The sequence below is a fragment of the Coturnix japonica genome, chromosome 19 (assembly GCF_054131305.1).
Source record: "Coturnix japonica strain WE chromosome 19, WE-NBRP24, whole genome shotgun sequence".
Lineage (NCBI taxonomy): Eukaryota > Metazoa > Chordata > Aves > Galliformes > Phasianidae > Coturnix > Coturnix japonica.
In genome coordinates, this window is record NC_140681.1 from 63336 (window position 1) to 1030020 (window position 966685).

Here is a 966685-nt window from a genome sequence, read left to right on the forward strand (position 1 = left end):
TCAGTAGCTCTCAGAGTCTGGCGATAAAGTATTCAGAATACAGTATCCACCATCCCAGGGAACAGTCTCTAATGTGATATTAAAGTTAAAAGAGAAGTGAAGTATATTCCCCCAAAGCAAGGTATTAGAATAATCCTGGAATGAATCCATCTCATGCTTCTTTATAAAGCTGGCTTTATTTATTTTTTTTTAACTAAACTGCTTTCATTACAGCCCAAATGACAAATGTTCCCTGCATGGGTCTCCTATCAGCCCGTGAATTGCTCTCAGTGATGTGAGAGGTGTTTGCAGTGCCAGCTTGGCCCCATTGCTTCCTGCCATCCCAAGGGGAGCCCAGTTCCCTCCCAGCCCATCTGCTTTTCTCTGGCCAATCTTTGATCTCACTCCTGTTGCATCACAGTATGCAATGCAGGAACTGAACTGACCATGTCATAGGAAAACTCCTGGAAGACCCTATGGCAAATGATAGGAGAGGTGACGCAGAAATTCTTCTGAATGAGACACTGTCCCCTTCAGACACCATGTGCCAGGAGTGATGTTGGGGTGAATCCTTCCCTTTAAGCCCTACGGGTCCTGTTGGAAGGAGGTGATCACCACCACGATTCAGTGTTTCTCTCCTTCAGCCTGTTTTATTGCAGGACGTTAAAAGGTGTCAACTTCTAATGGTGATTTCATCTGCTCTTTGCCATAAATCTCCATTGTTTCCCAGCAATAAAGCCAGGACAATCAGAAAAAAAGTGATGCCAGTCAGAAGCCTTTAAGACAAATGCAATTGGCCACACTGGGGTCAGGAGAACCTCTGCAGGTCTTTGTGAAAAGCAAAATAGAAAGTTACTGGGGGAGGTCGGTAGATAAGGACAGCAGGGGCTACAGGAAGACTGTCACAGTCCTTTGGAGTGGGTACACCAACTGCATTGCTGTGCCCCCACTTGTCACAGTGGAGAGCCTCCAATTAATCATTCTTTCAGGTTAAATAACCCAGCCCAGTAGCTTTGTTGGGAATCACATCACCTGTGGTTATTTTTGAGTGCTGTCTTCAGAAAATACATGTTGCCTTTTAAAAAACTCTTTGGTTTCACACTGAAATAGCTGAGTGACTAACGTAGCTGCCCTTAATGCTGAGAGTTTAACCCAGCATGACCACTGCTCCATTGCTAAGAGCACCCAAGATTGCTTCCTCTGGGCTTTAATACTCTGCAGGAGGAGGCTGGTGGGTCTGCTGGTGTGTCTCAGGCTCCTAATCCATCATAAAAGTTTGTCTGCCATTTTAGATTTGCCAGAAACCAATGTGAGCTTAATGGGAAAGAAAACTGAGCATCTGGCATAGGTGCAAATCCTACATCCCACAGCTGTGGCAGGTTCTAAGCCAAGAAGAACTGGGCAAAAGATGAAAAAGATTTTCCAAGACTACCAATTTACCAAACATTAATTATCCTGGAAATCAAGAACACTTCTCCCCTCTTTGGAAGAGCAGTGGGATGTTTTGGGGATTAATTTTTCTAATAATTTAAATGTACTCCTTGTGATTCTTGTGGCATCTTAGGAAAGAAAGGGGCTGTTTGTAAGGAGATAGATGAGTCGCTCAATTGCCACTTTAGAGTCTTTGCAAATGCATCCTGCTGTGTGTCAGTGCTGGGACTGCAGGACCTGGTGAGTGTGTACTTGCCAAGGAACTGCATGGCATCCAACTTAGCTGTGAAGGGATAATGTGGAATAGCACTTGACATAAAGCACCCTCAGAAATGAGACGTTCTTGCCATCTGCACTCTTCAGTGGAGACATTAGCCTCCAAGTACATTAAGATATATGACAGCTGATCTCTGTGATGACATTTACCTTTGAGAGTTTAGGAGCAGAGGCAGAAGTCATAACTGGATACACATGCCATAAAAATTAATCATCAGATATTTTATCTGTGCAATGAAGAGAGTATATATTTTCTCTTCTATTGCTAATCTTTGGAGGGCAAAATCACTTTCCATGGTGACTATGAAATGTTCAGGCTCTGGAAAGACAAGGCCAGTTACCCTCTCTTGGTAGCCTGTTGGATGCTTGCTTCTTGCTTGTGCAAGGGTTTGATTGCAGAGGAGGACTGGCAGCTTGGTCAATGATCTGGGCACCTGTGTACTCCAGGTACATGAGTAGAGTAGTTTAGAATGAAGTGACAGACCTGCTCACCATGCAGTGCAATCCTGTTCTCCACTGGCCTATAGCAGGGGATGGAAAAGTGGCTGATATTATTCTGTTTCCAAATAAAGGGCTGGAAATGTCTGTGGAGTTACTTGTGGCAGTCTGCCATCTCTAGCAAGGCAACCTGGTGGAAGCCAAGACAAATGAGCATTGAGTGGACATGTGGTTAGGAATGGCTTTTTTCCAAGCAAATAAATCTACAAATGGCTGTAAAATCTTAGCTGATATATAGAGGATGAATAAGGGATGAATTTAACTGCTTTCCAATGCAAGGTCTCTGGCTACCAAATGAAAACTGAAGGTAATGGGCTCAAGACCAAGTGAGGGCAGCTCCTCCTCTTGCCTTAGTGTGTGGTCAACCTATAGAAGCAGATGCAGAAGGTTTACATGGGCTGCAAAATTAAACAAATTCATGGACACACATTTGGAGAATCCACGGAGGGCAGTTAAGCATAGAAGTATTAAAAAGTACTGCTAATTATATCAGTAAAAAATACAACCTCTGTCTGAAACCTGCAGATCTTGAGAGCTTAAACTATAGCACATCTCAAACATAATCACGGAGGAAACAGGTGAACAAGGTACTTAATAAATGCTTGTGGAATAAATACCAAATAAATGCAGCAATAACAGCTGAAATATTTTGTCAGTTGAGCTCAATGAATTGTTATTGATTCTTGGCTTAATTTAAGTAGCTAATTGTGAGTGTTAGCTATTAGACTGTTATATTAAGTTTTTCATTGTAATTGTACAATTAAATGATATATTTACAGAAGACTTCCACTGGTTGACTGCTCATGGGATGTTTACATACTTTTGCTTATTTTTGACGGTTATTTATCATTCAACCTTATCCTCTGACTGAAGCTGCATAATTGTTAACAGAGCTGAGGGTGGAATAAAATGTAATGTATAATTTATCTAATGAATTTGGCGACTTCTCCTGCTCTCAAGTTGTTTGTCAGCAGTTTATGAGTGTCTCATGTTCATTTGTTATTCAAAAAGAACTTCTGGAATAACTGTTAATGTACCTTCCTGCTCTGTTAATTGCTTGTGAGCAGTTTGTTCAGGAAAGTTTCAGCTGTGATGCTGACTGTGAGACTCACATGCTGAGGTGGGTAAGGGCCTCTGGAGATGGTACAGCCCAAACCCCTGCTCAAAGCACGGTTGGCAGAGCATCCTACCCACAACCATGTCCAGTTGGGTTTGGAATACCTCCAAGGCTGGAAACCCACAGGCTCTCCACTCATTGCTTTCCTGTGTTCATCTATTATGAGAGGAAAAGTGCTGTTTTCTTATGTTTTACCAAAATTTGAGTCTCTCTTGTCCCAGGGCACCACCCAGAAAAACCATTACTCCCTGCTTTGGGTATTTATACAGATAGAACAGATCCCCCACAAGGCTCCTCTAGGTAGATCATCCCAGATCTCTAAGTCTCTCTTTGTATCAAACCTTTAATCACCTCCATGCCCTTCACTGGTCCTGTACTATGTCTACATCTGCATGGTAACACCGAATGGACCCCTCACTGCCATAGTGCAGATTGCACCATCACAAAAATACTTCCATCCTCACCTAAAGCACAGAGATCAGTGGAGCCGTGTGTCCAACCAACATCTTCCAGAAGCTGATGTTTCTCTTGGGACCTGCTATGGGACCACGTTCAAGCAGGGTAGTGTCCCTAGGAGTACAAATTGGCACTCACAAAGACAAACAAAGGTTAGAAAGGTTAACCAGAGGCAAGGCAGTGGAGAACTCTCCCAGACAGTGCTTTGCTGTTCATTGGCAGGATTTCCTGCTTGTTTGTGCTCTTGTCTTTATTACCACCTATTAATCACATGAAAAATCAGCTAGAATATGTTGCTCTGCTAACATTGCTGGCTTATTTAAGGCATCACCGGGTGTTTTACAGCCCTGAGCAGGTAAATGTGGTGGGTAGCTTTCCAAGTGAATCATTTTTCATAAGAATTCAAAATATGGCAAGAGCAACAATCCCAAGCTTTTGCCATTAGTTCTGTGAGGAGGTGCTGGCTGTGTTCTGTTTCTGAATGGAGATTTATGCTTGCATCCTCTAAGTAGATCTTAATTTATTTTGCACAGTCAAAAAGCTGCATTGCTGCTCAGCTGTGGCAGGGACAAGGCAGGGCAGGATGGGGCTGCAGAGACCAGCACTGAGCTGTGGATATATATACAACACTTCTGCAGCTCTGACATGGATCTGCTGCTGTTGTGGCCTCATTGGAGCTCCTGCAAAGCTGGTGAAGTGGGGGACTCCGGAGCAAAGGGGAACCACACAGTCCTTCCCAAATTACAAGGCAGCTCATGTGGCTCATACCTTGAATGAGAGAGATGGGTTGAAGGACAGGGCTGGTGAGGACACCTGGGAATAACAGATTATATTATCATGAGGTTTCTTTTTCAATGCTTCTGCAGCTGTAGTGGTCTCTAATTAGTCTCTCTGCATATAGCCTGCTGGCTGGCTTGCTCATGGATTAAATTGACCTTTAGAAGAGAGAATTGAGATACCCAAGGGGCCAGACATCTCAAGAACTGGACAGTAGGTGAACATTAATCTGAGAGACATAAATTCTTTATGCTATAGTTTAAAACCTCCAGTCATCTGCACAATTTACATCTTTGCCTCTCTGGGCTCCAGGGTCCTGCTTGCTCCTGTCCTTGATAGAAGTTCTGGCAGAACAGTGCTGGGATGATGGAGACCTTGCAGTCAATTTCTCCATGTCTGTGGATGGTTGTGCCCCATTTTCCTTTGCTGTAATAAAAGATTGCTAACTGTTTATGCCCAATGTGCTCTCATGTTTACATTACTGTTTTGCCACATGGCTCCTGAAATAAGCTGGCTGTAAAACGAATCCTCCTACAGCAACCCTGTGCAGCTTCCTTGGGTGGCTGGTTCAGCATGCTCGTGTCTCCTGCTTCCTGCATGCACACACTATTGATTAGCACTTAATTACAAAGCTAGTGTTTGTTCTGAGCACAGGGAGGATGTTTAAGAAGGAAATCTCTTGGGAAGGAGCTTTTTAAAAGAGTTTTAAATGGGGTTGAGGACAGATATCTGAACAGATTGGTTCATAAAAGAGGATCTTGTTCATGTTAATTTGTGAGAATGGGAAGATTCTTTAAGGGTGGGGGAGGGTCTGCTCCTGCTTGGATTTAATTGAGTCTGACCCATCAGCCAATCCTTCAGCCAGTGTATTCTGGCTTTGTCTTGCTGTATGCTGGACAGTCTGTCCAGAAGAATACTGGGAGAAACAGCACTGAAAGCTTTGCTGAGATCCCAAATGATTCCATCTTGGCTTCCCTTGTGAACTTCCCTTGGGTAACCTTGTGATAAGAAGGGATCAAGTTCATGAAAGAGGACTTTCCCATCATGAATCCATGATGGCTGCAACCAGTGACTGCATTGTCTACCAGGTGTTTTTCAGTAACTCCCAGAATAACAGACTCCATCATTTTACCTGGCACTAAAATGAGACTGACAGGCCCGCAATCACTGCAGTCTTCTCTTTAAATGGGACTTCTTCAGATTCCTATTATCACTGAAAAATAATTGAGAGGGGTCTCACAATGATGTCAGTCAGAGCTTTGAGTACCCAGGTATGAATCTCATTGGTCCTCATAGACATATACGCATCCTGCTGCAGCAGCAAATTACACACAAGTTTGGGGTTGACCAGGAGTTTATTGTTAGCACAGTCACAGCCTTCAAACTCAATGGCTTTGGTGGTCCCAGAGCCCAACATTGGTGGTAAAGACAGAATCAAAGATTTTAAACAAGATTTTAAACGATGCCGCCTTTCAGTTGGTGAATGTGCTGAGCCGTTGTCCGGCACGAGAGAGAGTGAAGGACGTTTGGTTCGGGTACTGCGTGCACACAGCTGCAAAGTGGAGAGATGGGACCAGCAAAAGTGGTGATCCCAGGGGCAGGAGATGGGAACAGCTGCCTGGAAGGCACCTGGGGAAGAAGTCGTGGCAAAGTTATTGTGGGCCTTCAGAGCTGCTTTATATTGCCCATCCACGTGGCTCTGCTTGGCTTTAATGCACACTGTATATGAAAACCAGAGCTGTCAGTGCTTACCATTAGGAGCAGTTGGCTCCTCTGAACATCTCCTCTTGCCATGGTCTCCTCCACATGCTTTCATTCATGGCTTCTAGTGGTCCACAAGTGTGTCCAGCCTTCAGAAAATCAGATCATGGGCCTGATGAAGCTCAGTGTGTTCTCAGTTCTGTGTGTCTGACCTGCACATCACACAGTCTGTCCTGAGTTCCACCTGAACTGGGCTGTACCCACAGTAAGAACATTCAGCTGTAACTTTCCTATTTACCTGGTGGAAGATCCTTCATTCTTTCTTTCAATAAGTAACTTTATCCCTTATTTAAAACAAAAGTCTTTATTTGTAGTGTAACAACGTTCATCCTCTGCTTTTAGTATTAGATCCTCCTGTGCTTCTAGTAAGAGATTTCTCTCTTTTATTTGGTCACTGTGGAATTAGCCAGCACCAACCTTCTCTTGGCAAAGCTTATCTGATCAAACCTGTGCAGTTATTCTTCACTCTGACTTTATCTCACAAGATAATCCTTCCTCTGGTGTATCTCTGAGTGTGTCCTATGGTATTGGAGAATCCTTCTTCAGTTGCAGGTGTTACTGGGCATTGTACTCATGGCTGACATGCTGCTGTGGGTTCACACCAAGTGCTGATGACCCATGTAGGGGAGGGAGTCACATCTGCTGCCTTGTGAACATGGCCAGGTCCAGACATTGTGCTCAGCCCAGCACTGAGAACCAGGAGCAATGAGTGGGATGGTTCTGTCTACCCTCACTCCCCACCTTACACTCTACTTCCCTTCACAAAGCTTCTGTCTTCTGAATACTAACTTTAATCTGAGTAATGCTCAGACATTCTCAATACAGGAGGAAATGGGCTTTGGGCAGGATGTGTGCTATGACCTGGGGGGCTTGACTTGCTGCTGTACACTCCTAAACAGCAAAAAAACAAAGTTCATGTTAGTACTGCAGTGGAGAAATGCTGCATTAAAGCAGGAAATATCCAGTGTGCATTGCAAATGAAGAGGTTTTTCATTTGTGTTGTAAAGGAGGAAAAATACCGCCAAGCCCAGTTAATAACACAGGAAAGCTCTCGTGGCTATCAGGGATCTTCAGCTCTAATCCCCTCTGATAACAGTAAATTGAACCAGCTCTTCAGCTGAGGTTTTTCCATGGCTGATTCATAGCCATATAATAAGAGAAATGGGCACTGCCTCTGCTATTTACCATGTCCTCATTTAAATAAGTTTTTAAACTGCACTTTTCTTCCTCCGGAGACATCTGATTTACTGCATTTTAAATGGAAACCACTTCTGTAACAATACCTTTTCCTATCAGGATTTGTAATCGGGCTGTTTCTGTTGAACTGTTGTTATTCAAGTTATTAATTTGTCATTTTATGCAGAATATGATCACAGAAAGCAATGAGCAAAAGGGTCTGTTCACCTGCAGGCAGAGCAAGATGGATTTAATTAGAGCAAAGCAAGCTGCAGGTTTCATTTTGTGTATGTGTGTGGGTTTTTTTTTCTCTCAGCCCAGCAGTTTAAAAGCTTACACAGCAATCTGCATAAATTACTATGCACATTTTTTATTTAGATTCTTACGCTCAATGTGATTAATGATATTGACTTTGACAGGGTCAGAGGGAATGTTGTGTAAGGGAATGGGTCCTAACAGCTTGGGTGCTATTCTTCCTAGATAGAAAGCAAACACTGTCTTATAACATAGGTTTTCAGGCTATTTCCATGCTCTTGGGATGGAGGCAGGGGGCAGAGGTTGGTGTCTGGGGTGGGTTGTGCTGGGAGGGTGAAGTATTTGCATTGGGTATGATGTTGGTTTTATGGACGTCCTACCTGGAGCAGAGTGCAAGCAGTTCCTTTTGAAGGAAGCCTTATGGAGGCAGGCTTTAGTGTTACATCCCAGTGACTCAAGTTAGAGCTGTGATTCACGTTCCTTGAAAGACCCAGCATCTCTGAATGTCTTCACTCTTCTTGCTGGCTGATGCAAAGAAGTGAAGTTGTCCATGTGATGCTTTTGCATGTGGTTCAATTACAGATCCTACTGAGATCACAGTGTCTCCATCCCTAGAGGACTCATCCCTGGAGGACTCATCTGGGAGAACTCCCAGCTCTCCTGTTGTAGGGTTGGTTCTCACTCTGCTTTTGGGAGGATGTTGGGTCAGAGCCCTCTGGAGCTCCCCTGCAGATGACATTGCTGTGATTCCCTTGGATCTGCACTAAGTCAGCAGCAGCTTTGTCTGCCAAGAAGAGCCTCTGGAGGGATGGCTTTGTTCGGGTGGAAGAAGCTAAGATTACGATCCTGCTCACTCTATGAATGGAGAGCAGCACTTTGCAGTAAGAAAAACCCCATTTTTATTGACGTTGCACAGAGGCAAGCAATCTTGCATCTAGTTTTAGGAGAGCAATATAACCAGCTCTGACAGCCTGGCCTAATAATAATAAAAAGGCCTAGCTCCTCATAGTGCATCCTGATAGCAAAACCAGAGTGCGAATTTATCCCATAAAAATTCATCTACCATGGCTAAAACCCTGTAAATTGAATTCTGTATTTTGGTTGTTAAATTAAGAAGGAAAAAAAAAAGAACCGGGATATAATGATAGAAACATTGCTCAGCTTTTGCAATCGTATCTTGTTAAAACACCACTTAGAGTAATTTACAGGGTTTGATTAAGACATATATTTAAATGAACTCTCATTTCCCATCTCTCCCACCACCACCACCCTCCCCTTGCCCAGCCCATTACACAGAGGCATTTCTCCAAACAGAAATGATGAGCCCATTGCCCTGCACAATAAAATCTTGCCCTGCATTGGTTCTGACCACAACCCGTGCTGTCACCAGGCAGTGAGACTCTGCTGTGTACTCACAGCTCTGCCCACAGCTCTCCCCACCTTGCCCTGCTGCTCCCTGCATCCCACTTAGGCTTGTGCTCAAATGTGCTGTGGAGAGACTAAGATGGGATGCTTGGAAGCATAAAACCTGAAAAAAAAGGACATAAATTCTTACTAAAGTGCTTGTAGACATCAGAGAGTGAATCCCATGATTGCGCTCAGCTGAGGTCAGCTGTATTAAACTGGAACAAAAGCCCACTAAGTCCAGTGTCTGCCTTTGACAGCAAGTGGGAAGGGCCAGATATAATGATCTTTCCTTTGGTCACTGTTCCACAGCAGGGTGATGCAATATCTGAAGTCTCCTTTTACCTATTCTGGGCCTGGTAGGTTACAATAATTTCTTTCTATTGCAGATTTCCCAGCCTGCTTCAGCCCCATGACATGAAGTGCAGTTCGTAGTTATTTGAATCCAGTTGCATTTGAGACGGATCTCAATCCATCTTCTTCCAAAGACGGCTGTTAGAAGCCCTGATTATGCCAAACCTTTAATTCTGTTTGCACACTGTCTCTGCTTCCCTGTGAGGTGCATTCCTGAGGGATGTGAATTTGATAAGAAAACACATGCATTTACAATAAATCCTTCCAGGATTGATATCCTGAGAATTTGCTGTTAGTCTGCAGCAGTGATCTCAGTGGCAGCAGCAGCAGTAAATGAAATGCCCTTTTCACAGCTGCCTTGCACTGGAACCCACAAATAAGTCTGAGCAGCTCTCCTCAAGAGAACAGGGACGTGGGTAGGCTGAGCAACAATGTTTTCTGGGATAAAGCCAGCACAAAACTAACCTGAGTGGATCTCAGAGCTGTGTTGGTCCAGTGGAGGAAGTCTGCATTGTCTCACTGTGCAGCTGTGGCATCTTATATCTTTTATGGTACTAGGTCCTCACACCACCAAGGCTGAATGCATGCTGTGAATCCCGTTATCTCAGGGAAGGGAAAACCTGGGGACAGCAGAGCCTCTGCCCCAGCAAGGAGCATCATTTCGTGAGTGACTCTGTCCCCGGGCTGTGCTGAAGGCAGATGGGGGTACTGGCTGTTTCAACACCCCCTGAGCCACCATCATCTTCCAATCTGGGGAAGCTGCTGAGTCCTCGCCAGCTGGAAGCACTTTGAAGAGCTGAGCTTTATCCAGTGCTGCTTTTTTTCCCTTCCTCTTTTTGACAGCAGCAGCAGGGACCTTTGGGGCTTTCGAAGATGGATTTTAATCACTTACTCAGTTGAAGCGCTTGCCTCTTTTAACTTTGATATTTCTTGTCATTAGCCTCCTGACCTCCGGGATTAAGGTATTCATCTTCAGAAGCCGAACCAGCTTTGTTTATGCTGACGCTGGGGGTTTCTGTACTTGATTTTCCCTGTGTTGGATTCATTCCTCAGCACTGGTCATGGGGTTCCACTCTGCCAGGTACCCAGGGGATGCTCTGAGTAGCAGCATCTCCCCCAGCCCCATAATCCTCTTTCTTTACTTGCTACAAAGATATTTAACTCCACTGATATTAGAGTGGGATTAAAGAGGTGAATGTGTTCCTTCCTCCTGTCGACTTTAGAGAAATATGTTCTTTAGTATACTTAGCAGGGTTTTATGCATGATCCTTGTTGCTTTGTATTTCAGAAGAGCTGGGATTCTGCTCTCTGCAATCCAGAGCTTGCTTTTCTCACTGCAGTAACAGCTGGAAATCCAAAGGTGTTTATTCACATCCACCTCATGCTGGGTGCTTTGCAAAGTGGCAAGTGGGGCCCAAACAGCTTAAGGTGCAAACCAGAGCAGATGGAGCTGCCAGAGGTGAACCAGCTGCTGAAACCATTTCTAGAAAGCACAGGCTTGTAACACTGCAAGCCAGTCCTGCCTCAGTCAGTTACTGGTGGAGCTGAATGTGGACAGGAGCTCATGCTCCCCTCCAGCCCACTGTGGTCTCCATGGAGCCCCTTTCCTTTGCATGACTCTGGCTGGTATATGGCCATGGTAAGTCATAATTTCTGGTTCCTTTCTATGGAGGGAGACCATCTAACTTACTTTTTACACACCGGACATGTAGACCATCAGCTAGACATAAATCTGGAGCAGAACTCCTCTCTCTTTGCTGTGCTGTGGAGAGGCACAGAGATAGTGCAGGGAACGGCTCCAAAGCAGAACTGTCATTCCGGCCTGATTTTCTAAGGCCTGTGATCCTCCAAAATACAAATTTTGTGAACATTTGTTTCTCTCAGCAGGAGCTATTGTTCCTGACATATTTATCTAGCTCAGCTCTACCTTGAGATATCGCTTTTGACAGATAACCTTCTTAAATTAAACATACAAATGTGCTGTACTGAGAGGGGAGATATGAGCACTAATGCTTCTGAGGATGATGGAGAAACCTGCCCATTAGCTCCTCCTGAGCGACTAAATTTGCACCTTTATTAGGAAAAGAAACAGCAGGCCAGCATGATCATATGAATAATGGGGAAAGAGATTACAGATTTGGGACTTAAGATAAAATACAATTCAAACTGAGATGTGGGAGGGGCCGTGGAGAAGAATTCACATCTCTGCTGCATGAAGACTGATGTTAAAGATGGGCTTCAATTCATGTTACATGCTTGGATTTTTAACCCAGAACCAGCCCCAACCAGCCAGGCCCACCTGGGGAGCCTGTCCTTAGGGTGAGGGAGCAGTGTGGGATGGAGCAGGGTGGACGTGCAGCTGGGCCATCCCAAAGACAAGCACAGCAAATAGAGGCCTGGTTTCTCTTTTAGCTCTGGGAGCCTCCACTGGTCCTTGTGCAGCCATGAAAGAAGAGCACTGGGATGCTCACAGGCTGCTCTCCTTGATAGGGAGCAAACAACTCCCTGGGATGCTAATGCTGTGCTATTGAACACTGCCTCTTGGAGATGTCATTGCAATCAGTGTGATGTCCCTTGGCGTCTCTTCCCTTGCCCATGTTGTGTCCAACCTGTCCCAAATACTTTTGAGCAGGAACAGTGTTTATTATTTGTCTGCATGGTGCCTGGTAAGGCCTGACATTTGATCAGCAGCTGTGCCTTCTAACACAGGTCAGGTGATTAAATTAAACCAGTACAGTGCAATGGGATGGTTTCCCAGTCAGATGTTGGAGAGGTCCATGGGACATGAACACATGGACAATGCTCTTCAGCTCTTAAAGAAGAAAAAGAAGCAAAGGATTTGAAACACATGGCATTTGAATTCTGGTATGTACATGTAGTGTTGCTGCAAGAAGCTGTCAGATATGTGTCTATCATCTGTAAATCCTGCTGGGCTGACGTCCTTGCTCGGAGGACTGATGGACATGAAGGACCCACGGGTGTTCTGGCTGCTGCATCCCATCCCCCTGCTCCTCCCTGGGGGACACCACATTGCTGTAAGCTGCCAGCAGGGAAGATGGGCTTTCACTGGGAGGTCACAGAATGGCTGCTTAGGGCAGGGCATGAGCCTGCAGCTCCTCCCCACAAGTCCTCACCAGAGGGCACAGCAGTGGAGGTGGATTTTTCCCAAATGAGAAATGATTGCTTGTCAAAGCCTGAACCAAACCTTCCCCTCTTTCTAGTTACTGCACTGACTACAAAATATATTTAATTTACAAAATTGATTATAAAATCCGCTTACAAGTTATTCTAAAACAGAGTCAGGCCATTCAATTTCCTCTGAATTGCTGCCACTACCTCCACACTGTCCCACTCAGGGGATGGATGTTTTCAATCTCCTCTTTCTCTCCTCGCTTCCTCCAAGCTCTTACCATTTTTCTCCCCCACCTCCCATTTTTCTCCTCTCATTGACAATAAAGGCTTTGAGCGATGCCCACCTGCCTCTCCCAGGTGAAATGACCAGTTCTTTGACACACTAAAATTGCTCAGAGTCCTCAATGCTTCCTTCCCTAAATTGAGCACTTGTGAAGAATTAGGTGGCCCAGCACTCCATCATGTCCTCGCTTACACACAGGGCAGGCACACACAGTGTCTGTGCAGCAGCAGCAGCATCAGTGCTACCATAACATGCCAATGCGTGTCTGTCATTAAGCTGGAGGCTGATGATTCAGTGTCTAGGCTTTGTCTTTCCTTGGTGAATGGTGAGGAACTCTCTGGAGGAAGCATTTTTTGCTGTTTGCTCGACTGCAGTTATATATGCTCTGCTTGATTTCCCTCCCCATGTAATGTCAAGAGAGCTCTGTTGAAAAATGGATAATCTATATGGGGAATTTTTACAGCCAGGTTCCATTTTTAAAAGTCAGAGATAAAAACTAAGGGAAACGAAAAGAAAAAGAGGAAGTGAAAGAGCAGAAGAACAGAAGGAATGAGGGAAGCAACTGGAAAAAGCGGGGAGAGAAGATCGAGAGAGAAAAGGAGATGAGGAGGGAGATGGGGCCCTGACTCACAGCAACAAGCTGCAGAAATGAGGAACAGGGAAAGCAAGGGCTGATTTGGCAGTTATCTGGAGATAACTGGTGCTGTCCACCATTGCTGTTTTCCAGCTGTTTTCAACCTTTTCCTATTTCTGAGTCTTTAACTATTTTGCTTTCAGGGTGTTGGTCTCATTGGTGCTTTCCTATGCTTGGATCCATGTTCAGGATACAGCTGCTTTCCTTGCTGAGGGACAAACAGAGCTCCTGCTCAGACAATATCAAGGACCACAATGATCATCTGGTTTCAACCCCCTGCTATGTACAGAATCACCAACCAGCAGACCAGGCTGCCCAGAGCCACATGCCTTATAGCTATACCTATGCAATAGGTGTTTTTTACCAGCCTTAAATAACTCAGTTTCAGGCTCTCTGTAAAACATTACAAGCCAAATCCCAAGTGCTTCTAATTTTCTCTGCCCTTCTCTTTGCTCACTAACGATGGCTGCAATAATTGAGAGGCTGTGTTTCTGTCTGAAAGTGACTCTTCAGAAACAAACAGAAGAACAGGGGAGAAACAGCTTTGGCAGTTCCTTCCCCTGCCTGCTGTGCTTTGCATTAATTGTGGATGAGCGACGCTGGTGGCAGAATGGTAACTTGGAGCAGAGGTGATTGGAGACTTGAGGGAGGGGAAGGGGCTGAGGATCAACAGCACAGCAGCAATAATTAAAAGCTCTCTTGGGACTCTTGGGGTGCTTCCAGAGCAGTCCCTCTGCAACATGAAACAATTAGTTCTACTAAAGCTGAGTGTTGTTTCAACTAATTGGACACCTTGCCAGCGAGCTAGAAAGACCAGCAAATGAGCACTAAGCAGAGCCCCAGTGTGGCTCATGAATTGTAAAAACACTATAGCTAATAAGATGCTGGCTGGGTGGAAAGGCTCGTGTGTTCAGTATGTGAGCTCAGCTGAGGGCCCAGAGGAGAAGCAGGAACAGTGTTGGCCATCCTTCAGCAAACACAAGTGACAGCAGCTCCATGCTGTGCTGCCTATGCCAGCACTCCCAGCCTGCCCTCATCCCCTGGCTGTGCGAGATCCTCCCCTTTGGCCACTTGCTTAGAATACAGTTTTGTTCCTTTGTGTTTTGAACCGAAAAAGCCGATGAAGATTGCTGCATGTAGTCCAGCTGAGTCTGGGGAGATTTGTTTTCCTTGTTTTGCTTTTAGTGATGGGTTTTTGGTTTTACTTTGTTTTTTGAATAAAAATATGCTTGAGTCAACATGAAACATTTTTTTCCTTTTCAGAGAAAGCGGCAGCGTTTGTTTGCTTGGGTTCTATTTGGGTTTGGTCTTAGTGGCCATCTCCAAAGGAAAGATATACAGAGAAATACAAATAAAAAAGTCTAAAAGCCATCATCTGAGGCATTGTGAAAGCTTCTGCCCTGGGATAGGGCAGTTAGAGGGTCTGGGGTACAGACAGACAGACCACAGGGTGCACACTGTGCTCCACCAGCCTGCAGGCAGCTCTGCTCCACCTCTGCTCTTCACAGATGCTTTGCAGCTGGTCTGAATTAGTTCTCTCCCTATCCTGCATGTGAATCCTATCTGATGCTGGGAGCATCACCTGTGTCAGGCTGCAGATGCACTGGGAAACTCAGGGGGTACCCTCTGTTGTCCTTTGGCCAGCTATGTTGCTTGGGCATCCCAAGGGCTGAAGGCACATGGCTTATAATAAAGACTTCTTCATACTCTATAGAAAGGCTGTCTCCTAAGCAGAAATGATTTTCCAGTGGAGGCATCGCTAGCAGTGAGAAGAGCTGCCCTGTCCACAGGGTACTTTCACTCACCCCAAAGGCAAACTGCAAAAGCACCCTGGCAGATGGATGCCCTGGGCTCTGGAGGCACAGAGGAGTGAAACAAGAGTGGATGGGTGGACAGAAAGGATTTGGGGTTGAGTTTCTGGTACTAGGAATACCTTGCTCAATATGCCAAGCAACTGAGAGCCAGAAATGGCCCTAAATCTCATTATATTGCCTATAGGGGATGCAGCCATTTTTTATACGCCCTTTGAATAAATAGAGGTTTTCAGAGCAGCCTCCAGGAACCTTAATTTTTCACCCATCCTAATAACCATAAAACAGAAACAGGCAAGTAATAAAACGTCAAAACCTATGTGTTTTAAAATCTGAGAGAACTCTCAAATGTCACTGAAATATGGAATGGAGAAATGGAGATGGGAGAACCTGCAGCTGTGCCGTTGCTTTATGGACTCATGCGTGATGGCTGGCAGCCATCATCCCTCTGTTTTGGCTGGGCTTCATGGGACATGAGAACAGATTTAGAAGCTGTTCCTTCGGATATTGCTTGTGTCATAGAGTGGGAAGAAATTCCTAAATTTTCCTAAGTCAATTTTTCACCACTTATTGTGGCAATTTGAGCAACAACTGCAAGACAAATATGGATGCCAGCCCAGAGAAGCTTTCTTATATGGTACATCCTTGGGTCAAAAGCTCTCCTTAAGCTGTCTCTTTGGCCATAGATGTGTTGCACTCGATACCCTCCATCTCCCCAGTTAATGCTCCCCATGCAGGCAGCACAGAGACTCCTTGGGCAGTCAAAGCAGAAGCCTTCCCAGTATCCCCAGCCTCTCTGTCTTCCTGCAAGCTCGTCCCAGTTACTCCAAACCTAAGCTTGCTTTTAGGACCAGCTGCAAAGTTCTTCAGCACAGCTGTGCAAACAGCCCATGGCTCCATCAGCGTAGAGTCTTTGGCCACCAGCAATGGTCAAAACAAACTCCTCAGGAGCTGATGAAACTCTCAGTGTGCCACACCAAGTTGGAAGCTATGGGTGGGAGATAGTTTTGGTCGCACAGGATGGAGATGAGGTGATTTAGTAGTTTAGTTCCTGGGGTGATGAGATGAAACAAGGCTGCAATTCCTTTCCTATATCCCAGTTTATTTCAGTCTCCATGGGAGCTCATGATAGACGTGGGTGCTGTGTGAGCATTTTGCCTCCTGTCCTGTGGGCTGTGTGGATGCACTGCCAGGTTGTTAATGCCATGTGTCAGCCCATACAACATACAAGTTAACACAGAAGGTTGTGGATTTCTCTCCACCCCCTTTCTCCCATCAGAACCTTTTATAAAGATGGTTGTCACAGTGCCAACTGGAGCATAAATGGGAAAGGGTTTTCCTGTCTGGTAAAAATTCTTCAGATTTCAGAAAAGAGAAATATCCCCATGTCAAACCAGGATAAAAAGTGGAGATCTCTCTCTTCCACCCCCCCCCCCCCCCCCCACACACACACACACCTTTCTGTATTCCTTTCTTTTTGCCAAAGCACAGTTTTCTTTTGGAAACCATGTATTGTTTTCTGCACAGCAAAGTAGTTATGGGCTGTCAGACATCCCACACTCACAGACTCCAGATGAATATGGTATTTGACTTCCCTTCCTCTTTCATTGTCTGATGGTTGGTCTGAGCTTAACTGTGTTTTGAAAGAAAACCCTTTCTCAGCTCAGAAATAAAAACACCTGAAAATCAAGAGTGGAAACCTTTAAAAATGCCTGAAGTTTTCTCCCAAACGATTTTTTCCTGTGTTTTTTGAGGCTCATCAAAACTGATTTTTCCTTATGATGGTTTGTTTGGTCTGGCCCTGTGGCTCCCTGAAAAATTAATTACAGGTTACAGTGGTGCTCTCAGGGCAGTGGGTCCATGTGCAGAGCTGTGGAGCTCTGGGCTCTGGCCCAACCTCCTCTGTAGTCCTGGCCTTGCAAGAACCATCCAGGACCACGCTGCCTGAATGCCATCAAAGATATACAGGGGCAGAGTTTGTTGTAATGACTTTAGTGGCGATGCTAAGGTGAGCACAGAGCGAGGCAAAGTTATCCCTTAAAGAAATAAGACAATATAAACCTGTCAGGAGGATGTATTGTAGTGTGTGAAGCCATCTGGTTTTACTGCTCAGGGAAGTCCTGTTCTATAAATACCCAATAAATGAGTTAAAGGCTAAATAAAACACCCCATATACTACAGAGCGAATCAGGAATCCTAAATTGAGAAAACACGTTCAAAGGGATAAATCTGCTTGGTGTCAATTTCTGTTAATGCTATACACGACTGAATCTATTAGAGCAAATGGCCAGTAATAAGATTTTAGATAAAATACGAACTGATTGCGTTGGAGGTGTTTAATGGGGTTCCGCTTCTCCTGCATTTCCCACCTCTGTGCCCTTTGTGATGGAGACAGCACTCCTGGTAGACACCCCTGTTGTCACTGTGCTTTGGGATCAAGGTTTAGCACTGGAGCTGGAGCCTCCTGCTGTTATTTGCAAGTCTCCATGCATGGCCACTACCTCTGGCAGTTCCTGTTTCCAGCACCTGGTGGGGACAGGAGGGTTCTATCTGGCCCTGAGAAACCTTGGTAGGGCACGTAGAGGCAGGATGGGCTCTCCTCGGTGGCACAGTGCAAAGGGCTTAGGAGACAGCCTATGGCTAAAGTGCAGTGGTGAGGAGTGACTGACAGGAGAGAGGGACAAACCAGCCTGTGTATGGTCCTGATGCTGCAATGGATGTCTGCAGAGGGCAGGGACGGACGGGAGCAGAACTAGTGTTTTGGGAGGGCCCAGCTGGAAGAGGCATGGATTCATCTGGAAGAGCTTTTGAAGACACAGATTCCCTCCAGTCTTCTTACCTGTATGATCTGGGGTGTCTTTGCTTTAGCACAGTGTCCCCCCAGCAGGGCAGAGATCTTGGGATGCTGCAGGAGGCTGCCTAGTGAAGATATCTAGCTTCGCACCCCCAGTGCCTGCAGGGTCAGGGCATCACACAGCCATCAGAGGGCTCTCCCCAAAGCCAAAGCCATTCCCAGGATGCAGAGAACCACATATCCCATTTATAGGGAAGCCAGCCATGGTGCTGCAGCCCCACCACCACCTCTCAGCCCCTGGCCTTTCCTCTGGAACCAGCTTCACCCCCATTGCATTTTGCTGGATGTATTTAAAGTCCAACCAGCCTGTGGAGTCAAGGTTTCAGGTTCCCCTCAAATGCTATCTAGGAAGCAATGGGAGCTTAGCAGCTGTGTATATATGAATACCAGCCTTGATCAGAAGAGGTTTCATAGGTGACATTCCTGTGACACTGCTTTTCTCTGAGCCCAGACAGATGGGCCAACACACGAATAGTGCTTGCTCAGTCCAGAGCTGTTCCCATGTCACTTTTCAACTTAGCAATGCACATAAACATATTTTACATGTAAACTGGGCAATTAAGAAGGCAAATGTTTTAAAATACGAGGATTTACTGGCATAAAATTTGCCATCTATCAACACTGCATAAATAGTGTTACATAAAAAGCCATCTGGAATCGGGTTGTTTATCATATTTATTCAGTTACAACTTACTGGTTTAGAGCCTTTGCCTAGCTCATTAACTGTCAAGACAGTTTGAGGCTGCCGATGAGAGGTGAATGTATTTGATATGTCTCACAATGCATGAATGTTAACTTGGGCTTTTAGGCAGCTGCACTATTTCAGACATCTTGGACATGCTCTGCACTGGAATTGCTCTGCAAGAAGAAAGCAGGCTGTGATGCTGCTATTTGCTTTAGACCTTCTAGGTCTGGCTGGAAGCCTTGGGGTCAGGTCTAGGCATGTATCTGACCCTCCCAAATGGAGTGGAAGGGTGTGGGGCTGGTGGTGGCACCAGCCTTATCCATCAGACAAGAGTAATATCATTGCTGCTGTTTTCAGACAGCATTACAAAAGGAGCACTTGTTGCATGTGCTGGGGTTCTCCTGGGCTGTGAGTTCAGCTAGAGAAACCAGGGGCTGCAAACCACTCCTGTGCCTGCTGCAGATCACAGGCAGCAATTCAGGAGCTGCAGCATCAAGCCAACAGCCACTGGCTTTTCTTGACATTTGCTGTCTCCCTTGGTTTCAGTAATTAGATCCCCTGTTTTTAAATGTCAGATCTCATGAGGTGATGCTATTGTATTTAGTGCTGTGCCCTTCTACCGATTCCAGAACACTTTGCAGAATGACTATGAAGAATCCAGTAACAAGTGTGAAATAAGCAGTTGCAGCAGAGGAAGTCAGTGCGTTGCTTAGAAATAAGAGCTTCAGAAATGCTGTCCCGTAGAGTAAGGCTACCAGGGAGATGGCTTTCCATCCCATATTGTGGGGTGGGGGGAGGAGGAGGGGAGGTTGGCTGCTGACACCTCGGGTAGCTCTGCAAAGGGGCTGGAATGAGAAGATGCAATCATTAGGGAGGTGGTCCAGCTGCAAGGCTGCACTGTGGCACTGACCTTTGCAAAGGGGTTTCAGGCAAGAGATGAAAAGTAAGAGAAGTGTCATGAGTCCTTGTTCTCTGATTGGGCTTCCCAGGAAGAGCTTCAGGATGTGCTGTTGAGCTGTTTTGAATCACACCTCTTTATAGAAACGGAGGAACTTCTGTCAGCTGAGCAGCAACATGCTCCAGCCTGAGGACTGCTGCTAGGACCAGCATCGCTGATGCATTTTGTTGTACATTCTTTCAAGGGAGGTGAAACTGGAAGTTTGCAGGTATTTCAGAAGAGCTGCTATTGACAGATACCGTGACTGTGAAAGAACTGCTTATCTTTTCTCAATGGGGCGAATTATGCCTCACTCAATCTGATGCATTCAAATGCTCTACCGGGAGGAACAGTGATTGCTGAGATGGACAGCACTTTCCCATCACGGTGAAGAAAACCAAGGGAAGCAAACCACACTTGGGCAGCACTGACAGCTGCTCCAGCTCATGGGAAGGGAGCATCTCTAGCACGTGGCATGGAACAAGCTGTTTAGCAGCAGCCTTTGGTATCAGGCTGCACTCGTGCACGCTGATTAGCAATAACATCCTCATGCAGTTCATTCAAGCTCTACAGCAGTAAGTCCCAGGATGGATACCAGGTAGAGGGGATGTCTTTATCCATTAAGCTGCTCCTGTTGTTATTAATCATGTAACAACTCTATTGAGGAACTTTATGCCTGTCACTACATCACATCACACGCTGATGGCTGGATGTGAATACAAATTTCCGTTTCCATGGCACAGCCAAGACCCTGGAGCTCACACACTGGGCAGGCAGGACTGGGCTGACTGAACAAACAAGCACTTGCACTGCTGGGCATGAGACCAGTGGGGACCAACACCCCATGGATATCAGCCACCGCCTCCATGCAGGCAGCTCTGATGAGTGGTTTTTGCCTGGCCTGTTTCCCAGTCCCCTGAAGAATTTAGGATTTTGGCTGCATTTTCAGCTGTTCAGCTTAAAACACTACAGCAGTCTCAGGCTGGTGAGTTGTAAAACACAGGGGGTGCATCTGCCAGGTTACAGGCAGGGTTGGAGAGAGGCTGCAGGTTTTGTCTGTCTCCTTTGGTGCCTCTTAAGTATGGGAGAGCAAGCTCTAAACTTCTCATGTCAGAGCAGAAGCAAACTTCTAACAACTTAAGTGCTAGGAAGCAATTAAGTAATCCCTCTCCAGGAGAGTCATACAGGCCCTAGCAGCTATGTTGGTACCACTCATTGAACATAAGGCATGTTGGCCTAAGGACATAAAGAAATCAGCCAACGAATGCTGTCACTGAGGGCTCCCTTAAATACCCTCACTGGGAGAAAATTCACGAGTGTCCTTAACTCTGCTTCTAAATAAGTAAGCAGAAGCTCAATAAGAAGTGACTGGATGTCAGGCCAGCTAGAGAGCAGGGCTAAAATTTGTCAGTGTCCCAGTTATCTTACCTGGAATTACTCAATTACTCCTGCGTGGATGCTGAATGCCAGAGTAAAATGGATTGTGAACTGATTCAGTGCCTAGATGTCAACCACTAAGTCATCTGAGATGCTCCAAAACTAAAGGGGCACCTCACACGAGCAATTAATTACTGACAGTGTGAGCCTTCCCTTCTTGCTGGTGTTTCCAGCAGAGCAGAGCTCCCCACTCCCCCACCTCTCATCTACCCAGGCTGCTTTTGTTTCATGCTGATGTGTGTTTAGCAACATAGAAAACAGCCCCTGGCCTTTGTGCAGAGGCATAATGAAGGGCTCAGCAGGTTGCTTCTGTTATAACCATATACATCCTGTAGACTTGGGTCGGCCAGCAGAGCCTTGTCCCCCTGGGATACTGTGATGTGGAGGAGTTATATGCTTCTCTGATGTGAAACCTCCAAACCTGCTTTCTCCTGTAGCTAATAAGGGGCAAGGAGGCAAAAGCACATGTATTAATGCAGCAGGCTGACAGGCACAGCTCTGATAGAATTGGAATGGAAGAAATCATCAAGGGAGCAGAACAACAACCTAGCCAGGAGATAATAATAAAAGCCTGATAGCATTTGCAGAAGTTTATATAATGTGTTTGTCACTGGCCTCCTTCATCCCCTGGCATTGGTTATAGGGAACAAATGGCAAGCTGGTTTCTGAAGAGCGTGTTGCTATCCAAACCACGAAGGCTGGCTGCCGAGGAAGGAATGTCTTGCCTGCTTTCTTTGGCACAGCTCTCTGGCCATGATATCCATGATATGATATCATGATATGGAAAGCACTACGTACCATGAGGAAAGCAGGACCTCCTCCCATTCAGGTCAGTACCACAGTGAATTTGCTGCCCAGAGCTCACTGCAAACCTTAACCACTGCAAAGACACATAACACCTAGGAACCTTTGGATTTTCTTTCTTTAGGCACCATTATTCAGGCTTCCCACATGGGCAGGAGCTCAGGAAACCACCTGCAGCTGTGTTTCTACAGCCCTGCCAAAGCTGGAAGCACTGGAAATTGCAAAGAAACAGAGCAAGTTCTAATATTATTTTGCCTGCACAACTAAGTAAGCACACCAACACTCAGATCCTCAACATGACTATGTCTGGAGCAGCCCACAGCAATACTATCCAGGGTTTCCTAGCAGCTATGGGATGTGTTGAGAGGAACGGGGCAGCTCTGTGTTCAGGCAGGGAGAGTGTGGTTATAAATTTGTAATTTGGTACCAGAATTATTAACATACATCACATTTAAAGCCCTTTATAGGTGTGGAAGGCATATTAACAGACTAATATGAAATTAGTGCCATAGCAGTGGCCATGAATCATTCAGGGGCTGTCCTTCCCTGCAACAAGCAGCAGAGCAATAGATTTTCAGTTAGCTTAAAGTGGGAAAATGGAGCTCTAGAAAACCTCTAACCAGTCTAAGACCAGCACAAAGCAACTGGATACTACAGGTCTGGACAAGAACGCTGAACATGAGTGGCACTCCTTGTAGTGCAGGCCTCAGGCCTGGACGCAGTAATGCAGGTGGGGCCTCACAAGGGCAGAGCAGGAGAGGATACCCTTAATCATAGAATCACAATGTTGGAAAGGACCTACAAGATCATCTAGTCCAACCGTCCTCCCTTTACCATACCTACAGAAAAACCCCAACCCATATCTCCTAGCTCCCTATCCAGATGCTTCTTGAACACTGCCAGGGATGGCGACTCCACCACCTTCCTTGGCAGCCATTCCAGCGCCTGACCACTCTCTGAGAGAAAAAGTTCCTTCTTATGTCCAGTCTAAACCTCATCTGATACAACTTGTGGCCATTTCCTCGGTTGCTGTTTGTTGCCTGGGAGAAAAGGCTGAACCATTCCTCATCACAGCCTCCCTTCAGGAAGTTGTAGAGTGCAGTGAGGTCTCCCCTGAGCCTCCTCTTCTCCAGGCTAAACAATCGAAGCTCCCTGAGCCGCTCCTCATAAGACTTGTACTCCAGACCCCCCACAAGCTCCAGGGCCTCAATGTCCTTCTTGCAATGAGGGGCCCAAAACTAAACACAGTACTTGAGATGCGGCCTCACCAGAGCTGAGTACAGAGGGATGATCACCTCTCTGCACCATTTTGATTACCACCAATCACCTTGTCTTTATTTTTCCGTGTGGTGCAGTAGGGCCTTCAGTTGGATCTACCCCACGATCTTACCAAGCACAGAGGTGAGACTGACTGGCCTGTAGTTCCCTGGATCTTCTTTTTTCCCGTTCTGGAATAGGGGGGTTATATTTCCCCTTTTCTGATCAGTGGGAACTTCACCAGACTGCCATGACCTTTCAAATACGATGCACAGCAGCTTGGCAAGTTCATCCACCAGTTCCCTCAGAAGCTGCAGATGGATCCCTTGGACTTGTGCAGCTTCAGATTCTTTCGATGGTCTAGAACCTGATCTTCACTTACAGCACTTACAGATCCACCTTCTCCAAGTTTTACTGTTGCTTTCTGCAGTTTGGGCTCTGTGCCTAGAGCACTTGCCAGTGAGGCCTGAAGCAAAGAAGTCATTGAGCACCTCAGCTCTCTCTGTATTCCTCATGAGCAGGCCTCTAGTTGCCTTCCAGAGAGGGCCCACATCCTCGCTTACCTTCTTTTTAATCACTGATATACCTGTTCCCCTTTCTGTCCCCAGCTAGATTTAGTTCTGCCTGAGTTTTAGCTTTCCTAACCTGATCTTTGAGGTTCCCATACTGCTTGGAAGAGGAAGTTATCATCAGCACATTCCAGAAACCTCTTTGATTTCTGGTGCAATGCTGTGTTGTCCCTCCCACAGATATCAGGGTGGTTGAAGTCCCATATGAGGACCAAGTTTTCTGAATGTGAATCTCCTCCTATCTATTTACAGAGGACCTCATCCTCAGTGTCCTTCTTGTAGTGAGGAGCCCAAAACTGAACACAGTACTTGAGATGCGGCTTCACCAGAGCTGAGTACAGAGGGATGATCACCTCTCTGCTCCTGCTGGCCACACTGTTTCTTATACAGGCCAGGATGCCCTTGGCCTTCTTGGCCACCTGGGCACACTGTGGGCTCATGTTGAGCCGAGCATCGACCAACAGCCCCAGGTCCCTTTCCTCTTCACAGTCATCCAGCCATTCTGTCCCAAGCCTGTAACACTGCATGTACCCCCAGCAGAGAACAACTACATCCCCCAGAGGATTGCTTGCTGCTCTGTCACCCTTTCTGTTCAGAGCAAAAGATAAAAGCCATTCGTAAATCACTTGACCTCCCCTTTCCTTTTTGATCCCAGCTCTGACCTCGGCTTTAGAATAAGGACTTCAGTTTTCAGACACACTTTCTAATTTTATTTTTTTTATTGGTTTTAATTCTAATCATGATAGTAATTATGATACATTGTACTGTAGTGTGTTATCTTGCAATTTGGTATCATCTTTGGTCAATTAATTAAACAAATTAAAACGAATTAAAGAAATTAAAATTAATTAAACCAATTAGAACTAATTTGTTGCCACTGGTTTGGTTTTTGGCCCATCTCTCTACTTGTTTTCCCTTTTTTTCCCTTTTCCCTTCCCTGGGTCCTGGATCTGCAGGTCCCCCCACCCCGCTAGGCGTGGAACCGGGCCGAACCAGGCCAGAAACTGTTGACAAATGCTGCTACTCAGATAACTCAGCAGCGCTTGGCTTAGGTGCAATGTGTTGGATTTAAATGAATTCTACTTCCAGGTTGTCTTCACTTCAATCTCTATAGCTTCCCAAGCCAGGGATGGAATTGCCTGCAAGGTATTAGTTGGTATTAGATCATCAACAATTAAATACTCTACTTTTTGGGGGATCCTGGATTCATTTTCTGTGTCCTCATCGGAATCCCTCTTATATGAGCAGACAGGAGGATCCGGTGCCTTCCCCTTCCCCTTTACTTCTCTCAGCCGAGTCCCAGTCTCCTTTGGAAGACTCCCTGCTTGTTTTTTAGACATCTCTCTGAATTTGCAATGTCCAGGGAGCTGTGGTTTTGTTGCTGAGGCAGAAGCTGTCTGGATGCTTCTGGGGACTCTTGAGATAGTTGTTGGGGCAGAAGCAGTATGGATGCTTCTGGGGAGTTTGGAGTTAGTTGTTGGGGCAGAAGCAGTAGGGATGCTTCTGGGGACTCCGGACTTTGTTGTTGAAACAGAAGCAGTATGGATGCTTCTGGGGACTCCGGACTTTGTTGTTGGGGCAGAAGCAGTAGGGATGCTTCTGGGGACTCTTGAGTTAGTTGTTGGGGCAGAAGCAGTAGGGATGCTTCTGGGGACTCCGGAGTTTTTTGTTGGTGAGGCAGAAGCAGTAGGGATGCTTCTGGGGACTCCGGACTTTGTTGTTGAAACAGAAGCAGTCTGGATGCTTCTGGGGACTCCAGACTTTGTTGTTGGGGCAGAAGCAGTAGGGATGCTTCTGGGTACTCCGGACTTTGTTGTTGAAACCGAAGCAGTAGGGGTGCTTCTGGGGACTCCGGAGTTTTTTGTTGGTGAGGCAGAAGCAGTCTGGATGCTTCTGGTGACTCCAGAGTTTGTTGTTGATGCAGAAGCAGTACGGATGCTTCTGGGGACTCCGGACTTTGTTGTTAAATCAGAAGCAGTCTGGATGCTTCTGGGGACTCTGGAGTTACTGGTTGAGGCAGAAACTGAAGGGATGCTTCTAGGGAGTTTGGAGCCTTCCCTGCCCAACTCAGGTTTGGGTGACTTCTCAGGCAGCTTCATTGCACGCCCTGTGCTCCATGAGTCTCTTTGAAGGCCATGCTCCATCAAAGCCACATTCCTTCTGCGTTGTCCAGACAGATTATGGCATGAAGGAGAGGGGCCAGCTGGTTTATGAAGCTTTGTGGGTCTGATTTTCGAACCCACACTGTAATCCACAGAACCCGGCCGGAACTCGTCCCTGGCCATCTGTAGTCTGTGGATCGATTTCTTCAAATTGGAAATCTCCCGAAGAAGCTCATCCTGGAAGGGAACAGAGGGTTTATGCTTGGTCTTGTCTTAGAGAGTGCTTCCCACCCTAAGTACTGTTGCTTTACGCAGAAGAGGGAGAGCACACTGCTTCAGCCTTGCAATGAGGGCAGAAGAGAACGGCTGCCACAGTGCTCTGTTTGTAAGCAAGCGACTTTCCAGGCTGCCTTCACACCAGCACGCTGTGCTAGCTCAGCTCTGAGCTGAGCTGTCCTTTCCTTGCCTCAATGCCTAGACCACCAGCCCGTCCCTCACCTTTTCTGCTTTCCCCATCTCCCTCAGATCCATCAAGTAAAGCCCGTGCCCTCAGTGCCATGCTGCTGACACGTGCCTACCAATACTGGGCTTTGCCTACCTCTTCTCGCCTCTTTGCTTGCTTTTTCTCCAGCTTCAGCCTGGTCAGGTACTGCCTGTACTCGTTGAACTCCTTCAGAGTGCAGACAACCTACAGAAGAGACAATGACAGATGGCTGTAGTGTCAGGCCCCTGCCTGGCGGACTGGAAAGCCCTCCTGAGGAGACCCGTGTTGGTCAGCCCAACAGCCAAACTTACGTCGCCATCCTCGGTGACCAAGCCCCGTTTCTTCAGGTTCCGCAGGTTGTTTTTGCGGTTGTGGAACTCCCGCAGATGCGGGTCATGCAGGCTGTTGTACTCTGTGCACAGATTGCGACTGTACGGATCTCTCAGGTCAAACTGAGGAGAAGGCTGGTGGAGCTGGAAGAGATGTGTTGTAGAGTGTGAATGGGGAAGGAGAGAGCAGCAAAGAGACAGAGACACTTCCAAGCTGCTCACACCCACAGGCTGGCCTCTTGCCTCTTTCCCAAACAGTCATGTCTGGGTTTTCCTAAGTCCTCCAAGAGGGAGAGCAGAGGGTTGCGCCCTCCTCCAGGAACGGCCTGGTCTCCACATTTCTAGCTGTGCCAGATGAGTGCCTGGCCCCAGCATCCCAACACATGGCCAGCAGCTGCCTGCTTGCCTGGTGCCAGATAAGGTGAGGGAACTGCTGCTGATAAGCTCATCCGGTGTGAAAATCCCAGTTTTCAGACCCTCTCCTGACTGGTGGGCACTGCTATTGACCAGCCCTTGGTGGTCTCCCTGCTGTGGAGCCAGAAGCATCCCCTCATTCCCGTATGCAGTTGGGGCAAAGGGCCATAGGTCCCACAGTAGAGCCGGTGGCCACAAGGCCTCCTTGGCATGGCGGCAACCCCAGGAAACAAGAGCCCTTTTTGACGCTTCCCTCCTCCTCTCACCTTTTCCCCCAGCTTTCTCCTGGCGAAGAGGAGCTTGGTGCCGGGCTGCACAGGGATTTTAACCCCGAGTGGAAGGTCCAGCAGCCAGCTACATCCTGCTCCAACTTCCTGTCCTCCGGGTCAGAGCTAGAAAGACAAAGACATGCTTGGACACTCAGACACTCCATTCCCCTCTCCAGCCCACCTCCGCTCCCTTTGGCAGCTCCCTCCCCACTTCTGTACCCGATGCTGGGATGTGCAGAGAGGTGCGATTCCCTGCAAGCCTTCTCCAGCACCAGCATGAGGAGAAGTGTCCCTCAGCCTCTGGAGAGCATCTACAGCCCCAGAGCAGCCCTGCATACCCCAGGCTGCTGCACTCAGCCCTCTCTTGATGTAGCAGCGCTCACCTTTCCGCTCTTCCCCGCTCTGCTCAGAAATTCATCTGGATTTCGGAATCCAGCACTGCCACAGCGCTCCATGGCTCCTGGTAGGAACTCTCTGAGAGCTGCAACCTTCCGCTACCACCTCTCGCTCCAGCAGCAGCGAACTGAGGCCACCCCAGCCGGAGTTCCAGCCTGCAGCTTTATGTCACGCTCACCCACTGTTGCATCACAATGACGTGCAATGACACGCGGCAAGCCTGCAGCTGCATGGAGGCCCTTCTGGGTGCACTCGTGGTAAGCTGCTCCAGCTGGCCCTGCTTTGAGCCAAAAAGGCTTGCTGAGTCCTGAGGCCTGCTGTAGGCTTCCTTGGTTTCTATCACAGGTGATGCTGCACGTGGAACAAATACCTTCTCGGGTTGTCCCAGAGCTTGTTTTATAAGTAAATGACACTGAAACAATGTGGGAGAGCTGGCCTGTTTTTCTGTCCTAGAATCTTAGAATGGTTTGTGTTGGAAGGGACCCTTAAGATCACCCCGTTCCAACCTGCTATAGACAGGGACACCTCGCTGTAGACCAGGTTGCTCACAACGCATCCAGCCTGGCCTCGAGTGCTTCCAGGGAGAGGAGGGATGCTGAGAAGGTGGAAATAGTGAACGCCTTTTTTGCTTCTGTCTTTAGTGAAAGGGCTCTCCCTCGGGAATCCCAGGCCCTGGAGGTTAATGAGAGAGTGTGGGGAATGGGAGATTTCCCTTTAGTCAGGGAAGAGGTGGTCCGTGAGTGCCTAGGAAATATTAAGGTCCATAAATCCTTGGGACCTGATGGGGTGCATCCACAGGTGCTGAGAGAGCTTCTGGAGGTCGTTGCTGAGCCGCTCTCTGTAATCTATCAGAGGTCTTGGAGAACTGGGGAGGTGCCTGAAGTCTGGAGGACGGCCAGTGTCACTCCTGTCTTCAAAAAGGGCAAGAAGGAAGACCCGGGTAATTATAGGCCAATCAGCCTCATCTCTGTCCCAGGGAAGGTGATGGAACAGCTTGTGCTGGATGCCATCTCCAGACAACTGGGAGAAAAGGAGGTTATCAGGAGTACTCAGCATGGGTTTACCAAGGGGAGGTTGTTCTCGACCAACCCGGTGGCCTTTTATGAAGATGTCACTAGCTGGGTGGACGGGGGGAGAGCGGTAGATGTAGTCTACCTTGATTTCTGTAAGGCTTTTGATACTGTCCCCCATGACGTTGTTATAACAAAGCTGAGGAAGTATGGGATAGATGAGCGGAAGGTGAAGTGGGTCGAGAATTGGCTGACTGGCCGAGTGCAGAGGGTTGTCGTTGGTGGTGCGGAATCTGGCTGGAGGCCTGTAACTAGCGGCGTCCCTCAGGGGTCTGTGCTGGGTCCGGTCTTGTTCAACATCTTCATCAGCGACCTTGATGAGGGGATAGTGACCACCCTCAGCAAGTTTGTGATGACACAAAGTTGGGAGGACTGGCTTACACGCCTGAAGGCTGTGCTGCCATTCAGAGGGACCTGGACAGGGTGGAGAGCTGGGCAGTAAGAAACCGGATGAGGTTTAACAAAAGCAAGTGTAGAGTCTTGCACCTAGGGAGAAATAATTGCATGCACCGGTACAGGCTGGGGGAAGAGCTGCTGGACAGGAGCTCTGCTGAGTGGGACCTGGGCGTCCTGGTGGACGACAGATTGACCATGAGCCAGCAGTGTGCCCTTGTAGCCAAAAAGGCCAATGGCATCCTGGGGTGTATTAAAAAGAGCGTGGCCAGCAGGTCGAGGGAGGTGATCCTCCCGCTCTGCTCTGCCCCGGTGAGGCCTCCTCTGGAATCCTGTGTCCAGTTCTGGGCTCCCCAGTACAAAAAAGACAGGGATCTCTTGGAAAGAGTCCAGCGGAGGGCCACAAAGATGGTGAAGGGCCTGGAGCATTTCCCCTATGATGAGAGACTAAGCGAACTGGGTCTGTTTAGCCTTGAGAAAAGAAGGCTGAGTGGGGATTTGATCCAGGTTTATAAATACCTGAGGTGTGGGTGCCATAGTGGCGAGGCTGGTCTCTTTTCAGTAATGCGTGGGACAGGACTAGGGGTAATAGGATGAAACTTCAGCATAGGATGTTCCGCAGGAATGTGCTCAAGAACTTCTTTACGGTGAGGGTGACGTAGCACTGGAACAGGCTGCCCAGGGAGGTGGTGGAGTCTCCTTCTGTGGAGATATTCAAGATCCGACTGGACGCCGAGCTGTGCGACGTGGTGTAGGGAGCCTGCTTTGGCAGGAGGGTTGGACTCGATGATCTCTAGAGGTCCCTTCCAACCCCTGCAATTCTGTGATTCTGTGAGGCATCCACAGCCTCACTGGGAAACCTGTTCCAGTGTTTCACCACCCTCACAGTAAAGTTCTTCCTGGTATGTATTCTAAATCTCCCCTCTTCCAGTTTAAAACCATTTTCCTTCATCCTGTCACTACATGCATTTATAAAATGTCCCTCCCCAGCTTTCCTATGGACTCCCTTCAGATACTGGGATGTTGCTATAAGGTCCCCCTGGAGCCTTCTCTTCTCCAGGCTGAAGAGCCCCAGCTCTCTCAGCCTGTCCTTCTAGAGGAGGTGCTCCAGCCCTCTGATCATCTCCATTTCCCTCATCTGGACCTGCTCCAACAGCTCAGTGTCCTTGTGTTGGGGTCCCCAGAACTGGACACAGTACTCCATGTGGGGTCTTACAAGAGCAGCGCGGAGGGGCAGAATCACCTCCTCGACCCGCTGGTCACGCTTCTCTTGATGAAACCTGGGATATACTTGGCCTTTCAGGCTACAAGCGTACACTGCCACCTCGTGCTGAATCATCTGAGACCCCCAAATCCTTCTCCTCGGTGCTGCTCTCAAGCCATTCTCCACCCAACCTTTATCTGTGCTTGAGATTTCCCCAACTCAGGGCACTTGTCCTTGTTGAACTTCATGAAGTTGACATGGGCCACCAAGTTTGTCACGTCTGACTTGCCCATGGTGAAACCATTTTGATTACCACCAATCACCTTGTCTTTATTTTTCCGTGTGGTGCAGTAGGGCCTTCAGTTGGATCTACCCCGCGATCTTACCAAGCACAGAGGTGAGACTGACTGGCCTGTAGTTCCCTGGATCTTCTTTTTTCCCGTTCTGGAATAGGGGGGTTATGTTTCCCCTTTTCTGATCAGTGGGAACTTCACCAGACTGCCATGACCTTTCAAATACGATGCACAGCAGCTTGGCAAGTTCATCCACCAGTTCCCTCAGAAGCTGCGGATGGATCCCTTGGACTTGTGCAGCTTCAGATTCTTTCGATGGTCTAGAACCTCATCTTCACTTACAGCACTTACAGATCCACCTTCTCCAAGTTTTACTGTTGCTTTCTGCAGTTTGGGCTCTGTGCCTAGAGCACTTGCCAGTGAGGCCTGAAGCAAAGAAGTCATTGAGCACCTCAGCTCTCTCTGTATTCCTCATGAGCAGGCCTCTAGTTGCCTTCCAGAGAGGGCCCACATCCTCGCTTACCTTCTTTTTAATCACTGATATACCTGTTCCCCTTTCTGTCCCCAGCTAGATTTAGTTCTGCCTGAGTTTTAGCTTTCCTAACCTGATCTTTGAGGTTCCCATACTGCTTGGAAGAGGAAGTTATCATAAGCACATTCCAGAAACCTCTTTGATTTCTGGTGCGATGCTGTGTTGTCCCTCCCACAGATATCAGGGTGGTTGAAGTCCCATATGAGGACCAAGTTTTCTGAATGTGAATCTCCTCCTATCTATTTACAGAGGACCTCATCCTCAGTGTCCTTCTTGTAGTGAGGAGCCCAAAACTGAACACAGTACTTGAGATGCGGCTTCACCAGAGCTGAGTACAGAGGGATGATCACCTCTCTGCTCCTGCTGGCCACACTGTTTCTTATACAGGCCAGGATGCCCTTGGCCTTCTTGGCCACCTGGGCACACTGTGGGCTCATGTTGAGCCGAGCATCGACCAACAGCCCCAGGTCCCTTTCCTCTTCACAGTCATCCAGCCATTCTGTCCCAAGCCTGTAACACTGCATGTACCCCCAGCAGAGAACAACTACATCCCCCAGAGGATTGCTTGCTGCTCTGTCACCCTTTCTGTTCAGAGCAAAAGATAAAAGCCATTCGTAAATCACTTGACCTCCCCTTTCCTTTTTGATCCCAGCTCTGACCTCGGCTTTAGAATAAGGACTTCAGTTTTCAGACACACTTTCTAATTTTATTTTTTTTATTGGTTTTAATTCTAATCATGATAGTAATTATGATACATTGTACTGTAGTGTGTTATCTTGCAATTTGGTATCATCTTTGGTCAATTAATTAAACAAATTAAAACGAATTAAAGAAATTAAAATTAATTAAACCAATTAGAACTAATTTGTTGCCACTGGTTTGGTTTTTGGCCCATCTCTCTACTTGTTTTCCCTTTTTTTCCCTTTTCCCTTCCCTGGGTCCTGGATCTGCAGGTCCCCCCACCCCGCTAGGCGTGGAACCGGGCCGAACCAGGCCAGAAACTGTTGACAAATGCTGCTACTCAGATAACTCAGCAGCACTTGGCTTAGGTGCAATGTGTTGGATTTAAATGAATTCTACTTCCAGGTTGTCTTCACTTCAATCTCTATAGCTTCCCAAGCCAGGGATGGAATTGCCTGCAAGGTATTAGTTGGTATTAGATCATCAACAATTAAATACTCTACTTTTTGGGGGATCCTGGATTCATTTTCTGTGTCCTCATCGGAATCCCTCTTATATGAGCAGACAGGAGGATCCGGTGCCTTCCCCTTCCCCTTTACTTCTCTCAGCCGAGTCCCAGTCTCCTTTGGAAGACTCCCTGCTTGTTTTTTAGACATCTCTCTGAATTTGCAATGTCCAGGGAGCTGTGGTTTTGTTGCTGAGGCAGAAGCTGTCTGGATGCTTCTGGGGACTCTTGAGATAGTTGTTGGGGCAGAAGCAGTATGGATGCTTCTGGGGAGTTTGGAGTTAGTTGTTGGGGCAGAAGCAGTAGGGATGCTTCTGGGGACTCCGGACTTTGTTGTTGAAACAGAAGCAGTCTGGATGCTTCTGGGGACTCCGGACTTTGTTGTTGAAACAGAAGCAGTCTGGATGCTTCTGGGGACTCCAGACTTTGTTGTTGAAACCGAAGCAGTAGGGGTGCTTCTGGGGACTCCGGAGTTTTTTGTTGGTGAGGCAGAAGCAGTCTGGATGCTTCTGGTGACTCCAGAGTTTGTTGTTGATGCAGAAGCAGTACGGATGCTTCTGGGGACTCCGGACTTTGTTGTTAAATCAGAAGCAGTCTGGATGCTTCTGGGGACTCTGGAGTTACTGGTTGAGGCAGAAACTGAAGGGATGCTTCTAGGGAGTTTGGAGCCTTCCCTGCCCAACTCAGGTTTGGGTGACTTCTCAGGCAGCTTCATTGCACGCCCTGTGCTCCATGAGTCTCTTTGAAGGCCATGCTCCATCAAAGCCACATTCCTTCTGCGTTGTCCAGACAGATTATGGCATGAAGGAGAGGGGCCAGCTGGTTTATGAAGCTTTGTGGGTCTGATTTTCGAACCCACACTGTAATCCACAGAACCCGGCCGGAACTCGTCCCTGGCCATCTGTAGTCTGTGGATCGATTTCTTCAAATTGGAAATCTCCCGAAGAAGCTCATCCTGGAAGGGAACAGAGGGTTTATGCTTGGTCTTGTCTTAGAGAGTGCTTCCCACCCTAAGTACTGTTGCTTTACGCAGAAGAGGGAGAGCACACTGCTTCAGCCTTGCAATGAGGGCAGAAGAGAACGGCTGCCACAGTGCTCTGTTTGTAAGCAAGCGACTTTCCAGGCTGCCTTCACACCAGCACGCTGTGCTAGCTCAGCTCTGAGCTGAGCTGTCCTTTCCTTGCCTCAATGCCTAGACCACCAGCCCGTCCCTCACCTTTTCTGCTTTCCCCATCTCCCTCAGATCCATCAAGTAAAGCCCGTGCCCTCAGTGCCATGCTGCTGACACGTGCCTACCAATACTGGGCTTTGCCTACCTCTTCTCGCCTCTTTGCTTGCTTTTTCTCCAGCTTCAGCCTGGTCAGGTACTGCCTGTACTCGTTGAACTCCTTCAGAGTGCAGACAACCTACAGAAGAGACAATGACAGATGGCTGTAGTGTCAGGCCCCTGCCTGGCGGACTGGAAAGCCCTCCTGAGGAGACCCGTGTTGGTCAGCCCAACAGCCAAACTTACGTCGCCATCCTCGGTGACCAAGCCCCGTTTCTTCAGGTTCCGCAGGTTGTTTTTGCGGTTGTGGAACTCCCGCAGATGCGGGTCATGCAGGCTGTTGTACTCTGTGCACAGATTGCGACTGTACGGATCTCTCAGGTCAAACTGAGGAGAAGGCTGGTGGAGCTGGAAGAGATGTGTTGTAGAGTGTGAATGGGGAAGGAGAGAGCAGCAAAGAGACAGAGACACTTCCAAGCTGCTCACACCCACAGGCTGGCCTCTTGCCTCTTTCCCAAACAGTCATGTCTGGGTTTTCCTAAGTCCTCCAAGAGGGAGAGCAGAGGGTTGCGCCCTCCTCCAGGAACGGCCTGGTCTCCACATTTCTAGCTGTGCCAGATGAGTGCCTGGCCCCAGCATCCCAACACATGGCCAGCAGCTGCCTGCTTGCCTGGTGCCAGATAAGGTGAGGGAACTGCTGCTGATAAGCTCATCCGGTGTGAAAATCCCAGTTTTCAGACCCTCTCCTGACTGGTGGGCACTGCTATTGACCAGCCCTTGGTTGTCTCCCTGCTGTGGAGCCAGAAGCATCCCCTCATTCCCGTATGCAGTTGGGGCAAAGGGCCATAGGTCCCACAGTAGAGCCGGTGGCCACAAGGCCTCCTTGGCATGGCGGCAACCCCAGGAAACAAGAGCCCTTTTTGACGCTTCCCTCCTCCTCTCACCTTTTCCCCCAGCTTTCTCCTGGCGAAGAGGAGCTTGGTGCCGGGCTGCACAGGGATTTTAACCCCGAGTGGAAGGTCCAGCAGCCAGCTACATCCTGCTCCAACTTCCTGTCCTCCGGGTCGGAGCTAGAAAGACAAAGACATGCTTGGACACTCAGACACTCCATTCCCCTCTCCAGCCCACCTCCGCTCCCTTTGGCAGCTCCCTCCCCACTTCTGTACCCGATGCTGGGATGTGCAGAGAGGTGCGATTCCCTGCAAGCCTTCTCCAGCACCAGCATGAGGAGAAGTGTCCCTCAGCCTCTGGAGAGCATCTACAGCCCCAGAGCAGCCCTGCATACCCCAGGCTGCTGCACTCAGCCCTCTCTTGATGTAGCAGCGCTCACCTTTCCGCTCTTCCCCGCTCTGCTCAGAAATTCATCTGGATTTCGGAATCCAGCACTGCCACAGCGCTCCATGGCTCCTGGTAGGAACTCTCTGAGAGCTGCAACCTTCCGCTACCACCTCTCGCTCCAGCAGCAGCGAACTGAGGCCACCCCAGCCGGAGTTCCAGCCTGCAGCTTTATGTCACGCTCACCCACTGTTGCATCACAATGACGTGCAATGACACGCGGCAAGCCTGCAGCTGCATGGAGGCCCTTCTGGGTGCACTCGTGGTAAGCTGCTCCAGCTGGCCCTGCTTTGAGCCAAAAAGGCTTGCTGAGTCCTGAGGCCTGCTGTAGGCTTCCTTGGTTTCTATCACAGGTGATGCTGCACGTGGAACAAATACCTTCTCGGGTTGTCCCAGAGCTTGTTTTATAAGTAAATGACACTGAAACAATGTGGGAGAGCTGGCCTGTTTTTCTGTCCTAGAATCTTAGAATGGTTTGTGTTGGAAGGGACCCTTAAGATCACCCCGTTCCAACCTGCTATAGACAGGGACACCTCGCTGTAGACCAGGTTGCTCACAACGCATCCAGCCTGGCCTCGAGTGCTTCCAGGGAGAGGAGGGATGCTGAGAAGGTGGAAATAGTGAACGCCTTTTTTGCTTCTGTCTTTAGTGAAAGGGCTTTCCCTCGGGAATCCCAGGCCCTGGAGGTTAATGAGAGAGTGTGGGGAATGGGAGATTTCCCTTTAGTCAGGGAAGAGGTGGTCCGTGAGTGCCTAGGAAATATTAAGGTCCATAAATCCTTGGGACCTGATGGGGTGCATCCACAGGTGCTGAGAGAGCTTCTGGAGGTCGTTGCTGAGCCGCTCTCTGTAATCTATCAGAGGTTTTGGAGAACTGGGGAGGTGCCTGAAGTCTGGAGGACGGCCAGTGTCACTCCTGTCTTCAAAAAGGGCAAGAAGGAAGACCCGGGTAATTATAGGCCAATCAGCCTCATCTCTGTCCCAGGGAAGGTGATGGAACAGCTTGTGCTGGATGCCATCTCCAGACAACTGGGAGAAAAGGAGGTTATCAGGAGTACTCAGCATGGGTTCACCAAGGGGAGGTTGTTCTCGACCAACCCGGTGGCCTTTTATGAAGATGTCACTAGCTGGGTGGACGGGGGGAGAGCGGTAGATGTAGTCTACCTTGATTTCTGTAAGGCTTTTGATACTGTCCCCCATGACGTTGTTATAACAAAGCTGAGGAAGTATGGGATAGATGAGCGGAAGGTGAAGTGGGTCGAGAATTGGCTGACTGGCCGAGTGCAGAGGGTTGTCGTTGGTGGTGCGGAATCTGGCTGGAGGCCTGTAACTAGCGGCGTCCCCCAGGGGTCTGTGCTGGGTCCGGTCTTGTTCAACATCTTCATCAGCGACCTTGATGAGGGGATAGTGACCACCCTCAGCAAGTTTGTGATGACACAAAGTTGGGAGGACTGGCTTACACGCCTGAAGGCTGTGCTGCCATTCAGAGGGACCTGGACAGGGTGGAGAGCTGGGCAGTAAGAAACCGGATGAGGTTTAACAAAAGCAAGTGTAGAGTCTTGCACCTAGGGAGAAATAATTGCATGCACCGGTACAGGCTGGGGGAAGAGCTGCTGGACAGGAGCTCTGCTGAGTGGGACCTGGGCGTCCTGGTGGACGACAGATTGACCATGAGCCAGCAGTGTGCCCTTGTAGCCAAAAAGGCCAATGGCATCCTGGGGTGTATTAAAAAGAGCGTGGCCAGCAGGTCGAGGGAGGTGATCCTCCCGCTCTGCTCTGCCCCGGTGAGGCCTCCTCTGGAATCCTGTGTCCAGTTCTGGGCTCCCCAGTACAAAAAAGACAGGGATCTCTTGGAAAGAGTCCAGCGGAGGGCCACAAAGATGGTGAAGGGCCTGGAGCATTTCCCCTATGATGAGAGACTAAGCGAACTGGGTCTGTTTAGCCTTGAGAAAAGAAGGCTGAGTGGGGATTTGATCCAGGTTTATAAATACCTGAGGTGTGGGTGCCATAGTGGCGAGGCTGGTCTCTTTTCAGTAATGCGTGGGACAGGACTAGGGGTAATAGGATGAAACTTCAGCATAGGATGTTCCGCAGGAATGTGCTCAAGAACTTCTTTACGGTGAGGGTGACGTAGCACTGGAACAGGCTGCCCAGGGAGGTGGTGGAGTCTCCTTCTGTGGAGATATTCAAGATCCGACTGGACGCCGAGCTGTGCGACGTGGTGTAGGGAGCCTGCTTTGGCAGGAGGGTTGGACTCGATGATCTCTAGAGGTCCCTTCCAACCCCTGCAATTCTGTGATTCTGTGAGGCATCCACAGCCTCACTGGGAAACCTGTTCCAGTGTTTCACCACCCTCACAGTAAAGTTCTTCCTGGTATGTATTCTAAATCTCCCCTCTTCCAGTTTAAAACCATTTTCCTTCATCCTGTCACTACATGCATTTATAAAATGTCCCTCCCCAGCTTTCCTATGGACTCCCTTCAGATACTGGGATGTTGCTATAAGGTCCCCCTGGAGCCTTCTCTTCTCCAGGCTGAAGAGCCCCAGCTCTCTCAGCCTGTCCTTCTAGAGGAGGTGCTCCAGCCCTCTGATCATCTCCATTTCCCTCATCTGGACCTGCTCCAACAGCTCAGTGTCCTTGTGTTGGGGTCCCCAGAACTGGACACAGTACTCCATGTGGGGTCTTACAAGAGCAGCGCGGAGGGGCAGAATCACCTCCTCGACCCGCTGGTCACGCTTCTCTTGATGAAACCTGGGATATACTTGGCCTTTCAGGCTACAAGCGTACACTGCCACCTCGTGCTGAATCATCTGAGACCCCCAAATCCTTCTCCTCGGTGCTGCTCTCAAGCCATTCTCCACCCAACCTTTATCTGTGCTTGAGATTTCCCCAACTCAGGGCACTTGTCCTTGTTGAACTTCATGAAGTTGACATGGGCCACCAAGTTTGTCACGTCTGACTTGCCCATGGTGAAACCATTTTGATTACCACCAATCACCTTGTCTTTATTTTTCCGTGTGGTGCAGTAGGGCCTTCAGTTGGATCTACCCCGCGATCTTACCAAGCACAGAGGTGAGACTGACTGGCCTGTAGTTCCCTGGATCTTCTTTTTTCCCGTTCTGGAATAGGGGGGTTATGTTTCCCCTTTTCTGATCAGTGGGAACTTCACCAGACTGCCATGACCTTTCAAATACGATGCACAGCAGCTTGGCAAGTTCATCCACCAGTTCCCTCAGAAGCTGCGGATGGATCCCTTGGACTTGTGCAGCTTCAGATTCTTTCGATGGTCTAGAACCTCATCTTCACTTACAGCACTTACAGATCCACCTTCTCCAAGTTTTACTGTTGCTTTCTGCAGTTTGGGCTCTGTGCCTAGAGCACTTGCCAGTGAGGCCTGAAGCAAAGAAGTCATTGAGCACCTCAGCTCTCTCTGTATTCCTCATGAGCAGGCCTCTAGTTGCCTTCCAGAGAGGGCCCACATCCTCGCTTACCTTCTTTTTAATCACTGATATACCTGTTCCCCTTTCTGTCCCCAGCTAGATTTAGTTCTGCCTGAGTTTTAGCTTTCCTAACCTGATCTTTGAGGTTCCCATACTGCTTGGAAGAGGAAGTTATCATAAGCACATTCCAGAAACCTCTTTGATTTCTGGTGCGATGCTGTGTTGTCCCTCCCACAGATATCAGGGTGGTTGAAGTCCCATATGAGGACCAAGTTTTCTGAATGTGAATCTCCTCCTATCTATTTACAGAGGACCTCATCCTCAGTGTCCTTCTTGTAGTGAGGAGCCCAAAACTGAACACAGTACTTGAGATGCGGCTTCACCAGAGCTGAGTACAGAGGGATGATCACCTCTCTGCTCCTGCTGGCCACACTGTTTCTTATACAGGCCAGGATGCCCTTGGCCTTCTTGGCCACCTGGGCACACTGTGGGCTCATGTTGAGCCGAGCATCGACCAACAGCCCCAGGTCCCTTTCCTCTTCACAGTCATCCAGCCATTCTGTCCCAAGCCTGTAACACTGCATGTACCCCCAGCAGAGAACAACTACATCCCCCAGAGGATTGCTTGCTGCTCTGTCACCCTTTCTGTTCAGAGCAAAAGATAAAAGCCATTCGTAAATCACTTGACCTCCCCTTTCCTTTTTGATCCCAGCTCTGACCTCGGCTTTAGAATAAGGACTTCAGTTTTCAGACACACTTTCTAATTTTATTTTTTTTATTGGTTTTAATTCTAATCATGATAGTAATTATGATACATTGTACTGTAGTGTGTTATCTTGCAATTTGGTATCATCTTTGGTCAATTAATTAAACAAATTAAAACGAATTAAAGAAATTAAAATTAATTAAACCAATTAGAACTAATTTGTTGCCACTGGTTTGGTTTTTGGCCCATCTCTCTACTTGTTTTCCCTTTTTTTCCCTTTTCCCTTCCCTGGGTCCTGGATCTGCAGGTCCCCCCACCCCGCTAGGCGTGGAACCGGGCCGAACCAGGCCAGAAACTGTTGACAAATGCTGCTACTCAGATAACTCAGCAGCACTTGGCTTAGGTGCAATGTGTTGGATTTAAATGAATTCTACTTCCAGGTTGTCTTCACTTCAATCTCTATAGCTTCCCAAGCCAGGGATGGAATTGCCTGCAAGGTATTAGTTGGTATTAGATCATCAACAATTAAATACTCTACTTTTTGGGGGATCCTGGATTCATTTTCTGTGTCCTCATCGGAATCCCTCTTATATGAGCAGACAGGAGGATCCGGTGCCTTCCCCTTCCCCTTTACTTCTCTCAGCCGAGTCCCAGTCTCCTTTGGAAGACTCCCTGCTTGTTTTTTAGACATCTCTCTGAATTTGCAATGTCCAGGGAGCTGTGGTTTTGTTGCTGAGGCAGAAGCTGTCTGGATGCTTCTGGGGACTCTTGAGATAGTTGTTGGGGCAGAAGCAGTATGGATGCTTCTGGGGAGTTTGGAGTTAGTTGTTGGGGCAGAAGCAGTAGGGATGCTTCTGGGGACTCCGGACTTTGTTGTTGAAACAGAAGCAGTCTGGATGCTTCTGGGGACTCCGGACTTTGTTGTTGAAACAGAAGCAGTCTGGATGCTTCTGGGGACTCCAGACTTTGTTGTTGAAACCGAAGCAGTAGGGGTGCTTCTGGGGACTCCGGAGTTTTTTGTTGGTGAGGCAGAAGCAGTCTGGATGCTTCTGGTGACTCCAGAGTTTGTTGTTGATGCAGAAGCAGTACGGATGCTTCTGGGGACTCCGGACTTTGTTGTTAAATCAGAAGCAGTCTGGATGCTTCTGGGGACTCTGGAGTTACTGGTTGAGGCAGAAACTGAAGGGATGCTTCTAGGGAGTTTGGAGCCTTCCCTGCCCAACTCAGGTTTGGGTGACTTCTCAGGCAGCTTCATTGCACGCCCTGTGCTCCATGAGTCTCTTTGAAGGCCATGCTCCATCAAAGCCACATTCCTTCTGCGTTGTCCAGACAGATTATGGCATGAAGGAGAGGGGCCAGCTGGTTTATGAAGCTTTGTGGGTCTGATTTTCGAACCCACACTGTAATCCACAGAACCCGGCCGGAACTCGTCCCTGGCCATCTGTAGTCTGTGGATCGATTTCTTCAAATTGGAAATCTCCCGAAGAAGCTCATCCTGGAAGGGAACAGAGGGTTTATGCTTGGTCTTGTCTTAGAGAGTGCTTCCCACCCTAAGTACTGTTGCTTTACGCAGAAGAGGGAGAGCACACTGCTTCAGCCTTGCAATGAGGGCAGAAGAGAACGGCTGCCACAGTGCTCTGTTTGTAAGCAAGCGACTTTCCAGGCTGCCTTCACACCAGCACGCTGTGCTAGCTCAGCTCTGAGCTGAGCTGTCCTTTCCTTGCCTCAATGCCTAGACCACCAGCCCGTCCCTCACCTTTTCTGCTTTCCCCATCTCCCTCAGATCCATCAAGTAAAGCCCGTGCCCTCAGTGCCATGCTGCTGACACGTGCCTACCAATACTGGGCTTTGCCTACCTCTTCTCGCCTCTTTGCTTGCTTTTTCTCCAGCTTCAGCCTGGTCAGGTACTGCCTGTACTCGTTGAACTCCTTCAGAGTGCAGACAACCTACAGAAGAGACAATGACAGATGGCTGTAGTGTCAGGCCCCTGCCTGGCGGACTGGAAAGCCCTCCTGAGGAGACCCGTGTTGGTCAGCCCAACAGCCAAACTTACGTCGCCATCCTCGGTGACCAAGCCCCGTTTCTTCAGGTTCCGCAGGTTGTTTTTGCGGTTGTGGAACTCCCGCAGATGCGGGTCATGCAGGCTGTTGTACTCTGTGCACAGATTGCGACTGTACGGATCTCTCAGGTCAAACTGAGGAGAAGGCTGGTGGAGCTGGAAGAGATGTGTTGTAGAGTGTGAATGGGGAAGGAGAGAGCAGCAAAGAGACAGAGACACTTCCAAGCTGCTCACACCCACAGGCTGGCCTCTTGCCTCTTTCCCAAACAGTCATGTCTGGGTTTTCCTAAGTCCTCCAAGAGGGAGAGCAGAGGGTTGCGCCCTCCTCCAGGAACGGCCTGGTCTCCACATTTCTAGCTGTGCCAGATGAGTGCCTGGCCCCAGCATCCCAACACATGGCCAGCAGCTGCCTGCTTGCCTGGTGCCAGATAAGGTGAGGGAACTGCTGCTGATAAGCTCATCCGGTGTGAAAATCCCAGTTTTCAGACCCTCTCCTGACTGGTGGGCACTGCTATTGACCAGCCCTTGGTTGTCTCCCTGCTGTGGAGCCAGAAGCATCCCCTCATTCCCGTATGCAGTTGGGGCAAAGGGCCATAGGTCCCACAGTAGAGCCGGTGGCCACAAGGCCTCCTTGGCATGGCGGCAACCCCAGGAAACAAGAGCCCTTTTTGACGCTTCCCTCCTCCTCTCACCTTTTCCCCCAGCTTTCTCCTGGCGAAGAGGAGCTTGGTGCCGGGCTGCACAGGGATTTTAACCCCGAGTGGAAGGTCCAGCAGCCAGCTACATCCTGCTCCAACTTCCTGTCCTCCGGGTCGGAGCTAGAAAGACAAAGACATGCTTGGACACTCAGACACTCCATTCCCCTCTCCAGCCCACCTCCGCTCCCTTTGGCAGCTCCCTCCCCACTTCTGTACCCGATGCTGGGATGTGCAGAGAGGTGCGATTCCCTGCAAGCCTTCTCCAGCACCAGCATGAGGAGAAGTGTCCCTCAGCCTCTGGAGAGCATCTACAGCCCCAGAGCAGCCCTGCATACCCCAGGCTGCTGCACTCAGCCCTCTCTTGATGTAGCAGCGCTCACCTTTCCGCTCTTCCCCGCTCTGCTCAGAAATTCATCTGGATTTCGGAATCCAGCACTGCCACAGCGCTCCATGGCTCCTGGTAGGAACTCTCTGAGAGCTGCAACCTTCCGCTACCACCTCTCGCTCCAGCAGCAGCGAACTGAGGCCACCCCAGCCGGAGTTCCAGCCTGCAGCTTTATGTCACGCTCACCCACTGTTGCATCACAATGACGTGCAATGACACGCGGCAAGCCTGCAGCTGCATGGAGGCCCTTCTGGGTGCACTCGTGGTAAGCTGCTCCAGCTGGCCCTGCTTTGAGCCAAAAAGGCTTGCTGAGTCCTGAGGCCTGCTGTAGGCTTCCTTGGTTTCTATCACAGGTGATGCTGCACGTGGAACAAATACCTTCTCGGGTTGTCCCAGAGCTTGTTTTATAAGTAAATGACACTGAAACAATGTGGGAGAGCTGGCCTGTTTTTCTGTCCTAGAATCTTAGAATGGTTTGTGTTGGAAGGGACCCTTAAGATCACCCCGTTCCAACCTGCTATAGACAGGGACACCTCGCTGTAGACCAGGTTGCTCACAACGCATCCAGCCTGGCCTCGAGTGCTTCCAGGGAGAGGAGGGATGCTGAGAAGGTGGAAATAGTGAACGCCTTTTTTGCTTCTGTCTTTAGTGAAAGGGCTTTCCCTCGGGAATCCCAGGCCCTGGAGGTTAATGAGAGAGTGTGGGGAATGGGAGATTTCCCTTTAGTCAGGGAAGAGGTGGTCCGTGAGTGCCTAGGAAATATTAAGGTCCATAAATCCTTGGGACCTGATGGGGTGCATCCACAGGTGCTGAGAGAGCTTCTGGAGGTCGTTGCTGAGCCGCTCTCTGTAATCTATCAGAGGTTTTGGAGAACTGGGGAGGTGCCTGAAGTCTGGAGGACGGCCAGTGTCACTCCTGTCTTCAAAAAGGGCAAGAAGGAAGACCCGGGTAATTATAGGCCAATCAGCCTCATCTCTGTCCCAGGGAAGGTGATGGAACAGCTTGTGCTGGATGCCATCTCCAGACAACTGGGAGAAAAGGAGGTTATCAGGAGTACTCAGCATGGGTTCACCAAGGGGAGGTTGTTCTCGACCAACCCGGTGGCCTTTTATGAAGATGTCACTAGCTGGGTGGACGGGGGGAGAGCGGTAGATGTAGTCTACCTTGATTTCTGTAAGGCTTTTGATACTGTCCCCCATGACGTTGTTATAACAAAGCTGAGGAAGTATGGGATAGATGAGCGGAAGGTGAAGTGGGTCGAGAATTGGCTGACTGGCCGAGTGCAGAGGGTTGTCGTTGGTGGTGCGGAATCTGGCTGGAGGCCTGTAACTAGCGGCGTCCCCCAGGGGTCTGTGCTGGGTCCGGTCTTGTTCAACATCTTCATCAGCGACCTTGATGAGGGGATAGTGACCACCCTCAGCAAGTTTGTGATGACACAAAGTTGGGAGGACTGGCTGACACGCCTGAAGGCTGTGCTGCCATTCAGAGGGACCTGGACAGGGTGGAGAGCTGGGCAGTAAGAAACCGGATGAGGTTTAACAAAAGCAAGTGTAGAGTCTTGCACCTAGGGAGAAATAATTGCATGCACCGGTACAGGCTGGGGGAAGAGCTGCTGGACAGGAGCTCTGCTGAGTGGGACCTGGGCGTCCTGGTGGACGACAGATTGACCATGAGCCAGCAGTGTGCCCTTGTAGCCAAAAAGGCCAATGGCATCCTGGGGTGTATTAAAAAGAGCGTGGCCAGCAGGTCGAGGGAGGTGATCCTCCCGCTCTGCTCTGCCCCGGTGAGGCCTCCTCTGGAATCCTGTGTCCAGTTCTGGGCTCCCCAGTACAAAAAAGACAGGGATCTCTTGGAAAGAGTCCAGCGGAGGGCCACAAAGATGGTGAAGGGCCTGGAGCATTTCCCCTATGATGAGAGACTAAGCGAACTGGGTCTGTTTAGCCTTGAGAAAAGAAGGCTGAGTGGGGATTTGATCCAGGTTTATAAATACCTGAGGTGTGGGTGCCATAGTGGCGAGGCTGGTCTCTTTTCAGTAATGCGTGGGACAGGACTAGGGGTAATAGGATGAAACTTCAGCATAGGATGTTCCGCAGGAATGTGCTCAAGAACTTCTTTACGGTGAGGGTGACGTAGCACTGGAACAGGCTGCCCAGGGAGGTGGTGGAGTCTCCTTCTGTGGAGATATTCAAGATCCGACTGGACGCCGAGCTGTGCGACGTGGTGTAGGGAGCCTGCTTTGGCAGGAGGGTTGGACTCGATGATCTCTAGAGGTCCCTTCCAACCCCTGCAATTCTGTGATTCTGTGAGGCATCCACAGCCTCACTGGGAAACCTGTTCCAGTGTTTCACCACCCTCACAGTAAAGTTCTTCCTGGTATGTATTCTAAATCTACCCTCTTCCAGTTTAAAACCATTTTCCTTCATCCTGTCACTACATGCATTTATAAAATGTCCCTCCCCAGCTTTCCTATGGACTCCCTTCAGATACTGGGATGTTGCTATAAGGTCCCCCTGGAGCCTTCTCTTCTCCAGGCTGAAGAGCCCCAGCTCTCTCAGCCTGTCCTTCTAGAGGAGGTGCTCCAGCCCTCTGATCATCTCCATTTCCCTCATCTGGACCTGCTCCAACAGCTCAGTGTCCTTGTGTTGGGGTCCCCAGAACTGGACACAGTACTCCATGTGGGGTCTTACAAGAGCAGCGCGGAGGGGCAGAATCACCTCCTCGACCCGCTGGTCACGCTTCTCTTGATGAAACCTGGGATATACTTGGCCTTTCAGGCTACAAGCGTACACTGCCACCTCGTGCTGAATCATCTGAGACCCCCAAATCCTTCTCCTCGGTGCTGCTCTCAAGCCATTCTCCACCCAACCTTTATCTGTGCTTGAGATTTCCCCAACTCAGGGCACTTGTCCTTGTTGAACTTCATGAAGTTGACATGGGCCACCAAGTTTGTCACGTCTGACTTGCCCATGGTGAAACCATTTTGATTACCACCAATCACCTTGTCTTTATTTTTCCGTGTGGTGCAGTAGGGCCTTCAGTTGGATCTACCCCGCGATCTTACCAAGCACAGAGGTGAGACTGACTGGCCTGTAGTTCCCTGGATCTTCTTTTTTCCCGTTCTGGAATAGGGGGGTTATGTTTCCCCTTTTCTGATCAGTGGGAACTTCACCAGACTGCCATGACCTTTCAAATACGATGCACAGCAGCTTGGCAAGTTCATCCACCAGTTCCCTCAGAAGCTGCGGATGGATCCCTTGGACTTGTGCAGCTTCAGATTCTTTCGATGGTCTAGAACCTCATCTTCACTTACAGCACTTACAGATCCACCTTCTCCAAGTTTTACTGTTGCTTTCTGCAGTTTGGGCTCTGTGCCTAGAGCACTTGCCAGTGAGGCCTGAAGCAAAGAAGTCATTGAGCACCTCAGCTCTCTCTGTATTCCTCATGAGCAGGCCTCTAGTTGCCTTCCAGAGAGGGCCCACATCCTCGCTTACCTTCTTTTTAATCACTGATATACCTGTTCCCCTTTCTGTCCCCAGCTAGATTTAGTTCTGCCTGAGTTTTAGCTTTCCTAACCTGATCTTTGAGGTTCCCATACTGCTTGGAAGAGGAAGTTATCATAAGCACATTCCAGAAACCTCTTTGATTTCTGGTGCGATGCTGTGTTGTCCCTCCCACAGATATCAGGGTGGTTGAAGTCCCATATGAGGACCAAGTTTTCTGAATGTGAATCTCCTCCTATCTATTTACAGAGGACCTCATCCTCAGTGTCCTTCTTGTAGTGAGGAGCCCAAAACTGAACACAGTACTTGAGATGCGGCTTCACCAGAGCTGAGTACAGAGGGATGATCACCTCTCTGCTCCTGCTGGCCACACTGTTTCTTATACAGGCCAGGATGCCCTTGGCCTTCTTGGCCACCTGGGCACACTGTGGGCTCATGTTGAGCCGAGCATCGACCAACAGCCCCAGGTCCCTTTCCTCTTCACAGTCATCCAGCCATTCTGTCCCAAGCCTGTAACACTGCATGTACCCCCAGCAGAGAACAACTACATCCCCCAGAGGATTGCTTGCTGCTCTGTCACCCTTTCTGTTCAGAGCAAAAGATAAAAGCCATTCGTAAATCACTTGACCTCCCCTTTCCTTTTTGATCCCAGCTCTGACCTCGGCTTTAGAATAAGGACTTCAGTTTTCAGACACACTTTCTAATTTTATTTTTTTTATTGGTTTTAATTCTAATCATGATAGTAATTATGATACATTGTACTGTAGTGTGTTATCTTGCAATTTGGTATCATCTTTGGTCAATTAATTAAACAAATTAAAACGAATTAAAGAAATTAAAATTAATTAAACCAATTAGAACTAATTTGTTGCCACTGGTTTGGTTTTTGGCCCATCTCTCTACTTGTTTTCCCTTTTTTTCCCTTTTCCCTTCCCTGGGTCCTGGATCTGCAGGTCCCCCCACCCCGCTAGGCGTGGAACCGGGCCGAACCAGGCCAGAAACTGTTGACAAATGCTGCTACTCAGATAACTCAGCAGCACTTGGCTTAGGTGCAATGTGTTGGATTTAAATGAATTCTACTTCCAGGTTGTCTTCACTTCAATCTCTATAGCTTCCCAAGCCAGGGATGGAATTGCCTGCAAGGTATTAGTTGGTATTAGATCATCAACAATTAAATACTCTACTTTTTGGGGGATCCTGGATTCATTTTCTGTGTCCTCATCGGAATCCCTCTTATATGAGCAGACAGGAGGATCCGGTGCCTTCCCCTTCCCCTTTACTTCTCTCAGCCGAGTCCCAGTCTCCTTTGGAAGACTCCCTGCTTGTTTTTTAGACATCTCTCTGAATTTGCAATGTCCAGGGAGCTGTGGTTTTGTTGCTGAGGCAGAAGCTGTCTGGATGCTTCTGGGGACTCTTGAGATAGTTGTTGGGGCAGAAGCAGTATGGATGCTTCTGGGGAGTTTGGAGTTAGTTGTTGGGGCAGAAGCAGTAGGGATGCTTCTGGGGACTCCGGACTTTGTTGTTGAAACAGAAGCAGTCTGGATGCTTCTGGGGACTCCGGACTTTGTTGTTGAAACAGAAGCAGTCTGGATGCTTCTGGGGACTCCAGACTTTGTTGTTGAAACCGAAGCAGTAGGGGTGCTTCTGGGGACTCCGGAGTTTTTTGTTGGTGAGGCAGAAGCAGTCTGGATGCTTCTGGTGACTCCAGAGTTTGTTGTTGATGCAGAAGCAGTACGGATGCTTCTGGGGACTCCGGACTTTGTTGTTAAATCAGAAGCAGTCTGGATGCTTCTGGGGACTCTGGAGTTACTGGTTGAGGCAGAAACTGAAGGGATGCTTCTAGGGAGTTTGGAGCCTTCCCTGCCCAACTCAGGTTTGGGTGACTTCTCAGGCAGCTTCATTGCACGCCCTGTGCTCCATGAGTCTCTTTGAAGGCCATGCTCCATCAAAGCCACATTCCTTCTGCGTTGTCCAGACAGATTATGGCATGAAGGAGAGGGGCCAGCTGGTTTATGAAGCTTTGTGGGTCTGATTTTCGAACCCACACTGTAATCCACAGAACCCGGCCGGAACTCGTCCCTGGCCATCTGTAGTCTGTGGATCGATTTCTTCAAATTGGAAATCTCCCGAAGAAGCTCATCCTGGAAGGGAACAGAGGGTTTATGCTTGGTCTTGTCTTAGAGAGTGCTTCCCACCCTAAGTACTGTTGCTTTACGCAGAAGAGGGAGAGCACACTGCTTCAGCCTTGCAATGAGGGCAGAAGAGAACGGCTGCCACAGTGCTCTGTTTGTAAGCAAGCGACTTTCCAGGCTGCCTTCACACCAGCACGCTGTGCTAGCTCAGCTCTGAGCTGAGCTGTCCTTTCCTTGCCTCAATGCCTAGACCACCAGCCCGTCCCTCACCTTTTCTGCTTTCCCCATCTCCCTCAGATCCATCAAGTAAAGCCCGTGCCCTCAGTGCCATGCTGCTGACACGTGCCTACCAATACTGGGCTTTGCCTACCTCTTCTCGCCTCTTTGCTTGCTTTTTCTCCAGCTTCAGCCTGGTCAGGTACTGCCTGTACTCGTTGAACTCCTTCAGAGTGCAGACAACCTACAGAAGAGACAATGACAGATGGCTGTAGTGTCAGGCCCCTGCCTGGCGGACTGGAAAGCCCTCCTGAGGAGACCCGTGTTGGTCAGCCCAACAGCCAAACTTACGTCGCCATCCTCGGTGACCAAGCCCCGTTTCTTCAGGTTCCGCAGGTTGTTTTTGCGGTTGTGGAACTCCCGCAGATGCGGGTCATGCAGGCTGTTGTACTCTGTGCACAGATTGCGACTGTACGGATCTCTCAGGTCAAACTGAGGAGAAGGCTGGTGGAGCTGGAAGAGATGTGTTGTAGAGTGTGAATGGGGAAGGAGAGAGCAGCAAAGAGACAGAGACACTTCCAAGCTGCTCACACCCACAGGCTGGCCTCTTGCCTCTTTCCCAAACAGTCATGTCTGGGTTTTCCTAAGTCCTCCAAGAGGGAGAGCAGAGGGTTGCGCCCTCCTCCAGGAACGGCCTGGTCTCCACATTTCTAGCTGTGCCAGATGAGTGCCTGGCCCCAGCATCCCAACACATGGCCAGCAGCTGCCTGCTTGCCTGGTGCCAGATAAGGTGAGGGAACTGCTGCTGATAAGCTCATCCGGTGTGAAAATCCCAGTTTTCAGACCCTCTCCTGACTGGTGGGCACTGCTATTGACCAGCCCTTGGTTGTCTCCCTGCTGTGGAGCCAGAAGCATCCCCTCATTCCCGTATGCAGTTGGGGCAAAGGGCCATAGGTCCCACAGTAGAGCCGGTGGCCACAAGGCCTCCTTGGCATGGCGGCAACCCCAGGAAACAAGAGCCCTTTTTGACGCTTCCCTCCTCCTCTCACCTTTTCCCCCAGCTTTCTCCTGGCGAAGAGGAGCTTGGTGCCGGGCTGCACAGGGATTTTAACCCCGAGTGGAAGGTCCAGCAGCCAGCTACATCCTGCTCCAACTTCCTGTCCTCCGGGTCGGAGCTAGAAAGACAAAGACATGCTTGGACACTCAGACACTCCATTCCCCTCTCCAGCCCACCTCCGCTCCCTTTGGCAGCTCCCTCCCCACTTCTGTACCCGATGCTGGGATGTGCAGAGAGGTGCGATTCCCTGCAAGCCTTCTCCAGCACCAGCATGAGGAGAAGTGTCCCTCAGCCTCTGGAGAGCATCTACAGCCCCAGAGCAGCCCTGCATACCCCAGGCTGCTGCACTCAGCCCTCTCTTGATGTAGCAGCGCTCACCTTTCCGCTCTTCCCCGCTCTGCTCAGAAATTCATCTGGATTTCGGAATCCAGCACTGCCACAGCGCTCCATGGCTCCTGGTAGGAACTCTCTGAGAGCTGCAACCTTCCGCTACCACCTCTCGCTCCAGCAGCAGCGAACTGAGGCCACCCCAGCCGGAGTTCCAGCCTGCAGCTTTATGTCACGCTCACCCACTGTTGCATCACAATGACGTGCAATGACACGCGGCAAGCCTGCAGCTGCATGGAGGCCCTTCTGGGTGCACTCGTGGTAAGCTGCTCCAGCTGGCCCTGCTTTGAGCCAAAAAGGCTTGCTGAGTCCTGAGGCCTGCTGTAGGCTTCCTTGGTTTCTATCACAGGTGATGCTGCACGTGGAACAAATACCTTCTCGGGTTGTCCCAGAGCTTGTTTTATAAGTAAATGACACTGAAACAATGTGGGAGAGCTGGCCTGTTTTTCTGTCCTAGAATCTTAGAATGGTTTGTGTTGGAAGGGACCCTTAAGATCACCCCGTTCCAACCTGCTATAGACAGGGACACCTCGCTGTAGACCAGGTTGCTCACAACGCATCCAGCCTGGCCTCGAGTGCTTCCAGGGAGAGGAGGGATGCTGAGAAGGTGGAAATAGTGAACGCCTTTTTTGCTTCTGTCTTTAGTGAAAGGGCTTTCCCTCGGGAATCCCAGGCCCTGGAGGTTAATGAGAGAGTGTGGGGAATGGGAGATTTCCCTTTAGTCAGGGAAGAGGTGGTCCGTGAGTGCCTAGGAAATATTAAGGTCCATAAATCCTTGGGACCTGATGGGGTGCATCCACAGGTGCTGAGAGAGCTTCTGGAGGTCGTTGCTGAGCCGCTCTCTGTAATCTATCAGAGGTTTTGGAGAACTGGGGAGGTGCCTGAAGTCTGGAGGACGGCCAGTGTCACTCCTGTCTTCAAAAAGGGCAAGAAGGAAGACCCGGGTAATTATAGGCCAATCAGCCTCATCTCTGTCCCAGGGAAGGTGATGGAACAGCTTGTGCTGGATGCCATCTCCAGACAACTGGGAGAAAAGGAGGTTATCAGGAGTACTCAGCATGGGTTCACCAAGGGGAGGTTGTTCTCGACCAACCCGGTGGCCTTTTATGAAGATGTCACTAGCTGGGTGGACGGGGGGAGAGCGGTAGATGTAGTCTACCTTGATTTCTGTAAGGCTTTTGATACTGTCCCCCATGACGTTGTTATAACAAAGCTGAGGAAGTATGGGATAGATGAGCGGAAGGTGAAGTGGGTCGAGAATTGGCTGACTGGCCGAGTGCAGAGGGTTGTCGTTGGTGGTGCGGAATCTGGCTGGAGGCCTGTAACTAGCGGCGTCCCCCAGGGGTCTGTGCTGGGTCCGGTCTTGTTCAACATCTTCATCAGCGACCTTGATGAGGGGATAGTGACCACCCTCAGCAAGTTTGTGATGACACAAAGTTGGGAGGACTGGCTTACACGCCTGAAGGCTGTGCTGCCATTCAGAGGGACCTGGACAGGGTGGAGAGCTGGGCAGTAAGAAACCGGATGAGGTTTAACAAAAGCAAGTGTAGAGTCTTGCACCTAGGGAGAAATAATTGCATGCACCGGTACAGGCTGGGGGAAGAGCTGCTGGACAGGAGCTCTGCTGAGTGGGACCTGGGCGTCCTGGTGGACGACAGATTGACCATGAGCCAGCAGTGTGCCCTTGTAGCCAAAAAGGCCAATGGCATCCTGGGGTGTATTAAAAAGAGCGTGGCCAGCAGGTCGAGGGAGGTGATCCTCCCGCTCTGCTCTGCCCCGGTGAGGCCTCCTCTGGAATCCTGTGTCCAGTTCTGGGCTCCCCAGTACAAAAAAGACAGGGATCTCTTGGAAAGAGTCCAGCGGAGGGCCACAAAGATGGTGAAGGGCCTGGAGCATTTCCCCTATGATGAGAGACTAAGCGAACTGGGTCTGTTTAGCCTTGAGAAAAGAAGGCTGAGTGGGGATTTGATCCAGGTTTATAAATACCTGAGGTGTGGGTGCCATAGTGGCGAGGCTGGTCTCTTTTCAGTAATGCGTGGGACAGGACTAGGGGTAATAGGATGAAACTTCAGCATAGGATGTTCTGCAGGAATGTGCTCAAGAACTTCTTTACGGTGAGGGTGACGTAGCACTGGAACAGGCTGCCCAGGGAGGTGGTGGAGTCTCCTTCTGTGGAGATATTCAAGATCCGACTGGACGCCGAGCTGTGCGACGTGGTGTAGGGAGCCTGCTTTGGCAGGAGGGTTGGACTCGATGATCTCTAGAGGTCCCTTCCAACCCCTGCAATTCTGTGATTCTGTGAGGCATCCACAGCCTCACTGGGAAACCTGTTCCAGTGTTTCACCACCCTCACAGTAAAGTTCTTCCTGGTATGTATTCTAAATCTCCCCTCTTCCAGTTTAAAACCATTTTCCTTCATCCTGTCACTACATGCATTTATAAAATGTCCCTCCCCAGCTTTCCTATGGACTCCCTTCAGATACTGGGATGTTGCTATAAGGTCCCCCTGGAGCCTTCTCTTCTCCAGGCTGAAGAGCCCCAGCTCTCTCAGCCTGTCCTTCTAGAGGAGGTGCTCCAGCCCTCTGATCATCTCCATTTCCCTCATCTGGACCTGCTCCAACAGCTCAGTGTCCTTGTGTTGGGGTCCCCAGAACTGGACACAGTACTCCATGTGGGGTCTTACAAGAGCAGCGCGGAGGGGCAGAATCACCTCCTTGACCCGCTGGTCACGCTTCTCTTGATGAAACCTGGGATATACTTGGCCTTTCAGGCTACAAGCGTACACTGCCACCTCGTGCTGAATCATCTGAGACCCCCAAATCCTTCTCCTCGGTGCTGCTCTCAAGCCATTCTCCACCCAACCTTTATCTGTGCTTGAGATTTCCCCAACTCAGGGCACTTGTCCTTGTTGAACTTCATGAAGTTGACATGGGCCACCAAGTTTGTCACGTCTGACTTGCCCATGGTGAAACCATTTTGATTACCACCAATCACCTTGTCTTTATTTTTCCGTGTGGTGCAGTAGGGCCTTCAGTTGGATCTACCCCGCGATCTTACCAAGCACAGAGGTGAGACTGACTGGCCTGTAGTTCCCTGGATCTTCTTTTTTCCCGTTCTGGAATAGGGGGGTTATGTTTCCCCTTTTCTGATCAGTGGGAACTTCACCAGACTGCCATGACCTTTCAAATACGATGCACAGCAGCTTGGCAAGTTCATCCACCAGTTCCCTCAGAAGCTGCGGATGGATCCCTTGGACTTGTGCAGCTTCAGATTCTTTCGATGGTCTAGAACCTCATCTTCACTTACAGCACTTACAGATCCACCTTCTCCAAGTTTTACTGTTGCTTTCTGCAGTTTGGGCTCTGTGCCTAGAGCACTTGCCAGTGAGGCCTGAAGCAAAGAAGTCATTGAGCACCTCAGCTCTCTCTGTATTCCTCATGACCAGGCCTCTAGTTGCCTTCCAGAGAGGGCCCACATCCTCGCTTACCTTCTTTTTAATCACTGATATACCTGTTCCCCTTTCTGTCCCCAGCTAGATTTAGTTCTGCCTGAGTTTTAGCTTTCCTAACCTGATCTTTGAGGTTCCCATACTGCTTGGAAGAGGAAGTTATCATCAGCACATTCCAGAAACCTCTTTGATTTCTGGTGCGATGCTGTGTTGTCCCTCCCACAGATATCAGGGTGGTTGAAGTCCCCTATGAGGACCAAGTTTTCTGAATGTGAATCTCCTCCTGTCTATTTACAGAGGACCTCATCCTCAGTGTCCTTCTTGTAGTGAGGAGCCCAAAACTGAACACAGTACTTGAGATGCGGCTTCACCAGAGCTGAGTACAGAGGGATGATCACCTCTCTGCTCCTGCTGGCCACACTGTTTCTTATACAGGCCAGGATGCCCTTGGCCTTCTTGGCCACCTGGGCACACTGTGGGCTCATGTTGAGCCGAGCATCGACCAACAGCCCCAGGTCCCTTTCCTCTTCACAGTCATCCAGCCATTCTGTCCCAAGCCTGTAACACTGCATGTACCCCCAGCAGAGAACAACTACATCCCCCAGAGGATTGCTTGCTGCTCTGTCACCCTTTCTGTTCAGAGCAAAAGATAAAAGCCATTCGTAAATCACTTGACCTCCCCTTTCCTTTTTGATCCCAGCTCTGACCTCGGCTTTAGAATAAGGACTTCAGTTTTCAGACACACTTTCTAATTTTATTTTTTTTATTGGTTTTAATTCTAATCATGATAGTAATTATGATACATTGTACTGTAGTGTGTTATCTTGCAATTTGGTATCATCTTTGGTCAATTAATTAAACAAATTAAAACGAATTAAAGAAATTAAAATTAATTAAACCAATTAGAACTAATTTGTTGCCACTGGTTTGGTTTTTGGCCCATCTCTCTACTTGTTTTCCCTTTTTTTCCCTTTTCCCTTCCCTGGGTCCTGGATCTGCAGGTCCCCCCACCCCGCTAGGCGTGGAACCGGGCCGAACCAGGCCAGAAACTGTTGACAAATGCTGCTACTCAGATAACTCAGCAGCGCTTGGCTTAGGTGCAATGTGTTGGATTTAAATGAATTCTACTTCCAGGTTGTCTTCACTTCAATCTCTATAGCTTCCCAAGCCAGGGATGGAATTGCCTGCAAGGTATTAGTTGGTATTAGATCATCAACAATTAAATACTCTACTTTTTGGGGGATCCTGGATTCATTTTCTGTGTCCTCATCGGAATCCCTCTTATATGAGCAGACAGGAGGATCCGGTGCCTTCCCCTTCCCCTTTACTTCTCTCAGCCGAGTCCCAGTCTCCTTTGGAAGACTCCCTGCTTGTTTTTTAGACATCTCTCTGAATTTGCAATGTCCAGGGAGCTGTGGTTTTGTTGCTGAGGCAGAAGCTGTCTGGATGCTTCTGGGGACTCTTGAGATAGTTGTTGGGGCAGAAGCAGTATGGATGCTTCTGGGGAGTTTGGAGTTAGTTGTTGGGGCAGAAGCAGTAGGGATGCTTCTGGGGACTCCGGACTTTGTTGTTGAAACAGAAGCAGTATGGATGCTTCTGGGGACTCCGGACTTTGTTGTTGGGGCAGAAGCAGTAGGGATGCTTCTGGGGACTCTTGAGTTAGTTGTTGGGGCAGAAGCAGTAGGGATGCTTCTGGGGACTCCGGAGTTTTTTGTTGGTGAGGCAGAAGCAGTAGGGATGCTTCTGGGGACTCCGGACTTTGTTGTTGAAACAGAAGCAGTCTGGATGCTTCTGGGGACTCCAGACTTTGTTGTTGGGGCAGAAGCAGTAGGGATGCTTCTGGGTACTCCGGACTTTGTTGTTGAAACCGAAGCAGTAGGGGTGCTTCTGGGGACTCCGGAGTTTTTTGTTGGTGAGGCAGAAGCAGTCTGGATGCTTCTGGGGACTCCAGAGTTTGTTGTTGATGCAGAAGCAGTACGGATGCTTCTGGGGACTCCGGACTTTGTTGTTAAATCAGAAGCAGTCTGGATGCTTCTGGGGACTCTGGAGTTACTGGTTGAGGCAGAAACTGAACGGATGCTTCTAGGGAGTTTGGAGCCTTCCCTGCCCAACTCAGGTTTGGGTGACTTCTCAGGCAGCTTCATTGCACGCCCTGTGCTCCATGAGTCTCTTTGAAGGCCATGCTCCATCAAAGCCACATTCCTTCTGCGTTGTCCAGACAGATTATGGCATGAAGGAGAGGGGCCAGCTGGTTTATGAAGCTTTGTGGGTCTGATTTTCGAACCCGCATTGTAATCCACAGAACCCGGCCGGAACTCGTCCCTGGCCATCTGTAGTCTGTGGATCGATTTCTTCAAATTGGAAATCTCCCGAAGAAGCTCATCCTGGAAGGGAACAGAGGGTTTATGCTTGGTCTTGTCTTAGAGAGTGCTTCCCACCCTAAGTACTGTTGCTTTACGCAGAAGAGGGAGAGCACACTGCTTCAGCCTTGCAATGAGGGCAGAAGAGAACGGCTGCCACAGTGCTCTGTTTGTAAGCAAGCGACTTTCCAGGCTGCCTTCACACCAGCACGCTGTGCTAGCTCAGCTCTGAGCTGAGCTGTCCTTTCCTTGCCTCAATGCCTAGACCACCAGCCCGTCCCTCACCTTTTCTGCTTTCCCCATCTCCCTCAGATCCATCAAGTAAAGCCCGTGCCCTCAGTGCCATGCTGCTGACACGTGCCTACCAATACTGGGCTTTGCCTACCTCTTCTCGCCTCTTTGCTTGCTTTTTCTCCAGCTTCAGCCTGGTCAGGTACTGCCTGTACTCGTTGAACTCCTTCAGAGTGCAGACAACCTACAGAAGAGACAATGACAGATGGCTGTAGTGTCAGGCCCCTGCCTGGCAGACTGGAAAGCCCTCCTGACGAGACCCGTGTTGGTCAGCCCAACAGCCAAACTTACGTCGCCATCCTCGGTGACCAAGCCCCGTTTCTTCAGGTTCCGCAGGTTGTTTTTGCGGTTGTGGAACTCCCGCAGATGCGGGTCATGCAGGCTGTTGTACTCTGTGCACAGATTGCGACTGTACGGATCTCTCAGGTCAAACTGAGGAGAAGGCTGGTGGAGCTGGAAGAGATGTGTTGTAGAGTGTGAATGGGGAAGGAGAGAGCAGCAAAGAGACAGAGACACTTCCAAGCTGCTCACACCCACAGGCTGGCCTCTTGCCTCTTTCCCAAACAGTCATGTCTGGGTTTTCCTAAGTCCTCCAAGAGGGAGAGCAGAGGGTTGCGCCCTCCTCCAGGAACGGCCTGGTCTCCACATTTCTAGCTGTGCCAGATGAGTGCCTGGCCCCAGCATCCCAACACATGGCCAGCAGCTGCCTGCTTGCCTGGTGCCAGATAAGGTGAGGGAACTGCTGCTGATAAGCTCATCCGGTGTGAAAATCCCAGTTTTCAGACCCTCTCCTGACTGGTGGGCACTGCTATTGACCAGCCCTTGGTTGTCTCCCTGCTGTGGAGCCAGAAGCATCCCCTCATTCCCGTATGCAGTTGGGGCAAAGGGCCATAGGTCCCACAGTAGAGCCGGTGGCCACAAGGCCTCCTTGGCATGGCGGCAACCCCAGGAAACAAGAGCCCTTTTTGACGCTTCCCTCCTCCTCTCACCTTTTCCCCCAGCTTTCTCCTGGCGAAGAGGAGCTTGGTGCCGGGCTGCACAGGGATTTTAACCCCGAGTGGAAGGTCCAGCAGCCAGCTACATCCTGCTCCAACTTCCTGTCCTCCGGGTCGGAGCTAGAAAGACAAAGACATGCTTGGACACTCAGACACTCCATTCCCCTCTCCAGCCCACCTCCGCTCCCTTTGGCAGCTCCCTCCCCACTTCTGTACCCGATGCTGGGATGTGCAGAGAGGTGCGATTCCCTGCAAGCCTTCTCCAGCACCAGCATGAGGAGAAGTGTCCCTCAGCCTCTGGAGAGCATCTACAGCCCCAGAGCAGCCCTGCATACCCCAGGCTGCTGCACTCAGCCCTCTCTTGATGTAGCAGCGCTCACCTTTCCGCTCTTCCCCGCTCTGCTCAGAAATTCATCTGGATTTCGGAATCCAGCACTGCCACAGCGCTCCATGGCTCCTGGTAGGAACTCTCTGAGAGCTGCAACCTTCCGCTACCACCTCTCGCTCCAGCAGCAGCGAACTGAGGCCACCCCAGCCGGAGTTCCAGCCTGCAGCTTTATGTCACGCTCACCCACTGTTGCATCACAATGACGTGCAATGACACGCGGCAAGCCTGCAGCTGCATGGAGGCCCTTCTGGGTGCACTCGTGGTAAGCTGCTCCAGCTGGCCCTGCTTTGAGCCAAAAAGGCTTGCTGAGTCCTGAGGCCTGCTGTAGGCTTCCTTGGTTTCTATCACAGGTGATGCTGCACGTGGAACAAATACCTTCTCGGGTTGTCCCAGAGCTTGTTTTATAAGTAAATGACACTGAAACAATGTGGGAGAGCTGGCCTGTTTTTCTGTCCTAGAATCTTAGAATGGTTTGTGTTGGAAGGGACCCTTAAGATCACCCCGTTCCAACCTGCTATAGACAGGGACACCTCGCTGTAGACCAGGTTGCTCACAACGCATCCAGCCTGGCCTCGAGTGCTTCCAGGGAGAGGAGGGATGCTGAGAAGGTGGAAATAGTGAACGCCTTTTTTGCTTCTGTCTTTAGTGAAAGGGCTCTCCCTCGGGAATCCCAGGCCCTGGAGGTTAATGAGAGAGTGTGGGGAATGGGAGATTTCCCTTTAGTCAGGGAAGAGGTGGTCCGTGAGTGCCTAGGAAATATTAAGGTCCATAAATCCTTGGGACCTGATGGGGTGCATCCACAGGTGCTGAGAGAGCTTCTGGAGGTCGTTGCTGAGCCGCTCTCTGTAATCTATCAGAGGTCTTGGAGAACTGGGGAGGTGCCTGAAGTCTGGAGGACGGCCAGTGTCACTCCTGTCTTCAAAAAGGGCAAGAAGGAAGACCCGGGTAATTATAGGCCAATCAGCCTCATCTCTGTCCCAGGGAAGGTGATGGAACAGCTTGTGCTGGATGCCATCTCCAGACAACTGGGAGAAAAGGAGGTTATCAGGAGTACTCAGCATGGGTTCACCAAGGGGAGGTTGTTCTCGACCAACCCGGTGGCCTTTTATGAAGATGTCACTAGCTGGGTGGACGGGGGGAGAGCGGTAGATGTAGTCTACCTTGATTTCTGTAAGGCTTTTGATACTGTCCCCCATGACGTTGTTATAACAAAGCTGAGGAAGTATGGGATAGATGAGCGGAAGGTGAAGTGGGTCGAGAATTGGCTGACTGGCCGAGTGCAGAGGGTTGTCGTTGGTGGTGCGGAATCTGGCTGGAGGCCTGTAACTAGCGGCGTCCCTCAGGGGTCTGTGCTGGGTCCGGTCTTGTTCAACATCTTCATCAGCGACCTTGATGAGGGGATAGTGACCACCCTCAGCAAGTTTGTGATGACACAAAGTTGGGAGGACTGGCTGACACGCCTGAAGGCTGTGCTGCCATTCAGAGGGACCTGGACAGGGTGGAGAGCTGGGCAGTAAGAAACCGGATGAGGTTTAACAAAAGCAAGTGTAGAGTCTTGCACCTAGGGAGAAATAATTGCATGCACCGGTACAGGCTGGGGGAAGAGCTGCTGGACAGGAGCTCTGCTGAGTGGGACCTGGGCGTCCTGGTGGACGACAGATTGACCATGAGCCAGCAGTGTGCCCTTGTAGCCAAAAAGGCCAATGGCATCCTGGGGTGTATTAAAAAGAGCGTGGCCAGCAGGTCGAGGGAGGTGATCCTCCCGCTCTGCTCTGCCCCGGTGAGGCCTCCTCTGGAATCCTGTGTCCAGTTCTGGGCTCCCCAGTACAAAAAAGACAGGGATCTCTTGGAAAGAGTCCAGCGGAGGGCCACAAAGATGGTGAAGGGCCTGGAGCATTTCCCCTATGATGAGAGACTAAGCGAACTGGGTCTGTTTAGCCTTGAGAAAAGAAGGCTGAGTGGGGATTTGATCCAGGTTTATAAATACCTGAGGTGTGGGTGCCATAGTGGCGAGGCTGGTCTCTTTTCAGTAATGCGTGGGACAGGACTAGGGGTAATAGGATGAAACTTCAGCATAGGATGTTCCGCAGGAATGTGCTCAAGAACTTCTTTACGGTGAGGGTGACGTAGCACTGGAACAGGCTGCCCAGGGAGGTGGTGGAGTCTCCTTCTGTGGAGATATTCAAGATCCGACTGGACGCCGAGCTGTGCGACGTGGTGTAGGGAGCCTGCTTTGGCAGGAGGGTTGGACTCGATGATCTCTAGAGGTCCCTTCCAACCCCTGCAATTCTGTGATTCTGTGAGGCATCCACAGCCTCACTGGGAAACCTGTTCCAGTGTTTCACCACCCTCACAGTAAAGTTCTTCCTGGTATGTATTCTAAATCTACCCTCTTCCAGTTTAAAACCATTTTCCTTCATCCTGTCACTACATGCATTTATAAAATGTCCCTCCCCAGCTTTCCTATGGACTCCCTTCAGATACTGGGATGTTGCTATAAGGTCCCCCTGGAGCCTTCTCTTCTCCAGGCTGAAGAGCCCCAGCTCTCTCAGCCTGTCCTTCTAGAGGAGGTGCTCCAGCCCTCTGATCATCTCCATTTCCCTCATCTGGACCTGCTCCAACAGCTCAGTGTCCTTGTGTTGGGGTCCCCAGAACTGGACACAGTACTCCATGTGGGGTCTTACAAGAGCAGCGCGGAGGGGCAGAATCACCTCCTCGACCCGCTGGTCACGCTTCTCTTGATGAAACCTGGGATATACTTGGCCTTTCAGGCTACAAGCGTACACTGCCACCTCGTGCTGAATCATCTGAGACCCCCAAATCCTTCTCCTCGGTGCTGCTCTCAAGCCATTCTCCACCCAACCTTTATCTGTGCTTGAGATTTCCCCAACTCAGGGCACTTGTCCTTGTTGAACTTCATGAAGTTGACATGGGCCACCAAGTTTGTCACGTCTGACTTGCCCATGGTGAAACCATTTTGATTACCACCAATCACCTTGTCTTTATTTTTCCGTGTGGTGCAGTAGGGCCTTCAGTTGGATCTACCCCGCGATCTTACCAAGCACAGAGGTGAGACTGACTGGCCTGTAGTTCCCTGGATCTTCTTTTTTCCCGTTCTGGAATAGGGGGGTTATGTTTCCCCTTTTCTGATCAGTGGGAACTTCACCAGACTGCCATGACCTTTCAAATACGATGCACAGCAGCTTGGCAAGTTCATCCACCAGTTCCCTCAGAAGCTGCGGATGGATCCCTTGGACTTGTGCAGCTTCAGATTCTTTCGATGGTCTAGAACCTCATCTTCACTTACAGCACTTACAGATCCACCTTCTCCAAGTTTTACTGTTGCTTTCTGCAGTTTGGGCTCTGTGCCTAGAGCACTTGCCAGTGAGGCCTGAAGCAAAGAAGTCATTGAGCACCTCAGCTCTCTCTGTATTCCTCATGAGCAGGCCTCTAGTTGCCTTCCAGAGAGGGCCCACATCCTCGCTTACCTTCTTTTTAATCACTGATATACCTGTTCCCCTTTCTGTCCCCAGCTAGATTTAGTTCTGCCTGAGTTTTAGCTTTCCTAACCTGATCTTTGAGGTTCCCATACTGCTTGGAAGAGGAAGTTATCATAAGCACATTCCAGAAACCTCTTTGATTTCTGGTGCGATGCTGTGTTGTCCCTCCCACAGATATCAGGGTGGTTGAAGTCCCATATGAGGACCAAGTTTTCTGAATGTGAATCTCCTCCTATCTATTTACAGAGGACCTCATCCTCAGTGTCCTTCTTGTAGTGAGGAGCCCAAAACTGAACACAGTACTTGAGATGCGGCTTCACCAGAGCTGAGTACAGAGGGATGATCACCTCTCTGCTCCTGCTGGCCACACTGTTTCTTATACAGGCCAGGATGCCCTTGGCCTTCTTGGCCACCTGGGCACACTGTGGGCTCATGTTGAGCCGAGCATCGACCAACAGCCCCAGGTCCCTTTCCTCTTCACAGTCATCCAGCCATTCTGTCCCAAGCCTGTAACACTGCATGTACCCCCAGCAGAGAACAACTACATCCCCCAGAGGATTGCTTGCTGCTCTGTCACCCTTTCTGTTCAGAGCAAAAGATAAAAGCCATTCGTAAATCACTTGACCTCCCCTTTCCTTTTTGATCCCAGCTCTGACCTCGGCTTTAGAATAAGGACTTCAGTTTTCAGACACACTTTCTAATTTTATTTTTTTTATTGGTTTTAATTCTAATCATGATAGTAATTATGATACATTGTACTGTAGTGTGTTATCTTGCAATTTGGTATCATCTTTGGTCAATTAATTAAACAAATTAAAACGAATTAAAGAAATTAAAATTAATTAAACCAATTAGAACTAATTTGTTGCCACTGGTTTGGTTTTTGGCCCATCTCTCTACTTGTTTTCCCTTTTTTTCCCTTTTCCCTTCCCTGGGTCCTGGATCTGCAGGTCCCCCCACCCCGCTAGGCGTGGAACCGGGCCGAACCAGGCCAGAAACTGTTGACAAATGCTGCTACTCAGATAACTCAGCAGCACTTGGCTTAGGTGCAATGTGTTGGATTTAAATGAATTCTACTTCCAGGTTGTCTTCACTTCAATCTCTATAGCTTCCCAAGCCAGGGATGGAATTGCCTGCAAGGTATTAGTTGGTATTAGATCATCAACAATTAAATACTCTACTTTTTGGGGGATCCTGGATTCATTTTCTGTGTCCTCATCGGAATCCCTCTTATATGAGCAGACAGGAGGATCCGGTGCCTTCCCCTTCCCCTTTACTTCTCTCAGCCGAGTCCCAGTCTCCTTTGGAAGACTCCCTGCTTGTTTTTTAGACATCTCTCTGAATTTGCAATGTCCAGGGAGCTGTGGTTTTGTTGCTGAGGCAGAAGCTGTCTGGATGCTTCTGGGGACTCTTGAGATAGTTGTTGGGGCAGAAGCAGTATGGATGCTTCTGGGGAGTTTGGAGTTAGTTGTTGGGGCAGAAGCAGTAGGGATGCTTCTGGGGACTCCGGACTTTGTTGTTGAAACAGAAGCAGTATGGATGCTTCTGGGGACTCCGGACTTTGTTGTTGGGGCAGAAGCAGTAGGGATGCTTCTGGGGACTCTTGAGTTAGTTGTTGGGGCAGAAGCAGTAGGGATGCTTCTGGGGACTCCGGAGTTTTTTGTTGGTGAGGCAGAAGCAGTAGGGATGCTTCTGGGGACTCCGGACTTTGTTGTTGAAACAGAAGCAGTCTGGATGCTTCTGGGGACTCCAGACTTTGTTGTTGAAACCGAAGCAGTAGGGGTGCTTCTGGGGACTCCGGAGTTTTTTGTTGGTGAGGCAGAAGCAGTCTGGATGCTTCTGGTGACTCCAGAGTTTGTTGTTGATGCAGAAGCAGTACGGATGCTTCTGGGGACTCCGGACTTTGTTGTTAAATCAGAAGCAGTCTGGATGCTTCTGGGGACTCTGGAGTTACTGGTTGAGGCAGAAACTGAAGGGATGCTTCTAGGGAGTTTGGAGCCTTCCCTGCCCAACTCAGGTTTGGGTGACTTCTCAGGCAGCTTCATTGCACGCCCTGTGCTCCATGAGTCTCTTTGAAGGCCATGCTCCATCAAAGCCACATTCCTTCTGCGTTGTCCAGACAGATTATGGCATGAAGGAGAGGGGCCAGCTGGTTTATGAAGCTTTGTGGGTCTGATTTTCGAACCCACACTGTAATCCACAGAACCCGGCCGGAACTCGTCCCTGGCCATCTGTAGTCTGTGGATCGATTTCTTCAAATTGGAAATCTCCCGAAGAAGCTCATCCTGGAAGGGAACAGAGGGTTTATGCTTGGTCTTGTCTTAGAGAGTGCTTCCCACCCTAAGTACTGTTGCTTTACGCAGAAGAGGGAGAGCACACTGCTTCAGCCTTGCAATGAGGGCAGAAGAGAACGGCTGCCACAGTGCTCTGTTTGTAAGCAAGCGACTTTCCAGGCTGCCTTCACACCAGCACGCTGTGCTAGCTCAGCTCTGAGCTGAGCTGTCCTTTCCTTGCCTCAATGCCTAGACCACCAGCCCGTCCCTCACCTTTTCTGCTTTCCCCATCTCCCTCAGATCCATCAAGTAAAGCCCGTGCCCTCAGTGCCATGCTGCTGACACGTGCCTACCAATACTGGGCTTTGCCTACCTCTTCTCGCCTCTTTGCTTGCTTTTTCTCCAGCTTCAGCCTGGTCAGGTACTGCCTGTACTCGTTGAACTCCTTCAGAGTGCAGACAACCTACAGAAGAGACAATGACAGATGGCTGTAGTGTCAGGCCCCTGCCTGGCGGACTGGAAAGCCCTCCTGAGGAGACCCGTGTTGGTCAGCCCAACAGCCAAACTTACATCGCCATCCTCGGTGACCAAGCCCTGTTTCTTCAGGTTCCGCAGGTTGTTTTTGCGGTTGTGGAACTCCCGCAGATGCGGGTCATGCAGGCTGTTGTACTCTGTGCACAGATTGCGACTGTACGGATCTCTCAGGTCAAACTGAGGAGAAGGCTGGTGGAGCTGAAAGAGATGTGTTGTAGAGTGTGAATGGGGAAGGAGAGAGCAGCAAAGAGACAGAGACACTTCCAAGCTGCTCACACCCACAGGCTGGCCTCTTGCCTCTTTCCCAAACAGTCATGTCTGGGTTTTCCTAAGTCCTCCAAGAGGGAGAGCAGAGGGTTGCGCCCTCCTCCAGGAACGGCCTGGTCTCCACATTTCTAGCTGTGCCAGATGAGTGCCTGGCCCCAGCATCCCAACACATGGCCAGCAGCTGCCTGCTTGCCTGGTGCCAGATAAGGTGAGGGAACTGCTGCTGATAAGCTCATCCGGTGTGAAAATCCCAGTTTTCAGACCCTCTCCTGACTGGTGGGCACTGCTATTGACCAGCCCTTGGTTGTCTCCCTGCTGTGGAGCCAGAAGCATCCCCTCATTCCCGTATGCAGTTGGGGCAAAGGGCCATAGGTCCCACAGTAGAGCCGGTGGCCACAAGGCCTCCTTGGCATGGCGGCAACCCCAGGAAACAAGAGCCCTTTTTGACGCTTCCCTCCTCCTCTCACCTTTTCCCCCAGCTTTCTCCTGGCGAAGAGGAGCTTGGTGCCGGGCTGCACAGGGATTTTAACCCCGAGTGGAAGGTCCAGCAGCCAGCTACATCCTGCTCCAACTTCCTGTCCTCCGGGTCGGAGCTAGAAAGACAAAGACATGCTTGGACACTCAGACACTCCATTCCCCTCTCCAGCCCACCTCCGCTCCCTTTGGCAGCTCCCTCCCCACTTCTGTACCCGATGCTGGGATGTGCAGAGAGGTGCGATTCCCTGCAAGCCTTCTCCAGCACCAGCATGAGGAGAAGTGTCCCTCAGCCTCTGGAGAGCATCTACAGCCCCAGAGCAGCCCTGCATACCCCAGGCTGCTGCACTCAGCCCTCTCTTGATGTAGCAGCGCTCACCTTTCCGCTCTTCCCCGCTCTGCTCAGAAATTCATCTGGATTTCGGAATCCAGCACTGCCACAGCGCTCCATGGCTCCTGGTAGGAACTCTCTGAGAGCTGCAACCTTCCGCTACCACCTCTCGCTCCAGCAGCAGCGAACTGAGGCCACCCCAGCCGGAGTTCCAGCCTGCAGCTTTATGTCACGCTCACCCACTGTTGCATCACAATGACGTGCAATGACACGCGGCAAGCCTGCAGCTGCATGGAGGCCCTTCTGGGTGCACTCGTGGTAAGCTGCTCCAGCTGGCCCTGCTTTGAGCCAAAAAGGCTTGCTGAGTCCTGAGGCCTGCTGTAGGCTTCCTTGGTTTCTATCACAGGTGATGCTGCACGTGGAACAAATACCTTCTCGGGTTGTCCCAGAGCTTGTTTTATAAGTAAATGACACTGAAACAATGTGGGAGAGCTGGCCTGTTTTTCTGTCCTAGAATCTTAGAATGGTTTGTGTTGGAAGGGACCCTTAAGATCACCCCGTTCCAACCTGCTATAGACAGGGACACCTCGCTGTAGACCAGGTTGCTCACAACGCATCCAGCCTGGCCTCGAGTGCTTCCAGGGAGAGGAGGGATGCTGAGAAGGTGGAAATAGTGAACGCCTTTTTTGCTTCTGTCTTTAGTGAAAGGGCTCTCCCTCGGGAATCCCATGCCCTGGAGGTTAATGAGAGAGTGTGGGGAATGGGAGATTTCCCTTTAGTCAGGGAAGAGGTGGTCCGTGAGTGCCTAGGAAATATTAAGGTCCATAAATCCTTGGGACCTGATGGGGTGCATCCACAGGTGCTGAGAGAGCTTCTGGAGGTCGTTGCTGAGCCGCTCTCTGTAATCTATCAGAGGTTTTGGAGAACTGGGGAGGTGCCTGAAGTCTGGAGGACGGCCAGTGTCACTCCTGTCTTCAAAAAGGGCAAGAAGGAAGACCCGGGTAATTATAGGCCAATCAGCCTCATCTCTGTCCCAGGGAAGGTGATGGAACAGCTTGTGCTGGATGCCATCTCCAGACAACTGGGAGAAAAGGAGGTTATCAGGAGTACTCAGCATGGGTTCACCAAGGGGAGGTTGTTCTCGACCAACCCGGTGGCCTTTTATGAAGATGTCACTAGCTGGGTGGACGGGGGGAGAGCGGTAGATGTAGTCTACCTTGATTTCTGTAAGGCTTTTGATACTGTCCCCCATGACGTTGTTATAACAAAGCTGAGGAAGTATGGGATAGATGAGCGGAAGGTGAAGTGGGTCGAGAATTGGCTGACTGGCCGAGTGCAGAGGGTTGTCGTTGGTGGTGCGGAATCTGGCTGGAGGCCTGTAACTAGCGGCGTCCCCCAGGGGTCTGTGCTGGGTCCGGTCTTGTTCAACATCTTCATCAGCGACCTTGATGAGGGGATAGTGACCACCCTCAGCAAGTTTGTGATGACACAAAGTTGGGAGGACTGGCTTACACGCCTGAAGGCTGTGCTGCCATTCAGAGGGACCTGGACAGGGTGGAGAGCTGGGCAGTAAGAAACCGGATGAGGTTTAACAAAAGCAAGTGTAGAGTCTTGCACCTAGGGAGAAATAATTGCATGCACCGGTACAGGCTGGGGGAAGAGCTGCTGGACAGGAGCTCTGCTGAGTGGGACCTGGGCGTCCTGGTGGACGACAGATTGACCATGAGCCAGCAGTGTGCCCTTGTAGCCAAAAAGGCCAATGGCATCCTGGGGTGTATTAAAAAGAGCGTGGCCAGCAGGTCGAGGGAGGTGATCCTCCCGCTCTGCTCTGCCCCGGTGAGGCCTCCTCTGGAATCCTGTGTCCAGTTCTGGGCTCCCCAGTACAAAAAAGACAGGGATCTCTTGGAAAGAGTCCAGCGGAGGGCCACAAAGATGGTGAAGGGCCTGGAGCATTTCCCCTATGATGAGAGACTAAGCGAACTGGGTCTGTTTAGCCTTGAGAAAAGAAGGCTGAGTGGGGATTTGATCCAGGTTTATAAATACCTGAGGTGTGGGTGCCATAGTGGCGAGGCTGGTCTCTTTTCAGTAATGCGTGGGACAGGACTAGGGGTAATAGGATGAAACTTCAGCATAGGATGTTCCGCAGGAATGTGCTCAAGAACTTCTTTACGGTGAGGGTGACGTAGCACTGGAACAGGCTGCCCAGGGAGGTGGTGGAGTCTCCTTCTGTGGAGATATTCAAGATCCGACTGGACGCCGAGCTGTGCGACGTGGTGTAGGGAGCCTGCTTTGGCAGGAGGGTTGGACTCGATGATCTCTAGAGGTCCCTTCCAACCCCTGCAATTCTGTGATTCTGTGAGGCATCCACAGCCTCACTGGGAAACCTGTTCCAGTGTTTCACCACCCTCACAGTAAAGTTCTTCATGGTATGTATTCTAAATCTCCCCTCTTCCAGTTTAAAACCATTTTCCTTCATCCTGTCACTACATGCATTTATAAAATGTCCCTCCCCAGCTTTCCTATGGACTCCCTTCAGATACTGGGAGGTTGCTATAAGGTCCCCCTGGAGCCTTCTCTTCTCCAGGCTGAAGAGCCCCAGCTCTCTCAGCCTGTCCTTCTAGAGGAGGTGCTCCAGCCCTCTGATCATCTCCATTTCCCTCATCTGGACCTGCTCCAACAGCTCAGTGTCCTTGTGTTGGGGTCCCCAGAACTGGACACAGTACTCCATGTGGGGTCTTACAAGAGCAGCGCGGAGGGGCAGAATCACCTCCTTGACCCGCTGGTCACGCTTCTCTTGATGAAACCTGGGATATACTTGGCCTTTCAGGCTACAAGCGTACACTGCCACCTCGTGCTGAATCATCTGAGACCCCCAAATCCTTCTCCTCGGTGCTGCTCTCAAGCCATTCTCCACCCAACCTTTATCTGTGCTTGAGATTTCCCCAACTCAGGGCACTTGTCCTTGTTGAACTTCATGAAGTTGACATGGGCCACCAAGTTTGTCACGTCTGACTTGCCCATGGTGAAACCATTTTGATTACCACCAATCACCTTGTCTTTATTTTTCCGTGTGGTGCAGTAGGGCCTTCAGTTGGATCTACCCCGCGATCTTACCAAGCACAGAGGTGAGACTGACTGGCCTGTAGTTCCCTGGATCTTCTTTTTTCCCGTTCCGGAATAGGGGGGTTATGTTTCCCCTTTTCTGATCAGTGGGAACTTCACCAGACTGCCATGACCTTTCAAATACGATGCACAGCAGCTTGGCAAGTTCATCCACCAGTTCCCTCAGAAGCTGCGGATGGATCCCTTGGACTTGTGCAGCTTCAGATTCTTTCGATGGTCTAGAACCTCATCTTCACTTACAGCACTTACAGATCCACCTTCTCCAAGTTTTACTGTTGCTTTCTGCAGTTTGGGCTCTGTGCCTAGAGCACTTGCCAGTGAGGCCTGAAGCAAAGAAGTCATTGAGCACCTCAGCTCTCTCTGTATTCCTCATGAGCAGGCCTCTAGTTGCCTTCCAGAGAGGGCCCACATCCTCGCTTACCTTCTTTTTAATCACTGATATACCTGTTCCCCTTTCTGTCCCCAGCTAGATTTAGTTCTGCCTGAGTTTTAGCTTTCCTAACCTGATCTTTGAGGTTCCCATACTGCTTGGAAGAGGAAGTTATCATCAGCACATTCCAGAAACCTCTTTGATTTCTGGTGCGATGCTGTGTTGTCCCTCCCACAGATATCAGGGTGGTTGAAGTCCCCTATGAGGACCAAGTTTTCTGAATGTGAATCTCCTCCTGTCTATTTACAGAGGACCTCATCCTCAGTGTCCTTCTTGTAGTGAGGAGCCCAAAACTGAACACAGTACTTGAGATGCGGCTTCACCAGAGCTGAGTACAGAGGGATGATCACCTCTCTGCTCCTGCTGGCCACACTGTTTCTTATACAGGCCAGGATGCCCTTGGCCTTCTTGGCCACCTGGGCACACTGTGGGCTCATGTTGAGCCGAGCATCGACCAACAGCCCCAGGTCCCTTTCCTCTTCACAGTCATCCAGCCATTCTGTCCCAAGCCTGTAACACTGCATGTACCCCCAGCAGAGAACAACTACATCCCCCAGAGGATTGCTTGCTGCTCTGTCACCCTTTCTGTTCAGAGCAAAAGATAAAAGCCATTCGTAAATCACTTGACCTCCCCTTTCCTTTTTGATCCCAGCTCTGACCTCGGCTTTAGAATAAGGACTTCAGTTTTCAGACACACTTTCTAATTTTATTTTTTTTATTGGTTTTAATTCTAATCATGATAGTAATTATGATACATTGTACTGTAGTGTGTTATCTTGCAATTTGGTATCATCTTTGGTCAATTAATTAAACAAATTAAAACGAATTAAAGAAATTAAAATTAATTAAACCAATTAGAACTAATTTGTTGCCACTGGTTTGGTTTTTGGCCCATCTCTCTACTTGTTTTCCCTTTTTTTCCCTTTTCCCTTCCCTGGGTCCTGGATCTGCAGGTCCCCCCACCCCGCTAGGCGTGGAACCGGGCCGAACCAGGCCAGAAACTGTTGACAAATGCTGCTACTCAGATAACTCAGCAGCGCTTGGCTTAGGTGCAATGTGTTGGATTTAAATGAATTCTACTTCCAGGTTGTCTTCACTTCAATCTCTATAGCTTCCCAAGCCAGGGATGGAATTGCCTGCAAGGTATTAGTTGGTATTAGATCATCAACAATTAAATACTCTACTTTTTGGGGGATCCTGGATTCATTTTCTGTGTCCTCATCGGAATCCCTCTTATATGAGCAGACAGGAGGATCCGGTGCCTTCCCCTTCCCCTTTACTTCTCTCAGCCGAGTCCCAGTCTCCTTTGGAAGACTCCCTGCTTGTTTTTTAGACATCTCTCTGAATTTGCAATGTCCAGGGAGCTGTGGTTTTGTTGCTGAGGCAGAAGCTGTCTGGATGCTTCTGGGGACTCTTGAGATAGTTGTTGGGGCAGAAGCAGTATGGATGCTTCTGGGGAGTTTGGAGTTAGTTGTTGGGGCAGAAGCAGTAGGGATGCTTCTGGGGACTCCGGACTTTGTTGTTGAAACAGAAGCAGTATGGATGCTTCTGGGGACTCCGGACTTTGTTGTTGGGGCAGAAGCAGTAGGGATGCTTCTGGGGACTCTTGAGTTAGTTGTTGGGGCAGAAGCAGTAGGGATGCTTCTGGGGACTCCGGAGTTTTTTGTTGGTGAGGCAGAAGCAGTAGGGATGCTTCTGGGGACTCCGGACTTTGTTGTTGAAACAGAAGCAGTCTGGATGCTTCTGGGGACTCCAGACTTTGTTGTTGGGGCAGAAGCAGTAGGGATGCTTCTGGGTACTCCGGACTTTGTTGTTGAAACCGAAGCAGTAGGGGTGCTTCTGGGGACTCCGGAGTTTTTTGTTGGTGAGGCAGAAGCAGTCTGGATGCTTCTGGGGACTCCAGAGTTTGTTGTTGATGCAGAAGCAGTACGGATGCTTCTGGGGACTCCGGACTTTGTTGTTAAATCAGAAGCAGTCTGGATGCTTCTGGGGACTCTGGAGTTACTGGTTGAGGCAGAAACTGAACGGATGCTTCTAGGGAGTTTGGAGCCTTCCCTGCCCAACTCAGGTTTGGGTGACTTCTCAGGCAGCTTCATTGCACGCCCTGTGCTCCATGAGTCTCTTTGAAGGCCATGCTCCATCAAAGCCACATTCCTTCTGCGTTGTCCAGACAGATTATGGCATGAAGGAGAGGGGCCAGCTGGTTTATGAAGCTTTGTGGGTCTGATTTTCGAACCCGCATTGTAATCCACAGAACCCGGCCGGAACTCGTCCCTGGCCATCTGTAGTCTGTGGATCGATTTCTTCAAATTGGAAATCTCCCGAAGAAGCTCATCCTGGAAGGGAACAGAGGGTTTATGCTTGGTCTTGTCTTAGAGAGTGCTTCCCACCCTAAGTACTGTTGCTTTACGCAGAAGAGGGAGAGCACACTGCTTCAGCCTTGCAATGAGGGCAGAAGAGAACGGCTGCCACAGTGCTCTGTTTGTAAGCAAGCGACTTTCCAGGCTGCCTTCACACCAGCACGCTGTGCTAGCTCAGCTCTGAGCTGAGCTGTCCTTTCCTTGCCTCAATGCCTAGACCACCAGCCCGTCCCTCACCTTTTCTGCTTTCCCCATCTCCCTCAGATCCATCAAGTAAAGCCCGTGCCCTCAGTGCCATGCTGCTGACACGTGCCTACCAATACTGGGCTTTGCCTACCTCTTCTCGCCTCTTTGCTTGCTTTTTCTCCAGCTTCAGCCTGGTCAGGTACTGCCTGTACTCGTTGAACTCCTTCAGAGTGCAGACAACCTACAGAAGAGACAATGACAGATGGCTGTAGTGTCAGGCCCCTGCCTGGCAGACTGGAAAGCCCTCCTGACGAGACCCGTGTTGGTCAGCCCAACAGCCAAACTTACGTCGCCATCCTCGGTGACCAAGCCCCGTTTCTTCAGGTTCCGCAGGTTGTTTTTGCGGTTGTGGAACTCCCGCAGATGCGGGTCATGCAGGCTGTTGTACTCTGTGCACAGATTGCGACTGTACGGATCTCTCAGGTCAAACTGAGGAGAAGGCTGGTGGAGCTGGAAGAGATGTGTTGTAGAGTGTGAATGGGGAAGGAGAGAGCAGCAAAGAGACAGAGACACTTCCAAGCTGCTCACACCCACAGGCTGGCCTCTTGCCTCTTTCCCAAACAGTCATGTCTGGGTTTTCCTAAGTCCTCCAAGAGGGAGAGCAGAGGGTTGCGCCCTCCTCCAGGAACGGCCTGGTCTCCACATTTCTAGCTGTGCCAGATGAGTGCCTGGCCCCAGCATCCCAACACATGGCCAGCAGCTGCCTGCTTGCCTGGTGCCAGATAAGGTGAGGGAACTGCTGCTGATAAGCTCATCCGGTGTGAAAATCCCAGTTTTCAGACCCTCTCCTGACTGGTGGGCACTGCTATTGACCAGCCCTTGGTGGTCTCCCTGCTGTGGAGCCAGAAGCATCCCCTCATTCCCGTATGCAGTTGGGGCAAAGGGCCATAGGTCCCACAGTAGAGCCGGTGGCCACAAGGCCTCCTTGGCATGGCGGCAACCCCAGGAAACAAGAGCCCTTTTTGACGCTTCCCTCCTCCTCTCACCTTTTCCCCCAGCTTTCTCCTGGCGAAGAGGAGCTTGGTGCCGGGCTGCACAGGGATTTTAACCCCGAGTGGAAGGTCCAGCAGCCAGCTACATCCTGCTCCAACTTCCTGTCCTCCGGGTCGGAGCTAGAAAGACAAAGACATGCTTGGACACTCAGACACTCCATTCCCCTCTCCAGCCCACCTCCGCTCCCTTTGGCAGCTCCCTCCCCACTTCTGTACCCGATGCTGGGATGTGCAGAGAGGTGCGATTCCCTGCAAGCCTTCTCCAGCACCAGCATGAGGAGAAGTGTCCCTCAGCCTCTGGAGAGCATCTACAGCCCCAGAGCAGCCCTGCATACCCCAGGCTGCTGCACTCAGCCCTCTCTTGATGTAGCAGCGCTCACCTTTCCGCTCTTCCCCGCTCTGCTCAGAAATTCATCTGGATTTCGGAATCCAGCACTGCCACAGCGCTCCATGGCTCCTGGTAGGAACTCTCTGAGAGCTGCAACCTTCCGCTACCACCTCTCGCTCCAGCAGCAGCGAACTGAGGCCACCCCAGCCGGAGTTCCAGCCTGCAGCTTTATGTCACGCTCACCCACTGTTGCATCACAATGACGTGCAATGACACGCGGCAAGCCTGCAGCTGCATGGAGGCCCTTCTGGGTGCACTCGTGGTAAGCTGCTCCAGCTGGCCCTGCTTTGAGCCAAAAAGGCTTGCTGAGTCCTGAGGCCTGCTGTAGGCTTCCTTGGTTTCTATCACAGGTGATGCTGCACGTGGAACAAATACCTTCTCGGGTTGTCCCAGAGCTTGTTTTATAAGTAAATGACACTGAAACAATGTGGGAGAGCTGGCCTGTTTTTCTGTCCTAGAATCTTAGAATGGTTTGTGTTGGAAGGGACCCTTAAGATCACCCCGTTCCAACCTGCTATAGACAGGGACACCTCGCTGTAGACCAGGTTGCTCACAACGCATCCAGCCTGGCCTCGAGTGCTTCCAGGGAGAGGAGGGATGCTGAGAAGGTGGAAATAGTGAACGCCTTTTTTGCTTCTGTCTTTAGTGAAAGGGCTCTCCCTCGGGAATCCCAGGCCCTGGAGGTTAATGAGAGAGTGTGGGGAATGGGAGATTTCCCTTTAGTCAGGGAAGAGGTGGTCCGTGAGTGCCTAGGAAATATTAAGGTCCATAAATCCTTGGGACCTGATGGGGTGCATCCACAGGTGCTGAGAGAGCTTCTGGAGGTCGTTGCTGAGCCGCTCTCTGTAATCTATCAGAGGTCTTGGAGAACTGGGGAGGTGCCTGAAGTCTGGAGGACGGCCAGTGTCACTCCTGTCTTCAAAAAGGGCAAGAAGGAAGACCCGGGTAATTATAGGCCAATCAGCCTCATCTCTGTCCCAGGGAAGGTGATGGAACAGCTTGTGCTGGATGCCATCTCCAGACAACTGGGAGAAAAGGAGGTTATCAGGAGTACTCAGCATGGGTTCACCAAGGGGAGGTTGTTCTCGACCAACCCGGTGGCCTTTTATGAAGATGTCACTAGCTGGGTGGACGGGGGGAGAGCGGTAGATGTAGTCTACCTTGATTTCTGTAAGGCTTTTGATACTGTCCCCCATGACGTTGTTATAACAAAGCTGAGGAAGTATGGGATAGATGAGCGGAAGGTGAAGTGGGTCGAGAATTGGCTGACTGGCCGAGTGCAGAGGGTTGTCGTTGGTGGTGCGGAATCTGGCTGGAGGCCTGTAACTAGCGGCGTCCCTCAGGGGTCTGTGCTGGGTCCGGTCTTGTTCAACATCTTCATCAGCGACCTTGATGAGGGGATAGTGACCACCCTCAGCAAGTTTGTGATGACACAAAGTTGGGAGGACTGGCTGACACGCCTGAAGGCTGTGCTGCCATTCAGAGGGACCTGGACAGGGTGGAGAGCTGGGCAGTAAGAAACCGGATGAGGTTTAACAAAAGCAAGTGTAGAGTCTTGCACCTAGGGAGAAATAATTGCATGCACCGGTACAGGCTGGGGGAAGAGCTGCTGGACAGGAGCTCTGCTGAGTGGGACCTGGGCGTCCTGGTGGACGACAGATTGACCATGAGCCAGCAGTGTGCCCTTGTAGCCAAAAAGGCCAATGGCATCCTGGGGTGTATTAAAAAGAGCGTGGCCAGCAGGTCGAGGGAGGTGATCCTCCCGCTCTGCTCTGCCCCGGTGAGGCCTCCTCTGGAATCCTGTGTCCAGTTCTGGGCTCCCCAGTACAAAAAAGACAGGGATCTCTTGGAAAGAGTCCAGCGGAGGGCCACAAAGATGGTGAAGGGCCTGGAGCATTTCCCCTATGATGAGAGACTAAGCGAACTGGGTCTGTTTAGCCTTGAGAAAAGAAGGCTGAGTGGGGATTTGATCCAGGTTTATAAATACCTGAGGTGTGGGTGCCATAGTGGCGAGGCTGGTCTCTTTTCAGTAATGCGTGGGACAGGACTAGGGGTAATAGGATGAAACTTCAGCATAGGATGTTCCGCAGGAATGTGCTCAAGAACTTCTTTACGGTGAGGGTGACGTAGCACTGGAACAGGCTGCCCAGGGAGGTGGTGGAGTCTCCTTCTGTGGAGATATTCAAGATCCGACTGGACGCCGAGCTGTGCGACGTGGTGTAGGGAGCCTGCTTTGGCAGGAGGGTTGGACTCGATGATCTCTAGAGGTCCCTTCCAACCCCTGCAATTCTGTGATTCTGTGAGGCATCCACAGCCTCACTGGGAAACCTGTTCCAGTGTTTCACCACCCTCACAGTAAAGTTCTTCCTGGTATGTATTCTAAATCTACCCTCTTCCAGTTTAAAACCATTTTCCTTCATCCTGTCACTACATGCATTTATAAAATGTCCCTCCCCAGCTTTCCTATGGACTCCCTTCAGATACTGGGATGTTGCTATAAGGTCCCCCTGGAGCCTTCTCTTCTCCAGGCTGAAGAGCCCCAGCTCTCTCAGCCTGTCCTTCTAGAGGAGGTGCTCCAGCCCTCTGATCATCTCCATTTCCCTCATCTGGACCTGCTCCAACAGCTCAGTGTCCTTGTGTTGGGGTCCCCAGAACTGGACACAGTACTCCATGTGGGGTCTTACAAGAGCAGCGCGGAGGGGCAGAATCACCTCCTCGACCCGCTGGTCACGCTTCTCTTGATGAAACCTGGGATATACTTGGCCTTTCAGGCTACAAGCGTACACTGCCACCTCGTGCTGAATCATCTGAGACCCCCAAATCCTTCTCCTCGGTGCTGCTCTCAAGCCATTCTCCACCCAACCTTTATCTGTGCTTGAGATTTCCCCAACTCAGGGCACTTGTCCTTGTTGAACTTCATGAAGTTGACATGGGCCACCAAGTTTGTCACGTCTGACTTGCCCATGGTGAAACCATTTTGATTACCACCAATCACCTTGTCTTTATTTTTCCGTGTGGTGCAGTAGGGCCTTCAGTTGGATCTACCCCGCGATCTTACCAAGCACAGAGGTGAGACTGACTGGCCTGTAGTTCCCTGGATCTTCTTTTTTCCCGTTCTGGAATAGGGGGGTTATGTTTCCCCTTTTCTGATCAGTGGGAACTTCACCAGACTGCCATGACCTTTCAAATACGATGCACAGCAGCTTGGCAAGTTCATCCACCAGTTCCCTCAGAAGCTGCGGATGGATCCCTTGGACTTGTGCAGCTTCAGATTCTTTCGATGGTCTAGAACCTCATCTTCACTTACAGCACTTACAGATCCACCTTCTCCAAGTTTTACTGTTGCTTTCTGCAGTTTGGGCTCTGTGCCTAGAGCACTTGCCAGTGAGGCCTGAAGCAAAGAAGTCATTGAGCACCTCAGCTCTCTCTGTATTCCTCATGAGCAGGCCTCTAGTTGCCTTCCAGAGAGGGCCCACATCCTCGCTTACCTTCTTTTTAATCACTGATATACCTGTTCCCCTTTCTGTCCCCAGCTAGATTTAGTTCTGCCTGAGTTTTAGCTTTCCTAACCTGATCTTTGAGGTTCCCATACTGCTTGGAAGAGGAAGTTATCATAAGCACATTCCAGAAACCTCTTTGATTTCTGGTGCGATGCTGTGTTGTCCCTCCCACAGATATCAGGGTGGTTGAAGTCCCCTATGAGGACCAAGTTTTCTGAATGTGAATCTCCTCCTGTCTATTTACAGAGGACCTCATCCTCAGTGTCCTTCTTGTAGTGAGGAGCCCAAAACTGAACACAGTACTTGAGATGCGGCTTCACCAGAGCTGAGTACAGAGGGATGATCACCTCTCTGCTCCTGCTGGCCACACTGTTTCTTATACAGGCCAGGATGCCCTTGGCCTTCTTGGCCACCTGGGCACACTGTGGGCTCATGTTGAGCCGAGCATCGACCAACAGCCCCAGGTCCCTTTCCTCTTCACAGTCATCCAGCCATTCTGTCCCAAGCCTGTAACACTGCATGTACCCCCAGCAGAGAACAACTACATCCCCCAGAGGATTGCTTGCTGCTCTGTCACCCTTTCTGTTCAGAGCAAAAGATAAAAGCCATTCGTAAATCACTTGACCTCCCCTTTCCTTTTTGATCCCAGCTCTGACCTCGGCTTTAGAATAAGGACTTCAGTTTTCAGACACACTTTCTAATTTTATTTTTTTTATTGGTTTTAATTCTAATCATGATAGTAATTATGATACATTGTACTGTAGTGTGTTATCTTGCAATTTGGTATCATCTTTGGTCAATTAATTAAACAAATTAAAACGAATTAAAGAAATTAAAATTAATTAAACCAATTAGAACTAATTTGTTGCCACTGGTTTGGTTTTTGGCCCATCTCTCTACTTGTTTTCCCTTTTTTTCCCTTTTCCCTTCCCTGGGTCCTGGATCTGCAGGTCCCCCCACCCCGCTAGGCGTGGAACCGGGCCGAACCAGGCCAGAAACTGTTGACAAATGCTGCTACTCAGATAACTCAGCAGCGCTTGGCTTAGGTGCAATGTGTTGGATTTAAATGAATTCTACTTCCAGGTTGTCTTCACTTCAATCTCTATAGCTTCCCAAGCCAGGGATGGAATTGCCTGCAAGGTATTAGTTGGTATTAGATCATCAACAATTAAATACTCTACTTTTTGGGGGATCCTGGATTCATTTTCTGTGTCCTCATCGGAATCCCTCTTATATGAGCAGACAGGAGGATCCGGTGCCTTCCCCTTCCCCTTTACTTCTCTCAGCCGAGTCCCAGTCTCCTTTGGAAGACTCCCTGCTTGTTTTTTAGACATCTCTCTGAATTTGCAATGTCCAGGGAGCTGTGGTTTTGTTGCTGAGGCAGAAGCTGTCTGGATGCTTCTGGGGACTCTTGAGATAGTTGTTGGGGCAGAAGCAGTATGGATGCTTCTGGGGAGTTTGGAGTTAGTTGTTGGGGCAGAAGCAGTAGGGATGCTTCTGGGGACTCCGGACTTTGTTGTTGAAACAGAAGCAGTATGGATGCTTCTGGGGACTCCGGACTTTGTTGTTGGGGCAGAAGCAGTAGGGATGCTTCTGGGGACTCTTGAGTTAGTTGTTGGGGCAGAAGCAGTAGGGATGCTTCTGGGGACTCCGGAGTTTTTTGTTGGTGAGGCAGAAGCAGTAGGGATGCTTCTGGGGACTCCGGACTTTGTTGTTGAAACAGAAGCAGTCTGGATGCTTCTGGGGACTCCAGACTTTGTTGTTGGGGCAGAAGCAGTAGGGATGCTTCTGGGTACTCCGGACTTTGTTGTTGAAACCGAAGCAGTAGGGGTGCTTCTGGGGACTCCGGAGTTTTTTGTTGGTGAGGCAGAAGCAGTCTGGATGCTTCTGGTGACTCCAGAGTTTGTTGTTGATGCAGAAGCAGTACGGATGCTTCTGGGGACTCCGGACTTTGTTGTTAAATCAGAAGCAGTCTGGATGCTTCTGGGGACTCTGGAGTTACTGGTTGAGGCAGAAACTGAAGGGATGCTTCTAGGGAGTTTGGAGCCTTCCCTGCCCAACTCAGGTTTGGGTGACTTCTCAGGCAGCTTCATTGCACGCCCTGTGCTCCATGAGTCTCTTTGAAGGCCATGCTCCATCAAAGCCACATTCCTTCTGCGTTGTCCAGACAGATTATGGCATGAAGGAGAGGGGCCAGCTGGTTTATGAAGCTTTGTGGGTCTGATTTTCGAACCCACACTGTAATCCACAGAACCCGGCCGGAACTCGTCCCTGGCCATCTGTAGTCTGTGGATCGATTTCTTCAAATTGGAAATCTCCCGAAGAAGCTCATCCTGGAAGGGAACAGAGGGTTTATGCTTGGTCTTGTCTTAGAGAGTGCTTCCCACCCTAAGTACTGTTGCTTTACGCAGAAGAGGGAGAGCACACTGCTTCAGCCTTGCAATGAGGGCAGAAGAGAACGGCTGCCACAGTGCTCTGTTTGTAAGCAAGCGACTTTCCAGGCTGCCTTCACACCAGCACGCTGTGCTAGCTCAGCTCTGAGCTGAGCTGTCCTTTCCTTGCCTCAATGCCTAGACCACCAGCCCGTCCCTCACCTTTTCTGCTTTCCCCATCTCCCTCAGATCCATCAAGTAAAGCCCGTGCCCTCAGTGCCATGCTGCTGACACGTGCCTACCAATACTGGGCTTTGCCTACCTCTTCTCGCCTCTTTGCTTGCTTTTTCTCCAGCTTCAGCCTGGTCAGGTACTGCCTGTACTCGTTGAACTCCTTCAGAGTGCAGACAACCTACAGAAGAGACAATGACAGATGGCTGTAGTGTCAGGCCCCTGCCTGGCAGACTGGAAAGCCCTCCTGACGAGACCCGTGTTGGTCAGCCCAACAGCCAAACTTACGTCGCCATCCTCGGTGACCAAGCCCCGTTTCTTCAGGTTCCGCAGGTTGTTTTTGCGGTTGTGGAACTCCCGCAGATGCGGGTCATGCAGGCTGTTGTACTCTGTGCACAGATTGCGACTGTACGGATCTCTCAGGTCAAACTGAGGAGAAGGCTGGTGGAGCTGGAAGAGATGTGTTGTAGAGTGTGAATGGGGAAGGAGAGAGCAGCAAAGAGACAGAGACACTTCCAAGCTGCTCACACCCACAGGCTGGCCTCTTGCCTCTTTCCCAAACAGTCATGTCTGGGTTTTCCTAAGTCCTCCAAGAGGGAGAGCAGAGGGTTGCGCCCTCCTCCAGGAACGGCCTGGTCTCCACATTTCTAGCTGTGCCAGATGAGTGCCTGGCCCCAGCATCCCAACACATGGCCAGCAGCTGCCTGCTTGCCTGGTGCCAGATAAGGTGAGGGAACTGCTGCTGATAAGCTCATCCGGTGTGAAAATCCCAGTTTTCAGACCCTCTCCTGACTGGTGGGCACTGCTATTGACCAGCCCTTGGTGGTCTCCCTGCTGTGGAGCCAGAAGCATCCCCTCATTCCCGTATGCAGTTGGGGCAAAGGGCCATAGGTCCCACAGTAGAGCCGGTGGCCACAAGGCCTCCTTGGCATGGCGGCAACCCCAGGAAACAAGAGCCCTTTTTGACGCTTCCCTCCTCCTCTCACCTTTTCCCCCAGCTTTCTCCTGGCGAAGAGGAGCTTGGTGCCGGGCTGCACAGGGATTTTAACCCCGAGTGGAAGGTCCAGCAGCCAGCTACATCCTGCTCCAACTTCCTGTCCTCCGGGTCGGAGCTAGAAAGACAAAGACATGCTTGGACACTCAGACACTCCATTCCCCTCTCCAGCCCACCTCCGCTCCCTTTGGCAGCTCCCTCCCCACTTCTGTACCCGATGCTGGGATGTGCAGAGAGGTGCGATTCCCTGCAAGCCTTCTCCAGCACCAGCATGAGGAGAAGTGTCCCTCAGCCTCTGGAGAGCATCTACAGCCCCAGAGCAGCCCTGCATACCCCAGGCTGCTGCACTCAGCCCTCTCTTGATGTAGCAGCGCTCACCTTTCCGCTCTTCCCCGCTCTGCTCAGAAATTCATCTGGATTTCGGAATCCAGCACTGCCACAGCGCTCCATGGCTCCTGGTAGGAACTCTCTGAGAGCTGCAACCTTCCGCTACCACCTCTCGCTCCAGCAGCAGCGAACTGAGGCCACCCCAGCCGGAGTTCCAGCCTGCAGCTTTATGTCACGCTCACCCACTGTTGCATCACAATGACGTGCAATGACACGCGGCAAGCCTGCAGCTGCATGGAGGCCCTTCTGGGTGCACTCGTGGTAAGCTGCTCCAGCTGGCCCTGCTTTGAGCCAAAAAGGCTTGCTGAGTCCTGAGGCCTGCTGTAGGCTTCCTTGGTTTCTATCACAGGTGATGCTGCACGTGGAACAAATACCTTCTCGGGTTGTCCCAGAGCTTGTTTTATAAGTAAATGACACTGAAACAATGTGGGAGAGCTGGCCTGTTTTTCTGTCCTAGAATCTTAGAATGGTTTGTGTTGGAAGGGACCCTTAAGATCACCCCGTTCCAACCTGCTATAGACAGGGACACCTCGCTGTAGACCAGGTTGCTCACAACGCATCCAGCCTGGCCTCGAGTGCTTCCAGGGAGAGGAGGGATGCTGAGAAGGTGGAAATAGTGAACGCCTTTTTTGCTTCTGTCTTTAGTGAAAGGGCTCTCCCTCGGGAATCCCAGGCCCTGGAGGTTAATGAGAGAGTGTGGGGAATGGGAGATTTCCCTTTAGTCAGGGAAGAGGTGGTCCGTGAGTGCCTAGGAAATATTAAGGTCCATAAATCCTTGGGACCTGATGGGGTGCATCCACAGGTGCTGAGAGAGCTTCTGGAGGTCGTTGCTGAGCCGCTCTCTGTAATCTATCAGAGGTCTTGGAGAACTGGGGAGGTGCCTGAAGTCTGGAGGACGGCCAGTGTCACTCCTGTCTTCAAAAAGGGCAAGAAGGAAGACCCGGGTAATTATAGGCCAATCAGCCTCATCTCTGTCCCAGGGAAGGTGATGGAACAGCTTGTGCTGGATGCCATCTCCAGACAACTGGGAGAAAAGGAGGTTATCAGGAGTACTCAGCATGGGTTCACCAAGGGGAGGTTGTTCTCGACCAACCCGGTGGCCTTTTATGAAGATGTCACTAGCTGGGTGGACGGGGGGAGAGCGGTAGATGTAGTCTACCTTGATTTCTGTAAGGCTTTTGATACTGTCCCCCATGACGTTGTTATAACAAAGCTGAGGAAGTATGGGATAGATGAGCGGAAGGTGAAGTGGGTCGAGAATTGGCTGACTGGCCGAGTGCAGAGGGTTGTCGTTGGTGGTGCGGAATCTGGCTGGAGGCCTGTAACTAGCGGCGTCCCCCAGGGGTCTGTGCTGGGTCCGGTCTTGTTCAACATCTTCATCAGCGACCTTGATGAGGGGATAGTGACCACCCTCAGCAAGTTTGTGATGACACAAAGTTGGGAGGACTGGCTTACACGCCTGAAGGCTGTGCTGCCATTCAGAGGGACCTGGACAGGGTGGAGAGCTGGGCAGTAAGAAACCGGATGAGGTTTAACAAAAGCAAGTGTAGAGTCTTGCACCTAGGGAGAAATAATTGCATGCACCGGTACAGGCTGGGGGAAGAGCTGCTGGACAGGAGCTCTGCTGAGTGGGACCTGGGCGTCCTGGTGGACGACAGATTGACCATGAGCCAGCAGTGTGCCCTTGTAGCCAAAAAGGCCAATGGCATCCTGGGGTGTATTAAAAAGAGCGTGGCCAGCAGGTCGAGGGAGGTGATCCTCCCGCTCTGCTCTGCCCCGGTGAGGCCTCCTCTGGAATCCTGTGTCCAGTTCTGGGCTCCCCAGTACAAAAAAGACAGGGATCTCTTGGAAAGAGTCCAGCGGAGGGCCACAAAGATGGTGAAGGGCCTGGAGCATTTCCCCTATGATGAGAGACTAAGCGAACTGGGTCTGTTTAGCCTTGAGAAAAGAAGGCTGAGTGGGGATTTGATCCAGGTTTATAAATACCTGAGGTGTGGGTGCCATAGTGGCGAGGCTGGTCTCTTTTCAGTAATGCGTGGGACAGGACTAGGGGTAATAGGATGAAACTTCAGCATAGGATGTTCCGCAGGAATGTGCTCAAGAACTTCTTTACGGTGAGGGTGACGTAGCACTGGAACAGGCTGCCCAGGGAGGTGGTGGAGTCTCCTTCTGTGGAGATATTCAAGATCCGACTGGACGCCGAGCTGTGCGACGTGGTGTAGGGAGCCTGCTTTGGCAGGAGGGTTGGACTCGATGATCTCTAGAGGTCCCTTCCAACCCCTGCAATTCTGTGATTCTGTGAGGCATCCACAGCCTCACTGGGAAACCTGTTCCAGTGTTTCACCACCCTCACAGTAAAGTTCTTCATGGTATGTATTCTAAATCTCCCCTCTTCCAGTTTAAAACCATTTTCCTTCATCCTGTCACTACATGCATTTATAAAATGTCCCTCCCCAGCTTTCCTATGGACTCCCTTCAGATACTGGGATGTTGCTATAAGGTCCCCCTGGAGCCTTCTCTTCTCCAGGCTGAAGAGCCCCAGCTCTCTCAGCCTGTCCTTCTAGAGGAGGTGCTCCAGCCCTCTGATCATCTCCATTTCCCTCATCTGGACCTGCTCCAACAGCTCAGTGTCCTTGTGTTGGGGTCCCCAGAACTGGACGCAGTACTCCATGTGGGGTCTTACAAGAGCAGCGCGGAGGGGCAGAATCACCTCCTCGACCCGCTGGTCACGCTTCTCTTGATGAAACCTGGGATATACTTGGCCTTTCAGGCTACAAGCGTACACTGCCACCTCGTGCTGAATCATCTGAGACCCCCAAATCCTTCTCCTCGGTGCTGCTCTCAAGCCATTCTCCACCCAACCTTTATCTGTGCTTGAGATTTCCCCAACTCAGGGCACTTGTCCTTGTTGAACTTCATGAAGTTGACATGGGCCACCAAGTTTGTCACGTCTGACTTGCCCATGGTGAAACCATTTTGATTACCACCAATCACCTTGTCTTTATTTTTCCGTGTGGTGCAGTAGGGCCTTCAGTTGGATCTACCTCGCGATCTTACCAAGCACAGAGGTGAGACTGACTGGCCTGTAGTTCCCTGGATCTTCTTTTTTCCCGTTCTGGAATAGGGGGGTTATGTTTCCCCTTTTCTGATCAGTGGGAACTTCACCAGACTGCCATGACCTTTCAAATACGATGCACAGCAGCTTGGCAAGTTCATCCACCAGTTCCCTCAGAAGCTGCGGATGGATCCCTTGGACTTGTGCAGCTTCAGATTCTTTTGATGGTCTAGAACCTCATCTTCACTTACAGCACTTACAGATCCACCTTCTCCAAGTTTTACTGTTGCTTTCTGCAGTTTGGGCTCTGTGCCTAGAGCACTTGCCAGTGAGGCCTGAAGCAAAGAAGTCATTGAGCACCTCAGCTCTCTCTGTATTCCTCATGAGCAGGCCTCTAGTTGCCTTCCAGAGAGGGCCCACATCCTCGCTTACCTTCTTTTTAATCACTGATATACCTGTTCCCCTTTCTGTCCCCAGCTAGATTTAGTTCTGCCTGAGTTTTAGCTTTCCTAACCTGATCTTTGAGGTTCCCATACTGCTTGGAAGAGGAAGTTATCATAAGCACATTCCAGAAACCTCTTTGATTTCTGGTGCGATGCTGTGTTGTCCCTCCCACAGATATCAGGGTGGTTGAAGTCCCCTATGAGGACCAAGTTTTCTGAATGTGAATCTCCTCCTGTCTATTTACAGAGGACCTCATCCTCAGTGTCCTTCTTGTAGTGAGGAGCCCAAAACTGAACACAGTACTTGAGATGCGGCTTCACCAGAGCTGAGTACAGAGGGATGATCACCTCTCTGCTCCTGCTGGCCACACTGTTTCTTATACAGGCCAGGATGCCGTTGGCCTTCTTGGCCACCTGGGCACACTGTGGGCTCATGTTGAGCCGAGCATCGACCAACAGCCCCAGGTCCCTTTCCTCTTCACAGTCATCCAGCCATTCTGTCCCAAGCCTGTAACACTGCATGTACCCCCAGCAGAGAACAACTACATCCCCCAGAGGATTGCTTGCTGCTCTGTCACCCTTTCTGTTCAGAGCAAAAGATAAAAGCCATTCGTAAATCACTTGACCTCCCCTTTCCTTTTTGATCCCAGCTCTGACCTCGGCTTTAGAATAAGGACTTCAGTTTTCAGACACACTTTCTAATTTTATTTTTTTTATTGGTTTTAATTCTAATCATGATAGTAATTATGATACATTGTACTGTAGTGTGTTATCTTGCAATTTGGTATCATCTTTGGTCAATTAATTAAACAAATTAAAACGAATTAAAGAAATTAAAATTAATTAAACCAATTAGAACTAATTTGTTGCCACTGGTTTGGTTTTTGGCCCATCTCTCTACTTGTTTTCCCTTTTTTTCCCTTTTCCCTTCCCTGGGTCCTGGATCTGCAGGTCCCCCCACCCCGCTAGGCGTGGAACCGGGCCGAACCAGGCCAGAAACTGTTGACAAATGCTGCTACTCAGATAACTCAGCAGCGCTTGGCTTAGGTGCAATGTGTTGGATTTAAATGAATTCTACTTCCAGGTTGTCTTCACTTCAATCTCTATAGCTTCCCAAGCCAGGGATGGAATTGCCTGCAAGGTATTAGTTGGTATTAGATCATCAACAATTAAATACTCTACTTTTTGGGGGATCCTGGATTCATTTTCTGTGTCCTCATCGGAATCCCTCTTATATGAGCAGACAGGAGGATCCGGTGCCTTCCCCTTCCCCTTTACTTCTCTCAGCCGAGTCCCAGTCTCCTTTGGAAGACTCCCTGCTTGTTTTTTAGACATCTCTCTGAATTTGCAATGTCCAGGGAGCTGTGGTTTTGTTGCTGAGGCAGAAGCTGTCTGGATGCTTCTGGGGACTCTTGAGATAGTTGTTGGGGCAGAAGCAGTATGGATGCTTCTGGGGAGTTTGGAGTTAGTTGTTGGGGCAGAAGCAGTAGGGATGCTTCTGGGGACTCCGGACTTTGTTGTTGAAACAGAAGCAGTATGGATGCTTCTGGGGACTCCGGACTTTGTTGTTGGGGCAGAAGCAGTAGGGATGCTTCTGGGGACTCTTGAGTTAGTTGTTGGGGCAGAAGCAGTAGGGATGCTTCTGGGGACTCCGGAGTTTTTTGTTGGTGAGGCAGAAGCAGTAGGGATGCTTCTGGGGACTCCGGACTTTGTTGTTGAAACAGAAGCAGTCTGGATGCTTCTGGGGACTCCAGACTTTGTTGTTGGGGCAGAAGCAGTAGGGATGCTTCTGGGTACTCCGGACTTTGTTGTTGAAACCGAAGCAGTAGGGGTGCTTCTGGGGACTCCGGAGTTTTTTGTTGGTGAGGCAGAAGCAGTCTGGATGCTTCTGGTGACTCCAGAGTTTGTTGTTGATGCAGAAGCAGTACGGATGCTTCTGGGGACTCCGGACTTTGTTGTTAAATCAGAAGCAGTCTGGATGCTTCTGGGGACTCTGGAGTTACTGGTTGAGGCAGAAACTGAACGGATGCTTCTAGGGAGTTTGGAGCCTTCCCTGCCCAACTCAGGTTTGGGTGACTTCTCAGGCAGCTTCATTGCACGCCCTGTGCTCCATGAGTCTCTTTGAAGGCCATGCTCCATCAAAGCCACATTCCTTCTGCGTTGTCCAGACAGATTATGGCATGAAGGAGAGGGGCCAGCTGGTTTATGAAGCTTTGTGGGTCTGATTTTCGAACCCACACTGTAATCCACAGAACCCGGCCGGAACTCGTCCCTGGCCATCTGTAGTCTGTGGATCGATTTCTTCAAATTGGAAATCTCCCGAAGAAGCTCATCCTGGAAGGGAACAGAGGGTTTATGCTTGGTCTTGTCTTAGAGAGTGCTTCCCACCCTAAGTACTGTTGCTTTACGCAGAAGAGGGAGAGCACACTGCTTCAGCCTTGCAATGAGGGCAGAAGAGAACGGCTGCCACAGTGCTCTGTTTGTAAGCAAGCGACTTTCCAGGCTGCCTTCACACCAGCACGCTGTGCTAGCTCAGCTCTGAGCTGAGCTGTCCTTTCCTTGCCTCAATGCCTAGACCACCAGCCCGTCCCTCACCTTTTCTGCTTTCCCCATCTCCCTCAGATCCATCAAGTAAAGCCCGTGCCCTCAGTGCCATGCTGCTGACACGTGCCTACCAATACTGGGCTTTGCCTACCTCTTCTCGCCTCTTTGCTTGCTTTTTCTCCAGCTTCAGCCTGGTCAGGTACTGCCTGTACTCGTTGAACTCCTTCAGAGTGCAGACAACCTACAGAAGAGACAATGACAGATGGCTGTAGTGTCAGGCCCCTGCCTGGCAGACTGGAAAGCCCTCCTGACGAGACCCGTGTTGGTCAGCCCAACAGCCAAACTTACGTCGCCATCCTCGGTGACCAAGCCCCGTTTCTTCAGGTTCCGCAGGTTGTTTTTGCGGTTGTGGAACTCCCGCAGATGCGGGTCATGCAGGCTGTTGTACTCTGTGCACAGATTGCGACTGTACGGATCTCTCAGGTCAAACTGAGGAGAAGGCTGGTGGAGCTGGAAGAGATGTGTTGTAGAGTGTGAATGGGGAAGGAGAGAGCAGCAAAGAGACAGAGACACTTCCAAGCTGCTCACACCCACAGGCTGGCCTCTTGCCTCTTTCCCAAACAGTCATGTCTGGGTTTTCCTAAGTCCTCCAGGAGGGAGAGCAGAGGGTTGCGCCCTCCTCCAGGAACGGCCTGGTCTCCACATTTCTAGCTGTGCCAGATGAGTGCCTGGCCCCAGCATCCCAACACATGGCCAGCAGCTGCCTGCTTGCCTGGTGCCAGATAAGGTGAGGGAACTGCTGCTGATAAGCTCATCCGGTGTGAAAATCCCAGTTTTCAGACCCTCTCCTGACTGGTGGGCACTGCTATTGACCAGCCCTTGGTTGTCTCCCTGCTGTGGAGCCAGAAGCATCCCCTCATTCCCGTATGCAGTTGGGGCAAAGGGCCATAGGTCCCACAGTAGAGCCGGTGGCCACAAGGCCTCCTTGGCATGGCGGCAACCCCAGGAAACAAGAGCCCTTTTTGACGCTTCCCTCCTCCTCTCACCTTTTCCCCCAGCTTTCTCCTGGCGAAGAGGAGCTTGGTGCCGGGCTGCACAGGGATTTTAACCCCGAGTGGAAGGTCCAGCAGCCAGCTACATCCTGCTCCAACTTCCTGTCCTCCGGGTCGGAGCTAGAAAGACAAAGACATGCTTGGACACTCAGACACTCCATTCCCCTCTCCAGCCCACCTCCGCTCCCTTTGGCAGCTCCCTCCCCACTTCTGTACCCGATGCTGGGATGTGCAGAGAGGTGCGATTCCCTGCAAGCCTTCTCCAGCACCAGCATGAGGAGAAGTGTCCCTCAGCCTCTGGAGAGCATCTACAGCCCCAGAGCAGCCCTGCATACCCCAGGCTGCTGCACTCAGCCCTCTCTTGATGTAGCAGCGCTCACCTTTCCGCTCTTCCCCGCTCTGCTCAGAAATTCATCTGGATTTCGGAATCCAGCACTGCCACAGAGCTCCATGGCTCCTGGTAGGAACTCTCTGAGAGCTGCAACCTTCCGCTACCACCTCTCGCTCCAGCAGCAGCGAACTGAGGCCACCCCAGCCGGAGTTCCAGCCTGCAGCTTTATGTCACGCTCACCCACTGTTGCATCACAATGACGTGCAATGACACGCGGCAAGCCTGCAGCTGCATGGAGGCCCTTCTGGGTGCACTCGTGGTAAGCTGCTCCAGCTGGCCCTGCTTTGAGCCAAAAAGGCTTGCTGAGTCCTGAGGCCTGCTGTAGGCTTCCTTGGTTTCTATCACAGGTGATGCTGCACGTGGAACAAATACCTTCTCGGGTTGTCCCAGAGCTTGTTTTATAAGTAAATGACACTGAAACAATGTGGGAGAGCTGGCCTGTTTTTCTGTCCTAGAATCTTAGAATGGTTTGTGTTGGAAGGGACCCTTAAGATCAACCCGTGTAGACCAGGTTGCTCACAACACATCCAGCCTGGCCTCGAGTGCTTCCAGGGAGAGGAGGGATGCTGAGAAGGTGGAAATAGTGAACGCCTTTTTTGCTTCTGTCTTTAGTGAAAGGGCTCTCCCTCGGGAATCCCAGGCCCTGGAGGTTAATGAGAGAGTGTGGGGAATGGGAGATTTCCCTTTAGTCAGGGAAGAGGTGGTCCGTGAGTGCCTAGGAAATATTAAGGTCCATAAATCCTTGGGACCTGATGGGGTGCATCCACAGGTGCTGAGAGAGCTTCTGGAGGTCGTTGCTGAGCCGCTCTCTGTAATCTATCAGAGGTCTTGGAGAACTGGGGAGGTGCCTGAAGTCTGGAGGACGGCCAGTGTCACTCCTGTCTTCAAAAAGGGCAAGAAGGAAGACCCGGGTAATTATAGGCCAATCAGCCTCATCTCTGTCCCAGGGAAGGTGATGGAACAGCTTGTGCTGGATGCCATCTCCAGACAACTGGGAGAAAAGGAGGTTATCAGGAGTACTCAGCATGGGTTCACCAAGGGGAGGTTGTTCTCGACCAACCCGGTGGCCTTTTATGAAGATGTCACTAGCTGGGTGGACGGGGGGAGAGCGGTAGATGTAGTCTACCTTGATTTCTGTAAGGCTTTTGATACTGTCCCCCATGACGTTGTTATAACAAAGCTGAGGAAGTATGGGATAGATGAGCGGAAGGTGAAGTGGGTCGAGAATTGGCTGACTGGCCGAGTGCAGAGGGTTGTCGTTGGTGGTGCGGAATCTGGCTGGAGGCCTGTAACTAGCGGCGTCCCCCAGGGGTCTGTGCTGGGTCCGGTCTTGTTCAACATCTTCATCAGCGACCTTGATGAGGGGATAGTGACCACCCTCAGCAAGTTTGTGATGACACAAAGTTGGGAGGACTGGCTGACACGCCTGAAGGCTGTGCTGCCATTCAGAGGGACCTGGACAGGGTGGAGAGCTGGGCAGTAAGAAACCGGATGAGGTTTAACAAAAGCAAGTGTAGAGTCTTGCACCTAGGGAGAAATAATTGCATGCACCGGTACAGGCTGGGGGAAGAGCTGCTGGACAGGAGCTCTGCTGAGTGGGACCTGGGCGTCCTGGTGGACGACAGATTGACCATGAGCCAGCAGTGTGCCCTTGTAGCCAAAAAGGCCAATGGCATCCTGGGGTGTATTAAAAAGAGCGTGGCCAGCAGGTCGAGGGAGGTGATCCTCCCGCTCTGCTCTGCCCCGGTGAGGCCTCCTCTGGAATCCTGTGTCCAGTTCTGGGCTCCCCAGTACAAAAAAGACAGGGATCTCTTGGAAAGAGTCCAGCGGAGGGCCACAAAGATGGTGAAGGGCCTGGAGCATTTCCCCTATGATGAGAGACTAAGCGAACTGGGTCTGTTTAGCCTTGAGAAAAGAAGGCTGAGTGGGGATTTGATCCAGGTTTATAAATACCTGAGGTGTGGGTGCCATAGTGGCGAGGCTGGTCTCTTTTCAGTAATGCGTGGGACAGGACTAGGGGTAATAGGATGAAACTTCAGCATAGGATGTTCCGCAGGAATGTGCTCAAGAACTTCTTTACGGTGAGGGTGACGTAGCACTGGAACAGGCTGCCCAGGGAGGTGGTGGAGTCTCCTTCTGCGGAGATATTCAAGATCCGACTGGACGCCGAGCTGTGCGACGTGGTGTAGGGAGCCTGCTTTGGCAGGAGGGTTGGACTCGATGATCTCTAGAGGTCCCTTCCAACCCCTGCAATTCTGTGATTCTGTGAGGCATCCACAGCCTCACTGGGAAACCTGTTCCAGTGTTTCACCACCCTCACAGTAAAGTTCTTCCTGGTATGTATTCTAAATCTCCCCTCTTCCAGTTTAAAACCATTTTCCTTCATCCTGTCACTACATGCATTTATAAAATGTCCCTCCCCAGCTTTCCTATGGACTCCCTTCAGATACTGGGATGTTGCTATAAGGTCCCCCTGGAGCCTTCTCTTCTCCAGGCTGAAGAGCCCCAGCTCTCTCAGCCTGTCCTTCTAGAGGAGGTGCTCCAGCCCTCTGATCATCTCCATTTCCCTCATCTGGACCTGCTCCAACAGCTCAGTGTCCTTGTGTTGGGGTCCCCAGAACTGGACACAGTACTCCATGTGGGGTCTTACAAGAGCAGCGTGGAGGGGCGGAATCACCTCCTCGACCCGCTGGTCACGCTTCTCTTGATGAAACCTGGGATATACTTGGCCTTTCAGGCTACAAGCGTACACTGCCACCTCGTGCTGAATCATCTGAGACCCCCAAATCCTTCTCCTCGGTGCTGCTCTCAAGCCATTCTCCACCCAACCTCTATCTGTGCTTGAGATTTCCCCAACTCAGGGCACTTGTCCTTGTTGAACTTCATGAAGTTGACATGGGCCACCAAGTTTGTCACGTCTGACTTGCCCATGGTGAAACCATTTTGATTACCACCAATCACCTTGTCTTTATTTTTCCGTGTGGTGCAGTAGGGCCTTCAGTTGGATCTACCCCGCGATCTTACCAAGCACAGAGGTGAGACTGACTGGCCTGTAGTTCCCTGGATCTTCTTTTTTCCCGTTCTGGAATAGGGGGGTTATGTTTCCCCTTTTCTGATCAGTGGGAACTTCACCAGACTGCCATGACCTTTCAAATACGATGCACAGCAGCTTGGCAAGTTCATCCACCAGTTCCCTCAGAAGCTGCGGATGGATCCCTTGGACTTGTGCAGCTTCAGATTCTTTCGATGGTCTAGAACCTCATCTTCACTTACAGCACTTACAGATCCACCTTCTCCAAGTTTTACTGTTGCTTTCTGCAGTTTGGGCTCTGTGCCTAGAGCACTTGCCAGTGAGGCCTGAAGCAAAGAAGTCATTGAGCACCTCAGCTCTCTCTGTATTCCTCATGAGCAGGCCTCTAGTTGCCTTCCAGAGAGGGCCCACATCCTCGCTTACCTTCTTTTTAATCACTGATATACCTGTTCCCCTTTCTGTCCCCAGCTAGATTTAGTTCTGCCTGAGTTTTAGCTTTCCTAACCTGATCTTTGAGGTTCCCATACTGCTTGGAAGAGGAAGTTATCATAAGCACATTCCAGAAACCTCTTTGATTTCTGGTGCGATGCTGTGTTGTCCCTCCCACAGATATCAGGGTGGTTGAAGTCCCATATGAGGACCAAGTTTTCTGAATGTGAATCTCCTCCTATCTATTTACAGAGGACCTCATCCTCAGTGTCCTTCTTGTAGTGAGGAGCCCAAAACTGAACACAGTACTTGAGATGCGGCTTCACCAGAGCTGAGTACAGAGGGATGATCACCTCTCTGCTCCTGCTGGCCACACTGTTTCTTATACAGGCCAGGATGCCCTTGGCCTTCTTGGCCACCTGGGCACACTGTGGGCTCATGTTGAGCCGAGCATCGACCAACAGCCCCAGGTCCCTTTCCTCTTCACAGTCATCCAGCCATTCTGTCCCAAGCCTGTAACACTGCATGTACCCCCAGCAGAGAACAACTACATCCCCCAGAGGATTGCTTGCTGCTCTGTCACCCTTTCTGTTCAGAGCAAAAGATAAAAGCCATTCGTAAATCACTTGACCTCCCCTTTCCTTTTTGATCCCAGCTCTGACCTCGGCTTTAGAATAAGGACTTCAGTTTTCAGACACACTTTCTAATTTTATTTTTTTTATTGGTTTTAATTCTAATCGTGATAGTAATTATGATACATTGTACTGTAGTGTGTTATCTTGCAATTTGGTATCATCTTTGGTCAATTAATTAAACAAATTAAAACGAATTAAAGAAATTAAAATTAATTAAACCAATTAGAACTAATTTGTTGCCACTGGTTTGGTTTTTGGCCCATCTCTCTACTTGTTTTCCCTTTTTTTCCCTTTTCCCTTCCCTGGGTCCTGGATCTGCAGGTCCCCCCACCCCGCTAGGCGTGGAACCGGGCCGAACCAGGCCAGAAACTGTTGACAAATGCTGCTACTCAGATAACTCAGCAGCACTTGGCTTAGGTGCAATGTGTTGGATTTAAATGAATTCTACTTCCAGGTTGTCTTCACTTCAATCTCTATAGCTTCCCAAGCCAGGGATGGAATTGCCTGCAAGGTATTAGTTGGTATTAGATCATCAACAATTAAATACTCTACTTTTTGGGGGATCCTGGATTCATTTTCTGTGTCCTCATCGGAATCCCTCTTATATGAGCAGACAGGAGGATCCGGTGCCTTCCCCTTCCCCTTTACTTCTCTCAGCCGAGTCCCAGTCTCCTTTGGAAGACTCCCTGCTTGTTTTTTAGACATCTCTCTGAATTTGCAATGTCCAGGGAGCTGTGGTTTTGTTGCTGAGGCAGAAGCTGTCTGGATGCTTCTGGGGACTCTTGAGATAGTTGTTGGGGCAGAAGCAGTATGGATGCTTCTGGGGAGTTTGGAGTTAGTTGTTGGGGCAGAAGCAGTAGGGATGCTTCTGGGGACTCCGGACTTTGTTGTTGAAACAGAAGCAGTATGGATGCTTCTGGGGACTCCGGACTTTGTTGTTGGGGCAGAAGCAGTAGGGATGCTTCTGGGGACTCTTGAGTTAGTTGTTGGGGCAGAAGCAGTAGGGATGCTTCTGGGGACTCCGGAGTTTTTTGTTGGTGAGGCAGAAGCAGTAGGGATGCTTCTGGGGACTCCGGACTTTGTTGTTGAAACAGAAGCAGTCTGGATGCTTCTGGGGACTCCAGACTTTGTTGTTGGGGCAGAAGCAGTAGGGATGCTTCTGGGTACTCCGGACTTTGTTGTTGAAACCGAAGCAGTAGGGGTGCTTCTGGGGACTCCGGAGTTTTTTGTTGGTGAGGCAGAAGCAGTCTGGATGCTTCTGGTGACTCCAGAGTTTGTTGTTGATGCAGAAGCAGTACGGATGCTTCTGGGGACTCCGGACTTTGTTGTTAAATCAGAAGCAGTCTGGATGCTTCTGGGGACTCTGGAGTTACTGGTTGAGGCAGAAACTGAACGGATGCTTCTAGGGAGTTTGGAGCCTTCCCTGCCCAACTCAGGTTTGGGTGACTTCTCAGGCAGCTTCATTGCACGCCCTGTGCTCCATGAGTCTCTTTGAAGGCCATGCTCCATCAAAGCCACATTCCTTCTGCGTTGTCCAGACAGATTATGGCATGAAGGAGAGGGGCCAGCTGGTTTATGAAGCTTTGTGGGTCTGATTTTCGAACCCGCATTGTAATCCACAGAACCCGGCCGGAACTCGTCCCTGGCCATCTGTAGTCTGTGGATCGATTTCTTCAAATTGGAAATCTCCCGAAGAAGCTCATCCTGGAAGGGAACAGAGGGTTTATGCTTGGTCTTGTCTTAGAGAGTGCTTCCCACCCTAAGTACTGTTGCTTTACGCAGAAGAGGGAGAGCACACTGCTTCAGCCTTGCAATGAGGGCAGAAGAGAATGGCTGCCACAGTGCTCTGTTTGTAAGCAAGCGACTTTCCAGGCTGCCTTCACACCAGCACGCTGTGCTAGCTCAGCTCTGAGCTGAGCTGTCCTTTCCTTGCCTCAATGCCTAGACCACCAGCCCGTCCCTCACCTTTTCTGCTTTCCCCATCTCCCTCAGATCCATCAAGTAAAGCCCGTGCCCTCAGTGCCATGCTGCTGACACGTGCCTACCAATACTGGGCTTTGCCTACCTCTTCTCGCCTCTTTGCTTGCTTTTTCTCCAGCTTCAGCCTGGTCAGGTACTGCCTGTACTCGTTGAACTCCTTCAGAGTGCAGACAACCTACAGAAGAGACAATGACAGATGGCTGTAGTGTCAGGCCCCTGCCTGGCGGACTGGAAATCCCTCCTGAGGAGACCCGTGTTGGTCAGCCCAACAGCCAAACTTACGTCGCCATCCTCGGTGACCAAGCCCCGTTTCTTCAGGTTCCGCAGGTTGTTTTTGCGGTTGTGGAACTCCCGCAGATGCGGGTCATGCAGGCTGTTGTACTCTGTGCACAGATTGCGACTGTACGGATCTCTCAGGTCAAACTGAGGAGAAGGCTGGTGGAGCTGGAAGAGATGTGTTGTAGAGTGTGAATGGGGAAGGAGAGAGCAGCAAAGAGACAGAGACACTTCCAAGCTGCTCACACCCACAGGCTGGCCTCTTGCCTCTTTCCCAAACAGTCATGTCTGGGTTTTCCTAAGTCCTCCAAGAGGGAGAGCAGAGGGTTGCGCCCTCCTCCAGGAACGGCCTGGTCTCCACATTTCTAGCTGTGCCAGATGAGTGCCTGGCCCCAGCATCCCAACACATGGCCAGCAGCTGCCTGCTTGCCTGGTGCCAGATAAGGTGAGGGAACTGCTGCTGATAAGCTCATCCGGTGTGAAAATCCCAGTTTTCAGACCCTCTCCTGACTGGTGGGCACTGCTATTGACCAGCCCTTGGTGGTCTCCCTGCTGTGGAGCCAGAAGCATCCCCTCATTCCCGTATGCAGTTGGGGCAAAGGGCCATAGGTCCCACAGTAGAGCCGGTGGCCACAAGGCCTCCTTGGCATGGCGGCAACCCCAGGAAACAAGAGCCCTTTTTGACGCTTCCCTCCTCCTCTCACCTTTTCCCCCAGCTTTCTCCTGGCGAAGAGGAGCTTGGTGCCGGGCTGCACAGGGATTTTAACCCCGAGTGGAAGGTCCAGCAGCCAGCTACATCCTGCTCCAACTTCCTGTCCTCCGGGTCGGAGCTAGAAAGACAAAGACATGCTTGGACACTCAGACACTCCATTCCCCTCTCCAGCCCACCTCCGCTCCCTTTGGCAGCTCCCTCCCCACTTCTGTACCCGATGCTGGGATGTGCAGAGAGGTGTGATTCCCTGCAAGCCTTCTCCAGCACCAGCATGAGGAGAAGTGTCCCTCAGCCTCTGGAGAGCATCTACAGCCCCAGAGCAGCCCTGCATACCCCAGGCTGCTGCACTCAGCCCTCTCTTGATGTAGCAGCGCTCACCTTTCCGCTCTTCCCCGCTCTGCTCAGAAATTCATCTGGATTTCGGAATCCAGCACTGCCACAGCGCTCCATGGCTCCTGGTAGGAACTCTCTGAGAGCTGCAACCTTCCGCTACCACCTCTCGCTCCAGCAGCAGCGAACTGAGGCCACCCCAGCCGGAGTTCCAGCCTGCAGCTTTATGTCACGCTCACCCACTGTTGCATCACAATGACGTGCAATGACACGCGGCAAGCCTGCAGCTGCATGGAGGCCCTTCTGGGTGCACTCGTGGTAAGCTGCTCCAGCTGGCCCTGCTTTGAGCCAAAAAGGCTTGCTGAGTCCTGAGGCCTGCTGTAGGCTTCCTTGGTTTCTATCACAGGTGATGCTGCACGTGGAACAAATACCTTCTCGGGTTGTCCCAGAGCTTGTTTTATAAGTAAATGACACTGAAACAATGTGGGAGAGCTGGCCTGTTTTTCTGTCCTAGAATCTTAGAATGGTTTGTGTTGGAAGGGACCCTTAAGATCACCCCGTTCCAACCTGCTATAGACAGGGACACCTCGCTGTAGACCAGGTTGCTCACAACACATCCAGCCTGGCCTCGAGTGCTTCCAGGGAGAGGAGGGATGCTGAGAAGGTGGAAATAGTGAACGCCTTTTTTGCTTCTGTCTTTAGTGAAAGGGCTCTCCCTCGGGAATCCCATGCCCTGGAGGTTAATGAGAGAGTGTGGGGAATGGGAGATTTCCCTTTAGTCAGGGAAGAGGTGGTCCGTGAGTGCCTAGGAAATATTAAGGTCCATAAATCCTTGGGACCTGATGGGGTGCATCCACAGGTGCTGAGAGAGCTTCTGGAGGTCGTTGCTGAGCCGCTCTCTGTAATCTATCAGAGGTCTTGGAGAACTGGGGAGGTGCCTGAAGTCTGGAGGACGGCCAGTGTCACTCCTGTCTTCAAAAAGGGCAAGAAGGAAGACCCGGGTAATTATAGGCCAATCAGCCTCATCTCTGTCCCAGGGAAGGTGATGGAACAGCTTGTGCTGGATGCCATCTCCAGACAACTGGGAGAAAAGGAGGTTATCAGGAGTACTCAGCATGGGTTCACCAAGGGGAGGTTGTTCTCGACCAACCCGGTGGCCTTTTATGAAGATGTCACTAGCTGGGTGGACGGGGGGAGAGCGGTAGATGTAGTCTACCTTGATTTCTGTAAGGCTTTTGATACTGTCCCCCATGACGTTGTTATAACAAAGCTGAGGAAGTATGGGATAGATGAGCGGAAGGTGAAGTGGGTCGAGAATTGGCTGACTGGCCGAGTGCAGAGGGTTGTCGTTGGTGGTGCGGAATCTGGCTGGAGGCCTGTAACTAGCGGCGTCCCCCAGGGGTCTGTGCTGGGTCCGGTCTTGTTCAACATCTTCATCAGCGACCTTGATGAGGGGATAGTGACCACCCTCAGCAAGTTTGTGATGACACAAAGTTGGGAGGACTGGCTTACACGCCTGAAGGCTGTGCTGCCATTCAGAGGGACCTGGACAGGGTGGAGAGCTGGGCAGTAAGAAACCGGATGAGGTTTAACAAAAGCAAGTGTAGAGTCTTGCACCTAGGGAGAAATAATTGCATGCACCGGTACAGGCTGGGGGAAGAGCTGCTGGACAGGAGCTCTGCTGAGTGGGACCTGGGCGTCCTGGTGGACGACAGATTGACCATGAGCCAGCAGTGTGCCCTTGTAGCCAAAAAGGCCAATGGCATCCTGGGGTGTATTAAAAAGAGCGTGGCCAGCAGGTCGAGGGAGGTGATCCTCCCGCTCTGCTCTGCCCCGGTGAGGCCTCCTCTGGAATCCTGTGTCCAGTTCTGGGCTCCCCAGTACAAAAAAGACAGGGATCTCTTGGAAAGAGTCCAGCGGAGGGCCACAAAGATGGTGAAGGGCCTGGAGCATTTCCCCTATGATGAGAGACTAAGCGAACTGGGTCTGTTTAGCCTTGAGAAAAGAAGGCTGAGTGGGGATTTGATCCAGGTTTATAAATACCTGAGGTGTGGGTGCCATAGTGGCGAGGCTGGTCTCTTTTCAGTAATGCGTGGGACAGGACTAGGGGTAATAGGATGAAACTTCAGCATAGGATGTTCCGCAGGAATGTGCTCAAGAACTTCTTTACGGTGAGGGTGACGTAGCACTGGAACAGGCTGCCCAGGGAGGTGGTGGAGTCTCCTTCTGCGGAGATATTCAAGATCCGACTGGACGCCGAGCTGTGCGACGTGGTGTAGGGAGCCTGCTTTGGCAGGAGGGTTGGACTCGATGATCTCTAGAGGTCCCTTCCAACCCCTGCAATTCTGTGATTCTGTGAGGCATCCACAGCCTCACTGGGAAACCTGTTCCAGTGTTTCACCACCCTCACAGTAAAGTTCTTCATGGTATGTATTCTAAATCTCCCCTCTTCCAGTTTAAAACCATTTTCCTTCATCCTGTCACTACATGCATTTATAAAATGTCCCTCCCCAGCTTTCCTATGGACTCCCTTCAGATACTGGGATGTTGCTATAAGGTCCCCCTGGAGCCTTCTCTTCTCCAGGCTGAAGAGCCCCAGCTCTCTCAGCCTGTCCTTCTAGAGGAGGTGCTCCAGCCCTCTGATCATCTCCATTTCCCTCATCTGGACCTGCTCCAACAGCTCAGTGTCCTTGTGTTGGGGTCCCCAGAACTGGACGCAGTACTCCATGTGGGGTCTTACAAGAGCAGCGCGGAGGGGCAGAATCACCTCCTCGACTCGCTGGTCACGCTTCTCTTGATGAAACCTGGGATATATTTGGCCTTCCAGGCCACAAGCGTACACTGCCACCTCGTGCTGAATCATCTGAGACCCCCAAATCCTTCTCCTCGGTGCTGCTCTCAAGCCATTCTCCACCCAACCTTTATCTGTGCTTGAGATTTCCCCAACTCAGGGCACTTGTCCTTGTTGAACTTCATGAAGTTGACATGGGCCACCAAGTTTGTCACGTCTGACTTGCCCATGGTGAAACCATTTTGATTACCACCAATCACCTTGTCTTTATTTTTCCGTGTGGTGCAGTAGGGCCTTCAGTTGGATCTACCCCGCGATCTTACCAAGCACAGAGGTGAGACTGACTGGCCTGTAGTTCCCTGGATCTTCTTTTTTCCCGTTCTGGAATAGGGGGGTTATGTTTCCCCTTTTCTGATCAGTGGGAACTTCACCAGACTGCCATGACCTTTCAAATACGATGCACAGCAGCTTGGCAAGTTCATCCACCAGTTCCCTCAGAAGCTGCGGATGGATCCCTTGGACTTGTGCAGCTTCAGATTCTTTCGATGGTCTAGAACCTCATCTTCACTTACAGCACTTACAGATCCACCTTCTCCAAGTTTTACTGTTGCTTTCTGCAGTTTGGGCTCTGTGCCTAGAGCACTTGCCAGTGAGGCCTGAAGCAAAGAAGTCATTGAGCACCTCAGCTCTCTCTGTATTCCTCATGAGCAGGCCTCTAGTTGCCTTCCAGAGAGGGCCCACATCCTCGCTTACCTTCTTTTTAATCACTGATATACCTGTTCCCCTTTCTGTCCCCAGCTAGATTTAGTTCTGCCTGAGTTTTAGCTTTCCTAACCTGATCTTTGAGGTTCCCATACTGCTTGGAAGAGGAAGTTATCATCAGCACATTCCAGAAACCTCTTTGATTTCTGGTGCGATGCTGTGTTGTCCCTCCCACAGATATCAGGGTGGTTGAAGTCCCCTATGAGGACCAAGTTTTCTGAATGTGAATCTCCTCCTATCTATTTACAGAGGACCTCATCCTCAGTGTCCTTCTTGTAGTGAGGAGCCCAAAACTGAACACAGTACTTGAGATGCGGCTTCACCAGAGCTGAGTACAGAGGGATGATCACCTCTCTGCTCCTGCTGGCCACACTGTTTCTTATACAGGCCAGGATGCCGTTGGCCTTCTTGGCCACCTGGGCACACTGTGGGCTCATGTTGAGCCGAGCATCGACCAACAGCCCCAGGTCCCTTTCCTCTTCACAGTCATCCAGCCATTCTGTCCCAAGCCTGTAACACTGCATGTACCCCCAGCAGAGAACAACTACATCCCCCAGAGGATTGCTTGCTGCTCTGTCACCCTTTCTGTTCAGAGCAAAAGATAAAAGCCATTCGTAAATCACTTGACCTCCCCTTTCCTTTTTGATCCCAGCTCTGACCTCGGCTTTAGAATAAGGACTTCAGTTTTCAGACACACTTTCTAATTTTATTTTTTTTATTGGTTTTAATTCTAATCGTGATAGTAATTATGATACATTGTACTGTAGTGTGTTATCTTGCAATTTGGTATCATCTTTGGTCAATTAATTAAACAAATTAAAACGAATTAAAGAAATTAAAATTAATTAAACCAATTAGAACTAATTTGTTGCCACTGGTTTGGTTTTTGGCCCATCTCTCTACTTGTTTTCCCTTTTTTTCCCTTTTCCCTTCCCTGGGTCCTGGATCTGCAGGTCCCCCCACCCCGCTAGGCGTGGAACCGGGCCGAACCAGGCCAGAAACTGTTGACAAATGCTGCTACTCAGATAACTCAGCAGCGCTTGGCTTAGGTGCAATGTGTTGGATTTAAATGAATTCTACTTCCAGGTTGTCTTCACTTCAATCTCTATAGCTTCCCAAGCCAGGGATGGAATTGCCTGCAAGGTATTAGTTGGTATTAGATCATCAACAATTAAATACTCTACTTTTTGGGGGATCCTGGATTCATTTTCTGTGTCCTCATCGGAATCCCTCTTATATGAGCAGACAGGAGGATCCGGTGCCTTCCCCTTCCCCTTTACTTCTCTCAGCCGAGTCCCAGTCTCCTTTGGAAGACTCCCTGCTTGTTTTTTAGACATCTCTCTGAATTTGCAATGTCCAGGGAGCTGTGGTTTTGTTGCTGAGGCAGAAGCTGTCTGGATGCTTCTGGGGACTCTTGAGATAGTTGTTGGGGCAGAAGCAGTATGGATGCTTCTGGGGAGTTTGGAGTTAGTTGTTGGGGCAGAAGCAGTAGGGATGCTTCTGGGGACTCCGGACTTTGTTGTTGAAACAGAAGCAGTATGGATGCTTCTGGGGACTCCGGACTTTGTTGTTGGGGCAGAAGCAGTAGGGATGCTTCTGGGGACTCTTGAGTTAGTTGTTGGGGCAGAAGCAGTAGGGATGCTTCTGGGGACTCCGGAGTTTTTTGTTGGTGAGGCAGAAGCAGTAGGGATGCTTCTGGGGACTCCGGACTTTGTTGTTGAAACAGAAGCAGTCTGGATGCTTCTGGGGACTCCAGACTTTGTTGTTGGGGCAGAAGCAGTAGGGATGCTTCTGGGTACTCCGGACTTTGTTGTTGAAACCGAAGCAGTAGGGGTGCTTCTGGGGACTCCGGAGTTTTTTGTTGGTGAGGCAGAAGCAGTCTTTATGCTTCTGGGGACTCCAGAGTTTGTTGTTGATGCAGAAGCAGTACGGATGCTTCTGGGGACTCCGGACTTTGTTGTTAAATCAGAAGCAGTCTGGATGCTTCTGGGGACTCTGGAGTTACTGGTTGAGGCAGAAACTGAACGGATGCTTCTAGGGAGTTTGGAGCCTTCCCTGCCCAACTCAGGTTTGGGTGACTTCTCAGGCAGCTTCATTGCACGCCCTGTGCTCCATGAGTCTCTTTGAAGGCCATGCTCCATCAAAGCCACATTCCTTCTGCGTTGTCCAGACAGATTATGGCATGAAGGAGAGGGGCCAGCTGGTTTATGAAGCTTTGTGGGTCTGATTTTCGAACCCGCATTGTAATCCACAGAACCCGGCCGGAACTCGTCCCTGGCCATCTGTAGTCTGTGGATCGATTTCTTCAAATTGGAAATCTCCCGAAGAAGCTCATCCTGGAAGGGAACAGAGGGTTTATGCTTGGTCTTGTCTTAGGGAGTGCTTCCCACCCTAAGTACTGTTGCTTTACGCAGAAGAGGGAGAGCACACTGCTTCAGCCTTGCAATGAGGGCAGAAGAGAACGGCTGCCACAGTGCTCTGTTTGTAAGCAAGCGACTTTCCAGGCTGCCTTCACACCAGCACGCTGTGCTAGCTCAGCTCTGAGCTGAGCTGTCCTTTCCTTGCCTCAATGCCTAGACCACCAGCCCGTCCCTCACCTTTTCTGCTTTCCCCATCTCCCTCAGATCCATCAAGTAAAGCCCGTGCCCTCAGTGCCATGCTGCTGACACGTGCCTACCAATACTGGGCTTTGCCTACCTCTTCTCGCCTCTTTGCTTGCTTTTTCTCCAGCTTCAGCCTGGTCAGGTACTGCCTGTACTCGTTGAACTCCTTCAGAGTGCAGACAACCTACAGAAGAGACAATGACAGATGGCTGTAGTGTCAGGCCCCTGCCTGGCAGACTGGAAAGCCCTCCTGACGAGACCCGTGTTGGTCAGCCCAACAGCCAAACTTACGTCGCCATCCTCGGTGACCAAGCCCCGTTTCTTCAGGTTCCGCAGGTTGTTTTTGCGGTTGTGGAACTCCCGCAGATGCGGGTCATGCAGGCTGTTGTACTCTGTGCACAGATTGCGACTGTACGGATCTCTCAGGTCAAACTGAGGAGAAGGCTGGTGGAGCTGGAAGAGATGTGTTGTAGAGTGTGAATGGGGAAGGAGAGAGCAGCAAAGAGACAGAGACACTTCCAAGCTGCTCACACCCACAGGCTGGCCTCTTGCCTCTTTCCCAAACAGTCATGTCTTGGTTTTCCTAAGTCCTCCAAGAGGGAGAGCAGAGGGTTGCGCCCTCCTCCAGGAACGGCCTGGTCTCCACATTTCTAGCTGTGCCAGATGAGTGCCTGGCCCCAGCATCCCAACACATGGCCAGCAGCTGCCTGCTTGCCTGGTGCCAGATAAGGTGAGGGAACTGCTGCTGATAAGCTCATCCGGTGTGAAAATCCCAGTTTTCAGACCCTCTCCTGACTGGTGGGCACTGCTATTGACCAGCCCTTGGTGGTCTCCCTGCTGTGGAGCCAGAAGCATCCCCTCATTCCCGTATGCAGTTGGGGCAAAGGGCCATAGGTCCCACAGTAGAGCCGGTGGCCACAAGGCCTCCTTGGCATGGCGGCAACCCCAGGAAACAAGAGCCCTTTTTGACGCTTCCCTCCTCCTCTCACCTTTTCCCCCAGCTTTCTCCTGGCGAAGAGGAGCTTGGTGCCGGGCTGCACAGGGATTTTAACCCCGAGTGGAAGGTCCAGCAGCCAGCTACATCCTGCTCCAACTTCCTGTCCTCCGGGTCGGAGCTAGAAAGACAAAGACATGCTTGGACACTCAGACACTCCATTCCCCTCTCCAGCCCACCTCCGCTCCCTTTGGCAGCTCCCTCCCCACTTCTGTACCCGATGCTGGGATGTGCAGAGAGGTGCGATTCCCTGCAAGCCTTCTCCAGCACCAGCATGAGGAGAAGTGTCCCTCAGCCTCTGGAGAGCATCTACAGCCCCAGAGCAGCCCTGCATACCCCAGGCTGCTGCACTCAGCCCTCTCTTGATGTAGCAGCGCTCACCTTTCCGCTCTTCCCCGCTCTGCTCAGAAATTCATCTGGATTTCGGAATCCAGCACTGCCACAGCGCTCCATGGCTCCTGGTAGGAACTCTCTGAGAGCTGCAACCTTCCGCTACCACCTCTCGCTCCAGCAGCAGCGAACTGAGGCCACCCCAGCCGGAGTTCCAGCCTGCAGCTTTATGTCACGCTCACCCACTGTTGCATCACAATGACGTGCAATGACACGCGGCAAGCCTGCAGCTGCATGGAGGCCCTTCTGGGTGCACTCGTGGTAAGCTGCTCCAGCTGGCCCTGCTTTGAGCCAAAAAGGCTTGCTGAGTCCTGAGGCCTGCTGTAGGCTTCCTTGGTTTCTATCACAGGTGATGCTGCACGTGGAACAAATACCTTCTCGGGTTGTCCCAGAGCTTGTTTTATAAGTAAATGACACTGAAACAATGTGGGAGAGCTGGCCTGTTTTTCTGTCCTAGAATCTTAGAATGGTTTGTGTTGGAAGGGACCCTTAAGATCAACCCGTGTAGACCAGGTTGCTCACAACACATCCAGCCTGGCCTCGAGTGCTTCCAGGGAGAGGAGGGATGCTGAGAAGGTGGAAATAGTGAACGCCTTTTTTGCTTCTGTCTTTAGTGAAAGGGCTCTCCCTCGGGAATCCCAGGCCCTGGAGGTTAATGAGAGAGTGTGGGGAATGGGAGATTTCCCTTTAGTCAGGGAAGAGGTGGTCCGTGAGTGCCTAGGAAATATTAAGGTCCATAAATCCTTGGGACCTGATGGGGTGCATCCACAGGTGCTGAGAGAGCTTCTGGAGGTCGTTGCTGAGCCGCTCTCTGTAATCTATCAGAGGTCTTGGAGAACTGGGGAGGTGCCTGAAGTCTGGAGGACGGCCAGTGTCACTCCTGTCTTCAAAAAGGGCAAGAAGGAAGACCCGGGTAATTATAGGCCAATCAGCCTCATCTCTGTCCCAGGGAAGGTGATGGAACAGCTTGTGCTGGATGCCATCTCCAGACAACTGGGAGAAAAGGAGGTTATCAGGAGTACTCAGCATGGGTTCACCAAGGGGAGGTTGTTCTCGACCAACCCGGTGGCCTTTTATGAAGATGTCACTAGCTGGGTGGACGGGGGGAGAGCGGTAGATGTAGTCTACCTTGATTTCTGTAAGGCTTTTGATACTGTCCCCCATGACGTTGTTATAACAAAGCTGAGGAAGTATGGGATAGATGAGCGGAAGGTGAAGTGGGTCGAGAATTGGCTGACTGGCCGAGTGCAGAGGGTTGTCGTTGGTGGTGCGGAATCTGGCTGGAGGCCTGTAACTAGCGGCGTCCCCCAGGGGTCTGTGCTGGGTCCGGTCTTGTTCAACATCTTCATCAGCGACCTTGATGAGGGGATAGTGACCACCCTCAGCAAGTTTGTGATGACACAAAGTTGGGAGGACTGGCTTACACGCCTGAAGGCTGTGCTGCCATTCAGAGGGACCTGGACAGGGTGGAGAGCTGGGCAGTAAGAAACCGGATGAGGTTTAACAAAAGCAAGTGTAGAGTCTTGCACCTAGGGAGAAATAATTGCATGCACCGGTACAGGCTGGGGGAAGAGCTGCTGGACAGGAGCTCTGCTGAGTGGGATCTGGGCGTCCTGGTGGACGACAGATTGACCATGAGCCAGCAGTGTGCCCTTGTAGCCAAAAAGGCCAATGGCATCCTGGGGTGTATTAAAAAAAGCGTGGCCAGCAGGTCGAGGGAGGTGATCCTCCCGCTCTGCTCTGCCCCGGTGAGGCCTCCTCTGGAATCCTGTGTCCAGTTCTGGGCTCCCCAGTACAAAAAAGACAGGGATCTCTTGGAAAGAGTCCAGCGGAGGGCCACAAAGATGGTGAAGGGCCTGGAGCATTTCCCCTATGATGAGAGACTAAGCGAACTGGGTCTGTTTAGCCTTGAGAAAAGAAGGCTGAGTGGGGATTTGATCCAGGTTTATAAATACCTGAGGTGTGGGTGCCATAGTGGCGAGGCTGGTCTCTTTTCAGTAATGCGTGGGACAGGACTAGGGGTAATAGGATGAAACTTCAGCATAGGATGTTCCGCAGGAATGTGCTCAAGAACTTCTTTACGGTGAGGGTGACGTAGCACTGGAACAGGCTGCCCAGGGAGGTGGTGGAGTCTCCTTCTGCGGAGATATTCAAGATCCGACTGGACGCCGAGCTGTGCAACGTGGTGTAGGGAGCCTGCTTTGGCAGGAGGGTTGGACTCGATGATCTCTAGAGGTCCCTTCCAACCCCTGCAATTCTGTGATTCTGTGAGGCATCCACAGCCTCACTGGGAAACCTGTTCCAGTGTTTCACCACCCTCACAGTAAAGTTCTTCATGGTATGTATTCTAAATCTCCCCTCTTCCAGTTTAAAACCATTTTCCTTCATCCTGTCACTACATGCATTTATAAAATGTCCCTCCCCAGCTTTCCTATGGACTCCCTTCAGATACTGGGATGTTGCTATAAGGTCCCCCTGGAGCCTTCTCTTCTCCAGGCTGAAGAGCCCCAGCTCTCTCAGCCTGTCCTTCTAGAGGAGGTGCTCCAGCCCTCTGATCATCTCCATTTCCCTCATCTGGACCTGCTCCAACAGCTCAGTGTCCTTGTGTTGGGGTCCCCAGAACTGGACGCAGTACTCCATGTGGGGTCTTACAAGAGCAGCGCGGAGGGGCAGAATCACCTCCTCGACCCGCTGGTCACGCTTCTCTTGATGAAACCTGGGATATACTTGGCCTTTCAGGCTACAAGCGTACACTGCCACCTCGTGCTGAATCATCTGAGACCCCCAAATCCTTCTCCTCGGTGCTACTCTCAAGCCATTCTCCACCCAACCTTTATCTGTGCTTGAGATTTCCCCAACTCAGGGCACTTGTCCTTGTTGAACTTCATGAAGTTGACATGGGCCACCAAGTTTGTCACGTCTGACTTGCCCATGGTGAAACCATTTTGATTACCACCAATCACCTTGTCTTTATTTTTCTGTGTGGTGCAGTAGGGCCTTCAGTTGGATCTACCCCGCGATCTTACCAAGCACAGAGGTGAGACTGACTGGCCTGTAGTTCCCTGGATCTTCTTTTTTCCCGTTCTGGAATAGGGGGGTTATGTTTCCCCTTTTCTGATCAGTGGGAACTTCACCAGACTGCCATGACCTTTCAAATACGATGCACAGCAGCTTGGCAAGTTCATCCACCAGTTCCCTCAGAAGCTGCGGATGGATCCCTTGGACTTGTGCAGCTTCAGATTCTTTCGATGGTCTAGAACCTCATCTTCACTTACAGCACTTACAGATCCACCTTCTCCAAGTTTTACTGTTGCTTTCTGCAGTTTGGGCTCTGTGCCTAGAGCACTTGCCAGTGAGGCCTGAAGCAAAGAAGTCATTGAGCACCTCAGCTCTCTCTGTATTCCTCATGAGCAGGCCTCTAGTTGCCTTCCAGAGAGGGCCCACATCCTCGCTTACCTTCTTTTTAATCACTGATATACCTGTTCCCCTTTCTGTCCCCAGCTAGATTTAGTTCTGCCTGAGTTTTAGCTTTCCTAACCTGATCTTTGAGGTTCCCATACTGCTTGGAAGAGGAAGTTATCATAAGCACATTCCAGAAACCTCTTTGATTTCTGGTGCGATGCTGTGTTGTCCCTCCCACAGATATCAGGGTGGTTGAAGTCCCCTATGAGGACCAAGTTTTCTGAATGTGAATCTCCTCCTGTCTATTTACAGAGGACCTCATCCTCAGTGTCCTTCTTGTAGTGAGGAGCCCAAAACTGAACACAGTACTTGAGATGCGGCTTCACCAGAGCTGAGTACAGAGGGATGATCACCTCTCTGCTCCTGCTGGCCACACTGTTTCTTATACAGGCCAGGATGCCGTTGGCCTTCTTGGCCACCTGGGCACACTGTGGGCTCATGTTGAGCCGAGCATCGACCAACAGCCCCAGGTCCCTTTCCTCTTCACAGTCATCCAGCCATTCTGTCCCAAGCCTGTAACACTGCATGTACCCCCAGCAGAGAACAACTACATCCCCCAGAGGATTGCTTGCTGCTCTGTCACCCTTTCTGTTCAGAGCAAAAGATAAAAGCCATTCGTAAATCACTTGACCTCCCCTTTCCTTTTTGATCCCAGCTCTGACCTCGGCTTTAGAATAAGGACTTCAGTTTTCAGACACACTTTCTAATTTTATTTTTTTTATTGGTTTTAATTCTAATCGTGATAGTAATTATGATACATTGTACTGTAGTGTGTTATCTTGCAATTTGGTATCATCTTTGGTCAATTAATTAAACAAATTAAAACGAATTAAAGAAATTAAAATTAATTAAACCAATTAGAACTAATTTGTTGCCACTGGTTTGGTTTTTGGCCCATCTCTCTACTTGTTTTCCCTTTTTTTCCCTTTTCCCTTCCCTGGGTCCTGGATCTGCAGGTCCCCCCACCCCGCTAGGCGTGGAACCGGGCCGAACCAGGCCAGAAACTGTTGACAAATGCTGCTACTCAGATAACTCAGCAGCGCTTGGCTTAGGTGCAATGTGTTGGATTTAAATGAATTCTACTTCCAGGTTGTCTTCACTTCAATCTCTATAGCTTCCCAAGCCAGGGATGGAATTGCCTGCAAGGTATTAGTTGGTATTAGATCATCAACAATTAAATACTCTACTTTTTGGGGGATCCTGGATTCATTTTCTGTGTCCTCATCGGAATCCCTCTTATATGAGCAGACAGGAGGATCCGGTGCCTTCCCCTTCCCCTTTACTTCTCTCAGCCGAGTCCCAGTCTCCTTTGGAAGACTCCCTGCTTGTTTTTTAGACATCTCTCTGAATTTGCAATGTCCAGGGAGCTGTGGTTTTGTTGCTGAGGCAGAAGCTGTCTGGATGCTTCTGGGGACTCTTGAGATAGTTGTTGGGGCAGAAGCAGTATGGATGCTTCTGGGGAGTTTGGAGTTAGTTGTTGGGGCAGAAGCAGTAGGGATGCTTCTGGGGACTCCGGACTTTGTTGTTGAAACAGAAGCAGTATGGATGCTTCTGGGGACTCCGGACTTTGTTGTTGGGGCAGAAGCAGTAGGGATGCTTCTGGGGACTCTTGAGTTAGTTGTTGGGGCAGAAGCAGTAGGGATGCTTCTGGGGACTCCGGAGTTTTTTGTTGGTGAGGCAGAAGCAGTAGGGATGCTTCTGGGGACTCCGGACTTTGTTGTTGAAACAGAAGCAGTCTGGATGCTTCTGGGGACTCCAGACTTTGTTGTTGGGGCAGAAGCAGTAGGGATGCTTCTGGGTACTCCGGACTTTGTTGTTGAAACCGAAGCAGTAGGGGTGCTTCTGGGGACTCCGGAGTTTTTTGTTGGTGAGGCAGAAGCAGTCTGGATGCTTCTGGTGACTCCAGAGTTTGTTGTTGATGCAGAAGCAGTACGGATGCTTCTGGGGACTCCGGACTTTGTTGTTAAATCAGAAGCAGTCTGGATGCTTCTGGGGACTCTGGAGTTACTGGTTGAGGCAGAAACTGAACGGATGCTTCTAGGGAGTTTGGAGCCTTCCCTGCCCAACTCAGGTTTGGGTGACTTCTCAGGCAGCTTCATTGCACGCCCTGTGCTCCATGAGTCTCTTTGAAGGCCATGCTCCATCAAAGCCACATTCCTTCTGCGTTGTCCAGACAGATTATGGCATGAAGGAGAGGGGCCAGCTGGTTTATGAAGCTTTGTGGGTCTGATTTTCGAACCCGCATTGTAATCCACAGAACCCGGCCGGAACTCGTCCCTGGCCATCTGTAGTCTGTGGATCGATTTCTTCAAATTGGAAATCTCCCGAAGAAGCTCATCCTGGAAGGGAACAGAGGGTTTATGCTTGGTCTTGTCTTAGAGAGTGCTTCCCACCCTAAGTACTGTTGCTTTACGCAGAAGAGGGAGAGCACACTGCTTCAGCCTTGCAATGAGGGCAGAAGAGAACGGCTGCCACAGTGCTCTGTTTGTAAGCAAGCGACTTTCCAGGCTGCCTTCACACCAGCACGCTGTGCTAGCTCAGCTCTGAGCTGAGCTGTCCTTTCCTTGCCTCAATGCCTAGACCACCAGCCCGTCCCTCACCTTTTCTGCTTTCCCCATCTCCCTCAGATCCATCAAGTAAAGCCCGTGCCCTCAGTGCCATGCTGCTGACACGTGCCTACCAATACTGGGCTTTGCCTACCTCTTCTCGCCTCTTTGCTTGCTTTTTCTCCAGCTTCAGCCTGGTCAGGTACTGCCTGTACTCGTTGAACTCCTTCAGAGTGCAGACAACCTACAGAAGAGACAATGACAGATGGCTGTAGTGTCAGGCCCCTGCCTGGCAGACTGGAAAGCCCTCCTGACGAGACCCGTGTTGGTCAGCCCAACAGCCAAACTTACGTCGCCATCCTCGGTGACCAAGCCCCGTTTCTTCAGGTTCCGCAGGTTGTTTTTGCGGTTGTGGAACTCCCGCAGATGCGGGTCATGCAGGCTGTTGTACTCTGTGCACAGATTGCGACTGTACGGATCTCTCAGGTCAAACTGAGGAGAAGGCTGGTGGAGCTGGAAGAGATGTGTTGTAGAGTGTGAATGGGGAAGGAGAGAGCAGCAAAGAGACAGAGACACTTCCAAGCTGCTCACACCCACAGGCTGGCCTCTTGCCTCTTTCCCAAACAGTCATGTCTGGGTTTTCCTAAGTCCTCCAAGAGGGAGAGCAGAGGGTTGCGCCCTCCTCCAGGAACGGCCTGGTCTCCACATTTCTAGCTGTGCCAGATGAGTGCCTGGCCCCAGCATCCCAACACATGGCCAGCAGCTGCCTGCTTGCCTGGTGCCAGATAAGGTGAGGGAACTGCTGCTGATAAGCTCATCCGGTGTGAAAATCCCAGTTTTCAGACCCTCTCCTGACTGGTGGGCACTGCTATTGACCAGCCCTTGGTTGTCTCCCTGCTGTGGAGCCAGAAGCATCCCCTCATTCCCGTATGCAGTTGGGGCAAAGGGCCATAGGTCCCACAGTAGAGCCGGTGGCCACAAGGCCTCCTTGGCATGGCGGCAACCCCAGGAAACAAGAGCCCTTTTTGACGCTTCCCTCCTCCTCTCACCTTTTCCCCCAGCTTTCTCCTGGCGAAGAGGAGCTTGGTGCCGGGCTGCACAGGGATTTTAACCCCGAGTGGAAGGTCCAGCAGCCAGCTACATCCTGCTCCAACTTCCTGTCCTCCGGGTCGGAGCTAGAAAGACAAAGACATGCTTGGACACTCAGACACTCCATTCCCCTCTCCAGCCCACCTCCGCTCCCTTTGGCAGCTCCCTCCCCACTTCTGTACCCGATGCTGGGATGTGCAGAGAGGTGCGATTCCCTGCAAGCCTTCTCCAGCACCAGCATGAGGAGAAGTGTCCCTCAGCCTCTGGAGAGCATCTACAGCCCCAGAGCAGCCCTGCATACCCCAGGCTGCTGCACTCAGCCCTCTCTTGATGTAGCAGCGCTCACCTTTCCGCTCTTCCCCGCTCTGCTCAGAAATTCATCTGGATTTCGGAATCCAGCACTGCCACAGCGCTCCATGGCTCCTGGTAGGAACTCTCTGAGAGCTGCAACCTTCCGCTACCACCTCTCGCTCCAGCAGCAGCGAACTGAGGCCACCCCAGCCGGAGTTCCAGCCTGCAGCTTTATGTCACGCTCACCCACTGTTGCATCACAATGACGTGCAATGACACGCGGCAAGCCTGCAGCTGCATGGAGGCCCTTCTGGGTGCACTCGTGGTAAGCTGCTCCAGCTGGCCCTGCTTTGAGCCAAAAAGGCTTGCTGAGTCCTGAGGCCTGCTGTAGGCTTCCTTGGTTTCTATCACAGGTGATGCTGCACGTGGAACAAATACCTTCTCGGGTTGTCCCAGAGCTTGTTTTATAAGTAAATGACACTGAAACAATGTGGGAGAGCTGGCCTGTTTTTCTGTCCTAGAATCTTAGAATGGTTTGTGTTGGAAGGGACCCTTAAGATCACCCCGTTCCAACCTGCTATAGACAGGGACACCTCGCTGTAGACCAGGTTGCTCACAACGCATCCAGCCTGGCCTCGAGTGCTTCCAGGGAGAGGAGGGATGCTGAGAAGGTGGAAATAGTGAACGCCTTTTTTGCTTCTGTCTTTAGTGAAAGGGCTCTCCCTCGGGAATCCCAGGCCCTGGAGGTTAATGAGAGAGTGTGGGGAATGGGAGATTTCCCTTTAGTCAGGGAAGAGGTGGTCCGTGAGTGCCTAGGAAATATTAAGGTCCATAAATCCTTGGGACCTGATGGGGTGCATCCACAGGTGCTGAGAGAGCTTCTGGAGGTCGTTGCTGAGCCGCTCTCTGTAATCTATCAGAGGTCTTGGAGAACTGGGGAGGTGCCTGAAGTCTGGAGGACGGCCAGTGTCACTCCTGTCTTCAAAAAGGGCAAGAAGGAAGACCCGGGTAATTATAGGCCAATCAGCCTCATCTCTGTCCCAGGGAAGGTGATGGAACAGCTTGTGCTGGATGCCATCTCCAGACAACTGGGAGAAAAGGAGGTTATCAGGAGTACTCAGCATGGGTTCACCAAGGGGAGGTTGTTCTCGACCAACCCGGTGGCCTTTTATGAAGATGTCACTAGCTGGGTGGACGGGGGGAGAGCGGTAGATGTAGTCTACCTTGATTTCTGTAAGGCTTTTGATACTGTCCCCCATGACGTTGTTATAACAAAGCTGAGGAAGTATGGGATAGATGAGCGGAAGGTGAAGTGGGTCGAGAATTGGCTGACTGGCCGAGTGCAGAGGGTTGTCGTTGGTGGTGCGGAATCTGGCTGGAGGCCTGTAACTAGCGGCGTCCCCCAGGGGTCTGTGCTGGGTCCGGTCTTGTTCAACATCTTCATCAGCGACCTTGATGAGGGGATAGTGACCACCCTCAGCAAGTTTGTGATGACACAAAGTTGGGAGGACTGGCTTACACGCCTGAAGGCTGTGCTGCCATTCAGAGGGACCTGGACAGGGTGGAGAGCTGGGCAGTAAGAAACCGGATGAGGTTTAACAAAAGCAAGTGTAGAGTCTTGCACCTAGGGAGAAATAATTGCATGCACCGGTACAGGCTGGGGGAAGAGCTGCTGGACAGGAGCTCTGCTGAGTGGGACCTGGGCGTCCTGGTGGACGACAGATTGACCATGAGCCAGCAGTGTGCCCTTGTAGCCAAAAAGGCCAATGGCATCCTGGGGTGTATTAAAAAGAGCGTGGCCAGCAGGTCGAGGGAGGTGATCCTCCCGCTCTGCTCTGCCCCGGTGAGGCCTCCTCTGGAATCCTGTGTCCAGTTCTGGGCTCCCCAGTACAAAAAAGACAGGGATCTCTTGGAAAGAGTCCAGCGGAGGGCCACAAAGATGGTGAAGGGCCTGGAGCATTTCCCCTATGATGAGAGACTAAGCGAACTGGGTCTGTTTAGCCTTGAGAAAAGAAGGCTGAGTGGGGATTTGATCCAGGTTTATAAATACCTGAGGTGTGGGTGCCATAGTGGCGAGGCTGGTCTCTTTTCAGTAATGCGTGGGACAGGACTAGGGGTAATAGGATGAAACTTCAGCATAGGATGTTCCGCAGGAATGTGCTCAAGAACTTCTTTACGGTGAGGGTGACGTAGCACTGGAACAGGCTGCCCAGGGAGGTGGTGGAGTCTCCTTCTGCGGAGATATTCAAGATCCGACTGGACGCCGAGCTGTGCGACGTGGTGTAGGGAGCCTGCTTTGGCAGGAGGGTTGGACTCGATGATCTCTAGAGGTCCCTTCCAACCCCTGCAATTCTGTGATTCTGTGAGGCATCCACAGCCTCACTGGGAAACCTGTTCCAGTGTTTCACCACCCTCACAGTAAAGTTCTTCATGGTATGTATTCTAAATCTCCCCTCTTCCAGTTTAAAACCATTTTCCTTCATCCTGTCACTACATGCATTTATAAAATGTCCCTCCCCAGCTTTCCTATGGACTCCCTTCAGATACTGGGATGTTGCTATAAGGTCCCCCTGGAGCCTTCTCTTCTCCAGGCTGAAGAGCCCCAGCTCTCTCAGCCTGTCCTTCTAGAGGAGGTGCTCCAGCCCTCTGATCATCTCCATTTCCCTCATCTGGACCTGCTCCAACAGCTCAGTGTCCTTGTGTTGGGGTCCCCAGAACTGGACACAGTACTCCATGTGGGGTCTTACAAGAGCAGCGCGGAGGGGCAGAATCACCTCCTCGACCCGCTGGTCACGCTTCTCTTGATGAAACCTGGGATATACTTGGCCTTTCAGGCTACAAGCGTACACTGCCACCTCGTGCTGAATCATCTGAGACCCCCAAATCCTTCTCCTCGGTGCTGCTCTCAAGCCATTCTCCACCCAACCTTTATCTGTGCTTGAGATTTCCCCAACTCAGGGCACTTGTCCTTGTTGAACTTCATGAAGTTGACATGGGCCACCAAGTTTGTCACGTCTGACTTGCCCATGGTGAAACCATTTTGATTACCACCAATCACCTTGTCTTTATTTTTCCGTGTGGTGCAGTAGGGCCTTCAGTTGGATCTACCCCGCGATCTTACCAAGCACAGAGGTGAGACTGACTGGCCTGTAGTTCCCTGGATCTTCTTTTTTCCCGATCCGGAATAGGGGGGTTATGTTTCCCCTTTTCTGATCAGTGGGAACTTCACCAGACTGCCATGACCTTTCAAATACGATGCACAGCAGCTTGGCAAGTTCATCCACCAGTTCCCTCAGAAGCTGCGGATGGATCCCTTGGACTTGTGCAGCTTCAGATTCTTTCGATGGTCTAGAACCTGATCTTCACTTACAGCACTTACAGATCCACCTTCTCCAAGTTTTACTGTTGCTTTCTGCAGTTTGGGCTCTGTGCCTAGAGCACTTGCCAGTGAGGCCTGAAGCAAAGAAGTCATTGAGCACCTCAGCTCTCTCTGTATTCCTCATGAGCAGGCCTCTAGTTGCCTTCCAGAGAGGGCCCACATCCTCGCTTACCTTCTTTTTAATCACTGATATACCTGTTCCCCTTTCTGTCCCCAGCTAGATTTAGTTCTGCCTGAGTTTTAGCTTTCCTAACCTGATCTTTGAGGTTCCCATACTGCTTGGAAGAGGAAGTTATCATCAGCACATTCCAGAAACCTCTTTGATTTCTGGTGCGATGCTGTGTTGTCCCTCCCACAGATATCAGGGTGGTTGAAGTCCCCTATGAGGACCAAGTTTTCTGAATGTGAATCTCCTCCTGTCTATTTACAGAGGACCTCATCCTCAGTGTCCTTCTTGTAGTGAGGAGCCCAAAACTGAACACAGTACTTGAGATGCGGCTTCACCAGAGCTGAGTACAGAGGGATGATCACCTCTCTGCTCCTGCTGGCCACACTGTTTCTTATACAGGCCAGGATGCCGTTGGCCTTCTTGGCCACCTGGGCACACTGTGGGCTCATGTTGAGCCGAGCATCGACCAACAGCCCCAGGTCCCTTTCCTCTTCACAGTCATCCAGCCATTCTGTCCCAAGCCTGTAACACTGCATGTACCCCCAGCAGAGAACAACTACATCCCCCAGAGGATTGCTTGCTGCTCTGTCACCCTTTCTGTTCAGAGCAAAAGATAAAAGCCATTCGTAAATCACTTGACCTCCCCTTTCCTTTTTGATCCCAGCTCTGACCTCGGCTTTAGAATAAGGACTTCAGTTTTCAGACACACTTTCTAATTTTATTTTTTTTATTGGTTTTAATTCTAATCGTGATAGTAATTATGATACATTGTACTGTAGTGTGTTATCTTGCAATTTGGTATCATCTTTGGTCAATTAATTAAACAAATTAAAACGAATTAAAGAAATTAAAATTAATTAAACCAATTAGAACTAATTTGTTGCCACTGGTTTGGTTTTTGGCCCATCTCTCTACTTGTTTTCCCTTTTTTTCCCTTTTCCCTTCCCTGGGTCCTGGATCTGCAGGTCCCCCCACCCCGCTAGGCGTGGAACCGGGCCGAACCAGGCCAGAAACTGTTGACAAATGCTGCTACTCAGATAACTCAGCAGCGCTTGGCTTAGGTGCAATGTGTTGGATTTAAATGAATTCTACTTCCAGGTTGTCTTCACTTCAATCTCTATAGCTTCCCAAGCCAGGGATGGAATTGCCTGCAAGGTATTAGTTGGTATTAGATCATCAACAATTAAATACTCTACTTTTTGGGGGATCCTGGATTCATTTTCTGTGTCCTCATCGGAATCCCTCTTATATGAGCAGACAGGAGGATCCGGTGCCTTCCCCTTCCCCTTTACTTCTCTCAGCCGAGTCCCAGTCTCCTTTGGAAGACTCCCTGCTTGTTTTTTAGACATCTCTCTGAATTTGCAATGTCCAGGGAGCTGTGGTTTTGTTGCTGAGGCAGAAGCTGTCTGGATGCTTCTGGGGACTCTTGAGATAGTTGTTGGGGCAGAAGCAGTATGGATGCTTCTGGGGAGTTTGGAGTTAGTTGTTGGGGCAGAAGCAGTAGGGATGCTTCTGGGGACTCCGGACTTTGTTGTTGAAACAGAAGCAGTATGGATGCTTCTGGGGACTCCGGACTTTGTTGTTGGGGCAGAAGCAGTAGGGATGCTTCTGGGGACTCTTGAGTTAGTTGTTGGGGCAGAAGCAGTAGGGATGCTTCTGGGGACTCCGGAGTTTTTTGTTGGTGAGGCAGAAGCAGTAGGGATGCTTCTGGGGACTCCGGACTTTGTTGTTGAAACAGAAGCAGTCTGGATGCTTCTGGGGACTCCAGACTTTGTTGTTGGGGCAGAAGCAGTAGGGATGCTTCTGGGTACTCCGGACTTTGTTGTTGAAACCGAAGCAGTAGGGGTGCTTCTGGGGACTCCGGAGTTTTTTGTTGGTGAGGCAGAAGCAGTCTGGATGCTTCTGGTGACTCCAGAGTTTGTTGTTGATGCAGAAGCAGTACGGATGCTTCTGGGGACTCCGGACTTTGTTGTTAAATCAGAAGCAGTCTGGATGCTTCTGGGGACTCTGGAGTTACTGGTTGAGGCAGAAACTGAACGGATGCTTCTAGGGAGTTTGGAGCCTTCCCTGCCCAACTCAGGTTTGGGTGACTTCTCAGGCAGCTTCATTGCACGCCCTGTGCTCCATGAGTCTCTTTGAAGGCCATGCTCCATCAAAGCCACATTCCTTCTGCGTTGTACAGACAGATTATGGCATGAAGGAGAGGGGCCAGCTGGTTTATGAAGCTTTGTGGGTCTGATTTTCGAACCCACACTGTAATCCACAGAACCCGGCCGGAACTCGTCCCTGGCCATCTGTAGTCTGTGGATCGATTTCTTCAAATTGGAAATCTCCCGAAGAAGCTCATCCTGGAAGGGAACAGAGGGTTTATGCTTGGTCTTGTCTTAGAGAGTGCTTCCCACCCTAAGTACTGTTGCTTTACGCAGAAGAGGGAGAGCACACTGCTTCAGCCTTGCAATGAGGGCAGAAGAGAACGGCTGCCACAGTGCTCTGTTTGTAAGCAAGCGACTTTCCAGGCTGCCTTCACACCAGCACGCTGTGCTAGCTCAGCTCTGAGCTGAGCTGTCCTTTCCTTGCCTCAATGCCTAGACCACCAGCCCGTCCCTCACCTTTTCTGCTTTCCCCATCTCCCTCAGATCCATCAAGTAAAGCCCGTGCCCTCAGTGCCATGCTGCTGACACGTGCCTACCAATACTGGGCTTTGCCTACCTCTTCTCGCCTCTTTGCTTGCTTTTTCTCCAGCTTCAGCCTGGTCAGGTACTGCCTGTACTCGTTGAACTCCTTCAGAGTGCAGACAACCTACAGAAGAGACAATGACAGATGGCTGTAGTGTCAGGCCCCTGCCTGGCAGACTGGAAAGCCCTCCTGACGAGACCCGTGTTGGTCAGCCCAACAGCCAAACTTACGTCGCCATCCTCGGTGACCAAGCCCCGTTTCTTCAGGTTCCGCAGGTTGTTTTTGCGGTTGTGGAACTCCCGCAGATGCGGGTCATGCAGGCTGTTGTACTCTGTGCACAGATTGCGACTGTACGGATCTCTCAGGTCAAACTGAGGAGAAGGCTGGTGGAGCTGGAAGAGATGTGTTGTAGAGTGTGAATGGGGAAGGAGAGAGCAGCAAAGAGACAGAGACACTTCCAAGCTGCTCACACCCACAGGCTGGCCTCTTGCCTCTTTCCCAAACAGTCATGTCTGGGTTTTCCTAAGTCCTCCAAGAGGGAGAGCAGAGGGTTGCGCCCTCCTCCAGGAACGGCCTGGTCTCCACATTTCTAGCTGTGCCAGATGAGTGCCTGGCCCCAGCATCCCAACACATGGCCAGCAGCTGCCTGCTTGCCTGGTGCCAGATAAGGTGAGGGAACTGCTGCTGATAAGCTCATCCGGTGTGAAAATCCCAGTTTTCAGACCCTCTCCTGACTGGTGGGCACTGCTATTGACCAGCCCTTGGTGGTCTCCCTGCTGTGGAGCCAGAAGCATCCCCTCATTCCCGTATGCAGTTGGGGCAAAGGGCCATAGGTCCCACAGTAGAGCCGGTGGCCACAAGGCCTCCTTGGCATGGCGGCAACCCCAGGAAACAAGAGCCCTTTTTGACGCTTCCCTCCTCCTCTCACCTTTTCCCCCAGCTTTCTCCTGGCGAAGAGGAGCTTGGTGCCGGGCTGCACAGGGATTTTAACCCCGAGTGGAAGGTCCAGCAGCCAGCTACATCCTGCTCCAACTTCCTGTCCTCCGGGTCGGAGCTAGAAAGACAAAGACATGCTTGGACACTCAGACACTCCATTCCCCTCTCCAGCCCACCTCCGCTCCCTTTGGCAGCTCCCTCCCCACTTCTGTACCCGATGCTGGGATGTGCAGAGAGGTGCGATTCCCTGCAAGCCTTCTCCAGCACCAGCATGAGGAGAAGTGTCCCTCAGCCTCTGGAGAGCATCTACAGCCCCAGAGCAGCCCTGCATACCCCAGGCTGCTGCACTCAGCCCTCTCTTGATGTAGCAGCGCTCACCTTTCCGCTCTTCCCCGCTCTGCTCAGAAATTCATCTGGATTTCGGAATCCAGCACTGCCACAGCGCTCCATGGCTCCTGGTAGGAACTCTCTGAGAGCTGCAACCTTCCGCTACCACCTCTCGCTCCAGCAGCAGCGAACTGAGGCCACCCCAGCCGGAGTTCCAGCCTGCAGCTTTATGTCACGCTCACCCACTGTTGCATCACAATGACGTGCAATGACACGCGGCAAGCCTGCAGCTGCATGGAGGCCCTTCTGGGTGCACTCATGGTAAGCTGCTCCAGCTGGCCCTGCGTTGAGCCAAAAAGGCTTGCTGAGTCCTGAGGCCTGCTGTAGGCTTCCTTGGTTTCTATCACAGGTGATGCTGCACGTGGAACAAATACCTTCTCGGGTTGTCCCAGAGCTTGTTTTATAAGTAAATGACACTGAAACAATGTGGGAGAGCTGGCCTGTTTTTCTGTCCTAGAATCTTAGAATGGTTTGTGTTGGAAGGGACCCTTAAGATCACCCCGTTCCAACCTGCTATAGACAGGGACACCTCGCTGTAGACCAGGTTGCTCACAACGCATCCAGCCTGGCCTCGAGTGCTTCCAGGGAGAGGAGGGATGCTGAGAAGGTGGAAATAGTGAACGCCTTTTTTGCTTCTGTCTTTAGTGAAAGGGCTCTCCCTCGGGAATCCCAGGCCCTGGAGGTTAATGAGAGAGTGTGGGGAATGGGAGATTTCCCTTTAGTCAGGGAAGAGGTGGTCCGTGAGTGCCTAGGAAATATTAAGGTCCATAAATCCTTGGGACCTGATGGGGTGCATCCACAGGTGCTGAGAGAGCTTCTGGAGGTCGTTGCTGAGCCGCTCTCTGTAATCTATCAGAGGTCTTGGAGAACTGGGGAGGTGCCTGAAGTCTGGAGGACGGCCAGTGTCACTCCTGTCTTCAAAAAGGGCAAGAAGGAAGACCCGGGTAATTATAGGCCAATCAGCCTCATCTCTGTCCCAGGGAAGGTGATGGAACAGCTTGTGCTGGATGCCATCTCCAGACAACTGGGAGAAAAGGAGGTTATCAGGAGTACTCAGCATGGGTTCACCAAGGGGAGGTTGTTCTCGACCAACCCGGTGGCCTTTTATGAAGATGTCACTAGCTGGGTGGACGGGGGGAGAGCGGTAGATGTAGTCTACCTTGATTTCTGTAAGGCTTTTGATACTGTCCCCCATGACGTTGTTATAACAAAGCTGAGGAAGTATGGGATAGATGAGCGGAAGGTGAAGTGGGTCGAGAATTGGCTGACTGGCCGAGTGCAGAGGGTTGTCGTTGGTGGTGCGGAATCTGGCTGGAGGCCTGTAACTAGCGGCGTCCCTCAGGGGTCTGTGCTGGGTCCGGTCTTGTTCAACATCTTCATCAGCGACCTTGATGAGGGGATAGTGACCACCCTCAGCAAGTTTGTGATGACACAAAGTTGGGAGGACTGGCTTACACGCCTGAAGGCTGTGCTGCCATTCAGAGGGACCTGGACAGGGTGGAGAGCTGGGCAGTAAGAAACCGGATGAGGTTTAACAAAAGCAAGTGTAGAGTCTTGCACCTAGGGAGAAATAATTGCATGCACCGGTACAGGCTGGGGGAAGAGCTGCTGGACAGGAGCTCTGCTGAGTGGGACCTGGGCGTCCTGGTGGACGACAGATTGACCATGAGCCAGCAGTGTGCCCTTGTAGCCAAAAAGGCCAATGGCATCCTGGGGTGTATTAAAAAGAGCGTGGCCAGCAGGTCGAGGGAGGTGATCCTCCCGCTCTGCTCTGCCCCGGTGAGGCCTCCTCTGGAATCCTGTGTCCAGTTCTGGGCTCCCCAGTACAAAAAAGACAGGGATCTCTTGGAAAGAGTCCAGCGGAGGGCCACAAAGATGGTGAAGGGCCTGGAGCATTTCCCCTATGATGAGAGACTAAGCGAACTGGGTCTGTTTAGCCTTGAGAAAAGAAGGCTGAGTGGGGATTTGATCCAGGTTTATAAATACCTGAGGTGTGGGTGCCATAGTGGCGAGGCTGGTCTCTTTTCAGTAATGCGTGGGACAGGACTAGGGGTAATAGGATGAAACTTCAGCATAGGATGTTCCGCAGGAATGTGCTCAAGAACTTCTTTACAGTGAGGGTGACGTAGCACTGGAACAGGCTGCCCAGGGAGGTGGTGGAATCTCCTTCTCTGGAGATATTCAAGATCCGACTGGACGCCGAGCTGTGCGACGTGGTGTAGGGAGCCTGCTTTGGCAGGAGGGTTGGACTCGATGATCTCTAGAGGTCCCTTCCAACCCCTGCAATTCTGTGATTCTGTGAGGCATCCACAGCCTCACTGGGAAACCTGTTCCAGTGTTTCACCACCCTCACAGTAAAGTTCTTCATGGTATGTATTCTAAATCTCCCCTCTTCCAGTTTAAAACCATTTTCCTTCATCCTGTCACTACATGCATTTATAAAATGTCCCTCCCCAGCTTTCCTATGGACTCCCTTCAGATACTGGGATGTTGCTATAAGGTCCCCCTGGAGCCTTCTCTTCTCCAGGCTGAAGAGCCCCAGCTCTCTCAGCCTGTCCTTCTAGAGGAGGTGCTCCAGCCCTCTGATCATCTCCATTTCCCTCATCTGGACCTGCTCCAACAGCTCAGTGTCCTTGTGTTGGGGTCCCCAGAACTGGACACAGTACTCCATGTGGGGTCTTACAAGAGCAGCGCGGAGGGGCAGAATCACCTCCTCGACCCGCTGGTCACGCTTCTCTTGATGAAACCTGGGATATACTTGGCCTTTCAGGCTACAAGCGTACACTGCCACCTCGTGCTGAATCATCTGAGACCCCCAAATCCTTCTCCTCGGTGCTGCTCTCAAGCCATTCTCCACCCAACCTTTATCTGTGCTTGAGATTTCCCCAACTCAGGGCACTTGTCCTTGTTGAACTTCATGAAGTTGACATGGGCCACCAAGTTTGTCACGTCTGACTTGCCCATGGTGAAACCATTTTGATTACCACCAGCCACCTTGTCTTTATTTTTCCGTGTGGTGCAGTAGGGCCTTCAGTTGGATCTACCCCGCGATCTTACCAAGCACAGAGGTGAGACTGACTGGCCTGTAGTTCCCTGGATCTTCTTTTTTCCCGATCCGGAATAGGGGGGTTATGTTTCCCCTTTTCTGATCAGTGGGAACTTCACCAGACTGCCATGACCTTTCAAATACGATGCACAGCAGCTTGGCAAGTTCATCCACCAGTTCCCTCAGAAGCTGCGGATGGATCCCTTGGACTTGTGCAGCTTCAGATTCTTTCGATGGTCTAGAACCTGATCTTCACTTACAGCACTTACAGATCCACCTTCTCCAAGTTTTACTGTTGCTTTCTGCAGTTTGGGCTCTGTGCCTAGAGCACTTGCCAGTGAGGCCTGAAGCAAAGAAGTCATTGAGCACCTCAGCTCTCTCTGTATTCCTCATGAGCAGGCCTCTAGTTGCCTTCCAGAGAGGGCCCACATCCTCGCTTACCTTCTTTTTAATCACTGATATACCTGTTCCCCTTTCTGTCCCCAGCTAGATTTAGTTCTGCCTGAGTTTTAGCTTTCCTAACCTGATCTTTGAGGTTCCCATACTGCTTGGAAGAGGAAGTTATCATCAGCACATTCCAGAAACCTCTTTGATTTCTGGTGCGATGCTGTGTTGTCCCTCCCACAGATATCAGGGTGGTTGAAGTCCCCTATGAGGACCAAGTTTTCTGAATGTGAATCTCCTCCTGTCTATTTACAGAGGACCTCATCCTCAGTGTCCTTCTTGTAGTGAGGAGCCCAAAACTGAACACAGTACTTGAGATGCGGCTTCACCAGAGCTGAGTACAGAGGGATGATCACCTCTCTGCTCCTGCTGGCCACACTGTTTCTTATACAGGCCAGGATGCCCTTGGCCTTCTTGGCCACCTGGGCACACTGTGGGCTCATGTTGAGCCGAGCATCGACCAACAGCCCCAGGTCCCTTTCCTCTTCACAGTCATCCAGCCATTCTGTCCCAAGCCTGTAACACTGCATGTACCCCCAGCAGAGAACAACTACATCCCCCAGAGGATTGCTTGCTGCTCTGTCACCCTTTCTGTTCAGAGCAAAAGATAAAAGCCATTCGTAAATCACTTGACCTCCCCTTTCCTTTTTGATCCCAGCTCTGACCTCGGCTTTAGAATAAGGACTTCAGTTTTCAGACACACTTTCTAATTTTATTTTTTTTATTGGTTTTAATTCTAATCATGATAGTAATTATGATACATTGTACTGTAGTGTGTTATCTTGCAATTTGGTATCATCTTTGGTCAATTAATTAAACAAATTAAAACGAATTAAAGAAATTAAAATTAATTAAACCAATTAGAACTAATTTGTTGCCACTGGTTTGGTTTTTGGCCCATCTCTCTACTTGTTTTCCCTTTTTTTCCCTTTTCCCTTCCCTGGGTCCTGGATCTGCAGGTCCCCCCACCCCGCTAGGCGTGGAACCGGGCCGAACCAGGCCAGAAACTGTTGACAAATGCTGCTACTCAGATAACTCAGCAGCGCTTGGCTTAGGTGCAATGTGTTGGATTTAAATGAATTCTACTTCCAGGTTGTCTTCACTTCAATCTCTATAGCTTCCCAAGCCAGGGATGGAATTGCCTGCAAGGTATTAGTTGGTATTAGATCATCAACAATTAAATACTCTACTTTTTGGGGGATCCTGGATTCATTTTCTGTGTCCTCATCGGAATCCCTCTTATATGAGCAGACAGGAGGATCCGGTGCCTTCCCCTTCCCCTTTACTTCTCTCAGCCGAGTCCCAGTCTCCTTTGGAAGACTCCCTGCTTGTTTTTTAGACATCTCTCTGAATTTGCAATGTCCAGGGAGCTGTGGTTTTGTTGCTGAGGCAGAAGCTGTCTGGATGCTTCTGGGGACTCTTGAGATAGTTGTTGGGGCAGAAGCAGTATGGATGCTTCTGGGGAGTTTGGAGTTAGTTGTTGGGGCAGAAGCAGTAGGGATGCTTCTGGGGACTCCGGACTTTGTTGTTGAAACAGAAGCAGTATGGATGCTTCTGGGGACTCCGGACTTTGTTGTTGGGGCAGAAGCAGTAGGGATGCTTCTGGGGACTCTTGAGTTAGTTGTTGGGGCAGAAGCAGTAGGGATGCTTCTGGGGACTCCGGAGTTTTTTGTTGGTGAGGCAGAAGCAGTAGGGATGCTTCTGGGGACTCCGGAGTTTGTTGTTGAAACAGAAGCAGTCTGGATGCTTCTGGGGACTCCAGACTTTGTTGTTGGGGCAGAAGCAGTAGGGATGCTTCTGGGTACTCCGGACTTTGTTGTTGAAACCGAAGCAGTAGGGGTGCTTCTGGGGACTCCGGACTTTGTTGTTAAATCAGAAGCAGTCTGGATGCTTCTGGGGACTCTGGAGTTACTGGTTGAGGCAGAAACTGAACGGATGCTTCTAGGGAGTTTGGAGCCTTCCCTGCCCAACTCAGGTTTGGGTGACTTCTCAGGCAGCTTCATTGCACGCCCTGTGCTCCATGAGTCTCTTTGAAGGCCATGCTCCATCAAAGCCACATTCCTTCTGCGTTGTCCAGACAGATTATGGCATGAAGGAGAGGGGCCAGCTGGTTTATGAAGCTTTGTGGGTCTGATTTTCGAACCCGCATTGTAATCCACAGAACCCGGCCGGAACTCGTCCCTGGCCATCTGTAGTCTGTGGATCGATTTCTTCAAATTGGAAATCTCCCGAAGAAGCTCATCCTGGAAGGGAACAGAGGGTTTATGCTTGGTCTTGTCTTAGAGAGTGCTTCCCACCCTAAGTACTGTTGCTTTACGCAGAAGAGGGAGAGCACACTGCTTCAGCCTTGCAATGAGGGCAGAAGAGAATGGCTGCCACAGTGCTCTGTTTGTAAGCAAGCGACTTTCCAGGCTGCCTTCACACCAGCACGCTGTGCTAGCTCAGCTCTGAGCTGAGCTGTCCTTTCCTTGCCTCAATGCCTAGACCACCAGCCCGTCCCTCACCTTTTCTGCTTTCCCCATCTCCCTCAGATCCATCAAGTAAAGCCCGTGCCCTCAGTGCCATGCTGCTGACACGTGCCTACCAATACTGGGCTTTGCCTACCTCTTCTCGCCTCTTTGCTTGCTTTTTCTCCAGCTTCAGCCTGGTCAGGTACTGCCTGTACTCGTTGAACTCCTTCAGAGTGCAGACAACCTACAGAAGAGACAATGACAGATGGCTGTAGTGTCAGGCCCCTGCCTGGCAGACTGGAAAGCCCTCCTGACGAGACCCGTGTTGGTCAGCCCAACAGCCAAACTTACGTCGCCATCCTCGGTGACCAAGCCCCGTTTCTTCAGGTTCCGCAGGTTGTTTTTGCGGTTGTGGAACTCCCGCAGATGCGGGTCATGCAGGCTGTTGTACTCTGTGCACAGATTGCGACTGTACGGATCTCTCAGGTCAAACTGAGGAGAAGGCTGGTGGAGCTGGAAGAGATGTGTTGTAGAGTGTGAATGGGGAAGGAGAGAGCAGCAAAGAGACAGAGACACTTCCAAGCTGCTCACACCCACAGGCTGGCCTCTTGCCTCTTTCCCAAACAGTCATGTCTGGGTTTTCCTAAGTCCTCCAAGAGGGAGAGCAGAGGGTTGCGCCCTCCTCCAGGAACGGCCTGGTCTCCACATTTCTAGCTGTGCCAGATGAGTGCCTGGCCCCAGCATCCCAACACATGGCCAGCAGCTGCCTGCTTGCCTGGTGCCAGATAAGGTGAGGGAACTGCTGCTGATAAGCTCATCCGGTGTGAAAATCCCAGTTTTCAGACCCTCTCCTGACTGGTGGGCACTGCTATTGACCAGCCCTTGGTGGTCTCCCTGCTGTGGAGCCAGAAGCATCCCCTCATTCCCGTATGCAGTTGGGGCAAAGGGCCATAGGTCCCACAGTAGAGCCGGTGGCCACAAGGCCTCCTTGGCATGGCGGCAACCCCAGGAAACAAGAGCCCTTTTTGACGCTTCCCTCCTCCTCTCACCTTTTCCCCCAGCTTTCTCCTGGCGAAGAGGAGCTTGGTGCCGGGCTGCACAGGGATTTTAACCCCGAGTGGAAGGTCCAGCAGCCAGCTACATCCTGCTCCAACTTCCTGTCCTCCGGGTCGGAGCTAGAAAGACAAAGACATGCTTGGACACTCAGACACTCCATTCCCCTCTCCAGCCCACCTCCGCTCCCTTTGGCAGCTCCCTCCCCACTTCTGTACCCGATGCTGGGATGTGCAGAGAGGTGCGATTCCCTGCAAGCCTTCTCCAGCACCAGCATGAGGAGAAGTGTCCCTCAGCCTCTGGAGAGCATCTACAGCCCCAGAGCAGCCCTGCATACCCCAGGCTGCTGCACTCAGCCCTCTCTTGATGTAGCAGCGCTCACCTTTCCGCTCTTCCCCGCTCTGCTCAGAAATTCATCTGGATTTCGGAATCCAGCACTGCCACAGCGCTCCATGGCTCCTGGTAGGAACTCTCTGAGAGCTGCAACCTTCCGCTACCACCTCTCGCTCCAGCAGCAGCGAACTGAGGCCACCCCAGCCGGAGTTCCAGCCTGCAGCTTTATGTCACGCTCACCCACTGTTGCATCACAATGACGTGCAATGACACGCGGCAAGCCTGCAGCTGCATGGAGGCCCTTCTGGGTGCACTCATGGTAAGCTGCTCCAGCTGGCCCTGCTTTGAGCCAAAAAGGCTTGCTGAGTCCTGAGGCCTGCTGTAGGCTTCCTTGGTTTCTATCACAGGTGATGCTGCACGTGGAACAAATACCTTCTCGGGTTGTCCCAGAGCTTGTTTTATAAGTAAATGACACTGAAACAATGTGGGAGAGCTGGCCTGTTTTTCTGTCCTAGAATCTTAGAATGGTTTGTGTTGGAAGGGACCCTTAAGATCACCCCGTTCCAACCTGCTATAGACAGGGACACCTCGCTGTAGACCAGGTTGCTCACAACGCATCCAGCCTGGCCTCGAGTGCTTCCAGGGAGAGGAGGGATGCTGAGAAGGTGGAAATAGTGAACGCCTTTTTTGCTTCTGTCTTTAGTGAAAGGGCTCTCCCTCGGGAATCCCAGGCCCTGGAGGTTAATGAGAGAGTGTGGGGAATGGGAGATTTCCCTTTAGTCAGGGAAGAGGTGGTCCGTGAGTGCCTAGGAAATATTAAGGTCCATAAATCCTTGGGACCTGATGGGGTGCATCCACAGGTGCTGAGAGAGCTTCTGGAGGTCGTTGCTGAGCCGCTCTCTGTAATCTATCAGAGGTCTTGGAGAACTGGGGAGGTGCCTGAAGTCTGGAGGACGGCCAGTGTCACTCCTGTCTTCAAAAAGGGCAAGAAGGAAGACCCGGGTAATTATAGGCCAATCAGCCTCATCTCTGTCCCAGGGAAGGTGATGGAACAGCTTGTGCTGGATGCCATCTCCAGACAACTGGGAGAAAAGGAGGTTATCAGGAGTACTCAGCATGGGTTCACCAAGGGGAGGTTGTTCTCGACCAACCCGGTGGCCTTTTATGAAGATGTCACTAGCTGGGTGGACGGGGGGAGAGCGGTAGATGTAGTCTACCTTGATTTCTGTAAGGCTTTTGATACTGTCCCCCATGACGTTGTTATAACAAAGCTGAGGAAGTATGGGATAGATGAGCGGAAGGTGAAGTGGGTCGAGAATTGGCTGACTGGCCGAGTGCAGAGGGTTGTCGTTGGTGGTGCGGAATCTGGCTGGAGGCCTGTAACTAGCGGCGTCCCTCAGGGGTCTGTGCTGGGTCCGGTCTTGTTCAACATCTTCATCAGCGACCTTGATGAGGGGATAGTGACCACCCTCAGCAAGTTTGTGATGACACAAAGTTGGGAGGACTGGCTTACACGCCTGAAGGCTGTGCTGCCATTCAGAGGGACCTGGACAGGGTGGAGAGCTGGGCAGTAAGAAACCGGATGAGGTTTAACAAAAGCAAGTGTAGAGTCTTGCACCTAGGGAGAAATAATTGCATGCACCGGTACAGGCTGGGGGAAGAGCTGCTGGACAGGAGCTCTGCTGAGTGGGACCTGGGCGTCCTGGTGGACGACAGATTGACCATGAGCCAGCAGTGTGCCCTTGTAGCCAAAAAGGCCAATGGCATCCTGGGGTGTATTAAAAAGAGCGTGGCCAGCAGGTCGAGGGAGGTGATCCTCCCGCTCTGCTCTGCCCCGGTGAGGCCTCCTCTGGAATCCTGTGTCCAGTTCTGGGCTCCCCAGTACAAAAAAGACAGGGATCTCTTGGAAAGAGTCCAGCGGAGGGCCACAAAGATGGTGAAGGGCCTGGAGCATTTCCCCTATGATGAGAGACTAAGCGAACTGGGTCTGTTTAGCCTTGAGAAAAGAAGGCTGAGTGGGGATTTGATCCAGGTTTATAAATACCTGAGGTGTGGGTGCCATAGTGGCGAGGCTGGTCTCTTTTCAGTAATGCGTGGGACAGGACTAGGGGTAATAGGATGAAACTTCAGCATAGGATGTTCCGCAGGAATGTGCTCAAGAACTTCTTTACAGTGAGGGTGACGTAGCACTGGAACAGGCTGCCCAGGGAGGTGGTGGAATCTCCTTCTCTGGAGATATTCAAGATCCGACTGGACGCCGAGCTGTGCGACGTGGTGTAGGGAGCCTGCTTTGGCAGGAGGGTTGGACTCGATGATCTCTAGAGGTCCCTTCCAACCCCTGCAATTCTGTGATTCTGTGAGGCATCCACAGCCTCACTGGGAAACCTGTTCCAGTGTTTCACCACCCTCACAGTAAAGTTCTTCATGGTATGTATTCTAAATCTCCCCTCTTCCAGTTTAAAACCATTTTCCTTCATCCTGTCACTACATGCATTTATAAAATGTCCCTCCCCAGCTTTCCTATGGACTCCCTTCAGATACTGGGAGGTTGCTATAAGGTCCCCCTGGAGCCTTCTCTTCTCCAGGCTGAAGAGCCCCAGCTCTCTCAGCCTGTCCTTCTAGAGGAGGTGCTCCAGCCCTCTGATCATCTCCATTTCCCTCATCTGGACCTGCTCCAACAGCTCAGTGTCCTTGTGTTGGGGTCCCCAGAACTGGACACAGTACTCCATGTGGGGTCTTACAAGAGCAGCGCGGAGGGGCAGAATCACCTCCTCGACCCGCTGGTCACGCTTCTCTTGATGAAACCTGGGATATACTTGGCCTTTCAGGCTACAAGCGTACACTGCCACCTCGTGCTGAATCATCTGAGACCCCCAAATCCTTCTCCTCGGTGCTGCTCTCAAGCCATTCTCCACCCAACCTTTATCTGTGCTTGAGATTTCCCCAACTCAGGGCACTTGTCCTTGTTGAACTTCATGAAGTTGACATGGGCCACCAAGTTTGTCACGTCTGACTTGCCCATGGTGAAACCATTTTGATTACCACCAGCCACCTTGTCTTTATTTTTCCGTGTGGTGCAGTAGGGCCTTCAGTTGGATCTACCCCGCGATCTTACCAAGCACAGAGGTGAGACTGACTGGCCTGTAGTTCCCTGGATCTTCTTTTTTCCCGATCCGGAATAGGGGGGTTATGTTTCCCCTTTTCTGATCAGTGGGAACTTCACCAGACTGCCATGACCTTTCAAATACGATGCACAGCAGCTTGGCAAGTTCATCCACCAGTTCCCTCAGAAGCTGCGGATGGATCCCTTGGACTTGTGCAGCTTCAGATTCTTTCGATGGTCTAGAACCTGATCTTCACTTACAGCACTTACAGATCCACCTTCTCCAAGTTTTACTGTTGCTTTCTGCAGTTTGGGCTCTGTGCCTAGAGCACTTGCCAGTGAGGCCTGAAGCAAAGAAGTCATTGAGCACCTCAGCTCTCTCTGTATTCCTCATGAGCAGGCCTCTAGTTGCCTTCCAGAGAGGGCCCACATCCTCGCTTACCTTCTTTTTAATCACTGATATACCTGTTCCCCTTTCTGTCCCCAGCTAGATTTAGTTCTGCCTGAGTTTTAGCTTTCCTAACCTGATCTTTGAGGTTCCCATACTGCTTGGAAGAGGAAGTTATCATCAGCACATTCCAGAAACCTCTTTGATTTCTGGTGCGATGCTGTGTTGTCCCTCCCACAGATATCAGGGTGGTTGAAGTCCCCTATGAGGACCAAGTTTTCTGAATGTGAATCTCCTCCTGTCTATTTACAGAGGACCTCATCCTCAGTGTCCTTCTTGTAGTGAGGAGCCCAAAACTGAACACAGTACTTGAGATGCGGCTTCACCAGAGCTGAGTACAGAGGGATGATCACCTCTCTGCTCCTGCTGGCCACACTGTTTCTTATACAGGCCAGGATGCCGTTGGCCTTCTTGGCCACCTGGGCACACTGTGGGCTCATGTTGAGCCGAGCATCGACCAACAGCCCCAGGTCCCTTTCCTCTTCACAGTCATCCAGCCATTCTGTCCCAAGCCTGTAACACTGCATGTACCCCCAGCAGAGAACAACTACATCCCCCAGAGGATTGCTTGCTGCTCTGTCACCCTTTCTGTTCAGAGCAAAAGATAAAAGCCATTCGTAAATCACTTGACCTCCCCTTTCCTTTTTGATCCCAGCTCTGACCTCGGCTTTAGAATAAGGACTTCAGTTTTCAGACACACTTTCTAATTTTATTTTTTTTATTGGTTTTAATTCTAATCATGATAGTAATTATGATACATTGTACTGTAGTGTGTTATCTTGCAATTTGGTATCATCTTTGGTCAATTAATTAAACAAATTAAAACGAATTAAAGAAATTAAAATTAATTAAACCAATTAGAACTAATTTGTTGCCACTGGTTTGGTTTTTGGCCCATCTCTCTACTTGTTTTCCCTTTTTTTCCCTTTTCCCTTCCCTGGGTCCTGGATCTGCAGGTCCCCCCACCCCGCTAGGCGTGGAACCGGGCCGAACCAGGCCAGAAACTGTTGACAAATGCTGCTACTCAGATAACTCAGCAGCGCTTGGCTTAGGTGCAGTGTGTTGGATTTAAATGAATTCTACTTCCAGGTTGTCTTCACTTCAATCTCTATAGCTTCCCAAGCCAGGGATGGAATTGCCTGCAAGGTATTAGTTGGTATTAGATCATCAACAATTAAATACTCTACTTTTTGGGGGATCCTGGATTCATTTTCTGTGTCCTCATCGGAATCCCTCTTATATGAGCAGACAGGAGGATCCGGTGCCTTCCCCTTCCCCTTTACTTCTCTCAGCCGAGTCCCAGTCTCCTTTGGAAGACTCCCTGCTTGTTTTTTAGACATCTCTCTGAATTTGCAATGTCCAGGGAGCTGTGGTTTTGTTGCTGAGGCAGAAGCTGTCTGGATGCTTCTGGGGACTCTTGAGATAGTTGTTGGGGCAGAAGCAGTATGGATGCTTCTGGGGAGTTTGGAGTTAGTTGTTGGGGCAGAAGCAGTAGGGATGCTTCTGGGGACTCCGGACTTTGTTGTTGAAACAGAAGCAGTATGGATGCTTCTGGGGACTCCGGACTTTGTTGTTGGGGCAGAAGCAGTAGGGATGCTTCTGGGGACTCTTGAGTTAGTTGTTGGGGCAGAAGCAGTAGGGATGCTTCTGGGGACTCCGGAGTTTTTTGTTGGTGAGGCAGAAGCAGTAGGGATGCTTCTGGGGACTCCGGAGTTTGTTGTTGAAACAGAAGCAGTCTGGATGCTTCTGGGGACTCCAGACTTTGTTGTTGGGGCAGAAGCAGTAGGGATGCTTCTGGGTACTCCGGACTTTGTTGTTGAAACCGAAGCAGTAGGGGTGCTTCTGGGGACTCCGGACTTTGTTGTTAAATCAGAAGCAGTCTGGATGCTTCTGGGGACTCTGGAGTTACTGGTTGAGGCAGAAACTGAACGGATGCTTCTAGGGAGTTTGGAGCCTTCCCTGCCCAACTCAGGTTTGGGTGACTTCTCAGGCAGCTTCATTGCACGCCCTGTGCTCCATGAGTCTCTTTGAAGGCCATGCTCCATCAAAGCCACATTCCTTCTGCGTTGTCCAGACAGATTATGGCATGAAGGAGAGGGGCCAGCTGGTTTATGAAGCTTTGTGGGTCTGATTTTCGAACCCGCATTGTAATCCACAGAACCCGGCCGGAACTCGTCCCTGGCCATCTGTAGTCTGTGGATCGATTTCTTCAAATTGGAAATCTCCCGAAGAAGCTCATCCTGGAAGGGAACAGAGGGTTTATGCTTGGTCTTGTCTTAGAGAGTGCTTCCCACCCTAAGTACTGTTGCTTTACGCAGAAGAGGGAGAGCACACTGCTTCAGCCTTGCAATGAGGGCAGAAGAGAATGGCTGCCACAGTGCTCTGTTTGTAAGCAAGCGACTTTCCAGGCTGCCTTCACACCAGCACGCTGTGCTAGCTCAGCTCTGAGCTGAGCTGTCCTTTCCTTGCCTCAATGCCTAGACCACCAGCCCGTCCCTCACCTTTTCTGCTTTCCCCATCTCCCTCAGATCCATCAAGTAAAGCCCGTGCCCTCAGTGCCATGCTGCTGACACGTGCCTACCAATACTGGGCTTTGCCTACCTCTTCTCGCCTCTTTGCTTGCTTTTTCTCCAGCTTCAGCCTGGTCAGGTACTGCCTGTACTCGTTGAACTCCTTCAGAGTGCAGACAACCTACAGAAGAGACAATGACAGATGGCTGTAGTGTCAGGCCCCTGCCTGGCAGACTGGAAAGCCCTCCTGACGAGACCCGTGTTGGTCAGCCCAACAGCCAAACTTACGTCGCCATCCTCGGTGACCAAGCCCCGTTTCTTCAGGTTCCGCAGGTTGTTTTTGCGGTTGTGGAACTCCCGCAGATGCGGGTCATGCAGGCTGTTGTACTCTGTGCACAGATTGCGACTGTACGGATCTCTCAGGTCAAACTGAGGAGAAGGCTGGTGGAGCTGGAAGAGATGTGTTGTAGAGTGTGAATGGGGAAGGAGAGAGCAGCAAAGAGACAGAGACACTTCCAAGCTGCTCACACCCACAGGCTGGCCTCTTGCCTCTTTCCCAAACAGTCATGTCTGGGTTTTCCTAAGTCCTCCAAGAGGGAGAGCAGAGGGTTGCGCCCTCCTCCAGGAACGGCCTGGTCTCCACATTTCTAGCTGTGCCAGATGAGTGCCTGGCCCCAGCATCCCAACACATGGCCAGCAGCTGCCTGCTTGCCTGGTGCCAGATAAGGTGAGGGAACTGCTGCTGATAAGCTCATCCGGTGTGAAAATCCCAGTTTTCAGACCCTCTCCTGACTGGTGGGCACTGCTATTGACCAGCCCTTGGTGGTCTCCCTGCTGTGGAGCCAGAAGCATCCCCTCATTCCCGTATGCAGTTGGGGCAAAGGGCCATAGGTCCCACAGTAGAGCCGGTGGCCACAAGGCCTCCTTGGCATGGCGGCAACCCCAGGAAACAAGAGCCCTTTTTGACGCTTCCCTCCTCCTCTCACCTTTTCCCCCAGCTTTCTCCTGGCGAAGAGGAGCTTGGTGCCGGGCTGCACAGGGATTTTAACCCCGAGTGGAAGGTCCAGCAGCCAGCTACATCCTGCTCCAACTTCCTGTCCTCCGGGTCGGAGCTAGAAAGACAAAGACATGCTTGGACACTCAGACACTCCATTCCCCTCTCCAGCCCACCTCCGCTCCCTTTGGCAGCTCCCTCCCCACTTCTGTACCCGATGCTGGGATGTGCAGAGAGGTGCGATTCCCTGCAAGCCTTCTCCAGCACCAGCATGAGGAGAAGTGTCCCTCAGCCTCTGGAGAGCATCTACAGCCCCAGAGCAGCCCTGCATACCCCAGGCTGCTGCACTCAGCCCTCTCTTGATGTAGCAGCGCTCACCTTTCCGCTCTTCCCCGCTCTGCTCAGAAATTCATCTGGATTTCGGAATCCAGCACTGCCACAGCGCTCCATGGCTCCTGGTAGGAACTCTCTGAGAGCTGCAACCTTCCGCTACCACCTCTCGCTCCAGCAGCAGCGAACTGAGGCCACCCCAGCCGGAGTTCCAGCCTGCAGCTTTATGTCACGCTCACCCACTGTTGCATCACAATGACGTGCAATGACACGCGGCAAGCCTGCAGCTGCATGGAGGCCCTTCTGGGTGCACTCATGGTAAGCTGCTCCAGCTGGCCCTGCTTTGAGCCAAAAAGGCTTGCTGAGTCCTGAGGCCTGCTGTAGGCTTCCTTGGTTTCTATCACAGGTGATGCTGCACGTGGAACAAATACCTTCTCGGGTTGTCCCAGAGCTTGTTTTATAAGTAAATGACACTGAAACAATGTGGGAGAGCTGGCCTGTTTTTCTGTCCTAGAATCTTAGAATGGTTTGTGTTGGAAGGGACCCTTAAGATCACCCCGTTCCAACCTGCTATAGACAGGGACACCTCGCTGTAGACCAGGTTGCTCACAACGCATCCAGCCTGGCCTCGAGTGCTTCCAGGGAGAGGAGGGATGCTGAGAAGGTGGAAATAGTGAACGCCTTTTTTGCTTCTGTCTTTAGTGAAAGGGCTCTCCCTCGGGAATCCCATGCCCTGGAGGTTAATGAGAGAGTGTGGGGAATGGGAGATTTCCCTTTAGTCAGGGAAGAGGTGGTCCGTGAGTGCCTAGGAAATATTAAGGTCCATAAATCCTTGGGACCTGATGGGGTGCATCCACAGGTGCTGAGAGAGCTTCTGGAGGTCGTTGCTGAGCCGCTCTCTGTAATCTATCAGAGGTCTTGGAGAACTGGGGAGGTGCCTGAAGTCTGGAGGACGGCCAGTGTCACTCCTGTCTTCAAAAAGGGCAAGAAGGAAGACCCGGGTAATTATAGGCCAATCAGCCTCATCTCTGTCCCAGGGAAGGTGATGGAACAGCTTGTGCTGGATGCCATCTCCAGACAACTGGGAGAAAAGGAGGTTATCAGGAGTACTCAGCATGGGTTCACCAAGGGGAGGTTGTTCTCGACCAACCCGGTGGCCTTTTATGAAGATGTCACTAGCTGGGTGGACGGGGGGAGAGCGGTAGATGTAGTCTACCTTGATTTCTGTAAGGCTTTTGATACTGTCCCCCATGACGTTGTTATAACAAAGCTGAGGAAGTATGGGATAGATGAGCGGAAGGTGAAGTGGGTCGAGAATTGGCTGACTGGCCGAGTGCAGAGGGTTGTCGTTGGTGGTGCGGAATCTGGCTGGAGGCCTGTAACTAGCGGCGTCCCTCAGGGGTCTGTGCTGGGTCCGGTCTTGTTCAACATCTTCATCAGCGACCTTGATGAGGGGATAGTGACCACCCTCAGCAAGTTTGTGATGACACAAAGTTGGGAGGACTGGCTTACACGCCTGAAGGCTGTGCTGCCATTCAGAGGGACCTGGACAGGGTGGAGAGCTGGGCAGTAAGAAACCGGATGAGGTTTAACAAAAGCAAGTGTAGAGTCTTGCACCTAGGGAGAAATAATTGCATGCACCGGTACAGGCTGGGGGAAGAGCTGCTGGACAGGAGCTCTGCTGAGTGGGACCTGGGCGTCCTGGTGGACGACAGATTGACCATGAGCCAGCAGTGTGCCCTTGTAGCCAAAAAGGCCAATGGCATCCTGGGGTGTATTAAAAAGAGCGTGGCCAGCAGGTCGAGGGAGGTGATCCTCCCGCTCTGCTCTGCCCCGGTGAGGCCTCCTCTGGAATCCTGTGTCCAGTTCTGGGCTCCCCAGTACAAAAAAGACAGGGATCTCTTGGAAAGAGTCCAGCGGAGGGCCACAAAGATGGTGAAGGGCCTGGAGCATTTCCCCTATGATGAGAGACTAAGCGAACTGGGTCTGTTTAGCCTTGAGAAAAGAAGGCTGAGTGGGGATTTGATCCAGGTTTATAAATACCTGAGGTGTGGGTGCCATAGTGGCGAGGCTGGTCTCTTTTCAGTAATGCGTGGGACAGGACTAGGGGTAATAGGATGAAACTTCAGCATAGGATGTTCCGCAGGAATGTGCTCAAGAACTTCTTTACGGTGAGGGTGACGTAGCACTGGAACAGGCTGCCCAGGGAGGTGGTGGAGTCTCCTTCTGCGGAGATATTCAAGATCCGACTGGACGCCGAGCTGTGCGACGTGGTGTAGGGAGCCTGCTTTGGCAGGAGGGTTGGACTCGATGATCTCTAGAGGTCCCTTCCAACCCCTGCAATTCTGTGATTCTGTGAGGCATCCACAGCCTCACTGGGAAACCTGTTCCAGTGTTTCACCACCCTCACAGTAAAGTTCTTCATGGTATGTATTCTAAATCTCCCCTCTTCCAGTTTAAAACCATTTTCCTTCATCCTGTCACTACATGCATTTATAAAATGTCCCTCCCCAGCTTTCCTATGGACTCCCTTCAGATACTGGGAGGTTGCTATAAGGTCCCCCTGGAGCCTTCTCTTCTCCAGGCTGAAGAGCCCCAGCTCTCTCAGCCTGTCCTTCTAGAGGAGGTGCTCCAGCCCTCTGATCATCTCCATTTCCCTCATCTGGACCTGCTCCAACAGCTCAGTGTCCTTGTGTTGGGGTCCCCAGAACTGGACACAGTACTCCATGTGGGGTCTTACAAGAGCAGCGCGGAGGGGCAGAATCACCTCCTCGACCCGCTGGTCACGCTTCTCTTGATGAAACCTGGGATATACTTGGCCTTTCAGGCTACAAGCGTACACTGCCACCTCGTGCTGAATCATCTGAGACCCCCAAATCCTTCTCCTCGGTGCTGCTCTCAAGCCATTCTCCACCCAACCTTTATCTGTGCTTGAGATTTCCCCAACTCAGGGCACTTGTCCTTGTTGAACTTCATGAAGTTGACATGGGCCACCAAGTTTGTCACGTCTGACTTGCCCATGGTGAAACCATTTTGATTACCACCAATCACCTTGTCTTTATTTTTCCGTGTGGTGCAGTAGGGCCTTCAGTTGGATCTACCCCGCGATCTTACCAAGCACAGAGGTGAGACTGACTGGCCTGTAGTTCCCTGGATCTTCTTTTTTCCCGTTCTGGAATAGGGGGGTTATGTTTCCCCTTTTCTGATCAGTGGGAACTTCACCAGACTGCCATGACCTTTCAAATACGATGCACAGCAGCTTGGCAAGTTCATCCACCAGTTCCCTCAGAAGCTGCGGATGGATCCCTTGGACTTGTGCAGCTTCAGATTCTTTCGATGGTCTAGAACCTGATCTTCACTTACAGCACTTACAGATCCACCTTCTCCAAGTTTTACTGTTGCTTTCTGCAGTTTGGGCTCTGTGCCTAGAGCACTTGCCAGTGAGGCCTGAAGCAAAGAAGTCATTGAGCACCTCAGCTCTCTCTGTATTCCTCATGAGCAGGCCTCTAGTTGCCTTCCAGAGAGGGCCCACATCCTCGCTTACCTTCTTTTTAATCACTGATATACCTGTTCCCCTTTCTGTCCCCAGCTAGATTTAGTTCTGCCTGAGTTTTAGCTTTCCTAACCTGATCTTTGAGGTTCCCATACTGCTTGGAAGAGGAAGTTATCATCAGCACATTCCAGAAACCTCTTTGATTTCTGGTGCGATGCTGTGTTGTCCCTCCCACAGATATCAGGGTGGTTGAAGTCCCCTATGAGGACCAAGTTTTCTGGATGTGAATCTCCTCCTGTCTATTTACAGAGGACCTCATCCTCAGTGTCCTTCTTGTAGTGAGGAGCCCAAAACTGAACACAGTACTTGAGATGCGGCTTCACCAGAGCTGAGTACAGAGGGATGATCACCTCTCTGCTCCTGCTGGCCACACTGTTTCTTATACAGGCCAGGATGCCGTTGGCCTTCTTGGCCACCTGGGCACACTGTGGGCTCATGTTGAGCCGAGCATCGACCAACAGCCCCAGGTCCCTTTCCTCTTCACAGTCATCCAGCCATTCTGTCCCAAGCCTGTAACACTGCATGTACCCCCAGCAGAGAACAACTACATCCCCCAGAGGATTGCTTGCTGCTCTGTCACCCTTTCTGTTCAGAGCAAAAGATAAAAGCCATTCGTAAATCACTTGACCTCCCCTTTCCTTTTTGATCCCAGCTCTGACCTCGGCTTTAGAATAAGGACTTCAGTTTTCAGACACACTTTCTAATTTTATTTTTTTTATTGGTTTTAATTCTAATCATGATAGTAATTATGATACATTGTACTGTAGTGTGTTATCTTGCAATTTGGTATCATCTTTGGTCAATTAATTAAACAAATTAAAACGAATTAAAGAAATTAAAATTAATTAAACCAATTAGAACTAATTTGTTGCCACTGGTTTGGTTTTTGGCCCATCTCTCTACTTGTTTTCCCTTTTTTTCCCTTTTCCCTTCCCTGGGTCCTGGATCTGCAGGTCCCCCCACCCCGCTAGGCGTGGAACCGGGCCGAACCAGGCCAGAAACTGTTGACAAATGCTGCTACTCAGATAACTCAGCAGCGCTTGGCTTAGGTGCAATGTGTTGGATTTAAATGAATTCTACTTCCAGGTTGTCTTCACTTCAATCTCTATAGCTTCCCAAGCCAGGGATGGAATTGCCTGCAAGGTATTAGTTGGTATTAGATCATCAACAATTAAATACTCTACTTTTTGGGGGATCCTGGATTCATTTTCTGTGTCCTCATCGGAATCCCTCTTATATGAGCAGACAGGAGGATCCGGTGCCTTCCCCTTCCCCTTTACTTCTCTCAGCCGAGTCCCAGTCTCCTTTGGAAGACTCCCTGCTTGTTTTTTAGACATCTCTCTGAATTTGCAATGTCCAGGGAGCTGTGGTTTTGTTGCTGAGGCAGAAGCTGTCTGGATGCTTCTGGGGACTCTTGAGATAGTTGTTGGGGCAGAAGCAGTATGGATGCTTCTGGGGAGTTTGGAGTTAGTTGTTGGGGCAGAAGCAGTAGGGATGCTTCTGGGGACTCCGGACTTTGTTGTTGAAACAGAAGCAGTATGGATGCTTCTGGGGACTCCGGACTTTGATGTTGGGGCAGAAGCAGTAGGGATGCTTCTGGGGACTCTTGAGTTAGTTGTTGGGGCAGAAGCAGTAGGGATGCTTCTGGGGACTCCGGAGTTTTTTGTTGGTGAGGCAGAAGCAGTAGGGATGCTTCTGGGGACTCCGGACTTTGTTGTTGAAACAGAAGCAGTCTGGATGCTTCTGGGGACTCCAGACTTTGTTGTTGGGGCAGAAGCAGTAGGGATGCTTCTGGGTACTCCGGACTTTGTTGTTGAAACCGAAGCAGTAGGGGTGCTTCTGGGGACTCCGGACTTTGTTGTTAAATCAGAAGCAGTCTGGATGCTTCTGGGGACTCTGGAGTTACTGGTTGAGGCAGAAACTGAACGGATGCTTCTAGGGAGTTTGGAGCCTTCCCTGCCCAACTCAGGTTTGGGTGACTTCTCAGGCAGCTTCATTGCACGCCCTGTGCTCCATGAGTCTCTTTGAAGGCCATGCTCCATCAAAGCCACATTCCTTCTGCGTTGTCCAGACAGATTATGGCATGAAGGAGAGGGGCCAGCTGGTTTATGAAGCTTTGTGGGTCTGATTTTCGAACCCGCATTGTAATCCACAGAACCCGGCCGGAACTCGTCCCTGGCCATCTGTAGTCTGTGGATCGATTTCTTCAAATTGGAAATCTCCCGAAGAAGCTCATCCTGGAAGGGAACAGAGGGTTTATGCTTGGTCTTGTCTTAGAGAGTGCTTCCCACCCTAAGTACTGTTGCTTTACGCAGAAGAGGGAGAGCACACTGCTTCAGCCTTGCAATGAGGGCAGAAGAGAATGGCTGCCACAGTGCTCTGTTTGTAAGCAAGCGACTTTCCAGGCTGCCTTCACACCAGCACGCTGTGCTAGCTCAGCTCTGAGCTGAGCTGTCCTTTCCTTGCCTCAATGCCTAGACCACCAGCCCGTCCCTCACCTTTTCTGCTTTCCCCATCTCCCTCAGATCCATCAAGTAAAGCCCGTGCCCTCAGTGCCATGCTGCTGACACGTGCCTACCAATACTGGGCTTTGCCTACCTCTTCTCGCCTCTTTGCTTGCTTTTTCTCCAGCTTCAGCCTGGTCAGGTACTGCCTGTACTCGTTGAACTCCTTCAGAGTGCAGACAACCTACAGAAGAGACAATGACAGATGGCTGTAGTGTCAGGCCCCTGCCTGGCAGACTGGAAAGCCCTCCTGACGAGACCCGTGTTGGTCAGCCCAACAGCCAAACTTACGTCGCCATCCTCGGTGACCAAGCCCCGTTTCTTCAGGTTCCGCAGGTTGTTTTTGCGGTTGTGGAACTCCCGCAGATGCGGGTCATGCAGGCTGTTGTACTCTGTGCACAGATTGCGACTGTACGGATCTCTCAGGTCAAACTGAGGAGAAGGCTGGTGGAGCTGGAAGAGATGTGTTGTAGAGTGTGAATGGGGAAGGAGAGAGCAGCAAAGAGACAGAGACACTTCCAAGCTGCTCACACCCACAGGCTGGCCTCTTGCCTCTTTCCCAAACAGTCATGTCTGGGTTTTCCTAAGTCCTCCAAGAGGGAGAGCAGAGGGTTGCGCCCTCCTCCAGGAACGGCCTGGTCTCCACATTTCTAGCTGTGCCAGATGAGTGCCTGGCCCCAGCATCCCAACACATGGCCAGCAGCTGCCTGCTTGCCTGGTGCCAGATAAGGTGAGGGAACTGCTGCTGATAAGCTCATCCGGTGTGAAAATCCCAGTTTTCAGACCCTCTCCTGACTGGTGGGCACTGCTATTGACCAGCCCTTGGTGGTCTCCCTGCTGTGGAGCCAGAAGCATCCCCTCATTCCCGTATGCAGTTGGGGCAAAGGGCCATAGGTCCCACAGTAGAGCCGGTGGCCACAAGGCCTCCTTGGCATGGCGGCAACCCCAGGAAACAAGAGCCCTTTTTGACGCTTCCCTCCTCCTCTCACCTTTTCCCCCAGCTTTCTCCTGGCGAAGAGGAGCTTGGTGCCGGGCTGCACAGGGATTTTAACCCCGAGTGGAAGGTCCAGCAGCCAGCTACATCCTGCTCCAACTTCCTGTCCTCCGGGTCGGAGCTAGAAAGACAAAGACATGCTTGGACACTCAGACACTCCATTCCCCTCTCCAGCCCACCTCCGCTCCCTTTGGCAGCTCCCTCCCCACTTCTGTACCCGATGCTGGGATGTGCAGAGAGGTGCGATTCCCTGCAAGCCTTCTCCAGCACCAGCATGAGGAGAAGTGTCCCTCAGCCTCTGGAGAGCATCTACAGCCCCAGAGCAGCCCTGCATACCCCAGGCTGCTGCACTCAGCCCTCTCTTGATGTAGCAGCGCTCACCTTTCCGCTCTTCCCCGCTCTGCTCAGAAATTCATCTGGATTTCGGAATCCAGCACTGCCACAGCGCTCCATGGCTCCTGGTAGGAACTCTCTGAGAGCTGCAACCTTCCGCTACCACCTCTCGCTCCAGCAGCAGCGAACTGAGGCCACCCCAGCCGGAGTTCCAGCCTGCAGCTTTATGTCACGCTCACCCACTGTTGCATCACAATGACGTGCAATGACACGCGGCAAGCCTGCAGCTGCATGGAGGCCCTTCTGGGTGCACTCGTGGTAAGCTGCTCCAGCTGGCCCTGCTTTGAGCCAAAAAGGCTTGCTGAGTCCTGAGGCCTGCTGTAGGCTTCCTTGGTTTCTATCACAGGTGATGCTGCACGTGGAACAAATACCTTCTCGGGTTGTCCCAGAGCTTGTTTTATAAGTAAATGACACTGAAACAATGTGGGAGAGCTGGCCTGTTTTTCTGTCCTAGAATCTTAGAATGGTTTGTGTTGGAAGGGACCCTTAAGATCACCCCGTTCCAACCTGCTATAGACAGGGACACCTCGCTGTAGACCAGGTTGCTCACAACACATCCAGCCTGGCCTCGAGTGCTTCCAGGGAGAGGAGGGATGCTGAGAAGGTGGAAATAGTGAACGCCTTTTTTGCTTCTGTCTTTAGTGAAAGGGCTCTCCCTCGGGAATCCCAGGCCCTGGAGGTTAATGAGAGAGTGTGGGGAATGGGAGATTTCCCTTTAGTCAGGGAAGAGGTGGTCCGTGAGTGCCTAGGAAATATTAAGGTCCATAAATCCTTGGGACCTGATGGGGTGCATCCACAGGTGCTGAGAGAGCTTTTGGAGGTCGTTGCTGAGCCGCTCTCTGTAATCTATCAGAGGTCTTGGAGAACTGGGGAGGTGCCTGAAGTCTGGAGGACGGCCAGTGTCACTCCTGTCTTCAAAAAGGGCAAGAAGGAAGACCCGGGTAATTATAGGCCAATCAGCCTCATCTCTGTCCCAGGGAAGGTGATGGAACAGCTTGTGCTGGATGCCATCTCCAGACAACTGGGAGAAAAGGAGGTTATCAGGAGTACTCAGCATGGGTTCACCAAGGGGAGGTTGTTCTCGACCAACCCGGTGGCCTTTTATGAAGATGTCACTAGCTGGGTGGACGGGGGGAGAGCGGTAGATGTAGTCTACCTTGATTTCTGTAAGGCTTTTGATACTGTCCCCCATGACGTTGTTATAACAAAGCTGAGGAAGTATGGGATAGATGAGCGGAAGGTGAAGTGGGTCGAGAATTGGCTGACTGGCCGAGTGCAGAGGGTTGTCGTTGGTGGTGCGGAATCTGGCTGGAGGCCTGTAACTAGCGGCGTCCCCCAGGGGTCTGTGCTGGGTCCGGTCTTGTTCAACATCTTCATCAGCGACCTTGATGAGGGGATAGTGACCACCCTCAGCAAGTTTGTGATGACACAAAGTTGGGAGGACTGGCTTACACGCCTGAAGGCTGTGCTGCCATTCAGAGGGACCTGGACAGGGTGGAGAGCTGGGCAGTAAGAAACCGGATGAGGTTTAACAAAAGCAAGTGTAGAGTCTTGCACCTAGGGAGAAATAATTGCATGCACCGGTACAGGCTGGGGGAAGAGCTGCTGGACAGGAGCTCTGCTGAGTGGGACCTGGGCGTCCTGGTGGACGACAGATTGACCATGAGCCAGCAGTGTGCCCTTGTAGCCAAAAAGGCCAATGGCATCCTGGGGTGTATTAAAAAGAGCGTGGCCAGCAGGTCGAGGGAGGTGATCCTCCCGCTCTGCTCTGCCCCGGTGAGGCCTCCTCTGGAATCCTGTGTCCAGTTCTGGGCTCCCCAGTACAAAAAAGACAGGGATCTCTTGGAAAGAGTCCAGCGGAGGGCCACAAAGATGGTGAAGGGCCTGGAGCATTTCCCCTATGATGAGAGACTAAGCGAACTGGGTCTGTTTAGCCTTGAGAAAAGAAGGCTGAGTGGGGATTTGATCCAGGTTTATAAATACCTGAGGTGTGGGTGCCATAGTGGCGAGGCTGGTCTCTTTTCAGTAATGCGTGGGACAGGACTAGGGGTAATAGGATGAAACTTCAGCATAGGATGTTCCGCAGGAATGTGCTCAAGAACTTCTTTACGGTGAGGGTGACGTAGCACTGGAACAGGCTGCCCAGGGAGGTGGTGGAGTCTCCTTCTGCGGAGATATTCAAGATCCGACTGGACGCCGAGCTGTGCGACGTGGTGTAGGGAGCCTGCTTTGGCAGGAGGGTTGGACTCGATGATCTCTAGAGGTCCCTTCCAACCCCTGCAATTCTGTGATTCTGTGAGGCATCCACAGCCTCACTGGGAAACCTGTTCCAGTGTTTCACCACCCTCACAGTAAAGTTCTTCATGGTATGTATTCTAAATCTCCCCTCTTCCAGTTTAAAACCATTTTCCTTCATCCTGTCACTACATGCATTTATAAAATGTCCCTCCCCAGCTTTCCTATGGACTCCCTTCAGATACTGGGATGTTGCTATAAGGTCCCCCTGGAGCCTTCTCTTCTCCAGGCTGAAGAGCCCCAGCTCTCTCAGCCTGTCCTTCTAGAGGAGGTGCTCCAGCCCTCTGATCATCTCCATTTCCCTCATCTGGACCTGCTCCAACAGCTCAGTGTCCTTGTGTTGGGGTCCCCAGAACTGGACACAGTACTCCATGTGGGGTCTTACAAGAGCAGCGCGGAGGGGCAGAATCACCTCCTCGACCCGCTGGTCACGCTTCTCTTGATGAAACCTGGGATATACTTGGCCTTTCAGGCTACAAGCGTACACTGCCACCTCGTGCTGAATCATCTGAGACCCCCAAATCCTTCTCCTCGGTGCTGCTCTCAAGCCATTCTCCACCCAACCTTTATCTGTGCTTGAGATTTCCCCAACTCAGGGCACTTGTCCTTGTTGAACTTCATGAAGTTGACATGGGCCACCAAGTTTGTCACGTCTGACTTGCCCATGGTGAAACCATTTTGATTACCACCAGCCACCTTGTCTTTATTTTTCCGTGTGGTGCAGTAGGGCCTTCAGTTGGATCTACCCCGCGATCTTACCAAGCACAGAGGTGAGACTGACTGGCCTGTAGTTCCCTGGATCTTCTTTTTTCCCGTTCTGGAATAGGGGGGTTATGTTTCCCCTTTTCTGATCAGTGGGAACTTCACCAGACTGCCATGACCTTTCAAATACGATGCACAGCAGCTTGGCAAGTTCATCCACCAGTTCCCTCAGAAGCTGCGGATGGATCCCTTGGACTTGTGCAGCTTCAGATTCTTTCGATGGTCTAGAACCTGATCTTCACTTACAGCACTTACAGATCCACCTTCTCCAAGTTTTACTGTTGCTTTCTGCAGTTTGGGCTCTGTGCCTAGAGCACTTGCCAGTGAGGCCTGAAGCAAAGAAGTCATTGAGCACCTCAGCTCTCTCTGTATTCCTCATGAGCAGGCCTCTAGTTGCCTTCCAGAGAGGGCCCACATCCTCGCTTACCTTCTTTTTAATCACTGATATACCTGTTCCCCTTTCTGTCCCCAGCTAGATTTAGTTCTGCCTGAGTTTTAGCTTTCCTAACCTGATCTTTGAGGTTCCCATACTGCTTGGAAGAGGAAGTTATCATCAGCACATTCCAGAAACCTCTTTGATTTCTGGTGCGATGCTGTGTTGTCCCTCCCACAGATATCAGGGTGGTTGAAGTCCCCTATGAGGACCAAGTTTTCTGAATGTGAATCTCCTCCTGTCTATTTACAGAGGACCTCATCCTCAGTGTCCTTCTTGTAGTGAGGAGCCCAAAACTGAACACAGTACTTGAGATGCGGCTTCACCAGAGCTGAGTACAGAGGGATGATCACCTCTCTGCTCCTGCTGGCCACACTGTTTCTTATACAGGCCAGGATGCCGTTGGCCTTCTTGGCCACCTGGGCACACTGTGGGCTCATGTTGAGCCGAGCATCGACCAACAGCCCCAGGTCCCTTTCCTCTTCACAGTCATCCAGCCATTCTGTCCCAAGCCTGTAACACTGCATGTACCCCCAGCAGAGAACAACTACATCCCCCAGAGGATTGCTTGCTGCTCTGTCACCCTTTCTGTTCAGAGCAAAAGATAAAAGCCATTCGTAAATCACTTGACCTCCCCTTTCCTTTTTGATCCCAGCTCTGACCTCGGCTTTAGAATAAGGACTTCAGTTTTCAGACACACTTTCTAATTTTATTTTTTTTATTGGTTTTAATTCTAATCGTGATAGTAATTATGATACATTGTACTGTAGTGTGTTATCTTGCAATTTGGTATCATCTTTGGTCAATTAATTAAACAAATTAAAACGAATTAAAGAAATTAAAATTAATTAAACCAATTAGAACTAATTTGTTGCCACTGGTTTGGTTTTTGGCCCATCTCTCTACTTGTTTTCCCTTTTTTTCCCTTTTCCCTTCCCTGGGTCCTGGATCTGCAGGTCCCCCCACCCCGCTAGGCGTGGAACTGGGCCGAACCAGGCCAGAAACTGTTGACAAATGCTGCTACTCAGATAACTCAGCAGCGCTTGGCTTAGGTGCAATGTGTTGGATTTAAATGAATTCTACTTCCAGGTTGTCTTCACTTCAATCTCTATAGCTTCCCAAGCCAGGGATGGAATTGCCTGCAAGGTATTAGTTGGTATTAGATCATCAACAATTAAATACTCTACTTTTTGGGGGATCCTGGATTCATTTTCTGTGTCCTCATCGGAATCCCTCTTATATGAGCAGACAGGAGGATCCGGTGCCTTCCCCTTCCCCTTTACTTCTCTCAGCCGAGTCCCAGTCTCCTTTGGAAGACTCCCTGCTTGTTTTTTAGACATCTCTCTGAATTTGCAATGTCCAGGGAGCTGTGGTTTTGTTGCTGAGGCAGAAGCTGTCTGGATGCTTCTGGGGACTCTTGAGATAGTTGTTGGGGCAGAAGCAGTATGGATGCTTCTGGGGAGTTTGGAGTTAGTTGTTGGGGCAGAAGCAGTAGGGATGCTTCTGGGGACTCCGGACTTTGTTGTTGAAACAGAAGCAGTATGGATGCTTCTGGGGACTCCGGACTTTGTTGTTGGGGCAGAAGCAGTAGGGATGCTTCTGGGGACTCCGGACTTTGTTGTTGAAACAGAAGCAGTATGGATGCTTCTGGGGACTCCGGACTTTGTTGTTGGGGCAGAAGCAGTAGGGATGCTTCTGGGGACTCTTGAGTTAGTTGTTGGGGCAGAAGCAGTAGGGATGCTTCTGGGGACTCCGGAGTTTTTTGTTGGTGAGGCAGAAGCAGTAGGGATGCTTCTGGGGACTCCGGAGTTTGTTGTTGAAACAGAAGCAGTCTGGATGCTTCTGGGGACTCCAGACTTTGTTGTTGGGGCAGAAGCAGTAGGGATGCTTCTGGGTACTCCGGACTTTGTTGTTGAAACCGAAGCAGTAGGGGTGCTTCTGGGGACTCCGGAGTTTTTTGTTGGTGAGGCAGAAGCAGTCTGGATGCTTCTGGGGACTCCAGAGTTTGTTGTTGATGCAGAAGCAGTACGGATGCTTCTGGGGACTCCGGACTTTGTTGTTAAATCAGAAGCAGTCTGGATGCTTCTGGGGACTCTGGAGTTACTGGTTGAGGCAGAAACTGAACGGATGCTTCTAGGGAGTTTGGAGCCTTCCCTGCCCAACTCAGGTTTGGGTGACTTCTCAGGCAGCTTCATTGCACGCCCTGTGCTCCATGAGTCTCTTTGAAGGCCATGCTCCATCAAAGCCACATTCCTTCTGCGTTGTCCAGACAGATTATGGCATGAAGGAGAGGGGCCAGCTGGTTTATGAAGCTTTGTGGGTCTGATTTTCGAACCCGCATTGTAATCCACAGAACCCGGCCGGAACTCGTCCCTGGCCATCTGTAGTCTGTGGATCGATTTCTTCAAATTGGAAATCTCCCGAAGAAGCTCATCCTGGAAGGGAACAGAGGGTTTATGCTTGGTCTTGTCTTAGAGAGTGCTTCCCACCCTAAGTACTGTTGCTTTACGCAGAAGAGGGAGAGCACACTGCTTCAGCCTTGCAATGAGGGCAGAAGAGAACGGCTGCCACAGTGCTCTGTTTGTAAGCAAGCGACTTTCCAGGCTGCCTTCACACCAGCACGCTGTGCTAGCTCAGCTCTGAGCTGAGCTGTCCTTTCCTTGCCTCAATGCCTAGACCACCAGCCCGTCCCTCACCTTTTCTGCTTTCCCCATCTCCCTCAGATCCATCAAGTAAAGCCCGTGCCCTCAGTGCCATGCTGCTGACACGTGCCTACCAATACTGGGCTTTGCCTACCTCTTCTCGCCTCTTTGCTTGCTTTTTCTCCAGCTTCAGCCTGGTCAGGTACTGCCTGTACTCGTTGAACTCCTTCAGAGTGCAGACAACCTACAGAAGAGACAATGACAGATGGCTGTAGTGTCAGGCCCCTGCCTGGCAGACTGGAAAGCCCTCCTGACGAGACCCGTGTTGGTCAGCCCAACAGCCAAACTTACGTCGCCATCCTCGGTGACCAAGCCCCGTTTCTTCAGGTTCCGCAGGTTGTTTTTGCGGTTGTGGAACTCCCGCAGATGCGGGTCATGCAGGCTGTTGTACTCTGTGCACAGATTGCGACTGTACGGATCTCTCAGGTCAAACTGAGGAGAAGGCTGGTGGAGCTGGAAGAGATGTGTTGTAGAGTGTGAATGGGGAAGGAGAGAGCAGCAAAGAGACAGAGACACTTCCAAGCTGCTCACACCCACAGGCTGGCCTCTTGCCTCTTTCCCAAACAGTCATGTCTGGGTTTTCCTAAGTCCTCCAAGAGGGAGAGCAGAGGGTTGCGCCCTCCTCCAGGAACGGCCTGGTCTCCACATTTCTAGCTGTGCCAGATGAGTGCCTGGCCCCAGCATCCCAACACATGGCCAGCAGCTGCCTGCTTGCCTGGTGCCAGATAAGGTGAGGGAACTGCTGCTGATAAGCTCATCCGGTGTGAAAATCCCAGTTTTCAGACCCTCTCCTGACTGGTGGGCACTGCTATTGACCAGCCCTTGGTGGTCTCCCTGCTGTGGAGCCAGAAGCGTCCCCTCATTCCCGTATGCAGTTGGGGCAAAGGGCCATAGGTCCCACAGTAGAGCCGGTGGCCACAAGGCCTCCTTGGCATGGCGGCAACCCCAGGAAACAAGAGCCCTTTTTGACGCTTCCCTCCTCCTCTCACCTTTTCCCCCAGCTTTCTCCTGGCGAAGAGGAGCTTGGTGCCGGGCTGCACAGGGATTTTAACCCCGAGTGGAAGGTCCAGCAGCCAGCTACATCCTGCTCCAACTTCCTGTCCTCCGGGTCGGAGCTAGAAAGACAAAGACATGCTTGGACACTCAGACACTCCATTCCCCTCTCCAGCCCACCTCCGCTCCCTTTGGCAGCTCCCTCCCCACTTCTGTACCCGATGCTGGGATGTGCAGAGAGGTGCGATTCCCTGCAAGCCTTCTCCAGCACCAGCATGAGGAGAAGTGTCCCTCAGCCTCTGGAGAGCATCTACAGCCCCAGAGCAGCCCTGCATCCCCCAGGCTGCTGCACTCAGCCCTCTCTTGATGTAGCAGCGCTCACCTTTCCGCTCTTCCCCGCTCTGCTCAGAAATTCATCTGGATTTCGGAATCCAGCACTGCCACAGCGCTCCATGGCTCCTGGTAGGAACTCTCTGAGAGCTGCAACCTTCCGCTACCACCTCTCGCTCCAGCAGCAGCGAACTGAGGCCACCCCAGCCGGAGTTCCAGCCTGCAGCTTTATGTCACGCTCACCCACTGTTGCATCACAATGACGTGCAATGACACGCGGCAAGCCTGCAGCTGCATGGAGGCCCTTCTGGGTGCACTCGTGGTAAGCTGCTCCAGCTGGCCCTGCTTTGAGCCAAAAAGGCTTGCTGAGTCCTGAGGCCTGCTGTAGGCTTCCTTGGTTTCTATCACAGGTGATGCTGCACGTGGAACAAATACCTTCTCGGGTTGTCCCAGAGCTTGTTTTATAAGTAAATGACACTGAAACAATGTGGGAGAGCTGGCCTGTTTTTCTGTCCTAGAATCTTAGAATGGTTTGTGTTGGAAGGGACCCTTAAGATCACCCCGTTCCAACCTGCTATAGACAGGGACACCTCGCTGTAGACCAGGTTGCTCACAACGCATCCAGCCTGGCCTCGAGTGCTTCCAGGGAGAGGAGGGATGCTGAGAAGGTGGAAATAGTGAACGCCTTTTTGCTTCTGTCTTTAGTGAAAGGGCTCTCCCTCGGGAATCCCAGGCCCTGGAGGTTAATGAGAGAGTGTGGGGAATGGGAGATTTCCCTTTAGTCAGGGAAGAGGTGGTCCGTGAGTGCCTAGGAAATATTAAGGTCCATAAATCCTTGGGACCTGATGGGGTGCATCCACAGGTGCTGAGAGAGCTTCTGGAGGTCGTTGCTGAGCCGCTCTCTGTAATCTATCAGAGGTCTTGGAGAACTGGGGAGGTGCCTGAAGTCTGGAGGACGGCCAGTGTCACTCCTGTCTTCAAAAAGGGCAAGAAGGAAGACCCGGGTAATTATAGGCCAATCAGCCTCATCTCTGTCCCAGGGAAGGTGATGGAACAGCTTGTGCTGGATGCCATCTCCAGACAACTGGGAGAAAAGGAGGTTATCAGGAGTACTCAGCATGGGTTCACCAAGGGGAGGTTGTTCTCGACCAACCCGGTGGCCTTTTATGAAGATGTCACTAGCTGGGTGGACGGGGGGAGAGCGGTAGATGTAGTCTACCTTGATTTCTGTAAGGCTTTTGATACTGTCCCCCATGACGTTGTTATAACAAAGCTGAGGAAGTATGGGATAGATGAGCGGAAGGTGAAGTGGGTCGAGAATTGGCTGACTGGCCGAGTGCAGAGGGTTGTCGTTGGTGGTGCGGAATCTGGCTGGAGGCCTGTAACTAGCGGCGTCCCCCAGGGGTCTGTGCTGGGTCCGGTCTTGTTCAACATCTTCATCAGCGACCTTGATGAGGGGATAGTGACCACCCTCAGCAAGTTTGTGATGACACAAAGTTGGGAGGACTGGCTTACACGCCTGAAGGCTGTGCTGCCATTCAGAGGGACCTGGACAGGGTGGAGAGCTGGGCAGTAAGAAACCGGATGAGGTTTAACAAAAGCAAGTGTAGAGTCTTGCACCTAGGGAGAAATAATTGCATGCACCGGTACAGGCTGGGGGAAGAGCTGCTGGACAGGAGCTCTGCTGAGTGGGACCTGGGCGTCCTGGTGGACGACAGATTGACCATGAGCCAGCAGTGTGCCCTTGTAGCCAAAAAGGCCAATGGCATCCTGGGGTGTATTAAAAAGAGCGTGGCCAGCAGGTCGAGGGAGGTGATCCTCCCGCTCTGCTCTGCCCCGGTGAGGCCTCCTCTGGAATCCTGTGTCCAGTTCTGGGCTCCCCAGTACAAAAAAGACAGGGATCTCTTGGAAAGAGTCCAGCGGAGGGCCACAAAGATGGTGAAGGGCCTGGAGCATTTCCCCTATGATGAGAGACTAAGCGAACTGGGTCTGTTTAGCCTTGAGAAAAGAAGGCTGAGTGGGGATTTGATCCAGGTTTATAAATACCTGAGGTGTGGGTGCCATAGTGGCGAGGCTGGTCTCTTTTCAGTAATGCGTGGGACAGGACTAGGGGTAATAGGATGAAACTTCAGCATAGGATGTTCCGCAGGAATGTGCTCAAGAACTTCTTTACGGTGAGGGTGACGTAGCACTGGAACAGGCTGCCCAGGGAGGTGGTGGAGTCTCCTTCTGCGGAGATATTCAAGATCCGACTGGACGCCGAGCTGTGCGACGTGGTGTAGGGAGCCTGCTTTGGCAGGAGGGTTGGACTCGATGATCTCTAGAGGTCCCTTCCAACCCCTGCAATTCTGTGATTCTGTGAGGCATCCACAGCCTCACTGGGAAACCTGTTCCAGTGTTTCACCACCCTCACAGTAAAGTTCTTCATGGTATGTATTCTAAATCTCCCCTCTTCCAGTTTAAAACCATTTTCCTTCATCCTGTCACTACATGCATTTATAAAATGTCCCTCCCCAGCTTTCCTATGGACTCCCTTCAGATACTGGGATGTTGCTATAAGGTCCCCCTGGAGCCTTCTCTTCTCCAGGCTGAAGAGCCCCAGCTCTCTCAGCCTGTCCTTCTAGAGGAGGTGCTCCAGCCCTCTGATCATCTCCATTTCCCTCATCTGGACCTGCTCCAACAGCTCAGTGTCCTTGTGTTGGGGTCCCCAGAACTGGACACAGTACTCCATGTGGGGTCTTACAAGAGCAGCGCGGAGGGGCAGAATCACCTCCTCGACCCGCTGGTCACGCTTCTCTTGATGAAACCTGGGATATACTTGGCCTTTCAGGCTACAAGCGTACACTGCCACCTCGTGCTGAATCATCTGAGACCCCCAAATCCTTCTCCTCGGTGCTGCTCTCAAGCCATTCTCCACCCAACCTTTATCTGTGCTTGAGATTTCCCCAACTCAGGGCACTTGTCCTTGTTGAACTTCATGAAGTTGACATGGGCCACCAAGTTTGTCACGTCTGACTTGCCCATGGTGAAACCATTTTGATTACCACCAATCACCTTGTCTTTATTTTTCCGTGTGGTGCAGTAGGGCCTTCAGTTGGATCTACCCCGCGATCTTACCAAGCACAGAGGTGAGACTGACTGGCCTGTAGTTCCCTGGATCTTCTTTTTTCCCGTTCTGGAATAGGGGGGTTATGTTTCCCCTTTTCTGATCAGTGGGAACTTCACCAGACTGCCATGACCTTTCAAATACGATGCACAGCAGCTTGGCAAGTTCATCCACCAGTTCCCTCAGAAGCTGCGGATGGATCCCTTGGACTTGTGCAGCTTCAGATTCTTTCGATGGTCTAGAACCTGATCTTCACTTACAGCACTTACAGATCCACCTTCTCCAAGTTTTACTGTTGCTTTCTGCAGTTTGGGCTCTGTGCCTAGAGCACTTGCCAGTGAGGCCTGAAGCAAAGAAGTCATTGAGCACCTCAGCTCTCTCTGTATTCCTCATGAGCAGGCCTCTAGTTGCCTTCCAGAGAGGGCCCACATCCTCGCTTACCTTCTTTTTAATCACTGATATACCTGTTCCCCTTTCTGTCCCCAGCTAGATTTAGTTCTGCCTGAGTTTTAGCTTTCCTAACCTGATCTTTGAGGTTCCCATACTGCTTGGAAGAGGAAGTTATCATCAGCACATTCCAGAAACCTCTTTGATTTCTGGTGCGATGCTGTGTTGTCCCTCCCACAGATATCAGGGTGGTTGAAGTCCCCTATGAGGACCAAGTTTTCTGAATGTGAATCTCCTCCTGTCTATTTACAGAGGACCTCATCCTCAGTGTCCTTCTTGTAGTGAGGAGCCCAAAACTGAACACAGTACTTGAGATGCGGCTTCACCAGAGCTGAGTACAGAGGGATGATCACCTCTCTGCTCCTGCTGGCCACACTGTTTCTTATACAGGCCAGGATGCCGTTGGCCTTCTTGGCCACCTGGGCACACTGTGGGCTCATGTTGAGCCGAGCATCGACCAACAGCCCCAGGTCCCTTTCCTCTTCACAGTCATCCAGCCATTCTGTCCCAAGCCTGTAACACTGCATGTACCCCCAGCAGAGAACAACTACATCCCCCAGAGGATTGCTTGCTGCTCTGTCACCCTTTCTGTTCAGAGCAAAAGATAAAAGCCATTCGTAAATCACTTGACCTCCCCTTTCCTTTTTGATCCCAGCTCTGACCTCGGCTTTAGAATAAGGACTTCAGTTTTCAGACACACTTTCTAATTTTATTTTTTTTATTGGTTTTAATTCTAATCATGATAGTAATTATGATACATTGTACTGTAGTGTGTTATCTTGCAATTTGGTATCATCTTTGGTCAATTAATTAAACAAATTAAAACGAATTAAAGAAATTAAAATTAATTAAACCAATTAGAACTAATTTGTTGCCACTGGTTTGGTTTTTGGCCCATCTCTCTACTTGTTTTCCCTTTTTTTCCCTTTTCCCTTCCCTGGGTCCTGGATCTGCAGGTCCCCCCACCCCGCTAGGCGTGGAACCGGGCCGAACCAGGCCAGAAACTGTTGACAAATGCTGCTACTCAGATAACTCAGCAGCGCTTGGCTTAGGTGCAATGTGTTGGATTTAAATGAATTCTACTTCCAGGTTGTCTTCACTTCAATCTCTATAGCTTCCCAAGCCAGGGATGGAATTGCCTGCAAGGTATTAGTTGGTATTAGATCATCAACAATTAAATACTCTACTTTTTGGGGGATCCTGGATTCATTTTCTGTGTCCTCATCGGAATCCCTCTTATATGAGCAGACAGGAGGATCCGGTGCCTTCCCCTTCCCCTTTACTTCTCTCAGCCGAGTCCCAGTCTCCTTTGGAAGACTCCCTGCTTGTTTTTTAGACATCTCTCTGAATTTGCAATGTCCAGGGAGCTGTGGTTTTGTTGCTGAGGCAGAAGCTGTCTGGATGCTTCTGGGGACTCTTGAGATAGTTGTTGGGGCAGAAGCAGTATGGATGCTTCTGGGGAGTTTGGAGTTAGTTGTTGGGGCAGAAGCAGTAGGGATGCTTCTGGGGACTCCGGACTTTGTTGTTGAAACAGAAGCAGTATGGATGCTTCTGGGGACTCCGGACTTTGTTGTTGGGGCAGAAGCAGTAGGGATGCTTCTGGGGACTCTTGAGTTAGTTGTTGGGGCAGAAGCAGTAGGGATGCTTCTGGGGACTCCGGAGTTTTTTGTTGGTGAGGCAGAAGCAGTAGGGATGCTTCTGGGGACTCCGGACTTTGTTGTTGAAACAGAAGCAGTCTGGATGCTTCTGGGGACTCCAGACTTTGTTGTTGAAACCGAAGCAGTAGGGATGCTTCTGGGGACTCCGGAGTTTTTTGTTGGTGAGGCAGAAGCAGTCTGGATGCTTCTGGTGACTCCAGAGTTTGTTGTTGATGCAGAAGCAGTACGGATGCTTCTGGGGACTCCGGACTTTGTTGTTAAATCAGAAGCAGTCTGGATGCTTCTGGGGACTCTGGAGTTACTGGTTGAGGCAGAAACTGAACAGATGCTTCTAGGGAGTTTGGAGCCTTCCCTGCCCAACTCAGGTTTGGGTGACTTCTCAGGCAGCTTCATTGCACGCCCTGTGCTCCATGAGTCTCTTTGAAGGCCATGCTCCATCAAAGCCACATTCCTTCTGCGTTGTCCAGACAGATTATGGCATGAAGGAGAGGGGCCAGCTGGTTTATGAAGCTTTGTGGGTCTGATTTTCGAACCCGCATTGTAATCCACAGAACCCGGCCGGAACTCGTCCCTGGCCATCTGTAGTCTGTGGATCGATTTCTTCAAATTGGAAATCTCCCGAAGAAGCTCATCCTGGAAGGGAACAGAGGGTTTATGCTTGGTCTTGTCTTAGAGAGTGCTTCCCACCCTAAGTACTGTTGCTTTACGCAGAAGAGGGAGAGCACACTGCTTCAGCCTTGCAATGAGGGCAGAAGAGAATGGCTGCCACAGTGCTCTGTTTGTAAGCAAGCGACTTTCCAGGCTGCCTTCACACCAGCACGCTGTGCTAGCTCAGCTCTGAGCTGAGCTGTCCTTTCCTTGCCTCAATGCCTAGACCACCAGCCCGTCCCTCACCTTTTCTGCTTTCCCCATCTCCCTCAGATCCATCAAGTAAAGCCCGTGCCCTCAGTGCCATGCTGCTGACACGTGCCTACCAATACTGGGCTTTGCCTACCTCTTCTCGCCTCTTTGCTTGCTTTTTCTCCAGCTTCAGCCTGGTCAGGTACTGCCTGTACTCGTTGAACTCCTTCAGAGTGCAGACAACCTACAGAAGAGACAATGACAGATGGCTGTAGTGTCAGGCCCCTGCCTGGCAGACTGGAAAGCCCTCCTGACGAGACCCGTGTTGGTCAGCCCAACAGCCAAACTTACGTCGCCATCCTCGGTGACCAAGCCCCGTTTCTTCAGGTTCCGCAGGTTGTTTTTGCGGTTGTGGAACTCCCGCAGATGCGGGTCATGCAGGCTGTTGTACTCTGTGCACAGATTGCGACTGTACGGATCTCTCAAGTCAAACTGAGGAGAAGGCTGGTGGAGCTGGAAGAGATGTGTTGTAGAGTGTGAATGGGGAAGGAGAGAGCAGCAAAGAGACAGAGACACTTCCAAGCTGCTCACACCCACAGGCTGGCCTCTTGCCTCTTTCCCAAACAGTCATGTCTGGGTTTTCCTAAGTCCTCCAAGAGGGAGAGCAGAGGGTTGCGCCCTCCTCCAGGAACGGCCTGGTCTCCACATTTCTAGCTGTGCCAGATGAGTGCCTGGCCCCAGCATCCCAACACATGGCCAGCAGCTGCCTGCTTGCCTGGTGCCAGATAAGGTGAGGGAACTGCTGCTGATAAGCTCATCCGGTGTGAAAATCCCAGTTTTCAGACCCTCTCCTGACTGGTGGGCACTGCTATTGACCAGCCCTTGGTGGTCTCCCTGCTGTGGAGCCAGAAGCATCCCCTCATTCCCGTATGCAGTTGGGGCAAAGGGCCATAGGTCCCACAGTAGAGCCGGTGGCCACAAGGCCTCCTTGGCATGGCGGCAACCCCAGGAAACAAGAGCCCTTTTTGACGCTTCCCTCCTCCTCTCACCTTTTCCCCCAGCTTTCTCCTGGCGAAGAGGAGCTTGGTGCCGGGCTGCACAGGGATTTTAACCCCGAGTGGAAGGTCCAGCAGCCAGCTACATCCTGCTCCAACTTCCTGTCCTCCGGGTCGGAGCTAGAAAGACAAAGACATGCTTGGACACTCAGACACTCCATTCCCCTCTCCAGCCCACCTCCGCTCCCTTTGGCAGCTCCCTCCCCACTTCTGTACCCGATGCTGGGATGTGCAGAGAGGTGCGATTCCCTGCAAGCCTTCTCCAGCACCAGCATGAGGAGAAGTGTCCCTCAGCCTCTGGAGAGCATCTACAGCCCCAGAGCAGCCCTGCATACCCCAGGCTGCTGCACTCAGCCCTCTCTTGATGTAGCAGCGCTCACCTTTCCGCTCTTCCCCGCTCTGCTCAGAAATTCATCTGGATTTCGGAATCCAGCACTGCCACAGCGCTCCATGGCTCCTGGTAGGAACTCTCTGAGAGCTGCAACCTTCCGCTACCACCTCTCGCTCCAGCAGCAGCGAACTGAGGCCACCCCAGCTGGAGTTCCAGCCTGCAGCTTTATGTCACGCTCACCCACTGTTGCATCACAATGACGTGCAATGACACGCGGCAAGCCTGCAGCTGCATGGAGGCCCTTCTGGGTGCACTCATGGTAAGCTGCTCCAGCTGGCCCTGCGTTGAGCCAAAAAGGCTTGCTGAGTCCTGAGGCCTGCTGTAGGCTTCCTTGGTTTCTATCACAGGTGATGCTGCATGTGGAACAAATACCTTCTCGGGTTGTCCCAGAGCTTGTTTTATAAGTAAATGACACTGAAACAATGTGGGAGAGCTGGCCTGTTTTTCTGTCCTAGAATCTTAGAATGGTTTGTGTTGGAAGGGACCCTTAAGATCACCCCGTTCCAACCTGCTATAGACAGGGACACCTCGCTGTAGACCAGGTTGCTCACAACGCATCCAGCCTGGCCTCGAGTGCTTCCAGGGAGAGGAGGGATGCTGAGAAGGTGGAAATAGTGAACGCCTTTTTTGCTTCTGTCTTTAGTGAAAGGGCTCTCCCTCGGGAATCCCATGCCCTGGAGGTTAATGAGAGAGTGTGGGGAATGGGAGATTTCCCTTTAGTCAGGGAAGAGGTGGTCCGTGAGTGCCTAGGAAATATTAAGGTCCATAAATCCTTGGGACCTGATGGGGTGCATCCACAGGTGCTGAGAGAGCTTCTGGAGGTCGTTGCTGAGCCGCTCTCTGTAATCTATCAGAGGTCTTGGAGAACTGGGGAGGTGCCTGAAGTCTGGAGGATGGCCAGTGTCACTCCTGTCTTCAAAAAGGGCAAGAAGGAAGACCCGGGTAATTATAGGCCAATCAGCCTCATCTCTGTCCCAGGGAAGGTGATGGAACAGCTTGTGCTGGATGCCATCTCCAGACAACTGGGAGAAAAGGAGGTTATCAGGAGTACTCAGCATGGGTTCACCAAGGGGAGGTTGTTCTCGACCAACCCGGTGGCCTTTTATGAAGATGTCACTAGCTGGGTGGACGGGGGGAGAGCGGTAGATGTAGTCTACCTTGATTTCTGTAAGGCTTTTGATACTGTCCCCCATGACGTTGTTATAACAAAGCTGAGGAAGTATGGGATAGATGAGCGGAAGGTGAAGTGGGTCGAGAATTGGCTGACTGGCCGAGTGCAGAGGGTTGTCGTTGGTGGTGTGGAATCTGGCTGGAGGCCTGTAACTAGCGGCGTCCCTCAGGGGTCTGTGCTGGGTCCGGTCTTGTTCAACATCTTCATCAGCGACCTTGATGAGGGGATAGTGACCACCCTCAGCAAGTTTGTGATGACACAAAGTTGGGAGGACTGGCTTACACGCCTGAAGGCTGTGCTGCCATTCAGAGGGACCTGGACAGGGTGGAGAGCTGGGCAGTAAGAAACCGGATGAGGTTTAACAAAAGCAAGTGTAGAGTCTTGCACCTAGGGAGAAATAATTGCATGCACCGGTACAGGCTGGGGGAAGAGCTGCTGGACAGGAGCTCTGCTGAGTGGGACCTGGGCGTCCTGGTGGACGACAGATTGACCATGAGCCAGCAGTGTGCCCTTGTAGCCAAAAAGGCCAATGGCATCCTGGGGTGTATTAAAAAGAGCGTGGCCAGCAGGTCGAGGGAGGTGATCCTCCCGCTCTGCTCTGCCCCGGTGAGGCCTCCTCTGGAATCCTGTGTCCAGTTCTGGGCTCCCCAGTACAAAAAAGACAGGGATCTCTTGGAAAGAGTCCAGCGGAGGGCCACAAAGATGGTGAAGGGCCTGGAGCATTTCCCCTATGATGAGAGACTAAGCGAACTGGGTCTGTTTAGCCTTGAGAAAAGAAGGCTGAGTGGGGATTTGATCCAGGTTTATAAATACCTGAGGTGTGGGTGCCATAGTGGCGAGGCTGGTCTCTTTTCAGTAATGCGTGGGACAGGACTAGGGGTAATAGGATGAAACTTCAGCATAGGATGTTCCGCAGGAATGTGCTCAAGAACTTCTTTACGGTGAGGGTGACGTAGCACTGGAACAGGCTGCCCAGGGAGGTGGTGGAGTCTCCTTCTGTGGAGATATTCAAGATCCGACTGGACGCCGAGCTGTGCGACGTGGTGTAGGGAGCCTGCTTTGGCAGGAGGGTTGGACTCGATGATCTCTAGAGGTCCCTTCCAACCCCTGCAATTCTGTGATTCTGTGAGGCATCCACAGCCTCACTGGGAAACCTGTTCCAGTGTTTCACCACCCTCACAGTAAAGTTCTTCATGGTATGTATTCTAAATCTCCCCTCTTCCAGTTTAAAACCATTTTCCTTCATCCTGTCACTACATGCATTTATAAAATGTCCCTCCCCAGCTTTCCTATGGACTCCCTTCAGATACTGGGATGTTGCTATAAGGTCCCCCTGGAGCCTTCTCTTCTCCAGGCTGAAGAGCCCCAGCTCTCTCAGCCTGTCCTTCTAGAGGAGGTGCTCCAGCCCTCTGATCATCTCCATTTCCCTCATCTGGACCTGCTCCAACAGCTCAGTGTCCTTGTGTTGGGGTCCCCAGAACTGGACACAGTACTCCATGTGGGGTCTTACAAGAGCAGCGCGGAGGGGCAGAATCACCTCCTCGACCCGCTGGTCACGCTTCTCTTGATGAAACCTGGGATATACTTGGCCTTTCAGGCTACAAGCGTACACTGCCACCTCGTGCTGAATCATCTGAGACCCCCAAATCCTTCTCCTCGGTGCTGCTCTCAAGCCATTCTCCACCCAACCTTTATCTGTGCTTGAGATTTCCCCAACTCAGGGCACTTGTCCTTGTTGAACTTCATGAAGTTGACATGGGCCACCAAGTTTGTCACGTCTGACTTGCCCATGGTGAAACCATTTTGATTACCACCAATCACCTTGTCTTTATTTTTCCGTGTGGTGCAGTAGGGCCTTCAGTTGGATCTACCCCGCGATCTTACCAAGCACAGAGGTGAGACTGACTGGCCTGTAGTTCCCTGGATCTTCTTTTTTCCCGTTCTGGAATAGGGGGGTTATGTTTCCCCTTTTCTGATCAGTGGGAACTTCACCAGACTGCCATGACCTTTCAAATACGATGCACAGCAGCTTGGCAAGTTCATCCACCAGTTCCCTCAGAAGCTGCGGATGGATCCCTTGGACTTGTGCAGCTTCAGATTCTTTCGATGGTCTAGAACCTCATCTTCACTTACAGCACTTACAGATCCACCTTCTCCAAGTTTTACTGTTGCTTTCTGCAGTTTGGGCTCTGTGCCTAGAGCACTTGCCAGTGAGGCCTGAAGCAAAGAAGTCATTGAGCACCTCAGCTCTCTCTGTATTCCTCATGAGCAGGCCTCTAGTTGCCTTCCAGAGAGGGCCCACATCCTCGCTTACCTTCTTTTTAATCACTGATATACCTGTTCCCCTTTCTGTCCCCAGCTAGATTTAGTTCTGCCTGAGTTTTAGCTTTCCTAACCTGATCTTTGAGGTTCCCATACTGCTTGGAAGAGGAAGTTATCATCAGCACATTCCAGAAACCTCTTTGATTTCTGGTGCGATGCTGTGTTGTCCCTCCCACAGATATCAGGGTGGTTGAAGTCCCCTATGAGGACCAAGTTTTCTGAATGTGAATCTCCTCCTGTCTATTTACAGAGGACCTCATCCTCAGTGTCCTTCTTGTAGTGAGGAGCCCAAAACTGAACACAGTACTTGAGATGCGGCTTCACCAGAGCTGAGTACAGAGGGATGATCACCTCTCTGCTCCTGCTGGCCACACTGTTTCTTATACAGGCCAGGATGCCGTTGGCCTTCTTGGCCACCTGGGCACACTGTGGGCTCATGTTGAGCCGAGCATCGACCAACAGCCCCAGGTCCCTTTCCTCTTCACAGTCATCCAGCCATTCTGTCCCAAGCCTGTAACACTGCATGTACCCCCAGCAGAGAACAACTACATCCCCCAGAGGATTGCTTGCTGCTCTGTCACCCTTTCTGTTCAGAGCAAAAGATAAAAGCCATTCGTAAATCACTTGACCTCCCCTTTCCTTTTTGATCCCAGCTCTGACCTCGGCTTTAGAATAAGGACTTCAGTTTTCAGACACACTTTCTAATTTTATTTTTTTTATTGGTTTTAATTCTAATCATGATAGTAATTATGATACATTGTACTGTAGTGTGTTATCTTGCAATTTGGTATCATCTTTGGTCAATTAATTAAACAAATTAAAACGAATTAAAGAAATTAAAATTAATTAAACCAATTAGAACTAATTTGTTGCCACTGGTTTGGTTTTTGGCCCATCTCTCTACTTGTTTTCCCTTTTTTTCCCTTTTCCCTTCCCTGGGTCCTGGATCTGCAGGTCCCCCCACCCCGCTAGGCGTGGAACCGGGCCGAACCAGGCCAGAAACTGTTGACAAATGCTGCTACTCAGATAACTCAGCAGCGCTTGGCTTAGGTGCAATGTGTTGGATTTAAATGAATTCTACTTCCAGGTTGTCTTCACTTCAATCTCTATAGCTTCCCAAGCCAGGGATGGAATTGCCTGCAAGGTATTAGTTGGTATTAGATCATCAACAATTAAATACTCTACTTTTTGGGGGATCCTGGATTCATTTTCTGTGTCCTCATCGGAATCCCTCTTATATGAGCAGACAGGAGGATCCGGTGCCTTCCCCTTCCCCTTTACTTCTCTCAGCCGAGTCCCAGTCTCCTTTGGAAGACTCCCTGCTTGTTTTTTAGACATCTCTCTGAATTTGCAATGTCCAGGGAGCTGTGGTTTTGTTGCTGAGGCAGAAGCTGTCTGGATGCTTCTGGGGACTCTTGAGATAGTTGTTGGGGCAGAAGCAGTATGGATGCTTCTGGGGAGTTTGGAGTTAGTTGTTGGGGCAGAAGCAGTAGGGATGCTTCTGGGGACTCCGGACTTTGTTGTTGAAACAGAAGCAGTATGGATGCTTCTGGGGACTCCGGACTTTGTTGTTGGGGCAGAAGCAGTAGGGATGCTTCTGGGGACTCTTGAGTTAGTTGTTGGGGCAGAAGCAGTAGGGATGCTTCTGGGGACTCCGGAGTTTTTTGTTGGTGAGGCAGAAGCAGTAGGGATGCTTCTGGGGACTCCGGACTTTGTTGTTGAAACAGAAGCAGTCTGGATGCTTCTGGGGACTCCAGACTTTGTTGTTGAAACCGAAGCAGTAGGGGTGCTTCTGGGGACTCCGGAGTTTTTTGTTGGTGAGGCAGAAGCAGTCTGGATGCTTCTGGGGACTCCAGAGTTTGTTGTTGATGCAGAAGCAGTACGGATGCTTCTGGGGACTCCGGACTTTGTTGTTAAATCAGAAGCAGTCTGGATGCTTCTGGGGACTCTGGAGTTACTGGTTGAGGCAGAAACTGAACGGATGCTTCTAGGGAGTTTGGAGCCTTCCCTGCCCAACTCAGGTTTGGGTGACTTCTCAGGCAGCTTCATTGCACGCCCTGTGCTCCATGAGTCTCTTTGAAGGCCATGCTCCATCAAAGCCACATTCCTTCTGCGTTGTCCAGACAGATTATGGCATGAAGGAGAGGGGCCAGCTGGTTTATGAAGCTTTGTGGGTCTGATTTTCGAACCCGCATTGTAATCCACAGAACCCGGCCGGAACTCGTCCCTGGCCATCTGTAGTCTGTGGATCGATTTCTTCAAATTGGAAATCTCCCGAAGAAGCTCATCCTGGAAGGGAACAGAGGGTTTATGCTTGGTCTTGTCTTAGAGAGTGCTTCCCACCCTAAGTACTGTTGCTTTACGCAGAAGAGGGAGAGCACACTGCTTCAGCCTTGCAATGAGGGCAGAAGAGAACGGCTGCCACAGTGCTCTGTTTGTAAGCAAGCGACTTTCCAGGCTGCCTTCACACCAGCACGCTGTGCTAGCTCAGCTCTGAGCTGAGCTGTCCTTTCCTTGCCTCAATGCCTAGACCACCAGCCCGTCCCTCACCTTTTCTGCTTTCCCCATCTCCCTCAGATCCATCAAGTAAAGCCCGTGCCCTCAGTGCCATGCTGCTGACACGTGCCTACCAATACTGGGCTTTGCCTACCTCTTCTCGCCTCTTTGCTTGCTTTTTCTCCAGCTTCAGCCTGGTCAGGTACTGCCTGTACTCGTTGAACTCCTTCAGAGTGCAGACAACCTACAGAAGAGACAATGACAGATGGCTGTAGTGTCAGGCCCCTGCCTGGCAGACTGGAAAGCCCTCCTGACGAGACCCGTGTTGGTCAGCCCAACAGCCAAACTTACGTCGCCATCCTCGGTGACCAAGCCCCGTTTCTTCAGGTTCCGCAGGTTGTTTTTGCGGTTGTGGAACTCCCGCAGATGCGGGTCATGCAGGCTGTTGTACTCTGTGCACAGATTGCGACTGTACGGATCTCTCAGGTCAAACTGAGGAGAAGGCTGGTGGAGCTGGAAGAGATGTGTTGTAGAGTGTGAATGGGGAAGGAGAGAGCAGCAAAGAGACAGAGACACTTCCAAGCTGCTCACACCCACAGGCTGGCCTCTTGCCTCTTTCCCAAACAGTCATGTCTGGGTTTTCCTAAGTCCTCCAAGAGGGAGAGCAGAGGGTTGCGCCCTCCTCCAGGAACGGCCTGGTCTCCACATTTCTAGCTGTGCCAGATGAGTGCCTGGCCCCAGCATCCCAACACATGGCCAGCAGCTGCCTGCTTGCCTGGTGCCAGATAAGGTGAGGGAACTGCTGCTGATAAGCTCATCCGGTGTGAAAATCCCAGTTTTCAGACCCTCTCCTGACTGGTGGGCACTGCTATTGACCAGCCCTTGGTGGTCTCCCTGCTGTGGAGCCAGAAGCATCCCCTCATTCCCGTATGCAGTTGGGGCAAAGGGCCATAGGTCCCACAGTAGAGCCGGTGGCCACAAGGCCTCCTTGGCATGGCGGCAACCCCAGGAAACAAGAGCCCTTTTTGACGCTTCCCTCCTCCTCTCACCTTTTCCCCCAGCTTTCTCCTGGCGAAGAGGAGCTTGGTGCCGGGCTGCACAGGGATTTTAACCCCGAGTGGAAGGTCCAGCAGCCAGCTACATCCTGCTCCAACTTCCTGTCCTCCGGGTCGGAGCTAGAAAGACAAAGACATGCTTGGACACTCAGACACTCCATTCCCCTCTCCAGCCCACCTCCGCTCCCTTTGGCAGCTCCCTCCCCACTTCTGTACCCGATGCTGGGATGTGCAGAGAGGTGCGATTCCCTGCAAGCCTTCTCCAGCACCAGCATGAGGAGAAGTGTCCCTCAGCCTCTGGAGAGCATCTACAGCCCCAGAGCAGCCCTGCATACCCCAGGCTGCTGCACTCAGCCCTCTCTTGATGTAGCAGCGCTCACCTTTCCGCTCTTCCCCGCTCTGCTCAGAAATTCATCTGGATTTCGGAATCCAGCACTGCCACAGCGCTCCATGGCTCCTGGTAGGAACTCTCTGAGAGCTGCAACCTTCCGCTACCACCTCTCGCTCCAGCAGCAGCGAACTGAGGCCACCCCAGCCGGAGTTCCAGCCTGCAGCTTTATGTCACGCTCACCCACTGTTGCATCACAATGACGTGCAATGACACGCGGCAAGCCTGCAGCTGCATGGAGGCCCTTCTGGGTGCACTCATGGTAAGCTGCTCCAGCTGGCCCTGCTTTGAGCCAAAAAGGCTTGCTGAGTCCTGAGGCCTGCTGTAGGCTTCCTTGGTTTCTATCACAGGTGATGCTGCACGTGGAACAAATACCTTCTCGGGTTGTCCCAGAGCTTGTTTTATAAGTAAATGACACTGAAACAATGTGGGAGAGCTGGCCTGTTTTTCTGTCCTAGAATCTTAGAATGGTTTGTGTTGGAAGGGACCCTTAAGATCACCCCGTTCCAACCTGCTATAGACAGGGACACCTCGCTGTAGACCAGGTTGCTCACAACGCATCCAGCCTGGCCTCGAGTGCTTCCAGGGAGAGGAGGGATGCTGAGAAGGTGGAAATAGTGAACGCCTTTTTTGCTTCTGTCTTTAGTGAAAGGGCTCTCCCTCGGGAATCCCAGGCCCTGGAGGTTAATGAGAGAGTGTGGGGAATGGGAGATTTCCCTTTAGTCAGGGAAGAGGTGGTCCGTGAGTGCCTAGGAAATATTAAGGTCCATAAATCCTTGGGACCTGATGGGGTGCATCCACAGGTGCTGAGAGAGCTTCTGGAGGTCGTTGCTGAGCCGCTCTCTGTAATCTATCAGAGGTCTTGGAGAACTGGGGAGGTGCCTGAAGTCTGGAGGACGGCCAGTGTCACTCCTGTCTTCAAAAAGGGCAAGAAGGAAGACCCGGGTAATTATAGGCCAATCAGCCTCATCTCTGTCCCAGGGAAGGTGATGGAACAGCTTGTGCTGGATGCCATCTCCAGACAACTGGGAGAAAAGGAGGTTATCAGGAGTACTCAGCATGGGTTCACCAAGGGGAGGTTGTTCTCGACCAACCCGGTGGCCTTTTATGAAGATGTCACTAGCTGGGTGGACGGGGGGAGAGCGGTAGATGTAGTCTACCTTGATTTCTGTAAGGCTTTTGATACTGTCCCCCATGACGTTGTTATAACAAAGCTGAGGAAGTATGGGATAGATGAGCGGAAGGTGAAGTGGGTCGAGAATTGGCTGACTGGCCGAGTGCAGAGGGTTGTCGTTGGTGGTGCGGAATCTGGCTGGAGGCCTGTAACTAGCGGCGTCCCTCAGGGGTCTGTGCTGGGTCCGGTCTTGTTCAACATCTTCATCAGCGACCTTGATGAGGGGATAGTGACCACCCTCAGCAAGTTTGTGATGACACAAAGTTGGGAGGACTGGCTTACACGCCTGAAGGCTGTGCTGCCATTCAGAGGGACCTGGACAGGGTGGAGAGCTGGGCAGTAAGAAACCGGATGAGGTTTAACAAAAGCAAGTGTAGAGTCTTGCACCTAGGGAGAAATAATTGCATGCACCGGTACAGGCTGGGGGAAGAGCTGCTGGACAGGAGCTCTGCTGAGTGGGACCTGGGCGTCCTGGTGGACGACAGATTGACCATGAGCCAGCAGTGTGCCCTTGTAGCCAAAAAGGCCAATGGCATCCTGGGGTGTATTAAAAAGAGCGTGGCCAGCAGGTCGAGGGAGGTGATCCTCCCGCTCTGCTCTGCCCCGGTGAGGCCTCCTCTGGAATCCTGTGTCCAGTTCTGGGCTCCCCAGTACAAAAAAGACAGGGATCTCTTGGAAAGAGTCCAGCGGAGGGCCACAAAGATGGTGAAGGGCCTGGAGCATTTCCCCTATGATGAGAGACTAAGCGAACTGGGTCTGTTTAGCCTTGAGAAAAGAAGGCTGAGTGGGGATTTGATCCAGGTTTATAAATACCTGAGGTGTGGGTGCCATAGTGGCGAGGCTGGTCTCTTTTCAGTAATGCGTGGGACAGGACTAGGGGTAATAGGATGAAACTTCAGCATAGGATGTTCCGCAGGAATGTGCTCAAGAACTTCTTTACGGTGAGGGTGACGTAGCACTGGAACAGGCTGCCCAGGGAGGTGGTGGAGTCTCCTTCTGTGGAGATATTCAAGATCCGACTGGACGCCGAGCTGTGCGACGTGGTGTAGGGAGCCTGCTTTGGCAGGAGGGTTGGACTCGATGATCTCTAGAGGTCCCTTCCAACCCCTGCAATTCTGTGATTCTGTGAGGCATCCACAGCCTCACTGGGAAACCTGTTCCAGTGTTTCACCACCCTCACAGTAAAGTTCTTCCTGGTATGTATTCTAAATCTCCCCTCTTCCAGTTTAAAACCATTTTCCTTCATCCTGTCACTACATGCATTTATAAAATGTCCCTCCCCAGCTTTCCTATGGACTCCCTTCAGATACTGGGATGTTGCTATAAGGTCCCCCTGGAGCCTTCTCTTCTCCAGGCTGAAGAGCCCCAGCTCTCTCAGCCTGTCCTTCTAGAGGAGGTGCTCCAGCCCTCTGATCATCTCCATTTCCCTCATCTGGACCTGCTCCAACAGCTCAGTGTCCTTGTGTTGGGGTCCCCAGAACTGGACACAGTACTCCATGTGGGGTCTTACAAGAGCAGCGCGGAGGGGCAGAATCACCTCCTCGACCCGCTGGTCACGCTTCTCTTGATGAAACCTGGGATATACTTGGCCTTTCAGGCTACAAGCGTACACTGCCACCTCGTGCTGAATCATCTGAGACCCCCAAATCCTTCTCCTCGGTGCTGCTCTCAAGCCATTCTCCACCCAACCTTTATCTGTGCTTGAGATTTCCCCAACTCAGGGCACTTGTCCTTGTTGAACTTCATGAAGTTGACATGGGCCACCAAGTTTGTCACGTCTGACTTGCCCATGGTGAAACCATTTTGATTACCACCAATCACCTTGTCTTTATTTTTCCGTGTGGTGCAGTAGGGCCTTCAGTTGGATCTACCCCGCGATCTTACCAAGCACAGAGGTGAGACTGACTGGCCTGTAGTTCCCTGGATCTTCTTTTTTCCCGATCCGGAATAGGGGGGTTATGTTTCCCCTTTTCTGATCAGTGGGAACTTCACCAGACTGCCATGACCTTTCAAATACGATGCACAGCAGCTTGGCAAGTTCATCCACCAGTTCCCTCAGAAGCTGCGGATGGATCCCTTGGACTTGTGCAGCTTCAGATTCTTTCGATGGTCTAGAACCTGATCTTCACTTACAGCACTTACAGATCCACCTTCTCCAAGTTTTACTGTTGCTTTCTGCAGTTTGGGCTCTGTGCCTAGAGCACTTGCCAGTGAGGCCTGAAGCAAAGAAGTCATTGAGCACCTCAGCTCTCTCTGTATTCCTCATGAGCAGGCCTCTAGTTGCCTTCCAGAGAGGGCCCACATCCTCGCTTACCTTCTTTTTAATCACTGATATACCTGTTCCCCTTTCTGTCCCCAGCTAGATTTAGTTCTGCCTGAGTTTTAGCTTTCCTAACCTGATCTTTGAGGTTCCCATACTGCTTGGAAGAGGAAGTTATCATCAGCACATTCCAGAAACCTCTTTGATTTCTGGTGCGATGCTGTGTTGTCCCTCCCACAGATATCAGGGTGGTTGAAGTCCCCTATGAGGACCAAGTTTTCTGAATGTGAATCTCCTCCTGTCTATTTACAGAGGACCTCATCCTCAGTGTCCTTCTTGTAGTGAGGAGCCCAAAACTGAACACAGTACTTGAGATGCGGCTTCACCAGAGCTGAGTACAGAGGGATGATCACCTCTCTGCTCCTGCTGGCCACACTGTTTCTTATACAGGCCAGGATGCCGTTGGCCTTCTTGGCCACCTGGGCACACTGTGGGCTCATGTTGAGCCGAGCATCGACCAACAGCCCCAGGTCCCTTTCCTCTTCACAGTCATCCAGCCATTCTGTCCCAAGCCTGTAACACTGCATGTACCCCCAGCAGAGAACAACTACATCCCCCAGAGGATTGCTTGCTGCTCTGTCACCCTTTCTGTTCAGAGCAAAAGATAAAAGCCATTCGTAAATCACTTGACCTCCCCTTTCCTTTTTGATCCCAGCTCTGACCTCGGCTTTAGAATAAGGACTTCAGTTTTCAGACACACTTTCTAATTTTATTTTTTTTATTGGTTTTAATTCTAATCATGATAGTAATTATGATACATTGTACTGTAGTGTGTTATCTTGCAATTTGGTATCATCTTTGGTCAATTAATTAAACAAATTAAAACGAATTAAAGAAATTAAAATTAATTAAACCAATTAGAACTAATTTGTTGCCACTGGTTTGGTTTTTGGCCCATCTCTCTACTTGTTTTCCCTTTTTTTCCCTTTTCCCTTCCCTGGGTCCTGGATCTGCAGGTCCCCCCACCCCGCTAGGCGTGGAACCGGGCCGAACCAGGCCAGAAACTGTTGACAAATGCTGCTACTCAGATAACTCAGCAGCGCTTGGCTTAGGTGCAATGTGTTGGATTTAAATGAATTCTACTTCCAGGTTGTCTTCACTTCAATCTCTATAGCTTCCCAAGCCAGGGATGGAATTGCCTGCAAGGTATTAGTTGGTATTAGATCATCAACAATTAAATACTCTACTTTTTGGGGGATCCTGGATTCATTTTCTGTGTCCTCATCGGAATCCCTCTTATATGAGCAGACAGGAGGATCCGGTGCCTTCCCCTTCCCCTTTACTTCTCTCAGCCGAGTCCCAGTCTCCTTTGGAAGACTCCCTGCTTGTTTTTTAGACATCTCTCTGAATTTGCAATGTCCAGGGAGCTGTGGTTTTGTTGCTGAGGCAGAAGCTGTCTGGATGCTTCTGGGGACTCTTGAGATAGTTGTTGGGGCAGAAGCAGTATGGATGCTTCTGGGGAGTTTGGAGTTAGTTGTTGGGGCAGAAGCAGTAGGGATGCTTCTGGGGACTCCGGACTTTGTTGTTGAAACAGAAGCAGTATGGATGCTTCTGGGGACTCCGGACTTTGATGTTGGGGCAGAAGCAGTAGGGATGCTTCTGGGGACTCTTGAGTTAGTTGTTGGGGCAGAAGCAGTAGGGATGCTTCTGGGGACTCCGGAGTTTTTTGTTGGTGAGGCAGAAGCAGTAGGGATGCTTCTGGGGACTCCGGACTTTGTTGTTGAAACAGAAGCAGTCTGGATGCTTCTGGGGACTCCAGACTTTGTTGTTGGGGCAGAAGCAGTAGGGATGCTTCTGGGTACTCCGGACTTTGTTGTTGAAACCGAAGCAGTAGGGGTGCTTCTGGGGACTCCGGACTTTGTTGTTAAATCAGAAGCAGTCTGGATGCTTCTGGGGACTCTGGAGTTACTGGTTGAGGCAGAAACTGAACGGATGCTTCTAGGGAGTTTGGAGCCTTCCCTGCCCAACTCAGGTTTGGGTGACTTCTCAGGCAGCTTCATTGCACGCCCTGTGCTCCATGAGTCTCTTTGAAGGCCATGCTCCATCAAAGCCACATTCCTTCTGCGTTGTCCAGACAGATTATGGCATGAAGGAGAGGGGCCAGCTGGTTTATGAAGCTTTGTGGGTCTGATTTTCGAACCCGCATTGTAATCCACAGAACCCGGCCGGAACTCGTCCCTGGCCATCTGTAGTCTGTGGATCGATTTCTTCAAATTGGAAATCTCCCGAAGAAGCTCATCCTGGAAGGGAACAGAGGGTTTATGCTTGGTCTTGTCTTAGAGAGTGCTTCCCACCCTAAGTACTGTTGCTTTACGCAGAAGAGGGAGAGCACACTGCTTCAGCCTTGCAATGAGGGCAGAAGAGAATGGCTGCCACAGTGCTCTGTTTGTAAGCAAGCGACTTTCCAGGCTGCCTTCACACCAGCACGCTGTGCTAGCTCAGCTCTGAGCTGAGCTGTCCTTTCCTTGCCTCAATGCCTAGACCACCAGCCCGTCCCTCACCTTTTCTGCTTTCCCCATCTCCCTCAGATCCATCAAGTAAAGCCCGTGCCCTCAGTGCCATGCTGCTGACACGTGCCTACCAATACTGGGCTTTGCCTACCTCTTCTCGCCTCTTTGCTTGCTTTTTCTCCAGCTTCAGCCTGGTCAGGTACTGCCTGTACTCGTTGAACTCCTTCAGAGTGCAGACAACCTACAGAAGAGACAATGACAGATGGCTGTAGTGTCAGGCCCCTGCCTGGCAGACTGGAAAGCCCTCCTGACGAGACCCGTGTTGGTCAGCCCAACAGCCAAACTTACGTCGCCATCCTCGGTGACCAAGCCCCGTTTCTTCAGGTTCCGCAGGTTGTTTTTGCGGTTGTGGAACTCCCGCAGATGCGGGTCATGCAGGCTGTTGTACTCTGTGCACAGATTGCGACTGTACGGATCTCTCAAGTCAAACTGAGGAGAAGGCTGGTGGAGCTGGAAGAGATGTGTTGTAGAGTGTGAATGGGGAAGGAGAGAGCAGCAAAGAGACAGAGACACTTCCAAGCTGCTCACACCCACAGGCTGGCCTCTTGCCTCTTTCCCAAACAGTCATGTCTGGGTTTTCCTAAGTCCTCCAAGAGGGAGAGCAGAGGGTTGCGCCCTCCTCCAGGAACGGCCTGGTCTCCACATTTCTAGCTGTGCCAGATGAGTGCCTGGCCCCAGCATCCCAACACATGGCCAGCAGCTGCCTGCTTGCCTGGTGCCAGATAAGGTGAGGGAACTGCTGCTGATAAGCTCATCCGGTGTGAAAATCCCAGTTTTCAGACCCTCTCCTGACTGGTGGGCACTGCTATTGACCAGCCCTTGGTGGTCTCCCTGCTGTGGAGCCAGAAGCATCCCCTCATTCCCGTATGCAGTTGGGGCAAAGGGCCATAGGTCCCACAGTAGAGCCGGTGGCCACAAGGCCTCCTTGGCATGGCGGCAACCCCAGGAAACAAGAGCCCTTTTTGACGCTTCCCTCCTCCTCTCACCTTTTCCCCCAGCTTTCTCCTGGCGAAGAGGAGCTTGGTGCCGGGCTGCACAGGGATTTTAACCCCGAGTGGAAGGTCCAGCAGCCAGCTACATCCTGCTCCAACTTCCTGTCCTCCGGGTCGGAGCTAGAAAGACAAAGACATGCTTGGACACTCAGACACTCCATTCCCCTCTCCAGCCCACCTCCGCTCCCTTTGGCAGCTCCCTCCCCACTTCTGTACCCGATGCTGGGATGTGCAGAGAGGTGCGATTCCCTGCAAGCCTTCTCCAGCACCAGCATGAGGAGAAGTGTCCCTCAGCCTCTGGAGAGCATCTACAGCCCCAGAGCAGCCCTGCATACCCCAGGCTGCTGCACTCAGCCCTCTCTTGATGTAGCAGCGCTCACCTTTCCGCTCTTCCCCGCTCTGCTCAGAAATTCATCTGGATTTCGGAATCCAGCACTGCCACAGCGCTCCATGGCTCCTGGTAGGAACTCTCTGAGAGCTGCAACCTTCCGCTACCACCTCTCGCTCCAGCAGCAGCGAACTGAGGCCACCCCAGCCGGAGTTCCAGCCTGCAGCTTTATGTCACGCTCACCCACTGTTGCATCACAATGACGTGCAATGACACGCGGCAAGCCTGCAGCTGCATGGAGGCCCTTCTGGGTGCACTCATGGTAAGCTGCTCCAGCTGGCCCTGCTTTGAGCCAAAAAGGCTTGCTGAGTCCTGAGGCCTGCTGTAGGCTTCCTTGGTTTCTATCACAGGTGATGCTGCACGTGGAACAAATACCTTCTCGGGTTGTCCCAGAGCTTGTTTTATAAGTAAATGACACTGAAACAATGTGGGAGAGCTGGCCTGTTTTTCTGTCCTAGAATCTTAGAATGGTTTGTGTTGGAAGGGACCCTTAAGATCACCCCGTTCCAACCTGCTATAGACAGGGACACCTCGCTGTAGACCAGGTTGCTCACAACGCATCCAGCCTGGCCTCGAGTGCTTCCAGGGAGAGGAGGGATGCTGAGAAGGTGGAAATAGTGAACGCCTTTTTTGCTTCTGTCTTTAGTGAAAGGGCTCTCCCTCGGGAATCCCATGCCCTGGAGGTTAATGAGAGAGTGTGGGGAATGGGAGATTTCCCTTTAGTCAGGGAAGAGGTGGTCCGTGAGTGCCTAGGAAATATTAAGGTCCATAAATCCTTGGGACCTGATGGGGTGCATCCACAGGTGCTGAGAGAGCTTCTGGAGGTCGTTGCTGAGCCGCTCTCTGTAATCTATCAGAGGTCTTGGAGAACTGGGGAGGTGCCTGAAGTCTGGAGGACGGCCAGTGTCACTCCTGTCTTCAAAAAGGGCAAGAAGGAAGACCCGGGTAATTATAGGCCAATCAGCCTCATCTCTGTCCCAGGGAAGGTGATGGAACAGCTTGTGCTGGATGCCATCTCCAGACAACTGGGAGAAAAGGAGGTTATCAGGAGTACTCAGCATGGGTTCACCAAGGGGAGGTTGTTCTCGACCAACCCGGTGGCCTTTTATGAAGATGTCACTAGCTGGGTGGACGGGGGGAGAGCGGTAGATGTAGTCTACCTTGATTTCTGTAAGGCTTTTGATACTGTCCCCCATGACGTTGTTATAACAAAGCTGAGGAAGTATGGGATAGATGAGCGGAAGGTGAAGTGGGTCGAGAATTGGCTGACTGGCCGAGTGCAGAGGGTTGTCGTTGGTGGTGCGGAATCTGGCTGGAGGCCTGTAACTAGCGGCGTCCCTCAGGGGTCTGTGCTGGGTCCGGTCTTGTTCAACATCTTCATCAGCGACCTTGATGAGGGGATAGTGACCACCCTCAGCAAGTTTGTGATGACACAAAGTTGGGAGGACTGGCTTACACGCCTGAAGGCTGTGCTGCCATTCAGAGGGACCTGGACAGGGTGGAGAGCTGGGCAGTAAGAAACCGGATGAGGTTTAACAAAAGCAAGTGTAGAGTCTTGCACCTAGGGAGAAATAATTGCATGCACCGGTACAGGCTGGGGGAAGAGCTGCTGGACAGGAGCTCTGCTGAGTGGGACCTGGGCGTCCTGGTGGACGACAGATTGACCATGAGCCAGCAGTGTGCCCTTGTAGCCAAAAAGGCCAATGGCATCCTGGGGTGTATTAAAAAGAGCGTGGCCAGCAGGTCGAGGGAGGTGATCCTCCCGCTCTGCTCTGCCCCGGTGAGGCCTCCTCTGGAATCCTGTGTCCAGTTCTGGGCTCCCCAGTACAAAAAAGACAGGGATCTCTTGGAAAGAGTCCAGCGGAGGGCCACAAAGATGGTGAAGGGCCTGGAGCATTTCCCCTATGATGAGAGACTAAGCGAACTGGGTCTGTTTAGCCTTGAGAAAAGAAGGCTGAGTGGGGATTTGATCCAGGTTTATAAATACCTGAGGTGTGGGTGCCATAGTGGCGAGGCTGGTCTCTTTTCAGTAATGCGTGGGACAGGACTAGGGGTAATAGGATGAAACTTCAGCATAGGATGTTCCGCAGGAATGTGCTCAAGAACTTCTTTACGGTGAGGGTGACGTAGCACTGGAACAGGCTGCCCAGGGAGGTGGTGGAGTCTCCTTCTGCGGAGATATTCAAGATCCGACTGGACGCCGAGCTGTGCGACGTGGTGTAGGGAGCCTGCTTTGGCAGGAGGGTTGGACTCGATGATCTCTAGAGGTCCCTTCCAACCCCTGCAATTCTGTGATTCTGTGAGGCATCCACAGCCTCACTGGGAAACCTGTTCCAGTGTTTCACCACCCTCACAGTAAAGTTCTTCATGGTATGTATTCTAAATCTCCCCTCTTCCAGTTTAAAACCATTTTCCTTCATCCTGTCACTACATGCATTTATAAAATGTCCCTCCCCAGCTTTCCTATGGACTCCCTTCAGATACTGGGAGGTTGCTATAAGGTCCCCCTGGAGCCTTCTCTTCTCCAGGCTGAAGAGCCCCAGCTCTCTCAGCCTGTCCTTCTAGAGGAGGTGCTCCAGCCCTCTGATCATCTCCATTTCCCTCATCTGGACCTGCTCCAACAGCTCAGTGTCCTTGTGTTGGGGTCCCCAGAACTGGACACAGTACTCCATGTGGGGTCTTACAAGAGCAGCGCGGAGGGGCAGAATCACCTCCTCGACCCGCTGGTCACGCTTCTCTTGATGAAACCTGGGATATACTTGGCCTTTCAGGCTACAAGCGTACACTGCCACCTCGTGCTGAATCATCTGAGACCCCCAAATCCTTCTCCTCGGTGCTGCTCTCAAGCCATTCTCCACCCAACCTTTATCTGTGCTTGAGATTTCCCCAACTCAGGGCACTTGTCCTTGTTGAACTTCATGAAGTTGACATGGGCCACCAAGTTTGTCACGTCTGACTTGCCCATGGTGAAACCATTTTGATTACCACCAATCACCTTGTCTTTATTTTTCCGTGTGGTGCAGTAGGGCCTTCAGTTGGATCTACCCCGCGATCTTACCAAGCACAGAGGTGAGACTGACTGGCCTGTAGTTCCCTGGATCTTCTTTTTTCCCGTTCTGGAATAGGGGGGTTATGTTTCCCCTTTTCTGATCAGTGGGAACTTCACCAGACTGCCATGACCTTTCAAATACGATGCACAGCAGCTTGGCAAGTTCATCCACCAGTTCCCTCAGAAGCTGCGGATGGATCCCTTGGACTTGTGCAGCTTCAGATTCTTTCGATGGTCTAGAACCTCATCTTCACTTACAGAACTTACAGATCCACCTTCTCCAAGTTTTACTGTTGCTTTCTGCAGTTTGGGCTCTGTGCCTAGAGCACTTGCCAGTGAGGCCTGAAGCAAAGAAGTCATTGAGCACCTCAGCTCTCTCTGTATTCCTCATGAGCAGGCCTCTAGTTGCCTTCCAGAGAGGGCCCACATCCTCGCTTACCTTCTTTTTAATCACTGATATACCTGTTCCCCTTTCTGTCCCCAGCTAGATTTAGTTCTGCCTGAGTTTTAGCTTTCCTAACCTGATCTTTGAGGTTCCCATACTGCTTGGAAGAGGAAGTTATCATCAGCACATTCCAGAAACCTCTTTGATTTCTGGTGCGATGCTGTGTTGTCCCTCCCACAGATATCAGGGTGGTTGAAGTCCCCTATGAGGACCAAGTTTTCTGAATGTGAATCTCCTCCTGTCTATTTACAGAGGACCTCATCCTCAGTGTCCTTCTTGTAGTGAGGAGCCCAAAACTGAACACAGTACTTGAGATGCGGCTTCACCAGAGCTGAGTACAGAGGGATGATCACCTCTCTGCTCCTGCTGGCCACACTGTTTCTTATACAGGCCAGGATGCCGTTGGCCTTCTTGGCCACCTGGGCACACTGTGGGCTCATGTTGAGCCGAGCATCGACCAACAGCCCCAGGTCCCTTTCCTCTTCACAGTCATCCAGCCATTCTGTCCCAAGCCTGTAACACTGCATGTACCCCCAGCAGAGAACAACTACATCCCCCAGAGGATTGCTTGCTGCTCTGTCACCCTTTCTGTTCAGAGCAAAAGATAAAAGCCATTCGTAAATCACTTGACCTCCCCTTTCCTTTTTGATCCCAGCTCTGACCTCGGCTTTAGAATAAGGACTTCAGTTTTCAGACACACTTTCTAATTTTATTTTTTTTATTGGTTTTAATTCTAATCATGATAGTAATTATGATACATTGTACTGTAGTGTGTTATCTTGCAATTTGGTATCATCTTTGGTCAATTAATTAAACAAATTAAAACGAATTAAAGAAATTAAAATTAATTAAACCAATTAGAACTAATTTGTTGCCACTGGTTTGGTTTTTGGCCCATCTCTCTACTTGTTTTCCCTTTTTTTCCCTTTTCCCTTCCCTGGGTCCTGGATCTGCAGGTCCCCCCACCCCGCTAGGCGTGGAACCGGGCCGAACCAGGCCAGAAACTGTTGACAAATGCTGCTACTCAGATAACTCAGCAGCGCTTGGCTTAGGTGCAATGTGTTGGATTTAAATGAATTCTACTTCCAGGTTGTCTTCACTTCAATCTCTATAGCTTCCCAAGCCAGGGATGGAATTGCCTGCAAGGTATTAGTTGGTATTAGATCATCAACAATTAAATACTCTACTTTTTGGGGGATCCTGGATTCATTTTCTGTGTCCTCATCGGAATCCCTCTTATATGAGCAGACAGGAGGATCCGGTGCCTTCCCCTTCCCCTTTACTTCTCTCAGCCGAGTCCCAGTCTCCTTTGGAAGACTCCCTGCTTGTTTTTTAGACATCTCTCTGAATTTGCAATGTCCAGGGAGCTGTGGTTTTGTTGCTGAGGCAGAAGCTGTCTGGATGCTTCTGGGGACTCTTGAGATAGTTGTTGGGGCAGAAGCAGTATGGATGCTTCTGGGGAGTTTGGAGTTAGTTGTTGGGGCAGAAGCAGTAGGGATGCTTCTGGGGACTCCGGACTTTGTTGTTGAAACAGAAGCAGTATGGATGCTTCTGGGGACTCCGGACTTTGTTGTTGGGGCAGAAGCAGTAGGGATGCTTCTGGGGACTCTTGAGTTAGTTGTTGGGGCAGAAGCAGTAGGGATGCTTCTGGGGACTCCGGAGTTTTTTGTTGGTGAGGCAGAAGCAGTAGGGATGCTTCTGGGGACTCCGGACTTTGTTGTTGAAACAGAAGCAGTCTGGATGCTTCTGGGGACTCCAGACTTTGTTGTTGGGGCAGAAGCAGTAGGGATGCTTCTGGGTACTCCGGACTTTGTTGTTGAAACCGAAGCAGTAGGGGTGCTTCTGGGGACTCCGGAGTTTTTTGTTGGTGAGGCAGAAGCAGTCTGGATGCTTCTGGTGACTCCAGAGTTTGTTGTTGATGCAGAAGCAGTACGGATGCTTCTGGGGACTCCGGACTTTGTTGTTAAATCAGAAGCAGTCTGGATGCTTCTGGGGACTCTGGAGTTACTGGTTGAGGCAGAAACTGAACGGATGCTTCTAGGGAGTTTGGAGCCTTCCCTGCCCAACTCAGGTTTGGGTGACTTCTCAGGCAGCTTCATTGCACGCCCTGTGCTCCATGAGTCTCTTTGAAGGCCATGCTCCATCAAAGCCACATTCCTTCTGCGTTGTCCAGACAGATTATGGCATGAAGGAGAGGGGCCAGCTGGTTTATGAAGCTTTGTGGGTCTGATTTTCGAACCCGCACTGTAATCCACAGAACCCGGCCGGAACTCGTCCCTGGCCATCTGTAGTCTGTGGATCGATTTCTTCAAATTGGAAATCTCCCGAAGAAGCTCATCCTGGAAGGGAACAGAGGGTTTATGCTTGGTCTTGTCTTAGAGAGTGCTTCCCACCCTAAGTACTGTTGCTTTACGCAGAAGAGGGAGAGCACACTGCTTCAGCCTTGCAATGAGGGCAGAAGAGAACGGCTGCCACAGTGCTCTGTTTGTAAGCAAGCGACTTTCCAGGCTGCCTTCACACCAGCACGCTGTGCTAGCTCAGCTCTGAGCTGAGCTGTCCTTTCCTTGCCTCAATGCCTAGACCACCAGCCCGTCCCTCACCTTTTCTGCTTTCCCCATCTCCCTCAGATCCATCAAGTAAAGCCCGTGCCCTCAGTGCCATGCTGCTGACACGTGCCTACCAATACTGGGCTTTGCCTACCTCTTCTCGCCTCTTTGCTTGCTTTTTCTCCAGCTTCAGCCTGGTCAGGTACTGCCTGTACTCGTTGAACTCCTTCAGAGTGCAGACAACCTACAGAAGAGACAATGACAGATGGCTGTAGTGTCAGGCCCCTGCCTGGCAGACTGGAAAGCCCTCCTGACGAGACCCGTGTTGGTCAGCCCAACAGCCAAACTTACGTCGCCATCCTCGGTGACCAAGCCCCGTTTCTTCAGGTTCCGCAGGTTGTTTTTGCGGTTGTGGAACTCCCGCAGATGCGGGTCATGCAGGCTGTTGTACTCTGTGCACAGATTGCGACTGTACGGATCTCTCAGGTCAAACTGAGGAGAAGGCTGGTGGAGCTGGAAGAGATGTGTTGTAGAGTGTGAATGGGGAAGGAGAGAGCAGCAAAGAGACAGAGACACTTCCAAGCTGCTCACACCCACAGGCTGGCCTCTTGCCTCTTTCCCAAACAGTCATGTCTGGGTTTTCCTAAGTCCTCCAAGAGGGAGAGCAGAGGGTTGCGCCCTCCTCCAGGAACGGCCTGGTCTCCACATTTCTAGCTGTGCCAGATGAGTGCCTGGCCCCAGCATCCCAACACATGGCCAGCAGCTGCCTGCTTGCCTGGTGCCAGATAAGGTGAGGGAACTGCTGCTGATAAGCTCATCCGGTGTGAAAATCCCAGTTTTCAGACCCTCTCCTGACTGGTGGGCACTGCTATTGACCAGCCCTTGGTGGTCTCCCTGCTGTGGAGCCAGAAGCATCCCCTCATTCCCGTATGCAGTTGGGGCAAAGGGCCATAGGTCCCACAGTAGAGCCGGTGGCCACAAGGCCTCCTTGGCATGGCGGCAACCCCAGGAAACAAGAGCCCTTTTTGACGCTTCCCTCCTCCTCTCACCTTTTCCCCCAGCTTTCTCCTGGCGAAGAGGAGCTTGGTGCCGGGCTGCACAGGGATTTTAACCCCGAGTGGAAGGTCCAGCAGCCAGCTACATCCTGCTCCAACTTCCTGTCCTCCGGGTCGGAGCTAGAAAGACAAAGACATGCTTGGACACTCAGACACTCCATTCCCCTCTCCAGCCCACCTCCGCTCCCTTTGGCAGCTCCCTCCCCACTTCTGTACCCGATGCTGGGATGTGCAGAGAGGTGCGATTCCCTGCAAGCCTTCTCCAGCACCAGCATGAGGAGAAGTGTCCCTCAGCCTCTGGAGAGCATCTACAGCCCCAGAGCAGCCCTGCATACCCCAGGCTGCTGCACTCAGCCCTCTCTTGATGTAGCAGCGCTCACCTTTCCGCTCTTCCCCGCTCTGCTCAGAAATTCATCTGGATTTCGGAATCCAGCACTGCCACAGCGCTCCATGGCTCCTGGTAGGAACTCTCTGAGAGCTGCAACCTTCCGCTACCACCTCTCGCTCCAGCAGCAGCGAACTGAGGCCACCCCAGCCGGAGTTCCAGCCTGCAGCTTTATGTCACGCTCACCCACTGTTGCATCACAATGACGTGCAATGACACGCGGCAAGCCTGCAGCTGCATGGAGGCCCTTCTGGGTGCACTCATGGTAAGCTGCTCCAGCTGGCCCTGCGTTGAGCCAAAAAGGCTTGCTGAGTCCTGAGGCCTGCTGTAGGCTTCCTTGGTTTCTATCACAGGTGATGCTGCACGTGGAACAAATACCTTCTCGGGTTGTCCCAGAGCTTGTTTTATAAGTAAATGACACTGAAACAATGTGGGAGAGCTGGCCTGTTTTTCTGTCCTAGAATCTTAGAATGGTTTGTGTTGGAAGGGACCCTTAAGATCACCCCGTTCCAACCTGCTATAGACAGGGACACCTCGCTGTAGACCAGGTTGCTCACAACGCATCCAGCCTGGCCTCGAGTGCTTCCAGGGAGAAGAGGGATGCTGAGAAGGTGGAAATAGTGAACGCCTTTTTTGCTTCTGTCTTTAGTGAAAGGGCTCTCCCTCGGGAATCCCAGGCCCTGGAGGTTAATGAGAGAGTGTGGGGAATGGGAGATTTCCCTTTAGTCAGGGAAGAGGTGGTCCGTGAGTGCCTAGGAAATATTAAGGTCCATAAATCCTTGGGACCTGATGGGGTGCATCCACAGGTGCTGAGAGAGCTTCTGGAGGTCGTTGCTGAGCCGCTCTCTGTAATCTATCAGAGGTCTTGGAGAACTGGGGAGGTGCCTGAAGTCTGGAGGACGGCCAGTGTCACTCCTGTCTTCAAAAAGGGCAAGAAGGAAGACCCGGGTAATTATAGGCCAATCAGCCTCATCTCTGTCCCAGGGAAGGTGATGGAACAGCTTGTGCTGGATGCCATCTCCAGACAACTGGGAGAAAAGGAGGTTATCAGGAGTACTCAGCATGGGTTCACCAAGGGGAGGTTGTTCTCGACCAACCCGGTGGCCTTTTATGAAGATGTCACTAGCTGGGTGGACGGGGGGAGAGCGGTAGATGTAGTCTACCTTGATTTCTGTAAGGCTTTTGATACTGTCCCCCATGACGTTGTTATAACAAAGCTGAGGAAGTATGGGATAGATGAGCGGAAGGTGAAGTGGGTCGAGAATTGGCTGACTGGCCGAGTGCAGAGGGTTGTCGTTGGTGGTGCGGAATCTGGCTGGAGGCCTGTAACTAGCGGCGTCCCTCAGGGGTCTGTGCTGGGTCCGGTCTTGTTCAACATCTTCATCAGCGACCTTGATGAGGGGATAGTGACCACCCTCAGCAAGTTTGTGATGACACAAAGTTGGGAGGACTGGCTTACACGCCTGAAGGCTGTGCTGCCATTCAGAGGGACCTGGACAGGGTGGAGAGCTGGGCAGTAAGAAACCGGATGAGGTTTAACAAAAGCAAGTGTAGAGTCTTGCACCTAGGGAGAAATAATTGCATGCACCGGTACAGGCTGGGGGAAGAGCTGCTGGACAGGAGCTCTGCTGAGTGGGACCTGGGCGTCCTGGTGGACGACAGATTGACCATGAGCCAGCAGTGTGCCCTTGTAGCCAAAAAGGCCAATGGCATCCTGGGGTGTATTAAAAAGAGCGTGGCCAGCAGGTCGAGGGAGGTGATCCTCCCGCTCTGCTCTGCCCCGGTGAGGCCTCCTCTGGAATCCTGTGTCCAGTTCTGGGCTCCCCAGTACAAAAAAGACAGGGATCTCTTGGAAAGAGTCCAGCGGAGGGCCACAAAGATGGTGAAGGGCCTGGAGCATTTCCCCTATGATGAGAGACTAAGCGAACTGGGTCTGTTTAGCCTTGAGAAAAGAAGGCTGAGTGGGGATTTGATCCAGGTTTATAAATACCTGAGGTGTGGGTGCCATAGTGGCGAGGCTGGTCTCTTTTCAATAATGCGTGGGACAGGACTAGGGGTAATAGGATGAAACTTCAGCATAGGATGTTCCGCAGGAATGTGCTCAAGAACTTCTTTACGGTGAGGGTGACGTAGCACTGGAACAGGCTGCCCAGGGAGGTGGTGGAGTCTCCTTCTGCGGAGATATTCAAGATCCGACTGGACGCCGAGCTGTGCGACGTGGTGTAGGGAGCCTGCTTTGGCAGGAGGGTTGGACTCGATGATCTCTAGAGGTCCCTTCCAACCCCTGCAATTCTGTGATTCTGTGAGGCATCCACAGCCTCACTGGGAAACCTGTTCCAGTGTTTCACCACCCTCACAGTAAAGTTCTTCATGGTATGTATTCTAAATCTCCCCTCTTCCAGTTTAAAACCATTTTCCTTCATCCTGTCACTACATGCATTTATAAAATGTCCCTCCCCAGCTTTCCTATGGACTCCCTTCAGATACTGGGATGTTGCTATAAGGTCCCCCTGGAGCCTTCTCTTCTCCAGGCTGAAGAGCCCCAGCTCTCTCAGCCTGTCCTTCTAGAGGAGGTGCTCCAGCCCTCTGATCATCTCCATTTCCCTCATCTGGACCTGCTCCAACAGCTCAGTGTCCTTGTGTTGGGGTCCCCAGAACTGGACACAGTACTCCATGTGGGGTCTTACAAGAGCAGCGCGGAGGGGCAGAATCACCTCCTCGACCCGCTGGTCACGCTTCTCTTGATGAAACCTGGGATATACTTGGACTTTCAGGCTACAAGCGTACACTGCCACCTCGTGCTGAATCATCTGAGACCCCCAAATCCTTCTCCTCGGTGCTGCTCTCAAGCCATTCTCCACCCAACCTTTATCTGTGCTTGAGATTTCCCCAACTCAGGGCACTTGTCCTTGTTGAACTTCATGAAGTTGACATGGGCCACCAAGTTTGTCACGTCTGACTTGCCCATGGTGAAACCATTTTGATTACCACCAATCACCTTGTCTTTATTTTTCCGTGTGGTGCAGTAGGGCCTTCAGTTGGATCTACCCCGCGATCTTACCAAGCACAGAGGTGAGACTGACTGGCCTGTAGTTCCCTGGATCTTCTTTTTTCCCGATCCGGAATAGGGGGGTTATGTTTCCCCTTTTCTGATCAGTGGGAACTTCACCAGACTGCCATGACCTTTCAAATACGATGCACAGCAGCTTGGCAAGTTCATCCACCAGTTCCCTCAGAAGCTGCGGATGGATCCCTTGGACTTGTGCAGCTTCAGATTCTTTTGATGGTCTAGAACCTCATCTTCACTTACAGCACTTACAGATCCACCTTCTCCAAGTTTTACTGTTGCTTTCTGCAGTTTGGGCTCTGTGCCTAGAGCACTTGCCAGTGAGGCCTGAAGCAAAGAAGTCATTGAGCACCTCAGCTCTCTCTGTATTCCTCATGAGCAGGCCTCTAGTTGCCTTCCAGAGAGGGCCCACATCCTCGCTTACCTTCTTTTTAATCACTGATATACCTGTTCCCCTTTCTGTCCCCAGCTAGATTTAGTTCTGCCTGAGTTTTAGCTTTCCTAACCTGATCTTTGAGGTTCCCATACTGCTTGGAAGAGGAAGTTATCATCAGCACATTCCAGAAACCTCTTTGATTTCTGGTGCGATGCTGTGTTGTCCCTCCCACAGATATCAGGGTGGTTGAAGTCCCCTATGAGGACCAAGTTTTCTGAATGTGAATCTCCTCCTGTCTATTTACAGAGGACCTCATCCTCAGTGTCCTTCTTGTAGTGAGGAGCCCAAAACTGAACACAGTACTTGAGATGCGGCTTCACCAGAGCTGAGTACAGAGGGATGATCACCTCTCTGCTCCTGCTGGCCACACTGTTTCTTATACAGGCCAGGATGCCGTTGGCCTTCTTGGCCACCTGGGCACACTGTGGGCTCATGCTGAGCCGAGCATCGACCAACACCCCCAGGTCCCTTTCCTCTTCACAGTCATCCAGCCATTCTGTCCCAAGCCTGTAACACTGCATGTACCCCCAGCAGAGAACAACTACATCCCCCAGAGGATTGCTTGCTGCTCTGTCACCCTTTCTGTTCAGAGCAAAAGATAAAAGCCATTCGTAAATCACTTGACCTCCCCTTTCCTTTTTGATCCCAGCTCTGACCTCGGCTTTAGAATAAGGACTTCAGTTTTCAGACACACTTTCTAATTTTATTTTTTTTATTGGTTTTAATTCTAATCATGATAGTAATTATGATACATTGTACTGTAGTGTGTTATCTTGCAATTTGGTATCATCTTTGGTCAATTAATTAAACAAATTAAAACGAATTAAAGAAATTAAAATTAATTAAACCAATTAGAACTAATTTGTTGCCACTGGTTTGGTTTTTGGCCCATCTCTCTACTTGTTTTCCCTTTTTTTCCCTTTTCCCTTCCCTGGGTCCTGGATCTGCAGGTCCCCCCACCCCGCTAGGCGTGGAACCGGGCCGAACCAGGCCAGAAACTGTTGACAAATGCTGCTACTCAGATAACTCAGCAGCGCTTGGCTTAGGTGCAATGTGTTGGATTTAAATGAATTCTACTTCCAGGTTGTCTTCACTTCAATCTCTATAGCTTCCCAAGCCAGGGATGGAATTGCCTGCAAGGTATTAGTTGGTATTAGATCATCAACAATTAAATACTCTACTTTTTGGGGGATCCTGGATTCATTTTCTGTGTCCTCATCGGAATCCCTCTTATATGAGCAGACAGGAGGATCCGGTGCCTTCCCCTTCCCCTTTACTTCTCTCAGCCGAGTCCCAGTCTCCTTTGGAAGACTCCCTGCTTGTTTTTTAGACATCTCTCTGAATTTGCAATGTCCAGGGAGCTGTGGTTTTGTTGCTGAGGCAGAAGCTGTCTGGATGCTTCTGGGGACTCTTGAGATAGTTGTTGGGGCAGAAGCAGTATGGATGCTTCTGGGGAGTTTGGAGTTAGTTGTTGGGGCAGAAGCAGTAGGGATGCTTCTGGGGACTCCGGACTTTGTTGTTGAAACAGAAGTAGTAGGGATGCTTCTGGGGACTCCGGACTTTGTTGTTGGGGCAAAAGCAGTAGGGATGCTTCTGGGGACTCCGGACTTTGTTGTTGAAACCGAAGCAGTAGGGGTGCTTCTGGGGACTCCGGAGTTTTTTGTTGGTGAGGCAGAAGCAGTCTGGATGCTTCTGGTGACTCCAGAGTTTGTTGTTGATGCAGAAGCAGTACGGATGCTTCTGGGGACTCCGGACTTTGTTGTTAAAGCAGAAGCAGTCTGGATGCTTCTGGGGACTCTGGAGTTACTGGTTGAGGCAGAAACTGAACGGATGCTTCTAGGGAGTTTGGAGCCTTCCCTGCCCAACTCAGGTTTGGGTGACTTCTCAGGCAGCTTCATTGCACGCCCTGTGCTCCATGAGTCTCTTTGAAGGCCATGCTCCATCAAAGCCACATTCCTTCTGCGTTGTCCAGACAGATTATGGCATGAAGGAGAGGGGCCAGCTGGTTTATGAAGCTTTGTGGGTCTGATTTTCGAACCCGCATTGTAATCCACAGAACCCGGCCGGAACTCGTCCCTGGCCATCTGTAGTCTGTGGATCGATTTCTTCAAATTGGAAATCTCCCGAAGAAGCTCATCCTGGAAGGGAACAGAGGGTTTATGCTTGGTCTTGTCTTAGAGAGTGCTTCCCACCCTAAGTACTGTTGCTTTACGCAGAAGAGGGAGAGCACACTGCTTCAGCCTTGCAATGAGGGCAGAAGAGAACGGCTGCCACAGTGCTCTGTTTGTAAGCAAGCGACTTTCCAGGCTGCCTTCACACCAGCACGCTGTGCTAGCTCAGCTCTGAGCTGAGCTGTCCTTTCCTTGCCTCAATGCCTAGACCACCAGCCCGTCCCTCACCTTTTCTGCTTTCCCCATCTCCCTCAGATCCATCAAGTAAAGCCCGTGCCCTCAGTGCCATGCTGCTGACACGTGCCTACCAATACTGGGCTTTGCCTACCTCTTCTCGCCTCTTTGCTTGCTTTTTCTCCAGCTTCAGCCTGGTCAGGTACTGCCTGTACTCGTTGAACTCCTTCAGAGTGCAGACAACCTACAGAAGAGACAATGACAGATGGCTGTAGTGTCAGGCCCCTGCCTGGCAGACTGGAAAGCCCTCCTGACGAGACCCGTGTTGGTCAGCCCAACAGCCAAACTTACGTCGCCATCCTCGGTGACCAAGCCCCGTTTCTTCAGGTTCCGCAGGTTGTTTTTGCGGTTGTGGAACTCCCGCAGATGCGGGTCATGCAGGCTGTTGTACTCTGTGCACAGATTGCGACTGTACGGATCTCTCAGGTCAAACTGAGGAGAAGGCTGGTGGAGCTGGAAGAGATGTGTTGTAGAGTGTGAATGGGGAAGGAGAGAGCAGCAAAGAGACAGAGACACTTCCAAGCTGCTCACACCCACAGGCTGGCCTCTTGCCTCTTTCCCAAACAGTCATGTCTGGGTTTTCCTAAGTCCTCCAAGAGGGAGAGCAGAGGGTTGCGCCCTCCTCCAGGAACGGCCTGGTCTCCACATTTCTAGCTGTGCCAGATGAGTGCCTGGCCCCAGCATCCCAACACATGGCCAGCAGCTGCCTGCTTGCCTGGTGCCAGATAAGGTGAGGGAACTGCTGCTGATAAGCTCATCCGGTGTGAAAATCCCAGTTTTCAGACCCTCTCCTGACTGGTGGGCACTGCTATTGACCAGCCCTTGGTGGTTTCCCTGCTGTGGAGCCAGAAGCATCCCCTCATTCCCGTATGCAGTTGGGGCAAAGGGCCATAGGTCCCACAGTAGAGCCGGTGGCCACAAGGCCTCCTTGGCATGGCGGCAACCCCAGGAAACAAGAGCCCTTTTTGACGCTTCCCTCCTCCTCTCACCTTTTCCCCCAGCTTTCTCCTGGCGAAGAGGAGCTTGGTGCCGGGCTGCACAGGGATTTTAACCCCGAGTGGAAGGTCCAGCAGCCAGCTACATCCTGCTCCAACTTCCTGTCCTCCGGGTCGGAGCTAGAAAGACAAAGACATGCTTGGACACTCAGACACTCCATTCCCCTCTCCAGCCCACCTCCGCTCCCTTTGGCAGCTCCCTCCCCACTTCTGTACCCGATGCTGGGATGTGCAGAGAGGTGCGATTCCCTGCAAGCCTTCTCCAGCACCAGCATGAGGAGAAGTGTCCCTCAGCCTCTGGAGAGCATCTACAGCCCCAGAGCAGCCCTGCATACCCCAGGCTGCTGCACTCAGCCCTCTCTTGATGTAGCAGCGCTCACCTTTCCGCTCTTCCCCGCTCTGCTCAGAAATTCATCTGGATTTCGGAATCCAGCACTGCCACAGCGCTCCATGGCTCCTGGTAGGAACTCTCTGAGAGCTGCAACCTTCCGCTACCACCTCTCGCTCCAGCAGCAGCGAACTGAGGCCACCCCAGCCGGAGTTCCAGCCTGCAGCTTTATGTCACGCTCACCCACTGTTGCATCACAATGACGTGCAATGACACGCGGCAAGCCTGCAGCTGCATGGAGGCCCTTCTGGGTGCACTCATGGTAAGCTGCTCCAGCTGGCCCTGCGTTGAGCCAAAAAGGCTTGCTGAGTCCTGAGGCCTGCTGTAGGCTTCCTTGGTTTCTATCACAGGTGATGCTGCACGTGGAACAAATACCTTCTCGGGTTGTCCCAGAGCTTGTTTTATAAGTAAATGACACTGAAACAATGTGGGAGAGCTGGCCTGTTTTTCTGTCCTAGAATCTTAGAATGGTTTGTGTTGGAAGGGACCCTTAAGATCACCCCGTTCCAACCTGCTATAGACAGGGACACCTCGCTGTAGACCAGGTTGCTCACAACGCATCCAGCCTGGCCTCGAGTGCTTCCAGGGAGAAGAGGGATGCTGAGAAGGTGGAAATGGTGAACGCCTTTTTTGCTTCTGTCTTTAGTGAAAGGGCTCTCCCTCGGGAATCCCAGGCCCTGGAGGTTAATGAGAGAGTGTGGGGAATGGGAGATTTCCCTTTAGTCAGGGAAGAGGTGGTCCGTGAGTGCCTAGGAAACATTAAGGTCCATAAATCCTTGGGACCTGATGGGGTGCATCCACAGGTGCTGAGAGAGCTTCTGGAGGTCGTTGCTGAGCCGCTCTCTGTAATCTATCAGAGGTCTTGGAGAACTGGGGAGGTGCCTGAAGTCTGGAGGACGGCCAGTGTCACTCCTGTCTTCAAAAAGGGCAAGAAGGAAGACCTGGGTAATTATAGGCCAATCAGCCTCATCTCTGTCCCAGGGAAGGTGATGGAACAGCTTGTGCTGGATGCCATCTCCAGACAACTGGGAGAAAAGGAGGTTATCAGGAGTACTCAGCATGGGTTCACCAAGGGGAGGTTGTTTTCGACCAACCCGGTGGCCTTTTATGAAGATGTCACTAGCTGGGTGGACGGGGGGAGAGCGGTAGATGTAGTCTACCTTGATTTCTGTAAGGCTTTTGATACTGTCCCCCATGACGTTGTTATAACAAAGCTGAGGAAGTATGGGATAGATGAGCGGAAGGTGAAGTGGGTCGAGAATTGGCTGACTGGCCGAGTGCAGAGGGTTGTCGTTGGTGGTGCGGAATCTGGCTGGAGGCCTGTAACTAGCGGCGTCCCCCAGGGGTCTGTGCTGGGTCCGGTCTTGTTCAACATCTTCATCAGCGACCTTGATGAGGGGATAGTGACCACCCTCAGCAAGTTTGTGATGACACAAAGTTGGGAGGACTGGCTTACACGCCTGAAGGCTGTGCTGCCATTCAGAGGGACCTGGACAGGGTGGAGAGCTGGGCAGTAAGAAACCGGATGAGGTTTAACAAAAGCAAGTGTAGAGTCTTGCACCTAGGGAGAAATAATTGCATGCACCGGTACAGGCTGGGGGAAGAGCTGCTGGACAGGAGCTCTGCTGAGTGGGACCTGGGCGTCCTGGTGGACGACAGATTGACCATGAGCCAGCAGTGTGCCCTTGTAGCCAAAAAGGCCAATGGCATCCTGGGGTGTATTAAAAAGAGCGTGGCCAGCAGGTCGAGGGAGGTGATCCTCCCCCTCTGCTCTGCCCCGGTGAGGCCTCCTCTGGAATCCTGTGTCCAGTTCTGGGCTCCCCAGTACAAAAAAGACAGGGATCTCTTGGAAAGAGTCCAGCGGAGGGCCACAAAGATGGTGAAGGGCCTGGAGCATTTCCCCTATGATGAGAGACTAAGCGAACTGGGTCTGTTTAGCCTTGAGAAAAGAAGGCTGAGTGGGGATTTGATCCAGGTTTATAAATACCTGAGGTGTGGGTGCCATAGTGGCGAGGCTGGTCTCTTTTCAGTAATGCGTGGGACAGGACTAGGGGTAATAGGATGAAACTTCAGCATAGGATGTTCCGCAGGAATGTGCTCAAGAACTTCTTTACGGTGAGGGTGACGTAGCACTGGAACAGGCTGCCCAGGGAGGTGGTGGAATCTCCTTCTCTGGAGATATTCAAGATCCGACTGGACGCCGAGCTGTGCGACGTGGTGTAGGGAGCCTGCTTTGGCAGGAGGGTTGGACTCGATGATCTCTAGAGGTCCCTTCCAACCCCTGCAATTCTGTGATTCTGTGAGGCATCCACAGCCTCACTGGGAAACCTGTTCCAGAGTTTCACCACCCTCACAGTAAAGTTCTTCATGGTATGTATTCTAAATCTCCCCTCTTCCAGTTTAAAACCATTTTCCTTCATCCTGTCACTACATGCATTTATAAAATGTCCCTCCCCAGCTTTCCTATGGACTCCCTTCAGATACTGGGATGTTGCTATAAGGTCCCCCTGGAGCCTTCTCTTCTCCAGGCTGAAGAGCCCCAGCTCTCTCAGCCTGTCCTTCTAGAGGAGGTGCTCCAGCCCTCTGATCATCTCCATTTCCTTCATCTGGACCTGCTCCAACAGCTCAGTGTCCTTGTGTTGGGGTCCCCAGAACTGGACACAGTACTCCATGTGGGGTCTTACAAGAGCAGCGCGGAGGGGCAGAATCACCTCCTCGACCCGCTGGTCACGCTTCTCTTGATGAAACCTGGGATATACTTGGCCTTTCAGGCTACAAGCGTACACTGCCACCTCGTGCTGAATCATCTGAGACCCCCAAATCCTTCTCCTCGGTGCTGCTCTCAAGCCATTCTCCACCCAACCTTTATCTGTGCTTGAGATTTCCCCAACTCAGGGCACTTGTCCTTGTTGAACTTCATGAAGTTGACATGGGCCACCAAGTTTGTCAAGTCTGACTTGCCCATGGTGAAACCATTTTGATTACCACCAATCACCTTGTCTTTATTTTTCCGTGTGGTGCAGTAGGGCCTTCAGTTGGATCTACCCCGCGATCTTACCAAGCACAGAGGTGAGACTGACTGGCCTGTAGTTCCCTGGATCTTCTTTTTTCCCGATCCGGAATAGGGGGGTTATGTTTCCCCTTTTCTGATCAGTGGGAACTTCACCAGACTGCCATGACCTTTCAAATACGATGCACAGCAGCTTGGCAAGTTCATCCACCAGTTCCCTCAGAAGCTGCGGATGGATCCCTTGGACTTGTGCAGCTTCAGATTCTTTTGATGGTCTAGAACCTCATCTTCACTTACAGCACTTACAGATCCACCTTCTCCAAGTTTTACTGTTGCTTTCTGCAGTTTGGGCTCTGTGCCTAGAGCACTTGCCAGTGAGGCCTGAAGCAAAGAAGTCATTGAGCACCTCAGCTCTCTCTGTATTCCTCATGAGCAGGCCTCTAGTTGCCTTCCAGAGAGGGCCCACATCCTCGCTTACCTTCTTTTTAATCACTGATATACCTGTTCCCCTTTCTGTCCCCAGCTAGATTTAGTTCTGCCTGAGTTTTAGCTTTCCTAACCTGATCTTTGAGGTTCCCATACTGCTTGGAAGAGGAAGTTATCATCAGCACATTCCAGAAACCTCTTTGATTTCTGGTGCGATGCTGTGTTGTCCCTCCCACAGATATCAGGGTGGTTGAAGTCCCCTATGAGGACCAAGTTTTCTGAATGTGAATCTCCTCCTGTCTATTTACAGAGGACCTCATCCTCAGTGTCCTTCTTGTAGTGAGGAGCCCAAAACTGAACACAGTACTTGAGATGCGGCTTCACCAGAGCTGAGTACAGAGGGATGATCACCTCTCTGCTCCTGCTGGCCACACTGTTTCTTATACAGGCCAGGATGCCGTTGGCCTTCTTGGCCACCTGGGCACACTGTGGGCTCATGCTGAGCCGAGCATCGACCAACACCCCCAGGTCCCTTTCCTCTTCACAGTCATCCAGCCATTCTGTCCCAAGCCTGTAACACTGCATGTACCCCCAGCAGAGAACAACTACATCCCCCAGAGGATTGCTTGCTGCTCTGTCACCCTTTCTGTTCAGAGCAAAAGATAAAAGCCATTCGTAAATCACTTGACCTCCCCTTTCCTTTTTGATCCCAGCTCTGACCTCGGCTTTAGAATAAGGACTTCAGTTTTCAGACACACTTTCTAATTTTATTTTTTTTATTGGTTTTAATTCTAATCATGATAGTAATTATGATACATTGTACTGTAGTGTGTTATCTTGCAATTTGGTATCATCTTTGGTCAATTAATTAAACAAATTAAAACGAATTAAAGAAATTAAAATTAATTAAACCAATTAGAACTAATTTGTTGCCACTGGTTTGGTTTTTGGCCCATCTCTCTACTTGTTTTCCCTTTTTTTCCCTTTTCCCTTCCCTGGGTCCTGGATCTGCAGGTCCCCCCACCCCGCTAGGCGTGGAACCGGGCCGAACCAGGCCAGAAACTGTTGACAAATGCTGCTACTCAGATAACTCAGCAGCGCTTGGCTTAGGTGCAATGTGTTGGATTTAAATGAATTCTACTTCCAGGTTGTCTTCACTTCAATCTCTATAGCTTCCCAAGCCAGGGATGGAATTGCCTGCAAGGTATTAGTTGGTATTAGATCATCAACAATTAAATACTCTACTTTTTGGGGGATCCTGGATTCATTTTCTGTGTCCTCATCGGAATCCCTCTTATATGAGCAGACAGGAGGATCCGGTGCCTTCCCCTTCCCCTTTACTTCTCTCAGCCGAGTCCCAGTCTCCTTTGGAAGACTCCCTGCTTGTTTTTTAGACATCTCTCTGAATTTGCAATGTCCAGGGAGCTGTGGTTTTGTTGCTGAGGCAGAAGCTGTCTGGATGCTTCTGGGGACTCTTGAGATAGTTGTTGGGGCAGAAGCAGTATGGATGCTTCTGGGGAGTTTGGAGTTAGTGTTTGGGGCAGAAGCAGTAGGGATGCTTCTGGGGACTCCGGACTTTGTTGTTGAAACAGAAGTAGTAGGGATGCTTCTGGGGACTCCGGACTTTGTTGTTGGGGCAAAAGCAGTAGGGATGCTTCTGGGGACTCCGGAGTTTTTTGTTGGTGAGGCAGAAGCAGTAGGGATGCTTCTGGGGACTCCGGACTTTGTTGTTGAAACAGAAGCAGTCTGGATGCTTCTGGGGACTCTAGACTTTGTTGCTGGGGCAGAAGCAGTAGGGATGCTTCTGGGTACTCCGGACTTTGTTGTTGAAACCGAAGCAGTAGGGGTGCTTCTGGGGACTCCGGACTTTGTTGTTGGTGAGGCAGAAGCAGTCTGGATGCTTCTGTTGACTCCAGAGTTTGTTGTTGATGCAGAAGCAGTACGGATGCTTCTGGGGACTCCGGACTTTGTTGTTAAAGCAGAAGCAGTCTGGATGCTTCTGGGGACTCTGGAGTTACTGGTTGAGGCAGAAACTGAACGGATGCTTCTAGGGAGTTTGGAGCCTTCCCTGCCCAACTCAGGTTTGGGTGACTTCTCAGGCAGCTTCATTGCACGCCCTGTGCTCCATGAGTCTCTTTGAAGGCCATGCTCCATCAAAGCCACATTCCTTCTGCGTTGTCCAGACAGATTATGGCATGAAGGAGAGCAGCCAGCTGGTTTATGAAGCATTGTGGGTCTGATTTTCGATCCCTCAATGTAATCCACGGGACCGGGCTGGAACTTGTCCCTGGCCATCTGTAGTCTGTGGATCGATTTCTTCAAATTGGAAATCTCCCGAAGAAGCTCATCCTGGAAGGGAACAGAGGGTTTATGCTTGGTCTTGTCTTAGAGAGTGCTTCCCACCCTAAGTACTGTTGCTTTACGCAGAAGAGGGAGAGCACACTGCTTCAGCCTTGCAATGAGGGCAGAAGAGAACGGCTGCCACAGTGCTCTGTTTGTAAGCAAGCGTCCTCGTGCTGAATCATCTGAGATCCCCAAATCCTTCTCCTCGGTTCTGCTCTCAAGCCATTCTCCACCCAACCTTTATCTGTGCTTGAGATTTCCCCAACTCAGGGCACTTGTCGTTGTTGAACTTCATGAAGTTGACATGGGCCACCAAGTTTGTCACGTCTGACTTGCCCATGGTGAAACCTTTTTGATTACCACCAATCTCCTTGTCTTTATTTTTCCGTGTGGTGCAGTAGGGCCTTCAGTTGGATCTACCCCGCGATCTTACCAAGCACAGAGGTGAGACTGACTGGCCTGTAGTTCCCTGGATCTTCTTTTTTCCCGTTTTCCTGCTCTGTCAGCGCCTGATAATAACAGCGGCACCGCTCCGGCAGCTGGGCCCAAGCGGAGCAGAACTCCGTCCGCGTACAGCTTTGGGTGTAGACGGGCGGGCCGAGGGGCGTCATGGATCTGCAGGCGGAGCTTGGTGGGTTCTGCTTCTCCTTAGACGGACGAATCAGACACGAGCCCCGCAATGGCGTCTTTCAGTCGGTGAATGTGCTGAGGCGGTGCTGGGCACGGGAGAGAGTAAAGGAGGTTTTGTTTTGGGTACTGCGTGCACACAGGTGCAAGCTGGAATGATGGGACCAGCAAAACTGGTACAGATCAGCTGCATGAGTGATCGTACCCATAGTGCTCCCAGATCCTTGTTCAGCTGATTCTCTTCTATTCCACAGCTCAAAAGCAGTGATACAATGTGGAACAGGAAGGGAGAGCTGACCTGCTTTTCTGCCTGCCTATCTGCTGCTGTTCTGGAGGCCGATGTAGCTGAGCAGGTGCTGGTGATCCCAGGGGCATGAGATGTGAACAGCTGCTTGGAGGGCACCTGGGGAAGAAGTCAAGACAAAGTTATTGTGGGCCTTCAGAGCTGCTTTATATTGCCAATCCACGTGGCTCTGCTCGGCTTTAATGCACACCGTATATGAAAACCAGAGCTGTCAGTGCTTACCATTAGGAGCACTTGGCTCCTCTGAACATCTCCTCTTGCCAAGGTCTCCTCCACATGCTTCCATTCATGGCTTCTAGTGGTCCACAAGTGTGTCCAGCATCTACAAGCCTTCAGAAAATCAGACCATGGGCCTGATGAAGCTCACTGTTCTGTGTGTCTGACCTGCACATCACACAGGCTGTCCTGAGTTCCACCTGAACTGGGCTGTACCCACAGTGAGAACATTCAGCTGTAACTTTCCTATTTACCTGGTGGAAGATCCTTCATTCTTTGTTTCAATAAGTAACTTTATCCCTTATTTAAAACAAAAGTCTTTATTTGTAATGTAAGAACGTTCATCCTCTGCTTTTAGTATCAGATCCTTCTGTGCTTCTAGTAAGAGATTTCTCTCTTTTATTTGGACACTGTGGGATTAGCCAGCACCAACCTTCTCTTGGCAAAGCTTATCTGATCAAACCCGTGCAGTTATTCTTTACTCTGACTTTATCTCACGAGAAAATCCTTCCTCTGGTGCATCTCTGAGCACCTCCTCCAGTTTAGGAGAATCCTTCTTCAGTTGCAGGTGTAACTGGGCACTGTACCCATGGCTGGCACACTGCTGTGGGTTCACACCAAGTGCTGATGACCCACATGCCTTGTGTGTCCCTGCTTCCAGCACAGCTGTGTCATCATTGTGGTTGCAGACTTCGGACAGGAATGACTTCACACTCATCTCTGTTACAGGGCACACCATTTGCTCACAGTCAAGTTGCTTTATAACAATAATAACACCTCTCCGTCACCTTCCCAGAATCTTTTTACCACCTGAAGCTTATCTGTGAGTGTTTCATACTTTCTCCTGTGTCACTGGTACAAATATCAAATAGCACAGAGCCAGCATACCTGTCCTTGTAGGATCTCATTACAACACCCATCTGAGTGTCTTCTTCCAACTCACAGGTGATGTATGCATCTTCGTCACCTGGACATTTTTCTACCAAATTATATGCTATGCTGAACTCACAATACTGTATTTTCTTAACTGAACTTAATCTTATGATAGCAAGGAGGGTATTTGTTTCCCTGGTGTTGTCACAGTGCTTACAACAGCAGCCAAGCAGCATGCAGCCTCTCTGCAAAGCTTCTGCATAAAATTACTGGAAGCATTAGCTTGCTTTAGTTAGTGGAAAAACATGCAGTTGGAGCAATGTTTTTGGTAGTAGCTGAATTGCAGCTTTCTGCTTCAAAACCCTTAAAGGAACAGCTGTTGGATCTTCTTGTCAGCTGGGGTACCCTTCCTCTTAGGCTGGAGCTGGTTCCTTTGGTGCCGCTGCTAGGACTAGCAAATTAGGAAAGAGAGTCAGAAAAATGAATGTCATCCTTTAAGAAGCAGGCTGCTACTCATCAGATTTTCCTGCTGAGACATAGCATGGAATCAAAGATCTGACTTGGAGTCCGAACAGTGACAGACCAGAGATGCTGGCAAAATAAAGAGGCATACAGAATGATCAACGTGACCTGAAAATCACAGGAAGTTTGAGAAAAAGGAATGAAAGACTAAAAAAATAAAGGCTGATAACGCATTCATTTGTGAGTGCAACAAGGGGGTGGACTTCAAAAGAGTGTTGAGATGTAAGAACATGGGGTACCCTTTTGCTTGTTTCCCTCTCAACAAAACCCCCACTGACCTCACCTTGATGCTGCAGATACCTGGGCTAAAAGTAGTTGATGCCAGAATGCTTCAGCTTATTAGCAGAATACCCTGCAATATCACTGCATCTGTGGCAACAACTACACTGATTTCAATTATCCTTTGCAGTGGTGAGGTTTAATGCACAGATTTGTCTGTTGCTTGTAGAGCTCAGAATGGCTTCCCACAGTGAAACTTTAGCATAAATGTATTTCAATAACAGTAATGAAGAAGGAATCTTTATTTTTTTCTCAATGGGCAGACAAGACTATACCGATCAGCCTCCTGGGCTCACCTTGCAGCTGGAAGTAATGAGATTTCCTTGCCCACACTGGCATGACACCACATTTGAGTGTGTTTTGGGGGTTCTTGAAGCAGACATCAAATTGGTACTGTCAAAAACTGAAATGAATTCATGACAGAGAAACCCATTGTACTAGAAAAGGTCCCTGAGGCAAAAATCTCTTGAGGCCGGAGGAAGATGTTCTGAGGAATATCTTGCCCTATGTATATTCTTGCTCCTGTACTTTTAGTTTGCATCCACCACTGACCTCTTGGTAAGACTATATTCATGCTAGGTGGAGCTTTGATATGGTCCAGCCCTGGCCATCCAGAGGTTCCCATGTGCTACTATAGATATACAATGTGCCCCAGCTGGGAGGCATGGCTGGTGACAAAGAAAAGCTTTCCCAAGTGTTGGTGGGTGAAAGAAGCCTTGATATCAACAACCAAAGGCATAGCTTACGTTGTGCCTGCAAGGTGTGCTATGATGGCTCAGCCTCCATCCCACTACAGAATCACTCAATGGTTTGGGTTGGAAGAGACCTTCTGGATCATCTAGTTCCACACCTCCCCCCACCATAGTCATGGACACCTCCTACTAAACCAGGTTGCTCAAAGCCCCATCCAGCCTGTCCATGTGTGCGACACTCCTGCCTTCTTCTGTACAGTACCCCTTGTTTCTACTCTACCACTTCTTACAGTCCACTGTATCCATCAGCTTCAGGACAGAAAACAGCCAGTAAAGATTTGTCTGTGGCTGGGACCTTGGGACACCACTTGAGAAAGCACAGAACAGGACTCTTGGTCCATAAAACACCTGCAGTCCTGTTCACCATGAACCATCCTGCCTCTCTGCTTTCCCTGCTGGGCAGAGGCTGGGTTGTCCTCTAGGGTGTGCTGAGGACCTGAAGAAAAATGTGTAGAAAGGAAAAAGTGTAAGAACTGCACAAATCTAGCAAGCAATCTTGCTTTTTCACCTCAACTGGGTCTCTGCATCAGCTCGGAGAACTGTGATGGAGGCAGTTGGAGAAGTACTGAATTATGACTTGAAACAATCTCTTTCCACCTGCGGAAAGAAATGGGTTTTGCACTGGTGTCTGAGGGCAGAGAGGGTCAGGTGCCAACCCATCCTTAGAGCTACAGCTGTACAAACACCTGGAGGTGGGGCTGTGCTCTCTCCTGTCCTCTCCGTTTCCTGCAAAACAACACAACTGTCATCTGTGCAGCCACTGCTGCTCTTAGTGCTCCCAGCCTGCGGCATCTGTCTGGTCTCAGCTGCCAAAATACTCAGTTCTGTGCTGTTTATGCAGGTAAATATCTTGTGGCAGGAGAGGCGTGAGGTGCTGATGTGGACAGAGCACTCCCCAGTCTGATCCAGCATGTCTTTCTGTCAGCATGGTTGCTTTGGAAAGAGCCATGTTCTGCCAGGAGAGTCAGGGCATCCCCAGTGCATCAGTACTGGGCTGTGGTGGGTAAGCCATCCTCTGGGCCTGGATGAAGCCAGAACAGCCTATAATGGATTCATGTCCAGGTTGGATTTCTTTTTTTGGGGGGAGAAATCTCTGTTTTCTGCTGGGAGACAGAATCCTTTTGTTTTCTCCATCAGCAGCATCACTGAATCTTACCGAGATGCAGTTAGTGAAACTTTCCCCAGCAATGTCCTTTATAAGCATACTTGAAAATTTAGAATAAATGATATTCATGGAAGCTATATGATTAGAAAGTTGGGAGCCCATCTGTCTTCCTTTCCTTTATATCCGTCCTTGGCTGTATCTCTGGCATCCCGATTCACTTGCCCCGCAGGCACAATCCCCACTGCCACCCTAATCTGCTGCAGCTTCCCCTGATCACAGAGCGTCTGCTAAAGAGCTCAGGCTGGTTTGTTAAGCTCCATGCTCACTCCAGGATGCATTGCCAGCATCTATGTGTGCAGAAGACCATTGCAGTCTCAGCAATGGAGACACTCCTTTCCCAGTGGGGGTCTTTGCAATTGGCCCCAGTGTGCACTGCTGTGTACCCCTCTCAAAGACACATCGATTTCCTGGCTTAACTTCCTTAACTTCTGACTGAGGCTTGAGAATTATAAAGCATCCACTTTAATTTCCTCAGTGAAAACTTCATTTATTGAACAGAAAAGTTTAAGGCAAGAGAAACATCAAACAGGGCGTTCCCAGTGCTCTCTCTTCTCTGTGCTGCAGTGCTGCCTTCAGAGCAATCCTTGCTGGCATCCCAGCAAGGGATCACTCAGATACATTTCCCTCTCCAGGTGACCCCAGGCACCACTCACTGTCTCAGCATGCAATGGGATCCCTCAGAGCAGAGGTGTTTGTGTGCCAAAGCTCATTAACCCTCCTGCTTATGGCCTTCACAGAAGCTGGCTGAGAGACTGCAAACTGCTCCCTCGCTATGTGTTTTCCTGTTTGTTATTTCACCCACTGCTTTGGAGGTGAGGGTGGGCATCAAGCAGTTGGAAGCTGTTATCCAATTGGAGGAAGAATGTCATTACCTCCCATGGCAGGTGTGATGGGGGGAGTAGAGGCAATGGGAGATGCAGTGCTCTCTCTATTAATACTTCTTGGGGACTAGGACCAAGAGTCAGTCCCAGGCAGGGTGTGGATTCCTGCAGCAGAGCTTGGTCACTGTGAGCTGGGTGTCCCAGCAACGAGATAGGCCGAGAAACCAGGGAAAGTTAAAATAACAGCACCAGCAACCCTGATTTTAGTGCTCACTTTCTTCTGTCTGCTTTCTGAAGCTTTGGGGTGCCTCGGGTCATTGTTTTCAAGTTTTCCTTTCCAGTCTGGAGTCTCATTTACAAAGCAGTAGCTGGAGTTCAAAGTGATGCCTGGGAGCTAAGGGTGCTGGAGTATTATGAAATACAAAAAAAGTCAGGAATCAGAAGACTGGCGAGGAAGTCAGCAACTCGTTACAAACTTTTGCCACTGAGCCTGAGGTGTAAACATCCACATCTGATTGCTGCATCTTCGTTTTAATTTTTGATCTTACCTGATTCATTTGAAGCAAGATAGCAGGGAACATGCGATACTGAAATAGAAAGGGCAGAAACTGGGAGAAGATTGCTGTCACAGCCCTTGGTGTAGCCAGAAACTATGGACTCTTAGAATCATTAAGGTTGGAAAAGGCCATTAAGATCATAGAGCCCAGCCATCACTGTGCCCACTGACCACATCCCTCAGTGCCACATCTCCCCTTCTGTTGAACACCTCTGGTGATGATGAATGCACCACCAGCCCAGACAGGAGTTTCAAGAGGAAAGGGCTGCTCCTCTTCTTTGGGAAGTCAAGGGAACATCCTTTACATGTGAAGCCAAGAATTTTTTGTTGGTCCATTTTGTAGTTTGACCAGTGGAACCTGCTAGTAACAAATTGCTATTACTGTTAGTCCAATTGAAATTCTACTGAGGCTCACAGTCTAAATTGTCTTCTCATCATTGACCTACAAGGAAGAGCGAAAGACTGAAGTTTGGATGACGGATGCTTTTGCAACATCATCATGTTTTTGTCATCGTGGTTTTGTCATTTAATCACAAATCATCAGCCAGATCCTTATGTAAAGTCTGAAAACAAGGAGCTGAAGGATATAATCCAAAGTCTTGCACTTTTTCTCTTAAAATAATTTTTGTAAAGAAAGAGAAAAAAAGAATGGAATAAAAAAACAACCCACTATGTTATTTTATTGTCCAATTCCAGCCAAGGAGAGCAGTACCTGATTTCTCCTAAGCTCAAGCCCACCACTTGTTATAGTAGATCATTTTCAGCAAGGCGAGGATTGCATGGGGGGAAAAGAGGCTGCTTTAAACAGTACAGTTCCTCACCCAATTCTCACCCCCAGCAGGGTGTCACAGGGAGATATCTCAAAACTATCCACATAAATGAAAATAGAGATAAAACTGAGTATATACTGAAGAACACTGCAGAATCACCTCTGACAGAGCGCTTGGTTTGATTTCTTGTGATCAGCTTAGCTACTATTTGCAAGTGTTCAGGCAGGCATCAGCTATCTGTCAAAGCATTCACAAATCCCATGATGCTTATCACAAGTGGATTGGCACCTGAGGACTCGTACAGGGAACAGCTATTTTTAGTTGCCACACATTGTTCTCAAGATTATGAAGTGTCATTCACCGGCTCGAAAGCTGGGAGGATTTGGTGTGACGTCGAGCAACATCCAGGCTCCAAGGAGCAGAAATGGATTGTGAGCAGAGCTGCCACTCTGTTGGATGGGCACAGCTCCTCCTGGCTCCTTGACAATGACAAGCAATACATTCAAAGTGAAAGAGAAGAAATTTCTCTGATACTGTGATAAGCTCAGTTGACTTAACTACTCTGAATTTGGAAGGAAATGCTAGAAAAATCTAGTTGTGGATAATTTTTGCTCTGGGAGGTGACAGAATCACCATCCCTGAAGGGATTCAACAAACATGGAGACATGGCACTGAGGGACATGGTCAGTGGGGAGTATTGTTGGTAGGCAGACAATTGGACTGGATGATCTTGGAGGTTTTTCCAATCCTTAAAGATTCTCTGATCCTGAAGCTGTGAATGGATCACTGTCTTATTTCTAGCCATTTAATTTCTAGCCTTGGGTTTCCTAAGTTTCACTCTGATTAAGGATTTTATCCAAACGAGACAGTCCCAAATCTCCTGAGTGATGAATTGTTCCCAGAATCTGGGCAAAAGTTATCAGCAGCCCTTTCATAGAAGAATGAAATACTTGTGTTTTATAGTGGTATCACCTCATGGTGACCTTTCAGCTCTCTTCAAACCTCCCAACAAAGACACCTTTTCTCAGTTCTACATGATAACCTTATGCTTGTCTGATATGGGTTGACTGTAACTAGGAAAACATGTGGTCATCAAAATGTCTTTGCTTGGCTGATTTAAACAAGTCGCAGAGGGTCAGAACCTCTAATATCTGTGTTAGGCTGAGCTGGCCGTGTTGAAGAGTGAAGGATTGTTTACCTGCCTAGAAATGCAATATCTATGGGTTTGTGTGTGTGTTTGAGTTGGGTAGGTACATAAAAACAAGTGCCAGAGGGAACAAAACACTTAAACTGATTTAGAGCAGGAAAAACACAAGATGGCACAAGTAGCATTTCAAGGATGCTGTGTGAAGTTGAGAAACTAATAATTCATGCACTGCCTTAAAGCCACAACCCCTAACTGGAGAATACTGAACAGTACAATTACTCTATAAATTGCTGTGCTTGCCCAAGAAAGGTCCCCATGCGGCAGCGTATCAGGGTGTCAGTCAGCCATAGGATGCCTCCTAAACCTGTCTGCACAGACTGTGTTATTTTATGGATCTCCAGAAGCCATTTGCTATCATTTTGAAGATGCTGCCAAGGGTGGCCTCTGGACCTGAATCTTCTTTGCAGTTTGCTGCATTTCTACACTCATTATCAACAGAGAATCTCCTAAATACATGGACATAAGACTCCTGTTGAGAACCATAGTGTGCACTGGACAGTGGCTACTGCTGGTGTTTTGTTGTGAAATTGCTGCTGGGTGGGATAGGGAGATAAATGCTTTGGATGTAGAGAGGAAGCTGGGGCCACAGTAATTACTGCCTCATGATGCTAAGTCTCCTTGTACCAACAGTTGGCTGTGCTGGATCCCTACCAAAGTCAACAGAAGCTCACAAGACTTGATACTGCTCAAAATCCAAAGCTACCACACAGTCTCACAATGTGACCACAGCTGCATCAAGTTCACCTCCATGCTCAGCCCAGAGCTACATCATAGCCTCATAGAGTCAAAGAATCATAGTATGATAGAGTCATAGACTGGCTTGAATTGGAAGGGACCTTAAACCCCCTGCTGTGCAGGTCTGCCAATCACTGAATCAGGCACCAGATGAGGCTGCCTAGGGCTCCATCCAACCTTGGCCTTGGACACTTACAGGGATAGAGCACCCATGCTCCTGTGGGCAGCAGTGCCAGGGCCTCACTGTCCTCTCAGTGACAAATTTCCCTGACATCTAATCTAAATCTCCCCTCTTAAAACCACTCCCCCTTGTCACATCACTATCTACCCACACAGAAAGTTGATTTTCCTCCTGCTTATAAGCTCATCTTATAAGTTTAAGTATTAGAAGGCCACTATCAGGTTTTCCCTGAGCTTTCTCAGTGGAGATCTGATAGTGTCCTTACAGTAGATAAAGGTGACAGATGCAATTCTGCGTGGCCAGCCACTATGGAAGTGTCCTGGCAGATGTATGCCATCCTCCAATAACAAAATGCTGTGTATTTAGTTGGACACTTAACAGAAAAGACACTACAGACTTAATTACAGATCCTTCTTACTTAAGCTCTGGAGTACTCAGGGCTTCTGTTACTTGGACAGACCTCTTTGTAATGATCTTGCTTTGAAACTACGCACAACCTTTGTGGTCTTGTTTTCCCCCAGTGTTACACTGAATCTTCCCTAATTGCCTCTTTGGTGTGCCAACAGAGCAGCGCTGAAGCAGCCTTTTTCCAAAAGCCCGAGCTCAGCAATGCCTAGGTGTGTGGGGTACTAATGAGCTTGATAGCCCAATCATGGAGATGCCGAATAATAATCAGTTTCTTCAGCAAAGGCCACAGCACATTTCCAGTTTCTGGCAGCTCCCAACCTCCCACCTGGCAAATCCTCCCTGAAAGGGCAGCCCTCAGCCACCGAGCTCTGCATTGGTGAGTATCGTGGGGCCACTGCTCGCAGGGAGATGGGAAAATGTCAGCACAGATGGAGATTAAGCCATCTTCACCTAACGTCAAAACTGCCATCTGCTTCTCTCATGCACAGCTTTAATCAGATTTTCTCAACAAAAAAATGTTAAGTGAGAGGGATCCAAAGGCTCTGAGCACATCAGCTCTCATAGCTTTTCTGTGTGCGTGTGGAGGGACCCAGGAAGAAGAAAAGAGTTTGTGTCGTAATTTGTCCTTTTGGGGTGGGGTTTATTTAGCATCCCTCTTATCAGGAGCTTGCTTAGTTCCCCAGTTTGGTTTGGTTCAACCCTTGCATTCTCAGGGGACAGAACTGGATAGCAAAAGAAATCTGGTGGCAGGGTTGGATAGTTTGATCTTCACACCAGAACTGGAGTCTTCCCTTCTCATCCTATCCCATAGGATGAATATAGGCTGAAATTGAAGCCTATAGCACATGTGAAATTTTAGGAAGAAATTTGGTTCAGAGAATAACCAGAAATTCCAGGAACCCCGATTTCTGGAAAGCTATATTTGCTGCTGCTATATAAAGGATGAATTATTTTAAGCAATGCTGTGCTTTATGTAGGGACAAGATATCTGGCTGTGCATTATGTGTGCAGAGCCATAAGATAAGCAACATGGAGGAGACCATTAATGCAAGTAGTGAAAGCTTAGCCCATACAGTAAGTTTCCCATTTTGACAGTAATCTTTCAATGATTGCTCCATCTATAATTTTCTAACCAGTTTGGAAATTACCCAATGATATATTCATTGAGATGGTATTTTTCTATCTCACAAAAGTGTCATGGGAGTCAGTGTCAAAAACCCTTCTAAAATCAAGATCTATGGCACTGGCTGTTTCTTCTCTGTACACAAGGCTTTTTGCACTGTCATAAATGAAAATTAGATTGGTTTGACATATTTGTTCTTGACAAATCCATACAGACAGTTATTCATCTCTTCTCTGAGCTCACAGATACTTTATTTGATTATCACAAGACTCTGGGCTCTTCATACCTTTCCAAAACCACTGAATTCTATTGTTTCCCAAACACAGCCATAGAAATCCCAGTTCAAGTTCCTGCAGCCCTCAGACAGAGCTCTCCTCCATCACCCTTTGTCATCCTCATGTATCCTGAGTATATCATCATCAATGTTTATTGGAATTGCTCCTTGCACCTCCCCCCTAATTTCTGAAATGTGCCTTATTTCAGGTCCTTTTCTGTAGCCTTGCTCTGAATCCATCTGTGGAATGGCTTTGCTTCAGGCTCGTCTGCTCTCAGCAATGTGTGGGAGAGAAGCTGGGATGTCACAGGACTAGCATGAGATGTAGGAAGCTGCAGAACCGCTGCTGTAGAACCTCTGCTTGAAACCTGCATGTCCAGCTGTGCCCCAAAGCCGTGGCACACAGGAATGGAGAGAGCACATGAGTGGGGATGAACTGTTTCCTTGCTGAGCAATCTGCAATCCCACAATTACTTGGAGGCAGCTGCCTGGAGGCAGGTCAGGAATTCTGCAGGACTTGATTTTGGTGTGCCCTTAAGATCAATCACACTGATGGGGTTGGACAAGCCCTGATTACCAGCCTATGTGACACTGTGTAAGACTAATGAGCTCTTAAATCCTGTTCATACTTCAAATCCATGGAAAAATACATCTGATTTGCCTTGTGGGACAAACGCAGCTCTTGAGTTTCTGGGAAGGCAAAGACCATGTGAAATGCAGCTGATTTCTTATAATTCCACACACACCAGCTTTACTCAGATCTTTTTAACCTGTTTTACTCACACAGAGTCTTTGCCTGCAAGCGTACAAGCATTCCCAAGAGACCTTGCCTTTGGTCCACCACTTGCTGATTCATCCTATGACCTACCTGAACGTCCCAAAAGAGCAGCTGTGTATTTCTAGTAGAGAATACAATGGATGGTGTTTCCCAGGATCTGCTTGCTCTTTGCTTGACTTCTGTTCCTACCTTGTGTTTTCTGTAGGGGCAGCTCAATGAGGAGCTGTGATATCTCTGGGCAGGTGGTCCTAAATTTGCTAAACACTGAACCATAGGATGCTACAGGGTATTTGTGTATGGGTCTCATCGTATGTAGAGTCCTTTGTGAAGCCCAAACTTTATTAAACTGCTGTCCTGGCTCCTGTTTTGATTCCTATGCAGGTATTCTGAGACCTGTTTTACCAGGACGCAAAACAAATGTCATTAATTTGTCAGAAAGAATCACTTTTTTCTCTTCTGCAGTGGATAAGATGGATGAGATCTAAGTATCTTTTATCTGATAAACTAAGGAGCATGTCTCTCTCTATGAATTCCTTTTATCTTGAACAGAAAAAATGAATGTGCAGCATTTCTGGTATAAAAGAGCATTCCTTGGATGCCATTCAGTTCCTTTGTCCATCATTGTCTCCCGCTCAAGCAATAACCACATTAATCATGATCACTTACAGGGTTGCTTTAAGCACAGTGAGAATTCACAGGGCTCATTCTCCTCTATTACAAACTATTTCAGTGTGAGAGAAGAGCCCTAAGAAGGCATTGCTCTCACTCATCGAATTAGAGTTTCAATTAAGAGACAGAAGGTATCATTTTCATCACGAGGAAGAAAGGAAACGTTTGATTTTGCAAGGGAAAAAAAATGCCAAAAATTAATAGCAACAGTGAGGGAAAGGATATTTACAGACAGAAAAAAAGTGTTCAAATAGCAATGACCGCCGTATTCAAGAATCCCTTGAAAAGTGATTACCTGCAGTGACCTATATCTAAAGCTATGGACAGAGATAAGCAGGGACAGACTGTAGTCAGTTCAGATTCACTTCTAATAGTTTGAATTAGATGCACCAAACGAGCTGGAATTATTCATTAAATCAGCAAAATCTGCTCATCACTGGCTTTAATGCTTGATTAATTCTGACAGCCAAAGGACTTAAAGCTGCCCCTGTCTGTGGCCATGCAGCAGGCTGGTAGCATGTCTGTGTGCTGCATCTGTTGAGGAATCAGGATGGGATTTTGGTGCTGTGGGCTCTGTTGCAGGAGTGCAGGCACATGGGGGCTTTGCAGGCTTAGCTGGTAGCAAATGCCTGTGTGAATGCAAAGTAGAGCTTCAGCAATTGCTTGAAAATGGCACTTGTGCTTACAGCCCAGGCTGCTCTGTTGGTTCACCTAAAATTTTCATAGAAGAGCCAGAGAACCTTGGAAAAAGATCACCAATCTGGATTTCAGAGCTGTAAATGTAGAGGGTTCTGGCTTCCAGGTTTGGTTTGGCCATAAGTTAGACCAGCAGTCCAGCAGTCCTCGACATTATAGAGTCCATCTCCCTTTGCAGCTCAGCAGCTACAATGCTTGAGTGGGTTTTTGAGATCTCTTGAGTTAGACTCTAAAACAAAGCTGAAGGCATGACATTCTGCTGGAGCAAAGGGAAATCAGATGACGAGGGGTGGGCAGAAAGATGCTTGGTCCGTATTCAGACCTTGGTTGTTGTAGGAAAATGTGAATGGTTTAGGTTTAGGTTGGATATTAGGAGGAAGGTTTTCACCCAGAGGGTGGTGATGCACTGGAACAGGTTGCCCAAGGAGGCTGTGGATGTCCCATCCCTGCAGGATTCAAGGCCTGGATGGATGTGGCTCTGGGCAGCCTGGTCTGTTGGTTGGCAACCCTGCACATAGCAGGGGGCTGAAACTGGATGAGCACTGTGGGCCTTTTCAACCCAGGCCATTCTGTGATTGTATGATTCTATGAATGCATTTCACCATTAGCATATGGAATAGCATCTGTGGTAATACCAGGTTCAGTATGATACTTCTAGAAAGAATATCAGTCTTAGCAAATTGTGTAATGAGTGAAACTCCTGGCCATGGTGCCTGTGGTACTGGTTGTCTATACCCCTGCTAGTGAGGGAGAAGTAACAGAGGGTGACAGCAATATCCTCACATCCCGAGAAAACATTTGCATGATGTTCATAGTGATAAAATACATTGGATGAGGAAAGAGACATTCAGATGTGCTTAATGTGGTCTGTTTCTGCTCTTGGTATAATCAATGGCAGCACTGCAGTTTGTTAGGTAACAGGCGACTAGTTGGGCTGTGCTGAATGCTTTCATCCCCCCCTTCTCTTTAACTATGAAATTACTTACAGTCAGAATGGACTCTGTCATGGCAGCGTGCAGCCTGTGAGGCTCATCCCCCTGGACAACCTCCCTCCAAGTCATTAGATGAGAAAGTTAGATGGAAAGCTACGATTACAGCTTGGATATGACTTTATCAAGTAAAATCTCTAATACATACTTGACGATCAGACAGTTTCCTGCCCCTGAAAGTCAAACTTTCCTTACAAATATTTTCAGTCTGTCTCCTCGAGCTGTCAAGCATCTGAAAGCCCAGGAAAATCTCAGCTGTTCAGTGCTGTTGGAAAGCAAACTCGTTAATGCAATCTTCTCCTCTTCCAAAAATGGAAAAAAATAGAATTCAAGAGAATTGGAAACAGTATCATTCTTCAGCATCAACTGTGGATTACAGTTCAGAAAGGAGAGAGGAAGGAGGGGAGCAAAGTGTTATTTAAATTTGTGTCATGTGTCATTTTTCTCTTGGTATTAAATTCAACGGAAAACAAAGTCTGCTATAATCAGAAGCGATTGTTATGGTGGGTACATTTATAAAGCACAATGAATATAAATGGCCCACTTTTCCTTGAGCAGGGTGGAAGGAAAATACTGTTAAAAGTAGATTCTTGGAGGTTTTGGCAATATACCTTATCCTGAGGACCCGTTGAACCCAAACCAGCAGAGCTCAGGTGTGCAGGGAAGGGCCACAGATTTGCAGTCCAGAGCCAAAGATGACTTATTAGGCAATGTTTCCACTAAATGACCAAATGGCCAAACGCTCATACACAGCTCCTCCAAGAACACAGGCTCTTCTTTCTGACCTGTACTGGAGCAGTTGGTGGTATTGGCTGGAGTCCTTCTGGGCAGTGACATGGGTCTGGATCAACCCCCTGCTCCAGCTTCTCTGTGCTGAATGCCTCTTGTCAGTGAGAAGTGATGTCTGGATGAAGGAAATACAGCTCCTCAATGCCCTGTTGCCCTGCAGTATCACCAGGCACTGCTGATGGAGAGGGTGCCCCTGGTGAACCCAGGAGAGCAGCGTGCCCAGCACCTCTGTGCTCAGCACCTGCAGGCACCCTTCTGCCCTGGGTATGGCATGCTCTGCTTCTTGCATCCCTCTGGAATCCCAATCCAGCTATTCCAGCTTGTTCTTTTCACAGAAAAGAGACTCTGTAGTCCAGAATCTGTAATGAGTTCTTTGGAAGAGCACAGAAGCAAACCCAGCTCACTGAGCCAAGGGAGATGGAGGGTCTGATAGGGAGGGCTTGGGGAGACCTTGGGGAGTCCCCAGGAAGCAGGGCCTGACCACCTGTGAGATGAGGGCAGAGGGGAAGGACTCGAGCAGCCTGTCTGTGTCCCTGCAACCACAAGCTGTCACCGAAGGAGTCACCAGCACTGTGCATTGAGCTGGGCTGGGAAAACAAAAGCACGTTAATCGGGGACAATCTTCTCTCCATTTCCCAAATCACTGGCTATCATCGCGTTGACTTAATTAATTGTTAACATCTATGTAATTAAGCAGTAACATAAATGATTCCCTCTTGGTGCTGATGAAGATAATGAATAACAATCATGGCTGCTTTGTTTCACAGCGTTAATCTGTTTTGAAATATACATTGATTTTATTTTGATTAGGACTGATAAACCTAGTTTCTACTCCGCAAATAAACCTCTCTGATTTAAGCAAATTGCTGCTGGCATTTACATTATGATAATCAGCTCAGAATCCATCTGATCGGCTGCTTTTTAGCTGTGTGTCATTTGCTTACTTCTTAGTCCACTATAATTATGATGTTGCACTTCGGCATATCTAATTATGGTCTGCTTTCTTCTTTGCTCTGTGATGCACATGTCCCCATTGCTGTCATTACCACAAAGTACTCCATGTCTCAGCAAGCACCACATTGGCTCCTGCAGGTTCCGTTTCCACCAGTGCCTCTGACAGACAGAGCCTTCCCCCAGCAAAAACCAGCTTCAGGGTGCTGGCCAGGATGGGAATTAGTGAAGACTCCAACAGGCTAAGTCTGTCATACTGTTTTTAGGGCAGAGTGCATATTTGGCAGCACATTTTCATCTGAGTATTGAACTCTTCATTTGAATTATTCACAACATTCAGTTCTGGCATTTTCAAGATGACACTTTTTACCTGTTTGAAATTACTTCTTTCTTTTGAGTCAATGCTTATTTTGGCATTTTTTTTAGAGGTGAAGTTGAATTCTGTTTTCCCATTTTCCATTTCAAATGATCATAAAAGACACGTTTTGCTTTTGAACTGGAAAGCAGCTTATGTGCAGAGCAGCCCAGGAATCATAGAATCAGAATCATTAAGACTGGAAGGGCCACCAACATCATTTGGTCCAGTTGTCAGCCCATGCCTGTGACCACTCCAGACCACATCCTTCAGTGCCACATCTACCCTTATCTTGAACATCACCAGGGACGGTGGCTGCACAACCTCCCTGGGCAGCTGTGCCACTGCATCACATCTCTTTTGGATAAGAAGTGCCTCCTAATATCCAGCCTGAGCCTCTTCTGGTGCAACTTGAGTTCATAACCTCTCATCCTGTCACTGTTACCTGGGAGCAGAGGCCGGCCCCCACCTCACCACAACCTCCTTTCAGGCAGTTGTGGAGAGAGAGAAGGTCTCCCCTGAGCCTCCTTTTCTCCATGCTGAACCAACCCTGTTTCTTTAGCCTCTCTCTGTAACACCTTTGCTCCAGAATCAAATCAGTATTTGGCCCAGCAACTTTAGCCAACATTTTTCTGATGTTTCTATGCAACCTGTTTCGATCATCCCTTGTTGTGATACTTCTTCCACTACCGTAACACAGACTAGCCAACAGGAACTTTATTTCTGATATTTAAAATTAAATGAAGTTATCTGGGGTCCATGCTGGGAATGCTCTGGTCTCAGCCTCTGAAGAGGTGCTGGAGGGAATGCGTTACCTCCTGCTGCTTTGTTTTGAGAACTGCAGCATTTCTTTCCTTATAAACTTTCTCCCTCCCTTTGCTGTACTACTCCTGCTCCCCCAGACTTTGATCCAACCCTCCCCTTATCAGTCCCATAGGGATACAGGGAAGCAGATAGCCTGGAGATCTCCTGAATCCAGCCTTTGAATGTCTCACCCCTCCTGGCTGTGTTTGGGAGTGTGGCTGGAGAGGCACAGAGCCACAGCAGAGTGGTCATGGTTGGAAGTAAGTGGCTCCATTGACTCTTGTTGAGTTCAGCACCATGCTGTGAGCAAAGGCACTACCTAAACTTGATGCTGATGTCCTCAGAGCGTCTCCTGAATGCCACACTGAAATGCAGCTCCCAAAGCAGATAGGCCACAAGAACAGTCATCACTTCACAGGTATTCATGCCTTAGCTGAAGCACCTAAGTGCAGACAAGAGCATCTTCACTGATAAGTAGGAGGACTGGGGTCTGCCAAGCCATGTCAGATTTCTAGAGGCTGAGCTGTGGTCTTGGGTAAGCAAACAAATAAGCTTAATCCATAAGCATTGCTTGGATAGACAATCAAAGGGAGACTGAGTCTTGGACTTAAGGATGTGGTGTTTCAACTCCAGAATCAAGAAACCTAAAATTATCTTTGAAATGAGATCAGTTACTTAGTCCAAACTGCCAACTTGTATCTGCAGAGAACAAGAGTGAACTCATGGGCTTCTAGCAAATTCCAGTGTCTGAGGAACAAGCATCCCACCTGATCTAGAGCTGCATCATGTCTGATGCTCAGTTAGGACAAGATGGGAAACGAGATGTGCTTTTTTCTCAACATCATCATAGTGCAGCCCCACCAGCAGACCTGAAGATCTGAGTTTTAGGACCAAAACATCACCCCTATTCTCATTGTTACGCTGTAGAAACTGTGACAGCACCCAACAACACCAGTGCTGATATCGCATTTCTTTCCCCAAAGCAGCATGCAGGCAGAGGAAGAATGCTTTCTACCCCCTTAAATGTGCCCACCATATCACAAGGCAACACATGTCAGACACTGTGATCAAAGTGAGCAGCAGACAGACGGGATGGTCGCTCAAGCAGAAAGCTGAATTCTATAATTTCAATCATTGATGGCCTGGGGCACGCAGAAGCAGGCAGAATGTGTAGCAAAGGGGGCATCACAGAGAAAAAGAGGCTTTGAAAAATGCAAAGCCAAACGGCAAACATTGAAGGAAATCTGAACCTTCACTTCAGAGCGTTTAAGTCGGCGTTAAAGGGACGTTTCTAGGAAGGTTTCCATTCTGCTGCCTGTTGTGCACAATTTTTGTTTAACTCCACTTCCCACTCAGACACAATTTTTGATTTCATGCATGAGCTCAGCTGGTGGTTCTGGGAGAAGATGTGTTGTGTCTGTGAGCAGATGATACCATGAGGTACCGCCGGGCTTGTAAGGGTGCAACAAACACACCAGCCCTGCCCTGTGTCCTGAGGCTGCTGTTGTGTTCTTCAAACACCTGCAGTACTCTCACAAGAGAGGCTTGAGGGGAAGCTGTGGGCACAACCAGCACATCTCTGAGTGCAGGAAATCCCAGCATCTGCCCAAGCTGGGAGCTGATGGCAGCTGGACAGTAGCAGTGCCAGCCAGTAGCTGCTCTGGGCAGGGATGCTGAGGTCTGCCTGCAGTTACCTGCATAGCTGTGAGATGAGAGAGGAAACAAAAGGAATTTCTGTAGGAGTGCCTGTGACCTGAATTAAATGTAACTGCCTGTTGGTGCAATGAGTGCTCAGCCCCAGCAGCTGGAAGCAGTTGGCGTGCGATGCACGTTGATGACACTTTCTGTTTCACACTGACAGACAGCCCTTGTTTGTTACAGTGGTGAGTTCCTGGAACACAAACCCTCCCCAAAAACCACCTGAGAAGGAGTCAGCCTTACAGGGTGACCCCACAGGACCACACTTGAAACGCTGCTGTATCTGCCTCCCTGCTTCCCTGCATTTCATCAGCTCTGCTCATCTCCCAGATGCCTTTCTAATTGCTGTGCCAATTCATGCTCCATCTGCAGATGCAGTTGGAAAAGCCCAGGAGGTCCACATTTCAGAGAGGAGCGCTGTTGTGTACCTAATGTTCACAGAATCACAGAATCAGTCACAGAACTGCAGGGGTTGGAAGGGACCTCTAGAGAGCATCGAGTCCAACCCTGCTAAAGCAGTTCCCTACAATAGGTCTCATAGATGGGCATTCAGCTGGGTCTTGTATATCTCCATGGAAGGGGACTTCACAGCCTTTTTGGTCAGCCTGTTCCACTGCTCCACCACCCTGACCACAAAGAAATTCTTCCACATGTTAGTACAGAGCTTCCTGTGTTTGGGATTTAGGCCATTGCTCCTTGTTCTATTGCTACACACCACTGAGAAGAGCATGGTCTCATCTATTTGCCTCCCATCTCCCTTTGGATATTTATAGACAGTTATCAGATCCCCTCTCAGTCTACTTTTCCCCAGGCTGAACAGTCCCAGGGCTCTCAGCCTTTCCTCATACAGGAGATGCTCCAGACCCTTTATCAGCATTGTGGCTCTCTGCTGGATTCCCTCCAGGAGATCCCTGTCTTTTTTGAACTGGAGAGCCCAGAACTGGATACAGCATTCTAAATGTGGCCCCACCAGGGCAGAGTAGATGGGGAGCATCACACCCCTCACCCTGCTGGCCATGCTTTTTAATATGCCCCAGGATCCCACTGGCCTTCTTGGCCACTGCTGGCTCATGGGCAACCTGTTGTCCACCAGGACCCCCAGGTCCTTCTCCACAGAGCTCCTTTCTAGCAGGTCAACCCCTAATTTGTACAGAAGCATGTGGTTATTCCTCCCCAGGTACAAGACTACACTTGCTTTTGTTAAACCTCATCAGGTTCCTCCCTGCCCAGCTCTCCTGTCTGTCCAGGTCTTGTTGAATAGCAGCACAGATTTCAGGTGTGTCAGTCACTCCTCCCAGAAACAGCAAACTTGCTAAGGGTGGACTCCATCCCCTCATCCAGGTCACTGATATTCATCCTAGTTTGTGTTGTTAATGACTCTAATTACATTGAGACCATTACTGGCTTTGATCTGGCACTCTCACAGTTTGTGTCTCTCACCTTCCTGCCTTGGAGCTTGTGGCCTCTCAGTATCTGCTACAGCACAGCCAAACCCTGCTAGCTGCCTACCAGAGGCTTCCCCAGAGCAATCAGTGCAGGTAGCAGAGATGCTAACAGCAGCAGCCAGCTGCAGACTGAGCCACTCTGTGCAGACCAGTGTCCTCAGCCAGCACAGCTCAATATCTGCAGTCCTCATGTTATCCTTCTCCCCCAGCTTCCCTCAGAGCCTTTGGATGCAGGCATGTCCCCACATGGGAAGGTGACCTCAGACAGCATAAGCCAGAGTAAGAACACAGGTAGAAGAGTTTGATGCCCATAGTGACACATGTTTCCTCACACCAGACCATGAGAAGATAAATCAATTCCCCAAAAACTCATAGGTTGCATCATCATCTGAAATGCCTCTTTCTATCATGGGCTGTGTCTGCATATTCTGCATTCAGCAGCTGTTGTCTCCCAGCTTGGGGATGCTTTGGAAGCACTGTGCTGCTCTGCATGAGGCTATGTGTTTCATGCTGCCTTGGGGGCCACGTCCAAAATTCAGTACCATCTCCCTACATGTGCTGCAGGCAGGCAAGCAAGGAGGGGAGAAATCAAAGCTGCTGAAATTCCCCTTTGGTATTTGCTTCTCAGTGCTGCAAAGCAGAACAAGAACTTGGTGCTGGTTCCCTCCCAGCCCTACCCGGGGCAGAAAGACAAACACAGAGGCTTGGGCAGCAATGGCACCATGCAGCCTTAATGAATAAGGCTGAAAGACCAGCAAAGTGGCAGAGCAGTTCTGCAGAAACATTTGGTTTCAGGGGAACATGTTTTACCTGCCTGTGGCTCAGGGTGACTGGAGGTGGATGGATCCCATCAACAAAATCACTTTTCCATTGGCTGTTTCAGCATCCCCAGGAGCACCTCAGGACAAGGACATGTATTTCTGTTCCAGTCAGACAGAGCAATGTGCAGAAGGCTGCACCTTGGGGAAATCTATTGAAGCAGAAGGCACCCAGCTCCAAGCCACACCATTTCCTTGGGGCCATCCTGTCTATCCTGGCAATTTGTGATCCACAGTGTCAGTGTGCTTTGTCCTCTATCCCCTGGGCAGTTCCTCCTGGCAACCTTGGGGGTTTCCTCTCAGCTCATGAATTTCACTTTGGGTTTGTGAATGCCGTTTTGTTCAGGACCTTTTGCACAACTTGCAGCCTACATGTGGCAGCAAGAGCCTGACTTCTGTTGGAGTGTATTGTGTCTGGAGCTGCAGCAGACATCAAGCACTTCTGGGGGAATGCTCAGGGACAGGCATCAATGTATAGGAGGGTCATGCATTAAGTTTCCATCCAGGGAATGATGAAACCAGGCCTGGTCCTGCCCTATTTGCTCAGATAGGACTCAGAGGATTCATTTCTTCCCTCGTCTCCTTGTGTGGTTCAGAAGTGTGCATGCCCTGGTAATTCCTTTGCAACATTACCATATTGCTAACACAACAGGCAGCATTTGCTAAACCAGAATGTACCTGGGAGATTGTCCTGTGTGACAAAGGACACAGGGAGCAACAGCATTTTGGGATGTGGATGGCCTGACTCCTTGTTGACCAGAATCTGCACTTGTCCTCCATTCCCAGACCAGTCACTGCTCAGTCACATAGGCCACCGATATGTGAGGTTCTCAACAGAGGGAGATAAGACAGACTGCAGAGGTGCTGGCTGGTTCTGGGGAGCTGGACCCAGCTGAACAAGCAGGAAGGTTCACATCACACCTCCAGTGATAGGAGAGGTGGCCCAGGCCATCTGATATGGGATGGTGCTCAAAACTCTCTCCTACACTCAAATATCCATCATTTGGTACAGGATGGGTTGGGACCTGCAAGGGACAGAGTGGTGGTGGTGGCTCTCAGTGTCTGCAGAACTTCATGGGAAGAGTTATGTAATGTCCAGAAACCAGCAGTGCTGCCTTGCTGGGGAAACTGGTCTTTACAGGGACATGGGCTGCTTCCCCAGGAAAGCTGTAGCACCTCAAAGCCATCTGCTGATTTTCTACTGGATCCTCTTTATCCAAACACACAGTGCAGATAAATTTGCCTGTGGCATGAGGGGTTTTACACTTGACTCTACAGGGTTGAACGATGCTCCAAGCAGTGCCCTGGGGCACTGTATCACACCTGAGGCACAGAAGCCAGGCAGAGGCTGCTGATGAATTGTTGTTGCTCTGGAAAGGAGGAATTTGTGCTGCTGGTGGGCATTGCTCAGCCAGGGTTGTACCCACACATGTTGCCCATCCAACTGTTTGCACAGTGACCATGATGCAGGAGTGCAGCTGCTCAATGAGCAAATAAAGAGAAACATCATTTATGGACAGGAGCTGCTGACCTCAGCTGTGCTCATAGGAACAGCATGTGCTCCTCTGCTCTGAAGAAGGAACCACGTCCTCTCTCCCACACTGCTTCATCTCAGTAATTAGGCAATCAGAACTTGAGCTGAGGTGGATGATGTGCTTGTTGGTCTCTTTACTCACAGTTAATCATGCAAGAAGTGGAAAGGCTCATTACTGACAGGTGAAGTGGTGCATTGCTGGCCTGGCTCCTTACCAGAAGGAAGGTAACTGTGCAAGAGGAAATGAGCTCAGGAGCCCTGTTTCTGAGCACCACTGCCACCCGGATCCAGCAGAACCTCTGGTGTCCACCAGCCATCATCAACTGCTCCTTGACAGTGGATATGCAGGGACCTGACCAGCAGGGCATGAGACATCTCCTTTGTGAGCACAGCTCCAACCTTCCTCCCTCTGGCTGAGGCAGTTGTCCACCTCCTGCCATGGTGTGATGCTCTGTGTAACCCCTCTGTGTCCAGTTGCTGCATCAGGTTCCCTTCACTTGTGACCAGGGACACTATTCTAGTGACAGACTCAGGCTGTCCTCCTCCTGCCCTTCTCCCAGCTGTTGCCATTGCTGATGTTGAAGCTGTGATGCAGCTGAGAATTAGTATTTACAGACACCACCACATGGAAAGTGGTGCTGATTAGAGGTTTCTATGGACACAGCTGTTCTGGGGGGGGGGGGGGGGGGGGGGGGGGGGGGTAAGAGGCACATCTAGGCACCAAGTGTCCTGAGCTCTGTAGTTGCCCCTTGCCACTCCACTGAACTTACAGCGCTCCACATTGATTTTCTACATTAAACTCAATACCTGAGACATTACTGTAGCACAGAGGAGAAAAAAACAGAGAGGGAGGGTGTACACATTGCTGGCCTGTGGCAGAGCTCCTGCCTTTGTGACAGGTATTTAACAGTCCCCAAGATCACTGCAGATCCCAAAGAGCCAGCACCAGCCCAACCCAGACCAATGCCTGTGGCTGCTGAGATGTGGTGTGAGCACTCACTGCTAGAGATGGAAAAGCGTGCACTCTGTCAACCTTAGTTCTCCTTCTTATGCATCCCATGGTAGGTAACATCACTGTATCTGAGCTCATTCTGCCTTTCACTCCAGCATCCTGTCTGAGATTTCCCCTTTCTTCCCATCCTTCTCCTTCCTTTTTGCTCTGCTTGTTTTAATCTTGCAATCTGACCACTGGGAAATTTCATCAGCTGTGATGCAAACACTGAGGAAATCCCCGTTCCTTCTTCCTCCTCCTGCAGCACCTTCCTCTGCCTCTCCAGCAAAGGCAGAAGTCAGACCTGAAGAGGATCAGGGCCATTGCTCAGGTAATTGTGTTGACTTTGGAGGCGCAGCTCCTGGCTATGCTAGGATGGAGCGTAAAATCAGGCTTCAGTAGTGTGGTCAATGAGTATCGCTGTTTAAATTCATCAGCAGCTGTGAAGCGGTGCTTTGTGTTGTTACATAACTCGTGTTTCAGCCTTTAAAATCCTTCTGAAAACAGGACACATTTTACAGGCTTGGATTTGAGCAATGAATTGCTAATAGGTTCATTCCTTCTGCTGTTGTCCCTTCTCCCCGTGCAGGTTTATAATTATAGATGGGATTTTGACAAGTCAGTTTCCCAGTAATGGCAAAGTTAAAGTCCCAGATGTAAATCAAGGGAAGCTAAGAGGACTTTGCAATGCATATTTATTAAGGATAGTCATTTGTGAAAAAATAATTATCCTCCCAAAACAGCAAAGATACTTTTGCTGTCAGTACAGAAATGCTCACCTGCTCATGCAGAAGACATGACACAGGGAGCTGAAGAGAGCTCCGTTAATGTGGTATCAAATACTATTTTTCATGATGGTTTTCAGCCCAGCTGTGGCCAGCAGTCTCAATTAGATGTGGAGCTGAAAGCTGCTGTGTCTGGGCAAGGTGCTGGCAGCCAGCTCCTGCTCTTGGCTGGAAGGTATTTGCTCTTCCCCATCTTGTACCTGCAGACTCGAGGAGTTCAGTCCTTCAGTCCATTGACTCACTCTTTCATTTCCTTGGATTTCTCTGGGAATGTTTAGTTTTGGCATCTCCTAGAATTTCCCAGCCTCTCCACTCTCATATCCATATCCCTACGCCTCTGATTGAACATCTCTGCAGATTTGTGTCACTTTTGGAAATCCCAAGACCTTCCCCATTATTTTTTCCATGGACCATCCAGACCCATAGTTGTAGACCTGGACATCGTGCCACCTAATGACTATCACTCATCATTGCTCTTCAAACCATCTTACAGCCAAATATCCACAGTACATGAGTCTTCCTGCTCTCCAGACCATAAAGCTTTGAATGGAAGTTTCGGGGGAGGTTTAGGCAACAAAGCTGCTACCCAGGTCCCCAGACCCACAATCTGAAGGAAGAGAAGGAAGATTTTCTGACAAAAATCAGAAAAAAAAGAGATGAATCTGCGGCTTTCAGGTTGTCCCTCCACTCTGCCAACTCCTGCATAGGAGAAACCCTGGCCAAGAATGCCCCATGAGCTTCATTTCTTATGAAAATAGTGGTACAAACATTTTTCCCTCCCCAGTTCTCTCCAGGCTGCATGAAGTTCAGTCTGATTATGAGAAAGAGCAGAAATTTATACATTTAAAATGCTGAATCCTGTTTTCTTCTCATGCCATTTTTATCTGCATTTCATTCAGCTAAATGAAAATAGAAATGAACTCAGTGGCTCACCAGCCCTTTTCCAGCAGCACAGGCTGAGCATCCCAGATCTGTGCTCCCATCAAGGGGCGCTCTGCCTGCTTGCTATTTGCATTTAGGATATTTTCAGAGGAAAATTAATATCCCAGTGAAGGTTTCTTTACACTTGCTGACCCTTGTGAGGGTGTAAATCTCACTCTTTCAACACAAACCTCATAGTAACAGCCATCCCATGATGCTGGACAGTGCAGCCTCCTTTCAGGGGACTGTAAAGCTGTGGTGTTTTGCTGATCACACTGAAGGAAGAACTAAACCTGGGAGGCACTGGGAGCTGCTGGAGATTTCCATGGCAAATGCCTCCAAGCATTTTCCCTGAACCATGCTTTTACCCCATCCTTGCTCCCGGCCACGCTCGTAGGCTTCATTTGAGCCCAAGGAATCATTTATGAGAAATGAATATAAATATATAAATAAACTCGACATCCTTTGCGGCATTTTTACAAGGATAAGGACATGACAACAGCAATTATGCACAAGTCTGACAGTAAATAGTCTCTCTGCAGACACAGGAGGGATTTTTCAGCTCTAAATCCTGCTTTCAGGCTGCATGGGACGGTGGTTTGGCACCCCTGGGACACCATACTCTGTAGCATTAACTGGCTTCAGACTTCCAGCAGCTGCTGTGCAAACAGCCACCGTGCACATGAGAGCCAAATGATGGTCTTAAATTGTTTTTGAGACGGTAAGCCTAGCAAGATCCTACTGTTATAATGGGATCCACTGCAAAATTAAAGGTTATGTTCCAAGGGGCAGCAGTCATGGCACTGAAGTCATTAAAGAATCATCTGGACGATGCCCTCAGCCATAGGATCTGGTTTTTGGATGGCCCTGTGTGGAGCCTGGGATTCCTGTGGGTCCCTTCCAACTTGGGATATTCTATCTGATTGATTCTATAAAATACTTAGCTCGGTAGATGGGAAGAAGGTAGTTGCCTTTTCTAACCTCAGTTTTAATATGGAAGTCTATTTTGATTGTTTTGCTTGAAGGCAGCAGGATGGATGTTATGATGGCAACCAAAGAACATAAAGAAAGTGGGCTTCACCTTCTGAGAATCTTCTTGAAAGCATTTGAGGGCGCCTGGCTGATGGCTCTGGAGATTGGGTCCTTCAGGATAGTTTCAGCTGACACCTGAAAATGAGACCCCCTTCATCCCCCTCCTGTGTGTTCACCATATTTGCCTGGGTGGGATAAAGGTGAGAGGAGGGTCCAGCAGGAGCCCAGCATCATCCCCTGTGTGAGGGGGAGAGAAATCTCACTCCTCTTGTTTGGAGCCACCCCTTTGCAATGTGTTAAGAGAGCATCAGGCTGCACCAAGACTGGCTTTTGGTTTCTCTTGAATCATAAGACTGGTTTATGATTTTCTGCATATATTTTTTTTCTACAAGGTTTTGTAACCCCTGTGCAGGGGATAAACATGGGAATACAATGCCCCACTTACAAAGGAGTCAGATGTTCTGGTGAAATCCCATGATTAAAACAAGCGGCTTCTCAGTCTGGGTTCTGATGTCAAGATTTACCGGCAGATTTTACAAGTCAGATGTGAGATGCAGAATAAAACCTCCAGCAATGTGGTTTTCTGAACCTAAACCACAGCGTAACCACAACAGACAGGATGATTGACTAAATAATCCCTTCTTGTTCTTTTTGTCTCTCCTACAAACGATGCTTCAGCTTTGCATTTTTATCCCTCTCATTAAGGAGCTGCAACAGAAATGAAACAGCCAGCGCCTGCCCTATCCTGCTTTTAATGTGGCCTCTCCTGCCCCTCCAGTTTGGCTCTGCAATGGGAGGATGCCAGCTGTGCTGGATCATTAATTTGCAGCCTTCCAAAGCAATGGCATTAGCATGGTGCTCTGCAGCCAGTTGAGCTGGAGGGCAATTTGCAGTGCGTAATACTGGAGCTCTGGTGCTGACATACACTGCAGCAGTGCAGGGGCTGATCCTGCACATGCACAGAGCCTGGAGGGATGGGGCACAGGAGAGCATTCCAAGATGCAGAACACAGGGAACAAAAGGGATATGAAATCGTTTGTTTGTTCATTATTTCACAGGGAGGTGCAAGCAGCTTAAGGGTAAAATATAGCCAGGGCACTCCAGGTTTTAATCACAACTGTTGTTCTGAGGACTCTTCCCCTCTGGGGACATCCTGCAGCATCCGTTCTCCTGATAATTCCTCTTCTCCTCGTAATTCTGGCAAAGCTCTCTCCAAAATGGGTCACTTCTCCAAATAATGAGCATGGAGCTATTTTCAGTGACCGCTGTTATGGGACAAGGGCATTTATCTTTTCACACAGCTGGGAGTAAGATATGATCAAACCAGAGTCGAGGTGTAAGTGGTGCTTCACATGCCTGCAAGCTGTAATGGGGAATTTTGCTGGAAAATAAACAAAAAAAAACCCACCCTTCTGAGACTGGTGTTGTAGAGGTGGAAAAGCTCACATACTCTGAGAAGGAAGCACAGAGTGGGAAGAATGTCCCCAGAAGAGAACAAGGTACATTTGTGGAAGACATCTCTGTGATAAGTGCATTAAAATCAGTATTTTCGAGCCATTATCCACCCAGCTCAGTGTGGCAGCAAGGAGGAGCTCGGCATACTGTTTAGGCTCAGTCTTAGTAAAAGCTTTACACAAAGGGAATACTTCCATTTAGCCATAAATCCAGCTATTTGCCTGCTCTTATCCATGGGTACATGATGTGTGTTTGTGTATCTGCAGCTTGGACCAGCGTGGGTAATTCCTCCCAGTCCCTGACAGCACAACAAACCTCAGCCCTGGGGTCATACTGACATTCTGCAGGAACAGAACAAGTCATGCCCTCTGAGTTCCCCTACAGCAGTTACAAAATCCATGTACCCGGAGAGATACTGCAGCTTGAAGGCCATGCAGGCGACTGATTGCTTCCTATGAAGATGCACAATACTGAGCAGCACACCCAGAGAGATGTCTGCTGCTAATCATCCCTGAGATGCATAAAACCAAGCTGAAAAACTGGACGTGGGCAGCGAAGTCCTATTCCCAGCAGACAGCAGCCCACCTTGTTCCTCCTCTCTTTGCATACTCTGCAGTGTGGACTTGGACATGGACACTGCTCTATGGATCAACACCTTCTGGACATCAGGACACAGAGCCTGTTGGCCAGCCCTCCTCATAATAGCACAAATGTGGCCCTTGAGAAGCAATCACTGCCAACTGCAACACACTCTTCCTGCCAAGGTTCCCCCAGCTCTCATTAAGATCCAGGTTCAGAGATTGGCCAACGCACTTAAGTTGTCGCTAAGATAAAACGTTCAGCAAGTGCTGAATTATTTCCATAGCTTAATGGCAGTTGTTTCCCATCAAGATTATAGGTAAAATTGATCTCGTTCTGCATTAATGTGAAAGCTGTTGTGTTAAGAAATAAAACCAAGAGCTGCACTAAAAATAAAGCGGATGATGGACAGACTTACAACTGTCACAACCGCAACAGAACCACTGAGAGCTGTGGGCTCTCCATGATGCTTGGAGCAGAACTATTACTGGCGACAGCAATTTGGCTCTTCCCATGTTCCCATTTTGTAACTTTATTTTAATGAAAAGCTGAGGAAAAACTGGAATTTCTACAGAAGTGATGACATTTTCCAGGAAATACAGAGATTTGAAAGCAGACGCTTTAAGATTACATTTCAGTGCAGAATGGTGGGGATGGGAGGCCCAGTTGCCAGTGACTCAAAGTTCAGGCTTTGCTGCCATGGGGTCCAGGCCTGGGTTAAGCACTTGCTTATCATGTCGGGCATTTCTGATACTTCTCAGAGCATCACAGAGATACCCCAGGAAGCCACCTGTCTGTGTCTCACAGGTGACATGAGAGGGTGCCGGTGGCATCCACAGAAAACAGGAGGATATCAAGTGTTGTTGGAAAAACTCATCCCACTGAGTTTTTTTCCCCATCTCCTCCTCCTCCTCACAGGACAGAGCTGCAAAGTCCTCCAGGCTCTCCAGGATCTGGGAGATGTGTTTCTCCTTCCTTTAGCATAGAAAAAACATTTTGTTCTTTGTGCCCTTCTTATTTTAGAAACCTGCTTGATAAATGACTAAAGGGCCTCATTAACTGCAAAGATTTGTCAGTTTTCCCAAAGCAATCAGGGTGTTAGTTAGACCGAAGGAGCAAATGGAGAACTAAAACGGAAGCTAAGCACAGCCTTATTAATCCTGCGTTATGGATCGACATTTGTCAACTCTATTGAAGTTTGTTGTACCAAATAGCACCCAGGAGACCACTCAATTACTTTATCTCTGAGCAATTAGGATCTTGTTCTTTTAGGTCAGTCTGTTAGCACAGAGAGAAAAAAAAATATTGGACAAAAGATTAACAGTAGAAAATCCACTGCTTTTTATTTCAGGGTCTCTTAGAGGGGAAAAAAAAAAGACTTTCTTTCCAAATATTTTGCCCAAGGAAGAGACTTTGTTGAAGACAGTGCCAGCAAGGAGCTCCTAAGGACGATGAGGGATCCCTTCTCCATCTGTTCCTGACTGTTGGATGATTGCAGGAGGATTAATCCAGTCTAAAAGCCAGAAAGGCACAGCTGATGATAGAGGCTAGTACAGTGAAAGAAGTCCATTGAAGAAGTAACTGATATATCACATTAGAAAAGCACTGTTGAGGTGCTTAAAGGGTTTGTGCTAGGAAGATCTTGAGCCACATTTAGTTCTCAACAATGTGAGAATGAAGGGCATTCAACAGAAGAAAGGGGAGATTTTTCTTGCTTGTACATTTTTCTGTAGCTCCTAATTCATCTGCAGAAGGCACATAGATCAGATAGTAGATACACAAGTTTGGAAGAGTTTTTAAAAGGTTCAGAAAGGTATAGGATGGGGGAAGAACTAAGTTATAAATTTCCCATGCTCAGGGACACTTACATTTAGCTTGAAACTTGTAGCTTCTACTTCCGACCTTAAAAAAGGCATGTGAGTGGGGAAACGTGTCCTTTAAGGTATTTGTTAGTGCAATAAACTATACCGCCTCTTTCTGAATGCCTTCCTTTCACATCCTCATGACCAGAATGATATTACTGTAGCCAATGCTATTGTGCCCCACAGAGACAATTCTGCATTCATGCTCACATTCCTCAGCTGGGTCTCATCTGGTACATTTGGCCCGAGGTGATACCATGGATTTCAGCCTCCAGATGTCAACTCTTTGGACAATATATAGAGTCTATGCTGAAATCTGATTTGTCACAACCAGATTCCTATCACTGTTAAAAGAGCATTGGTAAAAGCCAGATTACAAAAAAGCTACAGAAACTGCTATCAGTCATCTTGATTGCTGGTGTAGAATGGCCTACCCTTGGATTTGCAGCTGTGGTTTGGTTGTTCTGTGGTTGCCTGTCTCTTTCTCCTGCAAAGCAGACAGTATTGGAGAATGGGATTCGAAAACACTTGTATCTGGAGCTGCTTGCTAGAACTCCTGACATGATTAAAATGTTCATCTATAAAAAAAGGTAGTGAATGGGAGGAAGGGGAAATCCAATCACCAAACCGCTACATTCAGTTCAAGGCCTCACTGATAAGTTCAAAGAGAGACAGAAGAAGAGATGTTTACAGAATCATAGAATCCTTAGAGTTAGAAGGGATCTTTTAGGGCCATCTAGTCCAGCTCCCCTGCAATGCACAGGAACACCAAAACTCAATCATGTTGCCTGGGGCCTGATCCAGCCTTGTCCTGAATATTTCCAAGGAGTGGACATCAACCATATCTCTAGGCATCCTGCTCCAGTGCCTCACCAACCTCATTCTAAAAGACTTTTTCCTTATATCCAGTCTGGTGGCAGGTAATTGCTTCCAAACCCCAGTCTTGGCCCACTTTCCCAGCTTTTAGAAGCCCTGGTAGTTTTCATGTATGGGCTCTGAAACATCTCATAAAATAACCTCTCCTGAAGTAGTATCAATCCTGACGACTATCAGGTCTCACTTTATGCAATTTCAGATAGTCGAAGAGCTTTACACGCTACATTGCTCTCAAAAATAGAATTCTCCTAAAACACAGCTTTAAGCAGCAAGTACTTCAGTGTCTAGATATATGCTAAGCACTGCTCATCTAAATTATTATATTAACTGGGAAGGGGAAGCACACACGATTTAACAGGGGAGAAAGAGCAACAAATCTAAGGAGAAAAATCGGAGCTTTACAGAGAGAAGAAAGCTGGGAATCTAATGACTATGAATGCTTTGCTGGAATTAAAGGATCTTTTATTTGAGGAATTTAAAAGGGGGGTTGGGAGACCTCTCCTTCCCCTGCACCACCAATAGCTCTGACCTAATGGAAGAGAGGTCTCAGCTGAGTCTCAACCAGAGGACAGAAATGATGCTATAAACATTTGTATGCAAAGAGTCAAGAGGGTAGTGATGCAGTGGCACAGCTGACAGGGAGATGGTGCAGTCACCATCCCTGGAGGTGTTCAGACCCAAGGTGATGTGGCACTGAGGGATGTGGTCAGTGGGCATGGTGGGGTGGGTTGGGAATAGACTGGATGTTCTTAGTGGTCTTTCTATCCATAAACACTCTGTGTTTCTATAGACACCATATTTAACCACCCGAGGGCTTCGCTTTCTCACCTGAAACAGAAGATATGCATGTGTGTGTATACGTGCAGATGTAGTGTACATGTGTCTGTATATGCATCATGTTTTAAGCATATTTTACAGAGTGTCATGAGCCAAATAATGAACAACTTTGAAGTGTTTTGAAAGCTTTTGTTGACAGCAGCTGAAGCAATGTAGAGCATTATTAGCCATTTCAGAGCTCCTTTTGCAGTGTGTGCAAGCAGCTGTTAAATAAACAGAGTGAAATACAGTAACACATTGTATTTTACATTTCTCTGGGAGAGAGAAAACTCAGCTTTATTTACTCAATGCTCTTGCTTTGAATATAAAAAGACTAGTTACAAAAATGCTTTCTTATTACTGTAAAGCATGTTGGCTGAGATCTCAGCAGCAGTGGAAGGCATATTTATCATGTAACAGCAGTAGGCATAGCTAATACATACATAAACTTCCTTAAGACCTAAAGTAAAGGACTCTGTCCCTGCTATTGCTGTGAGGACAATACAAACTGTGAAGTTCTTCAGCCTATGCATTGCCTATGTGCTTGTATTGGTTTCCTATTGTATTGATTATCTTGCAGTGATAAAATATAAATCCAGTATGCTCAGCTGTGACAGCTTTACAGCCTTATTGTGCTGATCATTACAGAAAGCATAAATTGGGTCATAATTCTGTCGAGTCATCAGAAAACCATGTGCAACTTGAAGTTATTCATTTGAAATAGTGCTTATGAGATCTTCAGGAGAGGATCGATACATATGTGTGTGTACATCAGCTCTGGTGCACACATTCACACGTATATACACACGCAGGCTCAGATGTGTACTGACTGTACAGGCAGCTTCCAGCTGCACACACACACTGCCATACACAGACTGATGGCCACATCATAGAGGTGTAGAATCATTAAGATTGGAAAAGACCTTGAGATCCTCTAGCCCAAATATCCACCTACCACTGATACTATCCACTAAACCATATCTCTGTGTGCCACATCTCCACCTTTCTTCAACACAATTCATCTTCTGTCCTTCCCTTCTAAAATCCCAGTCAAAGGTGAGGAGAGGGAAGCATGGGCTTGATGTATTGCTGCTGTGTGTCAGTGCTTTAACCTTGCATCTCCAGCCACCAGTGTTGTCTGGAAACCATGAGCAGGTGGATCCTCGTTGTGCTGGGGCTCAGGTAAAAGCCTTTTCCCTTCCCTGTCTCTCCCTGCCCTTGTGTGTGTGTCCACTTGCAGAGGAACATCGATAAACAAACCAAGGACAGGACCATAATGCTGTTTACAGTGGCAGGTAATCGCAATAATAAATATTTAATCCCTTCAATTTCTGTACCCTGCGAGAATCTGATAAAAATGTGACTCAGTGAGCTGAGGAAACAGTAAAGGACACGGGGCAAAAGCACTTTGAAGAGCGCTATATTTTGTATCCTGCACATTGGCATCTACCTCCAGAAATGTCTTCTGGGCATGCACCCCTGCAGTTGCCCTAGAACCCATGTAAGAAGTCCATGCTGGAAGGGGAAGGGTATCCTGGGTAGGATCAAGGCAGAGTAGGTGCAAGCTTCTCACTTTCGGGAGTAGCTCTGAAGTCTGCACTGTGCTCAGCTTTCTGTATAAGCTCAGCAAACATCAGCCTGTCTCCTCCATCAGGCAGGTTCTGGAGGGAGCACAGGTGTTCATGTGAAAATCTATCCCTGCTTTTCAAGCAATGATCCCTGCTCTGGTCCCATCCAGTCCAGGATGCTCCTTTGTGATTCTTACACTGAGATGCTACAAGTGAGCTTTGCCCAGCTTATTTTCTTAGTCCAGAAATCAACACAACAACACTTAGCACATATTCCAGCCCTCACTGCAGTCTCACTGACAGACATGAACACAGAAAACTCAAGACCAGCTCACAGCAGGGGCCTGCAAGAGCCGGAGGGATGGTGGCTGCTGCTGGTGTCCATGGGGAGGCGTTGGCCAACAGGCTGCTGGCACTCAGCATCCCTTCTGAAGTTTGATTACAATGAATAATTTGGTCTCTGTGAGACACAGGATGAATGTAATAGTCACCAGCTGCGCATAGGATAAATCTGGTAAAATTAAAGCTACCGAAAGATCAGATAAAAGCTTCTCAACATTTAAAGAGAATACGTAAATTTTCTTTTCCATTGTATTTTATCAATTAACCTTCAGCAAGCACAAAGGTTTTCCTAGATCCGGTGCTCCTGCTGGCATGGGGAGAAAAAGATACAAATTGTACAGATATATCTACTTTTTAAGGAGAATACTTTTAATAACCAAAATGTTTCTGCACTTTGAATAATGAGAGCGACTTTTCTCTTTCAAATGCTAAATTATTTCAAGCTGAGCTGTTGGAAACCATTAATAATTCAAGGAACTCTGCTTTGGGTAAGAACAACATCTGTTGGAAGGTGTTAAAGCACAGGAATAACCTGACTTTCAAAGTTATTTTACCGTTTTGCTATTCTCTTTGTGAGGAAAAAGGATGCACGGGTATCTTATAGGAAGAAGCTGTTAATATGCAGTTTCCTAAACAAGGAGGGCTGAATGGCTGCGGTGCCTTGGGTGCTGACTGCAGTCTGCTTTGCTGTCCTTTCCCAGAACAGCAGCTGTTTAGAGCTGTGACTTCCCACCTGCTCTGATCTGCAGACCCCTAAACGTTGCCAGGGCAAGTGCAGTCCCACACAGCTATTTTAATCAGCTCATTGAACAGAGTTTCTTTATCAATTGTTCACGGCTCATCAGCAGAACACAGTAACAAAGCTCTCCTGTTCTGGTCCGTATAGAATGAGACTGAATTAAAACAGGCACCTCTGGAGGGCAACTCATCTCTCAAGCTTAGGATCCCATGGACTGCTTTTTGGAAGTGCCAGATTCTCTTATGCCAGGGAGAAATTATGTGACTGAGTGAGACTCAAAACCTGATTCTGGCAAGGTAAAGCCAAGCACCATTTTGTCCTCCTTCCAGAAATGAGTTAAATACACCAAATTTCAAGATCTCTGCATGTTTAGAGATGAGAATTTGAGGCAGCTTATTGACAAAGCTGCTTTTGAAATGTTTGGTCCAGACATGGGTTTAGAATAATGTCTCTCTGCAAAGTTCAGGTGTGGAATTATGCTTGGTGCCTACATCAGACCAGTACCTTCCTCATCGTCCTCCCACATCCTGCTGGCAACTTTGTTAATTTAAGAGCAGTCCTGTTATTTATACTTCTGTATCATTTTTTGCATGGCTTACACAGAAGTATTTCAAGCCGGGTATCACAGTCTCCTGTAAGAATGCTGTGAGGCTGAATCTATCCTTATTCCCTCATCAAATATTCCTCCCTACAATCAGGATATTCAATTGCATTGAATTTAAGGCTGCCATTGACCTCACGCTAACCAGGCAAATAACAACAAATGGAAGCAGAAGTTCAAGTCCCTGCCACGTGTGTCAGCATACCTGCTGAAAACAAACACATGTTGAGTGAGCATAGTATGGCAGCCATTGGACGTGCTAAGCTGGTATTTTCCTGTTTTCATTTCTGTATAGTCCTCAGTTGTGATAAATGTTGGTACCATTGCAAATAGATCTGACGGGTATTGAGAACAGATCTAATATGATTTATTATAATTTATTCGTGTGCTGCTGGCTCTGCTAATTAAGGGGGCTGCTCGCTTGTTATAAGCCACTGCTTGCAATACTTGGAAAGAGAAGACTTGGCTGCTCTGTCATGGGGATAACTGGGCTTGCTTGCCATCTATTATGTGTCTGCCACAAACTCAAGAAGAAACCAAGTGAAAAGCATCAGAAAAAAAAAGAATCTTAAAAAGAAATAAAGGTTTAAAAAGCCTTAAAATTTGGAAATCCTGGTGCATGAGAGGCTGCAAAAATATGACCTTAAAAGAAACAACTGGTGGCAGACATTCCTCCACATAACGAGGTGGAGGAAGGTAAAGGTGGTTTTTCTCCCAGCATGAGCCACACTGATGTGTAATAACATGGTACAAGACAGACATATTCACCTTGCTTGGGATATAAGCACAGTTACAGCAGCTTTGGGGCCACAGTGGGATCAGGGACAGAAATCCCCTGCAGCGCCATTGAAACAACACGCTGGTATTCCCATATGGACTGAAGGATGTTCTCCCAAGCAGAACCCAGCTTGGCATTCTGCTTGAGATCTGAACCAGTGGGCAAAGGGTGGGAGAATTCTCTGCTCCTTGATTCTGCCCACCACAAACATGGAGTAGCAGAGAAGGCTTAAAGTGGTCAATGATTGGTTCTACCCATACGCTGCCACAGAACCCCACTCTGGTGCATGGAACCACTCTGCAGGCTGAGCAGACAGAGAAGATCCTGAGACCTGAATGCCATGGCAAGAGTCCCATCACTGTAAATGCTGGAGCAGTGCAGAAGTCCCATCTATCTCATACAGGGGTAGGAGAAGAGAAATACCCACTTTGGGATATAAGGAAGAAATGTTACATTATGAGCATGATGAGGCCCTGGCACTGGCTGCCCAGAGACGTTGTGGATGCCCCATCCCTGGAAATGTTCAAAGGACAGTGCTTTGAGCAAATAGGTCTAATGGGAGGTATCCCTGTCCATGGCAGAGGATGAACTGGATGAACTTTAAGGTCTCTTCCAACCCCAACTGTCCTATGATCTGAGTCACTGAGCACAGAGCCCTGATGCTGAATGGGCCAGCAGTTTTTGGTTCTTGATTGTCCACACATCAACAAATGACTTTTGGGAAATAGTTTTATATGCCAGAATCATGGAAGGATGAAAGATTTATTTTGACAAAACATGCTTGTTCAACAGAACACTTTAAAAGCAGATATTTCCTGTGTTCTCCATCTTATTTTACTGTGTTTGTCTTCTCATTTTATACTCTACCACATTATGCTTGTTATAAACCCATAAGATTTGTGTTGAATTTAAGGATCCACTTGTTTATTGTGTACTGCACCTCCTTCCTTATTTGCCTTCTCTTTCTCTATCCTTTTGTAGGGCTGCAACAACAGCTAAGCCAAGAAGAAAGTTATCCAATAAAACCAGTACTGTCTAGAGGATGAATATTGATTTTCCTGACACAGTTTGGAGCTTGTTAGCATTTTCTGTGCTACACCAGACCTCTATATCAGTTATATCAGAGCTGCCTTGGAGAATGGCATTTTAAGAGGTTCCTAGAACATGGATAGTAGGGGTATTTCCAAAGTAAAAGTCCCAATGAAAACTCAGCAGTGGTTGTTACTACTGATGGGCATTAGGTCATGCTGATAGGAGCAGCCTTGCCAGTGGGTCTGCTGCTGAGAGAAGTTTGCTGGGTCCTCTCTTATCTCCATGCTGGGACAATACAGGGTGTCCTGGTCTGAGTCACAGTCTTCACCACAACAGCAACCATGGTAGAGGCTGGAGGCTACTTCCCCCTGCCTTTGTTAGACCCACACTCTTCCACTGTGTGACAGCCAAACTGGGCTCCTGGATTGTCATCTACTGGGACAAGCATCCACAGGTGCTGGGACAAAGAATACCTGGAAGTGGCAGTAAACAGTTTCAACTTGTGGATGCTGTTATATTTTCACCTTGTCGTATTCAATGGCTTAGAAAGAGGGGAAGTACCTCCTTTCGTTACCTTGGCTTACACGTAGCAAGAAGATAGAAATTAATGCCATTAAAACACAGCCAATTGGTGCTTAAATGCATCACGACAGATTTACTCAGTGCACATTGAAAACTGCAGTCTTTTAACAGTGATAAAAAAGCATTAAGAGAGACACTGAAGCTTGCAGTGACAGAAGAGAAGCAGTTGCATGCTGTGGGAACAGAGATGGATCCCGATTGGTTTTCAGCCTGCATGGAAATGGCCCACACGCTCAATGCAATAGCAACCATCTATTCCCTGGGCTAGTTCTTATAGCTACTCCAACTGTGGAGCAATTTAAAACCCATGCATTTTTATAAGTGTCCATTTTTTTCATTAGATGAAAACAGCCCTTTGGCATTGCTTAAATTATAAATAGAACAAAACAGGGACGGCGTGTTGCCAGAATACCAATAGAACAGCTGTAAGGCACCAGCAGCACTTAATATGGTAACACATCCCGCTGTGCATTATGAGATTGGTAGAATGATCACCAGCAAAGAGAACATCCCCATAAGGGTGGTTGCATGAGAAAAGTTTCAGGCCAGCTGCTGTGGGGTGGGACAGCCTGGCAGGCTGTGCAGCACAGTGATGAGGAGCAGGGATGTCATAGGGGGAGGTGGGGGCTGGATGCATGGGCTGCACTGCACAGAGAGCAGCCAATGGTTTGTTGATGCTGAAGTCGGCTCAGCTTGGCTGCACTGATTAGATGTGGCTGTGATGCTTTTTTTTCCATGTCTGCTTGGTGCAATCAAAATAAATACATCAATGAGAAAAGCGCGTGCTGCTATAATTTGAGTCGTTTGGCTATAAGGCAATTTGATCACCTGTTCTCTGCTTCCTAACCCAGCTCTCAGCAGTTTTCCCCAGTGCTCAGAAACCTCCACAACTTTGCTGCTAAATGTTCAGCTCTCCTCTGTCATGCTTGCGTGGGCTTTAGCTTGCACTGCTGCGCACATATGGACGTGTATGCACTCATCTATGCTATGCAACCTTAATTCACCCTTTGGATGCATGCGTCACGATGCAGCATATGCCTACACAGCCACCCAGAGAATTGACTGCAGCTCATTCAGCCATTCACACGTTGTCTCAGTGCAGAACCAGCTCTCCGTGGCTGCATCAGCTGGGGGTCCCTCATGGCTCTCATAGCCCCATGCTGGGGTCAGAGCTGGGGGGCCTAGAGAGCACAGTCATACCTTTGGGTGGCTTTCGAAGCAGCCCTCTCCCTCATTTTTATAGATATGATATGTGAGAAATCATATGCTTGTGAGGGATATACATGCTCGAAGTTGAACAGCCAACTCAGCTTTCAATTATAATCAGGAGGTGGGTAGATGTCTTCCATGAAAGCGCACGTACTTTAGTAGGCAGGATATAATCGAATTTTAGCAGTCAAAAAAAAACAAAGAATGAAAGAAAAGTCAGATACTTCAAAAATGTAAGCATGTAACACTGACAAAGCAAGAGAAGTACCTTTGAATAGGGCCTCTCTTGAGATCACTTCTCTAATTTCCATCAGCTGTAAGCAGCTGTGGAACAGATTATACCTCAGAACTGTTATGCACAGATAACAGTGAATATGATCTTCATCTCTGAGTTTTCATTTCTGATAACTCACAAGAAGTTGGACTAAGAATGGCTCAATAACTTTGCAGTGTATGTGATTTAAGAACTGACCCCACAGAACCTGCCCACCTACCCACCAGGGTGACCTTGCTGCCCTTCTTGGGGTCCCCAGAAATGTTGCTCCATTTGCTCGTGGTGACATAAGAGGTCAAGCTGTCCCATCTGTTGTTGGTGTTGGCATGCTTGGCATGTTGGCATGTTCCTGGTGTTGGCATGGTGCTTTGGGTTACCCTAAACAGAGACGCTCTAGCAGGAGCTCACTGGCTTTTTGTGGCTCCTGCTCCCCTCCAGGGGCTGAGAGGGGCCTCCCTCACACAGATTCTACTTGTCCATCCCAGCCTTTCTTCCTTGTCTTTTCCCATCTACTTTTCATTTTGTCCTTCCCCACTGCCTACCTGTCCCATGGTTGTGTCTTGCTATGGGTATGCAGGTGCCAGCTCAGTAGAGTCTGACATAAATTAAGATCCATAAAAGTAACAATATCATCTGAAATGCACAATAATTATAATTATACGTTCTAATACCAAGCACAAAAAATGCAGGTCATGGCTGCACTTACAGGGGTAGCCAAATTCACAGCTGTAAGAGCTCTGCTGAAGACAGAGGTGGTTTCTGCTATGGTTCATTTGGTTCCTTGCATCTGGTTTCCCTGAGGAATTTTGGTAACCAGGCATAAAGACTGAGGGCACTGCCCACCACTCAACAGCACGTTACACTGCAGTTTAGGTGAAGGGTTCTGTTATTCAGGCTGGTCACAGCACAAACATCCCAGGATCTACTGTGAAGAACAGACAGCAATGGACAGTCGATGACTGAATTAACTATACCTGTTTTCACCTAGATCATCTGTTCTGCCAAGGTCTGGGGGGCATTCAAGGGGACCTAGATCAGCCTCTCCAGTGGAAGTCTGGACAACTTCTTTCATCTTCTCAGAAACTCATCTGTTTGGGCAGGTGAGAGCTGTGCTTGTTTGGGGAGGATGAAGGCAGTTTCTCTCAAAAGCCACTTTAAGATACCAAGGGAAACAGGGGAAAAGATACTGATTTCTAGCTGACTCTTAGGAAGAAAACTTATTTTCAATGTTTTTCAGCTCCAAGAAGAAACTTCACATGAAGCTCCCAATCTTTAATCACAGATTTTTTGCACCTACATCTTTCACTAGAGCATCAAAAATCCCCACTGACCATCACCGCCTTCTTATGCAGTAGAACTTTCATTTCTCAAATGAGAAACTGAGGCACGAAGGATTACCCATCATTGGCATCACCAAGGCTGGTCAGCAGCTGCTGTGTTATTCATTTATTTCTAGGGATGTATTGCCTTCTCTCCTGGAGCTGCCTTTACCCACCAAGAAGGTGAAGCAGAAGGTGGGATGCTCAGGACATGCTGTAGCATGCCAGTGAGTCAAATGTATCTCACACTGCCATGGATGCTAAGTATGCAATGAACATAGAGAGGGGATGCACTGAACACAGCTTTCAGTATTTAGCCATAGAATCATACAGTGCTGGAAGGGACCCTTAAGATCTCCTGGTTCCAACCCCTTGCTGTAGGCAGGGACACCTCCCTATACACCAGGTTGCTCACAGCCCCATCCAGCCTGGCCTTGAGTGCTTCAAGGGAGGGGGCATTTGTCTCAAGACAACCATTATTTTTCTTTTTAGTGCCTTTAAATATTTTATAAAAAGGAATAATGTTTGCCATGAAAGATATTCTTAGACGATATAGTGCCATTTTCACTGTTTAATCCTATTAAATATAGGATTTAGTGCTAAAACGCATCTTTGTTGACATAGGTGAAGTTGTACTGGAGACTCTGTGTTAACTGTAATAAGCCACAGCTGAGAGCAGCACTGAAGTTCAGATGCTCACTGTCAGTGTTTGAGAACTCATATGTGAGGGTTTCACTGGGGGGAAATAAGGTATAGGAAGCAGGGTTCTGGGCTAGTTTAATTTGAATTAGGTTTGCAGCGGGTAGAGAATGCATTGCTGGACCACAGTGCTTTGGCAGCGATCTGATCAAAGAAACAGAGGCATTGGCCAGTGGAAGAATTAGAGAGACTGTGGACACTGTAAAATTAAAATGGATCTCTCAAGGGTTATCTTCTAACCTTTGCAAGTCGTTTAGTATGGACAGGTGTGGGCTGAGATCAATACTGGAGTTGTGCAGGCATGGAAGAGAACTGAGGAAGATGCCAGAGGTATTGAGGTGTATCACTCTCTGGCAGCAAGCACTGAAGTGCCTTAGAATCCATTGCCATGGAATACTTGGCTGCATTTAATGGTCCCTTTCGTTTCCCATAGAGACACATATAAAGGGACGTTCCTTTCATAGGAGGATCTGACAGCCCCAGCTCTCCTTTTCTTCTCCTGATTGTCTCCCTGTAATGTGCTACACATTCTTTCTGCCACAGATCTATTAACAAGTTACTGAAGAACCTCCTGGACTGACCTTTTTTTTTTCATGCTTCTGTCACAGTCTTTATTTGAATCAAAAGGGGAACACACAGCCAGTTGTTTTTCCCTCCCAGCAGACTGAGGGATGGCAATTATCCTTCAAATGCAGTAGAAGATCGCTGAAAAAAAACACACCTGATAATGAATCCAACTTCAGGAGCACCTCAGAACTCAAACACAGCTCTTTGCATTGGATCAGGTCAGATCTGAATGTATGGAGTCTGGTCGTTCTGCTGACAGAAATTAAATGGGTAAAACAGATGCTCCAAAGTTATTCTGATATTGGAAGGTGTTAAATGCCTTGCATTTTTTTCACTGAAAATACAGATTTAACACTGAAAGAGAAATCTTTCCATAATGGTGAGCAGCCTTCTCCTGTAGGAAAATCGAGTGAAAATAGGAAAGAAATAGAAAATAGAAATTAAAACTCCATGAGTGATCTCATGGAAAGGAAAGGCAACTTTTGGTTACAAAACCCCTTGGCGTGTTGATTGTCATGCACTCAATGCTCACAAGCAGTGAGATGTATGTGTGTGAGTGGTGGGACCAGGACAACTCATGTGATGAAGATGAAGAGCTCAGCTCTGGTTCTCTGTGTCTCTACAGCTGCCCTTCATTGGTAACAACAAGTGTACACAAATTTTCTCTCATTCTGACAAATTAGAGCCCTCTGTGATCTCCTGCAGCACAAACTTCAGTGCACATAAAGGAGAAACCCACATATGTTTCCTGGCTGACTTGTCTGTGCCCCAAGGTATTAAATCTGGGTTTGGATTTTGGAGGGTGGGCAGGTGCATTGGCATGGAGGCAGAGGTCAGCTTGGCAGGTCCTGTGGGCTGCATTCGTATGGGTATTTTTGCACTGAGAAGATGAATAGCCCAATGTTGAATCCCGGGCTGCTCAGCCCATTGCTTAGCACACCATGCTGTTCCCAGTCACAGACCATCCTCAGATGGAAAGGACTTATAGAATCATAGAATGGTTTGGGTTGGAAGGGCCTTTAAGATCACCTGGTTCCAACCCCCTGCTTGTAGGCAGGGACACCTCACTATAGACCAGGTTGCTTGCAGCCCCATCCAGGCTGGCCTTGAATGCTGCAAGGGAGGGGGCACCCACAGCCTCACTGGGCAACCAGTTCCAGCGCCTCACCACCCTCATAGTAAAGCATTTATTCCTAATTTCTAGCCTAAAACTACCCACTTCCAGTTTAAAGCCATTTCCCCTCATCCTGTCACTATCTACCCTTAGGGCATATGCTTCCACCAGGTTTCTATATTAGTCTGGAGTGAGCAGATATAGAGATGGTTCAGGAGAAAAGTGAAATTTTGGCTCGTAGCCACTGCTCATGAGTGACCAAATTAATGAACATCTCTCTCTGCCTGTCTCCCTCAGCAAGACCTCGCTGGGTCCCTGGTGGTGTTGGCAGCAAACAACCCCTTGCTGCTCTGCTCTTGCTTTCCCAATGGCCCTGGCAGGTGTTAGGATGCCCATGCTCAGCACATGATGAACACCAGGCCAGTTAGGATGCTCTTTGTTTTCCATAAGAAGGAACTGGTGACACGCTGCTGTCACTGCGGAGCCCAAATATTTACATGTTCTGGAGCACACGAGTGGTTTCTGTGAGCCATTTAAATATTTACAGCACTTAGCATCCTCTGTGGCAATCTGTGTGGCCTCCCTATGTGCTTTCCCAGACCTTGCTGAAGAAAATTAATTAGTTTTCTGCATTTCACATCAATCCAATTACACTCACCTCATTCTTCACTTATGATAATTTTGCTGTGAGAAACTTTATTAAAATGATTGCCTCGTAGTATTTAAAATTTGGTTATTTACTGCCCTAAAACGTAGATGTTCACTTATGTTTCTATCACTGACACCACAAGTGAAGAATAGACTGCAATAAAAATGGGGCATGTCATTTATATTGTGTTGAGGCCTAATAGGAGTCTATGAGGACGCTTCTCCATTAGGTGCTACATGATGGCACACTGAGAGATAAGCAGTGCCCTAAAGCACTTACGGTCTACAATGGATAAATGCTGCTTTGGTAATACCATTCTGTAGAGGCATAATGGAGACAAGAGATTAATTATCCTTTTTCCTGTCCTGAGCATCCTCAAATCATGAATCAGTTCATTCTACCATTCAAATTATGATGCGTTTAAAAGCTTCAGTATGCTTTTGGTTCTCCTTTAGCATAAATCTGCAGTTACTTCTTCATTTGTCAACTATCCCCCCTAACTTTCATTTACGGTAACATTTCATGCATTTTGTGCAGTGATGGTGACTAAACAAATTCCAGAAACAAAAGCTGGGACATTCATTTGACTCTATAGGATGGGACTTCAAACAGAGTGATAAATATGAAAAGGCTCAGCAGCATAATAAATAACTTGCCTGTGATTATGAAAAGAGCTGGGAGTTTAACCTATTTCTGTGCATATATATGCCCTGTGCCTCCTGATTCAATGCCCAAATCTTTCATCACAAAGAAAATATAGCAAAGTCTTTTCTTTTTCCTCTCATTCTTCCTATCCCCTGACTATAAACATAGCTGTATCATTATGGTATAGGAGAAGACAGGAAAATCTCTCCGACTCCTCAGAGCTGTTTCCCTCTCCAAAAGGAAAGATCAGAAATCACTATCTCTGAGTCACCACAGGAGAACTGTGGTAGAGCTGAAGGAACAACACCACAGCTGAATCTGCCCCTTCAGCTTGTGACCACGATGCCTCTTTGCTTCAAATTCAACATAAAGCAGGACATTCTAATTTCCTTCTATTTTTGATTAAGGATTCTTAATGCCACATGGCATATGGGCTCATCAAAGAGGCTTTTCTGCCACTTTTTGGATAAACAAACAACAGTCACAAATGCTCTTCTGAAAGTTGGTGTATGGAAACGGCATAAAAAAGGAATTTCTTGCTTACACAGCTTCCTTTACAGCATTGTAATTACTTTCCTGTTGCTGTTAATGACTCTAAATGATACGTTTTGCTGCAGCTCATTAGTATGGAACAGCAGTGCTGTCCATGGGGAGGTCACTGCTACGCAGCCTTCCCCCATCACAGACTTGATTACAGTTTGGTACAAAACGCCTTCATCAAAAGCACTGAATGCTCCAGCACACGCAGAGCTATTAATACAGCACAGCCTGGCCACTCCTCCCTAATGAGGATTGCTTTGACCACTGTTGATTTAGGAGTGGACCATTGCAGTGAGAAGCAGCCGGCAAACCTTCCCCTTACCCAGAGGCAGAATCTGCTCATTAAAGCTGCTGCATCCTCCTCTTTCCCTTACATCTGGTAAATTAAAATAAAGTTTCTCCATGCCTGTTAATGTTTTTCAGTTCTTAAAGATCTGACACGTTTGAAGATAAAAGTCCTATTGAGATGAAAGACCCATTACGTGATAAGTGGTATCCACAAAAAGCAAAAGCAAGAAGCAAGGTTTTGGAGGTTCCTGCCAACAGCCGAGAGAGAGGGTGTGCACTGACTGCAGAACACTAATCTTCCTTATTATTTATAATATCCTTACCCAAAAAGTCTCCATCACAGGTCAAGCCTTCCCTGTGCAGGCTGCTGTGCAAACAAACCTGGGCAGCCTGTATGGGTGGGAGAAGGGGTGGCTACAGCCCGACTGATGGATCAGCCTGTAACAGCCTGCCTGTACCAGCCTGTGTGATACTTGTTTTAGCCATGGGGGTCAGGCTCTTGGCAAACTGAAGGGGAAGGGCTGCATTAAATCTTTCATTTCACTATGGCTCTGCGCAGTGATGACTACTCTATCATCCACACCGAAGGCAAGAAATATGTTTTTATTATGTTTCCCTTCTCTGTCACTAACATGACTAACGATATAAATAACTTCCATGTAAAAAGCTTCTTGCTAAATATTAAAAGTCTGAACTGTTCTAGCCCAGAAAGGAATTTATTTTGGTTATGAATTGTTGCTGTGATATTTCATGGAACTCCTGGTTTCCCTTCCCAGCTGCCATTTGTATTGGTGTCAGATACCATGGGATGCCTGGAGGAAAGGCTCACTTTGAGAGTGGGAAACCAAATGCTCTGAAAGCCCTCAGTACACTATCCAGGCCTGCAGCCCCTTCCCCAGTGCTGGCAGTTTGGCTGTCCTTACTCAGTGCCAGTTGATATGGCATGGCTGTAAGCCGGGATCAGCCTGCTGGGGAGCAGGGAAGTGGGAACAACTCTGTCTCATGGAATCATAGGCTCATTAAGATTAAAAAAGACCACTAAGATCACCTAGTCCAACCATCAACCCAACCCCACCATATCCACTAAGTGCCATATCTCTGCATTTCTGGAACACCTCCAGGGACAATGACTCCACCTCCTCACTGGGCAGCCTGTTCCAGTGCATTACCACTCTTTCTGAGAAGAAATTTTTCATCATGAGATGTACAAGATCCTTTGTAAGTTGGAAGCTTGGCACTGAGACCTGAATCACTTTCTCCTCTAATCAATGTAAGAATATTTCCCACTTAAAGTATGCAATATCTCTTTCGCAACGAATTGCCTCAGTCGAGATCAAGCCCAAATTAAACCAGGGCTGGGAAAATTATGTATCATTCTAAATCAGCTCTGGGACGGCAGACACTTCATTATTCTGTCCCCTTTCTAACCTATTTATGCTCCTCTTGGCCATGCCCGCCTTTACACAGGCTACTTGGGCTCATACCAGCAACCACTGCCTGCCCTGAACCATTAGTAATGATGTGGCATTTTTGGTAGTGGTCAAAATGCTGAGAGTAGCATTGATCTCAGCAGGGTATGAGCCCCACTGGGGAACAGTTCAGCACAACCTGTCCTTCACTACATCCCAGGTAACACCTGGTAGCACCCAGCATCCTTCCCCAGGCTGCTGTACATCTTTATGCCCATCCTGCTCTCTGCTGAGTCTCCTGCCCAAGGAGTCCCACTGCTGCCAGTGATGCATGCACTGAAATTCTCTTATTGGATTATGCTGTTTACTCTTGCACACAGGAACTGACAGCAGATGATGTAAGCAGACCCTTTAGGATAGGATTCTAGTTGGAGCCAACTTTGTTCCGGGGAGAAAGGTACCAAAAATCTTGCTTCTTTCCTTTGCATCCCTGTAGAGCATCCCTTGACAGTGTATATTACAGAGACAGAGGAGATGTAAACAGTTTCCACTGCCTTGTTGTTGAACCACTGGTGCTAATAGACATTCATTACCAGTATAAAATGATCTGATGGACCTGGAGATAAATGCCTTTCCCCAGCTTACTGTACTGGGAGGGATGTGTGTGAAATTGCATGCTCCAAGGAATGAAACAAGAGATTAAGATCCTGAAAGGAGCCTGCAGGGAGTGTCTGTGAATGGATCAGCTCTGCAGTGGGAGGACAATTAAGTGTCAGTACCCCAGAGGCCCCTGTCTTCCATCATCGCACTCCTGCCTTCCGAGGGAGAAACGAGCTTGTAGATAAACTGATATTTCTTTGAAAGGCTCAGCTTGGAAAGTGCTTAAATCCTATGGGCTGAGCACTTGGAGGTCAATGAGTTTATAGGCAACTTCTCATTCTTCATTCCCTTTTGACAGCCAAAGTATCCAGAGACAAACTTAGCTGAAGAGCAGAGCCTCTCCCCTCTATGCACGGACAAAGGTTCGGCCAGAGCCTTGCAGTTTCACATCGGGATGCTCATTGCTGAAGATGCAATGAAGTCTCCAGTGACCATAACATGAAGGCTGGTAAAATTAAAGTATATACTGTGCAAAATTATTTTTAGCCTGTTATGGCAGCCCCTGAGCAGCTGTGCCCTTTCCTTTTGTACTTGTATTAAATATAATTGCTAATTAAAAAAAATACAATTACCTTTGGAAATACCGATTTTGAGCCACGCTTTGCTGTGCTGCTTTTTCAGAGAAGGAGTCTGGGCTGAGAGACCCTCTAGAAATATTTAGCTCAATAACGCTTTTTCGGCCATTTATGACTCCATGAATAAACATTCAAGTACAATAATAAAGGTTGCATATACACCATCACAGAAAGGAACTCTCAGGCACTTGTGGTTGCCAGGGCCTGCTTATTTTGTGGGCAAATAAACGACTTCACATATGAGCCAAAGAGGGCAATTTCAAAGCAAATAACAGAAATATACAGCAGATCGTGTACACTAACCGTGGCACCAAAATTAGAGCCATAAATAAGAGACAAAAAGGAAGAACTCAGTCAGGCAGATGGATGAAACCAGGAAAAAAAAAATCTCTGCAAATTATATTTTCTTGTGCATATTGAAAGTATTAAAATTTCTGATGAGCTCTCCTCCTCCACAGATTGGCACCATGCTCCCGTTATCCCATTAAAGGGCCTAAATAGGTTTTCAATAGATATTCTATCAATTTAGAAAATATCACGTCTGTCTTTTGTGCTGACTGAAGTGTTGTGTCGTTCAATCTCTGGCAGGGTGGGCGGGCGAATTATGCTGTGCTTCTTATTTTTATTAATAAAGTGCAGCATTGCTCTTGCTCGGAGTCTGAGGGGTCTCCGCTCCCTGCCACAGCTTGTGGAGGGCAACCCCAAAGGTCTGAGTGTTAATATTCTGATAAAGTGTTTTTTAATATGCAGAAAAGCAAATGCCACAACAGTTCCTTGCTGCTGAGTGGTGTTTTGATCTGCAACAAGAAGACTACGGGGTAAATGGTTCGGCTGAGTGAGCTAACAGAGGTCATTTAGAGACTCAGCAATTAGGGCTGACTGTGGGAAATGAGAAGAGCCATGCTTGGCCCTAGTCCTGCTCAGCAAGGACCAGGCATCACTTAAGATTCTGGAAACACAACAGTTCTTCAGGGATATCATGCCACAGGACATCACTGCCCTCTCTGGGATCCATGCTGGGTGAGATATCAATGTCTTCTTTTGGTGGCACCTGACTCATGGAATCACTAAGATTGGAGAAGACCACCAAGATCATCTCATCCGACCATCAACCCGTCGCCACCATGCCCAGTAAACCATGTACTTCAGTGCTACGTACACCACCTCCTGCCCCAAGATCCCACATGCTGATTTTAGAGGGACCAAGTACATTTCAGATGCCAGAATGGTCCACTGAGTGCAACTGGGACACCCATTTGTGTGCCCAAACCCTGCTGGTAATGGTACAGCTGCTCCCAGCAGCTATCCCAGCTGTTTCAAACATGTCTTCACGGCCCTACCTGGTGGCCAGCTCCAAGTTAATGACAACTTTTATGTGTTTTGAATGTGAAATCTGAATATCATGCTTTCTGAAGGCAGAAGCCATGGGTTTGTGGCAGCACTAGCACAGGTCAGTGCTAGCACTCAGACTTATGGTGGGGGGTCCTGCTGGACATGCAAAGGACTACAGCCACACAGGTCTCCTCCAACATCATACACAAATGTTTTTGGCAATGCAGGGAGCTGTTGTTTATTACAGGTGCATGGGCTGCAAACATTTTGAAGAAGGTGCTCAGGAAAAACACCCTTTGGACATGTTTAACCATCATGCTGTGGATTTGCATAGCAAAGGGGAGGGAAGAGGTCGGGGATAAAATAACTTCTGAGCCTCTGACCATTTCTGCAGATGCTCACAAAATAAACCTCAGACAGCTCCCAGAATATAAGGGCTCATTTTCGCTTTTAGATAAACTCGAGTTCAGGGTTTTTCCACACATTGATATATCTGAAATAAAGGAAACTTGTTTCCACTCTCCCACAGCCCTACTGCATAGGAGGCATGTCTATGCATCACAATTTTCTCTTCTAGGAGATTCCTGACAGCCAAACTGTTTGCTCTGTTGTTCCGTCTTCGCCTGCCAGCACATCACAGGTGCTGGGGAATCTGATTGCCAGAGGACAGCTCCAGGAGCCCCCTGAGCCTCTGAAGCCTGCTGGTGTATCAGAGCATGGAACTGCCAAATTTCAAGAAGCATTGTCTTCATTTATCTGGTGGAAGTATATGTGTTTATTTTCATGTCAGCTTGTCCAGCCTTCTTTCCTATAGGAGGTAGCAGTAATGTTTCAGCTACTCCAGTAACGGCAGGAGGACGTCAGATGGATGACACCTGCTGACAACAGGATGGTGAGATTTACCTGTGACATTTCCAATTGGGAACAGTCATTTCTATTTGGAGAAAACAAGCATTTTGATATCCCATTGACAGTAAATACCTCTCACGCTTTGAATAGCAGCGTGCCAGGTATGTCTTCTACACCTCTTGCAGCCGGGCAGGGGGCTGGCACCGCATTGTGGAGTCTTCTCATCCTTGGGAAGGAGGCAGGGAGGAGGCAGCAGCCCCTCAGCTGGGGAGGGGAGGGTGAAGAGGAGCAGCTCCCCTGCTGCTGGGGGCCTGCACATTGGTGGGCAGCTACCTCAGCAGTTTTTGGGTGCCATCTCTCATTGTCTCTTCTGTAGGTTGTCTGCACTCTGAAAGACTTCAGCGAGTACAGGCAGTACCTGACCAGGCTGAAGCTGGACCACAAGCAAGCAAAGAGGCGAAAAGAGGTAGGCAAAGCCCAGTATTGACAGGTACGTGTCAGCGGCATGGCACCCTTCCAGGAAAATCTTGGTCAGGAGATGTCTACTTTGAAGAAATCTGCCCACAGACTGATGGATATGGACAAATCTTGCCTGTTCTCAGCCACTACTGTGGACTTGGTTGTGGAGGAAAAAGCCAGTCCACTGCAGCCTCACAAACCAGCTGACCCTCCTCCAAGCAGTACTTATCAGTCTGGTCAGTGTAGAAGGCTGAAAGTGGCTTTGGCTCAGCAAGACCTAAAGGGAGATTCAAAGAACACAGAATGTGCAATGAAGTTACCTGTCAAGTTGCCTAAACTTGAGACAGGCAGCCAAGCAAAGGTGCCAAGCATCCTGGAAATATCCATACTGAAATTGCCTCAAGAAGAAAGCCACGATTCCCTGGAGATTTTGAGTTTGGAGCTATGTCTGAACAGCACAGGGAAGATCAGCATCTTCAAGAGGTGGTTGAGACTCGGCAGACAGAAGCGTTGGAGGGGGTGAAGGCGCTTTTTGTGAAGGCTGTGCTGTCCAGGCCTGTGGAGCTCAGGGCACCTCCTCTCCAAGCCCAGAATGAAGAAGTCTCATCTAACCTCAGCCTTTCTACAACTACGATCATACGACTCACTGCTCACATCTTTTATCCCCATCACACTTTCGTTCTTCAGACTTGAGAAACAGAAACTGTACAACATTATTGGTGATCTTTAGCCTATCATCAGCAAAGAAGGACTCTGAAATACTCTGGAAGTGTCTCCTGAAAGCCGTGATTATGCACTGACCTCCAGATTTACTGCACGTAACCTAATGCATTGCATTTTCTACAAGATGGCCAGAAAAAAAATCAAAATCAATACTTATTTGCATTGAGAAAACCCTTCTCACAGCAAAAGCACACTGCAGATGCTGCTGAGCTGTGTTTAAGCCTGACCCTTGGTTTATTTGTTGCACAGATTTTATGATGCTGCAGCATCTTGACATCTTTAGCAGGTATCCTTTCTGATGTGGCAATTTCTGGAGTATGCTTTAGGGTCAAGTAAGCCTCTGTTAGCTGCCAGTATTTGATTGCTTAATTTTGCAGAGTGTATATGTTTATAGCACAACTCTTCTGTGCTGCTACTCTCCCTTTGAACTGGCTCTACTCCACTAATTCAGCCACATACAAAGAAAATGATTTTGTTTTCCCTTTTTATTCTGTTGATGAATCCTGAAGCAGTGAATTTGGAACCAGACGATCTAGGAAGCCACTTCCAACCCAAGCCATTCCGGGGTTCCATCAATCAGAAGCTCTGCAGGCGCTGTGCTCGGGTATTCTGCAGCATATTCAGATTCCCTGCAATGTCATATTGGTTTAATAGTGCTGTTAAACCACGCAGTGGGTTATACGTTCTACTTGGCAGTATAATAAAGAAGAATGCTGTATTCTTCCCCCTTAACATCCACCATATGAACGTGTTGTTCCATTATCCCATCCTGCTCACGCCTCAATCACTGTGTCATCTACTCTGCAAGACAATCTCATACACATGTCCAAATAAAGAGGAAAGTTCCTTGCAAACTACTGCAAAATAAATATACCTATATATGTATATAAAGTCATCTTTTGGGGATTAGTCTACTGTTCTATTGGTACAAATATTGTTTTAGAGAGGCATACACCATTTGGACTAGAGTTGCTTACTCTTCCAGCATTTTTAAGCTGGCTTCTGTCTCTTACCCTGTGTCATAAGAGTCTCACAGGTTGTCAGGATGAACTCTCTGCATATTGATTGTAAGATTTTGGAAAGCAAATCATCACTTGTGCTGCATTCCTTGACCCGCATCCCATGCAGCACTCCCCAGACATTCTAGGGAGGTTACAAAGACATCTCCAGGGAGGTAGAGCTCATGGCCTTGAACACTCAGTTTAGAACTAGCAAAGTAGCACGGGCTCTCTTATATCATCAGTATTCTTCTCAGACTCACCCTGATTTGTGATCAGGTTCACGAATTCGTTATCACACATCTACTGGATTAGAGAAATCCATCGTCTCCTTTCGAATTCACTGCTTCACTTTCCCATGCCTGCTGGATTAATGAAATGGATGGTATTTTATCAGATCAATTATCAGATCTAACAATCTGGGAGGAAAAAAGGGAGTGAGAAATAAAAGATGAGTCGGTGAGTAATATTGGAGAAGACACATTGAAGTGAACGATTTTCTATTTATTACAAATAGAGGGTAACAAGTTAATAAGAGAGAAAGCAGAATTTGGGTAATAACCATCACGCTGCTGTGATGAATTGTCTCATACACATTGCACGTATTTGTTAACACTGTAATGAGCTGTGCCAGAGAACTCTGAAAAATGTCGTGTGGAGTTTAAACATTAGTAGTTAGTGGTTCTTCTTCTGTCTTGCCTCCATAGCCACTAGGAATTGTCTGTTCATTTACTTGAACTTGTTCCTCCTCTTCCCCAAAGTATATCATCATAGAATCACAGAATGTCCCGGGTTGGAAGGGACCTCAAGGATCATGAATCTCCACCTCCACCACTGCATGCAGGACCACTAACCTTCATGTTTAACACCTGACCATGCTGTCCAGGGCCCCATCCAACCTGGCCTTGAACACCTCCAGGATGGGGCATCCACAGCTGTTCAAGCACCTTACCACTCTCATAGTAAAGAACTTCCCCCCTGATATCCAGCCTAAATCTTCCCTCCTTCAACTTAAAACCATTCCCCCCCATCCTGCTATTATCTATCCTTTCAAAGAGTTGAATGCCCTCCTGTTCATGGGCTCCCTTTAGGTACAGAAAGGCTGCAACAAGGTCACCCTGTAGACTTCTCTTCTTCAGAGGTAGGCTCACATTTCCAAGGACTAAAACCCAAAATACAAGCTGTGCTTCAATGACCTTGTGGGGACTACAATCTGGTGCTCAGCATTCAGTCACTGGGGACCAGGATCTGAAAGATGTCAGTCCTTTGCTGTGAAAACATGGCAAGGATGTCTGAGTATCTGATCTTTTGCAGTGAGGGGTATATAAGGCATCATTTTACTGCATAGTATTGGAGAATTGTAGAGTCTTGCACCTAGGGATTCAGGTAGGGATGTGAAGCCAACCACATCATGGCCCTGCAATCACTAGCCCGAGCCAGGCACTGTATTGAGCAGCTACTGAAAGAGGCAGCACCACTATTCAAATGTTTGTTTCGCTTTTATTTGCAACAAAGAGATGCTAAATGCATCCAAAATACATTTCAATATGAAATCAAATAGGCGGGATACTGGTAATGTCTAAAACTTGCTCAGTTCCTCTCCGCAGTCCAGGAAAGGGAAAGCACGGCCAGGCCTGAAAACCGGACCACGCAGCGTGTGTCCTTTGGTGCACCTCTGAGGACGCAATCCAGGCGATTCTGCTGTCCTTTGTGCCTTCCTGCTCAAGCCCTTATCGTTTCTTTTTGCTTTCCTTCTTGGCTTTCTTGCTCAGCTGAGCAGCACTTGCCTTGGGTTGCTTCACCGTCTCCCAGGTCTTAGACTCAAAACCCTCCGAGTCGTGCAAGAATCAATTGGGAAACAGTCAGGGAGCTTTCTAACAACTGAAAAGGAAGAGAAGCAAGAGAGGATGGGTGGGTGTCAAATAAGGGAAAAGCTCAGCAGGCAAGAATAAACCTATCCCTGAGCTCCAGCACACACGCGTGACCACTGCCTTATTAATTCTAACAACAATGTTATTCTAGCCATTAAAGTCACCCACGTTCACGTACCTGGTTGTGGACGTGTTCACGGCCTTGCTGCTGCTGTGCTCTACAACGCCAGCCACAGAAATAAAGAGTGCAGAAAGCTGATCTGTTGAAGACAGAGGAGTGAGCTGTGCTTAACCGACACTGCTTCAGTGCACGCTTACAGTAAGGCACACCTACCTTACAATGGCCACGCAGGAAGCTCCAGACACAGCTCCAGACTGTTTCCATGAAGCATTTCCCAATTGCATTTCACAGCCACTCACGCTCTGCTCCTCGACAATCTGCAACAGAAAATTCACAAGATGCAAATCCCATCCCTCGGAGATGTCACAGACCTCCTCACTCATGGAGCAGCACTCATGGTATTGGGTGAGAAAGCAGACGTGTGCTTACCGAGTGAGCGCTGTTTGCTGCCAGCTGCTGGTAGGAACCCACCTAACTCTAAGTACGAACACTAACCTACGCCTAACTCTAAAACGGGAACAAAAACCTACACCTAACAATAAAACGTGAACAATAACCTACTCCTAATTAAAAAACATGAACAATAACCTACTCCTAACACCTAAACTAACTAACTAAATCTAACAATAAAAACAACAACAATAAAAACAACAACAATAAAAACAACAATAAAAAAAGGGTTCAGATGGAACCGGGGGCCCACAAGGTCTCAAAGGAGGAGCTGATGTTAAATGAAGCCACCCGGCTAATGCCGGGGGCGGGGGCCGCGCAGACGGTACGGAGCCCGGCGCCTGGACCAGCGATGCTGCAGCTGAGGTGGTACTGCTGCAGGGCCTGGCACGGTGGTGTGGTGCCAGGCCAGCTGTGCATCGGGCGGATCCACCTCCATGGGCTCGTCCTCCGGTGGATCCACCTCCATGGGCTCATCTGGAGGTGGATCCACCTCCATGGGTTCATCTGGAGGTGGATCCACCTCCATGGGCTCCACGGAGGTGGTCACGCGCCTGGTCCAGGCGCGATGGCAATGGGCTCCCTTGCCTGTCTGCTGCCCGATGGTGCTGGCAATGGGCCCCCTCCTCCTCCTCTTCGACCCCGCGGTCCCCGGAACCATCTTCCCAGCTAAATCGTGGGTGTCCTCCAGCCTCGCTCTCTTAGGCCCGTACATGGCTGTTATCGGCCGTAGATCTAAGAGGCGAGTGCGTTGCGTTGGGCAACGGTGACCAAGGTAACGGCTGTGGCCAGGGTTCTAACATGGCGGCCGCACTGCTGGCACTGCTGGCACTGGCGTTCCACATGGCATGAGGAGGGGGCTGGAGGACAGGGCACGGCACGGGAGCCAGAAGGCACTGCCTGTGCCCAGCGGGCAGCCCTTCTCTCCGGTCAGCAAGAGGGCACAGACGAGCTGGCCCTGAGCAAAGGGCCCTCGGCCTCCTTCATCCTCCCCCTTCTTCCACAAGGGAATCTCTTGGCACTGCCATACGCAGCACGCAGCACCACGCTGATCTGATGGGGCTCCTGAGCTCAGCACCAACAACAGCAAGCTCCAAAGGGCACCTGACTACGCCTGCCTGCTGGGACACACCAGCTCTGCTCTCCCTGTTCCAATCCAGAGCCTCTCCTTGTAACACCTCCGACTCCATTTGCATCCACTCACTCTGATTACATCCCACGTCCACACACGGGGCCACGCTGCCTCACCGACCCTCAGGATCAACAGGGTGGCCCAACAGGGTTCTAACTGCTGGCACTGCTGGCACTTTCCTAACCCTTCAGGATCATTTGCTTCTGTCTTTAGTGAAAGGGCTCTCCCTCAGGAATCCCAGACCCTGGGGGTTGATGAGAGAGTCCGGGGAATTGGAGATTTCCCTTTAGTCAGGGAAGAGGGGGTCTGTGAGTGCCTAGGAAACATTAAGGTCCATAAATCCATGGGACCTGATGGGGTGCATCTGCGGGTGCAGAGAGAGCTGGTGGAGGTTGTTGCTGAGCTGCTCTCTGTAATCTATCAGAGGTCTTGGAGAACTGGGGAGGTGCCTGAAGACTGGAGGACAACCAGTGTCAGTCCTGTCTTCTAAAAGGGCAAGAAGGAAGATCCGGGTAATTATAGGCCTGTCAGCCTCGCCTCTGTCCCAGGGAAGCCTGCTTTGGCAGGGGGGTTGGACTCGATGATCTCTAGAGGTCCCTTCCAACCCCTACAATTCTGTGATTCTGTGTGATTCTGTGAAGGTGATGGAACAGCTTGTGCTGGATGCCATCTCCAGACAACTGGGAGATAAGGAGGTTATCAGGAGTACCCAGCATGGGTTCACCAAGGGGAGGTTGTGCTCAACCAACCTGGTGGCCTTTTATGAAGATGTCACTAGCTGAGTGGACGGGGGGAGAGCGGTAGATGTAGTCTACCTTGATTTCTGTAAGGCTTTTGATACTGTCCCCCATGACGTTCTTATAACAAAGCTGAGGAAGTGTGGGATAGATGAGTGGACGGTGAAGTGGGTCAAGAATTGGCTGACTGGCAGAGTGCAGAGGGTTGTCGTTGGTGGTGCGGAATCTGGCTGGAGGCCTGTAACTAGCGGCGTCCCCCAGGGGTCTGTGCTGGGTCCGGTCTTGTTCAACATCTTCATCAGTGACCTTGATGAGGGGATAGTGACCACCCTCAGCAAGTTTGTGATGACACAAAGTTGGGAGGACTGGCTTACACGCCTGAATGCTGTGCTGCCATTCAGAGGGACCTGGACAGGGTGGAGAGCTGGGCAGTAAGAAACCGGATGAGGTTTAACAAAAGCAAGTGTAGAGTCTTGCACCTAGGGAGAAATAATTGCATGCACCAGTACAGGCTGGGGGAAGAGCTGCTGGACAGGAGCTCTGCTGAGTGGGACCTGGGCGTCCTGGTGGACGACAGATTGACCATGAGCCAGCAGTGTGCCCTTGTAGCCAAAAAGGCCAATGGCATCCTGGGGTGTATTAAAAAGAGCATGGCCAGCAGGTCGAGGGAGGTGATCCTCCCCCTCTGCTCTGCCCTGGTGAGGCCTCCTCTGGAATCCTGTGTCCAGTTCTGGGCTCCCCAGTACAAAAATGACAGGAATCTCTTGGAAAGAGTCCAGTGGAGGGCCACAAAGATGGTGAAGGGCCTGGAGCATTTCCCCTATGATGAGAGACTAAGCGAACTGGGTCTGTTTAGCCTTGAGAAAAGAAGGCTGAGAGGGGATTTGATCCAGGTTTATAAATACCTGAGGTGTGGGGGCCATAGAGGCAAGGCTGGTCTCTTTTTAGTAGTGCGCGGGGACAGGACTAGGGTTAATGGGATGAAAGTACAGCATAGGAAGTTCCGCACGAATGTGCGGAAGAACTTCTTTACGGTGAGGGTGACGTAGCACTGGAACAGGCTGCCCAGGGAGGTGGTGGAGTCTCCTTCTGGGGAGATATTCAAGAGCCGACTGGACGCCGAGCTGTGCGACGTGGTGTAGGGAGCCTGCTTTGGCAGGAGGGTTGGACTCGATGATCTCTAGAGGTCCCTTCCAACCCCTGCAATTCTGTGATTCTGTGATTACAGGCCCCATCCTCCTCATCATCATTATTTCTCTGCATTTCAGATACAGAAAAAGACAGATTTGCTAGCACTCTCCTTCTAGCACTCCAGGAGCTGTTGGGACTTCATTATCTTCTAAATAATTTTTGTCTAAAATTAAAAACTAAATCTAATAAAAGCATTATCAGCAGGGTTTTATTTATGGGCAGAATCTGACCCTTCATTGACATCAGTTAATGTCTCACTGGTGTTGAAATGACATATAAGTCTTGAACCTTTGAAGCAGAATTTTGATCAAGCTGCTTTGTTAGTGTGATTCCAGCCAGAACAGAACAGTGAGCACAGACACTTGCTAACCACTAATTATAATATCTCCTGCTGGCAAGAAACTGTCCTGACACGTTATGAAACACATTCGAGTTTCATGAGACATGCTGAAACTCTGATCTATTTGCAAGTGGACATTTATATCAGAAATGTCCAGGCTGAATTTTGTTCCTTTCTATTCTCTTCTCTCTTGTGCACCCTTCTCTCACGTGGTTAAATGCATAACTGACAACTTGAAATACTTGGAATTAATGGCTCACATCTGAGAAAGCGTGAGGAGAGTGGTTTGAAAATCATAATAGTTCTAAGAAAAGAGTACAAATGGGGAATTGTATTTGCTGTCTGAGACTCAGCAGGATTAAGGTGACTAATGTGGTGCTCAGGGATATGATTGTGGTGCTCAGAGATATGATTTAGCAGAGGGTTTTTAGAGTTAGGGTACTGTGGTTAGGCTGCGGTTGGACTTGATGATCTTCAAGGTCTTTTCCAACCTGGGTAATTCTATGATTCTATGATTCTATGAAAGCACTTGTTAAGAGACAGAGGTCTTCATTACCAGTACCTTGTTGTCTAACAGCTGGCTTTCCCAAGGAATTCATGCATCCTAACAAAGGTTGTCCAAGATGAAGGAACTCCTGATCACAGAATATATACACACAAGTGAGAACGTGGCCGAGCTTCTCACTTGCAGAAGGGTCACGAACAGTATGAGTACTGCTTCCGTATCCTCACCTGACCAGTAACAGGTTTGCACCACTGCTATGGTTGATGGAAAATACAGAATGAGGCAGTGTGAGCTGCTTGTATGACCAAGATGTTTCCCATTTTATTCCCATTTCTGCTTCCCATTTGCCCTTTAGGTCAGGTGATATGCATCTTGTGGTCACCCCCAAATTTAAGCTCTTAGTATGCAGCTCACAGGGACAGGAATTTGGCCAGACCTGTAAAACTTCTGCTCCTACCATCCTGCATACAGGTCCAAGCCAAGCTGTAGGAAGTTGTGGAAGACACTGGATTTTCAGAAGAATCAGAACAGGGACTCTCAGCACTGCTAACATTGGCCTTCTGATGCCTTTTTGCTTGAGTGTATTCAGCAATTCTGATAAGTATTTTGTCACTCTCTACAATGCCTTGGAGACATGCACATGACTCCTGAGTCACTCCAACTCAATGTATACAAACCACAAAACACCAGAAGTTAATGCTCTTGGTCACTACCAAGACAAGTCAGATTAAGATCGATGATGTGTGTGTATAATTTGTACATTAATCTTCTGTTACTACCCTATGTACTTATCTTGCTGGAACTCTTAAGAAGGTGTCACAGGCCCAGCTCTTATGCAGGTAGGTTTGCCAGGCTGTCCAAAATAAATACAGAGTGTTGGGTTTCATGCAAGTGATAATTCTTATGTCTCTCCAAGACAGCAGTCACTCTGTGTCACTGAAATAACTTACGGATAGAAGGGCTGGTACCAAGTGCAGGTTTCCATACTTGCAGAGCAATACAGTACATGAGACAGGCATGTGACTAGGAAATGTGGTCCCAGTGACATCCATTCAAACAGGAACACAGCAATGCTGTGCCAACAGGCTGAACTGCAGAATACCTGACCCAGCTCAAAGGGGCAATTGCTGCCTCCCCTCCATCTGCGGCAGCAGCTCTAACATCAGCAGCATTAACTATCCACTCCCTGATCACTTCAGCCAGGCAGTTAGGAAAGAACTGTGGTGAAGCCCTTGGAAAGGGCATAAGACATGTGTTGCTTCAGGGAAGGATATCTGTTGGCAAAGAGAAAGGAAAACAACAGCAAAGCAACCCAGCAAGGATGAAGAAGAAGAGGAAAGAAACAAGACTGGCCTGCAGCAAGGAAGATTCTCTCTGAGCAGAATGGATCAGAGGGGGATTTTTTTATCCTCCTTGCACAAAGTTTTGACTTTCCATTGAAAGCAGAAAACCTCAAAAAACAAAAGAAAAGAAAACAACAACAACAAAAACCCACTTTGTTTTCAACAACTGTCAACAAAAATCACTTTAAAAAAGAAGTCTGGGGAAAAAATAAAGGAAGAAAATAGCTGAGGAATGTCTGTTTCTCTGAGATACAAAGCTACCACTAAGAGAAGCATACATTTCTTAGATAGCAGTGGAGGAATCTGTTGTAGCCTGTTTTCTGCTTTGCAGAGGAGACAGGAGCTCACTCATACCCAGCTGAGCATCACCAAACACCAGCAGAACACAGCTGGCTGCATGGGACCCATCTCCCACTGGTGTGCAGGGGCAGGAGCAGCTCAGAAAACAGGCAGAGCTTTGGAAGGGGTTGTGTAAATGAGCTGGTTAGGCTGCAGAGATGCTTTATGTGGCAGAACAAGAGAAGGGCCATTTTGGAGCAGGGATAACCTCTCTGCTGTGCAGCTGCCCTGGAGTGGAAGAGGTGAACTGAGCCAAGGAGTCTGAGTTCAGGAGAAAACTGGAAAGGGCAGAGGTAGGTCCTGAGCTGTCCTAAAGAACCAGAAGTCAAGATGCTTTATATTTATAAATATATTCCCAAACAAAAAATAACAGTGAAAACAATAATGACCTTCTCGTTAGGAACAAAAAGTTGTGTCTCCTGTGGCAGTGGATACACTTTACCAAACTCAGACAGTGAATCTGTAGCCCTGAAATAATCAGAACAAGCTGCCCCCAAATAGCCTCTGTGCTACACACAATTTGAAGTCACGGCTGAGAACAGCTTCTTGATGCACTCAGGGGCAAAACATTAAATGCACAGGTCACAGGTGGAAGCCAGCACTTCTATCATGACCTTCCTATCATCTCTAAGTGCACTGGGGCTGACGCAGATACAAGCAAGCTTTAGAGAAAGTCTCAAACAGCTGTCAGAGACAAAGGAACAAAGAGAACTGACAGACTTGCTGTGGCAGTTTCACAAGCTCAATCAAGTTTTGGCTGAATGGAATACACAGAAAACTATTGCCTGAGATTTTTCCAGGACAGTTAGACAGGGATGAAAGGTAGTGCAAAAGGTGCTGGCATGAGCTCAGCTCAAATGCAGACTAGATTAGCCCAAGCTAAAAGGAGTCCATCCTAAGCTTGTATCACACTCTTGATCACAAGGATGTCTGAGAAATCAAAGAGCTCTCATTATGGTAAGAGATTAAAGATCTTGATTAATTTAATACAGCAAAATGAAGGCTGGGGGGAGGCAGTTACTGTCAGTACATGCATGGAGAAAAAGAGAGAGGTAGAAAATAAGAATAAGTATTGTGCTGAAGTCTAACTTTGACTGCAGAAGTAGACACAAATATGAACATAAGAAGCTAATGATATATAAAAATGGCTTAATGAATTGTGATTACAAAGGAGAAGATAATTCCTTACCAGATTGGTGGGGAAGGGGTCTCTATGACTGAGAATGGCTCCACCAGTTGAGTAACAGAGAGACACCTGGGGAAGGGCAGGAAGGAGCCCATTCTGCTTAATGTAGGTGGTGGATGAATAAACTGTCCATAAAACCCTACCACCCTCATTATATGGAAACTTAGGGTGGTGCTGTTAAAGTGGAGGTGTTTGTTAGTAACCTCATGAAAAGGGTAAGAGAAAGTGTGTTTTTGTTGCTGTTGTTTTTTTTAAATGAAACCTTCCCCCCCCCCCCCCCCCCCATTTATTTTTCTTTTTACTTTTCTAGATCATCTGCTATTGTTTTGGTGAACTGTTTTACTGCTGTTATGCCTGAATTTCTGCTGCCCATTTGTAGTCTGAGAAGCAAAAACTTGGACAACTGGATCTGGTAGAGCCTGCAGGTAAAACTCCTTATTTCACATGGCTGTTTTCCACATCCAGTATCCAGGCTTTGCTAATACAGGCACTTTTCAGCAACTTTAATCCCTGCTACAGGAACAACAGCTGAAGTAGCACTTTCAGGGTTCCCTGAGGCTCAGTTGTGAACCCATCTCTTCTGCTAGAAGAACCTGGAGGTTCTGGAGGGCTGCTATCCGACCCTGGCAATGATTGCTTCCCAACCACCTCCTGCACCTCTCTGCTAGGTGGGATGGGTCCTGTCACCATCCAACAACTGAATTCCGTGGCCTTCATCAACTTGAAAAGAGATCAGTCCTCATCTAAATAGCGTGTAGGCAATAAAACCTGGAATGGCAGAAAGCTGAATAAAAGCAAGTGAATAAAAAAACAATAAATATTGGCTGTGCTGCTTCAATATAAAAAGCAACACACCTGTCTGGTGAAAATTGTGTAATGCTATAATTAGATTCTGTCATAATGCATCTGAGGAAGGAAGATGAAATGTGGACACAAAGAAACATTGTCTGGCACAGAATTTCACCTTTGAGTTTAGTTTTCCATCTTCAGTAAAATTGGCCTCATATCGGTTCCTTGTATGTGTTTTCATTTTTCTTAAGCTTTTAAGAGCTGTAAAGCAGACACTTCATCTTGTGCTCCCATCTTTGATCTTCTCAGGGTTCATTAATGGAGCAGGGCTGGTTGGATTCATTGCCTGGATATTTGCCACAGGAGCACAGATGAAGGCAATAACCAACGGCAACTTTCAATCCTCTCTGCAGGGCAGCTCTGGAGATGTACAACAGGGAACAGTTTTCTGAGTTCAGTTTTTTAGACTCTGATTTGCTTCTTTGCTATGCTGTAGATCTAAGTTTTGAGACTTAGAGAAAAACAGAGTTAGGAAGGAACACTTGGAGATCTGTGGTCCAAAAGTGAGCTGAATGAGAGCCATTTGCATCAGCTTTTTGAGTGCTTTATTCTTTGAGTATCTACAAAAGTGGACATTCAGTATTGGGCCTCTGTTCTAATGTTTCATTAACCTAATGGGTAAACACTGTCAGGGTTAAAAAGTTGTGCCAGTGATTCTGTTTCTGCTGGAGGGCAGTGAGCTATAAATGATGTATGGAATCAGATACAGGTTCTGCCTGTTGTGTTGCACTGGTACGTGATGGGGGCTGGTACAGCCTTTGATGGCCTTTATTCATCTCCCCGTTTGCTTGCTGAAATCATCAAATACATGGGCAAAAAGAGCCTTTGTCAGCATCAGGTAGGTTGTTCCTGCTTGAAATAAATAGAAATCCAAATGCTCAAAGCATCACTTTCACCAGTGTTCTCTGCATAGAGGATGGGCTACGCTACTGAACCTTCTCCCACCATAGGATATACCAAGTCTTGGGAGGCTGCAGTGTGGCTCCTGGGCAGTGCAGCTGTTGGGTGCATGGTGCATCTTGCTCTGCTTTGTAGAGCCCAAAAGGCTTTCATGCCAGCACTTGTAGTCACAGAGGCTCTTCTCTGGTTCTCTCCCCAATAGCAGAACCTGAGCAATTTTCAATTTGTTTGCTGCACCCTCTTCCAAATTGGTCTGGTGGAATAACGAAGCACAGTAATGATTCATGAGCTATTTTATGTTGGCTCCTTGCAGTGCTGAAGGGCAAGGCTATGAGCTCAAGCACTGCACTGCTTATCAGTGGAGCAGAGGGACAGTGCACCCTGTGCCGGGTCAGATGTGTCCCTTTTATGTCGCCTGAACTGGCACTCCATGCCTTGAAGAGATAGTGGTAAATGTCTCATCTAATAGGACATCTGCCATGTACTCTCCTACAACTTTCATTTAAGGTTATCTGTAATACAAGGTTATGTTCGCTGAGATCCCGGGAGCAGAAAGCCTATCTTTCACTATTACTCTGCACAGATTGCCTTGATGGCTTGGTAAGTGAATTATGTAGGAGACATTACACTGTGAAGAGCTGACCTTGTCCTTAACCTCAGCACATTCTTCAATTAATGCCCTGCAAGATAGATTAATTCTATTAATCCATATAGGCCTCAGAGCAGCTGAACTGGGATTTCTATGTTTCTCACTAAACCAAATTCTCCCTTTCCCTTCCTAATGAACTTTTTGCTTACAATCAATAGAAAAAGGCTTGGTGCTACTTGAAAGCAAAACTAAACAGCACTTGCTGGACTTACAGCATGCTTGCCGCCTGCAACCCAGCTGTGAAGGAGGAGAGATGCTGAGAAGCTGCACTGCTCTGCTTTTTGGCTCCTCAATCACCCCTCAGGCAGAAAACTTACTCTACTAGCAGAGCACAGAGCTGGGATGGAAATGGGGCTGTCTGACTGCAGGGCAGTGTCCAGCAGAGATCCCGCAGGCTGTGTCTACTCAGTACAGGTGCAGCATTCAGGCTGGAGCCTCAACCACAGGAGCCTCGGGGATGCTTCAGTGCTGCCCGAGCATTGCTACTGGTGATGTACTGAGCACTCATCCATTGAGCAACCCCGGTGTTCTGGTTTATTTGATTATACTTTATGGGGCGGACATTGCAGCTGTCAGCACTGGCAGTATCTAGGATATATAGGTGACAAGGAGTGATACCAGTTCTCATGGCATAATAATGACGATTAAGGATAGGATTCCTCCAAAGCAATCAGGGAAGTCAGTGAGAGTCAGTAAGAAGTGGGTGCCTCATTTCCTTAATGTCCTTTTGAAAATCCTAGCCTAAAACATTGATATTTCATATGGACACATTTAAGTCTGTACAGGAGAAGTCTCAAATCCTTTCTGAAAACCGATATGCATATTGTAATTGGAACAGATTAAATATGAATATCCACAGCAGCTTAACCTCTTATTCTTCTTATTTAAGAAAAATACTTCGGGTTTCAGTCATAAGCAGCTACATCCTACAGTTAATAGTGGGCCGTATCCAGACCTGTCAGCTCACACAGCTGCCCTGGGTTGAGCAGAGCAGTTCAGATCTACCCCAGCTGGGGAGCAGAGGCTATGTGTGAGCTGTAACCAGAGCACTATTATCAAGTTGCAAATATATTCAGAGAAGTGCTGGTTATCCAGTGCTTAGCATACATAATGTCTCTGTAGGCAGCCAACATTCAGACAAGAAATAGGGCACGCTTTGTGAGCAGTAAGGGTAATTAAACTGTTGGAGCAACTTACCCCGGGGAGGCAGCAGGCTCTCTGTGGTGTGAAATTCCCAGACTGGGGAACAGACCATTGGAAAGAGACAATCTAAAGCAAACAAAAAACAAGGAGTCAAGTGTAGGGATCATGATGGGGAAGCCCTGTTCTGAGTAAAGGAGGAGGTTAGACTTGATTACCCCAATGGACTGCTCCAGGCTGCACGTAGACATTGTGTTACTGCTTCTGAAAAGCGGCGGCAGCAGCTGCAGCAACCCAGCTTCTCAGGGTACATGTAGATTTCCCCTTTCCACTGTAATAGCTCGTGCTCACTGATCACATACACCTAATTTTGTCTCATTTCTGATGAAACTCCATGTCTCTGTAGGAAACCTCATGGAAAAAAACTGCATCTCACCTGATTTCACACCAGCACTATTACACCCAGCTTGATTCCTCTGCTTTCTGTTAGAGCTCATCCAAGGGCTGTGAGTGCTCACAACTGGCTTTCCTCATCCACTTCGTTAGATTCCTTTGCAGCAAAGCCTCAGCACAGATGATGTCCCTGTAAATGTATGTGCAGTCCTGACTATTTTACACTGCTCTGACAGCAGAGACATGCATCGAGCAGCTCAGCACATGATACATCGTCGATGAGGAAGAGGGAAGAGACAAAGAAGGAGATATTTGGGCTGGTTTATGAAGACTGGGTGGAAATGAATTTGTATTTGAATGCTGACAGACTTATAGCTGCTGACAACTTAAGCCTGTGCATTTTGGAGGACAGTGTTTCATCAAATGCTCATCAGCTACTCTGGAGTGGATTTATGCAGCCAGCAGTAATACAAACGCAAAATGTAAGGTAAACAGGGTGTAAAGTAAATCACCAACTCTCTACTAGAAATGAGAACTCTCTTCATGTTTTGGCTGCTATATGCAAATGGAGAGGATGGAGGCATGCATGGCAGCAGCTAGTCCTCGGTGCTGGGGCTGTGTCTGGAGCTGAGCTGAAGGGAGAGATAACACCAGGAGTCCCTGCAGAGACTTCTGCCACTGCTGTGTGTCTCAAAGCAGAGTTCCCTGAGGGACTTATACCCCTTAAGTATGGATGGAGAGCCAGCTAATGTGGAAAGGTGCTGTTCTTGCACAAAGGCTGGGTTTGGTCCCACTGGAGGTGCACTGAGTCCTGTCCCTGCCAGAGCCTTCTGCTCAGAGAAGCCCTCCAGAACAGAGAAGCTTTACAGTAGTGCTTTACAAAAACACACTGCAATGCTGAAACTCATGGTAGCAATACAGCACAGCAAGCATGAGGTCCTGCTGGGAAGTTACTTATGTGTGGCTTCAGAAAAAGCAAACTGTTCCCATCACATGCTTGTTCAGCTGAGCAGCCCTTGAGGCCGTAAAACTGCACCATCTTACAGCAGATCCCACTGATGATGCTGCTCTGGATCAGTTTTTCCCCATTTGCAGTGTTGGCTTGAGCTGCCCTGTCCCATCCAGTTCCCTGAAATCTCGTTGCCTCCAAACCCTCTGGCTCAGACCTGCCTTCTGCCACTCCCTCACTCCACATCTTCCTCCTCCTCTGGGCCACTTGCTCAGCCCTGGGTGCCATACAGGATCCCTATCCACCTGCCTGCTGTCCTTCAGGCACCCAACACTATGAGTTGAGCTATGGCCTCGTGATCAGCCTCACTTTACAGCCCCTGGGACAGAACACCACCTGTGTGTCCTCCCTGCTATCACCATCCTCCATCTTATATCAGCAGCTGGAGTCCAGGTCCCCATTTCCCTAGGCAGGAATCAGAACAGGTCTGGTCCAGGAGCTTCATTTCTACATCTCTGTCCCTTCCTGGATTTGATATGATTTGAAATATTTTGGGGAGGGAGGTGGGGATGCAAACATGTTCCCATTACGTGCGTATAATTAGCTTTTCCCTTTGTATTCATGGTTTAATAACTTCTGAATCTGTCACAATCAGTGTTGAAAGGAGCATGGCTGGATGTAAGGGAGTGATTTGAAAAGGAATGCTAAAACACGGGAACAGTCAGCATCCTTTTTGGCAGATGTAGAATGAATAATATTTAGGGACGTGTTTATAAATCAGTACACCCTTTAATTAAGCAAAACATTTTGCTAAGAAAGAATAAATTAGCAATTCATGGCACAAGGCTTGGCCAATTATCAAAGCGCTTGTACTCGATAAAGCACAATTGCCTGTGTGTCTTAAGAGCTAATTATCAGTAACTTGTTTTATTCTTATTTCAGAGCTGCTTGTGAAGAGACAAAGATCTACATGAGGGCCATGAGCTGGTGGCTTGGCTTTCCCTTGACTCTCTTTTGAGGCTGCACTAATTGCCTTGAGCAGAAGGGCACCTGTGGCTGATGTGCAGAGCCATTGTGAGGGGAAGGAGGATTGCTCCCATCCAGCACAAAGCAAAGCCAGCAATTCCCTCTTACAAACCCATTCTGTAGTGCTGCATAAGTTATTTTAACATCTTGGTTTCTTTTTCACAAAGTGGGGATGACAGCGCTGCTGGCCTGGTGGAGGTGTGCTGAGGATGGAGATGTGAGGCTGAGATGTTTGATATGGAGATGAGGCAGACAAGGACCAAGAAGAGGCTGAAGAGAATGAACAGTGATGGTGTCTGGGGTTCCCAGTGCAGCTCTGCAGTGGGCAGGTCTTGCAGCACAGGGGAGGCATCAAACAGACCTGACAGAAGAAGGAATGCCATGTGCTCCATCAGAAACCCAACAGAAAGGCAGTAGGGACCTCAGATCCCAGGATGGGGGGGGACATTGATGTATAAGCCTCAAATATTTATCTCTTGGGCACATGCCAACAGAAGAGCTTAAGCACGCCGTGCTGGCACAAGTGACAGGATTATGAGCTGTTTCAATCTGATGCAGATGGTCTTCCCATTTGCTTCCTTGTTTAAACAGCAATTTGGCAAGTTTGTCATTCATAAAGCTTTTATAGCACTCCACATGCTTCTCCCCTGTGGCCCACCAGGAGCTGCTTGGATGTTTGTCGATGTCTGGAAACACGCATTAGTCTTTAATGAGGTTGTATTCATGTTGTTTCCTTTGGTCAGAGAAGCCTTGGGAATTGCACACTATGGAATGTATTCCCACTGAAAAACCTGCAGCTACTCACCAAAGCATCACTTGATGCTCAATGCACAGCCCAGCTACTGGAATAGGGAAGAGAGGAGTGCATTGAGATGGGCTGAGAAGCTACGTGAAGTCAAAGGTGTTACCCAAAGCGGAGACACTGGAGAAGAATGGAGACAAGGTCCAAGCACCCCCATTGCAAGGCACTGGTGGAGGTGGAGCAGGCAGAGGGCATCCCCTTGTGGGTTGGGGAAAGGCTGAGGAACTGACTCAGGAGGTGATGTGGTTCTGCTTCGCACACCTCGGATAAGCTTTTCTTTTATTAACAAGGCAAACAGACTGCAGGAATACTAAAGGGTTTTGTTTGCCCACAAGTAGTATTGATGCAAAGCACAACTGAAGTATAATCAATTAATAGCTTTCATGTGGTTTCGCTGAGTATAAAACAGCAAAGCATCACGGCTTGCATTGGCACAAGCTGCTCAGATCTAAAGGCAAAGTAAATATTTAGCCAATAATTTTGATTTTGAGCAACAATATGCATCTTTATTCCTCACTGGCTGATTTGTGTTCTTAATAGCAGGAATAAGGCACTCTGGGGTATCAGTCTTTAACTCAGCATCTTCTGCAGCGGGACATCATCATCTTTGCAGAAACTCAGGAAAAGTCTTTGCCCTTCTGTACTCTGCTGCTACCACATCTGGAGCTGCTTGTGCTCATGAATTCCACCAGTCTTTTCTCTGTAATTAGGACCCCCTGCCAGATAGTACAGTTTGTGGACAAGGACACCTATTTTTCTGTCCCCTCAGAAGAAACCCACAGAGTCTGCTATAGATCAGTGTATTTATAGGCTTTGCTCCATGGCAAGCAGGCTAATTTTTCACCCTTTCCTTATCTGTATGTACTTGCAAAGACTGTGTTTCATGTTATTTGATGGAGAGATGTGAAAACAAGAGGCAGCTGGAGGTCAGATAATGGCGGGCAGGTACCCATAGACTTACCTTGCAGTCGGACCTCTGCCAATGCATTTAACACTTCTGATCCTGTTTCCTGTTGTGAGAAGACAACACAGTTCATCCAGAAGCAGGACAGGAGCTCTGAGAAGTGATCAGCTTTGAGCACAGCATGACACCCAGGCAGTGAAAGAGCATGTCCTGGTGGTGGTGGTCAGTACAGGCTCACTGCAGGGTGAGGCACACTGGTGTTTTGCATCTAGAATCCAAACTGGACCCATTTGGAAGGCACAACAGCCAAGGACAGGGTAGGCTTTGTAAGGAGATTAGAACAGTTATACTGGTGAGAGTGGCCAAAGCAAAGGTCTGTGTGGTGTATGCCTCCTAGCACAGCCACGACCATGGGGGGATGTGAGAACAAGGGTGAGACCTATTGTATTACCAACCAATTCCATTTCAGGGGCAGCTTGAGCTGCAGCCAGGGAAGCTCTCAGATCAGCTGTGTGTGGGGATAACCCAATTTTAAGCATCCCAAGAGCTGTGACAAGGTGCTGCCCACCGCTGTCCTGTATTAAATGGCAGATGTTTGAGGCACTGAGGTGTGGGTCTATCCTTTTATCAGGGATGGTTTTTGCTCTGCCTGCTCCAGCCTCTGTTCTGTGCACTGAGAGGGACTGGAAGGGTAAGAAGAGCTGGGGAAAGCAGCTTTTTCCCTTTGACATAAAAGCTACTCACAAATTCATCTCACAGCTCTGCGTGTCTGTTGCCATACAAATGCCTCTCTTTCTTGACTCTGTCTTTGTATGTCTCCTGGAAAATGTATCATCAGGAGGATATATTGTGACATTTTTGCAATACCATCCTCTGCAGCATATTGCAGAGCATCTTTCAATGGATTTCCTTCACGTGCAGCTCCTGCCATTAGTGTTGTGAGTTCTTCCCAGAGAGATGTACTTAGAGGTAATGGGTTCAAAACACATCCGAGTTATGGAGTGAGAGGTTATGCAGTACCCTTAAAGGATTTCAGTGGAGAGAGTATGAAAGCACCACAAGCCTTCGTATGTGAGGAAACAGCCCTAGAACTGAGGCTGTGCTCTTTCTTTTCTTTCCATGCTGTGTCATCACTGTAATTTGCTTTGAAAACAAATCACCTTAAAAGAAAGGACTGGACAGGATCTTTGCCTGTATTGCATGTTTAATGTTTTCTTTCAAATGGGATGAAGTAATACGGGTAGGAAATTTGCTGAGTGTTATAGGAAAGTCATGCACACATGGAAAAGAACATCAAGAAAAACTCCTTGATTGAATGTAGAAGCACCGAGTTGTTAGGGAACCCCACATCTGGATTCATCAGCTCTCCCACAGGAACTTTAACTTGACTGAAACGTTGCTTTGTGCTTGCAAACAAGACCAAATTGCAGAATGTGTGTGGGATTTCTTTGGGCTCTTTGTTTGTTTCTCATCAAGTGTTTTAAGGCACAAGGAAGAGGGGAAAAAATATATGGGACATCTACAAATAACAGAGGGATCACCAAATCTACTGTAGCTGAGAGAATGCCATGCCCTGTGTTGGGTTTCACCTAACAGAAGTAGGCATAGTAAGGCTTGTTCTATGTTTTTGTTCCAGTGCCTTGGCCTCTGTTTTCACAGGCTGAAGGATTGAACCATGCACGTATTCAGAGGCCATCCATCCATCTCTACAACAGTGCATACAAATGCTGGGTTCAGGCTTTACTAATGATTGTCAGCTAGCCAAGGAGCCCAGTGGACACTAGGAGATTCTGGAAATGCACTAAATAGCAACAAGAGCAAGTGCAGAGACATTGGGATAATGCAAAGGAAAGAGCATATGTCACTGGATGGGAGCAGAGGAACACACAGAAGACAAGAGATGAACACTTCCAGCATGTAGCCTTGCTGCATTTTCTCTGTAACCACCACTGCCACATCTGTCATTGCTCAGAAAAGCTGAGGTGGAGGGGAAAAACACAACTGTAAGAGCTGAGGATTCTACAAGTCACCAGTTATCACAGAGGAGCAAATCTGTCATAGGATGTAGGAGGGGAATAACCCCCTGTGCTCTTCAGGAGAGGTATTTACCCTGCTCTGCCTCACTCCAGCACTGTTAGACACCTAATTGTTTTCAGTGCTGTGTGTTTGCACAATGTCAGTGATAATGACAAGCATGAGATGAGGTATTTAATCTTCCTGGAATTCAGTTTCCTTTGTATTGCCATGGCAATGCAAGAAAAAAATCTGATCACTAGCTGAGACACTCCAGTAAAAATTAATATAGCTTCTGCCAAGGAGAGGTGACTGACAGCTGTGTTTGTAAGCCTGATTTGAACCTTCTGTTTTTCATGTTATATCAAAAGCCACAAGCCCAGAGAAAGTTGAGGGGTAAAAAGAGAAATCTTACAGCAACTTAAGAGAAACGCCTGAAGTTGAGAGAATATGTTTAATTCTTGCTAAATTGGCATCAGTGTCTTTAGCTGACTGCAAGGCAAGAAAGTCCAAACTCCCTTGAGGCAGCAAGTTCTAAAATAACCTCCTACTGCAGCACTTTGCTGTCAGAAGTTCTAACTCATGTCTCTGCTCATCCCTCCAACATCTCAGTGCTCACTGGTGCAGGATCTGCTATTTTATCCCTTATTTGTGACATAGGAACAATAGACCCATGTCTGAGGTCTCTCAGCCCCAATTTTAATACCCAATTGATTTAATGTTCTTTATTTCCACTCTTTCATAACCATGATAGTAATTATTCTCATAGTTCCACTTGTGCTCCTAATGAATGTTTTAAGCCTAAGCAGAGTATACAGGTATCCACATCAGCAGACAAGTGTGCAAGTGGAAGGCAGCATGAAATTGAAGTGAAATGATTCCTCCAAGTACCATAACTGACCAAGAAAGCACCTCTCAGAATGACAAAAGGTAACAAAACTCCTCTTTGCATGTCCTCCTTGGTGCTGAGGGAAGAGAACACATCAAGTATGGTCTCCTCTTCACTGTTCTCATTCACTTAGCTGACAAAGTACCACATGTTGTCCATGGGAGTCAAGGTGAATGTTCTTCATGAAGACCAGGAGTTGGTGGGGATGAGAAAAGGAGGTGTGAGAAGAATAGGGCTGATGTGCAGCACAGGCATCCAGGGAGCTCTGGTGGTCTCAGCATTTTGAGTTTGATCAGAATGCAGATCGTTGCTGCCCCAGTTAATCAAGAAGAATTGAGGTTGGCTCAACCACTGGAAACAGAACTCATCTGACAGTCAGGAAATGGTTCTCCAAAGCTTTGTAAAGGTCCAGAGTACGATAAAGCCAACGACATTCATTGATAGCAGCGAGGGTCACAATGCTCATGCCCACAGATGTTTGTCCATGATCATAAATGTCATGGATAAGGTCAGCTGTGACAGTTTGCCTACAAAAGCCTCTAAATGTTTTGAGTTGAAGTCATTTGAGTAAGTGCCAACCATGATAATGTTCACCTTGTTCTCTGTCAGACTAAATAGTTTGCCACCCCATTTCTTGGTGACATCTTTGGGCAGAGCCCAACTAATGGTTAACACAGCGGGATCTGCAATTCAGTTCAGTCATCTGGAACAAAGCCACAGCCTGTCCAGCCCATAACTTAGCAGCTATGACAGTACTTGAAAGCCAGACTGACATATCTCTAACTCAGACACACATTTGTGTCAGCTCTTGTAAAGTTTGCATGCTGGGGATCTTTCTTTATGCAGGTGATTCCTATGGGCATGTAGGCTTCTGCCTGCAGACTCCTGCCAGGGTTCAAAAAAAAGTCTCCAGTTATAACTTTCCTTTTTCCCTACCTTGCACTTTATTGCAACTGCAAATGTTTCATAAGGCCACCAGCCTAATTGAAAAGATACTATCTGAGATACTGTTCTGAAATATGTATGTATGTATACGTTTAGAGTTAACTGTACATGCAAAATAGAAATACATGCATATGTATGTGCTTGCAACCATTTTCTTCCCCCCTATTTTTGGCTGTGTGAGCATATTTCCTGGGATCAATTTAGATTCTGATCTCTGACAAATTAGTGTGCAGGACTAATATTTTTCAGAGGCATTTATTTGTGGAAATAAATGTATGTTCAACTACATGTCCAGTTCTCAAGTAGATTTTCTGCACTGCTGTGTACTGATCACGAATTGCGTGCAAAATAGGTCTCTGTCTATTTGCATTACTGGTTATCTGATTTACCAGCACAGCCATTCATGCAAGCTAGACACTTGGGTGACTTTAGATTTTGTACGTGCATGTATGTAGCTAAGTCTCTTGAAAAATTGAGGTCAAGCACTGCAGACAACTTTTGGCCTGACTTCTGTATCCACAAGCACTTTGCTGTATAAGAAATTGATTCTTGAGCATTAGAGAAGTTCTGATCAGATGAAACAGATCCACATAACACAGTCTCCCCAGAATACAGCTATTGAGAGTTTCTTAAGTGGAGAACTTCCCATTTTGTTCAGCTCCATTAAAATGGAATCTAGCAGTGCCACCACTGTAGCACGGTAACAGAGCACTGCAGTTTGATATGTATCCTGCTGTTCCACTCTGAGGTTCAGACTTGAGGTTGAGCTTGTTTGAGGATTGATCTAGTCTTCCAGCCTTCCTTTTCTAAAGAAGTGAATGGGAACTTATGCCCTCAATTCTGACTCACTGTTATCTTTTTTTTTCCCTAGATGATTCCTCACATTTACTCAGTGGGAAAACATATAGGCATCAGTAGGCAGTATGAGTGAATGGAAACATCACCCTATGCTCAAGCATGAGCTGAGCCTTTAACCCAGATCTCAGCTTAAATGGGTTTTGGGGAAGGAGAGAAAGGAATAACCATGTTTCTCATTTATCACGTATCTGTCACAAAGTTTGAGGTATTTGTGAATGTGAGACCTCAAACCATCTCACTTTGCTCAGTCCATCAAACATGTCAGCATCATCACAGCAATTTCTGAAGATATGTTATTGATTAATATAAAGGAAACACCAGTACAACATATTTAGATAGTTCATGTTTTCAAGCTTAGCTCAAATAAGCAATGTCAAGAAGAAAGACAACATTCTCTAGCATTCAGGTCTGCTTGACAGAGTGATCACAACCATCACAGTTAAACTGACTTAAGCTTTTCCACAACAAGAACCTGCTTGTCTATGGCTTTAGCTTGGAATAATGTAAATAAAGAAAGAATCCACAAATACCAAGACTAAGCCAGTGGATACAGAGACTAAGAGCTGTGGAAAGAGCCACCAGAGCCATCTATCCAGAAGTTTTTGGTAAGCACAATGTAGGCTGCTTCTCCCACCAGATTCACAGATCCTCCTCTTCACACATTCCCACTAATCTATAAAACATCTCTCTGGAAACTTATGAGTACTACTAAAAAGGTAAGTGACAGAATTTCCTAAAATTAAGTGTACCAAATATGTCATACCCCATTTGAAAAAGGGGAGAGCTCCTTCCTTTCTCTCCTTCTAGCATCACTGTATCATACAGTCCTTGCAAAACTCCAGGAATAGGCAGGTAACTCTGGTGCTCAGGATGCATTTGTCTAGTCATTAATTCAGAAGGCATATGAGGCATTAACTAGCAGGAGGGAGGAAGCCTGTGCCAGCAAGGAAGGGCCTATTGAATATATAACAGAAGTAAAGACACCGATCTCAGTCATCTCAGACCACATTTGCATGAAGATGTATGTGTCAGGAGAGACACGGCTATCCAGAAGGAAAAGCAATTAGAAATGGTAGCTTTTGACAGTAAGCAGTTCCTACCCGAGAGAGCTGAACAAGTATCCCTCCTTCATTTTTTGCTAATGCAAAGATAATGTATGAAAAATGTCACTCAGCACAACATGAGAACAGAGACCGGCAGTGTGCGGGAAGGAAGGACCAAGAGGAAGAGCTCGTTCTGTGTCTGATGAGAAAGGCTCTTCTCCCAGAAATGCCATCCCTGCTGTGAACTGCATGGACAAGTTGAGGGACAGCTGAGAGATGAGTTAAATAACAGTTATTGAATTTAGTTATCAAACTTCACATCTTGCTGAAGTAACCTTGTTTCTTCCTTCCCAGTCTAGCCCAGTCAAAGTTACTAACATTGAAGAAGCTCCTAGTCACCTTGTCCAGTGGTCTAAAGTGACCAGGATGAAATGAGCATGGAGGTCAGTATTTCCCCGAAGGCAACTCCTTGCCTTCCTCTGTCCCCAGGGACAGCTGGAGCACATGACAGCAGGCAGGACAGGAGCCTGCAGTGATATTTCCACCCTATTCAAAACCCTAGGGATAAACAGCACAGTTTTGGCTCCAAACCCTTAATTCCAGCAATCTGGCAATAAATCAAATGGCAAACCAGTGTGTCCACAGATCCCGCCAAGACACTTCAAACTGCAGTTGTAGGGTCTTTTTCTGTGACATTTTGATGTATGTCTTTGGCCCATTAGAAAAATAACTTCATTTCCAACTAGTTTATGTAGTGAGACAATTCTCCCCTTCACTGAAGATTCTGCTAGATAGACTGAAAAGTACACGATGCTTGGCTCGGGTTAGAGGTAAACAAGCTGGCATTGTGCAAAAGCCTGTTTCTCAGGGACCTGGCAAGACAGATCAACTCTGAGGGGTGACAGCAGTTGTGAGGGCAATTAATGGAGACAGCAAATGCAGCACAAAACATGAGCCATTCCCTCCATCCCATCTGCAGGCAATAATGGGCAGAAGACAGTGGTTGAGATTTACCCTGCAATTACACAGATCAGCTTTTTGGGTTTTAAGGATTTTTGCTGGTTGATTTTTGTTGTTGTTGTTGGTTTGTTTTTGTTTTTGTTTTTGGACAGCAGCTCTTCCTACTTTGACCTGGCACAGACTGACAGATCCAATATTGCCAACGGTTGTTCTGGTTCTGTGGGTCCCTCATCATCCTCACTGAAGCATAAGTCTAAGTTTGAGGAGGAACAAAATCACCTCTGAGCTGAACCAGACCTCAGGCTGTGTGGTGCTCATTTAGACAGGAACTACACTTACACCCAGCTTAGTCACCTGCCATAAATCTTTGTAGATGAAGCCAAGGTGGGATGCGCATCCAGCAAGATGTCAGCATCACTGAGTCCAGGACCCTGCCACTACGAGCAATGACATGGCAGAGAAAGAGGTAGGAGTACCACCAAGAAACTCAGAGGCAAAACTGAACTCAAAGGCAAAAACAAAGAGCAATAAATAACTAGAATGTGTCCCACTGTGGCTGTGAGCCTTCAGTGACATGCAGTTTCTCCCTTTCCTTCTTGGCCTCCCCAGCTTGGCCTTGGGATGTGCTGCTTAGCATTCTTCAAGAACAGGATGAGAAAAAGAATCATTTGGCTGAATATTGGCCTTTAGGAGAACGTGGAAGATTTTATGAAAAACTATTGGCTTTTTCAAATGTACTTTTTGATTTTGCAGTGACGCCCTTTATCAGCCTTTTTTTACTACAGAGTGAAGTGTAAACTGAGCACTGGTTTCTCTGCCAGATTTTTTCTTTGGTTAAGATACTTCTAAAATCAAAACTCTATCAAAATTATTCATCTACAGAATATTTACTTTTGAGAAGATGAGGTGTGCATTTTTTCCTGAAGGCAGATGCATGGAGAACAGTTATTCAGCTCTGAATATTTCAGAGTGCAGAGGTGCAAGACAGACTGCTCCATAACATGCCCCACCTACACACTGCCCAGACACTTATTTTCCTGCACCAGCTGCTAAGGTACCCCGTATTCTCTCTTCTCATCATCCACATTCCTTGTTCTTTCTCTGCTTATGAATATCTAATGCAGCTGGTGCAGGAGCAGCAGCTTGTTCACAGATTTCCAAGCCATGTTCATTGCTCCCCACCAGCTCACCCAAGAGTTTTTTGGTACAGGGTTTCCAGACAACACGGAGAAGCAAGAGGCACCAGCTAGTTGTACCACAAAAGGCCTTTTTGTGCTCATCTCATCAAATCTTTAACAACTAATATTTAGGAGCAATATCTGAGAAGTTGTTTGAAGAACAGTTTATATGATGGTTCTGTTAACAGCAAGAACATGCACAGGGAAGTTTATTGATTCTCTTTATTGAGCTAAGTTTGCTTCCTAGAATTCAGAGTCAGAGGTGGGCTGTGACTGCAATACTGAATTACTATGAGCTGCCCACATGTTGGAACCATCCGGAGGTGCAGCTGCCCTGAACAGACTGCCTAATCACAGCAGGCTGCAGCTCTAACCCTCTCAGGGAGAAGAGAAATGGTAGCTAGAGGAAAGGAAGATGGGAGGATTAAAGAAGGCTTCCTTGGTCCTCCCTGCCCATGGGCCTTGGGAAAGTTTCTGCTGCTTGGTGTATTTGATAGCTAGATCAGCATGAGACAAGGGATATCTGGAACATGAAGGGTGGGAGCAAGATGTTTTGGGAGTGGATAGGGGTGTGTCATAATCCAGTGCTTATTCCTTTCCTACTTCAAACCCTTCCTGTAAAATTAGATCTGATTGAAATTCTTGATGTCTAGCTTCTATCCAGCATGTATTAAATATTAATCTTACTGGTTATGCTGTGCTCCAGCAGAAATGCATTGACCATGCATTGCACTACCTTCTCCTAGAAGTAGTGCTCAGAACAGTGCTCAGAACAGTGTTCAGCATGCTCAGAGCTTCCTGAGCCAAAGCTGGGTGTTGAGCTGGACTGTGCAATGGCAGAGACAAGGATGAAAATGATGTGCACAGAAGGAAAGGGGAAGATCCAGCAGGACCTCAGAGCTGGGTGAAGAACAAGTGCCAGAGGGCATAGGAGGAGGGCAGCCAGCCCTCAAGTTGAGTCACAGATAGACTGCCTCCTCTGCTCCTGCCATCTGGGACAAGCTTGTTGTGCAGAGGATAAGCGTGTCTTCTCCCAGGTTATCACTCCTGCCTCCTGGCAGCACAGCTGCACTTTCTGAGAATTTACAAGTCTATCTGCTTAATAATTCCTTAATATGCATTCAGCATCTTGTGCTAGCACAGGTGGGGACCTGAAGAAAATCAGTAACAGCCTTTAGTTGTGCTTCCTCCCTTCAATTAACCTGTGTGTAAAACCTCACCACTACTTTATACGGGGCTGACCCCAACACCTCAGACAGCGGCAGAAGTTCTGCAAGGAGTCAATTTAATAACAACACGGCATCATATTATTTCAGTGCTGGCTTTGTGTTTCTTGCTGTGTAGTTATATTTTAATCCTCTCAAAATTCATTGCATTTGTTTTAATTTTAAATAGGATCATTTCCAGGTAAAAATTATTTCTGAGCTGCTGTACGAAAACCAAACATGGGTTTCTCCTACGCTGCATTCACAGCAGTCGTGTCTTTGTCTGCCTGTCACTAAAGAAGAGAAAGAATATGAAAAACAAAAACAAAGTTAACAATTGCTTCTTTGAAACTTTTATTTTGGTCTGTAAGATTGTTCTTGCATTGCCATGTCCTAATCAGAATTGTATCCTATTCTAAGGAGAGTTCCTTGTCCTTAATAATCTGGATGAGACACATATTTGGATTTTCCTTACTTTGAAATTTAACTCCATAATCCCGAGCCTCTAATGCATGTCTGTACAACACTTGCAGCATGTGGTCACATGCTTTAACCTCAACTACAGATTGGTGCCATCATCCTGAACTGTTCCCATGCTGTTTATACAGAAATTGATACGAATTTTTGCTCAACGTTGTCCTTGGTCTTCCTGTTCTGCTTTCATTTCTGCTCCACAGTATCACTTCACTGTTTAATGCAGTGTGTATACAGCAGACATGGCCAAATGCTTTCCAGCTCTGCACAACATCTTTCAGGGGGCAACAACTTGGGAAACCTGCCAACTTCCACCTTTCTGCTCTATGTATTGTCCCACCATCTTCCCTTTGCAGCTGCACATCCTCATGCCCTGCACAGACCCACGAGTCCACTGCCCTCCCTCCTTCTGATGCAGAGGCGATTGTAGCCCCAGTGTGTTAACAGTTATAATTAGTCATTAATCATTCCCCAGCTGACACTCTGATGCTGCCACTGGGGAGGCACAGCAGCTGAAAGATATCCTTCTCAGCTGGGACTGGGTATGACTTCAGCACAGCTTCAGCAGCTTTATTTTATTAAGAGGAACTTCTGAATTAAGACATTCAAGACACGTTTGTGGTTGCCCTGATTACTGAGCTGCTTCAGCTTCATATCTAAAAATTGCTGTGGTCTCCATAAAGGACACCCTACGTTAGTCTGATTTCTCAGGCTGCACTCTTGATATAATGGGGGAATTGTCTGGAGTGACCAGGGAAAAGTGCTTGGGACAATCTGCAAAGCAGTAGAAGACCATGCTTGATACTAACGCTATTTCATTTCTGTTCCTAAGATATCTCAGTCTGTATTGAGTCTGGATCATGCCAGGCACTGAGCCACAGTAGATGGCAATTCCTATCATGCAGGCAAATGCTATGAAGGAAAAAAACCATAGCTGACAGGCAGTGCAACATTAAACGACATCACAATTTTCTGCTATCTTAAAAATCTGAAAGTTTTCATTGGGTTTATCTCCAGATCTTAGAGCTCATCTTCATCATTGTCCTCCATCTCCTTTCTACAGCTGTAAGGCTGTGCTTGCTGTCAGAGATGTGGGTGTGAAGTATGGGCTTCTCTGGATAGAAGTGCAGCTGGATCCCTGTGAAGAAGTCTCAGGGATGTCTAAGGGAAGAAGTGCAGAGTGGTCAGTTGATGGTTTGGGTGTAAGAAATTCCCCATGAGTGCCTTCTCCAGAAATATTCCTCAAGACATTTACACTGTTGTTATTTTTGATCAGTGAATAACTGTTATGATTCCTTCAGCAAAATCAAACATGACGGTGTGATGTGGCCCTGAGAAATAATGTCACGTCTCTGGAAACTGGCAGAAGGAGCTCCATTAGGGCCGCAGGTGCACAGGAATCTTACTGCAGATGTCTGTCCATTTGTCTGAGCTGCCCCTCCATCCATCAGGCTGCACCCATGGGCACTGCCCTGCAGGTGCTCACACAGCAACATTGGCTACTGAAATCTTTGAGCTAGGGATGTGCAGAAGAAAGCACCAAGCAACAAATGCTCGTATACAGCTCACTTGTAGAAAGATTTCAAAGTAATTCCTATAATTCACTCTTGATCCCTCAGCTCTTGGGTGCTTGACTTTGCTAAGCAGTGTCAGCAAAAGCTGAGTGAGCATTTAAACACTCCCCAGGAGACAAAAAAGGCAATCAATAATTACTGTCTCTTTGCATTCCTCTCCTTCTCCCTTCCCAGAGAGACAGCCCTGTTGGTTCCCAGGCAGATGCTGACCAGGCTGAGATCTAACCTTCAGTGCATCCACTGAGCTGTTCAGTTTGCTCCTTGTGAGGTGGCACACAGCTTCCCAAATTGTACCCTGTGATGTACCTACACACCTACAGCCAGGAGTGCAGGGGGAGGGAATAGGCACAGAAGTGGGCATGGCTGTGCTGGGATGGTGGTTGGATGAAGTGATCTTAGAGGTCTTTTCCAACCTTAATGATTCTCTGATTCTAAGTGTGGGCGTGAGCACTTGATTCACAGCAACACAGACCATTTCAGGATGGTAAAGGGATGCAGGAGCATGTAGCAGACAAGAACATTGATTTTCATTTTTAAAATTCAACTTTTCTCCATTCATTTTTCCCTACAAAACTGAGAAACTGAAAACCCGTCCCCTCCTCCTTCCCCTCCCAGGTTTTGAAAACCTTTTTTTGTGGCTAAAAGGAGACGCATCTTACTGTAAATATTTATAGTATTACAAAACCAATACTTGAATATTTTGCTGAAAAGAAAATATTGAATTTTTCCCTATTCATGCTTTTTGTTGTTGTTGTTGTTGAAGGAGAAAGCCAGACAATTTCAGCCACGCAGAAAACGTTCTCATTTGGGTCAGACAGCTATTTTGAGCACAGGACTGATAACCATCTGCAGTTATCATCCACAGACAATTGGATGAATGTCCCCTTGCAGCCCAATAGGGCAGGTCACTAGCAGCGTGTCTTTCTAATTAAAAACAAAGAGTAGCATGGGGTTGTGTCACACAACCCACAGCTGGAGCAGCATGTGGAGCCGTCCCTATCACAAGGCAGCGTAGGTGGTGACTTCTGTCAAAAACCAGCCCAGGAGGCGGTATAATTAACAATCACATTTTCATCCCATAAATAACGGCTTTCAGGGATGATAGATGAAGAACCTGGAGGTGCAATACATCTTCACATTAAGCACTGCAGCTCTGTATCTCTGCCGCTCCCTTCTTGATATTGTTGGGAGGCGGTGAGCTATCAGAACTCAGCCCGACGTGTCTGGTTTGTTCTGAAGGCTGTGCCCCATCTCCAACAAACTACAGACCAAACTTCTCAGACTGCCTCCTTTCCTCAACTTTTTGCAGTCATGTGCAGCCACCTATATGCCCATGCAAATATATATGTATATATTCACGCACACACCACATACACACCATTATTTATCCCTTAGACATCGCTGTCAACCTCTTCATAATTCATTATTATTCTATCAGGATCATTCCAGCTAACAAACGTTAGAGGTACAACTGCCCCTAGGTCTCTTGGTATGATGTACATTAAAGTTTAATGCTATATTGATGTGTGCATTGTGTTCCATATGAACCAAGCTGTTCCATTAACTATGTGCAAAGGGCTATGAAGTTATAACATTTATCTCCCCGGACGCTCCAGATTACTTTTTCCTGTTGCATGCCTCCAAGGCTAAACATCTAGTCCTCAATTTACGTAGAGCTGTTAAAATTTTTAAACCTTTGTAAATGATGAACACTTTATCAATGTAACCGTGTTGTTGTCAGCCCTGGCTGGGGAGGATGAAGGAATGCTGGCGACTTTCCAGTGGTCTTTCTTTCTTTCTTTTTTTTTTTTTCCATTTAAAGCATGAGTTGGGTAGAAACAGTATCCATTATTAATAGATAAATGTTTTATTGAAGATATAAAGACCACAAAGATTTGTAACTTTAATAATCTAGATTCTTATTTTAAATTCCGTAACGTTATTATTTATTGAACAACAGGGGATATTTCTTACAGAATCACAGTTGGGCAGAAACACAACAAAACCGTTCGCTCTGTGCTATCCAGGGGAAAAATATTTCCATCAGGCTTCAGAGCATCCCAACAGGACATCTTTCTAATATATTTTAGAACAAATTTGTCACTAGCTGTTTCCAGCAAGGCCTATATGTTTTCAAAGGGAACTCTTTTCTCTTTTCACTTCACTTCTGCTGCTGCACATTCCGGAGCCTCCTCACATCACGTTCTGCAAACTATTCACATTTCTGTGTTAAGCCAATAATGTTTTTCACCCTTGCTGTGCTATAGCAGAGTGATGACTGCATTTCCTCCTCTCTGCAGAGGGATCTGTTGCTCTCAGGTGACTGAGTGAACAGAAAAGGGAAAAGGAACATAATTTTGAACTTTTTCTCCTTGGATTTCATCGCATGGGCTTTTTTCTTGATCGTTCTTACCAGACATCACTGGAGCGATGTGAATGATTGGTTTGATCAAAGCAAGGTTGGAAGTCCAGGTTGTTTAAAATATAGAAAGATGTCATCTGAATTAATCTGAGTTATGGCTATTTCCTTATTAAATTGGAGGGGGGAAAAAAATCATTTGAGTACTCTAAAATGGTGGAAGAGTTTTGCAAATAAATAAACCGAAAGAAGAAAAGCAATCAGTAGGAACAGCTCAGCACAGCTGTGGTTGACAATAAAGTCTCATAACAAAAAACCTCAAAACTTACACTATCTTCAACAGAAACTGAAGTGTTTCTCAGAAAACAAAATTTCTTTTTGCTAGAAGGAAATGTGTTTCCATCTAACTTTTCTTTACCTGAAGAGAACCAGAACAAAGTGCCATCCTGCATCAGACAGTGCTCAGCTGGTGGCACCTCAATGGGAAATTTAGGAGATCTAAAACCTTCATCATGATCCAGCCCAGAAACCTGAATAGGGGATTTCTAAATCTCACATTGAACCTCTTGGGATGGTCTGTCTCATGCTTGTATGGCAAACCTTTATTATTATTATTATTATTTTTAATTTTGAATTTCTGGGTGAAAGGTTCATGTTCAGATCAGCAGTTTTCTGATACAATATTTAATCCACCATACCGATGTACCTACATACTTACACTACTGACTCAATACAGGCTATGTTCAAAACTTAAACAATGGAGAATTTGTTGCTGGGGAAAAAAAAAAAGGCAAAGTTTTTTGCCACTTTCTACTCAAAATCTGAACTGATCCATTGGAGGGTTTTCCATTACATCTGATCCACTGAGGAAATGTCGGGTTCTGAAACCAGAGCCACTCAAGGGAGGGAGAAATTTCAATTTACTTTTCCAATCACATTTACCACAATGTAGTTCAAAGTTGTTAAGGTATCTTATTTCAATACTTCCTAAGTGAACATTTATAGTTTTGATTTTTGAAAATGATGAATTTTGAAAGGCTGTAGTTACAAAAAAGAAATGAAAACAACAACCCTAGAACTATCTTAAACCATTTACTTAACTGCTTGTTAGCCAATACCTATTACTTTACCCTCTATTTAACTATTTATTCAACAGTTCATCAAGATATGAACAGGTCAGAATGGAGCTCCAAGCTGAAGGATTGCTGATGATTTTGAGTGTAGCTCATGAATGAAGAAGGGCCATCTGATGTCTTTGAAGCTGCAGAAAGTCTCAAGGGATAAGACATCCCAAACAGCTCTGGTGAAGAATACTGTTCTGGATCTTCCAAAAATCATTAGCATTTCATGTGCTCCCTTTCACACCAACATATAAAATCAACTAAATCTATGGACCGTTAACTGTTATTTTTAGAAGCAAAATTATACCTTGATTCTGAATAGACATTGCTTACGTGGAACTTAATTTACCAGGAAATTCTCCAATATAGCGCATCAGATTGGTTTCACACATTACATTTGGCCAAATACTGCCAAAAAAAAAAAGTTTATTGGGCCGTGAATACACTTATGATTTTAGTGCATGGGCACAGCAGTTTGTACACGGCTGGGGGCATCATTCTGAACAGCCCTGCTCAGCTGGGACCTGGGTTTCATCATGCCCCATTCGTTAAGGATGAGCAGTGTGTGTGGCAGGTGGCATTTACCTCATTTATGTTCTGTGTTAAATGTGAAGCTGGGCATCCTGGGCAAGTTTCAGAGCTCATTTTGGACATGAAATTGTAGGTCATCCTTAACTTATTCTGCTGACCCGTGAGACAAATTGTGTTTCTATTAAATCAGGCCTTCAAGAAACATCTTCCCTGACTTGACAGTGACTAGTTAGTCTCACTTGCAGCAAATAATTATGGAGCGACAGGTATCTGACAGCAATTTCTCAGTGCCTGGGATGGAGTTTTCCCCCTTGTTCCTTGGCAGGTTGCAAAGTAGCAGCAGCAGCATATCAGTATGTGCTTCAGAGAGGGAATTTTTCATTTTGCTCCTGGCCTTTTGTAGGAAAACATCTCCTGATAGCAGAACTAGAAGGTGTGGAAAGCAGAGATAGGTTTTCCACAGCAGGAGAATCAAGATCTCAAACCCAAGACAGTTTGGTGGAGCTTAAAGAAAAGGCACAGAGAGCCCAAGGGGATGAAAGCTCCGGTGTGAGTGGAAGTATGCTGCTGTGTGTCCTGAGAATTGAAATTAGGGAACATGGAGGATGTGCTGTGTTTTAACATTGCAGATGGTTCCTTGGGCAGTATTCACAACTGTCTGCTCTACAGGGCATGGAAATATGACTGTAGTGGCTAGGGGTGCAACTGCATCCTATTGGTCTATTGGGTAGTAGAATATAGAGCATTTTGGTGGGATTGAAAACCCTCTGCTCAGCCCAGCACTCAGGACAGGAGAAGCAGAGCCCCAAGCCTGGCTGCTCACAGCATTCATCCCAGCACTGCTCTGAGGATGATCTGGAGAAGAAGAGATGGTTGAGTGGCATCTTAGTGTGGAAAATTCCAGCTTGAGAAATTTCTTCAGCAGTTGGGAAGAGCAGATATGGAGATACATCTAAACCATTGCATTTGCCAAAACTTACCAACTAACAACTAACCAAAACCACCCAGAAATACTTTTGGAGGTAAAAAACAAGAAGCTTGTTAGATGGGTTGTTTGCTAGGAGAAGGTTTTGGTTATTAACAAATATGGAGCCATGTTGTGATAATAACATGAAACCAACAGCAAGAAGGTAAATGCTGAAAGGAACAATGTAAATGATTGGTCTGATTAGCCAATAGTATTAGGAACCTTGATGTGTTTTCAAAATATAAGCAAAGAAATACTTGAAAAACAAATACGTACAATAGGTGAACATAAAATCTCAGTGGAAGGTGGGGACACTCTGAACTTTATTGGTTGCCTGTGAATCGAGATCACATTAAAAACGAATGAACAAAGAAAGAAACAGACTGATGTATTGATGGAAAGCCTCTGCATTGAGGCTGACACTAAAGACATGTCTATTTTGCCTCTTGATTCCTATTCAGGAACCTCTGTAGTGTTCCACAATAACTTCTAAGATGGCAATCTCAGCGAAAGTAATTAATGTTAATTGGGTCCTCTCTCATATCAGATTAACCTGGTGATGGTGGATGTCTGTCTACTACCATTGCTAACAGCAAACTTTGCAAGTGAATTTGTTCAAGGTATAAAATGTTGGCTCAAGAGGGAATGCCTTGGGCTGAGGGTCCCACACCACAGTTAGTCATTTCACTCTGAGGTTGCCAAATGTCCCTTAAACCATTAGGAATTCTGTAAAATGCTGTGATCTAAAGATAAAAAGCACTGAGATCATCTGCAAGAAGATTCTACAGTTGTGTGTAAGCCAGTATCTAAGCACAGTGGATTATCTCACAATCTAAATAAGTTTTTGCAGATAGGAGGATTAAATTTCATTTACAATGGAGAGTTATTTCAAAAAGCTGAAAAGACACTGTAAAATTTAAAAAAGTTAGAGTACTGGGATAACTCAATTACTTCATATGCTGAGACAGCAGGCAAAGAAAGCCAGAAAAGCCAGTGGGAAAGAAAGGTGTGTTCAGGGAAGACCTCCAGTTTGTTCCTGGAGAGGGAGAGCAGGGATTGCTGTAAAAGAACAGCAAGGCTGCAGTGGGTGACTGAATCCCCAGCCTGCCTGATTATATTGCTGGGATCCCTGCACAGATGGATGAATACATTGGAAATCAACAAGCCTCTGCTATTTCTCAAGGCTTCCTCTCCAAGTGAGGCCCCAGTATAAGAAAAATCATAGTTATTCATATTGTATGCATGGTTAAGATGAAGAAAAAGCAACAACAACAACAAAAACACTTACACCTAAAATAATAATAATAACAATGAATTGTAATGAAATGGCAAGGTCCCGGTGAAGGCTGATCAGATGTTGTGAAACAGAAGAAATGGTGGATCCACACCCCACTGCATCTAAGCCTGTCCCCTCTTCATCAGATCCAGTGCAAAGCCCTTAGTAGGTCTTGCCTGCTCTTGTTGCACCTCTTAAGAAACTTGCATCCCCAGGCATCAAAACCTCCTCACCTGCATGTCACTCAGCTTTTCTGTCCCTCAGGTTCTTCCTCTTAATCCTCTTTGTCTTGCTTATCCCATCTGCATTGGCTCCAAGCCATTGCAGTACAGCTCCAACTGAAGATGCTCGCCCCACGCACCATGGGAAGGTTCAGTTTAGATATTGGGAAGACCAGGATGGATGTTAGGAAACATTTCTTCTCAGAAAGAGCAGTGATGCAGTGGCACAGCTGCCCATGGAGGTGGTGGAGCCACTGTCTCTGGAGGTGTTCAAGAACTGTAGGGATGTGGCACTGAGGGACACGGTGCACATGGTTGTAATGGTTTGGGGTTGGACCAGATGATCTTAGAGGTCTTTACAAACCTTAATGATTCTATGATTTTGTGCGCCTGAACTGAAGCCAAAGGCAGATCTTCAAGAAGTGTTTTAAGACTTCCTCCCCTCTCTGGGTCACCAGAGCCACCAGCTCCACAGATACAACAGCAGACGTTCTCTCCAGGGTAACATGCTGAAGATTTCAGCTGCTGTCACAGCTAGATGCCTTCCTGACATTTCTGCAAGCTTATGATACTAGTAGCAGTAGGCAGAAATTTCCTCTTGGGTGGTGAAGAATTAACAGATGCTTTGCATCCTGGGGGGTACAGGATGAGTTAACATCTCCTCATGCTGGCACGAGCTGTAGCTCTAAATCCCTTTCGTGCTAAAATTAGTATGATGTGAATCCAGCTAATGGCACCCATGGAGAACAGAGCAGGAACTTAGCATTCAGGCTGAAATTTTAGGTAATAAATGTCCATCCTTAAGGCACCATCTTGACTGTTATCAGATTCATTTCCATTTTATCTCAAACCAGAATTGCTTAGAGCCAAATCCTCACAATACCTGGATCCACGGACCACTGGGAACTGGGGAGGAGCAGTGCTCCTGTTGGAACTGCAAATTGCACCAGAAACATGCCTTGTGGACACTACCCAGACAGAGATATCAGCACTCTGTCTGCAATAACCCCAGCAGGAGCAGGTTGACTGGTACAGCCCCTCAGGGACAAGGCAATAAGGCCACCACTGAAGAAGGATGATGAGGATTTGTCAAGCTGAGCAAGTGCCATATATGGTTTTATTGCCACTTGTTGGAGAAGTGCCTCGCTCTTGACAGTGATGGAACCCTTCTGAGCTGAAGATACTTATCCGCAAAGGTAAATCAGAACTTACTTTGCTTATTGAAAAACTGGAGCCTGGTCTGGGAGCACAAAGCACACAAGGGTTCTCAGGGCAGCTCTTGTGTTAGTTTAGAACCTGCATCAAAGGTCCATGAAGGGGAAGGACAGCACACTGGGGTAGTCCCTATGTCTGAAAGACCCCAGCAGTAGGATTGATACCTTGAGGCCAAAATGGAGCAAAGACTGGAGTACTCCAATTCATATCTCACCGGCTGCTCTCATTTCCCTTGGCCATTATTTATTGTCCACACAGAGCATTCAGGAGCCTTGATCCTGACCAAAAAGAGCTGCTCCTTCTGCACTGAGGGCTCAGGAAAGAGGAGCCGGGCTGGTCCCACCTGGCCTGGTCCGTCTCACCAAGCCATGCTGTGCCCACAGACACAGGCATCAGTGCAAAGCAGGTTCCAGAATAAGATGAGAAATCAGGTAATGGAGCTGCTGTGGGGTCTGAGAATGCTTTTGCTTGTGAGAACGGATGCTGTGTCACTTGTATGTCCTGGCGGTGTAGGTAAGGCCCAGATCAAGCCCAACCAAACTCCATCCTTCTCCTCCCTTCCTCCCATGCCCCATTTTGAGGCAAACATCGAACTTGCTGAAAGGCAGCAAGTGGCAAACACAGAAGTGCTGAATTGCAGCTTGAAAAATGACAGAGAATGATTATTGCTGTCCAGGAGAGAAGGATTAATACATCAACCCAATGCAAGACTCATATTTTGGGCAAAGTATTTTCATACAACTGAGAATCTACATCAATTTTCTCAGCCACTTGATTCATAAACAGTGCTGAAGAAATAAGAAAAATAAAAAAGCATAATAACACAATAGAGGCTCAGGGCTTATTTTATCAGTTATGATATTAATGTGCAGCAAGGTGCTGGTGGCAGGAAGAAGCTAATTCTCAGGGCATGCTAATAAAAAACACTGAGCTGAAGCAGAGGATCTGTTGCTGATTTTCTCCTTTGCAAACTGCCTCCCTCCATTAGGAAGGGTGAGAGATCCGACCCAGCACTTTGTTTAATGGGAGGAGGGGAGCAGTGCTCTGCCAGCACTTGGTGCTGAATGTGATGGATGGGGTGGCTGCTCGGCATCAGACAGGGTGCAGAGGGGCCTCAGTCACATCTATTAAAGCAATCCATTTTCCCAGGTTCATTTGGCACTCACTCTTTGTCACCACACTTGTTACCGTTTCCTCATGGTAAATGCTGGGGAACTTCAAGGTATTTGAACAGTCAGAGACGTCAAATCCCTACTAAGAAGAAAGTGTAAAACAGCAGGAGAAACATGTTGGCTTCATCCTGAGTGCACATTAAATACACTTCAGATTTGTCTAAGGAGATAGTTAATGGGAAAACGGGCTCTTTAATTGAACAGGCTGAGAGTTTCACGCAGCTGCATATAACAAACGCTCAGGAGAAAGCCATTTTTCTAGGCAGGGATCCTAGCCTGGGTGAGGCAGGAGGGAGTATTTCTTCCAGAGAATTAACAGCAAATGCAAGTGGCTGGTGAGGACAATCCAGCATGACTCTTTTCCCAGAGCAGCTCTTATTTAAAGGAACAGAAAGGGCCTCGGATCAGGCAGTCAGTCCAAAACTGGCCTAAGGCAAAAGAAGCAAGTTATTTTTGTTGTTTTACAGCTGTCTCAAAGCTCAGGGCATGCCAAATGGTGTGTTCAACTCGTCTACATCACTGAGCCTGCTGTAAAGCTGGTTTGACTCCTGCTGGGTTCCTTGCTGGCAGCATTACTCACCAGGACACTGATGCATCTCTGCAACATGTATTTGTGTCAGCACTGCATCTTCCACCAATCCCAATGCACATGGCAAGATTTGGTCCATTCGACGTCATGATCCAATCATGGAAAGCTTACCATTATGGGGCTGCACTCCAGTCCCTCAGCGTCTGGCCTTGTGCCTCCTGGGTCAGCCCTTCCCATCTGCCTATGAAGCAGCAGGTATCTGCACCTGTTGCAATAAGGTGCCAGCCACAGTAGCCCAGAAAACTACTCAGGAACTGTGTATGGATTTTATAAAACCTATTTTCCCTGACATATGATGCATGCTGCACATGTTCATTTGCAGTTGCATCAATCTTCCCATCTCTTCTTGAATCTCTCCTGCCTGTATGCAATCCTTCAAACCCACTCTCCTGCAGCACAGACACTTCACAGTTTAAAGAGCATTTGAGATCCTGGGATTAACCTGGATATTATTTTCCTTTACTTACTAGAAATGTCATACAGGCACATAAATCACAGAAGGAAATCTCTTAGCTGTCCAGGGTACACAGGTGGTGGGGGCACTCAAAGCAGTGTGCCAGCTTTCATGGTCATTGTGGTAATTAATAACCCAGTGAAATAAAATAAAGGAAGCTCATTATTGGTGTATCAAGGGAAGGAACAGAGGTACAAATGCAGAGACTGAAGGGATCCCCTCTGTTGGAAACTCCTCTTCCTTCTTATTCCTGTCACATCAGCTTGTTAAGCTCTGTGATGAAAGCAGTGGCTTTTCCCCTCCTTGCTTCCCAGCAGAGGCAGCTGAAGACCCTCCCTCATCACACATCAAGGAATATCCTCATTTGCAACCAAAATTTATACTTAACCAACTTGTTCTTGTTCTGTAACTTAAATCATCTCTCCCTCCTGAGACTTTCTCTCTCCCGTGAACAGCAGTCTCCTCTCTTCTCTGCTAGCATTTAAGGCTGATCAGTCTGCAGTAGCATCCCCTCCCTCAGCAGCCCATTTTTTCCCTGTATCTCTATTATTTTTATCCATGTCTGTAAGCCTAAAAGCCCTCAGTCTGTGCAGAAATCCAGCAATGCCATGCTCTGGCAGACTCCAAGAGAGCAGCTGGGGACAGCCAGGAGGTCAGTGGGCCTCGAGCATTGGGTAAGGATGTCTGAAAGGAAATGGTGCCACAGAGTGCCAGTCCTGACTCCATGTCATTTATTTCAAAGGTGAGACTTGCTTGAACATGAATAGACACAAATGGTACCAGCTCATTTCAGCTGCTTCTGGATAGGCATCAGGAGGCAGAATCACATCTGGATGCCAAAATGGGAGCTGGATCTTCCTGTGAGCTAAACAGGATGCTGGAAACTCTTCCTTCACTTCCCAGATCACCTCCTCACCTCCTCCCTTGAAAAACTGGGCTACAGGAAATTTGGGGAGCCCCAGGAACAAGCTTTTAAAGGCCAGAATAAAGCAACTATTATTCATAAGGCAACCGAACAAAGGATTTCTCCCTCCTTAGAAGATAGCCGTAAAGTTATTTAAAAGAGAAATTCCTATCCCCAGACAGCAACACTGGTTGTAAGATGCCAGTCTCAGTGTATGCTCCCCGGTAATTTTCACCAGCACTAGTTTCCAAAAATCAATTTAAACCCCACTGAGATCAGTTGGCATTAAGCTTAATATGATTTTGATATTTCCTTAAAGAAGAAAAGAAGTTTTACAGTTACCGGGGAAAAAACAGACCCTTCCATCCCACTGTTTACTCCCCTGCTGTCCTTGCATGCACGGAGCTGAAGTCATCCAGGAGGTGTTAATGATTTGTTTTATGCTTTCTCTTATCCTTCACCTACGTTAGTAGGAAATTTTATTTAAATGGCATTTTCTTCGGCACTGTTATCACAAATCCACTGTAAAGCCATTTGGCATGCCCTGTTTCCAGAGGCGTTTTGAGAGACGATTTATGGCTCCATAGCAGTCACTGGTATCACAGTTCTGTTCATGCTTTGCTAAACTGATGTCTGCAGCTAAAAACAAATACAACGAACCTGGATTCAGCCCACAGACATCCCCAGCTGGTCGCACTCACAGATCTGGAGATTCACAAACCAGTGAGCACTTCCAATTTGCCAAGCAGATGAATTTGAATCAGCATGCTGAACCTCACCCCATAAACTGGGTAATGGGAGCCAGTTATTGTGGTTCACGCAGTAAATGCCCCCAATTTGCTGCCACATGAAAATAGCTCAAACCTTCCATTGCATCTGTGCTGAAGAATAGAGTTATGTGAGCTCCAGTCACTGGTGACGTGAAAGTTTTTGCCCATATGTGGCTGCTTTGCAGTTTCATACCACTGACTCTAATAGTGGGTTTTGTTGGTCTTTTCAAATTACTACAATTTGTCTGTGTTATTTAATGAGAGTGTCAGTAAGCCCTCCTCCAGAGCCGACCTTCCACTTCCATCTGCCCATGTTCCCCAGACACAGCTGATGTTGAGATACAAAGCTGCTGAGGCAAACACAGATAATAGTGCTCACATTTTTTTGTCCCATTTCTTTGCAGGAGGGTCATCTTCTTGTCATGAGGGATGTAAAATTAGGAAATTATGCTCTCCCAGTATCCTTCTCCAATGCATAAAGGAACAGCCTGGGCAGCTTCTGAATGTAGCTGATAACCTTCTGATCTCTCCTCCCATTCTAGCAGCATAAAATATTTGTAGCTCCTGCCCCCAAACCACCATGTGAGAGGACAAAATAGAGTTAAGAGCTGTAATTTTCAAGAACATTGGCTCTTTCGAGCTGTTCTATACAGAGACACATCAGAATCTCCCTAGAAAGAAAGAAGGCATCAAATAAGGGTGATTATTATCTTTACGTTTGCTTCCAGCTTGCAGTAGTGCAGGACAGATGAAAGCAGCGGGTTGCATCAGCCTGGCTTCACATGTGTGGCTTGGCAGTGTATCTTAGACATAGAATCACAGAATCTTTTGAGTTGGAATGGACCCTTAAAAGTTATCTAGTCCAACTCCCATGCAGTGAACAGAGACATCACAGCTCCATTGGGTGCTCAGAGCTGGCCTTGAATGTCTCCATTGATGGGGCACCCACCACCACTCCGGGCAAATTATATCAATGCCTCACCACCCTCATTGGAGTTTCTTCCCTACATCCAGTCTAAATCTCCCCTCTTTTAGTTTGAAACCCTTTCTCCACGCCCTACTGCAGCAGATCCTGCTAGAGAGTTTGTTCCCTTCAGATAGTGGCAGGCTGCTACATGCAGAGACATGGCCAAGCTGTTTGTAATTAGAAGAAAAATTAAAGGGCCACAACATTACTTTTAAAAATGGCCTTCAGTGTTGCAGAATTTCACCTCCCTCTGATTCATGGAGCATCTCAGTCTTATTGATGTCTACCCATTAAAAATTGGCTGGATTCAGGCAGTTATGGTGCAGATGAAATAGAAAGCAAGACAGAGAAGAGAGAAATAAATCTAGGCAAATCTACCTCAGTCCTGCTCTCAGCTTTATTCATTCCAATCTGTAATGCATTTCATCGGGCAGGCTCGACATTGAGCCAGAGCTATGTGTCACAGTGCATCCTCTCTATGAAAAGATGGAAGAGAGAAATACTGGTGAATGGAGAGCAGAGGCTGAGGCATGGATGAGTGGAAGGCAGGAGAGGTTGGGCAGGTATGTGAACTGAAAATGGACAAAGGGTCAGTTTTCTCTTGCTGCCCACTCCAACTGAGTTTTGGATAAGTGCCCTGTGTTCTCACCCCTAAAGGCAGCTCTCATTGACTCCAGTCATTGAAAGCAGACATCTTAGGTGGATGCCAGGCCAAGGTGCCTGTGCTGTGGTTTGGAGCCTGGTCAGAGCCACTCTAGGACATGCAGAGGGCTGCAGCAGAGCAAGATCAGAGTTCAAGCTGCCTTTTAACAGCACTGGTAGATCTGAGAAACCAGAATTCAGACTCACCTAGTGAGAAGTTTGCAAAAAGAGACATCACGCTTGATTTTGAATGACACATTTCATTTAATGTGGAGAGAAAAAATGTCATTTTCATCTTTGAGGATGTACAGTACCAATGCTGATGAAATGGGAGAAACTTTTACAATGAAAACTATTTTCAAAGGGAAGAAAAATCTCAAGTCTTTGAAAACATGGAAATGGCATTTTCATTTTGGGAGTGTTTTCATTCCACCCTCCCACCCCCCTACACACACTAACTTCATTTTCCCACTCATGCACATCTCATAGAGACAGAAATGAAATCACAGAATATTTCAGGGTTGCCAAATCTGCATTTCTTCACAGGAGAACATTTCTAATAAAGTAGGGTCCCTTAAGGTGAGACACATCCTGAGCTCTTGAAGTGTCTCCTGGCAGAGCAGCTCTCCTGCTGTTAAGTACACTTGCTCCGAAGCATTTGCTGATATACTCCCACTCTTAAAGTCCTCCCCAGTTCTCAGATGTCATCACCTGCAGACAGATCTGACCATAGGTGATGTTTGAGGTGAAATCTTGGATCACTGCTGGTCAATCTGACCCAGCCTTCACTATTTCTCCCACCACACAGGAATCATAGCTTTTCTTTTAAAGATAAATAAATTAATTAATTAAAATAAAATGAAAAATAGGTTTCTAGGCCAGATAGGCTATAAAAAAACACCATCTTTTAGCATGGAAGTATGATGTCATCCAGCACCAAGACTACTTACATTTTTACTGCAGCCTCTCAGGAATTTTCCCAAGGTCTCTTCAGAATCATTCGGAGCATCCCAAAGAAATATGGAGAGTGATGAGAAATGGGGGAACGGTCTGAGAAGCCTGGGAAAAATAATGTGATTTTGAAACTGGACATTTGCTTTTGGAAAGCCTCTCTTGCTGGCTGTGCTGTGGCTAGTAGGTCCCTTAATCCTTTAGAAAGTAATTGGTCATTTGCTTGCAGCATTGGGCTGTTTTCTGAAGGCTCAGCACATGGGCTGCACATGGAGCAGCTTTGAACATTGGCTTGGGCTGTGGATGCCCACCATAGAATCACAGAATTACTCAGGTTGGAAATCATAATTTAGCTTCACAGTCTTGATAATTTAGAGTTACACCTCCAAAAACACCATTGTGCAACTCACCTATATTTATCTCCCCACTACCCTCTGGTACCGTCACACTGTTCTGACAGCACTACTTAGACAGAAACCAAGTTAAGTACTATATTACAAGGTTATACGTAGATATTTCTGTCCTGGGTTGAATGCTTAATCAATGTGTTTTGCAGTACTCATAGACTTGCCCTTTGCCAAATATTCATGGACGTGGACATCTGTCACCCAGAGGGGGTGACGCACTGGAACAGGTTGCCCAAGGAGGCTGTGTATGCCCCATCCCTGAAGGCATTCAAGGCCAGGCTGGATGTGGCTCTGGGCAGCTTGGCTTGGTGATTGGTGACCCTGCACACAGCAGGGAGTTGAAATGAGATGCTCTTATTTTACAGAAATATTTTGTAGCATCATTAATTTGAATGAGTTTCACATTGACAAAGTAGAAGCTTGTTTCAGAGATGTTTCACTTCAGCAGATGCTAACTCTGTTGAAGATCTCAAGCTCTGAAGTCACTACTGCTACCACAAAAATGGGGCTGAAGAATGGAGGATGCTCTATTGCACCTGAAATAAACTCCAAAATCCTCCTCCCACATGTTTTTCCACCTGTTCTTACCCCTCATTCTTATTGTTTTCTGCTGTTACTGTCTCAGCAGACCACCCTAGAATTTTTGTTTCAGGGGAAAGATAATCTTGGTTAGAAAGAACAGCTTCCATCAGGAATTCTTCATGTCTCATTCCCTAACCATTGGCATAGGAAGCTGTTTCTCCATGCTTTCGTTCCATATTATAGATAGCAAAGCCTGTTCTTTCTGGCTGCATTATTTCTAATAACTTCCAAGGGTGAGAGGAAGAACGAGACAGTCATGGTTCAAAAGCATCTTGACTTCATGTGTGTCTCTGTGCAGAGAGTTTGGTCATGTCTTAAGATTCTGTGTAGTATCCAGTGTACTATGAGCACATCCGCAGAAACAGCTCTTAGTGGTGGTTTTAAAAGCAACTTTGCAAGCAATTAACTCCACATACCACCTGCATGTCATTCCTGCACCCCCTCCAGCAGTGACCCTCCTTGAGATCACCAGTGAAACCTCCTGAAAACCCAGAGAGGGGGACTGAGCAGGTTGGCCCATGGAGATGGGGGTAGCATGGGAGGATTTAACACATTTGCTCTGGGAACCTTCTTTATAGCCTATTATATATGAGGAGACTCGGTGTAGACTGAATGCAGTGGGAAATCTGTTTTCCTCCTTGTCTCATTTGTTGTTCTCTTCCCCACTTTCCTGTTTCAATCTTGTCTTATTTCAAAACAGCAGTAGAATGAAATTAATTTCATTATAGTAATTCACATTATTATGTACTATCTTCAGAAGCAGCCTGGGATACATGAAAGCAAAACACAAAGTGTTAGAGAAAGAGTCACGGCTGCTTCTGCTGAAGGCACAAACCTGGGAACATGCAAGGACCTGGAGGTCCCAGCAGGTCCTTGAAGCCTACACTGTGACCCTTCTCTGCTCCACCTCTGATCATCAGCACTTGCCCAGAGCTTTCAAAGCCAACCCCATGAGTCTCCTGATGAAGGCAAGCATGGTGCACTCTATCCAGCCAGTCTAGTCCCTGCTCGTTGCTCTGGCCAATCCTTTCTCAGAAAATCCCACTGGTAAAGGAGAGATGTGTTTGCTCCTGGATAGCTTTTCCCAGTCTTCTCATCACTATGGTAACTAAGCAATTTGTCAACATTACTAGAAGTAGCCTCACAATGAAGAGAGGGCAGTGCCATCATCTTCAAAGACAGGGGAAAGGTGCAGCTGTCAGACACAGATCCTGCATCAGCACTGGGAGCACCACCGCACAGCAGCAAGGGCTGCCTCACCTGCCTCATTCCCACTCCCATTCTCCCTCCAACTAGCCTATTCTGTCAGAGTTATCCATCCTCTAATCCATCTGAATGTTGATGTGCCCACCCATTTAGCAATGGGAAGCTGAATAAGGTGAGGCAGAACCATTGCCCTTTCTGCAGGATCTTTGTCCTCCACACTACCTGGAAATGGCTGCAGGGAAGGACTCTGCTGGGGGAGAACATTCCAGCAGATCTGTGTGAGTAGGCCCAAGGCAATCATCCAGCCTGAATTTGAGATGATGACCCGTAACACTTCCCCATTAAGAAACAGCTGTCTGCCACTGGCTGGAACGGGTGATAATAGTTCCAATATAATGGATCATGTTGAAGAATAAATGAGGGTACAAGTCACATCAGTGACATTCTAATGAGATGATTTTCCATCCCAAAGAAGGCCAGGTCAGGGCCAGCAGGCAGGAAGATCTCCCAAATATCTTCTCTACCTTCCAAAGACCTTTTCCTTCCAAATATCTCCTTCTCCCTCCAAACCTGGACTCAGAATTGTTTTGTCTTAAAACCTATCAAGAGGGAACAAAGGGACATGGTTTAGCAGGCATGGTGTTGATAGTTTAATGGTTGGACTTGGTGATCTTAGTGGTCTTTTCTAACCTTGATGCTTCTGTGATTCTGTGGTTGGAAGGAGTCACCTGGCTTCTGCAGGGAAAGACTGAGTCTGACCAGCACTAATGGACATTCAACTTCAGGTAAGCTCTTCCTTTAAAGAAATAGTTAATTAAATAAATGTGTAAATTAAAAAAGAAGGAAAAAAAAATAAGGAAAAGTAAGAAATTGGTAATATATATATATAGAAATAAAAGCAGAAAGCAGTTAAAGAGCATGGAGCATGGAAAATGCATTATGGCATGAAGTTGTCAAATAGCTGTAGTTATTTTCATGCTTTTTAGCATCCAGACTCATCACTTCTGGATAAACAGGCTGGCTGGACCACAGCTGGCAGAATGTGTTATGGGAGAAGCCAGGCCAGAAGGCACAATTTCCCAGACTGGTTGAGGAAATGGCATGTCTCACCCCCTCATTCTTGCTGTTGTACATGCTTACTGGTGGCACCATTAAACCTATGCACACATCTTAGTGGGCTAAGTAAGCTACTGGGAGCTTGAATTTGGTGTCTTGGATGCACAGGATTCATTCACAGAATGCAAAGGCCTTGCAGAAGTCCAGGTGGATGACATCAGTTGCCTTTCCTTTGTTCACCAATTCCATCACTCCATCATAGAAGACCACCAGACTGGCCATGCATGACTTTCCCTCGGTGATGCCATTCTGGCTGTCTCGGATCACCTGCTCATCCCTCATGTGCCTTAATATGTCTTCCAGGAGGATCTATTCCATTATATTTCCAGGCACAGAGGTGCGCCTCACCTGCTTATAATTCTGGAGTCCTGCTTCCTCTCTTTCTTATACATGGGAATTATGTTTCCCAGTCACTAAGGACTTGAATTGAGAGCCACAACTTTTCAAATTTGATGGAAAGTGGCTTGACAGCCACATCAGCCAGTTCTCTTGGGACCCTGGGATGCATATTGTCTGTCTTCTTAGACTTGTGCACATTCAGTCCCATGAGACTGTCTTGGACTTGCTCCTCCAGCTCCCTCCAAGAGGTTCAGGGATGAGAGAAATATAAGAATCCTGACTGCCAGGGAAGACTGAGGCGAAGAACTACCTCAGCCTTCTCCATATCTGCTGCAGCCAGTTCTTCTTTCTCATTTAGCAGACGAGGTACGCTCTCTTTGGCCTGTCTCTTCTGAGCAATGTAACTATAGAACCCTTTCTTGCTTTTAACGTTCCTCGAGTTCAGTTCCATCTGTGCCTTGGCTTTTCTAATCCCACCTCTGCATGTTTGGATAGCATCCCTGTATCCTTCCCAGATGACACATCCTTGTTTTCACTGCCTGCACTTACTCTTCTTTTCCCTGTTTGACCAGAAGGTCCTTCCCAAGCCATGCTGGTTTCCTCCCTTCCCTGACTGCTTCCTTATTCTGGGGGATGGAGAGCTCTTGCGCTCTCAGAAAGGCATTCTTAAACGGCAGCCAGGTAGCTCCACTCCTTTGTCTCTAAAGACTTCTTCCCAAGAGATCTCATCCAACAATTCCTTCAATAGCCTGAAGTTTGCTGTCCTGAAATTCAGTGTCCTGAACCTCGTGTACAGGAGCAGCATGTGCAGCCCTAAATGTTCTTCCTCCTGGGGTAACTGCAGGGACAATTCTGACCCAAGCTGCACACAGCAGTGGTGAGAGCTGCTTGGTGGTGACCCACCCTGCAGACACTTGGAATGAGAAGTGACATCTGAAGTTCAAATACTAATAGCTAATAGCTCTGCAGAATTAGCAGTGGGCTTTGTTTCAAAGGGCACACCCTTTTCATTACATGATTGCCCAATGGAGTTTGATTCCACCAGAAGATTTAAGTAGCAATTACTTTACAAGGATGTTACGTGCAAGGCTGGAAAGCACCTAATCATTGGCTTATGATAAGAGGAGGGAACTGGAAAACAAACTGCTGCTCAGCTCACTGCCCAATCTTATATCAATGGTATTTCTGGCTATGTATGAAGATTGCAGACTAAGAAATCCAACCCTTTTGCTGCAGAAGTCTCCTTGGAATACATCATCCAACTCCAGGCTCAGATCTTTGGCTGGTAGAGCACACTCTAAAAGTCTTTCTAAATGTCTGGAAGACAATTGATCAAAATTGCTCAAATTTGGTAACTTCCCAGACATCCCATTTTGTGGAGCACAATGGCAAGACCTTCACCAGCTCCACAGACAAACTCATTCCCACAGCATCCTCTGGCTGTGTGCTAAGGGTAAAGGGTTCAACCTGAGATCCAGGGGCCACTTAGACCACGAAAGAACACAAACATCTACAAAAAACCCCCCGTCATTTATCTACTCTCTGCTCATCAATATGTTGTTTAACCGGATTGAGACACAATTCATAATCAAAGTCCCTCAAAAGTCACCTAATCTCAGTGAGTTCGATGGAGACAATGCTAAACCAATGAGCTGTGCTGGATTACTCTCAATAATAATGCACTGAAGGAAAAAACTGTGAGAGCTTTAGTTTCAGCAAGGTGACATTAGTATAATAGGAAGCTCTTCTGTTGCATTAACAAATTACAGTAATGGTGCCTGGCAGTCCTTTAAATAAAATTCACATCACAACTTTATATATCAATAAATAATAATCAGCATCTTCAAGCATTAGTGGGCACATCCCACTTTACTGAAAAGCGATATTAGCTGCCTAATGCAGCCCTAATAATATCTCAGCTTACAGCTGATCTGCATCAAGCTGTTCTTGGCCCTTGGAGATGATTTCTCTGCTTGCGTTAGCACAAGGCTTTCCTACAAGTTTTCCTACTTGTTTTCTCTCTTTTCTCCATTGGGCACATGCTGAAGGTATCCTCAGACTGGGAAGAGTGTTCTGAAAGAGCTTTTTTTAATAGTCAGTGATTCAGATACACATGGGAGAAAAAGGCATTGGCTCTTCCTGAAGTCCTCAGGGCCAAATCATAGAATTATAGCATGGCTTGAGTTGGAAGGGACCCCAAGGATCATCAAGTTCCAACCCCTCTGCCACATGCATGGCCATCAACCTCCAGATCTGATACTAGACCAAGTTGCCCAGGGCCCCATCTAACCTGGCCTCCAGGGATGGGGCATCCACAGCCACTCTGGGCAGCTGTTCCAGCTCCTCACCACCCTCTCTGTGAAGAACTTTCCCACAACATCTAATCTAAACTTTTCCTCCTTGAGCTTGAAACCATTCCTCCTTGTCCTCTTATAATCTACCAGAGTAAGAAGTTACCCAAAGTCCCAGAGGATTTACACTAGCAGAAGAACAAAGTGAAGAACTGACTTCAACACTGTGACAATTCCATTCATGGACCACAGGGCTGCCTGGTCTCCATGACTCATTCACTTGTTGGCTCTTCTGCCATTGGTGCCAGGTGTGACACTGCTTTTGATGTTTCCAGATCACACCACCAACATCCACCAAGGGGCTTTCAGACAGCACAGCAGCTCCTGGTGCAATCCATCACCAATGCCTTCTGCTCTGTGCTTGCAGATGCTGTGCTCATGCATGTCACCGATGCAAGAACAGTCACCCAACTGCAGCCCCCAGAATCCGCCCATGGGATGAGTAGAGCAGGTTTCACTGAAACAAATGACACACAATATTCCTGCTAAAGAAGAGTTATTGTCTTTTTATTGGTACCTTAAAACAGGCGGCAATGTTGTTCTTTGTTGGTTTGTTTTGGTTTTGGTTTGTTCTTTTTTTTTTTTTTTTTTTGGAAAGGCTGTAATCAGCCTTATTTAAATTGGTTTGGTCTTTTGCCTTGTGGCATCACCTCAGAATTTGTTCTGTAATATGCAGGATGATTTTCTGAGAGATGTATGGGCAGACACCTTGAATTCCTTCAGTTTTCATTAATTTGATTCCTTCCAGGCAAGAAGAGGCTGTAATAATGTGATAAAATGTGGAAATTGGTGACATTTAATATCATAAAAGAGCATAGATGGGGGTTGGTGTTTTTAAGTGTCACTAGCACATTTTTCGGAGGCAGCCCAGCCCTAGGAATCAGAGCTCTGAAATAATTTAATCCTTGCCTGATAAAAGGAATCACTAGAAATAATTCACTCCTTGTCTTATTGCATATAGGTTAATTTGGGAGCTCATTATTTATTTGGCAAGTATTTAGCATAACAAATCAATTTCCAGTGACACTGCGGATGAGGTAATTTATAATGAAAGTCAAAAGTAGATGAGAAAAGGAAGATTAAACTTAGTTATTTTATGAATGGACTGTTTGGGTCCCATTGCGTTACCCAGGAGGGATGCAAGACAGTGGTGGCCCTGGCTTGGGTGGTAGGTTTCCCTTCTCCACTGCCCTTTCTGGGAGCTGAGACAAGCAGCCCTCTGTGCCCCAGCGATGAGATGAGCATGTCCTCCACATGCACCATTTAATGCCTTTTTGTCACTGGTTGTAGAAGTCTGACTAACAGCAGTGGTCTTCTATGTAAAGTTGTTGTAAGGAAGTTTGAATGGAGAGTAAAGGATCTGCAGTAGGTGAGATAGGTGAGGAATGCATGTGCACACACACCAAATGTGTGTACTTTTGCCTTCTCACGTTTGCACCCAGTTGTTAATTAACAGCCCTAGAAGCTCTACAAACATTTAAACAGACTTTGAATAGCCATGAAAACACAACTGCAATGTAAAGCACGGCCACCTAATTAATGTAACTAAACCACCAAGCTCTGAGTATACATAGGGAATCACTGCAGCTCCTCCCAAGCCCAGACCCACCCTGTGCATTAAGATAACATAGTCTTAATGTCATGTTCTTCAAGGGTCAGATCTGTGATGGCAGCAACTCTAAGCTGCTGGTTGGGCATCACTGTGGTGATGGCCCTTTGCTTTGTACAAGAAACCACAAGGTTAACCTTAGAGTAGACAGTGTTATTCAGAACCCCATTTTTGAAGGCAAAAATGAGGAGTAAACACAAATGCAAAGTGCTCAGTTTGACTGTGCCCTTAAGAAAGATTATTCTGTGCCACTGCTGAGCCCATGCTATACTAACAGTATCAGTAAAAGCTTTTCCAGCAGCAAATGCCCCTGTGCTGGAACAGCTGACCCTGATGCTCCCTTCTATCAGCCATCTTCTTTATTCAGAGCGTCTGCTTGTCTGACTTGTCAGGACCACTTCATACAAGGTCACTAAGCATCCCCTAACAGGAAAAACTCATGCTCATCACAACCTTGGATTAGGTTCAGACAGAAGACCTGGGGAGAAAAGCATCAGATTAACTACCTCAAGTGGAATAAATTTGATCCTAAACCTCATTGTTAGTCATCTGGATCACACAATTGCCCCCAGCTCTGCAGATGAATAATCACCCAAATAGCCACATAACCTCCAGCGGGTGTATATAAAGAGAACTAGAGAGCCACTCCTGTGTCATTATCCCTTTGAATCTCTTTGGGATTAAATGAACCTCTACCAATAATACTTCAGAGAGCTCTGTCTCTGCGTTAAGCCCTGTGCTATTTTCTCACACATGTGTTTATTTGTTTAGCCCTCTAAATTCAGAACACAAACTTCTGCCTTCTCCTGCCCTCTCCTTCCCAATCCCTTGGACAAAGCCCTGTATGGGAGCAGAGCCAGGATCTCTCGCAGGGCTCCATCCTCCACCTACAACAGGCCTGCATTAAAAGCAAATGTCCAACAAAGCCTCACAGATAACTCAGGGGTTCCAGATATCCTGATAAAGCCTCAAAACAACTCTGAGGGATTTGTTCCAGTGCCAGAAGTTTCTGTTCTTTTACACATAGCACTTGGTATTCCCCAGACCTGCATTCCTTACTCTACCTCTCTCAGTGATCCCTGCTGACTTGAGTTTTCCCAGCCTGCACACATATTTGGTGTGACCCAAGTGCAACACCCTGCACCTGGCTTTGTTGAACCTCATCAGATTTGCATGGACCCGCTTATCAAGCCTGTCCAGGTCCCTCTTATCCTCCCTTCTTTCGGTTGTGTCAACAGCACCACTCAGCTCAGTGTCATCAGTGAACCTGCTGGGAGTGAACTCAATCCCAGTATCTCTGTCACTGATAAAGATATTGAAGAGTACTGGTCTCAAGTCAGACTCCTGGGGGGCACCAAGCATCACCACCCTCTACAAGAGCCCAGAAAAATGGGTTCCATTTTTGGAGCTATTCAAAATTCCACAGGACCATACCCTGAGCAATGTGATGTATTTGGACCCAGTGGGTCATAGGAATATATTTGGAGTACAGAACTTCTGAAGTAGCTTCCTAGCCAACTTATTCTGTGTTTCCCTTTAACACATCCCCACCTTGAGACTTTGTCACTGGCCCTCCAGATAATGTGCATTACAACAGCTGATGGACTTGCTGATGGAGAAAGATGATTGATACTGAGGTCAGCATCTGAGCATCCCCCATGCCCAAGCAGGAAGCCTGAAGGAAAGGCCCTGCGTGGGGACCAACTAGCAATGCAGAGCTCATGTATCAAGCAGGCAGATATCAGTGGCAGACATTAGTCACGTTGCTTCAGTGCCATGTGGTAAAAGAGCCTGTCCAGACAGACAGAAGGGAGCAAAGCAATAGAACAGAGCTAAAAAAGTAAGCTCAGCTCCACACTCATTATCCTGAAGGTATGTGGCAATTTATCAGACCAGATATGAATAATTAAGAATAACTAATCAGATGTCTCCTGGCAGATAAGTATGCACGCTCTCTGGGTCTCATTATGCCTCCCCTACATTATGGTAAGTACACTGCCATTAGCAGCATTACTCCAGACATGGTCTGACTCATCCCAAAGAGTCAGACAAGCAGGTTTTCCATGGGTTTTCATCCACCTATAGGTAATGCACCCACATCCCTGACTGGCATGGATTTAGCAGCATGAACACTTACCCCAGGGCCAACCCTCACTTCTATCTGTGCAGCTCAGTGCACCAGATAATCACCATTGGCCCCATTAAATGCACCTCTGTGAATGGCAGCGCTGGGACCACAGGGACAATGCCATGCCAGTTGAGGTTAATTAGGTGAAAGAGCAACATGCAGAGGGTTATTTTATTGCACCCTCGGTTGTTTGTGTGATTAATAGTGTAAAATGACACCTCATTAGCTGCAGAGAAGAGAGAGGATACGTACGGAAGTCTATTAATGTGAGATAACAAGGAGCAGTAGCATTTCAAAAGACAGCAGTATTTATCACAGTCCATTTGAAGCTGAAACATCTGAAATGCACAATGTTGTTTTATAAAGCTCCAAATGAGTCTTCTTGCAATTGTAAAACATATCAGGATCTTTGTACTGCTTTTAATCTGTCAGTTCACCTTCAAGAATTTAATGAACTTGTCTGGATTACAAAATGTTTTATTCACGACAAAGGCTGATGCTATCATAGAAGATGTAAATCCCGAAGTAATAGAAGCTGAAGTTGATAAAACAGCAATTAATCCACATTGAGAGTAACAAAAATTAACAAACTGATGTTCAAATATTTATAGCCGGAAAATTCTGCTGCTTGTTTCACTGATGCCGTTTTGAAGACCGACTTTGAAAGTGCAACACCTGGCTTTGCATTGGGCAGATTGCTCTCCCATACGGCGTGCATTGCAACAGAAGCAGCCCCATTGACAGCAGCGCCTGTTTCCGGAGGGCAAAGTGGGAGCACTTGTTTCTAATCTCCTCCTGCAGTTTGCTGTCCTGAAAATGGATCAATCATGAAATCATAGGATGGGTTGAAAAGGACCACAGTGCTCATCCAGTTCCAACCCCCTGCTACGTGCAGGGTTGCCAACCAACAGACCAGGCTGCCCAGAGCCACATCCAGCCTGGCCTTGAATGCCTGCAGGGATGGGGCATCCACAGCCTCCTTGGGCAACCTGTTCCAATGCGTCACCACCCTCTGGGTAAAAAACTTCCTCCTAAGATCCAACCTAAACCTCCCCCGTTTCAGTTTCAAACCATTCCCTCTCATCCTATCACTGTCTACCCTCATAAACAGCCTTTCCCCCTCCCATTTATATATTCCTTTCAAATATTGGAAGGCTGCAATGAGATCTCCCCAGAGCCTTCTCTTCTCCAAGTAAAAAATAAATGTAACCTCTTTTTTGTTATAGATGGAGATGTGGGATGGTGGGGCAGAGAAATGACATGCTGAGAGCCACAACTCTGCAGCTGGTGGGTACCATGCACACTTCTCTGCACTTGCCTGGTCTGATGTAAAGACTGGATATATATCTAATATATTCAGAGCAGCTCACTGAGCCTAGTGGTGGAGCTTTTCTCCCCTGAGCTCTGTAAACTGTATTGGAAAGAATAAACACCAAAGATAAGCTGAGGAAAGGATGTGTGCTCCTATGGAGTGAGGAGCTGGTGTACATCACATCATTAAAGGCCAGGCAGTGGCAATTAACATAGATACCAAAGAAGTAAATGCAAATAGACTGCAAATATTGGGAAAGCTGAGGAGGAGGCAGTTCGTCTCCATAAGGCAGTACCAAGGGGATCCTTCCTGCAAAAAGCAGTTGTTCCCTTACTGACCATCATATGATAATATTCTTATTCCAAAAGTGTTTGAGACACACAAGCACCAGTCAGGAAATAGCTCCATGGTTACATAAGTGGCTTGTGGAGCTTCTCAGCTGCTTCTCAATCATAGAGCAGTAACAACACAGACCACACCACTAATAAGAAGAAGAGAGAGAGGGGCAGCCCTGCTATTAACCCTACCCAATAAATCTGCCCTTCAGTAGATGCAACTTGTCTCAGCTGCTGCATTTCCCCTTCTCTCCCTCTATCTGGATTACAGACCACTCATTGCAAATCAACACTGCACTTAAAAACGAGAGGTGTGCCCCCAGCCTGCTCCACAAACTCAGCAGGAGTCAGACACCTAAATAAAGAGGAGGAAGGTGCATGCAAACCCTTGGAGGTGGCTCCTACAGGTTGATGTGGGGCTCTGAGTAGATCCCACAGCACTCTGCAAGTGGAACAGCAGCAGGGTCCCTGGGGCAGAACAAGGAAAGCCAGTCTGCAGAGCACAACAGTGATGATAATGTGGGGTAATGCAAGTCTCACAGGCACAAATCCACCTCTTCAGGCAGACAGGGAGCTGTGTATGATAGTCACCTGAAACCTGTTTGATGGCATATTATGTTTTCCTTCAGCAAGCCTTTTGGAAGTATCATTCACTTGTAGGATCCAACTGGTGAAAGGGAAAATGAAAGCAGCAGTGAGATTTCAACACGGAATTCTTCTTTGTGTATTGACAGATGTGTGATAAAACTCCATTTCCTAGGAGGCTTTGCTACTCTCCAGATCCCTCCTGCTTACTCACACAATATACCCAGGTTGGTGTCAGTATAAAAGCTTGAAGACTTTTAGCAGTTGGGAGCAGAAGAGGAGCCAGAAGGGGGCAGTAATACCAGTGGGGTCAAAAGAGTGATCCTCACTGGCTGCTCCTGGCATGGCTGCATTGCAGCACAGCTCAGCAGTGTATTGGAGTGCTCTCATAGCTTGCGTCGGTGATGCCAACAGCATCAGCTCAGTGAAGCAGCCTGGGTTGTGTCCTCCCACTCATGGAGGGCAACACGTGGGCACTGGCTGTGGCTATTGCCTGCCTGACCCCAGCAACACTCCCACCTGCACCTGGTGCTTCCATTCCTATTTAAATGCTTTTGCTACAAGGTGAAAAACACAGGGTTTGGGGGCAGGGAAAAGCACAACTTAATAATGCACGAATCATTTAGAAACAAGTGGAGAACAAGACTGTCCACTAATAGCACCCTCTGGGGACCAGCACTTACTGCACACACAGCAGCCACAGAGACTGAGCTGAGGCTACATGGAAGCATAACACAGACAGTTATTTTTGGAGCAGTGTTTCAAAATGTTTTGGGTTGTCTTTCAGTGCCTCTCTCAGAAGCATGAGCTGAGCAGCAATATTCAGCCATTCTTTTGCTTGTGAAGCTGCGCCATTTCCCAAGGTCAGCCAGGAGAGAGTGTATAGAAATCTTCATGTTCTCCCCTTAGGGACACTTTACACCAAATAAGAGAAGGAGAATGACAGCACCTTTAAGTGAGGCACTCTCAGTAAGAACACGTTGCATTAGAGAGCATGAACAGAATCAGAAAGCAGCAGATCTGTGCTTGGGGCAAGCCAGCACAGGGGGAGACACAGGTTGCCTTTCAGAGCCCTGAGATGTTTTCAGAGCCATATTTGCAAAGCATTTCTAAAAGAAACCACAGCACATTTCTCAGTTGAAACAAAGAAAGTTTGGACCAAAAGCAGTTAGTCTACTTTGGATTTTGTTTTGTTTGTTTGTTTGTTTTCCCAGGCCCTATTGGCATAGATGGTAAAGTACCATGGACTAGGGGGTGGAACTGTGTGGTCTTTAAGGCTCCTTCCAACCTGAGCCATTCCATGATTCTATCCAGGTCATCTTATTTTTCTTTCATAGTACTGAATGATTCAGATCCAAAAAGAAAACGGAATGTCAGGAGGTGTGATAAATAAGCAATTAATAGAAATAGCTATTGAAAGTTCATTTGGAAGTATGCATGTTTCCTTCTACATAATTATATACTGTACGTAGAGAATTGAAAATGAATATATATATATGAATATATACCAATATATAATGGTATATAGGAACATATAATGGTATGTATATATCTGAAACCTCAATAATTACTGCTAAATCAAAGGTTTTAGAAGGCTCACTGTATGGTCCCACAGCAATGAGGAACACAGTTATTATAATAAAGCATATTTAACACAGAGGGTATTCCCACATGGGCCTTGCAAACATGAGTGCTGGCAGCCCAGTGCCAAAACAACACTGTGAAGTCATGGCTGACAATGACAAAAATAAATAACATAGATTGATCATAGCATTAATTACACCTCTAAACTAATTCACGGGGTGAACTCAAGGATTGCTGTGCAGACAGACTTCACCTGCACAGCAAGCAGCAGAATGAGGCACCAACAGGCTACAGAAATCCATACTCCTCCTTGCCCTTGAAGGTGCCTGCAGCCTATGGATTGGAAATGCAATTATTCCTGTACATGTGCTCAACCCCCTCTATGAGAGAAGGTAGGAAATAGCTCCTTTCAGTCAAAACACAGTTAACTTCTGGCCCCATGCAGTTAGAAGTCAAAGCAAACACTTCACAGCTGGTTTCACTCGTCTTGGCATCTCACTACCTTTTAAATACTGCTGTGATATCCAGGCGGTGGAATCAAGAATAGGTAAAGTAAAACAACTGTTCTTATGGTTGTGGGCAGCAGATGGACTTCATTGCAAAATTTATACATACAAAAGACGGTGCCATTATTTCAAATTCAGTATTGAAGAGGGTGAGGCTCACTCAGACCAATGTCTTTTGGCTTCCCAATGATGGCTGCCTTCATTCCTTCAGTTACTAAGCCTGCCATGAGTAGATACTGGCAAGCAACTCTGAAACCCAAGATAAAATAATTCTTTTTTCAAGGATGTTAGGGGGAAAAAAAGACACAACCAAATAGGTAAAAATTCCATGTTAAAATTCCAATTCCAATTTATGAAGACTGAGATCCACCTCAACAAGAACCTTGAATTTCATATAGATGATTAAATAAGAGTTCATATAGAGCGTGTACTGCCCCAGTATTCTTTACATGGAATATTTCTATGAAAATAAGTAGAACTGTTATGGAATTTAAGAACAAATACCATCAGAGCAAGCTTAAGTTTGGAGTTGAACTGAACAACCATATAGTGCGGAACTAATAAACACTAAGGAAGAACAAGACACCGTAGATCTGTTTTCTTTCTGTGCACCGCATGCTTTCAGAAGACGCTGAGTCGGTACCTTGGCATTTAACCTGCATCTTGCTGTTACCTGGTAACGGCAGTGACCTTATTTCACAAGATCCAGGTGTACATGGGAACATCCGCTTCTCACAGACAGATTTAGCTTGTCCTTCAGCCATGTGCAGGTACTCCTAATGTAGAGATTTAATTTACTGTAAGCACTTGCATGGCAGGAGGAACAAGAATTAGGTAGTGCAACAAGACTACTTATGCAGTGCTAAATGAGCCCTATTGATCATGAGTGTCCTTAAAACCCATCTGACTGTTCTTCTCATCTCCTTAAACTTCTCATGCATGCCCAAGGCAGGTGGAGGTGCTGATGGAGCTCCCTTGTTGTACACCAGCTGGGAGCAGGGGTTGGATTGCTCCAACAAGACCAAAAAGTTATTTCCTGCAACAAACGACATGACTCTGATTCCTTTTGCTTTTCATTTGACACAGAACCATTGGTATCAGTGGCATTAGAAGCACTTGGAATGGCCATAAAGGAAAGATGAGAGACTGCTAGTGCCCATTTGCAATAGAAGCTTCGTTCTCTGGCTAAGACATTCTGCATGACACGTAGAAATTAAACACTATGCCACCAGACACTGTTGGTTATTGGTTGAATGTAGATGTTAGCACCACATAAGGAGTGGCACCTTTATGTTCTTGCTCTCCCTTTCAGCTGCTTTCCCACCAGGGAGGTAGGATAGCCTTCCCCAACCCACTCATTCCTATTTTCTGATGGCAGCAATTGCATCCAGTCGGCTTCATGCTCAATTTGGCATTACTTAAATGACTACAAGAGGAACATTTGGAAATACACATTTTCCTACACTGATTTGTTAATAAACCCTGCAGACCTGACTGCTGCAAGAGAAGGGCAGGTGTAAGAGGCAAGTATTTATCATAAAAATTCGACCTTCTGGATCTTCTTTGCTCATTTCCAGTGCCTTTATCTAATTGCTTTATTTCAGGTTATCAATAAACAAAGTATAGATGATTCATAAAGAAAACACAGACTTCTCCATCACTCTTATTGCAGCTTCCAGTATTAGGAGATGAAGGCCAATAAGGCCCATAAAACAGGAGAGACCAAAGGACATGGTGTAAGCGACTCCTATAGAACACATGGCATGCAGCAAAACAAGCCAAAAAGAAGCATGTGAGCTGAAAGTATGCTTTAATCTTCAATGTCACACATACTCTTCCAACAGCTAAAATAAGCAACTATTAGCAAAGCTGCCAGAATTAGCAAAGGGAACAAAGCAAGGAGTGTAGCATGGCTTGCAGGAACTGCTTGTAAGTGGAAATGCAGCTTCTGTGTGTAGAGCAGTAAAGAAACTCATCACCCCCTCATCCAGCCCTAGCAGGGTCTCATTATCCCATGGGACTTGGCTCTGTCACGGAGGTGAAGGCCTCTGCAGGAGGACAACAGTCATCAACCAACCCTCTGGAAGTCAAGGCGAGAGACGGATTTCTCTGATTTAGGGGCCTGTTTATCCTTTTCATCTGACTGTTGGACTATTTTTCCTTTGAATAGAAATACTTTTGATAGGACCTGTGTTTCTTTTTTTACTCATTCAGTGGGTACAGGAAAATTAGGAACTCCCCTGCCAGGTTTCTGAATGGGTGCAGGGGAACACAGACATTAGCATGAGTCCTCACAATCATGTTCTAAAGAAAAATTTCACAAAGATGTTCAAGGCCAGGTTGAATGGGGCTTTGGGAAGCCTGATCTGGTGCCTGATATAGTGACTGGCAACCCTGACCATGGCAGAGGTGTTGGAACTAGATGATCTTTGAGGTCCTTTCCAACCCAAGCCATTCTGTGATTCTATTATTGTATGACCATCCACAGCTCCATCCTGCCACTGGCTTCCCCACCAGGGTGGGTCTGTTTTACAGAACCTCATCACTGAGTGCTCACCTCATTATTTGGCTTCACCTGAAATACTGCTCAAGAAATAATACATAAATATCCTTCTTCTCTAGAGTTGGAAACATTGCTCCCCAAGCCCAGGGAGAGGATACTCAGAGTAAATTACATCCAATTATATTTCACGCATGGAAAGTAATCAAGGCTTCAGATAACCTTTCACTCCCATGTTGGGGTAGTTTGGGACCAAGCTGATTGTCTAGTCCCAGACAAGACTAGTTGGACATTCTGAAGGCCATGCAATGAAAGAGGGCAGTGACTGACAAGCTATTGCCCTTAGGAAAAAAAAATGTGGGAGAAACCGATTGAGGTGATAGATGACATTCCTTGGAAGAGCTTGGCCTCTTTCCTTCAACCACACAGTCCATCAAGGCTTATGTTCTTCCAGGTCTCCATTGTCTGCTGTCCAGAGGAACTGGGAGATGTCATGGGCTCCTAGCACCAGTCACCAGACTGCCTCCAAAAGTAGCACTGGTAGTTTAATATATTTATTCCTTGAGATGAACCCCTTCTGCTGCAGAAGGGCTGTGAAAGGCAGCTTCAGAGGCTGGGACACAGCCCTGCTCCCAGCACAAATAGTTATTTTCTCTCTGACAGCGGCATTTCTCTCATCTCGTAGGCAGGCACTAGTCAGATCATCCTTACTGGGCTCCCTACAGGCTTCTTCCCACCTGGACTTCTCGGGTGGAGTCCATCCAGCCAGATGAGGAAACTAAAGACAATAAAGGTAATACCAGAAGCAGGGATGGGGAGTGCTTTTGTCAGCTCCACAAAACTGCTTTGGCCATAAGGCAAAGCACTTTTAACCATAGGATTTCTTGGGGAAAAAAAAAAAAAAAAAAAAAAAAAAGTCATTTCCATTTCCATGACAACATGAAGGGAAATGAGGAAATTCTCATTTCAATGGAGAATGGTGGAAAGAAAAATAGGATTGTGTGATAAGAAAACCCCTCTTCAAACACAGATACCTCTCACAGGAAGAGTAGAGAGGGGAAAACTCAGTGATTGCTTCTCCGCTGCCTCACAATCATTCACATCACGAGCCTGAGCACCTCCTTTGCAGAAACATGATTAGACCATATATCCACAAGCATAAAGTGTAGGAATGAATGAGGGTCCTATGGCAAGTGCATGGAAGGATTCATTCCTCCTACAAAAGTGACAAATAAGGATAATTCCACCTCATTTCCAAGATGACTTTTTGGCCTGGCTGCAATAAAACTGTAACAACTGTAATAGTATAGGCACACAAATTATCTTTTGTGGAATTACAAACCTCTGAGGAATTAGGCATTTCAGTGCATATATCAACTTGGGTTTTATTTTAGGGCAGTGCATGCAATACAGAACTGACAACCACTTGCAATGCAGCACATGCAAACCAAATGAGGGCAACCACATTGAAAATGACTCACTGGATAAAGGACCTGAACCCCAGCTCAGCCTTTATCGATGGTAACTTCAATCTTTCTACCCTGGGAAAGATTTGTGATAAGGTTAAAGATACCTCAGACTGTTCTTACCTTCCTTTCACGTAAATTTACAACCCCAAGGACACCTGTTAGGACTAGTGGAGATAAGAAAGGGCAGTCATATTTCCTTATCTGGAATCCTCTGGTTTATAGCACTTCAGTTTATGGTATAGAAGTGGTTATATTCCCAGAGAAAAAGTCCCCATGAACTTCATGAGTAGCTTTCTAAACATTCAGTAGCCTCTTGAGAAGATAGTAGCAGTGATTCTTGCTTTATAAAAAACAGGCCCCTACCTGGCAGGAACACAGAGGTAGATAGAAAAGACCCAAGAGAGCATACAACTTCCCCTAGAGATGGCTTTTCCCAGTAGATAGAAACACTCAAGTTTGTTTTGATCACCAAAGCTACCAAAACCCAGAGCACCCAGCCAAGCTCCAGTGGAGGCTTCCATGTGAGATGCAGTGTCACTAATCCGTGTCACTTAAAGTTCCCTCCATCTTACAGTGATGGAGGTTGGTCTTCCTCTCATTGTAAGTTTTGATGTTAATGCTAGCTGTGTTGTGAGTACAGATAGGGCCAGGCTGCAGCTCTTGGTCATGCTGGACAGGACTGTACCTTTGTAAACCATCTTCTTGAACTAAACCAGCACCTCCCTGTTGTAATGGAAGAGGTGGTGAAATTACCCATCCTTAAAACCAATACTGAACTGAACCCATCAAGTGGCAATTGCAACTCAATCTGCAAATGACACCACTATGCAGTAGCTCAGCAAGGCTGCAAAGAGCCTTAATCATGCAGGAGCTCTGCAGCAGAGCTTTCACTGGTCCCCACTGGAAGCTATTGCTGAGATGCTGTTCTATCAGCATAGAATCTCAGGATTTCTCCCAGACCTTGGGGAGAGAAAGAGCTATTCACCCTAAACTGAGAATAAACTGCCTCTGGAGAGAAATGCTTGTGCTACTGTGAGCAACCACAAATAGCTCTATAAACACCAACTGCATGGGGAAGGCTGGGACAAAACACACACTTGGCAGCTCCCAAAATGACACTGCCAGCTGAAATCCCCTGCCAGATGAAAACTGGGACTGATTTCCTCTATGGACAGATCCACCAGGGAACACCACCTTATATTTCTGTTTATACAGGCAGTAATTGGTGTATGCCAGGCTGCTAATTCTATGGCAGACTATATTGTCTGCAGGTCCCTGTTTAACCTCAAGCTTTGCTGATAATAGGTCAGCATCTGCAAAGCCCCCATGGGAACTCTTTCTGACACCCAGGGTAACATCTTTTATCCAAACTAGAGCAAGACTGACGAGACCTAACCATACAAGACTAGATTAAATCCCCAACTCTACCTAAAATTGCTCTTACTCCAGCTGAGATTTCCTTATTTCTTCTATTGCTGCTTGATTTATTGCTGCAAAACACTGAGTTTAGCCTGCTTTACCTCTTCTGGCACCCTGCAAAAAATGTCTAAAATATGTGCTAGTTCTAAGAGAAATTGGAAGTACTTTCCAGATGAAAGGAGCCCTGTGGTAGAGGCAGTGACCAGAGCTCCCTGGGATTGAGGCACTGTGCTGAGGACTGTCCACAGTGATTTATTTATGTAGATCTCAGTGAATGGAAAACATATTTCCCATCAATACGGCATCAGATCACCCTCATCTCACTGGTTCTCTCATTGATATCACTAGTTCTTCATAAGCCTGTAAACAAAGGGCTCTGTAAGCCATGATTTTTACTGATACTGAGCACAATCACTCTGAACTCCACTGCTTTTATTGTCCTGGGGAAGCCACCTCTGCACAAAGTCTTCTGCAAAGAACACAAAGGTGAACCCCAGAGCTGCAAAGCACCATGATATCTGATTTTCATCATCTGTTTGCAGGCAAATGTTTTCTTTGGTTGCTTTAAAGCCCTTGAAGATTCAGATGCCCCCACTCATAGCTTTGCTTTTGCAGCTGGAAACAAAACTTCCATCACTGCAGCAGCCCCACTCCAGGCCCTCTTCATGCAGCTAAACCGCTCCTCTTGCAGCATGCCCGTGTTCTGGGTGAAAAGGGCTGCACCAGGGTGTGCGATGTTGGAGAGGAAGGAGGAAGGCTGAAGATAAAGGGGGAAATCTCTGCTGTTTGATCTGCCGAAAGGAAAACGCCTAAAAAGCTCTTCCTTGAAGCGCATAAGGATGAAAGGGAAAGGAGAACAATTTGCAGGGTTTGTTTGCTTGCTTTTCAAAATAAAACTGCAAAGAATAGCAAATACATACATAAATAAATAAATAAACTGGAGAATGCCTTTTGCTTCATTTTAACTGAGGACAGTGCACAGACAGCAGGGCTCATATTTACCTCTCATTTAGACTCAGAGAATGTGACCTGTGAATACATTTTTGGAAACTATGTTTCTTAGGGAATATGTTTTTTATTAGCAATTACTGCTCAATTTGTGCTGGTTCTTAAAGGACTCCCATGGCTTGTGGTAACAGATGAAGAGGGCTGATTCATGACTCACTGTGAAGATCTTGCATTATAGAAAGCCTGATCAGTCACTTCATAGGTTTGTAAGGCCATGCAAACACACTGGCGCAGCTCAAACCTGCCTGAAAATGCATGGGGAGGAAAGACAGGGGCGTAAAATCAGGTTTTTCCACAAGCATGACATCAGTGTGGACATCCAGGGTCAATGCTCAAAACACAGAGGAGCTTTCTTGCCTCCCTGCTCCTCCGTCCTCGCCTTCTCCTCTCTATGACTCAATGGGTTCAGGATAAGTTTAACCAGGAATTGCTATTTAATAGCTTGTTCACATTCAGTGGACAGCATTGCTTTATTCAGCAGCAGTTCATGTTGTACTTTTACTATCAAGGCCGTGCTGGAAGCACAAAAAAGCCCTCAAAGTGCTTTCAGCTCCTGGGTGCACTCAGGGTACTTCAGGCTGTACAGGATCCTTAAAGTTCTCCTTCCATGATAATAACACAGCCACACTGATGCACAAATAGATGCTCTGCAATGCATATTCTCCATACAAATATGTATTCTGTGTAGGGATATATATGTGAAAAATATTCTAATGGGAAAGATGTATTTTTCCATCTAAAGATAACATTCCGAATGGCAGAGCCATTTTCTTGGTCATGCTAAATGACTTACAGCCAAAATAAATCTTTAAATAAAAAGAATTCCATTTTCTTTTCCCATTATACACAGGAGAAAAAGGAAAAAGATGGAGAAAAAAAAAAAAACAACAAAACACACACACACACACACACACACAAAAAAAAAAAAAAAAAAAAAAAAAAAAAGATGATTGAATAGAAGAACTGAAGAACTAAAAGGGAACAGTAAAGGAAAGCACTCGAGCCATAGCTACTCCTACATATCCATCATCTGGAGCCCAGATTTTTCAAGCAGTTTCCTTTCCTTCTTTTCCCTTCCTTTCTTTCTCAAGCAGTAACAAATACCTGGAGTTACTTTATCAATAACTCATGTTAATAAGTTACTTTATCAATAACTCAAGCGCATTCCCTTCCTTCACACCTTACCTATAATGTGTTAAACAAACTGTTTCCAAGGGATATTCATTTGCATCAGTTTGTGCATACACGTAATATACTCTCATCCTTTACTGGATGAAAACATAAATGAAGGAAGCGCTTAGAAAAATACCAACTTGTAGAACACAAATTGCCCTACACGAGGAAAGCAGCAAAATATTAATGAACAGCAAACAAACACAATCCAATAAGGAGGATACAGCTTGTTGTAGAATTTAATCACCAAGATGTGCACCTGCTCGGTGGAAGACCAATTATTTTCTTTTTTTTTTCTATAAACTTTTATTGCACTGTAATTAAGGAGCTTTAATAGGTAAGCGCATGTTTTGTTAGATAAATACACGAAAGGCAATCATACTGCTCTCTGAAGGCTGAAAGACTGATGAAATGGGAGGTGCTGAAGGGGAATAATTCTGTGCTACTATTCCAGAGAAGTGATATGAACAACAAAGCTGCACCTGATAACCTGACCCAACTTCTATGCGACCACACAACACTTTAAGGGATGAGGCTCAGCGGGAGCAGACCTCGGCCAGCTGTGATGGTGGGGATGGACCAACACACAGAGCCCACAACTGCAGTTTGGCTGCCTGTTTATGAAGCAGTTACAATCATCCGTGCTTCTCACAAGAAACAAAGGCAGAGGTCTGGCCAAGCAGGGGGCTGTGTTTTATCAGCTCAATGGTGATTCAGTCAATTCTTGTAAATAGATGGGGAAGCTTATTCATTTGCTCACTGCAAGCACACAGAGAAGGGTGTTCATCGATAGTATTGCCACCAGCAATACAACCTGAGTAAGAGACAACAAGAAGAAACAGAATCAAACAAGAGGGAATTTCACTCTGAACTTTGCACTTGCCATTTAGCCACATGAACAAAGTGTCACTAAGTGGGAATAAGAGCAGATATATTCTATATTGCTCTACAGCCTCCAATGGCAGGAAATCTGTTGGCAGTGCTGTCACTTGGAAACAAAACTCATTGAAGACTTCAGGCAAAAACTTGCATTTCTTCTGTTTCTGTCAAAAAATATGGGTTTTGGTGCCAACCTTGACAGCTCCACTCCATTATAGCTGATGTCCAGCAAAAACAACAAAACTAGAAAATCAAAAGCAGAGCTTTCTAGTTGTATGGAAACAGCTTTTCATCTACCCTGAGCTAAAGAAAGCTGGGTGAGAGAATAAACTATACTCCACAATGGTAAAAGAGGAACTGGGGACTTCTCTGTCACTCGCTTTTCCAAGAAATATACAACTAGTCAATGGTAAGCCCCAGCAAATCAACAAGATTAAGGGTGAGAAAGGGTGTGGAGCAGTTCTGCCTCTCCAGGCATTGCACTCTGGGTCTACACCATGTCATTACACCTGTCCAGCCCAGAAAAAAAAAAAGAGGTTCTAATGTATTTGTTAGACGGGAAATTCTTTCTAATTAAGGGGTACTTTCATAGTCCACAGTGCCTCAGACTTTTCACAGAATCATACAACAGCTTAGGTTGGAAGGGACCTTGAAGATCATTTCATTCCAGCCTTCGGCCATGTTGATCCTAAGAGATGGCACATCTGATAGCTCCTTTTAAAAACAAGTCCTAGAGATTAAAACCAAGCTGGAAGCTCACAAGGCTTTCTCATTGCTGAGCTGAGACTGTGATTTTCTCCATGGATGCATTTCTCCACAGATGCACATGTAGCATGACTATTTATCCCCAGGCTCTGTCAAAGGCCAAGTCCACTGACACATTGCATGTGCATTTTCCTTGTGTACTACCCTCTTCATGTTTTCCTGTGTCTTTTTTGGTCCTATCATCTCTTTCTTTAAGCTGGAGAGACCTATTCAGTGACATTCTCGTGCAACTGAGCAAATGATTCTCAGTTCATTTTTCTTTGTGCATCACTTGGTTCACATTGAGGCTCACGTACTGAAATTGTAGACATCTTAATATGTGCATTCTACTAATGATTCATGATGAGGTCACAACATACGTGGTCTCAAAGTATGTCTCCAGAACCACTCAGTCATTAACACAGATTGCAACTCTGGTGTCCACAGAAACATCAGTTATATCATTGTGTGCATCAGTGATCAGTGAGCAAACCTCCCAGGTCAAGAGCCTCTGCCAAGAGGAATTGGTACACTTTATAAGTCCCATGAAAGCCTTTGGTATGGAATTACGTTTCTACCAGCTCTGGACTTTATGCTTGAATGCCAGCTGAGGCTGTGGTCTCAGTTACCCAGAGTCAAGGCAAAAGGAGATGAGGTAGGATAGCCAGTGCTCTCCAGCAGACAAACAAGAGCTCAGACAGATGATGCTGGAAGAAACTCCAGAAGGCTTTAGCTGGATGAATCTTGAGGTGAGCTCAACTCCAGTTTCCTTTGAGTATTTTACGTACAGGGATGGTGAGCTCCTCCTCAGGAAGCTGGGGTAGTGGGTGTGGGGAGCCAGGCACAAACTCTATTTCCTGTGCACAGACAGCATTCTCAGTCAGCCTCACGTGACAGATTACCACTCAGCAGCACTCTTGCTAATTCAAGACGATGGTCCCAGAAGCTCCTAACTCATTTTCTGATGTTTCTCCACTCTTGTACCCCACAGGCTACATCTTCAGATATGATGAAAGACGCTTTACTTAGTTTAATTTTGCCCCAAGACATGGCAAACCAAGAAAAGAAGCCAAGATGAGCTCTCCTGTTACCAATAAATGACAGAGTTAGACTGTCTTGAAGCACAGGAGTTAGATGAGCTTTTTCCTTACCAGACTAGAGTTTAATTTTCCATAAGAAAGTTGCTGAGAAGTGTCTTGGGGAATATATAGAGAATGAAGGATTTATAAAGTCACATTTTTCTGCTTCAGTTGCTGGATGTTTCCATACCAACTTATTTGCTCTCCTTTGTGCCCAGCTCTCCAGCTTCACCAGGAGCCGCAGTGCTGAGTTAGCATCCACCGCACGCAGCAGCAGAGATAAGAGTCAGTATAACACAACATTTTTTTCTTTAATGGTTAGTTACTCTGTTAACATGGCCAGCATAAAGGGAAGCCCCAGCCAATTCATGCACTGTATAATTAATCATATCAACACCACACACTAACTGTATTATTCCAAATATACTCCAGCATTTCCTGCTCTATCTTCACTGCATATTAGACCATAACCTTCTCTTTGCACACCTTCCTGCCCCATCCAACTCTCCTCATTCACTAGCAGCTATTCACAATGATGCTCAGGTCCTTTCCCAGAGGACGTATGCACACAACTCACCAAGGACCAGGACCTGTACAGCAGTACCTCTTGATCACAGTAGGCCTTGGCCTTGCCTAAAAGCACTGGGAAACCTTCACCCTGCCTCCCTGAAAAATGGCAGCTCACACCAATGCACCCAGCCCCAGTGCCAGTACAGACAGCACACCCTAATCTCTGCTTTGATGTAGCTTATTAAGGTAAAGCCCAGTGGTAGATATAATGCTGGCAGGAATGAACCATGCTCTAAACACCATTCAACTTGTGATTAATTACATTTGCTCTCCTTTGACTCTCTTCCCTTGTCTTTAAATGCCTTCCACTCTCCTCAACCTTAGGAAGAGAGTTCCAGGTGATCTGAATTGCCTGGGTGTGACCTAGTCAAAGTCCAGCCTGAAACTTCAACACACATCTCTGAGAGCCAACAAAGACCACAAGGAGTGGACTTCCCTTGCCTTTTTGCACATAATTTCTGTCTTGCTATCCCTTGTGCTTTGAATATGAATACCAAGAATGAATATACTACAGGAGGCAATCTGTTCTGGTGCTTCACAACTCCAGGGACTAAGCAGTCTCACCCAAGATGGTATAAAAGATTCAGAAACCATCAGATAGCTAATTGAAGAAGCACAGAAAATGCTCAGAGGGTCCAACTTTATTCTGAAAGGTCTCTTTCTACCTATCACTGCAGAGCCTCTGCATGTGGGGACAATCCAAAGCCTGAAGGATATCTGCTAAAAGGCTCTACTGAGCTGCAGTAGACAGTATCTCACTGGCAGTCATTCCAGAGTGCAGACTCACTTTTATGGTAGTGCCATGTTCTGTAGGCTATTTTGATGCCATTAATAATGGCTTTGTTCTTTCCGTTCGCAAGCTGACAGTTCATTTTTCCTCCTACAGGTTCTTGTCATCACACAAGAGAATATTTACAGCTGTCTGCACTCTGTGCCCATGCAGTCTTCCAGAAAATTGGCTCTTTGGATGTGCAGTCTCATTGGAAGGAGAGACAGGAAAGTGTAATTTGCATCAAGGATGAGTGCAACTTCCTTGTGGTTCCCCCAGTTTACTTCCAACTTTCCTGCCCATGAGAAACCAGAGAACTAGCATTATAACAACTCATATGTTTTATCTATAAATGATCACCTCTCTGGAGACTTATAGAAAAACAATTTGGGAGCTCTTTCGATTAGTTTGGTTGGGTTGTGTTTTCAAGCCAGTTTCAGCAAGGCAGACAACCTTCAGCTTGTCAGACACACGTGAATCAGCTTTAGCAGCTTTAAGAGAGCATCCTAATGGGAAAGTAAGTCAAGAAACATCAGTGAAGGATGACAGTCTCCCTTAGCTCCAGAAGTGGGACTTCCCAAGGATCCATAGGGAGACAGATACAGCGTCTTGTTTCAGTTTCCACTGAAATGTGGTGAAGCAGCAAGGGCATGAGGGATGTTTTGTTGACAGTGTTTCATTGACAGCAAAATAGGAAAAACAATCATGCAAAAATCGAGCTTTTCTTTTCTCAGCAGAAGTCAGTTGTGCTTCTTGAGTGTAGGGCCAACAATATGCAACTGAGAACCATGATCTCCCAGTTTTTGGTAGAGCTAACAGTACCACTGATCATGGCTATGAAAGAGTTAATTACATTACAGCTTTTCTGGATTGCTTTTAGAGTTTGGTGCTTTATTTTTTTCAGATTTCTAAAACTAGCAAGGAATTGATTGCTTCATACTAACCAAAGGTCATTTCCCACTTTGACAAAGCACTGGAGGGACATGTAATTGTGTAAATCCCTTTGCTTGGGGATCACATTCATGCTGAAGATGATTCTGTTCCACCTGGCAGAGCCACTGGCATCAGTCCCAAGCTCAGTGCAAGTCAGGGCCTCCTTTAGCTTACTTCAGCTCCATATGATCACCACTGATCCCACTGAACTTGTCCCCTTCACTAAAGACTTGTCTGTCATACTGTGACTTCTTTGCTGTACCCAGAGCTGCTTCACCACTAAGGACATGGAAGTGACTGGCTGCCCCTAGTGACTGCTACCGGACTCATTCTTCCCTTCCCTGTCCTGCAGGTCTGCCACAGGACTCTGCCATGTGCCTGCCCTGCTGTCACACCCTGCTCCTAGCTTGTAATCCCCCCTGCTATTTCTATGACCTATTCTATTCTAATGAGCTATTTCTAATGCAAGGCAGCCTTGGAAAATGCCTGTCCTGAGGGCAGCAGAGACAGGTGGTGGCACATGGTGCTTCTTGCCCACATCTGCTTCCATGGAACAAGAAAACAAAACTGACACTTTGTGCAAATAGAACATTAGTTCTGATGACAAGTTAATCATAAGGCTACAACATCAGTAGTAGGGCTTTTCACATTACATACACTACATAAATTACACGTCATCTTTACAGATTGTAAACCAGATAGATGTCCAGTGAGACATTTACCTGTGTGACTTGCAACCGAGAATTCCCCACCAGTGTACATCAGTGGGAGAGCATAGTACCAATTCAGCACGAAAGAAATATCTTCTTTGAAGTGTATTCATAAGATCAAAAAAATAAATAAAAAATGATTTCCTGAGCCAAGAGGTGAAAATTGGAAAATCTGCTTAGAAAGTCTACTTTCTCCAATGGGAAGCAAGTGGCCCCTTCCCTCCCCCCCTTTAATTAAGCCAAAATCCCAGTTTGTTGTGTCACTCCACATGTAAAATGGTAGATTTTGCATTAGATCCTTACACTTAAGTTCACAATGATTAATGGTAAACTACACTCAAGTTTTTATTTCAAGCTGATTATAAGTAGGTTGCTTTTAAAGTAATGCCTCCTATTTATTGCCATGGAAACTACAACCAATATAAAGAGCACAATAACACTGTTAGATCGAGCAAATTCTCAGCTATAGACTACTATTTTTCAACATAGTCACCTCCATTAGCTGTGCATTTTTGCCAGCAATGGACAAGGGCCTGCATGCAGTGCTTGTAAACATCTATACGAGCAGAGGTGACCCAGTCAGTGTGACCACAGCTGAAACACACCACCTTACAGTGCTCACAACCACTATTTGGTCTCTATGAGCAATAAGAAATCAGAAATGAATGTCACTGGGTGCCATTTGTTCTGCATGGAGGGATACAATCCCATTCTTTTGCTCCATAAACACTACCATGTAAGACACCATTCTGTCAGACTGCATCTCTGCTGTCATCTGCCATGCAGTAACAAAATGGAATGGAATATCACAGAACACCAACTCCCTGGGCAGCCTGTTCCAGTGCTACGTCACCCTCACAGTAAAGAAGTTCTTCCGCATCTTCATGCAGAACTTCCTATGCTGAAGTTTCATCCCATTACTCCTAGTCCTGTCCCCACACATTACTGAAAAGAGACCAGCCACGCCACGTGGAAAGGTCATGGCAGTCTGGTGAAGTTCCCACTGATCAGAAAAGGGGAAACATAACCCCCCTATTCCGGATCGGGAAAAAAGAAGATCCAGGGAACTACAGGCCAGTCAGTCTCACCTCTGTGCTTGGTAAGATCGCGGGGTAGATCCAACTGAAGGCCCTACTGCACCACACGGAAAAATAAAGACAAGGTGGCTGGTGGTAATCAAAATGGTTTCACCATGGGCAAGTCAGACGTGACAAACTTGGTGGCCCATGTCAACTTCATGAAGTTCAACAAGGACAAGTGCCCTGAGTTGGGGAAATCTCAAGCACAGATAAAGGTTGGGTGGAGAATGGCTTGAGAGCAGCACCGAGGAGAAGGATTTGGGGGTCTCAGATGATTCAGCACGAGGTGGCAGTGTACGCTTGTGGCCTGGAAGGCCAAATATATCCCAGGTTTCATCAAGAGAAGCGTGACCAGCGAGTCGAGGAGGTGATTCTGCCCCTCCGCGCTGCTCTTGTAAGACCCCACATGGAGTACTGCGTCCAGTTCTGGGGACCCCAACACAAGGACACTGTGCTGTTGGAGCAGGTCCAGATGAGGGAAATGGAGATGATCAGAGGGCTGGAGCACCTCCTCTAGAAGGACAGGCTGAGAGAGCTGGGGCTCTTCAGCCTGGAGAAGAGAAGGCTCCAGGGGGACCTTATAGCAACCTCCCAGTATCTGAAGGGAGTGCATAGGAAAGCTTGGGAGGGACTTTTTATAAATGCATGTAGTGACAGGATGAAGGGAAATGGTTTTAAACTGGAAGAGGGTAGATTTAGAATACATACCAGGAAGAACTTTACTGTGAGGTGTTATGGTTTTGCTGCCCTGGGTTTGTGCACACTGTCCCGTAGTGAGCTCTAGAGAGAACTCCGTGACAGAGGGTGGTGAAACACTGGAACAGTCTTCCCAGTGAGGCTGTGGTTGCCTCACAGAATCACAGAATTGCAGGGGTTGGAAGGGACCTCTAGAGATCATCGAGTCCAACCCTCCTGGAAAGCAGGCTCCCTACACCACGTCGCACAGCTCGGCGTCCAGTCGGCTCTTGAATATCTCCACAGAAGGAGACTCCACCACCTCCCTGGGCAGCCTGTTCCAGTGCTACGTCACCCTCACCGTAAAGAAGTTCTTCCGCATCTTCATGCAGAACTTCCTATGCTGAAGTTTCATCCCATTACCCCTAGTCCTGTCCCTACACATTACTGAAAAGAGACCAGCCACGCCACTATGGCACCCACACCTCAGGTATTTATAAACCTGGATCAAATCCCCTCTCAGCCTTCTTTTCTCAAGGCTAAACAGACCCAGTTCGCTAAATCTCTCCTCATAGGGGAAATGCTCCAGGCCCTTCACCATCTTTGTGGCCCTCCGCTGGACTCTTTCCAAGAGATCCCTGTCTTTTTTGTACTGGGGAGCCCAGAACTGGACACAGGATTCCAGAGGAGGCCTCACCGGGGCAGAGTAGAGGAGGAGAATCACCTCCCTCGACCTGCTGGCCATGCTCTTTTTAATACACCCCAGGATGCCATTGGCCTTTTTGGCTACAAGGGCACACTGCTGGCTCATGGTCAATCTGTCGTCCACCAGGACGCCCAGGTCCCACTCAGCAGAGCTCCTCTCCAGCAGCTCTTCCCCCAGCCTGTACTGGTGCATGCAATTATTTCTCCCTAGGTGCAAGACTCTACACTTGCTTTTGTTAAACCTCATCTGGTTTCTTACTGCTCAGCTCTCCAGCCTGTCCAGGTCTCTCTGAATGGCAGCACAGCCTTCAGGCGTGTCAGCCAATCCTCCCAACTTCGTGGCATCAGCAAACTTGCTGAGGGTGGTCACTATCCCCTCATCAAGGTCACTGATGAAGATGTTGAACAAGACCGGACCCAGCACAGACCCCTGGGGGACGCCGCTAGTTACAGGCCTCCAGCCAGATTCCGCACCACCAACGACAACCCTCTGCACTCGGCCAGTCAGCCAATTCTCGACCCACTTCACCTTCCGCTCATCTATCCCATACTTCCTCAGCTTTGTTATAACAACGTCATGGGGGACAGTATCAAAAGCCTTACAGAAATCAAGGTAGACTACATCTACCGCTCTCCCCCCGTCCACCCAGCTAGTGACATCTTCATAAAAGGCCACCGGGTTGGTCGAGAACAACCTCCCCTTGGTGAACCCATGCTGAGTACTCCTGATAACCTCCTTTTCTCCCAGTTGTCTGGAGATGGCATCCAGCACAAGCTGTTCCATCACCTTCCCTGGGACAGAGGTGAGGCTGACTGGCCTATAATTACCCGGGTCTTCCTTCTTGCCATTTTGAAGACAGGAGTGACACTGGCCGTCCTCCAGTCTTCAGGCACCTCCCCAGTTCTCCAAGACCTCTGATAGATTACAGAGAGCGGCTTAGCAACGACCTCCAGCAGCTCCCTCAGCACCTATGGATGCACCCCATCAGGTCCCAAGGATTTATGGACCTTAATGTTTCCTAGGCACTCACAGACCACCTCTTCCCTGACTAAAGGGAAATCTCCCATTCCCCACACTCTCTCATTAACCTCCAGGGCCTGGGATTCCGGAGGGAGAGCCCTTTCACTAAAGACAGAAGCAAAAAAGGCGTTCACTATTTCCACCTTCTCAGCACCCCTCCTCTCCCTGGAAGCACTCAAGGCCAGGCTGGATGCGTTGTGAGCAACCTGGTCTACAGCGAGGTGTCCCTGTCTATAGCAGGTTGGAACGAGGTGATCTTAAGGGTCCCTTCCAACACAAACCATTCTAAGATTCTAGGACAGAAAAACAGGCCAGCTCTCCCACATTGTTTCAGTGTCATTTACTTATAAAACAAGCTCTGGGACAACCCGAGAAGGTATTTGTTCCACGTGCAGCATCACCTGTGATAGAAACCAAGGAAGCCTACAGCAGGCCTCAGGACTCAGCAAGCCTTTTTGGCTCAAAGCAGGGCCAGCTGGAGCAGCTTACCACGAGTGCACCCAGCAGGGCCTCCATGCAGCTGCAGGCTTGCCGCATGTCATTGCATGTCATTGTGATGCAACAGTGGGTGAGCGTGACGTAAAGCTGCAGGCTGGAACTCCGGCTGGGGTGGCCTCAGTTCGCTGCTGCTGGAGCGAGAGGTGGTAGCGGAAGGTTGCAGCTCTCAGAGAGTTCCTACCAGGAGCCATGGAGCGCTGTGGCAGTGCTGGATTCCGAAATCCAGATGAATTTCTGAGCAGAGCGGGGAAGAGCGGAAAGGTGAGCGCTGCTACATCAAGAGAGGGCTGAGTGCAGTAGCCTGGGGTATGCAGGGCTGCTCTGGGGCTGTAGATGCTCTCCAGAGGCTGAGGGACACTTCTCCTCATGCTGGTGCTGGAGAAGGCTTGCAGGGAATCGCACCTCTCTGCACATCCCAGCATCGGTTACAGAAGTGGGGAGGGAGCTGCCAAAGGGAGCGGAGGTGGGCTGGAGAGGGGAATGGAGTGTCTGAGTGTCCAAGCGTGTCTTTGTCTTTCTAGCTCCGACCCGGAGGACAGGAAGTTGGAGCAGGAGGTAGCTGGCTGTTGGACCTTCCACTCGGGGTTAAAATCCCTGTGCAGCCCGGCACCAAGCTCCTTTTCGCCAGGAGAAAGCTGGGGGAAAAGGTGAGAGGAGTAAGGAAGCGTCAAAAAGGGCTCTTGTTTCCTGGGGTTGCCGCCATGCCAAGGAGGCCTTGTGTTGGGATGCCAATCCCATGTGTTGGGATGCTGGGGCCAGGCACCCATCAGGCACAGAAATGTGGAGACCGGGTCGTTCCTGGAGGAGGGTGCAACCCTCTGCTCTCCCTCTTGGAGGACTTAGGAAAACCCAGACATGACTGTTTGGGAAAGAGGCAAGAGGCCAGCCTGTGGGTGTGAGCAGCTTGGAAGTGTCTCTGTCTCTTTGCTGCTCTCTCCTTCCCCATTCACACTCTACAACACATCTCTTCCAGCTCCACCAGCCTTCTCCTCAGTTTGACCTGAGAGATCCGTACAGTCGCAATCTGTGCACAGAGTACAACAGCCTGCATGACCCGCATCTGCGGGAGTTCCACAACCGCAAAAACAACCTGCGGAACCTGAAGAAACGGGGCTTGGTCACCGAGGATGGCGACGTAAGTTTGGCTGTTGGGCTGACCAACACGGGTCTCCTCAGGAGGGCTTTCCAGTCTGCCAGGCAGGGGCCTGACACTACAGCCATCTGTCATTGTCTCTTCTGTAGGTTGTCTGCACTCTGAAGGAGTTCAACGAGTACAGGCAGTACCTGACCAGGCTGAAGCTGGAGAAAAAGCAAGCAAAGAGGCGAGAAGAGGTAGGCAAAGCCCAGTATTGGTAGGCACGTGTCAGCAGCATGGCACTGAGGGCACGGGCTTTACTTGATGGATCTGAGGGAGATGGGGAAAGCAGAAAAGGTGAGGGGCGGGCTGGTGGTCTAGGCATTGAGGCAAGGAAAGGACAGCTCAGCTCAGAGCTGAGCTAGCACAGCGTGCTGGTGTGAAGGCAGCCTGGAAAGTTGCTTGCTTACAAACAGAGCACTGTGGCAGCCGTTCTCTTCTGCCCTCATTGCAAGGCTGAAGCAGTGTGCTTGCCCTCTTCTGCGTAAAGCAGCAGTACTTAGGGTGGGAAGCACTCTCTAAGACAAGACCAAGCATAAACCCTCTGTTCCCTTCCAGGATGAGCTTCTTCGGGAGATTTCCAATTTGAAGAATTCGATCCACAGACTACAGATGGCCAGGGACAAGTTCCAGCCCGGTCCCGTGGATTACATTGCGGGTTCGAAAATCAGACCCACAATGCTTCATAAACCAGCTGGCCCCTCTCCTTCATGCTATAATCTTCTGTCTGGACAATGCAGAAGGAATGTGGCTTTGATGGAGCGTGGCCTTCAGGGAGACTCATGGAGCACAGGGCGTGCAATGAAGCTGCCTGAGAAGTCACCCAAACCTGCGTTGGGCAGGGAAGGCTCCAAACTCCCCAGAAGCATCCGTAGAGCTTCAGCCTCAACAAAAGACTCCGGAGTCCCCAGAAGCATCCGGACTGCTTCTGCCCCAACAACAAACTCCAGACTCCCCAGAATCATCCAGACTACTTCTGCGTCAACAACAAACTCCAAACTCCCCAGAAGCATTCCTACTGCTTCTGACCCAACAGCAAACTCCAGACTCCCCAGAATCACCCAGACTACTTCTGCGTCAACAACAAACTCCAAACTCCCCAGAAGCATTCCTACTGCTTCTGACCCAACAGCAAACTCCAGAGTCCCCAGAATCATCCAGACGACTTCTGCGTCAACAACAAACTCCAAACTCCCCAGAAGCATTCGTACTGCTTCTGACCCAAAAACAAACTCCAGAGTCCCTAGAAGCATCCAGGCCCCAGTGAAGGGAAAAGGAAAAAAAGGGGAAAACATGTAGAGAGATTGGCCAAAAACCAAAACAGTGGCAACAAATTAGTTTTAATTGGCTTAATTAATTTTAATTTGTTTAATTCGTTTTAATTTGTTTAATAAATTGACCAAAGATGATACCAGAATGCAGGATAACACACTACAGTACAATATATCATAATTAGTATCAGAATTAGAATTAAAACCAATAAAAAAAATTAAAAAAATAACATTACAAAGTGTGTCCGAAAACTGAAGTCCTTATTCTAAAGCCGAGGTGAGACAACCCAGGGAGTTCTCGTGCTGCTGGGATAAAAAGGAAAGGGGAGATCAAGTGATATACGGATGGCTTTTATCTTTTGCACTGAACATAAAGGGTGACAGAGCAGCAAGCAATCCTCTGGGGGATGTAGTTGTTCTCTGCTGGGGGTACATGCAGTGTTACAGGCTTGGGACAGAATGGCTGGATGACTGTGAAGAGGAAAGGGACCTGGGGCTGTTGGTCGATGCTCGGCTCAACATGAGCCCACAGTGTGCCCAGGTGGCCAAGAAGGCCAAGGGCATCCTGGCCTGTATAAGAAACAGTGTGGCCAGCAGGAGCAGAGAGGTGATCATCCCTCTGTACTCAGCTCTGGTGAGGCCGCATCTCAAGTACTGTGTTCAGTTTTGGGCTCCTCACTACAAGAAGGACATGGAGGATGAGGTCCTCACAGGGGACTTCAACCACCCTGATATCTGTGGGAGGGACAACACAGCATTGCACCAGAAATCAAAGAGGTTTCTGGAATGTGCTGATGATAATTTCCTCTTCCATGTAGTATGGGAACCTCAAAGATCGGGTTAGGAAAGCTAAAACCCAGGCAGAACTAAATCTAGCTGGGGACAGAAAGGGGAACAGGTATATCAGTGATTAAAAAGAAGGTAAGCGAGGATGTGGGCCCTCTCTGGAAGGCAACTAGAGGCCTGGTCATGAGGAATACAGAGAGAGCTGAGGTGCTCAATGACTTCTTTGCTTCAGGCCTCACTGGCAAGTGCTCTAGGCACAGAGCCCAAACTGCAGAAAGCAACAGTAAAACTTGGAGAAGGTGGATCTGTAAGTGCTGTAAGTGAAGATGAGGTTCTAGACCATCGAAAGAATCTGAAGCTGCACAAGTCCAAGGGATCCATCCGCAGGTTCTGAGGGAACTGGTGGATGAACTTGCCAAGCTGCTGTGCATCGTATTTGAAAGGTCATGGCAGTCTGGTGAAGTTCCCACTGATCAGAAAAGGGGAAACATAACCCCCCTATTCCGGATCGGGAAAAAAGAAGATCCAGGGAACTACAGGCCAGTCAGTCTCACCTCTGTGCTTGGTAAGATCGCGGGGTAGATCCAACTGAAGGCCCTACTGCACCACACGGAAAAATAAAGACAAGGTGGCTGGTGGTAATCAAAATGGTTTCACCATGGGCAAGTCAGACGTGACAAACTTGGTGGCCCATGTCGACTTCATGAAGTTCAACAAGGACAAGTGCCCTGAGTTGGGGAAATCTCAAGCACAGATAAAGGTTGGGTGGAGAATGGCTTGAGAGCAGCACCGAGGAGAAGGATTTGGGGGTCTCAGATGATTCAGCACGAGGTGGCAGTGTACGCTTGTGGCCTGGAAGGCCAAATACATCCCAGGTTTCATCAAGAGAAGCGTGACCAGCGGGTCGAGGAGGTGATTCTGCCCCTCCGCGCTGCTCTTGTAAGACCCCACATGGAGTACTGCGTCCAGTTCTGGGGACCCCAACACAAGGACACTGAGCTGTTGGAGCAGGTCCAGATGAGGGAAATGGAGATGATCAGAGGGCTGGAGCACCTCCTCTAGAAGGACAGGCTGAGAGAGCTGGGGCTCTTCAGCCTGGAGAAGAGAAGGCTCCAGGGGGACCTTATAGCAACCTCCCAGTATCTGAAGGGAGTGCATAGGAAAGCTTGGGAGAGACTTTTTATAAATGCATGTAGTGACAGGATGAAGGGAAATGGTTTTAAACTGGAAGAGGGTAGATTTAGAATACATACCAGGAAGAACTTTACTGTGAGGTGTTATGGTTTTGCAATTTGGTTGGTGTTGGTATTCCACATCAGAACACCATGCCTAATAATGGGAGTAAAGGGGACAAGTTTTTTTTTCTGTGAACTGCCTTAATGAGCATGCGGGGTGGGGCACCGGAAGGGAAGTGAGGAAGGGGACGGGGTTGCTGGACCGGCTCCCTGCGAGGAGACAACGTGGTCAGACCTTCCTGCCTTCCACAGCTCCATCGGTGAGATTTGGGACTTGGTATTCTCTTTGTTGAAACTCTCTTGTTGTTGTTTAGTGTTATTAGGTTATTAAACTGCCATTCGTTCTCAGATCACCTTTTTCCTCCCTCATTTTTTTGTTAGACCTAATCGCAATCTCCCTTCCCTTCCCCTCTCCCGAAACGCACGTGGCCGGGCCGGGCCACGCCGCACTTTGCCGTACCGTGCCGTGAGAGAAAAGGGGGGGGGCTTTTGTTCCTGCTGCCCTGGGTTTGTGCACACTGTCCCGGAGTGAGCTCTAGAGAGAACTCCGTGACAGAGGGTGGTGAAACACTGGAACAGTCTTCCCAGTGAGGCTGTGGTTGCCTCACAGAATCACAGAATTGCAGGGGTTGGAAGGGACCTCTAGAGATCATCGAGTCCAACCCTCCTGGAAAGCAGGCTCCCTACACCACGTCGCACAGCTCGGCGTCCAGTCGGCTCTTGAATATCTCCACAGAAGGAGACTCCACCACCTCCCTGGGCAGCCTGTTCCAGTGCTACGTCACCCTCACCGTAAAGAAGTTCTTCCGCATCTTCATGCAGAACTTCCTATGCTGAAGTTTCATCCCATTACCCCTAGTCCTGTCCCTACACATTACTGAAAAGAGACCAGCCACGCCACTATGGCACCCACACCTCAGGTATTTATAAACCTGGATCAAATCCCCTCTCAGCCTTCTTTTCTCAAGGCTAAACAGACCCAGTTCGCTAAATCTCTCCTCATAGGGGAAATGCTCCAGGCCCTTCACCATCTTTGTGGCCCTCCGCTGGACTCTTTCCAAGAGATCCCTGTCTTTTTTGTACTGGGGAGCCCAGAACTGGACACAGGATTCCAGAGGAGGCCTCACCGGGGCAGAGTAGAGGAGGAGAATCACCTCCCTCGACCTGCTGGCCATGCTCTTTTTAATACACCCCAGGATGCCATTGGCCTTTTTGGCTACAAGGGCACACTGCTGGCTCATGGTCAATCTGTCGTCCACCAGGACGCCCAGGTCCCACTCAGCAGAGCTCCTCTCCAGCAGCTCTTCCCCCAGCCTGTACTGTTGCATGCAATTATTTCTCCCTAGGTGCAAGACTCTACACTTGCTTTTGTTAAACCTCATCTGGTTTCTTACTGCTCAGCTCTCCAGCCTGTCCAGGTCTCTCTGAATGGCAGCACAGCCTTCAGGCATGTCAGCCAATCCTCCCAACTTCGTGGCATCAGCAAACTTGCTGAGGGTGGTCACTATCCCCTCATCAAGGTCACTGATGAAGATGTTGAACAAGACCGGACCCAGCACAGACCCCTGGGGGACGCCGCTAGTTACAGGCCTCCAGCCAGATTCCGCACCACCAACGACAACCCTCTGCACTCGGCCAGTCAGCCAATTCTCGACCCACTTCACCTTCCGCTCATCTATCCCATACTTCCTCAGCTTTGTTATAACAACGTCATGGGGGACAGTATCAAAAGCCTTACAGAAATCAAGGTAGACTACATCTACCGCTCTCCCCCCGTCCACCCAGCTAGTGACATCTTCATAAAAGGCCACCGGGTTGGTCGAGAACAACCTCCCCTTGGTGAACCCATGCTGAGTACTCCTGATAACCTCCTTTTCTCCCAGTTGTCTGGAGATGGCATCCAGCACAAGCTGTTCCATCACCTTCCCTGGGACAGAGGTGAGGCTGACTGGCCTATAATTACCCGGGTCTTCCTTCTTGCCATTTTGAAGACAGGAGTGACACTGGCCGTCCTCCAGTCTTCAGGCACCTCCCCAGTTCTCCAAGACCTCTGATAGATTACAGAGAGCGGCTTAGCAACGACCTCCAGCAGCTCCCTCAGCACCTATGGATGCACCCCATCAGGTCCCAAGGATTTATGGACCTTAATGTTTCCTAGGCACTCACAGACCACCTCTTCCCTGACTAAAGGGAAATCTCCCATTCCCCACACTCTCTCATTAACCTCCAGGGCCTGGGATTCCGGAGGGAGAGCCCTTTCACTAAAGACAGAAGCAAAAAAGGCGTTCACTATTTCCACCTTCTCAGCACCCCTCCTCTCCCTGGAAGCACTCAAGGCCAGGCTGGATGCGTTGTGAGCAACCTGGTCTACAGCGAGGTGTCCCTGTCTATAGCAGGTTGGAACGAGGTGATCTTAAGGGTCCCTTCCAACACAAACCATTCTAAGATTCTAGGACAGAAAAACAGGCCAGCTCTCCCACATTGTTTCAGTGTCATTTACTTATAAAACAAGCTCTGGGACAACCCGAGAAGGTATTTGTTCCACGTGCAGCATCACCTGTGATAGAAACCAAGGAAGCCTACAGCAGGCCTCAGGACTCAGCAAGCCTTTTTGGCTCAAAGCAGGGCCAGCTGGAGCAGCTTACCACGAGTGCACCCAGCAGGGCCTCCATGCAGCTGCAGGCTTGCCGCATGTCATTGCACGTCATTGTGATGCAACAGTGGGTGAGCGTGACGTAAAGCTGCAGGCTGGAACTCCGGCTGGGGTGGCCTCAGTTCGCTGCTGCTGGAGCGAGAGGTGGTAGCGGAAGGTTGCAGCTCTCAGAGAGTTCCTACCAGGAGCCATGGAGTGCTGTTGCAGTGCTGGATTCCGAAATCCAGATGAATTTCTGAGCAGAGCGGGGAAGAGCGGAAAGGTGAGCGCTGCTACATCAAGAGAGGGCTGAGTGCAGTAGCCTGGGGTATGCAGGGCTGCTCTGGGGCTGTAGATGCTCTCCAGAGGCTGAGGGACACTTCTCCTCATGCTGGTGCTGGAGAAGGCTTGCAGGGAATCGCACCTCTCTGCACATCCCAGCATCGGTTACAGAAGTGGGGAGGGAGCTGCCAAAGGGAGCGGAGGTGGGCTGGAGAGGGGAATGGAGTGTCTGAGTGTCCAAGCGTGTCTTTGTCTTTCTAGCTCCGACCCGGAGGACAGGAAGTTGGAGCAGGAGGTAGCTGGCTGCTGGACCTTCCACTCGGGGTTAAAATCCCTGTGCAGCCCGGCACCAAGCTCCTTTTCGCCAGGAGAAAGCTGGGGGAAAAGGTGAGAGGAGTAAGGAAGCGTCAAAAAGGGCTCTTGTTTCCTGGGGTTGCCGCCATGCCAAGGAGGCCTTGTGTTGGGATGCCAATCCCATGTGTTGGGATGCTGGGGCCAGGCACCCATCAGGCACAGAAATGTGGAGACCGGGTCGTTCCTGGAGGAGGGTGCAACCCTCTGCTCTCCCTCTTGGAGGACTTAGGAAAACCCAGACATGACTGTTTGGGAAAGAGGCAAGAGGCCAGCCTGTGGGTGTGAGCAGCTTGGAAGTGTCTCTGTCTCTTTGCTGCTCTCTCCTTCCCCATTCACACTCTACAACACATCTCTTCCAGCTCCACCAGCCTTCTCCTCAGTTTGACCTGAGAGATCCGTACAGTCGCAATCTGTGCACAGAGTACAACAGCCTGCATGACCCGCATCTGCGGGAGTTCCACAACCGCAAAAACAACCTGCGGAACCTGAAGAAACGGGGCTTGGTCACCGAGGATGGCGACGTAAGTTTGGCTGTTGGGCTGACCAACACGGGTCTCCTCAGGAGGGCTTTCCAGTCTGCCAGGCAGGGGCCTGACACTACAGCCATCTGTCATTGTCTCTTCTGTAGGTTGTCTGCACTCTGAAGGAGTTCAACGAGTACAGGCAGTACCTGACCAGGCTGAAGCTGGAGAAAAAGCAAGCAAAGAGGCGAGAAGAGGTAGGCAAAGCCCAGTATTGGTAGGCACGTGTCAGCAGCATGGCACTGAGGGCACGGGCTTTACTTGATGGATCTGAGGGAGATGGGGAAAGCAGAAAAGGTGAGGGGCGGGCTGGTGGTCTAGGCATTGAGGCATGGAAAGGACAGCTCAGCTCAGAGCTGAGCTAGCACAGCGTGCTGGTGTGAAGGCAGCCTGGAAAGTTGCTTGCTTACAAACAGAGCACTGTGGCAGCCGTTCTCTTCTGCCCTCATTGCAAGGCTGAAGCAGTGTGCTTGCCCTCTTCTGCGTAAAGCAGCAGTACTTAGGGTGGGAAGCACTCTCTAAGACAAGACCAAGCATAAACCCTCTGTTCCCTTCCAGGATGAGCTTCTTCGGGAGATTTCCAATTTGAAGAATTCGATCCACAGACTACAGATGGCCAGGGACAAGTTCCAGCCCGGTCCCGTGGATTACATTGCGGGTTCGAAAATCAGACCCACAATGCTTCATAAACCAGCTGGCCCCTCTCCTTCATGCTATAATCTTCTGTCTGGACAATGCAGAAGGAATGTGGCTTTGATGGAGCGTGGCCTTCAGGGAGACTCATGGAGCACAGGGCGTGCAATGAAGCTGCCTGAGAAGTCACCCAAACCTGCGTTGGGCAGGGAAGGCTCCAAACTCCCCAGAAGCATCCGTAGAGCTTCAGCCTCAACAAAAGACTCCGGAGTCCCCAGAAGCATCCGGACTGCTTCTGCCCCAACAACAAACTCCAGACTCCCCAGAATCATCCAGACTACTTCTGCGTCAACAACAAACTCCAAACTCCCCAGAAGCATTCCTACTGCTTCTGACCCAACAGCAAACTCCAGACTCCCCAGAATCACCCAGACTACTTCTGCGTCAACAACAAACTCCAAACTCCCCAGAAGCATTCGTACTGCTTCTGACCCAAAAACAAACTCCAGAGTCCCTAGAAGCATCCAGGCCCCAGTGAAGGGAAAAGGAAAAAAAGGGGAAAACAAGTAGAGAGATTGGCCAAAAACCAAAACAGTGGCAACAAATTAGTTTTAATTGGCTTAATTAATTTTAATTTGTTTAATTCGTTTTAATTTGTTTAATTAATTGACCAAAGATGATACCAGAATGCAAGATAACACACTACAGTACAATATATCATAATTAGTATCAGAATTAGAATTAAAACCAATAAAAAAAATTTAAAAAATAACATTACAAAGTGTGTCCGAAAACTGAAGTCCTTATTCTAAAGCCGAGGTGAGACAACCCAGGGAGTTCTCGTGCTGCTGGGATCAAAAAGGAAAGGGGAGATCAAGTGATATACGGATGGCTTTTATCTTTTGCACTGAACATAAAGGGTGACAGAGCAGCAAGCAATCCTCTGGGGGATGTAGTTGTTCTCTGCTGGGGGTACATGCAGTGTTACAGGCTTGGGACAGAATGGCTGGATGACTGTGAAGAGGAAAGGGACCTGGGGCTGTTGGTCGATGCTCGGCTCAACATGAGCCCACAGTGTGCCCAGGTGGCCAAGAAGGCCAAGGGCATCCTGGCCTGTATAAGAAACAGTGTGGCCAGCAGGAGCAGAGAGGTGATCATCCCTCTGTACTCAGCTCTGGTGAGGCCGCATCTCAAGTACTGTGTTCAGTTTTGGGCTCCTCACTACAAGGACATGGAGGATGAGGTCCTCACAGGGGACTTCAACCACCCTGATATCTGTGGGAGGGACAACACAGCATTGCACCAGAAATCAAAGAGGTTTCTGGAATGTGCTGATGATAACTTCCTCTTCCAAGTAGTATGGGAACCTCAAAGATCAGGTTAGGAAAGCTAAAACCCAGGCAGAACTAAATCTAGCTGGGGACAGAAAGGGGAACAGGTATATCAGTGATTAAAAAGAAGGTAAGCGAGGATGTGGGCCCTCTCTGGAAGGCCACTAGAGGCCTGGTCATGAGGAACACAGAGAGAGCTGAGGTGCTCAATGACTTCTTTGCTTCAGGCCTCACTGGCAAGTGCTCTAGGCCCAGAGCCCAAACTGCAGAAAGCAACAGTAAAACTTGGAGAAGGTGGATCTGTAAGTGCTGTAAGTGAAGATGAGGTTCTAGACCATCGAAAGAATCTGAAGCTGCACAAGTCCAAGGGATCCATCCGCAGGTTCTGAGGGAACTGGTGGATGAACTTGCCAAGCTGCTGTGCATCGTATTTGAAAGGTCATGGCAGTCTGGTGAAGTTCCCACTGATCAGAAAAGGGGAAACATAACCCCCCTATTCCGGATCGGGAAAAAAGAAGATCCAGGGAACTACAGGCCAGTCAGTCTCACCTCTGTGCTTGGTAAGATCGCGGGGTAGATCCAACTGAAGGCCCTACTGCACCACACGGAAAAATAAAGACAAGGTGGCTGGTGGTAATCAAAATGGTTTCACCATGGGCAAGTCAGACGTGACAAACTTGGTGGCCCATGTCAACTTCATGAAGTTCAACAAGGACAAGTGCCCTGAGTTGGGGAAATCTCAAGCACAGATAAAGGTTGGGTGGAGAATGGCTTGAGAGCAGCACCGAGGAGAAGGATTTGGGGGTCTCAGATGATTCAGCACGAGGTGGCAGTGTACGCTTGTGGCCTGGAAGGCCAAATATATCCCAGGTTTCATCAAGAGAAGCGTGACCAGCGAGTCGAGGAGGTGATTCTGCCCCTCCGCGCTGCTCTTGTAAGACCCCACATGGAGTACTGCGTCCAGTTCTGGGGACCCCAACACAAGGACACTGAGCTGTTGGAGCAGGTCCAGATGAGGGAAATGGAGATGATCAGAGGGCTGGAGCACCTCCTCTAGAAGGACAGGCTGAGAGAGCTGGGGCTCTTCAGCCTGGAGAAGAGAAGGCTCCAGGGGGACCTTATAGCAACCTCCCAGTATCTGAAGGGAGTGCATAGGAAAGCTTGGGAGGGACTTTTTATAAATGCATGTAGTGACAGGATGAAGGGAAATGGTTTTAAACTGGAAGAGGGTAGATTTAGAATACATACCAGGAAGAACTTTACTGTGAGGTGTTATGGTTTTGCAATTTGGTTGGTGTTGGTATTCCACATCAGAACACCATGCCTAATAATGGGAGTAAAGGGGACAAGTTTTTTTTTTCTGTGAACTGCCTTAATGAGCATGCGGGGTGGGGCACCGGAAGGGAAGTGAGGAAGGGGACGGGGTTGCTGGACCGGCTCCCTGCGAGGAGACAACGTGGTCAGACCTTCCTGCCTTCCACAGCTCCATCGGTGAGATTTGGGACTTGGTATTCTCTTTGTTGAAACTCTCTTGTTGTTGTTTAGTGTTATTAGGTTATTAAACTGCCATTCGTTCTCAGATCACCTTTTTCCTCCCTCATTTTTTTGTTAGACCTAATCGCAATCTCCCTTCCCTTCCCCTCTCCCGAAACGCACGTGGCCGGGCCGGGCCACGCCGCACTTTGCCGTACCGTGCCGTGAGAGAAAAGGGGGGGGGCTTTTGTTCCTGCTGCCCTGGGTTTGTGCACACTGTCCCGGAGTGAGCTCTAGAGAGAACTCCGTGACAGAGGGTGGTGAAACACTGGAACAGTCTTCCCAGTGAGGCTGTGGTTGCCTCACAGAATCACAGAATTGCAGGGGTTGGAAGGGACCTCTAGAGATCATCGAGTCCAACCCTCCTGGAAAGCAGGCTCTCTACACCACGTCGCACAGCTCGGCGTCCAGTCGGCTCTTGAATATCTCCAAAGAAGGAGACTCCACCACCTCCCTGGGCAGCCTGTTCCAGTGCTACGTCACCCTCACCGTAAAGAAGTTCTTCCGCATCTTCATGCAGAACTTCCTATGCTGAAGTTTCATCCCATTACCCCTAGTCCTGTCCCTACACATTACTGAAAAGAGACCAGCCACGCCACTATGGCACCCACACCTCAGGTATTTATAAACCTGGATCAAATCCCCTCTCAGCCTTCTTTTCTCAAGGCTAAACAGACCCAGTTCGCTAAATCTCTCCTCATAGGGGAAATGCTCCAGGCCCTTCACCATCTTTGTGGCCCTCCGCTGGACTCTTTCCAAGAGATCCCTGTCTTTTTTGTACTGGGGAGCCCAGAACTGGACACAGGATTCCAGAGGAGGCCTCACCGGGGCAGAGTAGAGGAGGAGAATCACCTCCCTCGACCTGCTGGCCATGCTCTTTTTAATACACCCCAGGATGCCATTGGCCTTTTTGGCTACAAGGGCACACTGCTGGCTCATGGTCAATCTGTCGTCCACCAGGACGCCCAGGTCCCACTCAGCAGAGCTCCTCTCCAGCAGCTCTTCCCCCAGCCTGTACTGGTGCATGCAATTATTTCTCCCTAGGTGCAAGACTCTACACTTGCTTTTGTTAAACCTCATCTGGTTTCTTACTGCTCAGCTCTCCAGCCTGTCCAGGTCTCTCTGAATGGCAGCACAGCCTTCAGGCGTGTCAGCCAATCCTCCCAACTTCGTGGCATCAGCAAACTTGCTGAGGGTGGTCACTATCCCCTCATCAAGGTCACTGATGAAGATGTTGAACAAGACCGGACCCAGCACAGACCCCTGGGGGACGCCGCTAGTTACAGGCCTCCAGCCAGATTCCGCACCACCAACGACAACCCTCTGCACTCGGCCAGTCAGCCAATTCTCGACCCACTTCACCTTCCGCTCATCTATCCCATACTTCCTCAGCTTTGTTATAACAACGTCATGGGGGACAGTATCAAAAGCCTTACAGAAATCAAGGTAGACTACATCTACCGCTCTCCCCCCGTCCACCCAGCTAGTGACATCTTCATAAAAGGCCACCGGGTTGGTCGAGAACAACCTCCCCTTGGTGAACCCATGCTGAGTACTCCTGATAACCTCCTTTTCTCCCAGTTGTCTGGAGATGGCATCCAGCACAAGCTGTTCCATCACCTTCCCTGGGACAGAGGTGAGGCTGACTGGCCTATAATTACCCGGGTCTTCCTTCTTGCCATTTTGAAGACAGGAGTGACACTGGCCGTCCTCCAGACTTCAGGCACCTCCCCAGTTCTCCAAGACCTCTGATAGATTACAGAGAGCGGCTTAGCAACGACCTCCAGCAGCTCCCTCAGCACCTATGGATGCACCCCATCAGGTCCCAAGGATTTATGGACCTTAATGTTTCCTAGGCACTCACAGACCACCTCTTCCCTGACTAAAGGGAAATCTCCCATTCCCCACACTCTCTCATTAACCTCCAGGGCCTGGGATTCCGGAGGGAGAGCCCTTTCACTAAAGACAGAAGCAAAAAAGGCGTTCACTATTTCCACCTTCTCAGCACCCCTCCTCTCCCTGGAAGCACTCAAGGCCAGGCTGGATGCGTTGTGAGCAACCTGGTCTACAGCGAGGTGTCCCTGTCTATAGCAGGTTGGAACGAGGTGATCTTAAGGGTCCCTTCCAACACAAACCATTCTAAGATTCTAGGACAGAAAAACAGGCCAGCTCTCCCACATTGTTTCAGTGTCATTTACTTATAAAACAAGCTCTGGGACAACCCGAGAAGGTATTTGTTCCACGTGCAGCATCACCTGTGATAGAAACCAAGGAAGCCTACAGCAGGCCTCAGGACTCAGCAAGCCTTTTTGGCTCAAAGCAGGGCCAGCTGGAGCAGCTTACCACGAGTGCACCCAGCAGGGCCTCCATGCAGCTGCAGGCTTGCCGCATGTCATTGCATGTCATTGTGATGCAACAGTGGGTGAGCGTGACGTAAAGCTGCAGGCTGGAACTCCGGCTGGGGTGGCCTCAGTTCGCTGCTGCTGGAGCGAGAGGTGGTAGCGGAAGGTTGCAGCTCTCAGAGAGTTCCTACCAGGAGCCATGGAGTGCTGTTGCAGTGCTGGATTCCGAAATCCAGATGAATTTCTGAGCAGAGCGGGGAAGAGCGGAAAGGTGAGCGCTGCTACATCAAGAGAGGGCTGAGTGCAGCAGCCTGGGGTATGCAGGGCTGCTCTGGGGCTGTAGATGCTCTCCAGAGGCTGAGGGACACTTCTCCTCATGCTGGTGCTGGAGAAGGCTTGCAGGGAATCGCACCTCTCTGCACATCCCAGCATCGGTTACAGAAGTGGAGAGGGAGCTGCCAAAGGGAGCGGAGGTGGGCTGGAGAGGGGAATGGAGTGTCTGAGTGTCCAAGCGTGTCTTTGTCTTTCTAGCTCCGACCCGGAGGACAGGAAGTTGGAGCAGGAGGTAGCTGGCTGTTGGACCTTCCACTCGGGGTTAAAATCCCTGTGCAGCCCGGCACCAAGCTCCTTTTCGCCAGGAGAAAGCTGGGGGAAAAGGTGAGAGGAGTAAGGAAGCGTCAAAAAGGGCTCTTGTTTCCTGGGGTTGCCGCCATGCCAAGGAGGCCTTGTGTTGGGATGCCAATCCCATGTGTTGGGATGCTGGGGCCAGGCACCCATCAGGCACAGAAATGTGGAGACCGGATCGTTCCTGGAGGAGGGTGCAACCCTCTGCTCTCCCTCTTGGAGGACTTAGGAAAACGCAGACATGACTGTTTGGGAAAGAGGCAAGAGGCCAGCCTGTGGGTGTGAGCAGCTTGGAAGTGTCTCTGTCTCTTTGCTGCTCTCTCCTTCCCCATTCACACTCTACAACACATCTCTTCCAGCTCCACCAGCCTTCTCCTCAGTTTGACCTGAGAGATCCGTACAGTCGCAATCTGTGCACAGAGTACAACAGCCTGCATGACCCGCATCTGCGGGAGTTCCACAACCGCAAAAACAACCTGCGGAACCTGAAGAAACGGGGCTTGGTCACCGAGGATGGCGACGTAAGTTTGGCTGTTGGGCTGACCAACACGGGTCTCCTCAGGAGGGCTTTCCAGTCTGCCAGGCAGGGGCCTGACACTACAGCCATCTGTCATTGTCTCTTCTGTAGGTTGTCTGCACTCTGAAGGAGTTCAACGAGTACAGGCAGTACCTGACCAGGCTGAAGCTGGAGAAAAAGCAAGCAAAGAGGCGAGAAGAGGTAGGCAAAGCCCAGTATTGGTAGGCACGTGTCAGCAGCATGGCACTGAGGGCACGGGCTTTACTTGATGGATCTGAGGGAGATGGGGAAAGCAGAAAAGGTGAGGGGCGGGCTGGTGGTCTAGGCATTGAGGCATGGAAAGGACAGCTCAGCTCAGAGCTGAGCTAGCACAGCGTGCTGGTGTGAAGGCAGCCTGGAAAGTTGCTTGCTTACAAACAGAGCACTGTGGCAGCCGTTCTCTTCTGCCCTCATTGCAAGGCTGAAGCAGTGTGCTTGCCCTCTTCTGCGTAAAGCAGCAGTACTTAGGGTGGGAAGCACTCTCTAAGACAAGACCAAGCATAAACCCTCTGTTCCCTTCCAGGATGAGCTTCTTCGGGAGATTTCCAATTTGAAGAATTCGATCCACAGACTACAGATGGCCAGGGACAAGTTCCAGCCCGGTCCCGTGGATTACATTGCGGGTTCGAAAATCAGACCCACAATGCTTCATAAACCAGCTGGCCCCTCTCCTTCATGCTATAATCTTCTGTCTGGACAATGCAGAAGGAATGTGGCTTTGATGGAGCGTGGCCTTCAGGGAGACTCATGGAGCACAGGGCGTGCAATGAAGCTGCCTGAGAAGTCACCCAAACCTGCGTTGGGCAGGGAAGGCTCCAAACTCCCCAGAAGCATCCGTAGAGCTTCAGCCTCAACAAAAGACTCCGGAGTCCCCAGAAGCATCCGGACTGCTTCTGCCCCAACAACAAACTCCAGACTCCCCAGAATCATCCAGACTACTTCTGCGTCAACAACAAACTCCAAACTCCCCAGAAGCATTCCTACTGCTTCTGACCCAACAGCAAACTCCAGAGTCCCCAGAATCATCCAGACGACTTCTGCGTCAACAACAAACTCCAAACTCCCCAGAAGCATTCCTACTGCTTCTGACCCAAAAACAAACTCCAGAGTCCCTAGAAGCATCCAGGCCCCAGTGAAGGGAAAAGGAAAAAAAGGGGAAAACAAGTAGAGAGATTGGCCAAAAACCAAAACAGTGGCAACAAATTAGTTTTAATTGGCTTAATTAATTTTAATTTGTTTAATTCGTTTTAATTTGTTTAATTAATTGACCAAAGATGATACCAGAATGCAAGATAACACACTACAGTACAATATATCATAATTAGTATCAGAATTAGAATTAAAACCAATAAAAAAAATTAAAAAAATAACATTACAAAGTGTGTCCGAAAACTGAAGTCCTTATTCTAAAGCCGAGGTGAGACAACCCAGGGAGTTCTCGTGCTGCTGGGATCAAAAAGGAAAGGGGAGATCAAGTGATATACGGATGGCTTTTATCTTTTGCACTGAACATAAAGGGTGACAGAGCAGCAAGCAATCCTCTGGGGGATGTAGTTGTTCTCTGCTGGGGGTACATGCAGTGTTACAGGCTTGGGACAGAATGGCTGGATGACTGTGAAGAGGAAAGGGACCTGGGGCTGTTGGTCGATGCTCGGCTCAACATGAGCCCACAGTGTGCCCAGGTGGCCAAGAAGGCCAAGGGCATCCTGGCCTGTATAAGAAACAGTGTGGCCAGCAGGAGCAGAGAGGTGATCATCCCTCTGTACTCAGCTCTGGTGAGGCCGCATCTCAAGTACTGTGTTCAGTTTTGGGCTCCTCACTACAAGGACATGGAGGATGAGGTCCTCACAGGGGACTTCAACCACCCTGATATCTGTGGGAGGGACAACACAGCATTGCACCAGAAATCAAAGAGGTTTCTGGAATGTGCTGATGATAACTTCCTCTTCCAAGTAGTATGGGAACCTCAAAGATCAGGTTAGGAAAGCTAAAACCCAGGCAGAACTAAATCTAGCTGGGGACAGAAAGGGGAACAGGTATATCAGTGATTAAAAAGAAGGTAAGCGAGGATGTGGGCCCTCTCTGGAAGGCCACTAGAGGCCTGGTCATGAGGAACACAGAGAGAGCTGAGGTGCTCAATGACTTCTTTGCTTCAGGCCTCACTGGCAAGTGCTCTAGGCCCAGAGCCCAAACTGCAGAAAGCAACAGTAAAACTTGGAGAAGGTGGATCTGTAAGTGCTGTAAGTGAAGATGAGGTTCTAGACCATCGAAAGAATCTGAAGCTGCACAAGTCCAAGGGATCCATCCGCAGGTTCTGAGGGAACTGGTGGATGAACTTGCCAAGCTGCTGTGCATCGTATTTGAAAGGTCATGGCAGTCTGGTGAAGTTCCCACTGATCAGAAAAGGGGAAACATAACCCCCCTATTCCGGATCGGGAAAAAAGAAGATCCAGGGAACTACAGGCCAGTCAGTCTCACCTCTGTGCTTGGTAAGATCGCGGGGTAGATCCAACTGAAGGCCCTACTGCACCACACGGAAAAATAAAGACAAGGTGGCTGGTGGTAATCAAAATGGTTTCACCATGGGCAAGTCAGACGTGACAAACTTGGTGGCCCATGTCAACTTCATGAAGTTCAACAAGGACAAGTGCCCTGAGTTGGGGAAATCTCAAGCACAGATAAAGGTTGGGTGGAGAATGGCTTGAGAGCAGCACCGAGGAGAAGGATTTGGGGGTCTCAGATGATTCAGCACGAGGTGGCAGTGTACGCTTGTGGCCTGGAAGGCCAAATATATCCCAGGTTTCATCAAGAGAAGCGTGACCAGCGAGTCGAGGAGGTGATTCTGCCCCTCCGCGCTGCTCTTGTAAGACCCCACATGGAGTACTGCGTCCAGTTCTGGGGACCCCAACACAAGGACACTGAGCTGTTGGAGCAGGTCCAGATGAGGGAAATGGAGATGATCAGAGGGCTGGAGCACCTCCTCTAGAAGGACAGGCTGAGAGAGCTGGGGCTCTTCAGCCTGGAGAAGAGAAGGCTCCAGGGGGACCTTATAGCAACCTCCCAGTATCTGAAGGGAGTGCATAGGAAAGCTTGGGAGGGACTTTTTATAAATGCATGTAGTGACAGGATGAAGGGAAATGGTTTTAAACTGGAAGAGGGTAGATTTAGAATACATACCAGGAAGAACTTTACTGTGAGGTGTTATGGTTTTGCAATTTGGTTGGTGTTGGTATTCCACATCAGAACACCATGCCTAATAATGGGAGTAAAGGGGACAAGTTTTTTTTTTCTGTGAACTGCCTTAATGAGCATGCGGGGTGGGGCACCGGAAGGGAAGTGAGGAAGGGGACGGGGTTGCTGGACCGGCTCCCTGCGAGGAGACAACGTGGTCAGACCTTCCTGCCTTCCACAGCTCCATCGGTGAGATTTGGGACTTGGTATTCTCTTTGTTGAAACTCTCTTGTTGTTGTTTAGTGTTATTAGGTTATTAAACTGCCATTCGTTCTCAGATCACCTTTTTCCTCCCTCATTTTTTTGTTAGACCTAATCGCAATCTCCCTTCCCTTCCCCTCTCCCGAAACGCACGTGGCCGGGCCGGGCCACGCCGCACTTTGCCGTACCGTGCCGTGAGAGAAAAGGGGGGGGGCTTTTGTTCCTGCTGCCCTGGGTTTGTGCACACTGTCCCGGAGTGAGCTCTAGAGAGAACTCCGTGACAGAGGGTGGTGAAACACTGGAACAGTCTTCCCAGTGAGGCTGTGGTTGCCTCACAGAATCACAGAATTGCAGGGGTTGGAAGGGACCTCTAGAGATCATCGAGTCCAACCCTCCTGGAAAGCAGGCTCTCTACACCACGTCGCACAGCTCGGCGTCCAGTCGGCTCTTGAATATCTCCAAAGAAGGAGACTCCACCACCTCCCTGGGCAGCCTGTTCCAGTGCTACGTCACCCTCACCGTAAAGAAGTTCTTCCGCATCTTCATGCAGAACTTCCTATGCTGAAGTTTCATCCCATTACCCCTAGTCCTGTCCCTACACATTACTGAAAAGAGACCAGCCACGCCACTATGGCACCCACACCTCAGGTATTTATAAACCTGGATCAAATCCCCTCTCAGCCTTCTTTTCTCAAGGCTAAACAGACCCAGTTCGCTAAATCTCTCCTCATAGGGGAAATGCTCCAGGCCCTTCACCATCTTTGTGGCCCTCCGCTGGACTCTTTCCAAGAGATCCCTGTCTTTTTTGTACTGGGGAGCCCAGAACTGGACACAGGATTCCAGAGGAGGCCTCACCGGGGCAGAGTAGAGGAGGAGAATCACCTCCCTCGACCTGCTGGCCATGCTCTTTTTAATACACCCCAGGATGCCATTGGCCTTTTTGGCTACAAGGGCACACTGCTGGCTCATGGTCAATCTGTCGTCCACCAGGACGCCCAGGTCCCACTCAGCAGAGCTCCTCTCCAGCAGCTCTTCCCCCAGCCTGTACTGGTGCATGCAATTATTTCTCCCTAGGTGCAAGACTCTACACTTGCTTTTGTTAAACCTCATCTGGTTTCTTACTGCTCAGCTCTCCAGCCTGTCCAGGTCTCTCTGAATGGCAGCACAGCCTTCAGGCGTGTCAGCCAATCCTCCCAACTTCGTGGCATCAGCAAACTTGCTGAGGGTGGTCACTATCCCCTCATCAAGGTCACTGATGAAGATGTTGAACAAGACCGGACCCAGCACAGACCCCTGGGGGACGCCGCTAGTTACAGGCCTCCAGCCAGATTCCGCACCACCAACGACAACCCTCTGCACTCGGCCAGTCAGCCAATTCTCGACCCACTTCACCTTCCGCTCATCTATCCCATACTTCCTCAGCTTTGTTATAACAACGTCATGGGGGACAGTATCAAAAGCCTTACAGAAATCAAGGTAGACTACATCTACCGCTCTCCCCCCGTCCACCCAGCTAGTGACATCTTCATAAAAGGCCACCGGGTTGGTCGAGAACAACCTCCCCTTGGTGAACCCATGCTGAGTACTCCTGATAACCTCCTTTTCTCCCAGTTGTCTGGAGATGGCATCCAGCACAAGCTGTTCCATCACCTTCCCTGGGACAGAGGTGAGGCTGACTGGCCTATAATTACCCGGGTCTTCCTTCTTGCCATTTTGAAGACAGGAGTGACACTGGCCGTCCTCCAGACTTCAGGCACCTCCCCAGTTCTCCAAGACCTCTGATAGATTACAGAGAGCGGCTTAGCAACGACCTCCAGCAGCTCCCTCAGCACCTATGGATGCACCCCATCAGGTCCCAAGGATTTATGGACCTTAATGTTTCCTAGGCACTCACAGACCACCTCTTCCCTGACTAAAGGGAAATCTCCCATTCCCCACACTCTCTCATTAACCTCCAGGGCCTGGGATTCCGGAGGGAGAGCCCTTTCACTAAAGACAGAAGCAAAAAAGGCGTTCACTATTTCCACCTTCTCAGCACCCCTCCTCTCCCTGGAAGCACTCAAGGCCAGGCTGGATGCGTTGTGAGCAACCTGGTCTACAGCGAGGTGTCCCTGTCTATAGCAGGTTGGAACGAGGTGATCTTAAGGGTCCCTTCCAACACAAACCATTCTAAGATTCTAGGACAGAAAAACAGGCCAGCTCTCCCACATTGTTTCAGTGTCATTTACTTATAAAACAAGCTCTGGGACAACCCGAGAAGGTATTTGTTCCACGTGCAGCATCACCTGTGATAGAAACCAAGGAAGCCTACAGCAGGCCTCAGGACTCAGCAAGCCTTTTTGGCTCAAAGCAGGGCCAGCTGGAGCAGCTTACCACGAGTGCACCCAGCAGGGCCTCCATGCAGCTGCAGGCTTGCCGCATGTCATTGCATGTCATTGTGATGCAACAGTGGGTGAGCGTGACGTAAAGCTGCAGGCTGGAACTCCGGCTGGGGTGGCCTCAGTTCGCTGCTGCTGGAGCGAGAGGTGGTAGCGGAAGGTTGCAGCTCTCAGAGAGTTCCTACCAGGAGCCATGGAGTGCTGTTGCAGTGCTGGATTCCGAAATCCAGATGAATTTCTGAGCAGAGCGGGGAAGAGCGGAAAGGTGAGCGCTGCTACATCAAGAGAGGGCTGAGTGCAGCAGCCTGGGATATGCAGGGCTGCTCTGGGGCTGTAGATGCTCTCCAGAGGCTGAGGGACACTTCTCCTCATGCTGGTGCTGGAGAAGGCTTGCAGGGAATCGCACCTCTCTGCACATCCCAGCATCGGTTACAGAAGTGGGGAGGGAGCTGCCAAAGGGAGCGGAGGTGGGCTGGAGAGGGGAATGGAGTGTCTGAGTGTCCAAGCGTGTCTTTGTCTTTCTAGCTCCGACCCGGAGGACAGGAAGTTGGAGCAGGAGGTAGCTGGCTGTTGGACCTTCCACTCGGGGTTAAAATCCCTGTGCAGCCCGGCACCAAGCTCCTTTTCGCCAGGAGAAAGCTGGGGGAAAAGGTGAGAGGAGTAAGGAAGCGTCAAAAAGGGCTCTTGTTTCCTGGGGTTGCCGCCATGCCAAGGAGGCCTTGTGTTGGGATGCCAATCCCATGTGTTGGGATGCTGGGGCCAGGCACCCATCAGGCACAGAAATGTGGAGACCGGATCGTTCCTGGAGGAGGGTGCAACCCTCTGCTCTCCCTCTTGGAGGACTTAGGAAAACGCAGACATGACTGTTTGGGAAAGAGGCAAGAGGCCAGCCTGTGGGTGTGAGCAGCTTGGAAGTGTCTCTGTCTCTTTGCTGCTCTCTCCTTCCCCATTCACACTCTACAACACATCTCTTCCAGCTCCACCAGCCTTCTCCTCAGTTTGACCTGAGAGATCCGTACAGTCGCAATCTGTGCACAGAGTACAACAGCCTGCATGACCCGCATCTGCGGGAGTTCCACAACCGCAAAAACAACCTGCGGAACCTGAAGAAACGGGGCTTGGTCACCGAGGATGGCGACGTAAGTTTGGCTGTTGGGCTGACCAACACGGGTCTCCTCAGGAGGGCTTTCCAGTCTGCCAGGCAGGGGCCTGACACTACAGCCATCTGTCATTGTCTCTTCTGTAGGTTGTCTGCACTCTGAAGGAGTTCAACGAGTACAGGCAGTACCTGACCAGGCTGAAGCTGGAGAAAAAGCAAGCAAAGAGGCGAGAAGAGGTAGGCAAAGCCCAGTATTGGTAGGCACGTGTCAGCAGCATGGCACTGAGGGCACGGGCTTTACTTGATGGATCTGAGGGAGATGGGGAAAGCAGAAAAGGTGAGGGGCGGGCTGGTGGTCTAGGCATTGAGGCATGGAAAGGACAGCTCAGCTCAGAGCTGAGCTAGCACAGCGTGCTGGTGTGAAGGCAGCCTGGAAAGTTGCTTGCTTACAAACAGAGCACTGTGGCAGCCGTTCTCTTCTGCCCTCATTGCAAGGCTGAAGCAGTGTGCTTGCCCTCTTCTGCGTAAAGCAGCAGTACTTAGGGTGGGAAGCACTCTCTAAGACAAGACCAAGCATAAACCCTCTGTTCCCTTCCAGGATGAGCTTCTTCGGGAGATTTCCAATTTGAAGAATTCGATCCACAGACTACAGATGGCCAGGGACAAGTTCCAGCCCGGTCCCGTGGATTACATTGCGGGTTCGAAAATCAGACCCACAATGCTTCATAAACCAGCTGGCCCCTCTCCTTCATGCTATAATCTTCTGTCTGGACAATGCAGAAGGAATGTGGCTTTGATGGAGCGTGGCCTTCAGGGAGACTCATGGAGCACAGGGCGTGCAATGAAGCTGCCTGAGAAGTCACCCAAACCTGCGTTGGGCAGGGAAGGCTCCAAACTCCCCAGAAGCATCCGTAGAGCTTCAGCCTCAACAAAAGACTCCGGAGTCCCCAGAAGCATCCGGACTGCTTCTGCCCCAACAACAAACTCCAGACTCCCCAGAATCATCCAGACTACTTCTGCGTCAACAACAAACTCCAAACTCCCCAGAAGCATTCCTACTGCTTCTGACCCAACAGCAAACTCCAGAGTCCCCAGAATCATCCAGACGACTTCTGCGTCAACAACAAACTCCAAACTCCCCAGAAGCATTCCTACTGCTTCTGACCCAAAAACAAACTCCAGAGTCCCTAGAAGCATCCAGGCCCCAGTGAAGGGAAAAGGAAAAAAAGGGGAAAACAAGTAGAGAGATTGGCCAAAAACCAAAACAGTGGCAACAAATTAGTTTTAATTGGCTTAATTAATTTTAATTTGTTTAATTCGTTTTAATTTGTTTAATTAATTGACCAAAGATGATACCAGAATGCAAGATAACACACTACAGTACAATATATCATAATTAGTATCAGAATTAGAATTAAAACCAATAAAAAAAATTTAAAAAATAACATTACAAAGTGTGTCCGAAAACTGAAGTCCTTATTCTAAAGCCGAGGTGAGACAACCCAGGGAGTTCTCGTGCTGCTGGGATCAAAAAGGAAAGGGGAGATCAAGTGATATACGGATGGCTTTTATCTTTTGCACTGAACATAAAGGGTGACAGAGCAGCAAGCAATCCTCTGGGGGATGTAGTTGTTCTCTGCTGGGGGTACATGCAGTGTTACAGGCTTGGGACAGAATGGCTGGATGACTGTGAAGAGGAAAGGGACCTGGGGCTGTTGGTCGATGCTCGGCTCAACATGAGCCCACAGTGTGCCCAGGTGGCCAAGAAGGCCAAGGGCATCCTGGCCTGTATAAGAAACAGTGTGGCCAGCAGGAGCAGAGAGGTGATCATCCCTCTGTACTCAGCTCTGGTGAGGCCGCATCTCAAGTACTGTGTTCAGTTTTGGGCTCCTCACTACAAGGACATGGAGGATGAGGTCCTCACAGGGGACTTCAACCACCCTGATATCTGTGGGAGGGACAACACAGCATTGCACCAGAAATCAAAGAGGTTTCTGGAATGTGCTGATGATAACTTCCTCTTCCAAGTAGTATGGGAACCTCAAAGATCAGGTTAGGAAAGCTAAAACCCAGGCAGAACTAAATCTAGCTGGGGACAGAAAGGGGAACAGGTATATCAGTGATTAAAAAGAAGGTAAGCGAGGATGTGGGCCCTCTCTGGAAGGCCACTAGAGGCCTGGTCATGAGGAACACAGAGAGAGCTGAGGTGCTCAATGACTTCTTTGCTTCAGGCCTCACTGGCAAGTGCTCTAGGCCCAGAGCCCAAACTGCAGAAAGCAACAGTAAAACTTGGAGAAGGTGGATCTGTAAGTGCTGTAAGTGAAGATGAGGTTCTAGACCATCGAAAGAATCTGAAGCTGCACAAGTCCAAGGGATCCATCCGCAGGTTCTGAGGGAACTGGTGGATGAACTTGCCAAGCTGCTGTGCATCGTATTTGAAAGGTCATGGCAGTCTGGTGAAGTTCCCACTGATCAGAAAAGGGGAAACATAACCCCCCTATTCCGGATCGGGAAAAAAGAAGATCCAGGGAACTACAGGCCAGTCAGTCTCACCTCTGTGCTTGGTAAGATCGCGGGGTAGATCCAACTGAAGGCCCTACTGCACCACACGGAAAAATAAAGACAAGGTGGCTGGTGGTAATCAAAATGGTTTCACCATGGGCAAGTCAGACGTGACAAACTTGGTGGCCCATGTCAACTTCATGAAGTTCAACAAGGACAAGTGCCCTGAGTTGGGGAAATCTCAAGCACAGATAAAGGTTGGGTGGAGAATGGCTTGAGAGCAGCACCGAGGAGAAGGATTTGGGGGTCTCAGATGATTCAGCACGAGGTGGCAGTGTACGCTTGTGGCCTGGAAGGCCAAATATATCCCAGGTTTCATCAAGAGAAGCGTGACCAGCGAGTCGAGGAGGTGATTCTGCCCCTCCGCGCTGCTCTTGTAAGACCCCACATGGAGTACTGCGTCCAGTTCTGGGGACCCCAACACAAGGACACTGAGCTGTTGGAGCAGGTCCAGATGAGGGAAATGGAGATGATCAGAGGGCTGGAGCACCTCCTCTAGAAGGACAGGCTGAGAGAGCTGGGGCTCTTCAGCCTGGAGAAGAGAAGGCTCCAGGGGGACCTTATAGCAACCTCCCAGTATCTGAAGGGAGTGCATAGGAAAGCTTGGGAGGGACTTTTTATAAATGCATGTAGTGACAGGATGAAGGGAAATGGTTTTAAACTGGAAGAGGGTAGATTTAGAATACATACCAGGAAGAACTTTACTGTGAGGTGTTATGGTTTTGCAATTTGGTTGGTGTTGGTATTCCACATCAGAACACCATGCCTAATAATGGGAGTAAAGGGGACAAGTTTTTTTTTCTGTGAACTGCCTTAATGAGCATGCGGGGTGGGGCACCGGAAGGGAAGTGAGGAAGGGGACGGGGTTGCTGGACCGGCTCCCTGCGAGGAGACAACGTGGTCAGACCTTCCTGCCTTCCACAGCTCCATCGGTGAGATTTGGGACTTGGTATTCTCTTTGTTGAAACTCTCTTGTTGTTGTTTAGTGTTATTAGGTTATTAAACTGCCATTCGTTCTCAGATCACCTTTTTCCTCCCTCATTTTTTTGTTAGACCTAATCGCAATCTCCCTTCCCTTCCCCTCTCCCGAAACGCACGTGGCCGGGCCGGGCCACGCCGCACTTTGCCGTACCGTGCCGTGAGAGAAAAGGGGGGGGGCTTTTGTTCCTGCTGCCCTGGGTTTGTGCACACTGTCCCGGAGTGAGCTCTAGAGAGAACTCCGTGACAGAGGGTGGTGAAACACTGGAACAGTCTTCCCAGTGAGGCTGTGGTTGCCTCACAGAATCACAGAATTGCAGGGGTTGGAAGGGACCTCTAGAGATCATCGAGTCCAACCCTCCTGGAAAGCAGGCTCCCTACACCACGTCGCACAGCTCGGCGTCCAGTCGGCTCTTGAATATCTCCACAGAAGGAGACTCCACCACCTCCCTGGGCAGCCTGTTCCAGTGCTACGTCACCCTCACCGTAAAGAAGTTCTTCCGCATCTTCATGCAGAACTTCCTATGCTGAAGTTTCATCCCATTACCCCTAGTCCTGTCCCTACACATTACTGAAAAGAGACCAGCCACGCCACTATGGCACCCACACCTCAGGTATTTATAAACCTGGATCAAATCCCCTCTCAGCCTTCTTTTCTCAAGGCTAAACAGACCCAGTTCGCTAAATCTCTCCTCATAGGGGAAATGCTCCAGGCCCTTCACCATCTTTGTGGCCCTCCGCTGGACTCTTTCCAAGAGATCCCTGTCTTTTTTGTACTGGGGAGCCCAGAACTGGACACAGGATTCCAGAGGAGGCCTCACCGGGGCAGAGTAGAGGAGGAGAATCACCTCCCTCGACCTGCTGGCCATGCTCTTTTTAATACACCCCAGGATGCCATTGGCCTTTTTGGCTACAAGGGCACACTGCTGGCTCATGGTCAATCTGTCGTCCACCAGGACGCCCAGGTCCCACTCAGCAGAGCTCCTCTCCAGCAGCTCTTCCCCCAGCCTGTACTGGTGCATGCAATTATTTCTCCCTAGGTGCAAGACTCTACACTTGCTTTTGTTAAACCTCATCTGGTTTCTTACTGCTCAGCTCTCCAGCCTGTCCAGGTCTCTCTGAATGGCAGCACAGCCTTCAGGCGTGTCAGCCAATCCTCCCAACTTCGTGGCATCAGCAAACTTGCTGAGGGTGGTCACTATCCCCTCATCAAGGTCGCTGATGAAGATGTTGAACAAGACCGGACCCAGCACAGACCCCTGGGGGACGCCGCTAGTTACAGGCCTCCAGCCAGATTCCGCACCACCAACGACAACCCTCTGCACTCGGCCAGTCAGCCAATTCTCGACCCACTTCACCTTCCGCTCATCTATCCCATACTTCCTCAGCTTTGTTATAACAACGTCATGGGGGACAGTATCAAAAGCCTTACAGAAATCAAGGTAGACTACATCTACCGCTCTCCCCCCGTCCACCCAGCTAGTGACATCTTCATAAAAGGCCACCGGGTTGGTCGAGAACAACCTCCCCTTGGTGAACCCATGCTGAGTACTCCTGATAACCTCCTTTTCTCCCAGTTGTCTGGAGATGGCATCCAGCACAAGCTGTTCCATCACCTTCCCTGGGACAGAGGTGAGGCTGACTGGCCTATAATTACCCGGGTCTTCCTTCTTGCCATTTTGAAGACAGGAGTGACACTGGCCGTCCTCCAGTCTTCAGGCACCTCCCCAGTTCTCCAAGACCTCTGATAGATTACAGAGAGCGGCTTAGCAACGACCTCCAGCAGCTCCCTCAGCACCTATGGATGCACCCCATCAGGTCCCAAGGATTTATGGACCTTAATGTTTCCTAGGCACTCACAGACCACCTCTTCCCTGACTAAAGGGAAATCTCCCATTCCCCACACTCTCTCATTAACCTCCAGGGCCTGGGATTCCGGAGGGAGAGCCCTTTCACTAAAGACAGAAGCAAAAAAGGCGTTCACTATTTCCACCTTCTCAGCACCCCTCCTCTCCCTGGAAGCACTCAAGGCCAGGCTGGATGCGTTGTGAGCAACCTGGTCTACAGCGAGGTGTCCCTGTCTATAGCAGGTTGGAACGAGGTGATCTTAAGGGTCCCTTCCAACACAAACCATTCTAAGATTCTAGGACAGAAAAACAGGCCAGCTCTCCCACATTGTTTCAGTGTCATTTACTTATAAAACAAGCTCTGGGACAACCCGAGAAGGTATTTGTTCCACGTGCAGCATCACCTGTGATAGAAACCAAGGAAGCCTACAGCAGGCCTCAGGACTCAGCAAGCCTTTTTGGCTCAAAGCAGGGCCAGCTGGAGCAGCTTACCACGAGTGCACCCAGCAGGGCCTCCATGCAGCTGCAGGCTTGCCGCGTGTCATTGCACGTCATTGTGATGCAACAGTGGGTGAGCGTGACGTAAAGCTGCAGGCTGGAACTCCGGCTGGGGTGGCCTCAGTTCGCTGCTGCTGGAGCGAGAGGTGGTAGCGGAAGGTTGCAGCTCTCAGAGAGTTCCTACCAGGAGCCATGGAGTGCTGTTGCAGTGCTGGATTCCGAAATCCAGATGAATTTCTGAGCAGAGCGGGGAAGAGCGGAAAGGTGAGCGCTGCTACATCAAGAGGGGGATGAGTGCAGTAGCCTGGGGTATGCAGGGCTGCTCTGGGGCTGTAGATGCTCTCCAGAGGCTGAGGGACACTTCTCCTCATGCTGGTGCTGGAGAAGGCTTGCAGGGAATCGCACCTCTCTGCACATCCCAGCATCGGTTACAGAAGTGGGGAGGGAGCTGCCAAAGGGAGCGGAGGTGGGCTGGAGAGGGGAATGGAGTGTCTGAGTGTCCAAGCGTGTCTTTGTCTTTCTAGCTCCGACCCGGAGGACAGGAAGTTGGAGCAGGAGGTAGCTGGCTGTTGGACCTTCCACTCGGGGTTAAAATCCCTGTGCAGCCCGGCACCAAGCTCCTTTTCGCCAGGAGAAAGCTGGGGGAAAAGGTGAGAGGAGTAAGGAAGCGTCAAAAAGGGCTCTTGTTTCCTGGGGTTGCCGCCATGCCAAGGAGGCCTTGTGTTGGGATGCCAATCCCATGTGTTGGGATGCTGGGGCCAGGCACCCATCAGGCACAGAAATGTGGAGACCGGGTCGTTCCTGGAGGAGGGTGCAACCCTCTGCTCTCCCTCTTGGAGGACTTAGGAAAACCCAGACATGACTGTTTGGGAAAGAGGCAAGAGGCCAGCCTGTGGGTGTGAGCAGCTTGGAAGTGTCTCTGTCTCTTTGCTGCTCTCTCCTTCCCCATTCACACTCTACAACACATCTCTTCCAGCTCCACCAGCCTTCTCCTCAGTTTGACCTGAGAGATCCGTACAGTCGCAATCTGTGCACAGAGTACAACAGCCTGCATGACCCGCATCTGCGGGAGTTCCACAACCGCAAAAACAACCTGCGGAACCTGAAGAAACGGGGCTTGGTCACCGAGGATGGCGACGTAAGTTTGGCTGTTGGGCTGACCAACACGGGTCTCCTCAGGAGGGCTTTCCAGTCTGCCAGGCAGGGGCCTGACACTACAGCCATCTGTCATTGTCTCTTCTGTAGGTTGTCTGCACTCTGAAGGAGTTCAACGAGTACAGGCAGTACCTGACCAGGCTGAAGCTGGAGAAAAAGCAAGCAAAGAGGCGAGAAGAGGTAGGCAAAGCCCAGTATTGGTAGGCACGTGTCAGCAGCATGGCACTGAGGGCACGGGCTTTACTTGATGGATCTGAGGGAGATGGGGAAAGCAGAAAAGGTGAGGGGCGGGCTGGTGGTCTAGGCATTGAGGCATGGAAAGGACAGCTCAGCTCAGAGCTGAGCTAGCACAGCGTGCTGGTGTGAAGGCAGCCTGGAAAGTTGCTTGCTTACAAACAGAGCACTGTGGCAGCCGTTCTCTTCTGCCCTCATTGCAAGGCTGAAGCAGTGTGCTTGCCCTCTTCTGCGTAAAGCAGCAGTACTTAGGGTGGGAAGCACTCTCTAAGACAAGACCAAGCATAAACCCTCTGTTCCCTTCCAGGATGAGCTTCTTCGGGAGATTTCCAATTTGAAGAATTCGATCCACAGACTACAGATGGCCAGGGACAAGTTCCAGCCCGGTCCCGTGGATTACATTGCGGGTTCGAAAATCAGACCCACAATGCTTCATAAACCAGCTGGCCCCTCTCCTTCATGCTATAATCTTCTGTCTGGACAATGCAGAAGGAATGTGGCTTTGATGGAGCGTGGCCTTCAGGGAGACTCATGGAGCACAGGGCGTGCAATGAAGCTGCCTGAGAAGTCACCCAAACCTGCGTTGGGCAGGGAAGGCTCCAAACTCCCCAGAAGCATCCGTAGAGCTTCAGCCTCAACAAAAGACTCCGGAGTCCCCAGAAGCATCCGGACTGCTTCTGCCCCAACAACAAACTCCAGACTCCCCAGAATCATCCAGACTACTTCTGCGTCAACAACAAACTCCAAACTCCCCAGAAGCATTCCTACTGCTTCTGACCCAACAGCAAACTCCAGAGTCCCCAGAATCATCCAGACGACTTCTGCGTCAACAACAAACTCCAAACTCCCCAGAAGCATTCGTACTGCTTCTGACCCAAAAACAAACTCCAGAGTCCCTAGAAGCATCCAGGCCCCAGTGAAGGGAAAAGGAAAAAAAGGGGAAAACAAGTAGAGAGATTGGCCAAAAACCAAAACAGTGGCAACAAATTAGTTTTAATTGGCTTAATTAATTTTAATTTGTTTAATTCGTTTTAATTTGTTTAATTAATTGACCAAAGATGATACCAGAATGCAAGATAACACACTACAGTACAATATATCATAATTAGTATCAGAATTAGAATTAAAACCAATAAAAAAAATTTAAAAAATAACATTACAAAGTGTGTCCGAAAACTGAAGTCCTTATTCTAAAGCCGAGGTGAGACAACCCAGGGAGTTCTCGTGCTGCTGGGATCAAAAAGGAAAGGGGAGATCAAGTGATATACGGATGGCTTTTATCTTTTGCACTGAACATAAAGGGTGACAGAGCAGCAAGCAATCCTCTGGGGGATGTAGTTGTTCTCTGCTGGGGGTACATGCAGTGTTACAGGCTTGGGACAGAATGGCTGGATGACTGTGAAGAGGAAAGGGACCTGGGGCTGTTGGTCGATGCTCGGCTCAACATGAGCCCACAGTGTGCCCAGGTGGCCAAGAAGGCCAAGGGCATCCTGGCCTGTATAAGAAACAGTGTGGCCAGCAGGAGCAGAGAGGTGATCATCCCTCTGTACTCAGCTCTGGTGAGGCCGCATCTCAAGTACTGTGTTCAGTTTTGGGCTCCTCACTACAAGGACATGGAGGATGAGGTCCTCACAGGGGACTTCAACCACCCTGATATCTGTGGGAGGGACAACACAGCATTGCACCAGAAATCAAAGAGGTTTCTGGAATGTGCTGATGATAACTTCCTCTTCCAAGTAGTATGGGAACCTCAAAGATCAGGTTAGGAAAGCTAAAACCCAGGCAGAACTAAATCTAGCTGGGGACAGAAAGGGGAACAGGTATATCAGTGATTAAAAAGAAGGTAAGCGAGGATGTGGGCCCTCTCTGGAAGGCCACTAGAGGCCTGGTCATGAGGAACACAGAGAGAGCTGAGGTGCTCAATGACTTCTTTGCTTCAGGCCTCACTGGCAAGTGCTCTAGGCCCAGAGCCCAAACTGCAGAAAGCAACAGTAAAACTTGGAGAAGGTGGATCTGTAAGTGCTGTAAGTGAAGATGAGGTTCTAGACCATCGAAAGAATCTGAAGCTGCACAAGTCCAAGGGATCCATCCGCAGGTTCTGAGGGAACTGGTGGATGAACTTGCCAAGCTGCTGTGCATCGTATTTGAAAGGTCATGGCAGTCTGGTGAAGTTCCCACTGATCAGAAAAGGGGAAACATAACCCCCCTATTCCGGATCGGGAAAAAAGAAGATCCAGGGAACTACAGGCCAGTCAGTCTCACCTCTGTGCTTGGTAAGATCGCGGGGTAGATCCAACTGAAGGCCCTACTGCACCACACGGAAAAATAAAGACAAGGTGGCTGGTGGTAATCAAAATGGTTTCACCATGGGCAAGTCAGACGTGACAAACTTGGTGGCCCATGTCAACTTCATGAAGTTCAACAAGGACAAGTGCCCTGAGTTGGGGAAATCTCAAGCACAGATAAAGGTTGGGTGGAGAATGGCTTGAGAGCAGCACCGAGGAGAAGGATTTGGGGGTCTCAGATGATTCAGCACGAGGTGGCAGTGTACGCTTGTGGCCTGGAAGGCCAAATATATCCCAGGTTTCATCAAGAGAAGCGTGACCAGCGAGTCGAGGAGGTGATTCTGCCCCTCCGCGCTGCTCTTGTAAGACCCCACATGGAGTACTGCGTCCAGTTCTGGGGACCCCAACACAAGGACACTGAGCTGTTGGAGCAGGTCCAGATGAGGGAAATGGAGATGATCAGAGGGCTGGAGCACCTCCTCTAGAAGGACAGGCTGAGAGAGCTGGGGCTCTTCAGCCTGGAGAAGAGAAGGCTCCAGGGGGACCTTATAGCAACCTCCCAGTATCTGAAGGGAGTGCATAGGAAAGCTTGGGAGGGACTTTTTATAAATGCATGTAGTGACAGGATGAAGGGAAATGGTTTTAAACTGGAAGAGGGTAGATTTAGAATACATACCAGGAAGAACTTTACTGTGAGGTGTTATGGTTTTGCAATTTGGTTGGTGTTGGTATTCCACATCAGAACACCATGCCTAATAATGGGAGTAAAGGGGACAAGTTTTTTTTTCTGTGAACTGCCTTAATGAGCATGCGGGGTGGGGCACCGGAAGGGAAGTGAGGAAGGGGACGGGGTTGCTGGACCGGCTCCCTGCGAGGAGACAACGTGGTCAGACCTTCCTGCCTTCCACAGCTCCATCGGTGAGATTTGGGACTTGGTATTCTCTTTGTTGAAACTCTCTTGTTGTTGTTTAGTGTTATTAGGTTATTAAACTGCCATTCGTTCTCAGATCACCTTTTTCCTCCCTCATTTTTTTGTTAGACCTAATCGCAATCTCCCTTCCCTTCCCCTCTCCCGAAACGCACGTGGCCGGGCCGGGCCACGCCGCACTTTGCCGTACCGTGCCGTGAGAGAAAAGGGGGGGGGCTTTTGTTCCTGCTGCCCTGGGTTTGTGCACACTGTCCCGGAGTGAGCTCTAGAGAGAACTCCGTGACAGAGGGTGGTGAAACACTGGAACAGTCTTCCCAGTGAGGCTGTGGTTGCCTCACAGAATCACAGAATTGCAGGGGTTGGAAGGGACCTCTAGAGATCATCGAGTCCAACCCTCCTGGAAAGCAGGCTCCCTACACCACGTCGCACAGCTCGGCGTCCAGTCGGCTCTTGAATATCTCCACAGAAGGAGACTCCACCACCTCCCTGGGCAGCCTGTTCCAGTGCTACGTCACCCTCACCGTAAAGAAGTTCTTCCGCATCTTCATGCAGAACTTCCTATGCTGAAGTTTCATCCCATTACCCCTAGTCCTGTCCCTACACATTACTGAAAAGAGACCAGCCACGCCACTATGGCACCCACACCTCAGGTATTTATAAACCTGGATCAAATCCCCTCTCAGCCTTCTTTTCTCAAGGCTAAACAGACCCAGTTCGCTAAATCTCTCCTCATAGGGGAAATGCTCCAGGCCCTTCACCATCTTTGTGGCCCTCCGCTGGACTCTTTCCAAGAGATCCCTGTCTTTTTTGTACTGGGGAGCCCAGAACTGGACACAGGATTCCAGAGGAGGCCTCACCGGGGCAGAGTAGAGGAGGAGAATCACCTCCCTCGACCTGCTGGCCATGCTCTTTTTAATACACCCCAGGATGCCATTGGCCTTTTTGGCTACAAGGGCACACTGCTGGCTCATGGTCAATCTGTCGTCCACCAGGACGCCCAGGTCCCACTCAGCAGAGCTCCTCTCCAGCAGCTCTTCCCCCAGCCTGTACTGGTGCATGCAATTATTTCTCCCTAGGTGCAAGACTCTACACTTGCTTTTGTTAAACCTCATCTGGTTTCTTACTGCTCAGCTCTCCAGCCTGTCCAGGTCTCTCTGAATGGCAGCACAGCCTTCAGGCGTGTCAGCCAATCCTCCCAACTTCGTGGCATCAGCAAACTTGCTGAGGGTGGTCACTATCCCCTCATCAAGGTCGCTGATGAAGATGTTGAACAAGACCGGACCCAGCACAGACCCCTGGGGGACGCCGCTAGTTACAGGCCTCCAGCCAGATTCCGCACCACCAACGACAACCCTCTGCACTCGGCCAGTCAGCCAATTCTCGACCCACTTCACCTTCCGCTCATCTATCCCATACTTCCTCAGCTTTGTTATAACAACGTCATGGGGGACAGTATCAAAAGCCTTACAGAAATCAAGGTAGACTACATCTACCGCTCTCCCCCCGTCCACCCAGCTAGTGACATCTTCATAAAAGGCCACCGGGTTGGTCGAGAACAACCTCCCCTTGGTGAACCCATGCTGAGTACTCCTGATAACCTCCTTTTCTCCCAGTTGTCTGGAGATGGCATCCAGCACAAGCTGTTCCATCACCTTCCCTGGGACAGAGGTGAGGCTGACTGGCCTATAATTACCCGGGTCTTCCTTCTTGCCATTTTGAAGACAGGAGTGACACTGGCCGTCCTCCAGTCTTCAGGCACCTCCCCAGTTCTCCAAGACCTCTGATAGATTACAGAGAGCGGCTTAGCAACGACCTCCAGCAGCTCCCTCAGCACCTATGGATGCACCCCATCAGGTCCCAAGGATTTATGGACCTTAATGTTTCCTAGGCACTCACAGACCACCTCTTCCCTGACTAAAGGGAAATCTCCCATTCCCCACACTCTCTCATTAACCTCCAGGGCCTGGGATTCCGGAGGGAGAGCCCTTTCACTAAAGACAGAAGCAAAAAAGGCGTTCACTATTTCCACCTTCTCAGCATCCCTCCTCTCCCTGGAAGCACTCAAGGCCAGGCTGGATGCGTTGTGAGCAACCTGGTCTACAGCGAGGTGTCCCTGTCTATAGCAGGTTGGAACGAGGTGATCTTAAGGGTCCCTTCCAACACAAACCATTCTAAGATTCTAGGACAGAAAAACAGGCCAGCTCTCCCACATTGTTTCAGTGTCATTTACTTATAAAACAAGCTCTGGGACAACCCGAGAAGGTATTTGTTCCACGTGCAGCATCACCTGTGATAGAAACCAAGGAAGCCTACAGCAGGCCTCAGGACTCAGCAAGCCTTTTTGGCTCAAAGCAGGGCCAGCTGGAGCAGCTTACCACGAGTGCACCCAGCAGGGCCTCCATGCAGCTGCAGGCTTGCCGCGTGTCATTGCACGTCATTGTGATGCAACAGTGGGTGAGCGTGACGTAAAGCTGCAGGCTGGAACTCCGGCTGGGGTGGCCTCAGTTCGCTGCTGCTGGAGCGAGAGGTGGTAGCGGAAGGTTGCAGCTCTCAGAGAGTTCCTACCAGGAGCCATGGAGTGCTGTTGCAGTGCTGGATTCCGAAATCCAGATGAATTTCTGAGCAGAGCGGGGAAGAGCGGAAAGGTGAGCGCTGCTACATCAAGAGGGGGATGAGTGCAGTAGCCTGGGGTATGCAGGGCTGCTCTGGGGCTGTAGATGCTCTCCAGAGGCTGAGGGACACTTCTCCTCATGCTGGTGCTGGAGAAGGCTTGCAGGGAATCGCACCTCTCTGCACATCCCAGCATCGGTTACAGAAGTGGGGAGGGAGCTGCCAAAGGGAGCGGAGGTGGGCTGGAGAGGGGAATGGAGTGTCTGAGTGTCCAAGCGTGTCTTTGTCTTTCTAGCTCCGACCCGGAGGACAGGAAGTTGGAGCAGGAGGTAGCTGGCTGTTGGACCTTCCACTCGGGGTTAAAATCCCTGTGCAGCCCGGCACCAAGCTCCTTTTCGCCAGGAGAAAGCTGGGGGAAAAGGTGAGAGGAGTAAGGAAGCGTCAAAAAGGGCTCTTGTTTCCTGGGGTTGCCGCCATGCCAAGGAGGCCTTGTGTTGGGATGCCAATCCCATGTGTTGGGATGCTGGGGCCAGGCACCCATCAGGCACAGAAATGTGGAGACCGGGTCGTTCCTGGAGGAGGGTGCAACCCTCTGCTCTCCCTCTTGGAGGACTTAGGAAAACCCAGACATGACTGTTTGGGAAAGAGGCAAGAGGCCAGCCTGTGGGTGTGAGCAGCTTGGAAGTGTCTCTGTCTCTTTGCTGCTCTCTCCTTCCCCATTCACACTCTACAACACATCTCTTCCAGCTCCACCAGCCTTCTCCTCAGTTTGACCTGAGAGATCCGTACAGTCGCAATCTGTGCACAGAGTACAACAGCCTGCATGACCCGCATCTGCGGGAGTTCCACAACCGCAAAAACAACCTGCGGAACCTGAAGAAACGGGGCTTGGTCACCGAGGATGGCGACGTAAGTTTGGCTGTTGGGCTGACCAACACGGGTCTCCTCAGGAGGGCTTTCCAGTCTGCCAGGCAGGGGCCTGACACTACAGCCATCTGTCATTGTCTCTTCTGTAGGTTGTCTGCACTCTGAAGGAGTTCAACGAGTACAGGCAGTACCTGACCAGGCTGAAGCTGGAGAAAAAGCAAGCAAAGAGGCGAGAAGAGGTAGGCAAAGCCCAGTATTGGTAGGCACGTGTCAGCAGCATGGCACTGAGGGCACGGGCTTTACTTGATGGATCTGAGGGAGATGGGGAAAGCAGAAAAGGTGAGGGGCGGGCTGGTGGTCTAGGCATTGAGGCATGGAAAGGACAGCTCAGCTCAGAGCTGAGCTAGCACAGCGTGCTGGTGTGAAGGCAGCCTGGAAAGTTGCTTGCTTACAAACAGAGCACTGTGGCAGCCGTTCTCTTCTGCCCTCATTGCAAGGCTGAAGCAGTGTGCTTGCCCTCTTCTGCGTAAAGCAGCAGTACTTAGGGTGGGAAGCACTCTCTAAGACAAGACCAAGCATAAACCCTCTGTTCCCTTCCAGGATGAGCTTCTTCGGGAGATTTCCAATTTGAAGAATTCGATCCACAGACTACAGATGGCCAGGGACAAGTTCCAGCCCGGTCCCGTGGATTACATTGCGGGTTCGAAAATCAGACCCACAATGCTTCATAAACCAGCTGGCCCCTCTCCTTCATGCTATAATCTTCTGTCTGGACAATGCAGAAGGAATGTGGCTTTGATGGAGCGTGGCCTTCAGGGAGACTCATGGAGCACAGGGCGTGCAATGAAGCTGCCTGAGAAGTCACCCAAACCTGCGTTGGGCAGGGAAGGCTCCAAACTCCCCAGAAGCATCCGTAGAGCTTCAGCCTCAACAAAAGACTCCGGAGTCCCCAGAAGCATCCGGACTGCTTCTGCCCCAACAACAAACTCCAGACTCCCCAGAATCATCCAGACTACTTCTGCGTCAACAACAAACTCCAAACTCCCCAGAAGCATTCCTACTGCTTCTGACCCAACAGCAAACTCCAGAGTCCCCAGAATCATCCAGACGACTTCTGCGTCAACAACAAACTCCAAACTCCCCAGAAGCATTCGTACTGCTTCTGACCCAAAAACAAACTCCAGAGTCCCTAGAAGCATCCAGGCCCCAGTGAAGGGAAAAGGAAAAAAAGGGGAAAACAAGTAGAGAGATTGGCCAAAAACCAAAACAGTGGCAACAAATTAGTTTTAATTGGCTTAATTAATTTTAATTTGTTTAATTCGTTTTAATTTGTTTAATTAATTGACCAAAGATGATACCAGAATGCAAGATAACACACTACAGTACAATATATCATAATTAGTATCAGAATTAGAATTAAAACCAATAAAAAAAATTTAAAAAATAACATTACAAAGTGTGTCCGAAAACTGAAGTCCTTATTCTAAAGCCGAGGTGAGACAACCCAGGGAGTTCTCGTGCTGCTGGGATCAAAAAGGAAAGGGGAGATCAAGTGATATACGGATGGCTTTTATCTTTTGCACTGAACATAAAGGGTGACAGAGCAGCAAGCAATCCTCTGGGGGATGTAGTTGTTCTCTGCTGGGGGTACATGCAGTGTTACAGGCTTGGGACAGAATGGCTGGATGACTGTGAAGAGGAAAGGGACCTGGGGCTGTTGGTCGATGCTCGGCTCAACATGAGCCCACAGTGTGCCCAGGTGGCCAAGAAGGCCAAGGGCATCCTGGCCTGTATAAGAAACAGTGTGGCCAGCAGGAGCAGAGAGGTGATCATCCCTCTGTACTCAGCTCTGGTGAGGCCGCATCTCAAGTACTGTGTTCAGTTTTGGGCTCCTCACTACAAGGACATGGAGGATGAGGTCCTCACAGGGGACTTCAACCACCCTGATATCTGTGGGAGGGACAACACAGCATTGCACCAGAAATCAAAGAGGTTTCTGGAATGTGCTGATGATAACTTCCTCTTCCAAGTAGTATGGGAACCTCAAAGATCAGGTTAGGAAAGCTAAAACCCAGGCAGAACTAAATCTAGCTGGGGACAGAAAGGGGAACAGGTATATCAGTGATTAAAAAGAAGGTAAGCGAGGATGTGGGCCCTCTCTGGAAGGCCACTAGAGGCCTGGTCATGAGGAACACAGAGAGAGCTGAGGTGCTCAATGACTTCTTTGCTTCAGGCCTCACTGGCAAGTGCTCTAGGCCCAGAGCCCAAACTGCAGAAAGCAACAGTAAAACTTGGAGAAGGTGGATCTGTAAGTGCTGTAAGTGAAGATGAGGTTCTAGACCATCGAAAGAATCTGAAGCTGCACAAGTCCAAGGGATCCATCCGCAGGTTCTGAGGGAACTGGTGGATGAACTTGCCAAGCTGCTGTGCATCGTATTTGAAAGGTCATGGCAGTCTGGTGAAGTTCCCACTGATCAGAAAAGGGGAAACATAACCCCCCTATTCCGGATCGGGAAAAAAGAAGATCCAGGGAACTACAGGCCAGTCAGTCTCACCTCTGTGCTTGGTAAGATCGCGGGGTAGATCCAACTGAAGGCCCTACTGCACCACACGGAAAAATAAAGACAAGGTGGCTGGTGGTAATCAAAATGGTTTCACCATGGGCAAGTCAGACGTGACAAACTTGGTGGCCCATGTCAACTTCATGAAGTTCAACAAGGACAAGTGCCCTGAGTTGGGGAAATCTCAAGCACAGATAAAGGTTGGGTGGAGAATGGCTTGAGAGCAGCACCGAGGAGAAGGATTTGGGGGTCTCAGATGATTCAGCACGAGGTGGCAGTGTACGCTTGTGGCCTGGAAGGCCAAATATATCCCAGGTTTCATCAAGAGAAGCGTGACCAGCGAGTCGAGGAGGTGATTCTGCCCCTCCGCGCTGCTCTTGTAAGACCCCACATGGAGTACTGCGTCCAGTTCTGGGGACCCCAACACAAGGACACTGTGCTGTTGGAGCAGGTCCAGATGAGGGAAATGGAGATGATCAGAGGGCTGGAGCACCTCCTCTAGAAGGACAGGCTGAGAGAGCTGGGGCTCTTCAGCCTGGAGAAGAGAAGGCTCCAGGGGGACCTTATAGCAACCTCCCAGTATCTGAAGGGAGTGCATAGGAAAGCTTGGGAGGGACTTTTTATAAATGCATGTAGTGACAGGATGAAGGGAAATGGTTTTAAACTGGAAGAGGGTAGATTTAGAATACATACCAGGAAGAACTTTACTGTGAGGTGTTATGGTTTTGCAATTTGGTTGGTGTTGGTATTCCACATCAGAACACCATGCCTAATAATGGGAGTAAAGGGGACAAGTTTTTTTTTTCTGTGAACTGCCTTAATGAGCATGCGGGGTGGGGCACCGGAAGGGAAGTGAGGAAGGGGACGGGGTTGCTGGACCGGCTCCCTGCGAGGAGACAACGTGGTCAGACCTTCCTGCCTTCCACAGCTCCATCGGTGAGATTTGGGACTTGGTATTCTCTTTGTTGAAACTCTCTTGTTGTTGTTTAGTGTTATTAGGTTATTAAACTGCCATTCGTTCTCAGATCACCTTTTTCCTCCCTCATTTTTTTGTTAGACCTAATCGCAATCTCCCTTCCCTTCCCCTCTCCCGAAACGCACGTGGCCGGGCCGGGCCACGCCGCACTTTGCCGTACCGTGCCGTGAGAGAAAAGGGGGGGGGCTTTTGTTCCTGCTGCCCTGGGTTTGTGCACACTGTCCCGGAGTGAGCTCTAGAGAGAACTCCGTGACAGAGGGTGGTGAAACACTGGAACAGTCTTCCCAGTGAGGCTGTGGTTGCCTCACAGAATCACAGAATTGCAGGGGTTGGAAGGGACCTCTAGAGATCATCGAGTCCAACCCTCCTGGAAAGCAGGCTCCCTACACCACGTCGCACAGCTCGGCGTCCAGTCGGCTCTTGAATATCTCCACAGAAGGAGACTCCACCACCTCCCTGGGCAGCCTGTTCCAGTGCTACGTCACCCTCACCGTAAAGAAGTTCTTCCGCATCTTCATGCAGAACTTCCTATGCTGAAGTTTCATCCCATTACCCCTAGTCCTGTCCCTACACATTACTGAAAAGAGACCAGCCACGCCACTATGGCACCCACACCTCAGGTATTTATAAACCTGGATCAAATCCCCTCTCAGCCTTCTTTTCTCAAGGCTAAACAGACCCAGTTCGCTAAATCTCTCCTCATAGGGGAAATGCTCCAGGCCCTTCACCATCTTTGTGGCCCTCCGCTGGACTCTTTCCAAGAGATCCCTGTCTTTTTTGTACTGGGGAGCCCAGAACTGGACACAGGATTCCAGAGGAGGCCTCACCGGGGCAGAGTAGAGGAGGAGAATCACCTCCCTCGACCTGCTGGCCATGCTCTTTTTAATACACCCCAGGATGCCATTGGCCTTTTTGGCTACAAGGGCACACTGCTGGCTCATGGTCAATCTGTCGTCCACCAGGACGCCCAGGTCCCACTCAGCAGAGCTCCTCTCCAGCAGCTCTTCCCCCAGCCTGTACTGGTGCATGCAATTATTTCTCCCTAGGTGCAAGACTCTACACTTGCTTTTGTTAAACCTCATCTGGTTTCTTACTGCTCAGCTCTCCAGCCTGTCCAGGTCTCTCTGAATGGCAGCACAGCCTTCAGGCGTGTCAGCCAATCCTCCCAACTTTGTGTCATCACAAACTTGCTGAGGGTGGTCACTATCCCCTCATCAAGGTCGCTGATGAAGATGTTGAACAAGACCGGACCCAGCACAGACCCCTGGGGGACGCCGCTAGTTACAGGCCTCCAGCCAGATTCCGCACCACCAACGACAACCCTCTGCACTCGGCCAGTCAGCCAATTCTCGACCCACTTCACCTTCCGCTCATCTATCCCATACTTCCTCAGCTTTGTTATAACAACGTCATGGGGGACAGTATCAAAAGCCTTACAGAAATCAAGGTAGACTACATCTACCGCTCTCCCCCCGTCCACCCAGCTAGTGACATCTTCATAAAAGGCCACCGGGTTGGTCGAGAACAACCTCCCCTTGGTGAACCCATGCTGAGTACTCCTGATAACCTCCTTTTCTCCCAGTTGTCTGGAGATGGCATCCAGCACAAGCTGTTCCATCACCTTCCCTGGGACAGAGGTGAGGCTGACTGGCCTATAATTACCCGGGTCTTCCTTCTTGCCATTTTGAAGACAGGAGTGACACTGGCCGTCCTCCAGTCTTCAGGCACCTCCCCAGTTCTCCAAGACCTCTGATAGATTACAGAGAGCGGCTTAGCAACGACCTCCAGCAGCTCCCTCAGCACCTATGGATGCACCCCATCAGGTCCCAAGGATTTATGGACCTTAATGTTTCCTAGGCACTCACAGACCACCTCTTCCCTGACTAAAGGGAAATCTCCCATTCCCCACACTCTCTCATTAACCTCCAGGGCCTGGGATTCCGGAGGGAGAGCCCTTTCACTAAAGACAGAAGCAAAAAAGGCGTTCACTATTTCCACCTTCTCAGCACCCCTCCTCTCCCTGGAAGCACTCAAGGCCAGGCTGGATGCGTTGTGAGCAACCTGGTCTACAGCGAGGTGTCCCTGTCTATAGCAGGTTGGAACGAGGTGATCTTAAGGGTCCCTTCCAACACAAACCATTCTAAGATTCTAGGACAGAAAAACAGGCCAGCTCTCCCACATTGTTTCAGTGTCATTTACTTATAAAACAAGCTCTGGGACAACCCGAGAAGGTATTTGTTCCACGTGCAGCATCACCTGTGATAGAAACCAAGGAAGCCTACAGCAGGCCTCAGGACTCAGCAAGCCTTTTTGGCTCAAAGCAGGGCCAGCTGGAGCAGCTTACCACGAGTGCACCCAGCAGGGCCTCCATGCAGCTGCAGGCTTGCCGCGTGTCATTGCACGTCATTGTGATGCAACAGTGGGTGAGCGTGACGTAAAGCTGCAGGCTGGAACTCCGGCTGGGGTGGCCTCAGTTCGCTGCTGCTGGAGCGAGAGGTGGTAGCGGAAGGTTGCAGCTCTCAGAGAGTTCCTACCAGGAGCCATGGAGTGCTGTTGCAGTGCTGGATTCCGAAATCCAGATGAATTTCTGAGCAGAGCGGGGAAGAGCGGAAAGGTGAGCGCTGCTACATCAAGAGAGGGCTGAGTGCAGTAGCCTGGGGTATGCAGGGCTGCTCTGGGGCTGTAGATACTCTCCAGAGGCTGAGGGACACTTCTCCTCATGCTGGTGCTGGAGAAGGCTTGCAGGGAATCGCACCTCTCTGCACATCCCAGCATCGGGTACAGAAGTGGGGAGGGAGCTGCCAAAGGGAGCGGAGGTGGGCTGGAGAGGGGAATGGAGTGTCTGAGTGTCCAAGCGTGTCTTTGTCTTTCTAGCTCCGACCCGGAGGACAGGAAGTTGGAGCAGGAGGTAGCTGGCTGTTGGACCTTCCACTCGGGGTTAAAATCCCTGTGCAGCCCGGCACCAAGCTCCTTTTCGCCAGGAGAAAGCTGGGGGAAAAGGTGAGAGGAGTAAGGAAGCGTCAAAAAGGGCTCTTGTTTCCTGGGGTTGCCGTCATGCCAAGGAGGCCTTGTGTTGGGATGCCAATCCCATGTGTTGGGATGCTGGGGCCAGGCACCCATCAGGCACAGAAATGTGGAGACCGGGTCGTTCCTGGAGGAGGGTGCAACCCTCTGCTCTCCCTCTTGGAGGACTTAGGAAAACCCAGACATGACTGTTTGGGAAAGAGGCAAGAGGCCAGCCTGTGGGTGTGAGCAGCTTGGAAGTGTCTCTGTCTCTTTGCTGCTCTCTCCTTCCCCATTCACACTCTACAACACATCTCTTCCAGCTCCACCAGCCTTCTCCTCAGTTTGACCTGAGAGATCCGTACAGTCGCAATCTGTGCACAGAGTACAACAGCCTGCATGACCCGCATCTGCGGGAGTTCCACAACCGCAAAAACAACCTGCGGAACCTGAAGAAACGGGGCTTGGTCACCGAGGATGGCGACGTAAGTTTGGCTGTTGGGCTGACCAACACGGGTCTCCTCAGGAGGGCTTTCCAGTCTGCCAGGCAGGGGCCTGACACTACAGCCATCTGTCATTGTCTCTTCTGTAGGTTGTCTGCACTCTGAAGGAGTTCAACGAGTACAGGCAGTACCTGACCAGGCTGAAGCTGGAGAAAAAGCAAGCAAAGAGGCGAGAAGAGGTAGGCAAAGCCCAGTATTGGTAGGCACGTGTCAGCAGCATGGCACTGAGGGCACGGGCTTTACTTGATGGATCTGAGGGAGATGGGGAAAGCAGAAAAGGTGAGGGGCGGGCTGGTGGTCTAGGCATTGAGGCATGGAAAGGACAGCTCAGCTCAGAGCTGAGCTAGCACAGCGTGCTGGTGTGAAGGCAGCCTGGAAAGTTGCTTGCTTACAAACAGAGCACTGTGGCAGCCGTTCTCTTCTGCCCTCATTGCAAGGCTGAAGCAGTGTGCTTGCCCTCTTCTGCGTAAAGCAGCAGTACTTAGGGTGGGAAGCACTCTCTAAGACAAGACCAAGCATAAACCCTCTGTTCCCTTCCAGGATGAGCTTCTTCGGGAGATTTCCAATTTGAAGAATTCGATCCACAGACTACAGATGGCCAGGGACAAGTTCCAGCCCGGTCCCGTGGATTACATTGCGGGTTCGAAAATCAAACCCACAATGCTTCATAAACCAGCTGGCCCCTCTCCTTCATGCTATAATCTTCTGTCTGGACAATGCAGAAGGAATGTGGCTTTGATGGAGCGTGGCCTTCAGGGAGACTCATGGAGCACAGGGCGTGCAATGAAGCTGCCTGAGAAGTCACCCAAACCTGCGTTGGGCAGGGAAGGCTCCAAACTCCCCAGAAGCATCCGTAGAGCTTCAGCCTCAACAAAAGACTCCGGAGTCCCCAGAAGCATCCGGACTGCTTCTGCCCCAACAACAAACTCCAGACTCCCCAGAATCATCCAGACTACTTCTGCGTCAACAACAAACTCCAAACTCCCCAGAAGCATTCCTACTGCTTCTGACCCAACAGCAAACTCCAGAGTCCCCAGAATCATCCAGACGACTTCTGCGTCAACAACAAACTCCAAACTCCCCAGAAGCATTCGTACTGCTTCTGACCCAAAAACAAACTCCAGAGTCCCTAGAAGCATCCAGGCCCCAGTGAAGGGAAAAGGAAAAAAAGGGGAAAACAAGTAGAGAGATTGGCCAAAAACCAAAACAGTGGCAACAAATTAGTTTTAATTGGCTTAATTAATTTTAATTTGTTTAATTCGTTTTAATTTGTTTAATTAATTGACCAAAGATGATACCAGAATGCAAGATAACACACTACAGTACAATATATCATAATTAGTATCAGAATTAGAATTAAAACCAATAAAAAAAATTAAAAAAATAACATTACAAAGTGTGTCCGAAAACTGAAGTCCTTATTCTAAAGCCGAGGTGAGACAACCCAGGGAGTTCTCGTGCTGCTGGGATCAAAAAGGAAAGGGGAGATCAAGTGATATACGGATGGCTTTTATCTTTTGCACTGAACATAAAGGGTGACAGAGCAGCAAGCAATCCTCTGGGGGATGTAGTTGTTCTCTGCTGGGGGTACATGCAGTGTTACAGGCTTGGGACAGAATGGCTGGATGACTGTGAAGAGGAAAGGGACCTGGGGCTGTTGGTCGATGCTCGGCTCAACATGAGCCCACAGTGTGCCCAGGTGGCCAAGAAGGCCAAGGGCATCCTGGCCTGTATAAGAAACAGTGTGGCCAGCAGGAGCAGAGAGGTGATCATCCCTCTGTACTCAGCTCTGGTGAGGCCGCATCTCAAGTACTGTGTTCAGTTTTGGGCTCCTCACTACAAGGACATGGAGGATGAGGTCCTCACAGGGGACTTCAACCACCCTGATATCTGTGGGAGGGACAACACAGCATTGCACCAGAAATCAAAGAGGTTTCTGGAATGTGCTGATGATAACTTCCTCTTCCAAGTAGTATGGGAACCTCAAAGATCAGGTTAGGAAAGCTAAAACCCAGGCAGAACTAAATCTAGCTGGGGACAGAAAGGGGAACAGGTATATCAGTGATTAAAAAGAAGGTAAGCGAGGATGTGGGCCCTCTCTGGAAGGCCACTAGAGGCCTGGTCATGAGGAACACAGAGAGAGCTGAGGTGCTCAATGACTTCTTTGCTTCAGGCCTCACTGGCAAGTGCTCTAGGCCCAGAGCCCAAACTGCAGAAAGCAACAGTAAAACTTGGAGAAGGTGGATCTGTAAGTGCTGTAAGTGAAGATGAGGTTCTAGACCATCGAAAGAATCTGAAGCTGCACAAGTCCAAGGGATCCATCCGCAGGTTCTGAGGGAACTGGTGGATGAACTTGCCAAGCTGCTGTGCATCGTATTTGAAAGGTCATGGCAGTCTGGTGAAGTTCCCACTGATCAGAAAAGGGGAAACATAACCCCCCTATTCCGGATCGGGAAAAAAGAAGATCCAGGGAACTACAGGCCAGTCAGTCTCACCTCTGTGCTTGGTAAGATCGCGGGGTAGATCCAACTGAAGGCCCTACTGCACCACACGGAAAAATAAAGACAAGGTGGCTGGTGGTAATCAAAATGGTTTCACCATGGGCAAGTCAGACGTGACAAACTTGGTGGCCCATGTCAACTTCATGAAGTTCAACAAGGACAAGTGCCCTGAGTTGGGGAAATCTCAAGCACAGATAAAGGTTGGGTGGAGAATGGCTTGAGAGCAGCACCGAGGAGAAGGATTTGGGGGTCTCAGATGATTCAGCACGAGGTGGCAGTGTACGCTTGTGGCCTGGAAGGCCAAGTATATCCCAGGTTTCATCAAGAGAAGCGTGACCAGCGAGTCGAGGAGGTGATTCTGCCCCTCCGCGCTGCTCTTGTAAGACCCCACATGGAGTACTGCGTCCAGTTCTGGGGACCCCAACACAAGGACACTGAGCTGTTGGAGCAGGTCCAGATGAGGGAAATGGAGATGATCAGAGGGCTGGAGCACCTCCTCTAGAAGGACAGGCTGAGAGAGCTGGGGCTCTTCAGCCTGGAGAAGAGAAGGCTCCAGGGGGACCTTATAGCAACCTCCCAGTATCTGAAGGGAGTGCATAGGAAAGCTTGGGAGGGACTTTTTATAAATGCATGTAGTGACAGGATGAAGGGAAATGGTTTTAAACTGGAAGAGGGTAGATTTAGAATACATACCAGGAAGAACTTTACTGTGAGGTGTTATGGTTTTGCAATTTGGTTGGTGTTGGTATTCCACATCAGAACACCATGCCTAATAATGGGAGTAAAGGGGACAAGTTTTTTTTTCTGTGAACTGCCTTAATGAGCATGCGGGGTGGGGCACCGGAAGGGAAGTGAGGAAGGGGACGGGGTTGCTGGACCGGCTCCCTGCGAGGAGACAACGTGGTCAGACCTTCCTGCCTTCCACAGCTCCATCGGTGAGATTTGGGACTTGGTATTCTCTTTGTTGAAACTCTCTTGTTGTTGTTTAGTGTTATTAGGTTATTAAACTGCCATTCGTTCTCAGATCACCTTTTTCCTCCCTCATTTTTTTGTTAGACCTAATCGCAATCTCCCTTCCCTTCCCCTCTCCCGAAACGCACGTGGCCGGGCCGGGCCACGCCGCACTTTGCCGTACCGTGCCGTGAGAGAAAAGGGGGGGGGCTTTTGTTCCTGCTGCCCTGGGTTTGTGCACACTGTCCCGGAGTGAGCTCTAGAGAGAACTCCGTGACAGAGGGTGGTGAAACACTGGAACAGTCTTCCCAGTGAGGCTGTGGTTGCCTCACAGAATCACAGAATTGCAGGGGTTGGAAGGGACCTCTAGAGATCATCGAGTCCAACCCTCCTGGAAAGCAGGCTCCCTACACCACGTCGCACAGCTCGGCGTCCAGTCGGCTCTTGAATATCTCCACAGAAGGAGACTCCACCACCTCCCTGGGCAGCCTGTTCCAGTGCTACGTCACCCTCACCGTAAAGAAGTTCTTCCGCATCTTCATGCAGAACTTCCTATGCTGAAGTTTCATCCCATTACCCCTAGTCCTGTCCCTACACATTACTGAAAAGAGACCAGCCACGCCACTATGGCACCCACACCTCAGGTATTTATAAACCTGGATCAAATCCCCTCTCAGCCTTCTTTTCTCAAGGCTAAACAGACCCAGTTCGCTAAATCTCTCCTCATAGGGGAAATGCTCCAGGCCCTTCACCATCTTTGTGGCCCTCCGCTGGACTCTTTCCAAGAGATCCCTGTCTTTTTTGTACTGGGGAGCCCAGAACTGGACACAGGATTCCAGAGGAGGCCTCACCGGGGCAGAGTAGAGGAGGAGAATCACCTCCCTCGACCTGCTGGCCATGCTCTTTTTAATACACCCCAGGATGCCATTGGCCTTTTTGGCTACAAGGGCACACTGCTGGCTCATGGTCAATCTGTCGTCCACCAGGACGCCCAGGTCCCACTCAGCAGAGCTCCTCTCCAGCAGCTCTTCCCCCAGCCTGTACTGGTGCATGCAATTATTTCTCCCTAGGTGCAAGACTCTACACTTGCTTTTGTTAAACCTCATCTGGTTTCTTACTGCTCAGCTCTCCAGCCTGTCCAGGTCTCTCTGAATGGCAGCACAGCCTTCAGGCGTGTCAGCCAATCCTCCCAACTTCGTGGCATCAGCAAACTTGCTGAGGGTGGTCACTATCCCCTCATCAAGGTCGCTGATGAAGATGTTGAACAAGACCGGACCCAGCACAGACCCCTGGGGGACGCCGCTAGTTACAGGCCTCCAGCCAGATTCCGCACCACCAACGACAACCCTCTGCACTCGGCCAGTCAGCCAATTCTCGACCCACTTCACCTTCCGCTCATCTATCCCATACTTCCTCAGCTTTGTTATAACAACGTCATGGGGGACAGTATCAAAAGCCTTACAGAAATCAAGGTAGACTACATCTACCGCTCTCCCCCCCGTCCACCCAGCTAGTGACATCTTCATAAAAGGCCACCGGGTTGGTCGAGAACAACCTCCCCTTGGTGAACCCATGCTGAGTACTCCTGATAACCTCCTTTTCTCCCAGTTGTCTGGAGATGGCATCCAGCACAAGCTGTTCCATCACCTTCCCTGGGACAGAGGTGAGGCTGACTGGCCTATAATTACCCGGGTCTTCCTTCTTGCCATTTTGAAGACAGGAGTGACACTGGCCGTCCTCCAGTCTTCAGGCACCTCCCCAGTTCTCCAAGACCTCTGATAGATTACAGAGAGCGGCTTAGCAACGACCTCCAGCAGCTCCCTCAGCACCTATGGATGCACCCCATCAGGTCCCAAGGATTTATGGACCTTAATGTTTCCTAGGCACTCACAGACCACCTCTTCCCTGACTAAAGGGAAATCTCCCATTCCCCACACTCTCTCATTAACCTCCAGGGCCTGGGATTCCGGAGGGAGAGCCCTTTCACTAAAGACAGAAGCAAAAAAGGCGTTCACTATTTCCACCTTCTCAGCACCCCTCCTCTCCCTGGAAGCACTCAAGGCCAGGCTGGATGCGTTGTGAGCAACCTGGTCTACAGCGAGGTGTCCCTGTCTATAGCAGGTTGGAACGAGGTGATCTTAAGGGTCCCTTCCAACACAAACCATTCTAAGATTCTAGGACAGAAAAACAGGCCAGCTCTCCCACATTGTTTCAGTGTCATTTACTTATAAAACAAGCTCTGGGACAACCCGAGAAGGTATTTGTTCCACGTGCAGCATCACCTGTGATAGAAACCAAGGAAGCCTACAGCAGGCCTCAGGACTCAGCAAGCCTTTTTGGCTCAAAGCAGGGCCAGCTGGAGCAGCTTACCACGAGTGCACCCAGCAGGGCCTCCATGCAGCTGCAGGCTTGCCGCATGTCATTGCACGTCATTGTGATGCAACAGTGGGTGAGCGTGACGTAAAGCTGCAGGCTGGAACTCCGGCTGGGGTGGCCTCAGTTCGCTGCTGCTGGAGCGAGAGGTGGTAGCGGAAGGTTGCAGCTCTCAGAGAGTTCCTACCAGGAGCCATGGAGTGCTGTTGCAGTGCTGGATTCCGAAATCCAGATGAATTTCTGAGCAGAGCGGGGAAGAGCGGAAAGGTGAGCGCTGCTACATCAAGAGAGGGCTGAGTGCAGTAGCCTGGGGTATGCAGGGCTGCTCTGGGGCTGTAGATGCTCTCCAGAGGCTGAGGGACACTTCTCCTCATGCTGGTGCTGGAGAAGGCTTGCAGGGAATCGCACCTCTCTGCACATCCCAGCATCGGTTACAGAAGTGGGGAGGGAGCTGCCAAAGGGAGCGGAGGTGGGCTGGAGAGGGGAATGGAGTGTCTGAGTGTCCAAGCGTGTCTTTGTCTTTCTAGCTCCGACCCGGAGGACAGGAAGTTGGAGCAGGAGGTAGCTGGCTGTTGGACCTTCCACTCGGGGTTAAAATCCCTGTGCAGCCCGGCACCAAGCTCCTTTTCGCCAGGAGAAAGCTGGGGGAAAAGGTGAGAGGAGTAAGGAAGCGTCAAAAAGGGCTCTTGTTTCCTGGGGTTGCCGCCATGCCAAGGAGGCCTTGTGTTGGGATGCCAATCCCATGTGTTGGGATGCTGGGGCCAGGCACCCATCAGGCACAGAAATGTGGAGACCGGGTCGTTCCTGGAGGAGGGTGCAACCCTCTGCTCTCCCTCTTGGAGGACTTAGGAAAACCCAGACATGACTGTTTGGGAAAGAGGCAAGAGGCCAGCCTGTGGGTGTGAGCAGCTTGGAAGTGTCTCTGTCTCTTTGCTGCTCTCTCCTTCCCCATTCACACTCTACAACACATCTCTTCCAGCTCCACCAGCCTTCTCCTCAGTTTGACCTGAGAGATCCGTACAGTCGCAATCTGTGCACAGAGTACAACAGCCTGCATGACCCGCATCTGCGGGAGTTCCACAACCGCAAAAACAACCTGCGGAACCTGAAGAAACGGGGCTTGGTCACCGAGGATGGCGACGTAAGTTTGGCTGTTGGGCTGACCAACACGGGTCTCCTCAGGAGGGCTTTCCAGTCTGCCAGGCAGGGGCCTGACACTACAGCCATCTGTCATTGTCTCTTCTGTAGGTTGTCTGCACTCTGAAGGAGTTCAACGAGTACAGGCAGTACCTGACCAGGCTGAAGCTGGAGAAAAAGCAAGCAAAGAGGCGAGAAGAGGTAGGCAAAGCCCAGTATTGGTAGGCACGTGTCAGCAGCATGGCACTGAGGGCACGGGCTTTACTTGATGGATCTGAGGGAGATGGGGAAAGCAGAAAAGGTGAGGGGCGGGCTGGTGGTCTAGGCATTGAGGCATGGAAAGGACAGCTCAGCTCAGAGCTGAGCTAGCACAGCGTGCTGGTGTGAAGGCAGCCTGGAAAGTTGCTTGCTTACAAACAGAGCACTGTGGCAGCCGTTCTCTTCTGCCCTCATTGCAAGGCTGAAGCAGTGTGCTTGCCCTCTTCTGCGTAAAGCAGCAGTACTTAGGGTGGGAAGCACTCTCTAAGACAAGACCAAGCATAAACCCTCTGTTCCCTTCCAGGATGAGCTTCTTCGGGAGATTTCCAATTTGAAGAATTCGATCCACAGACTACAGATGGCCAGGGACAAGTTCCAGCCCGGTCCCGTGGATTACATTGCGGGTTCGAAAATCAGACCCACAATGCTTCATAAACCAGCTGGCCCCTCTCCTTCATGCTATAATCTTCTGTCTGGACAATGCAGAAGGAATGTGGCTTTGATGGAGCGTGGCCTTCAGGGAGACTCATGGAGCACAGGGCGTGCAATGAAGCTGCCTGAGAAGTCACCCAAACCTGCGTTGGGCAGGGAAGGCTCCAAACTCCCCAGAAGCATCCGTAGAGCTTCAGCCTCAACAAAAGACTCCGGAGTCCCCAGAAGCATCCGGACTGCTTCTGCCCCAACAACAAACTCCAGAGTCCCCAGAATCATCCAGACTACTTCTGCGTCAACAACAAACTCCAAACTCCCCAGAAGCATTCCTACTGCTTCTGACCCAACAGCAAACTCCAGAGTCCCCAGAATCATCCAGACGACTTCTGCGTCAACAACAAACTCCAAACTCCCCAGAAGCATTCGTACTGCTTCTGACCCAAAAACAAACTCCAGAGTCCCTAGAAGCATCCAGGCCCCAGTGAAGGGAAAAGGAAAAAAAGGGGAAAACAAGTAGAGAGATTGGCCAAAAACCAAAACAGTGGCAACAAATTAGTTTTAATTGGCTTAATTAATTTTAATTTGTTTAATTCGTTTTAATTTGTTTAATTAATTGACCAAAGATGATACCAGAATGCAAGATAACACACTACAGTACAATATATCATAATTAGTATCAGAATTAGAATTAAAACCAATAAAAAAAATTAAAAAAATAACATTACAAAGTGTGTCCGAAAACTGAAGTCCTTATTCTAAAGCCGAGGTGAGACAACCCAGGGAGTTCTCGTGCTGCTGGGATCAAAAAGGAAAGGGGAGATCAAGTGATATACGGATGGCTTTTATCTTTTGCACTGAACATAAAGGGTGACAGAGCAGCAAGCAATCCTCTGGGGGATGTAGTTGTTCTCTGCTGGGGGTACATGCAGTGTTACAGGCTTGGGACAGAATGGCTGGATGACTGTGAAGAGGAAAGGGACCTGGGGCTGTTGGTCGATGCTCGGCTCAACATGAGCCCACAGTGTGCCCAGGTGGCCAAGAAGGCCAAGGGCATCCTGGCCTGTATAAGAAACAGTGTGGCCAGCAGGAGCAGAGAGGTGATCATCCCTCTGTACTCAGCTCTGGTGAGGCCGCATCTCAAGTACTGTGTTCAGTTTTGGGCTCCTCACTACAAGGACATGGAGGATGAGGTCCTCACAGGGGACTTCAACCACCCTGATATCTGTGGGAGGGACAACACAGCATTGCACCAGAAATCAAAGAGGTTTCTGGAATGTGCTGATGATAACTTCCTCTTCCAAGTAGTATGGGAACCTCAAAGATCAGGTTAGGAAAGCTAAAACCCAGGCAGAACTAAATCTAGCTGGGGACAGAAAGGGGAACAGGTATATCAGTGATTAAAAAGAAGGTAAGCGAGGATGTGGGCCCTCTCTGGAAGGCCACTAGAGGCCTGGTCATGAGGAACACAGAGAGAGCTGAGGTGCTCAATGACTTCTTTGCTTCAGGCCTCACTGGCAAGTGCTCTAGGCCCAGAGCCCAAACTGCAGAAAGCAACAGTAAAACTTGGAGAAGGTGGATCTGTAAGTGCTGTAAGTGAAGATGAGGTTCTAGACCATCGAAAGAATCTGAAGCTGCACAAGTCCAAGGGATCCATCCGCAGGTTCTGAGGGAACTGGTGGATGAACTTGCCAAGCTGCTGTGCATCGTATTTGAAAGGTCATGGCAGTCTGGTGAAGTTCCCACTGATCAGAAAAGGGGAAACATAACCCCCCTATTCCGGATCGGGAAAAAAGAAGATCCAGGGAACTACAGGCCAGTCAGTCTCACCTCTGTGCTTGGTAAGATCGCGGGGTAGATCCAACTGAAGGCCCTACTGCACCACACGGAAAAATAAAGACAAGGTGGCTGGTGGTAATCAAAATGGTTTCACCATGGGCAAGTCAGACGTGACAAACTTGGTGGCCCATGTCAACTTCATGAAGTTCAACAAGGACAAGTGCCCTGAGTTGGGGAAATCTCAAGCACAGATAAAGGTTGGGTGGAGAATGGCTTGAGAGCAGCACCGAGGAGAAGGATTTGGGGGTCTCAGATGATTCAGCACGAGGTGGCAGTGTACGCTTGTGGCCTGGAAGGCCAAATATATCCCAGGTTTCATCAAGAGAAGCGTGACCAGCGAGTCGAGGAGGTGATTCTGCCCCTCCGCGCTGCTCTTGTAAGACCCCACATGGAGTACTGTGTCCAGTTCTGGGGACCCCAACACAAGGACACTGAGCTGTTGGAGCAGGTCCAGATGAGGGAAATGGAGATGATCAGAGGGCTGGAGCACCTCCTCTAGAAGGACAGGCTGAGAGAGCTGGGGCTCTTCAGCCTGGAGAAGAGAAGGCTCCAGGGGGACCTTATAGCAACCTCCCAGTATCTGAAGGGAGTGCATAGGAAAGCTTGGGAGGGACTTTTTATAAATGCATGTAGTGACAGGATGAAGGGAAATGGTTTTAAACTGGAAGAGGGTAGATTTAGAATACATACCAGGAAGAACTTTACTGTGAGGTGTTATGGTTTTGCAATTTGGTTGGTGTTGGTATTCCACATCAGAACACCATGCCTAATAATGGGAGTAAAGGGGACAAGTTTTTTTTTCTGTGAACTGCCTTAATGAGCATGCGGGGTGGGGCACCGGAAGGGAAGTGAGGAAGGGGACGGGGTTGCTGGACCGGCTCCCTGCGAGGAGACAACGTGGTCAGACCTTCCTGCCTTCCACAGCTCCATCGGTGAGATTTGGGACTTGGTATTCTCTTTGTTGAAACTCTCTTGTTGTTGTTTAGTGTTATTAGGTTATTAAACTGCCATTCGTTCTCAGATCACCTTTTTCCTCCCTCATTTTTTTGTTAGACCTAATCGCAATCTCCCTTCCCTTCCCCTCTCCCGAAACGCACGTGGCCGGGCCGGGCCACGCCGCACTTTGCCGTACCGTGCCGTGAGAGAAAAGGGGGGGGGCTTTTGTTCCTGCTGCCCTGGGTTTGTGCACACTGTCCCGGAGTGAGCTCTAGAGAGAACTCCGTGACAGAGGGTGGTGAAACACTGGAACAGTCTTCCCAGTGAGGCTGTGGTTGCCTCACAGAATCACAGAATTGCAGGGGTTGGAAGGGACCTCTAGAGATCATCGAGTCCAACCCTCCTGGAAAGCAGGCTCTCTACACCACGTCGCACAGCTCGGCGTCCAGTCGGCTCTTGAATATCTCCAAAGAAGGAGACTCCACCACCTCCCTGGGCAGCCTGTTCCAGTGCTACGTCACCCTCACCGTAAAGAAGTTCTTCCGCATCTTCATGCAGAACTTCCTATGCTGAAGTTTCATCCCATTACCCCTAGTCCTGTCCCTACACATTACTGAAAAGAGACCAGCCACGCCACTATGGCACCCACACCTCAGGTATTTATAAACCTGGATCAAATCCCCTCTCAGCCTTCTTTTCTCAAGGCTAAACAGACCCAGTTCGCTAAATCTCTCCTCATAGGGGAAATGCTCCAGGCCCTTCACCATCTTTGTGGCCCTCCGCTGGACTCTTTCCAAGAGATCCCTGTCTTTTTTGTACTGGGGAGCCCAGAACTGGACACAGGATTCCAGAGGAGGCCTCACCGGGGCAGAGTAGAGGAGGAGAATCACCTCCCTCGACCTGCTGGCCATGCTCTTTTTAATACACCCCAGGATGCCATTGGCCTTTTTGGCTACAAGGGCACACTGCTGGCTCATGGTCAATCTGTCGTCCACCAGGACGCCCAGGTCCCACTCAGCAGAGCTCCTGTCCAGCAGCTCTTCCCCCAGCCTGTACTGGTGCATGCAATTATTTCTCCCTAGGTGCAAGACTCTACACTTGCTTTTGTTAAACCTCATCTGGTTTCTTACTGCTCAGCTCTCCAGCCTGTCCAGGTCTCTCTGAATGGCAGCACAGCCTTCAGGCGTGTCAGCCAATCCTCCCAACTTCGTGGCATCAGCAAACTTGCTGAGGGTGGTCACTATCCCCTCATCAAGGTCACTGATGAAGATGTTGAACAAGACCGGACCCAGCACAGACCCCTGGGGGACGCCGCTAGTTACAGGCCTCCAGCCAGATTCCGCACCACCAACGACAACCCTCTGCACTCGGCCAGTCAGCCAATTCTCGACCCACTTCACCTTCCGCTCATCTATCCCATACTTCCTCAGCTTTGTTATAACAACGTCATGGGGGACAGTATCAAAAGCCTTACAGAAATCAAGGTAGACTACATCTACCGCTCTCCCCCCGTCCACCCAGCTAGTGACGTCTTCATAAAAGGCCACCGGGTTGGTCGAGAACAACCTCCCCTTGGTGAACCCATGCTGAGTACTCCTGATAACCTCCTTTTCTCCCAGTTGTCTGGAGATGGCATCCAGCACAAGCTGTTCCATCACCTTCCCTGGGACAGAGGTGAGGCTGACTGGCCTATAATTACCCGGGTCTTCCTTCTTGCCATTTTGAAGACAGGAGTGACACTGGCCGTCCTCCAGTCTTCAGGCACCTCCCCAGTTCTCCAAGACCTCTGATAGATTACAGAGAGCGGCTCAGCAACGACCTCCAGCAGCTCCCTCAGCACCTATGGATGCACCCCATCAGGTCCCAAGGATTTATGGACCTTAATGTTTCCTAGGCACTCACGGACCACCTCTTCCCTGACTAAAGGGAAATCTCCCATTCCCCACACTCTCTCATTAACCTCCAGGGCCTGGGATTCCGGAGGGAGAGCCCTTTCACTAAAGACAGAAGCAAAAAAGGCGTTCACTATTTCCACCTTCTCAGCACCCCTCCTCTCCCTGGAAGCACTCAAGGCCAGGCTGGATGCGTTGTGAGCAACCTGGTCTACAGCGAGGTGTCCCTGTCTATAGCAGGTTGGAACGAGGTGATCTTAAGGGTCCCTTCCAACACAAACCATTCTAAGATTCTAGGACAGAAAAACAGGCCAGCTCTCCCACATTGTTTCAGTGTCATTTACTTATAAAACAAGCTCTGGGACAACCCGAGAAGGTATTTGTTCCACGTGCAGCATCACCTGTGATAGAAACCAAGGAAGCCTACAGCAGGCCTCAGGACTCAGCAAGCCTTTTTGGCTCAAAGCAGGGCCAGCTGGAGCAGCTTACCACGAGTGCACCCAGCAGGGCCTCCATGCAGCTGCAGGCTTGCCGCATGTCATTGCATGTCATTGTGATGCAACAGTGGGTGAGCGTGACGTAAAGCTGCAGGCTGGAACTCCGGCTGGGGTGGCCTCAGTTCGCTGCTGCTGGAGCGAGAGGTGGTAGCGGAAGGTTGCAGCTCTCAGAGAGTTCCTACCAGGAGCCATGGAGTGCTGTTGCAGTGCTGGATTCCGAAATCCAGATGAATTTCTGAGCAGAGCGGGGAAGAGCGGAAAGGTGAGCGCTGCTACATCAAGAGAGGGCTGAGTGCAGTAGCCTGGGGTATGCAGGGCTGCTCTGGGGCTGTAGATGCTCTCCAGAGGCTGAGGGACACTTCTCCTCATGCTGGTGCTGGAGAAGGCTTGCAGGGAATCGCACCTCTCTGCACATCCCAGCATCGGTTACAGAAGTGGGGAGGGAGCTGCCAAAGGGAGCGGAGGTGGGCTGGAGAGGGGAATGGAGTGTCTGAGTGTCCAAGCGTGTCTTTGTCTTTCTAGCTCCGACCCGGAGGACAGGAAGTTGGAGCAGGAGGTAGCCGGCTGTTGGACCTTCCACTCGGGGTTAAAATCCCTGTGCAGCCCGGCACCAAGCTCCTTTTCGCCAGGAGAAAGCTGGGGGAAAAGGTGAGAGGAGTAAGGAAGCGTCAAAAAGGGCTCTTGTTTCCTGGGGTTGCCGCCATGCCAAGGAGGCCTTGTGTTGGGATGCCAATCCCATGTGTTGGGATGCTGGGGCCAGGCACCCATCAGGCACAGAAATGTGGAGACCGGGTCGTTCCTGGAGGAGGGTGCAACCCTCTGCTCTCCCTCTTGGAGGACTTAGGAAAACCCAGACATGACTGTTTGGGAAAGAGGCAAGAGGCCAGCCTGTGGGTGTGAGCAGCTTGGAAGTGTCTCTGTCTCTTTGCTGCTCTCTCCTTCCCCATTCACACTCTACAACACATCTCTTCCAGCTCCACCAGCCTTCTCCTCAGTTTGACCTGAGAGATCCGTACAGTCGCAATCTGTGCACAGAGTACAACAGCCTGCATGACCCGCATCTGCGGGAGTTCCACAACCGCAAAAACAACCTGCGGAACCTGAAGAAACGGGGCTTGGTCACCGAGGATGGCGACGTAAGTTTGGCTGTTGGGCTGACCAACACGGGTCTCCTCAGGAGGGCTTTCCAGTCTGCCAGGCAGGGGCCTGACACTACAGCCATCTGTCATTGTCTCTTCTGTAGGTTGTCTGCACTCTGAAGGAGTTCAACGAGTACAGGCAGTACCTGACCAGGCTGAAGCTGGAGAAAAAGCAAGCAAAGAGGCGAGAAGAGGTAGGCAAAGCCCAGTATTGGTAGGCACGTGTCAGCAGCATGGCACTGAGGGCACGGGCTTTACTTGATGGATCTGAGGGAGATGGGGAAAGCAGAAAAGGTGAGGGGCGGGCTGGTGGTCTAGGCATTGAGGCATGGAAAGGACAGCTCAGCTCAGAGCTGAGCTAGCACAGCGTGCTGGTGTGAATGCAGCCTGGAAAGTTGCTTGCTTACAAACAGAGCACTGTGGCAGCCGTTCTCTTCTGCCCTCATTGCAAGGCTGAAGCAGTGTGCTTGCCCTCTTCTGCGTAAAGCAGCAGTACTTAGGGTGGGAAGCACTCTCTAAGACAAGACCAAGCATAAACCCTCTGTTCCCTTCCAGGATGAGCTTCTTCGGGAGATTTCCAATTTGAAGAATTCGATCCACAGACTACAGATGGCCAGGGACAAGTTCCAGCCCGGTCCCGTGGATTACATTGCGGGTTCGAAAATCAAACCCACAATGCTTCATAAACCAGCTGGCCCCTCTCCTTCATGCTATAATCTTCTGTCTGGACAATGCAGAAGGAATGTGGCTTTGATGGAGCGTGGCCTTCAGGGAGACTCATGGAGCACAGGGCGTGCAATGAAGCTGCCTGAGAAGTCACCCAAACCTGCGTTGGGCAGGGAAGGCTCCAAACTCCCCAGAAGCATCCGTAGAGCTTCAGCCTCAACAAAAGACTCCGGAGTCCCCAGAAGCATCCGGACTGCTTCTGCCCCAACAACAAACTCCAGACTCCCCAGAATCATCCAGACTACTTCTGCGTCAACAACAAACTCCAAACTCCCCAGAAGCATTCCTACTGCTTCTGACCCAACAGCAAACTCCAGAGTCCCCAGAATCATCCAGACGACTTCTGCGTCAACAACAAACTCCAAACTCCCCAGAAGCATTCGTACTGCTTCTGACCCAAAAACAAACTCCAGAGTCCCTAGAAGCATCCAGGCCCCAGTGAAGGGAAAAGGAAAAAAAGGGGAAAACAAGTAGAGAGATTGGCCAAAAACCAAAACAGTGGCAACAAATTAGTTTTAATTGGCTTAATTAATTTTAATTTGTTTAATTCGTTTTAATTTGTTTAATTAATTGACCAAAGATGATACCAGAATGCAAGATAACACACTACAGTACAATATATCATAATTAGTATCAGAATTAGAATTAAAACCAATAAAAAAAATTAAAAAAATAACATTACAAAGTGTGTCCGAAAACTGAAGTCCTTATTCTAAAGCCGAGGTGAGACAACCCAGGGAGTTCTCGTGCTGCTGGGATCAAAAAGGAAAGGGGAGATCAAGTGATATACGGATGGCTTTTATCTTTTGCACTGAACATAAAGGGTGACAGAGCAGCAAGCAATCCTCTGGGGGATGTAGTTGTTCTCTGCTGGGGGTACATGCAGTGTTACAGGCTTGGGACAGAATGGCTGGATGACTGTGAAGAGGAAAGGGACCTGGGGCTGTTGGTCGATGCTCGGCTCAACATGAGCCCACAGTGTGCCCAGGTGGCCAAGAAGGCCAAGGGCATCCTGGCCTGTATAAGAAACAGTGTGGCCAGCAGGAGCAGAGAGGTGATCATCCCTCTGTACTCAGCTCTGGTGAGGCCGCATCTCAAGTACTGTGTTCAGTTTTGGGCTCCTCACTACAAGGACATGGAGGATGAGGTCCTCACAGGGGACTTCAACCACCCTGATATCTGTGGGAGGGACAACACAGCATTGCACCAGAAATCAAAGAGGTTTCTGGAATGTGCTGATGATAACTTCCTCTTCCAAGTAGTATGGGAACCTCAAAGATCAGGTTAGGAAAGCTAAAACCCAGGCAGAACTAAATCTAGCTGGGGACAGAAAGGGGAACAGGTATATCAGTGATTAAAAAGAAGGTAAGCGAGGATGTGGGCCCTCTCTGGAAGGCCACTAGAGGCCTGGTCATGAGGAATACAGAGAGAGCTGAGGTGCTCAATGACTTCTTTGCTTCAGGCCTCACTGGCAAGTGCTCTAGGCCCAGAGCCCAAACTGCAGAAAGCAACAGTAAAACTTGGAGAAGGTGGATCTGTAAGTGCTGTAAGTGAAGATGAGGTTCTAGACCATCGAAAGAATCTGAAGCTGCACAAGTCCAAGGGATCCATCCGCAGGTTCTGAGGGAACTGGTGGATGAACTTGCCAAGCTGCTGTGCATCGTATTTGAAAGGTCATGGCAGTCTGGTGAAGTTCCCACTGATCAGAAAAGGGGAAACATAACCCCCCTATTCCGGATCGGGAAAAAAGAAGATCCAGGGAACTACAGGCCAGTCAGTCTCACCTCTGTGCTTGGTAAGATCGCGGGGTAGATCCAACTGAAGGCCCTACTGCACCACACGGAAAAATAAAGACAAGGTGGCTGGTGGTAATCAAAATGGTTTCACCATGGGCAAGTCAGACGTGACAAACTTGGTGGCCCATGTCAACTTCATGAAGTTCAACAAGGACAAGTGCCCTGAGTTGGGGAAATCTCAAGCACAGATAAAGGTTGGGTGGAGAATGGCTTGAGAGCAGCACCGAGGAGAAGGATTTGGGGGTCTCAGATGATTCAGCACGAGGTGGCAGTGTACGCTTGTGGCCTGGAAGGCCAAATATATCCCAGGTTTCATCAAGAGAAGCGTGACCAGCGAGTCGAGGAGGTGATTCTGCCCCTCCGCGCTGCTCTTGTAAGACCCCACATGGAGTACTGCGTCCAGTTCTGGGGACCCCAACACAAGGACACTGTGCTGTTGGAGCAGGTCCAGATGAGGGAAATGGAGATGATCAGAGGGCTGGAGCACCTCCTCTAGAAGGACAGGCTGAGAGAGCTGGGGCTCTTCAGCCTGGAGAAGAGAAGGCTCCAGGGGGACCTTATAGCAACCTCCCAGTATCTGAAGGGAGTGCATAGGAAAGCTTGGGAGGGACTTTTTATAAATGCATGTAGTGACAGGATGAAGGGAAATGGTTTTAAACTGGAAGAGGGTAGATTTAGAATACATACCAGGAAGAACTTTACTTTATCTTTTCCACATGCATATCGATGGGAAGGTTCAGCCTTTACTGCCATCCCGTCAACATCCATCATCTCTAACATTGTGAGCCAACATCATAAAATAGGAGCCCTTCCTTCCAGAGTAGCTTTCATAGTTTTACAGCCAAATTAAGTTCAACCATTTCTGGACACTCTGGTTCTGGTCATTTTCCATTATTTTGCTCACTGTAGGAACCACGTTGTATAAGCTGTCGGAAATGCAAAGCAACTGATAAAAACAACAGAAAGCCACCCATCCTTTAGAATTAATGTTTTAAACATTTATCATCAAATATGGAGAACTGGAGTAAAACAACCTCGGGGACTGGATTCTGTTTGTTACCTCTCAGTCTGATTACCTGAGGGAAATCACTGTTGAGAGAAGTGTTAGGAAAACAGGGCAAGGATATATTTTTCATATTCTTTCCCTAACACAAATAATACTTTTGAGTCACTCCCTTCTGCAGTGATTTTAATCACTTTAAAGATTATTCAAACAGCCTACGAATGTATATGGAAATGTTTGAGTCTTGAATTGCCTTAAGCGTGCCAAGTAAGAGACAAATTAGACTACAGGATGTGTGCTAAAAGGCAGACACACCACTACTGGAGATTCAGCCTCCTGTCCTCCATTCTTTCTCTTCCAGACTGCCTGATCCTGGAATGGTAGCTGCACTTTTGGTCCCTGCAGTTACTGAATTAATTGCTTTTATTGCTTTGTTTCCCTTAATTCAGTATCAATCTGCTGAGCGCAAGCAGCCCCAGTTCGTTCCAGTAAGCGAGAAAGAAGGGACAACAGAAAGAAAACAGTGAAGTAGGGAAAAACAAAACCAAAAACCAAGAGCTCACATAGACACAACAGATGTGTCAGCATCAGCTGCCTATTCCTAATCTAGAAAGCAGTTCAGCTTTTTGTTTTAACCTCTTGGGTTTTGTTTCAGAGTCCCATGGCTATTTCAGGCTCCAGCCAACCCCTCAGCAGATGCTCACAATCAGGACAGAGAATACAGCCAAGATTTGTTTGGTGGGCTGATGGAATGCAGAGGAGCTCCTACTGAATACCCAAGCACCAGCTCCTTTCCTGAGTGAATGAACTGCACCCAGGGAAACCCTCCTGCAGGAGGCATTGGTGCAAGCTGCCGCTCATCCTGCCTGCAGTGTTGCTCAGGGACCAAACTCTGCTCCGACAGCAGCAGCCCCATCAATTCCCAGCATTGTAGGAAGCTCAAGTCTTCCTGAGAGCTGGAAGTCACATCTAACAACAGTCAGGAGAGCTCCTGTACTGCAGTAATGCAGCAAACGCTGCCACATATCCAGAAAATATTTAAAATAATGCTGGCTTGGAACCTCCAACCAGTCGTTATCCATTTTACAAGCCTGGGAATGGTGTTACATACATAAACACTCATTCAAAAGTCCTCTTGTTGATCCTGACCCAGTGACATCCTCTTGATGTTCATCCTTCCTAATGTCCCAGCACGACTTGCCTCCTTATCTATATGTAATGCTACATGGGATTCTTCATTCTTCTGAATGAACAAGATATTAAACCAGCTGATTTCCAGGGTGTTCCTACCACCCCGTGTGCTACTGATCCTTCTGAGAGTCCAGAAGTATTTTTCCATTGTTCCTTAAGACAAGAAAGACAGATTTCCATTATTCCCTGTGTGCTGGACCGGCAGCCCAAATAAATAACAGGGAACCATGGCTGGGATGGCTTTTATACTGCAATGCTGTAAGCTCTCAGAAAAGGTTTTGCCTTGATATCTCTTCTGGTGCACTTGGAGGGTGTTAGATCAGAGACACAAAGTCCTTTTCAACTGAACAAGTTCTCCATCTATTAGCAGCTCAGCCAAGTATTCCAGGAGGAGGCTTGCCTGAAAGAAAGAGCTGTTTATTTCAAGCCTCACGTCTTATGCTGTCTGAAAGCAAGAAGTACAGTGAAAAGAGTGACCTGCCCTGGGAGCGTGTGTTTGGTGACAGGTTCTGAGCTCAGAGAGCTTTGACAGGCCATGACCACGAGCCGCAGCAAGCAGATCCTGTTTTGCATCCCACACGACAGCTGTGACTTTAAGATTCTCAAGTGGATGACACCTATTGCTCAGTTTAAAGTACCAAGAGCTGCAATGGCAGCGGAGGCAATCATTTCTGAGACTAAAATCTACTTGCAAAAGGTTCCTTGGCTCTGCTGAAGGATGAAGTCTTAAGGCAAGTGGCTGCAGCTGCTCTGTGGAGCAGATCCTCACTGGAAATGCCCCAGAAGACTAAAGAGTTCACAGTGTTACCTCCCTCCAGCCACAAGGATCTGATTCAAGTGCAGTGATGGGGCATCAGGAAAGTGACAGAACTCTGTGCCTGAGTGGGGATAAGACAGGAGGGGGCTTAACCCTCCACTCTTCCCTCCCTATCATTGAAAACAGAAGCATCTTACTGGCTCACTGCCTTTGGGACAAACCCAGGATGTAAAGCTCCTCTAGTTTTCTGCCTCTACCATGTGTGTCCATGGGAAAGTCACTATCCTTTTCTGCACAGCATTTGGACTAGTCAGACTCTGAGCAAGGGCTGTTTCAAACACAAAGCACCACTTATGGGATACAGCCCTTGGCTACACACAGGCAGGTCAGTCCCATGGGGAGTGTTTGGTGGTTCCTCTCTGACAGATTAAGAGATCCTTACCCCGCTGCCTCCTTTCGGAGGAGAGGAGGTTGTGAAAGTGGGCAATACTGTGAACTTGAGGACTCTGTATCTAAAAGCTTGCTGTTTTGCTACCAGTTTAACCATGGTCACTATATTAAGCTGCAGATTGTTGACTCAGCAGCCTTCCTGGGAAGTGTCCAAGACTTCTTGCATCTGAGCTCATGCTGTGGCAACATTCCTGCTCCCAACCAGGAAGATCTGGGAGTCCATAGAGAGGTAAAGTTACACAAACTGCATTAAAAAAAGACACAGCCATAATCTCCATTTCCTCAGTCCCGAGGGCAAGCACTCCATTCATGGGTAGGAGAAAAGTCTTGCTCTGCTTTGCATGCTCCTGAGACTCCTATCCCCACAGCCTTCCCTCCCACTCCCTGCTCCCCATGCACATTCCCCAGCACCACAGAATGAATAAGGCCACCGCTTACGTGAGCATCGCGTTACAAGCGTTTGCAATGGGACTAGTGGCACTGCAGCTGTTGCTGGCTTAAAATAAGCAGAGTTGCTAGGTCTGATGGTGGTGTATTGCAGAAAAGGTTCCAACGAAGCTTTGGTTCCGCCCTCAGCAGAACACTGAAGAAGGGCAGAACTTCAACACCATTTATCAGAGCTTTATAGACCTCTTAGAGCACTGTGAAAAATACTTTCCATACTCAAGGTGATGCATTTTATTATGCTCATCTGACAGCATAACCTTAGCTTAACTCCAGGTTAATGGAACTTACGGTAGCACTGAAAGATTAAAAATTACCAATAAGCAGAAAGAATCCTAAATCTACTTTTTTTTTTTTTCTTATCCTTTTCTTTTCAGAAGACAGTTAAAGTTGCACAACCTTAGATTTGACCTCAGGAACTGAGCTGCCAAAGCAAAAGCCATCTGAACTATGAGCTTCTCTGGAGGGCTCCAAATTTAACCTATGGATGCTGAGGTTGCTCTGGGGCACGGACTTGTTCCCTGCATGATAAAGAGCTCACAGTGATAAGAGCAGCTCATCTCAGTTCCATTATGGCAGTCAACAACAATCCCGCACTGAACACCGAGCAGATTTCTACCACACAGATTAAACAAAATAATGGGATCTATATCAAAAATATGCCAGAAATACTTTTCTTGAGGAATATTTTCATGGCCATTTTTAAATTAACAAAATTCACTGACACAGGAGCGTGCTGGAACTTAGAAGGAGCTTGTTTACTCATAGCCTGACTACATGGTGACCTGAAGGTTTCTGTAGCTGAACGCACAGAACCTCACAGTTATATTTCCTTTCTGTCTCTCCCACAGCTGCAAAACATGCACTTGCTCAGGTACAGTACCTGGAGCTTTGCACCAGACCTGCTGAATCTCCACAGCATAGGGAATGCAGTCCTTATCCTCTTGCTAGGTTCTGGACTGAATCTCCACAGCATAGGGGATGCAGTCCTTATCCTCTTGCTAGGTTCTGGACACATGCTGAGACTTGGAATTGTCCCCATGTCCATTCCAGCTGTTCCTGCCCACAGTCTTCAACTCTCCAAATTTGCTCCTCCCTTATCTTTTACCTCAGTCATTCCAGACTCCAGAACCCTCAACTCCCCACTGCTCTGGTCCCACACAATCCTCTTATCTCCTCAGCCACCAAAGGACCCAATGTCTACCATCCAAACTCTCCACAGCACCTCGGGTCCATCCCAGAATTCCTCCCATCTTCCCACTCTACCCAGCCACCTCCACTATTTCCAGCACCTGGATCTGAATCTGTGTGCCAACAAAACTCTAGCACCACTGCACAGCCTTGCCCAGCTGCACCCTCCTATCAGGAGAGGAATGGGCATGATCTCCTTTACATCATGCCATAAGGATGGTTTGTGCAAGCAAGGGACTTGAATTTTAATACCCTTGACTTGCAGCTGATATCCCGCAGCCCTGTGCCTGGCTTGGAATGAGCAACACCTGATGGCAAGCACCATAGGGCAAAGAGAAATCCAGCTCTGACATGAGGGTTGCTGTGCTGAGCTCTGGGGCTCTGCCATGCTCCCTACTCAATTAAAACCCCTTACAAACCAGGGGAAGCACACAACAACCCTTCATTGTATTTAAGCCCTACCAACATATTTGTTCTTGCACTACCAGTGCAGCCTACAACCACACCAACTACTACAATTCCTATTCTAACCTCCTGCAACAGATAACTATGAGCCATCCAAGCTTCTCTCTTTGGGACATTGTGCTCAGCAGTCAGTAAGCAGTGCTGGCAGGGCACAGAGTGGATGCAGCACCACCTGGCCTCCTGGCAACAGCCCTCACCCACCAGGCTGTGCTGGAAACAGGGCCAGACACCATGCCATGGAAACCAATGGTAACTGAGCCCTGCAGGTCAGTGATGCAGTTCAGGGTCTGGGGAATACAAAGAGAATCTGTTGGCATCTCACACAGGAAGCAGGTAAAGCAAAATGTTTGCATGGACCCAAGCATTCCTGTGAGTCGGGAACATCTGTGAGCAGAAAGCAAGCCACAGCCATAAAGTATAGAAGCACTGGCTCCTTTCTCCTGCTGCTTTTATTTCTAATTTTGCCCAAAATATCTTTCCAGGCAGCAGAAACCAGCGTTGCTGGTTCTTTGCTTCTCCCACATTCCACACTGTTCACGTATGGGATGCATGAAACGTGCCACCTTCTTGAGTTCCCACATCTGTGCGATGTTCATGGGTTATGTTTACCTCAAATTACAGATGGGTAACCAAAAAAATCAGTGCTCTGTTGTGCTGACAGTAAGGAATAAACTCAGAGTTTGTCTGCCATGCAGAGTTTGCTCCCTATATATGAGAAAAGTGCACTTACAAATGTTTAGAGATATAGGCCAATGAGAATATTTAAAGCACATTCAAGTTCCAGGAAAAGCTCTTTTTGACTTCCCTGGGCTTTGGATCATGCTCAGGGAAATGAAGAAAGTTGCCAAAATTCACACAGCAAGTTTGCAGAAAAGCCAGAAGCCAAAAGCTCCGTTTGCCAAACTCCAGCATTTATGCTGAAGCCGCTCTGCTGCTGGAGGTGCTGGAATGGCAACAACAATCTGCTCGAGTGTGAAATTCGAGCTACCAACCTGGCAGTGTTTTCATTTCTCTGACCTATTCCATTGCTCAGATCCAGGATTTTCCTTGGGCAGAAAACAATTACAGAGAAGATTCAGCCTAGTCTCTGGACAGCCACTAGCGTGTCCACGGTAACTCAACAGCCATGGAGCAAAAGGAAAGAAACTCTGGTTTCCAGGAATCAGGACATACACCAGGGGTACCAAATGGGGCAGTGATGAACCAACAATGAAGCATCAAGCAGGTCAGCACTGAGATTTCTGGGCTGTGAACCTAAAGATGCTTTTGCCTTTCTGGAGGTTAAAGGAGAACTTTGTCCCTCTTCTTTGCCTCCAATAGGTTTGCCAGCCTTGAGTGGTCACCCACCAACCCACCCTTAGTGGGGCAAAGCAAGCTGATGGACGTTGCCTAGAAAACATTCATTTCACAACTTGAATTACTGTGGTTAAAAGAGGAAGAATGCCTCAGGATGCGAGTCTGGCATTGCCCTGTTTGTTAAGCTTCACATTGTGGCTAAGGGGCTTTCCCTAAAGAAAAGTAGCTATTGCTGTGAACAGCAGAGTGTTTGGAATCACTTCATATATCAACAAAATGCAGTCTTCTCCGCAGGGAAATGCAGCAGCAGTTTACAAGCAGGGGCTAGGAATGAAGATAACCACATCCAGTGAAAACTGCAAAGGAAACTGCATGTATTTGCACACGCAGACACCTCATTTTGGCAGAAGTACTACAGTCAATTGCTAGAAAACTATCACAAAAGGTTTTCTGACTAAATGTCCTTTAGTTTGATCTGCTACAAGCATCTTTTGCAGAGAAAGGGAGGCTGTTTGAAGTAGGACATTTGAAAATAGACTATTGTATTCCAAAGGGTTTTATTTAAAGATCTTCTTGTCACTGTTCTAGGCTGTGAAGATCTATTTTTATGCCTTTGTTTTCTTTTGAAAGGGAACACATTATTCCAGCTGCCCTGTGACTAGCAAAGAAGATTATGAAAAGGGAAAGAATTGAGCATTTCCTTTTCTTCATAGCCAAGGAATTTGCATCTTATAATAATGGCTGTAAATTTAGGAGAGTTTGACAGAGCAGAAAGCCCTTACATTCACTGGGTATGACAGTATCTCCCACACACAAATTGTGTTGTATGGAGGACATAAGAGATCAACAGGAGCACTTGAGGAAGGGTGTGCATTTATGGAGGGTATGTTAAGACCTGGAACAAGCAAATGCAGCAGAACCACAGCCATCTCCTTCATGATCATAGGCTTTTAATCCTCACCTTATAAAGGTCTGGACCAGGTCATAGAATTCAACCAATGCTCAGAGCTCAGCTACACTGAGCTGTAAGAATGACATTTTAATTTGGACATGGTTGCCCTGTGGAAAGTCACATTTAAGAGCCAGGCTTACAACTCATTTGTGTGCTGTGCGTAACGAATAATATTTCTATAGAGTCTAATGTTGTATCCCAAAATCTAACTTTTCATATTTTCATCTCTGTGACCAATGGAAATCTAACGTATGGAAGAAATGACAAATATGACTTAGCAGCAACATCTTTCTATACAAAACAGTGGGCTGACCTCAGCTGGACCCGCCTGCTGTTCACCAAGCACTGCAGAACAGCTGGTAAAGCTTGGCAGAGAATCACAGAGCAGTAATGGGAACGATTTTTTTCCACTCCTGTGGAGAGAGAACAAAACCATGAATGTACCTTAGGAAGGAAATGACCTGCAGAAACTATGAGGCAAGAGAAGCAAACTCCTGAGAGGTCTAGCAGAGAGAAAGCGAATACTGTTCTTTGCCATTTACCCATGAGTTAAAAACTGGTAAAACAACATCATACTGTTCTGATTCATCTGATTAGTGTTTATAAATATCTGAAGAGAACTGGGTGGCAAATGGATGAGGCCAGGCTATTCTCAAGGGTGTGTAGCTATGGGACAAGGAGTAATGGCCTAAAACTGGAGCATAAAAAGTCCTGAACTAACACAAGGAAGAACTTCTTTACAGTAAGGGTGACGGAGCACTGCAGCAGGCTGCCCAGAGAGATTGTGGAGTCTCCTTCTATGGAGATATTCAAAACCCAGCTGGATGCCAACCTGAGTGACCTATTGTAGGGAACTGCTTTAGCAAGGGTTGGACTTGATGCTCCCTTGAGGTCCCTTCCAGCCCTCATGGTTTTGTGGTATCCACTTCCAGACTGAGGAGGAGACCGCCCTTTCCCACATCATAGTGACTCTGTGTGAGCCTCTGATGTAGGAAGTCCAAGGCTTTGAACATAGGAAACAAGAAGATACTTAACATGCTAATGATGTGAATATCCATCACTGAAGATACTCTTTGGAAAGAATATAAAATCCAATTTACAAGAAGTAAACAGACCTCAGCTGTTACAATGAAGGCCTCAGGTTTTCATGCAGTTGGCATAGAGTGAGGGAGCCTTATACTTTCTTCTTTGCATCAGAAGAAGGAAAATAAACTGAAAAAGGCTCAGGAATTACCACACTGGACCTGATCCATTTCTGGCAAAGAGAGGCAGATGAGACAGTAAGACATGAAACTGCCAATTAGCACTGAGATGAAAATATTACAGCACAGTGACTGCACGGCGGCTTGGTGTCAGCACTCCTTGCTCTTTAGAAGTCATTAGATTCCTTTCATGGGGACTTTGTCATGATGTCTGCATAGCAAAAGTCAGCCTCATAATGTGTCTCAGTGAAACAAATGGAATAGCCACTAATATGTGACTCAGTGTGAGTTTTTGCAGCAATAGAAGCGAGACAATAAAAAAAGGCTAATGGTTGAGAAGAAATCATTTGCTGACCATACATGCTGTTCTGGAATAACCAGAACAACACGGATTTCCATTGCATCTACAACTGGTTCTCTGAGAAAGAGAAAATGGGGATGGGTAAGTTGGTGTCATGCTTCAAGTTTCTCTAGATTAAACATTTTGATTTTTCTGAAGTGGTTCAAATAACGTTCTTGTATTTGACAGACAGTGTCTAAAAAAATAGTGCTGTATCTACTCCAGTTTGAAATGCATGCTGTCAGTGAGGCAGCTGAAGAATGGATTCTGTTTGTCTGCATCTGAAACATTCACGTTTATGGCCGTGGAGCTATAATGCCAGGTTCTGCACAGCATTGTGGTTAAAAGAGCACTCAGGGAACATTTTCAGAAGAGTTTAATGCTCATCTTAACCTTCCCCACAACAGCCTTGGAGAGTTGGCGGTGTGCATCACTGAGAGCACAACCAGACAAAAAGAAATGTTTGTAGCCACACAGCCTCTCTGCAAAGTGATCTGACAAAAGCAGCCTCCCTGCTCACCTGTTTGAATCACACCACGTTCATCTGCCTTGCTAGTCCCAGCACCATAAGGACCTTCAGGAACAGCCTCTTTTCATGTGGCTTGGTCATGCCAAAATTGAACAACAGAAGCACCGTGTAAGAAGGGAGATCCCAAATCTGTCTCCCTTTTTCCCATGGCTTTTGAAAATGAACTCTGAAATGAGACTTTCACGCTCCTTCAGGAGTACTCCCCATCAGTTTCCCAGGCTGATGAGCCAGCTCACACTGTGAGAGCCAACTCACACTGCGCACCAGGACCAACCTTACCAGGGTAACAGTGCTTAATCCTTCTGTTCTTCCCTATTCTCTTTGAACAATAGGGCAGCAAATTCAATGGGATAGAAGAAAGCCCCAAAGATGACTGTGTGCAGGCCAGAGGGAGGCTTAGAAGGCAGAACTGAACGCTGTGCACAACCACTATGCATGCACAGGTCTGAAAACTCAGTCCTTGGGAGGTCCCTTCCAAACTCAACCATCCCTGTGTCCTTTGAACTCCACCTTTGCCACAAAATCCTGGTGCTTTCCAGTTGTGCACATTCTGTAGGGCTTCAAAATCTTTCAGCTGTTGGTCTTCTCCCACTCTTCCTACTGTTTCACAGCTGGAAAGGAATCAATCGGCATGAAAGCCACGTAGTACTCTGCAGAGATGAGAATAGCATGGGGCCTTACCACAGAGAAGAGGAAACAGGGATGGTTTGAATAAAATGTGTAATTCTGAGGCACAGCAATAACAAGCCAGAGCAGAAGCTGACAGCATCAAGCTACTGCTTTTGTCTGGATGTTGTCAGTAATCACTCTTTTCCTTTATTCCTCTCATCTCTTTGCTGGGCTTGTTCCAGGCTGAGGACGTGTGTTTTTTCTTGTGCAGAGACATGGCACTTAGCAGATGCACATGGGGTGAGTCTTCAATCAACAGTGCTTGTTCCCACCTTGAGTGCTCTTGTGTAGCTCAGTTTTGTTGCGAGAGAACAGTATTCACTGTTCTGTGAACAGATCTCTAATTCAGCTTGTGAAATAGGGGAAAGCAGAGATGCTTTAGCATGCAATATAAAGACAGATTACATGAGAGAAAATGAAGTAATGGCAGTGTCCTAGAGCAGAGAAAGGAAGCTGAGGTCTTCAGGAGTCAGAAGAATCAGCTGACTTTCTCAAGGGAACCACTTTTGGACATGCTGATGTTAATGTCTAACTTAACATTACAGCAAATATTACAGAGAACTGTTAATGTTCACAGTGAGAAGTCAGCCCTCCAGATCTGCTCAGCCACTCTGTACTCCATTCAGTTTCATTAACATAGCAAACAGCTGATTTCAGTATATTACCATCTAGTTTGCTTTAAGAAAGGGGAAGCTTAAGGTTGAGCATGAAGAATACTTCCTACTCTGCTTGCATTTTATTTTCCAGCAGTTATCACTGCGTGGAGGGCTGTAAGTCATTTGGAAGAGGGCTGGCTTGCAAACCCAGGACAGATGTCAGGCATGGCAGAAGAGAGAGGTGACTGATCTGCTCTGCAGAGCCTCCACGAGCGCTGTTTATTTGCTGTGTGCACTAGAGCTACTTCTGCACTCCATCACCATGGCAGCTTATTGACATCCAGACATCCTCACAGACACCCTCATGGCATCTTCCCATGACTGCAAATGAGGGGAATGAGGTGAACGCAGATACCAGAAGACACCCTGAGCAGGGGACAGGTTGCACAGGAGGCAATGTAAAGTGGGAACATTACATGAGGGGGTACTCAGTGTTGGCTCAGTACCTACAAGACATCAACAAACAACTGCTGAAAGAAGAAAAGGTCTGGACTTGCTGTGTGTTCCCTAAAACAAAGAAACTTCAGCATTATTCTTCCATTGCCTACATTGCATTCAGATCTGAGTTCTCCAGAGACAGGTGCAAGAAGAGGTCATTAGGTGATATCTGTCCCATCACACACGTGAGCACATCAGTCACGCACAGTAAAAGAGATGATGGCTTAGGAAAGGTTCAAACATGGTGATTCTTAACCTTTCCTCTGAACATCTTGTATCAAGAAATGAAGGAGAAAGAGCAGAGCCATGAAAAAGGAATCAAAGACAACCTGCCTGCGGGCTGGCTTCTTTTGAACTGACAGCCACAGAAATTTCCATTCCTACAAGCAAAAGAACAACCACAGTCTAGAAAAGGGTTTTTTTTTCTGGTGTCATAATAGAACCCGTATCAATTGCAGAACTTGGTGGGAAAAAGCCAACCAAATCCAGCTGCCAAGTCGAATTCCCCAGTAACAAAGATCCAGATCTATCAGTAGATCCCAGCTTTATCTTATCAGCAGCCAACAAACCCCGATTTATGAGCACTAAAGGAACAGCTCACAGTGCTGCATGTGTCCCAGTCTGACACCCATCCTATGCTGCTGGATACAGCATGGACAATTCAGGAGCTTCAAGAGCTCCCACTGCATGACTGAGAACCCTGTATGGACAGCTGAGTTACGCCAGGGGATAAGAGAATTAGTAGTACATCCGTGTGTAAACTTTAAGGTAGCACTTATTGACTAAGAACCAATAGTGATTGCTTGTGTTAGTAGGAAGACTACACATTAATTGCAGTTTCTAACCAGGAGCCCATTGCTGGTTTTGCTCATACACATTTCCCAATACAAATGTTCAACTGAGGGAAAATGGTGGATGCAAGAACAGCACTGGGCCCTGGGGAATCCAGCCCTTCTCTGCAGGCAAATATTTCCAGTTTTGACTGAGTTTTTTTTAACGTTGCATACAAAATAAGAGGACTGAAGGCCTGTCCTGCAGTCTGGAGTCCCCCTGGCTCTGTTGTTGTCACTAAGCTGTATACCACATACACCATCTGTGTTTTTGTACAGGCTGCAATCCATACCAGCTGCTCAGCGCTGCTCTGTGCTTCAGCAGGTCCAAACCTCAGCATCTGCTGCACTGCTCCATGGAGGAGATCAACCACAAGACCCTACAAACATTCATAGGATATAGCACAAATTACCCACACTGCAGCTGTGCCACAATTTACTCTGAACTGGGGAAAGGCACCGCTGTGACCAGCACACATTTGTCTGCCATTCATACTGCTCAGGCAGTGGGAAAGTAGACCATCACTGCCTTGAATCTCGACCATATAGTATTTGTTCCAATGGAGGTTCGGGTTGGATGTTAGTAACATTTCAGTCTCCAGCTGTGCACCACTGGCAATGTTTGCCAGTGGCATCATCAGTTGGCAGCCTTCACTTCCACCAAAGTCTCTCTGGAAATGCAACTCTCTGCTCCAGTGCAGAAGTCAAGAGCAGATGCTATCCTGTTTGTTTCAGAAGCTGATAAACCAATGCAGATGAAGCATTAATCAAGGCAGGTCCACAGGAGGCTCTGCACCACCGAGCAGCTCTGCCTGGGAGCTTCCCACTGCCATCCTTCATGAGTGTATTACACAGAGAGCCAATGCAATGAATGTAACTCACCCACTCATCCAGTTGATGGAGAAAATATACTGGGAGCAGAAAGAACAGGTTCAGTAGAAAGAAACCTCTACAGGAAGGGCAGTGATGGGAAGCAGAGGTGGCCACAGGGAAATGGGGGAACCAGGAGGCAAAGAGAACAGCTGCAAGTGGTGGCTGCCCTGATGGCTGCATGTGGGCTGAGCACTGTCCTACAGCTCTGTAGCCCTAGCCAAGCAGCACAGTGCTCAGAGCATCTCCAGTTTCTCTATTCATTCCATTGCCTTCCATGCATGGAGGGTGGTATAGAAAGTATTAAATACAGTGTGGATATATGGCTGCTGCTGGGAGTGCTCAGCTCATGGCAGCAGTGGAGATAGATAGAAGGGAACTCCTTCCTGCTGGGATAGACCCCGTATGTGCTGCACGAGGGTATTCCTTGACACGTGGTTCCCCCATTGGAAACAGCACAGATGCAAGAGCCCTGAAATCACAGCACTCACAGCCCATAGGAGCACTGAGTCCTGCATGCAGAGACCATCTTGCACCAACATACTTGCAGGGTCACAGGCAGCAGCTTTTACAACCAAACCCTTTACAAACTCTCCCTTAATTCAGCTGAGGAGGAGACCTGCAAATCCTCACATCACCGTGTGTGGGTGGATTCTGCTCCTCACAGCTCAGAGTCCCAGCAGCAGAGCAGTGCAAAGGAGCAGTTCCCCTTCGGTCCAACCTTTTGATGAGAAAGATGCTCACCTGCAGCTGCCAGTCAGTACATCAGGCTTTCTGATCGCCGAAGTCGCCTGATTCGGAGCCGTCCCGGACCGATCAGCAGCGGCTGACCGCGTGGTCAAGGGGGATCTCGGGCGGTTCCTTCAAGCAGGGAACCCCCGGGTAGAGGAGAAGCCCGGCAGCTCTCAGGGAGCAGCCGACGCAGCCGCTGACGCAGCGTGTGGGCGTTCCCTGCCTACGGAGGGAGATTTAAACGGGCACAAGGAGCGACTAGTCGCTGCCCACCAGAAACGGTCAGGAGGAGGCGGGGCTCGTGCACCTCTTGACTTCCTGTTTCAGCTCTGGTAAGTATTCTGCTCCGACATGGGTGCTCCCCGGCGAAAGGCTGCTGCCAGAAACACTGAGGAGGCCAAGACAAGGGTCCCGATCTCACAGAAACGGGAGGCAGCAACCAAGAAGACTGCAGAGACCCAGACTGACGTCCTGCACATGCCTTATAGGAAGGCTGTTGCCAAAATGTCTGAGGAAACTCAGACTGAGCCCCCAACCCAAGATGCTGGTGTGCAGGTCTCTGGCTGTACTGAGTGCCAGAGCCTGAACCTTGCAGAGCTGGGTGAGGGAGGCAGTGATTGTGTTCACTGCGACCAGGTGAACTACTTGCTCAGCCTCGTAGTTGACCTGAAGGAGGAAGTGGAGAGGCTGAGGACTATAAAAGAGTGTGAGAGGGAGATTGACTGGTGGTGTCAGTCCCTCTCAGCCTCAAGTTCTCAGCACGCAGTCGAGGCTCCTAATGGAGCATGTCAGCCCCTGCCACCTCACAAACAGGTGGTAAAGGGTAACCAGCCAGCTGGCAACACTGCAGCCGGCCCCCTGTCCTCTCTTCCCCCCAGCAGTAATTTGAGAAGGGAGGAGAAGTGGAAACGGGTACCTGCTCGACGGAAGGGGCATCCTCCATCACAACCATCCCCGGCTCCCCAGGTGCCTCTGCGAAACCGGTTTGAGGCCCTGGAACTTGAGGGGGGGACTAGTGAGAGTGTGGAAACAGGTGCACCCATGAGGTTGCCTCAGGTGAAGCGGTCACCCCGAAGCCTCAAGACTGCTTCTACACGTAAGGACAGAAGGGTGATTGTTGTAGGTGACTCCCTTCTGCAAGGAACAGAAGGCCCTATATGCCGGCCTGACCCTACCCGCAGAGAAGTGTGCTGCCTTCCTGGGGCACGGGTCAGGGACATTTCAAAGAAAATTTCTAGATTGATTCATCCTTCAGACTACTACCCACTTTTAATAATTCAGACTGGCAGTGAGGAAGTTGGCAAGCAAAGCCTGAGGTCCATCAAGAAGGACTTCAGGGGAATGGGGCGAATACTTGAAGGAGCTGGGGTGCAGGTGATCTTTTCTTCTATGCCCGTGGTGTCAGGAAAAGATACAGGGAGGATCCAAAAAACCCATCTCTTAAACAGATGGCTTAAGAGCTGGTGCAGACACAAGAATTTCGGCTATTTTGACCATGGGGCAATCTACACTGCACCTGGAATGATGGCTGCTGATGCAAGCAGCCTGTCCCTGAGGGGTAAGAGGGTATTAGCTGAAGAATTAGTGAGACTCATTGATAGGTCTTTAAACTAGGAACGAAGGGGGAAGGGAGCAAAATAAGGGCTACTGGGGTTGAACGGTGCATTCGAGGGATTGTACCAAACTCTGTGGGCAAAGATTGCAGAGTGCAAAAGGAGGGAGTAGGGCAGGGGGATGCTGGGGATGCTGCTGTTCTAGCGGATCCTGGATCGCTTATGAAGGTGGTGAGACGGACAGCCCGGCTGAAGTGCCTTTATACTAATGCACGGAGCCTGAGTAACAAGCAGGAGGAACTGGAAACTGTGATGCACTCTGAAAATTATGACATTGTTGCTATCACAGAAATATGGTGGGATGACTCCCACAATTGGGATACTACCATCGATGGCTATAGGCTCTTTAGGAGAGATAGGCGAGGTAGGAAGGGTGGGGGAGTCGCCCTTTATGTCAGAGATTGGATAAACTGTGAGGAGCTCCCCATGAGAAACAGTCAAGAACAGGTTGAGAGCCTGTGGGTTAGGATTAGAGATGGGACTAATAAAGGTCAGCTGGTATTAGGGGTATACTACAGGCCACCTGATCAAGGGGAGGCTGCTGATGAGGCTTTCTTGCTCCAGATGCGTGAGGCGTCTGGCTCACGGGCTCTTGTCCTGGTGGGGGACTTCAACCATCCTGACATCTGTTGGGAAAACCACACAGCGAGCTGCAAGAGCTCCAGAAGGCTCTTGGAATCCATTGATGATAGCTTTCTGGTTCAGGTATTGGACAGACCGACCAGAGGTCAAGCGTTGCTGGACCTGCTGCTCACCAACGCTGAGGAGATCATCAAAGGCGTCAAGGTTGGAGGCTGCCTGGGCTCCAGCGATCATGCCCTGGTTGAGTTTGTGATCTCAAGCGATGTGGGCCTGGCAAAGAGCAGGACCAGGATGCTCAACTTTAGAAGAGCAGACTTCAAGCTACTCAATGGAATGCTGGCCAAGATCCCCTGGCACGCTGCCCTCAAAGATAAGGACGTTGAGGAGAGCTGGCTACTGTTCAAGGATGCCCTCCTGGCAGCACAAGAGGTCTCCATTCCCCTGATTAAGAAAGTGGGCAGGAGAGGTAGAAAACCGGCATGGCTCAGCAAGGACCTGCTAAGAGAACTGAGGGTGAAGAAAGGGGTGTACAAGCTCTGGAAACAAGGCTGTGTCACCCGGGAAGAATACAGGGATGCCGTCCGAACTTGCAGATGTGGGATCAGGAAAGCCAAGGCGCAGGCAGAACTGAACTTGGCGAGGGACGTGAAAAACAATAAGAAAACCTTCTACAGGTACATTGGCCAGAAGAGACAGGCCAAAATGGGCGTACCTACTCTGGTAAATTTAAAAGGAGAAATGGCTTCAACAGATGAAGAGAAAGCTGAGGTGCTGAATGAGTTCTTCACCTCGGTCTTCACTGGTGGCCAGGATTCTAGTCTTTTTCACGTCCCTAAGTCTTGCACCCCCATACCTCCATGTGGGGACCAAGGAGGTAAATCCCTCCCCACTGTAAGGGTAGAGCAAGTCCGAGAGTGCCTCCTTAGACTGAATGAGTATAAGTCTATGGGGCCAGATGGCGTGCATCCCAGGGTCCTGAAGGAGCTGGCTGAGGTGGTTGCTGAGCCGCTCTCCATCATATTTGAGAAGTCATGGCTGTCAGGTGAGGTCCCGGATGATTGGAGGAAGGGTCACATCACTCCCATTTACAAGAAGGGGAGCAGGGAGGACCCGGGTAACTACAGGCCGGTGAGTCTCACCTCTGTGCCTGGGAAGATTATGGAACAGATCCTCCTGGACAACATGCTTGATCACATAAAGAACGAGCATGTGATCCGAGACAGCCAGCATGGCTTCACCAGGGGAAGGTCATGCTTAACTAATCTTGTGGCCTTCTATGATGGAGTGACGGCGTTGGTGGATGAAGGGAAGGCGACCGATGTCATTTACCTGGACCTGAGCAAGGCCTTTGACATGGTCCCCCATCACATCCTCATCTCCAAATTGGAGGGAGGTGGATTTGATGGGTGGACAACTAGATGGATAAGCAATTGGTTGAAAGGCCGCAGACAGAGGGTGGTGGTCAATGGCTCTATGTCCAGGTGGAGGCCGGTAACGAGCGGCGTCCCTCAAGGGTCTGTCTTGGGACCGGTGCTCTTTAACATCTTTATTAATGACATCGATGAGGGAATGGAGTGCACCCTCAGCAAGTTTGCTGATGACACCAAGCTGAGTGGTGCAGTCGATACGGTGGAGGGAACGGATGCCATTCAGAGGGACCTTGACAGGCTGGAAAGCTGGGCTCGGGTGAACCTAATGAGGTTCAACACGGCAAAGTGCAAGGTTTTGCACTTGGGCCGGAAGAACCCCAGGCACCTGTACAGGTTGGGAGGAGTTGTCCTTGAGAGCAGCTCGGCAGAAAAAGACCTAGGGGTCCTGATAGATGAGAAACTTAACATGAGCCAGCAGTGCGCTCTGGCAGCCCGGAAAGCAAATGGGATCCTGGGCTCCATCAGGAGAGGGGTGGTCAGCAGGGATAGGGAGGTGATCGTCCCTCTCTACTCTGCTCTTGTGAGGCCCCATCTGGAGTACTGTGTCCAGGTGTGGAGCCCTCAGTACAAAAAAGATATGGAGATTTTGGAAAGGGTCCAGAGGAGGGCCACAAAGATGATCAGGGGGCTGGAGCACCTCCCCTATGAGGACAGGCTGAGGGAGTTGGGTTTGTTCAGCCTGGAGAAGAGAAGGTTGCGGGGTGACCTCATTGCAGCCTTTCAATACCTGAAGGGAACTTACTCCCAGGAGGGGAGTAAACTCTTCGAAAGGGCTGATAATAGCAGGACTAGGGGAAATGGTTTTAAGTTGAAGGAGGGAAGATTTAGGTTGGATGTTAGGGGAAAGTTCTTTACTAGAAGAGTGGTTAGGTCCTGGAACAGGCTGCCCAGTGAGGTTGTGGATGCCCCGTCCTTGGAGGTGTTCAAGGCCAGGTTGGACGGGGCCCTGGGCAACCTGATCTAGTAAATGTGTATGTTTGGTGGCCCTGCTAGGCAGGGGGGTTGGAACTACATGATCCTTGAGGTCCCTTCCAACCCGGGTAATTCTGTGATTCTGTGATTCTGTGTGAGAGCAGAAAGAACAGGTTCAGTAGAAAGAAGCCTCTGTGGGAGGAGCAGTGATGGGAAGCAGAGGTGGCCACAGGGAAATGGGGGAACCAAGAGGCAAGGAGAGCAGATGCAAGTGGTGGGTGTGGAGGAGCTGCCCTGATGGCTGCATGTGGGCAGAGCACTGCCCTACAGCTCTGTAGCCCTAGACAAGCAGCACAGTGCTCAGAGCATCTCCAGTTTCTCTGTTCACTCCATTGCCTTCCATGCACGGAGGGTGGTATAGAAAGTATTAAATACAGTGTGGATATATGGCTGCTGCTGGGAGTGCTCAGCTCATGGCAGCAGTGGAAATAGATAGAAGGGAACTCCTTCCTGCTGGGATAGACCCCATATGTGCTGCATGAGGGTATTCCTTGATACGTGGTTCACCCATTGGCAACAGCACAGATGCAAGAGCCCTGAAATCACAGCACTCATAGCCCATAGGAGCACTGAGTCCTGCATGCAGAGACCATCTTGCACCAACACACCTGCAGGGTCACAGCCAGGCTGCCCATCATGCTGCTTTTACAACCAAACCCATTGCTCTCCCTTAATTCAGCTGAGGAGGAGACCTGCAAATCCTCACATCACCATGTGTGGGTGGATTCTGCTCCTCACAGCTCAGAGTCCCAGCAGCAGAGCAGTGCAAAGGAGCAGTTCCCCTTCGGTCCAACCTTTTGATGAGAAAGATGCTCACCTGCAGCTGCCAGTCAGTACATCAGGCACCTCATTATGTTTTAAAACATGAAATGAAGGAATTGACTGAAATGTCAGGCAGCAGCCTCTTGTCCTGCCTTTCATGAAAGAGTAAGTTTAGAATAATCATAAGTAATAATAAAGCCCTGTCATCTCTGCAGTTCACTCCATTATGTAGGATGGAGTGTGATAAGAATGCGCAGAAGAAAAGGCCACGTTGTCTCCAGCCAGATTTACCAGTGGCCTCTGGCAACCCTTCATCTCAAGGGCAGTTACAGGGAAATGCTGCAACACCATAAAATCATAGAACCATTATGGCTGGAAAGATCTCTAAGATCATGTATTGCAGCCATCATCCCATCTCTAGAGCTCATCCCTCAGTGCCACATCTACCCTTACCTTGAACACCTCCAAAGAGAGTGACTGCACAAGGAGAGTGTCTCCCCTGAGCCTCCTCCACACTGAGCCATCCCTGCTCCCCATTAGAGCTGTGCTCCTGATCCTCTCAGCTTTCTTCCCTATACCTGTGCCATTTTCGATTGAGCCCCACAGCCCTTTCCTCCTCTGTGAACCAGCTCAGGCCGCGTTCCCGAAATGCACACGGGTAACGTCAGGGCAGGAGGAACTGCTCAGCCTGGGAGGAATTAAACTGACGTAACACCTCGAAGCAGAAAATAAGCAGCAAAACATTTACAGAACACCATGCTAATAACCAACAACTGGGGCAATAAATCAGGTTCAGTGGGTCCATATTTCAAAAGCTGTTCCAGTGTAGGTTTGGCAGAGTCCCCCCCCACCTCCCCCCCTCCCATCTTTGCTCCTATTTCAGCCGAAGGAGATGAATGGTTGGGCCAGGACTCAGGGCTGACCCTGCAGGGCTGCTCCAGAGGAATGCAGTTCTTTAGCAGCATTCGAGATGCAGTCCCTGGTTCCAACATTTCACTCAGGCTGAAGCCGTCCTTGATTAGATTTGAAAGAGGAATTAAAGGTATTGGAGGTGTTGGGAGCACATCTGAGAGACCCTGAGCACATCAAGGCCTCTGATTTTAGCACATTAGTTTAGAATTCAAAGCCCCAAATATCTTCAAATGCTTCAAATTACCAGAATGTTTAGATCAAAAATCAAAACAGACAGCGGAGAAAATTTAACTTCTTTTACACTCCTTTTCAAAGCATCGGGTCTTTCAGACTGATAAAATTTGACCATTTGAAATATTAGCTTTGTACAGTACGGCAGCAAACCGTGCCAATTAAAAGATGAAAAAGGGGCTTTTTGCCATTTCAGGCAAATATCAGAACGGTAACATTCTAAGGAGAAGATGATCTGAAACAGAATATCATCAAAATAATGGCAATGTGGTGAAGCATAACAATTTCAGCAGGACTGCTGGTGGCTGTAGAAAGCATCAGAGCTCCTCCTGACCCGCTCTGCTGTGAGATGTTGTTTTTCTCTGGGACTTTCATCTTTGGACTTAAGGTTTGGAAGGGTCAGGAACTGACTAAGTAACACAACAGCTTCTCTTTTGACCTGTATATCAATATTTTTTGACTCAAGATAAATGTTGACAAGAGCAAACTTCAAATTCACCTCTCACCTGAAGAAGACTGAAAGTAGGGCTTGGAGGCAGCGGCCACTAACAAGTTGTTTGTGTGTGTGACAGCTTTCACTCAGGTTCCCCAGTATTTCTGCCTTCAGTCTGGCTTTGGTTTAATTATTTTATCAAGAAGACAATTAAGAAAGCCAGTGGTATTGCCAGTGCTGACAGATGCCTGCACAAGGCCTGATGACTGGAAGGATTGAGACAGATATCACAATGGTGCAGGTACAAAGAAAGTAGGGGCTGAATACAGAGAGGAAAATATCAGCTTAAAAATTATTAACATTTGCAGTGCCGTGCGTGAAGTTGGAATGGTTGCCCATAGAGCCAGGTGAAAGTAAGAAAGCTTCTGGATACATCTCTTTCACTGCAGTCATCCAGCACTGGTTGGGCATTAGTGAATGGGGAAACAGTGGCCCAAGGGAACTATGGGTGCCCCATCCCTGAAGGTGCCCAAGGCAAGGTTGGATGGACACTGGAAACCCTGGTCTGGTGGGGGCAATTAGCCCACAGCAGTGGGGTTTGTGCTCAATGGGCTGTAAGGTCCTTTCCAACCCAGCCCATTCTGTGACTGTGAGATTCATTTTCTTTTCCAACTGTATACATGTCCCACAATATATATTCTTTACAGCATTTTTATGAGCTTCCTTAGCACATCATCCAGTGTAATAACAGCATGGTAATTTTGTTGGCTGCATGTCCTGGCACTTAATTATAATCCTGTCATTGTCATTTGCCAGCTTGTCTAACAGAATAACCTTGCCATGTGGATGACATCCAATTAAGAAAAAGGGGGGAGAAGGAAGGAAAAAAAATAACAAGTATGATATAAATATCAAATACAATTGCTTGATGGCTTTGTGATAAAGTCCCTAAGTTACAATTCTGCATGATGATGCCCACTTTCATCTGCAGGCTTCTCAAACATGTGCTGTATATAGATCTTCTTCAATTCAAAGACTCCGCTCTCTTTAAGAAATGCAGGTAGATCTCCAACCTGCATGGAAAGGGCTGGCAGAAGATCCAGAAGAGAAGATACAGGTGAAGAATGAGAAATGTAATACGTGGTCAGAAGGCAGTAATTCATTAATCTTTAGCCTTCTGTATTTTCTGTATGGACTTTGTTTTCTATCTGTCCATCCCTGCTTAAGCTGACTAATAGAGGCCCCACAGCTGTTGATGCTGGCACCCTGCTCCATTGCAGCCTTACTCACCAGCTCCCACCCAAGATCCAACTGAGAAAATCTGGCAAATCCAGCAACATTTCATCCACCACCTCCAGAATACTCAGTATGTTCCAAGACCCAAATCAAGCCTCCAGGCAATATCTCTTAATCAAGCATTTGACATGCAGAACTAAATTTACTTTGGCTATCTTATGGGTATCTAGCATGGTTGTCTCAAGGATGTTGGCACTTCAAAGGCAGCAAACACCAAGTAACAATGCCCTGGCTGTGCTACTTCAAGACCAGGATATCCTCTTTATCACAAATAAGGCCACTAGATGCATTTTTCCATACACTTATATCCAGGTATTAGATAATTACATGCATTATTAATTGATCGCTACCCCTTTCCTTCCAGAAAATCTCTTGATGATAAAATCACTGCAGCAAAACTGGACTCATCAGAGCTTCAAGGTAGAAGCACCAGGAGCTGGGGAAGAAAAGGTAATCACAGCTGGCTCTGCCCAAGGCAAAGCTGACATTGCCACACCTGGGAAGAGGGGTGAAGAGAAAGTGCAGCTTTAATGCATTTTACACTAAGAGAGGACAACTAGCATTTAAAATGATTTATGAGTATGCACACTGAGGTCTGCATCACTTTAACCAAGGCAATTAAAAACCTGATGTTAGCTTAATTGGTTCAAGGTTTACTACAAGCAAGGCTTAAATGTTGAGATGCTTCTCTGGGAGAAAAGCACATGGAGCTATTTGTCAAGTGTCTCAAAGGCACATGCCCATGTTAATGTCCTTTGTCTCCTGCTGAGCACGCCACTACAGCAAGTGACCTAGACAAAAGCCCTGTGGTAAGTGAGAATTCCTCCCAGGGTGATTAAGGTCTGTAACACCAAATTCATATTTTCCCATCAAGACCCTTGTGCCCAAGTTGGAATCTTTTCACCGGTAACGTGGTGCCAAATCCATCTCCTTCCTAGCTGTAATGTTAAACCCTCAGACAGACAGAAAGTCAGTGTCAAAGCCACATATCACTTTGCTTCTGTAAATACAGAGCCAGAAGATGGTTCATTAGTATTCCCAATCCTAATATACAGTGGCTTCAATAAAAGTTTTGATTTAGCCTGTCTTAGTTGGAATATTGCCTTTCTTGTTCTTCATCAATTCCTTGTGTCCTGTAAACAATTTCTCCTTCCCTACGTATAATGTAAGTACCTTAATTAAATTAATGTAAACTGAACCACACACCTGCTAGCAGGGGTGAGCACACCAAGCTGGGAGGAACAACACCTCCTGCTCTCTGATCTCATGCTCATTTGTGGATCTGAATAGGAGCCAAGTCTTCCACAAATACGTCTTTCCTGCTCTTTCACAGAAATTGCTATGTAGAAGCATAATAAGTGAAATCACTAAGCAGACATTTCTCAACTACTACAAAACAATCTTAGGCTTGAAACATTTTCTATCTGTGCAAGTAACGCACAACCTACCTGTGAGATCACCTCCCACCATGAAACATTCTTCTTCGTTGCTAGCTAGAAGCATTTTCCTGGAAATGGATGATTTCATGCTGTGCTGGGAAGAAAGAAACTCTTAGTTTTGGTCAAATAAAAACTAAGGCTATAAAAAACTTTCTTAAAGCCAAATTCCATCCGATCTCCTTAGAAATCCATCTTGTCTTGTTGGTTTGAATTCTGCTAGGAAAGACTATGGTGGCACATTCCTGAGAACGAAGTTCTTCTTACACCCAGGCACTCTGAAACACAAAATACCTCCTTATGAGACCACTTCTCCAGATGTTTATAGAAGTCCTTAATAAACTCCAGCTCTTCTAATATTGCCCATCATATACTCTCAAATAGCTTGGAAAAAGAACGTGCTTTTTGCATACCCTATTTCATATCCTCATCTATATAGTTCATCTGTTTAGAGTCTGCATATGCAAACACACATCCATTCTCCAAGTATTCCTTAAAGTGAGTTGCATGTTTGACAGGAGCCAGTACATCTTCCTCAGTTCCATGGATGGTCTCACAACTGGGAGCATTCATTAAACATCAGTGACAACAGCACACACAGTTTGTTGGCCCAATTTATGGGCACAGATAGAAGGAAGAAGAAAAAGAACTAAAGTAATGAAGCCAGAGCAGGAGCTGACCACACAGGCAGGTAGGCAACCTGTCTGCTCTCAGATGGTTCAGGTAGGTGAGAATACAACCATTAACCACTACAGGCTGAAGAAGATTGCCAATACCTTACATGTTTTCATAGTAAAAGTAAAAAAAAAAAATGCATGTCTAATCCTTATTAGAAATAATTGTTTCTGTGGCTACTGCTTAACACTGAGGTTTGGTTTGATGTGGTGAACCAACCCCAATACATCAGTGTTGAGAAAGCTCTTCTTACCTTGAACTTGTGGTGAGGGTTTATTCCACTCCTTTCCTTTTGGTGCTGGAAGTATTGCTGGTCCCCATCACCCATATGTTTTTATTCATCATCAATATGTAAGGGAGTGTTTCCCAGCTGATCCAGGCAGAAGCCTTTCATTTAGCAGCTGGAGATCAAAGTTAATTTGTTTGTATCAAAGGGCTTCTCAAAAACACAATTAAAAATATATCCTCCTAATTATAGTGGCTTTCTCAGAACTGAAAACAAGTGAGACAGGATCAGAGCAAGAATGCCCTGTAGTACACTACTATCTGATGCACGTCCAAGGTTGTGAGCCTGGCTCCTGCCAGGGCCAGCACATAGAAAAAGGAGGAGAGATGAAGGGTGTGGAGGTCGGCTCTTCCCCACAGACTGCACGAACCTTTAACCAATTTTGTTACCCCAGCTTTGTACCCTCAGATACGCTACTTCAGATACACTTTTCAGAAGGTGACATCCTTTTGTTTTGGAAAATATTGAGTTCTTTCAGTATCCCCAAGTCTGGCAGACTCAGGAGTTCTGCACTTTCTTGGGCAGAACTTGGTGATGTCTGTGCTGGAGTGCTGGCTTGTTGGGTATGTCCTAATGACACAAGTGTGACACAGGATTCCTAATCAGTGTTACCGACAAGGACTATGCCCAGTACAACCCTGAGGCATGGCATTCTGCTTAGCTGAATTACCATAGACATGAAACTATGTGTATTTTTGGTGTGCTTTTCTAAAAACAATAAGCTTAGCTTCTCATTTTTCTTCCTGCTATGCCACCTAAGAGCAACTGTAAGAGGAAACCTCTACCCTGGGGAGAAGAGAGAACTTATCAGAACTTGATTATCTATTTGTGTCACAGAATCATCAAGATCTTCCCCATAACGTACCTCCCTTTGGTAATGATCCATATGGCCAGCAGGCAATTTCCAGGCTTGAGTCCAAGCACAGAAAGCTTAACACTTTTGTATTAACCTTTAGACAGCTCTTACTATGCTGCACATCTCTTCTTGCCCTGTTTTCCACTGAGAGTCACAACTGTCTCATATCAAGAAGAAGAAAAATGCCAACAAACCTGTTTTCTGCTTCCTTTCAGGCAAAACTTGGGACTCTTCCCACTCATTTCAAAGGTGATTATAGCATCATCTTGAAATTTACAACTGGGATTTCATAGGCTTCTTTATCCTTCGTGCTTGGGAATGATCTCATGGTACTTCTTCATTTTCCTCTGGGGCAACCCATGAAATATTTTCCACTTTATCCTTAAAAACGGACTGTAAATTCTTTAATTCTTTAAGCTACTTTCCAATTTTATTCTGAACGTTTCATGTAGTAACCAAGAGAAGTGGAGCACTCAGCACAGATTTTTTTACTTAAATCCTGCCTACTCCAAAAAAATGTTTTATGTGTCCAACTTGACATCTAGTGTTTAAAGAGCTGCCTCGGCAACATATGAATCAGGGGAGGAACTATAGATTCGGAGACAGGCAGTGATAGAAAACATGTCAACACTGTCAGCAGCACATCCTTAAATCTGTGACACTTCACCAAAAGAGACTTTGTCAACTCGGATTATGCCAAAAACACACACTGAAATCCCCTTCAGAGGTGTTTAACAAAGGGTACTTAATCACCGTCCATCAGCACAGACTTTGCTTTGGGCGATGGGACTTGATGAAGGGTTAGAGTCTCTTTGGAGATATTTTTAGCCTGGTTTTCTAAGGAAATTAGTTCTACATCATCATGCTGCTTGTCTTGGCTCTTACAGCCCGATTTTCCAAAGGTTTTCAAAGTAGAAGAAAAGTGACAAAGGAGAAGATGTTTTGTAGATACATGATTATCTCATCAGTCTACTGGAAGTCATAGTCCAATACTAGCACACAAGCTTGATATCTCTTGGCATTATTTCACCAGCTGACCAGCAGTACCCCACTCAGAAGTGATGTTTTTCCCTAAGGCATGTCCATTAGTGTGGTATAACAACTAATAGGTTGCAAGAATGTTCCACCTACTGTGAGGATGTTTCTCCATACTGTAGGACATCCTACAGAGAACATCTTTTCCCACTGTACAGTGGAGACAGTTTTCCATGCAATTCCACCATACATCCGGAGAGCCCCCATCCAAGGTCAGCCACTGTTGGATGCCTGGTGGTTAAGAAGATTGACCAGCAGAAAGAGGAGGCAGGTGAACTGCAGCTCCCAAGAGGAACGCTGCTATTGGAAAGGTTTGGAGCTGGGATGGCTCCAAGTCATTCCCTCCTCCTTCTTCCAACCTCAGTTTTTCACCATATCCCAGCAGCTTGTTTTTAAGCGCTGCTGTTCCTCCTGCATGAAATATTTTATGAACATTTTCCATAATCAAGGCAGTTTTCTGTTCCTTTCAAAAGGAATCAACGTTGAAAAATTGAGGTCAGTTCACAAAGTTCAGTATCGGTATCAGAAAGGAAGAATTTTCTGCAAACATAAGTGTATGGTGACTGCAATCTGTGCTGAGCTACCGCAGGATTTACAGCACGGATTTAATTTGCAGGTTTGTCTGTTTTCCCGTAAGGCTTTTTAAACAGGTATCTAATATTTATATCTGCATATACAACACTTTGCTGGGAGTGATTATGCATTTACAATGAGACAACAATAAGACGCATCTACTTTGTTTGTTGTAGTAGCTGTTTCATTTGGAACGCTTCAGCATGCACTGCAACTTCTGTTCATAAGCACTGTTGTCCACCTAGGGGTTGGAGCAGAAGGTTTGTTCATCAGTTGCATGTTGCCAGCTGGTCTAAACAGGGACTTCTGAGAACTCTCCCTATGTGTGGCAGAGAGTAAGAAGAAGGTCAATATGTTGTTACAGGGCTTCTTCTGGAAGAAAAATAAATGGTGCTGGTTTGTTAAAGTTCTGGTCCATGCTGCGAACTTGAATCAGCACAGCTCTTCAGACACACTGGGTGTTGAGTAAAAATAAAAGGCCCCTTGCCAGGAATTCGATGCTGTGTACAGAAGCATTTGTTGGTGGCAACATTAGCGTAGTGTTCACCACTTTGGGAGAAGAGGTGGAAAATATCACCCTGCAAATAATTTTGTTGGAAATGTGCTCCCTAAGCAGAACCGCGCGCAGCCACCTGACTCACCAGGCCGCCACATGAAACTGTGACTCAAATTGTGCTTATTCCTGTGATTAAGAGAGAAACATCTGAAAAGCGACTAAATTAGAAGTAGGAAATGAATGAACTCAAGGCAGGATGCAAGTCATTCAGGTGCACTGCCTTAATTCACTTGGCTTCTCATCTCACAGCAGAGTAGCAGATAAAAAAACAACAGATAAGAATCTAATGGTGTTCTATGCAAATTATGTTTAAATTCTACATGATTTAGCAGAATACAGCAATATAATTCTTTGGGATGAAGCTGAAAGACTACAGATTGCTTTCACAGTAGGTAAGAGGATATCTTTGCATGGGTTTCCTGAGGAAGGTCTGGAGCTCCTGGAAGTTACTGCTTTGCCTGGGGGCTTTTGTTAAAGAGACACAAGATCTGGGGGCAAATTGCAACAAGACTTAAAAGTAATGCCCTGCTCCTGCTGCTGTTACAGAGAACCTGGAAGATTAGTTATGAGCATTGCAAGAGTACAGAACCCAACAGCTGTTTCTTGTAAGTAGAATTTCCATTCATTGTTGGGTTTTATTTAATCCATACAACCTTGTGTCATAGTTGGTCATTGTTTCTTTATGAATGCCCAGGTCAGTCCCCAAAAATACACATTCCCATGATCATGGGATGTTTACAAATCAAAGTGCTAGTTTTTGCTGTCAGATGTTATCTCCAGACCCTTCCTTTTTCATCAATCTGCACTAGATTTCAGCTGGCCACCAAGGATGCTGCAGTATCATCCTCATTCCCATAGCAGCTGCACCTGCTCACTTGTTGCTCTGGGACAAGTAGTCAGACAGCTTGGCATAGCCACCTCGTAGTGATCATTCCTTGAGGGACAAGAAGCTGGAGCCAACCAGGGCTATAAAAATGCAATGAAGAACACATCCTCCTCTCTTGAAGCTGAAGAGGTTGGGAACAGTGGGCTTTCATGGATCTGGAGGAAGAAGAGACCCAAGTAGTAAAAGGTGTTCTAAGAGACCACCACAAGGCAAGTCTCAGAAGCTTAGCCCTGTTAACTCTTCCCTGAAAGAAATATTCACTCTAAAACATACAGTAAAGGAGAAGATTTTCACAAGCATCCTGCAGTGAGGTACCAGAGCCCCACAGTGCAGCAGTGGGACATGAGCTTATGATGCCTTTGTGCAGTCTCCGAATTTGCCTTTATCATTTAAAAAACATGTAATGCTTTCCTAACTATTGTTTGGTTTTACTACTTTCTGAAACAATGCAGGGCTCGCCAGGAAAGGGAATAGACTCAATATTTACCCTAATCTAAGTTCCTGACGACCAATTCTTAAAACTCAGCTGTTTCGTATCTTTCACAGCTATGATGGATATTGTGACATTCTGCAGATTTCTCAGGGTTGCCAGGGACTGAATTCATCATTTGAGTAAAAAACTTCAACTCCTGACAGCTAACTCAGGCAGCTGTGACTTTTACCCAAACCTCAGCAGGAAACGTAGACAGAAAGTGAAAATGATGGTGTGGATGATTTGGGCACAGAACTTGTTGGATGCTGGAGGAAGACTGACCACCAGGTGTAAGAAGACAGAAAGAAGACCAACAGAGATGCTAAAATGGTCCTTTATTCAGCTGCTCATGCAGTGGATGGCTGTGGGATGTTCAGAAAACAGACCATCCCCAGTTGGTAACTCCAAGGGAGGTACAACAGGATTCTTCTCCTGGAGTCGTGTGATTACAAATGCCATTGCTGCCAAAACTAATTTTCCAGTGCTTGCAACTGCAAAGAAACCTTTAAAAAGCAATTCCATTTTTCCCCCCAGAATCCTGTGTATTTTGCCTTGTTGAGAGTCCATAAAGAATTAGAAGGGGGAAAAAACACTTTTTTTTTTTTTTTTTTTTTTTTTTTGTGCCAACAGCTGCATATAAATGATCTATGAATGTTTATGTGGTTGGGTTAGTCTGGAGCCAGCAGCAGCTGTCCTACCCCCAGAGCTTTGAGATCCTTCCAGACTATAAGTATTAATAAAGTGAAGCAGAGTAGAATTATCATTATTTTCCGCTTTATTCCTTTAATTTAATTTCATGCTTCACTTTTGTTTTGTTGGTGTTTTGTGCACCGGAACATTTGTAATCACTCATTATTCTGGTTGATAGAGAATGCATAATGTTTTAGGAGTGATATGACATTTACATTCAGATATGAGTTATTAGATGTCTTCTTATAAGTGGTGAAGAATGTCAGATCTTGACATCTTGTATTTTGCATATCAATTAAAATGCCTTTGTAGCTTCCTCTCAGCTGTTCACCATCGAGACTCTTACCTTGAGATAGAAGCATTCACACTGACTTCATAACATGTAGAATTACAGCATCCATTCATTAACTCACATGCTGCAAGCACAATACAGATGCAAGGTGTGATTCTGCATCTTTATTCATGTGAGTGTTGCTTTAAAGACAAGGGATCTGTTCCTGTGAGAAAGCACAACTCAGAGTTGCAAAAACGGGTCTTGAACGTATTGTAAAATAGAATTACAGCTCAATTTAACTATCACTTATAAGCTGGAGCCTGCAGAGTAAAGAAACGGGTAGCTTTCCCACTTAATAAAATATTACTGTCATTACTTACCATGAAAACGGTTATTAAAAACCTAAGATCCCCACCAGCCAGCTGCAGCCTGCTGCTCCAGCACCTCCACGTGCAGGAAGAGCCACTCACACAGCACACCTGGCTAACAGCTCCCAGAGCATCCCTCCTCGCAGGGCTGACTTCCAGCACCAACCAGAGCTGGGCACAATGCTGATAAAGGTACTACCCCACTCCTATGGGATCCACTGATGAGGCATCAGACATCCCAATGGGCATCTGCACACCAGTCACCAACATCCCACCCCAGCTTCTGTGAAGAGGCAGCATCAGTAGCATCTCTTATACCCTCCAGGAAAGCTACTTAAGAAAGGAAAGGGGATTTCTGTTTTGTCCCCATATCCTTTTAGCTCCACAAGCAGACACACTGAAAAGAAAAATCATGTGCTCCATCTGTGTGGTGTCAGTCCTTTCCTATGGGTTAAACTGCATAAAATTTGTATCAGAAACACTTGAACACACCGTGGCAGGAAGGGAAACTGCATGTGAATGCCACACACACTGCTCCTTTTATCTCTGTCTCTGAATGTTGCATGGAGGAAGAAGCAATGTTTCAAGTCTAACTGCATATTACCACTGACTCTTAGCGAGACCGATAAACCAGCTCCATCCTCGCCCAGCTACAGAGTGCCAACAGACAAGCAGCACCGAGACAGAAGTAATTTTTCCACGTCAAACAATTTTCTACAACCTGCTCAGCTGCTGCGTCTTTGATTTAAGCCTCTGCCCCCTCCAAAAGGAAGCATCAGAGCATCCTTTCCCAAGGCTATGGATGCTGCAAGCAATTCAGCGTTGCATTCATCGTGGATACAATCATGACAAACAAGGGAGAGAAAACAGTTAGTGAAAACCACTGGCAAATAAAGAACAGCTGAAGGAAGAGCTGCACAAAGGAGGAAGAAAAGAAATCCACAGCTACATGGAGTAGCGTTCTTGCTAAGCAGATTATACCCAGGTAATCTTTTTCGCTGCTATTTGGGTACAGAAAAGACATTTCTCTTCAAGTCAGCGTTGGGAGCAGCTCTCCCTAATTTCACTCCAAAAGGTGGCAGCACTCTAACCAGCTTTAATTTGTTTGTCCCTATTCCTACTTCTATTTCCTAAGACACACAGTGAAAATGAACTACAGATCACAGCTTGCAGAGTCAAGCAAGCATTTCCAAATGTTCCCATGAACTTCGACCCCATTAAATTAACCTTCCCCTTTCCATAGTTCTTTCTTGCTTTCTCTTTAAAAGCACTTTAGAAGCTTCCCCTTTTAAGCAGGTGTTACATCACGTCCACAGAAAGAAGCTTTGGAGGCCGAAGGTTCAAGGGATGCTACTAGAAAGGTGGCCCATTCAGTAGAGGAGCAGAACTAGCAATGCAGATCAGCTATTAGCACCCTTTCAAGATGAAATGAAAGGAAACAGTTTCAAATACTTAGTTATTCAGTACAATATATATATATGTATACATCCACAATCCTGAACAACAAGATCCATCAGTGGGAAAACACACAAAGCTAAAAGCAGAGAGCAGCCCAAGTCTGTGAGAGGGAGTGCTACAGATTCATCTCGAGTTGTGATTCAGCTACAAGCTCAGGAAAGACAATGCATAATACTGAAACTTTGAGGAACAAAGTTAGCAGCACACAGACACTGCAGTGCATGCACTGTAGCAGCAGCTCAGCCAGCATCAGCACAGCCAACAAACTGACTGTCCAGGAGACAAAACAGGAATGAAAGATAAATTGTAAATCATAACCTCTTGGTAGCAGACTACAGTAGGCATGTATTGATTCAAACCAGGAGAACAGCCCTGAAATCTAGCAGGTAGTTTTTTACATATATCTGTCAAGAGAGCCATTGCTTTCCCCTGCTTTGCTGTTCATTTTCTACTTGAAAGCATCAGGCAAAACAGACCAAGCTCAATTATAGAGTTCTGCATAGATATCACAGGATTAACTAACGATTCTGGCTCGCTCTTGTTCACAAATACTGTTTGCAAATGGCTCGTTAAGAGGTTAAGGTGAACACCTGAACTTGTAGGTCTGAAGGTGCTTTCTCCTCTGCCCATCCCATCAGCCCAGCAAAATATACACACCTTTATTTCTTAGCTAAACACAGGAGGCTAAAGAGATCTGTGCCAAGGACTTCCCCAGAGCTCATTCACTTGGAATATTCACTCCTTAATGTCTGTAGGTTCGATCAGTCACCCATTTACACTCTCATCTGCTATTAGAGATGCTATTAAATGGTGCAGACTCTACAAGTTCACATGATGGGCACCTGAGTGCTCCTCACACAGACTCTACCCATATGCAGTCACACGGCATTCCTTGCCATTCCCATAAATATTCATACCCTCTTTTCCTCGCAGAAGTTCTCACAAACAATATTGAATCCTGTGAATGCTGATGAGGAACAGACAGAAAGGATCAGGATTAACTTGCTGGAAAAGTTGTTATTTTGATAGGAATAAGTGTTCACACTCATCTCTTTGCTTTCCTCATTCAAGCATACACTTGCAGAAGCCATCCTTTTCATTATTAATTGGATTTAGCTTCCTCTATTTACAGAAGCTACCTTTTTGCCTAGCAGGACAAGAAGCAAGTCAACATGACACCATTAGGAATAATTACATCTCAGTTTTTGCACAGAAATAATGCACCACCCTGGCAGCTAAAGCAAAATGCATCAATCCCTGACAGCTTTAATTCTAAACCACCACAACTTCCCTCATCAGAAGTGTAACGGGCAGGATGTGATTGTAGCTGGCAAGGGATTCATGTCAGTGCTGTACCAGCAGCTGATGGCACACTGCAAATGCCTCCCCTGCTCTATGTCCCTCTGACAACATCACTCAGCTGCTGCTATTGGGTTCCTCACACACCACCAAAGGCTTTGGAGGGAGCGCACAGGGAGCACACAGAATCCTGAGCAACAAGAACATTGCAGTGCAAGAAGTTGGAAGGAAGAAATGAGAGCTGGTGAAGAAAGACTGTTAGCAGTTCTGGGCTGGCTGGCTTTATTCTACGTATCCAGGAGTGAGAGGGGCTGTTCAATCATCTCATGACTATGATTTATATTGACTCTTTTGCTCATCCCTGGAGAATTTTAAGTGGTTCACATCATTTGGGACTGCAGTTCTGACCTACCTTAGGACAGGATTCCCAAACACACTTCAGCACATGCTGAAATGATTTCCTGTCAGGGAAAGGTATCTCGAACCACAGCTAATCAGCCATGTGGCCTCCTGCTGTCCAGGCACCATGGAAATGGATGATAACCAGACAGCTGCAGGGCTGTGATGCCAGCAGCACAGGGAGGCTGCAACAACAGCCCACCTTCTCCTCAGTCATCTTTGGCAGCTCCCCCTGAACAATTTCCCACCCCAATATCTGCTCTTTCCCCCACCACTCTTACCTATTCCCCTTTCACTCTGACCATCCCCATAAATCTAACCCAGCAAGGATGGATTTTTTTTGGCATCTTCCTCCATTATCTGGAGTTAAAGGTGTTCCCAACCACCCGGAAGCTCTAAGATTGCTCTCCTAAAAATACATTTAATCTATTCCTTGTACTTTGTATCATGCAAATATAGCTCCTTTTGATAATGCCTTGGTTCTCATGCACTTGTCACATTTCAATTATTTTATCCATGCTCTAAGCACAAGTTTCCACTCAGCTCCTGCTGCATTTTAATGTGATATCTGGATGTTTCCCAGTCTGAACATCCCCACCTCCAGTGCCACCCCAGAGGTCTGGTCCCAACTTCTTCTAGGCTTTTGATGGAGAGCAGCCAGACTGCTCATTAGCCTGTTATGAAGCTGCTCATCAGTCCCACTCCCAAGCTCCCTATTACTCCAGTGGTATAGCTGCAGTAATTGGGCTGCATATTTTTCAGGCCTGGATTAGCATTGCTTCAGCCAACTGCTAATGGCCCATCCTGCGGCATATCCCACCGAGTCTCCCTCGTGCCAATGTCGTTGTGTTTCTGTCTCTGGTTTCAGGTGTATCCATTGCACAAAGGAGAGAGTTTTGGCAAAGAGCTCCGTAGTTTTCTGTAGCACTGCCTGGACTGGGAAGAGGTGGGGATGTGTTCAGGGTCAGGGCAGGGAATGGGTCTGCCTCTTTGGGGCCATGCCCACTGCCCTTTGGGGCAGAGACTTTCCCTGACCCCCACCTGACCCTCCCCTCTGTGCCTTTCTCTGGTCATTTCTCCCTCTTTACAGACTGACCACAACTTGCTCCTTGCTGGTGTGGTAAGGAAGATGGATGAGCTGCAATGGGATCCAGCACTGCAGGCCTGTGAGTTCAGGTGTGCAGTGGGGTGCCGTGAATGTGCAGGACACCTTTGTTCCAGCCAGCTTTTGTTGTGAATGAAAAACCCATCTTCCACAGCTGATTAAAAAGTTAAGTGGAAGAGCCCAGAAGCCCAACTCCGGGAATACGCAGAGTGTGCTGAAAAGAATATTCATGAGTACTTCATTTTCTTCAGACATTCAGCTCTAAGACTTACAAGTGAATGTAGCCAAGTACTGAACAGGGTGCTGAGGAGGAGAAGCAAAAGCTTTGTGCTCCCTGAGCTCAGGTGGGTTGCAGGGTCACCAATTCTGAGCCACTGGAAATTAAATTCTAAAACCTATCAAGCCAAAGAAAGATTCCTTGCAGGGTTGCTGGAAAGCTTGTTACAAGCAAAGATCAGAGCAGTGGAGTTTGCCATCTCCCCTCCAACTGCACTAACAACAGGCCAGAAAGGAAGGAAATAACTTCCAGCTCCTATTCCATCATGTTTTCTTTTATTACTTTGAATACCATCAGGGCTTCCAGCCTTGGATTCAGCATGTGAGCTGCTCAGGGCTGCTCAAGTTTGCTTTCAGCAATGGCCCAAGCAGAAGGCTCAAACCTGCCTTCAGAGATGTCCCCATGATAGCAAACAGTGCAGTAAGAAAAAAGAACAAACCAGCAACTGAGTGGGATGGACCTGAGCAAAGTTATGTCTAACACCCACTGAGCAAAATGGACTTTGGTATTTAATAGGAAATATGCTGATTGCACTTGAAGTTTTGGGAAATATGTGGGGAAACTGATTTTGCTGAGCTGACCCTGCTGAAGGCAGGTAAGTAAGGACATAATAAATGTAGCAGAGGTAATTTCCATGAATATTTGATCAAAGATACCTGTGTTTCCCAGCCCATTCTTTGCTTCTGTGCAGGGGATGTTAAAGTACGGACAGTTCAGAAGGCAGCATGCAAGGATAAGGAGATACCTATGGAGAGAAATCATGTCAAGGAACAAGTGCTGCCACTGATGGCATGGCACAAAGCCACCATAGGTCTGAATGGCCCTAGCAAACTGCTGTCGTGCTGTCCCTTCATAGCACTACTGATTCAGACCACATCAACAGCTCAGGCATTTTGAGCCTGCACATAATCTAACAAGTCCTTATGGGATGCAGCCTATTCTGCGTGGCTTCATATGGATGTTGAGAGCCCGCTGCTTTTTCTATGCCCTGTTCTCCTTGGTACTGTTCTGGACCACTGTGCTATCTCTATAAGCACATCTGTTTTGCAGCTAGGAAAAGAGACAGTTGGCTGCTATGGGCTGCCTGCTTCTCACATGCCACAGCAGCACATGTACTCACAGAAAGCAACTGCTCTGCAGCTCTAAGCCTACAGTGGTTTTGTGCTGGAGGGGATCAAACAGAGACAATACTGGGACACAGCAGTCTTAGGCCCATGTCCTGGGAGATGGCTTTGCACCCAGAATCCCCACACAGGTTAAAGACCATCAGTGAGAGAGTAAAGCAACACCTTCTAGTTTGCCTTCATAGGGAAGTGTACGTAGAGGGAAGGAAGGGACAAATCTGCGCAGGAGAGAGAGGCACGTTCCTCTGGCAGATTGCTCTTAACAAAAGGGAGGGACTGGAAGCAGGTGAAAAGCAAAGGATTGATGGTCGGAGTCCAGAGGAGACTGACAAAGCAGGTTGATAAATGTAACCCATCAGAGAATCAGGGGCATATGAATGAAGGATGTAAAAGCGTGTTGTCTAAAATTCAGCTGTTGAGAACACAACCGCAGCTCTCTGCCTCTCTCGCACTGTTTTCTCACCTGCTCTGTTTCCCAGTTTGCTCAGTGCAGAAGGGAAAGCAGCTTTCTTGCCAGATGTTTCATATATCCCCCAGAAGTCCCTTTTTAGGCTCTCTTGAAGGAATGATATGGAATTTATTGTTGCTGTTGTTGTTCTGTTTGTTTCTGTTCTTCTATGAAGGGCACTCACCAGGAAAGAGACCCTGAGTCCAAAGTAGTCTTCAGTAATGACACACAAAGAACATGTTTCAACCTAGAAAGTCAGGTGTAACTTGAAAGGAAGATTTGCTTTTGAAACTGTAGTTAATCTTGCTAGCCTTATTCTGGTTTATTATTTTTGCATCCTTATTAGATGCAGCCTCAGCCATTAGGAACCTTAGGTATTTATTGCTACCAAACAGGAGCACAAAGGTTCTTGCCTGGGACTCTGGCAGTGCTGCTGCCTGCTGAGGCTAGTGCCCACATTCAGCTCAGTGCTCAGTAGCTGGCAGTGAGTGTGGGATGGGAGTGCTATTAGTGATTAATTCATGCCTGTGCTCTGCCTTGCCATTCCTTTATGCTGCACCCTGTGTGAGCTTCAAGGTACACCTGTTCAGGAAGACTCTTTTCCAAGGAGAGATTTTAGTATCTCCCTTGTCTCAGTGCACTACTGGGTAGGGAAAGATGATGACTCCTTATTCAGGGGTGCCCTCTCTGTGCACACCTGCAGGCTGAGCATCTCAGCCCTGCTGTATGGATCAGACAGGTGAGCTTACTCAAAACCATTGATTTAATTGGAGATCAATACTCTGAAAATGGAACTATCAGTTTCTGCAAAGTGTGACATCCAGTGGCATTTAAGGTACAGCTAAGTAGAATTGCTTGTATCACATTGTGCAGAATACTAACAGGAATTGATTTCACCCTGCTAAGGCCCGTGTTCATTTATTCAATAGGAGAGAGCTTTCTTTTTGGTGGCTGTTCCTGATTTTGAATGCTTTGCCTAATCCCACGTTTGAAGCAAATGAGAGAGAATCAGCAGACCCTGTGTAAACTCCAGCCAACAGTGCAGGGACAAGAAGGATTCAGCTTCAAAGACTGTTAGCAGCCAAAGTCCAAAGCAACTTCTGCATTCGCTCACTCTCTGCCAGCTCAGTGCTCTCACTGAAGGCTGCTCCAGCCATACAGAGCAGGAGGATATCTTTATTTTATGAGTGCATCGCAGGGCAATGTACAGGGACAGAACCTGCTCTACATGAGGGTGGGTCTGGCGGGGACTGCTGACCTCTCAAGGCTTACCTGTGTGAGGTGACATAGTGGCACTTCACATTTCTGGAGGCTGCAGGAACAGCCTGACAATGAAAACCTACATTAAATCCATCTGAGAAAGAGGCTTGGACAATCCAAGGAGGTGAAAAAATGACTGCAAATGAGGGAAGCCACCACTGTATTTTAATACATACCACGTGCTTCGCAAATGAGCAACCCATTCCCAGTGACTTGGGTCAGAGGAGTAAGGCTGAGATATGAATTTTTGCTGTCCCATCTCCACACAGTCCCAGACTGGATCAGCAAGTGTTTGAGCCTGCAGATCATCTACCAAGCACTGCTTGGGGCATATCAAAGAATTTTGCAGGATGCATCTGTGTTACCACCTTAAAACCTCATCCATTACCCTCTGAGGCTAGGATAGATGCAGCCACATACTTCAGTCAGCAGCATACAACACTGCCCTCGGTATTTCCTGCACTACAGTCTGTCTGACAGCCCTTATGTAGCCCAAGAACTAACTGAGCCCAGGATGCCAATCTCCCATCTTGTTAAGCAGCTGGTGCATTCAGAGAGGCACCCAGAGCAAGTTAGATGTGCAGGAACAGAACCAGAAAGTCTAACTCTGCTCACAGAGCACTGTTTGCAAGCACTAAGCATGGCTAATCACAGGCAGGGGGAGAAGATGACTGTGTCACACAGCATCCTCTCTACCTCATTTAAGGGTGATTTGTGCATCCTTTTATTTTGTTCTGAGAATATTCATTATAGGAGGAAGAGGAGCAGGTGGTGACGATCTGGTTTGACAAATGTTGCAATCCAGATGGGACTCATTTCTTCCTTCACTAGAGTTTGTTTCCCATGTCCTATCTGTCGCATTGGGTCCCTTTGTCCTCATATGCTGTCTGGGCTCTGGGTCCCATCGTCACAGAGCAGATGTAGTCACAGCTCTGTCTCATTCTGCTGGGACTGCCCAATTCCCACATTAGGCACTTGTCCTTATCTGTGATTATGTACACATCTTCCTCCTTTATTGTCACAGGAGAAGAAAACACAGCTCATCTTTTGCATCCCCTGGGGTTGGAGCATCACTCCATTCACCCTCGCAAATCCTGGAGCTACTCCATTAGCTGGGTTAATTCCAGCCTACCCAAATCCAGAGGGGCCCCGAGTGGGCTGGGAATGTTCCTCTGCTGCCAACAGTCAGAAAGAAAGGAAGGGAAGCAGCATCTCCATCAATTCCATCCCTAACGCAATGTGTGGCAGTATTCTGCAATAATCTTGCTCAGAGTATTTCCCACAGGCTGTGGTGTGAGCTGCTGCACTGATTCAGCTGCTGTCAAGAATTTCCATTGCTCAACTCTGCAAGAGGAGAGAGACATTAATGTCAGTGCTTAAAAATTCATACTCAGATTCACTGCTTTAGCCTGCCAGGGATTTTAAGGCCAAAATGGACCATTATGGTTATCTGGCTTGATCTTCCTGATAACCCAGACAAGTAGAGCTCACACCAGGATCTCTACATCAAAGCCATTGACTGGCAGCAGGGCTGCATTGGAAAAGGAGAGGGACCTCAGCTTACAGGCTCTGTACCCATCTCTCATGATTTAACCACTGCTGCTGCCCAAGTGTGAACTTTATCTAGAATACATCTACCTTTTACCTACAGCCGAATTCCTGTTATTTACAGTGTATCTTCTACTAAATTACATCATTTCCAGCTTTAGGAAGAAAAAAAAATGAACCTGCTGTTTTAGCAGTTATGGATCATAACTGCTTGTCAAGAAAGGAAATTAAAATCTGTCATTTCACCTGACAACAGATGAGTTAGATGTTACGGGTCTCCAGAGCTGAGTGCAAGGACACTAGTACATAAAGCAGCATGGAAACCATGGGAGCAATGTTGTTGTGGTTCCCATGAAGATAGTGATTGATACAGGTGTGATCCAATGGAAGAAAAATGATTGATATGTTTATGATGTGAAGTTCAGTTTCAACTACTTGGACTCAGCCTTAAATGCATTAAGCCTTATTTCAACTTAGAGGGGGCGCAGCTCAGCTCACTGCATGTGGAGGCTCAGGGCTCTGACATTAGAGGAGGTTCAGCTCTGAGCTGACAGAGCCCATCCCAGAGAGAAATGGGTCAGGCCCTACAGCACCGCACTGTTTCTGCAACAAAGTCTGGGAACATGTGGCAGCGTTTTCCTTCTGAATGGGATGTCAGGGCAAAAAGAATTAAATCAGGTTGGATATTAGGAGGAAGCTTTTCACCCAGAGGGTGGTGACACACTGGAACAGGTTGCCCAAGGAGGCTGTGGATGCCCCATCCCTGCAGGCATTCAAGGCCAGGCTGGATGTGGCTCTGGGCAGCCTGGGCTGCTGGTTGGCAACCCTGCACATAGCAGGGGGTTGAAACCAGATGAGCATTGTGGTCCTTTTCAACTCAGGCAATTCTATGATTCTATGATTAAAAAAGAAAAATAAAAGCTACCTCCCCTGCCCCCCTCCCCCCCCCCCCAGTCCCCCCTCCATATTTAACAGTTTGGGTTCAAAAACAGCACCCAGAAAGGGTTAAATGCCCTTTTAATTCCCCATTGTTGTGCTCCCTGAGCCACTAATCAATGCGCAGTTGCCAGATGACCTTCGGAGCTTTTTGCAACAGCCGTTTAGGAATTCCTGATTCATTATCTTCTCCATGAAGCAGCTCCTGCTGCAACACCAACACACTCACAAAGGTTAGTCAACTAATGAGATTTCCTCATAAAACCTGTGAGCAGGGGGGAGGAGGGAGTTGAGTTATTTAAGTGGGTAAATGGCTGCAAACAAAAGAAGGCATTTTCTTTGGAGCAGTTCCTTAATTTAGGTATTTTTTTTCCCGAGAAAAATAATATATATGTTCAGTCTCCTTTAAGGATGGCATATCTATGACAGGGTTTCTTTTTAAATGCTATTTTGTTTAATAAATCATGCAAATTGCAGCATGTAAACTAGAGCATTACAGACAGGCTGGTAAATAATTAACAGTCTGTTTGCATGAAGGGGGAGAAAACACCCAATTCAGCACATTAGGCAGGAAGATGAGTGTTTATCCTTATGAGAGGGAAATGGCCAGGTCCTAAAATACCCATAGGGGCGATTGGTGTAAGGAGGGAAGTGGTTTGTGCTGCTCTGAGATGGGGAGTGGAAGGCAGGGTTTAGCGAGCTGCAGCAGCTCAACTTGTAGGTTCTCTGCATTGAAGTTTTGCAGTGGGTAGATGGACGTGTTAAGCCCAGCATCCCTAACAATGGATGTGGCTTTTGTTCAGGGCATATTCTACTGACTTCAGATGATCGTTTTTGCAGGGACGCTGCCTTCAGAAAGCAAATCTTTAGAGCAATCTGTGTAGGAAAAGCTCTTCAAAGCATCTGTTGATATGTCAGAATCCACTCAGGCCATCCGCAGGCTTTAATTTCAGGCAGGGTGAGTTCTGCTGTTGTTGGGTGTAGCGTTCAGCCAGCTCGTGCTAAAGCCAAAGCCAGTACAGCTTTGTGATGCTGGAGCTTGTTCTCTCCCCCTGAAGCTCGGCATCTTTGAACCTACTGTAAAAGCAGCCTCTTATCTGGGTGCTAAAAGCGACTGAGCAGGGAGTTAGAGAGACTGGAGGGGAAAAAAAAAACACCTCCTCTCCTTTGCAGGGCTTTCTGCATAAATGCCTCTAGACACACTAAAGTGAAATACGCCAGCCAAAGGTGCTACCTTTGCGGTTAAATTGCCATGGTGTGATTTATTTGCCAGAATCAGAAGGTGCTTTCAAGCCACTTTACTTACGGTAATATCTCAGTGAAAATAATAAAATTACCAAGAAGCAAAACACATTAGAAAGAACAACTTGCTGCTTCCTCAAAGTTCCTGGCTGCCCCAGCCCTCCCTGGCCAACCACCCCTGTTGGTTGTTTCTGTAATGCATGTGCAAGTTATTTGCCCTGATTGGAAGCTGGATATGTGGCAACAAAATGCTGTATTATGCCTGTAAAATGGGTTGTCCTTAGGAAAAAAATATAGCACTTGCATGGCCAGCAAAGCAGCTTTGGTCTAACAGAGCTATTGTCATGGCAAAGCTTTGCGTTTCTGTACTGCCAAATAACTCAGGGTTTAACGGCAGCATCTAAACATTGATTAGCCTGTGGCTAATTACGGAACAGCTCGGTAGGTCAGTGTTACTAGCTGTGCCTGTGGAGGACAGAAATAGGATAGGGAGGTGATCTGGGGATAGAGCAAACATCTGACAGCGCTTCCACCTGCTGCGCCCAGTGTGCAATCCCTCTCCTCTGCTTTGCACACCTCCAGCTCCCTGCGGTGGCACCTGCATGGAGATGAGGTGGCATAGCAGATGCCAGGCTGTGCATGGGCTGATAGAGGTGGAGAGATGGGGCTGGTGCAGTCTGTGTCCCCTTTGCCTCAGTCTAACACATCCTGAGCATCCTTTGCACAGTTTTGCTGTAGAGTCCCATTCTTGGGCAGTGTTGCAGTGTCAAAGCCTGTGGCCAGGCTGTGTAAATACCCTGATCTGCTGCTCTGTGCTGTTTTGTACAGTGTTGTGCTTCTTCTCTCTCCTTCCACCTGCTCTTCCAAGGGGACCACAGTCCTGCTAGTGAGATCCGTCTGTTGCTATGGAAATCTTTGTCACAAATGAAGACTTCATAGCAAGGCGGTGGTATTAAACCCAGACGTTTACATATGCCTCTGGCTCTGGGGAGGGGGGGGATTGGGTCTCTCACTAGGAGCAATGCAGCTGATTTCCCATTTCTCTCAGGTTGGTGCTGCCATGGAAAGCCAGGGCTGTGGGAGGACCGGGAAGCCTCCCCAGCTTTGCTCCTGGAGCTCCCTGCTGGCATTTGGGGCAGCAAGCAGTCCTGCAGCACTGATGCCTTTGCCTCAGAAGTGCAGTGGAGCAGCAATGTTGGCAGCTGATGGAGTGAAAATGGGGAAGAGCATAGGAAATAGATACACAGGGTGGGCAGATGCTGAGCCCAAGCTTGCTACAGGGGCATGCAACCCCCTGAATATCAGAGAGGGGAAGTAAACTTCCCCTGGGAAGGGGGATAGGGGTAATAGGAGTAATCCAAACATGCCATCTTTGTGTAGCATCCCTACGGGCACTGCTAAGTTTAGCTGCATCGCTTCCAAGAACTGCTCATCTAAATCCCAGGGCCTGGCTTTGAAAATCTCAGCACATCCCCTATACTGCAAAATCAAAGCTTCTTCCCTGCTGAACGCACCTTTGATCAGAACTGTGAGAAATATTTGCAACCATGTGAAACTTGAATGATTTGGGGTTTCATTACACACTTGAAACTCAGACCATTTTCATCAAAGGCATTGCTAAAGTTCACCAACCTTCTAACAGAACCTTTGATGCTTTATGGCGTGCATTTTGTGTGCAGCTCGCAGGTTTGCTAGACTTTCTTTAAGTGAAACTAGCTGAAAGTGCCTTTGACTGCGTTTTTGACAACCTGGAGTCATAGAATACAGCCAGCCAAATTTTGTTGCAATTACAGCTGCTGCATGCTGTAATCCCTACATGAAGAGTAGTTCTGATGGAAACAAATATGGAGGGGTTGGGGTTGTGCCTGGGGGAGGAGGTGGCAGAGAACACCAGAGAACTCCTGTGCCCTCCAGGTTGTTCAGTCCACCGTCTGGCGTTGATACAGGTGTGATCCAATGCAAGGTCTGGCATTTCCAGGTGCCCAGAAGTCTGGTACTTGTTGGTGCTGATGAGTCCCCTGTTCTAGCTCAGGCTGTGGAGCTGCACTCATCCTCTCACTGGAGCACTTAGCAAGTTCTTAGCGTCTGGTAACACGGGGCTGTGGGGTCCATCCTGTCCTTGTCCCAGCCCTGAGACCCCAGCTTCCCTACCTGGCACCATTAGAAAAACCAACTCAGAGCAGCTGGAGTCTCTGCTACAGGTTTCCATTTTAGCTTTTTCCTTTCTGCATCTAACTTTCCTATGGAGGGGCTAGAGCTTGTTTCAGGTTTCTTTTTTGTCCAAAGGCACAAACCTGAACAGAGTTGTTGCTCCTCTCTTCTGGCTTGGAAGAGAGCTGGGAGGTGTTTGCATATGGGGATGAAAACTTGCTTTAATTAATCGGAATAAGAGACTTTTAAAATCATGCATGTGACTGCAATACAGCAAACTGTGGTACTGTGCTGCTGTATTGAGTGCCCCAAATACTGCCAGAAGTGTCCATGCAGCACCACGTGCATTCTGTAATAGTCAACTTCTATGCTGTGCAGTGTGACTACAAGATTTCCTTATCTGCTACAGGTAAATTACCAATACTTTGTTGTAATTAGGTGTGTGCTTAGCTTGAATTGAAGCACTGTGCTTTGAAATGCATCATTTTGTTTTAAGCATGACCTGAAAACACATCTTCTGGGTACTGATAGTGTTGGAGGACATGGCTTGCTCCCATCTCCACCTCTTTCTCTACCCCTTCAGTCACCTCATCTCACACAAGGAAGGTCTTGTCTGTGTTGAAGCTGCAGTGAACTATAGCACAGCTCACAGCACTTATCTGTGGTTAAGAGTAGAGCTGGAAATGAAGCCTGGGGAAGCATGGAAGCAGGGTGGCTCATGAAGCAGGGACATGCAGGATGGGCTCCCCACAATGCTCTCTGCCCCATGGGGGCATAGGGCAGACCCACAGCTGTGACAGAGATATGCAGAGCCCTTCAGACACATCACGGGCCTCTTGGATCTCCTACACCAGCACAGAGACCACTGCAGCAGTGGCAGTTATTGCATTTCAGAGCGAGCTGAAAAACATGCACCTGCTTGGAGTGCTCACATCTCCAATGGTCTTAGAGTGCTCAGACCCTGTTGCTAAGACCTTCTTCCTTGGCCGTGTCTGAGCGCATTGAAGCAGGCAGCCCAATCGCCCAGGGCTGGCGGTGCTGCCTCTAATGAGGGCATCAGGGACACGACCTCCCTGTTGCTGCTGCTAATGTACAAAGCAGACGGAAGCAAACCTGATTTGCATCAGCTGAACTGAAGTGACGTGAGAGCGAGGCAAAGTCATGTGTCCTCATTAGGAAGCTCAACAGATAGGGATGAAAGTCATAAGGGACAGCAAACTCCACAGGGCTTGTTTAGTTAACATGGTTAATGCCAGCTCCTCCATCTCTGTGCATATCTTTCTCCCCCACTGCAAGAACGCTTTTCTGCTTTATGCCTTTTCCTCATTTAATACATCAGAAGGAAGTCTACACAGATTTACTCCATCTAATCCTCTTTGACTGCTTCTCCTGGGCACTGCATATGTGCTATGAGTGACCACCTCACTGCCTAATGGCCAAATAGAACAGCTAAGAGGTGAGGGCCAGATGCAGGCTATGTCTTACACCAAAGCAAAATAAAGCCTGAATTGGAGTCTGTGTTAGGTTGCATTTTTATGTGCAGAACTGAGAGTCAGATTGGGATAAACTGCTCTGCAAACTCAGGAACAGGGAAAAATGGAAGCAGCAAATGGAAAAGTAGGATGAGGGCCAGTTATTGTGAACTGAGCTGATCTGAAGCAGTGAGATGAAGGATGGCTTTGGTATTACCTATGGGTCACTCTGTGCACACTGATATGAGTGAAGAAGGGTTGTCCAAGCAAGGCTAGAGATGTGACAGCAATATGGGCTTCTCATCATGTCAAGGAACACTACAAAGATAGTGAAAGAGTACAGGATGTTGTCTAGCATCCCAAATTACAAGTTTAGTATGGATTCTGGGTTGTATCCCCTGCAGAAGCCCTTTCTGTCACTTAGTGTGGATGCTGAGCTAGTAAGACCAAAGGTAGGAAGGGACTGGCTGCCTGAACTGCAGCTCTGCTCTGGCACTACCCAAAGATACAAGTTGGCCAAGCGAGGGTTGTGGAAATGAGAGAGTTCAGCTGAGAAGCCATAGAGAAAGGGAAAAGGTCCAGTGTGCAAGAGGGAGCTACTGCTACCAGTGATGATCCCAAGACATATAGGGTACCAGAAAGAGTGCTAAAACGGGTCAGATTCATGGGGCAGTGGAAAGGGACGGTGAAGCATCCTTTGTCCTCCACTCAGACAGCAACAAATAATGACACATGTGACAGTTCAGGGCCAGGCCACTCCACACACACAGCTTAGAGCTGTACCAGCTTTTGTGTGGGTGTGTGCATAACGTGCGTCCAGATCAGCTGTGATGTGTGTATGGTTGCTAACGCGTGTGTGCAAACCATATGGCATGTGAGAGCAAGTCAGCACATGCTTTGTCAAGAGGACAGTCAGAGAAAGCAGTTCTCCCCTCCCGGTGTGAACAATTTGTGCCCTCCCTTATGCCCAGAGGAGAGAGATTCAGAAGAAGCTGAGAGCAAAGCAGCAGGTCCACTGGGAAATGAGTGCCTGTCAGACTTGGAGATTAAATGAAAGCATGACAAATCTGGATCGTTCCTGCCAAAACCAACTTTGATTACTTTATAATTCAACATGTGTTACCAGCTCCTATTATTAGAAAGCCAAACTTCCTCCACTGTGGGAAGAGGCTGAGATGGAGCTTTCTAGCCTTGTATAAGTTAATTACCGTACACATGTTAAAAGCTGCATCTGTCTTAGTCAATCTAGTTGATTATTGCAGCACTTTATTTTTAGTTATCAAGGTGAAGGATGACACTAATGTAAGTGGAGAGCTTCCTGCACATCTTGCTCGACTAAGTGCTCTCCAAAATCAGCTGCATGAGATCTGGTGGGACCTTCTACCCCTGGAGATGCTCCAAGTAAAACCTCTGACGGGCTACAGGAAAAGTTTGTGTGATGTGCTTTGACTACAGAGCTGCAATCACGCAATCACAGATGGAAAGACTGAGACCTGGCTATTAAAACTGGCCATGAAAACACTGAGGTGGTTGATTCTTTGTGAAAGTCCGGTGGCAAAAAGCTGTGATCAGTTGTCTCCATGTTATTCTGCAGGGATGAGAAGTGTGATCTTACAGGTCTGGCATAAAGATCAGTTCCTTGAATGCTTCTGTCTTAACTGGAGGTCAACTCTTGAGATACTTTGAGGAGCCAGCAGCTGGGTTTTCAAGCAAAATGCAGACAAATTAGACTAAAAGGGAGGTTTGGGAGGGGAATTAGTGTCCCTTGGGGCACTATCACCATACAACATTTGCTTTGTTCCTTTCACCCCTCTATTTAGAGTCTGCCTGGAGCCCATGCAGTGGGTGCCTCTGGGATGGCTACCTGTGGGCAGCAGAGCTGTGATGTCCAACTCCCACTGGCTGAGGGAACGTGTTCATTACAAATTAATGGTGGTGTGATGGAGAGGACTATTATTCAGAGCAGATGATCTTCAAAAGGTCACAGCTGCTGTATTTACTCCCAGGAGGTCTGTGAAACCACTGTGGTATGAGCGATGGAGAACACCACATCCCACTCACTGGCTCTGGCAGCCCACGTAGGGCTCTGCTCACTTCACCTCACCCAGCTCTGCCTGCCCCTCCAGCCTTTGGGAAGTGTTATCCTTCCTGTGCCCCATAGATCTGCCATCCCACATTGCAGGTTCCCACTGGTGCCGTAGCCACGCAGCTCACCAGCCATCCTGGGAGCTGGGCATGCAGCTGCTGTTGGCACAGCAGGGAATTAGACTTGACTTTACTGTTCCTGTAAGCCGGGAGGAGTGACTGACATGGTGAAAATGTTTCTGCTCAGCATGAGTCTTTGTAGTGCTGCAGCCCGGGGATCAAGTGTTCAAATGCACACCCCAGGGGAGCCTACTCCCATCTGAGCCAGAGCATCAGTAGTGAATCCTCACCTGCAGTGGGATGCTGGTCCGCCTCCTCTGCCCCCCACGCAGCAGAGCGGTGCCAGGTGAAAGCAGATGAAAGATCGCTCCTCATTTGGTAACAAATAACTTCCAATCCCATCCAAGGGACTTTCAAGTTAGCTGCACTCTTTGCTCCTTTCATGTCTTCTTTGTTTGGCGGGCGCTCTAATGCAGGCTCCAAATAAGCATCTGTACCCCTAAGACTCGAACAAATAGGGAAAGGATGATAATATCTGAGGATTTACAGGAAAGGTTAAAAAGGAGTCAGGCTATAGAGACTGCTGAATACTGGTTTGCTTGACTGATGTTACAAAGGCAAAAGACAGCAAAACCCTTGGAAAATGCCTCTGAGCAGTGATTGCTTTCTCAGAAATCTTTGCAATTAGGCATGAAACGATTCCTCACAAGCTTCTAAGATGCACTAAAGATGTTATGAAATAAATAAGGAAGACAGGATAGTTTGTGATCCGCTCCCTGCCCCATCTCCCTCATCCTTCGAAGTCCTTATTTGGACAGTGTAAGCAGTTGGCCACAGGAAGTTTTTCACTCAGAGGGTGGTGACGCACTGGAACAGGTTGCCCAAGGAGGCTGTGGATGCCCCATCCCTGCAGGCATTCAAGGCCAGGCTGGATGTGGCTCTGGGCAGCCTGGTCTGTTGGTTGACAGCCCTGCACACAGCAGGGGGTTGAAACCAGATGGCCATTGTGGTGGTCAGCATTTCCTTGCTTCTCTGGAGCTTTGGTGTGGCAGTGGTACAGGAGCTGCTTCCCCATGGGCTGTCCTGAGAGCTGAGCCCCCTTAGCCTGGCTCTGCTCCCAGCCAGCTCTGGTGTGTGTGGGGCAGGGGTGGCCTCTATCCCTAGGATGGTGGGAGGCTGCCTGATGGCCAGGCACATCATTTCCCTCTGCAAGCCCACATGGTCAAGCCAGAACTCTGAATAGCCTGATTTGTTGACAAAGAGAATGAGTGCTATAATTGTACAACACAGCTGTAAACCAAATTATTGAACCTACTGAAGCACCATAAAACCAATAAACTATAAATCAATATTGTCTCCAAATCCCAGGTAGAGAATCAGGCTGGGCACAGCCCTGCTTGTTACACAAAGTGGGGGGCAGCCCTCTTGGTGCTGTGGAGCCCAGACTCCACTCTGAGGTCACTCTTATGACTTTCTTTTCTTCCTCCTTTCCCAGACCAAGTATCAAGGTGCTCCTGGGCTGCTGTTAGCCTTTGCTTGGTTTATCTCATAGGAGGATGCACAGCTTCCCACCCCTTGCTACTGGCGCCTGCAGTGGAAGGCTTTGCTGAATGTGGAGATCTCCAGTACTAACAGTGAGTGTCAGCAGAACTGGCACATCACCTGCAGTTGTGCTGTTAGAGACTGATCACCATGCAGCTCCTGCTCTATCAAGGTAGATGAAAGCAAGCAGGGCCCTTGGATTCCTTTCACAGTTTAGCCCTGTTCCTTTGCTGTGGCTCTGCTTTTCTTGAAGTCTAGGGTAGGTAACTGAGCCACTTCCACAAGGTCTATCTTCTTTTATAAAGCCACCATCTCTGGTGACAAGGAGGTCTCTCCATGCCATCCATCCCTTTGTCTGGGCTGGGAAGCCTCCAAATGACAGAGGCTCAGCCCTGCACAGAGCATTCTGTTATTGCTTCTGCCTTCAGGTGCTGGTGTGAATGCCCAAGCCAAGAGATGAGACGGGGCATAGCAGCATCTACCAGCTGGGCCCTCCTGCTTCTGCCAGGCAATACCCCCAGATGTATCTGCTGCATATCTGGGGAAGAATCCCACAGTCTGTACTGCAGTAGTTCAATTCCACACCAAGAGCTGCTCTGAGCAATGACCAAGCGAATCCCTATTGAAATGGCGCAGAACATGGAGTCCTTATGTGGGGTTCTCACACTCACAAACAAACTCACCAAGGTTGCAATGTTACTAGAGGAAAACTAAAGTCTCTTTCTGAAGTTTGCTGCTAAGGAGGATTGTTTGGTACCGAAGGAGATGTGTAGGTTTCCTGCTCTGACATTTGCTTTCATATCTCATTTGAACTGTGGATATTGTCGAGCATTTCTTTTGTAAATGCATGGATTAATTGGCTGTAGGACGTGATGTGTGTCCTGAGAAAAACACTTTGTGCTTTCTGATGCTGCCTTTAATGTACAGCCTTTGGCAGGAAGTTTTCAGGAACGTTCTGGTGACTCATCCTATGGTTTGAGCCTGTGGCCCCATTTACCTGCATGGGAAATCAAATCCTCCTGCTAGTGTATGAGTGGCGTTTGGTGAACCAGTTTCTTTGAAGGGAAATCTCATCCTTATAGAAGAGATTCAGTCTTTAGGGCAGGCCTTAGTAACCCACACAAGGCACAGCCTTCTTTAAAGACAGTGGTGATTCTCCCCCATCCTGCTGAGGAAAGGGTGGAGGTGGCACTGGTGTTTGCAGGGCATCAGGGAGGATGAAGGAGCAGCAAGGACAGACCACAGCCCCCACCCCCTGCACTGCTTGGAGGGGGAGATAGATGGCAAATAGGAGGGAGGTGTTTTTAGTTTGCTTTTGGTTCTCACTGCTCGAGCCTGTTAGCAGTAGGCGACAAATTACATGAATCCCCTGTGCTGAGTCTGTTTCACCCGTGACAGTAATTGGTGAGCCATCTCCCTGTCCTTATCTCAACCCATGAGGTTTTTTTCATTGTTTTTCTCCCTGCTTTGTAGAGGAAGGGCAGTGAGAGAGCGGCGCGGAGGTGCTGAGCTGCCTGTCAGTGTGAAGCCATGTCAGCCTGCGATTCAGGCATCCCAGCATCACCAGGAAGGGACAGCTTCAGCATGAGTGGCTCTGGGAGGCTTGGCAGCAGGTTAGGTCACCATTCAAAGGGTGACACCTGTAAAAAAAATAATGACAAGCTCAAGTCAGAAACAACAGAATCTACTGGGATACCCCAAAACCTCAGCATTTGCAGATCCTTCCACGCTCTGAGCACTCAACGTGAATTAAAGGTTTCAATACAGCTCCTGGTAGAAAAAGCACTCTCATCAGCACTGGCACTAATTGGCTCCCTTGTTAGCAGCCTCAGAACTCAGGCAAGGAGCAAGGTGCCACTCTACCCAAATCTCTGCAAGGCCCAGCAGCTGTGCGATGGCTGGAGGCAGAGAGGTGTGTCCTGGCATCCTAACCCAATTGTTAGACTTCACTTTCCAGGCCTGCCAATTTAACATGAAGTTCTCTTAAAATTTTTTTGTTTGCGATGGAAATGTCACCCTGACGGATTAATTGAGCTATAAGGTATGCAAAGTAATGTGAAACAAAGAACACGGTTGCGTTAGCTGGTGTTAACGCTGCAAATAGGTACAGCTGCCTGCAGTGATGGCTGTCTTGAATGCTAAAGGACCACAGTCCTGGGTGAGCCAAATGAGGCATTTTAATGGGGAAAAAACATCATTCTCGGCTCACCTACAGGTGAAGGAAGGAGAAACATCTGGGAAGTGGTTCTGTGGCGAGCGCTGTGGTTCATCTATCAATATTAATAATAACACATAAAACTGTGACTTGCATATTATCTCCCAATGAACAGAAGACAGAGACTGAGTTCCATGTAATTTAATTTCAATTAGTGCATCGGAGCTTTTTAAAGAATGGACTATATATTCTTCTACAGTAACTCACAGACTATTAAACACAATGCAGAAAAAATTATTATGTAAATGAGAATTATCTTATTGGCTTTAGTATCTTTCTCTCTCTTCCTTCCCCAGGTAATTGGGTAGGTAGATGTTGGGGAAAAAAAACAGATGATGGGAACTGTGAATAATGAAATCTCTGCAGCTCTTTTCCCTTCCATGCAGAAGCCCACAATATATGTGTGTGTCAGTTTAATTTAATTTGCTGTTAATTAGCTTAAATAGTATCCTTACCTTCCTTTGCTTTTGCTGCGTTTCTGTCCAGGCTCTCATTAGGCAGTGTGATGAAGCAGGTGCTTGTTCCAAATACGTAAGTGGCTATTTACATTACAAAGCTATTCCTAGCACTGCTTGTAGAGGAAACTGAAGTCTTGTCCACAGATGCAGCTGACGGGAGAAGGGAAGCAGCACCTTGTTTTCACACCCTTAATCCCCAGAACATTAATTCCCAGTACTACTAAGACCAGAATTTAAAGTAGAAAGAACAGAAGCATCCAGCAAATGAGCAGGTGTGTGGCTTTCTCCACAGCAAGGTGGACAGCAGACCAAATGAGGTCCTGGAGGATGTAGACATTCAGTTCCCATCCATTTCCAATGTGTGTAAAGGATTAACACTTAGACAGGGATATGAAGATCCCCCCTTAATGAATGTCTTTCAGAAAGGAAAATACCCATTATTTAATCCAGATGAACAAAGGGAACGTAACATTTAAGGTTGATGTTATTGGTGTGGAGGGGCAAACTGTGGGCAAAATGGGAAGAGAAAAAAGTGACGGGAAAGGCAGCAAGGAGGGAAAGGGACACAGAGAAAAAATCCTGAGTAGGGCAGTGTGATTTCATATATTGATATGGAAAAGTTATAAATAGAAACAAATGCATAGTTGTGGAGCTAATGAGGCCCGTGTTTACAGGAGAGCAGCATGATTCGTTAAGAATGGGAGAAAGCAACTGCTCTGAGTGGAAGGAAATGCTGTGAAGGGACTGAGAGAACAGAGGAGGTGCTTTGGGTGCAAGTGTGCTCAAGGAAGAGAAGTGCAGCAGCTCTCAGCCTTTGTGCCATGTGCCCCTGAAAGGGCAGTGTGGAGCAGTGCAATGGTATGAGTAGCTCAGGGAGAGGAAAGATGCCTCTCAGCTCTTTTGTTCCAAGCAATGCAGAACCCACGGGAAACAAATGTGTCTTCACTCTCTTGTTTTCAGTTCAGCAGCCTTTGCAGCTTCTTGATTTTGTTGAGTATAGGGAGGAATGTCTAAAGGCCAGCAGGTATATGGTTCTGTCCCCAGCTGCCCCTGGTGTGGGGTGAGCTGCAGTGCTGTAAGATCAAAGCTTTCCTCATCTGTCTCCAGGAGGATGCAGTTCTTTGGATGCCTCTATGACTTCAGCACTGACTAAAAAGGAAGGTGGTCAAATGGTGTGAAAAAATAAGCATAAAGGCAAATGTGTAGGGTAGTAAAAAAGAACGGCTGTGCCTCTCCTCCAATTGCCTTCCAGCTGAGCTGCCTGGAGCTTGCAAAGCACATTTTCCTGTTACACTGGGAAATCTTCTCTTTCTGCTGGCAAACTCTGGTGCAGCCTGAGAAAATAACTCAGCAGTAGCAGCTCATGGGAAGAGGGCTGAAGGTGTGTCAGCTGGTGAAATGGGCTCTCCATCCTCCTATGACCTGCCGTTAAAGGTGAGATCCCATGAGGCCCCATCCCTACAGATTAATGCCACTGTGCTCACAGCTCATGGCCAACTCAGCAGCATGATGTTGGTATTCACTGTGGTTTTGTAAAGGTTAAGTTGATCAGGGTTATTCATTTATGCTGCTGAGAGCAGCTGCCTCACCAGGTTTGCCTGCAGCACCAGGAATGTGCCTGTGTTGTTCCAAACCCCCCCCCCCCATCTGCAGCAAAAACATCTTCCAACACGAGGCACTGGGAGAGATGGCATGGTGACCTGCCTTGCCTGACTGCCTTATTCTGCCTTTCCTACCATTTATGTGCCCTGTGGGGTCTTGGTCATAGCATAGGCTGCTGGGGCCTACTGCTCTCTACCTAGCTTCTGCCTGCTTTCTGGCTCTACTCTACCAGTTTATGCCATTTCCAAGCAGCCCAGAAGGCCATTGCAGCAGATGTCTCTACAGTCAATTTAGCACGGGTTTGATCCTCCCCCTGGGACCACAGCATCAAGCTTCGCAGCTCATGCTAAACTCCTGCCTTGGCTGGAGCTCTGCAGGGGAGAAAAGACCAAGATTTGATCGCAGGAACTGCATTGACAAGCTGTAGGCAGGGTTTGGAGCACTCCAGACCCATCGCTCTCAGGCTTCTGCTTCCCCTCCTAATGCAAATACGCCCAGCCATCACACAGCAGTAGAGAGACTGTCTGGTTCCCCATGCATCTTACCCTGGATTTGCTGGGACCACTGGAGGGATGACTGCAAATCCTCAAGAAGAGAGCAGCAAACCATCCTGTCCTGCAGCACTTGCTACTGGGCATCTCTTGCAATAGCTGTGTCCAACGTAGCACAAAGTAGCTGTGATGTTTGAAGAAGCAAAACCTCACGTCTGCTTAGCAAAGTGTTGTCCCAGTCCATTAAGAGGCTTGGCCTTGCTATATACTACCACCATGGAAGGCTTTGTAGGGCAGATGGAGATTGAAGTCTCCCCAGTCTCTCCTAACTGCTCAGTTGTGAGGATAACCTGTAAAGAGTCCATTTGTTCAGGCTGCCCTATGATCTGATTTCACACTCCATGTTTAGCAGAGCGGCTCTTTCCCCTTGAGCAGCGTTATGCGCTTTGCAGTTACTTCTCTAAAACGACTTAGTTATACACTTGGTACGTGTTATTTTGAATTCTCTTGAAGATCAAGGACACTACAAAGCCAGCAAGATAAAATTAGCATCTGAGATGTAGCCCTTGCCTGGTGTAAGAAATGCAGATCAGCCTCACTTGCAGTGAACGCTGGAAGGTGAATTTCATTTATGTCTTCTTTTCAGTAGACCTAGTTCTGCCATCCCTGTTTGTTTTGAGTGTCACCACAGCCCATAAGCTGTCCCGGCAGCTTCTGCAAGGCTGCTTCCAAAGAGAGGTATCAGGCAGCATCACGGGTGTGGAGTTAAGACCTCAAACTGATGAGAAATCACTTTGTTTCAATCAGTTCTTATCTACTTGTGGTGTGCTCAACGGATGCTTCCAGGAGTCAAATGGGAGCAGTCAGGCTCTGGTCCATTTCTTTGCAGGTCTCAGAAGCCAGTGCTGTGCCCAGACTGAGACTGTAAATGGCTGTTGGAGGTGTGGGTCACCCCTTCTGATGCACCCCTTCTTATCTATCTGCATTCACTTGTGAAACGCTCCGCTGTCTGTTTGCAAACAAGCTGAAAATGGGGCAGGCCTTACAGTGTGACTTTGGTCCCATCAGTGCTCAGGGGTGCAGCATTACCTTCTCAATCCAGACCAGGAGGCAGCTGCAGGTTTACATACACACAGAGTCAAACCCTTCAGGCTCTGCAGTCTTCCTGTCCAGCAGGTCAGGTGTCAGAGCATTAACCCCAGAAGCAAAGGCTGTGTTTGAAACTGGTACATCCTAATCTTTTAACCACAGAGGGTCATCCAAGGTGACAGAGGGGCAGGGAGGTGAACAGACTGGAAGAAGAGCAGCAAAGCTCCTGGCAGGTGTGGATGGGCTTTCAGAGGGGACAGTCAGGATTAAGAGACCTACTTTCAAAGCTGTTCAATGGCTGCAGATGCTTGACTGGTCATCAAGAAGTTAAGGACCCTCATATTCCCCCTGAAGGAGATACATTTTCTTTCTCTTAGCAGATATTCTGGAACAGCTTCACATTTTTCCATGGTATTTGAGATGATTTACTGAGTAAGCCCTAAGTTGAATCATCGACTAGCATAAATGGGTGTCAGTCCCTTGATCTTCATTGATTCCTACCCATTTATGCCAACAAAGGATTATTCTTTCAAGAAAGTGGCTATGTATATCCAAGCTTTAAAGGCAAAGTTGTTTTAATTGGACTCATAGGTAATGTGTTTCGTATTTCTCAAGAGAATACTCAGTAGGATGCATTCAGATCCACTTGCAGAAAGTTACTGACATACTTAAAAGTAGGTGTTTCTAGGAACATTGCTGTCATTTCTGCTAGTGTATTTACAGCAAGCCAGCAAGAAGCAATGCAAAGGCAGTCAATCTGGAACCACTGGCACTGTCATTCATGCAATAACAACCAAGCAGGTCTCAGTAATATCATATGCAACTGCTTTCTGTGTTAATGAATGTAATATTGTGCATTGAACTACAGATGGACGCGTGCCATGAATTTCATACCTGATCCAGGCTTCAGTATATGGGCTTCTTTGTTTGTCCCATTACAGAAATAAGACTGCCAGGAAATTTTCAATCTGGGCCAACTTCTGCTGGCGAGTTGGATTCAGGCTGATGTCTCCCTGCTTTGCAGAATACACCGGAACACTTTGCCCTTGTTCAGAAATCCCCAGACCTTAATGCAGAGGAGATGTTCTGTTTGTAAAACAGTCCTGCTCTGCTGCTGCTCACAGGGCACTGAAATAATAAAATGAGGACCCAAAGGAGAGAACAGCATAAGCTGCCAAAAAATGAGAGCTCGCTGTCCCAGCACGACAGGGACTGGAAATACTGATGAAGTGATGATGCTGTGAGGATTTCTGCTGCTATATCCAAGTATTTCTTTCCTAGAGAAAAGGATAAAGTCCTCACAGACTGTGGATGCCTGGGGTTCCCCGTACAGTGATAAGTACCCAGCAGATTTGCTGCCTTACAAGTAAAAGACAGCCAGGAGACAGGCAAGGCTTGGGATTTTTAGTAGTGAAATGCATAGCGAAATAAGCAGCCAGCGGTTCTCACAAGTTTGCTTGCTCTCCTTCCCTCCCTCCCCCGATATCTGTTGGATTACCAAAAATAGTTTAATCCTATTGTTTATTCTTGGTACTCGGGCTCCATCAAAGCCACGCAGTGTTGTGCTAAGCACTGAAATGCATGTGAGATAGATAGGGCCTGTCCCCAGAAGGTCAGTAAAGACGGGAGATAGGAAAGAAGGAAAAAAAAAGGCAGCTTCAGCAGCATAAGGAAACAGGGAAATGAATGTGATTAAAAAGAAAGACTGTGAAGAGAGGGATTGTATTTCACCTCTCCGGCATCTGTGTCCAACAACACCAAAACGGTTTAGTTGATCCCCAAGTAGCCATCATTTGAAGCCTCACACTTTTCTTTCTGCTCTTATTCTACATTTCATTATGTTTTCAGATGAAAGCAGCCCTCCAGTAAATTACTGAAGTGTCTTTTTCCTCTGCTGCCAACAGATTGTTTCCCTGCTCATCCTCAGCCCTCGGCACGCAGCGGCAGCAATCTGCCTTTCATTAGGAGGGCTGGGAGAGCTCTGCATCCTCACAATGGCTTCCTCCTCCAGTGCTGGGATTGATGTGATGGCAATCGCAGTGAGTTCCCTTACCTGTCCTAACACAACATGCATCCGTGTGTGGATACACCCACACATCACTTTTCGCTGCCTGCTTTCAAGCTGATGTGGAAGCTGTAGGGAGAAGACGAATGTTATTTGCCAGTAAGGTCTACTAATTACAGGACGTGATTTTTACAGAAAAGAAAGAAGTTGTTTTCACTTGCAGGTTTTGCAATCTGTTTTGAATTAGGAGGCACTCAGGATTAGAAAGTGTTTTCTCATTAGAACAAATGTCATAGATTTAAAATCCTCTTCATTTAAATTCCTCCTGACGTTCTTTGGCTCGAACAAGAGAGCTCTTAATGTCCGTTTTAATTAAAGCATTTCAGTGGGATTCCAGCTGGGCAGCAATGACAGCGGGTCTCTTAAAGGTGGAGGTAGCCCAGCTGAGAGTGGGAACTCCAGGGTTCTCTCTTTTTTTGGTTGTTAGTTAAGGAGGAAGACTGAGGGAAAGGCAAATTAAGGTCTGCTTAGAAACGTGATCCCACACTTAAGGAGGGCACAAATTCTGCATGGGCTGTGAGGCACTGCCTGCAGGTGCTGGGTTCTGCTAAGGGTTGGTGCATGCTTCCCTGAGCCACTGTGCTTTTCTCCCCTTGCTGCCCTACCTGTGTGCAAAGTGCCAGCAATTACCACATTTGCTGGCTGCAGTCTTTAGCATCCCACCTCTGCTGTCAGGTTTTTTCCTCTTTTTCACCCACTGCCCCTTAAAATTTTTCATTTCTTTTCAGGTTTCCCATCTCCCCACTCAGATCCTTTGAGAACAGCACTGGAAAACAGAGCATCACTGCAGCAATTTAACATTGGTTTCCTGTAATATGGAAATGGAAGAGGGAAGCATGCAGATAGGGAATCGAGTTGTTTGGTGCCTCAATACTCTTCTTTCCCAGCCCACATAGCACTGGTGCCCTCCTTTCCTCCTCTCCTAGGAGCGTACTGAAGAGAGAAGTCTATCCCCATCTCCTCCTCTGAGTGTGGCTGTGATCCCAGGTGGATCCAGGGCTGGAGAGGAACCAGAAAGCTGTGAGCCAGCAGGCAACATGAGTGTTGTATGGCCAACATGTTTCCATAGGCAGTGTGAGCATTGAAAGAGGGGCAAAAACTGCATGGTCAGTTTCTCACCAATGGAAATCAAACAGCTTCAGTAAAGTCAGAAACTTTGCCTCACAGCAGCACAGTGTCATGGATTGCTCTCTCATTCATTGAGTGATGAATAAATCCAGAGACAGTTAATAATGAAAGACTATTAAGATAAGATTTAGTCTTCGCTGTTCTCCTGCTTCCATGCCCTGCCATTTGTCAGCCACTCAAATCAAGCACATGAAATGTCAGCCCAGAAACACTGCTGATCCTTGTCCTGGTTGCAGATCTATTGGTGATCTATTGGTCCCCCCAATGGAGAAGGGACGTACCCATGCAGCCATGTTTGCCACATGCCACCAGCATTCTGCTCCCTCCCTCAGCACCGCCATTGAAACCCATCACCTCCACATTACAGCTCATAAACAGTTACTGCTGTCAGAGCTGGACAGTTTTCTGGACCAAAAAGCACAGTGGCCTATAACGAATTAAGCTTTCTGAAAGGAAACGTTCTCAACTCAGTTGTTTAACCTCCCAAATCTAGGCAAGGAGGTTCATTTTGAATGGCACTTCACAGTGACATTCTTTATGTGTTCCTCACTCCTCACCACATTCATTGTTTTCTGCTCTCTTCAGAGAGAATCCTGTTTCTGCTCTCACGTTCACAGCTTCCGAGTTGCTGAGTATGTTGGTGTGGAGGAGAGTGTTTAAGAGTATCTTTGGAGATGCTAAGAAAACACATGGAAATAAGTGCAGGTTTTGTTTCCAGACCATCTTCAGCTGCATGCAGTGAGCAGGGCTGACACAGATCCCTTCCCCATCAGGATGGCTGTGTGCATACAGCAAGGCCACTCTACAGACATCTGCTTTTTGCGGTGTTGTTCACTGAGTGTTTCTCTGTTAACATGGAGTTGGATGAGCCCCTGTTCCATCCCCCCATGCCCCCCTCCCTACATCTTTTTATTGCTTTTAGAGTGGCTTTGAGATGGGGTGGAAAAAGAGATCTGACAGCGCTAAGTTCCAAGGTCAGTGTTGTTCACCCGCCTCTGTCATCCCACTGAGCTCACAAATTGGTGTTAACACCTCCTGCAAAAGGAAAGAAAAGAAAAAAAGAAAGACATATAAAAAAAGAACCTTGCTCACACTTGGAAGCAAACTCATTGCTGGGGCAGACCCTGTGGAGCATGACTCCAGCAGGACTGCAAGCAGGAGGCAAAACTCAAAGCCTATGCAGTCCAGCTGTGGTCCTCAGCCCCTGCCAGCAGCCCAGCAAGCAGGAATGGGCAACACTTTCTCTTTATACAACACAGAGCACACGTCTATTTTTTGTTTCTCTTTTATTACAAATCCACTTTTTTTTGCAGCTTGCTAATCCATTCCTGTTCTTTAAATAGCAGCTCATAGCAAGGCTTCCTGGTGTGGAAAGCACAAATTACTGAGGACCCTCTGAGATGCACCTCAGCCCCCTCCATCAGCAATTTTCTGCTGCAGGATTCATAACATCTATTCTTGTTGCTGTAGATTGGCCACGGTGTGACTGTGGAGCAAATTCCTCCTGTGCTGACACTGTTGCTTGTTATTCTTTCTGTACTGGTGGAACAAAATGAAAAATTTATTAAAAACTGAAGGGGAAAAAGAGAGAGAGAGAGAAAGAAAGAAAAGCACCGTCCTTTCTCTCCCTGCACCAAAATCTAATGTAGGAGATTGAATAGGGCGATGGGGAGAGAGTGGTGAGAGGGTTAAATGTCTGAAGGGCTCATAGCCATGCAGTCAGCATCCAGGACAAGCAATCCATGTGGATAAAAAGGAGTGCTCACCTCCTTTCCAGGACATTGCTTGCTTTCTTCAGGGGGTTTGAGTAGGCAGGGAGCACTTAGCAGAGATCATGCAGCCCCCAAGCAGACCCCCAGCTTTGCAGCTCACGTTCTCCTACCCACCCATTCTCATTCCCTACACCATGGCTGCCCTTCCCACTGGGGCTGGCCATGACTGTGATGTGTGGCACAGCATCCTGGCATCCAAGCTGGGATCTCAAAGGCTGGATGGGAGGCTTTGTAAAGCAGTGACACAGCAAATGGGTGGCTGGGCTCCAAAGGGGACACAAAGGGGTGGGGTACACCAGGATCCTCTCCAGACTGAATTCTCTTGGGGCTCTAGGGATCCTCAGTCCTCCTCCCAACCCTGATGCGGGTTTGCTCTGCACGGTTGTAGTTTTTTCTTCTCATGCTGGATGTTGATTTCCATGATTACCTCTGCAATCCTTTCCCACCCCATGAGGGTGACAGACATCAGAACTCACACCTAAACACCTTTAAGAGCTAAAAAAAAAAACAACACAACAAAACATTTCGAAGGATCTCTGCTCAGGAATGTCACAGAGGAAGTATAATTCTTATAGTGATCAAGAGTCTCAGCTTCAAAAGCATCCAAACTGCAGCTCTCTGTGGGACACCTTTCCGCAGGGTTATTAATAAGGAATAATTGTTTTAAGTGCAGAAAAGTGTGTGTACTTTCCATTCCCTTCCAAAACCCCTGCATCGTTTGTCCTTAATGAATAATGAAAGATGCTTTTGTATTGCTTCCCACCCATCGTCTTTAAAGCGATCGTTAAGCAATAATAAATAAGACCTTAAAGAAAACAGGGTAGAGCCAGCTTAGAAGGAAATTGTCTGAGTGATGGGGAGCAGATCAGGGAGCAGGGCAGCTCAGTCTATCGTTTTCTGCTGTGAGGTGGGGGTCTCAGGGGAGATGGCCTCAATTTGCACCCGGCTGGGTGGGGGAACAGAACCCCAGTTCCAGGAGGGGTTGGGATGGATGAGGTGGTGGTGTCGCCAGGTCTGGAGTGTAGAACCTCATTGAGTCCGTGCTGTTGAGAAAGACCTTACAATACTTTGGCAAGAAAACATCTAATCACTGATAAATCTGTGAGCATGAGATACAACCGAGCAGAGCACAGCCGGCTGAGAGGAGGAAGGGACGGGAAGCACCGACGGAGCCGCTCCCGGACTCCTCGGGCTCACACCGGGTCTGCGGGCGGAGCCGGGCTGCGCTGTCGGGCAGCGCAAGCAGCGCGCAAGACTCCGACGCGCAGCCGTGGATCGGCCGGCAGGAGCTGAGGGAGCGGCGGGGCGGGGCGGGCTCCGCTCCTCCTCTTCTTCCTCCTCCTCCTCCTCCTCCTCCGAGGCGGGCAGTGCTGCTGCGCGTCCTGCCGGGCGTCCCGCTGGAGACGGGGGGTTTTGCTGCACGTGAGTTCGCTCTTTTTTTTTTCTTTCTTTCTTTCTCCCCCCCCCCCCCCCCCCCCCCAACCATCCCTGGGTTATTATTTTATCGAGTTGTTTTTCTTCATCCTGTGAGTTTTTTTTCCCCGATCCTCTGTTACCTGGAGGAAAAGAAAGCGCGGCGGTGTCGGCACTTGCGGGAGGACCAACTTTGCGCGCTCGGTGCGCGGGCGCAGAGTTGGTGCTGCGCGTTTCCGAGCCGGTCGGCGTGGGGAGCAGCGTCTCTATGTGCCCTTTGTGGTTCTGGGTTGTTTCTGTGCGGGTTAAACGTGGTGTTCCTCGGGCAGCCGCTCCGCCTTCTGGTGGCACTACCCAGGCTCTGAATCAGAGCGAAGTCTGCGGTGTCCGCGTGTTTTTTAAGGGGAGAAAGGAAACGGACCTGCGGGACCCCCACGCCGGCTGCGCTGTGAGTGCGGACCCCGCCGCCTCCCTCCCTGCCCGCAGTACCGCTCCCACCTGCGCTGTGCCCGCTCCTTCCTTCTGCGCTTCATTCCGGTTTGGGCTCCTTGCTATTCTTTCCTTTTATTTGTTTGTTTGTTTTGGTCTTTTTTCCCCCTCTAAAGCGAAGGGTTGGGAGGAGAGGAGGAGTTTTTCTAAGCAAAGCAGCAGCAGAGCCGCCGGACGGGGATGCTGTGGATGTGTAATGCAAAGGGCTGCCTTTATCCGGTTATCTGATGAGCAGAGCAATGAGTGAGGAGCCCATGGCAGAGCAGACCCTCGGACTGACCCACAGCGTGGCATCTCGTGGGGTTCCCTGCTCTGGATTTGGCTTGGCTGTGCTTTGTTGGATGCAGGTGGTCGGAAGGTGCCCATGGAGCTGTGCATGCACTCCCTGCTGGTGGGGCAGCGCTGCTGTGGCCTTTAGGGAACGGCTCAGCAATGGAAGGTGGGTCTCTAAGGATCCGCTTTCTTTAGGAAAGGCAGATGTGTGGCAGTGAGTGCGGTCAGGAGGTTTTATTTAGGAGTTGTAAAGAGAGGAGTGAAGCTGTTGGAGAGGAGCAGTTACGTGGAATAAGCGATGGGAATCGATCCTTGTGAAAGATCAGAACCTGCTGCGTTCCCAGCTGCCTGCATCCCAAATGCTTCAACGAAGGCAGCAGAACTCGTGGTGTTCAGTCCTGGCTGGTGGCTGCATGAGGAGCTCTCAGACCTCAAAGTAAACCAGTAAACCTGCATCTGCTTGAGGAGAACGCCTGGAAATAAAAACGTTTGACATCCTGCAGATGCTGTGGGGTTACACAGGACTACGTGCATTAATTACATGCATTGGGAAGGGGCTGTGTTTGCCTTGAAGTCAATTGTGGCTGTTCTTTTCTCATCCCCTTCCCATTGAGTTGCTGTCCTGTGTGGTTCAGGGTTTGAAAGGAGTATGAAGGCATTTCTTCCAGTATGACTGCAATGAGGAGGCCTCGTGGGGAGAGAAGCATCAAGGAGTCCAGCTTTGGGCTCAAGTTATGATTCCTGTACTTGTTCGGTCACAGCTTGAGGTCTGTGCTGGAAAGGTTAAAAACACCGTAAAGGCATCCTGGAGGAAAGTGCTCTGAGCAGAGGTAACTTCAGAATAACTGGCGCCAGGGTTTGGTGAGGCATTGATGAACCTGCAGGGGATGGGAGGACCCAGCAGATCAATAACAAGTTGGGTTTTTCTAACTGCAGAGCTCTAATTGTCTATTTGTCTAATTGTATTGCTTAAAAAGCACACGTTTAGGATGACTCTTCATACCTGTGCCTGCAGCCAAGGCTGAATGTGCGGAGTTCACACTGATGTGGGTAATCTGAATCAAGCTGAACAGCAAAGAGCCTCCTAAGAGAATCTGAAACCCAATAGGCATTTTTCAGACCTGAGTTATGTCACTTTTTTTTTTCTATAGAGGTGCCTCAGGCGATTGCATTTTAAGAAGACAAAGCTTTTGTTTTGCAGCTGGCCTAGAAAAATAGCAAGGATGAATCCAAAGCAGAGGCTTTCAGAAGTTGTCATTCGCGATTAAGTTGATTCTGCTGTTGTGCACAGGGATGCTGCTGCCTTCCTTGCGGTCGTGTGAGCTGTGCCTATTTTTGCCACCAGTCCCTGTCTACCTGTTTCTGTTTGAATCAAGTGAGTCGTGTTGGAGCTTCTCACTGACACGAGTATTTAATTAGCGAGGCAGGTGTTTGCTGGCTGCATCTCCGTTACCAGATTAATTGTGTGTACTTTACAAGGGGCAGAAGAGAGGTGACACAGCTGCCTGCAGCTTCCAGTTCTGCATCTCATATGCTGCACGTGTGAAGGCAAAGGCTTGTAACGATGAGCAAGGACTTGCTTTCCTTTGCACATCTGAGGGAATCCACAGTTTGCATGGAAACAAGAAATATGCATGCTAATAGCTGATCTGAAGCTCTTCTTGTAGCTTCTGGTGTTCCCTGCAGCTGAGAGTGATGGCAGTTAGCATCCTGTGGCTGCCAGGCTGACAGCCTACAGCAGAAACTGCATCTGTAGGGCTGCAGCCTGAGCTGGGGGTGTGGAGAACAGCACGGGGGATGCTCCAGCACAGACAACTAGAAGTATGTTCCTGCATCCTGCAGTTCTACAAGCTCCTGCTGAGGTCCCTGTTTAAGGAATAACGGTGATGACATCTTTTTGCTTCTTAAAATGAGAACAATTTCCCTCTCGGGAAAAGCTCACGATCTTATAACAGCATCAGCCCTATTAATGTGGTCCAGAGCTGTGTGGCAGAGGAGGAGGCGTCTTGCAGACTCTGCCCTCATGCTTGTGCTGCGTGCCTGGCTTCGCTCTGGATGTCCAGGGGAAGGCTATAAGGGCAGTGTGAGTCATGGCTTTGGCTCCCGTATAGCACTGACACAACCAGTGCTGCCACACTCCCTGCTGAGGTCACTGCACCTTCCCATAGGGAAAGGCCTGGGTGCTGACAATCCATCTCCAGGGGTGCAGCTTCTGCTGCTTCTATGGGAAGGCTCTGGTCCTGCTCTTGCTGCACCAAATAACATTGTCTGAAGGCAGTATTCTTAACAATATGCTGAAACTGAATGCTGGCTTGCAGTAAGATGTGTGTGAAGTGAGGCTTGGCCCTTGGCTTTACAGGGACAGGGAGGTTGCCCCACTGATTTCAGGGGCCAGAGTGTCAGGCACTGGGTTCAGTAGCATTCCTGCTCCTCCAGCAGTCTGTTTCTTAACCATCTGTATGCTCAATCAGTTGCCTTGCAAACACTTTTTTTCCCCCCTTATTATTATTTCTGGAAAGTCTGTTTTTAAAGCAGAAAGCACAGCGTTAGTTGGTTTTGCATAGAAGAAGGCTGAAATAAACAGCAGAGATGCCCATGGGCTGCGTCTGCATGAATTCAGCTATTCCATGTTGTGGCATGGTTTGGAGCAATAGGGGCTGGAAAGTGGCAGAGCATTATCAGATGCCTTTGCAAGCAGCTCATGTTCAGGCAAATGCAGCCGCGGTAGGAATGAACGTGAACTCATCTTCTGGTTGCTGCTGTGTGTTGTGGAGGAACAGGCAGGTGGGATGCGGTGGTTGAGGCAGCTGAGCACATCCCCTGCTGTGCTGAGATGGAGTGGCTGTGTCCTGCTGGGTCCCACTGTCCCTTTGGGAGGGGAAGAGGGGGGATGTCTTTGCATATGGGGATCTGTGCCTTCCTGGGGATGTACTGAAACCCAGAAATGTGGGTGGCTTCTGTGTGAAAGATGACTTTGCTCTGGAAGCTGGGAGCAGATGGATGTTGTGATTTATGAGCGGGTTCCTGAGCTCAGGACTGGAGCAGTGAAGGGCACCAGGCAGGGGACATATGGCTGCTGCACTCCTCGCCTGGCTTCTGCTGCCTTTCTCAGACAGTTTGAATCTCCTTTTTCTTCCTGCTTTTAGCAAACTCTTCTGGGAAGATGTTCAGGATGTTCCTTCAGGATGTGGGATGCAGTGGTTCTGCTGGCTGCCCTGTGAGCCCCATGTGTGGGTGAAGGTGGGGGGCAGGTGCTGCTGCTGGCTCTGCATGGGGGCTGTGCACTCCCCTGTGGCAATGTGCCCCAGGAGAACAAGCATGGCAGGGCTGCTTTTGCGTGTTTGTAATGGCTGTAAGCACAGCAGAAATCCCCTTGAGCCTCTCCAGTCGCTTATGCTTTGTTCTTTTTGCTCTGGCTACAGAATCTACTCTGAATCATGCTTACTCATTTCCACAGAGCAGTAAAACTTTGCCTTGCGCTCATGCTCCCTGTTCCAGTAGCTGCCCATGTCCTGGTGTTTCCCTGCAGGCACAGGAGCCGTTCCTACAGATCACATTGCAGGGGTGGAACCGGTTTGGGAACTTCATTGTCCATAAAACCACAGAGGAAGCTCTGGTACAGGTACTCTCACACAGCTCAGATGCCCTGCTTCCCTCCAGCAGCTACGTGGGGTACAGAGGATGGTAAAGAGAAGCTCCTGAAGGTGAACTGCTGCAGGATTCCATGTGAAACCCACACCGATGAGCAGCTTCGACAGCATATGGGGAGCGACTGCTGCCACAGATGAGCATCAGGAGTGGGCATAGCTCTTCTTTCCTGATAATGAGGAGCAGTACTTACCTGCAAATAGGCTCCCAGCTGCTTTGCTGCAGCGCACGTAGTGTTTTCAGGGAGGTACTGGTAATAAGCAAGGGTTTGGTAATGCCTCCTGTGAGCAGAACCACGCCTGGTGGCAGGAGAGGGACAGGAAGGGCTTAGATGGTTTTAATTAACATTGTTGTGAAGAAGCAATTAAATTGGGTTTCTTGCCCCGCTCGCATGCCGAGCAGGGAGGGCTCAGCCCCCCTGTGCTGTTGGCTGCCTTCTGTTTGCATTGGAAAAAAGCAATTGCTGTCAGCTCCTACCTGGCTCCCAGGACCTGTCTGCTTGTTTATTTTGTGCAGATTATGTTCAAATCACTTTGAAGATGGGCTCGAACGCTGATCATTGGGGATAGCCCTTCATCTGTGTTCTGTCAGTAAATGTTGCACAGTGTATCGTACATTACCTCCCTTCCCCAAATGAAGGGCTGGGTACTGCCAGATAATGGAGCATCTGATCTGGCTGTCCACTTCCAGAGCAATTGAAGAGCTGCTGGCTTGTCTTCTCTGAGTACTGGGCTGTGGGGGGGGGGATGTATGGGGATGTGCACAGGTGAGGCAGATTCCTCTCTGCACCTGCTGCTTTTATTATCATTTCAGTTTGCGGGTGTCACACCACCATCCAATTTTGTGCGCTTCCAGCTGATGATGTATGTCTGTTCAAGTACTGCTTTGCAAGAGGGGAAAAACACAGTGCTCGTGACCTCAGAATTGATAGATTTTAGCCTTGTGTAGTGTAAACATCTATATTTTACAGCTTGTTGTGAAGAAGCGGCGCGGGGGATTGTGGCTCAGCAAATGAAGACTAGACAAACCTGTCTGTGGCAAGGGGGATTGGAGCTAAGTTATCTCTATGGTCCCTTCCAAACGAAGCTGTTGTATGTTTGAGGAAAGGAGCCTGTTTTGGGCAGCTTGGGCTCACAATACAGTACAGTAGTATCTGAGGGTGCATGCCCAGAAGCAGTGAGAAGGAGCTGTAGCTCTGGAATTTAGGCTCTAAATAGATAAGAGGTAGGAGGGCATGTGACTGGGCCTGACCTCGGTGGTGGTGGAGCTGGGAGTAAAGCCAGCTCCCTGTGCTCCCAGCTCACCCTCCTGGAGGTTTGCTCTGCTGCTCTCTCAGCTCTCCCCCTTTCACCCTGCCTGAAACAACTTGATGTACAGGCAAAGATGGGGAGTTGTGTGTGTCCAAGCCCAGCCTTCCATCTGTCCTGCCTCTTTCCCTGCTTTTCTCCATCCTTGTAGCTTCTCCCTGTCCTGGTTCCTTTCGTCATGGAGGGGCTGGGAGCCTCGGGAATGTGTGGCATGTGACATTTAGCACAGGAGCATAGCAGTCATTTTAGCAAGGCTTAGCATTGGCTTGTAAGGAGGTGACACTCTGCTAGAAGCTTGTCTTGTGTAGGAGCACGGCTACTCTGCCCGGACAGCACAGGTTTTGTTTCATATTGCTGTATCTGCTTATTTTCCTACTTTCTTCTCAACATAAAGCGCTGACAGGAACAAACACCTGGTGCTGGCAGGGTGACCTGTGCGTGGGCATTCTTTTGGGAAAGAGGGGACAGCAGAATGAGAGCTGAGGTTATTGCAGTGCTCAAAGGGCTCTGGAAGGTTTTTAAGCTGCTCTGAGCACATGGCTGGGTTTGTGCAGCATCCCCCCAGCGGGCTGCTCATGATGCTTTCATCCTTGGTATAACAGTGCCAAAATCATTTGTAGAGAGAAAGGTGCAATAAGGGAGAGAAGTGATGAAACAGAGCTCCCATCTGAAACCCAGCTCAGCCCTCCTGTGTACGGCTGCCTTTTCTTCACATGCTTTTCCAGGCAAAGCAGGTGGTGCTTAATAATGTTTTTCGCATACAAATCCACAGCGTGCAACGTAAGGCCACTCACATCTGTGTGCTATGTAGGTCAGATGCGTGTTCATCCCTTTACAAAGACCCAGGCTGACAGCGTTCCCTTCCTGCGGTGACGGGGAGGACGGCCCACATGCTGCCTGTGTCGGAGCACTGCCAAGGGCACAGCCCCGGGGGGACCTGCATGCAGGTAAAGTGTTCTCCTCACCACGTGCTGCAAGGAGCCTTGTTGATGAAAGATTAATGTACGCTGTGTGTCAGGGGTTGATGGAGTGTCACATCAGATTAGCCTTACGGTTCCGAAATACTAAACGCTTTGTGCTGTGTGTCTAGCAGATGCCTTTTTGCTTTGCTCTGAATAAAGAGTGTGTTTGCTGGCCTCTCCAGGCTGTGCTTCTGCTGCTAGAGTTATTAAAACACAAATCACTCTCCCTCCTCCTCCTCTCCCCCCCCAGCCAATCTTGTTCTGGTATTTCATGACCTTTTCTCGCTTAGGTTCTGTTGGTGGAGGATAAAATGAGTTGAAAACAAACAACTTGTCTTGCCCAGAAGGACGTCAGGAATGCAGTGTAGCTCTGGCTCTCCCTTTTTGCTTTGATGGATGTGGTGCCAGGGACAGATGAGGTTGTCCTGTGGGAAGTGCTGTCCTGGGGTGAAAGTGGTGGGGATCACAGATAGGGGCTACTGCTCGTCTCGCACTGGAGCTGTGTCCTCTGAGCTTTGTTTGCCTCCAGCCCTGGCACATGGTTACCCAAACCAGTCCACTGGGCTTCTACATGTTCTGCAGTTCTTATGTCTTGAAGCTGTGTGAGGATGCAAAGGCTGGTTCTCTCAGAAGCAGTACAGAAAACTTGGGAACGTGACCCCGTGGGACCTTAAGTATCCGTTGAAAATTGATAAGTAGAGGATCTGTGGTTTATTTTAAAACTGAAGAGGGAACTTTGAAGCTTCCTCTCCCAGGGAGCCTTCAAGTAGCGTCTCTGCAACCTGAATTTCTTATCCCAGGTGAGGCAACCCTGTGGGCAATCATAATGGAAATGGTAGCAGATGAGGATCAGAGCAGAGGAAGATGAGTGTAGGAATGTCCTCATACAATCCAGTGTTGTGTGGAAGATATCTTTAGTATTAAAGCTGTTCTACATGTCTGTCAAGAAACACCTGGGACAAAAGAAGGGCTGTACCTGTCATATCTTCCTTCAGCAGGTGAGAGGCATCCCCAAGCACTGCCTGCTTCTGGAGTCTCAGAACTGAGTGTGGAGTTCTGCATGCTGGATGAGTAGCTGGCACTTGAGGACTTCTCAGCAAAGAGCAGGTCCTTGTGACTCAAGTAGTGCATGCAGGTAGGTGTTGAGCACTAAGGCAGCCCTGGCTGTTATTAGTGTAGGAGCATTGGTCCCTGAGGTTGGGGAGGGGTAGAAACAGACACCGGTGCAGGGAAGTGAAATCTGGAGTTGCTTGAAACAGAGGCATGAAGGAGCAATTGGAGGTGAAAAAACCATCTGCACATCCTGTGCAGGGGTTCTGGCTGCAATCTCAGTGTGTAATACATGAACCCAGCACAAGGAGCTGGCTCAGGACAGACATCTCTGCTGGAGAGACCACCTTGCTAAGTGCTCTCTGGCTGTGCTCAGCTGGAAAAAAAAAAGGGGTAAGATGTTTCCTATGGCTGCTCTTTCCCTTCATCCCGAATAAGATGAAGTGTGCGTTGTTAGGGAAGCTCCTGAGTGCAACCAGTCTCTCTTTAATTCCCCGCTGACCGACTGAAACTAAGAGGGAACTAATGAAATCCCTGTTGTTGCTACATATTTTTTTGACCTTTAAAGGGAGAATGTGCTGGTGAGTCAGGAGACCCTGTGGGAAATCTGTTCAATTTGTTTTGGGCAGAAGGTGAACCGAGATGCTGCGGTGACAGTAGCAGTTTAAAAATAAAGGCAGAGATCAGAGCTGTGCAGAAAATCTCGCCGTGCTGCTGTCTCTGGTTTATGCACAAGCACAGAAGTGGAGTCCCCAGAGCTGTCAGGTGGCTCTCAGCTATTCTGGTTACAAAGCAAATAGAGATGCTGAAATGTTTTGTAATTTTCTCCTGGCTTGATTCTAAAGACGGGGTGTAAAATTCTTGTTTTCTGAGCATGAGAAAGGAGGTGAAGAATGCTGTACATAAGGAATGAAGTGCTGGTTTAGATCAAAATGAGTGAGGCAGTCAGTGCACTTTGTTGGGTTGCAGCTTTGCCCTTCAAGGGGTCTGAGCCTGTCTGAACCTTCCAACAGCTCCATGAAGCTTATGTTATTTTCATGTAAGATTGGAGTTAGATTGGAGGTGAGGGTTTAAGGCTGAGCTCAGACAATGCTAATAGCCCCAGAGTTTAGAGGAGAACAGGTTTGTTTTGTAGCTGTATTCGTCAGGATGTGTAGTCATGGATAAGTGACCACTGCTGTACCAGGTTTGAAATGCAAGTCTGTTCTTTACAGATGCTGAGGTTGGTTTTCCTTAATGAGGACCTTTGGTTTGATGGTCTCGTGCTGAAAAAACCTAATATTTGGTGTACTGATGTTATTGAGGAAGCTGTCCCTTACTGCTGTGATGCTCACAGCTGCCTTTCAGCTCTGTTGGGAGCCAGATTCCCAATACATGCACAGTGCCCACCCCAGTGCCTCTGTTGGTGCTGGTGTGGGATGCATCTGCAGTGACTTTTGGGCTGAGGGTTGAATACTGGCTTGTTTGGAGGAACCTGGAGCTTCTCCCACCTGCTGCACTGGATGTTGTCAGGAGAGCCATGCAACCAGGGCAGTGCTTTTATGGCATCTGGAAGCAGGTGGAGCAAGAGAGCAAGCTGTCAGTAGTCCTGGGAGGGGTATCTGTGGTTTGAGGGCCCCACCAAGGCTTTTCCCATTAGCATGCACCAGTAGCAGCTCCAGTGTGGTGCTGGGTCAGTCTACCAGCCCTGTCCTGCTGCTGCTCTTTTTATTCCTACCTGAGTGTGTGATAAGAGGTGTGCTTTGATTTAACTCCAAATGCGTGGATTATTTTGACCTAAATCGTACAAGAATGCTATTAGAGCTGGAAATGCTGCGTTCCCTGCTGGCTCCAGTTTATTAAAATAACAAATTCATAAACAATAACTCTTCAAAGCAGTGTGCTAGAGAAGCTGCAGTGCTGTATAAAACATAACCCCTGCGGAAAGCAGCTTGTTCCTCCATGGTCAACTTGTAGTTCTGACCACCCCTGAAGTAATGCTCAAAGCAGGGGATCTCCTGCTCCTCCTCAGACTCTGTATGATAAGAATATGACATTAGATCTTATCCATGAGATCTTATTTGTCCCTTGGAAGAGGAATCATACCCTTACAGATGTCAGTGGTGCCTCCTGTACTGGGGGATTTGGCTGCAAATTAGCATGAGTTACTTGATTTAAAGGAATTAAAAATAGCTTTGTCAGATTGCTTGGTCTGGAGTGCTTTTATCTGTGCTGCAGTGGTGGCGAGGAGCTCCCCATAGCTCTCCACAGCTGGATTCTGTGTGTGAACCACCCTGTCTCTTCAGAAAGGCATCTGGGAGGTGAGAAAAGTGGGGTTCTGTCTCATAGGGATGTGGAAAAGAACAGCTTTGTAAGGCTGCTGTGTGTATGTGGAGGGACTTACAGGGTGTCTTTCCACACTTGACAGGCTCTGCTCCTGTCCCTGCTCAGTCTGGCTGTGTGCTAGAGTAGATTGATGGAATTCCCCATCAGGGCTGCTGAGCAAGGCCCTCCAGCAGTGGCAATGCAAGGTGGCTTTTACAACTCCAGTGCTTTGTTCTGATTCATGACATTGCTGGTGTGGGTGTAATAAATGGCTTGAGTGGCTGAGATGCTGTAGGCCTGATGTAAAGCTTTTATCACTCTTTGCGCAGGTCTTTGCTTAGCAGTGTATCAGCAGGTGAGTGTAGCTTACTGTCTGTAACACAGGTCCTGTGTCAGCATGTTGGAGCAGAAGTTGCATGGAGCAGGGTGGATAGCTGGGGAACACTCTTAACAGGGGGAAGGTATTTCTCCTTCTTGAAGATACCCAGACTTGTTGACTTTCTCTCTTGAACAGACCAATTTGCCTTCAAAGTTTGTTGAATTCATAGAATCCAGCATGAATTCTTGATCTTTGTGGTGGTTTTCCATTCTGTTCTGGAATCTCCAGGCCGTGTTTGTCCTTTGTCGCTGTTGCTTATATGCTGGAGCACATAACTGGCCAGACAAGCCTGCTGGTGTTCCAAGTGAAACCTTAGCTGTGTCCATCCTTAGTGCCTGCGTTGTGGGCAGGCCGTGCTAATCTGCACTGCTATTTTGCTTGTTCATGGTATGTGTTAGGGGCTGGACAGAGTGGGAGGCCTCTGGGCTGCCTGCTGCAGGCATTGCTTGCAGGCAAGCCAAAATGCAGCTCATTTCAGTCTACTTGCTGGGGAATGGTGATACTGGAGCCAGGTATGATATACAAAATGAGGCGTTCAGGAATGTTTTATTTGCTGTGTAACCTTTTTCATCCAAAAACGCTTTAGAGCTGATGAGGATTTAGCTTTCTGATGTTCTGGTATGAATTGGGAATTATTTTTCTGATTTCAACACAAGCTGTTTGGCAATAATGTAGCAGAGAATTAAGCTCTATGATAAACAGTGCCCCAGTAGGAGCAGCTACCTGTGGGTCTGGACCGTGCTACTGACAAGGAACTATCTGACCTCATGAAGTAGCCCAAGTCATTTCTCATTCATTGAAAAATGGCTGTCTTCTATTCTTTTTCCTCTGGGCTTATCCAAAAGTTCCCTGCTCCTTGCTGTCCACAAGTTAGAGTTTGTATTTCAGGGAGTGGGGCAGCTGAATGCTTGTGGAGTGATCTCTGTGCTCCCAGTTTGTGGGGAACCAGCTCTGTCACTTCCCTGGGTTGTGGGAGGTTGATCCCAGCTCAGTGTCAGCATATGGGAGCACAAAGAAATGCTCAGAGATCCAATCCCTGAAAGCAGAGCTGCAAGAAGGCTCTTCCACAGAACAACTCTAGAAGGATTTGTGTGCATGTGTTGCTGCAAGAGCTTGGGTTGCTGCAGTGATGCTTCATCTCTGCTCAGATGGGCTCATCCAGCATGAGATTGTGTGAGCAAAGGTGCTTCCCAGGCCCTTGTTTCACAACATGCATGAATTGCTCAATTCCTTGCTTTGAATGCATGCTGGAAGTGTGTGAATCTGTCAGATCCAAAGCTACCTTTGGCAGGTCTCACTGGTTCGGTTCTTGGGTGTGATTTTAGCTGTATGTGGCAGTTTGAGCACACCCTTGGAAGCCAGCATGGGTTGGCCCAAGGCCCACCTCCATCCCTTTCTATGAGCCTCTCCCAGAGCATCTATGGCAATGGCAGGGGGAGCTGATGGGGCTTGAAATGTCCTCTGTTTTCCAGGTGCCACCTCTTCTGCCTTGGCATCTTGGACAATTTCTATAGTAAAGAGCATCTACCCGTAGAGCCAGCAGCTTTCTGATGAGCAGAATCTCTGGGATGTGAAATTCAAGAATTAAATGGCTTGCAGAAGCTCATGTCTTCCGTCCCAGCCAGCTCTGGTGGGCAGCCACATCCCTTCTCTTCTTCCTAACATGTAATGCAGAAAATCCTGAGCTATTTTTACAATTACAGTTAATCAAGGAGGTATCTTCAATTGCTTTTTAATTCAGCATCTACCAACGTCTTTAGGTAGGGAAGGGGGACGTGCATTTCCTTGCATGTCTTTGGTCCGTGTCTAATGATTGCTTTCAAGCTGCCCATGATGTTGTGAGTTGGGTTGTTGTAGGGTTGTTTTTTTTTCCCAGTAGTTGTCAGAATGTCAGTTGTAATGAAAGACTTCAGAGGCATGCTGTACCTAAGTGATTGGAGCCTCTAGGCAAAGCAGGCTGCTGATAGCCTTTTCAGATGAGTTTGTTTCTCTTTTTTATATTGTTTTTTTTTTCTTTTTTTGCTGTTGTTTGGCTGGAATGTCTTCATCAACATCAGTTGTTGAAGGCCTTTTTAAAGGCTAATCTGCTGCCTGTCAGCTTGCCACAGAGCTAGTTGGCATTCAGCAGCCCACACTGCAGTCGCATTGGGGAAAAGGAAGTGCCTGTGCAATAACAATAATTGAAAATTAATAGTAGATTAAATTAAAACATAATTAAAAAACACTAATGCTCCCTGCGAACAAAGGCTGATTCCTATAGGAGCTTTATGAATTGAGGAGGAAAAGTCTGTGACGCTTTCCCTGGGCCCTGTCTATTCCAGCCTGCAGATCATTAAAGCAATTATAATTTCACAGAGGTTTGATCTGGAATTGATTTCTTTGTGATAATTCAATTTAGAAGCTTGCTTCCTCCAGGGTGGAAAATGACAGAAGATGGAGTGTATATAAAGCCTTAGCACTGTCCAGAGGCACATGGCAGCTGGTGCTGAGCCAGCCAGGGGTTCCCTCTGTGGGTGATCTGCTGGTGGCCCTACAGCTGGTAAATGTTGTAGTGCTTAATTAGGAGATGATCAATATCAGCTTGGGCTGTGTGGGAAAGGACCCATTAGAGAGCATAGCTGAGGACTGGGTGCTGCTTCAGCTCTATGAGGTGTGGTTGAAACTTCACGTGGAATCCCACTGTCATGGAGGGTCTTGGGATGTTGGTGTCACCAAGACAAAGGTATCCATCTCACCCTCTGCCAGACCAGGCCTGGATGCTGTGCTGACAAAAGGCTGCTGATGTGGGGCTGCTGGTCACCTTCCTGCCTCCTCTGCCAGAGGTGACCTGTTGGGAAGGGTGATTGGGTGCCCTCAGCTGTGAGAAGAGGGATTCTTGTCCATCTGTCCCCTCCCTGGCAGATTGTCCCACTCAACGATAGAGTTGTGTGCGTTGGAATAAGAGGAGGCGTTTCTATTCCTACACGCATTGGTGGCTGTGCCTCCTGCAGCACATCTCTGCTATGTCTATGCCTGGGCCCACATGTATGCATTGGTGCTCATATAGATAACAGTGCATTTATTTCATGGCTTCAACTTCTGCTTGACTCAACCTCAACCATCTTTAGACCATCTGTAAGACACAGGCATGTGTAGGATGCTCCTTCCTGGAATATGCTGTCACCTTTTCCATGGGGTTTTGCAAGGAGGAGCAGGGCTCAGGTGCAGCCTTTGCTTACATCCAGTCGTGGTGTAACCAGCCCTGCACTGCATTCAATAAAGCACTTGGCATTGCTGCCATGCAAAGATGCTCCATGTGCTGTCATGCTGCTGTGCTTAGGACTGGGCAAATAAATTCTTCCAGCCTAGTCCTATAGGTTTAGGAAGGCTCTTGGGTAGCCAGACCTGGCTGTCATGTTGGAGTGAGTGAAGGTGGATAAGGGAAGATAGAGCAAAGGATAGCAAAGTGCAGCAAGGCACAGTGAATTCAGTGCAAATAGAAAGTTGGGATCTCTTGAAAAATAATGATGTTGGCTAAGCAACTACTGTATTGTATTCCCCCCTTCCCAGTTATACTGCATTAGAGGTTTGTGGCAAGTCATTCAGTCAGCTGAAACTGGCACTAGAAGGAAGAAATATCCTCTTGTTAATTTGCTTTCTTCTCGACCCAACACGTTTGTTTTTATTTGTGTAGCTTTGTGCACAAAGCCCCTCCGTTCCCCTGGCCTCTCATGCTGTGGGTTTGGGAATCCTGGTGGAGCAGCTGGTCAGGCTGGGCTTTTGTTCCCCCCCCATATCAAATTATATTTGCTAAAGTTTTGACTGCAGTTGTTGTTCCAATAAAATGGAACCCATTCGAAAGAAGGGAAAGGCTTTAAGAGAGACTTTTAGCTTTAATTGCATTTCTTGGGCTTGGCGGTTATAATAAGGGAATGTCAGGGGAAGACAAATAAAGAAAGAAATCCACTATTTCAGCCAGAAGCAGGCAGGCAGGGTTCATGGTTGGGTTATGCAACTTTTCTTCACAGTAGTGAGCACTTATTCAATGAGCACGTTTATTTTGATCTATCTCACATCTATATTTAGTGAGGAGAGGGGAAGGCCATCCCAGCTCTGCAGAGCTGTTGTTCAGCTCTAACTGTTCCCTTTAGAAACACAGGGAGGTGAGACCCTGATGAGGTCCCCCATGGTGAACACTGTTGATGGGAGGGGATGGGGAGCTGCTCTGCGGGCTGTGCCAGTGCACTGTGTTGCACAGAGGTGAGGGAAGCCCTGGGGAGGGCCCTCAAGCATCCAGCCCTTGAGTATAGACAGGTGAAGTAGCTATGAAGATGTGCAGCAGGCTCAAGACATTCAGAGGCTGAGCTGTGTGTTTCCTCACATGGCCCCTGTAAGCTGTGGATGCCCACACCTTGCAAGTCTTCAGGATTGAGTTGGATGGATTGAGCCACCCAACTGTGGGGGGAAGATGTCCCTGTCCATGGCAGGGGGTTGGAACTGGTGGCTTTGTGCTTCCTTCCAACCCATTCTGTGGTTCTCTGGAGATGGAGCTTTTCCTTCATCTCTCCTGGATCCCTTGGAGGAGCCTATATATGTATTTCACATGGGGCTGAGGTGAACTTGCATGATAACGAGCTCCAATATATTAGAAAAATGTTGGTTAGAGCATCTGGGTCAAATTGAGCTAATTGGATCTAACCTCGCTAATTCAATACCCTGATTAATTCATTGTGCTCTGAGAAGGCTGCAACAAAAATGAGTAATGGCTTTAAACATAGCTATGAAGTAACATCCAAATATGCTGGTTTGTGAAAGTCATGTTATGTGGTAGCTATCTTATGTATGGATTTAGTGGTTGTTTATATGGGGGTTTGATCCTGACCCTGCTGCAGTATAGCTCTGAGAACGGGACCTACACAGCTGGGGAGGGAATGACCACAGTCTCATCCCAAATACACTCTCGAGATATTCCATGTATATTTTTTCAGCCCAGAAAGTTGTTACTGCAAAGGAACTTGTTTTATAGAGGGATGCAGAAGGGTTTGTGTTGTGAGAATCAGTGCTTGCAAAGTGGAAGCACCCAGCACTTGGAAAACCAGGTGCTTGGGTGCAGGGCTTTGCTTTGAGACCTGTCAGTCTCTTTTTTTTTGCCTGCCTGTGGGTGAGCAGTAAATGGAAGGTCTTGAAACACAGAGTGTGAGGAGATAAAGCTTTTGTTGTGGGAGTGATTGTATTGGATGAAAGGAAGATAGTGTGCTGTTGGAGACAAGGTCTGGCTTTGCATCCTGTGCCATTTGATATAATGAGAGGGCAGCGTGTTTAGTGAGAGGCTGTGAGGAGCTCACAGCGTGTTCAGGTCTCTGCTCATCTCAGAGCTGGGCTGGGAGAGGAGGAGGCAGTGCCTGGCTGGCTATGGGAGCTGGGCTGTCAGCTGCTGCCCTTCTCCTGCAGGTCCAGCTGCTTGGAGCTGTCTGGCTCACTGTGCAAAAGCTCTCATCACCGTTCACTGTGACCTTCTGAAGAGTTTGTTTTAGCAGGATGTTCATTCTGAACAGCCTGGTGGGTGAGTGCCCTATCTCTGCAGTTCCAGGAGCTTTGGGATGCAAGGAGAAAGGGGAGCTCATGTTTGCCGTGCCTCCAGCTGCTGGATAGTGATAGGACAAGGGGGAATGGTTTTAAACTGAGACAGGGGAGATTTAGGTTGGATATTAGGAGGAAGTTTGTTACCCAGAGGGTGGTGACGCACTGGAACAGGTTGCCCGAGGAGGCTGTGGATGCCCCATCCCTGCAGGCATTCAAGGCCAGGCTGGATGTGGCTCTGGGCAGCCTGGGCTGCTGGTTGGCAACCCTGCACACAGCAGGGGGCTGAAACTGGATGATCACTGTGATCCTTTGCAACCCAGGCCATCCTATGATTCTCTGCACTGCTCTCCTTTACATCTCTACCAGGATTTTCTGTGCCCACCTCTGGCCAAAATCTTCTGTTTCTTGGTGAATCAACACTATCTTGATGCTTTATGGTGAGCAGTTGTCTCGCTGTAAAATACTGCTGTGTCACGCTCCAGCCTGCCAGCAATAGACAGAGGTATTGAATAGACTGGGGGGGGTAGGGAGGAGCGTGGATTTACAACTAGCTGGATATTGCTGTGGTTGTTGTCACCCCCTGGGAGATGTGGCTGCCATGAGCTCAGTGCCTTCCACCTCCGACCTGTGTGCTGCTGGTTGGGGTTGGTTGGGTGCCATCCATCCAATGGTGACACATCACATCCAGAAGCCAGAAGTGCAGGGCATTGCTTCTCTAATTGAAGTAGAGAGGAACCCAGTAAAAGCAGCTGGGGAGAGATGGCTTTGCAAGTCACAGGTAGTCTGGGATGAGATGTGGGTGTGAGGCATCCACAGTCATAATGTCGCCTCCGTGTTATCTGCTGATGATCAGTGTGAGCTCTGTAGGAGCCTATCTGCTGTGTCACAGAAGATTTCCAGGCTCATGGTGTAAGAGAAATGCCTTGTTAGTGCTCGTCTGCACAACTTGCTTTCTGGCACGGTGGAAAAATGCACATTTGAGACTGCTGAGCTAATAGACTGGAGTGACAATGATACAGATAAGTCTGGCATCTCCGTAGTGTTTCTGCATCAGTGATGAGGCAGAGATAAAAAGTCACAGGGAGGTTTGAATTAAGCTGGTGCTGAAATCTGAAGGAAGTGCTCAGCTGTTGCTGTTTTAAGGAGGTATTTTGGGGAGGCGTTGGCTGAAAATAATGGGTGGACTTCAGGGGAAAGGGCAAACTTTGCACCATTCGCTCTATTGCAGAGAGAGACAACGAAAGGCATTTTTCCTATGAATTGAAAGGTATAAGGAAAAAAAACCAAAACACTATAGGTGTCAGGAAGATAATGGGGACCTCTCTGCACTTCAGAGGAGATGTGGTGCAGGCAGAGAAAACATCTCAGCCTGTGTCTGAGCTTTCCTGCTCCTGTGAGCCCTGGATTTCTGGTGCTTGTCTGTGTGATGCCAATCATTACAGCCTCTTCTAAGCTGTGTAGCAGCCTTGCACAATAGAAAAGAGTGGAATGCCTGTAATTGCTTCTCCTCCTGTCCCTGGACCCTGGGAATGAAGCCAGCCTTGATCCACAACAGTAGTTACGTGTGGAAGAGGCTGTGCCCAGTAAGCTGATGTGCTGAGAAATTAGGCTGAGTGTGATTTGTTGTGGAAACCTTTTCTGATTGGGAAAAGGCAGCGGGGTTGGTTTTTTGGCTTTTGAATGGTTGCTTTTTGTTTGTTTTGTGAGGTTTTTTTGCAAGAAGAGCAGCAGTCTGGCAGATACAGGAGAGCAATGCTGGGATGCTGTTGGTGCTGTCTTTCTAGCTCTGAACTGCCAGGGGAGATGCTGCCAGCATCTCCTATTCAGTCCAAGCATGCTTAGCAAGTGAGGACAGGGCAGCATATGTCATGCTTGCAAAGCATGCTTGCTCCCTTGAAATGTGCATAATGTGAAGGCGCAATTGTATGTAATAAGCTGAGTTTAAAGGCAGGACTTTGACACTTGCATGTTTTAGACTTCAAGGGTATTTTGTCACATCTGCCTTCTGTAGGCACTTCTGAAAAGCCAAGTGTGGTGTAACAGCAGGAGGGGGAAGCAGAGACAAGCCTCGTGTAATGCCAGCAATGAAGATAGGTGCTGAACCTTGTGTGTAGATATCTATCACAAAAAAGTAGGTGGCTCTCTCTGTGCAACGTGTTTCCTTAGTAAAGTTTGTTTTAAATCCTAGGAGAACAGGCAGTAAGCTGGATGCAGCAGGTACAGTGAGGGGCTGTGCTTTGCTAAGCTGCCGTGTCCTGGCTGGTGCAGGCACACAGGAGCTGGCTCTTGCTGTAGCAATACTTTGGTCCTGCCTTCCTCCCCAGAGCATGGAGCACTGGGGGATGAGTCTCTGCTACATCCCCCCAGAACACAGTAGTAGAGATGCTGCTTTGATATCCCTGCCTGCCATCTCCAGAACAAAGCAAGACCTCTGTTTTCTCAGCTGCATGTGTCTGCTAAGCAGCATGAATCAGAAATATTCCTCCAGCCTATTTTTGTTTTCCCTTAAGCCAATGGAAATGGGAAATCAATTTTTAACAAATCAGGCTAAATCCAGGAGTCGGAGGAGTACCTGCCTCTGAAATCAGAGACAGTGGATGATGCGTATAGAAATGGTGAAATGCTTGCTTAATCCAGGCTGCTGAGGACCCCTGTTGAATTGGGCTGCTCTGTGCTGGGGGTTTGGTCCAGGAGGTCTCTGCCCATGCCTCCCTTCTCCCTCTTTCTCACCCTCCTGCAAGGAGGACAGCAAACAAGAATTCATCCTTTTGCAGGCATATCCTGCAGTACCCAGGTGGGTGCAGGCACACTCCAACTGGAGACCCAGGCCTATGAATCTTGTGTAGTAGAGCTTTGCCCTGTGTGCAGTTCAGAAGGATGCTGTGGGCAGGGTAGGAAGGGTGGTGCTCACCAATTGGTGCCCCGGTTGGGTCATCTGTGGGACCTGATGCCATCAGCATCCTAAGGATATATTTTTTCTACAGTGTGGATACAGCCTTTGGGAAGTTTGGCTGCTTTGACAGCCTCCTTTGGGAAAACAGTTGGGGTTCCATTGGTGACCAGCCTGTATTGCTGATGTCTGAGCAGTGTGACAGCAAAAAAACCACCCTGTGCTTGAAGAGCCTGTGACTGCACACAAGTGACAACTGGAAGGTATGATCCAGAGACTGTGGGCAGCACAGAGATGTGGTGCTGGGATGCAGACTCTGCTTGTGCTGTGTCTAATTGCTTGTAGTCCCTAAAGGAGGAGGTGCATAGAGGCCTTGTTCCTGCTGAGGGGGAAATACTTGTGTGCATCCTCGCTACTGGGCTGCACGCCTACATGCCAGGAGATGCTGGGTCAGATGCTGCCTCTGTTTCTGCTCCTTCTTTTTATGACACTGGCTGCTATTCTGAGGATGAGAACCATCCATGGTTCATTCATGCTAGTGAAGGATGGGTCTTCCTGCTGTGCTAAGGAAGAGGCTTTCTGGAGCTAACGGGCTTATCTCAGATGTTCTTTATTTGTCATGTATAACTGGGAGTTAAGATTGCAGACAGAGTGGGATGCTGGGCTTTGGTAAGAGCAGGGCTGGGTGGTGGTCCTGGAGGGAGCTCCTGCTGAAGAAGCAGCATTACAAGCTCTATTCAGACTCATTTAGCTCTGCCAAGCAGAGGGTATGTGCATGGACCTCTGAATCGCCCATATGGCTGTATCCTGACCTTCCTTTTGAATTCTGGTGTGCTGCTGCAGAGAAAGGCCTTTCCTCTTCTTGCCTAACCCCAGCAGCCTTCTGTCCATCAATCACCAGGAGAAAAATTGAGAGCAAACGCAAGCTTATAACTCCTTTTCCCTGCTCACTTGCCGACTCTATCAGCAGATGCTTCCGTCTGATAGTGCAATATCTTTTTTGGCTATTTTTTCCTTTACGTTGCCCCAGAGACCCTCATTCAAGCAGTACCTCTCACTGGGCAAAGCGCTCCTGGTCTGTGTATTGATCTGGTGAGTAAATAATGATTTGGAACTAGCAAAAGTCCCTGTTACAGTGCTGTAGATTTGGTTATTTTTTTCCTCCTTGGCAGCTAAAACCCTCTGTTCTTGTGCACAATTGCAGTTCCCATCTGCAGGGGCACCAATATCTCCTTGGTGCAAACGTTCCTTCTCCTTTACTTGGTGTCTCTCATTCCAGGAGCATGACTAAGATTTTATCAAGGGATCAGATGTCCTACAGCTGCTTTTGTGTGCCTCACACACACGGTGTGCTCTGTGTGTATTTAGAGCAGAGGTGGTGAGGAAAGTTGCTGCTTTCTCTCTTGTGAGACAGGACTGCCAGGGAAGTTGGTTGGGACCATGGTCCTTGAAAGGCACAGTGCTATGAGCACATCTCACAGAGCACAGCAGTAAGGAACCATGCTTGAACCTGTCAGCTCATTGTCATGATGTTACACCTCCCTGATTTGCTGTGAGTCTTCAGTTTGGCTCTGCAGCCATGTGCCGGGCTTTGGCATCCTGCTCTCCCTAAAGACAGCACGGTGATGCACACTTGGTATCCCCGGCAAAGGATGGGAGGGATGATGTGCCCGGTCCCTTGCTGAGTAGGGCTGTCCCATCTGCATCTCCAAACTCACATTAATCTTCCTGCACTTATGTTTAAGGACACAGCAAAGCTGTCATCGTGAGGATGGCAGTGGGGTCTGTATGTGCCACCCTGTTGTGATGTTTCTAGGACCCCAGTTCCTGTCTTTGCATGGTACAGAACTGATGGGAGCTGCTATGTGCTGAGGAGCCTGAAAAGCCACGCTGCCAAAAGTGAGGGGCTTGGGGGGATTGGAGTGCTGGCAGAAGGGAAGGAAGTGCTACAGCTGTTGAACATCTAGGCTGGCATCTGCTCAGACAAAGGGAAGAGCTCAGGACCCCATTTAGATCTTTTAGAGTCCTGGTAGATATCTCTTGTGGGAGAGAAGCTGATATTGGACTGCTAAGACCCTCTCCAAAGCATTGGATGTGAGACTCAGGATGTTCCCTCTGTGCATAGAGACCTCTGCCTGTCCTGGTTGGGTTACACCTTTTTTGTGTTGGTACATTGAACCAAAGGGACCCAGCTGGAAGCTGCCAGCAAGCTGAGGGCTGCTGCAGTTTCCTCAGTGTTTTGGCTTTGTCTGAGCTGTCTGGACCCTTGGGGTCCATAAGGGCAGAGTGCTGTGGGGCTGTCCATGGCAGGGCCCCACTTTGAAGCAGCAGGGGAAAGGCTGCAGCTGAAGTTAGAGTATTCCGTAGGTTCCCTGCACTCAAAGCATCTGCTAAATCTGCTGCACAGTCATCAGGTTTTGTGAGCAATTCATGGTTTGGATTTCATGGAAGTTTCAAGTTGCTTCATAGTCTGTGCATTGTGCAGAAACCAGGGCTGGAGACAGGACTGCAGTGATTCCTGCAGTAGTAGGGCTTGTCTTGCAGGTAAAGCGTGTGTTGTGGTGAAAAAGGGGCTGGCATTTCCTTCTGGGATCTGACATTCAGATGGGCTGCTGGGGTCATATCAGATTGGTGAGCCTTTTCACCACCGGTGGCTGTTTTGAGTGTGGGCAGCAATGAAAGGAAACAACCCTCCCTGCCAAACAAGAAATTCCTGAGCATGCTGAAATAGCAAATAAAGTTTGCCTTACAGACCTGTCCTGGCAGCCCTGTGGCATTGCTGCTCCCCACCACGTGGGATGTGCTGTTCAGAGCATGCAGTTATCCCTCACCATATAACCATCTGCCCTTTGTTCATTGCCACCCTCTTTTGGGTAAATCAGTACTTAGCAATCACAGTATTGTTTCGTGTAATCACTCCGAAAGAGACACTGAATGACATCTTTTTCATAAAATGTATATGATTCTGCAACTTCCATGCCTGCGACCTGCAGTAAAAGTGATGAGCTGCAAGAAGAAGCTTCATTCCAAAGCTCTTTTGGTAAATTCAGCTGGTCTCAAACTGCCCTTTGTGCCAGGGGTGTTCTCATGTTTGTATTTCACATATTAGGACGTTGTGGTGTCTCTAAGTGATTTCATATGGTCTCTGGTGGAAGCAAGGGGCTCTCAAATAGAGCATACCAGTTTGAAAAGCACTTGCCATTTTATGATGCTCATCCTTAAATCAAGCAGGAAATGTGATATGGTGAGATGTGAGCTTCTGTGTGTTAGGAGAGGAATGCCTGGTGTGCAGGACAGCAGTGGTTGTTGGCTCTGTCCTGCAGTGCCCTGATTGCTGTGCAGGCAGTGAGGAGCAGGGCTGCCTTGGGACACAGGGGAGGAGCAGGCAGGCTCAGGTTCCAGGCTGTAAGCTGAGCACCGGAGAGACAGGCATGGAGTTCTGAGAGCTTGAATGCCTGCATAGCCTGTGTACATTCTCAGGTGTAATACACACAGAGCTGGCAGGTCCTTCTCAGGTGTGTGGATCAGATTGATGCTGGGAACACCTCATTGCTCCACTCTGATGTTTTATTTATTTCCCTCAAGCTCATTATCCTTTTTCATATAGAATCATAGACTGCTTTGTGTTGGAAGGGACCTTTAAGATCACCTCATTCCATCCCCCTGCTGTAGGCAGGGACACCTCCCGCTACACCAGCTTGCTCACAGTCCATCCAGCCTGGCCTTGAGTGCTGCAAGGGAGGGGGGGGTATCCACAGCCTCACTGGGCAACCTGTGCCAGTACCTCACCACCCTCACAGTAAGGAATTCCTTCCTGTTATCTTCCCCAGACTTGTTTTCCAAGTGCTTTGGATGATGAGCCGTCAGAGTTGTTCAACTTAAAAAGAAAACATGTTTGAAATTCAAGCGGTGCTGCTTAGTTGTGATTGGCCTGATAAGTTGGAGGGCTTCTGAGAGTCGCTCTGCGGTGTGATTGCAATGAGCAAATGAGCTCTTGTGGGCTGAAAGCTTGCAGGTGGGAAGCAGTTTGGTTCCTGCAGACAGGGCTGGGAGGAGTGGGAGCAGCAGGGGCTGTGTGCCTGGGGGAGGCTTGGGAAGAGGAAGGGGAAGAGGTTTTGCTTCCTAATTTGACTCTCATCTGGTTGTGAGAATAAACATTTTGTTTAAATCAGCTCCAGGTATGACTGCAAACATCTGTTAGGGGTCCTTCATGTGTTTGTGAAGGAGCTACTTTGAAGTGCTCCTTATTCAAACGCTCTTACCCCTTTATCTTAGCTGTGTATCCCTCTTGCTTTTATAATACTCCCTCTTTTCCCAGCCAGTGCAGTGCTGCTGCTGCCTAAGAGAGGCAGTGCAGTGGGAAACCTTGCAAGAAGGCTGCCAGGGAGCTTTGTCATCTCCACAGATTGGGGCTGCACTTTCTGTCTTGTGCAGCTTTTCTCAGGCCCTGCTGTAACTCTGCAGAGCTGGAGCTGAGCCCATGCAGAGCTCATCTTCAGGATGGAGACTCAAGGAGTCTTAAAGCTGTGATGCAGCAGGGAGAGCAGAGCTCAGCCCCTGCCATAGCCATGCTGGGGGCTGCAGAGAGCATGGAGCTGCTTGCATAGATAGATAGAGCACCTCTTAGGCTTGGAGATGTCATCCCAGGGCAACCAAAGGTCTTAGTGAGCACTTTAGTGGAAAACAGGAACCAGTAGGGTGGGTCGGTGTGGAGGTACATTGGTGCTGCTCACCATGGCACAGAGAGGGGACGTGCTGAAGCACCAGGAAGCGCTTCACATCCAAGGGAAGGAATCCATATGGGAAGACGTGGGGTTACAATGTGAGTTATGCAGCATTTCCGTCAGCACAAGGCTGGATGGTGTTAATTTGCAATGTAGAAACATTCCTTCAAGCAAGAGTGGATTTAGGGAGAAGCCTCTGTGTGCAGGATATCCAGTGAGGTACAGTGGACTGATCTGTGTTGTCCCAGTTTTCTTCTGGTGGTTTTAGTGGTGGCTGAGCTGTCCTGGAATTAATCACCTCCTCTGCTATAGAGGCAGTGGTACCCAGGGATCCCAGAGAGAATGAGGGTATCGCTCTGAGGAGACACAGTAGTTTGAGGGCAGTGCTGAGATGAGGAGTAATGAGATGTTTCTGACAGAAGGCCAGGAGGGAACTCAGTTTCTCTCACATACACATACAGAGGCTCCAAGATATCCTCATGTCTTATATCCATATAGATAAATGCAGTTGTTCCCTCTGAACGTGGACCTTTAGCAGCTTCCCCAGATGTGCAGGGGAAGATGTGAGCAGCAAACTCCAGCAGGATCAACCCTCTTAGCTGTGCAAAAAAACCTGCCCAAAGTTTGGAGTTCCACACTCCATGTGATGGCTCAGAATCAGAGCTGTCATTTGTTTCAGCTATGGGTCAGCTATAACCTGGAAGCCTGCTGCAGTGTTACAGAACCCCGTCAAGCAGTATATTTTCCACTGTGTTGAAATAATTTGGCCAATTCCTAATTACACAAATCTAATTAAAGGCTGCATGTAACGGCTATGCCTAATCATAATGATACACCCATTTCATTAAGGGGAAAAAAAAAGAAATTGCTTGTGTACAACAAACCATCCAATTTAGCCTGGAATTAATGTACACCTGCCTGGCTTGAGCTGTGCGTGATACCAAGAGGTCAGTGCTGGGTGTTGGAGATGCCTGTGCCACAGGTAGGGGATGGGAGAGGCTGTAGGGTGGGGTGGGAAGAGACCCCCCCACCCCCCAGGGCCACCAGCTCCATTGCAATACTCATAGCAGCCCCAGCAGCATTCATATAAGAGGTTACAGGGAACAAATGCACTTGTTGGCCTGAGTGGAGCTTTCTATTAATGTTTCTGCAGCAGCTTTTGATAGGAATCACTCTTGCAGAAGCAATGTGGACTCTGTGCTTTGCTGTAGTGCAGAGTGCAGTTGGTCCTTCAGCAGCACCCTTGTTTCTGATAGGTCTGCAGGAGCTTGGCTATAGGAGGGGGGATATATGGGACAGAAGGAATAATATCAGGGCAATGAGGTTAAATAGACAGATAATTGATTTTTTTTCAGCACTGGTCTCGGGTGTAAATCCATTGAGGTTAATGAAGTAACACAAATTAAATTGAGCAGTGCAGTATGAAGGCTCAGGTTGGCATAGAGCCTGCTCCAGAGCCGTCTTGCAATGCTTGATGGCTATGTCTTGGTGGCAGCTTTTCCCTCGTTTGTGATGGCTGGAAGGAGCCAAATGCACACAGCCATTTTAACTTCCAACCAGGATAACAGCACGTCATAAGTGCATCTCCCATCTTGTTGCTTGGGTCTCTGTGCTCATTGAGCTCATATTGGATCTTCGGTGGTTTTACAGGGCTGGGAAGTGTGTGATTCTTGCTTCTTCCAGTCCTGCATTGCTGTGGTGCCACAAGAAGCCCTGTGAGGCCTCACCATTAGTGATGTCTTCTGGATGAGGTGTCACATAATTATTACAGAGGTACTCATGGCATCTTGGCAAGTCTGAGCTCTGGAGCCCGGATAAAATCCTGCCCTGGATCGTGATACCCAGCCCTGCCCTGGGGAAAGCCTGGCTTCCTGCTTACAGCTGATAGATGGCTGCTGGTGATGGCTGTGTCTCAGGTGGCACAGTTGGTTGTTCCATCCACTGTGTTAAAGTGGTTTGCTAATAATTTGGTTGGGATGGGTCTGTGCACATTGGTGCCTGTGCAGTCCTCTCTGTATCCCGTGTGCCCCAGTACCCACAGCATCCTGCAGAGCACAGGGATGCAGTGTCCTGCTGGGAGGAACAGGACGGTGGTTGGCTGTGCAATGAAGGTGCCCTGATGTCATCTGTGTGCCTGGCTGTTCCCCAGGCCCAGCTCTAAGAGACATCCCAACACCTTGGGACTGACGCTGGTGTTGTACAGCTGTGGCCAGCAGTGTGGCTGCCTCAGCCATGGCTCAAACACCATCCCCATCCCATAGGGCTGCAACCTGCCAGTCGTGTCCCCTTTCTTTTGGCAGTAGACCTGCACACTTTGCCTCTGGCCCTGTAGCACCCGCAGCAGTGGGACAGGACCCATGGCACAGCAGGCTGCAGCGTGCTGCACACTGAGGTGATGACACGTCCCAGCACATCACTGTCAGCGATGGAGCCTCTGGGAAGGATTTACAGCTTGAATGCCCCAAGCTCATGACAAATCTGGGCAGGGATCATATAGGAGCTTGGAGTTTACCGGCTGCACATAGGGATAATGCAGCAGCAGCTCCTAATGAGTCCCAGCATTGTGTCAGCACAACCCTGTTTCCATCCCGTGCCATTTCACTGGGTTCCTGCCTGCTGTCCTGCTCAGTGCCACAGCTTGAAATAATCTGAGGAAAGGCTGTGAGCCTGCAGAGAGGGATGGGGAGAGGGAACCCCTGGGTCTGCCTGAGAAATTGGACTCCTCCAGCTGGCAGGAGCCTGTCAGTCATGCAAGCAGCATGTGTGAGGGTGTTTCAGTCTCTCTTGCAAGCTGGTCACTGGCTAAATAAATAAACAGGCTCTGTTTTTGTCTTCAGCCACCCTACCATCACCTTTTGCTAGCCTTGACTTTTGACTTGTCTCTGTATTTTTAGCTGCAGGACACCCTGTCCCCAAAGCTGGCGAGGACCTGAGGTAGCTCATACCTTTCTGAACACACGAATCCAGCCCTCAGCCTTCATCATGTCCTATCTGGGAGAAGGGGAGGTGTTGGTCAGCACACTCCTTTTCCCCTCTCACTGGTGTAACTAAGCTGTGGGGACCCAGGTTGTGAATGTGGCTTTGGAGCAGACCTTGTTGGTGGCTGTGCTGAATAAAGTCCCCCTGGGCTGTGACAGAGCCCATGAGATTTATGGTGCTGTGAGCTCTCGTCCCTTGAATCTAGAACTGAAGGGCCCCAAACAGTTTACCTTTCTGTCTTTTATCTTGCTTGTATACAAAGGAATAGAGAAGAAGAGCTGCTTGCTTACATTCAGCAGAACGTGATGTTTTTTTGTGTTTTACACAGAGAAGATGGGGGCCGGGGGAGGGAGTTTATTCCCTTCTAAATAAAAGCAGAAGACGATTTAGCACAATGTAAAATTAACTGTCACTTTGAATAACTGATCAAATGCTTTCCATTTTGGAAAGTGCTGAAGCGAGCGCCGTGCATTTGGTCACGATGCTCCTCTGCTATGGGTGGGCAGGAGCAGCCCTGCCTGGGCCAGGCTCACCTTTGCATGTACCCACTCCTCCTCTTGCATCCCCTTGCTCCCCAGCTTTGTGGGGCTGAAGGCTCAGCTCACTGCCCTCTTTACCCCTCCCTTTTTCTCTACCACAGGCTTCATTCCTACGCTCGCTTCAGCACGGATTTCAATTTAAGCATCCGAACAGTTCCCTTGATGTAATTAGGGCTATTTGTGTGCTTGGAGGGAAGCTGCGCGCCGAAGCACTTTGGATGGAGACGTAAAAGCTCATACATTTCAACTGAACAGTAAAATAGGTTTTATGGGGGCACCCGGGGCTGCCAGCCCTGACACTTATCCCAGGAGCTGTGTAAGATGAGCCTGGAATTGTGACGCTCCCCACTGCTGTGGGCTCAGTGTCCTGCAGGCTGTTGTTCGTGCCTTGCTGACGTGGGTCTGTGTGAGATTGGATGACCACCTTATCTCCTGGGGGAGCCACTCAAGGTCACAGCTCGTTCTGGCTGTTCTGGGACTCACGGCACTGCTGCTCCAAGTGGAATGAATGTCTGCAGTGCTGCTCCAGCCGGGCAGGTGTCCTACAGCTGGTGTGTGTCTCCTGCCTGGGGGTTGGCTCTCCATCCCTATCCAAAACCCGTGGGTGCCATCACAAGGAGAGAGCTAATGGAGAGAGCAAAGGACCATTGCGATGGTAAAGGGGTTGGAGGAGAAACTGAGAGCTGCTCAGCCCAGAGCGGAGGAGGCTCAGGGGATCCATCCCATATCCAGGTGATGGAGCACTGGCACAGGGACTGGAACTGTTTGGTTGTCCCCTCCAAAGGCTTTTGGACGTGGTCCTGTGTGTGCTGGAGGGGCTGGACCAGGTGGGCCCAGAGGTTCCTTTCAACCTCAGCCACGCTCCATCTCTGTGCTGATGCAGTTATCCCACTGCAGGCTGACCTAGGAGAAGGCACTGTGTGCCATCCCGAGGACTGACCCTGCTGTGTCAGGCTCAGCTGGCTCTCATTTAGAGAAGTACATGTGAGTTCTGGGGGCAGCAGTAAGGTTCCTTCATAAGAGACTGCTGCTAGATTTGCATGGGCACTCTTACCTGACCTGGTACTGCTCAAGGTAATAATTTCCTACCCAAGTGCCAATCTGAGCAGTAGAGATATTTCCCATTTTTTATTGGCTCTCCACTGTGCCTGAATTAACGGGAAAGTGGACTGCAACTAAGGTGAGGCTATTGAAGGCAGGGAATGACAAATTGGCTGTAGAGCATGGCAGCGACGAGTGCTGTCAGGGGGTTCACACACTGACCTTTATCTAAACAGAGCTGTGTGTAACAGATAAGAATATTTAAAAATAATTAATGTCACATCAGCGCCGAGAACAAAACGACTACATCAAACAGGCAAGAAATCCGCTGCAAATGACTCAAAAGGGAAATGTCAGGCTCTTCATATCTGCAGCCTGCCTTGTGCCGATGGTGCTGGAATGAGAAGGGAGGGCATGTGAGTAAAGAAGCTATTACAGATGATTTAGAGAGTGGATAATGTACGTATAAATGAGTGAGAGAATGGAGCAGAACAATGGCCAACCTGCCGGACTGGACCTGTAGGAAATCAAACACTGAACTGAGCTGATCACTGGGTGCAGGGATTAAACGCGTGTAAGCCAGTTATCCCCATGGCTGGGGTCTCTGCTGTCTCCATGGGCTCCTGCTGCGCTGTGATTCAGCAGCACCTCTTGCTCTGGTGGGTTTTGTCTGCTGGGGCTTTAGAGATGGGGGGAACCACTGCTGGGAATGGGATTGGAGATGGTTTGGGTGCTGCTTCCAGGCCAGGGCTATCCCTGGAGGAGTGGGAAGGGCTGAGCTCCATGTTGCTGCCTGCAGAGAGAGGGTTGGTCCCAAGCCCTTGTCCCCATGGCTGAGCCCTCCATCCCATCTGATGGCTCCTTGGGGTGGGGGCTGCTTTCCTGAGGGTCCCACCTCACTCTGCTCCCTGCAGCTGCTCCTCCTTAGTGCTGTTTATCACCAAGAAATGACAGCAGGTGATGGGGGAGAAGATCCTGGAGCTGAGCATGCACAAATCTTGTAAAAAGCTCAGCCCTAACCCTTGACATAACGGATTACAGTCATCCCCGACTTCATTCCTAAAGCCAGTGGTGAAGCAAGGGGAAAAATACCCATTTTTATTCTAACAGGGCTGTCGTACCCATTCTAACAGATTACTTGTAAGACAAGCATTAATTCATCTGCAAGACCACCTGTGGGAGGTGCCTTTAAGCCACAGATAGCAGAGGTGGGGCTGAGAAGGCCAAGGTTGAGCAGAGGGCTTTGAGGAGGGGCTGGGAACTGATCCTGGGCTCCTGCATTCCTTCTGCCCCATGAAGGGCAGTGATCCCCATGCACAGCCTGCACTCCTGCAGCCACCCCTAGCTCTGTTGTCAGCGTTTTCATGCTGGGAGGAGGCAGAAAGGTGCTCCCAGATTAACAGAGTTGTGAAAAATAGCCTTCTGGATGGCCTGCTCACCCTTTGACAGCAGGGGAGAATTTATAGGCAGAAGATGGAGACGTGATTTAAAATTAGCAGCAGCAAAGAGCCGTGTCTGTGTCCCTTGAAGTGGAGCAGGAAAACTGACCTGTCCCTGAGCCCGGCCGTGGCTGGGAGGTGGTTTAGAATTTCATGTCTCAATTACAGAAAGAGCTCAGCTTCTTGCTCTGCTTTCCTGCAGGGAAGGCACGATGCAAAGCTGGGCTCTGCTAATGCAGTCAATGAGAGCGTCTGATCTGCTCAGCTGCTGTGCAGCCCTGGCCCAGGGCTGGGTGAGCAGGTGAGCTCCATTGAGGGGATGTGAATATTGATCCACCGCAGGGAAAATGCGACATTAAAGGAGGACTGGAAGAACAAAACTGCACTGGTGTGTTGCTTAAAATGAAAACGATGGGCAGCTGCTAATTAGAGTGCAGTAGTTAACACGGTTCACTCCCATCTCCCATAGGCGGAGATACAGAAATGGCATTTGTTAGGAGGAAAATTGACTATTTATATCCAAGGTGTTACCGGTACCATCATGAAAGGCACAAAGGCTGGAGATCTCGCATTGCACTCATTGCCTTTTCAGGAGATACATGCTGTCACATGAAACCAAGCCAGCAAACAACCCAGTAACCTGGAAACACAGAGTTCTCCTTGATCCTCCTTGGTTCTGCTCTCTGCTGGATGCCCACCTGAATCCTCATTAGTGCCTCGACAAGAGTTTCATCACTTTGGTCCTTAGTCCTGTGGCATGGAGAAAGGGCTTGGACAACCAGAGGGAGAGCAGAGCCCTCTCCCATCCACCTCGACTCCTTCAGTGTCACATCTGGAGTTGTGAGCTGCACTATCACCTGCAAGCAGAAGAGGATGCATCAAGCTGAGCCCGATGCTTCATCCAGCAGGGAACGGGCAGGCAAAGTCATTACTGCAGAGGAAGAAGCAGGAGCAGCAGTTTTGCTGTTGGCACCTCTGTGTCACATGAAGGCAAGTGCCAAGTCATCATTGCAGTTCACCATCATTAGCCCTGCACCAGGAAGGTTTTACAAGGTGCTGGAATCGGCTCCTTTTCACACCACTGGGCTTTGTAAAGCTGCCATTTCTTCTTTCCTGTATCTTTTTAAGGGAAAATGAGTTTTCAAGCTGCACCATCTGAATCTCGCTGAGACATACTGGTGGTGTCAACCTTGTTTATGTGCATCCGGAGCTGGTGCCATTTCACACCTGCTCCATTGCTTGTTTGTAAATGACACGTAATGATGATAGGAGGCGTAAAGATGAAGCTTCATCCCCAATTAAATTGCATTTCTGTCTTTTCATTTCCTGCCCCTGTTGAGGAGGAAACCCCTGGGGAGCAAGATCTTTAAGTTTAATGAAGTAGGAGGTGCCTGCAGAACTAAAGGTGATCTTGTTTAGAAGAAGAAAATGAGTGCTGATCTATAGTGTTTCCAGAATATTGTGCTTCTGTACGATGCCCCAGGGAGCATTTCAGGTTATTGGAAATGCAGATGTAGGAATCTCGGGTCATCAGGTGAGAAAGCATTCAGCCCATGACAGCTGCTGTTCAGAAATGGCCGTGTCCCATGTCCCCAGTGCAGCACAGGGCCAGTCCCACTTTGTCTTCTGTGGAGTCCCCAGCTGACCCTGCTGTCAGTGCCAGCACACTGGGCCATGGTTGGCGCACGATCTCAGCCTTTCTATGGACTTCATTGCCACATAAAGCAGGGATGGGATCCAGATGAGTCTCTCCGTGCTGCTTGGGACTGCTCTGTATGCCACCTCTGCTGCTTCACTCTGCAAGTTTTCTTTGCTGCTTTATCAAAATTCAGCCTGCTCCATTGAACCCTCAGCCCTGGAGATGAGTTCTTGTGGGTTTTCTTAAGGGTCTGTGATACATCTTAGTCAGTATCTATGCGATTTCATCCTTTATTCCTTCCCCCAGCTTCCTCCGAATGCCATCCAGTCCCGGTGATTTATTACTCTTCAGTGCATTTTGCTTTTTGTTGGAGAATTTATATTTAATTTTTATGCCCGTTATCATTCAGGGAGAGAAGGGAAATGCTTTGGAAGCACAGAGTGAAAATAAAACAGCACATTTCAGTGCAGTTACTTTGTTTGAAAGATGTTTTGGTGTTTTGGCAGGATATTTACTTCCTTCCTCCTTCACTTTTCTGTCATTGCTTGGAATGATTCTAGAAAAATCAGACGGGCCAAAGCCTGCTGCTCCTCCTGCTTGAGTTCATGAGGATTCACGTAGTAATGAACTTGGTGTAAGAGCATGGAAGGTTCATCTTTAAAGTAGCTTTAGGTTTGGGAAATGAGGAGTTACAGACTAGCAGGAGGGGATTTCCTTTTCTTAGCCCCTTTGATATTGGTAGCAGTCATGAGGATCCTCTGTGTCCCCTCCTTCCATCTGGGTCCCACTTCCCATCCTCAGGAGCACAGAAATGAGTAGCGTTGCCCTTTGCCTTCCAGCAGAACATGGTGTCAATACCAGAGCTCAGGAGCCTCTGATGCTCATTGAAGCACGGCGTCCCTCTGCTCCTCGTACTTCTGTTCCTCCCTCCCAACCCCCACACACATTTCTTATCAGAAATGGAAGGTTTCAGGTGCAAGATTAATACTTTCAGCTCAACTGAGGGACATGGATGAGTTTGGGAGAAGAATGGGTTAAAGCATTGAGAACTTCATCCAGATCTCCAGTAAAAGCTCTGCTCCTCGTACCTGGTTGGGATTTGCTTCTGTAGCTCCCCATTTGCCACATCCCCTGCATCACTGGGAGATCTTGAGTTCAGGGCTCTGCTCACCCCACATCTGACCTCAGATATCTCTTGTTTGCTCCCCTTTTCTACATCTATGAACCCTGTTCTCCTGGTATCTGTGAACTCAGTGATTACTGTGAGATTACATTTCTGGAGAGGTCCAATAAACCCAAATGGTGGGTCCACTGAAACAGAGGGGAACTGAGGAAACGCCATTTGCAAGTTCACTTCCATTGGGTTCTTGGGTGACAGCAACTGTGGCTACATGGCCACCTGGCTTTAGCCTCTGTCTCTTTAGTACAGTAATGAGAGGATGGTTGAACTAGGTGATCTTGTAGGTCCTTCCCAGCCTTGTGGTTCTATGATTCTATGATACTTTTTCCATTTTAATTAAACGCTCCATTCCAGTTTGACCTTCTGCAGTATCTCCTGGGTGCATCAGGCCCAGTGCTGATGGCTGGGCAAGGGAAGGGGTTGTCCTGCTGTGCTCTGCTGCTGCATGGCCCCGAGCTGCCGAAGCCTATCTGCCTCTATCCCTATATGCCTCTATCCATCGGTTACCATTCTGCAAGCACAGCGTTAGCACAGTGGGGCAGGCACTGTGGGATTTCCTGAGCCTGAGCCAATCTGAAGTAAGCTGTCCCTGGTGCACAGCCCTATGAACACAACTGCCTCTGTCTCCTCAGCTTTGAGCTCCTAGCTAAGCAGCTCAGAGCCTTAGGTCCAAAGGGCTTGGGTCTGATCCTTGCAGACATACAGGCAGGGGCTTTTCTTTCCAGTGCAGCATACCCTCCTCTGCTAGGGATTAGAAAGTACTGGATTATCTGATTACCACAGCTGGTAGAAATCTCTGTGTCCTGATTCTTGTAGGACGAAGGTGAGACGGTTGAGGGGTGCTGCAGCTGCTTCCAGACCGGAGACGGGAAGGACTAACAAACCCAAGTGCCCACACCATTCCCGGTGAGTAGCACATCCCTTTGCACATGGTGAGTGATGTGATAGAGCCCTGAGGTGAATCCTGGCTGCTGCTGTGTGAGGACAGGCTCTATGCTGTGGGCAGTGAGGACACCTGGCATCAGGTGCTGCTTCTTTTTTAGTTGATTTGGGCTGATGGTTTTCCCTTTGCGCCTGCTGTGTGTGTTCTCATCCTGGCATTCAGGGAGGCAGATTGGGAAGGCAGTGCTGAGAGCCTGCTGTTTCCTGCCATGCTGTTGGCAGCAGGGACTGGAGTACCTTAATGACCCCTGCGTGGGCAGATGGCTGTCTGTTTGGATGTGGTGGGTTCAGCATCTTTTGATTCCTGATGCCTTGCTTATATTTATGCTAAAAGTCATGTGTGCAGTTTGTTGTGGTGGAGGAGTCTGAGTGTGGTGAGCTGGGAGAGAGCCCTGGAGGTGGCACATGGACAGCAGAGCTCCTATTCCCCTACAGACTGGGGAGGTCTGGTCCAAGGGCAGCCCCAACACAAGGCCCTGTAAGCAGGCTGAGCTGGAAGTAGCTTGTTTGTGGAGGGCTGGAAGAGGGTTTGGGGCTCAGTGTGCCCCACATCATACTGAGAAATGCTGGTCCAGGAACCACTGGTGCATTATAAACTTGCTGTGTTCTCTGAGTGATGAAGTTGGGACAGTCCTGAGCTGGGAGATGTCTTGCTGCTTTTGTGGGAGTTTTGTTTCACTGAGCACACAGGAAAAGGACTCCAGCTGAACTAAAGCTGCAGTTTGCTTCAGCAGAGAATACATGAGAATGTCAGGACTTACTGGGTGCACAATGCATGATAGGAGCATGGCACAGTAACCTGAATTCAGCAGTGGAATTTCCCCTCCATTTCCCATACAGATGAATAAAAGCAACTCCTCACTTTCCACTTCTGCTGGGCTCGCAGCCGTGCTGTAACACATTTGAAATGGGATTTGGGCTTGTTTACGATTTATCTCCAACCATTTCCTTGCTCCATATACCTCATTTTAGTATCAGTGAAAGTATTCCAGAGACCAGGATTTAACTCAGCAAATGAAACAGTGAGATGGAAGAAACACCTCTGGTTTTGAACGTGCTGCTTGGGCTGCAGCACCTCCTGCAGCTGACGAGCTCATTGCTTCCACAGCGCTCCTGAACCCTGCAACCCTGAACCCTGCAACCTGCTGGATGATTATTTGATTTTCCATTTCTCACTTCTCCCTCTGGTTTGCTGGGAGCTCACAGAATGGGAATGGGGAAGGCTGATGGAAATGCCTGTTATTTCAGCAGTGCTGAGGAGGTGACAGAAATAACCTGCTATTGAGCTGACCCTTAGAGGGTTGGAAGTGTCCTATCATGGGAGGATGGGGAGCATCCTTTAAGGGTTTGAGGACGGTTGAAGTTTTCTGCTGCTTTAGAAGCAGCTTGCATTGGAGAGGGCCATCATAGCATCTGATGGCAAATAAATCCAGACTGTAATCACTCATTCAGGTTGTTTATCAGCTCCAGCAGTTCCTGTCCTCTCAGGATTAAGATGGCGCTCACTCACCCTTTAAGCTTCGATCTGGCAGTGACCTTCTTAGCACCCTGTGGGCCGAGGAAGGAAGCGATGTAACAGGTTGCTTAATTTAGCAGAGATGCTGTGGGTCAGGAGGGACGTGCAGGTGCCGGTGCTTGGGATGCATGGATGAGGAGCAGATGGTGGTGGGGCACTGAGGTTGTGAACGAGTCTAAAACATCCTACTTGTAGGACCAGCTTACCCTCCATGCCTAAGATATTTTTTGTGACCATGGACAGATGATTTGCTCTCTGAAGCTCAAGTGTCTGCAGGAGCACAGGAACCTCCTGTTGTCTGCAGTGGTCTTAGTGTGCTTGAAAACGAAACACAAGTGATAGGAAGCACTCTCAAGCCGTTTCCAGGTGATAAGACAAAGTGTGTAAGGGAGGAAGGGCCTCAGACCTGTCCCCACTGCCTCCTGCAGTGCCCAGAGCTTGGTCTTAGCAGTGAGTGGTGGCTGGGTGGTGCATGGTGTGCATTTGTTCCATCCCCTCTGCAGGCGGAGCAGTGGGATGTGCATGCTGCCCTCTGCAGCCATGTAGTGGCTGACGAGTAATAAGCAAACTGAGCTGTGTGAAATATGGAAATAAAGAGACACTCCCCCCCCTCCCACCCCCCCCCCAATCTGGACCAACTGAAGAAGAGAGGAAGGAGAAGCAGATAAAAAGCTGCCTGGAAGCTGGATGTGGGTCTGTCACACCTGTGCTGAGTTTTTGTAGGCGCAGAGAGCTCAGGCTGCCCCCAGAAACCAAAGGGGGCTCATGAGGATAAGCAGATTTAATTGTGCTTGCTCCCAGCATGTGACAGTGGAGATAGCGTTGAGATCAGTCGAAGAGTGCAAATCTTTCTTTGGCCTTTTGAGATAAGCTTGTGATTGTTGTCTGGTGAGATGGGGCTGTGAGCCATGGGTGGGAGTGATGGCAGCTTGGGCTGAGGAGGGATGCAAATCCCCTCAAGGGCTGACATTCTCACATCTTCATCTGCAGCAGGAGAATGTGAAGATCCAGTTAGGAACGACTGCCCTCTTATCTGTGCTGTGTTGTTTGGAAGATGCTCTTAGGCAACCAGTGCTGAGCCCATCCTCTGTGAGAGGAGCTCAGGGCCCTCTTGCATGAGGAACTGGACAAGTTTTGAGCTGGAAAAGCCACGTTCTTGGCAGTGAGGCCAAGATCTGGAAGGAGAGCTCCTCTGGATGGTTTTGGTTGATGATAGGGAGTTAGTTAGTGGCTGCGAGCACCAGGAGTGCTCTCTGCAAAGCTCCTGATCAGCCCTGCTCACAGCCAGCTCTGAAGCTGTGCAGGACAGAAACATTCTCTCCTTGTGCCCACACATTTATCCTACCTATGCAGACCTGTATCCTTTTTTTCCCCTCTACTGCTGTTCTCCCTTAACCTCTGCCCTTACTCCTCAGCACCTCTATTCCTCTTCTGCACCACTTCTGTCATATCCTCTCTTCTCCACTTGTGCTCTTTTCTCCACTTCTGTCTTAAGTGTACCCTCTCATTTCCTCTTGCACTTTCTCTTCTCCTCCAATGCTGTCTTAATGGTATCCTCTCATTTCCTTTCCTGCTCCTCTTTCCTTCCCTCCACCTCCCCTCCCCTTCTTTCTTACCTGTATCCTCTCAGTTCCTCCTCTTCTGTTCTTCTCTTCTGATCCTATCTCTTGCCTGTGTCTGCTCTTCCCCTTTTCTGCTCTTGTCCTCTTCTGAGCAGGAACCCAGGCAGTTCTATTCACAGATGTGGTTTTCCTGCAGGAGCCCAGCCCTGACACACTGCATTCAGCACAAGCCATGAGCTCTGCACAGAAGCTCTGTCCTTGTTCCTGCTCATGCCACGCTTCCTTGCTCTGTAGTAGTGGGAGGTGAACAGCAAATGGAACACATCTTCACGTAGCTGACATCATCCTTTGCCCTGTACCTGCAACCTTGATGAACCAAAGAAAGTCAAGCATATGCCTGATTTTAAACCTGTTAATTCAGTCAAAGCATTCTCAAATCCATGGGTTAGAACACTTTCTTGAGTCAGTGATTACATTCTGGCACTGAGGTGGTTGTCTATGATCAACCCAAATGAGCAAGTAATTCATAATAAGCGCTGTGCCTGAGAGTTACGTTCTCTGCAAATCTTGAGCTTATCAAAATAGCATGTCAGTTTAAATTATCTCATTTGGGGGGTTGGTTTTTAATTCCTGGATTTGCTGTTTGAAATTATCTGTTTCTCAGAGCATCTCAACTCTTGAAGGTTAATTTTGACCGAGATAGCAGAGAATCACGAGTCACTTCTGCAATGGCCAAAGATAACTCCATGCTCAAAGTTCAGGTCACCTTTAAGTGGTCTGTCCAAAGTGCATCCCCCAGCTGGGAGTATGCATTCATCTCATGAGTTGGTGAGGAAGCCCATGTGCTTGGTATGGGTTATATTCAGACATCCTAAATCCTTGTAGAGAAACAAACCTATGGCCAGAAGGCCTGTGGGTGGGTTCTTTTCCTCCATATCCAAACCACCAGATAGATCCTCACCATCTTGGTTTGTTTCTCCACCTACAAGGCTTTTTGTACAAGGTCTGAGATTGGTTTCAAGCTAGATTTGATTTGGGAACTTAAGGGAATTAGCCCCAAAGTTGCTTATCTTACCATCCCCCTTCTGTAGCATTCCATCTTCGCACACATTTCCCCTGCAAGGCAGTGACCTTTCACGGGCTGTGGTGTAACATAGGGAACCAGCACTGATGGGAGGGACCTGATGCTGCCTGGAGCTGAGGCTGGACTGCTTTCCCTTACATGCTGTGACATCCAGGGGATGCTGTGTGCCACACATCTCCGTATTTATGCTGAACGTGTGGGGCAGGGTGTTTCTCTTCTCTGAATTGTTTGGGGTTTTTTGTTATTATTGGGGATGGAAGTGGCACTGAAAAACACAGGGGCAATAAAGGTGACTTCAGGACAGCATGTCTAACCTTGGAGGACCAGCATTGTCCTGACCTTTGGTGGACAAGCTGTGCAGGGACAAGTCTTCCTACTCCTTTCAAAGCAGACGGACAAACAGGGATTGCAGCAGTCCATGATTTCAGTGATTCAATGGTAATTAAACAGGTTATTGCTTTGGAAGTGTTAAGGGACCAAAGTTTCAAACCTGAGCATCCCCCAGTGCCTGTCTCAGCCCTGCACTGATATTTCCTTGTATCAAGCCTTACTACTTCATTGTGGCTCTGCTCTGGTTTATTAGAAAGGACTTGGAATTTACCCCTTGCCTTGTCTGCCTGCATTGCAGCCTCCCCAGGACATTACCTACTATTATCTGTAGGTAAAACACACCATCACTTCGCTATTTATAATCCACTTTAAACAGAAGCCAGAGACAAGCTGGTGAGGGCAGGGAGAGGTCAGGGAACCTACTTAGCTTTCTGCATTGTTATTAATTATCCATGGCTTTCTGTCCTACTTCCCCTCTGAGTGCTGTCTGTCTTGCTGCTGGGTGCCACTGAGGTGCATGGGTTCCTTTGTGCTGCATGGATCCGAGCTGTGGTGCTGGGCTCAGCCTGCTCCTCATCTCTGCTTTCTTATTGCATTACCCCTCCTGCTGTTGGAATGTAATAATAAGGCTTCGAGTGCCTTTATTATCCCATTTTCACTTATCTGGCATGTGTATCTTTTGCTTACCCTCACCTTCTCCGGCTCTGGGTCAGACTGTCCATTTCAAAGCACGCTGAATTAAAGGCAGGTGAGAAACAGGCTTGCCCAATTTTTTCTCTTCTTATGGGATTTGAGGGGCCTGAAAATATCCCCATGATTATTTCTCACCCTGTGCATAACCTTTACACTCTAAGGCTCTTCTAAAAGATGCAGCCCTGCTGCTCATGAGAAGTCCCCCAGAGGCAATTAACAGCCCTCAGATGAAATACTGATTTAAGGAGCTTTGTGGTGATGAGCAAGAAGAGGCTGGAGAGGCTTGAAGGAGCAGACTGGAGGCTGGTATAGAGACCAGGGATGGGAGCAGGAGAGAAGATTGCAGTATTTGGGGCATATCTTGGCCAAAATACTCCATCTTGCAGTGCCTCATCCTACAGCAACCCATGTGCAGTGTCCTTTCAGGCAGAGGTGTGCATGGTTGGAGGGTGGTTGGATGCAGGTAAGGGACATGCACAAAGCAAGGAGTGAGGCTCGGTGTACCAGCAGCCCATATCAGCAACGCCATCTCCCTCTGCAGGGTGCTTACTTTCTTCCTCAGTGTTTATTTCCTTCTCTTGAAATGCATCTGCCTTGTTTATCTGACCCTCACATGCGGTCACAGCCTTTACAGCCTCTGCTTTGGCTCTTATTACACTTTTCAAAACCTCTTCATTCCCGAGTTCTCTAATCTTTCCGCCAGCACCCATGTTTTATGCTTTGGTTATGCCTCTCTTCCTTTTAATTAATTTTTCACACTACCTTGCTCTCCCTATTGCCCTCTTTTATTTAATTTATTGCTCACTAGCCATCATAACCCCTGGGCAAGCCTTTAATTTATCTCTTCCCATGTCCCATCGTCCCCCCCCCCCCGTTCTTTCCCTTTATTGATTTCTCCCGTTTGATTTCACCCTGTGCTTGCCAACGTCGTCTCCTACTCTTCCCTTCCCCTGAAGATTGCTTGGCTTTATTTCTCCCCCCATTAAGTGACCTTGCTTCATTGCAATCACTGACCCAACAAGGCTGAGATTGCTGCTTGGTAGGTCCCCACCTTACTCACTCTTATTTTCCACCCCATACTCTCAGCATCTCAAAATGTTCTCAGCATTATTTTCATCCTGTTTGCTTTAAGGAAGAAATGGACCTTTTCTCATGAGCCTCTTTCAAAGTGAAGAGGTTTGGTGGCCACAACCCACGAGCATCCCTGTTGAGCAGACCAGTGCTCTTGGGGCAGGGATGGACCCAATGGGGCGGATTCCACCAGGTTTCTGCTCTGACCAAGGAGAGAGGTTTGTGCTCCCAGTGGCTCTTTATTCTTCCTGTTATCCTGGAGATGACAACGTGTGCCTGTACCTCTTCTGGGGAAGCTTTGGCTGCCCACAGCCCACTGTGCTTCTGATCTGAAGCTGCATTTAAAGGGAAATACACAACTCTTCTGTCTTCCAGATGCCCCCCACCAGGAACAGCCCAAATCACAGCAGGTGATTCTGTGGGCTCAGACAGAGAGGGAAACTTTAGCTTCACTCTGGTTACAAAGAACTGAATGCTTTTATGTATGATCTGTAAATAAATGGTCCATTAACTTACAGACCAGCTCCTGACAGTACCACATTGGGTTTGGAAAACACATTACTGCAGATAGGCAGGTCATTTTGTCATCTGCAACTGTGTGATTTGCAGTCAGAGCCCAACAGCTGGAGAGGGTCAATGGCAGGAACCATATATATGTTTTTAAGATCTAGAACAGCTGTAAGATTTGAGTATGCTGTGGCTCAAAAAATGTGATGATCTACCCAAAGCTGTACATATGTTTGCTGTTAAGAAGACTTGGAACACAAATAACTGCAGAGATAGATGAGTCTAAGGAGGTGAAATAGCTCTGGACAGCAGTGGGCCTGGACACATCAGCCCCTTGAGAGTGGTGCCCAAGCAAAGGAGGGTCCCCAGGAGGGTCTGTGCCCTAAGACACTGATCAAGCATTGTTGGTTGGATTGTTAGAATCACGGAATCACAGGATGGTTTGGGTTGGAAGGGACGCTTAAGATTACTGAGTTCCAGCCCCCTGCTATAGGCGGGGACACCTCCCTCTAGACCAGGTTGCTCACAGCCCATCCAACCTGGCCTTGAGTGCTTCCAGGGAAGCTGGAGCCAGGAGAAGGGCCTTTGCTTCTTTTTTTTCTCTCCAAGTTTGTATTGAGACAGCAACTGACAGGAAGGGATGCGTAAAGGCTTCGGCAATTTATCTTCTATTGTGAATTGTGGTTCTTTTATGAGATACCCCAGGCCCCTCGGCATGGGGATTGATTCAGTACATCTGCCTTCCCTGGGAAATGACGTTTCTGCTTGTCTCTATAGGTCCTCTGCAAATCAGGAGCTATAAATAAACAACAATATCTGTATTTGCAGGGGGTAGAAAGCTGCATTTGAGCTTTTCCTTTGCACGTCGTAAACAGAAATGGATAATTAGGGCAACACTGTAAGGCAGAGCTGTGCGGAAATCAGGAATGCACCCAAATGCTGCTTTATAGCACATAAAACCTATAATATTGGCAAAGCACTTCATATTATTTTGCAATTGGAGGAAAACGTGTTTAAGTGTGTGGAGGAGCAGCTGACCATTACAGTGAGCTCTTCCTTTCTGAGCCCACAGACAGGACCAGAGGTTCAGGACTCGATGGACAATGTGAGGTATAAGGTTTGGGGGCTGTTATGGGGGATGAGGGCAGCTGGCAGTGCTTGTAGCTCTCGTGCTGCAGTTCCCACCGTCTTCAAAAGGATTTCCCAGCCTGTGTGCTGATTTTGGTGTGAGAAGGACCTGTTCGAACACGTAACCCGCAGCTTTTCCACTGGGATTTTTCAAATCAGGATCAGACAATGTTAGTAAGCTACTTTTCAGTTACCTGCTTGACTTTTCAAGAGCATTACTCATTTTGCACTGCAGTCACAGATTCTGAATACCAGATGCTCTTGGCTATGGATAAGTCAGCGCTAAATATTTTAATCAGAGAAGGGCGGCTGATCTTCTGCCAGTCTGAGTGTCTGGCACGTGGCTTTTTATTTAGATGAGCATTATCCTGGGTGAATGCAAAGCCTGAAGGTCAGAACTATTGGGGCCTCCCACCTACTCATAACAGACCTCAGCAGTAAAATCACACAGCGTTGGTTTGGAGAAGTGCTTGCAGGCAGGTGATGGGGAATGTTGTAAGGTTGGAGAGCTGAACCTCATGGAGATGCTCCATAACAGAGTCTTCTCAGGGGGATGGATGTGACTTTAATGGGTTTTTCCAAGGGAAATGGCCGTAGAAAAATGGTTCTGAGTTTGTTGGTGGTTTTTTTTTCTTTTTTTTTTACAACAGTGACATTTCTTCCTCATAAGCGTTTTTCCACAGCACTGTCTCATTGGTAAACTGTAATCCATAGATCAGAGCCTGCATCGCAGCACTGCATGTGGCACGAAAATCCTTCACCATCTCTTATCAGCATCTCATTCAGCTGCAAGAAAAAACAAAGCCACGGGATGGGCTCTGCTGGCAGCTCAGCCTGTCCTGCTTGTCCTTCGCCTGTCCTTTCAGTGCTGCCTTTGCATGTCCAGAGAGGGGAAATGGGACACCCACCTGCTGCAGGTGGGGATCTGTGTCACCTGTACCTGCCAGCCTGCCAGCATCTCCTCGAGGGGGCAGCTGAGGTGGGGAGCAGGGAGGATGCTCCTGCTTCTGGCCCCAGCGTGTTCACTGCAGACAGACTGAAGTGCTCTAAAGCCCATCCAAAGTCCATCTGCTCTGCAAGCCTCCATGGGGATCAGTGCCACAGCAGCCCCAGGGTGACAGGGTGAAGAAGGTTTGTAAGTGTGACCCAGCATCGCCTCTGTGCTGCAGGAGCTGGCTGCTTCCTCCTGCATCACAAAGCAGCTGCTTGATGGGGCAGTGAGGCCTTCCCACTCCATCCTTCCTTTCTCCCTTCCTGTGATCTGCCTGAGCTAATTCCACTTACTTCTGTAGCACCTACTACAATAGTGCATTGGTCCCTCAGGCGGGTTTAAGGTTTTCTTTTGTTCATCTTTTGTAGCATCTGTTTCTACCAGGACAATGCCAGAGCTGCTTCATTAGTGCACTGAGCTCACCCACGGGCGGTCTGCTGGCCAAACTGGAAGAGCATCCATCCGCACTCCGCTGACTTGTACTTTCTTCTTAAGCCTCTGTATTAATATCAGACTTGTAAAATTGCAAGGTATTAAATTTTTTTTGGAGAGACGCTGCTCTTTGTGTGAGGAGACAGCTGATGGAAGTCTTAATACTGCAGGTGGTGTGCTGCCAATCCCTCTAATGCTGCACAGCATTAGCGCTCTGCTAGCAGAAATATCCTTCTAACAGGGAGCTCCGGAAAGCAGAGTGCAGTGCCTTTCTTCCTGCCCACACTGCTTTCCCAGTGTTTGGATGTGCAAAGAACCTGCCACATCACTGATACCTCCTGTGAACTTGGATATCAAGAGTGAAAAAACAGAGTAATTTGCCATCTCCAGAGGTTGGGGGGCAGGGGGATGTGTTTAATGCAGGGGAGGGGGCTCCATTGGGCTGGTTGTTCCCATTTGGTTGAGCAGGAGTGGGGTTCATTCAGTGGCAATAGCAGTCAGGGCAAAGCATGCAGTCAAAAACTACACAGTACGTTCTGTGGAGTAACTTGGTGATTCTCAATTAATGCCCTAATTACCTTTTTTTTTTTTTTTTTTTTTGCTTTCCATTATCGACTCCCAAACGGTACTAGGCTGAGTTTTCAAATGCTGCCCAATATAGGAGTGAAGGGCTCTTATTGACGTTTTGGAGTTACAAATTATGTTTGTTGTGGAAGAATAAAAAGGAAAAAAAAGATGATAAACTGTCGGTCTAATTGGTTGCATGTTGCAATTTGTGAGCAGTTAAATAAGAAAAATAGAGCTATCGAGGGGCCCCGCTACAGATCGCTTTCCTTTGAGTCAGCAGAGCTGTGAGCGGGGAGGGAAGCAGATCCATACCCTGTCAAACCTGAGCTGACAAGGAGCTCCGTCCAGGCCAGGTTGGATGGGGCTCTGGGCAGCCTGGGCTGGTATCAGATATAGAGGTTGATCACCCTGCCTGTGGTGGGGGTTTGGAGCTTGATGATCCTTGAGGTCCCTTCTAACCCAAGTCATTCTGTGATTCTATGAATGTAAAGCTAACACTGAGGAACAAAACCATGACACCATAGGAGGCAAGGGATGGGAAACAGGACGCATGGGAAGGAGAAAGCATGTCTTGGTATAAAGCTGCGGCATTCCAAGTAGCTTCACCTGACAGAGCCCTTGGGAAGACACCACTGAGTGCTTGTTAGTGCAGAAAGCTTTGTTAACACCATTAATTAGAAGTGCAGCTTGTATTCCACGTGGCAGACGACCCTCAAGTTTCTTTCAAAAGACCAGTGTTTAGATTTAAAAGGGGGTCTGCTCTTATTAATCTGAGGAGTCACAATATTTAGCATGGGGTTTCTTTGCAGAGAGAGCTGTTGGGGTGATTCTCTGCAATGGTTTTCAGCTGTGGAGGAAGAGGGAGATGTCAAAGGATAGATGTGAGAGCCTGGCAGTGAGCTGAGGTGGTGCTGGGAAGAGAGCAGGAACAAGGCAGAGGCATATTGGAGCAGAAACATGGGACACTGCTCTGACAGTGAGCCATTCCATCCGGACATTGAGCTACTGAGTCGAGACATATCAAATGTTAAGGCCCTCCAAATGTGACCAGCCCTGGCAGAGGCATCCAGGCACGTCTTGAGGAGGTGAGCATTGCAATGGAGGGGAAGTGCTGCCCCAGGACATGGCTCTTTTGCGTTCCCATTACTTACTGGTTTGCTTTGGGAGCTTTGCCTCTTTGGATTCCATTTCCTTTGGACTCCTGTGCCCCAGCAGCCATGGAGGGCTTTGCCATGGGCTTCCCCCAATGCAGTACTGAGCCACAGCTGGAAAGCCTTACCTCTCTGCCATGTGATCCAATCCAGAATGCCTGATCCAATGCTCTCCAAGGGCAGGGAGTGAGCTGCAGTGCTGGAAGCCATCTGGAGGGGCTGGATCCCATTACCACCAGCATTTCATAGTGGGGGGAGCAGCTGGCTTTTGTGCAGTCCTCTCCAAACCCTCCTGCCTCCTGATGCTGACTTTTCCCAGGAGGATTTTTGCATCATACCTATGCAAAGATTTTTGAGCCTCTTGCATCCAGTTGAGCTTTTCCAGAGGGGGGTTGTTAGCATCGAGCTACATCCTCTCTGCTCAGCACTGGGAAGCCCAGCAGCAGCCTTTCCTTGGAGACCAGTCCTGCAGCAGTAAGGAGCAGCCTCAGGGCTGAGATGGCCGTGGGTGTGTGCCCCCATCATGGTACCCCTTTGAGAAGCAGTGCACAAACAAGTGCTTGGCAGTGGCATTGCTCCAGGTTATGCCCTTATTTTCCAGCCTCAGGGGTGAGGATAAACCTCTGGGATATTCAAGGCAGCTGAGAAACCCAAGTGAGCAGGGCAACCTCTGAAGGTGGTTAAAAGTTGGTATACTGAGGAAGCTGCAACAAGGCGATGGTTGCACAGGGTTCCAGTGATGCTCTTCATGGTTAGTGAGACGGTCAGGGATGTGATGCACAAACCAGTCGGTGCTCTTACAGCCATGAGGACCAGTGGCTCTGTTGGTGAGGCTGCAGGAGCAGGTCGAGGCACACATGCCTTGGTGTCAGCTGTCAGGTGCAAGGAGTATCTCGTGCAAGCAGGTGGTGTCATTGTGATCCAGCTGCACTTACAGCTGTGCTCACTGCACTGCACTTATGCTGATGGCAAGCTGGTTCTGGAGGCATCCAGCTGAGAGGAGACACCCAGAAAACAGCTTTATTTCCTGGAAGAACAACCACACCAGCATGGCACAGCTCCTGGCAACAAGCACGATGTAGAGGTGATCCCAGGAAGCTCAGCACCCCGCTGCGTGCTGCTGGGCTCCCATGGGATGCAGAGCTTTACCCTGGGGATGGCCCAGCAGCACTTGTGGCAGTGGTGGTGGGAGGAGGAGTGGGGAAGGGCTGACAAACATCTCCCTCCTGCAACACAGGCAGCTCGCATTTTAGCAGGAGGGTTTGCATAACTGCAGCGTGCAGATCGATAGCGTGATGCACAGCAGCTGCTATCAGTAAAGTGCGTCGACGAGCCTCATTAACGCCGGCTTATGAGCACAGTTGAGTGTAATTGTTCACTGTATTTAAAAGCCAGAACGGGGAAGAATTGCCGGAATATATCCTCGGTGTGTGTGAAATGCTGGAAATAATGGAGCCAGGGGAAGGCATTGGTGGTTAGAGTGGTGTGAAGGAGGCAGGGCTGTGACTGAGGGAAGCGAATAAAACATCCTGCCTGGTGCCATGGCTGTACATCAACAGCAGGCTGCTCCAGGGGGCGGGGGTGTCCTTGCACATGGCAAGGGTTGGAACTAGATATCCTAGGGATCCCTTCCATCCCAAGCCATTCTGTGATCCTATGAGTGCTTACAGCATGCAAGGTGTTGCACCACCTGCCATGTGCTCGCTGTGCATCTCTCACAGCCATGGACAACACTGAGCCCAGAACCTGTGCTAAGATGTCAACAAAGGCTTCCCTACCTCCCTTTGGAACTTGTGGTGGCCCTTAGTTGTGTGTCTGTTACAGTTTGTGCCCTTTATCTCATATAGGGCATTTGCTGTATGGTTACACCAAAGTGTTGTGGACATGCTGTGGGTGAGGGCTGACAGCTCAACACAGCGTGTCCCCCTCCTGTTTATAAAGAGCCCCTTGAGAAGAGTGTGGGTCAATACCCAGCTCAGTTTTGACTGTATCGTTTTAAGCTGAGCTCTTCTTAAACTAATTATACGAGTTACTCACTGTAACTCATGCAGTAAGGAACTCAGAGCACACCATAACTAATACAAGACTTTTGATCAAGTTCAGCTCCAGGGCTTTAAAACCACAAGCAGAATTGGTGCCTCTGGCTCCTATACCCAAAGCTCCCACAGCTTTGCTCCTCTAGAACAAATGGGAGGTTTCTTTGTGCATCTTCCTAAGGTGAGTATTCCCTGTCTCTTTGTCACCCAGCAGCACACCCTTCCCCCATCAAATCCCATCGAAAGCTGTGGTGATGAGCACAGCCTGCTGCCCAAATCAGCTCTGCCCTCCTGAAATCAAAGCAGCTGTGAGCTTTGGGATCAGCCCCTTTGGTAATCACTCCCATCACAGCTTCAGAGCCGTTCTAGGGATGGTGCATCCTCATTTCTTTTCAGCAAACCTTTCAGCAGACCCGGAGAGGGGTTATATTTGCATAATCTTGACTTTCCCTTTTTTTTATCACCCTCTCATGATTTTTGAAAGCTGAGATATCCGAAGCTTAGCTCTGTGTTGAGAGCTTCATTAAATTTCAGAGCCCTGCTTTCGTCGGCTCCATTAATTAGACACTTGATTGAAAGTCTAAATCTGAAGGCTTGGGTATTGACTACAGCTTTGCTAACCTAAGGTGATCTGTTCAGTGTAGTTAAAGCTTGCCCGGCCAATTTCTTTTTCTTAACGTCCTTCACCCTGCTATTAAACAGGCACCACAGATTGCTGCAGAGCCCTCATGTTTCCACTGCGTCGGCTGGAGAGTCTCAAAGATTTATTGTAGCTCTCGAGCTCCATTGTTACTTGAGTTTTCTGCTGCAGTTGATGCTTAATAAAGACTGCCTGTTCATTTAGCAGGCAGCACTTAATGACCAGCAGGAATTGTGTCTTGAATGCTCTTCTAGCCTGGTGGGGGCTTTTTTCTTTAAGTAGTTTTTTGGGTAGTCGTATAACAAGCAAGGAGCCCATTGTCAAATGCCAGCATGCTTTTCTTATCTAAAATTGAGGCTCCAGCATTTCCATGCAATGGATATGGAGCTGTTCAGAGCCATGGAGGCAGGTGTGCAAGTGGGAGGCGGTGCCTGATGTGATGGACCTGCCCTGCAGATCACACACTGATGCTCCTCTGTCCAAGCAGTTACGGGATGTGCAGATAAAACCTGGCACTGTGCTGCTCCTCCACCCTGCATTGGTTCTGCATTGAGCACAGGCAGAGGGCAGCCAGAGGGAAAGCTGATGGAGGGGAGTGAGGGCAGAGATGAGGGCAGGGATGTGCCCCCATGGTGAGCTTCCATCTCAGCTGGGACTAGAGGCCAGAAGATGCTGAGTTAGAAGTGGTAAGAAGAGACTTGCCAGGCAGCGTATCCTGATAGGATGTTTGCAGGTGGGTCACTTGTCTGGATTAGAGTGTGGCCCCTAATTTCTCTGTCAGACATCATCACCCAGCTTTCCTCCCAATGACCCACTCCATAAGGATGTGCCATGTCAGGTGCAGCTGTAGCCATTAACTCTCCAATGTTCTGCATCCCTGTGCTATTCAAACCAAGCTGCAATATCCATGCATGTTATCAGACCTTGCTTACCTTCCTTTGTTCTGCTTTCTGCTTGGCTTGACTCAAGCTCAAGTTGTGAAAGGAGCAACCTTCTGATTATTGTTGTTCTAGGCTCCCCGAGAGATATTACAGGTATCAGGATATCTCCTAAAGATATCAGATATGTCTGTGTCATAATACCCTTCCTGGAACCATCTCCTGTTCCTGGTGGGAGCCAGCTGTTCCAGCATCTGCCCAAGCTTGTACATCTCCTACTCCCAGTGCCTCATACAAACCCATTTCCCTCCCCTCCCACCAGCTCACACTGTTGCAATTCAATTAGTTGGCCCAGGTGAGCCTTTCTGTGCCCATTTTCTCCTGACAAAAGTGGCAATCAAGGCAGACAGTAATTTAATTTAATTTTCTTCTGAAGCTTTAAGTGGGATAATCCTAAAGCATAATCTCGCCTCTGAGTCACAGGCAGTGGCCTTGGTCACTTGTGAGAGGTTGGTTTTATCTTCTTGGCCTACTCAGCACCTCTCAATGTTGCTCATGCATTACTCTCTCTCCTCCTGGTGGATATTTCTGATCTCTTTGCAGGCAGAGAGCTGATGAGACCCACAGCTGCCTGGCAGCAGCACTGTGCACATGAGCCCACCTAAGAAGATTGAGAAATAGATTTGTATGTGAAGGATGTTACTCCTTCTCCATGTAAATGTAGCATTTTTGTCTCCTGAAGTTAATGGGCATTTTCTGCGCTTTACTGCCCAACTCGACATTCTGAAACACATTCAAATAGGCATTGATATCAGTGTGTTGGAGAGCACAAAGCTGCACAGAACTGTGTCCAAAGCAAATCCCCCTTGGTGGTTTGCTGTTCACCTATTGGCCTTTGTAAACATCTTTTCAGGTGTTACCATTTGCACGTGGGTGGCAGTGATGTGCCATCATAAACTGTGAATGCAGTTAGCACAAGAGCTGTATTGGCTCCACTTACAGATGGAATCAGGGCCCAGGAAAGGCTGAGTAGCTGGCTAGAGTTGCACATAAGGACCTGAATGCAGATCCTCACATTCCCCTTTAATAGCATTGGGAGCCCCTCTGCTGCTGCTGGGACAGGAACATTAATGAATTGCTGATGGAATCCAGCAGAGCTGATGGCCCGTGTCTCAGTGAGAGCTGCACTGGTGCACCACTATCCACAGCACTGTGGGGCAGCAGCTCAGAGGATGCTGACCTCCCTCCTCCATCTGCCCTGGGGGTGTTTGGTCCTCATCTGTTTGGGGTATTTTCAAGTGCTAATTTGAGTATTGGAAGGCCACAATGAGGTCTCTCTGGAGTCCTCTCTTCTCCAAGCTGAACAAGCCCAGTTCCCTTTGTGGGATGGTGGGGACACATCAGCATCAGATAGGGTGGTGGGGCAGCACACTGTGGAGGTAAACAGCTCAGCTGGGCTTGGTTTGCAGCCTTGGTGACAGCCATTACTCATGGGGTCCATTGCGTCCCTGCAAGGCAGCAGGGAATGATTTCTGCCTGCCCCAGGTGTTGGTTCATAGAATGGCAGTGTCCAGCAAAACACCTTAGGCTGAAGGGGTGTCCTGTTGCATGTAATTAGTTTGCTCATCTGCATGGACTGGAGCAAATAGTTAACTGATATCGGGGATCAGCATCAGGGTGCTGAGCACCTTCCAAGCCGCTCCTGCCCCATGTTTTGGGGTAGAGTATTTTGTGTGGGTTGAGCTGAGCCATATGGCCTCGCTTTGTGCATATAAACCTACCAGTGTAGAGAACTCCTTTAATTTCCTTTCTGAAGCAAAAGGGAACAAGCCCAGAGAAGGAGAACCCATTGACACAGGGACCATCAGGATTATTCCAGGGATATCAGCTTATATTAGGTGGATTTACGGTCCTACCCCACACATTGCTTCCAGTGAAGGAACAGAGAGCAGTAAGAAGCTCTGGATGTGGCAAGATAATTAATCACAGGCTAATCTGTAGCCAGAATTAAGATGCAGCCTGATCTGAAGGCAGTGCCCTGCCAGCTGCGCTGGTGGAAGTGGAAATCAATGGCAATTTATCCGAATACTGTGCGCTGTGAATGGCAGTCATTGAGGAGTAGGTGATGTTTGGTTCTCCACTGTGGAGGTTCCACCTTTAGCAGAGAGCAGGGCAGGGCTGCTGGAAGCAGGAGATGCTGCTTAGGTGAGAAATCAGGGCTGTGGGAATTCACTCCTGCAGGAGGAGGCTGAGACCAAGCAGCGCCCAAGCCCATGTCTGCCATTTGCTGACTGGAGGGGCTTTTGTTTTAGCACCATGTTCTGCTGTGTAATTTGCAAAAGGTGAAGTGCTGGGAGGGTTTTGGAGAATGTCTGTCCCTTTTTTATGATGCGTCCTACTGAGCAAGGAGAGGAGTTAGTAGAAATGACACTGCATTGCTTTGGGTTGTTTGAGCTGAGTTGTTATATGCCGGAATGGCACCTGGCGCTGTAGAACGGTTAAAGTGATCATCCATGGTGTATAAAGTGATTGTCCACGGTCCATAAATTGATGGTCTGTGGTCTATAAGTTGATGGTCTGTTGTCTGTAAAGCGATGGTTTGTGGTCTACAGGCAGTGCAGGCGCCACCATCACAGCCTGGGTGATGCCAGCTGCCAGGTATTACCCACCTCTGCATGGCAGTCTAGTGGTGGTTGAAAAAGGGAGCAGAAAGGGGAGGATGAGAGAGAACAATCTGCAACTGCTCTGCTCTCTGTCCATTAAAAAGAGCTGGGGCCTTCCTGTGCCACAAGCATGTTACTGCAGTGTCTGGGTTGTGTTTGTCAGGTGCTGTGGCCAGCTTTGCAAGGAGAAACTGGTGATGCTGCACAAAGCTGCTGCTGAGCCACTTCTGTCCCTGCTGTGGCCGTCTCTGTAGGAGTGCAGTCAAATATTCTGCCTTCTCTGCTGCGTTTCTCTATTAAATTAACCAGTATGCTCCATATCACCCTGCACACATGACATCTCTACATTCCTCAAGCCACGGATGGATGCATGGATGGACAGACAGACAAACAGATCTGGTTGGCCCAGTTCAACAGTCTGGATGTCCCTGTATGGTTGGTGGGCAGGAGATGTCATTTTTCCCTGTGTGGCTGTGAAAGTAGCTAAATACTTTCTGCTGGGATTTGGGGCAGCTAAAAACTGTTTCACAGCTGACATCCACCAGCACCTTCAGAGTCCTGTTGAAGGCCAATGCAATGGGTGTGCACATGGACTCTTTCACTGGCTACTTCTCCCATCATCCTTACTATGAATATTTGGCTTTACACACGTTACTGGCACTAAACCATGGGTGTGCTCTTCCCTGTGCTTTGAGTTCAGTGCTTTCCTCACACTGTGTCACACCAGAAAATCAGGTTCTGTGAGCTGTGTGTCAGCACGACCTCTCTGTAGCTATTCCAGCAATGATCCCTTACCTTCCTTTATACCCAGACTTCTCTGAACGGCTCTATTTACATAATGGGACTGCACAAATCCCTGGGTAGTTTCAGAACTCAGTGGGAAGTGTTCGTTGTGCGGGATGGTTTTTTTTTCCTTCTGCAATACACCAAAATATGTATTATAAACCAGAAAGAGAAAGCTGCTCCCCTGAGCTTTCTGCCGGGGCATTCAGCATCTTATCTGAGTAAGCAAAATCGCAGCTAAGCACACACAGGCAGGGCCAGGCAGCGTGCGGAGCAGCTGGGAGCTGCAGAACAAAAGCCTCTTTGCACTCCCAATAAATTGGTCCCACGGGAATTTTGCTTTGAAATTATAATTGACCCAGGGAAGAAAACTATTTCATAGACTTTGAACTCATTAAAAAACTCCATCATTCATCCTGCGGTTTATTCTTGACACTTAATCAAAAGAAATTTAATGATCTTTCTAACGAACTTAATTTCACGTTGCTGGGAATGTATCTACTCCAAAGTGTGCAGCGCTGTGTGTAGGAGTGGAAGGTGTTTATTAGCTCTGTTGGTTGCAACCTCTGAGTAGCTCAGAAGATTCCACAGTGAGGATCAACTGTTTCAGCATCTCCTTTTGGCCGCAGACTGGTGTGTAGCTTTGCATCTGTGGAGCCTCTTTTAGGAGGTGGGAGATAAATAGCACAGTAGGGACATGTGCAGCCCTGCAGCAGCCCAGCCGTGCTGTGTGCCAATGGGCAGCAATGCAGCTTGTGGGCGTTCCAGCTCTTATTTGGGGTCATTGCTGTGCCTGCTGTTCTTTTGTCTTCCAGCAGGATCAAAGCTTTTTCACCCTTGGAGAAGGTAAAGCAATTCAGTAAAGAATAACATGGGAACAGCTGGTTGAGTTGCCAGCACTGAGGGGCCCATTCCTGGAGCAAGGTTTACTCTCAGTTTCTTTTTCCTGGCATTTAGCTTAAGACATTTCAGTGAGAGAGAAGATGTTTTCGCTTGGGAAGCCCCTCAAGGAGATAACATTTCAAGGAAGAAAAATACTCTTTCTTTCAAACGAGCCATTGAAAAACCTCCTTTGTAAGTACCTTGGGTTTGGAATGTCCTCCTGCTCCAGGGGTGTCTGTGTGCAGCTGTGACTGTTCTGAGCTGTACCATAAAGACCCATTTCCACCTCAAGTCAAACTGCATGTCTCATTGTGCGGCTCTTGACCCCAAACTGTGCTGCTGTGTTCACCCTGAGCTGGCACAGTGTTGTGGAGAAGGGTGTTGAAATACCTCAGGTGGAAGGGCTTGTGAATATTCCAGATGGCAGTGATCCATGGTGATCATTTAACTGAGTCTGGTCACCTGGCAATGTTTTCCATCAAGTGAGTGACGCCAAATAAAGTCTTCCTGGACTTTCATTAAGGTCTGATGGCACAGTGCTGATGTTAATGGTACAGTTAATTAGCTTCTGTGAGTGCAGAGCACATCTAGGATGTCCATGGAATCATAGAATCACCAAGGCTGGAAAAGACCTCTAAGATCATCCAGTCCAACCATCCACACTCCAACCGGACTCACTAAATAATGTCCCTCAACACAGTGTCTAAACCTACCTTGAACACCTCCAGGGTCAGTGACTCTACCACCCCCCTGGGCAGCCCATTCCATTGCCCACCCACTCTTTTGTAGAAGTAGTATTTCCTAACATCCAACCATGCATGGGCTCTGCTCTGCATGGGGCTCATGCAGAGCAGCCTTTAGTCCTGGTTACTGGATTTCTTGACTGAGTTGAACCAAAGTGTCAGTACAAGCTGAACTTTTACTATTGGTGAGTCTAAAAGAGTGTTCTCTGATGTCTAAAGAGGGTTGTAACTTTGTTGGAGTCTTACCCAGGAGGGTCTCTAAGACCTTCTTAGTGGTCTTCTCCACTGGGAGGAACTTGGCACTGAGGTGCAGTAACATGAGCAGCTATTTGCCAGGAGCAGGTTCAGGGTCTGCAAGCTGTCCCAGTCACATCCTTTTCTCCTGGATTTCATCCCCAACAGAAGCTTTGCCCCATGTCCACTCTTGAAAGGTCCTGTGAACCATCACACTGCACACCTGAGAGAGATGAGAAGGGAGATGGTGCAGGCAAGCCAGCCAGCCCTATGAGAGATATGGCCCCATCCCAGCCCCAGCACTTGGTCACCTCCAGCCTATGTGTGGCTTTACCCTGGCACCACCACAGCTCACCATTCCGGCCATGCTGTCTCATACCCCCATGTCTCTGCTCTGGCAGCATGCATCTCCCTGGCAACTCCATGGGCATCCCACCAAGGTGCCTCCTGCATCCTGCAGCCACTCTTGTGGAAGTCCCAGCTATGCATCTGGTTCCAGACAGAGTGGGGACCCTGCATGGCACCTTTAATTGAGGTGCACAGCAGAGGTCCTGCTTTTGTGCTCCATACTCAGACTGCCCCTGTTAATCCACAGGCTGAGCATCTATGAATGCATGTGCAGATGTGAGGCTGGAAACCAGGTCACTAAATAGAAAGTGACATTTTTTTAAGTGAAAATGCATAAGTCTCCCAATGTTTCTTTCCGCTACCCCTGCCTGTAAATCCTGCCTATGCTGGGAAGCAGCAGGGCTCCCCTCTGCTTTCTAAGCTTCTCAAAATGACAGAAATCCCTCCTTGGCAAATCCCAGCATTACAGGGGGATGGCTGGTCAGATCCGTATCGCAGCACATGGAATCAGGAGGCATCAGGGGTTTATTCTGTCTGGTGGAGGCATTCAGTGATGGTCTTAACTTGCTCTGCAGCGTCACAGAAAGAGGAGAGGATGAGTTATTGTCAGGCATACAGCACCCAGGAGTAATGCTTTGGAGAAGTCATTTGCTTTCCCTTGGAAAGGTGATGCCTGATTTTGTTTTGATTGCTTGTCTGGATATGTTCATTTTTCTGTGTTGTAAGACTGATTCAGCAAAGGAGCCATGGGAGATAGCAGAGCACAGATGAAGATCGTGTCAGACCCAGCCTGGTGTTGCTGTATTCAGCAGCTGATAACAGCCAGCCTCAGCAGGGGGAGAATACCCCAAGATAACCAAAGAGATCCCCTTCAGAAACTCCTTCACCAGATCCCACTCATCCTATAGAGACTCACCTGCATTTTCTCTAACTGGAAGCATTTCTCATGGACACCCATCTCACTAAAAACAATTATTGTCGTGTTGCTTATGCACAAACTACTCAGCTGTGTTTGCAGCATGTGATGTTTTTCCAAGAACAAACAACAGGCTGGGTCTGAAACGTTCACAGAGCTTTCCTTCCCACTTCCTAACCTCCAGAGAGCAAGTGGAAAATACTCTGTGCTTTCAAATGTTAATAACGTTTTGTGTTTTGAAAAGGAAAAGAAGAAAACCCAACTAGGCAGACAACACCCCCAAATCTGGGTGTGATGCTGTCCCTGCGTTTTGCCATCTCTACCCACTTGGTTCCCTTCATCTCCTTGAGAAGTTTATCCTTATGTCACACATCACAGTTGCTGTGGGTTGAGTAGCTCAGCTGCTTTAAACAAAGGGAAATAAAGTTTATTCCAGTCCATGCAGGGCAATGCCAATCTGCAGAGGGGATGTGGTGAGGAGAACAGGTCAGCACGGCACTGGGGACCACCTGTCCTGTAGGACAAGACCCCTCATCTCTTGTGTCATTGATTATCATGTGCCAGGAGCAACCACATCCATTTGGCTATTGAGAGCAAAGGCAGCATGAACAGTAACCAACAAGCAACACAACAAAGGTGATGCTGGACACATCCACCTGAATTCTTCTTGATGCTGGACTCTATTTAGCTGGAAGGAGAATACTTTTGCTCAGAAGGAGGTGCACATCCCTGTTCTGGTGCATGCAGCTGCAGGGTTGCTATGGGGTAGGAGGAGGGCAGAAGTGGGTTTCCAGCCAGGCTAATTGCAGTGAGTGTGGGCATCTGTCCTATAGCCCATGCTGTAGGCTGTGGTGTGAGGTGAAAAAACAGAGGAACCTGTCTCTCCACCTGCCTTCAGTCCCCTGGAGTGTTGACTTTTCTCTCTTACACATGTGAAACATGAATATCTTTCATCTTTGTAAAACCCAGGCAGGTTGCTGGTGCCGTTGTGGATGACAGTGGTTGTGCATCCTTACTTTTAATGGTACAATCTGGGCTGTTGCTATGGTTTCAACACTAACAGATCAAGCTGTAGGAGGCAAAGCAACCCCTGAGAGGAAATAAAGCAGTGCTGTTTTGGGAAGGGATTATTAAGTATTATTTTGTCGTTATTGTTGTTGTTTGTTTCATTCCTTCAGCCTCCGGGTGTTAGCAGGGCTGATGATTAGCAGGGCCTGGTGTGTGGGCTGCTTGTGCCCTGTGGCTAACCCTGAGAGAAGCCCAGCACCGATTGATGCCATCCCCTATGGCCACATCCCAGCGTCGGTCCCATCCTCTATCACCTGGTGTCAGCATACCCTCAGCTGTCACCCTACAGAAGATCAGTGTCTTCAGCCCATTTTCCAGATGGGAAGACAAAAGCACAGAGCTGCAGTGACTCGCTGGGGTCACCCCAGAGAGAAGCAGAAATCAGCTGTGTGTTTGTTCTGTCTCATGTCAGTGCTGTGTTCATCCCATCAAAGCAAGAATCTCTGCTGTGCAAGGCAAAGCTTCAGGCTGGAAGAGCTTTGTGCAATGCCACCATGACTATTTGTTGTCACTTTGGCCAGAGCTTGAGGTGACCTGGGGCAGTGCTCCTGTGTGGCAGCCCTTAACATCCTGCTGCAACCTGCACTATCCCACTGGGGAAGCAGCCTCTCACTGCTTGCTTACCTCTATGTGTGTTTATGAAAGAAAAATAGGTGCTAGGGGATTCCTCTGCTAATGAATAGACCTGTGTGTGCATGCGTGTAGTGCAACGTCTTACAAGTCCATCTCGGTGCTTTTTAGATCTGAGAATGAAAGTTAGAATGAGTAAAATATTGATTTCCCATAAAAGGGTTTTAATCAAGCGCCGTGACACCCCAAGGGGGAAAGAGCTCTGCTACAACACCAAATTGCACTTCATACAGCATCTATTTTTCAGCCACTGTATAAATGAGGCTGCCCACTAAACGTGCAGCGTTGTGGTGCATTGGGGAGCAGGGAGAACCTGCTGGGGGGATATGGGGAAAGCAAGGATGAGGTACCCAGCTGTGCCAGCTGTGTAACCAGAGGAGGTTACGAAAGGATGAGGTGATGCAGTGTCAGCAGTAGCACAAGGGCTGCAGCTTTTATTTCCAGCTGTGTGAAACCAGAGGGTCCCCAGCACAGCCCAGGATGTACACAGGGGCAGGAGGCCAAAGCAGGGCTGTGGTTGGGCTGATCCCCTGTGCAGGAGGAAGAGCACCAGGACTTCTATCCAGGCAGCAAGTGCTGATTTCTTTAATGAAGAAAGCTTCACTGACTTCAAAATGGATGGCAGGTCTCTCTTAGTATGAAAAGTAAAGGATCTGTAGCATCTGAAGAGATTTATGAAAGGTAAGGAGGATGAATTTGTTGTCTTCTGTGAGGCAGTTCTGTAAACAAACCAACCACTTGGCTGTGGGCTGATGGTTCATCTCGATGTCAAGTTCCCACATTGGCATTTAGGTGACTTCAGGGGTTATTTGGTCATAACCCAGACTGCTGGGCCTGGTCTGTGTCCTCTGTCCTGTGGGTTTTGGAAGCCTTGGGGTCTTTCTGCATCTGAACAGTGCTGGGAATGCTCTCCCGTAAGCCAAGGGTGAGACAAGCACTTCCCAGGGCATCTCAGAGCCATGACTGCTCTCATTAGCACTGGCTCTGTGTGTAAGAGAAAACAAAGCTGTGTTAAGGGCAGAAAAGACCGTGCTGAATTGAGTAATGAACCACGATACAGTGAAGTGAATGGTGAAATAAAGCGTGCTTTTGTGATACTGGTGGTGACAGCACTTGAGCTCAGCTTCCCATGCCCTTTGAAGTCAGACCTTCCCGCTGCCATAGCTCACACCAGGCTGGCACTGGGCTCCCAGCCCAATGAGGCTGTGTCTGCTCCACAAGAGGAGTACTGCAGGACCCAGAGCTTACCTCATCTCTGCACTGAATTCTAGGAACTCTTTCTTGGTTTTCCAATGCAAGTCACCGTGCTTCTGCTCCATTCATCTTACAACACTGGAAGTCTCTCTGCCAATCCAGTTCTAAAACTACACAAGTCACCAGCCATGGCCAAATCTTCTGCTAGTAAAAACTGGTACAGTGACACTGAAGTCACCACTGACCCATCAGTTTGCATCAGTGGAGAACCTGACCCAGAGTTCTTGCTGTTCAGATTGCCAATAGATTTATATTTCTATCAGAGTTGTAGTTAGGCAAATTGTGTCGAGGGGGATTTTTAATAATAGTAAATATTTCTTCTCAGAAAGGGTGGTCAGGCACTGGAATGGGCTGCACAGGGAGGTGGTGGAGTCACCGACCCTGGGGGTGTTCAAGGAATGATTGGATGCTGTGTTGAGGGATATGGGTTAGTGGGAGCTGTTGGTAATAGGTGAATGGTTGGATTGGATGGTCTTTTAGGTCTTTTCTAACCTTGGTGATTCTATGATTCTATGATCAAGAATCTAAATTAATCACAGGACTTTAGCACATAGAGGGGGCTTAGATCGAAGGTGGGATGGGTGAAAACCAGCAATATATTGAGGAGCCGAATGAAAGCTTTACCCTCAGGAACCATTTCAAGCATTTCTGGGAGCCAGTCATTCTCAATGACTTGCACTACTGTCTTTGGTTTTCATTGCATCCTTATTTACTCCCTGCCCTCCTTTTCGGCCTCCACATTTGGGAGGTCCTCATTACTTACTATGCTTCGGTTTAGCTCCAGTTGACTTGGCTTTGTAGCAAAGAGCCAGAAAGCATCAGCACTGGGCTCTGGGAATGCTGCAGTGCTGCTCTGCCTGCTTTCTTTCTGAGTACTAATTTATCCACCAGGAGGAGGTGAGGGCATGCGCTGTCGCTGTCTGTACACTGCTGTCCTGCCAGGAGCATCCTCCCAGCCCCGTATCCCCAAACAGAGTCAGGTGCTCATGGTTGGGTTCTTCCAGGAGTTATCTGAACTGCTGTTGTTTTGATTAGAGTGGTTTGTCCTTCCCTGTCACACATAATTTCTGTTACGATGGCTCATTTTTCTTGGCTGTAAGTGGAATTGCAGAAAACAGATAAGTTGTCTTGCTCTTCCTGGCTGATGAATCACGCTGCTTTCCCTTTCACGTCGCACTCTCTCTGGATTCACTGTCTCCTCTGCTCTACAATAAATACTTCCCTTCGCCCAATGCTTTGTAAATCTCTCCCGAGGCCTGGAAAGTTTTAAAAGCACTCTGTCAAATCACACCATGGTTGCTATGAGAGCCAGCAGAGATGATGCCCTTAGCGTGAGCATTTCTGCCTTTTATGTGGCTTTTGCGACTAAGTGGAAAAGGCAACAGCAGGAATAATGCAGGAGCACTGAGCTTTTGGGTGAGCATGGAGGATGTGACAGCCTGGTGTGGCCGTACTGCAGGCTGCTGGTGAGGAGGGAGATGCTCCTATGGGTATCTCTGCCCCAACACACGGTTTCTTGTAGGTTGGCCCCAGGATGGGAGGTGATGGTGCAGCCCCAGCAGCTGCACAGCTCAGCCCTTCTTATTCTATAGTGCTCCTTCAGTAGAGCAGATCCTCAGGTTGATTTTTGCAGCCTTGTTCTTGCAAGTCTTCCAGACCAAACTAGTTTTACTGGGAAAAGCCTCGTATCTGCACCAGAGGCATTTCTTTGCTGGGGCTCTCAGCACACAGCAGGGCTGAGCTCTGCTGGCAAAGAGCACTGTCCCCACTTATGTCCAGGTGGTCACGAGAGTTACCACAAGACCCTTGGAGAAGGGTCACTCAACCAGTGCCATTTGGTCCCCTTCTCACCCAGCTCTTGAGACACGACCACCCATCTTGGTATCAGATGTGATGGGGGAAAGGATGCTTCTCGTGGAGTCTCAGGGCCCTGGTACCCAGGAAAGGATCACTGCCCTCACAGCCACCAGCAAGTCCCTGGGGAAGCTAGAGGACATTGGGAAAGCCCTAAGTGACAACCCAAGACATAAATCAGTAGCGAGGCTTGGAAATCAGTATTTGTGAAGTTAGGGTAATGCGAGAACAAGACCAGGAGCAATGACAAGAGATATCCGCTCTCAGTGTTAGGATCTGATTACAGTAATTACTGATTTTTCTGCAGGAGAGAACCACAGGCCAGATTAGAAAATAAGACCTCTTTGTGCACAGCGCAGTGCAGGAGAACCAAGGGACAAGCTTACTGCAATCCTATGGCCAGAGGTGGGCACTGGGAAACTGGAGATCCCAGGACTTGTTTGCTGCACTGCTGGCACTTGGAGTCTTAACCAAACTACCTGGAAGCATTAAGTTCTCTTAACAGCCCAAATCTGTCTTAATTTCTTTCAGCTCAGTGGAGTTTTTGAAGTATAAACAGGTTAATAAGGTTGGTGCTCCAGTCCATACCCTCTATCACAGGCCTATTTCCATTATGGTTTATGACACGTCAGGGGAGGCTGAACTACATAAAATTAGTAGGCACAACCATAAAATCATGGAGACGTTTCTTTTTATGTCCCATTTTATATGACTCACCCCCCTGTGGCTTCTCTAAAACACAGTCTGGGCTATCGGGGTGCAGCCAGAAGCCATGCTGCTGCCTTTGCATTGGTGCTATCGCAGTTCCTTGAGGAGATCACACATAATAAGCACAGGATTTGCACAGGGAGAAGACTTAAGAAATGCTGAGTTTGCCATGTGAGCTGTGAACCTCTGCAACATGCCTTAACAGCAGACTTGTACTGTTAGGTAGATGGTTTGTCTTGGTGATCTTAAAGGTCTTTCCCATCCTAAATTATGGCTATAAGCTTTGGAAGGATTTTCTCCAAGCCTTTTTGCATCCCACCCATTCCCTTCTGTCAAATCTGTGTCTATGGAGAATGGAAAGGGGAAAAGAAAATAGGTTCACTTTGTCCCTTCTGCAAGTGCTCATTTCCTAGTGTGATTTTTCACGTGCTTGTGGAGTAGTTGGCAGCCTACCCCGAAATCTAATTTTTAGTCAATGAACTACTCATCTGGAAACTTGTTTCCCAGCATTACTCTAGCAGTGCTTTCTTTATTCACTGTGTTCATGAAAAGTGTATTCTCTACCCAACCTACTGACTCCATTCATGCCATTCACCTAATTTCATGTAATCACAGAATAATGTCAATTGGAAGAGACCATGAAAGGCCATCTAGTTCAACTTCCTGCAGTGAATAAGGACATCTACATCTTGATCAGGTGCTCAGAGCCCCATCCAACCTGACCTTGAATGTCTCTATGGATGGGACCTTCATCACCTCTCTGGGCAACCTGTGCCAGTGCCTTACCACCCTCTTTCTGATTCTTTTTTTCCTCATATACAGTCTAAGTCTCCCCTCTTGTGGTTTGAAGCCATTTCCCCTTGTCCTGTCACAACAGACCCTGCTCAAGAGCTTATTCCTTTCTTTCTTACAGCCCCTTTGGATATTGAAAGGCTGCTCTCAGGTCTCCCCAAGAGCCTTATCTTCTGCAGGCTGCACAGCCCCAGCTCTCACAGTCTCTCCTTGTATGGGAGTCATTCCATCCCTCAGTCCATTTCTGTAGCCCTCCTCTGGATGTGCTCCAGCTGGTCCTTGTCCCTCCTGCACTGAGGACTCCACATCTGGCTGCAGTGCTGTAGGCAGGGTCCCAGAGGGGCAGATCTCCTTTCTCACCCCGCTGCCTACACTGCTTTGAACGCAGCCCGGGATCTGGTTGGCTTTCTGGGCCACGAGAACACTGTATAAAACATACACCAGTACTTTTACACGGGATGAGCAAACCATTTCATTCGTCAAACAACTTTGCTTCATTCACTTCCCCACAGGAGAAAGTTCTCAGTCCATTCATTTTTCAAACATCACTTGCGAATTAAGACCTCAGCATTTTGTAAAGCCCTTCACTTCCCTCATAACTGGTAAGCTTCTAATCCCTTTAATCTTTCTCATCAGGAGATGTCCAGGCAACAGGGAACTGTGTAAAGGTGTGGAAGTCTCACTGGGTTCCTGTGTGATGTCCTCCTGCACTGTGCTCCTGCTAGCTCTGAGGTGACACATTACCCAGCTGCTGTGGGCAGATGAATGAAGGGCAATGCCACAAGCACGAGAGAATGATTTTGTGGGTTGAAAACAAATTAGGAAGAAAAGGAGCTCTTTCTAAAGCTGCTGGTAGTGTGCAGCTGTGTGATACTGCGCAGATCATTGTACAGTCCCAGTTCTCTGCCATCTTCTGGGATTTTTACCCATTTCCATCACAGAAAGTTGGAGGTGGATCGCCCATCTCCTTCATTGTACAGCACCAAGCATGGGAACTGAGGATGGTACTGCTGTGCATCCCATAGTAGACACCATATCATATCCAAATTGCCCATGGCACAATCTGTGCAGGCCATCATCGTGGCCAAATTTGGGGTTGGCTATAGTTGTATCATCCACACCTATTTAATGTCTGTGTTTGTCCATCTCCACTTCATTCAGTCACAGTGCATTTCCAGCTACTGGTTCATTAAAGTGGAATTTGCAGAAATGCTGGGCAATGGACAACTGAGCTCAAAAGGATAGACAAGAAACATGCTGGAAGCGTAAGCTGTCTAGTCTGGGGCTTAACAGTGTATCTGCTGTGTAGTCCTCATAGTCTCTTGTCTTGGCAGTGGTTGATTTTTGCTTTGGCCAAAATCAGTTCCAGCTTTCAGGGAATTTTGCCTGAGCCAGGATCACAGATTCAGCAATCCGACTCCCAGAAGCACTGATCAGACTGCACCAAGCAGGACTGCCTGGAGATCCCCCACATCCAGCCAGACCTGACTGTCGGTGCTCAGACAGGTTGCAGGTAATGTGTCAAGAGAGCACAGGGGAGACAGGGAAACAGAATAGTGCCCAGCTGTCTGCACAGCATGATGGGCTGTTGGAGGTGTTCTTGAACATACCCCACTGCCTTGGACTCTGTGGGCCTCCAGAGCAGTCTCCAATGGGATTTTGCCAAGCAGATCTCTGAACAAACCGAAATCTACTCTCATAGTTCCAGATTGTGCCAATTTTCTTGTTCACTTCTCTTGGGATATTCAACTTCATAGGCTCGTGGTCACTGCAGCCAAGATTTCCTTTATCCTCCCTGTCCGTGCAGGCTTCTCTGTGTTCATGTATAGCAAGTTCAGCAGAACATCTCCCATTTTTTGCCAGTTGAGTCCCTGCACAGTGTCCCTGATCCAGATCCCAGGCAAGCAATAACCTATGGTGACATTGTCACATTGGACAGTGGGGGCCTCTGTCACCACCAGGGTGTCCTCAGGGGCTGTCACCCACCCTGCTGCCACTGTGCTCCATGTGCTGCCTTCTGAACGTGTGGCTGACTTCATGCAGTTGGATATCTCTACGTGCTCAGCACTTATCTACTGCTTTGCAGCCTCAGCAGAGCCAGGAGAATCCGCAGCAAAATTGATCTCAATGCAGGACTGTAGAATGCAGAAAGAAGCCACCTCATGTAAGGTATCAGGCAGCAAAAAGTCATGCCCATAATGATATACCAAGTGTTCCTACTGCAGTTTGGCTAGTGATCTCAGCAGAGACATGATGCCTAATTGCATGAGGAAACAGTCTCTAGGTACGCACATATAGGGAAAGAACAGTTGAAGGCACCCATCTCTATTTGCCTTGCTGGCCACCTGAAGTATAAACTTAGAGCTTTTTGCTCTCACTCAGTGACAATTAAGTCCTTAACAAGACAGAAGTATCTCTTCCCTGCTGAGTTTTAACGATGCTAACAGCATCATTGGTGCTGGACTGAAATTAAGATCCATCTATAGTAGTGACTGTCAAAAAATGAATGAAAATGTGGATCTAGCTTTTAAGACAGTTTGAAGCAGAACCTAAACATTCTTTAAATGGAGAAGCTTGGCTTTAAAGCATAACTTGGCAGCAAGAGGCACGTTCCTGTTGATCTTGCAGGTCAAGGTAAGGTGGTAGCACCAACACTAGCCATAGCAAGGCAGTGAGATTCCACTCCTGCTTCTGACAGCATGTCCTGGTGATGGTGATGGGAGAACTCCCCTGGCAGCTGAGTATTGGAGGGGAACTAATGCAGCATGTGCATGAGCAGTCAAGTGTATGTAAGGAGCTGAATAAATTTATTGTCAAATTACCCCTTTGTCTGACTGCCTATAGAATGCAGGCAATGGTATTGCCCTGAATTCCCTGCTAACCTAACGTGTAAATGGTAACAGGATTTGTGGGAGAACCATCCGTCTTGCTTTAAGAACGTGAGAGAAGCTATCAAAATAAGTAGTCTCTCAGGATGATTGCCAGTAATGGCGAGCATTCGTGTTTTTTCTTTGTTGTGTGAGTTTTTCTGGCTTCAACTTCCAGTTGTTGGATAGCGTTGTGTTTTTGTCCACTTGATAAATTCTATTTGTGATCTCTCTGATGGCACTTGGAGCCCCCCGTCAAGTTACTGTGGAACTTCTTTGTTGAGCTACAAAGGTTTTGTTCCTGGGATGTCTCAGTGAAAAACAAAAACAAACAAAAACAAACCCCACGTTTTCCAGTCCTTAAGTAGTTCTCATGCCTGAGCTGACTCTCATCTGTCTGTGTTTTCCTTGTCAGACATGGATTCCTCCTAGGAATAGTTCTGCCTGCACCAACAGCAGCATTATTGATGCCCTCTCAAAGCAGCACCAGTTGCATGGCACACCAGGAGGGCTCAGTTTTCCTCTGGCATTTCCTCCTGGATGTCTCTCAGTTCAGCCAGATTTTAATCCAAGCTGATGTTAAGGTGTTCACATGTCTTAATGAAAACATATCCACAACTTGGACGTAACAAAGAAGTCTGTGTTTATCTCATTGATAGTATTATTGACTCTATACACACAACTCAGCATCTTATCGTAAAATGATCTTGCTGTAACTTTGACAAGATCAATTTTCCATACGCATTTGTTGATTGGCATTAATTATCTTACAGACATTATATATTGCAGCTATCACTGTCAGCATTTGCATCCGCCGCGTTTCTGCTCATCAAAGTGATTCACAACCATGAGCAAATCTTCATACTGAATAAACTAAACAAAACAACCCTTTATGCAGGTGTGGACTAGGGCTTAGAGAGGTTAAAAGGGAAGGAAAGAGAATTTCTGCCAGCTTTCCCAGGTAAGGGGTTTTCATGGGTGCTTCCAAGGGTGAAACTACCCAGCACCACTTTTCATGGCCAATCTCCTGCTTTCAGCTGGCCTTGCAGAGACAAAGCACACCTGGGCTTAACTTAGAAGTTAAGAAATGAAGTAACTTAAAGGGAAGTGACTGCAGTGATATTTACTTCACTGTGCTCCAGAGCCAGAGGTCAGCTGGCCATGAAAAGAGCTGCAGCAAAGCTAGGAAGATAAACAGCACTGTTTATGAATTCTTTCTTTGTGGGGGAAAAAAAAAAAAAAAAAAAAAAAAAAGAATGTTTAAAATAGCCTGATGTGATAAAAACTGGCTCGGAGCCCCATAAGCTGCAGGTTTAGAAAGGTTTCTCATATCTCTGGTCCTGTGGTGCCCACAATGAATCCCAAAGGTTTCCATGGAGCTAAAGAACATACCCAGGGTTGGGGCATCCCCTACCAGTGGGTTTCTGTGCAAAGTACAAACTGCCACATGAATGGGGCCCACCTGAGCTCACCAGCCTCTTCCAGAATCTCAGAGCTCATGGAGATCTCCCACCTTCCACCTGATGCTGATGAGAATTCTTGTCAACCCCATGGAACGAGGCGCTGGTCTTTCCTTACCCTCTACATTACTTTTACTTCATGATGATGAGAATTCATTTTGAAGTGAATGCGCTGTTCTCATTATTCCTTCCAAAGTGTTTAGGGTGCATTTGCTGTTCTCCCCTGCTGATGCACCATGGGAGTTGTTTTAGCAAAATCCAAACAGAAGGTCTTACAGTATCACCAGGTGCCAGGAGAAAAGGCTGGTTAGCAGTGGCTGCTTAATATATTAAAGCACTTGGCATTAAACGTGAATGCCAAGTGCTGCCCCTTTGCCATTGCACACTTGCCTGTCAGTTTGACCTGTGAAAATTGAAGTGTTGGGGTGAATGGAAGATTGGAAAATGCGCAAGAATGGAATTTCCTTGATTTCCTCATATCCAGTGAGATCACTGGTGGTATTTTGCAGTAGTGAGTTCCTGTGCAATAACTGTGTGGTATGAAGAGATGTTGGCGTGTTTCAGGCTCTTCTATAAATGTATAGAAATACAAAGCCTCTTTCTTGCCCTTCCCAAAGCGAGGCTTTCAAAACCATTTGGTGTATCACAAGGGTTTGCCCTTTCCATGGGCACTTAGGTGTGTGCACAGCCGGGTGCATTCTGCTGTAAAGCAATGCAGTGCCTGCCTTCTGAGAGCTGAAAATAATGCAGACAAACTCGTCCAAGCAGGGCACGGGGAGCTCAAGGTTATGAAAATGAAATCATTCTTCTTTTGCTTTCCCAATGACTGCTACTGTTAAAATGAGTAATTGTGGAGTGGCCATGTCCAGACAGATCTGTTTCTGCTCGCAGTTCTTGGTGATAGGCAAAGATGCCCTATGCAGCAAAGAAAGCAAACAGCAGCTGAAAGTCACTCTGGCTCATTTAAGCCTCCAAAGATCTGTGGGCCATTTGCTCACCATTTTGGTGTTCCTTCACCTCCTTCCCCACCAGCCACCTCCATGCAGGTGTGGAGGGAGCCATCTTGGACAGCTTGGCCTTTGCCCAGGAGCCAGGCATCCATTGCTGCCTGCTGGCACTGGGTCCAAGCTGTGGAGGCTCCCCCTTTTCTCAAAGGCAGGGAGAGGCTTTGCTGATCTGGGAAGCAAGTTTAGCGAGTGCTCCTTCCACCATGCCCAACAAATTAAAGCCAAAGAGGCAGTAAAGTGCTATGGGCCATTACCCCTCTCATGGAGGAGGTTAAGTGTGATGAGGGCCAAATTGGCATTTAATGGGACCTAATTGATTTTATAAGCTGTTGTGTTAACAGGAGACTCGATTCCATTCCCCCTCCATCACCAGGATGGATTGGTAACATCTAATGTGTGCCCTTCTTGACCCAGGATTGTTCTCATTGTGGTAGGCCCCAGCTTGGCATGTAAAGCACACACCAGTGCTGGGCCCCAGGGCAAGGGGTAGCAGGAGGACACCGTGGAACTTCTTTCTTCCTGCCATCTCTCAGGGGTCCATAGCTTAGTCCAGACTTGATCTGGGAGCCTAGCATGGGCTGGGAGCAGTCTGAGTGCCTGCCGGATGCAGGGAAGCTGTTCAGCATCCCATGGGAAGGACAAGGAGAGCAGCCCATGTTAGAGTTACCCCATAGCTCCAGCTTTTTGGCTTGCTTGGGCCATGTTGAGTAAAGAGGAATTGTCTTGGGCTGCATATAAAATACATCCCAGTGTTGCCATAGGTTTTCTTTCACTGCCAGACTTCAGGGTAATGTGTTTGTGGGTAGATGCAGGCGAAGCCCAACACTGTTATGTGGGTGGAACAGGAAAAAATGAATGTGAAAAATAGCCTCCAAGACCCCAAAATAAAGGGTGGTGGAGGAGCTCCCTGGTGTGGCTGGAGGCACCCAAGGTGAGCACGGAGCCCTGCATGGCTTCAATGGCTGCTCCAGGGCGAAACACTACTCTGCAAGTGGCAGGCAGGGCTGAGTACAGGCTGTGTGTAGCCTTTGCCACTGTGATGCAAGGAAGAAAGATGAATGTGCTGTTTTCTTTTAATTTAACTTTTGACTGGGCTGTAGAGCTGCTGGTCCTGATCTGATGCTGATGGGGTCCCAGTGGCCTGAGATCCTGCAGCCCATCAGCCCTGCTTTCTGCTTGGGAGATTGGGAGTTTCTGCCTCCCAAATGTAGGCACAGAACGTATCTGATGCTGATAAAGCCAGCAATCCCTGCACGCATGCAAAGTGTTACTTATTTATTGCTGACTCCCTCCCAGCCGGTGCTGTGCCATTGGAACTCGCCAGCTCTGACTAATAGTCCCAACAGCCGCGTGGGATATTTGAGTAGCTTTTCGTTTACAGATTCGGTGGGTCTCCGGTAATTGGAACGCGGCAACTTCTAACACATAACAGATGATGCAGCAGTGGAGGGCATTTGTCATTGCTTCACTCCCCTGCAGCAGAAAGGGCTCATAAGTCACAGCTGACAAATCTTTTAATGACTTTTAAACTTCATTTACAGGAAAGGATGACCATAATCAACAAACAATGATGGCTTACTAATCGTTCTGTATTATTTTTAAGAAGGAGCTTGGTTTTTTAATCCCTGTTAAAAGAGCTTAATGCTGCAAAGGGATGGGTGATGCTGTCCTGGAAGGTGTGAGGGGGTGAGAGCAGCATCAGCTGTGGCTTAATCCGTGTGTCCATGTACACCAAGGGAGGCAAAGACCAGTAGGTGAGGAGCAAGAGGAAAGGTAATGGCAACTGATGTAGGTCATACCGCAGCAGCCACCTCCAAGTGGGCCAGCTGCTCTCCTGTCCTCCCCACTGGCACAGGGGCAGTCTCCACTCATCCCTCCTCTGTAGGATGCTTTCCTTGGGGTGAGGGTGCTGCTGCTTCTCTTTCCCCTGCAGAGCCATGAATGCAGCATTTAGATATAAGCAGATTGCACAGCAGGTGGAGTGGGAGCCCACAACCAGTTGACTTTACAGAGATGTATGTCTTAATCACTGGTGTCATTCTGAGTATTTAGTCTGTCTGAAATAATTTTCATAGGCAAGCAGCTGGTAATTAACTCAAGAGAGGACAAGAATGTCAAGAACTTCAGCTGCTAGAAAGCAGGAGGTCAGCATGCTGAGGGCTGCACCTTGCTCTGGCTCTGTGCTTCCTGAGGCCCCATCTGATGGCCTCCTCCCCACTCTGCAAGCACTGTGAGGGGCAGGCACTGGGCATCACCCACTGGTGTTAATTCCCATGGGGAATGGGGATGATCAGCTGTTGTCCTGCACAGCAAAACATGCCTGGGTCCCGCTGGGGCTTCAAGCTGCCCCTCTGACATGGGGTTCTCCTCCTCACTGCATGGCTTTGCCAACTCTCACGGCATGTGGGGCTTTGCTGAAATCCCCAGTGGCAGGAAGCACATGGTTTTGTGGGAATGTTGATTTTCTGCTTGGTCATACGGGAAAACATGCCCCCAGCCTTCCTGGCTTGTAGGGATGCTGGCAGAGCAGGGTGGTGAGAAGCTGAGGATGGTCCCACTGGGAGCACAGCAGTGTGTTGAGGAACTGATGGCATTGCCACACTCAGCCATGCCAAAAGGCAGGCAGAGATCATAGAATCATAGAGTCCTTAGGGTTAGAAGAGACCTTTCAAGGTTATCTGGTCCAACTGCCCTGCAATGACCTAGATCAGGTTGCCCAGGGCCCGATTCAGTCTCACCTCCACAGGATGAACAAGGAGAAGTACACCCTCTTTGGCAGCTGTTCTTCAGGAGCTGTAGCCCTGTTAGATGATTAAATTATTACTGTGGAGTCTCAGATTCCCCCCCTTGGCAATGCTCTGCTCACCCACCAGCCTTTGTCAGAGGGCTCCTGCTCCTTCAGCTCTCCATCTCCTCTTTGCAAGTCTCAGGGAGACACAACAAGCAGCACAAAGATGCCAGTTCATTAAGCTGCGAAGAAAGTTCCCAGCAAGTTCACTTGCTGAAGATCTCACTTTCCTCATGAATAAATCATTTGCTGTTAAAACAACAGTTGGGCAGGTGGGGGGAGTGTTCATTAAAGAACATCAAGTCAATAGGCGGCTGATGAGAACCTGTTTGCGCTGTGTACAAGTGGGAGAGTGGGGGATGGAAACATTGTGTTTTCCCATTAGGGCAGTGAATGATAAAGAAATAAAGAATAATTCTCAAGAAATTAGTCATGGCCAGCCGTTAATGAGCATCTCGGTAACACTAATGAGCTGGCTTCAGATGCCTGAAAAGAAAGCACTTTAATTAGATTAATACATGTAGCATTGTCCAAAGCCCAGTAGGTAATCATCAGGTTTTGCACCAGTGGGATTACAGATGACATTCTATTTAATTGCTGTTTCCTTTTCATTTTCTTCTTCCCCCACCCCTTTTAAAGATTCTTCCCTCCAAAGAATTTTGTTTCTGTTCTGGAACATAACCTAAATGTTATCCCTGGAATTCTGCATCTAAAAGTGCTGCCAGGCTGGGCTTTATCTCAGTCAATTGACCTTTAAGATTTATTTTGCTGCTGTCAAAAAGAATGTGAGGCTGTTCACAGGAGATTCCCAAGACGATTAGAAGCAGAGACTCCTGAAAAGTCGACTTGTTGCATGTTCTGCAATCAAAGGATGATACAAAGTCTGTCTTTTGGGGGGAAGAAATGCCTTCATTTAAGAGTTATTTTCATGGAAGAAGTAGAGCCCAGAAAAGTTTGATGTGAATGGGACCATTCAAGTTCCAGCATGCAAAGAGTTGTGCTGTCTCACACCTTCAAACCCAAAATGTTAATACACACAGGCTTCAGAAAATGCCCCAATTCTTGCTGCTAGCACAGCACGGATTGTGGGATGACTTTTGCATGGTGGTTTAATTGGCCCTGTGAGCTGTCAGGTGCAAGGAGCTGTCAGTGCTGGCTTCAGCAGGAGACAGGCAGGCGGGCAGGGCTGGTGCAGTTGTACTTGGCTTTATCTCAGGGTTTCCAGCCATAGGTCATCCCTTTATCACACTCACTAGGATTTAAGACCTTGACAAATAGATTTTTAAGCTTTCTGTAGGCATGAATAATATGTAGGACAGATGGTTACGAGCCACAGCTATAAACTGTGCGCTGACCTGATAGACTTTGTAACTATTGTACCTTTAACAACTGATTAAATACTTATTAAAACAGCTCCTGATTATTTATTGCTCCTTTACGAGGGATTTGCCAGATGAACTGAAATCTAAATCATGACCAAGTTTTTAAAGGATTGGCAGGATTTCTCCAGTTCAAAATGACTCGTTTTAATTAAACATTCTAAAAGCAGGCTCTTTCTATAGCAGGACGGTGAGCTGGAGGAGTATTATGAAGCAGCTACTTCTGTACACGCTGTTGTGCACTCAGCATCCACCTGTCTGCAGGAGCACCGTGCAGCCGTCTGCAATGAGCCCCAGCTTTGGGGAGTTAGCACTTAAAAGCAGAGATGTTAAGGAAACCAGCTCAGTGAAGTAAGCACTGGCCATTTTAGAGAGCATCCCCAATTTCTGGTCCATTTGGGGTTAAATGGAGACATGCAGACACCCCCATGTTGCCTATTCCCAAAAGGCTCCTGCAGAAGCAATGCAACACCTGAGATGTATCTATTTACTCCCTTCTTCTAATAGCTTCCTGGTCCCCCTAACAATCATGTTTGGGAAAATCAGAGCTAGTCTCTCCAGAAAACCCAAGGACTGATTCCTTTCGTGTTTATTCTTCTTACTGAACCATACAGCAGTGGAGAGGGTATTTCTGCTCTCTGGGAGAAAGGCTGAGACCCCCCAGGTTGCTGTGGAGGAAGTGGTGGGAACTCGAAAGCTATTATAAAGATTTCAGGGTTTGTGTTGGTTATTAAAGCAGTGCTTCAGAGCTCGGCTCCAGTGCCTGGGGACTCACAGCAAATTACTGCCAGCTCCCAAGGAGGAGTGATTGGCACCAGAGGTGGCAGGGAGTTCAGTTGTAGATGCGTCTGCCTTTCTGTGCTATTGATGGGGCAGGGCAAGGCAGGCAGGGTCTTGTAATGCACTGTGTTTATTTAAGGGAACTTCTGTGGATAAAGGAGGGGCTGCTTCATTCAGAAATTGCTCTGAGCCAAGTGCCTGGCTGCAGCAGAATCAGATTTTGGCCTGAGTGAGCACATAACAGATGCACAGAGAAAAAGTGAGCCTGTGTAACTGGGACTTAGTCCAACAAGCAAGCAAGAGGCATTGGGGTCATGCAGATTCCAGCCTCAGATGACAATGGGGAACACTGTGCCACCAGATGGGGCACCCCAAAGCTCCCTGAGGTCTCTGCAGGACTGGCACTTTGGTCGTCTGTCTCTGAGTGCAGAGCCACCAAGCTGGGGAAAGTTGGGCAGAGAATGGGTCGGGATGAAAAACAGTGTTTCTCATTTTGTGAACAAGTGTGATAAGAGGAAAATAACAACCCGGCTGCGTGTGGCCGTCACACAAATAAAGAGCTTTCTGCGAAGAGAGAGTGGAGGGGCCGGGTGGTTTTTCTTTGCCTTCTTCTTCTGTGACAGTTCATCACTAAGACAGAGGCCTCTGGGGTTTAGACACCTGGCTCTCAATTAAACAGCTAATCTGTGAAGCAAGGCACTTAAAGCAGGAAGGAAAAATAGCTTATCAAGTAAACCAGCTCTGGCCTTGGGCTGCTACCGGATTGAATATCAATATCTTTAAGGCATCCCTGAACATGAGTGACAGCAGGGACCGTGACATCGTTTCCAGCCACGCTGCCCCAGGTAAGGAGGAGAAGTGGGGAATGGATGCTGCCAGGGGCAGCTTGCACAGAGCATCCAGACTGCAGCCTGCATGGATGTGTTCCTCATTGTGTTGAGCCCCAGTGTGGCACTGGGCTTTCTGGGGCTTTATAAGGTTTTTATTCTGTCCCATTCTACTGTATTTTATCTTACAGGGTTATTGTTAGCAGTTCATTGGTTTTGTGGAGCAGGAAGGAGTGTTGGTGTTATTTCACACAATTGCGTGAGCAAAGCAGCTGAAGCTGGTTTTTATGGGATGCTGTCAAAGGGGTGGGAGCTCAAGGAGATCCTGTGCTGTGCTGACTGCAAGGGAGAGATGTTTCTTGTGGGAGGTGGGGTTGAGACAGTGATGAATTTCACACAGGTGCAGAGTGCTCTGCTGGTGTGTGGCCAGGATGGGTGGTATTAGTATGTGGTGATCAGAATCTGGTGAGCAAGTGGTGATTAAAGTTGGGTTGTTATAGTAAGGGTAGGAAGAAGTGATGCAGTGTGTAAGGACAGCAGAAAAATGCTTGACACCAGCCTGTTAGGTGGAGGATGTTGCTGGTAGGGCTGAGATCTCAGCCTGGGACAAGTGCTCACATGTCCAGTGGTCGAGGCCGTGGCTCCCATTTCTGTCACAACAGGGGTAGGGGCATCAGTCAGTGGGCAGGTGGCACTTAGGACCTCTGGTCATCAGAGGTTTCCTCCCAAGTCTTATCAGTGATGTGGTTATCAGCTGGCCTTACCTGCAGTTTGTCACCCAGAGCAACCATCCCATCACTGACCAGCCATGGGCGCAGCTCCATCTGCTGCAAACAGTAAGAGTAGCACCTGCGGGTGCCATATCTAGAGCACATATCTGGTCAAGAGAGATGTGAGGTGGAAGATGGAACCTGGGGGCAGGCAGCATCCCACATGGCACCTACCCCTCACATGGTACCTTGAGGATGCTGTGGGAGATGTCCTGCTCTCCACCAGCACCCTCTGGGGAATAGTTACCATTGAGGAGGGTGAAGAAGGAGCTCAAGGAATTCAGGCTGAAGGCTTCAGGCTTACCTTGGTTACCCATCTGTAAGATGGGGAACTTGTGTCCCACCTTCATTAAGGTGTTGTCAGAGGTGGTGTCATTCCTTGTAACTTGTGCATCCTAATGATGAATGAAGGTGAAGTGGGGGACAGGGCAGGGTGGAGGGAATATTGCTGGTAATTTATTTATCCTCAAAGTGAAGATTCATCTGTTACCTGAGTGCCCTCTTCAGAAGCATCCTCATCCAGCTCTTTTATTTTTAAAGAAAACACACCAATTGGACCAGATCCCTTGGCAGCAGCAGAGCTGGGTCATGATGCACCTACTGAGAGCAGGCAGCCCTTTAAATAAGGGGGGAAAGCCCTTGATTTACCCAAATCCTCCAGCCAGACCTTTGTGTTCTGCACATAGCATGGAAACAGCTTAACCCACACCCCTCCCACACAGGCTTAAGGAGCTCAGCACACTGATGTAATTGGTGTTTACAGCTGCAAACAGCTGGTCAGGAATCGGAGCAGTGTAAATAATACTCTCCTGGGCATGCTACAATTTGGGAAGTGTTTGGGCTAACAGCAGTTTTAGGGGTTTCCCTAAGCTGAGGTATGGGGCAGCAGCATAGAATTGATCAGAGTGTGACAAGAAGTGAGTGCGGAGACACAGGGTTATGTTTTAATTTGTTCAGCTTGAAAGCTGGGAGATAGAAACATCCATTCATTGCAGCACAGCCCAGATGAGGGCAGCTTTGGAGATGCTGCTGCAGGGATATCTCCCAGAGACCTGGATTTGGACAGTGGGTCCTAAAGGCACCATAAGTTTCTGAGGGTTTCTCAAGCAGGTGCCTTCATGCCTTGAAAATTAAAAAGGCTGAGTGCTAGCAGTCATCACTTGTCCGTATAGAGCTCACTGATTGCAATTTGTGTTAAACAGCTCCTGTGTGCATGGGTCAGGCTGCAGGCCACTGCTGTGGGGCCAGGCTGTGCTCCTTGGCTGTTGCAAACCCTGGAAATAAGACAGTTCATGGTGACAAGCCCTGAGGTTCTGATGCTTTCCTCTGTGCACAGAAATACATTCAGGACCACCCCCTGCCATGTGCTGACTGCTCCCCAGCTCAGGCTACCCAGGGCCCCTCCACAGCCTTGAGAACCTGCAGGGATGGAGCACCCACAGCTCTGGGCAGCAGTGCCAGAGCCTCACCAGCCCTGGATAACAAGAAGGGGAAGGATGACTTTGTTTCTTTGAAAGTCTTGCCTCAACCCCAAAAAGCATGTCAGGAAATGGTTCTGCAGCCAGGGAGCTGCCACCTATCCCATGGGGCCAGGCTGGCTGGGCAGAAATAGAGAGCTGAAGCCCCAAAGCTGGCATGACTTCATCCATAGTAGCACTCAGGCAGATGTTGTAGTACCTGGCAGGGGCTCAGGGGCTCTGCCATAGCTGTGGAGAAGAGCAGCTCCACCATGTGTGCTGTGAAACACCTCCCACAGCTCTGCACTGACTGCTCCTGGGTAAATATCACACCGTATGCGTGCAGCACGCAGTAATGAGCCCCAAACAACCCCTCTTTAATGGAAGTTGAAAATCAAAGCAATATCTTTGGACAGCTGCAGTTTTGGTTGCATAAACAAGAGCAAGCTGACTTTAGGCAACAAGACTAGATTTAATTTAATACAGTTCCCAGCTCTGATCCTTCCTAGGGACTGCCCATGAGATGCACCAGGTAAGGACCCAGGGGGATCATGCCTTGAAGCTGTGGTAGCGGGCTGCAGTGCCTGCTTATGATTCCCAAGTGAACAGTGACATCTCCTGTTAGCTCAGAATGCAGCTCAAAGCCCAGCCCAGCAATGCTGGAGAGCAGATATCAGTTAGGAGCAGTTTCCTTCACCACTTAAATTACATTGCTTGCTTCCAGAAAAACGAAGCTGCCTTCTATCTACAGATGCAGATCTGGTTGTCCTTCTGCATGGGGAGAACCAGCCTGTGCCAGGGGAACTTGTGGGGTAGTCCCAGGAGATGGGCATGAGCAAAAGTGCTGAATGCAAACTGCTCTAAAAAGAGCAGCCCTTGAACTCTAATTAAGTGTAGATGGATAAAAACTTTATTTTAATTGCATTAAAGCTTTTATTTGGGTGTAAAATCTATTTAAATTACTATTTTGTGCCTGAGAAGCAGCCAGAATACACTCAGAGTTAGCCTGATAAATGCATTTCTGCTGAGCTTTATGCTGGCTGCAGCAGTCTTTGCCCAGCACAGAAGTGTCTCCAGATGCCTGCTGTAGTTGGGAAGCTGGTCCCCTTGCTCCAGCCTTTCTGGGACCCTTCTCCCTCTCCCCTTTTTGTAAGACTTGGGTAATCCCTTTGCACACCTTCCTGACTCCTGATTTGTTCATTCAGGTGTTCAAGATGTCATTGAAGGTGCAGACAAGCAACATAACGAACAAGAATGACCCCAAATCCATCAACTCCAGAGTCTTCATCGGCAACCTCAACACAGCTGTGGTCAAGAAGTCAGATGTGGAGACCATTTTCTCCAAGTACGGCCGTGTGGTGGGCTGCTCTGTTCACAAGGGCTATGCCTTCGTACAGTACTCCAACGAGAGGCACGCGCGTGCCGCCGTCTTGGGTGAGAATGGGCGCATGCTGGCGGGCCAGACTTTGGGTAAGTCTTTTCTGCAGGTGTTCGAACGTGTTTGGGTGCAACAAGGGCTAGCTGCCCCCTAAAGGATAGTCAGGGCATGGCTGGGCCAAGGTCAGGCTGCAGCATTAATCTGTAAGTCAGGGTCTGGTCTAGGGATGGTGAATGGGCCAAATGCAGCCCACTGATGAGCCAGCAGGGCCATAGTGATGAGACAGACATGGAAGAATGTTGGTCTATGGGGCAGGAACAGCAGGGTCCATATCCATGCACAGGTATAGCGGTGACAGAGCTGGAGACCAGCATAACAGCTGTCATACTGATCACCAGTGAGGCTAAGCATGGCCATTCAGATGTATTAGTGCCACCTTTGTTGTCACAGCACTGCCTGGACTTTGTAGAAGCAGAGGAGACTCTGGATAGAAAAAAAGTGGCATCCTGAAATGAAGGATTGGACCGAAATAACAGCAGCTCATCACCTTTATGGCTTCCCTCAGCACTACCAGAGGACTTGATCTCCCATTTTTTTTCACCATCCAGAAGCCAGGTGTCTCACCGTGTCTGATTACCTGGACATCCTCTGTGATCAGCAGAGATGAGCTCTTTGTTTGAGCCTGAGATGCCTGGTTGAGGTTGGGGTGGAGGTACCAAGGTACCAGCCTTAGCCTTGCCTTTCAAGAGAGGTGACAACTCGGGCTGTCTCAGACTAGCTTCAGCCAGCTGATGTTAAATGAGATAACTCTCCCCCCACCAGATATGTGAAAGTCTTTTGTCTGCACTGCTGTGCGATAAGAAATAACAAACAAAATCACCCCAGCTGCTCCCAGCTGCATCCATGTTTTGCAGATTGCTCTGAAGTGTCACATGCTGAGAAGCCTTTGTCACCAGCTTTAAGCTGAGAATTGGAACTGAAGACAGTGTTTTTAATGAAAAATCGTTATTTCCAAGTCTGCTACAAGTAGCGGTCATTGGACACACAGGGGAGCAATTTGCAACCCATTCCCACTCTGCTGCCAGCACAGCAGTCAGAAATAGGAAGTTGTGTGCTAGGTCATGTCTTTAAGCCACTGTGCTGTTTCCATCCATGGTTTACTCAAATGCAGAAACTTTTCTTCACTTCTCTTGCTGTCAGCACAAAGCAGAGCTGAAATGCAGTGTGCCAGGGTTGGTGCAGCCCAGATGTTGCCCACATGTTTGCAGCGTTGGTAGACATGACGAGCAAGGGGCTGGGGAGCAGAGGAACTCATGCTGGCACTGCTGTCAGACATGCAGCTAAGTGAAGGCCACACAGCCACTTTGCTGAAGAGAAATGCCTATAAAAGGTACCATGATTAGAACTGTTTACTGTCCTATTGGTGCTGGTTGCAGAGGTCTGCCATGCCAGCAAGGTGGCTGGAGCCAGTGTCATTTTCCAGCTCCATGCAGTAACTTCAGCTGATTGCACATGCAAGCACCTGATCCTGTGGAAGAGCAGCAAACCAGTGCACTTCAGGCCTACAGCTGCATTCTGGATGGCAGGAGCCCCTAAGGAATTACCATCCATGCTCTGTGGACAGCACCCGGTGAAGGGGCAAACATCCCCAACCTGCTGGGGAGTAGCAGTTTGCAATAGTGCAGGGCAACATGTCCCCAGTGCCAGCAGGAGTCATGTAGCAGGACATCCAAATCCAGAGCCACTCCTGCACGCCAGGCTCTAGCTTGAGCAAGGCAGCCGTTCATCTTTCTATCTGGTATCTTCCTTATAAGATCAGTTCTCAATCTGGATGTCTTAATAGTATTTATTCCATCTTATTTTATTCTTCTTCCTTTATCAGCAGATGTGCAAACTGTCAGACTTGCATTTTAACTTATCAGTAAGATACTGAAAGCCTCATTAAGTTGAGGTGTTTGGAAGCCATGTCTGCAGCCTGTCCCTCACTGGGCCATGGACTGCTCTGCCAGGCAGGTACTGGCTACCACTGTGCTTTCTGCAGAGGCTCCCAGAAAACCCAGTCATTGCAGGAGGCCATCACCATTTCAGTGCAGGAGCTGTGCACTTCAGGCTGCATCCACACCACTAACCTGACCTTGCTAAACAAAGCACAACCTCCTCATTTAGTGCAGGAAAAGACACCTGGTTATGGGCAGGGGATGATACATACCGTGATCTGAGCAAACTGATTCAGTGATGAGGAGTAGGGAGCCAGAATGGAAATGGTATACAAAATGTGTCCAGGCTGATGTGCATGCTGAGCTCTTTCTGTGTTCATTGTCAAGGGAGTCCTGGGGGTTCTGACTGCTCATCACCACTGCAGGTCGAAAGTACAAATCTACTACTCTGACTGCACGCCCCAGTGAAGGCTCTGTGGTGCTATTTCTAGCAGTGCATACCAGCAAATTGAGCTAATTGTTGTCATTATCCACATTATCCACCATTCGGTTTTCATTGCATCCCTGGAAGGGTGTCAGTCAGCGTGGTGCTGTCAGTAGCTCTTCATTTTGCAGGAAAAGTGAGTGGCAGCTTGCAAGATGCACCCTGACATTAAAATGAGTTCACAGCAGGAGAACTGGAGAGCTGCCAGTACAGCAACACACAGCATGGCCACAGTGGGTGGTGGGCACTTTGCTTGCAAGGAACTCATTTCTAGGGCATGCACGTGATGGCAGGCACAAGTCTTGTGCCTGGCAGGTAAAGGGAGGTACAGCTGTTATGCAAATAACAGCAATTCGTTTCCAGCTCCAGAAGCAAGATGGTAACACACACCCCAGATGGCTGCAGTTGTCCTTTTCTATCCCTGCCAGAAGAAACCTCCAGCCTCAGGCTGTTGTGATTGGACAAGATGAGAGGATTTCTGACTAAAAGAGGGAAGATTTAGATTGGATATAAGGAAAAAGATGGTGATGAGGCACTGGCCCTGGCTGCCGCTGCCCAGAGAGGTGCTGGATGGCCCATCCCTGGAGACATTCAGGGTCAGAATGGGGGCTCTGAGCAGCCTGTTCAAGATGCAGATGTCACTGTTCATTGCATGGGAGTTGGACCAGATGATCTTTTAAGGTCCCTTCCAACTCAAAAGATTCCATGATTTACAGTGTCCAGAAGCATTTAGACAGACTTATGGTCACTCTTGGCTCTGGCTTGCCAGTCTCCTGGCAGTCTCCATTTAATTGGCTCTATCACTTTGTTCCCACGTCAAAAACATGTTTGGCAGTGAGACTGGGGAGAGAAATTTCCTCCACAGATCAGAGCAGTTCATTCTCCCTGCCCTTCATCAAAGATGTGCCTGAGAGATCAATTGGGTGCATGCCCCTCCACCTCATGAACCTTTTAATGCATCCCAGTTCAAAGCAACTTGTGGCTTGTGCTTAACACTCATTTTTATTCCAGAACGAGCAAGGAATAAATTGGAACTACTGGCAGTTTTCTGTATTCTGTGCCTTATCATAACAGCACTGTGCTCCCCTGGGAAGCCTGCCCTGAATTTGTGTACACGGGTTTGAATGTGTCCAGAGGCACTGACTTTGAAAATGAGTGTTTTGTATCTGTGTAGAGCAAGAGAAAGCATTTGCTTTCCTCTGAAGGTCCAGCAGGGACCAGCAGAAGGAAGGCAGGAGTGCAGCAGGTCTATCCCAGCAGAGTGCAGCAGGGTTTTGCCTCACTGTGTGGTTGGTACAGCTCTCATGGGCACACAAGGTAATGTTGTGGCTTTGTTTGTTGCAGATATCAACATGGCTGGGGAACCTAAACCTAACAGACCTAAAGGGCTGAAGAGAGCAGCCTCCACGTTATACAGGTAGGTCACCATGAACCTCCTGGCCCAAGCTCTCTGGGTTGGTATTTCCCTCTGTCTTGTCAGGCTTTCTCCTCCCATGGCCTTTCCTGAGCCTGACTCTTGCAACACCACTCAGGGCTGGGCTTAAGGGATCAATCAGTGGCAGACACAGGGCTGGCCAAGGCCTGTGCTGTTGTGAGGCTCCACCTGGGCATGGCCTGACCCACAAACAGTGTAGGAAGTCATCAGATCAGTAATTGGAGGTGACCACGGAGATAGATGGTCAGGGGAAGTCCCAAGGGAGCCAGTGCTTCCGAGCAGTGAAGAGGACACCGAGCAGAGAGATGAGTGGGACGTGGGGTAGGTCTATGAGAGATGTAAGGTGTTACAGATGTCAGAGTGAGTCTTCAGTGCCATTCTTGCCAACTCTAGAGACTTCATCATGATTCTCATGACCACGGATGGTCTGGAGCTGTGGGAGTGTGGGAAAAGCTTAAGAGGTTTAAGAACCCAAAAACAAATAGCAAGATCCCAAAATGTGTTTTATTTATGCATTTGACTGATTGCATTCACATGAAGACTAGGGCACTAAGTCAGTATTTAGAAAGTGTGATGTTGAGAAGGCAAGAATAAGGTTAGTACCGGTGTTACAGGTGAATGTTGCAATGAAAGAGAATAATGAGAATCAAAAGAGAATCTTGAATTGCAGCTGAAAGGGACACATCTCCCTTCTGCACCTGGGCCCAGCATCCCCAAGGAGCTTGTGGTAGGCTTTCAGGGTGACTGGGGCCACACTGGGCAGATGGTGGTTGTCCAACTAAGCTTAGGTTGGCTCAGTTGTCTTCTGTCTCCCCCAGCTAAAACCAGGAGGGTAATGTTGGGAAAGGGAGCATCACCTGCATAGACCTGCTGCTCTACATGGACTATCACAAGTCCATGGGACCAGATGGGATCCACCTGAGTGTGCTGAGGGAGCTGGCAGAGGTGATTGCCAAGCTTCTTTCTGCCATCTGTTGGCAGTCCTGGTCAACTGGGGAGGTCCCAGATGACTGGAGAGTTGCTCATGTGGCACTCAGCTGTAAGAAAGGTTGTAAGGAGGATCCGGGGAACTACAGGCCCGTCAGCCTGACCACAGAGCCAGGTAAGGTTATAGAATAGAGTGAGATCTTGAGTGAGATCACATGTGTGCAGGACAACTGGGGGATCATCAGTCCCAGGCAGCATGAGTTCACAAAAGGCAGGTCCTGTTTGACCAACCTGATCTCCTTCTGTGACCAGGTGTCCTGCCTGGTGGATGAGGGAAGGGCTGTGCATGTAGTCTGCCTAGACTGCAGCAAATCCTTTTGTCACTGTCTCCCACTGTCTTTTGGAGAAGCTGGCAGTCCACGGCTTGGGTGATTACACTCTTTGCTGGGTAAAATACTGTCTGGATTGCTAGGCCCACAGAGTGCTGGTGAACAGAGTTACATCCTGCTGGTGACCAGTGGTTCCCCAGGGGTTGGTATTGGTGCCTGTGTTGTTCAGTATCTTTATTGATGATTTGGATGTGTGAATTGAGTGCACTTTCAGTAAGTTTGCAGATGGCACCAAGGTGGGGAGAAGTGTCAATCAGCCTGGGGGTATAAAGGCCCTACAGAGGGATCTGGACAGGCTGATGGATGGGTTGAGGCCAATTTGATGAAGTTCAATCCGGCCAAGTGCTGAGTCCTGCACTGTGGTCACAACAACCCCGGGCAGAGCTACAGGCATAGGGCAGAGTGACTGGAAAGCTGTGCAGAGGAAAAGGACCTGAGGGTGTTAGCTGACAGCTGGCTTAACATGAGACAGCAGTGTCCCCAGGTGACCAAGAAGGCCAACAGCATCCTGGTTTGTGTCAGAAATAGTGCAGCCAGCAAGAGCAGGAGGTGATGGTCCCCCTGTGTTATGGGGAGCAGCTGAGGGATTGTAAAGTCTGGAGAAGAGGAGGCCCCGGGGAGACCTCATCACTCCAACTCCCAGAATGGAGGTTGTGGCAAAGTGGGGGTCAGCTTCTGCTCCCAGGTAACAGCAATAGGACGAGAGGGAACAGCCTCAGGTTGCACCAGGGGAGCAAACTGCTTTTACATTGCTCCAAAGGTCTTAGTGTAGATTTAAGCCATCTTGGCTCTTAGCCACAATTTGGCCTTCTGGTTTTGCAGGGAGAAAAAGTACATCTGTGCATCATCTCCACTGCTGTATGGAAATGTAGATGACACAAATCCTTCTATGTAGTTGTACACATACAACTTGCATGGTGCCATAATGCAAATCAATTCATTCCATATATTATGTGATAGAGCATTTCTTTGTCAGCATTTACTCTTCATCTCTGCCTTGACCACTAATCCTCTGTTGAAATGATCGGTGTTTCAGCCTTCCAGGCTGCCATGTAGCTGAAGAGAGAGATATTTGCTTCCTCCCACAGATATGGATGTGCTAAAATATGGGCCAGAGACTGCTCTGAGCTTCAGCAGTATTTCATCCCAGATTGGTGACAGATTTAAACTTTGCCATCTGGACTAGCAGTGCTTACGCTGTCTCGTGGAAATCCAGGAACTCAGGTTTGCAGTGAGCTGTGGTTGTAGCATTTCCTAATCATTGTAAATTGTTCTGAATCTTAGGCTTGAAGAATCACAGCACAATAATTTATAGAAATGCTGTGTTAAACACACAAGATTACTTTTTCAGTGGTTGGGTTTTACTTTGCCTAGCCATCTCTGCATGAGAGAGGCGAGTATTAGAGAAGGCAAGACAAAGGATGTCTCATTTTGGACATAAAGGAAGCAAAAATCTTGACAGTCTTATGTGATCCATCAGCCCCAGGGTACGTTTGGTTGTTTAATTGAAATCCCTTGGGAGGTATCCTCCCATCTACCTCCAGAAGGTAGAACATAACCCCAGGTTCACACCATCATCAGTTTTTGGAGGTGGCTTTACAAAAGCCAGACAGCCAGTTGGTATAAAACCTTGCTCCCATCACTGTTCTGCCCTGATCCTTCCATATCTTCATGTCCAGAGAGGATTTCCTGGGGTATTTTGGGCTTTTGGGTTGGTGCTCCTCGCATACTGGGACCTGGCTGGTCAGTGCTGCAGGCTGTGAGGAGCAGATGGCTCTGCCCTGGGACATGCTGCAGGGCCGTGGAGCAGACAGAGCTGTACTGACCATAGACCTCTGCCCTTCCCAGTGATGTTGCTGCTAAAAGGACAGGCAGCCTTGGGACAATCTAAGTCCTTCAGGGGCCACACAGCATGATGGGCACAGACCCCCACTGACATTTCCGCAGCTTGTGGATACAGCTGGACAGTGTCCTTCAGCCCAGCTGGCATCCACATCCCTTACTGTACCCATTGCAGCCCAAAAGCTGCAGTCACACCACCTCCAACCAGCAGAGCAGTGACACCCTGTGCCCCTCGGTGCCAGATTTGCCAGCACAGGGCAGAGAAACAGAGGTCAACAACGATACCCATGGGGTCCAGCACTGGCGAGGATTTGTGCAGCCTTTCTGCATCCCCCAGTGTCTCAGAAGTGCTGGGCTCCCTTCCAGCATTTCTCTCCCATCTTCCCAGCTAGTTGCAGGAGGAAAGAACCTCACACCAGATGTGCAAGGCTTTAAAAGCTCTCTGTTTAATCATGGCCAGATTTTCCAAGTAGCTTTCCAGTAGATATTATTTCTACTGCTGCACTAATTAAGGTTGTGCAGTTGTTAATAGAAGGATGTGAGCTGAGCGCAACCTGTTGCCTGTGACAGTCAGCCCAGGTGATTAAAAGCATGGCCACTCAGCTTCATGTTTGCTATTCAGGTACATGCTCAGAAATGGCACCTCGAATGTAATGTAAATTCAGCACCTAAAAACAATTGCCCTTCAATTAGAAACGCGTGGGTTCTGCACCTGTGTGAGTTGCTACTAAACGTTATTTAATTGCTCGAGAATAGCAGTGCAGAAGGAATGCAACAGGAGTCGTGCTGCTTGACATGGCCTTACAGGCTTCTGCTGCCTCTCTCTCTGATTGTCCCTGCTTTCGTTTTAAAGGGCACAGTGTCACCAACTGATTGAAAAACAGCAAAAATTATTCATGTACATAAAGGAAGCCCTGTCAGGTCACTGAGTAATGATTCATCCACCGCAGGAAAGTTTATCCTACGTGCAGGGAAATAATCGGGTGTGCACATTTCAGATAAATCACTGAAGCTAAGACTTTCCACTGGCATTTTTCTATTCTCATGTCGGAAGAACTGCCCTTTGCTCCATGCCTGACTTCCAAGGCTGCTTGTAAGAGCATCCAACACTGCCTCCCTCCTCCCACAGCCTCCTGCAGGACCGGCCATGACCTGGATGGTGTGTTACAGCAGGGTTCAGACTTGAGAAAAAAACCCTTTTTTGAGTCTTCTGCCTTCCTGGAGGGCTGTGTTGTGGTTTCCAGGTGATGAAAGAAGCTGAGGTCAGAGTGTTTGCCATCCCTCACCGCAATGAATCGGAGTCAGACTCTTCTCACACACATTCAGCCCTCCACTCTGTCGGGGCTTTCATGGGGTCTGGTTGTCTGGACTCCCTTTGTGTTCACTGCATTTGAACAAAAAAACCCACTTCCATCAGTGCAGTTCGTTTGACATCATTTCAGATGTCTGCTTTTGGCTGTGATGAGCCATGGCCTGGAATTGCCTCTTGCTTGGATGCGTTGGGATGTGTTTGCATTCCTGCTGGCTGAAGTTAAACAAGACACATCCCATTGTTTTTTGGGGGAAGTCAGAACCAGCTCTCCAGGATAATTAAGCATCTACTTCCTTTTGGAAATTACTTAAAGAATATTTGGGGTCAGAGTAGGATGATTCCCCTCATCCTGGCTTTCCACCCACAAAAATTACTAGGTGGCCCTGGACCTCACATCCTGCACATGGGGCATGCTGCAAGCAAACCCTGCTCTGAGCCCGTGGGTCTGCTGGTGGGGAGCAGAGGTCTGGAGGAAAAGCCAGCTCAGATCCAGCACCTCACACATGATACAGGTGAGAAGAAAGCAATGAGAGTGTTTCTGAGTCATGCCAAATGCCCCCCAGGCTTCGAGTTGCTCATCAGTCTCAAGTTGCCTTATGATCTCTGATCCCTGATGATCTACCCAACAAGAGATGGTCCTGATTCTTCCCAACCAGAGTCCTTGGGCTGCATGGAAAGGTCCCCACTGTCCTCTCCTGCCCATGGATACAGGGAACATTGGTGTCCTTGCTGGAGTTGGCCAGGAGCATTTCACCTGAGCCTGTTGGGTTTGACGAATGTCACAGGATTGTAGCAATTTCATTTAAGTTGCAGCTAAAGAAAGAAAAAGAAAGGTAGCGTGGGAGTCTGACAGCATAGCAACATCCTCCTTCAATTTTCCTTTCAAATGACATCTTATTTTGATTCTATTCTGTGTTTATTGGATTCAAACAGAATTGGAGTCAAACATGCCTAGTGATCAAAATAGATTGGAGAGCCGAGGGCAGCAGTTGTTCTTGGAGATTTGCTTTATTTTCAGGTTTCATCCCTGGGCCAAATGGAAATAAAGTTACTGGTCTTGAAAAAAATACATCTCCTCTTTCCATACGAACAGGCTGGTTATATTCCAGCAAGAGCTGATGCGGTAGGAATTACCTTTGCCTTTCGGCTGCAAAAAGCATAACAGAGAATAAATACAGACCATGCAGGGTTTTGGATGGGAGGCTGCTGTGAGGCCAGCAGGTGTGGTGTCTTCAAGTCAGGTCAGAAGGGGAGGGTGGCAAACCAAAGTGCAAGGTGGGATGGTCAGTGCCAGCACAGATGCCTTGGGTTAAGGTTGAACCATGCTGTCTAGCAGACACCGTGGCCAGCCAGCCATCCTTTGTGTCACTCCTTCCTTACAATGCAGGACACCATATTTACTCCTGAGCTACATACCTGAGTGCTCACCCTACCTTCTTCCTATCATCATCTCCTGTTTCTATTAGTACTTTATGTTTTCACTATACACCTGTTGCTTTCAAGGGCTGCATTGTCTTTCTTCACAGCAGCACAGCTTTCCATGCAACCAGTAGTAATGCAGGCAGCAGCACACAGGATGTATGTAGGGAGGGTCTTCCTGGGAGAAGGGAACTTAAAACATCTTCAGTAGCAAAGATGTTAAATGAATAAATAACGCCTTTTTTGTGACTTCTTCCCTACCAATTGTATACAACATGAATTGTAGCAAGGCAGCAGCAGGGCAGGTAGGGCTGTGTCCTCATGATGTGGGCACAGTCCCAGCATACAAAGTGCAGGAGGGAGGGATGTCAGCAGTGCCCTGGGAGCAGTTAAACCAGTGCAGTACAGACACAGCCCCTCAGCCATGCATGGTGCTCTTCTGCCAGGTGTGCTGGTGCTGGAGGGCTGCCCCTGGGACTTGGTCTCTGTTTGGAACATGGGCATCCTCACAGTGCATGTGTGGACAGTTGCTCCCAGCCCCGCTCTGTAGATGTTAACCCATCTGCACTTCTTGCTTCTCCCTCAGGCAGCCCCAGCTTCACCCAACATCACCCCCTGTGCGCTGCACCGACCCCGTGAAGACCCAGGACCGTGAAGGTGGGGTGGGTGGTGGCTGTAGGAATACCTCGTCAGCAGTAATTAACCTGTGTCACCCTGCTTCTTCCTGCAGCGGCTATGACTTCGACTACGACTATTACAGAGACGACTTCTACGACAGGTGAGCTGGGGAGGCCACAGCCAAAGGAGCTTTTCTGTGAGCTGTGAGGGGCAGTCGTGGGTCCTGGCAGCAGCACCCAGTGGTCTGACCTGCCACATCCTGGGCTGTGATGCTTTAGCTCCTGCTTCCTCTATGTCCCCACAGGCTTTTTGAGTACCGGGGCCGGGTGTCTCCGGTGCCCAGGGTGGTTCCAGTGAAGCGGCCGCGGGTCACCATCCCCCTCGTCCGGCGTGTGAAGGCAACGCTCCCCGTCAAGCTCTTTGCTAGATCAGCTGCCATTGCCAACAGCTCAGCCAAGCTGAAGTGTGAGTGTGTGCGTGCAACCCCAGAACACCTGCAACCAGCAACATAGGGAGGGCTTTTCAGAAGCCCACGAGCTGCAAATGAGGCAGGAGAAGGTGTAAGCACAAGGGCTTACCCTTCGATCCCCACCAGTGCCACAATGGGAGTGATGGCACTTCCAAGTGCCACGTCCTGCCCCATGCAGGATGGTGTATGGCATGGGATATCCCTTTGGCCAGTTGAAATCAGCTGTCCTGTTTCTATCTCATCCCAGCTCCTCATGCCCTCCCTCATTAATAGGACAGTAGGAGAAGCAGAGAAAACTGGAATGTCCTTGGCTCTGTACAGAGCTGCTCAGCAACAGCTGGATGCAGTATCAACATTGTTTTTCTCCTAAAACCAAAACACAGCATCATTCCAGACACTGTGGAGAAAAACAACTCTGTCCCAACTGAAACTAAGATAGCTCCTCACTACAAGAAAGACATTGAGGTTATGGAGTGTGACCAGAGAGGAGCTGTGAGGGGTCTGTAGCACAAGTCTGGAGGTGTTCAAGAAGAGGTTTGATATGGCACTGAGGGCCATGGTCAGTGTTCCTGGTGGGGATGGACTGGGGTTGGACTAGAAGACCTTAGAGGTTGTTTCCAACCTTAATGATTCTATGATTCTGTGAGAGGCCCCAGCGCAGGAGAGCTCATTGCAGCTCTTAACAAAGGCTGTGCTCCCATTTCAGCCCATGTTGGCTGACACCTCTCTGTCCTTTCCTTCCAAGTGAAGTGCAGCGAGCTTCAAACAATCAAAACTGAGCTGACACAGATCAAATCCAACATTGACGCTCTGCTGGGCCGGCTGGAGCAGATTGCTGAGGAGCAGAAACAGTCCACAGGTCAGTGGAAACACCGATTTGTTCCTCTCAGTGTTCAGAAGAAGCAGAAAACAGCACAGAAGTACCAGATGGTGTTGAAGCATCTCTACAAAATAAGTGGTGAAAAAAACATTCTGTGCTGCCAATTATTAGGGGCTGCCAAAATCACACACCCAATCCCCTCCAACTATGGAATGGGAGATTTTTTCTCTCCTGCAGCACAGTTTGATTTTGCTCCGTTTGCCTTATTGTTTGGGTTACTTCTGCCTCCCACACTCAGAGGGATGCAGAAGGGGGGGGCAGTTCTGCTGCTTTTTAGCAGCTCCTTCAAAACTAGCAAAACTTCCCATTGCAGAAGAAACCCTCAAATCCATTATTTACACAGTCCTGGGGCCCTGTGGATTAATCTGATCAGGCTGCAGCCATCACCTCCTGATCCCGATGCCTTGGCTCTTGCTCTCACAGAGGTACGGAAGAAGGTGGATGGCAGCAAAAGTGAAGTCTCGCAGGAAGACACAGCGTCAGAGGCAGAGGTCAACACGGAGGAGCCGCTGAATGGGGATGAGGGAGAGGAGGAGGGCCTTGCACGGGATGAGTGTGAAGATGAACTGGTAAGAGAGGCTGGCTGTCGTGTCCCTCCAGCCAAGTGGATTCAGCAAGGGACCACAGTTTTACCAGAACTTATTAAACTCTCCAGGACAACAGTTTTCTCCTCCCAGAAGGAAATTGTTGTGTTTAATCCCATGACTGTTCACAGCTTGTTCTTCCTAGCTGTTCTGCGGCTTGCAAAAGCTGTGACCTCATAAATGCTGCAGAAACACTGCTGTGTTCTGAAATTCAAACTACTTTTATCTTTGATTTCAAAACATTTCATTAATGGTTTAATTAAGTTGCTTTGCTCCAAAGGAAGTGGATCTCAGATGAATGGAAACATATGTTAAAGACAGACCATGTTGTGTTGTCTGCACTTTCTTAACAGCATGCATTTGCAATGCCCTTTTGTCCAATGGACACCAAAAGGCTGAAATGCGGTTTTGAAGTCTCAGCAGGCCACTCTGTGATGCTGAGCAACCATAGCAAGGGCAGCAGTTTCCTCTGAGTGTGGGTTTCTTCTGTGCATATCAGCTTTAGTCCTGCCCTGAATAAGGACTGGTGAACCGAGGGAGCAGATTTTTGTGAGCCTTTCCCAGTACACAGCACTGGTGGCACCAGAAGTGAGGATGGAGCTCACCGTCCCTTTCTTCTGCCTCACCCCATCATCACTGGGCTGGTCATGTAGAATTTCATTCTACCTCTGGCCAAAAACCTTAGGACACTGGCTGGCTGTTTTCACTCTTCCACTTTACCCCACTGGATGAGGGATCTGAATGGGGTCTTTTAGTTGTTTCAGTTTCTGGGGCCTCATAGATGTTATCTGTGACCATGTCTAAATCTGAGATGATTAAGGGGAGATATCATAAGAGACTGCTAGAAGGAAGAAAGGCAAAAGCTGGCCTCCTTCTCTATATCAGTTAGGATAGGGAAGGCCAGGTTTATATCAAGGGAAACAGGTGGTAGAAATTAGGAGATAACTCACTGATGGTGGTGATGATAAAGGAGCACGCAGATTGTCAACAGAAAATATGGACTTCTCTGCCATTCAGGGGACAGGAACACAGATTGGATAGGTATCTGCTGGAAAGGATTTAAGAATCATAGAATGACAGATTGGCATAGGTTGAAAGAGGCTTTAAGATCATCCAGCTCCAACCCCCTGCTGTGGGCAGGGACATCTCTCACCAGATCAGGCTGCCCATCTATCCAGCCTGGTCCTGATGGAGCATCAATAGCTTCTCTGAGCATCCTGTGCCAGCACCTCACCACCCTCATCATGAACACTTTTTTCCTTGTATCTAATCTAAATCTACTCTTTTCCAGTTGAAAACCATTACCTCTTATCCTGTCACTACATAACTTTGTAAAAAGTCCCTCTCCATCTCCTTCAAGAAGAGATTATCAGGGATGGGTGAACAAGTGCACTGTTTCAGGCCCTATCACTTCTATTTTCTGTTATTTTCAGGTTTAAAAGCAGCACTGAGTTCAGAAATGTTTTACTGCCAACTTCAGACAGGCTCAGATGTGCTCAGCGTGAAGCAGGTTAATGTGTGGAACTTGTCTGCAGGGGTGTTTTCTTAAGCACCGCAAGGCAAATCACAATTGCCATCCTTTACATTTTGCTCCTGACCTTTGAGCACTGAGCAGTTCTGAAGCCTTTCCATTTCCTGGTGAGTGAGTCCTTCATCCCGTGTCTCTGGCTCACAGCCATCAGCTTACAGACTGCCACTGGGCTCAGGGGTCTGGGAGGGCACAAGACAGACCTAACAAGTTAACTAGGAACAAAAACAACCCTTGGAGCACCTTGGCCTTTTCCATCAGCTTTGTCACCAGGTCATTGGGTCCCTTTCTTCACTGAAGAAAGGGCTTAATTTTTCCTTAGCTTTCCTTTTACTGCTGGCATACCTACAGAAGCTCTTCTTGCCCTTTGCATCCCTCACCAGTTCCAACTTCTGCTGGCTTTTGGCTTTCCTAACACTGTTAGCTCAGCTGGAGCGATGGCTCTGTATTCTTCCTGAGTGGCCCAGCCTTGCTTTCACGTCTGGGTCCCATTCTTTCTGTAGGAAGAAGCTTGGTTTGGCCCTTGCTGTACATTCTTGCTGGTCTCATGCCATGTCTGCCCAACCACACAGCAGGACGGGCTGTTCCCACGCTTTGAGGCAGGTGATTTTGAAGGCAGCCCAACTCCTCTATGCTCTGTGGGCCGACAGAAAGGTCTCCTGTGAGCTTCTGCCCAACAGACCCCAAATCTGCTCCTTTAAGTCCAATTCTGCTGTTTGTCATAGTCATTTCTCTCAGGAAATTCAACTTCACTGTCTTACTGCCACTGCAGCACAGACTTCTTCCCACCTTCACACTGTTGTCTGGATCTGCCTTGTTCATGGGTCACATCAGGCTGACCCCTTGTCAATCAGCTGCATCAGGAAAGCTTTCTTGATGTTCACCAGCAATCTGTGGGGTTGCTTGCCCCCAGCCCTGTTGACTTTCCAGAAGGCAGCAGGTTGGTCGGGTCCATGAAGAGTACAAGTGCCTGCAGCCAGCAGGTTTCCTCCAGCCATCCTCAGTAGGTTTTGTATCACACGGGCTGCACCAGGTGCCAACCACCATGTCACATAAGTTGTTCTGTCTCCTGATCCTCAGCCAGGTGCTCTCATCTGACTCATCGCCTGCCTTAAGGCAAATCCCCATGCATTTGAGCCCTTCCTTTGCCCAGAGCACGTGCCACCTGACTGGGTATTCCTGAAGAGCCTGTTTCCAGGGCACTACACCTGCTTTGTAACTGCAGCTCTGCAGACAAAGAAGGAACCTTTGTTCTGCTGCCAGAACTCACAAGCCTCCAGGCTTCCCATCTTGGGAATCGCCATCCATAGCTCTTTTGGGTGCAGTCTCCAGCTGTTCCTTGTTCATGCATTGCAGCCTTCAGAGTTTGACCCCCACAGGGGCCCTGCAAACACCCACTTGAATTCCCTAATTGCACAAGGCTATTTCCTTCCTCCAGTGCCCTCTGCTAACCAGGTTGGGGCTGTGCTGTCTTGCTTTCCATCTAGATCACCTATAATCACCTGCAGACATCTCTTGGCTCCATTTCCATCTGTTCATTTTCTGTCTGGGAAATAAAAAGACTACTGCTGAGCCCCTAATTCGTTTAATGATGCCATATTGCAGAATGGCTCCAGGAGGGCAACTTTCACATGCCTTATTTTCCAATCCACTCTCATATGGGGAGCAGTTCAGCGCACACTGCACTGCCATCACAGCCTTTGGAGTGGTGAATATCCTGAGTGTTAACCTGGAGGACGAGCTGCGCCGCAGACTGGTGCAGTGTCTCTGTTCACCAGCAGTCCTTGTGTTCCCTATTTGCCATTTCAAATCAGCTTCCCCTGAGCATCTTTGTGCAGTTCCTGGGACTGCAAGGTCTGTGCTTACAGGTGTGGCCTTTCCCAGGTCCCAGATAAACTTCTCACAGTACTAAAACAAGGCAAGGCTGTGCACACACACATGGTGAAGCCTCCTTTGTACGAATGCTGTGGCTACTTAATTCTCAGGTTAGTTGGCCATGTGAAGGTCAGGAGTCTGTCCAATTGCTCACGTAGAGATCAGTGCTCACCACTTGCAGCTTACACCCTGGGCTTAAAACCTTCCCCAGGGACAGGCAGCTTTCCCACTGGAGGTCTGGCTCTGGAGCAGCACAGATCAGACACCTGATTTCACTCCACTACAGGAAGGTGGGCTTAATTTCCTCCCAGTCTTTTTGAGGTTCAGCATAAGCCAGACCTCAACACCAAGCATGGAATCACACAACGTGCTGGGGTGACTGCCCACCGTGGAATCAGCTGATCTCTGCATGTGACACAGCACGGTGGCTCAGGCAAGGCAGGATGGGCACGTGGTGATCTCCTGTTTCTGCTTCCCTTTTTCCTCCAGGAGAACAGCCATTACACAGACGTGGAGGACGCCAGACTACAGTAACCAGGTACAGCCCACACTGCTTTTCAGTCACTGATCAGCCCCTCATTTCCTTTCCTACATGACACACTGCATCTGTGAGGTTGCAGGAAAACAATGTACCCTTTTATCCCCTCTGTTCCTTGTCTCTCCTTGCAGCCCATTTAGAACAGCAGTGAATGATGGTGTGAGGAAAGCACGAGGCTAAACCCTGTCCTGGCACGTTGAGCAAGACAAGCTAAATTGAAGTGCTGCTGTCACCTCTACCTGGCATTCAAAAGGAGAAACGTGGCCCAACATCTTCCACCCATCTGTAAAGCAAAGACAAAGAAAACTCATCCCAGCAGATCCCCACGACCCCACGCTATGGATTCAGAGCTCTGCAGTGAGCACAGGCAGCAGCCAAACCCTGCGTGATCCATTATCACCCCAGGCTGGGTATGGGCCCAGTGAGTCAGAGACAGTACGGGGCTGTTGGCAGGAGAGGAAGGACAACTAAGCCCAACTCAATAAAGACTTGTGAGAGCCAGAGCATTTGGTAACTGGGGGAAAAGTACTGTCTCAGTTTGGACAATTTGTGTTCTCACACTCAAGGTCACTTTAAGGAACAGGGTGCGGGGTGAGCTCTCCTGCCAGAGCCGTCACCTCCTGCTGTAGCCGCAGGTACGTGGCTGCTTCCAGGCAGACAGGAGCTGGTGGCTGTGCATGTGCTGTGCTCTTTGCAGCTACTCGAAGAGAGGAGAAGGCAAGGAGATGCTGCCTGCAGGAAAGCAAGTGATCCCAAGCAGGAGAAACAAGGCATGTGTCATCTTCAGCTGTACGGCAGAGAAGGGGTGCAAGCGTGCATCAAGCAGGTGGATGCAACCCTTCTGGAGCAGCAGCTGCCTGGAAGGGCTGTGACCCATCTCCAGCCAGAGCAATCAGCCCCTGCCCTGCTGCTCACATCTGCTCCTCAGCCAACTCCCCTGGGTCTCTGGGGCACCAGGACAGCGCTGTGCAGCCCCTGACCACCACAGTTGTGCTCCATCATCTGATGGCTCTGCGGTGCAGCGATGCTCCTGAGTGCGGTGAGGCCAATGACAGTGACCCCCAGCACAATGTGTGTGGGTGTGCAAGTACCTCCTTCTCCTGCTTTTGACCCATGCCACGACCTGCGAATAGGAGGCTGCAGCAGCCCTTTCTCATCACAACGCCCATAAGTCTCTCAGCCTTTCTCATCTTGTTCCTTCCTCTTCCGTGTGCTTATGCAGTTTTTCTGGGTTCAGAGGCGGATGGGGCTGAGACTCACGCAGCACTTTATTCAGATCATCGTGTCCTGCTCATCTCCCCTCTGTTTCCCACTCCCCCTGCAGAACACACACACACACACACACACACACACACACAACCAGTGCTTTGAATCCAGAATGCTGTCCACACCTTCTCCTCAGCCCAACAGCCCACGTGCACCCCCCGGACTGCACAGGGTGCTCTGTAAGGGGACTCCTGCTTTCTGCTCCAGCGCTCAAAGCCACACCTCTTCTACAGCATATCTCTCTGAAGGGTGGAGGGGAAAACAGGTCGTGGGGGCATCACTTCCCCCTGCCCGGAGGACCATCCTGGAGCAAGCATGGCTCTTGAAGCACAACGTTTTATTTGCATTTCTTAGTCCTGAAGAAGTCACGAGGGAATGAAGGGATAACCGTGCTTTCCCCCACCTTGTTCCGGTTCCTGTACAATTTTATCCATTGTGTTGTACTGAGCCGTTGTAGAGCTGTTTCTTCTTAGGCTTTGAGAGATGAGCTGCGGTTTTTTTGCTATGAACTGGCTGTGATGCTGCTGTCTGGGAGAAAGGTGACCTTGTACATATGATCCTGTATAATAAAAGAAAGAAATCTAAAGAAATCTAATTTGCTTTTGTTGTCTGCTCTGCCCTGCACAGACACACACGTTTTTCTGCTGTATTTCATGTGAGCAAATCTTTTTCTCCCTGAGCTTCAGCTCTGCCAGCAGGATTGGGTTTCCTTTGCTCAGGGTGAGCTCTGAGAGCACTCCATGCCCACCCCAAACCCCGTGCACTGCTCCAGCTCGATGCAGCAGCTGGTTTTAGGCCATTAGAGTGTGGCCATGGTCTCTTGGCACACAGCTGCTCTGATTCTGGTAAATTCTTGCAGAGGATGAGGGACTTTGGGAACTCTTATGCAGGCCCCTGCATGGCAGCTATCATTGCTTATGCCCTCACAAAGTGAGTTCTGTATGGGACTGTGCAGAAGATCTACTCACAAAGAGGGAAAGACAGAGCAGTGGGGCTGGGAAAGGGAACAGTCCATTCACCCTTCAGGTCATAAGGCAGCTGAGAAGCACCCTGCAGGTTTGCTGTGGAGTATCGTTATCAAGAGTAGAGCTTCACTTCTTCCTGCACACCACTCCTGTCCCCAACCCTCCCCTCCCCTCCCACTTTTCCATGCACACACACCCACAAATGTGGGGTGGGGGCTGCATGCTTAGGTCACAGCTCAGCTCCTGAACCACCTCTGAAACACTCTGCTGTCACACGGGAACAGAATGCAGGGAAGAGTAGAACCCTATTTCTGGCTTTGCTGTGGTGGAATCGTGGTCCTTCCGTCGCATCTTGTTAGTTCTTGAATGGCTGTGAAGTTGTCCCACCCTGTGCACACCCAGCCACGTGGGAACAGCTTTCCCATGATGTCCCCATCATGATGTCCCCATGGAGTCAGTCCCTGTCACTTGATGCTGCCCTGCTGGGATGTGCCAAGACAGGGGTTGGGCATTTCCCCAAGGGGAGCATTTAATTCACTCTCTGAGGAGAAGCCACCACTGTAGAGTGACAGCTGGAATAAGTGTACATCCAGTTCCCATCTTCTGAACTGGAAGTTGTTGAAGCTTTTCCCCATCACCCACAAAGGCAAGACTGCGCTACTGAGACCTGTGGACATCACTTGCCTTCTCTCATTTGCTGCTCCATTTGCCATCATGGTGACAGCAACATTGTCTTTGCTGGAGACAAACCCAGAGGTTCCCGTCCCCTACTGTGATGCCTGCACCTCTGAAACTGTGAAACATGTAACGTTTAAGCTTTGGGCTTAAACGTGCTGGTCTGAATGGGAAAAGACAATGTGCAAGGCTTTTTGGTGCTCCACTCTTTCAGAACAGTGAATTATCTGTGGGATAATTCCATACTTTTTCACACTCTTAATAAAGTTGTGGAGACATTAAGAGATGTGGTTACGTACCTCTAATGGTTCCCAGTGGGTACCAGCCATTATCCTCCAGGAAAGTATTGCCCAACCATGGATCAGATGTCAAGAAGCAAAGCAGAACCTTGATTAACAACCTGGAAATATTCAAGGAACTGTAAAAACAAGGGGTGTGCTTAGAAAGTATCTGCTGGTCTTCAGGGTCTGCCTGGAAGAGCCCAGGGGCTAATGTAGGAAAGCAATGGCTCCTCTGAAGTCTCTTCTTGGGTTTGCTCCACATCACAGTGCTCCTTCCCTGCTACTGTCCCTCCAACTGAAGCATCCTTAGAGGCAACCCCAATGTTTTTGGGGGCTGCTGGTTCCTCCTCAGCCAATACAGCCCAACTCACCCCACTCACAGAGGATCCACACTGCTGGCAGTCAGGGAAAGCTCCAATGGCTCTTGGTTGGCGATGGTAGTGGGATGGGGACACTGGCAGCAGCCCTACAGTGCAGAGCGTCCTACTCTGAGCTCAGTGTGAGCAGCTCCTGGGGGCCAAGGGAGGCAGATTCCACCATGAGCACCAGGACTGAGTCCTGGGAGATTTCAGGACCACAAGAGTGAATTCACAGGCTGGGAGCATAAGCAATCAAGAGCTTGTTTGCACATCACCATCTAATGTAATGTTGGAATAACTGCTTTAAGAACTGATGTGAAAGATTAGATCAGGAAGGAGGCGAGCAGCAGGAGTAAGGGAGTGCAGAGCCCATCAACGTGGTTTGGGTGCTCAGAGACCCACAAGGACTGAGCCCCAGTGGGCAGCAACCCAAAGCACACAGGAGATGAGCAATGCCAACACCGCAAGAACAACACCAGAAGTGAAACGCTTCAGAGCCCCACCAGCAAAAGCAAGGACAGAAGATGTGTTCAGCTCCTCTAATTCGCTCCAGATCCTTCTGTCAAACCCTCTTGCTGCATGGGATATTCTTCTGAAAAACAGCTGCCTGCTGCAGATGGTGACACTCAGGGCTGCACTACGAACAGTTTTGAGAAATCTGGTCCTAAATGAACCCAAGCAGTGATCCACTGGGAATTTTCTCATCTGCAGAAAACCTTAATAGCTCATTTGAGGAGGGATTCCAGCAGGGCAGAACAATGCACGCCCACCCATCTGCACCAGGGACACAAGTACTGTGTGCTGCCTTTGCAACTGCTCTTCATAGCACTCACCTGGTGGCCAACCAGGTCTGGGTTACCTCTAGCAGATGTGTTCCCCCAGCATAGAAGACACTCAGGATGTCACACTGAAACTCAGTGCCCAGCAGGTACAGCACAGAGCTCCGGGTTGAGTGATACACACAGCCACCAGCCTAGTATTAAATGTGGAGGTTGGTGGCCCTGCATGCAGCAGGGGGGTTGGAGCTTCATGATCCTTGAGGTCCCTTCCACCTCGGGTCATTCTGTGATTCTGTGAAAGCATGAAAACTCTCAGATACAGAAGACATGGAGAAGAGCAACACAACTGCATCACTGTGCTCTGAGCTCCTCAGCTCTTACCCAGCCCACTCAAGCAGGGATTCCCTTCAGTGCCAAATGAAATCCAGCTCCCACATCTCCACCAGCACCATACAGTCAAGTTGCATCTCACCGAGGAAAGCACATAGAAGTGGAACTGTTTGCCTCCCAGTTACCCATGCCTGCACACGGGCCCATAGCAAACAATGCTATCACATTGCTCTGTTAAGAAATCCATTTCTGAGCTGCTTACCTACATCCAGCATCACAACAAAACCCTTTATTTTTTTCCCCTCTGAACATAGGACTGTACTTCAAACACATCAGCCTGGCAAGCAGCAATAGCCACAAAGCACACACAGTGGATTATACCCGTTTTTTGAAGGTACACTGGGAAAAAGGTAGGGGTTCTTTTGTTTGCTTTCAATAAAGCATCGGCTCCTGGACACAGCAGACTTCTGTGCCAGCAAAGTCTACATTGAGATGTTTTACACTCCATTACTCATCAACACCAACGCTTGTGAGTTTTCATGTAGAGAGACACAGAATACAGTGTCTGTACTCATCAGACCTCACATATGATGGGTCTGATTTATTTCAATATTAACATGAACTTTTTGATCCAACTCCGTATTTAACCCACTAAAACAGCCTAAGCTTCAGGCCCTACAGCATTTTTCAGACAGATGATTCATTTTCAAGGACAGTAAAATTATCTGAGTCAGCACACATGCAAAAAGCAGTGAATCAGGTTTGTAGTTATTTTAGGAGGTTGCCAGAAGAAGGCGGCAACCAGCACTTCTCCAGTTTGAGTGCCAACAGGAGAATGCCTGTTTGCTAGAGAAAAAGACAATACAACAAGAATGTTACAAGAGGCACTGATCCTGGCTTTATTCACTTAAAGATACATCCAACATTTGTTATAGCTCACTTGGAATTCATAATGCTTTTAAGAAACCAACTATAAAGATCTTGATTTTTCGCCTTACAGTGCTGTCAAGTTTTCAGATAGCAAGTAAGTGACTTCCCAGCAAAATTGTGCCGTGCATTAAGAGACGTACAAAGATTAAAACTTAGTAGAAACCCTTCAGTTTCTGATATTTCGTGTTCACAATCACCACAGTTTTCCTTAAGGAGGAAGCAACTCTGCTAAGCTGCAGGGATGCGAGGCAATAGTCCTGAGCTACTTCACCTCAAACTGACTCTGCACCATTTTATAGATGGGTTAAATGAAAACAGCTTCTATTAATTCCCCACCCCCCCCAGTACAGTACTCACAAAGGGCTCACCCACCATTTGCATCTTTGTACTTGGCGACTGTAAGAAACTTTCTGCAGCACTAGAAAAAAACAAGTTAGGGCAGCACTGTGTGCATCCCCCCAACGATACTGGCTGCCAGTGGAGAGAAGTACATGTGTTACAACCTAGAGGTGACGCTGTTTGTTTGGAACTGGCAGCACATTCCGTAAACTCAAGGTTTATCCAAGTGTGCTGCAGCCATCATATAATGATGTCACCTACTTTTTTACTTTTGCTGCACTTAACTTTTTTATTTAAAGTGATGAAGAGTGCAGGACTTAATATAAACATTTCTCTATTAAGAAACTGCAAAATTTAGTACTATGATACTATGAAAGCTTATAATAGCTTATCGATTCTGTGTTAAGACAGCGTCAATACGGTGTCTGAACTAGCTCAAGCTAAAGTCTGCCTAATAAAGCAGCATCAACTGTCCTGATGTCACTGCCTGGGACCAATATGTTGCCATTCTAAAGCGGCTATAAAAGCACAACCAGTTCTTATGTTGGGACATCACCTCTGTTGGGTGACCGATCTCTCTGCTTAATGACAGCCTACCTAAAGATCAACTGATTACATAAAACTGAAATAATCCTAAACTTCAATCTAAGTCTCGGGTACCGTTCAGTGACATGATCTGCAGAACAGAACACCAACCATTCCCAGGAACTGTTTAAAGCAGAAACTAAAGGAAAAACCCAAATCAAAGACGCTCACTGTTACAGTATCTTTAATTTATCTCGTGTTTTACAGAAGTCCAAATGGATTAAAAAGCACCTCTCCTTTCCCATCACGCTCCTTACAGTTGGTAAAATATATTCAATGAGCAAATGTATGTGAACAGCTTGAGGATCTGCAACTTGCAAGGATTTCACAGACCAATCAATCAAAAGCCAAATTTCTTGTAGTTTTTACAATCTTGTTTTAATACAATGGTAAGTAAATCCACTCCGATTGTAAACCTGTCCAGTCATATCTCCCCAGAACACTTTGCAAAATCCAGTGTTGATTAGCAAACTAGTTAGCTTTGGCACGGAGCTGTGCTCTCTTGCCTGTGACAGCCTGGAAACCAGTTTTGATGCTGGCAACGGAGCAGCGAGAGTGGCAAGTCTCACACTGCAAGAAATATAACCTGGTGTCCTTCTGTAGAATTGTGTCTGGTGACCGACACGTATGACAGGTGACATACTCCTCTGCAGGAAAGGAATTAATTTGTAGTTAAAAGATAACGTATAACCAACCAGCAGGAAACAAACAAACAGACACACTCCACCAGTTCTTCAGCCTTTAGTTTAACAGTTGTTTTCAAAGGCTGTTTAAATTGATCTACTGAATTAGAAGCAGCTTACAGTGAAAATCACAGAGATTGAGTTAACCAAAAAATTCCTCCCAGCTCCCAAGTTAACAAAGAGAGGGTTTCATCTGGTACACTGTGCACTGGCACCAGTGCTTTAAAAATGATTTCCAGTTAAAGCTTCCCTCTGGCTTCCCATAACTTTATGTGTTGAAAATACATTCCCAGAGGTCAGCAAACCTTGTAAAGGTACAGCACTGCCTAAAACAGCATTTTTTGGCTGTAAATAATCTGCAAGCCTCTCACCTAATCTGTAGGGGGAAAAGGAAGTTATACTTACTGATATATCTTCTCAAGACATTTTCTATCTGTTTTTGCTGGAATCTTCCTTTGATTACAAGCTGGTTGTTACCATCTATTGAGCCACTAGTTTAAGAGAAAAAGGAATATGAAGTAATTGATTGACAAAAGACACCAAATGTCAACAAGAAAAGTAAGTATATGAAGTCAGGAATATGACTCTACTATTCTACTTACTAAGGCCCTCTTCTAGCCACAATAAACTGAACACATTTTCAGACTACAGTTTTCAAGCTTTTGTTTCAAGTCATTCAAAACTTAAGTGAGACTTTGTTATATCCACACTGTAATTAGATGGTTTGATTCTGTATGTCTACATCACAGCATTTTAATCTACAAGACAGAAATGAATAAACAACCAGAAAGTACATTATCACAGCATGAGATCTTTGATATAAAAGGCCTTCAAAAGCACAAGCATTTTTTATGCTAAGACAGCAGAATTGTACATGTGGCATTAGACAGAGTAACTAGCTACAGGCCCTCAAAACTTCTATCAGATGAGCAGATATTCTCTCTTCCTCAGCAATTATATGCCTTATGGTAATAATGAGCTGAAGAGTCATCCTGTCCAACTGAGTGAATCAGCTCTGTGATCAGATCATTTTTTGAGAGAAGTCCTGGTTAACAAATCCAAAGTGTTATCCCAGCTGTTCCCCAGGACTGAGAGCTTGTCTTAGTACCTCTTCCATGAGCTGCTCTCCCTTCAAACACCCAGCACAGCATATGGGTGTAGGAAAGGAGAGCCTGATGTTCAAGCACACATAAACAGATCTAAAATGGCGAATCTTATGTTGGAGCAATGACAGCTACACTGCCATTGCTTCCTGCATACACAAACGTACAGCCCATAGCCTTACCTTGTACCCAATTCTGCCAACAAAAATGCCAGGAGGTGTTTTGGCTGACGATGTAATCTAAAAATAAAAGTAAGGATATCTTTAACCTCTATCCCCCAGAGAAATTTGATATCTATACAGAAATGGCAGGCTAAAATGATCTTAAATTAACAAATTTTAAAGGGCAGGGGCAGAGGGTCTGCATCAAACAGCAGAGGCAGTCAATGAACAGAGGACACAGGAAAGCTGAGCAGCCCACACACACACAAACCAAAATTAGAGAGTAATTACTGAAATTAAATTGAAAGCAAGTTTTTTATAGCTCAGATTTTCTACTTTTAACCCCTTGCTACTGTTAGTGCCCTGCAAAAAGCATTGCTAGCAACCCCTGAAATTTTACTGTGGTACATCATCCTGTGTATGTCTAGTACGCAGTGTATCATCCTGCATACTGTAGTATATCATACTGAGTATGACTGCCTGGACTGCTTCCTGGACACTTACAAAACAAATCAGATGTGCGCTTCTAGAAGTGCCCACAATGAATAGAAGTAATTAGGACAGAGAAGCAGAGGGAATACAATACTAAACTCTGTGGCATTTACCAAGAGAACAGTACTTGCAATTTATCTCAAAATTAGAAGGAATATCCATCCCTGCCCCTGTAGCTAAAGCCTAATGTATAAACACCACTAGAGTCTGTAGTTGGAGACCCAACTACAAACTTGGAACAAGTGAATAAACCCAAGAGAGCAATAGGTTTTGCTTCAGTCCCCAAGATCCATGAAGCAAGCCTATCATACTGGTAACCTAGGTAAGAAATTATATCACCTTCATAAATACTGTACCGAGAAAAACAGAGGAAATGAACAGCATGTCAAAATAACTTTCACTTTGGTCTGTCAGTATGTTGTCAAAAAGCACATATTCAACAGCTAACGGCACAGAAAATTCTACTATTCTTGACAAATGTTAAGAGTCACACTTACAATTTGCAGATGTCTGTAAAGTTGACAAAAGACGTTTTCTTGGTCCCTACTCTCACCACCTGTGGAGGCTTCATGACAAATTTCCTCTTTTCTCCAGCTACCATATCTGGGTTTTTTTCCCGCATGATGTTAAATACTCTATTGAGCAACTGCAAAACCAAACCACCATTGAGGATACACAAGATATTCATGTTGCAGTACACTGTTCCTAAAAACCTGAGATAGCATTAACAATGGGCATTAGACCAAATTCACCCATTAGCACTTCCCTGAAAGCTTATGAACACACTTCAAAAATATTCTGATAAAAGCAAAGACTGAAAGATGCTTTCACAGAGTTTACTTTACAACCTCCAGGTACCCCAGCCTGCCTGTAAAAGTCATTTTAAATATCACTAACACTGCCCCATATGAAAGTTAACTGTGACAAAAGATGTAACTTTTCTGTTCACATGCTTCTGTGTATAAGCCTTTAAGTTGGAAAGAGGGCATATGAATATAAGGCTCTGCTCTGATGTAGCATATTAACATGAAAAATATTACTTTGAAAGCCTTTTAACATTACCTCATCATATGTGTAGTCCCTTTCTGAGCCTGCCCACGCAGGTCCTGACTGAAGGCTAAAAGAAATTCCATCATCTTTTTTGCTATCTTCATCCTCAAAAGCTGTAAAGAAAAATGTATGGGAAGAAAAAATAGTTATTTAACCTTGAGTGCACACCATTTCTCAAAGGCACATCAACAGAAGATTTCCCTGAGATGCGAAATCTCTGTTCATCTCGTTAGAAGGGGTATCAGCACTTCCTGTGAACTTAGGCTCCCTCTATGGAACATTTTTCTGATCATCATGATAGTGGTAAGAGTAACAAAATGGATTCTTAGACTAAAAGATACCCAAACAAGTTATTCATCTACAAAACAGCCCTTCCAGTTTCATCAGCGCCCTAACCACATTATACTTTTACCTTCATCCTTTTCCAATACTTCATCTTCATCTGGAAACTTCACGAACTTTTTCTTCTTCTTCTTATTGCCCAGCATAATGTCAAGGTCATCTTCAGGTTCTACCACCTCTGGCACATCTCCCTCAATTTTTAATTCCTACACACAAAAAACAAAATTAAGACTGTAGTATCCAGTATTAAACATGACTTTTAATGCTGTGCAGTGAAGATTTATCTAGTACAGTGTGCTACCAGTATAAGTATTAGCATTATCTACCACAATCCTGAAACACAACTGAACAGAACAGAAACTAAGGTCTGTTAAGGAGAGCCTTGCACTAAAACACATGAAACAGGCAGATCTTTTAAATGTCAAGCTGACCTCCAATGAGGAACATGCAGCTAACACACACCAGTTTTGTACTGAAATTGTATCTAGTCTATGCTACTCCCTTTGGAATATACTGTTTCCTATCAGGCAATCAATGCCCACAAGAAACTGCTAGTTAACGCTGGCTGGTCAGAAACAAGGTACCACTGTACTTCACTAAAGGCAGCAGCCACATTAGGGTGCAGGGGAACAGAACTCCTGAAGTGCCATAGACACAAATGTAAAGCAAAGCTGTGCTACCTGCAGCCAATCTAATTTATCACGTTTCTTTCCTAGATTTGTTATTACAATCCTTTATTGGATGCAGGTATGTTTCTGCGCTTACAGAGAACACACACAGCAAGCATTTGGACTGTCTGGGTCAGAGCAGAGGGGCTTTTCCTCCTCAGAAGGCAAAATCCAAAGTAACATAACATTTATCTGCCCTTTTGCTCTCTGAGCTTCCCAGTTACACTGACATGCGATACTAAATTACAGCCTGGAATAAAACTTGAGAAGAGTAAAAATATCTTGCACAATTTCTGGAACACAGAACAGCAGCCAATCACTTCTAAAGAAAACACGAGAGTAAAAACAGACTTCATAGCAGATAAATACCCTTTATTTGAACGGTGTCTTTTACAGGGCTGTCCTGTGCATTGCCTCTGACATCATCTATCTTCTTCTCTTACCTCAAAAGGAAGCTAACCTTGGTGATAATCAACCCTTCCTGCAAGTCACAGGATTACTGGCTTACTGCAAATATCTGTTTGACTTTCTCATTCCCAGATAAGACTTCTTTGTGCACAAACATAATCAGCAGAGCTACCATACATGAAGGATACAGTGAAACTCCCTACTGTCTACACCAAGACAAAATGTCAGATTGGAAATAGCTCCTCTACAGACAATCCCCAGAAAATGAAAGCAAAGTTTCTAGCAATTAGACAAGATGGCCTGGTTGTGAAAACAAACCTTTACACCTTCTTCTGCTTCATCTATATCAAATATTTTCTTTGGCTTCTTCTTCTTTTTCTTTTGATTGAAGAAGTTCAAATCATCCAAGTCATCTGTTGCATCTAACAACAAATGATTGGCAAAGGTACAGATGTTAACAACCACAGCAACACTTCAGATGCTACAGTTTCCAATTTGCATCCAAAGTCTTCAAAACACTACAGCAAGACAAAGAGTGACCTGTCGCCCCCTACAGATATCCTTCATGTTTTAGGAGAGCTCACTCTCATCTATCCCTAGATACTACAGGAGCTGTTTTACAGTTTCTGTACCTTATAACTGCATTTTCTTATTTTCAAGTGTTGAATCTTTCTTTCTGTTATGCAAGAGAAACTAGTTACTAGTTACTTCTGTAACTATATTGGAAACACTGAAAAGCTAAAAGAAAACTGCAGGAGGAAAATACAGCTTCTTAGATTGACAGTTGGAGCCAATCTTAGCAAGGAAAAATAAAAATGGATTTAAGCTAATAGCATTCCTTTACTCAGGTCATCTTGAAATGGCATTGGCCTCAACTCAAAAGGCGAAGTCATATAAACACACATAAGCTTACTTCCAAAAAAGATTATGAGTAACACTCTTGCTGTAGCATTCACAGCTGCCCAAAAATTAGAAATCCTTTTAACCATATCTCTATTATTCACATTACAGCTTAATTGGGAAAATATTGCAACAACTGCATAAAGATATAAAACATTATCACAACTGCTTTAGGGCTTCTCTTTTCATTGTCTCACACAATGGTTCTATTTAAGTCAGGAAAGCAGAATTAACATAAGCTGTATGATTGTGGACACGATTTTAGGAGGAGAAGTAAATTAGGTCCATCAAATAAGCAAGAGATTATTGTTATTATTCACAAGGTCTTGAACTAGAGCCTCGGCATTGTTCATTATGATACCATGCTCTTGAAATGGGATTTCTAGTCTCAAAATACAGACGGACCCTTCAGAGCTTATCTACACGGATTCATTTTACCTTTCTTCCTGCTGTCTTCTTCATCTGCTTCAACATCTTTGTCTTCTGTTGGCTCTGGTTCAACTTCTTTTGTTTCTGACTGCTGAGTCTCTTCTGTTTGTGTATCTGCTCCTTCCTCATCCAACATAAACGGCTTCTTCTTCCTCTTCTTCTTCTTGCTCATAGTAGGATCGAAAATCATCTATAAAAGTCAAGAGTTCATTAGCAACATAATTATCACCTGGCATTTAGCATTTCTAAAATCTTTAAGCTTCCCTCCACGCTCCTTATGTTAACTGAACTGTCCTTCAGCTTCCATCTCAATCTGGAATTTTTCTGTACCTGCAACAATGTAATACAAGTTAACTGAGTCAAACATTGAGCTTCCGTGAGAATAACTGATCTCCTTCCCAGGCATAACTAAAAAGAGGACTTAAAAGAGGAAAGAAAAGGTTAGAATACCACAGAACAGCTTCGACTTCTGTTGCTTTTCCCCACCATAGGTAAGATTTACTCAAGTTTCCTGTTACCTACGTACCAGTTCAATTGAAAATATATTACAGCTGTGAACCTCTCAGATCAGAAACTTCTCCATTTCATCATGAACTCCAATACTGAAGTAAGGCCATGTGAATCAAGTGTCATGCCATACAGCACTACATACACACAAGATTAAAAACACCCATCACACTGAACATAGTAATTTCCAGATTCATTAAAAGGCAAAACTTACCAACAACTCTCTTGACAAGAATGCTTTGGTCCAAGGAGAGCCCTAGAAGAAGCTGGTGCTACAGCCTGACCTGTGCCAACTCAATGCTATGAAAAAGCAAAGGTCTCACCTCCGAGCTGTTGAGCCAACAAAGCAGTTTGCTTCAGCTAGTTGGACTCTGAAGAAATCACTAACTCAAGAACGATTTGGAACCTACTCATTATCTGGATACCTCAGACAATCAGCACAAGTTCTTCAGTTTTCCAACACAGGATTGATTCCTGCTACTTAAATTAAAATAACTTCTGTTTGACAGTGTAGTTATTGGTCAGTTTGTTACATGTCTGGCCACCTCTCTCACACCACAGTGCATACACAGATGTACAGACATATTTAATACCTCAAGCAGAAGAAGAACTGGAGAAAGGGTCTCTTTATCTAACAGCTGAAAAATGTTTCTTCATTTAGGATCATAAACACCCCTCTCTCAGAATAACAACCATTTCAAATGAGAAATTCTCCTGCTTCTTGTTCATTACGTCCTCAAAGGTTCTCTTTCCATAAAGCAATCTTTTCCTCATGCTTTTCATTCTCCTACATGTGATGCTCTTGTGATATTCTTCCAATTGGCTGTATAAGATATATTTCATAAAGGCTCTGAACTAAGACTGCGATGCAGTACACAACACTCATGTGAATCTAAGGTCCCTTCCAACCCACACAAAACTATGAAACTATGAATGTCCACAGAAGCCTCAGGCTTTCAGACTGCTGCAGTGTGCCTTTAGTTGTACACAGCATGCTTACACTGGCTTTCTAATAAGTCCCATCAGCTGCCTTCCCTCTCAGGCATGTGTATGAATCATGCTCCCACAGGGCGGAGCACTCAAAGAATGTGCATTAACTGCTCATACTGCTGCCTTCCCCTTGTAACCTCTCAGGCTGCTGACACAGGAAAGCTGCCTGCATGGGCAAGGGTGTACATCCTTGGGAACTAGCAAGCTAACACCATTTTCAACCAGCCAGGCAGGCAGAGCCAACTCCTGCTCCCTTCAGCATGGTCACACCAGGCTAACTGCTCTGAGGAAACTGAATACAAGAGCTGGACATCCTGAGAAGGACATCCGTGCCTGAACTATTTTTGATTGTCAAGAACTTACGTAAGAACTAAGCAGGACTCTTGGGTCACATGTGACTTACAAAAAAAAACATGATATGAAGTAACCAATGTGCTAACCAGGCTGCTCCACGTTTGGCTTTCCTGGACTAGATACATCAGGAATTTCTTCATACTTCCTCTCTATTCAGTACATTTGATTAATGAAAGCACGATGATAACATCTAAGCACAAGAAGTACTGGATAAGTTGTAGGCATACTGAAGAGACTGTAGCCACCAGGCTAAATACACCAAAGCTTTTGCTTTTACTACATAGAAATGAGAAACTGCCATCCTGTTTCAGCTCTCAGAGCCTAATGCCCATATGGATTTTTCTCTTCTGTAGGCCACAGTTCTTTCTCACACACAGTTCCATATTTCCACCCCCTATTTCAAAGGCCCACACAGTCAAAACCCCGGCTTACTGAAATCAACTGTGTAAAAGATGAGGGAAAAAAAAAAAAAAATATATATATATATATATATATATATATATATATATATATATATATAAAATTAAAGCTTCAAGTCCTATTCCCAAGACAGAAACCCACATCACCCAAAACTGCTGCAACAGTGGAACAGTGGCATTTGCTGGGGACTCTACCAGAGGTCACAATTCCATTCCATCAGTCTGAATAAACACAGCCATATCCACCAAACACAGATTAACGCTGCACTGTGCAAGTAAGTACAGGTATTCCTACATTGCACTTATTCTATGACAGAATACTAAGTTATTTACAACTAATCAGCACCTAAACGTTCCAGTTGCTCAAAACAAAGCATCCTCCGGTGTTATTTCTTTGGAGTTTCATAACGAAAACCTTTCAGTTATCATCTAGTAGGATTTTAGACACATAATAGGATGTTTAATATGATAATTCGAGGTTAACAGACTGCTCATCACTTGCAGGTTCAGAATTCTACTCCTCACAAGCAGCACATGTGCTGCCCCTGCTGTGCCACACTCCTGGGCAGCACCCAGACAAGAGCTGGTTCTATCAGGCAGTTTCTCTGCTGTAATGGTCTGAAAATGTCAAGCTGTGGTGCAGTGAAATTGCCCACACTTGGGAGAACTCTATGACACAAACCAGACAAAGATTATAACGCTTACACTACAGATCTGTCTTTTGAGATTCACATATCTTCTTCCTTGGAAGCTTTAAGAAACAAAACACAACTATCACCTTAAAAGATAACAGGCAACTTGGCTTTCAGACAGCCAGATACAGAGAAGTTATGGGTGCACTCACTCTCAAACACACTATCCAGAAGATCTACAGTGACAGCTCAGCCAGCTATTACCACTTTCATTCTGCCAGTCTGCAAGATGAAGCAAATCAGAGGTGCAGTTTAACTACACTAGATATTCCTGATCTCACCTTAGCATCAGAACAAATGCACTCAAGATGGAAAGCATCTGATGTAATGGTCCTCATTTCCGGAATCAGAGCACCATCTTCACATTAGCACGCAATTAGACATAGAAGTGTCGGATATTCATTCACAGCAGCTGAAAAACCAGTCTTAGCTGCCATTAAAGTAGCTTGTAATTACACTACTTGCTGTTTATTACGTCAGAGAAGTTGCGAGTCGCCTGTATCCAAGATTAGAGCGACCATACTTTGCTCAGAAATGAGCCACAGACATGTTTTAACCAACACCAAACGACCAAAAGCAGCTGCATCACATGGATTCTGTCAGCGAAGCCTCCCACCAGCCATGTCTTCCATCAGAATCACACAATTGTAGGGGTTGGAAGGGACCTCTAGAGATCATCGAGTCCAACCCTCCTGCCAAAGCAGGCTCCCTACATCACATCACACAGCTCAGCGTCCAGTCGGGTCTTGAATATCTCCAGAGAAGGAGACTCCACCACCTCCCTGGGCAGCCTGTTCCAGTGCTCAGGGTGCTCACAGCCTCATAGGTGGGAAGCTTTCCTTTTTCCCATGAGAGAGACTGAAACAAGGTTACCAACGGCTCCAGCTACAACACTGGAAAGACTTTCTCGGAGACAGCTGCACCCGCTTCCCTAAAAGCAAAAACCACTGCATTTGGACGTTATCACTCGCTATGTGTTATCACTCGCTACGATGCACCTCTTGAGCTGTCAGGGATGAAAGACGAGATATTAAAGCTCCCCAAAAGAGGTGAATATCGAAGCGAATTGCTGTCTCCAAAGGAGCACGAGGCGCCCTGCGGAATCGATGCCGGCCCGTCTCGTTCTCCCCCACCCAGCCCCACGTCCCCGCTGTGCGGGATACGAGTACGGCCGTGGAGCTGCGGGGCCGCATGGTGCCGGCAGACCCTGAGTACCCCACGGGAGGCCGAGCCCCGGCCCAACCCCGGGCTGGAGGCCGCGCTGTGGCCGCCGCAGGCCTCAGGCCCACTCTCCCACATGGCGGCGGCCCCGGCCGCAAAGCAGCAAAGCAGCGCAGCCCTCGGACCTTCCCTGAGAGACGGCGTTGAGCCTCACCTCGTCACCCGACATGGCTGCGGCCGGGCACGGAGCGGCGGAGCGGCTGAGGAGCGGGGGCTCACGGACACTGCCGGCCGTTGCCTGCCACCGCCGCGCTCGCCTCTTGCATCAGCGCTCCGCTCCTCCGCACTGCGCCTGCGCGCCACGCCGCGCTGCCTGCCGGGAGCTGTCGTTCTCGGCGCTGCGCATGCGCCGCCGGATGGCGCGCGAGGCTTTGCGGCCTAGTCGGGCTGTGAGGCGGCCGGTGGTCGGAGGAGCTGGTGGGGATGGGGGGCTGAGATCGGCCCTGCCGACACAGCTCGGCCCTGAGGAGGTTGGTGGGCGGTTGGTGGCACCGAAGTGGAGCAGAAGGACAGCGCTGCTTTGTCTGTAAGGAAGAAAAGCTTTCCTTCCCGCCTCTGGTGAGCATCCGGCCCGGCCTGACTGCTCGCCGCTGGGCCACACCCAGAAGAGCGGCCCTGTGTCGTTGACCCTGTTAATCACAGAATTGCAGGGGTTGGAAGGGACCTCTAGAGATCAGCGAGTCCAACCCCCCTGCCAAAGCAGGCTCCATACACCATGTCACACAGCTCGGCGTCCAGGCGGATCTTAAATATCTCCAGAGAAGGAGATTCCACCACCTCCCTGTGCAAAATGAGTGTCATTTGCATACAGTGCTGAGATGAGCCTAATAGATGCAGTAAACCCAGCTCTCACAGCTTCGCCTCTCATCATAAGTGCTTCCCCAACCCCTCCCTTTTACCCAATTCCATTTGCCCTCTAATAGCTAATAGAAGGCTCTGGTGTCAATAGAAACCATGAAGGACACAGGTTATCCCTGCAGCCAGTTCAAGTGCCTGACAAATCTCACTCTGTTAATGGGATGCCTGTTGCAGTGTCCCCCGAAGACACTGAGGGTCACTGTTCTCCATGTGACAACCCACAGTCCTTTAGGAATCATAGAATCATAGAATGACCTGGGTTGGAAGGGACCTTCCTTTCTTGTCCCAGCAGTCTTCCTGTTCAAAAGCTGCTCATCCAGCCCCTCCAGCCCTTTTTCTGAGGTCTTTTTTCTCCCCCCATTTTCATTTCCATCTGCTGCACCTCATTTACATACATATTAGACCATTTATTAGGAAGTGTTACTTCTCAGAAAGGGTGGTCGGGTACTGGAATGGGCTGCCCAGGGAGGTGGTGGAGTCACCGACCCTGGGGATGTTCAAGGAACAACTGGATGTTGTGTTGAGGGACATGGGTTAATGAGAGCAATTGGTAATAAGTGAATGGTTGGACTGGATGATCTTTTAGGTCGTTTCCAACCTTGGTGTTTCTATGTTTCTATATTTCTTACTCCCAGCCCTGGATGTAATACTTGTGTCTGTCTCCTTGGCAGTATGAAACAGAGCAGGATAATCACTCCCAATTAATACATCCCAGAATAAAGTTCACTTTTTTCTTTGTCAATAACACTTGATGAGCAATTGTAACCTGAAAGTTTCCTCTGGTTGAGCTGCCTAATGAGTAATATATGACACAGTGTTGAGTACATACAGAATACCTGATATATGAGGAATGTCAGAGGTGAAGCTGGTAGCAACTGCTAGGAGTGCTGTGCTGGAGTTATGACCTGATCTTCAGATAGGAACCAAAGAGGGAGATGCTCTCTTTGAAGCTCCTGGCTGCAGACATCAAAGACATATCTGGGAGATAACCTTACACTGATTTTTTTTGCTGCAAGACCATTCAGGAAGGAGCGTTTTCCTGTTCCACTCTCCTCTTTGCTTTCCTTGTGAAATAAATAGGCTTGAGAAAATCAAGCCTACGTCAGTTTTAGTTAGTTGTTACCAGCATCAACACTTGTCCAAGAACAGCTGGAACCAGTGGCTTTGATCTAATACTGCAGGGAAGGGGGGAAAAAAAGGTCTGTGTGGGTTTTGATGAGAAAAGCACACTCTGATTTCAAAAGCTTGTGGAAACACCTGCATAAAACAATTCTTTTTTCCCCCTTTCTTATCTTGTTGATAAGAAGCCATCATGAAACTTTAAGAAGGAGGTGCACGATGCAGCGTGTCAAACTTTAACTTCACTAATGAAAATCAGATACTTAAAGCTCAGGAATAGAGTGCACTGGAAGTGTTACACCATTACAGTCTGGATCTTAGCAGTGCTTGTATGCTTTCTGGTGGAGCAAAAGGAACAGTTTTGTTCTGGGCATGGTGAGTTGAAAACCACTTTCTGTACAGAGTGAAGTTCACTCCTGGACAGTGTTGCTATAAATCGAAGCATAATTTAAGGCTTATGTGAAAATTGAGTTTTAAAGTGGATCTGTGTTTTGGATGAGTCCATGAAAGCTTTCAGGTGAAGTAGCATGGAGGATGAAAGCATCAAGCAGGGGAAACCCACAGAACTTAATCAGAGCCTGAGGCTGAGGACAGAAGTCTGTGTCACATACCAGAGCCACGACAATAGGGACAGGTGATTTGGGTCTGGTTGTGCAGAGAGGAAACAGCCAATATATGTTGAGGGCTTGTTGTACAACACACATCTCTCCCCACTGTTTGGAGGTGGGGGGGGAGGGAATTGAAAACAACTTCCAAAGCATGGTTAAATTATTCGCAAGTGAAATGTGCCATAATTGGCTTGAATAAAAATCTACCTTAGACTCCAAAAATGACTCTGCATTGTTGCCAACTGGAGTAAAGAGCAGAATCGCTCTCCATCTATCTAAACAGTGAAGGGAATATTACACTGGACTGCAGCCATATGAGAATCACACACAGTCAGAGGTCTGAAGCTTTTGGCAGAGTTTCAAACAGTGGTTTTAGATTAGACGCGTGGTTTGGGACAGTTTTGAGCAGAGAAACAGGCAGTGGGCAAAAGAGGGTGAAAGTTATTGTCCAAAGTTTAACTCGGTGGTAATGACAGACACAGCAGAACAATAAGGTAAAGGCTGAGGTCTTAAAGGAGCCTTGTTTTCCATCCGCCCTCCCCACCCCGCCGGCTCCCGCTGCCACGCTGTGTCGCCAGGGGGCGCCAGGCTCCTGTGCAGAGCCTGTCTGGGAGCTCCTGAGCGACCCATGAGCCGGAGGGGAATAGAACCATAGAATCACAGCGTGGTTGGGTTGGGAGAGACCTCACAGCCCCCCCCAGTACCACCTCTGCCATGGGCTGGCTGCCCCCACCACATCAGGCTGCCCATGGCCCATCCAGCCTCACCATCTTCCAAACCCTCAGGCACGTGCTATAGTCCCTACTATCGCTTTGCATAAGAAAAGGCACAAATAAATCCACTCCGGAATGAAGGAATACAGAGACAGAGGTTTTGTTGGGTATTGCTGGCAAGATATGAAGAGCACACACATAGAAACCTCTGGGCTTAAAAAAGGCAGCCAGGAAATTGAACAGAGAGCCTTGACAAGCCTGAGGCATGGCTGAGAAAGAGCAAGCTAAGAAAGGCTTGGTCCTCTCATCCAAGAACCTGGGTCATGTTGGATTCCTTTTGTATTCATAGGAGCAGAGGACTCAGCACCTTTCTTCGTACATCAGCAAAATTGCATCAGCACTGCCTGTCTCCATCACCTATTTTTCTCCCTCTTAACAAAATCCACCTGGAAGGCAGCCACATTTGCAGTGGCACTATTTTGACTGAAGGCTTTCCTATATTTGGGGGTTAATTTGGAGCAAAAAAAAAAAAGCATTTAAAGTGTCATTGCTGACATTCTTGAGTAGCATCTGACTCTGGAAAAGTAGTCAGCTTATAGAATTGATCACACATAGCCCAGTGTGAACACACACTTTAAACTGTGTCTGCATAAGCAAGGAGTAAATTCTAACTTAACTGCCAGAGAATGTTCTGTTCCATGTCTACACTGAAAATGGTCTGTTCCATGTCTACACTGCACATGGATAAAAAATGTCAAGGGTATAAAAGGATGGATATAAGACATCTTTTATAAACAACCTTTTCCAGATTTGGAAGTGCCACCTTCTGTCACAGGTTTTCATCAGGCAAATAAAAGAAGAAAATGAATGTACGGGAGCATATGGTTTTGATTATTTTCTCATAATAACCCCTAAGCTGGAAGTTGACGCATACATATTAGTGATAATTGACAATATGAATCAACGGATTCTTTAAGCGTTGACAGAGCTAAAGAGCATTTTGATTCTGACATTCAGACAACAGCCTAAGAAAAAGAAGAAAGTAGTTAGATCCACTCCTAATCCATTGTATGGGTATAGATGTCCTTGTGAATGCACCTATGTCACCAAAGCAGCACCTTGTTATGCTGTTATGCATCTTGAAATGACTGATTTTTCCTAAGGAAGACAAAATTTGAGTGGGTCTTACAAACCCATTTCAAACAGTTCACCATCTCACGCACACTAAGTATGCTGTCTTGCCATTGTACCTGCAGCTGCAGTAGAAAAGCTGTTGGGATAAATGTGTCAGTAAGAGCTGGTAATGAACGTCAGCATAAGCTGTGCAAACAGATCAATAGGCTGTGATAGAAAAAACAGAAGGTAGAGGGAGAAAAAAAGCAATTTAACATCATTTGAATTAGTGCATTATTGTTCAAGATGGGGTTTTCAAACCTTGGAGTGGTCAGCAATGTTGCATTGTGCGACTCATCCACATCCCTGGCTGGGATTTCTCTGTAGTCACAGTTGGAAACTGGAGCCCTGGAATTTGTCATTTACCTCCTGGGTATGGGATAAATACTGCTACTAAAACCAGTTATGCTATTCTTAATCAGCAAGGATATAAAGCTGTGCTCTCATCCTGACATCAGACATCCTGAGTGTTCAGCTGGAGGCCTTCAGTTAACTTCCATCAGTCTGGTAGTTAGGACCTGTTTTGACTCTAAATTACAAAAAGTATTTGATTTCTTGACCTTATTTGAAATGCTCATATAACAGAAGCAAGCTGGAAGTACTATTCCCTTGCAAGATGAGAAAAACTATTCGATCATAAAGATTATTGTCTCTGGAAGACCCAGAGATGGGCTGGATGCATTCATCTTAAAGCATCCTAAAGGATGACATCAATTCCACAGTGATGATCAGAGCCATTCAGTGAGTTACAGTCAGATTTCTTTCCAGACTTTTGTGCTTTGTCAGTCACAGTCATGGATGATCAAAATAACTTTTCTGACTTCCTACGTGACTGCACTCAGCATCACAACATCTAAAGCAGACAATTAAATAGACCTTCTGCTTCCCACAAGGAACATAGCTGGTACTGGGTACAAATAATGCTGCCTTTTCTAGGCTGTTATTGCCAATAGAAAGCAAGGAAGGATTATATCAGTGCTTTTTTGATGCAGCTACACAACCCACATCAGTTCCTGAACCGAAATCACTGCTTGCATTGCTCTTGGTCCATTATAGGAGCAGAGCCAAATGGTGACACCAGGTTCTGAGGCACAGACCACACCAAGGCTGATGAAAAGCTTTCAGATTTCTCTGCAGAAGCAGCAGCAGCGCATCACTTTCCTGGTTTCATAATCAAATTTGGCCTCTTCTCTTTGCAGTAAGAAGGAAATTATCTTAGAATGAACCCACTGGGACCCTTAAACTATGAGAGAGTCCATATCCCAGCAGAGTGTGCAAACAAAGCAGCCAACAAGATGTGGCCAGGAGGCAGAAGCTCTGTCCCCTGTGAGGTAAGAGGTGCTCAGGCTGTGGGAAAGCCTATTGTCTACACTTTGTTTCTTCCAGATGACAGAGTTGAACACTGATCACCATTTCTTCAGCCTACATCCCAGCTATGGAGCTGCCTAGAGGCTGCAGGGTGCTCTGAACTGTTCTGTGCACTGCATAAAACACAGAAACCAGCCAAGCAGGCATGATTGTTCTTGGGTCTCTGGGGAGATGGCTTTTACCATCATCCTTCTCTCATTCATTCTGGCTCAGTGAGTACTAAGGATTTCTGTATTGTCTGTGTGCCTGCTGCAGAAATATGGATGATGTGGGAACCTTCATTGGGCTTAGGAAAGGTTCTGACTTTTCATTTTACCCCAGGCTATGAGAACATATTAAGGACACAGTTCCTATTCATTCAGACACTCGAATATCATTGATAGTTCAGGCCCATGCTCCTGTGTTTTCTCCTTGATACTTTGTCTGTAGAAATTTGTCTGCTTTAGAAAGGAGCCTGTCCCTAAACATGTGTGTAGGTTGTGCTTGTCCTAGTAGGACATGCTGGTGCTGTACAGGTGTTATAACAAATGCACCAAGGAGGTCAGACTTCTATGAGGAGCTCCAACAAATGGGCCGTGGTTAAGAAAGAAAAGGGGGGGGGGGGGAGGGGGGAGGAAGGATCTGAGAGGAGGGAATTGTGATGAAAAATAGCTTTGTCTAACAGCCAGATGCCAGCTATGCATTGCAACAAGATAAATGCATCTCAAGCAAGGATCAAACATGTCTTTCTTGACAAACAATATTCTTGGATTATTAACTGCAAAAAATTGCCTTAAAAGCATCAGTTTCTGGCCAATGTGCCTTTGAGATGCTAAAGAAAATTAGAAAATGTGTTGGTCCCTGAATGCTGCCTCTGTTTCTTAGAAGAGACTTGAAAAAAAGTATACAAGGATCATTTACACCCTGAGCATGCAGGGCATAGCTACAGTTACAATTTGGCATAAGAGAAACAACACTTGATTAGATCCAGACTTGGTCAAGTTGCTAAGCCTGGTGCTTTAACAATGTGCTAATCTTTGGGAAACTGACAGCAATTGGATTGCCTATTATCACCAGAGATTCGCATCTGCAAGAACTAAGAAAAACTGGGGGTTTTTTACAGGAGCCTATGCTTTTTTTGTGTATGTGAAAGTGAAAGCTTCCTAAAACACTCTCTGTAAGGACAGTCGGAGCTGTGTTTGCTCTGCTAAGCACACGTCTGATAGAACCAAACTTCAGTATCAAAAACATTTCTGAATGTGTAGTTAAACTTTCTCTAGTGGAGTATTTGGGCTACTTAAGCACATTTGCATTTGTCTTGACCTGGGAGGTAATGATCTCCAACCTGGTGCTCTATGAGGTGCTCCTACAGCTGTAATCATGTTGTGGTAGCACAATTTGTAGATGCAATTCTGCTTCTTCATGCTGGAACACAGAAGGGATAATATCCCTGTATTACACTTCTCATCTTCAATTGACCTCAGACCAGCAGGTCCTGTGCAGTCACCTTGACAACAGTCAGTTTTCCATTAGGGAAAGGCCCAAGCTGCTTCCCAGCTCTGTATGTTTGCAGGAAACCTGAACCCATATCCAGTAAGTGTAATTACTCCCTTCCCCCAGTCTCTGCCATGATATGTATGTAAGTCCAGAGCCCTGCTGACCTCCAGAAGCTAAACCCATTTCTGAATAGATGTGGCAAGTCAGCATGGCTCTGGGCTGTCCTCCTCTGCAGTGTCTGCAGATGATTTACTAGTGCTTTGTATGGATGCTAGGAAAATATTCCACAATACAGCGAATAGCCAAACAGAAGACTGGTCATCATTCACAAATGAGACTACTCAATACAAATACATGTATAATAATAATAATAAAAAAACAATTAGCAACATTCTTCTGGGCACTAGACCAGAGGAGGAGACAGCATTGCTAGTAGCCACGGGCTTCTCTGTAAAAGCCAAGGCTTTAGGCAGCCTGATGTTTCTGATCATCTAATATTTCTATCTTTGAGCTACAAATGCAGACCTAAATACAGAGTGGTTCCCAGCTCTTAGTGTGTTCAGCACAGTGCTGCACATCCAGAAAAGAAATAGGTTGTGTGGGAAGGGCAACCAGGCCCCAATCCTGAGCAATACCCATCTGAGGACATCTGATTTCTATACATTATGACCTAGGCCTTGAAAATGATAAAGCATTTTAGCTACCAAAATCTGCACTGAGTGGCAATGAGGCTTCCACTTTTTGAAATGCTCTGAAGTGAATTGGAGCAGGAGGCCAGTTTGAACCAACTCATTTATGTCATCTTCACCTCTCCTATGGAGAATGGCTGAGGGAGCAGGGCTTGTTCAGCCTAGGCTACAGGAGGACATCAGTGCAGCCTTCCAATAGCTAAAGGAAAGATAGAGACTGACTTTCTACATGGTCTGATTGCGAAAGGACAAGAAGGAAGGCTTTAAACTAAAAGAGGGGAGATTTAGGTTAAATGCAAGGAGGGAATTCTTTACCCAAAGGCAGTGAGACCCTGGCATTTCTGTCCAGAGCTGTGGGTGCCCCATCTCTGCAGGTGCCCAAGGTCATAGGTGGGCAACATGATTTCATGGTGGGCAACATGATTTCATGGTGGGCAACCAGCCCATGCTCAGGGTCTGGAGCTCAGTGATCCTAAAGTTCCCTTCCAACCCAAGATGTTCTATGGTTCCATGATATCCCTTTCCCCCATAGAACTTGCATAGAGTGCACTAAACTGTCTTGGACTGTTTCCCCTCAGCCTCATTGCATTTCAGAACATACATTACCTGTTTTGTCAGCGCTGACACTATTTTTTCCAGCCATTGTCCTGCCCTGATTGCACACTGTTCCCAAACACAGGTTGGAGAGCCCAGGGATCTCAGTGTTTCACGCTTCCCTGCTGCTCACAGACACACACACACTATTGAGTCTCCGCCACAGAGGGGTTGTGCCTCCCTTCAGGATCCTTTCCTCCATGGTTTTATAAGCTTGGTAGCAGTTGTCAGCACAGTTCAGGTGGATGAGGTTAACAGATTTTGCTGTAGCTCTGTAACTGAGCTGGGAATCCATGACTTGCTGAAAGATCTCACCAAAAAATTAACTCAAGGCTATTGGCTCTTGCAGGCAGCAGTCTTTAGCCCCAAAGTTATATAATAATGATGTCAGGAGGGCAGAAAATTCACTGTCTATTGTTATAACTCCCTTTTTCTAGAAGAAATTGACACTCTTCTGTTTCATGACCAAATTTATGACTTCTATTATTACCGCAGCAGTGAATAAACCAAACCACAGCAAAAAACTGCATCCATGTGTAGCAACATACAGGGTTGCTACACATAAGATTGATTCCTTCTTGATCATAGCTTTTTCACAGCATGATCTCCGCAAACATGTAGGAGGATAATTCCTGCCCTGAGAGATGGAGGAATAAAGCTGCAGTGTCATCCTGACATTTTTCTCTTTGGAAATGCTTTCTGTGCTTTCAGCCACGTGTGTCTTTCAGGTTTTCTCCACAGACGTGCATCCCTGAGTGCTGTTTGTAAGCTGAACTGATGGGTGCATTGCAGAGGGATTCGCCACAGCTCAAGGGAATGTTTCGCAGAAGCTGAGACCGTCGCTATGCTAATACAGCCTTTGGCCATTCCCAGGGCTCTGCATGCAGCTGCTCCAGACCCTATTCAGCCCAAGTGCTGTCTACTGCTCCTCCTGGCCTTAACAGGAACAGAGTTCAGATAATTGTGTTTTTTGCACCGTGCTGTGAAGTCAAGAAGAAGTGAATCAGGTCACATTCTGTGAACAGGCAACAACGATTTTTCCTGGAAAGTCTGGAAGATGTGTTCTGACATCACAAAATTGAAGGTTTCTTAATGAAGGCCACCTTGTTACAAGAAACCTGAACCTGAAATGAAAGTAGAGATCATGTTCTGAATCACATAGCTCCACAGAGAACTTCAGTTTGCAGGCAGCAAACAAATGATCTCTAACAGGTAAACTGATAGCACTTTTTCTTAAAAACAAAGGTCCTTCCTACACACTTGCCACCAATTTTAGTTCTGCAATGCAAAAGATTGCAATTCCTTTATGTAACCCTACAGGACAGCAAAGAGAACTCCCAGGAACTGGTAGTCATCATCAGGTAATGATGATATCAGATGAGACATCCTGTAGGGATCCTGCAGGGGTTTTTGGACTTGATCTCCAGAGCTCCCTTCCAGCCCCTACAGTTCTGTGATTCTATGAAAGACAGAAGCCTATTTCCAAAGCAACGTTTTTGCCTGGAATGGGATTACATCAGTGTGACGCTCACTTTTGTATGTTTTCCTATGACTGAGTTAATTCGAACAGGGCACTTGCAATAACAAGTTCTGCTGATGATCTGTAATCAGAATCACCAGCAAACCATGAAGATCAATAGTTATCTGCATCACGAATGGAGCATCACCCTTTTCTGCCTCAACATGTCCTCTTTTTTGTCTGTTTTATCATTATTAGATGTTGTAATGTATGGAAGTTTGGAGTGCTTTTGTGGATAACATTGTAACAAGAAATGCATTTACACTGGGAAGCCAGACACCAGTAATTTTGGGTAGGGTGTCAAGCTGACACATCTGCTAAGCTACTGTTCAGTAGACCACATGTACTAAATTGCTGTAACTCTCTGCTCTAAGTGTTTAATTTAACCAATGATAAACGCACAGTGATGTACTTTAGCAACACTCTCTGTGATGAGGGATGAAGAGAAGCAGCACTTGCCATGGGTAAAGAGCATGCACATGTCAGTCACTGAGATGGGGTGATGAACACTTTGGGATAGTTTGCTTGCCAGACTTAGCTACTTAAACCAACTCTGCAGGGAAACCAAGTCCTGAGACCAAACAAACACACACACAAAGGATGCTTACTGCTGTTAAAGTAACATCTACAACTTTCCAAACATTTTCCATCTCCAAGTTTTCTTTAAGGCTTCCCCTCAGTTGTTAGTAGGTTACATAGTTATGACATTTAGCCAACACTTTCAGTAGGTTCAGCATTTGATTCAGGGCTCTTTGAAATACCCCGAATTGTATTATTTTAAATAAGCACCTTATCAATTCATCTTATTCTGTTATTCTTGAAGGAAGTACAGTTTGAGAAATCCTATTCTTTTTGACAGTTTTCTCTCTGTATTTCGTTACTTGGGAACTGATCTCCCTCTAGCTGGCAGATTTACAGACCCTCCCCTGCTGTCTGCCTTTCAGGAAAGCAGCTGGCAACCAGCTCCAGTTCTGCTGCTGTCACCCCTCTGCCATTCAGGCACCTGTCTTCACAAGAGACATTTTCTGCCTGCGTGGAAATCCACAGTGGCCTTCCTAGTGACTGAGGGTGCTGCTGCCTTCCATTATGACTCCTTTATCTCTGGGGCAAACATCAAGTAACATTTTTTTTCTGGTTTACAGTTCTCTCTGACTTGGGGTTTGCCTTTCTTCAGGTTATTTGGAGTCAAAGAACCGGTTGCTCACCACAAGTTTGTGCACAGAGATGGAGAACATCAGAACCCAGCTCCTGACAGGCACGAACCAGTTTGGTTTATCTTCTCAGCTCAGGGCACGATCCCTTTCACTGTTTTTTAGTGCTGGTTTATCTTGCCCTTATCAACAAGCAGCATTTTTCCAATTTAAGAATTCAACTTACAGCTGACCTGCACCTACACAGACAAACAAAAAAAAGAATAGAAGAAGAGCAAGAAGGATGTGGTTTAAACTTGCCAAAGATTCAGAATTACCTTCTTCAGGTTTTCTATGAGATGAAACTCATATGGTTTCCCTGCAATGCTGTGGTAGCAACTCAAGATTTCCAGAAGCTCTGCTATGTTTTTACACTGTACTTCACTAGATTCTTCCAAAGAAGTTGCACGCTGTTAAGAATTGAAATGATCTCTTATTCCCCTGAGCAGTTAGAGTAAAGCAGACCACTGCAGAGTTGCATCTTCCATAGAACTTGTACAGGAATAATATTTAAGCTTTAGGATGTTTTGCCCAGCTTCTTTGTCATTTAGTTGGAACCTGTACATCTTGCCACATGTGCCTGTTTACTCTTTCTTCTCATTTTATGTTTCCATCATTGACACCGATTTTCTCTGCTATGGTTTTTTTCAAGAAGCACTTAAGACAGCAAAACAAACAACAGCAATACTCTTCCTAGGGCAGAACAATAGCTTTCAACACCCACTAAACAGAGACACTGTCAGGATGCCGGCTTTAACCTTCCCTCAAAGCAAACAGAAACCAAAGCTCAAACTAAGAGTCCTAATTGCTCAATCTCCCTTGCCAGGAGGCCCCTGGTCTGCAGGCCAGGAATGATGGCGAAACAAAAAGTAGCTGGTTGAGTTTTCAAGACATGCTGTGATTTACTCACTTGAATTTGAACAAGGAACAGAGATGCTGTCACATAGATTACTCACAATCGTTTACCACCAGCCCTTCACAGAGGACATCACAGTGCTCTCATGTCTGGCTACTCCGCAACAGACCCAGGAGCACTCCATGACAATCTGCAGTCTGTGCAAATTATATCTCAAAAGGAGAGCGCTAAAAGAGACCAAGAAACAGAACAAAACTTCTTTGCCTTTGGCTTTGCTTTTTACTAACTATTTCTCAGGCTGATGAGAAGACCTCTCCCAGGCATAATGTGCCCCCTGCAAGAAAAGAACATCTTATTGTTATAGATTCTCTCAAACCAGGTCTTAGCTCAGTGCTTATTAGATTATTTCAAGATTAGTTACATTCATGCATTCACAACACTCACATGTAAGTACCGTTACAGTGAAAGAGATTTACTATCGGTTACATGAGCAAGGCTCACGTCTTTGACCCTACTAATGTGTTCTTCCTTGGCTGTATAGCTTGTCATAAGCGTAACAGTGCTTCTTCAAGCTGTACTCTGTTGATGATTAGAGGTTTTAAGAGTTAGGTCATCTTTACCATGCAGAGGCACAATGGCATGATGGTCACAAGTGTTTGTCAGCAAGTAAAGCACAGGACATCTTTCAGGAAGACCAAGGCACCTGGAATTCTGTCATTTGCCTGGTGTGACAGCATTGTCCAGCTCCCATTGCTGTGTGCAGTAGACCACTAAGATACAACATGCTGAAGCAAAATTCTAATCTAATTCTACCTCTACTTTTCATCATGACATCGATTTCAGTTTAGGAACAAACCTATTAACATATACTAAACCAGTAGCTCAAAATGTGCATAAACTGGACAAAGCTCAAAATCATACTTCACCAATTGGTGTGGGTAAGCTGATGGAGACACTCTTCATTTCTTGATGTGACATTTGTGCATGGCCATTCGGAACGTGACTCATCTTTCACACTTCTGTCACTACTGCTGAAACGCACGACCCACCACCTCCCTGTGCCAACATCCAGTGTTTGATCTCCAGAAACACTCACCAAGTGTTGATGAATGTCACTGGGTGCCATTTTTTTCACATGAAGGAATTCAATCACATGCATTTGTTTCGTACGCGCTTCCATGCGGGAAGCCATTTTGTCAGACTGACCCTCTGCTTCCATTTCTCACATGGCAATAAGGTATAATGGAATACTGGTGGATAGGTTAATCTCTACTGCCATCCCACCAACACCCACCTCTGACATCATGTGCCAATATCATAAAACAGAAGACATTACTTTCGGAACAGCCTTCATACTAAAAGTCTCTGTCCTTTCAGATGAGGACACAGGTCTGCACAGCTTGGAGTACAATGGGCACTGCATGCCAAACTTATCATGTGAACACTGCAATACAAAACCAGAATTGCTTTTTTGCAGTGTTGTTAGCCCCTACTGTCCACCTCCAGGGGACTCTGAGGTGCCCAACTCCAAGATCAGCAGACAAAACATGCAGCAAAACATGCAAGAAATGCATTGGGAGTGAACAACAGGCCTTGGAAGTGAATCTGACCCAATTTAAGAGATGAGTAACACATCTGTAATCAACAAAGTGTTCTTCCAGTTGCACGTTTCAGCTTGAGCCTGCTCTATTCCTTCCCATTGTATTCAATTTCTGTAGGATTTCCTATTGAACTCATGCCAGTTTTGCACACATTGCTCCACTGAGGCTGTGTCCCTCGAGAAAAAATATTGAATTGTTCCAGATGCTTTAACTCATAAACCTCAACAACTTTAATCCCCCAGCAAACCTTCCACTTCCCCAGGTCAACGTGGTCAAGGCTGCATTCTCAATGTATCTACATTTCCTTCCTGAAATTGGCCAAGTTGACCTTCCACAATATTTCATCTTAAGTAGAACATTACAAGAAAAGATTATATTATATTACAACAGGATCAAACACCTCCTAGTATTCAGTGGTAGACCCAGCACTGTTTTAAAGGAGAAAAAGAAGGGTGACACCCTTTACCTGTGAGGTGAGAGAGGTAGAAGACAACACATCTACTCTAGACAAATAATGTGATTTTCTTTAACAAATAACAGCTCTTTCAACCTTCAAAAGGAAGACTTCCAAAGAAAGACTGAAAAAACCCTCTTGGGAACTCTATAGTGAGAGAAAGTCAGAAACAGGACTGTGAGCATTCCAGAGAAAACAGAAGTTGGGAAGGCAGATAGTCCTTCTGTCTTAAAATTATCTGATGTCACATATCACATCTGCAAGCACTCTAGCAAAGTTTTGGGTTTTTTTTCTCACTAAGAGCCCTATGCTGTTTTTCAGTTGCTTGTCTATGGGTCCTGAAAGCTAACTGCTAAGAAACAGCTCTGTCTGCCACTTTCATCACATTGGGATTTTTACACCGAGGAACTCCAAAATGTTCTGACTGTCTACCAAGGAGGAAAGAAATAAATCAACAGTGGTGTGTACTTTTCCTTTCAATATTTATATCTGCAAATAAAATAGTCAAACTGATCATGAATATTACAACAGAGGGTGTCTGCACATTTCACATTTGCACATGCCAATAGGAGCTACAAAGCTTGGGTGTCTTCTCTGAAAAACCAAAGAAAACTCTATCAGGTTTCTGGACAGTTTATAATTTATGATTTAAAGAACATTCAATTCATCCTTTAGAATTTGAAGAAACTTTTCATTTGTTTGTAATGAAAGATTTCAAAAGCAAATGGTTCTTCAGACATTGGCATCTTTTCTTCTAATTGATAGGCCTTTTAAAAGGTGTAAATAAGTCTGCATGAGGTTTCAATGACAACGTAAGAATTCTTATTTATTGATAGAATGGTCCTAAATAGGAACCATGATGTTTGACCTGAGCCAAAATGAAATGACTTCAAATTTAATTCCTTGCTTAACTAGATTCTGTTCTCCATAATTTGAATCAAGTTATTTCCTTCAATGGAATCTAAAACAAAGGTCTGCTTAGTAAGATTGCTAGGAAATAGAGCAATTTGCTTTGTATAAATATATATATGTATGACTAAAAATACTTTCTCTTTGTTCAAAGCAATGTAAATATTTAACTCAGCAAATGACACACGCACACACAAGAAAATAAAAACAACAAACTTTCCACAAACACTTAGCACTGAAATGTCTTTCACATGTTAATTACATAAACTGCCGGAGTGCATTTCTACTGGTAACCACTTCCAATAGGAAAGCATATAAAAGAGCAGGTGGAAACATAAAGAAAATATATATGAAGTCTCGTGACTGTTATTGTGAAAATTGATGTAGATAAATCTAATAAATGGCAAGGGAAGATAGAGAAATGTGAAAGGCAACAGGTTCAAAATGGATGGAAAAAGAACTTTATTATTCAATAAAATAAATATGAAATCTGTAGTCATGAAATGAAATCGTAGTTTAGAGCTTAGGAGGATCCAGAGAAAGCCTAGGGATGTACATAAGTAACCAGAATATCTGTATTTCTCAGAAAGGACTGCCCCATGAACAAAGCCCTCCCAGCGCTCCAACTTGCTGGTGGGTGCCTGAGCTGGGCAGGTCAGTAGCCCAGTGCCCGCCTGAATGTAGCCACAAATTATGACTTGCCAACTTCTATGTGTTTCTCAGTTCCTTCGGATAAAGAAAATGAATCACCTCACTACCTGTGCTATTTCCTGGGTGATTCTTGTCTCTGTCACAGAGGTACTATCATACACTCTGGGAGATGCTGTGTTTGTGCACTCCATTGGGCGCTCCACTGTCCCTTTTGGGCAGGTCTTTCAAGGGAAACGAGGTGACATTTAACAGCAAGTCCCATCAATTACTTCTAGGGGCTCCAAAGAAAATGATGTTTTTTTCTGTCCCTGGTATGGCAGGCAATGAACTGAGAACAGAATCACATATTAAATATCAATATCAACTACATGAAAGAGACAGGACACCAGGTCCACAGCACTGCAGCCATGCAGAGCCGTGCTGGTGCCAGAGCTGTGCACCACCCAAGATGTATCCTAAACACTACATGGAAGTTCTTTGCTGTTAACTGCTCACACTTACTTAAAACTCAGTATGTTTGTCCACAGTGCAACTTTAAATCTGGTACTTCAAAATAATGAAAAATAAGCATTTTTGATGGATTGAGGAAGGAACTAAAGCAGCATATTGTGTATCTGACATGGTAACTACAGAGGGTGCAGTAACCTTGCCTTTATGTTTATAAAACATTTTATAATATCCCTCCTATTTCATTTTTAGTGCAATTGGCAGAGTTAAATAAGGCTGATCCAAGAATGCATGCACTTTTATTCACCCAGTATATGAGGGATGAACATAAGAGGGGAGCAGAACATCACCATTAAGCAGCCAGCAATGACTGGTGAACAGTTCATTTTCATTTGCTGAGGTACAGCACATTGAGATGCATCTTTAGCTGTAGTGCCAAGTGTGTCTATGGCAGAAGTTCCAACAATCATATCAGGAAATATAGCTAATCCCAGACAGTGATCTTGTACAAAGCATTCACACTTCTGTCTTGTGAAAAGAAAACGATATTTGGGGATGGTGAAGAGTCTGTGACTCTGAGCTGATATATTTGTTACACTCGAACATTTATTTTGCTGTATTATATCAGCACACATTTTTGAAAGCTGAATCTGTCCCTAAAAGAAAAATAGGGAGAAAAATGGAGAGGGGGAAGCAGAAACAAAGAAAGAAATGGAGGATGGGGGAAATAAAAAAAAAAAAAAAAAAAGGAGAGAACTAAAAAGAACAAGGGAGGACCAGACACATTTTTCTGTAACAAATATAAAGCCTGGCATATTAGGGAATATAATGAATTCTTGGCAAGGAAGGAGGGGAGAGGGAAAATTTCTAGAACCACAGAAACAAAAGCAGGGAAAAGAAGTCCAGCTGCAAAGGTTTATCTTCTCCCTTAATCTCCTGCGGGTTTCCCATCTCCACACCTAATTTTTAAAGCCTGCCATCTGGTCTCTTCTCTGCCTTGGCCGCTTCATGTGTGTGAGATGTGAAAATAATATTTCTGTTTCCAATTTGCGTTACTTCCCGCCTGATTTGTGGTCCCATTAGAAATCTGAAGAAACCAACGTCTAAAGCTGGACCAGTGCTCTCTTGGCTCATTAGCATTTTATAGAAGCGCCTTGGCACTGTAGTTTAACAGCACTGGTCCTGCTTTCCATGTGCTCCATCCTGGAGAGGCTCAGGAATGAGCCAGGGTACATTCAGAACTTCTAAAGGAAAGTTCTCTTCCCCATATGTCTGTAGTAGAAACAAACTTCCTCGCCCTTCTTTAGCGTGGATGTGGAGCAGGAGCAGGCTTCATGCAAGAGCCATACTCATGGTGCAGTGTAGTGCCAAGATGCAGCCAGGGCACCATGGGTGGGCAGCAGGACAGGAGCCATGCATGCTGCTCAAGGGCTTTCTGGACTTATAGCTATGTAAGGGCTGTGTGGTTCTGTTGGTTACGGTTCTACCTGGCATGGTTTGTACAGACCCTATCAGTTTTCCCTGGGATAGTAATAAGATATGAGCTGGGTCAAGTTTTTGCCAGCTTTTCTTGCGGCTTTATCTAAGAATCTCTAAGAATCGTGTTTCAGGTATGCAATAGGAATATTAAAAGAAAAATCATTTTAAATATAGCACATGTGCCTGTAGTTTCATGCACTCAAGACTGAGAAGGGGGAGGAATTAAGAACATTGTGTGCCTACCTTTATAGTTTAGCCTGCAAGAATTCGTTAAGCTAAACTGATTTTAAGGTATTTTTAAGAGTTATGAAAAATCTAATGTAGTTGAATATCCCTGTTTTAGGTTATGACTTCAGTCTTTTCCTAGGTGACTTCTGAGATTGGCAGGAATGCTCGCTCTTTTGAGGACTTTTTGTATTCCTAAATGTGAAGGATTTCATTTCATATTCACTGCTTGTTTTCATCAGCATAATTCTGCATGGTCTTGCAGGTAACAAATTAAACAAACATCCACAAACAAACATAAACTTAGGGTGTGGTGCAACAACTTAAACACAGATACTCTCCGTTCCTCTTATTCATACTAAAAGGGTTGTGACAATAGCCTTGAATATTACCCTTCTGGGAGGGGATTGAATTATCTAACAAAGTAAAGTATATCCGCAATAATTTCTTTCCGTTTTTTTGCTACTGTTCTGGCAAAGAAACTTGGATGGAGAGTTGCAAGATAACACCCCAGTAACTCACTTTGTTTGCAACCTTCTTGCTGAGACAACAGCTCTGCACCCAAATCCACCATCTTCACATGTGCACTATTCACAGTGGCACAACTGGTGCTGCCTCAGTTGAGTGGCAGCGTTGTTTTCATTGCTGAAACACCGCTGGGGATGTTTCTGAAAAGGAGAAAAAAATTAAGGAGATAAGGATGGAAAGATCTAAGACTCATGAAGATCAGATCCACCTGGTTCAGGCAGTCCTCATGCACTGCTGCTGGTCTTAAGGTGCATGTATATCTCTGGAGGAGCCACTCTGAAGAAAGTCTTCCCATCCCAGGCATTGTATTTTAGCCTGTACCAGTTGGATTTCTTCCCAGCTCACTTTGTATCCTGTTCCATAACTACAACTAACATTTGATTTGTTATCATTTTAATATCTATTTGAGCTCAAAACACTAGATCATCTCTACATGAAACATGTTTTTAATTGACCTTCAGTATATTTCCCTGCATCCAGTTGGTGGAAAGATGCTATAGATGGGTACTGTTAAATGCTTGGGGAACTGGAAAAATGCACTACTGCTGTCCTGTGGTGGTAAGGACAACTAACACTTCTCTGCTTAGTTGTGGAGCAAGTAATGCATTCACTAAGTTTACTGTACCGAATGAACCACCTCGCCCCAAACACTGTCAGAATGCTACCAGCATTTATTTATGCTACAACAAGAGCTGCTTTTTCGGTGCATGATGCCATTCAGTACCAAAACCTATTAATAAAAATGTTGACACAAGAGTAATTGCTACATAATAAATTAAATAAGAAGTATTAGTAAACAAAATTGAGTTAGCTGGTAAGTTTTGCCATCTGTTTTCAGGGCATACCAAAACGGATCCCTGCTGGCGTGTGCACTGTACTATTCCCTGCTCTAAGAAGCCTCTGTGGGCTGGTTGCAGGCTTTCCATTGTGGCCAATGATATTTTGACTTTCTCTGAGAGATCAGGATGCTGGGTTGCTAAATCTGTGATGTGAAAGTTCTTGCTCTTACCTTTTTCTTTCAGATCTCTATACAGTGATCCAGTAGGCCACGTACTGAAGACTTACCCCATATCGTCCCCAAACCCTCATGGCTGCATACTTGAGCTCATATTTGCTGTGCTGTTGTTCTAATGCTTCCATAGTGTTTTACTGTTTTAAACCTCCTTTTGCATTATTCCCAGGGAAAGGTGTCAGGGAGTTACATTAGCAAAGACCAAGTTCCTGACAAGTATTTTTTGTTAGCTATATCCCTTCTTTCCTTGCAGGATCTTCCAGCAAATCCCATGCTGTTCCCAAGCCTACACATCCTAAAGCAAGGCAAGCACGTGTGCCTGGGGTCAGGCCATCAAATTAATGCTGTTTTAAATGCAGCCATGTTAAAATTTGAAGCCACTCTTATTTAAAATAGCACAAAGGGAAGCTTTCAGCTCCAGATACGTCTCTGTACTTTCCTTGGACTCATACTCCCTTTGTTTTTGAAGTTTGTGTAACATAGTGACCATTCACTACTTCAGGAGCTACATCTAATTGTGAGCAATGAATGAACTAGAAAAAGAGTATTATGAGGAGCAGCTGAGAGAAACACAGCTACGCCACCATCCCAGCCTCAGTAGCTGATGTGCTATTTCCAGTCTTAGCTGTCTCACTGTTCATGAAGATCCAAGGTAGATTCTCACTCAGGTTGACTTCTGACATGTGAGTTCTGAAACCACAAGATGTGACACACTAGTCATGCTGCATTTACACGAGGAAATCTCTGCATTCAGTGCTGTAGGACTTGTTTCACAGTGGGCCCTCACTTATTAAATTGTGCATTGGTCATCTTCTTCTCTGCCACATACACCTTCAGCCTGGACTCATTACCAGAACATACATTGTTAGAACTTCTTCCAGTGTCTTCTGACTTGGATCTCTCCCCTTTCTCTGTAACGTGGTGCGTAGCAACCAAAAGGCCCTGCTGCTGGCAGTTAATTAAACTAAGATTTAGGTTAAAAATGCGCTCCTACAGAAGATGGGAAGGGCCAGCCAAGGTCCTCACAATCCACTGAGACTAAATACATCAGTCAAGCAAGAACCAATAAGCTCAGCCTGAAACAGAGCAGAAGAGTGGCCTAATACAGTACCAATTACAGCCCAGGGTGGGCTGTACCTACTGAGCTGGGCAAGAAAGCAGTTTCCTGTGGTGGAGATAAATCCCAAGCAGGGACACCTAACTCCACAAGCAATTAATACAGCTGGCTCCAATAACCTCAAGATCGCAGGTCAACATCCGCTATCCTTTTGTCTCCATCTGGTATACAGCTGGAGATCACTGTGACTGCACTTGGGAGGGCCTGAGAGCCCTAGCTCTGAGTTCAAAGTCAGCCTTGCAAAAATGTCATTTGTACCTTTTATTCGAAACAGCTTCATCCTTAGAATAACAGCAGAGCCCTGCAGACAATATTAGCACTAACAGACCTGGAGCGGTAGGACTGATCATTTACATACACATATCTTGAGTTGCTCTATGCCACGCTGTCCTAGAAACAGTAACTACATCTTGTGAGTATTTCTTCTATTCTAAGCCATGGAAAAAAAAGGTGACAAAGAATATATGGGTCTACAGTACTTCAGCCTATCTACTATCAACTATGGCAATGAACTATCATAGACCCAGCGGCAGTATTTAGGCTTCCAGCTCCTATGCTTCTGTCATTCCCAAGGTTCCCAGAACAGTCTGGTTAGTGCAGCTTCTCCAGGGTGAGATTCAGAGCACCCAGTTAGGAGCCTGGTTGCTGCCATGCAGGTGCTCTGCCTGGTGCTGGGTGGAGAGGTCTGGTTAGAACAGATTTGTGGTACCTCCCATTTTTCTGGGTTTTTTTTTGCTTTAACTGTAAAATCTTAGTATCAACTTCATTAATTGCAAGGGTATTTGGACAGCCAGTGTACCACTGATCCTAGGAGGCAATATGAGATCAGAAACATCCAAACTCAACAGAAGCGTGGCACTGAGAAAAGCTTGTGCTGAAAAACAAAGTTTCGGTGTTTTCCACTGTGAAGACTGTAGGCAAACCACCTACAAGAAGATGAAAAATACATCAGTGCTTTGGAGATCACCAGAAGAAGCAAGCCACAAGGTAGCTGTGCTGTGTACAATGGAGGAACTGCAGTAATACGCTTCAGTCTCAGAATCTGGAGAAGTGACTTTATTGCTCATTCCAAAACTCTGGCACCAGTACAGAGGTTGGGGGGAAGATACGTGTGCCAAGGCCTCCGGCCATAGCTGGGCTACACAAAGGTCTCAGTGCAGCTTTTTCAATATCTGCAACCAATCAAATCTGCTTATAAGCTGCTTTTCTACCAATCTGTATTAAGAAAGCAAGAAAAAAAATCTATGCTTCACAGCCCCCAGCTATAAATATATACATACATATATATATATACATATATATATATAATTAATTCTGAGAATTCCTCTAGTCCCCCTAATCAAGCTTAACATAGTATCGGATGTGATTCCAAAGAAGACTCTCAAACACCTAATTATGTCACGGGCAGCAGGGGCCTCAGGATGCTGCTTTAACTGCTTCATCCTTTGCGCAGTCAGTGCTTCCCAGGTTGATCAGTTTTTTTCTTTGTTTGTTTTAATTTTTATTCTTTAGGTATGTTCTGCATGCTTTCTTTCTACATGCAGCCTCACATCTGGTACTACTATGTCAGATTTATTGGTTGATTTATTGGTACAGGTTTTCCAAGCAGTCCTGATTTGTGATTTCTTTCAACTTTTTGTTTTTGCAAGATAGCTTGGTGAGCTGCATGGAGCTAATGGGCATAGCTGATCCTGATTCCTGGGAGAACATCAGCACAACCAAAGAGATGTTTAGATTGTTCGCTTAGAAGAATGCCCAATTTGAGAAGAAAACACATCACTCTGCCAAGAATTCCCAGGCTGCTATGCCGGACCACACTGTTGGATCTAAACACTCCCTTACCATGTCCATTCTAGTTCCCATTTTCAGTCCTGCCAGTGCCCAGAAGGAATGCATTCACTGAATGTTCAGCAATCCCAGAAGAAAGATATTCAGGGATTGGTGAAACACTGATTCTCTCTCAGCATCATTTTCCCTCTACACACCCATGTACTGACAGACTTGCTCATCTTTTTTTATAGTTTTGATGCAAAGATATGACCCAAGTGCAGGATTGCTATTCCAGTACTCAAGCCAAAGAACCATCCTTGTCAAGATGCCAAGATAGTTTGCTGATCACAACCACTGCTTTGGTTCACATGACTGATGATTTGTTTCTGAAGCTGATCTTCTAAAGTGGATGGCTCCATTCCTATCCTGGACTAAGGAAAGTTAATCTATATCTAGCCAGTGAGAAAGAAATCCTGTAGACACAGGATATGGAACTGGATCCCTGAAGCCATTTGTCTATGGCTTTAGTAAAATAAGGTACAGATCACGATAGTCAGCCAACAGGAGCACAAAGGTCTGAAGCTCACAGATCCAATTCTGGTGCCAATATTCTTGTGGAATGATGACCCAAGAAGCAGACACATGAAAAGATAACTCACCATTCATCTGCAGCCCAAGCAGCTGTGTGTAGCTGAGTTACTGAGTAACGCGGCCAGAGCAGGCAGACCCACAAAGAAGGGCTGTCTGAGGGCCAGCCTGTAGTGATTTCTCATCTTTGCTTGTTTGTGGAGTCTTGGATCCCAAGGAGATTGTTCTGCTTAAACCTCTAAGGGTGAAAGATGTTTCCTGGTACTTAAGAGAACAGAGTAAATGCACAAGATTGAGTGACACAAGGTATTCTAACATTTTCATCCTTTCATGCTGCAAAAGATAATTTAATACAGAATAAAATCTGTGCCTTACCAAAGTGACACTTGCCATTGCTTTCAGTTTGCAGTCCAATTTCTCCTGTTTGCCTTAATGCCAAAATTGGTACCAAAACAAGCATGCTGGTGCAGGGCAGGCAGTGGACACAGTATGAGCTGTGCTGGGCCACAGGGTGCACAAACCTGGCCTGGGTCATTGATAAAGATGTGGAGAAGAACTGTTTCCAAGATGGACCTTTGAGGAATGCTGCTCATCACAGGCCCCAACTTGGCTATGGAGCTGTTGATCACAACCCTCTGGTTGCAATCATCCAACCATTATCCACCTACTAGTCCAGCCTTCAAATCCAACTCTCTCCTGTTTAGAGATAAGGATGCAGTCCAGGACCATGGCAAAGGACCTTGCACAAATCCAGGCAGACAACATCAGTTCCTTTCTTTTCTCCACTCACATTGCCACTCCATCATAGAAGGCCATTATATTGTTTAGGCACAACCTGACCTTGGTGAAGCCATGCTGGCTGTCTCAGATCACATCCCTTAATAAGTTCAGTTCCATCTGTGCCTTGTTTTTCCTGATCCCAACTCTGCATCTCTGGCCAGCACCCTTGTACTCTGCCCAGGCCACACATTCCTGCTCCCACTGCCTGTGCTTTTCCTTCTTACCCCTCACTTTGAGCAGCAGATGACCAGCAACTCATTGCTCAGCCATGCTAAATTCCTTCTTCTTCAGTTAGTTTTCCTGTAGTGGGGTGTCAGAGAACTCTTCTGCTCTCAGAAATGGCACAGTGAATGAGTGAAAGATAAAACTTGTGTACGAAATGCTGAATGTTCACAGAGCCATTTAATTGGGCAGCATTCACCATAAGCACACTTACACCTTCTTTAAAGGACTGAATTTTATTCAGTGGGGAGGTTCTGATGGTAGTGAAAAGCTTTGGCCCACAAACTATGTTTAGACAGTGTCTACTACAGGGAAAACTCTCTGTGTCTGTTATACATTTGCTAATTTCAAGTAAATAAAATTCCACGAAGTAACATTTTCCATCAACAATTTTCCTCCATCAACACAGGTTCTGGAAAGCAAACCCACAGACATTAAATAGAAATTAAAACTTAAGTTTTATTTTAATAAATGCTTTTCTATTTCTTCTGTCATTCTTCCTCAGTATTGATAATTTTAGTTCATCATTCTGCAACTCCTGGAAGTCAAAATATTAATCTTTACCACAGTCTCCTCAGTTAATAATTTAAGACTGGAACTTGGACATGTAATCTTTGGAAGTCTGAAGTCTCAGCTTTATCTCAGCGCTTGTGTTCTGGTTGGAGTTACATTCCTGCGTTAACATATCCATCTTCTTCATCTTCTTTTGCATAGCTGCAGATGTTCCATTTACGATGTAGTCTCAATAAATGTCTTGAGAAGTTATTTTACAGCAGCCTTCAAGGGCACATTTTGACTTCACTGGATCCTGCTCCAACACAGATGTTCTGCAGAGTGGAGGGCACAGCAGCTTCATCCTTGCAGTGATACACACTGTAGAGAAGCATGCATCAAGCAGAGCAGGCACATCCATCTGTGGATCTGTGTGCCATCCACTGAACAGCCAACTGCTGCACATTGCCCTGATGTATCCTCAGCTTTCACTTCTCATTCCTGCACCTGTTGCAATAATCAAATGCAACAGCATTTGCATAAAATGGCAACAGCAAATCACTTAAATCTTCATTTGCTGAATTTCTAAATGCCTCTTATGTATCCTGCAGTATAAACAAAAGAAAGTAGTACAAGAATCATAGAATATCTTGGCTTGGAAGGCACCCATCTTGTTCCAGCCAACTGCCATGGGCTGGTTGCCACCCACCAGATTAAGCTCCCCATCCAACCTGGCCTTGGACGTGGATGTGCTACAATGTCCAAACAAGCTCTGAAAATGAAAGAAGAACTAATATTTCAACATGTTCATGGTTTCTGAATTGAAAAAAATAAAAATTTAAAAAAAATAAAAATAAAATAAAAAAAAAAATTAAACACCCTGGAACAGTTTTCATGTTGTCTTTCAGTAAGGGAAACTTAAAACCTTTTGGTCAAATCATCCAAGTCTGCAGCTTCTTTTTAACTACACCACTGAAAAGCTAAAGATGAGAACCAACAATTCTGGGATTCACGTTGCACACAAAGGAATGTTTTACGTGCAGGCAAGGTTATTTTGTATAACATTTCTGATGAGTTAAGTGGAGACAGATTCTCATTGGCTTTTGCCCAGAAAACCTCAATTGCTTTTAAAATTTGCCAAACTAAGTAAAATAATAAGCTTAACAAAGAGGCTTTGTTTTTCTCCCTTACACTGATGGAGGAACATAAGGCTTCATGAGAACATCAGTCCTAACCTGTTTTGGAGTCCTGGCACATGTGACAGAAGGTATAACCGACTACCAAACTTTGCAAGCTCTTTGGGGGTCACTGAAGAAGGAGGGAGCATCAAGGAGATAGAGCGTGACTAAGTCACATTCATAGCACCAGATAGTAACATCTGTCAAGTGCAGCTTTCCCACAGCATGTCTATGCAATGGTTATTGTTTTCCTGGCCACAAAATATTGGCCTGTGGCATTTGCTGCTTCTGTTAGATGGTATTCAGAGCATTGCCTATCTTAATTTGATTAAGCATTGCAAGGATTACATTCAGACTTCGTGTAACTTGTCGAGCATACTGAAATTTAAATGATGTGGCTGAAAATACAGAAAGCAGTAATACAACCACTTTTAAAAGCTGAGCAGAAAAAATATGTTAATTCCTAATTACATGGAAAACAACTAAACAACACAGGTAGAGTGTTTTAGGACTATAATGGTAATGGCAGAGAGCTGAACTTCATCACTTTATTCTTAAGAAGTTACTTTATGGAAGAACAGAAAGGCTCCACCAGCACTTCTCATCTACTTCAGGCAGCCAAGCCAACAGCACAAAATCACAGTGAGAGATGGTTTGGATCAGGTGACTGGCTGGTGATCCTGATAACTAACTAGTTGGTACTAATCCAGCACAGGAGCAGCGTCAGAGAGCTTGGAGACCACAGCACCTTCAATTACTGCAGCTACTTTTGCTGCAAGTCTGACTGCTGCTTCTTGACTCCACTACTGAAGGATGGAAGAGGGACAGATCAGGGTAAGTGGCACATGAAGAAAGAACAGGCAGCTCCTCCAGTTACAGCCATTATAGTTCATTGCCCTGAGCTCCCCAACAGCTGCATCCAAGACTAGAACAGGGCAAACAGCTCAGCTTCCTGCCTTTGATATCCACAGAAGGGGTTAATTCTCTTAAGACAAAAATTACATACATTATAATACAGATTACCTACGAATATGCATTGCATGAACTGACATCACTCACTGACCCTAGCAAGATTAGTTGTGTAAAGGAGAGTAAAATCTTTAGCATATATAACAAAACTGGAGGAAAATATGAGAGTTGTTTTTTTTCACATAGTATCAGGCTTCAAGAAAAAAATAAGTGATTATGAATAAGATTCTTAAATAAATATCAGCACCTCATTTTGTGCGATTGTGAATATAATGGGATGCTTTCCTATGAAATAATGAAGAAAGGAGGAGGAATGAATATGGAGCAACATCATTATGACCTTTCCCTTTAGAAAGGAAAAGGTAAATCCTATAAAAAGAATGATTTCTGAAGAAAGAAATATAGGAGAAGTTATGTTGGCCAATGGACAAAATGTTGTATAGGTGAAAATAAAAGGACACCGATAGCTTGGTAGACCAAGACAAGAGTTGGGGAGGCAATCTGAGCAGAAGCATCATTGACTGTAAAATATATGTAGTATCACTGCAAAAAAAAAATAACACTGCAAAAAGTGATGTAAGGAGACTGAATATGAAGAGTTCCCAAGTAAGTAATCAATAACAAAAAGAAGCCAACGGGTTTTATAGCTCAAGCCTTAGTTAAAAGTGTGAAGAGTATCCACTGCAGTGGCCTCAAAGTATGAGTGAGAATGGACCTCAGAAGGTCCAGATGTCTTCAAAAAGAAAACAAAGGCACGAGTTTTGCTTCTGTCTATTTTAGACTTCTGGCAGAAGAAAACACTCCCCAGCACTCCCCCAACAAAATCACGCTCAGCTAACCAGGGAATGGATAAAGAATAAAACATGAATTAAAAAATAATTAAATTGGAGGAGTGGGGCCACCATGTGGAATTGATATGAAGACAGCTTTATACCCCTGCAATCTCATGGAACAAAAGAAAAGTGTTTAACCTATGCTCAAAGACTTTGTATGGATCTGAGATAAGGTTCTGGCAGCTACTTCTGAAGATATCATTGACGTATTGCCAGATACATCTCCAAGTCTTCTGCGTGGTTAGAACAAAAGAATGGTTTCTTTCTTACCAGCAATAGCAAAGCTTCTAATTTACTCTGCCTTTTCTGACGCTTTATAAAATATTTGTGGGGAAAACAAAAACAACACCTTTTTGTCGTAATTACCAAAAGATAAGAATAAAACATGTTCCTAAAAGCAAGATTCTGCAAGGCACAAGATGGAATTCATCAGTAACAACACAAAGAGCGCAACATAAAAAGAATAATCAGACCATTTATTTAATTTCAGGGCATCATTTGTTTCCTCTACTGCAAAAGTGAAATTCTGATCTCCACGTGGAGTGCTCCGAGTGCTCTGAAGCCATTAAGCCTTAGCAGCCATGGAGATGTTGACCCTAATGCAGAAGTTGAGACCTACAAGCAGAAATAAATCAGTGCATTCCAGCCATTTCCATGTTATTTTATTTACACAAAGGAAAATCGGATTGCTTGTGATTGTTCTTATATTATTTACCCGTATTTCTTTCCTTGTATTATAACTGCACAGGGTCAGGTAGGTACAAATTCACAAAGACCTTTAGTTAAGATAAGCAGAGTGGAAGGGACTACACAAACCAGGAGTGCCTCCTTTTACACAATGTAGCTAGGAAAATAGCTTTAAAATACATAAGAAATCACATGAATTGTTAATATATGCATCAAGAGTTGTGCAATCAAATGGCAAGAAGAAGAAGCTGAACAGGTCTGGCGGCACAGGGTCTTTCTGAATGTCCTTGGGAAACAGTGAGAAAAGGATCAATTTTCTTTCTACCTAAGCTGGTGTAAACAACTTGTAAAAATGACACAAGTAGCGTGAAACCATGCAGTGCCTCTGATTTATTGCCCAAGATTACATTAGTGCAAGCTTTAACTTGAAAATGGCAAGGCTATCTGATCCCTGAGCTCAAGTCAAAGAGGTGAAGCAAAAGTGTGCCGAAATTAGTTATACCCCTTTGACATGAACTCTAGTCTTGCTATATTTTTACAAATCCAGATTCTGTTTGAGGGAGACTAATAGCTTCCAAAGGACTGAACCCATATGAAGGATATCAGACAGCTGCCTGGTAGCTACAGGATTAAACGAATAATACACTCCAACAAAAAAACCTGTAAAGCTCTGAAAGAGCATGTCAGCCAGGTTAATATTGATACGAATAATGAAAGCTGTCTTTCTGCTCCAAAAAAAACCACAACAAAATAGGTTTCTTTTCTAGAGAGTATATATGTGCTTTGGTTTTCAGGGGATGGGAAATGAATCAAGTTGGCCTATGAATTTCACTGAAAATTAGAACCAGGAAAGAGATCTTAAACAGCGCTGCAAACAGTGACTACATCTGGAAAAGAAAAAAGAAGAAACATGAAGATGACCATACGCCGTTGTATTTCCTTCTCAGATGAGTTATATTTTGAAAGCAGCAATAAAAAATTCTCAGATAAGGGATTGGAGAAGTGATGGATTTGTGGCAGCGGCTGTCTTTTGGTCCTTCATTGACTGCTTTGGGGTTGAATTTTTCTTTTTAATGTTCACATGTGTGTGCCTTTTTTGGGGGAAATGGGGCCAGATTCCCCCCTGGCTGAGAGTCTACAGCTTCTTAAAGGTGAAGGCTGTTCCAGTTACGCCAGAGAGAACCTGAGTCATTGGGATGAAAGGCTGGAGCTGCTCCCTGAGCAGGTAGGGAAGGAAACAGCTGACGGTGTTCTTCAAGCTTATAACAAATCCTATCCCTTCTCTTTTCCATTCCTAACAGTCTCTTCCTCTCAAAACCCTTTAGAAACATTACAGCTTTTAGTGGAAGATGGAATCTCCCAGTTGTTCAGGAAATTTTCCTGTGTTTTTCTGTGTTTTCATCTGTAGACGCGTGAATAATTTCTGGGGAGGTTAATGGCTACCATGTGATTAGAAGAACCAATCCATGTATATCAATTGCAAAGGCAATGCTGCAAATTCAAACGGGCTATTTGAATGGCTAACTGGTCTTTTGAGTGAGCTGCTGATAGCATCTATCATTTACACGGACTAAAACATTAACTTTGCAGGCAAACAAATGTCAGCTTTATTATTTAGAGATGTCTGTAAACAAATATGATAGAATTGCCTTGAATTCTGAGTTGATGCTGAAAACACCAAAATTTTCTTTCAGTACCCGTGAATCTATTTACCTATTAGAAATCTCAAAAACCCTTAAGAAGCTGCTAAAATCTTCAGGTATGATGCTATATATCTGCAGACTTCAGTATTACGTATTTTGTTCATATGGATTTTATCTTCTTGGGTTTTTGTTGTTTTTTTCCAACCAGCATAGTCTAACTTATTTTTGATGCTTAATGTATCAAATTTGCATGTGATTATTATAGGTAACACTGATAAGGAGAGACATAAACTTCACTGGTATGCATACACTGCTACACCAAACTGACCAATGCTGCGTTTATGCTTAATAGCTTTTAATTTAAAATATATGCTTGTGTTTGTAGCATATTTCCTCTTTTTTTTTTTAGCTTATGAATCATCTGTTAAGCTGGTTTGAATCACTTTCAAAAAGTCTGAGTAGAATGTGCAGATTTTTTTTACCTCTTTAAAACACAATGTGCTGACTTTCAGACACACCTGGATTTCTAGCACTGCTTCAACTACCAGAGTAGAAACAAAGAGTAGTGGTTTCCTTCCAGTTCTCGTACTTCCTTTGTAAACTAAAGTTTCATAAGGATGCTGGAAAAATGATTTGATCAAATCGTCATTTACTGTGTTGTTTTAATTGTCAGTGCAAAGGAAGTGTTTCCAACATGCAATATATATGGATCATCTCTTGTTTATTTCATGTTTTAAGTATTAAAATGTAACTAAAGTGGCAACCGTTGATTGATATTAGATGTATCAGAGCAATTCTGAAACACAAGCAGCACCTCCTTAAAACTAATAAAGATGTTTTCCATGTTTTGCTTTCTTTTTCCTTCGTTTTCTTAGTTGGCATTAATTTATAATGCACCAAGAGATTACAGAAGGTGATGCGGTTCAATTTTAAAGTTACTTTGTGTTACAATCTGAGTTGCCCTAAAGCTGCCTCCTCTTAATGATGTGCTGCTCCTGAGAACCACAGCAATGACACAAAGCCAATTTGCAGAAAGAACTTATTCAGTGACTTTGCATTCTCAGTAAATTGCAGGTATCCACAAGGCAATGAAGACACAGATCCATAACCACAGGTTGTTTCAGTATTTCAGGTAAAATCCACTGACTGCCTTTTACAGCAGGCTTAACGCATAATGTCTGTTTTGTGATTTTACAAACGTTGTGAGGGATTCGTTTTAGCTGCTCATTTATAGAAAGCTTAAAGCTATTACAGTGACAAAATTTATTCCTAACTTACTATGCCAATTTTAACTTTATGGTTAAAAATGTTTGCTGGAAACCTCTTAAAAAAGAACAAAGGTGAAATTTACCAAACTTTTCTATTTCGTTTGACATTTTCTGAGATATTTTGAAGTCTATTTCCCATCTCACACAAAATTAATAGAATTTTTCTTATTTGATCTTGCTTTCATTCCCAAGATACACCACAAGTTTTATGTGATCAGATTAAATTTGTCTTTCAAAATGCTGCATTTCTTCCCATTTAGTAGATGACCCCAACATTCGCAGACGATTTGCATAGCACGTTTGATCAGTCTTCGTGCTGAAGAAATGCAAGCTATGAGTTTATGCCTTTTCTAGATGGGAAAGTTGAAGTCGTGTAACAACATGACTAAGGTCTAAGGCTTATGTGACCGTTGAAAATGTTTCTGGTTTGGTTTTTGAAGTGTTTCTATCTTTTTTTTTTTTTTTTTTTTTTTTTTTTTTTTTTTTTTTTTTTTTTTGTAGGGCTGAGAAAAATGTAGATGAAGTCCAAAACATTAAATGAGTTCTTGAAAGAAGTAAGCGGGTATCTGTTCAGAATAATAAGTCTTGCAAAAACAGACTTACAGGGGAAATTGTTAGCATTATTGCCTTGCCCAGACTTTCCATAAAACTGAAGAAACAGAACCCTTACTCATAGAGAAAGCTGTTTCTTCTCAAGGAACAGCAACACCAAAAACTTCAAATATTACCTGGATTCATAAACAACCAGAACAGATTTTTGTGAACTACAACATCTCAAACCTTGACGTATAATGAAGTACTGACAAAAGTAGTCTCATTACCCTTTCAAAAAAAAAAAAAAAAAAAAAAAAAAAAAAAAAAAAAGTGATATTTTAAGATATCCAAGCCAGGAAGGATATTAAATAAAAACGGTTTTTTCATAACCTGAAAATTAAACTCTTATTTGTTTTCCATAATCGTCTTTCTCAGTCATGGTTTCAATCTCCTATGTGATGTAACAGATTGTTAAAATATTTGGAAACATCTAAATCCCATTTTCGAAGCCACTTAAATCCATAACTCATTGAGCTTCTCACTGAAACACAGAAAATCCTCCCAGTAGGATTGTGTGGTGAAGAACCTTTCCAAAGTGTTTTACATGTATTGTAAATAAAACTACAGTCCATGTCTTGCAAAATCTGATATAGTTGCTTAACTTTACACATTACAGATGGGATAATTGGCTTCACTGAAGCTTTGTATGGTATTTGAACTTCTATTTTTACTATCAGTAATAGTTATAGCATATATTGCACATATATTTTGAAATTATTTAAAATAAGTAAAAACATTTTTGTAGGATGAAGTCTTGTCCACCATACAACAAAACAGTCATCCTGTAGGCAGAAGCCCAACTTGTCTCTCATACTGTCTCCTATCCCAGTCTCTGTCTCCATCCACAACCTATCAGCCATGGCAAAGGTTTGGGTTCAGGTTTGGGGTTCTGGTGTTGTTTCAGATCAGTACTAAAGAAATGAACTTAGAGTTCTGCTAGTGCGTGTCAACAAGCAAACCCTATTCACAGCAGTGTATCTAATAGTGTTGTTACTTTATCCAATAACCTATTAGTTTTTTAATTAAAAACAGGAGCAAGAATCACTTCAAGTCTGTAAAATAAGCTTGTAAAGTATGCCTGCTGCGAAAATGAAAGACAAAAAAACAAATATCTGACAGGAAATAATTCTGAGATCCAAAAATGTGCAAAGCCAGTGGAAATCCATAACCATGCTTCCATTTTGCTGCGACTATACAAACTTTCAGTCTTGCTCCTAGGAAGGAAATAAGGGGAAATATTTCGGCAATGTTTTTTACAAGCTATTCAAAATTCACAGAATATGCCATTTTATGGAGAAAAAAATAATCTCTAGCAGTCTCGACAAATAGAAAGGAAGTGCTCTGTTCTGAGTAAATTCTGTGGTCTACACAAAGAAAAACATGGAGAGATTTTAGCAAGCAATTGGGATCTAACTCCAGTTCTGCACTAAAACTGATTTAACAGTCCTAATTACAGAAAGGTGCCAAACAATAGAATATGACTTAATGCAGCTGCAGTTTATCATCAGAGCTTCTTTTACCTGAAAAGTGATATACATAGGCTGCTCCAAAAGGAATGTCTCTTATTTATTCCCGCAGAGACTACAACAGAAACAAGGAGCACAATAACATTCTCTGATAGAACAAATTCTCAGCTATGAAGCACTATTTTTCTTTTTAACATCATTACACTTCAACATCATCATCTGTGCATCTTTGCCAGTAATGAAATAGAGACTTCATGATACGCTTATAAATATCTGCACAGCTGTCCAGAACTTAGCTTATCTTCCACAACACTGTCACCACTGCTGAAATGCATCACTCTGCCTCACTGTGCTCATCTCCACTATTTGGCCTCTTGAATGTCAATGGTTACCACTTTTTTTTCTGCATGGAGGAATTCAAGCACACACCTTTGCTTCATACTCACTTCCATGGCAGGCGCCATTCTGTCAGAGTGCCCCTCTGCTGCCATCTGTCACACGGCAGCAAAATGGAACAGAATATTACTGGGAACGTTTGACTTCCACTGCCATCTCATCAGCATTCACTTCCAGCAGCATTACTTTCAGAGCAGCCCTTGGATGTTGGATCATGAGCATGCAAATATACACTCTTAACACACATAAAGTTTCACTAGGATACCTGCAACCTTGAATATTATTAATGGAGGAAATGCACACTCTCTCTTGTATACAACAGGCCAGAAACTGCAAAAAAAAAATAGGTTGATCTGAAAAGGATTTGAGCTACTTAGAACGTAGACTTTGGCTACAATCACAGCAAAACTTTTAGCAGCAAAAGAGACTGTCCATATCGAACATAGGCCAAATGTTAAGAATACATCTTTAAGACCAGTGAAAAGAGAGGCACTCTGACAACTCAAAAGAAACTGTCCCTTTTGTTATTTGTAGGAAACAAAAAATGGTCAAAGTAGCATTGACAAAATACTTCACAGCTGGATGAACCATTTTCAAGCATTTATTAAAAACAAACTTTTCAATCAAAAAAAGCCACAGTGATTGATGCCTTAAGGATGAGAGCCTGGATTTCTGTCTTCCCACTTATCTTAAGAACAGATGTCAGCTCTCTCTAATGCACAGTGGGAGTCAGATTACTACATGATGCAGAGGCATCACTTTTAGGTATTACAAACAGCTGCTAGCTGGCTCAGATAAGCAGCAGAAAACTGGTGAAAACACTGCTCTGTATTTCACACTAAGCTGTGTGCAGCAGCAGTTCAGACTGTCGTTTCTGCAAAGCAAGCCTATTGCAGCAAGCTATATGCAGGAATTAGGATTCCTGTAGAGCAAAATATAGGGGACAGTGGTGCAATTATGGAGCAAAAGATATACTGCAGTGCACTCATAAAAAAAACTGAGTTGCAATAGACTCCAAAAAGAGCCAATATAGATTTTGCAGAGAGAAATCTTGCCCAGAAATCAAAAATGTTAAGGTATGAAAAGGCAGAGATAAATATCAGCAATATATATATGATATTGTATATATGTATATATGTATATATATATATGTATATATGTGTGTATATATATATGAAACATGCTTTTTAACAGTGCCTTTATGAAGGCAACCTTGCTGTCTTGGGAAAAAAATTAGCTGCAAGACTTTACACTTCCTTTGTATCAACCCTTTAAAAAGTAGGAAATAATAGTTTCTTTTCAGTAAAGTAGAAGTCCAGATCATGGGATCCTCACAGTTGCTACAAAATGCCTAGTCCTTTTCTAGGTTACTTAAAACCATAGAACCACAGAACCATAGAACCATATAACTCTGTGAGTTGTGAGGGACATTTAAAGGTCAACTCCCATGCAATGCACAGGGACATCTACAGCAGATCAGGTTGCTCAGAGCCCTGTCCAGCCTCATCTTGGATATCTCCACAGATGGGCTCTCTGGACAAAACAAAGTGTGTTGAAACAGATATTCAGAACAACTGGAAAAAAAAAAAAAAAGAAAAATCCAGAAAATCTTGCTGAAAAGGTCAACAAAATTTCAGTAGTGGGAAGAAATAAATACAAAAGGTGAAGTCTGAGTCCAGAAAAAGTTCATGGAATCACATTAATGATTTTCTAAATCAATTCTTAGCATCAAAAAGAATGAAATTATCACATTAGGAAAGAAAAATAGACAGGAAAAGTAAATCTGGCTGCATAAAACAATGAGACAGCCATACTGCATGCAGTTGTAAACATCAAAAAAGTCCACAGAGATTTAAAAAAAAAAAAGTAAATATGAGACCTGATAAATCACTTCCCATCTAAATAAAACAATATGACACTGGTTCTCAGAAGAGATGGCTGAGGAACATGCACGTTAAAGGCCTAAGACAGCCAGCAATATAGAAAACAAATGACTGTTCAATTTTAGTTGAAGAATTCAACAATATTATCAGACAAGTGATTCAGTAAAAGTAAAAAGTAAAAAGATATGTAAAATAAATGTCATCGATGCCTTTGACAAAGGACACTGATTTCCAAAGTATACAGTAATTTACTTGAGGAAAATTTTGACCTATTACCACAGTTCTTATGAAATGACTGTCATTTAATTTTCTCATATCCAGAACAAGATTTGGAAAAATACATTATTTCTAGTCTGTCAGTAGAACAAAGAGCTGTGATAAGAACATTAGTCATACATCCCATGCAAGAGCTTTTTTTATCCAGATAACCCAATCTGCACCATGGGGATGGGTCATTACATTCATCCATTTTTGTTTGTTTGTTTTTTTTAAGATAAATACTTATTTTCATAGGAAAAGTTAATGTTAAAATCTGAATCAGTACAGACAAGTAGAACTTTTGGAAATAGCTCCCTTTAGCTGCAGTAGAAAAAAAATGTAGAAATGTACAAGCAGTTGTAAGCTCAACCTCTGGCATAGCCAGTGGAAAAAACATCAAGCAGGAGCAGCATGACATTTTCAGCTCCTGGTATGTATTTCATGTCATTAATGTCATTCATGTCATTCCTACTCACCACTGAGCAGACGACAACCTTGGTGGTCAGAGTCTTTTTAGTTTTATGTGAACCCTGCTGAAGATTACAGTGGTCAGTTCCTCACTTTTATGTAGTCCCAGCAAAATGTTTTTCAGCATTTTCTTTCCTTCTCTGTAAGTGTTTTTGATTCAATACTGTATCCTTCTCAGTGTTCTCTTTTGGGTGGACACACTAATATCTTGTGTCCAAAGCCATTGGCATATATTGTTGAAAGCAGTATAAGTTAAAACAGGGAAAGTGTTTGAGCTTTTTAACTGAGATTCTTCTATTTAGAGTTGTGGATGTACACCATTTTTTCCCATGGTAAACTGAAGTTCTCTAAAGTAATGGCTGTGCACTCAAAGCACAGCTAGGAACAAAATTAATTCTAGTCTTTCACTTGGGCCTCTTTCAGATTTACCATAGTCTGGGTCTGCTGAAGTCTGTGCCTATTCAGGAACACCTAGGCAGTGTGACACTGAGTTTCTTCATGGTTGAGGTTCAGTCTGGCTATACTGATGGCACACAGTCAAGATACAGCCTATAAGTGCTTTCAAGCTTATTTAGAAAGGTTCCAAAGTCCCAGGATGCTCCAGACAACAACATATTTTGCACTGGTCATACATCTTTTCAGAGCAGAGAGTGATGATGAAACGACATATGATTGTTATTTTTTTTAATGAGATAATTCTGTTGAATGTAATAAACACTACAAGTTCTCTCTACTCAGGCAGCACTAAGGTTGCTTGTAGGTCAAGAGAAGAAGGCTACTGCAGTAAAAGGCATCTTCACTATGTTAAACTCCACGGCTGTTAGTAGACACAGCTCTGCTCATCATCTGTAAGTCATCACAAAGATGACTAGGAACAGCCTTTTCTGGATAGACCTTGACAATAGTAATAATACTCTCTTCAGCATCTTTCACAGCTGACTTGAATTGCAGCGACTACAATGTCTTACCAAAAGTGACTTTTTCTATTCTATATATGTCCCATTTTAATTCTGAGAACAGAAGGTTTTGTATAGACAGCTATTTCCTTAATGCTACTCGTAAATAGCTAAGCAAGAGCCTACGTTGCTGCAGTGTTTGGTATGAAGCAATGTATCCAGTATTAGAGTGCTTTGGCAGCAAACAGACTTTTGCTTGCGCGGTAGTACCAACAATTCCTTCCTTAAAAAACAAACTCTAGGCTGTGGCCTGCTGACTGCAGAGGCAGGGAGAACTTTTTTCCCCTTATTTCCTCTTTCTACCTCAAAACAAGATCCAGTGGATTAGACTAAAGAATAAAGTGCTGTGTTCTCTGTGCTGACACCTTTGCTTCAGCCACTTCATTCACTTGAAATAAACCATTCAAGTCTTGAAGAAACTGATCAACACATTCCTGAATCTTTGACATGCATTCAATCCCATTATTTCGTTCCCAGAACCAGTGGAACTAAACACATTACTTGGTTTTTTGTTTGTTTGTTTGTTTGTTTGAAAAAGATAAAGATTTTGCATTCAATCAATCAACTCATTGATAGCTTCTTGCTGAGCAGCAGAACCCCTGCGGCACTGCGGGGCAGCTGTCCGATGCCGGAGTGGTGCTGAACTGCACAGCTTTCTCTTGCCAACAGAGCTCAGCTTACCCGTGCAAAAGACATGGGAGCAGCCAGCAAAGACATCTGCAGACCCAGCGGAGACCTGTTCCAACCCAGCAGACATCTTTGAAACCCCCTTCTCCTCTCACACACTGACAAACGGTTCACTGTGTGCAGTAGCAAAGTTGTCTGCAATTGATGTTTTGTTCAGGGTGCCTAAGAAACTCCTCTCCGATGAGATTTTGCAAAAGCTGAGGTTTTGGTTCAGATAATTCCAGTCTTTATAGTAATGGATATAGTAAACATTAAGGTCTAGATACAGGAGGTGTTCTGATTCAGACATGGCAAAGCAAAGCAAAAGTCTTGATGGCTGCCAGATCCTCAAGGAAAGACAGTAGGTACAAAATGCATCTACACTTTGGGAAAGGAGAGATGGAAGTGTACTCCTATATTAACTGGAATGTTATTGAGCTATTCACACAAAAAGGCATAAATGAAGGAATAAATAAAGGAAAAAAATGAATAAAAGGAATATGAAGTCATATGAACAAGAGCAGGCAGAGAAAGAAGTGCCAGAATAGCCAAGCTAGGTATCAAAGAGTCCAGAGGACAGAATGAGATATCAAGTAATAATTTATATAGCAATCTCACAAGTTATTCTATTCTGCTTCTTGATTTTTCAGTTTAAAAGGATAGATTATCAGGTTATATCCATCACCACAGTGTCAATAACCTTGCACTTTCATCTTTCAAAACACTGGTTCTTTCTAAAGGAACACAGTACATAGGCCAGGTGCTAATGTGAAGTCTGAAACATCTGTCTTATATCCTGCATAATGTTTTGTTACAGAATTAAAAGTTTACAGTTAAAATGATTCCAAGATATTTAAAAAGTAAAATTGATGCATAAATGAATCTATTTCACAACCACTGATTGAAAATGAAATTAAACTGAAAGAGGCTGAAATATCACTGAAGCTGTGGCCTCTCAACTTCACTCCCAAATAGGAGTAGGTTTTTAGGAACAGGTAAATGGGATGGAAACAGTAATGATTAAAAACAAGGCTTGATTCTGCACCTCTCCATCATTAAAAATGCCATATTTTCCCATAGCATGCTTTTTTCTTTTGTTTTCTTGGTTTTTTTTAAAGATCTGTTAGGTAGATTTGCAGCTTGTTTAGCATATTAGGGAAATAAACTCTTACTATAAGTATGTATTGGGTTTTGGTAGAGGGTGAACTGCAGAAGTGACCTCTGTGGAAAGAGTCCAGAAGCTGCCTCATGGTAGATAAAAGACAGTTCCTGAAAACTTAAAAGGGGATTTGACAATTCCAATGCCAAACCACTCTTTCAATGAAGAAATTCTTCCTGATATCCACTGTAACCTTCCCAGGCTCAATTTGAGGCCATTGCCTCATATCCTATCACTTATCATTGGAGAAAAGAGACCAAAACCTCCACTCTGCAGCCTCCTTTCAGGAAGTCATAGAGATGATGAGGTCTCCATTCAGCCTTCTCTTCTCCAGATAAATAACCTCAATTCCATCAGCCACTCCTCACTAGTCTTGCTTTCAGCCCTTTCACCAGCCTCATTGCTCTTCTCTGCACAATCTCAGGAATCTCAACATTATTCTTGTAGTGAGTGGCCCAAAACAATCACTTTTCAGATCCTTCTGTGGGAAATAGCACCAAATGCTTTTGAAGATGTCCCAGAAACTGTTGGATTTGCTTAGCTTGGTACTTGCCTGTAAGGGACAGTAACGCATGGAGCTTCCATTTATTTTAATTTGAAACTCACAAACAGAAAGACTACAAAATTACATTATTCTGGCTACTCTCTAGATATAGCAATGGGTTTTATTCTTTGTACAAACTGTAGCGTTGTTATCCTGTCATGCAGCATAGGAGCCATGCATCTTGAAAATTGAAGTGCATAATCCCACTGGATGCTATGATAAAATGAGTAAGTTACTAGGTTTCTACTTTTCTCCTCAGCCCTCTTTGTCACATTTAACTAGATTGAAATCTATGTTCTCATCCATCAAAGCATTCAGGAGGGGACTGCACTGTTAACTTTAAACACGTGAACTGCTTTGTTTTCTAGAGAAAAACCAGAACATTCAGGCAACTTTGAGATTCAGACTTTGATTAGTTGCATGTGTTTATACAGGGTTTCCTTTCACAGGACACATGGTTCAAACCTGCAACTGAATGGAAAGTGGCTGGGAATCAGTAGATCTTTTCTTTTTTTACCATCACTCTGTTTTCACAGATAAAAGTCAGTTCACCACCTTCTTTCTCCTTTTCCCCAAATGTAACAATGCTGATTTATCTTCATAAACCATTTTGCAATGTTAGGATAAATTACTGCATACACGTGAGGTTATTATTAACATAACAGTGACAGTGTAATACAACCAGTGTTCAGGTAGGTAAAAATCATGGTTAAGAAACTGAAACCCCACAAAACCAGTAGTGGGGTATTAAAAGGATTTAAAATGAGCAATAATTACATTATAGAACTGAAGAATCGCACTAGCCATGTTTCTAATGCAACTAATCAATGGTGACTTCCTTTGGCTTTGCATTTTTTCTTTTTTCCTCTGTTCTTTTCCTTCATTTCTTTTTCTTTTTGTTTCTTTTCAATGTGGACCTCAGAGTGATCCATCCAAGACCATCTTAGGAAGCTGGGCAAAGTTCTGTTTCGGAAAAGCAACTTTAGAAAGGACTGGAAGCGGTCAGGATGAATAATATTTCTCAATCACATTTTGTTTATGTAGAAATTCCGCAAGCTAATAACTAATGACATTTTGATTGTCATGGGCAACAATTTCTCTTAAAGCATGCTTCTCTCCTCCACTTTCCCTTATCTGGACAAAAAAAGAAAAAGAGAGTGGAAAGGCATGCTAATAGCATAACTTCTTCAGTTTGTCCTCTGCAATTTTAGACTCAGAGGAGTCACCAAAGCAGGCAGTCTGGTATGGGAAAAGATCTGATCCCACACTAGAATAAAATGATTGCATTACTCCTTCCTTGACAACTTAGCTTACTCCTGGAAGTGAGCACTGCAGTTCACTGCACACTTCCAATGTGCCCCAAAGGATGAGCTTCTCAGCAGGCAATGGCAGAGTAAAGGATGGTTCCTACTCAGAGATTGCTCCCTATTGCACCTCTCCCTGATCTATCATCAGGTAATGGTGGGCACAGCTGAACACAGACTTTTCAAGGAAAACTTAAAACACATATTACAGCTTCCTTCTTGCAGCAGACCTTCTGGTTTGGATGTGAGAAGCAGCCATAAGGCAAATTTATTGTCCCAGAGCTAGCTTTGCTGGTGAGGAATTCTTCAATTTAGCACATGGCAATTCAAAACTAACACAGATGTTTCATGTACTGCTCTCCAGGATGCTCCCAAGCCAGCAGGTGTATGGAAAGCTCACAAGCAGAGAGCCTTGGAAGAGGCAGGTGTGCCTGGGATAAGTCCTGCACTAGCCAGGGGAGAGTGAAAGAATTCAGGTATCCCTTCAGCCAAAAGGATCAGTGTTCAGAAATTCCTTCATACCAGCTCCATGTAGGTGCAGGACACAGAAGAGCCTCTGAAAAAACACCCACTTATTCCTGTGAGATCTTTAGGAGAGAGACAGGGAGATTCGAGAAGAAGACTTTGCGTACAATATCCACCAGTTTTGTCATGTTGTGTAACAGCACTTCAGCACTGCAACACCAATGCATGGAGAACAGCCTGGTGAGCACAGCCTATCCACATGTTTCAAATTTCCATCTAGAGCATGTAGAGCCAGAAATGACAAGTTTTTGTTTCCAAATACAAACAAGTGGATCTTATTCACGAAGATCTGAGTGCCAATGTTTCCCAAAGAAACGAGTGCCATCTCCCACCGAAGCACAGAAATATTTACTAGCATTCTAGACAGTGCAGTTTACATATCAAAGGACATTTCTGCATTCCATTTACCTGACAGAGCAAGCAGCAGTTACTCCTATAACTGCACTTAAAGAGAAATGAACAGCATGTGGTTTTATTTGAGTGGAGAGGTAGAGCCAGGGCACTAACAATGCTATTAGAGTGCTCTCTGAGGCTGGAACAAATGCTGTTTGCCCTGTTAATGGTTTAATATCTTCTGGATTTGAGTACTCTATATTTTCTTGTGGGTTGTTTCCCCACCTAAATGTTGCCTTTCTTCCACTAGTAGAAGGTCTCTCTTCTCTATATATCTTTTACCCATCCTTATATCAGTTGTTAGACCACATGGAATTCAGGTGTTGCAGTGAGTTCCTCTCCCACAAAAGTTTCCCTGGGCTGTTTCAATTGGTAAGGAGAAATGAAACAAATGAAAATAACGTGGAAAGACTGCATAAACAAAGTAAAACAATAGTGGAAGAATAAGAGAGCCCTTCCAAGAGCATAGGGAACAGACTGTAACACTTAGCAGAGCTTTTAGAAAAAAAGTGCTGACAGAAGTAAGGAAAATTTGTATGAGGCCTTTTTATTTAATTACAATTGTATTCAGGGAATGAGCAACAGCAAAACATGCTCAGATTTGGAAAAATCAGTCATTCACATGAGTAACAATCACATATGCAGCTCCACCAATAGCCTGGTCAGCTCCAGATAGTGGTGATGCTATATCCCCCTGTGGTCTTACTTCAGGGTAAACTTAAGTTTGGCAGAACTCCACAGTTAAGCTCAGGTGGAAGCTCCTGCTGGAATCTCAACAACCAGCAGCTACCATGCAGCTTGGTAGCAGTGCATGACCCCCAAGGGTTAACACAGCCAACATCCAAGAAGCCAGTATCCACAATGTGCCCATTTCAGAGACCTGTATGTTCACCAAGCTCTAGCCTAGTGCCATGTCCTGACTTCCAGAGCATTGGGTGGGCTCCTGGAATGCATTTCTGGGTGCAGTGTTACTTGGAATGGAGCTGGCGAAACTAACGCGGGTGTTTGCTTCGCTATGCTCATGCACTGAGCATATAGAAGCAGCTTCTGGCACAATTGCCTTGTCTTCACTAGATCCATACTCTTATATTTCAGTTTTAATAGGTATTATGTTTCTTAATGGTTTGTTTCAGTGAAAAATGACTTGCTAGACACAGTTAGCTGTACAGAGAACTTGGTTAGCTGTATTCTATCTGGATTGCTCATCAATTACCATGAGGAGAGAACGTGCAGGTTGAATGCCAGCAAGCACTGTTTCTTATTGAGCTTCCAAAAAAACAAAAACACACACACACACACACAAAAATAAAAAAATAAAAAATAAAGCCAAGAAGGAAAATCCTCATCTGGCCAAAAAAAATAAATAAAAGACTAGACTGACCAGTCCCACTGACCGACTCCTTACTTCTCCACTCACTGTCATCAATAGGAAGTAAAACATGTGGATCCCAATAACAGAAGCATGATTTTAAGATGGCATTTGTGATTCAGAAAGCAGAAATAAAGTTTTCCATAGTTTCCAAATAATGGCATGTCCATTTGGTAGCACTTAAATACCTAAAAGCCTAATTTTTTTTCCGGGAGAAAGTTATCCTTCTTCCACCACTGCTCTAAGATGGTTTCCAGGTGCAAACTCCAAGGCGGGCTTCAAGTCCATTCAAAGGCTTTTGGCTGTCTTGTTATTCCACAACAGCTGAGATCACTGTGGCATTTCTATCATCTGCCCACACAGCTTAACATCTTGGATGGCATCAAACAGGGTTTGATGGGAAGGGCTGGCTCTGTGGGACCCAAGCTCACAGTAAGTACATGCTTTAAAGCATATTTTTCTCAATATTACTTTGAAATGATTTGCAGACAAGCTCCAAACTGGATACATCTGTCCTGATGATTAGTTGAATGGATATTATGAAAAATAAAAAGCATTTCTGACTCCTCAGAGAAGGGAGAGCCAGGTGAAAAGCAAGAAAACAATGGAGAGATTGCTAGACTGTGAGTTCTTCCCTCTACTTACCCTGAGAATCAAAGAGTCTGGCCTCAAGTGAGACTGTATCAAGTCACACCTGTGGGGAATGTCATGCAGGCATCACAGGGTTAGGTTAGACCTCAATAACAAGAATTTAAGTACTATTTGAAGAAGAGTAAAGAAACTAAATGCAACTTTAAGGACAACACATTGCCCACATCCCTCAGTGTGTGGAGATGCAAAGAGCTGCAGTGTGCCTCAAGAAGAAATGCCACCAGCAGAAATGTCCATCTTTGCTGCTGTGTCTCAAAAGGTACATGCCAGAAGCTGCAGAAGGGAAACAGACAAATATCTTCTCTTAAAGCAGCAGCTCTGAGATGACTTGCTTACTTCTTTGATCAAGCTTTTCCTCTTTTCCCAGTGTTTATTCACTACTTACTTTCTGTTGAACAAGTAAGAACACAGTTGTGATCACACCTTTCACCCTCACTTGTTCTCTGAGCTCCTTGACTATTTTGCCTGAATTTTGAGTCAAATCAATGCAAATAAATAACATTAGCTTATCAGGAGTCAAGCTACTTGAGACTTGACAAATATTAGTACAAGAATAATACAACAGACATACATCTGAAGCAAAAAAACTTCTTCCCACCTGCTTCTGTTAGCTTCATGATATTTGCAGTATATATATTTCTATACGTATCTTTATATAGAGAGATCTATATAAAGTTATATATATATACACACACACATATAACATCTTCCTATATGCATCTTTATGTATATATATATATAAACCGTTATTCCAAAAGCAGAGCACAAAATCAAAGAAATGGCTGCTTGCTTTACAAGAGTGCACAGAGAAAAAACATGCAGCTCTCAAAACCTGCAGGGTTTTAGAAAGAGTTCACTGAAATCAATAAATTTCTGCAAAACATTTCCTTTTTCTTTTTTTGAAGGCAACATTTTCCCATCAGTTTTTTTCTGTCCTTCATTTTCAGTGGATCTGAAAATCTGTGCCTCAGATTTTTTCAGTACACAAAGCAAAACATAAGGCATTAGTATGTGATATTATAATCCCATCCTCGCTACTTTTAAAACAGCATTAGTAAAGAACAAAAGGATATCTAATTGTATTAACAGGCAAAAAGAAGTGCTGGTAAACTCACCAAAGAAAAGTGCCATAAGTCTGAGGGTGTAAAGTCTACAGATTTCCTTGTGAACCCAGAGAGCCATAAGAACCTGATCAGCTGACAGAAGCAGCTGGTAAAGATTTATAGTAAGATAAAATACATTTTTCTCTGGGGTACTCTAAAATAATGGTCCTCAAGTTGTATCATCTTGGGTAAGGCAGTAGCTGAAGCTTATTTAAGGGCCTGTGGGAAGTGAGCTGTGTGATTTTCTGGCAAGCTGTTGCATGGGTTTGTTTCAAGAGCTCTGAGACCCTTTCATGGCACAGCATCAGTCTCAATGCAGTCTTTCCTGCAGGCTTTCTTTCAGGAAACAGTGTCTTTGTGCAGTGTGTATATCAAAAAGAGAAAACTTAGGACTTCCGTTAAGATGCTCCGCTGCCCTCCAATTGCTGCAGTCTGTGAAGGCTTCAGGAGCAAGACAAATTTCAGAACTAACTACTTGCTGCTGAACCAGCCAATGTCCAGGAAAATCCGTGATTTTGTTGTGACTTTTGAGCTGCTTCTTTTTTATTCTCCTTAGAGTACCAGTCCTTGCAAACTGATGATTACGTTAAGATTATCACTATTAGGATCATCCTATTCCCCAGTTCTTATTCCCCAGACTCTCCCCATAGCAGACATCACAATTTTTCTGTGTCCTCCACCACTTGTTATCTGGTTTTCATCTCAAAACTACAGGCACTTCAGTGCCATAAGTCAGGCTATCTGGGAAGATTTTCTCATTTCCTTACATTTGCAATGTTAGCACAGAGAGAAAACAGCAAAGAAATTAGTGGTCAGAAATATGTCCAGAACAGAAGAGTCAGGGACTGATTTCCGCACAGCTGGATGCAATCTCTGCTCCAGCAGGGAGAACTCCTCCTGAACAATGAAGCCAATATCCAGCTTCCTCCTCTCCATGCTCATGAACACAAGTATATTTCAAGAAGTGGTCATTTAGAGCTAAATGTCATGCGAAGCACACATCACACAAGTGTTTTGCGTGCTTTTAACTGCAAACAATGTATACATCTTGCTCTCAGACCTAAAGGTTTCCTTTAATTTCTTAGTTAGATTACTGAATTCTCATCACCGACTTTGCCACATGTGTTCAAACAATGTAAAAGTGGTTTCTCTGAAACTACTGAAGATGCTAACAAGTGACAGATGCAATGAACCCGAAGCTCGTAACTACATCCCCCATGGCAGAATGAGCCTAACCCTGCAAGAGCACAGACAAGTGCATGCCCCCACACTTACACACTGATGCTCTGTAAGATCCCTTCTGTAGTAAACTGGGCTTCAAAATTCACTGAATTCACTATTACCAACAAGAAAACCTTAGAAAACATGTCTTCAGAGTAGTAAGTTTCTGTTTAAGTGTTGGAGAAGGAGGATGAGGTGTCTATAAGTTGATGATTGTCTGCAAAGTTAAAAAGGAAAGCAGAGGAGAGGAACTACTTTCTCAGACATGTAATAAATTCTTGAATGCTTGAAGCCTTAAAGAAATGAGGGCATTGCAACAGGTGACGAGCAAACTACTATGAGACGTGGAAGTGGCCACAGACAGAAGTCTCTGATCTGCCAACCAGCAGAACGAGTTGCAGGCTGAAATGAATAGCTGGTTTTGTTTGCAGATATTCACAGGCATGCTAATTCTTTAAGTTACACCTGTTTCCAATTCAAATACTCTCTTTTCTTTCTCTTCATAAAAAATAATGTTTTTTTTCAAACAGCACCTGAGCAGAAAAGCCTAAAAAACAAAACTTCAATATACACTAGAGGCTCAGAATCTAGAATAAGGTAATCCAGCATCTTCCAACTATTATGGTACTTTAGAAGCTTGCTTTCTGTGATGACTATAATATTTCTATAGGTGGGACCATGGATAATGATTTTAGTTAGGTAATATTCAGATAAAATCGAGGTCAGAGATGCTAAAGAAGGAAACCCAAAAGGGTTCAGTCTTGGAAGACACTGTGGAATTTTCAGAAGCAGATTTTTAACAGCAACTCAACAGCAACATTGGAAGTATATGTTGTGGCTTATGGAGAAGGAGATCCCATCATTTACATTTATGAAGCTGTAGAGAAAAAGGTAACTTGGGCTGGCAGAAGGCATTAAATAATACCTGACTTTCATAAAAGTACTGCATCCAGTGACTACAAAGGTCAAATCCTTCAGCAGGATAACTTAAAGACTTGAGTTTCAGAGACAAATATTGTCTTCATGGAGGTACTCAGCAGCACCTAAAATCTAGTAGCTCATCTCAAATAACTTCTTACTGCTTATGCAGTAATAATCATGCATAAATATTACGCAGACTTAAAAAAATCTTTTGAATAATTCTCACTTTAATTTTAAAAGAAAAAAGAAACCAATAGTCTCCAGAACGTGCTTCTAATTGCATGTACATTTTTTATTCAGTAGTGCAGTAGGAAAACAATTTGCAACTATTCATTAAAAAAACAACACAGAACTGACAGTTAAAACTGTAGGAGTACCACTTTAGTGACAGCTCCCTGTATTCCTGTTAGCCAGGAGCACTGAAATGATAAAGAGCTGGAAAAAAATAGAAATAAATAGAAGAAAGAAAAGAAGTTCCTTCACTGTAGTAGATATATATGGATATAGAGGTTGGTGGCCCTGCATGAGGCAGGGGGTTGGATCTTGGTGATCCTTGAGATCCTTTTCAACCCAAGCCATTCTATGATGATTCCACTTCTAAAGTGTTAATTTGGGCATGAATAGCAACAGCCAGGAACACCCAGAACTCACCAAGATTAAGCTTCAATAATTCTCAGTAATTATTAGAGTTTAAATAAACGTTGTGCTGATTGATGCCGTAGTAACCACTATTTGGAAATGAAGAGCTACTCTTGTGGCTGAGTGAGTTTCAGTTCTGTCTGCATTGTAAGTTTCACATTAATCCAAACAACTTCTGTGAAAATTACATCATCTTCACATTAACCTGCACTGTTGTTACCTCCAGTCTAACAGTATTTCACAGGAACTCCTCTGGAACTTGGGATGTGAGACTGAGCAATGGCATGCTCTTACATTCAATTTGTCCTCTGGAAATATTGCTCTAAATCTTGTTTAGCTGACGCTGTAGGAACTGGACATCCTTCTTTGTGACTTCATGATGGGTATAGAATCAAAACACTGTCCAAACTAAATGCCTATCAATACCGAAGAAAATGTCTAGATTCACACTGATGCACTGTGAAAGCATGCTATTTCAGCAGATCTAGGACACAGAACATGTATTTTAGAACAGAAATTTACAAGGCTTCTTGGTCAAGACAAGAAGTACAGCTTTCAACAGATTTCCACTCCATGGGGCTCAGTGAAGGCAAACCAGTGTTTGGAAAGGAGGGGTGTCAGCCCTTTTCACCTGTCAATTAGTTAGGACGGGTTGGCTCATATTCTTTGCCCTATTCTGCTGACCATGGTGGTGTCTGTGGGTGCCAGGAGTTGCACTGTGTCTATAGGTGCACTGCCCACTTTCCTCTGCTGATATTCATTGCCAAAGCAAAATGTAGATGGAGAAGATCGAAAGTGAAAAAGGAGGAAGAGGAAATGTACTAAACTTATTTCAAGCTAATGATGAAGCAAATTGCTTAAGTTACATAGTTCCAGATAACATTATTCAAGTAACAGATCCCAGATCTAACATCATTCTAGTTTCAGCACATCATTGTAGTCATTAATATCTCAAGCCACCCAACTTTTGAAAATGCAAGTTCATTAAAACTGGACCAGGATCTTGAACTCAGGAGCAGCTCCCCACTTCCTGCAAAGAATATCACTGCAGAATCAACTGCAGAGATTCCTCTGCATTCCTTCTTAAATATTCCCCTAAAAATGACCTCTTTCTATGTGTAAACTTCAAATCACGTTGAATGCAGAGTACTCATCCAATTGGAGTCACAGCGAGAAACTACAAGTTGTTGACCAAATCCTTTATTTCCTACACATACAGAAGATAAGGGAAATTTATGGCAAATATCCATTCAGACCTTGTATCATTGTGACTTACTGCAGGAGAACTCGGCGTTTTCAAATGCTTTAATCCTTCTCAGAATTATAAGTCAAATATCATGGCACATTTTTAGGACAAGATAATATACTAGTTCATGCAAGAAACATATCCAGCTTCTGAAGAGAATTTTAGAGAGGCATGCATTGGCATGCCCTGCTTTGATTGTACTCAGCAATCCTAAATAGAAATTATTAATAATTATTAAGGGGAAAATTACAGTAAGATAGAACAATGCTTTTCTCCTCTTTGCATGGGCCAAGGAATTACAATGCCATTTCACAAATGTAAAAATTTAGTTGAATGACTGCCCACATATTCCTTTGCTCTACTCCTGGCAAGCTTGTGCTTTCTGTCCAGTACCATGAGCCAAGATTTCCATGCCCTCATGCTGAGCCACATGTTGTGTCTTTAACAAAAGTCACAGAAGACAAGGCAATGCCAGATGTTCTTTATTTGCCTATAGCTATGTCTCAAAACTAGTACTAGTCAATTGTCTTCACTGGCCATCCCCAGCCACTTCTCTGAACATTAATTTGTTTTGTCTTAAGCATTTAGTGATGATGAAATGGTCTCTTGCCTAAAAATGTGCTACATTCAGGTAGCACTAGAGATCCGACTAGATGGAAAGAGACATGTTTTTCTATCTCACAATCGGGCAATCTCTGAATACCAGAAGTGTCCCAGCAAAGCAGCTGCTATGACTGTTCTGATGGAAGAAGCGTAATTTTCTTATTCTAAAGGTTCTGAAGAACCTATCACTGGTTCAGCTACCTGGCATCAAAGAACTCAGTGTAATCCTATAATACAAAAAGAAGTTTGCAGTGACATTTAATATTTTAGGTACAACACCAAAAAAAAGAAACAAATAACCTACAGTCTTTCCTAACATTCCTCTCCTATGGCCGCATTCTTAGCCACAGATGTCAGAAGATCAGGTGTTGGTTCTTTTATCCAGACCACAGGCACCTAAACTTCACGGCAGCTATGAAAAACATCTATAGACTGGAGGAATATGATGTGGAGGGCTGATGCACCTCATCCCATGTCTTAATTCTGAATTACACATTGTGAAGATCTAATCTACAGCAAAAACTTACAGGTCATGCTAGATCAATCCAGAGCTATGACATCCCAGCTTTAGAACACCAGATAACGTTCAGTGTAGACAGTTGGAATATAATCCTCAATGCATAAATGACTGCAAGTGATGTACAACGGGATGCTTTGAGAGCAGTGATCTGTGCTGCTGCTCAAAACAGCTCCCAGGAGTCTAAAAAAACAGAATATAACAGAGGGCTTCCTTCTGATGCGCCTCTTGTGCCATCAAGATGAGGTTTACTTTGACTTAACTTGCAGTTCTCTTTACTGCAAGCATTTCAGCATATGCTAGTCAGCATCAGAATGATCTGCAACTGGAACGGGGAAAGCAGATTTCCTCCTGACAAGTGAATTTGTGTAAAAACTACTGTTATCCCAGTAAAATCCATTTCATATTTCAACTTGAGAGAAAATAAAAAATAAAATAAAATGCAGAAACTCACTGTAATTTAAAATGCTTCACCCTGATAAATAGTAAGTGATCTCCATGTTGTCAAGTAACCTTAAGGCTGGAAAATTCTGCTAACTAAATCCACACTTTGGGATCAAAGCTTGAAATGCTTCAGAGAATAATGAACTTGGGCCAGGCAGGGAATCACTGAATCACCAAAGTTGGGGTAGACCTCTAAGATCTAAGTCCAACCATCCACCTCCTACCAATATTTCCAACTAAACTAAAGGGCAGGCAGGGCAGCTTTCTGCTCCCATTCCCTGGTGAAAACTTTTATATAAGTATTAGCATAAGTACCTGCTCCTTACAACCCTCTTCATTCCTAACTCTTTCTGCCATCATCAACAAGCTTTTTTGTGCTGGAGTCAAAGGGAATTGAATGTTCAGACTAAGTTGTCCTATGGCCGATGCTGAGAGGCCTTCCATTTCCAAAGCAATGTGAGGATGAACCAAAGCTTAGTACCCGTGGATCGTGGCTTTGAAGGCAGAAGCAATGTTTTCATCAGAAGGTCAACAAGAGCTGTTTGTTAGACTTGAGCTGTAGCATGGCTCATAGAGTTACCAGTGGTGTGTGGGCAAGTCCCAGACATTTCAGCTGCCAGTATTTCTTTCCAACCTGTCTGGTGAGCTTCATCTAAACGCGCTTCCCAAACGCCAAAAGAGACTTTTCTAAGAAATAGCAAACCAGTCATTAAAGCTTTCTGCTTTAAGTCAGAAGTCTTCATAAATTGCATACACTTTACTATTCCTCCTCAACAGACACTTTGAAGTGGAGTAACTACTGGAAGATGTTACAGATTTCAGGGCTTGTCTGCTTACAGGTACACATGCTAACAAAGGGGCAGCTAAAGCAATGCTGGTTGCCCCATAATCATGACACTGAATGCAGTTTCCTAATGATCTATTCAAGGAATGTACCATTTGAAATTTTAAGCCTTTTTGTTTTGTTTCTTTCCACAGGGAAAGTCTGTACTGTGTCACTTCCAGATGTTGTCCTACTGTGGTACATGTTCTGTTCTCAGCTGTCATCCACAAGCAGCTGTTTCTCTTCATCCTGTAGTCTGTAAACATTTTGCCTTTAGCAAAAGCCTGTTCAAGCAGTATCTTTGAGTTTCAAAGAGTTGATTTATTTCTTTTTCAGTTTTGTGTATTTCTATCTTTGAGGAGAAACAGAGAACCATAACTTATTTCTCCTTCAATTCATGTTTCACAGGCAAGTCGCTATTTGTTCCCCCTGCTTAGCATGGAATTTTACTACAAAACTGAGAGAGAAGTTAAGTTTTCTGTAAAATTATTACCAATAATCAACTTTAACATTGCATGCTTAAAACACCTTGAGCTTCTCTTTCTGTAAATAAGCCAATAAAGCTGTAGAGGACCTTTATTTGAATCCAAGCTCAGGTAAATTGGACAGGAGTCAGATTTTTTTCATGCAGATTACTACCTTGAGTCAAGAAACAACTTTATCAGGTAGACAGTGTATTCTCACCTCATTCTTTTCAAAAAATTTATTAAAAACAAGCCATGCTTTACTTTAGGCACAGAGTTGATTCATTCTTTTGCCCTATACCTATTACTTCTGTTGAGGATAGGACAGACAAACTGCTCAAAATGAAGAATGCTTCAATCAGTACTAATCAAGCACCCTGAAATCAGTGGGAATTCCCAGCACAAAACAATGGGGCTTTGTTTTAACCAATAGTCTACGTAGTACATAACATTTTCATTCACATTTTAATCTTTTGCATATTATTTTGTTCAGCTTTCTCAGACAAATCCACTATAGATGCTTTAGTGAGGAGCTGTGGCATTGTAAGTTTGCTGCAATTAGTAGAAGATGTTTACTGTTTACTATTATTCAGATAGTTATTGGATAACCAGGAAAACTCTGCAATCTGTCAAACTGCCATTTTTGCAAATGATGATCCTGAATGTTTAGACTTAAAACCAAACCTCTACTCCATGTAGTGATAGCTTTGCTTTTATGCAAACAAGAAAAGAAATGGTAAGCACTGAGAGCCAGCCCTGTCTCTGCAGGGATACAGAAATACCTACCTGCTGGAAGAAGGTCAGGGGAATATCTGCCAGTATTTATTACTGATGTCACTGCGCTCACTTTGGACTCATACAATCTTAGAAATGCTGAGTAATGAGAGTATTTCCCTCTAAAGGAGTTAATATTTCAAATATTTATCATACAGTGGGTATGAAATTCACTGTCTTACAGCAGGACATAGAGTCCAATAACTGATTCAGGACATTGTCATCTTTTTGCAGACTATTAAAGAAGTGTTACTAACTTCACTGAGTCATAAAAACCAATGTTGGCTGTTCTGCAGGCCATCGTGAAATTCCTTCTTTATTTGGCATCTCACAAGAATTTGCCAGAACCCAAGCTTGATTTCTTTATTTCTGTTTTCAAAGCCACACACGCATTCAAATACACAAAACCTTGAATCTCACACCCAAGTTCAGGGGTGCTTTGTCATCTATTTCCCTCCAGAGATTTCTCTCTTTCAAGCATCCTTCTGGAATCTATCTCCTGTGAGCACATCTTGGTCTTCCAAAGCTTTTTAAGAGGACGTGCTGTGCAGTCCCAAGTGTTGCATGGTCTCTAGAGGCCTAAACAAAGATTACTCAAGAGATGAGTGCAGGGGATCAACTTTCTGCTCTCACCAACTGAAATCCACCCTTACCAGTTCTGATTGTCTTTCCTAATCCCCTTCTTTACTACAATGTACTTGAATATGCCCCATTTTCCATGAAGTGGTAGGGACTACAGAAGCAGAGACAAAGCCAGAACAATTCTTGGATACATCATCTTATTTGTATGTGTCCCAGCAGCATGATTTAATTCCCACCCCAGCACAAAGGAGATGGTGAAGGCCCCATGAGACTCATTAGGAGGCAGTCAGGGCATTGCAGTTTTCTTGCTCCATCTGTATGTACAACCAAGAGCACTGCTGTATGAGCAGGAAAGCTTCTCTGCACATGCTGCATGCTGTGCTGGGCCAAGTGAGACAGGCGATTTCTCTTTGTTTTCTCTAGCACTCTTTGGTACAGGTAGGTCTTCTTGATGCCAATGTAATAAATCTCAGCTTTAAAGAGAGGAGATAGGACCAATATGAGTGCAAATTAGACTTCATAATCAGAATAACTATAACCAAGGCAGCCTGAAAAATGTATTTTGATGAGCTTCCTTGGCCAATTTACTTTTGTTAGCTCCATCTAGAGAGAGAACAGGAAGAAAGGACCCTTGTACAACACACAGAGAAACATATGGTCATTCATTTAGCTTGGAGGCTGCTTTAATTCTGTTGAGGAGGTACAACTATCTGTGCATTTGCTGAGCAAACAAACTTAAACCACAACAGCATGATCATCATTACTGATGCCTTTAAATATCCAAACCATTTCACAGCACAAAGGGCAATCTTCACTAACTACATAAACTCAGGAGGTCCGTTTTTATGGATGATGAGAGCAGGGAATGCTTTCTACCACAATATTTGTTAGGACTTTACGATGAGACTGTCTGAAAAGCTAGACAGGTAAAATATTCTGCTGGAATAGCTGGGTAGAGCTCAATGGGACATCTTAGATTGGACATTAGGAAAAAGTTCTTCTCCAAAAGAGCAATCAGGAGTTGGAATGGGATGACCAGGGAGGTTCTGGAGTCAACACTCCTGGAGGTGTTCAAGAAATGGTTAGATGTTGGACTGAGGGGCACAGTTCAGTAGGGAAATACTGGTGGTTGGCAGATAGTTGTAATGGATTACCTTGGAGACCTTTTCCTACCTTGGTGATTCTAGGACGCTGTAACATGACGGAAAGCACAAGACAGCAGAGCAACAAGATCCCAAGCCACAGCAACTGAGGATCTGCTCAGACAAAACAGCAACAGAAATAAGGGAAAGAAACTGCTTACCTTCAGAAGGTCTGTGAGGTTCTCAGGTAGGCAGAGATCTCCAACTAAAAGAAATCCCTACCTCCACTACCAACCCTCAAATAAGGTCTACAAAGGGGTGGATCCTGGCTCCACCCCTTTTGATGACTCAGGTATATTGCTTGCACCTGAGCTCCCTTGAGTTGGTCCTGTCTTCCTACAGCGTGCTCAATCACGCTGTTACTTAGCATTTCCACTATCACATATTCTAGTTGAAGGCCAATAACTAGTGGGGTACTGCAGGAGTCTCTTCTGGAGCTTTTATCAGTGACTTGGAGGAAGAAACAGAACATTTGTTGCAGATTACAATACCCTAAAGAGCACGATGCTTTGCAGAGAGATCTAGATACACTGAAAATTTGTGAAATTTGGTACAGAAAAATGCAAAGTTCTGCACCAGGGAAGGAATAGTCCTTCGCAGTGACAGACTGGGCACTGACTGCCTGGGTAATAGCATTGCTGGAAAGGACCTGGAGATGTTGGCAGACAGAAAGCTGAATATGAACAAGACAGCTTGACAGTAAAGGTGAAAGACAACCTGGGCTGTATGAACAAGGAGAACAGCCAGGAGACTGAGGGAAGAAATCATCTCCTTTCAGTACTCCCTTTCGTCCTCACATAAATCAAAACTCACTGGACTACATGCAGAATACCAAGACAGACACAGGATCCACAGTATAAGACAGATATGGATAAACTGGAACTTAGCAGAGGGCCACCAATGATGCTCAGAACATTGGAGCACCAGGGTTATAAGCGGACATGGATGGACCTGAACTTGTTGAGACAGAAGAAGACAAGGCTTCAGGTGAACCTCATCCCCACCTCAGCTCAGCACCACACCACTGTTCGTGCATTCCCATCATAGTGGGATGGGACAGGGGACAGAACTGGAAAAAAGGCAAAAATCATGGGCTGAGAAAGACAAAATCAGGGGCTGATACAAAGACAGGTTAATAGGAAAGAAAATAGTAACAATAAAGGAGTACACAAAAAAAGTGATGCACAATGCAATTACTCAACACTTGCTGACCAGTGCCCAGTCAGTCCCCAGCAGCAGCCCCTCAGCCAACTCCCCCCATTGCTATTGCACAACCTGTCACCATCTGGTGTGGGATATCCATTTGGCAAGTCTGAGTCAGCTGTGGTGGTTGTGTCCCTCCCAGCTCCTTGGGCACCCCCAGCCTTCCTGCTGGCAAGGCAGCAAGAAAAGCAGTGAAGTCCTTAACTGCGCAAGCACTGCTCAGCAACGCCTAAAACACTGTTGTGTTATCAACACTGTTTTCCTCCTAAATCCAAAACATGGCACCATACCAGCCATTATAAAGAAAGTTCTCTCGTGTGAACTCAGGTCAAGATTTCAATCTATTTGTCATCTCACAACAGAGAGATTCAAAATAATTATTATGAAAACATAATGCAAAGATATTAATACAAGAAAGAGAACTTATTCCATCTCATTGCAGAAGAACAGGGGAGGGCAGGTGCAGATGGAGATTATTAGGAAGTTTATTCACTGATTTGCAGTTTCTTGCAGGGAAGATGAAGTTTTGGACCTCCAGACACTCATACTGGAACTGTTGTTTTGTGATTTATTTTCTTTTAATTTAGTTTTTGTTCATTTAAAAGCTGGATACCTGAACCCTAACAGGGAGTGATAAGTCTTAGGTTTCTGCCAGTTTGAGGCTGGTGCTCAGGGAAGCGTGAAATCATAGCCTTTCAGCCAACTATCATGGAACTTCCTTAATATTGTAGTTTTATGAGATACAAAGCAAAACATTTCAGCAGTTTTTCCTCCAAATCAGGAACAGGAGGAAACAGAATGGCTTCTTATTAGAACATGAGTTCAGAGTAGTCAGTCCTTACCGTGTGGTGGACTTCGTGTGCTCTTTGCATGTGGATCTGTTAACCAATTACACCCATTTCATACCGTAATTCAGAGGCGCTACTTGTGTCTCCTCAATTAGGCCTTCATTAATCACTGTGAAATTGCCAACTATTATGCATCAGTTAATCACTGCTGATTTTCAAAGTGGTAAAGAATACAAAATACAAAGCAAAACAAACACATGGAAATATATATATGAAATATATAAACAATATACATACATCTGCACAGGAAAAAAAGACAGTGCTTCCTCAAAATTTATCTTTTCATACAGAAAAAGAGCAAAGTTTAATTGTTGAAATTCTGGTCTTTATTAAATTGGAAAACTTGCATAAATATCTGAAAGCAGATGATAACTGTAGTGCCAAGTACAATAAAAAAAGTGACACAACAATAAAGTCTTTATTTGAGACATATCAAATAACCCTCAAAGCTAAAATGCTTCCTGATTTTACAGAGGCTACAATTACTGTGGTAAATCGTTTAGTAATTATATCAAAAAGTATTTCTGACACAGATTAATTTCATATAAACTAACACTTAAGTGAACGCAGATTTTGACAAATCACTTAAATGTATTAACTACATTCTTCCCTAATCTTTTTCAAAAGCATCAGAAAAGGTTCATTGGAAGCAAAAAATACACTATAGAACATATGCAGAATATCTGAGCATCTTGAAACAAACCAAACACCCAAGTAAGAGGTTACCCTCTGCTTTCTGAAAGCTGAGAAAGCAGGAAAATGTACTGAACAGCACTTCCAAAGTTCATATTATAGAGACACTAAAAGCAAGAGACTAAAAATCTGCCAAACAAAAAGTTTCTGCTACTCAATTAAATAAGCTGAGGCTGTCAGTGCTTTGACACCAAAGAGCTGAAGTGTTCTGTAGAAAACTGCAAATCTCATCCCACTGTTCACTCCACTGCAGTGCAAACCCAGATTTAAGCTTCTCATCTCACAAATGAACACTTTCTGAGACAGGACTTGAACAGTGGCACCCTGCATCCCCAGCCAAAAGCCCTGGGCACCACATCACACAGCTCTGCCTCTCTGTGTTTAGGTGGTCAGGAAAGAGTGCAGTCAGAGCTAAGTGTTTCAGTAGGACAGGTTTGCTTGTGGAATGTGGAACACTGATATCATTCAGAGTAGACTGTATGATGTCCCACTGCCCTGCTAAAATAAATACTGCTTTAGGAGTCATTTGCATCTTCTGTTTTGCTGGCAAACCTGTACTCTCATTAAAAGAAGCAGAGTAGCTCCACAAAAGACTTTCAGCTGAATACTCAAATTCATTGAAATTGTTCATTTTGTGAAAAAGTCCCCAGTAAACTTCCCTGAGACAACACAACTAGATCCTCATTCATTCTCTTCAGAGCAAGACCAGAAACATACTTACTCTTCATTCTGTTATCACAACCAAAGCCTCCTGTTTCATTCACTTTTGCACACGAGTCTCATGCTGGTCATCTGCTCTGAAAGTGCTTCCTTGTGCAGATGAATCTACGCAGGGGGCCTGCAAAGCTCCTAACTGTACCACGTGTTATCTTTAGTCCCCATCCCTATTAATGAGAGAGTTTCTCCTGAACTATCCCATACCCACACAAGTCCTAACATTGCCTGTCAAGATAAATAAACCTGTGTTTCCTACAAGGGAATCCCCTTTCCATCATCCCTTTTCTTCTCTTTTTTTCCTTTTTCCCCATTTTCTCTCCTATCCATCCTTCTCAGACACATCCAAAAGAGTGAAAATGAAAAGTAGTCAGTGAGACCTTGAGGTCAGAAGTCCACTACCACTTAAAGCCATATGCATCAACACTTCCAGAGGGAAAAGGTTTTCCCATCTAAGCTACTCTCTTCTCCTTCCCTTCATTTGGCACAAGCCCCTGTGCTGCCTGGTAAGGCTGGCACTAGCAAGTGGCACAAGGAAGGGGAATAAGGCGCTAGGAGCTAGAAGCAAGATGAAGTTGTATTGTAGCAGCAATACCAGATTATGCTAAGTGCTCCTTGAAGTCTAACCTAAGAAACGAATTAGAAGGAAGAAGATAAAGAAAAATTACTAATGTGACATTCTGTCAGAAATAAAAGAATGAGTAAGGAAAGAAGGAACACTCATTCCATGTGTTTTTGGTAATCCTGTAATTAGGGTAAGTGTAATTCTGTTTCAGTGCTTCCCATAGAAATAGCAGCACCAATAGAAAATTGTTATATTCCTCCTCAAATGCACAGCATTTACAATTTAAACATGCAACTCCCGTCCCCAAAACCACAAGTCGCTAAGCCATTCCAGAGTTCACTCTACATTTCTGGAATCATCTTCTGTGCAGTAATACTCTTTTTCCTCTTACACTGCACTCATTACTAATATTTCCTGCATTATTTCATAAGGGAGTTATGACAGGACTAAACATATACTCAGTTGAATCATCTGAATGTGATTCTATTTCAAAAAAGCACCTAATTCCCAGTTTTAAGTAAGGTTGATACACAGTGTTAAAATGAGCATCTAGCCAGCCAAAACCATAATCTGGCCAGTCAGGTGGAAAAGAGCTGACCACAGCAGAAGAGTTAGTTCCTTTATTCTCAGTATGAAACGTGCACAAGGAAAACCAGCTCCATTCAAGATTTGGAAAGCACTGACAAATAAGCTGAACACACAGCTGCTACCCCTTTATGCTACATAATCATGAGAAATATTTTTTACTCTAGGCGACACAAAGCTTTAAAAAATATATATAAAAAATCAAATTACACATGAAAGCTCTTGGGGCTTGTAAGAGCCTCATTGAGTTCACCAAGGAATGAACAAACTAGTCTGATACAGAACTTGGATCAAAACAATGTGTATTTTCTGTCAATATGTTACAGCAGGATTCCATGTTATTACCAGTTATCCCCTATCAAATGTACACAGCTTAATTGTTTAAAGATGCTTTTTTTTCCTCCAACTTTCAGCAGTGCAAGCTCAGCAAGTGATCAGCTCTGCTCTCAGTCAGCTGAGCACAACCAGCAAAAACGCAAGAATCTTTGGCACAGTTGAAGACGACCAAATCTTATCTACACTTGAAATATATTAAGCTGGTTGTAACTCAAATCTGTGCACAATTCATTCAGGCATTCTGAAAATGACAGCATTTTCTATCTGCTTGGCTATTGGCTAAGTGATTTTTTGAGAAAAGAAAACAAATATCTGTAAGCGGCTGGATGTGTCCCATGAATCTTCTAAAGCTGGGACCAATTACAAAGCAAAGGTCTTATAGAATTGTTCTTACATTAAATATTTGAGAATCTTCTGTTAAGAAATAGTTGAAAAGAGGCAGTAAAGCATAACTGAACCCTTGCAGATCAACCAAGAACTGTAGATGTTCTCTTCAAAGGGATGTCATTTACTATTACAGCAAGGGCTCTCTTAACAGTGCCAGACCTCAAGCTGGGAAACAAGTTGTATATTCAGAGATTTAAGTATCCTCTGGTTTCAAGTATTTGTCTTTATCATCGCTTTCTTTATATTACTCATTTTCAAGAAACCTGAGGCACCCAAGTTTCATAAGAGACAACAAAATTAATCTTCATGTAAACTTACTGAAGAAAAACAGATTATTCTAGCAAACAGAAATTTAACTTGAAAATGATTTCAGAGAAGAAAAATGTAAGAATAGGACATTAATTTTAAACTGCATATGCTCCTCTTTTTTTGTGGGCCCCCTTTAGGTACTGGAAGGTTGCTATAACATCCACTTGGAGCCTTCTCTTCTCCAGGCTGAAGAGTCCCAGCTCTCTCAGCCTGTCCTTGTAGAGGAGGTGCTCCAGCCCTCTGATCAGCTCCGTGGTCCTCCTCTGGACCTGCTCCAACAGTTCCATGTCCTTCTTGTGTTGAGGACACCAGAACTAGACACAGTACTCCAGGTGGGGCCTCACAAGAGCAGAGCAGAGGGGCAAAATCACTTCCTCAACCTGCTGGTCACACTGCTCTTGATGCAAACCAAGATACATTTGGCTCATGTAGTGAGAGATTCACTGCTGCCTCATGTTGAATCTCTCATCAACTGACATTCCCAAATCCTTCTACTCAGAGCTGCTCTCAAGCCACTCTCCACCCAAGCTTTATCTGTGCTTGCCCCAACCTGGGTGCAGGACCTTCCACTTGTCCTTGTTGAACTTCATGAGGTTGGCATGGGCCCACCTCTCAAACCTGCCCAGGTCCCTTCCCTCTGATGTATCAACTGCATCACTAAGCTTGGTGTTGTCTTCAAACTTGCTGCCAGAAAACTCAGTCCTACTGTCCACACCACCTACAAAGATCCTGAGCTTCCATTTATGCTGCAACATGCACTCAGGACATTTCTCCCAGCTCAAAATAAAGAGATTCTATATGAGACCTTTGTAAGGACTGGGACTAAATCAATCTAATACACCGAGATGACACAGACTAGCAACAGATCCCACATCAGCCCAGCCTTAGAATTAACCAATGCAACCCACCCAACCTTAAATGCTTATGGCCCAAGTTTTATTTTTCTTCTTACCAGACAACAAACTTTCCAACACAAAGCTTTGCAGTTAGAGAGAAACCAAGATTTCCATTTTATAGAAATGGTGTTAGTCAGCAAAAATCCCTCTTGGGCTGGACAGAATTGAAATGTACGATTTGGAATGAAATGTCTCAAAATGCAAAACCAAAATGTTATATCCTAGAGAAGTTGTAAACCACTTCAATATTTTTAAGCTCCTTTGTTCTTCAAAAAGATATTTTGTAATAATTTCTGTTTCGACAAAGTAGTTCACATGAATTAAAACACATCATTTCTTGCCAGGAAAATATTTTTCAAAAGAACCACAGCAAACTCCATTATTTTCCTGGTGAAAACAAACTCTGTCTTCAGTGCTATCTGTCACTAGGAGTGATTTGTTAATTTTATTGGCTGACTTGAGCAAAGTCATTATCTCTGTAATTAGAAAAGAGAACAATGAGCTAGAAATACCACTAATCTACTAACAACCAACTGTAATTGCTTCACAATCATGAATCAAATTGAGGCTTATTTTATTCGGATTCTGTTCAGACATCACCTGATATCTGAGTAGACTGGGATATTCTCCTTTTTCTTACAGGTTGATGACCAGAGCAGTAAGAGATAATATTTACGAAAGTTTTAAATGACTTTTTTCCTAGACTTACTTCATATTTCTTGCCCAGTTGCAAGCAAGTGTGATTACTTCTGTTTCTGTCTACCACCTTCTGTTCAGAGCTGGCACTACCTCCTGCTTCAACAGAATCATGGAATGGTTTAAGATGGAAGGGATATCTGGAGGTCATCTGGTCCAACACCTTTGGTCAAGCAGAGACACCCAGCACCATGTTCATACAGCTTCTGGATATTTCCAGGAACATTCGCTATGCAGTCAACATCACAGTGAAAAAACTGTTTCCTGATATTCAGAAGGAACCTCTTGTGTTCTAGTCTGTGCCCAGTGCCTCTGGTCCCAGCACCAAGCACCACTGAAAAGAGCCTGGCTCTATCTTCTCTGCTCCCTCCCCTCAGGCATTTATAGATGTTGATACGATCTCACTGAGTCTTCTCTTCTCCAGGCTGAAGAGCTCATGCTCCCTCAACATCTCCTCACAGCAGAGGTGCTCCAGTGCCTTCAGGATCTTTGTGGCTCTGCACAGGGCTCTCTCCAGTATGTCCATGCCTCTGTTGCACTGGGGAGCCCAGCACTGGGAACAACATGCCAGGTGCTGCTTCACCTGCGCTGAGTAGAGGGGAAGAACCATCCTTTAACCTGCTAATAATACTTAGTGCATTTTTAGCATATCTCAGTTTTCTAAGATATCCAGACAACTTTGGACAACTCAGTTCTTTCTCTGTTCCACATCTGGTGAATTAGTATGACTGATCTGCCTTTTTTACCTTCTGTCATATGATCTGGGCCTGGTCTCTCTGTCAGATGAGGAATACCTTAGTTTTCTTGCTCTATTTGCATTTCTGATTATCCCAGTCTTCAAGTCAGCAAGAATTTACCTACCCAAAGGCCAAAGATTCCTTAAATACCAGGAAATAATCCCTACCCAAACCTCCATGGGCAGTTCACAGCTGCAGTGCAATCAATATAATTGTTCTAGCATGGAAACCAACACCCATGCATAAATGGATTTTTTTATAATCCCCTCTTCCTAGTAAAATTTAAAAGCACAGGCACAAAAAACCACTTTGTTCCAAGCATGGAAATGGTGGTGGGCTCTATGGGCCTTTTATGGTAAGTGAAAACCTACATCCACATGAGGATAAAGAGGCAAACCTAGACAAAGCACTGCAGCATTTAACAAAATCAAGCCCTAAAGGAAGGAGAAATTAGAAAAAAAGAAATATGTCACTTATTAAGAGAGCAACAATAAAGCATTGACTTCTTTGCAAAGAACCAAAATAGGAAAACAAAGACTGTTCTTAGTATAAGAGCAGTTTCTCAAAGACTCACCAGATTTTTGCGATGAAGCCCTCCTCTCTGAGTCAAAATCTACCAATTCAAAGCAACAAGTTACAAGGATTTGCCACCTCTCATCTAGAAATCAACTGAAAGAGTTTAATGCACCACCTGGAAGGGAAGCCCTCCCCACAGCCGAGTTTCAAACACCAGAATCTATCCCTCCTGGATCTGAGAGGATATCAAGGCCTGGTACTGTTACAGGTAGCCCATCGAGAAAGGCAATATGGTTCTCTTTCCATAGCACTTTTCAAGTACTTTCGCTCAATTTAGCCTTATGAAAGGCCAAAGGCATGAATATTCTTTCAATTTAAATAATAAGTATAATAGAACAGACACTGTTCTGAATCCTAGGAATGCAAAGTCTATAGACCATGACAAAAATCAAGAGGTTAACATGAGAGTTTCACATATGTTCCAACAAACATACTCCTTATGTAGCTTTGTGCATTGTTAGAAATATTTGAATTGCTTATTGCAAGCAAGCAGTCTGTGCAATGTTACTATGCAGATCCTTCCAGACATCTGCAAATACGTCTTTTTATCCAATACATCTGTTTCTTTCCAAGGTGTGAATCACCTGACTTGTGTTAGATGTTCCTTTTAGCAAGAAATGTTCTATTGGCTATTTTCCACCTTTTGACAGTAAAAGGATTGTGGGATAATTGATCAGCTTAGACACTGATATCAGCATTTAGCTACATTAATTTTATCCATAAGGACTACAACTTCAAATGAATCCTAAATATTTCTGCTTACTGTTTTAAAAGCTTCTTGAATGGGACAGTAGAGTCTGTGACTCTTGTAAACACCATACTCAAATCTGGGTAACTTCACTCAGACATTCAGAAGTTGACCTCTCATCTCCAGAATGAGAACATTCATACTGAGGAGTTTAAAGAATTACTTTGGCAAGGGTAAGCACAAGCCATGTTATTGAGGCAGCAGATAAAACATCCTATTCTCATCATACTTGTGTGAGGCACCCAAGAATCAGTTCCATATGAAATGTCTAGATAAAGGAGAACAAAGAAACTCAACTACTGAGCAGATCTCTCATATGTGGGGAATTTTGCCTGACCTACACATAGCCTTCCATACTTACGGCTTCCTTATTTAGACAGACATTAACAAAGTTCTACCGATCTGTTGAGAACTAACAAAAAATTAGAGAGAAAATAAACAGAAATCATCAAATTCTCCAATTTTAGGGAAGTTCTACTTTCATATAATTTGGTTGTGTACATCTGTATGTATCCAGACTGTCTTTACAGAACTAAATCTATATATTCAAAAACTGATCTCTTCTTCTTTCACGTTTTCCCACAGAAAAAGTGGTACTGCTGGGGTGAAACATGCTTCAAACAAAACAACAACAAAAATATAGCACTTGAGTCATATGCCTAGGAATTCATCACAGACTTAAGGAGGAACAGTAACTCCGTGATATAAGCTGTATTCCTAAGAAGTTGTATACATTTTAAACTAATAAGCAGATGTAGAAATATATTGATGAAGAACAAAAGCATCATGTGGATTTAATGATAAGTGCAAGTGCAGGAACTGGGATGTGAAGCCTTTCATTCCTTTCACTGACATTAACCAGGCTCTCCAGTCACTGTGTAATATGATAGAAAGAAGTATTGTTTTAAGAAATAGAATTCCTAGCAGAACTGGTGGTCAGAAAGCACAGTCCTTGAGACTCATCTCCTCCTTGACAGGAGCTGGCATAAGAGCCACCCCAACACAAAGCAACTGTCAAGGATTTTGTATTAAGTTAAAAAAGCAAACTGAATGCAGTTTGATGCTAATCAAAAGTATTAGTGTCACAGTTTTGTGATCTTTGTTATCAGTGTTCCATATCGTAACATCATATAGTGCACTGAGAGTTAAAGATTTAATGCTCCAGTTCCATGGATTGTTGATAGTTCCAGGTATACCCTTCTCAGAAGAGAAGAACTACAAATGCTGGAAGACTTCATTGTTCCATTTCCATTTTCCATTTAAAAGGAAAGATAAAACTGCTCATGAGTCACGAGACTGACCCTTCTTTAACTGCTTATCTCTGCATGTGAGCTCCCTAGTTGTATCATCTTCAGCATCAGAGTAACGCCTTCAGTTTTGGACACTTTCATTTAATTTCATTTATTAGCTTCAGTTCCAATGATATTGTATTAGATTGTGTTGTCTCGCATCCCACTGTCATATTTAGTATATTCGTTTTCTCGCTTTGCTCGTTGCTGCTGTTTTGTTTTTAGGCCCATCTCTTTACCTTTTTCCTTTATTCTCTTCCCCCTCTCCTGAGTTAGTGGGTCCCTCTGACCCAACTGTCACAGAACTGGACCAAACAGGACCTAGAAACCATTGACAAATTACCCTAATTGGAAGAGTTAAAAAAAAATCTGTATTCTTTGAGCAGGAAGAGATGATGAAAAATAATTCAGTCTATCAAACCCTATGTAGATTAGGACAGTGCAGCACAAAAAGCTGTGTGCTGTTATATAGACATGTGATAAACATCACATTTCAAAGAGATTCATCAGAGAAAACTTTACTGAGGTTTTGTCTGTTAAAACTCGCTCAGATAAAATCAGCCCCTTTGTGAAAATACTCAGAACTGCCCCAAACCATGGAAAGAACCGTGCCCATGAAAACCCATCCCTTCTCATTTGAGATTTTTGCCTATGACATTTTTAGCCAGAATACAGACACCCTGTCCTAAACAAAAAGAGAAGAATATTATCTTTAATTCTTCTGCTCAGCAAAACTGAGAAAGCTCCATTCAATGAAATCTATCATATGAATTTTATGGTTTCTATTCATTTATAGAAAGAAAAACAATATGCTCCACAGCTCAATGGTTTGATCATTCAAGCTGGCCTGTACAAAGCTCGGGTGAGACTTTTTTGTTTTTCCCAGTTTCCAACAAAGCACTGAGGGAGGATCTGCTAGCAGCCCCACAAGCATCCTAATTGCTTGGCTGTGGCTAACATTTTTTCCATACACACAAAAGAAACCAAGCATGCATTTTTCATATGTAAGATTTTTATTAAATGAATTTGATTTTATGGCCGACACTAGTTATAAATAATATTTAGAATCAGCTTGGTGTCTAGAGAAGCAAGTTGTGTTTAAAGAGCCCTTGTGGTATTGAATCTAGTTATTTTTTGGTTCAGAGGGACATCTCACAGACTAGATGAATGTGATATTTCATTAATAGAAAATCAATGCAAGGTGAATTACTACATGACTGAGGAGTTAAAAAAATAACTATTAACCCCCAGGATAAAACAAGTAGGAATGTGGTAGAGAGAGAGGAGCTGCAGTCACTGAACCTTGTTTGCTGCACTTTAATCTCTGCAAGGTGCAGAGGAGGTCCCAGAGCTGTGTAGCCTGATCTGCCCATATCATTTATATGATCACACAAGATTTTCATGCATTGCTCCTTTCCACAATGCAACCATTTCATCCTGCTGACAGTCTGGTGGAGTGAGCAGCAACAGTATTTGCCAGCTGCTTGATATCAATTAGCAGAGAAAATATTAGACATCTTTGGCCTCCAACAAGGACAGGTATGTTTCTGGGCAGAGCTCCAACTGGACAAGCAAAAGTACGGAAGTACGTCCTCTGCAAGAAACCCTGACAGCACTGGGGCAGTGCAGCCATAGGGAGGACACAGGAAGACCCATGGGCCTGTGAACAATGCCAGTCTGCTCTCATGTACAGTGCCACGACAACATACTGCATTGGATGCTGAATAAAAATTCCAGGCATATTTGTCTGTTTGACAAATACACAGACATACCCATCAAAAATCCTGGTTTAAAGGAGTGTATTTCTACCTTCACACAGATGGTGTTCTTCCACCTTGAAGGAGATGGTTTGAGTGATGAGTGTCCAACTCTAGAATCGGGCAGCTGAACTGATAGAAACACCAGCTTGTGAAAGTAGAACTTATTCTGAAAAGAAAGAAAGAAAGAAAGAAAGAAAGAAAGAAAGAAAGAAAGAAAGAAAGAAAGAAAGAAAGAAAGAAAGAAAGAAAAGAAAGAAAGAAAGAAAGAAAGAAAGAAAGAAAGAAAGAAGAAAGAAAGAAAGAAAGAAAGAAAGAAAGAAAGAAAGAAAGAAAGAAGAAAGAAAGAAAGAAAGAAAGAAGAAAGAAAGAGAGAAAGAAAGAGAGAAAGAAAGAGAGAAAGAAAGAGAGAAAGAAAGAGAGAAAGAAAGAGAGAAAGAAAGAGAGAAAGAGAGGGAGAAAGAGAGGGAGAAAGAGAGGGAGAAAGAGAGGGAGAAAGAGAGGGAGAAAGAGAGGGAGAAAGAGAGGAGAGAAAGAGAGAAAGAGAGAAAGAGAGAAAGAGAGAAAGAGAGAAAGAGAGAAAGAGAGAAAGAAAGAAAGAAAGAAAGAAAGAAAGAAAGAAAGAAAGAAAGAAAGAAAGAAAGAAAGAAAGAAAGAAAGAAAGAAAGAAAGAAAGAAAGAAAGAAAGAAAGAAAGAAAGAAAGAAAGAAAGAAAGAAAGAAAGAGAGAAAGAGAGAAAGAGAGGGAGAAAGAGAGGGAGAAAGAGAGGGAGAAAGAGAGGGAGAAAGAGAGGGAGAAAGAGAGGGAGAAAGAGAGGGAGAAAGAGAGGGAGAAAGAGAGGGAGAAAGAGAGGGAGAAAGAGAGGAAGAGAGAAAGAGAGAAAGAGAGAAAGAGAGAAAGAGAGAAAGAGAGAAAGAAAGAAAGAAAGAAAGAAAGAAAGAAAGAAAGAAAGAAAGAAAGAAAGAAAGAAAGAAAGAAAGAAAGAAAGAAAGAAAGAAAGAAAGAAAGAAAGAAAGAAAGAAAGAAAGAAAGAAAGAAAGAAAGAAAGGGAGGGAGGAAGAAGGGAAGGAAGCAAGGGAGGGAGGGAGAGAAGAAGGGAAGGAGGAAAGAGGAGAAGGAGGAAGGGAGGGAAGGAAGGAAAGGGAAGGAAAAGATTTTTCTTCTACAGCTTTGAGAACTAAATTGTATGCACATTGTCCCCAGTAGGAAGCATAGTGGGTGATGAAATAGATTGCCAAATGTGTTCAAAGACACTGAAGTCTCCTTTGCAATATCTTACTTTCACAAATGCATAATTTTTAGGAGAACTCTTGATACACGTTTTATTAGTATGTTGTTTTTTATTGTAGTGAACTCTTTCAAATTAAAAAGAAAGCCAGGCAAAGATGGTAAATACTAACAGAAGCCATGTTTGAAAGAGGAAGGCAATATAGGGCATTTGGGCCATAAAGAGCTTTCCTTTTAGTCTTTAAGTAAGAACAAATGCAAGAGCCAGATTTTGAAGAGGCTGTGATGTTAATTAGACCATCTTGGGGAGGAAAAGAAAACGACAACACCTTTTCATGTTTCAAACTTGTTCGATTGTGCTTATTTTCAAGGGGGCTTTTCAAAATTGTTGGGGGTTTCTATTATAGCTACGAAATCCTTTCAGGTCAAAAATTACAGCTGGCATAACTTTGTGTGGAGGTATGAACTTCAGTCACTTGAAGATCAGGGCCTAACTGCTAAACACTTTTATTTCTAGGCTATTAGAGAAATAAAACAATATATTTACATTTTGTAGAAAGGGACAACAGAATAATATATAGTCTGTGGAGAGAAGAAAGATGTTATCTTATGCAGCCAGAATGAAAAAGTAAAATTGAGGTTTTACTTAAAATAGTCTCAGTTACAAAAACATGTCTGTGTCTTTCTCAGCTTATTTTTCTTCTATATACAACTGAAGAGGCATGTTTGGTGGATACACAACCAACTTCCCTAGGGAAAATTCCTGGTATAATCACTGTCAGAGGAAGCTGAAATAATCAGAGGTTTCAGGCAAATGTGAGGAGCCTCCAGCTGGTTCTGGCAGGGCTATATGCTGGCCATATGTTAGGCCAGGTTCAGCCTGATGCAAACCAGATACACTGAAACAAGAGCAAAAAGCCAGGAAAACACAGAAAAGAGAGACAAATTGTATGGTTTCCCTTTAAAAGTGAAATAAGGGTTTTACATTATTACATTTCAAAACTAAAGCTCAGAGGAAGTGTAAATCTAGTATTAACTGTTCTTAGTTCTGGACGATTACAACTGAGGTTCTTCAAAAACACTTATCTAAAACTTGAGCAAATAGATTGCTTATGTGTGCAGTTCAGTCCCAGCACGGAGCAAGGAGGGACACATTTCCACAGCCTGTGCCTGGTACATTCTAACTGTGAGAAAGCACAGCCCCCTGTGTGCAATGCCCAGCACCACTGTCATGCCTCTAGCAAAAAATAAGAATCAACCCAAGAGAAAGATTATATTTTCCTATGTCTGCACAATGTCTATTTGTGCTTAGTAATTGCTTAATAAAAGTTTCCTCTTAAATTAATACCCCACATGTTAGAGAGGTGGAGCTGCAGAAAGGCAAATGCAAGAGGAGAACCTAATTTGGGCCCCATTACAGAGGCAGAAGGAACTTCATCCAAGCAGGTCTTGCAGAACAGGACTCATTTCACCAAAATGTCATGTCCCCAGCCAGTAGGAAAGAGGAAACTGTTTGGATTCTATAACTCCAAACCTCATCCTTACCTTGTCCCTTCTTTCTCATCAATACCACATCCATTTGGTAGCTGTGAAGAACAGGATCTCCTCCCAGTCCTTGACTCGTGCAGCGTAGGGTGATGAAAGGAGGAGGGAGAAAGTTGTACAGTCCCTATATAAGTGTGCCTACCTGTATTTTCTACAAGTATGGCTCCTACAAGCAGAATGCCTGGTGAATCAGTTTGCACAAATGTGGGCTCTCCCCTTGTTCCAAAGCAGAAGAGTCTGATGGTCAGGGCCAGCACTCAAGCACAGCCATGGTTCAAGATAGGTCCAGTACAGAATAGAGCACACAGTGCTTTCAGTGCAGCAATAGAGAAGGTGGCAACACCATAGCAGTACGTGACGCTGGTTGCACATTACATGTCTGTGATACCAGGTAAGCATACAATCACACTGTTCACTATGGTAGCTTTCTGCTTCACCCTGCTGCGCTACATGACCCAGTCAGACCCTCTCTTGTTATGCTTAACCCTGCTGCATCCCCGCTCCATCTTCTCTCTGTCTCCAGAACCAATGTGGTTCTTCCCTGTTTCAGCAATGGGAAGAGCAGATGGAACCGGGCTCCTCCAGTCCTCCTCTTCTTCTGCTAGCCACTAGCGGTCCTATGATTTCTGAGTGAACTGGTGGAGCAGAGCTGCAACACTTTTAGTATCAATGAGGGCCCTGGGCTGGGAAAGGAGGAAATGTTCTTCTGTTGGGGAAGAAAGAGGTTTCCAAACTACTGAAGGGTTCAAAAGAAAAGCAGACCCAGGCCAACAGCTGCACATGGGACTATCAGCCACCATCATCCTTGTCAGGAGAGTCCTGGGGCAGAAGCAGAACTTCTGGCAAGGGAACTGAGCAAAGAAACCACTGAGGGATGTTTGCCCACTCTACAATCTCCCAGAGCTCATCAACATTTCTCCCCTCTCCCACACTCAAGGAAGGAAACCCAGTGCTCAGTGGCTTGATTCTAGTGTCAGGGTGCTCTTCCCCTTCATATCTCCAAAAAAGAGCATAGCAAACCAACAGACTACCTCTCACAGTAGGGCTGTAGACATAACCTGCTATGAAAAGGATACCAAATAGAGCTTTTAGGCTTTCATTTTTCAGTAGGTGCCAGTACCAAAGGTACAATACACACAACCAAGAGGACACAGCTGGACCAACGTAACTGTACAAGAACTACACTGCAGCCTTATTGCTCCTCTAGAACTGTATGCTGGGTCTTCTACATCCTGCATACCTGACGTACAAATGTTTATTTTCTATATACAAAGGACATTGTGAATTGACAACATCAGTCCTATTTGACATTTGCATTGGAGAGGGAGGGAAAAAAATTATAACCCTTTCAGAGTACCGCCCCTGCCAGCGTGTCTTGAATATTCAATATAAGCAAGACCTCTCACATCTTTAATTCACTGATTGAAAGTAAACTTCTGATTTAAATGAAAAGGAAGCAGAGCCAGAGCATTAAAAATACAGACAGCTGAAGACCTGTAAGAAAGGTATGTGCTAAACAGTTTGGGAGGTTCATTTCTAATGTAGCTAAACAAAATTTATTCATCAGTTCGTGCTGTCCTTGCTGCCCTCAGGCGCTACTGCAATGCCAGGATGCCTCAGTGCTGCAGCTGCTCTTTCACAGTTACCTCCTTTTTATCAGCAGCTTATTTTTAAGAGAAAGAGAGGCCCTAAGCCCATAGGTACCTGTGAAGCTCCAAATAAATCAAAGGATTTAGCAGGATTAATTTCACTTGACTAGCAGTGAAATCTCCTGCAAATGAGGAAAGCCAGAACTGCTGGTCAACGTACAGCACTCCAGCTATAATCTGGCTGGAAGTGCATTCTCCTTGGCTACATGGCTGAGGTGAGTAAATGTTTTGTTATCTGAGCGGATGTTTTACGTTTATTCATTGTTTTGCCATACATTTAAACTTTCATGTTCTTTTTCTAAATTAGAATGAAATATTGTAGGAAGACGTGTAGCTCCAGCTCTCCATGCGGTACGGAGTCATTTAGCAATTCAAAAAAGGCAGACCAGAGAAATCTGTGGTTTAAACACTCTGCTTATACTTATGTATGTGTAGAAATACATCATCTACTTCGAAAGTAATAGCGTGAGGCAGTGGGAATATGAGGAGTAATGAGAGTTCGCCAGTTTTGTGAAGCAAAAAAAGTGAGTATGCTGAGATAGAATAAGTTTTAGCTAAATGAAAACAATTTCTGCAACTTTCCTTCAATTGCAAAATAGTGCTTTCTTTCCATCTGTTAAATTGTCGTTTTGCCTTCAGAAGTGGGACAGTTGTTTGGTGCTTCAGCATGCTCAGTTTTGTCTTAGATTGGCCTCAAACTCTCTATTCTTAGGCGAAAAGAAAGTTTCTTCATAGTGAGCTCAGAGTTAAAACTTCGTTGTCCGTTTCAGGACTGATTTCATTGAATGTTGGACTGTTCGCTGTTGGGATCTTTTTCTTGTTTGGTTGGTTGGGGTTTTTTTTGGTTTTTTGGTTTTTGGTTTTTTGTTTGTTTGTTTGTTTGTTTTTGTTTTGTTTTTTGTTGTTGTTGTTGTTGTTGGGTTTTTTTTCTTTTGTTTTGGTTTTTTTGGGAGCTGTTGTCCTCTTCCAGGACCAGCAACTCTTATTTATAAATGCTATACAGCGTATATGTTAAGATTTATACAAGATGTTTTCATGGTACGCATAGAATTCTGAACCCTGTAAACACACTGATGGCATTAACAAGGACCAGATGTCAGTTGCCTTTCTCATAAAGAAAACAACAAGGTAGGAGTTCTGAATACTTGAAGAATTTAATGAATATGTCTTTAAATGCATTGCTCAGTTTTGTATGCGCACAGTTTTGTGTATCTCAGGCAGAGATTTTATGCTTCACAATGAATTCCACCAAGGTCCCAATAAACTTAGTTCTGTTTGTTGGCGGACAATGGCAAGTTCAGATAATTTTTTGTGGCGCAGTTAGATCAACAATTCATTTAAAGTATCTTTAAATTGTAGGGGGAGAAACAAGAAGAGTTTGTGGTAAAGGCGGCTTTCGGGTTTTTTTTCCTTCCTTTCGTATTCCTCTGAAACCAAACGCATATCGGTTTTATTCCGAAAGCAGAGCAGAACTGCTAAGAACTGTCTGATACAGGGACTGTTACTTAGTACTCTGGGGTACTTGGAATCATTTTCTGTGTTTAGTTAGAAGATGCAGTAGGACTACTAAAATGAGTTTCAGAGGTTGCAAGACATTAACGTTACAGCCTGATTCCATGCTTAAATACGCCCTTCAGAGCACACCAAGTTGCTAAAGTGATGAATGTTGTGCCCGTAACTCAAATAAACAAGTCTATGAACATAAATTAGCCCTTTAATTAAAATACTGTTTTTCCTTACCTGGAGTTGTTCACAAATATCACTAGAGTTTCCAATTTAAAATGCAAGGAATTAATGTAGGAAGCGAAGTGCTTCCTGAACCTTGTTTGTACACGGAATGTACACAGTGCTGCACTCGATGCTTTGAAGCACAGTGATGCACTGTGTGTCAAGCAGGGAGCAGAAATACAGCAGGTACTCCAACCAGCAACGAAAAGCCCTTTTTTCCACAACTTTTACAGCTCAAAGGTTCAATCCTAAAAGCATGTAAGACCTGAAGCAGAAATAACCAGTAACGTAACCATAGAACATTACCGGCAATAATTAATGTCTATCTGCTAGCTTTATGCTTATTTCACTGTTGCCTCTTTGTTCCCCCGTGTAATCCCAAATGAGAGCACTACCTGCTCTCCTCTTGCTGCACTTTTTTGAATGCAGCATGTAGCCTCCATTCATCAGGCACGTGAGTTATATTTTAACTCAGGACACATGCTGAGAGATTTCCCACTGGTTTCAGTGAAAGCAGAAAGAAGACTAATGTGCTTATAAAACAAATTTGAAATATTTTCTTCTCAGTTAAACCCCTTTTTGATTAAATATGACACAAAAAGGGTAGGATTTACTCTTAAAAGCTAAACACCATTATCAAGTGAACACAGTGAGAGATGTATGGATTTATTTATAAGCTCATCAATCAATACCTAATGCCTAATATTCTTCCAATCTGAATGTTTTGACATTTTCAGTATTTCTGTGACCAATATACTGTCCGTATTTATTTCCTCTGAAGAATAAAGCATTTAAATTGCAAAGCAAAAACTAAATCTCAGCTTAAGCACATTGGGGAGTAAATTGGGAAAGACAGCACAAGCAAAGCAGTCAGGTGAAATATGGCTGGAAGACTTCAGGTCAAGAAGGTGAAAGACAACCTGCTTTATTAACTTCATAGAAACGAGAAGGAAGTGACTGAATCGTGGTAGTAACAACCACGGCATGAGTGGAGCAACATTGTAGACTTCTAATGCTGTTTGTTTTTATGGCATAAACACAGAAGTAAAATTCTGACCGCTGAAATTACATTCTTTGATTTCCCAGCATTGAGGATAAACTGTGAAAAATCAGACCTCTCATCCTAAGGATAAGGCATTCCTCAGGATAGATACAGTATTTCTTTGCCAAAATGTTCTGCAATTGTTCACATAATTTTACTTAAAAGCATAATTCATATTTTTTTAACTTGTAAGCATCATTTCACATATGGTTCCTGCAAAGGTTAAGGCTTCTCAAAGTGCTGTCCAAATACACCTGTCTTCTTCATTGCTTACTACAGGATGAACTCTAATTTTACATGAGTGCAACTCTGCAGAAGCTGCAGTGGCAGGGACCCCAATGGAACCATCCTCAGCTGCCTTCCTTTTTGCAAAGCTGGCTGTACCTGAAGTGTTATTTCTTGTGTTTCTATTGCATCCATTCACACAGAAACTATGAGAACAGGAAAAAAAGCAGTCCGCTTTCAGGGATCAGGACTCATTTTAAGTGAATGAGAAGTGCTCCTTCTGCAAAGGAGCTCCCCAATGGCTGGTTTTGTTGTTCCAGTTTCATCCTCTCCTGATATTTCAGCTGCATTGTTACTCCACTATTCAGAATGTTAATAATTCTAATTATTTTGTCATGCCTCGATAAGGGTTTATTTGCCTGTCCCCTTATTAAAATACTAGGTACAAAGTCTGCTATTTCTATTCAAAGATTGCATATTTTTGCTAGTTGCCAGCTATTTGCATTCCCAGATCAATGCATCTGAAAAACATGAAGGTTTCTAAGCAGAAAATGTTTGCTTAGGCATGTATTTGACTTAAGTCAATTTGAAAAGCTTCAAGTGTTACAGAGTACAGAAAGTCAGGCAAATTCTCCCATCCTTACAGTGTAGAGCTCCCTAAAGACAAATTTACTTCTCCTCTTGGAGATGGGCAGCAATTCCAAATAGCCCTATTCATGTCAATTCCGTATTTCTCCCTTCAGATTGTCCTTCCACCAAATGTGCTTAGATCACCTGCCAGTGTTACACTGTCACAGAAGCAGGCAGCCTTCTTGGTACAGTCACTGAGCCTTGGAAGCAGTAGCAACTCTGGAGAGTCAAGGAGAAAGGGAGAAGATAAGGGAGAAAAATGTGTGTCCATGTGATAGTACAGCAGGAGAGAAAGAAAATCCAATTATGGAAAGAAGGGAGAAGGAAGAAAAGGAAAGGAAAAAAAATACATATATATGTATATATTTGTCCTGAGACTTTCAAGAGTAGAAAATATAAGTCAGGCAGGGAGAGAATAAAACACTGACTGTGATCAATCAGAGCCAAAACAGAGACAAAAAGACAGAGGAAGGGGCACACAGATGCAATTCCCACTGCCCTGGTTCTTCCCAGAGCTGTGTGGTTGGCACTGTGAATGCAAACCAGCATCCCCACATCGCATCTGACAGTGTAAACTGTTCTGCAGAGTGACAGCTGAGCTTTATTTCAAAGCAACACAAACAGATCCCTGGGATTTCTTTCTCTTTAAAAGGAGAAAATTAACTACACACCATAAATGTCTACAAAGGAGATGTAAACTTGCTGCCTCAAGGCTGGAAGAGAAGCTGAGAGAAGAATTACGCAGTAATTCAGGTAACAGCAGGGTCTGAAAAACAGTTTTTCTTTAGGGAAAGTTTTGACAGTGCTCCTTTTCAATTCAAATGAATAAAAAAAATAAATGAATCAGAGCATTTTGAAGTTCTGAAATGAGAAAACAAGAACAGCATTTTCAAAAGAAAGGAAATTGTTTATACTGTAGATTTCCCCTGCAGATATCAGTATATAGTCTTAATTGAAACTATTTCTTCTGGAAACATTTGGTTGCTTTTGCCATTTTTCATTTGTCAATTGTAACAACTGAGAACGGCCTGACTGGTAAAATCCAACCAGTTCCACCACTGTGTCACTTCTTATTCATCACCCAACGGCGCTGCAGCAAGATGAGTAGGGAAGGATGAAGGAAAACATCTGTCTGCCCTTTCAAAAGCCCCAGCAATACGCTGTGCTCCTGTCAGCTTGTCTTCCTCCCGCTGTTCCAGGCTTCTCCCCAGAGCTACTCATAACCACACCACACACTTGCTCACTGCCTTCATCTCAAACATTGCTCCTCAAGCACCTCAGGCTTGTTCCAGTTCCTCGTTGAAGACACTTCTGCCTGTGATTTTGGTCACTGGGCACGTTTCTGCTTTGTGCAGGTACTGATGGAGCTGATCCCGAAGTGTCCCAGGACCAGCTAATGCTGCAGATGCTCTTTGGAAAAGCAGAGGCTGCACGATGTGCATTGCCTTTAGTGGGAACAGAATCATTTCCAAACGTTCTGCAATTTCATTTTGCTTATATTGTAACACCAAACACAATGGCTTCTGAAAACCTTTTGTTGTTTAGCTGCAAAAGCAGTTAAGCAACGTTCAGACTGGCCTTAATTTCTTACATTGATGTCACAAAAGCAATGCAAAGATACGTATACATATTTCCAATCCATTTCCTTTGCATTTGATGTCCAAAGGATTGCAAGCAGAACAGCCTATGCATATGAGATTGCCCCATGTATGCTGGTTTCCACAGTGCAAAGCATGCTGTCCCACACCAGCTTGGACAACTGGCTATCTATTGGCTGGCTGACTACTTGTCTGACTCCACCAGCTTGCAAAGCACCAAAGCTTGGCCACAAGTAGCTGGTTTCACATTTAAAAATAAAGAAAAAAAGAAAAAGAGAAAAGAAAAACTACCACCAGCAACAAATAAAAGAGAACTCAGGAAAAAATGTGATGGGAACTATTACTGCCATATTGAAACAGTAGAGATTTTAGTAAAAATCATTAATATTACATCGTAAAAGAAAGGCAGAGCTGCTTCTCTTATTCTTTATTTTGATATAAGTACTGACTTCTTAACTGCTCCTCCTCTGAAAGCATTTAGAGATTTGAGTTTGACAATATCAGGGCAAAGCATAGGAAAACACATTTCATCAGCTTCTCTTCCAAGAGAGACATCTTGGATGCAGAAGGTTTTCCTTGATTTATAAAGTCATTCGGTTTGAAGCAAAAAGATGTTAAAAGCAGCTCCCCCTTTCCCCCCTTCCCCCTCCTTTTCCCCCCTCATCCCTCTTGGGATTTAATTTAAATGCTGAAAGACTACAGCAGTACTATCAGCGTGCTGCAAACAGTGAGAGCCCTCAGAGCTGTATTTTCATAGTGACATTAAATGTTTATATACATCTTCTGTGAAAAGCTGGTCTTTATTCAGATTTTATTCTCTGGCACTAATCATCCCCATGTAAATCTAGAATTGTTGCCTTAGGACTTAACAACTGCTCTGACATCTGTCTTTGCAAAATAAGATGACCCATAGTCACTTTAAAGTGTTTAAATAGCCTCACTCACTTTAACAGATTGTCAAGATCCTTAGAAAACAAGTAGCCTGATGTGGGATATACATCAATATACATCCCGTGCTGCTGGGAACAGAGGTTCCATAGGAAATCAGCCATGACAGATAGCCAGATGAAACATAAGACTGCCGTGTTTTAAACCCAGCAAATAAAGGACAGCAATCAGATGAGAGTTCTTCCAAACTGCTGATTCGTACAAAGTTTTCCTATAGATGGGTTGTGATGAGCTGTTCCCACACTAAACCAGCATTTGCCACATCCCCATGATAGCTGCAAATGCTTACAATTTCATAAGCCTGCATTGCACCCTCGGCCCATGTTGTCTCAGTGCCGTCTTGCTCACTTAATCTATCGTATTTAAGGCTACATATAAGTGGAGGAAAAAAAAAGAAGCAAATGCCAGGCTGCCAAAAGAGATATTTTTCCTGTCTAAGAGTCGTCCTGGCTTCATTATGAGATCCAGAGGGAACACTAAAAGGCTGCCTTCATACAAGGCATGTTAATCACAAAAGGAGACAAAGGGGACGCTGTTCTCTTCCATAACAGAACCTCCGTTCCACCCATCATCTTTTTCACATAAACCCTCGTAAATTGCTAAATCAAATTGGATCCTTTGGTTTGCAAAAAAAACCACTGACACTTTGTCACTTACTCCAGTCCGAAACGTTTGGTGCCCTAGGCTGCAGCAGTGGACAAGCAGCTTCACGAGCAATTATTTCTTCAGCCAAGGAGGTATTAAAAAAACAAATAACCCACCTCGTGGCACACATGACACACACATGGCTGTAAAATAGCCAGCAAAAAGTATTAATATCCCATTACAATGTACAGTTGTAATGTAATGTATAAAATGTACCATCAGACCCTTGAAATTATAAAGGGACATGTGATACGTTTCAAATACAGTGTCCCAGTGCTGGCAAAGCCGTCTGGTTTTTGTACGAGCAGTCAGGGAGTTTTGAAACACAACAACGCAAATCACCTTTCCTTCTCTAGGTCTCTGCCTTTTGTTGCTCCAGCTATAGTTATCTCATTGCAGCGGGGTTAAGACGCCGCTGTTATCGCTCTTAGGCATCTGCTGCAGATCTGCTCCTGCACATAGACTGCATTTGCAGTGAACCCTCCAGGGAGTGGAGCTGCCAGACAAGGACCCTTGCAGGAATGGGCCCTGAGCAGGGACCGAGGAACATGATTCCTACAAGAGGTCTTTCTGTTGTTCCCATCACACAACTTTTCCTACCTGGGTGACAGAATAACCCTTAGCTCCCTCCTTTTCATTTGCTGCCATCAGCTGCAAATCTCTCAGCCAGAAGATTGCTGCAACAGGACCTTCCCTTACTTTTCAACTGGGACAAAAAGAAAAAGAAGAGACAAGGGTCAACTTGATACGATTTTTTTTTTTTTCGGAGCAACAGTTAGAAATAAAGAGTAAAAACAAAAAAGAAAGAAAGAAAGAAAGAAAGAAAGAAAGAAAATGACAGAGAAGAAAATGGAAGTAGAAAAAGCGGTTCGCCATAGTTATAGTTTTGTCAGCTAATACATAGGAAGCACTTCTGCACTGCTCTGGGAGGAGGTGATAGTTAAAAGCAGGCTGCTGAGCAGTCAAAGGGGACTGAAAACAGCTCCAATGCTTTGCTTATATTCTCTGCAGTTCAGCAGAACAAGGGAGACCAGCTGCTTTGGTTTCTGTTAGAGCCTGATAAACAGAATAACAGCTTGCTGTTTCAGTAGGACCAAAATATTTAACCTCTTCGGCTGGGCACTGACTGCCACTGCGTTGCTTGGATGGAAACAATCACATCTCACTGCTATGCGGCACCGAGGAGATTTGTCTTCCTTTGCACTCTCATCTGTCACACAAATCTGTCTCTGTGGTGTGGAAAGCGGTGATGTTTTAAGATTATCTTTATTTTGCTATTTTACCTCTTCGCTCTTTCGCGTTTCTCGGCTCCAGCCCTGTGCTCGCCTTCCAACTCTTCTTTTCAGCACTGCCTGGGATTCAGGGTGCTTTGATTCTGTTTGACGTATGTGGGGCTTGAGTTTCGGTGCAAGTTTGGCTTTTCAGCTCAGTCTAAATTTACCTGTGCTTTTATGCAACTGGTTATTTTCAATGCTGTATCATCTCTGTGCGCCGTAGTGCTGTGGTGTTCGTGTTAACAAAGTAGAGCTTGTATGTGCTTTGCTATTGCTTGAAAAAGTTGGCTAGGATTTTAACTTCTGCCCTCTGAGGTAAAGAAATTGACTGTATAAAATGTAAGTTTTTATCTTCCTGGAGCTTTTATAATTCCTGACTGATTTATGGGGTTTCGGTTTTATTCTGTGGGTTGGTCATGTTTCTCTTCACACTGTGGACCGTAATTCCTTTTCCGACTTGCTCTGGAATATGTCCTTAGAAGTCATTTGATATTAAACAAATTCAGGTGGCAAATCCACCATCAATATGCATAAAATTCATGTATAATTTTAGGTGAATTAAGCAAGCAGTATTTGCGTTACGTACTTGAACGCAGAGACAATTTCCAATTGCCATTCGCATTGTCAGCATTTTTCTCCCACTCTCTGTTCTAATTCGGAGCACTTCTGTCAATTTTTACAGCGATTTTATTTGTTCATTTCACTGCATTTATTTTCCCAAATGGATGCATTTCTCACTGCTGTCCCTGGCAGATTTTGTTTTGCCTGTGTGTGAGACAGAGATCTTCATGTTTGTGTTCTTCACTCCCCCTCTCCCCTTTTATTTCTCCCCATGCACTGCACAGCTGCCTGTTCTTTTGCCTCAGTCACATGATGGATGTGGTACCTTATCACATTCAAAAGTGACTTTGCTTCTTCACCAGCATTTGCATGTTTTCTGGACCATCTTCTTAATCTCAGAACCAATTCTGACTGAGGTAGGATGAGATCTTTGGATGCATTTGACTGTAGATTTTGATGTTAAATATATGGAGAGATTGGAACCTGTATCTTATTTGGATAATTTAATCCCTTTACCAAATTCTGGACAGTTGTTTTTATGCTTTCCCAAAAACTAGTCTTGAGGCTGATAGGTTTGCTTGGTTCAGTTGTTCTGCTGTGTTTGGTTTGGTTAGTTTTCATTTCTTTTTAACCATGTTTCTTGTTTGGCTTTCTGTGCATTGAGGTTGTACTTCCCCATACATCTGCCTTATGCACTTTGGTTTGTTTTTTTCTTCTATACTGAAACAGGCTCAGAAAGCTTTTGCAAGTGTTGCACCCCAACTGTAAGGAGGGGAAAATAATCACGCCTAGGGGAGATAGAAGAGAAAAGAATCACAATTCTTATATGTGGGGGAGCCGGGGGGGGGGGGAGCCTCCACACTTTGAAAACTGGGAAAAAAAAATGCCAACTTCAGTATAGTTTTCCTCATTAGTTATTTCCTTTGATCTTTTATGAGTGACAAAACTCAATATACTCAGACTCATGTAGAGCCACATGCCTGAATTAGTTCTCGGTACACTGCAAGGTTAAGATCTACTAAAAGCTTTGTTGAGAATTATAATTAACACCTTGTTTATTAAGCATATATCTTCATGTTGAATGCATATTGCACAGAAAAGTCATTGCATTGTTTTTTTTCCTCGTTACATCTTAAATTTGCTGTTTAAGAAGCGTGTCAATGGGAAAAGCCACAGACCTTGCATTTTCTATTTGTTTTTCAAATCATGCTTTCTTTTCAATCTTTTTTGACTTGAGGGGCTGTGGGTTAAAGTCTGATTTGATTTAAACATACATAATTCAAATTAAGTCCTAAGGAAGCTGCAGCCGGTAATGAGAAATGCCCAGCTCTGGTATATCTTTCATTCACTCCTCTTTGCACTTCTAACCACTCATTCGTCTCAGAAAAACATTCTCATCTGTAAGAAGCCATTCTATTACTAATAGCATTTAAATAACAATTTAACATGACCCTGCTCACCATTCAGCAGAACATCAAGCACGCTCTTGTCCCATCAATACAAGTATTCCGTTTTCAAATATCCGAGTGTACCCACATAAACTTGTTGCCCATTCCTGCAGAGCAAACTCCTTCATTGGGCTTTGCCATGTGTCCACCACTGATGCATTCCCTGCACAGCATCAAGCACTGCTGACAGATGGAGCTGCGCTCCAGGCAGGCTGCGGGTGCAGGAGCTGCTGATGGCAGCAGGAATGTTCTTTCTGGACAGAACCCTTCAGGCTCTTTGCAGTCAGCTGGTAACAAGACGTGCTTGAAGCTGGCAGTAATAGAGCTGCCTTTAAAAAGAATAATAATAATAAAAAGAATGGTTAAAGGTAACAAATTACACTGAAAGGAAGCATATGAAACTGAAATCGTCAGCTGTGACATTTGATAAACCATGGTGGCAGCTATGCTCTGGCTGGATGCAGCTGACACCTGTAACCAATTTGGGAAGATGAGAAAGAATGCAGACTGACACCTTTCTGAGCCTGAACCATGCTGGGTCTGCAGCGGCTTATATCCTACCCTTCCCACACTGAGGGGTGTAGAAGCAGCTCTGTACAAATGATCTGAAAGCAATACAGGCTGCATTTGAGGGAACGTAATGCATTGAAAAACAAAAAAAGGAATAACACTGCAGTTAATGGATACATAAATGTTGTTTGGGGATCCGTGCTCAGCATTTTGTCTTTTCCATGCTGAATTTCAATGCTTCTTTAGCTTGTTTTCTCAGTGTACGTTCCACAGCACTCAGGAATGGGCTGCTTCAGTGCGTTTGACCCAAAGCCTGACGCTCAAGATGAGTACGGTCAATTTTCCTGGAGCTAAAGGGGTTTTAGGGATGTCAAGACTTAAAAAAACATTTCTAAACAACACCTTTCCAAACAAGTAATAGGTCAGTATGGTAAGAAAACCAAAGTGTGGTGGTGCAACAACAGTAAACGCAGCATCTGTCTGCCCAGGATTACTCAGTGAGAAGTGCAGCCCTCACACGCCTGAGCCAAAAACATTCCTGGCACAGATTCAGACACTTCCAAAATGATAAATTAAAATGAAGTTCTAACCATTCGTTATTGCAGTAATTCAGACAATGACATAATGAGCTGCAGTTTTGCTTACAAGTTGCATTTCCTAGTTTAAAAATAAAGAAAATTCATTGTCTTGAGTCTTTGTAATGAAAAGGAAAATAAGAAGGAAAAAAAAAATGGAAAGAAAGATTTCAACCTTTGGTTGGTCATTTTAAAGTCTAATTACTAATGAACCAGAATAGGTAAGATCTTCATTTTTTAGTTCTGACTTCTTCTTGTGACTTCATCTCAATATATCTTTGCTGCTTTGCTCGAAAAGTCTCCTGTCACTCCCTCCCCCCAGCTCTACCAAGTAGGTTCAGTGATTGAGACGTTCTACAGTTTCTCTTTGATATTAAACAGATTGAGCTTCAAGAGCTCTTTTCAGATGTACTTTTCCATTCCTTTGATCATTTTTATGTTTTATCCAAACTCCTTCCACTCAATGAGTGTTCTTCACGGAGTGTCTTCCAGTAATAGTCATACCAATGTTAAATAAATATTCTCTCCTATTGAAGTCAGCCCTGTTTTCTCATTCAAGAGCTACATCAGCACTTTTGACAGCCGTGTTACACTGGGAGCCAATTTCCAGCATAACTCCCAAAACCTTTCAATTCACTGCTGCCTAGAATAGAATTTCCCCATCTGAATGTACGATATTTGTTTTCCTTAGATGTTTGGCCATGACTTTTTTCCATTCTTAAAACACATATTGTTTTCCTATGTGTAGTTTATCAATTAACACATATTTCTGCCATTTGTCTCCATACTTATTTACCACTTCTGGGCCACACATGGATTTCCCTTCTTCTATTAAAAAAAAAAAAGCTGTGCCTTGCAGCATTTCGTAGAGGCAGTCCAGATCTCTTGTTGATCTGGTGTAGATACCAAGGATTGTTCCAATGTCTTTTGCCCATATGGTACGCTACATCCGAGTTACTGGTGCCAGGTTTCTAAACACAGAGACAAAGGCAGTGCAATTTGACTTATTCTTGTTTTCTAGTTACTCATTTCTAAAAGGGAACATTGCTGTAACAAATTGATTCACCTTAAATAGCAGCAAACTTCAACGGCTCCTACAGTCATTACTTGTACAGACCACAGCCATGATAACATGAATTTGACCTGTTGTGTAAGGAATATCTAGATACCCCAGCTTCTATGCATGTACTACACAGAAGGAAAATCTCTTAGCAGTAAATCTAGTACGCACTTTGCTTTCCATTCACTGCAAATAGATATCACAGGACACCGAGCACTTCTTCCAGTTCTGTCATGTTCCCTATGGGACCTCTTTGCCCTCTGATTTGCCAGCAAATGTCTCAAAATTAATCAACAGGAAAAGCCATAGAGCTATTTTATTTCATTTTTACTATCAGATATAATTTAACCATTGCTCTGATTTACCACTTTCCCATCACCACCACAGGAACTAAAATCGCCCCAGCAATTCCTGAAGCTAATCCGCTGCCAGGAGCAGATCAAGTATCTCATAGCTCAGACCCTTGGAAATAAAATAAGTCACTTCTTAGATGCATTGGCAGTAACATAAACTGATTTGTTCCAGTATACCAACATAAGACAATACGAGAAATCTCCCATGCCCAAACATGTACATTCTCTTAAACAGCATAGTAAAAGAATAGAGGGACTTGTCAAAAACATCTCTTGATCAAGACAATAAGTAAAACTCTTAGAATATAATAAGGGAATGAGTACTTCATATAGCAGTTCCTCTAGAAAGTGAACAAAGGAGCAACCACGGTTTTAAAGCTTCTTCTTCCCTACATTCTTCAAAGACAAATAACTTTGTCCACTTCCTCTTCTCAGAAGAAATGCCCCTCCTGGCTGCACTAAACACACAGATGCAGTAAAATACACAGACAGGGACAGTACAGAACACTTAAAGACCATGTAATAAAATGACCTGAGTCCCAACACTGAGAAGAACGTTCTCAAATGGAATCCTTGGCTTTGCCCCTGACATTCAAACTCACTGAGAACCAGAATGTTCCTTTAGAGTAATTTTAGAAACATAAAATATTATTAAAAGTTGATGTTTCTAAAAATCAAGCAGAAGATTAAAATTGCTTACAAACAGGAAATAAAATTTTAGCCTATGATAGGCAGATTATATTCCAAATGGGGCTTGTATGGAGAAAAGCCCACAACACCCATTACAATGCAATGACTAAACGAGAGAATACCACTTCAATTAAAGCCAAAAATAACAATATGGAAAAGAGGAGCTATTTATTTTTCTTAATAACTATTCAATATCAGGGTAGAAATACAGAAATTAAAACACACTTAACCTTCTAGTAGTTACTGAGAAGTCATTTTAAATCATCCAGGCTAAATAATTTGCCACAGAGCATTTAGCATGCTAACTTATGAGCAGAACGTTTCTCATCCCCAAGAGGAGGATTTGGCAGCATCGAGCACTCCTTCCCCCATAGTGGTTAAGGCAGAAATCTGGAATTCCTTCTGTAGTCAGTGCATCAGTTGATTGATCCACTCTCACACCCACTCATCTCCCCATGTTCCCATGGCTTCATCCCTTTCCTGGTGGAAGCGGTGCCTCTTTGAAGGAAGGCAAAATAACCACTTTAAAGCAGGTGCTATCTCTTAAACTAGGGGAACTGGGTGGGAAACAATTTCAGTAAGTCACAGAACAGCTTAATAATCGCCCACATGAATAATAAAGCTATTATATAGGGTTGGTTTGACACAGACACTAGAAAAACTTTGGAACAGGACTTGGAGAACTTGATTTAAGAAAAACAGAGCACTGTAAGGATATCTCTTGCCATCAACAAGGTCAGTAAAGGAATACTGCCTCTTCTACTGAAAAATTACATAACGAACAGGAAGGCCACAAAGAAAGAAAATAGGAAAGCCAGTTGGGAGAAGTGTAAGTTATAAATTCAATTCCTGCTGTGCTAGGCGATATTAGGAAGTTACTTGGTCATCCAGCCATCTCTCAGGAGAAAAAAAGAATGAAAACAGAGGAATTTCCCATAGGGAAAAGAAAGGTTTCACAGGATTCTGTTCCTAGAAATTGAAATAGGACTGATTAAGATCAACATAACACTATAATCATTAACAGTTGGTTTAAGTGAGAAAGCCAGTCAGGGTGCATGGGTCTAGCAGGCTCTGAATGAGCAATAGCAGAGAGAGCAAGCGGTGACATGTATAGTAAGCTATGGCAAATGTGGTGGACAAGTCCTTCTAAATAAATCAGGCTCTGCATTTTTCATCCTAACATAGCTGATCTCTGAGCCCCAGTGAGATATGGATTCTAGCTGCCATTAAGAATGATTCTAACCCTTTACGACGATGCACTCATGGCAAAGGAGGCTGAGCTGAAAATCTTCCAAACACCCTTAAAACTGTTCAGTTTGAGAATGCAATAACAGTATTAGTAAGTGCCGTGGGTTACCTGAGCTGATCCCACGTGGGTTTCACACAGGCTCTAGCTGCTGGAGCACTGTTCCAACACCAGTCCATGCCCCAGGACCCATCCTTAAGGCACAGGAGTAGGGCTGCCCTCCATATCCTCACCTATGCTGATGCCGAACATAAGCACATTTTATTTACAGCTGTAATAAACCTGAGAATGACAAATCTTGTTCAGGATCTAGAAACAGTGCGGGCTTTTGGGGGGTCAGCTATGTTTGAAGCATTTAAGGAAGCCTGTGCTGCATTTTTCTGGCAAGGAGCTGGCAGCAACCCACCTCTGTTTTAGGTGTCAGGTGGAACATGAAGAAATTGGGTGTATAGGACAGTATCATAGAAGACATCTGCTAGATCACATGGTATCTCAAACAGTGACATTTTTGAATCACATCATTATTCTTTGGTGGTGTCCATTCTAATTTAAATGCATTTTTACTCCACATGGGTGACCAGCATTGAACTCAATATTCTAAATGAGCACCGGTGTCCTGCATACAACCTTATTAAGTGCTTTCATATTTCTGTTAGAAAAACATCTCTTAATACATCCTAGGACCGCATTTGCTTTTTCCACAGCTGCATCACATTGTCACTCTTGGTCATGCTGTGAGCAATATACCCAGTTCTTCCCCTTCTATAATTTGATATCCATAAACCTTTACATTCAGAATTTTTTTTGCAGCCAAGCCATGACCTGCGTACTGTGGCATCTCATTCAATTTCATTGCTTCGTTCCTCAGGAATATCCAGCTGGGGATGATGAGAACAAGCTAGGGCAACAGGGAAGGAGTACAAATGAAAAAGACCTATATGCGTGAAAGGCAAAAGAAATCCCTGGGTCAAAAGCAACAGTAAATGAAAGGAAGTTAAAGGTAGAACCAGCAAACAGATATAAAAGGAGTTGGTGAGCAAGGAAGGGTAGAATGAGTTTGATTACTTCAGAAAAAAAGTTAAGTTAAAATCACGCTGAAATTTAACATACAGCTTCAAAGACTACAGAAGTCTCTCCAGTGAACTTGTCTCTGTACAACATGCAGAGTTTGTTTCAGTGAGCTGATTGTGGTGATGGCAGAGAAAGACTAGAGAGCAGACAGTGCCTGTTCTGCTGGGCCTCCATACTTGGAAAGGAAAAAGAAGGGGGGGAAAAAAGCACAACAGGAGGAAAAAGTCTGGGAGGAAGAACAAAAGGAACAATAATGAACTGGGAGAAGCCCTCCGGCTCCACATGCCAGTCTGACTTTACTCAGCTTACTCAGCATTTCATAGACTTCCTTCAATTTAAAGAAGAAATGAAGCAGAAATTCAGATTCATCACATTGTTACTCTATTAGTACTTTAATCCTAGAAGTTCAAGTCATTCTTTTGGTTAAGAACAAATCAAGGATTGCACTGTTTTCTGCAGGTGAATAATGATTTATCAAAACCCATGTTATAAAAGGGGAAAATTGAGCTCCTGCTGCTACCTGACCACAGCAGGGACTGGATTGGTTTCCTGCATGGCAAGGGCAGCAGGAGGACGTGCCCACCTGACAGCAGCACTTTGGGCAGAGCAATGAAATCCCCAAGCTGCAGATGTAGATATGTAACCCCTGAGCTTCACTTGCAGTTCTGCCTCCAGGGGAACATCTGGAAAGACTAAGGGAAAATATATAGGCAGGAGAAGAAACAGAGCTGATAGCAATAAGTATTAGAGAACCCATAAAAACAGTCCTGGGATATTGCCTAAACATACTCCCAAAAGAAAACAAAAAAAACCAAAACCTTGGAACTAAGTTTGCTTTAAATCTGAAAAACAAGCTTGCTTTTCATCTACAGAGATGTTCATTTTCAGACACAGCACATGGATTGTTTTATTTTTAACCAAACCGAGGATCTATTTGGACACAAGCACCACGACTGCGTGCTTTGCATTATTTTAAACACTGCCTGAGAGTATTTCATGGCTTCCAGAACAGCTGAGGTTGGCATCTGCAATAAAAAAACGTACGTCAAATTAGTGAATAACAAATTCTGCAAAGATAATGCCTGTGCAAACAATAGGGCTGGCAGTAGCTAAAGAATTTATCTCCTGGCGATGCAGCAGTATTTGTTTTACTACATCTAATTGTAATGAAGAAAATAAGAAAACTCAGATTATTTTGAGGGTTTCTGTTTATGGTCAGTAGCAGATGGACAAGATATACAGTATTTCCCACAGGAAAAATAGCCTTGGACACCAATATTGCACTCAGGGTGAAAGGAGATGGATGTGTGTACAGGGACACCCACTGCGCTCAATTCCTTCTTTGCCACACCCAGACTATGTGTGTAGCAAGTCCATAAAAGTGATTTTGCTATAATGGTTATTGATAATTAGGCAGAAATTTTTTGTGGTATGTGGCTGGTACCCCTGGCAACTGAGGAAGCTGAAGGAGGGGTGTAGCAGTCTGGGTGACATCCAGGAGTCTGTGGCCAAGCCCAGTGTCCACATCAAGAGAAAGCAGTGAGAAACAGACACTGGAGATGCCCGCCACGAGACAGGGGACCCTACTGGCCAACCTGACTTGGCATCTGTAAAGGCTTGTTGTTTCCTGGGGTCTGGGATTTGTGACACTGCAGAGACTGCTGAGGCTCCTCTGTGCCCTCCTGCTGCCCATCCACACAGCCAGCCCCGGCAAGGCCAAGGGAGGCATTGGACCAGTCAAGAGCAACTCAAGTTCTCTGTGCTGCTGGGATGTATAAAAATTTGTGGTACTCAATGTCTTCCTCAGCTTTCACTGGTCAGGTCTGCTTTTGGCCTCCCAGCTGCCTAGAGGCAAATCCATGCATCAATGCATAACTATCCTCTTGCAGGGAAAGATGCAGTCAAAGGGCACGTAGATCAACTGGACGTAGTAAAGTCTAAGGGATAAGGTGAGGTGCATCCCAGGGCATCATGCTGCCTGGTGATGTCTTTAAAAGGCTGTGGCAACTGGGGGACATTCTTTATGCCTAGAAAATAGGAAAATATCACATTCATCCTCAAAAGATGATCCAGGGAACTACAGGTCAATCAGGCTGATCTCAGTCCCTGGGAAGGCAGTAGATAAAATATTCCTTGAATCCAAGTAATTGAGAGCAGTAAGGATAGATATATAAAGGCAAATCATGCCTGACCAGGCTGACTGCCTTCTTTACTGAAGTGACTGGAGATGTGACTGCCTGCCTGTGTGCATAAATGGAACAGTTTCCCAGTCAAAGGCATCTAGCTACTTTGGAACTGATGATGAAGAGGCCAACTTGTGCTGATAAGTGTATTAGACTCACTGGTTCAAGAACTTCCTCGCTGTTTCAGTTTCTCTGGTTTCAATAGGTGGTGGGTTAAAAACACATCAACTGTGCTAAAATTAAACTGCAAAAAAATCAGGCCAAAAAGCTTTGGAATCCCATTGTTTCAAAGATAGCAAGGAGACCAAACGTGTCAGTTTTTCTAAGGTGTTTTTTTTTCCCTAACAAATCGTCATATATTTCTTCTGTCATTCACTTCGCTTTCCTTCTAGCTTTCTAACCACAAATTAATTCCCTGAACTCTGTTTTTGTTGTTTTTTCTTTTTCCACTGGTTGCTTGATTTTATTTGTTTGTTTTGTTAAAATTAGTGTTGCTGTTTTCATTTGCTTCGGTTTTGTTGTTTATTTTGTTTACTTTGGTTTTGTTTGTTTGTCATTTTTGGTTTTGGTTTTTACTTTTGATTTTTTTTTTCTCATGGAATTTTACCTCCCATTTCTTAACCCACAGAAATCTGCTTTCCAGAAGTCCACTGTTTCAGTTTGCTATTCTTTTTCTCTTTTGTTTCTGAAAATGGGACTCAGTCAAACATCTCTATTGCTCTTAGTAGTACCTCTATGCTATGATATAATTTTTCACAGGGTCTTGAAATATTCTGCTTTTGTAACCTCCTGTTGTTAACCTTCTTGCTGCTTTTGAAATCTGCAGGTTTCTTCTCCTTAATTATTAGTTTTTTCACACAAATGCTATAGTCAGCTATCCTATTCTTTCCCTTATATTCATTGCTGTCTGGAAATTTCACATCTATCCTGTATGCACAGATGGTTGCTGTAGCTCTTGGAGACTTTATGTGTGAAATTCTAGGTTACTAATTTGTACTTTAATGAAAAAAAAAAAGTGTTCTTCTAATTATAAGCCTTTAATATTCGATCCAATTTAGATCTTCATCCCAGCATTTTCTGTCTTACCATCATCATTCTCAGTGTCAGCAGTGGCAAAGCTCCAACACTAAAGGGCTATTAAGTCTGGAAATATCATTAATCACAAAGTAGTTGTAAACTAGAGGTGATCTCCAACTCCACTGTCAGATTGTTGTTGGTGCTTAGCCTTGTCGTGTGTGAAAGTGCTGAGTGTGTTGGAAATTTGGCTGGAACAATGAGCAACCTAGAAGGGATTATATTCTCTGGAAAACAGAAGCAATGGTATTCCTTTGGAATGGTAGAAAACTTGCTTTCTCAAACATGTAAAACTTTCTTTTAATCACTCTTGGTCCACTGGCTGGGTTTTTGAAGTCTTTTTGTGTATCTTTGCATGGGTTTTGTATCTGTGTTTGTTTTATCATTAGGAATTTCAAAGTTCTCTTAAGACCCCGAAGCACAGATTTCTCTGTTGGAGTGGGAGATTAAATGACATTTATTAAGGCAGTTTCAGACTTGCAATTTCTTGACAGCTTTTTCCAACAGTTGTCATTTTGTTCCAGATATGTTAAAAATATTTGCCACAGTGTTTTTCCTTTACCATTTCTCTGTACCTTTACTTTCACTTATACCATGTCTAATTAAGCATTTCTCAGCAGCTGGACACCTAAATAGCACCAACACCAAGCTGAAAGTGATGAAGATTAAAAGGCATTTAGACATTGAACTTCCCTGTCAATGCCAGGGAATCCCTTCACCTCAGTCTGGAGCACAGGATATAAAACAACTCCTATTGGTCCTCCTCCAATTTGATCAGTGCATCACAACTACCAAGCTGTACCCAAAGCAAAGTATTAATAGATCAGAACACTGAGAAAAACACATTGCCTTACATCCCTGTTCATGGAGCAATGCTATTAAGCCTTTCTTGGTTTTATGCTGTTTTGCTCAAGTATTTGGCCTTGGCTATTGCAATTGAAAACATGAAACACAATCCCTAAAAAACTCAAGGACCAGAACACAAGAGAAGAATAGAAGTGTGCTATAATTTTCATTCTCACTCTTCTACAGTCTCACCTCAGAGCACACAAGGGCTTGAAACCACTCTAAACTAACAGGAATTCTATATAGATAAACATATTGCAGATAAACATATCGCATGCCCACATTTTCATTAAGCAGCTATTCTGAAGCTAGAGCAACTTTTCCTGTATTTCAATTGCAATACAAAGGTAGATGTGTTTTGGTTTTTTTTTCCTGCTTGGGACTTTCCAGTGAAAAAGGGAAGCTTATTGGAACAGAAAATTTATCCTTACCAGAACCTTGGAAATAGTAAGAGAGAGAGATTTTTATAGCCCGTTCTCACAGCACTAAATGAAATAGTTCAGACACACTGCGATTCAGGTTGGATCTGAGGAAAGCTTTGTGTTGGCTTTATTCCAAATTCTCCTGTGGTTTGGGGACGAGTAGCAGGTATTGCTTGTATTTAATTAACTTAGGAGTGTCGACGATGCCCTCTGAAGTCTTGAGAAAGTACAACAGTTGCATTCCCTGTAGTCAATTGCAAATAAATCTGCTCTTAGCACTGCCGAGCAGACCCAGTGGAGGCCCTGCCTGCAGCACTGGGGATTCTCATTTGTCTCAGGTGGATTCGTTCCCTTCCCTTCCAACACGTTTTCATTGCAACCCCTCTACTGAAACCTGATGGCTGAGACAGGATAGCGCTGTGTAGTAATAAAACGACCAACCAAAACATCAGGGGGAACTACGCAGTCATTTTGTTGTACTTTACATTTAGTTTTTTGTTGGTTATTTTCCCTTAAATACTTCAAAGATTTTCCATCTTAAAATCTTGCATTTTTTTCAAGAAATCCGCTAATTCCTGTGGTTTGGGTTTGGTTTGGTTGGTTGGTTTTTAGGTTTTTTTCCTTGCATTCCCTCTTTTATCTGTTCTATCCCTTTCAAAATGGAAATAGAGCAGCAGAGCAGAACATAGGTGAAGATTTTTGAGTTACCGAGTGATGAAACACAGTTTTCAGTACTTTATATTCCTTTGTTCGTCTACTTTAACATTTCATTTTTCTAAGCAACAGTTTTCAGCCAGCTATTTAGAGTGATCCCAGTTTATTTATGAGTTGGTCTGAGTCTGTCAGACGTCACAAAAAAATTTAAACTAATCCCTTCCAGTGTTTGAGGCAATCAAAGTCTCCAACTGCTCACTCTGCATGAGGATAAATCTCAGAGTAGAGTGAAATCAGTTGTGGCAGGAAACAAGCTCTTCTCAGAAGTGTTGAGTTTACAGGGTGCTACTGAGGAAATCAAATTCTTTCATGAAGACTTTTGATTCGAACTCACAAAATAAAATGGATTAGAAAAGACAAAAGCTCTTTCGCATCCTACACCATTTGCCAATTCATATTTGGGAAAAAAAATGCTAAAGAGACCTAACGGTTGGGGTAAGTATAAAATATATTCTTTACATATTCAATAGTAGAATCTGAACTACAGAGGAAATGGCATAGCAGAGATAGCACTGCGATCTCTGATGGCGTTCAATAAATTCATTTCCTTTAAGCTGTTAAATGTTTGCTTTGTTTTTGGTTTTATGTGTACTTCTGTCAGTGTACTTGACAGTGAAGGGCAGTCCACATGTTAACCATTTACTTACATAATTTGCTGAACTGTGGCTGAAGTTCAGTGATTACTTCTCTGCTTGCAAGACTAACTCCGTGTATACTAAGAAAAATATTGTATATTAAATTTATCATAGTACATTGTAATCTAATTAAATCAATAAATGACAACCCTGTCAAGGTACTGCAATACTCTATTGTTTAATTTTTAGGAACCTGCTAGGAAAATAAATTCCTTTAAAACAAAGTCGTCCTAGAAAAGCAGATGTGCACCTTGCCGAAGTTAAGGAAAATAGTTTGATTACCTTAAGGAGTCTCTAATGATACCCAGAAGGAGAATTAGGAAAATAATCAGCAAAGTTGGAAAGTAAAACTCTCTTGTAATGCCAAAAAAAAAAAAGGGGGGGCTGTGGGGGGGAAATACATACATGAGTTCTGTGATATGATGGAAAAGGTGTATCGAGGCTAACAGTACTTTCATCTCATTTTCACTTCTGACTCCACTTTCTGCTCGTTTTGTGTTTCTGTCAGCTCTGCTTGCACACATCTAGCAGACTGTGCTATTAGATGTAACACTCCAGGGATATCTGGTCGATTTTGTTATCAAAATTGATGGGGTGCTCTGAAATAATGCCTCTTAATTTATGATGCTGACCCGCAATGTCAGAAGCTGGTGTTGGTGGGATGGTAGTAGGGGTTGAACCTTCCCTCCAACAACCTGTTCCATTTTGGTACCATGCAACAGATGGCAGCAGAGAGGCAGCCTGACAAAATGGTGTCTGATGAGGCAGTGTGAACACAGCAAAGGTGTGTAATTGAATTCCTGCATGCAGACAAAATAGTATCCAGTGATATTCATCAACACTTTCTGGATATTTAAGGAAGTCAAACAGTGGTTGTGAGCACAGTGAGGTGGTGGGCAGTGCATTTCAGCAGTGGTGATGGTGACCTCTGTTGGTACAGATTTTGAAGAGCTCAGTACGCAGGTTGTTCATCACTGACAGAAATACAGAGCTAATGGTGGTATGTTGAAAAATACTGCTTTGTAGCTGAGAGTTTGCTCTATCAAATAGTGTCACTGTGCTTTTTGTATTTGTTGAAATTTCCATGAATGAATAGAAGGCATTAATTTCAGAGCGACCTACATATATCTGTAATCAAATTAAAGGCTCCTCCCATTGCCTATTAGAAAATTTTCATCAAAACATTTACAGGATACATCTATCCACAGCCACTACTTTAATCCAGCTCAGGTCTCAACTTCCATACAGATTTGAGCTCTACCAGCTGTGTATCATTAGAGATACAGACACAGCAGCACCCAGATCCCAACAGGTTAACCCCTCCTGCCCATCTCTGTACCCCTTCTTTGGGCACTAATTCTTAGTGTCCCTCTTATGGTGCCCAAAACCCCTCACAATACTCGAGGTGATGCCACACGAGCAGAGTGAAAACACTCTACTTTGAAAGCAGAAGCTCTTCGTCTTTTGTCTCCAGCAATTAAACTGTCACAACCAGAGTAATTTCTTGAACTATTTGGTTTTGCTGATTCTTTTTAGTACAGCTAGTAGCTTTTCACTGACAAACAGCTACCTATAAATCTGAAGACTGGCAGATGGTCCACAAGGAATGTTCCATAACTCTGACACAGCACAAAACTACTACACATGGAAATAATCATTAACTTTGAACTTCAACAGCATTATAAATCTCGAAGAACATGAGAGCAGAATGGTAATTGGGTTTGTATACTCTGTGTTGCTGCACAGAGTCACTCAGAGGTTGTCCAGGGCCAGTGGCTTTCATCCAAGGTAGCTGGCCAGATTCAACAGAGGTCAGATTTAAATATGCTCAAATCCTATAGACATTGCTAATCTGAAAAAAATATGAAATATATACTATATCCTTTGGCATAGAAGTGCCTTTCAGCCCTGAGGCTGTTATATTTTGTTTGAATGGAGGCTATGAATCAATATGCAAGCACAGCAGCCACATCCGGGATATAATAAAATAAGGTATTTCTTCATGTCTTGTTTGTAGACAGTGAAAAGTAATAGGAAACATAATTTGTTTTTATTGCTATTATTATTATTATTATTATAGGTTTTATGGCACAAATCTGTAAACACAACTTTCTGGGAAAAATACCACCATGTGACAAGAAGCAGCCAAAAGTGAACGCAGAAATTTCTCTCCCCTGGTTGTTCAATAAACAACACTGTTATAGTCAGTGGGGAGAACTCATGTCACAGATATTTATTTTTAATTTTGAGGGAAAAAAAAAAACAGAAGGAAAAAAAAAGATTCTCTAGAGTATTATTTTTTGAGATGTTTTTTGTCCCCCCCACTAAGACAACTGCAATCCTAAGTGTTCAGGTATCAAGGTCGAAATAGTAGGAACAAATAATTGTCAAAGATATGTTAATAACACTGCTCGACGTCACAGAATTGCTAAGACTCATTTCCACTCCTCTCTTTTGCACACAGGTTTTGACTGACCTTGGTCTTCATGACAGTGGGATTTTTTCTCCCCAGGATGGAAAGTAAGAACCTCTTCTTAAGCTTACTGCTCTGCTACAGTTTGCTTAGAGCTGCCAGATCTCACCTGATAATCGAGGAGAAGACAGAATGCAACTTGTCAAAGAACAACAAAATGAACCTCCCAGATCTCCCACCCATCTCCATCGTAGGTCAGTAAATTTGTCATTTGATGCCAAAATAACAGGACTTGAAGAGAATGTAGCTGCTGTTTGATAAGGATTATTTAGATAACTCACTATAACATTGCAATTTCACACAAAGTGCTACACAGTGCTATGCAGAATTGCAGTGGCAATGCAGCCATGGTAATCAAGTATGGCAATGTGGTAAATCACAATTTAGTGTAAAAAGAACAACAAGAGAAAATCTGCCTTTAGTTTTGCAGTTTGCATTGAGGTTCCTATCATACTGTGTGTTTTTCTATATTCAAGAGCAAGGTTATTTCATTGATATGGGCATCAATCTTCCTTTGAAAGTCCAATACAAATAGAAAAAGTGAATATAAGCAAATGGTTTTTGGATCAGCTCTGGTAGAAAGCTGTTGATTTCTCCACTAAGGTATTAATATAACCTCAGTTTACCTGTGTGCCAAGTGATCTTAAATCAAGAAGACTACAAGGGAGCTAGAAGTCATCAATGTATCCAAGGCAGGATAGGCTATGCTCCTACCATTGCTGGCAGGTGCCCATTGGTCCTGTGAAGAACTTTGTCAAACAATTCTTGACATGACATTTTCCTTCACAAATATTTTTTCTTAATGTCAACCCTGAATCTTTCAGTGTAATTTAAGTCAACTTTCAGTTACCTCTTCAGGAGCGGTTGGGTACTTGGGGATGGTTAAGCTGAACAGCGTCACTCAGAACTCTGTAAAAGTTTGGTTATTTAAAAAAAAGCTTCTGTTGTTCACCTCCCTTCTGCAGGCTCCTAGGTCTTGTTCTCAAGTCAAATCAGCTTCTTAGCTTTTATTTTCTTTGCCCATTTACTCAAGGACAATGCTTCTTTTAGGTGAGCCAGCTGTACCACACAAGTCTCTCCAATGAAATCCAAGCCTTTTTATCCCTGAGCAAACTAAGGGGGTAAATGTAAGCAAACAGTGTTCATCCTCCTGTATGCATACAAAAAGAATGAGCATTTAACATCCAAAGTGAAAGAATAAACACAAAGTTCTGCAAGTAGCTGGTCAATTAAACAGTAGTTGAAAACACAGTAAATAAAAGATGATGAATATGAAATTACTGGCCAGTTGGGAGAAGGAGGCATCTCGTCTAATACAAAAGGAAGAGGCAACTGCTGTATTCATCTACTTGAAAAAAAATATATTGCTATATTTCCCTCGTCTGCCCACTGGGCAACATTATCTTTACCAAAATCTCTAGAATAACTGTTGCATATTTGTGTTACACCAGTGTTTAAATCTCAGTTTAATCACATCACTCCATCTTTAACTGAACATTAACAAAAGAATTCTATAAGCAAAACATTCCAGGACAGTTGCAGATGTAGAAAATCACATTAGCACAGAATTGGATGTCATTGAGGTATTTTAGCTACCACCAAAATTTCAAGGGACAGCATAACAAAGCCAGCACAATCTGCCAGATGAAACTGGATCTGACCAACCAACACCAGTGGGTGCAAGCTGAGCTCTTCTTGAGTGGCCTGAAATCCCTTATGCTTGAAGTATAGTTTTTCCTCCCACTGTCACTTGATGATGGATGTGTAACCCTAACTCTGTAATGATGCTACAATAATAAACGAAACTGCCAAGCAGAGTATTCGTAATTGCGTAATTCTGCAGATTCTGGTAATTATTAAGTGTTCAAAAAGATTTGGGTAGCAAGTTCTGGAACAGACAAGGAGCCACTATTCATAAGTAGGTGTACACAAATCTTTTTATGCCAATCAATCATGGATCCTATACTCACAAATAACCACTGTATCAAAATATTGTGGTAGATTCATGAGAAGGGCAGCATTCGCACTTTAACAGGAAAGTCTTGCTGTTTTAGATCCCAAGACAAGTCTTAGTTGTGGAGTTAATATCAAGTAGGAATCCGTATTAGAGGTGACATGATAATAGCACTAATGTTCCTCAAAGGATAACGCAAGGGATTTCACAATATTAGTGCTCTGATCTTAAAAAAATAAGAAAATTTACAAACTTGCATCGTACGTGGCCTGACCCGGTTTAGATGCTATTTTTAAGTGAGGACAGATCCTAGAGATGAACTCCATCATTCTGCTGTGGCCACCTGCAGTGATGCGGTAGCAATGCAGGTTATCTATCTGCCTTCTCTTGCATAAAAATATTATCAAGCATATCTGTTAAATAATATTTGCTGTAAGACTGATTTAATGTTATGTTTTGCTTTTCTCTTTGAAGATTTAACTAAAAGATCCCAGAAAGTCAGCAGAAAAGAGGCAGAGAATAAGAAATCTTCCAAGGTAGGCAGCTGTTCAGAAAATACTGTCAAATTAGAATGGCTTATTATTGCTATATTTCACCCCTGTGCACTTATCCAAAATGTTTTTACAGTCATTCCCTGACTTAAATAACTTACATCAAGTTTGAAGCTTAATATTGTAGAAACAGATGGAAAATATAAATGATGGGGGAGAAAAAGCATGATCCTATATTAGTTACAGGTTATTGGGTTTTGGTTTTGTAGTTTCTGTTTTGTTTTATTTCACTGTCCTCTTACACAAAGCATACCTCGGGCTTGAGATGCTCTAAGTATTTGCACCACATCGGCCAAAAAAAGATACCATTCCCAATAACACCACATGGGTCAACTGTCCAAGCCCTACAGCCCAGGGGCATAAATTCACTCTGCTGATTTTTAACTGCACATTATCAAAACTCTGCAGTGCAAGGATCCAAATAATTTGGCATTTAGTTGAAAAAAATTCCTAGGAATTTTATCCCATCATTAGGTTCAGATTGGTATTTTTAAGACTCTCTTAGCAGAAAACAGCTTTTTTACTTCATTTTTTAGTTTGACGGGGCAGCTTTTTTTGAAGCCAAACCAGTCATTGGCTTCAAACTACAATCAGCAACTTTTAGAGTTCCTTCTTTTCCTTTCTAGTGTTTTGCATAGTCAGTCTTCTCTGAAACACTTCCTAAACCCCTCAGATTGCTAAAAGCCACAGGAGGTCCTGCTGTTCCCACTGCAGCTCACAGCAGGTCATTCTTGCAGTCAAACTCAGGCTTGAAATCTCCTAAAGCAATTACAGACCGCATCAGTTTTAACCTTACAAATGAAACTTCTGGTAAACTTACCAATATTAAAAGATTGCCTGGAGCACTTGTGGAAGGCTCCAGGGGCCTTGCCCAGGTGCCAGGCACATGCTAACCAGCCCCAGGTTTCCCCTCTTTCCAAATCACAGGGAAGCAGCACTCCCCATGTAGACTAGATCTGTTTGAGCTCACTCACCTGTGTCTGCAGCTAAGGATTCCCACATGCAAATCTGATGCACAAATGATCACCGAGCTCCAAAAGTAGCTCGACAAACGAGCTGGGGATCCAAGAGTAATTCATTACCTCGCTGAACCTGCAATAATGTCATCTTTGAAGATTCTTGCATCGCTTTCGTTGCTGTTGCTACATTCTTCCACACAAGGTATATTTGAAAGCTCTATTCATTCACATTTTTAGGCACCCATAATAGGGAGTGCCTATTGCCTACACTGCACATACATATGCAGTGTATACATATGCAGTGTACCATTTTTCTCAGTAGATAATCCAGCAGTTCCCATGGCCTGGTCCCATCAACTTTATATTGCTGCTTAATACAGGTCTCACTGCCAGCAACCACCAACTCATCTCAAGCCAGAAGTTCCCACATTCATTCTCATTGCATCTGTCCTTTATTCTGACCCATAATTGTTTTGCTTTTGCATGAATTTTCATGTTTTTGTTCCAGAAAAATGCTGAACTGAAGACACCCCCAAAACCAAGGCCCACACCTGCTGCTGACTGCGTGCCCAACTTCAAAACCTGCAAACCACACTTGAATTCATGCTGCAACTACTGTGCCTTGTGCAAATGCCGAATTTTTCAGACAATCTGCCAGTGTTTACTGTTAAACCCAAAGTGTTAAACCTAATGAGGAACATGTTAAGGCTGCTGTCTTTCATTAGCTTCTCAAGTGTATAGGTCAAACTGTCTAGCGCATGTAGCAATCAAAGTAGAGAGCTTTGGAGCTGATAGGTTGGATCTGTTGCTCTTCAATGGACAATGGTTTTCTTCATGGGGTTGATGCTGTCATAAACAAAATGGGTTTTTAGGAAGGCAACAGCCAGGAAGATAGACTTCGAACAGGCATTCTTAGCAGAACTAACTTGCATTTAAGGAGAATTCTGAGCTCTCTTTCTTTTGGGATTTTTAGGGTTGTAATTTGTTTTCTGTTTGTTTGCTTGCTTTTCCTTTTTTTATTGGAAGCTGGGTATTTTGTTCCTTTGTTTGAGAAGGGTTTTATTAACCAAAGATTTCAATATAGTCTAACCAGCACTGCAAAACCTGCCCACAATCTGGCACACTGAAATAGGACTTGTCAGCCTTGGGTGAGACCAGAGCTTAGGTTTGCCCTCAAGGACAGCACAGCACAGGGTTCCAGCAGATCCAGTACATAAAGCTGAAAATGCAGGTTTTGTGGTTAACTCCCCCCTCACATGTTCAACAGTTATGACTAGAATCTTTGTAGGTTACTCTAGCTGAAGGCAGTAGCAGCAAACTGTTGGCTTGAAACAAGAAATCTTCCTCTTCCTGAAGCCTTAATACTGAGTTATCCCAGATAACTCTGAGATCCCTGACTAAGCTACCAGGAGAGAGGTGGTAGGTCACAGGAGAGCAAGGAGAGAGCAGAACTAGAAGTGCCCAACACTGAAGACTGTTCATCTGCCAGACTCCAGCTCTCTTGCTTTTCACCTTCTCCATTCTGCATCTACCATGTTCCTCTCTTTCCCCAGCTCTCATACACTCTTTTTCCTCCCATGGGCCTCTCTTGATTTTAGTCTTTTCCCTTCCTCCCACCATTATGATCAGTCACCTGAGAATCCTGAATTTTCTAATGCTCTGCAGGTCTAATTTGAAGGAAATTTTTCAGCTGATTTATAAGAGAAGCTGAGGGCTACAAAATCTTCCAGGCAGGCAAAGACAATATAGATGATAAATAGTCCCTAAAGTGGCTCACGTCTTCTAACATCAATCCAGAGCCCAGAGCTTTAAATTTAGGCTGGGTGTTGACAGAAATGTCTGTTTACCTTAACAGAGAAATATGCAGTTGACAGAGATTTTAATCTAAGAAAGAGCCTAAATGATGGCAGGATGTCACAGTGTTCCTCATCCAGCTCTCATATATGATGCAAGTTTGAAATCTTTTGAACGTGTGTTACTACTTCCTTCAGTCAGATATCCTGGCTCAGGAATTCATGAGCTGTGGTACAAAGAGGATGAGAAGAAATACAATGTAGTGGCGGGTTTGGGAGCAGAATTTGGCTCCTTCTTTTCCTAGGGAAGCTGTACATTCTTGACAAGCTCTTTTGAAGTTTTCATAAGAAAGTGTCCTCAGCTGATACTAAAATGATATCCATAATCATAGTTTCTACCATAGAAACAAGTACTTGTCTAATCACAAGAGGCCACAGAAACTGTTCTTTAACAGGGTGAATGGAAGCTGTGGGGGAAATGGAAGGAAGGAGAGCCAAAATTCAAACAGCCTGAGCTGTTCTCTCAACAATAGCTCCCACTTCAGCTTGGCTGTCTGCTAAAGAATTGGGCAGCACTGAGACCCAGAGTGAGGAGTGAGAGATACAGAAGCTGACCCAGCTTGTCCAGGGCATGAAAGAAAATGACACTTCCATATGAGAGTAATGAGATTTGTTGTTAAACATATAGCACTTACTTTATAATATAGCATTTATGCATAGTGTGTTTTGACAGATTTGTTTTGACAGCCTTCCTTTTGTAACTGGAATTAATTAAAAGGAGATTCTGCTTTCTTTGCCATTCATCTATCACATCAAATAATACATGTAAGCAAGTACTCTGAAGTTGTTATTAGCCTCCTTCTCTGGCTAAAGATCACATTGCATGAGAGTAGAATACAGAAATCAATAAGTTATGTACATCTACTATTTGCTTCCTGCATTTTGTTTCAACAAGGATTTAGGCTAAGGAGTTGGTTGATTGTTTAAGAGTGCCATAAGGGAGATGTGATCAGCACAGAGGTGATACCACATACGCATAACGAACATGGAGTGTTTAATTTTGTCACATACCAAAATGTCTTCACAAAAAAAATGTACTGAAATACAAGTTCAGAAACAGACCCAGTAATGCTCTGAGACACAGAGAAATCTCATTCCTAGAGACCAATGTGAATGTTATCTTGATTACAACTGAGTAGCGTTAAGTACTAATAAACCATTATTGGCTTTTCCAAATACTGCCTCTCTTGTGGGAGTTTAAAACAGATATAGTGTTTTCCCATCTCAAGTTCCAACCTGATTTCTTACTGTCTCCTTCAAAGACCAGAAAATCCGAGTTGATCTGGGCGGTTAAAACAAATGCTAGTATTAACATCTTAACAACTACCAGCTCCAACACCTCAGTAATTAGCTGGGGAAACTCTGAAAGTGTTGGGAGACCCCAAAAAGAAAACAAACAACTTCTCATGTGAGTCTTTAGGATCTTCTCAATAAAACCTTTTCCAAGTTGTCTGTACATGAGTCAACAGTATCTGTGATACTACAGCTGAGCGTGATGAGAGCTTTAACAAATACCCTTTTATGGTATGCAGAAATAAGGCTGACTTCATGATAAAGTTAGTTAAAAGAGAATGCTGTGGGGGTTGTGATCAAAGTAAGGAGCCGAGAAGTACTTGTGTGTGCCGTGCCCAGAGCTGACTCTGTAGAAACTCTGTTTTATGGTGCAAAATTTACATGGTGTTAGTCCCATGGAACATGCTTCTCAGGGTACTGTGAGTGACTATTTGTGAGAGAGCACAGCCCTACAATCGCATTATGTGTGAGTGGGAGCATTAAATAACAGCTAAAGCCAATGCAAAACAATAGTAAATCGTAGGATTTTCCATCAAAGCCTTTCAAGCTGAATTAAACCACTCCATGTCCAGAACTGACCCCATGAACATTAAATAGACAAATACCAGATCTGTTCACATTCCACACCCTATTTAACTCAGACTCTTAGGACTGTGAGTTGTAGAATCAGGACTAAAACTTATTACAAACTCCACTAATAAACACATCAGCATTTCAGCCTTTTTCTACTACTTAACTCTGACCATCCACCCCTCTGGACAGCCTCCCCCACACAGAGATCTCCAGATCAGAATAAAAGATACACAACTGCCTGCTATGGTTACAGCACTGCAAAATCAAATTGCCACTATAATGCCGGGAGCACATCTGTTACAAAGACCATTTTCAAAACTACAATTGCACCTTTAACAGCTACTTCTTTTTAAAAAGAGACAATTGGTGATTTTCTTTTTGCATTTTATTTAGTAGTTTACAAGAAATAATTGACCCTTGCATGAGATGCAAGTTGCCCCTACCACCACTCCTGTTTCCTAACAGTATGGATGAGACAGTCCCCTGTCCTACCAGCTATGCTGAACTTTGTGCCACTGATTAGGCCAATTTTGTGCTTAATGCTCCCATCAATCCAGATTCTCCTACAAGGCCTCTTGTCCCTCCAGGGGATCAGCAGCACCTCTCAGATCAGCGTCATTCTCAGACTTGCAGAGTCTGAGAGCCCCATAGAACACCGCTGGTAACTGTACACAGCCAGATGTAGCCCCGTTTACCCCTTGAGCTCTTCTATTGAGCCAGACCATCACCCAGCATAGTGTGAACTTGTTTATCTCACAGTAATACAAGCTGTCCAGAAGGCTGCCATAAAGGACTGTATCAAAGGCCTCACCAAAATCTAAAACAGTGACATCTGCTGCCTTCCCTTCATCCACCACTGACCAGTGCCCAGCCAGTCCCGGAGCAGCAGCCACAGCCCCTGTAAATGTCCCCAGTTCTATCATTCTCAATGATGCCGTGTGGCATGGAATGTCCCTTTGGCCAGTCCAGGTCAGCTGTCCTGGTTCTGCCCCCTCCCAGCTCCTTGCACCACCCCAGCCCCCTCACTGGCAGGACAGTACAAGGAACAGAAACTTTCTTTGCTGTACAGCATCATTCAGCAAAAACAACACTGTGTTATCAACACTGTTTTTTCCTAAATCCAAATCATACAATAACTACAAGGAAAATTAAGTCTAGCCCAGCTAAAACCAGGACAGCATGTTGGTATAGAAGCTCCTGAAACTGCAGCCACTCTGGATCAGCACAGATTCTCCCATGTGCCTTGTCACTCTCTGACAGTACTGCACCATACCTTGGTGTAACCTCAGTGTTCTTAATAGTATTCCTTTCCCCTCTCAATCCTGGTTTAAAGCCCTCTCCATCTGCCAACAGTTTATGCAGGTCAAGAAGCATTTCCCCCATTGAGACAGGAGGGTCCCTGCAGACCTTTCAGCCCAAAGCCTTTTCCATGGTTATACAACACAAAGTCCTGGCACCAGTCTTGAAGCCAGGCACTGATGACCCGGGCTTGCCTGTTTCTTTCCCTGTCTCTCCTTATTAGTGGAGGACAGAGGAAAACACTGTCTGTGCTCCAGAGTCCTTTAGCTGTCTCCCCAGGGCCTTGAAATCTCTTTTGATAGACCTCAGGCTTCCTGCAACTACATCATTGGTACCCACTTGAAAGAGGAATGGATAATAGTCCGAAGGCTGTCTTATGCTCAAAAGCTTCCTGGTAACATCCCTGACCCGAGCCTTGATGAGGTCTGGCCTGCAGATGGGAGCCCTCACTCCCCAGAGGAGGGAGGGAGTCACCTATGAGAACGACACGCCTTCACTTCTTCCCAGCATTGGTTTTGATGCTGCACTTGCTACAAGGCTTCAGTCAGTCACACCGTGGAGGGAGAACCTGCACAGATGCCTCTTCCTCCCTCTTTCCACATCACCCATCTGCCAGCCCAGAGCCTTGTACCTACCCAGCAGTGGAAGCTGAGCGGGGCAGGCAGGCTCTTGCTTCCAGCCCTCAGGCTCCCCAGGCAGCTGCCATTAAGCTGGTGCAGCCCAGATGCTGGGCCTGCTGCAGCAGTGGCAGAGCGTGGCTCCCCTCAATAATCTGTCACCTTCCCAGGCTCCCAGATGCTTCTCAGTCTCCCCTCTGCTTCCTGCAGCTCAGCCATCAGTTGGAGCAGCTCATCTCCCTGGGCACACTGTGCGTGCTCTTACCCTCCATCTTGGGGTAGCCCTACAGGCTGGGTGTCCTCTTGGGGTCGGCATGAGCCTCTGTGGGTCCTCACAACCTGACATATCCCCTCACCTTCCTCAGTAACAGACGTCCGCAAAAGGAGCATCAGAGCAGCACTGGTGCCCAGCACCATTTTAGACACACAGGGGTACCACTCCAGGCTGGCAGATGTGACACGCAGCCTGGAGGAGACAGTCCCCATCTGGAGAAGCAGCACGAGGCCAGAGGGACAGACTGAGCTTCTAAAAGAGCCATTAATCAAAGTGCCCTTCCTAAATTTGTGCTGCCTGCAGATTACTTTCTGAGGTATCACAAAGGTTTTATTGGCAAGCTTCTCAGATGATACACAGATGGCCAACATATGGGCAAGTCCTACCCCTCCCAAAAGAAAAATGAGGTTTTAGCCATTTCTGCAAGATTTCTGAATAAAATGGGGAGAAAAAAAGAAAAGAAAAAACGATTGCTGCATGACATGTGCACGTGTATTTCTGCCCAGGAAATCTTGAGATGATGAAATCCTGGCCTGAAACACAGGAGCCCTGAAAAGGCTGTAATAATGTCATAAATAAACGCCACATGTGAGTTATATTAATACAGATAAAGTCAGGAAAAGATAAAAATATCATACAACGGTTTGGGTTGGGAAGGTCATTAAGCAGCTTCCAGTTCCAATCCCTTCTGTGGGCTGGGACATCTCCAACCAGACGTGCTTGTCTCCACAAGGCAATTCTGGCCCCTTCAAATCAGTGGAAACCTTCTATTGGCTTTAATTGACTTCTATGGCTTCAATTGTCTTTAACAAACTTTAATAAACACCTTGAGTCGCTCTCTTTAGCATCTGGTGGGTCTAGCCAATGACTGTTCTTTGAGTCTTCCTATTTATGTTACAGTCAGCCAAATGTCATTTGTGGCATCACATGGGCTTCACTCTGCACAGCAGGAGAACAGCAGCAATGGAACACTTAATGCAGCAATAGGCAGAAGCCAGCCCTGAGAACACACAGCATCCCTCTTCTTTGTGTTCCATAGCAAGCATGGCATTTGAGAATCATATAACTCCATTAAAGACTAATGCTATTTCACCTATCACTCATAAAAATGAATGCTTCCCATTTGGGGAGCAAAAATTTGCAGCACTAAACGAGCACACCAGATGCTTTGCTGAGGAGCGTCTTTCTCCGCTATGGAAATATTTGCCCTCTTTTCTTATGACTTTTTGCTGAAGGATTAGTGATATCTAAGAAGGGAAACGCAGGTCATTGTAGTTGGCTCTTCTTACAGCTGTGCCAAGTTGTCTGGGGCACACTGTGTGATGGAAGGAACTAGTGTCTTAGGAAACAGGGGTGACCTCTGAGGGGAAAGAAGGGGCAGGACCTACCCAACTGCACTGCATGTCAGCTGCTTTAATAAATCAGGGAAACCAGCGTTATCTGGCTGAGATAAAGAAAATCTGGTAATAAATATCTGGTTGAGATAAAGGAGAAAGATACGGATGGTTTTCTCACATTACTTCTAACTCAGTGCCGGAGGAATCAATACCACACAGCTCACCCCTTCTGGAATAGTAGCTTCTATTACTGGCAGCAATAAGGAAATTATGAACATAAAATAAATATGATAACCATTGAAGGAAACACGTTATTGCCCCTGCTGGCCAAATTGAAGACCTGTCTAAAAGTTAGGAGTACAATCCTTCACCATCAGCCCCATTCTACCAGCTGGTTCAGCCACCTCAGGAGCAGCTACCACAGGTTCAGACCCATACAGTGGGCTGGCAGGAAGAGCTGGAAGCATTAAGAGCTAAATGTGAGGAGCAGCAATTAACTACAGCAGCCATACGGGCATTTCCCACTTCTCATCCCATGGCTGCCAGAATCTTGGGGAAAAGATGTAAATCTGAGTCAACTCTTACTTTATAAATGACAGCACATGCCATACCCTATATTTATTCTTAGATCTTCCTTGCGCTCTCCACATTCCTCTGACACACTGTGCACACTTTCCCAAACCAGACCTTTAGGCACAGTTAGGAACTTCGCTTCTTTATTCCTCTTAAAATGAGCTCCCCAAGGCATGCTGCACGTGGTCAGCCTGAGTGAGCACTGAGCCCAGTGAATGCTGCAGTCAAGCTCCTCATTCCCCTTGTCAGAGAGAGCACATGCAGACATACAGTGGAAGTGCATCACCCTGCTTGCCCACCTACCGGACCTGCTTCACAAGCTGAGCTCAAAGCTTGCCTAGTTCCCCACCTCACACTCCCACCCCTGCACATGTAAAGGCCCTTCCAAGTGCAATGCAATGATCCATGTCCTACTTCTCTCGGGAGCTGGACCCAGAGAGCCTGCGGCTCACATTTCACCCCACTTCTGTAACATCTGCTGTGCAGTCACAAAAATGAGAGAGGTCGGAGTCCATCACTGTCAAATGACCCAGCAGGCCAGATGTGGAATGCCATGCTCAGGGCTTCAGCACCAGGGAGGGGACCTGTGAGCCTCAGTACCTACAGATGCTGTGCTCTCATCGGTGCTTGTATTTGTCAGTCATTGCCTCCAGCTCAAACCATCCTAAAGGAATTGTGATGGGACTGACATCTGTAGCGAGAGAATCAAAATGCTCAACAACTTCAAAGCAGACGGAGTACTGCATTCATGGCATGTAGGTTAACAAAAAAAAAACAAACAAGAAAGAACAAGAAAGCTGCCCTAAAAACTGGCAGGTGACTTAGCACAACTCAGAGACAGCAGACATGCTCTTGACAACAGGAAGCAATCCAGCAGTAAGGCTGTGCAATTTCCTTCACTACGGATCAGGCATCTTCAGAGAAAGCAGCAGGGAGTCAGGATACGAGACAATATGTTTTTCCTTAAGAAATAACAACAACAAATAAAGGGAAAGCAGCTACTACACCACAGGTCATGTTTCAAAGCCTTCCATCCATTCTGGACTGCTGCTAAAGCAGAAGTGAAATTGCACATTTTACTGCAAACAGTTTATGCAAAACTGCCCCTGCAACAAAAGAGTTCAGATCGGAGCAACGTCTGTGTTTGGCCAAAGATAATACCTGTACCACAGCAGGAGAAAATAAGGCCACATTTAGGAAGGGAAGCTGCTGAGCTCTACCTGAACAACAGCCACATGGCGCACAGTGACAGCAGAGCAAAGTATGAAATACCCCCTTGCAATAATGCTGCTGATTCACACGTTGTACTGTTGACAGGTACTGGGCATAACTTTTCTTCTCCAGGCAGCAGTAAACCATAACAGTGCTACAGGAGGTGGGAGGGAGGAAGAGAGATTCTGCAGTGGTTTTATTAGGGTCTGTGTTTGATCGTTTCTTCTTCAACCGATAAAATAGAAGATGTAGCAGAAAACATTCCAAATATTATTTTTATATTTTATCAACTCAAACCATGCTTGGAGTCAAATTCCCACATTGTTCACTTGCTCAGACTACTGTATTTTCAATAGTAAAGCAAAACTGTTAGGGATTTGTCAATGAAAGCACTACAGTAGGAAGCCACCAGTCTGTTCCCTTCCCTCTTGGCAGCAATGCTCCAGTGCATTGGAACACAGCTCTGCAAAGCAGATGTTGCAGACCTGGTCAAGATGCTGGTGCACGGACACCTCCGAGAACCACCCACGGGATCATAATCCTTGGGCTGAGTCTGTGGAGTCCCAACAGGAGCTGAACATCAGGAGTCTGCACTGGGTTTTCCATGCTCAGCTTTACACACAAACTCTCCCTTGAGACATATTCTGAAAGTCAGCAGCTGCAGCCCCTGAACCCAATAATGTGTACCAGACTTTCCCAGGGATCCAAAAACCAGGAAATGCAAGATTTCAAGTCTTTCTGTGGAAAACAAAACACACACACAAATAGATTCCTCTATATGCGAAACAATTTCTGTAGGCAATCCATAACAAGCAAACAGCAATGAGAAATGAGTCCTGACATCCAGCACGTGAGATGACAACAAAGCAACATAAACTTCTGTTTAAGTGCTCGGGGCACTGAAGATTAGGATGCACAAGGAAATTAAGACCTGGGTTTGCACATGGAGAAGACAGATGGAGAGTCCAGAGAAAGACAAAGATGGAGTGAGACCATTTCCAGGTACAGAGGGAGCAGTGAGCATAAATCACAACACAGGAAATTCTAGTTAGATGTACAGAAAACAGTTGATCTAGAGGGTTGTTGAATACAGATTGACAAGACTAAGGAGCAATTTCAAATCCCACAAAGGACTGAAACTCACCTGAGCAAACTGATCAGCAACTTGACCACACTAGTTCTACTTTAAGGTGGGCAACGGTCCACCAGACAGGTAGGAAAGGCTAAACTATTTGATGAATCCCCTCTGTATAAATGCATATTTAAAGGTTAACTCATAGTGAATATGAATTCATTTGATGTAGGTACCTTTGTGAGACCCATGCTCAATTAAAACTGATGCTCTTCCAATTATTTGCAGAATGGAAAGCAATAAAACAAGCTGCAAAACAATGAACATTTAGTTACTCATTTCCTTTTTTGGACTTACCCACAGCTCATACTCCACACCATCTGTTTTAATTGCTTACTGACCCCTGTTGCTTGAACATGAACCTCAGAGTACTTCAGCTGTTGTTATTTGGTGGTGTTTCATTTTCTTACATCCAGCCTGCTGCATAACAGTGACTGAAGAACATAGTGGAAAGAGGGGTATTTTGTAACACACAGAGATGAATCTGCATAGGCAGAGGTGAGAGGGTTTGTTTCCTTTGGGCTTTTTTGTCCCCGTGTTCCCTCCTCCCCCCACCCCATCTTGTAACACTCACAGCCCTTCAATTGTACCTAAATAACTTCAGGAACAGTATTTCCCATCTCAAGTACACAACAAGGCCAGCCACAGCACCAGCTTTTGCCAAGAAACCACAAGCAGACACACAAAGAAGTTTGATTCACTCAGTGAATACACAGGACCAAAAAGATTCACGGCAAAGCCTGAAGCAACTTACTACACAAGTCAGGCCACAGTCACATCTTTAATAAAAGCACTTTGAGTCGGTGACAGAAAAGATACAGCAGACATGAGAACTCTGAAAAACAACCTGGGGGTAAAAGCGTGCTGCTGGTGTTTTCCTAGGACCAGTCAAGATGCCTAAACCTAATCATCCCCTCAGTGGCTTCTCAGCCATTCAGCAAAACTAGAGGACTGATAAAGTAAGTCACCTTTGCCTCACACCCCACTTCTATTGTTGCTACAGAAGCAGCATAGAAGGGTCTTGGTTCTGATTAAAATCACTGGAATAAATTAATCCAGAGAGCATGCCAGCTCTCGTCTCATCTACAGGAGGCAGACCAAGCAGCCTGCAGAAATACTCCTCCCTAGTTTTCCCCTTTCACAAAATGTATTTCAGTTAGTGCACCTTCATGAAGAGAAGCCTGATAGTGCCAGCCTTGAAATAGAGCTCAGCTAATTCCAACAGAACGTGGCAGAAAGCATCTCTGCAGAAACAGTTCTGTGTTGCACTGATTAGTCTGTTAAACAGCTGGCCACATGTTTGACAAAAGCAGATATTTAATCTAGTAATCTCTTCTGTCCAGCTCTTACTGGGACATTAGGGGCCAATCAAAGGTGCATAGGATCCTTTTCACTGTGAATTTAGCTAAGTACCACTTCTAATTCCAAGAGCCACGGTGATTCTCTTATTAAAAAAAGACTAACAAGGCCCTGAAGCTCCATTGGTAAGGGCACAAGTTCTGCAGCACTGAGAGGATGATGGCAAAGGGCTTGTTCTCAGAAACCCAGCACACACTACAGCTTTGGAAGGTTGCATCCCTGCACTTTGGTCTTCGAGTACTGCCACCTGCTCAGTAACGGTAGTGGTCTGGCTTGAAGGGCCCATCCTTTGACAAGCCCAGGTATTTGGCCTGCTTCTCACTCAGTTTTGTCAGCTTCACACAGAGTTTGTCCAGATGAGCAGCAGCCACAGCTTCATCCAGCTGGAAAACAAAGCATTCAAACAAGATTATTAGTAGCTTCAGTTCAGGAAATCATGGCTGACAGTGAGAAATGAATACCTGAAAACCAGTAGTAGCTCCAAGGAGAACTGAACAGACTGACACAGCTCTTTTCCTGTCAACATGCACCAACTGCTTGAGTGCAGAAACATCTACCTTGAGCACAGAATCATCCCCAGATGGAAAAGTTCCAACTTAATTTGACTCCCTCAGAAGCGTGAGGCAGACAAATACATAATCAAGCCCATTTCAATCCCATTCACATCCATCCACAGGTAAAGAACAGATGTCAAACTATTCAAACATAAGCATGCCCAGTTTGGTAGGAGGGATAAGGCCCAGTCATGTTTCTGCTGTCAAAACACCTGGACATGGACATACCAGACTATCAGAATATTTAATAGAAATTCTAATACATGCAGAATCACAGAATCAACCGGGGTTGGAAGGGACCTCAAGGATCATGTAGTTCCAACCCCCCTGCCTAGCAGGGCCACCAAACATACACATTTACTAGATCAGGTTGCCCAGAGCCCTGTCCAACCTGGTCTTGAACACCTCCAATATGCAAATAAATTAATACATCTCCCTTCCGGGTATGCTTTTTCTCTGAGGTATGCAGAATACTCATTCCAGAGTCAAGAAAACCAGGAAAGAAAACCTAGCTGGAAAGACTGTGTCTAGAATGGGAAACAAGTATTTAAGCTTAGTAGATCATGCCAGAAGAAAAAGATTAAAAATCGATCACATATCTGGTTGAACTGTAGTGATATATTGAGATCTGACAGGTGTGTTTCTGGCACAACTGAGACTGGTTAGATCTATTTGAAAATGAGTTGTTGCTGAGTCACCAGTTTCTCACAGATCAGGTTCTCAAACTGCAGAAAGAAGCTGTTTCACAGTTGCTTCAGCTTACGGACTTCAAGATACAGAGAAAGGCAAACTGACGTTCTTACCTACTGCACACTTCAAATCAGTAAGTTGAGCATAGGGAAGGATAGATTTGACACCATAAACACGGGTGCAATAGTTTGCTTCAATTTCCAGGAAAACATATTGCAGAAATGCAAGCATGTTTGTAATAGTTCATTAACAAAAGGGTAGTCTTGCAAAGATAATGCAATGTAAAGTACTTGGCAGTTCTTAAATTTATGTTTAGATCTCAAAGCTGCTGTGTAGAACAAGAAGAGGTACTAGCCCAAAAATCAGGAAAGAAAGCTCTTCTCTATCCATCTTCTTTTGGATCTGACAAAAAAGCAGCTTTATTCATTGAAATTATCCATGGAGCCCAGTGAGTGAACCCGAACACATCGCTGCCATATGCTGCCTAACTACATAACTCCATTTGTAAGTAACAGATTCAGATGCTATTTCTCGCATTCAGATCCAAGTATGATTACTGGAAGAGTATGAAGCCACATTTCATTAGCAACATTGGGCTCACTCTTTTTCCTATCAACTATCAATGAAAATTTTTCTCTGAAGACGACTGTGTGCCAGAGAGCTGGTTGATCAGCTCCTGCATTGTACCGCTGCTACACTTTGCTTGATCATCAATGGGCAGTTCTGGAAGCTTAAGTTCTTCACTTCATAAATAAGCCCAAGCATACACTTCATACTTCCCAGATGAAAAGTATTTTCACATTTAGTCTCACACCTGGTTCTACTTCAAAGCAATGGGGCTTAACTCCAGTATACTTTTCAATGACTAACTCCAATTCTCATGCTTGTTCTGCAAAATTAAAACCAGGTTGGATTTATAAAGGAATTTGCAAATTATGACATGGCCCGGATTTCTCCAAGAACAAAGAATCCACAGATAAGATTAAAGGGAAACACAAGGGAATTTGTGTCATTAATATTTTGTGAAGCTATTAGGACCAGATTGTGATAAGCTCTTCTCAGGTGCAAATGGGACACAGATTGTCTCAACCACAGTGAAGATTTCTAGTTTCACTCCATCTCCAACCCTTCAGGAAGGAGCTTCCTGACTATCCTCAGACAGCAAAGGCTTTCCCAGCATCTTACTAAAGAGCTGCAAGTCAAGGGGAGAAAAAAAAGATAACAGGACATCCCTGTTACAAACAAGTCTTAGTTCTTCACACTGTCCTAGCCACACACACACAAAAAAAGCTCACTTCAGATTTGGTGTGACCAAAGCCAAGCACATACTGAAGGACAAAAGGTCTTTGCAATGACATTCAGTAGGAAAACGAACACAGGCACAAATAAAAAACTCTACTATAATGTTCAAAGTTGCTTTCCCTACAAGCTTAAGCTTTTCTGCTATTCTAACTCACCTTCTTTGGCAGGAAATGGACTCCAACAGAGTATTTGTCACTATTTGTCCACAGCTCGATCTGTGCCAGCACCTGGTTGGTGAAGGAGTTGCTCATAACGAAGCTAGGGTGACCCATGGCACAGCCCAAATTGACCAGTCTGCCTTCTGCTAGCAGTATAATATGACGACCATTCCTCAATTTATAGCGATCCACCTGGGTGGGGAAAAGAGCAGTGAAAGGTGAGGGCACAAACAGCATTTTAAGTCACAGAATCACAGGGGATGGAAGGGACCCCTCAAAAGATGATCAAAGCCAATGCCCATCTAAAGCATGTCCCTACAATAGGTTGCACAGGTCACCATCCAGAAAGGTCCTGAATATCTCCATAGAAGTCATGCAAAACTCAGTGGGCTCCCTTCCCACATCAGCAATTCAGCAATGGGTTTATGATGCAGACTTCCATTACAATCATGACACTCCTCACCATTCCCAGCCACATTTCAGTAAGGCCTGTAACTACTCTGGACCACAACAACATAGATCTTAGCATCTGCTTCATATTTCATCAATTATCCCGTTCTTCTGGCTCTTTCACATGCATACCATCTCAGGTGTCTGTGGCACGGAAAATGCTGCCTGCAGTAAGACGTAATTCATATACAATTACAACAGCTGGTTGGAGAGTGTGAATGTGCAGAAGAACTTCTTTACAGTGAGGGTGACGTAGCACTGGAACAGGCTGCCCACGGAGGTGGTGGAGTCTCCTTCTCTGGAGATATTTAAGACCCACCTGTGTGACATGGTGTATGGAGCCTGCTTTGGCAGGGGGGTTGGACTCGATGATCTCTAGAGGTCCCTTCCAACCCCTACAATTCTGTGATTCTGAGAGACAGGAGAAGCAGCACCTCTGTGTGCAACAGCCCAGAACATTTGCATCTAATACACAGGTAAGGGCCAGATTTTACTCAGTCTTCTGAAATTACCCCCCCAGTGAATCTTCCCACTTCAGTAATGCCTTGATTTACAGTCAAAGCATGAACATGAACAGTTTGTCTTCCAGGTACAGGCTGCTGTAGACATCTACCAACTCTTTGGCACTACCTTCTAGGAGTCCTGAAAACTCTTGTGGTTTGACAGCTGGTGAACTGTCAGTAACACCAGGCCTAAGTAAGAGCAAGACAAGTCTCAGATTTAAAACACAAAGGGATCCATCCACTTATCAAGCAAATCAGGTTACATGCACAGCTGAAAAGAAGTGATAAATTAAATGGCTGTCCTAGACTCTGGTGCACACTCTTTGCTCTCAGAGCGAAAGATTCAGTCTTCCATTCAAGCTGATTTCCAGGCTGTGCTGGGGCAAAAGGACAGACAAACAAGGTCTAAGAAGACAGGTGCTCAGTTACACAGGAGTCCCAGAGTTCATGAGACCGTCACTTCACATGTTCCTCAACTGTCTGGGCCAGACTGGAATCCTGCAATGCCTGTGCTAGCTTTGCTTCCCTTTTCTGCCAGCTGTAAGCCCTTCGCCCCCTGCCTTCACCCTCTAGAAAGGAATTATATTAAAGCCTAAAATGAAATGACAATCTGGACTATAAAGTATAAGAACGTTTGTTACTCCCTGGTATTTATTATTCATCTATTATGTCAAGCATGTGGAAGCAGACAAAGCCTTTGAAAAGACTGAAAAATGCCAGTACTCTATTTCTGGGGTTTGTATACTACAGATTACTGTCTTTAGCATGTATATAGACAGTAAACATCTCGAATAGAAGCTCCAAATAAAACTCTATTTTTCCTACCCAAGAGCAGTACAGCAAGGTAAAAGTTAGCAAGAATTCTCTTTCACTGAGTAACTGCAGTATATTTCTTATGGATGCTGATTCTCCAATACCACATGTACTATCAGAAGACTATGGGAGGAAGAAACAAAACAAAGAAGGAAGCAGACAAATCAGATTGCTAAAAAAAAAATAAAAATAAAACCTGAAAACTAAATCAACATGGCCAATAGTAAACAAAGTTTACTGCTACAATTAAGTCTCACTTAATTGTGACACTGCTACAATTAAGTTTCAAGGTTTGAATGTGGTTGTTTAAGACACTACATCCATATACTGACTCAACAAACCTCTGGACAGCTGCTGGATGGTGCATGGAATCTCAAACCTCTGGCCAGCTGCTGACACAACCAACTCAGTGCACATGTTCATGTGAAAAATGCAAGTTCATATCTTTGTATGGAAAGAAATGCAGAATAGTAATATTCTAAGTCAACACTGTGAAAACAAGCTATGGACAGACAAACCAGCTGATTTACAAGCTCAGCAAGCTGCTAGAGAATTAGAGTTCAAATTATCCAAGTGTTAAGTTCATCTCCATATTTATACAAATGCCTCCTCTCTCTCCCTATCTGCACTTACTTACTCTGGCCTTTCTAGTTGCTTTCCATTTCCCTCCAGACCATGCATGATATAAACATAAGTGACTTATTTGCTGAGCCATAGCTCATCATTCCTACCCTGACCTTTCCTTCCCTTCAAGAGCTGAGTTCATGCTACATATTACTCTAGTACCAGAACTGCAAGCAAATATTCGAAGCAACCTGCCAGCTTTTCAGGAATAAGCCTATTTTTCCCTTCTCCTTTAAAAGCACCAGATGAGTCAGAATGGCACATTAAGACATTTTCCTTTCCCAAGTATTAAAGATTTCTTCTGCCAGTTCATCACGTGTAAATAGGGACCACATGGTTCTGAAAATTACAAGGTTAGACACTGTTTCGCAATTACACTTTACCTCTAGCTGACATCTAGCAACCAGGCACTCAGCTCTGGTATTAATCCTCAAGATCAAGAGGCAGATGTCTTCATAGGAGGTTTTGATCACAGATTTTTGCTCTTGCTTTATATTCCCCTCCTTGCTACACCATATAGAAAAAGCTGACAAGTATTAGTAAAAATTCAAGTTGGTACTTGGTATCATAAAAGCATGTGGGACACCTCACTTGAACTGAAAAAACTCTAAGGGTTAGTGCAAGATATCACACCTTTAACAGATGGACCATCCTTTGCTTGAGATCCCCTTTTAGACTAGGGACAAGACACTAACCTAGCTGGGAGGACACTGTGATCAGGAAGTTGGATTTCCCAGGGCAAGGCTTATTTGCACATACTCCAGGTGTGCTGACCCCAAATGCAGGAAACTCAATTGCATAACTAGTCGGGGAGTGAGGAGGAAATTTTTGTTTTGGTGGATGAAAAGCTGAGCATGAGCCAGCAACGTGCACTTACAGCCTGGAAGGCCAGCTGCAGCCTGGGCTGCATCAACAGAGGGGCGGCAGCAGACAGGGAGGGGATTGTCCTCCCCTGCTTTGTCCTTCTGAGTGCATCCAGGCCTGGGGTGCCCAGCACAAGCAGGATGCAGAGCTGTTGCAGTGGGTCCATAAGAAGGTCATGAATATGATCAGAGGGCTGAAGCACCTCCACTATAAAGAAAGGCTGGGGTAGTTGGGCTTGTTTAGCTTGGAGAAGGGTCCAGGGAGACCTCAATGCAGCATTCCAGTACCTGAGGGAAGCCTATAAGCAGGAGGGGGAGTGACTTTTTACATGGTATGATAGTGATAGGACAAGAAGAATGGCTTTAAACTGAAAAAGAGGAGATTTGGTTAGATGTGAGGGAGAAATTTTTCACCCAGGGGCAGTTTAGTCACAGAACTGTAGAATCACAGAATGGCTTAGGTGGGAAGGGACCTTAAAGACTACCTAGATCCAATACCCTTCCCAAGGACTTGGTTGCCACCCACCAGATGCGCCAATTCTAGTTCCGGTGCAGATGAATTCCCACAGTGGTTGTGAAGAAATGAAGCTGCAGGATACTTCCTTGTTCCTAAGCCCAAAGTTATATCCTATCTCCAGCAGTAAGCAGTAGATAGATAAGAAAGAATACAACAAAAGCCAGAATTCCCTATAAATCCTCTCAGCTTCATCTATCTCTAGATCAAGCTGAGACAGAGGCGGTTAATTCAGGGATGGTTGTTTTTTTTCATTGTTGTTCTTTTAAAACATGTACAAACTTTAGATAATATTTTTAAACATACAAGTTTGTGCCACCTAGAGCACCCTGGATGACATCCTGTGTTAACAGGTACATTCTTTGGGTCACTACAGAACACAACAGAGAGATTTAGGACAGGAAGAAGGTAAGTCTTCAGCATTAAACCATATGGGCAACTTTGACCCTAACTCCAATCTTTTAAAAACAAAGCATTTGCTTTGAACCAGACACTTTTAATAGTTTTCATGCCTTGCACTACACCGCATCTCATTGTTCAGGCACCTAATATATTTGTGACAAGCCTGGATCCTGACAAGAAAAGGGACCGCTGCTTTCTCCAACACTAATATTCAATTTTCACATGGATTTTAAGAGCCACACACAATAGTCCTGAGCAGGTAGTTTGTATGTTACCACATTAACATCCATTTCGGCTTTTGTCAGCGTTTATGAACAGTCCCAATTTTAAAGCCTTTTAAAACCTGAGCTATCCAAAAGCAAGCAGCTAGCTACAGGCTCTTCTGGGACAGAGCTAGGGTGAAGTCAGCCTTACACTAAGGTCATGGGCAAGAGCGGTCATGAACACAGTGAGAACTTGAAAGCATAACTTCATACTTAGTTCACACCACATTTAGTGCCTCAACAATAAACATGACACTGAAAAGGCTCTCACAGCTGCTTAGCAAGAGTTTGATGTGGGTGGCCAATAAGGCACAGGAGGGTCACGAAAACTTCAAGGGCAGACAGATCTACTAAGACATACACCTAGGTATGGTTAAAGAAAAAAAGTAAAAAAACCTGTCTGAGAATCCCAACGTGAGCAGAAGTTACCTCTTCAAAAGGTAACCAGAAGTTCCATATCAAGTTAGAAAGAGCCTGGTTAGCCTCAGGTGGTGTTCTCCCTCAATGTCTGTGTTACAAACAAGTTTTAATTTCATGTTGTTTTTCTATTTAAAAACACAGCTAAAAAGTTGGAGTTTTTTTAGATCCCTACTTTTCTGTGTGATTACTGCCATAGTTTGAAGTAAATACATGGTGGGAATGCAAGCTGAGCAAGAATAAAACATCCTGCCTTCTCTGCCCACACACAGACTTCTGGTCTCCACAGGTTTCTAAAATGAAGCCACTGAGTCTGGAAGAGAAGCCTGAATTTGGCAAAGCTCCACAAAAGGCTTCCCCGAGGCTTTAATTTCAGAACAAAAAAACTTTGAAAACAAAGGTGTGTGAATTTTTCAAACCTTGACAGAACCCCCAGAAGACATTCCCTTGGGATTCATTTTAATATTAGCACTCTGCATTAGGCCTAAGACTGTTCTGGTGCAGGGCAGCTACACAAGCAAGCAACTTCCTTTGAGGAAATTGAGATCCACCACCAGAGAACCCACAGGCTCCGTTCCTAAGAAGTTTTATATGGTCTCTAATGGTCTGTCCTGTGTTCATCATCCAGCTTGTTTTTTAAGCTGAGTTATGGCATTACTTTCAGATGGTGGCTATTTTCATACCTCGCCCATTCCTCAAACATCAAGGTTGACCTCCTGTAAGGAGACAAATTTGATGCAATCAGCTATGAGACCATCACTAAGGAACAGGTTCCTGTTTTTCCAGAAGGAAAGAATGCACAGATGTATCCACACTAGGCATCTCTTGTTAGAGACCATGCTGTAAGTCCTGGGCACTTGTTGGAACCAGTTCTTTAATAACAGTGCAAGAATATTACATGCAGCTTGTTCCAGACTAACAGGCAACAGCAGAGCAGAATTCACATTAAGATGAACCCAGAACAAGCCTGGCTTCCATAAAAAAACAACTAATAATATGAAATCCAGACTGTAAGGAATAGCAGCATCTGAAAAGAAACGCTTCCCATTCTGGCATCAGACACTGACTTCATTCTATCAGGATGCCTTCTACATGGGCTGTCTCACCTGAGGTTTAACATTCACCACCTCTACCGCATTTTGATTCAGCCACTTTGCATCAACTTCCACATCAAAATGACCAATATTGCAAACTATGGAATCATCCTTCATCTGCTCGAAGTGCCTGAGGGAAGAAAAAAAAAAAGTGCATCAGAAGATAATGCACAAAAGAAACATTCTTTTTCCAAATCCAGGAGGTGCTTTGGTCCATAGCTCTGCTCAAGGAGAAATGAAGAGCTCCTGGATCACTGACTGCAACTGATTTTTACAGACATGATGTACTGGTTTAGTAACATTCTAGATATGTAAAACCTATTGGAAAAAGCTTCAAGCTCCTAGAAAAGGACTCTTCCCAAGGATGGAAGAGGTTATTGAAGACAAATTGTTGTCCCAGTAAAGAAAGTTAAATTAACTTTTCAGTTGGTCACTACTAAAATATCAGCAGTTATTCTATTCCTTCCTACATGGAAATAATCTCTTTCTCCATTACTTTTAAGTTCCCAGCAGTTTCACATCTCTGGAGACTAATGGCTTCATCTCCTCCCCTTAATCTGACCTCATACTACAACATACACAATCCTAATGGCAAACATAGGAATGAGCTTCTGTAGAGCAGAGGGACTATAAACTGAGATCTAAGAAATGATAATAAAAAACCTGCCTGGTAGTTTATTAAGAACAGATTAGTTTCAAGATTGTTGTGTGTATTCACAGATGGAATCACTCTCAGTCTTTACCTACCTCCCCTACCATTCACATTTATCAAACAGAATTACAGAATTAACAACTAACAACAGAATTCAGGCCCACCTGCCCTCCCATTTTCTTGAAGTCTCTCTGTCCATCTATGCTTTTTGCATTATGCATTGAATAACTGCAATGTGGCAACAATCAACAGAGCTGAAAAAGTTGAAAAAGTCCCAATTTCTCATTAAATTAATGCTATCCCTCACCACGTTGCTGACAAGTTATGACTATATAAAAATCTAACTGTAGCAGTGTGTTGTCACTGAAGCAAATCATACCTGCCCTGAATAATGTCAGTGCAGCCAGTGGTTGTAACAAAGATATTGCCTTCCTTGCAAGCCTCCTCCATTGTAGTAACTTCATAACCTGAAAATGAGAGGAAAAAAAAATTATCTCCCTACCCAATCACCAGATGTTGTTCCAAAACAGGCTGCAATACTGAGTAAAAGCATAAAGAAAAAAATATGAGTAATAGAAGGCTGTGCCAATGCTTAATAATGCTTAATCTATGAAGAACACATGTTAAGCAGATATACTTTCCTTACGCTAAATACCAAAGCAGAACAAAAATATCTGTATCCCTCGCCTACTTCCATCCAGTGTGAGGATCTACGCATCCAACACCCTGCAATTAAAGGTGTAGAGTCTGCCACAGCTCTTAGATTGGATTCAGGGCTTGTTTGCCAAAGAAAATGCATCCACAATACCTTCAGGTTCTAATCACATATGAATAGAAATGAGATAAACTGGTACTATTTAGAGCTAAATGAAGCAGATACAGAAGAGCTGGAGTACAGCTTCGAGCATGCTGCAAGCACAGCTTCACACTGTTAAGACAGAGTGGCATTAATCTACAAAAGCACCTAATGAACACAAGGTCTGCTGTTTTATTGTGGAAATGTTCAAGTAAGTCTTAACCTAGGTAGAAGGTAGAGTTGCCCAACTTGAAGATAATTAGACCAACTATAACCAGACTTACAGTATTATGAAATAGTGGGCTTTACCCACTGGAGTCTTTTTTTCTGCAACTCCAAACATATTCTCAAAGTCTACAACAATAAAAGCTGTAAGAAAAGAGTTCATTGTGTGCTGCTCAGTTAAAAATAGGGAGTGTCACCCCTACAACACAGAGGCTGAAACCCACCAAAACTTTCTAGACTATCATTGCTCTACATCAACACAGAAAGACCCCTCTCAGACACTGTAATTTCTATACCTTCAGTTCTCACCTTCCATAGCTGCCTGCAGTGCATTGATGGGATCAATTTCAGTGATGATGACTCTTGCTCCAAAGCCCCGCAGGGCCTGAGCGCAGCCTTTGCCCACATCACCATAACCTGCCACCACTGCTACTTTTCCAGCAATCATGACATCCGTAGCACGCTTGATACCATCAATGAGGGACTCTCGGCAGCCATAAAGGTTATCAAACTTGCTCTGAAGAAGAAACAGGAGCCATTTCAGAACAGAATAAAATTCACTCAAGCAAAATGAGAAACAAAATGGATTTACGTGTGCACACATAATCAGGAGGCAGACAGTCAGCTAAACATTAACTTCAGAGAGGGATGAGAAGATGAGAATTTGGCTCTATGCTTCTCATTTATCCTTTTTCAATCTATATAGTTGTGTCACATACAGGTTTCAGCATGTCCTTGTTGAGAAACATTTCATAAATGAAATAAATGGAATGTCTTTTCTCCTACCAATACCATAGGAAGTTGGCAAAGAGTCAAAATATCAAACTGAAGGAGCAAAAATCTGTCATTCGGTTGCATGTCTTCCTGGAGGTCTATAACCATAGTTCATTCAAATCTTTTATTGCACAAATCCTCAACAGTGCTTGAAAATAAGCACTTGTTTGGCACTAGAATAAAGGTAGCTCAATTCAAAACCATTTCAGAGATGTTTTTGGAAACATCTGAATTTCCAGATTTGCTAAACAGTACTAGTAGTTATTACGCAGGAGGCAAAGATTTAAGTGGGAAGGATGCAGAGGAACTTCCAAAATCAACTGGTTTCCAGCCCATTAGCTATGAAATAAAGATGCCAGACGCATCTTGTGAGCAGAAAGAAGATGATCTTCAAACAACAAGCTGCAGAGGAAGCAGACCAAACCACTGAGAAATGCCATTCCCAAAGGATAATATAGACTGAGATTAGTCTAAGAGTATTAAACAGCCAAAGAGTACTGAAACAGTTGTGCCTTACAGTGCTACTTCTCATAGGGCTCTACAAGCAGGAATCATTATCACAATGTTTCACTATGACAACTGTTTGGAACTGAACACAGTGACTCAATATATATTTAGTTACTAGCTTTAATAACACCTGGATACATTAGCTTCATGCACACATGAAAATCACTCTATAATATTCATCTGCATTCAAAATTGTCACTCACTCAACACCATTCCTTACTCTTTCCTCATTTCATCAGGACTTGTCATGGGAAGAAGGAATACAGCTAGACAAGGGATGTAAACACATTCTGCTCTATCCTTAGCAACGGTTGCTTGCAGAAAATCCTTTACCTGCCACAAGCTCATGCGGGTCATTCACTCTCTTTACCACCTGTTACCTGCCTGTGCAGCGATGACCGAGATGTCTTCATATTATTAAAATGCAAAAGAAACAGCACACATGCTTGCACATGCACATTCAGCCTTGAACATTCTAAAAATGGGATATTTGCAACAACACATCGCACCACAGACATCATGGAATCACTTCATGGATATGCTGAAGATCTGTTCAGTTCCACATCTAGAGCACCTCGGCAAGAGAAAGAATACTCGCAGGAGAATAACAACAACCCAGCACCAAACCAACATAGCATAAGTGCTTTAACTGCAGTACCTTGGTGACAGAGTCATTAACATTGATAGCTGGCACCTTCAGAGTCCCGTTGGCTTTCATCTTGTACAGGTTGTGAACTCCAGTGGTTGTCTCTTCTGAAATACCTCTAATTCCTGTGAGCAGAGTACAATGATTTATCTTTGGTTGGATTAATGCCACTGCAAACCAACACATCCAAGTGCCAGTAGTGTCTTCCAGAGGTTTAAGTTACAACCATCTTTGCAGGAAGCAGGGTTGAGATCAGAACCCTCATTTGGATCTTCAAATGGCACTCTGAAGCTTCAAAACAAGTTTTCCCCCACACGGCTATCAAATATAAATGACAAAGAACTGCCTAAAAACACAACAACCAGATGAGGGAAGAAGAGCTTAATATGACAATAACCATCACAAAGTAACCCCACTTCAAATAGCACCCAAAAGCCAAACTTGTAAACCTGTTTACCCTTTATACCATATACACAGTATGAATTCCAGATATTTCCTCCCCCTACCATCTCAGTCATACCTCACTGTGTGTACACTGTCTAATTGCTATATTGTAATCATTCAGGTGAGCAGCAGCAGCCCAGAGGAGGGCACGGCATCAACAACTCAAAGCTTATGCAGGCTTTCAGCTCCGAGGCTTGAAGTGTTCAGGTCTGGCCAAGCACAGCAGCACAGCAGAGGGCTCTGGAAGCGTCAGGAGGTTTCTGAATTCAGCTGGATTCAGTCAGAAAGCTAAAAGACTCTTCAAGCCATCTTCAAAGTTCACGGCTTCCACCCTCAGGAACAGAGCGGCACATCTGGACCACACGGCCCGGCCCGATGCGGAGCGATGGCGCCCCCTTGCGGCGGATCGCGGACACGCATCTGTTGCGTGGTGAAATCCAGCGCCTTTCCCCAAAGCATTTTTGCAGTGCAATTGCATGAGCAACTCCCGAAAGTGACTCGAGAATAGAGAAGGGCCTAAAGCATGGGAGAAAAAGTCGAAGCAATACGAAGAAGTCTAGTTGAACATTCAGACCTGCTTTCCACTCCTATTTCCTATCAATGAGCAAGTCTGCACTAATGGATCACCAACACAGCCCTCCCAGCCCTCAAGGCTTCAGCAGAGATGCCAGAGATGATCTTTGCATGAGCTCAGGTGACGTCCTCTCTGTTCGGTTCTGAAGTCTTTCCCTTCCTACCTTTATTTATGATGGTCTTAAGGGCATTTAGCTTAACACGGCAGTAGTACAAAGGCCATTCTGCCCTCTAACAGCAGCCGTGCTGAGGGGTGAGGGGAAACTTGCTGAGCATGCAGCAGTTTAACACAGCTCCTACTTCAAAGTAGACTTGAATGAACTAGCTTAAATTGTTTGCTGCACACTAGGACTGAACAAACTTCCATATAGATTAGATATGGCTGCAGCATGGAAGACAGAACCCTCTGAAATGAGGTCAGGAAACTTGCCCAGCCTTCCAATACCAAATAGCACACACTGCTGCTCACTGCCGTGCACAGCTCAGCTCCATGCACTAACATTCTGCTCACTTCTCAGCTTTCCCCATGTCTCTGGGGTAGAACAGCGTGCTGCAACATCTCCTGCACTCTTAATTCAGCCCTTCTGATTGGGCTGGATTGCTGCAAGGAAGCTTCTCAACTCCAGTCAGGGCAGATAGCACACATTTTGGTAAGGGAAATGTCAACAGGTATGACATCCCATCTAGGTCCTTTAAAAACCCAGGTGAAGGGCCACTCCTGTGAACCTGGATGGCAGACCGGAGATGGATGCCAATACAAGAGACAGCCACTGTCCTGTTGAAACATATTATACTAGTTCCTTGCACAACAGGAGTGCAAGACAAGTGAGAGAACTCTAAAGAGCAGTTAATAAGAAGGCTGCAGATGTGAAAAGTTCAGCACAAGTACCCTCAAGAATAGACACTAACAGACACAACAGACACAAACTGGGGTGTCAGCTGCATGTGCTTCACAGGGGAACAACCCTGTTAAACAGAACACAAGTATGGAAATATGCATTTTTGGGCCTGTCACAATGTTCCAGGGAAACACGATTAGCTGTGTCTTCCTTGCCACTAAAAGGTAGGAAAGCAACAAGTCATCAGCTTCACAATGAGGCAACCCAGAAGAAAGCAGAAGTGAACTCTGACAAGCAAACACCAATTTCCATTGCATTACAGTTCAGCGCTGGAGAACTAAGGACATGAGGATGATGGTCAACAAGAAAGCAAAGCTTGTCACACAGTTGCAGTTTTCTCTTTTCCTTGCTTTCCTACCCATACAAGCACACAGATGGGCAGGAGGGCCCAGCCTCATCCCTTCAGACAGCCCTGTGTCCTGACTGATTTTAACGTGTTAAGGAAGAGTAGCTCAGGAAAGCCGATCCAGCAGGTTTCTACAGCAACCCCACCTGTAAGGGCCAAGAATGAAAAGCAGAACACCCAACAGTAATCAATTTAGTTTCCCCTCCATACGCCTACCCAATTATCTCCAAATCCTAGATCAAACATGTCCTTCAGCAACAATACGCCTCTGTGGTTTGCAGCAGCACATATGACAGTGTCTGGCAGAGCAAAGAAGCTGCCACAGTTGCCCAGCACAAAGGCAGCCTCCTACTGCACATCGTGCCAAATTCCCCTTAGATAAGTCTTTTTACAAATAACATGTGCATGCTGCACCATGCTGTTTTACTAGCTTATACTAAAGGTAATAAATCAACAAAGCAAGAGTCACAACCCTGACTCTATCAGCATCTTTACTGATAAATGCAACAAGTTAATACCTAGCAACTCAGGTACTGTGAAAAACCTTTCCAAGAAAAACTACAGGTTATCAGGAGCTGATTGAAAGGTGCATTCAGAGGACAGGGAACGAAAAAGCACCAACATTAAAAGATATTAATTGCAAGCAGACATTAAGCAATTCTAAAACCCAGGCCACTTCCAGAAAGCTCTTGGCCAGACAGCAGCCTTACTCGTCACTCAGGTAATGGATACTGTGAATGAAGGCCAGGAGGGACAGTCAGTGTAGTATAAATACTACAAAGCAGAGATGGAAACAACTGTTCCTGCAGGAAAGAGATTCTGCTCTTGCACTGTAAGCAGTTTTCACAGACACATCCCATTACCTGCTTGCACATGCCTTTCCAACCTTCCCACACCCCTTTTACCAAAGCAGGGAATTCCCACAGAGAAAGTGCCAAACTGGCCCCCCAGGTAGAACTGTACCTGACAATAACTGCAAATTACCTTTCAAGAGCTGTGGGTACTTGGTATGAACAAGGTTGGTAAGATCTCCACCATCATCCAAAATCATGTTGAGGGGCTGCCCGTCCTTGAAGTACAGGGTCTGCTCAATGCACCACAAATACTCCTCGTCTGTTTCTCCTTTCCAGGCAAATACTACACAGGAACAAATACACACAATTAGTTCCTTACTGAGTAAATAGCAAAGCAGCAAAATGAAGATCTCATTGGCAGCACTCAGTAGCAGAGATGACAGAAAGATGATTATCTGTGCCTGCAAGCCAGAAGAGACATTTTCACTGGAACAAAGATCAAGATCTCAAAACGAGCAGCAGTTAAAATGTTTTGCCTTCTGTTCCAGGCCATGAACTTGATCAAAACTGAGACTTCATTACCCTTCTCTCTATTCCACATTAAGAAAGAAAAATCAAAGCAAATTAAAGCAGACTCGCATCCACAACGCCCCACTTACTCCCTTATTTCACCATGGTACCAGGAATTACAAATAGCTGCAGGATATGTTGACACAAACAAATGAAAACACAACTACAGCATTTCTAGAACAGTTGGAAAAACGCACCAGACTTTGGTATCAACAAAGTACCAGACCAGAAACTCTGCAGCAACTTTAAATTCTAGTTTCTAGCACAGTACTAAAATCCATGCTGCTGTGCTTCCTCTGCTCTTCTAAGGGCATATATCTAGATTGGCACATCTACTACCAACAGCATGCTTCAGCAACTAACATGTATCTATCAGTATCTTTGCCGTTCCAGACATTTATATCTGCTTCATGCTACACTCAAGCCCTGCTGATGCTCAGCTACTCTAATGTACTGAACACACAAGTTACGTACAGTAACACTGCACACCTGATAAACTGGCATTTCTACTGTTTAGACAGATTAAAGCCACAGAGCCAGCCCTACAGCTGCCCCTTCTGCAGAAGCATGCATCAGTGTCCCTCAGGGTCTACAACGGATTAGCATTCCTCCCACGTTTCTAGATTAATTGTGAAGTGTAATATTAACAAAAAGAGCAAGTTCCACCAAGCAAGGATAACAAGGGTGGGAGCCAAAAGGCCAGATAGATGCCACACCCACAGACTGCTCCTAGGTTGAGTTTTGAGTGTCAGAAGCAGTGAAGGATGCAATACCCCAACATCTAGATCTAGGAAGTTGCTGCTGGTTCTTTGACATTGCACGCTAGAGGCAAGCAGGTGATGCCCACAACCAGTTATAACACAGGATCTAGGGAAGGAATTGCTTTCTTCTTTTACTTTAAGATGGATCACAGCTGGGGAAAGACTTGTTGCAGCAGCTAATTATAACAGTAGCAAAGGACACCCCCAGAGGAAAGAACCAGGCTGCTGGAAAACAGATTTTGCCTCTGCTAACACCCAGGCTCCCTTCCCCAAACCCTATTAGCACCAAGCTTGCTGGAAAGCACCAAACACCTGTCTGTACACATGTACACACCTACACACCAAACTCTAATTACCCAGCCCATTTAATCATTATAGTAAACAGGCTTAAAGTTGATAACATACAACCCAGCTCTTCCATAGTCTAACATTGTCAGGCATGCTAGACTGCCTGATGCAATGCAGCTTGAATCAAACATCCTGTTTTGTAACTAACATTGGCTTTCAGAGACTACTTCTATCCTGAAGCTTATTCAGAAAAGCCTGATTTGTACAGTTTGATTTAGCTAGAACAGCCTCTATGCCCCAATTCAAAACCCAATTAGAACATGAAAAACTTACCAGGGATGCCAGCTTTTGCAATAGCAGCTGCAGCATGGTCCTGAGTGGAGAAAATGTTGCAGCTTGACCATTGTACCTGGAAAACAACTCAAGTTTTATTTGCTGAACAAAGTTCTGAGATATCAGGAAAACTATTTAGACACAAAAGGGAACAAGAGCAGAAAAGTATACTAGTGCAAATTCCTGCCTTCCTAAATAGCTCCGTAAAAGTTAATAGGGAAACTATTTGACTAGGACAGGGAGAATAATGCCACTTTGAAGGATAGCAGAGCCTCAGCTGTCCCACGTATTCAGCCATCTCTTTACTCATGAAAGCTTTTGCCAGACAGCCAGAGTATGTTCAGCTACAGACCTTCAGGGAAAGCACAGTGTGCTGGGTTCAGAACATCTGCATCACTAAAGCTCAGATTTTCTGAACAGCCACATAAGAAGTGTCCAGTAAAGGATACTGCCATGTAACAGCACACCAACTGGCACTCAGGAAAGTCAGAAATGCAGCTGAAATGCTGCATGCTATCAACAAGCATTTTCTTGAGATTATGCTCACACAGTTCCCACTCTGTTCTCCAGTCATGGAAGCTTTTCCAGCTGAGCTAAGCACTTCCCACACATTTCATGACTAGGTTCGGGCACCTAAAAAAGCAATAGCACATCACTGAGCTACATTAATAGGGACATGCACACCCACTGCAGCTCCACAGTAGTGGCTTCCAGGTCCACTCTGTGACCAGGAGCCACACACTGGAGCTCTTACTCTGCTCCTTACAAAGCTGACCAGCAGGTGGGTATCTGCATGCTGATTTGCAGCAGACCTCAAGGAGCTGACCAGAAAGGCCACAAATATTCTAGGGAGCAAGCTGGCTGGGCTGGTTAGCAGGGCTTTAAATTAGATATGACTAGGGCAGGGGCTGTACTGGGTGAGAGAGAAGAGCATGGGAATGCTGTCACCTTGGGAGGCAGCAGGGGAAAACCCCAAACTTGCCCAGGAGGTATTAGGGAGGGCTCCTCCAAGAAGCCTACGAGGCCAATAGCCAAGCTGAAGCGCCTCTATACCAATGCACACAGCATAGGAAATAAACAAGATGAGTTAGAAACCACAGTGCAATTGGGGAAGTATGACCGATTGCTATCATGGAAGCACAGTAGAAGGAATCCCACGATTTCTAGTGAACTATGTCCTCACTGCTATAGTATAGCTCGGGTTGGAAGGGATCTCAAAGATGATCTAGTTCCAAACCCTCCAGTCCATGCCCCCAGAGAGACTGGTGAATATACACAGAATACAGTTTCATTGCAGCCACTTTCCTATCTCCCAAAGCACCCAGACTGTGGTAGAACAGATGGACCAGAGATCAAACTCAAAGCAGTCTGAACGTGCAGGAATCAGGACAAGAAAGGAGTTCACAATCAAGCACCAAGGTAATATGACAGCACACATCTTCAAGGCACAGCCCTAGCTTATGCTTAGAGGAACCAAATCACTGCAGGTACCTCCCCTGACTGACCTGGATGAATCCCATCATACTGAATCTGGGCTGCACTATGACTAAAAGAGTTTAGCTATATTTAAGACAGCACACAGCTCCTGCCTAAACCAGCCACACTGGGATACAGCAAACAACATTTTTTGTTTTTAAGAAATGCTTTATCTGTTGGAGAGAGCTTCCCCTTTTCCTCTGCCTCTGGGCAAGCATAACAGTGCTCAATACTTTTAATCCTTCCCAAGCACATACTCCCAGGAACAGATCCCACACAGCACTATCTCTGGGCAGCCAGGGTACATGCAGCTAAACTTCAGGACAAAAGAATTTCAGATCACAAATCATGCTTAACATAATCCACCACTGAGCTCCCCGCTCAGCACACAAGCTATTTGGATTGTGCTGAGATGTCCTGTGCAGTGATCACTCAGCCATGATGTTTGGACTCCATTCTGCAAGCTAGGCACATGGCATGATGCACTAAAGGGCTTACAGGTATCCGAGTCTTTAAGATGGACTGGGTTAACTGGTTCACAATCACACAGTGAGCCTGAAGTCAGTAGAGTCTCCATCTGCCACTGTTGAACCACACTGCTTCTGCAGCGTTTTCTGCATGGCTGAAGGGCTAGCAGGAGCTCTCAGACAATCTCATAAGTTTTTGCTGAATCCAAAGGCACAGTGCAGTTCTTAATACAAGTTAATCCATGCTGCAGGCAGTCACTAGAGCCTCAGTATTACCAGCAAGAACACTGCATGCCCAAGCACAGTACAACACAAGGGAGCAGCTCCTAGCATCACTGCTCAGGAAGCTGCAAAAGCAGTCAACAGAGCTGCTGAAGCCAGCAACCCAGTCCAGAACTGGCACTTTTGAAGCTATTGCTTGTCCAGAGAAAGGACGCATACCACAGCCTAGGGGGTGTGCATTACAGCTGACAAGGTTCTTTGCTTAAGGGAGGAAGATATAATCCATCCACCCAGAACAGAGCCTCTTCTAAAAAAGCAGACAAATTTGCCAGGATCCCCTGTGACAGTTATATAAACTGAAGCAGTGCCCCAGGCAGGGCATTACCTAAGAGCATGCTGAAGGAGAAACTCAAGAGACACTTTACCTCAGCTCCCAGCTTTATGAGGGTCTCTATGAGAACAGCTGTCTGCACAGTCATATGGAGGCAACCGGCGATCCGTGCTCCTTTCAGTGGCTTTGAGGCACCATACATCTCCCGCATCTTCATCAGCCCTGGCATCTCATTTTCTGCAATCTCAATGGCCTTGCGACCCCAGTCAGCAAGGCTGATGTCAGCTGCAAGAGAAGGAGGACAGGTGTCAGAGTTTAAATAGCTGAGACCTTGGTATTCCTTCTCACACTTGTGGATAAGCATCAGCTGCAACAGCTGAACTGAACACCAAGCAACAGCTGGGAGGCAAAGCAGGGGAAAAATGGGCCCCATCCCTCTTACCCCCTTGCTTTTGCACTGTGGTGCACAGGCTTTTGAACAAGCTCAGACCAAACAACCCCAAAACAAAACTCCTGTATGGGCACATTAACCTGTTGCTTAGTAGTCTTGCAGCCCATTCATTAAGTTCCAAGTTCCAACCTATTTCTGCAGATACTGCCCAAGGCTCTCACAGTTCCAGTTTCCCTCTACAGCAGAAAGACTAACATGCTTGAAGGGGATGCCTGCACAGCCACAGCTTCTGCAAGTGGGAACACACATGGCACGCTCCCTGCAGGGGCTCTGGGCACTGAGCCCAGCCCTGTCCCCAGTGAGGACTCAGCTGTACTGCTCCCACAGTGTCTCCACAAAGACAGCTTCTGAAGCACCCTTAGTCACAACCTGCTTCACCTCTCCAAGAAGAATCTTCCATTAAAAAGTTCACCAAAAACTGGAGATTTCCAACAGTATACAAAGAGAATGTTACACCTGCAGCAGGTCTGACTCCAGTGCAGAAGAACTTCTTTCCAGTGAGGGTGACGTAGCACTGGAACAGGCTGCCCAGGGAGGTGGTGGAATCTCCTTCTCTGGAGATATTTAAGACCCACCTGGACGCCTACCTGTGCGACGTGGTGTAGGGAGCCTGCTTTGGCAGGGGGGTTGGACTCGATGATCTCTAGAGGTCCCTTCCAACCCCTGCAATTCTGTGATTCTGTGTGATTCTGAACAGCCAGCACCCAGACACGCTGCTCTGCAGCACCAGCCAGTGCCAATGCCCCAGCACCTGGTGAGCTCTTCCAGAAGCCTCAGGACAGAACCATTTCACTAAGAACATCCTCAGATAGCTTTCTTTCAGCTACCAAGTGAACACAGTGACTCAAAGCACCTGTTTTCATGCTGACAGGCTAATTGCATTTTACTCCACAGTGCTGCCCATTAAGCCCGCCTGCCTGGGCTGAAAAGGCCCGGACAGAGGAGCAACAATGACAAGGGGGAAGCGAGGGAGGGGATGCTCTTGAATCTCACCCTTCTTAAAGCTGTGCAGACTTCGCAGAGCGTACTTAAAGATATCGCATTGTATTTTAGGTTCACAGCCCCTTGCTCAGCGATGCTGCCTGGCTCAGTCCCGGCGGTGCTCGGGCAGAGGCTCCCGCAGCTCGGAGGTGACTCCACGCTCACATCCCAGCTCCGATCCGCAGCCCCCCTCCCAGCCGCCCACGTCCATCGGACCCCCACCGTGCGCCCACAGCCCCGCACGGCCGCCTCGGCCCGGCCTCACCACAGCTCCCCGCCGCAGCGGCCCGGCTCCGCCGCCCCACGCCCGCACAGCTCGCCACGGAGCGACGGGAGCCCCGCAGGGCCGGGCAGCACGAACTCACCCACTTTGTAAGGCAGCCTGTCCGACATGCCGGCGGCACCACGAGCGGGAAGAGAAGGCGGTAGCGGCCGCGGGCGAGCTTTAAGCGGAGGCGGAGCCACCACGTGCGTGAGGCGGGGCTGCGTTTGGAGCCCGGGAACCCAGAGGTGTCGGGACAGGCCTCACGCTGCCTTTCTGGCTTTCCCCGCGCTGTTGGTGTGTGTTTCTGGCAGCCGGGCTGGCCTTGCCTCGCCACAGTGCTGGAAGGGGGGTAGGAGCGCTCTATGAACCTGAGAGGACTGTATGGCAGCGCCAGGCCTGGAGGTAGGGCTGTATGGCAGCACCAGGCCTGGATGTAGGGCTGTATGGCAGCGCCAGGCCTGGATGTAGGGCTGTATGGCAGCGCCAGGCCTGGATGTAGGGCTGTATGGCAGCGCCAGGCCTGGATGTAGGGCTGTATGGCAGCGCCAGGCCTGGATGTAGGGCTGTATGGCAGCGCCAGGCCTGGATGTAGGGCTGTATGGCAGCGCCAGGCCTGGATGTAGGGCTGTATGGCAGCACCAGGCCTGGATGTAGGGCTGTATGGCAGCACCAGGCCTGGATGTAGGGCTGTATGGCAGCGCCAGGCCTGGAGGTAGGGCTGTGGAGCTGCGGCGGTACACACCAGGCTCCGTGCCCTCGGCCGCCCTCCCCGCATCCCCCCATGGAGCACAACGAGGTGTTGCGATCACCCTGAGCTGATCCCGTGAGTTCACCGCTGTTCGGCCGCTGGGGCCCTGCCCGGGCGAAGGGCAGCACGGCCAGGCACGAGGCCCTGTGTGGTGGAGCAGCAGGCATGTGAGCTGCCCGACCCTTGGACTCGGCCATGGCCTAATCCTGTCTGTGGCAGCTATGCCAAGTGCCTACCCCTGGGCACAGCCAATGCAGGCTGGAGGCAGTGCCCGGCCTCAGCCTTGCCCGAGGGTCAAGCATGTCTTGGCTTTGCTCTTGGTACTGTTCTGACGTGTGGGTCTTTGAGAAATCTCAGTTGTAATCTGGAACAAATTGTGCAACTGGTGTGTTATACATTGTTTATCAATGGCATATTTCATAGTGAGGACTTCCCCAGGAGTTCTAGTTGGATTATTTTGTCAAGTTTGAATTCTTCTCTACATGGATATGTGCAGTTTGCCCCAACTTGGAGTGTTCCCTGTAAATGAGATTCAGTATTTGCTGAGAAGCAGTTGTACTTTGGTCCTACAGCAAACAGCCCGCAGAGAAAGCTGCAGTCCTGCAGCCAGTACATGCACAAACAGTATTATCTGTGTTTATTAGCTGCAGTGCTGCCAGCTGTACCAGTACACCTAGCACCATGCTGAGCAGTTCTGTACATCAGCAGGTACCCAAAGGACAAATGTGTCCGCAGCTCTGGAACAGCTTCTCCTAATTTGGTTGTGCTTCTGTGGATTTACATAACTAGCAGCTTTTCATTGCAACTCAAACGGTGGCTCACATCAGCGGGACAGCAGCTCATACTCTGGCCGTTCTCACCCACCCCACCAATGGTGCATCCAAGCCCTGCACTGTTAGCAGACTGCAGCCTCTGCACATTGCTGCCTCGCCTGCTGACACACAGGGACTGCCCGACAGCCCCCAGCAAACCTGATCATCAGTTTGTCAGTTGCAGTATAAACTGCTGTAATCTGCAGCAACCCCTATGCAAAAAATGTCCTTCTGAAATTAGGCAGCAAGGCCAGAACATAAGCATCACTTCTTTGGCTCCCATCAGTTTCAGCTCAAGGCTTACTTCCCTGTGAGGAACAGGACCATCACCTGCTTACATGAGAACCAGGAGCGGGCACCAGGAGCTGATGGCGTTAAGTGTGTACAGGTGAGCTCCACCTAGCGTGAAGGTGCTGCAGTATCAGTGAACATACTCTGAATTGTTTGTAAGCGCATAGAGAGTGCTTAAAGGCAAGCTAGCAGCTCTGTTAGCCCCAACCCTCTGATTTAGGAGATAAAGACCTCATAACAGTGTATTATACCACATCAATTTAGAAGTAGCAAGAGCCTACGCCTACTGTACATGTACACCCTGGTCTCAGTGTTGCTCTCATTAGTGGTTTTGGAGCACCAGGTGGCACAGGATAGGCACTAAATTACAGGGAACAGGATGAAGTAAAACAGGGAAGAGTGCAAAAAAACACTCAAGCAGAGTACTCAAAACATTGACAGGATGTTGCTCATGCCATACATCCTGTTACTGCTTCACTTACTGTAATATTTCAGGTAAGAAAGTTCTGGGTTGTGAATTTAGCTATCTCTGCTTCACTGAGAGTTGAGAAACTCGGGGGGGGGGGAGGAAGAGAGAAAGGAAGGAAGGAAGAAAGACAGGGAAGGCAAGGAAGGCAGGGAGGAAAGAAAGAAGGAAGGGAGAGAGGGAGATTGGACTTACTGGCTTGGTTAGGAAACAGATTTCAAGACTAGGAGGAAAAACATCTGTCTAAACTTCTGTGTAATACAGGTGATACTACACACAGATACTCTGTACTAAACCAATTAGTTGCTTGTTGAGGGCAAATTATATATTATACACATTATAAGAAGCATTTTATGTAATCTGACAGGATCACTGTTAAAAAGAATGCTCATGATTTGCTCAACAGTATTTTCCCTTATTGCACTGGGAGGATCTGCACAGAGTGTGAATTAGAAGGGTACAGCAAATGAGGCTTTTTTCTTTGGGGTTGTACCTCATTTGTTACAGCAGGCAAAAAGATGGTTATCTGTGATGAGAACGGTCTGTTGGTTAACTCAGAGAAATCCTGGTTCCCATTCAGGGCAACCTGCAGGTCAGCCCACAGCACCTCACCCAGAGCAGCTGCCAGGCAGTACATCATCATCTGCAGGATGCCAGGTGTCTGCCAGAAAGTCACACAGTCCATCACTGCTGCACACCAAAATGCTGAGGGCGTCCTTCAGGGTATGCTGCACCCAAGTAGCTGCCATCCTGGGGAACACAATGAGCAGACTATGCTCTTTCGTATTCCTTGACCAGTGTTCTGCCAGGCAGCACGGGCTAAAGTTCAGGGTATATCACTGACCTTAGAAAATGTGGAACAGTGCCAAATACTGTGACAAATCAAACCCTCAAAGTGGTACCCACCGTCAGTGAAAACATCTGATGTTGTGTTCTGTACCTTGGTTCACTCTTACCCAGGAAATTCTTACTTACACAACCTCTGCAAAAAGAACTTCATTTGTGTCTGGGGAGAGCAACAATTCTGTCGCAGCAGCACTCAGGAGCACCCTGAATTAGGAGACTAATATTTTACTCTGCATGGTGGCTTGATAAGAGAGACTGAAGAATCCCTGTACTGAGTGATGCAGATGCAGGAGGTGCTGGATAACTGTGGTTTCAGTTAGCAAAAGCCATTCTGTGCAGCGAGAGTGTTTGATGACCTCGTTAGGTTCCATCATGGTAAATATCAGAAGGTGCCTAATGAAGGTTGTAACAGTGATGCCATCACTGGCATCTTCCAAGTAAAGTGCTTGTCTCTGCAGACTCTACTCTTAGCCAGAGCCCACAGAAGGGCTGTGAAGGCCCCAGCCAGCAGCAGCTTTCTTACATATGTGACTCACACTAATTTAGCTTAGTGAGGATTACATGTGGCCTTGAGCTTTTGTTCATGCCTAAAGTTGGCTTTTAGTATAGTGTCATTACAGATAGCATACCTACATACCTATAGTAGCCACAGATGTGCTACAGCTCATGCTGCAAGTGACCTCTGCCAACCTGTCTCAAGCAGAATCTCATGTAGTGCTTTATGTGTTTTAGCAAAGTCCTTCACAATGCTGTTTCACACTATTGTCCTTTGCAGCAATACAGAATAACAAAACTGGAGATATAGTTGAACTTTGACTTGTACTACAGCAAGGTTTCTATTGCTGTAACTGGCACTAGCATTCCAGTGACTATACCAATTGTCTCAGTGGTGTTAAATTCAACAAATTCCAGATTCACTGCAGCTAAATTTCTCCTCCCTGCTCCTTGGTAGAGACGTACCACACTTCACCAGGTTTTGAATGTTTGTGCTGCCACTTTGTCATCAACTGCCCAACAGAGGGCAGAGGGAGCCTTCATTTCAGCTTCGCTCTAGATGAGGACTACCAATATTTGCATAAGAGATTGGTATGACCAAGCTGGTTCCATTTGGAGGAGTAAGGTTAGTCTAAGGGTTAAAAGAAGGCTATGTTTTTGTTGCAAGAATGCTAGAAATTATTTACTTGAGAACATGCTATTGGTATGTGAAGCATGGTATATGAAGCAAAAGTGAGCTAGTAGGAAGAGAAGTTTGAACTAATTTTACCTCTTGACTCTTATTTTCAGTATGACCCTAACAAAAGAAAAAATATCATGTTTTGTTTCTCTGAGGAGCCTGATGTACAGGAGTCTGGTTCAGTCCCTGGGATCCTGACTCTGGATTGGTGGTAAGACAGTACAACGTCATCTCCTGCCTCCCAGTCATAGTGAGCATGAGCACAGCATGAACTGAGGACTAAGCACTGAGCCTCGTAGAGCAAGTTTAACCAAGTAAATTCCCCCTTAAACCAGTCTGGGAAATTATGAACACTGCATGTGGTATGTTAATGGCATGCGATGGGACTGGAACAGCAAGACTTCTGCCCTTCCTGTTCCTCACCTGAAGTCTGTAATTCAGCTGCCCAGTTACTTCATGCTTACTGAGCATACAAAAAAGCCTGGGTAAAACAAATAGAGAGAAAGAGTGAGACTATTACTAGCGGGAGATAGCTAAAATCTTTTCCTGTTTGCTTCCCTGCAGTCCAAAACCAGAGCTTTTGTTCACATTTTATTGTTTAGAAGTGTAATGCTTCAGCTCCAAGGGACAGACAGATGTAGTGAGACTCATAACATGATGTCTTACTCAAGGGAATTTATAGCTTGGGATGTTCTGTAGTATTTAGTATTTAGTGGAGAGCATTCAGGCATCCTGGTGTAAAGGACTATATAAAGTAAAGGAGATATGCAATCCTGAAAGCGATAAACATTTAAAGAATGGAAAATAGGACAATGGAAAAAAAGTTAATTGGCTTTACTTGGCTTGGGATCAAGCCCCAGGCATTTAAACTGTAGCTTCTCCTTTTGTGTTAGCTTTGATATTACACAGCTTTTTATCAGCACCTGTTCTGCTCTGAAACACAAGCTAATTTATACCAGAACAATTTGGAAAGAGGTAAACAGTCAGGGAATGATTCAGTCTTTCTGTTGTAAATAATAAGCAAGTGTACAAATGAGGGTGAGTGTCAGGGTGGGACAGGAGTAAACTGGTGGCTAAACAAGATAAAGGCTCTTTCTCTACTGTCCTTCCCATTTCGAAAACTCTTCATAAAAGGTCTGGCAGAAGGAGATATGTGTATGTATGTGTTCCTAGACATAGGGTCTTGAAAGCAAGGCCATAGCAAGGACCCAAGGGTGCCTCTGGGAACCTGTAAACCTGCTGTGCCATTTCACCACTGATCCAGCTGAAGTGCTGGCTGCTTCCAAGACCTCTGTGAGGACAAAAGCAGGGCAAAGCTTCCAATCAAAGAACACACAGTAGGTTGTGGTGATTCTGCCCCTCTGCTCTGCTCTTGTGAAACCCCACCTGGAGTACTGCATCCAATTCCAGTAAGCTCCCAACACCAGAAGGACATGGAGCTGTGGGAGCACATCCAGAGAAGGACCATGGAAATGATCAGAGAGCTGGAGTACCTGCTCTAAGAGGACAGGCTGAGAGAGCTAGGGCTCTTCAGCCTGGAGAACAGAAGGTTCCAGGGGGACCCTACAGTGGCCTTCCAGTACCTGATGGGGCCTACAGGAAAGGTGTGGAGGGCCTTCTTATAAGGGCATGTAGTGATAGGACAAGGGAAAATGGCTCTCAGCTGGAAGAGAGCAAATTTAGACCAGATATCAGGAAGAAATTCTTTACTGTGAGGATTGTGAGACACTGGCACAGGTTGCCCAGTGAGGCTGTGGGTGCCCCCTATCTCAAGGTGTTCAAGGCCAGGCTGGATGGGGCTGTGAGCAACCTGGTCTAGAGGGAGGTGTCCCTGCCTATAGCAGGGGGTTGGAGTGAGGTGACCTTAAGGGTCCTTTCCAACCCAAACTATTCTATGATTCATTCTATGATTCTGTTTCACACATCCCAGCATCAGCATTCCCTATCATTTCCCCCAAAAAAATCCCCAGCAGATTTGTTGTTTAATGTTCTTCAGTCCCAGGAAAAAATCACATTCAGCTTTCTGTGTGGGAAGACAGTAACGATCTTCCCAGTATCTTATCCTCCCTTTAAAACATCCTGTTTTGGATGACTGTGTCATTTCCTTTCCCAAGACAGCTAATCACTTCCTCCTGGTTCTCTGATTATGCACTGGAGATCAATTGAATGATAAAATAATTAAGTGTCTTTGTTTTACCCTTTAATTAGATTACTTGGAAGTAATAACAATGTCTTGCCAACCTTGAAGGTTTTGTTCAGTTAGCAGGAATTAATTGATATTTTCCTACTGATATTTTCCTAAATCCCCAACCAAAGAAATCAATACTGATTTTAAAGGTGGTTAGAAGTATGCCCGCTCTACCACCACACTATGTCTATGTTCACGAGTGAAAACAACTGATTATAAGGCAGCACGAAAAATAATCTCTTCTTAAAGATGATAATTTCAAAATAAGTTTGATCTTAAATTATAACTCATTCTCTGCAGCAATGATCCAGTTAAAACAAATTCCAGGAGACTTGTTTTTAAGAAGACTTGCTCTATAGATGTTTACAAAGTACTTTGAAATGCAGTCATAAAGAAAATGCTGTGAAAATGAAATATTCGTACACCTCTAAATCAGCAGCTGCACAAAACCTTAAGGCAGGCAGAAGTGTTAAGCCGTTATTAAAGATTTAAAGTAGCTTAGCAGCTAATCGAAATTGATGACATCTGATGACTACTCAACAGTCACTGTATGATATTTGCTTGGGGCTGTGTCTAGCCCAGAACAGGTAATTGTTCACACCATCAGAATTGCTTCCATGGTCACCATGGTCCCTTCAGTACCAGGACTGCCTTTTTGTTGTCGACACAGTGAAGTCCAAAATGAATGTGGATAAAATCTCAAGAAACTCAACAAAGATAATAGTCCAAGATCTGCCTCTGGAAGGGAGCAGCCCCAATTCAACAGGACACACTGGGGGCAAGTGCTTGGAACACAGTTTGGTGGAGGAGGTGCTGGGGTCACTTCTGCCACTGAATTAAATTCATCTGCATTTGCTACCTCAGTCTGGTGTTAAGTCATTATTCGGTGTTGGTGTAGCAGCTCATATAAAGGCTGTGATTTTTAACAGGGAAAATTATGAAAGAGTTTGAATGGGATGATTTCACAACGTTCATCTTGTCCTGGAAGCAGAAAATCGTCAGTGGTGTGTGCACCTGGAATGCATTCTTTATGGATGTTACAGGTAACACTGGTGGAACTTGACTTGAAGCATCAAAAGCTGGAAAATAGAAAAAGAGATTAGGGTTGTTGATGCTGAAAAAACATTTTTAGCCCCAGTGCAAGTTACAAATGGAGGAAAAATATTGATAACAGAGAATTTACATGGTGTATCTGAAAAGTGATACTGAATGTCATTAATCCACATCTGCCTTAGCAGATGTGATGCAAACAGGGCGCTGGGTGCTGTCCTGCTGGGGAAAGCAGCCAGAGCTGCGTGCTGGCCTGGGCTTCACCTGCAGAGATGCTGCCTTAGTTGTGCTGTGTGAGCTGCCCTGTGTCCGTCGCTGTGTGTGACCCCGCCGATCACTTCGGCCGCGCACCCGACAACCCACCCCGCCGGGCGACACCGCGGGGCGCACTGAGCATGCGCGGAGCATGGCGCGGCGCACGCTGGGAGTTGTAGTCACCTCCACCCCGTGGCGGCTCCGGCGACTCCGCGCGTGCGCAGATCGCGCCCGACTTTGGAAAGTCGCTGCCTCGGGTTGGGTCGGAGCGGCTGCCATCTTGGCCGAGGGACGGAGGAGCTGAACGGCGCCGTGCGCGGTGAGGGGAGCGGGCTCTGCGGCACGGGCAGGGCAGGAGGGGGGAGGAGGACGAGGACGAGGAGGCGGGGGGTGGCGGCGGGGATGGGAGCTCCAGGGGCAGCGCTGCGGCTCCGCCGATCTCCTCGGCTCTGGGCGGGGGGCGCGGGGACCCCGCGGTTGTAGGCCCGGCCGCCTGAGGGGCTCCGGCCCCACGGAGCTTCACCGAGCGGGCTCGGCGCGCCGCGCTGTCCCCTCCCCGCCGGGCCGAGCCGGGGGCCCGGCCGCAGCCGGCGGTATCGCTCCGTGCCTGCGGCGGCGGTCCCGGGACCTCTGGCCTGTGTGTGGGGCTGCACGGCTCCTGCACGAACCCACATCCCCCGGCCCCGCCGTTCCCCGGCAGCGCGTGTCGCCGCCCCGCTCGGCCTCCGCCATCCTGCCCGGGCTCCTGGGAGCCGGGACCGGTCACTTGGCCCTTTCGGTGCTCCGGGATCGCTCTCGGCCCAGGCGCTGCTTCTCAGCGGCAGTTCCGCAGCACGGCCCCTTCCCTTTGTATTCAGCCCCGTCCTGTCTGTCTCTCGGGGTCTCGGCCGGGGGAGGCTGCTGTGTGGAGTTCTTTGCTTTGTTCCTGTGGGATAACAGCTGTGCCATGAAGCAGCGTTTCCCAGCACGAGTGTGGTTGGAGGTGTGTGTTCCCTCTTGCTGTTGCCGCCGCTTTATTTTGGAAACACGGCCGAGTTCTGGCTGTTAACTCTCCTGCTTCCTCACAGGGGTCTGTGACCTTGTGTGGCAATAACAACCAAGCACGAGTGGAAGGTGCCGTCTGAGGGTGTGAACGCCTTTATTAGATTGGCTCTGAAATCCAGGAGTTCAGCTTGTTGCGATAGGTGTAATCTGTGATGTTAAACTGATAAACAAGCTTAGCATCTATGTATGTGGGGAGAGAAAACCGAGTGTAGCAGTTGGGCCATCTGTTGTCATTTGCGTGGCATTCTTTACCCTTGAAGCTTCGGAAGATGTTCCCAGAGAAGTTAATCTTTATAGCTCAGGTAGGATAGAAAGGATCACAAACAGTTCTCTTTGTGAAACATTCTTTTTCTCAGTGTTCCTCATTGCTCTTTGTTTTAATCTCTGCCCCTTTACCCTCATCCTTTTGGCAGAGGAAGGAGGAGAAATGTGAACTGGGATTCCTGAGAAGACAATTAGTATCGAGAGCCAGTTGGCTGGCAGTTGGTCCAGCTACTGCTTGAATTGACCCGAACAAGTTATGCATAAAGAAGAATGAAACATCGGCTGCAATCTGTCATTAGCTCAGTGGGTTTTATTGCCTTTCAGACATCTTGTTTGAAGAACAAATTTTAATTCTTTCTTCTTCTAGTGAAAGTCCAAAGCAGTTCTAATTTAATTACAGTTATATTACTCTTTGCTACAGCCATTTGAATCCGAACTTGGTCTACTGTGCGTTCTTAGTTGTGGTTTGACTGACAGCTTTAATCACTGCTCTGGATACGTTCACCTCCAAGTGATCATCAGAGCAATATGCGGCATTCTAACCTGGAGTGAGTTTTCTTGTATTAAAACAAAGAACTGATGCCGTATGTGTAAGAGGTGACGTTGCAGTGGAAAATAACTGAGACTTCTGAGTGCTAACTTTGAAAGCTTCTTACAGATTAAACAGTTATTTTGGGTCTTAAGAGAGATCGAGAGATTATTCGTATGAATTTATAAGTTAACAGACATCGCCTCGTTTTCTTCACTCTATTTTTGTTCCTGTTGTAAAGTTAAGGGTGTTTTATGTGTGTGTGTGATGAGCCATTTCCTGAAATACAGAGTTGTTTGGTTTCTTTGGTTGGACGTTTCAAAACAGCTTGTGAGAGTGAACTGCAGAGCTGAGCAGCAGGTGGGAGGGCAGGTATTAGAGCAGCGAGGTGCTTCTCTTGGAGGCTTTGTTTCTCATTGTTTCTAAGAAAACTTGCATTAGGGCTGCTTGAAAACAGTGTTAAGTGAGGCTGAAAAAATGTTTGCATCTGCAGGAGTTAGATAATTTAATGGCATTATCGGTATCAGTCAGTGACAGAGTCTACAGAAACATCTGTAAATGCGAGAGATATATAAACAAAGTAGTAAACATACTCAACCCTGTTAAAATGCTTTCTGTATTGCAGCAAAAGCAATACAGTTTGTCCTTAAAAATAAAGGAAAAGATGTCAGTGGGGTTAAAGCAGGAGGGGAGCGCAATGCTGGAGCTTCTGGGTGCGCTGTCACTGATGCTGCTCGTTGTTAAGCCTTTCTGTTTGGCAGTCCAGTTGTGTTCATTTAATGTTCTAATTTCTGTCATTCTGTGTGTAAGTGGAGGAACTCCTTTGAGCCCTCACAGCTAAGGAGCGTGAATGTGCAGGTATGTCTTGGAGCAGAGCACTTGCCTGGGTCGATTTCAGTAACTGTTCTTTGTTGTGCTGTAGGTGAGCTTTGAAGTGAGGGCTCACCTCAGAAGAGGAAGCAGACAAGCCGGGATTACAGTCTTGCTTGGGAGGATTGTTTGGCTTATTTTACTTTTTACTGCCTCCCAAATTAAGTATTTTTAATGATTTTAGGCCATCAGCTTGTTTGTGTTTTTGTGCTGTGGAATGGCTGTCACCAGAGCTAATTCTATGCCTGCCTTCTGGAGAGGGAATGGTAGTTTCTCTTCATGCCTTTTGTATGAGAAAAATAGCAATAAGGACCTGAGTGTTGTGTAAGTGATTGGCTTCCAGCTTTTACTTCATCGGGCAGAGTTGTGCAGCTGAGGGATTGATCTTTTTCTTCATCAGAATTGCAAATTACACTTTATAGAAATGAAAATAATGCGACAGACAGGGAAAGAGCATTTTAAAGTAACCAAGGCCCTGTTTCTTAGGGCCCCCTTTTAAGTTATGCCTGGAATTTCTGCTTTAACTATAGTGGGACATAGAACAAACTTCCTGATAAACATCAAGGATTTTCCCCCCTCTGAGGAAACACGATCTGAGATGTTGTTACGCTGGTTATTCAAATCTTTTGTCCTTTAAAATGAACCAAACCCAACAGTACAACCCGGCGCTATGTTAGTGTGCTATTCCCTTTTAAAAAACATTTTATGCCAGTCCTCCCATTTAGGAACTGATAACGCCTGCCTTCCGCCCACCTGCCTGAGCTATTCTAAACTGCTCCTGGAAGGTGCCTATTGTTTCAGTGCAAAACAGCAGTACTTACATGTTTGCATTTAGATCTGTGATTCTGAAGTTCGGAGCTTAGATTTAAATAGTGGTGTCACTGAGCAGAAGAGGCCTATTTGCTTCAGGTGGATCATTGAAGTATTGCTGTGTGAAACACTGTTTCTTGTTGAAAAGGGGGAATGCTAAGTGGCATCGTTTCTGGAGCTGTGCTGATCTCAGGTATTAGGCTGGGTGGGTTACGATACAGAACCTGGGACTCTTAAGAGAAGGTGGTTGAGCTCTGTAAAATCTTTGTTCTCTGTGCTTACTTTTATTTATAGATGTAGGTTTTTGTCAGGGGCTGGGTGTATTTTTTCTCTCAGCGTTAGCTAAGATACCTGGTAATCTTTGAACTTATACAAAGAGAAAGTAAAACCAGATCAGGTCTAAGAGACCTTGAATAGAGAAAAACAACTTAAAGACATAAGCTACACTCCGCATCTCATTTATTCATTATGTTATGAAATGGAAAGTGATTTGCAGTGTAATATTCATCGAGAGTATAAGCTTGTAGCAGGTAGCATGTTCATTTACTTAAATAAGACCGGCTGTTTGATTTCTGAAGTCTCACGTGGTTGTGATGGACTTTCTGACTGCAAGGTCCTTCATGCACTCTGCAGTATTACCTCTGAGAATGATGTGAAGCAGGTGCTGCTTTCTACAGCTCTGCTCCTTCTGCTACAGTGGAAGATGCTAAGGAAGGCTGAGCAGAGCTGAAGAGACAAACAGCATGTTATTAATTTTTAACATGCTTTTGGTCAGCATCCATCCCTGGTACCTGCTCCTGTTCCCTAATGCTTGCTGTCTTTTAATTATATATTAATAATCATTACTCTTGCTTGACAGTTAGAGCAATCAGGTATCCAAATGGTGATTTTTCCACTGCTGGTCTCATACCCATTTAGTTGGATTGAGATCTGTTGCTCCAAGTGTGACATTTGTACTTTTCTAATGCTGTAATTTTTGTTCTGCCAGTACCATGAGTTATTCTTCCCTTGATTTACTTGCAGCACAGCTAGATGGAGTTCTTTGTAAGGATTCCTCAATTTTCAACCTTTCTTACTTGTCAGGGCCTGAAGTAATTACCTGTTTTGTCACTGATGAAGTTCTCTTCCTGTGGTTGCCTTCACAGGTGTGCATGTAGCTGAATGTTTGCTGCTTCTGTGACTGTATCACTTTGGAGTCTGGATTAAAAATTAATAATTAAAATATTACAAAATGTTCATAAGGCAAGAACGTATTTAGTTTGGTCTTTAACCCAACTCACTAGCTTACATGAAAGTGGTGACCTGCTTCTTTTCACTGATTTCACCTGAAGTTGAACTCCTGTCCCTGGCTGTTCAGGCGCTGGCTCCTGGAGCAGTGCTGCGTATGGAGGGTAAGGAAACTTTGCAGCGTGAAGGAGTGGGGAAAAGAAAAGGAAAACTACAGATAACAAGTTAGTGTGGCACTCACTTGTTTGTTGTCTAAGGACAGCAGGGCTGTTTCTTTTCTAAATACACATGGTTGGTGAAGCATGTGTGCTGTCAGGTGTGATGTTGTCTTCAAAGACACTTCTTGTTCCAGCTATTGGAGGGGAATGGGAATGAGGAGGGAAATGCCAGAGGTTTAGGAAAAAAAACTGGGCTACCTCATTCAACATTGGAAATAAGTCTCTGTAGCTGTCCAACCTAAATTGCTGGTATGTGTTCTCAGTTTATCACACTGTTTTAATTAGAGATTAATGGTGATGTGTGACATTTCTAATTCAATCTTAAAGTGCTCATCACCTGAAGTTGTAGAAGAAATCTTACAATCAATGGGCATTGCTCCTGTGAGTAACTGGCATACTTCACTTTCTGCTTGTTAAATTGAGTTTACCAGAAAGGCATTGGAATATATATTTTTGAATGCTGCTTAAGCATTCACAATAACCTTCCAGGTTTGGATAAAGATGTAAAGGTTGCCTGTGGAAAACTGTGAAATAATAGAATACTTATCTGTGTGAAATAAGTGCAAATATTTGACTTTTGCAAGTGCAGTGTGCGCTGTATGTTACAGTGACCAATTTCCAGAGAAGTGCTGCACTTGTTAAACATTTGCCTGAACTAAATCTGGTTCATGTCAATGAATAAGCTATCACAAGACGGAGGTTTTGTCATTGTTCCTCTACCCATTGAATTGGAGTATTTATTTAACCCCAGTTCTGACATATAGATTGGACACGTGGATTGGCTCTATGGAGACCTATTGATGTTGCAGGTGGTTTACTTGAGCATTCTCCAAAGTTTAAAGGTTTGAAATAGAGTCCTGTGGGGTGTGCGTACAGCATGTTGGTACGTTTTCCTTCACCCTCCAGGAGACCCTCAGAACTACAAGGCTTCTGTGGCATTAGTGACCATTTGGGAGTTTTTATAGCAAAAGATAATGTGTGAGGAAAATCTCATCTTCCTATTTGTCTGGGATAAAACATGGCTGTCATGCTGGTGTTATTAGAGGCTGCTGTGTGACACTGTGAGGCTGAGTGTGGAAGGTACCAACAGAAGGAAGCTCACAGTGGAGGATGGACAGTGCAGGAGCTGGGAGGGCAGGGAGACTGCAGGTGCTAACAGTAGGGGTGGGATCTATTGGGACACAGATCCAACTGTCTGCAGTAGGAATTTATTTCCTTTTTGGAATTTCACTTCATGTTTTTAAATTAGCAAATTCTGTGCTTGGAATTTTATATTTTTGGTAGTTCATGCTTTGTAATTAAAAGCGGTAAGATTAGCTTTGCACACTACAAACTAAATACAAAGTGTATTAAAACCCTGCTCCCTTGATAACTGTGGGAGCTGCGTGCTCATCACTCTGATGCTGCTGTTCCACCAGTTCATGGAGAAGTTTTAGCTTTAGGAGGCATTTCTGAGCTTCTTCATGGTTATATTTACATTGTAGCCCAGTAGTGTGATGATTGATTCCCTTCAAATTGAAAGATACCGTGTTTTGTTGTTAACACTGGTCTTGTGCTATCTTTTAAATGTATAATTGTCAGTTCTTCATGCAAAAAGTCTAGGCTGTGAAGACTGAAACATTCATTCAGCTATTTTATTGATTACTGAATTGATTGCTTGAAATATTTCAGCTTCTGCAGTCTCCTGTGTAACCCAGGATTTCAGAAGACTAATCTGCTTTATCTTCATATGGTTTCAGGGCAGCCCCACAAAAAAGGCCATTTAGATGGGAGTGCTGACAGTATTGAAGTAATGGTTCAGTTCTAAGCTACCATCTGTTCTAGTTTGTTATGTTTTTCAGGGAGGTGGATGTAACAAGTGGTTACATTGTGGAGATGCGGCCTTGGGATGGTTGTGTTGGTTCTTTCTTGTCATCTGGTCTGTGGCAAAGATTCTTAGGAAGCAGGTGGCAGGTATCTGTTGTAGTTAAACAGCCAGAATGTGATGCTCCCACAACTCAAGGTTTTACTTGCATCAGTTTTTGAAAAAGAATTTCAGCTCCCTCAGTGTTTGCTTAAATCTTCCAAAATTTGGACAGAAATTTTCATCTCCTTTACATCTTCCTGATTCGTGTGCTTTGTACTTCAGATTGGAAAGCCTCAGTCTTTGTTTCAATCTGGCACTGGGTTTAGTCTGTAGAAATATCATTTCATCTTGTTGCTAATGGTAGACTTCAAGTTCTAGTTTCTTTAGTCAACTGTAACACTCCAGAGTATTGGAAGATGCAGATTTGCAATGCATGTGTGTGTGCACGATGGTAGCCAGCTAAGTGGCTGCAGTTGGACACTGTGGTTGTTGCAGCTCAGTTTCTCAATGGGTGCTGCATCGTGTCCCATCTCACTTGCTGGAGCACCTAAAGGCAGCAAGTGACAGAACTTTCTTATTCAAGAGATTTCAAATAATCAGCAAATTTCAGATTTGTCATTATGTCAGTGGTGATTCATCATTTCTTTGATGATCCTTGCCAGGTAGTAATGCAGATCTATGCAGACTGTTTTGATTCAGTGCATTGCTCAGACACCTGCAGTGATGATCTGTTCAGCAGGGAAGGTGATGGCAGGTGATGCTGTTTGCCATGGTATTTCTCCTGAAGCCTCCACTCATGGCCCTTGTTACCTTGTTTCTTGAGAGCAAATAAGCTGAGGCATATCTGGGCCTCTCTTTGCTACTATACCCCCAAAGAGGCCTTCACATGTGGTGTTCTTCATTAAAATCCACAGAATTTATAGAGAAACCCTAAAACCAGCTGTGAAGTGTGCTGTACAGGTTTGTGCGGAACATACCTACATTAATCTAAGCAGGAATCATTACAACCTGCTTTATGCTTTTAAGAAGACAGCCTGCTGTGTTTGAGTCCTTCAAGCAACAGGATGTAGTTTGTATTCTGGGTTTATAGACACGAGTATACAGCAGCTGTAAAAAAAAAACCCTACTTTTTAAAACAATCGTAAGTTGTCATACTTAGTGGTGATTACAGGTAAGAGCATAATTTATTAATGGTCGTATTTTGGTTTGTTTTAATCATTCTCCAGGAGTTAAAACCTTCACGTAGGTTTGAATAAGGATGTGTGTGAACCAGTGGTAGTGAAGTATAACACTGAGAGTGGAGTAGGGAAATACATTGGAGCAAGTGCTGAGGTGTAAACAAGAAAAGTGAACAGCTGGAGGTTACAGGATCCTCTGTAGATGCTGTCTTCAGTAAGTAACTGAGTATAGAACTGCTTCTAAAGCAGCTGGTTTAAAAGCTGCAAGGTAAGTTGTGAAACGAAATATGGTGGTCTTGGGTTTTGTTTTACTGTGAGAGCTCATTATAAAGAGATAATTTATAATATTTGGATTAATATTTGTATTTCAAATGCATTCATAAATAGCTGTAGTACAAAAAAAAAGTTTTCTTTTGATGCCAAATCACAAAATAAGCTGTCAAAATACTTGGAGCTCTGCTAGAGCAGAAATGCCCCAACACACCAACTGGTAACTGCCTTTGTATGCCTCCATCCAACGCTGCATCCAGCAGCATTTCTGAAGTCTGCTCATGCAGGTTGATCAGTGGGAAGGGATATGTGAATTTGTCAGCATAGTATGCAGCTGTATTATACTTCCCATATCATATTACCTGTATACAATGGTGGGACTTTGGGCAGCATAGTTTTGATGTTCTTGCTATCAAAAATGAAACTGCATAACCGTTTTTTCCCCTCAAAGGTTTGGATTAATTTATATGGATACCTAAGATGAACTTTTAGAAGCTGTTTGAAGATCAATGCCCTGTGAGTGTAATCTGCAACCCAAATTGGTCGCACCTGGGAATTCTTTATGCTAATTAGAGTAATTAATTTGATTGGAATTGCTGGAGAGTTTGGAACACAGGCATTGTAGATTCATGAAAGAGATGCAGAGCGAGATATGGATTAGTCCAGATTGGCTCAGGAAAGTTATCACCGTGTGAATTAAAAATGAAGGACGTTCTTAAAGGTCCAATCAGTTGGATGCTTGCCAACACAGTGAAACACCTTTTTGAGTAAACAGAGTATCAGCCGTGATACCAAATCACTTCCTGATCTCTGATGTAATGTAAGTAAGGAGGGAATACCACAGGTTCCAAGACAGTCATAGGTGAAGGTTTTATGAGGTTTCTTATCAGTTCAAAAGAAAATTAAAGTAACTCAGGAACACAGTGTGCATGTAAAGTGTACAATTGCATTCTTTCTGTGGGGACAATGGAACTTGGCTTTGATTTTTGCACGATTCTCAGTCTCACGGTATGTGATTGTTGTTAATTGAACCCAGTGAACTCTTTAGTATGTTCTTGGGCATTCTCTGGAAGGCTGACTTGAGCTGCGTTGTTTTGTTCTTTCTCATGTTGGTCAGCAAAATGGTAAACGAAAGTGGTTTCTAAAAGTGAGAGTAAGCACCTCGTGTAGCCTTGCACACTGCATTTGAATACAGGCCTTGAGAAACTAAAGTAGATCATAGAGCCATAGGATATGCCAAGTGGGAAGGAACCTACAAGAGTCACCAAGTCCAACCCATCACAGCAGCACCCCAACCCAACCCCACAGCTGAGGGAAGTTTCCCAGTGCTCCCTGAGCTCTGGAAGCTCAGGGCTGTGCCCGCTGCCCTGGCAGCCTTTGCCATGCCCACCACCCTCTGGGGCACGGCCTTTGCCCTGACCCCCACCTGGCCCTCCCCTGACACAGCTCTGTGCTGTTCCCTCAGGTCCAGTGACAGTCGAGATTACCAAATCACAATCTGCCTGTTTGTTTATGCAGGCCCTGCCATTCTATTCAGACTGGTAGAACTTAAGCTATCATCTATTACTGGTCACTGAAAGTGAACCTCAATTGAGGGGAGAGGGGAGGAAAAAAAACCAAGCAAACCATCTTGATAAATATCTCTGTAGGGGAGGAATTGGTTACCAGATAGACACCTGCAGAGGACAAACAGGAAGAAGAGGTGCGGAAGGAATTATTGAGTTTATTGTAGAGAATTTGAAGAATTGCAGAACAACTGAGGCTTTAAGAGACTTACGGAGGTCGTTTAGTCTAAACCCATCCACTTAGAGTAACGTGGAACAGAATTGATGACCGTTGTGTTCGGTTGAAGTTTCTCTGAGGATGAAGGCTTAACCACATCACAGTTAATACATAAATTACCCTCCCCGTGTTTAGTAGGAATTTCCTGTATTTTAATTTGTTCCCATTGTTGTCCTGTCACTCAGCACCACTGTCAAGAGTCTGGCTTTATCTTTGCCCTCACCACCCCCTGCAGGTGCTTATGCTCACTGACACCATTCCATTACCATGCTTAACAAATTCTGTTCTCAGGTGCCCCTCTCCTCATAGGTTCCCACCTCTATGGCCCCTGTCTAGGCTCACTCCAGTCCATCTATATGTCTCTCAATTTGGGGAGCCTGGCAGCAGGCTCACTACTGATGTGGTCTCACCAGTGCTGACTGCAGGGGATGGACTACCTCCCGGCGTTCTGTTGGCCTTTGCTGCAAGAGGGCCCTGCTATTTCGTGTTCAGTGACACCAGTGTTTTCTACATTGTTGTGTTCCAGCCAGCTGGCCCTCAGCCTTTATTTGTGCATGGGTTTATTCTTCCCTGGGTGCAGAATTTTGTGCTTCCTATTGAATTTCTGAAGCTTCTGTCTGCTCACTTCTCTGGCTCGGGTTCTCTCTAGGACCCCCTGAGTGGCAGTAATACATCTGGTGTGTTAGCCACTCTTCCTGACTTTTTACCATCAACATATTTGCTGAGAGTGTGCTTGGTCCGATTGTCCAGAAAAATAAATAAAGCTAAGTGGTGTCGGACAAGACTGACCTCCAGCTGGACTCAGTACCACAGATTGCAGCCTTTTGGGTGTCTCAGTGCTGCCAGATTTAAGCCCACCCTGCAGTCATCTAAACCTGCTCACACTGTAAGCCTGTCTGTGAGGATGTTAGGGGTGGCATTGTCAAAAACTTTTCTAAAGGCAAAGCAGTCAGCGTTCACTGCTCTCCTTACCCACAAAGCCAGTCATCATCCTGTTATAGACACCTGCTAGGCTGCTCAAACATGATTTCCCTGTTCCTTTCTTGCCCTTAATATGCTTGGAAGTGGCCCTTGTTAGCATTTCTTCCCTGACCTTCCCAGAGACTGCAATGAGGCAGACCAGCCTGTGGTGTCCTGGCTTTGCCTCCTTGCTCTTGAAGACAAGTTATGCTTGCTTTTTTTCAGTCCTCAGGAACTCTTGGGGAACGTGAGAGTCACTGTGCTTCTATGAGGGCTGCTCCAAATGTGATGCATCCTGTTTTATGATCATCATAGACTCATAGAATGGTTTGTGTTGAAAGGGACCCTTAAAATCACCTGGTTCCAACCCCCTGCTGTAGGCAGGAGCATCTCCCTCTAGACCAGGCTGCTCACAGTCACATCCAGCCTGGTCTTGAATGCTGCAATGGATGGGGCATCCACAGATTCACTGGGCAACCTGTGCCAGTGTCTCACCACAGTGACAGTAAAGAACTTGTCTAAATCTGTCCAGTTATAAACTGTTTCCCCTTGTCCTGTTGCTACATACCTTTATGAAAAGTCCCTCCCCAGCTTTTCTGTATGCTCTCTTCAGGTACTGGAAGGCCACTGTAAGGTCCCCCTGGAGCCTTCTCTTCTCCAGGCTGCAGAGCTCCAGCTCTTTCAACCTGTCCTCATAGAGGAGGTGCTCCAGCTCTGATCACCACTGTGACCCTCCTCTGGCCATGCATCATCAGCTCCGTGTTCTCCTTGTGTTGGGGCTCCATGATGATGGTGATATGGCAGTAGAGGTTGAACCTTCCCTCCAATATTCTGTTCTATTTTGTTGTGGTGCGTCAGGTGGCAGCAGAAGGGCAGTCTGATGTGTAAATGCAGCTGAAGGAAAGGTGTGTCTATGCAGAAAGAAAATGGCACCCATTGACATCTACTGATATTTGCTGTACATTTACAGAGACCAAGCAATGGATATGAGCACAGAGGTGGTGGATGGTGTGTTTCAGCACTGGCAACAGCAGTGTGAAAGACAAGCTACGTTCCTGATGACCATGGAGTAGAAATCTTGAAGAAAAGCAACAAACTGAAAATAACACCCTATTGATAGGCTGAAAGGGGAAGCACTGCATGGATTTGTATTAGTAAAAGAAACAGGGAAACTCAGAGCCTAAGGTGCAAAGGGAATGGCTGTGACCTTTATTAGACCCAGAATTATTTTGGGAAAGCAGTGTTTCAGAAGGGAACAGTTTGGAAGCTGTTCTCAATCTTTCAGTTGAGATCTAGATGAAATGAATGTACAAATGTATATTGGAAAAATTACCTTGAATGTAAAGAGCAAATATGAACACTTCTGAGGAATGTGTTCTTCAGTGACTCAATGTTTTATTTCTTGGTGAGCCTACTGTGTTTCTCTTATTATGTCTTAGTAGTGATGTGAAGGGATGTGTGAAAGGCTGAAACATTAGGAATGTAAGGCATTCATGCCACAGATAGATAAGATAGTTGTATAAAAACGCTGAGCAACCCGCTTTGCTGTTGTGGCACTGGAAACTTGGATTTCTCTTGAGATTGCACAATTACAGCTTCTGTCTCACTACTAGGTTAGTGTATGGATTTAGTAACGTTTTCTGTTAATAGTAACTTCTTTCCATTAAAGTTATTAAAACCATGAGAAGACATGTAAGAGAGAGGTGATGTGACACATCTCTATCTGGTAATCATCAGTTAATAGACTTAAAGGAAGCAAATTGCTTAAAGAAGGAAAAATAGCTTAGTTTTAACTTAGTATTTTTGCTCTGGGTGATAACATTAAGATGTAATTGCCCTAATTAATAATTAGTTAAATGCCACAGGTAAGTAGCTTATGGCCTGTAGGTTTGTGTGGCCGTATCTTCTTGCTGCTGTGTCGCGTAGATAAAGCAGTGATGAACAGAGGCCTCTGGATGAATTCTTTCCTAGCAAAAGGGAGGAGGAGACTGAGTAAAGTTCTTCAGAAAAAAACTGTTTTTATTACCTTGAAGGTAAGGTCCCAAGTAACTTCCTGTTCCCAAATAATGTTAGTGCTTGGCAGAACTGCTCTAGGCTGGGTTTTGCTTTGTAAGAGGAACTGTTGAGCCTCTGAGCCATCTGCAGCTTAAAGTGAATTGCAGGGCAGAATGAAGTTGTATAGGGCAGTTAATCAGAACTATTGCTGCTTTTGGAAACTTTGTGTTTTGTTGTTATCTGGAACTTCAAGTACTTTCTTTGTTGCTCAAAGTTGTCATTTGCTGTGAAGTTTATTTAAAGTAGCATTAAAATTCATAACTGTAGAATTACCAAACAGTTGTGTGTACTTCTAGTTTGGTTCCAGTTTTATTTAGGTAAACTGTAAGCAAAGCTGTATGTTGTAGAACAAAGTGGTTATAAAACAGAGACAGTCCTAAGCCATCCCCAGTACTTTCTGCTTCTTGTGCTGCCCAGCTCCTCTTTGGCAGTGAGAAGCTGCCACGTCCTTGGCTCTGTGCAGCTCAGCAATAACTCAGACATCAGTGTGTTATCAGCAGCAGGTCGCAAATCCAAAACATAGCACTGTAGGAGTAAAGAAAATTAACTCTGTTCCTACCAAAAGCCATACAGCTGGTTGGTTTGCTGCAGGGTTTAAGTGACTGCTTGCAGCTTTATGGGCAACTGACTGCTTTTCCCCAGGGAAAATTGTCTTCCAGAGTTGCTGCTGGAAAGTGGTGTTTATTAAGAAATAAGAAAACGCTTTACCCATTAGGGTTCTGTTGATGTCTCTCTGTAGACAGAATTCTAATTCACTTTGTGACTGTCTTCCTCTCTGGGGAAGGATGTCTGTGATGTTATAGCACTGTTTTGTTTTGAGAGCTGCATTTCCACAAAATTCCATATAGGAGATGGTTCACGGTGCATGGAAGTGGAAGAATTAAAAGGAAAAATTCCTGTAATTACTATAAGATATTAGAATTCTGATTGTTAGGACTTGATTGTCACCTTTTCATCTTATCCTTAATAACAGCCAACAAAAAGATTGTCAAGTTGAGGTGAACAAAGTGATTTGGTGGAGGCTTCCTGTGAGGGAAAGGTGCTGCTCATTCTGACAGCTTGGTTTGCTGTGTGCAGTTGGTGCCCTCCTGATCCTTCAGCTTTCAGCACAGCAGCTCTGACCCTGTCGGTTGATGGGCTCCAGCTATGAGTTGAGCTTCTATGCTGGAAGCAGAACTTCCTTTAAACCACACTGCAAAGCTTATGATGCAACAAAATGGTGTGCACTCATGGTAGACCAGCTGCTGTGGAGACAGATTTGGGGCTAAATTTTATTACTCATCTTTGCTAAGTTAAATAAAAATGTTCTGTAGTCATGCTTAGAGATTTTGTTTCTCTGTAAACTGATGTCAACAAACAATAACTTAAAAATCTTGATGTAGAGAGTAGGCTTGCTGAAAATGGCTTTGCCAATCATGAGGTGGTTAAAAGATCACAAACCCTTAAAGAAATGTTACTTTGCACACATATAACCAGCCCCCAATAACACTTGAGTACTCTAATACTTATAAGGAGCAGGTTGAGTGCCAGATTCCATGAGTGAAAAGCAGTGTGTCCTGCTGTGGGAGTAGCCGGATGGCTTCTTACTTTCCATCCAGACATTGTAATTTTGTTCTGGTTGTTCACTAGCACTGAAAAATTATCCTGAAACCTCATCGTGGAAGTGGTAAGAAGAGATTTAGTTTTGAGTCAGTGTAGTGTTGTGTTGGTGCTGTACTATTACAAAAAGTCTTATTTGAAAGAGTTTAAAAGGACAACGTGAATTACTAAAAGCCACAGTCTGTAAAATACAGGAGTTGATGTCCAGTTAATAACAGTAACTCCAGCAAAGCATAATGGGCTGTATTTTTCAGTTTTTGGTAGTTAGAAAGGTACCATTTCATCATCTCCTCAGCCTTGCTAGGAACACTTTGGTACTCTCTGCTGTGGGTTACAGGGTTTGCCAAGCTGAGCGTATCTTGTTTTTCCTATGTTATTTAGGACCCAGCTGTTTTAAGAGTTGCTTTTTCAGAGATTACAGGACCCAGTTTTAGCTTAGTGGTTTGTATATAGGAATTATTGTTTCTCCCTGGGTTGGGTTGTCCCATGACAAGAAAACAGCTGTAATAAAAATAGACCATCTCTTTGTTTTCACAAATGGTTTTAATTATCTTGTGCAGCTCTCTGCTGTGGCTTTTTTTTTGCCAGGGTTTTTGGACTCGAGCAAAAGGCACATATATGCGTTCATGCACACGTCTCTGTTATTTTTCCTTCCCACTTTGTGAATGTATATTAAAAGTTAGTTGAAGCTAACATCTTTTTGGTTCGGAAGGAAATTGATTGGCGAGTGATGAGAGTTTGCAGCAAAGCCTGTTCTGTGCCATGTGTCCTGCCTGTTTGTTGGAGTCGGTTCCAAGAATGGTTGATGGTTGGGGAGCTGCCAAGGTGCTGAGGAAGCACCTATTGCATTTCATTGCTTTATTCTCTTTCTATTTCGTATGTTCCTGTGCTGTTTCTTCACTTCTTCTTTCCAGTTCTTTTACTTGGTATTAAACTCTACTGCAGAAAAATCATGAAAATCTTCTACTGAGATGTAGGTTATACAGGTCAGACTTTGGTGCACAGAAATGCTCCTGAATCAATTCTCTGTAATTTTCATGCAGGTCTTTGTTTTGGGAAGTCTGAAGGCAGCTGGGTTTGGATTGCAGACAGTGTCATTGGGAGCATTTTTCTCTGCAGGTTGAAGCTGATGGACCAGTTCTTCTGATCTGCAGGGTTTGCATAAGAGCACCAGCTATCCCAGTATTGAGGTAAAAGCAATGCTGAGAAGGTGGCACTGGGTGTCTGCCCACAGTGCTTCCACATTGCTTTCTTCTTTCCTTGGGCTATTTCTTTGTTTTGGTAGCCAGGTTAAATACTTCCAACTTAAAAGCTTTGGGTTCAGAGGAATTTCTCAATGTTCAGTTCCCTTTAGAAAAGGAAACTCAGGTAGATATTTGGAAGAATGAGATCAGCCCCAAGGATCAGTCTTGTGTAAATAATTGCTTGAGCGTTTTTAGGAAAGCTGTTTGAGGCTGTTGGTAGTTCCTTGGTCTTTGGTACTGTAATGTCTAGTCAGTTCATGATACTGTAGAGCCATCTTTTGGTCCTCTTCAAGGATATCAGTATGATTATCTCATTATCATTCCCTGCTGTGTGAAGAGTTGTGGGAAATTACTGTAACAAGGTCCAGTGTGAGACCTTATGGATGGGAGGGTGCTGCAGAGTTTGAAAGTCTTGAAGTAGTTCTTCTCACTTGTGCTTGCTTTCTCACAGAGCTCAGTTACCCTCACACTCCTGTACTGGTAAGCACCAGGGCGTTCTGTTCTGTGTGTTAGGTGGTTGCACAGCATCTCCTGTGTGCAGTATGAGGTGGACCTACCTGCTTCTGTTAACCACTTATCGTGCCCTGGAGTCCCTTTGGCAACAATCTACTTTATAGATGGAGCTTTTCAATATTTTGGCAGTCAATATTTGTTTTAAGCTGGCCTTTTTCTTCAGAATCTGGCTTACTTAGGCCTCCATACTTATGTGAAGGTTAATGCTGGTAGTTTGTTTTCTCCTTATATGAAATATCCATCTCTTGATAGCTTCAGTGTGCTTTCCTGCTAACCCAACAGGAAAAAGAATGAGGGATGTGATGTGCTGTAACTCTGTTGCCATCTCTGTTTAAAGCAGGGGCTCTTATGCTGACACATAGGTAAGACTGCAGCACAGCTCAGTGAAGACATCTTCATCTTAACACGAGACATTCTGTTTCATTGCTGCAAGAAACGTCCTTTGTCAGTAAAAGCCTTTCTGCTGAACTTTGCTCTGCTGGGTTTTGGGGCATTTTTTTTCTGATTTATATGTGTATATTCCATTACTTCTTTGTTCATACCCATTTTAATATCTCAGTTACTATTTTCTACGAGATAAGTTCATTGGTAGCAAGATTCAGAAGGGCAGCTGCCTAGAATAGATTTAGAAAACCTCACCAAATACAACTAGACTCCTTGATTTAAAGAGGGATGTGACTTTTGACTGCACTGTGGTGCTTTGGAACAAAGCAGAAATGGTTGTATGTAAGCACATGTAACAAGTGGTTCTGGTTTGCATTGTATTAATGATTTAGGTGGGAAAAATATGAATTACTTGCCTACACTATTTACACAACATGATGAATAGCTTCTGCTTCACCATCAAGGATTTCTCATTAACCAGTCCATAGCAGGGAAAAGAAAGAAGTTGAGTAGCTCTTCTGTGTGAAGTGAGGTGCTCCAGGACCAGAGGGTGATGTTCTTTCCCACTTCTGCCCTATCCACTGGAATGAAGGCCAAGTTTGGTTTCAGCCCTGATTTTCCTGATCCCATTTCTGTGTATCCAGGCAGCATCCTTGTGCTCTGCCCAGCACACCTCCCTTCCTCCACTGCTGGGCCTGTATTCCTCGAGAACGCCACCAGGCCGTGTGCACTGCAGCCCAGACCAACTCTAATCTGAACCTCTTTGCTGAGCTCATGTGGACTAGTGAGTGCCAGGTCTGTCACACTACTCAGGTTGGTTTGTCTGATGGCTAAAGGGATCTAAGCTGTGTTCTGCTATCAAAACCCTTTTTACTTACATTCCTTATATAAATGTCCCATGATGCAAACCTCAAAATTGCTTCCTTTTCCAATCCGCACTCAGCACTGTTACAATGTCTGTTTTTTTCCTCCTAGTTGATTACTCAGCGTTTTCCTTCTGTATGTCATCTTATAGGCGTAACTTATATGTCCTTAAGACTTATTTTAAGGAGAAACCAAGAAAAGCAGGAAACAAAAACAGCCTTGTGAAACCACTTTTTGAAACTTGAAATTTTCAAATACCTACAAAGTTACAAAGCAAGGAGTTGCCAAACTTGCTGGTTTTGCTCAGCCTTACTGCGTAATTATAAGAGAGAAAGGAATCTCACTGCCACGTGACGGCCTACAGTCAAATAGAGGTTTCAGCCTTTTAGGGAAAGGGTGGAAGTGTGTATTAATTCCTTACAACAAAAAAATGTCCAGTATTGACGCAGTCACAGAATCACCAAGGTTGGCAGAGACCCACAGCATCACCCAGTCCACCCAGTCCAACCATCCACCCATCACCAATAGCTCTCACTAATCCATGTCCCTCAGCACAACATCCAAATGTTCCTTGAACACTTCCAGGGTGGGTGATTCCACCACCTCCCTGGGCAGCCCATAACACTGCCTCAGCACTCTTTCAGAGAAGCAGCATTTCCTAACATCCAGCCTGAGCCTCCCCTGACACAAACACATCACTTTGAATCGTCTCTGAAATACAGGTCTCATCTCTTACAGGTACGTAACTCATGTGTCTGTTGTTTTAAAAAATATACATATATATGTACAGAAAAACCAACACAGAACAGCTGACATAGATGCAGAATGCTTTATATATCGTTTTTGGAAATAAAACTTCTAGTAGCGAAGACTTTTCCAGACTCTTGTCTTGCTGTATACGTGGGTTTTCAGTGCCCATTGTTAACATCAGTATGTTAAATAATTGTTTTCCTTATTGCACATTTTTGTACTGGATTATGGAAATAGCAAATTCACTTGGAGTCAGTTCACCTCTGACAGGTAAAGCAGTCTTTGTCCTTAAAAGTGGTTTCTAAACAAATGGAAGTTTTTCTCAGCAGCAGCCTGTGCAGTTATTTCAGTTGTTTAATTATACCATGTGTGCCTGCATGTTTTCAAAGCTACGCCTGTATAATTGTCACAGGGTTCTGTTCTCACCTAATTGTCTTCTGTGCTTTGAAATGAATGTGAAATAAAATTACCTTTTAAAGCAAGTCCATCTTTGAATGAATCCCATCCATGAATGAAGGTCCCACAGTAACCCTCTGAAGGGCTTTCTAGCCTTTGCTGGCTTTTCTTCTGGTATTTACACCCACTGGGTTTGCAGGGTAAGAAACTTCTTATTTCTTTCCTTGCTTTGCTTCAACCATGAACTCAATGCTGCTTTTCTTTCTACGTTTTTCTCATGATTTGGTAAAAGAAAAATAAGGCCCTGCTCACCTCCCATCCATTTTCTGGATGTGTTGGTGGTGTCTGGGCTGTGTCCCTCGAGGATTTCTTCCTTCTGCACCACTCACACGAAGACAAAAAAGTTCAGTGGTAAACTTTGCTGTCGTGGATTAAAATACCACTGAGGATGATGCAGTTTGCCCTAAGAGCACACCATGCCATAGGGGAGGCTTTGGAGAAAGCACTGTGGTTAGGGTGGGAATTCAAAGAACAGCGTCCCAGAAGCATGTGAGGTCCAAACGTCTGACTGCAAAATGGGTTTGTTCTAAGCCGTGCTAGTGCTGACCTGTCTGAGCACACACGGTGAGACATGGCTTTCTGCAGCTGAACATAACTGCACTTTGTCTTGCTGGGATGCTGTGAAATGTACAAAAAATGTTCTTGCCATTTGTACGTGGTAGCAGCTGTCCATGATGTTTATTGCTATTTTTCTCCACTGTTTTTTTTTCTTAGCACGAGCTAAATGAATTGTGTGTGCTTTTTTCTTTTGCTGCTCTCTTCAAAATAGAGAGAATGCACTTTTACATTGTGCAGTGGAAGCATCAAGTAGCTTTTAACCTGATAATAACCTAATGAAATCTGGCTTGAATCATGCTAACATTAGATTTCATTTTGATAATAAAGTGCACCAGTGGAGTGCATTAGGAACAGATCGCTCTGCAGAGCAGCAGTGTGAGATGGCTGCAAAGGGACGAGGGCAAATCAGCTCCTGGCTGGAGGGGTTCCAGGTCAGGGCTGAGAGGAAACTATAGCTCTGTGTTCTCTGGGTACAGGCTCTGTTTGTCAGATCCCGGTTGTGTTGTTTTCTTCGTGTCCCCATCCATATTCCAGCCAGCTCGATCTTCTGAAAGGGAAGTGAAAACTTCTGAAGTGAGTGCTGGCCCATGCATCTAATGCTGTGCTCACTGCAAGCCTTCTCCAAACAATAACAATTCCCAATTCATTGTGCATGCGCATGCACAAAAGAAACATGATGAAAGCTGGTTTTCATCTCTTTGAATACACAGAAAATTCTGGGCTGCTTAAAATTGAAGTTTGTCAGGTGGTTTAAAATCAACAAGCTGAGACCAGTGCAGCATAAGCCATCCAATAATCTACACCTTACGTGTACACCTCGAGAAGTACACCCTGCTGTCTCTATTGTAAGAAAACAAAATGGAAATACTTTTATAATCATTCAGTATTGTAGTTTCTAGTTTGTGGTTGTAAATCTCCCTAGGCTGGTTTTTATGCTAAAAGATTGTGCGTTTTCCATGAACAACTTCCTGCTCATAGAGGAGTTTCTTGACTAATGGATTCTAGATTGTGTGCCTCACTGGTATGTAAACAATAAGATACGATTCTTCAGCTTGATTGTTTGAAGAGTAATTAGGAACTTTGTGGCAGTTGGGAGAACTAAGCTCTGTGTGACTGAGACATGCTGGCAGGCAATAGGCTCCTGAAACATGAATTGAGCTGATCAGTAAGACCTGCAGGTTGGGCTGTGTAAGTGCCAGTGCATGCATGTGGTAACTCAGATGGATTCAGGTGCGTGCAGGCCGGTCATTTCTGATGGGATTAAGCTGATAGATTTTTTTTCCCCTTTGTTCTCAATGAGAATGGTTGAATATTAATACATTAATTTTAATGAGCGTATTTTGCAGGCTTAGAAATGAAAATAAGTTTAAATGCATGCTTCTGCTCTATGTGCTTACTGCGTGGTTCCAAATGTAAATTAATCCTCACCTTCATTAATTGTGTTTGCATTATGTGCTGTGCTGTTTCTCCAGGCAGAAAACAGCAGTTCTGTAAGTTCAGGCTCCTTTGGGCTGCAGAGAACAGCTGTGCTGGGCTGGATGCTTCATTCAGCTGCTTTCTTAAAGCACGGAGCTTATGTAGCTTGGCAGAACTCATCACAGGATCAGGCTTAAGAGGTGTCCTCTGAAGTCTTGTAAATTGAGATCATTTCTAAAGTATTTCTCTTACAAACACTTTCACCCTTGCAATATTTAGGTTTGTGTGGCTCTCAGCTGCAATCCAGTAGTTAGAAGTACTGAAGGCCACTGATAATATGGTAATTTGAGCAAGTTGGGTAGTATTCTTTTTGTAGTGTGGGTACCACCTGTATCTGCAAGCTGCAGCAAGTAAGAACTTTCTGTATGGTCGCTCTTGCAGTATCTCTGTGGAAGTACCAGGTTTGTAGTAATCACAGTATTTGGACTTTTGATTTGCACTGCAGCTTCAGAAAAGGATCTTGTGTTACTCAAATGTGGCCTCCCTTCTCAAATGCTGTTTTGTATTGAATGTAGAGAAGGTTTGGACTGCTTGTGGTGATATCGGTTGGAAGCACCTTGTGTGTAGTGTTTTGTCCTTGAGGTGAAGCCATCAGCACCTTCAGCTAACACTGTTTTCCCTGTTGGCAATAGTACTGCATGCAGCAAATGCCTTGGTCCGTGCTGCTTGCAGTGCTCAGGGACACAGGTCCAGAGGCTGAGCAGAAGTGGGCAACAGATGGAGCTCGGGTGGACACATGGGTGCATGAGTGGTTTTGACCACAGCAGACAGTGAGGAGTTGGCACAGCAAGGGGATGTGGCACAGAGGGATTGCATTAATAAGTCTTGAGCAAGGATATCAGGATACTTCAAAGTAATCTCTATCTGAATATAGCAGCACGCTATTTAATTTGTCTGTAAACATCAAAGCTACATGACGTGTATTGGCCCCTATCTCCTTTTCCTCATCCTTGAAAACCAAGTAGAGGATTGAGTACATAAGTTCAAAGAATAGTAGGAATACCAGTTTGCTTTAGTGTCATTTGCAGTGGGTGCTGGGAGGGTCAGGCGAGCAGGACTGTGCTGAGAGAGAAGGCTGGGCAAGGATGTCTCATCCTCTTCCAGAGGCAATGTTTCCTCTTCAGTGTTTTGGAATTACAGCCCCGGGCCATATCCTCAGTCTGACCAAATAGAGACAAAAGACTTAGAGAAACAGGTTTCCCTAAACTTACTTTTTAATTTAGTAATTCCTTTCTACTGTGCTTGTGGGTTTTTTGATAGCTCTTTTTGGGGGGTTTTCAAACAGTAATAACTTCTTACCCCAGGACATAGGACATCAATAAAGGCAACATTTTCAGACAGAAGAGTAAACACTGGTAAGATAAAAACATTGTTCAGACACAGTTGATGGACAAACTGAGGAGACAAGATCAGAAGACCTTGTAGGTCAGGATGTGAATGCTTACAGATCGTGGTATGGTAAAGACTAAGCCCTTAATGAGCCAAGTTTGGTACTTCAGGAAAGGGAAGGGAACTAGAAGGAGAATGAGCGTGGCAGTTTTGTTGGCAGCATAATGTATCTACACTTCAAAAAATAGGTAAGAAACTGAAATCAGTTTTGAGTTTCTGGGGATTAATATGTTGACACTCTCTTTATCCAGATTCAAGATCCAGCCCATATTATGGCTGGCACTGGATCCAAGTCAGGAGTACCTGGTGGGTTGTATATGAAATCACAGCTTCAGATCACTGGTAAGTTGTTTGAAATTATGTATCTTTTCCAATAAAAACATATAAGAAAAAAAAATCATTTGTTTGTTTTTCTCCTGATAACTAAATAGTAATTGTAGTAGCATGCTTCAGCAAGCTTTTAGTAGTACAAAGCCCATGAGAAATAGCAAAATAAAACTGATGATGTAACGAAATCGTGACTTGGCAGAAATATTTAAGATTTTCTCAGAATGTGTTTTGATATTATACTTTTTTGTGTAAGGAATGAAGAAATGAGCAATTAATTTAGAGTAGTGTTAAATCAATTGTACAGAACAGTAAGAGAGAACTGGGTAGGTGTAACAACGTAATACAAAACTGCTTTCTATTTCTAACACCTGGCACAGCACCGAATCTTAACAATTTCACTATCTTTTTTACATCTCAAACTGAGTGAATTTGCATTACTGTTTATTGTATTGGACTTCTTTGTTAAATATTTTCAGTCATGATGAGAATGTTACTGCAACTGAGGACCAGTAGATTGCATAGGAATGGGTTTACATGGCCATGCTTTCCTTTTTGTAGTGCCATACCAACAGAACAACTGCTGAAACTTAGCAGGTTTCTCTGCTCTCTGACTAACAAGTTTTACTCAAATGTGAAAGCTAAAGCCTGAGAGTGGAAGGTTTGTGGATGTATGCACATGTATATTTAGAAACACTGAGGCTAAACTTTGCACTGTCAGTGTGGGGATGTATGTAGAAGTTGTACAAATGAAAAGAATTCTCTTATACAGATGGGAAAACTTCAGGCAAAACAGAAGGTTGGAACTGAATAAATTGTGTTGCCCTTAGCTGTCACTTGGAGGACACAAACACAATTTTTCTCAATGGACTCTGAAACTTGAAAAAAAAACTCTTCTCTACAGACTGATATTGGAGATGAGAATTGAAGAGGTTTCAAAGGCAACGTGTGTCCCCATAGCCAAGGGAAACCTATCTAAGGATTATGTTAGTGATGCCTGACTGAGGTTTGCTCCGTTAAAGGCATGTAAAAAGTAATGTCTCATTTTTAGAATGAAGACTGTTATGATGTTCATCTCTTAATTTCTTTGCTGTTCAACCACAGTCTGCAAAACTTTTTGCGCAGGCAGACTTTGCTTTCTCTTAGGAAGTTCAGTAAACAGCAGCCCCCATCTGTCCTAAATCAGATCTTGATGTCTTTGAGACACCTAGTGATGTTGAGACATGGATTGCTGCAGTATCCAAGTACTGGAGACATCAGGGGAAGGTCATGCTTGGAGATCAACGCCAGCTAACTGAACTAATTTCAATGAGAGCTCAGGTGGAGAGAGTGCACTTCCCTTGGGAGCAGTTCAGAGCAGTTTATACTAAGCTACTTCTCTAAATCTCTAAAGGAGTATAGACTATAAAAGGAATCTAGGTAGATTAGCCATATGGGCTTGAATTAGTCATCTTTTTTTAATCATGTAGTACAGCTTAAGTAGTGATGAAAACACAGGAGACCAGGCTGACATCTGTAGCAACAGAGAGGGGTTCGTTGGCCAATTAGAAGTGATCAGGTATTTGTTGTAAGTACTGATTTGCAAGCTTAGTGCTGTCAAAGAATCCAAGAGTCCTCCTTAGATAAGAGCTAAATAAATATTTGGGTAGACTCATGCAGACTAAATCAAGGCAACACACTCAGTATTTGACAAGACAGGAGTATTGTAGTTGATGTTGAATGTTTAAAGAATAAAAGTTTCAGGTTCCTGTTGCTGTCCAGATACTAATATAAAGAATATATTTGTTAGCATGAAAAAAGCTCTGGAGCTGCAAGTGTCATCAAAGTTTTGCTCTAGGACAGTAAGTAGTTATTAGAGCTCTGAATTGGCCTTCAGTTAGATTTTATATGTTTGCTTTGATACATGAAACTTTACAAAAGGTTCCCTCCCTTAAATGTCTTCTCATCACCAGCAGTGACACTTGCCCAGGTTTCCTTAGTGAAGAAGATAGATTGTGTTTCAAGCTTTATAAGAATCAAGTGTAATAAACTAATAAAGTGTAATAAATAAAATGATCCTGGCTGGGGACAGGGAGCAGGTTAGGATAGGCTGTAGATGGTATTCTCTGTTTTCAATACTGATGTGCTTTTGGGGATCTAAAACTGGTAATTATCAGTCATAGTGTTTGATGCTGTAGAGGAAGTACTGTTATGTATTTTAGACTTTTGTGTGAGATGTAACACTGTACAGAATAGCCTGAAATGCAAAAACATTTGTTTTCCACGTGTGTTTTCTCTCTTGAAGCATTACTGTTGGCCATCAATGATCTAATACTTGAATACTGAAGTAGCCAGCTGAAAAATATTATTTGTTGTTGAAATATTCCATTGATTATAACTTTTCTCTCTCTTAACAGTTATTTCAGCAAAACTAAAAGAAAAAAATAAGTGGTTTGGACCAAGCCCTTATGTGGAAGTCTCAGTAGATGGACAATCAAAGAAGACAGAAAAATGCAACAACACAAATAGTCCAAAGTGGAAACAGCATCTTACAGTGTATGTATGACGGTTTTCTTTTCTAGTTTGAGTTAAATTAATGCTATGCAATTGACAGTGAATTTAAGAGTGAGTTGTGTTGTTATTTTAGACAAAGCATTCTGCGTTGCACAGTATAGAGAGATTTGCATAGTTTTTGAGGGCTAATTTAGTCTGATATATGTATTTAATAAAACAATTGCATTATGTCCCGTAGAAAAGACATAGTGCTTACAAGGGTATGTATCAATGTGTAAGAACTCAGCTTTAATTGTGTAAGTATTAGGAAAGCGAAGATAATCTGATGAGGCTGACAATCCCATTCATGTTTTGCTTGTCACATGTAAGGTTAGTTTTTCATGGCTAAAAAACATAGCTCTGTGTAGCAGTGTCCTACCGTGTGTTGTAGCACTGTTAGTTGGCTGTGTCTTGTCACTTCCCACTTCAGCCACAAGTACAAAATTGCTGTTGCATTTATACCTAAAAAGTACAAAACTAGCATTACTTTCAAGAAGAAACAGAGTTGGTGTTTGCTTATTGTAGTGTTTGTGATGTGAGATGATAGGAGGTATAAAGCACTGACGTTGGAATAAACACAGAAGCAGTATATTAAGTGGAACTACTTACCCCGCAGGGATTGTTTGGCCATGAAGGTCTCTACTAATAAACAATAGATGTGAGATGACCTACTGAGAAAACAAAGAGTCATTAGCAATGCATTTCCCACAGCTGAAGTAATTAAAAATACATAAATGTTTGAATGTTCCTTACAGAAGAATATCAATATTAAAAGTCATTCCGAAGTTCTTTTTAGTGATTAAAAAAAAAAAAAGAACTTGCACACAAAAAAAGGAAAAGAAAGAAAAAACAAACATGTTTGTACAGTGGCAGCAGCTCATACTGAGATAATTTGTTTCTGTCATAAGGCTTCTGAAAACTCAGGGGGACGTGAGGGGCATGTGAATGTTTTACCTCTGGAGGTGACTTCTAAGGAACAAGTTTTGAGAGTTTATTCTTAATTGTAATGTCATCAGCTTTTTCATGATGCTCTTCCTTCTGCTTTTGTCAGAATACTTCTATGAAGGAAAAAGTCTCTCTAGGCTTTCTGGCTTTTCTTATCACTGTGAGAGCGCCTATATTCTCCAGGGTTTTCCTGCTCACATACACCATCTGATCTGTTGTCTTCCTGCAAAATGCTTAGCTGCATTTAGAAATACAGCAATTAGCATGATTTGATTAAACTTCTTTTGGAGGGGAGACGATAACTAACTGCTCTCTAAAAAAGATAATTGCGTTGGCATATGTTTCTTCTTCTGTAAGGGGCTCTCCCAGTACATAACTGCTGACAGTTTGAGAGTGGAGGGCCTCGCAGCGCAGATAGTCTCATTGTGTGCTGTCAGCTTCAGAATGTGCCTCTGCTGGTGGCTTCTCTAGGAGCCAACACTCATGGTCTCTGCCACCAGCAGACAAATGGAACTGTATGTGTGCTGGGCAGAGATTCCAGCATTATGGTTCTATGACCTTATCAGCCAAAGGAGGCTTTTCACACTGCCACAATGTGTACACTGCTTTTTTAATGATTTTTAAGTGACAGTTGATGTACGTTGCTCAGTTCACCCAAAAACAAGTGCCTTTACATTAGTGTTCAACTTCTTCTTTTCAGAATCGTCACCCCTCTAAGTAAATTAACCTTTCGAGTCTGGAGCCATCAAACGTTAAAGTCTGATGTCCTCCTGGGAAGTGCTGCCCTGGATATTCATGAGACCTTGAAATCAAACAGTATGAAACGTAAGTACAAGTTCGAGTGCAGTGGGTAACTCTCTCGTGGGCCTTAAGTGTTCCTTTTGTTGCTACAGATTGTACTTCTGTATCCTCACGATTTTTCATTATAATCCTTATTTCCTTATACACGGTGTGCCATGGTGTCATTGGGAGCCTGATATTTTTCAGTTTACTTTTATGTTCAGGAGAGAAAGCGTAACTGATAAGTGGTTCCTATTACGTAGCCTAAGAACTGATAAATTTCTGACTTTTTTCTTGTACTTTTTCAGTTGATCAGGTAGTGGTAACATTGCACCTTCTTGGTGACAGAGAGCCAGCAGAAGTGGTTGGAGATTTGTCTGTCTGTCTAGATGGAATGCAGGTAGATCCTGAGCTCCTGACCAATGGTGATGCCTCAAGTACAAGAAGTAAGTGACTTTCAGTTTAAATATACAATCTATATATTATCTGGTATACAAAGACTCTGTTTTTTGTTTTTTTACTGAATGCTTTAACACAGTGCTTTAGTAACGGTAATGAGTGGTTTATTTGACTTGGTGTTTGTAGACACCAGAACTTTTATGCACTTTTATTTGAGGTGGAGTCATAATCAGCAAAGATTATCAGCATTACTATAAAGTAAATAAGACCAGCACCTTAGGTTTCTGAACTTTGCTTGCTTTGTCTAGCAGTTACGAGCTACCATTGTGCCTTATTTAACAAAAGCCTTTAGATTCTTTCAATTTTAATAAGACTACGAACAAAAAAGAAATAAAATGGATACATTTAGTCTATTCTGGCTAGGAAACAGCTTTATACTTAATTTTTGTTAAATATCTAAATGAAATGCTTGCATAGATTTTGCTGGAGAGAGAGATCCACTCTTTTTTCTGTTTATCCTTGTTATCTGAGACTGAAGATGCCAATTCTTAACTGAAAGTCTTGAATAAGTGTAAAATGTGTAATTACATTAAAATAAAAGTAAGGCAGCTCATTTCCTTTGGTTGAGACAAAGGTGCATTTCTGAGGATGATGCAGTGTGCAGACTAGAATTAGATGGGAGGTGATTTCTCCAGGATCAAACAGGCTATCTGTGGCAGAAAGCAGCTTAGTTAGATGGTTAGTTGGCTTGTGCCAGAGAAGTGTTTTCATTTGTTGAAGGACTAAATGAAGTCAGTTTCTGATTCCATCCAAATAATCCAAATACGTGTTAAAAAGATTGTGGTCTGATGGAGTGTGATCTTGTTTTATTTTCTTTTTCTAAAGAAAGCCCAAACACTGCGAGGCTTATAGAGCAGGGCTGAGGTATTTTGGTGGTGAAAGTAACAAATTTCCCTCAGGTGCAATACTTGAAGTAAAATCACAAGTGGAAGCTATTTCCTTAAATTAACCTACTGAGAAAAATGTATTAGTAAGTAGGAAAAGTCATGCACAGAAGAATAGTCATTCTCAGACTGAGTACAGTTTTGTGCTGTCAGGTGTTAGAAAGCAGCTCAGCAGAGGGTTCCAAGATGACAGATAAGGTGTCTGAAGCAGATGAGAAAGGAGAGAAATCAGTGTAACATGTTCTGCAGTCTAAAGGCACTGACTGGTGGTTTGTTGTTGCCTGTCTGGCCTTTCAAGTTAAGTTTCTGTTTCTGGAATTGGAATAACTTCCTTGAACAGCACGTCATGGTAAGAGTTTACATCCAACTTCTTTACATCTGTAGTTAGTTCCCATCAGAGCTGATAATTGATTTCCTTGTTAATGGCATTTGTTTAATTCGGTGGAATCAAGTATTTGTGCTATCGACATGAGTGAGCATTTCAGTGCTGCATATTCAAGTACTGCAAGTGCTGGCACAAAAGGCAAATATTTGCAAGGTAGCTGAATAAGCAGTTGAAAAACGTCTGCAAATCTAAACTGAACTGTTATAATTCTTTTTGGAGAGCAGCCAAACTTGGACCTGCTCCAAAGCCTTTACACTACACTGTGTATAGAGAAAGGGAATGGTCCAGGTCAGAGAGACTAGTTCTGAAGCAAACCCATGCAGCTATTTGCTAGCCAGCCAGAGAGAGGATTTCAGAGGAATTTGTTGTCCTACCTGCTCTGCCTGCCCTCAGAGCAGGGTCAAGAATATGAAAAGGGAGCTCCACTTGAAAAATGGAGATGAGTGCTTGATACTGCTCACAGAGACAGAATTGTGTACCTTTGGCAATATTCATGCAGTTGGATAAGGTATGGTTATATTTTCATAAGGTGAAAATGTTACTGCTTTTGTACTTTGTGGCAGCAGTGCTTTAAGAAAGTGCATACACATACATAGGTGTGAAATGTGTACAGCCTTAAAATAAGGCAGTAGATCAGCAGCATATAAGTGTACAGCTTCTGAGAGAAATCTGGGCTTTAAAGACTTCTGGTTTTAATGCTTGGAAGTGATTCCAAATGTTGCTCATACTGCTGCTGTCCTTTTATTTCTGGTATTTAAGGTCCTACACAGAATGATAGCTCCAAAGCAAGAAGTGACGCTCGGTAAGACTTCTTTCCCTTCTTTTATATACTTAATGTTTACATGTCTGAGTGAGGAACTGTATGGTTTACAAACATGATGACTGAATAATTTGTTCAGATCTGAGCATATCCTTAAAGAAAAATTACACTATTGTACATTCAAATATTTAATTGTCTTTAAAAACACGTTAATTAAAACTTTGTTTAACATAACTAGCAATAGGAACTTTTTTCCAGAATTAAGCAGACCTGTACTATACAAGCTCAGTGTATGATGAGAGCATTGGCTTTGAATTCAATAACTTCATTGACTCTTTGCAGATTTTTCTTTCTTTATCTGCTTCATTTAAAATGCTGTAAAACTGCGTGGCCTGTTGTTCTTTGGCATCAGAACAGGTGCCTTGGTTCAGCTGAGTCCATCAGCACAAATAGTTGGGGTGTTTTATAACAGGGTACACAGAGAGATTTAGGTTCAATTAATCTTCACTGAGCAATTGTGTTGTGAGGTGCATATATATATCCTACTGTCTCTGTTGTGAGAACAGCACTTTGTGTTAAGAGTGCTAACATTGATGAGGCCAGTAATGTTTTGGCTGACTCAGCACCTTGCTTTGTAAATTTCTGCCTTACAGTGTACTGAAATAAGCCTGATGTTGCATTGGCTCTCATACCTCGATATACATTCCTAGTTCAAAAATTATGAGCCTCTAAACATACATTATCTCAGATTTGTAGGTCTTGTGAAAAAGCTCGAGCTCAATGCAGATTTTCACTATCACAGGCAAATTCTGCTCTGTTTTGAGAACATGTGGTTGAATCTCTCAACTGTCCCCACTGTAAGGAAACTATTTCAGGGATCATAGCAGCAGTAGATGTTATTTTTCTCAATGAAAACTTGAAAGCCGCAGCTCAGAATTAAAGGATTTGTCTCACTCCGAAGTACTGAGTATTTCTCCTTCTAATGTGTGCTGACTGCAGCTTCCATTCTCGATACAAGGATAAAAATCCCAAAATAAAATGATTTATTTGAGATTTAATTTCCCAGTGATAAAACAGATTGCATAAAAATAATCTTTAAAGAAGCCCCACTGATACATAAACACCACGTGTTTTTTACACTTCTGTTACACAGCATGGAGGTATATGAACTATATTTTGCTTTGTTAAGAAGATACCAAAAGATAACAGTTGCAGTGTTTTAAGATTGATTTGGGATTATGTCCCATACAACTTAGTGGGATAAAAGTGACCATATTTAACCTGCAGTGAGCACCAAGCCATGGTAATTAGTTTCCAGTACTACGAGTATTTTAAGTGTCTATACAATGTGCAGCACTCTGAGATGAGATATGGAATAGCTACGTTCATCTGTAAGAAAGCAGGAAACCTCACTTAGCTGAGCAGTCTCGAGTCTTCCCATAGAAGTTCTATATAGTGCTGTTTCCTTTTTTTATCTCAGAAACGTGCTTCCCTGCTTGAGTGTGGAATGCCAGGGTGTGTAAGAGTATAGTAATAGTAATAAGAGTTTGTGTGGTTTTATTACCATCTAATAGGGCTTTTGGTGTTCCTGAAGTATTTATTTTAAGGATCATGTAAGCGACTTGGAACATGTCTAGCAGCACTTACTGCTGTCTGTATAGTTACATTTCATATGCACCATTGTCTTAAAATACCTGATATAAGTACACAAAAGATAAAAGGTTATACTTTTGACTGTAAAGTTCTGACAGAAGCAGTGTGCTTCCTGGGACCAGGGGAAAGCTAGGCTATAATTCTTGCAAACTTCACATCCCTAATGATTTGTACATTATGTCGTAGTCATTTACTTTAGGGTGGTTGTAGCATGGTATGAATTGTCTTGGAAACACTTCTTAACAGAAAGGGTAGTTAAACACTGGAATAGGCTCCCCAGGGAGGTGGTTGAGTCACTGTCCCTGGATGTGTTTAAGGGTTGTTTGGATGTGGTGCTCAGAAATATGATTTAGCGGAGGGTTGTTAGAGTTAGGGTACTATGGTTAGACTGCGGTTGGACTTGATGGTCTTTAAGGTCTTTTCCAACCTGAGTGATTCTGTGATTCTATGTGTACCACACCTAGTATAGAACAAAGGTGCATTTGACATTGATATTGAGGTCAGACATACGTGATTCTACTTGATCCCTTATGCCTTGTGGTTTAACTGGTTTTACCTACTACCTATTGTGCATTTATAAGAGGTAATTTTAAAGGCATTGGTCTGAAATTAAACCTGTGTATTTGTTACTTATGGCCTCTGTATTTGACCTGCCAATCCACTAGATTAACAAAATGCTTTAGACATAAAGATGTAGATGCATTTAACTTTGCTCAGTGGAGTATGAATGTACCAGATTAATACATTGCTAGGTGTAACTGAGCAATACAGAATGAATGAAGACAGCTATTTCAAGTGAAGTGCTTGAAAAGTTGAGATGTCATTTATGAATTCGTAGCTCCTCGTCAAAATGTTAATGCTTAGGCCTAAATTCTCTATCAGTATTCAGGACTGAGCTTAGGGGGAAAATCTGTGTGTGTAGTTAATTTGTCTACAATTTTCAAACATTCTGTTTGTTCTGAACATATGCTTACTGTGTGGAGCCAATGCATACAGGCTGTTCTCCAGTCTTAATCAGCTTCCTATCTCATTAGAGACTAGTGGCATTCATGGGAGGAAATAGCTGAGCAGCAAAATGCAGAGGGCCTTAAGGCAGGTATATTGAGTTGGGGAATGGAAAAGGAGATTTCAGCAGTGGATGTGTGTACATCTGTTTCACTACCTTTACATCAACTGAGGTCTTGAACACCTCAGGGGGTAAATTCTCAGTGTTTGTACAAACATGTAGTTTTTTATAATTATCATGAATGTAAAAATCTTATCTGGCCATAGTTATTACATTCTCATTTCTGTTTTAAAACTTGTCATCCATACACTCTTATTATAGTTCTCCTTTTTGTCTCCTCCTACAAAGGACTAACTCAAATGGCCTTGAAAGCTCTGAAGATGCTGCTCCAAATGAAAACAAAACTGTTAATGGCAGTGATTCTCCACTGCTCACAAATGGAAGCTGCAAACCTTCTCGACCTCCAAGGCCTGCTAGACCGCCTCCACCCACACCCCGCAGACCCGCATCTGTAGCTGGTGCGTATTCTAGGGCCAGACATCCATTTCAAAGCTACTGATGAGCTGTACAGTCTTAAAATGAACACAAAGATTTCCAATGAGTGTTTATAACTACAATTTTTTTCATGGTAAATTCTTGGATAATTCCTATTTTAACAGTTTGCATTCAATATCATTGATTCTCTTATGAGTAATTTCTTGTTTCCACGACTGAGAAGTGATGATTGTAGTGATACTGCTAAATATATTGGAGCCGGTGCCAAAAGAACATGAGTGAGTGCTACTGTTGCATTCAGTTAATTTTAATGAGACCTATGAACATATTTGCTGAAGGACTTACAGAACTGTCTCAAGTAGATAATAGTGGGGTTTGAAAGACTGCTAATTTCTTTCTACTGTTCTGGTTAAATTCTTTGAAACAGCAGCACCTCAAACATTGATTGCACAAAAACAAATAGGTTTTTTTGTCTATCTTATAATTTCAAAACTACAAAACTTTAAGACAGTGGTAGGTGTTTTCAGGTTAACTCCTCCACATGCACACTCTGCCATCTGTTTTGGCGGTCTCATTGTGACAGTTGATAAATACTGAGGCTGGATGGAAAACTAGGCTGCAGTAATTGTTTTAAAAGGTAAAGGCAGTGTAGTTTAGTAATAAGACTGGTGTATAGTTCTTAATACTGCCTACCAAATGGCCTGCATGGGGGAAGAAATCTGAAAGCACTTAAAGAGTATATGTATTCTCCCTTTCACACCCTTCATTTTCCCACATCGTGTCAAATCTCTTCTTCAAAATGTTATGCATAATATCTCAAAAATTATTGCAATAATGGGAAGTCCGTAAATGCAAACAAATGGCTTTTTCTTTATAGTCATCTGGTGTTTACAGAATGCAGACAAGTTGCTTTGCTAAATAACATAATTTGTAATATCAAAGCTGTGCAGCTGATTGCAGTTCTTGGATTAAAGCAGTTTTAAGAGTGCAACTAAATTGCCTTTTTTTTTCCTTAGTTTTTGTGTGAAGTAGAAAATGTAGCTGTGTGTGCACTTCCAGCTACCACCTTTTGCATGCTTACTTCTGGACTTACAAATTCTGCAATAGGTTACCAATAACGAGAGAAATACCAGTTAAAAATTTGTTTTTTTTCTAATCTGCCATAGGAAGTGTAAATGGTTCTCCATCCACGTCCACAGAGAATGATGGGGCCAGTGCAGGTTCACTGGCAGGTGCAACTGCAAATACGTCTTCAGAACCGAGCCCTGAGGGGGCAACAGCAGCAACAACAGCTCCTGCAACTGCTGCACTCACCACACCTCCAGTGTCAAGACAAGTGCAGCCAGTAAATCCTCCAACTCAGGCACTAACCACAGTCAGCCAAGGTCCTCTTCCACCTGGGTATGAGTTTAATGCATTTTTCTGCTTTTTCTGTTTTCTAATTTTAAGCATACCAAAATACAAATAACATCTGTCTTTTCCTGCATAACAAAAATTCCCAAAAGCTTTTAAAATGAAGGTTTTCTAAACTGTTTGACCTAGTGGACCTTCAAGTGGGTGTATATGTGTGTGTGTGTGTCTGTGTGTGTATATACATATGTGTATATATATAAACATATATACGCACATATATACACACACATACACACATATATGTATAGTTTAGTCAAGAAAGGAATTCAGTTTGAGTAGTTTAGATGCTCTTTGTAAGCTGCTAAGTCAGTGAAACGGAGGTTTTAAATAGTGAGACAACTTGCTGTCTTCAAATTAGAGTGAAGTCAAGCAGTAAGAAACTGGTTTAAGTAAGTAGAAGGAAAGTTATTGTTGCAGGACGTAATCTGCTATATGTCTCTACGTTTTGGAATTCATACATTGCGTCTCCTGAGAGCATTGTGGGCACCATCTCATACCCATGTGGAATTTGTTACATGATTGGTTTCTTACTTCGAAGACATGATTTAGGGTTCTTAACTTTTTTCTTTAAAAGATAGAAATGTTTCCGTACTCTGAGTGAGCGAAAGCAAAAGCTTCCTAATGTGAGTGGTATAGTAGGTGAAGTATTACCTGCTTTAATTTGCCTGCAGTTAAAGCAATAGGTAGCTTGGATTACCACACTTACAGGATAACTGTGAAAGCAATTTTGAAGATGTCAGTTGTTGCTTTACCATTTTTATTTCATTAGAGATGGCAAATTACTGTGCATTTTCCTCCATGTTACATTTGATACATATACAGGAGTAGGTCAGCGTCCCAAATGCTGCACATTCAGAAAATACAACTTCAGTTTCCCTTTATGATGATCTGCTTATATGTGATGTGTGCATCATTTGCATAATTTGGAGATTTAAATTAAATGAGTATTATTCTAATAGGGGATTATTCTCCACAGATGATTCTGCTCAACACGTTACTGATCCGTTTGATACTGAATACAAAACATTGCTTGCTGAGACAGCATGTGTATGCATGAATTTTAGCCTTAGTTTATCAGAACCTAAAGGTGGTTATACAGAAATTTGTTTTAAAGTTGTTGTTCTAAACGCTTCAAGTGTTTTACTAAGATAAGCATTTTATGGGAAGAAATGTTTCTCATCTTTTAGTGTATCCTTCATACTGATGAGTGGCTGGAGTAATTCCACCTTGAGATAGATAAAAGTGTCATTTTGTTTGCAGTTGGGAGCAAAGAGTAGACCAGCATGGTCGTGTATATTATGTAGATCACGTTGAAAAAAGAACAACGTGGGATCGGCCAGAGCCTCTTCCTCCAAGGTAAGCCATGTAAAGGCATCTGATCGCCTTGGATGTGCCTGGACTGGGTGTATCTATAAATGACTATCAATTTACTACAGCTGGAGAGCACATTTGTAAACTGAAACATGAACAAGTGCAAACAATTTATTCAGTTGGTCTCCAAATAGTTCTACAGTATGGAAAAGAATTAAATGTCAGTGATAATAAAATTGAGATTTCTTGTCAAAAGAGTATGTAAGTGGATATGTGCTTTATACGGGTGAAATCAGTAGGCACGCTTGACTATAAAAGATAATCAAAACCACAGAACGGTATTTTGTGATTAGGACAACTATTAGCCTGAGCATGAATGCTCTTGGTTATTGTGAGGTTATTGTTTACAGTCCTTTGATCTGGTCTTAGGATTCCCAGCTGTTAAATTACTATACTCTTATAAAGAATCTTTAGTTTGTAGGCATTTCCAGCTGTTAGAACAGCCAGTGATGTTACACTTTGTGGAAACGGTGTTCTCATTTGTTATTCTTTTTTTTTCTTCTATACTGAAGGAAAACACAACTCTTCTATTGCAGTTCATTCACGCTGAAGTGATTCATGTATTAGAGAATTAACAAAGTAAAAGCACACAGGACAGTAAAGAGAATTGGATTTTAAAGAACAAATCAAGCTGGCATAGAGTAAAGGGAACCTAACTGTTGTATTCAATATTAATAATAATCTGAGAGGATTTCCTACTGCATTATTAAAACTTACTCAGCTCCATGGTGGTTTTATTCACATTTGGGGATTAGAACCAGATGGTCTTTAAGGTCTCTGCCAACCCTATGAAATATTGTAAATAGTGTTGATGTTTGGGGACTGAAATATTGAGGGGAGAAAAAAAATTCCCCCCTCCCCAGAAAACAAGAATTTCTGTCCAAACAGATTGAACTCATCGAAAAGAGTGTTTAGAAATCTTGTATTGTACCACTCAACCATCTGAGTTTTTCTTGTATTTTTAGGAGAATCCCACAGATTATTGTATTATAGATTGGCTGGGGTAAATGCAATATTAACAGTACAGTATTGACAGTGTTTTGTGTAGCACTTGGAAAGTAGGTTTCAACCTTTCAGTGCTTAAACTGGAAGTACAGGAATCAGGATGAATCTGACTTGGGAAGAGCATAGAGGGGGTTACACTTGTTTTTAGCTCTTTGCATTATATTAGTAGAGAGTGAAAGATGAAAAACACATCAAAATGAGCCCATGCCTTAAATCTGCTACCAAACATAATGGATGTCTGACTGTAAAAATTTCTGAACTGTTAAAATTGTCTGCTCTTGAGAACTCACACATCTAATTTTTTTTTATTTTTTTTTTCAAGCTGGGAGCGACGAGTTGACAACATGGGGAGAATTTACTATGTTGACCACTTCACAAGAACAACAACGTGGCAGAGGCCAACGTTAGAGTCTGTCCGGAATTATGAGCAGTGGCAGCTTCAGCGCAGTCAGCTTCAAGGAGCTATGCAGCAGTTTAATCAGAGGTTTATATATGGGGTAAGAAATGCAATGCTGACTGTAAAAGCTAAGAGAAGCATCTTTTCCCAGTTCTGAAGCCATTATTCTCTCTTCTGCAGATTGAAACTAGGTTTATATAATTGTCTTGAGCCTGTTTATGGGTGACTTCTCCCAGCAACAGTTCCAGACTTCTTCATTACAGTTTATTATTTATGTGTATAGCATCTTTGAGTTTGTGGTATGGTATGAAGTATTAATTGGTAACATTGGTCCATGTCCTTGCAATGGCTGCAGACAGTGTGACGGTTTTTATTTGTCAGCTAAATATATATTATGTTCTTTGGTAACATTTATGTATAATGTTGATAAAATTAGTGCTGTTTTATTTATATTGTGTCTTGCAATGGCTTAGCCTAAGACTGGGAAGGAAGGCCGGCTCAGAAGCTATGTTTCTATACTGGGTAAAATGAAATGAATGTAATGAGGGCAGTGGAATTGAAGATAAACCTTCCAGAATTGTAGATGCATCGTTTGCCTCTGAATAGTAGAAATAATGCCTGTGCCTATAATAGTAGATGCATTGCCTCTGAAGTACACGACAGATAACTGAAATGCTACTGGCTTGTCAAGAACAGAATGGGTTCTGAGGCAGTAGGGAAAAGAGTTCTGTATGCAGGAATGAAGCAGCTTGCTTTCTGCTTGTTTTGGGTACCACCATACTAATTTCCCTCTGTGTAGGCAGGGGCACTTCACAAAGGATAATTATTTTCTTGGCTCTGCAGTTCATTAAGCATGCCAAGGGCTGTAAAATTAGCTAACAGAGGAGCTTAGTACCAGGAAATAAGTGAGGCCAAAGAAAGGACCAATTTGTAATGAACCGTGTACTGTCTTTGCATGCAGTTTCTACATCTTTTTTTAGGGGAAAAAAATATGTTGGCATCTTTGGTTATATATAATTTCAACAAAAACGCAGATATACTTCAATAATTTATGATGGCAGTGTTAGAACATCTGGAAAGCAAATGGATGGTAGCTGGCCATTATTAATGCACCATTTGTTTGTGTGACTTGCAGAACCAGGACTTTTCTTCCACTCAGAACAAAGAATTTGATCCGCTTGGCCCACTGCCACCTGGATGGGGTAAGACTGATTAGAAATAGTGTTTTGTAATGCAATGTAATTAGACATTAAAGCATTAAAGATTTCTGCCAAGTTATTTTATCAGCTCTTCTAGGCTACTTTTGTTTAACTGAAAATCTAGATTATTTTTTTTTTCAAAGTTAAATCCAGCCAAGAATTCTGTTCAAATATCAAGTCCTGACAAGGATGTGCAGTTCTGAAGTACATTAGAAACTACAAAGTATTCTTTTTTTTCTCAGTAATTATCAGGTCATAATCGCTTCTCTCACACTGTCATCCTATTTTGCACCACACTCATTAGGCAAGGTTTACCCCTTCTCTCTCTTCCCTGGATGTTTATTGCTCTGAAAAGCTTTTGTAATGACAACTAATAATCATCTTGTCCATCTCCCTGGAATACATTTGTTTGGGTTTGTACTTCACAGGTTTAACAATTTACAATTAATGCAATTCTTTGTGCATGTGTGTACCAAAATGTAAAGCTGGATTCCTGCTGTGACTGTGAGGCAGATGTGAGAATTCAGGTGTCAGGATACACAGGCAGCGTTCTCAGGGTTGTAAAGCAGGTGACTGCCTCTCAGAGTTCGAGTTGGGTTTTTGTTTGTTTTTTTCAAACATAACTATTTAGATTTTTGTTCTCAGGTAGACACAACATCATGCCATAAACTTGTGCCCTCACTTGTGTTTTCTTGCACTACATACACAATATGTAAAAGCATGTTTTTTAGGCTGATGTTGCTGGGGAAGCCGTGAAGCTGAATTTCCATGTTGAAATTAATTCTGCTGCCAGTGTAGCTCCTATAGACAAGTGTTTGCTTCCAGGCTTCCCTTGTAAATTGGAGCTTATTACCTGCAATAGTCAAACTCTGGCCTTTTTATGTAATTTGTCTTCTGAGTTATGCATGTCTTGTAACTCCCTAAATAAAAAATGGTGTAAAGAAATGCAGACTGGTCCAGAAGACCAAATCCTGGCATTTATCGTAAACGTTTTTCAGTCATGCACATATATTTATCTGAGTGAAAATCTTGGAAACCACACCACTTTTATTTCCTGTCTATTTAGTACATGAGTATTTCATGTTGCTGTTGTTATGTTGCTGTTTGCACACTTTTGTACTTTCTTGATTCTTATATGTACCTCTGCAACCTCTTTTGTCTTCGTTTTCTACATGGTTTGTGCGGCATATAGCAAAAGTCAAAGCAGCTGGGATTTCCTGTGGAGAAAACAGCCCATGTTTTTACTTTCTTCCAGTTATTTTTTCCTATTGCTAAAAAAATAACATAGTAAGGGATCTTAACATGGAAAGTCATCTTATCTGTGTTTTAATCCTTCTACGTTTTTAGCTTGGAAAAATACCTGAAAAAGCTTCTTAAGAAGTGCAAGCAGTAGGCCAGTGTATGCAATGCAGGTGAATCTCTTGTGATTAACTGTTTCCTTCCCACTAATGTTTATATTGTTACTATGATGTCCAGACTCTCACTGCTATAAGCTGCACAGTTGTAGACAGCTGATCTTTTCAGGGCAATAATTGAGACACTAAGAAATTATGCATGAACACTTGAAGTGCAGCTTTTCCCTGAGGATGGGTGATGGTGCAGTTTCATATGATTATTAGCAGTTGCTATTATTTAGATAAACTCCTGGTCTTGAATAGACTAGGAAGGAGTAATGTCAATGAAAGTGAAAAGGTGTTGTGTTAAAGGAGCTACGGAGAAACCTGAACATAGGTGAGGCTGTGGCAGGCTCTGGTAGTTGGATTTATTTGTTGTATTTAATTATTTCAACAATATGGTAACCAAGGTATTGAAATTTGTTTTCTTTTTGTATATTTTAGAAAAGAGGACTGACAGCAATGGCAGAGTGTATTTTGTCAATCACAACACACGTATCACGCAGTGGGAAGATCCCAGGAGTCAGGGGTAAGAAATCAATTACTGCTTCTTGTAAATCCGAAATGAAAATGTAATAAAGAAGTGAGAATGAGGCATTGGCTGGATGATACTGCTTACAGCTCAAGCATAGGCTGTCACAGAATCATAGAATGGCCTGGGTTGAAAGGGATCTTAAAGATCATCTGGTTTCAACCCCCCTGCTGTGTGCAGGGTCACCAACTACCAGACCAGGCTGCCCAGAGCCACATCCAGCCTGGCCTTGAATGCCTGCAGGGATGGGGCATCCACAGCCTCCTTGGGCAACCTGTTCCAGTGCATCACCACCATCTGAGTGAAAAACCTCCTCACAGTATCAAACCCAAATCTGCCCTGTCCCACTTCAAAACCATCAACCCATGTCCTATACACAGTTCTCAGGCAGTTAATATTAAAGGATACCACGGAAATTGAGATTGTAATATGGATAATGTAATGTAATGGATAGTAATAATAGAGTTAGCAGGAAAATCTTGCTCAGCAGCAGTGAATTAATTCCCCAGAACAGTTCCTACCATTTTCATATACTGTAAATGTATTTGTATTGCTGCAGGGGAGAGAGAAGGATTTCTTGCATCCCATGATGCAGAAGATTCTGAGTCAAAATTTGATTATTTACCAAACAGATGATAGCAAAGAGATAGAGATGGGAAACACAAACTCCAGGAACTGCAGCACTTCCACTTTATCATTTTTAAATAAAATTAAATCTAAAAAAAAAAAAAACTAGAGGCACTACCCCACAAGTAATGGATTCTTGTATTTCTCTTTAGTTTGGGGTCCAGTTACTTTGTCTCTCAGAGGTAGGGAGTGAAAAGTGAAGGATGTTTTCATCTCACTCAAAAAATCTCGGATAAAATTTCCACCAAAAGAAACAGTTTGGCCTGTCCCTTACAGAGGAGGAAGAGAAGTGGAGGGGCTAAGAGCTGTAGCCAGAGATGACGACCTTTGCGTGTCAGGCACATCTACAGCAGCTGACTGAATGGAAAACACTGTTATTTCTAGTAACCACCCAAATTTATAGCTGGAAATGTGGCCCTACAGTGTCTTTCTGTGGGGGAAGAACTCTGTAAACACTTTGGTGGAGTGCTACTACTCAAGTGTTCCACATATTTCAAGATACATTTACACTGATATCAGAGTTGAGGTGGGAGTTGTCAAAAAAGGTCACTGTTTGTATTTTCTTTATGTTCTTTTATTTTTGTCATTCTGAAACACTTAGCTGCTGAAATTATATGTGAGGTAACTAAGGCTACTTACTAAGACAGTGTCAGTTTCAGAATAAAACTGTAATAAATGACAGATTCTATTTGCTGTTATATTTCTACACAACTGAAGGAGCTAAAAATTCATTTAAATAATCACTGTGGTCTGAGAGCTGACTTGAAAATTGGAGAGAAAAAGGCAGAATAAGTGCTGAATGGAAAGTTTCGCAGTCTGCACTTCTAGATCCACTTGAATTTTTACTGTCTCAAGTCATCGATCGGTTGCCTTGATTGTATTAAGTTGTATTAAGTTACCATGTATTTTCTTGTACTCACAGTCAATTAAATGAGAAACCCTTACCTGAGGGCTGGGAAATGCGATTTACTGTGGACGGCATTCCATATTTTGTGGATCACAATAGAAGAACCACTACATATATAGATCCCCGCACGGGCAAGTCTGCTCTGTAAGAGTTTTTTAACTACTGCCTTTTAAATGTGAAGTTCAACAGCCATCATTAAGTTTATTTTCTCTGTTTGTTTTGTGTGCAGGAAGTTTTACACGTAAACTTTTTGTTTTCTTAGTCCACTGATGACACTCCCTGAATATTGAACACTCCCTGTACTTTGAACACATCAGAATTTCCCTTGCTTACCAGTAGATTATGATATGAGCTTCATTAGTATTTCTAATGACCTGATCCTGTTCTTTCATTTACTAGTCTTTCTTTTTATAAGTACTCTTTCTTTGCATTTCAGGAGATTCAGTGGAATTAAAACCAGAACTTAAGTACAAACTTAAAGTAACCGAATGATGGCTGACATCCCATTCTTACTATTATAATTTTCTAAATACAACTAATAGGTAGATACCATTGAAAAAATACTGCATATACACTTTACAGTGTACAAAGGAGAGTTTTTTTAGTTTAAAAGCAAACAAAAAGTTATCAAATGAAATATCCATCCAGAAAGCCAACTGAACCACGTAGCCCCATAGACAATAAATGAGCAGACTTTTCCTTAAATTACAAAAACATTTTTTAAATTCTTTTTTCTCTCTTTGGTTCCAGAGACAACGGACCCCACATAGCTTATGTACGGGACTTCAAGGCAAAGGTCCATTATTTCCGGTTCTGGTGTCAGGTACAGATTTCTTTATTGGGAATATTTGGTTGCTGTTTTGTGCTCTGCTTACTTGCTGTAAATGAACCATTTATTCAGTGCTCTACAAATAAAATCAATCAAATGAAATTAATCAACCTACTTTAAATGAGTTTAAAAAGGGGAGAGTAAACACCAGGCCTGTATAAACTGATGCAACTGAGAGGGCAGCTTTAATACTGGGTAAAGAAAACCTACATTTATTTACAGTTTATTTTACGAGCTGCTCAATTTAAGAATGCAGTTTTCCTTATGCTGTTAATAAGTGAATGTGTGGAAGCATAGTATTCTAAAATGCAGTTAATGCACGATGTAGTTTCTGCACAAATGCTTCTGATAGAAAGTGCAAGACATTTGAGATAGGACGTGTCTGTCTTGTTACAGATTGGCACGACCTTACATAGTAGCAAATTACAATGTTAGTCTTGGTCCTTTAAATTCTGCAAATACCAAAGGATTTTGTAACTTGGTACCTTGGAAAAAGTCATAAAGTGTTCCCATTTGCAAAAGTCAGTGAATTATAGTTTGAAAAAGCAGAATGGAGCCTAATTTTTCACTTTGCACAGAATAACCATAAAATAGTTTTTGTATTAAATGTTGTGCTGGAAGACCTTGCTGATTTACACTGTGCGTTTGATCTGAATGTTTTCCAATGTTCTAGAAGAGTATGCTTTGAAGCTGTTCAAAGCAGGATCAGAAGGCCTGTGTACCTTACTGTAGATCTCAGTTGTGGAAGCAATTGTTCTTGGTGTAAATTAAAATGGAAGTGTCTTGATTGCTGACTGCTTTATATGGATTATTGAAATCTGCCTCTACCTCATAGAACAGTGTATATAGTAAACTACAGTGTTACAGTGTTAGAAACATGAAGTGATTGTGTATCTCACCTCTGAAAAATGTCATTTCAGCAACTGGCAATGCCACAACACATAAAGATCACAGTGAGCAGAAAAACATTATTTGAAGACTCATTTCAACAGGTATTGGACTAAAATATATTAGCAGTGGGCGTGGGAAGTTGAATTGAAGCAATCTGTTATCTGTGTGCCATTCTTAATGCCCTGACACCTTAATAGTGTTATTTTAATAGATACTAACAAAAACTAGCAGTTAGGATACAGCCATGCTTATTATATCTAAAGATCATGCAAAATGTGAAATACTGTCTCCAAGTGATTCATGTGACTGTTTCATGGACACAGTGATTTTATAAATAATATCTTCATTTATTTATTTTTTATTATTATTATTATTATTTTCCACCAAGTTCTTTAAAATCTGTTGAGTCAGCTTGCTCTGCTGTGTTGGCACACTAATCCTGTGTTACATAAGCCCAGTTTTGTACCAAAATACGTTAAGCTGAACTGTGTCTTGGTGTTACAGATCTTCAAACAAATAATGAAATGGTTGAAAGAAAACAAAACTGATTAATTGTATTTAAATAGTAGCAAAATTTAACTATGCTTAGAGACCGAAACCATGTTGAAGATTTGTTTCTGTACAGTATTTGTAATGTTTTGCAATTCTCCTTTGACTTTTTTAATGTTAATTGTGGCAATAAAATCGCTTCCATTGCTTGTTAAATAGAAGCTGAGAGCAGCTGTTTTTCAGTCTGATAGGGAGAAATGAATTTGAACGTGTAGAAAGAACGTGAGATTCCACTTGGTCAAGTAATATAAAGGGAGCCAACAGCAGACAAAACAAGTCCTGGGAGTGAAAACTGATTCCAAACTAGTTTCTAGAGTTGCACTTTGTCATTTTATAGTAATTGCAGAGGTAATAAAATTATCACGAGAGAGCTCATATAACCATGTATCAAGGGAGAGTTCATATAACCATGTAAGTGTCAACCAACCTTGGCTGATAACTACAGGCTAGTACAGACTTAACATAATTTTTATCCAATTTCTATGCCTTTCTTTGCAAACAATTTTGATTCTTTTTTGTTTTGTGAGACCCTAATTCCATCTCTTCATTGCTTGTAGCTCAGGTACCACTCAAGTACCATTCAGGGTCATATTTTAAAGATCCTGAATTTATGTGCTTTGGCCCCCTGTTATTTTTTGGCTGGTTTTTCTTTTTTCCTTTTTGTCAAGTATTTCTGTACTGTTGGCCTAAGCATGAGAATTTAATTTGCAAATTGTTATTTTTCTTTTTTTTACTTGTTAATCTGTGGAAGTACGGTTGCTACTAACCTAACCCCTCAAATGTGGTGAATATTCCATAAGCAAGTACTGTTTCGTGTATTCATTATTCCTTCAGTGCTGCTTGACACAGCAAATAAGATGTAATAGTAATATGCCCAGCCAATGCTTATAGCTGTTTTCTTCACACAAATTGATTGTTTTTCTTTTACTAAGATAATGAGCTTCAGCCCTCAGGATCTGCGGAGACGTTTGTGGGTTATTTTCCCTGGTGAAGAAGGATTAGACTACGGAGGTGTTGCAAGGTAAACAGAACTAAAATGGCAAACAGTGCTTTTTCCCACATGTTTTTGTGAAGACTTCTCTGAAGTAGAGCCTTGAACTGCAGCACTTTCAGAATATTAGTGAAGCTTATTCTTAGTCTTTCCTTAGAATATCACTGTGTGTCTTTAAAATTGTTTAAAACTATTTTCAGTTCACTTTAGGAATTGCTTTAATCTGTCTCAACAGATGCAGTTTATTGACTTAGTCATGATTGTTGATAACCACAGTACAGGTTTACAGAAAATGGGTGGAAATCTAGTTTCAAGTCAAACTTCTTACGTGAATGTACTGAGAAGAGCATAAATTAATTAGCACTGCCTAAAAATTTACAGTTTAAATCCATTATAGCATTATTAATTGCCTCTTTAAAATGAGGGGTCATTTTCCCAACTACTGACTGTTGGATAACTTTGTAACTGCTTACTAAATTGTCATTTATCTTAGTCTCAGCTCAGTTTAGCCATACTTTCTGGAAAAGAAAAAAAAGCCAGTTTCTAGGTCAGCTTTCAGCTTATCAGTTAGCTAAGCCCATTTTTAATCTTTTGAAATGTACTTTTTGTTGTTTGCAATTTCAGGGAATGGTTCTTTCTACTGTCACATGAAGTTTTGAACCCAATGTATTGCCTGTTTGAATATGCTGGAAAGGATAACTACTGCTTACAGATAAACCCAGCCTCCTACATTAATCCAGACCATCTGAAATACTTCCGTTTTATTGGAAGATTCATTGCCATGGTACGTAGAAAAACATTAAAGTTGTCTCCTGGAATTTTTCCTTTAAATATTTTGCCATCAAATGCATAATTTAAAAATGCATATTTGAACTAAAATTTTATGAGATGTTTGTATATAGCTATTATGAGTATAAATGAATTAAGTATATTAGCAGCTATAATATTCCTGGTTGCTGTAATATTTAGCTGTCAGATTTCATCGGTGCACAGTACAGAATGTTGTCATATTGAGTATTCAGTCATCCTATGCATTATTTTGTCTGTTTTCATGTTCTTCAGGCTTTGTTCCATGGAAAATTCATTGACACTGGTTTCTCTCTGCCGTTCTATAAACGTATCTTAAACAAGCCAGTAGGACTCAAGGATTTAGAATCTGTTGACCCAGAGTTTTACAACTCTCTCATCTGGGTAAAGTGAGTTTGACTTGATTTTGTTCTTGAAATGGCAATAAAATGTTTATTTTTCACTTATGCCAGAAAGGAAATGTAAATTTAATACTAAAAAAAAAAAACAACCTACCAGTGAGCAGTAGGGTACATCAATTACACAACAGTAATGGAACTTTAGCACTCATTTAAGATGTACAGATAGATACGCAAGATTTCGTTGCATTTTTAGTTCACTGGATATTCTGCACAGCATCTTGCGTTCCACTCTTACTGTTTTTTAATAAATTGAGCTAGACAGAAGTGGTAGCCCTGCATGCTGTTACTGGTAACATGAGTCAATTCCACTGACACTGGAAGTCAGCAACAGAAATCAGCACAAATGCTTTCAGTAATGCTTTAAAATAGCTGGTTTAGTTATAGAGCGATTTGGTACTTACAGTCACAGTTAGCAAGTGCAGCTTATTGTTTACTGTCACGTAATTCTTATGTCAGCCATACCTGCATTTTTTACTAAAAGGTTAATATCAAGGATTTAAAGTTAATTCTCGTATATTTTCTAGCTGTTGTTGCTTTTTTGCTCCAAGGTGAATGATTTAAGACCATTTCTACATCTAGCCTTCCATGCGTGTGTTGTCAGTCATTTGTATGCTCTACATTCATGTTGTTTCTAAGTCCTCCTTCACTCCTTTGCAGATTTCCTCTCAAGAGAGCAGTAAGTAGAAAAGATCTGGAGTTTATAGACCAGAACCATTTTGGAAATGTCATAAAGATACTACGTAGAAAACATTTTAAGCCCCGTTTAGCTTTAACACATTGTAATTTGGGACTAATTATATAATAGCATGATTCCAGGGTCATTATACACCATTTGTTCTAATAACGGTGGTGATTTTCTTTTCCTGGCAGTTAAAAGCAGGAATTGGGGTTGAGGAGTAGAAGGGATAAACAGGCAGTTAAAACTTCTTCAGCTATAATAATAAATAAGAATTCTTTTAAAATCTGCAACATTAGGCTGGTTTCTGTGTCTAAAAAGGTAAAACAGGTTTCACTCAAGAATGATAAAACATTTTTTAGAAAGCTTTGAGGACTTTGCAGAAGATGGAGATGGATGCATTTTTAAAAAGCAGAAATAGAAAAGATGAAAAGTAGCGCATCTCTGGTGATGAATCTTGGGGTGGTTGTTGTAAGCAAGGAAGAAAGGGTGAAAGAGCTTTTGAGGTATTTGCAAGATGAAATAGGAGTTCTGGATTACTTTTGAAGAAGTAGCCTGTTCTGTGCTGAGCAACGTGCTGCTGAAAGCAGTGAGTGAACATTTCATTAGGAAACTTCAGTAGTTAGTGTTCATGGAATTGAGACCTGAATGGGGAAAAAAAGATCTAAGGCTTGATTCTTGTAATTAAAGAATCTCAAGTTGGTGTGTATTCTTTTCTTTGTAAGAAGAGTGCATTATTTGTTATCCTGTGACTTACTGAGTTTGAGAAACCAACAGTGAGAGAAAGTCAAGCTACAGGGAAGAAATCTACATTGATTGGTCTTTAATCAAGGGGCAAGGATCTTGTGAATAAATTCTAGTAAGTTACATGTGTAACAGAATTTACCTTAAGAACAGCCTCAGTCCATTAATGTTCTGTGGAGAGTCTATAAGTGAAGGAGCAGTATTCACCTCTTGTAAAAATAGTCACCACTTTGCCTCTGTACAGATGAGCTGGGCACTTGTTCAGCACTATCATTTGCACATTTCAAAGCAGTGTTTTGGCTTTTTTTAATAACATCTGATAACTTGAAGTGTCTTTTGGTGCAGAAGTGTGTTATATTTGTTCTTTGTATAGTCCTTTTGGTGCATGAGTTACTGTAATGGGTCAAAAGGCAGAACAGAGCCTTCTGAATATCAGTACTAGGCTGCTTGTCAATGGCAGTGAAGAGGACTTGTAGACATTACAGATTATTTCCTCCCCCTCCTCACCTTTACTTCAAAGTGTGCAGCATTGCCAGACAGCATTCAGGTGATAGTTTGAGCTTTCCAATTACAGAAAGTTTGAGTAAGTTTCCAAGTAGGACCAGCAGTCCCTGGTGGCAAAGATAGGAGAAGCTTACATAGGAAGGAGGGAACTGGGAACTTGACAGAAGCAAGTTTTAGATCTCACTTTGTAAGTGTTAAATTCCTCCACTATGCTGGCTACATATGCTTGTATTAGTTTACACTTAGTGTTCTAAAGGGGTTTCTTATTTAATAGTTTGGCTGTTTGAGTTTTGTTTTGTTTTGTTTTGTTTTTTAACTTGTAGTTTATTGCCCTGGATAAAAAAGCAACGAGGAGACTTAGGGCAGTAGCAAGAACTGTTCTGAAAGGTACCTCTAGAGAAAATACAAACTGCTTATCAGTTACCGTATCTGTAGTGATACAGAAGTCTTCTAATCTGGAGTCCATGAAAGGCTTTGCCCCTTTTGAGTAAACACGGAAGTATGTGAGTATTTTGGAGTAGAACCTTCAGATCTCACAGCAGTGCGCACTGAGCTCTACATGCAGAGGTCAGTAGTTGAACCTGCTTACCAGCACTGCTGAAGGAAATGACTGTAAATGTGCAGTAAGAAAAATCACATGTGGCAGGGAGGATATCACTTTATTAATCACCAAAAAAGCAAATGGTGCGAGTTCCCAGGAAGCTTTGCAGTAATGTTTAATCGCTTTCTGTTCTGCCTATTAGGAGTTCATTTTTCTCATTCCCACTGTTTCAGAAAATCCATAGAATTACTTTGTTTGGAAAGACCTTGAGAGTTCTTCTGGTAAGGCCCCTCTGCTCAGGCCGGGTCAGTTAAAGCAGGTATCTTTCATTTAAAGGAAGAAGTAATTTTATTCTGCCATCCATCAGCTCTCCTGAGGTTTTGTGCAGCAGTGTGTATTTTGGAAAGAGCAAATTCAGCAGCGCCATTGCACCACAGCACTAAATACATCATGGTGATGTTTTCAGTATTGATGTTTCTGTGTTCATGATTCAGGACAAGTGTCTTAGTTTTGCGTTTTATGTTGAGGAAATGTTCATCATGTGGTTTCATGCCAGTTGTCCACAGAACACAACCACACTGTGCTGTCACTCCCCCTCCTCAAAGGAAGAGGGGGGAAAGAAAATGTGGTTGGAAAATAAATGAAAGAAATGCTCATAGGCTGAGATAAGAACAGTCTAAAGGAAAAGGAGGAAAAAGAGAAACGTCAAGTAAAGGCCATACGAGTAGAGAAAACAATTGTCCTCTGCTTATCATAGAATGGCCTGGGTTGAAAGGGACCTCAAAGTCCATTGGTTCCAGCTCCACTGTTGCTGGCAGGGGTGCCAGCCACTAGGTAGGACACCATCACATTAGCAGTGTTTGGCCACACCTTGGAAAGCAGGGCCTCGGTACATGTTGTGGCTATTCCCCTTTCCCAGCTCCTATTGCTGTGCATGTCATCATATGATATGCAATATCTCTTCAGTCAGTTTAGATCAGTGCCCTGGTGGTGTCCCTTCCCCCTCTTCCCCACACCCAGCCTGCTGGCTCAGGGGCTGCAGGGTTGATGCTGTGTCAGCACTGCTTGGCAGGAGCTAAAACATGAGTGCAAAACCAGTGCTGCTCTAGCAGCAAGTGCAGAGCACAGCACCGTGTGGCTGCCATGGGGACAGCAACCTTGTCCTTGCCTGCCCCAGTGCAGCACGTCTGTGTATGTGCATCACTGCTTTAGAGAAGCACACAGCAACATAAGAATTGCAGTGTTGCACCTGTTCTGGCTATTAAACCATATAAAGAGGATAGAGATTTGAGCAATTTTTGTTGGGTGAAGGTGGTTCTTATTTGGTAGTTTCAAATGAGAAGATTCCTCTTTATCAGGAATGTATTATTTTGTTAATTTAGGAGCTTGGGATATTTTGATATATGTTTTCAAGATAGTCCCATAAATATACTGGAGTTGAAGATAATTCATGAAGCGTTCTGAGTCTTTTTCTTATCTGTTTCTTGATAAGGCAGCAGGTAATGAAACACACAACAGTGTCATTACTTGAAAGGCTTTTGTACTCCATAAACATTCCACTTAGAGTCAGTGGGTAACTTGTCAGCCCAGTGTCGGATGAATCTAAGGATACTGCTGTACCTCTCTCACAGTTAACTTATGCACATTGGTGGGGTGAAGTCTGTAGATCTTGCTGCAAAACCACAGTTATTGTATAACATTTCTGTAACTTAATTCTTGAGCTCTGAACAGTTAAGAAAAAAAGTCCTTAAGATTCTTCATACCTGTATCTTTTACTACATACACAGTCTGGACCTGGTTATTTATGATTACATTTTCTTCCTTGCAGAGAGAATGATATTGAAGAGTGTGGCTTGGAAATGTTTTTCTCAGTTGATAAAGAAATTCTAGGTGAAATCAAAAGCCACGATTTGAAGCCAAATGGCAGCAACATTCTAGTGACAGAAGAAAACAAAGAAGAATATATTAGGTAAGATTAAAGGAAGATTTTCAAATGCTCTTCTCCCATTTCTTTTAGCTCAATCAAGACAATGCTGTCAAACCATGTAATGTGAGGCATGATTGAAATCATGGCTATGGATAATTGCTGATGTTGGTAAAATGTGGCAATTGTTCAGATTCCGTATTTGAAAGAAAAATATTGATGGCAATATTTTAACAATATTACTTTTTCCAAGAGATTCAGTTCAGTAGAAGTTCTATCTGTTTCTTTTTCCAGAGATAATTAATTTTAGCAGAACGTCGTGACAACAACTGTGAACATCAGGTGCTTTGCCGTACCATTGCACACATTTATTATTCACATTTTGGCTTCATAGACTTCTGATATTCCTCTCAGCTTTCTGTGCTGTTGCTTCCTTTTAACCAAAGGATGTTTTTGGATGCTTTTGTGGTAAACTGGATTTTCTAAAAATGCTTGTTTTGTTACCAGTTTCCATGTGAACTGCCCTTATGGTGCTGTTATGTCTTGGGGTTTGTAACAAGTGAACAGTGCAATGTGTTGTACTGTTGAAAATAGAGAATTGTGATATAGCAGCACCAGAATGTTTTAAAGCAAGGAAAGGAGCCCTGTTGCAGAACGGCGGGAGAAAAGCAAACGACCACAGCTGTCATTGACATATGATCAGCCAATCTCATTTATTGCTTGGCTGCGTGTACATTTATAATACGGATAATTAGCTCATACATAGTGCAAAAGCAGAGCTCATCATTGGTTCCCAATTACATACCATCCCCAAGTATCTTTGCAACATGTAGTTATCATCCTGATAGTTACTCCCTTGCTGAGTTCACAAAACCATGGCTAGTTTCTCACCATCACAGGGCATCCTGTTGTTCTTGCTGTCCTTGCAGGTGGTACGGCTGCTTGTTTAGATGCACTGTGTTTAAAACCCTTCTCAGCTAACCAGCTGTAAATAACACTCTCTACAGAGCCCGAGAGTGATTAAAGAAAAATGTGAGCTATGAGGTGCCTTGCCTCAAAATATCCCCTTTTTGTCTTGAAATGTCCTCAGTGAGCAGCAGTGTACAAGCTCTGTTTTAATGTGTAAACATCAGCATTATCTTGCACAGAGAATTTGCTCTGAACAAAGAAAAAGAAACAAACAAGAAAGCACTGTGCATGTGGCAGGCAATAAATGAATCAGTAGAATTTCCCTCTTCCTTACAATCTGAACTGCAAAGGCTTTTTTGTGGGCAGGTTTTGAGGAATGAGGGAGTAGAAATTGTTTTCGTCTCAAGTCATTTGGAAAGGTTTCACAGAAACGGTGACATTTGCAGAAGGAACGTATTGGCATTGGCAGTTGTGCCAAATACTCATTGGGATAGAGAGGAGGGAGTACCTGCAGAAGACCGTTCTCTTCTGGTTTTGAGGAACCCAGGGAGAGCTCAGATTGCAGCTTAAGCAATGTTCTTTTGTCGCACTCTGGGACCTGTGTTATCAGAGTTTCATCTCTCCTTTCAATTCCAGTTCTCCTGACAGGTTAGGCTTGAATTCAGCATAATATCTGCTTCTCCCTGGGTTCAGGTTCCTCAGGTCTCCTGCCTGCTTTTCACCCTTTTCTTAATGGAGAGTGGAGTTTCTACCACAGAGCACAGTTTCATGATTAACAGAAACAAATATGGAACTTTCCAAATGGACATAGTCATTTCTTGGTAAGCTAGCAGTCCTACTTATCTTCACCAATACAATTGACCTCAATTTTACTTTGTCATGGATAATGACTGAGATTTCTGGGGAGGATATTAGATGAACACAGCTCTGCATTTTTTTCTTCCTCCGAACAGCAAGGGACTCCTGTGCTCTCATTAATATCATCAGTGAGTAGATGCTGCCTTCTGCTGGAGCCTAAAATGCTTTCTGCAGTTGAGTAGTTGGAAACATAGGGTTTTAACTTAAAATTGTTTGCACAGAGTGAAAGTTGCGAATACAATTAGAATACAGTTACACAGTGCTCTATCCCCAGCACTTTCCATCATTTTTCTTAACACAGCTTACGGTTCATTTCAAAACAAACTAACAAAGATGAAGTTGGGTTAGTATAGCCCATTTTAAATGATCCTTCTGTGTCTTTTCCAGGCTGGTAGCAGAATGGAGACTTTCACGAGGTGTTGAGGAACAGACACAAGCTTTTTTTGAAGGCTTCAATGAAATTCTGCCACAGCAGTATCTGCAGTATTTTGATGCTAAGGAGCTGGAGGTAAAGGATTCTTTGACTAATGCCAGATCCATACTTAAATTTCTGTCAGTGTCTGAAGAGCAGAGTTCATTAAGGCTGGCAGTTCTGTTTTCAGGATGTGTGAGAGAAGCCTTATGTATCAGTTAGTATTTGGTTACTGTGTTGGTCTTCACTTTCTTCTTTGCAACCAACTTACAAGTTTCTAACATTTTTCTCCCCTAAAGGTGCTCCTCTGTGGAATGCAAGAAATTGATCTGAATGACTGGCAGAGGCATACCATCTACCGGCATTATACCAGAACCAGCAGACAGATACTGTGGTTCTGGCAGGTTTGTAGACTTTTTTCCTCTAAGAACACAGCAACATCTTACTGAGCAACAGTCAGAATTACTCAACAGATACGTAGCGTGTAAATAGAAATGATAACTGCTAATCCAGATGTCCTAGGGGTGATGGGGAAGTGAATGTATCAATATTAAACGTTACATCAGTGTTAATTGTTATTTTTCAGTTTGTGAAAGAAATAGATAATGAGAAGAGAATGAGACTTCTACAGTTCGTTACTGGAACGTGCAGATTACCAGTGGGAGGATTTGCTGACCTCATGGGTAACAAGCCCTCTTTAATGCATTTTATGCTCATGTTTATTCCTTTTTTTAATTATTAAGGAACAAGCTGTGTGTTTAAGGATATTTTTTAATGAATTTACAGGGAATCTTTTTTCTGAGTCTTGCATATTGGTAGAGCTGTGACAGAAAAAGGGATGGAGGGAATGTGAACACACCTTGCATCAGTGACTTGATAGATGGTTTGGACATGGTCCTGGCAGGGCAGCCTGCTCTGGGTATCTCTGCTTGATCAGAGTGGAAGGTCTAGGAAACTCCAGAGATTCCTTCCAGTACCAATCCAATGATGTGATTCAGTGGTTGAGTTTCTTTGAAAACCGCTTCATATTTATGCATTTCACTACATGGAATTCTTCAGAGGGATGTAGTGAGAGACAGATGTCTTTGTGCTCTGCAAGTAGTTATAATCTTGTTTTCTCTTCAAGCCTTTCACGCTTTGTTGTTACGTATTACCTACTGGTATACACGGGCAGTTAGACCTAAGAATTGTTTGTTTGGTTTTTGTACAGGGAGCAATGGACCCCAAAAATTTTGCATTGAGAAAGTTGGGAAGGAAAACTGGTTACCTAGAAGTCACACCTGGTAAGTACGAAGGATCAAACTCTGCTATGGTTCTGTTATTACGGATAGCAATGTACTTTGAGATTTTAGTAAGATGGTGTTATATGGAAGTGACTGAGATTGTATGAAAGCAAAACACTGGGTTATGGCAGTAAGCTCTGCTGAGTAAGAGTTAACTTCTGAAAAGCAGTTTTGTTGTGGAGCTGATTCCATTGTAAATGCCATGGATTTGCACACCACTAAAAACATAAAGTAATAAACAGTACTTTTTTCTAAAGAGTTTGGGATTGACCTTTCATTATCACCACACCCGATCTTGGCAATGAAAATAAGTAGCCACACTCATGCTCCCTCTTTGCTGGAGAAAATGTCGCTTCTGCTCAGTTTCTCAGTTATGCTGGTGCTTTGTGAAGATGTTCAGATTTTAACTTTCAGATACAGAAGAGAGATAAAGTGAGACTTGTTACTAAATACGTTGCCAGTTCTGGAAAGTTATTGTTGCTCAGGTACTTGTTGTGCTTTAAGTCTCACTTTCATAGATAAATGCACGTAAAGATACAACTGTTTTAGAGGGTACAAATCCAGTTATCCCTCTGAACAGGACAGTTTATATGCCTGTATTCTTAATGGATTTTTTGGTGGTTTAAACTGCTGTTCAGTACTTAAGGTTTCTCTTTGTTTTCAGTTTCAATCGCTTGGACCTTCCACCCTATAAGAATTATGAGCAGTTGAAGGAAAAGCTGTTATTTGCAATTGAAGAAACAGAAGGTTTTGGGCAGGAATAGCTGCGATTTGCACCTTGAAGAATGTGAACTCAACGTGATGTTCTTCTTCACTTCTTCTGCTTGTTGCACACTTCCTTGTAAAGTAGACTTGACTTGGATTATTTAACAGTAGTAGCGTGTAAGTAAATGGATGTTATCCTGAGGTTTTATCCACGTAAACTCTGGATTTCTACCGAGCACTTTCAGAAATCAAAAGAGCAATCAGATATGGTGACAAAGGAATTCTGACCCAAGTAGAGATTTAATACAGCTTTGGGCTCTGCTTTGTTTTACCTTTCATTACTTAGAATGTGTCCTTAACAACTGACAGATTTTTTACAATAGTTTTGTCTTTCCTTTTTAGTAGCATATTTTGCTACTGATGTACTGGGAAGTTCATTAGTAGCTGCAATGCTGCAGCAACGTCATAACCTCTTGACAGCAGTGTTATTAGAGCCAACTTGTAACCGTCCTCTGCCTACTGTGAGCAAATTCATCGCTTAAGCTATTCTTCTGACTCAAGTGTGGCTGGACTGTTTTTCCTTGCCTGGAGTCTGCTCACATGCTAGTGGGACTCAGACTGCTGTTAAGGGGATGTCAAACTGTGGCACAAATCCAGGGCGTAGCTTTGCTTTGTTTTCCTCACAGTCTTGCTAATTTCAGCAAAATAACCGTCTGCCCAAAGTTGCTGGAGATTTGCTTGTGCCCTCTGAGGAGTTCTGATCTTTTTCTGTGTAACACATCTAGCTTTTCAAACTATGATAACACTGTGGTTCTTCACTTGTTTTGCAAAAGACAAGACCACATTGCACTGATTCAATTGAGATTCCTGTTTGCAGACTGATGTTTCCTGTCGGAAGTGTTAATGGACGTTATACTCAGTGTTATTCTTCCACGTTGCAGTCAGTTTTCTCTGAAGACTTCTTTGGTTTCTCAGGAAGAGGTACAAAATAACTGGATTTTGAAAATGATGATACTTATCATTTTTGGTGATGAACTGATAATGCAATATTAGCTAAGACTCGGAGGACTTGAAAGTTTTTACACGGATTCCAGACTTTCGACATTTGAGAGCATCAGAAAATAATTCTATAAAGATTAGAACAGGATTTGGGGAAGGTTTCTATGTGAGGTCAGCCTAAGCTGCTTCCATAGCTAGTAACTTTTGTACTAAGTTCTTACTGGATGGATAACATCTTTTGCTTTCTTTTAGAATCTAATATTCAGTTCTCTTCTGGTTTACAGTGAGGTTTTATTGCTCCTTTAGACTGAATGCACTTTTCAGGTATGGTCAGCTCTTTCCTTCTCTGCAGGTAAGAAAGTCAACTTCTGTGAGTCGAGCTGTTAGCCATAGTCAGAAATGTGACACTTGAAGTAGCACGTAGCACAAGTTAAAGCATAACCGTAGCTCAGAGCCCTGGGACGGCAGCTGTTTGGAAGAGGCTTCTGTATGCTGGAGCTGAAACAGGGCAACGGGAAACTAAAACCGAACCTCCAGTCTTGAGAATTTCCTTCCTTCCATCTAAACTACAAGAGGGAGAGTCTGATTCCGGCCTATTAAGAACCAAGACGTTACACTTTTAACCGACTTTAAGAGTTTATCAAGTCAAAGTGATGCACGCTCATTGGAAGGAAGAATGAGAAGGCCTTGGAGTAAATGCCTCTTTTTGTCACGTGTATCCTATGGAGAGCAGTGGGACAGAGTTTCCCATGAACAGGGATTATCCTTTTACCTTCTCACTGGCGGTGAAAGCTATCCTTGCTTCAAAGATTTACTAGGAGGAAGACCTGCCAATTTCATAACATCGGATGGGTATTTTACTGTCTACAGCTCACAAGGAGAAGAAAAAAGCCTTATGAATATTCTGTTTATGTTAATTCTGACAGTGAAATCTAGTTATCTAACATATTTACAGGAGAGATTAAATTAAACAGGATAATGCAAGATTAAGCTAAGAAAACTAGTTTGTGTTCTGCATAATGATTTATGATTCACGTAGGGAACCTAGACACGTCGTGGATGTATAAATATCACCCAAAAGGCTTTCAGCCCTATATTTTTAAAACACAAAGCAGTTCTAATTGAAATAGCCTTAGCCCTAGTTCTATAGGGTACGGCTGTTGAATATTTTTATGGTTGAAATGTTTAGTTCAGGAAAAAGGTAAATGCTTGTATATATTTTTGCAGTCTCGGATTCCACTTACTCCATGTTTTCTTTCTTTAATTTAAGTGGCATGTTTGTGTCTTTCCTGCTGTATTAGGATGGGGAGAGGGGGCTGGATATCCCAAGCACCAGAACTTACTTTAATGTACCGCAAACAAAGAATCAGCTGGGAAAAGCAGTCTGTGAAATGCTGCATTTGGCCAAACAGGAAAGTAAACCTGCCAGTGTGTTCAATTGGCGACGTTCTTGAAGTCTGAAGTGAGGTTTACTTAAACGTTTTGCTTCGTAAGCCAACAAGTGTGTTGGTTTTTCTATAGCATGTTCTGTAGAAATAAAACGTTGTTCTTATGAACCATTGGTGCACTTTGCTGTTCTTTATGGGGATGTGGTGGAAACATCCTGTGGATGCTGTGGATAACCACACAGCATCTGCTACCCCAGGTAATACTGGACTTCCAGCTGAGATGAATGACTTTACTGCTCCCAGCACTGCTTGAGCAACCTGGTCTGTGTGAATTCATACTGCATAACAAATGCATACTCGTATGTAGCTGCCAATTAATCCAAATTCTCAAGCATTAAAATAACTTCTGTTTTGATTTTTGCCTTATGAAAATGACATGAAAAACTGAATGAGATGCTGAGCTACTGATGAACGAATTAACAAAGCCTTATTGCTCCAGGTAGCTCAGGTGTTCCTATATGAAGCTGCACAGTAAATGCGCCATGTCTTCATCTGATCAAGCATCAGAAGCTGATATTTTAATGCATTTCTGTTCCAGAAAAAGAAAAAAAAAAAAAAACACTGAAAACGCAAAGCCTGTTAAAATTGTCTTGTTTGCATCATTCTGACATGCTGCACTCAGTCTGTGAATTCAGCTCTCGGTTCTGTTGGTATCTCCAGCCCCTGATTCTTGTGGTGTCTTCTTCATTTTCTTCCAGCATCGCTGTTTGTGTATATATGCTCTATTGAACAAGGACATGAACTGGGATCAGCAGCACTGGATGGTAAAATACTGTACTGAAATTCATTGTCGAAATTTCCTTGTATTGTAATTTCCAATACTCAGGTAACTGTAACAATATCTCCGTAAGTCGAATACTTTTATAAAATGACTTAAAGAAATGCTTGTCCTGTTGTTATTGGCTTGGTGTTGCGAAGCATGAGTGTAGAAATGAAGGATTGAACTGCTGCTGGGGGTTGCAGGTAGTCTGGGATTCTGTCGTGTGCTATTTCTGCCTGCTGGGGATGTGAGCGGGCATTGGGCCCAAGCCCCGCTCGTGTTGGTCACAGCACAGGGGCTGCGGGAAACACTGGGAGAGCAGAGCAGGGAGAGCCGGGCTGTGTGCAGGCCGGGGCATGGCATGGAACCTCGGCAGCTGTGCAGCTGCTGAGCTTTTCCCCCAAGTCTTCAGACTCTCGGGTGATAAGGCTGTGCAGCAAAGCCAGCTGGGCACTGCTGATATATCACCGCAGGGTTAGGAAAGGGCAAAACAGAGCAGAGTCTTTCAAGAACACAAAGCGGTGAAACACAGCTGTTTATTGCCTGGGTAAGTGATCTTCTGTGGGCATCTTTGAATTATTCAAGAGACTCGTAGGGGGAGTCCCCTGGCATTCAGTCTTAGCGAGTAAAGGGGTCCAAGAGAGCTGATTGCTCTTCAGGAATGAAGTCTTAAGGGCACAGGAGCAGGCAGTCCCCCTGAGCTGCAAAATGACCTGTCAGGGAAGAAGACCAGCATGGATGAATAGGGAGCTATTCTTGAGGCTCAGGGAAAAAAAGAGAATCTACCACCTGTGGAAGGAGGGATGGGCAACTGAGAATGAATACAAGGAAGTTGTTAGGATGTGGAGAGGTGAAATCAGAAAGGCAAAAGCCCAGCTTGAATTTAACCTGGCCGCTGGGGTGAAAAGGAATAAGAAACTCTTATAAATACATTAATAGTAAGAGGAGGACAAAGGAGAATATCCACTCTTTGCTGGATGAGGCTGGGAATGTGACCATTGAGGATAAGGAAAAGGCAGAGGTTCTGAATGCCTTCTTTACGTCTGTCTATAAAGGTCAGACAAGTTATCCTCAGGGTACTCCTCTCTCTGACCTGGTAGTCTCAGCTGGGGAGTGCGTTAACCTCCCTGTGATTCTGGAAGAAACAGTCAGAGACCTACTGCTCCAACTGGACTGCCACAAGTCCACGGGGCCGGATGAGATCCACCTGAGGGTGCTGAAGGAACTGGCGGAGGTGACAGCCAAGCCGCTTTCCATCATCTATCAGCACTCCTTGTTGACTGTTGAGGTCCCAGAAGACTGGAGGCTTTCCAACGTGACTCCCATTACAAGAAAGGTTGTAAGGAGGATCCAGGGAACTACAGGCCTGTTAGCCTGACCTCGGTGCCAGGGAAGGGAATGGAGCACATTGTCTTGAGGGAGATCATGCGGCATGTGCAGAATGGCCGGGGGATCAGGCCTAGCCAACACGGGTTCATGAAGGGCAGGTCCTGTTTGACCAACCTGATTTCCTTCTATGATCTAGTGACCCGTCTGCTGGATGAGGGAAAGGCTGTTGATGTGGTCTACTTAGACTTCAGCAAAGCCTTTGACACTGTCTCCCACAGTATTGTCATGCAGTAGCTGGCAGCCCGTGGTTTGGACGTGTGCACTCTTGGCTGGGTAAGGAGCTGGCTGGAGAGCCGGGCCCAGAGAGTGGTGGTAAATGGAGTTAAATCCAGTTGGAGACCAGTCATGAGTGGTGTTCCCCAGGGGTCGGTGCTTAGGCCTGTCCTCTTCAACATCTTTATTGATGAGTTGGATGAGGGCATTGAGTGCGCCCTCAGTAAGTTCTCAGATGACACCAAATTGGCAGGGAGTGTCGATCTGCCTGAGGGTAGAGAGACCCTGCAGAGGGATCTGGACAGGCTGGAGAGCTGGGCTGAAGCCAATGGGATGAGGTTCAACAAGACCAAATGCCAGGACCTGCACTTTGGCCACAACAACCCCAGGCAGTGCTATAGACTTGGGGCTGAGTGGGAGGAGGATTGTGTGGAGGAAAAGGACCTGGGGGTACTGATTGATGCTCGGCTGAACATGAGCCGACAGTGTGCCCGGGTGGCCAAGAAGGCCAACGGCATCCTGGCTTGCATCAAAAACAGTGTTACTAGCAGGAGCAGAGAGGTGATCATCCCTCTGTTCTCAGCTCTGGTGAGGCTGCACCTCGAGTGCTGTGTTCAATTTTGGGCCCCTCACTGCAAGAAAGACATTGAGGCCCTGGAACGTGTCCAGAGAACGGTAACGAAACTGGTGAGGGGTCTGGAGCACAGGACGTATGAGGAGAGGAAGGAAAGGGGAAGGGAAAGGAAGGAAAGCAAGAGGAAAGACACAAAATGAGACGTCCCAGGAGCCCACCCCGCCATTGGGTCCCCAGGACACACAGAGCTCAAAGTCCACCCTAAACCTTGTTCCATCCCACAGAGGTGACAACTGGAGGCAGCAGGAGAAGGAAGGGATGGTTATTTGATTTCAGCACAAAGGGCTTAAGGAGAAATATCCACTGCTGGGCTCAGGGGTGAGGACGCCAGGTACAGGGAGCTCTGTGTGCTGGGCATGGACTGACTGAGCCCTTCCAGCCGCGTGGCTGTGGCAGCACTACCTTCCATCTGGGTGGGCCAGAGGGAACTGTGTTTCATTGCAGGAAGGGAAGGGGAAGGAAGGAAAGCGGGGCCGGGAGGAGCGGGCTCTGTGCTGCGAACGGGGTCGGGCCTCGGTGCGGGGGCACGGAGGGGCTGTCGGGGGAGGAGCTCGCGGCGCTGCCGGCACCCAGAGGCGATGCGTGCGGTGCCACCGAGTGCGGCGGGGGCCGGGGGGCGGCTTCGTCCCGGGGAAGGTCGTGCGAGCATCGAGCTGTCGGTGCGGCCTTGGGATGCTGCCCGCAGGGAAGCGCGGCGGGCGCTGTGCCGGGTGCCGAGCCGTGGCTCGCGCTTTGCTCGTCCTTTGAAGGCTGAACTGTAGGCAGCCGGTTTGCATCGGGTTCCTCCAAGGGTCTGTCTTGGAACCGGTGCTCTTGAACATCTTTATTAATGACATCGATGAGGGAATGGAGTGCACCCTCAGCAAGTTTGCTGACGACATGAAGCTGAGTGGTGCAGTTGATACGGTGGAAGGAAGGGATGCCATTCAGGGGGACCTCGACAGGCTGGAAAACTGGGCTTGGGTGAACCTAATGAGGTTCAACACAGCAAAGTGCAAGGTTTTGCACTTGGACTGGAAGAACCCCAGGCACCTGTATAGGCTGGGAGGAGTAGTCCTTGAGAGCAGCTCGGCAGAGAAGGACCTGGGGGTCCTGATGGACGAGAGACTCAACATGAGCCAGCAGTGCGCTCTGGCAGCTCGGAAAGCAAATGGGATCCTGGGCTCCATCAGGAGAGGGGTGGTCAGCAGGGATAGGGAGGTGATTGTCGCTCTCTACTCGGCTCTTGTGAGGCCCCATCTGTTGTACCGTGTCCAGGTGTGGAGCCCTCAGTACAAAAAAGATATGGAGATTTTGGAAAGGGTCCAGAGGAGGGACAGGAAGATGATCAGGGGGCTGGAGCACCTCCCCTATGAGGACAGGCTGAGGGAGCTGGGCTTGTTCAGCCTGGAGAAGAGAAGCCTGCGGGGTGACCTCATTGCAGCCTTTCAGTACCTGAAGGGAACCTACAGCCAGGAGGGGAGTAAACTCTTGGAAACGGCTGATAATAGCAGGACACGGGGAAATGGTTTTAAGTTAAAAGAGGGAAGATTTAGGTTGGATGTTAGGGGGAAGTTCTTCACTAGGAGAGTGGTTAGGCCCTGGAACAGGATGCCCAGGGAGGTTGTGGATGCCCCGTCCTTGGAGGTGTTCAAGGCCAGGTTGGACGGGGCCCTGGGCAACCTGATCTAGTAAAGGTGTATGTTTGGTGGCCCTGCCGGGCAGGGGGTTGGAACTACATGATCCTTGAGGTCCCTTCCAACCCGGGTCATTCTGTGATTCTGTGATCGGGTTGAAGGGGCTGGCACTGCCCTGAAGGTGAGCGAGAGAAGTTGGCAAAGGAAGGGTGAGTGGCGGGATCCGAGGAGGGCGTTTTGTGTTTGTGTGCGTGTCTGTTGTTTGCCTGATGTGTTTGTGTGCGTTGTTGTTTCAGGTGTCTGAATGAGGACTCCCTGTGGGAACTGGCAGCAAGCAAAGGAATGGATCGACGGGCCTGGGCGCCGTGTTGGACTGCGGCTGTGGAGCCAACGAAGGTGTGTCCAGTGTCCTTCCTTACATCATTGACTATGTATGAGGTGTACCTATATCTGTGTAACCATTTTACAAGTCAGGGTGCAGGTTTTTGGTGGAGCTATTCCAATTGAAACCACTGCTGCAAAATGGTGGAATAAACATACCATTTATAACCAATCTCTGGATTATAGAGTTTGCTTCTTCAAGTCAGTGTGTGTTCCAGCACTGTGTGTGGAATTGGGATGTAATCAGAGTGACTGGAATCCCAGTTCAGTCAGAGGTCTTAATTGTAGGTAAGGGTTGAATCCGCCGAGGTGCCGCACAAGGAGAGGCGCTGGGTACGACTATGGAAAGCAGAGCTTGTGTGTCCCAGGAGGCAGGCGTAGTCAGGTCCCCTTTGGAGCCTGCCGTTGTTGGTGCTCAGCTCAGGAGCCCCATCAGGAGCTGCTGCGTGCTGCGTCTGTGTCACGGACTTATCTAGATCAATATGATTGACTGATCAATCTATGATCTCCAGATGATGTTATGATGTGAAATACCAATAGAAAAAAATACAAAACCACAACAGTATGGCAGCCCAAAAAGATTCCCTTGTGGAAGAAGGGGGAGGGTGAAGGAGGGTGAAGGAGGGTGAAGGAGGGTGAAGGAGGCCGAGGGCCCTTTACTTGGGGCCGGCTCGTCTGTGCCCTCTTGCTGGCCAGAGAGAAGGGCTGCCCGCTGGGCACAGGGAGCACCTTGTAGCTCCCGTACCATGCCCTGCCCTCCAGCCCCCTCCTCATCCTATGTGGAACTCCAGTGCCAGCAGTGCGGCCGCCATTTTAGAACCCTCTCCATGTCACCATGGTCACCGTTGCCGCATGCCTCTGACAGTTGTGGCAGTTAACAGCCATGCCTGCTGCAAAGAGGGCGAGGGTTGAAGTTTCTGGTGGGAGGATGGAGCTGGGGGCCCTAGGAGTCAGAAGGAGGAGGGGGCCCGCCATGACCATCAGGCAGAGGAGGGGTAAGAGAGCCATTATCCATCATGCCTGGACCAGCCCTGTGACCACCACCCATGTGGAGCCTATGGAGGTGGATCCCCCTCCGGAGGAACCGATGGAGGTGGATCCCCCTCCAGAGGAGCCCATGGACGTGGATCCGCCCGCGGCATAGCTGGCCTGGCACCACACCACCGTGCCAGGCCCCGCGTTGGCATGGTCACAGCTTCACCATCGCTGGTCCAGGCACTCGGCTCCTTTCCTGCTGCGCGGCCCCTGCCCCCAGCATGAGCTGGGTGGCATTATTTAACATCTTCTGCTCCTCCACCTTGTTGCTCCTCTGGTTCTGTGGGCCCCCAGTTCCATCTTCCCCCTGTTAGGTTAGGTGTTTGTTATGTTCTTTGTTTTGATGGTAGTGTTAGGTTAGTGTTAGTGTTCAGTTTAGTTTTAGTGTTAGGGATAGGTTCCTGTTCGTTTTTTAGAGTTAGGCATAGGTTCCTGTTTGTTCTTTAGGGTTAGGTATAGGTTTTTGTTGTTATTTTAGAGTTAGGTATAGGTTTTTGTTGTTATTTTAGAGTTAGGTATAGGTTTCTGTTGTTATTTTAGAGTTAGGCATAGGTTAGTGTTCGTACTTGCAGTCAGGCATTGGCTGTTACACTCAAGTAAAAGTAACCGCTGCTCCTTGGGTAAGCATGCAGCTGGTTGCTCACCCCGAGCAATGAGTGCGACTGCCCTGACAGTTTGATGACATCTGCGATGAACTGAATTTCCCTCTTGGGACTTTTCCTTTGCAGAACATGGAGGAGCAGAGCGTGAGTGGCTGAGAAATGGAGCTGGGACTCAGGAGAGCAACACGTGGCTGTGTCCCAGAGCTCCCAAAGTGTGGCCATTGCAAGGTAGGCGTGCCTTACCGTAAGCGTTGCTCAAGCACAGCTCCTGGCACTGTCTGCAACAGATCCGCTCTCTGCGTGCTTTCTTTCAGTCGCTGGTGTTGTGCAGCACAGCCACGGCACGGCCCTCAGTGCGTACGCGAGGAGCGTGAAAAGGTAGGTGGTGAATTTTCATCTTGCTAACGCTAGGATTAGGAATGGTGAGCATTCCTAAAAGAGTGGCCACAAAGGTGTGATCTGCCTTGGGGAGAAGTTGATTCTCGCCTCTTCAGCTTTTCCCTTCTTTTCTGTCCACCTGTCCTTTCCAGCTCCTCCTCCCCTCAGCTGCAAGTGGGGCAGTGCTCGAGTGTGAGGACTCTTCCTTGGCATGCGGTAACAGACAATGCAGATGTGACTTTTGTGTCCTTCCTTGTTCTTGGGTTCGTAGCCCAGGGATATCTTGCGAGCAGCTCTCTAAGTCAGCCTGTGCTGGCAGCATGCGTGAGTGAAATAGTGCCTTTTTTTTCCCTCTTGCAGCAAGCTGCCTCCATGAGAGCAGTAGAGCAGCAGGCTGTCTGCACTATGGCTGCTGAACGGCATTTCTGTCCACCTGAGATCCCTGAGCCCAAGCTAATGGGGAACGTGCTGTGCCACGGACTCTTCTACGGAGCGGTTTTGCAGCTTCTCTGTGCATGCCATCATGCTGCCAGTTTCCAAATCCCCAGAGGCAGTAAGTGGTGCTCTCACGGGCTGAGAGAAAGGCACGGGCAACCGGCTGGGAGGGAACCGTCTGTAGCTGTTGCCAGCAGCCTGGAGGTGCCAGCTCGTCTTATCCTGCAGCTACTGCTTCTCCCTATGAGATGCCGGGCAGAGGGTCCACCCGCCCGTGCAGGGACCGCCTTGCAGGAAAGGGCTTTAGGCTCTGGTTTGCGTGGGATTTGGGGAACGAGACAGAGGTGGAGTTTCTTGTGTGCCCAACTGTCAGGAAGGCGGTTCCCAGTTCTGGCAGCCCAACGTGCCCAGGAGGGAGACTTGAGCTCCCAAAGCGAGCTGTCAACCAGTTGTTAGCTGAGAAGGTTCCCTGAGCGTTTCTGAATTGATTCTTGTAGGACTCGGAGAGTTTGGGGACTGAGACTTGGGAGAGAGTGAAGAAAGCCGAGGCAAGGCAAACGCTACTCAGCTGAGGAAGAAAGCCGAGAAGAAAAGCAGAAAGCAACGATGAGGGCTTGAGCAAAAAGCCACAAAGGACAGCAGAACAACCTGCAATGCTTCCCAGGAGGTGGCACCAATGGCAACGGTCAGTATGGTCCAGATTTCAGGTACTGCAGTGCTTTCCCTTTCGTGGACAATGGAGAGGAAGGAAGGAATCTGGAAGGGAAGGGCTCGTGCTGCGTTAGAAGCATAGAGGGCTTCACCCGTGCAGGACTTGATGTATGGCAAGAGCTGGAGATGCTGCATTCCTTCAGGGTCCTTCAGCTCGATCCCTGTTTCAACGTATTGATTATTAGCTGGCCTTATAGCATGTCTTTAGTCATTGTTTGTATCCTACCTACTTAATTTTGTGTTGAAATGTATTTTGGTTGCATTTTGCATCTGTTCGTTTCAAATAAAAGCAAACCAAACTTTTTAAAACTGGTGCTGCCTCTTTCAGTAGCTGCTCAAGACGTGTCTGGCTTGGGCTGGCCATTGCAGGGCGATGATGCGGTCGGCTTCAGGTCCCTGCCTGGAAACGCAGCTGCTTTTCCCCTGTTTCCCTGTTGGTGTTCCGTACCTGTGGCCTTTCAGCCCACCTGGAACTGCTAGCGACAGACTGTGAGCATCCCCTTGCTCTGTGAGGGCTGAGAGGAAAGCAAGGGAGACGAAGCAGCGTGGGAGGAAGAAGGGTGTCCCTGCGCTCAGCCCCTTGGGCTTGTCTGTCTTCCCGGCTGGCTCTTTCAGCCTTCTGATGCACCGTGTGTTGCTGTTTGCCCCGGGAAGCCCAGCTGCACGCATGGAGGAGGACAGGGCAGAGGGAGGGCTGCAGGTGAACGCGCCTCGGGCCCAGAGCTGAGCCATGAGCTGGGAGGGCCCTGCGCTGCGCTGTGCTGCTTCAGCTCCAATGGCTTCAAGCGTGCGATGGGCAGTGTGAAAGACAAACTGGTTTTCTTTTGTTGTCTCAAAGCTTGCTTTCGTGAGGCCTTTCTGATGATAAGACTCTGACAGGCAACTGCTAACTATCCAGGAGGGTGAATGGTGGGTGTTATCGTACCATCCCTGCTTAGGACTGCAAAGATAAGCAGGAACAAGACAAGCAGTCTTTTCCAGGGGTGCTGCTGGGAGGAGCAGACCCCTGCAGAAGGTGGTAAATCTTGTGTCAGGCAACAGAGACCTCCAACCCTTGCTGGCTTATCTGTGGGACAGGAATGTCAGAAAAGTTAGTTTTAAATCTTTTTACAAAGAAGCGTTTGTTAAGAAGAAGAAGAAGAACCCCCACTGAAATGGGGGATAAAAGGCCCTCGCTAAACTGGGGACTTTGGAGACAAACTCCCAAAGACAACTTTGACGGAGAATTCCCTGAGGGGAAAACCTCGTCGGAAGAACCCCCGGGACCAGCTTGCTGCGGAGCTCCCTGGCTGTCTCCCATCCCCCGCGGTGATCAGACGAGTTCCTGAGATCAATGGACCTACTGTGTACCTCGCTGGACCCACGGTGGTGACTATATCTCTTTTGCTCTCTGCAAAGACTCCTTGCTTGTATTTCCTACTTTTCCTATCGCCTACCTTCCCTTCCCCATCTCCCAAAAAATGGCTAGAACTTTAATAAACTGGTTGAACCAACATTTGAAACGTTGCTTCTTAATCTCATGCCGGGTATACACATATCAAAGAACCTTGCCTCCCTCCTACAAATTGGAGCGAGACAGGCAGCACCGCGTGTTTAGTGCCAGGGTGCTTCGAGGTCACGTTGCTGAGCCAAAGCCCAAAGAGGAGAGGTTGGATGCCAAGAGTGTCTGGTGGCCATTTTCAATTGGCACCTTGGCATCTTCCTTTTTCCACCAGCCTGCACGGTGGACTCGGTACAGCGTGCCACGAGGCACTGCCTCCTGCTGCTTGCCTGCCTGGCAGCAAGCAGCACTGCCGGAGGTGAAAGAGAGGATTGTAGGTCTGTGTGCAACAAAGGAGCTGGTTGCGGAGGAGGGAAACCGAAGTACTTGGAGCGGCCTTTGCATCTTAGGCGTGGGTTTGGATCCAGTGGGGTCCGAGTCCTGTGCAACAGCTCCTGGGTGTTGGGGCCGAGTCCGGGGCGTGGGGCTGCGCCGCCTGCAGGAGGGCTGCGGTGCTGGGGCAGCCGGTGTGGCTGGGTGCAGCACGTGGGCATGTGGGAGGGCCTGTAGCAGGGATTTGGGATGTAATCAGAGTGACTGGAATCCCAGTTCAGTCAGAGGTCTTAATTGTAGGTAAGGGTTGAATCCGCCGAGGTGCCGCACAAGGAGAGGCGCTGGGTGCGACTATGGAAAGCAGAGCTTGTGTGTCCCAGGAGGCAGGCGTAGTCAGGTCCCCTTTGGAGCCTGCCATTGTTGGTGCTCAGCTCAGGAGCCCCATCAGGAGCTGCTGCGTGCTGCGTCTGTGTCACGGACTTATCTAGATCAATATGATTGACTGATCAATCTATGATCTCCAGATGATGTTATGATGTGAAATACCAATAGAAAAAAATACAAAACCACAACAGTATGGCAGCCCAAAAAGATTCCCTTGTGGAAGAAGGGGGAGGGTGAAGGAGGGTGAAGGAGGGTGAAGGAGGGTGAAGGAGGCCGAGGGCCCTTTACTTGGGGCCGGCTCGTCTGTGCCCTCTTGCTGGCCAGAGAGAAGGGCTGCCCGCTGGGCACAGGGAGCACCTTGTAGCTCCCGTACCATGCCCTGCCCTCCAGCCCCCTCCTCATCCTATGTGGAACTCCAGTGCCAGCAGTGCGGCCGCCATTTTAGAACCCTCTCCATGTCACCATGGTCACCGTTGCCGCATGCCTCTGACAGTTGTGGCAGTTAACAGCCATGCCTGCTGCAAAGAGGGCGAGGGTTGAAGTTTCTGGTGGGAGGATGGAGCTGGGGGCCCTAGGAGTCAGAAGGAGGAGGGGGCCCGCCATGACCATCAGGCAGAGGAGGGGTAAGAGAGCCATTATCCATCATGCCTGGACCAGCCCTGTGACCACCACCCATGTGGAGCCTATGGAGGTGGATCCCCCTCCGGAGGAACCGATGGAGGTGGATCCCCCTCCGGAGGAACCGATGGAGGTGGATCCCCCTCCAGAGGAGCCCATGGACGTGGATCCGCCCGCGGCATAGCTGGCCTGGCACCACACCACCGTGCCAGGCCCCGCGTTGGCATGGTCACAGCTTCACCATCGCTGGTCCAGGCACTCGGCTCCTTTCCTGCTGCGCGGCCCCTGCCCCCAGCATTAGCTGGGTGGCATTATTTAACATCATCTTCTCCTCCACGTTGTTGCTCCTCTGGTTCTGTGGGCCCCCAGTTCCCTCTTCCCCCTGTTAGGTTAGGTGTTTGTTATGTTCTTTGTTTTGATGGTAGTGTTAGGTTAGTGTTAGTGTTCAGTTTAGTTTTAGCGTTAGGGATAGGTTCCTGTTCGTTTTTTAGAGTTAGGCATAGGTTCCTGTTTGTTCTTTAGGGTTAGGTATAGGTTTTTGTTGTTATTTTAGAGTTAGGTATAGGTTTTTGTTGTTATTTTAGAGTTAGGCATAGGTTAGTGTTCGTACTTGCAGTCAGGCATTGGCTGTTACACTCAAGTAAAAGTAACCGCTGCTCCTTGGGTAAGCATGCAGCTGGTTGCTCACCCCGAGCAATGAGTGCGACTGCCCTGACAGTTTGATGACATCTGCGATGAACTGAATTTCCCTCTTGGGACTTTTCCTTTGCAGAACATGGAGGAGCAGAGCGTGAGTGGCTGAGAAATGGAGCTGGGACTCAGGAGAGCAACATGTGGCTGTGTCCCAGAGCTCCCAAAGTGTGGCCATTGCAAGGTAGGCGTGCCTTACCGAAAGCGTTGTTCAAGCACAGCTCCTGGCACTGTCTGCAACAGATCCGCTCTCTGCGTGCTTTCTTTCAGTCGCTGGTGTTGTGCAGCACAGCCACGGCACGGCCCTCAGTGCGTACGCGAGGAGCGTGAAAAGGTAGGTGGTGAATTTTCATCTTGCTAACGCTAGGATTAGGAATGGTGAGCATTCCTAAAAGAGTGGCCACAAAGGTGTGATCTGCCTCGGGGAGAAGTTGATTCTCGCCTCTTCAGCTTTTCCCTTCTTTTCTGTCCACCTGTCCTTTCCAGCTCCTCCTCCCCTCAGCTGCAAGTGGGGCAGTGCTCGAGTGTGAGGACTCTTCCTTGGCATGCGGTAACAGACAATGCAGATGTGACTTTTGTGTCCTTCCTTGTTCTTGGGTTCGTAGCCCAGGGATATCTTGCGAGCAGCTCTCTAAGTCAGACTGTGCTGGCAGCGTGCGTGAGTGAAATAGTGCCTCTTTTTTCCCTCTTGCAGCAAGCTTGCCGAGGCAAGGCAAGCGCTACTCAGCTGAGGAAGAAAGCCGAGAAGGAAAGCAGAAAGCAACGATGAGGGCTTGAGCAAGAAGCTACAAAGGACAGCAGAACCACCTGCAACGCTTCCTCGGAGGTGGCACCAAGAGCTGCTGACTCAACAGTCCAGTTTACTGGCACAGCCGTGCTTTCCCTGTCATGGACGGTGGAGATGATGGAAGTGAACTGGACAGGAAGGACTTGTGCTGCGTTAGAAGCAATGAGGGCTTCACATAGGCAGGACTTGGTGTATGGCAAGAGCTGGAGACGCTGCGTTCCTTCAGGGTGTGTCTCTTGAGGTCCAGGCCTGGTGTAGGGTTAGGTTGAAATAGGGCTGGCTGGGACTGGAGAGGGAGGAGGTGACGTAGCCCCGGGGTTTGGCTTCTCCTTGGGTCTGACTGGAGGCTGAGTGACTGATTGCTAAGCGGCAATCCTGGGCACTGGGGTTTCATTTTGGGGTGTGGGCGGGGCAATAAATAGAAGCCAAATCTTCTTGTACGCAATAAAATTGAAGCGAACTTTCTAAACCTGGTGCTGCCTCTTTCAGTAGCTGGTCAGAACGTCCCTCGCTCGGGCTGGCAATCGCAGGGCGATGAAGCGGTCGGCTTCACGTCTCTCCCTTGACATGGTGCAGTGCAGGTTTTCCCCCGTTTCCTTGTTGGTCTTCCCAACCTGTGGCCTTTCAGCCAACCCGTAAGTGCTGGTGACAGGCTGTGAGCATCTCCTTGCTCTCTGAGGACTGACAGAAAGAAACCAGAGGAGGGGAAGCAGCCCGGCAGGAAGAAGGGTGTCCCGTGCTCAGCCCCTTGAGTTGGCCTCTCTTCCCTGAGGGCTCTTTCAGCTTCTGATGGATGCACCGTGTGTTGCTGTTTGCCCTGGGAAGCCCAGCTGCACGCTGGCAGCCGTGGCCTGTGCATCAGCCTCCCCTTGAGGCCCAAGGAGTTGTTTGTTTTTATGTATTCACTATTGGTGTGGCATTTTGTTTTGTTCTGCTTTGAGATCAAGGGGTAATTTAACACCGTTGGAAGTCATTGGGGTTCAGGAGTAGCACATGTAGAATTTTGATCATGCAGCAAGTTGTGATTTCTACTGTGTTAAAGAACTGGCACACACATATACGCCTGCAGCCGGAGCTTGATTGACTCTCGTCAATACGGCCTTCCAAAGCCCGGCCCTGGGGAGTTGTCCAAAAATTTTCCAACCTTTTGTATTACCTAAGTTTATTTTAAACAGACAAGGAGGAGTAATCTCTTAAAGGCTTTTTTAAAGGCATTGGACTAGGTTTTGATTATCACGTCTCAGGAAGCTTCTGCATTCCACCTAGTGCTAATGTGATCCATCAAGAGCAGATGACACAAGAGATTCAGGCCTTGCTGCCAGTCTTTTACGAATCAGAACTTTGTTTCATGTTGCCAGATATTGTGGTTTCCTTTTCAGGGGATTCCTTTGCTGTATAATAAGAAGGCCGAGGGCATCCTGGCCTGCATGGGAAACAGTGTTGCCAGCAGGAGCAGAGAGGTGATTGTCCCCCTGTTCTCAGCACTGATGAGGCCGCAGCTCGAGTGCTGTGTTCAGTTTTGGGCCCCTCAGTGCAAGAAAGACATGGAGGCCCTGGAACGCGTTCAGAGGAGGGCAACAAAGCTGGTGAGGGGTCTGGAGCACAGGCCGTATGAGGAGCGGCTGAGGGAGCTGGGATTGTTCAGCCTGGAGAAGAGGAGGCTCAGGGGAGACCTCATTGCTCTCTCTAACTTCCTGAAGGGAGGCTGTAGTGAGCTGGGGCTCGGCCTCTTCTCTCGTGTCATTAATGATAGGACCAGAGGGAATGGCTTCAAGCTGCGACAGGGGAGATTCAGGCTGGACACTACGAGGTATTACTGCTCAGAAAGGGTGGCCAGGCACTGGAATGGACACAGGGAGGTGGTGAAGGGAAGGGGACGAGGGCGAGGAAGGAAGGAAGGGAAGGGGAAGGTAAAGGAAGGAAAGCGAGAGGAAAGACACGAAATGAGACGTGAATTTTGGGTCCTTTTCCGGCAGCCGCCCCCCCCCAACAGGCCCCAGCCCGGCCTGAGCCACGTGACAGTGCCAGTGCCAGTGACAGGAAGTGCTTCCTGCAGGCGGCGGAGAGCACTTCCGGGCCATGGCGGCATGGCGGCCATGAGCGGGGCCAGGAGGAGCGGGCTCTGTGCTGCGAACGGGGTCGGGCCTCGGGGCGGGGGCACGGAGGGGCTGTCGGGGGAGGAGCTCGCGGCGCTGCCGGCACCCAGAGGCGGCTCCCGGGCGGCTCCACGGTCTCGCTGTGCTGCGGAGTCACCCGGCCGGCCCCAAAAGCCTGGAGGCAGAGCCTGAGCCGGCCCCGGCCCGGATCGTGTGGTGCGGCTCCGGCCGTGCTGGGCTGTGCGGCAGGAAGATGACTTGCGGAATCAAACTCTATAACCCAAAGATGGGTTCTAAAGCAGGTATGTTTATTCCAGCGTTGCGCAGCGCCGGGTGCAAGCGGGAGAGCTCCACCAAACTTGCACACCGTAAGGAGAAAAGTGTGTTACAGATATAGGTTAAGCTAATACGTAATCAATAGTCTCCTCCTCAGTTTGATTACATATTCATTACATTCCCTAGGACCCCATTCCCCGCGACCCTTGCCGTTGTTTTGGGGTGAAATTCTTCTTCTGTTTTCTTCTTGGTGTTATCTGCTGCTATCGTTCTCCCATGTCAGCATCATCTTGCCCGGGGGTATCTAATCCTTCTTCTTGTCAGAGGTCTCCGGACAATTTCTTCTTATCTTTATTGCCCTCTTCTCTGGTTTTATTTTGACTAAGTGTCTGTAATTCCCCCTATCCCTGCACTTTTAAATGTAAACTATCTGCAGTTACCCTTTGTCTCGGATTCTGTGAAGTTCCCCTTTCCCTTTCTATAGCAGAGTGTTACCTTGCCTCCATTTCAGTCTTTGGGTCCCCAGGGAGGCTCTCCCTGGGGGTGTCCCGATTCGAAGGCAGGATTCAATCCCGCCGCAGCCCGTCCATGGCAGGCAAACGCTTCTCTCCTCTGCTCTTGGGACTCAGCAGTGCCAGGGGTTTCACAGCGCGCGTGTTGCAGTGGCTGGCAGCCTCCGTGTGTTTTTCTATTGCATACAGGATCCCATGGTGGAGCCGCGTTAGAAGCAGACGTTGGTGTCTTGTGGCAGGAGCAAGGGCAGTGGAAGCGCTGCCCAGGGCAGGGCGGTGGTGACTGCCATGAGAGCGGAGGTCTGATGCCATCTGCGAGGGATGGGATTTGCATCCGGTGGCTTTTCCGTTGCAGAATGTCCAGCAGCAGAGCGTGAGTGGCCGTGAAATGAAGCTGGGCCCCAGGAGAGCCGCCTGGAGCTGCGTCACGAGCTTCGTGCGTGGCCAGCGCAAGGTAGGTGTGCCTTACTGTAAGCGTGCGCTGAAGCAGTGTTGGTTAAGCACGGCTCACTCCTCTGTCTGCAACAGATGGGCTTTCTGCGCGCTTTATTGCTGTGGCCGTAGAATTCCCTCTTTCTTACCATCTGATCTGTGAAGGCTTTTGTGTGGGAAGGTTTTGAGGAATGAGGGAGTAGAAATTGCTTTAGTCACGAGTCATCTGGAAAGGTTTCACAGAAACGGTGACATTTGCAGAAGGAACGTATTGGCATTGGCAGTTGTGCCAAATACTCACTGGGATGGAGAGGAGGGAGTACCTGCAGAAGACCGTTCTCTTCTGGTTTTGAGGAAGCCGGGCAGAGCTCAGATTGCAGCTTAAGCAATGTTCTTTTGTCACACTCTGTGTCCTGTGTTGCGTTCTCTCCTTTCGATTCCAGTTCTCCTGACAGGTTAGGCTTGAATTCAGCATAATATCTGCTTCTCCCTGGGTTCAGGTTCTTTGGGTCTCCTGCCTGCTTTTCTCCCTTTTCTTAATGGAGAGTGGAGTTTCTACCACAGAGCAAAGTTTCGTGATTGACAGAAACAAATATGGAACATATTAGATGAACACAGCTCTGCATTTTTTTCTTCCTCCGAACAGCAAGGGACTCCTGTGCTCTCATTAATATCATCAGTGAGTAGATGCTGCCTTCTGCTGGAGCCTAAAATGCTTTCTGCAGTTGAGTGGTTGGAAACATAGGGTTTTAACTTAAAATTGTTTGCGCAGGGTGAAGGTTGGGAATACAATTAGAATACAGTTACACAGTGCTCTATCCCCAGCACTTTCCATCATTTTTCTTAACACAGCTTACGGTTCATTTCAAAACAAACTAACAAAGATGAACTTGGGTTAGCGTAGCCTGTTTTAAATGATCCTTCTGTGTCTTTTCCAGGCTGGTAGCAGAATGGAGACTTTCCCGAGGCACTGAGGAACAGACACAAGCTTCTTTTGAAGGCTTCAATGAAATTCTGCCCCAGCAGTATCTGTGGTCTTTTGATGCTAAGGAGCTGGACGTAAAGGATTCTTTGACTATTGCCAGATCCAGGCTGCTACAGGTATGTCACGGTTTAAACTAAAAATCCACCTGCGTCCGTGACAGGGACTGTGGGCCCAGCAGGGGCCCTAGGCCGAAAGGAAAAAAAGTTAATTAGGAAAAGAAAACAGCAGCAACAATCTAAGGAGGCACACTTATTTACTAAATTACTATATCGAAATACAGGATAACACAGTATAATACAATATAATTGAAAATTGAGCTAACGAATCAAGCAAAATAGGAGAGAGAATGAGTCCCGAAACCGAGAGGCCTACTGTAAATCTAGGCGAAACGGTGAAGGCTCCCACACACTCCCCTGAACGCCAGAACTCGAAAGACGTCAGTCTAGCCTGCGACAGAGTTAATATAGTGTCCAGGTCCCGTGACCTCGTGTTGTTCTCTGGGAGATGTAGTCTTCTTCTGTAAGTTGCAGATTCAGTAAAACTATTCATGCTTTATATGATGTTATGATGTGGAATACTGATAGCAAAATTACAAAATTATTAAACCATGACAAGGTAATACTTGCATTTCAGTCAGTGTCTGAAGAGCAAAGTTCATTAAGGCTGGCGGTTCTGTTTTCAGGATGTGTGAGAGAAGCCTTATGTATCAGTTAGTATTTGGTTACTGTGTTGGTCTTCACTTTCTTCTTTGCAACCAATTTACACGTTTCTAACGTTAAGATTCTGCCAGCATAAATTTTTTGGCTAACAGTGTTTTTGTAGTCCTTGACAATGTGATTTGCGTGTGTCTAAAGAGTGAGCAACTAGAAAGCAAGGGAGAAAAGAACCAAATATCAGCGGATGGTCAAATTACTGAGTGGAGCAGGTTTTAGCTGCTTTTGGGTTCTCCAAGTTATACTCTACAGCAAAACATCGTATTTCTAGCACAGAATGGTACGGTTAGGTAAAGACAAAGTACGTTGTTAGTTTGAATGTCTAAATACAAATGTTTTCATGAGTGGTATTTCTCTTTTGTGGCCTCTCCACATTTTCTTTGTGAGCGGATGTTATTATTTGCTATGAAAGTTTGAGAGTTTAATATTAAAAACGAGTGTAGTGTGATTGCAGGTGCTTTTAAGTACAGTAGTATTTCAGTACAATAGTCTTGCTGTAGAAGCAAAGTAGTAGGTTGTAGTTTCAATGATTCCATGTGGGTGCCCAGCCCAACGTGGGGATTCCCTTATGAAAGGAGGGGGAGGGTGAAGGAGGCCGAGGGCCCTTTTCTCGGGGCCAGCTCTCTGTGCCCTCTTGCTGGCCGGAGAGAAGGGCTGCCCGCTGGACACAGGGAGTGCCTTGTAGCTCCCGTGCCGTGCCCTGCCCTCCAGCCCCCTCCTCATCCTATGCGGAACACCACTCCCAGCAGCACAGGTGCCATTTTGGAATCTTCCCCATGTCACAGCTGTCACCTTGGTTGCTGCGGCTCCACCCGACTCACTCACCTCTGAGAGTGCTGGGCAGGTAGCAGCCATGTCCAGCACGAAGCGAGGGCGAGAGGAATGTAGTGAGGATTTAAGTGGGGAGAAGGAGCTGGGGGCCCCAGAACCGAAGAGGAGGAGGGTGCCCGCCATAACCATCAAATGGAGGAGGGGGAAAGGAGCCCGTTTCCATCATGCCTGGACCAGCCCTGTGACCACCACCCATGTGGAGCCGATGGAGGTGGATCCCCCTCCGGAGGAACCGATGGAGGTGGATCCCCCTCCAGAGGAGCCCATGGACGTGGATCCGCCCGCGGCATAGCTGGCCTGGCACCACACCACCGTGCCAGGCCCCGCGTTGGCATGGTCACAGCTTCACCATCGCTGGTCCAGGCACTCGGCTCCTTTCCTGCTGCGTGGCCCCTGCCCCCAGCATGAGCTGGGTGGCATTATTTAACATCTTCTTCTCCTCCACCTCGTTGCTCCTCCGGTTCTGTGGGCCCCCAGTTCCTTCTTCCCCCTGTTGTAGTTAGGTGTTTGCTCTGTTCTTTGTTTTGATGGTTGTGTTAGGTTAGTGTTAGTGTTCAGTTTAGTTTTAGCGTTAGGGATAGGTTCCTGTTTGTTCTTTAGAGTTAGGCATAGGTTCCTGTTTGTTCTTTAGGGTTAGGTATAGGTTTCTGTTGTTATTTTAGAGTTAGGCGTAGGTTAGTGTTCGTACTTACAGTCAGGCATTGGCTGCTACACTCAAGTAAAAATAACCGCTGCTCCTGGGTAAGCACACAGTGTTGCCATCAGGGCTGACCGGGGCAGAATTTGTGTTAGACGCTGCTCAGTGACAACACCCAGAACAAAGTAGCAAGGATGTGAAGTGCAGGAGACTACTTGCGCTTAGCACATTCTGTCTGCTGTAACAGCATTACTCAAAGATTTCTAATCAGGCCAAGATCTTTGTGATGCAGCAGTTTGTTCATTACTGCCATCATGGGCGCACGACCCTACTGGCGAGGAATGGAAGGCCCTATATGCTGGCCCGACCCTACCCGCAGGGAGGTGTGCTCCCTCCCCTGGGCACGGGTCAGGGACATTGCTGGGAGACTTCCCAGTCTGATCTGCCCTTCTGTCTACTATCCCCTGCTGATAGTTCAGGCTGGCAGTGAAGAAGTTAGTAAAAAAAGCCTGAAGGCTATCAAAGATGATTTCAGGGGACTGGGGCGGGTAATCGAAGGAACAGGTGTGCGGGTGGTTATTGCATCTGTACTTTCAGTGGCAGGGAGGGATACTGAGTTGGACCTAAAAACCCACCTCTTAAACAAATGGTTAAAGAGTCGGTGCAGACATAGGAGTCTTGGTGTTTTTCACCATGGGGCAATTTATTTGGCTCCTGGCATGACAGCTACAGACGGAAGCGGCCTGTCTCAAAGGGGTAAGAGGGTTCTAGCTGAGGAACTGTCAGGACCCCACCAAAAACCTGCACCCTGACTTGTAAAATGGTTACACAGATATAGGTACACCTCATACATAGTCAATGATGTAAGGAAGGACACTGGACACACCTTCGTTGGCTCCACAGCCGCAGTCCAACACGGCGCCCAGGCCCGTCGATCCATTCCTTTGCTTGCTGCCAGTTCCCACAGGGAGTCCTCATTCAGACACCTGAAACAACAACGCACACAAACACATCAGGCAAACAACAGACACGCACACAAACACAAAACGCCCTCCTCGGATCCCGCCACTCACCCTTCCTTTGCCAACTTCTCTCGCTCACCTTCAGGGCAGTGCCAGCCCCTTCAACCCGATCACAGAATCACAGAATGACCCGGGTTGGAAGGGACCTCAAGGATCATGAAGCACCAACCCCCCGCCTGGCTGCGGGGCTGTGGCAGCCGGTGTGGCTGGGTGCAGCACGTGGGCATGTGGGAGGGCCTGCAGCAGGGATGTGGGGTGTAATCAGAGTGACTGGAATTCCAATTCAGTCAGAGGTCTTAATTGTAGGTAAGGGTTGAATCCGCCGAGGTGCCGCACAAGGAGAGGCGCTGGGTGCGACTATGGAAAGCAGAGCTTGTGTGTCCCAGGAGGCAGGCGTAGTCAGGTCCCCTTTGGAGCCTGCCGTTGTTGGTGCTCAGCTCAGGAGCCCCATCAGGAGCTGCTGCGTGCTGCGTCTGTGTCACGGACTTATCTAGATCAATATGATTGACTGATCAATCTATGATCTCCAGATGATGTTATGATGTGAAATACCAATAGAAAAAAATACAAAACCACAACAGTATGGCAGCCCAAAAAGATTCCCTTGTGGAAGAAGGGGGAGGGTGAAGGAGGGTGAAGGAGGGTGAAGGAGGCCGAGGGCCCTTTACTTGGGGCCGGCTCGTCTGTGCCCTCTTGCTGGCCAGAGAGAAGGGCTGCCCGCTGGGCACAGGGAGCACCTTGTAGCTCCCGTACCATGCCCTGCCCTCCAGCCCCCTCCTCATCCTATGTGGAACTCCAGTGCCAGCAGTGCGGCCGCCATTTTAGAACCCTCTCCATGTCACCATGGTCACCGTTGCCGCATGCCTCTGACAGTTGTGGCAGTTAACAGCCATGCCTGCTGCAAAGAGGGCGAGGGTTGAAGTTTCTGGTGGGAGGATGGAGCTGGGGGCCCTAGGAGTCAGAAGGAGGAGGGGGCCCGCCATGACCATCAGGCAGAGGAGGGGTAAGAGAGCCATTATCCATCATGCCTGGACCAGCCCTGTGACCACCACCCATGTGGAGCCTATGGAGGTGGATCCCCCTCCGGAGGAACCGATGGAGGTGGATCCCCCTCCAGAGGAACCGATGGAGGTGGATCCCCCTCCGGAGGAACCGATGGAGGTGGATCCCCCTCCAGAGGAGCCCATGGACGTGGATCCGCCCGCGGCATAGCTGGCCTGGCACCACACCACCGTGCCAGGCCCCGCGTTGGCATGGTCACAGCTTCACCATCGCTGGTCCAGGCACTCGGCTCCTTTCCTGCTGCGCGGCCCCTGCCCCCAGCATTAGCTGGGTGGCATTATTTAACATCTTCTGCTCCTCCACCTTGTTGCTCCTCTGGTTCTGTGGGCCCCCAGTTCCTTCTTCCCCCTGTTAGGTTAGGTGCTTGTTATGTTTTTGTTGATGGTAGTGTTAGATTAGTGTTAGTGTTAGTGTTCAGTTTAGTTTTAGCGTTAGGGATAGGTTCCTGTTCGTTTTTTAGAGTTAGGCATAGGTTCCTGTTTGTTCTTTAGGGTTAGGTATAGGTTTTTGTTGTTATTTTAGAGTTAGGTATAGGTTTTTGTTGTTATTTTAGAGTTAGGTATAGGTTTCTGTTGTTATTTTAGAGTTAGGCATAGGTTAGTGTTCGTACTTGCAGTCAGGCATTGGCTGTTACACTCAAGTAAAAGTAACCGCTGCTCCTTGGGTAAGCATGCAGCTGGTTGCTCACCCCGAGCAATGAGTGCGACTGCCCTGACAGTTTGATGACATCTGCGATGAACTGAATTTCCCTCTTGGGACTTTTCCTTTGCAGAACATGGAGGAGCAGAGCGTGAGTGGGCTGAGAAATGGAGCTGGGACTCAGGAGAGCAACACGTGGCTGTGTCCCAGAGCTCCCAAAGTGTGGCCATTGCAAGGTAGGAGTGCCTTACCGTAAGCGTTGTTCAAGCACAGCTCCTGGCACTGTCTGCAACAGATCCGCTCTCTGCGTGCTTTCTTTCAGTCGCTGGTGTTGTGCAGCACAGCCACGGCACGGCCCTCAGTGCGTACGCGAGGAGCGTGAAAAGGTAGGTGGTGAATTTTCATCTTGCTAACGCTAGGATTAGGAATGGTGAGCATTCCTAAAAGAGTGGCCACAAAGGTGTGATCTGCCTCGGGGAGAAGTTGATTCTCGCCTCTTCAGCTTTTCCCTTCTTTTCTGTCCACCTGTCCTTTCCAGCTCCTCCTCCCCTCAGCTGCAAGTGGGGCAGTGCTCGAGTGTGAGGACTCTTCCTTGGCATGCGGTAACAGACAATGCAGATGTGACTTTTGTGTCCTTCCTTGTTCTTGGGTTCGTAGCCCAGGGATATCTTGCGAGCAGCTCTCTAAGTCAGACTGTGCTGGCAGCGTGCGTGAGTGAAATAGTGCCTCTTTTTTCCCTCTTGCAGCAAGCTTGCCGAGGCAAGGCAAGCGCTACTCAGCTGAGGAAGAAAGCCGAGAAGGAAAGCAGAAAGCAACGATGAGGGCTTGAGCAAGAAGCTACAAAGGACAGCAGAACCACCTGCAACGCTTCCTCGGAGGTGGCACCAAGAGCTGCTGACTCAACAGTCCAGTTTACTGGCACAGCCGTGCTTTCCCTGTCATGGACGGTGGAGATGATGGAAGTGAACTGGACAGGAAGGACTTGTGCTGCGTTAGAAGCAATGAGGGCTTCACATAGGCAGGACTTGGTGTATGGCAAGAGCTGGAGAGGCTGCGTTCCTTCAGGGTGTGTCTCTTGAGGTCCAGGCCTGGTGTAGGGTTAGGTTGAAATAGGGCTGGCTGGGACTGGAGAGGGAGGAGGTGACGTAGCCCCGGGGTTTGGCTTCTCCTTGGGTCTGACTGGAGGCTGAGTGACTGATTGCTAAGCGGCAATCCTGGGCACTGGGGTTTCATTTTGGGGTGTGGGCGGGGCAATAAATAGAAGCCAAATCTTCTTGTACGCAATAAAATTGAAGCGAACTTTCTAAACCTGGTGCTGCCTCTTTCAGTAGCTGGTCAGAACGTCCCTCGCTCGGGCTGGCAATCGCAGGGCGATGAAGCGGTCGGCTTCACGTCTCTCCCTTGACATGGTGCAGTGCAGGTTTTCCCCCGTTTCCTTGTTGGTCTTCCCAACCTGTGGCCTTTCAGCCAACCCGTAAGTGCTGGTGACAGGCTGTGAGCATCTCCTTGCTCTCTGAGGACTGACAGAAAGAAACCAGAGGAGGGGAAGCAGCCCGGCAGGAAGAAGGGTGTCCCGTGCTCAGCCCCTTGAGTTGGCCTCTCTTCCCTGAGGGCTCTTTCAGCTTCTGATGGATGCACCGTGTGTTGCTGTTTGCCCTGGGAAGCCCAGCTGCACGCTGGCAGCCGTGGCCTGTGCATCAGCCTCCCCTTGAGGCCCAAGGAGTTGTTTGTTTTTATGTATTCACTATTGGTGTGGCATTTTGTTGTTTTGTTCTGCTTTGAGATCAAGGGGTAATTTAACACCGTTGGAAGTCATTGGGGTTCAGGAGTAGCACATGTAGAATTTTGATCATGCAGCAAGTTGTGATTTCTACTGTGTTAAAGAACTGGCACACACATATACGCCTGCAGCCGGAGCTTGATTGACTCTCGTCAATACGGCCTTCCAAAGCCCGGCCCTGGGGAGTTGTCCAAAAATTTTCCAACCTTTTGTATTACCTAAGTTTATTTTAAACAGACAAGGAGGAGTAATCTCTTAAAGGCTTTTTTAAAGGCATTGGACCAGGTTTTGATTATCACGTCTCAGGAAGCTTCTGCATTCCACCTAGTGCTAATGTGATACATCAAGAGCAGATGACACAAGAGATTCAGGCCTTGCTGCCAGTCTTTTACGAATCAGAACTTTGTTTCATGTTGCCAGATATTGTGGTTTCCTTTTCAGGGGATTCCTTTGCTGTATAATAAGAAGGCCGAGGGCATCCTGGCCTGCATGGGAAACAGTGTTGCCAGCAGGAGCAGAGAGGTGATTGTCCCCCTGTTCTCAGCACTGATGAGGCCGCAGCTCGAGTGCTGTGTTCAGTTTTGGGCCCCTCAGTGCAAGAAAGACATGGAGGCCCTGGAACGCGTTCAGAGGAGGGCAACAAAGCTGGTGAGGGGTCTGGAGCACAGGCCGTATGAGGAGCGGCTGAGGGAGCTGGGATTGTTCAGCCTGGAGAAGAGGAGGCTCAGGGGAGACCTCATTGCTCTCTCTAACTTCCTGAAGGGAGGCTGTAGTGAGCTGGGGCTCGGCCTCTTCTCTCGTGTCATTAATGATAGGACCAGAGGGAATGGCTTCAAGCTGCGACAGGGGAGATTCAGGCTGGACACTACGAGGTATTACTGCTCAGAAAGGGTGGCCAGGCACTGGAATGGACACAGGGAGGTGGTGAAGGGAAGGGGACGAGGGCGAGGAAGGAAGGAAGGGAAGGGGAAGGTAAAGGAAGGAAAGCGAGAGGAAAGACACGAAATGAGACGTGAATTTTGGGTCCTTTTCCGGCAGCCGCCCCCCCCCAACAGGCCCCAGCCCGGCCTGAGCCACGTGACAGTGCCAGTGCCAGTGACAGGAAGTGCTTCCTGCAGGCGGCGGAGAGCACTTCCGGGCCATGGCGGCATGGCGGCCATGAGCGGGGCCGGGAGGAGCGGGCTCTGTGCTGCGAACGGGGTCGGGCCTCGGGGCGGGGGCACGGAGGGGCTGTCGGGGGAGGAGCTCGCGGCGCTGCCGGCACCCAGAGGCGGCTCCCGGGCGGCTCCACGGTCTCGCTGTGCTGCGGAGTCACCCGGCCGGCCCCAAAAGCCTGGAGGCAGAGCCTGAGCCGGCCCCGGCCCGGATCGTGTGGTGCGGCTCCGGCCGTGCTGGGCTGTGCGGCAGGAAGATGACTTGCGGAATCAAACTCTATAACCCAAAGATGGGTTCTAAAGCAGGTATGTTTATTCCAGCGTTGCGCAGCGCCGGGTGCAAGCGGGAGAGCTCCACCAAACTTGCACACCGTAAGGAGAAAAGTGTGTTACAGATATAGGTTAAGCTAATACGTAATCAATAGTCTCCTCCTCAGTTTGATTACATATTCATTACATTCCCTAGGACCCCATTCCCCGCGACCCTTGCCGTTGTTTTGGGGTGAAATTCTTCTTCTGTTTTCTTCTTGGTGTTATCTGCTGCTATCGTTCTCCCATGTCAGCATCATCTTGCCCGGGGGTATCTAATCCTTCTTCTTGTCAGAGGTCTCCGGACAATTTCTTCTTATCTTTATTGCCCTCTTCTCTGGTTTTATTTTGACTAAGTGTCTGTAATTCCCCCTATCCCTGCACTTTTAAATGTAAACTATCTGCAGTTACCCTTTGTCTCGGATTCTGTGAAGTTCCCCTTTCCCTTTCTATAGCAGAGTGTTACCTTGCCTCCATTTCAGTCTTTGGGTCCCCAGGGAGGCTCTCCCTGGGGGTGTCCCGATTCGAAGGCAGGATTCAATCCCGCCGCAGCCCGTCCATGGCAGGCAAACGCTTCTCTCCTCTGCTCTTGGGACTCAGCAGTGCCAGGGGTTTCACAGCGCGCGTGTTGCAGTGGCTGGCAGCCTCCGTGTGTTTTTCTATTGCATACAGGATCCCATGGTGGAGCCGCGTTAGAAGCAGACGTTGGTGTCTTGTGGCAGGAGCAAGGGCAGTGGAAGCGCTGCCCAGGGCAGGGCGGTGGTGACTGCCATGAGAGCGGAGGTCTGATGCCATCTGCGAGGGATGGGATTTGCATCCGGTGGCTTTTCCGTTGCAGAATGTCCAGCAGCAGAGCGTGAGTGGCCGTGAAATGAAGCTGGGCCCCAGGAGAGCCGCCTGGAGCTGCGTCACGAGCTTCGTGCGTGGCCAGCGCAAGGTAGGTGTGCCTTACTGTAAGCGTGCGCTGAAGCAGTGTTGGTTAAGCACGGCTCACTCCTCTGTCTGCAACAGATGGGCTTTCTGCGCGCTTTATTGCTGTGGCCGTAGAATTCCCTCTTTCTTACCATCTGATCTGTGAAGGCTTTTGTGTGGGAAGGTTTTGAGGAATGAGGGAGTAGAAATTGCTTTAGTCACGAGTCATCTGGAAAGGTTTCACAGAAACGGTGACATTTGCAGAAGGAACGTATTGGCATTGGCAGTTGTGCCAAATACTCACTGGGATGGAGAGGAGGGAGTACCTGCAGAAGACCGTTCTCTTCTGGTTTTGAGGAAGCCGGGCAGAGCTCAGATTGCAGCTTAAGCAATGTTCTTTTGTCACACTCTGTGTCCTGTGTTGCGTTCTCTCCTTTCGATTCCAGTTCTCCTGACAGGTTAGGCTTGAATTCAGCATAATATCTGCTTCTCCCTGGGTTCAGGTTCTTTGGGTCTCCTGCCTGCTTTTCTCCCTTTTCTTAATGGAGAGTGGAGTTTCTACCACAGAGCAAAGTTTTGTGATTGACAGAAACAAATATGGAACATATTAGATGAACACAGCTCTGCATTTTTTTCTTCCTCCGAACAGCAAGGGACTCCTGTGCTCTCATTAATATCATCAGTGAGTAGATGCTGCCTTCTGCTGGAGCCTAAAATGCTTTCTGCAGTTGAGTGGTTGGAAACATAGGGTTTTAACTTAAAATTGTTTGCGCAGGGTGAAGGTTGGGAATACAATTAGAATACAGTTACACAGTGCTCTATCCCCAGCACTTTCCATCATTTTTCTTAACACAGCTTACGGTTCATTTCAAAACAAACTAACAAAGATGAACTTGGGTTAGCGTAGCCTGTTTTAAATGATCCTTCTGTGTCTTTTCCAGGCTGGTAGCAGAATGGAGACTTTCCCGAGGCACTGAGGAACAGACACAAGCTTCTTTTGAAGGCTTCAATGAAATTCTGCCCCAGCAGTATCTGTGGTCTTTTGATGCTAAGGAGCTGGACGTAAAGGATTCTTTGACTATTGCCAGATCCAGGCTGCTACAGGTATGTCACGGTTTAAACTAAAAATCCACCTGCGTCCGTGACAGGGACTGTGGGCCCAGCAGGGGCCCTAGGCCGAAAGGAAAAAAAGTTAATTAGGAAAAGAAAACAGCAGCAACAATCTAAGGAGGCACACTTATTTACTAAATTACTATATCGAAATACAGGATAACACAGTATAATACAATATAATTGAAAATTGAGCTAACGAATCAAGCAAAATAGGAGAGAGAATGAGTCCCGAAACCGAGAGGCCTACTGTAAATCTAGGCGAAACGGTGAAGGCTCCCACACACTCCCCTGAACGCCAGAACTCGAAAGACGTCAGTCTAGCCTGCGACAGAGTTAATATAGTGTCCAGGTCCTGTGACCTCGTGTTGTTCTCTGGGAGATGTAGTCTTCTTCTGTAAGTTGCAGATTCAGTAAAATTATTCATGCTTTATATGATGTTATGATGTGGAATACTGATAGCAAAATTACAACATTATTAAACCATGACAAGGTAATACTTGCATTTCAGTCAGTGTCTGAAGAGCAAAGTTCATTAAGGCTGGCGGTTCTGTTTTCAGGATGTGTGAGAGAAGCCTTATGTATCAGTTAGTATTTGGTTACTGTGTTGGTCTTCACTTTCTTCTTTGCAACCAATTTACACGTTTCTAACGTTAAGATTCTGCCAGCATAAATTTTTTGGCTAACAGTGTTTTTGTAGTCCTTGACAATGTGATTTGCGTGTGTCTAAAGAGTGAGCAACTAGAAAGCAAGGGAGAAAAGAACCAAATATCAGCGGATGGTCAAATTACTGAGTGGAGCAGGTTTTAGCTGCTTTTGGGTTCTCCAAGTTATACTCTACAGCAAAACATCGTATTTCTAGCACAGAATGGTACGGTTAGGTAAAGACAAAGTACGTTGTTAGTTTGAATGTCTAAATACAAATGTTTTCATGAGTGGTATTTCTCTTTTGTGGCCTCTCCACATTTTCTTTGTGAGCGGATGTTATTATTTGCTATGAAAGTTTGAGAGTTTAATATTAAAAACGAGTGTAGTGTGATTGCAGGTGCTTTTAAGTACAGTAGTATGTCAGTACAATAGTCTTGCTGTAGAAGCAAAGTAGTAGGTCGTAGTTTCAATGATTCCATGTGGGTGCCCAGCCCAACGTGGGGATTCCCTTATGAAAGGAGGGGGAGGGTGAAGGAGGCCGAGGGCCCTTTTCTCGGGGCCAGCTCTCTGTGCCCTCTTGCTGGCCGGAGAGAAGGGCTGCCCGCTGGACACAGGGAGTGCCTTGTAGCTCCCGTGCCGTGCCCTGCCCTCCAGCCCCCTCCTCATCCTATGCGGAACACCACTCCCAGCAGCACAGGTGCCATTTTGGAATCTTCCCCATGTCACAGCTGTCACCTTGGTTGCTGCGGCTCCACCCGACTCACTCACCTCTGAGAGTGCTGGGCAGGTAGCAGCCATGTCCAGCACGAAGCGAGGGCGAGAGGAATGTAGTGAGGATTTAAGTGGGGAGAAGGAGCTGGGGGCCCCAGAACCGAAGAGGAGGAGGGTGCCCGCCATAACCATCAAATGGAGGAGGGGGAAAGGAGCCCGTTTCCATCATGCCTGGACCAGCCCTGTGACCACCACCCATGTGGAGCCGATGGAGGTGGATCCCCCTCCGGAGGAACCGATGGAGGTGGATCCCCCTCCAGAGGAGCCCATGGACGTGGATCCGCCCGCGGCATAGCTGGCCTGGCACCACACCACCGTGCCAGGCCCCGCGTTGGCATGGTCACAGCTTCACCATCGCTGGTCCAGGCACTCGGCTCCTTTCCTGCTGCGTGGCCCCTGCCCCCAGCATGAGCTGGGTGGCATTATTTAACATCTTCTTCTCCTCCACCTCGTTGCTCCTCCGGTTCTGTGGGCCCCCAGTTCCTTCTTCCCCCTGTTGTAGTTAGGTGTTTGCTCTGTTCTTTGTTTTGATGGTTGTGTTAGGTTAGTGTTAGTGTTCAGTTTAGTTTTAGCGTTAGGGATAGGTTCCTGTTTGTTCTTTAGAGTTAGGCATAGGTTCCTGTTTGTTCTTTAGGGTTAGGTATAGGTTTCTGTTGTTATTTTAGAGTTAGGCGTAGGTTAGTGTTCGTACTTACAGTCAGGCATTGGCTGCTACACTCAAGTAAAAGTAACCGCTGCTCCTGGGTAAGCACACAGTGTTGCCATCAGGGCTCAAGCTCAGGCAGCCAGCTGACCGGGGCAGAATTTGTGTTAGACGCTGCTCAGTGACAACACCCAGAACAAAGTAGCAAGGATGTGAAGTGCAGGAGACTACTTGCGCTTAGCACATTCTGTCTGCTGTAACAGCATTACTCAAAGATTTCTAATCAGGCCAAGATCTTTGTGATGCAGCAGTTTGTTCATTACTGCCATCATGGGCGCACGACCCTACTGGCGAGGAATGGAAGGCCCTATATGCTGGCCCGACCCTACCCGCAGGGAGGTGTGCTCCCTCCCCTGGGCACGGGTCAGGGACATTGCTGGGAGACTTCCCAGTCTGATCTGCCCTTCTGTCTACTATCCCCTGCTGATAGTTCAGGCTGGCAGTGAAGAAGTTAGTAAAAAAAGCCTGAAGGCTATCAAAGATGATTTCAGGGGACTGGGGCGGGTAATCGAAGGAACAGGTGTGCGGGTGGTTATTGCATCTGTACTTTCAGTGGCAGGGAGGGATACTGAGTTGGACCTAAAAACCCACCTCTTAAACAAATGGTTAAAGAGTCGGTGCAGACATAGGAGTCTTGGTGTTTTTCACCATGGGGCAATTTATTTGGCTCCTGGCATGACAGCTACAGACGGAAGCGGCCTGTCTCAAAGGGGTAAGAGGGTTCTAGCTGAGGAACTGTCAGGACCCCACCAAAAACCTGCACCCTGACTTGTAAAATGGTTACACAGATATAGGTACACCTCATACATAGTCAATGATGTAAGGAAGGACACTGGACACACCTTCGTTGGCTCCACAGCCGCAGTCCAACACGGCGCCCAGGCCCGTCGATCCATTCCTTTGCTTGCTGCCAGTTCCCACAGGGAGTCCTCACTCAGACACCTGAAACAACAACGCACACAAACACATCAGGCAAACAACAGACACGCACACAAACACAAAACGCCCTCCTCGGATCCCGCCACTCACCCTTCCTTTGCCAACTTCTCTCGCTCACCTTCAGGGCAGTGCCAGCCCCTTCAACCCGATCACAGAATCACAGAATGACCCGGGTTGGAAGGGACCTCAAGGATCATGAAGCACCAACCCCCCGCCTGGCTGCGGGGCTGTGGCAGCCGGTGTGGCTGGGTGCAGCACGTGGGCATGTGGGAGGGCCTGCAGCAGGGATGTGGGGTGTAATCAGAGTGACTGGAATTCCAATTCAGTCAGAGGTCTTAATTGTAGGTAAGGGTTGAATCCGCCGAGGTGCCGCACAAGGAGAGGCGCTGGGTGCGACTATGGAAAGCAGAGCTTGTGTGTCCCAGGAGGCAGGCGTAGTCAGGTCCCCTTTGGAGCCTGCCATTGTTGGTGCTCAGCTCAGGAGCCCCATCAGGAGCTGCTGCGTGCTGCGTCTGTGTCACGGACTTATCTAGATCAATATGATTGACTGATCAATCTATGATCTCCAGATGATGTTATGATGTGAAATACCAATAGAAAAAAATACAAAACCACAACAGTATGGCAGCCCAAAAAGATTCCCTTGTGGAAGAAGGGGGAGGGTGAAGGAGGGTGAAGGAGGGTGAAGGAGGCCGAGGGCCCTTTACTTGGGGCCGGCTCGTCTGTGCCCTCTTGCTGGCCAGAGAGAAGGGCTGCCCGCTGGGCACAGGGAGCACCTTGTAGCTCCCGTACCATGCCCTGCCCTCCAGCCCCCTCCTCATCCTATGTGGAACTCCAGTGCCAGCAGTGCGGCCGCCATTTTAGAACCCTCTCCATGTCACCATGGTCACCGTTGCCGCATGCCTCTGACAGTTGTGGCAGTTAACAGCCATGCCTGCTGCAAAGAGGGCGAGGGTTGAAGTTTCTGGTGGGAGGATGGAGCTGGGGGCCCTAGGAGTCAGAAGGAGGAGGGGGCCCGCCATGACCATCAGGCAGAGGAGGGGTAAGAGAGCCATTATCCATCATGCCTGGACCAGCCCTGTGACCACCACCCATGTGGAGCCTATGGAGGTGGATCCCCCTCCGGAGGAACCGATGGAGGTGGATCCCCCTCCAGAGGAACCGATGGAGGTGGATCCCCCTCCGGAGGAACCAATGGAGGTGGATCCCCCTCCAGAGGAGCCCATGGACGTGGATCCGCCCGCGGCATAGCTGGCCTGGCACCACACCACCGTGCCAGGCCCCGCGTTGGCATGGTCACAGCTTCACCATCGCTGGTCCAGGCACTCGGCTCCTTTCCTGCTGCGCGGCCCCTGCCCCCAGCATTAGCTGGGTGGCATTATTTAACATCTTCTGCTCCTCCACCTTGTTGCTCCTCTGGTTCTGTGGGCCCCCAGTTCCTTCTTCCCCCTGTTAGGTTAGGTGTTTGTTATGTTTTTGTTGATGGTAGTGTTAGGTTAGTGTTAGTGTTAGTGTTCAGTTTAGTTTTAGCGTTAGGGATAGGTTCCTGTTCGTTTTTTAGAGTTAGGCATAGGTTCCTGTTTGTTCTTTAGGGTTAGGTATAGGTTTTTGTTGTTATTTTAGAGTTAGGTATAGGTTTTTGTTGTTATTTTAGAGTTAGGTATAGGTTTCTGTTGTTATTTTAGAGTTAGGCATAGGTTAGTGTTCGTACTTGCAGTCAGGCATTGGCTGTTACACTCAAGTAAAAGTAACCGCTGCTCCTTGGGTAAGCATGCAGCTGGTTGCTCACCCCGAGCAATGAGTGCGACTGCCCTGACAGTTTGATGACATCTGCGATGAACTGAATTTCCCTCTTGGGACTTTTCCTTTGCAGAACATGGAGGAGCAGAGCGTGAGTGGGCTGAGAAATGGAGCTGGGACTCAGGAGAGCAATACGTGGCTGTGTCCCAGAGCTCCCAAAGTGTGGCCATTGCAAGGTAGGCGTGCCTTACCGTAAGCGTTGTTCAAGCACAGCTCCTGGCACTGTCTGCAACAGATCCGCTCTCTGCGTGCTTTCTTTCAGTCGCTGGTGTTGTGCAGCACAGCCACGGCACGGCCCTCAGTGCGTACGCGAGGAGCGTGAAAAGGTAGGTGGTGAATTTTCATCTTGCTAACGCTAGGATTAGGAATGGTGAGCATTCCTAAAAGAGTGGCCACAAAGGTGTGATCTGCCTCGGGGAGAAGTTGATTCTCGCCTCTTCAGCTTTTCCCTTCTTTTCTGTCCACCTGTCCTTTCCAGCTCCTCCTCCCCTCAGCTGCAAGTGGGGCAGTGCTCGAGTGTGAGGACTCTTCCTTGGCATGCGGTAACAGACAATGCAGATGTGACTTTTGTGTCCTTCCTTGTTCTTGGGTTCGTAGCCCAGGGATATCTTGCGAGCAGCTCTCTAAGTCAGACTGTGCTGGCAGCGTGCGTGAGTGAAATAGTGCCTCTTTTTTCCCTCTTGCAGCAAGCTTGCCGAGGCAAGGCAAGCGCTACTCAGCTGAGGAAGAAAGCCGAGAAGGAAAGCAGAAAGCAACGATGAGGGCTTGAGCAAGAAGCTACAAAGGACAGCAGAACCACCTGCAACGCTTCCTCGGAGGTGGCACCAAGAGCTGCTGACTCAACAGTCCAGTTTACTGGCACAGCCGTGCTTTCCCTGTCATGGACGGTGGAGATGATGGAAGTGAACTGGACAGGAAGGACTTGTGCTGCGTTAGAAGCAATGAGGGCTTCACATAGGCAGGACTTGGTGTATGGCAAGAGCTGGAGACGCTGCGTTCCTTCAGGGTGTGTCTCTTGAGGTCCAGGCCTGGTGTAGGGTTAGGTTGAAATAGGGCTGGCTGGGACTGGAGAGGGAGGAGGTGACGTAGCCCCGGGGTTTGGCTTCTCCTTGGGTCTGACTGGAGGCTGAGTGACTGATTGCTAAGCGGCAATCCTGGGCACTGGGGTTTCATTTTGGGGTGTGGGCGGGGCAATAAATAGAAGCCAAATCTTCTTGTACGCAATAAAATTGAAGCGAACTTTCTAAACCTGGTGCTGCCTCTTTCAGTAGCTGGTCAGAACGTCCCTCGCTCGGGCTGGCAATCGCAGGGCGATGAAGCGGTCGGCTTCACGTCTCTCCCTTGACATGGTGCAGTGCAGGTTTTCCCCCGTTTCCTTGTTGGTCTTCCCAACCTGTGGCCTTTCAGCCAACCCGTAAGTGCTGGTGACAGGCTGTGAGCATCTCCTTGCTCTCTGAGGACTGACAGAAAGAAACCAGAGGAGGGGAAGCAGCCCGGCAGGAAGAAGGGTGTCCCGTGCTCAGCCCCTTGAGTTGGCCTCTCTTCCCTGAGGGCTCTTTCAGCTTCTGATGGATGCACCGTGTGTTGCTGTTTGCCCTGGGAAGCCCAGCTGCACGCTGGCAGCCGTGGCCTGTGCATCAGCCTCCCCTTGAGGCCCAAGGAGTTGTTTGTTTTTATGTATTCACTATTGGTGTGGCATTTTGTTGTTTTGTTCTGCTTTGAGATCAAGGGGTAATTTAACACCGTTGGAAGTCATTGGGGTTCAGGAGTAGCACATGTAGAATTTTGATCATGCAGCAAGTTGTGATTTCTACTGTGTTAAAGAACTGGCACACACATATACGCCTGCAGCCGGAGCTTGATTGACTCTCGTCAATACGGCCTTCCAAAGCCCGGCCCTGGGGAGTTGTCCAAAAATTTTCCAACCTTTTGTATTACCTAAGTTTATTTTAAACAGACAAGGAGGAGTAATCTCTTAAAGGCTTTTTTAAAGGCATTGGACCAGGTTTTGATTATCACGTCTCAGGAAGCTTCTGCATTCCACCTAGTGCTAATGTGATACATCAAGAGCAGATGACACAAGAGATTCAGGCCTTGCTGCCAGTCTTTTACGAATCAGAACTTTGTTTCATGTTGCCAGATATTGTGGTTTCCTTTTCAGGGGATTCCTTTGCTGTATAATAAGAAGGCCGAGGGCATCCTGGCCTGCATGGGAAACAGTGTTGCCAGCAGGAGCAGAGAGGTGATTGTCCCCCTGTTCTCAGCACTGATGAGGCCGCAGCTCGAGTGCTGTGTTCAGTTTTGGGCCCCTCAGTGCAAGAAAGACATGGAGGCCCTGGAACGCGTTCAGAGGAGGGCAACAAAGCTGGTGAGGGGTCTGGAGCACAGGCCGTATGAGGAGCGGCTGAGGGAGCTGGGATTGTTCAGCCTGGAGAAGAGGAGGCTCAGGGGAGACCTCATTGCTCTCTCTAACTTCCTGAAGGGAGGCTGTAGTGAGCTGGGGCTCGGCCTCTTCTCTCGTGTCATTAATGATAGGACCAGAGGGAATGGCTTCAAGCTGCGACAGGGGAGATTCAGGCTGGACACTACGAGGTATTACTGCTCAGAAAGGGTGGCCAGGCACTGGAATGGACACAGGGAGGTGGTGAAGGGAAGGGGACGAGGGCGAGGAAGGAAGGAAGGGAAGGGGAAGGTAAAGGAAGGAAAGCGAGAGGAAAGACACGAAATGAGACGTGAATTTTGGGTCCTTTTCCGGCAGCCGCCCCCCCCCAACAGGCCCCAGCCCGGCCTGAGCCACGTGACAGTGCCAGTGCCAGTGACAGGAAGTGCTTCCTGCAGGCGGCGGAGAGCACTTCCGGGCCATGGCGGCATGGCGGCCATGAGCGGGGCCGGGAGGAGCGGGCTCTGTGCTGCGAACGGGGTCGGGCCTCGGGGCGGGGGCACGGAGGGGCTGTCGGGGGAGGAGCTCGCGGCGCTGCCGGCACCCAGAGGCGGCTCCCGGGCGGCTCCACGGTCTCGCTGTGCTGCGGAGTCACCCGGCCGGCCCCAAAAGCCTGGAGGCAGAGCCTGAGCCGGCCCCGGCCCGGATCGTGTGGTGCGGCTCCGGCCGTGCTGGGCTGTGCGGCAGGAAGATGACTTGCGGAATCAAACTCTATAACCCAAAGATGGGTTCTAAAGCAGGTATGTTTATTCCAGCGTTGCGCAGCGCCGGGTGCAAGCGGGAGAGCTCCACCAAACTTGCACACCGTAAGGAGAAAAGTGTGTTACAGATATAGGTTAAGCTAATACGTAATCAATAGTCTCCTCCTCAGTTTGATTACATATTCATTACATTCCCTAGGACCCCATTCCCCGCGACCCTTGCCGTTGTTTTGGGGTGAAATTCTTCTTCTGTTTTCTTCTTGGTGTTATCTGCTGCTATCGTTCTCCCATGTCAGCATCATCTTGCCCGGGGGTATCTAATCCTTCTTCTTGTCAGAGGTCTCCGGACAATTTCTTCTTATCTTTATTGCCCTCTTCTCTGGTTTTATTTTGACTAAGTGTCTGTAATTCCCCCTATCCCTGCACTTTTAAATGTAAACTATCTGCAGTTACCCTTTGTCTCGGATTCTGTGAAGTTCCCCTTTCCCTTTCTATAGCAAAGTGTTACCTTGCCTCCATTTCAGTCTTTGGGTCCCCAGGGAGGCTCTCCCTGGGGGTGTCCCGATTCGAAGGCAGGATTCAATCCCGCCGCAGCCCGTCCATGGCAGGCAAACGCTTCTCTCCTCTGCTCTTGGGACTCAGCAGTGCCAGGGGTTTCACAGCGCGCGTGTTGCAGTGGCTGGCAGCCTCCGTGTGTTTTTCTGTTGCATACAGGATCCCATGGTGGAGCCGCGTTAGAAGCAGACGTTGGTGTCTTGTGGCAGGAGCAAGGGCAGTGGAAGCGCTGCCCAGGGCAGGGCGGTGGTGACTGCCATGAGAGCGGAGGTCTGATGCCATCTGCGAGGGATGGGATTTGCATCCGGTGGCTTTTCCGTTGCAGAATGTCCAGCAGCAGAGCGTGAGTGGCCGTGAAATGAAGCTGGGCCCCAGGAGAGCCGCCTGGAGCTGCGTCACGAGCTTCGTGCGTGGCCAGCGCAAGGTAGGTGTGCCTTACTGTAAGCGTGCGCTGAAGCAGTGTTGGTTAAGCACGGCTCACTCCTCTGTCTGCAACAGATGGGCTTTCTGCGCGCTTTATTGCTGTGGCCGTAGAATTCCCTCTTTCTTACCATCTGATCTGTGAAGGCTTTTGTGTGGGAAGGTTTTGAGGAATGAGGGAGTAGAAATTGCTTTAGTCACGAGTCATCTGGAAAGGTTTCACAGAAACGGTGACATTTGCAGAAGGAACGTATTGGCATTGGCAGTTGTGCCAAATACTCACTGGGATGGAGAGGAGGGAGTACCTGCAGAAGACCGTTCTCTTCTGGTTTTGAGGAAGCCGGGCAGAGCTCAGATTGCAGCTTAAGCAATGTTCTTTTGTCACACTCTGTGTCCTGTGTTGCGTTCTCTCCTTTCGATTCCAGTTCTCCTGACAGGTTAGGCTTGAATTCAGCATAATATCTGCTTCTCCCTGGGTTCAGGTTCTTTGGGTCTCCTGCCTGCTTTTCTCCCTTTTCTTAATGGAGAGTGGAGTTTCTACCACAGAGCAAAGTTTCGTGATTGACAGAAACAAATATGGAACATATTAGATGAACACAGCTCTGCATTTTTTTCTTCCTCCGAACAGCAAGGGACTCCTGTGCTCTCATTAATATCATCAGTGAGTAGATGCTGCCTTCTGCTGGAGCCTAAAATGCTTTCTGCAGTTGAGTGGTTGGAAACATAGGGTTTTAACTTAAAATTGTTTGCGCAGGGTGAAGGTTGGGAATACAATTAGAATACAGTTACACAGTGCTCTATCCCCAGCACTTTCCATCATTTTTCTTAACACAGCTTACGGTTCATTTCAAAACAAACTAACAAAGATGAACTTGGGTTAGCGTAGCCTGTTTTAAATGATCCTTCTGTGTCTTTTCCAGGCTGGTAGCAGAATGGAGACTTTCCCGAGGCACTGAGGAACAGACACAAGCTTCTTTTGAAGGCTTCAATGAAATTCTGCCCCAGCAGTATCTGTGGTCTTTTGATGCTAAGGAGCTGGACGTAAAGGATTCTTTGACTATTGCCAGATCCAGGCTGCTACAGGTATGTCACGGTTTAAACTAAAAATCCACCTGCGTCCGTGACAGGGACTGTGGGCCCAGCAGGGGCCCTAGGCCGAAAGGAAAAAAAGTTAATTAGGAAAAGAAAACAGCAGCAACAATCTAAGGAGGCACACTTATTTACTAAATTACTATATCGAAATACAGGATAACACAGTATAATACAATATAATTGAAAATTGAGCTAACGAATCAAGCAAAATAGGAGAGAGAATGAGTCCCGAAACCGAGAGGCCTACTGTAAATCTAGGCGAAACGGTGAAGGCTCCCACACACTCCCCTGAACGCCAGAACTCGAAAGACGTCAGTCTAGCCTGCGACAGAGTTAATATAGTGTCCAGGTCCTGTGACCTCGTGTTGTTGTCTGGGAGATGTAGTCTTCTTCTGTAAGTTGCAGATTCAGTAAAATTATTCATGCTTTATATGATGTTATGATGTGGAATACTGATAGCAAAATTACAAAATTATTAAACCATGACAAGGTAATACTTGCATTTCAGTCAGTGTCTGAAGAGCAAAGTTCATTAAGGCTGGCGGTTCTGTTTTCAGGATGTGTGAGAGAAGCCTTATGTATCAGTTAGCATTTGGTTACTGTGTTGGTCTTCACTTTCTTCTTTGCAACCAATTTACACGTTTCTAACGTTAAGATTCTGCCAGCATAAATTTTTTGGCTAACAGTGTTTTTGTAGTCCTTGACAATGTGATTTGCGTGTGTCTAAAGAGTGAGCAACTAGAAAGCAAGGGAGAAAAGAACCAAATATCAGCGGATGGTCAAATTACTGAGTGGAGCAGGTTTTAGCTGCTTTTGGGTTCTCCAAGTTATACTCTACAGCAAAACATCGTATTTCTAGCACAGAATGGTACGGTTAGGTAAAGACAAAGTACGTTGTTAGTTTGAATGTCTAAATACAAATGTTTTCATGAGTGGTATTTCTCTTTTGTGGCCTCTCCACATTTTCTTTGTGAGCGGATGTTATTATTTGCTATGAAAGTTTGAGAGTTTAATATTAAAAACGAGTGTAGTGTGATTGCAGGTGCTTTAAGTACAGTAGTATTTCAGTACAATAGTCTTGCTGTAGAAGCAAAGTAGTAGGTTGTAGTTTCAATGATTCCATGTGGGTGCCCAGCCCAAAGTGGGGATTCCCTTATGAAAGGAGGGGGAGGGTGAAGGAGGCCGAGGGCCCTTTTCTCGGGGCCAGCTCTCTGTGCCCTCTTGCTGGCCGGAGAGAAGGGCTGCCCGCTGGACACAGGGAGTGCCTTGTAGCTCCCGTGCCGTGCCCTGCCCTCCAGCCCCCTCCTCATCCTATGCGGAACACCACTCCCAGCAGCACAGGTGCCATTTTGGAATCTTCCCCATGTCACAGCTGTCACCTTGGTTGCTGCGGCTCCACCCGACTCACTCACCTCTGAGAGTGCTGGGCAGGTAGCAGCCATGTCCAGCACGAAGCGAGGGCGAGAGGAATGTAGTGAGGATTTAAGTGGGGAGAAGGAGCTGGGGGCCCCAGAACCGAAGAGGAGGAGGGTGCCCGCCATAACCATCAAATGGAGGAGGGGGAAAGGAGCCCGTTTCCATCATGCCTGGACCAGCCCTGTGACCACCACCCATGTGGAGCCGATGGAGGTGGATCCCCCTCCGGAGGAACCGATGGAGGTGGATCCCCCTCCAGAGGAGCCCATGGACGTGGATCCGCCCGCGGCATAGCTGGCCTGGCACCACACCACCGTGCCAGGCCCCGCGTTGGCATGGTCACAGCTTCACCATCGCTGGTCCAGGCACTCGGCTCCTTTCCTGCTGCGTGGCCCCTGCCCCCAGCATGAGCTGGGTGGCATTATTTAACATCTTCTTCTCCTCCACCTCGTTGCTCCTCCGGTTCTGTGGGCCCCCAGTTCCTTCTTCCCCCTGTTGTAGTTAGGTGTTTGCTCTGTTCTTTGTTTTGATGGTTGTGTTAGGTTAGTGTTAGTGTTCAGTTTAGTTTTAGCGTTAGGGATAGGTTCCTGTTTGTTCTTTAGAGTTAGGCATAGGTTCCTGTTTGTTCTTTAGGGTTAGGTATAGGTTTCTGTTGTTATTTTAGAGTTAGGCGTAGGTTAGTGTTCGTACTTACAGTCAGGCATTGGCTGCTACACTCAAGTAAAAGTAACCGCTGCTCCTGGGTAAGCACACAGTGTTGCCATCAGGGCTCAAGCTCAGGCAGCCAGCTGACCGGGGCAGAATTTGTGTTAGACGCTGCTCAGTGACAACACCCAGAACAAAGTAGCAAGGATGTGAAGTGCAGGAGACTACTTGCGCTTAGCACATTCTGTCTGCTGTAACAGCATTACTCAAAGATTTCTAATCAGGCCAAGATCTTTGTGATGCAGCAGTTTGTTCATTACTGCCATCATGGGCGCACGACCCTACTGGCGAGGAATGGAAGGCCCTATATGCTGGCCCGACCCTACCCGCAGGGAGGTGTGCTCCCTCCCCTGGGCACGGGTCAGGGACGTTGCTGGGAGACTTCCCAGTCTGATCTGCCCTTCTGTCTACTATCCCCTGCTGATAGTTCAGGCTGGCAGTGAAGAAGTTAGTAAAAAAAGCCTGAAGGCTATCAAAGATGATTTCAGGGGACTGGGGCGGGTAATCGAAGGAACAGGTGTGCGGGTGGTTATTGCATCTGTACTTTCAGTGGCAGGGAGGGATACTGAGTTGGACCTAAAAACCCACCTCTTAAACAAATGGTTAAAGAGTCGGTGCAGACATAGGAGTCTTGGTGTTTTTCACCATGGGGCAATTTATTTGGCTCCTGGCATGACAGCTACAGACGGAAGCGGCCTGTCTCAAAGGGGTAAGAGGGTTCTAGCTGAGGAACTGTCAGGACCCCACCAAAAACCTGCACCCTGACTTGTAAAATGGTTACACAGATATAGGTACACCTCATACATAGTCAATGATGTAAGGAAGGACACTGGACACACCTTCGTTGGCTCCACAGCCGCAGTCCAACACGGCGCCCAGGCCCGTCGATCCATTCCTTTGCTTGCTGCCAGTTCCCACAGGGAGTCCTCATTCAGACACCTGAAACAACAACGCACACAAACACATCAGGCAAACAACAGACACGCACACAAACACAAAACGCCCTCCTCGGATCCCGCCACTCACCCTTCCTTTGCCAACTTCTCTCGCTCACCTTCAGGGCAGTGCCAGCCCCTTCAACCCGATCACAGAATCACAGAATGACCCGGGTTGGAAGGGACCTCAAGGATCATGAAGCACCAACCCCCCGCCTGGCTGCGGGGCTGTGGCAGCCGGTGTGGCTGGGTGCAGCACGTGGGCATGTGGGAGGGCCTGCAGCAGGGATGTGGGGTGTAATCAGAGTGACTGGAATTCCAATTCAGTCAGAGGTCTTAATTGTAGGTAAGGGTTGAATCCGCCGAGGTGCCGCACAAGGAGAGGCGCTGGGTGCGACTATGGAAAGCAGAGCTTGTGTGTCCCAGGAGGCAGGCGTAGTCAGGTCCCCTTTGGAGCCTGCCGTTGTTGGTGCTCAGCTCAGGAGCCCCATCAGGAGCTGCTGCGTGCTGCGTCTGTGTCACGGACTTATCTAGATCAATATGATTGACTGATCAATCTATGATCTCCAGATGATGTTATGATGTGAAATACCAATAGAAAAAAATACAAAACCACAACAGTATGGCAGCCCAAAAAGATTCCCTTGTGGAAGAAGGGGGAGGGTGAAGGAGGGTGAAGGAGGGTGAAGGAGGGTGAAGGAGGCCGAGGGCCCTTTACTTGGGGCCGGCTCGTCTGTGCCCTCTTGCTGGCCAGAGAGAAGGGCTGCCCGCTGGGCACAGGGAGCACCTTGTAGCTCCCGTACCATGCCCTGCCCTCCAGCCCCCTCCTCATCCTATGTGGAACTCCAGTGCCAGCAGTGCGGCCGCCATTTTAGAACCCTCTCCATGTCACCATGGTCACCGTTGCCGCATGCCTCTGACAGTTGTGGCAGTTAACAGCCATGCCTGCTGCAAAGAGGGCGAGGGTTGAAGCTTCTGGTGGGAGGATGGAGCTGGGGGCCCTAGGAGTCAGAAGGAGGAGGGGGCCCGCCATGACCATCAGGCAGAGGAGGGGTAAGAGAGCCATTATCCATCATGCCTGGACCAGCCCTGTGACCACCACCCATGTGGAGCCTATGGAGGTGGATCCCCCTCCGGAGGAACCGATGGAGGTGGATCCCCCTCCGGAGGAACCGATGGAGGTGGATCCCCCTCCAGAGGAGCCCATGGATGTGGATCCGCCCGCGGCATAGCTGGCCTGGCACCACACCACCGTGCCAGGCCCCGCGTTGGCATGGTCACAGCTTCACCATCGCTGGTCCAGGCACTCGGCTCCTTTCCTGCTGCGCGGCCCCTGCCCCCAGCATTAGCTGGGTGGCATTATTTAACATCATCTTCTCCTCCATGTTGTTGCTCCTCTGGTTCTGTGGGCCCCCAGTTCCTTCTTCCCCCTGTTAGGTTAGGTGCTTGTTATGTTTTTGTTGATGGTAGTGTTAGATTAGTGTTAGTGTTAGTGTTCAGTTTAGTTTTAGCGTTAGGGATAGGTTCCTGTTCGTTTTTTAGAGTTAGGCATAGGTTCCTGTTTGTTCTTTAGGGTTAGGTATAGGTTTTTGTTGTTATTTTAGAGTTAGGTATAGGTTTTTGTTGTTATTTTAGAGTTAGGTATAGGTTTCTGTTGTTATTTTAGAGTTAGGCATAGGTTAGTGTTCGTACTTGCAGTCAGGCATTGGCTGTTACGCTCAAGTAAAAGTAACCGCTGCTCCTTGGGTAAGCATGCAGCTGGTTGCTCACCCCGAGCAATGAGTGCGACTGCCCTGACAGTTTGATGACATCTGCGATGAACTGAATTTCCCTCTTGGGACTTTTCCTTTGCAGAACATGGAGGAGCAGAGCGTGAGTGGCTGAGAAATGGAGCTGGGACTCAGGAGAGCAACACGTGGCTGTGTCCCAGAGCTCCCAAAGTGTGGCCATTGCAAGGTAGGAGTGCCTTACCGAAAGCGTTGTTCAAGCACAGCTCCTGGCACTGTCTGCAACAGATCCGCTCTCTGCGTGCTTTCTTTCAGTCGCTGGTGTTGTGCAGCACAGCCACGGCACGGCCCTCAGTGCGTACGCGAGGAGCGTGAAAAGGTAGGTGGTGAATTTTCATCTTGCTAACGCTAGGATTAGGAATGGTGAGCATTCCTAAAAGAGTGGCCACAAAGGTGTGATCTGCCTCGGGGAGAAGTTGATTCTCGCCTCTTCAGCTTTTCCCTTCTTTTCTGTCCACCTGTCCTTTCCAGCTCCTCCTCCCCTCAGCTGCAAGTGGGGCAGTGCTCGAGTGTGAGGACTCTTCCTTGGCATGCGGTAACAGACAATGCAGATGTGACTTTTGTGTCCTTCCTTGTTCTTGGGTTCGTAGCCCAGGGATATCTTGCGAGCAGCTCTCTAAGTCAGACTGTGCTGGCAGCGTGCGTGAGTGAAATAGTGCCTCTTTTTTCCCTCTTGCAGCAAGCTTGCCGAGGCAAGGCAAGCGCTACTCAGCTGAGGAAGAAAGCCGAGAAGGAAAGCAGAAAGCAACGATGAGGGCTTGAGCAAGAAGCTACAAAGGACAGCAGAACCACCTGCAACGCTTCCTCGGAGGTGGCACCAAGAGCTGCTGACTCAACAGTCCAGTTTACTGGCACAGCCGTGCTTTCCCTGTCATGGACGGTGGAGATGATGGAAGTGAACTGGACAGGAAGGACTTGTGCTGCGTTAGAAGCAATGAGGGCTTCACATAGGCAGGACTTGGTGTATGGCAAGAGCTGGAGACGCTGCGTTCCTTCAGGGTGTGTCTCTTGAGGTCCAGGCCTGGTGTAGGGTTAGGTTGAAATAGGGCTGGCTGGGACTGGAGAGGGAGGAGGTGACGTAGCCCCGGGGTTTGGCTTCTCCTTGGGTCTGACTGGAGGCTGAGTGACTGATTGCTAAGCGGCAATCCTGGGCACTGGGGTTTCATTTTGGGGTGTGGGCGGGGCAATAAATAGAAGCCAAATCTTCTTGTACGCAATAAAATTGAAGCGAACTTTCTAAACCTGGTGCTGCCTCTTTCAGTAGCTGGTCAGAACGTCCCTCGCTCGGGCTGGCAATCGCAGGGCGATGAAGCGGTCGGCTTCACGTCTCTCCCTTGACATGGTGCAGTGCAGGTTTTCCCCCGTTTCCTTGTTGGTCTTCCCAACCTGTGGCCTTTCAGCCAACCCGTAAGTGCTGGTGACAGGCTGTGAGCATCTCCTTGCTCTCTGAGGACTGACAGAAAGAAACCAGAGGAGGGGAAGCAGCCCGGCAGGAAGAAGGGTGTCCCGTGCTCAGCCCCTTGAGTTGGCCTCTCTTCCCTGAGGGCTCTTTCAGCTTCTGATGGATGCACCGTGTGTTGCTGTTTGCCCTGGGAAGCCCAGCTGCACGCTGGCAGCCGTGGCCTGTGCATCAGCCTCCCCTTGAGGCCCAAGGAGTTGTTTGTTTTTATGTATTCACTATTGGTGTGGCATTTTGTTGTTTTGTTCTGCTTTGAGATCAAGGGGTAATTTAACACCGTTGGAAGTCATTGGGGTTCAGGAGTAGCACATGTAGAATTTTGATCATGCAGCAAGTTGTGATTTCTACTGTGTTAAAGAACTGGCACACACATATACGCCTGCAGCCGGAGCTTGATTGACTCTCGTCAATACGGCCTTCCAAAGCCCGGCCCTGGGGAGTTGTCCAAAAATTTTCCAACCTTTTGTATTACCTAAGTTTATTTTAAACAGACAAGGAGGAGTAATCTCTTAAAGGCTTTTTTAAAGGCATTGGACTAGGTTTTGATTATCACGTCTCAGGAAGCTTCTGCATTCCACCTAGTGCTAATGTGATACATCAAGAGCAGATGACACAAGAGATTCAGGCCTTGCTGCCAGTCTTTTACGAATCAGAACTTTGTTTCATGTTGCCAGATATTGTGGTTTCCTTTTCAGGGGATTCCTTTGCTGTATAATAGAAGAAGGCCGAGGGCATCCTGGCCTGCATGGGAAACAGTGTTGCCAGCAGGAGCAGAGAGGTGATTGTCCCCCTGTTCTCAGCACTGATGAGGCCGCAGCTCGAGTGCTGTGTTCAGTTTTGGGCCCCTCAGTGCAAGAAAGACATGGAGGCCCTGGAACGCGTTCAGAGGAGGGCAACAAAGCTGGTGAGGGGTCTGGAGCACAGGCCGTATGAGGAGCGGCTGAGGGAGCTGGGATTGTTCAGCCTGGAGAAGAGGAGGCTCAGGGGAGACCTCATTGCTCTCTCTAACTTCCTGAAGGGAGGCTGTAGTGAGCTGGGGCTCGGCCTCTTCTCTCGTGTCATTAATGATAGGACCAGAGGGAATGGCTTCAAGCTGCGACAGGGGAGATTCAGGCTGGACACTACGAGGTATTACTGCTCAGAAAGGGTGGCCAGGCACTGGAATGGACACAGGGAGGTGGTGAAGGGAAGGGGACGAGGGCGAGGAAGGAAGGAAGGGAAGGGGAAGGTAAAGGAAGGAAAGCGAGAGGAAAGACACGAAATGAGACGTGAATTTTGGGTCCTTTTCCGGCAGCCGCCCCCCCCCAACAGGCCCCAGCCCGGCCTGAGCCACGTGACAGTGCCAGTGCCAGTGACAGGAAGTGCTTCCTGCAGGCGGCGGAGAGCACTTCCGGGCCATGGCGGCATGGCGGCCATGAGCGGGGCCAGGAGGAGCGGGCTCTGTGCTGCGAACGGGGTCGGGCCTCGGGGCGGGGGCACGGAGGGGCTGTCGGGGGAGGAGCTCGCGGCGCTGCCGGCACCCAGAGGCGGCTCCCGGGCGGCTCCACGGTCTCGCTGTGCTGCGGAGTCACCCGGCCGGCCCCAAAAGCCTGGAGGCAGAGCCTGAGCCGGCCCCGGCCCGGATCGTGTGGTGCGGCTCCGGCCGTGCTGGGCTGTGCGGCAGGAAGATGACTTGCGGAATCAAACTCTATAACCCAAAGATGGGTTCTAAAGCAGGTATGTTTATTCCAGCGTTGCGCAGCGCCGGGTGCAAGCGGGAGAGCTCCACCAAACTTGCACACCGTAAGGAGAAAAGTGTGTTACAGATATAGGTTAAGCTAATACGTAATCAATAGTCTCCTCCTCAGTTTGATTACATATTCATTACATTCCCTAGGACCCCATTCCCCGCGACCCTTGCCGTTGTTTTGGGGTGAAATTCTTCTTCTGTTTTCTTCTTGGTGTTATCTGCTGCTATCGTTCTCCCATGTCAGCATCATCTTGCCCGGGGGTATCTAATCCTTCTTCTTGTCAGAGGTCTCCGGACAATTTCTTCTTATCTTTATTGCCCTCTTCTCTGGTTTTATTTTGACTAAGTGTCTGTAATTCCCCCTATCCCTGCACTTTTAAATGTAAACTATCTGCAGTTACCCTTTGTCTCGGTTTCTGTGAAGTTCCCCTTTCCCTTTCTATAGCAGAGTGTTACCTTGCCTCCATTTCAGTCTTTGGGTCCCCAGGGAGGCTCTCCCTGGGGGTGTCCCGATTCGAAGGCAGGATTCAATCCCGCCGCAGCCCGTCCATGGCAGGCAAACGCTTCTCTCCTCTGCTCTTGGGACTCAGCAGTGCCAGGGGTTTCACAGCGCGCGTGTTGCAGTGGCTGGCAGCCTCCGTGTGTTTTTCTGTTGCATACAGGATCCCATGGTGGAGCCGCGTCAGAAGCAGACGTTGGTGTCTTGTGGCAGGAGCAAGGGCAGTGGAAGCGCTGCCCAGGGCAGGGCGGTGGTGACTGCCATGAGAGCGGAGGTCTGATGCCATCTGCGAGGGATGGGATTTGCATCCGGTGGCTTTTCCGTTGCAGAATGTCCAGCAGCAGAGCGTGAGTGGCCGTGAAATGAAGCTGGGCCCCAGGAGAGCCGCCTGGAGCTGCGTCACGAGCTTCGTGCGTGGCCAGCGCAAGGTAGGTGTGCCTTACTGTAAGCGTGCGCTGAAGCAGTGTTGGTTAAGCACGGCTCACTCCTCTGTCTGCAACAGATGGGCTTTCTGCGCGCTTTATTGCTGTGGCCGTAGAATTCCCTCTTTCTTACCATCTGATCTGTGAAGGCTTTTGTGTGGGAAGGTTTTGAGGAATGAGGGAGTAGAAATTGCTTTAGTCACGAGTCATCTGGAAAGGTTTCACAGAAACGGTGACATTTGCAGAAGGAACGTATTGGCATTGGCAGTTGTGCCAAATACTCACTGGGATGGAGAGGAGGGAGTACCTGCAGAAGACCGTTCTCTTCTGGTTTTGAGGAAGCCGGGCAGAGCTCAGATTGCAGCTTAAGCAATGTTCTTTTGTCACACTCTGTGTCCTGTGTTGCGTTCTCTCCTTTCGATTCCAGTTCTCCTGACAGGTTAGGCTTGAATTCAGCATAATATCTGCTTCTCCCTGGGTTCAGGTTCTTTGGGTCTCCTGCCTGCTTTTCTCCCTTTTCTTAATGGAGAGTGGAGTTTCTACCACAGAGCAAAGTTTTGTGATTGACAGAAACAAATATGGAACATATTAGATGAACACAGCTCTGCATTTTTTTCTTCCTCCGAACAGCAAGGGACTCCTGTGCTCTCATTAATATCATCAGTGACTAGATGCTGCCTTCTGCTGGAGCCTAAAATGCTTTCTGCAGTTGAGTGGTTGGAAACATAGGGTTTTAACTTAAAATTGTTTGCGCAGGGTGAAGCTTGGGAATACAATTAGAATACAGTTACACAGTGCTCTATCCCCAGAACTTTCCATCATTTTTCTTAACACAGCTTACGGTTCATTTCAAAACAAACTAACAAAGATGAACTTGGGTTAGCGTAGCCTGTTTTAAATGATCCTTCTGTGTCTTTTCCAGGCTGGTAGCAGAATGGAGACTTTCCCGAGGCACTGAGGAACAGACACAAGCTTCTTTTGAAGGCTTCAATGAAATTCTGCCCCAGCAGTATCTGTGGTCTTTTGATGCTAAGGAGCTGGACGTAAAGGATTCTTTGACTATTGCCAGATCCAGGCTGCTACAGGTATGTCACGGTTTAAACTAAAAATCCACCTGCGTCTGTGACAGGGACTGTGGGTCCAGCAGGGGCCCTAGGCCGAAAGGAAAAAAAGTTAATTAGGAAAAGAAAACAGCAGCAACAATCTAAGGAGGCACACTTATTTACTAAATTACTATATCGAAATACAGGATAACACAGTATAATACAATATAATTGAAAATTGAGCTAACGAATCAAGCAAAATAGGAGAGAGAATGAGTCCCGAAACCGAGAGGCCTACTGTAAATCTAGGTGAAACGGTGAAGGCTCCCACACACTCCCCTGAACGCCAGAACTCGAAAGACGTCAGTCTAGCCTGCGACAGAGTTAATATAGTGTCCAGGTCCCGTGACCTCGTGTTGTTCTCTGGGAGATGTAGTCTTCTTCTGTAAGTTGCAGATTCAGTAAAACTATTCATGCTTTATATGATGTTATGATGTGGAATACTGATAGCAAAATTACAAAATTATTAAACCATGACAAGGTAATACTTGCATTTCAGTCAGTGTCTGAAGAGCAAAGTTCATTAAGGCTGGCGGTTCTGTTTTCAGGATGTGTGAGAGAAGCCTTATGTATCAGTTAGCATTTGGTTACTGTGTTGGTCTTCACTTTCTTCTTTGCAACCAATTTACACGTTTCTAACGTTAAGATTCTGCCAGCATAAATTTTTTGGCTAACAGTGTTTTTGTAGTCCTTGACAATGTGATTTGCGTGTGTCTAAAGAGTGAGCAACTAGAAAGCAAGGGAGCAAAGAACCAAATATCAGCGGATGGTCAAATTACTGAGTGGAGCAGGTTTTAGCTGCTTTTGGGTTCTCCAAGTTATACTCTACAGCAAAACATCGTATTTCTAGCACAGAATGGTACGGTTAGGTAAAGACAAAGTACGTTGTTAGTTTGAATGTCTAAATACAAATGTTTTCATGAGTGGTATTTCTCTTTTGTGGCCTCTCCACATTTTCTTTGTGAGCGGATGTTATTATTTGCTATGAAAGTTTGAGAGTTTAATATTAAAAACGAGTGTAGTGTGATTGCAGGTGCTTTTAAGTACAGTAGTATGTCAGTACAATAGTCTTGCTGTAGAAGCAAAGTAGTAGGTCGTAGTTTCAATGATTCCATGTGGGTGCCCAGCCCAACGTGGGGATTCCCTTATGAAAGGAGGGGGAGGGTGAAGGAGGCCGAGGGCCCTTTTCTCGGGGCCAGCTCTCTGTGCCCTCTTGCTGGCCGGAGAGAAGGGCTGCCCGCTGGACACAGGGAGTGCCTTGTAGCTCCCGTGCCGTGCCCTGCCCTCCAGCCCCCTCCTCATCCTATGCGGAACACCACTCCCAGCAGCACAGGTGCCATTTTGGAATCTTCCCCATGTCACAGCTGTCACCTTGGTTGCTGCGGCTCCACCCGACTCACTCACCTCTGAGAGTGCTGGGCAGGTAGCAGCCATGTCCAGCACGAAGCGAGGGCGAGAGGAATGTAGTGAGGATTTAAGTGGGGAGAAGGAGCTGGGGGCCCCAGAACCGAAGAGGAGGAGGGTGCCCGCCATAACCATCAAATGGAGGAGGGGGAAAGGAGCCCGTTTCCATCATGCCTGGACCAGCCCTGTGACCACCACCCATGTGGAGCCGATGGAGGTGGATCCCCCTCCGGAGGAACCGATGGAGGTGGATCCCCCTCCAGAGGAGCCCATGGACGTGGATCCGCCCGCGGCATAGCTGGCCTGGCACCACACCACCGTGCCAGGCCCCGCGTTGGCATGGTCACAGCTTCACCATCGCTGGTCCAGGCACTCGGCTCCTTTCCTGCTGCGTGGCCCCTGCCCCCAGCATGAGCTGGGTGGCATTATTTAACATCTTCTTCTCCTCCACCTCGTTGCTCCTCCGGTTCTGTGGGCCCCCAGTTCCTTCTTCCCCCTGTTGTAGTTAGGTGTTTGCTCTGTTCTTTGTTTTGATGGTTGTGTTAGGTTAGTGTTAGTGTTCAGTTTAGTTTTAGCGTTAGGGATAGGTTCCTGTTTGTTCTTTAGAGTTAGGCATAGGTTCCTGTTTGTTCTTTAGGGTTAGGTATAGGTTTCTGTTGTTATTTTAGAGTTAGGCGTAGGTTAGTGTTCGTACTTACAGTCAGGCATTGGCTGCTACACTCAAGTAAAAGTAACCGCTGCTCCTGGGTAAGCACACAGTGTTGCCATCAGGGCTCAAGCTCAGGCAGCCAGCTGACCGGGGCAGAATTTGTGTTAGACGCTGCTCAGTGACAACACCCAGAACAAAGTAGCAAGGATGTGAAGTGCAGGAGACTACTTGCGCTTAGCACATTCTGTCTGCTGTAACAGCATTACTCAAAGATTTCTAATCAGGCCAAGATCTTTGTGATGCAGCAGTTTGTTCATTACTGCCATCATGGGCGCACGACCCTACTGGCGAGGAATGGAAGGCCCTATATGCTGGCCCGACCCTACCCGCAGGGAGGTGTGCTCCCTCCCCTGGGCACGGGTCAGGGACGTTGCTGGGAGACTTCCCAGTCTGATCTGCCCTTCTGTCTACTATCCCCTGCTGATAGTTCAGGCTGGCAGTGAAGAAGTTAGTAAAAAAAGCCTGAAGGCTATCAAAGATGATTTCAGGGGACTGGGGCGGGTAATCGAAGGAACAGGTGTGCGGGTGGTTATTGCATCTGTACTTTCAGTGGCAGGGAGGGATACTGAGTTGGACCTAAAAACCCACCTCTTAAACAAATGGTTAAAGAGTCGGTGCAGACATAGGAGTCTTGGTGTTTTTCACCATGGGGCAATTTATTTGGCTCCTGGCATGACAGCTACAGACGGAAGCGGCCTGTCTCAAAGGGGTAAGAGGGTTCTAGCTGAGGAACTGTCAGGACCCCACCAAAAACCTGCACCCTGACTTGTAAAATGGTTACACAGATATAGGTACACCTCATACATAGTCAATGATGTAAGGAAGGACACTGGACACACCTTCGTTGGCTCCACAGCCGCAGTCCAACACGGCGCCCAGGCCCGTCGATCCATTCCTTTGCTTGCTGCCAGTTCCCACAGGGAGTCCTCATTCAGACACCTGAAACAACAACGCACACAAACACATCAGGCAAACAACAGACACGCACACAAACACAAAACGCCCTCCTCGGATCCCGCCACTCACCCTTCCTTTGCCAACTTCTCTCGCTCACCTTCAGGGCAGTGCCAGCCCCTTCAACCCGATCACAGAATCACAGAATGACCCGGGTTGGAAGGGACCTCAAGGATCATGAAGCACCAACCCCCCGCCTGGCTGCGGGGCTGTGGCAGCCGGTGTGGCTGGGTGCAGCACGTGGGCATGTGGGAGGGCCTGCAGCAGGGATGTGGGGTGTAATCAGAGTGACTGGAATTCCAATTCAGTCAGAGGTCTTAATTGTAGGTAAGGGTTGAATCCGCCGAGGTGCCGCACAAGGAGAGGCGCTGGGTGCGACTATGGAAAGCAGAGCTTGTGTGTCCCAGGAGGCAGGCGTAGTCAGGTCCCCTTTGGAGCCTGCCGTTGTTGGTGCTCAGCTCAGGAGCCCCATCAGGAGCTGCTGCGTGCTGCGTCTGTGTCACGGACTTATCTAGATCAATATGATTGACTGATCAATCTATGATCTCCAGATGATGTTATGATGTGAAATACCAATAGAAAAAAATACAAAACCACAACAGTATGGCAGCCCAAAAAGATTCCCTTGTGGAAGAAGGGGGAGGGTGAAGGAGGGTGAAGGAGGGTGAAGGAGGGTGAAGGAGGCCGAGGGCCCTTTACTTGGGGCCGGCTCGTCTGTGCCCTCTTGCTGGCCAGAGAGAAGGGCTGCCCGCTGGGCACAGGGAGCACCTTGTAGCTCCCGTACCATGCCCTGCCCTCCAGCCCCCTCCTCATCCTATGTGGAACTCCAGTGCCAGCAGTGCGGCCGCCATTTTAGAACCCTCTCCATGTCACCATGGTCACCGTTGCCGCATGCCTCTGACAGTTGTGGCAGTTAACAGCCATGCCTGCTGCAAAGAGGGCGAGGGTTGAAGTTTCTGGTGGGAGGATGGAGCTGGGGGCCCTAGGAGTCAGAAGGAGGAGGGGGCCCGCCATGACCATCAGGCAGAGGAGGGGTAAGAGAGCCATTATCCATCATGCCTGGACCAGCCCTGTGACCACCACCCATGTGGAGCCTATGGAGGTGGATCCCCCTCCGGAGGAACCGATGGAGGTGGATCCCCCTCCGGAGGAACCGATGGAGGTGGATCCCCCTCCAGAGGAGCCCATGGATGTGGATCCGCCCGCGGCATAGCTGGCCTGGCACCACACCACCGTGCCAGGCCCCGCGTTGGCATGGTCACAGCTTCACCATCGCTGGTCCAGGCACTCGGCTCCTTTCCTGCTGCGCGGCCCCTGCCCCCAGCATTAGCTGGGTGGCATTATTTAACATCATCTTCTCCTCCATGTTGTTGCTCCTCTGGTTCTGTGGGCCCCCAGTTCCTTCTTCCCCCTGTTAGGTTAGGTGCTTGTTATGTTTTTGTTGATGGTAGTGTTAGATTAGTGTTAGTGTTAGTGTTCAGTTTAGTTTTAGCGTTAGGGATAGGTTCCTGTTCGTTTTTTAGAGTTAGGCATAGGTTCCTGTTTGTTCTTTAGGGTTAGGTATAGGTTTTTGTTGTTATTTTAGAGTTAGGTATAGGTTTTTGTTGTTATTTTAGAGTTAGGTATAGGTTTCTGTTGTTATTTTAGAGTTAGGCATAGGTTAGTGTTCGTACTTGCAGTCAGGCATTGGCTGTTACACTCAAGTAAAAGTAACCGCTGCTCCTTGGGTAAGCATGCAGCTGGTTGCTCACCCCGAGCAATGAGTGCGACTGCCCTGACAGTTTGATGACATCTGCGATGAACTGAATTTCCCTCTTGGGACTTTTCCTTTGCAGAACATGGAGGAGCAGAGCGTGAGTGGCTGAGAAATGGAGCTGGGACTCAGGAGAGCAACACGTGGCTGTGTCCCAGAGCTCCCAAAGTGTGGCCATTGCAAGGTAGGAGTGCCTTACCGTAAGCGTTGTTCAAGCACAGCTCCTGGCACTGTCTGCAACAGATCCGCTCTCTGCGTGCTTTCTTTCAGTCGCTGGTGTTGTGCAGCACAGCCACGGCACGGCCCTCAGTGCGTACGCGAGGAGCGTGAAAAGGTAGGTGGTGAATTTTCATCTTGCTAACGCTAGGATTAGGAATGGTGAGCATTCCTAAAAGAGTGGCCACAAAGGTGTGATCTGCCTCGGGGAGAAGTTGATTCTCGCCTCTTCAGCTTTTCCCTTCTTTTCTGTCCACCTGTCCTTTCCAGCTCCTCCTCCCCTCAGCTGCAAGTGGGGCAGTGCTCGAGTGTGAGGACTCTTCCTTGGCATGCGGTAACAGACAATGCAGATGTGACTTTTGTGTCCTTCCTTGTTCTTGGGTTCGTAGCCCAGGGATATCTTGCGAGCAGCTCTCTAAGTCAGACTGTGCTGGCAGCGTGCGTGAGTGAAATAGTGCCTCTTTTTTCCCTCTTGCAGCAAGCTTGCCGAGGCAAGGCAAGCGCTACTCAGCTGAGGAAGAAAGCCGAGAAGGAAAGCAGAAAGCAACGATGAGGGCTTGAGCAAGAAGCTACAAAGGACAGCAGAACCACCTGCAACGCTTCCTCGGAGGTGGCACCAAGAGCTGCTGACTCAACAGCCCAGTTTACTGGCACAGCCGTGCTTTCCCTGTCATGGACGGTGGAGATGATGGAAGTGAACTGGACAGGAAGGACTTGTGCTGCGTTAGAAGCAATGAGGGCTTCACATAGGCAGGACTTGGTGTATGGCAAGAGCTGGAGACGCTGCGTTCCTTCAGGGTGTGTCTCTTGAGGTCCAGGCCTGGTGTAGGGTTAGGTTGAAATAGGGCTGGCTGGGACTGGAGAGGGAGGAGGTGACGTAGCCCCGGGGTTTGGCTTCTCCTTGGGTCTGACTGGAGGCTGAGTGACTGATTGCTAAGCGGCAATCCTGGGCACTGGGGTTTCATTTTGGGGTGTGGGCGGGGCAATAAATAGAAGCCAAATCTTCTTGTACGCAATAAAATTGAAGCGAACTTTCTAAACCTGGTGCTGCCTCTTTCAGTAGCTGGTCAGAACGTCCCTCGCTCGGGCTGGCAATCGCAGGGCGATGAAGCGGTCGGCTTCACGTCTCTCCCTTGACATGGTGCAGTGCAGGTTTTCCCCCGTTTCCTTGTTGGTCTTCCCAACCTGTGGCCTTTCAGCCAACCCGTAAGTGCTGGTGACAGGCTGTGAGCATCTCCTTGCTCTCTGAGGACTGACAGAAAGAAACCAGAGGAGGGGAAGCAGCCCGGCAGGAAGAAGGGTGTCCCGTGCTCAGCCCCTTGAGTTGGCCTCTCTTCCCTGAGGGCTCTTTCAGCTTCTGATGGATGCACCGTGTGTTGCTGTTTGCCCTGGGAAGCCCAGCTGCACGCTGGCAGCCGTGGCCTGTGCATCAGCCTCCCCTTGAGGCCCAAGGAGTTGTTTGTTTTTATGTATTCACTATTGGTGTGGCATTTTGTTGTTTTGTTCTGCTTTGAGATCAAGGGGTAATTTAACACCGTTGGAAGTCATTGGGGTTCAGGAGTAGCACATGTAGAATTTTGATCATGCAGCAAGTTGTGATTTCTACTGTGTTAAAGAACTGGCACACACATATACGCCTGCAGCCGGAGCTTGATTGACTCTCGTCAATACGGCCTTCCAAAGCCCGGCCCTGGGGAGTTGTCCAAAAATTTTCCAACCTTTTGTATTACCTAAGTTTATTTTAAACAGACAAGGAGGAGTAATCTCTTAAAGGCTTTTTTAAAGGCATTGGACTAGGTTTTGATTATCACGTCTCAGGAAGCTTCTGCATTCCACCTAGTGCTAATGTGATACATCAAGAGCAGATGACACAAGAGATTCAGGCCTTGCTGCCAGTCTTTTACGAATCAGAACTTTGTTTCATGTTGCCAGATATTGTGGTTTCCTTTTCAGGGGATTCCTTTGCTGTATAATAGAAGAAGGCCGAGGGCATCCTGGCCTGCATGGGAAACAGTGTTGCCAGCAGGAGCAGAGAGGTGATTGTCCCCCTGTTCTCAGCACTGATGAGGCCGCAGCTCGAGTGCTGTGTTCAGTTTTGGGCCCCTCAGTGCAAGAAAGACATGGAGGCCCTGGAACGCGTTCAGAGGAGGGCAACAAAGCTGGTGAGGGGTCTGGAGCACAGGCCGTATGAGGAGCGGCTGAGGGAGCTGGGATTGTTCAGCCTGGAGAAGAGGAGGCTCAGGGGAGACCTCATTGCTCTCTCTAACTTCCTGAAGGGAGGCTGTAGTGAGCTGGGGCTCGGCCTCTTCTCTCGTGTCATTAATGATAGGACCAGAGGGAATGGCTTCAAGCTGCGACAGGGGAGATTCAGGCTGGACACTACGAGGTATTACTGCTCAGAAAGGGTGGCCAGGCACTGGAATGGACACAGGGAGGTGGTGAAGGGAAGGGGACGAGGGCGAGGAAGGAAGGAAGGGAAGGGGAAGGTAAAGGAAGGAAAGCGAGAGGAAAGACACGAAATGAGACGTGAATTTTGGGTCCTTTTCCGGCAGCCGCCCCCCCCCAACAGGCCCCAGCCCGGCCTGAGCCACGTGACAGTGCCAGTGCCAGTGACAGGAAGTGCTTCCTGCAGGCGGCGGAGAGCACTTCCGGGCCATGGCGGCATGGCGGCCATGAGCGGGGCCGGGAGGAGCGGGCTCTGTGCTGCGAACGGGGTCGGGCCTCGGGGCGGGGGCACGGAGGGGCTGTCGGGGGAGGAGCTCGCGGCGCTGCCGGCACCCAGAGGCGGCTCCCGGGCGGCTCCACGGTCTCGCTGTGCTGCGGAGTCACCCGGCCGGCCCCAAAAGCCTGGAGGCAGAGCCTGAGCCGGCCCCGGCCCGGATCGTGTGGTGCGGCTCCGGCCGTGCTGGGCTGTGCGGCAGGAAGATGACTTGCGGAATCAAACTCTATAACCCAAAGATGGGTTCTAAAGCAGGTATGTTTATTCCAGCGTTGCGCAGCGCCGGGTGCAAGCGGGAGAGCTCCACCAAACTTGCACACCGTAAGGAGAAAAGTGTGTTACAGATATAGGTTAAGCTAATACGTAATCAATAGTCTCCTCCTCAGTTTGATTACATATTCATTACATTCCCTAGGACCCCATTCCCCGCGACCCTTGCCGTTGTTTTGGGGTGAAATTCTTCTTCTGTTTTCTTCTTGGTGTTATCTGCTGCTATCGTTCTCCCATGTCAGCATCATCTTGCCCGGGGGTATCTAATCCTTCTTCTTGTCAGAGGTCTCCGGACAATTTCTTCTTATCTTTATTGCCCTCTTCTCTGGTTTTATTTTGACTAAGTGTCTGTAATTCCCCCTATCCCTGCACTTTTAAATGTAAACTATCTGCAGTTACCCTTTGTCTCGGATTCTGTGAAGTTCCCCTTTCCCTTTCTATAGCAAAGTGTTACCTTGCCTCCATTTCAGTCTTTGGGTCCCCAGGGAGGCTCTCCCTGGGGGTGTCCCGATTCGAAGGCAGGATTCAATCCCGCCGCAGCCCGTCCATGGCAGGCAAACGCTTCTCTCCTCTGCTCTTGGGACTCAGCAGTGCCAGGGGTTTCACAGCGCGCGTGTTGCAGTGGCTGGCAGCCTCCGTGTGTTTTTCTGTTGCATACAGGATCCCATGGTGGAGCCGCGTCAGAAGCAGACGTTGGTGTCTTGTGGCAGGAGCAAGGGCAGTGGAAGCGCTGCCCAGGGCAGGGCGGTGGTGACTGCCATGAGAGCGGAGGTCTGATGCCATCTGCGAGGGATGGGATTTGCATCCGGTGGCTTTTCCGTTGCAGAATGTCCAGCAGCAGAGCGTGAGTGGCCGTGAAATGAAGCTGGGCCCCAGGAGAGCCGCCTGGAGCTGCGTCACGAGCTTCGTGCGTGGCCAGCGCAAGGTAGGTGTGCCTTACTGTAAGCGTGCGCTGAAGCAGTGTTGGTTAAGCACGGCTCACTCCTCTGTCTGCAACAGATGGGCTTTCTGCGCGCTTTATTGCTGTGGCCGTAGAATTCCCTCTTTCTTACCATCTGATCTGTGAAGGCTTTTGTGTGGGAAGGTTTTGAGGAATGAGGGAGTAGAAATTGCTTTAGTCACGAGTCATCTGGAAAGGTTTCACAGAAACGGTGACATTTGCAGAAGGAACGTATTGGCATTGGCAGTTGTGCCAAATACTCACTGGGATGGAGAGGAGGGAGTACCTGCAGAAGACCGTTCTCTTCTGGTTTTGAGGAAGCCGGGCAGAGCTCAGATTGCAGCTTAAGCAATGTTCTTTTGTCACACTCTGTGTCCTGTGTTGCGTTCTCTCCTTTCGATTCCAGTTCTCCTGACAGGTTAGGCTTGAATTCAGCATAATATCTGCTTCTCCCTGGGTTCAGGTTCTTTGGGTCTCCTGCCTGCTTTTCTCCCTTTTCTTAATGGAGAGTGGAGTTTCTACCACAGAGCAAAGTTTCGTGATTGACAGAAACAAATATGGAACATATTAGATGAACACAGCTCTGCATTTTTTTCTTCCTCCGAACAGCAAGGGACTCCTGTGCTCTCATTAATATCATCAGTGAGTAGATGCTGCCTTCTCCTGGAGCCTAAAATGCTTTCTGCAGTTGAGTGGTTGGAAACATAGGGTTTTAACTTAAAATTGTTTGCGCAGGGTGAAGGTTGGGAATACAATTAGAATACAGTTACACAGTGCTCTATCCCCAGCACTTTCCATCATTTTTCTTAACACAGCTTACGGTTCATTTCAAAACAAACTAACAAAGATGAACTTGGGTTAGCGTAGCCTGTTTTAAATGATCCTTCTGTGTCTTTTCCAGGCTGGTAGCAGAATGGAGACTTTCCCGAGGCACTGAGGAACAGACACAAGCTTCTTTTGAAGGCTTCAATGAAATTCTGCCCCAGCAGTATCTGTGGTCTTTTGATGCTAAGGAGCTGGACGTAAAGGATTCTTTGACTATTGCCAGATCCAGGCTGCTACAGGTATGTCACGGTTTAAACTAAAAATCCACCTGCGTCCGTGACAGGGACTGTGGGCCCAGCAGGGGCCCTAGGCCGAAAGGAAAAAAAGTTAATTAGGAAAAGAAAACAGCAGCAACAATCTAAGGAGGCACACTTATTTACTAAATTACTATATCGAAATACAGGATAACACAGTATAATACAATATAATTGAAAATTGAGCTAACGAATCAAGCAAAATAGGAGAGAGAATGAGTCCCGAAACCGAGAGGCCTACTGTAAATCTAGGCGAAACGGTGAAGGCTCCCACACACTCCCCTGAACGCCAGAACTCGAAAGACGTCAGTCTAGCCTGCGACAGAGTTAATATAGTGTCCAGGTCCCGTGACCTCGTGTTGTTCTCTGGGAGATGTAGTCTTCTTCTGTAAGTTGCAGATTCAGTAAAACTATTCATGCTTTATATGATGTTATGATGTGGAATACTGATAGCAAAATTACAAAATTATTAAACCATGACAAGGTAATACTTGCATTTCAGTCAGTGTCTGAAGAGCAAAGTTCATTAAGGCTGGCGGTTCTGTTTTCAGGATGTGTGAGAGAAGCCTTATGTATCAGTTAGTATTTGGTTACTGTGTTGGTCTTCACTTTCTTCTTTGCAACCAATTTACACGTTTCTAACGTTAAGATTCTGCCAGCATAAATTTTTTGGCTAACAGTGTTTTTGTAGTCCTTGACAATGTGATTTGCGTGTGTCTAAAGAGTGAGCAACTAGAAAGCAAGGGAGAAAAGAACCAAATATCAGCGGATGGTCAAATTACTGAGTGGAGCAGGTTTTAGCTGCTTTTGGGTTCTCCAAGTTATACTCTACAGCAAAACATCGTATTTCTAGCACAGAATGGTACGGTTAGGTAAAGACAAAGTACGTTGTTAGTTTGAATGTCTAAATACAAATGTTTTCATGAGTGGTATTTCTCTTTTGTGGCCTCTCCACATTTTCTTTGTGAGCGGATGTTATTATTTGCTATGAAAGTTTGAGAGTTTAATATTAAAAACGAGTGTAGTGTGATTGCAGGTGTTTTAAGTACAGTAGTATTTCAGTACAATAGTCTTGCTGTAGAAGCAAAGTAGTAGGTTGTAGTTTCAATGATTCCATGTGGGTGCCCAGCCCAAAGTGGGGATTCCCTTATGAAAGGAGGGGGAGGGTGAAGGAGGCCGAGGGCCCTTTTCTCGGGGCCAGCTCTCTGTGCCCTCTTGCTGGCCGGAGAGAAGGGCTGCCCGCTGGACACAGGGAGTGCCTTGTAGCTCCCGTGCCGTGCCCTGCCCTCCAGCCCCCTCCTCATCCTATGCGGAACACCACTCCCAGCAGCACAGGTGCCATTTTGGAATCTTCCCCATGTCACAGCTGTCACCTTGGTTGCTGCGGCTCCACCCGACTCACTCACCTCTGAGAGTGCTGGGCAGGTAGCAGCCATGTCCAGCACGAAGCGAGGGCGAGAGGAATGTAGTGAGGATTTAAGTGGGGAGAAGGAGCTGGGGGCCCCAGAACCGAAGAGGAGGAGGGTGCCCGCCATAACCATCAAATGGAGGAGGGGGAAAGGAGCCCGTTTCCATCATGCCTGGACCAGCCCTGTGACCACCACCCATGTGGAGCCGATGGAGGTGGATCCCCCTCCGGAGGAACCGATGGAGGTGGATCCCCCTCCAGAGGAGCCCATGGACGTGGATCCGCCCGCGGCATAGCTGGCCTGGCACCACACCACCGTGCCAGGCCCCGCGTTGGCATGGTCACAGCTTCACCATCGCTGGTCCAGGCACTCGGCTCCTTTCCTGCTGCGTGGCCCCTGCCCCCAGCATGAGCTGGGTGGCATTATTTAACATCTTCTTCTCCTCCACCTCGTTGCTCCTCCGGTTCTGTGGGCCCCCAGTTCCTTCTTCCCCCTGTTGTAGTTAGGTGTTTGCTCTGTTCTTTGTTTTGATGGTTGTGTTAGGTTAGTGTTAGTGTTCAGTTTAGTTTTAGCGTTAGGGATAGGTTCCTGTTTGTTCTTTAGAGTTAGGCATAGGTTCCTGTTTGTTCTTTAGGGTTAGGTATAGGTTTCTGTTGTTATTTTAGAGTTAGGCGTAGGTTAGTGTTCGTACTTACAGTCAGGCATTGGCTGCTACACTCAAGTAAAAGTAACCGCTGCTCCTGGGTAAGCACACAGTGTTGCCATCAGGGCTCAAGCTCAGGCAGCCAGCTGACCGGGGCAGAATTTGTGTTAGACGCTGCTCAGTGACAACACCCAGAACAAAGTAGCAAGGATGTGAAGTGCAGGAGACTACTTGCGCTTAGCACATTCTGTCTGCTGTAACAGCATTACTCAAAGATTTCTAATCAGGCCAAGATCTTTGTGATGCAGCAGTTTGTTCATTACTGCCATCATGGGCGCACGACCCTACTGGCAAGGAATGGAAGGCCCTCTATGCTGGCCCGACCCTACCCGCAGGGAGGTGTGCTCCCTCCCCTGGGCACGGGTCAGGGACATTGCTGGGAGACTTCCCAGTCTGATCTGCCCTTCTGTCTACTATCCCCTGCTGATAGTTCAGGCTGGCAGTGAAGAAGTTAGTAAAAAAAAGCCTGAAGGCTATCAAAGATGATTTCAGGGGACTGGGGCGGGTAATCGAAGGAACAGGTGTGCGGGTGGTTATTGCATCTGTACTTTCAGTGGCAGGGAGGGATACTGAGTTGGACCTAAAAACCCACCTCTTAAACAAATGGTTAAAGAGTCGGTGCAGACATAGGAGTCTTGGTGTTTTTCACCATGGGGCAATTTATTTGGCTCCTGGCATGACAGCTACAGACGGAAGCGGCCTGTCTCAAAGGGGTAAGAGGGTTCTAGCTGAGGAACTGTCAGGACCCCACCAAAAACCTGCACCCTGACTTGTAAAATGGTTACACAGATATAGGTACACCTCATACATAGTCAATGATGTAAGGAAGGACACTGGACACACCTTCGTTGGCTCCACAGCCGCAGTCCAACACGGCGCCCAGGCCCGTCGATCCATTCCTTTGCTTGCTGCCAGTTCCCACAGGGAGTCCTCATTCAGACACCTGAAACAACAACGCACACAAACACATCAGGCAAACAACAGACACGCACACAAACACAAAACGCCCTCCTCGGATCCCGCCACTCACCCTTCCTTTGCCAACTTCTCTCGCTCACCTTCAGGGCAGTGCCAGCCCCTTCAACCCGATCACAGAATCACAGAATGACCCGGGTTGGAAGGGACCTCAAGGATCATGAAGCACCAACCCCCCGCCTGGCTGCGGGGCTGTGGCAGCCGGTGTGGCTGGGTGCAGCACGTGGGCATGTGGGAGGGCCTGCAGCAGGGATGTGGGGTGTAATCAGAGTGACTGGAATTCCAATTCAGTCAGAGGTCTTAATTGTAGGCAAGGGTTGAATCCGACGAGGTGCCGCACAAGGAGAGGCGCTGGGTGCGACTATGGAAAGCAGAGCTTGTGTGTCCCAGGAGGCAGGCGTAGTCAGGTCCCCTTTGGAGCCTGCCGTTGTTGGTGCTCAGCTCAGGAGCCCCATCAGGAGCTGCTGCGTGCTGCGTCTGTGTCACGGACTTATCTAGATCAATATGATTGACTGATCAATCTATGATCTCCAGATGATGTTATGATGTGAAATACCAATAGAAAAAAATACAAAACCACAACAGTATGGCAGCCCAAAAAGATTCCCTTGTGGAAGAAGGGGGAGGGTGAAGGAGGGTGAAGGAGGCCGAGGGCCCTTTACTTGGGGCCGGCTCGTCTGTGCCCTCTTGCTGGCCAGAGAGAAGGGCTGCCCCCTGGGCACAGGGAGCACCTTGTAGCTCCCGTACCATGCCCTGCCCTCCAGCCCCCTCCTCATCCTATGTGGAACTCCAGTGCCAGCAGTGCGGCCGCCATTTTAGAACCCTCTCCATGTCACCATGGTCACCGTTGCCGCATGCCTCTGACAGTTGTGGCAGTTAACAGCCATGCCTGCTGCAAAGAGGGCGAGGGTTGAAGTTTCTGGTGGGAGGATGGAGCTGGGGGCCCTAGGAGTCAGAAGGAGGAGGGGGCCCGCCATGACCATCAGGCAGAGGAGGGGTAAGAGAGCCATTATCCATCATGGCTGGACCAGCCCTGTGACCACCACCCATGTGGAGCCTATGGAGGTGGATCCCCCTCCGGAGGAACCGATGGAGGTGGATCCCCCTCCAGAGGAACCGATGGAGGTGGATCCCCCTCCAGAGGAGCCCATGGACGTGGATCCGCCCGCGGCATAGCTGGCCTGGCACCACACCACCGTGCCAGGCCCCGCGTTGGCATGGTCACAGCTTCACCATCGCTGGTCCAGGCACTCGGCTCCTTTCCTGCTGCGCGGCCCCTGCCCCCAGCATTAGCTGGGTGGCATTATTTAACATCATCTTCTCCTCCATGTTGTTGCTCCTCTGGTTCTGTGGGCCCCCAGTTCCTTCTTCCCCCTGTTAGGTTAGGTTCTTGTTATGTTTTTGTTGATGGTAGTGTTAGATTAGTGTTAGTGTTAGTGTTCAGTTTAGTTTTAGCGTTAGGGATAGGTTCCTGTTCGTTTTTTAGAGTTAGGCATAGGTTCCTGTTTGTTCTTTAGGGTTAGGTATAGGTTTTTGTTGTTATTTTAGAGTTAGGTATAGGTTTTTGTTGTTATTTTAGAGTTAGGTATAGGTTTCTGTTGTTATTTTAGAGTTAGGCATAGGTTAGTGTTCGTACTTGCAGTCAGGCATTGGCTGTTACGCTCAAGTAAAAGTAACCGCTGCTCCTTGGGTAAGCATGCAGCTGGTTGCTCACCCCGAGCAATGAGTGCGACTGCCCTGACAGTTTGATGACATCTGCGATGAACTGAATTTCCCTCTTGGGACTTTTCCTTTGCAGAACATGGAGGAGCAGAGCGTGAGTGGCTGAGAAATGGAGCTGGGACTCAGGAGAGCAACACGTGGCTGTGTCCCAGAGCTCCCAAAGTGTGGCCATTGCAAGGTAGGAGTGCCTTACCGTAAGCGTTGTTCAAGCACAGCTCCTGGCACTGTCTGCAACAGATCCGCTCTCTGCGTGCTTTCTTTCAGTCGCTGGTGTTGTGCAGCACAGCCACGGCACGGCCCTCAGTGCGTACGCGAGGAGCGTGAAAAGGTAGGTGGTGAATTTTCATCTTGCTAACGCTAGGATTAGGAATGGTGAGCATTCCTAAAAGAGTGGCCACAAAGGTGTGATCTGCCTCGGGGAGAAGTTGATTCTCGCCTCTTCAGCTTTTCCCTTCTTTTCTGTCCACCTGTCCTTTCCAGCTCCTCCTCCCCTCAGCTGCAAGTGGGGCAGTGCTCGAGTGTGAGGACTCTTCCTTGGCATGCGGTAACAGACAATGCAGATGTGACTTTTGTGTCCTTCCTTGTTCTTGGGTTCGTAGCCCAGGGATATCTTGCGAGCAGCTCTCTAAGTCAGACTGTGCTGGCAGCGTGCGTGAGTGAAATAGTGCCTCTTTTTTCCCTCTTGCAGCAAGCTTGCCGAGGCAAGGCAAGCGCTACTCAGCTGAGGAAGAAAGCCGAGAAGGAAAGCAGAAAGCAACGATGAGGGCTTGAGCAAGAAGCTACAAAGGACAGCAGAACCACCTGCAACGCTTCCTCGGAGGTGGCACCAAGAGCTGCTGACTCAACAGCCCAGTTTACTGGCACAGCCGTGCTTTCCCTGTCATGGACGGTGGAGATGATGGAAGTGAACTGGACAGGAAGGACTTGTGCTGCGTTAGAAGCAATGAGGGCTTCACATAGGCAGGACTTGGTGTATGGCAAGAGCTGGAGACGCTGCGTTCCTTCAGGGTGTGTCTCTTGAGGTCCAGGCCTGGTGTAGGGTTAGGTTGAAATAGGGCTGGCTGGGACTGGAGAGGGAGGAGGTGACGTAGCCCCGGGGTTTGGCTTCTCCTTGGGTCTGACTGGAGGCTGAGTGACTGATTGCTAAGCGGCAATCCTGGGCACTGGGGTTTCATTTTGGGGTGTGGGCGGGGCAATAAATAGAAGCCAAATCTTCTTGTACGCAATAAAATTGAAGCGAACTTTCTAAACCTGGTGCTGCCTCTTTCAGTAGCTGGTCAGAACGTCCCTCGCTCGGGCTGGCAATCGCAGGGCGATGAAGCGGTCGGCTTCACGTCTCTCCCTTGACATGGTGCAGTGCAGGTTTTCCCCCGTTTCCTTGTTGGTCTTCCCAACCTGTGGCCTTTCAGCCAACCCGTAAGTGCTGGTGACAGGCTGTGAGCATCTCCTTGCTCTCTGAGGACTGACAGAAAGAAACCAGAGGAGGGGAAGCAGCCCGGCAGGAAGAAGGGTGTCCCGTGCTCAGCCCCTTGAGTTGGCCTCTCTTCCCTGAGGGCTCTTTCAGCTTCTGATGGATGCACCGTGTGTTGCTGTTTGCCCTGGGAAGCCCAGCTGCATGCTGGCAGCCGTGGCCTGTGCATCAGCCTCCTTTTGAGGCCCTTGAAGTGCAAATGTGGGTAGGATGATGTGAATTGTAGCACTGGGAGTGGGGAGGAGGAGATGGCAGCAGGAGGGCTGCAGGTGAACGTGCCTCAGGCCCAGAGCTGAGCCCCAAAGAAGGAGCTGGTTGCAAAGAGGTAAAGTCACTCCCACTGTTTCTAAGCAGGAATTGCTTCTTAAGTCTTGGTCTGGATCCAGCAGGGGTTGAGTCCTGTTCTGCAGCACCTGGGGGCTGGGGCTGAGCCCGTTCCCCGGGGCTGTAGCGTAGAGGATAGCTGCAGGCACTGCCTGCTGGTGTGAGTGCATCACATGGGTTTGTGGGCGGGCATGTGAATGAAGGAAAAGGAGTCAGATTAAAATGGATGTGCCTTCATGGCACAGATCTTCTGCAGATCTGGCCTTCCTAAGCCAGATTCTGGCTTCTGACAACAGGTCCTTTTCTCTAGACTCAGACAGCACAGAGTAGGTCTCCTGTTCCTCCAGAGAACATTCTTGGCTGTCCTATCACTGAATCACAAGACAGCAATCATTGGAAAGCCCCAATTGAAGGAAGAAGCAGCAGATTAGTGGGCAGAGTTGTAGCTAGGAAAACAAGCGGCCAGGGCGAGTCAAAGCATCCTCCAACTTGAGCCAGTTGGAGGATGACAGCTGACAGTTCCTGTGTGGGCAAGGAAGACATGGGCTTCATCAGGAAAGAGCACTTGTGGGAATATAAGGACTGTACAGAGCAGCAGCTGTGGAGCAAGATAAACAGCATGGGAAGCATGGACACCTCTAGAAGAAGAAAGAATGGCTCGTGGCTCTGCTCAGATAAGTGCCCACATGAATGGCTGAAGAGTGTTTGTGGAATGTTCTGTTGACACGTAGGGCTGAGTGGGAAAGCTAGAAAGAGCAAACCTGTGAAGGTATATAAGTGATGTGAGGACTTATAATGAACGATTTGGATGGTTCATGTCTGAGACCGTGCATCAGATGCTGCAGCTCTCTCAGATTCTCCCTCGTTCACCTCTGGGATCTCTAAAACACTGGGGTACATTTGGTGGGGAACCTCTGACTATTAAGAAACTGAAACGTTACTGTGGGTATAAATCAGATGATGGGAGAAGAGTGGCCAGAAATGGGAACTTTGAATTCTAAGAAGACAATGGCTCTATTAATTTTATTTTGCTGTGTAGATAAGTGGGATGGAATTGCATGTGTTAACTTGTTCTTTATGTTGTGAAATGATGCTGCAGGGCTCTGCTCTCTTCCCCGACTTCCCCTTCCTGCAGCAGCCATTGCAGCTGACTTTGAGTTCTGCAGAGTGTGGGAGTGTCATCTCAGTGTGGGACTGTCACCTCCACCCTGCGCTGCTTAGAGGCACTTCCTCCAAAGCAAGTGGCCCTGCGCACAGTTGGGTGTCTCAGCATCCTTCCATCCCCTTTCCCGTCTGTGGGGATGGGGAGCACATGGAGGTACCACTTAGGGCTGAGTGAGGACAGGGTCAGATCTGCAGCTATTGCTGCACCTGGTGCTGTGTCTGCAGTGCAACCCTGGGCCTGAGCAAGCCCCAGAGGTGCACTGGGGTGCTCTGCGCCTCCACCTCGGCTGCTGGGAGGGGCACAACCCACGTCGGTGGGCTCAGTGCTGGAGGCCTTGGGGGTGCAGAGCCAGTGTTGGGCAGCCAGCCCAAAGGAAAGAAGCCTTGGGGCTGTTTTTGTATTGCAGTGACTTTGCTTCCGCCACGCTGGCAGCGTTTCGCTCGCACTTCCTTCCCCCACAGCTCACACTGGTGACATTTTGGTTGTTCCCAGAAGAGACAACAGGCTGCAGCTCCTGTGGCCGCCCAGCACCGGCCCAACCTCTTTCACCTCTCGCAGGTCCCACACCTCACACCTCTGCACCGAGCTGACATCTGGAGCACTGGTTGTGCTGGGCACGCTGACACTGCAGCACGGTGAGCAGGTATGTGTCACACTGCAGAACTGGGCAACGGGGAGACAAACCGAGAGCCACACATGTCCCCATTGCCAACACAGAGCTGTGAGGGGGCTGCGGGGAGCACGGGAACCGCCAGGGTGGGACGGGGTCCGTCCTGCTTCCACAGCGAGGTGGGGAATCCCCAATTCTGGTCCCACCGTCCTGCCATCGCCCTGCGCGGGGCATCGACATGCTGAGCAACTCCGGGCCTCAACAGAGCCCTTAATGCTCTGGCTGTGGCTGTCAATGAGTGCTTTCAGATGGAGGACGGGGAGGGCACACTCAGTTCGGCGCTCTGACGACAGCTGTGCACACACACACACACACACACATACATATACACACATGCACACACATATATACACACACATACACACACACACACATACAAACACACACACATATATACACACACATACACACACACACACACACACACACACACACACATACACACACACACACATATATACACACACATACACACACACACACATACACACACACACACATATATACACACACACATACAAACACACACACACACACACACACACACACACACACACACACACACATACACACACACACATATATACACACACACACACACACACACGCTGCGGTTTCCCCCTCCCGTCCGTCCCTCCCTCAGCGCGGCTCCCCCTCAGCTCCGTGTCGCGGCGGCTGCGCGGTCGGTCTCTCCGGGCTGTGGGGTGGGAGCCGCGGACCGGAGCGGGTCCGGGGAGAAGATGCGGTTCCGCTCGGCCGCGGGCCGGGTCGCGGTGGCCGCGGATGCGTCGGGCAGAGCGCGGCGCGCAGAGCGGTACGTGCTGCCGGCCCGGCCCTGCGCTGCGGTACCGCGGCGGTGCCGGCTGTGGAGCGGGAGGGGCGCGGAGCGGTTCGGACGGGAGCCCATGCCGGGCTGCCTCGGGTGTGCGGCGGGGCGGCTCGGCGGGGGGGCGGCAGGCCGGGCGGGTTCCGCACTGATGTCCGTGTGCCCGCCGTGCCGCCGTCCCGCCAGGTGCTATGAGGGATGCGCTGCCAGAAGCGCGCTGTGCTGGCGCTGTTGCTGTGCGTGCCGCTCGGCCTGTGGCTGCTGTTCCGGGCCTCCATGTCCGGCCTAGCCCTCCCGCCGTCCCTCCCCACCGTCCGCTGCTCCGCCGGCGCCAACGCGTCCGCCTGGTTCAGCGCCCGCTACGACGCGGCCGTGCGGCCTCTACTGACGGGCCCGGCCCACGAGCTGCCCCCGGACGTGGTTCAGTGGTGGCTGGTGAGTCGGAACGGGCGGCAGCTCGCGTCTCTCCCGGGCTCCTTTAATCTGCTGCCGGCAGGTTTCACGTGCCCGTCGCCCCCGTCCTTCCCCGCGACACCCAGGGGAGGAGCGGGGCTCTGCACCGCTGCGGTTGACGCTGCCCGTCCCTGCCTGTGCTCCCCCAGACCCTGCAGGGCCCCCCCAGCACCGCCCCGCTCCAGAACATCATCCAGAATCTCTTTGCCGTCCTGCCGGCCCCGAATGGGAGCGTGTGGGATCCGTCCGGCTGCAGGACGTGTGCCGTGGTGGGCAACTCGGGGCGGCTGAAGGGGTCCCGCCATGGCCCGCAGATCGATGCCCATCACTGGGTGCTGAGGTGGGTGACACCGATGGCTCACGTCCTCTCCTACCTGCTGGCCGGGGGCACCTGGTGTTCCTGCCTGGCGGCCACATGGTATATGCCTTCATTCTAGGACATGTCTTCCCACTGTCCCCTAGGATGAACAGAGCTAAGACGGCAGGTTTTGAGGTGGATGTCGGTGCGAGGACGACACATCACTTCATGTACCCAGAGAGTGCGATGAACCTCTGGCCTGGCGTCCACCTTGTCCTCGTCCCCTTCAAGCCACTGGACCTGAAGTGGGTGACCAGCGCCTTTTCCACAGGAGAGCTCACACAGTGCGTCCCCTCAGCCATCCTGGTGCTCTGGGAACAGTGACTCTTGTGTTGGAGGGCTGGGGGCATGGCCTGGGGGATGAAGGGCCCAGAGGACTTACATTCCTCTGCACTGCAGTTTGGGGAGTCTGGTGCCCACCTGCCTACACAGGGCTTGGGCATCCTGCATCCTGTACCCTCATACATACTCTCATGAGTGGGATGGAAGCTGTCCTGGCTCTGCCTCTTCCCAGGGCCGGGCCATGGGACAACACAGGGTCAGCCCAGGGAGCTGCAGGTGCTGTGGCACCAGGTGTTGGTTGTCACAGCAAACCATCTGCCCCTGAAGGAGCACTCACAGTTATCCTCTGGCTTTTGCAGCACCTACACAAGAGTGAAGCAGTTCATCAAAGCTGACAGAAACAAGGTAAGGGCTGGGCAAGCATTCAGCAAGCACTCCCTGCCTGACATCCCAGTGCTAGGGCTGTGGGAATGAGAGGCTGATGGCCACCAGTGACTTGGAGTGGCTGTCAGATGTGAGGTGGCCCTGAAAGCATCTGCAAGGCAATGTAGGAGCTGCTGCCAGCTCCTCTCAGCCAGGCCAGGACTGGGATCATTCTGTGGGAAGTCAGCAGCAAGTGGGGTGGGGGCAGAGCTGGGGACAGCAGTCCATACTGGGGGCAGGAGCTGGCTGTCCTGGTTGCAGCTTGTCATGCTTCTAACCCCATTCAGGTGCTGATCTTGAGCCCAGCCTTCCTCAAGTACATCCATGAGAACTGGACGGAGCAGCACGGCAGGTACCCCTCCACCGGCTTCACAGCGCTGCTCTTCGCCTTGCACGCCTGCCAGCAGGTGAGCACAGCCAGCAGCACCACACACTGCTCAGCCCCATGGGCACTACCTGGATCTTTCCACCACTGCACCAAACATGGGGAGGTGGTTTTCCTTGTGGCTATGGAAGGTTTCCTTTGTTGTAGTGTCTGTCACCAACTGGCATTTTGCTCCCCTTTCCCTGGTGCACTGTCTCACACTGGATGCAGCACCTAGAGTGGGTAGGCAGTCATGGCCCTCAGCTGCTGGCCATGCTCTTGCTGGGGGAACCCAGGATGTGGTCAGCCTGGCTGTGTCACCTCATTCCCAACTGCTTCCCCAATTCCTGGTGCTTTATGCTCAGAGGACTTCTCCTGCCCTGCTCCCCAGATACAGGACTGCACACGGCAGGTACTCACCTTGGGTTGGCTAACTGCTTGTGCAGTGATGGCTCTGCTGGCATGCCACAGGTCTCTGTGTTTGGCTTCGGAGCTGACAGCAAAGGGAACTGGCATCACTACTGGGAAGAAAACCGCTGGTCTGGAGCCTTTCGCAGGACAAGGGTCCACGATGCTGATGTTGAATTCAGCCTCATCCGGAGACTGGCAGATGAAGGCAGAATATTATTCTATCAATGACACACACTCAAGAAACGAGGCCAAGCTGTTCGCACAAGAACTGGCAGCTGCAGCGGCTCTTTAGCTTGCTTCTGCCCCTCGCTGGCCGGGGCAGCCTACGCTTGGTGTGTGTTGCGCTGGTCCCACTAGCTCAGCGCTGCGGATAGCAGTGAGCATGAATGGCAGTGGAGCTCTGCTGAGCCTGGGAGATGCCTGTTGCAGGTCCTGGGCTTCTCCAAAGAGGACATGGAAGGGCAGGAGTGGGGCTAACTCTGTGCTTTCAGAGCCCACAGTTCAGGTGTTACACAGCAGAGCTGCTGTAACCGGACAGTCTGCACACAGCCAGCTGCCAGTGCAGCTCTCAGGGCATGGAGCTGAGATTTCCACCCTCTGAAGGCACGTGGGAAGGTTCGCTGCTGTTCTTTGGGCAGGTGGGGAGTCTTTACAGAACTAAGGAATATATTTTTATATTGTACCAAAGGAGAGTAAGAAACAAAAAACTGAAGCACGCTACGTCAGAACACAGCAGAGATGAGTTAAGCTGAAATGAAGCGTTGAATAAACTTTGACAGCACACGCAGATCTACTGCTCACATCTGTTTTACTTTCTCAGTCCGTAAGGCACTGATGGCAGACCCTGAATCCCTCCTGACCAGGGATGGGAGCAATCGCTGCCCCACACCTCGTTTGTTTTGCTAGTGCTGGTTATTTGGGAAACACGGTGCAACATTCCAAAGCTGTAGCCAGTCCACGTGGATGCTACTAAAGCAGTTGCAAAGGCAACAGGTATTCAGATGGTTTCTGAGGAACGTGCAAAGCATGGGACTGCTCAGAGCCCTGCTCCACCATCTGTGCTGCAGAGCACAGTGAGCAAGAGAGCAGCCTGTTGTTTCCGTTCAGTCACAAACACCACTGTCCTTGAATCAGATCCAGCTTTTCCATGCCTGAATCACACTGATCATGTGGAAAAGCACCACATTGGTCACAAGCTCCCATTGTAACTGCAGGAACACGTTACCACTCCCTGAGCTATTAACTTCTTCTGATTCCTGCCTCTCTGGGCAAATCCTCATTTCTGTACCTGTTGTCTGTTTCTCTTTTATGGATCATTCAACACTTTCTATGCAGTTTTGCCAGTTTTCCAGCATGGACATTCATCAGTTACCTTATCCACACCTCCAACTGCTCCCAGGTTTTTGTACTACCTGTTTTGAAGTTGATGAAAAACAAATTTCAGCTTATAAATTGATGGTATTTATCCTAAAGTTTTAACAGCTTCCCCCATGCATCACTCAATCCCTGTGCCTTCTGCGCCCACACTGTGCTGTGAACTGTGCCCATCACTAAGGGCAGAGGCAACACCAAAGCCAATTTAGAGCCGAGACTGAGAGCACTGAGTCTGTGATCCCTCACACTGAGGTGGGAATCTATAACTTTTTATTTCTGCCTTATTTTCCAGCTCCTCTCAGTGATTTCACCAGCACTGCACTCACTGCTGCAGGTTATTATCAACCAAGAACAAAAATCATCCTTATTGCCACATGTTGCCACAATGCAGGTAGTTTTTATTATAATCGCCAATTCAGGATTGGTTCAAATAATTTAATCAATCATTCTTCCAAAAGCCTTATTGAAACACATGGGATAGGCTGCATTACAAAACACAGACAGAGGGGAAGTGAAAAACACAATGCAATTTAAAATTCATTAAAATTCCAAACTCTGTTGGTTTGTTTTTTTCCCTCATCCACACATCAGTTTGCATCTCCCCTAAGAAGATCAATCTGAAACAAATGTGGGACCACACGGTGCAGAAAGCACACCCTGAATGCCAGCTCCCTCCACACTGCCCTGGGCAGCTGGAAGGAAAGCATGCAGCATTCAGCACACTGTCACAGAGGTCTGGCATTCAGCATCTGCACATTCTGAAATGTCTGTAAGGAACAATTCAAAGAAGACAGATGGTGCTGTCAGAAAGGCTTTTGGTGACAACTTTGATCCTCCTGACAACACAGTACGTTATTCCTCAAGTATCTCCAGCAGCTCTTTCAGGGGGCAAACTGGATGAAGACGGACTAACACAAAAGGGTTTTTCAGTAGGGTCTGCACAGCCAGATGAGATGGCTAATGTCATGTCATAGCAGCACGGTTCGAGCAGTTCCATCCACAAATCAATGCCAAATAACGGATGATGAGACATTAAGAGCAGTTGGGGTCACCTGGTAATTCCAAACCTCTTCTTATGTGCACCTGTTTAGTTCTCCTTACAGTTTTTTATGTGTGTGTGTGCAGTGAGGTCACTGTTTATATTGTCTTCCCAAGCTCAATTTTCTTCTGGATGGCGCGTGCTGAGTGATAAATCAGGGAGTCGATGAATCCTGCAACTAGAAGGAAAAACGAGATCCAGCCAAATGAGCCTCAAATACAGAGCATCTCCCACAGAAAGAAAAAACAAATCCTTCTGTCAGCAGCAGGAATTCCAGCTCCCCCAGAGAGAAAGCAGCTGCTGCTGCTCAGAAGACCCACATCCCCATCTCATTAGGAGACACAAGATCCAGCTTGCAGGGGCAGAGGTGACCGTGTTTACCCAGAAAGTGATCTCTCAAGGAAGAAAAGATGAGACAAAGGTGAGCCATGTTTGCTGACAGATGAGTGAGGAAAGGCTGGAGAGGAAGCTGATTCTGAGAGCTCTGTGCCATTCTATTGCCCTGACCCAACTCACCAAGGGAATGTTTCCCTTCTGCTCATTTCACAGTAACCCCAAAAGCAAACTGACCTACCTGAGAAAACACACACTGCCCTTTATGGATATCCCTCGTAGGAGATGGCAGCTTTTGCCCCAAATCTTTTGCCCTGAAAATACTTGTGGAACCAATCTGAAGCTGTGACAAACTCGCTGTCAGACAGCTGTCCTCTAGCACCTACATTCTGACCACGGTGTATGGCAGCAGACACCACAAAGCGGCCCCAGTCACTGATAGAGGACACCTGAATTTGTCATAATAATTTTTAAAAGCCTTTTCCTGAGTTAGCCATGGAAATGAACATGATCAAATAAATGTGTTGCAGACAAATCCTGTTTAATAGACAGTAACCTCAGTATCAGGTTATCCAAGTGTTGTGATGTAGCAGATACAGGTATTCTGGAATACAGGGATATGACACAGCTGGACTCCTACAGAGCTTCTCAGCTCCTGCAAGATCTGCTGTCTTAATCTCCATGAGAATGTCTGAGTGTGTTTCAGGGCACACTGGGTTATCAGCTGTAGTACACAGCTGGACCAAGGCTGGGCTCTGTCATGTGCATAGAACTGAGTAAATGCTATTCCAGAAGCTGTCAGGGCTGCTTTTGGGCCCTGAAGAGCATTCACTGGAGCTCCTGTGTCTGGGAACACAGTTTGTGAACTCCAAGATGGCTCTGCCCATGGGGACCTCAGTTCAGGGATTTTATGGGCTTCAGTTCAGCACGAAGGAAACTACCTGCTTCCAGACCCAAGCTGGCCAGGAAAACAGCACAGATACATCTGAATGGTATGTGAAAGACTGCATTATTTGCATTATTTGAAATCAAAATGTCTCCCAGAGCATCAAAATGAAATACACCCACAGCTCTGCAGAACATCTGTACTGCCTCCTGAAGACTGAAGTCACCTTTCCCTGGTAAAGGAGGATTTATAAACAGCTACGCAGATTTAAGAAAGAAGAAGATGGCAAATAATCAGAGAGAAAAAGGATTTAAAGATGCAGTACCTGTGAATATGCCACCAACAATGGCACAAACTCCTGTGAGAAAGTGTGTGAAGGGCCTGGAATGGGGAAAACAATTTGAGAAACCATCATCAGCTCTGATACCAGTATGACAGATAAGTAACAATCAGTACAAAGTAACCCATAATTAACATTATGTTAATCATATTACATAAGTATGCATTATATAAGCATTAACAACTGACAACAGATTTAACAATTAAACCACCCCTCTTGGCTACAGGATGGAGTTCATCACTCAAACATTTTACTGAGAAACAGCACTGTAATGAGCTTAAATGAGCTCAGTGCCAACCCCAGGAGGCACATACTGAACTTAAAAACCCTAAAGAATGGGCTTTTCATCCTTAAGATTTCAGCCAGTTCTGCTCAGACACAATGCATATCAGGCTGCTGTACGAGAAAAACAGAATCCCTAAGCACATATTAATACATTAAAAGGTATAGAATAAAGCTGTGCCTCATTATGATCCCAGAAGATTGGACAGCTACAACCCCTTCTGTCTCCCTGTAATTTCAAGCCTGTGATTAAATGAAACCTGGAAGGAACAGGTTCCACACTGACTACAACGTGCAGAAAAGCTACTGAAAATGCAAAGCAAATAAGGTTTATCAGAGTGGATGTCTCCATAGGTACTGGTGAGATCTTCCAGGACAGTGAAAGTGGTAAGCTGCATTTGTATCTATTCATCACGTTGGCTTTGCTATATAAAATTAGTCTTCCTATTAAAAAAGACTTTGAGAAAATTAGACTGAACTGAATACCATCATATCAGACTTCTGCACTTCTCCATCCTGATACTGTATCAAACCATTCCAGGTAGTATGGGAGAACACCAGATCCCATCCCTGTCAGATGTTCACAGTGAAAGGAACCATATATGGGAGCGTCCCATTCTCTGTGCTGGTTGTGGAGGGGTTTGGCTGACTGTCAGGCATCTACAGTTGTGTTTTAAGCTACGTGAAATGGCAAAAATCAACGCGAGGTGAATGAAATACGTTGAAATGATTCTTACCTGTGTTTTTCTGTCAACTTCACCATCATGGGCGATAATTCATACAGCACAAACACACCAGGCAGACCCTGGTCTCCTATCAGCCCGTTGGCTATTTTCTCGTGTCGTGTAACTGAAAACTGGTTAGTCCTTACCACCTGGAGGAAACATAAGCAGCAAGCACCATTTTGTTAACAGGGAATATAGAAGGCTACTGAAAACATGAGTTCAGTGAACCACATCACTGCTGTTGTGCCCTTCTCTGTGGGCTCATGACAGTAGTCACAGTTGCAAGAGTCATAATCGGCACCAGCAGAATTAGATCTAATTTTACTACCTGATCTTGGTTAAAGCCATGCTTAAATCAATGAGTTAAAGAATGAACTGTGCATCATTCCTCAGGCTGAACTGCTTTGCTCTGTGCTGGCAGGTAGTTGCCATAAGATGCCTTTCTAAAATTCAACCCAAAGGCCGCATCACCCTCTGCCAATTTGCTGCCCACATAAGCAAACTTCAAGAAACAGCACTGACGTGCAGTCTGAGGACAAGTCCAATTCCTGCAGTGCTGGCCTGACTGAGCTCCAAAGCCTGTTGGCCTAGCTTTCTACCTCATACTGTCACTTCCAGTTTCAAGTCCATGAACACCACAACAGCTAACTTCTGAGGTCCTTTAAGAGCCAACACATAAGCTCCCACATGACACAACAAAAAATTATCTCCCCATACATAACATCAGGAGACAACATTGAATGCTGAGAGGTCAGCCATTAGCAGCTGAACTTCTGTGGAAATAGCTGGAAATGAACATTCAGCTGTGAATCATAATGGAACATGGGAAGAATATCACACAGTGTGTGGTCTGAGAAGGCTGTATACATTCAAGAGTGAGAGAAAAAAATGAAATTAAGAATACATAAACAAAGGAAAGCTTCAAGAGCTGCAGAAGAACAAAGATGGCCCATCTCTGTACAAATCAAAAATGACCACATAGCACTTTCCTGTGCTCTGTGATTCTTAGACAGGTTGTTCATACTGGTCGTATTATAGCAAATAAATTACGTTCTACCTTCTCAAATAAGCTACCTGACACAAACTACAAGTCAAGCTGGAAAAGAAACCATTCAGCTTCTTTATCAAGTTCTACATTTGAGGGTTGCAAGTACTGAATATGTAGGACAGATCATGGTGTATGTTTGGCAGCACACTCGAGCCACAATTACCTACGTATAAGCATCATGGTCTGCAGAGATTCTTCTGGAGACTAAAAAGCAATTCTCTGACAGAACTCATCCTTTGACAGCTCTACATGTGGGATTTCATCCACAGAGCTATAAGCCATGGTGGGCTGTGGGCCAGCTATAAGCTTAGAGCTCAACACATACTGTCCTTTGTACCCAAGTGATTCACAGAAACTGCACAGCTGACCTGGATCCAAGCAGAATGAGCTTCAAACATGATCTGAGTGTTCTCCCAGTACTACTTCATAGCAACTAACTTCCATACATCTCCCGGGAAAAAAAAGACAGGCCCAAGAAAGGCAGGGTATTTAAAGAAGGAATGGCCTACTTAAGGATTTATCACATAATAAACGATGCTTACAAACAGATTCAACCTGTAGGGCAGATGAGGAAATACAGCCTACACCTACTGTTGGGCTGCTCTGCCCACACTGCTTAGGACAGCTTCACTTGAATGTCTGTACTGCATCTGCTGGTGGTGGCCATGTGGCTCCTACACAGCCTCTGAGGTAACTAATACTTTGCCAATGATTTGAATTTCATAGTGCCCAAAGCAACACGAAGGTTGCATTGACACACAATATGTTATTATGACTGCTTGAGAATGAGGGTGTAGGGGCACCCACTGCTGTGGGGTTTGTGGTGTTGCAAGATTGTGTAGGATAAAGGAATCAAACTCTGGCACAGTTTCATCCAGCCACCCTATTTGGAAAGCTAATGGAGGAACTTTTAACTGGAGACAAGCACATCCAAAAAACATTTGCTCCTCAGTGCCTGGGCCTCTCCTGAGCAGACACTACAAGGATTCATGAAGAAACATGACACAAACGTGTGGCTTCTTTGAATTAGGTGGTATGGAGGCTGAGATCTGCTTAATCACTGCAAACAAGATTACAACACAGAAACTTGCTTCTGCTGGGGTCCCTAAATGAAGGAAGTTAGAGCAATGTGTCTTGCTTCCACCAGAGGACAGCAGAGTCAGAATGAAAATTAAATCTCAAGGCTTTTGCTTGTTCTTGATTGATTACTGGATTACTGCTATGCCTGAAGAAGAAGAAAAACTAAGAGATGAGTTTCAGATCTGTGAAATGCTGATTAACCCCACTGAATTACTCTCGTAGAGATCTCGTGGAGATGAGACAGCTGAATCTCAATATGTGTATGCTTGGAATAAGCAAATTCTAAAACACACAAAAATAAAACAGGAGAGGAGAAATTCATTGTTGCACAGAATACTGCTGGGTCCCATCCCATGTAGCAGTGTGCAAAAAGGGGGTGAGAATCAGCTGAAGCCACTTCACCTCTTAGAGTACAGGCAGAACGTGAAATATACTACACACAGTAACATAACCTTATTCCCTGTGTGTGCACAGTGAAACATGAAAAGACACAACAATAACATGGACTTTCTATTTCAATAACAAGCCAAAGCAATAGGGAAATAAAGGTACTTACTTCACCATCTACTTTCATATAAACCGTAGGGACCACTTTGACAAAATACTGAAACATCATGGAAGCTAGAAGCAAAGACAAATACACACTATTAATTGTGATCAACTGTGAAGAGCTGCAGAGCTCATCTGATGGGTTAGTTATGCACTGTTGTTGTTCATGGGAGCTTTTGTCAGAGAACCTTTTTGTTTTGCACAATAGCAGCTGTGGGCTTTCAATGATAACAAAGTTAATCCTTCATATCTGTTCCTTCGCTTCTCTTAAGAAAAATGGAATGTAGCAGTCACTCTGAAAACTGATTTTCTCGGAAATTCCTCAGAAAAGAACGTTACTCATTCATTCCCATACAAGTAATTCTTCCCTACAATATCATACCAATAAACAGCAATAATCATAAATTTGGACTGCAGCCTGATTCGCCTACATCTTCAGCCCTAGTAATTCCTCAGAAATCCACTTGCTGTTTAGCTGTGTCCTGCACGGAAGGCTTTAGCATACAGAGACTTTTAGCAACTGGCTGTGGGCTCCATCTCCATCAGAGTTTATTACTCCACAGAAAAATAACAGCATTATGACACCTTTTCATTTTTCCCTATTTTATTTTAAGCACCGTCCTTTGATTTGGGTACCACAACTAAAACATGGTGAAAAAAATTAAAAGAACAGATTTAGGTAGGATAACAATCCTTGAACCAAACCACCGATGTCTCTAAGCTTTATCACATAACAACACCCCAAATACCTGTAAAGGCAATGTTTGCACAATGTAGTAGATCTAAATAATGTAACCGATGTACATAGGGGCATATAAAGCAGGTTTGTGTGAATATACCACGAGGAGAGAACCATCCTTCTTTCCTAAGCCAGCAAGCAAGAGCTACCTAGCAAAGATGAGCAATATTTCAACTCAGTGGCAGCTGTTCAGCTGTTTCCATCAGGTAGATCTGGGTCTGGCAGACTCCACAACTCTCCAGCAACTCTGTTAGGCATTTTTTCTCTATCCTGCAACTTGTGGCCACCTCTTACTGCACACATTAGCCAAGCAGAACTCTCCCCACATGACAGAGGCATTTAACGATAAAGTGCTGCACCTTCTGTTGTCTATCCATTAATGCTGAAAAGAGAGACCTTTCAGAAAGATCACAGAGTCAGAACAAAACACACCGGGTGATTTGTTCCAGATGAATGGAAGTATATGTTTTAAAACAAGCGCAAGGTGGGGTGGTCCAAGTCTTATGCAGCGTTGCCAGGGCTCTTTTTTAAGACTGAGAATCTCACTCCTCTTCTAACTCTCATTAATACCAACTCTTAAAAAGATTTCTCTCAGCCGGCTCTTACCTTGCTGTGCAGTGACGTCTGTCCCATCCAGAGGGTTCACAATGCCTGGATAATCCCTTCCAAATGAGAGATGTTTGATATAGTGTGTCATATTGATCTGCAACAGAAACACTGATAACTCACACAATGCACAGCATCCAAGGGGCAAAGCAAGGGGCCCAATGTTCACATTCAGAATGTTCTTCTGAGTGTTGCTCTAGCAGGCCCTCCCTTACTCTGTTTCCTAACAGTAAACTCTACAGCACTTGCTCTTTTTTTTTAAAAAAAAAAAAAGAATTCATGGAAAATTGCAAGATGTGGAATTTCTCCATTTTCTACTCCAAATCCCCAGATCTTTGCATTCCTCCCTCCCACCCACACAGCAAGCTCTCCCATCCACTCCCTTCCCTGGCACAGGAGCAAAAAACTGCCAGCTGCCACTGGTCTGGGCACCATCTGCTTTGCTCACAGCACAACTGAACTCCAACTGATTCAGCAGAATTACAAACTGAGGTAGCCTCAGGAAGAGAGCAGCAGGCTTGCCAGGCAACATGAAGATGTCCCAGAACACACTGCAGAGCACTGCCTGAAAGCAGGTCCCAGACTGTGCCTAGATGCATACAGCCTGAAGCCAGATGGGATCAGCACACTGAGATCCCTAAGTGGAAACTGTAGGGAAATCCAGAAGGAAAACAAACTGAGAGAATTGGGAAGTTATCTTGGAAACACTTACGTTATCGAGTCCAAAGCTCTGGAGGTCATGAACTGTAACAGAAAAACAGTTTAACAGTGTAGTTCAGACTACAATTCCAAAGCGTATCTGTTTACTTTATCGTAGCTATTGCTGATTGAAACGGCAAAAAAAGAACCTGGGTTTCTCTCCTGCCTGCAGGTGGACATATGACAGATAAAACTGCTTCTAGTCCTATCGCAGACTGCCTACCCACTGCTAGAGTAGAGGAAAGTAATTGGACGCCTAGATCAGATACTTCAGTTATTGCCTGAACACGTTCTTAACATATGGAAAAAACAAATTCCTGGGGTCGAGCAAGGAGAAGTTCACTGTTACCTCAATCCTAACTTGATCTCCATTTTAGTTCTTGCTGAACTCCTCTAAGTGCTGGAAAGACAGAAGCATGACAGAATTAAACAGCTGAGGGCAGCACGTGCCTTAACATTGCATGAAAGCACCCTACAGAATTCAACAGCAAGCGAGCACCTACCAGCACCCTGCACATTAGCACTGCTACTGCTGCCCTGAGAACACGCAGGGAAAGGACAAGTCCCTGCAAGGGCAGCTTTCAGCCTCTGCCCCTCCTGCATACAGCAGGACAGCAGCACAGCCAGCACCACGCACATGGAGGACACCTGTAAAGACACGGGCCATGGCAAGCACTGCTAAAAGGAATCACCGTCTTCTTGTTGGCTAGCTAAATGTAATGCCAGGAAGAAGCCTCAGTGTCAGGATGGAAACACAACTGGATTTCAGGAATGCTCCCACCAGGCTCATCTAAAGTTGCTCCATTTTCTGAGCTAATGGAGTCAGATCACCAACTGCCACATTCTTAATGACAGAATAATAATGATAATGAAGGAATGCTGCCTTTAAATGGTTTCTGACAATGCCATCTACCATAAGACAGGCTGCAAAGCTAAAGACCTGATTGAAACTACCTCTCTTTTAAAATAAATGTTTAACAAGTACACTGTGAACTCATTTTTTTCCTGATAACATCATCTTTCAATAAAACAATACAAGTTTTGCTGGTATTTACATAAACCTTTACTAAAACAAAGATGTGAAAAGCAGAGACCATACGGTTAGAAAAGGACACACTGTGCCTGAACTACAGCCTTCCTCCTCCTACAGCTCTGATCTAAGGAGAACCCTTTGCATTTCACAGCTAAAGTTTTCAGTGCTTGGAAACCAAGGCTGCAGCCATTGCAATTAAGGCAATGGTTTTGTATTACAAAGAGCTCAGAGCAGCTGGTCTCAGAATACCGGTGGTAGGTGGATGGCTGGACAAGATGATCTTGGAGGTCTTTTCCGACCTCGGTGATTCTATCATTCTCTATATATGAGGTGTCTCTGATAAGTGTGCAGACCTACCCCTGCCATTAGCATCATTTCTGTGTCTGTTAGCATCTGGATCAAAGAACTCCTTGGGCTTAAAACCCAAAACCAAACTAAAAAATGGACAAATAAAAAATATCCAACCAAATGTTTGGAAATATATACAAAACAGTAGATAGAGAAAGAAGGAATGAGGAAGTGGTCTTGGTATAACATTTTTCTTAATGACTGCCAGCAGTACCCTGTTTTGTTGTAGTATTATGCAATTAAGCCAAGCTAAGTGGGTTAGCTGTCAGTGAGTGTTAAGTGCTGCTGCTTTTTGCACTGCCAGCAGCAGCTACTCTTCAGTCAGTAACAGAGGTCTATGGAGATCCTGCCCATACTGGACCTGCAGTTCAGCTCAACCCAATGCCAAAAGTCTTCACCTCGCACTTTCTTTTTGATGGTCAAGAACCACATCAGAGAGCACAACAGGCCAAAACAAGAATCCCTTGGGTTGAGGACACTCTTTCAGTCAGATCAGCTTCAACAAACAGCTAATCACAGGGCTGCACAACCTGCCAGCACAGGGAGCACAGGAGCACTGCTGCTCTCAGCTCTGCTGCTACAGTTAAGTGCTCATCAGCTCAGACAGCTGCATTTATTAGCACTCAAGGAGGGTGCTGAGTACCAGTGAGGATGACAAACTTACAGCTAGAGCACCAGAGACATTCAAGAGAGGCCCTTGAGAAGGACCAGTTGCTCATTAACCCATTACAACAGGTTTACGCTGTGCAAGATTCATTTAAAGTTAGGACTTCTTCAAATAAAATTTCCCCATAGTTGCTATAATGCTTTCCACAGATCAAACACTGGCTACTCACTTTATAAAACCTTTGCAATAAATGATTTAGAACTGTGAAAAAGCACTATTCATTAACTCGGGCTCCAAATCAATCTGCCACCAGGTCATACGTTTATTCATCTTTGGTCACCAAGGACTATGCTAAGCACACAGTTTAGGTTGGAGATAAATATTCAGTTAAATAGAGTTTGCTTAGCAAAAGCCTATTTAGCATTTTTAGAGAAGAAAACGAACAAGAGAATGTCAGCTAGGGCAGGAGACTTATTTCAAGTGAAATATAAGCGTGTCCTTTCCCTTCTGCAACTGTGGCTAAGTGTTTAGCTACATAAAATAAAGATGCCTGTGAGAGACATTAGGTTTGTCAAGAAGTCTATGCATTTTTATATAACCTGATTTACACCCCTGTTTTAGTCACACCGCTGTCTGCCTGAAAACATCCCCATCTCACATTTCTGACCTGCACAACCACAAAGCTCCTTGGACTCCACAGCTCAGCCCTTTGCTGGCTAAAAAGCACTCACTGCCACTGAGGTCTCTGCCTGTAAATGCATTAAAACTGCAAAAAGCTCATGACATAGGTACCCAACATGGGGCTGCAAATTGAGTTAGGTCACCAATTTTCATGCTGGGGATGGATTTTTGGGGAGAAAAAGCTCATACATAAATACGATGAGCAGGATGAGGCTGTGGTGTGAAGGGGCACTGAGGCAGGGAGCAGCACAGAATGCGTTACAGATTAGGGAAGGAGTGAGCAGAGCACAAGTCCTGAGCCCTCCACCAAATGTTACTACTGAGTGCAAACACCACATCTCATCCTGCAATAGCCAGGACTCTCTCACCCTCAGAAAAATGCAGCGCTTTTCAGACCATTGAAAAACCTTCTATGAGTATTCTGAGATGAGGAGGCTTTGTGAATGAATTTCCAAGAGCAAATCTCCAGCCTGTTGTATAAGTGAGATTAAATAAGAGAATTATCTCACATGACTTCAAAAGGCGGAATTCCCTCCGACTTGCCACCATGTGCCCCTCAATTACATCACCTGCACAGAACAACCACCAACATATTATCTCTAACAGTGACATACTAAAATCGTTTAAGACAAAGATTCTCAGCCTTTCCCATCTGGTTACCTCAGTTACCAGAGATGAATGACTTGGAATGGGTCTCCTATTAGCTTTCAGGAAACCTCAAACCCCAGCCTAGATCCACAGCTCATCCCAAAGGAGATTTGTGGGCTCAGCAAATAACAGAGATCGGGTTAGCACTGCAGCATGTCGTTTTAGAGGGAAAAAAAAAAAAGAAATAGCAACACTTACTCTCAACAGCGTGCACTGCAACATTGAGCAGAGTGGGAGAGAAAAGAGAGATATTCAGATCTTTACAACGAAAAGCAGAGATTCAGATACAACAGCATCTAAAACTTGTATGAAAGAGCACAATAGCTTTGCTGGTGCACTTGCTAGGCCAGGTAAAAAGCCTAATACAGGTACTAGTAATCATTTAAACAGCAACAGAGAAACAAAAATGCAGGAATTAGTGACTAAAAGAAAACAGAGCGGGATGTCCAAATTCCTTAATATAAGCTTTTAAGTAGCACACCAGACAGCACTGCTGCTTGTATTTAGATTTCTCAGTCTTTCAATTCCTTAAGGTAAAGGAAAGGCCATTTTGGCAGCAACCAAAGCTATTCAGGTGTCATCAAAGTTCACATTCACAACATTTTTGTTCATTCAGTTTCAAGACACCAGCAAAGGTGAATACCAGGAAAGATGGGAAACGTGTGCTTGGGCAGCACATCTTAAAGCTTACTAACTTCTGTTAAGCAACCTCCTTTTTTGTTGTTGATGCTGTTTCAAGAGACCATTCACATGTATACTCACATTACGCACAATTAACCAATAACTCACAGATTTATACCTGCATGGAGATGGGCCTCTGAATACTCCACACAATTCCCACCCGTCTCTGCCAAATGCTACACTGCTGATAGTGCTCCTCTGACAGCACAGGTTTTGCTATGGAGGAGGCATGGAAGGTATGGAGAGCCTCCAGACAGCTGCTTGACAAACCTCAGGCATTCCCAACAAGTGATGAGCTTCAGCTCTGATAGGTGGCAAATGGAATCACCACTTTTGTGGTCCCCAAACCACACACAATGTAATTTGGAAATGCTTCATCTACCTACTGATGGACCTTGAGTCCTTCAGCACCAACCCAATCGAACACTGAAAGGAGTCTACCAATGTAAAAAGGAAAATCCTTAGCAATTCTGAGGACGAAATAATAATCTCAGCCTCCAAAATTCAGTTTGGGGATAAAAACGATTAATTCTCCAGCAAACACTACTTAGGAAGAGAAATTAGGAATAGCACACAGGTGATCATCCAGAGGATTTCTAGCTCCATGATGAAATTCACTGATGGTGGTTTTGGTCTCCACTTTCTTTTCCAAAATAGTTGATGGGCAAAGAGCTCAGCTGAGGTCTGGCATCTGTAGAGTCCTGCAACAGCACAGCCCCACAACCAGGAGGGCTCTGGGACAGGAAAAGGGGAGGCTGCAATCAGCGGCAGAAAGGAGTAGCTGGCGTGCCTTGGGCAGCCAATGAGAAGATACCAAGGGACCAAAAAATGATAATTAATCTCCAGTCAAAGACTATGTGCCCATTTTGCAACTCAAAACTCAAATCATTAGAAGCTACATAAATCAAGATATTCTACAGGTCTGATCCAAGGATGCTTTCAAATAAGTTTCAATCGTCAAAAAAAAAATCTATTAAAGTGAACAAATCTACTGCAAATGAGGAAAACAAGCTGTAACCACAAACGTGCCTGCAGAGATAACTTCTGCCCTCCAGCTGACTGCGTAGGGTGTAAGGAAATCACGATGCCTGGATCACATTCATAACTGCTTTCATTCACAGAAATTGTCACAGTCTTAGAGACAGAATGCTTTGAATGTACTCATCCATGTCAGCATTTTTTTAGGCATCTGAAGGAATCAAATTATGTATTTTAAGAAAATCTGTCTGTTGTCAATACTGTATGATGGGGAATGTCTTCCCTAGGAAACTGATGATCACACCCCTGCAAAAGAATGGTCCAAACACAGTCTGAAGGATGAATGAGAAGCCCCAGATTCCTCTTGAGTAGGAATGCAGCAAGGAGGAAGGAAACAACATCAGGATCACCTCTTTGGAGGAAACTTCCACCAAGGAAGCTCCCCCATGCTGGAAGCTCACTGTGAAGCTTCATATCCAAAGCAGGAGATGGCTGCTCAGAAGCATAAAAAACATTTAATTTAATCATTTAACCGTTTTCTTTTTTTCCACCTAAGACAGAAAACATTCTTTGAGGAGAGGTGTGAGCTCCTGCAAAGAGAACAGTTGTGATATGCAGGATCATGAACAGGCACAGCCGAATGTGGATGACATCTTTACAAGGGCACAAGTGAAAAAAGAACATTCCCCAAATCTTAACTATCCTACATAAATTGGATGTGAAAATTTCAGTTCAGGATTCAAGGCCATTGAAGCCTTGAAAAGAAGACTGCAGATATCACTGATGTTTGACTTTGGTTTTCCTTTGGTACAAGCAACTCAGGACTACTAATTTCAGTGCCAAAAAGTCTGCTTGGCAGCAGCTTAGTCCTCCTCATAACTTCCTTCAGTCCTCTTCCTAACAACCTGGGATGTGTCAGTTGCTGAGGAATAAGCCAAGGCCATTAGGATGACATTAGGAGTGGAGGGGTCTTCTTTGACACTGATGATGGAGTATCACGGTGCAGCTTTCAAGCAGCCAGTTTTCAGGGCTTCCAATAATCCAGTGCCACTGCTTGGATATACCAAAAATGTGGGTATGGATGGACTAACCCAGCAAAGCCTGACATTTCTTACCAGCTAACTAAGGACAGAAACACACTGTCCCCCAGTTTAAATTTCATCACCCATCATGGCCTGGGATTATGAGAAACCAAGTAGAAAGCAAAGCTGTATTTAACAATTGTGCACAGTAACTTTCATTTAGATGGGATACATATGAACAAATATGGAATCAGCATCAAAAGAACATGAAAAAAGATTACATGCAAGCACAGAAAAGCAAACAACAGTAAGTGAAGTGAAATAATCTCACCTGGATTTAACATTCATGCGGGCAGAAATAAAGCAAAACAAAAGACAAGACAAAATAACACATTTTCTTCAAAGCAAACAAACTTTTTAAAACACAGTTTTTTGTTTTTCAGCACTTCTAGTTCCTATAGATACACGAACAGTGCATAAAGACAGGGGGAGAACTGTTCAAACAAAAAGCTACCAAACCCTGCTAAAAAGATCACCAGGAGACCATCAGAGGTCCTTCAGCATAAACACAACCAGAATATAAAGATACCCAAGACACAATTCTGGGGTCACCTTTCTAAGACTGAGAATGAATTTTTCTGAGCTTGAGATGTGAGGGTATTGATGTGAATCAGGAATCCTTGGCACAAACAAAAGTGAAATATGGTTTGAACATATTTCAGCTGATGTTCCCTTACAACAATAAGTTACACTCGTGTCTCTTAAGTGCATGAGGTTCACAGGCTGCCTCTTTCATAACTCTGATTCCTATTAGTCAATACCAACGTGCCTTAAAACATGAACACGTATCACATTGGCAGTAAGTAATTCAAAATAGCCCAAAGTGGATCTAACCAAAGAAACCTGATACGTAGTGCACTCTTTAAGAAGGTCTGCTCATGAGGCTTATCCACTTAAAAAATCTATAATAATGAATAAAAACAGAAAAAGGAGATAAATTGTTGATATTCCTCACACATTCAATTGAAGATTTCAAACTTCACCTAAGGTTCTAAAAAGTATTCCTTCTGGCAAATGATTTCTGGGCACAAAACATGAGTATATGAGCTCCCTCCCTGTAAAGAGGCTGAGGGGAAGTGGGGGTCGGCCTCTTCTCCCACGTAACTAGCAATAGGGTGAGAAGGAATGGCCTCTTGGGGGAGATTCAGGTTGGATGTTAGGAAGAATTTCTTCTCCAAAAGAGTGGCCAGGTGCTGGAATGGCTGCCCGGGGAAGTGGGGGAGTCACCGACCCTGGAGATGTTCAAGAAACGTTCAGATGTTGTACTGAGGGTTAGTGGGAAATATTGGTGGCAGGTGGACAGTTGGACTGGATGAGCATGGAGGTCTTTTCCAGCCTTGGTGACTCTATGACTCTCTCAGAACAAAAATATAAGCAAGGAGAGAAAAGTGTATGGAAAAAGAAGTCCAAATAAGACATTAATCATCTGTGGAAAAAAGAAGCTTCTTTTGGGCCACATTAAACCCAGCACAACTAAAAACAAAACCAAAAAAGAACAAAGACTGAGCTACACAATTAAAGCAATATACCTAAATAGAACTCAAGTTGTACCTCATCCTGTACTAGCTCTTTTTAGTACACGTGTGTTAGTCCCATATATCTTCTAATCTACTCTCAGAAAAAAGCAATTTCAATTCAGTTCTACTGAGGAGAGAAGATATGGTTTTGAGGGCATTAACAGTAAGCATGTGATATAAAATCAGAAGCTGAGATCAGAACCATATCTATGGTCAGATTAACAAAGTACTTCTGAATAGGACCCTTTGCTTTGCTGAGAAGATGCTTGTACAGATTCCCTGTCCAGAGATGTATTAAACTAGAGTAATTCTCATGAAAGTTGGAGAGTGACAGTGTAAGAAACTGACAGGTCAGCCTGCTGGCTTCAGCAATCGAGGAACACCATCAAACAGAAGTACGGGCTCAGGTCTAACCATCAGCTGATTAACAACACAGCCACTCCACCACGAGGCACAGAGAGCACTGTGATAGAAAAAACTTCCCATAGTACTGACTTAGTGTTCACCTTCCTATTTCCTGTTGGTTCCAAATAGTATGGAATAGAAAAGAGCAGCAAAAATACTGTCAGTCATCTCAGTTATGCATCTAATAGCGGAATTATTTTTTGTGGATTCTTCATAACAACAGTTCAGAATATTCAGGCTTCTCTTAGGCACTGATCAATACTAGTTCAGTTCTTTATTTGTTAATACAGGAAAGGAAAGAAAAAAACAATAACAATAAAAACCAACCCTCCTCCTCTGTAAACTACAAAAAAACTAATCAAGACACAATGTTAGTTATATTGAGAGCAAAGACATTCTCAGCTTCATTTACAAGAACTGAGAAAATTATCAGAGGCCATTTTTAGTATTTGATATGAGAGAACTGCCAGACAGCAGAAGGTCTGCTCTCCACACATCTGTCCTCCTACTCTTTTTCCTTGCCCTTGAAAACTGCAACATTCTGAACCTGGCCTCCAAAAGGTCTGCAGTAACTACAGAGTCCTTTCTTTCTCTTCCTGTGCTCACCCACTGTGGTCCTCAGCTTTTCACTGCAGTTGTGCAAAACTTCCATTGCACACATGATGAGAGCCGTCCTGCCCCCACCCACATATGGGTCAATACTGGCGGAAGGAATATTGCTGTTCTTACAATGCTCTAAGTGCAAGTTCTGCCAGAATCATAATTATAACAATGGATGTGGAGAAAAGCAGAAGAGCTTTTTGCACAGAAACCCTTCATCATTCAGTCTTTAGAAATGGCCTCATTTGTTTTTCTTCAAAGACAGTTACTTGAACAAAGAGTGATCTCCCCCCGGGCTTCACCTCAGAGGAACAGATCACACTATAATGAAGGGTAAGATGGGGAAAAATCAACCTAAAGTCAAAGTTCTTTGTGAAACCTTTACCAGAAATTTCAGGCTTTGAAAACATTATCAAGGGAACTGAAAACATCCTGTTAAACCACAAATATTTTTGACCAAATTCCAGTTAAAAACAAAAAGCATAAATCAACTACCACTACTACTCTGGACACTGTATTTACATATACTGGACAAAACTCTTTACAACTTAAAATAAAGTTCTGATTTGCTTTCATATTATCCTGAGGTATTCCATACATATCCTTTCCACAGACACTGATATTCAGCTCCTGGGCTTAACACTGTGGCCAAATTTGGTTTACAGCAAAGCAGGGCTGTGAAGCTTTATGGAACTCACCTCTCCCACGTCCCTCCATCCCCGTGTTCTGTTTGTTCATGACAGTTATAAACCTTTGTACCAAAACTCCATCATCCTCCCCACTGAAGCAGTGCTATTCTTTTGGATTGCAATGCAAAGATACGCCAAGACAATGGTCAGATACACTTAGAAATGAAAGGTTACAATAAACAGAAAAAGAAAATACTTTACCATGTACATGAGACTGCTGGAAGCTCTTTCCTGGTGCAAAGTGAAAATTTCCAGCTACCTGCAGGAGAGAGTCACCGTTCATTACAAGTTCTGAATCCATATATGTAAAGCAGCCATATCCGTGCTGTCTTTTTCCTCTCGGTTTTTAAGCTAGATACACTCTAAGCAAGCTCCCTTTCTAGGCAACACTACCAGTAGATGCTGTCCAAGAGCTATTTCCCCTGTTCCTCCCAGGCACAATCATGCTGAAAGCCACAATTACTTACTGGTGTGGGTAATAATCTGTTTTATGCAGATTATTTTTAGTAGGCATAAAAATCAGAAGAAAGAGGCATTAATTTTTCTGAGAGGGAACTGACTGTTGCTCCGGGAGATAAAAGAAGACAGCACAGAAAAGGAGGGGAGGAAGTAACAGAGTGAAGGTGAGGAAGATCACAAGCAAAAATAACCCAATTCAATACAATAAACTACAGTGATACAGTGACCCTCAGTACACACCTATGAAAATAACCTGGTTGCAAAAATAAAAGCACTCATCAGTTTGTTAAAACTACACCGAGGAATCTGTAAGGAATACAGATACCAAGAGACAGTCCTCACTGGCACTTCCAGCAGCTGCACACACAGCCCCCTGGAGGCTCTCAGTGTCCCAAGCCATCCACTACACTTCGGCAACTGCAAAGCAGATGAGGATGAGTAGCAATGGCACCAGAAGTTCCCATGCTGACACCCACCCCCTGACCCGAGCTACCTCCAGCATTCCCCTACAAGTCCTTCTTGCTTATCATATTTTGTGACAAATGGCCCCCTAACGGTCTGGTATCCAAGGTGGTACCAAATCACAGCACCCAGCTTTGTAAACAGAATGTTTACTCCCCACACATAAAGAATTTGGTCCACAGAAAGAATGTATAAAGATGTTGGAAAAAAAAAAAAAAAAAAAAAAAAAGGGGAAAAAAAAAAAAAAGGAAAAAAAAAAAGGAAAAAAAAACCCAAATGAAATTGAAATAGCAAATACTTGGATATGAAAGATTAGCCCAGGGCTGACTTCCAGAATGTGCTTGGGAATCTCATATCCAAGAGCTCCGGGTTTGGATGCCCTCCAAAGAAGAAGGCAGTTAAATAGTCATCATCTGGTGTATCTTGCACTTAATTTTCATATATCATTTATAAAAAACTCTTCTCTGAGCAATTTCAGCTTTGACAACCAGCTGTAATATTCTTGCTTCTGCTTTTTTTCTAAAGATAAGATTTCACTTTATTCAGCACCTCTGCTGGCAAGCTGCTGGTTACTATTACATCCAGCATCCACTGGCAATGTCCACTTTAAGACTTGAAGTTGGACTATGTAACCCAGGACAAGCCACCTCTTCTCCAAACTCCTCAGCAGAAAAACTTGCTAGATGGTAGAAAAAGTCAAGCTTACTCCAGGCCTGTGTTCTTCCTACAGCCCACACAATGAAATGGGATCACTCCCTTCCCACTGCTTTTCCTCATTCCTTTGTTGAAACCCTTTACAGCTGCAAGCGCTTTGTTGAGCCCAGGGGTTACTGAATCACAGCATGTGAACATCTAAAGCTGGAAAAGGAGAGAAACACCCAGATTCTGCCTTCTCACAGTCAGCTTCACGTTGCAGGTATACAACAAAACTCATCTCTCACCTTATTGACCTCCAGGAAGCCATACACTTGGCAGCCTTCGTTCTTCTGTTCTTGCATTTTTTGGCTAAACCCTTCCCTCTTGCATTGCTCAATGGTATCTGGGTTTTTGAAGGCCCAACCACGCCGCCTGTAGGCTTCTCTGACATCATCACAAGTATTACAACATCTGTGAAAGAAAGCACAAGTACCGTCTTAATATCTTCAACACAAAAAAGAGATGCTTCTGCTCAGGACTCAGATATTTGGTGGACACTTCTTCCCCAAAGTGATAAAGCAAACATTGTGAACTGGATCTTGAAGGTCAACCTAATGGTTCTGAAGGAGCTCAGGCTTTCTAATTTATTTTTTGAGCTTTTGATGCAAGGCCACAATCCATTTAAAAATGGTTCTTGAGTCTGAGAAGGTCTTTGCCCATTTAGAAAGCCATGCTGCCCCTTCAACACAGATCTCCTACAAAAATGCCATCAGGGTCCCACAGTTCTGAGTAGTTTTGTGTTTCCCTGAGTGAACAAAGCATCTGCCCATTTCTGCTCCTCCTTTTCTCTGTTTTTAAGCCATGATTGTCAAAATTGGACAAAACGTTAAACCTTCTTCAGTCCTTTTCCACCTCTGGAGAACATTTGGGTCACCAGAGGAAAGAAAACAAAGTAAACAAACAAACAAAAAACAAACACTCTTTTTTTTTTTTGCCAGATAGAAGAAAAGCCTCTCAAGATGGTAAAAGCATCTCCAGGGAACAGCGCAGTTAGAGAGCTGGGACAAATTGGGCATCAGATAGACAGTAAGACTGGAGGCTACTCAGAACCTATGGCCCAAACAAGGACCCGCTGTTATAGCAACCTGCAGGGAGGAAGAGCGAGGAGCACAAATGACCCACTACACCTGTTATCTCTGTGAGCAGTAAATGCTTAGTTTATGCTCACGTAAGGATGGAAAGCCTGCAGCAGGAGTGTGAAGGGAAGGCCATCACCACTTTTATACCAGGGCATCCCAGACGATGGTGAGCAGTGTCACACTGACCTTAAGCATGGATGTACACAAACCAGAACTTAACTGTCCATTCTTAAGCACTAAATACGCAGCTACACAAGGTGTAACAAGAGCACAACAGCCTTCAGTTTTCTCAGAACACAAAGGATTTCATTGCACAGAACTTCACAGACATTCTGCAAAGAAACAGGTATGCAGCTCAGAAGTATTCCCTAAAATGCTAAGAAGATACAGAAAGGTCTGTGGTTACCGAATGTCTTCTGACTCTGCCCCATAACAGCTCTCACAACGATCAGCATCCAAGGAATTTGGATCAAACACTTTCTCTTCTTCTTTCCCCAGCTCTAAAACAAAATAGGATTCCAAATGAAGATGCATGTCTAGTGACTTGTCTTGTCCTGCCTCCAAATAGAACCACATATTATATGAGTATGTTGTACTACATTTAAGACCTATATTGCTATAGCCAAATTTAAACAACTGACTATCAATCAACTTGCAATCACAGAGTTTAATGAAGATGGGTTAACAGAGAATTGGATTACATTGGAATACAGAGTAGCTTCATTCCCAGACTTAAAATTTTAATGTCACAGCCTCTGAATACAGAAAAGCTGCTGAGTTACACAACAGGGACACTACCACCAAAAGCTCAAACAACCAGAGAAATCTTCACACGCAGTGATTATTCAGCTCTTGGCTTAGTTTTAACCTCCAACATCACATCTGACATATCTCAGTGACACAAATCAATAAATCCAGTTTATGCTGACATACAGAACTACAGTAACTCACAGTAAGGGAATAAGGCCTTCACATTTTGCAAAGGAAAAGCAAAGCTAAGGATAGCTGTTAGATGGTAGCACTTCCCCAGAACTGTTTCTGGTTTGTACCAAAGCACAAGGAGGAGCCATGGTACGTAAATAACAAAGGTGAGGGGCTTATATGGCCAAGTGTTACTTGATACAACTTTATCATGTATGTATTAACACACATGAATTAAGTGAAGCCAGGTATAAGTTTAGGATGACAGGCTGAGCTGCTGGAGCTCTCCCTGGAGAAATGCTCTTTCCTCCAACCAGACTGTCCCATCTGTCAGCCCACTGTCATTGCATGACACAAGAAACTCACGTTCTGTGAGCACTGCTGCTTGATTCCCAGCAAAAGACCACCAGCAACTTAATTCCTGAAATCCATCCCTGACTCCCTGGCAGAGTTTCAGAGTTACTGGGTAAAGATTTACTTTCCAAAAGCAACGAGCACAACAGGACTTCACCTGCTCTGTCAGTTCTATTGATTTGGATGCCATAAAGGCTTGAAGGGTTTATGGTGTTTAAGCATCTCTCACTTGTCCCCCTGAACGTCAAAACAAGCACGCAGTAACAGACTCCAAGAGCACCCAATCCTACAGACAAAGCAGCACATTACCGTGTCTCTCAGCCTCTGGAGTCACACGATTGCCAGCTTTGTCCAAACGTTGTTTAAACAGATTGTGCTCTACGTCCAGCTGCTGTTCTCCTGCTACGTCCATTGCATCAATGCTCAAATCTGAAACCAGCAAGCAAGGAAAGCAGTTTATAAAACCACATTCCTGGTGGCCTGTCACAACCTGAGGAAGTATTCAACCAGTGAAAATACAGAATCTTTTAGCAGGGGGTAACAATGTGCCAAAACTGAATGGAGGTGCATGGTTGGGACTGAACAACATACAGAAAATGTGCCATGTCTGCATCCTAAACTGTTCCAAACACAGTGTTTAATGTCAAAGAATGACTGCTTTCAACCATCATGGAAACCTTAAAGGCAATTAATCAAACCCTTCCTCCTGAAAGCTCATTTGTGCAAACAGCAGCCCAGGAGTTAAGCTGAAATCCAGCTGAGCACTGCCCTCCTCTGTCCTCTCACCCTTGCCCCAACAGCAGCATATTCTTCTAAGTCCCCTTTTCACAGGGATGATTCAGGAGCCCTGGCCTTGGCCTGGCATCCAAGTGCCATTGGGTGCTTGCTGGCAGTGTATTCTGCTGTAACACCGATGGGTGCCCTGCAGGGAACAGTGGAGATTTCCAACACCTCCAGCCCTCCTGGGCATCAGGCACAGAGCACCGACACCTCGTGCTCCGAAACACTGCAACTTCAGCAGCGGTGCTGCCCAACCTGGAGTGTTTTATCAGGGCACAGAGGTGGGCTCCCATCCCATCCCATCCCATCCCATCCCAACTGAGGAGCTGGAGGAGCGCAGTGTGACTGCACCCAGCAGTGCCAGATGTGCACAGCGGGTTCGGATGGTACCACATCACTGCGGTTGGACTCACAGGCACAGGGCATGTGTGGGAAAACAACGTCGACGTTGATCTTCAGCTTATCTCCCCTCGATTTGTCAACGTACAGCTCGGGATGGACCTGCAGAACAACAAAGCGCCCGGCTGCAGCGGGAGACAAACCCGCAGCCCCTTCCCGCCCGTCTCCGCCCCGGGAGCCGCCACTCACCTCCTTGGTGAGGTAGTACTGCAGCTCCGAGAAGAACAGCAGCACCATGATGAGCCCGCTGACCACCGTCACTGCCGGGACACGAGAAGGGCCGTCAGCCCCCGCTCCGCCCGCCCCGCCCGCCGCCCCCTCCCGCCCGCTCACCCAGCGCTCCGCCGCACGTCTTCACACGAAAGTCCTCCAGCGTTTTGGGGAACGCATCGAACCGCTTCAGCCGCCACAGCGACTCCATGGCGCCGCGCGGCCCGGAACCACTGCGGCCTTCCGGGGCAGCGCCCCGCCCCGCAGCTCAACGCCCCGGGAGCGGGGCCGGGCTGCGCCGCGCTCAGCTGCGGCGTGGGGCCAGGCAGGGATGGGGAGCACACAGCGCCCCGGGCAGGGCTGATGGCCTCAGGGTTATAAGTCTGATAGTCTCACGGTGTGGGAACAAACCGACCCATGCAGGACTGAATAGTGTAGGAAGCAGTTACGAGCTGGCAATCTAAGAGTCTCAGGGTTCTGGAAACTAAAATGAACAAGCAAAACACTGAGATCTCTTTTTCACTGCTGGAACAGTGAGAATCATTGAGAAACGCCAGCAGGACACAGTGCAGGCCAGATGCTTAGATTATCTATGGCCACCCACTGCACTGTGAGCTCACAGCGTGACAGTGGCTCTCTGGTAGTACTGATGGATGTACATTTGTTTTCTGGTAGTTATCTTGTGTATATTTTCAACATTTGCCTGCCAGAATCCACCCAAGGATTTCACCTGGTACAGTTTCACAAGTATTGCCAAATAAACCATTTATTGAAGCAACAGATGTAACAGATTTGGCACTGATTAACACACTGGCATTTTCTTTCATCTCAGTCTTCTGGCCAGCATACTGTGGAACACTGCTTACTGGTTTCCAGGTTCCTTGACAGTCACCTCCGAGTGCACTGTGGAGAGCATTGCTGTCCCCAGGCCTTTTCTACAGTGGCTTTTCTACAGCTGGGTGCTCCCTGCATGCTCTGGTACCTCTGATTGTTCCTCCCCAGGGGCAGGACTGTGCACTTCCCCTTGTTAAAATCTATGAACCATTTCCCCAGCCTGTCTGGGTCCTTCTGGCTGGGATGGCTGCGCAGCCTCCTGCTGCATCAGATGCTCCTCCCAGTTTGGTGAGGGTACACTCAGTCCTGAACCCACTACTGACCGCTGGGTAATCTGTTCTTTCCATCAGGTTGTCTGTAGCAGTAACAAAGCTGAAAGCCACCATCACATCATGCACTCTTACATCTCCAGCATCTCCTCTCCACTTCATTTTTATAACAGAAGCATTTCCCTCCTTCTCACATTAAACCACATAAGCTTGTGTGAGTCATTGCTTGTAGAAATGAAAAGCTACCACTACCTTTTCCCATGCCACATATTTATCTTCCACTTGGCTGTTTTTGTTTTCACTGCAGAAATGTGGCAGTCCTTCAGCAAAATTTCTTTTAATAAACCATCAAAACATTTCAGCCACTACGGGATGCTATTAAATGCAGACAGAACCAAGTGCACCCCCAAGGAACACAGAAACACTGTGACGGTGCAGTTGCCCCAGTACAACAAAGAAATGACAAAGCATCCCTGTTGTTTGGACACTCAGAGAATATTGCTCATCACAACCATGAGTACAGAAAGAAACTGACCCAGCTAAGCATGGAACTTGGCTTTAAAGAATGTAATAGGGGAAAAATATAGATCAAGAAAGGTGCAGTGTTCTGGAAAAATAACTTTATTGAAAAAGTCTTTGTGAACAGTACAGAAGCTGACAGAAATAACCTAACTCGGAGAGCCACTGGGAGACTGGTGAGGCAATGCCATGATGGAGTGCTTCAGAGGAGGAAGAAGGATGACCTTGTCAGGCTCACGTGCCGACCCTATCCATGCCAGCCAGCACCAGATTTGTCCTCCCACTGCTGCTGGAGACCCTGCAGTGCTCCAGACTCCTCTCTTACCTCAGTGCCTGTGCTCAGCACCAATCACCTCACCACCTGCTACTGCAGCTCTGGCTGCAACCTGCTCCTGTTACCTCAGGCCATCCCTTGTGGTAGAGCTCACTGCTGAGTGCAACAGCTGGCTCTCAGGAGATCTGCAGTCCAGAGATATTAGCATCAAGGTATGGTTTAGAGATCGATCCAGCTTCTGAGTCTCTGCCTCCAGAACAGCAGCTTTGGGCTCCCTGACCACAGCCTCCAGGGAGTAAGACAGCTCTTGGTGAAGGTCCAACAGCTCCTGGCTGGTCTTTGCACAGCACTCAATATAGTCCTGCTTGTATTTCCGTTCTTGTGCCAACTGCTGCTGCAGATGAGTCACCTGAAAGAGGCAGAAGGCTGAGCTCAGAGAGACCCACAATATAGGACCATCCTTAGCTCCAAGGAACCAGGCAAGCACCCTCTAACTCCAGCCCTGGCCAACACTTTGTCCTTGCTGAATGGGAAGTAACAGGTTCCAAAGTCAACATGAACTGAACTCAGATGATCAACAGTGCAAATTCCTTTCTCTCATACTGTACACGTGTACAGCACTGACATTCATGTACAGCAAAGAAAAAGATTCCTACAGGATTCAGTAATGCAACTCTTTTTTCAAAGGAGAAATTTTGGCAACTGCCACCTTAGTTCCATGTGCTTTTTCCTCAGCACAAGGACCACTTGGTTACACCAGTGTTGTAATAAAGACTGCTTGTTCAGGAGGAGGTAACGAAGAACTGTTCTGTCCACATGCAGCTTAAAAACTTAACAGCTAACATGAAAAAAGGAACCGAAGGGAGCCACACCATTTCAGAGAGGAACAGATCTGACCTCGTATCTGAAATAACAAGGACACTGGGGTTTAAAGGCAGAAAAACCCTCCCACACCTTGTAAGTGATCCAGGGACACAAGTGGGAGAAGCAGCCACCTGCTGCTTAAAGCATCTGCTAGGAAACAGGAGACTGAGTTGCAGTTTTGCTGTTTCCCAGAGCTATGGAGTGCCTTAATTAGTAAGCTAAGATCTATTCTTTGATCAGAACACTTTAACTTTCCTGCTGAATTAGGTCCACAGTGCATGCCAATACAACAGTCTCAAGAGGAAAATGAGTTTGATTAGTTCTCTCTAGCAACAGAACTTCAGCCACTGAAGCTTCCTAGAAAGAGCTTGCTGGCTTCAGCAGCATGCTCAGCTTACTTTCCAGAACTAAGCAGTATGTACTTCAGCCACAGAAGCATTATGTACACCTGTTGCTTTTATCGCCTGTGAAGATTCATACCCTCAGGGAGGCCAAGATCTCCTAGATGACCTACAGTCAGATATACCTGACTCATAGAAATGGAAGAGAAGTCTGACAACCTATTGGTACTGCCAGTATTGCTGTGAAAAGATGCAACAGCATTTAGTAACTGAAAGGTATGTGCTTACACTGATAAAACAAGTAATGTTATAGCGCTTAGGTCTCTGACTCAGTCCAGTACTGGGACCATGATTAGCACAGAACAACAATACAGGCTGCGTGACAGCTAAAAGCTTGGCCACTGTCTTGTGCCCCTGGAACTCTGATAAGATACAAGCTCCCCTTTTAATGAATCAAGTAAAGATAGGAACAGTTGACAGGATGAGTATGGCTCAAAGGAAACATCCTCTCGGGCTGCAGGAAAGTTTCAGTTTTCTCATTTTCCTGCAATCCATCACCCACCATGCCTGACTTGGTAAGTCAGAGACAAGCCTACATTAGCAGTCTTGTTTATCCGTGGCCAACAAATGCAGAAACCTGGGTATTTCCACTGCCTGGTGTACTCAATTCCTGACAGTGGGGACCCAGCCAAACATAACTTGTGCTGTAACATCATGCAAAGTTGTGTTCAGCAGTGCAGCTACATCAGCTTTTGATGACAGCTTTTCTATTCCTCACCTGGTTCTGTAACTCAGCTAACTGACTGCAGAGAGCACGAACCTCCTCCTGTGAAGAAAATGCAAGTATTTCATTAGGCTTCAGTCTGGGCAGGGTCACAGTCTGTATTAGACTTACATTATGTCTATGTAGTTGGGGGGGTGGAGGGGTGGCAATAATGCCACTGGAATTTGCCATAGTTCCTCTGTATGGCCAAACCCTTCTTTCACCAAGTAAGCTTCTGTTCACACCTTTCTAGACGCAGCCAACTTGTCCTCATCAGATTCTGAGAGAGAAAACCTGCTTGTACTTGTCTGTGACTGACGACTACAACTTCTCTTCAGTCTCCTCCGTTCATGCTCCACCTGCATGTTGGACAGGATAAAGAATCACAGAAACCAGCCACCAAACAAGAAAAAAGAAAAGATCCCAGGACGTTATTTGTGAGGAGATTTCTGTGCAGAGACTGTTCAATTGCATCAGACAAAGCTGGAGGCAAAAAGCACTCGATTCGGAAGAGAAAGAGCATGAGGAAGTTTCTGACATGAGAGTGTCAAATGCACGTGCAAGGTGACACCAGGGAGAGAAGAGTAGGACCTGAGTGAATGTTTGTCTGTGAAAGCAGTGAGGTGTCAGTGGAGAAAGAAAATGAAACTGTGTCTCCATGTGGGAGTGGGAAGCAAACAGAGGACTCTAAAGGACTGTATATGGAAACAAGCTGAGTTCCAGAGGACCATAAGCATTGCACAGGCAGTGAAAGCCTTTTTTACCTGCTCAAGAGTTACCCTGAGCTCAGCATTGAGTTGTTTCAGCTCAGACTTTTCATGTTCCAGCTTTGCAACTGCTTGCTGCAGACACTCCAGCCGCTGCCATAGGAGCTTCTTCTCTAAGAGCCATGATAGGTTTTCACCACCTTCAATAGCCTCCTGGGTATACACAGAGATTATGTGAACAGCTATCACATAAAGGTTAGAGGGACCAAATTAACATGTCACAGAGGGTGGCCAGCCTTGGGCATGGACATCATTAAGTCCCTTCTTTCCTTCCTGACTGACAGGCCAAAACAGCAATATATGTTTTTAGGCGCTCTGCATAGGGACCACTACATAATTACATAGTTAGCAGTGAAATAACTTCTTGCTTGTTCATTAGTAGACAGAATGTGCATGGTCAGAAACAGCAGGTCTCTGAAATTACACTCTAAGCACCGTCACTGTGAGTGCTGCTCAGCCACCTTTAAAAAATTCTACAAAGTTTAGCACATTAGTTTGGTCAGCTGTGCCCTTTTGTCTCCATGCCAAATCCTAACCACACTATGTCAGCTAAACTTGCCTGGACAGCAGAACTGATTACTAATCCCTAACTTTTGGACTTGATTTAATAGCAAGCTCTGTAGTTCTTTCAGTAGTTCTGGGCTTGACAGAAAAAAATTGATGCAGGTGAATGGCCTGTGGCCTGTGCTACACAAGCAGGCAAGCCTGCTGACTGAAATCATACCCTCTTTGGCCAAGCTGGTAAATATTTATGGGAAACAACATTAGCATCCTTTACTGACATTGTAGTTGACTGATGTCCAGTCACACCACCTACCTGAAGATGAAACCGGTCCTTGTCCCTCTCTGAAACCATACTCTGCAGGATGGCTATTTCTTCCCGCAAAGTCCCATTGGTCATTTCACTCTTAGAAAGGGCAAGAGTCAGTGCCTGTGCCTTCTCTTTCCATTCAATTTCTCCGCTTTCAGTCCGCTTCAAAATAGCAATCACACGCTTCAGTTCTTCCCCATTTACTTTCCTCTCAGCTTCCAGTTGTTGGGCCAGTTCCTTCTGCCTTTTCAAGAATTGGTCTCTCTCTTGCAGAACCCTCCTCTTAACTTCCTCCTCTTCCTCCCATTTTTGGAGTTTCTGGATTTGTTTCTTGAGAGTCTCCCCTTCATCTTTCCAATGCAGAGCCGATGTTAATTGTTTCAAGAGTTCACTCTGCCTCCTCAGCTCTTTTTCTTTCCCTGTCAGAGCGCTCTCTAAATACTTGATTCTGTCTGTCTGGTATTTGATCTCCTCATCCTTCTTTGTCAGAGTCTGCTGAACATGCTGGAGATCCTCTCGAAGACCTCTTATTTCCTCATCTTCTAACTCTTTTTGCTCACCTTGAGCTTTCGTCTCCCATTTTCTCCTATGCAAGTCTTCTTCTAGGAACTTCTCTTCCTCTCCGTGATGTTTAATATCCTCTTTCTTCTCAGATAGCATAAGCTGGAGATTCTGCAAGGTCTTCAGTTCTTCCTCTTGGTGCTGGAGTTTTTGCAGAAGAGTTTCATTGTCTTCATCTCTCTTTCTCACCACTTCCTCAAGCAGACTCACTTGATTCTGGCAAGATGTTAGAGCTGCTTTCATACTTTCTTCACGAATATGAAACACATTAATCTGCTCTGACTGTTTGAGAATTTCCAAATTGTTCTTCTTCACTGTTTTGCTCATTTTGTTCAGGTCCTCCTGTAGACTTTTGACCTGTTTAGCTTCTGACTCCTTCTGCTCTTGAAGTTCCTGGACATGCTCTTTCAGAGATGCTATCTCTTGATCTCTAGCTGCTAGGGAAGATTCAGCACATTCTAGTTTTTGCATTATAACTGTAGTCTGCATCATCCTATCGTCATTTTGTTGTTGAAGCTTAGAGATAGTCTCCTCTAAAACCTCTATCTTTCTTTCTCTTTCTTGCAGAGACATTTTTGTTTCTTGAAGAATCACTGGATCAGTTTTGTGCTTTTCCTCCTTTTCTTTCAATGCCTCACACTGCTTCCTAAGGGATACAGTTTCTTGTTCTTGCTCCTTTAAAGCCTCTTTAAGATGCTGCAGAATTTCTTTCTGCTGCATAGAGTCTTTTTCTTGTTTTTGGAAGGTCTCAATCAGTTCCTTCTGAGATTCAATCATTAAATCCTTCTCTCTCAATATTGCCTTACTGTATTCTAAGTCTCTACATAAGACATCCATCTGTTCCGTTCTTTCCTCATATTCCCTTGTTTGTTGCTTTTGGATGTCTAGAAGTCTTTCCTTTTCTTTTAAGGTTTCTAACGTCTGCTCCAGTTGCTCATAAACAGTCTTCAACTTCTTTTCCATGACTTCTTCAGCTTCCTGGATTTGCTTTTGCTGTGACTCAAGCTCTTGATCTTTTCTAGATAAAGAAAGTGTCATTTTTTCTACTTTACCCTGGAGCTCTTGCAGGTACTCCTCTTGATGCTCCTTGTACTGCTGAAAGAGTCTTAACTGATTCCTTTGAGAGTCAGACTCATTCTCTCTGTCCTTAAGAACTGCTCTGAGCTGCTCAAGACCTGTGTGCAAAGATTTCACCTCTTCTCTCTCCATCTCCAGTTCTTTGATCTGCTGATTTAGAGCCATCAGCTCTAAGTTTTTCTCCTTCAAGCTTCCCTTCATATGATCAAGATCCACTTGCAGACTTCTCACCTGTGATGTACCATGTTGTTCTAGAATCATTAGCTTCCCTTCCTGGAATTTGATCACCCGGTCCCTCTCTTCCAGATCTTTGCTCATCTTGCTTACAACAGTCCTCTGCATTTCTCGTTGCTTCTCCAGTTCCCTTATCTCTTCTTGCTGGGATATAATCTCCTGGTCTCTCTCCTCCAGCTCTTTGCTCATCTTGCTCACAGCAGACCTCTGCATTTCTTGTTGCTTCTCTAGCTCATGTATCAGTTCTTGCAGAGATTTGATCTCCTGGTCTCTGTCCTCCAGGTTTTTGTTCATCTTGCTTACAACAGCCCTCTGCAGTTCTTGCTGCTTCTCCAGCTCCTCTATCAGTTCTTGCTGGGAACTTATATTCCCATCTCTCTCCTCCAGGTCTTTGTTCATCTTATTTACAACAGTCCTCTGCATTTCTCGGTGCTTCTCCAGCTCCCTTATCAGTTCTTGCTGGGATCTGATTTCCTGGTCTCTCTCCTCCAAGTTTTTGCTCATTTTGCCTAGGGCAGTCCTCTGCAGTTCTTGCTGTTTCTCTAGCTCCTCTATCTGTTCTTGCTGGGATCTTATCTTCTCATCTCTGTCTTTTAGATCCTTGCTCATTTTACTTGCAGCAGTTTTCTGCAATTCTCGCTGCTTCTCTAGCTCCCGTATCTCTTCTTGCTGGGATCTGATCTCCTGGTCTCTGTGTGCCAGGTCTTTAGTCATCTTGCCTATAGCAGCTCTCTGCAGTTCTCGTTGCTTCTCCAGCTCCCATATTTCTTCTTGCTGGGATCTGATCTCCTTATCTCTGTCTTCCAGGTCTTTGCTCATTTTGCTTACTGCAGTCCTCTGCAGTTCTTGCTTCTTCTCTAACTCCTGTATTTGTTCTTGCTGGGATTCTGTCTTCTGTTTTTTCTCTTTCATGTCCTTAATAACTTGATCTAGAGTAGTTTTATGCATTTCTTTCTGGCTTTCCAGAATTCTTATCTGTTCCTGGTATAACTTCATTTCTCCCTCTCTCTTTGACAGGATGGCATTCACTTGAGTAAGACTCTCCTGCAAAGCTTTTACATCCGCTGCCTCTTTCTGTAGCATCTGGATTTTCTCCCGTTGAGTGTCCACTTCCTTATTTTTTGTTTTCAAGACAGACAATGTGGTCTGTAGTTCTTGTTCAAGGGAGTGATTCATATCTGCTGCTGTGTTTGCTCGTGTTTCTGAGGCTGTGACTGACTCCTGAAGAAGTTTTATCTCCCACATCAGTTTTTCTTCAACTGCTTGCAGTCTGTCCCGTTCATGCTGCAACACAGGGAGAAAAAGATCCCATAATTCTATTTATGTAGGTTTGTTTTCCATACTAGATTTGAACTCTGCTTTGGTGGCAGTCAAGGGCTGCGGTCTGAACTTTTAGTAGGAGCTTCTACCTATTTGTTTTCCCTCTCACTTAAAAATAAATAAATAGACAACCCCAAAAACACCCCCCAAAACCCAACACCACCACCATCTGTATTTGAGAACTGTACTGAATTTAGCAAACTGGCCATAACTGATTTTTTTGATGGTGGATTTAGATGATATTTCCACCCCCAACCCCAGCACTGTTTCAGCTTGTGAGAACTCTGACAGACCCTTCCTGATCCTATACAGGCCCACTGTTTTGACAAGACCATTTGGCAATAAGTTCAACAGGTGTCCTCTGCTGTAAGAAAATCCTCTTGTTGTTTGCAGTCACTAGCTTCAACAGAAGGCGGCTTGTGTTCTTCTGTTGGAACAAAAGAGTGACCATACCCTACCTCCCAGGGAGCTGGAGAACCCTCCTGCACTACCCTTCAAGTCCGGATACTCCTGAATTTAAATGTGTATTTGGGCTTAAACCATGCAACATAAGTTTGAAAGTTACTTAGGCTGTCAGAAATCTTCAGAACTGCAGAAAATGAACAACCTGCATCGTTAATAAGTTTTATATGACTCCGTTATCTTTTTCTCCTTATTCAGAAGAATGCTATTGGAAAAGTCAAGATAAAACGATTGCTTATATAAGTTTTGTTCTTTTGCCCTGTACTTTGTGATACTGGCTCTCTCTTCTTTCTGGACTGACCTCTAACTCAAGGTGTTGATCCTGATAATTCAGCTACAGGGGCTAGAAGGAAAACAAGTCTAGGAAACACAGAATGAATGGCAGGAAGGTAAATGAAAGAGAATTAGTCAGCATTTGTATCTTATCAGATTTGACTAAACTTCTATAACATCACTGAAAACCAACTCTCCACCGAAAAAAAAAAATAAAATAGTTCCTTAAAATTATTAATAGATGTCAAAAAAAAAAAAAAAGAAAAAGAAAAAAAAGCTAGAAACTGCCCTTCATGGCATCTGTTAGCCATACCAGCACATCCTTTTTTTGCTCCTCAGCACTCTCAAGTTTCCTTTCCAAAGATGCCACCTCTTGATGTAGTGTCATAGCCTCCTTCTTTAGAGCAGCAGCCTCTGCTTGCAAGGCTGCTTGTAGAGAGTTGTTCTTGCCTTCTGCCATCTGTGTCTCTGCAGCAAAGGTCAAGGAGAAAAGCAAAGTAAGATCAAACTGATTTGTAACCTGTCTTTTATAGGCCTCAAACCCACATGAACTTCCAAACTGGGCATAATTAAAAACCTTCCAGCCAGAGAAAAATGGAAGCATGAAAAGTGGCAAGGTTCAGAATAATATGAAAATGCATCTGTCGTTCTGTTAAAAATGTGTTAAAAGGCTAGGGTTAATGGGACAGCAGCAGGTCACCAACAGCATTCGAATCTGATAGAACCCTCACTGATGAAACAAGGACAGGGACAGCCAGTGAAACATCTAGTGCCATAAAGAAAAAGAGTAGGCAAGGGGAACAAGAATCAGAAGTGAAGACTGTGACACAGTTAATTAACCAGAAAGACATATGAGGCTTTACAGAAGAGACAGATGCTGATGTTATGCTTGAAGATGCACTTCAAGGAATTTTTTTTCCAAAAGAATGCTTGGGTAATACATTGTGCTCTGATAGAGAAAAGTAACGTTCCCTGATAGTGGGATGACAGCACAAAGAGAATAACTGAGCTTCATATCAGCAGTGAGACTGGAAACAGAAGAGTTTACAGTCAGACAGGAAATGAAGCATACTAAGAGACAGAACTGTAGAAACAGACTCAACTAGTAGGCAGGAACTAAAATGGAAAAAGCTGACTACTTGGACAAGCAGGGTCTACTCAACCAACAAAGGCAATGTTTTAAGCAGGCTGATGGTTTTAGTCTATGGAAGACAGTACGAGGAATCAAGCTATACCTATTCTGTAGTGACACAGGACCTGAAAGGCATCACTGCTGGCACGCCCGTCACCAGCCACAGCACTGGATGCAAAGCCAGCCACTGCATTTTTTGCTATGAAAAGCTTTCATTGGCAATCCTATGGTCAAATCTCATGCTTGTTGCTTTTCCGCCCACCCTCTCATCTCCTGGCACTGCAGCACTGTTCCTCTGTGTGGTATCAGAAATCCCTTCCAGTGAGACAGGATTGACTCAGTGGGTTGGAAAGGAAAAGCTGTACCTTCCTGGCTTTGAGCCAGTTGTTTCTGTAGCTCCTGATTGCGGGCACTGAAGTGGTCCCTCTCAGTTTGCCTCTTGCTCAGCTCCAGTTCCAGGTCCTGCACTTTCTTCCCAGCATCATTCTGGAGGAGGCAAGAGCAGTATATGTTCACAGAGCCACTGCTGGCAGGAGACAAGAAGGTACAAAAGCTAAATGCAGAAATAGCCTAGGTGGGAGGGGGCAGTTAGACTGTAATGGGAAATATCATTGTCCTTTCTCCCTGTGGCAGCAAACAATCCTGACCTACACGAATTCACACCCGTTCTGGTATTGGCACTTTGCTCATCCTGTCCAGCAAAGGGACAGGACTTCTGGGTGCACTACAGAGACACGTTACCAGATCTTGCCGAGTTTGCTTCAGGTCCTGACGCAGGTCTTGCAGGGCTGCTGCCACTCTGTCCACCATGAGCTCTACAGGGAGGTCCTTGGCCTGAGAAGCAGTTTGGCCCCAGACATGATCCTGTTCTGAAGAGAGAAGCCGTTCAATTTCAAGCTTTAATCTGGGGGGGGGGGGGGGGCTCCAACAAACAAGATCTGTTTATATATTGCAGAAGGTGGCAGCATCTCCATAGCTGTGCTGTAGTTTATGTTGCAGCAAGCTATGCCATAGGCTAAGATTATTTTGCAGCACACTAATGTGAGTACTGCTCCCAGAAAAGAACACACATGCACCTCGTGACTACTGGTGCTAGTGGTTTCTCCATGTACCAACATGGACTTGCCTCTGCAGAAACCTCAGGCTTCCAAGACTTTTCAAGACTTGAGACAGTCTGTATTGGAAAGGACAAATCTATTAGGATTGCAAAGAACTGTCCCTCCCCCCTCTATATTATCCTCCATCCCCAAGCACTCTACATAATTTCCATCCCTCCAACACTTGCCTGAACTCCAAGCAGCAAAGTCTTTGTTTTTATCAGTGCTGTCACACAGCATGTGGTGAAGAACCAAGTGCAATTTGTCCAGCTGGGACTGGGCTTCACAGTGGGCATTATTAGCCTGCTGGCACTCTGTAGCCAATGCCTTTGCTCTGTTCTCTGTGCTACAAAGCCTCAGATGAAGTTCAGACATCTCAGCCTCTAGCACGTTTAAAGAGTCTTTCAAGCACTGTTCTCCTGCACGAGATTCCTCCAGATCCTGTAACAGTTGCTTCTCCCGAGCTGCCAGGTTAGCTTCCTTCTCCAGCACCACTTCCTGCAGTGTCTGTACCTGTAACACAGATGCACAGAATCTCAGGGATAGAGCTGCTACTGAGAAAGCACAGAAGGAAGAAGGGAGAAGAATGAAGAAGAAATTAGTCCAAGTAAACACCATTTTGGAAACAAAAGGCAAAAAATAAAACACCCCACAAGAACTCAGACTAAGCAAAACAGACAATGAGCTAGAAACAAGTGCCTGGATTTGACTAAGGGTCCAAAAGGAAGCTTCCCCAGCCACAACAGAATGAGTGAGCTCTCACTCTTTCCAACCTCAGAAATGAAGCAGCGTGTGTTTGAATAGGGGGCTGGCAGGGCAAGGTGGCAGATCAAGCAGCCCTGCATGGAGGGGAAGCTGTCAGGGGCGCCTAGGAGTAGAAGTAAACAGAAGTCAGTCACCATCCCTTACTGTGCATCTCCAGAACACCAGATGGACTTGGCTGAGGTGGAAGTGCCTTCCACAGACCATGATAACCACTTCTATGTCATCAGACCTACAAAAGGTAGATTCCCACCATCGGGGGACATTTGTAACATAGATACTGAGAAGTTCCTAAGGAGTCTTCTGTTGCTCTTCAGAGATGTAATGCCTTGAATCATGAGAGAACAGGGAGCAACACAAGGAAAACACAGCAAATCCAGCCTTCACCCCAGTGTGCAGCCTCTAGACAGAACACAGGAGTGTGTATGGTTGGAAGGGGAAACAAATTAGAAACTACAAACTGAAGTGGTATTCAATGTCCCTGGGTAAAAGGAAGCTTAATGGATAGGACACCTGGTTGTTGAGCTCTTCTATTTCCCTTCTGTGGTCTGAGTGGAGCTGCTGAGCTTGTTGAATAGCAGAATGTAGTTTAGACACCTCATTCTGCTGGACAAGATTGTTTTCTTCCAAGGTCTTGAGGCTCAATTCCTTCTGTTCCAGAGACAGAGATAGCCTGAAAGAGGGAACATGCAACGCATTACTCACAGTATCACACCTAATAAATTCTTTGGACTTCACCACCAAGGCTAAAACTGCTGTCTGCTGAGGTGTACCTAAACAACTAGGCTACTCGTTCAGTCCTAAGCCAGACTGGCAATCACAGCAAAGCATGCACCTACTACTCTCATTTCCATGGAGAAAAGCAAATTAGTGGCTAAGTTCAATATTTTTCAGATGGGAATAGAGACAGCCTGGGAGCACATATGCTGAAACACTTAAAGAGAGATGTTAGAAGTGATATCCACAGATATAATCTCATGTTCTGCCACTCTGTAATACCGGTGGTAATAAGTGGCAGCTTTATCCACCACTGGTTCTAGTTCTTCCCAACTTGAATTTCACAAAAGAATGTTAGTCTAAAAGCTCCAGGGAAAGGGGAGATGTGTAATTTTTAATGTGTTTATGGATAATGCATCTTTATAAATGTCTACTATCCATAGTATAACTTCTTATCCTCCTATGTGAGTGGCTCCATGCAGTGGAGCTCACAGTAATACTCTTAGATGTACAGCAAAGGGTCAAAGACCCAGAAAAATCTAGCAAAGGAAGAGACTAGCCATAGGTGTATCAATTTCCCCAGAGCCATTAGTTACTAAAAGCTGATTTCAGAGACAGGCAATAATGAAACAAGCAAGACACAGGAGAATTAAAGGCTCAAAACACTGGACCATGAAGGTTAATGCTTGTTCAGTATATGATTTAAGTGGGGAACTTTCCTTATGTTCCCCAGACCAAAAGGGCTCTCAGATCATTGGTTCAGCTAACAACTGGTAGAAGCTAAGACTAGTACCATGATGCAAACAGTGATGCCATATAGCTAAAATAAATGAAGATGGGGAAGAAGAAAAGAAGAAAATAAATTATTTCTACTAACGAGATTTGAAGAGATTTTGACAATAAAGAGGAAGTTTGTTTTCCCAGCATGTATATCCTAGTAGGAACAGCAACTGACAACAAGGTGATATGTGGGAGTATGAGACTTGCAAGCACTACTATTAATTTCAGTGAGGGAAATAAAGGCAGAAGTGCTAAGTGAAGTTTGGAGGAAAATTCTCAGATCCTCATATAAGATGTAGAATCCCACAGAGGAGAAGCAAGAGCTCACTGCCTCTTCTTTCTCCTCCCTTCAATGAAAAGGTACATTGAAGACTGGGAAGAGTTCCCCAGGTGAAGTCTTTTTTGTTGCAATCCTCGGACAGTCATTAACATCCGTAACCCTTAGGGCTAGCAGGGACCCTGCTTGAGCACCTCCAAATGCCTGCTGGGTTATTTTGAGAAATGAGGAAACATGGCAATAAAAAACAGCTTGATCCTTGTGTGCCTCTGTAGGCATACCCTGAAGGGAACTTGGCTTAGCTCAAAATCCTCATTTCAAGATGCCTGACTCCAGCCAAAAGTATCAGGATGAAATGACTGTGAATGTTTAAAGAAATGTTCCAAGTGTACTGGACTCAAGGTGGAGCTGGTGGACCTATTTAGCCCATTACACTGCAGCCCATCCCGCTTCCTTGGAATGTTTTGGGTTTCAATCTCTGAAAGTTTAACAGTATTTATATGCTGTCCTGATAGAAATTCATTATTTTAAGAGAAAGACTATTTCAGAAAAAAAAATGTAACTGAAAGATGAGAAAAAAAGAGAATGAAACAGGATATCAAAGGAATAAAATGGTTCTGCATAGATAGTTCTGAACTGCATTTTAAGGAAATGGTATCACATCCATCTGCATATGAAAAGATCTGTAAGAGGAAACTCATTAAATAGAACAGAGAGCCTTGCAGGCTTTCAATTACCTGTCTCTTTCACTCTCTAGAGCCTTCAAGGAAGCCTGAAATTCTGTATTGTGACGTTCCACTTCTTCCCATCGACTCCTTTCCCCCTCTAAGGACTGTAGGCACACCTGCAGTTCTTTGTTCTGATGTTCTACCTCTTCCCACTGGCCCCTCTTCTCTTCCAACATTTTCTGAAGATGCACAACCTCCAGTACCTTCTGCCTGGACAACTCTTGTGCCTCGTTCAGATCTTGCTGAGCTTTATGGCCAATTGCTTGATGGGACTCTTCAGAGGCTGCTAGCTGAGATGCCAGCTCTTCTACCTGCACCAAAACATAACAGAGCAGTCAAAGACTACAGCTTGTCACTGCAAACCATACATATACTATGAGGAAAGTGGAAGAACAGATTTAAATATTGTTCTATTGTAAGAGTATCAGATTCAGCTGATTTGTTTGAAACACGTAGAGAGTGGCATGATGTTCATCTCATAAAGCACCTTAAAAAAAACAAAGGCCAGATGACATCCATTCTGATGACTACTGGCAAACAAAAAAAGAACTAGCCCATCTGTTCAGGGAAGCAGCTAATGACCAGTAGGTCTTCACATCAGCTGAGACAGACACTACAGTATGATGGCAGTCAGAGGAATTACTGTATGTCTGTTCTGCATTAGAAAGACAATTAGTGAAGGCACCACCTACTTGATGACTCAAGTATCTTTTGCTGTTTCAGTCACCTGTTTTTGTAGATCATCCCTCTGCTGAAGAAGGATATTCTTTTCCTCTCTGATGTTTTCAATTTCTTCCTTGTGCATATTCTCCACCATCTTGATCTTACAGTGAGTTTCCTGCAGCTCTTCTTGCAGTTTTTCTGTGATGTTCTGTAACCAAAATGAAGAGCAATTTACTGGGACCTGCCATCAGCTCCGCATGTTTCCTCTTTCCATATAATCTCATCCATTTGCCCATTTCACTCTGCTTTTCAAACTGTCTCTACTTTTGTTGCAACCCATCTTTCCTTTTGCTTACCAGGCAGGCTCTGTGCTTTCAGTGCTCCAGGACTTGTGATCCATTTCCTTGCTAACCTGGCTTTAGCAGCCTCTCTCTGACCCTGTGCTCAGTCACCAACTGCTTGAACTTTCTACCTGCCCTACTAGAGAGACTTACCTGCTCATACTCTTGCTGCTCTTTCACTTCCTGCCTGAGTTGCTCAAGCTGATGGCAGGCTTCTGTTAGTTCTCCCTGAGTTTGGAGTAGTGTCTCTAATAAAGCTTTCTTCTCGTTCTCCTTTTCTGTCAAGATCTGCACAAAAATACAGAGGAGGAGACAGGTTGAATCTCCACAGAAAAAAATAATTTCCACATCCTTCAATGATTTGAAGGCTGACAGGCTCACACAGTCTCAGAGCAATATGATGCCCATCTCTTAGGCCACTATCTGTCCACTTGTTGGCACAGATTCCAATGTCATGTGGGTAGCACATGGGCCATTTGTGACTGAACCTTCAACAGACTTTGAATCACCTAATAGGAATAGTGATGACATTTCTCTTGTCTTCTGTTGTGACCTGTTTGTCTTTTAATACAGGTTTTTTCAGGCGCTTAGTTGTAGAGAACATACAAGGCTGCGGGAGGGTGAAGGCAGCAGCTTCTTCAGGCAAGTCATGCATCCTAAGTGGGGCTTGGTGAAAATTCCAGTTTTAAGATGTACATTGCCACCTCTGAGAGCTGGTCCTACCATTCCAGTACTGGCAGACACAAATGGGGGTACTGCCACTCCTAGGCAGTCTGCTTAAGAAGGAATCTGGGTAGAACACCGGAAGAACTCTCAGTATGACAGGTTTACTTTGGCACAGAAAATCTGGGTGCAAAACCATATACCAGCAAGTGACTTCTAAAAGAAAAAATTCAGAGGCCACCTCTGTTACAGTGCACAGAAATATTTCATTCCTACTGCCAAAGACAGTCCTGCACGCATTTCACTTCACAAATTCAAGGAACACTTGAACACTTCAGGAAAACAGGGACATACAAGGCATGTTCTCACATCCCAATATCCAGCTAGCTCCCATAGTTCTGTCCTTTCTGTACAGGTGGCTTCCTTCAGCACACCACTGTGAGACATGATCATACTATCTGCAGGCCTTTAGTAGACTTCCTCACCATCTTAAGCCCACACTCTGGTAAACTCTTGTGTTACAGGCATTGTCCTTCATAGCACAGAGGTCTTACATTTGCTAAGGCATCCTGCTCAAAGAAGGGCATCCAAGAAACATCTCTACCCAGACATCCAGTGTCAAGAAAAATGTCAATAAGTAAAGCAGAAAATTAAAAACAAATTCTGCTTTCACATTCACCTCTTGATTGGCACTTTCAACTCTAGCTCGTTCCTCTTCTTGCTGAGCTTGCATGGTAGCAACTTTCTCCTTCATGTGAAGTAGTTTCTTCTCATGCTGCCCTTCTGTTTCTGCTTTCTCCTTTTCCCAGAGCTCCAGCACCTCCTGTAGCTCTAAATGGTGTCCTTCCTGTTCGCTTGCCTGATGAGTGAAGGAAAAGATCTCAAGATGAAGTCTCAGGTAACATGAGAAACATGTAAATTTTCACCTTTCCCACACAACTCCACTTGAACAGCATGCTATAGCTGCCTTGTGCCCTATCAAGGAACATAGAAGAGCAGGTCAGCAAGAAAAAGAGAAGTAGATACCAAGTTCTCCACTCTGATGGCTGCCTGTTTCCACACACCTTAGGATTTATCTCTATCTTCTATTTTCAGGATTCAGCGTCATTGTAATCACTGAAAAGATGCAGACTGACTGTCGGGTGAGAAAAAGGCCAGTATCCCAATGTCCTAGTCACAAGACAGGCAGTGAATTGAACTACAAGCTGTTCCACACTCTTTTAAGTCCTACAGTAACACATCTGTCAACCATAAAACGATAGAAAGAAGTTACTGCAATGGAAGCTGGCAGGAATGTTGTGAGTCTGCTTCATGGCAGACAGGAGTTTGGTGAGATCCTACCACTTTACTGTGGCTTTGGGTGGAGTTTCACCCAACATTCAGCTGAATTTGTCTTAGGCCCACAGCAAATCTGTGGCTGCATTCAGCATCCCAACAAAATCATGTCGGCCCTTCACATGCCTTCCAGTACAAGCCACTGGCTCTACCACCTGGCCCAGCAGTGTGTGGCTTCTCACAGCTGGTAACTACTGCCATTTCTCACACTTGGGCAACAATTATGCAAAAGCCATCCCACAGAGCTCACTTGAAGAATTAAAACATATTGTTTCCTACCAGGTCTTGTAGGAGTTTGTTTATTTCCACTTCGTGATCAGTTTGCTGAAGTTTCAGGGCATTGCTATGCTGCTGTTCTATCTGAATGAGCCGCTGTGACATGTTTTCCCGTTCCTGCTTCATTAGAGATCTCTCTGTTTCCAGCTCATATTGAAGACACTTCACTTCCCCTGCAAACATAGCAAATGGCAAGAAAAGCAGTGCCTACAGAAACTATTCTGAATTTGCTGGCCTTACACCATTTTAATTTCAGTGTAAAAGGGCTCTCTCTGCATTTCCTTCATTCCTCAGCATTGCACTGCAAATGCACACCAGATGCAAAGTACATGAGCTCTCACCTTGTATCACTTCCTTAGCCTGAACAACTGTATGAAGTTGGATTTCAAGCTGACTCTTGGTGATCTCCAAGTGAGATAAATGCTGCTGAGCTTCAAACAGGCTGGATTCCAGGGTGTCCTTCACTGACCTACATGTTGTAAACATGGAAAGAAATGAGCTGCTCTTGCTCCTGACATCCACAGGGAATTATTCCAGTAAGAACTGGTTCAAGATCCCGACATCTGAATACGGAAAATGGGTTGTGTGGAAATTCATGGACAAAAATATTTCTGCCATTTAAAATAGCAAAGTAGGCCCCTCCAGATTTTACTTACAACCCAGCATAATGCAGGAAGTACAGCCTAATCTCAATAGCCAAATCTTAAGTTGCTATCTGTAACACACAGGTAGCTGTGTCAATAAATCAGAAGCCCATCCTCTGTGCACAGCCCCGACCAAATTGGCACTTCAGACTTGTTCTGTGGAATGGGGTGGAAGGGAGACACAGCAAAAAAAAAAGCATTTTCCTGGCTTGCTAGTGACTGTTTATGCTGTTCATAGCATAGGGATATGCAGGTAATTTTCCAGACTCCCTATATTTGAAAGGGAAACACCAGATAATAGAGTAACCTGTCAAGCTTGTAGCTGCATTTTTAAGGATTCTAACAGCTGAAGCAGCATCTGAAATGAGAGATAAGAAATAAGAGAATCCTTCAGTTCAAACTGCTACAAGTTCAATAGAAACTCATTATTTTTCACCAAGTATTGCTAACTAAGCATGCAGCAGCCCAAACTGTTCATCATTCCTTAAAATGGAAGATGTGGTAGTGCAGATACAAACTGCTACGTACACAGACTTCAACAGGCTGCTACGAGTGACACGCAGGAATTTGGAATCAGAAGCTGAAGTTACTTCTCTGCTTTAATACAGTGTTCTGAGTGCCAGTATCTTACAATACACAGCACCGTTTCATCAGTACAGGGATTCAATTAGGATGATATCATTAAAGCTAAAGGGGCACATTGTGGGTGATAAAGCAATAAACCCTAGCAAATTAACATTTGATTACTTCAATGTACAATGGAAAACTTGACTGATCATGCCCATATCCAGGAGTATAAATTGAATGTGCCACAACTGAAAGATAAATAGAAATCTTTCCTGTTTTAGAGCCTGACAAGAGTCCAAAACTGGGACAGCAAAAGGCTTGAGAACATCATCTGGTGAGACTAAGCGCTTATTCTTCTGGGCAGTGCTTTTATCTACTGCCAAGGGTTCTTTAGAATTAATTTATCTATTCATTTCTTTTACTGCTGCTGTCACTGAAGCAAAAAACAAGAAAAAGCCCAACATTTTAATAAAGTCTGTCTAAAAGTATCTACTGCCAACCTCTGTTTGTATGGCAGAACAGATACATACAATGACTGTCCTCCGTTCACCTGCACACCAATAAAACAGGAAAAACATCAGTGTTACTGCACAGCTCGAGTTCAAAATTCACCATACTGCACCCTGCACCTTTGGCTGTGCTCTTCTCTGGAAGTTGAACCAGCATTAAAAGCTGCAGACAAGCAGTACAGCCAATCTGACAAAAGAATTCAGCTGGATCGAACATGAGAAGCTGGAGAACAGAAGCAGCAGCATTCAAGAATCAGACAGTGCTGAAACAGCAATCATCAGCCCTGATAACACACTCTGGAACAGCCAAGTGTAAAAGTCAAGGTGCATGACGACCTCTAAAATATCATTTGTACAGCTTTGTAGTTCAGGAATCCTCTAAAAACCACCTAGGAGGAAGGACAAACATCTCAGCACATTTCTTTGGTGAAACACAGAATTTATCACAATCTTAGCAGTCTGAGACAGCTCAAGGACAAAGTCTTGTTACTTCCCTGCATAACATCCCCATGATAGCCGTCTCTGGAGGCCACGCGGTAACGTACAGAGAACCCAATGATGAACAAGAATTCCCAAGAACTGCCAAGGACTCAAAATAAACTTCCCTGCTGCTGATATAATGAAACCTAGGTCCTGCATCACAGTTAACAAGAGTTAGACTAGAAGCATAATGCCCTCAAGACCTTCAGCATAAGCCTCTAGCTTCACCCTAAATGATGCTGTCCTACTCAAGATGTATGGTAGTCTTGAATCCCAAATATCTGTGTTGAAATGTGCAGAACAAGAAAAAAAAACAACAAAAAAAACCCACAAGTTCCAGGCTCCACTAAATATCTGGATGGAAGCAAAGACAGCATGACACAGTTACTTCCCAATCCAGAGCCAGGGTACCAGTTATGGAGGAATCAGATCAGCTTGCTGTAGACTTCATGCAGTGATGTGCAAGGGGGCATGAACAAGAACCTAGGACTGTGTTAGCTTTAGCTGTCACAAAAAACAACACACATCATGATACATTTTCTTCCTTCCCCCTCAAGATTATTCAATTTCAGCCTAAGGAAGGTAAAGCCATCTGGAAAGCGTACAGGATGCAATAAATCTTGGTGTAATGATTACCACCTTTGTAATTACAGACATTAAATAATGTCCTGTCTAGGGCCTCCTCCCTGCCTTTACCTGGCCTCTGCCAGCTGCTCTGAAAGGCCTTGTCTGTCCCGTTCCACAGCTGCCAGTCGCACCTCAAGGGCAGCCTTCTCATGCACCAGGAATTCCTTCTCTTTGGACACCTTGGCCACTGCATCCTCTTGGCGAGAGGACTGCTGGCGCAACTGCTCCAAACCACTGCTAGCTGACTCTCGCTGGCGGTAAACCTGCAAGCAGGATAAAATATATTTCTGGTCATTTCTCTGAATATGTGCTCAGAGCCAACTAGTGTCACTTCTGAATCAGTTAGAGGAGAAAGAGTTCCTGCACTGAGGGCTGAAAGCCTAAGAGCATCTGCTGGATACAACACCAGTACTCTGGGCTGCCAAAAGGCACTGAGACTTGGAAGTGATGCGTAGGGCCACACTCGGTTGGCTGAGACCAGGCAGCTACTTGAGGACAAACACACAGACCCCAGATTATGTGTTTTCACATGAAAATCCTGCATCTTCCAGAACTGCTGCCTTGCAAACTAAACTCTCAGAATCCCTATCAGTGCCATAAATGTTAAATTTGAGCAAATACAACTTTGCTGAATGATGAGAATTAAAGTAAAAATGGTTTCTCCTTCAAAAATAAAACTAAACAACTAAGAATCCCATGAAGCATCACTTAATTCAGCACGTATAGTAGCTGGATGCCATGAGGCAGGGAAGCATTGGTGAGCATTGTAACTTAACAATTTTTGGGGCTGCTGTAGCCAAAGAGATTGTATTCAGTAATTCACTGTCATACTGTTCACTTGTCTTACGTTTAAAAAAGTTGCCTAACATACATTGCTGATAATCACACTTGGAAATTAACCATGATTTTTAAGCTACTTTCTGCATTGTACCATCTCTACTTTCTATTTGCCAAATAACTTACCTTAAAGTCTACCTAATGCAGAACAGATCATGAGAAAAATCGTATTTTTCTCAGTTATCTCCCACCAAAGTTACGTTTATGTCTTAAAATATAATTCCAGCAGGACAAGCAAGATGCCGATCCCTTCTTAGCAGTACAAGGCAGCAGACATTGACTTGCAGCTCTGTCCCACTCCCCAGGTTTGAACAAATTGAGCTCTGAAAACAGTGGACTTCACAGTGAAAACATTAGAGACACATAGCTTTTTCTTGCCTCAGAAAGAGATGAAGAGCTTCAATGTTTTCTTGTTTCACCACCAGTACCAGAGGCAGCCTCATTCAGGTGCATGTGCAACAATAATTATTATCTCTGGAGCTTATAAAAAAATTAAAAAGGGACAAATGCTGACAAGAGGATCAAAATAATCTGTAGAAACAAAGGACAGTTCAATTCCTCAGAGTCAGGGTCTCTACAAGCTGTCAACCCCTTTCCAAAAGCATGTACACGGAGCCTTCTGACCTCCAGTACTACCAAGCACCTTGTTGATTAAAGAACTGCAGAACTAAGCAATTGCAGCTTCCTTGAGCCAAGCAGACAAATGCCTACCCAAAAGAACCAGACTGTTGACCTCACCTGGTTCAGTTTCTCCTGTGTTTCCTCCTTTTCCTCTGCCAGTGTTCTCAGTTGCATCTGCAGCCCTTCCTGTTGCTCCTCTGCTTTCTTCAGCAGCTCCTCCAGGCGGGATTTCTCTGTGCAAAGCTCTTCGTTTGTTCTTTTATACAAGGACATCTTCTCCTGTTCAGAGACCTTTGCTCTCTCCATCTCATTCACTTTATCTGACAGAAGTTCATTCTCTTGTTCCAGCTACAATCACAGATGCACAAAGGAAAGAAAACACAGTTAAGGTTTGCAGAAGATTTGGATTGGACAGAAAAAGGAACATCTCCATATTCAGCCAGTCACACTGTGTGAAGGCACAGAGTCTGAAAAGAATCAAGCAGCTGGAGGTGAACATCTTGCATTGTTGAAACTCTGCTCACCTGCAACACAAGCTTGTTCAGTTCCACTTTATCCAGTGCAAGAGCTTCATTAATACTGCTCATCTTTTCTGCGGCAACACGTAGATCAGCTATTTCAGAATTCAAATTATTCTGAGCCCCTGTCAATGCTGCTATTGATTTCTCTGCCTGAAGAGACAAAACAGCAACATGAAAACAAAGACAGGAATAACCCCGACTTCAACCAGCAACTCCAGATCTCCTTTGAGTCTCTGACATACTTGATGTGCTCCCAGTAAGATCTTCCTAACAAGCATATGGGGACTGACTCCACCACAGAACCTGAGCAGATCACAGCATTACCCAAGAAGGACAATGCTATTTTCTCTGAAACAGCACCTGTTGTGATCTTGCTGCAAGAACTCCATCTCCCAAACACTTCCAGAGTGTTACTTAGGAACAAGGTGTCCATACCTTTTCCAGTGCCACTGTAAGCTCATGTTTCTCTTGCTTCAGCAGATCCTTCTGAAGGTGTGATTCCTCCAGCTTCTCCCTTGTGGCTATCAATTCACTCTGTAACAATGAATGCTTTGCTTCAAGTGCAGCTAAGTCCTTCAGACTTGAGAGAAAGGGAAAGGCAACAGGTTTTTAATGCCAAAACCATTACTGCTTGCAAAACAAACATTGCACACTATTCTTAACCTAACAGCTTCCTGCTTGTTAGCTCTCCTTTATGATGCAGTGGATAAAAGACAGCAAAATTGACCTTTGGGTAAAACATACTTCTTAAAATTGATCTCACCTTCACCAATTAAAGAGTTTGCAATCTATTTTGAGAGAGGATGCATATTCATTTCCAATCCAACAATCATAGGATCATAGAATGATTCAGGTTGGAAGGGACTCCAGGAGGATGCCAGCTAAATCTTCAGCTCAAAGCAGGATCACTATTGGGTCTAGGTTGATTAAGGCTCTATCCTGATGTACCTTTCAAATTCCAACACAACACAACATCTCTGCATAACTTGTTCTACTGCATGATTGTCACAATGGTGTGATTTTTTTCTTTAAATCCAGCCCGAATAATCTGCTTTGGTTGATGACCAGACTGGCCACGTCTGGATTAATTTTTTAAAGGAATATAAAGAAAGGACAAGGAGGCAGCTATGCTGATATCAGTACATACCCAGCCCTGCCTAAGTACTCCCTCATACCTCTGTGCTATAGACAACAAATAGACAACATTTTTCCTTTGTAGTGTGTATAGACCTAAGCTCTAGCAATGCTCACCCCCTGCCCAGAGAAAGCTTTTAACACTCACAGGAGCTCATGGTCATGATGTGCTCTCTCCATTGCCAGCTGCTGCTCCACCTTTTCCCCTTGGGCTGAATCTTCCTTCAGCTGCAGCTCAGTGTTACTCCGACGCAGACGTGAGGCTTCTTGCTCACTTAATTCCAGCTTTTGCTGTAGCTCTGCTCTGATTTTCTCTAGGTTTTCACAGTCACTGCATAGACAAGGAAGAAGAATGAGGTGATTTGCATACTCATTGATCCCATTTTCACCATTCTAGGATGGAATTGTGGAAAGCAGAGTAAGAAGACACTTGCCCCTCCCCTCATACAATAAATGCAGAGAGAAAGTAAGGTAGGCTTTGGCTTGCATTCAGTGAGAACCAGTGGCTAGGGAAGGGCACTCAAAGAACAAAATTCAGAGAAACAGTGTGATGAGAGGCACCTGTGTTCCAACACTGTTCTGAATCTCAAAGAAAAGCAGCTACAAAATGACAGTACAGCATGAAAAACAGTGACAGGAGGATGTTAACAGGGCATAGGAGAACTTGCCGATAACACCTCTGAAATCTTAGATCTGAAAGTAGAATACCTTTAGAACACACAGAAGGATGAAAGACTTACATCTTGAGTGCTTGTACCAGAGACTGGAGGTGCTGCTGGTGGCTGCTAGACATCTTGTTTTCCTCCTCCAGTTGCTCAAGCCTTTGCTGCAGCTTCTTACACTTCTCTTCCTGCTGTCTGTGCTGGTGCTGCAGGAAATTGATGGAGTCTTGCCTAGTAGAAAGCTCTTTTTTTAGGGCCTGTAAGGAATGTGGAGGGAAATAGCAGAAACAAGCAATAATGAGCAGGGAAGATGACTTCAAATGCAGTAGCTCGGAGGAGAAGCAAGCAGAGAGACAGCTCACCTGAAAGCAAAAGCTGTGATGAAGGGAAGGAGATCAGGAGAGAAAAGCAGAACACACTGCTGGTGAGACTGGTAAGGCCATACAGTAGCAAGAGCGGGATGATGACTTGAAAGAAACTGGTAAGCAAATGAAAAGGTCTGAAGCCAGCTGAGGCATTAGTGACGGTGGCCAGTGGTGAAAGCTACCAGAAATTCTCACCTGTGTTTCTCTTTGCCTCCTTGCCAGCGTTTCCTGAACCAACACAAAGGCACGCTCTGCATCAAGGCAGCTCAGAGAAGAGAGGATGTTGCCAGACTCTGGATGCTGGGAACTGTCACCATGGACAATGCTGACCGTGCTGTCACTGTCACCTAACACCACCTGAAAGCCCACATCAAACTGTTATTCTTTGCTCACACAATTTTGTTTTCCTTTCTCTATTTCTCCTCCTTCCCCCACTTCAACCTTGAGGTGTTAAAGACTCAATTCACTCATTCCTTCAGTGATTAAATGAGTTTTGTCCCAGCCACAAGCACTGCAGGGACTTCAGAGTGGGGCTACTATAAACAAGAAGAGAAGAAACCAGTGTGAAGTGGATAGAAACTGCTTGAATGCTCAGTTTCTTGAAACTCTCAGGAATGATTTGGTTCTCTTTTGACTTCTCAGAGCCACATATACAAGCACCAAATCAACACTGGAAACAGCAATGAAAAGAACCATTAACACTGACTAGAGAAGAAGGCAGCCGATGAATACTGGAAAACAGTAATGAAACAGCTAATGTTTATAATTGCTCTGAGCAGAAGCAAAAAAAGGAAAAAATGATTAAATAAGGAGAAAGAACTGACTTTGTGTGAAGCAGCATAAAAGATCTGATGATTAAACCTCCCGTACAGAGTGAAGATTTGGAGTAAGTTAAATTTACCCCTAACCAGCTGGAACAGTTAAGATTCTGTGATGATAATGGTCAGTGAAGACAGAATGAAGCAGCAAAGCTGGCAAACACATTGATTGAGTCAGTGACCTTTTATAAAAATCTGAAGAACAACATGGTTATTGCTCACAGAGGGTTTGGGAAGCCTCCAAACAACACTGGAGTAGAAATGTCAAGTAGCCAACTAAGAAAGCACAGTTCAAGAGAGACCTTAACATGACAGTGAAGGCAAAGCCACTGAATCTCCTAGGAGCTCAGGTGAAGAGTCACAGGAGAGCTAACTGTGAAGTTGTAAGAGCTTTCATGTCAGCAAAATGGCACAAAGATTCAACAGCCAGGAGAAGTACAAAACATGTGATTCTATTCCCTGTGCTTTTCTCTTTCCTTCGTCAAGTACTCCAAAGTCAAGTCTATAAGGATGTGAACTCAGAAACTTACTCACCTCAGTTATCTCTTTGATTAACTTCTGAAGGGCAAGATTCTCTTCTTTGGTATTTTTAGTTATTGAAGCTTCGTATTCTACCTCTAACCGACTTGCTTCCTGAGAACAGAATAAGGAAAGAGTGGACAAGGAAGAGCTGCTCCCCTCTTCATCAGCACTGTCATGCTGGCAAACCCCAGTGCTTCAAGTACATAACTGTTCACATTTATTCAATTTCTTCTTTGCTAAAACCAAGAGGAGAAAGAGTAGCAACTCGTTTTTACAGACAGTTAAGCTGTCAATTCCCAGACAATTTGACCACTAGAAACGAAGTTTGAGGCAAAACTGCATTGGTGCAAACCCCTTAAGACAATCAAAATGTCCCAGCTCTCCTGCCATTGCCTGCACCTGGATGGACCCCACAGGTGCCAAATATACAAGCTATCTTGGTGATGTTCCTGATTTTTCCACATAGTTCACATCCTAACTGTTCCTCCTCTTGAGAAAGCCACACCTCTCTCTCCTAAGGCTAGAGAACAAATTACTCAAACCAAGGAGACACTGGGCTTCTTCCCAGATAAAGGTAACACATACTAGCATCTCCACAGTGTCGTTAAGTGCTTTCATGGTCTTCTCTTTCTCTTCATTTTGCTTCTGAGACTGTACAAGCAAGGCTGAGAGCTCCATCACCCTGAGAAGAGAAGGTCCACATGCCATTCCAAAAGCACTGCACACCACATGTTAAAAAGATAAGCAGCTCCCAAAAGCACAGCAGAAAAGGTTCAGCCCAGAAAATACAGCAAAGACAGCCTTAATCTCTACGTGCTAACATGCTGTGCATTGCAGAAGGGCACTACTCAGCCCAAAGGGCTCTGCACTCAGTCTTCCAAGGAAACATCAGTACAGAGGTGCTATATTGCTGACAGCCTGTGCAAATTCCCATATCCTTGAGCACAGCCATGGACAGCAAAAGAGCTTTATACTACTCTGAGTGTCTCAATAAGAATCAGTATTAGCAATTACAGTACAATAAACAATCTTTCCTCCAGTCTTCCAGCTCAGAAGAGCTTCCACCAACCTTTAACAACAGACAGAAATGAGATTATACAAATATGTAACAAATGGACGTGTTCTGAACATGAACACAACCTATCTGTGAATCAGCAGTCATGAAAGATGACGTTGGAACTAAATCAAAGTTTAAGATATATTAACCTATCTTGAAGCTCTTTCTTCTCCAGGTCCCCATTGACTTGTAAGCACATCACTTCCAAAGCCTTCTGGTTTATTTCCTTTTCCACTTGCTGCTGTGCTGTGCTGTCCCCTTTCCCACAAATGAAGCTCTCGCCTTCCCTATGCTCTGGCTGGTCACTTGTCCATGCTGCTGCTTGCTGTGCAGCAAGTACAGGCCTACCCAAAGTGACAGACTCCCAGAGCTGTAAGCCAGAGTTCAACCGGAAGCAGCTTACAAGTATGGATCCAGAGAGTCTCATTTGTTCTGCCTTCAGCTCTGACAAATCCCTGGGGAAGAATAAAGAAAAAGCTAATGTTCACAGTATAATTTTTAGCAGTCAAAACACTTTTCAAGTACAAATTCAGGCAACAGATTGTACCGTTGTTAGGGACAAATCATACGCTAATCTCAGAAGGTCAGATGAATATATCTATAGAGTTGTGGAATTAGTTTATCTTCTCCTCAGAATAAATGCACGGCATAGTCAGAAGGCTTCAAGAACTTCAAATCACTCTTATAAATTGCTGTTCTTGTTGTATCTTATTAACATACTCTAATTATCATTAACATATGTATGGAATTTTACTAAGATCTATAGATTTTATAAGCAGCAGCTCACCATTAACTGACTTATTAGCATCACCAATTGGACTGCTAAGAGGTTTATGAAGGTATGCATATAATAAATGCTTCAGGAAGGTACTATGAAAATAATCATTGAAACACAGAATCACAGAGGTTGGAAGGGACCTCAAGAGATCCTTGAGTCCAACAGCCCCGCTAAAGCAGGTACCCTACAATAGGTCACACAGGTGGCAACAGGTCCAAAGCCGGCTTTATGGAATTACAGCAAGTTATCAAAGGAGAAACTGTATTATTAGCTGTAACTCAAGGAAAATAAGGTGCCAAAAGCAGGTGTGAAAAGAAGAGAATCCACATTTTGCTCTCCAGGACACTGCTCTTCATTTCTCCTCACCTGTCAGTGGCAGTCTTCATTTCCAGGAAATGACGGCGAAAAGTCAGCACCTGACGCCACAGGCTCAACAGACGGTTATGTTCACCCCTTAAGTAGCTGTCATAAAACTGAACACACAGAGACAAAAAGGAACAGCAATTCAGCCTTCCCCGTCACTGTACAATTCTTCTAGACCTGAGTGTACAGCCATCATCATTAAAACACCTCTAACAACTCCAACAGAGGCATCAAGGACTGAAGAGGCACCGCACAAACATCCTCAGTAAACCTGCTACCTGAATTCAAAGATGCTCTCACCCCTCCTGCTGCAGTGGCTATCAACAAAGTGCACTGATCAGAATTCCTTATCTTGTTCTGCAGACACCTCTAACATTCTTGGCGAAGGAAGAACAAAAACAAGCCCCTCCATTTGCTTGCCATAGGCTACTGGTAAGGGATGCCTGCCTTGATCCTCTCTTACCTACTCCGAGCCCAAAAAACACACAGACCTCTCTGCTCTTCATTGCTGACATTTAAGAAGTGTAAAAAAACAAAACAGCAATAAAAATAAAGGAGAGTCCACATGTGACTGGCCTACAGTGTACAGCAGTAGCAAGCACTTGTCTTTAAGACTCTGCAGCATCGTTGCAGCCGGTGAGCATCTTCCATCACCACCTCTGCTGACACCCCTCCTCCCCACACCTGCATTCTGATACCTACAACCATGTTCTCATTTGAGTCTGGCACTACCCTGACATTCCTATAGCCCATCCTTACCTCACGCTCACTGCGCCATTCACTCTCCTTCAATTCCAGCTCTTCTCGGGCCCTCATCCAATCTGCTGTCAGTTTTCCAACATCTTCTTTAAGGGCTAAATTCACTTCATTTGCTTTATTGAGGTGTTCCCGAAGGAGGGTATTCACTTCTGCCAGATTCTCACACCTTGGAAAGGGAGAAATAGAATTGAGCTGACCTAATGACTGCTACAGGTGGCACCCTGGTGATTTTCCATTTCCCTCAAACAATTACTTTCTTTTCAAGGAGACAGCAGTATTGCTTTCTAGGAATAACAAAGATGCCTCCACTATGGCAAACTCATTTGTTTTTTCTTGTGTTAAAGCCTTCATTTCCATCTACAGTATCAGACTCCCCTTTCCCACAAATGAAGCTCTTGCCTTCCCTATGCTCCTGGTCACTTGTCTGCTTCACTGCCATGACAAGATCCTGCTGAACTCACCACTGTCCTGATTGCCTTCATACCACTGTTATCTCTGCTTTCACATCCTTTCCCTTGCAATATTGTTCCTACTTCTGTCTCTGTTCTTGCCCAATACATTAAGACCTGCAGGAAAACCCCCACTTTGTTGATCCAGCAAACTGCACACCACAAAACTAAGGCCATACGTGTGTGTGCAAAACAGCTTTAAGTGAAGCTCTGAATTAAAAACTGAACTTATATTCAGTTACCAAAGTGCGGTGCATCTGCAGCCCACAAGAAGGCTTTTGACCATGCTCGTTGTAATGAGCGTGAAGCACTGCAGGCCAATTAATGTGGGGCCACAGCCTGGTGTCTCCCTCAGGAAATATTTCATGAACAAAACTGGAAGAATCGCTGCCCAGTGAACAAGCACAGAGCTCAGTTTTTGGACAGGAGTTGTGCTCCCTCCACCTTACATTACAACTTAGGCAACACAGCACACATATATTTTATACCACACAAAATATCTCTGGGGCTGCAGGAGAAAGAAAAGCACAGAGGAATATGACAGAAGATTCCTGTGGTGCCAAATGCTCTTCAGATAAAACAAAACTCCAAACCAAATAGGAAAACACCTGCTCTATGAAATCTTTAGGATGTTATGGTTTGATTCCCAATGTAAAGCAGAGCTTTGCTGCACAGCTCACCTACTGAACCACTGAAAAATTTAGGCTGTAGAGGGACCTTTGGAGGTCATATAACCAACCCTCACTCCAGAGGTACAAGACTGTGGACCTTTTTTCTTTCAAACCAGCCTGCCCAGCTGCTTCCCTTGAGGAGATTAGGTAGAACTTGAGAGGTTTTCTCTCACTTCCATGAAGATCCATGACACCATCCATGACTGATCTTTCCTTTTACCTTTGCTGCTCTTCCTCCAACTGGAGGAGTGCTTTCTCCAGGCCGTGGTCTTCAGTGGTTTCCCATCTGTCCGACAGGCATCCCTTAAGAAAGGAAAGGTTTAATAAAATTCTTGTGTTCCCTTCACTGCTGTTATCATCCACAGCTTTCCCCTTCATTTGTATCTTAGGAGCTCACGGCTTCTTCCAGGCATTACAGCATCACAACTACAGGGAGGAAGGGAGGTGTAGAGTACTTCCCCATGTCAGTAGCTCTCCTTAGTTTCCCACACTCACAGCTGGGTATCTTCAGCTCATAACTAAGAGTGCTCACTTAAGACTTGAAGCTTGGGAATACATAGTCTCCTACTCTTTGTTTCCTGGGTTTACTTTAGCCATGAAGTAGAAAGCCCTCTCCTGAGGCCCAGCACAAATGTTACTCCAGCAACAAAGCACCCCTTCACAAAGTTAACATCCTTCTCGATAAGATTTTCTGGACTGGCATTTCTGGGACTAAAGGATGCTCTATGAACGGCTACTGGACAAAACACTGAAAGGCATAATAGCGAAGCACTTCTTTAAATACTCACAGCAGGAAAACAAGGTTTTCACTGCTTTGAGGAGCCCTTAATCTGAGTTAACAAATGCCACATACCTGCACACTCACCCCTCCTGCTTCAAGTCGCTGCTCCAGCTCACGACACCAGCTCCGACACTGCAGCAGCTGAGATGGATACAGAGTATTAGGATGAGGGAAATGAAGCTTCTGATAGACTCAGCTCCTCCTGCATCAGCTCTTCCCTAAGCCTTTACATACAGCTCCCAGTACTTTTCACAGCACTACTGACACAAAGAGAAGTCATTATCATATATGGAAGCTTCTCTTTATCTAATACTAAAGAAAGTGAGAAAGGGTTTAATGTTCTGCATAGTTCTAACTGCTCATCTTGAGACATGCAGAATGATGAGAGAGACAGATGCCATGCCAGGCCAACTACATCTGTCAGACTAAAGGCTACTCTGTTCAAACCTCAGCAATCCATGCTAAATCCTGAAAGAGACCCAACACCAAAATGAATGACAAATCCCTCTTAAATCATGTTTCATTACGAACTTGGAAGAGAAAACTTACCAATGGCTCAGTATGCCTCAGTAACAGTAAGCTTACTGTGAACCATAGAATTATTTGAGTTGGAAGGGATCTTTAAAGGTCATCTCATCAACCCCCCCTGCAATGAACAGGGACACCTACTGCTAGGTCAGGCTGCTCAGAGACCCAGCCAGCCTGACCTTGAATATTTCCAGGGAGGGGACACCCATCACATCTCTGGACAACCTGTGCCAGCATCTCACCACTCTAAAAAAGTTCTTCCTTACATCCAGTCTGAATCTCCCCCCTTTTAGTTTGAAACCATTTCCCATATCCCATCACAACAAACCCTGCTGAAGAGTCTGTCCTCTTATCTTACAGAACGGTCTCCCCAGAGCTCCAGCTCTCAGCCTGTACTTGTAGGGAGGTGTTTGTCCCTCAGTTCATTGTTGTGGCCCCCCTCTGGATGTGAACCAACAGGTCTATGTCTGTCCTGTGCTGAGGGCTCCACCTGTGGACGCAGTGCTCCAGGTGAGGTGTCACAGTGCAGCACAGAGGTGCAGGATTCCCTCCCACACCCCACTGTTTGGACACATCCAGGATACAGTTTCTTGCAACGCAGACAATTAAGATGCAAACAGCAAAACAAAAGGGAGGGGAAAGCTCTTGTATGTTGAGAATGGCTCAGCCGGAGGGACTCAGGGCAGCCAGGTCAGTGCACAGCTGATGGCTGGGACATACAGCAGCGCTTCGGGAGTACTAAAGTAAGTGGAAAATCAGCTGGCAGAGCCTGAACGGTAACGGGCGGGATTCTGCCGGGGCCTGCAGAAGGAAACGTGTCTTTGCCATCTCTGCTATTGCCGCCTGTGCTCCAGCACCTCACACGTCAAACCACGCAGCCGGTAACTCAGCCACACTCCGGTCTCTGAGCGCCCGAGCAGCTCCTCATTTACAGAAAGGCCGCACCGCCTCCTGCGCTCCAACGGCACAACTGCTGCCGCTTCGTCCCCGAACCGAACCTTCCAAAGGGCAGAAAGTTCCGCAGCCCCCATGACCGCCGTTATTTCCCCTCGATTCACTCAGGCCCCGCGCTGCCCGCACAGCTCCCCCCTTCCGGCCGCGCCCAGACGGGACGGGCCTGGTCGGGCGGCTCCCGAGGCCTGTGCTCCGTGCTCCGAGCACCGCGTTGTGCCGCGCCTTGTCCCGCCCTCCCCTCACCTTCTCCTGTAGCTCCCGCACCGACACCGCCGGCTCCTGCCGCGCCTCCCCCGCTCCGTGCCGCCGCCAGGCCTGGCCCCGCGCCGCCTCCCTGGCCGCCATGCCCCGCTCTCGGCCCCGCCCCGCCCGCTGAGCCCCGCGGCGATAGGACGGCGGGTGTGCGGCGGGAAGCGCGCCGTGCCCGACACAGGGGCTGCCACCGGGTACAGCGCTGTGTGTGCTGAGACCGAGAGTCGTGTACGGTGGAAGCTGAATGTGAGGGAGGTGAATTCAGCTATGGCGGATTAAACATCAGATGGGCAGATCCACAGGAGCGCAGAGCTCTGACAGCGCTCACATCGCAGCACCGTGTTGGTGACAGGCGGGAGCCCCAGGGGCCAAGCTCCAGGAATAGCAGTTTGGCCAGAAGAATCTGGTTGAAATCACACAGGGGACAGGAATAACGGGTGGTGCCTCCTGAGAGCTGAAGGAGACCTGGGGCTTTGCTCAGAGCAGCTCACAGTAGCTCTGTCCCCATTGGCCCACCAGGGAAGTTCCCGCAGAGCTGCTCAGCATCTCCAGCTTCACACTCCTCCTGCTCCCATGTCCTGGTTGTGAGACTGATTCACCCCAGTTTGGTTCATTCTTTTACTTGTGACTGGCAGTATCAGTTGGTGTTCAATAAAAATGGAAAGTTACATTCATCTCAGATGTGTAAATACTGGGTGAGCATTTGACCAATTGTGCTGTTAGTCTGATTTACCATGAGACAAGGCCTATGGAGTCACACTGTCTCACCTTCTGCCCTTTCCTGTCCATCTGCCCAATCGTTTCTGTATCTGTGAATCTCAACCAAGTTTGATGGAACAGGAGAGATCTTAAAGATACAGAACTCTTACCGGTGTTGTGAAAACTGGAGTACCCCAAAAGTGACGCCTCCTAGATAGGTTTCCATGCAAACCACAACAGATACAACACGTACAGTAACACTGACAGAGCCAAACAGAGTGTTTGGGTGCCGGCTTTTCTACATGGAGGAATGTGATTCCATCCCTTTGCTCCATGTGCGACTCCATGTCAGATGCCATCCTATCAGGCTCTCCCTCTGCTGCCATCTGCCATATAACAGCAGAAAGGAACAGCGTGTGGGTGGGAAGGTTCAGTTTCTACTGCCATTCCTCCAACACCTGCCTCTGTCATCATGGGCCAACAGCATACAGTAGGAGGCATCACTTTCAGAGCATCCCTCATAGAATAAGAGCATGAACTCAGCACTTGGCTGTTTCTGTGGGCAGAACCAACACAGCACACCTGTCTGCCTGCAGGAAGGTGGATAATGTGGGTGGGAGGAAGGGACAGCATGGCTGAGGGTTATGGGGACAGCACGAAGGAACTGTTGGGGAAGGGGCCTGTTGGAAGTAACTCGTGGAAAAGCTGCTTTGTTTTGATAGGAAACATCAAACTGACTGCAGAGAAATGGCAATTAGGCCAAAATTGAGAGGGTGGGGTTTTTGTTCTCCCTCATTTGTGACATCTGTGCGGTCACTAAGCTGTTCTGCCCTTTGGTTCCTCCACTGGAATATGGTAAAGCATTCTAAGCGTGTCATATGGAAAGGGCTGCAGGTTGTTATTTATGAAAGTAATTTCATGTCAGAGTGGAAAATGCCGCAGCACGTCCAATTCAAGCTAAAATCGAGGCTGTTGTATCTATCCCCTTTATTCTTGCTTCAGGAATAAGTGACTGGGAGGGGAGGGCTGGGCTCAGCACAGCGCTGGATGAGAGAAGGGTCCCATTAATCCCCGTTCACTCCAGCCCAGTGCCTCATTTCCCCAAGGCTCATTCAGAACAACAACAGCTCATTTTTTTGTACTGCATGAAAGACACTCTCGCTCCGTGCTCCCCGGAGTACAGCTGACAGCAGCAGATACCCTTCCCACGTCAGCAGCTCCGGTTCCCTCCTCCCATCCTTCCCCTGTCTGTGGGCAGGGAGCTCTCCTACATTCGGGTTCACAAAAGCTCCGTCCCGGCTGCGCCCCGGCTCAGAGCAGCCCGAGCCGTGCTGCTGGCAGGAGCGGGGCCGCCTGCAGGGAGCAGTGCCTGCACAGCCTTCTCCTGCAGCTGGGTTACGCGGGTTTGTTCAAAGCGTAGCAATAAAAACACCAACATGCGATGACTGCGGGCACGGCGGTGCTGCGTTATACCAAATTCATCGCCTGCCTCGTTAGCTGAGTCGCTGGAGGGCAAAGCGAAGCCGCAGCTCCAGCAATAAGGAGCAGGACGGGGTTACGCACCGAGGCTTTCATGTGCGCGTTCCCGTGGGCCGCAGGACGGGTCCCGGCTGTCCGTCTCGCAGTTTGTCCCATTTAAACGTGAAGTTGATGGAAGGCGAAAGGAGAGGTTGTGCCGCCGCTCCAAAACGCGTCCTCTGGAGCCCTGAGCCCGCGGAGCTGTTTCACATGAGGCAGGGAATGAGTCATGCTCATGAAAAGGGCAAAGAAGATTTTTTTTTAAAGAAATATATCGCAGTTAAATTAGTTTAGACAGCATGACATCAGAGAGTAATTAAATCGGTTTGTTGGAATTCCGTTTCCAATTCCTGAGCTCAGGTTTGTAAAAGATTTCTGAGCACCTGCAGGTCTCTGTGTGTGAAATATTTTCACTGGAAAGGATTCAAAACGTTAAAAAAAAAAAAACCAGCCCTTTTAACACAGAGGCAGCATTACGCCATTCTTCCTTCTCGGAAAAAAAACCCCTCCGATTTAAACAGGGCTCCTTCAACTTTTCAGTCAGTTTTACAGAAGAAAACGAGGTGGTAAACTTTCTCTTTTCAAGAACGAGCCCTTTACAGCCACGAACTGAAGTCAGGGGAGAGCGCGTCTGAGAGCAGGAGCATTTCCACTATGGGACTGGATACGAGCACTGAACAACCAGATTTGCAATGTTTTAATCTCGATCGAAAACCACTTTTGCTGACTTTGGTTTTTAATTTCTTTCATGTTTTCTTCTGCCAAACTGGAGGAACCTTCCCTGATTTTTTCTTTAGCGGCATTCAGAGGAAGACCAGAGGATGAAAATCCTGCATTTTCTCACTTTACTGCTTTGGCATTTGACTTGGCTGTCTCTGGATCTAGTTCCTGGAGCACTGAGCAATTCTGAGGCAGGCCAGAGTAATCCGGGGTCTAAAACAGATTTGTTAAAAGCAGAAGGAAAGGAGAGGACTCCCTCAGCACGGGCAGGCACGCCACGGGCTGCGAACCATGGATTTAGCACCGGGACCTCGAAGGCAAGGACTAAAAGCAATGCTGCTCAGCCTGGAGCTCTGCTGGCCAAGAACGACGAATCACAGAGGGTTCTTTCAAGAGCAGCTGCCTCAGAGGCAAAGGTAGGACATCTCCCGAGCAGACCTTCTGGAGTAAGGACGGTGACTCCAAAGGTCCCAAATCTTAGCAGCAAGACGGCTTTGAAAAAACCCAGCACGAGCAGTGCTGATAGCAGCGCTTTCAAAACGAAAAAGACTAAAGAGCCTGTCACCCAAAGGGAAGCTAAGGAAGCTTTCAGACAGCCCCCTATAACGCCACATGAATACATGCTCTCTTTGTACAGGACTCTCTCAGACGCAGAAAGAAAAGGTGTTAATGGAAGTGTAAAACTGGAGGCTGGACTTGCCAATACAATAACCAGTTTTATAGACAAAGGACAAGGTAAGAGGGGAGCTCACGTGTGTGTGGACAGAGGGACATCTGAGCACGAGCATTACTAGAACATAACTGTATGTTGTTAAAGGCAGAAAGCTCTTTCTAATGAGAATGAAATTGTAGGTTTTGTCCTTATCTTGGCAGATTCCTCTAGAGGCAGAAATAGATGGTAGCATGGCAGCCAAGCAAAACATTAGAATATTTCAGGTGCATATTTCTGAAAATCCATTAGTCCTTGAGGGTTTAGTTGTTCAGAAACTTTCACGTTTTGATCTTATGCTATTTCAGTAGGAAGATCCTGGATACTGTTGCTTGATTTTATTGCTAAGTGTGTCTGAAAACACATTCTCTGCTGAGAAAGGGGCTGTTCTGCGGAAAAACACACGTTTCAGTGTTGGAGGTCACCCCAGTTTGTTCAAGGATGAGCTGGGAGGAACTACAATGTAGACCCAGGAGTCATTATAGAGTGGCGCTGGTGTACCTGTATGAGCTTGAATCTCATGCTTTCAGACACTACCAGCCTTCTAACCACAGAAGCTCACAGCTAAACATGGGCTAATGAGTGTAAATAACTTCTGGGACTCCCTAATTTGCGGTTCAGTGTTATGGTTCCAAATTTATTGGAAATTTGGCCTAGTGTCTGCTCTCACACAACACATAACCAAAGAAAGATGTTCACCTTGCCGTCCCAGTGGGAGGCTTATCTCCATGTTGCTTCTGGTGACGTTAATGAGAGCTTTGGTCATGGAATTAAGGAAGCAACACAGGCCACAGCTAATTACATAATAGTGATTGAAGACTCAGCCAGGACTGGGTTTGTTTGCTGTTTAATCAAGAATAGTTTGGCTTTCGGGATGGGATGGCACGCAGCTGAGCAGTGCTGTGTTCAGATCCTTGACTGACCACTGGAAGGCGCTGTTATTGAAACATGGATAAAATGTTGGTTTGGGCATATTCCTCATTAGTGCCGCTCGCAGGTTTAACCAGGCAAAGACAGAGTCAGGTTAAAGGGAGGTCTGTTGTTCTGCCCAGTATGGAAAAGTTGTGAACTCTGCGGAGCAGAGTTAATGAGGCAATTATCTTTGTGTTCCTGGGGGATGCTGGTTTTAAAGGACTAATGACTATTGTATTGTCTAAGGGTAATGTTGGAGCCAGCATGAGGCCTGGGCACCACTGAATACCCATTTCAGTAACGTAAGTGGTATGTAAGTGGTGAATAGGCCCTGTGAGCCCTCAGACCTTATAAATGACGGTTTTCCAATTGGCTAAGGGCTACTTTGAAGCTAGAAAATGCCCACTGGTGAAAGAACTGACATTTCTAAAGGGCAAGCTCAGGAACTCCTTTCCCAATGAGTCACTGAATTCTTCCAGGTCCCCGCTCAGAGCCCATCCCTCAGACAAAAATTGTCCTTTCTGTTTAGTGGGCTAACTGAGGTAAATCCTGGTCTTACGGGGGAACTGCAGGAACATTGTAGAGAACTGACAAAGCAGCATTGCTCTGTGCTTCATTTAAAAATGCGTGTGCTTTTTTTAGATGAGCGAGTGCCAACCATAAGGAAACAAAAATACATTTTTGACATCAGTGCATTAGAAAAAGACGGCCTGCTGGGAGCAGAGCTTCGGATACTGAGGAAAAAGCCTTCTGATGCTTGGAAGTCTCATTCTTCTGGAAAGACTTCCCAAGTGAAATTGTTTAGTTGCTCTACCAACAGACAAGCAGCGACGCTCCTGGACTCTCGTATTGTCAGCATCACAGATACACCAAAATGGGAAGTGTTTGACATCTGGAAGCTTTTTAGGAACTTTAAAAACTTGGTCAACTTGTGTTTCGAACTGGAGACTTTTGACAGGGGGAGAGCGGTTGATCTCAGGACTGTGGGATTTAACAGAACGGGAAGACAGGTCAACGAAAAGGCTCTCTTCTTGGTGTTTGGGAGGACAAAAAAAAGGGACTTGTTTTTCAATGAAATCAAAGCTAGATCCGGCCAAGATGACAAAACCGTGTATGAGTACTTGTTCAATCAGAGGCGGAAGAGAAGAGCTCCTCTAGCAACACGGCAAGGGAAGAGGCCCAGTAAGAACCTGAAGGCAAGGTGTAGCAGAAAAGCCCTCCATGTGAATTTTAAAGACATGGGCTGGGATGACTGGATAATAGCACCCTTAGAATACGAAGCATATCACTGTGAAGGTCTTTGTGAGTTCCCCCTCCGATCCCACCTGGAGCCCACCAATCATGCAGTTATCCAAACTTTAATGAACTCAATGGACCCCGAATCGACGCCTCCTACTTGCTGTGTTCCAACCAGGCTGAGTCCTATCAGCATTCTTTTCATTGACTCTGCAAACAATGTGGTCTACAAGCAGTATGAGGACATGGTGGTGGAGTCGTGTGGCTGCAGGTAGCAGAACAGTTGCTCATGTGAATATGCTATGAAAGATAATATGACGCACTGAACATAACCTCTCCTGAAACAAGGTTAACTTAATTTCTTACCTCTAGGGTATGTTTACAAGGATGTAGCACCAAATCCAGCCATTCTGTATGTTTTTCCACCATCTCTCCACTTTGGGCATATTTCAATTGCATTTGGACACTGTCACAGAGCCCAGTATAAAGCCACGTGTTGGCAACACAAGACTGGCTCTACCTAAAGTCTGCGACAGGGAAGATTTGACCTCCATGCCTCTAAATCACCTGCTTTTTACCCTAGAGGCAGTGTGTAAAAATGGTATTGGTGAGCTGCGACCTGTCTGATCCTTTGAACAACATTCTTGAGACTGAATCTATGTCTGAGTCCCATGTGCATTGTCCATTATGAGCTGTAAGGAAATAGTCCTGATGTCTAGAAGAGAGGGTTGTGTTCTGGCACGCTCCCATCTTGGTGTAAATAGTTGTACTGTAATATGGTTTCTTTCTGATTAGCTCTCAAAACTATGCATATGAAAAAAAAGGAGTAATTAAATGTAATGTGTTGATATAGTTTTAAGTTGTACATGGAGATGGGTGACGCAGGAGGCGTTCCTTTCCATGTATGCTTTCCTCCAAGCTACGTATCTTTCCTAAGTATCCACCTTTCCATTATTGTGTAGCAAGATATATTACTCTGTATAAGGTCCAAGTTGTTCTCAAATGCTCCTAGTAAAAGTGCTCAGTTATGGCATAAGATGTAATAAATTATTGACACAATGCTACATTGTGTCTCGCTGTCTAACCCTGCATAATTGTAATGCTATTAAGAATTCGTTTTAGCATTTTTGTACAATAAATATGAATGAAAGGGACTTTTCAATGCGACAGAATTCTGGAGGCATGCATAGCATGTTCATGTGTTTCACTTGCCTCTAACTGCTGACTGGAACTGTTGGAAGAAAGATCTGAAAGCACGCTGTGTTTTAATCGGGTGTGGAATGGCATTATCACTTGATGTACCTGGGGCTAGAAAGAATTATGCAGCTGATTGCAAAAGAACTGTTATCTTTTTATTCCAGGCTCCAACAGCTGTGTGTTCGCTTATCTCCTGTATCTATTCCAGGCATGGAACGTAAATTTTTTTCTGGGATTTCTTTTTTGTGATTCCACCTACATAACCATACTGACATCTCAATGTAGATGGATCAGGCAGGATGTGGGAACCATTGGAAATGACTGACATAGCTTAGCAATAGTTCAGTTACTAATGCTGAGGTCTTTGCTTCACCACAGTGTAAACCAGCAAGCCACACAATTTCCTGGGTCTGAATTCTGCTTGCACAGCATCACTGCCAGGGATGTTGTCAGGAGGTGAATATGGCCCCAACGTCCTCCTGCACTGACCCCAGACTGAGCCTGTTTGAACTCACACTGATGGAAAGTGGTCCTAAGCACCTGCTCGATGGCCACAGAGAAGTGCTGGCCAAAATGTCCTAGTGGCTGTAGCCCCACTGCAGGCACATGGGCTCCCTGGGCAGGCAGACCTGCCACGTGCCACAGCCTACAGTGGGGTGATACTAAGAAACACTGCAGAAAGCTTTCATTTGTGTGATGTCTTTGCAATAGCTCAGCACAGTGATTTCTGCCTGCACAACTGGGTATAACTTGGCCCAAGCCATGAAATAATGCAAAGTGGGGTGGGTCAGAATACTTGACAGCAGTAGGGTGACTAGACAGCAGGTTATTAACACACACTCAGCACTTGAAGCTACCCCATCACACACACCTGAGACACTCTGATGCTCCATGGGTGTGGACTGTGGCTCAGAGCTGTACCCAGGAATCCTGTCTGCCTCTGGGCTCCAGGTGGGCTCTCCACAGGTCCTGCTCCTCCCAGCTAAGGCCACTGCCAGGAACACAGCCAGGACTGCAGCAGCTGACCACAGCTCTGCTGCCAACTGCCTTTGGGCTTTCCGTGCAGCTTTCAAACCAAGGCGTTATGAATCCTAAGCTTTAGTACAAGCTTCTATCTAGATGGATGTTGCCATTGTTACACTAGGAGAGAAAGCGTTCTCCTGCCAGCCCGGAATCAAGAGAGTGTTCTGGACTCCCTTTTGCCCATTCTGCTCCAGCATTTCTTTTCTTCCTCCCAGCTGCCTTCTAGCTGGTTTGCATGCAGCACCTCAGGCTCCTTTCCCCCATGCCGACCCCTGCTGTGCCCTGCAGACGTTGGGTGACTATGAAGAAGGGCAGTCTCCTACCCAGTGCACTGCTCCCATGCATGCGCCTGTTTGCAAGCACCCAGCGGAGCCTCTGCTCTCACATGTGCCAGACACAGCCATGATGCTCCAGTCACAGCACCAGTGCATCACTCCCCTGGAGGGAACATTCAGAGAAGCGGTAATTGGAGTTTAAATCAGTATCTAAGTAAAAAAGAATGCCAGGATTCTGTGATCATCCCAAACCAAACAGAGAAAAATTAAAAAAAGCTCTGATGTATAAAGGTCTAAAAAAGTGCTGGTTCTTAAAGCTCTGAAATTCTGGTAGGTAGTTGAAGTGAAGTTTAAACAAACTTAAAGCTGGAGACACTTCAGTGCTACAGTGAGCTCGTTACCACAGCGGCATCACCGGATCCTGGGTTTGGCCTAAACAGGGCTGCTGACTTTCAGTGCGGTATAAATGCATCCCAGCCCCTCAGTGCTTTATCCCTGCACTGCCCAGGCCATTGAGGTCATCTGGTGCAAACTGTAACTAATTTTAAGATATGGAATGGTTATGACCACATAAATGTACAGTGATGAAAGCCTGCTTGTCTCAAAGCTGTTTCTTTTATTCTCATATCACCCACAACTCCAACAGCAACAAAAAGAGGCCGCCATGAGCTTACTTTTAATAGCCTTAATTCCATATATGCGTTCCATTTCTACATTTCAGATCTTGTTATCTGGAGTGAGAGTGGAAACTTGTCTTGAAGCTCTCAAGGAGTGGGATTGGTGGCCATTACAGACGTTCCTGATGGAAGAAAACCCAGAAGTAGAGCCCAGATGGACACGTTTGGGCCTCATTCCTCCATGAAAGCAGAGATTTGGGGACAGGGCACCGTGTGGGACTTGACACACAGCATAGAAACTGGGAAGAAGCAGAGGGCCTCGGGTCTTGCAGAAGTTTGGCACCGCTTTCTTTAGTGCGGTCATTATACAACGTGCAAAGATAGACACCCCACGTTATGGTCACAGCTTTCTTCCCAGGGGTGAGTCGGTGTTAGCAACTGCATGGCTGAAACGTGTGGAAACCTGAGCTGTAGAGCAACGCAGGTTAAAAGTTCAGCTTTCCACCTTTACGATGGCAGGTCTCACTCTCTCACTGAGAATGCCTCATTTGTATTTACTTTTTAGGGTCATTATCTGTCCCACGAGAGTCTTTGTGAAAGTCCAAATTTTCAAATAAACAGCACACCATAAGACAGGTATGTGTGGATAATTTTTGTTGTATTTGGCTAAAATATGGGCACTAAGCTGAATAGGTAAACATAAAAGTATGCCATTTAAAACAATGCATTCCCATTAGTGTTTGAATATGTGCCTAAACTCCATGTACACTTTTACATGGTTATGTCATTTCCCGTGTAAAATGTGCTTGTTTGTGCAGCAGCCATATGAAAGGAGCAGCAGCCCGCTATGTGGGCTATTTGAAGCTTTCTTTAAGAAACATAAAAACCCCCTGACCCTTGTATAATAAAAGGTGTTAAAAGATACTGCTTTTATAACATCTTAGCCAAGACTAATAAGAATGTACCAAGAACACAGTTTTTTTCTCCATGGTCCTGGTCAATCACGTGTCATTTTATGAATCTGCTGTTGCTGTTGGGTAGTAAAACAATACTTAAAAATAAAATCGCATGAGCTTTCATTGCTTCTCAACAAACTTAATGAAGAAGGAAATCTCAGCATTCTTTGAAGAGCAATAAATGCAGTGCGATGAATACGCTTAGCTGAGTGCTCAAAGAGCCCATCTGTTGCCATCCCATGCTTGCTGATGTCCTCATGTTACTATATATTTTCCTGCAGAATTCGTTCTGGTTTTCTGCAATGATTGTATTAGCTGAAGTATCGCAACCAGACTCTGCTTTCCCCGCTGCCCTCTCCAAGGGCACAGCTGCCCGGAGAAAGGACTCCATGCGCAGTGAGCACTTGGCTGGCTCTGATGGCGGATGGGAGATGAGCTTTGTGATGGGAATCTCTGGGAGCCCCAGAGCAGCACCTTATGCCGGGCTTTGCCATTCAGGAATCAGGGCTGCACAGCCTCTGCCCATCGTGCTGTTAAAATGAATGCAGTACTTCTGCACATTCGGGTACTGCCTGCCTGCTTTTGACAAGATGCCATTTATTGCTGATAATAGTCAGAAATAGCATTTATTGAAAAAATAACCACAGCCAAAACTTGTTTTGTGCTTGTGCACATGGCTTCGAGACATTCATCTTCCTCCAGAAATGCTGAAAGAGAAAGGCAGCTTGGGTCCTGCACAGACCCGAAGAGAAGGGCTGTGTGTCTTCACCAGAGCTCTCTTCTCTGCAAAGCTGCAGCAGTGCTCACAGACTTGAGGCAGCAGATCTCATCTCGTTGGTGATCAGACGCCAGGAGCCCAGACAAAAGGGAGAGGGGTAGCATGGGGAGAAGCACATGCAGGAGGAGGTGCTCTGAAGAAGCACAAAAGTGAACCTGGAGTGGGAAGAAGGGCTGCGGAGAGCTGGCATGATGGTTGGAGGAGCAAAGGTGGACTGAGTGCAGGGTGGGAGCACTTGTACATCCAAACAGAACAAGAGCTGGGTTGGGTGGCAGTGCTGCTGCTGGTGGGAACAGGACAGCCCACATGCCAAGCAGTGAAAAAAGCTTCTCTTCTGAGGGCTTGGTGTGAGCAGTTCTCCTTTCCTCTGTACATTGGCCAGTGGCTCTCAGTGGGCTGGAAGATGCTGAAGGCTCAGAGCAGGAGCAGGCTGCTGAAACCCAGCAGAACCACACAGCTCCTGCCAGCAGCACTGCACAGTCAGGGCAGCGGTCACTTCAGTCAGGACTGACTGCCACTGTGTGCGCTGCTGAAGAGCATCCAGAGCACTGCTGGGAAACCTGAGTCTGTGCTAGGAAGCACTTTCATTTATGAGGCATTCAGGTGGATGATGAGTTCCACTGCTGGGCTGCAGGCAGGTGGTCTGTCTTCCCTAAGCCCTATGCAGTCTAACATCAGAAAGACCAATCATGAGGCTCTGGGTGGTCACCTGAAGTGCCCTTACTTTGGTTTTCTTGGTGTTTTCCACTGCACCCTTGGCTCTAGCTGATGCTGAGCACTGAAGTGGCTCCACAGTCAGCTCAAATGGGAGAGTCTGACGCAAGACATGAAACATCCAAGTGCTGAGCTATGGGCTGCAAAGAGGATCCAGGCTCAGAGCTTCCCCTCACCGAGGTCAGGTTCCTGTGGGCCAGGGCTGGATCCCTTCCCTTCGGTGTTTGGAGCTGTTGGGAGACACAAGCAGAGGAGTGGGGACTGCAGACCCCTCACCCTGCAAGAGGGAATGGAGCAGCTGCCTGGACACGGCCGAGACAGAGGCTGTCCAGGCATTCTCATTTATGGAAATGGGACAAGTGTATTCCTTTTTTCCAGTGGAATATCGCGTGATTATTATCCGATCAATAAGTTCCAGAAGATGTCAGAGGCTGTCGGGAGTTTTTCTGAGGTATGCAAACTTTACAAACAGATTCGGAGTGCTAAGAAAAATGACCTGCTGTTCATCTCAAAATATAAGTGCAGCACAGCCACCTTTCTCTCAAAGCATTGTAGTATTTTGGTCAGAGAAAAAGCCATATGAAATAATTCACTTCTTGCAATAGTAATGAAATATTCCCCATGCCAGTAAGATAAGAAAGTGATGAGGAGCCCGTGCTGGCGCAGTCCAAGTTTTAGAACATTTCACCTCCACCATTAAGCCCACTGATTTTTAATAAATCCTGGAATTCTGGGGAAATTCCAGAGGTTTGGGAGGCTCTGGAGAAAAGGAATTCAACTCAGTACTATAAAGGGTCGCTGTGTTGACCTGGCAGTTACAGGCAAATTATGGGACTGTTGGTACTGACTGAATCTTACGATGTGACCAAAGGGTGCTGGTTTAATTCATCGGCGATGAGGACAGGACGGACAATTAAGATCATTTTGCCAGACGAGCCGCACACCCCAGGTATATAATTTTACCTGGGGACTCCACTGAAAATGCCATCTCAGCTTTCACAGCCATCAAGGCAGCAACACAACTGCAGCAAGGGCTGGGAGAGAAACAGGGAACAAATGGGAAAACAATGTGCAGGTGCTCCAGGGATTGACATGGCCCTTGAACACTGTGATATGGCAGGGCTGGAAAAAGGCAATAAGGATTGCAAGTATGAAACAGCTTCTGTGCAAGGAGTAATTAGATAGACCGGAGCTCTTCCGAGAGGTGGCTGGGGCAAGAAGGAAAGGTGATGAGGGCTAAGAATGTGGATGGGGAGCAAGTCTGCTCTCAAATGAGAACCACAGTGCCCTAAATGACACCAGTTCTGGACAGCGTTGAAACAGACGTACTGATTCCTACAGCGTGGCCCAGAGGTACAGCTCCTGACCATGCACTGCCTGGATGTTAAACATCTCCATATGTTAAAAAATACCTGACTGCACAAGTTCACGGAAGAAAGCTCCATGAAAGCTGGTGGGCACAAGGCCCCCATGACTTCCTGAGCCATGGCAGCTGGAAGCTGAGGAGCTGTGATAGGAAAACACCACTCTGCATTCCTTCTGTCCTCATTGCCTTTAGGGACCCATCACCCACTGGAGACAGGCAAGGTGCCCCCACAGTCTCACCCGGCAAAAACCATTCTCGTGTTCTCAGTGGAGCTCACAGCTTCCAGGGAACTCATACTGCAGGACCTCCTGGCTGGAGCCATTGGGCAGGACTTGCCTTGGCCACTGCCCTGCTACAGAAGCACAACTTTCTGATGTGGGATCTCTTTTCCCACCAATTTGTTTTTAAAAGGAAGTCTATTTTTAAAGTTCCTTGGAATTAAATGATACTACATAATAGCTGGGTATTACATATTTGGAAAGAGAGATCCAGGATTGATTTAAAGACCAGAAGTTTTAAAAAGCTCACCACAGTCAGCTCTGAGCTAATTCTGTGAATATTAGCACTTCATTTTTTTAATAAGCAGCTTATTTCTACCTACTGTCCAGTTTCCACTTGGACTCGGTGAATTGGCTTCTTTGTCTGCTATGCTGAAAAACTTATTCCCAATGGCATTGTTCTACCTATACAGATCACGATGAATTTTTCTCTTCTCTTTTCTATGGAGAACATAAATCAACTTGGTCATGCTTTTGCTGTGCTGCATACCTTCCTTACCAGGTTCTTGGGTTTTAGTATTTTTTTTTTCTTTAGATGTCTTTTCCATTGCTCCAAATATTACCTGCAGCATTGAGCGCCAGCTCTCATTTAACTTTGGGTTAACAGTGACAGTCTCATCAATGGCATGGAGACAATACTACTTCTGTACCTTTACTGGATTGTGACCTTCACTATAGTCTGGGGTTCAGCTTTCCCTTTCGTCAGGAGCCCAAATTCAGCCTTCCACTATGACCAACACCACTCGTCCCCTGCAGATGAAAAACTTTCCATCTCATAAGTTCTTGCTTCACAGTTGAAAATCCTTGTTTACAGACGAGTTTAAGAGCAGCTTAGTACCACAAAAAGGTTTCTGTCTGACAAGACTTATTTTATTCCTGTTAGAAGTAAAAGTTGCCTTGTTTTTTAGGACGAGGTGCTGAGACAAGGCACCAGCTCACGAGCTGTGTCAGCAGCAGCCCCAGGAGCAGACCGGTGCCTGGCAGCATATCTCCACACCTTCCCAGGCTGCCAGGGGGAGAAAGCTCTTCAGCAAGGGATTAAAGACAGCAGTCTGTGCTTCCCAAATGCTGACCAAGCCCTGAGCAGAGGACTGACAGATCCACTCCTGCAAACATGTATCTGCTAAACCCCTTTGTCATGGGACACTCTCCAGACATGTAGAGATGTGAAGATCAAGCTGCTCTCCCGTTGGCATGGATCTGAAGGTGACATGAAAGCTGCTCTGGAACGGGGATGTGATAAGTACAGGTTTTGTTAGCTGGTCAACAGTGCTCACAGGCTCCTTGTGCTCTCCCTGGAGAATGCTGACTGTCACAAGGAGATTTCAGTGCTGGGCATCTCAGGCTGTGTTTGGCACAGTGGCCAACAGTGCTGGCAATAAGGATGCTGCCCACTTCCCCAACCCAGCAGTGGCAGGAGGCACTAATATTCCTATTGCAATATGGGGAAAACACTGATGCTATGTGAGCCATCCCATTGCTTCGTCCCTCCAGGATGCTTCAGAGCAGCAGGAGCCCCAGCCACTGCAGGGGAAGGCTGCTTGCTGCCCTGCTCCCAACCTGGCCCACTCCTGTAGCTCTTGTTGGGAGCTGTGTGAAGGGGGGAGGAGGGACTTATTGCTGGATGGTGGGGGTGTTTCTTGGTGAAAACTGCTCAGTCTTTGCTAGGGGGGACTGACAGCACGCCCCTGATAGATTACCCCGGATAGCCAAGCCTTTCCCCATATTATATGGTTTTGATCACAAGCATAAATGTGCTTGGTATAAAACAGAAGGTCAGGAAGGTTTAAGACATGGTATATGAGAAAACATTTTCCAGATTTCAGCTTCCTCTAAGGTAATATGCAAGTGTAATTAAAACAGAACCTGGAAATATAGAGTACAGTACCCTATTGAAAGTGTGTTGTATGAGCTGAACTCCCTTCATTGATAGTTTTCCAAAACACACAGCTGCAATAATCTTTATCCAGGAGAAGGGAATAAATTAAGTCTGAACACCTCTGCATATAGTGCAGTACAGTGTATGGCACTGCACCCCACATAACCTCCTAGTGGTAATGGAAAGCTGAAGGAGGCGCATGTGGAAAACCTCACTGACCAGCAAACATTTTCTTCTTCAGAAAGCATACAGATGGGAAGAAAAGCTCATGAAGCAGAGGTGGCTTAAGTACTGGGATGTCTTGTTCCTGAAGCTGTCTGCTCAAGTCGTTGAGGCTCTGCAATGGCAGGGTGCCAAAGCACACTCCAAGCTTGACAGGTGGGGAGGGAAATGTCCTGGGCTTGCCCCAGCAAACAGTGACTGCTGACAGCAAGCTAAAGAGAACAAATAGGAGTTTATCATATTTAACAGTAGCAGCAGCCACCAGGATATATACGCTTGGAAAAAGTTATCAGGTCCAACTTTGACTTCCCCTGAACAGCTCAGTCATGGAGTTCAGACTTTGCTCACAAGGCTTTGCCAAGCACAGGGAGGGCAGCAGCGAGGATCCTGCTCTGTGCCACATCTGCATGTCCTCCAGCAAGGGCTGGTGCAGGACAGGGGGAGCCCCTTCTTCAGAACCTCCTGCAAGGACCACTTTGCACCCCTGGCCAAGGAATTCCAGGTCAGGGAACGGATCTCCCTCCTTTCCAAACCTTGCAAGTTCCATTGGGCGTTGGAAGGATTGTACTTACACTGAAAAATTCACTCTCTGTATCTTTAAAATACCGTTTAGCCTGGGAAGCAGCGGTGGCCAGTGTGTTTACAGTGACAATCTAAGCTGAGTATTCAGCCTTGTGGAGAGGACTAAGCATCTTTATGTTGCTAATAACATAATTAACTTCCATTACAATTCCTTTTTCAGCAGGTAATGTCATCTCAAAGGTGGACTGGGTTTCAAAACATCCAGTATACACAGTATGCAAAGGAGAAAGATTCTCTGAAAGCAAAGTTTGACAGCCCCATTATCAATCATCAGTTCAGCTCTAGAAATGCTGCTTTCAGCACAGAGCCTGAGCTCAAAACCCAGCAGAACCTGGGTTTTCCCATGCTGCGTCAAATGGCCCCTCGCTTCATTTCTGGGACTGGGAGTTCTGGGAAGAGCAGCACAGAGACATCCAAGCGAGCTCTGGAAGAAGTCAGTCCACATACACCAAGGCTCCAAGGGCCTGTTATCACTGATTTGTGCTCCAACTCCTTAAAGGGCATATTAGACAGGAAGCAGTGCCAGACCTGCACTGGCTCCGTTGGTACATACAAGGCCCTTTCAGAACCTGGAGCACTGGGAAAGTATGCTGCAAAGACAGTCAAATAGCTGAGGGGCCAGCTGGCAGTCTCGTAGTGTTGGCACTGAACCAGAGTTAATAAGATCTGCTGGACCTGAGCTGAGTTTTTGCAATTAGGTTTCTCTTTATCATGATCTCCAGGGTGCCCTGCAATATCCATCCATACAGACTGTATTCCCTCCTGTTATCTGAAGGACCCCATCCCCACTTGCTCCAGATAGCATGGAGAGATCCTGTTTCTCCATATGTTCATTAGATTTTCTTCAGCTTTCCCTCTGTGGCAGAAGGAACACACGGTTAAGATAGGAACTCTAATCTGATTAGAGAAAGAAATCTGTACTTTTGCCCCAGGCTGAGCTATGTTTGCTTTTCGGAATCAAGGAGCTCTCCCCTGGAAATGCTGGGACAATTATTGCCTTAGGTTGGCTTTGATTCTTCATAAGATCAAGAGGAGACAAACTGAAGAAGCTGTCACAAAGCTTGTGCTACTATGAAAAGGTTGATTTAGCTGTGCAATTACTTTTTAAAGGACTGAAATACATGCCTGCATAAAAAGGACCAGTGAAATAGGAAAAAAGCATGTTCTGTGAAAATGTCTGAAATAAAATCAGATGCTAACAGGAAATTAGGAGGACAGAAATGTTACAATATTTTCAAATGCCTTTGTTTAAAAGCTATATGTTATTTCTTGCCTTTGTAATAATGACAACTGTGCTAGCTTAGGATAGGTAAATGCACATGCAGTCCCAAGGCCTCAATAGCCAAAGGAGCTGTGTGCAGTATGTGGAAAGACTGTGGGGTCTTTTGGAAGTGGACAGAAATCCAAAGAAATAAAGAGAGAAAGGTTGTTACCTGCCAGAAGGTCTGACTGCAGAGTGGCTGGCATAGAAAATCATCTCTGCTAGAGAGGGGAAAATGTAACAAGTAAAAAATAGCAGAGGTGGTCATGGAGGGGCTTGATTCTTAAATCTAAAAAGTGGAGAATTCAGTAAAGATTTGGCCTGGGGAATTCCAGTTTAACAAATCAGGTAATGCCCAGCATGCTCAGTTCCCAAGTGCAGCCCCTTTGCCCTTTCAACACTGCACTGCTCACTGAAAGACACAGGCATTCTGCAAAGCAGAGGCCATGTAGGACCTGGATTGCTGTGTTGCCATATTGTATTGCATTGTGTACTTTTGACAGACCTGCTTGTCTTTCTTAAAGGCACTGTAATGACCCGTTTAAAAAATAAAATAATAACAGTTTAAAAAGTTGACTTAGTTCTTTGAGAAAATCATAGAATTACAGAATGGCTCAGGTTAGAAGGGACCTCAAGGTTCATGGAGCTCCAACCCCCCCACCACAGGCAGGACCACCAACCTCCACATCTAATACCAGCCCAGGCTGCCCAGAGCCCTATCCAGCCTGACCTTGAACACCTCCAGGGATGGAGCATCCACAGCCTCTCTGGGCAGCTGTTCCAGCACCTCACTGCTCTCTGAGTAAAGAACTTAAAATTAAATTGGTAAAGAACTTAAACTTTGTGTGCACCCACCAGTAGGGTGAAGAAAAGCCAACTTGCAAAGCTGCACTAAGAAGTCTTATCTCCAGAACAGCCAACCAAGAGCTTCTCCACGTCTCTACAGAGCTTCTGACAGCAAAGAGCCTGAAGCCCATTTACTAATGCCAAGCTGTACTCTTACCTAACACCTTTAGAACTGCACATCAAAGGGAGAAGAACAGGGCTCACACTGAGCATCTTTATGGTGAGTATAAAAAAAATGTTCACAGTGGGAGAGTGGAATGAGTTTCATATGGAAATGGGGAATCCCTCTATTGCAATTTTTAGGTGAACGTAAAAGAAACACGCATCAGAGAGATCTAAGAATATTTAGTACTGCCTTGGAAGTGGAGGATGGTTTAAGTGGTCTTTTTAGCTACATACCTATAGGATTTGCAAATGTTTGTAATTAATTACGCCAACCAAGGAATAACATAACAACCTGGAATCAAAGTTAGAGCCTAGCACACCCAAGCAAGAGCAAACATTTTAAAACTAGTAAATCACCTAAGCATCATAGCAGGCCTGAAACACTTCATCTAAAAATGACAGTTCCTCCAAATGGAAGTTTTGGGCTAGATAAATACTCAGTTTAGACAAGGTGGCATTCTGAGCTCAGAATTATTAGGTAAAATAGAGTCCCTGTGAGCAGAGTCCAGCAGCTGCCCTCTGTTAGAGGAGAGCCAGCTCCACCCAGCTCCAAGAAGAACCCACAATGGAGTCGTGCTTGGAGAGCTGCAGCCTGCGGGAAGCCCACCTGGCTCAGATTGGGAAGGATGACATCCATGGGAGGGACACACCGGGAGCAAGGGAAGGGAGTGAGGAATGAGGGAGCGGCAGGGACCGACCACAGCTTTCATCTTCCATTCCCCTGTGCAGCTCTGGGGAAGGAGGTAGGAGAGGTGGATGGGACCAGTGTGTTTCAAGTATGCTTTTAGTTCTCACTATTCATGCCTGTTACCAATAGCCAATAAACTACATCAATCTCCCCTAAGTTGAGTGTGTTTTGCCCATCTAATTCCCATTTAATGCCCATCAGTGTGAAGTTACCACATTATGCTGGAGAGGCCTTTGCCCTTCCTCCAGTCTTTCTTGCCACATTTTATATGATTAATTATCAGTTCCCTGAATCAGAAAGTCAGTTTCTGTTCTGACAAATATTTAATTAACAGATGTCTGAGACTCCCAATTGATAACAGTCAAATATTCCTCCCTTGCAACTCTTCTTACATATTCTGCAAATGGACTACGTGCACTTTGACAGCTAAGTCAGAATAGTAGAATCCACCTGATAGTGGATGTATACAGCAGCAAGTTTAATCACAGAATTATCATAGAATCACCAACGGTGGAACAGACCTCCAAGATCATTCAATCCAACCATCCACCTACCATCAATATTTCCCCACTAACCCAAGTCCCTCAGAACAACATCTGAACGTTTCTTGAAATCCCTACAGTGACTTACATGGACTAAACCAAACTGAAATTGTTAAGAACAACTGTTAGGCACAACTTGCCTCTGTGAGTTGTTTCAAAGGGCTGTTTCAGTGTAGCACCTTAGCATTGAAGAAGTTCCTATATGCTTGTAACTATAACCATGCTCCCTCCTGCTTCTGGGCTGTGAAATCACAGCACCTTGTTGGTACATTGGATTCTCATTCTGACTTCACTACTTTGACGGCAGGAGGATGCAGATTTTTTCTCCGTAAGTTTTTCTCAGCATAAGCTTCACCCTTGCTCTTTGTGTGTTGATGCTTGCTGGACTGAGGCCTTAACTAATAGGCTAGAATTACATCGTCCTTCCTTTTCTGCACAATAGTCAACTTGTCAAAATGAAGCCTTGCTAACCAACGCAACACCAGCTTTGACTTAAGTGTCATGTGCTCTAGAAAACCTTATGCTTCTCCAGAATCAGTTAATCCTAAAGTGAGCACAAAGCAGCCCTCAACACAGTGTCTTCTGCACAGCTTCAGCAAATGTTTTAGTTGTTCTCTGTATCTGGACTATAATGATCCACCAGGGTCTGAGATAGATTCCTGGGCCTGCCTGGATTCTGGTGTAACATACCAGTGCAAGACGTCATCAAGAGTGGTTCAAGCATCCTGGCCTCTCAAAATGGCCTCTTGGGGAAAGAGAGCTTTCCCCTTTGTTACTTGAAGGAAAGGAATCACTGTCACTGCCTAAGCAGAAGGACTGACAGCAGCAGCAGTTGGGATGGTTTGACAACACAGCAAAGCTGACAGAATAGCAGGCTGCTGCCAGAACAACCAGTCTGCTCTCCCCACCCTGTCCCCAGCCATTCATTCCTGGCATTCCTCTGATGCTGAGGAGGGCTGGTTAAGGTAGATAAGTTCATAGAAAATTAATCCTAGTAAAAACAACAAAAAAGGCAATTTTCAGTGGTCTTGCTTCTTCAACCAGCTCATTGGCATCTGCATTCTTTTGATGAAAGCCAGTTCCTAGTACAGCCAGAAGAACCTTTTGGTCTTTTATCTTTTTTGTTGCATTAAAGATAGGCACCATTGAGCCAGACTTGCAGGAGCAAAGAGAGGCCTCTTCCAGCTCTACCCTGACACATGTGGATCACCACTGCACGCATCTGAATGCATGCAGCATGTCGGACTGCCCAGCACATTTCCAAGCATTAGAGTAAAGGAGCAACCATTCCTGCTGTCACCAGGCTTTTGCCACCACCAGTGGCAAAGAGCAGACTGTGGGCAGATGGTGAAGGGTCAACTCTCCATTTTTTTCTTGCTTTCTGCAGCCTGCTTCTCTGCCTTTAGCACACCGCAGTCCCAAGCCCCTTATTGGTCACACTTTGAAAATAACCAGTATCATCTGTTTGGAAGATTCTGCAATTTTTCACTCTCCTTCTTAGGCCTCTGTTCTCCTCTAAACACAGTCTTCTTTACTATTCACTCACCCAGCTGCCAGCACATGTTGGACCATTGTTAATGACCTTGGATGAACAAGGACCAGCGCTCAGATGGGAACTTTGCTGCTCTGCTGGTGGGACTTTTCGATGCTCACCCAGAAGAAGCAACATGCTGAAGACTCACTATGGCAGATAAGACTCATGCAGTTGTGGAACCACCCACCAAACAGAGATGAATGGTAGGAACTTGAGGGTAACAAAAATTGCATAAAACATAAAAAGGAGCAGATTACCAGTGTTCAGAGTGAGAAATCCTCCATGAGTTGACATTGAAATTCAAATCCACCACCAACAGTTCTGTCTTCACCCTTCACCAGTCCCTTTGGATTCAGTCTGGTATGCTGTTGGGTGCATGAGACAAAAAAGTTTGGTTAGATTGCCATGAAATTGGAAAACAAAATAGCAGAAAAGAAAGATAGAGGAATCTTAGGTTAGGGCACTAATTTTCTACTACTGAAATGTGTTAAAATTCTCTGTGCATTATTAGTTGAGACTGGAAGAAACCTAGGCTGGTATCAGGAACTGGCATTCAGTGTATTTCTGACCCACAGCTCCTACCTGGGAAGTATCTGCTGCGTTGGACAGACCACTGCACAGCACTGAGACTCCTCTGCCAATGATGGGAAGCCTTTTCACTGGACAATTATACGGCAAAGGGATTCTTGATCTTCACCACTTTCAGTGACTCTAACTCACTCATGGCAAAAAGGAGGCTTCAGAAATGGGTATGTGGTTCCCTCTGTTGCCTCCCCCCCACACATACACAAAAAAGGCTGTTATGAATGGTATTCAACATTGCTATGAGTTGAACACACAGAGGACAGCAAGGCAAACAAAAAGAAGTAGAACTCAGCTCTGACCTTCCTCCCTAGAACTGGCAACAGGCACAAGAGCCAAATGAAATAGGAGTGCATCCCTGAGAGAGATCTACAGCCCACCATGTTGCTCAATATCCAGCACCGCATCAGAACAACTTGTTCAATAAACACGTTGTCAGATAGTTAGAACTATTTTGACAGCGAGCTGCAGTGAGCCAGGACGTGCCAGAAAGCACTGGCTGCGCATGTGGGGATCTGGGACATCTGCGAAAGGAAGCCCAAGCAGGTGTCTCCATTGGCCCCGTGAGAGCTGACATTTAGGGACACGTGAAAGAATTCTAAAGACTACTGTGGAGTTCCAGGGCCATTAAAACAGCTTCTACTGCCCTCTGGAGAAGCTGCCGTCCCCATAAATAGGTGGGGAAAGAGGGGAGAATATTATAGCTCCCCAAGCCCTTCAAGCCAGCGTAAGAAGTGCAGTCTCCGTCCTCCCCAGCTGCTGTCGCTCACATGTGCAGCAGCCTCCCAGCACCAGCACGTTTGTGAGGTGCCGTGGATGTGGTGCAGATGAAGCCCGGCACAAGCAGCTGCCCAGCACTGCAGCCCCGGTGGCAGCAGGGGGAGCGGGCGGGGCCCTGCGCTCAGGCAGAGAAAACTCCTGCTGCCCTGCGCCGTGCAGACGAGATAAAGCGGCCGCCATCACCATGACGGGTCGGGCTTTGTAGCAGAGCGGCCTGACGGAGCGGTGCCGGCACGGCCCGACCACCTCGACCCTTCGAACCAGCCCCGAATCCAGCCCGGCTCCACCCCGCCCAACCTGAGGCGACACCCGCGCCCCTCTCCGTGCTGCACTGCGCCTGCGCGGCCCTCGGGGCGGAAGGGGCGGGGCCGCTGCGCCGGAAACGGCGTGAGGAGGGATGGCGGCGCTGGCGCGAGCCGCGGTGAGTGGCGGCGGGTGGTGCCGCCGAGAGAACGTGCGGTGTTGGTGCGGCCCGGCCCGGCTCGGCTCGGCCCGGCTGGGTCTGTCCCCCCGGTCCCGGTGGTTCGCCCGCCGCCCTGTCCCGAGCTTAGCGGGTGCCTGAGGTGGAGGCTGCCTCGCTGAGAGCCCCGCACGCGGTGCTGTGGGGCGCTCCCCGGGAGAAGGACACGGGCCGGCTCCGATCTTCCTCCGGGCCGTGCGCTCGCACAGCAGCGGTGCCGGACCTGAATGTTCCCGGCTCGGGCCTTGCGCTTCAGTTTCCTTTCTCTGCCCGTGGGGCTGTGCCGGGCTGTGCGTTCCTATCGACTCTGTCCCTGTTGGAGGTGTTGGCAGGTGACCGTGTGGGGTTCCAGGTTTTGCCTCAGGTGGCAGTAATTGCTTTCCCTTGGGGATGGGTTCCCTCTCACTCCACTCCTTTGTTTTTTCTCATTCATTTGAGTGCTTTTTGTCTGTCGGCTTTTGAAGCCCCTGCAGCACGTTGCCAGATGTCAGCAGAGGGCCTGCAAAAGGAGTTCGGTGTCTGGAGCTGATTTGTGCCACAGCACAAACACTGGGATGGCCGATGCTGTCAGATGGAGACGAGGCTGGTGACAGAAATGCAAGGCCTGTAGGCACAGAACAGTATCCACTTGTGAAATTAATTCACCTCGTTTCTGGATCTGATGTCTCGTTTCACAATGGTGAACCCTTCCAGTCCTCCAGCTGACAACAGCTGAGAGCAAATCTGCCCGAGAGCGACTGGAATACAGTGAGCTGAGCTCCTGTTTCCTGCTTCATTGGCTGTGCTCTGTCCACGCCTGCAGCACTGTGCTGTCACATACCTCTGCGTGCCCCAGCATTTTTTTTTGGCCTCTGTGCACTAATGCCAAAGCAGCAGAACTGGGGCAGTGTAAAGTTAGTTTCCTGCTGTTTTAATGAGCTGAAGAGGCAATTGCTAGCAAAAAGGGAGGGGGAAGCCAGGTGGGAGTGGAGCAGAGGGTTGGGAAGCAGTGAGTCACTGAGGGTTCAGCTGTCTCTGGAGCTGTATTTCAGGGTGCCAGTTTCAATGAAAAGCTCCTTGCAAAAGGTGTATGTTTGTCTCCTAGCCTTCCTATCCCCATGCTCCTATCTCATCTGCTTCTGGTATTCCTATTTTTGCAGTTATTTTTGCAGAGGAAGCTGCTTGAGTTTTTTTTCCTAGTTGGAAGGAATTCTCTTTGGTCAAGATGTAGTTGTCTGCTATTTTTGTGGTCTGAAGCACCTTGCTTTATGATTAGAGAAACACAGGAGCTGTAGGAAGTGGTAAAGGTACACAGACACAGATAGGAGGCAGAGGATTTCTAGCAGCAGGCAATGTAGTTCTGCCCAAGCTTTGTGATATCGTGATTGCTGACCCATGGTGTTTCACGCTATCATCTTTTGCAGTAGGATTTAATGGTTGCCTAATCAAATAAAAGCAAATCTTCAGCCTGCAAATATTTCTTCTTTGTACTGAAAATAAGAAGGGACAGTTTTGTTTTCTTCTAATATTCATGCTTTCTCAGGCAATCCTTGAATAATGCAATCCAGAATATTTTCTGAACGTTTCCGTTAACAGTTCTGTTGTAGTAAAACAGTTCTCTACCTAAGAATAGATTCTGATATTGTTTGTCTGCTACCTATGGCTTTCTTAAGAGTTGCCAGAAAGGGTTTAGAAGGCCAAAGATATTTTCTTTCACCTGGATCTTGATCGGACAGCTGGCTGTTGGCTACCATGGAGTAACTCCATTTGATTTAGACTAGGCATGTTTTCTTTCAGACATATTGTAAATAAAGAGCAGAATTTGTGGTTTAAATGGAAGGTGGTCTGCAAATAGTGATAAATGGCTTAGGGAAGATCCCTTAAGACACTGTTTTCCCTTATTTCTGTATGTTTTTAATGATAAATGTCTCTTTTTATCCCCTTTTTATGAAGGAGACAAGTATTATATTAGCTTGAGTATAACAAATAAATGAAAGGTGCAAAGATAACCTTTTTTTCTATATTGCCTCTAATTCCTATTAAAGAATCTTTTTCTTGTTGAAATTTGCTGGGACAATATATGTGTTTTGTAGTACTAAAATGCAGTGTCAGAGTATGACAAAGATGCATAAAATCTGAGTGCTTGAGTGCATTTTAGAGATCATTCGGTCAATGGAATAAATATCTGAATTCATTCTCTAGTTATAAATGTCACGGTGTACTTTATGATTTGGACAGCCCCCTGCTTCCTTTGACTGATCTGCTTCTGCCATCACACTCAGGTTGCATGACTTTATTGGAGGGCAAGGGATTTTTTTTATAGTCGAAATTTATGTTTCTGTCAAACGCAAGTTAGGAATTTGATCTGAGGCTTTTGTTTAAATAACTAAAACCTGTGGAAACGGGAGGACAGTTAAACTCTTCATGACTATTAGAATCCTCTTTTTCATTGCTCATCTTGTTCCAGAGCTGCCAGGTTGAAGTAACTCAATGGATAGCAGCTTGCAGTGGACTATTACAGACGGCCATGGTCCAAGGCCAGTGTAGAAGGATGCTTCATGGTATTTTCCAGGTAGGGTATCACTGTTCATTAACTACGTAAAGACTGGGATTTAAATCTGTAATAGTTTTTATGAGACTTCCAGCAATGCTGTCCTTGCTTCACTGTTGATATATTGCTGAAATATCAAGGCAACTTGAAAGCTTTCTGCTGCTGAATGAGTGAGCTCCCCTACTCTCTATTACATGGTTGTCATTCTATCAATGTAGTCTTTTAGTGGGAAAGAATATGAAAGTGTTTTGAGTAGATTACGTGCAAAATTTGAAATGTAGAAGTAGTTTTTCCAAAGCAGCTGTTACAAATTTGCCACATTTACAGTTACTTGCCAGCATTTTATTGTATAGAGCATATATATACCATGGCAGCCTTAGGCTTCCTAGTATTGATAATATGTTTGCCTAGCACCATGCAACACAGAGTAATATTGTTTCAGTAATAAAAGCAATGCTTTGCTTTGCTGCTTACAGTTTTTAAGTAGCATTCGTAGTGTCAGATGTGTCTATCCATAGTAAACTAACCATAAGATCACTTAATAGTGGCTAATTGTTGGAGTTTAAAAATCCATATATGAGAATGCATTAAAAAATGCATATGGGAAAAGATGCAGACTATCGGAGCAAAATTTGGGTATGTCTGAGTGTTTTCTTCTTGCATACAATAAAACCAGAGGACGTTAAGCCTCCTCTTCTCCTGTGTGTTGCATCTGGACCAGTAGTGTTGGAGGCAGTGAAGGAAATAAGTGGTTTTCAAGTTGACTGATAAAGTTAAACTTAACTTTGAGCCACCTGTTTGGTTCTAGTAGGAGTCTGGGAATGACTACACTGAACAGAACAGCATATTTACTTTATCTGAATTTATTCATAGACAGTTGGCCACTAATCTGGATAAGCTGGGAAGATACTGTAGATGTGTGTCCCACTTCTTGTGTGGAGATGCTTCTTGCTTTTATGTGATGTTATTCCTTATTGTATAGTAGCTTTGTAGCACAAGTCATGTGCCATGTAGATGTTAAAGTGATCACTGTTACTCTGCAATTGGTTTTACTCGAGTCTTGGCCACAAGGGCAACTGAATGGACCATAAAGTTACAGATAAAAATAGTATGGTCTGTTTTCCCACCAGGCCAGCAAGAAGAATTATTCTTTACTAAAAGGTTAAAAGAATGCAATTGTGAGGAAATCAAAGCAGGTAGCTTGTCATTCTTGAGTTCTGCCAGATAGATTCATCAGCACATTTTCAGAACACTTAAAAATACGTAGTGTGGAGCATTAAGCATGGGCAGCCATTTTGTTTGTGAAAGTTAGTAATAGGTTTGTGCTTTTTGTAGCATGAAGCTCTTCAGAATTGTACCAAATTGGCTTGGAAGCAAAGTAAGGATCATTGTTGTAGAGTTAAGTATTCATTAGTCAGTGATCTGTTCAATATTTCCTTTTCTTTCTTTGTTCTGTCCTTTTTACTAGAGATGCAAGACTGGTCAGTTCCAGCAGCCTAAAGCCTGTGGCGGATTGATTGAAGGCAATGGAGCCAAAATGCATCAGAACAGATTGATTTACAGTACAAATAAGGTTAGAAGAGTTTGATGTTTTTGTTATTGGAGAGCACTTTACACTAAGAATTAGATAGGAACAGGTAACAAAATGCTTTGAGAACATGTAGCTGATTAATCTATGTCACATGGTTTAGAGCAGCATTAATAATAGGTCCAATAATTTGAGAAATGCTCAATTGCTTTCCAGAAAATGAAGTTCTATCTTAGGAAAGTCAAATCACAGCTGGATTGTTTGTGATGAATGTTCTTATTATAAGCTCAATAAGGAAAGAAGGTAAGTTTAAGGAGAGTACTTACTAGTGGCATGGATGCCAGATACTATCTTCTCACCTTCAGAGAAGGAAATGCAGAAGTTGCCCATACGTATTGGCAGTGAATGAGTCCTGATTCCTTACCTTGGAGATAATGTGTAACAGAAGTTTTGCCATCTGCTAAACTGAAAGTTGTCATGCTGTATATTAATAACGACTAATTATTGTTATACTTTTTATGTTATCTGTATTATTTTGTTAATTTGTGATGTCTGCATCTATTACATTTATTGTCTTTCATCTTAGTATAGAAGTCTTCTGGAGCATGAATCACCTCCAGAATGTAATCAAAGGGAATCAGCATCTATCAATTAGTAAATGTCCTGATCCTACTCTTGCTATTTCATTGTGAAGGCAATGGCAAAACAGAATGTTCACAAAAGAAAAGGGAGGGCAGGGAAAAGCACAGTAAGGGAATTATGGGTAAAACTTGCATAAAGATCCCATTTTACTCTCTGTCTGATTTTGTGTTTTGCTGGTATAGGTGTTAGAAATGTTTGGAATTTGAATTGCTTATTTTGACATGGGCAGTTAAAATGAACAAGGAGATGTGTGAAACTGAACTACTGGCTGCTCTTTGCACCTTAACTACAAGTTTTTTGTTTTTTTTTTTTTGTTCTTTATTAGCCACTTACTCAGTTTTTCAGCTGGTGAGGCAAACCAAACTTTTTTTTCCAGACAAAAACTGAAACAAACAAAATGGCTTGTACCACTTACATCATGAATTGAGCTAAGAATAGATTCCAGGCTGGGGCATAGCCTCGTCGCTGTGCCTGCCTGGGACACCTCGTACATTTGCAGAAATACCATTTAAAGGGCAGATGTGGGAGAGCAAAGGATGGCAAGATGATAGATCTAACAAGTAGAAGTGGTGTGAAGATCTTCAAGTTGGGAGCAGGGTCCTTGGTTTTGGTGTATTCCTCATTTAGCCTTTTCCAGTATAAAAGTAGAGAGAGGTATAAGGGAGCTTCTGGATTAAAATAGCCCTGGGGTGTCTTAAAACAGAATAGGTAAGATAGATAAGTTTTCGGACTGCAACCTTATTATTTTGAGTAGAGAAATACTTGTCTTTGAAATGTGAACTTGATGAGCTACCCCTGTTGGAAAAGTGGCTTAGAATTAAGGGGAAGCTCCAATTGTTTCTTTTTTTATATTTTCTGAGAAAATAATTTTAGTTTTGAGCTCTCAGTTTTTGTGTCTTGAGCAAGAAAAATGGGCGTATGTGCCTTTCACTGTTTCAGAGCTTGTTTAAATTTAAAGGAGATTTCAAGAATGTTTTGTTTTCTGTTTGATTTTTATATGCACTTAAGTGACTGTTCAATTGCATTTAGCTATAGTTGTAGCATTGTCAAAATGGACTGTATATCTCTGTCCATACACTGAGCAAAGAATTCACTGCTTAAATCCCTTCTGTGTTTTCTGAGCTAGTTGAGTCAGACTTCTGAATGAAGTAAGAGTCATGGCAGTTTGTAGCAGAAGGCTGTTCTCTGGTCTTTTATGCTTTTTGTGATGAGCAAACAACAGTTGAATCGAGATAGTGTTGGCTTGTAACTTCATTTCCTCTGTATAATGAAAAGTCTGTACCAAAGGAGGCTTCAGAATGCATTTGTAGCCAGGGGACACATTGTGGAATTGGTGTGCTTGGGTTCACTAGGGATTTAGTATCATTTTAATTGATGTGGAATTTGATATAGTGAGCTTGGTGTGACAGTGCAACTTTGGGACTAAAGTCTTCCATTGAGTGTATTCTTTAGTTGCCTACCTGCCTTATGAAGATATTCTATGACATAACATTAGGGTTCATTTTTAGTGCAGAGAAGAATAATGCATGGGAAGATCTTGAAAAGCCAAGTACTAAAGATGGGATTAAATCTTTATTTACATACTCATAATTCATTGGGTCCTATCACATGTGGCAGAGGTTTGAAAGTGCTTTTACAGATGTGGCTGTTCTACATGTTAGCAGTGGATTAGAGAACAGGTTTAGTGGCCAGTATTCAAAGCAAGGGCCTGTGAGGTCTTGGGCAGCGTGACACTGCCTGACTTTATTACTGATAGGTAATAAAATGGTGCTGAGCAAGTTTCTTCATATTGATCTAGGCACAGTGGAGGTAAAGACATTAACAGCCATCTGTGAGTTGTACATGTGTACTAATCATTTTATCTCAAATGCCCTCTGTATGCCATGGAGATTGATTTATGTCTTAAAGCTACAGTTTTTATCGCCTTTGCAGTTAGTTTCTTATTGTAGTATATCGGGTTGAGCTGGATATACGTCAGTGTTTTAATACTTATTTATCATTCAGGTCATTTCAAAAGTTAGTCGTGCTAAGGAAGCTGTAGAGAATGTACAAATTATGAGAAATCTGAAAAGCCGCTTGTTTGTGCAGTGGATATTTTAGGGCTTTCTTAAATTAACGACTGATAATTGATGGGCATATATGTAATACTGGTCTATAAAATTAGTGAAAGATACTGAAATGGCAGTCTGCATCTTATGAATTTGGAGCTTTCAGTGAACTCACAAGGTTTGGGGCACAAGAGAATTGATTTTACACATCAAAGCAGTGAAATCCGTGTACCACAAGTGTGCTGTGGAGGTTAAATGTTCAAAAACTGTTTGGGGTGCTGGAATTGTAGCTTCCAATAATAAATGAGTGCATTCATTTCTAGTTCAGGGGTGAATCTTTAAAGCTGCACAAGTACACCCTTGGGAGCTGCAGTGTATGTGACTGTATTTCCCTGCTCTTCCAAGTTGCTCTTCCAAGTATCTGCAACTGGGCCTTGTTGGAGTTGGGGGACTGGTCTGAGCGTTCTGGCCATGTGTGTCAGTTCTTATGTTCCTGAATTGCTTCCCTACTGAGAAAATTCTTGGTATGTTCATGTCTTAGGAGGAAGTGCATTGTGGAATTCCATCAGCTCAGAGCAATTTAACTTTCCTTGGTAAGGGAACTTCCTCAGATGAAAATGGTTCACAGCTGCATTCCTCAAGTATACATAGGAGATTCACTTGCAGTAGGTTTTGGTTTGAATGGTGAAAATTAGTTTTTTGATAACATAATGCTTGTACCAAATTCATTGGAATTAAGTATACTTGATTTATTAGAAATTAGTTTCTGGACTACAAATAGCAACTATGTTTTGTTGTTCAGTACTGCTGGGATGTTTCAGGCAGAATGCCATCAATGTTTCTTATCAGCCTACTGCTGTTTAAGATGTGTAGGTAAAACCTTTATCTTCGTGTTTGCAGGCACTGCAAGTCATTGAGGACTGAATATTTCTCTGACCTAGATTTCCTGCAAATAAAATTGAAAATAACTGTAATGGAAATAAGAATCTGGTGGAGCTTTTCAGTTAGAACAGTGAGTTCCTGTAGCTTCATTAATTTTAAGGGGAGCTGATTGGTTTATATAATATGTAATTACTCTAGAATGCAGTTTGTCTCTGAGAATGAGAGGGCATGTGAAAGGACCCAGAATTTATCTTATTTACAGTTTATTTGCTCTCTTTCTGTGATTTATGTACTCATTTTATCTGCTCGAGTGAAGGGCAGTCATTCAGAAAGAATATGGTAATCCAGCATAGGAGCACTGTTTTAGAAAGCAGATTTCTGTACATTCAGAGCTTATAGTGGAATGCTTGTATTTATAAATAGAGGAATGTCAAGTAAGAAAAAGCAGGTTGCTATTCTGCAGAAAAAAAAGTGTATGTTTTTTTGAACAAAGAAAGTAACCAGAAAATCTGAGATTCTCTTATGAAGCTTGTAGCTTGCCTAAAATGGTCTGTCAGATCTAATTGCTGAGACTGATATGATAATCTTTCTATTTTACAGCAACTGTCTGCGAAAGATTCTGTGCAGACTGAAGAGAAAGTGGGTCCTTTCACAAGGATAATAGAAGCGATGGGTTTCACAGGCCCACTGAAGTACAGCAGATGGGTAAAGTGTTTGTCATCTTCTTGGTTGTTTAATACTTCTGGCTTTCTTAAGGAGAAAAAAAAATGCATAACCAACTCTTTTTTTCTTATGTTGGGAGCAGTACTTCTATGGAACAGTTCTAATTATTACTCATATTATTACTTTGTAATGTGGGAGTCTGGTAATCCAGAGCTGGAAGCTGCCCTAGTTGGTGTGTTGTCATCATCGATGTAAGCAGGGGTATTGGATTTGGTTTGTAGGGTCTTCATTAAACTGTCCTAAATTTCTTCTGAAATCCTATCTTCCTCTTCATTGATGCACCAAGGGACATGATATCGCACTTAAAGACAGTAGAGCTACTGTCCACGTAGATCAGCATCTTGTCTCTGATAAATGACCAATAGTAGTTATCTAGAAAGAATCTGATTACAGGAAAATCATACAGTGGCACTTCTCTCATGTACTTCTCTGCCTTTCATCTGCCTTTCAACAGTTGTCTATTTCAGGATGGTGTAAGCATTTTTCTGTAGTATCCACTGATGGATTTTTGTTCTATAAATTTGTACAGTTGCACTTGAAACTCTCATAAGCTTATAGTTTCCATAGCGTCCTATATCCCAGAATTCCATAGCTGAAGTATATGCTGTGGGAAGAAGAGCAGTTGTTTTCAATTGTTTTTTTTAATGGTGATGTTTCTTTCTTTGGCGTGAATGTTCACTTTCTCCCATTCACTTGTGACATTATAGTCTAAAATATGCCATATTAGCTGAGCTTTCCACTGGACTGAAGAGGACCAAGTCTAACTTGTTTCTGTTGCTGGATGTCTGTCACGTTTTTATTTTTGTTGGCTTTCTTTAATTCTTTCAGTGCTCTGTATTTCTGTGGCAGGAGGATCTCCCACATGGATGGTAGTGAGATGTGTTACTACTGTGGTTAGTGTTGCTTTTCAGTCATAGCCTGGGGCAAAGTCACCAAAACACCCTTATCTTATGTGTTTTTTAGATGGTCTTTCCCTGAAGCTGTTGTTAACAGCGATTAAATGAGAGCAGTTCTGTAGAACAGTTTCAGTTCCATCTGCAGAGTGGAAAAAGGCAGAGATGAAATTGTGAATTTAGCTTTGAACCAGGACATGATATAAAGCTGTAACTACTTCTCCTGTAACTACAGGAGAAGGTGTCATGATCCTGTGACTGGGAAGGGCTGAGCCCATCTGTACCAAAGTCAAAAGGCTCTCAGGTGCTTTGAATACCTGCAAGGCCGAGTGGAAGTTTTCTGAGACCAGTATGAAGCAGTTGCTTATTGCATCTTGCTCTGCAGAAAGAAAATAGAAAGAAAAGATAATTGTATCTTAAGGGGGTGAGTTATTTTGTTTAAAAATCAGTTGCTTTTATCAGGTGCTGCTAAACCTCATGAGGGAGTAGTTTCTCTCCCATGTGTTTGTATACATATTGTTGTAATAAAGATTCTCATTAGCTACAAGTGTTGATTCAGAGTTCTCCTTAATTGCTTCTCTTTACTGCCTGCTTTTGGCTAGGGCACTTGGGTTTGAAGAGAGTTATTTTGTGGTTAGGGCCCAAGAGACCTGAGTTCATTTTTGGCCTTGCCAGTGCTATGAGATCTTAGGGAAGTTTCTTAATATTTCTGTTTTTTTACCACTTTCTTCTCCCTCCCCCTTTACCTCTTTTACCCACCAAAATCTCCATGATTAAATTTCACCAGTTTCTCCTGTGTTACTTGCCTAATTTAAAGGCTGGATTGCAGAAACTGCTCTTTACAATATGTTTTTAATGTCTAGTAATGCCTGCTCTGGGGCAGTGGCTTTCACAAGGGAGATCTCTAGTCCCAGGCCAGGCAGTGTTTCCTTTAAAATGGAAACCTTCACAACTCCAGTAAATGGTGTAAATTATTTTACTGCATGAATTTTAGACATGCACTCAATTGTTGAGAAAGCTTCTAATCCTTCATTTTTGACAGAGCTCTGCAAAAAAAAAAAAAAAGAAATATAATAGCCCCAGTGTTTCCACAGCAGATCAGTTGTAACCTCCCTATCCTGGTTGGAGGATATACAAATAATACTTTGGTAATTTGAAGCATCGCTCAACAGGTGTAGGGTCTTTATCTATAGCATAGTGATTATTGACACAATCCTTAATTGATATCTATTAAAAACAAACAAATCAACCCAATACTTCTTTCTGGCCTCCGGTTTTTTATTTCTTTTTTGCTTCCCTTGAGATTGATGGAAAGGAAGGGACAGCAGTTCTTCTCTTGCAGATCTTTTCTGTCATTTCTTGTTTTCTTTAGTGCTTCAGCGTACATATCTTGGTAATGTGTGGTGCCCTTGGGTGTTCCTGGTGGAATAGCAGGCCATGAACAAAATTAAGCTCTGAAGCACCTGAAATATACATCATATCATTCATCACGTGGCATTATTTCTTTGTCTTTAAAGCTTTGCTAGTCAGTTTTCATTATTGTGGGGAGGAAGAAGATGTTTCTAGTGCCTGTTTGCTATACAACTTCCTGAACATTAAATTATCCACTCTCATGTACATAAACAGTGAAAATTATTGGAGTTGGGATCTTTGGAGTCTATGTGGAGAAAGCCATTTCATTCTGTGATGCAAATATTATATTAAACTAGATAGAGAAGGGTATTCATGAAGTCATTTAGCCATGTTTTGGGGTTGTATTTTTTGCCTCAAGGCAGGATGAATGATACTCTGGTAATTCCTGAGAGATAATATGATGTTTAACATGCTCTCAAATCTTGAGGCATTGTGATTCTTAGAAGTCTTTGTAGAAGATGGCAGCATATGTGTTTAACAAAACGGGCAGTGTCCACTGGCTCTCATCATGAATACTCTGTGTGTTGTCTTTTCTTTTTCTTTAGAAAATTAAGGTAGCAGCTTTGCGCATGTACACATGCTGTGTGGAGAAAACTGACTACGAGGAATTTTTTAACAGTAAGTCATGAATTTGATGATATTAGAATTTGAAGTATTACCCTGATGAGAGAAATGCTGATGAAAGTTGCATAGAATTATAGATAAGAGAGCAGTTAGACTTTCCAGGGGCCAACAGTGCACGGCCAACAAGAAGCTGTTCTACAACATTACACAGGGCAAAGGTGCTGGGGAGTGCTCTGGAGTCTGAAGTCATTAGATTTTGTGTCCTGTAGTGATTAACAAGGGTGGGGTAGGTAAAAAACTCAGAATAACCTGGAACTGGAAGAGTGTTGCCTTTTCTGTTACCGAGAGTGAGGTAAATGAAGAATCCAGATGCCTATTCCTTTTTTTTTTCCCTGTGGTCTAATGGTCTCTGTGTCCTATCTGTCCCATGACGAGTTCTGGGAAGGTCTAGTGTAAGGCATATCTTTGTTCATCTAGTGCAAAACGTACTGAGAGGGGTTTGTTATATGATGTTGCTGCTGCAAAAATTTCCAATGGTTTTCAGAAGGTTTTCCAAAACTCTGATGTGGTTTCAGAGGTGGTAGAATTGAGAGAACTCTGTAAGCAGTTGGAGTCATCATTAGCGATCAGAAAACTGGAACCTCGTTTTTTGCTGTGCACATACCGCTGCTCAGCTGTATGCCCCCTCAGACTTCCCCTTCTTCATCATATTTGCCTTTCAGGTAGCGGTGTTGCTATTTTTAGCTGTTGTTTCACTATCTCTGCTTAACAGATTAGAGGAATTTCAAAACGTGTCTGGGAAGGAGATGCCAAGTCTCCTCTTTGTCACTGATTTTCAGGCTTACTACTGAGTAAAAATCACTTCAGTTGTATTCTTGGCATCATCTTGCTGTTTTAAAGCAAGAATTCTCAGAGCTCTTTAAGTGCATCACAAAGAGCAGGTGACCTTTCCCTCGTGTTTCTCCAGAATGTCACTGTTGCTCCTTTTTTCTTTTTTGCTCTACATCATAATTTGTAGCCAGTCCAGCTCTGATTTGACACCTGGGGAACTCCTATTGCATACACTTGAGACCTTTGTTCCATAAGGAAATAGTGTCCATCTGAGCAAAGCAAGCTGTGTGATGTGTCTTCTGCTGTTATAAAAATCCTGTGGTGTTCAAGTCTTCGGCTATGGCTCCAAAGAAACCATTGCTCTGATACAAAAACAGATGTAAAGAGTTTCTGTTACGGTTCTCTACCTAGAGCTGTTTGGGAGATTGGCTTTAAAACCTAACAGGCATGTGACATGATCTGTATTTAAAAAATAGTTCCACCTGAGAGGTGGTTTGGGTGGGATGGACAGAGACCTTTGACACTGATGTAAAAGGGCTTAGGCTGTAGTTCCATGGGTAGCTGAGTTGAAGTAGTGGCCAAAGGGAAAAGGCTCGATTCTCTATTTTTTCCTGGGCTTTTCATGAGCTCTCTGCCTGTGCTCTGGACTGGAAATTACCACATCTACTGAAGTGTGTAGGTCTCTGTAAGAAAATAGTTGAGTGTTTTGCTGGCTTACTGTTTTGTTGTGTTAGGGAACTAGTGGCATGTAGAAGGGTCTGATGGCAAGCAGCTGTGGCTTAAATTGAGCAGTGGGAAATATGTGTTTAAAAAAACGGGAACATAGAACCATGCAAGGTATACAACTTTGCATTCAGGTTATCCTTTTAAAATCAAACTGGATCAATGAAAATGGGGTTTTCCTTTTCTGACTTGTTTCTTTTTCAAGTGAAGATGGGCAACCCTTAAGCCAGGACTACAGCTCATTCCCAAAACAGCAGTCTGGGTGACTGGGCTAGGAGACACAGGAAGCAGTTACCCTTAGTTCTGTTTCTCAGTGACGTAGCAAGCAAAGGTGTACCTGAGACCATGCTGATGTGGGTGCTGCATGCCCACACAATGAATTGCACTGTTCAGGACCCGTAAGAATAGTGATGCTGCAGTATGGGACCTGGCTCAGGTTTGTCTTCACCAAAACTGACTGCACACAGACCTAGCAGAGAATTTTATTTTTTTCTTGGCTTTGCTGCCCCCAGCACTTCTGGCTGAGGTTGCATGGTGTTGAGATATCCAAGTGAACTGCACAAAGTCAGCTCTGGTCTCTAGAGAGCTTATTAGCTTTTTCTCTGTAGTTTGTGAAAGCTGTTAACCTACTGAGCTGGCCTTGAAAACAGTACACTCATGCATGTGTAAAACCATTTGCGGGCTGATTAACCCTGTGTGATCAGGACTGGTTCTTCAGTGTTTCTGGACTTGCTTTTGTGATGTGGTTATGTTGTGGCTTGAATAATAACTGCATGACCATGAGGATCTTGTATTGGTGTGCAGATTTCTGTAAGGTGGTTTTCTGACAGGTGAGAATAGACTGCCAGGATATTATGGTGCTGAGGGCTAGAGCAATGACAGGTAGTGTTTCACATCTTATAGACTGTTGTGCTTTCTAGTGCCTTTCTGATGGTACCCAGGGAACATTCTGATAGTTTCTCTCATGCAGAATGAGCCCTGTGAACTGCCTTTCTCTGTGTTACGCTTTTGGACAGTAGTGCCTAAAATACGTGAGTTGTGAATCCTCTGTAAGATGTGAAGGAGGTGTTGCAATTGAGACAGTCCAGTATTATACTGCAGTTAATTTTATTATACCTGCCGTTCTGCTGTCCCTTTGTCCATAAATGATCATAAAGCAGAATTTTGAGAACTTTGGTTAAAGGCTGATATTCAAATGTCTGCTACCCTGTACTGCTTATATGGAAAGTGGAGCTGTTTTAGGACTTCAGATACACTTTGTGTAAAAGAGAACAGAGAATTAGTAGAGGGAATAGATGGATTACCAGTACAAAACTTCCTGTGCACGAAGCTTGCAGAGTTTGAGTAGTTCTAACAAAATCAGGAAATCATAGAATCACAAGGTTGGAAAGGACCTACAAGATCATCCAGTCCAACCATCCTCCCATTATCATTGTTACCACAGGCCACTAAACTATATCTCTTAGCTCCTCATCCAGACACCTATTGAACACCACCAGGGACGGTGACTCTACCACCTCCCTGGGCAGCCATTCCAGTGCCTGACCACTCTCTGAGAGAAAAAGTTCCTTCTTATGTCTAATCTGGACAGGCTGGAGAGCTGGGTGGTAAGAAACTGGATGAGGTTAAGCAAAAGCAAGTGCAGAGTCTTGCACCTAGGGAGGAATAATTGCATGCATCAGTATAGGTTGGGGGATGACCTGCTGGAGAGGAGCTCTGCAGGGAGGGACAAAGCCTCTATGGAGGCTCCTTCCAACCCCTATGATTTTGTGATTCTGTGAATCTAAACCTCCTCTGGTACAAATGAAGTAACCATTAGTGAGGATAATGCCTCATATCTTATATTTGAAAGACCAGGAGAGCTTTTAGGATCAGATAGGTGATACTGAGAGTTGAGCTGGAATTTGTTGATGAGCCTGAGCTATAGGGTTGCCACAGTTCATCTTCAAATGTTAATACTATTAATTGCCCTATTGTCCTGCAGTTGTGGTAGCAAAGAGATGGCTCTATTTCCAGTAGTTTCTAGTGGGGCTGGTGATCAGAACAGAAGGGCTAGAGTTTACCTTCAACACTCTGGATCCTTCTGTTCTCTGCAGCCCCACAGGCATCTTGTAGATACGTGCCTGATCAACCTGTCAGTCGGTACTCTAAGAATGGGATACTGACTTTTTTTTGCAGGATGTGGGGATGTTATCTCATTTCCTCCTTCCTTAAATTGTGCTGGTTGCATTTTCCATCACAAAAAAGTTCTACATTAAAGTTTGCTGCTCTTTCCTGATGCATTTTAGGTGCAATATATGACTGGAAAAAGAGATATGTCCCTGTAAGTGTTTATGTCTCTTAAATACAGATGTGTGAACAGAGTGTGTTCTGCGGGCAGAATAGATTTATTCCCCAGCTGATTTCATGGGTGGTGTTACTGTCTCATTGTTTTTTCCTGTCTAACTATACTCTGAAGTGAATAATTTTCTGTTGAATTTTAGGATGGATGTTTCCTGCAACTCCAGATTTTTCAAGTGCCTTCTTTTTAAAAAGCTGGTAACTAAGGGCAAACTTGTTACTCTAAAGCAACCATCCTTCTTTTAAATTAGGATATAGCCACTCCTAATACAGGAGTTAAAATGTAAATGAAGAAACAGAAGTGCAACACTTGGGAAGTTGGAGGAAAAAGTTCTTCCCTGAATTCTTCTACTGAATAGGTCTTTAAAAACCTTCAGAGTTTCCAGCAGTGGAGGTGTCAGCTTTGCTTTCCAGTGAAGAACAGTTTCTGTGGTAGAAGGCTGATGCATGGTAACTTCTATTTCAGAAACCTCTGTCTGTTGAACTAAGTGTCTCACTCTGAACCTTGTCCGTGGAACCCTCGTTTAATTAAATGGTTTGATTAATGCATGCACTGTGCACTCTTGCTCTGGTTGGAGATGCCTTGGCTTGCCTTTAGGTCAAAGTATTCATTTCTAAGGACTTGAACTATTTCTGTTAGGAATGAGACAGCCAAAAGGGGAAAAGGGTGGGGGAAACCTGTGGTTAACCTCCAAATATACCTTTAGTTAGTGTCTTTATACTCCCTTAGAGGTGGTGTAGGTGATGTATAGGCATCGATGCTGAAGGTTGGCACGTTCTGTCCCCTGATGGCATCATCTCTTTGAGGAGGAGGAATAGTGATGAGTTGCTTGTTTGTTGTGGTGGTTGCCTGACTGTGGTTGACATATAAAAAGAAAGAGGCTTTAAAAATTTTGCTTTGTGATCCATGTGAGCCTCCTTGTTGCTGCTTAAGAGCCAGGAAGTATAGGAGTTAGGAAAGAATACGTTGCAGTACAGAAAGATTGACTTCCCTGAGGCAGATCCAATGGGAGAGTCTGCTTCTGAATACTCTGCGTCCCAGGTTTGAGTAGTGCAGAAGATGAGGCCAGGTGCTGGATAGGCCAAGAGGTCAGGTCCTTCTCATAAGGGTACATCTTCAAGAGACAGCTGTAGAAATGGCTTCCCACAACTAGCTTTAAATCTGAGAGGAACTGAAGGACTTACTGTGCACATAACCCATAGGTCCGTGCTTTTTTAGCATGAGGAAGAGCAGTCTGGTTTCTGTGGCATAGAGCCTAAATCTCCAGCCTCCCAACATCATGACACGAATGGTTTCATAGTGTAATGTCCACATGCGTGTAGACATCCGTGGGAAACCCAGCAGCTGTAGTAGTAGAACAGAATATGAAAAGAGAAATTATTTCCATTTTTGGTTTGTTCTTTTAATCCTACGATGTGATGGCTTGAGGCAAGGTACTCCGAGAGTGCCATGGGTTGTGCAGCCACATAGCAAGCCACAACAGCTGAGTGAGAGCAAAGCTCGCACAGTGAGCAGCATCCTGCCTCTGGCAGGAGGAATCAGCCCATGCTAAAGGAGGAGTGCAAGAACTGGACACTTCCTTGTAATTCTCTCCTGCTCTGGGATTTATCGAGGTAGAAGCCATATCTTTTTCTTTGTGATCCTTCATTGTGGTGGGTTTTTTTCCTCATAATAGTTTTACCTGAGTTCTAAATAGGTTAAGTCTATCTACAGTGTCCTGTGACTGCACGTTCTAGATCTTAGTGATATGTGACAGTAAATATTTGCTTCCAATGTGTCCTTACTGAGTAGAGCTAGAAATCAAATTATTAATATGTATTCAGATTTTGGTGTAGTGAATCTAATAGGTACAAAACCAGATTAAATTTAAATTAATATTTGTTTTTATTTATTTTTTTCTCTCTCCCATCAAGGGTGCCAAATGCCTGATACATTGAATTCATGGTTTCTAGTAGCCCAGCTTCATGTCTGGTAAGTGAAACTTGAATAGTAATATAAATAGTCTCAGGAAATAAAATTATATGTACCTTACTGTGCAAGAAAGTAGGCTCCATGATTATTGGTAACAGTGGCAACATTCAATTTACTAAATAATGAATTCTAATAGTTTTCTACTAAAGAGCAAAATGACCCATGGAGAAACTGACATCTTAAATCTCTGTATTCCTAGGTAATGGAATAACCCATGCCGTGAGCTTTCTAAAAGCCTTACTCAGCCTGTGTGGAAAAATCCTATTTAGGTGTTTTAGGAAAAGTTTAAATTTATGTAGAAGTGGTTTAAATTGTGAGAATTTGTGGTGGTTGAAGTTGCTGCTTGTCAGAAGCATTTAACAAATTATAGCACTGGCATTTATTCTTGCACCTCTGAAATGTACGTACAGGTTGGTGAATGCCAGCTTGGCTACATCTAAAAATATTTAACACCTTAAACATTAAGTTTTTTTCCTCCTTTTTCATTTGTGAAAAGAGTAGCCAAAAAAATCAGTTTTTCATCTAATATTACATACTTATAAAGGTCAGCAGGATGCACAGGGGAGTACAGTAATTCTTGTTAAGTGCCAGATCTTTCATGAAACTGAAGTCCATAGACTTACATTTAACTACCCAAAGACTCAAAAGGAAGTTTGTACTAAAATAGTTGCACTTAAGAACAGGCCCCTTATTTCCTTGCCTCCTTTTTTCTCCCCCCTTCCCTCCTTTTAATTTCCTGTCTCCTCAATATATTGAAAGATGGGGCAGCTCATTTCACTTAGGAATGAATTAATTAGTGGAACCATTGAATTGGTTAATGAAATCAGTGGGCTCAGTTAATGGGTCACCCTTGAGATTTGCAGTTTATTTCTTACTGTTCCATGTGAAAAGGGTTTCAATGACTGAATTAATTAATCATTTAGTTTGATATTTGGAAATCTGCATTAAATGTTGAAATCAAACCGCTTGTTTTAAGTACTTGAGGAGAAAGAAAGGGAGGCAACACAAATCTGCAAAAGACCCACACTTTTCATAACAATTTTGCATTGACAGGAAAATGTGCCGTGTAATAGCATGGCTTTCAAAACGCACAGTATTCTTTCACAACTGCTACGCGTGAAAGTAAATAAGGAAACTATGATAGGGAAGGTAATATTTGATAGCTGTTTATTTATGTAATATTTGATAGAAGTTTCACCTCTATGTCTGAGGAAGCCAAGAGTTGCTTCTCTTTGAGCCTGTGATGCTAAGGAGACCCTTAAGGAGAGAAACTGAAGTACTCTTATGCTTAAGCTATAGTCTGTGTTAACAAGAAGGTCCTGCACAAGCAGGAAGGAACAAAATTGCTGTTTCATTGGACAGCAATGATAATGTGAATCTGGAAGGTAGTACTAGGCTAATTTTTAATAAAAGGTTCATTTTTCTAAGGTTTTTATGCTTGGCTTCTCCTTGTTTTTTGCAGCTTGACCTAAATGATTGCTGTCATTCTCACAAATCAGAGATCTAATTTGATGCTCTAGATCACAGAGAAGCCTGCTCACTTACCTGGGCCACTGGAAGATGCTGCTTGTTTTGCTTGTGGCTATCTCAGCAGCCAAGATTCTGCAATGACATGGCAGATATATCGCTGCATTCTCTCTGATTCTCTTTATAAAATCAGTATCAACCTCAATAAAGATGGAGTAGAGCACAAAGGATTCTACTAACGCTAGCATATGTAAAGGTACCTTCCTTCTGAAGGCTTTAATGCCTGTCTCTACTCCTGGACCTTTTGTCTCAGGCTAGAAGTATTTATGATATGGCAGCCAACAACCTGACCATAGATTCTGATCACCATCTGTTAAGATATTCCTGTTCCCATTCACAAGTGTAGATCACTTTCTGGATTACTCGCTCCTTCCCTCTTCACCTACAGAGACTGACTTTTCAACTGACTTAGAATATCTTCTGAAGCAGGAAAATATAAGATTTTTTAATATATATCTAATTGAGTAAAAACATTCCTAGTCTCTTGCTGCTGTCATTGTCCATTATGTTCCAGTCAACTCTGTGCTATTACCTCTTTTAAACTTTAAGATGCTTGTCAGAGCATATTCCTTGCATTACAGATTCTGATTGTTTCACTGTTTGAATATCTGTCTCTTATTTTCTCTTCTGCAAACCAAACTTTCTGTGTAACCAGAAAGGAGGGGGAGGTTCAGGCACTCATATTTAGCTCTATTTTTATTATTTTTTTTGAAGATAATGTTCCTCCATTTCCTGCCAATGTTCTTCTAATATTATACTTTAGAAAATCAGCCTTCTAGTGTTCTTCCCTGAGTTGTATAGGCTATTTCAGTTACTTCACACCCTTGATATCAGTAGGACTTTAGGCTCAGAAGCTCATACCTTCTAGGAAGAAATCTCAAGCTTTTCATTTCCACTGCCACGTTGTTCTTTTCTTGTGACAGTCTAATTGAAGTATAGACTGTGTCCACACAGTTTCCAAACGGTGAAAGTGATGACTTTGACTGTACTAAGAAATGTGGTGCATCCTGCATTACCATTTAGGGTCAGAATAGAGCAGAGCTTCAATTCCAACACCAAGGTTTGTTCATTTTTTTTCTGTAAGGAAAAGCTGTGCTTGTGAAAGTGTTGGTCAGTTTGAGTGAGAGTAGATGAGAACAAGAACCATCAAGTTTGTGAAAAATGGTTCCTGCAGGGATAAATGTATCAGATTTGCAGAGAAAGGTCTGAGGTTACTGTACTATTTTGAGATATGCTGTTTCAGAAGAAAGAGAAAAAATTGTCTGTGGCTCATCCTAGAAGAGCAGAGATGGGGGAGTTTAAAATTACACCAAAGTGAGTAATATCTTACCTGAGAGATGTTTTAAGAACGGTTTTGTCTGGGATGTCTTAAGATTGATCCTGCCTCACCATGAGTGAATGTGCAGAGCAGCCTAAGTGTGGGCACTGGGAGATGGGGGAGGCTGCACAGCCATGCTGAGCTCTGTCAGTTTGTACCTCCACAAAATCCTGTGCTTGGCTGTAAATAATGTACTTAGTGAAATTGTGAGGCTGAAGCGAATAATGGCATGTTCGCTTGCTAAAGGAAATAGCAAGAGTTCAGAATTCTACTCCACACCATTATTCTGAGCTTCCATTCATCATAAAGGTGCGCATCCCTGCATCTAGTTGAAGTCTATTCAGGAGCTTTCTTCTCCTTTCCTGAAGTTGCTGGCGCTTCATGAATGATTCGGGTTAAACGGAACAAAACAACAGCTTTCTAATTTGGTTGTTGTTACATCTGTTGTTAAACTCGAGTCATTTCTCTGGTCTGGAATGATGTAACCCTAGAAATTATTGTCTTGGAACACCTGAGGGAAGCAGGATGCCTGTCCCAGTGCTGGGGGTAGTAGGAAGCTCTGAGTGGGCTTTAACCTTGGATGCATAATGCTTCATCAGACATTGACTGCATAGCACTGAGCTGCATCTCAACACTTAGATGGAGTAGGGCTGATTTCCGCTTCTGGTGCTTAAACCAGTGTGTTTTACTATGCTGGCAGAAACAGTTACAGCTGAGGCTCCTGTTGGAAAATGCTGCTTCTCACCTAAGATGGAAGGAGGTGTATGTGCTCACGTGCCTTTTCAGTCATCCTTATATATGATTTTCTTCCAGTGTAATCTTTCTGCCTAACTTAAATATGACAAATTATCCACCCCAACCTATAGTAGATAACTTTCTAAAGATGGTTTGGAATAGATTTGCTTTCCTGGTTTGACAAACATGAGTCAGTATTTGAGTAAACTGCAGCACAGGTTATGTAGTGAATCGATTAAATGTTTCATACTGCATTGACCCAGTTAGAAAGTTTATAGTCTTTAAAGAGTGTGTGTCTTTTTAAACCTCAGACGGCAGGTGTAGTAACAAACTACCAAACTTTAAAATAAACTGCAGAATTCCATGATCTCACTCGTGGTGCTGCAGAACAGCTCTATGACAGCACTATGCATCCAAACACAGAGCTGCTTTTTAGGCTTCGAGGGTAGCAGGCTTTCCTCTGAACACAGCTCCATTCCTGCTCATCAGTGAGCGGTTGTTAACTGCTGGTCTTTGCGCTGTGCTCTCCTCTTGGTTCACTGCTGCTGAAGGGAGACTGGGTAGGAACTTGTATTTATGCGTGTGGGGGTGATTGCCAAGTCTCTCCTGCTATTTTTTTTTTTTTCCTGAGGTTGTGAATTGAGTGAGAGTAGTATAAAAATACTTCTCTCAACCCAAAGTTAGGCTTCCAAGTCTTAGGCTGAGTGTTTTTGACTTCTTAAGAGTGAGCAAAAAATTTGGAATACAACAACTCTTACTAATTAACTGTTGTGTATGGGTCAATTATGTAAATAGACAAGAGGAACAAAGGTTTCGAAGCTGATGAAATTAAGACAGAAGTTTTAAGCTCACTGTATGTCTGGTTCTTGTCAGGGCTGATAACTAAAGAGGTGTTCCAAGTTCTGGATCATCATTTCAGCAGAAAGCTTTGCCATTTTTTCTTTTAGCAGTTGCTGATAGATTTACTTCTTGCTACCATCTTCACAGAATCTGCAGCACCTCTCCCATGGAGAAAGGTTGAGGGAACTGGGCTTGTTTAGCTTGGAGAAGAGAAGGCTCCAGGGAGACCTCATGTGGCCCTCCAGTACTTGAAGGGGGCATATAAACAGGAGGGGGAATGACAGTTTGTGAGGGTGGACAGTGATAGGACAAGGGGGAATGGTTTTAAATTGAAACAGGGGAGGTTTAGGTTGGATATTAGGAGGAAGTTTTTCACTCAGAAGCTGGTGACGCACTGGAACAGTTTGCCCAAGGAGGCTGTGGATGCCCCATCCCTGCTCTGGGCTGTCTGGTCTGGTGGTTGGCAACCCTGCCCACAGCAGGGGGTTGAAACTAGATGATCATCCTGTGATTCCATGTTTCTACGACCTTAGTTGTGTTTCGTTGCTGGGTGCTATTAGACCGACATAGAATCATCACTATCACCATATATACCTTGGGAATCCTTACAGCTCTGTTTCCCAAGCCAGAAATTGCCACTCTTTGCAATGTTCCCTTTGCTGACTGCTGTCCTTCCCCTTCTCTCCCTATTATCTTCTCCCCAGGCTATCTAACTTACTCATCCCCTTTGATCACTGATCTCCTTGCCATGCCTCAGTCCCTCTCCAGTCTTTTGACCTCATTCTGCCAGGACTGTGTTATGTTGGAGCCTCTCACCTGGTGGCTGCCATTTTCAAAAGCCTCCTTGTAGAAATCAGTTTCTGGCCCAAGGGCTTTTCTTCCTTTGGTACTGATGTGTGAGCTGAATGGACCTTGTATGGGTCTTAAATGTATGGTTCTATTTAGAAAAGTGTACAGGAGCAATGCAGCTCTTTCAGCTTGTTTTACCTCTGTGACTCATCGCTGGCAGTAAGTTTTGCTTCCTTTGCATGTTATAAAAAAAAAATAATCCAAAAAACCCACTTTCCTTTACACTTTCCTTTACTAATCAGCACATCAGATAGAATCCATCATGAAGATTGGCATCTGCCCTTTTACAGGTCAGCCCAAGAGGCAAGTTTCAGATGTTTATGATTTTCCCTGTTGAGCTGGCATTCACAGAGCACCAAATACTTCTAATGCCTGAAGGGAGGCCCAGATCTTATCTCCACTGCAGATATGATACAGATACATAAATCATTTTTACCTCTTAACTCTTGCAGTGCTTTCACTATTAGTAACATGGCTGCGTTGAAGTGACCTGCAGCAGCTCTGCTCTCTTGCTTTTTCAGAAGGTGTGAGAAAAAGGTTTTACGTGAACAGCTCCCCAAGCATTGCATGTTTCTGTGCAAAGCAGTGACTTGTTTCAGCTTCAGTGTTGGAGCATCCTGTCATCCCAGCAGCTCAGCCAACCCAGCCACGCTTTTAGCCTTGCAGTGCAGGAGCAGAGCTGACTAGTGAGGCAGATAATGTGTTCTGGTGGTGGTACTCATCTCCTAGTGCAGTGAGGAAACGGCCTGTGATTCATTTTGTGCTGCTTAGAGATGTAGTTTAAAATAAAAAGTGTGGTTGTGATGGTTTGGTTTTTAGGCTGAGCAGCAGCAGTAAAGTTCAAGTGGCTTTAATGCTTTATTTAAAAAAAATAAAATAGGGGTATACAAGCCTGGTATTCTCATTAAGATCCTGCTCACAAACCTGTGATTTCTTCTAGCATGTACTGCATGTAGGGGTTTTGCCAAGTGGTTGGATGTATATCCCTAGACCCTGGTAGGTGAAATAATTTAGGACATTGCTAATGTGAGCTTGGGTGAAGTCTGTAACGTGCTTAAGATTTCACTCCTTAGCTACTACAGTCTTTTTTAGCATTTTAGTATACCGAGCTGAATTACAGCTGGCTTGTAGCCTGGGATTAGAAAAGACATTTGTTCTTGCTCCAAAGGATGATATGTCCTTAAGGCTGTGGAATTTAAGTTGCAGTACTGCTTAACTAGATTACAGTGCTGTCAGCCAATATAGAATCCACTGTCACTCTTCCGTAGCTGGATTGGCCAAAATCCAACAGATACAGCTCTTGAGTACAGAACGAACAAGTTTATGGTAGTTGTTTTTTAAAAGAAACCCTTATTTTTATTACCTGATGACAAAAGCACATACTGTAAGAAGAATCTTAAATGAGCTGAAGCTGATTAAATCTGTTCTTCAAACTTGAAAAACTAAAAGCTCTGAATGTGGTGTTTATGTTCCTACAGGATGTGTCTGGTGCGAATGAAGCAGGAAGGTCGAGCAGGAAAATACATGTGTCGCTATATCGTTCATTGTATGTGGGAGGATGTTGAACAGCGTGGCAAGGTGATGGGGGTAAGTTTACTCTGGTGTTGATAATCTTGATCATTTTAATGACTGAGTTCTTGTAATGCATTTGTAACTTTGCGTGTTTTGGAAGAATGCTTAATAATAAATCTGTAGTTACACGTGTATTTCTTTATGAACTTAAGCTGGTACAAATGGATATCATCTTGGCCACTCATTCCTGCAGCTGTTGTACTGAGCCACTAACTTTGTTTTGATAACTCTATCATGGCCTGGATGAAGAGGCTGATTTGCCTGAAAGTAACCAAGTTTTCAAATATTTGCCATGTGATTGCATACACAGGGATGCTGCTGTAACAGGATGGGCATTTTGGGGATAGGAAACAAGCAGCTTGGGTAGGGAGAAACATGACTAGTGCCAAGCTTACAACTGCAATTTAAGTTATTCCAGAAGAGCTTTGAGTTTTCCCTGTATCCAGAACAGTGAGTAAAAGGATGATTAAGGGACAAAGTTATTAAGTTCCTGCACATGACTATGTACTTTTCATTAGTTTAATTTTCAGTCTGGATTCGTAGTGTATCTAGACTTCATCTCAAATGAGAAGTGTGAAGAAAAGCGTAGCTCCAGGGATAGTTGATTTGGAGGTTTGAGAGAAGAATGAGACTGGATCTTCTTGGCCTATACGGTGAGCAAGGTTATGGTAGGTAACTGTAAGAGTTGTTTCTGGCCTTGTAGTCTGTAAATACATTTCTCCCTCATTGTGTTGGTGACAGTCTTCAGAAAAGACCCTGCAGAGGTAGTTTTTGCAACTCCAGGATGATGGTGGTGGCAGTAGACTTGATGTAGTTGAGATGTCAGTATTTGGGATGCTTCTAGTGAGAGAATGGGGCTAGGAAAGGTCTTCTCTGATGCTACATATAGAATGTATAGAAATGTTAAATTATTTAGTAGAGGTTTGTCTGTGTACCTGTTTGTGACAAACAAGGAAGTTAACAGGTGAGTTCATGATTTGGTGTGAGATCCCACCAACAATTCGAGACGTTTCTTTTCGTTGAGACTGTGTTTTGCAAATGGTGCTAAAAAGCATAGATTGTGTTGTAACTTCAGTGATTCTATCAACCCTTTTTTCCCTATCTGTTGGAAATTAGCCTTCCTGTGTTACAGATTGCTTTTTAAGGTGGGTCTAAATTTAGGCACCTTAATATTTCCAGCTACATTAATGGGTGAGACAAAAATAAGTGGGAATCCTTCATGTCCTGGTCAGATGCCATGAGGTAGTGTGAGCGAGCCTGGGCAAATCAGATGATAGCTGGTACAGTTCATTCTTAGTAGCACAGATTTCTTCCTAAAGCTTTCAAAGTATTTTTTCATTCTAGGAGACAGACAATGATATAAATACTCATGTAACAGGTTTCAAACAACTGCTTTTGTGCAGTGCAGGTTGGGCAGAAGCAGTTCACAGAGCAGAGAAACAAAATACGTTTCTGGAACAGTTCTGGAGGCCCAATGGCAAACATCTCACCTTATTAACTGGCTATTCTAAAATCTCTGTATTTATTTAAGCAATACAGATTATCAATTAGCATTCAAATCTCATCTTTAATTGTATTTCTCACATATTTTGTTTTCAGTATTTCATTATCCTGTACTTTTGGCCTTAATTTCCTTTCTAACCTAGTCCTAGCTAAGAGAGAGAAACAAAAAAATTAAGTAGCTCAGTGGTGTGTGAAAAATATGAGGAAAAACATGGAATTAAATGGGAAATTTATATGTTTTTGTCCTTTTCCTATGCCTTCCATGTCATAGCAATGGTTGTTTTGTGTTTCTGTAGGAACTGAAGACAGTTCAGATCCTTGATGTGGGTGTAAATTTAAGGTTGTTTTTTTTTTATAAAAGCAAACAAAAAAAACCCTATACCACTGCTCTCCCACCCTCCAAAAATCCCTTTGGGGTTTTAGAAGTCCATCTGGGCAGAGAGAGAATGCTATTCTGGAGAGAAAGCTATTTCTTTGTTCCTTTTGACATTGACTTTTTCTTCTACCAACTAACCTCAAATGCCATCATTTAGTTTTCCTTGCAGGGTTTGAAGCAGCAGCAAGCAGCAAAGAGAAGCAAAGCTGTTTGCTACTCTTACAAGCGGGCTGAACTCAAAAATGAAGCTTGGTGTAAATTAGAGTTGTACAGAAGTTTAATGAAGAACTTTGAAGGGAAAAAGATAGAACTCACAGTCTGTTCTTTGTGAAGAAAAGCAAGTAACCATTTCAGCAAACTGAATTATTCCTTTGCTCTTAAAATTCCCCCAAAAATGTTTTAAATGAAAAGAAAAATGTCTATCCTTATTTTTCATTCGATCTGGAGCTTCAAATGTTAATAAATGCTTGTTATAATTGTATGGTTGCTGTATGATGCAACTGGGAAGAGTTCTTAAGTTGTCTGAATGCCATTCATTCCTTGCTTGACAAGCCAGGCATCTTTTCAGTTTGTCTTTGAGTTTAAATTTCACAATCTTTAATAATGATAATGTAGCATAATAGCAAACAGGCTTGGATTGTAATAATAAGATTCCTGTGATGTGCTTTACGTTGGTACCAAGATAGGCTTTTGGCTGTAGCCGACCTTGTCTTAACATAGCTTTTATGTGGCAATAGCTGATGCTTAAAGTATGCACACATTTAAGGGCTTGATCCCACAAACAGCTTCATCTGTGCGTATATTTAATATAGTTGAGCTGTACAGAGACCCATTGATTTTAATGAGACTCCTTGTAAGACAGGGTAAACTCCTAAGGTTACAGCTAACTAGACTAGGTACTAAGGGTGTGTAAGAAAGCATAGTGAAGTGTGCTAGTTAGTAAATTTGGAAATCAGGACTGCTCTTTTCCCCATACTGTTTGTGAAGGTACACAGCTTATATGATTGTTCAGTGTTTTTTTCATCTTTATAATTATTCCTCATCTTTCAATCATCAGTTTGTCAACTTTGAACTCTTTGGTTTCTTCATGTAGTATGTATCGTGTACTGGATGAAAATACTTTATGCGTGGATGGTCAAAGACATCAGCTGCGCCCTTGCTCCTTATCTCCGTTCCTTTTCTTTGTACTAGGGATGTTAGCCTACCATCCCACCTTGGCCCTGGCCCTACACAGATAATTCCTATTTCACCCCTGCCTGCTCACCCTTCCTAACTTTTCTCCATTGCACATGCATGTACTCTGACAGACCTCCTTCTTCACATCTCAGCTTAAGCAGTTCCAGGGACCATAGAGGATAGGCTAAGGACACTTACCCTTGGTGTTAGGATCTGCCTGTTAGTCCTGGTATATTATCCTTACTGCTTCATTTTAAATAAAGTTGAGGTAATGCTTTGCCTTCTCCCTCATGCTCTGACAAAACATTTGAGGAATACGTCTAACAGTTACTTATTCTCAAGCAGTTCAATCTTGCAGCCAGTATATACTATGCCTTCAAAAGAGGATAATTAAATATATCAAGAGAAGAATAGTAGATAAAAAGATGATGGCATTAGTGTTTCTCATTTCAGGTTTCATAATCTGAGCTTTTCTCAGACATAAGTCAAATGAAAGGAAACTGCTGAATTCTTTTAGGGCACTAAGCTGTCACCTGCACAGCTCCCAGGTGGTGAGGACATTCTGTACCTGGCTTTTTCTGTCCTGCAGCGTATCAGTGGTCAGTATTGAAGTGGGCTGCTACACTGCTGTATTGTGGTATAAGGGACAGAGCACCTGTATGAAACTTGCTGCTTGGATGCAATTAGCTGAACTTGCTGACAGACCAGGCTGCATTTCTTCAGCTCGTTTTCATATCTAGCAGCAATTCCAGCACTTGATGCAGAAAATGGATATTATATTCCTGAAGTGATACTGATGGTTTATTAACATATGCCGTCTGCTCTTAAGTACACAAGATCATTGGAGCCGAAAGCGATAGAATGCCAGGCATTTTAACTGCTAATTTACATCAGCTCCAACTCCAAATGGCGTTTGTATTATTTCAAAAAATGGTTGTTAAAATTGCTGAAATCTAAATCTCAGCTACAAAGTTTTGGGACTTGTTAGCCTGAGCTCCTTCAGCACTCCTGAATGTCGGCAAGAGTCAGAAACCAAAACTTGACACAGCTGTAAAAACACACGGAGAGCCTGTGGCCTCAGCAAATTCTACTGGTGCAGGCATATTTCAGATATAAATTTTACTCTGCTGTCCCTAGTACTAATGAAGTCAGTTTCTTTTGGTGGGTTTGCAGCCAGGTGTGTCCAGTTCTGTGGCTAACCAGTGCTCTTTACTTAATTTTTCCACTAGTGACATTTCTATCAAACTTTAAAAACAAACAGAAAAATTGGCTTGATGCAATGGCTCCAAGTGTTAATAGTAACATTAGGCTGGGTACAAGGCTTCCTTTCGATACTGCTTTGCCAGAGATCTCCACCTTGTGGCTTGCACTGAATAGATTTATACTCCTCAAATGGGCAGATGCTTCATCCATTTGTAAGGGGATTCAGGCAATACTGGAAGTTGCTATTTTGTATTCTTATCAGAGTGCTTCAGCAACCTGAATATTAACCTGAGCTGAGTATTGTTGCAGTAACTGTGTGTATGTGAAAGCAGTTATTGTGGGTCTGAGTGTATTTGAATACCTTTAGATGATGCTGCAGACCTGATCAGAAGGGCTTTTGGATGCTGGAGTTCCATGGAGCAGAATTTCAGCTGATTGTTTGACAACAGAAATGTGATTTATTTATTTTTTAAAATTTAATTTAATTTTTTTTTTTAAGGAGAAAAAAAACACAAAAAAAAGCCACTGAAAAGAACAACACGAACCTGTCTTAGATGCATCAGTCTTTATCCAACTACATGTAAGCTGTTGTTGGGCTCTTCTTGGCAGCAATATTCTTGTGTGTTCTCATAGCATTGTGCTTCTGAAATAAGACATTTTCAGTGCAAAAGAACAATTCCATTTTATAACCAGGCATGTTCTGCAGACTGCAAAAGAGATAAGAACAAGAGGGGCTGACAAGCCCGGCATGCCAAACCTGTTTTAATTTATCTTAATCCCACTTTCCTGTTTTCCCACCAGACCATTCAGGACCCCTGCCCCCTTTTTCCAGGAACACATCTAGGTGTCTTTTGAATTCATTTATTGGCTCTGCAGCACATAGCACAATGCAGCCTTTGTTATACTCATAGCCAGAGCTGTTTATATACAGTGACCCATAATTTGCTCTCAGTTACATTGGTGTACATCTGAGGTAACACCATCAGAATCAATAACATGGTTCACATCAGTGTAACAGAGCAGAATTTAGCTCTGTAAACTTGAACACGGTTTTGTCTTTTAATTGTGAAAAGACATTGGAAGATTAAAATATCATCTTGCCTTGCTCTAATAAAACAAGCAAACAGGCGTACATCCTGCATTACTGGGCTTGCCTAAACGTGATGCAGTTCATTTCAAGTTGTTATTTTTGTGGAGAATTAAAAATCTAACGCTTACCTAAGGATTCAGAAATCACAGTCAGAGTGAGACCAGTATGACTCTGGAATAGCTTTTGGAGATGAGGGCACAGCATAAAGTTGATAGCATTTCCAGATTGAATTCAAACTTTGCACTGAGTGAAGTATGCTGTTGATTCACCCACTGTGATTGAAAGTTCAGGAGGTCTTTAAAGTCTTGTGGGAAATCATGGGTCAAAGGGGGATGCACAGAACACCAAGTATGTTGTTATGGGATAACAGGAGGAGAACTGGAGCAGAAGGAAAGCATGATTTTGTTTGGTTTATCTGTACAACCAAAGAGGAAAAGTTGTAGTTTCAAATGATCCGCGTATTTTTAAATATGCAATGTTAATAGGACGTTTTAAGGAGAAGAGTGTTAGGATAATAACAGCTATATTTGCAGAGCATGAAAACCAAGCTGTGTCTATTCTGTGAAATCCACAGTAATTCTTGTGCTCTCTTTGTTGTTTTTTTGTTACCAGAGCTTTTCATCCACAGTTGATAAGGGCAAGAAGTACAGAAAAAATACATTTATTGACAGTCAAGTATAAGATGATGGTTTTACTTCTCTCTCTAAGAAAATAATCCACACAGAAAGTTGAGCATTAAACTGCTTCTCTAGGTAGAGAAACAATGTCTGTAGACAGCACTTGTGTCTGGTGTGTAAAATACACACAAATCCTTGGCACAAAAGAGCATTACCTGTGATCGTGTAGAGTGAATGTATATTCATTTCTGGTGGTTGGAGTGTTGTAGGCCATTGTAGGGCCTGTTTCTTTGGCAGTGTGAGGGCATTGAGGCAACTCATGTAGAAGATGGGATTTTTGTTGCTTCTGTTTTAGCAAAATAAAGCAGCCTACGAAGGGTCTGGTGACTAATGGAGCTGCAGCAAGGCCATGTGCGTGGAAGGGGTTTTGCCTTCATCAGTAGGACGTGAAGTTGATTGCTTTGCCTGCAATCACCTTCAGAATGTCACCAGGAAGTGATTTCAGAACACCAAATTCAAAGTCAGAATTTCATTGTGATTGTGTGAAGTCCACCAGCATATAAAGGAAACAGGGATACAAGCAGAAAAGGAATGAAACAGAAACTCTCGATCACTTCTCAAAAAGCTCCAAAGCTCACAGTAAACTTCCGTTTGTTTGTCCTTTCATAAATGCAAAAGAGAACCAGACACTGCTTCCAGAGCATGTTTAGTATAATCTGCTTATAACTTAAATACGCAGAAGGATGTTTATGTGTTGTATGTTGCCTTGCAAATACCTGAACTATGAGGAAGCCTGGCACAGGTAGTGTGCATGGTGATAAGAGCTTAGCTTTGGCAGGTCATAGAGGTTAGAAATGGGCTCTTCCACAGGTTCTGTTTTTAATGTAGTTCTAGAACCAGGTTCTGTGGGACTGATGTGCCTGACGGTCTGAACAGGCATGTTTACCACATGCCAAGGATACCTGGCATTGAAGTCGTAATATATGCTTGAGTTCTTTTCAACTGGCCTGCCTCAGTTTGCTGCAGAATTTGACTTAAAGATTTTGATTTGTTTCCCAGGTGTGTTGGATGTTATTGCTGTACAGCAGTGTCCTTGGTCTGTTTTGTGCCTCCCCCTGATGCTTGCAAGAACTACACTGGAAGCTGCCTTGTGCCTTTGCTAGAAATGCTTCTGCCATTACTCCCCACACACTACACCTGTGAGACTCGCATGTCAAAAGTGATGTTACTGTGCCATGGCTGTGGGCACAAAGTGCTGCACTGCACTCCTCAAATACCCAGAGCAGAGTGTGGCTACCAAAATCCAATGCTGGGCAACAGAACTGCTCTTTACCACAACTGTATTATTTTTCTTTTGACAGCATAGCGATGACAGTGGAAACAGGGAAGGGACCCATATCAAACCTGCAGCAGTCTCCAGGCTCAGCAGGACTGGAACAGCAGTTAGAACTGGTGCAGCAGTTACATAGTCAGTGTTGCCTGGCTTCTGTCATTGCTCTGTGCATCACTCACGGTTCTGCTTGTGCTTTGCTTACAGTCAATGCAAAGTTAAAGAATGTGGTGTTGTACCGGGTGTTTTGAATGTTATCAAATTCCTGTCCTCTTGTAGTTTGTCCCAAACTTCCACTACCGAGATGAACTGATTTCCTTAGCTAATTCTTGCGAGTCTCTCCCAGCAAAGTATTTCATGTTATTAAACAACTACATTTATAACATTAGGCTGCTGCAAGGAAAACGTGTGTGTACTTTTAAGCAAAATATCTAGATCAGTGTCTCTTCTAAATCGAAGCATCGAGAGTTCTCAATACATTTTGATAATGCTGTTGCCTGTGGTTTTCACCCTGACTAGAAAGTCACCGCTACCTTCTGCTTCCTCTCCAAAATCTGCTCTGACGGGCAGGATTGGTAGATAAGGAATTGCTGGGATGGTCACAGTTAGAGGGTTGCTGTCAATTACTATGTTCAGGTGGAGGCCTGTGATGAGCAGTGTCCCTCAGGGGTCTGTGTTGGGACTGGTACATCTTTATCAGTGATGTAGATGATGTAGATGTTAGGATCAAGTGCACCCTCTGCCAGTCACCTTGGCACTTAAGCTGAGTGGTGCGGTTAAAACAGCAGCAGGAAGGGATACTATCCAGAGGGACATTGATAAACTCAAAAGCTGGGTCCATGTGAACCTAATGAGGTTCAGCAAAGCAGAGTGCAAGGTTTTGCACCTGGGTCAGGGTAATCCCAGGTATGTACACAGACTGGGAGAAGAACTCATTGAGAGTAGTGTTGCTGAGAAGGGCTTAGGGGTCATGATAGATGAAAAAATTAACATGAGCCAGTGAGTGCTTGCAGCCCAGAAGGCCAACAGTATCCTGGGTGGTTGGCCCAGAGCAGGGATGTGATTGTCCCTCTCTTCTCTGCCCTCCTGGGGCTTCAGCTGGAGAGCTGCATCCAGGTCTGGGGCCCCAAGCAAAGGAAAGATGTGAAGCTTTTGGGGAGGGCCCAGACAAGGGCCATGAAGATTCTCAGAGGGCTGGAGCACCTCTCCTGTGAAAACAGGATGAAGGAGCTTAGGGTGTTCAGTCTGGGGAAGAGAAAACTGGGGGGAGACCCCATTGCAGCCATCCAGTATTTAAAGGGAGATATTAAACAGGAAGGAAATGATTTTTTTTTTTACATGAGTAGATAATGATAGTACAAAGAGGAATGGTTTTAAACTAAAAGAGAGACGACTTAGATTAGATGTTGAGGGGAAGATTTTCACTGAGAGAGTGGTAAAGTGCTTGAACGAGTTGGCTTGATGGGATCCTGAGCAACCTGATCCTAGTACTTGATCTAGTGGTTGGCAACCCTGCAGCAGGGAGACTGAAGCTTGGTGATCCTTGAAGTGCCTTCCTACACAAGCTATTATGTTGTTGGTTTTTTTTTTCTTTTCTTCCCCTTGTTGGCCTTGGTCATTTTTTATTACCCTGATACCTGAATTCACTTGAGCTTCTATCTTCTTCCCTTTTGTTGGGGCTTTTTGCCTGCTTTCATGTTTCTCCTGTCAGTATGTCTCATACTTATTTCCTGACTCTCATTTTGTAGAGAAATCAGTGTGTTCCTATACCTTGTCCTTTTGACTGTCTTCTCTTAATTCTCTTTGTTTCTTTGAAGGGCATCTTTTGTCACTGACACATCCTTGCTCCCTCTTCTTGCATTTTTTCATGTTCAGCTAATCATTTTAGTAGTCAGTTTAATTCAGCTAATAATCATCAGTGCCAGTTATGCCTGCCATATGGCTTCACTGATTCCATGGTCACACTGCCTCAGTTACAATGCACTCTTCCAGCAACTATTGCAGAAGTCCATAAAGAAAGCTTGGGGTCTGTCCTCCTGTCTGCTTGTTTCAAACCTACATTTGCAAGTTGAATCATTCTCACAGCTCTGTCTTTTTCAACTCCAGATTATTTTTTTTTTTTTCTTCTTTAGTTTCTTTATTTATTGACATGAACACTTGCTTTTAATGAGGGGTCCAAAACCAAATACAATATTTGAGGTGCGGTCTCATTGTGCCGTGTACAAGGAGGTGGTCGCTTCCCTAGTCCTGTTGGCCACATTATTTCTGATGCAGACCAGACTGCTGTTGGCCTTCTTAGCCACCTGAATACACTGGCTTGTGTTCAGCCGGCTGTTGATCATGACCCCCAGGTCCATTACTGCCAGGCAACTTTCCAGCCCCTCCCCCCCAAGCCTGTACAGATGCATGGGGTTGTTATGACCCAAGTGCAGGACCTGGCACTTATTCTTGTTCAATGTCATTTGACTGGGTTCAACCCATCTACTCAGTGTAAAGTACAGAAAGTACACTTTCTGCTCCTGCAGATGGTTCTATGCCACTTGAGTTGTACAGCTCCTTCAAAGTTCAGTCTTGAATTCTGCTGTAGATGCAGTGTCTTTGTGTTTGTAATGCACCTACTGCGCTGCCTTGTAGCCTGGCTAGGTAAGTGGGTTGCAAATGTTTATATTTTTCTGTTAGAATTCAGTTTATTTTATTACTTCATTTTCTGACTTCTGCAGCCCATTTTACCTGTTTATAAAACTCTCAGTACTGTGAAGCCCTTTATGACTGCTTTTGCTAACAACTCCAACAGTAAAATAAATGACAACGGTCATGGAGTGCAAATACAGTGTATTCGAGTAATTTCAATGCTGTCTTTCATGCTTCTTTACTGTCTTTTACTTTCACACAAGCAACAGTGTGTGATGCTTTTGTGCACACCTAGACAGACTTCTGTTTTCCGTTCTATATTGGGAATCTCAGTAGATTTGATTATTTCTGTTCCCTTTTGTTTTGGAGCACAAACAGCACTTGCTCAATCTCTATTGGTATTAAATAGCTAATTATTGTTACACTTCTGTAAGAGCTTGAATGTTGTTTCCATATTCAAAGGGCAGGAAACAACATGAAAGGTTAAAACAATATTACCAGAATACCAGCATGTCTGATCTTAGTGATCTCTATTTGTTGCTTGCATCGTGTTGATTTTCAGGTTGGTCAGTTGGCTTTGTGGCCACAAGGACAACGGCATATACAAAAGGATATTTGTTTTGTGTTGCGGAATAATGTAGATGGAAGCCTGGATCAGTGAAGTCTTATTGTATGTAAAATAAGCAACACTGATCTGAGTTGATTTTCAGATGGCTTGGGCATAAATATCAAATGTAGGTGTTGATAACAGAAAGCTGGCAGCCCTGTGAATGGCGGTTGTTTTCAGAATGTCACCTGAGTGATACAGGCACTGCCTGCTTTGTCTACTGGCAGCTTCTACGTGAAGTCTTAGTTCTCTGAAATTGAGAAAGTGGTGGAGATTGTGTAGCTGGTGGAATCCCTGGCTATAGCCCCAGGTGACAGTTACATGCCAGAGAGCTGGAAAATAACATGATTGAGAGCATCCTAAATTTACCCCTTTCTATTCCCTGTTTAATTCCGTAGTTGATGATGGCCCCATACATAGGTTTAATATGCACTAGTTAGGAAAAAGTGCACGAGGAAATTTTTGCCCTCTTCAAACCCTTGCCCACTCTTCTAGGATCTTCTGGAAGTTTATTTATCTACAGTAGCATCAAGCCTGAATGAAATGCAGAAGTGAGATGGAAAACTCACAGTATCTTACCATGCAGCTTTTTCATGGTTTGCTTTCCTCCTTTGCCTTCTACTCGAGGGCAGAGCTAGGGTAGAGAAATAATTTTTGTTCGCTTCTGAAAGGTTACAGTAATAAAGAAACTCTTGTTAACATCAGAGTATATGGCAGGCAGGAGTTTTCACAGTCTGGCATTGTTTATTTTACCAGCAATTTGGAACCTTCTGCACTCTTAAAATATTGGCAAGAAAATATTTAACTGTTAACTATTCCATGGCATGCGTGTGCTTGAAGCCCTGGGGAGGAGGAGTGCTTGGGGAAATCAGGTTTTTCTCAGCTTATGATTGAAACCAGAAGGTGCAGAATACTGGTAGAAGATAAAAGCAGTGCAACCTCAAATTTCAGTTTTACCCAAGTGCACAACTGATGGTAGAATGTCCAACAGGTCACATATAAACAGGGCCATGATGGAAGATAGTGGGATGTCTGATGGAGCAAATGCAACCAAGCTTAGATGCAGCAGAAGGGAATTTCAGAGACAGTGTTTGCATTTGTCTTGGCTTCTTTTAAGAGGTAAAGATTGCAGCAGGACCAGGTGTTAGCATCAAAGTTTAGGCTGGTTGATTGCTTCCTAATTGCGTGGAATCTAACAATCGCCCCTCCATTTTGAAATGAAATTAATTCCTTGATTTTTTGTGGAGAGATTTTTTGCAGAGGAGACAGAACAGCTGATTTGGGTGACTTCCTTGCTGCTACCCAGAAGAAACTTGGAAGCTCCTTGGAGAAAGCATTTCCTTATTTTTCTTTTCCCCAGGGAGAGATAATTATTTGCTACGAGCAGGATCATTCTCCCAGCATTTCTGCATAGCAGCCTGTTCCTGTAAGACTTCTAATAGCTGTGCTATGAACAGCATTTCTTTTCTAATCACACTGGCTTGAAATAAGGAATTAATAGGAAGTCAGCAAAGTGAGCTGAGGATCAGAATCTGTGATCTAATGGACTGCAGCTGTGTTGCTGCAAGTTGGGGGGGAGCAGATGCACAGAGAGATGTCAATCTCTCTGCAAACATCAGTGAAAAACATAGGGAAACAGCACGTATTAAGTGTCCATCTTCTGTTGTCAGATGAAGATCCAGTGTACTACTATCAGTGACTGGAGATAGTTGGGAAGAGGGATAATAGGCAGGACAGATGTGTAGCATCTCTCTTCTGTCTTGCCCTGTCAGTATTTGCTAATGAGTAATGTGAAAGTTGTGCAGAAACTGTCTCATGCACAGATACAGTTGAATACAGTCATAGTGCGATGGGTGTGCAGTTGGCTGATGGGCAGCACTCAAAGGGTTGTAGTAACTGAGGTTCCACCAGGCTGGTGGCTGGTCACCAGTGGGGTTCTGCAGGGCTCTGTTTTAGGGACAGTTGTCTGTGATGTTTTCGTAGATGACTTGAAGGTACACTAATAAGTTTGCTAACGGCACTAAACTGGGGGGAGCTGTTGACTCCCTCTGTAGAAGAGAGGCCTTGCATGGAGGTCTTGACAAACAGGAGGGCTGTGCAATCACCAGCTGCATGGAGTTTAATGAGCAAGTGGCAGATTCGGCACCCGGAATGGGACAGCTCTTGATAGACAGCACAGAGCTGTGTCAGAGGAGGGCAGCTGGAGGTCAGGGCAAGGCCGTGCCCCAGAGGGTGGTGGGCATGGCACAGGCTGCCAGGGCAGCGGGCACAGCCTTGAGCTGCTGGAGTTCAAGGAGTGCTGGGACACCGCTCTCAGCCCTGGGGTTGGGTTGGAGTGCTGCTGTGCTGGGCTGGGATCAGTGATCCATGTGGGTTGCTTCCAACTCAGCTTATTCTATGATTCTATTTAATTTCTATGTAATCCTCTGTGAATGTGTTGAGGTTTTTGTTTGTTTGTTTGTTTAACCCTTTTTTATTTTTGGTTGCTAACGTCCTGTGGCAGTGACTTCTACCAATTAATAAGAAAACTTTCTGTACATGAGAAATTATTTCCATTTGTTTTTCAAGTATTTTTGGACACTTCATCAGCTTCTTCTTTTTCTTTTTTTTATGAGAAAGAGAGGAATAATTCCTTGCTTATTTGCTCTGTACCACTCATGATTTTACCTCTCCCATCATCATCTTTCTCCTTCCTACCTGAGTTCAGCAAGCATCTCCTCGTGTATCACCTTGATCTTCTCTCTGTTTTCTACCTTTTTTTAACATGTCTTTTCTGAAATGAACATGGAAGAAGTTTGTGCAGCATTTTATATACAGGCACCCTATGGATTTGTGGCGGAAGAGAGTTTCTGTTCTGGTTTCTATTCCTTTCTTAACAGTTCTTGAAATTTGCTCATCTTTCTCCACTATTGAATGTTGAGCTGAAATTTGGGAGATTCATCCACAAAACCCCTTTAAGATCCATTTCCTGAATGATGGCAGTTACACAGGGGCACATTGTTCTGTTGATTTTATGACTGCTTTTTCTTAACATCTACTACTAGTACATCTATCAGCACTGAGTATTACTGCTCATAATCATCTGTGATTTTTCATTTCATTTATTACTGTATTTCCTACTAATTTTTACCAATGTAAGTTACATTTCTATCAGTTTGTGCTCCCCTGGATCACCTGAAATACATGTCAACATAGACTCTGTGCTTCGTGGCCCTTCAATTATATTAAATATTAGCAGGGAACTGAAACATATTGTAGATGCAGGTAGTTCACTGAATAAGTTGTTTGAAATAGAGACCTTCTGAAGGTTGCTATGTAAACATATCAAGGGTTAAGAAATTCCTGAGCTCCAAGTGTTTGGGAGAACGCTTAGAGGAAGTGCATGGCTTGCACTCTTGCTGTATCTCTCAGTGTATCTGGCTACTGTTGAAGGCCGGATGGTGTGTTGGGTGGACCCTTAGTCTGCTCCAGTACAGTTGCATGTGACTCTTTCTCACAGTTACTCAAGTTTGTCTCAGTAATGAGATCAGGTTTTATGGGATCTGTGTTAAGTGCTCGTGGTGAATATCTACACTAATGATTTATTTTGCTTCACTGCTGTCTTCTCCAAGTGCCTCTCTTAAACTTGACTGTAACTTCCTTTCAGTCTCTCAGTCAGAATTCTTGCTCCTGGCACATTCAGAAGCATTTTAATCAGCGCTTTTAGGATTTTAGCAAGTGATTTTTCTGAGAGGCATTACAGCAAGAAATCCTCTACACCTGCTCACCCCTACAGAGAACCAGCACAACCAGACAGAGCACAGCAATTCGACCTTTCTTCCATGATCTCAATCTTGAGAGATCGTCAGCGAGCTCTGCCAGCCATGCACTACAGAGAAAAGAAAAATTCAGAATAAGCCCCCATATATTTAATGTGATTAGGACTGTATGGTGACCTCCTCTGCATTTTTTTTTACTGTTACCATGGCAATGTTTCCAAATGAGTAGACTGCAAGATAGAAATATGCCTTCTACTAGACATCTAGGGGTGACCATTATTTTTGCTAGAATATGTAGGTAATGTAGTATAACTTGCTTTTCTATATCTGCCTGGAAAACATAAGTGCTCTGAGGTGTGTTATTGGTAACTGCAGTTATGAAGGTAGCAAAGCATAAAAAAGCTCTTTCCAATAACATGTTGTTTTAATAGATTTAACGTTTGGCAGAAACTGGTTTTGATACGATCTAAAATATATTTAGCTTTAATGTAGGTTAGCGCAGTGTTGAAATAGGTTGTCACTGAACGTTTAAAAGGCTTTAAAGACCATTTGCTGAAGTTAATTGTCTGCTGTGGTGCATTACAAAATTAATGTCTTTTAATTAGAAAATTAGAGAATTCATCAAAAAGTTAGTATTTTAAAGTGGACGGGGAGTCACAGCTGCAGCTAATTGCAAGCCAGTAAACTTGACCTTATTTGCAGACAAAGCAACAGTGGTTTATAAAAGACTCAAGAAATGAAGACTGGAAAAATAATTTCTGCCATTTCTTTGTCATTCAGCTCTGTGAGGTTGCCTGAAGGAGTTTGCCATTTTGGCCCCTTACTGGGAAGGTATTTTTAATCTGTTCTATTAATTCAGTCTTTTTGATCTTAACTGCAGTCTCAGTCATTTTCAAAATTATTGTCTTACAAGTAGTAGTTCTGCTATTGGCAGGAGTAAAAGGGCTATCTGTAGTCTTCTCCATTTTGTGCCATGTGCCTTTCTTAAAAGGGCAGCAAAATGCTTTGACTGTTTGTATAGAACTGTATGTGGCTACTTTATTTACTAGTCATGTAGATGTCTGCATGTAACTCATTCCTTCCAAATGCAGATTTGGGAAAGGTGTGGAGAGGAAAAAAAAAAAAAAGCCAGAGAAATGGCAAAAAAATATTGTGAAAGGTTTGTCCTGTGTCTTCTTCAGGAAATTCTGCTGACACTGACTGTTCCAATAATCAAAAGTGTAAATAAGAGTGATTCATGTTTATGACAGCGTGGCAAGCAGCAGTCCTTGGAGTAGACTCAGTCATAACAGCAGAAGGGTTCTCATACCTGTGTGACTTGTTTTGCACAAGAGATGGGCTATTTTCACTGCATCAGCATTAAATGCTACTTTGCTGCTGCAGCTTATGACTGCTGCGGGTGTGCTCCGGTGATGCAGCACATCAGTGCACCCAGCACAAACTTACTTCAGCTTGGTAGAAAAGATGACTTTGGTGACGCTCTTACTGTGTGTGTACGCAGGAGCAAATGCATTGTATGGTACAGAAGAAGCTTTATATTCAAGCAGGAATGGCATAATGAGAATGAGGGGGTGGAAGCTAAAGCCAGAAAATTCAAATATGAAATGAGATACACATGTTCAGCTGTGAGGGTGATATGCTTTAGCCAAGCACAACTTACTGAGCTTAGTACAGAGGGAACTCAGTGAAATGTAATGGCCTGTGATATGCAGAGGGTCAGGTTCTATGATCTAATCATTTCTTCTGGCTGAAATCTCTTCATAAAAAAATCTAGTTCAACCATAACTTATGGCCTAAAGAGAGGAATTGCTGCATGAAATTCAATGACCAGTGCTTGCACAAGGTGAGCTTAGAAGCGTCCCTTCTGGCTTTATAGTCTATGGATGGATTAATGTGTTAAAGTAGCTTAGGGGCAATACATGCTGGCAAAAAACATACTAAAAAGAAACTCCTGTTAAAATACTTACAAATAATGTAGCCTGTGGAGATGGCAGCTCTGTCAGCACTCACATGTGCTATGGCTCAATGGGAACATCTACACTGAGGGAAACAGCTGACGATCCAGTATCCCTGTTACATGGTCTGATCTTTGCTCTGTGCTGGTGCTGGGCTGATCTCATGGGCCGAATATCCCTTTGCAGGCAGAGCACATCCCAGCATGTTATTTTCCAGCTTCTGCACTCTGGTACTTCTCTGTGTAAATGATAAGTGGAGGTGAGAAGGACATTTGTTATGAAAGAACATTCTCCATTCAACAGTAGGGATTAATGCAGACTTATCCTAAAGCAGCTTTCCATTTAACTGTAGCTGCACATGAGATGTTTCCATACATGTTTAGCATATGCAATAAAGGAGTTTTCTCTTACTTTCCTAGAAATTCTGTTAGGATAAAAAAACCCCAACTGTGACATGATGTAGAAAGTTGCCAGGTATAGCAGTAAGCCTCAGCATCTGGCTGCTGAACAGAGCATGCTGGACTTGTTGGAGCTGAAGATGAGGTTTCTGTCTGCAGTATGACAATGCTGTAGTTTTGCAGGCAGTGTGGGATGATTGAGTGTTTTAATGAAAAGTTGTCACGTGTAGTAGGAAGATGTACAAAAACACACTCCGTGTTTTGAACTAAGATGGTTCTGTTTGTCAATTAAGGTGATGGATGTAAGTTTATTCTGGTGATAGCTCTACAATGGGTCGTTGCAAAGAAGGCAAAGGGCTCAGTTCTTAGAAGAGCTCCAGATGTTATTGATTTCTTTCTTGTTATTAGCAATTACTCACTTGGAATTGCCTGGCAGATCTTGTTCTTAATAATGAACTGTGGAAGAGTCAGCGGAATCATGACCAACCAGATCGTGAAACTTGCTAGTGGTAAGAATATGGACATGTTCGAGAAGAGGAAGCATTTCCAACAAACCCTCATTTGGATTTGCTCGTTTTTTCTTCCTTTAAAAAGAAGAGGGTGTTTTTTTTCCCTGCAGTGATTGTACTTAATGTAGGCTGTAGTATTCTTCAGAAACTGCAGTATTCCTTTAAATGTAATTTTATTGCCTGAGGTACTCCTCCATCCCCAAAGTCACATTTTATATTTTAAACTGTTTGTCTTTTAAGATGTATTTACTGCCGTGTTTGTTTAACTTGGTTATCTCCTTCATCAATCTATTTCTTACTAACCTAAAGCTGCTGCTCTTTGTTTTTAGTACAGAAAGCTGTGTCCCCAGGGACGTATAGTCCAGGACTTGTCTCTGTAATGGGACTATTTGTTTTCTTTGCCCCTTGCAGTTGCCTGCTGTAACATTTGTAGTATGTGTTAAGTAATCCTTGAGGTAACATTTTTATTATGTCATAAAAAGTGCGTGGCAAATATATAATAACTCATGGAATTTGTTTGTTTAAAAATGGAAGGATAATTTATTGAGTGTGTTACATGAGACCTGCTCCCCCTTATTAGAGCTGTAGAAGTGCAGCTTATTTAGAAGTACGTTCTATTGAGAAAAACCACGGTCTCTGACATGCATAGAAAGTTTGAGCATGGTTGGGTAGAAATGACATCATAGTTTATGTACTCAATAAAAATTTAATTAAGTCATTACAGAAGTTGCAGTCATCATTTAACCCTCTGATTTCTTATGTTTAGTTCTTTTTTTAAACATTCAGTAATAACCAGTCACCAAATCTTGATAGCCTATAAAATATCTGCATGAATTTTAATAGTTTATATTAATGGAAAAATATGAGTAACTGACATGAAAGGAATTTTCCTTGTGTTTGCACGATATGCATTTCTATAAAAATCAACTGATGAAAAAAGATAGTGGCTTCAGGGAAGAGGATTTGAATTGGAGATTAGCTAGCATGGTAAGAACGAAATCACACTTTGCTAGAGAAGTTTGTTGTATGAGCACCAAGCTGAGTCTCTTAGGGATGCTAAGAATGTACTGGGTTGTGGTTCATGCTTTCATGAGCTTTAAGATACTAGATGTGATTATTTCACAGCTTTTCTTTAGCCTTGCCATAAGCTGTACGTCAGAGACAGCAGCGCTCATTGCATTGGAGAACTGATTTTCTCCCCTGTATTCCAGTGTTTTGTTATTTGTAAAAGCTGCCTCCAAGATGTGAGGTGTGTAAAATAAATAAATGAAAAGATGATTTAGCATTGGAAGCATAGCTCAGCCCACGGGAGAAGCGCTGTGTATTAAATTATTCTGTTGGTTGAGGTAAAAGATACAGGCAAAAGGAGTAGGCAGTTTGCACCAGGGAGGTGCACGTGAGTTATTCCAGCCATCGCTCTGGACCTAGCAGTTGATCGCTTTTCATTCTGTCTTCAGCTTACATATAGGTCAGTTGTAAAAGCCAGTGAGTGGCGAAGACCAGACTAGCATCTATTTGAGCAATTGTTAAATTATGTCAAAGTTAGCATGGAACTTAAACTGAACCACAGAGCGTGGGGGGAAGTAGCTGTATCATTACAAACTGAAAGAAATGTAGTGTTTGTGAACAATAGTAAGTCTGAGCTTCTAGTGAGATGCTGTAAGAGCAGAAATGTGACTCCTGAATGCGTGCAACCATATTGAGAAGTAATCAAGAAGTGGTAGGGATGTTGCCTCCATTTTTAGCATTACATCACTTCTCCTGGTGATGGAATGTCCAGCTTTGGAGTCCTTGCTTTAGAAAAATTATTGGAAGATTACAGAGTTTCTAAAAGCTCCGTATGAATGAACCCAAGGTTTGGAAAACCTCCCTAATAGTTAAAGTGCAGAAGTCTTCATTGTGTTGGGCAGTGCTGCTACTTAAAGGGAACAACGTTGCCTTCACTCTTCACACAGTTGCCTTTATTCCCCTCTACTCCTGTGCCTGTACACCAGCTCTAGTGATTGAAGTTTTTGTGTTATTTGAATATAGTAACATTGACTGTCTTTCTTTTGTATACAAAATTAAGAGTATTGCAAACTGTTCTAAAACCTATGACTATGTGAACGTCATTACAACCAAATCCTAACCTATTTGGACCAAGGCACTTTTTCTTCTTTTTCTAGAGATGTTTTTTCACCAACTCCTCAGAACCCATACAAATGTGTTTCTATTTTCTTTTGCAGATTAATTCTGTTGTTCTAAAGCAAGATTTGAGAAGAATGGTAGAAAATTTCTATGCAGCTCTGTTTGGATATGATGAGGTAAGAGGGATGTTTTCAGAGAACGTGCAGGACAAAACTGGCCCGTCTGTGTCACTGAGCACAGAATGCTGCAGATGAGTAACACATTTGTGCTGTGTATCCTCAGAGAAATGTTGTGTTTTAGAAGCAGAATTCTTAGTGATCATCCTAGGCCTTGAATTACAGTGCTTTCAAGGAGAAAAGAAAGCACTTAACATACCAGTTTAAACCATGGGACATAGAAGAAGAAATTCTATTTGTTTTTCTTCACCATCCGTACTGTCAATGACATTTTCTGCCTCTGAATCCCATTGTACTCAGTTATACTTTAACAGCAAAAAGAGTATTTATAGGGAGTGACTGAGTGAGAGAGTTCTAAAGGAATTATCTGGTGAATAATTGGAGCTACTGTGTACAAGCATCTCTGGGGCTTCCAAAGGGAAAATACATTTGCATCAGCTTTTCTAGTAGTTAATATTTTTGCTCTAATGGATATTGATCTTCAGATACTCTTCTTATTCACATAATGATGTTATCTTTTTAAGACACTGATTTGCATCATTAATATCTTGTAAACTTTGTGGAGTTTTGAACAGTGTTTTGATTGCAGGTCTTAATCTAGTTTTAAGCATAGCCAGGATGTGTCTCCTGGTCTTTATTTTTCTTGCTTGCAGTCTCTGTGGAAACAAGATGTCTATTTAGATTAAAGACAAATGCTGACCTCTTCTATTTTTAACTGAATATTTTAAAGTCTTCTCTTGCCTTTGGCAAACATGTCAGCTGAAGACAGAAGTTACGAGACTATAGTGCTAACACCATATAATCTAAAAAGACAATAAAGGTAAGAGAGAATTTAGACAAAAGTGCCTCTGGATGTGGTTCTTGTGTAAGCCAAAAATAATACGAGATTTAACTGGAAAAATGTAGGTAGTACTTGATGAATAATTCATTTTTTCCTCATTTAAATGGAAAATAGACAAGGAAAGCAAAATTGCAACGACGTGATTACTTTTCTGCAGCATCATGTTTTGTATCCTTTTAGTTTTTCTTCTCCAAGCATCACAGCCTTCACACAGCTCTGTGAGGTGGTGCTGTTTTTGAGGATATTGTAAATATCTGATGGGCAGAAGTCAAGTGGATGAAGCCAGGCTTCTCTCAGTGGTGCCCAGAGATGTAGCAAGGGGCAACAGGCACAAAATGGAACGTGGGAAGTTCCATCTGAACATTGGGAAGAACTTATCTACTGTCAGAGTGATGGAGCCTTTTAACAGGCTGCCCAAATTTTCTGGAATCACCCTCTTTAGACATTCAGACCCCCTCCATGTTTTTCTGTGCAACCTACTCTGGGGAACCTGCTTTAGGAGGAAGGTGGAAATGAGAGATCTCCAGAGGCTCCTTCCAGCTCCTACAGTTCGATTGTCTCATTTCTTTGCTTTTAGAAATGCATTTGTCAGCTCCTACATTTAGGAATACCCAAACTGAGGCTTTTTCCAGATTAATTTGCCAGAATATTTATTATAAACTGTTCTGTTAAATTAGTTAATTTAAGCCCAGGGTTTTTCCATTCAGGGAAAGAGTGATGTTGATGTCTTTTTGTATGTACAGCCTACAGCAGCTGTGGGCTTGAGACTTCTCATTTTGTCAGGTGCCAGGTAGTTAGAGTAGAATCATAGGATCGTTAAGATTGGAAAAGACCTCTATCAAGTCCGACTGCCAACACACCACCACCATGCTCACTAAACCATGTCTCTCAGTGCCACATCCTCACATTTGTATAACACCTCCAGGGGCAGAGACTCTACCAGTTACCTGGGCAGCCTGTGCATTAGCACTGTTTCTGAGAATAAATGTTTCTTAATATCCGACCTGACCTTCCTCTGATGCAACTTAAAACCATGATATCTCATCCTATCACTACGCTGACTCCCACCTTATTACAGCCTCCTTTCAGAGAGTTAAAGAGAGTGATAAGGTCTCCCCTGAGCCTTCTCTCATCTAGACTGAACCATCGCAGTTCCCTCTGTGCTCCAGACCCTTCACAGCTTCATTGCCTCTCTTTGGATACGTTCCAGGCCCCCAGTGCCCTTCTTGTAATGAAGGGCCCAAGAGTGAACACAGTACCTGAGGTGTGGTCTCACCAGTGCCAAGAACAAAGGGATGAACTCTTCCATAGCACTTCTGACTATGCTGTTTCAGTTATTTTTTATTCAGACCCTCTTCATGTGCACTTTTTGACCCCTCTCTATATTTCCTTTAGGGAATCCTGTCCGATGATCACGTTCTGGCAGCAGCTCTGTGGAGGAACCTCTTTAACAGGAACTGTGAGGACCCTCGGCATCTGGAGTTACTCGTGGAGTATGTGCGCAAACAGGTACACTGCAGCTCACAGCACAGCTTCTCTCCATTCTCTTGGTTAGGGTGTTGAGTATTTATCTTTATTGCTTGGGTAATGCATAGCTCCATTGTTTTTATCTATATCACTTTTTTTAAGAACCCGCTGAATGTTTTTAAGGAGATAAAAGTAAAGACATTAACAGATTCATTGCAGTTTGAATAATGTCTGGAGAGAAACTCACAGAAGATTGAGAGCATCCCTGCTTATTCTTTTTCTGCACCCGCTTCATGAAGGGACTCAGTGTTTTGGCAGTGGGTGGTAACTCGTACAGTCATACCTGGTGCTGTGGAGACATTTTGGTAATGAAATGGTTTACACACAGTAATTAAAAATCTTCTGTTTTGGGGGGGAAAGACATAAAAGGTTTTTTCCAGGTTCATTCAGTTACTATGCAGAGGAAAATGTTTAATAGTGTTTGTCCTCTCAACCTTTAGAAATCTGGCTCAGAAACCTCCTGGGAAGTACTGGGTAGGACCTGGTAAATGTGGGTCCTGGTACGTACCAAAGACAGAAAATGGGTGAGAAGAGGGCTGGAGGAAGGAAGGGTTTAGCTGTGGGACAGGAAATTGGAGACCAGAAACTCCACAGCAGCATTCTCAGTAGTGTCTCCAATGCTGTATTTAGGACCAGATAGGGAGTTGGAGATGTATTTCAGTGTAACTCAGAAAATTGAATGGAAAATGAAGGGAATTTGTCAGAGACGCCTTTGGAATGCCAGCAGGCAGTGTGCGCTGGCTGTGTACTGCCATCTGGAAAGTGTGTAGCAACTTTATATACTGAAGCAGAGGACGGGAAAGAAGCTTTCAGCAGCCTAATAGGAAATAGTAATTACACAGATAAATGTAGCACATTGGAGAAAAGTCAGCACAGCTTCTGTGGAGGCAGGTCATTTCTCACCCATCTGTGGTTTGAAAGCATCACTATAGATAACAAGTGTCTGACTTATCCTCTTTATGGATCTTTAGGAAACATCCAAAAAAACCAAAAACCCACCTCAACAATGATTTCTATTACAAGAAAGAAAAAAATTGAGCAGTGACAGGGGAAGAGTGAAGGTACTCTCATAGGCAAGCAACCTATTGAAATATAGACAACAGAGGTCAATCAGCCCTCACTTTTTAATGAAAGTGAGAAGGTTCATTGCAGTAAGGATTGGTAACTGTGAAGAAGTGGTTGGTGCAGTTGAGTGAAGACAATAGCAAAGTGGGTACACTAAGGGAGAAAAACAGATCCAGCTTTATGTTTAAAGAGATGAGCTCTAGGCTATCAGAAGAGCGCAGAGTTCTTGAGATTATAATTTTGATATGGAAATGGCAACTTTGCTCAGTAGTGTTTGATAAAAATAAAACAAGCGCTCAGAACTACTAAGGAAGAAAAAAAACTGTTGTGTTATGGTGCCACTTTTCAAGTCTATGACACCATTGTGGATTTGAATAATCTGTAATGGCCCAAAACAGTGAGAAAGATAAAAACTGAACTGAATAAGGCTCAGCAAAGAGCAGTGGAATTGGGAGGAAGCAAATTAGCAGTGACTGGGTTCCTTGCCTCTAAAACAGCTGGGAAAGAATATGAGACAGCTCTGTGAAACCCTGAAGGTGTATAGAAGGTGAGCAAGTGTGGTAATAAAACACTGGTATGAAACTAAGCTTCACCACACCGTTCTCTCACTCCCCTTCCTCAAAAGAACATGGGAACAAGGGCAGAAAATATGATGGGAAAAAAGCTCACAGGTTGAGATAAGAACTCACCAATTACCGTCGCAGTCAAAATAGACTCAGCACAGGGAGATGAGTGTAGTTTGTGTTGCTAACTACTAACAGGCTGGGAACTAAAAGCAAACTGAAGACACCTTTGTTCCATGCTGGGGTGGTGCTAGGGAATGGGGAAGAGGAGCTGTGATCAGTCCCTAGTGCTTCCTTCCTGCTGCTACCTGTTGGTTGCTGCCTTTTCCTGCTCCATGTGGGGTCCCTCCCATAGATGTCATCCTTTCTGAACAGTCCATGTGGACTTCCCATGAACTGCAGCTCTCCAAGCACTGCTCCAGCATGACTCTATACCATGAGGCCCACCCTTCAGAAGCAGACTGCTCCAACATCTGGGTGACTGCAGCACTCATTTCTGATTTCTCACCTGTCTCTCCCAACTGCTGTTGCACTGTTGCATAGCAGTTTGTTCTTCCATCTGTTCTCCCAGACACACTTAACATCATTCCTCTGGCCAATGGTAGGTCCATTCTGGGGGTAGCTGGAGCTGGCTCAGGTCTGACATGGGGCTCTGCTCACAGACTTCATTCTTGCATCCCTCCTCGCTACCAAACCCTTGCTACTCAAACCCAATGCAGCAAGGAAAGGCTGAGCATGGATTGCCACACGTTGCTTGGGATGCTGTGTGGATTCCAATGTCACTGGTGAGGTTTATGGAAGGGAAACCTGTCTGGGGTTATTAAGTACAGAACAACCACTTCACGCTCAAAATCACTAAACTAACAGATTTTAGGAGGGGTGGGAAATAAGGAAGTAATGTGATATTTATGCATTGTATTCATCTGCTGCTGGGAAGCCTGTTGACTCTCAGTAACACAATGCTGTGTGTAGGTGGCTTTTCAGTCTGATCCTGTGACTGTTGCTGTATTCTTCCCTCTGTTGAGAAACTGCTTGTCAAATTATATTGTGTTTCTGGTAAACACTGTAAATCCTTTGTGTAAGATATCTTTTGCACAAGTTCTTGCTGATCCTGTCTTTAACACTGGCTATTAGTGGATGCACAGAGAAGAATACAATGACAGGGCTGGCATGGGTACTAATTCCCTGGTGGACTCTCTCAGCAATCTGTGTTTGGAGATGTCCTGAGCTAGAGGTGGTACATCTGAGTTTTAATGCCTCTTGATGGGCCCTTTTTCTTCTCTCATACCCATTTCCCCCTCTCAGGTCCCTGAAATGTCCTATGGCAGCAAGCTTGCATTTACAATGTGTTAACAGTACCTCGTGTGACAACAGTACTGAAGTGTTCACCAAGTGTTTTGCTTACATTACACCTTAACATTTCTTTTGATGTCAGTTATTTCTTGTAGCATTCACTCTCTGTTCAGCTCCTTCAGCCCATACGTTTTCATAAATCTCAGCTGTTCCCTGCTGGTCAGGTTCTTTCTCTATAGAGGAAAGCCTTGGCTGACACGAAACCGCTCTTATTAGAGCACTCCATGCTGATAATGATACCAGCAGTGTGTCATTGGAATTAACTGCCTGGAACTTGAAATGCTTTGCGTGGCTGTTCTTTGTGCTGTTGCCAAACTTTCAGAGGAAGCATTAGCTAAGGCATAAGCAGGCAGCATTGCGTGGTTAACTGCAGTTGATCTGCAGATACTTATCTGCTTGCCTTTCTGTGACGCTTCAGTAATCATGAATCTTTTTTGCTCTACTTCTCCAAAGTGACAAAGCATGCCAGAAAGGAACATATTTGTGTAGCTCTTGAGGACCTTGAATGGAGTGCAGGACACCTTGTGCTAACAGCCCATCTCCTGCAGGTGCAGCACCTGGACGCGCTGAGCGGGGAGGACTTGCTGCTGACGGGCGAGGTGAGCTGGAGGCCTCTCGTGGAGAGCAACGCTCGCAGCATCCTCAAGCCCCTTTCTCCTGTTTACAATGACGAAGGACTCTAAGAACATTCATCAAACCAGCCTGGAAACAGGCCTGAAACAGAACTGGGCTGAGGCTGTGGGATCAGGAAGGAGAGTCTGCTGTTGAAAAAGAATGTATTTAAATAGATGTCTTACCCGTGGTGACTTGATAGCAAATTGGACAGCCATAGTCTTCTGAATTTTCACTTGGTTTGAGAAACTGTTCTTTTTATGGCACGGAGTGGTCCTTGCACACAGATTGCAAGACCTGCCTTCCATCTTTGGGAAAACAGATATTTTAACCATGACTTAGTTATCTCCAGAAGCCATTTCTGTCCCTTGCCTCATTTGGAGAGCTGCTACCTACAGAAACAGCAGTATTCCTCTGCTGGCTGAATGGTTGTGGATACAAATCTGAGCTTTGCATTGTAGATATAAATGAATTATGAAAGCCTGGTATCATGAAGGAGTGGCCCATTATTCTTTAACAGCGTTAAGAATTACTTTATCAGGTTCTGAGGGATTTTCCATGAAAATCCTCTTTAGGAACTCTCTGCTCTGTTGCACAAGAATAGGAGGATGCAAAGAATAATGCACAGTTCCCAGTAGTCCTCTGTGGCTGTAGCCATCTTAATGAGGAAAGAGTCTGAAACATGTTTGGGCTGCCACCCAAAGCCGCCTCACAGTGCTTGGTATTTCAGAGGAGCTCTGCCTTGCTGATAGTTCCATATTCTTTTTAGTGATGGTCTAAGAATTTCTTCCTGAAAGTGACATCCCTGTTTCTGTCCATGGCTCTTAATGGGATAGGACTGGGCTTTCTCCCACCCCCAAAGCAGTGGTCCAGGGCTTTATAACAAGACCTGTCAGCCCCAGCTAAAAGTTGATATGGTTGTGCAAGCAAATTACACCAATGCAGTAATTATGGGAGCCAGAGCTCCACTAATTAAACCAGCAGAGGCTGAGGTGTACTGTGTGGGTGAGTGGTTCACCAGGCTATTTCCAGGTCAAAACAGTTTTCATTTCACTCCTGTCAAAATTGTAGTTGGTAATAAATGCCATTCTGGGTACAATCCACGTGTTTGCATTTTCTGTGCTCTGCAAGACTTTGATAAGAATCAGCCCTCTGATATTAAGGCGTATTCCTGATAATGCTATTATGCAAAAGTCAAGGATGATAATTCATAGTTGATGATGTGTTCTTTCCGTTGACTGCCTGGATGTGACTGTTCTTTCTGAAGCTGTTTTGGTGACGTCCCTCCTCTGAGCAGCACTTGGGTGCAGCACACAGGCTCCCATACACTGGCTTGGTTTTTTTCTCCCCTTTGCCTTCTCTTAAGGAACCTTTTCTGTATTAAAAAAGGCATTTTGTTGTTTTTTTTTTTTTCCAGGGCGAACTTCCTCAGTTTAACTTGTTATAAAATGAGTCATGTAAAGAAACCCTCAATGTGTGAGGTGTATCCCTTCTCTGTGAAAACATTACAGACCAAACAACTTGCTTGCAGTTTATTTAAGATGCTTTTGTTGAAAGCTGAGCTAAGCAGAGAAACCTCTTATGTGTGAAGTATTATACAGTGTGTGTGAGATAATAACACCTTGTAATTCATTACAGCTGGGTTGTATTTACATAAAAGAAGGCTGAGCTGTGTAGGAATTTGCTGATTAATTTATTTTTAATGGGAGTGAAGTATAACAAGTACCAAAATAAACTTTACTTTGTGTATCTTACTGCTCCTGAAATAGGTGGAAAAATTAATGGTAGATATTTTGGCTCAAAGCTACATACATTAATTCATATACAAAACAGCCATTTAAACTTTAACCCCTTTCCTGCTATGTAATTTAAACCTGGACTCGTGTTATCCATGCCATGGGAACAAAGGACTGGACATACATCACCACCTAATGCAGAGCACCCGGTGCTGAGTGCAGCTCAGAGCTGTGGAGCCAGCATGGCAGCAGCGTTCATGGGGCCATTAGCTGGGGGATAACACGTGCCTTTGGTAGTAGGGGTGTGGGACAGCCAAATGGCCAAAAATGAAGCTTCCCCTCAGCTTATGGGCAAGAGGCTTCAGAGTTCTTGGTGCTGGTTTGTGGTTGATGGCATCTCCTTTTGCAGTTGTTAATATGAGAATGGAAAGGCCTGTAATCTTGCTGCCAAAAGTGCCTTCAACCACTGCACTGTTACAAAGCCGAACCAGCGGTCACAGTGTGTTTTAGACCGAAACATGTGAGGCACGCTAAGAGAACAAGGTAGGTGCTGTCTGTGTATTAAGAGTGATCCCTGTTAGAGAGGAAACATGCACCGGAGGCTGCACGGGATCAGAGAAGACTGCTTCCAACCGTTAGTTAAATGGAGGCAACATTTGGATGTGAAGTGTGATTCCTGCTCTTCAGAGATGCATGGCAATAGGCTGCAAACATGCTACTGCCTGCACCTTATGGCACCTTTACAACCAGAGTTTAGGGTACTTGAGAGAGAACATGCATTGCCAGCAGCCTGGGGGCACTGGCTGTATTTTAAGTGAATAAATGGATGTACATTTTTCTGGAAGGAGCCATGTTGGGCACTGAGTCACGCAGCCTGCTCTCCTGCATCACATACACAATTTGGAGATTCTAAAGGAATTGTTCCCCCCTGCTGTGGCTTAAGGTCAAGGGAGATGAGCCTCTGCAAGCACTCACTTCAGCTAGATTGTGACTTCCTTGTTTCTGTGAGCAGAAAGCAAGGGCTGACCCTTGGTGTACTCTGCTGTTGTGCAGCAGCAGGAGTGCAGGTGTGTGTTGCGCCTGCAGATCCAAGCCTGGGAAATGTCTTGCTGCAGTTACATTCTGAGATGGGCTGGGGCCAGCTATCCAGTACCCTTGGATCCCTGATCTTTATTTTGGGTGGTTGGATGTTTTTCTGCAGTTTGTGTTATCCCCTCTATTTCTGTGTTCACACCTCTTGTTGGTGTTTGTATCTTAGCTGTCTTGAGAAAGAGGAGAAGACTGTTACAGCGATGATTGCAAGCGTCCTCAGTGATGTGTGCGTTTCCTGCCCTGTTCAAATGCAGTTTCTATCCTCACCTTCCACAAAGTGCAGTTTTTAGTCATGTTCCTGCCACGCCAAGCCCTCGGGTCAGAGCTGTGGCTCCTGACATAGCAATGGGGCTGAACCACTGCCCTGTCTCGTTTATACTGCCTTGGGCATGGCTGATGAGGTGAGCAGAAACTGGAGATGGAGTAAGAGTCGATTTTTCCACTGGAGCTTTAAATTAAGTGAATGTAGAGTAGGTGAAGAACAGCAGTAGGGAGAGAAGCATCAGTTGGAGAGGATGATGGATGATTCTACAAGTGTGGTCCCTGTGGTGTGTGCCCCTGTGTGACGCCCTTTGAGAAGCAGTGGGCACCAGACCTGTGCTGGCTTATCCTGTGACCCAAGCCCATACCTTTCTGTACTCTCCTGCCATTACAACCCCACAAAGGAGGTCTCTGTTCAGAAGCACAGACTTGGTGCAGTCTGCCTGCAGCATTCTCTGGCACAAGTTGAATCTTGAGAGCATAATAAAGATTCCGTGCATCCCCAGTGTCCTGAAATACTGCTGAGAGCATGTGGAGAGATTTACAGATCTGCTCAATAGGTGTGCAGAGCAATTCATCTCCCATCCCAAGTTCCAAAGCTGAGCTGTGTGTGATTTCTACCAAGAAGATGGGAACATTGCTGTTGGAGATGGTAAATGTGTATCATACCTAGAAATTACCAAGCATGTTTCTAACCCTTTTGTTAAGAGTTGTGCCACAGATGTGCAGGCTCCTGCCTTCTCCACCTACCTTTTTTTTTTTTTTTTTTTTTTTTTGGCCATGCTTTGTCCCATTTCTCTTATAATCTTTCATAAAACAAGCTCCCATCAGAGTTCCTTTTTGCCTGTTCCTCACCTGCTGAGCAGCACAGAGCCAAGACTCATACATAGGGCCCTGGTGATCCCAAGGCAGTTATCAGCTCCTTTAGCAGTGGGCTGATGGTACCAGGGCTGCAGTGTGCCTGTGTGAGCAATATCCCCATCTTTTGGGCACACCATGGCTGCACAGCCTGCCTCAGGCTGTTTGCCTGATGGTCTGAGGGGTCAAGAAGGCAGGAGCTTACACAGGAGGCTGAGAAGCTTGGTGAGGACATGGGAAGGACCCTGAGGCTCAGCATGGAGTAGGAGGCTCTGCTGCATGGGCAATTGTGCTGTGCTTGGGAAGCGTCCAGCTCATTCCCGCGTGCAATGAGTATCACTGCTGCTGGTGGGTCTGTGCCATGAGGGGTCACCTGTGTGTTTAACATCTCCTGACCCTTCCCACACTGCTCTGGTGAGCTCTTCTTTCCCTCTGTGTTTTTGAATGTCCTGTGCATCCTATGTGTGTTCTGCCTGAAGCTGCTGAACATGTTGAGGGAGTACTTGTTTTGCTGAAGTCATTCGACCTGCTCAGCAGCTTGCTTGGGGACAGCAGAGACGTGTGGGCCTCGTCTTTCTACTGTGAATGCAGAGCAGGAGCTCACATGAGCATAATCCCATGTTTTTCTACTGCATTTCAGTGGCTGCACCCCGGGGAGTTCAGGGGAGGTGGCAGCAGAGCTGCTTATGCCTGGGGCCGAGTGGTGTAAACAAGAAAGATCTGCAGCCGTGTTCAGGGGCACATTTCTCTCTTGTAGGAGGGCCCCGCACGGTGCTGCTGACGTTGGGTGCTGCTGGTGCCAGCGTGCTGCTGCAGCTCTTCCAGGAGGTACAAGCCTCCATCATGCTTTTGGGAAGCAAGGAGTCTTGCAGATGCAAATCTCTCATTAACAATTGCGTCACTGACAAAAGGAGCTGCTCCACATCCTGCCGGATCAGGGCATCCTGGGGGGGTTTGCTCATTGTCCACATCCTTCCCTTCATACCCCCTTCCTGCCGGTACCTAAACCTATTTCTATTTCCTCTGGAAGGAAGAGATGACTGGAAATTCTCTATCACGTGCTCAGCACAGAGCTGACAGAACTCCTGTGTTCCTGACTGCAGCCTCCACGCTGTCCCAGCCAGGTGCTTGTGTTTGCTGAGCACCCAGAACACCTGTAGTCATCTCTGTCTCTTAACTGCAGGAGGAGCGCAGACAACGCTTACAGATAAGATCCTGACTTCTAGCTGACAGATATTAGCCGTGTGCTTCCCACATCCTGTGCTGGTGATCAGACCAAGGCGTGCCAATTATAGACATTTATCTCTTTCCCAGACAGGGACTGGATATCTCTCATCTAATTTTAGATGTCTGCATGGTAAACCTCTGTCCCTGACTCCAACGGCCTGAGCTCTCCTCAATGCAGAGAGAAATAACACCTTCATGGCACATTTCTTCCGACCTGCTCCTCACGTCTGCAGGGTGAGGTGGCCCATGAGATCTCTGCCCTGCAACCTGAAGCATCCTGGGCTGACAGCTGTGGATGGAGAGGTTTGCACCATACATGCTTTCGTGTGCATGAGAAGCACCTGGAGGCAGAGCAGCTCCCTAGAAACCAGCTGGAGACAGTGGAGAGCCATGCACAGAACTGTAAGCTGAGGTTTGTCTGGCAGAAAACACACATCTGGTGGGTTTAAAAGAAATAAAATACGCTCCTTTAGCTCTTTAGGAAAGCAGAAAGAAGGATGGTGGTGGTGCATATCCTGTGTTCTCGATGGGGTGATGCTATCACTCTGGAAAGCACATCAAGAAAAATGCCCATTGAATGCCATAGCCCTTTGCTTACTTTGCTGGTTTTTTCCCCTTAACTTCCTTACCTTGTTTGTCTGTTCACCTCACCACTTTATGCTGTTCTCTGAGCGGCTCTACCACTTATTTAACACTTACAAAACTTTTGTCCACAGCAGCAAACTCCACACCTGCAGCTTGCACAGCTCAGAGCCCCTGACTGCACATTACTTTTACTTCTGCTCCTGCACTTCACACTGTAAGAGTTCATCCCGACTGCAGCAGCCCAGGGCCCAACAGCCCACCCCTACTGGTCCCCCTGCTGCTGTAGCCAATGGGGAGTGGTAGTCCATGCTGTGGTGATGCAGAACACAGTGTCCAGATGTGGCGGTTCTCACTTAGACATGGCTGTGCATCCCCACAGACTGTAGCCAGCTGATGCTCAGGGAGCAGACGTTTAGCATTTAGGTGTCTTAATTTAACCTGGATGAATTCAATCCCCATAGATTTTGTGACTTGTAGATGAAAGGTTGGCTGACCCACGCAGCCGGTTCTGCACTGGTTGGCTGTGTGGGGTGGGGGAGGTCCCAGCTGCAGCCTGGGGACTTCAGTGCATGGGTTATGTTCTGGGTACGTTCCTAACGTGGTGTTTTAAACCCTGTGTTAATGCTGCTCTGCATTGTTTTTCCAAAAATAACCTCCTGGTACACTGGAGTTAACCTGCCCCAAAATGCACGGAAGGTGGGCAGTGCTGTAACTCCCAGGGCACTGGGGTCAGACTCGGTTTGAATGGTCTCTTCCTCCAGGCAATCAAATGCTGGAAGGCCAAAGGAGCCATTGCTGTCATAGCCTGCAGTATTGAATGACACAGACTGGACTGAGGATCCTGCCACGTTCCAGATAAATACCAGGGCCTTGTGACACAAAAGAAGGCTCTGAGCAATGGAGCCGCAGCTGTCCCTGCACAGGCTGGGGGTTGGAGTAGGGGACCTTTAAGGGCCCCTTCCAATGATCCAATGATCTATGAAGGTGATGTTTTGGTTTCTGTGCTGGGCTCCATGTGGCAGAACCTGGACTGCCAGGAAATGCTGAGCAAGAGAGAAGTGATGCTTTGGGGACAGCTGAGCCCCATCACCCATTGGGGGTATTCATGGTTACAACTGCCCCCGAGAAGCGAGTTTGATTTGGAACCAATCTCAAGCAGGAACAAGTTTTACCATCTGCATTTCCACTGTGAGCACAAGGAGGGACAGAACAGGTTGGAGCCTGCTTGGCCAAGGGTGGGGACCTGTCAGGAGCGGAGGGGAGGGCAGTGCATGAATCAGGGACCGGGAGAGGGAAGGAGCGGCTGGGAGAGCCCAGCTTCACCCCATGCAGAAGGGATCGGAAGGGATCTCCAGCACCGCTGCCAGGTGAGCGCTGCCGGGGCTGAGCCGGGGAGCAGCTCCTCCCCCTGGGGTGGGAGGCCGTACCTGGTGATTAACGCGTGAAGGAGTGGAGCTGATGCTGAGTGCTGAACGAACCTGCCGGGAGGAAGGCACGAGAGGGCCGGAAATTACCTGGAGTCCTTCAGAGGAATAAGGCAGCTGGAGAGGCACTGCTTAGCTCTGGTCATGTTCAACTACCTGGCAGTAGAGGTGAGGCCCCAGTTCCACCGCAGCTATGGGAGCCAGCAAGGGGCGTCGGGGCCGCTGAAGAACCGCCTGGAGCAGCTGAAGAAGCCTTGGTGGAGGGAGCCCACCCCGCTGGTGCTGCAGCACAGCGAGACAGCCCGGCTGGCCGTCGATGCCTTCCTGGAGCAGGGGGAGCGCGGCTACATGAGTGCCATCGCCGAGGAACGGGAGCTGCCTTTTCTTTCCACCCTGGACATGGAATATATGAGCCAGCAGAGAAGCCAGAGCTTTCTGGAGCCAAATGCAAGGAGAGACAAAGAGGGTGACCCTGCTGATGGAGACAGGTCCTCCCTCTACTCCGAGCTGACCTCTGGCACCTACTTCCCGCTCATGTCTGATGTGCACCCTCCAGAGCTGGAGCTGGGCTGGCCGGGGATGCCACTCCTCACCATGTCAGGCCAGACTCAAGCCACCATCATTTTCCAAAGAAACAAAGCTAACAGCATTAAGGATCTGATCCGGTCTCTGATCAGCCGGGCTCGGACGGTACGTACAGTGCAGTGTGGGCTCAGTGGGGTCTTCTGTCCCAGCACAAGTCCCAATATCTGGTCCTACAGCTGCACGCCGCATGCTGTGAGCTGCTGCAGTCTGGATGCCTGGCGTGGTGCAACTGCTCTTCCTCTATCAGATCTGTGACTGTTCCCGCTCCTTTCCATCCCTGTAATTTCTTTCCCCCTGGGATTTCATGGCATCCAGGCTGTGTGCTTTAAGGCATTCTGTGTGTGCTCGTGGGTGTGCAGAACGCAAAACCAGAGCCCACAGCAAGCAGTAGGAAGGTGCTGGTGCTCAACTGTGCTCAGCCCACAGCTGTGCACCATCCGTTCCCCACCATGTTGCCTTGGGTCAGGGCTGCCTTGGCCTCTGGACCCCTGGTGAGGTGGGACAGGAGGACAGCACTGGGGGGTTCTGCAGGAGAATGCAGGACCAGAGCAAACCTGTGGGACAAGAAGCCCTGCCTGTGCTTTGGGGTAGGCTAGAACACATCCTCATGTCTTCAGACTCGATGTCTGTGCTGCTCTGGGATGAAGGAGCTCTGTGGTGCTGTTCCTGCTGGGTGGGATCTCCATCCCTCGGATGCCACCAGCACTGCACAGCCGCAGCATTTCCCAATTGAGCACAGTCCTGCTGGGGGTTTCCTTCTTGTTGTCACTCTGCTGTCATACAGTGTGCTAAAGCAGCCGCTCTGACCAATGTATTTCAGACACTTTCCCAGCTTTTATGAACCTTTATGGTTCTTTCAGTCTCTTTCGTGTTCATTTTTCTTTTCTGTTATTTTATTTCACAACTTCGGGGATATTGAGTTAACTTCCAGTGCAAAGCTCACTTCTAATCAGTCAGTTCCTGGGTAATTACTCTTATCACCTCGATAATTTCTTGTTTCACTATACAGCCATTCCTTAAATGCCCAGTAGAGAAAGCAGGAACTGCAGGACTGCTAAGCCTGGGCAATAGCTGTGTCCAGAATGCTGACAGCAGAAAGGAGGAAGGTGTTATCTTTACCACCACCTGCAGAATGGAGCGAGCAGGTGAAGCTGGGGCTGTGCAGCAGCTCCAATTGCTGGGCAGTGCTGTAACAGCAGCCGACAGATGAAATGCAGGCACAAAGTGGGAATCTGCAAGTTTTGCCCAAAGGAGAACCATTTGGCCGCAGTGCTTCATGCCCTGTAGGTAAATACAGGAAGTTTCATCCAGGAAGTAACCAACAAAGCACCCTTTTGGCACCTGGTTTATGGCAGCTTCCATCACCTGAGAAGTCCCGTGACGCTTTTCAGCAGTGGGGATTAAGGCACAGCCATGGTCGAATGCACCAAGTGAATGACTCCAAGGAACGTCCCCTTGTTTCTCAGATTTCGGACAACATTTTGATCCTTTAAACACCTGAAAAACACCCTGCTGCTTTCCAGCTCCCAGGAGCTTCCCTGTAGCTGCAGAGAGGCTGCACATCAGGGGCTTTTTTGTATCTAAGGGCACTTTGAGCTTTGTGTTCTCACTTGGCTCAGATGGTCATTGACCCTTTTCAGCCTGTTGTGTCCAAGCTGGAGATTTTTGTGCAGTGTTTTTGGCTGCTGTGTGAGATGTGGTGATGAGCTTCCAGCTCTCTGTTGGTTCTCTGCTGAGTTCTGCTGGCTCTGTTAGCAGCCCGCCAGCACTTCCCATGATTAACTCTGACTGACGGCAGTTCCAGCTCATTCACAACCCCAGTTACGCATCTTTAAGCAGTTACTGAGTCATTTTGCTCTTCAAACCACCCAAAAGGACGTGAGGTTTGCGTCTGTCAGTGCTAGAAGAGCCACCAGAGGTAGAAGCACCTTTTGCCTGGAGTGCCAGTAGCAGCTATGCAAGGAACTGCTCGCTGCTTTGCAATGCTCTGCAAACCCTTTCTGCATACTTTGCAACAGCAAATTCACACTGACAAGAGATCAAAATGGGCATCTGTTTCATTGGTCCTTACTGCTGCTGCGGTTTGTTTTTCTGCTTGGCTGCATTTATCAGCTTCTTTGGAGGTGTATTTTCAGATTTGAGCTTTTCCTTTTGCAGACATAAGAAGATGAAGCACAGCCACACCTCAGCCTGCATTTCACAGTGCTGTCATAATATCCTTCTGTTGGCTGAGCTGTTTGTGCTGCCCGCGCTCCGTTCACTCCTCCTGCACACCCTGGACCCTGCCTTTGTGTCTGCATTTGTGAGTGACAGCAGAAGGGTCCTCCATGGTCCCCCCAGAGAGGCAATGTATTGCTTGGAATGGCAGAACCACGGGTAATGACCCAAACCACACTGCTATTGGCAAATACCAGTCAAACCAGCTGTGCAGGTTAGAAACCAGACAGATGGCAGCCCCAGCGGGGTGCTGCTAAGTGCTGTAATTCCCAAAGTGATGACTGCAGTAATTGCTGCGTTTGAGTTTCCAGAAGTTGATGCAGAAATATCATGATTTCACCCTACAATGGCAATGTGTGAATTTTCCAGAGCCCGTGGGCAGCTGTCGTTGGGGTGTCTAAGTGAGAAGGCCCTGAGCCAGCCCTAGCCTTGCAGCTTCCACCTCTGTGCCCATGGACATGCATCACTTGGGTCTGTAAGCCCAGGGTGACTTAAAAGCTTCTAAGCCTGAGATGCAGGAGCCTGAATGAGAGGTCACCCCTTTGTCCTGTCACAAGAGACCCTGCCCAAGAGCCTGTCCCCTTCTTTCTTATAGACCCCCCTTTAGATACTAAAAGGCTGCTAATACTTTCACCTTGAGCTGCTGTTATTACTAGAGCTGCCTGCTTTGTTTACCAGGAGGGTATGTTAATGGAGCTGCAGCTGCCCTGTGGCACCCATACTCTGTACAAGCAGCCCCAAGGGCTCCTGCTCCTCCACCACGTGGGGCTGTGCTGGGACACATCCTCCCCTATGTCCCCACTGCAGTCCCCATGCATTGGCTTTGGGTGCTCACCAGCACCACCGGGTGCAAACCTGCCATGCAAGGAGGGCATGAACAGAGCCAGCATATCTTCCACTTCCTGATGCCAAGTGAAGGCCCATTTTGGAAAACATGAGTCTGGCTGTGGTGTGGGGCTCCACCCAGCTTGCACAAGCTGCTGCCCTGCTGCCCGAGGCTCCTGCTCCAGCAGCGACGCCAGAGCCCTGCCACAGAACTGCCAGGAGATGCAGATCTGCTTGGCAGCTGGTTGTGCCCCAGCCCAGAGCTCTGGGTGCCACATGGTGACAGCACAGGCAGCCATGGCAGCGCCTGCTCAGCTGCATCCCTCTCGTGGCAAGCACTGCGTGCTGGCTGTGCTGCTGGGCAAAAATCCTGAATTCTGTGAAAAATGCTGGAGAAAAGCGAGGTGATATGACCTGCTGCACCCACATGGTACCCATAGTACATGGTACCCAGCGTGGAGGAGACAAGGCCAGAGAAGCAACAGCCTCTCTTAACTGCATCGTATTGACTTTCCAAAGCATGTTTAGACTGCCTTCAGGGCTAAACCTGCTCCAGGAGCTAAGCTGGAGATGAACTGGACTATCATGAGGCGAGTGTGTCTAAGAGGGACCTGCCTGGGGCCCCACACAGTTTGAGCTATAGGTCTTTTCTGTATGCTTTTTCATTAGAGGATGAGTAGCCTGGTCTTGCAATCCTTGCTCTTGGGCTGAAATGTGGAAAAACAGGGCCAAGTCCTGCTCTTTTGTGCAGATCTCATTAGTACCCAATGGGAACAGCACAGCAGCATGTCAGTTTGAGAAGCTGAAGATACTGCTCACTACCTTCACAGTGTTCACAGGGCTGATTCTTGATGAGTGGTGGGATTTCAGCATGAGCTCCTGGTTTGCTAGAGCCTCATATGAGCAAGATGAACTATAAAAATACCTTTTGGGGTCAGGCTCTGAAGCTCGTATCTGCCAGAGAGGGTAGAGGAGACATGATTTTGGCCTGGCCAGTAGGAATGGCTTTTAGTGCTTGTGGGAAGAGTTCATCACTCCTACAGCTGCCTTGTGTCCCACATACATGCCTGGGATCACACCTGCCTCCAGGAAGGTGTTCTTTCATATCCCCCTGTGGTGGGCTGGGCCTGGGGTCTCCTGCAAGAGGACTTCTGTAAGTTCGAGGTATGTGAAAAGATGGTCTTTGGGGACAATTCAGGTAGAGCCAGAAACCTTGTCCATCCATAAGCACCCTCAGATGAAGTGCATCAGCCCTGGCGAATGTTCCAGCTCAGCAAATGCTCTGCTTCCAGTCCCTTCCATCTCCAACCTGTCTCCCTATCCCTAATGGTGATGACCAGTGTATGGATCTCAGCAGTCTCCTCCTGATCCAAATAATGGCCTCCTTGCTGTTGGTCTGCAGGCTGTATTTCTGCGAGGAAAAGTGGAACAGCTTTTCTCCTTACATCCTAGTGTATTTGTGGCTTATTTCCCTTGGTCTGTCGTCCTTGTTGCAGGCCGTGCTGTGAAGTTTCTAGTTCTGTTACAGCTCACTTTGTTAGGTGCTTGTTATGACCTACCTTCTATTTTCTCTGTTTTCCCTCTAATCTTTGGAGAACATGTTTAGGTTGTCTGCTGTCACTCCCAGCTCTATCTTTTCTCCTCAGTGTTGAGGATGAGTTGCCATGGTCTTCAATTCAATCCCTTTTCTTTGTAGATCTTATCTTCAGTGTTTTGAGATGGACTTTCTTGAAATCTGTTGTTGTTTAATTTTTATGCTATTCCTTCTTTCCACACTTGGGATTCTTAACTGCTACTTCGTGGCCACGCTTAGAAGCACACATTAAACTACCAGTCTGCTTAGAGACAGAGTCAAATTCAGAACACCTCTTCCATCGGTCCCTTCTCACCTTTTGTATGAAAATCATCATGAGTGTATTCTAAGGGCTTCATAGGCAATATCTGTGCTGCTGTGTCTTTGCAGAAAATGGCTGTGTAGTCATTGATTCTACCTTTCCACCAAAGGCTGAGCTCTGAGCAGCTGCCAGATGCCTGTAAAATGCCCCATCCACGTGATCTTTTCGGCCCAGTGATCTATAGGCAGCCCTCAGTATAACAATGCATACATTTTTTTCCACGTTACTTACGAGGCAGATTCTTTCAGCCTGCTGATGTCATTGTGAGGCCACTTTCTATCATCTTCAGAATGGCATTGCAATTGGGAGAAGTTATTCATGGCTGGAAAGAGGGCAAACACCACACCCGTCTTCAAGAGTGGTAAGGAGAGCCCAGGGAATTACAGGCACGTCAGCCTCATCTCTGTCCTTAGGAAGAAAGCGCAGAGCAAATCCTCCTGGAACATAAATCCAGGTACAGGAAGAACAAGATATGAATGTGAACGCCAGCACACATGGCACCAGTCTGGCACAATTCCCTTCCATGAGAAGATGACAGGCAGTGCGGATGAGGGAGGAGCAGCAGGCACTGAGTTCCCTGGCTTGAACAGAGATTTGATGTGGTGTCCTGTAGTTCACTTACAGCACACTGCTAAGACATGGTTTGGACTGGTGGACCATGAGATGGGTGAGAGGAAATGGGCTGCATAGTTACATTGAGATGGTTCAAAGCCGAACTAATGGTGTTCCCTGGAGATGAGTGCTGGAGCCAGTACTGCTTTGTGTCTTTGCTAATGATCTGGAGGATGGGACAGAGTACAAACTGAGCATGCTTGCAGGCTGTATGGCATCAAGAGCAGTCAGTAAGCTGGAAGGTAGGATTTCTGTTCAGAAGGATGTCAACAGGCTATAGAAACTGGCTGATGGGAACCTCATGAATTTTAGGAAAGACAAATATACAGTCCTGCCTGTAGGAAGGAATAACACAGAGCAGGACACAGCAGAGCAGCAGCCTAGGAAACAGCTTTCTGGAAGAATGTCCTAGAAGAGGTACTGATGGACAAGGAGCTAAGCAGGAGTGCAACCAGCAGGGAAGGGGAAGGGACCCTTCCCAAGCATGTTCCATGATTCTGTTTGGTGTCCACAGGATGCGATTTTGGAACAAGGACATACAAGTACTTGAGCTACATACCTTCTCCTTTACCTGTCAGCATGCTCCTCGTGAAGAAAGCTTGCTCCTCTAGGTTAATACAACAGTCATGTGCAGAGTCTCTCTTACAGCAAATGAATCACGATTTTGGTCAGTCTCAGTTCTTCCTGTTTGTTTGCTGTGTTTCTGGCACTTTTGCTTAAGGCAATACATACCTGTTGCTCCAGTGACACTGAGTTTATGAGTCCATAACCCTTTCAGCTATTTTTTTCTGTGAAGGGCGGATGGATGAGGCAGGAGACAACAGGACAGGGAATGTATTCATAGTTATTGAGTGACTTTATCTGCTGCCATGGGGTAAGGGCTATTAAACACAAAGTTCCTGAAGCAGTTTTCACTCATGTGGCCATTGATACTCTAGCTTTGGGGATTTAAATACTGAATTCTTAGTTTAAAGTACATTTTGTGTGAGATTTCAACTGTCCTTTTTTTTTTCTTTTTCTCCCATTCAGGTAATAGCAATTGTGATGGATCTGTTCACAGACATGGAAATACTGTGTGACCTGCTGGAGGCCTCAAGCAGACGGCACGTTCCTGTTTACCTGATCCTGGACGAAGAGTACTTGAAGCATTTTGTGGAGATGTGCAATAAAATGTCTCTCACTCAGGACAGTTTCCCGGTGAGTTTTCAGTCACACTCTGCATGTGATAACCGAGCCTTGGAATAGAAAAAAAATTGATTGTACTATTAGTTCTGCCCGGCCTTGGGGACCTGCCCACTGACCTCTCTCAGTCCTTGCCCTTGGAAACCGAATTGCAAGACTTAAATGGCTCTTAGTTCAGATCCCTGAGATCCCTCAGATCAGCTTTAGGTTCTGTCCAGAAATGCTGCAGTGCAGCTCTGTGGCAAAGTGTGGGGAAGGAAAGCTGTGTGCCCCTTTGGATGTCTTGATGCAGAATCCACCATTTTATCCTAGCCCTATTGACGCACTCGGTGTAAAACCAGAAGTTAAAAATGTCAGGACAGGATTTATTTCTTGGCTTGGCTTTTTGGCCCTCAAGTTCATGAAGGAATTGTGAAGAGCCTGATTCCCCACTCACTGGGGTATCCATCAGCAACCACGTGTGGTGTCCAGAGCAGGTGAGCTCTAGGAGTTAATGTTGCAGTGAAACAAGCACTCTTGTCTCAGAAACCCTCAGGCTCAGAAATGTCCCCTGGTATCACGCTGCCCCCATGTAACCTTTCTGGCTGTCACCTCCCAGTGGAGGACAATTTTGATGTCATTTGTTAGTCCTACAAGGCCAACACTACCATCTGTGCTCCTTCCTTCATGCCTTCCCTGGAAGGAGGGGCTGGTACTTTTCCAGCCATCCAGTTCATCTTTCCCTCACCTTGGGAAAGCTCAAAAATGTTGTTTTACAGCATTTTAAATACAGATAGATACAATTGCAAACATCCTCATTTTTTCCCCTCATTTTCAACATGCCTACACAAGGTTTACTTTAGAGATGCAGCTTTCTTTCCCCATGTTGGTGATGCTCTGTCCTTTCTCACTTCTCACAAGCCAGATCCATTTCATCTTGCCTCTTGCCATGGCAGCTATTAGAGAAAACTACTTCTTGCCAGAGCATGTTTGGTTTCATAAACAAATGCATCCCTAATATCACCCTAATATAACCTATCATTTATATATCCAGATAAATTCCACTTCTTCAAAATCTATTTTATTTGCTTCTTCTCCAAGAATCTAGCCATTGTTTTAAATTAAAATTAGCACTGGTTTATATCCATGGAGATGCCTATGTCTTTTTGTTAGACCTGATGTCCTGTCTTGTGCTTTAATGGCTAATTAACGCTTGCCTCCCCCGTTCAGTGACTCATCTGTGGGTTTTAATGTGAAGTGCCCCTCAGGCTGCTGCATCTCAATCAGTACATTAACACACGTGCTTGATATTCACATCTAACTGGAATGAATGTACATATTTTATTTGTGGTTCTGGGTTAAGACCGGATATGATGGTATATCTCCATCTGGAATAATTAATGACAACTCTGAGTGTAATGGGGAATTTTCTTACTTCTAAGTACTTTGTGTGAGCGTAATGGTGTTGAATCTTGCTGCTGATCATCAGCAGATCTGACAGTAGTGCATCAAGCATTGGCAGTGGTCCCAGCAGAAGATTGTTGTATGTTTTTCAAAGGGACTTGTATTGAGGCTAAAAGTAAGCTGAGTGGCAGTGGCACATGGTGGTCTGGGTGTCCTTCAAGACTGCAGGATTCTCATCTTGCTTGGGCAGCTGAAGGTCAGTATTCGCAAAGGGAAGAAGAGGATGGACAAATTGAGCCAGATGTCAGAAAATCATCCAGCCTTGGAGAGGAGAGAGGGAGTGAAGGTGAAGTGTGGAAATAAATCTATGGGATATCTCTTGTAGTTGTTTCAACTTACATGGAGGGAGAGGAAGCTCCTCTCTGTGAGAACCACTATTACAAAAACCTCAGCACTGGAAGAAAGAAAAATCCTAAATTGGATGACAACAGGATTAGGTGATCACCTCCCCAAGTGTATCTTGCTCTATTTCAGCATCTCGTGGTGGCTTTTCGTAGCGCCATAGAACAATTCAGGTTGGAAGGGCCTCAGGAAGTCATTAAGTCCAGCGTCCTGCTCAAAGCAGGGTCACCTGGGGGGTCAGCCTGAAAATCTTCAAGCCGCATCTACACCTTTGTCCTTTATCTTCAGCCTGCCAGTGGGTGTTAAAAACTGTATTCTGGCTGGACTGAAAGGTGCTACGTGGTGTGGGCCAGAATCCACCTCTGCAGAGGAGCAAAACAGCCCTGGCAGCTTGTGCCACCTGTAGTGACCGCTGCAGGCACAGGGTTCCATCTGTAGATGCTGGCACTGGGCAAGGATGAGCTGCCCACAGCAAGATGTGCCTGCCCAAATGCAGTGGGGACAGTTCATGGCAGCTCCTGGTGTGCCAAGGCCACTTCAGGTGGCCATGAACTGGCCTGGAGGGGCTGAAGGGGATGGGCTGGCAGGTGCCTGGAGGTGCAGCCTCACAGATGCTTATTTGAGTTGTTTTGTTTGGCACCATTTCCTACAGACCTGCCCAGTAACTGCTTCCAGCAGCTGTTCTCTTCTCCTGTTTGCCCCACCTGAGGTGCAAATAACTCCTATTATTGGCAAAAACCTCACCTTAAGACAAAGGCTTCTGTTGGATACCAGGAGCCTCATTTCCTTTTTTTGTGCTGGACAGGATGTTTCATGGCTGAAGTTGGATGAGGGAAGCTCTTCAGACAGGTGAGAATCAGCTTGTTTCACCTGAATGCAGACACAAAAAATGTTGATATCATTTTTAAATATACTGATGAAGGTAACTCCTAAAACACGGACGGTCTTTTCTGTAAATCTTTTATACTGAGCAATATGTTTTTTAAGAAGCCTGTCAGCATAGAAAATCAGAGCAGTGTACTCAGTTGGATGGAAAAGCAGGTATTTGGGGCCTGAAATTAGCTTTAATGTAGAGTGAATGTAGCTGAGTATTAGCAATATTCTGGAGCAAACTGGACTTAGGCTCACATACTTCAGAAATGATCTGTAGGATCACTGAATTCTCCAGTTTTCTATTTTCTTATTCCTTTTTTACACAGCAGGATTTGTACCTAAGCACAACTTGTTCACATTTGCTGGCATTTTTATTTCATAGAAGTGTTGCATTGTGATCAAATATGTGGGATGTGGGACCCAGCAAATGCTGCCGTGCTGCATTCTACTTCTGGGCACAGCAATCCTGCATGAGATTCCATTGCTGATGAACTGCGGAACATTCCAGTTTGGTTCAGTGTGTGATCCTTTACCATCTCTGCTTTCTTTGGTTTCAGAACATGCGCATAAGATGTCTGAGTGGAGACACGTACTACAGCAAAGCAGGCAAGAAATTTGTAGGCCAGGTTCTGGAGAAGTTTATCCTGATTGACTGTGATCAAGTTGTTGCTGGTACATACAGGTGAGAAAAAACAGTAGCTGCTGATGCTGCAAAATGCTGAATAATTCCTGTTTTCTTTTCCCTGTGATAAAGATGTGCAGCTGTTCCTCTTCATCTCACCCTTATAAATGTCAGTTTTCACTTTGGTGCCTCATCCCTCACGCCATAAGCTTGCCTCACTTTGCTGTTTTGTTCTCAGATAGCATTAACTGCCTGTCTGCCAACACTGACAGCTCCTGCAAACAACTGTCTCTGAGTATCACCTAATTTCTTAATGATGTAAAAAATTCCCTGCTGGGCCAGATGACGCCCCATCTTTCCTCCCACAGTACACACAGTGTTTGTATCAGGCACGTTGAGGACTGCTTCCATACTTATTCCCTTTGGGATCTGTTCTGGATCTATTATTCCTGACAGTGACCAGCTTTCATTGAACTTTTCAGCTGCTGTTGTACAGTCAGCTTTTTTTCCCAGTTACCTTTCCTGAAGTTGAATATACATGTGCTATACCCTTATTTAGATTGCTCTCTCCCACCATGGGGTTGAAATCACACTGTGAGCAGCATTACAAAGTGGCTCTTCCACTTCTGCCTCTTGAACTGAGTTTCACACATCGTTCCTGCCCACATCCTGAATGGCATCTTTTCTTATGGGCCAAACCATTTAGGTTAGTTAATTCTGGGAAGTAATTGCATATTGCTCTAGTCTCACCCTGCCTCATGCTGTTGCACACTGTACTACCCACCACAAACACTGCAACTACCCAGCACGGATTGTTTGGCCATTTCTGCTGGTGCCCAGCAATACTTCACCCTCCCTCCACCAGGTCTCCTTGAACGCTGCTCTCTCTCCTTTCTCACTCTTTTCTATCCCCTACCCAGAGCCAGTACCCATCCAGCAAGCCACCGGTGCTGGAGCTCCAAGCTGCACTTCCCTACTTCTGGCATCACCACCTGAGCATAAAGGAATCCTTCTACCAAACTCTGCCACTAAAAAAACAGAAGCACTCGATCTCATCTGGCTATGGCAGTTCTCCATTTAAACAGTATGGAGAGTAGTGCCTTTGCAGGCATTTTGGCCATGCTAAGACAAGGATCTAAGATGGGAGGGGTGCCTGGAAACATCACTCCATCTCTTTTGACTGCACCGGGGTCTCGGATAACTGAAAGCACTCATTTTAAATGGCTATTTGGGCATGTGCCTGCTGGGCTGACCTCCACAGCTGTAGGAACACTTTGTTAATTTCCCTCTTGCCCTGAGTCTGGGGATTGCTTGAAACACAGGTCAGTTCCCTGGGTCAGTTCCTCCCCTGATGGCCTGGAGCAGGGCTGTGGATCCAATCCCTGCTTGCTCTCTCTGGATCACTGAATCTGGATCTTCTCATGTTGTAGAGAAGAGCTGCTCACTTGGATACAGCCTTTTGCCTGATCCCCTGCTGTCCCACCAACCACCCCGTGTTCTGGACTGTAAGAAATTGTCTGTCTATAGAATTTGTACAGATAAGTTTCCACAGGAGAAAATCGGGTGCACTGCAGCTTGGCACTGTATCAAGTATAGCAGATAGATAGATTACTCTCCCTGCAGTTGGGAAAACAAGATTCAAAGGATGAGAGCAATTCCTGAATAAAGCCAAATGCTTCACTCAGGAGACTTGTGCGCAAGGATCAGAGGCTTCAGGACCTCTGGGGCTGGATGTTGTATGTGCTTCTTCATGGCCACTTTCCCACAGCAGACTTTTCCCACCTTGATTGTTCTGCCTTTGGCCTTCACAACACCCTCTGGCAGTGAGTTATGCAATTTAATTTATGCTTTGTGTGAAGTGATCTATTGTGTTTACATTAAGTCTACTGCTGTACAATTATCCTTGGTGCCCCCAAATTTCCATAACTCGGGAACAGTAAATCACTGTTCTCTATTTATTTCCTTGACTGCATCCATGATTTCGTCTTCCTCCATTATAATCCCTGTGTGAATCATCCCAGCTGAAGTATCCTCAGCTCTTTAGTCATTTCTCATGCAGAACTTCCAGACCTTTAATCATGATTATTGTCTTTTGAGAGACAAATTGACCGGAACTGCGTGAGGAGGTCAGGATATCCCCACTCACTATACTTCAGCATGGGTGTAAGGGGGACATCTCCCCTTGTCTCCATTGTGGCAGTTCCCAGCCTGCTGTTTCTGACCACTGCGATGACTCTCTACCATTGTGTCACTATACCATAAAACCCTTTCACTGCTTCTTATATTATCCAGTTTTCCCAGCACGATTTTGTTGGGTACAAACTGCTCTCATATAACCTTCCAAAACTTATGGTATTCCAGTGGGTACGTTAAAATTATCATTAGTGTTTGCTTCCCATTTTCAGTCAACTCCTTAGGAAGACTTTCTTCTGTATTCCATGATCTTTCTAAGAGTCCTCAATGAATGACCGCATCCAGGTCTCTGTAAATTCATCCATCCTACACCATGCAGGTCATACACATCTGTGTGCTCACTGCCTCCTTCAAAGAACGGCAGCAGGCTTTGAGGCATGGCTTCCTTCCACAAAAACATGCTGAGTCTTCAGCGTTATGATTATAGGTGTTTATGCATCTCATCATGTTACTTTCTGTTTGCTTCTACCAGTCTGTTCAGTATGGAAATAAGCCTGGCTGCTTCGTAGTTTTCCAGTAGCTCTTTGAAAGGTTCATATTGATGACTTCCATTCCTCTGTTACCATGTTCAGTTTGAAATGATAGGTTATTCTCTGGTTAATAATTGGAAAATTGCTGACTTCCATTTTTTGAAGGCTATTTATTTTAGTGTTTTCTCTTACTGTGCCTTTGGACTCTGGTGACATTTGGATCTGTTAACTTGTCTTTATTTTGATAGGTATGTTTGCTCTGAGCCTCCAATATAGCATCTTTAAACAATCTTCCTGCTGCCTCAAGCAGTTAACCTCTTTGGTTACTCATTTAAGTTTCTTATTAATAGCATTCCCCACTTTCTCTTTTCAGTTAAACATTACTGTTGTGGATCACTTTCCTCCCAAAAGTATATTTGATAGGTGTATGTCATCGTTATTTTTGCAGAGTGGCATTTCCAAAGGAGCTGTTTCTCCTTTTGTTTGTTTTCTGGTTAGTTTCTCCCCAAAGCAGTCATTTATAGAGGACAAAATGCAGTTTCTGCAGCTCTCCTACTTACGGCCCCTATTCAACATGGATATAACTGACTATATTCCTTTGCCTTGAGCAGAGCAGAGGTCCCTTAGCACATCATATGTACTGTCAGTGCTCTCTGTTGTTCACAATACAGACCCACTCCTATATTTTCCATATTTGGGAGTGGAATTTTAATCTAGCAGGGAAATATTTCATTTGATGTTGCATTATTTACATTATTTGACTTATTTTTCTTTAATGCTTTGTGTCATTGCTCCAGCCAACATATTCCCTATTCATTCTTCCTGTAAAACTTCTATACTTCAGTTACATTGTTCCTCAGTTTCTTTTCCCCAGTCCCTTTCTGAGATGATTGCTGTGTCAAAGTCATCTTTCCAGCTCAGGCATCTCACAATATCTGTTCCTTTAGATTAGAAAAGCTGTGGATGTGTGTATATCTGACCTGGCTGCTCCACACTGACCACTTCTCTAAACACAGCTTTATTTTCTCAGGTGTTACTCATTGACTCTAAATCCTTACTGGCATTTCATTGCTTTCCTCCTGTCCTTACATCAGAACATGTTTTTGCTTTTATTCCTAAGTTTGAGTAGGCAGTTTCAAACTGTTACGCACATCATAGAATCATAGGATGGCCTGGGTTGAAAAGGACCACAATGATCATCTGGTTTCAACCCCCCTGCTCCATACAGGGTCACCAACCACCAGACCAGGCTGCCCAGAGCCACATCCAGCTTTGCTTCAGATTCTTTGATTCAGATTCAGAAAATCCTCCATAGATTTTCTGTGTTACATCATGCAGCAGTCACATCTTATTCTGGTTAAGATGAAATTCAGCTTTCTTCCATACAGTTACTATGTTCCACACTTTTTCAGTTCCTTATGAACCTGCCATCCTTTTCCTAACATAATTTCCATAGCCATGTACTGAAATGTTCTTTTATTTCTCTGTTCCATTCTAAATGTGGTAGAGGGAGCATTTTATGAGGCTACCAAGAAGATCCTGTTTGCTTTCAGCTTCCTACCTTGATGCTCTTTTACTTTTCACCCAAGACACACTGTATCATCAGTGGGAACTGATTACAGGTGTTGACCATTGGCTTCTCTGTTGCGCTCCATAACTTCCATACAACTGCCTCTTCCACCCTTCATCCTACTGTCCTTCATCCCATCTTCGTTCTTTGCCATCACCCTTCCTGGGCCTTCCCACATGTATTTACTTTGAGTACTCCCCTGTTGAACCACATAAGTCTATTTCAGGACCCTTTTCAAATTCAGACCCATGCAGTTGCTCCCTATCAGATCTGATTTGCTGATGTAATGGGTGCACACTCATTCACAAAGCTGCTTGTGCAGACATGGAATAGTAGCAGAGCTGAGATCCCCCCAAGTTTCAGTACATTCTCCAATGCTGACAGTGAATCCATCCAGGTGTTTGGTCTGCCCACACCCTTTCTTGCAGGGAGGTATTATCTTTCTCTGTTCTTGACTACTCAGATATTCGGTGTCTCTTAATTCTTCATCTGTAAGAAGAGAATACTTTCTCCTCACATAGGTACTCATTTCGTACCTGAACTTCTGACCTCTCCCCAGCCATAAGATTCCCTCTTCTGATTTTTTCTTTGCTTCCCTTCTTTACCATTGTGTTTCCTGTTGATGAAGAAAAGGGAAAACAAGGCTCATTGAGCTAAGCAGACATCCAGAAAAAGCAGTCATCTAAAATTCTAAATATAATAGTATCTAGTTAGTTGGTATCATTCTGGGCACCAAAAGAGATAGTACTTCCTTTTAACCCGACAGAGTGAAGGGTACAAACAGATTTACAAGGGCAGCAGATGAAAGAGGAGCCGAAGGGCAAATGGGGCTACAGCTAAACAGGATTTTGAGCAGGAAAACTTGAGTAAACATTTGCCAGGCAAAGAGTAGAGAAAGGAGGTGGGACTGTCAGCCTGAAGGCACTTACAGGGCTGTTTGTGCTGCCCTAGAGGAGGGTTCTCAGCTGAAAATGGAAGGTGGTCAAAGTGCAGCTATACGTCCTGCCAGTGGCACGAGGAGGAAGGAGCTCTTTGTTTGCTATATCATCCTGAAAGAAACTCAGTGCTTGGGCTCAAAGCTGACATGACCAATGAAACTGAAAAATTAGGGAAGCCAAGAGAGGGTTACAAAACTCCACCTCTGGCTTCAGCACAAAGGAAGGCAAAAAGAAGTACACAGGTGTTTGGCAGAGGGAAGGTAAAGCTACAAGGGTTTGAAGCTGGAGGAGTCTCGGTGTTTCCTCAGGAGAGAAGTGCTCATGCCTTCAGGTAGCCGTGCCCCACACAGGAGGAAAGAGCTTTTAAGAGAGAGCTCCAGATCTAACCCAGTGAGCAGTCACCTTCAGAAATGAATGGCCATTAAGCAGAAAGTGAGTGCAGAGGGAATGGAAAGCACAGTGCATCAGCCAGGGAACTCCAGGCTGAAATGTAAAGCACTGAAATGCCAGCAGATACATGATGTAAAGCTTTGCAGAGCACACCAAATCAAAGAGGAGGAAGCCCTCAGGTGTGCAAATAAAAACTGAATCCAGAAGGAAGAGACGAGGCATAGTGTGGTGAGGATGAATAAGCAATAAGGGATAACCAGGACGGGATGCCCAAATTAACTGAATACATTGCACTGTAATGTTTTTTTATATATTTATATATAAAAGATGTAAAAAGAGGGATGAAAATCATTGTAAATGCATTGGAAACAAGCTTAAAGAGCTTATGATAAAAACAGGTTATTATCATCTCAGATATTAGAAAGGAAATGGAATGTGAAATTAAAAGTCTGGAAATAGTATGTATAGTAAGTGTGTGTAATGTAGTACTTGTGCTTGTGTTGAACGATGAGTGAAATGATGCACAGAGGCTGTTTGGGCGCACAGAGTGTGAGCAGAAAACCTTGGCAGACAGCGTCCAGGAAGAAAACAATACAGATGTGTAATAGGGAAAAAAGAGAGGAAAAAAACTGCTGCAAGAACGGCTGGGCACGAAGAACCGCAGGGCAACTGCACAGCACGGCTGCGAGAAGGCAGCGGCATCCCCGGCCGCCGTGCGGTCCCGCAGGGGCACACAGGGAGGTTTGACGCTGTCAGAAATGCTGCTGAGCCGGCACCTCGTGTGAAACGCGCGGAGCAGGCGCTGCCCTCCTGGTGATGCTGTATCTCCATCTCCCGGCCGAGCGCTGCGCTGCACGGCGCTGTGCGGGGCTCTGCTGCCGCTCCGCCTGACTGCAAAGCCGGGAGGCCGAGGGGGGCTGCTCTGCCCTCCAGCCGTCCCTTCCCCGGGGCGATGTGCAGCTGACTTCTCCCTGCGCAACAGTCCCTTACGGATGCAAATAACGGCACGAAGATCCTATGGCTTTTGAACCCTCGTGATCCAAAGTGGTAGTTCTGGGTGGACAGTGATGGCAGCATTGTCTTTCAATTGATTATTCCCATGGTTCACAGGATGGTGCTCCCAATCTGAGGGATGCAGTCCTGCCCCTCCAGGACATGGCTGCTCAGTCCTATTAACCCATTTGTGGTTCTGAAGAGTTCAAGTGAGCTCGGGTGTTTGTGCAAGCATCCTATAGCTGCTTCAACAGCTTCATGGCCCATGGTCATCAGCTGATAGATCTCTCAGTAGATGACTTCAAATAGAGTCTGTGTCATGCTATGGGTGACAAAGTACTGCAGGGTCAGCCCTGCACTGAGGCATCCGGGGTTCAAAACACTATAAAGTGTGGACACAGCACTCCTGTACAGAAGGGCCATAGCTGTAAGTAACACAGTTGGGAACAGCAGCATCTCTGGGAGCCAGGCAGAGCTCCTGGGACAGATGCCTTTGAGGAAGTAGATAAGGACTACATGCAATTCCCCTGTCTGGGCTCTCAGATTTCTTCAAAGAACTCATATAGCTTTGTAGGAGATGACTTTCCTTTACAAAAGCCACCTTTCTTATTATATTGTATTTACCTACGCGACCATTAATTCTATTCTTTAGTAGAGTCTCTGCTAATTTGTGTTGTGTGGTTATGAGTCTCAATGGTCTGGAACATGAAAAAAAAAATCTATCTCATTAGCAACTTCCTGATAATTAAGGCACTTTCAAGTGAGAGATTACACATCCGAGGTAGTAAGTTGTTGAGCTGCTTTGCCCTTTGGCACTCTCAAGTTAATGTTAAGTGGTCCTGTGAATGTTCTGCTGATATATATAACTTCTTCCACATAGGTTTCAATGTGAGACTCATTCTCTTGTTCTGTATATAGGTGGGTTCAGGCCTGGGACCATCCCAAGCTCCCACAGTAAACACCAATGCAGAGGTGGTCTCTTAGCTTGCCCATGGACCATGCATTATCCCCACAGAGTATTACTGAGCGTTACTTCTTATGCCTTTTGTAATTTGTGACTTACATCATTACAAACCGTAATGACTGTGTAATGCTCAGGAAGAAACCAAAAGCTGCTTTTCCTATTCTGAGTTCCCAGATAGCTGTATTGTAACATAAACATTGATGAGGTTCCAGAACACAGTGTCAGCATCTTGTCCTGAGATGGCATTTACTTGGGAACAAATGCAACCTTCCATTGCAATTGCTTTCCCATGGCTTCTGTGATTTCACCCTACTCTTGTGAGTCAAGATACACTATCTTGCTTTAGCAACTGATAGTGCAGCCTTAAGGTGGCACTTCTGCCCACATTGCTCCTGTTTCATTCAACACAATTAGTCTGTTTACTACAGTAAGAATAAAGGAAGAAACAGAGGGTTGGGATGACCAGCAGCCTGGGGAGTTTACCATACAGATGAAGCTTCCCTGTTTAATCAGGGAAAATGAGGACTGGGAGGAGAAATGTGATTACTATCAGTAGATGTGCAGTGGGGAGCAGAGAGCTCTTTAAGTTACAGCTGGCAGAAACACCAGATGGCTTTAAACAGGTAAGGCAAACATGCAGACTGATAGTGAGTGAAAATGCTTCATCAGCTGGGACAAAATGGTGGGCTTTTTTTTATGAGTATAACAAGCTCCCCCAAAGGATCCCAGCACCCTGTACTGCAAGAGCAGGCACGAGACTTGCCAAGCAATGGACTCAGGTTAATTTCTAACACCTCATCTTTCTTAATTGGATGGTGAGGAAAAGATGAAATGAGTCTGGAGAACCTCACAGCAATACTTAAGGAAAACAACATCGGTTTTCCTGTCCTGTGGTGTCCCTGTGGGGCTCTGCACACCTCCTCTGCTCTTCAGGACAGTGCTTGAGGTCTCCATTCCTCACCCTCCCTCCTCACTGAGCAGCCCCCTCAAGTCCACCATGTATCAGGTCTTATGGACATGAGAACGAAGGACATGTTAAAGCAAGGGAAGAAAAGGGGAGTCCAGGCATGTATTGATATCCCCCCAAAACACTCTCCTTGCACTCCATGAAAGAGGATGGTGCACTGTACAGGACAAATGCTGAGCTAGGAGGTCCGCAATGCAAGCTGGGCAGAAAGAGCCTTATAGAAACAACCCTATAGAAACAGAACCCTATAGAAACAAAATTCAAGAAGAGTTTGAGCAACACTCTCAGAGTTTGAATTTTGGGTAATCCTCTGTGAAGCCAGGAGGTGGACCTGATGATCCTTGTGGGTTTCTTCCAACTCAGAATGTTCTATGACTCTATGAATGCCACATGTTTCAATGACCCACAGCCTGTCCATCGTCAGACAGCTGGAGGTCTCCTTGCTGCTGCCCAATGGATACAACCCACACCTCCTGCACAGACTGACAAGGCTGCCCATGAATGTTTTGCTGGTGTTCTCCACCACCTGAATGGGAGTGGGAAAAGATGCTTGTCAGTGGGCAGGGTGCTAGGGTGTCTGTATGAACAGGAGTTACACGTGATTCTGTTTTTCTTTTCCTGCAGCTTCACGTGGCTTTGCAGCCAAGTCCACACCAGCCTGGCGACCCACTTCCGTGGCCAGATAGTCGCAGAGTTTGACAAGGAATTTCAGTACTTGTACGCAGAGTCCAAAGCTGTGACCAGCTTCTGTGTGCCAGACGCCTCATTTCAGATCACCTCAGAAGCTCCCGACTTCCTTTTGAAACCCATCCGCGTGAATGACGCAGAAACCCTGAGCGCCTCCAGCAGCCTCTCCAATGTCAGCATCAAAAGCATCAAGATGTCTCCCTTCATGAAAAACTCCAACTACAACGTTCACCAGGACAGGCAAGATCCGAGCCCTGATTCTGGTGACAAGAAGGGGAAGGATGATACGTCTCTGAAGCCCGTTTGCCCTACGCAGCAAGGGGAACCACCAGACTCAGCTCACAGTCCTCCAAATAAATCCACGCCGTATCACAAACAGAATCTCATGGCAGGGAGGACATTCTTGCAGCCAGAGCTATCTCCTGTCTTTGGTTCCTACAAACCTAATTACCAAGGAGATGACAGGGCTAACAGCAGCCACTGCTCTACACTGACACAGGAGCCAACACAGCAGTGCCTTTCAGAAGGCACCAACAGCACCAGCACGAGCGCGAAGCAGAAAGGGCCTCCTGCTGCCTCTGGGGAACCAACAGCAGAAAATGACAGCGGTTTGTATGGGATGGAAAAAAGACAGAGCTTTGGACAGGGGAAACTGGACTTGCTGTCTCCGTACAGCCAGCCAAAGCGTGAGAAAAAGCCTGTAGTTCCTTCCTATGATAAACTCACTGAGGACATGCTGTCGGATAAGAGCAGCGCGTATGGGGCTGAGAAAAGAATGACTCTCGGGCACAGCAAACTGGATCTGATCACCAAATACAACAAGTTAAAATCCAAACACATACACAGCCGCTTCGAACTCTGAGCTGGTTCTCCTGGGCTCTGCTGTGTCCTTTGGTCTTAGTTTCAAGTGGTTGCCACCAATCATTGCATCTGGGGCTTGAAATCAAAGTATGGGGTGGGAAATCGGTTTTGTTCCTATTAAAAGGTGTCTGTGTTACGCTGCAGTTTCTAATAGACTCAGATGAGATTAGCAACTACAACTCAGATTTTCAGCTACGAGATGATGGCGAGAGGGGCAATGTGACAGAACTGATGTCCAGTGCTACGTGCTTCTTACCCACATCCCCCCAAACCCACAACAGCTGCAAACTGGCACTGCAGGTTTGCAGGGTGAGCCGTGTTGTCGCTGTACCGAGCGATCCCTGTCCTCTGTCCACCTGCTGAACACGAAATGATCCAACGGGGCCATGTTAGAAATAAAGGCGCTGTTCTGCTGCAAACAGCCGTGTTGGGTTCCTGCTGCGTGGGGGGCAGCGCGAGCTCAGACAGGGCCTCGAGCCGTGCCGTGCAGTGCTGTGCTGTGCCGTGCAGTGCTGTGCTGTGCCGTGCTGTGCCGTGCCGTGCAGTGCCGTGCTGTACCGTGCTGTGCTGTACCGTGCTGTGCAGTGCTGTGCCGTGCAGTGCTGTGCTGTGCAGTGCTGTGCTGTGCTGTGCTGTACCGTGCTGTGCTGTACCGTGCTGTGCAGTGCTGTGCTGTGCTGTGCCGTGCTGTGCCGTGCTGTGCTGTGCTGTGCAGTGCCGTGCTGTGCCGTGCCGTGCTGTGCCGTGCCGTGCTGTGCCGTGCTGTGCTGTGCCGTGCTGTACCGTGCTGTGCTGTACCGTGCTGTGCAGTGCTGTGCTGTGCTGTGCTGTGCCGTGCTGTGCTGTGCAGTGCTGTGCTGTGCTGTGCTGTGCTGTGCCGTGCTGTGCCGTGCCGTGCTGTGCCGTGCAGTGCCGTGCTGTACCGTGCTGTGCTGTACCGTGCTGTGCAGTGCTGTGCCGTGCAGTGCTGTGCTGTGCAGTGCTGTGCTGTGCTGTACCGTGCTGTGCTGTACCGTGCTGTGCAGTGCTGTGCTGTGCTGTGCCGTGCTGTGCAGTGCTGTGCTGTGCTGTGCCGTGCTGTGCAGTGCTGTGCCGTGCTGTGCAGTGCTGTGCTGTGCTGTGCCGTGCTGTGCAGTGCTGTGCCGTGCTGTGCAGTGCTGTGCTGTGCTGTGCCGTGCTGTGCTGTACCGTGCTGTGCTGTGCTGTGCAGTGCCGTGCTGTGCCGTGCCGTG

At 46.6% G+C, this 966685-nt stretch overlaps 62 protein-coding genes and 5 long non-coding RNA genes across 129 annotated transcripts; 22 read left to right on the forward strand and 45 right to left on the reverse strand.

Moving 5' to 3' along the window:
- Window positions 1-24149: 24149 nt before the first annotated feature.
- Window positions 24150-28107, reverse strand: LOC146757681 (uncharacterized). Its single transcript, XM_085520597.1, has 3 exons — window positions 27483-28107; window positions 26785-26946; window positions 24150-26677 (listed from the first exon to the last, which is right to left on the reverse strand). The coding sequence occupies exon 3, from the start codon at window positions 26170-26172 to the stop codon at window positions 24967-24969; it is 1206 nt and encodes a 401-aa protein (XP_085376723.1). The 5' UTR covers window positions 26173-26677; window positions 26785-26946; window positions 27483-28107; the 3' UTR covers window positions 24150-24966.
- A 3953-nt stretch (window positions 28108-32060) lies between these two features.
- Window positions 32061-35395, reverse strand: LOC146757682 (uncharacterized). The gene is made up of 5 exons (XM_085520598.1): window positions 35157-35395; window positions 34771-34896; window positions 34073-34234; window positions 33876-33965; window positions 32061-33514 (listed from the first exon to the last, which is right to left on the reverse strand). Exons 1-5 carry the CDS (start codon window positions 35226-35228, stop codon window positions 32450-32452), a joined length of 1515 nt encoding a protein of 504 aa, XP_085376724.1. The 5' UTR covers window positions 35229-35395; the 3' UTR covers window positions 32061-32449.
- Window positions 35396-39737: 4342 nt separating this feature from the next.
- LOC146757683 (uncharacterized) lies at window positions 39738-40748 on the reverse strand. Its single transcript, XM_085520599.1, has one exon. It carries the CDS (start codon window positions 40746-40748, stop codon window positions 39738-39740), a length of 1011 nt encoding a protein of 336 aa, XP_085376725.1.
- Window positions 40749-41133: 385 nt separating this feature from the next.
- LOC146757684 (fibrous sheath-interacting protein 2-like) lies at window positions 41134-42689 on the reverse strand. Its single transcript, XM_085520564.1, has 4 exons — window positions 42636-42689; window positions 42059-42184; window positions 41361-41522; window positions 41134-41253 (listed from the first exon to the last, which is right to left on the reverse strand). Exons 1-4 carry the CDS (start codon window positions 42687-42689, stop codon window positions 41140-41142), a joined length of 456 nt encoding a protein of 151 aa, XP_085376690.1. The 3' UTR covers window positions 41134-41139.
- A 4336-nt stretch (window positions 42690-47025) lies between these two features.
- Window positions 47026-48036, reverse strand: LOC146757685 (uncharacterized). The gene has a single exon (XM_085520600.1). It carries the CDS (start codon window positions 48034-48036, stop codon window positions 47026-47028), a length of 1011 nt encoding a protein of 336 aa, XP_085376726.1.
- A 385-nt stretch (window positions 48037-48421) lies between these two features.
- LOC146757686 (fibrous sheath-interacting protein 2-like) lies at window positions 48422-49977 on the reverse strand. Its single transcript, XM_085520565.1, has 4 exons — window positions 49924-49977; window positions 49347-49472; window positions 48649-48810; window positions 48422-48541 (listed from the first exon to the last, which is right to left on the reverse strand). The coding sequence occupies exons 1-4, from the start codon at window positions 49975-49977 to the stop codon at window positions 48428-48430; spliced, it is 456 nt and encodes a 151-aa protein (XP_085376691.1). The 3' UTR covers window positions 48422-48427.
- A 4336-nt stretch (window positions 49978-54313) lies between these two features.
- LOC146757687 (uncharacterized) lies at window positions 54314-55519 on the reverse strand. Its single transcript, XM_085519423.1, has one exon. It carries the CDS (start codon window positions 55517-55519, stop codon window positions 54314-54316), a length of 1206 nt encoding a protein of 401 aa, XP_085375549.1.
- A 385-nt stretch (window positions 55520-55904) lies between these two features.
- LOC146757688 (fibrous sheath-interacting protein 2-like) lies at window positions 55905-57460 on the reverse strand. Its single transcript, XM_085520567.1, has 4 exons — window positions 57407-57460; window positions 56830-56955; window positions 56132-56293; window positions 55905-56024 (listed from the first exon to the last, which is right to left on the reverse strand). Exons 1-4 carry the CDS (start codon window positions 57458-57460, stop codon window positions 55911-55913), a joined length of 456 nt encoding a protein of 151 aa, XP_085376693.1. The 3' UTR covers window positions 55905-55910.
- Window positions 57461-61796: 4336 nt separating this feature from the next.
- LOC146757689 (uncharacterized) lies at window positions 61797-62954 on the reverse strand. Its single transcript, XM_085520601.1, has one exon. The coding sequence runs from the start codon at window positions 62952-62954 to the stop codon at window positions 61797-61799; it is 1158 nt and encodes a 385-aa protein (XP_085376727.1).
- Window positions 62955-63339: 385 nt separating this feature from the next.
- On the reverse strand, window positions 63340-64895 carry LOC146757690 (fibrous sheath-interacting protein 2-like). Its single transcript, XM_085520568.1, has 4 exons — window positions 64842-64895; window positions 64265-64390; window positions 63567-63728; window positions 63340-63459 (listed from the first exon to the last, which is right to left on the reverse strand). The coding sequence occupies exons 1-4, from the start codon at window positions 64893-64895 to the stop codon at window positions 63346-63348; spliced, it is 456 nt and encodes a 151-aa protein (XP_085376694.1). The 3' UTR covers window positions 63340-63345.
- A 4336-nt stretch (window positions 64896-69231) lies between these two features.
- Window positions 69232-70437, reverse strand: LOC146757691 (uncharacterized). Its single transcript, XM_085520602.1, has one exon. It carries the CDS (start codon window positions 70435-70437, stop codon window positions 69232-69234), a length of 1206 nt encoding a protein of 401 aa, XP_085376728.1.
- A 385-nt stretch (window positions 70438-70822) lies between these two features.
- On the reverse strand, window positions 70823-72378 carry LOC146757692 (fibrous sheath-interacting protein 2-like). The gene is made up of 4 exons (XM_085520569.1): window positions 72325-72378; window positions 71748-71873; window positions 71050-71211; window positions 70823-70942 (listed from the first exon to the last, which is right to left on the reverse strand). The coding sequence occupies exons 1-4, from the start codon at window positions 72376-72378 to the stop codon at window positions 70829-70831; spliced, it is 456 nt and encodes a 151-aa protein (XP_085376695.1). The 3' UTR covers window positions 70823-70828.
- A 4336-nt stretch (window positions 72379-76714) lies between these two features.
- LOC146757693 (uncharacterized) lies at window positions 76715-77920 on the reverse strand. The gene has a single exon (XM_085519424.1). The coding sequence runs from the start codon at window positions 77918-77920 to the stop codon at window positions 76715-76717; it is 1206 nt and encodes a 401-aa protein (XP_085375550.1).
- A 385-nt stretch (window positions 77921-78305) lies between these two features.
- Window positions 78306-79861, reverse strand: LOC146757694 (fibrous sheath-interacting protein 2-like). Its single transcript, XM_085520570.1, has 4 exons — window positions 79808-79861; window positions 79231-79356; window positions 78533-78694; window positions 78306-78425 (listed from the first exon to the last, which is right to left on the reverse strand). The coding sequence occupies exons 1-4, from the start codon at window positions 79859-79861 to the stop codon at window positions 78312-78314; spliced, it is 456 nt and encodes a 151-aa protein (XP_085376696.1). The 3' UTR covers window positions 78306-78311.
- A 4336-nt stretch (window positions 79862-84197) lies between these two features.
- On the reverse strand, window positions 84198-85403 carry LOC146757695 (uncharacterized). Its single transcript, XM_085520603.1, has one exon. The coding sequence runs from the start codon at window positions 85401-85403 to the stop codon at window positions 84198-84200; it is 1206 nt and encodes a 401-aa protein (XP_085376729.1).
- Window positions 85404-85788: 385 nt separating this feature from the next.
- On the reverse strand, window positions 85789-87344 carry LOC146757696 (fibrous sheath-interacting protein 2-like). Its single transcript, XM_085520571.1, has 4 exons — window positions 87291-87344; window positions 86714-86839; window positions 86016-86177; window positions 85789-85908 (listed from the first exon to the last, which is right to left on the reverse strand). The coding sequence occupies exons 1-4, from the start codon at window positions 87342-87344 to the stop codon at window positions 85795-85797; spliced, it is 456 nt and encodes a 151-aa protein (XP_085376697.1). The 3' UTR covers window positions 85789-85794.
- A 5311-nt stretch (window positions 87345-92655) lies between these two features.
- LOC146757697 (fibrous sheath-interacting protein 2-like) lies at window positions 92656-94796 on the reverse strand. The gene is made up of 5 exons (XM_085520572.1): window positions 94743-94796; window positions 94166-94291; window positions 93468-93629; window positions 93271-93360; window positions 92656-92730 (listed from the first exon to the last, which is right to left on the reverse strand). Exons 1-5 carry the CDS (start codon window positions 94794-94796, stop codon window positions 92656-92658), a joined length of 507 nt encoding a protein of 168 aa, XP_085376698.1.
- Window positions 94797-98780: 3984 nt separating this feature from the next.
- Window positions 98781-100388, reverse strand: LOC146757698 (uncharacterized). The gene has a single exon (XM_085520604.1). The coding sequence runs from the start codon at window positions 100336-100338 to the stop codon at window positions 99133-99135; it is 1206 nt and encodes a 401-aa protein (XP_085376730.1). The 5' UTR covers window positions 100339-100388; the 3' UTR covers window positions 98781-99132.
- A 341-nt stretch (window positions 100389-100729) lies between these two features.
- LOC146757699 (fibrous sheath-interacting protein 2-like) lies at window positions 100730-102279 on the reverse strand. Its single transcript, XM_085520573.1, has 4 exons — window positions 102226-102279; window positions 101649-101774; window positions 100951-101112; window positions 100730-100843 (listed from the first exon to the last, which is right to left on the reverse strand). Exons 1-4 carry the CDS (start codon window positions 102277-102279, stop codon window positions 100730-100732), a joined length of 456 nt encoding a protein of 151 aa, XP_085376699.1.
- A 4305-nt stretch (window positions 102280-106584) lies between these two features.
- LOC146757700 (uncharacterized) lies at window positions 106585-107790 on the reverse strand. Its single transcript, XM_085520605.1, has one exon. It carries the CDS (start codon window positions 107788-107790, stop codon window positions 106585-106587), a length of 1206 nt encoding a protein of 401 aa, XP_085376731.1.
- A 385-nt stretch (window positions 107791-108175) lies between these two features.
- LOC146757701 (fibrous sheath-interacting protein 2-like) lies at window positions 108176-109731 on the reverse strand. The gene is made up of 4 exons (XM_085520575.1): window positions 109678-109731; window positions 109101-109226; window positions 108403-108564; window positions 108176-108295 (listed from the first exon to the last, which is right to left on the reverse strand). The coding sequence occupies exons 1-4, from the start codon at window positions 109729-109731 to the stop codon at window positions 108182-108184; spliced, it is 456 nt and encodes a 151-aa protein (XP_085376701.1). The 3' UTR covers window positions 108176-108181.
- A 3984-nt stretch (window positions 109732-113715) lies between these two features.
- LOC146757702 (uncharacterized) lies at window positions 113716-116671 on the reverse strand. Its single transcript, XM_085519425.1, has 3 exons — window positions 116584-116671; window positions 115886-116047; window positions 113716-115778 (listed from the first exon to the last, which is right to left on the reverse strand). The coding sequence occupies exon 3, from the start codon at window positions 115271-115273 to the stop codon at window positions 114068-114070; it is 1206 nt and encodes a 401-aa protein (XP_085375551.1). The 5' UTR covers window positions 115274-115778; window positions 115886-116047; window positions 116584-116671; the 3' UTR covers window positions 113716-114067.
- Window positions 116672-120733: 4062 nt separating this feature from the next.
- LOC146757703 (uncharacterized) lies at window positions 120734-123066 on the reverse strand. Its single transcript, XM_085520606.1, has one exon. It carries the CDS (start codon window positions 122655-122657, stop codon window positions 121551-121553), a length of 1107 nt encoding a protein of 368 aa, XP_085376732.1. The 5' UTR covers window positions 122658-123066; the 3' UTR covers window positions 120734-121550.
- On the reverse strand, window positions 123049-124598 carry LOC146757704 (fibrous sheath-interacting protein 2-like). The gene is made up of 4 exons (XM_085520576.1): window positions 124545-124598; window positions 123968-124093; window positions 123270-123431; window positions 123049-123162 (listed from the first exon to the last, which is right to left on the reverse strand). The coding sequence occupies exons 1-4, from the start codon at window positions 124596-124598 to the stop codon at window positions 123049-123051; spliced, it is 456 nt and encodes a 151-aa protein (XP_085376702.1).
- A 4336-nt stretch (window positions 124599-128934) lies between these two features.
- Window positions 128935-130450, reverse strand: LOC146757705 (uncharacterized). Its single transcript, XM_085520577.1, has one exon. It carries the CDS (start codon window positions 130039-130041, stop codon window positions 128935-128937), a length of 1107 nt encoding a protein of 368 aa, XP_085376703.1. The 5' UTR covers window positions 130042-130450.
- On the reverse strand, window positions 130433-131982 carry LOC146757706 (fibrous sheath-interacting protein 2-like). The gene is made up of 4 exons (XM_085520579.1): window positions 131929-131982; window positions 131352-131477; window positions 130654-130815; window positions 130433-130546 (listed from the first exon to the last, which is right to left on the reverse strand). Exons 1-4 carry the CDS (start codon window positions 131980-131982, stop codon window positions 130433-130435), a joined length of 456 nt encoding a protein of 151 aa, XP_085376705.1.
- Window positions 131983-135929: 3947 nt separating this feature from the next.
- Window positions 135930-137834, reverse strand: LOC146757707 (uncharacterized). Its single transcript, XM_085520607.1, has one exon. It carries the CDS (start codon window positions 137423-137425, stop codon window positions 136319-136321), a length of 1107 nt encoding a protein of 368 aa, XP_085376733.1. The 5' UTR covers window positions 137426-137834; the 3' UTR covers window positions 135930-136318.
- On the reverse strand, window positions 137817-139366 carry LOC146757708 (fibrous sheath-interacting protein 2-like). Its single transcript, XM_085520580.1, has 4 exons — window positions 139313-139366; window positions 138736-138861; window positions 138038-138199; window positions 137817-137930 (listed from the first exon to the last, which is right to left on the reverse strand). Exons 1-4 carry the CDS (start codon window positions 139364-139366, stop codon window positions 137817-137819), a joined length of 456 nt encoding a protein of 151 aa, XP_085376706.1.
- Window positions 139367-143702: 4336 nt separating this feature from the next.
- On the reverse strand, window positions 143703-145004 carry LOC146757709 (uncharacterized). The gene has a single exon (XM_085520608.1). The coding sequence runs from the start codon at window positions 145002-145004 to the stop codon at window positions 143703-143705; it is 1302 nt and encodes a 433-aa protein (XP_085376734.1).
- A 385-nt stretch (window positions 145005-145389) lies between these two features.
- LOC146757710 (fibrous sheath-interacting protein 2-like) lies at window positions 145390-146945 on the reverse strand. Its single transcript, XM_085520581.1, has 4 exons — window positions 146892-146945; window positions 146315-146440; window positions 145617-145778; window positions 145390-145509 (listed from the first exon to the last, which is right to left on the reverse strand). Exons 1-4 carry the CDS (start codon window positions 146943-146945, stop codon window positions 145396-145398), a joined length of 456 nt encoding a protein of 151 aa, XP_085376707.1. The 3' UTR covers window positions 145390-145395.
- Window positions 146946-158715: 11770 nt separating this feature from the next.
- LOC146757711 (uncharacterized) lies at window positions 158716-159873 on the reverse strand. The gene has a single exon (XM_085519426.1). It carries the CDS (start codon window positions 159871-159873, stop codon window positions 158716-158718), a length of 1158 nt encoding a protein of 385 aa, XP_085375552.1.
- A 385-nt stretch (window positions 159874-160258) lies between these two features.
- On the reverse strand, window positions 160259-161814 carry LOC146757712 (fibrous sheath-interacting protein 2-like). Its single transcript, XM_085520583.1, has 4 exons — window positions 161761-161814; window positions 161184-161309; window positions 160486-160647; window positions 160259-160378 (listed from the first exon to the last, which is right to left on the reverse strand). Exons 1-4 carry the CDS (start codon window positions 161812-161814, stop codon window positions 160265-160267), a joined length of 456 nt encoding a protein of 151 aa, XP_085376709.1. The 3' UTR covers window positions 160259-160264.
- Window positions 161815-165761: 3947 nt separating this feature from the next.
- On the reverse strand, window positions 165762-167666 carry LOC146757713 (uncharacterized). The gene has a single exon (XM_085519428.1). It carries the CDS (start codon window positions 167255-167257, stop codon window positions 166151-166153), a length of 1107 nt encoding a protein of 368 aa, XP_085375554.1. The 5' UTR covers window positions 167258-167666; the 3' UTR covers window positions 165762-166150.
- LOC146757714 (fibrous sheath-interacting protein 2-like) lies at window positions 167649-169198 on the reverse strand. The gene is made up of 3 exons (XM_085520584.1): window positions 169145-169198; window positions 167870-168130; window positions 167649-167762 (listed from the first exon to the last, which is right to left on the reverse strand). The coding sequence occupies exons 1-3, from the start codon at window positions 169196-169198 to the stop codon at window positions 167649-167651; spliced, it is 429 nt and encodes a 142-aa protein (XP_085376710.1).
- A 4336-nt stretch (window positions 169199-173534) lies between these two features.
- On the reverse strand, window positions 173535-174740 carry LOC146757715 (uncharacterized). The gene has a single exon (XM_085520609.1). The coding sequence runs from the start codon at window positions 174738-174740 to the stop codon at window positions 173535-173537; it is 1206 nt and encodes a 401-aa protein (XP_085376735.1).
- A 385-nt stretch (window positions 174741-175125) lies between these two features.
- LOC146757716 (fibrous sheath-interacting protein 2-like) lies at window positions 175126-176681 on the reverse strand. The gene is made up of 4 exons (XM_085520585.1): window positions 176628-176681; window positions 176051-176176; window positions 175353-175514; window positions 175126-175245 (listed from the first exon to the last, which is right to left on the reverse strand). The coding sequence occupies exons 1-4, from the start codon at window positions 176679-176681 to the stop codon at window positions 175132-175134; spliced, it is 456 nt and encodes a 151-aa protein (XP_085376711.1). The 3' UTR covers window positions 175126-175131.
- Window positions 176682-179560: 2879 nt separating this feature from the next.
- Window positions 179561-183426, reverse strand: LOC146757717 (uncharacterized). Its single transcript, XM_085520611.1, has 3 exons — window positions 183339-183426; window positions 182641-182802; window positions 179561-182533 (listed from the first exon to the last, which is right to left on the reverse strand). Exon 3 carries the CDS (start codon window positions 182026-182028, stop codon window positions 181018-181020), a length of 1011 nt encoding a protein of 336 aa, XP_085376737.1. The 5' UTR covers window positions 182029-182533; window positions 182641-182802; window positions 183339-183426; the 3' UTR covers window positions 179561-181017.
- Window positions 183427-242598: 59172 nt separating this feature from the next.
- LOC146757718 (uncharacterized) lies at window positions 242599-254043 on the reverse strand. 2 transcript variants are annotated; one of them, XR_014935730.1, is made up of 4 exons: window positions 253929-254043; window positions 251298-251542; window positions 243324-243427; window positions 242599-243249 (listed from the first exon to the last, which is right to left on the reverse strand). XR_014935730.1 is itself a non-coding variant. In XM_085519430.1 (3 exons), exon 1 carries the CDS (start codon window positions 244273-244275, stop codon window positions 243856-243858), a length of 420 nt encoding a protein of 139 aa, XP_085375556.1. In that variant the 5' UTR covers window positions 244276-244812; the 3' UTR covers window positions 242599-243249; window positions 243324-243427; window positions 243540-243855. The 2 variants fall into 2 exon arrangements, 1 of the variants encoding a protein (XP_085375556.1); XM_085519430.1 differs by lacking the exons at window positions 251298-251542; window positions 253929-254043 and adding an exon at window positions 243540-244812.
- A 74605-nt stretch (window positions 254044-328648) lies between these two features.
- Window positions 328649-329788, forward strand: LOC146757719 (fibrous sheath-interacting protein 2-like). The gene is made up of 4 exons (XM_085520586.1): window positions 328649-328840; window positions 329101-329226; window positions 329553-329714; window positions 329756-329788. The coding sequence occupies exons 1-4, from the start codon at window positions 328769-328771 to the stop codon at window positions 329786-329788; spliced, it is 393 nt and encodes a 130-aa protein (XP_085376712.1). The 5' UTR covers window positions 328649-328768.
- Window positions 329789-335632: 5844 nt separating this feature from the next.
- On the forward strand, window positions 335633-336772 carry LOC146757720 (fibrous sheath-interacting protein 2-like). The gene is made up of 4 exons (XM_085520587.1): window positions 335633-335824; window positions 336085-336210; window positions 336537-336698; window positions 336740-336772. The coding sequence occupies exons 1-4, from the start codon at window positions 335753-335755 to the stop codon at window positions 336770-336772; spliced, it is 393 nt and encodes a 130-aa protein (XP_085376713.1). The 5' UTR covers window positions 335633-335752.
- Window positions 336773-356544: 19772 nt separating this feature from the next.
- On the forward strand, window positions 356545-357770 carry LOC146757721 (fibrous sheath-interacting protein 2-like). The gene is made up of 3 exons (XM_085520588.1): window positions 356545-356773; window positions 357034-357159; window positions 357486-357770. The coding sequence occupies exons 1-3, from the start codon at window positions 356702-356704 to the stop codon at window positions 357768-357770; spliced, it is 483 nt and encodes a 160-aa protein (XP_085376714.1). The 5' UTR covers window positions 356545-356701.
- A 13267-nt stretch (window positions 357771-371037) lies between these two features.
- Window positions 371038-372256, forward strand: LOC146757722 (uncharacterized). Its single transcript, XR_014935729.1, has 3 exons — window positions 371038-371126; window positions 371453-371811; window positions 372173-372256. It is a non-coding gene; the product is annotated as an uncharacterized LOC146757722 (long non-coding RNA).
- A 42189-nt stretch (window positions 372257-414445) lies between these two features.
- LOC146757723 (RNA-binding protein Raly-like) lies at window positions 414446-528745 on the forward strand. Of its 8 annotated transcripts, none has more exons than XM_085519962.1 (11): window positions 435057-441795; window positions 442806-442945; window positions 468353-468442; window positions 510480-510744; window positions 514418-514490; window positions 521128-521175; window positions 521320-521480; window positions 522230-522343; window positions 522788-522933; window positions 526841-526889; window positions 527021-528745. In XM_085519962.1, exons 4-10 carry the CDS (start codon window positions 510489-510491, stop codon window positions 526883-526885), a joined length of 843 nt encoding a protein of 280 aa, XP_085376088.1. In that variant the 5' UTR covers window positions 435057-441795; window positions 442806-442945; window positions 468353-468442; window positions 510480-510488; the 3' UTR covers window positions 526886-526889; window positions 527021-528745. The 8 variants fall into 8 exon arrangements, with proteins under 8 accessions (XP_085376089.1, XP_085376088.1, XP_085376087.1 ...); XM_085519961.1 differs by having other exon boundaries at window positions 435057-435140; XM_085519958.1 differs by having other exon boundaries at window positions 435057-435140; window positions 442809-442945; window positions 520984-521175.
- Window positions 503760-510077, forward strand: LOC146757724 (uncharacterized). Its single transcript, XM_085519431.1, is given in 5 exon segments — window positions 503760-506594; window positions 506597-506873; window positions 506875-507134; window positions 507137-507228; window positions 507231-510077. Coding segments are annotated over 5 exon segments (852 nt in total). The 5' UTR covers window positions 503760-506464; the 3' UTR covers window positions 507324-510077.
- Window positions 528476-531506, reverse strand: LOC146757725 (uncharacterized). Its single transcript, XR_014935887.1, has 2 exons — window positions 530095-531506; window positions 528476-528714 (listed from the first exon to the last, which is right to left on the reverse strand). It is a non-coding gene; the product is annotated as an uncharacterized LOC146757725 (long non-coding RNA).
- A 913-nt stretch (window positions 531507-532419) lies between these two features.
- LOC146757726 (eukaryotic translation initiation factor 2 subunit 2) lies at window positions 532420-544084 on the reverse strand. Its single transcript, XM_085519956.1, has 9 exons — window positions 543972-544084; window positions 539644-539824; window positions 538624-538727; window positions 537300-537435; window positions 536900-537000; window positions 536335-536483; window positions 535367-535423; window positions 534487-534572; window positions 532420-534045 (listed from the first exon to the last, which is right to left on the reverse strand). Exons 1-9 carry the CDS (start codon window positions 543984-543986, stop codon window positions 533870-533872), a joined length of 1005 nt encoding a protein of 334 aa, XP_085376082.1. The 5' UTR covers window positions 543987-544084; the 3' UTR covers window positions 532420-533869.
- Window positions 544085-544154: 70 nt separating this feature from the next.
- LOC146757727 (uncharacterized) lies at window positions 544155-554199 on the forward strand. Its single transcript, XR_014935888.1, has 3 exons — window positions 544155-544375; window positions 549488-549619; window positions 553144-554199. It is a non-coding gene; the product is annotated as an uncharacterized LOC146757727 (long non-coding RNA).
- An 18897-nt stretch (window positions 554200-573096) lies between these two features.
- On the forward strand, window positions 573097-645148 carry LOC146757728 (agouti-signaling protein-like). 10 transcript variants are annotated; one of them, XM_085519995.1, is made up of 4 exons: window positions 573097-573147; window positions 638647-638849; window positions 641084-641145; window positions 642628-645148. In XM_085519995.1, the coding sequence occupies exons 2-4, from the start codon at window positions 638669-638671 to the stop codon at window positions 642802-642804; spliced, it is 420 nt and encodes a 139-aa protein (XP_085376121.1). In that variant the 5' UTR covers window positions 573097-573147; window positions 638647-638668; the 3' UTR covers window positions 642805-645148. The 10 variants fall into 10 exon arrangements, with proteins under 10 accessions (XP_085376121.1, XP_085376127.1, XP_085376122.1 ...); XM_085520001.1 differs by lacking the exon at window positions 573097-573147 and adding an exon at window positions 614455-614560; XM_085519996.1 differs by lacking the exon at window positions 573097-573147 and adding an exon at window positions 614894-615228.
- Window positions 645149-651411: 6263 nt separating this feature from the next.
- LOC146757729 (uncharacterized) lies at window positions 651412-652596 on the reverse strand. Its single transcript, XR_014935886.1, has 2 exons — window positions 652459-652596; window positions 651412-651888 (listed from the first exon to the last, which is right to left on the reverse strand). It is a non-coding gene; the product is annotated as an uncharacterized LOC146757729 (long non-coding RNA).
- A 448-nt stretch (window positions 652597-653044) lies between these two features.
- On the reverse strand, window positions 653045-675243 carry LOC107322858 (adenosylhomocysteinase A). 2 transcript variants are annotated; one of them, XM_015881383.3, is made up of 10 exons: window positions 675190-675243; window positions 673487-673677; window positions 670897-670972; window positions 669135-669287; window positions 665901-666013; window positions 664271-664478; window positions 663320-663407; window positions 662301-662418; window positions 656343-656537; window positions 653045-654024 (listed from the first exon to the last, which is right to left on the reverse strand). In XM_015881383.3, exons 1-10 carry the CDS (start codon window positions 675215-675217, stop codon window positions 653893-653895), a joined length of 1302 nt encoding a protein of 433 aa, XP_015736869.1. In that variant the 5' UTR covers window positions 675218-675243; the 3' UTR covers window positions 653045-653892. The 2 variants fall into 2 exon arrangements, with proteins under 2 accessions (XP_015736869.1, XP_085376073.1); XM_085519947.1 differs by lacking the exon at window positions 675190-675243 and adding an exon at window positions 674837-675091.
- Window positions 675244-675298: 55 nt separating this feature from the next.
- LOC146757730 (uncharacterized) lies at window positions 675299-682477 on the forward strand. Of its 2 annotated transcripts, none has more exons than XM_085520008.1 (4): window positions 675299-675491; window positions 676936-677037; window positions 679537-679637; window positions 682192-682477. In XM_085520008.1, the coding sequence occupies exons 1-4, from the start codon at window positions 675471-675473 to the stop codon at window positions 682307-682309; spliced, it is 342 nt and encodes a 113-aa protein (XP_085376134.1). In that variant the 5' UTR covers window positions 675299-675470; the 3' UTR covers window positions 682310-682477. The 2 variants fall into 2 exon arrangements, with proteins under 2 accessions (XP_085376134.1, XP_085376135.1); XM_085520009.1 differs by having other exon boundaries at window positions 679582-679637.
- Window positions 682478-683152: 675 nt separating this feature from the next.
- On the forward strand, window positions 683153-740629 carry LOC107322843 (E3 ubiquitin-protein ligase Itchy). Of its 6 annotated transcripts, XM_085519943.1 has the most exons (25): window positions 683153-683238; window positions 698691-698761; window positions 705457-705547; window positions 707929-708067; window positions 709710-709834; window positions 710098-710235; window positions 712277-712319; window positions 715285-715454; window positions 716598-716832; window positions 718105-718200; window positions 719543-719717; window positions 720753-720819; window positions 722655-722739; window positions 724292-724420; window positions 725027-725099; window positions 726026-726097; window positions 727478-727566; window positions 728161-728320; window positions 728599-728732; window positions 733038-733178; window positions 735288-735408; window positions 735612-735716; window positions 735899-735995; window positions 736523-736595; window positions 737260-740629. In XM_085519943.1, the coding sequence occupies exons 3-25, from the start codon at window positions 705478-705480 to the stop codon at window positions 737357-737359; spliced, it is 2637 nt and encodes an 878-aa protein (XP_085376069.1). In that variant the 5' UTR covers window positions 683153-683238; window positions 698691-698761; window positions 705457-705477; the 3' UTR covers window positions 737360-740629. The 6 variants fall into 6 exon arrangements, 4 of the variants coding, with proteins under 4 accessions (XP_085376069.1, XP_015736833.2, XP_085376070.1 ...); XR_014935880.1 differs by lacking the exon at window positions 698691-698761 and having other exon boundaries at window positions 728599-728727; window positions 737260-739855; XM_015881347.3 differs by lacking the exon at window positions 698691-698761.
- A 4040-nt stretch (window positions 740630-744669) lies between these two features.
- On the forward strand, window positions 744670-748210 carry LOC146757731 (uncharacterized). Its single transcript, XM_085520007.1, has 4 exons — window positions 744670-744755; window positions 746504-746605; window positions 746692-746755; window positions 746908-748210. Exon 4 carries the CDS (start codon window positions 747128-747130, stop codon window positions 747644-747646), a length of 519 nt encoding a protein of 172 aa, XP_085376133.1. The 5' UTR covers window positions 744670-744755; window positions 746504-746605; window positions 746692-746755; window positions 746908-747127; the 3' UTR covers window positions 747647-748210.
- Window positions 748211-751507: 3297 nt separating this feature from the next.
- Window positions 751508-752662, forward strand: LOC146757732 (uncharacterized). The gene is made up of 3 exons (XM_085520006.1): window positions 751508-751590; window positions 751677-751740; window positions 751893-752662. The coding sequence occupies exons 1-3, from the start codon at window positions 751548-751550 to the stop codon at window positions 752173-752175; spliced, it is 390 nt and encodes a 129-aa protein (XP_085376132.1). The 5' UTR covers window positions 751508-751547; the 3' UTR covers window positions 752176-752662.
- Window positions 752663-752812: 150 nt separating this feature from the next.
- Window positions 752813-754481, forward strand: LOC146757733 (uncharacterized). Its single transcript, XM_085519991.1, has one exon. It carries the CDS (start codon window positions 753621-753623, stop codon window positions 754479-754481), a length of 861 nt encoding a protein of 286 aa, XP_085376117.1. The 5' UTR covers window positions 752813-753620.
- On the forward strand, window positions 754462-762706 carry LOC146757734 (uncharacterized). 3 transcript variants are annotated; one of them, XM_085520005.1, is made up of 7 exons: window positions 754462-754591; window positions 755433-755531; window positions 756448-756610; window positions 761532-761634; window positions 761721-761784; window positions 761937-762047; window positions 762145-762706. In XM_085520005.1, exons 4-7 carry the CDS (start codon window positions 761535-761537, stop codon window positions 762179-762181), a joined length of 312 nt encoding a protein of 103 aa, XP_085376131.1. In that variant the 5' UTR covers window positions 754462-754591; window positions 755433-755531; window positions 756448-756610; window positions 761532-761534; the 3' UTR covers window positions 762182-762706. The 3 variants fall into 3 exon arrangements, 2 of the variants coding, with proteins under 2 accessions (XP_085376131.1, XP_085376130.1); XM_085520004.1 differs by having other exon boundaries at window positions 761937-762706; XR_014935885.1 differs by lacking the exons at window positions 754462-754591; window positions 755433-755531; window positions 761937-762047 and having other exon boundaries at window positions 756470-756610; window positions 762145-762192.
- Window positions 762707-763521: 815 nt separating this feature from the next.
- LOC146757735 (uncharacterized) lies at window positions 763522-772772 on the forward strand. 5 transcript variants are annotated; one of them, XM_085519989.1, is made up of 6 exons: window positions 764299-764638; window positions 765480-765578; window positions 766495-766657; window positions 771598-771700; window positions 771787-771850; window positions 772003-772772. In XM_085519989.1, the coding sequence occupies exons 4-6, from the start codon at window positions 771601-771603 to the stop codon at window positions 772283-772285; spliced, it is 447 nt and encodes a 148-aa protein (XP_085376115.1). In that variant the 5' UTR covers window positions 764299-764638; window positions 765480-765578; window positions 766495-766657; window positions 771598-771600; the 3' UTR covers window positions 772286-772772. The 5 variants fall into 5 exon arrangements, 2 of the variants coding, with proteins under 2 accessions (XP_085376115.1, XP_085376116.1); XM_085519990.1 differs by having other exon boundaries at window positions 764307-765578; window positions 772003-772113; window positions 772211-772772; XR_014935883.1 differs by lacking the exons at window positions 771598-771700; window positions 771787-771850; window positions 772003-772772 and adding an exon at window positions 766203-766235 and having other exon boundaries at window positions 763522-764638.
- Window positions 772773-773587: 815 nt separating this feature from the next.
- LOC146757736 (uncharacterized) lies at window positions 773588-782816 on the forward strand. 4 transcript variants are annotated; one of them, XM_085519987.1, is made up of 6 exons: window positions 773588-774704; window positions 775546-775644; window positions 776561-776723; window positions 781643-781744; window positions 781831-781894; window positions 782255-782816. In XM_085519987.1, exon 1 carries the CDS (start codon window positions 773734-773736, stop codon window positions 774592-774594), a length of 861 nt encoding a protein of 286 aa, XP_085376113.1. In that variant the 5' UTR covers window positions 773588-773733; the 3' UTR covers window positions 774595-774704; window positions 775546-775644; window positions 776561-776723; window positions 781643-781744; window positions 781831-781894; window positions 782255-782816. The 4 variants fall into 4 exon arrangements, with proteins under 4 accessions (XP_085376113.1, XP_085376111.1, XP_085376112.1 ...); XM_085519985.1 differs by having other exon boundaries at window positions 773588-775644; window positions 782047-782816; XM_085519986.1 differs by having other exon boundaries at window positions 773588-775644.
- Window positions 782817-782847: 31 nt separating this feature from the next.
- On the forward strand, window positions 782848-792863 carry LOC146757737 (uncharacterized). 10 transcript variants are annotated; one of them, XM_085519974.1, is made up of 8 exons: window positions 782848-782982; window positions 783730-784750; window positions 785592-785690; window positions 786607-786769; window positions 791690-791791; window positions 791878-791941; window positions 792094-792204; window positions 792302-792863. In XM_085519974.1, the coding sequence occupies exon 2, from the start codon at window positions 783780-783782 to the stop codon at window positions 784638-784640; it is 861 nt and encodes a 286-aa protein (XP_085376100.1). In that variant the 5' UTR covers window positions 782848-782982; window positions 783730-783779; the 3' UTR covers window positions 784641-784750; window positions 785592-785690; window positions 786607-786769; window positions 791690-791791; window positions 791878-791941; window positions 792094-792204; window positions 792302-792863. The 10 variants fall into 10 exon arrangements, with proteins under 10 accessions (XP_085376100.1, XP_085376097.1, XP_085376094.1 ...); XM_085519971.1 differs by having other exon boundaries at window positions 783730-785690; XM_085519968.1 differs by having other exon boundaries at window positions 785426-785690; window positions 792094-792863.
- A 31-nt stretch (window positions 792864-792894) lies between these two features.
- LOC146757738 (uncharacterized) lies at window positions 792895-802890 on the forward strand. 8 transcript variants are annotated; one of them, XM_085519980.1, is made up of 8 exons: window positions 792895-793029; window positions 793777-794797; window positions 795473-795737; window positions 796654-796816; window positions 801717-801818; window positions 801905-801968; window positions 802121-802231; window positions 802329-802890. In XM_085519980.1, the coding sequence occupies exon 2, from the start codon at window positions 793827-793829 to the stop codon at window positions 794685-794687; it is 861 nt and encodes a 286-aa protein (XP_085376106.1). In that variant the 5' UTR covers window positions 792895-793029; window positions 793777-793826; the 3' UTR covers window positions 794688-794797; window positions 795473-795737; window positions 796654-796816; window positions 801717-801818; window positions 801905-801968; window positions 802121-802231; window positions 802329-802890. The 8 variants fall into 8 exon arrangements, with proteins under 8 accessions (XP_085376106.1, XP_085376109.1, XP_085376108.1 ...); XM_085519983.1 differs by lacking the exon at window positions 802121-802231 and adding an exon at window positions 796362-796394 and having other exon boundaries at window positions 795639-795737; XM_085519982.1 differs by having other exon boundaries at window positions 795639-795737.
- A 2169-nt stretch (window positions 802891-805059) lies between these two features.
- Window positions 805060-809176, forward strand: LOC146757739 (CMP-N-acetylneuraminate-beta-galactosamide-alpha-2,3-sialyltransferase 2-like). 4 transcript variants are annotated; one of them, XM_085519955.1, is made up of 7 exons: window positions 805060-805243; window positions 806283-806531; window positions 806699-806889; window positions 807012-807191; window positions 807549-807594; window positions 807900-808019; window positions 808448-809176. In XM_085519955.1, the coding sequence occupies exons 2-7, from the start codon at window positions 806295-806297 to the stop codon at window positions 808613-808615; spliced, it is 942 nt and encodes a 313-aa protein (XP_085376081.1). In that variant the 5' UTR covers window positions 805060-805243; window positions 806283-806294; the 3' UTR covers window positions 808616-809176. The 4 variants fall into 4 exon arrangements, with proteins under 4 accessions (XP_085376081.1, XP_085376078.1, XP_085376077.1 ...); XM_085519952.1 differs by having other exon boundaries at window positions 805079-805243; window positions 808368-809176; XM_085519951.1 differs by lacking the exon at window positions 805060-805243 and adding an exon at window positions 805965-806084 and having other exon boundaries at window positions 808368-809176.
- A 962-nt stretch (window positions 809177-810138) lies between these two features.
- LOC146757740 (endoplasmic reticulum-Golgi intermediate compartment protein 3) lies at window positions 810139-832948 on the reverse strand. Of its 3 annotated transcripts, none has more exons than XM_085519949.1 (13): window positions 832840-832948; window positions 832696-832766; window positions 832521-832608; window positions 831637-831756; window positions 830459-830552; window positions 829219-829384; window positions 827558-827615; window positions 818101-818132; window positions 817389-817485; window positions 816051-816115; window positions 813379-813515; window positions 812345-812400; window positions 810139-810978 (listed from the first exon to the last, which is right to left on the reverse strand). In XM_085519949.1, the coding sequence occupies exons 1-13, from the start codon at window positions 832925-832927 to the stop codon at window positions 810899-810901; spliced, it is 1152 nt and encodes a 383-aa protein (XP_085376075.1). In that variant the 5' UTR covers window positions 832928-832948; the 3' UTR covers window positions 810139-810898. The 3 variants fall into 3 exon arrangements, with proteins under 3 accessions (XP_085376075.1, XP_085376074.1, XP_085376076.1); XM_085519948.1 differs by having other exon boundaries at window positions 830459-830606; XM_085519950.1 differs by lacking the exons at window positions 830459-830552; window positions 831637-831756; window positions 832696-832766; window positions 832840-832948.
- Window positions 832949-834424: 1476 nt separating this feature from the next.
- Window positions 834425-865888, reverse strand: LOC146757741 (uncharacterized). Of its 6 annotated transcripts, none has more exons than XM_085519938.1 (31): window positions 865747-865888; window positions 864094-864162; window positions 863461-863543; window positions 862121-862286; window positions 861365-861471; window positions 860370-860675; window positions 859749-859845; window positions 859176-859274; window positions 858019-858180; window positions 857537-857715; window positions 856945-857127; window positions 856098-856242; window positions 855666-855812; window positions 855259-855489; window positions 853753-853946; window positions 851198-851325; window positions 850860-851029; window positions 849925-850104; window positions 848736-848870; window positions 848306-848449; window positions 847588-847889; window positions 845590-845749; window positions 844503-844827; window positions 843959-844086; window positions 843583-843703; window positions 842399-842553; window positions 838165-841314; window positions 837345-837500; window positions 836826-836939; window positions 836596-836643; window positions 834425-835021 (listed from the first exon to the last, which is right to left on the reverse strand). In XM_085519938.1, the coding sequence occupies exons 1-31, from the start codon at window positions 865846-865848 to the stop codon at window positions 834734-834736; spliced, it is 7974 nt and encodes a 2657-aa protein (XP_085376064.1). In that variant the 5' UTR covers window positions 865849-865888; the 3' UTR covers window positions 834425-834733. The 6 variants fall into 6 exon arrangements, 5 of the variants coding, with proteins under 5 accessions (XP_085376064.1, XP_085376065.1, XP_085376066.1 ...); XM_085519939.1 differs by having other exon boundaries at window positions 860624-860675; window positions 865747-865865; XR_014935879.1 differs by lacking the exon at window positions 836596-836643 and having other exon boundaries at window positions 834882-835021; window positions 836713-836939; window positions 865747-865887.
- A 2567-nt stretch (window positions 865889-868455) lies between these two features.
- LOC107322835 (growth/differentiation factor 5) lies at window positions 868456-872703 on the forward strand. Its single transcript, XM_015881340.3, has 2 exons — window positions 868456-869427; window positions 870956-872703. Exons 1-2 carry the CDS (start codon window positions 868794-868796, stop codon window positions 871822-871824), a joined length of 1503 nt encoding a protein of 500 aa, XP_015736826.2. The 5' UTR covers window positions 868456-868793; the 3' UTR covers window positions 871825-872703.
- Window positions 872704-876226: 3523 nt separating this feature from the next.
- Window positions 876227-888175, reverse strand: LOC146757742 (uncharacterized). Its single transcript, XR_014935732.1, has 3 exons — window positions 887055-888175; window positions 886730-886837; window positions 876227-877339 (listed from the first exon to the last, which is right to left on the reverse strand). It is a non-coding gene; the product is annotated as an uncharacterized LOC146757742 (long non-coding RNA).
- A 48-nt stretch (window positions 888176-888223) lies between these two features.
- LOC146757743 (ubiquinol-cytochrome-c reductase complex assembly factor 1-like) lies at window positions 888224-938740 on the forward strand. 4 transcript variants are annotated; one of them, XM_085519432.1, is made up of 10 exons: window positions 888224-888255; window positions 890741-890845; window positions 892293-892397; window positions 896525-896629; window positions 899499-899571; window positions 905326-905383; window positions 912131-912239; window positions 931603-931680; window positions 933917-934030; window positions 937578-938740. In XM_085519432.1, exons 1-10 carry the CDS (start codon window positions 888232-888234, stop codon window positions 937710-937712), a joined length of 906 nt encoding a protein of 301 aa, XP_085375558.1. In that variant the 5' UTR covers window positions 888224-888231; the 3' UTR covers window positions 937713-938740. The 4 variants fall into 4 exon arrangements, with proteins under 4 accessions (XP_085375558.1, XP_085375561.1, XP_085375560.1 ...); XM_085519435.1 differs by lacking the exon at window positions 899499-899571; XM_085519434.1 differs by lacking the exons at window positions 890741-890845; window positions 892293-892397.
- A 6095-nt stretch (window positions 938741-944835) lies between these two features.
- SACK1C (scaffolding CK1 anchoring protein C) lies at window positions 944836-965872 on the forward strand. Its single transcript, XM_015881338.3, has 4 exons — window positions 944836-945514; window positions 951988-952155; window positions 955356-955480; window positions 964530-965872. Exons 1-4 carry the CDS (start codon window positions 944969-944971, stop codon window positions 965452-965454), a joined length of 1764 nt encoding a protein of 587 aa, XP_015736824.3. The 5' UTR covers window positions 944836-944968; the 3' UTR covers window positions 965455-965872.
- Window positions 965873-966685: the final 813 nt, after the last annotated feature.

Excerpts from the sequence above, each read along its gene's own strand:
- LOC146757681 (XM_085520597.1), bottom strand. The coding sequence starts at position 26,172 with ATGGCCAGGGACGAGTTCCGGCCGGGTTCTGTGGATTACAGTGTGGGT.
- LOC146757682 (XM_085520598.1), bottom strand. The coding sequence starts at position 35,228 with ATGGAGCGCTGTGGCAGTGCTGGATTCCGAAATCCAGATGAATTTCTG. Across the intron at positions 34,897-35,156 it reads GAGCGGGGAAGAGCGGAAAG|CTCCGACCCGGAGGACAGGA; the intron begins GTGAGCGCTGCT and ends TTGTCTTTCTAG. Across the intron at positions 33,966-34,072 it reads TGGTCACCGAGGATGGCGAC|GTTGTCTGCACTCTGAAGGA; the intron begins GTAAGTTTGGCT and ends TCTCTTCTGTAG.
- LOC146757683 (XM_085520599.1), bottom strand. The coding sequence starts at position 40,748 with ATGGCCAGGGACGAGTTCCGGCCGGGTTCTGTGGATTACAGTGTGGGT.
- LOC146757684 (XM_085520564.1), bottom strand. The coding sequence starts at position 42,689 with ATGCAGCTGCAGGCTTGCCGCGTGTCATTGCACGTCATTGTGATGCAA. Across the intron at positions 42,185-42,635 it reads TCATTGTGATGCAACAGTGG|CTCCGACCCGGAGGACAGGA; the intron begins GTGAGCGTGACA and ends TTGTCTTTCTAG. Across the intron at positions 41,523-42,058 it reads GGAGAAAGCTGGGGGAAAAG|CTCCACCAGCCTTCTCCTCA; the intron begins GTGAGAGGAGGA and ends CATCTCTTCCAG.
- LOC146757685 (XM_085520600.1), bottom strand. The coding sequence starts at position 48,036 with ATGGCCAGGGACGAGTTCCGGCCGGGTTCTGTGGATTACAGTGTGGGT.
- LOC146757686 (XM_085520565.1), bottom strand. The coding sequence starts at position 49,977 with ATGCAGCTGCAGGCTTGCCGCGTGTCATTGCACGTCATTGTGATGCAA. Across the intron at positions 48,811-49,346 it reads GGAGAAAGCTGGGGGAAAAG|CTCCACCAGCCTTCTCCTCA; the intron begins GTGAGAGGAGGA and ends CATCTCTTCCAG. Across the intron at positions 48,542-48,648 it reads TGGTCACCGAGGATGGCGAC|GTTGTCTGCACTCTGAAGGA; the intron begins GTAAGTTTGGCT and ends TCTCTTCTGTAG.
- LOC146757687 (XM_085519423.1), bottom strand. The coding sequence starts at position 55,519 with ATGGCCAGGGACGAGTTCCGGCCGGGTTCTGTGGATTACAATGCGGGT.
- LOC146757688 (XM_085520567.1), bottom strand. The coding sequence starts at position 57,460 with ATGCAGCTGCAGGCTTGCCGCGTGTCATTGCACGTCATTGTGATGCAA. Across the intron at positions 56,956-57,406 it reads TCATTGTGATGCAACAGTGG|CTCCGACCCGGAGGACAGGA; the intron begins GTGAGCGTGACA and ends TTGTCTTTCTAG. Across the intron at positions 56,025-56,131 it reads TGGTCACCGAGGATGGCGAC|GTTGTCTGCACTCTGAAGGA; the intron begins GTAAGTTTGGCT and ends TCTCTTCTGTAG.
- LOC146757689 (XM_085520601.1), bottom strand. The coding sequence starts at position 62,954 with ATGGCCAGGGACGAGTTCCGGCCGGGTTCTGTGGATTACAGTGTGGGT.
- LOC146757690 (XM_085520568.1), bottom strand. The coding sequence starts at position 64,895 with ATGCAGCTGCAGGCTTGCCGCGTGTCATTGCACGTCATTGTGATGCAA. Across the intron at positions 64,391-64,841 it reads TCATTGTGATGCAACAGTGG|CTCCGACCCGGAGGACAGGA; the intron begins GTGAGCGTGACA and ends TTGTCTTTCTAG. Across the intron at positions 63,460-63,566 it reads TGGTCACCGAGGATGGCGAT|GTTGTCTGCACTCTGAAGGA; the intron begins GTAAGTTTGGCT and ends TCTCTTCTGTAG.
- LOC146757691 (XM_085520602.1), bottom strand. The coding sequence starts at position 70,437 with ATGGCCAGGGACGAGTTCCGGCCGGGTTCTGTGGATTACAATGCGGGT.
- LOC146757692 (XM_085520569.1), bottom strand. The coding sequence starts at position 72,378 with ATGCAGCTGCAGGCTTGCCGCGTGTCATTGCACGTCATTGTGATGCAA. Across the intron at positions 71,212-71,747 it reads GGAGAAAGCTGGGGGAAAAG|CTCCACCAGCCTTCTCCTCA; the intron begins GTGAGAGGAGGA and ends CATCTCTTCCAG. Across the intron at positions 70,943-71,049 it reads TGGTCACCGAGGATGGCGAC|GTTGTCTGCACTCTGAAGGA; the intron begins GTAAGTTTGGCT and ends TCTCTTCTGTAG.
- LOC146757693 (XM_085519424.1), bottom strand. The coding sequence starts at position 77,920 with ATGGCCAGGGACGAGTTCCGGCCGGGTTCTGTGGATTACAGTGTGGGT.
- LOC146757694 (XM_085520570.1), bottom strand. The coding sequence starts at position 79,861 with ATGCAGCTGCAGGCTTGCCGCGTGTCATTGCACGTCATTGTGATGCAA. Across the intron at positions 79,357-79,807 it reads TCATTGTGATGCAACAGTGG|CTCCGACCCGGAGGACAGGA; the intron begins GTGAGCGTGACA and ends TTGTCTTTCTAG. Across the intron at positions 78,426-78,532 it reads TGGTCACCGAGGATGGCGAC|GTTGTCTGCACTCTGAAGGA; the intron begins GTAAGTTTGGCT and ends TCTCTTCTGTAG.
- LOC146757695 (XM_085520603.1), bottom strand. The coding sequence starts at position 85,403 with ATGGCCAGGGACGAGTTCCGGCCGGGTTCTGTGGATTACAGTGTGGGT.
- LOC146757696 (XM_085520571.1), bottom strand. The coding sequence starts at position 87,344 with ATGCAGCTGCAGGCTTGCCGCGTGTCATTGCACGTCATTGTGATGCAA. Across the intron at positions 86,178-86,713 it reads GGAGAAAGCTGGGGGAAAAG|CTCCACCAGCCTTCTCCTCA; the intron begins GTGAGAGGAGGA and ends CATCTCTTCCAG. Across the intron at positions 85,909-86,015 it reads TGGTCACCGAGGATGGCGAC|GTTGTCTGCACTCTGAAGGA; the intron begins GTAAGTTTGGCT and ends TCTCTTCTGTAG.
- LOC146757697 (XM_085520572.1), bottom strand. The coding sequence starts at position 94,796 with ATGCAGCTGCAGGCTTGCCGCGTGTCATTGCACGTCATTGTGATGCAA. Across the intron at positions 93,361-93,467 it reads TGGTCACCGAGGATGGCGAC|GTTGTCTGCACTCTGAAGGA; the intron begins GTAAGTTTGGCT and ends TCTCTTCTGTAG. Across the intron at positions 92,731-93,270 it reads AAGCAAAGAGGCGAGAAGAG|AAGGAATGTGGCTTTGATGG; the intron begins GTAGGCAAAGCC and ends TGGACAACGCAG.
- LOC146757698 (XM_085520604.1), bottom strand. The coding sequence starts at position 100,338 with ATGGCCAGGGACGAGTTCCGGCCGGGTTCTGTGGATTACAATGCGGGT.
- LOC146757699 (XM_085520573.1), bottom strand. The coding sequence starts at position 102,279 with ATGCAGCTGCAGGCTTGCCGCGTGTCATTGCACGTCATTGTGATGCAA. Across the intron at positions 101,775-102,225 it reads TCATTGTGATGCAACAGTGG|CTCCGACCCGGAGGACAGGA; the intron begins GTGAGCGTGACA and ends TTGTCTTTCTAG. Across the intron at positions 100,844-100,950 it reads TGGTCACCGAGGATGGCGAC|GTTGTCTGCACTCTGAAGGA; the intron begins GTAAGTTTGGCT and ends TCTCTTCTGTAG.
- LOC146757700 (XM_085520605.1), bottom strand. The coding sequence starts at position 107,790 with ATGGCCAGGGACGAGTTCCGGCCGGGTTCTGTGGATTACAATGCGGGT.
- LOC146757701 (XM_085520575.1), bottom strand. The coding sequence starts at position 109,731 with ATGCAGCTGCAGGCTTGCCGCGTGTCATTGCACGTCATTGTGATGCAA. Across the intron at positions 108,565-109,100 it reads GGAGAAAGCTGGGGGAAAAG|CTCCACCAGCCTTCTCCTCA; the intron begins GTGAGAGGAGGA and ends CATCTCTTCCAG. Across the intron at positions 108,296-108,402 it reads TGGTCACCGAGGATGGCGAC|GTTGTCTGCACTCTGAAGGA; the intron begins GTAAGTTTGGCT and ends TCTCTTCTGTAG.
- LOC146757702 (XM_085519425.1), bottom strand. The coding sequence starts at position 115,273 with ATGGCCAGGGACGAGTTCCGGCCGGGTTCTGTGGATTACAGTGTGGGT.
- LOC146757703 (XM_085520606.1), bottom strand. The coding sequence starts at position 122,657 with ATGGCCAGGGACGAGTTCCGGCCGGGTTCTGTGGATTACAATGCGGGT.
- LOC146757704 (XM_085520576.1), bottom strand. The coding sequence starts at position 124,598 with ATGCAGCTGCAGGCTTGCCGCGTGTCATTGCACGTCATTGTGATGCAA. Across the intron at positions 123,432-123,967 it reads GGAGAAAGCTGGGGGAAAAG|CTCCACCAGCCTTCTCCTCA; the intron begins GTGAGAGGAGGA and ends CATCTCTTCCAG. Across the intron at positions 123,163-123,269 it reads TGGTCACCGAGGATGGCGAC|GTTGTCTGCACTCTGAAGGA; the intron begins GTAAGTTTGGCT and ends TCTCTTCTGTAG.
- LOC146757705 (XM_085520577.1), bottom strand. The coding sequence starts at position 130,041 with ATGGCCAGGGACGAGTTCCGGCCGGGTTCTGTGGATTACAATGCGGGT.
- LOC146757706 (XM_085520579.1), bottom strand. The coding sequence starts at position 131,982 with ATGCAGCTGCAGGCTTGCCGCGTGTCATTGCACGTCATTGTGATGCAA. Across the intron at positions 130,816-131,351 it reads GGAGAAAGCTGGGGGAAAAG|CTCCACCAGCCTTCTCCTCA; the intron begins GTGAGAGGAGGA and ends CATCTCTTCCAG. Across the intron at positions 130,547-130,653 it reads TGGTCACCGAGGATGGCGAC|GTTGTCTGCACTCTGAAGGA; the intron begins GTAAGTTTGGCT and ends TCTCTTCTGTAG.
- LOC146757707 (XM_085520607.1), bottom strand. The coding sequence starts at position 137,425 with ATGGCCAGGGACGAGTTCCGGCCGGGTTCTGTGGATTACAATGCGGGT.
- LOC146757708 (XM_085520580.1), bottom strand. The coding sequence starts at position 139,366 with ATGCAGCTGCAGGCTTGCCGCGTGTCATTGCACGTCATTGTGATGCAA. Across the intron at positions 138,862-139,312 it reads TCATTGTGATGCAACAGTGG|CTCCGACCCGGAGGACAGGA; the intron begins GTGAGCGTGACA and ends TTGTCTTTCTAG. Across the intron at positions 137,931-138,037 it reads TGGTCACCGAGGATGGCGAC|GTTGTCTGCACTCTGAAGGA; the intron begins GTAAGTTTGGCT and ends TCTCTTCTGTAG.
- LOC146757709 (XM_085520608.1), bottom strand. The coding sequence starts at position 145,004 with ATGGCCAGGGACGAGTTCCGGCCGGGTTCTGTGGATTACAATGCGGGT.
- LOC146757710 (XM_085520581.1), bottom strand. The coding sequence starts at position 146,945 with ATGCAGCTGCAGGCTTGCCGCGTGTCATTGCACGTCATTGTGATGCAA. Across the intron at positions 145,779-146,314 it reads GGAGAAAGCTGGGGGAAAAG|CTCCACCAGCCTTCTCCTCA; the intron begins GTGAGAGGAGGA and ends CATCTCTTCCAG. Across the intron at positions 145,510-145,616 it reads TGGTCACCGAGGATGGCGAC|GTTGTCTGCACTCTGAAGGA; the intron begins GTAAGTTTGGCT and ends TCTCTTCTGTAG.
- LOC146757711 (XM_085519426.1), bottom strand. The coding sequence starts at position 159,873 with ATGGCCAGGGACGAGTTCCGGCCGGGTTCTGTGGATTACAATGCGGGT.
- LOC146757712 (XM_085520583.1), bottom strand. The coding sequence starts at position 161,814 with ATGCAGCTGCAGGCTTGCCGCGTGTCATTGCACGTCATTGTGATGCAA. Across the intron at positions 161,310-161,760 it reads TCATTGTGATGCAACAGTGG|CTCCGACCCGGAGGACAGGA; the intron begins GTGAGCGTGACA and ends TTGTCTTTCTAG. Across the intron at positions 160,648-161,183 it reads GGAGAAAGCTGGGGGAAAAG|CTCCACCAGCCTTCTCCTCA; the intron begins GTGAGAGGAGGA and ends CATCTCTTCCAG.
- LOC146757713 (XM_085519428.1), bottom strand. The coding sequence starts at position 167,257 with ATGGCCAGGGACGAGTTCCGGCCGGGTTCTGTGGATTACAATGCGGGT.
- LOC146757714 (XM_085520584.1), bottom strand. The coding sequence starts at position 169,198 with ATGCAGCTGCAGGCTTGCCGCGTGTCATTGCACGTCATTGTGATGCAA. Across the intron at positions 168,131-169,144 it reads TCATTGTGATGCAACAGTGG|GCAAGAGGCCAGCCTGTGGG; the intron begins GTGAGCGTGACA and ends TTTGGGAAAGAG. Across the intron at positions 167,763-167,869 it reads TGGTCACCGAGGATGGCGAC|GTTGTCTGCACTCTGAAGGA; the intron begins GTAAGTTTGGCT and ends TCTCTTCTGTAG.
- LOC146757715 (XM_085520609.1), bottom strand. The coding sequence starts at position 174,740 with ATGGCCAGGGACGAGTTCCGGCCGGGTTCTGTGGATTACAGTGCGGGT.
- LOC146757716 (XM_085520585.1), bottom strand. The coding sequence starts at position 176,681 with ATGCAGCTGCAGGCTTGCCGCGTGTCATTGCACGTCATTGTGATGCAA. Across the intron at positions 175,515-176,050 it reads GGAGAAAGCTGGGGGAAAAG|CTCCACCAGCCTTCTCCTCA; the intron begins GTGAGAGGAGGA and ends CATCTCTTCCAG. Across the intron at positions 175,246-175,352 it reads TGGTCACCGAGGATGGCGAC|GTTGTCTGCACTCTGAAGGA; the intron begins GTAAGTTTGGCT and ends TCTCTTCTGTAG.
- LOC146757717 (XM_085520611.1), bottom strand. The coding sequence starts at position 182,028 with ATGGCCAGGGACGAGTTCCGGCCGGGTTCTGTGGATTACAATGCGGGT.
- LOC146757718 (XM_085519430.1), bottom strand. The coding sequence starts at position 244,275 with ATGTACGGGCCTAAGAGAGCGAGGCTGGAGGACACCCACGATTTAGCT.
- LOC146757719 (XM_085520586.1), top strand. The coding sequence starts at position 328,769 with ATGGAGTGCTGTTGCAGTGCTGGATTCCGAAATCCAGATGAATTTCTG. Across the intron at positions 328,841-329,100 it reads GAGCGGGGAAGAGCGGAAAG|CTCCGACCCGGAGGACAGGA; the intron begins GTGAGCGCTGCT and ends TTGTCTTTCTAG. Across the intron at positions 329,227-329,552 it reads GGAGAAAGCTGGGGGAAAAG|CTCCACCAGCCTTCTCCTCA; the intron begins GTGAGAGGAGTA and ends CATCTCTTCCAG.
- LOC146757720 (XM_085520587.1), top strand. The coding sequence starts at position 335,753 with ATGGAGTGCTGTTGCAGTGCTGGATTCCGAAATCCAGATGAATTTCTG. Across the intron at positions 335,825-336,084 it reads GAGCGGGGAAGAGCGGAAAG|CTCCGACCCGGAGGACAGGA; the intron begins GTGAGCGCTGCT and ends TTGTCTTTCTAG. Across the intron at positions 336,211-336,536 it reads GGAGAAAGCTGGGGGAAAAG|CTCCACCAGCCTTCTCCTCA; the intron begins GTGAGAGGAGTA and ends CATCTCTTCCAG.
- LOC146757721 (XM_085520588.1), top strand. The coding sequence starts at position 356,702 with ATGGAGTGCTGTTGCAGTGCTGGATTCCGAAATCCAGATGAATTTCTG. Across the intron at positions 356,774-357,033 it reads GAGCGGGGAAGAGCGGAAAG|CTCCGACCCGGAGGACAGGA; the intron begins GTGAGCGCTGCT and ends TTGTCTTTCTAG. Across the intron at positions 357,160-357,485 it reads GGAGAAAGCTGGGGGAAAAG|CTCCACCAGCCTTCTCCTCA; the intron begins GTGAGAGGAGTA and ends CATCTCTTCCAG.
- LOC146757723 (XM_085519958.1), top strand. The coding sequence starts at position 510,489 with ATGTCATTGAAGGTGCAGACAAGCAACATAACGAACAAGAATGACCCC. Across the intron at positions 510,745-514,417 it reads GCTGGCGGGCCAGACTTTGG|ATATCAACATGGCTGGGGAA; the intron begins GTAAGTCTTTTC and ends TGTTTGTTGCAG. Across the intron at positions 521,481-522,229 it reads CAGCTCAGCCAAGCTGAAGT|TGAAGTGCAGCGAGCTTCAA; the intron begins GTGAGTGTGTGC and ends TTTCCTTCCAAG.
- LOC146757726 (XM_085519956.1), bottom strand. Across the intron at positions 538,728-539,643 it reads AGAAGACAGCAGGAAGAAAG|ATGCAACAGATGACTTGGAT; the intron begins GTAAAATGAATC and ends ATTTGTTGTTAG. Across the intron at positions 534,573-535,366 it reads TTGGCAGAATTGGGTACAAG|TGGCTCAATAGATGGTAACA; the intron begins GTAAGGCTATGG and ends CTCTTAAACTAG.
- LOC146757728 (XM_085519993.1), top strand. The coding sequence starts at position 622,666 with ATGGAAACAATCACATCTCACTGCTATGCGGCACCGAGGAGATTTGTC. Across the intron at positions 638,850-641,083 it reads CCCACCCATCTCCATCGTAG|ATTTAACTAAAAGATCCCAG; the intron begins GTCAGTAAATTT and ends TTCTCTTTGAAG. Across the intron at positions 641,146-642,627 it reads AGAATAAGAAATCTTCCAAG|AAAAATGCTGAACTGAAGAC; the intron begins GTAGGCAGCTGT and ends TTTTTGTTCCAG.
- LOC107322858 (XM_015881383.3), bottom strand. The coding sequence starts at position 675,217 with ATGTCGGACAGGCTGCCTTACAAAGTGG. Across the intron at positions 673,678-675,189 it reads CAGGCTGCCTTACAAAGTGG|CTGACATCAGCCTTGCTGAC; the intron begins GTGAGTTCGTGC and ends CTTCTCTTGCAG. Across the intron at positions 670,973-673,486 it reads TCATAAAGCTGGGAGCTGAG|GTACAATGGTCAAGCTGCAA; the intron begins GTAAAGTGTCTC and ends GTTGTTTTCCAG.
- LOC146757730 (XM_085520008.1), top strand. The coding sequence starts at position 675,471 with ATGGCAGCGCCAGGCCTGGAG. Across the intron at positions 677,038-679,536 it reads ATGGCGTTAAGTGTGTACAG|TATGACCCTAACAAAAGAAA; the intron begins GTGAGCTCCACC and ends TCTTATTTTCAG. Across the intron at positions 679,638-682,191 it reads ATCCTGACTCTGGATTGGTG|CCCAGAACAGGTAATTGTTC; the intron begins GTAAGACAGTAC and ends GGCTGTGTCTAG.
- LOC107322843 (XM_085519943.1), top strand. The coding sequence starts at position 705,478 with ATGGCTGGCACTGGATCCAAGTCAGGAGTACCTGGTGGGTTGTATATG. Across the intron at positions 712,320-715,284 it reads AAAGCAAGAAGTGACGCTCG|GACTAACTCAAATGGCCTTG; the intron begins GTAAGACTTCTT and ends CCTCCTACAAAG. Across the intron at positions 733,179-735,287 it reads AACAAAGAAGAATATATTAG|GCTGGTAGCAGAATGGAGAC; the intron begins GTAAGATTAAAG and ends TGTCTTTTCCAG.
- LOC146757731 (XM_085520007.1), top strand. The coding sequence starts at position 747,128 with ATGAGAGCAGTAGAGCAGCAGGCTGTCTGCACTATGGCTGCTGAACGG.
- LOC146757732 (XM_085520006.1), top strand. The coding sequence starts at position 751,548 with ATGTGGCTGTGTCCCAGAGCTCCCAAAGTGTGGCCATTGCAAG. Across the intron at positions 751,591-751,676 it reads CAAAGTGTGGCCATTGCAAG|TCGCTGGTGTTGTGCAGCAC; the intron begins GTAGGCGTGCCT and ends GCTTTCTTTCAG. Across the intron at positions 751,741-751,892 it reads TACGCGAGGAGCGTGAAAAG|CTCCTCCTCCCCTCAGCTGC; the intron begins GTAGGTGGTGAA and ends TGTCCTTTCCAG.
- LOC146757733 (XM_085519991.1), top strand. The coding sequence starts at position 753,621 with ATGGGAAACAGTGTTGCCAGCAGGAGCAGAGAGGTGATTGTCCCCCTG.
- LOC146757734 (XM_085520004.1), top strand. The coding sequence starts at position 761,535 with ATGGAGGAGCAGAGCGTGAGTGGGCTGAGAAATGGAGCTGGGACTCAG. Across the intron at positions 761,635-761,720 it reads CAAAGTGTGGCCATTGCAAG|TCGCTGGTGTTGTGCAGCAC; the intron begins GTAGGAGTGCCT and ends GCTTTCTTTCAG. Across the intron at positions 761,785-761,936 it reads TACGCGAGGAGCGTGAAAAG|CTCCTCCTCCCCTCAGCTGC; the intron begins GTAGGTGGTGAA and ends TGTCCTTTCCAG.
- LOC146757735 (XM_085519989.1), top strand. The coding sequence starts at position 771,601 with ATGGAGGAGCAGAGCGTGAGTGGGCTGAGAAATGGAGCTGGGACTCAG. Across the intron at positions 771,701-771,786 it reads CAAAGTGTGGCCATTGCAAG|TCGCTGGTGTTGTGCAGCAC; the intron begins GTAGGCGTGCCT and ends GCTTTCTTTCAG. Across the intron at positions 771,851-772,002 it reads TACGCGAGGAGCGTGAAAAG|CTCCTCCTCCCCTCAGCTGC; the intron begins GTAGGTGGTGAA and ends TGTCCTTTCCAG.
- LOC146757736 (XM_085519985.1), top strand. The coding sequence starts at position 773,734 with ATGGGAAACAGTGTTGCCAGCAGGAGCAGAGAGGTGATTGTCCCCCTG.
- LOC146757737 (XM_085519966.1), top strand. The coding sequence starts at position 783,780 with ATGGGAAACAGTGTTGCCAGCAGGAGCAGAGAGGTGATTGTCCCCCTG.
- LOC146757738 (XM_085519976.1), top strand. The coding sequence starts at position 793,827 with ATGGGAAACAGTGTTGCCAGCAGGAGCAGAGAGGTGATTGTCCCCCTG.
- LOC146757739 (XM_085519952.1), top strand. The coding sequence starts at position 806,295 with ATGCGCTGCCAGAAGCGCGCTGTGCTGGCGCTGTTGCTGTGCGTGCCG. Across the intron at positions 807,192-807,548 it reads TCCACAGGAGAGCTCACACA|CACCTACACAAGAGTGAAGC; the intron begins GTGCGTCCCCTC and ends TGGCTTTTGCAG. Across the intron at positions 808,020-808,367 it reads CCTTGCACGCCTGCCAGCAG|ATACAGGACTGCACACGGCA; the intron begins GTGAGCACAGCC and ends CCTGCTCCCCAG.
- LOC146757740 (XM_085519948.1), bottom strand. The coding sequence starts at position 832,927 with ATGGAGTCGCTGTGGCGGCTGAAGCGGTTCGATGCGTTCCCCAAAACG. Across the intron at positions 829,385-830,458 it reads GCAGAGTCAGAAGACATTCG|ATGTTGTAATACTTGTGATG; the intron begins GTAACCACAGAC and ends TTTCTTTCACAG. Across the intron at positions 812,401-813,378 it reads AAGTTGACAGAAAAACACAG|GCCCTTCACACACTTTCTCA; the intron begins GTAAGAATCATT and ends TCCCCATTCCAG.
- LOC146757741 (XM_085519938.1), bottom strand. The coding sequence starts at position 865,848 with ATGGCGGCCAGGGAGGCGGCGCGGGGCCAGGCCTGGCGGCGGCACGGA. Across the intron at positions 851,326-853,752 it reads GAGCAGCTGGCAGAGGCCAG|GTCAGTGAAGGACACCCTGG; the intron begins GTAAAGGCAGGG and ends TACAACATGTAG. Across the intron at positions 843,704-843,958 it reads AGCAAACTCGGCAAGATCTG|AATGATGCTGGGAAGAAAGT; the intron begins GTAACGTGTCTC and ends TGCCTCCTCCAG.
- LOC107322835 (XM_015881340.3), top strand. The coding sequence starts at position 868,794 with ATGAAAATCCTGCATTTTCTCACTTTACTGCTTTGGCATTTGACTTGG. Across the intron at positions 869,428-870,955 it reads TTTTATAGACAAAGGACAAG|ATGAGCGAGTGCCAACCATA; the intron begins GTAAGAGGGGAG and ends TGCTTTTTTTAG.
- LOC146757743 (XM_085519432.1), top strand. The coding sequence starts at position 888,232 with ATGGCGGCGCTGGCGCGAGCCGCG. Across the intron at positions 890,846-892,292 it reads TGCTTCATGGTATTTTCCAG|AGATGCAAGACTGGTCAGTT; the intron begins GTAGGGTATCAC and ends CCTTTTTACTAG. Across the intron at positions 899,572-905,325 it reads CTACGAGGAATTTTTTAACA|GGTGCCAAATGCCTGATACA; the intron begins GTAAGTCATGAA and ends TCTCCCATCAAG.
- SACK1C (XM_015881338.3), top strand. The coding sequence starts at position 944,969 with ATGTTCAACTACCTGGCAGTAGAGGTGAGGCCCCAGTTCCACCGCAGC. Across the intron at positions 952,156-955,355 it reads TCACTCAGGACAGTTTCCCG|AACATGCGCATAAGATGTCT; the intron begins GTGAGTTTTCAG and ends CTTTGGTTTCAG. Across the intron at positions 955,481-964,529 it reads GTTGTTGCTGGTACATACAG|CTTCACGTGGCTTTGCAGCC; the intron begins GTGAGAAAAAAC and ends CTTTTCCTGCAG.